The sequence below is a fragment of the Canis lupus genome, chromosome 23 (assembly GCF_048164855.1).
Source record: "Canis lupus baileyi chromosome 23, mCanLup2.hap1, whole genome shotgun sequence".
Classification (NCBI taxonomy): domain Eukaryota; kingdom Metazoa; phylum Chordata; class Mammalia; order Carnivora; family Canidae; genus Canis; species Canis lupus.
In genome coordinates this window covers 43,203,156-44,356,588 of record NC_132860.1, presented here as the reverse complement: position 1 = coordinate 44,356,588, position 1,153,433 = coordinate 43,203,156, and the positions used below count along the sequence as shown (strand labels likewise).

Genomic DNA, 1,153,433 nt, shown 5'->3' with positions numbered 1-1,153,433 from the left:
AGAGCTGGCCGCTGCCAGTGTGGTTGTTCCTCCCGGTGTCACCCTGTGCCTGGAATGGAGTGGGGCCACCAGGGAACAGAGGCCTCCGGGGTAAACAGCTCCCACTGAGCCATGCACCTTGCAGGGGGCGGGGCAGCTGAGAGTGCACACACCTGAGAATCAGCACAGCAGGCCCTCCCCCAGAAGACGAGCTGGAAGGACAGGGGAAGAGCAAATTCTGGGCCGAGCAGCGCTGGAAAGTTCCAGAGGAAGTCGAGAGATTTACAGTATAAAGAACCAGAGGATACCCCCTCCTATTTTTTTCTTCCTTTTTTCCAGTACAACTCGTTATTACATCAGACTAAATTTCCAATTTTTTCTCTTTTCCCACCTTAAATGATGATATTTTACCACCTCTTCATTTTTAATATTCTTCCTTTTTTGACTTTCATATTTCTACTATTACAGGTACTAGATATATTTTCCACTTCTAGATTCCCTTTAACAAACTCAACTTAATTTTGGGAGATATATAAAGTATGTTTTATTGTTTTGTGTTTATCTTTTCTCTGCCTCATTTTGTTCTACAATGGTAAAAATTAATACCTTCTAAAACATGACCAGCATGCACCCAGAACCAAGTGGTATACCATGCTGGTTCATTCTGTGAGACTCCTCATTCCCATTCTTCCCGCCCCCTCCGCCTTTTATCTCATTTATGTTTTGGTTGTCAGTGTTGGGGCCCTCTACAAGTATTTCTGGTTTATATAAATTTGGGACTGAGCATCTTCTAACATACGGAACTTAATAACTCAGAACCAAGAGGATCACCCTCTAGGACTCCTCAGGTAAACTACATTCTCCCTCCACTACAACTTCATCACCACCATCTCCCAGTCCCCCCCCCCCCTTTTTTTCTTCTCCTTTTTCTTTTCTCCTCTTCTTTGGGATTCTTGGCCTTTTATTTTTTACTACTTTGTTTTAAGATTTGTTTTTCACTTTAGTGGTCCTTTCGTTTTATTTCATCCTGATTTTTATTTTCAATTTTTGGTCTCCGACCTCGGCAGAATCATCAAGGGTGAAACTTACTTAGGCTGTGGTTGGTATTCTTGACTCAATCCTCTCATACAGCCACTCTGAACTGAGCAAAATGACTAGAAAGAAGAACTCACCACAAAAGAAAAAAATCAGAAACAGTACTCTCTGCCACAGAGTTACAGAATTTGGATTACAATTCGATATCAGAAAGCCAATTCAGAAGCACAATTATACAGCTACTGGTGGTTCTGGAAAAAAGCATAAAAGATACAAGAGACTTCATGACTGCAGAATTTAGATCTAATCAGGCCAAAATTAAAAATCAATCAAATGAGATCCAATCCAAACTGGAGGTCCTAAAGACGAGGGTTAATGAGGTAGAAGAAAGAGTGAGTGACATAGAAGACAAGTTGATGGCAAGGAAGGAAGCTGAGGGAAAAAAAAGAAAAACAATTAGAAGACCGTGGGGAAATAAATGATAGCCTCAGAAGGAAAAATCTATGTATAATTGGGGTTGCAGAGAGCGCCAAGAGGGACAGAGGGCCAGAAAGCATATTTGAATGAATCATAGCTGAGAACTTCCCAAATTTGAGGAGGGAAACAGGCAATCAGATCCAGGAGATAGAGAGGTCCCCCCAAAAAAATCAATAAAAAACTTTCAATACCTCGATATTTAATAGTGAAACTTGCAAATTCCAATGATAAAGAGAAAATCCTAAAAGCAGCAAGAAACAAGAGATCTCTAATTTTAATGGGGAGAAATATTAGATTAACAGCAGACCTCTCCACAGAGACCTGGCAGGCCAGAAAGGGCTGGCAGGATATATTCAGGGTCCTAAATGAGGAGAACATGCAGCCAAGAATACTTTATCCAGCAAGGCTCTCATTCAGAGTAGAAGGAGAGATAAAGACTTTCCAAGATACGCAGAAACTGAAAGAATATGTGGCCACCAAACTGGCTCTGTAAGAAATATTAAGGGGGAACCCTGTAAAAGAAAGAGGAAGCCCAAAGAAATAATCCACAAAACCAGGAACTGAATAGGTATTACGACAACACTAGATTCATATCATTCAATAGTAACTCTGAACATGAATGGGCTAAATGATCCCAGCAAAAGACATGGGGTTTCAGACTGGATAAAAAAGCAAGACCCATCTATTTGCTGCTGTCTACAAAAGACTCATTTTAGACCTAAGGACACCTCAAGCCTGAAAATGAAAGGTTGGAGAACCATTTACCATTCAAATGGTCCTCAAAAGAAAACAGGGGTAGCAATCCTCATATCAGATAAATTAAAGTTTATCCTAAAGACTGTAGTAAGACACAAAGAGGGACACTATATCATACTTAAAGGGTCTATCCAACAAGAGGACCTACCAATCATAAATATTTATGCCCCTAATGTGGGAGCTGCCAAGTATATCAATCAATTAATAACCAAAGTAAAAACATTCTTAGATAATGATACACTAATAGTAGGAGACTTCAACATGGCACTTTCTGCAAATGACAGATCTTCTAAGCACAACATCTCCAAAGAAACAAGAGCACTAAATCTTAAAGCTTTAAATCCACACAGTGGACCAGATGGATTTCACAGATATATACAGAACTTTGCATCTGAACACAACTGAATCCACATTCTTCTCAAGTGCACATGGAACTTTCTCCAGAATAGACCACATACTGCGTCACAAATCAGGTCTCAATCGATACCAAGAGATTGGGATTGTCCCCTGCATATTTTCAAACCATAATGTTTTGAAACTTGAACTCAATTACAAGAAGAAATTTGGAAGAAATTCAAACATGTGGAGATTAAAGAGCATCCCGTGAAAAGATGAATGGGTCAACCAGGAAATTAGAGAAGAATTAAAAAGATTCATGGAAACTAATGAAAATGAAGATACAACCATTCAAAATCTTTGGGATACAGCAAAAGCAGCCTTAAGAGGGAAATACATGGCAATACAAGCCTCCCTCAAAAATTGGAAAAAACCTCAAATACACAAGCTAACCCTGCATCTAAAGGAACTGGAGAAAGAACACAAATAAAACCTACACCAAGCAGAGGAAGAGAGTTAATAAAGATTTGAGCAGAACCCAGTGAAATAGAGACCAGAAGAACTGCAGAAGAGATGAACAAAACCAGGAGTTGGTTCTTTGAAAGAATTTATAAGATAGATAAACTATTAGCCATCCTGATTAAAAAGAAAAAAGACTCAAATTAATTAAATCATGAATGAAAGAGGAGAGATCACCACCAATACCAAGGAAATACAAATGATTTAAAAAACATATTATGAGCAGCTATATGGCAATAAATTAGGCAATCTAGAATAAATGGATGCATTTCTGGAAAACCACAAACTATCAAACTGTAACAAGAAGAAATAGAAAACCTGAACAGACCAATAACCAGGGAGGAAATTGAAGCAGTCATCAAAAACCTCCCAAGACACAACAGTCCAGGGCCAGATGGCTTCCCAGGGGAATTTTATCAAACATTTAGAGAAGAAACAATACCTATTCTACTAAAGCTGTTCTAAAAGATAGAAAGGGATGGAATACTTCCCAACTCATTTTACGAGGCCAGCATCACCTTAATTCCAAAACCAGACAAAAACTCCACCAAAAAGGAGAATTATAGACCGATATCCCTGATGAATACAGATGCAAAAATTCTCAACAAGATACTAGCCAATAGGATCCAACAGTACATTAAGAAGATTGTTCACCATGACCAAGTGGGATTTATCCCTGGGATGCAAGGCTGGTTCAACACTCATAAAACAATCAACATGATAGATCATATCAACAAGAGAAAAAACAAGAACCATATGATCCTCTCAATAGATGCAGAGAAAGCATTGGACAAAGTACAGCATCCATTCCTGACCAAAACTCTTCAAAGTGTAGGGATAGAGAGAACATTCCTCAGCATCTTAAAAGCCATCTATGAAAAGCCCACAGCAAATATCATTCTCAATGAGGAAACACTGGGAGTCTTTCCCTTAAGATCAGGAACACAACAGGGATGTCCACTCTCACCACTGCTATTCAACATAGTACTGGAAGTCCTAGCCTCAGCAATCAGACAACAAAAATAAATAAAAGGCATTCAAATTGGCAAAGAAGAAGGCCAACTCTCCCCTTTGCAGATGACATGATACTGTGTATAGAAAACTCAAAAGACTTCACCCCAAGATTGCTAGAACTCATAAAGCAATTCAGCAATGTGGCAAGATACAAAAGCAATGCCCAGAAATCAGTAGCATTTCTATACACTAACAATGAGACTAAAGAAAGAGAAATTGAGTCAATCCCATTTACAATTGCACCCAAAAGCATAAGATACCTAGGAATAAACCTAACCAAAGAGGTAAAGGATCTATACCCTAAAAACTACAGAACACTTTTGTAAGAAATTGAGGAAGACACAAAGAGATGGAAAAATATTCCATGCTCATGGATTGGAAGGATAAATATTGTGAAAATGTCAATGCTACCCAGGGCAATCTACACTTTCAATGCAATCCCTATCAAAATACCATGGACTTTCTTTTTTTTTTTTTTTCATTTATTTATGATAGTCACACAGAGAGAGAGAGAGAGAGAGAGAGAGAGAAGCAGAGACATAGGCAGAGGGAGAAGCAGGCTCCATGCACCGGGAGCCTGATGTGGGATTCAATCCTGGGTCTCCAGGATCGCACCCTGGGCCAAAGGCAGGCGCTAAACCGATGCGCCACCCAGGGATCCCCTTCTTTTTTTTTTCCCATGGACTTTCTTCAGAGAGTTGGAACAAATAATCTTAAGATTTGTATGGAATCAGAAAAGACTCCGAATAGGGGAATATTGAAAAAGAGAACCAGAGCCAGGGGCATCACAATGCCGGATTTCAAGTTGTACTACAAAGCTGTGATCATCAAGACAGTGTGGTACTGGCACAAAAACAGACACATAGATCAATGGAACAGAATAGAGAACCCAGAAATGGGCCCTCAACTCTTTGGTCAACTAATATTCGACAAAGCAGGAAAGTCTATCCACTGGGAAAAAGATAGTCTCTTCAATAGATGGTTCTGGGAAAATTGGACAGCCACATGCAGAAGAATGAAACTAGGCCATTCTCTTACACCGTACACAAAGATAAACTCAAAATGGATGAAAGAGCTAAATGTGAGACAAGAATCCATCCAAATCCTAGAGGAGAACACAGGCAACACCCTTTTTGAACTTGGCCACAGCAACTTCTTGCAAGATACAACTATGAAGGCAAAGGAAACAAAAGCAAAAATGAATTATTGGGACTTAATCAAGATAAAAAGCTTCTGTGCAGCAAAGGAAACAGTCAACAAATCTAAAAGACACCATACAAAATGGTAGAAGATATTTGCCAATGACATATCAGATAAAGGGCTAGTATCCAAGATCTATAAAGAACTTATTAAACTCAACAGCAAAAAAAACCCAAACAATTCAATCATGAAATGGGTCAAAGACATGAACACAAACTTCACCAAAGAAGATATACACATGGCCAACAAGCACATGAGAAAATGCTCTGCATCACTGGCCATCAGGGAAATACAAATCAAAACCACAATGAGATACCACCTCACACCAGTGAGAATGGGGAAAATTAACAAGACAGGAAACAGCAAATGTTGGAGAGGTTGTGGAGAAGGGGGAACTGGTACAGCCACTCTGGAAAACTGTGTGGTTTTTCAAAGAGTTAGAAAATAGAGCTACCCTATGACCCAGCAATTGCACTGCTGGGGATTTACCCCAAAGATGCAGATGCAGTGAAAAACCAAGACACCTGCAACCTGATGTTTCTAGCAGCAATGTCCACAATAGCCAAACTGTGGAAGGAGCCTCGGTGCCCATTGACAGACGAATGGATAAAGAAGATGTGGTTTATGTATACAATGGAATGTTCCTCAGCCATTAGAAATGACAAATACCCACCATTTGCTTTGACTTGGGTGGAACTGGAGGGTATTATGCTGAGTGAAGTAAGTCAATTGGAGAAGGACAATCATTATATGGTTTCATTCATTCTGGAAATATAAAAAATATAAAAAATAGTGAAAGGGAATAAAGGGGAAAGGAGAGAAAATGAGTGGGAAATATCAGTGAGCGGGACAGAACATGAGAGACACCTAACTCTGGGAAATGAACAAGGGGTGGTGGAAAGGGAGGTGGGAGGGGGGTTGGGGTGACTGGGTGATGGGCACTGAGGGGGAACTTGACAGGATGAGCACTGGGTGTTATGCTACATGTTGACAAATCGAACTCCAATAAAAAAATACAAACAAAAACAAAAAACAACAGGTCATGCCTCACGAAATCAACACTTTTATTTTATTTTGTATCTCACTAGGTTTTTATTCTGCTGCTTTTATCTCTATGCTGTTTCTCGGCGTTTTATCTCAGAGTTTTTGAATGCTCTCCTCTAACCACCAATAAAAACACAATAAACAGCGTAACAGTGAAGAACCTTGATATAGACGTGGAGGCACATTAGCAGCAAGGCATCCAAGGACACCGAGATAAAGCGGAGAGAAGCATGAAGTGGCTGGCAAGCGGGGCTCAGAATGACAAATTTACAGTGGTGGAGACTGTGGAGTAGAGGGTGGGTAGGCTGTGACCTAAATTCAGTCTGCTAAATTTCAGATGTTCTTGGACTACCAAATAGGTGTGTTCATATCCAGTTACAAATATAAGAAATGCTTAGGATGGTTTCTTAAACGGAGTAAATGTTAAATGCATATTCTTCAAACAAACCAACGAATGAACAGAGGAGAAATCAAGTATCTGGTATCAGCATATAGAAATCATGAAATCTTCTAATTTAAAGGGGACCTGTAAAGTCCCTTTGTCTACCCCCTCATGAGTGATTTCAGCTTGAGCACCTCAGAGTTGCAGGATTGAATTAGAAGCCAGTTAAGAAAGACAGAAAAAGGAGCCAACACTGATACATAAATTTTTCTAAGGAGTACAAAGTGTTTGAGAATAACGGCTAGCTGAAGGATGGGTTTTAGCAAAATAATTCTCTCCTATCAAGGGAGAACTGGAAAGGACCCCAAAGAGATCATTCATCATGTCATCTCTCCTCTGGCTGTAAAATACAGAAGTTACTAGTTAATACCAACAATATTCTGTATTTGTATAGTACTTTCAATTCTCAAAGTGCATTCCAAGACATGATCTCCATTAATCCTCGCAAGGCAGTAGGTATTATTTCCTGAGGTCAAAAGAAGGAACTAGTCCAGAAGTGACGGTTGCCTGTTGACTTATAGAAATTCAGTGACCTCATGTTAGAAGTATGGAATGCCCTAATTAAAGATTGTTCCATAAAAGTACACATTCATTCATGGAATGAATATATCATGGGGAGAGTTGTTGAGAATTAATGGATACCTTGCCTCTTTGAAGCTGTAATTCATCAGTATTAATTTGGATAGTATCTTTCTCTCCTCCTCCCAGGATGATAGCAAGGACAGACACAAAGGTGCTTCCAGACAGTTATCCAAGTGGGGAGGAGAGGGAAAGTGGAGAGTGGCTCTTCCTTGGCGATGATTTCTTAGGTGTGGGGTGCCTATGTGTTCTGGGCTATGCCTTGCACCTGTGCACTACTTGTAGGTAATGTTTGAGGACAGGCCTTAGATAGGGTTGCAGCTGTCAGGGGCCAGAGTGATGGCTGTGAGAGGGAGAGGGATAAGCCCACGCTGAACAGCAAGCTAACTGGTGGTGAAAGACTGGCCCAAGGGACACCTGGGTGGCTCAATGGTTGAGTGTCTGCATTTGGTTCAGGGCATGATCCCGGGGTTCTGGGATCAAGTTCGACATCAGACTCCGTGCATGGAGCCTGCTTCTCCCTCTGCCTATGTCTTTGCCTCTCTTTGTGTGTCTCTCATAAATAAGTAAATAAATTAATAAATAAATAAATCTTAAACAAGAAAAGAAAGACTTGCCCAAGAGCCACAGTGGACAGCATAAAAAACAAGGGTATAAGGGCCAATGGTCTTTCACTTCCATTTCCCTCAACCGCATAACCTCATAGCTCTGGGATTTGGATACAGACCATAGGAGATGAAAGGATATTTTAAAAAATAATTTTAAAATATTAGACTTGTGGCAAATTTTGATAAGTGGATATTTGATTTGATTTAGAAATATAAACACGTGATGTTTCTTGCACTTGGGGTGTCAAGGGGGCAGTTGTATGTCCGTTAGGCTCTAGTCAATAAGTATTTGCTGAGTACCTACTAAGACAGGTGTTGGGGATGTAGCAAGAAAAAAGGCAGAAATGGTTTCTTTGAATAGCTTGTTACATCTGCCAGGGAAGACAGACAATTAAACAAAGGATAACAATGCAATGTGCTGAGTGTTATAATAGAGAACTACAGGGATCTGAGACATCGGAGAACAGGGGTACATAACACGGTCTAAGGGCCAGGAAGGCATCCCCACAGAAGCCACATTTAAGCTGAGATGTGAAGCCTTCCATCCTGTATCACACAACACTTCATTTTCAACACTACTAAGTTATGCACATAATACAGCTGTGCGGGATTTGCTTTTTTTTTTAAAAAAAGGTTTTATTTATTTATTCATGACACACACACACACACACACACACACACACACACACAGAGGCAAAGGCATAGGCTAAGGGAAAGGCAGGCTCCTTGTGGGGAACCTGATGCAAGACTCGATCCCAGGACCCGGGGATCACGCCCTGAGCCAAAGGCAGACCCTCAACCACTGAGCCACCCGGGCACCCTGAGAGTCACTGTTTAAAAATCTTTCACTCAACACTGAGCTCCGGGAGGTCTTGGAGCATGGTGTAATTTATTATTATTATTATTCTTTTCTTAAGATTTTATTTTTAAGTAATCTCTACACTCAACAATGGGGCTCGAACTTACAACCCCAAGATCAAGAGTTGTGCGCTTCCCGGACTGAGTCATCCAGGTACCCCTAAATTACTATCATTTAAAAAAAAAGGGCTGTGTCCCCAACATCTCTTGCCAAGCTTCTACAAATAGTAGGCTTTGAAGTGAAAAAAAAAAAAAAGAACGAATGAATGAAGGTATATACGGCGGAAACGCCAACGCTCATCTCAAAGGACTCAGGTTAGATGCTGCATCCTAGGTAACAGGGCCACTGCAATGCCCACTTGCGCGCAGCCAGGTGACAAACACCTGCTTATTGAGGCTACACTGCCCCTGTGAGGGCAAGCCAGGTAATGCCAGGTTGGGCCCGACACCAATGCCCGCTTGGCGCTGGCTCCAGGCTGCTGAGCGCTCTAGCCAGGCGGGCTCCCGGATGAAGAAGAGAAAGTCCCCGCATCCTCACGGTCCCTTTACTCAGGCAGCCACCAGCCTTACTGCAAAGCAAGGCCATGCAGTTTTCTCTTATAAGTGGCAGGTCAGGTGAGAAACTGAACTGCATTTTCACGGCATAACTGTAGGGATGCAGAGAAATTGTGTCACATCCCTTTCCTCATAACTAGGCTAGAGAGGAGGGCTCTGGCCCTGCCCTCCTGCTCCCATAGCCCTAAAGTAGCCTCGTGTTGTCAGTTAGGGCTACTGTAACAAGATGCCAAGGATGAGGCGGCTTAGACAGCAGAACTTTGGGGTGCCTGGGTTGCTTAGTGGGTTAAGCGTCTGCCTTGGACTCAGACTCCTGGGATAGAGCCTTGTGTCAGGCTCGATGGGGAGTCTGCTTTTCCCCTCTCTCTGCATCCTGCTCATGCTCTCTCACTCGCTCTTTCTCTTTCCCTTAAATAAATAAATAAATAAATAAATAAATAAAATCTTTTTTAAAATGCAGAAATTTCTTCTTCACAGTTTTGGAGGATGAAAGTCTAAGATCAGGGTGCCAGCATGGTCCTTTTCTTGGATTGCAGATGATCATCTTCTTGCTATATCCTCATTGGAGAGAGAGGGAGAGAGAGATGATCTCTTTTATGTCTCTTTTTCTTTTTCTTTTCTTTTTCTTTCTTTATTCTTTTTTTTTTTTTAGAGAGACAAGGGAGGGGCAGAGGGAGAGAGAATCTCAAGCCAGCTCCACACTAGGTCACTAAGTGTGGGAGACATGGGGCACAATCTCACAACCCTGAGATCATGAATGGAGCCAAAATCTAGAGTCAGACATTTACCCAACTGAGCCACCCAGGCGCCCCTTAGATCTCTTCTTACAAGAGTACTAAGCTCACTCACGAGGGCTCTACCTTCATGACCTAATCAACCTTCCCAAGGTCCCAGCTCCCTTTTTTTTTTTTTTTAAGATTTTATTTATTTAATTCATGAGAGACACAGAGAGAGAGAGGCAGAGACACAGGCAGAGGGAGAAACAGGCTCCCTGCAGGGAGCCCAATGTGGGACTTGATCCCGGGACTCCAGGATCACACCCTGAGCCAAAGGCAGATGCTTGGGCAGCCCGGGTGGCTCAGGGGCTTAGCGCCTGCCCTCCCGCCCAGGGTGTGATCCTGGAGTCCCAGGATCGAGTCCCACGTCAGGCTCCCTGCATGGCACCTGCTTCTCCCTCTGCCTGTGTCTCTGTCTCTCTCTCTGTGTCTCTCATGAATTAAATAAATAAAATCTTAAAAAAAAAAAAAAAAAAGAGGCAGACGCTTAACTGCAGAGCCACCCAGGCGTCCCTAGGTCCCAGCTCCTCATATCACCACACTGGGGAACCACACTGGGGATTAGAGCTCCAACATATGAATTTCGGGGGGGAGGGGCAGGGCGGTGGACACAAACGTTCAATCCCTAGCAACCGTCTTGTATGAACACTGTGTTGATGCACCCAGTTCTCACAGAGTGTGGACTCCCTTGCCTGAGACCTTCTCATCAGTGTCACTGCTTTTCTCCCCTCCTGGGGGCTTTCAACTGGTAAGCTCTGTTAGACCCTTGGAAGGGAATAATGTGCCAGCACCCAGGGCCCCTTCCTCACTGAGTGTTGCAGCCAAAGTCCCCCAAACTTCTGTTCTGACCATGGTGCTGTGGCTTGATAGGAGCCAGAAGAACTGGGTTCTAACCCTGCTCTCCTGATTCTATGCATTAGACCTCAGGTTAGTTGATTAATTTCTTGGGACCTCTGTTAGCTCATCTACAAAATAAATATGAGAATATCTTACCCATCTTGCAGGACTGTTGAAAGAATCAAATGGCATACTGAACGTACTTTGTAAACTTTAAAGCCCTATACACGTACAAAGTATTTTTACCAAGTGCTGCATGCTCCAACACATATGAAATTATGATTCCACAGAAATGTCCCTTTATGCTATGGAATCCTTGTCTCTGCTTGCCAAACCACCTACCTGGGGGAATTATTGGCTTGTGTCCCTTTCACCTCATTCCTTCATTTCCTTCTGATTAGATCATCCAAACATCAGTGATGAGCAAAATTCAACATCAGAAAGTATTTATCTAGCACCTTCCATGCGCCAGGAAATTGTTCTAGGTGCTGGAGAGAGCAGAGATAGAGGTAGCTAAATCCCTGCCCTCATGCTCTGGGACTGGAGCAAGGGGGTAAAACAGACAGTCCCTGCCCACTCGGAAGGGACTTACAGTCTAGTCAGGAGGCAGGAATTAAACAATCATGCAAAATGTAACTCACGTTAAGTACACAGCAAAGAAGGAAAATGTTTCATATTGTCAATGATTTCTATCCTTGTGCTCTTACGAATCCCCAACTACTAGTCAGTGGGAACATTAAATGTCCAATATCTTTAAACACCTCCAAACCCAATATTTTAAACAATGCTCACTTTTCCATCAGGCCATTCTCAGAATTGCCAGTAAAATGCTCAGCTTTTGAGATTGTCCTCTCCTCCCTCTGCTTGGGTTTCAAAACAGGTGCAGAGGTGCAGGATGTGAGTGAGAGGGAAAGAGTTGAAGTCCTCAAGCTGCGTGTCCTCTCCCTCTTTCATCTTCAGATGAATGTTTCTTATCCTCCTGTGTGCTGCCAATGACCAGGGCTAGTGTCACTCTGACTCAGGTCTTTCTCTTGTTCCGTCAGACCCTGGAATTAACCCCTGGCTGGCTGGGCCTCCCCCCTCCCTCTGCTAGCTGCAGACCCTGGGTCTGGGCCACATTCTCTCTCCAGCCTATTGGCCTGACAGTCTGCTCCTGATTTCTGTTGTGAGGGTCACCCCACCCTGCCATGGCTGACCCACTGGAAGACCCACTGGCTTCATACTTAGTGTCCATTCAGCATGGAACAGAAAGGGCTCTGGAAAGTTCAACATCAAGACCTCTCTCTGCTTGACCATACCACACTACTGGATTTATGAAACCTGTCCCAGAGACCTAAATGAGAAAGGGCAGTAAATACTCTCACTGACCTAATGAGTCATCTCCAGTCCAGCCACAAATGAAGACACTCGGGACATGTACATATTGTTCTCCTCTTACTCTCTACCTTTGCTTCTTCCCACCAATGCTCAGGGCTGAAAAATGGGTGGTTTTTCTTGTACTTTCCATATATGATATATGCCTAATTTTACTGCTGGTGAGTCTCACGGCTTCACCAAACATCCTTCCTGAGAACGTGGATGCTAAGTCCCTGCCCCTTGTGAATTCTCTATTCCTGCCGACCCCCTGGACTCCTGCCACCACCAGGCTTCTCCACACTGCTTTCCACGTGTCTGAACCCCAACCCCTCTGCCTCGCAGCCTAAAGCACAACTAGCCATGCTTCTTGTGTGGAACAGATTCTTCCTGAATGATAGAAGATGACGACAAGGGGATGAGGCAAAACACAAGATGGGAAACAATATGAAATCAAAAGGTCAAAGGCACAGACTTTAAAAACACTCTGCTGTCCCTGCCACAATGATTATTTCACTTCTGGACATTCTCAGCTTTTTAAAGCAGCTCTGGTTGCCATCATTTCCTAGACTTGCTTCATTTCCTCCCAGACAAGTGTTTCTCTCAACTCTATCAGCATCAAACACACTCATTACCTGTCCTCCAGGCAGCTGGTCTGTCAGTCTGTTATGAAGAGAAATTTAGTTCTCCTTTTATCTGACACTAAGCTAAGAAGTAGCACAGGGTAATGATGGCAATCAAGGGTTTCAAAGGCAGTCTGCCCCGGTTTCTTTTTCTTTTTTTCTTTTTTAAATTTTATTTATTTATTCATGAGAGAGAGAAAGAGAGAGAAAAAGAGAGAGTAACAGAGAGAGGGAGAGGCAGAGACACAGGCAGAGGGAGAAGCAGGCTCCATGCAGGGAGCCTGATGCAGAACTTGATCCCAGGACTCCAGGATCAGGACCTGAGCCGAAGGCAGACACTCAACCGCTAATCCACCCCTGCCCCAGTTTCAATCTGATCTTCACAGCTGACTAGCCGTCCGATCTTAAGAAGTCACTCACTCTCTCTTATAATTGTCCCATCTGTAAACTTGGACTAATCACAGCCCCCAGTGGCTGCGCTGATCATGAGGGTAATATGAGGAATATATGCGTGTAAGATGCTCACATCTGCTCTTGGTCAAAAGTTAGCACCCAATGAAAGATAGGTGTTATTCTCTCTCAACTTCCTCCTTCCTAGACTAGCCTAGAACAGCAGGTCTTAAACTTTAACACACATCAGAATTATGTGGAAGGCTTATTACGTGACAGAACTGAGGGGACCCAATCCTAGAGTTTCTTAATCCACAGATCTGGGATGGGGCTGCAGAATTTGCATTTCTCACAAGTTCCCAGAAGTTGCTTTGAAGAGAGTCCAAGAATCATACTCTGAGAATCACCAACCTGTTATTTTTTTCCACTTAAAAAATACTATTTATTTTCTTAACATAAGAGCCATCAATCCTTGCTTTCCACCCTTAGGAACAAGTAGAAGTTTCAACTTGTATTTTGTACAAAGCCTTCCTTGATCAAATTCCACAAGCGGAAGAGAATATATTTACTATGCTCCCTGTTCTGTAAGAAAGAAGAAGAAACACAAATTTAGACACATATCTCCACTTTTTGCAAAAAAGAAACTTAGGAAGGATAAACCAGAAACTGATAGAATTATTTACCTCGAGTGATTTGGAGAGGACAGTAGACAGGGTGACATTTCTCTGAGTATATTTTTGCGTATACTTTTGACTTTTGGAAGCATGCTAGTATATTACATATTTAAAACATTAAAGTCAATCAACAAGTTTGGGGAGAGAAGCCTAGAACCGAATAAAGACAGAAACAAACAAAACTAACAATATATCAAGTGGTTGACAGAACTACACAGAAGACGAAAAAGGAGAATAAATCCAAGTCAGCTGGAAGACAGAACTTAGATATATACCTTGAATCTAAAGGGGAAAAGAAATACAAATGTTTTGATAGTGCTATGGTGCAGCAATTCTGAGGCTATTTTGTGTATATTTTAGGATTGAGCAAATGAACAAATATAATGATGCTTCTGGGGGCCAGATTTTTCACTGTGGAAAAAAGGTGATACAATTTATGGAATAGGGGGGAAATTAGGTAGAACCTATGACATTTGCTTAGCAGGTACCAGGATGAAATCATGATTAAAAAAAAAAAAATTAAAAAGTAGGTAGGGGCATGTGGGTGGCTCGGTTGGTTAAGCATTGACTCTTGATCTTAGTTCATATCTTGATCTTTCAGGATCGTGAGTTCAAGCCATGCATTGGGTTCCATGCTGGGTGTGGAGCTTACTTAAAATACACACACACACACACACACACACACACACACACACACACACACTGGAATATTACTCAGCCATTAGAAATGACAAATACCTACCATTTGCTTCAACATGGATGGAACTGGAGGGTATTATGCTGAGAGAAGTAAGTCCATCAGAGAAGGACAAACATTATATGGTTTCACTCATTCAGGGAATATAAAAAATAGTGAAAGGGAATAAAGGGGAAAGGAGAGAAAATGAGTAGGAAATATCAGAGAGGATGAGAAACCATGAGAGACTCCTAACTCTGGGAGACGAACAAGGGGTGGTGGAAAGGGAGGTGGGTGGGGGGTAGGGGTGACTGGGTAAAGGGCACTGAGGGGGGCACTGGATGGGATGAGCACTGGGTGATATACTATATGTTGGCAAATCGAACTCCAATAAAAAATATACAAAACAATAAAATAAAAAGTAAATAAAAAATAATAAAAAATTAAAAAGTAATATATGTGTATGTATATATATTTCCTTGCCCTGCATGCTGAAAGTGTCCTGAAGTAAAGTTACCCCAGTAGCAATTGAACAATCTAGCACTAGAGCTTTTTGTGTCAATATCACTCCCTGTTTAGAATAAAAATAGCTGATTTTAAAGTATGAGATACGATTAGAACGTTTTTTTTGTTCCAGAAAATAATGAAATGCTTAAAAAAAAGGGAGGGTGGGGAGGGTCAAAAAGTCAGAGGAAAAATACCTGAAGGGAACTATTAGCCAAATCACTGACGATTTGAGCAAAAATAATACGAGAGAATGACAGAAATGAATTATGGCACTGGAGGAAGAAAACACAAAAATCTGTGAGTCCTTAATGATACTTAAAAAGGGGGAAAAGAAAGAAACATTTAAGGATGACAGAATAGCTTTTCTTTACAGTAGAACACCAACTAATAAATATAGAGGTAATAATAGAGTTAGAAAATCACCATTTTGGGGCACTTGGGTGGCTCTGTGGTGGAGTGTCTGCCTTTGGTTCAGATCGTGATCCCGGGGCCTGGATCCCTGCTAGGAGCCTGCTTCTCCCTCTGCCTGTGTCTCTGCCTCTCTCTGTGTGTCTCATAAATAAATAAATAAATAAAATCTTAAAAAAAAAAAAAAGAAAATCACCATTTTAAACCATTATAGTATTATTTGGTTCAGGTAAGAATCATCAAGGGATACTAAAACCATTAGATGAAAGTTTGTTGGGGATGAGCATATTTACAGTCTGACAATTTGTTCTCCTAGATTCTTAACTACAAAGGGAAAGAAAGTACTTTTACAGTAGACAACACTGTAGCTAAATGATCACAGACCAACTGGTATCATGTTTTCTGAAAAGATACTCTCAGAAGGACAAAACACCACTTATGTAACATTCTTGCCAAAAATGTATAATCTGAATCTACATAGTTGACAAACTGTTCTGTACTTTTCAAAAATCTCAACCTCAGAAGAGACAAAGAAATGCTGGGGAACCATTCCAGATTAAGGGACACTCAAGAGCTAAATGCAAAACATGATTATTGATTGGATGCTCAATAGGAAAGAAAAATCCAACATAACTAAAAAAGATATTATTGGAACAAAAGAAAAAAATCTGTAAATGAACTACATATCACATAATACTATTATATCACCATTAAATGTTCTAAATGATGAGTGCTCCCTGTAAAAGAATGTCTCTTTTCTTAAAAGATAGATGCTAAAGTATTTAGTAGTGAATGGACATGATGTCTGCAACTTATTCTCAAATGATTTAGCAAAACTAATGACAATGACATAGTAATATATGGAGAGAGATGAAGCAAATGTGGTAAAGCATAGCAATTGGTCAGTCTCAGTGAAGGCTATACAGAGTTCCGTGCTCCAATTTGCAATTCTTTTGTAAGTTTGGAACTTTTGCAAATTAATGATGTGAAACAAATTTTTTAAGTCTATAGGTGAATTTCTCTTCCTAACTAGCTGGCATAAAAAATTATTCTTCCTTTAAACCCAGTATTATTTTATCATTACCTTTTTCTGTTATTATTAACATGAGAGAGGAGCTCAAAGGAGAGTTCTAGGCTAAAGAAATGGGATTGTTGGAGTACCTGGATAGCTCAGTGGTTGAGTGTCTGCTTTCAGCTCAGGTGGTGATCCAGGGTACTGGGATTCAAATCCCATATCGGGCTCCCTACAGGGAGTCTGCTTCTCCCTCTGCCTTTGTCTTTGCTTCTCTGTCACCTCATGAGTACATAAATAAAATCTTAAAAAAAAAAAAAAAGAAATGGAATTGTCAGATGGTGTTACCCCTTTGAGAATTTTGGGAGGAGCTTAGAAAATAAGAGTGACACTTATGAAGGACACTAAGAGTGAATGGTGGGAGAACCCAGAGGAGCTACGTCCTAGAAGAACCCAGAGTGGGTGGGGGGTGGCGGCGAAGGACAGAATTTCAGTATGCAAGCCATGGTCAAGCCATGGATGTGAAATGCCTCAAGGAGTAAAGCAGACACCTACAAAATCCACTGAATTTGGTAAATAGGTGGTCCTTGGTGACCTGTGCAATAGTAATTTCCAGGAGACGTGAGCAGGGTCAGTGATGAAACCACACTGTGCTGCATGAAGGGGTAATTAGTAGGGAGTGAAATGTGTTGAGTCCACTCTTCCTATAAGCCTATTTTGAAAAATAGGAGAAAATGCAATAGCATCTGTCACAACAGTTGGGCAAAGGCAGAGTTTTAATTTTTGATTTTAAAAAAATGTTTATTTATGAGAGAGTGAGCATGAGTATACACACACACACACACACACACACACACACGGGGAGAAGGGCAGAGGGAGAGAATCTTCAAGCAGACTCCCTGCTGAACGTGGAACCTGACAGGGCTGGATCTCACCACCCTGAGATCATGACCTGAGCCGAAACTAGGAGCTGGATGTTTAACTGACTGAGCCACCGAGGGAAATGTGATTAGGTAGCTTTCGTTTTTCATTTCATTGTTGTTGTCGTTGTTGTTGTGTGTGGGTTTGCTTGTTTGTTTTGGTCCGCTTGTAACTATTGTGGCAAAGATTCATTTAGCAGTTATTCATCAAAGGCGTACCACGTGGCAGATCCTCTTTAGGATGCGGCAATGTTCCAGTGACCAGGAGACCCAGCTGTGGCCAAGAATGTTCTCTACAGCTGCTGGTAGGGGACTGGGCAGCTACACAGGATCACGTGGGTTTTCCTGTTTGGGGGCAGGGGGGTGGGATAGCCCATCCACACAGACATCGTGGACTCTGGCTGTAGTTTGAATTGTAAAACATGTCAATGGAAATCAGTTGGCAAGGATCACAATGAGATAGATCCCTGTTGAGAACAGTTTTATCGGAATCTAATTTTCCACTAGGTGACAGCAGAGCCCGTTGCATTATTTTAATCATTCCTCTTGAACAAATAGTGTTTGAGAACCTTCTGAAAGAAGAAAATCCTGTCTTTCTGGAGAGAGTATTTATTGCTAAAACTGTGATACAGGCCCTGAGATGTCATTGTTGCTCTCTCGAGATAACTAAATCCCAGATTTTTAAATGGATTTTAGTTTTTGACATACTAAGTCACTTGAATTTATAGACAAAACTACTAACATTTATTAAGCATTTACTATGTTCAAGCACTGTTATAAATGTGCAGACACTGTTTCTTAGAGATGTCCTCTAGTGAAGGGCTAAGGCTTCCCCAGGCCAGCTCCTATAACCATAGCTCTAACTACATGAATATGTGCTCACAGCTTAACCGCACTGCCCAGGAGAGGAGGAAACTGATAAAGCATAGGCATGGTTTAGTCAAGGGCCTTTTACAGGGTTTTATTTTATTTTATTTTAAATATTTTATTTATTTATTCATGAAAGATACACAGAAAGAGGTAGAGACACAGGCAGAGGGAGAAACAGGCTCCCTCCGGGGAGCCTGATGTGAGACTCAGTCCCAGGACCCTGGGATTACCCCCTGAGCTGAAGGTGGATGCTCAACCACTGAGCCACCCAGGTGTCTCTTACAGGGTTTTAGAAACAATTTTCGGTTCCAATTGGCCTTTTTTTTTTCAGTGCATTTATCTTCTTTTTTAAAAAAAACTTTCTTTCTTTAGACTCTATTTTACTTTTCCCATTGGTGGTTCACTTATCTTGGGAACATCTCATGAGCTTCTGGGTGACCCAAAGTAGTCTTTTTTTAGGGTCCAAGACTGAGAAGCCAGGTAGACTGAGTGTGATCATCACAGTACAGAGTCTTAACCATCAGAGGTCAGTAGGAATTAGAGCAAATGGTGGGCATAGGACTCTGTCTCCAGGTCCCTAAAGACTTGCCTTGATCCTGAGCAGAGCAAGCCAGAGGAGTAAAATAGCAGGGCTGTCTGAAACAGGCTGATACATAGGCCTGCTTAGTTTTTTCCTGTCACAATGTTACATAGAAACTGGGATGCCTGAGTAGTTCAGTGGTTGAGAGTTTGCCTTTGGCACAGGTCGTGATCCCAGGGTCCTGGGATCGAGGTTCACATCAGGCTCCCCTTAGGGAGCCTGCTTTTCCCTCTGCCTATGTCTTCTCTCTGCGTCTCTCATGAACAAATAAATAAAATCTTTAAAAAAGCAACAACAAAACAATGTTGCATAGATACCAGAGAGCCATTCTAGCTGGTTCCTACACAGCTCTTTAAATTTTTAAATTTTTTCTATCTCTGAAAGAAGGCTATGAGAAGAACATAAGCAAAATTTCAAAAGGGCATATAGTTAAAAAGTAAGGTTTCCCTCCTATACCTGTTAACAACAGGAATCCACTGTAACCCAGTTACCGGTTTCTAATGCTGCCCAGCTTTGATCCCCAGTGTATCAAAGGTATACTGAGTATGCTCTGCTTGGTGGAGCCTCCGTGAAGTTGCTGTCTCCTGACACATAGCTCAGGTAATGGAATTTGTTAAGCATGTGACACCTCTTGATCATTCTCAAGGGCCAGGAAATCATACCATGTGGGAAAATGAGCCATGGAAAATTGGCAATTAATGACAAGGTGGCCTTATTGGTGGTACTCATAGACTAGTGTGGCCCAGGGAAACTCAGGGTACTATTATTATAGAAATGGCATATGTTCTCAGATGAAAGCTTAAAAATACAGGTAAGTATATCTCCTCAAGTAAGTGCATATATGTGCACAAATATATATGTGTATGTGTGTGTGTGTGTGTGTGAGAGAGAGAGAGAGAAAGAGAGAGAGAGAGAGATACAGTTTTTCCTTCTGTATGGAGCCCAAGCTCCAGTCTCCAAGTCTTAGAGCAAGCCAAGTATTAGCAAACAGTATCTCCATGAGAGAGAAGCTGAGACTCCTAAGGTCACCCAGAATCATACCCCACAATGTCAGCTGGGACCATAACAAGAAGCCACCATTGCAGTGGCAGTCGGCCTCAGCCAGCATACCCCAGTCCTTGGCCCTGGCCCAAAGTGCATTCACAAGAGAGCACGTGTGCTGGTTGACCCAGAAAGTCTGAGTTGACATCGGGTATGCTTATTGTCAATAAATTATATCATCACACTAAATATGGTTCCTCTGTGCTTCAGCTCCCCTAGCACACCTTCCTTCAGGTGGTCAAACAATTACAGACCTCTGAGCTAGGATGGGCTTTCTCACCCTGGGGCTTCTTCTGGATCTAAAAGACCCCCTGTTTCTCAGGCCATTGACCACAAAACGGCCAATTTCACCTTCAGTCCGGACAAGGGAAGTTCCTGGGCCTCCCTTCTAAGACTGTCTGCCCTTAATCCCTACCTTCCCTTTCCACAAACAAGATCAGCACTCAGTAGCATGAAGGTAGTTACCACTGAGAAAGGTAATTTCTCAGGATAATTATTTTGGCCCCTCTCTCATCCCTACAATATCATCTGCAGCACAAGAAAAAGAGGAAACTAACACTCCCTCATAATCCCCAGTTAGAGATTTCCAGTGGTTAATATTGTTAAAGCATATCTTCTGGATAAATGTGTAAAATCTTTCACTGGAGCTAGCTGTTTTTCACTGGAATTTCATAGCTTTCTGGGAGAGACAACCTGGGTTTGCAACTAATAATTACATTGACACTTGTCTGATACTTATTTATTTAATCTTTGAAATATTCTTAGACTCTAAAACTTCTAGAATAAAATTGAATAATAACTGATAACAAGCTTATCTTCCTCCTGATTTAGTGGAATGCCTTGAGTAGTTTGCCATAAAAAATATCTTAGGATAGGAATTTGGGTGAAGGGAGTATCCTTCTAAGTTTACCAAAATAATTGTTGTATTTACAGGATACATTGTCAGTTTTTTTATTTTCGCTTTGTCCAGATAAATGACACTGGTACTAGACTTCACTCAAATGCTCAACTTCTTTATCTCTTTCTCTTTTTACCTAACATAAAATATTAACTCCATGAAGAATAAAAAGAATTAGCTTTGGAATAAAACATGCCAGAGTTTAAGCCTGGTGTGGGACTTTGTTAACTGCTCTGGATTTCTTTAGCTGCAAATGGAAATAATCATGTTGATTCCGCAGCATTGCTACATTAGTTTATCACATTGCCTAGAATGTAGCTATTACTCAATAAACATGTTGTTATTATAGTTCTTGTTATCCTTCAGTAGATTACAGAATGGAAAATTTCTTTAGAAATTTAGAAAAGTCTTTAGAAAAGACTTTTGAATGAATTAAGTGTTAAGTCCAAGACTGTCTAATGATAATTCTAATCTAAAGTCACTGCTCTTTTCTTTAGAGGTGGTAGGATGAGCTGCAGTCCTCAGTTGACCAGGGTGGAGGGGCTTCTCAAGATAAGGCACTTCAGTACTAAAGGTGGGAAAGTCCTGGGGAATCAAGACAAGTTTGTCACCCTGGACTGTGGTGTTGGCTCTTTGCCTGCTTTCTTCTGATCAGTCAGGCTTCTCTAGAAGACAAAGATAGACTTCAAAAAAAAAAAAATCATTAAAGCTCTGCTGATTGAGCAGATGTCATCATCATCATTCTCGTTCTCACCCTAATCATAATGACAATAATTTAAAAACCCTCACATTTAGGAGGGAGCTCCATTTCTTTAATGCATTTGCTAGCAAATCAAGGAAAACACGACTGGGATGGTTTTAACAGAAAAATTAGAGCACTAAGGATTGGCATCAGGAAGCTGGCTATTCCAGTGGGGAAGGAGGTAGGAAAGAGAAGCTGGGCTGCTTGACATACTTCAGGTAGTACAAACCTGGTACTCCTAATCCCCAGAGGAGAGTGTGGAGGCGGCCAGCCCCACGTGAGGCGTGAAAGGAACAGAAAGAGGTGTGCTAGTGAAGTATCTATTCTCCTTGTAGAGGGGTTGGAACAAGCCTGGAGGGGATACTGTCTTTAGCCAGGACAGTTGCTGCCCACCTGTGCCCAACCTGGACCCAGACAAGTCATCCCCAGACTACTCTGATGGGTGGGAGTGACACTAGTTGAGGAGACTCAGAAAGGTCAGGGTCAGATATCGATTTCTGGGCTATGGCACTGCTGGGAACAGAGGGTGAGGAGCCAAGATCAGAGGCATCGTGGGCCATAGGGGTCACAGCTGGGTAAATCCAAAGGGTTTAAGACACAGACTATGGATGTGGCCAAGGTACCAGGAACTTATTCTTACCGGGTGTTAGGCAAGTTGTGGTGGGAGTCAATCAGATAATGCAAATAAATGCATAGTGTTGTTCATGGCATACAGTTAAAACTTAATATATGGAAGCATTTTTAGGTTTTTGCCCCTTGAAAATCAAGTAATTAATTTCCCTTGGGAGAGAAGCAGGAGAATAAAAGTCAAAGATTTCTTTACACATGTTTGTGTTATGTTTGTCCCACCATTTTTCATCTATGAAAACATGTAGTATGGAAAGATAAGCATTTGTGCCCACAGTGGCTATTAGAACAAGCAATGATATCAAGAGCATGTCTTCCAGGAAAAATTTCTAAATGTTCTTTTTTTTTTTTTAAGCTTTTATTTATTTATTCATGACAGACACAGAGAGAGAGGGAGAGGCAGAGACACAGGCAGAGGGAGAAGCAGGCTCCATGCAGGGAGCCTGATGTGGGACTCGATCCTGGGACTCCAGGATCATACCCTGGGCTGAAGGTGGCGCCAAACCGCTGGGCTATTGGGGCTGCCCGAAAAACTTCTAATGACCCTTTACAGGCCTCCCAAGATGGGATCATGACCTCAGTATATACCCATAAAGACCAAGAATGCTAATTTTGTCCACCGATGGAGATAAAACTTATCTCTAAGGATTAGTTCCATACATTAATCAAATTTACTAGAGAGATACAAAAAACAGTGTATCTTTTATTGGTAGCTTTTAATTTTAATCATTTTTATTTGTCTATAGTGTAATAAAACACTGATAAATAGAAGGCCAAGCATGGACCAATGGTGACAGTGTGTGTCACTAAATGAGGATATTGCCAAAACAATTAGCAGTGTCTGCTCCAACAGGGTGTTCATTAATTTCTGATAAGAAATTACTATCTAAATGCTGGAGTCCTTATGATCAGTACCAAACTCTGTGAAGTGTCCGATCAAAACCAGAAGCCTGTTAGTCCACTCACAAGCAGAAACTACTGCTTAGGGACAGAATGCAAAATTCCATTTGATCAACAGAGTCATCTTAAGACAGAAGCTTAACCATAAACAAAAAGGTGGCTCCAAATGCAGAGCATGGGAGCTAAGGGGAAAGTTGACATCAGGTCAATGGCATTGAGTGAAGAATGCCTCACTCCCAGAACCAGAAATACTGGCCAGGTCACTGACTCTTGTAAGGCTGAGATGGGTGTTGCTAATATCTGCCTTAGTGACTTTTTCTGGTTGCTTTTATTCCCTATGTTTTGTTAGCTGACAAAATCTTTTTCTCACATATGCATTCTCTGTTTGGCCAAATTAATATATTCATTCCTGTTACAGATAAGTTTTATATGGTCATAGGTCTCTTTGCCCTAGAAACAGCTGTGTAGTGTGGAGCTGCTTCCCTATCCTGTATTCTTACTGCTTGTTGTTTGCTTACTGTAACATTTATGTCTGATATTTGCTTAGCACACCTCTCCATCTGTTTCTGAGCACTGTAAAGAGGAAACAGTTCGCTGAGTGACAACACCAGGTACTTAACTCTTCCTCTGAGTTTTCAGAACCAGAGCTGTTGTGCAGCACAGAATCTATGACTGATGTGTTAGCAGTGCTCTTGGAAAATATAATGCACTGTTAAAACTAAAAATATCTGGATAATTTTCCTTTATTATTGGGCAGGTGGCTGCTTAAATGGTCTTGGAAAGAGGATGAGTTTCAAAAAGCAGCGACTTTACCAGATCCACAACTCCTCCAAAAAGTGAGGATATTGGCTCATGCCATTATGTCCCCCTGAACAGTACCAGAGATGTGGATCTGCCTTGCTTGAATAAGGGATGAGAGTGGCTCTCTGGGCATGGGCTCTCACATTGGAAGGAAACCAGTGCTATGAGTGCAGTGGCCAATAACCGACTATTCAAACTGGGACACCTGAAACAATAGAGTAAATTGGGACTATCTCTGGCAAATCAGGACCTCAGAGCATACATGGGTGATCCACTGGGGATGGAGTCAGCAATAGCCACTTCTTTCAACTCCAGGTGACAAAAGAGAAGGAGTGAGTCCTGAAAGCAAGTACAGAGATACTTTGATGTGCTGAATTAATCCCAAAGTGACTGATTGGGATGAATCCAATAGATCCCTGCTCTGAGACTTAATGTAAGAGCAGCCTTCTCAGAAGAGCAAGTCATGCTTTGCAGTGACTGAGAGTCAGTCCTCTCCTATCCCTGTGATGATGGGTAGGCATAGCTCTGCCTGAACTGGGGCTGCTACCTGAACTATATATTCCCAGAATATATAGTGTACACTGTACTTTCCATCCCTGCCACTTACTTATAATTAGAATTTTATACTTCTTAATCCTCTTTACTTATTTCACCCATGCCCTCACACTTGCTCTCTTCTAGCAACCATCAATTTATTCTCTATATTTATGAATCTGTTTGAATTTTGTTGTTGCTGTTTGTTCATGTGTTTTCTTTTTTAGATTACACATATAAGTGAAATCATGTGGTATTTGTCGTTCTCTGTCTGACTTATTTCACTCAGCATAATACACTCCTGGTCCATTCAGGCTGCAAATGGCAAGATTTTACTCCTTTTTATGGCTGACTTATATTTCATTGTATATATGTACAACATCTTCTTTATCCTTTCATATGTCAGTGGACACTTACATTGCTTCCATATCTTGGTGATTGTAAATAATGCTGCAATAAACATAAAGGTGTATATATATATATATATTTATATATGGTATGTATGGTATATATTTATATATGGTATATATATAAACACTAATTTGAAATATATATATATATACATATATATATTTCAAATTAGTGTTTTTGTTTTCTTTGGATAAATACCCAGAAATAGAATTACTGGATTATATGGTACTTTTATTTTCAGTTTTGTGAGCAACCTCCATACTGTTTTCCGGAGTGGCTGTACCAATTTACACTTCCACCAACAGTATACAAGGGTTTCTCTTTTTCCACATCCTTGTCAATTCTTGTCATTTCTTGTCTTTTTGATACAAGCCATTCTGACTGGTGTAAGGTGATATCTCATTATAGTTTTGATTTGCATTCTCTGATAATTAGTGATACTGAACATCTTTTCATGTGTCTGTTGGCCATCTATATGTCTTCTTTGGCAAAATATCTATTCAGGTCTTCTGTCCCTTTTTAAATCAGATTATTTGTTTTGTGTTTGTGCATGTGTTGAGTTGCATGAGTTCTTTATATATTTTGGATATTAACCCCCTATCAGATATATATCGCTTGTAAATATATTTTCCCATTAAATAGGTTGACTTTTAGTTCTGTGGGTTGTTTCCTTTGCTGTTTGCAAAAGCTTTTTAATTTGTTGTAGTCCCAACTGTTTATTTTTTATATTGTTTCTCTTGCCTGGGGACATATCCAGAAAAATATTGCTAAGGCCATATTAGTGTGTGAGTTTACTATCTATGTTTTCTTTCAGGAGTTTGATAGTTTTGGGTCTCACATTTAGATCTTTAATCCATTTTGAGTTTTTTTGTGTGTGTAAGACAGCTGTCCAGTTTCATTCTTTCACATGTAGCTGTCTAGTTTCCCAGCACCCACTTGTTGAAGAGACTTTTTTTGCCCATTGCATATTCTTACCACCTTTGTCATAGATTAATTAACCATTTAAGCATGGGTTTATTTCTAGACTTTCAATATTGTTTCATTGATCTATGTGTCTATTTTTATGCCAATATTATGCTGTTTTGATTACTATAGCTCTGTAGTATAATTTGAAATCCGGTATTTCCAGCTTCGTTCTTTCTCAAGATTGCTTTGGCTATTTGAGGTCTTTGTAGTTCCATACAAATTTTAGGATCTTTTTTGTTTTAGTTATGTGAAAAATACTATTGGAATCTTAATACGGTTCGTATTGATTCTGTAGATTGCTTTGGGTAGTATAGACATTTTAACAATATTAATTCTTCTGATCCATGAGAACTGTATATCTTTCCATTTATTTGTGTCATCTTCTATTTCTTTCATCAGTGTCTTACCATTTTCAGAATACCTTCTTTCACTAAGTTCCACTTGGATAGATCTACTCTCAGGTAGTTTATTCTTTTTGATGCAATTGTAAATAAAATTGTTTTCTTTTTTTAAGATTTTATTTATTTATTAGAGAGAGAGTGAGCATGAGCAGGGGGAGAGGCAGAGGGAGAGAGAAAGGGAGAAGCAGACTGTCCACTGAGCAGGGAGCCTAATACAGGGCTTGATCCCAGGACCCTGAGCCAAAGGCAGATGCCTAGCCAGCTGAGCCACCCCAGCACCCCTAAAATTACTTTCTTAACTTCTTTCTCTGCTATTTCATTATCAGTGTGTAGAAGAAACACAACAGATTTCTCTATACTGATTTTGTATCCTGCAACTTTACTGAATTCATTTTTTAAAACCCAGTTTTATAGGTTTTTTTTTTGGTGGAGTCTTTAGGGTTTTCTATATATAGTATCATGTCTTCTTCAATAGTGACAGTTTTATTTCTTCCTCATCAAATTGGACACTATTATTTCTTTTTCTTGTCTGATTGCTATGGCTAGGACTTCCAGTACTACATTGAATAAAAGTGATAAGAACAGATATCCGGGATCCCTGGGTGGTGCAGCGGTTTAGCGCCTGCCTTTGGCCCAGGGCATGATCCTGGAGACCCGGGATCGAATCCCACGTCAGGCTCCCAGTGCATGGAGCCTGCTTCTCCCTCTGCCTGTGTCTCTGCCTCTCTCTCTCTCTGTGACTATCATAAATAAATAAAAAATTAAAAAAAAAAAAAAGAACAGATATCCTTGTCTTGTTCCTGATACTAGAAGAAAATCTTTCAGCTTTTCACCATTGGCTATGACAAAATAGCTGGAGAAGAATTTGTATTTCTAACAAGTTTCCAACTAATGCTGCGGCTGGTGGTCTGAGGACCACACTTTGAGAACTACTGTTATAGAATATAGAAATTCCATCATGCTCTTTCATATTATCTTCTATAACAATGATTTTTGAACATTAATGTGCACACTAATTACCTGTGTTCTTTTTCTTAAAGATTTTATTTATTTATTTATTTATTTATTTATTTATTTAGAGAGAATATGAGTAGGGGTGAGGGGGCAGAGGAGAGGGAGAGAATCTCCAGCAGACTCCATACTGAGCATGAAGCCCTGATATGGGGGTCAACCTCAAATAACCCCAAAATCATGATCTGAGGGCAGCCTGGGTGGCTCAGTGGTTTAGTGCCATCTTTGGCCCAGGGCCGGATCCTGGAGACCTGGGATCGAATCCCATGTTGGGCTCCCTGCATGGAGCCTGCTTCTCCCTCTGCCTGTGTCTCTGCCTCTCTCTCTCTCTCTCTCTCTCTCTGTGTGTGTGTGTATGTCTCTCATGAATAAATAAATAAAATCTTTAACAAAAAAAAATCATGATCTGAGCTGAAAACAAGAGTCAGACACTCAATGGACTGAGCCACCCAGGTGTCCTCCTGGTGTTCCTTTTAAAGTAAAATTCTGATTTATTAGATCTGGAGTCTGAGATCTGCAGTTTGAAAAGATAAGGATGCTCTTGGCCCATGGACCTGACTTTGAAAAGTCAATAGAAAGTGATACTGCCCAAGCTCTTTTACTGTCCAAGTAATGAGGCATCTGTCTAGGAAGAATTCTGGGAAGTGTTACTGTAAATTCAGAGTTTGCTAGCAAAGTAAACTGTTTTCCTTTGTAGGTCTGGATAAGCACATATAAAATTTCACACAGAATTCATGTGAAGGAAGGTTTCTGCTGACATTTTCTGTTAGGCTAACACAGACTTGAGTAAGAGTCTATAATCTTTTCTTCATATGATTTAGGCTAAACCTTGTAGTCATCCCAACAAAAGCTTATACTCATTAGCTGTGTGTGATAGAGATCCAAAATACAATGACTTAAGTAAGATTTCCTCTCTCATAAAAAGTCCAAGATGAAATAACCAGTTTTTTTTTTTTTTAAAGATTTTATTTATTTATTCATGATAGTCACAGAGAGAGAGAGAGGCAGAGACACAGGCAGAGGGAGAAGCAGGCTCCATGCACTGGGAGCCCGATGTGGGATTCGATCCCGGGTCTCCAGGATCGCGCCCTGGGCCAAAGGCAGGCGCCAAACCGCTGCGCCACCCAGGGATCCCGAAATAACCAGTTTTAATCTAGGAAATGATCAAGGGCCCAGGTTCATTCTGTTCTGTTGACTCACCATCCCTAGAATGTCTCCAGGGCAAGACTTATATGTTGCACATATTCTTTGATCATATCTCATTGATCAGAGTCTAGTCATATAGCAGAGATGATGAGACTGTCATGTGTAGAGCTAAAAGTTGTATTTCAAGAAAAGAAGGAAAGAGACAATGAATAGTCTCTGTTATAGCAGAAATCCAAGCACTAGCCAGTAACACCAATTCCTGAAAGGCCAGGGAAAATTAGGGCAATTTGCTTGAGGAACTATCACTTAAGGCATAAAGATATGGTTATGCATTACTCTAGACATGGTGGAAAGATTCTGTTGCAAGGCACCCCATTTCCTGGTTTGTATTTCTTTCTCAACAGTAACAGAAAATAGCTACAAGGATGATAGATGTTTCAGCAACAAATTATTAAAAACACAGTTAAAGGGGTTTCAAGAGTCCTGCAAGGAAGGAGCCTATCCCTGTGAATAATAGCAGTTAACAATATGCTCTTCCATTGGTTTGGACCCAGTATATAGGAAAACAGCCTTTTTTTTTTTTTTTTAATTCTTTGATCACTTAGTTAAATAATCTGGAATTCAGCCCAATTTTGGCTAGAAGCTTCAGGGCACACCCAAAGAAATCAAGCTGTGAAACATGCATAGCAATTATATATTAATAGCAATTACTATTTAATGCAGCATGAGGCTGTTATTTATGGTCAACTCCAGGAAGTGCCCTCTTCTGTGTGGAAAACCTACACTCTTCCACCTCACCCCATGAATGGAAAGTCCACTCTGTCTTCATCTCTACTGTCCTCGTCCAAGTCCAGAAGGTATGAAGCCAGGTAAATTTTACCCAGAAAGCTCTGCATTGCAGAATCAAGTTTTGGCAATTCAGATTAAAAAAAATATAAATTAGAGCTTTATTTAAAATATCCTAAATATTATGATATAAATAACTTTGTTTTTTATTTCCTTAAAGAGCCACATTTGAATGATCTCTGGTGAAGATAAGGTCAAACTTGTTAGATGATAGGGATGCCTGAGTGGCTCAGCGTTGAGCATCTACCTTCTGCTCAGGTCGTGATCCTGGGGTCCTGGCGTCCAGTCCCGCATCGGGCTCCTTGCAGAGAGCCGCTTCTCCCTCTACCTGTGTCTCTGCCTCTTTCTGTGTCTCTCATGAATAGATAGATAAAATCTAAAAAACAAACTAACAAAAAAGCTTGTTAGATGATAGAGAGTCTCTTGACACAACTACTGGAGGAACAAAGGATAAATTAGGGACCATCTATATCTATCTATCTATATATATTTAAAGGATTTTTATTTATTCATGAGACACACACACACACACACACACACAGAGAGAGACAGAGAGAGAGAGAGGCAGAGACACAGGCAGAAGGAGAAGCAGGCTCCATGCAGGGAGCCTGATGGGGGACTCAATCCTGGGGCTCTAGGATCATGCCCTGAGCCGAAGGCAGACGCTTAACTGCTGAGCCACCCAGGCGTCCCAGGGACCATTTATATTATGCAAAGTGAATTCTTCCTTGGTCAATCTCTCACTTCTCTGACTTAATGTAATAGCCCATTTTTAAGTAGTCAACCAATGATCTAAATTATTATAAAAAGGATGCACTCTATTGACAAAATAAAGTCAACACGCTTAGATATTTTCTTGAAAGATCAATGAGCAATTATGTGTTATTATGACTGAAAAAACAAAATTGATAAGAACAGTACCATATAAACAGAGAATCATGTGACTGTCTCCCTGCCTGGCCTTAAATGAAACAGGTTGGTGACATTTTCTTTTTAAAATGGTACCTTTTTCCAAGAACTTGTTGTCTTAATAACTTCTGAGCACATGAGCTAGAGTGCAGTCCTCTAGCTGGAACTTCTGAGTAGAACATTCTAACTTCCACGTCACTCCTGTTTATTACCAGAGAGCAGGTTATATGGCTAGTGTTTATTTTCTCTAACAAAGCCCACTGGGGACTGACATCTCTTAGGCAAATTTCCTTAATGAGAAATGGTTCTATTCCTCCCCAACGTGGCTGGTATCACTCAACAGTGTCATTTAGTTGTGAGCAAGTTCCTCAAATCACCATGGAAAGTGTTCCAGGTAGTAGGAATTCTAAGATTTCTTATGTATGACATGTGTCTCAGGTGACCTACTAACCATAAGTAAGTCTTTCACACTCTCTTTCAACTGTGATGAAAAGTAGGCTATACAAAAGCTACCAGATACAGCCCGTCGGATTAAATCTCAAACCAACCTTGATGTTAAAAGCCTGAAACAAAGAGGACTTACCAAGTTAAACTTACATGTGAGGATCATGAATACTTAGTGTCCTGAGAAAACTAGGCTTTATACTCAGCGTGACAATAGTTTCATTAGAAGACAAATCAAGTTGAATAATTTCCATGTAGGTTAATGTATCACCAATACGTAGTACTTCAATGGAAAGAAGTGAATTTTTGGAAGGACTTTTTTCTTTTGAGATTGTAGAAGTACACTTGGGATTTATTTAAGCACAAGGTTTAAAACCTTTTCACCATTGAAGTTAAATAATAAGAGGAACAAATAACATGTGGGAAAATACTGTGTGCTTCTTAGCACTAGCCATAAGTCACTTTTTCTATCACCCTTCAAAGAGTAATATTTTCAAAGGACAGTGTTAAACTTGTTGGTAGTGACATTTATGTCAGAATTAAGGTCCAATAGAGAAGCTCAACTGCCTGATTTCATGATGATTTTCCTAATCTCTGATTAGCTATATAAGAATGGATAGGCAGACACGTGCAATGCTCTAATGACTAAATCACACCACCAACCAGTGGTCAGCAGTCTGCAATGGCACCCACAACCTGCTAGCTCAGGAGCTTAGGTCAAAAGATTGTGAGGCAGAGTGGTATAGAGCATATATCCAAGAGTCATAAGTGAAGTTAACTACCAGCTGTTGGATTTTGGGCAGGTTGCTTAGTCTATCTAAGTTTGTTTTCTCAACTAAAAATTGAAGTAGGTGCTCCTGGGTGGCTCAGTTGATTAAGCATCTGCCTTTGACTCAGGTCATGACCGTAGGCTCCCTGCTCAGCAAGGAGTAGGCTTCTCCCTCTCCCTCTTCCCCTCCCTACTGCTTGCTCTCTCTCTCTCAAATAAATAAATAAAATTTTAAAATCTTTTTTAAAAATAAAATAATATAACACCTACCTCACAGGGCTGTTGTGCAGGAGAAATAAGATAATTCTGAATCACACTTAGCATGGGGATTGACTCAATGAAAGTTGGCTTTCTTGCTATTATAGTCATTATACTCTTAGTACTTTTAACAAAATTAACTAGACCACTCTGATGTGAAAATTCTTATCTCCTTTCCTTTTCTGTATGACTAATAAGAAAAGGTGAAGAACAAGAATCTCATTAAGGGGACTAATCTGAACTAAACTAATTCTGCTCTTACCATTTTACTCTGTTTTTAACCCTCATCCCTGCCTCACTGCCAAATGGCAGAAAAATGGAGCCTCGATGGACAATTTTTCCCGGATAATTTATAGATCTGATGGCACAGCCCTAGGACAGTATACCCTTAGTAGGGCTCTCCTGGGACTGGCCATGGAAGAGAAGATGAGGGGGAGAAGGATTATAGAAACTTCTGTTCCCAATTGGCCCTGAAGAAAGGGGAAGGGGCTGGAGATGATAGATGGCTATGGAAGGTGAGGTAACATATGACAGGGGCCTCTCTGTTGGCACCCTCATACCTCTTCATTTGGCATGCTTTATGTTTATGGTCAGAGGGCTTTGTGTTTGGCCAAAATCAGGGCAATAGCTGCTTCAGTAACTGCTGTTCTCCTATCAATTATTGGCCTGTATAAATAACCATCCATCACAAAAGTTATTGATGTGGTCATGAAAGCTCATAGGACTCTAAGATTGGAAAACTTTCTGGGATGGGAATGTGATTTCTCATTGCCTAAATAAATGTTTCTGGAGGCAGTGTAGTTGGATCTTCAGCAACCACTTAACTTCTCTCAATCTAGATTTCTTCATTTGTAAAATGAAAACACTACTTGAAATTGTTTTATTTTTTTAGAGAAATAAATGACATCACGTATGTGCATTTATAAGGGTCTATCTAGGAAATGGCACACACACTCACACAAATTGTTAATTGAGGGGGGCCAGGTGGGGGAACTATTTTCCAATGAGATGGGCAGGTTTTTAGGAAAATTAACAGGGATGAACGGGCAGTGGGGAGAAGTATTCCTGCCTCTAGGCATGTACAAGCAATTGGAAGGAGTGTTTGGAGGAACCCTAAGGAGGGCTGCCCCACGGAAACTGTGGCTTTCATAGAGGGATGAAGCCAACTTGTAGTGATGCAGTAAGGAGGGCACCACAGGAGTGAACTTCTCAGCAGCTTGACCTCTTCTGATCTCCTTCCACTACCTTCAACCAACACACCTACCTAGAGGCCAGAGCTCTAGAAGTCCATTGAAGCATTCTGTACAGAGTAGTTTTACAGAGCCCAGAGAAAAAAGGAAAAGAAAGGAAAGTAGATCTGGAGGGTAAAATGGGAGACAACTAGAAAACATTATCACGTAAATAGTATTTTGCCTGACAATAGATAGTAATTGTAATTACTGCAATAAAGGAATAAATATACAGAACACATTTTAAATTCTAGTTCCATCTTTGGGGGTTGGGTAGCAGATCATTCCAGAGCTTTTTAGAAATGTTCAAAGCTTTATAAGTATAAAATTTCTAAACATTTTATAAATATGTTTCAGTCTGCTTATCCTCTAGAGGATTTTTCCAATAATATTGTTTGTATGCTCAGTTGTACATGTTGCAAGTACAAGTTTAACAGTTGTGCTCCAAATTACTGAGGAAAAAGAAAACATTAAGTGTGTTAAGTCTGGGAATAAATGTAATTCTGTCAACCAGTTCTTCAATTTAACTTCCTTTTTCTCTGGAGTGTCACACTTCTCTAGAGAACCCTCCTCAGGTCAGTCAGTGAAACAAATAGCATTTCAAGTCAATGCTTTTAATAAATGTCACATTGTGTGGAGAATTTAGCTTTTCCTAATTCAAATGAAAAAAAAAGACAATTTATAATTGGTGATGAAATTTTGCACATAAATAATTTTAAAGAGGGATGGAGTAGTGTTTGGATAAATTAATATATTTTAAGCCTACTTCTTATAGGTCAGGAATCCATTAACAAGAAGGTTCCCTCTTATTTTGACTATAAAACTTCAAAGGACTTTTTAGAAAGTCTGCTTTATTCACAGTCTTTCTCAGTCATTAAAACTTTAAGTTCTGATACTGTTGTCTCTCTAGTCATAGGGCTGGTGGCATTAAAAACAACTACACAGAGGGGTGCCTGGGTGGCTCAGTTGGTTAAGCATCTGACTCTTGATTTCAGCTCAGGTCATGATCTTAGTGTCATGGGATCCAGCCCTGAGTTGGGCTCTGAGCTAAGCACAGAGTCTGCTTGTCTCTCTCCCTCTGCTTCTCCCCTTTGTTCTTTCTCTCTTTCTCAAATAAATGAATAAAATCTTAAAACAAAACAATCCAACTACACATGGGGAAAACATAGGCATATTGAATTAATAAACTTCACATTATATATGACTTTTGGGATACTTGACTTAATCAAAATTAGTAACTAGCAGGGACCATGGCTTTTTCTCTTTTCTTTTCTTTCTTTCTTTTTCTTTCTTTCTTTCTTTCTTTCTTTCTTTCTTTCTTTCTTTCTTTCTTTCTTTCTTTCAAGATTTTATTTATTTCTTAATGACACACACACACACACACACACACACACACACACACACACAGAGGCAGAGACACAGGCAGAAGGAGAAGCAGGCTCCATACTGGAAACCTGATTCAGGACTTGATCCCAGGTCTCCAGGATCAGGCCCTGGGCCAAAGGCAGACGCTAAACCGCTGAGCCACCCAGGGATCCCGGCTTTTTCTTTTTTTTTTAATTTAGTGTTTATTTTTATTGTGAACTTAAAGAATCAAATAAGACATAACAAAAAACAACTTCTGGCCCCTGTTTCAAGAGGCAATCAATCACTTTGAACCTTTTTTGGTAGTTTCATTTGGTACTTATCTCCATATTTTTAAATAATATACTTATAGAACTATTAATTTTTCAGTTTTAGAAACTATGTTCTCACAAATATGAAGGTGACAATTTAGTATTTTGCATCACTTCTTACAGAGCATTTCTCTCTGCTCCAACCACATCTTCAAACAGAACTGTAACACATTCTCTGTTATAGTTATATTTAATTTTTTTAGTATTATAGTTGCGTGTATTATTGATTGCCAAGGAAAATGGTGCATGGACTATACCTATATTTCTTTTAATAAATTTTTTCTTTTAATAATGTTCTGTTTATGGAGTATCCCTTCCTGGTACCTTCTGTCTTCCTGTTCCAATTTTAACTAATTGTTCTCCTTGGCCATCTGCACAAGTGTGATACTGGAACTTCTTTTTGGGATCCTCTTGGGACTTCTCTCTCCTATGTTAAATCCCTGGTTTTTGGATCCCAAGAATCCTTATTTCTAGGTTTACTCCTTAATTTTGATAGAGCATTTCTCTACTGCTTACTTTATTTTTTAAAAAGATATTATTTATTTGAGAGAGAGAGTGAGCAAGAGAGAGAGAACATGAGCACAAGTGGGGGGAGAGGGAAAAGCAGACTTTCTACTGAGCAGGGAACCCACTGAAGGACTTGATCCCAGGACCTTGGGATCATGACCTGAGCTGAAGGCAGATGCTTAACTGACTGAGCCACCTAGGTGCCACCTAGGTGCCCCAGCCTCTACCACTTTCTGAGAAAAGGAACATGAGAAGTAAACAAAACTTTTGTATAGAGCTTATATAAAGCTCTTTTGAGCTCCCATGTATCTTAAAATATGTTTATTTTACCCTTTTACTTGATTGACAATTTGGCTAGATACAGAATTCTAAGTTGGACATGTTTTCCTTCAGAAGTTGTAATGCAATGCTCCATTATCCTCTAGCCTCTGATGTTGCTACTGAATTTCAGTATCAAATTGAATGTGAGGGGATCCCTGGGTGGCGCAGCGGTTTGGCGCCTGCCTTTGGCCCAGGGCGCGATCCTGGAGACCCGGGATCGAATCCCACGTCGGGCTCCCGGTGCATGGAGCCTGCTTCTCCCTCTGCCTGTGTCTCTGCCTCTCTCTCTCTCTCTCTCTGTGACTATCATAAATAAATAAAAATTTAAAAAAAAGAAATTTTATTAAAAAAAAAAAACAAATTGAATGTGAGCCCCCTCCCTTTTATTTTTTTTAATTTCAAGAAGATTTTAGGATATTCCTTTTATTCTCAGTGTTCTAAAATTTTATAATGGTATGTCCTGACACACAGAGAGACAGACACAGGTCTGTTTTCATGTTGTATTGGTCATTGGTCATTCAGTGGATCCTTCTATTCTGAAAACAAATGTCCTTCAACTCTGAGAATTTGTACTATTGTTGTACTATTGTTGTACTATTACTTTGTTTTACTATTACTTTGGTTTTTTCCCCTTCTCTCTCTTAGCCCTTAAATTTCTGAATTAAGATCTTAGATCTGCTGGATGGATCCTGTAATTTTCTTATTTCTTCTATTTTCCTTTCCTTTGCTTCTTTGTTCTGCTTTCTGTTCCCTAAACATTTTTCTATGGCATTCTATTCTTGTTTTATGTTTATTAATGTTTATGTCATGTTTCCTCAGTTCATTAACAGAATGGAGAAGTCACATTTAAGCAGATTTTTTAAAAAGATGGTGAGAGGCTTGTCTCCATATCCACTGAAAACATAACAAAGTAAAACAGCCTGAAGATACATGATGAGTAATAGTTTACATAAAGGGGAATCAAAGTAGGGTGGACACCTAGGGTTTGGTCTGCTCACCCTTCTCCTTTTGAAAACTATTCCCCTTTCTACAGTCATTCACATGGTTCCATCAGTACCTACCATGATATATGACTTTCTCCACCTCTTACTTTAAACTAGTCTGGGATAGGGACCTGAGCCAAGGTAATTCAATCACAGTTTTTCTCTGGGAAAGTTTTAAATTAAAACCAAGAAAAAGAGACCAGTATTTTTCTGGACACCTAAACCATAAGATATAGAAATTCACAGTTCTTAGGAACCATGCTTCCTGCCATGTGAACCTGAGAACCAGAGGGATTTTGTAGCAAAAACTAGCACAGATGCACAAGCAGATACACACAGAAAGGCAATTAGTGGAGAAGGAGTTAGAGTCTCAGAGGCATCAGGATCTGCTGTTCCTGAGCGAAGTCACATCTCTGTCCTGGGGATCTCAATATCCTCATTAAATTCTCCTTTGGCTTAAGCTAGTTTGAGTTGACCTCTCTTTCAATCATAGCAAAACCTTCCGAACTGATATGCCCTGTTTATTTGATGCTTTCTATGAACTAGACAATGTATTAATATTTCTATACTTTGTCTCATTGAATCTTCACAACAACCTGTGAAGTTGGTAAAGTTATTTTACACATGAAGAGGTTTACAAATCCAACTACTGTGTAAGAGACACCACTATCTAGATGTTCCCTGGTATAAATCAGCATGTCAAAAACATACCATTTCCCCATCTATAACATGGGGAAAACTGTTCTCACTGCCTGAACTGCTCTTCTCCCTACATACTCCCACCCAACTCCTTCTATCTTGAGGTGTCATCTTAAATATTCTCAAAGACTGTCCTGCCTACCCAATCTAAAATAGATTCCTCAATAACACCTTATTTTCTTCACCAACAATGTAATTATGCCATTAGTATTTTGTTTAGTTCTTTTTGTTTACACTCTCCTGTGCTAGACTTTGAAGTCCATGATGGCAGAGACTATACTAACATTGTGTGCTACCATAGCCCCTGCATCTAGCATAGTCCCTGGCACATGGAAAGTGTTCCATAAATGTGTTTGGATACATTAAATATTTCTAAATATTTTCTTTTATGTACCTGTGAAGCAATAGTCAACAACTTTCAACATCTATTCTTGAGTGAGTAGAACATGCAGGGCACTCTGCCAGGGCCTACTGAAACAAAGATACAAACAGAGATATGGTTTCTGTCCTACAGGGGTTCACAGTATAGCGAGAGACTCAAGTAATTATAATACAAGGGGAGAAGATTTATAATAGAGATATGAACAGGAGGAAATAATTGGGATATAATCCAGGAAGTTAAAGTGAGGAAAAGAAAGAAAGGAATCTCCAGAGTTGCCATTCAAATGGTTACATTCTTTATGTTTCTATTCTGATACAGCTTTTCCCCATAACCCCTTCCAATTTATAATATCTGGAGCAGAAGTGACAGTAAGTATCTTCTCAAGTAGTGGTATATGAAAATCAATTTTTTTTTAAAAAAAGATTTTATTTATTTACTCATGAGAGACACACAGAGAGAGGCAGAGACATAGGCAGAGGGAGAAGCAGGCTCCCTGCGGGGAGCCTGATGCAGGACTTCCATCCCAGGGCCCTGGGATCACGACCTGAGCCAAAGGCAGCCGCTCAACCACTTAGGTGCCCCCAAAACCATAATTTTCTTGAATCTTATGATTATCCCTATCATTTGGCTTGTCTTCATATCACTGTGCAAAGACACTGAGTCTAGCTGCCTGTGGTGGCTCAGGCTTCTCCAAAGAAGCCCGGGCCTGTATTATAGGTCAGGCTTTTTTTTTTCCCCTCCACACTACCAGATCCGCTTTCCTGATGCTGAGATTAGAGGACAATGGCTTTTGATCCCTTTTAGCACTCAAATAATAATGCTCTGTTACAACAGTGTCCCAAGTATTCTCATTACAATGTGTGGTTTCATGGACAATTACCTGTCTGATGCCTGTTTGCTTTCCCACTCATCTCTAACCCAGTATTCCAGAAATGCAGATTAGGGAATATCCCTTTAGCTATGATCTAGAATAGAATTCTTCTCTATCTCCCCTACATCTTTGTTACTTCTCAGGGACATTTCAAATCAAATCTTTCTTTGGGGTTGGCATGTGTATGTGTGTGAGTGATTGGGGTTGATGTGAGGGAAAACAAATGGTTTTAGCAAATTATCATTATCACTAGTAAAAGCTACAAAAGATGCAACAGGAAGAAAAATGTAGATAATATGTAACTGTGACCTTTTTAATCTCAGAATTTTAAATATTTAATATCATCATCATGTAGTTTTATCACTGGTCCTAGAAATGAGACCCCCTCCTCAAAAAAAAAAAAAAAAAAAAAAAAGACTTTCCTAAAAAGACCCCGCTGCAATGGAACAGACCAATAGAAAAAGTGTTGTCTAGTGTCCCGACTTCAAAGCACTATGAAATGAAAAATAAATGAAAGCATTTTCAAAAATAAAATATTTTCCTTTCAACCCCAAAGCTTGCTTCATTTATTGATTCATCAAATCTTAATTGGTACACACTGAAGAGGTCAGCTTTGTATATTGGTTGAGAGCCCTAGCTCTGGCTGCAGATAGAATTCCATCTTTGCCATTTATTAGTTCAATGTCCTTGGGCAAGTTACTTAGCTTTGTGTGCCTTAGTTCCCTTACCTGTAAAATGGATATAAATATTAGAATTATCTCACAGGGGACGCCTGGGTGGCTGAGTGGTTGAGCATCTGCCTTCGGCTCAGGGCGTGATCCTAGGGCCCAGGGATTGAGTCCTACATCGGGGGGCCTGCTTTTCCCTCTGCCTGTATCTCTGCCTCTCTCTGTGTGTCTCTCATGAAAAAGTAAATAAAATCTTAAAAAAAAAAAAAAGAATTATCTCACAGGATTTTCATCAGAATTATGTATAGTGCATAAGAATATTTGACACCACATCAGTATAATTATCCTTAACCTTAATTTTCTTTCAGCCCTGAGGTCGATATCCAGTATCTTTGGAGAGCACTGAAAAATCCTTGAAGTGAAGCTATTTGATTATATTAAATCCTGAACTCGAGTGCATCCTGTATCCCAGGAAGCGGCGGAGGAAGGTGGCCAGCGTAACCAAGGAGTCCGAACTCCAACACGGTCAGGGACGACCCTCCTCCGCATTCTCCCGGAGCCCCGCCGAGGGCTGAGGTCTTGCAAGCAGACGCCGCCGCAAATTGCAGCTCGTGTGGCCTTTAAAGTCCTCCGGGGGAGCTGCGGGCCTGGGGCCCCGCCGGCTCTCAGCCCCTACCTACCCCGGGGATCTGCAACGCCCCTGGTCCGCGGTTATCCCGCCCTCTTCCGCGGGCCCGCGGGTCCTCCCGGGTCTCGTCCCGGCGCCGCCGCCCCCGCCCCAGCGCCCCGCGAGCCCCAGGGGAACGCCAGCCCCGGCGGCGAGGCGGCGCGGGCCGCGGCACTGCGCATGCTCCGGAGCGCGCGGGTGGGGTGCCCGGGGCGGGGGGCGGGGGGCGGGCGCTGGGCGTGGGTCCCGCGCGGCCGGGAGGCCTCCGCCTGTCGCGGGCCACGCAGCGGCGGGGGAGCGCGCTCGGGGCGGCGGCGTCCTGGAGACCCCCGAGGGATGGAAGCGGCGGCGCCGGCGGCGGCCGAGGCGGCGGGGCGCGAGGAGCTCGGTGGGTGCGGCCGCCGCGCGGGGACTGGGCCGCGGGGTGCGGCGGGTCGGGGGCGGGCTCGGGCTCGGGCTCGGGCTCGGGCTCGGGCGCCGCGGCCGAGGCGGGGGAGGCGGGGGAGGCGGGCGCATCGGCGGCCGGGCCCGGGGGGGGGGTGGGCGCGGGGCTGTCGCGGTGCCCGCCGCGTCCTGGCGGGGGCCTCGGGGTGGCGGGGCGGGCACGGCTTTGAATGGAAGGCCCAGCGGAGCAGCCGTGCCGGGACGGGGCCGAGCCGGGCGGGGGCGGGGGCGGGGGCGGGGGCGCGGGCGCGGGCGCGGGCGCGGGCGCGGGCGCGGGCGCGGGGCCTACGGAGGGCGGCGGCGGGGGCGCGTGCGCGCGTGCCGGGCGGGGTGCGCGGGGTCCACGGCGGGAGGGAGGGAGCCGCGCCCCGCCCCGCCCCGCCCCGCCGCGCCCCGCCCCGCCCCGCCGCGCCCCGCCCCTCCCCGCCGCCCACCGCCCCTCCCCGCCGCCCACCGCGTCCTCCGCAGGGCTCGCCGCACGCCGCGGCCCCCCGGGTCCCGTGCATCCCCGCCGGAGCCCGACCCCGAGCCCGACCCCGACCCACCCGGGACTGCGGACCCGGCGAGACGGACCTGCGGCTGCCTCACGCGCGAACTTTGTCTTCCTGCTTCCTCCGCTTTCTGGTCTCCCGGGGACGGGGAACGCAAAACGTCGTCTAGGGCTTCGTGCTGTCGACAGGAAAACAAAAGCAAGGATGGGATCGGGGTAGTAATGTCATTGCGGGTCGCTCGCCCCGCCCGCTATACGCATTATATTCAGGAATATTTTTAATTCGATGCTGAAAGATTAAATGAAATTTTTTAAGTTGAGCTTTAAAGCAGCACTTCATTATAGTGACTAATATGTTGGCGTTCCTCTAATGATGGGCAGGGCACCTTGCAGGTAGTTTCTCTCAAGTCGTAATAATGGTAGAAATAAACCTGGCATTTAATTATTTGTTTACTGTGTGTCAAGCAGCGCGCTAATTGCTTTACTTATGCATTGTTTCCTTTAATCCTTAAAACGATTGGGTAAGGTAGATTATTATTATTATCCTCATTTTATAGACTCAGTAATTCTAAGTTAATTAATGGCAGAACCCAGAAATGAAGTCAGGTGTATCTGACTGTTTCGAATTCCCTAATAACACATCTTAGGATGTGGGGAGCTGTGCATTCTTATGTGTTGCTGGTAAGAGCAATATAATGTACTTATTCTTAAAAATGCACATATCCTTTCACCCATCAATTTTACTTGTGGAAGATTTCCCAAGGAAATGAGTTATGTGACAAATACTTATCTCAAGAGGTGTTCACCATGTTATTTGTAGTTGAGAAAAATCTGGCAACTGAACATCCAGTTAAAAGAGATTGTTTAGGTGAATTGTGATATAGCCGTATAGTCTTGTACTTCATAGCCATTCAAAGTCGTATGGGAAGATGTTTGCCATATACATTTTTATTAACTGAAAAAAGATTCCAAATTATTTTTTAAAAGTTATGTCTGTTCATTCAACACATAAACATTAAGCTTCTCCTGTGTGCCAGACACTGTTTTAGGCACCTTGGAATACATCTGTGAACAACACAGATCAAGACTCCTGTTCTTGTGGGGCTTGTAAGAGGAGGCAGACAGTAAACAGGAAAGACAGCAATCTGTTATTTAGATAGCATGTTGAGCAAAAAATGCTATGGAAAAAAACCAGCAGAGTAAGAGAAATCAGAAGTCAGGGTGGGGGCTAGACAGTTATAGTATTTTATAAAATGGTCAGGATGGATCATATTGAAGAGATTTGTGTAAAGACTTGGAAGACACAAGAGATTTAGTGAAGTGGATATCTGGCAAAAGACCATTCCAGGTAGAAAGAACAGCTAGATTAAAGACAAATGGCAAGGAGGCTAAGGTGGCTGAAGCAGAATGATCAAGGTTGCAATGAGGCCAGGTCATAGAAGATCTTAGAGGTCATGTAAAGCTTTGGCTTTTATTCTGGGAGAATGGGGAGCCAGTTAGGGATTCAATACAGAAGTGACATGATCTGACTTACTTTCTAAAAGGATTACATGGGCTGCTGTGTGAAGAATAGACTGCAAGGGGCAGAAGTAGAAGCAGAAGGGTATTTCTGAAATGCAGAAAAGAGACGTACATGTTCCTCACAGGAGTATGGTTGTAGCAATGTGAGTGGAGAGAAGTAGTTAGACTCTGGATATACTTGAAAGTTGAACCAGTATGATCTCCTAACAGAATGGATAAGGGTTGAGAGTAAACCAGGAAACAAAGATGTCTCCAAGGACCTGAGTATCTAGAAGGATGAAGTTGCCATCAATTTGGATGTTATGGTGGTTTTATAGAATGTCTACAGATGTTTTTGATGCTTGTCTCTTCAAGAAGAAGAGCTCGATTTTCTTCCTTTGGAGTGTGGATTGGATTTGATAACTTGCTTCTAATGGATAGAGATGGTGGAAGTGATGGTGGGTGACTTCGAAGCCAGATCCTAAAAGATACTGTGCCTTGCTCTCTCTTTTTTGGATAACTCACTTTGGGAGAAGCCAGCTGCCACGTTGTGAGGATACTCAAACAGATGTTGAGTAGGCAATTAGATTTATTTCCAGAGTTAGCAAGAGGCCTGTTCTAGAGATAGAAATTTGGAAGCCATCGGCATGTAGGTAGTATTTAAAGCCCTGGGACTGAACTCACACAGGAGTGAGTGTATTGTATATACTCTAAAGTATCACCAGTGTCTATTTTTGGGTGGTGAGGTAATTTTAATTTCAAAAATGTTGCTTAGTTATATATATTCTGATTTTCTAAAATGACCAAATATTATTTAGCTTTAAGAAGACTTTTAAAAATTGGATGTATATGAAAAAGGCACCAATAGAGATGTAAAGATACAGGTTTCCTTAAACTATATAAATAGCCATGTGTATAACTTAAGATCTACACTTCATTTCATAGGCAGTACAGACCTCTGGAAGGTTTCTTGTTGTGCATATCTTTACCACTTCAGAAATGAGTAAATGAATAAGATAGTTACTGTTTCCATCTTACATAATCATTTGTAGATTTAGACAGCTACATTATGTTATATCAAAAAAAGAAATTATTTTTACTTAGTTTTAGTTTGTCCATTGTCAAAATATAAGTGATTTCCTTTATTTTGCTATTATAAAAGTAATGCAAGCTTATTAGTTTCTTTTTCTTTTTTGCATTTTCCAGAGAAAGACAGTAAAAGGTATTTAAGATCCCATTGCACAACCCTATCTTTGTTAACTTATTCCCATTTTAAAAATATATATTTGTTTTAGAGAGAGAGAGAATGAGCAAGCAGGAGGAGGAGCAGAAGGAGAGGGAGAGAATCTCAAGAAGGCTCTGCACCAAGCGTGGAGTTGGACTCAGGGCTTACTCTCACCACCCTGAGATCATAACCTGAACTGAAATCAAGAATTAGGCACTTAACCAGCTGAGCCACCCAGGTGCCCCTTATTCCCATTTATGATGTATTTCCTTGCTTGCATTTTAAATTAACTTTTTAAAACATCATTGAATTCATACTTTGATTATCCAGCTTTTTCACACTCAGCATGATACACTTTTCCTTGTTTTACTCAAGACTTCAAAACTATAATTTAACGTCAGCATGTTTTATAAAGTGGAGGTCCAGTAGTTAATTTAGCAATTTCCTGATTGTTGCGCATTTAGGTTGTTTCCAAATTTTCAACATAAATAATGTTTTAGTCAACATCTTTGTGCAGAAATCCCTTTTTTTCTACATACTAACTTGTCAGAAGTGGAATTATGAGGTGAAAAAATAAATGTTTTTAAGATTTCAAGACCTATTGCTAAATTAATGTGATTTTCTTTCATTCTAACTACAACGAGAAATTTAGGTTGATTTTAGGTTGGGAGATTGAGGTTGAGACAATTGTCTGGGCAGGATAAGAGATGATACAAGTATTGCCTAGTTTAAGAATGTTATAGTTTTATTTACCATTAATGTGTATGTATGGTATATCATGCATGGTGTATAATACTGAACGAAGCCAGTGTTTCTTATTCATCTATAATCTTTCCATTTGTAAACAAATAACTGTGTTTAGGTAGTTTGATATCCATTGCTTAGTAGTGTAACTTTTAATTATGTTACATCAGTGTTCTGATTTTATTCCCTACCTTCTTAACTTTGTTAAAGCTTTTACCATGTTAGGTTTTTGGGTGTCTCTCCATCTAGTCTCCATTTCCTCCTGGCTGGCATAACACATTTTGCCTACTCAGTATTATAGCACAGTTTGTAGCTCATAAATGCTTAGAATTATTCATTGTTGGTAGTAAATTAACTAATTTCTTGTCAATGATTTATATTTAGAATCCTATGCAGCATAATTTGCTTCTAGTATGTCATTGTGGGGTGCCTGGATAGGCTCTGTTGGTTAAGCATCTGACTCTTGGTTTTGGCTCAGGTGGCGATCTCAGGGTGGTGGGATTGAGCCCATCAGCAGGCTCTGCACTGAGTGCATTCTGCTTGAGATTCTCTCTCCCTCTGCCCCTCCCCCACCACCTACCCTGTGCCTGCTCGCTGTTGCTCTCTCTGTCTCAAATAAAAAATAAATAAACAATAATCATTGTGTAGAAAGGGGCAGAATGAGAAATGAGAAGATAATAAATACTAAAAAATTGTATACTAGTATAAATACTATAAATATAAGTACTATAAATACTATATAATATAATACTATTTTATAAACTATAAAATAAGTACTATAAATACTAGAAAACTAGTATTTATTGATGACTTCCATGCCAAGGACTAGGCTCTGTGCTTCCTAAATGTTATCTCATTCCGTTATCATAACACTCTTATTAGGTAGAAGTCACTACTCTCATTTTACACTTGAGAAGGTAGGCCCACAGTAATCCTGGTTAAAATAGGAATCAGATCATAATCACTCCTCTGCAGAAAGCCCTCTATTGCTTTGTTGTCTTTAGCCATATGTGCTTTGGAAATGTGGTTTGTCCAAATGAAAATAAGCTGTAAGTGTAAAATACACACTGGATTTCTAAGACTTAGTATGAAAAATAGAATGTAAAGTACTTTGTTAATTTTTTATGTTGATTGCATTTTGAAATGATAATATTTTGCATATATTGAGTTGCAGAAGATACTAAATTAGTTTTACCTGTTGCTTTTCTTTTTTTAAAAAAATTGTAACTATTAGAAAAATTCAAGTTATATTTGTGGCTCACGTTACATTTCTGTTGTTCAACAGTGTTGTAGGTGGGTCTCATATCACTCAGAATGGTCTGCAGAGCTGTATACCATCTGTCCTCTGTTACTTTCAATCTCTCCTACTACCTCCTCCTTCATCTCTCCTCTCTGGTTACTCTGGCCTCCTTCAGACTGAAGTACACCAGGCTATCTACATCCTCAGTCTTTGTCTTCGCCTTTGCTGTTCCTGCTGCCTCATTGCTGTTCCCCCAGATAGCCACGTTATTCACCACTCTCCTCCTTCAGGTCTTCTTTAAAATCCTTCTTTCTCAATGGGCCTAATTTTGTGCTAACTAAAACTACAGGCTGTCCCCTGCAATCCCTATTTTCCTTCTTAGCATTTACCAATAGCATACTCTCTATCTTACTTATTATGTTTTTCCTTTACTAGAATTCAACCTCCATGAGGGCAATAATTTTTTTTAGTTTTAGTAATTGCTTTATTCCCAGTATCTAACAATTCCTGACACATATTGGGTGTTATATTTGTGAAACTGAATGAAAAAAGATTGCAACCTCTTGTACGAGTACATTCAATCAGAAGGCCTTTCGTGATGGGGTCTCCTGTTGATAAATGTTGGTGAGAGGCCATAACAGTCTATTTTTTTTTTGTTTTGTATTTGTTTTCTTTTTGTTTTGTTTTTTTTCATAACAGTCTATTAACAGAGGCACTTGAGAAATCCATGGGAGACTCGGGCATCTGCATAGCTCCTGCCATGTGCTCTGCCTGTAGGGCTGCTGTGCACAAAGCTGTCTTAGCACTTGCCAGTCTCTCCTCTAGTAGATCCAAAGGCAGGCCATCAGAATTTATTGTGCAAAGAAACACAACTCCTGTGTCTTACTCAGCTCAGGCTTTTATAACAAAATACCTTAAGTTGGCTGACTTAAACCACAAACATGTATTTCTCATGGTTCTAACAGTGGGGAAGTCCGAGAACCAGTGCCAGCTGATTCACTTCCTGGTGAGAGCCCTCTCTGGTTTATAGATGGCCATCTTCTTGCTGTGTCCTCACATGGTAAAGAGTGTCCTCTCCTAATAAGGGCACTAATCCCATCATAGGGGTCTGCCCTCACAACTTTATCTAAACCTCATTGTATGCCAGAGGCCCTACTACCTCCCAGCACTATCCCATTGGAGGCTAGGCGTTTGTTTGTTTGTTTGTTTAGGCTAGGGGTTTAATGCAGGAATTTTAGGAGTACACAAGCATCAGTCCAGAACATCCTACTAACTGCATCCACGTACACATCTCTCTGGTTTCCTGCAAGGGAATGGTTGCAGGAGAGAGGAGAGAAGATGAACACTAATTTTCTCACTGCCTCCATCTCTCTGAGTGGGAGTGAACACTCAGAGTAAACAGTGGGAAGATTAGTAGGAGATGAGGTCACAGAGGAACCAGTGACACAACAGTGTGAAATAGCCCAGGGAAAAACACGGTCAGTGGTGCATCCTTGAACCTAAGCCAGGAACTGCTCACCAGGAAGGACTTGTAGTTCTTGACAACTTTAATCTTTTGTTTCCAATTTTAGATATCTGTTGTACCAAACTCAGGAGGCTTTGATCATTCCTTTTCGGTTTCTTTCACCAACTTTTTACGTGAATTTAAAATGTTAGTGGATCCCCATTATTCTGTCTTCGGCTCTGAGTGACCTCACATCCTACCTTTTGATCCCAATTATTAATTACTTACATTCTGATGTAATTCTCAAATCTTTATATTTAGCCCCAAATTTTCTCCTTACTTCCAGACCCTGTTTCTAACTGCTTATTCAGGGTATAATTTCAGGTTACATGACTTAAAAATTAAATTTACATTTCCTCCTTAACATTCTGCTATCTCTTTTACATATTTATTTGTTCATTTGTTGAGCATCTACCATGTTCCGAATATTGAGGCTATGCTGGCAGATGAGTTGGATATCACTGCTGTCACTTCATGGAGAATGCAGACAAATAGAATGGCCCATTACAATACAGTGTATTGCAGGAGGATTGTAGGGTGCTGTGGGAACACCCCGGAGGCAGACAAGCCAAACTTGGGGTAAAGGAAGCAACTGGGAAGAAGTGGTATCTAAGGGAGACTTGATGGATGAGCAGGTAGTAGATAGGGTTGCAGGGGAAGGATGGAATGGGTGAGTAGAGTATGATTCAGGAGGGAACAGCATATGTAAAGGCCAGGAGAAAGAGAAAAAAGGCCACTAGGGGAATAGAACTCATTCCCTATGTCAGAACTGAAGTCACAAGACTAGCTTAGATTCCCAGACCTAGTACTGGTAGGATTGGGATACTCTCCCAGGCTTTTAAGTTTGTGATCAAGGACTCTGGACCACACCCTGCTGTCTCCCTGTGTCTCCTTTCTCCAAGACAGTCACTTAGGAAGCATCCTCTGCTCCTTTACCTTCCACATCTCATTGGTCAATGAGTCTCACTGTTTCTGTCCTCTATATAGCCATTCTTTTCTCTGCAACAAAGTTAATTTAAGCTTTCACCAGTTTCTTGCCTGGACTGTGTTCTAATTGGTCTCTCTGACTCTAATGCCACTACTTTTCCAATTGATCCTTAACGCTGCTGCCGAGGGGATAGATTCAAATGCAGAACTGATCATTTCAACCTTAATTCTCTCTCTGGCTTTTCACAGCTTAGAAGATCAAGTCCAGATTCTTTAGCACAGTTGAGAAAATCCTTTCAAGCTTTACAGCTAATCTGCCATATACACATGCATTAAATAACTAAACATAACCAAGGAGGTGCATGTTCTCAAGCGTGGAACGTCCTACTCATTCTCATGGCTGATGCCAATGCTAAGAACTCTCCTGAAAAATTAGTTAAATATAAGAAAATAATATTACAATATTTCCTTGACTACATGACTGACTTTAGAACAAAAACGTAATTTCTCATTTTATATTTAAGTATTAACTGGAGGGCAGCCTGGATGGCTCAGTGGTTTAGCGCTGCCTTCAGCCCAGTGCCTGATCCTGGAGACCCTGGATCGAGTCCCACGTCAGGCTCCCTGCATGGAGCCTGTTTCTCCCTCTGCCTGTGTCTCTGCCTCTCTCTCTCTCTCCTCTCTGTGTATTCTCATGAATAAATAAATAAAATCATTAAAAAAAAGTATTAACTGGAGCTTCGAAAAGTTATAAACGACTGGTTGACTCTGTTTACTGATAAATCTCATCCTCAGAAATCCAGGCTTCAGTGGGCTCTTACCATTTAAAGATGCAACTTCTTGGATATGTATCAGTTTTTTAGATATTTGTAGTTAGGTGTCTTCAAATGTTTTCTTTAGATTCAATAACTATCTTGTATCCTTCAAGCTAAGTTATATATAATCAGCCCTAAAACCTGATTTCTTCACCTACTCTCAGTTTACTTATTTAACAAATACATATTTCTTAGTATGTAATGTTACCTAAATAATATAGGCTAAACCACAGAGAAAGTCTTAGTTATTTTTTTAAGTGCAGTTTTAAAAAATACATTTAAGCATGAGCTTAGAATTTAGCTAATAATGTGTCACATTGCTTCTTTTTTTTTTTTTTTTTTTTTAATTTTTATTTATTTATGATAGTCACACACAGAGCGAGAGAGGCAGAGACACAGGCAGAGGGAGAAGCAGGCTCCATACACCGGGAGCCTGACGTGGGATTCGATCCCAGGTCTCCAGGATCGCACCCCGGGCCAAAGGCAGGCGCTAAACCGCTGCGCCACCCAGGGATCCCTGTGTCACATTGCTTCAATGGCTGATTCGAAACCATTCATAAATGTGTACTTCTTAAGTTTCTAACGTTGTTAAGAATAATTTTTATTTCAAATAGTTTCAACTTTAAAAAAAATTAGCCCTTTAATCTCACTGTTAGAGTTCACGAAGCTTCCTAGAATTATTAAATTTTTATCAGGGTTTAATAGTGCGGGGTGAGACAAATGGATTTTGACCAAAGAAATATATGAAGTTATTTTTTCACAGTACATCATATTTAATGTTTCCTAGACCACATAAAATTGAGAAATAATGAATTTAAGAACTAGGGAAAAGTTTAAACCATGAGATATCACACTGTTTACTCAGTGTAAATTTGTTGAGTAACTTAGATCCCAGATAACTTTTAGTTGGGAATTTGAGTGCACCTTGTAAACCCATCTTAAAAACTTGATTCTGTGAATTATAGAACTAGTAGAATTAATACTTATAGATCACTTTGACACTTCTAGATATTCAGGTTTAACTAAAAGATTTTTAAAATAAATTATCTGATGATGCCATTAACAGTAAACTTATCCTTTAGAGTTCAAATTTTTTTAAGTTGTGAGAAAACTTTTTTTTTTGACTTTCCATTGCTGCTGTGATCTCTTGGGAGATATGCTTCAAATAATAGATTGTTCAGTTTTTGAAATATTGGTAGTGATAACTATCATTATGGAGAACCTAAATACTGTACTTAGTAATGCACAAAACATTCTGTACCTCCTCTGGCAGAAAGAAATTAGAGAGTTCAAATAATTGACAATTTGAATAGCTGAATGAATAGAAAAATGCAGGTGAACTCAAGAGTCAACAAGGGCAATGGAATAAATTTTGGAATGAAAATATTAACACGTTTCTGCTTAAAGGTGACATAACGAATAATGATGATTGTTATCGATTAAATTCATCAATTGAAGTCCTAACCTTTGGTCCCTATGTGACCTTACTTGGCAATAGGGTCATTGTAGATATAATCAGTTAAGAAAAGGCCAGACGGGGTAGGGTGGGCCGCTAATCCAGTAAAACTGGTGTCCTTATAATAAGAGAGAATGAAGACAGACTCACACAGGGAGAATACCCTATGAACTTGAAGACAGCCATCGATAAGCCAAGGAACAGATCCTTCTTTCCTAGCCCTCAGAAGGGACCAGGCATGACAACATCTTTATTTCGGACTTTAGCCTCCAGAACTGTTAGATAATAACTTCTATCGTTTGAGCCACCCACGTTGTTGGACCTTGTTAAGGCAGCCCTAGCAAACTAATACTATACTATACTATAAAATAAAGTATCAATTTTCTTTGTATAGAGTATAACAGAAAAGGATGTAGAATCTGTTCAAACAAGAGATGAACATAATTTATGATAGTAATAGGTACCAGAATAAATGTAATTTAGTAGATATCCCAGTATTAGCTCTCTAATACTGAGAAACACTTAATATTCACTGTGCACAGGTTTAGGGTGAGCCACTTTTGATACTGAAGAAAAAGAAACTAGGAAATCCTACAAAATAGTCTGTGGAGAATACCGTAAAGATCAAAGGGTTAGAAAAACTACCCAAAGGCAAAGTTAGGGAATTTGAGTTATAGAAAACCCTCATTAATTTAGACTCTAGGCATTTGGAACTTTTGATAAGTCACTAGATTTTACTCTACACATACTAGTAACATTATTAGAGAAAGAATATATTTTTAAAAGATTTATTTAGAGAGAGAGCGCATGAGTGAGTGGGAGGAGGGGCAGAAGGAGAGGAAGATAGAGAATCTCAAGTAGACTTACCACTGAGCACAGAGTCTGATATGAAGCTCAGTCCCACGTCCCTGAGCTCATGATCAGAGCCAAAATCAAGAGTCAGATGCTTAACCAACTGAGCCACCCAGCTACCCCTAGAGAAAGAATATTTAAATGACTTAAAAATAGACCATATTCATGCTTTTTTCCAATATCTTGCTTTTTAAATTGTAGTGAGCACTTGTCATGAGATCTATCCCCTTAACAGATATTAAGTGTGCAATACAGTATTGTCATCCATAGGTACAGTGTTGTGTGTCAGATCTCTAGAACTTACTCATCTTGCATAACTAAAATTTCATACATGTTGATTAGTGGCTCCCTGTTTTCCCTCCGCGCTGGCAACCACCATTCTAGTCTTTGCTTCTGTGAGTTTGATCATTTTAGATTCCTCGTATAGGTGGAATCATGTGGTATTTGAACTTCTGTGGCTAGCCTATTTCATTAGCCTAATGTCTTCAAGGTTCATCCATGTTGCATATTGCAGAATTTCTTTTTTTAAGGCTAAGTGATATTCCACTGTGTGTATATATCCTGTTTTATCCATTTATCTGTCAGTGCTTGCTGTTTACACAAGCTGGCTATTTGTGAATAGCACTAAAATGAGCATGGGATTACTAACATCTCTTTAAGTTCCTGATTTCAGTACTTTTGGGTAAATACTTAGAAGTGAGACTGTGGGGTCATATGGTACTTCTGTTTTTAATTTTTTGAGGAATCTCCAAACTTTTCCTTCACAGCTATAACATTTTTCATTCCCACCAATTGTATACAGGTTCCAGTTTTGCCACATCCTCACCAATACTTGTTGCCTTTTGTTTTTTTTGATAATGGCCACCCTAACAGGTATGGAGTGTTATTTTATTGTGGTTTTAATTTGCATTTCCCTCATGATTAGTGACATTGAACAGCTTTTCATAAACTTGGCCATTTGTATACCTTTTTGGAGAAGTGTGTGTTCAAATCTTTAGCCAATTTATTAACTGGATTACTAGGTTTTTTTGTTCTTGAGTTGTAGGAGTTTCTTACATATTTTGGAAACTAATCCTTTATCAAATATATAGTTTGCAAATATTCTCTCCCATTCTGTAGGTTGGCTTTTCACTATGGTGATTGTTTCTTTTGTTGTGCAGAAGCTTTTTAGTTGGTGTAGTCCCTTGCCTAGTTTTGCTTTTGTTGCCTGTGCTTTGGTGTCATATCCATGAAATAAATCATTGCCAAAACCAATGTCTGAAGCTTTTTCAAATATTTAAGTCTTTAATACATTTAGAGTTGATTTTTGTGTATGGTATGAGATAAACTTTCATTCTTGTGCATGTGGACATTCAGTTTTCCTAGGACTATTTGTTGAAGAGACTTTTCCCAATTGTGTATTCCTGGCACCATTGTCAAAGATAAGTTGCTCATATATACATAGATTGATTTCTGGGCTCTCTATTCTATTTCATTGGTCTCTGTATCTCTTTTTATGCCAATATCATACTGTTTTAATTTAAAAAGACCCCAAACACCCAAAACAATCTTGAAAAAGAAGCACAAAGCTAATCATACTTCCTGATTACAAAATTATGTATTATAAAGCTGAAGTATTTTTTAATATCTTAAAGCACAAATTTACTTTTATAAAAAATTGTTGTCATGAGTTCCAGTTAGCACTGGGACAGTGGAAGCTACCTAAATCCTAATCTCTCCACATGTCCTCACCCAAAAACCTGTTGATTTAAAAAAGGAGCACAAGTAAACTGAAGATATTCTTTTATCATTTGTAGGAGACCAAGATACCACAAACCTCAAATTATCTATAAGCAGAAGAATAAACAGTAAATTTCAGAGTGCAAGACCTCTCTAAAGAAGAGCCTTTAGGGGATCCCTGGGTGGCGCAGCGGTTTGGCGCCTGCCTTTGGCCCAGGGCGCGATCCTGGAGACCCGGGATCGAATCCCACATTGGGCTCCCGGTGCATGGAGCCTGCTTCTCCCTCTGCCTGTGTCTCTGCCTCGCTCTCTGTGTGACTATCACAAATAAATAAAAATTAAAAAAAAAAAAAAAAAAGAAGAGCCTTTAGAATCTCTGGAAAAGAGGAGGGGGGATTAGGAGGTATAGAAGCACAACAGCCTTGGCAAAACTTAGCTTCTGGAGGAAAAAGAGATAAAATGAGCAGTTGAGATGTCCCTATGATACCTGGAGGTTAAGAGAAAGAAGGAAGGTAGGGGGTGGGAGGTGGATAGGGAATTGAATATCCTGCAGAAATGAAAGAAAACCAAAGATATACCAATGTTTTCCCATAACCCCAGTAAGTCAGCATCATCTGTTACTTAAAGGGAACTTCAGTATGCCAAAAGAAGGCACTACGTTCAAATTGTGCATGAAATGCCTAGCAGTAGGAAAAATCATAAATTATAATAAATATAAAGTGTCCAAGGGAGAACATATTGAAATAAAAATTTAGTGGACTCATTTAATTTCAAAGAAGATTTAAATAAGGTAAAGACATCAAAAGGGTCAAAGAAAAAGTGGCTGAAGTGGAAGACAGGCAGAGGAGATCTGACATATAATTGGAATCTCTAAAGGAGAAAAACAAAATATTTGAACTAACTATTCAAAGCTATAATCCAAGAAAAATTTCCAGAAATAAGAGAAAACCTAAATCTACGTATCAAAAAGGCCCACTGTGTTCCTGGGAAAATTGACTCAGAATGCTTAAACCGAAGATAATAGTAAAACCATTAGATCTTAAAATCAAAGAGAAATTTCTCAGGATCTCAAGCAAAAAGGACAAAATATGTAATGGCTAAGAAAATTAGTTTGCCCTCAAACTTCTCAAGAGTAGCTTATAAAGCAAGGCAAGAGTGGAGCAGCATTTTCAAGAAACTCAAGGATAGAGAGTATGAGTCAAAGGTGTTATTATCTAGCTGTCCTTCATATCAACGCTATAGAAAAACAGTTTAAAGCATGTGAGAACTTAAGGAATCCTGTGCCCCATGAGTCCTTCCTAAAGAATCTACTAGAGCAGTGGTTCTTAAAGTGTGGTTCCCAGACCAGCAACATCAGAATTACGTGGAGACTTAGAAATGCATATTCTCAGGCCTACCCCAGGACTGCTGAATCAGAGGCTTCGGGGTGAGGTACATCAATTTGTATTTTATCAGGTCCTACAGGTCATTATGGTACATGGTCCTCAAGCGAATGAACTTCCTCCAGCCAAGAGATGACTGAGAACACTTTGGCAGAGGACTGATAGCAAACATTTAATATACTAATTATAGGTGTAAGTCTAAGACATGGGTGGAGACATGGTTGGAATAACAGTGGATAAAGCATCATATATATTGCCAAAATAGAAAGAACACAACTAAAAAGTGAGAGAATAGGGGCACCTGGCTGGCCCAATGGTTAAGCCTCTGCCTCTGGCTCAGGTCATGATCCCAAGGTCCTGGGATCAAGTCCCGTGTCAGGCTCCCCACAGAGAGCCTTCTTTTCTCTCTGCCTATGTCTCTGCCTCTCTCTGTGTGTCTCCCATGAAAAGATAAAATCTTTAAAAAAAAGAGAGAGAATAAAATAAAGGCATTTCTGGGGGGAAAAAGCAGTGTGGTTTTCTGGAAAATGAATGAATGAACGGTAAAAGTAGAATAAGACATTAATTGTTGTATAGGTATTAGGTGGAATTCAAAGGATACTATTTTTAAAAAAGATGTATTTATTTCATTTGAGGTAGAGAGGGGCTGAGGAAGAGGGAGAGAGAGAGAATCTCAAAGCAGATTCTCTGCTGAGTGGGGTACCCAGTGCAGGGCTGGATCTTATGGCCCTGAGATCGTGACTTGAGCCGAAATCAAGAGTTGAATGCTTAACCAACTGAACCACCCAGGTGCCCCAGAGAATATCTGAGAAACCTGACAAACAAGATTGTCAGAGATTAAGGAAGAAAAAAGGAAAGATTAAGGGCATCATAAAAGACATAATGACAAAGGTAACCAGAATAACTCAATTAAATGCAATACATGATCCTGTGCCAAAAACAATTGCTGAGAGAACGTTGTTGATACAATTGATGAAATTGGAATGTGGAACATAGATTAACATATTGCATCAATATTAAACTGAGTTTGATGACTGTGATGTAAATATTCAAGAGTCTCTTCTTGTTCTTAGAGAATACATGCTGACTATAGGGTAAAGTGATATGATACATGTAACCCATTCTCAGATAGTTTTGAAAAAGTGATACACATTTGAGAGAGGAAAGGCAAATATGGCAAAATGTTAAAACTTGGTAAGTCTATAAGGATACATAGTTTTTTTGTACTATACTTGCAAATTTAACGTAAATTTAAAATTATCCCAAAATAAAAAGTTTTTAAAAAGTATATGTCAGTCAGTCCTTCCTAACTGTTTAAGTTATCCCAGTTGTCTGTTTTGTAGGTTTATTGTATGTATTTGAATGGAACAACCTTTCATTTCTTTAAAATATCCTATGCTTCAGACCTTGCTAATATGTATCTGTCATCTCAATAAATTTGAATTGAGTGAATTTTAATAGAACAAGGTATACAGTGATGTCTAATGTTGTCATCATCAATCTTGCTAAAAATTTTTAGATATGAGTACATTTTGGGGGGTGCCCAGATGGCTCAGTAGGTTAAGCATCCAACTCTTGATTTTGGCCCAGTTTGTGATTTCAGGGTCATGAGTTGGAGTGCCATGTTGGGCTTCACGCTGGGCATAGAGCCTACTTAAGATTCTCTCTCTCTCCGTCTCTCTCTGCCCCTCCCCCTACTTCCACTTGCACATGCTATCTCTCTCTCAAAAAGTACATTTTGATACTAAAATTTTAAAGATTATAACAGCTTTATAATTTTCTTAAAGTATTTAAAAAATGATTACTATTTATGTATGTGGTATGCTTGAAGCTAAAAGAGATAAAAATTCATTTGATTATTCACATTTTTTATCATAACTCTGATCATTTGCTATAAACCTCATGTAGACAAAGCAGAAAAGTTTTGCATTGCATACTTAAGGTTTGTACTTTGCATTGCTTAGGCCAAGCAAAATATCCAGCAAATATGTCAAGTTATTTTTTTTTAGTTATTTTTTAAATACACAAAAACTCAGAGTATTAATGTGAATTACCTTAGGGTGGAAATAGTAAAGATAAGTACAAGTGGTATGTCCTTCTATTAAAAAATTCATTTATACCAGCTTTAACTCAGTGTTAAAAAAATCATAGTGAAGTGCTTTGTTTTTTCCTTTTGAAGATATGGACGTAATGAGGCCCTTAATAAATGAACAGAATTTTGATGGGACATCAGATGAAGAGCATGAGCAAGAGCTCCTTCCTGTTCAGAAGCATTACCAGCTTGACGATCAAGAGGGTATTTCGTAAGTGTTATGAGTTATCTGTCTCCTTTTCATTTAGAATATGTTTTGTGCTCTTCTATAGGTAAAACACTTTTCTAGATACTACAGAAGATCTGCAGATGAGTAAGATATTGTCCCTACCCTCAAGGTATTTATAGTCTATTTGGAAAAGAAGAAAAACATCTAAAATAAGGGTAGCATGTGGGAATTACTGCAATGATGGTACACATCCTAGGCTAGGGGCCTTGCAAGAAGGGAGATCTGATTGAAAGGAATAGAAATTTTAAGAGCAGAGGCTTCTGAAATGGTTAGGAATTAGATGGTGGGAGGTATTTAACGCTCCTTTATGCTGAGTGAATGTTGTAAAACAAAGTCACGGCAGTGGAAACTTGCAGGATGTTTTTTGTTACTTTATCGTCATTAATAGAGTTGAATAAGTTTTTACTGTAATAGTAACTTAGCCATTAAACAATGTTACATTTGTTTGATCAGAAAAGAATAATATACAGTAAAAAAAATTTAGGCAAGCATGTTCGTTTCATACGTTTAAAATTTGAGTTATTCTTCCTAGTTTAATTTACTTTTTCTTTGTCAAGAGACTTTCTTCAAATGCCTCTTGGAAACTTCGGTGAAATTCCTTAGGGAGTACACGATGTCTAAATGCTAATTAGTATTTACCTTACCCGATGATACACTTGTTTTAAAACTTGTGCGCTTTTTCTTTTAATTAACTTCCTGTTAGGTTGATAGTCATAGATCAAATGTGTTTTGTACCATGATTACATAGACAGTGTCAATAAATTGCTCTGTCTTATCAGCCTAGCTGTATGTAATCTTCAAAATAATTCTGAATGTTGTAATAGCAAAGAATCTTAAGAGACAATTACCTTTTCTGTGTTTCTTTAATATGTACAAAAATACTTTCCTTTAAGTATCTCATTTAATCTCTATAATAATCCTCTGTATTCTGCTTTTTAAATGACAAAGGTAGCACTTGAACCAAATCTGACTTCTGGCCTATTCAACTTCTGGTTGAGTGGAAATGTTATTTGATTCCTTGCCTAGATTGATTTTTAGTTCTCTTTTAATGCTAAATCCATGATCACATGATTTTATTAGCTTTTTTCCTATAATGTTTAAATCTAACAACTTTTACTTTTCAGATTTGTGCAAACTCTTATGCATCTTCTTAAAGGAAATATTGGAACTGGCCTTTTAGGGCTTCCACTGGCAATAAAAAATGCAGGCATAGTGGTAAGACTTATCTTTGTGTACTCTAGCTAAATTACAGTTATCAGTCTTAATTACAGCAAAAATTACAGGCTAACCTCTGGCCTAGTCATGTATAACCTGACCAGGTGACAATGAAATTGTTCTAGTAAGATTGTGTGAACAATGATAGTAATATTTAACAAAAAATGAGAATTAATTACTCTTTTCATTCTGTTTAATTACTTTTTTGTAGTATTTGAAAGAAAAATCCTAAAATAGTATTTGATTTTTCCAAGTGTGGTTATATCCTATTATTCTTTTGGATTTTCAGGGATGTAGGCAAAGTAGTCATATCAACAAATATGTTTATAGAGTAGATTATTTATATTGGTGAAATTTTACAGTTTTTTAGATTCATAATAAAATATGTGGTGTTCAGATTTAAAGCGTAATCATTAAGAAAAGGAATAACAATGTCTTTTGAAAACAAATGTACAAAGTGTTGTTAGAACTAATTATTGTCTTTACAAAGAATCTTGATAAGGGAGAATTTACTTATGAAGTAATAAAATTATATTTAATCATTTTTTAGAGGTTTAAAACCTTACTAGTTTTCTAAGAACAGTTTTAACTATCATCTTTCTCTGCATTTAACTTGTCTACCCAAATTAATTAGGGAAATTAAACATTTTGGTTATAAAAATACATTTTGGCAATATTTTGTTGGGGTCTCAATAACCCAGGCATTATTTTAGTTTTAGTAAACGAATACCTGAAATTTTTTATGTACCGCTTTTTAAAAAAATTTTATTTATTTATGAGAAACACACAGAGAGAGAGACAGAGACACAGGCAGAGGGAGAAGTAGGCTCCCTGTGGGGAGCCTGATGTGGGACTTGATCCAGGACCTCGGAATCACGACCAGAGCCAAAGGCAGATGCTTAACTACTGAGCCACCCAGGTGTCTCTATGTAGCACTTTTTATAATAATCTTTTCCTAGGCCTACTTCCTTATACATAGTAAGTACACAAGCACAATTCCAAATTAGTATAGTGCTTTTTAGTCATTCAGATAATGATTCATAGTTGCATTTAATTAATCATGGCTTCCACTGGCAATAAAAAAATGCAGATATAGTAGTAAGACTTACCTTTGTGTACTCTAGCTAAATTACAGTGATAGTCATAGACTTGCTGTCTGATGTTAAATGTGATGTTGTATTCTATCCTACCATATTGCATAGCTATACTCTATGTTCATAGGTTTGGCTAAGCAAACTGATGAGATGGAATCATATGTGTTTGTCTTAAGTATATTGTTGAAATTCTTTCAGTATCAAGTTTATGAATTTTCCTATATGCAACTGACTAATCATTTTGTCCAACCAAATTGATTCACACAAATGAGTAGTCCATTGTCTCATTGCTTATAAGGTAACTTAATTTTTGTTAAACTTAAATATTTAACCTTCTACATTTCCCCCCCCTCCCTCCCCACAGCTTGGACCAATCAGCCTTGTGTTTATAGGAATTATTTCTGTTCACTGTATGCACATTTTGGTACGGTGCAGTCACTTTCTGTGTCAGAGGTAAATGAGGATTTGTTAAGTGTATTTTATTTGTTTTAAAGCTATGTATTTATTTACGGCATCAAATAGTCTTAAACTGTGCTTTGCAACTAACAATCCTATTTCCTATAATCTGTAATGTAGACAAGTCTAAAATCATGAATATGGAAAATATGGAAAAAGATATTTCCTGTGATTGAAATCTGGTCTGGATATATTTACTTCTTTTAAAGTATAGCCCTGTCAGTGAAATGGAATGGTTTCTTTCCATATAAATTAAAAACTCAGGAAAGACATGGGGGGGAAATGGAGACCACAGCACTACTTTCAGTTATAGACTAATAGTCTTCAATTGTTAGGAATTCATTTTAGGGTATGGTGCCTTTGGTGTTCTTGCTGATAGGTGGGCTGATGAATAGTCAATAAAATAATATTCTTTTGTTTCTTTGTTTCTGTTTCATGAAATGTTTCTACAGCACAGTGGACTATTTAAAAAATAAATATCACCTATTCTAGTAAACTAATATTCTAATCCTAACACTTTTTGTTATTGTTAAATGTTCTTAAAACTTTGGGCAAGTCATTTATGATCTTTAAATAACAATGATACTTGAAAAAAATGTGGGAAAGAGAACAGGGAAATAATGCCTATCTCTTGGGGCTGAGTATTAAGTAAAATAGCTTATATGTAAATATGTTATAAAGCTGTGTGCAGATGTGTAAAATAATGTTCTTCCAAGAATGAATAATTTAGACATGAACAATGTAGGTAGTGTTTTTAGGGAATTTAAATATGTAAATCAATGAAACACAAATATTGCATTAGATGATTTCTATAAATATGTAAACTTTAATAGTAGATGGAAACTAATATATGGGTAAAAAGAACAGATTTAAAATTTCATGAGATATATCTTAGCCTATGCAGATCTTGAAATTTCAAAAACTCTTCTGTCAGTGCATAGACTGGCATTTATTAATTCCTATTTATTTGATGTTCTTTTCAAGCATTGGATTTATGAACCAACCTAAAATTTTCTTCTTTCATATGCATGTATGTCCTTAAATTACAGGTTTAAAAAGTCAACATTAGGTTACAGTGACACTGTGAGTTTTGCTATGGAAGTAAGTCCTTGGAGTTGTCTTCAGAGGCAAGCAGCATGGGGAAGGTAAGCTTTTGCTATGTTAATTAATATCTGCTTACAGAAATTATATTATTTTTTAAGAATTTTAATTTAATAAAATACATGAGATGAAGTATGATAAAGCTGGGGGAATAAACATAATCTTTAGAGAGATATATATAGACTGTATATACTTAAATATAAAACATTAAATATTTAAATTTTATATTTAAATATGTATATATATACACACACATATAGACTTGGATTCAAATCTCAACTCTACCATTTTTCAGTTTTATGACCTGAGTCAAATGATTTATCATTTTGTTTTAGTTTTCTCACCATCAAATGACTTCATGGTGATACTTATTTCACCAGATTACTATAGTAGTTTAAATAAATAAAATTATATTTATAAAGCATCTGGCTAACTTGTGACATAATTGTGTTAATATTTTTATAAGGAAAGTAGAAAAAAGCAAGAAAAATGTTGTAGTCTCATTATTTTAGATAAAATTGTGGTGTTTAGCTACACATAGGATGTATGAAGTGTGTATTTTAGCACAATTTCATTTTACTAACTTGTTTAAATGTAACTTTATCATTGGTAGACATGACTGATCAAAGTCAGATGAAACAGGACTGGAAAAATAAGCATAGGTTGTGTCAACGAATTGCTCACTATGGTACAAGTGATATGTGCAGTGGAAATTAAAAGAAGAAAAAGAACGATGCTAGTAGAGTTTATGGTTAAATATGGCCTTCCTGGGGATTTGTAAGAAGTTAGATTTGTTTATGAGCTGCTCAGAGTTCTTGATAAACCAAGGAGAAGAAGGAAAAAAAACAGCCTCATGCCCTGGGATGTGCTCCAGAACCCTGTCTTTTTCCTTCTGCTCCAGAATAGAGGTAGCTTTATCTGTTTTTCCCATCAAGAAGAATGACTTTCAGGTAGATGTGGCTGGAATGATTGTTGGTAGGATACTAAATTCTAAGGTGGATAAAAAGATCTTAAGGGAATACTTAAATGTAATTCTTCAGAGTGAAGAAACTTGAATTCATTTCAGGGTACCAAGATTATTTACAAAGGAGATCCCTGAAGAACTTTAAGAGCTATAGTTATGGCAAGAATGAAGATAGGCAAGGACCCTTCCAATTTCAAATGAGAGAAGGAAGGTCTGTAGGTTTGTAGACCAGATTGTTTGGCAGCTTGGCATTGATGGTAAAATAAAGACTGTAATGAATCAGTAGGTGCATGCTGTTGTAATCACTCATTGTCCTCTGAACAAAATAGAGTAATATGGGCTACAATTAATAACATGTAGGCAGATTTATAACTAACTACTATACCCAAACTATGCTAATCTGGTGACATCCCCTTCCCACTTGTTTTTTTTTTTTATTTTTTTTATTTTATTATTATTTTTTTAAATTTTTATTTATTTATGATAGTCACAGAGAGAGAGAGAGAGAGAGAGAGAGGCAGAGACATAGGCAGAGAGAGAAGCAGGCTCCATGCACCGGGAGCCCTACGTGGGATTTGATCCCGGGTCTCCAGGATCGTGCCCTGGGCCAAAGGCAGGCGCTAAACCGCTGTGCCACCCAGGGATCCCTGTTTTTTTTTTTAATTAAAGATTTTATTTATTTATTCATGAGAAGACAGAGAGGGAGAGGCAGAGACACAGGCAGAGGGAGAAGCAGGCTCCCCTGGGGGAGCCTGATGAGGGACTCGATCCCAGGACCCCAGGATCATGACCTGAGCCAAAGGCAGATGCTCAACTGCTGAGCCACCCAGGTGCCTCTCCCTACCCACTTCTGTATGCTATTTCATGTAGCTAGAATTTTCTTAAGTATCACATTAAAAAATAAGAATAGAGCTCAGCTATTGGTGGGGTCTTTGGTCTTATGATTTAATCCTCTCTCATTTCATGTTCTTATTAGTGATTTGGATAGTGGAGAGCATGCTCACTCATCATATTTGCAAATGACAGGAAGCCAGGAGGGCTGGAAAATACACTGGGGTAATCAGAAAAAGATCTTGAGAAGTAGGAGAGATGGGCTTAATCTGAAAGATGAAATGTTTTCATTATATCATTTTATAAGCAGATACTCAAACTGTTGAATTTCAGAAATAAATGAGAGGGAAATCTTGGCCTTTTAACTTAACAGGACATCTTTTTGTTCAGTAATTGTAGGGACATACTGATCATAAATGTGTGATCTTTGTAGAAAATAAGTACATCATTTCTTATTTTAAGGAAGTAAAAAGAATATAAGCTATAATAAAATGTTTGAAAATAGTTTAAGAAGAAAAAATATTGATATATCAGCAGCTCTTATTGATACTTATTTGTGGGTATCTCTTTTCAGGAATGTGGTTGACTTTTTTCTGGTGATAACACAACTGGGATTCTGTAGTGTTTATATTGTCTTCTTAGCTGAAAATGTAAAACAAGTAAGTATTTTGTCCAGTTATTGACATCAGTTTCTTCCAAGTCCATAGTTATGGCATCATATTTCCCCTGAGTAAGCCATGGTTGAATATGGAAATGTGCTCCTTTCTTAAAACATGATCCTTTGTAAATTTTCCTTTAGTCTCCTTTTTTGCAAGTTGGATTTTCCGCCACTAATATTGACTTTGCTTTTCTTGCCATTGTATACCAATAATGTTTGTTCTGTCAGATATGACTCTTAGATAATTAAAATTCAGGTCCCAAAATCAGATACACAAATGTCTTGGGAGCATGTTTTTATATTGATTTTTTTATGAATAAATATATAAGGCTTTAGCCAGCAGCCTAAAAAATGAAGTAACGAAGTGGACATTAGTAAAATCCAAATAGTTATTGCTATTGTCTAAAAAGATACTGTGTCCAAAAATGAGGAGTGTTCTGTAATTCTCTCCATATTATAAGAGTTTGCTTTAAAAGGAAGTGGTTTGCAGTCTTGGCAGAGACTGTCAATTTGAACAAACATGCAAAGCACTGAAATAAAAAAGCTCCCCTATCATAAACAATGCTGAAACACATTTCTTCATGCGCTTTAGCTTGTAACTAGTACATTACTCCCTGTTCTTCTTTAATCAATAACATTTAGTAGCTCTCCACATATGCACTGTGTAATAGTAGATATTTACATAACAACACATAGTACTTATAGGTGTTTTAATGCAAAATGATGATGTGACTATGCTTTCTAAAGAACCTAGTTGTAGATATCAGTATATCTTTGACTCTCTTTTTCAAGTATAAAGTATGCTTTGTTTTATATTTAGACCAAGAATGGCAAACTTTTTCTGAAAAGGGACAATAATAAGTATTTTCAGTTTCTCAAGCTATATGGTCTTTTTGACTTAGCTATATAAAATAATATATAAATAAATATATATGGCAGTATTTCAATAAAATTATATTTGCAAAATTAGGTGGTAGGCTAGATTTGGTGTATGGGCCATAATTTGCTACAGCCCCTAGCCTAGATTTTTAATGTTGGAAAGGCTCATTGAGTCAACCCTTCTATATAAATAAGAGAGTTGATGCTTTCATTAGCATTACTCATTATAGATGATGTACTTTTGATTTATAAGTATATAATTCCACAAGTTGCATGTTCTTTGGACTATTAACTCAATCAAGAGGCTATCTGTTGTCAAAACTGATAAGACACACCATTTACCAGTCATTTACATAGAATACAGTGGAAATGGTCCCTTTCTAGAATTATGCAACTTGGTAGTAATATATCTTTTCTAAGCTACCAATAAGCTTGATTTGAATTTATGGATAATATTAATAATGCCTTATAATATTATGTTAATAAGGTGTGACATTTTTTATTTAGTCTTTACAACTACTCTGTAATACATTACAATGCTTATTTTTTGAACATGTAAACTGACTCTCACAAAGCATGAGCAGTGTGCCCTAAGTCATGTGAATTAAGCTGAGATCTAGGTCTGTGATGTAGCTGCCACCCAGTATTTTATTGTTCATCAGTGGACAGGACCTTGTCTGATTTTAGTTGTGTGTATGCATATGACATGAGTGCATACAATAAATATCTGTATAAGCTTAGGATTGGTAACTTTCTCCTGCAAAATATTATCAGTTGCTTCCAAGGTTGATTGGAAGTATTTAACTCATTTGCACATATTCTAAGAAGACCAGGTAGGAAAAGTGACTCTCTGGGAGATAAGGAGAAGGCCTGCTGTAGGTAGAATGACACAAGTCCTTTTGACGCATGAAAAGCAACATGGAAAAAGACATTCAGACTTGGGAAAGTTGAAAGCAATGATGAACACACCTTGGGAGAACAGACAGATTGTCACTAAAACAGCAGCAGATGTTCATTCCCACATTTTATAGCAGTCTCCAATAGTAGACATACTGGTCGATTATACCTTTCCAATTACTACTACTGTTAAAGTTAAAAACTGTAAGTTTATTACTGCGTTAATCTACATAAAATCAAAGGTGTAATATTTTATCAAATCAAAGAAGGAAGAGTTTAGTTGCCATACAGATGTGTGAATCTCTTGCTCTGTAACTGCCACAGGTTTGTTTTTGGTCCCATTAAGTCATTGTGAACAATAGGCAGGGGGAAATGGATGGGTAGTGGCTCCAATGATTCTAGTCCACCGTGGTTTATAGTAGCTCCTATCTGTTCTCTAAGAAACTCTAGAAAATTTTAGATAGATAAAATAGTATATATGGGCATGAAGAGTGAGGAAGGGATATTACATTAACAGAAAAATATGTATAATGGTACATAAGACCATGGCTTTAGAGACAGAAGATCCAAATTCAAATTCCTACTCTCTCAGTTTTAAATCACACATTGGGCAAGATCTCCTTATCCCTGGTCAAGCTTTGGCTTCCTTACAAGTGAGAATAGCAACAAATCTCCCATTGTTCCTCCTTAGCTTATCCTGAGACTCAGCTGACAAAAGGTTTGTGAAAACCTTGCAAAATGTAAAGTAGTATACAAATACAGAGTGTTAAGGCTTTAATTCTGCATTTATTTTAGCTTTGCTGAAGAACAGTCTACCTTGGGATTTTAATCATTAGGTTACTGAATCATTGAAAACTAATAAGTAGTAGATTTTAGTAAATTTAAGCTTTAAATGGAAACAACTGAATTTAGTAATTTTATTTTATAATATTTATTTCAGTGTTTTGCATTTTGGTAAACATGTGAGATCATAGGAAGTCCTATTAGATAGCCAATATCTGTCTCTAGAGGGCACCAAAGGACTCAAATGTTTACCTGAATCTTGCTCTGGGTATGTATCTATACTTTATTTTATTTTTTAATCCTGACAATTTTAATAACCATCTTTCTGCCAAAGAATACTAAATTATTATAGTTGTGATAGAATTAATTTCATATTCTCAACCATCTCACCATTCAAACCACCCCTTTTTAAAATTGGTTGTGTAACTGATTTTCTCTTGCTGGGTATCCTTGTTAGAGCTTAGTTTTGATCATTACTTAATCTGATAATTGGTGGTACTTCTTGGATACAGAAGCAATTGGCTATAAATAATTTTGTAACTGGAAAAATGGAGTCAACAAAAAATATATTTTTTTACAAACCAAGTAATGTGAATTATCAATCTTGCTTCTACTTCAAGTTATAAAATATAAAATACGAAGTTTTGTTGGTCAGTTACAAGATAAACGTGAGGTATGCATTTCTTAAATGGTTCATGGTGTAAGCTGAGAGTTTGTCAGTGCAGTATGAATTACAAGTTGCCTATCTAGCTTAAAACTAGTAAATAAATTCCTTACAGTTTCAGATGATGTGTACATTTATAGTGACACTAAACATTGCTTATCATAAACTATAAAATTAAAAGAAATGCTTGAATTGTTAATCATACTATAATTCTGTTCTAAACTTCTGACTTGTAGACCTCTTAATATGTAACTATATCGAGAGAGATGTCAGAGTAGAGGCCAGGTGGCTACTTGGGCAGGGACCCCTTGTAGGATTGGGGTATTTTGGTCCAGTTAACATGCAGCTGTCACAGGCTAAATTCTAGTCTCACACCTGGGCTAGAATCCTAGCACTACCACTTACTGGCTTGATATTATATAAGTTTTTTTTTAAATCCTCCCTAAACCTTTCTCAACTATAATATAAAATGAATACTACCACCCACCTCAGAGGGTTGTTTTGAGGATTAGATGGGATGTTGTATATAATGTAGTTAGTTCAGTACTCAAAAAAATGCTTCCTATTATTACTAAGGATCTGATTCTTAAGAATTGATGTATCCAGAGACACAATCGTATCATCATGCTTGGGGTGGGGGGGGTGGGGGTACAGTGCCTGGGGGCAAATAGATTTTCACTCTTATTTTAAATTATCTGCCTCTGCTGTGAGTTTTTTAGTATATGTGCTGCCAAAGCAAGTACTCTGCTATGAGTTTTTAAGAGTGTTTTAAAAATACTCTAAAATTTCATTTCTATTTTAGTAAGTTGGATTATCTTGTTAATTGAATAAGACAATTTTTAATAATATGGAACCTATAAATTATGTATTTCTCTTGAACACTGAATGTTGATTTATAAATGTGGCTGAATAAATTTTAAGGTAAAATTGATTTATTGAAGTTTTTTGCTCTAGCAAAAATGTATTTACTTCTAACACATGGCCATGAATGAATTTAGTGGATTCTTAATAAATATTTATTGATATTTATGATAGTTTATAAACAGTTGTCTTATAAAACAGTTTTATTTTATTTTATTTTTATTTTTTTTTTTTAAACAGTTTTAAAGTTAGACTGTGACTTCTGAATTTTATTTTGGCAACTGTACATTTCTCAGAGGTGCTTAGAGGTGCTTAGAGCTTGTTTCCTCCTCTGAAGAAAGTAAGTTGGAGTAGGATATCTGGAGTAGAATATAGTCATTCTCAGCGAATATGCATCCACTTTTGATGATCTCCAAAACAGATTGAGCCTTTTAAGGGATCATGAGCACAAAGCTTCGAAATAAATTCATAAATTCATCCTCATAACTTTCTAGTGAACTTTATTTTTACAGCATATGGTAAGTTATTTTGCAAAGAAGATTATCCTAAAAAAAGATTATCCTATTTTAATTATCCTTCAATTTGATACATATATATGTTTCTAGGAAGCTAGAATATCTTGAAAAAATGTAAACATTCTTTATTGTAAAGGAATTTATCATAGAGTATATAGATAATAATTTTCTTTATTTTTTTTATTTATAAGTTGATGGAAGTTTTTTTTCTCCCCCTCTTTCTTATTCTCATGGTAATCCTATTATAGGTTCATGAAGGATTCCTGGAGAGTAAAGTGTTTCTTTTGAATAGTACCAATTCATCAAATCCATGTGAGAGAAGAAGTATTGATCTAAGGATATATATGCTTTGCTTTCTTCCATTTATAATTCTTTTGGTCTTCATTCGTGAACTAAAGAATCTATTTGTGCTGTCATTCCTTGCCAACATTTCCATGGCTGTCAGTCTTGTGATAATTTATCAGTATGTTGTTAGGGTAAGTATAACATGTTTTTAACTGAGTGTCATGTGTTTCTTAATAAGTAAATTCTTTACTTTGAAGGTAAAAGTAAAGATATGTAAAGATTCCTACTTCATTATGTGGCACACAGGAGATAATCAGTCAACTTGGGTCTCCTTTTGGGGGATACCGCTCAGCTGGAAAAGTATGTGACACAGCACAGGCTTTGTATTCAGGTCTGGTTTTGAATCTTGGTAAATATGCCTCTAGGCTTCATGACATCACTGCAGAAGAGAATACCTACCTTATTAAGCTGTGAGATTTAGGATCGTACCTCAGTACAATGTGATGTGAAACAGAGACCTTATTAGTGTTTTGTTTATTCTTTGAAGATTTGAATCAGTCTCCAGATGGGAGTATAGATGTAATTTTGTAATTTTCTTTTACTTCTGAACCACCGTTTGCTGCCACCACTTCAGTTCACTGCCAGTACCCTAGTCCATAACCTCTGTCTAAAGTATGCAACCTCAACTGATTTCATTGTCCATAGTCTGGGGATCCTAACCATAAAAGAAATATTCCTTGAAAAATTGTGGGTTTTTTTTTTAAAAAGGTTTTATTTATTTGAGAGAGGGAGAACATGTGAGAAAGAAAAAGAGAGAACACAAGCAGGGGGAGGGGCAGAAGGAGAATCATACACTCTGCTGAGCAGGGAGCCCAATGCAGGGCTCTATCCCAGGACCCCAGGATGGTGACCTGAACCAAAGGCAGACATTTAACTGAGCCACTCAGGCACCCCTAAAAAACTGATTGATGGGATTCAGAGGATCTACAACCATTCAAAATATTTGCAAGGCATATGTTTCTGTCTGTATATATGCATTCCCCTACTGAGCAGTATATAGCTTTCATTCCTCAAAGGAGCCAATGACTCAGAAAGGTCAAGCATCCTTGTTCTATTCTCTATTCTTTTCTGATCCAGTCCATTTTATATATTACTGCTGCAATTGTTCTAAAATCTCCACTGGCAACTTACTAAAAACTCTGTTATGATGGGTCTGTTTCATACCCCACCCCCCCGAATTCTAAAACCTGTAGACATTTTCTTATTGCAAATAACAGTGGAAGGGGACAGGCAGGAAGACCTCATAAGGCTTTCCGTATTTCATGACCCCTTAGCTGAACGTGTATGAGTTAGTAGGAGCAAAAAAGAAGGTTATTTAGGTAGAGGAAACAATGTGAATCTTAAGTAACAGTTTGGTGTTATCAGATGACTCAGACATTGACTGCCCTTTTCATTTTGACCAAGCTTATATTTTCCACCATGTATCACCATCCTATCACACAAGTCTCTCTGTGCTTCAGATGTTCTAGACCTATTTCCCAAATTATCCATGTGCTTTCACACTTGTTTCTTTTTTCATCTTCTTTCCTTGACCCTGATTTCCACTTCCAATTAGGTAAGGTAGAGAACACAGGATGGTGAGCAGAGTAGGAACCAGTCTTGGGGTAGCTGGAAGACATAGTCATTGTGGAACCAGAGAACTTGAAGAAGATGTGCAGTTTGAGTTTCCAGATAGTGAAAGTTGGAACAAGGCTACGAGTCAAGACCAAGAAATCAAAGCCAGAGACAAGGAATATGTACAAATAATAAGGGTAATGGCAACTGTCTAGGTAAAGAGTCAGACCCTGAAACCAGGAGGAGACCTGTACTAGGAAGCAGAGTTATGAGGTAAAAAGCCAAAGTCAGGAACCACGTACTGTGGAGACTGAAAGAGAAATGAAAACAGTAGAAAAGGGATTTCATTGGACCCCATGAACAGTGGCCGATACTGACTCTATGGCTCCAGCTCAGACTGAGTATGCTTATGTATTTCCTGTTGTGACAGGAGCCATACCCAGTGTGAACAGCCCAGGACTTGAAAGTGCAAGCAGGTAATCAGGAGCATTTAGCTCAGATGGAATGTGTGAGCATGAGGGAAACAATGGCTTTGGCAGTGAAATCCTAACTGCTTGGCCATATTTAACATAGGATGCTTAAAGTGTTTATTGAAAGAATTCACTTTTATAACATACATCTGCTGTGAAACTCAGAAGTATATGATTTCGCTCTTTATTTTACATTTTAAAAGAAGTAAAGAAGTAACTTCTCTCTCTCTCTTTTTTTTTTTTTTTTTTGTTTTCTTTTTTTGTTTCTCCAGAATATGCCAAATCCCCACAACCTTCCAATAGTGGCTGGTTGGAAAAAATACCCACTCTTTTTTGGTACTGCTGTGTTTGCTTTTGAAGGCATAGGAGTGGTAAGGATTTATTCTTTATTATTATTTTTAAAAATTTTAAGTCAACACAAAGACTTACGTAGTCAAACGATATTTAAAAATGCATTTTTCTTTTTTGTTTCCATTTTCTTCATTGCCAGAACATTATTTGCAGTTTGGTAGGTTACACTTGAATTATAGTTTAGTTTAGATGATTTTCAGCATTTTGTTATGGAAAATTTCAAGCCTAATACAAAATCTATAAAACAGTATGATGAGTTCTTGTGTAAGCGTCACCTAGCTTCAAAAATCAACTTATGGTCAATTTTGTTTTATCTCTCTTCCATCTACTTACCAAGCTCAGGTTACATTCAGACAGACCCCAAACATCATATTTTATAGACTAAATGATTTAAAGTGAATTTAAATTGTTACAAAGTTATAATTACATAGAAGAATAAAAAAAAAATCAAATATAAATTCTCCCTCTAGATTTATACATATTTGTTTTGAGAAATGATGTTATTATAAAGCTAATACCAAGAAATACAAGCACCCCGAGGATTCTAAGATCTTAAACATTTCCATTTAATATGCCTCCAGTTTATTTAAAGTCTGGAATGTGTAGATTTGGGGAAAACAAAATATCACTCTCTACTCTGCTCTATAACTTGTTTCATTGTCTGTTGGTTTGGTATGGGAGCGAAACCACTTATACATACCTATTTGAACCACAGATGAAATAGGCCTAGAAGATAATTTTATATCATTTTACTTGGGTTCTTGCTTTCTCTGAATTATCCATTACTCCATTAGAGAAATCTCACAAATTCCTATAGTTCCATTTATTACTGTTCCAGACATAACTGTAGATTTTCGTTTCTGTCTTTAACCTGTAAACTCTAGTAGTTAACTATTGGACATTTCCAGTTAAGTTGTTCCTCTAACATTTCAAGTTCAGCAGCTCCAAAGTCTAACATAATCTTAATCCAAAACCTGTTTCACTTTCTCATTTCCCTATTTCTTTTAGTTTTATTTTCAGTTGCTCAAGCTTGAAACATTAGAGCAATTTCTTTCACTTTGTCATTCATTCCCCCGTTCCATCAGTAATTAAGGCATGTTTATTTTTCTTTCATTTTCCCCCACAAATGAAATTACATTTAAAACACCCACAGTGCTGCTAATCACAGAGGGAGCCTACAAAAATGTGAATTTCCTTCCTCTCCCCCTTTTCTAGCTGCACTGGCACCATTTTTAATCATAGCCCCCTATTTCAGGTCTGGATTATCTCCAGGGCATCCAAATGGTTCTCTCTTCTATTAACCAGTTAATATTTCCATATGGACCTGACTTACCTAAAAAGTGGAGATATTACTGGAGTTATTATCTCATACGGTTATTGTGAGGACTACATGAAATGCTGCATGCAAAGCATCTAGAAAAGTACCTGGCAGGGGCGGTCTAAGATGGCAGTAGGGGAGGATCCTGAACTCACGTTCTCCCATGAACCCACTACCTCTACAGCTACCTATGGGATAATTGCCTCTGAGAAATAGCTGAAAACTATCCGGATAGCTCCTCCACGACAAAGAATAAAAGGGCCACATCAAGACGGATAAGGGATACAAGGGATGAGGTCTCACCAAAAACTGTACCTCTGGTGCAGCAACCCAATATAGGGAGGGATCTTACAAGTCTGGAGCTTTTCCCAGAGGAGCAAGGGGTTTGTGCCCCACATCAGGCATCCCTTCTGGCCCTTCATACATGCAATGGCATACCCCTGTAGGATCCAAAGGCTATAGGAATCTGAGAAACTCCTTTTAAAGGACTTGAATATGGACTCACTTGCCCCAGAATCTAGCATAAAAGCTTCAGTTTGAGAAATGCCTAGACTATATGTGAAGGGGATTCATGCACTGATCTTAAAACATCTACTGGAGGGGCAGGGACAAGCTGGGACTTTTTCCAGGGATGGAGGCACTGGTGAGCACCATACTTGTAGTCTCCCTCTATGATGCTAGCACAGATAGACAGTCACAAACACAGCAGTGTCCTGCTGCCTTGCTAACACTGGTGGGCATGCCCTGCCTTACTAAAGCTGTAGGCAAGTGTAGTCCACACAAGGAATGCCCCTTGATCACCTGGCTCTGGTGGCTGAGAGGGTTTGTGTTCCAGGGCCCCTTGGGACTTTATCAATGGGAAGGACAGTTCTTGACAGGCTGCCACACCGAGGCCCTGCACAGACAGCACACTGATAATGCACCCCAAGTATGCCAGTGAAAAAGCCCTGTTTATTGGTGCTGAAACTTTAACCTGAGGGACAGGCTTCAGGTTTGTCACACATCTCAAGGCTATAGAAGCACTCTCAGGGAACATAGAGAAATACCATCTTGTGCCCTCCTTTGATCTTGCTACAGCTTGCTGATACCTTCCAGAAAAGAGCTTATACAGTTATCTGAAACCTTGAATTTTAGAACTGTTCCCTAGGAGACCCATCCAGATCTCCTGGTCTAGAGGCCAGCAGGGTTTACAATTGTGGTTCCATAGGACTCTATATTTCCATACTTTAAAAGCTGCTGTCTGAGAAGCTGACTTCCAGTCATCCTGAAACTTGGTACTGACTGAGATCCCCACACTGGAGCACTGGTAGGTCTTGGCACACGCTCAATAGCTGAAGCTTATCAAGAATAAATCAGGCTACTTAGATAATCACAAAGGTCCAAGAGACAACCACAAACTAGGACAAGGTTGAATGATAAAGTTCATCTCCTTCACAGGGTCACTCCTTCAAGACTGGGAGATGTAGCTGTTTCAGCTAATACATAGAAACAAACATAGAGAGTCAAGAAAATTGAGGTGTGGGAATATGTTCCAAATGAAGGAACAAGACAAAGCTTCAGAAAACGACCTTAGCAAAGTGAAAATAAGTAAGCTACCTGATAAAGAGTTCAAAGTCATGGTTATAAAGATGCTTATGGAACTTCGGAGAAGAATGGATGTTCTTCAGCAAAGCAAAAGAAAAATATAAGTACCAAACAGAAGTCATAAAGCTGAGGAATACAATTACTGAACTGAAAAATATACTAGAGGGGTTCAGTAGACCAGATGAAGCAGAAGAACTAGCCAGTGACCTTAAAGACAGGGCAGTGGAACTCATTCAAACAGAGCAACAAAAAGGAAAAATAACGATAAAGTAAACAAAGCTTAAGGGACCTATGGGACAACACCAGGCAGAATTGGTATTCATTTGCATTATAGGGATCCTAGGATAAGAGAGAAAAAGAAGAATAAAAATAATAAATAACAGCTGGAAAATTCCCTAACCTGGGGAAGGAAACAGACATGCAGGTCCACAGATATTCCAAATAAGGTAAACCCAAAGAGATCCATGCAGGGATTTAATTTAATTAACTTTTGCATTTAAATGCAAAAGTTAGAGAGGGAATCTTAAAAGCAACAAGAGAAAAACAACTTGTTTTGTACAGAGGAATCCCAATGAAGCTGTTAGCTGATTTTTCACCAGAAACTTTGTAGAACAGAAGAGAGTGGCATGATGTATTCAACATACTGAAAGGAGAAAACTTCCAAACAGAAATACTTTATCTACCTGGCAAGGTTATCATTTGGAATTGAAGGAACACTTAACCTAATTAAAAGTGTGAGTATAAGCATCCTTGACTTGTTTCTGATCTTAAAGGGAAAGCTCTTAGCTTTTCACTGCTGGACACTAGCTGTGGGCCTATTATATATGGCCTTTATTATGTTGAGTAATGTTCCCTGTGTACACACTGCATTGAGTGTTTTTATCATGAACAGATACTGAATGTTGTAAGTGCTTGTTCTGCATCTACGGAGATGATCATCTGATTTTTATCCTCCATTTTGTTAATTTGGTGTATCCTGTTGATTCATTTGTGGATGCTGAACCATTCTTGCATCCCTGGAATAAATCACTTGATCATGATGTATGATCCTTTTAATGTATTGTTGAATATAGTTTGCTAATACTTTGTTGAGGATTTTTGCATCTATGTTCATCAGGGATGTTGCTTAAATTTCCTTCCTTCCCTTCTTCTCCTCCATCTCCTCCTTCTTCTTCAGTGCTCTACTCTAGGTTTGGTATTAGGGTAATGCTGGCCTTGTAAATGAGCTTGGAAATGTTCTCACCTCTTCTGTTTTTTGGAAGTATTTGAGAAGGATAGGTATTTAAAGCTTTTTTTGAATGTTTGGTAGAGTTTGCTTGTGAAATCATCTGGACCTGGACTTTTGTTTGTTAGGAGTTTTTTGATTCCTGATTCAATCTCCTCATTACTAATCTTTCCGTTCTGATTTTCTATTTCTATAAGAAATAGATTCAGATTCTGAATCATGAATCATTCATTGTATTGGAATATTCTATATTTTAAGGAATTTATCCATTTCTTCCAGGTTGTTCAGTTTTTTGGCATGTAATTTTCCATTGTAGTCTTTTATGACCATTTGTATTTCTATAGTATCAGTTGTAACTTCATTTCTGATTTTGTTTGAGCTCTCTTTCCTTTTTTAGTTGGTAAGTGTAGCTAAAGGCTTGTCAAATTTGCATGGCAACTATAGGCAATACTACTTTATTACATCTTTGAACATTGCCAAGAGAGTAAATCTTTAAAGTTCTCATTACAGAAAAAAAAAATTTTATTGTGATGGATGGTAACTAGACTTATTGTGGTGATCACTTTGGAATGCATGTAAATATCAAACTTATGTTTACACATGAAACTAATATAATGTTATATGCCAATTTTATCTCAATTACAAAAGAAAAATACCTGGCCCCTCATAAGTAAATACTTGCTGTTATTATTTCTTAATATCTTTTACGTATGGCCAAATCATATGGCCAAAACCTCTGAAGATTGGCCTAAAAACACTTACTCTTCAATTAGCCTTTTTTCCTTTTCTTTAAAGGTTTTTTCTTCCACATAATAATAATAACTTTTCATCTCACTAAATTGACAGACAATATATACAGATGGATAGATATAGAAGCAGTTATAGACATGGCTATACTTGGGTTATTATGCACACATGTATTTTCTAGTACTTCAGCTAAGAGATACACAGTAGCTACAGCCACATCCAGCACCCAGATCTTGACTTCTAAATACCATCTACAACAAAAGAATCAAAGTTCTTTGGAGAAATATCTGATTCTAGGACTGAAACAATGACATTTAAGATGAGTCTGGAGCATCTTATAGCACCAGAAAGTGTGGAAATGCTCAAAAAACGAAAGAACAGAGGCATACAAAGGAATACAGGAAGCAACCTGGTGGAATTCACAATGACCGAAGCCGGAACAATATGAGCAACAAAATCAATAAGTGTTTTTGGATTCATATTCACAATATAAAACAAATATACATGAATGCATACTAACATAAGTAAGTGATGCAATAAATATGTACATGGGAGGATTCCCAAATAATTTATGTAGGTACTTCCCCTCCAGGAGCTGTAGCTTAATCCCCAGTCCCTGGAATGTGGGCTGCATTTAGTGACTTGCCTTCCAATGAACAGAGTGTGGTAAGAAAGAAGAAAAGACCTTTATTAAGTAGAGAAACCTGGCAACATTGCCTTAACCAAATGATGAAAGTTAATTTCACCAGTGACAAATCATGTTGATAGCATGTGTGATGAGAAGGGGATTTTACCTCAGTGGTATCTTGTTCTAAAACCTATAATCCCAGTGTACAAACATCAGACAACATCAGACAAACCCTGGTAGAGCGACGTCATACCAAATACCTAACCAGTATTCCTCAAAACTGTCAAGGTAATGAACAATGAGAAAGGATTGTGAAGCCATCGCAGACCAGAGAAGACCAAGGAGATATGGTGACAAAATGCAGTGTGGCATCCTGGAAGGGACCCTGGAACAGAAAAAAAGGACATTAGTGGATTTAATGAAATCCAAAAAAATTTAGAGTTGAATAATAATATATCAATGTTGGTTCTTGGTTGTAACAAATGTAATTTGGTAGTTTAAAATGTTAACAAAAGAGCAAACTGGTCAGGCGTATATGGGAAATTTCTGTTTACCTTTGCAACTTTTCTGTAAATCTAAAATTATATAATAAAATAAAGTTTATTGGGGATCCCTGGGTGGCTCAGCGGTTTCGTGCCTGCCTTTGACCTAGGGCATGATCCCGGAGTCCCTGGATCGGGTCCCGCCTCAGGCTCCCAGCATGGAGTCTGCTTCTCCCTCTGCCTGTGTCTCTGCCTCTCTCTCTCTCTCTCTCTCTCTCTATCATAAATAAATAAAAATAAATCTTTAAAAAAAATAAAAGTTTATTTTTTTTGATCTGACAGGTTTGCCTGCTAAGATCTAATTTAAGATCTCTTTATTTTAAGGATTTGAACATCTATAGTGTAAAATATATATATATATATATATATAACACCAAGAAAAATATTCAGCAATTTTAAGTTTTATTTTAAAGGAAATTTTAAAAAAGGAAATAAAATTTGCATATAAGCTATAGGAAGATTAATTTGTGTATATTTAAGATGGAATACTAGATTGTTTTAAATTACTTCTATTATCTGCATTCTCTTCTTAGGTCCTTCCACTGGAAAATCAAATGAAAGAATCAAAACGCTTTCCCCAAGCATTGAATATTGGCATGGGAATTGTTACAACTTTGTATGTAACATTAGCTACCTTAGGATATATGTGTTTCCATGATGAAATAAAAGGCAGCATAACTTTAAATCTTCCCCAGGATGTATGGTAGGTATATATGAGTTTCTTAATCCTAGTTTGTATATTTCACACATATAGCTTACTGGTATTTGATATTAAAGGTGTATTTTTGGATTTATGGTTTAAACATTTAGAATTTTTATTGTGATTTCTTATTTGTGTAACCTAGAATATTTTTATACTTTTCAGAGGAGACCGTCTATGATTTTACAGTTTTTATACTTTTCAGAGGAGACCGTCTATGATTTTACAGATTCATTTGGGATCCTTTAAAATGATTAAAAGTTTTTAAAAAATTAAAAATTGTAGGATGTTCCAAATTTGAGTAACATATGAAAGTAAAACATGAATTTTTTTAATATAGACTCACTATAATAAAAAATGTAATACTTGCTGCCAAAAAATCCAACACTCTGGGTTCCTGATAAAATGATAAAACCCATCATTATTAAAAAGACAATATGGTGCATCAAATATTCACTTAAATTTGGAAACCATATTCTGCAAAATGAAGCAATATAGAGGGTTTTTCCTTTTTCCAGAGATTGGTCTCTGGAGATTTTAGAAAGGTATTGGCAGCAATTACCATGGAGATGTCCTCCCTTATTCGTTAAATTGAAGGTAACTCCTTAGCTTTGAAAATACAAAGAAGAAACGTTAAATTGCTGATTTAATTAATGTCACACTGCTCCTTTAGCTGCTTGGATAGAAGTCTGTGAAACTTGAAATGTTTTTGAATATTACATGTTCTGACTGGCTTCCTGTTGATAGTTTGAGAGTTTATCTTTGGGTTTTTCCTGGAGTTGAAAATGCTGCAAGAACAAATCCACAAAGGAAGGCATTTGTGATAGAGAGAATATACGTAGAATAGTTTTCGGGCTGCACATTTGTGGTAGAGAGAATATACCTAGAGTAGCTTCCAGATTGCACAATGGGCACACATGCAGTGGGTTCATTTTTTTTTTAATTATAGTTCTACTTTAGCTATGGCACGTTTTATAAATATAGTATTTCACGATGGGAAGGTGTCAGATATCATACATTTGTTTCAGACTAGAGACATGCCTACAAACAATTTTAAGCATTTATTTCATTAACTTACATTATGGTTGATTATATAATTTTGTTTCCTCCAAATATGCCCCTTTTTGTAGTAGTTTAATACAGGCTAGAAGCTTAAATGGCTTAAGAGAGTCAAGGTTAAAAATTATGGTAGCATGGCATAGTTCTTTTTCTCAAATATTGTATAATATCTAGAAAACAGAGTGGTATTTTTCCCCACTTAGAATAATGGTCAGAATAAATCTGAAGAATAATTTTATAAATAGAACTGACAAGTACTTTTAGTGTCAAATATAAAATGTAGATGGAGGGATCCCTGGGTGGCTCAGCAGTTTGGCACCTGCCTTTGGCCCAGGGCGCGATCCTGGAGTCCCAGGATCGAGTCCCACGTCAGGCTCCCAGTGTGGAGCCTGCTTCTCCCTCCTCCTGTGTCTCTGCCTCTCTTTCTCTCTCTCTCTCTATCATAAATAAATAATAAATAAATGAATAAATAAATAAATCCATCTTTTAAAAAAATGTAGATGGAAACAATCTCAGAATTCTTTTCCACAGAAATATTTGGAGAGAGAAAGGAGTGAAGAGGGGTACACATGCATGTCAAATTGAGATGTTCCTATCCCCAGAGTTAAGAGCATGGTGAAGGAACAGCGGGAGAGACAAGTAGGAAATGCTTTCTGTATTCACAGCTGAGCCTGGAGGGCACTCCACTACCCGTGCATTAACTCTGTTAAATCCTTGCCTTGTTTGGCATCCCCTTCGTGCCTCTCACCTTATCCCTCATTGCTGTGGCTTTACACTTTGAACAGAGCCAGTTGCAAGACTTGATTAAAAAGGGACCATCATCATCTCTAATCAAAGAAGTCACCTGCTTTTCATTTAGAGGAAAAGATAGTACACATATCCTAAAAAACACAAATCTGGAATAAAACAGAAAGCACGTCAAGATAGATCAAATTCCCTCAGAGAACTTGTGTTGGCTAATTCCTTTTCCTTTTGGAGATGAGGCTTCTGTGGCCTACTGTCCATTTATTTATGGCCTCTGCATCCGGGCTGCTTAAATAACAGCCATGATTGAGGAATACTGCAGAGGAGATGCTTGTCCTTTTATAGTGATAGTCTTCTGTAAGATGAGAAGTTTGAACCGGAATGATCACTGGATTATGTCTAAGATTTCTTTCTTGATGTACTATGTATGAGTCTCTTCTTCCCTTCCCTCTTTGTGCTTCAGGTGATAGGCCTAGGAAGTAAGAGAATGTGCAGTATACTCGTTACTCTTGATATAAAAGCCAATGGTGGTCACAAGAGCCGAGGGAGCTCCTAGCTGCTGGCAATGGGAAGCAGTAAAGGGATTTTGATGCCATGTGACTTACATTCTCAGAATTCGTAAGGGGTATTCCTACAAGAAAATACTGAATTAGAAAGTAGCCCCAAGATAAAGCAAGTATGGATTAGAGAGGCTCCAAATTATTAACTATTTATTGATTGAGGTGTCATCTTTTAAAACTAGTTATGAGTAGTAGTATTCAGTGTATCACATTTAGGTTTTGAAGCAAAGAATGTTTTAAAGATGATACTGAAGTAAATTTGCAGCTCTGAGCTAGGACATTAGCACCTTGATGGGGCAGGAATTGCTATTTCAGTTCCACCCACAACCCAAACAGCAGCAGAGAGGGGGGAAAAAGCATTCTCTTGGGAGTCTTGAGAATAGGCTTGACCAAATAGCCTGCCTCAAGCATAGCATCAGCTCATAAAAAGTACACCTTTTACATAATCATAATCTCGATGTTGCTTTTTATATAAAAATAATTCCTTCTCAGAAAAAACGTTTGAGAGAAATTGCTGCTCAGAGCCATCCACTGTGTTTAGCCTGTCCTCTGAGAGCCCCTAGCCCACCGTCACTCCCCAGGAGGGAGCAAGTACTGAGTAAAAAGCAAAGGCACAGTACACTTGCAAGCCAAATAACCAAGAAGAAATAGCCTTTTGAATACTGGACTTAAAAAAAAAATCTATGCAAATAAAGTCATGATAGTAACCTAACAAAGATCAAAGATAATGTTTCTTTCTGTCTGGATTGATATGAAGAATTCTTCATATCACTTTATGTAGATTCTGTTCTTTCACACAGTGCTCTCAGGCTTCGATGTAAGTTCCTATGTACTACTTTAATTTATAGAATCTCCTTACTATCAAGGAGGTCCTAAATAGGAAACGTTTGCATGAAGGGAGTCTGAAGGAAAAATAGGAATGTGGACTTAGGCAGACAGATGAATAGCACTTGTGTTTGAGCATGAATGCCACATCATTGTAAGATCTTCCAGGTGAGTGTATCTAGATTATGTCTTTAGTTTATACGTCTCTCCAGCTCCTCTAATAGCAATTTTGGGAATTTAAGCCAATAAGATGAAGGTTTCTAATTGTGTCATTGTCATAAGGGAAGATTGGAGGAATGGAGATTTGAGGGTAATTAGTATTAATGATGGTATAACAAGTTTACAAGAGGACTTAAAATAGCGAATAGTATTTATTTGGGTTCCATCTTACTGTCTTACTGAGTGGTGGTGTGTACATCATAGGAACAAACATCTTTCTTGTAGTTGTGGTTTCCTTTGTTCAGTTTTGTTGTGTTGCTTATTTTTCTGAAACGCAAGATCTGTTCCATATCCCTTTGTCTTTTCCCCATCACAGTTACCGTGCCTTCTTATTTGGTTCCAGTTAGTGGCTTTTTAACTTTTTAAAACTACAACCCGGGGACCCCTGGGTAGCGCAGCGGTTTAGCGCCTGCCTTTGGCCCAGGGCGCAATCCTGGAGACCTGGGATCGAATCCCACGTTGGGCTCCCGGTGCATGGAGCCTGCTTCTCCCTCTGCCTATGTCTCTGCCTCTCTCTCTCTCTGTGTGACTATCATAAATTAAAAAAAAAAAAAAAATTAAAACTACAACCCATAGTAAGAAAGGGAAACGTTTTATAGAAAAAACCCTTATAGAAATACATGTACACATGTCTGTATGTGTGTTTTCATGGTACACACCACCCACACAAAGTAATACAATAAGTATAAATAAAATGTTACATAAAAACCCATATTTTCTACTGCCCCCTGGTATACTGTATTCCAGTTCGTATATTAGGAAAAAAAAGTATTTCACACTCACTCAACTGATATCACCCACTAATGGGTCATGATTAGAGTTTGAACAATACTGGCCTAGAATGAATTCACATGTGACTCATTCAGTCTGCACACAAAACACGTCTACTCAGAAATATTGAGGGTATTAGATTTTCACACACAAATACTGAGAAGCAGTAAGGTGCTTCTGCTTTCACATGTGTTCTTTGTGAAGCATGTATTGGATAGGAAAAATTCATTAAAAAAAGAGAACCATAGAAGAACAGGGAAAGGATAAGATAAACTTTTTAATTTATTAAGATAAGTGAACTGCTCCTTCATTTTCCCCCCAAAACAGAACAAACCGCAAGTCTAAGTCCATGTTTGTAGCATACAGGAGCTAGGAGCCCAAATATTCTAGGAAATAAAGCTGATGAGTAACAGCAGGTAATCAAGCTATCTCTTAATTTATCCCAGTAGGCAATCAAGGGGTAGAACTCCAAGCGAGGAGCTTGTTACCTAAAATGAAAATATTCAGGCAAGAACGTGCCCACTGAGAGGCACAATAAAAAAGTAGTAAGAGAAATAAATTGAATAAAACTGGGAAAAGGGTCTGGGTGGCTCAGGGGTTGACAATCTGCCTTTGGCTCAGGGCGTGATCCCAGGTTCTGGGATCAAGTCCTACATCGGGCTCCCTGCAGGGAGCCTGCTTCTTCTTCTGCCTATATCTCTGCCTCTCTCTGTGTGTCTCTCATGAATAAACAAAATCTTAAAAAAAAAAATGGAAAAAGAAGGTTCCTGTCTCCTGGACTATTCCCTCTGTTCTCTCCCTCACAAATTCTGTGTGGTTGTTTTTATGTTTGTTTTTTTCTCATTAAGTTTTGTTTTAATGGATCTCAAAATGCTATGACAGACTTACCTCCTTCCAATATTAAAGTTACCTGTAACCGGGAATCTTGGCCCAAACTGCCCCTGACTTTCCTCATCAGAATGACTGTCCTTAATCATATTAAATTCAAAATGAAGGGCATCTAACATATTTATTATATGCCTTATGTCCCAGCTCCTGTTCCAGACAGTAGAGAAATAGCAGTGAGCAGATGGAAATCTTTTCCTCATGGTGCTTATAGTCTAGTGAACATGCTCCAGAGTGAGTGGTTCACAGCATTCAGTCTAGTTGTAAATACTAGATAACCCTCATTGTGTTATGTTTTGGCTTAGAATGAGGGAGGTTCCTGGTAAGGACCATAGCTAGGCCTCAAACAGACTTCTTGCTTCTTAACAAAACTAAGCTCAAGAATTTTAACGTATCATGAAGGGTGAGTTATCAGTAGCTTCTGTATTCAACCTAGAGAGAAACAGAGTCACTCAGCAGGTTGGCTTTAAAAAATTTAAGATATTCATATCTGTACATTTAGGTTAAATATTGTTTTATTAGGGGGCACCTGAGTGGCTCGGTCGGTTCAACATCTGATACTTGGTTTCAGCTCAGGTCATGATCTCAGGGTCGAGAGACTGAGCCCCATGTGTGGCTCTCCACTCAGCATGGAGTCTGCCATGAGATTCCCTCTCCTTCTCCCCCTGCCCCCTCCCACTGAGGTTCTATTTCTCAAATAAACCTTTTTTTTAAAAAAAAAAAAAGTATTAATTTGTTAGCCAATGTGGGGAAAAGAGTAGCAGCATTGCAAATTTTGAAATCCTGTGTTTTAAAACTAATGTTTTCATTGAACATTTAATTGTCCCCCCTCCTGCCCCATAATCTGATTTCATATATTGATGGCTAAATAATTATTTTAAAAATACACTTGTTTCTTTTTTTAAAAAGATTTATGTTTTTAAGTAATCTCTACACTCAATATGGGGGCTCAAACTCATGACCCCAAGATCAAGAGCCACATGCTCTACTGACTGAGCCCAGCAAGACATCCCTCACTTATGTTCTTTACTAAGATACTAGATGTCTTTGCTACCGGTATAATAAATTTTGTTTTCAAGCAAGAATTATTTTATTTTTGAAGTATATTTGTGGTCTTAAGTGGATATAGTTCTTACGAATTACCTACCCATACCCATTTCTTATTATTAATATTTACTTAATGAGTATTTCTCACCTTCTGTGTGCCTTAGGGAGTATACAGAGAGGAATAAAACACAGTCTCCAACTTTTAAGAACTTTGGCAGTGAGTTTTAAAATAGTTTTTCATGGGCCTTAAATATTATTTAAAAGTTGTTTATGTTCTTTTGTGTCTTCAAAACAAGTTCTTAGAACTTTAAGAAAGTTTTTTATCCCTTGGAGAGATAATTTACAGGGTAGATTCTTGTTTCAACTCTTCAGTTTTTAAACTGAGTACATAGCTGCCTGCTTAAAACCAAAATGAGGGGCAACCTGTGTGGCTCAGTGGGTTAAGCATCTGCCTTTCAGCTCAGGTCGTGATCCCACCATCCTGGGATAGAGCCCTGTGTGCTAGGCTCCCTGCTTGGCGGGGAGTCTGCTTCTCCCTCTATCCTTTTTCTCTGCTCATGATCTCTCTCTCACACATTCTGTCTCAAATAAATAAAATCTTTTTAAAAAATGTGCCAAATGCTGATAATATCTATAGAAAAGTTGATTAGAGAAAAATAGAATGATTGAAAATATAGATGTCAACCATAGAAACTAGTAGGTTCTTAAAACAGAAAAGTCAAAAATAGAACAATTGATCAGTGCTTTTCTTAAACACCTTTATTTCTATATTACTTTTCTTTGATAATTAGCATATATATTAGCTTTTAAAAGACTCATACCATTTTATTTCCCATTTGTACTCTGTAATACCTAATTAATATTATTGACTTGCTTTAGTAATAACCAGATTCTTAGCCTATATAACTTGTTTTAAATCGATAGAAAAGTAATTATCTTATATGCATAATGATGTATTTTTAAATATATTGTTAACTGTATTTAAAAACCTGTAAGTTAAAATACAACTAGAACAAAAGGAATGTACTAATAATAAACTGATATTCATTTGTCTACAATTACATATCAAATTATATGAGGCAGGAGTCTTGGAGTTATTCTGTGCATTGCAGTAACTTGACCATTTATATTTAGACTTTAAGCCTTAAAGCTGAGAAATCTATCCTGAAATCGTTTTAAAATTAGTATTTTATTGTTGCTAGCCCTAAGGGGTTCCTTCTTTCTTTAATTATGTTTGTGATATTTTCAAATCTATTTCAACTCAACTTTTTTCCTTTCTTTTACTCCTATGAGGCATATATTATAGGAGGAGACTTCAGGAATTCCTTCATGCAGGGCCATAGTTTAGAGAACTGTTGATAATCTTTGCTACGTTAGGTCTTAAGACACCAGAAATAAGCATAAAGTCCAATGTTGGCCTTTCTTTACCAAAAGTGGAATATTTCATGTCACTTTAAAATGATTTTTTCTTAAGAAAGAAACACCCTTCCTTTGCATAGGCCTTGCAGGTGGGAAAGCAAGACTCTTAAGGGAAATTAGGGCTCTTGAGGAAATTTCTGCCTCGAGAGGATGTGTGTGTTAACCACAGCCCCAGTACAGCGGAACATTCAATCCATGGTCTCTTGGCCAGTTGTTTCCTAAAAGGATACAAGAGAAATTTTTTTTTTCTTTTTAAGCTGTTGTAAATATTCCAAATTTCAAAAAAAACAACATAATTTATTATCTGTAACCCAAGAGAGTAGATTCTTTTTTTTTTTTAATTTTTTATTTATTTATGATAGGCACACAGTGAGAGAGAAAGGCAGAGACACAGGCAGAGGGAGAAGCAGGCTCCATGCACCAGGAGTCCGACGTGGGATTCGATCCTGGGTCTCCAGGATCGCGCCCTGGGCCAAAGGCAGGCACTAAACCGCTGCGCCACCCAGGGATCCCTCAAGAGAGTAGATTCTATAATGTTCTGAGTCCTGTGATTCTACATTTTCTGTCATTATCAACATTTAAAACGTATTATTTTGCCAGACAAAAGGAAGTTAACCAAAGTCTCTATTCAGACGTGTATACTGATTGTGACAAGATGTCGTCTACAATGGAGAAATCTAAAGATATTTATAAAACTGAACGTTGCTGTACTGTTGTGAAATACTGGGCATCAACCCAACCTAATAAACTTTATTCCCCTATTAATGTAACTTTAGCATAGGTGGAATTCCTATAGAATCTGGAGAACTTTTTAAGTTAAAACCATTTAGATGCCCTCCTTTTGGACCTAAGAACAATGACATTTTTGGAACTAATGACATATATACCAAGATTTTTAAGCAAAGAGAACTGTAACTCCGAGTCCAATGTGAAGTTTTCTTCTATATATAGATCAATAAGTTTTCAAAGAGATACAGGATGATCAGTTATTGAAAGAAAGCTGATAAAACATTAACTCTTCATGGGACACAGCCTAGCCTTTAGAACACTGGTTTAGCCTAAAATAGAATCTTAGCAATAATATTCCCAAACCTTTGCATTGCCACATGCAAGCTCTCTAGGCTTGTCAAAATGAACTGTTCACCTGTCATCTAAAAATTGAGTAGCGATCCGCTGGATTTATTTATTTTTTAATAAATAAGCATATAATTGGTAAGATATTGGCCTAAGTTTCTTTTGGATGTCTTGCCTATCTAAATATTACAGATAAAAGAAGAAAGCCAGATTCATGTTAAGACAACAGTGTGGGTGAACATGGAAGGTATTATGTTAAGTGAAATAAGCCAGGCAGAGAAAGAAAGATACTGTGTGGTATTACTCATAGGTGGAATCTAAAATTATATATATATGCCTGGGTGGCTCAGTTGGTGAAATGGTCAGCTCTTGTTTTCAGCTCAGATCATGATCTCAGGGTCCTGGAACAGAACCCCAGGTCAGGCTACACACTCAGCAGGCAGTACTGCTTGAGGATTCTCTCCCTCTCTCTCTGCCCATCCTCCTGCTCACATGCACTTGCTCTCTCTAAAATAAGTTTTTAAAAAAATTTTAAAAATATGTAGAGCTCACAGAAGCAGAGTAGATTGACAGTTGCCAGGGGACTGGTGGATGGGGAAAAAGAAGAGAGTTTGATAGAAGGGTGCAAACTTTTAGTTATAAAATGAATATGTTCTAAGGATCTGATGTATAATGTAGTGACTATTGTTGATAAGAATGTAGTGTATAACTGAAATTTGCTGAGTAGAACCAGTGTTCTCACCAAAAAGAGAAAAAAAAAAAAGCAAATATGTGAGGTGATGGATGTGTTAACTCGGTAGTGGGAATCCTTTCCCAGTGTATACTTCTATCAAATCATGTTTTACACCTTACCTATATTACAGTTTTGTCAGTTATACCTCAATAAATCTGGGGAAAAAAGAATGACTGAATTCTGAAATATTTTTTAACAGGTTATATCAATCAGTGAAAATTCTATATTCCTTTGGCATCTTTGTGACATATTCAATTCAGTTCTATGTTCCAGCAGAGATCATCATTCCTATGATCACATCCAAATTTCATGCTAAATGGAAACAAATCTGTGAATTTGCAATAAGGTCCTTCTTGGTTAGTATTACATGTAAGTATGACTACATATTTATATCATAATTTTTTCTTGTTGAATTTCATATAATGAAGCTATTTAAAGTATATTTTTTAATATTTTAAAAACAATTTTATTTATATAGCTGAGATACTTTCTGGGTTAAAATTTTGTTATTCTATTACTGTAAAAGAAAAATATAAACCAGATATTATCATGATTAAAGGAAATAATCAAATTATTATCTGGAAAACTACATCAGTGGTGATTAAAATATAAGTATATTTAAATTAGATGCATAAGGGACTCATTGTTGATACACATTTTACTTGGGTTTTAGTTTTCCTCAGGTTTTTTATTTCTGCTAACTTATATATTTAACAGTTTAACTCTCCATGACTACCTATAGAAATGGGTTTGGTTTTGTTTTCATCTTTAATAATTTCAGTGGCTAATTTTACTTATTATTTAAAGCAATGTGTGCAATCTTGTCTTAAGGTTTCACATTATAAAATGCTTCCACTGGAGAGCACTAATCACAGAGACCTATGGAAAAGCTTGGTTTTGGTTGGAAATAGTGGGAGTTTTGAGGTCACAGCAACCTGATGATTCAAACCTGCCACTCACCTGCTGGTGTCTTTAGACAGGTTACATACCATCCATAAGCCTCTCTTTCTCAACTGTGAAGTTCATGGCATTTTTATAGAGTTTAAGAATATTAACAAAGTAGCCAGAAGTTATCATTGTCACATTATTACTGTAACCAAAAGTATAAGATGACCATAATCCTGAACAAACGATTACCTTGAATGATACCAGAAACATTGGAAATTGGTCAGCTTTCTGTGCAAGATAGGAGTAACCATCGTGGCCCAGTCAAGGCAAGAGAATGAGAGAGCTAGGAATTCAGGCCAACTTATAAATACCAGTGAACATCTTAGAGTGGAGCTTATGGCCTAGATTTAAAGAAATGGCAAAGCTGAGAAAAGTAAATTAAACCTACTTTCCAAAGTAATCATTTAAATGAGTTATAACAACAATAAGGTAAATCATATTGAGGAGTGAAGACACAAGCCCCTCCTAGGGTGACTAATAAAACATTCAGTGGGAAAAAGTTATTTTAAGACTTTTTGAAATACTTCTTATGCATTGTTTTTGTTGATATTTTGACAATTGTACTAAATAAAAAGGCTAATTTCATGAGTCCTTTTATCATAGATGTAAGACCATTCTATTCTGAAAGTGTATCTCCTTTTAAAATTAGTTATGGAGGTTCACTTGAAGGAGCTTGAAGAATATTAAAGGGATTTAGTAACTTGGGATGTTTCAGTAACTTCTCCTACTTCCACGCTTTATTATGTCAAAGCTACCCGTGTGCTGAGGCACAGACCACACCACACATCTGCTACTGCCAGTTTATTCCCAGAAGCCTGGGCCTTTTCTCAAGAGCTGAGTTCATGGCACAGAGAATGGCCAGTTTTTCTTCACTTCTCTCTTTTAGTTAAAAATAGTTAAAGCTATTCAGCAGCATATGAGGGTTGTATTTACATCATGCTTTGGACAAAGAGAACACAAACCAGGTTGTCTTCCCTTCTACTTCACTGGGATACATCATTGGACACTGAGCCTCATTTGAGTCTTTGGCACATTCTTCCAAATTAAAGTAAAAGCCAGCTGATATGCATGACAGGACTGTTGTTTATCTGTTCATTAAAGCACTTGAGGAGAGGGCGGGGCAAGATGGTGGAGGAGTAGGGTCCCCAAGTCACCTGTCCCCACAAACTTACCTAGATAAATTTCAAAACATCCTGAACACCTACGAATTCGATATGAGATTTAAAGTGAGAACAGCTGGAACGCTACAGACAGAAAAGCTTTCATTTCTAACAAGGTAAGAAGGCAGAAAAAAAATTTTTTTTTAAAGAATAAAGTGGGAGAGGGGAACCACAAGTAGCAGGGCTAGAGCGGAGTGGTAAAAGCCTCTAGGGCAGGAAAGCCCAGCCCTGGGGAAGCAGGAACTTTTAAAATCCACACCAGAGTTTTCCATGAAGGAAAAGTGCTCAGCAGGGAAATCCGGCACAATCACAGGAGGGGCAGTGAGGCCTAAAGATTCCCAGACTCACTATAAGAGGAGGGGTGCCCAGGGGGAAGCTTACCACAAACCGCGGCCCAGTAAACAGCTGGAGCCCCGCAGCCCTCAGGGCATTTGGGAGAAGCCCATCCGTTAGGCGGCCCTGGACAGAGGTGGCTGTACCCTATTACCTTCAGGACAGGCAGTCCACAGGAGTGTGGGTCCAGTGGCACAGAACCCCAGATTCCAGGGCGCCCAAATGGACAAAGCAAGCAATCCTGTGTTTCCCTCAGGACAGGCAGAAGTGGGGAGGGCACAGGAAAGCAAGAACTCTCCTGCTGCTGGGTGCCCTGCAAGCTGTGCAGATCAGGGCACCCACACCAGCCCCCAAAGCATCTAAGCCAGTGCAGACTGGGAGACTGCACACTCACGGGGAGCTCGACTCCAGAGCTGGAAATCTGGCCACCACCATTGTTGTTTTTCCTCTGTTTCACCTTGTGCCTGGGAGAGCCGGAGTCACCAGAGAACAGAGACCTCCTGGGGTCAACAGCTCCTACTGAGCCCAGCACCTGGGAGGGGGGCAGGGCAGCTCCCCCAGGTACACACACCTGAGACTCAGCACAGCTGACCCTCCCCCAGAAGACCAGGGGAAGAGCAAGTTTATTGACCAAGCAGCTCTGGAAAGTATATAGTTCTAGTATATAGAACTGGAGGGCCCATTTTCCCCCTTTTTACTTTTTATATTACAACTCCTTTTTATATCAGACTAAAAATTTCCAATATTTTTTCTCTTTTCCCACCTTAACTACAGTATTTTACCAGCTCTTCATTTTTAAGTTTTTTTCCTTTTTGACTTTCAAATTTCTACAATTACATGTCTTAGATATATTTTTCACTTCTGGATTCCCTTCAACGTATTCAGTTTAATTTTGGTAGATATACAAGATAGGGTTTTTGTATTTTGTTTTTTCTGCCTCGTTTTGTTTTACAATGGCGGAAGTTAGTACCTTCTAAAACATGACCAGCATGCACCCAGAACCAAGTCGAACACCATGTTGGTTCATTTTGTGAGATCATATTCTCTCTTCTTTCCAATTCTGCCCCCCTCTTTAGTCTTGTTTATGCTTTTGTGGTCAGTGTTGGGGCTTTATATAAATATTGCTGGTTTATATAAATTTGGGATTGAGCATCTTCTAACATACAGAACAAAATCTACTCAGAACCAAGAGGATCACCCTCTAGGACCCTCAGGTAGATTACATTTTCTCTCCACTACCACTCCCTCACCACCACCATCCCCCCTCTTTTTTCTTTTTTCCTCTTTACTTTTTTTTTCTTCATTTTTGGGTTTTTATTTTTACTACTTTGTTTTAAAATTTGTTTTTCACTTTAGTGCTCCTTTTGTTTTGTTCTTCTTTTTCTTTTATTTTCTGGTCTCTGAACCAGAAAATAGGATATATTTTACTTAGGTCGTGGTTGATATTTTTGATTCAGCCCACTCGTACAACCACTCTGCACTAGACAAAATGACTAGAAGGAAGAATTCACCACCAAAGAAAGAACCAAAAACAGTACTCTGTCACAGAGTTACAGGATTTGGATTTCAATATGATGTCAGAAATTCAGTTCAGGGCAGTCCTGGTGGCACAGCAGTTTGGCGCCGCCTGCAGCCCGGGGCATGATCCTGGAGACCCAGGATCAAGTCCCACGTCCGGCTCCCTGCATGGAGCCTGCTTCTCCCTCTGACTGTGTCTCTGCCTCTCTCTCTGTGTTGCTCATGAATATATAAATAAAATCTTTAAAAAAATTAAAAAAAATGGTTTAAAAAAATTCAATTCAGAAGTACAATTATAGGGATACTGGTGGCTCTGGACAAAAAGCATAAAGGACTCTAGAGACTTTGTTACTGCGGAATTGAGATCTAATCAAGCCAAAATTAACAATAGATTATTAAAAATTAAAATAGATTAGTCTAAAACTAGAGATGCAGTCCAAACTGGATGTTCTCTAAATGCTAGTGTTAATGAGGTGGAAGAAAGTGAGTGACATCTAAGACAAGTTGGTGGTAAGAAAGGAAGCTGAGGAAAAAAGAGAAAAACAATTAAGAGCCCATGAGGAAGGGCTTAGGGAAATAAATGATAGCTTGAGAAGGAAGACCAAGACATCCAATTGGGATTCCAGAAGAAACTGAAAGAGAGAGGACCACAAAGTATATTTGAACAAATCATAGCTGAGAACTTCCCAAATCTAGGGAAGGAAACAGGCATTCAGATCCAAGAGATAGAGAGGAACCCCCCCAAAATCAATAAAACCCATTCAACACTTCGACATTTAATAGTGAAACTTGCAAATTCCAAAGATGAAAAGAAAATCCTTAAAGCAGTAAGAGACAAGAGATCCCTAACTTATAGGGGGAGAAAGATTAACAGCAGACCTCTCCACAGAGACCTGGCAGGCTGACAGGATATATTCAGGGTCCTAAATGAGAAGAACATGCAGCCAAGAATACTTTATCCAGCAAGACTGTCATTTAGAATAGAAGGAGAGATAAAGAGCTTCCAAGATAGGCAGAAACTGAAAGAATATGTGGCCACCACCCCAGCTCTGCAAGAAATATTAAGGGGGACCCTGTAAAAGAAAGAGGAAGCCCAAAGAAATAATCCACAAAAACAGGGACTGAATAGGTATTACGATGACACTAAATTCACATCTTTCAATAGTAACTCTGAATGTGAATGGGCTAAATGATCCCAGCAAAAAACACAGGGTATTGGACTGGATAAAAAAGCAAGCCCCATCTATTTGCTGTCTACAAGACTCATTTAAACCGAAGGACGCCTCCAGCCTGAAAATGAAAGGTTGGAGAACCATTTACCATTCAAATGATCTTCAAAAGAAAGCGAGGGTAACCATCCTCATATCAGATAAATTAAAGTTTATCCCAAAGACTATAGTAAGAGATGAAGGGGGACACTATATAATACTTAAAGGGTCTATCCAACAAGAGGACCTAACAATCATGAATATTTATGCCCCTAATGTGGGAGCTGCCAAATATATCAATTAATAAAGTAAAGAGATGCTTAGGTAATAATACACTAATAATAGGAGACTTTAACACGGCACTTTCTGCAAATGACAGATATTCTAAGCACAACATCTCCAAAGAAACAGGAGCTTTAAATGACACAGTGGCTCAGATGGATTTCACAGATATATACAACACTTTGCATTCGACCACAGCTGAATACACATTCTTCTCAAGTGCACATGGAACTTTCTCCAAAATAGACCACATACTGAATCACAAGTCAGGTCTCAGTAGATACCAAAAGATTGGGATTGTCCCCTGTATATTTTCAGACAACAATGTTTTGAAACTAGAAATCAATCACAAGAAGAGATTTAGAAGAAATTCAAACATGTGGAGGGTAAAGCGCATCCTGCTAAAAGATGAATGGGTCAACCAGGAAATTAGAGAATAATTAAAAAGATTCATGGAAAAAAAATAAAAAGATTCATGGAAACTAATGAAAATGAAGATACAACTGTCCGGAATTTTTGGGATACAGCAAAAGCAGTCCTAAGAGGGAAATACATGGCAATACAAGCCTCCCTCAAAAAATTGGAAAAACCGCAAATACATAAACTAACCTTACATCTAAAGGAACTAGAGAAAGAACAGCAAGTAAAACCTACACCAAACAGAAGAAGAGAGATAATAAAGATTCAAGCAGAAATCAGTGAAGTAGAGACTAGAAGAACTGTAGAAAAGATGAACAAAACCAGGAGTTGGTTCGTGGAAAGAATTAATAAGATAGATAAACCACAAGCCATCCTTGTTAAAAAGAAAAAAGATTCAAATTAATAAAATCACGAATGAAAGAGGAGAGATCACAACTAATACCAAGGAAATACAAATTATTTTAAAAATATGAAAAAAAATAAAAAATATATTATGAGATGCTATATGCCAACAAATTAGGCAATCTAGAAGAAATGGATGCATTTCTAGAAAACCACAATTTACCAAAACTAGAACAGGAGGAAATAGAAAACCTGAACATGCCAATAACTAGCAAGGAAATTGAAGCAGTCATCAAAAACCTCCCAAGACAACAGTCTAGGGCCAGATGGCTTCCCAGGGGAATTCTATCAAACGTTTAAAGAAGGTATAATACCTATTCTACTAAAGTTGTTTCAATACTTCCAAACTCGTTTTATGAGGCCAGCATTACTTTGATTCCAAAACCAAAGACCCCACCAAAAAAGGAGGTTTATAGGTCAATATCCCTGATTAACACATATGCAAAAATTTTCAACAAGATACTACCCAATAAGGATCCAACAGTACATTAAGAGGATTACTCACCATGATCAAGTGGGATTTGTCCCTGGGATGCAAGGCTGGTTCCACTTAAAATAATCAATGTGATCACATCATCAAGAGAAAAAGCAAGAACCATATAATCCTCTCAATGATGCAGAGAAAGCATTTGACAAAATACAGCATTTGACAAAATACAGCAGCCATTCCTGATTAAAACCCTTCAAACTGTAGGGATAGAACATTCCTCGATATCTTAAAAGCCATTTATGAGAAGCCCACAGCGAATATCATTCTCCATGGGGAAAAATTGAGAGCCTTTCCCCTAAGATCAGGAACACGACAGGGATGTCCACTCTCACCACTGCTATTCAACATAGTACTAGAGGCCCTAGCCTCAGCAGTCAGACAACAAAAAGAAATAAAAGACATTCAGATTGACAAAAAGTCAAACTCTTCCTCTTTGCAGATGACATGATACTGTGTATAGAAAACCCAAAAGACTCCACCCCAAGATTGCTAGAACTCATACAGCAAGCAATTCAGCAATGTGGCGAGATACAAAATCAATGCACAGAATTCAGTGACATTTCTATACACTAACAATGAGGCTGAAGAAAGAGAAATTAAGGAATCAATCCCATTTACAATTGCACCCAAAAGCATAAGATACCTAGGAATAAACCTAACCAAAGAGGTAAAGGATCTATACCCTAAAAACTATAGAACGCTTCTGTAAGAAACTGAGGAGGACACAAAGAGATGGAAAAACATTCCATGCTCATGTATTGGAGGAATAAATATTGTGAAAGTGTCTATGCTACCCAGGGCAATTTACACGTTCAATCCAAGGCCTATCCAAATATCATGGACTTTCTTCACAGAGTTGGAACAAATAAGATTTGTATGGAATCAGAAAAGACCCTGAATAGTCAGAGGAATATTGAAAAAGAAACCCAGAGCCAGGGGCATCACAATGCCAGATTTCAGGTTGTACTACAAAGCTGTGATCATCAAGACAGTGTGATACTGGCACAAAAACAGACACATAGATTAATGGGACAGAATAGAGAGCCCAGAAATGGGCCCTCAACTCTGTGGTCAACTAATATTCGACAAAGCAGGAAAGAATATCCACTGGGAAAAAGACAGTCTCTTCAATAAATGGTGCTGGGAAAATTGGACATCCACATGCAGAAGAATGAAACTGGACCATTCTCTTATACCACACACAAAGATAAAATGATTGAAAGATCTAAATGTGAGACAAAAATCCATCAAAATCCTAGAGAAGAACACAGGCAACACCCTTTTTGAACTTGGCCACAGCAACTTCTTGCAAGATACATCTATGAAGGCAAAGGAAACAAAAGCAATAATGAACTATTGGGACTTATTTTTTTAAGATTTTATTTATTTATTCATGAGAGAGAGAGAGAGACACAGGCAGAGGGAGAAGCAGGCTCCATGCAGGGATCCAGATGTGGGACTCCATCCCAGGGCTCTACGATCATACCCTGGGCCGAAGGCAGGCTCTAAACCACTGAGCCACCCAGGGATCCCCACTGTTGGGACTTAATCAGGATAAAAAGCTTCTGCACAGCAAAAGAAGCAGTCAACAAAACTAAAAGACAACCTACAGAATGGGAGAAGATATTTGCAAATGACATATCAGATAAAGGGCTAGTATCCAAGATCTATAAAGAACTTATTGAACTCAACACTCAAGAAACAAAAAACCCAATCATGAAATGGGCAGAAGACATGAACAGAAATTTCACCAAAAAAGACATACACATGGCCAACAAGCATATGAGAGACTGCTCCACATCGCTTGCCATCAGGGAAATACAAATCAAAACCACAATGCACAATGAGATACCACCTCACACCAGTGAGAATGGGGAAAATTAACAAGACAGGAAACAACAAATGTTGGAGAGGATGTGGAGAAAGGGGAACCCTTTTGCACTGTTGGTCGGAATGTGAACTGGTGCAGCCACTCTGGAAAACTCTGTGGAGGTTCCTCAAAGAGTTAAAAATAGAGCTACCCTAAGACCCAGCAGTTGCACTGCTGGGGATTTACCCGAAAGATACAGTGAAACACCGGGACACCTGCCCCCCAATGTTTCTAGCAGCAATGTCCACAATAGCCAAACTGGAAGGAGCCTTGCTGTCCATCGAAAGATGAATGGATAAAGAAGATGTGGTCTCTGTATACAATGGAATATTACTCAGCCATTAGAAACGATAAATACCCATCATTTGCTTCAACATGGATGGAACCAGAGGGTATTATGCTGAGTGAAGTAAGTCCGTCGGAGAAGGACAAACATCATATGGTTTCACTCATATGGGGAATATAAGAAATAGTGAAAGAGATTATAAGGGAAAGGAGGGGAACTGAGAGCAAAATTAGCAGGGAGACAAACCATGAGAGATTCCTAACTCTGGGAAATGAACAAAGGATTGTGGAAGAGGAGGTGGGTGGGGATAGGGTGACTGGGTGACGGGCACTGAGGGGTCACCTGATGGGATGAGCACTGGGTGTTACACTATATGTTGGCAAATCGAACTCCAATAAAAGCAAATGGAAAAAAAAAAAAAGATGAAATGGACAGTTACAGAAAATTTCCCAGAAAGGCTTAAGCTACCAAATTTGAGTTTTAAAAGAGATAAAAAAAATTAATAATGAAAAAATGTATTGAAAGCATAATCAGTACCTACCTTTCCCCCAAAAATTCACAAGATCTGGTTTTCCTGGTCAATTATACCAAATTTAGGAAAGAATAGATAACATCTAGGTTCTTTAAATTTATGCAGAACATAGGAATAGATCAAAAGCTTATCCACCATTGAACCAAAATCATTATTGGTTCACTACGGATACTCTAATTCATGAGTAGAAACTTTTATGACAAACAGATATCAGCAAATCAGGCCTAGGATTCTACCATGTTAGGGTTTATCACAAGAAAGAAAAGTTCTATACTAAAATATCTATTAATATAATTCAAATAATTAACAGATTGTCTTTAAAAAATGACTGTGTTGATCAATGCTAAAGCATTTCATGTCATTTCCCCACATGGTGGTTCTAGTCTGAGTCACTATCTGTAGCCACAGGGTTCAGGATGATTTCCACAGTGTTGCACAACATGGGTTAAGGAGTGCACTTCTTGGGAGAAAGGGGCAAATATATGCCAGTAGTTAGCAAGAGGAGAGAGGGCATAGACACCCCTAACCCTGCCGACATGTCACAGGGTGGCCAACCAAGCCAGGATACTGCGGGCCCAGAGGACCCTACCCCCTGCTCCCCCACCATCTCCCCGTCTTCATCTCTTATAATTCAAGCATGAGAGTCAAACTTGTGGGTGGAGAGAACACTCAGGCTACTTAGCATTGGATTCTCTGGATTTGGAGTGAAAGCAGTCCATGGGAATTACCTGGGAAGTTTAGCCATCTGTTGTATAGAAGACTTTGGGGCAGCAGGATGCTGCAGGTCCTCTTGTGCAGGTCGGGTGGCAAGGGGGTAGGAGCTGCATTTCAGTGAGTTTTCTCCCCCTGAAGTACAAGCATCCTTTTCCCAACTAGCCTGATGTCCAAGCCAGCCAGCTGGAACAACATCAGCTGAGGACGTCAGTGGACAATTCTGCCTGTTGCCTCACAAAAATTTAATTCCTATGTATGTCTCTTCAAATCTTCATAAACATGGAATAGAAATAAATCTGTTACTTCATTGGGGAGAATCTACCAAGAACCTGAAGCAAGCCTCGCATTAATAATAAAAGGTCAAAGGCGTTCCTTATTTAAAACAGGAAAAAGACAAGAGGTCCTTTTAACATTTCTGGATATACTTTTTAATATAGTAGGAGCAAAAAAAAAGTATTTTTGAAAGACATGGTTGTCAGATTTGAAGATATGATTGACTACCTAGAAAATAGAGGTTTCTGAAATAGTGATAATTTTATTTTTTGACCTAACTTATGGTTATATGGTGTAATCTTTATAAAAGTCATCAAGGGATACCTGGGTGGCTCAGTCAGTTAGGTGTCTGACTCTTCATTTCAGCTCAGGGCCAAGGGATGGATCTAGCCCAGCATTAGGTCCTGTGCTTATAGAGGAGTCTGCTGGAGATTCTCTCTCCTTCTCCTTCTGCCCCTCCTCCCTCCCCCATATGCACACATTCTCCCTCTATCTCAAATAAATAAATCTTTTTAAAAAATAACCAAAAAATAACTTGACAAGCTTTGGGGGCAGGCTCCTTGCTGATGAGGATGTGGGCAGCTGATGGGACTTTGTAATGTCCACAGAGCAGGCTGTACGACACTAGTGATGAGAGTGGAGGCTCAGCTGGATGTGCTTTGAAAACTGAGTATCTTTCAGTGTTCCGTAATCCTTTCCAAGTACCGAATCCAGGTTTGTAGTCTCGGTGTTCAAAGTAGTGAGTTTATCAGCTTAGATCATACTGGTTACATCCAAGTCTGTTTAACATTTGAATCGTCATTTCAAAGTATCTTCTTAGTGGAGCTCAAAAGCTTGGAAAGGTGGGTCAGACTCTTTCTACATGTTTCCTGTAAGGCATTTACTTGCTAGACAGGCATCTTACAGGTGAGGGAGAAGAGTGAATGGAAGCTGGCCAGCAGCCACCATCAACTATTAGTTTTTATAGACCCTCTGTCAATATCTTTGGTAAGACAAGGGTAAGTAGGATCAAGAAAGTACCAGATCAAAACTTGTCAGAAAGCTTGCCAGTAGTTTGGAAGATTTTGTCAAGAGTAGTGGTACATTTTTTTTTTAAGTTTTCATTCTGAAATAAATAGAAAAGTTATAAAAGGAAGTAGAGTTACCATAAACTCTTTACTGAGCTTCGCCTAATGTTAACAGCCTGCACCCCACATCAGGTGTCAAAATCAGGACATTAGCATTGATACAATGCTATTAACTAGTCTGTAGATCTTATTCTGATCTTGCCAGTCTTCTCACTACTATTCTTTTTCTGACCCAGGAACCCATCCAAGGTCCCACTCGTGTTTAGTTGTCATGTCTACTTTTGTTTCCCCCACTCTTGAAAGTTCTTGTCTTTCTCTTTGTTTACCTCGACATTCTTGAAGGGCTGGCAGTTTTGTTGAATTCCATTCAGTTTGGATTTGTGTGATGTTTTCTTAGGATTAGATTGAGGTTAAGCATTTTTAGATAGAATTCGGCAAGTGATACTTTGCATTTCTCAAACACACGGTGGCATCAGTATGACTTATTACTGGTGATGTTAACTTTGATCACCTGATTTGGGTGGCATCAGACAGACTGCTTCACTGTGCAAGTACTCTTCTTCCCTGTAGAGAATTAACAAGTTGCAGGACATATTCTGAGACCATGCAAACATCCTCTTCTCCTACAGTTTTTGTCCACGAATTTTAACATACTTCATTGACTTTCCTGCCACAGTTATTACTGGGGTGTTCACTTAATAATGATTTTCTATTTCCACTGCTCCTTCTGTTTTGGTTAATTGAAATTCCAGCGTAAGGAATAGCTATCTCTTCTCTCATTTATTTAATGAGGATTTCGTATCCTGCCACCTTGTGTTTTGCAAATTCTAGAATGAGCTGTATGGCAGAGTAATGGAACTGCTTTGGAAATAAACTGAACTTTTTCACCCAGAATTTCACAGCAAAAATTTAAGTCGTTGCTATAACAAACTCTGTTGAAAGTCATGATTCAAGAAGTGTCACTCACTGTTTTGGTTTCTCTGTGGGTTTGTTAGTTCAGAACAAAATATGACAGATTCTGTAACAGGCAGTAATTTAGTAGTACCTACTTGATTAATTTTTAAATATTGAAACATCTACATTTAGTACTCATTTAAGTATTAAGTATTTAAATAAGGACAATATGTATTTTCATTTTCCAGGTGCTGGAGCAATTCTGATTCCTCGTTTAGACATTGTGATTTCCTTCGTTGGAGCTGTGAGCAGCAGCACATTGGCCCTGATCCTACCACCTTTGGTTGAAATTCTTACGTTTTCTAAGGAACACTACAATATATGGATGATCCTGAAAAATATTTCTATAGCATTCACTGGAGTTATTGGTTTCTTCTTAGGTACATATGTAACTGTTGAAGAAATTATTTATCCTACTCCCAGGGTTATAGCTGGCCCTCCACAAAGCCCTTCTCTAAATTTGAATTCAACATGCTTTACATCTGGTTTGAAATAGTGGAAGCAGAATTATGAGTCTTTTCCTTTTGTCTTAATTCTGAAAATGATGAAAATAATAACTAGTAGATTACATTGCCATAAACTTAAAAATAGAACCAAATTTTCTTTTGGCACGTAATGGTATTTCAGTAGTAAGCTGTAATTCTTTACCAGTAGTGGTAAACTATGACAGATTTTTTATTTTGGGTATTAGCAATAATTTAAAAAAATTTAGTTTTGAAAATTTTTTAAATTAAAAAATTAAAATATAGAAAACTTAAAGAATAAAAAGAAAAAGATTTCCATTATGCTTCATTCAATCAGAAATACACCAAGATTCTCTTTTACACCCATGCTTCTCTTTCCCCACCCAGTTGAGAAGAGAACAGGGTTCTGACAGTAAAGGAATCAAAGAAGAACATAGTTAACAAAAATCTTCTCACTATCTAGGTGAATGTCAAAGTGTACTTTGTGTATAACGTTAAAATGTCTTAATCATGTTTTTATTAAAAAGCAAAATACCTATGATTTGTCCCTGGAAGGATAGAAAACTCATTAACCTGGATGCAAGCATCAGAAATCCCTACAACCAGAATTATTCTTCCCTAGTCTGTGATGGTAGTTGATCTGCACAGTGAAAACTCTGAGATACTGTGCAAGATCCTGACTTAGTGTCTCAGTCAAATTTGAAAGAGACTTTAAGGCTTATCTAACACAATTCCCTTATTTTTTACCTGAAGAAATTGAGCCTGAAAGGTTAAGTAACTTGGTCAAGACAACTTAGCTTTGAGATCAAGCAAGAGAACCCGATCTTTTGACTCCAAGTCCAGGATTTTTTATTTTTCACATCTTACCAAGGAAAAGAATAAGAATAAGTTATGTCCAGTTTAGACTTTAGCATTGCATCTATTTAATTATATTTTAATATTTGGAAAGCCACTGATCTTTGAATAGGACATGTGACCTGACTATAAAATCAGAGAACTCTAAAAAGCATTGCATTACAGCCATATCAACCCCAACAAGAGAAAGAAGTTTGTTCAGTTTTAAAGATTAGAAACCACTTGCTGGTTTAACTGCTGGCTAGTAGAAGGTACTCAGCTATTCTGTTTGTGGCTCCAACTCTTCTAATTAGGTCTTTTCTTTTCAGGTTTTGTAGTCACCGTCTTTCTCAATGGCAGAAAATAGGTGTCTGACAAAATACAGGATTTGTGTATTCCTTCCAGCCCTGTGGCTTTCTTATCATAGCCTCTTACTAATCTAAATGGGCAGAATTAAAAAAAAATAAATTTATGCAGAGGAAAAATTGAGACAATAATAGACTACTAAATCTTGAGACACTCCAGGTTTCTTCTAGAGAAATACCTTTTATTACTCCATATTTGGCAGGCTCAGTTATTAACCAAAACAATCTCAGTTGACATGGAAGATGAAAATTTTTAAGTTTAAAACATTAAGAATCTTGACTTTTTAAAAGATTTGTACTTTAACACACGTTGAACTTTTTAATCAGACTGGTTGTACTCTAATTTGTAATATATTAAGATATCATCGAGATCACTGTAGTATATGTATTGTGTATTTTTATATATAAATGTTAACTTAGTTCAAGTATTTTTTTGCTTTGCATCATTAATGAATCAAGTACAATTCTAACAAAGTATCAGAAGCTTTATTTTTGTACAAATTCATAAGACTCAAACTTTTTTTAAACACTTACATTAGATATCACCAATAATTGTGATACTTTTATATCAAAGCCATTATGTTAAACTTTTAGTCATACTGAGAGAATGTGGAAGAAGTTAGAGGAAAAGTGATTGTCATTGACTGTTAGATAATCGTGTTTCTAAGAATAAATTAGATTTTTTTAAATATATAACTTGGTATAAAATGACTTAAAAACCATTATAATAGAAAGCACTATTATTTTGTCAGCTGTCATCAGATATTTCTAGTCTATGCGTGAAATTTTATTTTTATACTTTGACCTGTTTATTTTCCTTATTAATTCATCAAATTCAGTGAATTTTGAATAGTTGATCATAGCAATAAATAAATTTTAGGTTCAGCATGAACAAAATGTTGAGTGCATTATCAGCCAGGCTTCCTTATGCAGCAATTGCTGATTCGACAGCCAATACTTAGTCCACTAAATTATTGATACTTTAAATACAAGAGAAAAGTTGAAATCATGAAAAAGGGAACTAAAAGGGGAGAGAGGTTAGTTTTCATTCTTAACAAAAAAACTAGGAAAAAAAACTATTTAGATGTAAAGTATAAATACACCTTTATCTAAAGATTGTTGATGATGTATTTTAGTTGCAAAAAAATCAGTGGCAATATTTTTCCTCTGAAAATTGAGTTTTAATGAGTCAGGCATTTCCTAAAGATTTTTGGAGAAGATATTTTGATGAGACCAGCTGTTGCTTTTATTTTGGGGCCTGGAGAAATGAAAGCAATTGCACCTGTCAAATTGTGTATCTGGTATCTTGGTCTATTACATTATGGCTAAGATGACTTCAGCATTTCATTTGCCACAATGAAGAACCCTGTTTTCTGAGAGCTAATCAGGTGCCTGAGAGCCTTTCTATCACTGAGGTAGGGGAGAGAAGGGAAAGCTGCTTTTAGCTCTGCTGACCTCTGTTTGAAGTCAGTCATCATTAGTCCCTTACATTTCAAAAGGGTTTTGCCAGTTTCAGAGTCAACCTGTCAAAACACTGGTTTTCAGATACTTTTTAATCAGAGGATCTTCTTTTTCCCACATGGTCAGATTTCTCCACATTTAAATAAGAACTAGTTGTTTTTTTTTTTTTTTTCTTGGTTAAAGATCCAATTTGTATGATGTTATCAAATTAAAAAGTGTACTGGATTAGAAAATGCCACATTATGTTTTAATTCTGTCCCTGCTGGATTCTCCTTTCTTAAAACCATTTCTGCCTCTCATCTAGGCACTGCACTTAACGTTTTTATAAGTATTTTATGCAATGTGCATGTTGTAAATTTCCTAACAGGGCCTAATTTCATTCAGTATTTTCAGAATAGTTACAGGAAAGCTGTCTAACTGCAAAGTACTATACAAATATTAATAGAACTGTTAATTAAAGCTCCACATTAGTGCCATTTCTAGCTGTGGCAAAGCACAGGTCTTACTGTAGCTTACCTGTGGCACTTCTTCACTGTAAGTGTCAGCCAATACAGCATCTGAATAGTACATTTGTTTACTGATAGTATATACTCACATTAGGTTTTGACCTCAGTTCTCCCTTCTTCATTTAAAAAGGAGAAGATACAGAACTGAGATAATGGAAATGATAAATAAAAATTTAAAAATAATACCAGCAGCTCAATGAATATTTTCTGTTGAGGAACAAAAAAAAAATTGGTAAAAATACAGACCATTGATCATGTAAAATGAGTTTGTTTTTTTCTAATGAGTCTATTTTGTTCATTTTGGCTGAACTAGCTTCCCCCTTCATAAGAAAATTTGGGAACTTCAATCTAAAAGGTGTGACAAAACACTTCCTAACATTAAATGGCTGACTGCAATGGTTAATACTTTGGAAGTATTATGGATAATTTTGTTTATGCCCCTAGTGCTTACTTGGCTAACTGCTTTAATGAAAGTGGTTTGTTTTCACCTAGGAAATAAGAAAACATGCTTAAGAAACAACTAGAGGGCAGCCCTGGTGGCTCAGCGGTTTAGCGCCACCTTTAGTCCAGGGGCGTGATCCTGGAGACATGGGATGGAGTCCCACATCGGGCTCCCTGCATGGAGCCTGCTTGCTTCTCCCTCTGCCTGTGTCTCTGCCTCTCTCTCTCTCTCTTTGTGTCTTTCATGAATAAATAAATAAAAATCTTTAAAAAATGGTTAAGATGGTAAATTTAAAAAAAAAAACTAGAAATGCTATTTATTACCCTATAATAAATGAAATCACAACTTACTCTCATTCTTAAAATGTCATATTAAAATAAGCTAGTTCTTATGTGTGTGAGTGTACACACACACCAGTAACGTATATTAACTTACCATTTAAATTGGGTCCAGAAAGATGATGTGTTGAAAGGTCACTCCAAAACTTATTCCATTAGAGTTTTCTTGATAACAAATAGGAAAGTAAATGCTTCTACCGTGAATAAATTAAGCTCTGGGTTTTTGTGTTTTTCAAAATGATTTTGTTAGTCTGGAAATGAAATATCATTGCACTTGAGTCAATTATTTTGCTTTTAACTTATTTTTCTTTACAGTATGAAAAAGTCTGTCTTAAAGTACTGTAGCTCTTCTGAATTTTCAATAAAATGTAATTAATTTGCTTGCAAATGCCTTTTTAAATGAATTGTCTTCTATAAGGTTAAATGATATTGACAAATGTCATAAGCTGAAAATGGCACTAGTATATCCTCATAATAGCATTTTAGTCACTCTCTGATTAATTCTTTGTCATGTGATCTTCAAACTTGGAAGGTGATATAATGTACCTCTAAGATGTAAGAGCAGATGTTGATTAAAATTGAAGGGACATACTCAGAACCGTGACCTGACCTTCTTACAAAGTAAATGCAGAATGAGCAGCCTGCAGATGCTGTATCTGTGATTTGATTTACCACTCTCTTCTGATTCTCACCAGGTCAAGAATATGTATCAGTTACACTTTAATATGTTTCACTTGCATTGTGCCAACTCCCCATATCAAAGATCATAAACATATTTATACTTTTATGTTAATCATCCTGCTCTTGTGAACCTAACCTAAGGGCATGCCACGGTTCACCAGAACTATGCCTGTGCCTAAAAGTGCATCAGCAACATTTCAGTAGTGGAAAATTGGAAACAACTTTAGTGTTCAACAAAAGGAAACCATAAATTGTGATGTATTAACCTAGAACACAATGAAGGTGGTATTAAGGTTAATAATTTGGGAAAGAATAAATACATATAATTAATTTTTAATCACAGCTTTGTAAAAAGAATTGCTTTTGAACCTACACAAGATACACAGAAAGTAGAACCATAGTGTTAGGAAAAATATAGGTTTGGCCCCCTGAGTGGCTCAGTCGGTTGAGCATCTGACTCTTGGTTTCATCTCCAGTCGTGATCTCATGAGTGGTGAGATTGAGCCCTGCATCAGGCTCTGTCCTCAATGGGGAGTCTGCTTGAGAACTCTCTCCCTCTGCTTCTTCCCCTACTTCTGAGTGCTCACTCAAATAAATCTTTTTTTTTTTAAGGTGGGTTTTACAGTTTTTGAATGAATAAGTGGAAGACTTCAAGAGAAAGAGGAATAAAGTTATAAAGCCTTAGTAGGAGAACATGCTCTTAGTAAGCAACAGAAGGAACAGAAAAGAACATAGAGTAAGAGTACAACTAGAGAAGAAATGTGATGAAAAATCCACAGAATACTTGCTGAAGGAAAACAAATACAGCCACTTTGTAAAATTAATTTTAGGGTTTTTATGCAAAAGATTTATTAGAGTGGTAGTTTTAACATACATACGTGGTCTCAAAATTTTGCACATAGTTCTTTGACATATCAAAGAACTGCCTTGATTCAAAGTTTCCTTTTAAGGGTAGATTTGTTTGAAGGCTTAAAATTGTGAAAGAGAATCAGGTCTTCTGGTCTTCAAAGTTTTCTGGTGCCGTGAAGCCCAGACACTAGGTACCAGATGATAGAATGCTTCTCAAACTAAAGCTAATACATGAATCTTGCCAAGGAATCAGGGAGTGATTTAATTCTTCCCCATCCTGGATCTTGATCTGGGCTGGAGGATGGGGACCAGACACAGGAACACCCCACCCTGCCTAACCTGCACTAAGCAGGAAAGTGGTGTTGAGCATGGATCAGTCTGTGCATGTCAAAACTGAACAAGAATAGACCAGGAACCTGGGCAGTACAGAAGGAACACTGTCACATCACAGACTACGTACCTTTGTAGCTCCAGCCCCTCAGTCTCCACAAGGCAAGAATAGGCACTAGGAAATCTGTTATCATCACTGTCCTGTCTTAAATCTTTTCTCCTTCTGCAATCTCAGCTGTACAAAGATCATGCTTCTTAACGTGGTTCACTGGCAGGCCTCACTCCCTTGCCTTCCCTACAAGGTACAGTAACACCAAAGTGTTGGTTGCCCCACAAACATACGGCACGTTGTCTGGTTTTCACCTGCGGGACTCCATCTCATCATGTTGATACAATCTCCTTCTACTTCTGCCCCTTGTGTTTTCCTGGCAAACCCTTAGCTATTGGTAAGATTCAGCCTACCCAGTGGCTCTTCTATCCTCTCTCTTACCCTGAGTGAGTTGTGTCTTCTTTCACGCTAGCAAATGACCTTGGATTTGTGATCACACTTTCCATATGGTTTAGTAATTCAGTTTCTGTGTCTGTCTCCACTACCTTGGAGTTCCACAAGTATGCTATATGTATTCATTGTTTGGTTTCTTCTCTGTCAACCCTTAGAGACTATAAACTCCACAGAGGAAGTGATTTTGTCAAAGGTCTCCACAACTGAAAATCCAGTGTCTAGAGGAAGGCTGGGCACATAGTAGATGCCCCCAAAATATTTGTTGAATGAATGTATGAATTGAAAAAAATAACAAGGAAAGACCCATATTAGAGCTCCAGTACATGATAAAATCTTTAGGCACAGGGGCAGTCATGCATTTTCTGCAGTCCTCTGTACCCCATGCCTATTTGTTTAGTCACTGTAGCCAGCTCTCTCCCATTTGGTAACCCACCAGGCTGCGATACTGTAAAGCAAAGACTACCAAGTCTGAGCGTCTTTTAAAAAATCCTATGAATCAGTCAAACCTTAAGAACATATTCAGGAGCTCCTGGTAGTACAGGTGAAGTCTCATAAAAAGGAAAAAACTGGGGAGGAGCAAGATGGCGGAAGAGTAGGGTCTCCAAATCACCTGTCTCCACCAAACTACCTAGAAAACCTTCAAATTATCCTGAAAATCTATGAATTCGGCCTGAGATTTAAAGAGAGACCAGCTGGAATGCTACAGTGAGAAGAGTTCGCGCATCTATCAAGGTAGGAAGACGGGGAAAAAGAAATAAAGACACAAAGGCCTCCAAGGGGGAGGGGCCCCGCGAGGAGCCGGGCTGAGGCCGGGGCGAGTGTCCCCAGGACAGGAGAGCCCCGTCCCGGAGACGCAGGAGCTGCACCGACCTTCCCGGGCGGAAAGGGGCTCGCGGGGAGTTGGAGCAGGACCCAGGAGGGCGGGGATGCCCTCGGGCTCCCGGGGACAGTAACAGCAACTGCGCGCCCAGGAGAGTGCGCCGAGCTCCCTAAGGGCTGCAGCGCGCATGGGGGACCCGGAGCAGCTCTGGGGGGCTCGGGGGCGGCTCCGCGGAGGGGGCTGCGTCCCGGGAGCGCGAATCCAACAGCGCAGGCCCCAGAGCACAGGGCGCCGGGACACAGCCCAGGATCCCGCCTCCCCCGGGACAGGCAGAGGCCGGAAGGGCCCAGGACAGCGAGGACGCTCCTGCCCCAGCTGAGCAGAACAGCGGCCCCGCCCCGGAGCCTCCAGGCCCTGCAGACGGAGTTCCTGCCGGAGCTGAATCCAGGTTTCCAGAGCTGCCCCGCCACTGGGGCTGTTCCTCCTGCGGCCTCACGGGGTAAACAACCCCCACCGAGCCCTGCACCAGGCAGGGGCACAGCAGCTCCCCCAACTGCTAACACCTGAAAATCAGCACAACAGGCCCCTCCCCCAGAAGACCAGCGAGACGGACAAGGTCCAGGGGAAGCCAAGGGACTTAAAGTACACAGAATCAGAAGATACTCCCCCGTGGTTCTTTTTTTGTTTGTTTGTTTTTGTTTTTGTTTTGTTTTGCTTTTTGATTTGTTTCCTTCCCCCACCCCCTTTTTTTCCCCTTTCTTTTTCTTTCTTTTTTTTTTTCTTTTTTTTCGTTTTTTTTTTCTTTTTCTTCCCTTTTTTTTTCTCTTTCTCTTTTCTTTCCTTCTTTCTCTCCTCTCTTTTTCTCTTTTTCCCCAATACAACTTGCTTTTGGCCACTCTGCACTGAGCAAAATGACTAGAAGGAAAACCTCACCTCAAAAGAAAGAATCAGAAACAGTCCTCTCTCCCACAGAGTTACAAAATCTGGATTACAATTCAGTGTCAGAAAGCCAATTCGGAAGCACTATTATACAGCTACTGGTGGCTCTAGAAAAAAGCATAAAGGACTCAAGAGACTTCATGACTGCAGAATTTAGAGCTAATCAGGCAGAAATTAAAAATCAATTGAATGAGATGCAATCCAAACTAGAAGTCCTAACGACGAGGGTTAACGAGGTGGAAGAACGAGTGAGTGACCTAGAAGACAAGTTGATAGCAAAGAGGGAAACTGAGGAAAAAAGAGACAAACAATTAAAAGACCATGAAGATAGATTAAGGGAAATAAACGACAGCCTGAGGAAGAAAAACCTACGTTTAATTGGTGTTCCCGAGGGCGCCGAAAGGGACAGAGGGCCAGAATATGTATTTGAACAAATTCTAGCTGAAAACTTTCCTAATCTGGGAAGGGAAACAGGCATTCAGATCCAGGAAATAGAGAGATCCCCCCCTAAAATCAATAAAAACCGTTCAACACCTCGACATTTAATTGTGAAGCTTGCAAATTCCAAAGATAAAGAGAAGATCCTTAAAGCAGCTAGAGACAAGAAATCCCTGACTTTTATGGGGAGGAGTATTAGGGTGACAGCAGACCTCTCCACAGAGACCTGGCAGGCCAGAAAGGGCTGGCAGGATATATTCAGGGTCCTAAATGAGAAGAACATGCAACCAAGAATACTTTATCCAGCAAGGCTCTCATTCAAAATGGAAGGAGAGATAAAGAGCTTCCAAAACAGGCAGCAACTAAAAGAATATGTGACCTCCAAACCAGCTCTGCAAGAAATTTTAAGGGGGCCTCTTAAAATTCCCCTTTAAGAAGAAGTTCAGTGGAACAGTCCACAAAAACAAAGACTGAATAGATATCATGATGACACTAAACTCATATCTCTCAATAGTAACTCTGAATGTGAACGGGCTTAATGACCCCATCAAAAGGCGCAGGGTTTCAGACTGGATAAAAAAGCAGGACCCATCTATTTGCTGTCTACAAGAGACTCATTTTAGACAGAAGGACACCTACAGCCTGAAAATAAAAGGTTGTAGAACCATTTACCATTCGAATGGTCCTCAAAAGAAAGCAGGGGTAGCCATCCTTATATCAGATAAACTAAAATTTACCCCAAAGACTGTAGTGAGAGATGAAGAGGGACACTATATCATACTTAAAGGATCTATTCAACAAGAGGACTTAACAATCCTCAATATATATGCTCCGAATGTGGGAGCTGCCAAATATATAAATCAATTATTAACCAAAGTGAAGAAATACTTAGATAATAATACACTTATACTTGGTGACTTCAATCTAGCTCTTTCTATACTTGATAGGTCTTCTAAGCAAAACATCTCCAAAGAAACGAGAGCTTTAAATGATACACTGGACCAGATGGATTTCACAGATATCTACAGAACTTTACATCCAAACTCAACTGAATACACATTCTTCTCAAGCGCACATGGAACTTTCTCCAGAATAGACCACATATTGGGTCACAAATCGGGTCTGAACCGATACCAAAAGATTGGGATTGTCCCCTGCATATTCTCGGACCATAATGCCTTGAAATTAGAACTAAATCTAATCACAAATCACAACAAGAAGTTTGGAAGGACCTCAAACACATGGAGGTTAAGGACCATCCTGCTAAAAGATAAAAGGGTCAACCAGGAAATTAAGGAAGAATTAAAAAGATTCATGGAAACTAATGAGAATGAAGATACAACCGTTCAAAATCTTTGGGATGCAGCAAAAGCAGTCCTAAGGGGGAAATACATCGCAATACAAGCATCCATTCAAAAACTGGAAAGAACTCAAATACAAAAGCTAACCTTACACATAAAGGAGCTAGAGAAAAAACAGCAAATAGATCCTACACCCAAGAGAAGAAGGGAGTTAATAAAGATTCGAGCAGAACTCAACGAAATCGAGACCAGAAGAACTGTGGAACAGATCAACAGAACCAGGAGTTGGTTCTTTGAAAGAATTAATAAGATAGATAAACCATTAGCCAGCCTTATTAAAAAGAAGAGAGAGAAGACTCAAATTAATAAAATCATGAATGAGAAAGGAGAGATCACTACCAACACCAAGGAAATACAAACGATTTTAAAAACATATTATGAACAGCTATACGCCAATAAATTAGGCAATCTAGAAGAAATGGACGCATTCCTGGAAAGCCACAAACTACCAAAACTGGAACAGGAAGAAATAGAAAACCTGAACAGGCCAATAACCAGGGAGGAAATTGAAGCAGTCATCAAAAACCTCCCAAGACACAAGAGTCCAGGGCCAGATGGCTTCCCAGGAGAATTTTATCAAACATTTAAAGAAGAAATCATACCTATTCTCCTAAAGCTGTTTGGAAAGATAGAAAGAGATGGAGTACTTCCAAATTCGTTCTATGAGGCCAGCATCACCTTAATTCCAAAGCCAGACAAAGACCCCGCCAAAAAGGAGAATTACAGACCAATATCCCTGATGAACATGGATGCAAAAATTCTCAACAAGATACTGGCCAATAGGATCCAACAGTACATTAAGAAAATTATTCACCATAACCAAGTAGGATTTATCCCTGGGACACAAGGCTGGTTCAACACCCATAAAACAATCAATGTGATTCATCATATCAGCAAGAGAAAAACCAAGAACCATATGATCCTCTCATTGGATGCAGAGAAAGCATTTGACAAAATACAGCATCCATTCCTGATCAAAACTCTTCAGAGTGTAGGGATAGAGGGAACATTCCTCGACATCTTAAAAGCCATCTATGAAAAGCCCACAGCAAATATCATTCTCAATGGGGAAGCACTGGGAGCCTTTCCCCTAAGATCAGGAACAAGACAGGGATGTCCACTCTCACCACTGCTATTCAGCATAGTACTGGAAGTCCTAGCCTCAGCAATCAGACAACAAAAAGACATTAAAGGCATTCAGATTGGCAAAGAAGAAGTCAAACTCTCCCTCTTCGCCGATGACATGATACTCTACATAGAAAACCCAAAAGTCTCCACCCCAAGATTGCTAGAACTCATACAGCAATTCGGTAGCGTGGCAGGATACAAAATCAATGCCCAGAAGTCAGTGGCATTTCTATACACTAACAATGAGACTGAAGAAAGAGAAATTAAGGAGTCAATCCCATTTACAATTGCACCCAAAAGCATAAGATACCTAGGAATAAACCTCACCAAAGATGTAAAGGATCTATACCCTCAAAACTATAGAACACTTCTGAAAGAAATTGAGGAAGACACAAAGAGATGGAAAAATATTCCATGCTCATGGATTGGCAGAATTAATATTGTGAAAATGTCAATGTTACCCAGGGCAATATACACGTTTAATGCAATCCCTATCAAAATACCATGGACTTTCTTCAGAGAGTTAGAACAAATTATTTTAAGATTTGTGTGGAATCAGAAAAGACCCCGAATAGCCAGGGGAATTTTAAAAAAGAAAACCATATCTGGGGGCATCACAATGCCAGATTTCAGGTTGTACTACAAAGCTGTGGTCATCAAGACAGTGTGGTACTGGCACAAAAACAGACACATAGATCAGTGGAACAGAATAGAGAATCCAGAAGTGGACCCTGAACTTTATGGGCAACTAATATTCGATAAAGGAGGAAAGACTGTCCATTGGAAGAAAGACAGTCTCTTCAATAAATGGTGCTGGGAAAATTGGACATCCACATGCAGAAGAATGAAACTAGACCACACTCTTTCACCATACACAAAGATAAACTCAAAATGGATGAAAGATCTAAATGTGAGACAAGATTCCATCAAAATCCTAGAGAAGAACACAGGCAACACCCTTTTTGAACTCGGCCATAGTAACTTCTTGCAAGATACATCCACGAAGGCAAAAGAAACAAAAGCAAAAATGAACTATTGGGACTTCATCAAGATAAGAAGCTTTTGCACAGCAAAAGATACAGTCAACAAAACTCAAAGACAACCTACAGAATGGGAGAAGATATTTGCAAATGACATATCAGATAAAGGGCTAGTTTCCAAGATCTATAAAGAACTTATTAAACTCAACACCAAAGAAACAAACAATCCAATCATGAAATGGGCAAAAGACATGAACAGAAATCTCACGGAGGAAGACATAGACATGGCCAACATGCATATGAGAAAATGCTCTGCATCACTTGCCATCAGGGAAATACAAATCAAAACTACAATGAGATACCACCTCACACCAGTGAGAATGGGGAAAATTAACAAGGCAGGAAACAACAAATGTTGGAGAGGATGCGGAGAAAAGGGAACCCTCTTACACTGTTGGTGGGAATGTGAACTGGTGCAGCCACTCTGGAAAACTGTGTGGAGGTTCCTCAAAGAGTTAAAAATAGACCTGCCCTACGACCCAGCAACTGCACTGTTGGGGATTTACCCCAAAGATACAAATGCAATGAAACGCCGGGACACCTGCACCCCGATGTTTCTAGCAGCAATGGCCACGATAGCCAAACTGTGGAAGGAGCCTCGGTGTCCAACGAAAGATGAATGGATAAAGAAGATGTGGTTTATGTATACAATGGAATATTACTCAGCTATTAGAAATGACAAATACCCACCATTTGCTTCAACGTGGATGGAACTGGAGGGTATTATGCTGAGTGAAGTAAGTCAGTCGGAGAAGGACAAACAGTATTGTTCTCGTTCATTTGGGGAATATAAATAATAGTGAAAGGGAAAATAAGGGAAGGGAGAAGAAATGTGTAGGAAATATCAGAAAGGGAGACAGAACGTAAAGACTGCTAACTCTGGGAAACGAACTAGGGGTGGTGGGAGGGGAGGAGGGCGGGGGGTGGGAGTGAATGGGTGACGGGCACTGGGTGTTATTCTGTATGTTAGTAAATTGAACACCAATAAAAAATAAAAAAAATAAAATAAATAAAAAAAAAAAAGGAAAAAACTGAAAACCCTTTCTCACAAGCCCTGATGTCTTCATGTTTGTATATGAACAGATTTTTGTAGGAAAAAAAATCAGAGGTTATACTCTCTACCCATTGTTAGAAAAAATTACATATGATCTAGAATGCAAGTCGTCCATTTCTGTCTTAAAAGTATAAAGAGAAGTAACTATCTAAAGTATGACATTGGGGCACCTGGGTAGCTCAGTTGGTTAAGCATCTGCCTTTGGGCTCAGGTTGTGATCCCAAAGTCCTGGGATTGAGCCCCACGTCAGTCCCCCTGCTCAGTGGGGAGTCTGCATCTCTCTCCCTCTACCCCCTCCCTGCTGTGTGCTCTCTCTTTCAAATAAATAAAAATAAAAATATAAAGAATGACATCTAGTCCTGATGTCTGAGAATACTTTCCTGAATTTGTCAGGCCTAAAGGTTCCCTGCTTGTAAAAGAGTAATACATTCAGTAATTGGGGGAACCATCTCACAAAGGAGAGTATTCTCTTGCTGTTCTGAGAAGCTACCTATTGTTAAAGTGCGTTATGGTATATAAGTGGACCCCAGTAGAAATCAAGAATGGGAATTACAGTGTTGGGAAAAGTGACTGCCAAGACGATCATGTTGCAGAACTAGCTAGGAATGAAAAGTGAAAATAAGAATAGCAATGGATATCTAGAAATTGGAATTAATTTGATTGAAGATCCATGGCTCTATACATTGTCTTTTATGAGACATCATCCATGTTTTATTTGCAGAGTTTGCTCTAGGACCACAGTCATAACTTTCACTGTAAAATAGATGATTTTTTTCCCTGGGTGAAGACAAGAGGCCTCAAGATTAAGTTCTTCATGTTGTCCAGGTCACCTTCTTAGGATGTGCTTGTAAAAAAAAAAAAAAAAAAAAGCTGTGCTTGTACTAGTAGTCACCCAATGTTAATGACTGCTCAATATCTATATTAAAAGACAGTGGTGTCAGAAATCACATAGTACCAGTGGTGTGTGATGTGGAAGATATTCATCAAATATTGCATGCCGGGAACGGTTTTATCTTTCAGCTAATGCTGTATAGTACATATATGATGAAAGTGCTTGGTGACTTTTGGTTATTGTAATACAGAAAACCCATAACACAGAAGATATTTTTAAATGATTTTGGAACCATTATATAGACTGGAGATGTGTTGTGCTCAATTCTGACAGAGGCCCAGATTGTTACAAGATTAGAAGAATAGGGGCAACCACCATGGCTCAGCGGTTTAGCGCTGCCTTCGGCCCAGGGCGTGATCCTGGAGACGAAGGATTGAGTCCCACATCAGGCTCCCTGCATGGAGCCTGCTTCTCCCTCTGCCTGTGTCTCTGCCTCTCTCTGTGTGTCTCTCATGAATAAATAAATTAAATATATTTTTTAAAAAGATTAGAAGAATAGATTCCCTAAATGCAAATCCACACACTGGCTTGGTTTTCAGAGATGCATTAGCCATCTACCATAATGCCTTTTGATTACAGTTTTATGTCTAATGCGATAGTGAAAATTATACTATGATCATCTCGCAGTTCTTGAGTCGTATACATTGTTAGCATGTTCTGCCAAGAAGTGTACGGTGAATATAAAACCCTGCTTTCCTGGCTGGTAAATGCTGGTTGGCAGAGGAAAATGTGCTCTCAGGAGCTATGAAATAGGGAGGGGAAATCCCTCCATGACATCGATAATACCAATAAAGACCATTTCTTTCTATCATTTCAAATTTGTGCGGCATCTTAGCAATATCCTCAATTATCTTGACAAGCCTGAATTTATCACTACAGGGATGCATTATTGCCAGTTTTCAATGTGAAGATAAGGTGTGAGGATCAAAACAAAGCAAAACAAGCTGTGGTACCAAGACATTTGTACCCTGGTCACTGATGATTTTCCTTCTCAGTGGAGAAAAGACGGCAAAGAAATCGTGGGTATGTTTAAAAGCCACATCAGGATGCTGCAATAAGACATGAAGAACTGTTCAACAGAATGCAATGCAATCAAAGAGTAGATTAGGAATTTATCTGTCACTACTCCTAACCAGACCCAAACCCAGGTTTCATTTGGACTTAAGAGTTTTCAAGGTACTATACTCATTAAATCTCTCCATTAAATTCTGGGTCCATGCAAACATGGACAGAATTATCCGACAGAGCCATCAAACATCTGCTGAAATTCCCAAACATCTATAATTTTAAATTTAATCTTCCAATTTAGCAGCAAAAAAAAAAAAAGAGAGAGAGAGAGGCAGGGAAGAAACATATTGCATGTAGAAGCTAATGCTTGAATTATTGAGCCAAAGCTTAGTGAAAGGTTAGCAATGAGATCACCTCTCTTCCACTGACATGAAAGAATTATTTTTTACCATTAATATTATGTTCCACTTTTATAATTTAAATACTTATCATATTTCTTCCTAGTCACTTAAAATTAATGGTCCAAGAGTACACTGAGCAAACCATTAAGTAGTTTGGGGATAACAAAAATCTGAGAATGGTAATGAGAGATTGTTGGTGGAATGAGTGACTGAGGGAATTGTCTAGGATACACAAAGCCTACAAATGGCAAAAGAGAGCCCTCAAGGGTTTCTTTCTTGTCATGGCCATGGAAAATTGGGAATAAATATTGAGAACTGGTATAAGAGAGAGAGTATGACAAATCCTAGGATTTGCATTTGATGAATACAATAAATACGGGGATGATTGAATCTTTTAAGACTCTTAAAACACAGTAGCTCTGCTACCCCCGCTTGCTTCACCTTGGAGGCTATGTTCCAAGACCCTCAGGGGATGCCTAAAACTATGGAAAGTGGTGAATCCTATATATACTATGGTTTTTTTCCTATACATGCATATATATGATGAACTTTAATTTAGAAGTTAGGCACAATAAGAAATTAACAAAAACTCATGATAAAATGGAACAATATACTGCAATAAAAGTTATGTGAATGTAATTTCTTTCCCTCGAAATACCTTATTGTACTGTACTCACCCTTCTTGTAATGATGTGGGATAATAACAGGCTTTGGTGATGAGATGAAGTGAGGTGGATGACGTAGGCACCGTGACATAGCGTGAGAATACTCTGACCTTCTAAAAATATGTCAGAAGGAAAATGACCTGCTTCCAGGCCATGGTAGATTGCAAGTGTCTAAAACACTGGAAAGTAAATCCCTGGACATGAAGTACAGCTACATAAAGGATGGAAATTATGATATTGGCATAAAATGTTGCATCATGAGTCATTATCTTTCAATAAAAAATGAGACACTGAAAGGGTGACAACAGGTCAGAAACCCTTTAACTCTGCTAAATGAAGGATGGAGCATTTCCTCTTGGCTGAAATCTCAACCCAAACCATTGCAATTTTGCATGGTGTTCTGGGCATCTTCTCTATGATTACCCTAATAGAACTCATTGAACTTTGCGGGGGAAAGAAAGAAATAAAAGAACAACTGGTTTTGATATCTACTCATTTTTTGTGAGCTTGGGGTCTAGATGTATTATAACAGCAAGAAAGAAGAGAGAGATGGCCTAGATACTAAATCTGATAGTGTCATTCTTCGATTCAAAATTGAATCCATGAAACTGTACCTTGTTGAGTATAGCTGGCAAGGAAATATTGTTCTCATGGTATATTAGTCAAGTAGTATAGCTGCTATAACATACCACCCCTAATGTCTTAGTGACTTCACATAATAAAAGTTTCTTTCTTTCTTGTCCAAGTCACAAAGTGCTATATGGACATACCAGGATTCTGGCTCTTTACATCTTGTGTCACTATCATACTAAATACATAACTTCCATGGTCACCCTGGAAAGGAAAGAAAAAGCATGGGCAACTGTGTATGGAGTTTTATGGCCAGGCCTAGAAGAGGGGTACATCACTGCCACCCACACCCCATTGCCTAGAACCTGATCAATTGGCCCTATGTTGCTAATTGCAAGAAAGGCTTGGAAATCAGGAATTTCTACATGGCCAGGAAAAGGAAATGGGATTGGTAAATATCTAGCAAGTCTCAGCAGGAGATGTTAACTGAAAATACTATTACACACACACACACACACACACACACACACACACGGCCTCTGGGAATTCATCTGAGTGTAAAACAAGCCCTTCCTCTGGGGGGGCACTCAAACCCCAACACGGAATAGGAAGCTCAGAGATTAACTGAGAAAGAGAGTGAACGGATTGCACCTCAGACCCCAGCAGGGGGAAAGCACGTGCCCTCCATGACCCTGCAGTCACAAAGGCCCCATATAAATATTGACTTCCTTTTCCCATGTCCCTGCTCTTCCTGACTTCCTATAGAGCCTTCCCTCCCTCCTACCGGAGGCACTTGGTTCCTTGATGGTTCCTTGCCCGATCAACCTTCTTTCCTCCCCCTCTCACCTTCCCATGCAAGGAGTGAAGAGGGGAGGGAGGTTGCAGGTGGGACAGCATATATGCTTATATGCTTATATGCTATAAGATCCAAAGAAGGATGTGAATTTTTAAAATATAGCACAATGCCTTCAGGAAATTTTTAGTGTAAGGATTTCAAATTGGGTTAAACTACAGACACCTGAGAAAACACAGTCACATGCTGCCGTCCTAACAGGTGTCCTAGTAAAGAAGTCGGAGAAGTTGGTAGCCATGTTTTCAGACCGAGCTATCCATACATTGTCATTTTCAGCTTGGTCATCGACATCAGAGTGATACTGATACATAACCTGCACACTTCAGACAAAATTTCTTCTCATACATTCCTCCCCATCCCCTTAAGGGAGATACTTGGCTCCCGTGAGAGACCCAAGGGCTGAGCTGCTGATATGATTAGCATTGTGCTCAGAACCAAGGGACCCCAACATGGGCACGTAAAGAGAGACAATTGATGATTAACTGCAATTATAAAAAAGGTAAAAAAAAATAAAAATAAAAATAAAATATTTTTTATTTTTATGAAAAGGAAAGGAAAGGAATCCAGTCTATTCAGCTGTTAACATTAAACATCAGCAATGGAACAATATGAAATGGTATTTCACTTCTGAAATTTGCATGCACTTTTTCTCTTCAGACCTTAATGGTCAAAACTGGGCAAGCATCTTGCATGGAAGCAGCCAGTGAACTATATTTAAAAGTCCCTTCTGAACACAGCAAGGTATCAAACATTTGATGGATTGAAGAACAGAGGTAAAGAATGATATTGCTGTACTGACAACTCCTGAATACAGCACCCTATCATTTTTCATTAAAAAGAAAAGTCGATAATTAAACTTGTATAAGGAGAATTTCATGAAATGATGATAGTACTAAATATGTAATTATGATTTGACTATAAGTAAATAGTTACCAAAAGCTTCATTTTTTAAGTAAAAAGCATAGCTTAGCACAATGTGGGAATAAAAACCTCTGGACATAATAGATAAAAACAAAAAGCTACCAAACCTTTATAATAGAGTGCAGACTTCATCAAATCACAGATTAACCCTTTGTGGTTTGCAAGGACTTTCCCCCCAGACTGTACACTGCTTTCTCTCCCTTTCACGGGATATTTTGCAGAGCAAAGTTTTTGAATTGAAGCCCAATTTATAAACTTTTCATTTTATGCGTCATACTTCTGGTTTCTAGTCTAAGACCTAAATCCTAAGGACTTTCTCCTACCGTTTAAAAAAGTTTTAAAAAGATTAAAAAGTTTTATATTTTTATGTCTTACATTTAAGTCCATGATCCATTTTGAGTTAATTTTTTTTTAAGATTTTATTTATTTATTCATGAGAGATACAGAGAGAGGCAGAGACACTGGCAGAGGGAGAAGCAGGCTCCAAGCAGGGAGCCCGACGTGGGACTCCATCTCGGGTCTCCAGGATCAGGCCCTGGGCTGAAGGCAACGTTAAACCACTGAGCCACCCGGGCTGCCCAGAGTTAATTTTTATTTAAGGTGTGACACATAGGTCAAGATTTATTTCTCCCCCTTGGATGTTCAATTTAGCAAAAATTCCATCTTTCCTCCATTGAATTGCTTTTGCACCTTTTTTCAAAAGCATTTGGGGTTATCTGTGGGTCTATTTCTGGGTTCTCTATTCTGTTTCACTAATTTATGAGTCTATTCCTCCACCAATACTCACACTGCCCTGATTATTGTAGCTATGGAATATGTCTTAAAATTTGACATACAATAATTTCTACAACTTAATTTTTCTTGTACAAAATTGTTTTTGCTATTTTGTACCTTTACTTTTCCACACAAATTTTAGAATAATGCTGTCTGCGTCTACTAAAAGTCTTTTAGTAGATTTTTTAGCTCAGTCGTCTGCTCACAATTTTATTTTTTATTTTTTAAAAGATTTTATCTCTTTGTTCATGAGAGACACAGAGAGAGAGAGGCAGAGACACAGGCAGAGGGAGAAGCAGGCTCCCTGCAGAGAGCCTGACGTGGGACTCCATCCAGGGTCTCCAGGATCATCAGGCTGAAAGCGGCACTAAACCGCTGAGCTAACTGGGCTGCCCTGCTCACAGTTTTAGAAACAACAAATGTGAGAGGTCATTGTGCGATCATTTTGTTTCCATAGATTATTCTCCCTTATATCTGGAGGGTTCCAGTTTCATCCTCTGGTTTCCAAGCTGGGTAGCTATTATTATTAGAACATATGCAACCCAACTATGTGAGAGCACAGAGTGATGCTAGCAGAAAGAGATGGAGGTCCTCATTCTTAATGCTTCCAACGGCCTCTCACCCCGGAGAAGTTGCCTCCTTCGGCAGCCTGACTGTAGTGCTGTCTCATCCCTTGGATTGTGTCTTGCCTGCTACTCTATACTGCCACATTGCCTCTCTACCAGGCTCCATTAATGGACATCCAAAGCAGAGAAAAAATATTCTAAGAATTATTCCAATTACTTCTGATAGCCACTTTGCCAGTGGTAGCTGACAGTTGCCACCCAACAAACATCATTGTCTGAAGATCTTTCACAGTGAAGCTTAGCAGGACTTAAGGTCACTTGACTTCTGTGAAATGAGCAAAGCCAGAAGTAATTGAGAATAAAAATTGTTTAGTTTATAAAGACATTCAATGTATTCTCTCTTCTTCTGGACTTAAAGAAATATTTTTAAAAATAAATAAAATCCCCATCATTGCTTTCAAATTTGGCCACATAGAGTAATGAGAATATACAGATTTTCTCTTAAATAATTCATAAGGATAATTATCTATTACATAACATCTCATTGCTCAGCTTTAACAAAATTGGCCTATTGTAGTTAATAAACTATAAAAACAAAAATAAATAAATAAATAAATAAACTATAAAAACAAATAGTTATGAGGCACCTATTATGTGTGGAGCCCTTTTTATAGGAAGTATCTGTTTAAATCTCACAGCCATACAAGGAGGCAGCATTATTATCCCAATTCACAAAAGAGGAAACTGAGGTTTAAGAAAGTTAAGCATTGTACCTCAGGAGACATAGCTAGCAAGTGGTAAAGCCAGGATGGAGACTCAGTTCTGACCAACATGAAACCCCATGCTCCCAACCAATACACTACATATTATATATTTGATTACTTCTTTGTGGAGGTAAATGACACTGAACAGTTAAGAATCAAATTAATTATCACCCTATGACATTATTCAACTTTAATGATAATAACTCTTGGCATTTTTCAAAAGTCAGACAATGAAGTAGTAACTTCTTTAGGCAATTATGTGAATGCTTCCAGGCTGTTTTACTCTCCTTAAAAATGTCAGGAGACAAAAGAAAGGAGACAAGCTCAAAGTGGAGCAGGTCAGATGTAAAAAAGAAATTCCCAATAGCGTAATAGGTATGGAAATGTTTTACTGAGAGAGGAAGTGCAAAATCTTAAGATGTCCACAAAAGGTCTAAAGATTTCAGCCTAGAGCAAGAGGAATTGAGTTAATTATTTCTGAAAATCTTAATGGGTTTTCATTATTAAGGACATTCTGAACCTTGAAAACATATGCCATTATTAGGGACATTTCAGAGCCTTGAAAACATATGCCTAAAATATATATTTTTTTAAGATTCATTTTATTTATTTATTTTGGAGAGAGAGAAAGAGAGAGTAATTGAGCACGGGGTGGGCAGAAGGAAAGAGAGAGAATTTTCAAACAGACCCTTGCTGAACACAGAGCCTGATATGGGGCTAATCCCAGGACCCTGAGATCATAATCTGAGCTGAAATCAGGAGTTGGATGCTCAACCAACTGAGCCACCAGGTACCCCTCTTTTTTATTATAATAAGGGAAGACCAATAATCTCAAATATCTGAATTTGAGCACTATTTAGACAATTAAGATTTTGAAACATTCTATTACTAATTAAGACCTCCAAAGAAGAGCAAAAAGTCAAAGTCAGTTTTGCAAAGACAATGTCCCCCCCCCCCTTCTTTTGAACACTCATCTTAATGAGAGAAGATATTAGTCAAAAGAAGCTTTCTATACAGGGTAGTTTCAAAGATTTAGGCATGCAGTCCTTTATGCAATGGGATTTTTCAATGTTAATTCAATATGGACAACATCTTGGACACACACACACATGGAAACAAAGGCAGAGAAAGAATTTCCTTAAATAAGTAGAAGGAACTTCCTGGAAAGAATACTGTCACTTTGATGTAGCCCTCTTTACCCTGGTACTTATTAAGCAAGCCAAATAGCCAATTCCTTGCCCAAGAACCCAAAAGTCAATCTTCTCAGGTAACCTCTCAGATTACTGCCCTTCTTGGATGGTCTGCCCACATACACAGAGCTCCCAGATAGCCTTTTCATTCAAGGGAGACATTTTTTTTTAAGATTTTATGTATTTATTCAAGAGACACACATAGAGAGAGAGGCAGAAACACAGGCAGAGGGAGAAGCAGGCTCCATGCAGGGAGCCTGATGCAGGACTCGATCCTGGGACTCCAGGATCACACCCTGGGCTGAAGGCAGACGCTCAACTGCTAAGCCACCCAGGTGTCCCCAAGATTCATTTATTAGAAAAATGGATCTCCTATACAATGGCAAAGAAGCTTTCACCATCTACCTCCAACAATCATTCTTAAATATGTGTGAACAACCAAGAGTCATCAAACAAAGAAAACATCAAGATGGAAGAGGAAGGCCAACATAAACAAACGGGGGAAAAAACTGAACCTCGAAGAAATAGACATAATTCTGAGATCTGAATACAGATCATACTTTAAAAAAATCTAGTTGGTGTTCTTTAGAAAGATTTGATAAAATACCGCTGCCACAAATGGAGAATGGGATGTTATGAAAAATGATAAAGAATAAAATAAATGAAAAATGACTCCCAAAATAAAATAATTCATCAGAAGGACTGCTGAAATCCAGTAAATCTCACAGATCATGAAACAAAAAAGGATAAGGAAACAAGAGATACAAGAGAAAAAGTAAAAGATATAAAAGAATTTACCCAAGGGCACTTGGCTTTCCCCACCAGGCAGCCTGAGACTGAATAACACAGGTGACACAGTTAGTTGGCATTCTCCATCCCTCTGTCCCCACCCCCATCAGAGAAGCCCAAAGGGGAAGAGAACTTCCACCCTCCCCCAAAGGCAATGAGACAGTGAGAGTCAAGGCTTCAGTTGCACCAGGAAGTATCAGTGGGGACAAATAGGGAGCTGAACTTCCAGCCCCATCTAGGCCCCTACGCTACATCTGAATGAGATGATTTCCTGCAAAAAGAGATCCAGGATCTCAAAACATAATATCCAAACTGTTTAGGGTACAATAAAATCACTTGTCAAACGAAGAACCGTTTCAACTTGAACTGGAAAAGACAAATCAAGAAATGCAACACAGGGCAGCCCGGTGGCACAGTGGTTTTGCGCTGCCTTCGGCCCAGGGCGCGATCCTGGAGACCCGGGATCGAGTCCCACGTCGGGCTCCCGGTGCATGGAGCCTGCTTCTCCCTCCCCCTGTGTCGCTGCCTCTCTCTCTCTTTTATTTTTTATTTTTTTTTTATTTATTTATGATAGTCACAGAGAGAGAGAGAGAGAGAGAGGCAGAGACACAGGCAGAGGAGGATCCTGGAGACCCGCGCCCTGGGCCGAAGGCAGCGCAAAACCGCTGCGCCACCCAAGAATCCCCTCTCTCTCTTTTCTGTGTATTCTCATGAATAAATAAATAAAATCTTAAAAAAAAAAAAAAGAAAAAGAAGAAGTTCCGGTCGCCTGGGTGGCTCAGTGGTTGAGCGTCTGCCTTTGGCCTAGGGTGTGATCCTGAGTCATGGGATCGAGTTCCACATCAGGTTCCCTGCTTCTCCCTCTGCCTATGCCTCTGCCTTTCTCTCTCTCTGTGTCTCTCACTAATAAATAAATAAAATCTTAAAAAAAAATTAAAATTAAAAAAAAATTCAAAAAAAAAAAAAAAAGAACTGCAACACTGAGATAATACAGATGTTGGCATTAGCTATGAAGGATCATTGAGTAGTGACCATAAAATGAGTAATTACAGCTATGTTTGAAACAAAAGACAAAACAGCCTCAGCGAAGAAATAGAAGGTGTAAGGAGAACAAAATAAAAGTTTTAGAACAGAAAAATATAACTGACATTTGAAAACTCACTAGGTAGACTCAATGGCAGAATGAATATAACAGGAAAGAATCAGTGAACTTGAGGATAGAACAGGAAAAAGATGGAAAAAAAGTGAATGGAACCTCAGAACCCCATGGAACAATGGATCTAACATTTGTATAACAGACACGCAGAAGGAGGGACAGAAGAGTGGGGCTCAGAAGAGTTGAAGAAATAATAATAATTCAGACTTTTTTTGAGCAAGATATATATTTTTAGAACATCAAAAATTTCCAGAAGCCACCTCTTTATAGTTGCCATACTTCTGACTTTTATCTATAGGAAAAATGCAAATAGCAAAAAACTAAAATAAATTCAGCCATTTTAAGTAAATTCACTCTGTGTTATCACTACCACCCTAGAAATTCGCAGACATGGGTCAATGAGTGAAATACTTAGCCCTCCAAATCCTAGTCGATGCACACCATGGCTTGCAGGTCTGATGACATAACTGACTTCTGGGGATGGTCACGGGTTTGTTCATTTGTTCTTCATTCAGCAAATACTTCCTGTTCCCTTATTCTGGCCCACATAGTGGGAAGTGCTGTGCTACAGCAAGATTTCTTTTTTTTTTTTTTTTTTTTTTTTTTTTTTTTTTTTAAAGATTTTATTTATTTATTCATAGAGATGCAGAGAGAGAGAGAGAGGCAGAGACACAGGCAGAGGGAGAAGCAGACTCCATGCAGAGAGCCTGACGTGGGACTTGATCCAGGGTCTCCAGATCACGCCCTGGGCTGCAGGCGGCGCTAAACCGCTGCGCCACCGGGGCTGCCCTACAGCAAGATTTCTGTGTTGAGTTTTGCTCTTTAGCAACCTACCCAGTGTATTGTGCTGTTCTAGAAAATGTCTTCTCGTGGCTCTGACCAGAGTATAGCTTGTTGTACATCTGGTGAGAATCTACTTAGCTTTTTGGGTTTTTGTTTTTTGAAATGCTATAAATCTTTTTGTATGGTAGGAGCCATTTTGCTGTCTGCCATGAAATGTTTTATAACCAAGCCTACCTTATAGTTCGTATTCGTCTTTGTTTTTGCTTTTGCAAAGTCTTGTATTTATTCAACTACTCACCAAGATCTCAGTCTCATTCTGAATGGCTTTCTATCTCCCTGTGACAACAGAGGTCTACTTAGCTATTACCATCACTGTTGTAACCACTCTCAACAGGCTTAACATAGGAGCCCATGAATTACTATCAGATAAATTAGAAATTTGGGTGAAAGGAACTTGTCACTACTTGGATTGTGACATTTCCCAGCATTCAAGTTCTAAATATCTTGTGCCTATCTTGCTATGCCAACCAAAATGACGAAAGGCCACATTTCTATCCCACATCTTACTGATTACTGAATTCACAATTCAGTACAATTACCAGTTAATTTAAAATCTGTGCAAATTAAATGTGAAGTCAAAGGGTAATTTTCAAAAACTGATAAGAATCATGGCTTTCAGACGTCAGACGAATATATGTCAAAAATTTTAATTCATTGTATACACAAATTGTAATGCAGTTAATAAATGCTGAACTGACCTTGCAAAACTTGTTCTGTGCATTAGAGCAATAGTCATTTTTATTCCAATGGGGGCACATCTAATTTATGTTCTTGCAGACAAGAATTGTTTTCACTGCTGTCAGTTTGCTACTAAGTTAAATCCTACCTCTCCAGGTTTACAAAATAGCCTAGTCAGAGTCACCTCCATATGGAATTAAATAATTCTGGAGGCTTCAGCCTTTCATTGAAAAGATATTCAGTAGTCTCTTGCTCATTCCCAAATCTTGAGTTTTTCTCTAGTGACAAAAACTATAATGCTGCCTTAGCACAGTTATGGAAGGCAGACCAAAGAATACAGTTGCCTGTGTACAAAGTACATAGAAAGTAATCACGGGATCCCTGGGTGGTGCAGCGGTTTAGCGCCTGCCTTTGGCCCAGGGCGCGATCCTGGAGACCCGGGATTAAGTCCCACGTCGGGCTCCCGGTGCATGGAGCCTGCTTCTCCCTCTCCCTATGTCTCTGCCTCTCTCTCTCTCTCTCTCTGTGTGTGTGTGTGTGTGTGACTATCATAAATAAATAAAAATTAAAAAAAAAAGAAAGAAATCACATCTCTTTTTTCATTTTAATTCCAGTATAGTTAACATTCAATGTTATGTTAGTTTCAGTTATACAATATAGTGAGTCAACAATTTCATACAGCACCCGTGCTCACCACAAGTGCGCCCCTTAATCCCTATCACCTCTTTCATCCGTACCCTCACCCATCTCCCCTCTGGGAAATAGCATCTCTTTTATAGCTTGTGCTTAGTTTTTTTCTTAAACACATAAACAGGATAAAACAAATAAATGTTAACGATCTTGAGCAAGATATTGTAAATGTCACTTCACTTTGGTTTTATCTAAGATAACAAATAGAAATGCAATAACTATTAACTAAATGCAAAATAGAAATGTGGTTAATTTGTTTTGCTTACATACAAAGGGCATCCATCTAGCAAAGGAAAATAGGGATTTTTTAAAAGATGTGAATTATTCTCATCAATTATTTCCCCCTATAATGAAAAAACATGCTCTCCCATGTCAGTGAGTCAAGCCACAGAAGTGGAGGAAGATGGTCTGAGAAGGTGGGCTATTCCAATTTGATTTAAGTAGCCTAAAGAGGACATTCAAAGGCATCTGAGAAGGAATTTCCTTAAACTACTGGCATGCAATTGACTTACTTGCTTTTGGATGAATTTATTCCTTTGTCTGCAATACAAGTCCAATGCATCTTAATTTTCAAACAGTAGTTTGTTCAGCACACATTTATTTATGTCCTTACCATGTGCCCAGAACCATGCTAACCACTATTATCTTCTATCACTCAGTACTCTAAAAAATCCTACTAGTGAATCTGATTGTGAGCAGAACTTCCTTAGACTTCAAACATGAGTGGACAGGCTGGGCTGCAGAACTAAGATCAAGGCACAGTGTTTTAGCTCAGCTGGTGGGAGAGCCAAGTGGGGAAGGCAGGGCTGGAAAATGCTTACTTCTTGGACTCAGATTTCCAAAAAGCATTGATATCTAAGCAGCTCTGCCTCTCCTGCTATGCTGACTTACAAGGTCACAAGCTACCTAAAGTTCTTTGTATAGTTTACACAAATGTTTATTCATTTTTCCACAATTGTACCAAAACAGAATCCCAAACCTTGTTGTATTAATTTCCATTGCCTGAATCCCACCACACCTCCTCTAACTAACATCCTTCCCTCCTAGGCTGAGTTGTTTTGAGGGCAAGATTTGCACCTTGAACCTATGTAAGCCTCTCTGTATGTTCTTAGCACCTAGGGACTTCAGCATATGGCAGGTGCTTATAGTGCTTGTTGACAGAAAGAAGATAGAATAAATTGAAAAAAAAAAATCAGAGATTTTTCTGGATTCTTAAATATCCTCCATAAAAACTCAAATTTCTTGGAAAGAATTAGAACTTCATCAGTTAGACTGATGCCTAACTGATTCTTTTCTAATACCTGGGTAAAATCAAGAAGACAGTGGACGTCTTGAGGGAAGAGCATAGGGAGAAGGAGGGAAATGTGATTTCTGAGCTGGGGTCAGGAAGGAAAGGATATGCTGAGAAGTGAGGGGGCGGTGGTGGAGGGGGATGCCTTTGAGAAACAATCTATTTTCCTTTAAAGCCCTGCCACTCACCTACTTGCCAGGGAACTGGTGAAGAGCCATTTCTACTTTGGACACCTGTGCCCAGCAGTAATGAAAAAAAAAAAAAAAACCTGCACTGTTACTCATCAGCCCATCATCCAACCTAGGAGGGCCAAGGAGGCCAGTGCAAAGACCAGGTTCTTGAAGCCTGTATGAAAAACTGCTTCTCTGGACCCCTCTCTTCCCCTGATTTCTGTCACCTACAGCGGGGCAGGGGGTGCGGTGGGGTGGGATGTCATCCAGGAGGAAGAGCAAGGATCAGATATGCTGGAAGAGGAGCCCCCGGAACTGTCAGCTTGTGGCTTGCAGGCAGACTTGCCTCTGACTCCACAGAGATGCCATGTGGGAACTCCCTCAGATTCCTTCTCCTCCCTTGTTAACACTCCTCACAGCAGCACCCGGCTGCATTTTTTCTTTCCGGGGTGCGCAGCTACAGTTGTAGACATGACAAATGCTGAATCTTGCAACCAAGATGGCCTTCGGTAGGCGAATAGATAGATCAACTGTGGTAATTCAGACAATGGGCTGTTATTCGGCACTAAAAAGAAATGAGCTATCAAGCTAGGAAAAGACATGGAGAAAGTTTAAATGCATGTTCCTAGGTGAAAGGAGCTGGTCTGAAAAGGCTACGTACTGTGTGATTCCAGCCATGGAGCAGTCTGAGTGAAGTCAAGGTAAATGTGGACTTTGAGTGATGGTGACACATCACTGCAGGTTCAGCAATTGTTGATGATGGGGAGGCTATGCCTGTGTGGGGCTCTCTGCACAGAGGGCACCCACCCTGGCAGGACAGCTGATGCCAAAGTGAGTGCAGGTCAGGACGCCCCAGGGTGCTTGGTACAAGGGGTGGCCTGGCGGGGTGGCTAGATCTGAGACACACACGAACCAGGGTTTCCCACAGTACTTTGTGCAGAGGCACCCTGTGGAGGGCAGCTGGAGCCTGAGTGGTGCGGGCCTGGAATGTTCCAAGGACTCTGCACCTGTCGCCTCGGTGCAACTCCTGGAGCTGTATGTGGTGAGTACTGACCAGGGGTGTCCCGCGTGCACTGTGCTGACGCCAGCTTGGTGGGATGGCTTGAGCTGGTGTGGGCTGGGGGCCCTGGGGCCCACTGAGGCAGCAGGCAGGCTGTGATGCCCGGAACCCTGCTCCTATCCACGCTATCAAGGCGGAGGGGCATCCTAAATCACGGTGCTTGCCGCCTCTTCCGCCCTCCACAGAGTTCTGGCCGCTCCCCAGCCTTTGGCAGGGCCCCAGGGCTGGATCCTCTATGTTCTGGTTGCTCTCTTGGGTGCCCCCGGGCATCGGGGCCCGTGTGGGCGAGGGGCCCTGGAACCCCGCTCCCATTCATGTTATGAAGGTGAGGGAAGCAGAAACCACAGGGCTTGCCAGCCCCTCCAGGCCCGGAGAGAGTTCTAGCAAGCCCTCCCCTGTTTAGTGGAGGGCAAGTTCCCTTATATTCTATTTGTGTTTTTAAACCTCAGCTTTTTTCTGTGCCCCAGGGCAGAGGACTCTACTCCCAGGCCCTCAGTACCACCCCTCTCCAGTGCAGTTGGCGGGGTAGGGCTGGGGCTTTTCCTCCTCACCTGGCATGGCTCTTTTCGCCTTCTCAATCCGGCCTCTATGTTTCTTTGCGCAGAACCTATCTGGTCAGCCCTCAGTTCTCCATAAAGACCTGTCTGTAGAGGGGTGGATTCAGGGCCTTCCGGGGCCACCGTCTTGGACCGGAACCCCTCTGGATCCTCGCCTCCCAAACTGGTCCCAGGACCAGCCCCTATAGCAGCATTCCCCGAGGGCCTCAGAAATGCAGAATCGCAGGTTCCCCGGCCTACCTGCTGACCTGCAATCTTCACTTTGACCAGATTTCCAGGGAAGGAGGTGGACATCAAAGATGACTCAAGTTTTCAGCCAGCTTTGGAAAAATGGGATTCAAAGTAAAAATTAATGTCAGTTTTATTTATTTTTTTAAAGATGTTATTCATTTGTTCATGAGAATACACAGAAAGGAGAGAGAGAGAGAGACAGAGAGAGAGAGAGAGAGAGAGAGGCAGGACACAGGCAGAGGGAGAAGCAGGCTCCATGCACCGGGAGCCCGACGTGGGATTCGATCCCGGGACTCCAGGATCGCGCCCCCGGCCAAAGGCAGGCGCCAAACCGCCGAGCCACCCAGGGATCCCCTAATGTCAGTTTTAAACATTAAGGACATCATGTTCCTCAGTACCTTGGTAACTTCTGTTACTATTTTTTATTATTTTATTATCCATTTGTTATTATTTCATAGGTATTAACCTGATTAAATCCTTATAATGACCTATTAAGTAGGCTTTTATGGGTGAGAAAAAGAAGACCCAGAGAGGCACAGTCCTGACATTGATCCCAGAGAAGCTGTTCTTTGTCTTCCATTTGCTCACTTATGACATGAGCATATTTTAACATTGTTGGCTTTTGAACCAGCTGAAACTAATTTTGGTTTAAGAAAGAAAACAGGGATCCCTGGGTGGCTCAGCGGTTTAGCGCCTGCCTTTGGCCCAGGGGGGTGATCCTGGTGACCCGGAATCGAGTCCCGCGTGGGGCTCACAGCATGGAGCCTGCTTCTCCCTCCTCCTGTGTCTCTGCCTCTCTCTCTCTCTCTCTCTCATAAATAAATAAATCTTAAAAAAAAGAAAGAAAGAAAGACAGAAAGAAAATAAACACACACCTGACATTAGCCCCCTGTATCAGGAGCCTGTGACCAGGTCTGGCTGGCTGGGTCAGAGGCACAGCCTGGCAGTCTGTCACCCTCCAGTCACCACGTCTCCACTTGGGTCCCTGTTTCCCTACGCCAGCCACTGGGAATAGGTACCGTCTCTGCTGGTCAAGGACAGTGTCAACCAGGAGGTAACTTAGAGCCAGGCAGCCCTGGGTCAGGATTCCTCTCTCAGTAGGGCAACAGGACACACTCTGGTCCACACTTTGGTGAGCACCAGAGGCAGAGAGGGGTGGACACCATAGCTCACTCTTCACTCTGCACAGCACTGAAGTTTAAGTTCAAATGTCTATCTTTAACATTACCTCGGAGACCTGTGAAAAATGTCAACAGGAAAGGAAAACTTACACATGAGTGTTTTTTCATAGCAGCATTATTTAAAGGATGCCCAAAGCGGAAACAATCTATGCATTGCTCAACTGATGAATGGGTAGTGGTTCAGCCTCACAGTGGGATATTATTCGGCAACAAAAAGAAGTGAAGCATCTATGCATGGTCCCTGTAAGGATGAACCTTGAACACATTATGTTAATTGAAAGAAGTGAGTCACAAAAAGTCTCATATTGTATAAGTCCAGTTGCATGAAGTGTCCAGAACATGCAAACTCACAGAAAATAAAGTAAATTAAACAATTGCCTCGATCTGTGAGGTTGGATGAGCTGGAAGATGATGATGAAGGTATGACAGGTTTCTTTTTGGGAAAATGCAGCTGTTCTAAAATTCACTGAAGGGATGGCTGCACAAGTCTGTGAATATCATAAAAGCCTTGCAATCCTATGCCATACAGGGGTGAAGGTAGAGATATAGTAATATCTCAACAAAGCTGTTGGGGAAACTGCCTGTGGGGAGTCCTCCTTAGCACCTTCATTCTGGCCTGCAGTGGCCGAGAGGTCCCAGGATGTGAGCCCTTTGAGGGAACCCTGCTGACCATCTCAGTTCAGATCCGAATGCTTGTAAGACCTTGGACAAGTTACTTCACTTCTCTGGCTGTGTTTCCTCCTCTGTGATATGGGGATGGTGTTATACATTCCCTGTAGTGTGACCACACGTGACCTTTGCCCAGTGCCTGGCAGATGAGAAGATTTGGATAAATGTGGGCTTGCATTACCCTCTGGGAAATGAGGATAATGCTACCTACCTCACAAAGTTGCTATGATGACAAAACGAGTTAACGTAAGGAAATTGCTTAACTGTGCTGGGCACATGGACAGTCACCAATAATGGTGGGTAGTAGGAATAGCTATCATCAGAGTTGACCAGATTATTATTTTAGTGTGATTTAGGAACAGGAAGTGTATGAGGAGAAGGAGCTTCTAAATTTCAGTTCCCACACACATACACAAAATCTGTTTTAACAGTCCCAACAAAGACCCCTGGTTGTCTTTAGCTTTAAATTAGGACCCAGCATCATCAAGCCCCCAGAGTCATGACCTATGATGAGTCCTGCTGGCTGCCCTGAGGCAAGGAGGCAGGAAAAGTCACAGTGTTGAGGATGATTCCTTCTTTAATAGTTGTTGAGTGGAAGCAGGGAGGTGGAAGCCTGGCCCTCAGAGGCAGGGTGCCCTCAGAAAGCCCTAGAGTGGCTTTGACTTTGACCAAGCAGTTCCCCAAGGTGAGCCAGCCCTGACTCCTCCTTGGGAGAGATTCTTTTTCTGCCTCTTGTTCCTAAATCTTCATTTTCTCTTCTGTTTCCTCTCCAGTGGCATGGAATCAGGGCGGAATCCCCCACAGGGAGCAGGCTCAAGCTGCCCCAACGCACTAGAGGCAGGGTACTGAGATGATTTGTGGAGCTGGGGCCCAGAGAAGCCTGGGCTTCTTTTCCAGGCCCTGGTACACATGTTCTCTGTGAGACCCTTTACAACCACAGGGACCAGCCTGGCAGGGTTGGAAGGGTCTGGAAAGATGAGCCTCCCCTGCCTCCCAAGCCACCATGCTTCTGTCTGAGCCTGACCCCATCTCTAGGTTTTTTTTTGTTTGTTTTTGTTTTGTTTTGTTTTGTTTTTGGTCCCTATACTCAGTGCATATGCCATTCCTATAAGCTCCATCTAACCCCGGTGGCGCAGTGGTTTAGCGCCGCCTGCAGCCCAGGGCGTGATCCTGGAGACCCTGGATCAAGTCCCACGTCAGGCTCTCTGTATGATGCCTGCTTCTCCCTCCGCCTGTGTCTCTGCCTCTCTCTCTCTCTGTCTCTATGAATAAATAAATAAAATATTTAAAAAAACAAAAAAACATGGCCCACATGTGGTCCCCTTTCAGCCACTGCTGCCACAGCAACCCACACCACCATCTCCACTCACTTGGATTTAAAAAATAGACTCATGAGGGGCACCTGGGTGACTCAGACGGTCAAGCCTCCAACTCGATTTGGGGTCAGGTTTTGATCAAAGGATCATGAGATGGAGCCCCGTATCAGCATGGAGCTTGCTTAAGATTCTCTCTCTCTCTCTCCCTCTGCCCCTCCTCATGTTCATGTGTGCTTCTCTTTCTCTCAAAAGCAAACAAACAAATAAATAAAATAAAAATAGACTCATGACTTTCCCAGGATCAATCTGGTCTTCCAACAGTCGATCATTGAGTTACCAGACTATTTTTTTTTAATTTGTATTTTGTTATGGGGAGTCTAGGTGACTCAGTGAGTTAAGCATCTACCTTCAGCTCAGGTCATGATCCTAGAGTCCTGGAATCAAGCAGCCACTGGCTCTGCTTCTCCCTCTGCCTCCCCCAACTTGTTTCCTTTCTCTTGCTCACTTGCTCTTGCTCTCTCAAATAAAAAAAAACTTTTTTTAAAAATGTGTATTATATTTTTTAAAATTTGTATTATTGGGCACCAGGGTGGTTCCGTCTTAAGCAGCCAGCTCTTGATTTCGGCTCAGGCCAGATCTCAGAGATTGGGATCAAGCCTTGCATTGGGTTCTGTACTCAGTGAGAGTTTGCTTGAGGATTCTCAATCTCTCTCTCTCCCATCTTGCACATTTATTTATTTATTTATTTATTTATTTATTTATTTATTTATTTATAATTTATTTATTTATGAGAGACACACAGAGAGGCAGAGACACAGGCAGAGGGAGAAGCAGGCTCCCTGCAAGGAGCCTGATGCTGGACTGGATCCCAGGACTCCAGGATCATGCCCTGATGTTCAAAAGGGCATGATGCTCAACCACTGAGCAGATGCTCAACCACTGAGCCAAAGGCAGATGCTCAACCATTGAGCCACCCAGGTGTCTCACATGGTCTCTCTTTAAAGTGAATAAATAGGGATCCCTGGGTGGCGCAGCGGTTTGGTGCCTGCCTTTGGCCCAGGGCGTGATCCTGAGAACCCGGGATCGAATCCCACATCGGGCTCCCGGTGCATGGAGCCTGCTTTTCCCTCTGCCTGTGTCTCTGCCTCTCTCTCTCTGTGTGACTATCATAAAAATTTAAAAAAATAAAATAAAATCTTTAAAGTGAATAAATAAATCTTTAAAAATTATATTATAAAATCTGTAACATCTATGAGAGTATGATTTAAAGAATAAAAATAAACTGAATATCTCATAGATGCCACCAGCTTAAAAAATAGAGCAGCCGACACTGTAAAAGGCCCCTGTCTTCCCTTCCAAATTACCTTCCTCCCCTCCCCTTAGAGGTAACCCGCATCCTGAATTTTGTGTTAATCATTATTTTGCTTTTTATTTTATTATTTTATTTTTAAAAGATTTTATTTATTTGAGATAGAGAGAGAGAGTACAAGTGGGGAGGAGGGTCAGAGAGGGAGAGGGATAAGTAGACTCCCCACTGAGAAGGGAGCCCAACGACACAGGGTTACGTCCCAGGACCCTGAGATAATGACCTGAGCTAAAAGCAGTTGCTTAAATGACTGAGCCACCCACACACCCCTATTTTATTTTTAAAAATAAAATTGCATCTCTATATAATAGATCCATCAGTATTGTTTGTGTTGGACTCATTTGTTCTTCCCTGATTTGCTTCTTTTTCATCATTATGTTTTTGAGATTCATCCATATTGATGATTTTAAAATTTAAATCAGAGTGTGTTATTCACCTACTCAAAACCCATCAGTGGTTGCCCACCCACTTAGGAATTAAGTCCAATCTCCTTTCTTGTGCTAGAAGTTCTGTACATGATTGGCCATTACTTGTTTCTCTTGTTTTATTTCCTATACTTGCCCCCTCACTTTTTCTGTTCCACCTCCCCTGACTTCCTTGTTTCTCAAACATGCCAACATTGTTTGTGCCTCAGGATCTTTGCACTGGCTGTTCCCTTTGCCTGGAATTCCCTCCCCTATTTCATATGACTTGCTCACCTACTTTGTTCAGTTGTCTTCTCAAATGTCACTTCTCAGAGGGCCCCTATTTAATTTATGCTACTTACATGTTTCCTGCCACTCTCTATACTATCTCCTTACCTTGATTTATTTTTATTTATAATATGTCACCATTTGTCCTTATGTTATATATTAATTTGTTTATGTTCAATTTCCCCCATTAAAAGTTGTAGGGCAATTATCTTGTTGTTTATCAGAGAATAGGATATATTAGCATTCAATAATAATTTTGTGTTAAATGATTAAATGAATGAATTAATGAGGGAACATAATTTCTATTAGTCCACAACCAAATCACCCAAATATAAGCAATCTAAGTGTAAATATTGTGTTTGTTTTGTAAATGCAGCTTTAACATAGACACCTGCTCCCACCCGAAGACCCACCCAGTATAGTTGTGCAGATTGCACACTGCACAATGTTAGAGATCACCAAGCATATACACTAGCAATTTTGGAATAGCCATTGTCTCATTATTCACTAGCTTATACGCCAATTGTTTCACATTCATACTTCACATTCATGTGTCTTTGCTTGCACATAATAGAAAATGCAATCCAAACTATGATAAATAAGAAGGGGAATTTGTTGGTTGGTGTGCCTGAAAAGTCCAGCAGAAAAGCAGGCAGCAGGGTGACTTACCCAACAGCTCAATAGTGTTATTGCATTTTCTATGGTTGCACTTTCTTTGCACTTCTTTCTGCTCTGCCAATAGGAGGGCTAGCTCCATGTACGAGTGTACCACAAATGATTAGAAGTTGCCCGATTTCTAATTCAAGACTTAAAGGAGGAAAGGCAGAGCTTCTGCCCTAGCATTCCAGCAGGAATCCCGATTGGATTAGAGTAGATCATGTGCAGAGTCTCAAGAAAATGAACACAGTGAACACAGTCTCATGGTTGCACGTGCTGCTCAGCCCTTGTTATCCAGGGTCACTGTGTCCTGGAGGCTGGTCTCCCCAAGCATCGTGTCTGTAAAAGGCAGGAGTAGAACCAGGGTTCTGTAAGTGTGAAGGCAGGTATAGAGGGAGAGTCTACAACAGATGCTGGGTGGACCCCTGTAAATATCCACTAAGTCACCTATATGGAAACTGTGAGGTTAAGGGAGATCATAGATCTATGATCTGGGAGTGATTGAATGAAGCCATGGGTATAAATACAATAATGCTCACTGTGAATTTTGTGAGCATTTCTTCCTAGAGCTAAGGGCAGTCACTAATGTGAGAGCCTGTTTATTTTCAGTTAGAGAGCAAAATCTTCATTTTTAGGTGTCAGATCTGAAACTGTGCCCTAGCTGAGTATGAACTTATGCCCTGGAGGGGTAGTTTCCTCCAGGGCTTTACACACCTTGGATGAGAGTGAGGAGGAAAAGAACATTGTGCTCTTGAGACTTCGATGCTCTCTGTGTTGGCTGATTTGCATTCCTGGGACAGATCCTGCCTCTTTGAAGTGAAGAACCACAAGATGTCAGTGGTCAGCGAAGTGCATATGCTAAGTGTCTGGCAATATCCTGACCTGGGAAAAGAAGCCTCGACCTTCCCCAACGTTGAGCATTTTTTCAAGAAGCTTGGGGCTCCTCCACCAGGTACCACCTATCTGCTTTGGGCCACTTAATGCTGTGAGAAGCATTTCACCTCATCATGACTCCTGGGTTTCCTCATTGTCCTTTACTAATACATGAAGACGAGCTGCAGGGGAGGGATGTTAATAAACGTGAAGGAAAGAAGAGAACAGAATGGTTGGAGCATGTACTGGCATGCACTCCTGTGTTTGTGTATGTGTGTGAGTGCCAGTGTGCACGTGTGAGCGCATTACCTTTGTGTGGGGGTTGTGTGTGCATGCATGCATGTGTCTATGCATGCATGTGTGACTGTATGGGTGTGCTTGGACCAATAGAGGTGGAGTGATAAATGACTTCTCAGGTTCTAACTCTTTTTTTTTTATTATTATTTTATTTATTTATTCATGAGAGACACACAGAGAGAGGCAGAGACACAGGCAGAGGGAGAAGCAGGCTCCATGCAGGGAGCCCAATGCAGGACTCCATCCCAGGACCCCAGGATCACACCCTGAGCTGAAGGCAGGAGCTCAACGACTGAGCCACCCAGGCACCCTCTACTTAAAGGCATATTCCAAAATCTTCCTTGTCCTTTTGTGTTTCCTTTGTCCTCTTCTCTCTGTCTGAAGAATCTGGTCTGGATATCTGAGTCCTCTGGACTTTATGTTTCTAGAAGGGTGAACAGGAGGGAAGCAGATGGAGTACACCATGTGGCGTCCACATGCACACAGTGCCTACCACACACTACCCACGGAGGCTCCTGCCTTTCAGACCCAGCCAGAAAGCTGCACTGTGCTGCTACTCATGAACTCCCATCATGCAAGGAGGAGGTTTAGTCAGGATTCAACTTACAAGGAACAGGAACTCTCTCAAGTTACTGCAAATAAAGAAGAATCTTCTAGACCCTAGTGTGACATACACAGCGATGCCTTGTGGGGTCTGGAAGTTTCTGGACAGCTTCCCTCTCCACCTTGCTCTCCATGACCTCAGGACCTCTTGAGTTCTCTCTGCACTTCTGCTCCTCCCTGCAGACAGCATTTTCTCCCTCCCATAAATTCAGCTTGGATACGGCTTGGTGAACCATGGTGTTACTTCTGATCCCAGCTCTTAAGACCATCTTAAGACTTAAGACCCTCTGCCCACACTTCCCACACCATTAGTTAGTTAGTTCTAGAAAGCAAGAGTATATGTATGGCCATGGTGGAGTCTCCTGGCACAAATGTGGCAACTTTGGTTCATCTTTTCAGTATGGGCTATGGGGACAAGGTTGTCATGCAATATTTGGAGACATGCTTGTACTAAAAACTAACTCCTTGTTTCCCTGAAATCCAAATTTGACTGAGTGCTCAATGTTTTTCTTTGCTAAATCTGACAGCGCTCTTTGGGGCACTCTGAAACAGTCTATTCTGAGGGCCAAGGAAATGATAATGATTACCTAGCACTGTTTTTGTCTTCCGGCACAGGTCTCAAATACCAGCTTTACCATTCATAACAAGTATGAAACATGTAGTCTTCTGAAGGTAAATTTCTAGACAGGAATCATTCTTATTAATTAAAAACAATACGATAAGATTACTATTTACATCCTGCTTTGTTCCAAAATAAAATATGAAATGGAGTGGAAAATAAAGCTAGTATGAGTGCACCACAGATTTGTGTTCCAGGGGCCAGACTGAAGATTCCACCAGATAAAGTAAGTCAGGCTCTTGAAGGATGGTGGAGACTTGGTGATTTTTGGTTCCCTTGCAGGCTTCATTCCCCCTTTGTTAATCCTCCCTGTGGAAGGAACAATTCTCACAGCTCTCAGAGAAGTATCATCACTCTTTTGGAGTGGGGGGCTTCTAATCAGTAACTTGAGAAATACTAATTCATCGTAAAGTGCAGTTAATGCATCTATGGAATTCCATGGCTATCATGTTTTTAAAAAATACTTACAGGAATTACAAAGAAGATACAAGGATTGTTAAGGTGATGAGATGATGAGAGATTTCTTTATAATTTCATTTATGGTTAGTATACTGTCATTCACTAATGTGAATAATAATATGTCTTTCTGGAGGCATTGTATAAGACAGGACAATTTATTCAAAACAAACAAACAAAAACAACAAAATCTCCGTGTGTTCTTGGGAAAGGTTTCCAGCAGCTTCTGCCAGTCAGTAGCAGCTAGTTTGACAGATAAAAATGAAGAAATTGGCAAGCAATGCCATTATTTACAAAGATGACAGACTCCACAGTTGTAAGACCCAGAGCTGGAACAAAGGACATGAGGTTATTCCTGAGGCAACTTATAACATCTGAGCAAACACAAGTCTACAAGATGAGGAACCTGGCCTTTCAATCTCTCTGATTTTTACAGGAAGGGTAGGGATCTGGCTGGGCATTAGGAGTATCTGGAGTCTGAGACTCAAATAACAGCAGGAGCTGCTGTCTTTTTCTCAAGGTTGTAGTAAAATAAATGAGTTGATGTAAAATAGTGCTTTAACCAGACAAGTGTGTAGTAAGCTTTGTATGAGTATTAGCTATTCTTATGATTATATGTTGTGGATTTCCTGCCAACCTCACTTTCTGGTGAGAACTGTGTTTTCTACATAGTGTTTTGGTTTTATATCTTAGTATTTCACTGGAAGGGATTTTTGTCAAGTTCTAAATCCAGTTAGGAAAGTTCCACAGGTATAAGCAAAGAAAAAAGTAAACCAACCCTTGCAGGAATTGAACACCAGATCTGGGCAGCCCCCATGGTGCAGCGGTTTAGCGCCACCTGCAGTCCAGGGTGTGATTCTGGATACCCGGGGTCGAGTCCCATGTCAGGCTCCCTGCATGGAGCCTGCTTCTCCCTCTGCCTGTTGTCTCTGCCTCTCACTTTCTCTCATAAATAAATAAAATCTTTTAAAAAAATTTTTAAAAAAGGAATTGAACATCAAATCCTAGTCAACTGGATGACAAAGATGTATTAATCTATGGAAATGGGTTAAGATTATCCTGATTACTAACATCACTTGGCACCTGGCAGAAGCAAACAAAATTCCTCTCTGGAGGAAGATGACATAATTCTAGGCTTTAAAATATTACTCAAAAAAAGTTTGTTTTCAAATACCATGTCTAACACATCATCAATGCTAACCAGGCTTTCAAGAACATGAGATGATGAGAACAAATACCAGTTTAACAGCAGCCAATAGAGACAGACAAGCAGTGACTCCAGACACTAGAGTGACTTGATGTAAATGTCAAACTATGCTTACTATATTCATGAAGATAAAAGACAAGTTTGAAACTTTCAGCCAAGAACTGGGAGCTACAAAAAATGACAATCATTTTAAAAGGACCTTTGAGGGGTGCCTGGGTAGCTCAGTAAGTTGAGTATCCAGTTCTTGATTTCAACTCAGGTCATGATTTCAGGGTCCTGGGATTGAGCCCCATGTTGGGCTCCCTGCTCAGTGGGGAGTCTGCTTCTCTCTCACCCTCTGCCCCTCCCTCTCCCTCTGCTTGTGTGTACTCTCTCTTTCTCTCAAGTAAATAAATAAAATATTTTTAAAAATAAAATATAAAAAGGACCTATGGGGTGCTTGGGTAACTCAGTTGGTTGAAAATCCAACTCTTAGTTTTGGCTCAAGTCATAATCTCAGGGTCATGGGATCAAGTTCCAAGTAGGGCTCCATGTTCAGTGGGGAGTCTGTTGAAGATTCTCTCCCTCTCCCTATCCCTGTCCCTTTTCCTCTCCCTCTACCCCACCCCCACTCTTTCTCTCTCTCTCAAATAAATAAATCTTAAAATAAAAATAAAAATAAAAATAAAAAAGAACTCTATGTTTGGGTGGGATGAAATAAATAGCAGTAGACTAGCAGCCCCACCCAGAAATGGGAAATAAAGATACAATTCAAGTCATCTCCTGAAAGCAATGGGGAGCTTTGGAAGCAGAGAATTAGTGGGCCTAAGATTGAGAGTTGAGTTCTGAAAAAAACATTGAAAGTCAAAATAGGGAATTGGCAGAAAGAAAAGCTGCCAGCCTAGCATTCTATACCTAACACATTTGCTTCAAGAATGAAAGTGAAATCAAGGCATTTCAGATATACAAAATGGAGAGAAGACTCTAAAGGCAGAAAGAATATCATCCCTACAGAAGTTTTCAAATACTAGAATAAAAATGAGCAATGGGAAAAGGCAAATATATCAGTAAACCTAAATGAATATTGTTTTTATAAAATAATAATAATAGTAATATATTGTGACATATACCCATGTGTTAGAGAGTAGAAAGGAAGACTAAAAGGGAAGGAAGAGAAGAAAGAGAGGAAGGAGGAGAAAAAGAATAGATAGAAAAAATGTAAACATACAATAGCATATACACCAGCAAAAGCACAAAGTTGGGAGAAGGTAAAAAAGTTAAATTATTTTAAGTTCCTAGCTTTAGTGGGGAGAAAGATAACTGTAAATTAACATTTGATTTTGATAATTCAAGGATTCACAGTATAGTTTCTAAAAGACTAGTAAGTAAACATAGAAACATAAAAAATTATTTAAAAATAAAGAATTCCCAAAAAAAAGAAAAAAAGAGAGAAAAAAGGAAGTAACATTGAATAGGCAGGACCAATAGAAAATACATGCATATGTCTGTACCAATGTATATGGAGTAGATATAAATTTGAATGTATCAGTAAGTACATGTAAGTAGCCTAACCTCTATAAAAAGGCAAAAAAAGTTCAAATATTAAAGAAAAAAATCAAACACATGCTGCTTACCAGCAGCATATCTCAATACATGGATACAGAAGGTTGAATATAAAACAAACAAACAAACAAAAAACAAAAAAAATATGTAGCTATACTATTATCAGACAAAATTGATTTTAAAGCTGTAGGCATTACTAGAGATGAAAGAGAGACATTTCATGATAATAGAAGGTTCAATTCACCAGGATAATATAGCAATTCTAAATTTGTATGGATGAAATAACATGGCCTCAAAAAATATATATAGCAAATATAGAACTGATGAACTGATAGAACTGATAGAACTACAAGCAGAAATCAGTAAATTAACAATTACAATGGAAGATTTAGAATACTTCTCTCAGTAACAGAAGAAATAGACACTAATTATTAAGGCTATCAAAAATTTGAACATGATAAACGCCTTAATGGACCTGTCTAGAACATTGCACATGACAGCTGCAGATAGACCTAATGGGTAGTATAGCAAGTTGCAACACACTTTAGAGTTGAAATCATCTCCCTGCAGTTCTCCCTCCATGGTTCCTAGGAAGCGGTTTCCAAAGCCCTGTGAATTTCTGAAGTGTTGAGAGAGATAAGGGGTGTCTTGTTATGTTAACAAAGTGACTTTTGGAAAGCTTAAGGATGAGGACTGCTTGCCAGTGGAGCCAACCATAGGATTAAAGGATTAGATTTTTCAGTTTTACCCCTGATCTCCTGGAGGAGAGAGAGAGGCTGGAGATTGAGTTCAGGCACCGGTGGTCTATGATTTAATCATCATGCCTATATAAAAAATCCTCCATAAAAGCCCAAAAAGACAGAGTTCAGAGAGCTTCTGGGTTGGCAAACATGTGGAGATTCGGGGAGAGTGATGTGGCTGGAGAGGGCATGAAAGCTCTGCACCATTCCCTAGACCTTGCTCTATGCATCTCTTCATCTGGCCATCCCTGAGTTATATTTTTTATAACAAACTAGTGATCCAGAAAGTAAAAAGTTTCTCTGAGTTCTGTGAGCCGTTCTTTCTAGCAAATTAATCAAACCCAACAAGGAGGTTTTGGCAACCTCTGATTTATAGCCAGTTTGTCAGAAGTATAGCTAACAGGGGCACCTGGGAGGCTCAGTCACTTGAGCCTTTGGCTCAAGTCATGATCCCAGGCTCCTGGGATCAAGCTCCATATCAGGCTTCCTGCTCAACGGGGAGCCTGCTTCTTCTTCTCTCTCTCCCTCCACAGAACCCCCTGATTGTGCTCTCTCTCTCTCAAATAAATACATGAAATATTTTTTTAAAAAGTACAGCTAACAAGCTGTACTTGTAGGAGTGAACCATAACCTGATGCCATCTCCAGGCAATAGTGTCAGAATGGAGTTGAATTATAAGACTCTCAACTGGTATCCAGAGTATTGCTTTGTGATGTAGAGGGAACTGCACCACCACACACATGTACAGGTCAGAAATAATCTCAGAATCAAGAGATATATACTCTATTTTCTGATCACAATGCAATCGAGCTAAAAAGCAATAACAAAATATAACTAGAAAAATTTTTATGTTCTGAAAGGAATAAACATATTTCTAAATATTTAAGATGTCAAATGGTAAATTAGGAATATTTTGAACTGCATAATAAAAATTGTGCATATTGAATCATGGGACTATAGCTAAAGCAATGCTTGAAGAGAAGTATTTCCTAAATGCATATATTTGCAAAGAAGAAATGCTGAAAATCAATGAACTCAAGATTCATCTAAAAAAGTTGGGGAAAGAACTGCAAATTAAAACGAAAGAAGTAGAAGAAAAGAAATAATGATGAGAACAGAAATTAATGAAATAGAAAAACAGTACTCTAGATCGACAAAACCAGCATGGTTTATGACAGCCCAGGGGAAAGAAACTGAAATATGCTGCATGCTTGTTATGTGTTTTACAATCTGAAGGGTCTTTAAAAATGTAATTTAATTTTATTCTTTTTAAATAGCCTTATTAAGATATAATTCACAAACCATAAAATTTCTCTACTTAAAGGATACAATTCAATGATTTTAGTACATTCATAGGATTGCACAACCCTACATCTAATTTTAGAACATTTTGGTCCCTATGTAAAGAAACTTCATCCTCTTGAGCAGTCACTCCCCATTCTTTTTCATGTTCCCCTCTCCCACCCAAGCTTGGCTGCTGCTAAAATAAATTTTTTTCTTTATAAATTTCCCTTCCTGACATTTCATAGAAATGAAATCTTACAACGTGTGGTCCTTTGTGTCTTCTTTTGCTTAGCATAACATTTCTGAGTTTCATCCATGTTGTCACATGGATCAGTACTTCATTCTATAATATGGATGTGCCACATTTGTGTATCTTTTCATCAGTTGAATGACATTTGGCTTGTTTTCACTTTCTGGCTTTTAGAAATAATGCTGCTGTGGACACTCACATATAACTTTTTGTGGATGCATGTTTTCATTTCTTGAGCTGAAATGTTCTTTATTTATCCTGGGTGCATGTACTTTGTTAGATATATGATTTGCAGATATTTTTTCCCATTCTGTGGGTTGTTTTTTTGCTTTCTTGATGTTATTATTTATATAACAAAAGTTTTTTTTTAATTTTGACTTAGTCCTGAGGATTGTTTAGTTCATCTTGTGTATAGTGTAATGTTTATATCAGTTGTGTAAGATGAGTGTTGTTATAATCATTTTATATGAAAAATAACTGTGACTGAGTCTAAATGAATTCCCCAAGACCAAACCAATATGCATGGAAACTGGGATTTATTTTTTTTATTATTTTTTTAAAAAGATTTATTTATTTATTTATGATAACATAGAGAGAGAGAGAGGCAGAGACACAGGAGGAGGGAGAAGCAGGCTCTATGCCGGGAGCCCGACGCGGGACTCGATCCTGGAATTCCAGGATCACACCCTGGGCCAAAGGCAGGCGCTAAACCGCTGAGCCGCTGAGCCACCCAGGGATCCCTGGAAACTGGGATTTAGATATAAACTTCAGACCAAGTCCAGACACAAATTTTACTTTATCACAAAGTCCATCTAGCATTTATACGATATGAAATCTCAGTGACATTTTAAGTTGGAATTTTATTTAAGGATATACTCATTTAATGAAATACTGTTTCATTAGCTATTTAGATCTGGGGAAAAAAAATCTTCTGGGGCTGGAGTTCATTAAAAAGACATGTATTATGAGATGAAAATACATATCAGAAAGCCAACTAGACTCTCTAGAGCAGGTTTAATGAGTCTCATAAACCACATTCCATTACATTTTATCTCTTAATTAAATGCTACATTAGCTATTAAAATACAGCATTTCTGCTGTATAGCTAGCAATATCACTAATATCAAAAGATAGTAAATAGATATCTTAAGCCAGCTACATCATGGCATCAAGTAGCTGATGTTTTCTGTGGGTGAAGAAAACTGAAATGGAGCATGAATGAATAATCGTTACCAGAAGGAAAAAGAAAAATAAGTGGGGAAGAAAAAAGTAATCATTCACTTTTGAAGGCAAATGATCTAAACAATACTTGTTTATGAAACTGTTGATCTGAAATGAAAGTCAAATGATCTGGCCATTTGGGAATACATTTTGTTGGAAAGTTTCAAAGTTCAGTACAAAGTATAGGAAATTGTTAGTGTGTGACTTCTGGGGAAGATGGCAGAGTAGGAGGATCCTAGGTTCACTTCGTCCTGTGGATATAGCTAGATAAAACTCAGAACAGTGTAAATAATCCAAGAAATGACCCAAAGGCTAGCAGAATAAACTCCACAACTAAATGTAGAGAAGAGGACACAATGAAGAAGGTAGGGAAGGCAGAGACACAGTTAGGAGCTATAGGGACTCATGGGACTATCCAAAGGAGGGAGGACCACCATCGCCATGGAGAGGGGAGAGAAATAAACCCCACACTGGGGAGCCTGCACAGGAAAGATCAATCTCCATAACATTTGGCTTTGAAAATCAAATTTTGTGAGTTCTTACAACCAGTGGGACTTAAAACCTAGAATTCTTAAAAATCAGTACCTTGGCTCTGGGAGGCCTGCTGAGCCGGGGAAAACTGAGTCCCTACCCTTAAAGAGACACAAAAAACAGCCCACAGAGATACAGCATCAAAGCAGCAGTTTGAAAGGTGTTTGGGGCATACCAGGAGAAAAGTTGTTTACTGATCTTGGAGCATGTCCTGGAGGGATAGAAATCACTGGGGAGCTCCTCCAGAAACAAAGGAACTGGCAGGAACTCTCCCTCCCACACCCCCCAGCATAAACATACAGCCACTCATAGGACTCAGAACATAATTTGCTAGAATTACCACCCTGCCCCCCACACTTTCACTGATCCACACCTCTGGGTACCTTGCCTCAGTCCCAGTGTTCAGGACCCCCTTATGCAGAGGAAGAACAGTGTTCAAAGCTTCTGAGCACCACTGCCCTGATGCCCCAACCCAATGCTTCAAAAAAACTTCTTCCCCCTTTTCTTTTTCTCCTTTTGGGATTCCTATATGACAAATATTATTACATTTGATAGTGTTGCTGAGTTCTTAAAGTATGTTCTCATTTTGCATAATTTTTTTCTCTCACCTGCTCAGTTGAGTTACTTTCCTTACTCTGTCCTCCAAGTCACTGATTTGGCTAGTCCACTATTTGTTCCATTTAGTGATTTTTTAAATTTCATTTATTGTTTTTTGTCTCTGATTGGTTCTTTTCTATCACATTCTTAAGGGTCCTACTGATGTCCTCTACACTTTTCTTAAGTTCAGAGAGTTTCTTCATGATTGTTATTTTAAATTCTCTATTGGCTATATTACTTATTTCCATTTCCCTTAGGTCTCTTGCTATGATTTGGTCCTATTCTTCCATTTGGGACATATTCCTCTGTCTCCTCATTTTGCCTAATTCTCTGTGTCTGTTTCTGTGTGTTAGGAAAGACAATTATGTCTCCTACACTTGAAAGCAATGGCCTTATTGAAGAAGTCTTGTCATGCTGTGCCATGCAGTGTTCTCTGTTCACCAGAATCTGGCACTTCAGAGGTGTCTCCTATGTTTGATGCATGTGCCCTACCATTGTAGTTGAGCTACTTTTTCTTTCAGTCCAGTAATTTGCAATGGCTCTATTTGCCTGTTGTGAGCCACATTGGGTCCCTACGGTGTTAGTGGGCCAGTTTGGGTCTACCTTGGGCTTGAGTTGAGTCAGACCAGGCATTTGCCAGAGACACAGTAATCCTACACCATAGGGCACTTAACCTGTGTTATCCCCCGAGAAGCTTTCATTATTGAGAAGGGCCTATAGTCAGACCAGTTCTCTTCTTCCAGCCTTCCTGATGGGGCTTCCATCTGACTGGTGTGTGTAAGGTTATTTTTTTCCTTTCTTCAAGACAGGAGTCAATTTAGAGAGGGGATGGCCACTATAGGGGATGCTGGCACACTGCCAGGCCTGTGGTACCACCGTCTATGTACTCTGGCTAAGAGAGTATTGGAGAGGGTGGGCCTCCTGAAATATAGTAGAAATAATAGCAGTAAACTTCCCAAATCGGGGCGGGGGGGGGGGAGAGAAAACAGAAATCCAGATCCAGGAGGCGTAAAGATTCTCCAACAAAATCAACCAAGGAGGGCCACACTAAGACATATAGTATTAAAGATGGCAAAAAAGTAGTTACAGAGAATTTTAAAAGAAAGCAGTCACATACAAGGGAAACTCCATAAGACTATAAGTGGATTTTTCATCAGAAACTTTGCAGGCTAGAAGGGAGTATCATGATAAATTCAAAGTGCTAAGAGGAAAAAAATCTTCAGCCAAGAATACTCTATCCAGCAAGGCTATCATTCAGAATAGAAGGAGAGTTAAATAGCTTCCCAAGCAAACAAAAGTTAAAAGAATTAGTGATCACTAAATCATCCCTACAAAAAAATGTTAAAGCAGTCTTTGAGTGGAAAGGAAAGACCATAAGCAAGAGTAGGGAAAGTGGGAAGCACAAAAGCAGTAAAAATAAGTATATCTGTAAAAATCAGTGAAGGAATTCACAAAATAAAAGGATGTAAAGTACACCATATACCTAAAACATAGGGAGGAGAGGAGTAAAGAATGGGTTCAAATTTAAGTGACCATCAACTTTAGATACACTGCTATATACAGAAGATATTATATCCAGACTGAATGGAAACCACAAAGCAAAAACCAGTAATAGACATGCAAAGAATAATGAGAAGAGATCCAAATATATCACTAAATAAAGCCAGCTACTCATGATAGAAGAGAGCAATAGAAGAAAGGAATGGAGAATAACTACAAAAACAATCATAAAACAAGTAACAAAATGTCAATAAATGCCTCTCATCTTAATTACTTTGAATATAAATGGCCTAAATGCTCCACTCAAAAGACTCATCTATATGCTGCCTATAAGAGATGAGACCCATCTCAGACCTAAAGATGCTTGCAGATTGAAAGTGAGGAAATGGAGAAACATTTATCACACACAAAGGATCTGAAAAGAAAGCCCGGGGATCCCTGGGTGGCGCAGCGGTTTGGCGCCTGCCTTTGGCCCAGGGCATGATCCTGGAGACCCGGGATCGAGTCCCGCATTGGGCTCCCGGTACATGGAGCCTGCTTCTCCCTCTGCCTGTGTCTCTGACTCTCTCTCGTCTCTCTCTGTGTGACTATCATAAATAAATAAATTAAAAAAAAAAAAAAAAAAGAAAGCCGGGAGAGCAATGCTTATCTCAGACAAGATAATTTTTAAAACAAAGACTGTAAGAAGAGGCAAAGAAGAACACTATGTAATAATTCAAGGAACAATCCAACAAGAAGATATAAGAATGCAAATATTTATATACCCAACATCAGAGCACCCAAATACTTAAAGTAGTTGATAACAAATATAAAGGATGCAATCAATAACAATACAATAACAATAGGGGACATGAACACTCCATTTATATCAATGGATAGGCCATCCAAACCAAAAATCAACAAGGAAACCGTGCCTTTGAATATTGGTATGACATATTGGACCAGATGGATTTAACAGACATATTCAGAGTATTCCATCCTAAAAAAACAGAAACACATCTTTGTAATGTGCTCCTGGAACATTCTCCTAAATAGATAACATTTTAGGCCATAAAACTAGTCTCAACAAACTCAAAAATATCAAAGTCATACCACGCATCTTTTCTGACCACATGACTAGAAATCAACCACAAGAAAAAAATCTGTAAGGAGCACAAATACTTGGAGGTTAAATAACATACTACTAAACAATGAATGAATTAACCAAGAAATCAAAAGGAAAATTTAAAAGACACATGGAGACAAATGAAAATTAAAACACAACGATTCAAAATCTTTGGGATGCAGCAAATGCTGTTCTAAGAGCAAAGTTTATAACCATACAGGCCTACCACAAGAAGCAAGAAAAATCTTAAATAACCAACCTAAATTTCTACCTAAAGGTGCTAGAAAAAGAAGAATAAAAAAGCCCAAACCCAGCAGAAGGAAGGAAATAATAAATATCAGAACAGAAATAAATAATATAGAAAATTAAAAAAACAATAGAACAGGTCAATGAAACTAGGAGCTGGTTCTTTGAGAAGATCAACATTGGTAAAACTTTAGCCAGACACATTTAAAAAAGAGAGAGAGGGCTCAAATAAATAAAATAAGAAATGAAAGAGGAATAATAACTGACACCATAGAGAGACAAAGGATTATGAGAGTATTATGAAAAATTATATGCTAACAAATTGGAAAACGTAGAAGAAATGAATAAATTCCTAGAAACATATAACCTAAAATTAAATCAGAAAGAAACAGAAAATTTGGGATCCCTGGGTGGCGCAGCGGTTTGGCGCCTGCCTTTGGCCCAGGGCGCGATCCTGGAGACCCGGGATCGAATCCCACATCGGGCTCCCGGTGCATGGAGCCTGCTTCTCCCTCTGCCTGTGTCTCTGCCTCTCTCTCTCTTTGTGACTATCATAAATAAATAAAAAATTAAAAAAAAAAAAAAAAAGAAAGAAACAGAAAATTTGAACAGATCAATTACCAGCAATGAAATTGAATCAGTAATCAAAAAACTCCCAACAAGCTAAAGTTCAGGAACAGATGGCTTCATAGATTAATCCTACCAAATATTCAAGAAGAGCTAGTACCTATTCTTCTCAAACTGTTCCAAAACAGAAGAGGCAGAAAATCTTCCAAATTCATTCTATGAAGCCTGCATTACCCTGCTACTGAAACCAGAAAAAGACACTAAAAGAATAAAAGAAAGAGAGAGAACTACAGGTCAATATCTTTGATGAACTCTGATGCAAAGCTCTTCAACAAAATGCTAGCAAACTGAATCCAGCAATCTATTTTTAAAAATCATACACCATAATCAAGTAGATTTAGTCCCTGGATGCAGGAGTGGTTCAATTTTCATAAATCAATCAATGTGATACATCACATCAACAAGATAATATTGAAATCTGTATAATTATCTCAATAGATGCAGAAAAAAGCATTTAACAAAATATAACATCCATTTATGATTTAAAAAAAAATCCACAAGTGGGTTTAGAGGGAACATATTTCAATGTAATAAAGGTCATTTGTGAAAAACCCACAGTTAGCATCATACTCAATGATAAAAAACAGAGCTTTCCCCCCACTAATATCAGAAATAAGACAAGGATGTCTGCTCTCACCACTTTTATTCAACATAATACTGAAAGTCCTAGCTATAGCAATAGAACAAGAAAAATAAAGCCATCCAAATTGGTAAGGAAGAAAAAAAATGAAAGTAAAACATTCACTATTTGCAGATGACATAATATTATACAGAGAAAATTCTAAAGACATCACCAAAATCTACTAGAACTGATCAATGAAATAGGTAAGATCAAAGGATACAAGATCAATGTATAGAAATCTGTTGCATTTCTTTTTTTATTATTTTTTTAAAAAAGATTTTATTTATTTATTCATGAGACACACACACACACACACACAGAGAGAGAGAGAGAGAGGCAGAGACACAGGCAGAGGGAGAAGCAGGCTCCATGCAGGGAGCCTGATGTGGGACTGGATCCTGGGTCTCCAGGATCACGCCCTGGGCTGAAGGCGGCCGGGCTGCCCTCTGTTGCATTTCTATACATTGATAATGAAGCAACAGAAAAAGAAATTTAAAAAGCAATCCCATTTGTAATTGCACCCAAAATAATAAAATACCTAGAAATAAGTTTAACCAAGTAGGTGAAAGATCTATACTCTGCAAACTATAAGACACTGATGGAAGAAATTAAAGACAACACAAACAATGAAGAGATAATCTGTGCTCATGAATTGGAAGAACAAATATTGTTAAAATGTCTTTACTATCTAAAGCAATCTACGGATTTAAAGCAATCTCTATTAAATACCAAAGCATTTTTCATAGAAATGGGACAAACAATCCTAAAATTTGTGTGGTACTACAAAAGACTCCAAATAGCCCAAATAATCTTGAAAGAGAAAAATAAAGCTGGAGGTATCCAGATTTCAAGTAATACTATAAATCTGTAGTAGACAAAACAATATGGTTCTGGCACAAAAATAGACACATAGATCAATGTAATAGGGTAGAAAGCCCAGAAACAAACCCATGCTTCTATGGTCAATCATAGAATTCTTTGACAAAAGAAGCAAGAATATGCAATGGGAAAAAGATAGTCTCTTTAACAAATGGTATTGGGAACACTGGGAACATGCAAAAGAATGAAACTGAACCCCTTTCTTATACCATACACAAAAATAAACTCAAAATGGATTAAAGACCTAAATGTGAGTCCTGAAACCACAAAAATCCTAGAAGAGAGCACAGGCAGTAATTTCTCTGACATCAGCCATAGCAACATTTTCCTAGATATATCTCCTGAGCCAAGGGAAACAAAAGCAAACATAAGATATTGAGACTACATCAAAATAAAGTGCTTCAGCACAGCAAAGGAAACAGTCAACAAAACTAAAAGACAACCTACCGAATGGAAGAAAGTATTTACAAATGACATATCTGATAAATATATAAAGAACTTATACACTTAACATCAAAAAAGCATAATCCAATTAAAAAATGGGCAGAAGACATGAACAGAAATTTCTCCAAAGAAGACATACAGATGGCCATTAACACATAAAAAGAAACTCAACATCACTCATCATCAGAGAATTGCAAATTAAAACTACAATGAGTTATCACTTCACACTATTGAGAATGACTAAATTAAAAAAAAAAACACACAAGAAACAGCAGATGTGTTCAAAGATATGGAGAAAAAGGAACTGTCTCACTGTTGGTGAGAATGCAAAGTGGTGCAGCCATTGTGGAAAACAGTATGGAAGGTTCTTCAAAAATTACATCTAGAACTATGCTATGATCCAGCAATCACACCACTGGATATTTACCCAAAAATACAAAAACACGGATTCAAAGAGATATGTGAACCCCGATGTTTATAGAAGCATTGTTTACAATAGCCAAACTATGGAAGCAGCCCAAGTGTCCATCGATTGATGAATAAAGAAGAGGTGGTATACTATGGAATATTATTGAGCTCTAAGAATGAAATCTTGCTGTTTGTAACAACATGGATGGAAGGTATTATGCTAAGTGAATTAAGTCAGTCAGAAAGACAAATACCATCTGATTCCAGTCATATGTGGAATTTAAGAAACACAACAAAGAAGCAAAATACCCAAACAAATCAACAAAGGGGAAAAATAGAGAGGTAAACTAAGAAATAGACTCTTAACTATAGGGAACAAGCCAGTGGTTACCAGGGGGTAGGTAGGGGGATGGGTGAAGTATGTGATGGGGATTAATGAATGCACTGGGTGATGTATGGAAGTGCTGAATCACTTTAGTGTACTCCTGAAGCATAAGAGTATTTGTTAACTATATTGGAATTAAAATAAACATAATATAATTTTTAAAAGATTTTATTTCTTTATTTGAAAGAGAGAGAATGTGCAAGAGAGCACAAGCAGGGGGAAGGGCAGAAGGAGAGGGAGAAGCAGGCTACCTGCTGACCAGGGAGCCCAAGGTGGGGCTCCATCTCTGGACCTGAGCCAAAGGCAGACACTTAATGACTGAACCACCCAGGTGCCCCCATAATAAATTTTTTTCAAAAGTTCAGTGCAAAGTACGGAGAAAAAATAAAAGAGAGACAGAGGAGTTCATAAGTGATAACTTTTCTTTGTTAGAGAAAATTCAACCACTAAACCCTTGTTTCCTGAATTAGAGGTGGACTGTAACTCAGCCTTCTTATGACTCATCCAAGAGATTAACTAGAATGAGAAATTGGCAAGGATGGAAGAAATGCACCAGGCAGGGTGTATTGACATTACAAATGTCTTAGCAAGGACGCTAAAGGAGAACTCTGCTTTGGGATTACTGTTTTAGTTCCGGCTATTTTAACCAAATACCAAAAACTGGGTGGCTTAAACAATAAGCATTTCTTTCTCACTGTTCTGAAAGCTGCAGTCCCCAAAAAAGATAACAGCAGGTTCAGTTCCTGATCAGGGCTCTTTTCCTGGTTTGCAGAACAGATGTCCTCTTGCTGTGTCTTCACCTCTTTTCTTTTCAGGACACAAATTCGATTCACCTACAGGACCTAATTGCCTCCCAAAGGCCTCATCTCCAAATTCTATCGCTCAAGGGATTAGGGCTTTAATTTATAAATCTGGAGGAGAGGCTAACATTCAGTTTACAGCACTTACTAGTACATGAATTGCATAATATAAGGACAGAGGACAAATTGATGTCTGCTGTCCCAGGACTGTGAGGAGCAACCTTGGGGTCGAGGGGGCTAGTAAAGATAAGGGCGGTTCCAAAAGGACTTTCATATGCTAAAGAAGACTTCTAGGATCCTGGAGGCTTTGCTATTGTCAAGCTAAAGTTGTTTTCCCTCCCTCTAGTAAAGCAATTAGCATTGACAGTTGGGGGCCACAGGTTATAAGGACATTTAATTTCATCTACATTTCCTTCTGCCTTTCTTTCCCATATCCAAATTACTAAAGAGGAATCTAGTGAGTTTCATGCAAGTATCCCAGAGCAGACATGGACAAAAGATGTTTTGTTGTTGCTGTTTTAGTAGCAAACATCCAGATTTCCTAATAAACTCAGTCTCTCCCAGAATTACCACCCTGTATGTGGAATAAATGCTTAGGTCTTCACCTCTAGGACCTCAGAATATGACCTTATTTGGAAATAGGGCCATTAGGGAGCTAATCAAATTGAAATGAGATTATTAGGGTGGGTACTAATTCTATATGACTGTCTTTATAAAAAGGTCATCAGCAAGCAAGGAATGTCGAGGCAAGGAGAGTAGAATGTACCAGATTTCCCACCAAGTCCTCCGAAGAACCAGTCAATGCCTTAATTGCAGATTTCTTGCGTCCAGAACTGTGAGACAAGGGATACCAGATATGTCACACACAGTTTGTGGCATTTTGCTATGGCAACCTTGGGAAACTAATACACAAACCAAGAAGAAACTATTGATTGATGCCTGAAAGTTCAAGGTCCAGAGAACACTGGATAAGCAGATTCAGAAGAAAAATTAGACACTGTATATTCCCAGAGAAGGAAGACAATCAACTTCAGTGGAGTCCCTGCCACCTACCAGGCACTTGGGTAAGTATGGCTTGACATGTTAGCTCATCTAATTCTCATTGCAGTACTAAAACATTGGTTTTGATCCATGTATGGGTGAAGAAATTAAAGTTCAGAGAGAACATCTGACCTTGTCCAAGGTCATACTAAGTTTTTTTAATTCTAAAAAATTATAATAGCTAATATTGAGCACTTCCTATGTCCAGGAGCTGCTATAAAGGCTTCACACGTATTAACTCATTCAATCTTCACAACAATCCTGTTGTGTAGCACCCATGAACATGAATTATTTCTCATTTTAGTCATTTTTAAGGTTTTTATTTTTATTTTATTTTTTTTAAGATTTTATTTATTTATTCATAATAGACATAGAGAGAGAGAGAAAGGCAGAGACACAGGCAGAGAGAGAAGCAGGCTCCTTGCTGGGAACCTACGTGGGACTCGATCCCGGGACTCTAGGATCACGCCCTGGGCCAAAGGCAGGCGCTAAACCACTGAACCACCCAGGGATCCTGCATTTTTAAGGTTTTTAAAAAACAATTATCTTCAAGGACTTGCCTCCATAGTTATCTTATAATTCTTTCTTGGATTAATTTATCTAAATGATACCTATGCTACTGTTACATTTTCCAGTTGGTTATTACAGGTAGAAATGAATTGTTGTAAATTATATAATACTGTGGTTAGAGTGTATGCTCTAAATCTATACTATCTGCAGTTCACCCCTTGCTCTGTGACCTTGGGCAAGATATTTAAATAAATAAATAAATAAATAAATAAATAAATAAATAAATAAATAAATAAAATCTTTTTTCTTTTTTTTTAAGATTCTACTCATCCATTCATGAAAGACACACACACACACACACACAGAGGGAGAGACGCAGGCAGAGGGAGAAGCAGGCTCCATGCAGGGAGCCTGACGTGGGACTCGATCCCCGGTCTCCAGGATCATGCCCTGGGCTGAAAGCAGGTGCTAAACTGCTGAACCACACATAAAATCAATCTTAAAAAAAAAGGAGGGGGGAATAAGCAAAATTTTGTGCTGCTTTAGATTTTTGCAGATTGCCGTAGCATATCTGCTTTGAACCAGTACAGACCAGAGATGACAAAATGGCTGTTCTCTAAAACACCAGATTTGACTTCTTTATGGTGTTAAAGAACACTGAGTTCAGCTTTAGGCAGGAAATGGAAGGGAGACACAGATAGAGAAATAAAGAGACATAAAAATGAAAGCCTAATAAATTCAATTTGAGTTCAGTAGCATCTAAAGTGATTGATAATATATACAACTTAATGACTTCCTACAACTATTAAAAGTGTTCCACAATCTGCATCTAGCAGTGTAGTGTTCTACATCTAGTCAAACATAGATAAGGGCAGGCTTTTTAATAAAACCATTTCAAGTTTTGCATTGACCAGGAGAAGAGCAGGAGGGCCAAATGTCCCATTGACGGAGGGAATGGTGTAGACAGTTCAGTCTTACTTGGAATCAGCAAATGAGATCTGGATTTCCAGCATTGATGCGGCTGCTTGTCAGCACTTGGTAAGACCACTAGAGCATGTGTAGAATCTGCATGAGCTAAGTACTTTCAGGAATATTTTCCTCTGTAGTTTTCCTTTATTTAAAGCTGATTCCTTTCATAAAGGAATACTGCTGAGACTGCACATTGTCCTTCCTCAAAAGGAGGCCTTATTTTACTCTTACACTTTATGGACCTGTTATAAGGATTAAATGAGATAACTGTTTGCAAAGTTCTTAGCACAGTGGCTGGCAATGAAAAAAACAATAAATCTCATAATCATTCTATTTCTCTGGAAACCGAACCAAAACTTTTTTTTTTTTTAATTTTTATTTATGATAGTCACACACAGAGAGAGAGAGGCAGAGACACAGGCAGAGGGAGAAGCAGGCTCCATGCACCGGGAGCCCGACGTGGGATTCGATCCCGCGTCTCCAGGATCGCGCCCTGGGCCAAAGGCAGGTGCCAAACCGCTGCGCCGCCCAGGGATCCCGAACCAAAACTTTCTATGAGAAGGAACTCAAAGATGATTCTGTATTTGCAGCCAGTACCTTGTAGCTTCTTGGAGAAATGTGTCCTATTTCCCTGCCTTTCTAACTATGAGCTTTAAACCTTTTTTTTTTTTTTTTTAAGACATTTATTTGGCTATGTCAAGGCCCTTAGGGATTTTCAAAGCTTGAATTTTCATACCTTATTTTCAAATATAAAACAGGGAATAATAAAAAAAAAACATAGGAGACCGAAAGATATTTGAAACAGTATTTGACAGTTTGATCATCAAAAACAGCAATGTATTTGATTCATTCCTGACTTGGGAAAATAAATGCCATTTATTGATGTTAGTATAGACTTGTTCTCTAGAAAAATCACATAAAAATCTCAGAGCTCAACTCTGCAGGGAGCCACCCCACCATCTCAGTTCATCATTTCTGGAGAAGTTTGCAGTGCTGTCTCCTGAATGACAAATGTGAAAGAACAGATGGCATAAAAAGGAAGTTTCACAGAGTCATAAGAATAGTTCCTATTATTTTGAAACAGCCCTTCAAAAAGGACTGCAGCTACCTCAAATTATTATGTAATTGTAACCAAACTCTCTATGAAAAAAATGCGGTTATACTCCAACCAATTTTTTCATAGGATTTTAAAATAGCTCATACTAGAGGAATTTCAAAAAGAACAATAAAATGAGAATAGGAAAAATTTAATTGATATAGGAAAAAATATATTACCAATTCTTAGGCAACAGCATCGTTAATGTTATTAGTATAAAATTTTGTTCTAAATTTCCTGGAAGCAAGGGCAAAAAGGGAGCTTCATTTCAGGAAAAAAAAAAAAGATCCTTTGCAAGGCTGTTAGAACCAAAGAATGGAAGAATGAACAGAAGCCGCTGCTGATTGCACGGTTTTCTGGGCTGGACCTTCTCACCTGCTCACTCCTGGAAGGTCAAACCCAATCCCTGGGCACCCACTCACAACCAACCCCATACAACATGGCCAAAGACTAAAATAAAAAGGTGCATATAGCTGCTCGATGCAGTGTTCACCAACCAATTTGTTTTGTCTATTTAGTTGACAGGGTTTTTTTTGTTTATTTGGGGGGCTTAAGTGAATTGACCAACTCATTGATATGATCAGAACCATATAGTAATTTTGGCTGATACATCCGGTTGCATGTAACAGGGTCACAGCTTAACCAGCTAGTCTTATCCCCTCTCCATTAAAAAAAAAAAAAAAAAAAAAATTTTCACATGAAAAGGAACTTGGGGAGTGTGAGTTTGGCAGCCTCATGACAATGGAAATCAGCTCTTTCTACCTTTCCATTCCACCATCCTTCATATGTGGCTTGTTTCCTCATCTTTGAAAGATGGACACTTCACCCCTAGGTATGTGTCAATGTTCCAGGCAGGAAAAAGTGGAGAGAACAGAGTTAGGGATAAAAGGCAAAAGATGCATTAATTTTGTAACAAGCTTTTCAAGAACCTTACATTCACCTGTGTCTCATCAGCCAGAACTTAGTCACATGCCCACTCCTAGAGGCAAGGAAGCCTGGAGAAATTTCTGACTGGGCATCCTGACATCCCAAAAAAAACGGAGTGTTTGTTGATAAGGAAGAAAAGAAAGGATATTGGGTGCATAATTAACGACAATTGTTACTTAAAGCCATACAGCTTTGACCTCAATACAAAAAGAAAAAAGAAAAAGGCACATCCATTTCCTTACTCTGAACACTTTCACTGAATTTCAGAAGGGTAGGATTTGTGTGTGTGTGCAGGAGATTTCTGAATCATACTATTTTAAATTTTAAAAGATTTTATTTATTTATTTGAGAGAAAGAAGGAGAGAGCATGAGCAGGGGGAGGGGTACAGAGAGAGGGAGAAGCAGACTCCCCACTGAGCAGGGAGCCTGACAGGAGGCTTGATCCTAAGACACTGGCATCATGACCTGAGCTGAAGGCAGATGCTTAATTGACTAAGCCACCTAGGAACTCCTAAATCTTTCATATTATTTTTAATAGGCTTTTTTTCTCCCTTAAGCACAGTTTTAGATTTATGGAAAAATTGAGATGAGAGCACAGAGTTTTTATATACTCCCTTATCCAATTTCCCCTTATGGCACACTTGTTACAATTAATGAAATAATGTTGATACTGTGTTACTAACTAAAGCGCATAGTTTATTCATATTTCTTTACTTTTACTTAATGTCTTTTCTGTTCTAGGATCCCACCCAGGACATTTAGGTGTCATGTCCCCTTAGGTTCCTCTTGGCTGTGAGTTTGTCAGACTTTGTTTTTGATTGACCTTCACAGTTTGGGGGAGTACTGCTACTCAAGTACTTCTTAGAATGCCCTGTGGGAATTTGCCTGGTATTTTCCTCATGGTTAAATTGTTACTCATTCTTGGAAGAAAAATGATAGAGGAAAATTGCCATTTTCATCACATAATATCAAGGGTGCATACTATCAACATGATTTATCACTGTTGATATTGACCTTGACAATGACTGAGGTAGTTTGTCAGGTTTTCCACGATGTTACTCTTTTTTTTTTTTCCTCCCTTTTCTGATGGGGCTCGGTGCAACCCACACTTAAGGAGGGAGTTATGCCATCTTGAGGGTGGAGTATCTACATACATTATTTGAAATTCTTATGCAATTCTTATTTCTTTAATCATTTATTTATATCATTATGGATTAATGGATATTTATGCTGTACTTTGGATTTATAATCCAATATCACTTTATTATGTTGCCCAAACTCATTGAGAATTCTTTTGGTTGGCCCCTAGTCCCTTTGACACATCCCAACAACATAGTTGTTTGTTGCTTTGTTTGTCTATTTTGAGTACTTTCCTATTTTCTGATACTATAAAATGTTACAAGCTCATCTTATTTCCTGCTCGGAGTCTAGAGTCAGGCATTTCTCCAAGAAGGAAGGCAAGACTTTTAAGATAATTTCTCCCACTTTACAGCTGAGGTAATTGAGGCAGATTAGGTAGCTCACTGAAGTCTCCAGAGCTAACTGGTAATAGTATTAGTAAAAGAACCCCAGGCATTTTCTTCTAGACCGTGATTTTTATCTTTTTGTTTAAAAAATCTTATGAATCTCCATAGAAATTTCAAGTAAGCATAGATTTCTACAGACCTTTGTCTTTATCGTAGAACAAAACCCCAGATATATCCCTGAGAATTGTTAAGTTAACATTGAAACCTAGTGAATGGCACACTCTAAAAGAAAAGAAGAAATATTGTGGGAATATTGAAGACATGGGGGGAAATCCTTGCCTAATCCAGCGAGAAGTTGTCCTTTTTCAGTCCCTGCCCAAACAGGGTCTCTGTGGGCATCTGAGTAGTTCTGCCGTCCCTGATGGGGATGCAATCTCCACCGGCCTGCAGGGATCCTGAGACTCAAGTCAGAGGGGCTGGGGTCACCCTTCAGGAAGCTGACTCTCCATGTCAGCCTCGGGTCCTCCTATACTGGATTCTTAATCCTACAGGGAGCTTATGGAAACCCTTGAGTAGCTAACAAAAAAAAAAGTCTCAAGATAATTTAGGATGTTTGGGGCATAAATTTAGCATTTTGAATCAAGTTGGGGATTATTACAACAACAGTGTGAGACTGAAGCCCTCAGACATTTTGGAGGCACAGCACAGTGCCTGGAAAAGATATTAAAACTGCCACACTGGGGATATAAGCGTGAAGTGTGCTCTTTCCATGACGAAAACCCATTAATGTTCACATAGTATCACTTAGGGGAGAAAGCTTTTGTTAATCAAAATGGACTGGTGGGATTTATCATCCTAGACTCTTCTCCATTGATTTCTTTACTTAAAGAAATTCCCTAGTGTGCTGATCCAAAGTTCCCTCAAGGAACTCCCACTCTCCTATTTCAATTTAATTTCCTACCAGTAGTTTATTGCTGTACTAAATGTACCTTTTTTTAAAAAAAGTTCATTTCATACAGATTTGGTTGCCCTCCTCAGTGTGCCGTTGGCCTGTTGCCTGCATCTTCAGAGACCCCACATGAAAAGTAGGATCAAATTACATGATAAATCACATCCATCATTGCTTGTACCAGGGTCTCTATTTTGCTTCCCTCCATAATTTCATCATACACAAAAAATCAGATATGTTAACATTCTTGACAAATGTTACAATTCCAGGAGGCGTATTCAAAGCTCGGAATATATGTAATAATTATCTGAGTCGTGTAGAATAAATATGCTCCGTTATGCCTTTTCCTCTGGGGGCATTCTGCGATGAACTTTGTTAAGTACTGGGGAGCATCTGTATTGATCAGAGTCCAGTCAAGACATAGAAACCATACCAGTTACATCTTATAGAATTTTATATAAAAGATGGTTAGCTAGGCATCAAGAATTGTTAACTAGGTAACGAAAAAGCCTGAAAGAGAACAATAAGGTATCACAGAGGTAGCATATACAGGAAGCAACCACCATCTTGGCTGGGGGATCAAAGGGAAGAGGTTGGAATTGATTATTAAAATTCAGAAGCTTGAGGAAGAGCTTCTGCAAAACTGTAACTTTGATCTCTGAGGGGAGGGCATCACTCTGCTGACCCTGGCATATCTGAACTTAGCACTTCTGAGAAGCGGGCACCGACTGACTGGTGCTAGAATCTGAGGTGGTATAATAAGCTGGCTCTGAGAGTGTTAGAAGAGCTGCTGCTTCTTTTTTTTTTTTTTTTTTAAAGATTTTATTTATTTATTCATGAGAGACACAGAGAGAGAGAGGCAGAGACACAGGCAGAGGGAGAAGCAGGCTCCATGCACGGGGAACCTGACGTGGGATTTGATCCCGGGTCTCCAGGATCACGCCCTGGGCCAAAGGCAGGCGCTAAACCGCTGCGCCACCCAGGGATCCCAGAAGAGCTGCTGCTTCTGGAAAAAACTGCCACTGCCAGAGACAAGAAGACATGTGGCCAGGAGATCCTGGCAGGAAGGGAAACCAGGCTGTGTAGAGTAGCAGTTACAAGTAATTGCCCTAAAGTCAGAATGATGGCTTGTGCATCCCCGCTCTGCCACTACTTAGCTCTGTGCAAGCTAGCATCAATGTTCCCATACATAAAAGGGGGCTAGCATATTAATAAATGTATAAAGTAATACATTATTTTATTTATTTTTAAAGATTTTGTTTTAAGGAACTTCTACACACAACATGGGGCTCAAACTCACAACCCTGAGATCAAGAGTCACACACACACTCTAGACTGAACCAGCCAAGCAACCCAATGTATGAGAGTTTAAATCAATGCTTCTCAATCCAGGGTGATTTTGTTTCCCAAGGAACACTCAGCAATGCCTGGAAATATTTTTGATTGTCATGACTTGGAAACGGTGCTCTGGCCTCTAGCAAATAGAGGCCAAGGATGCTGCTGGATATCCTACAATGCACAGGACAACAAAGAGTTATGTGACCTAAATAGTGAACAGTACTGAGGTTAGGACATCTTATTCTGATAAAAACAAAAAAACAGATATGTTCTAAGAACATGTGAAGAAACAGTAATTCAGAGGAGGAATGCTCAGTAAAGACTAGAGTAGTCTGAACACACTGTAGAGGAGGCCCTGGAAGGATAAAGACATTTGGCTCAATTAGTAGAGGAAGGAGGGCATTCCAAGCAGAGGAAGGACACAAGAGAATGTTTAATAGTGAGACTTTGTCTTATTTCAAAAAAAAATTTTTTTAAAGTAATCTCTACATCCAATGGAGGGCTCAAACTCACAATCCCGAGATCAAGAGCTGCATGCTCCACCGACTGAGCCAGCCAGGTGCCCCAAGACCTTGTCTCTTCTCTACCTTTATTACTAAGCTGTACATCCAAACCCTCACAGAGATGGTGTAAATCAGTGACTCAGAAAGAGAATGCCAAGTATGAGTCTCCATTCAGGTTGCTTTTCTACCAGAAATCTGACACAACCACCTGTCACATTTAGGAGGAAGAAGATATCCTGGCAGGATATATCCCAGACTTATCTGTCATGTCAATCAGCATTTCACACAACCAACACTGTAGTCAGAAAAAGCTCAGATGATGATGCTGATGAGCTACACAGCAAATGCAACTACCTTTTCAGAGTGCTACCTTCTAGATCAATTTCTCTTCCAGACACTTCCTCAGTGGCCCTAACAGGAAGCCAGTCATTCTACCTAAACCATAGCTTGGCAAATTGGCTGGGCTTTGGACTCCATACTTGAACTCATGCAAATATGCAGTCAGTATTTAAAAATTGTAGTCTTTTGTTTATTTTTGCTTTTGTTGCCTTTGCTTTTGGTGTCATGTCAAAAAAACGCATTGCCAAGACCAATGTCAAAGAGTTTATTCCCTATGTTTTCTTCTAGGAATTCTGTGTTTCAGGTCTTATTATGTTCAAGTCTTTAATCCACTTTGAGTTGATTTTATCTGCACCCCCATGTTCAGTGCAGCATTATTCACAATAGCCAAGATATGGTGTCCATCACTGAACAAATGGATAAAGATGATGCAACACACACACACACACACACACACACACACACACAATGGAATATTATCCGGCCATGAGAAGTCAATCCTGCCATTTGCAATAGCATGGATAGAATTTAAGGACATTATGCTAACTGAAACAGGTCAGACAGAGAAAGACAAATACCATGATATCAATTATATGAGGAATCTAAAAAAAGCTGAATTCAAAGAAATAGAGATTAGAATGGTGGTTACCAAAGGCTGGGGAGTGACGGAGAATAGGGAGAGTTTTGTCAAAGGCTTCCTGCTCTATAATGAATAAGTTCTGGTGATCTGACGTATAGAGTGGGGTCATTGTAGTTTATAATCCTGTATCATATACTTGAAAGTTCCTATAAGAGAAGATAGGCAATGTTAATATGTTGTCAGGCAGGTTTTTATAGAAGTCTATGTGAACACTTGCTTTGAAATTTGAACTGAAAAAAAAAAAAAGAAATTTGAACTGATGGGGTAATTTTCTGTACTACTCTCCTTTCCAGAAAAGCAATATTTGTAATATAAATCACTTTTTACCAGGCAATATCGATATTACCTAATGGGCTCAAGTGAAAAATAATGAACAGTTTCTTAGTTTCTTGTTATTCTGAGATTGAACATGTCCTTCTGGACAAAAGCATGCATGATGCTTATTAAAACTTTGTTTTCTTTTTCCTTTCACAAATACACCCATGTCATTTTCAAGGTCTCTGTGTTCTCCTGTGACCATTTAACTTTTTGTTGTCTTTCCATATATGCCTGTCTTCATATCAAAAAGGGAAGACTGGCCATTAGGGCCCAGATACCACTCCCATTGTCAGATTTATTCACTTCATGGAAAGGGAGAGGCCACAAATTTACCTCCTTCCAACATTTTCTTTCTGGGTACATAATTGTGATGTTTTTATAAAAAAAAATGGCAGAACTCCTTTGTATTTAATAGAGTACATGCTCTTCCCTAATCAGCAAAGAGAACCATTGAGTGGGTGACAATGTACCATACCATTTGCGCTCAGTTACCTCATTACTCTGTTTTAATTAGCCCTCTAATTACTTTCAGCTGCTGCTAATGAGCTTCAACTGTGGAAAGAAGCACACACACCTCCCCACCACCACCCCACCTCCGTAAGCATACTGAAAACTACAATTGCTAACCTCTTCAGGTCAAGGGAGAGGGTGTATTAGCAGGTTTATTAGCAGTAAAATTCATGGTGACTTTTCTCTTGTGGACACAGTTAATCATGTGGAACTTTTTTTTTTAAAGATTTTATTTATTCATTTATGAGAGACACAGAGAGAGAGAGACACAGGCAGAGGGAGAAGTAGGCTCCATGCAGGGAGCATCACGTTGGACTCAATCCCAGGTCTCCAGGATCACGCCCTGGGCTGAAGGCGGCGCTAAACCGCTGAGCCACCTGGGCTGCCCTCATGTGGAACTTTTATCAAACTGATCACTCCACTCCCGAGTTTTAGCTTGGGTTTTCCATGAGTTTTCTCTATTTGTGGAATGGGAGGTCTCAGTCTCTAGCCTAAATGCAGGCTTAGTTTAATTTCATTCAGTTCACAAAGATCTGGAGAAGTTTCAGCTGAAAGATTAATTTTCCTCCCTGCTGAGCACCTCCAGGTCACACACTCAGAATGACTGTGTAGATTCTTTACAGACTTGGTAAAGCATAAAAGGAGCCATGAATAGTGTTTTCTGGAGTCAAAGTACCCCCTTTCCTTCCAATCTTTGGTTATTCACTTGGCATTTACTATCTGCTTTATCACATCACATAAAAATTTCTTGGTGTTTTATGGTTTATAGAATCCAAATCCAAACCCCTGGAATCTAGTATTACAGGCCCTACCAGGGTGGTTCCATTCCTCATCTTCCCTCAATTCCTACCAATGATGTAGGAATGAGTTAGGCAGGGAAAGATAAGGGAAAGGCCCCACAGTCAGGCTGCTACCCATCCTAAGAAAACAGAGATAAGACAGTAAAAACAGGAAAAATAAACCGGGCTCCCTAGCTCCAAAATTTAGGGAGTATCCCCCTTTAATGGCTACTACTAAGTAATCACAGAAACATGTCATTAAGGTGTTATCAATAGTCCCTGCTCAAACCGAGATGGCACAAGAATCTCAAGGCCATGGGCTCCATGACTAGGCTCACAGAAATCCCAGATGTAGAGAAATATTATGGAGGAGATATTAACCAGAGAAGGGAACACCTTGTTTGGGCTCATGATATTTACAAAAACATCTTGTTATTAGGATAGTTACAAGTCTGCCAAGTGTGTTCTAAATATCCACCCTGATAGTGACAAATTCACCAAGTTCCCTGGTCAGTTTCCTATAAAAGACCCTGCACTCCCTCAGTGCCCACCCTGCAGGACCCCCTCTTAATTCTGTGAGCTTTCTCTGTTTGTCTGCTTAATACACTTATATCACTTTGCTCACTTGTCTGCGACATTCGTTCTTTGACTCCGTGAGACAAGAACCAAGCTCTCCCCGTATCACTAACAGACACACACACACACACACACACACACTCCAAACATGAATACTATTGCTTCTTTTGGATCTTTGCTCCTGCTCGGGCTACTGCCTAGAGTTCCCCTTGCATTGCTGTATATGTGGATCTTTATCATCCTTCAGGGACACCTGCCACAAGGAAGCTGTAATGTGCCAGTAAATATTTCACAACCAGTTCCCCAGGAACACACACACACACACACACACACACAAGCAAGTAGGCAGGCAACCTGAATTGTGGCATTTACTTATTTCCATAGAGTAAATATTCCCACTATGGCCAGCTTCATTCTGTCAGTGTGATGTCATCGAAGAAGAGTTGGAAGAGAGGAGTAGAAGCACACAGTTCTAAATTATTCCTATCATCAGATACAATCAAGCAATCTCAAGAGTGTAGATAATGGTAAAAGAAAGTGAAATAATTAAGAAATGATAAGTCAAGTGTTTATTACCTTTATTTCAGTATAGTGTAGCTGTAACTTTCTTTAACTTAATTTTTAATAAAGGCTGTATTTAACAACTGTAAAGTAGACAGTTGTCTCTTGTGGGCTGTTTTAAGCCCATACAGCACATCCCTGCACGGACACTACCATTACTTCCCTAGCCCACAGAAATCTCCCTCTCTCTGCACCTACCAGCTATAGAAATATTTTGACAAGTCATTCAAGCAAACCTGTGTTGAGTACCTACTATGCATCAGGCATTCAAGTTCAGGGATTCAGGCAAGAAAGCGGCTAAGAAAATAACACAGTTTCAGGTATAATCAGTTCCACCAAGAGGATAGTGACTGGAGCTGAGTGGTACCATTTACAAGAAAGAGAGAGCCTAAAAGATAAGAAATCAGGAGGTGGGGCAGAGGAGCAGGGACTCAGGTTTAGATAAGTTGGGTTCAGATGCCCTGTCAGATATCCAATGAAGAGAGGCAATGAGACCATTTATAGAGTCTGTAATATTTAGAAGTCAGGTATTATAGGATGAATCATCTACTGCCCCCAGAAGTTTTATGTTGAAGTTTCCACCTCTAGCACCCAGAATGTGACTGTTTTTGGAGCTAGGGTCTTGAAAGACATGATTCCTTTAAAATGAGGTCATAAAAAGAGTCATGAGAAAGTAAATTTCTCTTGTTTAAATCCCTGGGTCTGTGGTACTTTGTCATGGCAGCAAACTCATACACCAGGCAAAGACATTAACCAGATTCCACCTGCCATGAACTTTTCACATATGTATATCTTCATTCCTCACTCAACTCAAAGGTCTTTGAATGCAGAAACCATGTCCTCCCAGCATCTGTCACACAGTGGTGGATTCCCATGGTTGCCCTTGCAGGGCTTTCATTGGACCCAGTGGCAGCCAGAGGAGGCCCAGGACCCTTTATGTAAAGCCCAAAAGGAGCCAGAGCACCTTATCTTTGTTTTATACAAAGCAGAATCCGGTATTCACATCATCCCTGGGCAGTGAGCTGGTACTGTGGGAGCACCAGAGTACCTTTCATCTGCATTGCATTCCACACTCACCACCCTTTCCTCCAGTGAACAGGCTTGGCAGGCCCAAGAAGGATGATCACTACCATTCTGCAACACAGCAAGCAAGCCCAGAGAGGGGCAGAGACCCTCTGAAGGCCAGGTTCTGAGCAGGGCCAGCGATTGAACTTGGGTTTCCTTGTCCCCTTGTCTGTTCGGGCTCCTAGGGAGTTCTTGGTACAAAGGCCAATTGCTCAAGGGAGCCATGGGACCCAAGAAAGTATCGAATTAAAAGTATCTTCAGGAGTGCAGGGCAAAGACTTCCCCAGAGAATGTACAGCACTTGAACCCAGAAAGAAAGAAAAAAAAAATCTTGGTACCAGAGTCAGGAGTAAACAAGCTTGTGTTATGCATTATTCAGAAAAGACATTCCTTATCATGACCCAGGGTGTCATTTTACTTTACATGGCTGGGAATTTATCATTTTAATAATAGCCTCTGGGATTCCAGAGGCAAGAACACTTTCCTCATTTGTAAATACAGCAACATTTCCTTTCTTCTAAAAAGGACCGAACTACAGACTTCGGGTACCAACAAGGAAATTCATATAATTTGCTCATACAGTCTTTTTCTCCAAGGACAAGCCTAGAAGATGTATTCTGACTTCCTTGTGACCTGCCACCACTCCTGGCACTCTGAGGGCTAGAGGCAGACTGACCTGTAGTGTGGGTTTTTTGGCACAAATTCCTTTTTCATCTTTCTCTTCCCACAGAATTGAATTCCTGCTCGGCTGGTGAACCTGCCGGTGCCCATGTGTGGTTCGGAGCAAGCCCTCCGAGCCTCTGTATTCCATTCTGCAGGGAGGACAGCCCGGCCTCCTAGAAGCCACAGTTGGAAGCGGCACACAAAACATTTGAAGAAAGGACTGAATGGTGCATTTGCTTTTCTTGTTTAGTTTTTACTTTCCTTTGTTTTTTAAAGCCACCGGAAGTTTGGTTTTATTTACTTGTGGTCAAAAACTTCCTAAAAACAAACAATTTGTAAACATTTTCTCTCTTCCCATCTATTACATGCTTCTGTGACATGCCATTTCTTTTTTTTCCGATTTTTTTATTGTTGCAAAATACACATAATATAAAATTTACCCTTAACCATTTTAAGTGGACAGTTCAGAGATATCACGTACATTCATATCGCCCGCTACCATCACCACCATCTACTACATATATGTATTTGTATACATCTTTGCATATATTTTTTTAAAGATTTTTAAAGAATTTTTATTCATTCATGAAAGACACAGAGAGAGAGGCAGAGACTCAGGCAGAGGGAGAAGCAGGCTCCCTGCGGGGAGCCCGATGTGGAGCTTGACCCCAGGATCCCAGAATCATGCCCTGAGCCAAAGGCAGATGCTCAACCACTGAGCCACCCAGGTGTCCCTACGTCTCTAACTTTTTTTTAAGTAGCAAATGAGTCAATCAACAAGTCACATGGCTGCAGTCCACATGATGATTCACTTACTTCACAGGCAGAAGAGGAGGTGAAGGAGAAGGCTGTACTGTCACAGGGGAGCTGTCAGATAAGGGGAAGATGGGTCATTTCTCTGGGAGGCCTCTGGAAGTTCTTGGAGGAAGAGAGCATGAGTATGGGCAGGTCAGAAGTTGCGTTTGATTAAGAAGGGAATGCAGTTTGAGATACTAGAGAGGAACACCTTCAGAAGAAAATGTTGCTGTGGCCTGAGAGGAGGTAGCTAGAGAACAGAAGTGAAAGTCATAGAATGGAGGAAGTCATGTAGCAAGCCGAAAAGACAAAAATGCTGTCCTGCCTGTTTCAGGGGGGCTCATGGAGCTGTCCTACCCGGGCAGAGGAGTCCCTCCAGGGGGTCCAGACTCAAGGCTCTGTCAAAGTGCTAGTTCCATCCATTGGCTTATGGCTTGTCATCAGCAAACCATGCTCAGGTTGCTGATCCGGCTGAGTGGTGCTCAGCCGTCCTTGTGGCAGAGGTCTGGCGTGAGGCTTCAGGAAGATGCATGAATCTGAGCACTCTTGCTACAAGGGCTCAAGGCTGTAAAGAAGTCATGTTCACATGTAGTCAAAACACGTGCTCCACCATATCGTGATTCCTGTGACAGTATCAAGTGCACTCGAGGTGATTGGCTTAGTGTCTGTGAGGCCTCTGGCCAAATTTATCTCAGCCCTTGAGTAATACTTGGAACAATTTTAGGGTGAGGAAACAGGTCGAATACAAAGAGTATGTTGCTAGACACCTCCTGATTCACCCATAGAACACAGTCCTGTATATGCACAACTATAGCCTGAACAAGGCTCATGTGTTTTGAAATGCAATCTCTGATCTCAAAATTTAGGCCATGATAAAGGGTATGAAGGATTTATACAGAGTGGGAAGAAAGAGGCTAAGAGGAAACCTGACCTAGTCTGAGGAATCAGGGCTCTTTCTCAAAGGAAATGACACTTCAGCTGATATCTGAAGGATGATTAGGTGCTGAGTAGTAAAAGGGAGGGTGGAAAATATTCCAAAAAAAGGCCAAAGCACACACAAAGGTCCTGAGGTGAAAGAGAGAATAAAAATAAATTTGGGGCACTTAAAATGGCTAGTCTGGCTGGAATCTAATGATGCATATCTAAAGTGAATAATCTAGAAAGGCAGAGAGCTCTCAGAGCCCACTAGGGCATCTTCAGCTGTAAGTAACAACAGACCCTCAATCACTTTAGCAGAAGTCTTCAGGTAGAACAGAGGGTGTGACACAAACTTTAAGGTCGTAACAGGCCCAGAGACCTTTCATCCACATCATCCATATCAGCTTTCTTTCAGGACTGGTTCTCACCAAGTTTGCTACTGACAGCTCTGAGCTGTACTTACTCCTAGAAACAGTATCCAGAGGCAGAAATGAACTTCCCTTCTGGAGTCTCCTTCTTAGGAACAAGAAATCTTTCCCAGAAGCAGTTCTCCCAACACACGCTCACATGCACGCAGGCATGCACGTACCCATGCACAGAGCAAATCTCTCCTTGCAAATGCTGAAACCTAATGGGGTCACATGATCACCCCTACACCAGACCCTGCCAAGGGAATGGGAATTGCCATATTTTACAGAATCACGATTTACCTTGGAGCTAGGAATGGGATCCCCTTCCCAGAAGTCAGGTCGAGAACTGGTAGACACAAGCAAAATTGAGGTTCTGCTAGCAAGAAATGAAGGTAAAATAAAGGAAAAATACCAGAAAGCCATTGGCAATATTTGCCATAGCTTTTAGGCCACAACAAAAACATGATTTTTAAGACAGAAGCTGTTTGTGTAAACAATCTCCAATCTCCTTCTCTTGGGGAAATACCCCAACCAGATGGCCCTAGGGCTCCAGTTTGTTTTAAAAACAAATGAGTTTGTTCTGGCTTAGGAGAATTGTATTTCTGGAAAATTATGGCAAAATGAAGGCAATCTTTAAAATGTTTCTACATTTGCAAAAATTTCCTTGAGTAGGCACCAACCCTACTATGTAGAATTTTTTTTTTTTTTTTAGAGATTTTATTTATTCATGAGAGACACAGAGAGAGGCAGAGACAGGCAGAGGGAGAAGCAGGCTCCCTGTGGGGAGCCTGAAGCAGGACTCTCACAGGACTCTGGGATCATGACCTGAACCAAAGGCAGATGCTCAACCACTGAGCCCCCCAGGTGCCCCTACTATGTAGATTTTTATTGCTGTTTTAAAAAACTATTTTGTATAAGAGGTACAAATACTACAGTAAAATGCACTAATTTTAAGCATATAGCTTATTAAATTATTTCACATGTCAATGCCCATGTAACTACCATCTAGATCAAGATATAAACATTTTCAACACTATAAAATTCCATTGTCTGTCTCCTAGTTAATGCCCCGATTCTTGTAAGCAGTATCATTATTCTGACTGCTATAAGCTTTTTATTAATTTCATCTGTTTTTGAACTTCATATAAGTGGAATCCTATTGTAAGCTCTTTTTTGTTTGGCTTGTTTCATTCAACATAGTGTTTGTGGGATTCATCCAACTTGCATGCAGTATCTCTGGTTTTTTCCTCACTATGCAGTATTCCATACAATGAATATACACAATTATCCTTTTTTCCTGATAATAGATGTTTGTATTATTTCCAGTTTGGGGAAAAAAACGAATGTCCTGGTTGCTCTACATCTTCATCAACAATGGAAACTCTCAGGTTTTTTGTTTTTGGTGTTTTATTTTTTTGATGTTATGTTTTGTTTCGTTTTAGTTTTAGTTATTGTGATAGATGTGTAGTTCTATCTTGTTGTGATTTTAATTTGCATTTCTCTGACAAGTCATGAAGCTGAGTTTCTTCTTTTCATGTTTATTAGCCATTTGGATACCCCTTCTATGAAGAGCTTAAGTCTTTGCCCATTTTTTATATTGAGGTGTTTGTCTTTTCCTTATTGATTTGTAGAAGTTCTTTATGTATTCGGGATATATAAATCTTTGGTTGGCTATCATTATTACAAAAACCTTCTCCCAGTAAATGGCTTGCCTGTTGCAGGACCATGAGGTGTGACTGTCAAGAAAGAATTCTTGAGATGTTTTATCATGCAACCTTGTAAGTTAATTTAAGTACATTGGGGACAGGACCTGTGGGCAGAAAGAACTGCAATTTTGCTGCATGAAGCTGGTAACTATATACTTAATGCTTAAGGCAGGTGGAAGAGGGGCATGCAAGTAGTATTCGATCATAACTGTCTGAATTTCTACTCATAAAATTACTTTCTCAGGATCTTTCCGATGCTTATCATTCAGCTTGATATTAGCTATGGATGAGATATACAGGCAACCATGAGACCCTTTAAGAATGTAGCAATCAGCACACATTTGATCTTTCTGGAAACTATGCAGGCTATAGGTCAGCCTTCTGGACTAAAGGTGAATGCTTTTTGGCTTCTATCCCTTGTCATGTCTTTTCACTTTAATAGTGTTTGAAGAAACAGAAGTTCTTCATTTTAATGAAGTGCCATGAATAAATATTTTCTTCTATGGTTAGGATTCATATGTATTATTTAAGAAAATTTTGTCTACTCCAAGATCATGAAATTGTTTTCTTCTAAAATTTTTATTGTTTTACCTTTAGAGTTTAAGACTATGGTCCATATGAAATTAATTTGGGGCAACAGTAAAAAGAATAGATCAAAGATTCAGAAACTTTTGTTTAAAGGACTACACTTTAACACATACTGAATTGCTGTAGGATCTTTGTTATAAAGTGACTATGTAAGAATAGTTTTGTTTTTGAACTGTCTCTTCTATTCTGTAGGTCTATTTGTCTATCCTCTCACCAATACATACCATGTTAACTATTATAACTTTATTTTTTTTTTTTTTTTTTTTTTTTTTTTTTTTCTATTATAACTTTATAATGAGCTTTGGAAGCTGGTAGGGAAGTCCTTTAGGTTTCTTTGTTCTTTTATTTTTCCAAAGAATTCTTGGCAATTCTGATCTCTGCATTTCCATAAATAGTTTATTTTCATTTCTTTTAAGTAGGCTCCATGGTCAAAGTGGGGCTTAAACTTACAACCCCAAGATCAAGAGTTGCACACTCTACCAATTAAGCCTAGGCACCACTCCATAAATACTTTGGAATCAACTTTTAAATTTTCTATAAAATAGCTGCTGAGATTTTGATGAGGTTGTGTTAAATCTAATAGATCAATTTGAAGATAATAACATCTTAACAATATTGAATCCTCTTACTGCTGATACTTTGGCACCATGGAAATATCCTGTTCCCCAACCAAAGTTCACCTACTGATTTTAGCAACCATTGCTGATGCTTGCCTGTATCAATTATCATAATGGAGGCTGGAAACTACTGTCTCTCCATTTTTTTTCTATTTTTTTTTAGAGAGGGAGAGAGAGAATCTTAAGCAGACTCTATGCCCTGCACAGAGCTCAAGATGAGGCTCAATCTTACAGCCCTGAGATCATGACATGAGCTGAAATCAAGAGTCAGTTGGTTAATCGACTGAGTCAGTCAGATACCTCAATTCCATTATTTCTTCTATATTCATTAACTTTATATCTGTAAATAAGATATAAAGTTAATGAATATCTTATCCCTCCCCCTTTTTTGAGGGAATCTCTCCACTGATTTAGAAATGGAATTTTCTCTCAGTATTGGTCAATAGTTTTCAGTTCAGTGGTATTGCATATCTTTCATTAGATTTGGTGATTTTCAATGCTATTGTAAATGCTATTTTCATTTTCCAGCCCTTCATTGCTGGTAAATAGAAAAACAATTAATTTTTCCTATGTTCAATGACTATGCTAAAAATTGCTCTTTAATTCTGATAACTTGTCTAATTGTATATTTACTTTGGATTTTTATAAAGAATTATTTCATCTGTGATAATGAAAGCTTTACTTTTTTCTTCATGATCTCTACACTATGTATTTCCCTTGCCTTATAGCACTGGCTGGGAGCCCCAGATCAATGCTGAATAGACAAACTGTCTTTTTCTCATTCTCATTGTGAAGGTGCACCTGTGACTCCTGAGTGATGGGAATATTTCAGAGAAACAGATGGTTTTCTAAAAAGAGGACAGGAATTGAAAACTGTAGCAAGGCAAGAGAGAATTCATGTTGGTTCAGGATGAATACAACTTCATGGAACCTCAGGGGTGACTGGGGCAAAGATGGGAAAGAAACTTTTGAGGCTTATTTTGAAAGGCTATATCTCTTTTGAAAGGTATGTTATTTTTAAGCCTCATAAGAGGACAGTTAGAAAGTATGGCTGTGGGTGTGGGATTGAGGAACGCTAAAAGACTGTGTTCAGTAAAGAAATTGATCAAAAGGGGAGGGACTTCTACAGGATGCAAGGATGAACTTTGTAAAAAAGGAAAAAAACCTCAAACAAACAATACATCACCAAAAGAAGGTGACAGAAAGATATAGAGAATTCCCATGGAGGGTCATACCGTCAGGCCATGCATTTTTCTCAGGATGTTTTGTGCACACACACACACACACACACACACATTACAAATAGTGTTGATGCCTTTTAAATCCATTACCACTCAACAAATGAACCAAATTACTTTTGGAGATAGTGCATACATATGTACATCGAGGAAAGCATTTGTGACAAAGAACGAACTCCAGAAAGATCTGATCCTTCCCTCTTGAACTATATGTAACTGACAATGATAAAGGTTTATCACAATGAGGATCTGTTCTTCCTGTCTTATAAAATCAGGAAGGAAAATTTTATTTTTTTTCAAGATTTTATTTATTTGAGAGACAGAGAGAGAGAGAGAGAGAGCATGAGCAAGGTGAGGGGCAAAGGGAGGGAGTTGGGCAGGGAGCCCAATGTGGAGCTTGATCCAGGAACTCTAGGATCATGACCTGAGCTGAAGGCAGATGCTTAACCAACTGAGGCACCAGGCTCCCCAGGAAGGAAGATTTTTAATGGAGGAGGTTCTGTGGGCCTAATCAATAACTCCATCTCTTAATTAAATATGAGCCTGATCTATTGGCCAAAGAAACAGCTGCCACCCTTAAGGGACCTTTACTGAGCTGTCACTTAATTAAAGTGACCATCTATGCCGAGGTCTGTTGAGAGTGACACGAATGCCAATTTTTTCTATTTTTAATCTAGTAAGACCCTTGAAGTATTGAAATTCAATACAACTGTGAAAACTTTAAGACTACTCCTTTAAAAAGCAAAGCAAAACAAGTGAAATTAATTTTAATAACATGTTTCATTTAACCAGTATATTGAAAATATTATCATTTTAACATGTAATCAATGTATTTTATACTCTTATCTCATATAAGTCTTCAAAATCCAGTATTCTACATTTACATAAAGCACGTCTCAATTCAGAGTAGCCTCATCTCAATTTTTTAATAGCTACATGTGGTGAGTATTAGATAGTATAGTTTTAGGCTTAATTGGATATAAACATTTTTTGCCAGAATACTTCATAGATGGTGCTGTATTCTTTATATTTTATACTTCATATTGCATGACTGGGATGTCAGGGGCATCCCATGATTAGTGATGCAAACTTTATTGATTAATGGGCAATCATCATAATACTTCATTACAAAGATGTGTTTTCATGTTTACATTAGTAAGAAATCTGTGGGTTGATACTTCAGCACCATGCAAATATCCTGTTCCCTAACCAAATTTCACCTACTAATTTTCACAACTGGGTGATGCTAGCTAGTCTCTTTCAGTTATTATAATGGAGGCTGGAAACTGATTCTAATTTCATTGTTCCTTTTATATTCACTAACTTTATATCTATAAAGGAGTTTTATCCCTCCCCTCCTTTTATGAGAGTCCTTAGGGTTTATGGATTGTTTTTATCCTCTGTATTATGATTAGTTTTTTACATTAAAAGTACTCCAAATTTTGGCTCCTGCCAGCTCCTTTCTGTAAAGCAACTGGTAAATTTTTTTTTCACTTCTTTAGACACTTGCCTATATAATAGCTTCCCAAAAGAGTTCATAATCTGTGTTCAAGTAAAATACCAATTACATCTCAGAAGAGGAATATCTCACGATCTGTAACATGTGGCTACATCACAATTGTTCTTAAAAATGTTTATTTCTTATACTAACATTGGCAGGGATTATCTTTTACCCAGAAAGTAAAAATATATTCCATCCTCCTCTATCTAGATAGCAGGATGGTTATTTATTTATAAATAAAACAAGTGGTTTTGGTGCAAGAACAGACTATGACTGCCCATCTTCAACCCTCTACAGACATAGCTCTCCAGACAGGAGTTCCATCAACCCTTGTAATAAAGGAGATTATAATCTGTCAGTCATAAACTTGTGGCATTTTGTTTGTGTTTCCATACAGGTGATTTTTCACCCTCTTCTCAAGCTCATACATTCCTTCATGTTAATACTAAGAAACGTATTTCCTTCTGTTTTTAAAAAAGAAAATCGATCGGAGAAGGACAAACATTATATGGTCTCATTCATTCGGGGAATAAAAAATATAGTGAAATGGATTAAAGGGGAAAGGAGAGAAAATGAGTGGGAAAAATCAGAGAGGGGGACAGAACATGAGAGACAACTAACTCTGGGAAACGAACAAGGGGTAGTGGAAGGGGAGTGGGTGGGGGGATGGGGTGACTGGGTGATGGGCACTGAGGGGGGCACTTGACAGGATGAGCACTGGATGTTATATTATATGTTGGCAAATCAAACTCCAATAAAAAATATACAAAAAATTAAAAATTAAAAAAAAGAAAAAAGAAAATTGGGCTGAATAATGATTCTTTCTTTTGATAAAATGTGAGGCTTTTCTTATATTAGCCACTGTCCTCATTCCACATCAGAATCATTTTTAATTTCCCAGATTCTCACCAGATGAGCATCTTTGGGAAGGTGCACATCCTTCCACGCCTCTGTGTTTCCTCAGGATAAACAATGGAATTAGTTGGATGATGAAGTGGTGATGGAGATGTCCGCACCTTGGGCAGGTGCCTGCCTGTGTCAGGTTGCATGGCAAAGAAATCCAGTTCAGTAATAATGTGCACAACGCACTCCCAGAACCTTCCTCTGACCTCCCAGCTTACTTTGCTCACATTGCTTACATTGCTATATCTAATTCAGCGGGAGCAGGGGGGGTTCTCTACAGCATCAGTTCACACTGTACAGCATTTCTGCACGTGCAGTCTCAGTGTGGTGCTTCTACCATGGAAAGCTGGGCAGGAGGTACACTGGCCCTTGGGAAGGGTAAGTCTAAGCATTTTCTCTTTTTGACCACACTGTGGTCATTTCATCTCAAATGAAATAGAAGCATATTCTTCACTTGTTCCATCTGATGGCAGTTCAGATACAACTTCTTGTTATATTTCACTAACAACTGGTCAGAATTCTCAGAACCAGAGAAATTACAGAACATGCGAACATATAAGGAATCTAATTTATTATATTTTTAATCAGCACCCATCTTTGTTGAAAATGCAGATTTGGTTTGGAAGATAAAAGTATTTCCTCCTTCAGCATATCCTGGGCAATCCCCAAGATCCTGGGAACTGGACCATTTGTGGTTTTGCTTTGTTTGGGGATGCCCTGTGAGTAACATCAGTAGGTTCAGATCCTGTGGCGTGCCATCAGACATGGCTGAGGCTGCACAGCACCAAGTGTGTGGCCATAGATTGCTACAGGATTACCTTCCGTGCAGCTTCCTGGAATGAGCACTTCCTTGAGACACTCAGAAGCAGCCAACTGGGTATAGACACCTGCTTTCAGTGGGACTTTGTTAAGTAATCCATCTGTCGAGGAGACTCCATTGCATCCACTTCACTCAGAAGCCTCTGCTGAGACAACTAGGCAGCGTCGTGGAAGCTTCCAGAAGGAAACGCACATGGATGAAGTCCATCTCTCTGGCTCATGTAGGTATCTGTAATTCATCTTGGGCAGACGAAAAAGAGAACTACATATCTTAAGATTATACTGACTGTAGATTTTCTTGCCCTGATCAGAATACGGTCAGAGTAAGTTTAAGGATTGTGACAATAGCTAGTGTGATATATTTGATTAGGCCTTTTTTGACCTTCACTGTTGTCCTTACCAACCTGCTCACAGAGTCCCTTAATTGAATATTAAGGGAAGGCCTCCATAGATCAGATGAGTGGGAAAGAGAAGGTTACTCCTTGTATAAAGACTGCCAGCTCCAAACAAGTTTCTAAGAAACTTCTGATAACATCATAACTCTCCGTTCCACTAGTTTTATCTCTCCCTCACACACACAGAGTTTTTCCCAGAATTAAAGAGACTAGCTATTGTATCACTGCTATCAAAGGACTTAGTGGTCACAAAGACAAGCTTTAAAGTCATTAATGATCACACACATGGGGCCACTTTGCAGTTTCTTTCCCCCTTTTTTCCTGACCCCTCAGTCTCCAGCACAAATGATGGCCTGCTGCTGCATGGCAAACTCGAGGGTTCATTTTCCCTTTTTGTGGTAATTAAACCTGGCCTCCATTCACCTGTCAAACTTAACTTTGCTGCTCTTCCCAGGGCTCCATGTGTCCCATGATTTTGAGCATTGTCACGTCTTGGAGCTATAATACTTGGGGCCTGCAGAAATCAGCAAGCAGTATGGTGCCCAAGGGGCAATTCACTAGAGTGCTCCTGAATAATTACCTGGAGACGGGTCCTCCTCTAAGATGCCACTCATGCCAGAGATGCCTGCTCTGGAATCCATGCTGCAGGACAGCAGGCCCTGGAGGTGTTTGCTGTAGTCCATGTGGGGGGTTTGACATCCTTCTAACGCTTCTGAATTTTCAATAGGACATACCCTGAGGAGGTGAAAACTGATAGTGACAAGCTCCCAGATAACTCACTCAAGTGATGCTGGAAGGACGGGACCATAGTTCAGATTTCCCCTCCAGCAGCAATCTTAATATGCCGGGAGCTTCGAAGCAAATAATCTCTAAAGCAACAGTCCTCAATAGACTGTATTTACTGTATCATCTCACCCCAGCTGGGACACTAGTGCCTCCTGCTTATGGCAGGGGTGGTGAATATGATCATCACAAAACTGTGGAAATGACTTTAAGATGCCAAACTTCACAAATTTGGAGAGCTTTATCTGTCCCTTCAAGCACTGCATGTACTCCGACAGTATCCGACAGTAGCACTGCGTGCCTTCTATGGCTCTATAGAGAGAGAGGAGTAGAGCACAAATATTAGCTTTCCATCCCTCCTGAGGAGCAGGGCAGAAAAACATGTCCATGAGAGTGAGTATAATTTGGCCTTTTCCAGATCCAGCTATGTTTTTCAGTATCTGCGAGCTGATCATAATCAATCCTTGTGTATGTTCCATCTTCTTCCTATAAGTAACATAAACGTACGCTGTCTGAATGGGCATCATCTCACCAGGCTTTGAACTGTGGGGTCAGCAGGTAGCATTCCTTCAACCCCCTGACCTCACACCCCAAAGAGGAACGCATGGGGTCCAGAAGTCATGCTGCTCCAGAAGGCCCGTGTTGAAGGGGGCCCCACCAGAGAATGTAATTGACCACAGTTCTGGTGACAGTCATGCCACAGGTTCCTCCAGCAACAGCACTGTGCTCATCCCTGAAGCCGGTGAGGCAACCGAGCATGCAAGAGAATTTCCATTATATTCCCAGGCCACTCTGGCTTCCGTGATCGCAGCTCCCACTGTAGCAGGGGGAGCGTGGAAATGTCCTAGTGGAGCTCTGGAAACCTCAGAGCTCGATCATCATGGAATGATGCTTCCATGCAGAGTGGCCATCCATGGGTCTCAGAGTCAGTGTGTATGTATTAACGGTTAAAACTGCTCTGCTGCACACACAGAGGCCAGGTAGAACAGAGAAAGAGAGATGACAAAGTGCCTCTCAAGAGGGTCATACTCAATGCATATGTATTTTAAAAGATACGTGCGAATTGTCAGAGTCGTCTCTACGGTACAGAATACCAGCCGTGTTCCGAAGCTCTGTCTTCTTACAGTGGTGCCATAACTTTGTCTATGGATCAAACAATTTATCCTCTTCATTCCATTGCAAAAACTCTGCTTTGTCAGCTGGCATGATCTGCTTGAGCTCTAATATTTCATAGCTACCATGGGCCTATATATTCTTGATTCTGAAACATTTTCTTAGAGTGGGGGAACTTGCCTAAATTCTCAGGAAGCCCAAGGCTCAGAGGCTCTCCCACCACACAGCCATCTGTGGTAATGTACTCACCCTAAGGCTTGAGTTGTGGGTGATAACTTGTCTTGAAAATCAGCAGTGATATATTTGTTTAAAATTGGTCACCAAGTTCTCCTTTTATTTTGAACATGTGTGCTGCCTATTGAATATGAACCATGTAGCCTAGGTTCTTGTGTACGTTATTATCTTGGGGACCCTAAAACAGGTAGATACTTACCCTTCAAAACAACCTTCCATTATTCCATAGCAAAGCCTCACATTCATATTTCTTTGAGAAAACACATCGGAAGCACTGACCACTCAGTGTCTTTTCTTGAAAGCTAGTGTGTATGGTATTGTCTTTCCATGTGCCTTTTGAAAGAGCTGAGGGAGGAAAGGAGGGTAAGCCACTCCTCACACTGTAAGGATGGACAGCTGCTAGAAGACTTATTTATTTATTTAAATTATTTAAATTTATTTATATATTTATTTGTTTGTTTATAGCGCAAGTGGGAAGGACCAAAGGAGAGGGAGAAAGGATCTCAAGTAGACTCCATGCTGGGCACAGAGCCCAACATGAGGCTTGACATGGGGCCCAATCTCACTGCCCTGAGATCAGGACCTGAATCAAAACCAAGAGTCAGACACTTAACCAACTGAGCCACCCAGGCACCTCTGGTATTTATTCTCATAAATTACACGCATTGGCCACAGATCTGATGACAAAGTGTTCCCATTCACCATGGTCACATGGTAGCCACATCTAAATGTCCATCCAATAACTCTCCATCTCACTGTTGCGTCACTCTCTGAAAGGACCCCCTCCTCCCCAGGCCTTGTGACACTCCCCTGCTGAGACCCCAGCAACATTTTTTTTTAAAGATTTTATTTATTTATTCATGAGAGAGAGAGAGGCAGAGGGAGAAGCAGGCTCCATGCACCGGGAGCCTGATGTGGGATTCGATCCCGGGCCCCAGCAACATCTTAACTTTTCTCCAGGAGCTGTGTTAAGAGTTACAGCAAAAATATATGTGAGCCTCCAAGTGATGAAAATTCACAAGGTGCTGATCATTTGATGAATCACCTGAGGACAAAGAACAGATCGAAAATTTCTCTGCACCCTTCCCCTCTTGCTCTTTACCACCATCATGATATCTTTACAATCTAAAACCAATGAGGTTGTGTTACTCTGCAGCAAGCAGTCTCACAGCATTCTTGCTTGTGTGAGGACAGCGGCTGTTCAACTTCTCTTGACAGTTGGAGCTGGGTCTAAACGTTCAGTCTCAGTTCTGCCAACAAGTCTGCAAACTCCCAATGGGTTCTGTAAAAGATAGTGTCTGGTTTGGAGAAAGGAATTCGTGATTATAGTCAACACTATGAAAATTTCACATAGGAATTCTCAGTTTCTTGAAGAAAGAAAATCTTGTACACCTCCGCATCATTACTCTTGGCTGCTTTAGACTCCCCACCACAGCACATGCTTGTTCTCAGGTCTCTGCACTTCAGATGCTTTGTCTGCACAGAGCACATCCCCAGAGTATTTCAGGAAGGCTGGCCAACCCTTGGCAGCTGGTGCTCCTATATGTTGCATCAGTCTGAGAAATTATCTGTGTGATTCATAGACTCCCTCTTTGTTCTGAGAACTCAGGGCTCTAGGGAAGCAAAAAATAAAATAAAATAGCCAGCAGCTGTGTCCCAACCAAATCCTGTTGGACATACACTTCCTAAACCCTGTCCATTAACATCATCTGCCATGTTCCTATAATCTGCGTTTCTAACTTCACTTCTATTGTAAGCATCGAAGCACTTTGTTCAAGATGGATGACAGCCATGTTGTGTTAACAGTACAGTGACTGGGTTTTTTTGGTTCTTTGTTTTTTTATTTTACTTTCAGTCATGGTACACCAATATTATAATTTACATACATACATTATATATTATATATGATATATATCAACACACATTATATATACATATTTGTAATATTAGAATTTTGAAATAACACATGTTTGGGTACAATTTCCGACTCTTAGCAGGCTTATCATTTTTATAGTTTTGTGCACCTAGGGGAGGGTTAGGGATGGCATTGGCAACTGTTTCCTCATTTTTATTATAGCTTTGTATACATTATATTTATATATTAACTATCACTATTGTATAGAAGACAGGAATATTTATCAAAAAAAACATGTTTTCTTAAAAAAAGTATACATAACTAATTTTAAATATATTTTACTACTGATCTTCAAAAATAAAATATTTTCATGTACCTTGTGTGGTAAGTATAATCAGATGAGGTAAAAAAGTACAACAAACCAACCTCCCACCATACATTATTCAAACATCTAAGAATTGCTCCATTTTCACTCCCAAAATGTTTGCATCAGGTGCATCTGGGTGACTCAGTCGGTTAATCATCCGACTTCTGATTTCAGCTCAGGTCATGATCTCGGAGTTGTGAGATCAAGCCCTGTATCTGTGCTCAGCAGAGTCTACTTGAGATTCTCTCTTTCTGTCTCTCCCAAACCCTCTGCCAATCTCCCCACTCAAGCACTCTCTCTATTTCTCTCTCTAAAAAGAAATATATAGAATCTTTATTTTTTTAAGATACTTTATTTATTCATTCATGAGAGACACAGAGAGAGAGAGGCATAGACACAGACAGGGAGAAGCAGGCTCCCTGCAGGGAGCCCAATGCAGAACTTGATCCCAGACCCCAGGATCAGGCCCTGAGCCAAAGGCAGATGCTCCACTGAACCACCCATGGGTCCCCAATAAATATATAGAATTTTTAAAAAACACCTGCTTCAGATTGCTGGCTGGTGAGGTTCAGGAATCAATCAGGATGATGTAGTAGGATTATGAGGTGGGCATGCAGCCTCTAAAGTGAAGAGAAAAGAACTGGGCTTTTAGTTAGCACTATGAAGGCAAAAATGAAATATAAGTTGAGAAGGCACAGGGACACCTGGGTGGATCAGTCAGTTGGGCATCCAACTCTTGATTTTGGCTCAGGTCATGATCTCAGGGTCGTGAGATCAAGCTCTGTATCAGGCTATGTGCTTAGTGTGGAGTCTGCTTGAGATTCCCTGTCTGTCTCTCCTCCTTCCTGTCCCCCACACACATCCTCAAACAATAAATTAATAATTCTTAAAAAAAATTGAGAAGCACATCTCTCTTTCTAAAAACCAAGTTAGTTACTATATCTTTGTGAGTCTTGGCTAGGTTGTCAGGAAAGGACACTCCTACCATGGCCTGAGGAATAAGGAAGCATCTGAGCAATTTCAAGCCAGCAAATGAGATATCCCCAAATGAGATCGCCATCCCCATTCCCAGGGGTCTGTTTGGCTTCAGTTTTCTTTCTGAAGCCTTGAATCCTATTGGAGTTACACTGTGAGATCTAAAGATATAGCCCACACAAAAAGCTTCTTTCTTAAATACTGCAAGGGAGACCAACATTGCACTATCTGACCATTAATACAACTTAAGATCCGGATAACAAGGTCATTCTCTTAGTAAGTAGTTAATAGGTCATACTTTTGAAACTACTCTATTCATAAGAGTGCCTGGCAAACTTTAAAACCCAATATTTTTTTAATCAAAGGATGCTATGCTCATATGTTGACAGATTACCTCTGCATACTGTTGACAAAACATATTAATAAAAATTACTACTTCTCCCAAAAAATTAGATAAAAACAGTACTTAGGGTAGCAGAAATTGGTCTCTTGGGAGTTATTTTTATACTTCTCACAATAACCTCGTTGATGGAATTGGTGGATTTCTACATCAGGATCTATAGATCCAATGACTTTTATTCCAAAATCATGTCTAAAATTACTGATATGGAATGTTTTCTTGTGTTTTAAGTCTCATTCTCCCTTTTTTGGAACATTTCAATTTTTTAGTGGTATAGGAACGGGGTGGAGGGTACATGTTTGTATTGCCAGCTGTGGCCAGAATCATCAAAGATCAGTGGTGAGAACTTTTGAGTTTGACTTTGCAAAAGTTTTATATTTAAAAAAAAAATCCAGCATGTTTTCTATATGGTAATTTATTTAATAATACTTCAATACTAGCAGTATGATATAAATCCATTTGCAGGTTAACCTTGCATGAATCAGAAAAATGTGTTTCCCTAACAGTGTCACTCATCCCAACAGCCCAACAGCAGAACTCCCCCACTACCCTGGCTCCACTTGGAAGAAGAATATTTTCAGAAGTTTGTCTGACTCTCAGCCTGATTCCCCTTTCCCCACTGGGCAGCATAGCTAATTGCTGGTTTATGCATCTCCTAGTGTTTGAAGGCAGCTGTTCTCATTAGTACTCACTTGCTGTGATGGGAGTCAGAGGCTACAGCTTCACCTCTGTGCTCAGGAGCTGGTAACGAAAGGAAGAAGTCACTCCACATTTCCAAAGGAGATATGTACCTTCTAGTACCATTTATAGGGCAGCAAAAAGCATTTTTCAGAATAGATAATGCTCGCAGAATTAAAGACCCAGGACACCACAATAGAACTCTGCACATCAGCTCTGTATCTAGAGAGAATAGAAACGTTCACCTGCTTTGTGGGCCTCCTCATTCACCAATGGCTTTAATTACCTTTATAATAATGATGACTCCAGATCTAGTCTCCCCAGCCAGGAACTCTCACCTGAGCTCCAGACAAGTCCATCTGTTGTCGACCAGCTCCAATGTCTCACACATGTTCATTATTCTGTCCCCAAAACCTGTGGCTTGCTGCTGCCCCCTCCTCTGCATCTTTCCCACCTGGTGTATCATTATATCATCCACCATCTGGAACCCACACTCAATGTGTGTCCATACTACTAAAATGTGAACAGCTTAATTAAATTGAATTTTTCTTTTAATTCATGGGGATGTCTGCTTTCTGTCAAGGGCCCAGGCAGAGTGATGCCATTTTCGTATGTGGCTTCCAAGGCCACTCTGTGCATGGATGCCCATGTACAGTCAACAAGGGCACAGAGAGTAGATTTGGCCTGCAGCTTGCAGTTTGCCAAGCCTCACTTGAGAATGTCAGGTCTATAAGATCAGGAGCCTTCCCTGTCTTATTCACTCTACATCTCCTGTATTTAAACATACTGACTTTTTTGGAGAAGAGAGAATCTTCATATTGTGTTCGAACTGAAATCTGCCAGGGGCACTCTTTATTTCAAGCAGGGTGCAGGGAGGAAAATCTTCACTAGAATCTGATGTTTCCTTGCTAATGGAAGAAACCACTCAGTATATATAAAATAGTGAGTTCATTAATAGTAGGCTTGGTGAGTGCATTTAAGGCTTGTGAGCAAAATCAATTTTTTTCAACAAATATATTCAACAATCTAAGTAAACAAATATTGTTCCTCTAAAATAAATGTTAAACATGTTTTGTAGTTATAACGAATACATGGTTAAGGTTTGTAGTCTTATGAAAGTAAATGAAATTTTTGTAATTAAATAACTAATTATCTTGGAGAACCAACAATTTGCTTTTCAATACCCTGGAGCTATTGGTGAGATGGAGAGATATATTTTAATCAAGAGAGAGATAACTAATACTTATTGGATGTCAGAAGGCATTAAAAAGGGAATATAATATTACAATATGGACAAAGGATTATGTAGGCCAATTTCCCTTCTAATCATAAATATTTCATATAAGTCATGAGCCAAAGAAGAAATCATAACAGAAATTAGAAAATATTTTACACTGAAAATTAACAGAATACAACATACCAAACTTGAGATGCAGCCAAATAGACTGAAAGACTTATCCTTTTCATGTGTATATCAGAAAAGAAGGAAAGCTGAAAAATTAAAGATCTAGGCATTCAATCAGCAAAATAAACCCAAAGAAATTTTAAAGGAGACAGTAAAATTTCTAATAAAACAGAAAGGTTCTTTGTAAAACTAATAGGACTGACGAATTCCTAATAAAATTCATAAAGTTAAAAGAGAGAAGTACAAAAGAAGGAAATCTTGTCATATTGCCAGTTCAGCATGGATGGGCTGTAAGGGTATTATGTGAGTCAGACAAAGACAAATAGCATATGATCTTCACCTGTATGTGAAATCTAAAAACAAACAAACAAACAAACCAAATTCATAGATACAAAGAATAGATTGGTGGTTGCCAGAGGCAGGGGCTGAGGGGTGAGCAAAATGGCTAAAGGAGGGGGGGTGCAAAAAATACAAACTTCCAGTCATAAAATAAATCATGGGGATATAATGTACAACATAGTGACTATAGCTAATAATACCACGTTGTATATCTCAAAGTTGCTAAGGAAGTAGATCTTATTACAAGTTCTCATCACACAAAAATATTTTGTGACTGTGTGTGATATTGGATGCTAACTAGACTTATTGTGGTGATTACTTCACAATATACACAAATATTGAAACTTTACACCTAAACTAATATAATGTTAGGTGTCAATTACATCTCAATTAAAAAGAGAGAGAAGGTACAAATAACTAATAATAGTAATAGAAAAGGACATTACTAAAAAAAAGAGAAAAAGACATTACTACAAATGCTGCAGGTATTAAAATATAATAAGATACTATGAATAATTTTAGGACAGTAAATTTGAAATTTTAGATGAAATAGACAAATTCCTAGAGAAATGCAATTTATCAAAACTGACAAGAAGTAAAACATTTGGATTGAGTGAAAACAATTTAACAAATTGAATCAGGTAGCAAAAACTTCCCATACAAAAAACCTCAAGCCTAGATGATTCCAGGTGCAAATTCTATTTAATACTTAAAGAGAGGGGCAGGGTAACAGAAAGAAAGGAGAGGAGGAGGAGGAAGAACAGAAGAAATGAGGAAGGAGAGAGTATAAAGATTGGAAAGAAATAAAATTGTTATTTGAAGATAATGCATATATTTATTGGAAATCTAAATGGAATCTACTGACATTGATAAAAGAATTTAGAAAGGTTGCCAAATTAAAAAAAAGAATCGATATATAAAAGTTAGCTACATTTCTACATGTTTGCAAGAAAACCTTAGAAAATGACATTTTAAAAAATATTCAATTTATAGTATGATCAGGGTGTTTGCAAACAACAGAACTGACTCCAGAGATAGAAGGGGGTTGGTGGGAGGGGGGGGGTGCTCATTTTCACACTAAGCTTCTAGGAACAAGAAGCAGATCACCTTACTGTCTCAGTGATGCTGGTTCTGATCTGAAACTCAACCATGTGCAGCCCTCTGATGCTCAGCGATTATGCCACAGCCCCCACCAGCCAGTCATTTCCCACATGAGCCCCTTCCTCAAGTTGTCCACTTCTCAATTAAAATCTCATGTAAGTGAGTCTGGTGGGTGGCCCAGGTCACATGTGCCTGTCCCAGGGGCAAAGGCACTGTGGAGCAAAATTTTCTGGGTTTCCCTACTTCAGAAATATGAAGCATCTTGAAAAAAAAAAACAAAAACAAATTATGTTCAAAAACTTGCAGAGAAAAGAACAAATCTTACTGAAAGAAATGAGAACAAACCTAAATAAATTGAATAACCATAATGCAAAGACCCCATATTGTCAGATAGTAAGTTTTTCCACAAATTTATCTAGATTTTTGTAATTCCAAAGTCCTAACAAGATTTTTGTAGGGTTCAATAAGATGATGCTAATTTTTATGGAAATTGCTAAGAGCTCCAAATGGTCAAGAATAGTGTAGAGAATTTGGTCTACCAGAAATCCAGGCTAATTTTAAAGGTATAATATTTAAGGAAATGTGGTTTAGTGCAGGAAGAGATAAATAGATCAGTAAAACACAGTAGAGAACTCTTTAAAAAATCTATTAATATGTGGGCAGGGAAACATTGACACTGCAGAAGAGGCCCTGCAGGTTCACGAGTTAAGGTCAGTCTTTACAATAAATGGTGCTGAGACAATAAGATATTGATATGGATAAAAATGGAGTTGCATTCCTACCTTATTCCATACACAAAGTTGATTCCATGGGAAAGACAATATTTTAAAGAATATGGAAGGATTCTTTCAAGAGGTGAAAACAATAATAAAGGAAAAGCTTGATAAATTGGATATTAAATGAAGAACTTCTATTAAAAAAAAAAGAAAACTATAACAAAAGACAAAAACCCACAAAACAACAACAGCAAAAAAAACACTGTAAAGAGAATACAAAGGCAAGCCACAGAAGGGGAAGAAGATATTTGTCTCACATAAAATCAATAGCATACCAGAATGCAGAACATATGGCAAACTCCTGCAAATCAATGAGAATAGATAAACAACAACCCAATAGAAGACTAGATCAAAATCCTCAATAGGTACTTTGCAAAAGATCCAAATGCACGATAAATGCTTACTTATCCTTCAACATATTAGTCATTAGGGAAATGCAAATTGAGGAGATAACATTGCATATCCTCCTAATTGCCAAAATTAAAATATTTTACATTACCAAATGATGGCCAGGAGAGGGACCATAAATTGGCACCACCACATTGAAAAACAACTGGATACTATTCAGTAAATTTGAAGATGCACATAACCTAAGAACCCACCGCTCCGCTCCTAGCCATATTCTCTAGCAAAATATGTGCATGTGTGCACCGAGATACATGGATGATCATGGCATAAAAGAGGACACGCAGTACGATTCCTTCATAATAGACTCAAAACAGACATAGTAGAATCAAAACAGGCAAAACTAAATAATGTTATTTAGGTTATACACATTGGTCACAAAATGACACAAGTAAAGAAATATTCATTACACAATTTAATATAGTGGTTAACTCTTTGAGTGGAGATGTTTGTGATAGAGAATGGCCAAGAGGACAGCTTCCAGGGTGTTGACAAAGTTTTTTTTCTTGACTAGAGTGGTAGTTACATGGATATTTGCCTTATAATTATAAGCCAGTTATGCATGTATACCTTATGCACTATTTTGTATGTGTTACATTTCACAACTGAAAGAGAAGCGGAGCTTGCAATATTTTCAATTTAAGCAATAAATTATTTTCTCTATAAAATATCATGGTGGGATGCCTGGTGGCTCAGCGTTGAGCATCTCCTTTGGCTCAGGTTGTGTTGTGATCCCAGGGTCCTGGAATCTACTTCTGCATCAGGCTCCCTTTTGGGAAGCCTGCTTCTCCTTCTGCCTATGTCTCTGCCTCTCTCTGTGTCTCTCATGAATAAATAAATAAAGTCTTTTAAAAAATCATGGTAACATAATTTCCTTTAATATATTTTTAAAAGATTTGATTTATTTATTCATGAGAGAGAGGGAGAGAGGCAGAGACACAGGCAGAGGGAGAAGTAGGCTCCACGCAGGCAGGGGGCCTGATGTGGGATCCGATCCCGAGACTCCAGGATCACGCCCTGGGCCAAAGGCAGGCGCTAAACCACTGAGCCACCCAGGGATCCCCATAATTTCCTTTAATATTTTTAAAGACTGATTCAAAGTTTAGGCTTATCATTCAATTCCACATATAGTATGTGCTCAGATTTGTAGAATAAATGCATAGACCATGCATACAATCCTTTTCAGTAAGAAGAATTGATGTCTTTTTTCTTCTAGAAATTTCCCTCCTGATTTTAAGTAGCACCTGAAGCCTCTTTGTGGCCTTGTAATAGTTGTTGAAAGTACTAGAAGTCAGATAAATTAATTTCATTTTTTTTAAAGATTTATTTATTCATTCATTCAGAGAGAGCAAAGAGAGAGGCAGAGACACAGGTGGAGGGAGAAGCAGGCTCCACGCAGGGAGCCCGATGTGGGACTCGATCCCGGGTCTCCAGGATCACACCCCAACCTGCAGGCAGCGCTAAACTGCAGCGCCACCGGGGCTGCCCCTAATTTCATTTTCTTATAAAGAAGAAGAAAGTAGATTATGCAAGCATCTGACAGGTATGGATCAGGTCAGTTCCAAGCAAGATTCTGGAAAGAGTTGAAGGTGAGCACTCTTAACAAAACAGGATGAGAACATTTTCTTATGAAACTAAATCTAAACAAAGCTTTTTCTCCTCCTGAGTACCCAGCATGAACTTTTTTCCCCATTGTGATAAGAATTTTGTCATGGGCTGTCTCAAACAGCTTTAGGCTCAACTGTATCAACTACAAAAACCTTTAGAGTCTGCATAATTGGATTTATTTTCTGCCCCTTGTCAGTCTTCCTATTCTGATTTAAAACTCCTCATCCTGTTTTATAGTGCTTATTTGTGCTTTACCATTATACTACAGGTTTTCCCTATAAGACACCTCAAATCCTTAGTAAAACAAGACAAGGAAGAGAGAGGGAGGCAGGGGATATAAATCTGGAAGAGGAAACCTGAAGATAGGCTTCAGCATGCTTTCTTTAAGTAATAACTCATGGTGGACAAATCTAATGTCCTTTAACAAAGGAGTTAGGTTGAACCAACAGATGAGGGTAGGGGGCATAGGTACCTCTATTTGGGCAAGACCTAACATGAAGTGCCCTGATACCTTTCTGCACATCATGGAGAAATCTGTATGAATAGCAAAGCACCAGGGAGGAGCACCAGCACTCAGATTGCCATTAGGCCAAGAAGGTGACCCAGAGGAAGCTTCCAAGGAGCAGGGCTTATGCCCAGTCCCAGGTCCTGGCCCCAGGCTCAGTATCTCCATTAGTGGCTTGAGTAAAGATCTCAAAGGCATCCTCATGAAAGTGGCTAAAGCAATGTGTTATAATCTGGCCAAGGCATGGGCTGAGAGTGAAATCTACTGGCATCAAACTCTACCTCTGCCTACATACTAGCATGTCATCTTGGGCAAGCCACTGATGCGCCTTAGTTTCATAGCCTATAAAATGAAGATGTTAATAATACTTACCTTCAGGCTTGCTATGAAATTAAAGGCAGTCCACAAAGTACCTGGCACGGAGCAGACACTCAATAAATGTTAAATATTTTACTGTGTAATTAGGATCAGAAAAGATTAGGTGCTTCAGATCTTTTTTTTTTTTTTTAATTTAATTTATTTATTCATGAGAGACACAGAAAGGGAGGCAGAGACACAGGCAGAGGGAGAAGCAGGCTCCCTCAGGGGAGCCCAATCTGGGACTCAATCCCAGATCCCGGGATCACCACCTGAGCTGAAAGTAGACACTCAACCACTGAGCTACCCAGGTGCCCCGAGATGAATCAGGTCTAACAAAATAACACGAGATGGTTTTATTTTATGATTTTGAATTTGGTCCAAACAACTAAAAAACAAATGACAAAAAATAAATTGCGGAAATCCAGGGAGGACAAGCTATGGCAATAGCTATCTCTACAAACCTGTCTGCACTGGACTGTGCGCATGCCTTTTAGCTAAAGCAGGTCCTATGAGGAAGCTGGGGGCTTTTAGCAAAAACACACTCTCCATATGTCATTGCGTGACCTTGCACCCTCCCAACAACATGAGCCTGCCATTTTTCTGCTCTAGCAGTCACTAGACAATGTGGCAATGTGCCAGTGGCAGAGCCCACAATCCTACACAGTAATTTACAGCCCCGGGGCCAACGAACAGGAATTATAGCATTTTTCCTAAATCCATCTCTTTACTGCATTGAGCCCATCTTAGGAAAATTCTGGCCCTCTTTAAAGAAGTAGAACTTATTCTTGGGGAGGCAAAGAGATATTTTAGATTCTTCTTTTACCCGGAAGATTAACGAAGCCCCCAATGCATAGAGAAAAGAATAAAAATAATCTGTTGAATTTCTTTCTTTATGCCTGCAGAGGCTGGGAAGGACGAGAGTTTCCCACGGTAGCCCCTTTCACCAGGTCTCAGGAGAACTAATCCATTCGTTCAACAGAATTTGGTGAGTAGCCACCGTGTATCAGGCACCACATTTGGAACATCAAAATAATACTCTTTTTGGCCTCGACTGGTCATGGCTCAATTTTGCCAGTGGCCATAGACATTCTTTAAAAAGTTACTGCTCACCTCTGAATTCTGGCTCAATTTCTCCAGCTCCTCTTCCCTTCATCCACTGTGCTATCACATGTTGGTTCACTGAAATTCCTCACCTGCTTGCCTTTTTTTTTAAAAAAAAAAGATTTTATTTATTTATTCATGGGAGACAAAGAGAGAGGCAGAGACACAGGCAGAGGGAGAAGCAGGTCCCCGCGAGGAGCCCGATGCTGGACTCGATCTCAGGACCCCGGATCACACCCTGAGCCAAAGGCATCAGATGCTCAACGGCTGAGATACCCAGGTGTCCCCTCCCCACCTGTTTGTTTTTTAACTCCTTACCCACCCTCGTGTGATTGAGGCTGCATATCTGGTGGTTGCCTCTCCACCCGCAGGCTGCTGCACAGGCCACGCGAAGTGGGATCTGCCAGGGCACTTCACGTTAGGTCTTGTCCAAATAGGGGCCCCGCCCTGTGCCACCCAGGAAGGGTTTAGAAGGGGCACCTTGGGGGATGTCACCTTGCAAGGCCCTCCCGTCCCCTGCCCATCCCACAGCCAGGCTGCCTCCCAGCCCTCCCAGGACCCCAAGTGCAGAGCAGCCGGTGTCTCTGAATTCCCCGGGGGAGGTAATCCATGCAAATGCGCAGTAATTTAACTGGGGGAGCGCTCAGGAGTCGGGGAGCTCCCCCAGCGCCCGCGGAGCCCGCGGTCCCAGTGGGCTCGGCCCGCGCCCGCCCCCGCCCGCAGCTGCGCCCCCCGCGCCCGCCTCCCCGCGGGGCTGCGAGCCGCGCCTCTGCCCCGCGCTCGGAGCCCTTCCCGGCCTCGCGCCCTGGTGCGGCTCCGGCGCCGTTACTCCGCGGCCTGGAGGGGGCCGCCCTGTGTCTACTAGGAGCAGCCGCCGAGGGGGCCCCGGGGCCGGCGGTGCAGCGTCCGCGTCGGCCCGGGCGGGACCCCGGGTCCCGGGATCGAGTCCCGCATGGGCTCCCCGCGGGGACCTGCTTCTCCCTCGGCCTGTGTCTAGGCCTCTCTGTGTCTCCCATGAATAAATAAATAAAATCTTAAGAAAAAAAGAGAGAGAGAGAAACTGCCGAGTGTGGCCAGAACTCCAAACTGAGGGTGAACACGGAAATTGGCCGCGCACCGCGTCCTTCGTGCTTATCATCCTCGAACCCAATTAGCTAAATACTTTGATCTTCATTTCGCGGCTAAGGAAACTATGAGACTCGGAAAATTAAAGAACTTAGCCCAGGCGCGGGCGGGTAAATGAGCAAGTCGAGGTCTCGGCCAGGCCCAGGTGCGTCTGGAGAGCCCGTGTACCTGCTGCACCGGCCGCCTGGGGGAGCCGGGCCGCTGCGGTCGCCTGCTGAGCCCAGGGGCTCCTCCCTCAGTGGGAGCACCCGACCTCACTGCCTCGGGATCATCAAATGCACAAGTGGATGTTCGCATGTGGACAACTCTGAAGCCCTGCAGCCTGAACTACACACGTGAGGTCAGAGAGGTTAGCCCCAGGGAATCTGCATGTGCCTTCGGAGGATGGAAATTGGGCCATAATGCAGAATTGAAAGGCAAGTTTGGGGCGCCCGGGTGGCTCAGTGGGTTAAGCGTCTGTCTCTGGCTCAGGTCATGATCTCAGGGTCCTGGGTCCTGCTCAGCAGGGAGTCTGCTTCTCCCTCTCCCTCTGCTGCACACCCCCCCCCCCCCCCAGCACTCATGCTCTCTCTCTCTCAAATAAGTAAAAAATAAAAATAAAAAGGCAAGCTCCCCATAGAGTGGGCAAAGTGAGGGACACTGTGAAGGCTTGTACCTTCTTCCCAGCTGGTATGGATGTATCTCGCCATGAAGACTGGAAGTCTGTGACTCAGAGTCCTTCTTGCCTTAGCTTTTGGGATAAGCATTGAAGAAGTAGCTGGTGTGAGTGAGGCCTGAAGATGACCCTTTGGGACAGTGCCTTTTTTTCTTTCTGAGAAAGGGAGACAGAGGGCTCTGTAATCTGGAGAGAGGGCACTAGCAGCAGTGAAGGAGGAGCCTCCTCATGGGAGCCAGGAATCACAGAGGTCCAGGAGAATGGCCACTAGGATGAGGGCCTTCTGGGAGCAGCTATGGGAGGAGCAAAAGTAGGAGGAAACCCAGGAACCCCACTAGGGACTCCCAAAAGAGGACCTTTGAGACATAGCAGTGTCTGGGGCAAGGGCACAGGAGGGACTGAAGGGTCACCTTTGGATTGGACTGTCCAGCTTAACTATGCAGAGGAAATTCTACTTATTTGGGTTGGTTAGGACTCACTTGTATGTTTATTTGTTGGGGCAACTGGACTTTTCTTTTTTTTTTTTTTAAGATTTTATTTTATTCATGAGAGATAAAGAGAGAGGGGTAGAGACACAGGTAGAGGGAGAAGTAGGCTCCTGCAGGGAGCCTGATGTGGGACTCGATCCGGGGACTCCAGAGTCATACCCTGGGCCGAAGGCAGGCACTAAACCAGTGAGCCACCCAGGGATCCCTGGACTTTTCTTTTTAACCGTTCCAAGGTTCATGTTAGGTCTACACTTCATGTCCTCAACATGAACTAGGCTAACCTGATTTTTCTCATGAGGATAGGAGCCAGTTTGCATACAAGTGTAGGACACCAAAATGAAACAGCACCTCCATCTTTTCAAAACAATAGTAACCTTTTCTTTTTCCTTTTTTTACCTTATAACAAAGTCAGTGCATATTCATTGAAGAAAATTAGGAAATGCAGACAAGTAAAAAGAAGGAAAAAATATCCACTATTTGGTGACACAGAAATAGCACCCTAGTGGGATTTCTTGTGGAATTATTCTTCCACATGGTTTTCCACATATGTTTTCTAGAAATAAGATCATGCTAATCCTGCTGATTTATTATGTGCTTTTTATTCACTTGGTTAGGTTTTATAAAAATACTGATAATATTCATTTCCAACATCATTTTTGATGGTATAATGGTATTCCATAGTATTGATGTAACTTCATGATTCTTCTACTGGTTGAGTATTTACATAGTGGACAATTTAATGTTATAATTTGGAAGGCATATTTAAAATATATGTATCTAAAAATATAAAAAATATCCTAAAAATATCCATGTAAAAATTGCATTTTGACTACTATGAAAAAGATGATAAAAATTCTTCTAGTTCTTTAAATAAAAGGGGCACCTGAGTGGTGCAGGTGGTTAAGCATCTGACTCGGTTTTGGCTCAGGTCATGATCTTAGGGTCCTGAGATCAAGCCCAACATCTGGCTCCATGCTCAGCATGGAGTCTGCTTTAGACTCTCCACCTCACCTCTCCCTCTCCCTCCTGTGCTCTATCTCCAAAGTAAACAAATAAATAAATCTTTTTAAAAACTCTTGTGCTCATTCTAGTTATATCACTAGGACAAATACTTGGAAGGTAATTATTGGTTCAAGTTGCATGCACATTTCCTCCCCATTTTTTATTTTAAAAATATTCAAATGTATTAAAAAAAACCCAAAGGAATAGAATAGTAAACAACATAACCTTCAACAAAATTTATTTCATTTGCTTTATCTCTTTCCATAAATTTATGGTTAAAAGTATTAAATACTATGTACATCATGACATTTCTCCCAACTACTCCAGCTTGTATCTCCTAAGAACAAAGGCATTAACTCCCTTAACCACAATACCATTATCACATCCAAAAACCTTAACATTGATTCAAAAACGTTATCTAAATTTCCCCAATCTTCCTCCAAGTAAACTTCCTGTTAGCTGTGTCCTCACTTCCAGAATTCAATGAAGAGCTGTATCTTAACCTTGGTGGTCATGTTCTTTTAATCTCCTTTAATCTAGAATCATCCTTTTGCTTTTTATTTTCTTTCATGATGTATTAGACATCTATTTTTGTATAAGAAAATAAAAAATTGTTGTATAACCATAAAACTTAGTGTCTAAAAAAACTCTAAACATTTATTATGTACTTGCTGTTGGTAGGAATTCGAGAATGGCTTAGTTGTATAGTTTTGATTTGGGGTCTCTCATGAAGTAGTCAATAGTTCACCTGAGAATTCAGTTATCTGAAGGCTTGTTCAAGGCTGGAGTATCACTTCCAAGGTGGCTTACCCACATGGCTGACAAGATGGTTCCAGCTGCTGGCAGGAGAGTTCCTCACCAATAGACCACTCTGTAGGAGTGTTTATATATGCTTCTCAGGCCATGATGATTAGCTTCCTCCAGAGCAACTGATATAGGAAGATACAAAGCAGAAGCCACAATATCCTTTATGATTTCACCTCAGAAGCCATACATAGTTAACTCTGCAAAACTCTAGTCAATGTGGGAGGGGATTACACCAGGGCATGAGTACCAGGAGGCTATGATCATTGTGGAGCCATATTGGAAAGTAGCTACCACACTTGCCATTGACATTTTTGAAAAGGCCAGGCCAGTTGTCTTGTAGGATGCCCAGGTTCTGGGTTCTTCTGATTGTTTTCTACTGACTTGATACAAATAATTTGTATTTCCCATTGAATTATACCAAGAGATGCATACTGTCAGTTTGATCTATTATTGGTCATGCTAAATTTGGCCACTTAGTTCAAGTAGTCTAGTACATATACCAAGTCTTGGAATCACCATTATCACATGTTGAGGCCTGGGATGATTTCTCCAGAGAAAAACTGAAGGTTTTATTGTAGTTTATACTACCAGTCTTTTAGCAACAACAGCTATGTGTGTCTGTGTGTGTACACACATTTGATGTTGATACTGGTAGACATTCTGAACTGAAGAATGCAAACTCAGTAGGAAGGAGGTAAAGGGCATATAGAGGAATGAACTCCTTGAGGACAGAAACTGTCTTATTCTATGAGTTCTGACTGCTTGACACGATGTTGAACAAATAGGCATTTAACAAATATGTGTTGGATAAATGAAAGAACAAACCAGAAAAGGGAAGAAACCCAGAAGAGAGGCACTTTCTAATTTATAAAATGTAGACACCAAAATATTAATTTATACCAGGATAAATGAGTAAGTCCCTGGGAATCTCCTACCCTTCCATTCCCCTCTCCAGGTGGCCTTAAGAGCTTCCAGTCCTGTTGTCCTCAGGTCCTGCCACCATAAGGGCTCTGGGTCCTGACAGTCAAAATCTCCAGTCTCCTTGGTTCCTTAGAAAGCCTGCTACATTCCAAACCATGATGATAAACTGCTTGCATGACAATTTGAGCCTTGCTCATCCGCTTAGTCATTCTAGGAAGGAAGTGAAGTACAGTGTAATGACATTTTGCTGATGGCAAGGGCCATGGTAAATTGAATTGCCTGAGCTAATCTGAGGGCACTTCTGTGTAGCCTCTCACATTCAATTCCATCTTCACTTTGTTTCCTCTGTGCCATATTGATTCATGAGCCCTCCCTCTGACATGCATGAAACTGTAGTAATGTGTCCCCTGGTGAACAAATAATTAAAACAATGGGTCTCATTTTTTAACTGCCTTTTCTAATATAGAAAACGGGCTTGGAAAAGCACTAGGCACCAAGGAGGTAAATGTGCACCCCGCCCCCCAGCAAGTCTGCCTCAGTGAACACCCTGTTATCCAGCTAAGCCAGGACATAGTAGACGGTTAAAAAGAGAAGGAGGGAAGGAGCGGGACTTATTGAGAACCTCCTGTGGTTGGAAACATGCCAAGTACTGTCCCACAGGCAGCCAGGAAGTGTTGGGTGGGATTCTAAAGCTAGGTCTCTCTGCCACCAAGGCTGATGTCCTGAACACCAACACATCACTCCACTATGCCTTTCTTCTTTAGTTGAGGTAATGAGCCTTTCACACACAACCTTTTTGCACTCATCTCCCACAGCTCCCCCTGCAGTAGATTATTCTTGTAAACAAACCATACACTTTAAAGTTTTGGAAAGGAATAAAATTAAAAAATTAAAAATCAAAATAAAAAAATTTAAAAGGGATGCTTGAGTGACTCAGGCAGTTGAGCATCCAACTTTTGATATTAGCTCAGGTTCCAATCTTAATGTTGTGCGTGCAAGCCCCACGTTGGGTGTGGAGTCCACTTAAAAATAAATAAACATATAAATAAAGTTATGAAAGGGTACATATCAAGATAATGAAATTAGGAGATCAAGGAGATAGCTGTACTCGCACATTCACAGCAGCCTATTCACACCAGCCAAGATATGGAAATAATTTAAATGTTTATTGATGGATTAATAGATAAAGAAAATGTTATACACACACACACACACACACACACACACACACAATAGGACATTATTTGGCCTGAAATAAAAGGGAAGTCCTGCCATCCAACATGGATGAACCTAGAGGACACTATGCTAGGTGAAATAAGCCAGACACAGAAAGACAAATACTGCATAATCTCACTTTTATGTGAAACATAAATAGTCAAACTCATAGAAATAGTGAGTAGATGGTGGTTGCCAGTGGTTAAGGGGAGGAGGAAATGGGACATGTTGGCCATAGGGTACATTTTCAGTTATACACAGTGAGTAAGTTCTGGAGACCTAACATCAGAAATGTGACTGTAATTAACAATCCTGTTTTACACACATGAAATTCTGAGAGGGTAGATCTTAATGGTTCTCACCATAGGAAAAGAAAAGAAAATTAGAAAAGAAAAGAAAAGAAAAGAAAAGAAAAGAAAAGAAAAGAAAAGAAAAGAAAAGAAAAGAAAAGAAAAGAAAAGAAAAAAAGGAAGGAAGAAAGGAGGAAAGAAAGAAGGAAGGAAGGAAAGAAAGAAAGAAAGAAAGAAAGAAAGAAAGAAAGAAAGAAAGAAAGAAAGAAAGACACCTGCCAGTTTCTCTCCTGAGGCAACACATTTATTAGTTCCTTGTCTCTTTTCAGAGACATTTTATGCATACAGTATTGAATGTTTATATTTAATCTTTATTTTATCATGTCCCTTTTCTTACGCAAATAGTAGTCTTTCATACCTGCTGTTCTGCAGCTTGTACTTGTGCTTTTCCTGAGTAATATATATTGGAGATCCTTCCAACTCATTCTTTTGAGACTTCTCTTTTTTTGGGGGGGGGGGGCACCATTGTGTTGCATTCCTAAAAGAGGAACTGCTAGATTACACATAGGTGTCTTTGTGAACATGAGTGATCTCCCTCGTTGTCCTCAACAGGGCTTGGACCAGCCTCCACCCTAACCAGCAAACCTGAAAGGGCTTGTTTCCAACTCTGTTGGCCACACAGTATCACATATATAATTTTAATCATTGACAATCTGATAGGCATAGAATCAAACTATGCATTCCAGGCTTCAGTGCCTTTTCTTTGCATTTCTGTCTGCTTCACACATCATCTTCCTTCTGACTGGTGACCTTCTATCTATCTAATTTGAGCACTGCCTGAAGGTGGTGTTTCTGGGGGGACATCTACCATTTCCACAAGCTTACAAAATGCTCTCACAGCACCTTGATCTTGCTCTGTTACTGTACTTTACACATTCTCTGTTCAGGTGTCTATGTCCCTGACCATGAATCTCTTCAGGACTGGAATTTTTGACTTACTCACCTTGGTCTCCTCAACCCCACCAGGCCTAATAAGTATGTACTCATTTAATGCATTTTTAAAAGATTTTTATTTATTTATTCATAAGAGACACAGAAAGAGAGGCAGAGACACACGCAGAGGGAGAAGCAGGCTCCATGCAGGGAGCACGACGTGGGACTCGATCCTGGGACACTGGGATCACACCCTGAGCCAAAGGCAGACACTCAACCACTGAGCCACCCAGGCTTCCCTCATTTAATGAATTTAAAAAATACTTTGGTTGCATATCAGTTGGTAACAAAATTAGCATACTAGATTTTTGCAATCTAAAGGAATGTCTCCTCTCTCACATACTTGCACCCTGGAACCTAAGTCAGTATACTTCTCTGCTTTACCATGGAGCACCCATCCCTCGCAGAGAGCAGGGAGATAATGACTAGGAAAAACTGTGGATTTCCTCATCAGACTGGACTCTGTAGTTCCTGGGGGTAGTCTGGCTTTGACTTCTGAAAGCACGAGGGCCACGTTGGAGGAATACTGAATTCCCTGCTGTCATGTGTGCCAGGCTTCAAGGGAGCTCATCTCATCCAGGACTTAACTAGAAAGATGTTAAAGCTTTAATATTTCAGCCATTGAAAACTTGCCCTGATTTTCCATCCAAATTTGTGTTGCTAAAATAAAGGGTTATGTTATTGCCAGACAGAACAAGCCAGATTGCTTTTAAATGAAAGCATGGAGCTTGTTTGTACACTAAATATGAATTTTAGGTTCATGAGAACAACTCTTGACAACTCTGAAAAGGAAATGAATGTAAATGTATTACCAACTCTGCCCATTTTTTCATTTATGCAATGCATCTACCTCTGGCCCACCTCTCAGCTGGATTAAATGAAGAGGAATGATGATATATCACATCAACTTTCCTTAATTTCATTGTTTCTCATCATAAGCCATTTATATGAGAACTGACATTAATTAATTCAGCTTCATCTATCATGTAGTTCAACATTTAATCTAGTCCCACGTATCAGATAAGAATATAGTATTCTGAATTCTGGAGTTCTTACCTTGAGTGAAAAAAGGGGTCATAAATCTAAGACAGCACTGGTGTCTCTTCCTTTTGCTTGCTACTCCATCAATTACAGGTAGATACTTCTCCTGGAAAGTTCAGGAGAGAGAACCAACAAGATTGATGTGCTTAGACCTAACGCAGAGATACGTGACCAGTCTCTCAATGCCTAGTGACTCTCAAAATAAGAAGCCTTCTTTGAGGAATATCTACCAGAGATTCTAGAAATCTTCATTTTGAGTCAGCACTATCTCTAATATTTCTTCAGATTGTGTTGTGGGGTCCTGTTTTTTGATCCCCAGTCTAGACCAACATATTCTGCTCATACAGTTTTGGAGAGCTAACTAAGAGGTCTGCAGCACTTTCTCAGTTACCCTGAATTATACCAACAGCTGACTGCCCTTTCCACAGTCTTCTTACCCAGAGTTCAGAACATGTGGCACTATGATATAGATCTGACCCTACCCTACACCCTGGTCAATGGTCACATTTAATGTGAACAGATAGGTCACCACCGTTCTAAAACTGGGGTCTGCTTTTCTCTTTATGGGTCCGTAGCTGTGGCCTTGTCACGACCTCTGACTCAGGTAGATTGTACTCTGAAGGCTCTCCTTTGCTCTTGCTATCTCCCAAAGCTCCACCCTAGGGCCTGAGGTCAGTTCCCTGCACTCCAGGCTTTTGGCTAAGTCTCTGATCCCTGCTGCCAACCACATTCCAGTTTCCTTTCCTAGTCTGCCACCTGGGATGAGGATACCCTGTATCTCTGAGATTGTGGACACTAGCTGTTAGCCTTGACCTATACCTCTCACCATTTTCCCTGAATACCTGGTTCTAGGTGTTGGGTATACTTCTTCCCAATCTTATTAATGCAACAAACTATGTCTGCCTCACCCTGTCCCTCGTTAGCATCAGTAGCCTCAGAGAGTTCATCTAGACATTGTACCTTAATCTTCTTTTGCTGTGATTAAGCCATCTTTGTTCAGTGATATCATGATAGATAACAAGAGTTCTAGTTAGTGGTATGCTTAAAATTTTTTAATCTTTTTATTGTTTATTCCCCCAAATAAGACATGTTCAAGTTGGAAAGAAAAGACAATAAAAGATTAGATAAAGAAAAACAGGGATCCCTGGGTGGCGCAGCTGTTTGGCGCCTGCCTTTGGCCCAGGGCGCGATCCCGGAGACCCGGGATCGAATCCCACATCGGGCTCCCGGTGCATGGAGCCTGCTTCTCCCTCTGCCTGTGTCTCTGCCTCTCTCTCTCTCTGTAACTATCATAAATAAATAAAAATTAAAAAAAAAAAAAAAAGAAAAGAAAAACATGGAGGGTCTTTCCCTACAGTCATAGTCCATTCTTTTTCCCAAAGGTAAAAATTAGGTGAACATATCTCCAGACCTTGTGTTATGTATATACAAATGATCAATGGATGAACATACATACATAGAAGTTGTAATATGGGGGGATCCTTAATCTTTTCACTTAACTTATGTAACAATCCATGTTAGTATATAGATCTACCTATGCTTTTGAACACCAGTAAAGTATCCCATAATTTTTTTAAAGATTTTATTTATTTATTCATGAGACACACACAGAATGAGAGAGAGAGAGAGAGAGAGAGAGAATGGGGCAGAGACATAGGAAGAGGGAGAAGCAGGCTCCATGCAGGGAGCCTGATGTGGGACTTGATCCCGGGACCACTGGGGAGAGAACCAGTGATCTGCCAAAGGCAGATGCTCAACCACTGAGCCACCCAAGTGTCCCAATATCCTGTAATTTCTATGTACTGCTTTCTATATAACCATGATTCTGTTGTCATACACTTAAACTGAATCCAATTTTTCAGCACTACAAATTAGGAGGTGTTATACATTATTACATCCAAAATATACAGATACTTCTACAGGTTAAATAGTTAGGTATACACATATAAAATTTTGATAAGCACTAAAAATTTATTTTACAAATATTTAATAAAAACTTACATTTCTGGGATGCCTGGGTGGCTCAGTGGTTGAGCATATGCCTTTGGCTCAGATCATGATCCTGGGGTCCTGGGATCGGGTCCCACATCGGGCTTCCCACAGGGAGCCTGCTTCTCCCTCTGCCTATGTCTCTGCCTCTCTCTGTGTGTCTCTCATTAATAAATAAATAAAATCTTTAAAAAAAAAAAACAAAAGTTGCATTTCTATAACAGTGAATAATAGTGTTTATGTCACCAATATTGAATATCTTCGATCTTTAATCTGTTTGCCAATTTAGTGAGTGAAAAATGATATCGATATCACATTGGCATTTAAAAATTTTTTTGGTTGAATATTTTTCAAATATTTAACAGTCATTTATATTTCTTCCTCTGTTCATTATGTCTATTTGACCTTTTGTTTTTAAATTTTTATGTTATAAGTTTTTTAGAAACCATAATTTAGGTATTATTACTTTTTAAGGTGTTGCAAATATTCTCAGCTAATCTGTTGTTTTCTTTTTAGAATTTTATTCATAACATATTTTGCCACTTTACTTTCTCCAAGATGAAGAGATAGCTATGTAAGTACAATTTACTAAATATACCGTTGTTCCCTTACTGATTTGTAGTAACAGATTTTGTATTCTGAAAATATGTATGTGACTCTGTCTTTAGACTTGTTTCTGGCCCACTGATCTACTTACACATTACTGCAATGAGCTTTATGTGAACCCGAGATTAAACGGTTCAGGCTATATTAAGAGATATTAAGGTTACCCTTAATTTATATTTGTATCATCCTAATGAATACAAGTTTAGTGCTCTGTGAAAATTTTTAAAGGGTTTGAAAGTGGCTTTCCTTAACACTGGTCCTTTGGGATCCATACTAGCTTCAGTAGAGCATAAGGGCAAGAAATTATGTGAATCTAAAATTTGAGGACATCAGGGGTGTCTGGGTGGCTCAGTTGGTTAAGCATCTGCCTTCGGCTCAGGTCAGGATTCTGGAGTCCTGAGATGAAGCCCTGCATCAGGCTCCCTGCTCAGCGAGGAGTCTGCTTCTCCCACTCCCTCTACTCCTCCCCTCTCTCTGTCACTTACTGTCTCAAACAAATAAATAAAATCTTTAATACTGTTTTTTAAAAGATTTTATTTATTTATTCATGAGAGACAGAAAGAGAGAGGGAGACAGAGACATAGGCAGAAGGAGAAGCAGGCTCCATGCAAAGTCCTACCTGATGTAGGACTTGATCCTGGGACTCCAGGATCACACCCTGAGCCAAAGGCAGACGTAAAATCTTTAAAATAATTAGCAATAAATGCGCCTTGGATAAACCTCATTGGCTACAATACTGCCACTGTGCAAAGCTAATCTTTAAAATAAAATAAAATTTGGGGCACCTGGGTGGCTCAGTGGTTGAACATCTGCCTTTGGCTCAGGTCCTGATCCCAGGGTCCTGGGATCAAGTTCCCCATCAGGCTCCCCACGGGAGCCTGCATCTCTTTCTGTCTATGTCTCTGCCTCTCCCTGTGTGTCTCTCATGAATAAATAAATAAAATCTTAAATAAATAAAATTTAAGAACAACTTAAAAAATTTATTCTCCAGTTTCTCTATAGGTTATTGAAATATCCTCAAGAGTTCCATTCATGCATTCATTCAGTTTATATATATTGCACACTTACTGTATACTATGTATACTGTTTTCAGCACAGAAAAGACAAAACTAGACACAGACCCTGTCCCCAAACAGTTTACAGCCTCGTTAGGGGACACAAATATAAACAAGTGTTGGTTTCAATGGTATGATGAAGGTAAATACAGGATAGAGTGGTGACCCAAAGTGAGGGTGAATGAGCTGAGGGGAGGGGAGTAGATACATATCTAGGTTTGAAAGGGTGAACACGAGCTCACCAGGGGGCAGAAGGCAGGCCAGGTGACCCAGCAGGGCCAGTATGGACACAGGCACAGGCCACTAGAGCACTGAGGTAATGGTGAGGGCTCCCATGGGCTGGAGGAGAGAGGAAGAGTGGGAATGGAGCAGCAGATGATGCTGTTGGAGAGAAAAATCATGAAGGGCTTTTGAACTTCAACAATGTAAAGAGACAAGAACTATTTGCATAGTAAGATGAAAGTACCATTTTTACATTTCGAAAAATGACTTTGGTTGCAGTGTGGAAAATAGAAGAAAGTGAAATTAGAAACATAGCGACATTCAAGAGGTTGTTGCAACATCTGGGCTATTGTGAGATGGATGGATGGATAGATGTAGTGATATATCTATGTGTAAAGTGATATATCTATATATGCAGTGGATCTATACATGTATCTGTAGATAGAATTGTTTACACACCATGTGATGGATTAAATAGCCATGTTGTTTTTCCTTCAAGTCACCTTAATAATGATTCATTATTAAAAAGGCAAAATAAGGGCACCTGGGTGGCTCAGTCAGTTAGGAGTTTGCCTTTGGCTCAGGTCATGATACCAGGGTCCTAGGATAGAGCCCCACATGGGGCTTCTGCTTGGCGGGGAGCCAGATTCTCCCCCTGCTTATGCTCTTTCTGTGCCAAATAAATAAATAAAATCTTTAAAAAATTAAAATAAAAAGGCAAAATAATAATCCATACTTACTCTGATAGCCTTTTAAGAGACTTTTATTTATAATGGGGTAAATAAGCCAACAGAGTATGTACATAAACAGAAAGTTGGGCAATATAAGTTGCTTACAAATAAATTCCTTGAAAGATTTTTTTTTGAGTCATTAAAATAAGGGAGACTTAATCTTGGGCTATGTTTTAAAGTCCATCTAACCTAATCTTCTCCCTGGCTAAAATTTTGAGAAGGGCTATCCATCCTAAAACATGATTTTAGGTTTAGTCAGTTCCAAGCGATGGCTTTAACTGGTGTGGGGTAACTGGTGAGGTAAACAGTCCTCTTCAAGGACTCCTGAAAGGGGCTCGAATCAGTTGGGAGACAGGGGGTGTTCCTCCACGTATAGAGCAGAGGTCTGGAAGGCATGAAGTTTGGAAAGAGTTCCTCTTTATTTATCCCAGGACACAACCCACGTCACTCTGCATTTCCTTATGGACAGAAAAAGAACATATGCATTTCCTATTTTAGAAATTTTCACCTTTGTCTTTATCCAAACTCATATTTTATATTCATTTAATATCAAGTTGATCAGTTAATATTTGGAGAGGGTCAAAAAACGCCTTTGATCTGATTATAACATGTAGAAGATCCTGCTGGAAAATTTTCAGTGATCCACAGGCAGGTATGACCTATCTCAAGACGCTGAAGCTCACAGAAAGAATGAGACTGGAAATTTGAGGTTAAATTGAATGGGAGAGGGTATGTCTGGTTCTTCGTCTTTCCCGATGATGGCTCTGTCATTTGTCATAGAATGTGGTTGTGATGGTGACAGCATGGAGGGGGGGGACTATGACAAATAGAATGAAATGTGGCAAGGGAAGAGAGCTTTGGGCATGTTTGCTTGTGCTGGTTTATCTTGCTCAAGTCTTAGGACATGAATAGTTTGCTGCCCCTATGAGGCCAAGAAGATCTATGAGGGTGGGTTCCCGTCTCAGGCATTCTTGCTGAGTCTGTCCCATGGTGTCTGACTCACTGTACTCACTTTTGACTGTTTTTCTCTCAAGGTTTGTCATCACCTGATGCTCACTTGTCTCCATCATGAAGCAATCCATCAATCTTTATCTGTTTATGCCTAAGCTTAATTAGAAACCAGGTGCCTGTGCAAAATAAAGAATTTGTCTAGGTACTGGTGATGTGCTGTCACTTGTTCTTCCTCAGCAGCACATACAAATCTGGGCTTCACCCACAGAGGAGCCCCACTGTGCACCCAGCACAGTGCCTGGGACACGTTTCTAGTAGGATCTAGGATCAGGGAAAGAAGTAGATCAGTATCTCAAAACATCAAGCCGAAGATACAGAAGATGGAAGAGACAAAGAAGGCTGCTGTAATTACACTAAAGTACATTCCTGGGACATCTAAGTTGACATGGTTTGATGTATGTGTGTGTGCAGGCAAGTGTGCATGTGTGCATGGAAGCAGTACAAGAGCCCAAAAGCTAATTATCAAACATTCTGAAAAGAACTAGAGGGAGCTTATTTTGTAAAGCCAAACACAACTCTAAATTATACCAGAGGTCTTGCTTTTAGAATTTTGGTTTAAGGGGAAAAAAATTAAGATTTTATGCTTCCTTTGACTTGTTCTCCTTAAATGCTTTGGAAGTCTTTAAAAACACTTTTAGAATGAGCTTGTCATGCCCTGGTCATGTGCAAGGCACACTATTGGCATCTCTGTATGAAATATAGAGGGTACCACAGACAGCAATAAAACAAATACATAATACAGCTCTAATATGAGGCAAAGGAAAGTAACACTAAGAGTGTGGGGGTGGAGTGTGGGGGGTGGGTCAGAGCAGAGAGAGGTCTCACAGCTTGAGGGAAATAGGTACGACCATGCATGGTCATGGTCTCTGGGATCATGACCCAGAGACAATTCCTCAAAACAGGAGGAATTATGTATGGTTGTGAACCTCAGGCTGGTGGTTTTGGCTTGATGCTTATCAGCTCTGCAGAAGGTCCCCAGAAAGCCTCTTGGCCCAAGTGAGGTTCATTAGGCTGGCTGCATTAAGCGAGAATTCCTACTGACAGTCTTGGTAATATCTCAGACGGGGGAAGTGAGGGAGAGTATTTGCCAGGTTTGGGGGCCTGGTTTTTAATAGTTTAAAGCAGTCTTTTATGATAGATAACTAATTTAGGTAATAGGTTTGTGCCATAGTAGTCTAGAATTAGCAATTCTTGAGACGTAAACTTGGCTAGTAATAAGCCATTTGGCCAGATGAGCAAAATCTATCATTCTCATAGCAGAGCTATTTGCCTAGATGGACAAACTCCTTGCTTTAAACCAGTTGATCAGAGTAAAAGGATTTCCTGAAGCACACAGTGAAATGAGATCTTGGCAAAAGCCTTATCTTCCTGGGCAAATATTTTCATAGAACTAATGATGAAGCTGTGTAGACGCAGGTAGACTCAGTTCTGTAGTTCACAGGTAAGCCAAGCACAGTTCTCTGATTGGCTCTTGGGATGGGGTGGAAGGTAATGGGACCTAAAGTCTGAAGGTGGGTTGTCCCAAGCCGTGGTGACTCAACTGGCATGTGGCAGAATGAACTTCTTATAACCTATTTGAAATCTGTACATTTTATCACTGTGATGTTCCTAGTTTTGACCATCTACTCTCTATTTTTATTGCTACCCCCAAGTAGCGTTTTCTCTATACTTTTCCTGGAATTAAAGTCTTTCAAATGGCCCCCTGCCCTCTGGGCTTTCTCTTCCATATATCCGACTGGAGCACGCAGATTCATTTTGTCAACATATACCTTGGGCCACATCACCCTCCCTTAACATGGCTCTTGAACTCCAGTAAGTGACCTCTGCTAGGTCTTCAGCTCCTGCACCGTCCTAGGTGGCCACAGGCACCTGTCATGCCTTTGGATCTCACCCTGAGGTCTGAGCACAGGCCTTCAGACATGGGTGCAGCCTCAGAGCTGGAGGACACTGTGGATAGGGCCTGGCCTCCAGCTTAAGAGGAAGGTGTGATTTGCAAAGGCACACTCTACTGAAGTCCATGAATGAGTCTAAAATAGAAATCAATGCATGATGCTTAGGGTTTAGTGCACTTCAGACTTCGCTTTATTTTTATTTTAAGATTTTATTTATTTAAGAGAAAGTGCACACAAGCAGGGCTGGGGGAGGGCTAGAAAGAGAGGGAGAAACAGGCTCCCCACTAAGCAGGGCCAAAAGTAAGACCCTGGACCCTGGGATTATGACCCGAGCCGAAGGCAGACACTTAACTGACTGAGCCACCCAGGCCCCCAGACCCCCCAAATTTTGTTTTCTTTAAAAGTGACTTTCTAAGCCTTGTGCTCAATGTATTTAAAACAACAACCTGGTTTCAAGAAACAGTGTGAAGCACATGAATTTTCTTTTAATCTTGCCTACCTTGGTTTCTTCCTCATTATATATGAAATTCTAGGGAGGCGATAGCTGCTTTGCTGACCAAGAACTTTGTGCCAGCTGCTCGACTACATTCAGTCATTCTGCGCTCCCTGGGACCAGTACGGTGGCTGTTAACCTCTGCGTGTCACAAATAGGGAGCCCGGGAGTCAGAGAATTAGACAAGGAGGCTAAGATCTGCTGGTAAGTGGCAGGTCGGTATTTAATTTCAGGTATGTCTGATCACCATGCCATGCTGCCTTTGGGAAGCTGAATTTGCAAACCCGAACTGCAGAGGATCCACGGCGCCTCCCCCTCACTCCATAGCAACTTGGCTCCTTCCCCAGGGGACCAGGTTGCTCACATTGGCCGGCTCTGGCGCCTTGGAGAGGCCTTCAGTTCACACCTCTTCTCCCACAGCACAGCGATATCACTAGCATTCCGCTAACACAGCTACCGGATACTGTTCCTCTCTCTTCCACCACCACCGCCGCCACCACCACCTTGGGCCACAAAGTGATGAACACCCTCTTGGGGTCAGGCTCAGCTAAGCACTCAACAAACATGACTACACTGAATGTTCACAGCGAGCCTCGAGGGTGTCGCGCTGGTGAGGCATCTAGAGGAGTATCTCAGTTTAAACCACTAATGGAGGGGAAGGGGCAAGACGGCGGAAGAGTAGGGTCCCCAAATCACCTGTCTCCACCAAATTACCTAGAAAACCTTCCAATTATCCTGAAAATCTATGAATTCGGCCTGAGAATTAAAGAGAGACCAGCTGGAATGCTACAGCGAGAAGAGTTTGCGATTCTATCAAGGTAGGAAGACGGGGAAAAAGAAAGAAACAAGAGGCTTCCAAGGGGGAGGGGCCCCGCGAGGAGCCGGGCTGAGGCCGGGGCGAGTGTCCCCAGGACAGGAGAGCCCCGTCCCGGAGGAGCAGGAGCTGCACCGACCTTCCCGGGGGAAAGGGGCTCGCGGGGAGGTGGAGCAGGACCCAGGAGGGCGGGGATGCCCTCGGGCTCCCGGGGACACTGACAGACACCTGCGCCCCGGGAGAGCGCCCCGAGCTCCCTAAGGGCTGCAGCGCGCACGGCGGGACCCGGAGCAGCTCGGGGGGGCTCGGGGGCGGCTCCGCGGAGGGGGCTGCGGGGCGGGAGCAGCTCGGGGGGCTCGGGGGCGGCTCCGCGGAGGGGGCTGCGGGGCGGGAGCAGCTCGGGGGGGCTCGGGGGCGGCTCCGCGGAGGGGGCTGCGGGGCGGGAGCAGCTCGGGGGGGCTCGGGGGCGGCTCCGCGGAGGGGGCTGCGGGGCGGGAGCTCGGGGGGCTCGGGGGCGGCTCCGCGGAGGGGGCTGCGGGGCGGGAGCAGCTCGGGGGCGGCTCCGCGGAGGGGGCTGCGGGGCGGGAGCAGCTCGGGGGGGCTCGGGGGCGGCTCCGCGGAGGGGGCTGCGGGGCGGGAGCAGCTCGGAGGGGCTCGGGGGCGGCTCCGCGGAGGGGGCTGCGGGGCGGGAGCAGCTCGGGGGGCTCGGGGGCGGCTCCGCGGAGGGGGCTGCGGGGCAGGAGTGCGAATCCAACAGCGCAGGCTCCGGAGCACAGGGCTCCGGGACACAGCCCAGGATCCGGCCTCCCCCGGGACAGGCAGAGGCCGGGAGGGCCCAGGACAGCGAGGACGCTCCTGCCCCGAGCTGAGCAGATCAGCGGCCCCGCCCGGAGCCTCCAGGCCCTGCAGACGGAGAGCTCCGGAGCTACTGCGGGGGCTGAATCCAGGTTTCCAGAGCTGCCCCGCCACTAGGGCTGTTGCTCCTGGGGCCTCACGGGGTAAACAACCCCCACTGAGCCCTGCACAGGCAGGGGCAGAGCAGCTCCCCCAACTGCTAACACCTGAAAATCAGCACAGCAGGTCCCTCCCCCAGAAAACCAGCTAGACTGACTGACAACTTCCAGGGGAAGCCAAGGGACTTAAAGTACACAGAATCAGAAGATACTCCCCCGTGGTTCTTTTTTTTTTTTTTTTTTTTTTTTTTTGGCTTTTTGATTTGTTTCCTTCCCCCACCCCCCTTTTTTCTCCTTTCTTTCTTTTTCTTTTTCTTTTTCTTCTTTTTTTTTCGTTTATTTCTTCCCTTTTTTTTCTCTTTCTCTTTTCTTTCCTTCTTTCTCTCCTCTCTTTTTCTCCTTTTCCCAATACAACTTGCTTTTGGCCACTCTGCACTGAGCAAAATGACTAGAAGGAAAACCTCACCTCAAAAGAAAGAATCAGAAACAGTCCTCTCTCCCACAGAGTTACAAAATCTGGATTACAATTCAATGTCAGAAAGCCAATTCAGAAGCACTATTATACAGCTACTGGAGGCTCTAGAAAAAAGCATGAAGGACTCAAGAGACTTCATGACTGCAGAATTTAGAGCTAATCAGGCAGAAATTAAAAATCAATTGAATGAGATGCAATCCAAACTAGAAGTCCTAACGACGAGGGTTAACGAGGTGGAAGAACGAGTGAGTGACATACAAGACAAGTTGATAGCAAAGAGGGAAACTGAGGAAAAAAGAGACAAACAATTAAAAGACAATGAACATAGATTAAGGGAAATAAACGACAGCCTGAGGAAGAAAAACCTACGTTTAGTTGGTGTTCCCGAGGGCGCCGAAAGGGACAGAGGGCCAGAATATGTATTTGAACAAATTCTAGCTGAAAACTTTCCTAATCTGGGAAGGGAAACAGGCATTCGGATCCAGGAAATAGAGAGATCCCCCCCCTAAAATCATTAAAAACCGTTCAACACCTCAACATTTAATAGTGAAGCTTGCAAATTCCAAAGATAAAGAGAAGATCCTTAAAGCAGCAAGAGACAAGAAATCCCTGACTTTTATGGGGAGGAGTATTAGGGTAACAGCAGACCTCTCCACAGAGACCTGGCAGGCCAGAGAGGGCTGGCAGGATATATTCAGGGTCCTAAATGAGAAGAACATGCAACCAAGAATACTTTATCCAGCAAGGCTCTCATTCAAAATGGAAGGAGAGATAAAGAGCTTCCAAGACAGGCAGCAACTGAAAGAATATGTGACCTCCAAACCAGCTCTGCAAGAAATTTTAAGGGGGACTCTTAAAATTCCCCTTTAAGAAGAAGTTCAGTGGAACAATCCACAAAAACAAGGACTGAATAGATATCATGATGACACTAAACTCATATCTCTCAATAGTAACTCTGAATGTGAATGGGCTTAATGACCCCATCAAAAGGCGCAGGGTTTCAGACTGGATAAAAAAGCAGGACCCATCTATTTGCTGTCTACAAGAGACTCATTTTAGACAGAAGGACACCTACAGCCTGAAAATAAAAGGTTGGAGAACCATTTACCATTCGAATGGTCCTCAAAAGAAAGCAGGGGTAGCCATCCTTATATCAGATAAACTAAAATTTACCCCAAAGACTGTAGTGAGAGATGAAGAGGGACACTATATCATACTTAAAGGATCTATTCAACAAGAGGACTTAACAATCCTCAATATATATGCCCCAAATGTGGGAGCTGCCAAATATATAAATCAATTATTAACCAAAGTGAAGAAATACTTAGATAATAATACACTTATACTTGGTGGCTTCAATCTAGCTCTTTCTATACTCGATAGGTCTTCTAAGCACAACATCTTCAAAGAAACGAGAGCTTTAAATGATACACTGGACCAGATGGATTTCACAGATATCTACAGAACTTTACATCCAAACTCAACTGAATACACATTCTTCTCAAGTGCACATGGAACTTTCTCCAGAATAGACCACATATTGGGTCACAAATCGGGTCTGAGCGATACCAAAAGATTGGGATCGTCCCCTGTATATTCTCAGACCATAATGCCTTGAAATTAGAACTAAATCACAACAAGAAGTTTGGAAGGACCTCAAACACGTGGAGGTTAAGGACCATCCTGCTCAAAGATGAAAGGGTCAACCAGGAAATTAAGGAAGAATTAAAAAGATTCATGGAAACTAATGAGAATGAAGATACAACCATCCAAAATCTTTGAGATGCAGCAAAAGCAGTCCTAAGGGGGAAATACATCGCAATACAAGCATCCATTCAAAAACTGGAAAGAACTCAAATACAAAAGCTAACCTTACACATAAAGGAGCTAGAGAAAAAACAGCAAATAGATCCTACACCCAAGAGAAGAAGGGAGTTAATAAAGATTCGAGCAGAACTCAACGAAATCGAGACCAGAAGAACTGTGGAACAGATCAACAGAACCAGGAGTTGGTTCTTTGAAAGAATTAATAAGATAGATAAACCATTAGCCAGCCTTATTAAAAAGAAGAGAGAGAAGACTCAAATTAATAAAATCATGAATGAGAAAGGAGAGATCACTACCAACACCAAGGAAATACAAACGATTTTAAAAACATATTATGAACAGCTATATGCCAATAAATTAGGCAATCTAGGAGAAATGGACGCATTCCTGGAAAGCCACAAACTACCAAAACTGGAACAGGAAGAAATAGAAAACCTTAACAGGCCAATAACCAGGGAAGAAATTGAAGCAGTCATCAAAAACCTCCCAAGACACAAGAGTCCAGGGCCAGATGGCTTCCCAGGGGAATTTTATCAAACGTTTAAAGAAGAAACCATACCTATACTCCTAAAGCTGTTTGGAAAGATAGAAAGAGATGGAGTACTTCCAAATTCGTTCTATGAGGCCAGCATCACCTTAATTCCAAAACCAGACAAAGACCCCACCAAAAAGGAGAATTACAGACCAATATCCCTGATGAACATGGATGCAAAAATTCTCAACAAGATACTGGCCAATAGGATCCAACAATACATTAAGAAAATTATTCACCATGACCAAGTAGGATTTATCCCTGGTACACAAGGCTGGTTCAACACCCGTAAAACAATCAATGTGATTCATCATATCAGCAAGAGAAAAACCAAGAACCATATGATCCTCTCATTAGATGCAGAGAAAGCATTTGACAAAATACAGCATCCATTTCTGATCAAAACTCTTCAGAGTGTAGGGATAGAGGGAACATTCCTCGACATCTTAAAAGCCATCTATGAAAAGCCCACAGCAAATATCATTCTCAATGGGGAAGCACTGGGAGCCTTTCCCCTAAGATCAGGAACAAGACAGGGATGTCCACTCTCACCACTGCTGTTCAACATAGTACTGGAAGTCCTAGCCTCAGCAATCAGACAACAAAAAGACATTAAAGGCATTCAAATTGGCAAAGAAGAAGTCAAACTCTCCCTCTTCGCCGATGACATGATACTCTACATAGAAAACCCAAAAGTCTCCACCCCAAGATTGCTAGAACTCATACAGCAATTCGGTAGCGTGGCAGGATACAAAATCAATGCCCAGAAATCAATGGCATTTCTATACACTAACAATGAGACTGAAGAAAGAGAAATTAAGGAGTCAATCCCATTTACAATTGCACCCAAAAGCATAAGATACCTAGGAATAAACCTCACCAAAGATGTAAAGGATCTATACCGTCAAAACTATAGAACACTTCTGAAAGAAATTGAGGAAGACACAAAGAGATGGAAAAATATTCCATGCTCATGGATTGGCAGAATTAATATTGTGAAAATGTCAATGTTACCCAGGGCAGTATACACGTTTAATGCAATCCCTATCAAAATACCATGGACTTTCTTCAGAGAGTTAGAACAAATTATTTTAAGATTTGTGTGGAATCAGAAAAGACCCCGAATAGCCAGGGGAATTTTAAAAAAGAAAACCATATCTGGGGGCATCACAATGCCAGATTTCAGGTTGTACTACAAAGCTGTGGTCATCAAGACAGTGTGGTACTGGCACAAAAACAGACACATAGATCAGTGGAACAGAATAGAGAATCCAGAAGTGGACCCTGAACTTTATGGTCAACTAATATTCGATAAAGGAGGAAAGACTATCCATTGGAAGAAAGACAGTCTCTTCAATAAATGGTGCTGGGAAAATTGGACATCCACATGCAGAAGAATGAAACTAGACCACTCTCTTGCACCATACACAAAGATAAACTCAAAATGGATGAAAGATCTAAATGTGAGACAAGATTCCATCAAAATCCTAGAGAAGAACACAGGCAACACCCTTTTTGAACTCGGCCATAGTAACTTCTTGCAAGATACATCCACGAAGGCAAAAGAAACAAAAGCAAAAATGAACTATTGGGACTTCATCAAGATAAGAAGCTTTTGCACAGCAAAGGATACAGTCAACAAAACTCAAAGACAACCTACAGAATGGGAGAAGATATTTGCAAATGACCTATCAGATAAAGGGCTAGTTTACAAGATCTATAAAGAACTTCTTAAACTCAACACCAAAGAAACAAACAATCCAATCATGAAATGGGCAAAAGACATGAAGAGAAATCTTCACAAAGGAAGACATAGACATGGCCAACATGCATATGAGAAAATGCTCCGCATCCCTTGCCATCAGGGAAATACAAATCAAAACCACAATGAGATCCCACCTCACACCAGTGAGAATGGGGCAAATTAACAGGGCAGGAAACAACAAATGTTGGAGAGGATGCGGAGAAAAGGGAACCCTCTTACACTGTTGGTGGGAATGTGAACTGGTGCAGCCACTCTGGAAAACTATGTGGAGGTTCCTCAAAGAGTTAATAGACCTGCCCTACGACCCAGCAATTGCACTGTTGGGGATTTACCCCAAAGATACAGATGCAATGAAACGCCGGGACACCTGCACCCTGATGTTTATAGCAGCAATGGCCACGATAGCCAAACTGTGGAAGGAGCCTCGGTGTCCAACGAAAGATGAATGGATAAAGAAGATGTGGTTTATGTATACAATGGAATATTACTCAGCTATTAGAAATGACAAATACCCACCATTTGCTTCAACGTGGATGGAACTGGAGGGTATTATGCTGAGTGAAGTAAGTCCGTCGGAGAAGGACAAACATATGTTCTCATTCATTTGGGGAATATAAATAATAGTGAAAGGGAATATAAGGGAAGGGAGAAGAAATGTGTGGGAAATATCAGAAAGGGAGACAGAACGTAAAGACTGCTAACTCTGGGAAACGAACTAGGGGTGGTAGAAGGGGAGGAGGGCAGGGGGTGGGAGTAATGGGTGACGGGCACTGGGGGTTATTCTGTATGTTAGTAAATTGAACACCAATAAAAAATAAATTAAAAAAATAATACAAAATAAACCACTAATGGGTTGAATTCTTCCATTTTTCTTGCAAGCATTTGACTTCAAGTGCACAGAAGCTAATGGTGCTGCTTCTGGTTCTGACAGATCTTACATCTCAAAGTTTTCTTGATGCTTTCCCTTGTTTCCATGGATTTTCCCTAAACCAAGGCCCACCCTACCTTGGATAGCCTGATCTGGACACAATCATTAGTGGCTCCTTCTTTCATTTCCATAAGTATTTGGTCATTCTACCTAAACTGGCAGCTAAGGAAAAACAGCACATGTTTTGCAAGGCGGTAAGACACTGCAGCCTATAAACCACGCTGCTCGCAGAAAACCCTGCCCTTTGGACACCTTGGCAGCCTGCAGGCACATCATACTTGCTTCCTTCTCCTGGCCCAGGTGGGGCTTTGTTTGTGTGAGTGATGCTGGCTGTGTATGCTGAGTGGCCATCTCCACACCTGGTGGGTCACGCCAGCCCAGGAGGGGGCTGTAATTTTTCCACGCGGGATGAAGAAGAAAATGATGTGATAGCCATCCATACTAAGGAAGACAAATAGCCAAAGAAACATGGGAGTTCTCCCGCCCCACATCAAGATGGATTTCCCTGCCTTCCCTAGAATGCATTCATCAACAGTGGTGTACAGGCTCCATCTGTGGGGTGATGGAGCTACAGAACTTGATTTGGAAATTGTACTTTGGGCAAACATTAAGAAGGTTCTGTATTTTATACTTCCATGTGCAATTAGAAAAATGTGTTACTGTGCTACTGAAGAGCAATTGCTCCCTGATTAAGGGGTTCCAGGGAGGTAAGGGGTCCCTTAGAGATGCTCTGATTGGATAATAAATCAGAGTCAAAAATATTTTGAAGGACAAAAACTGCTTGCTTGGAGGCAATTGTGAATGGATACCAATATCAGCGTGCCTGTCAAGCAAATGCATACATTATGAAATATTTACACGATGGGGCTTACCACGATACAGACTATTTTCAGGAATCACCTGCTACCTCATAATGGATGCATGGCTCATTGGTCTGGTCTTATACCAGCTCCTGGGGTATCGGGCAGATGTAGTTGTTCTGTTTTATAGATGGTGAAACTGAGACTTAGAGTCCCAAATTCTCCCATGTGAACTCAGGGTCAATCCATGTAGACATTTCAGCAAGTTACTTGAGCTTTTCTTCATCCATAAAATGTCTGTAACAGCATCTACCCCGTGGAAATAAAAAGGTGATGAGGAGTTCCAGCCCTCCCATGAGATCTGCCCTGCAGCAGATACTCGAGCAACTATTCTGTGGTCCCCCCATCCCCTCACGCCCCATCCTCCCCCACTGACCTTCTGTGGTAGAGACCAAAATGATCAGGAGTCTAGCAGGAAAACCTAGAAAATAAGAGTTTTCTCCTGGCTTTGAAGTCCCTCCCCCAGGATGGTGAGCTGCTCAGAGAGCAGGGACCACATGTGACTCTTGTCTGCGCGCCTCCTTCTCCAAACACAGGTAAGGCATCCCAGGAAGGAATGGCTGAGTGCAGTTGACTTGGCATGTGGCAGATCGACGCTGCCATCCCTCTGTCTGGCAGGCCTGTTGTTTGGCTGTGCACACTGGCCACCTGAAATAGGTCACTGGGAGGCCGCTTCATTTAGCCAGGCTCTCTGTTGACCTTGCTTCAGAGTGGGGTCAGCCATCATGTGCAGGTTGGCCTCATCCAAGAGCATTTCAGGGACTTGTTGATCTCTAACCTTGTGCTTTACTACTATAAGAAGTTACAGCGATGCCTTATAGGTACATTTCAGATCAGATTTCAGATTAAAATTTGTCACCATGAGATATCCCAAAGAGAAGAAACAGAGAATCATATTGTTATAGTCTTTTTCATTGCTGCAAATTGGAAAAACAAAGTATTGTTATTACTTAGTCTACCTTCAGAAAACAGAATGCATTTTTGAAAATTTTGTATTTAACCATTTGAACTTATTTGCTAAGGTAATTAGGCCTGGTCAATAGATCTTTTACATTTACTGTCCCTCTGCTGTGTCTATAAATAGGCACATATTTGTCAGGAAACCCTCTAAAATGCAGACCTTCAAATGTGCGTTATTTGTCACAGTAGTCCTCTTAAGACATCACATACTGGTTCCTACAACCCTCTGGTCCCAGCGATGTGTGGAAATTCCTTTTTTGGGATCTACCTTGGAAGTCAGTATATAAATTGCACAAGAAAATCAAGCTCAATTCCAGCCTTAGTTTTTAACTGTCTGCACTTTAGATTTGCTGGGGAGCTTTAAAATCCGAACAGGGGCACCTGGGTGGCTCAGTCGGTTAAAATCCAAACAGGGGCACCTGTCTTTGGCTTAGGTCATGATCTCAGGGTCCTGGGATTGAGCTCCTTCTCCGCTCTCGTGCAGCGGGGAGTCTGCTTCTCCCTCTGCCTCTCCTCAACCCCTGCTCATGCTCTCTCTCTCTCTCTCTCTCTCTCTCAAATAAACATATAAAATCTTTTTTTTTTAATAAAAGAACAAGTATTTAAAAACAAAACAAAGTCAATGATTATCTCATCATAAAGCAATTAAGTAAGCATGGCTGGGCAGTCACAACTTTTTCTAACTTCTCAGAGGATGCTAATGTGCTGCAATGATTGAAAATTATGCCTCTTTTTTTAACAAACAGTTTTACACCCAGTTTCTCTTTGAATGATTTTTTCTGCATCCAAAACGTAAATCTGTCATCCAAAAGAGAGATGTGTGCCTTTGAAAATGTATACCAAAAAACAAAACAAAATAAAAACAACTGTTATAGTTTCCCAAAGCAATTCCCAAATTGTTTCTTATTATATCTTACTAGAATAAACATGTGCCTTTTTTGGGAACAATTTGGAAAAATACAAAGCTTGTCATTTGTTCATTCATTCTTCTATTAATGAGCATTGGGTTGCTAAGTTTCTGGTAACTGTAAATAAAGCTGCTATAAACATTTGTGTGCAGGTCTTTGTAGGGACATATGTTTTCATTTATTTTGCATGAATACCAAGGTAGAGAATAACTGAATCATAAGACCAATCATAGTAAAAAATAAAAGCTATATATAATAATGTATGTTTACAAGAAATGGTCAAATTGTTCCCAAAATTTAATTTTACACTCCATCCAGCAATGTATGAGAGTTTTAGGAGTTCTACTTCCTTGTTAACATTAGATACTTTCAGGCTTTTTGATTTTAGCCACTCTAAAAAGTATAGAATTTACTGTAATTATGGTTTAAATTTATATTTTCATGATGATACTGAACATTTTTTTGTTTTTATAGGCCATTCATGTGTCTTCTTTTGCAAAATGACCAAATCTTTTGCTCATTTTTTAGGTAAACGTTTTATTTTGAGATAATTGTAGATTCACATGCAGATGTAAGAAATAATACAGACATCCTGTATACCTCTTACCTTGTGTACCCCATGGTAGCATATTATAAAAGTATAGTACAACATCACAGCCAGCTACCAGCATTGCTACAGTCTTCCCATCACATTCAGATTTATCCACCTGTCCGTATATTCATTTATGTATGTGTATTAACTATACATGATTGTATAACACACATGGATTCCTGTATCCACCGTCATAGTCAAGACCCAGAACAATTCCATCATCACAAGGATACCTCATGTTGCTCTTTCATAACCATATCCACCTATCCTTAAACTCTGCAACCACTAATTTGTCTCCATTTATAAAGTTTGTCATTTAAAAAATGTTATAGAAATGGAATTATACAATATATAATCTTTTGGGATGACTTTTTTAACTCAGCATAATTCCCTGGAGATTCATCCAAATTGTTGCTTGTATCAATAGTTTGTTCCTTTTTTTGGTATGTGGTATTCCATAGCATGGATATACGACAGTTCATTTAACCATTTATCCACCAAAAGACATCTGGGTTGTTTACAGTTTTTCACTATTATGAATAAAGCTGAATGAATGATCATTTGTGTGCAGGTTTTTTGCTGGGTCATATGGTAATTGCATGGGTAGTTTATAAGGAACTGTAAACTGTTTTCCAGAGTGATGGTATCATTTTACATCCCCACTAGAACTGAGTTTTGAAAACTCTTCATTCATATATGTTCTGGATACTAGTTCTTTGTCAGATATGCGGTTTACAAATATTTTCTCTCTGTCTATAGTTTGCCTTTTTATCCTCTTAACAGTCTGTTACAGAGCAAAACTTTTTCATTTCAATGAGGTTCAATTAACCTATTTTTTGCTAGATTGTGCTTTTGTTGTCAAGTCTAAGAACTCTTTATTTCTCAAATACTTTCCACATCTCAAATATTTTCTACATCTCAAATATTTTCTATTTTTTTCTAAAAATAGAAACACATTATACATTTAAATCTGTAATTAATCATGATCTCAAGGTCGTGAGATCAAGCCCCACATCAGGCTCTGTGCTAAGTACGGAGTCAGCTTGGGATTCTCTCCTTCTTCCTATGTCCCTTTTGCCCCAACTCACACTCTCTAAATAAATAAATAAATAAATAAATAAATAAATAATTACACTGATTAATTTTCAACTGTAAAATTAACTGTATATTTCCAGGGTACCCCCTCCACCACTTTGGCCATGATGCAGAATCCTTTTTGTATAGTTTTGGAATCAATCTACTAATATATGATTCTAGATTTTTGCATCTTTGTTCATGGGTGACATAATTTTTATTTTTGTGTGTGTAATTCTTCTTTCTTTTAGATGACCTTGCAATGTTATAAGGAAGGGTTATGCTGATTTCACAAAATACATTGAAAAGTGTTTGTTCTTCCTCTTTTTTCTGAGTGTGTATAAAGCTAGTTCTAGTTCTTTCTTAAATGTTTGATAAAATTCACAAGTTAAATTTTGTGGGCCAGTGTTATCTTTGTGGGAAGATTTTTTTTTATTACAAATTCAAGTTCTTTAATAGATAGGGAGTGAGAAGGTAGAGGATGAATAGAGTTCCTGCATTATTGCAGCAAAATTGTCTATTTTGTCTATTTAAAATCAGGGCCTGTAGCTTACAGCCATTCCATATGAGCATATACATGGCCCAATGTCCGGGGCCATGTCTCCCTATCCCCTTTCATTCTGTTGCTTCCTAGATCATCACCAAAACCTATGGAAACAAAAACAAACAAACAAACAACAAAAACAAAACAAAACAAAACAAAACAAAACAAAAAAACAAAACAAAAAAAAAAAACCTATGGAAACAAGAAAAGATCCCAGTCAGCAAATTGTCAGAACTGGCAAAATCAGGTAACATCTGTGGGTCCAAACTGAAAAGAGCTTTTATTTCTTCAGTCCAAATTTATTGAGTCTCAGAGTTAAAAGACAGAAATAAGGGGAGCAGTGGGGGATAGCCCATTGCCTCAGAGTCAAGAGTGAAAGGCAAATCCCTACAGTTGGTGTCTGGAGAGAGGAGGCGGAGAGAATAGAAAGCAAACACAGGCCTGACCTGATAGCTCAGGCTCTGTGCAGAGTCAAGAAAATTGGCTGAAGCTCAGGGAGAAGCTTTAGGTCTCTTGTGTTTCCCCCTCAGACTGAGGTATGAACTGGGAGGCTTCCCTGGTTGGGACTCTTCACACCCAGCAATGGGATCCCAATAGGCAGGAAAGCAGGGCTGGACCACCTACATTCCCAACAGCCTGTAGAGGACCTCCAGGGTCGAAGCAGATCCCAGGCCCTTCCCCAGGTTGCCACACTCAAAATGGTCTCAGTGGAGCCAAAAGCACTTGCCTGTTTAACAAGCTCCCCGGTGACAGCACCCAACCTAACTCCTCAAATGACAAGGGTAGGAAGAGCATCCAGAATAAAGCTAAGGGGTCGGTATTCCAGGCTCTCTGCTCTGAGAAGCATCCGGCTGGCTGAGGTAACTTTTGTCTCTTCTTGGAACCTCCCAGGCACCCTATGTCCCCTACCCCACTTTGTTCCTGCCACACATGCCAAGGTGTGGGCTGGGGGCAGAAATGGGATGCTGCTGTCAGACAGACTTGAGTTCCGTGAACTCAGGAAATCATTTCGTGTCTTGAGTTTTAGTTTCTTACTATAAATAGAGATAAAGATACATTTGCAAAGAGTTCTGTAAGGATTAAATGAGATAATGTATATCAAGCACTTCCCCCAGTGCCCGGTACAAAGCAAACACCCAATAAATGTCAGCAGGTACTTACTATTCATTAACAGGAGGGCAGGCAACATGCCTTTGTTTCTCCTGCGGGACCCGGCCCACAGAGGAGTCAGTCATGTGCATGGAACAGAAGAAGGAAGCTAAATCTGTTGGTGCTAAATGCAGACCTGAGGCGCCTGCAAATACAAAGCCTGTGGGTGTACCTGCCCTTCGCCCACCTCCACACACCCTTTCCCCACTCGCTTCCCTCTACTTTCTGTCTTTGTGCAGCACCTCTTCTCTCCTTCAAGATTATCTTTTGTGTAGTAAGAATAATAATACAGTTAGCCATCACTGAGTGGCTAGCTGTAGGTCAGGCACTGTCCTCAGCTCTTCACCTGTGTTATCCCACCGAGTCCTCACAGTGGCCCTGAGGGGCAGTCACTGGCATGCTCTCCACGGTAAGGTGAGTCGACCGAGCAATACAGAGGTCAGGGGCCTGCCGCCAAGTCACACAGCTTGAACGTGGTGGAGAAGCCAGGCAGACTTCGTGCTCCAGATACCTGAGGAGTTTGTGTGTGTGTATGTGTGTATAGGGTGGCTGTGGTGGTGGTGCTGTGTGCAGTGTAAATGTGGTGGTGTGTGTGCGCATGTGTATGCATGTGTCAGGAGAGTCAATGAGGGACAGCACACAACTTGCCCTCTGCACCACGCCAGTGCCCTGTCACCCCTGCAGAGCCACCTAGCTCCCAGCACTACAAATTCCTATTGCCCTCTGGGGAAAACTGAGAAAGCAGCAAGGAGGCTGCAAAGCAGGAAGAGAGAACAGCTCATAAGGAGTCACTGACTTCTTCTGCCCCAAGCCTGTCTTCAATCTATCCCTTCCCGGATGATGTATACACCAAGCCCCGTGCACTGACAGTGTCTGCGAGGGCCGGTGCTGCACTCACTGCAACGTGGCCCCAGTACCTGTAGGCATCCCCTGGTCAGCCTGAACCAACGATGCCAACGGGCTTCCTTTCCACAGGATGAATTTCCACAAGCTCCCTGCTGACTGTCATATGAACAGAACAGCGTAGCCAAGGGGGCTGCCTCATCTCACCCATGCAGCAGATCCCCTCCTACCATTTCATGAATCTTGTGCCCAGCTGGTGATGCAGACTAGAGACTGTCTACCTTGACAAGGTTCTGGGCATTAACAACAGGCAGAGCTTGGTTCTGAGGCCCAGGCCCGGCTGCCTTTAGAAGCATCCCGAAAGCAATGCCGAGGGTTCCAGAGGGCCGAGGCAATCTTCTTGTATTCCCTGCGGAAGTTCTGGTTCAGAAGCCCATAGACTATGGCATTAAGGCGGCTGTTAAAATAAGCCAGGAAGTAGCTAGTGACAAAGAGTCCCTCTGGGACCTGGGGAGCTATTTCTTCTGGGTTGATGGCCACAGCGAGGCCAATGCAGTTCAGCGGGGCCCAGCAGATAGCGAAGATTACGAACACCACGAACATGGTTAGAAAGCTCCGGATGTTGCTGGGCCTCAGGCGCAGCTTGGGCTCTGACTTGACCTTCTTGCGGGCCTGGAGCACCAGCAGCCAGATGCGCAGGTAACAGAAGGACACGACGGTGATGGGGAGGAGGAAGTGAATGACTACCACTGCCACTGTGTACTGGGCGCTGGCCGTCTGGATGAAGGTGCAGGAGTAGATGCGTGGGTCGTACTCCAGGGACCCCATGAAAAAGTTGGGCAACACGGCTGCCAGGGTAAGGAGCCAGATGAGGCAGATGTAGAGGGAAGTGTGCCAGCGCCGGCAGATCTGGTGGTAGGCCACGCTGCGGCAGATGTAGCAGTAGCGGTTAATGGCAATGGCAGTGATGTTGAAGACAGAGCCAATGACACTCAGGCCCATCACGAAGGCACTGGCCTTGCAGTGCACCTCCCCCAAGGCCCAGCCATCGTGGAAGATGGCCACGAGGGTTAGTGGGTACGGGTACAAGACCACCATGAGGTCAGCCAATGCCAGACTCACCAAGAACAAATTACCTAGAGCAGATAATAGGGAGCAAAAGTCAGCAAGAGACCCCACAATTTCAAGTCTGTAGACTCTCCCACCCGTTATCCAGTTACCTTTACCCAGCTACTTAAACGTAACTATGGTACTGTTAGCATTGGGGTTGGAGACCTAGGGGCTTTCAGAGACTTGGAGTTCCAGGTGCATCTCAGGCTACTGGCTCTGTGACTCAGGTGCTCCAATGCTCCAAGCCTCACTCTTCTCATTTGTAGAATGGGAATAATGATTCCTACTTTATACCATAGCTGTGAGAATCAAATAATGGTGCAAAGTCCTTGGGGACACAAGCAGGCGTTCATAAGTGATAACTGTTTTCACAATAGGCAGATACTCCGGGCCTTTGTATCATTTAAGCCCCAGCAAAGACTCTAAGGGAGAAGAACCAGAAAATCAGGAAAGTGGATTCACTAGCACCCATCTTTGCCCATAATCTCACCTTCCTGCAAATCTCTCTTGCCAGTCTCCGTTTGTGCCTTCTCCCCCACTGGTCAACAGGCTACTTCTAAGTGTCTTTGATTCAATTTTCTGAATGTGAATTTCATTATGCAGGTGGATAGAATAAAGGTTTCAGAGTAGGAACCACGTGTTCTGTAATTCCCCTGTCTGTCTAGTCGGGGCCTACACTCACAGCCACGCCGCCATGCCGCCACGTTGCCGTGCCACCATGTTGGCAGACACCTGGCCTGGTGGCATACTGTCCAGTCCTGAGGAGTCTCACAGCCTCCAGTGGCCTCCCTGCTTTGCCTGCACATTCTCCAGCTTTTTGAACTGCCTCCCTCCTCTGAATGGAATGTTCTCTAGCCAGAGAGAGCCTCTGGAAACCACACCATCCATTGATCAATATGCTTCAGGCATGTTTGGGGCCAGAATTCTAGGGAAGAGACAGGGCTAAATCCAAAAGAACATATTTCTATTTCTAAAGCATTTGGATTCTAAAACAAACACTGACTCATGAATAAAGCACCAAGAATCTGAAGGCATGGCCAAAATCAAGCTCAGAGCACTAGAAGCTCTGTCCCTGATGCTACTCGTTTCATTCACCAAGTGTAACTGAGCTCCTACTACATGCTCTGAGCATCAGGCAGACGGAAAGGCTCCCAGGATGCAGCAATCAGAGAGGCCAGGCGGTGGTCTGGCTTTAAGGGGTTACAGAAGAAGGGAGGCTCAGAGCCACCAGGCTGGGGGGGCCCCCTGAGCCAGATGTTCAGGTGAGGTAGACTCCACAATAACAGTTATAAGCCTACAAGGTAGAGGAAGGGCTGCTCCCAGCCGTCCCCTGTTCCCACACACACTCATTTACCGCATCTCAAAGAAGATTCCACAGGATGCGCTCCACGTGGGGGTGGGAACACGGAAGATCCACAGGCAGCCTTCCTGAAGGGCCCGTTTCAGCCTCAGAGGCTTGCAGTCGACCTCGCTCAGAACCAAGAGAAAAGAAGTCTGTCAGCGTCCTGGGACTTGTCAGGATCTACCTCCTCCTGCAGCAGAGCTCGGTGGGGGCCCAAGGCGGACTGGCTGGAACAGGAAGGACACCGTTGAACAGTTAGAGTACTAACAAGGTGGTGAGCTTACCTGTCTCGAGAGGCAGGCTGTGAAGCAGTCCTGTCTCAGGTTCAACTGCTAGCTTCCTTCCCGCTCAACGATTTTAGGGATCTATTTACTCGGTGGGGGTAAAGAAGCCCCCCCTCCCATTCTTTCCACTTGGTACAGCCAGGCAAGAAAGGCACATCTGAGGGTCTGCTCGAGGTGTGGAGGGGGCCTCTTGCTTTTCCATTTACTTCCCAGTTCTATTTGCTACCTCCACTGGTGGCTGTCAGCCTCTGGCCCCACCAGGGCTCAAGGTGGTGACGTATTTCCTCACTTGAAGTTCCAGTTCTCAGCTGGGTCAGGAGCTCCTGTCTCTTCCCAGAATTTTCAGTGGCTTTCTGACATTTGGAAGTGGTGCTGGAAGCTGGAATGACCCGGGTAGTCTCAGTTCTGCCACTCTGAAGTTGGGCACGTTTCTGAACTTCTTTCTCCATGACTGTTCTTTGATCAGTTCCCTCCTTTTCTTTAGGGGCCCTCTTTCCTTTTCCTTACACGCATTCCACTTGGTTATTTCTGTGAGGAAAATAACTTCTCCCCAACATAGGAAGATGGGTCTCCTTGAGTAAGGGAGAGGCAGGGCTAGGTACGGGGCCATGGAATCAGGCTAGTAAAAAAAACTCCCAAAATGTGGAAATGAAAGGAAACCAGAGATAAATCAACCGGACCATCCTGTCCCAGGTGTCAGAGGTGGGGTCTTGTTATAACAGCTACTTGTGACCAACAAAGAATTACCGGACCCTAAAAAGGAAGTAAGCCATTGAAGGTGTCATCACTAGTCCTTCCTCAATGGTGATATCAATAGAGATATTAAAAGGATTTAGTTCCCTGGTTGGCTTTCAATAAAAGACCAACTCTATAAGCCCCCCATGGCAACCTGTCCAGATCCCTCTCACTCCTGAGAGCTTTTTCTGTATCCTCGCTTCATAAATTTCTATTGCTTTACTCACCTTCCTTTGTCTGAGAGATTCATTCTTCAACTCTGAGAGGCAAGAACCAAGCTCCCTGCGTCATCTACAGGGCCTCTGGGCTCCTGGTTGAGCAGCAAACAGGCTTTTAGCACTTGCAAGCACGTGCAGAGAGAGTCAAGGGCTGCTGGGAGCCGGTGCCAACTCAGCCAGCTGTTTCCCCCGAAAGCCAGTCAAGCTCCGCTGTGTTAATGTGGCTCATCCCCTAATCATGCCCCAGAGGCTGGCAAACAGCTTGTAAATAGTGGGAAGAACACATTCAACTCCGCGTAGAGAGTGATTCAATTACTCTCCCCTATTACTCCGGCTGTTCCTAAAAGGCTGAAATCAACCAGTTCCTGCTGTAGGTTCATCTGCCCAGACATCGTACTCTCTCCCAGATTTCTTGTCACCATTCCAAATTAGGCAAATAAAATTCTTGTTCTGTCCCCCATCTGCAAGAAGCCAGGTCCTATCTGGATGGTAGTCAAGGGAGAACTTGTTCCCTATCCATCTCTCCCCCAGACAGGTGAGAAATCCATCAGGAGGCGCACAACCCTGCTCATCCTCCTATGCACACGCTTCTGATGAATATTCATGTCACAAGTCCTGGCGTGACTTATTTCCATCTGCCTCCACCAGACAGGGTGGATTAGTGGAGACAGCCTTCAACAACAGGCCTTTGTTCACTAATATGGAATTCCCTCTTAACATTCATACACAGAGCACATCTCTCTCCCCACATGCAACCACCAAAATCCCCATCCCTCCCTCCTCACTTCCTCTTTCTTTTTTTCCAGGACATCTATTTCTTAACAAGGATCTGGTAACCCTGGAGGGTATAAGGGGTGTAGGGGGACGGGGACCCAGCAAGCCTTGAGTTATCTAGTCTTCATCCGATAGAATTCCAGAAGGTAAAGCCACCTCCATCCTTGCCCGTCCTCCCTGTGCCCTACCCTGCAGGCCCAGAAAAAGAGTTTATAGAATGTAAATTGTCCTTGGTCACTGAGCTAAAAGCCAGTGTAGAAATAGTCATGGAGTCATTTTCTCTACAAATATTTCTGAGTATCTACTAGGTACTAGCTCTGCCTTTGCCAGAGCCGAGGGAGGCATGGGGGTCACGAGAGACACACTCCCTCCCCTTCCAAAGCTAGAGGTCTCACAGGAGTCAATTAAACCAATAAAAACAAGACTTGCAAAGGTTACAACAAGGAATTCAACAGGTAAGCTATCATTGCTAATAGGTTTAAACTTCCTGTGCCTCAGGCCCTTCTTCCATCTTTTACCTATTCAAACATACAATACACTTCCTGAGTGCCTACCTATCTGGAGGGCACAATGATGGTCAAAAAGATGGCCCCTGCTGCTGAGATTGCGGCCAGGGGAAGTAGACAGAGAAATGGGCCCTCTGGTGTGCCAGAGAGCCAGGGGGTGGGGTGTGGGGGTGTGGGGGTGTGGGGGGGTGTGGGGGGGTGTGGGGGGTGTGGGGGGGTGGGGGGGTGGGGGGGCTGGGATAAGGGAACAGTGAGGAAGACCTAGGATGGTGTCAGAATGGAGACAGTGGCAGGAGATGGGGCTGGCCAGGCAAGAGAGTTCATCAAGGGGCTATACAAAATCCCAAAGACTCTGCTGGCCAGCAGCCTGCTTCCTTCCTAGAATGGCTGTTTTCCTCCAAAGGGATTTGGATGGGATGAGCCCAGGAAATAACTATTAACCCCCAAATGAAAGTGGAATATTTTCATTAGTTACCTTCTGGGGGAAAGCATTTGAAATCACTGAGCAGATCATTTGTTAAAAACTTGATTGCCTTACAAATAAATACTAAAACAGGGATCCCTGGGATCAGTGGTTTGGCGCCTGCCTTGGGCCCAGGGCGTGATCCTGGGGTCCCGGGTGGAGTCCTCCCCTGCAGGGAGCCTGCTTCTCCCTCTGTCTAGGTCTCTGCCTCTCTCTGTGTCTCTCATGAATAAATAAATAAAATCTTTGAGAAAAAGAAAATCTTAGAGAATGTGGATGAATCATATAAGGGCCAAGCTGAAATATAACTTTGCTTTAACTGAACATGAAAAGGCCTGCTAAGCAAGCTAACTGTGTAAAAAACACGATGGGAGTATTTCAACCACTTAAAAGAAGAGAATGTATTTAAAAGCATAAGCACCTATTTTTCTTAAAACTGAGATGCCTATTACAAATTATCCTTCCATAATCATTAACAGAGATCATTTTGAGACTCTTACAATATCATTTTATTATTTCAATTACACTTTATACTAACAACAAAACCATAATTGGTATAGCACTCTAAAAGTTTATAATGTGCCCTTTACATAAATTGACTGAATTTTTTTCTCACAAGTACCCTATAGGGTGAATCCCATGTTTCCATTTCAAGAAACTGACACTAAGCTTACGTGAATTGCCTACGGCCATAACAGAGAAAGAGAAAGAAGAGAGACAGGAGGAAATCAGGGAAAAGAAATGTCAAGGGCAAAGGTGTAGAGTTTCTTAGTCATCCACCAAAGTGAGAAACAACAGGAAAGTGCACCCTTTAACCTGGCAGTTAGGAGGTCAGGAGTGGTATTAGCAAGGGCATGGTTCTGTCCAGCTGGAGGATAAGCTTGTGTACAGAAGGTTCTCTCCCCATCGGCTTTTCCCCATTGGCTTTGACTTCAAGAGAAGGAAAGAAATGGAATGGGACTTGCAAAAGGATATCCCTTTGATGGAGAGGTTGTACAGTCTTTTTTCTTTTTCTTTTCTCTTCCTGTCTTCTCAATGGGAGAGACTTTTATCTGGCATGTAAGAAGCACATAGTAATATTAGCTGTTGTTTATTACTGTTGCTTTTATATTATTTGTTGTGTAGAAAGAATGAGAAAGACTCTGAATGTTGGACTCCAATTCCCCAGGAGATAAGATAGGAGAAGTCACAGTGCTGGGAGGACAATGAAGAAGGCAGGATGTTGCCCTAGGGTGAAACCCCCCCAAGTGCCGAGGACTCTGCTTCTCAACTCCTTAAATTCTACTCTTTCAACAATAAGTATTTTAAATTGTAAGACCTTAGAGTAGCACTGGTATCTTCAGAGTTTTGACATATCATGCTAAATACAGACCCCCAATTTCTGAGTGAAAAAGGCAACCTAATACGAAAGTCTTCATGGCCCTGGGCTACTGAGAACTACGTGGGAGGAATTAAAGAGGATTATGAGCTTTCCTGATTGTTCAGCTAAAGACATAATCATGGGATTTAAAACATGCTCCTCTTTGCTTGGTGAGGAGATAAAGTATTCCAAGTAGAAGCCTGAAGTTGGAGAGCTTAAGCCACATCAGCAACGGAGTCCAAGTTAGCCCTGTTTGGTCTTTAGCTGATAACAAGCGCTCCAAACCCCCACAGGCTGAGCGGGTCAAAAGACACCTGTCACCAGGCGGCGTCTTCCCGAGCGGTAGGATAAAACTTAGATGAAGTGGGTACCATCTTACCCCATCACGCCTGGAGCACAGGGACTGTGGATCTAGTAAGTATTTCCTCCAAGCCTTCCAAGAGCCTTTGTCCAGAGCTGGTCTATTTATTCATCCCTTACACCCCTAGTCAACAAGTTGGGGGAGGAGGTGGACTCTGCGCCAATCTGACCCGAGACGCTGAACACCTGCTGAGCTGAAAACTCTCATCGGGAAGCCTGCAATGCAGTCACTGTTTCCAGGCAAAAGATGCAGAGTGAGCATCCCTGGGTGCCTGAAGAACTGGGCAGACTATGGCCGAGGACCTGCGTGTCCAGCAACCAAATCCTCCACATTTTCTTGGGAAATCCTAATGTCAAGTGTTTCACATCCTTTCTCTTACGGATCACCCAACTGCCCTAGCAGTCGCTTCACACCCACTCACTCACAGCACCTCCCCCATAGCCTCTAACTCAGATGCAGCACAAGAATCCATCATCAGACTCCGGCTCCTGAGCATTGCCTGGGAAATCAGCCCCTGAGCCCACAGGCCGGGAGCACCTGATGCTGTTGGGCTTTCCCCTCTGCTAACGGAGATTAATATTTTTTAATGATTTGTCCATTTATTTTTGAGAGACACAGAGAGAGAGAGAGGCAGAGACACAGGCAGAGGGAGGAGCAGGCTCCATGCAGGGAGCCCGACGTGGGACTCATCCTGGGTCTCCAGGATCATGCCCTGGGCTGAAGGCGGCGCCAAACTGCTAAGCCACCTGGGCTGCCCTAACAGAGATTAATTTGATCGATCTTACAGTAAGGACATGTTTCTCTCAGCTCTCTTCTGTGTGGCCAACTGTCTGGATGTCGAAGGTAATGGCAGGAGGCTCACCTACATGCAGCTCAAAGGTCGCACTCTCAGACCAGACCGGCAAGGGCCAAACTCCCAGAGGAAGCACAGAGGCACAATCCGGGAGAGGCCTGGCATAGCTGGAGACTGCTGGCCACACAGGAGCAAGTGGGGCAGGCCTCTCTGTGCAGAGGATCCAGTCAGCTTTCAAGGAGAAGAGTGAGGTGTACTGCGGGCTTTGGGTGCTGGAAGCAGTTCAGTTCCTCAAGAACCCTGTGGATGGGGGCACTTGGGTGGCTCAGTGGTTGAGTGTCTGCCTTTGGCTCAGGGTGTGATCTGGAGTCCTGGGATCCAGTCCCACAGCAGACTCCCTGCATGGAGGCTGCTTCTCCCTCTGCTGATGTCTCTGCCTTTCTCTGTGTGTCTCTCATGAATAAATAAACAAAATCTTTTGAAGAAGAAGAAGAAGAAGGAGGAGGAGGAGGAGGAGGAGGAGGAAGAAGAAGAAGAAGAAGAGGAGGAGGAGGAGGAAGAAGAAGAAGAAGAAGAAGAGGAGGAGGAGGAGGGGGAGGAGGAAGAAGAAGAGGAGGAGGAGGAGGAGGAAGAAGAAGAAGAAGAAGAAGAAGAAGAAGAAGAGGAGGAGGAGGAGGAGGAAGAGGAGGAGGAGGAGGAGGAGGAGGAAGAAGAAGAAGAAGAAGAAGAAGAAGAAGAAGAAGAAGAGGAGGAGGAGGAGGAAGAGGAGGAGGAGGAGGAGCAGGAAGAAGAAGAAGAAGAAGAAGAGGAGGAGGAGGAGGAAGAGGAGGAGGAGGAGGAGCAGGAAGAAGAAGAAGAAGAAGAAGAGGAGGAGGAGGAGGAGGAGGAGGAAGAAGAAGAAGAAGAAGAAGAAGAGGAGGAGGAGGAGGAGGGGGAGGAGGAAGAAGAAGAGGAGGAGGAGGAGGAGGAGGAGGAAGAAGAAGAAGAAGAAGAAGAAGAAGAAGAAGAAGCAGCCTGCGGATGGCAGAGGCAGTGCTGGCATCTGTAACTGAGGCTGCCCCACCCCGTGATGTAACATTTATTCTGCCCCACTGCTTTCCTGCTTTCTATGATCAATTTGTCGCAACGGATTGGTATTTATTTCTTACTGTGAACTTGGCTCTGTGGACAGAAATGGAATAGAAGTCTCAGCTTTGGACAGATTCGCAGTCCCATAGGGAGAGAGAGAAATGAACAATAGCACAGTGAGGTGGGTGCTGCCCGGGGAGGGTGCGTGGAAGCCCCAGGAGGGAGATGGTCCCCACGCCCTATTTGGTCTTAATGAGCAAGGTCAACAACCACACGGGGGAGTTGGGGAAGGGGTCTGAAGGAGATGTTCACTGGCAGAAAAGAGGCAAGATGAGGCTGTGTATAGGAGTCCAATCCGGACTGTGTGGGTGTGGCAGTTGGTCAAAAGCAGGATAAGAGGAGGGAGACAAGGTTGTCCTGTTAGGCGGGTGAGTTATGGAGAAGGGCTATGTGAGTAGAGCTCTGGAGTCTGATGATGCTCTACAGACAGACAGCAGTCACTGATGGCAGTGACCCCCACCAGTGGGAACACCCATGGGAGGAGGGAGCAGGGACACCTGACTGGACACTATGGACATAGTTCATTCAAGATGTGGTGAGCATGTAAAGGGAGGCAGTGCCAGTAAGGAGGGCAGGAAAGGGGAATATTGGGAGATACTATAAGGCAAAAATCACAGGGACTTGGGGAATGAAGGAAGCAGGAATGATACCCAGGGATCAGGCATCTAAGAGAGGAGGAGAAGGAGATCCAAAAACTGGAGCATCAGGTCAGCCAAAGGAATGAAAGTTTCCAAGGAGGGAGTGAGCCTGAAGATCACACACTGCACAGAGGGACATTTTGGACGTCAGTCTCCAGATCTACCCCCCACTTCACCTCATACTAGCACAGCTCTCTCTCTCTCTCAAATAAATAAATAAAATCTTAAAAAAATATATATAATATCAAGGTACGATTTTTTTTTAACACTGGAAGCTCTTGTGTATGTGTGTGCCTGTGTGTGTACCTGTGTGTGCATGCGTGTGTGTGGGGGGGGTGTGCGTGTGTGGGCTAAAGGGGAAGGTTCCAAAAAAGCAGGGAGAGGAAGTGATAACCGGAAAACACAGAGATTATTCTTGGCTGAGTCTAGACCAGGGCAAGCATGGTCATGCAGGCACAAGAAATATCTTCAGACCCTATCAAAAGAGCCCTAAATAGGACAGGTCCCCAGGAAGCACACACTAAAGAGTGAAATGCCTGGTCTTACACCTGGTTTTACCTTCCAAGTTGGGTCAATGCCCTGAATCTGTCTCCCACTTTCCCTCCATCCTGCCCTGTCTTTCTCTTGTGCCATCTCTGGAAAAGTCAACCCAACACATGCAGCAAGAGGAGCTGCAGATGGGACAATTAATCTAACCCCTTACTCTGCTGTCAGGATCACCCCTGTTGTGGATGACAAGAGGAACTGCATTTGTAATAGTCAAGTGATGGATGCTGTCGTCCGCTAAGAAAGGTGTATGATCTTAATATGGGCTGTGTGCCTTGGCTGTGGAACCTGTGAGTGTTCTCACTGCCACATTCCTATCTTCTTAATATGATGAACTAAGAAACCAGACTTAATTACAAAAAGGTCTGAGATGAGAGTTTCTTAAAGTCACTCTAAACTCTCAGTAGAGAGACTTGATTCCTAGTGGAATGAGGGTACATTCCAAGTGCTATTCGTTTTTAAGCACCTTTTGAAGTCTCACTCTGCCAAGGTTTAACGGAAGTCAATAGTTAGGATTTTTCATGACTGTTATCAATAAAGCCTGTGGTCAAATAAAAACTGGTTCAATTGCCATGACTGGAGCAGCCACCGATGTGTCAGGGATAATGTCACGTAGCTATGCTGTTAGATTTTGTTACTGGTTCTGGGCTGCAGCAGACTCAACAGGAGGCAGGAAGGATAGGACAGGAGATGTACCAGCGATTCAATGCTCATCACCCACCCGGGCCACGCTCCCCAAACAGCAAGGTTTCTGTGAGCCCCTTAGGAACACAGAAGAGGCCAGCCCTCCTGGGAATGGAGGAGGCGAGCGATGCCTGGGTGCCTCATGTAAAATGAAGCAGCACTCACCCCCTCCTCCATCGCCTCTCCAACAGCAAGCAGCCCAAATTACGGACCAGGGAACCACGGCCCACCCGGTTGGTTAGTCGGAGAGAGGAGTGGCCGGTGTCAGAACCTTGACGCCCGCGTCCTGCCTCCCTTCTGCCTCTCTGTGTAGGAGACACATATTTGAGGCTGCTGCAAAGGAACGATGCAATTAAAAGTATCAAATACAACTTTCCACTAACCGTAGGGCTTTTTCCTAATATATAAGCTTTTTAGTCAAAGGACATAACAATATCTTGAAAGGGGTGTTCCAGATGATACGAACCATCGCCACTGCAATGACTTGAGTTAGAAAGCTTATTTCTGCTTCATATATTGTTTCCCACATTATGAAAGAAGCTCATATATATTTTTTTGTTTGCCCTTTAGATACAAGCACTGGAGTCAGAGAGCCCCACAAAATATATATACCCCTTTACTACGACTGGCCTTTCTGAATGGTGTGGTGCTTTAGAAAAGCACAGTTGAACTACACACCTGGCTTTCTCCTGCTGTCTGTTCTCTATGATTCACTCTAATATTGGCGTTGTCCCTAAGGCTCAAACTAGGAAATTACAAATTGACAAACAGGGTATTTAGCTTCCCTTGGCTGAACCGGTCAGCATGCTCCAGTGACCCCTCAGGGTCAGAGTCCAGAGACTCCCTCCATCTGGTTTTGTTCCCTCACAGACCTGAGGAATGGAAAAGCTTCAGCTTATTTCATTTCAATGAGAGGGGCACGGAGAAGGAAAAATCACTTTTCTGGTTTGCAGCACCGTTTTTACCAAACCATTATTTTAATCTTCATTTAATGCCCTGAACTCCATCTTGAGAAAAGACCACCTTTTCCCAAAGCAATGTAGCTCCACCCAAAGCAGAGCCTGCGGATTTCTGCACCTGTACTCTCTCGGCTGGAAATGGGTCTTCAGGTGACCTGGAGATCAATTCGACACAAAACTCCCTGGAGGGCTTCAGGATCTCAGCACCCACGGGGGGGGGGGGGGGTGTTAAAGATCCTGGGATTCCTGTGGCCAGGTAGGGTCCCACGTGCACCGCATAAGCTGGGGCGCCGCGCGGGTGACAGCGGCTTCCAGGCGCCCCCAGGGGGCGGGCGCCGCGCTGCAGAGCGCAGGAGTCCCGCGGGCACAGGCGCGACAGGCGCCCCGGGGCGGCGCGGGGAGGCGGGCCAGAGCCGCACGTCGGGAAAGGCGGCAGCTGCCCCTAACTTCTGAGCCCAGGACCGAAGCCCGGGACGAGGTTCGGCAAAGGGAGCGGGGCGGCCGGGAAGGAGAGCGGGGCCGGCGGAGGGTCGGCCGGGCGCGGGCGGGCGCCCCCCCGCGTTCCGGGGCCTGCGGTTCCCGAGCACCGACAGGATGACCAGGAGGTTGCCCACGACGTCGGCCGCCGAGCGGACCACGAGCACCGCGGACAGCGCGGCCGGACGGTCCCGGGGGCCCGCGCCCCGCCCCCGCCCCCGCCAGCCCCGCCCCCCGCCCGCCCGCCTCGCGGCTCCTGGACACCGAGCGGTTCCCGGCATCGCGACGGTCCCCGCCGTGCCCTGGGGGCGCCCCGGGGCGGGGGAGGGAGGAGGCGCCGAGAGGAGGCAACCAGGCGGGGGCGGAGCGCGGGGGGCTGCAGGCGCGGGAGGACGTGGGGTGCGGGCGCAGTCGGAGGGCTGCGGCGCTCCTCCCTCTCTCCCTCCCTCCCTCCCTCCCTCCTCGGCGGTGGCTGACCCAGGAGAGGCTACGACCCAAGACCGGCCCGTGGCTGGCTCAGCTCAGGCCTCAATTCCCGAGAGCACCTCCCGCACCCGAGATCCCAGAGCCGCTCCTCGCCTCACCCCCAGGAGAGGCTGTGCCCAGGAAGTGGCACCCAGGCGTGCCGACTGGAGAAGGTGCTGCGGTGGGGACCTGCCGACCTGTGCTTAGAAGGGCAAGGTTTGAGGCCCCTACGGGGGCTGTGCAGCTCCAAAGAGAACGTGGCCCCCCGGGGTATGGGAACAGATCCCAGGGCAAAGTAGGGCAGAGGAGAAGAGCAAGTCCTTGCTATTTATTTATCGAGCACTTGTTGATCTTGGGAGACACTGATGTCTCTGCTCTGTCCTCTTTATCCTGAAGACGTCTTTCGTTTTTTTAAGATTATTTATTTATTCATGAGAGACACAGAGAGAGGCAGAGGCAGAGGGAGAAGCAGGCTCCCTGCAGGGGAGCCAGATGTGGGACTCGATCCCAGATCATGATCCGAGCCAAAGGCAGATGCTCAACCACTGAGCCACCCAGGCATCCGTTAAAGATGTCTTTAAGCCAAGACACCTACTGATACATGAACATCTATTCAGATATAACAATCCTCAAATAGATGTGTAGTCAATACTGGTGGTAATTATAATGTGGTTTTGGAGGGCTTTGGAACAAAAAGAAGAGTAAAACGTGACTACTGGAAAGAAAGAACTAAGATGCTTTTTATTTAAACTGTTTGAGCACTTGCTCTGATCAAAGCAAAAGCTAACCTCTTCTGAGGCTGAATCTTATGCCAAGCAGTGTCCTAGCACCTTTCACATCAATAAAAACACTAAAATCGAAATGATTGACAATTTTAAATTTGAGGAAGAGGTGAAGCACCTGGATACATTGCTTTCATGAGAATGCAAAATGGTATAACCGCTTTAAAGAGCTGCTTGATAGTTTCTTACACCATCCTATGACCAGAATGGAGATAAATATGAAACACATGTCCACCAAAAAAAAGACTCATTGCCAGGATGTCTGGAGCAACTTTAATGATAGTAGCCTAAAACAGCCCAAATATCCATGAATTAGTGGACAAATTGTGTACATTCATACATGGAATACCATTCAGCAATAAAAACTACTGATCTACACAACATGGATTAATCTCAAAAATACTGCATTGAACAAAAGAAGGTGGACACAAAAGAGAACATACTCTAGAGTTCATTTATATGAAGTCAAAAGGTGAGGAAAATTAGCTTATGGTGATTTATGCCTGTAAGGGTAAGGATTGACCAGGACAGAGGGCAAAATAAATTTCTGAGGTGCTATTTGTATGTTATCTTATGTAAATATAATATGTGTATTTTCTGTAAATTACACTCTCCCACTTCCATCCTATCCCAGCCCCCAAGAAGCAAAAACATAAAGGAAGAGTGCAGGGGAAAGGGAGGGGATGATTCAGGAGAAGGATGTGATTATTGGAGAACAAACTCCTTGAGAAATGAGCCCATCCCAAGCCCAAGGAAGGAATATTATTGTTAGCAAGGAGAGGCTACACCCCCAGGACCGAAAGGAAGCAGAAGTCAGGCACAAAGTCCAAAGAGTTTCTCGATTGGTGTGAGAAAATGAGGGAGCTGCCCCTGGCTGCTCTTGGCTCAAGGGGTTTGAGGCTACCTCATTAGCCAAGATTTGAGGGAAAGAATGTGGGAGGTTTGAAGACAGGAGAAGGTATAATATGTCATTTCAGAAAATAAGTACACTAACTAGGAGCCGTGGCAGATATGTCAGGAGAGCCAATACCCCTGAGCAGCTTCAGATCATGGCTTTAAGTGAAGCCAGGCAGCCTCATGGGGTGGTTGTCAATCAGCAACTTGGATCTGCTCAGGACAGGTACTGGGGGGGGGGGTGTCTTCAGCTGAGATTGGCGATTGTCCGCAAGGAGTAACAGAAGGAAGTGAAAGGCACGATGGGAAGGTCGATGCTAGGATCTACGTTAAATGAAGGATGCTGAGAAAACAGGTGGAGGGTAGGGGTGAGCAGGCTGATGGGCTGTGAGACAGAGATGGGATCAAGGGATTGGAGGGGCTGAATTCAAAGAACTGTGGTGGGTGAACTTGAAAAAATAGGTTGTGATATTGAGAGAGTGGCTTGTTTGAAACTTGCCTGAGATTTCTTAGGAGTGCAGATTCTGTTGAAGTGAGGGCTCTCGGTGGGGTGATGTGGCTAGAGGAAGGCGAGGGAAAGTTCATTGGAAGTGAGAAGGTCAAGGAACCGAGAAGCCCAAGCGTGGGTATCGTGGTGGTGAGAGAAAAGGGAAAGTGAGTCAGGGGGTGAATCCCAGGGAATGGAGAGAAATGACCAGCCAGTTGGTAAGAAAGGTGCAGGAAAAAGGAGAGACAGGGAGACAGCAGGATAGTGTGAATGTCACGGGCTGTTTTTTGTTTTGTTTTGTTTTGTTTTTAAGATTTTATTTATTTATTTGAGAAAGAGATTAAGAAACAACACAAGCAAAGGGAAGGGGCAGAGGGAGAGGGAGAAGCAGACTCCTCACTGAGCAGGGAGCCTGACTCAGGGCTTGGTCCAAGGATCTTGGGATCATGACCTGAGCCGAAGGCAGACGCTTAACTAACTGAGCCACCCAGGTGCCCCATCACGGGCTTTTTTCAAAGAAGGGATAACCATACTTTCCTTATTCTTACGTAGACACGTGTATCAAACATATAGTGGCACTTCTGTGGCTTTCAGCAGCCCTCATAACAGTAGGTGAGTTGAACACAAGATAAATTTCCCCAGTTCAGCACACCAATAAAACACACACATTTGATTAATTGAGTATGAAACAGAGGAAGTGGCCCTGTGCTGCCCTGGGATGTGATCATGCTTATGTCCACAACAGTGTATCTCAGACCTTCGGGCCCTAGGAATTGGGGTGCTCTCTGCCTAAGAAGTCAGCATTATATCCTGGCACAGCAGACCAGACTGTGACTCAAAAGGGCAGGGAAATTGTACTGCAACTTTGGAAGACAGTTTTATGGTTTCTCACAAAACTAAGCACGCTTGATGATGATTGTCATATGATACAGCAATCACACTCCTTAGTATTTACCCAAAGGAGTTGAAAAATTATCTCCATACTAAAACCTACACATGGATGTTTATAGCAGCTTTATTCATAATTGCCCCAAATTGGAAGCAACCAAGATGTCCTTCAGTATATTAATGGGTAAATGAACTGTGGTGCATCCAGACAATGGAATATTATTCTTCACTAAAAAGAAATGATCTATCAAGCCACAAAAACACATGGAAGAACCTTAAGTACATATTCCTAAGTGAAAGAAGTCAACCTAAAAAGGCTACGTGCAATGTGATTCCAACTATATCACATTCAGGAAAAGGTAAAATTATGGAGAGAGTAAAAAGATCAGTGGTTGCTGGGGATTAGGGGAGACGGAGAAAGAGATGACTAGGCAGAGCACAGGGGAGGTTTAGGGCTGTGAAACAACTCTGTATGAGACTATAGTGGTGAACTGGTGTCACTATACATTTGTTCAAACTCCTACAACACCAATAGTGAACCCTGATGTAAACCATGGGCTTTGAGTAATGATGATGTGTCAATGTAACTTCATCAATTGCAACAAACATACCACTCTGGGGGAGTGGATATTGATAATGGGGGAGGTCATGCAGGTGCAGGTGAAGTATGGGAACTCTGTACTATCCCCTCAATTTTGCTGTGAACCTAAAACTGCTCTAAAGAGGGAAGGGGAAGATGCTCCAGGACTCATACAGCCTCAGCCAAAACAGAATCCACGCCACTATCAACAAGACCAACTAAAGCAAACCTAGAGAGGAAAGTCCTGATGGTGAAGAGATTGGAGCTAGGGTACCTACGGTGATGGGGGGGGGGTGCCCCAATTTAAGAGACAAGTATCATATTGGAGAAACTGAGAAGACATCCCAGAAGGAGTGAACTCAGGGTGGAGAGGCTAGACTGGGCTGGAGAAGTGGGCAGGACCCGGTCCAGATAGGCACCAAAGCCAGGACTTGAGGCCTCTGGACTTGTCCCCGTGCGATGAAGTCTGTGAGGGTTTGTCAGACATCTGCACCCTGCGCTCTTTTGCAGGCTTCCCTTCCAATGCAGAGCCGATGTCTGCCACAGAAAGCAGTTCCCACGCTGACTCTTCAAGTGTAGAAGAGCGGTGATTGCTTCAGTGTTCCAGCCTGATGACCTCTTAACATGAGCGGATTCTTTCCACGATAGACAAAACTAACAGGCAACAGTGGCTGCCAACAGTGAAATAAAATGATATGGGAAGAAAAAAATCACACCCTGGAGAAGGAAGGGGGGAGAGACAAAAGAGGGAGATTCAAGATTCCTAGCTGTTTTCTCAACCGAATCAATCAATATCTGGAACACCTACGGAGAGTTCTTGTGTTACAAAAATGAGCAGGGCTGATGTCCCTACATCTGCCCCCAAGTCCAAATGCAAATCACATACGTTCACAGAAGCTCAGCTTCCCGCATCCAAACAATAGTACCTTTCAATCTGGATAGTACTTGAAACCTTTTCCAAACCACTTTACACAGGCCATCTCATGTCCCCTTACAACATCTCAGCAAGGCCCGGGAGGCAGGTACAATTGGTCCCCTGGAAAAGAGAGGAACAGGCCATCGGAGATAAGTCACTTGCCAAGGTTGGTGGCTGATGAGTGGCCAAATATGGGTCTGTAAACCTGCTGTCTAACAGAATCCATTTCTTCTATTGATGGCTTCTTTTATGATGGCTTTTACTCTCAGTATGAAATATACAAAGAATATAATTGAAATTTTCTGGAGGTCATCAGTTTGCAACCTGTCTTGCCCTTTTACTTATTTTTTGTTTTTAAAGATTTTATTTATTCATGAAAGACATAGAGAGAGAGAGAGGCAGAGACCTGGGCAGAGGGAGAAGCAGGCTCCCTGTGGGGAGCCCGATGCCAGACTCAATCCCAGGACTCTGGGATTACGACCTGAGCCAAAGGCAGACGTTCAACCACTGAGCCACCCAGGTGCCCCTGTCTTGCCCTTTTAATAATACTATAAATGATAATGATAGCAGCCGCAGCTAATAGGGAGTGTTTACAGTGTGCTAAGCACACGAGACATATTGGTTTCTCACTTAACTCTCACCATCTCTATGAGATGGATACTATCACTGTGCACTGTGAAGGGACTCAGAGAGGTTAAGAAATCTGCCTGAGGTTGCCCAGCTAGTGGATCTAGGAGCTAAAATTAGAACCTAGGTTGATTCCAGGACGGGGTACAGTCTCGTTCTGGCATCAGGGAATATTAAAACGTCTGGACTCTTTTCCACCTCAGGAGAAGGATGAGGAAGCTTGATGATGTTGGGCAGTTTGAACCCTGAGAGAAAATGGTTCTGTGGGTTTTGCAAAGATCTTATGTAGATCATTTAGAAGGTATACCACTGCCTCACATTGGGAAGCTGCCCTAATCTTTTTCAGAAGTGAAGAATAGTTTGGAAAGAGGCACATTGTAAAACAAAAGAGTAGAAACAAAACAAAACAAAACAAAAAACCCACCAACCATCTTCTAGGCAGTCTTCCTCCTGTTACCCAGCCCACGCCCATGCCGGAGACCAATAGGGGACCCATGACCTAGCAGGGCTGGACAGGGTCAGAGCCTCAAATTCTCTCCACTGCTAGTTGCATGATCTTTACCTTTCTGACTTTTTCATTCCCTTCAGGGGAAACCTCAGGGTGAGAGTTAGTGCCCTGGTTATTTCAGACTTGCATCTAATCTAACAGTTCAATGTTCAGCAGATTCCCTCAGAATCTGCTGAACGTCAGTGCAGTGCTTTTTTATTACTGTACGCTGTCCAGAATAGATTATTTAGGGCAAGAAACTTCCACACACATATATACACAGTTAAAATGGTTTGATTTTTTTGCTTTATTAGAAGTTTTTTGTTTACGGTTTATAGTTTACCAAAACAATATACTTTCCTAGTAAAGAAAGATCATTATAAACTGCAAATCATAAAGCAGAAAGATTCATGGGTAAGAGCTGAACCAATGTTGTGATGGTTTTAACTTTTACAAAGGGAAATTTATTTGGGAATCCTAGTGCTTATTTTTAAAACCTGGGGACAGCGGGCCCCAGTGACAGGGAAATCAGACTGAAGACTGTGGAGGCCGAGAAAATTAAGGCCATTCCACCTCAAGTTTAGCATTAGCACAAGTACAGCCACCGTAGGCCCCTGGGAATAAGAGCTGAACTTTAGAAGAAAAACTGCAGAATGTCCTAGGCAGGGAATCCCATATCAGAAAGACAACAGAGCTCAGAGTGCCCTAGGCAGAGAAACCCCTATCAGATCTTAAGAAACTCCCCCACCCTTTCCCCCATATTGAAATGAAAAAAAAAAAAATTCCTCCACCCCTTCTGAAAATCCCCTAGACCAGCCCATAAAAAAAAACAGCTGTAACCCACTTCGGGGTCCAAGTCCCTGCTCTGCTGTATGGAGTATACTTGGACCCAAGCTCGAGCTTGTAAATAAACCCTCGTGTGTTTGCATCAGTGTCGGCTCCTTGATGGTTTCTCGGATTCGCAATCTTGGGCACAAGAAGACAAGCTATTTGGGAAGTGAGGCTCTGGCCAGAACATTCTGGTCCAGGGGCCAGCATGGACCCCCTCCCCCAGGGCAGAGGGTACTACCAGATGGTCCTGGAGCCTCAGCTGGATGGGAGGTGGAATCAGCCTCCTGGCTCTCCGGAGCACGTTCATTACCAAAGCCTTCCCAGGGCCCTCTGAGATGCCGGTATCAGCTCAGGCCTCTTCCCCAGAGACCCGCTGTTAATCAGCCCAAAGGACCTCAGGCAATAATGTTGCATTTTTGTCTCTAAGGCCAATCAGTAATAAACTCAGCCTAGGACAGAATTTTGTTTGTTTGTTTGTTTATATTTTTTAGAGAAGGAGTAGGGAGAGGCAGAGGGAGAGGGAGAGCAAGAATCTTAAGCAGACAACCCAGCACAGAGCCCATTGTGGGGCTCGATCTTAACTCTGAGATCATGACCTGAGCTGAAATCAGGAGTTTATGGCTTGACCAACAGAGTCACCCAAGTGCCCCCAGGGCAGAATTTTAAACATGAGTGATTCATCTTAGGTTCTCCTTGTGGTTGCTTAACTATAGCTATTTTTTTTTTTTCCTTCTAGCGAGGTTAATTAGCTAGGACCTGGCCTGGCCTGGTCCTCAAACTAATGTCCACAGCCACGCTGAAGCTTCTTTATTGTAGATTTGAGTCTGTTTCTATGCTTGGAGGAGCAGTTCTTAATAATGCTATATGGGAATGTCTGTATCTTTGTCCCCAAAGCCACCCATCCTAGACAAGTTTTGTGAGTCATCAAAGAAGGTGTGGATTGAACATGGAAAGGCAGCTTGTTCATTGGGGCCTGCCATCACCTGTGCTGTCAAGCAGGAGGCGGAACTCCTCCCACCAATCAGTTGACCCCCTCAAATCCATCATTGAAGGCATGGATAGTTAGTTGTGCAAAATGGTCTATCCTCAGAGGAGACTGGACTCTTCATCCAGGCCCCAGAACATCACAGCAGTAGATGAGCACTTGGGTGAAGTTCCAGGGAATTCACTGCCTGCTATTACCATCCAACCCACGCCGGTGGCCCGTCAGTCCCAGACTCCATTCCTGCACACAGGATCCTTCTGGAATCCAGGACCAAAATGAGGTTGCTTCTCTTATAGGGTCCCCAGACCTCCCATGGGCATTCCTCCTCTTTTTCCTTCTTCATGTTCCTTGGCCAGGCTTCATCTAATAAGAAGCGTTGTTTGTTGACCATATCTGGATAATGTGTTACCACTTACCTCTGCAAATCCTAAAAACAATCCTCTAAGGTAGATAAATTCATTATCGATGCTTTACAGTTGGGGGACAGGCATAGAGACATTACCTAACTTTCCCAAGGCCAGACAGTCAAGAGCTGGGTATTTCTGATTCCTCTTGACTGCGACTGTCTTCCTGGTAATAACACCTCTGAATATACAATGTGGTAGTTAACTCTGAAGCCAGATGACTAGATGTGTGACCCTGGGCAAGCTGCTTAAACTCCCTCATGTGCAAAATAGGGATAATAATGCTTAAATCACAAAGATGTTGTGAGGTATTAAATGGGAAGGAAGATAGTGCTTGACTCATAAGTTAGCACTTTTTTTATTGTTGTGTGTTCAGGGGCTTTCACATCTATATTTCATTTCATCCTCAAATGCAGAGACAGGAATGTTCTCATTTTATGCTGAGGTCCCTGGAAATGAGTTAGGCTGCCCAGGGCTTGACAGCCAGTGGGGAAGCCGGGGGCAAAACCAGATTTCCAGACCCCTCCACTGGACCTCTGCTGTGGGAGGATATAGGTGGCCCACCCTAAGTTCAAAAGCATCTTAGGTTTCAACCTTGTGAGACTGCCACGTGCCAGGCTCACAAGATAACTGACTCAGCAGAACAGGCTGGCTCCTGCATCAAATGTTCAGACCCACAGTCCACACGCATGAAAAAGTATAACTGGTAAAGTTATAAATGCCCTTTGCACATATAAAAATGTTTCTGGAATCCAAACGTTGGAGCAACCACTTCAGACACGTTGTTGTGGGTCTTACCTGGAGTGATTTGAGGCACTGAGAGTGAAAGAGCAAGCCTGTAGCCTCCACCAGACCTAAGGACAAGCTACAGCTCATGAGAACCCAGGTGCCCCTTCTACCCTGAAGAGAAGAGACATTCTCAGTATAAAGCCTCTGCTGATCCGCCACCGTGCATCTGCTGGGCCCGGCCACGCAGCACCTGCCTCTGCCCTCAGTGAGCTCTTCTTGCTATAAAAGCCAATCCTCGGACCTAGATTTTCCATGACATTCCTTTATGGTCAAAAATATCATACCCTGTTGTCAGACCTTGGGTTCTTCCTGTTCTCAGTTGGTAACATGCAGTCAGCGCACTGTTGTCACCTTTGGTTGTTACCATTCTTTGTGGCACAGTTCAAGGTGACCCAATCTGGCTGCCTCCTTCTCTTCTCAGAACAAACATGAATATGACTACGGATGCACTGAGGAGCACTCTAGGTTTTATGTTTCTGCTTTTGTTTTATGTCTTGTGTGTAATGAGCAGAGGATTGCATATATACTACATGGTGACATATTTTAAGGTCCCTTTAACTTTCTCCCTCTCTTTTCCTAAAGTTGCTTTCCCTTCAGTCACCACCCTGAATCTCTCTCTTTCTCTCCAGCCTTTTCTCTGTTTTGCCCCAATCTTTCTCTTCCTTTCCAGACTCTTCTGAGTCCCTCTCCTCAGCAAACACTCAGGGCTTCTTTTCTTGTCTGCTGTCCTCCAACTGGAGGAAGGGAATTCCCCTTCTTAGAAAGCAGTAAGAAAGATGTGGAAACCATATCAATTATTTTTTTTTCTATCACTCAAATACTGTTTTGTGATGGGAAGGACAGGAAGAGGTTAAACCTATATTAAATACCCATGATATGAGCAGCCCAGGTGGCTCAGTGGTTTAGCACCGTCTTCAGCCCAGGGCCTGATCCTGGAGACTCAGGATTGAGTCCCACGTCAGGATCCTTGCATGGAGCCTGCTTCTCGCTCTGCCTCTCTCTATATATCTCTGCGTCTATCATGAATAAATAAATAAAATCTTTAAAAAATGAATAAATAAATAAATAAAAAATGAATAAATACCCATGATATACCAGAGGTATTCTCATTTCATGGTCCAGTTAATATGTACCATCCATCCAGGTATATGGCAGCTCACCAAGACATAGGGTCCATTTCTTCAGGGAATGAAACCAGTTTTAACTGACCACACAATTATGGTACAGAAGGTACTTGCTAAATACTTGCTAAATATTTTAATTGGATGCCAAAGGTTGGAAGCATGAATAAAAATAAAAATACTGATGTCTGACTTGTCTTGAAAAGCTGGAGATTTGGTATTGCCTGGCCTGACACTAGTGAGCGTTAACTGTGGCTGCCTCTGCTGCCCACTCTGCAGGGCATCACTACCCTCTTCTGTGTTCTGGATACCAAAGTAAGTCCATTGTCATCTACCATCATGCTTCTACTATTTCCTTATGATAAATATAAAAATTAAATATCTCAAACATAGTTAAAAAGAGAATTAAGATGCCATGTGCTCCGTGCACCTACCCACTAGTCCCTGACCTCACCTGCTTGCTGCCTGTAAGTATTTGCCCACTCAAAGTAAGCCCACTTTACTGAGTAATTCTTTTCCAGCTCCCTTAGACACTTATACCAACAGGGGGCATGTATCCCCCAATTCTCGATGGACTAGAATGAATGCAATAAATCCTACAGGAAGCCTGTTTGTTTATAGTCTTCTCTACTGCTCTTTCCCTTCCCATTCCCTGCTGTGGCCCAGAGGTACTCCCTCCCTGGTCCACAGACAAATCCTGGAGTGCCTTTTGGGGCTTCAGCTAGTCTTAAATCTTCTGAAATATCAATGGCTGTGAAAGTAGAGGAAGTATTTCAAAAACGCCCTAGTAGCACTGTTACCAGTAAACCATGGTAGAGAGTTCCCAATGGCTGGGTTTGTTATAAGCCAAGTCTAAGTTAGAAATGGACAGCCCAGAGTTCTGTGAATCAGCCAATTTAGTCCAGAAATTCATTTACAATTTTTTAAACCACTCGGTTTAGGCTCCCTTTCGCAAAAGAATAGGCCAAATTTTGGCAGTCTTGCCAAGGGCAGGGATTGAGAATGGGCATTAATACAGCAGAAAATGATATTATAAAATACCAATCCCGGGGTCCCCAGGTAGCTCAGTCAGTTAAGCAGCTGCCTTTAGCTTAGGTCATGATCCCAGGGTCCTGGGATTGAGTTCTGTGTCAGACTCCCAGCTCAATGGGGAGTCTGCTTCTCTCTCTCCCTGCTGCTTGTGCTGTTGCCTTCTTTGTCTCTCCCAAATAAATAAATAAATAAATAAATAAATAACATCTTTAAAAAAAAATTATCCATTCCAGATTTTCCAGTCCACCTAATCGTGTCTTTTGTCAGCAAAGACAATTTGGTAATTGGATAATCAAATGTGACCCAATTGTTAGGCCTCTGTAAATCTTTTCATATAAATACTTTTAAGGGTTCAGGAGAAAAAAATTATTGTCACGCCATCGGTCCAGGTCTTTTTTTGCTTTAGGAAATATGGTGGCTACCACTATATGGCTCCTTCCTCAGAGGCTGTGGTAAAGGTGTGATGCTAGGGCTGAGGAACTAAGGTACTACTCCTCAAGTGTCTTCACATGAGTGTCAACTTCACTTCTCATTACATCTACCTCCCTATATACTCCACTTCACCTTTATTTCATGCTTTTTTTGGCTCCCTTCTAGTTTCTAATATATGTATATGTTCCCCCTGGTTAGACCAAAACAGCTTGAGGATGGACTACACCTTCTTTTTCCTCTTTTGGCTACCTTAGTGCCTGATTAGAATCAAACACACAGTAAGTGTTTAAATGGCTTCTAGAATGAGTGGAAACTTTTTTTTTCTGTTGAGTAGGAACTCTGAAACACCTTCCATCACTTTCCCCAACTTGTCTCCTCGCGATCCCTCACTGCTCCCTCCTCGACACTGAGAGAAGCTCTGAGTGGGAAGGAGACTTTGGAAGGAAGAAGCCAGAACCAAACCTGCCTCCTGTTTTTCCCACTTCTATTTCTGCTCATTTTATTCTGAGTCTAGAAGACACATAAAAACTATCTGTTCCCCCAAAACTGAGGAGGAAGACTTTTCCAAGGCAGTAGTTGGGGTAGATTTTTTTTTTTAATGAAAAAAATATTATTTTTTTCTTGGCTTATTTATTTATTTGAGAGAACAAGAATGAGCGGGGGGAGGGGCAGAAAAAGAAGCTGACCCCCTCACATCCCCCAGCTGAGCAGGGAGCATGATGTGGGACTCGATCCCAGGACCAGGAGATCATGACCTGAGCCAAAGGCAGACACTTAGCTGACTGAGCCACCCAGGTGCCTGGATGATTTTTTTCTATGAAGAGAGTGGAGCATGAATGAGCATCACTGCATCATTACTGCCCGGCTTGTGAGCTCACACCAGAATGACTGGCTGGAGGCCATGCCCCAGCATGCAGTGCACTGCTGACTATGCAGGGTGAACCCAGCTCTTTTGATGGATGTTTTCAAGTATCCTCACACCATACCTCAAAACAATGCATTGGCATCCTATCCTTAATGCTCAAAAATGAATTTACCATAGCCATCCCTAGACCCGCTGATTCTCTTTTGTCTCCTTCTAAGATCTCTCATATTCATCCAATTCTTTCCATTTGCTCCCACTACCTGATGGGATATAGGATGAGAACTGCAAGAGCCTTTGGGTATCATCCCGCTCTCATCATTTTCCACATGGCAGCCTGCCTCCATTGCTTGCTTCCAACCCATTTTCCATACAGCAGCCTGGGCTCTATTTCCTTAACAAATCAGCTGACTCTCCATCTCAAAATGCCCCAGTGGTTCCCCTTCCCACTTAGAATAAAAACTCCAATGACTGCATGATCTGACCTCACATTTCCTACCAATGTTCCCTTCTCTCCGTTCATTGCAGCCTTGCAGGCCTCCTCCCCCAGAGAGTCTTTGCTCTCATGGATCCCTGTCTCTGAATCAGTGGCTACCCCCTTCCTAGGAGAGAAGCACCCCTCCACCTGTGAGCACCACCACACCACCCTGCTTCTTTTTCCTCCTGGCATTTAGTATCAACTGCAATTATCTATTCACTTATTTATTGACTTGTTTATCCGCTTTCTCCATGTGGGCAAGATATAAATAGCACACAGATTTCCAACTACATTGTTTTTTTGGGTAGATCCTCTCTTTTGGTGGAAGGATTCCTAAAAGGTGTAGTTGCATACATAAACTCTTTCCTCTGAATATTAACATCAGCAATCTCAGAGAAGTTCATTTTAGTCAGCACATTAAAGAATTATTGTTCACTTTTCTAGATATAACAATGGTATGATTGTTATGTATCTTAAGTCTTAACCTTTTAGAGATACATATTAAAATACTTAATATGAGGGGTGACTGGGTGGCTTAGTCGGTTAAGCATCTGACTCTTGGTTTCAGCTCAGGTCCCTCTGCTCTTCCCTACCCTGCCCCCACCCCTGTGTTCCCTCTCTCTGCCCTAAAAATAAATAAAATAATTTAAAAAATAAAATACTTAATATGAATGAAAAGATACAATATCTGAAAATTGCTTTAAAAGAATTTAGGGCAGGGCAATGGGGGGGGAAATTGTAGAAGTGTTTATGAATAAATACCCACTTGTGGCTGCAAGTGGGTAATTATTAAAGTTGAATAATACATGGGAGTTCAGTATACTAGTCTTTCTACACCTGTACGTGTTTGAAATTTCCCATAATGAAAAGGAAGAAATAAAAAAGGTCTTACAGCATTTTCAGAGATGTGTCCTAGACATAAATTCTCTTTCATGTAGACAGACACACACTGTCTTCATTTCAGATCATGTCAACTCAAGCTCATCCTTGGGTTGGGCTATGGCCACCTCATTTTAGCAGCTGAAAAAGATCCATGACCTCCTCCTCTCACCCCACCCCCCCAAGAATGTTCAAACATGAGAACAGGGAACTTGGATATGGTGTTCACGGATATGCTCCAGGCTCCCAGACCAACGCCTGGGGAAAAAAACATGCACTCAATAAACATGTAAACAAATTACCTATTTTGGTTCATGTCATCATCCTTTCTTCCAGGTCACTCAGACTACAACCGTAGGATTATCATTGCTGCTTTCTTCTCCACACTCCCTCTCACATGGGGATCCCTTCTGTCCATCCCCATTGCCAATGCCTTTCATCGCCATTTACCTCTACCCCTGCAACAACCCAGATAGGTCTCTTTATCCCAGCCTCCCCTCTATAGAGCATGTTTTACACACTACCAGAGAGTTCCTTCTAAAGCATTGTTGAAAATGTACTGAAATACTTGGCCTTTTATTAGTAATAAGCTTATTTTATATTTTCACAATGTCTTATAGATGGCAAAGCTCTTTCAGCTCTGTCATTTGATTTGATCCTCATGGCCTCTTGAGGCAGAAATTTTTCTCTTCATTTTACAGATGAAGAAACTGAGACTCAAAGACCAGAAGTTAAACAGCTATTAAGTAACAGCTTGAACAAGAAATCAGTGCTCTACAGAATAAAAGTTAATGGGAAGAAAGCAATCTACAGATTTAATGCAATCCCTGTCAGAATACCCAACAGCATTTCTCACAGAGCTAGAACAATTAATCCTACAATTTGTATGGAACTACAAAACACCTTGAATAGCTAAAGCAATCTTGAAAAAGAAGAACAAAACCAGATGCTTCATAATCCCAGATTTCAAGATATGCTACAAAGCTGTAGTAATCAAAACAGTATGGTATTGGCACAAAAATAGATACAGATATCAATGGTACAGAATAGACAGCCCAGAAATAAACCCATACTTACATGGTCAATTTATCTTCAACAAAAGAGGCAAGAATATGCAATGGGAAAAGACAGTCTCTTCAACAAATAGTGTTGGGAAAACTGGACAGCTACATGAAAGAATGAAACTGGACTACTGTCTCATACCATGCACAAAAATAAACTCAAAATGGATTAAGGACCTAAATGTAAAACCTGAAACCATAAAAATCATAGAAGAGGGCACAGGAAGTAATTTCTCTGCTAATTGACTATAGCAACATTTTTCTAGATATGTCTCCTGAGACAAGGGAAACAAAAGTGAAAATAAAGTATTGGGACCACGTTAAAAAAAAAAAAAAGGATTCTGCACAGAAAAGAAAACAATTAACAACACTAAAAGACAACCTACCAAATGGGAGAAGATATTTACAAATGACATAGGTGATAAAGGTTTAGTATTCAAAATATAAAAAGAACTTGTACAACTCAACACTCAAAAAACAAACAATGCAATTAAAAAATGGGCAGAAGACATGAACAGACATTTCTCCAAAGAAGACATCCATATGGCCAACGGACATATGAACAGATGCTCAACATCACTCATCAGCAAGGAAATGCAAATAGAAGCCACGGTGAGATAGCACCTCACATCTGAGAACGGCTAAAATAAAAAAATACAAGAAATAACAGGTGTTGGCAAGGATGCAGAGAAAAAAGATCCCTGGCGCACTGTTTGTGGGGATGCAAACTGTTGCAGCCACTATGGAAAACAGTATGGAGCTTCCTCAAAAAATTAAAAAGAGAACTACCACATGATCCAGTAATTCCACTACTGGGAATTTAGCCAAAGAATATGAAAACACTAATTCAAAAAGATATTATGCATCCATATGTTTACTGCAGAATTATTTACAATAGCCAAGGTATGGAAGCAGCCCAAGTGTTTATCAATTGATCAGTGGATAAAGAAAAAATGATATATATATATAAAACAATGGAATATTATTCATCTATTAAAAGGAATGAGATCTTGCCATTTGCAACAATATGGATGGATCTAGAGAGTATAATGCTAAACAAAGTAAATTGTCAGAGAAGGACAAATACCATGTGATTTTAGTCATGTGTGGAATTTAAGAAACAAAACAAAGGGGGGAAGAAAGAGACACACCAAAACACAGACTCTTAACTGTAGAGGAAACAAACTGATGGTTACCAGAGAGGACGTGGGTAGGAGGATGGGTGGAACAGGTGACAGGGATTAAGAGGACACTTACAGTCCTGAGCACTGAGTAATCTATAGGATTGCTGAATTGTTATGAAGCCATGGGGTTGCAGCACTCTTTGGGTTAGTGACAGTATGATAGAATACCGTCAAAAGATTGTATATTGTCTGTTTGTAAAAATGCATGTTCAAAAGAGAAAAATAATCATCTAGTACTTTTTCTGTCAGTCGAGTACTGCCTGACTGCACTTCTACCTTATGTCACAGCACACTTTCCTAGACTCAGGAACATGGACTGTGCCCAACCACTCCCATGTAAGTCAAGAACATCCTTCCTACTAATTGAAAGCCACAAGACTAGGGACAGAGTCAGATTCATCTATATATACCCTCATTTAGAAACATATCCATATACGGTTCTTTCTAACCTAAATGGGGTGACATTTTCTTTTCTTTTTTCAGAGAGAGAGGGCATGTGAAAGTGGACATGGGAGCAGGAAGGTGCAGAGGAAGAGACTTATTTTTTTTTTTATAAAATCTTTTTTTTTTAATTTTTTTATTTATTTATGATAGTCACAGAGAGAGAGAGAGACATAGGCAGAGGGAGAAGCAGGCTCCATGCACCGAGAGACCGATGTGGGACTCGATCCCGGGTCTCCAGGATCGCGCCCTGGGCCAAAGGCAGGCACTAAACCGCTGTGCCACCCAGGGATTCCGAGAGAGACTCTTAAGCAGGCTCCACACCCAGCACAGAACCCATCATGGCTCGATCCCATGACCCTGAGATCATGACCTGAGCTGAAACCAAGAGTCAGATGCTCATGATTGAACCACTCAGCTGCCCCTGGGGTCACATTTTAAACATTAGTCTTCAATTATGATGCAAACACCGTAAAGGCAGGAATTTTGCCTGAATTGCTCACTGCCACATTTCTTGCATTTATACCAGTGTTTGAAATAAAAGTGCTCTGTAAATATTTGCTCTATGAATAAAGTGACTCAGTTAGCTTATTTCTTGCTTATAATGTCTTAGAGATCTTTCCATGCCAGTATATGAATAGATCTATTGGATCCTTTTGAATGGCTATCTAGCATAACCAACACCCTATGGCATTTATATTCTTTCTAATTTTTCATATTTTAAACAGCATCCTAATGATCATCTCCATTTATATAAAGTACACACATATGCTTGTAATTCTTATAGAAATAATTCCTAGACTTGGACTTTATGGGGTCAAAGGGCACATACTTTAAAAATCTTGAAATATAGGTACCTGGTCCTCCTAAAAGACTATATCAATTTGTAGTTCCAACACCAGAGTATGAGTGTCTATTTCTTTATTTTTTAAGATTTTATTTATTTATTCATGAAAGACAGAAAGACAGAGAGAGAGAGAGACAGAGAGAGAGGCAGAGACACAGGCAGAGGAGAAACAGGCTCCGTTGCAGCAAGCCTGATATGGGACTTGATCCCGGGACTCCAGGATCATGCCCTGGGCCGGAGGCAGGCACTAAGCTGCTGAGCCACCCAGGGATCCCCGAAAGTGTCTATTTCTCTTTTGCCTTGCTAACCCTAAAAACTATTTATCTGTCTTACTTGGCCAAATGGATCTTAGTCCCCATCCCCCTTTTCAGGAGAAAGGGAAGACAGACAGAGGAAGGTGGGAAAAATACAAAAGAAAGGTGGCACGTAAAGGAAGTGAAAATGTGCCTGGCTGGGTCTTCCAGGGAAAAATGGACAAGAGGCATTTCATTTGTGTTTATAATTTTTATATGGATGGGGCACCTGGGATGCCTGGGTGGCTCGGTGGTTGAGCGTCTGCCTTCAGCTCAGGTCATGACCCTGGGGTCCTGGGATCAAGTACCGCATTGAGCTCCCACAGGAAGACTGCTTCTCCCTCTGCCTATGTCTCTGCCTCTCTCTGTGTCTCTCATGAATAAATAAATAAAAGCTTTAAAAAATAAATTTTATATGGTTAATGCTGAATCTAAAACATTTTTTGGGCCAATGGTGCTTTTCTCTGAAGTATTGTGGTAAGGTTGTCAGAACACAAGGAATTGCTGCCGGAAAAAAAAAAAAAAAGAAGGGAAATTATAATTTAATCTCCATTATATTGCAGGATTATCACCATATATATGAAGAACAAAATATTTGTCAAGGTATTTTTGCCTATGGTGTCATATATAATATTCACAAGAACTCTGTTGGCATGTTTCTCCATTATTATTGATTATCTGAAGTACAGAAAATTCAAGTGATTAACCCAACATCACTCAGTTAAAGGCAAAGACAAGACTTAACCTCCTTCTTCTGGCTCAGCCTGGTTCTCTTTCCTGTGGGGTTTGCATGGTTAGTCAACTGCCCTTGAGTCGAATTCACTGCATTGAAAGCACATCAGACACTTTTCAGTGATTCTGTCCCAACAAGACACCTTCAATATATCACTCAGAGCTGATCATGCTGACATTATGTTATGGCTCTTAAAAGGAGAAAATGGTTACTAAGAAAAGAGCTCCTCTCTGTGTTCTTGACTCAAATTTATCACATCTTAAAGGGCACAGAGCCTTTGGAATGATCATGAAGATTCTTGCATATGTGCAGAATCTGCATTTCCTGAGAGGCCTAAGAGTACAGTCATTAAGAGTAGTGACATCAAAGCCCAGATTTCTACAATAAGTGTGTTCCAGGCAATCTAAAATTTCTCTTAAATCCTTTCAAGTTTCCATCTATTGCCTACGCTTCTGCTTTTCTAGGAATTTGTTACAGTCACACACCATTTTTTAGGTACCCCAATCTGTTAGCTACCCATTGCTACCTAATGATTCAATCGACGTCTTAAAATAGCAAACATTGATTATGTCACGGTTTCTGTGGGTCAGGAGTCCAGCGTGGTAAGCTGGGTGTCTCTGACTTGGGGTTTCTCACAAGCCAGCAGCAAAGATGCTGGCTGGGGCTGCAGTCATGTCAAGGTTCATGGGGGAAGACCTGCTTCCCAACTTGCTTGTTGACAGAACTTAGTTCTTTAGCTGTGGCCAAAGACAGCAGCTCCTTGCCACATGGTCCACCTGTGGAGCAGCCCACAACCTGGCAGTGTGCTTTCCCTCAAAGCAAGAGTCAGAGAGCAAGAAAGGGTGCCTAAGACAGAAGTTATAGCCTTTTTGGTACCTAATCTTGGAAATGACATCCCATAACTTTTTCCATATTCTTTTTTAATTAATGTATTTGAGAGAGAAAAGAGAGAGCACGAGAGCAGCAGTGAGGAGAGGGGGTGCTGAGGGAGAGGGACAGAATCTCAAGGAGACTGACTTGGGGCTCCATCTCATGACCCTGAGATCATGACCTGAGCAGAAACCAAGAGTTGGATGCCTAATCGCCTGAGCCACCCAGGCACTCCTTTCTCCATATTGTGTTTATTAGAAGTGAGTCACTAGGTGTAGGCCGCAGGCATGGGGAGGGATTACCCAAAGGCACAAATACCAGAAGGTGAACTCCCTGGGGGCTGTCTACCACAAATACCGTCTTACCACACACACCTTCCAGTCTCTCTTTCCTTTCTGTCTCCTGTCCTTCCTCCATCCCCTCGCTACTTCTTTCTACACTCACTGTGAGTCCACCAGGGCTCCCGAGGTACGCTGGGCTGGGCGCTGGGAATAAAAAGCCCAAGAACACTGAAATCCCGGCCTAGTGGAGAAGAAAGGTCCAATAAGATAAAGGTTTCCCACAGTTCAGTCACTTACCCTTTGGCCATAATCATGGATTTCCTAAACCTTGTCTTAGTCCAGGTTTTAAGTCTATTTGCTTCTAAAACATGACCTCCGGGATCCCTGGGTGGCGCAGCGGTTTGGCGCCTGCCTTTGGCCCAGGGCGCGATCCTGGAGACCCGGGATCGAATCCCACGTCGGGTTCTCCCTGCATGGAGCCTGCTTCTCCCTCTGCCTGTGTCTCTGCCTCTCTCTCTCTGTGACTATCATAAATAAATAAAAATTAAAAAAAAAAATTAAAACATGACCCCCTCGCAAGCCAGCTCTTACCCCTGGCTGCCCATTAGCAATGCATACTGGAGGCTATTCAGCCTGTTCTTCCCACCGCCCCGAAGCTGCTTGTTGAATATCCCCAAGTGGTCCTCAGCTGGGGGGCGGCGGCTTCCCTGGGAGGAGACCACCCCCCCCACCCCCACCCCCACCCCACCCCCGGGGGCCTTTAACCCTTCCTTAGCAAAAAGGGAGGACGGGCACTTAGGGGGGCACTTGATGGGATGAGCCCTGGGTGTTATACTATACGTTGGCAAATGAACTTCAATTAAAAAAAAAAAAGGCAGAGCGACTTTACTTCAGCGAAAAGGTAACTTCTTTCTTAAAAAGAGGTGGAGCATTATTGTGGGTACTTGTGACCCCCAGTGGCAGAGACGGGAAATGCATGCGGCGAGGTGTGGGGGGCGGGCTCTCCCCCAGGCCCCAGAGCCACGGCTCCCTCCAGGTACAGAGCAGCGCCGACGCGGAAACAACGCACGACAGACAACGGGACAGACAGACGCCTGAGCATCTCACCCCACGGCCCGGGCAGTTTTGCTCGCACCTAAGCTCTCCGCACCTCCACCAGTGCAAAACGCTCCACGAGATACAAAGGCCCCTGCGGTCTCTGCGTCGTGTCCCTGGGATTCTGGTGCAGGACAAGGGAGGAGCCTCCAGCTTCCCAAGGACCCCTGCTGGCTGAGAGGGCTCGTCTAGGTCCCGGGCCTGCGGGAGGGTCCTAAGCTGCGGTAGCAGAGGCAAAATTGTTTTGAAGTATCGTTTTTTATTACAAACACTTCTGTGAATGCTGCATTCCGGTGTGCTAGTATCAACACGTTTAACGTGATATTCTACCCAAATCTCTGAATCAAATCAACTCTGTAGAAGGATACATGATTTTCACGCAGAGCACCTTAGCCAGTACCCCTGACCCCGGGGGTCCCCCCATGTGAAGGGCAGAGACCACGGTAACCACCATGGGGCGGGACTCGCTGCTGCCAATCCCAGCTCTCCTGTTTCCTGGGTGACCTTGGCGAATGAATTCACTGCTCTGAAACACCTGTCTTATTGGTAAAGCAGTTGTAACCTGGAAGCTCTGGAGAGCCTGAATTTCTGACTTCCGGGAAAGGTAACACCCTCGCCGTGTCTGTCTGTAGAGCGTTTTTGCGAGTTGCCAAGCATTTTTCCTTGTGCTACTTTATTTCCCTGGTGTAAGGGGAAGAGAGCCAGCTTTGGAAGCCGAAACCTCAGCATGCACCCAGCTCTGCCAGAGTGCACTTGGGCAAGCGACTTAACCTTTGAGCTCTGGAAGGCTCATGCAAGAAAGAGATGTGACTATGATGTTGCAGATTATTGGGATACTTAAGTATAATTATGATAAGGTAGGCTGTCCACAATACGTGGTAAGTCTCACTGGTGGTTGGAGGGGGCTGGAGGCCGCTGCGGTGGGTGGGTGAGCACACCGGTTCTGCATTCAGGCTGGCTGAGCTCCTTTTTTTTCTTTTCAAAAAAAATTTTTTTTAAAGATTTTATTTGTTTATTCATGAGAGACACACACAGAGAGAGGCAGAGACACAGGCAGAGGGAGAAGCAGGCTCCATCCAGGGAGCCTGATGTGGGACTTGATCCCGGGTCTCCAGGATTAGGCCCTGGGTTGAAAGCAGCACTAAACCACTGAGCCACCAGGCTGCCCTCTTTTCAAATTTTTATTTAAATTCTAGTTAACATATAGTGTAACATTGGTTTCAGGCATATAATTTAGTGATTCATCACTTACATATAACACCCAGGACTCATCATAACAAGTGCCCTCCTTTAAAAAAAAAAAAAAAAAAAAAAGAGATTTCTTTGACAGAGAGCATGAACAGGCATGTGAGTAGAGGGGAGGGGCAAAGGGAGAGGGAGAGAGAGAATCTTTTTTTTTTTTTTTTTTTTTCACAAGAGAGAGAGAATCTTAAGCAGGCTCCATGCCCAGCAGAGCCTGACATGGGACTCAGTCTCACAACCCTGAGATCATGACCTGAGCCAAAAATCAAGAGTTGGATGCTTAACCAACTGAGCTACCCAGGAGCCCCATAACAAGTGCCCTCCTTAATACCCATCACCTATTTAGCCCATCCCCTGCCCATCTCCCCTCCAGCAGCTCTCAGTTTGTTCTCTGTACTTGAATCTCTTATGGTTTGCTTCCCTCTCTCTTTTTTTCTCTTCCCATATGTTCATGTTTTGTTTCCTAAATTCCACATATGAGTTAGATCATATAGTATTTATCTTTCTCTGACTGACTTATTTTGCTCAGTGTAGTACACTCTAGCTCCACCCATGTCTTGCAGAAAGTAAGATCTGATTCTTTTTGATGGCTGAGTAATATTCCATTATATATGTATATATATAAATAATATTCATATATATATATATATCACATCTTCATCCTTTCATCTGTGAATGGACATTTGGGCCCTTCCCTTAGTTTGGCAGACTGGCTCAGCCCTTATTATCTAGGTGGTCTTGGGCAAGTTATTTAACATTTCCTCAATTTCCTCAACTGTCAAAGAAAGATGAATATAGAACCCTCTCAGAGGTTATGAAAATAAGATGACTTAATAGAAAATATGCTCACAGTAGTGACTAACTCACAGAAGATTAAGGGTTCCAGTAAGTATCTACGTATAGTTGATTGTCCTCTTCAGTTAGGGAAGTCAGAGAAGGTCCCTTCTATCACTATGACTTCTCTTCCTAAGTGGAAGATTGAGGATTTGAACCCAGATTATGACTTCAGATCTGGTCATCTTTTCACTGTGCTCCAGCAGGGTCTCCTGGGAGTAGGGGCTATGCACTTCATAGCAATTTATCCTCCACTAGAAGCCATGAATCCCTGGGGCCACCCATGGAGGCCAATGCCCACACACTATTCCCAAATATAAATAGCAGTGATTCTCAAACTAATTTTTTCTATTTCATGAAATAATGCATTGTTGTTTCCCAGAGAGGTTGGAAAAAAGACAAAAACCCTGTGTCTAATGGAGTTTCTCTCTGGAACTAAAAAAATCTCTCAGTTACCTACAGATGCTATAGGGAACCAACATTGTTCTGATACCTGCTTGGATCCAACAGTTATAACATGTAAAAGCAGAAAAAGATCATGCGTTGTTTTCTCCAAATCAATATGGAAATTGAGGTCATGTAGGAATGTAAAGATCATGTTTCACTCTTCACTTTATTTCAGCTTCAGTGGAAGCAGATCACTCACTCACTTTAGAAATACCTTGTACTGGGCATAATTTTTTCTTAAGTGCCTGATATATATCTCAGCTTCCTTTGACTTTTTAATTTTTTTCATTCAACAAATTTTACTGAAGACCAAGAATGTGCCAGGGACTCCTTTAGGTGCTGGGAAATTACAGTAATAAATAAAAAGAGAAAAATCTCTGCCCTCACAAAGCTTACAGTTTAGTAGGAAGGTACATGAAGATTGCTAGGTATGAGCTGGGGTTACATAGGATGATCAGAGTTGCTTCACAGAGAAGGTGACATGGATCTAAGGAGGCAAGCCATGCAATATATGAGAGAAAAGCATTTCAGACAGAAGGAATGTCCAGTGCAAATGCTTTGGTGCAGAGTAAGAGGGTCAACCCAGTTGACCATTGGGTAAGAGTGGTAATGGGGTGGAAGGAACATGTATGCTGAATTGTGCAGGACCCTGTAGTCTACCATAAGGACTTTGACTTTCCCTCTGAGTGAGCTTGGGACTGTTGGGGGGTTTTGAACCAAGGAGAGACATGTTCTAAAAGGATCACTCTGGGGAGCCCGGTTGGCTTGGTTGGTTAAGCATCTGCTTTTGGCTCGGGTCATGATCACAGGGTTCTGGGATTGAGTCTGGCATTAGGCTCCCTGCTCAGGTGGTCGTCTAATTCTCCCTCTGCCCCTTCCGTCCCTCACACTCATGTTTTCTCTCTCTTTCCCTTGCAAAAGTAAATAAAATCTTTAAAAAAAAAAAAAAAAGGATCACTCTGACTACCTTGTGGGGAATAGGGATGATGGTGGGTTGGACCAGGATGATGGAGGTTAAAGAATAAGAAATCAAGGAGTCCAACAGGGAATTATGGAACTTTCCAGGGCTCAGCTAACCCTGGCCTCCTCTCCTTGAGGAGAGAGCCCTGTAGGGAAATGTCACTTAGATGACCCCTATCTCCTCCCTCAGTTCCACTGCCTTTACCCATTGACAGGTCCAACCCAGGCATCTTCTCTGAGCTCCCTCTCCATGTCTACATCCGGTTTCTCACCATCACCTTATAATCTTTTTTTAAAGATTTATTTATTCATGATAGAGAGAGAGAGAGAGGCAGAGACACAGGAGGAGGGGTAAGCAGGCCCATGCCGGGAGCCCGACGTGGGACTCGATCCCAGGACTCCAGGATCACGCCCCGGGCTAAAGGCAGACGCGAAACCGCTGAGCCACCCAGGGATCCCCTCACCATCACTTTAAACTTAACATGGCCTGCTGCACTGGACATGCACCACCCAACCACCCAGTTGCTAAGCTGGACACTTGAAATTCATCTTGGATATTTCCCCTACTTTACTTCCATATTCGCTGAGCCCCAGACCTCAGAGCCATCCACTTCTCTCTACATCTTCTTGAAGCTAACGATGTGTTCCCACCAGCCTCCCAAATGGCTTAGTGCGCCTCTGCCTCTTGCCCCCATCTCTTATTTTCAAATCATAAGCTACTTAAAATCCTTACATGCCTTTTCATTGCTTCTAGAGAAGTCCTTACAAAACAAAATTCCTCTCATACCCTTAAGTGTCCCATACATCTCCAGTCTCTTGCCATTCCTTCTCCATTTTTCTCTGCCTTCCAGATGTATTAACCTTCTTCAGTTCCTTCCCACTTCAGGGCTTTTGCACATCATCTTTCTTTTGCCTAGAAGATGCTTTCATATCCTCTATACCTTCCACATCTTCCAGCTCTCAGATCATGGAACTTTCCCAGTAAAACCTCCTATAAACCCCAGAAGTGGTCAGAGCTCTCTCCCCATGTGCTTACAACACCTTGGATTTCTCTTGCATGGCATTCTCACAATTGGAATAATTACTTATTTAAGTAGTTGTTTAATGCTTGTTCATATTATGTTCTATACCATGTCTGTCTTCTCACTGTGGTATCTCCAACATCAAGGGCAGTACAGGCAGCAACGAGGGGCTGTACTAAGTGGTACTGTCCATGGACGCAAGCAAGAGGCTCCTGCCTAGCATGTGCTCCTATCCTCTTCCAGTGATGCGTCTTCCCACAGGATAAGGAGTCTACAGGGCCAAAGGAGTTGTTTACCAAGACCACTCCCTCCTTCTAGATGCCCAGAATCCTGGAGTCATCTACCCCAATGGTCCAGGATTCGCTTCCATTACCTACATGCACCTCTTTTCTGAGTCTAGCCTCACAAGGAGGAATGATGCCATCAGGGTGAGCAGCCCTAGGCCTGGGGTGGGTGAAGCTCCATGTGCAGCTGGGACATGTAAACCAGAGCACCCACATGCCTGTGTGCAAGGATGCAGGGGGAAGAATCAAACTGGGGTGGAAAAAGAAGGTGTCAGGTCATGGGTGGGGCCCAGGGCCAGCCATCCTTCCACTGACACATTTGGGCACAGAACCTGGTCCCTCCCCTCTATCCCATTACCACTCTCACCTGATGGTCAACTGCTCACCCTCTCATTCTGCATCAGAGCATTTGCACTGTCTGAAATGCTTTTCTCTCAGATATTGCATGGCTTGCCTCCTTAGATCCATGTTCCCTTTTCTGTGAAGCAATTCTGATCACCCTATGTAACCCAGCTCACACCTAGCACTCTCCATGTACCTTCCTACCAACTAACCTGCCTTTCTAGGTCATCTTGAAAGTGAATTTGTCAAAGTGGGAAAACCCATTTTATGTATGACTTGCGATGTTGATTTATAATTGTTAAATATTTAGACACATGCTATACAGACCTCTATTTGCACTCTAACCCAGAACCTGATAATGAGTATTTATTCAATGAATAAATAAATAGATTGTATTCTTGGATCTATTTACCACATGGAGTGACTGGATGAAAAATATGTGGACAGTTCATGCAAATCTACCCGTTCAATTAGCGAATGCATTTTATTTACTTAAAGTGATGATCTAGCTGTCAAGTAAAGTCTGTCTGTCCATGAAGGGTGAGATATTTTTTTCTCAGGGGAGCTCTGACATGGATACTTCCTTTCTACAATTCAATTCTGACAAGTAGAAGTAAACAAAATAGCTAACATTTATTGGGCATTTCTGTTCAGGACCTGTTTTAAGCTCTTTATGTGGATTAATTCAAATAATATTCACAATTCGAAGGAATAGGTACTGTTATCATTCTCATTTTACAGATGAGGAAATTGGGACTCAGAAAAGTTAAGTGACTTGCCCAAGGTCACACAGCTAATAAGTAGCAAAGCTAGAGGTGAGTCCTCAGGCAGTCTGTGCTCAGTATGTAGTGATGGTGTGTGCAGAAGCCCATGCCCTCCTGTGCCTCCCCTTTGCTATCAATCCCTGGGGCTCTTGAGTCAGAACCTGGATCTGAGTGTGTCAGGGCCACAGTCCCTCTTACTGAGCTACCTTTGCAATGGGTGAGAAATGATAAGGGATTAAATTTGGAGTTTTGTCAGCAGGACAACTAATCCCCTCACAGGGAAGCATTCTGCCCAATTTCTACATTGATTATCCCCTCTTATAGCTGCACAGTGGTATCTCCAACATCAAGGGCAGTACAGGCAGCAACGAGGGGCTGTACTAAGTGGTACTGTCCATGGACGCAAGCAAGAGGCTCCTGCCTAGCATGTGCTCCTATCCTCTTCCAGTGATGCGTCTTCCCACAGGATAAGGAAGACTAAGACAAAGACCAACTCACTCTAAAAAAAGTTACTGGATTTTCATTTACTAATCATGACATCAAGGAGCCTTGCTGGGAAAATAAATCATAGCTTCTAAAAGGTGAATTTTTCACGTGCTGTAAAGTTAGTTCTATCCATAAGAATACTGACCCTCTCTAAATGCTCTAGTTCCACCCCGGTAGATTTCTGTTGTTAAACTGGGAAAGCCCAGACCCCAAAGTAAAGGTAGATCCGCTTCCTACACCCAAGCCAGAGGATGGCCGGCAGCAGCTCCAGTGACCCCAGGGACAGGCTTAGTCAGGTCAGGATTGGGGGAGGGAGAGAACTAGCATGGGGGAAAGAGAGGGAAAGAAGGACTGGGCATAGACTCCAGGCTGTGGAGCTCCCAGAATGTTACATCTCCAAGGATATACTTTCAATAGATGCTCATGGTCTCCTCTGCATGGGAGGAAATTGGGGTCATTGCCAAGGTCAGGCTCAGTATCAGAATGATACACAGTCTCCCCAGGGGATATTCAGAAGCCACTAGAGGAATACAGAGTAGTTTCAGGAAGTGTGAGTGTTAATCAACAATTTAGATAAATATGTTTGCATGACAAATGTTTTTATTTCTGTGTTATTCTCTGCAGTATATTTCAAATAGCAAAAAATGAGAAACACCTTTTGAATTCTGTAACTTGCACTCAACTAATGTCAATTCTCTTTTCCTCTTTCACTCTCATCCTGATCTTCCACTTCCAAATTTACAAACCCATATTTCACATGGATGGTATGAAAATAAAGTGAGATAAAACATTTAACCCTTCAACACATTGCCATTTCCTAGTGATGACGATTGGGTGAAATGATGTCATGTAAAAGTTCCTAACACATGGTAAACGTTTAACACATTTGCTAAAACAGAACAAAACAAAACAAAACAAAACAAAAATGGTTGGAAGCTGACTTACTAAAAAAGACGACACTCTCCTTTCCAGGCTTCCACAGGTGGGTCCCAAATCAAACCAGAGTGGTAAAAATAAACCAGACTGTAAACTTGGAATATCCCCAATGACTTCAAAGCAGGTAATGAAATCCAGGTTTTGGCATCCATTTTCCTAAAATAAAAACAGCACAGAGTTCTCAGAAGAGTAACTTCCAGTCCATAAAGAAATTGTCAGGGATCCCTGGGTGGCTCAGCGGTTTAGCACCTGCCTTTGGCCCAGGGCGCGATCCTGGAGTCGGGCTAGGAAGTAGTAGAGTGAAGTTTGACCTAGGCCATCTGACTCTTTCTAACTTGTAACAATTCTACCCCACAACCTTGAAATCACAAGAGCATCTCACCCTTTCTCACCATCATTATAAAGTATTAGCTAAGTCCCCTCATCCCTTCCCTTCATGTTTTTTTAAATATTGCTTTATTTTTCCATATTCACTTAAAATGTCGGGATCCCTGGGTGGCGCAGCGGTTTGGCGCCTGCCTTTGGCCCAGGGCACGATTCTGGAGACCCGGGATCGAATCCCACGTCGGGCTCCCGGTGCATGGAGCCTGCTTCTCCCTCTGCCTGTGTCTCTGCCTCTCTCTCTCTGTGTGTGACTATCATAAATAAATAAAAAAAATTAAAAAAAAATAAATAAAATGTCCTTTTTCCTCACCATTGCCAATGCATTTTCTCCATCTTTTGTTATGACCTTGAACTTGAGATCATTTTATCAGTTCTGTGTCACAAATTGGTAAAGGTATTAGAGGTTAGAGGGCATAGAGCTATTGAGAAAGTTTCCAAAGTTGACTTGGTGATGTTCATTTCAAGCTTAAGGGGTCTTTTCAAGCTCTTGGCCTATCCATTATATCCAATGTTCTTTCCCAGGCCAAAAAGAAATTCCTCCTCTACTGTAAAGACCAGGGGATAAGGAGACATACTTGCATTGGGCCAGGAAACTGGTATTCCACTGGGACTTCTGTATCTCAGTTGCTTCAACTATGAAATAGGGATATTATAACAGTATCCAGAGACACCTGGGTGGCTCAGTGGTTGAGTATCTGCCTTTGGCTCTGATCACGATCCTGAGGTCCTGGGATTGAGTCCCACACCAGGCTTTCCACAGGGAGCCTGCTTCTCCCTCTATCTATGTCTCTGCATCTTTCTGTGTCTCTCATGAATAAATAAATAAGAGCCTTAAAAAAAAAAAGCACCCAACTCATAGGCTATAGTGAGGAGGAATGAAGCAATACATGGAAAGTACTCAAAACTGTGTCAGAAAGTCAACACATATTCTTAGTAACTCTTGCTATTTTATAGGTAGCTAAGTCTTTGGGGTAGCAACTATAGTGATGATCATTGCAGTTTACAGTTAGGCTCTTGCTTTGTTCAATCATCATCACAATCTGTGGGAATTAATTAAGTCTTTTATCTTCCCAGTCCAGACCCAAGGAGGCTAGGTGATGTGTAGGACTCATAGGTCTGCCCAGCCAGAGCCCACATGAGTCTCAGTGGTCCAACCGGGCACTGTTTTGTGTTTTAATGGGGTGAAAAACTGACAGCCATAGCTTTATAAAAACAAAACAAAACAAAACAAAACAAAACAAAACAAAACTATTCTCCTGTTGACAGAATCATTAAAGGCTAAAGGGGCCATTTGAATATTCCAGTTATATTCTTACTACATTCTATAGAAGAGATAATAGACAAGATGGTATTCAGAAATCTGGGGATTCAAGGTTTGGGGCCATCTCTTGTGATTAAGTGCCAAAGATAAATAGAAGTATAATTTGTTTATTTATGAGAAATGTGAGTGGGATGCCTGTGTGGCTTAGTTGGTTAAGTATCTGTCTTCAGCTCAGGTCATGATCCTGGAGTCCTGGGATGGAGCTCCACATCTGGTTCCCTGCTCAGTGGGGAGTCTGTTCTCCCTCTGCCCCTCACCCCACACTCATGCTCTCTCTCACTCAAAATAAATAAATAAAATCTTGAAGAAGAAGAAGAAGAAGAAGAAGAAGAAGAAGAAGAAGAAGAAGAAGAAGAAGAAGAAGAAGAAGGAGAAGAAGAAGAAAAAGAAGAAGGAGGAGGAGGAGGAGGAGAAATATGACCTACATGGGAGCACTCTTCCCTCCTGCTTTTTTTTTATGCTGTAAACCAGTATTTTCCAAAGCATATTCCTCAGCACATGAGTTTCAGAAGTGGTTAATAGTGTGTTTCTAAAAAAGGATTCCAAAAAATATTAAATAAATAAAAAAATAAAAAAGGATTCCCCTATCAAATGTATGTAGTGAACTTCAAGATGAGTTTTCTTTCAATAAAACTGGATTCCTGTAAAAATCTAAGGAGTGGACTGCTCTCCTCACACCACTGACGAGGCTGCTGCTTTACTCACACTAATGAAGACACGATTTTCCCAAGATTACATTTTTATTGGCTTCTCACGCACTTAAAATGTACAGATTATTGCTCAGTTGGGGTTACTTCTCCAGAACATTAACCTCACCAATTACTAGTCAATTTTCTCATCCTTTCTTCTCTTCCAGTTTCACTTTCTGAGGATTAGAAAAATAGATTTTTCGCTATGCGCGAATGGTAGCCTCAACTCTCCTCCCTAACCTTAGCCTTTGCCAAGTCTTCTGACGTCTTCAGGGCTTCACCAAATGTTGTGACCTTGACCTTTCTTACTTCATGACCATCCCTCTTCCTACCCTCATTCTCTGCATGAAGGCTACAAATGTTTATGGGCCTTGTTAAAATGCGACCTCATTCATTTCATTTCATTATTAAACACTGAGGACCTATCATGGGCTGGGCATTGTTACAGGATCTGATTGAAGGGATCAGTTAATGAATGGATTTACTCATCCCTGGGAGTTGGGAAGATCTGTTAAGCAATACATGACTAGGTATGCTTATCTTTTACGGAGAAAAGTGATCTATAAGTCAGGGGACTATTATAGTACTTACATGCTAGTCCCACGAAAAATGATATAAGCAATTTTCACTATAATACAAATCCTGATAATTTGCATTTGTATAGCACATTATTGGCACAACAATGTTGTCTCTTTGAGTAGCTTCATTTAAAGTTGTTTTGCTTTAATTATCTCTCACAGAGCAATCATAAACTGATTGTAAAACAATTTGCAAGTATGTGTGTTATCCATAAATGCTAAATAACAGTTAAATTATCAACACTACACAGTGGAATCTGACATTTCTCAGGATGATATTTTAATTGTTCATCCGATATACTGTCAACCCTGGAGCATTGACATCTGGATTAGGATAGATATGTGTGGGGGACAGGTGGGAGTGAGGAGTATATTTGTCTTAGAAGCATCCCAGAGGAAGGAGAAGCTTGTTTTACTGTAATTTTTTTTTCTGTATCTTACTATCTCTCAATAGACCGAATAAAGTTATTTCAAAAGCAAGCCAAAGTATTCATAAAACATGTGTGTGTGGGGCACCTGGGTGGCTCAGTTGGTTAAGTGTCTGTCTGGCTTTCACTCAGGTTGTGATCTCAGGGTCCTAAGATCTAGCCCCTCATTGGGCTCTGTGCTCAGCAGAGAGTCTGCTTCTGCCTCTCTCTCTGTCCCCACTCTCTTGCTCATGCTCACTCTCTCTCTTTCAAATAAATAAATAATCTTTTTAAAAAATTGCATGTGTTCATGGGCTGTTAGCATGAGTTCAAATATATAGGTGCTTTAAATATTAACAAATGTGTGGACACTGAATAGACATTCTGAGCACTGCATTGATCCTTCACTAATGTACTTTGTGCAAATCACTGTGAATGATATCTTGGAAACAGCATTGAATAAGCCTGTCATGATCCCTGAGCATCTATCAAATAAAGGAAGTTCCTGGTCATATTTACATAATCACCTTTCTCCTCCAGTGCTCTGGGTGTAATGTCAATTTTTTTCCAGTGCAGCAGCTAGGTTCAATACTCTCCGTCTCTACTCACTTTAAGTATAGTTGTTCTTTGGCTCCCTCATGGAGCCAGTGGGTTCACTTCCAACCCCTTACCTGATTCTCATAAGGACTGGTAGAGGAACAGGGCAGGAATCGTTATCAGTCTGGTTCTACAGATGAAGAGCCTGGGATTCAGAGTATCAGAGGCTTATGGAAAGTCACACAGTGACACATGAAAGGCAGGAACTGAACTGAAATTTCTAGAATCAAATTAGCAAAGGGTACTCAAAAATATGGGATATCTACAAACTGATATTCCCTATATCATATGTTTCATGAGGAAAACATTGTTGAATGAATGAATGAATGAATGAATGGGCAATCCTATGCTGACTTCCCTCTACTGACTTCTCAGACACTAGCTATTTTCAAAAAGAAAACCCCTGGGACATTTAATTTATCTGTGTTCTTAGCATCCTCCTCTTACCACCACCTACTACCACCCTCACCTCATCCTACTTCCTTTTCTATCCCATTCAAGCACAGGAAAGGAGCCTCTCCTTTGCCCCAGTACTTCCCCTAAAAGATGTGTCTCTGAGCAGACCCTGGGGCTAGGAGCGGGGCAGCCTTGACAATTTTAGCCACCATCCTGGGCCCTGCCATGCCTGTGAGCTGAAGTTCAAAATCCACTCACTTTTGGATTTATACTCTTATCTGGCCTAGGATCCAAAGTGAATAGAAATCAGGAGCCTTAAGATTAATTGCAGTCCTGGCAGAAAGAGATGTTACCTCTAGAACACTAACTAGAAGAGGAAAGTAATCATGTAAACATTACCAGGGGCTTCCTTTGTTGGATGGATGCTTGCTCAGTAGAGGCACCTGCTTAATGGCGAAGTGAATCGGCCGGGTCTCCTGAGGGCTTGTGTTCCTCCTTCCTGTGGACAGACCTCTGTATTGCAAAAGCCTATGGAGTGTAGGTAGGAGTGCATCACCTTAGCTGGCCTGGGATTTCCTAGAAGGCTGGATCCTCCTTGCACAGTGCCTGGCACACAAATGTTTATAGTCTCAAATGAGATTGAATCACCCTTGCCTGGAGCCTCAGTTTCCACACCTAAGACAAAGATGTTATACTAGAATAATGCCTAGAGGACTTCCAAAGAGGCAGCATGTCCTGGCTAGGGTAAGAATGGTGTTTCTGAAAAGGAACACAGGTTGGTTAAAATTTCATCTCCCCCTGCCCCCACACTCCCACCTACGTACTAGTTTTGTGATTTGGACCAATTTGTTTCACTTCTTTGAACCATCTATAAAAGGAAGGTTAGGCAAAAATACTCATCCATAGGGATCCCTGGGTGGCCCAGCGGTTTGGCACCTGCCTTTGGCCCAGGGCGCGATCCTGGAGACCCGGGATCGAATCCCACATCGGGTTCCCGGTGCATGGAGCCTGCTTCTCCCTCTGCCTGTGTCTCTGCCTTTCTCTCTCTCTCTCTCTGTGACTATCATAAATAAATTTAGGAATCAGGTAAAGCGAACACCTACTGAGTGCCAAACCTATGTGAGCAAGCTTGTAGTCCCTTGCCCTGGAAGCTTCAACACCTGCTGGGGAGGTAGCATGCTAAAATACATATACATTTAAAATCTTTTTTTTTAAATTTTTTTTATTTATTTATGATAGTCACACAGAGAGAGAGAGAGAGGCAGAGACACAGGCAGAGGGAGAAGCAGGCTCCATGCACCGGGAGCCGACACGATACTGGAGACCCGGGATCGAATCCCACGTCGGGCTCCTGGTGCATGGAGCCTGCTTCTCCCTCTGCCTGTGTCTCTGCCTCTCTATCTCTCTGTGACCATCATAAAAAAAAAAAAAAAAAAAAAAAAAACAACTCATCCACAGCCCTGGGGTTGAAGGTTCAATAACATAAAGTGCTCAATAAATTTTTATTTAATGAATGATGCTTGGATAGTTCACAGGAAAAGCTTTCCACTTTAGTGGGGCTTGGCCAGAACTTCCCACACTGCCATTCTCCCCTAAAGTTGTCAAGCTCTGGAACCTAAAGGAAAGGACCCTCTTCCTTTGTTTCTGTTCTGGACCTGAGCAAGAATGATCTGGGCAGAAAGATCATGAAATTAGAGTCACTACAACATTAAGTGCTTTGTTTCCTCCAGGGCTTGGATCTCCGCTCCTGGGTGCAGTGGGGCCTGAGCCTGTCCTTATCTTTCCCCTTGGGCTGTTGACTCGGGGAGAGCAATCAAAGTCTATCTCCTATCTCAAGCCTGCCACATAAAAGATGTTTTAAAAATATTCATTGCAAAGAAATAACTCCTTCCTACTTAGGATTTGATTTCCTGTGTCTGCAGATTTGCAAACTAGGTATCTCTTTATTCAGGTGACCAGACCCTGGGAACCAGTTGGCTTTACTTACTAGTTCACACACTTAAAATGGGACTGAATTAAGTACAAACAATTGTGTAGTTGAAAAAATTCCATTTTGTAATGAGGCTACAAGGAGCTTGGTCTGTAGAAGGAATCAGAAAGGAGTCTTCCACATTTCTGCCTCAACCTAACCCCTCATGGAAGACCTCCATAATCTAACCTAACCCTTCCGGGTGTGGCACCCAGAAAAATTTAACAAAAATCCCCTACCCCTGGACAAGCAGAGCAGGACTAACTCCGTTTTGTGCTGCACCCGCCACCTCCTGTGTGACCCCCACATGACCTGCTTATTGCTTAAGGCGCTCCTCACCCTAGTCAAGCTGCTGAGCACATCCTTATGGGAAATCGGGAAATCGGCTCATAACAATGTAACCCCGCCTTGTGCCCGCCAAAACTGCGCGCCGATTCTGACCAGAGTGACAGGCCAGTTCAAATGGTCACTATAGGGAAAAATTGTAAATTCAATTGGCCACCTGCGTGTGGACCCACATGACTGTGCAACTTTCTGTGTGTGTTACAATCTCATTGGCCACGGGCCCTATAAGACTGCTATGTCTCTTAGCCTCGGGGTCCAAGTCCCTGCTCCGCTGTGTCGGGTACACTTGGACCCAAGCTCGAGCTTGTAAATAAACCCTCGTGTGTATGCATCGGGGTCGGCTCCTTGGTGGTTTCTCGGATTCGCGATCTTGGGCACAACACCGAGGATGCCTGGGTTTGAGCTTCTGCCTTTAGCTCAGGTCGTGATCCTGGAGTCCTGGGATCGAGTTCCCCATCAGGCTTCCTGTAGGGAACCTGCTTCTTCCTCTGCCTGTGTCTCTGAATCTCTCTGTGTCTCTCATGAATAAATAAATAAAATCTTAAAAAAAAATTAACCCGCCCAGCATGGGGTTCCTCAAAGTCCCCTCTCTTTGTGTTTACGCAGTTGCTTGGCAAGCACATTCTGACCGTATAACTTCATTTATCTCAGTGGTTCCTCGATGCATTCATTGTGCTTGTCAGTCTAAATGATTTTATTTCATCTTGTCTGAAGCCTGCATTATAGTCACTATAGATTCATTTCTAATTCGGAACTGTCCCATTCCAGAAACTCTGATGACTCTGTGTTTATGAATTGTAAATACTATTTCCAATAAACTGATAATGAATTGCCAGGTCCCTTCAAATTTGTAAATAATGAGGATATTTCCCTAGCAACGGCCAATTACACTAGGCAGGAAAAGTCATTCTATCAGGAACACTTACCCTTCAACTTATTTCAATGTCAGAAAACCTCTTAATTCTGATTATTCCTCCAGTTCTGAGTCAGCCAAAGACCACAGAGAGCCTACGTAAATGGCTCAAATGGAAGAAGCGTAACAATAATTCTTAATGAGGAGACAGTCTGGCTCAGAAGCTTGGAAATCCAGAGACTGAGAGGTATCACCCTCTTTCTTCATTAATATATTCAGTGACCTTGGGCAAATCATTTTGTCTATAGAGGAATTCTTCACCTCTTAGTAAGAGAAGTCTGGCCACGTGAGACAAGGAGGAAGACGGGACACTAGTAGGTACCAGCTATTTATCACTTGTGATGGGCCACGCAATGTGCAGGATGATCTCATGTAATCCTCAGGATAAGCAAGAGGTAGTATGTTCCCTACTTTACAGATGAGGGAACTGAGGCTCAGAAAGGCTAGTTCACATAGCTTGTACAAGTAGGGGAAGCAGGATTTAGAAGACACAGGCCCGACTCTGATGTGAAACTACCTTAAATCTTGAATTTGCCTCTGTGCTGCTTCGAAGAGGCTGAAATGAAACGTCATTACGGTTTCATGTGAAAACTGGGAAATTTCACATCCAACACACGGAGTGATCAGTTCAGTTGCACCTGGTGGACAGCCTGCAGGGCTGGGGAGGGCTCTAGATTCCAACACCCTAAATCTCACGGCACAGTCCTTCAGGAGCTGCCTCAAGGGCTTGAACTTGCCTTTGGGATGAGGGCGAAGATGTTGACCAAGCTGTGTTCTCCATCCTGACGGCAAATGCTCCGAGCACTTCTGATCTCCCTCCTTCTCTTAGGATCTGCTTTTCATTTGCATCAAATGCACATCAATTGCTCAGGGTGGCTGGGGCCCCACCACCTCCCTCTAGGACTCCTCTATTAGCCTCCTAAGGGGCCCCCTGCCTCCAGTCTCAGTCTCTGGAGCTGCTCGCCATGTAATGAACGGGTAAGTTTCCCCCTGAGGGCAATAAAGAGTAATCAAGAGATTTAAGCAGGGGGATTACATAATTAGATTTACAGTTTAGGAAAATTAAATGCTGAGGAGTTAATGCATAATGATCTTCCCCCTTCATCTCTAGCTACCATTTCCTTCAATCCATTCCCTGCCCTCTGGGCACATGGAGTATAGGATGTGCTCAGCTGATCCCTCTGCCTGGCAAGTCATCCTCCCCACGACCCCCCACCCCCATGGGGCCCGACCTGCTCACTGTGTAAAACTCGATAAAGTCTCTCTTCTACGAAGCAATTCCCACCTCACCACATGCCTGGGACTCTCCTAAACCAGCCCCACTAATGGCGCTCCTTGACCTGTATCCTTACATTGAAATAACTTCTTGTGGTCTGTGTCCCTTACCAGAGTGTGAACCTCTCAAACTCTCAAAGACGGGAGGTATCATTTATATTTGCATCTATAGCTCCCAGGGCAAAGCCAAGCAGTGGTGACTCCTAGATGTTAGTGGAATGGATAAATGGACCCTATAGCTCTGCCTCTTTGCTTTAGAATGTGAGTGGGTGAGGAAAATATACTGATAGTGGAGAACAAGAAGTTGTTGAATTTTTGGAGAAGGGTTTTTGTCACCTTAGACCTTAGATTCTTCTGCAAAAATGGGTAAAGGGAAGAATTTGATGTTTCCTAAGGACCTCACTTCTCTGACATTCTAGTTTCTTGGTTCTTTAGGGGCAAAGTTAGAAAATGGTGACTTAAAATATGAGAAGTGGGTGGTACTCAGGGAGGGGGGCCTCAGTGGCCTCCAGACTCCCTGTAGGCCTCCTGTCCTCCTGGGCCCAAGCAGGAGTTGGGGAAAGGAATGAGCATCTCCTGCGTGTTACTGAGCTCTGCCAAGGACTTCCCAGGGGAAGGATGAAGACATACTTGGCCTCAGAGAAGGCTCCAGGCAGCCACAGCCAGTCTCAACTCAATCAGTCACTCTCAACTCTCTTTGAGCGATTCTGGACTGCTGACTTGGAGAAGACCCAGAAGGGACTGCCAACTGTCCAGGGGCCTGAGAGCTGCTCAGAAGAGAGGCCATGACTGCTTCCGAATTTGGGGGGTCATCGTCCTCCTGCAGTGTTGGATGCTGTACTCCTCAATAAATGCTACATGAATGAGTGAATGAATGAATGACCATAAGCATTCTGCACCTCAGTCTTGAGGGAGCACGTGCACAGAGTCTGGTACTATGCACACATATTCTCTATCTTCTTTTTTCTCATTTTCAGTCCTTTCCTCCTCCCACTCCACACACCCAGTGAGTCTACTTAGAAAAGCATTAGTGAGGCTCACCCACTCACTCTTCATCCAAACATCCAAACAATCAAGACAGAAGTCTCCCAGATTGGACTGGAGGTTAGGGAATGGCATTTTGTAACCAGTTGGCTCTGGTTTTGGATTTGGTGGGAACCAGAAGGAGGGTCCAGGGCCAGCTTTATAAAAGCCAAGAACAAAAGCTGGCTGTCTTCATAGCTGCTGTGGGTCTTGTGGGTCCTTGGATCAAGTTTGCTTCTCTTTCTTTTAGGTGAGGCCTTATAACAGACTAGCTGCAAACAAGAGGGTCAGGGTCTCTGGTAATAGAAGTGAGCCAGAGGGAGGGGAGCCAGAGAGTGGAGATTGGCTGACCCTGGTATTCTGAGGAAGGCCCATGCAGGAGGAAGGGTGAGCTAGGATGAGCCTGGAAGTACCCACAGGGCCCTGGGACTAGCCCCGGCGTGTGAACCCAGGCAGGGCAGTGCTTGTCAGTTTAGGCCTGCCATGTCCTGGACTCTGGGCTAGGCACTGAAGGGTGAAAGGGTCCTGGGGGAAGAGGGGGCGGGTGCTGTGGGTCCCGGAGGGGGTTTGCCATGAGCCAGGCCCCAGACTCACCTGCGCACCGCTTCTCCTTGCAGATGCCCTGGTTCAAGGGCTGGAAGGCGGAGTGGAAGGAGGGAACCACCACCAGGGTGACTCGGCTGGAAGCTCTGGACGCCATCCTCCCGCCCACTGGCCCAGCCAACAAGCCCTTGAGGCTCCCTGTGCAGGATGTGTACAAGATTGGAGGTGACAGGGGTGGTTGGGGGTGGAGGGGGGACCGTTCACCCCGGAATTAGGAAGTTAGGAATGACATCTTGTTCAAGTCCTGACTTGAATCCACAGCTTCTGAGCTAGGCAGCATTTCCAGCTTATGCAATAGGTAGATTTAATCCATTCAGTGCTTTAACCTTTTCTGCAGCTGGCTCTTTGTCCTTGATGTGGAGCCCAGGCACCTCCTGAGAAGTCAGTTCCCAAGGGGAGGTAGAGAGGTCTGTGGGACAACTCTGGACCATCTTCCCTTTGACAGGCATTGACACAGTGCCTGTTGGCCATGTGGAGACGGGTTTCCTGAAGCCCAGGATTGTGGTCACTTTTGCCCCCACAAACCTCACTACAGAGGTCAAGTCTGTGGAGATTCATCAGGAGGCCCTGCGCAGTGACATCGTGGGCTTCAATGTGAAGAATGCGCCCGTAAAGGACATTCGCCATGGATGTGTCATTGGAGACAGCAAGAATGACCCCTGCCCCCCAGCTGTCTAGCACAGGTAAGTGCACAGGAAGCCAGGAACCTTAAGAGCACTGCCTTGGTGGGAATACTTCTTAGGAATTAGCCCTGACTTCTAAGGCCCCAAGTTCATGAAGATGTAATTCTAGATCACATGGGCCATGTTTTATACAATTCTGTCCTGCTCTCCTACCAGGTGATTATCCTGGTAGGATAATCATCCTGGGCAGATCCACGCTGGCTATACTCCAGTGCTGGACTGCCATACAGCTCACATCCCCTGCAAATTTGCTGAACTGAGGGAAAAGATTGACCAGCACTCAGGCAAGAAGCTAGAGCACAACTCCAACGCCCTGAAGTCTGGCGATGCAGCCATTGTGCAGATGGTCCCCAACAAAGTCATGTGTCTAGAGACCTTCTCGGAGTACCTACCTCTAGGTGAGCCAAGGATTGCTACTGACTCGCGGGAAGAAAGCCCTATCTCCTGGGTGAGGCACAGGCTAAGGAGCATTTTCTTCTGTACCACTTCCCAGAAACTTTATTCTTCCCTTGTCTAGGCCACTTTGCCATGCAGGCAAACGGTAACAATGAGACAAACAATGGCCATAAGAGTTATTAAGGTGGTGGAGAAGAAGTCGTCTATGGCTGGCAAGGTCACCAAGTCAGCAGTAAAGGCAGACAAGAAGTGAAGAATGCAGTTTCTTCAATCTTCCACTATAAAAATAAAATTCTATGTACTTACAAGATTAATAAAATGAATGTAGCTGCCTCGGTTACTTATTTTTTCCAAAGAGGTAAACAGGGAACCTCTAGGTACGCTAATGAACCATAATTTAAAGCCCTTTGGCTTCCAAGGGTTTACGCCCCAGGTTGTGAATGATTCAGGGTCCTCTAGCTCATTTTCAGTCAGAGCTCTATCCCATTTCCCTCAAAGTTGGTCTCTTCCAGACTGTCCTCCCTGTTAGATGCTGAATTGTTCTGGGATGTGAAAAATATACTCACAATGGCATAGGACAGGATTCTAGTAGGGCCAGTGGGTTAGTCCAACACAACTATATGTGTAGTTCCGGGTGCTAGGTGCGTTATCATCAAGACTCTAAGAGAGAACAGTCAATATCAAGATCTCTCAGCCAAGAGTGAAGTGGGAATTCAGCAGCTTACTTGCAAGCCTGGGCTCAAGCTGTTGCCCAACATGGTAGTCTAGGGCAGATTAATAATACTCCTGGAGAACGAGGAATGAACAAACAACTATTGCCTTTGCTCCTCAACTTTTATGTGAAACAGGATAACAGCTTATGGACCTTCAGCTAAATTCTATGCTCATTCTACATACACTAGGAGGCAGGTCCCCCAAGGTTTGCTGGTGGTGTGTTTTGTCCATTTATCAAGTACTTGGCACTTGCCATGTGCCAGATGCTCTTCTCACCCTATGGACTTAACCTTCTCAAGAGGTAGAGGCAAATATCAAGTGATGAATATTAAGTGAGCCAAGAGAATGGTAGAGGTAGGAAGAAGACCATGAAAAATATAATGCAGTAGAGGCTATCCCACAATCCAGGCAAGGGGGTAACTTGGAACAGGGGTGTAATCATGGAGTTGAGTGGTCAGAAGTTGTGAATATTTTGAAGTTCCAAGAATCTTAACTGATGCATTTCTAAAGATCATATATGAGGTATATCAAGAAGTCAAAGCTGATACCTGGGTTTTAGGCCTGGGTTTTACTCCCCTTAAGTAATCAGGGGAGTCCTTGAAACAGGGAACCTGAATCCTTTGCCCATAAGCATCTACTGGGAGTTGCTAGGACAAGTGTATGGACCCTGTCTGCTGAAGGGAAATAATCAACTGCATGACTGAAATCAATTCTCTATTAGAAAAACTATTAGTCATAGAATGTGTCTGGGCCTGGGAGGACTATGGAGTCTTTTTAAAAATTTTAATTCCAGTATAGTTAACATACAGTGTTCTACTTCAGGTGTACAATATTATGATTCAACACTTACGTACATTACTCAGTGGTCACCACGATAAATGTGCCATCAATCTCCTTCACCTATCCCCCTGCCCCACCTTCCCTCTGGGAGCCATTGGTTTGTTCTCTATAGAGTCTGTTTCTTGGTTTGTCTTTCTTCTTGGTTTGTTTTGTTTCTTAAATTCTATATATGGAGTGAAATCATATGGTGTTTACCTTTTCTACTAGACTTACTTCACTTAGCATTAAACTCTAGATACAACCATGTTATTGCTAATGGCAAGATTTCATTCTTTTTTATGGCTGAAAACTCCCACTGTGTATATGTGTGTATGTATATATATCACATCTTCTTTATTTCTTCACCAATTGATGGACATTTGGGCTGCTTTCATAGTTTGGCTGTTGTAAATAATGCTGCAAGAAACAGGAGTGCGTGTATCTTTTTGAATTAGTGTTTTCATATTCTTTGGGTAGAAAACTAGTACTGGAATTACTGGATCATATGGTAATTCTATTAATTTTTTGAGAAATGTCCGTACTGTTTTCCACAGTGATTGCACCGGTTTGCATTCCCATCAATAGTGCATGAAGGTTCCTGCTTCTCCCATCCTCACAAACACTTGATGTTTCTTGTGTTTTTGATTTTAGCCATTCTGATAGGTGTGAGGTGATATCTCATTGTGGTTTTGATTTGCATTTTCCTGAGGATGAGTGATGTTGAGCATCTTTTCATGTGTCTGTTGACCATCTGGTTGTCTTTGAAGAAATATCTGTTCAGGCGTTTTTCCCATTTTTTATTTTTATTTTTTTATTTATTTTTATTTTTGTTTTTTTGTTTTTGCCCATTTTTTAATTGCATTATTTGTTTTTTGGTGTTGAGTTGTATAAGCTCTTTGTATATTTTGGATACTAACCCTTTATCAGACAAGTCATTTGCAGATATCTTCTCCCATTCCATAGGTTGTCTTTTAGTTTTGTTGATTGTTTCCTTTGCTGTGCAGAAGCTTCTTTTTTTCTTTTGCTACAGTCCCAATAGTTTATTTTTGCTTTTGTTTCCCTTGTCGCAGGAGACATACCTAAAAAAAAATTTTGCTATGGTCAAAGTCAGAGAAGTTACTACTTATGTCCTTTCTATGGTTTTAGGTGTCACATTTAGGTTTTTAACCCATTTTGAGTTCATTTTCATGTGTGGTATAAGAAAGTGATTCAGTTTCATTCTTTTGCATGTTGCTGTCCAGTTTTCCAAACACTATTTGTTGAGGAGACTTTTTCCTATTGCATATTCTTGTTTCCGTTGTGGAAGATTAATGAGCATATAAGCATGGGTTTATTTCTGAGTTTTCTATTCTGTTCTGTTGACCTATGTGTCTATTTTTGTGTCAGAACCATACTGTTTTTTGTAGTGTATCTTGAAATCGGGATTGTGATACCTCCTGTGTTGTTCTTTTCCAAGGTTGCTTTGGCTATTCAGAGTCTTTTGTTCCATATAAATTTTAGGATTCTTTGTTCCAGTTCTGTGAAAAATGTTGTTGGTATTTTGATAGGGGTTGCATTAAATCTGTAGACTGCTCTGGGTAGTATGGACATTTCAACTGTATTCATTCTTCTAATCCATGAGCATGGAATACCTTTCCATTTGTATCATTTTCAATTTCTTTAATGTTTTATAGTTTTCAGAGTACAGGTCTTTCACCTCCTTGGTTAAGCTTATTCCAAGGTATTTTATTATTTTTGTTGTAATTATAAATGGAATTCTTGTTGATTTCTCTTTCTGCTGCTTCATTATTAGTGTATAGAAATGCAGTGGGTTTCTATGTACTGCTTTTATATCCTGTGACCTTACTGAATTTATTGATCAGTCCTAGTAGTTTTTTAGTGGAGTCTTGAGGGTTTTCTATATACAGTATCATGTCATCTGCAAACAGTAAACTTTGTACCTCTTCCTGAGGAGTCCTTTCTGAAGCCACATTGGGAATATCACTTCCTGACCTTTCCTGATACTTCGATGTCAAAAATTTAGACTAGGAGTGCAATGGCTTCTTCTCACTGATAAGTAACATTACCGGTCCATGCCTGTCAAGCTGACTTCCTCTCAAGTGCAACCCCAGACCTAGCACAAACCTAGAAATAATAGCAGGATGGCATATCAGAGCTGTCACCACATCAGGCATCAAGAAACTCACCTGTCTGCAAGGCTGAGAAAGCTGTCAAGTTCCAGCTATTGTCAGCACAAATCAGCCTGACTTGGGATCTGGACCAAGCTTTGGAGCATCTCAAGCCTGTCAGTATCATCAAAGGCCACCCTGCCTGACTTGGGGAGGCAGGCATGTTCAGAAGCTGTGGTGGAGATAGAATGCAGATCGCCTGCCTATCATCCCCCACCTGCTCCTGCAACCTTGCAAAATGGTCACTCCTTTTTGTCCTCAGAATTCTATAAATCACAACCATAGCTTTGCTTAAAGTGACCAGGGAACTGGAGTTGTAACTTGCAGTATCTGGGTCCCTAGTAGGTACTCAATAAATATTTGTTGAATAGTGAATGGACGAATGTCTACCCTTCAAAGGGTAAATGCTTCTCGGCTCACCTGTTCAACCAGGAACATGCCTAGGTAATAGTTCATGCATTATATACATCAACTCGACTCATTTCACTGAAAAATCTGTACTAGGGGCACTCGAATGGCTCAGTGGTTGAGAGTCTGCCTTCAGCTCAGGGCATCATCCTGGGGTTCGGGGATCAAGTCCGGCATAGGGCTTCCCACAGGGAGCCTGCTTCTCCCCCTGCCTATGTCTCTTCCTCTCTCTGTGTGTCTCTCATGAATAAATAAAATCTTAAAAAAGTCTTTACTAAAATCCCTTAGGACAAACAACAAACTCTCTAGTGCTCACTGGAGATAAATAAGGTTGAGGCTTGCTGGAGGTTCCTGGTAATAGCCGTCCCACTCCCTACCCACACCACCTCCACCCCTGTGGGGGCTTCAGAGTTCTCTTTCAGACATGAAGTAACCACCTCTAGAATGTAGAATAAAACTATCCTACAGACCATAAATCCATCGGAACACATTGTGAAGCCCTTGGGCCCACTTTTCTGGGAGGTCTTGCTGCATGATGCAGTGTCACCACTCACTTCCGTAGAAATCCTGACTTGCATTGCTGGCAGCAACCTTTCTTTTTTCTTTCTTTCTCCCTTTCTTTCTTTCTCTCTTTCTTTTAAAGATTTTATTTAGGCTCACAGCCCACCCATTCCATAAGTGGTCTGTGAGTACATGAAGGTTGACACAGGGAGCTTACTGGGCCCAGTCACTCAGCACCGTGGGCTGTAGCTGGTAGCCCTGGATCCTGCAGAGTCACTGTGGATATCCTGCTTACCTCACCTACTAAGGCTGGGAGGATAGGGAGTCACTTATTTATTCGTTCATCTTGTCTTTTACCAGATATTCACTGACAACAAACATGGTTGAACTGGATGGAACAGTTAGTCCTGCCTGCCCAGATCTCGTAGTCAAGCAGGAGAAATCTATGATATGGCTAACCTCAGGAGGCTATGGAAAAACATAAGGAAGTAACAACAGAGCTTGGAGAATCCAAAACACTCCTTGGAAATACTAGCCTCCAAAAAAAAACAAAACAAAAAACAAAAAACATGTACAAAGGCCCAGAAAGGACAGGAGCCAGAAAGGCAGTATGGCAGGCATGCAGATTGGGAATGCCAAGATGGGCAGGCCTTGATGTGATGAGGGCAGTGAAGAGCCATAGAGTGCCCATCTGGATGCCTTTCTTCTAAGTGAGAAAAGCAGGCCTTGAGCTAACTCAGAAACTTAAATTGGGCCCTAATGCAAAACAAAAAACAAAAAACAAACAAACAAAAAACCCCACAGTGATTAGACATGACCTGATACTGCCATTCGCTGCTAGGTGGTCAAGGTACTCTGCTACTTTCATTAGTGCTCAGAGGACCTAGTAGTGAGGGCATCGTGTCATTGACATGGAAATAAATGATCAAGACTCTACCAGCCTGAGATGGTCTCTTCTGTGGGTAGAAGCTAAACTGAAATTCTAAAATGGCTGTATTGTCATTTGTCTGAACGCAATCCATTTTTTCTGGTTCTATTAAACCAAGGCCTAGATTCCAGAAACAGAAATCCATGCTGTCATTGCCCATTCATTTAAACAATTGCTATTTTTGCCTTGTAGGAAGATGCACCAGATCATTTTTACAGAGCTGTTTGCATTTGATGATGACAACACAATGCAACTGAGAGAAGTCACCCTGCGGGAAAATCTGTTTTCCTTCTGAAAAGAGAGATCTTGCCATATCAGACAAAACAAGCATGTCCAGCATTCAGAGACAGCAGTAGACTAAGACCCTCCAAGATAAATCTGCCTTCCTCCTGTTTACCTATAGGCCAATTGGGGGTTGGAAATATTTTCAGAGGAAAAACTTCATACCTTACTCACATTCCGATTTCTCATAATTAGCCAAGTCCTAATTATTCCCTGTATTGTCTCTGCCACATTAGCTTTGTGAGACAATGGTGTGTAAGACAATGGTGCATAACTCAAACACAGAGCCAATCTAAATGAGAAACTGGCAGAGGGCTCCCGGGACGATTGCATTATTCATGAAAAGACATCAGAACAATTGGAGGATAGCATTAGATTTTAAATCACAGCAGCAATTACAAGACAATTATCCAAAATGGTGTAATTGCCACAGCTATAGGGTGTGTGGCGGAACCTGCACAGCGTTTGTGCCACTTTCTTTTAATACCATGATGAAAACTGGTGTGTTCACTGTAAGGAAATTGTACAGAAGAAAACATTTGTGTTCTTCCCTCTATGCCACATAAAGCTAGCAACCAGGGCCCATTTCGGGGGGGTGGGGGGAGGGGGGGAAGGAGCCTGAGGCAACATTCTAGTTTTTTAGGATCCCCTGCCTAGCATACTCCAAAATATGCTGCCCTCAGGTACTTGACCTTAACCTTGTGTGAATTTCAATCCAAGCGAGGAAGCTGAATCCCACCTTTTCTAGATGATGGTCCTCAGCCAAAGATACCCCATACAAGGCAATGGGAGGTCACTTGTTCTGCAGGCAGCAAACTGTGGTCTACGTCCTATTCCAATACTTAGTGACAGCATAATTTAGTATTTACTATTATAAAAGGAGTTACTATGTACTGAGTGCATAAGACATGCAATATGCTTTTCATATCTTATTTCACTTAAACTCAGTGGGTCTTGGTTTTCTTTGTACTGTTAAGCATCTTCTTTTTATCAGACTCGGTTGGGTTGTATCAAGGACAAAGCAGCCCTGTCTTCTTGGAGCTTACTTCACGGATACAGTGTATTGTCTACAGGGGCAGCTGAACCAAATGCAATTGGTTTCATAACATTGTTTTCCTCTTCCCTAATCTCTCTTCTTTCTTTTCCCTTCCTTTTTTCTCTCCTTTCCTTCTCTGCTGGTCTTTGCTTTAGAATTCTGAGTCTTTTCAAATCAACTCAATGAACATTTCCTAAGCATCTATTAATTTGGCAATATCCAGCAATACCTAAAATGGGCCTATCTTTTGATATAAATTTTTCACGATTATATCTTAATTGCACAATATCCAGGCAAAAGATTACTAAGATATGTTCAACAATATGCACTGCAGTGTTGTTTGTGACAGTCCCAAACTGCAAAATATCCATCAATAAGGGGACTACTAAGTAAATTAGGGTGCTTCCATACAGCAAAATATTATGCAGCTGCTAAAAGAATGTACTGCTTACAGGAAGATGTCTAGGGTCTCCCAGGAAACGGAAAAGGCGAGTTTTAGAAGAGTGTATTGGCTGGGTCCCATATTTATATAATAAATTCCACACATTTACATTTCATTATAGAAAAAAAGCCTGAAATGATACACATGAAATTATTATATTTGGGATTATTATTATATATTATTATATATCTGGGAAGTATGTAGGGGATAAGAAAGATTTTAGCTTTGTCTTCTGATTTGAAACATATAGATTGCTTTTATCATTCAGATAAAAATATATTTGGCCAAACATTATTTTAGTCAAATAGTATTTTCTTTTTTTTAAAAGATTTTATTTTTAAGTAATCTCTACACCAGTGTTGGGCTCAAACTCACAACCCCAAAATCAAGAGTTGCATGCTCTACCAACCAAATATTATATTTTTAAAAGATTTTATTTATTCATGATAGACACAGAGAGAGAGAGAGAGAGAGAGGCAGAGACACAGGCAGAGAGAGAAGCAGGTTCCATGCAGGGAGCACGATGCAGGACTCAATCCCAGGACTCTAGGATCATGCTCTGGGCCAAAGGCAGGTGCCAAACCTCTAAGCCACTCAGGGATCCCCCAAATATTATTTTCTGAAGGTGTTTTTGGATGAGATTAACATTTAAATGGATAAGATTAACATTGAACTCAAAGTGGACTTTGAGTAAAATTGTCCTCCCTAATATGGGTGGGTTTCATCTAACAAGTTGAAGGCCTTAACAAAGACAGATCTCCCCAGAGCAAGAAGGAATTGTGTCAGCACACTACATTTGGACTTGAACAGAAACTCATCCCTGAGACTCCAGACCCCTGGCCTATCCTACCCCTACCTCATAAGGCTTTGGATCCACTAAACCTCCTGTGAGCTAGTTCCTTAAAATAAATCTCTCTCTCTCTCTCTCTCTCTCTCTCTCTCTATATATATATATATATATATATATATATATATATATATATCCTGTTGGCTCTGTTTTCTGGATAACCCTAATAGAAGGAGCAAGTGGGTTAGTGGTCTACTGACACTCTCAGCAAAGGGATGGTTCTTCCAGGCAGCTCCTAAAGCCACACAGGTGATTGGTAGGCACAACAAGGGATGACTCGGGGTGTTTTGGAGCTCCATAACTTCCTTCAGCCACCCTAAATAAACCTAAAAACTAAGAGGGTGCTGTGCTTTCTCAGCAAAAGCAGCTTCAAGAGAGTCCTCATAGGACAGAGACTGCCCTCTGAAGAGCAAGGTATGAAGTTCTGGAAAGCACCCAATCCTTGAGACCAGCAGGGAACTGGCCCTGGCTTCCAGGTCTTCCAAGCCTCTCATTCTCTAACACAAGATTTCCCTCCTAGTTAACAGGCCTACCACCCAGACATGTCTGGGGTGAAGCGGTCTTCCTTGATGCCAACCTCAGTAGATAAAGGATTCTCATTGTCTCCCCCATCAGCTCTCCAGGCTTGGAAACAACTCCATCTTCCTTGAACTCACCTACTTCTCTCAAATATTAAAAAAGCATTCAAACTTCAATATGATGACTTGTAAAAGCCTCCAAAATATCTAAATACACAGAGTGAAAGAATAGGGTTGGGATATAAAAATGATGTCAATACTGTGACTACAGCTGTGAAAAATTCTGCAAGTGAGCAACTGTATCATGTAAAGTAATAATGGAAAATAAAATAAATGGAATATAAAAGCAGAAATCACTAGGGTGCTAGAAGTATGGTGATTCTCCTCTTATTTAAAGCTTATTTGGGGGGCAGCCCGGGTGGCTCAGCGGTTTAGCACTGCCTTCAGCCCAGGACGTGATCCTGGAGACCCGGGATCGAGTCCAACGTCAGGCTCTCTGCAGGGAGCCTGCTTCTCACTCTGCCTGTGTCTCTGCCTCTCTCTCTCTCTCTCTCTCTGAGTGTGTGTGTGTCTCATGAATAAATAAATAAAATCTTTAAAAAAAATAAAGGTTATTTGGTATTGCTTTTGTTGCTTGTCAATCAAAAAAAGTCAGTCAAAATGGAAACATGGGCAAGTCCTTTTTTTCTGAGGAGAACAGGGTTGTTTCTCTCTACTGGGCTTCTTATGTCTAGGCCTCCTTGAACTAACACTAGAAGCATGTGGCAACACTGACACTATTTGCACCCCTAGAGGCATCTCATGTAACCACTACCCCAGCTCTGTAGGGTGGGTATTACAGATTAACACCAGTTTTCAAAATCCAAGTGTCAGCAAAGTTAGTTTTTCTTGGAATTAATTTCTCTTTCTTTCTTCTTTCTTTCTTTCTTTCTTTCTTTCTTTCTTTCTTTCTTTCTTTCTTCTTTCTTTCTTTCTTTCTTTCTTTTTCTTTCTTTATTTCTTCTTTCTTTTCTTTCTTTCTTTCTTTCTTCTTTCTTTCTTTCTTCTTTCTTTCTTTCTTTCTTTCTTTCTTTCTTTCTTTCTTCTTTCTTTTTCTTTCTCTCTTAAAATAGTTTATTTATTTATTCATGAGAGACACAGAGAGAGAGGCAGAGGCATAGGCAGAGGGAGAAGCAGACTCCTTGTGGGGAGCCTGATGCAGGATTCGAGCCCAGGACCCTGGGATCATGACCTGAGTCAAAGGCAGATGCTCAACCACTGAGCCACCCAGGCGTCCCTCTCCTCGGGTTTCCAAGGGAAGATCTATTCCAACCCTCTCTCCTAGTTTCTGGTGGTTATGACAGGCCCTGTCTTTCCTTGGCCTGAGGGACTTCGCGTCAGTCTGTCTCCCTTGTGTGCGTGTTGTCTGTGTCTCTTTTCCTCTTTTTATAAAGACACAAGTTATATTGGATTAGGAACCAACCTAATCCAGTGTTACTTCATTTTAACTTGCTTATATCTGCAATGACCCTATTTCCAAATAAGGTCACTTTCACAGGCTCCCAAGGCTGGAACTTTTGTTTTTGTTTTTGTTTTTAAGATTTATTTGATCTATTAGAGACAGAGAGAGGTGGGGGTGGGGTGAGCAGGCAGGGAAGGACAGAGGAAGAGAGAGAGAGAGAGAGAGAGAGAGAGAGATCCCTGGGTGGCGCAGCGGTTTGGTGCCTGCCTTTGTCCCGGGACGCGATCCTGGAGACCCGGGATCGAGTCCCACGTTGGGCTCCTGGTGCGTGGAGCCTGCTCTCCCTCTGCCTGTGTCTCTGCCTCTCTCTCTCGCTCTCTGTGTGTGTGACTATCATAAATAAAATAAAAATAAAAATAAATTAAAAAAAGAGAGAGAGAGAGAGAGAGAGAATCTCAAGTAGACTCCCTGCTGAGTGCAGAGCCTGATGCAGGGCTTGATCCCTGGACCCAGGATTATGATCTGAGCCAAAATCAAGAGTCAGATGTTTAACTGGCTGAGCGACCCAGGCAATCCAAGGCTAGGACTTTAACATATCTTTTTAGGAAACATGATTCGACCCACAACAGAGGGAGTCAAATCCAGTCTCTCTGAAACAAAAACTATGCTTTGGGTGAAGCCCTTGGAAATCTTGATAGCACAATTAAAGTAGGGATTTTTATAGGTACAAAATGAGGCAATAGATATTTGGGAAATCACTGCAATAGCCTGAAAATGCACACTGTATAATTGATGCATTAATAAAAAGCATCACAAGTACACTTGGAAATATTTAAATAAGCAATGCCTGAAATAATGTGAAAAATGGGTAATTCAAGTGCTGTAGATTGCAGCATATCTCCTGTGAATGCTGGGTTCATCAAAAAATGAATTCGGCTTTTCACTTTTAACTCTATGAGTACTAATTGGAGACTAAAAAGTATTGACAGCCTCTTCCTGTCAAAGAAAGTGAGTGTAATTTGTTGGTAGTTTGACATCATCTCCATTATATATAGGAATAATTTATTCATCCCCTGTGCCCCAGAACATAACATCAAATAATGTCACAGATTCACACACACACACACACAGTCACGCACACACACACAGTACAAAGGGAGCCACATGGACAGCTTAGTGTTCAGATGCAAGATTCAACTGTAATTTGTAAATTTTTCTCTCAAGTATCTTCCAGCTCTGACAATCATTTCCATGATTTAGATTCAATCACAGGATCCTGATTTTGGCTGAAAAATTAAAATTGCAAGAAATAGTTTAATTTGCTGACTATACGAACACTGATCTTCACTTTGCCCAAATTTAAAATCTATGCCACATGATGGGAAAATTAAATTTTCTCATTGTTAAAAATGATCAGAATAATTCAGCAGCATGCCTCCAGGTTACGGTTTCTCTAATTACCTTGTGTCCTGAATTCTTAATTAATTATATTCTGGGATGCGAAAAAGTCCCTTTGTGCTCAGAGCCCAAGCCTTTTCCTGTGCTAGGTGAATTATTTACACGGTAAATCTTATCATGGCCTTTCAGTTTTGTTCTTGAAGTTGTTGCCCTTTTGGTCATTTTAATCTCATTCTTCTCAGAGTCAATTTCCTACCATTTAGAACAAGTATGCCCACCGTTAGCCTTCCCACACACCTAGATCTCATCATCTGTCACTGAATTCCTTTGTGACCCAGTTAAATGCCATTTCTTTCTGGATCACAGAAATGATTCAGCCTTAAAATCTCTGCCTCAAGAGGTAGGACCTGGCATTGATCAGGGACTCGGCTTCATTAGGAGATGCCAGGACGAGAGGGATGATGAACCTCAGTAGCCATAGGTGGCTGCATCAAAGCCCCTCCCTCCTATCTGTGCAAAACACGTTTATTTTAACAAGGTGCTCAATAATGTGCCAGAGAGCATTGTCAGAAAGCGTGACTCCAGAGAACACCTGAGCTTGAACTCAAAGGATTTTTCTATTTTTATTAATAGTTTTAATCATTACTATCTGAACTGTTTCTCTAGTAGCCAGACGAGATGGGATCCCTGAAAATTCCCTTTCTGTACAGTGGAATCCAAATGAAAAGTATGAAAAATAATAATATGTGGCTGCCATTTGACTGCTTATTATTTGTCAGACAGTGTACTGAGCAGTTTGCATGCACCGCATCACTGTTTTCTTGCAACCTACCTATCTTACAGACTATGCAACCGAAGTACAGAGCGATTAAGCAACTCAGTTAAGTTCACACGGCTAGTATGTATCTGAGTCCAAGTCAAAAATCCAGCCGTGCTTCCAGACATTAATGTGAATTGCCTGGAGAACTTGTTAACATGAGGATTCTGACTCAGTGGTCTGGGATTCTGTATACCTACACGCTCTCTGGTGAGATCGCTGCTGCTGGTCTGTGGACCACAATTTGAGGAGCAAGGAGGTAGACCCTAACTACACATTATGTTTCCTTTCAATGGCTCTTCTTTGTTTTCAGCTGAAGAAAGTCCATATTAGAAATTCATGTTTTAAGGATTACTTTGAGTTTTTCTACAGCACAGAGATAAACAATTTCAAGGCTAAAATATGTGGAAGAATGATCATTCAGACATGACCCGTTGTTAGAAGACCCTCAGCATTTAATCTGTATAGAATCTGCTTATGGTTTTCTTGGTAACACCTAACTTTCCTGAACAATCTTGTTTAAATGTAGGACCTCAGAGCTGGACATTTAGTGTCTCATAGAGAATGAGTTTTTGGTGGTTCTACCAGCCAAAGGAAGGAAGGGAGGAAGGAAGGAAAGTACAGACAATTAAAGGAACATGAAAAAAATGTTCTAGAATTTTCTGTTTTTAAACTCTTGTTCTTGCTCAGCTTGTTAGGCTGTCTTGGGATTTGTGCCAGTTTGTTCCAAGGTATTATTTATTGTTAGATATTTAGGCTGTTCCAAATCTTATTAAAAACAGTATGAAATAGGCATAATTGGCTAAAAATTAATTAGATTTTAACAAGTAAAGGAATGGACATAAGGGGTGCCTGGTTGGCTTAGTCAGCCGAGCATGTGACTCTTCATCTCAGGATCATGAGTTTAAGCCTGACACTGCATGAAAAATGGAAATTACTAATTGCTATGAGTCTGAAGAAACGGAGGAGGGGTCATTGGGAGAAATTCCAGAGGGATTCTGCAGGGACTGGCAGGTCTGATGCTATCCTCTGAAAGCCCTTCTTACCAGGTTGGCCCTTCCTCCTGTCTGGGATTGGAACTTTGGGAGGGGTTCCCACCACATCGGCATCATTTATGCTGAACCCCTGCATTTCTTCTGGGAGTCTGGAATTTTGGTACATCCCAGGCAGAGGCTTTAGGTGACACTAGTCTCCAATAAAGCCTTGGACGTTGAGTACCTAATGAGCTCCCCTGGTTGTTTCACGGCCATGAGTACAACCATATGCTGAGTCCAGAGTCCTAGGGAGTCATCAAAACTGGGAATTGGTGTTGGGGACCCCTGACCCGGGCCCATAAAAAGAACTGACTTTTCACAGAGACCTCTTTCCAAGCTAGGAACTGACCCTTTTACTTTAAAGAACCAGTAAACAATAAAGATAGACAGCAAAAGGCTTTTATTTTCTTGTTTCCCCAACAGACCACTGCTATTTCTTAAGTGACATCTCTGGATTACTCTGTCATTTTTGAGGCATGGATAGAGATGTAAAGAAATTTTCTCTCTGTTAAGGGCGGCCACATGAAAGGCACAGACGTGAATGTTTTCCTGGTGCTCAACTCATGACCCTATTACTGTGTTGTGGGGTTGAAAGGCAGGAGACTTGGAACATTTTCAACACCTCTTTCCTCTCTGGAAATCCTTCTCACCGCAGTTACCAAATTCAGCAAAATGAGGGAGGATTATGAGGTCAAGGGGATTTAGCGGGAGACATCATTGATGACATTTTCAATCAAGAATATTCAGTGGAGGGCTGGTATTGTACAGGGAACCAAAAACAATGAAGACATGACTCTGCTTTCAAGTAGCTCATGGTCTGGTCGGGGAGCCAGAGGGATGCTGGAGTTGGCTCATACTGGCTTGCAAGGGTAACTGTTGGTTAGACTTTGTGAGCCCCTTTACGTTATCTTAGTAGGTTGAAATCAGCCACGATAGGAGTATTTATACCTTGAAAGTGGCCAAATGCACTAAATTGGTGCTCTCCTTCTTTTATCCGGTTGCTTAGCATTTACTTGCAGGATGACCTAGTGACCAGAGGATCTCCGTACACCTAGCTCTGCCAGCATAGTAAGGAGAAACTGAATGCCTAGCCAGGGCCTCCTCTGCAGAGTGGCTCCAGAATCCTGATGAGGGCTAGGCAGGCAGTTTTGCTGCAGGCACAGGCAAGGGTCCACTCCAGGGGTAGCCCAGAGGACTGGGGAGCTGAGGGGGCTTTTTGCTGCTGGGGCTCACCCAGGGTTGTTCTGCCAGCAGGCCTGGGCCTCCTTCACCAAGCAAGGCAGAGGGTGCCCCTCTCCTTTCGGAGTCCTTCCTGGTGTCAGGCTAACTTCTTGTAATGCCACTGTCTCTTCAAAATATCAATTTGTTCTCCACCCCAAGTTTTGTGTATATTTTGACTTTCACTCTGTATGGAGAATTTTCTAGAGCTTTTTGGAGGGAAACTCCAAAAAGCTGTGTTCCAAACTTTAGGATTTTTTATTTGTTTGAGTGTTGTTTTGTTTTTGTTTGGGGAGACCAGTACTGGAGAAGCTGCCTAGAAGGCATGGGGAGGTGTGGAGGAGACATTTCCCCAGAGGTAGGGCGTGAAGGCCCTTATTTTTCCAAGCCTCCAGGACTGTGTTCATTCTCATCAGGCAAATCCCTACAGAGTATGTGCCCAGTAAGAAGCTATGTAGGATTCCAACACATGTGCACCAGAACCAATGGAAGTCTTTCTGGAGGTAAGAAATCTCTGAAGAAACCACCATCCCCCGCAAAAATATGACTGCTTAAGTACCACAGGAGCAATCAACTGAAGGCGAATAAAAGAAAAACACTTAAAAAGGATCAACACAATTGCTAGTTTCATTTCTTTTCTTTTTACTTGAAAACTTATTTTAACCATCAAATTTTGGCAATTACAAACCTGTACACTGTTGGTTTTTTTGTTTTGTTTTGTTTTTTTTGGCTGTCTTTTGTTGGTTTTTCTTTCATTTTTTTTCCTTTTCCTTTTTTCTTTTTCTTTCTTTCTTTCTTTCTTTCTTTTTTTTTTTTTTTTTTTTTTTAGAAAAGAACACAAGACTGAATACAGCCAACAGCAATATATGCAGAAACAATCCATTTCTGTAAGGGACAAGATTCACTTCAAGTGTTAGCTTTCCCCTTTGCATAAGGTTTGGTGTGTGGTATGTGTGCAAGTTTAGGGGAGTTCGTGTGTGTGTGTGTGTGTGTGTGTGTGTGTAAAGAAATGACATACTTCATCCGAATTTGAAATGGCATAAAAATCAGGTACTTGGTAACTGGGAAAAATACACTTGTTTTAAAAAATGTTGATACAAACATTTTCTTGGAAACAGAGAAAGTTAAATGAAAACAGTAGAACCAAAGAAAGGTTACAGTACATTTTGAAATGATTAAAAAACATCATTTTCAAATCAAAAATCCTGTGTGTGTGTGTGTGTGTGTGTGTAGTTACCTCGAAAGTTTGCAGACCAACAGCATGAGTGACTTAGAATTATATTCGACTCCCTCCCTCCCAAATTAAAGCATCCTGATAGGCATCAAATACAGTATCTACAAAAGCCTGGAAAATTGAAACCATTATATACAATTTTATAAACATTTTAAACACCAAAACATACATCTTTTACAAACCAGCCTGTTTGTAACAGGTAAATTTACAAGACAATCTCTCTGATACAGTGCTTAAAAAGAACTGCTTCCATTTCCTGAACACATCTGTCACCTCCCGAAATGCAGTAGTACGGGCTTGGAAAGTTGTTAAGTAGTAGCAATTCAGGTATTTGTTTGCCGGAAGGGTGCTACGGTCCATACCAATGGATCCAAACACACTTCAAATGACTGTACGATTCTCTAGTGCATCTTCAACACTGGAAGAGACTAATTATGGCCTTTGTGTAATATCACATACTTGTAATTATTGCTTTTCATTATTACATGAGGAGAGAAAATCTGACTCTTTTCCTACCTCTTAGCCAGCTGGCTATGTATTAACTGATGCCAAACCCACAAATGGTGACTTTAAACTCTAGAATTATGCAACCAGAAGCTTAAAGCCTTTGTGGATTTCCACCAGAATAATGTGCAGTTGAATGTCACAAGACAAAAACCAAGCATAAACACGTAACTGCCTTCTCACAGACCACACAAAATGAGAACTCTGAAGCAGCACCTCTTCACATCTCCATTTCTTACGGTTTGAAACTAAAAACATAAAACATAAAAGCAATGTGTGTTGCACTGGGAGGGCACAAGTGTGAAGAAACCAGACAATTATCTGGGCAGCCCATGCAAAATGAACAATAGATCTTCCTGGATTTGCTCCCAGGGATGTGTTTTCTGGGTCTCACACGATTCTTTGTGGTAATCTCTTTTCTCAATTACCCTGACTTTGATTACATAGACACAGCATTGGTGGGGGCAGTGGGCAGGGTGTAGGGGTGAGTGGGGTGGGAAGTAAGTAGGAGTTGGCCAGTGGTGTATATATTTTACTCACTTCTTTTTCCAGGCTGTGCTAGTGATTCCCGGGGGCAGTTCCAGATAAGTTCTAGGAATGCATCATAAATGCCCTTTCCAGGCCTTCCAACTGATTGTCTGATAGGGTAAACCTCAAATGCATAGACTTGACCTGCTCTTCCTACTAAGTCTTCTACAACGGCATCTCACAAATGGGCAGGACATGAGTAAATGGCAAGCTGGCATGGAATGGAACTCAGCAGCAAAACGCTTGCAGAAGGAAGCAAATGAACACGTACTTTATTCATCTTTTACAACCCCATAGCTTCTGCTTACTACAGGACAAACACCAATGGTCCAGTCCAGCTACTCTCAACCTTACAAGACTGTGTGCAACATAGGTAAAGTGCCTGTAACAGGCTATGGAAAATGGCTCCCAGGAGGTAGCATGCACGATAGAAAAAAGGGCAAGACACTTATTGGCTTACATATTTTCCATGTGGTTCATCATGGCGGAGCGGGGAGGAACAAACACCAGAACTGGCAGTGGTGGGTTGGGGGGGTGCGCCGAAGGCTCGAGGAAAAAAAAAAAAAAAAGAAAAAGAAAAACAAAACTGCATCCAGTAGGTAACATTATAATCAAAGTTTTGCTATAATTGATGCCTGGCCTGAGTTCCCTTCTGTAATTATCATTCCATCCTTATTTTAGAAAACATTCATTTGGTAAAAGCAGCATTTTGATAAATGTCCAAAGAAATGTGTGAATTCTGTAACTGCATCTTTCCTGGGGGTGGGGTGGGGTAGGAGGAGCTGCAAGGAAACATGAGATCCTAAGGATTCCAGAGAAATAATCTCGAATTCTCTCTTCTAGCATATTTCAAGGCAGGAATGTGGGAGGTCAGAAGGTTCCAGCAGAAGCAGGCAGATACCATGTCCCAGGAAGTTAGGTGGTGAACAATGTTATAGAGAAAGAATACCGGTTAAATGATGGGTTCTAGTTTAGCTACTTCACTTTCTGCATGAGCTTGGGCAAGTCTCATCCCCTCTCTGGCCATGTTTCCTCTTTTATAAAAAACAGAGATTAGACAAGCAGACAGCTCTTTGGGTCAGCGGTCACCCCACCCAGTTCTATGCTGGCCTGACCACAAGCCGTCCTGTAACCTACAGGGAAAACTAGCTATCCCCCCAAAGTGAAAAGATACCATGTGTTCAAAGGTAATGAAAACATAACACATGCTTGTCCGGTATACATTTAGCTGCAGAGCTACTCTGCAGAAAATCAGGGAGAAGATCTGCTGAAGAAAGAGGTATTTTATCTAGGTCAGAGCAAAAAGAGTGGGCACAATTTTCTTGGGTGACTTCACAACAGCATTAGGATCTATTTATTCCTTCATTACCGTGTCACTCAGGCATTCTCCCTTGAGGAGATGCTGTGTAAGCAGTAGTGACTCATCGGCATTAATCTCGTTCTAATATTTCCTGGGGGCAAATGAATTGTTGGTTTTACTTTGATGGTTTTTATGTCATTGCATTATTAAAAGTGTAGCAGTGATTCTATTCTAGGCCATTAGTTCATCATTTTCTCCGTGACGCTTGCAAATGTGCTTCTTACCTAAGAAAAATACCAAAGACTTTATTCTCAAAAGCAGCCTCAGTGAAATTTCATTTATTTCAAGACCACAGTGCGGGTAATGCTTCCATGAGTAGGTTCAACCAAGAGACAGGGAGAGGAGAAAAGCTGAAAAATCTGTGAAGTGTATCCTCAACTCAGGAAGCTTGGGAATGAAAAGGAATTTTTTTTTTTTTTTTTTTTTTACAATGAACTTCAGAACACTGACTCCTACAAAGAAGTGCCTGAACACAACTGAAGCAACTAAAAATATGTCTGAGTGGATGATACACAGATGCAGGACAGTACAATCAACACACCAATGCCATATGTCACCAGAAACCGTGGACACAGAGATTTGCTCATGAAGCAGATAGTGCAAATATGCATTTATTTACCATGGCCACTGTGCACGCAGCCATAATCTGATTGAAGCAGAAGAGGAAAGTCACTCAACTTAGTAACTTTAAGCTTTGAGTATTGGGGTTATCGTATCTCTGGCGGAATGATTCTCCTGTCAATTTTGGAAATTCAGGGCCAGAGCCCACATGTCAGAAGACAGGAGAACCCCGAGGTGTAATTAAACGTTACACATCTTTCAAAGATGAGTTTAGTCCTGGAAAAACTATAACAAAATATTATTATTTTTTTAAAAAGCACAGTTTTGTTTTAAGTCAATATAAATGGCAGTACCTAAATAAAGTTAACTGAACCGGAGTAAAATATGGCATTTGGTGTTTCTCTAACATTGTAGAGATCAGAGAAATTGGAAGGTCTGCCTTGCTGGCAGTATTTTCAACACAGTCCACATCCTAAAACCTTCAGGTTAGCTTTCCTCAAGAGCAGCCTTATTGAGTGCAAGCACATTTATTTGTACATAGGCCCAAACACACAGACTATTATAATCTATACACGAGAACTACTCTACTTTCTTCTTTCTCAAACATAATTGCATTTATAGTGATGATGCTACCAATTTAAAATAACACTTAGACTTTATCTGCATTATCAAGAATTGTGATTATCCAGCTGAAAACTTTGAAAGTCCATTTCCCTTTTTCCCACTGAATTTGAATTCTGTTTAAACCTCTAAATGAACAATGTGCCCAAGTATGATTTTTTTACTCCTTTTCCTTCCTGATTCTCAGAACAAAGGCCAATTTCTACAGTCATATTAAAATTGTAGCTATAGCCAGGAATATTTACCGGAAAACACACAGAAAAAAAAAAAAAAAAAACAACAGATAATCACATTCTTTCTAATGTCTGAACAATGCTAACCTTCCCCCAACCCACAAAAGCAAGCCCAAATATTCTCACATTCCTCTCCACTGATATCCTTCTCAAAGATCATAAAGCCCAGCTATATTATATTGGAGGCTTAACACAAACAAAAATAACTAAGCGTACGAACCATGTTACCCAAACCTAATTTTATAGCTGAAAACTGGACAGCTCATTAAAGAAAAATAGAATTGATTTTAAAGGCTTCAGCCCATTTTTTTGTTGATTTAAAAAAATTTCTCTTTTCTTTTGCCTAAGAGACTAACTTTTCCAACCATCATAACTACTATTTTCATCCCCCTCCCCCCATTGGCTCAAAATGACATGCAACAGTGCCTCTTTGCTCGTTGCCAGTTATGAATACTGCTGGCTCTGCCGCTGTAACCCTTCCGGGTCCCAATACTGCACAAAGCCACACGAGACGGGCTGTGTAACCAAGCAGGTGGAGTGTATTCCTTCGTCGACACTCAGTGCCCGGTCCTGGTCGTAAACGCAGGTACCTACTGCAAGGCTCTCTCTGTCACTTCTAAGAAACAATCGGAGCCTTTCCTTGTCACCCGGCTGGAGTGGAGCTTGCCCATGCGCGACGGCAGGACTTGTGAAGAAGTTCCTGGCGGCACGTCTGGTGTCCTTCGGGCCACCGACGGCGGAGACAGTCGCCAGCGCGGCCAGCCTCCGTCCCGCGGTTCAGCCAGACAGTGCCAAGCACCCCGGCAGGTGCGCCGTCTACACCTGGGTCTGGTGCTGAGTCTCGATGAAGGGAATGTGCAGGCTGGCGAGACTGAGCTCTCCCACGCTCTCGTAGTCACTCATGGCTGCTTCGGAATCGTCAAAGCCGCAGCTGGCCGACACATCCGAGGACGAGGTGCCTCTGGAATTGTGCAAGGACAGAGACACGCCGTCGGCGGGGCCCGCCGTCTCCGCGCCCTGGTTCAGGCTCACGGCAAAAGTACTAAACTCACAGGCGGCGGGCGGGCCCACCAAATCCGTGTCGTTGGGGAACGGGTGGGGGGGCAGGTACTGGCTGGGGTGGAACTGGGGCCGCCTCCTGCAGTCGGGGCTCAGCGTGCCAGCCAGCGACACGGGCTGGGAGGGTGGCAGGGCCTCGTACTGGTCCGGGAAGTCCTCCGGCAGCGGAGGCGGCAGCTGGTCCTGGGGCAGGAACTCCTCCTCGTGGGGCGGCGGGTACTCGCTGTCGATGTCATAGCCGCCCAGGTAGTAGTCGCTCTCCAGCTCCCGCGTGCTGCCCTGCGGCGCAGAGCCTCCCTCCTGGTTCTCGTAGTTGGGCACTTCCTCTATGTCCGACAGGCGGGCCCCGGGCATCCAGTCCGAGGTGTCCCAGTGGTAGGCTGTGGGAGAAGCGCCCCGATGTTAATTTCCTCCAGACTGGGGCTGGGGTGCGCTCGGAAAAGGGGTGGACAGGGACACAGCACCTGACATGCAATTAACATCCAAGAGGCCCTAAGGTGCCAGGGGCATGTGCATGCTCCTTACAGGGCTCTAGCAGGGACCAGCCATGCTCTGGCCCCTGGAGAATGAGGCGATGGCCACTCTGAGAGATAGATGGTGCCTGGCTGCTGCAGAGCCTCACACTCGGCCTTGCCGGGAGGGATGGCCAGCCCAGCCGGGGCATGCTGAGGAAACACAGTCCCAGCACCCCCTCCCCACTATTTCCTCTTCCTTTCTGTGTGCTGGATGCAGAGCCAGGCTGGCAGCATGCTCCCAGAGAAGGGGCGGGGGTGTGGGCCATACTGTGGTCCACAGAAGGCAGGGCGATGCATTGCAAATGGATGAAGGACACGCACAGTGGGAAGGCTGGGGGAGGGATGCTGGTGGGACTTTCTCTTCCAATGCCAAGCATACAAGACACCTGGAACATGCAAAATTCAGATCAAAGAAACCCAGAAGGATGGAGAGAGAGGGACAGGGTAAGGGTGAGCTCAACAATTCAAAACATGTAAGTAAAATGTGATGCTGGGGTTGTGGCAGTCACCTCGGTTGTAGTTCTGTCCTTGGTCCATGATAGACACTGTTACAAATACAAAGTGAGACGTAAAGCTGATCATCTAAGCCAGGTGAAGAGGGTAACACAGAACATTTTAGATGACCTGAGAAGACATGCTCCTATTTCTTCTTGTTATTTGGAAAATAAAAAACAGATAAATCCCATCTATACCTGGCCCTAATTGTATTAAGTCACCACTAAGAGTTACCTGATGGAAATCAGATTATAGCTTTGAATGATTTCTTACACATTTCCAGCTTATAACAGGTGCTCAGTAGGTACATGTCGACATAAGAGTGAGTTTAGTAGTAATCTGGATTCCAACTGATTGGGTACTCTTCTCTTAGAGGGACTTTTATAAAAACGAGTACCCCATCGATTTAAAAACTTATGAGCTAATTTTTTTTTTTTCTCCAAAGTTTTAAAATGCATCCCAACCCCTAGAGAAACAGCCGGCATCCTCTAGGTGTCCAGCTGATTAAAAGCAACCCCAGATCAAAGTAACAAGGAAGCCATAGTTTCAAAAGGATAACCCCCTACACCAAAGAAATGTTATGGAAGAAAAAAGTAAATACCTTCATTCTCTATAGTGTCAACTACATTGTTGACAAGCTGAATGACAGTCACAATGGACGCTTGTGGCCAGGAAAAGAAGACAGGGGGAAGGGAAGGACAGTTTCTGGTTAGTCACGTATTTCAGATATAAGCCAACTTCTCTTCACAACAACGGCAACACCAAAGGCTCTGCATGCAAACACCCAAAGCCTCCCCAGTCTGTCCATTAAGGAGTGCTCCAATGAACGCTCTTATCTGGGGGGTCCTGGGGGTACTTGGAACAGAAGGGCAACAGCAGCCAATCTGGGGCCAGTCCTCTGAAAGGCACAATCAGCAGGGATTGCTAGATCATAAATTCACACCTCATGGCCCAGTGAAATCAATCTGGGAAGGCAGTGGCTCATCAAGCTCATGCTAATTTCTCATTAATAACTCCCAAAGGCCCTCAGGGGAAGACCTCACATTCCCACAGATAATTATTTGCTGGTCAGCCGTGCTGCTCCAAACCAAATGCCAGAGATGGGACGATCACCTTTGCAGGAGTGATGGCTTCACACTCACATGATGATGCCACTGACCACCTAGAACCACCCAAGGCCCAGCTTCCACCAGTAAAGCACAGACAGGAGTCATCAGCTGGCCTCTGAAATAGAATCTGGGAAGGAGAATTCTGTGCTCTCCATGGGTTGATTTAGCACCTGATAGCAGCAGATTGCGGAGAGGTTATAAAATGAATTTGTTGAAAATTCCTAACACCAACCACTTTGGTCAGGACGAACCCAGAAGGTTAAGCATGAAAGGCCAAACGTGTGAGCCTAAGGACACACAGAGCAGAGCCGGTACGAACAGTCAGCCAGGTATCATTGCCAGAGCTCTGCCTGGAGTGGAAACTTCCATTCTCCCGTGCATCCATATAAAATGCAAAGCAGTGACAGCCTTTGTTCTGTTTGGGGATGGGGGCAGGAGTAAGCATCATGGCAGACAGATGTGGAGGTATGCCCCTGACCAACCCATCCTCCAGAGCTGGTTCCTTAGCTCCGAAAATCCAGTCCAGCATTCAGATCCTCTCCATAAAGATAAGTTCACAAGAGGTAGTGGTAGCAGCTTTGGGGTGTCAATGAGGTCCATGAACCATATGGAATTGCATGCAACATTTTGGGTAAATGTGCGTTTTTCTAAGTTGCTGATCCATAGTCACAGTATTCATAGAGTCTCTGAAGCCCCAAACCCCAGATGATTATAAGGGGACTTCAACAGAATGACGATGCCGCTTCTAGGGGAAGGGGTTTCTATGGGAAGGAAGTCTTACCTCTAAATGAATTTCTAATGATGGGGAGGTTGGGTATACAGGGAAGAGATTACAGCAGTAAAATTAGAAAAAGGAAAGAAATCAGAATTTTCTAGAGAGTATCATTTGGGATGAGGTGGTTCCCTTATGAGAAAAATCAAAGAGGAGGCATTTTTGGAGGTCAGGGAACTTGATCCACCTCTGACACGGATCCCTGGCCTGCCCACAGCTGCAGCTCAGTAGGTGCTGCCACAGCACCCAACGATGGGGCCAGCCCAAATGCTGGTGAACACACTCCCAAGTCCACGATCAGGTCAAGAAACAGAACCGATCACATCACCCTCCTCCCACCCACTGACCGCCAGCACAGGAGGCAGAACCCAAGCAGGGGGACACATGTCCTGAGCGCTTACCATTGTCGTCGCCAGAATCCGACTGGAAGGAGCTCAGGGACTGAACCTCAGAGTTGCTGCCTTTATTACTGCCTGCAAAGCAGGTCACTTCTCCGGAATCATCAACCCCTTTGTCTTTGCGGACAACCGGAGAGAAAGCAGAAATGACACTGGTTACCTTGTGCGTATGTCTAGCCCTCCCGCCCTCAGGGTTCACTTCTCAGAGCTCTTTCATTTGCTTCGAGAAAATAATTTAGCTCCACAATGGAAAATTGATTGTGTCACTGGGGGCAAAGGTCTGTCAATCAAGTGATTTACATTATGGATTCGGAACCCTTAACCCGTGGTAAATGAGCTTCCAAAGAGCTGACAGCCGAAAGTAGCTGTTCCCTCCTCAAAGTGAGGCGACTAAGTGAAGAGTGAAGGCAGGATGAAGTGGCTGGGTTGCTCTTTGCCATTCAGAGTTAATTTAAATCATTTACATGAACCGACGTGGTGTCAACACCAGGTTAAATGAGATTACTTATAAAATAGGGGTATAAATATTTTATAGGCGAGAATGCCATTACATTCATCCCAACTTCCATCTCTGGGGAGAGAGTGGAGTTCTCAGCTTTGCCTTCTAGAGGGCAGCGTCACATCATTTTTGGGAGTGACAATGTTCTGCAAATCTGTGTGGCAGGAGGGCGGTCAGTGGTGTGGACGAGCTTTATCTACCCACTTCTTCCTTTTGGCTATGCAAGGACAGCCTGAGCAACATGCACTTGCGCATGAGCAAATGCATACACAGACACACACACACACTACAGGGATATTCTCTTCTTTGATGATCTAAAGGAAGCAATAAAAACAAGCCATATCTTGATGTTGTCAAGTGAAAAAATGAATCAGTCACTTAGAGATGGTCTGGCCAGCTAACTCTGCCTTGCTTAACAAAGAAGGAAATCCACTCAATAAAAGCACAACAATACTTCGGGGGAAATCAAGCTGTCACATTATGAAGTGAGTGGAGGAAAATGATCACCAGGAAAAGCTTCAAATCATCACATGACGTTATGGGGAGAAGAGACAGTGACTTGTGATTAAGGGCACGGTTGCTGCTGTTGGTGACTGGAAATCACTGCTTCTGCCACAGAGGGTGAGGTCAGTAACAGGCACTGTGGCTGCCCATCTGCTGTCGGATGCTGAAGCCACAGCGGAACGGTGAGTTGGATAAACCACTGATACAAGTGAAGCTGGATGCCGGAGAGGAATTCACCTCCCACTGGCCATACTGCCCCAAATAGGAAAATGTGTCTCAGCAAAGCACAAGGTGAAGGCCCGGCTTAGCCCTGAACGCTGGGAAGGAAACAACAAGTGACCCACTCCGGGTGGATGCAGTGCATCAAACTCCTTTCTTCATTTCATTTATTGTGCCCTCCATCACTAAATTAAAAAAAAAAAATAGCCTGATAGCCGGAGGATCGGCAAGGCTTTTATAAAATCGAGCCATGCTGGTCATTTGACAGGGGATGTATTTATGGTGAAAATCCAAGTGCAAGGACTCACCATGTGAAAGTGGCACTAGAAAGACAGAGTCCACGGACAGCATGGTGGGGGCGGCCCCAGAAAAGAACAGAGGCCCTCCTCTGTCATCAGGTGTCCTCTCCCATTCAAACCCCGTCCCTCCTTCTGGCTAACGCCCCCAAGAGTAGTACTGGTAAGAGCACAGGCTGTGGATCCTGATGGGCCAGGTTCTAGTCCTCACCCCTCTTTTTGCTAGCTATGTGGTCTTGAGCCACTTATTTCACCCATCTGCTCCTCCCCTTGGGTGCCCACGTGGACAGCCATGAGGACTGAAGATCCAACATACAGCAGGGGCAGTTTTTTTACATTCTTCTGCTGCTTCCTCCCCAAATCTCTCTGTCCTTAACGTTTGCATTCTGGATTCTGTGCTGACTCACTGAAACACTCTTCAGATGACCAAAAAGCTTGTAGGTGTCAAGCACGGTATTTTTTTTTTTTTTTTTAAGCCTGTATCCTTCCCAACACTTTCACAGTGCACAACCCTGCTAACCTTATTAATGGTCTTGGCTTCTGCATAGCTGCCCTGTCCTCTTTTCCTGCTCTCTTGGTCTCCCTTTCTGGTCTCTCTCCCTCTGCCCACCTCCCAAATGTAGGCATCTCCAAGTTCTTTCGGACGTCCAGCTTGGCCATCCTTTCTTTGCTCTGCCTCCTTCAGTGAGCTCACCCCCCGCCCCCCGCCCCCAGAGAGTCAACCATTGTGCATGCAGATGATGTTCAAACTTTCCTCTCTAGCTTTACCTGTTTCCTGAAAAACAGAACCTGTCAGGGAATCCTCATGTGCCCTCTATACTCATCAAGCTGCTTCCTGCTTCGGGAAGGCCCTCGTCAATAGTTTCTTACCAAAATCTTACTTATGCTTGAAGACACAGTAGGAATTTCTCCTTTCTCCACAAAGAGGCCCTTTACCTCCTCTGCTCAGATGCTTGCCAGCTCCATGTGAAAGCAGCCTCCTCTGACCCTCTACCCCAACATGTATCATAGTACTAAAGCCCCAGCCTTTGGGAACTCCTGCTACTAGGGGGATCTCTGCTGCTGAAATATAAAGCAGTATGGCCTGATGAAGTCACAGGTTATAACAGAGCTTGCCTTAGCTTCATCCTGACTGGTTTTAGGCAGGGGAAGCAATCACTGCTGCTCAATTAGATGTTCATGGAAGCTAGCTAACTGGTCTCTGCTCTCTTTGCTCTTTGGGCCTTTTTGATCTGTTCTCCAGGGATCAATCAGAGCCATCCTTTAAAAATGTAAATTCGATCCTGCGGCTCCTCTGCTTAAAAATCTGCATTGGGCGCCTGGGTGGCTCAGTGGTTGAGTGTCTGACTTTGGCTCAGGTTGTGATCCCGGGGTCCTGGGATTGAGTCTGCACTGGGGTCCCCGCAGCGAACCTGCTTCTCCCTCTGCCTGTGTCTCTGCCTCTCTCTGTGTGTCTCTCATGAATAAATAAATAAAATCTTTAAAACAAACCTGCACTAATGTTGCCATTGAACTGCATTCACTTTCACTCGTTGTTCACCAGTCTCCAACTACCTTGACCTCCAAGATGTCAGGGCCTTTCTCACCACAGGACCTTTGCACCTGTGGATCTTTCCTTTGGCTAGACTACTGCCGCATGAGGCCTAAAGGAGAGGGAAATACCACTATCTGGACTGGACTTTTCCTGTCTTCAGGTTCACCCTCTTGTTTCTTGGACTCTGCATTCCAGCCGAATAGAATGGCTTGTGTCTTCTGAGAGGCTCCTCCACCTTTCCACAGACCTTTAATCCACGGTCCAACTCAAATGTCCGTTTGCGCGTCTCAAGTCTTCACCCTAAGTCTAGAAACAGCTTCTTCCTCTGACCTTCTGGCATATGCTCTCCGTATATCCCTTATGTCGCTGCAGTGTTTCAACTACCACCAGGGAGTGGTGTGCTTCTGTGAGGACACCGCGGGCTTTTAGAGTTGGCAGCTCTGGATCTCCCACCCTCTCTGCTGCCTGTTACTAGCTCTGGGACCTTGGACACCTGATCCATACTCTCTGAGCCTCATTTTCCCCACCTGTAAATGGGGACAAGAACCAGAGCAATTTTCCTGAACATTCAATGCCACAACACGTCACAACAAGTGCGCTGCCTGGTCGGGTTCTCGCTCCGTTCCCCGATGCCCTCCTGCTGCGCCAGCGCCCCCCCCGCCCCCCCCCCCCCCGGCCTCCCGGGGACCCTAGAGGAACAAGGGACCCCCTGCGGCCCCCTACTCACTGTCGGTTCCCGAGTCCCAGCCGTTCTTCCGGATGGAGTCGCAGTCGGAGCGGCAGGGCGACACGGCGGGCAGGTTGGGGGCCACACTGCACACGACCACGCCGCGCCTGGCCGTGAGGATGCGCGGGGACTCGGGGTGGAAGGTGGTCATCTCCTGGGGCTCGCCGCCCAGCCCGTCCACGATCTTGTCCAGGTTGCTGCGGGAGTCGCCCTGGAAGCAGGGCGTGTAGGCCATGGGGCGCACGGGCACCTGCGGGGGCCCCACCTCCTGGTAGACGTTGCGCGCGTCCCCGGCGGCGCGCAGGCTGCGGAACGGGACGCCGTTGCTCTTGTGCAGCAGGGCGGCCGTGGCGGGGTCCTGCACCAGCGTGATGTTGTTGCGCGAGTAGTTCTTGCGGAAGACCTTCTTGCGGAAGACCACGAAGAGGACCACCAGGACGAGGATGACCAGGAGGACCACGGCGATGCCGATGAGCTCCTCCTTGCCCACGTACGAGTGGCCGGCCTGGATGTTGGGCACCACCACGGGGCGCAGCCCGCAGTACTGGCCCACGTAGCCCGGCGTGCAGTTGCACACGAAGGAGCCGAACACGTTCACGCAGGAGCCCCCGTTCTCGCACTCCTCCCGCTCGCACTCGTTCACGTCCTCCTCACACCTTCGCGACAAAACACAGAGCCCGGCTCAGACTGCGGGTCCCGCGGCGGCCCGGGTCTGGGGCAGGGAGCCCAGGGAGGGCGCGCCAGGTGCGCAGGTGCGCAGGTGCGCCGGGTGCGCGCCTCGGGGGGCGGGGGGCGGGGGGCGCAGGGGCTGAGGGGCTGAGGGGCTCCTCCCAACCAACCCGATGGCTCTCGCGTAGCCTGACCCCATCCAGGTGGGAGGAGGGCAAAGACCCGCAGAGGCGAGAGAAGGAGCCGCAAGGGAGCAAACGCGCTGTCGGAGAGGAACTGGTCTCCAGGTCTTCGGGGCCAGATGCATCTCAGAGTTTAAATTTTTACAATTTTAGAAACACCATCCAGTACGTGTCTTTCATGTTCCGTAACACACCCGCCCCACTGCTGGAACTGGCGGGGCCGAGGCCCCCATAAGCACATACATACACCAGTGCTTCTACAGTAAAGCATATGGATACTCACACTAAATGAGAGAAATAAAAACTAGAAATAGTCTCAGAGCCATTTTGGCTGGGTTTGCCACCAAATTGGTTTGCCGCTAACCTACCCTTAACCCTTTTAGTTCTCTGAGCTTTGGGGATTATGGAATTGCAGGGAAACAGCAGTGAACCTATATATACCTTGAATAGGGTTTCCCGAGGTAAGAAATCTTTGGTTCTGACATTTGCCTCCAACAGTTACTGTCATTTTTGGTCTCTCTGGGAACTGTGTGTGTGTGCGTGTGTCTGTGTGCACATGCATGAATGCATGACTGCAGGGTGGTTAACAGAGTAAGTGGGTAGGTGAGCTAGAGATCTAAATATCTTACAACAGATTCTGTGCTTACGATAAAAGTTAATACTAATGCAGATTATCAGGAAAGAATGATCAGAGCATTCTAATGAAAAATAATTAAATCAATTTTATTCTCCTCAAAGCAATCCATGGCTCACGTTGAGTATAATTATAAGGCAGGCATTTAAGTCTTATTCTTTCTTAGTTTAACATTATGTGAGAACATGGACCTTCCTTCTCCTTCACTTGTCTCTACTTCAGCAATTGCTCCGATGTGTTCATTTAAAGGCACGATCACTTATATCTTTGGTAATCCACCTTTTAAAATGTAGTCAAACGTCCCTAATTTGAACAGATTGAGGCCAGGTCATTCGGAAATTAGAATCACAGAGTATTTAAAAATAAATGCAGCTTTATTACTTTAAATTACATCCAACGATTCAAAGTCGGCTAAGTATTTCCTGGTAAAGTCCTCGGGAGATTTGCCTTAATGAATACATAAGACTGATCTGTAATTAGAATATCACTTGCTTGAGATTACATATATATACTTCTCAAATGATCAAGGATGGTTGGAAGTGGCGTTTCACTTAGAGCTTAAAACAGTCCCTTTCCATTTGACTAACACTTTAATTTCCCTCATTTCTTGGGGGGGAAAAGGGTTTGCAAAGGAAGGGTATGCTTGAGTTTCTCGGAATGATCGTAAAACGTTAGGCAGTAGAGTCCAGTTAATGACTTTTAGGGAAATGGGTGGTATGTCTGCCTCAGAATTATGCTGGAAATATTATGGGTCCTAGATGGATTTTATTTAAAAGAATTATTTTTTTAAACTACAGAACACATAGTAATTACATAAAAATCTGCAAATATACAGAAGTATAAAGGAAAAAAATGTAAGTTACCAATAACCCCATTACCCAGAGATAATCCCTGTTAACATTTAATTTGCCTGTCCTACTAGTGGTAAATCTTCTGACCCTATTAGTTGTTTACAGTTTTGCTTTCTTAGCAACAAGAAGCAGCAGATAGAAAGACTGTTGCACAATCTCAACTTACGTGACTCCAGTGAGCCCAGCTTTGCAATTACAGATGAAAGTGTTCCCGATGGGGTCGCAGGAGCCTCCATTCTGGCAGGGGTTTGGGAAGCAAGCTGTGATCTCCGACTCACAGTTTCTCCCGGTGAACTGTGAGAGACAGGTACACTGATAGCCTAGGGAGACAGAGGTCCTCATGAGCCACAGGTGCCACTGGCAATGCTCCGAGTGCAGGGACTCAGCCATCATGTGCCCTCCCGATTCCTGATTCCGAAGAGGATTATCAAGTTGGTTATTTTGAACTTGGGACCCATTTGCCACAAAGATGCCAAGTAATGGTTGGGGTCCCCTGTTAGTCCACAAAAATTCACTGAATTAACCACCTGCCTAAATGGGAGTGAGAATGGTGAGAGACACCCAAGAAATAGACCCCAAGAGCAGTGGTCAAGATGGGAGAAGATGCTTTCCTCAGCACACTGCTACAAAAAGGCAGGAAGTTTCCAGGGAAGAGCAGCATATCCCAGGTGCCATGCTGGTTCCTTTCCCGAACCCTCCCCCATCCTTGTGCCTTTTCTGCTTAGCTGAGAACCACATTTCCCACCTAGAGAGGAAGTGAGGGGAGGACAGGTAAAACTCAAATGAGCCTCAGTTTGACATATGCACAGGTAAATGGAAGAATCCCAGCCTTCACCCAGATCCCGTGTTTGGATCCTAATTTTCACATCTTTGTCAACTTGCTCTACCATGAACCCAGCATGAGGAAATAGGCAGGAGTATCTCTACTGCAGAGAATATTAAATATTGGAGTGGGTAAGATTCCAAAAGGACAATGGCATTATTTATCTCTCAGAGCTGGAAGGGATGAATAATTAGTAAGGATTTTCTTTTGCCCTACTTTAAAAGATTTTTAAATTCCTTTTTAAATTAAAGGTGTAAAGCACATAGTAAAGAGTCAGATAGTTCTCTAAGTCCTATTTTGTACAACATCAGCTCTACATCCCCTTGAACAGCAAAGCTGATCTTTGAACCACATGGATTTGAACTGCCCAGGGTCACTTATGCATGAATTTTTAAAAGTTTGGTACTATAAATATATTTTCTCTTCCTTATGGTTTTCTTAATAACATTTTCTTTTCTCTAGCTTTCTTTAAGAATACAGTATATCATATGTATAACATATACAATATATGTCAGTCGATGGTTTATCTTATTGGTAAGGCTTCTGGTCAAAGGTAGGCTCTATTAAGAGTTAAGTTTTAGAAAAAGTCAAAAGGTATACACAGATTTTCAACTGTGCCATGGGTCGGTGCCCCAACTCCCACTTCAAGGATCAACTGTCCTTATTGTTAATTCAACACCAAACTCCTCTTGACTAGGTTTCTCTGTGTATCGCTGTTTTGCCTGGTGTTCTGTATTTTCATAGCCTGCAGAAATCTTTCCTCTAAGGCTTTCTGATTACCCTGAGTGCCCTCTCGTCCTGCTGTGGAGCTGCTGTCCTGAGATCGCCCTCTCTGCTCTCCTGGGCTGGATCCCGTGTCTTTGGTATCCTCTGTCTTCCTTAACCTCTATTAGGATACACTCTACAGTAGCTTTCAGAGAAAGGGTTTACAGCTCAATGCTGTGAGATCCTGCATAGCTGGAGGTGTCTTTGCTTCACCCTCACCCCCATTCTGTAGGCTGTGTACAGAATTCTCAGCAATTCTTTCGAGGTGGCCCTTGAGAAATTTGAAGTCTTTTGGTTCCTAAAGTTTGTACATGATCTGTTTTTTTTTTTTTCTTCTCCAACAATGTGGAGGATCTTCCCAATTTTCTGAGATTTCACCATGATATGCTTTAGTATGGTCTTATTTCAACCAGTACTGGGCTCCCTGGAAATTCTTGTCCTTTAATTTTCGGAAAACTTAATTATTTCATTGATGATTTCTATTCCTTTGTTTTCCTTGTTCTGTCTTTATGGATTTGTTTTCCTTGTTCTGTCTTTATGGAAGTTTTATGATTTAGATCTCCTAGACCTTCCTCTAGTTACTCTTCTTCTATTACATCTACAAGGGTTTTTTCTGTACTTTCTGAGACATTCTCATCTTCTGAAACTTTGAGATTTTCATTTATGTTGTCATTTTCCAAGGGCTCCTTTTTTGTTCACTAAGGTTACATGTATGAGTGTCTAAATGATAGCAGCCTGCTCATGTTTTGTGGCTACAATATCTTCTCTTATCTCTCTGAGGATATTAATATTTTTATGAAGTTTTCTCCAAGTTGTTTTTTTCTCTGTTTCTTCATTTTGGTCTCTGTAATAGTGATTTTTATGTGTCATTTTGGCTAGGCTGTGATACCCAATTGTTGGACAAACACAGTCCAGATGATGCTGTGAGGAATTCTGCAGCAACGTAGAAATTTTGCCTGAGTTTCCAGCCTGATGGTCTGCTCTGTGATTTCAGACTCAAGACTATAAAATCAACTCTTACATGAATTTTGAGCCTGCTGGCCTGCCCCATATATAGCAGACTTGCTATCCCCACAATTGTATGAGTCAACTCCTTACAACCTGTCTGTCTGTCTGTCTATCATCCATCCATCCATCCATCCTATTGGTTCTGTTTCTCTGGAGAAGCTTAATATATTCCTTATCTTCCAAATTAGAGGATTTCCTACCTTCTATGACAATCCTTCCTTATCAGCTCAGATTGCAGAGTGGAGTGGTAGGAAATTAGAAATCTAATAGGAAGCTCTGAGCACATGAGTGGGGTTTGTCAACTGTGATACTATTTCAGTACCACTGGGTTGGTAAATTTCCCCACTAATGACCCTTATCACCTGCCCAGAGGGAGAGTGATGGCCTGGTTTCTAACATTCAGGGGATCAAGTGGTGGTAGAGGAAGAATGGTTGTGGGTCTCAGCATCCAATGAACACATGAGATTTACTTCTACCCACCTCCCCACTGACTAAATGCAGGGCAGTGCCAGGTGCTCCCTGTCTTCTCACTTCTGCAACTCACCTGCAGGCTCTGCCAGGGTCTGAGAGGGGGAGTGGTTACTTGGCCATGCAGAGAGAAGTGGGAATCTAGGGTTCTGATTGCCTCTAGGACATTTTGACTAATTCTTATTTTAAGCCCTTCTCCCCATCTTTTCCGCTTTTAGAAGTGACTGATGCCTCCAGTTCCTAAGCTTTTCAGGTATTCAGTTTCAGATTTGTTTCTACTGGTCAACGTTTCAGCCTCTCAAAGCTCCACTTCTCTGTTCCTTAACAGCTGTCCATTTGCCTCCCACCTCCAACCTGTGTCAGTGTTGTCTCCTTCTCAATCCCCTCACTCTTATGGCTTATGGCTTATTAAAATGCCTTTACTCATGCAATAGTGAGATTGTGACAGCAAGCTGCTACCATTGCCCTGAAGTGACCAATGAGACTTTCCTCATTTCTAAGAGCTTTTGTAAATGCTGTAAATAACCATTCTCTTGTTTGAAGGGTTCTTGGGCTAGTCTCTGCTCCCCAGTGACTGATGCTGGGACTTCATAGATTGATTTTTTTTAAGTTTGTTTGTTTGTTTGTTTGTTTATTTATTTATTTATTTATTTATTTATTTTAGTAATCTCTGCACCCAACATGGGGCTTGAACTCATGACCTCAGAGATCAAGAGTTGCATGCTCTTTCTAGTGAGCCAGCTAGGTGCTCCCTATAGATTTATTTCTACAGGCATAACATAGTTAAAAATCTATAGATTAAAATAGCGTATATGCTCATTTATGTTTACTCAACCCAAACGATAGAGATCTCTCAAGTCTAGGGGTACATTATGTCTGTGTGGGTGTTTATAGGTTCAGAGCAAGAAATTCACCTTCAGGAAGCAGGTACAGGAGGCAAGAGACATTCACAAAATGAGGGGACTATGTAGTCCCAGCCTCCCTGGCAACAAGAAACACAAAGGGCCAGAGATTGAGGCTCTGAGAGAGACCCAATGCTCTTGAATGCAACATCAATGAAACACCAGGGAACTAACTCTTAAGGAAAGACCATTGTTGATGTAAACTGTGTCCAAGGTGGCCAGCCTGATGTCTGTGGACAGGTTGTAGGAGTCTGAGGTATGCTTGCTTTAAATTATGCTGACTCGCCGTTGTTTTTTTTCCAATTTAGGAAGCTGCTTGCCTTAATGGAATTGAGTGGGATTGATGAAAGCAGTTAGAACTGGGAATAATGCTTCTTTGTGTCACCTAGCTAGTCCTTGGCCAGAATAGCATGCCATTTAGAGGTAGAGTAACTGGTGAGGATGAATTAGATTCCTTTCTTGACTACCTGGGGGGTGGGGGGGTAGGGGGTGGTGGTGGGGGTGGTGGAGGGGTGGCAACAACCATAGGACAGGACTTGAAAACACATCAATGACGAGGTAGGAGGAAAGTCCCCAAAGGGGGAATCTAAGGTAAGGTGGGTCAGAGCAGGTAAAATTCCTCCCTCACCAACTCCTATTTGGCAAGCTTCCGCAATTTCCCAAATAGAGTCATAGCAGAAGTAGTTGGGGGGAGGGGGAGCCATGGAAGGCCTGTCTGGAAATAAGGGACATTGAATTCCTATCATGGAAACTGGATTCTAACTGGATTCTAAGGTCATGGGTTTGATTTCTTTGATTTGATGTCTCGGTGCCTTGGAAAATCAGAATTTGAAATGAGGCAATGTCTCTAATGCACTATTTTACTCCCACACATCTCCTTCTGCATTTTGTCATTTTCATTATCTTTTGTGGGATTTCTAGTGTTACTGGATGCAGCTGCCAGCCTGACTGATTAACCTATTCACTGACTGAGTGCCTAAGCCATAGGCTGGAGCCAGCTCATAGGGTTGTAAGAATGGACTGTTAAACATTTGGGAATTTGGCAGGCCAGTTATTTTTTTTTTAATTTCATTTATTTTATTTATTTTTTATTTTTTATTTTTTTGGCAGGCCAGTTATTAAACCACCAGGAGCCTGATGTCAGCCACGGTGGGAGTATTTGCATCATAGAAATCAACAAACATTACAAATAGGGGCTTTTATTTTTAGAGGGCTGGTTCCCAGCACACCCCTGGGAATACAGAGACAGAAGTACACCATCTATAAACACACAGGTGGCTACAAAAAATCACCATGATAGTAGGCAGAGGGTGTGGTGGGAACATACAGTGGGGACATTGGATCTAGGCTGGAGCAAACCATGGCTGCCTGAAAAGCTCTGTTCTACATCTGAGAAAACTGGCTCTCCATTTTGAAGATGATGACAATGACAATGACAGCAGCTATACTTTGTATGACATTTATTCTGTGCCAAAAGCAGTTCTAAGCACTTCTCACGTACTATAGCTCATCTCATTCTGAAAATAAGCCTGTGTCAGAGGTACTGTTGTTAGTCCCATTTTCTAGATGAGGAAACTAGGGTTCAGAAAGGCTGATTACTTATTCATGGTTGTGAAGCTACTGTGGGTCTGGCTCCAGAGTCCCTAAACTGTCCAAGATCATCCTGAACTGTATTTCTAACAACTATACTTCATTACACTCTTTCTGGATCCTCTGCTTATCAAAAACAGAAGGAAACTGTCTAGTATCTGCTCTGGTCTCAAACCCATGGGACAAAGGAGACAGAGAACACTTAGAAAAATGATTTCTTTTAGAACTTTAAATTTAGAGTAGTTATATTAACATGATGAGAGGAAAATTTTATTTTAAAGTGGTCATATCTGGGGATCCTTGGGTGGCTCAGTGGTTTAGTGCCTGCCTTCAGCCCAGGGCATGATCTTGGAGTCCCGGGATCTAGTCCCCCATCAGGCTCCCTGCATGGAGCTTGCTTCTCCCTCTGTCTGTGTCTCTGCCTCTCTCTCTCTCTCCCTCTCTCTCTCTCTGTGTCTCTCATGAATAAATAAATAAAAATCTTTAAAAAATTAAAAAAAATAAAGTGGTCAGATTTTTCTTTAAATGAAAGAAGAGAGATACCTATTCTTAGCTTCTATGAAAGAGGATTGCGGATCAAGAGTAACCTGTTATTGTGAGGTTTTATTTATGTTCTCATTATCCTGGCCTGGGCCCCATTACTGATAATTTTAGAATATCAATAAGTCTGCCATGGTGATACTAAGGGATCTAATGCTGTAGTGGTTTAAAATCACTCTGAGTCATTTTATGAAGGACCACAATAATCCTATGAAGGAAAAATGAAAAGCCCCATTAACATCTCAACTCCATGGTGGTGTTGGAGAGGTCAGTGGCTCCATCAAGAACTTATAACCGGTAAGTGATTGCATCTGAGCTTGAATCCAGACTTTCAGATCCTCAAACATTTCTACAAGATGGTATTGACATTGAAACTTGTCAGTGAGGGAACTTATCACTTGCTAGGAATGAGGAGGAGCTTGTATGTCGACTCCACCACACTCCAGGGAGCTAAGGAGATGAGAAGATGGACAACATCAGATACCCCTCTGGGAGCCAAATCATCATTAAATACTAAGATACTGGCATCATAAAGTTTTTGCTATTCCCAAGCATTACCATATGTTGGTATAGAACACAAATCAAGGAAAGAAAATTTCAAGAGATATCCAGGCATTACCATCTGACCACAAATAAAAATTTAACACTTTGTAAATGTGAAATAAAAACAAAAAGTAGTGGGAAATCTCCAAGTGTGATGAAAAACTGTAGGTTTTTTTCAGGATGAGGGAAGAAGATTAAATAAGGAAATTATTAGTAAGAACAACAGCTTAGGGGTGCCTGCGTGACTTAGTTGGTTAAGCAGTGGACACTCGGTTTGGGTTCAGGTCACGATTTCGGGGTTGTGAGATTGAGCACCCCATCAGATTGGAATCTGCTTCACATTCTTTTCTTTCTGCCCCTTATGCTTGTGCTCTCTCTCTCTCTCTCTAAAATAAATCTTTCAAAAAATTAAAAAAAAAGAACAAAAGCTTATTATGCACTGGGAAAAATGCGAAGAACGTTCTGTGCATTTTCTCATTTAATTTGTGACAACGACCCTATGTTGTAAGTACAATTATTATAATTATTTTAGAAATAAGGGAACTGAGGTTTAAGTAGGATGGTTTGTCTAAAGTTACATAGTCAGTAAGTGGCAGACACCACTTAAAGCAGTTCCCAGGTTAAAACAAGACAATCATATTCTTAGCATTGAGATACATGTTAAAAAAATAATAATGTTACAGCCTTTCTCCCCTGGAATCATGGCACAGTGAGGAGTGTATTTTTAAGCCTGGCCTCAAAGCTGTGCTCTTGTTTACAATCCTTCTAGTTTTAGCAGATGCAGATGGCTTTGAAATCTGCACCCGGACGAACTTAAAATGCCCCCTCCTTCCCTCGTTCAAAGAATACTGCAAACCTATTAAATGCAAAAATAGAAACGGCTTGGGCAATTACAGAGTGAATTTGGGCTGCGTAGGCAAATAATCAAGATCATTTCTATCTTACTCCTTTGACTTATTAGTCTTTTTTCCAACCTCCTTCATCCAGGTAATGGCCTCAACCCTCGGTCCTGCTCTCCAGTGTAGGTGACATGATTCTGATCAGGTTTGGCTGCCTTGATAAGGAGATATCTGCCTGGTGCACAAAGGTGGAAGTAATGACAAATGTGAGCTGGCATTTGGGATCTGAAGTCAGCATCAACCACTATGCTTGCTGGATTATGGATTTCATTTAGAAACCCCGAGAGCGCACATGATCTGGGGAGGCAGCTGTGAGGTGTCAGTGAGGTCTTGGGTCCTTTTAAGTTCTGGCTGTTACCCACCAGCGGGATGTGATCACAGCCGAGCCGCCTGGCCTCCAGGAACCTCCCTATTTTTATCTGGTAATTGAACCTCACTAATACCCACTTCATAGAGGATAATAAGGCTTTTGGATTCATCAACCACAATGTAGCACACAAACATTAGGTGCTTTATTGTTGTAATTATTATAATTACTATGGGTTCTGAAATCAGCTTCATTTCTGTTGCCCATCAACCAAACAACTGAGAGCCATGGGAGTTTCTTACTCTGATTTCTAGGCTGAATATTGGGAAATCCTGAAAGGTCTAGTCTGTGTGAATCTCAATAAGTATGAGAAAACTGGTGGATGGATTATCACACGTGATGCTAATCACAAGTAGGGTGTACTTGGCTGTAGGTCATGGGCTCTGTCATTACTTCACATCTTTCACCATGCAGGGTGCATAATGACCTTTAAAGGTGAGACCTATAACTTTCCCTAGGATAGCTTACTCACATTTCATATATTGTATATTGGGCTGAGCCTCTAGCATTTTCTTTGAGGATCTGGAAACATGCAATGTGTTAACATTAGGCACACCTTAAATTCTCACTATCCAGCATGTTCTTTTTTTTTTTTTTTTCCTATCCAGCATGTTCTTTTGTGTTTGCACAGAACTTGACTGCTTTAGGGTTTTGAGATTGTTGTTGTTTTTTTTTTTCTGTAGCAATATCTATATTATTAATGCTGTTACCATAGGGTTTTTTCCAAAGTACCAAAAATAAGGTACTTCCATATTTAGAAGACAGTCACCCAGAAAAAATAATTTTTTTCCCCATAAGCTGCAAAGCTCAGTCAAATTATATATTCAAAGAAGGGTGGCTGGCTGGCTCAGTCAGTAGAGCATGTGACCCTTGATTTCAAGCTTGTGAGTTTGAGCCCTACATTGGGTGACGAAATTACTTAAAATAGTTTTAAAAAATGATGTCCACAGTATATTCACTGGGGTCTGGCCCCTCCCTTCTCTGTCCCACTTTGCTCAGTGGGCCAGTGGGCTGAGCTCCTACAGGAACCCTGTTCAATTCTTTTAAGCCAGCTGTGAGGGGAGGAGGGACACACAAATGTAATCCGCTGGTCACAGAGACAGCAATGGGACCACAGAATTTACTTAAAGTTTGAAGGCCTGAGCTTATCTAGACCTTTACCATTTAGGGATGCAAAACACTCAGTAAAACATCACCCAAAGTATCTTGGGCAGCTTTGTGGCTGAAAATACTTCTATGCCCAACCATTGGCAACATCCAAGAACTTGTTACATGCAACTTATTAGAGGGAGTAAGTAGACACCATCATTTTTCTCTTAGGCGGGGAGAGCTCAGGGGGACCTCAACTCCTGACTGGGAACAAAGTTCAATCTTTACACTGGAACAGTGATGACAAATATAGGGCATGCACCTGACATTCACTTCCTGAACATCCAATGTCTGCTTAACCTCTCCTGAAAATCGCTGACTCACATCCCTGCAAATACTGAGTTTACTGGGCTTCCCAAATGTCCTGAGATGTGCATAGACCTACCTTGGAGGCTTGTTAAAAACAAAGATGTCTGAATTTCATGCTTGCAGATTCTGAGATTCCAATTTGTAGGTTTGGGTATTTTATTCCCCCTAGCCCCCCAAACTTTCACTGAGAGATTTTTCTTGGTATTAAGTTTAGGAATTTGTGATTACGATTCGGTGATCTAGCAGAAGGTTCCTTTGACATGGGCAGCGAGTGGTGGAGGCAAGTATAGAGATTCTCCTTTTCCCTTAACATTCAAGAGACTCTTCCATAACAAGGTTTCATTTTAATAAGGTCCTCAGGTGATGCAGATGCATACCAGAGATTGAAAACCACCATCTATGATATGTGAAGACAAAAAAAACACTAGTTTCCTTAGGCTTTGTGGCAGTTTAGAGACAGAGAAAGGCATCAGTATACCACCTAGAGATCTTGTTAAAATACAGACTTGGATTCAGTGGGTTTGGGGTGGGATCTGAGTTGCAACATTTCTAACATTTGCAGTGATGCGGATGCTATTGTTTCCTGGAGTACACTTTAAGTAACAGGAGTTTCAAGAGCTCAGGTTGGAGGGGGTTCCATAAACCCAGATCAAACCCTGGCTTCCTCACTTCATTAGCTGTGTGATGCTGGGCTAGTTACTTAACCTCTCTGGCCTGTTTTTAATCTGTAAAATGGGGGTTGGGGAAGGGAAGACTGGTACTGATCCCAGAATATTATGAGAATTGTCACAGTGCATAAGCAATCACAAGGTAAGCACTTATCACAGTCCTGAGCACATAGCCTTACTCTTAGCATTTACCAAGTTTTCACTTTAAAAGTTAGGCTTCTGGTCTTATGCAAAGCTGACAGAATGACTATTTCTAGCATGGTGACTGCCTGGCTCACTGCATTGCTTTGTCAAATTATAGCTTTGCTTCAGCTAGGTTTTTCCAGTAATGGGCTTGAGCTGAGCAGGATAAGGCATGGGGACTGAGGACCCTGATCCAAATTGTGGGTGCTCAGTGGGCTGCTCCCTACCCACGGGGGCTAGATATCAGGGGTCAGAATGGGACGCGGCTGTTTCTTCTCCACGGTGGTTGCTATTTTCAGATCATGTTTACAAAATATATATAATTTCAAGGCTTTAACGAGAGAGAGCCTTCCCTCTGTGGTTGATTTACAGAGCCATATTTACACTCTCATTACAAGTTAGCATTCTGGGCTCTAACTCGCTTTGGGTTCGCATGGCTTGCTCTCGGGACAGCTAGAGTTATAACACTGGTCAAACCTGCTGACCGTGTCATTCCGAGCTAGCAGACACAGCCTCCTTGCCACTTCATACCAAGGGTCTGACTGAATTTGGAGGTGGTTAGAGCAGAATCCTGCCTCTTTGAAATAAAATACCTCTTGCTGTGGATTGCCTGCTTTAAAAACTCTGAATGCTCTGGAACAATGAGCTAGGAAAGCCGTTTGAGAGTGTCTCTGGGACCGCCAATGACCAATACTCCAGCAGTCCTCAGTGGTCGAGGGGGTGATGACACTAAAAGATGTGTTCTGGAATTTCAGAGCAACACAGAGCACAGTGCTCAAACAGCAGCAATATCTTCGGTCAATTACCTCTTGTCACCAGCATTCTCCTGTGCATCGGGTCGCATGGAAGCACCTCACTCTACTCTCTCTAGCCCTATTTGGCTCTTTGAATACTGCCTGCATCTTTGCCTTTGACCTGGGGAAGCAAGACTCCCTCTCTGTGATTAGACACCCCTGCAGCCAGAGGGCGTTGAATAGAGGCATGAATAGTCTTTCATTAATGACTGAGCCTTATGTTCTTTTTAAACCATTACTTACAACTTGGATGATTTTTTCCCTTTCTTTTAAATAACCTTACAATTAGCTGCATAATTTTACAGATAGGAGTTAAAGGCCAAATTATTGGTTGTTTCTTTTCTTGCTTTTATCCTGATACCCTTACTCTTTGGCACCGATTTTGAGAATTCTCAGAGAGGATACAGGGACCTAGCAAAAATTCCTCTTATGTTAACAGATAATAGTGGCAAGAAATTAGAATCCCTCTCCTACCTTTTTTTTTTTTTTTAGGAGCTGAGGTCTGAATCCTGATAGCCAGGAGCAGATAGATACCACCTCACACATCAGAGGAGGAGTTCTGTGCTTCTGATTTCCTAGGGGAGCAACAGAAACCCTCTTCTTAGATTTCTGGGTGGGTTGAGGAGTTTGGCAGCCCTGGGTTCAGTACTGTTGTGCATGAGACCCCCAGAGTGCCCCATCTGGATCATGCCCTGCGAGTTGCTGATGGAAGAACCACTGGGCCTTCTCAACTCAACAGAAACAGTAGGCTGGAGAGAAGAGACATGTATAGATGGAAGTGAGAAAAGATACTTTCTTTGTTCAGGAAAATGTGAGCCTCCAGGAACAAAGGAGACACTTGAACTGCTGGGAGGCTCTATCACCTCGGAAGAAAGAACACCTGTGGTGCATCCTAGTCTCCAAACTCAATCAGAGGGGTACCAGGGGCGCAGGAGACAAAGCAGAGTACCAGAGAGTATGCAAGCTGTAGGCTAGGTTGGGCCTTTAGGGAGAAGAAAGCAGTCTTGAGGCCGTGTGAAAAGTATACAGCAGGTGGATCCTTAGTGCTGAAACTTGGTTAAACCAAATGAGATTAAAAAAAAAAAATAGAGGAAAATTGCTGTGCCGATAGGAGTCACACTCACTTAATGAACATACCTGCACTGAATACTTAGCTCATAGATTTCAGGCAATTAAAAAACATTCAAGTGCACATAGAAGAGCAAGATTCCCTGTCTTTTTCCTTAATACAGTGACGATAATGATGATTATTATTTTAAAGATAACCCATCGTGGAAGCCCATAGCTTTGCCAGCAAAAGCAATGTCCTGCCATCGTTAAAAGTATGTTACAATTTGCGGCTCCGTACCCAGCATTTGACATGGAGTGGTGTTCTATTTCAACCCAATTTAATTATATGCTCCTTTTATATATCGTGGATGGCTCACACTAGCAGAATTGTTTTGCCTGGTGAAAAACTGGCCATGACTTGTCATAATGGGCTGGTTTATAGAACCACTGAAGTATAGTTACTGCCCATCATTCGGGAATTATGGCACCATAACAACCCTTTATTTACATATACTGCTGAGACAGTAAAAACAGCAAATAGATTTCTTAAATCGAGACGGTAGAAATTTCCCCCCAGGGCACTTGGCCCTCATTGTGGCAGTAACATATGCAAGTCTAAATAACTTTGGTGTCTGTATTTCGGCAGTGCATCATTTTGTGGACAGTTTATAACATTCTAATAATAAAATGGACTCTAAATTTGGAGTTGGGCTTCACGAACATTAGATGGTAATGCGCACAGCAGAATCTCTAAGTGATTTGTGGGGAAGGTTTAAATTTGCTAATCACACTACTGCTGAGAGACTCTGCAAAGGGGCTCAAGTATGATCAGTGGTTGGGCTGTCGGAAGGCAGCAGAGCCTTCAACTAGCGGAGTGCCTGACCTAGTTTACATTAGCACAGACATGGCATCTGGGGGAAGTCAGAGACTTTTTTATTTTCAGACTCCCAGGACTTAGGTAATCCTGGCTTTTCCCTCAAACAATAGAAACCTTCTATTCCCTTCCCCCGCTTTTTCTGGCTTCCCCTGTTCTTTCTTTCTTCGTCATGATATATGTTTGGGGAAAGAGTTTACTGGCATAAATCATCATGCCCTCATTGACTGTTTATCTGTCCTGAGATTTCATGTAAATTGCCCTCCCTTTATTCCTGACTTTTGACCCATTTATAGAATTGTCATTATATTTATTTTTAATACATACATTGTAAGAGCATGCTTCAAAGCATCTCTATTATATTTCCATTCCTGGAGTGGTGGATTCAACTCTCCCCTCCCTTTAGCTTCTAGTGAAGTTACATGTCTATGTGACAAAGGATTGCATGGGGATATCATGATTGAGACTGCCACCAATCATTCTGCAGTGGCACAGGTGGCTCAAGAGAGTGGATACTTAAAAGAGGGTCCTATTCCCCCCGAAGGCCTGGAAGGGTGTGGAGTTAAAGGGGATGGGGCGGCCGTGATTGCATCTCTGGACTCCTGAAGTGCCCTGTGCCTGTGGGTTGCTGCAAAAGGATGGGTTAAGGGACACCTGGGTGCCTCAGCGGTTGAGTATCTGCCTTTGGCTCAGGGTGTGATCCTGGGGTCCTGGGATCAAGTCCCACATCAGGCTCCTCAAAGGGAGCCTGCTTCTCCCTCTGCCTATATTTCTGCCTCTCTCTCTGTGTTTCTCATGAATAAATAAATAAAAATCTTAAAAAAAAAAAAAAAGGATAGTTTAAATTGTAATTGTCAAGCTCCCGGGCCCCCCTAAAGGGAGTAGGAAGCTCGGCCAGCACCTGGGGTGAATGAATACTCCTCTCAGGGCAGCACCTGGGCTGATGAGGCCTGTAAAAGATCCAGCCCGTCTGCCTCCCACCCCGCCCCTGACCGGCAGGTGCCCGCGGCCACTCACCCCCGGAGGGCAGGCCGGAGCAGCTGCCCCCGTGCTGGCACGGGCTGCGCTCGCAGGCGTCGGGGTAGAGCACGCAGCCCAGCTTCAGCTCGGTCAGGCCCACCACCTCCGCGAAGCTGCTGCGCTTGTTCTGCAGAGGCAGCTCGTTGTTGTTCAGCACCACCGAGTCCAGGCAGCCCTGGAAGCCGCTCAGCACCTGCGTGACCCGCGTGTCGGTCAGGCTGCGGATGTTGTCGGCCTGCACCAGCGCCCCGAAGTAGATAGTACTTTCGGTGCTCAGGGTCTGGAAGTAGAGGGGCGCCCTGCGCCGCTCCACGTAGCTGTCGTCCAGGGACAGGCTCGTGAAATTGCGGTTGAGCTCCAGGAAGACAGAGTGCCAGCTCCCGTCGTTGACGGCGCGGCCCGAGATGCCCAAGATCCCCGGGCCGTTGCCACAGTCCAGCTGGAACCACAGCTTGCCGTCCACGATCTGTGTGGAGAAGGAGCACCGGAGCCTTTTCAGTATGCATCTGGCAACATATGCCTGGTCACCCTCTTCCCACCCTGTCCACAGGGAGGCCCTAGGATGGACCCATTTGCAAGTCTGGTGTGGTTTGCTCGCTCCCCATGGCAGGGCATGCAAAGGCATGCCTGAGATTTCACAAATCTCGTAATTGGTAACATATGCACAGCTGCCTGAATCCACAATTATACTTAAGAATGTTCCTATTCTCTGGATCTTTGCCCTTTGAAAGTTCACTGCCCTATCTTGTTTAGGGATCTCTTGATTCTCTGCACCCTTCTTAGTTATTATTACCACAGGAATGATTTCTGTGAACTTGATATTTATTCCCAAATATTTATTGAACATCTACTATGTGCTAAGCAGTGTTCTAGGTGCTATGGAGACCACTGTGAGCAAAAAGAGTTATTATCTCTGACCTCATGGGGCTTATGTTTTAGCAGGGGAGATTGCCATAAATCAAAAAATAAACAGAAATACAAATATACCCACAAGTAAGTCCGTGTGAATGTGCTATAGGGGAGAGAAAGAAGCCAGGTAGAAATAAAAGATATCCTACTTCCCAGCTTCATATATATTTAAGATTCTAAATCCCTTCTATATTAAACACTAGCATATTTTTAAAATGGTTCTTTAGGACTGCTGCTCATCACTCAGATTAAGATGATCTCACAAAGCCCTCAGGGCTTGGCCATTTGCTTAGAATGCAGCTATGTATCTTCAATGACATCTGACCCCCCAGAAGGATTTTTTGGTTAACTGTTCACGCCTCATAGATGCTCCCAGCCCCTCTTCTAGGGTCACTACAACAGAGACCTGCCTGCTGCTTTGATTGCAGTGGCGTAGGGAGGGCATCCAAGTCTGTTCCAGGAGGCTACCTAACCCCACGGGGACATTAAACTCAGAAAGTGTGTATTGTTGAGTGATGGTGGCTGGCCAAGAACTGCTGGCTAGGGACTGGTCCCCCATGGAGACCTGGATTCTACTGTTGCTGAGGAGATGTGCTGGCCTGTGGTCCACCCTCATCTGTATTTCTCAGAAATGCAAGGTGGCTTGAGGATCCAGGGAATGATGCTGGACCCTTGTCCTGCCAACAAACGGATCTTGGGCAGGACACGATTAACAGCCAGAGCCTGTGAAACGGAAGGTACTTTTCTGGTCTCTTTGTGTGACCCAGCAAAGGGATCTTGGGGAGGCCAACATTTGAGTCATGCAAGGGCAGCAGGCCTTCCTTTAAGATCTGCTGACATCAGGAGTCCTGTGCCAGAATCTGGGCAGAGAACACAAACTTGTGGAGAGAGGGAAGGGACCACAGATGTTCCAGATCTCTAAGAGCTAACGAGGTATGTCAGACAAATTCATAGAAACAGACAGACTCACTCTTTCCAAAACGTGTTTGATTTCGGACAGCCTGATAAGGATTTTCACGATATCACTCATTCTCATGAATGGGAGCATTTCTCTACCTCTGCCTCCGTATGTTGCACAGACAACTGATTCTTAGGGACTCCCATTTCTGCCTCTGTGGATTCTCTAGCACCTTCTCTTCCTGCATACAAAGTTTATGCCATGAAAGCACGTGTATAAGGAAGGCAGGGGGCTGCGTGAACAAGGCAGAGCCCTGGGGACATACAAATGAAGACTCTAACTCAGGCTTTGTCATGCCACACCCAGGTGACCTGAAGAGAACTGGTTAGCCTCTCTGGGCTTGGGATCCCTGATGCGGTGAGCAGAGATAACTGCTGTGGCTTATTTCACAAGGAGCCTGTGTCCGTTGCAGAATGGCTAGCTACCTCGTACATAGTACATGCATACTCCACTCTGAAATCCAAGTGTATAAATGTAAAACGACTGGAGGCAAATATTTATGTTGTTTTCTGAGAGCTTTCATATGGAATCTATGCTGTTGCCTTGGTCATTTTTTTGGTTCAACCAAATGGACTGAATGGATATCGCAAATCATACCAGTATATTTGCTCAGGAACAACTCCTGGGTAATATCCATATTTTTATTTCAATATAAGCAATAAAATGATCGAATGTGACTTTGGGGAGTTCCTTCCTCTGGCACAGTCCATCTGCTGTTATGCTCCGTGGCTACAGAGTGGTGTCCCCAGACTATCAAGGAAGATCTGGTGGCAAGGGTGCAATTCATCTGAGGTTTTATAAAATGATGTATTCAATTAATATATTACTCGGTCCATTCCCCTCTCCAACCCCACTCCCTACCTCTGGGGATAACAACCAAGTCACAAAATCATCTGGGAGAACTGATGTAGCTCTAATGTACCCACTGACATCGCTGTTCTGTAACTAAGAAACATAAATTTATACCGGAATGACACTGAGTACGGTTAAGTTTGCTTTTCTGTTGAGAAAAGTTAACAGCAGCAACCTGCTGAATGAAGAGGAAGCCTGGTGTCTAGACCATCCTTAGCCTTTGGAAAACAAAAGTGATTTGTATCCTCAAAATTCTAGGAGTTTGGAATTCTAAGTCTTGGTTAGATGACACACCACAGTGCTGATGTAAAAGGCAACTTTGCAAAAGTTAATCTTTTCCTATCTTGCATGCATATGATGCTGGGGAGACCAGAGAAGGCTTTGATGTCTGAGTCTGTTCACAATGGAAACTCGTGCTCTGATCATATTTATTTTTTCTCTGTCTCCAGAATAGGGTTGACTCAGTTTGAAAGGATTTCTCTTTTAAGGGGACAAAGCTTTCTCAAGTCAGAGGGCAAGCTATATTAATTGAAATTGTACTGTGCATGAAACTGTAAAAAATTAAAAAAAAAAAAAAGTCCATAGCAAAGACCTGAAATGGTATTCTGGGTTGGGGGAGGCAGGTAGGCAATTTGTTCAATGAAATGCATAATTCACAGAGCATGGCTCCGATGTTACAAGATATTTAGGTTTTGTCTGAAATCAGTGATGCACTTTAACCTGGATCTTGAGTGGCTTGGGGCTCAGAAGACAAGATATCAGAGCTACAAGAATTCATCTTGTAGGAAAGTAGGATTTTGAGTGAAAAAGTATAAATGATGGCACAAAGTCTTACTGCTTCAGATCCTTGGTGCGTGGTGCTAGCAAACGCACTAAAGCCCCAAAACTTGTAAGAGGGTTATTAAATATTCTTTGTAAAGGGAACTTTTTGAAAACCTGTTTTCAAGGCTGCCATCAATAGTTGTCTGGCTCAAAAAATATACCTTAGGGGTGCCTGGGTGGCTAATTTGGTTAAGCACCTGCCTTCAGCTTAGATCATGATCCCACGGTCTTGGGATGGAGCCCCGTGTTGGGCTCCCTGCTCAGCAAGGAGTAGGCTTCTCCCCCTCCCTTTGCCCTACCCCTTGCTCTTGTGCTCTCTCAAATAAATGAAATCATTAAAAAAAATGCCTTAAATGAATACATTATCATCCCAGTTCTCCAAACCTCTTCTTTTGATAAACACTTGTAGTACTCCTGACTGCTTGCTTCCTTCAGAGGGCCAGATCCACTGCTGACTAGTTATGTTGGGGCAAGCCCACAGATTCTCTCTAAACTTGTTTCCTCACAGGCAAAAAAGGGGGAACTCATATCTAGGCACAGGAGAGTGAGAGTAAAAATATATGCATGTATTTTATAAAGTACTTTGTAAACTTTTAGGTATTTTATTATCATCATATTGCAAATATTATAAGTTAACTCACTTCTCAGGGATACTCTTACACAGATCCTTGAATCTCAGGAGAGCTTCCTTGTTACTTTTCTATGTTGGAAAGATCCGGCCACTCCAAGTGGGCTGTTTTAAAAGCTAAATGAGCTTTCCCTGACCATCTTCTTTTTTATTCCTGGGGTTTTAAGTTAGCCATGTCTGAGAATCATCAAAACGAAGCCATGTGTCATCTATAACTTCCCCACAAAATGAAATAATGACATTTCTAGATTAACAAGCTGGGACTTTTTGTGCTTTCGCTAGGATATTGGGCCCAAAAGACCGATACAGGGAAAAAGTCATAAATCTCTCTCAGTGCTATGACGGGTTTCTTTCACAGGTTTGAGAAGAGCCACAGAAGCCATTCCACCATTTTTATTCTTGTGTTGGCTTCCAAAAAATTCAGAGTCATGGTTTGTGTTCAACTGACACAGCAACCCTTGGTCTAGATTTTTTAAGGATGATATTTGCTTTTCCCACTGCCTTGGTTGGGTCTCAACCTTTTATTTTCATCTTAGGGATGCTCTGATCTTATTGCACTTCGGTGTTTATGGTAAGCCTGGAATCTCTTCTGGAAGAAGATGGGGTACCAATGGTCGATAGAGGAATGAGCACCTTCACTGTTGCTAAGAAGCAATGGGGCTCCGTGTTCACAAGTATTTTCATTTCTTGAGGTCCCATGCAATTCTGCAACTGTCTTTGAGGGCTGCCCTTTACCCCTATAGATCATCTCAAGGACTTTTTAGAGAATGTACTCTAACTGGGAAAATATAAACAACCAAGAGGTGCAATTTAAACAAAGCATTTCAGTGTAGTCGTTGATAGTCGTTGAACCTGAGTACAAGGCACATACTGTACCTAAAGCCAATGAAATTAAATCTTGCATGAGGCTGGAAATGTTAAGCAAACAGATTCAAATCCCCTAAGTGGATATTCCTGGCGACTGTAGAAGAATATCTGCAGTAGTTCAGTACAGCTGTGTCCTGCTTTAGGCAAACTCAACATATGAAAAGCAAACTCAGCCCACAGACAGATTGGGGGTGATTATTCACATCACAAAGGGATTAATGGAAGGGTTCCTTCAAACAGCAACCAACCATCGTTTATTAGAACTCCATTTACAGAGATTCAATTTACACAACTTTCAGAAACACGTTTGTTTCGTGAAATACAATATACCTTAGGAGCTAGAGCTGCCTAAAAGCTTTAATTATTCCTCTTTTCCATCCCCAGGGACCTGCACATTTTAGACCTTTGCCAACGAAGTGTCAGATGACAAACTCCATTTTAGGCCCTGGCCATTCAGGTCCAGTGGTTTTGTTCGCTCTCAAATGTAATACTATAGAAGAGATCTGCTAAGTGGTTGCCTCATAAGGAAGTTCTGCAACCAGCAGTCCTGTTGGAGCTTGAAGGAGGAGCGGAAAATGGGTAACATTTACACCAAGTCCCTAGCAGCTACTAATCCTGAAGGGGCCTAGCACTTCCCCAGCAGTTACACAAAACCCCATCTCTCAGGGCGATTTAGGAAAGGATCTGCCAACCCAGGGCTGGTCGCCTCAGGGGCCAGGAGGTTATAAAGACAGGACTTTGGTCTTTGCATTTTTCTTCCTCCACCATGCATCTCTGATTTGAACTCACTGTTTGCTAAAAGTGTGCATCCCTTGCTTCTCTGGTTTTCTTTTAAAAACACTGCTCTCCTTCCCAGAGCTGAAATTATTCTCAGAATTGAATGAGGGCAAGTAGTGGGAGAGTCCCCATGAGAAGTTTAAACTCCAACTCCCCGCTTACTTCCTCTGGCCACCATGGAGCACCTGGCAGTACCAGAAGCAGGTAAGTAAAAGTCTATATGAAAGGGGAAGCCACAGGCATTTAATATCCTACACAATTTTCTCTCTCCAGGATTAAAGCCTGTGTCACCTAATCAACTTGGATGTGACCTATCAAACAATCAAAGGACAAAAGTTATAAAGGCTCACCATGATCCCAATTAAGCCCAGTGATAGAACCCTAGGAAGGAGAAAATTGCCAGCCATTTCCATTTGTATGGGCACTTCCTACTGATCAGACTGCATCTGCCTCTGAACACACTTCCAATGGGCTGGGACAGTAACCTCCTGAGAATAGCGTCAGATTAAATCTCTCTCCTTCTCCCTTCTCCTCCTGGACTGGAAGGCGTCCTTGGGTCGACAGATGCCCAGAATGTGGCTTTTGATGAAATGTAGCAACAAGATGGAGGGCTGGGGGGAGATCACACAGAGTAGCAGCATGGAGTGAGAGAGACTGGAGTGAGAGAGATTGGAAGGCAGGTCTGGGCCTTGACGCTCATTAGCTGGACAACCTTGCATAACTACCTTAACCTCTCTGAATCTCTGTTCTCTCCTTGATCAGATAGGGATGATCGTTTATAATACATTTATTATAGTAACTTTGTAATTAAAAAATAAATGAGGTGCATAAAGCGGTTAGTGTTGTTGTTGGTTTCATGAAGGCATCCAAAGCCCTGAGCTGCATACAAATGCCAGACTTGCTGTCAAGGAAGTCTGGCTGCTTTGGAGCGTTCCTGAGGCTGGCAAGGATTTAATAATTGGGCTACTAAGGCCACGATAGGACACATGGAACCTCCTATAACTGAGATCTCCAACTTCCTCCCCAAGTAAGAACAGAGGTCACCCACAGAGGTCAGTGGGGATCAGCCCACGTGGGAGAAGAAGACACAGCCAATGTTTTTCAAGGACCACCCTTGCCGTGGAATTGATTAGGAAGTGCATTCTAATGAACCGTTGCATGATTACAGCTCAAAGGAGGGCAGCCCTTGAACCCACTCTAGAGAGACATGTCCCAATATCCAAAGAGCCAATTCTGAAGCCGAATGTATAAAAGGAAATGGGGTGTTGGCACACTTCCCGGGACTGCTGGTGTTCCTCTTTGCCCCCAAGCCAGTTTCTGGTCTTCTGAACTCAAAAGACAAAAAAGATTTCACTCCCCAATCCACGAGCCAAAATATTAACATGAGAACCGACTGCAGGAAAAGATAACCCATTTTAATTACCTTCAGAATTAGGCAGGGATTTGCTCTGGTGTACATTATAATCCCGTTGCTTTGCAGGGTCCGCAGACGCAGAGCTAGCCGAAAGTCTTCTTCTTTGCTATTTTCAGAAAGCCGGTATTTGATGTAACTGTTTCCAGCAAAGCTGAGAGAAGTGTGCCCTGAGAAGACCATTAGGAGAAGACATATATACTATGAACATCCAGAAACAGTCAGGGACACATGAATTCACCCAACAACCACCAAGCGAGTTGATTAAAGACTGTGGGAAGTTAACGAAAGCACTGAGGAAAAGCTGCTTTTGATGATAAACGGGTTCTTGCCACTTCAGGCCACACTTTTCATTCCAAAGTGAAAAGAAATATTAATGCATCAGATACCACAAAATCTCAACGGTCTCCTGCCAATGGGAACTTGGTACATTGTACTTGGTACATTGTATAATCTGAAGTTTCTTAGAGTCTCTATTCCCACTTTAGAATTAGCTCTGTTGAAAGATACGCCCTTCCTGTCCACCACCGGTCACTTACACACTCAAAAACTTTCCACTCCATGAAACAAAAGAAAGATAAAGCCATTTTTAAAGAGTACTCATCTCCCCCCAAGTATCTTAATGCCAAATAGCCAACTTATGTCGTCTGCACTAATGCCGAAAGCAGGACGTTTATGTCTTGTTCCCATGCCGTCATGACTCTACATTATGATCATGAATTTCAAGGCTTGCCTTTCCAGAATCCTCAGTGCTAGCCACATCGCCCAATTCTGAGTTCACCCTCTTTTGTACTGACTCCCAACTTTATGTTCCAACAAGCAAAATGATGCTGAAAAGCTGTCTCACTGGACGAGGGGTGGGAAGTGTGAAAATATATTAAATGGAGAAAAATCATGGACAATCAAAAGTTTTCTACATAGAAAAGAGAAGGGAGATGGGCAGAAAGTGACATCTCAAGTTAGGAGACTTGATGGCTTTGTGGTCACCCTCCACACCCACCTGCTGGACACACAGGGTGTGTGTGGGGGGGTAGGGGCAGCATAAGTATCTTTCAAATCTAAGTCCCAGGTGACTTCAAAGGCAAGTATGCCAGTGATCTCTTCACTTCATGGGCAGCTCTGTTCTTGAAATCATCTATGAAAGAGCTGTGGCTTCCATGTTTGACGACAGTGCTTCTCTTGGCAGAGGCTGAATTGCTAAGACCCAATGGTTAACAAAGTGTTTTGCATATAGTAGGCATAATCATTTTGTATTCCCCCTGTAACTGCTATTATAATCACCACTTAAAAATATTTCTTGGATTCCAAAAAGGATATCAGCGTACCTGTGTTTTATTTATTTATTTATTTTTTTTTTTTTAAGATTTTATTTATTTATTCATGATAGTCACACAGAGAGAGACAGAGAGGCAGAGACATAGGCAGAGGGAGAAGCAGGCTCCATGCAGGGAGCCCGACGTGGGATTCGATCCCGGGTCTCCAGGATCGCGCCCCAGGCCAAAGGCAGGCGCCAAACCGCTGCGCCACCCAGGGATCCCAGTACCTGTGTTTTAAATACATTCTCTACCCAAAAGTGAGTTCTACTGATACCAAAAATGAATACTTCTAGAGTTTAGATGTGATAGGGAATATGTGAATCCAGCAAAGTACTGCAAATGAGAGAAGATCAGAAACAGGATCATTTGGATCGAAATGATGTAAATACGTTTCTTCCTTTTTCTTTTTTTCCCCTTAGGACACAGAGGTCCCTCTCCTTTGGGAACATCTCCAGTGGAGAGTCTGCTTACTTGGTGCTCTAGGCCGGCCTGACTCTATGGATGGTCAACTGGACTGGCCCAGCTGTACCTTCTGTTGAGCTCTGTTTTGTGGCTCTGGGATGTACAGCCCTCTGAGCATCAAAGGCCATGCCATGGATACTCTGACTTCTCTGCCTAACCAACAGCCTTCTATTTTCCAGTTTATACTCTTAACATCCATGGGACACGATTGAAAGCACATGTTGTGGTCTTCCTGTCATACAAGGAGTCCACGGCCATTGCATGTTTCCTCAGCAAAGGCTGAAGCTGTAATAAATCCCAAGAACATTTGAGAATGGATGTTAGCTGTGGTCCATTCTGAAGGTAAATGTTGCATGCAGACAGAAATGTCTCTGAGAAGAGCTAGGGCAATGCAATTTACTCAAGGGCAAGTGCTTCAGGAATATGAATTTAGACCCTCATAGTTCCACCCCACTCTGTACCTGAGCACTCGCCGAGCTTTCCTGGTGGACACTGGCAGAGATACGGTCTCCTGCTGGCTTCATAACCAACACATTGCATGTCCCCTGGACACGGCTTCTCCATGCAAGGATCATTGGACCCTGGGCACAGTCCTCCTGTGACAAAAGGGAACACACATGATCAGTACACAGGGAATCCCTTACATTGTAGGGTGCACTGTAATGGTTCAAGAGCTGGGCTCTGTAGGCTCTTGTGACAAAGAGGCCAACCAGAAGCAGGGACACCTGAATGGTCTTCACCTGGTGTGTGCACCCATCAGATGTCTCTGAGTCTGCCAAAAGCTCACCACCAGACTCAAGTAGGTTGGCTGAGAAGAATAAATAGAGCTCTTCCTCATAGGCTAAAATATACTAAGGTTGTAACTGGGCCAACTTTAACTGAAAAAAAAAAAATCACCCTACACAGCCTCTGGTGCAGTGGGGTTCTGCATCCTGGTACCCACCTGAAGGCACTGCTCGAGTTTTCATTTGTCCTACACCCTCTTCTTGCCCTGAAAATCTTTGGGGGGGGTAGACTTCAGAAGATATTAGCTGTTGTTTTCAGAGGGGAAAGAAAAAAGATGCTTCTAAGGAAAAATGTGACTAATTCTAAATTGTGCAGGCACACTTTCCATTGTTTCCTAGTCCCTTCTGCTACCTGCTCTTGTATCGATTAGCTGTAAATGTGCCCTACTGCCTATCAAAAACAGTCAAATTACCCTGGGCAAAGATAGGTTTTCTGGCTACCTGTTTGATGTTCACAGCACAGTGAGATGAAAGGTTAATCCCTCAGAAAGAAAATCCTAGAAAACAGATTAACTGATGAAGGCAAAATTCAGGACCTAAGTGAGTCATTTCAGAACTGTGGTGATGGCAAACGCGGGCCCACCAGCAGAAGCGCCCGTTTCAGAAATCTTGGGTAGTTCAAATGTGATTAGGCCACTTTCAACGTGGTGAGAGTCTGAGCAGTAAAAGGACTCTAGAAAAGGAGACACGACTGAAAAATTGCCCATGACTGAGTTAGTAGTGGCCTAAAGGCACACCAACTCTGCAAACCAAGAACATGCGGACATCAGCAGGTTTTTTCCTGGGATGATCTGACCCATTACCATGCTCCCTTCCATCCTAACTCCTTCCTTATCATTAAGCATATTGTCCCATTACACAGTCATTTCTTTGTCCAGAAGAAAGCAGAAATTTAATGCTACTACATATAAACATTTAAAAACTGTAATCCTTGAGAAGAGCAATATAAGTAGCACCAGCAAACTCAGAATTTGTAAATCCTATTTTCCACCAGTTTAGAGCTCAGCCATAAAAGATACTCTTGGCAACAATCCAGCTTACAAAATCTTAGAAGATGAAGGGATTTTCAACTGAAAATTTGGAATGATCTCTACAAATGGTTCTAAAAGACGTAAGTGCCCCAGAATACATCTTCCTATTTTCGTCCTAAGAAATCTTTACTCCTACCATGTATTTATCAACATTTATGCAACTTAAAACAGCCATGTTGCCACCTTATGATCTGCTTCAAAGGGCTTCTGATAACCAGTTTTTAAATAAGTTTTGGTGTGTGCATTCTACAAAGAATTTTTCAGGGCCAAAGAGGTGATAAACCTGGACATATAAAGATGAAAGCAAACAATACCACCTCTTCCTCCTTCCCTCTAAGAGACAATGAGCAAATACATGAGGACAGTACAATAAGGTAACCACTTTGATAGAGGTACGTGAGCGCAACCAGAGAAGGGACAATTGTGTTTCCCGGGAGAATGTCAGAAGTCCTCACAAAAGAAGGGAGCATTTTAAATTCAGGCTTGAGTAACAAGGGACTGTGTTTCATGGGAATGAGCCAGTCCTAGTGAGTGGCTCTATTGCTTGCATGTGTTAATGCTCATTCATGAAAAGTTGCCAGCTGACTTTTTCCTGTCTCCATGTGTGGCTTCATTTCAGTTTCAGATGGCCTGCACACTTCCTGGTTGCTCCTAAATGCAGATGCTCAAAAATGCAAATTCAGCCCAACGCTAACCTTGGCCATGTGAAGGTGGCCATGTGCATAAATGAATCACAAAACACATCCCACCAAATGGATGTAACTCTGAATTACCTGGGCATCACCTTCTCATCAGACACAGAAGCAGTAGTTTATATATTTAAGAAATCTGTTTCTTCCCATTCCATGGATATGTCTTTTTCCATGTCCTACTTTAGCCAGCCAAAGGATATCTTTCTTTAAATTTCTGTTTCTTTTTTTTTTATATTTTATTTATTTATTTATTTTATTTTTGATAGTCACATAAAGAGAGAGAGAGAGGCACAGACATAGGCAGAGGGAGAAGCAGGCTCCATGCACCAGGAGCCCGACGTGGGATTCGATCCCGGGTCTCCAGTATCACGCCCTGGGCCAAAGTCAGGCGCCAAACCGCTGCGCCACCCAGGGATCCCTAAATTTCTGTTTCCGAGACACAGCGACACACATCACCTTTCTACTCTAGTGCAAGGCTACACTGTTAAGAAACTGTGCATTGTCAAAAGTCCAGTTTAAAGGCCACTATTTCAAAGGGCTGGGAAAGAGGGCTAGATAATTTCAGACCCGTGACAGTAAAGCTATTTTCTCCTGCAGGAATTATGGCAAGATTAAAAAAAAATTGCTATAAGCATATATAATAAAAACTAAACAGTATTTCCGGTTAAAACAGCACTTGAGTACGTCTCCCTTTTATCCACATTCTTAACCTTTTCTCTTACCATCAGCCCTGCGCTAGTAGCTGGCATGTTTTTTACTCTGTCACCATCCCTCTTATCTTGGTTTAAAGCCAAAGCCACTCAGACCAGCAGCTGGGGTTCAAACTCACAGCTTTTTCTCTTTTCATCATGTTATAACCATAGAACCCATATAATTACATCCACTAAATTAATGGATTATGTTAAATTCAGTGCCCATTATGAAAAGTCTAGATGGAGGATATATAAAAAATTACATTAATGCAAGTATTATAATTTGTACATTCTAAAAGTAATAGTAATATGCCTATTGGATATATAATAAGTATATTTCTATTCATTCTAGCATCCATTGACTTTGATAGGTTCTTTTTCTTTCTTTTTATTTTTAATAGGCTTTTTAAGGCAAGGGGGACAGTTCTTGGCAAGTGATCTATCTCTTGATGCATGAAAAATCCTCTGGGGCCCCCCCTCACCAAGTCCCAGCCCGGCACCGCAACAGTGGTAAACATTCAGACTCCAGCTGCTCCTGTCAGCTCACTCTGCTCATGGTTTGGTCCGCTCTCCTGTGGCTCAAAAGAGCAGGAAGGCAGATGAGAGTCTGGAGGTCAGGGTAAAACGTAATGTCCTCCTTGGCTGGGGACAGATGTGAGCATGTGTGTAAAATGCAGTCTATTCAGAATAGGGATAGACTCTGCTACGAAAAACGGTTTCCCCAAATTAAATATTCCCCATGTATGTTACTGTAGTTCTTCCCTCCTTATCAATTAGGATAAGCTATTAGGTCCTTTCGGACATATATATTGTCAGAGGGACTTGACTTTTGGACGCCAACTCTGAACAATGTTGTGTGTCCCTTGACCTCAGATATACCCAGATGTTTGGGTCCCAGGGACACTTTTCTGGGGATAATAACCCTCTTTTCAGGAAAGCCCGAAATCCTCTAGCAACATAAAACCCAGTATGCTTTAAAGGGATGCAGTGGGGTTAACTTGTTTTTAGAAATCATGTTTATATCATCCCCCTTTCATGTAAGTATATACACCTATTATTGTAGGAGTCTTCAGTGCCTTATCATGGTAGTGGTTACGAGACAAGAGTGTCAGGTCCCACTGGCCTCTGGGAGGAAGTTTATCTTATTAACTATCATTAAATAATCCCGGTTTAATTAACTTGTGCTGTGATCAGTGACAGCTTGGTGGGGTGGAGGCTCTAGACCTACATGTCCTGCATCTCCAGGCATCCATCAATTTGGTGCCAGAATTAGCATGAAGGGAGAAGGGTCCCACTTTATCAAACCAACTGACACCATTTGTTGTGGCAGGACAGAAGGATCGGATGTTTTTAGCAAAAAAAAAGAAGACAAAGTGGGCAGAGAGAGCTCTGTTCCCCATGCCCAGGTCCCCTCAAGAAGCCAGCACAGTGTGACAGGAAAGGATCTGCACTGCCAAGCAGCAGGCCTGAATCTTGGCTCTGACCAGCTATGCCACTTATTTACTGTGTGGCTCCAAACAGGTCACTTGACCTCTCTGAGTCTCGATATCCTTTTCTGAAAAGCAAGGATAATAATTGTCCAGAAACTTGTGAGGATTAAATGGGCTAATGTATGTGAAAGCAATTTTTAAAGGGAGAAACTTCAAGTAAAAACAAATTATTGCAGGATCTCAAAACTGGAGACACAAGTTTGACTCAACCACGTGGCAGAAACCTGAACTCAAGTGTAACCTTTCTCTTGCTGTCTTTTTTGGGTCAAATTCTTGATTTGCAAATTGATAGATGATATGAAACACTGTGTGCACAGGAGGTATGAGATAAGGCCTAGAGCTTTTTTATTAATAAGCGTCTCAGGCCACTGTAGGGTCAGCCCCTCGGCTACCTTGTCTCAAGCAGAGATATTTTTTTTTCTCTACTGCCTTGCTGCCAGGAGAAAGGTGCATGCAATGTGGCTATTCTCTTAGAGAAGGTTTCCACATTCTGAAGCGCTGCTCAGGTGGAAAAATAGGTCACTTTCTACAAAGCTGACAACATACAATTCACTGGAGCAGAAGCTTCAGAGCTTTGGAACCTGCACAGAAAAGAAAGGTGATCCTCTTGGGGTTTTTGGAGGGTCTCACTGCCATATTTATGGCTCTTGCCTGTCTCCCCCAGAATTCCCGTAGCTACCGGGATTAAGTCTATGCCTTGAGCTAATATATCAGTATCTACCTGTGATTATTATCACCAACACTTTGAGCTGATTCAACCTCTTGATGCCTCATTATATTGTAGATCCAGTAACTAATGGTATATATCCTAACCCTAAATTCACACACTTTGCCAAGATGCCATGCCTTAGCAAATGCCACACAAGTCAATAAGCTTTCCTCTTAATTCTTGGCCCACGTAAAGGTTTAAAACATATTCTCCAGAGGTCTCTTGTATCTGAAGTGGTCTCTTCTGGTTCTCCTACAAGCACAGATTCATCTGGAATGGTGTTTGCGTGGCTCAGCTGTATTTTCTGAATGATTTCGCTGAAGGCTAAGCACAGTTTCATTGAAGACCTCCTCTCTGGGGCAATTGTGGGTGGGTGGAATAGATAAGGGAAGATCCACATGCTGAGAAGCTGATGTCACCACCAGGGTAGACCCCTCTAAACTTCTGGGATTTTGGAACTTGTGTGTACTGGAGATGAGGGATCTATAGGGATGTAGCTGTTATGAATGCAAAATGCAAACTCCCCAGTTTGTAGGGGGAAACTGGTTAAGATTCAGACTACACTGAAGGTTATTTGAAGCCACTGGAATGGGGACTATTGGCTTTCTTCTTTGAGAGTTAGCCTTAACGAGCCCCAGGCCGAGTGCACACCCAATCTCAGATTTTTCTCTGCTTTTAAAAAACTTTCAAAGCTAAGTTTTAACTGTCTTACTGCCTCGCAGAAGCCTTCACCATTTTATTTTATTGTGCTTATTAGAAGTGCATTACCATGACTGCCTATCACAGACTCCATTTACCTGTCCCACAGTATTCCTCCCCCGGACTATCCTGACTCCTTACCATTCTTGTCGTTCGTCGAGCACATGATGCTGGCTCATGCTCCATGAGGATGAGGGCCATGGCAGCCTCACTTACTACTATACTTCCAGTCCAGCATCCCACCCAGAGCCTGACTCAAGCAGAGATATTTTTTCAGCAGTCAATCACTGCTGAGGGAATGGGCAAAGGAAAGGGTACCCCATATTCTTGGGCCTTTCTCTTTGCTGCTCTCTCTGCTTATGATGCATCCCCTGCCTGGCAGAGACCCAATAGGACAAGCTTCACTGCTTCCAATGCCTTTCATGGACTCCTCCAATAGGACCGAAGACCCCTCCTTGGTGCTCTTCTGTGCCCTAACTGTATCACCTACAACTGTTTATAGCTTCTATTTGTTTGCAGCCAAGGACCAAAGGAACTCCTGCAGATTGCCTAAGAAAAGAGGATTCAAAGGGTCATAACAGCTGCACTTGAATATCTGGAGGGCAGCTTGTATAGGAGGAATTAGATCAGGTTCTGGGTGGTTCTCATGGATGGAGATGTGTGACATCACAAGGAGGTGGATTTGGGTGCACACAAAGGGAGAAGATTGTCCGGGCCCATCTTGTGAGGTTGGCTGAATTTCTGTGCCAGGGGTGGAGTGAACAGGATAGGATGTCTATCATGGGTGGGCAGTTGGATTGGGAACAGTCAAGTTCCTTTCAAACTTGTGCAGAAGCAGTAGGGCACCGTGCTTGGGACTGGCAGCTGAGAAGCATGGCACAGCCATTTACGTAGCTCTGTGACTTTGAGCAAGTCAACTGATCTTCCTGAGTTTTAGTTTCCTCAACTTTGGAGGAAAGTTAATGATACCCTTCCTTTATGGTGACTATGAGAGCCAAATGCAATTAGCTATGTTTGAAGAACAGAGCAGTCACTGATCATAGCTCAGTAAATGTTACTTTGTTGTCCCTGCTTCTTCCCTCCATGCCTTGGCTCTCATGCTTCTTGGTCTGGAGCACTGCCCTGATTCTAGGCATCCTTTCACATCTAGCTCAGTGGGCATCCCCTTCATAATGTGCTCCAGTGTTGCTTTCACCTCCCCAACATAATCTTGTGACAGCACTGTATCCCATGGGTGGGGGCAGGACTGCTGTTGCTCACACTCTACCTGGCTACTACCATGCTTCACCCATGGCTGATGCTCCTTTCACTTTATTTGGAGCTCTGGCTGTCACTACCATCAGCACTCTGGTCTTAAGACTCTGATGGTCTCCTAAACAGTCCATTCTCCTGGACAACTATCTCCCTTTTTTAAATATATATTTTTTAAGATTTTATTTATTTATTCATGAGAGGGGGTGTGTGGGGCAGAGACACAGGCAGAGGTAAAGCAGGCTCCATGCAGGGAGCCTGATGTGGGACTTGATCCCAGGTCTCTAGGATCAGGCCCTGGGCTGAAGGCGGTGCTAAACCACTGATCCACCCAGGCTGCCCTGTCTCCCTTTTGATAGATATTTCTATCAGACTTTTGAAAAGTCAATGAAATTTTAAAAAATGAGCAATCAGCACGGCCCTGTGGGCTGTTTCTGATGCTCTGTCCTCTTGCTTTCCTTATAGGAATGCAAGGGATCCATCATTCTCTGTGCATTTAAATTGGTGTCAGGCTTTAACTGAAGTGCTGATGTTCATTAAATGTGTAGTTTACCAGGAGTCATCTCATGACATCAGAACTTTGTATCTCTTAAAGTTATGTTCAAACATGATGCTCCATGGTGGCTGGAATTTAATGAGCCTATTTGGCACTAAAATTCAAGTCTGCTTTCATTTTGTCAAAGCAACTCAGCATTTTGGTTCAAGATGCTAATTTTGTTAATTGGGCCCAAAATCTGTGTGTGAGAGAAAGATGAGTTGGAAGTTGGGAGGAGCATATTGAGGCCAGATCTGTATAAATATTGCTACACAGTCCAGAATAGGCAGCTACTTCTATTTATCAACGTAATTATTCCACAGAGTGGTGGAAAGTCCATTTATTGTTATCTGCCAAGCTCCCAGGGTAAACCGAGGAGTAGTCAATACTGGTTGTGCATGTGCGTGCGTGTTTTAAGGGGGGCATTTATTGAATTCATTTACCTCTCCATCCAATAAATGAGAAAATGCCTAAAATGCCTAATGCTTTCCTTAACAGTTTCTCACTGTATTTTCATTAGAGGACACTTTAGAGGAAGTGGGAGCTATTTCTATTTCTAACGAAGAGCTTGCCCCCTGAACCTGCAGGAAATCTTTCTTATCTTATCTTGCTGTGAGATTTCTCCATGTTTGCTTTCCTGACCACCAGCAACACCCAGGGCTACTTGTATAGACTCCTAGGCTCCACTTGAAACCTTTTTTTTTTTAGATTTGAGTGTGGGGCTAGCAATGTGCATTTCTGGTAAGCCCCAAGTGTGCATGCTGGTGTCTGAGAGCCCCTCTGCTGTCCTGGGATGGTGCTGTGAGGCTACTGATCAGTCTGCTGGGGAAAATGAGGTGATCCAAGTATTCTTATAAGCATATAGCACTGGGCTAATGATTCACAGGAGACAGGAAAGACCCCTGTTCTTCAGATGGAGATAAAAGAGGAGCCCAAGAAAAGCCTTTTTTTGAATCTGCATGCCATTCTCTCCAGTTGTACCGTCTTGGGCAGGGCACCGAGTTGCCACATTTATCAAATGGAGATTATTGTACATCACCTGCTGAAGATGGAACTGGGCCAGATGACCTTTCCAAGTGTTTTTACTACTGAAATCCAGTATTTTATTCTACAGCTTAATTACAAGAGTGACTTGAAGGTTAGAAGAGGCTCTGAGATGAGCCTCAACTGACGTACAGCGTTCTTTGAGGAAACGTTCACTTTTCAAACCAATAAGGCCTCTTCATGGGATGCCCGAGGGTTGAATCACAAAAGCTTCCAGCATTCTGGGTTTACTGGGCATAGAAAGGTTTATGGGGACCAGAGAACGGAAGTCCTGGGCAAGGACACCACCTCAAAACTCCCTGCACTTAAAACATTAATGTCTCATGAAAAACCTCCCTCTCTCCATTAAAAATCACCCGTTAAAATTCCTCCTTATTTTTTTTTTAATTTTTATTTATTTATTCTCAAGAGACACAGAGGGAGAGGCAGAGACACAGGCAGAGGAGGAAGCAGGCTCCATGCAGTGAGCCTGATGTGGGACTCAATCCTGGGACTGGGATCATGCCCTGAGCTGAAGGCAGGCGCTCAACCACTGAGCCACCCAGGTGTCCATAAATTCCTTCTTTCTAGAAATTCTGCCTAGTCTCGGCTCCTCTGTCTTTTCTTTTTTTTTTTTTTCCTCTGTCTCTTCTTGATGAGCTCGTACTCACACCTCAAGACCCCGGACGTAGACAGTCTGTGGTGTAGAAATGTCACAGAGAGCTTCCCTCTGGCCATAGCGGGGATCCTGTCCTTCCTATTCTCTGGCATTTATTATAACATTGTTATTGCAAATACGTACTTGCAAGCTCACCAACCTCACAGTAGCCAGCTCCTAAGGGCAAGGACTGTGTCTTTTCCACCTTGAAACTTTAGTGCCTAGCACACTGCTGCCACCATAGATTTTTGCTGACTGACATGAGTTCTCGGAGCATGAGGATTAATTAGCTGGTTTAGTTTCTCCTGCAGGGTCTACCCTGTCCTGCAGTGAACCTCTTTTGAACCCTGCTGTGAATCACTGCATGAAGGCCCTCGCAGAGCTTTGGTGCATAAATCAGTTTGCCTACAAAGGAAATCTAGGTAGAGCCCGGACAGCTGGCATTCATAAATCCTGCATGTTGGTGGCATCTGCCAGAAATGCATCGCATCTAGCATGCATGCGTTGAGTTACCTTGGAGCTTATTTACATATTCAACAGGTCAGCTATGACAGTATCTATCTGATGGAAGCCTAGAATTCACTGGGGACCACAGGGTGAGTGACTGGCACTTTTCTGGGCTGCGTGGAGGCTGCCAGAATGTCTCTGGGAGGGATCTGTGATCTTATGAGCTCTCCTCTGAGGAGCTTCTTTTCCAAACTGCAACCAAGAACTTTCTATAGGGGGAAAGAGGCCAGAGGCTTGCCAGTCCCCAGTTACCTAAAGGGATGTTTTACAAATGGCCTCTCTTCCGGCTATGGCCCCTTTGTGCCAAGTTCATGCTGGCTAGAAAAACTCTGGGTGTAATTTTCTGAGAAGAGGGCAGTGAATTTATGGCTGCACATGTCAGAGAGGAAAGGAGGCAGAGAGCAATACTTCTCGCTGACCGCTGTGGGCCTGTGACTCTGGGCGGCTATGGCCTCTGACCAGGAAAGGTCAAGGTTTGGGGACTCTGGTTATATCAACAAACTTGAGCCATTCCATCTCCTCTGCTCTGAGGGCTGAATCCATCCCTTGGCTGAGCTCCTAGGTACGTGGCACATTTTTCACAGAAGCAAATCTGAATGCTTTTACCCTTGGCAATAGCTTCCTAACTTGTTGCCCTGCCTCTGGCCCAGCCCTGGCTACTCCATTCCCCTCTGCAGCCGGCACACTCTTTGTGAAAGCCAGAGCTGGTCCCGTCACTTCTTCACTTCACATCAGCCCACGGCTCCTCCTGCCTTCGGACAATTTCTACAATTTTCATCCCGGCTGAAGGCCCTTGTGTGAACCCTGGGCCTGCTCACAGATCTCATGTCATCACGCCCACCCTTCCAGGGACAGAACATCTCTCCCATTCCCCTGGTGTGGGCTTCCTTCCTGCCCTGAACCTTCCTCATACAAGCTGCTCCCTGGCCTGGAATGTTCTTCCTTTGCCTGTTCTCACATGTCTGATTCCTACCTATGCTTTATCCCAACCTGTCAAGTCCTCCTGCAGGATTTCGTACTTCCCCTAGCAATACTTAACGCGTGGGATCCTGCTGGCCTGCTGGTCTGTGCTGCTCAGTAAGCTATCTGCTCCATGGGAGTGGAGACTCAGCCTGTCCTGCTTCTCTCATGGTGACTTAGCGCATGGTAGGTGGCCAGTAAACATCTCCCTGAATGAGTGAATGGATGAATGCCTGTTTATCAAGAATGGCAGCCCAGTCTACTCAGATCGTGGGAAACGTGAGGGAACTCCAAACCACACTCACCGTTACAGGTGCAGCGCACATTCCTGTAGAAACGCGGGCACACGAAGCTTATGCGTGCCGTGCTATAGGTCATGAGTGCATGGGAATCCAGGGACAAGCCTTGCTCACAATGCTGCTCCTGGCAGTCCAGCCCCGAGCAGTTTTTCTCCAGGATGGCTGAGATGCGCATGATGTTCTCCAGATGTCTCCTGGCATTGGACAGCTTCTGGATCAGGTAGGCTGGCTTGTAGAACTCACTGCTGTGCATTTCCACAGCAAACAGCATGTCCAGCTGGTTGGTCCCCGCTACGGGCTGGATGCTAATGATGCGCAGGCTGTCCTGCTTCTGGGTGAGGACGGCGTTCCGCAGAGTGCGCCGGAAGCCATGCATGTGCAGCCCCACGAAGTCCTCGGGGGACACGTTCTCAAAGCGGATGGTGACAGTGTTCTGCAGCATCTCATGCACTAGCTGTTCCACATGCACCACCACATCGATGGGCACCTGGAAGCGTCCATCACTCACTGACACATTCAGGACATACTTGCCGCTGTCTAGACCCCCCAGGGCGATGATCTTCCCATCGTGACTGTTCACTTTGAATAAGCTTTTCTGCTCTGATTTCAAGGAAAATGTGAGCACATCATACATGTCTTGATCTGTGGCATGGATCTTCCCAATGACCCCACCAGGAAAATCGTCCTCCATGGTGACAATGTAAATTTCCAGGGGGATGGCCGTGGGCTTGTGAATACTTTCTTCAATGACCCGCACATGGATGTAGGAGTGAGAAACTTGCTGAGGTTTGCCTGAGTCTTTTGCCTGAAACAGCCAAGAGGGAGAAAGGCAAGGAACTAAGAAAAACCAGAATAATTTTAAAAACAACAAAACTCGGGTGGCCCAGGTGGCTCAGCGGTTTAGTGCCGCCTTCAGCCCAGGGCCTGATCCTGGAGACCCGTGATTGAGTCCCACGTGGGACTCCCTGCGTGGAGCCTGCTTCTCCCTCTGCCTGTGTCTCTGACTCTCCCTCTCTCTCTCTCTCTCATGAGTAAATAAATAAAATCTTAAAAAAAACACAAAAAACAAAAAACAAAACTCAGAGAGAGGACATTTATTCCTTTACTCATGTTTGCTCTTTCTCCATCTCGTCACTGCCCAGGAAAATACCGAAGGCGCGCACTGCAGTAAGAGGAATGATTTATCACCTTAGGGGTGCACATGTATACTCTGTTATGGACAATAAAATGTGTCCACACAATGTAGCCATTGGGGGTGAACAGGGAAGGACAGAGGGTGCTTTGAGATCCAACATGCCTGCAACACACTGGCCTGGTTTTCATTTTGAAACAGAAGCCACGGGGGAACCTCATGCATACAGTGGTATTCTCACCGGGAGGACCAATCTTTGTTCTTTTTGGATTCTTTACCTTTGATTGGGCCAGAGAACTCCTTTCTGTACATTCAAGAAATGACATTGGGTGTGAATTACACAATATTATGGTTTAGAATAAAAAAATGGGATGCAGAAGGGAAAAATAGGTAGCCTGAAAAACACTTTGTCTTCCTTCTATATACAGGAATTGATAGAAGCACCCCTCCGACAGCAGATCTTCACTGAACACCTGTCACGTGAAACATGGTGGTAGTTAGTGCTGTAGAGCTCCAGAGATGGGCAGATTCCCATGGACCAGGTCTGCACAGATGTCAGAGGATGGAGGGATGTGGTGGATGGACCTCGCAGGTCAAGTGTTCCCAAGGAGATATGCCCTTGTAGGTGGGAGAGTTAAAGCAGGGACTTGGGCATCAATCACATGGAGTTTGAATCTTGACTGCCATTCTCTGTGTGTCTAGCCTTGAGGACGTTACTTATCATTTCTGAACTTCAATTTGTGTGCCTTTAAACATGAGGATAATAGCAGAATCTACTTCACAGGGTTCTGGTGTTGTGCGGATGAAAAGACACAGTGGTTGCGAAGTGCCTAGCACAGGCCTGACTCCCGGAAGTACTTAGTGCATCTGAATTAATGTGATTAATCATGTGAACCAGAGCTGCTGAAAGGGAAAAGTCATGCAGGAACAGATAAGTTTAACAAATCAGGCTGAACTTGAAATCAAACTGTGGAAGGCCTCAAAGGACAGCAATGAGCATGGACTTCATAGGCCAGACAATGCCCGCTCATATGTCAGCGAGCAGAGGGGTGACAAAAGGGCATGAAGCCTCTGGATGGGAGGGCACTGTTCAGTGGGCCTGTGGACTGAGCAGGACTGGAGAACCACATTTGCTCAAGGACCCTGAAATTCAAAATCAGAGCATGTGGGGCTGGAGTTCAGCCTACAGATCCCAAGTTTTCAGGCACTAGGGAGCCACAGAGGCTTTAGTTCAGGGCAGAAGTTGGCCCACCTTTTCTGTAGAGGGCTAGATAAGGAATAGTTTTAGGCTTTGGGGTTATAGGATCTCTATCAATAATCAACTATGTTTCCAGTGTGGGAGTAGCCAGAGCATACATAAATGAATGGATTAGGCTACGTTCCAACAAAATTTTGTGTATAGAAACAGGGTGAGGGCAAGATATGGTCCAGAGGCTACAGTTGGTGGAAGCCTGGTTTAGGGCACTGACAAAACCAAAGTGGAATGAGTAATCTGGGAGGGGCATAGGGATACATCAGGAAAGCATGAGGAGTCACCCAAGAGGCTCCTGCAACAGTGACTATACGAGGAGGTACAGAGTAAAGTGAGGCAAGGAAGGAAACGTGACTGATGCACACAGGGACCTTGGGAAGGCAGAAACTTAGCACTTGGTGTAGTTTAACTTTAGGGACATGCTCAGAGCCGAAAGCCATTAATTCGGAAGGTTTCATGGAGCAGAGTAAGCCATAGTTTATTCTAAGAAATAATGAACACAATGAAATGCTATCCAAACATAAATAATAATTATTGCTACCATTAGTAATGACTTAGGGTTGCCCTCTGTGGCATCTGCGAATCAAAAAGTCACTTAGTTTCACGGATGGGACCCAAATCTTGGTACAGGCAAAATTAATTCCTGAGAACTCATTTCCTGCTCTTAGCCACACCCTTTCCATACTTTGGCCTCTTTGTCCTATTTCATTTCACACAGGCCATTGATCTTGAGGAAGCTGACATGCTGGGAGGCCATGGCCATCTGAGTGCTTGGTCCCCTCCTGCCTCCCTGGGACAATTTACCAAGCAAAATTCTGCTTCAGAAGCAGAGGCCATGATATGTCTCAATCACATTAGGACAAAGACTGGGAGCTTTGGCGGGTAGAGTAATGTGGCAACTTCTACTCAGTATAAAGCAGCAAGCCTTGACCAGTTAGTGGTCTTGGAGGGTCAGTTAGAACCCCGGGAGTTTTTAGAATGCAGGTTTCAGCCCAGCTACTGTCTGGTTGGCACAGCCTACAGGATTGTCCCTCTGAACAATGACGCTTCCCTTCCTTCCTGTTCAATTTCACACAAAGAGGCCGCTTTTATTGGTGTGAAATTGAATTTGAGAGTAAAAGGGGGAACATTCCTGCGCAGTAATGAATTCTGTTGACTTGCTCAACAAAGAAAACCCATCCAACAGGCACAGGCCAAAGGTGGCCTGATGCAGACAGAGGACGGGCTGTACCTGGACAGACGGGTCATACCTGGACACACAGCACGTACTCTGGAGACTCCGTGTGCTGGAAGACCACGGCTGATCGCAGGATCCCATGTGGGTCCAGCACGAACTCCTCTTCTTCATTTCCCGACAAAATCGAGAAGGAGAAGGGAGGCCCATTGTGGAATGAGTCCCTGTCTGTCACCACCAGCTGCAAGATGCTGGTGCCTACTGGCTTATTTTCCTGCATAAAAGAGGATATTAAAAAGGAAGATAAAATTACACCTCTCTTCACATTGAAAAAAAAAAAAAAAAACAAACAAACCATCATTACTGGCGAGAAAACAGGGCTTTGAGCAGAAGGGATTCCCTGTGATATTATCTTCTCTTCTGAAAATAGGCGGGTGTCTGCAAGCATCATGCTCTGCATCCTTGGCTGCCTCCCCTCCACTGCCCCTGAGACGCTGAGCTGCAGGTGGGAACATCAGGACCACCCAGGGTGGCACCAGCTCCATCTTGTCCTTCATTTCCCTGAGATCACCTAAGCAGCTCTGGGGAAACAGGGTGCTCGCCAGCCTTTTGTGAGTAGGTCGGAAGGCCCCTCAAGGCCAAGAAAGCATCAACCTTTTGGGATGGGAAGGCACTTCATCACCCCCATCACAACACGATCATGCTGAGGCCCAACACTGACATGGTGTCACAAGATTGGACTTGCTCGGGGATGGGGTGGGGATTGGGGCATGTCCTGGCAACTTCCCAGCAAGTACACAAAGGCATATGCCGGGTGGGAAATGGGCCTTGACACCTCACCCCTCTGAACACGGTTCTGCCGGGTTTCTCGAGAAAAGAGCAAGGGGGGTAAACTATTCCTCAAACTGAAAATGAAGAGAAAGAAAATCCTTCAAGTCATCAGAATTTTTGGAAACCCTGATGTTATCATTCAAGCATCATGTTACAGAACCTCTCTGCCTTTTCCCCAAAATAGAGACACAAAGGCTCTTTGTCACCCCTTCTTGGGGCGAGGGTTCTCCTTAGTCCGATAACGCCAAATTAAATTCCTCTGTAGCTCAGGCATTGGTTTTCCTGCCCTGCTCTGTTTAGACTTCGGTATCACCACAGCTTGGGCCTGAAGTCAGTTTCATTAGTTCAGGCCTTCTGATGACATCGATTCAGCATTAAGTAAGTTTGGGTCATGGAGATGGAGACCATGATACGCTGCAGTGTGGACAGGAGTCACGTACGGGACAGGCACACTCAAGCTTTCAGGGCTGAGTTAGTCTTATGAAAACCATGTGTTGGAATAAGGAGATTATCCTGGTTTGGAAAAAGCAAGGAATGTTCTCTGAAGGAGAAAGAGAAAAGGACCTTAAGGACCTCTCATTTTGTGCCTTCTCTCAAGTGGCCTTTTCTTTGTTTTTAGATTTGTATTTATTTATTCATGATTCAGGGAGAGAGAGAGAGAGAGAGAGAGAGAGAGGCAGAGACATAGGCAGAGGGAGAAGCAGGCTCCCTGTGGGAAGCCTGATGCAGGACTGGATCCCAGGACCCTGGGATCACACACTGAGCCAAAGGCAGATGCTCAACTCCCGAGCCACACAGGAGCCCCTCAAGTGGCCTTTTTGTCATCAAGAACTAGCCTCTGTTTCCCTCTGGCATTAGCCACAGCACTGCCTCAGCCCTGCACAGAATTTACTATTTCGCGGTGACAGCATACTCAGCACCACACAAAATAGAAGATTTATTGATTTGTTTGCTCACTTTATAAAGGCCATTTCCTCCACTGGAGAGAGAGGGAGACAGAGAGAGAGAGAGAAAGAAAGAAAGAGAGAGAGAGAGAGAGAGAGAGAGAGAGCCAGCCCCAGGGTTCACTATCTGAGAAGGAAGGGGGACAGAGGACAGAGCCAGGCCCCAGGGTGACAGGAGCCACGGTCACTGCTCATGGCTGCGATTCTTGTTTCTCCTGTGGTGCATGTGGAAATGGTCTGTCAGACTGATTGATGGGTGTCATAAAACTGAATGTTCAGCAAGCAGAGCCCATTTTGTTTTGGGGTGAGCACACAGAGGCAAGGCGAGCAGCTCCACCCTGGGAGGCAGCCCAGGAGGAGGGCAGGGATCTTCAAGAAAGGGAAATGCGAGAAGGTGCAGGCCCTGGGGGCAGCTTGGGGGAAGCCGGAGAGGGGAGGAGAAGGCACGACTGCTGGAAAGAGCATCAGAGAAGAGAGGAAGACCAAACTACCACTGGTGAAGGAATCAGATTTCGCTGACAAAGTGGGAGGCAAGAAGCAGAGGGCTGCTTGCTTTCTGAGTGAGCGCACCCCTCCTCCCTGCTCTCCTCCCAGTCCTCCTCTGGAGGTGGGGAGCCTGCTGCCAGACGTGGCCAGACGCAGTCTTGATGTTATTCCAAAGACGTCCCTCCAGACCTGGCTCACTCTCATCTTACCTTCTGCCCACAGAGCCTGCAGCCTCCGCGGGAGGCGATTCTGAGGCCAAACTGGATCAGGCAAGAACTGGGTCTCTGGACGAGCTGAGGCCCCCTCACAACACATATATCCATCCCCCTTTCCTCTGGCTCCTCCAGGCCCACAGTGGTCCCGGACTGGCTTCCCTGAACCTCCCGGAGTTGGGAAGTGGAGGCAGCTCCACCCCTAGCACCGAGCTCAAAAAGATGAAACATCTTTTGAATGAAAAAATGGATGAGAAGAAGAGTCATGCCCTCCTGAGAGCACAATATCAGTAGTAAAGCTACTCCATCCCGCAGCGTAATTCTAAGTAGCAGGTGGATTTAAAGTCCTAAACAAATTGCTTATGGAAGATTGATTTTAATGAGCAGCAACTCTTTCCTGATGCCCAATCTGTCTTGGAGAGATGAGACAGTCTGCAGCAATCTCCCTCCGCTGCTGGGACAGCATGGAGAGGCTGAAAGGCAGCCTGTGGCTGGGGAGAAGACAGGGCACTTTCTGCAGAAGGCTGACCCGAGTTCAAATCCCGAGCGTGCCACCTTGGATGAGCTACTGAACCCCTCAGGCCCTTAGCTCCCTCACTGTGGAGCCGGGGCTGCCTCCCTCTCCCATGTCATTGGGCTGTGATGGGGACAAGCAGTACACGCAAAGTGCCCGACAGTAGAAAGAACCCAGTTGGCAACAGTGCTCACCAATACTTATCAGTCAGTTGCTGGGAAGAGTCAGGCTCTTTTATCAGGTATAAAGGAAAAAAAAGAGACGACATGATGAGTGAAACCAGAGAGAGGAGGAAGGCTGAGTGCATAAGGACTAGTGCCCGGCAGGCAAGATTTGCTCACCTGGATCACAGCAGTATAGTTAGCAGGGGTAAAGACTGGGCTGTTGTCGTTCACGTCTGAAATGTCAATGTTGACGGTGGCAGTCGACGACATCACAGGAATGCCACTGTCGACTGCCTGGACAAGCAGGGAGTATCCGGACACCTGCCAAAGCACAAAGGGCCGACAGTAAAGCACTTCCTCTCCCCTGCTCACACTCTGAGGACCTGCACACTCGGCTCGGCTTTGCGGGAGATCGGCCACCTTCACTCTTGGTTCTCTAGACCAGAGTTTCTCAGCCTTGGCACCCCTGACATGTGGGGCCCGAGGTGATTCTTGCCTGCTGGGGGCTGTCCTGTGCTTTTGTAGGATGTTTAGATGCATATCTGGTCTCTACTCACTCGAAGCCAATATCACTTTCTGCTCATTCAGGACAACCCAAACTGTCCCCAAATGTCGCCAAGTCCCCTAGAGGGGCAAAACCATCCCTGGTCAGACCTACAGCTCTTGGCCTTCGTTCAAACACAACAGCTGTCACGCTGATCTTATTTATCAGTTCTGATACCTCAGGAGGAATGGGGATATACCACCCAGGGAGGCTTTTCTGCTTTTTAGCACCACTACTACGACATCTTTTCCCATATTTAATTTCACTTTGAAGACATATATTTTTAGTCAAAAAACACAATGCTCAACCTTGGCAGAGGAAGACTTTTCTGGATCATTCTTTCTGACCTAAATACCTTCAGATGATCCTTTTGTATCTGCTCCCCTAGGGCTAACACTGCTGATAAGACCAGGACCACAGGATCCCAATGCTGAAGGTACTTTCTTTTCTTTTTCTTTCTTTCTTTCTTTCTTTCTTTCTTTCTTTCTTTCTTTCTTTCTTTCTTTCTTTCTTTCTTTCTTCTTTCTTTCTTTCTTTCTTTCTTTCTTTCTTTCTTTCTTTCTTTCTCCTTCCTTCCTTCCTTCCTTCCTTCCTTCCTTCCTTCCTTCCTTTCTCTCTCTCTCTCTCTCTCTCTCTCTCTTTCTTTCTTTCTTTCTTTCTTTCTTTCTTTCTTTCTTTCTTTCTTTCTTCTTGATTTTATTTATTTATTTGAGTCCAAAAGAGCATGAACAGGAGGGGAAGGGCAAAGGGAGTGGAAGGAACAGATTCTCTGCTGAGCAGGGAGCCTGATGTGAGGCTTGATCCCGGGACCTTGGGATCACAAACTGAGCCAAAGGCAGACGCTTCACAGACTGAGCCACCCAGGTGTCCCCAGAAGGTACTTTCTTGCCTCCTTGCTCTAGGAAGGACCAAAATTCAAAGCATCCAGAAAGACACATCTTTTGCCTTTTCTTTAAAACACCCATAAGTAAGAAGTTGCCAGTACCTATTGGCAGAAACTTCTTTCTAAGGTTTAGCCCCAATATGTCATGCTGCATTTCGGCCCATCCTATTTACTCTCATTAGTTGGGATGGAGAATCTTCCTACTTTTACTCAGGGAGCCTATACTGGATTCCAGTGAAGGGATGGTGTGGATAGGAGGGGAGCTGGCCTAAACTAGCTTACCCGTTCCCGGTCTAATTTCTTCTTAACCTTTACAAGTCCTAGGACAGGCTCCACAGCAAATTCATTGTCCCGATCTCCGTTCACAATGGAAAAACGAATCTGTCCATTGGGCTGGCTATCTGCATCTTCCGCTACTAGCTTCATGGGACACAAGAAAAAAAAAAAAACAAAAAGAAACAAAAAAAACACAACAACAACAACACAAAACAAAAACACATGACATAAGAGATAGAGAAAAGATTTATTCTTAGGGCCCCAGGTCTTACAAATGGGCATAACTCTGACAATTGTCTTAGGTGCTATGCTCATGTGCTATGCTCATGATCATGCCTCTGTTGGAAGAGCTCATGGCTTGGCTGAAAGAGGCACCATTACTGGAGCTGCCACTTTCTTTCCATTTTTGTCTGTCTACAGCTTGATGACACTTATTACACATGATTTTCCTCATGTCTTGAGTCAGTGAGGATAGAGCCAAAGCTGATATGGATAGTTTGGTTATTTTTTTTCCCCAATTCTGCAAATAATGGTCTCCACCACTGAGTCAGACATTCTTTAAATCTATGCAGTTCCAGGTTAAGGAAGCCCAAGAAAATTCCTTTTCCCACATGGCAACCTCACTGGCCCACTGTTTACTGCTCCATTTTGGGGATATTGGGATTTCTATGTGTGCAAGTAGTCTAGTCACATCCAGGAAGGAGAGAGGGCCTGGGAAGTTCACCACTGGAGTGTAAAGAATGAACACCCATACCAGGGACTGCAGAAGCCAGAGAGGACAGATGGAAGGGACCTGTCCAGTAGGGGTGGTGATGATGGTTAAGAATGGGATTGATGATTTCCCAAATGTAATTTGTAAGTTTGAGAGAACTTATGTTCTCCTAACACACGGCTTGTCCTTACTGGTATTAAAAAAACTTCCTTCCAGAAAGAGCTTCTCTAAGAGTGGCCAGTCTTAATCTTGCTCCCATATATAGCTGTCCGGCTCTGTGTGTGTGCATGCGTGCGTGTGTGCATGAGTGGGGTGGGGGGAGGATGGATTTATTTAATCTTAGTCACCCCATAACTTACTATCTAAGGTCAGAAACCAGTGAGAGCTGCCATTAGAAATGTATTTCATGGTCTGTTCTGTTTTCTTAAAAAACAAAAACAGACACTCCCAGGAAGAAAGTAATCATTGGTCACTTATACTTTGATATAAATGAATTTATTAGGCACTCCAATGTAGAAAAGGAGAAGGAGCAGCTGAAATATTGGTGACTGACTGGGGTTCTTGGGGACAAAAAGACCCTGAGAAGAAACAGTGTAATGAGAATTCAAGATAGATTTTGCTCACTTTTTCACTCTATTTATGACTATGAGCCTCGGACATCTGGACCTCCCACTGGTACCTACCAAAATGACAGAGTCTCCGACCAAGGCGTCTTCACTGATGACAGCACTGTAGACATCCTGGCTGAACCTGGGAGGGTTGTCATTCACATCCGTGAGGTTGATGCTGACAGTGGCCACAGCACTGAGAGCCGGCGTGCCCCCATCTTTGGCTTCCACCACCAGGTAAAACTTTTTGCATAATTCATAGTCCAGGCCCTCAGAGACAGAAATACCTCCTTTGAAGAAAAATGGGAAGTTTTTGATTTGATTAGGAAAAAAACTTTGGTCAGCAGTTCCATAATCATGGTAATATTTATAACATCATCTCTATCCAAGAATTTTAAATATTCAAGATTTTGTTTATTTAATGCCCCACGGAAAGCGTCTTAGAGTCTGACTAATGCTGTCAGTTAAAAAACACAGCCATCCATCAGACACAACACTGAAGAAATAAAGTCTTTGACTATTTCTGCAATAGTTTCTGAACATCTCTCAAGCAGCCTGAAACTCTCTGGCATCATTCATGCATACGCCGCTAGGGAGAAGCATCCCTAGTAAGTGTCTCCCTATGATCCCTTAATTGGACCCGGGCAGACAGAGAATAAGCTGAGATGTGTGGATGTGACTGCATGACCCCGCCCCTAGTCAGCAAGTGAATACCTGCAGACTTCACTGAATTCAATTAACGACTAACATGCCTCACCAAGTTATAATGTGCTTATCTCAAACTATTACAGCACGAAGAGGGCAAAGAGTTCAGACATCTCAAGGTACCGTGACCTAATGGAAAGGAAATACCTGGGATTAGTGGCCAAACAGTAAGTGTGAGTTTAGTGTCCACAACTATAGAGCAGAAGTAGTGTCCATGTCACAAAGCGATTTAATTTAAGGAAGTAGAACAAGTGACAGGCCCTGGCTGGGTGCCACCCCTAGGAAGGGCTCTGTGAGTGCTTTTCCTTCCCATTCTATCTCTTTCTGGTGAACTGACCCAATCTTGCACTCTGCAATTGGAAACTGGTCATCGTACTGCCTGTAGAGCAGTTCTCAAAGGAATTAACCTCTCTCCCAACTGGAAAACAATCTTTGGGACCAAGGTCAGGATGTCACATCCATTCACATCTGCAGACAGGCATCTTCCCTAGCTGCTAAAGCTGCCCTTCTACTTAAGGTGAGAAACCAAAGTCATGCCTGTAACAAGAGCTTCTTTCTCTCCATAATTAAGTTTTCTTAGCAATTACCCCTCTTAGCACTTTGTTTTGTATCCCAGTCTCGTTATCCAGTGCCAAAATTAAACAGCACTTAACCGTTTCCCCATGGTATTCATATACAATGGCCGTAACTAGACAGACTAAGTCTAACATGTATTTAAATGAGGGAAACCCCATACATTTTAATTCGAAGTAGTGACCTTAATAAATGGAGTTATTGGGCAGCCCCGGTGGCGCAGCGGTTTAGCGCCGCCTGCAGCTCAGGGTGTGATCCTGGAGTCCTGGGATGGAGTCCCATGTCGGGCTCCCTGCATGGAGCCTGCTTCTCCCTCTGCCTGTGTCTCTGCCTCTCTCTCTCTGTCTTTCATGAATAAATAAACAAAATCTTAAAAAAAAATAAATAAACAGAGTTACTGCTGGGAGAATTTGCTAATGCAATTCTTCCATCAATGTTTCCCCCTTCCTAAACCTAAGGGCAGGAACTGTATCCTCTTCCTATTTTCACCATCCCCCACCCCAGCAGAGCAGTGCTCTATAGAGAGAAGAACATGTATTCCAAAATCAGGGAGATCTGGGCTCAAATCCTGGATCCCCCAGTGACTCTCAGTGGACATTGGAGACCTTACTTAACCTCTTCAAAGCTCTGTTTTTCTCATATGGAAAATGAGAAACATAACTAATGATTTAATAGGAAACTGGCATATTCATCATGTTAAAGAAATGTTGCAGATTATGATAGTTTCCTATTCATGTTTACTGAACTATCCAAAGGAGAATGGACCTCCTTTCCCACCTTACTCAATGAGTGCATTTTCCTTTTGTGATAAGGGAATTATGTCCAATGGACAGGAAGTGGAAGAGACTTACCTTTCTTATCTGAAAAATAGGCCTGCTTTGACATGACTATTCATGGGGGATTGGGTGAACAAATGAGACTACTCATGAAAGTGATTCAAAAATATTAATACAAACACTATGAAAAATGAAAAGGTGAATATGTTCACTCTTCAAAGAATGTCCAAACTTGCTTCTTGAATTACTCAAAGTGCCCCCAATAGTTAACTCCCTAATGAAAAGAAAGTCCGGCTTTTCCTTCTGTTCTCTTGATTCATTTTTTGACCTGTTTTCCCTAAGCGATGCCACACTGGCCCTGAGTTTGCAAAGGGTGTGGTAAGACCTGACAGTGTTCTGACTGGCAGTTAGTGGGCAGGACCCAAATACAGTGCTGGTTCTGGCTGCCTGGGGTACTGAGTTGAGAAGGCCTGCATGTCACCGTGCATGCCACTTATCCTTGTCTGCTTTGGTAGGTGACAAGAGAGTGGCAGCCTGAGTGTGGATGGGGACAAGTGCACACTGATGTCTAAGAGCACTTCCACACCCATAAACACATGATCTAAATAAAACAACACAAAATGAAACAAAGCAAAAACAGAAAAGAGAGGGAAAGAAACAAATTATGCTCAGTATGCAAATATTACTTCCTGTCCCCATCAATGAACCACGTTACTGCTTTCAAGCTTTCCTCTGAGAAATCCAGGACCCCACATGGTGGTCAAGTATTTGCCCAATGAGCCCACAGCTGGGGGCTTAACACTTGGCAGGGGGCATCCACAGAAACAGAGTACCAGAAGGGACCCTTGGGTCTGCATGCAGGTCCTGCCATGAGAAGGTGTGCTTTCACTGGGAGAGGGGTAGGAGAGGAAAAAGAGCCCATTCAGAGGGTGGTTAGATGGTTAAGAGAAATATGAATTCTAAATAGGCTGCCATTTACCCACCTGTCTTTGGGTTGATTCTAAATCTCCCTTGTTCATTCCCAGATCGGATGAGATACGTAATCTCAGCATTTGTGCCGATATCTTTGCTGGTGGCAAAAACAGCAAGCACTTGGGTGCCAGGGGAGGTATCCTCAGGCACTGTCACCAGGTAGTCCCTCCGCTCAAATACAGGGGGGTTGTCATTAATGTCCAAGACAGTGATGGTGACGGTAGCAAGAGAGGACAGAGCCTGACCAGGGCTCTGGTCGGTGGCTTGGACACTGATGTTGTAGGAGGGCTGCTGCTCCCGGTCCAGTGGCTGCTCCAGGATAATGATGCCTGATGAGCTGTCGATGGAGAAGAACCCGTTGGCAGAGTCCGCCAGGGAGTACACCACCTTCCTGTTGATGCCTATGGGAGATGCAGGAACGTTAGCAGAAAGAGTGCAGCTTGATGCTCTGCACTCACTAGAATATTATAGCTCTGCTGACTTAGACAAAGGACAACAATGACAGAAGTCAACAGCTTTGGTCCTACGAAAGTTTAATAAATATATGGTGGAATTAAGTGGTAAAGAAATGTAAAATATCGGCAACAAATATCATAAATAGTTGTGTATTCTTCATATATTAAGGAACCCCACGCATCTTTAAGAAAAACTCTAAGATGCTGATACATATGTGGGTAAAGATGTGCCACAGAAAGAGAAATACAATTTAATTCATTTCTTCAGTAAATGAGTATCTGCAATCTATCGGGCACTATTCTAGGTGCTAGAGATTTTAGCAACAGACAAGAGTCAAACATTTCTTTTGTTTTGTTTTTTAAAGATTGTATTTATTTATTCATGAGAGACCCAGAGAGAGAGGCAGAGACACAGGCAGAGGGAGAAGCTGGCTCCATGCAGGGAGCCCGATGTGGGACTCAATGCTGGCACTCCAGGATCACGACCTAAGCCGAATGCAGACGCTCAACCACTGAGCTACCCAGGCACCCCAAGGATCAAACATTTCGTGAGGAATTTCTTACACTCTGTGGGAGTACATAAGAAATTAGCAACAAACAATCAGTCAAATAAATGGCACATTAGAGGGTAAAAAGGAAGAAAACTAAAGCCATAAAGGGGGGAATGGGGAGTGCTGGGGAGAGAGAGTTTGGGAGGTAGAGGGAAGGATGGTAACTTTAAGGTGGTCAGGGAAGGCCCAGACATTTGAAGAAAAACCCAAATGAGGGGAGGGACTGAATAGTGCAGATGTCTGGGGGGAGAACACTGCAGGAAGAGAGACAGGCAAGGACAGGGGTGGAAGTCCCTCGAGTGTATGTGAGAGCATCATCCATCATCAAGAAGGCTGCTGTGACTATGGTTGGGAAGAAGGGAGTAGAAGATGGCTCCGGGTGACAGCAGGTTGGGGAGCAGACTGTGTGGGGTTGTAGTGCTGAGGTGAGAAGCCAGCCAAGGGCCCTGAGACGGGCAGTCATGAGACGGAATTCAGATTTTTTTTTTAAGATTTTATTTATTTATTCATGAGAGATAGAAAGAGAGGCAGAGAGAGAGAGAGAGAGAGAGGCAGAGACAGGCAGAGGGAGAGGCAGGCTCCATGCAGGGAGCCGGACATGGGACTCAATCCCACGTCTCCTGGATCACACCCTGGGCTGAAGGCAGCGCTAAACCACTGAGCCACCCAGGCTGCCCGGGACTCAGATTTTTAACAGGATCACCCAGACTAATTGTAAGGGGTGAGAAGAACAGCAAGCGAGGAAGCAGAGACAGCTGGTCGACTCCCGCAGGAATGCAGGCATGTGACAGTGGTGACTTGCACAGGCGGTGGGCCCTGGGTGGTGAGAAGTGGTCGGTTCCGGCCTGTTCTGAACACGGAGGTGGTGAGAAAAGACTGTTTTCTGATGGTGGGGCTGGCAGGAGACGAGGTGTGAGAGAAAGAGAAGATCCCAGGATGATGCAACTTTTGGCCTGAGTGGCTGAAAAGTGGGAGCCGCCATCAGCTGGGATAGAGAGGGCTGCAGGAGGATGAGGATTTAGAGGACACACCCGGAGCCCCATTTTGGACAGATTAAATTCGAGATGGGCATTTTGTGTGTAAGTGGAGATTCAAGTAGGGAGCTGGGCAGGAGGCTGGAGATCCAAAGAGAGGTCCATGCTGGAGCTAGGGATGTGAGGGCTGCCAGCCATCAGGTGCCACACAGAGCCATGAGATGGGTGAGGCCATAAGGGAATGTAAAGAGGAAAAGAGCAATCTGACGGCCATGAGCCTCGAGCACTGCATCAAGGAAGGGAGAAGATCTACTCCGAGGGCGACCTCCCACTCTGTGATTTAAAGAAACGCATTCACTTAGCAAAGTAGCATTTTACCTTAATATACACAAAGCTAAAACCTATCAGCCAGGAAAATATCTACCAACAACCAACAAATTAGTGAACGATGATCAGATTGACTTCAGGTTCTGAAGACTGATTGAATGCCTCATCAGAGGATCTTAGCACTTCAAAATGGTTTATGCACCCCAAATTCAGCAGGTATTAAGATTTTTAAGAGGCAAAATGTAACAACGCTACAGGCTGATATAACATTATTTTGATCCTACATGCGCTCAATGAATACAGTCATTAATCAAGGGTCTCTAGCTAGGACTGCCATCTGAAAATGCCTTTTGTGAATCATGGACTCCTTCCTAGAATGTAAGCTCTTAGAAGGGAGGGCCTCACTCTGTGTTGTTTTCTATTATAACATCACACTATGGGGTCAGACATTTGGCAGTAATAAGAGTTAAACACTTTACTCTCTCAATGTGTAATTTCTCTTCAGCCAAAATTCCCAGCAAACCAATAAAATCATCTATCTGCAGGGAGTGACATAAATTGCATTATGTGGCTTTAACCAAAAGGTCAACACTGAGAGCTTGTTCTTGGTTCCATGCCAGAGAGTCCATTTTTTCCAAAGTTTCATCATTTACTTTTATTTCTCTTTCAAAACAACGGCCCTGTGATATATAAACATCAACTTCTGATTTTATTGGTACTGGGATTAAAAACAAGGTTTTCCTATTCCCTTGCTGCCCCTGGAAATAAGAGCAGAGGTTTTGGGGATGCTTTCTGGCTCTTTGTAGTATGGCTCCAAGATTAAATCCTTCCACAATTCCGGGGGGTGAATATGCACAGGATTGCAATAACCCTGCCTGGGTGCCAGAGCTGGTTGTGTGTGCCAGAAGCTGCCTTGGCTGATTAGAGGCTCTCAGGACACCTCTCAGAGTCACAAAAACAGATTTATGGAAACACATCAGCGACTGACATAAATATACCACACAGGTTTTCAAATCCCACACACTGCCTGCGAGTTTGACTTCCACCCCCAGCGTATGGAACACCACCCTTACTAACAATAAGATGGGGCAGGAAATTCATGTAGGGTCTTTCATCTGAGCATCTGCAGACAACAAGACCCCCTTCACTGATGCATAAACCAAGGACTGAGGGATTTGCCTGCTGCCACTAGCATTATTAGGTGAGCATGAGGGACAAAATCCTGTGTTCCCTAGGCCAATCCCCTTACGGATTTCCAGAGATCTGCCCCTGGACATGCTTCTTCTTTAGATCTGGAGATCATTTAGGAAGAAGGGAATTTATGACTCACTGTTCTGCAGCAGTGGTGCTCCGAACGAGCTGAGTGAGGAGAGGTAGGGGTTGGATCTGCACACTGCTGCTCTCTGTGGCAGCAAGGCCTGAAGGGAAGGTGCCTCTGCTGGCTGCCTGTGTTTCCTCCACTGGGACAGACGGCTGAAATCCAATCAAACCTATCACCTACGTTCCCAATCTGCGGCTTTCTTTTCCAGCCCTATTCAGAGGCATCCACTCTGCTCACATCCCCAAGCAGGAGATGCTGTGTTCTCTGAGCTTCCTGCTCAGCGGGCTGGCCCTGTTGTGGAGCACTGCGTTTACAAGGCTGACATTAATCAGCCACACAAAGACCATGGCTCCCCTCTGGGCAGATTCTGTTAATTTAAATTCGGTGACAGGGTTTTTCTGCTTTGCCACAGCAGAAAACCATTCCCTCCCCCCTCCAAGTTGCTGACCCCAACTCCCCCCACTTCCCATACATTCTGCTTCTGACAGTATCTTGGGCATTCACACCAGGAGGAACTGGGAGATTTATTGTTTCCTTCTCCTTTCTGTTACCAATCAGACTGATATGGAAGTGAGACCAGAAAAGGGGGAGGGAAAAAAAAAAACCTCAACAAACCTGCCAAATGGCATCACTTATGATTTGGTAGCTCTCAAGAAAAGAGCAGAATGTATTTTTGGAATGTATTAAAATTCCCCACTTAGACCCACTCGCAATGGATTTCAATAACTTCTAGAAATAAAGTCAGACAGGTAAATGCCAATTTAGAGCCAGTACTTCTGGTGTAGCACTTGGATCTTTGCTGTGTTACCAGGTGATGGGTGCTATCTTTGTTAAATGAATGCAAGTCGTGTCACTAAAATGGTAACTTCCTATCCAAGGGCGTATGATAAATGCCATCCCTCAAATCACCATCCCGTTGCTACGTACCCAGCAGAAAAGATGAACCCGAGTAGAAAACTTGCTTGCTAATTGGTCTAATGCTCTTACTCCATGTCACCATGTGTTATATTAAGGTGTAACAGTAATCCATCATTTTGTGTCTGTGTTTTTAAGTATGTAATTCTCTTCTCCAATTTGAGCCTAATTTAATGAGGACGGAGCTACTTAGCTTCTCAAAACGCTGAAATGACAGGCTACCAAGAGAAGTATGACTTTCACTGGAAGTCAAGTTTCTATAACTGTGGCAAATGGAGCAAGCAGGTCTTCAGAGGATTAAAATCAAGTAAAAAGAGAATGGTTGAAATCCTGATTTGCTCAAGGGAAGTAAGAGGTAGTGGCATTTTTGTGGGATGGAGTTGGAGGGAAGAAAGAGCACATAAAAATTCCCAGTATGGGAATGGTGTAAAACTGTGGGGTGGGGTGGCCAAAGGCACCTATATTCTCTTCCTTGGAAGGTTTCTGAATGGACGTTAGGTTCTCCTAATTCATCCAAATGGAAAGATGGATTTTTGGGGCATGGGGCATTTGAAAGCACAGTGAGTGCTTTGAAGACATGTGGTCCAGTTCTGGAAGACAGGAGACCTTGCCTCTGGCTCATGGTTTGGCCAAACTATACAAGTGTACTTGGACAGGTCACTTAACTTCTTCACTGGGTCACAAGTCTCTTCATTTTTGTTTTTTAAATATTTTATTTATTTATTCATGAGAGACACACAGAGAGAGGCAGAAGGCAGAGGGAGAAGCAGGCTCCTGGCAGGGAGCCTGATGCGGGACTCCATCCTAGGATCCCAGGATCACGACCCAAGCTGAAGGCACACTCTCAGCCACTGAGCCACCCAAGCACCCTTCAAGTCTCTTCATTTTAAAAATGACAGTTCAGGTCAGTTGAGGCCAAGATGATCTTCCAGACTGTGCTCCATTTCCAAATTAAACTGATAGAACTAGTTTCATTTGTATTTCCAAAAGATCATCCCCCACCCTCAAAGCGCTCATTAAGTTGCCAGGCTTTGGCAGACATGGGCTTCATCACCAACCAAGTCCAAATTAAGCCTAATCAAGATGAGCTATTGGAATCTTCTGGATGGGAAGAAAACAGCACAGCAATTCATACCATTCAGTTAAGTGTTCAGAGTTCACGCATACGGCTTATAGCAAGGCTTTATTAACTCAGTGAGAAATAATGCTCACTGCAGGATCATTCCCAAGGATCTAACCCAATGTCAGAAGAACTCAGCTCTATGTTTGAGATTGTTAGAGGTGTTAGAATCAGCACCAAAACCAAACGGTGAGAACAGTCAACGCGGCAAGTACGCTGAGATTTTTGTAAACTGGAAAAAATGTTTTCTGCCCTCCTCCTAACATCAAGCTCTCTAAGCTTCAGGAAACCACAAGAGCTCTTTTATGCGTACTCCGGGGTTTGATGTTGGCAGCTGCTATGACTGTCAGGCCAGGGCATTGTCTATGACATTAACCTTAACACCCTTCAGCAGTTGCACCGGTTCTGGCCTCTAGGTGGCACAGTTAAGATGGAATCTCTACTAAATACCTATCAACTGGCTTTTATAAAGAGATTTGAATTTATATGGAATACATATCTGGAGAATAAATGACCTGAAACAATCTCACCCATCAGACTCTAGGCACCCTCTGAATTTTGGTTTTCATCACTTATTTTTCTTTTTGATCAACTTTATTGCTATACTAAGATGTCATAATTTATGTATAGTCACAGGAACACATTTTAAGTATCCAGCTCATAAATTCTGACACATGTATACCCCCGTGGAACTGTGGCCCTCATTGGCATCTAGAACATTTCAATCATCCCTTACAGTACCTTCGTGTCCCATTTTGGTCCGTCCCCCGATCCCATGCCCCAGGCAATCTAATAACTTGGTTTTGAACCAACTCTTTTTCCTGCTTTCATTAATGCCTATTCATCAGTGCCAGAAATCCCACAAGTATATTTAGTTTTCACAGTCTTTATGACCGAGACTCGGTGACTACAGCATGCTCGTATTTAAGCTATAAGGATTATCCTTTGAAGAAAAATGATAAACAAAGCTTTGGTTCTTGAATACGTCATTGCATTCTTTTGTGACGGCCTTATCCTTAAAAGACAGTAGTTACTTTTGAGAAGTGCAGGATTCTGTCTTTCTCACAGGAGACACTGGACATGACCCTTCCATTCCATCTGGACTTGCCAAGTGCCACCTATTTTACTACTCGAGGCAGTGGGCTAAGGGGAGCCAAAGGAGACCATCTCTAAACCTAGGAGTTTAACAACTTGATGAGGAGGACAATTTAGAGTTTCCTGCGTGTCTTTCCTCAATTTCTGTCTCCCATCTGAATTGGAATGGCGGGCTCTTTTGATTCTGCCTTGGAGACATCACTAGATGTCTTGTGGCCAGGTCTCACCTAGACTGTTGCTGAGAGATTCCTGATGGCAAACTGCCTCACTTGTCATCCCCTGCTGGCCAAACCTAACCAGAGTTCAGCTCCTAAAACTGAGTCTACTTTGCCTCAGCTGCTGAAGATAGTCACTGATTGCTCACTCCCTATAGTCAGAAGTAGAGATGTCTGAGGATGCCTTTCCAATCCTGTGACCTCTGGTCCCAGCCCACCCTTTGAGCGTTATCTCCTACTCCACTGTCATCGTATGCTGTCTACTCTGGCTACTCCTGAAAACTCCATGAGCACTTACTCCTCTAGGGCTCTGCTCATGCTTGGATTTTTACTCAGAATGTTCTCTTCCCCTCCTTCCCTTGTCAAAATCCTACATATTCTCTGTAGGGTCTCCTCTGGACAGCTTCCTTAATTTCCCTAGTTTCTCCTTTCTCTGTGCTTCCTTAACAAAACTTGTACATTATCATTAGTTATGTACTCTCTCCCACTTGATTAATGTGGCTTTTAGACAGAGGGACAGTGTAATGTTATTTCTATAGCTCAGTGCTGAGTCCAGGACCCCACACAGAGTCAGAAAGCAACGAACATTGAATTGCAGGAGAAGCGATCAGCGGACCAGAGCAAGAGTATGAGCTAACACAGTGCATGTAGGTGACATGCACACTGCACATGCCTGTGTTAAAGAACTGAAGAACCCCAAAAGGGTGCGATTCGGAGAAGTTGGAAAGATTTAATATTGAAAATGTACATAAGGGGAGCCTAGGTGGCTCAGTTGGTTAAGTGTCTGACTCTTGATTTCAGTTCAGGACATGACCTCAGGGTCATGAGATCAAGGCCTGAGTTGGGCTTCATGCTCAGTGGAGAGTTGAGTCTACTTGAGATTCTCTCTCTCTCTTTCCCTCTGTCCCTCCTTTGTGCTCATGTGTGCACTCTCTCTCTAAAATAAGTAATAAATAAATAAATAAATAAATAAATAAATAAAATCTTTAAAAATTTACATAAAACAAATACAAATATATAAAAAACTAATGCTAAATGGATAATTGCATTTGTGAATAAAATTGGTAACTACTCAATTTTCCCAGAATGAGGACTGGTTGAATAAGTTATGGTACATTCATATCACAGAATACTATATACATCACCATCACCATGTAAAAGAACACATACATAGCAACATAGAAATATGTTTGTGAGCTAGTGGAAAAATCAGGTTACAAAACAATATCTAGCCTATGAGTCCATTTTTGTAAAGAAAAAAGGTGGAAGAGACTTCATCAAAATAGCAACAATGGTTAGAATTGACTTTTCTTTTGGTCCATCTCTCTAGGGTTTTTTTGTTTGTTTGTTTGTTTTAAGATTTTATTTATTTATTCATGAGAGGCACAGAGAGAGAGGCAGACACATAGGCAGAGGGAGAAGCAGGCTCCCTGCAGGGAGTCCAATATGGGACTTAATCCCAGGACCCGGGATCATGACCTGAGCCAAAAGGCAGACGCTCAACCACTGAGCCACCCAGGCGCCTCTAGGTTTTATACAGTGGACACAGATCATGTTTCTAGTAAGTAAAAGAACTATTATAAAAATCATGTAATGGAAAATTTATTACCAATTTTGGAGAGCAGTCAAATTTCTGAGTTACTTTCCAGGCCAGTTTAATTCTCAACATATATGCCATTTGAAGTAATTGCAGAAAAGGATACTTATATGTTGCATAAACATTCTTTTTCTGGATATTTTCACTGCTCATTTTTTTTTTTGTGTCCTGAAAGACATTGACTTTACTTAGGGAAAAAATTTTTTGTTAGGTCTCACAAAGTTATTTCAAGTGATACATTGTTTTGAACTATTTTGTATTCTTAAATTAAGCTGTAGAAGAAGATGGCTAGCTTCAAATCTCCTCTCATAGTCTGTGGGAGGCAAGTAAAATCCCATTACATCAAAAGAGCTCAAACTGACCGCTTTTTTTCTATCTTTAAAAGAGGCCTTCAGATGATATAAAATCAAAGAAAGTTGCCATTAGGAGGTCCATAGAATTGCAATTATTTTTCAAGTTACATTTTAAGTAGACTCTCTGATTATTTCTGTTTTAAGTGTCTTTTACAAGTTTTCATTGAGTGATGACTAACCCTGGCACATTACCCCAGGCAAAATACCAACTTTGGGGTCAAGAATCTTGGAGATCTTTGAATAGTCAAAAAGGACAAAATGTAGCCCCAGTCATAGAATCAGGGAGATCCCGATAATTCCATTGACTTCCTGGGGACTCACCATTTGGGCTGGCACCAGCTCTGCTGGGTTGCACTGGCAACATGATTGTGAGGTTCTTAGAAAGAGAAAAATGAGGGGCCCCTTGTTTTAAAAAAGGTTGTGAAGTTCAGCATAGCCACAGCAGAGCATTAAAACATCATGAAGCCCTTCTAAGCAAGGGGTCTGTATACCTGCAAAGGCTGTATGTACTCCCATATAGCTGGCTGTGCTGGTGAGTGACACCATTTTCTTGATACCTCAAAGGCTGCAACCCATCTGGGCATAAACCTCCCTACCATCTATGACTTGGCACTTTGCTAAGCCTGGGACAGTCAAGTGTAATTCATCAAAGTGCTCAAAACTTCATCTTTATTGGTGCATAGAACTTCTACACTGGGTGACCAGTGATAACACTAAAAATATTTCCTAAGTGGGTCAATATGTACGACCACTGGATCAATCATTCATCTATCCAATGAATCACTTCCACCCAATAAATCCTCAGGCACTGAGGATGCACAGAAGAATCATAGCCCCTCAGAGTTTCCCATCTCTCAGGAGACAAGCATGGATATAGTTGATTATTGGAGAGTAACAGCCAAGGGACATTTCTCAGGGAAGAAAACAACTCAACTGATTCATGAAGGAAAGATAGGAGTTGTCGAGAGTACAAAGTATAGAAGTGATGAGAAGAAGGGGCATTTTGGGTGAAGTGAACACATGCGAAGTAAAGAATGATGATATTGGGTGCTTGGAGAAGGGCAAAATGGCTCAGAATTGCTAAACGAGAAGTTTAGAATGGCAGGAGCCAAAGCTGTCTATTTTCAGAACCGCTAGCCTATTACCAAAGCTGTTATACACAATTAGAGCTGGAGTAAATGAAAAGCTGGGTGTAGGTTAATGGGTGAATTAGCAGAGAGAAGGAGGGAGACCAGAGGAGTGAGATGAAGAGGCTGTCCCAGTGAGAAGCATTTCATAACATGTGAGAAGTTATTTAAAGAGCTCACCACAGATGATGGACAACATAATTGCATCTGTCAAGGAGGTGTCACAAGGTGAAATGATAGTGAGTAACCTGTGGCAAAGCTGATAGGCACACTCCACTGAGCCTCAACATACCCTGCAGAGATAGGAAGTCAAAGTGGGGTGGTCTGTGGTGTCTGCACAAAATGCCCAGGACTAGGTGGAAATTCCCCAGGACACCAGCACTCCCGTAAACCTGTCCTCATTGCTGCATGCTGGATGGGGACTGACCCACAGAGGAGCTCAACGGCCTGTTAACCAACCCTGTAGCATCCAGGAATGAAGCAGCATGGGAATGGGTGAGCATCCTCATTGGAATGAATCACACCACCACTCACAGTTAGAAATCAGAATTCCCTGCCCATAGATGGCAATTGCCAAAACCCTTCACTAAGATATTTCTTTCTGGAAGGAATTAGCTATTTCATTTGTTTTGACCCTGTACTTGGAAGAAACTGGATTGACTGATTGATTCATTCATTTTTGAGAGAGAATGGGCCTGCGAGTGGGGTGGCAGGAGAAGAGAGAGAGAGAGAGAGAGAGAGAGAGAGAGAGAGAGAGAGAGAGAGAATCTAAAGTAGGCTCCATGCATAGGCTCTTGACTCAGGGCTTGATCTCATGATCCCATGACCCTGAGCTGAAATCAGGAGATGGATGTTTAACCGACTGAGCCACCCAAGTGGTGCTGGAAGAAATAGGATTTTAAAAACCATAATAATGATAACAATTCATATGTGTCAGATGCAAAGTCTTCTAAACCAGAAAAGGTATCACAGTCATTTTGAGGGGAAAAAAATGTATATCGAGTCCTATTCCAGGCTTTCCAAATCAGATTTTGGACGTGGAGCACTTGCTTATTTGTGTTTGTTTGTTTGTTTGTTTGTTTATTTATTTATTTATTTATGTATTTATTTATTTATTTATTTATTTATTTTTGCCTGTTTATTTTTAAAAGCTCCCAAAGGGATTCTCATGGACAGCCAGGGAACTGGTTTGTCTGACTGTTATTTTTTCTCTATTGTTGGATCCTGGAATTTGGGAGGTGGTAGGTCCTAGGGCTCTAATCAACTGAAGGGATCCTAAAATCTTAGGTATAGAGGGTCATCTCATATTCCCAAATTAAGCTCTATGTGATATAAAGCACTCACATTCTCTCCAGTGGGCCTGGAGAAAGTAATTTTCAGTGTCTGAGGCTTCCTCCATGACATAGTCCAGACTCTGTGAGTGAAAGCCTCTGGCAGAAGGAACCTACATACACACCAGACATAATATTAGGGAGTTAACATGGAATATCTAATGTTGTTTTCTCAACAACTTGGCAGTTTAGCATACAGGTAGGGAGCAGGTATTGGGTGGTTGGTGCAGAAGCTGGTGTCCCAGGCCCTCCAAGAGCTCATTGTCTGGTGGGAAAACAAGGAATTCATATCTCCATTTCTCCAGGGAGGAGAATTTCTCCCTGAATTGGGGTTCAAAAGGGAGGAGGAACTTAGTTAAGGTTAGATAGTTAATAGAGGCTGGAACTGGAATGTTTAATCTGTCTCCTCCCAAAGCCACAGTATGATGTTGTTTCCCAAAGTGACAGGCCAATGTGACAAGGATGGGATGGGGTGCCACAGTCCACCATCTAGTCACAGGTGTGACTGCAGAAGGTATCCTGATGCTGGTGGGAGGTCAAGAATTCAGGGTTTAATGGGGCCATGGAGACCTTTGCTCAGGACCTCTTCCATTGACCAGACAGCTTGAAAGGAGCAACCTAATCTTTTTGAAGCTCGTTTTCTCCATCTGTGCTGAGAATATCAACAGCTCTTCTGCCATAGGAAGATTACAGGTGTCTGTTTTGGGATCTCTGGAGAAAGGCTTCAAACATGACATTAAAATTTTTGATATCTACAACAAAGAGTTTCAACCACAAATGCTCCAGAAATGGCTTATGTCTCACTGTCTTTAGAGGGATTATTTAATTTTTATGAACATTTTAATAGTCCCTCAGCTACCTTCAGAGATTTAATACTTTAGAGAATAACAGAGCTTTGGGGAAGAAAAAAAAAACACATTAAAATCACTGACCTATGCAGCTTAGAGGTGACAAGCTCTAAGGCATTAGGAAAGATATAGAATAGATGGTCCTTAAGAGCAGACAGGTTGAATCAGAATTGAATCCCTCTTGGAACATCTTCTGGCAAAAATTACTAGAATATAGAAAAGAGCCTTGGACTGAGATGTCAGGATACCCTCCTTTTAGATCCTGCTCTGCCACTAAGAAAGTCATCTTGGATAGGACTCTATCTAGGGGCCTCAGTTTCCTCACCTGGAAAAAAAAGTTTTGGATTGGATTTTGTTTCAGGGCCTTTTCAGAGTGACATTCCAAGATCTTCTAGGGTATGATGCACAGAAGTGGGCCTACTGCCCCAGGAGGAATCCAGGAAACCACAAGAATAGCAACAAGGAGCAGCCAATGTGCTAGCCATCACCACTCACCCTGCCATGTCGAAGCAGCCTGTTCCCAAATTGTCTGAACCACTCCTTCTTGAGGGAGGGCCCTGTTTTAATTGCCACTGACCTGCATCAGAGCGCTTTTTCCTCACAGAGTGGAGCCTGTGGGAGGATAATGACTATAGCAAGGGATTCTTAAGGATATGTGGACATAATTCCAAAGGCCACACACTTGCATTAATATGCTAGTTCTCTATTACTCCATGCCAAATTACCCCAGAACTTAGCATGAAGCAGCACATACTTAGTATGTCACAGTTTCTGTGGGGGCAGGAATCCAGGCCTGGCTTAGTTGGCTGGCTATGGCCCATGGTTTCTCATTTCCCTGTTGCGTGGGAATGCAGTTTTATCTGAAGGCTCAAACGGGGGTGGGTGGTCCACTTTCAAGCTCACTCATCTAGTTGCTAATAGAGACTCAGTCCCTTGTCATGTGGGCCTCTCATAGGCCTGCCTCAAATATCATAGCTCTCTTCACCAAGGTGAGTGATCCACAGGAGAGTGACAGAGTGCTGTACACTGAATTGTGTCCCTCTAAAACTCATATGCTGAAGACCTAATCCTGATGTGACTGTATTTGGAGATGGGGCTTATTTTTTAATTTTTTTTATTTTCAAAGATTTTATTCATTCATTCATGAGAGACACACAGACAGAAAGAGAGGCAGAGACAAGGCAGAGGGAGAAGCAGGCTCCATGCAGGGAGCCCAAAGTGGGACTCAATCTCGGGACTCCAGGATCATGCCCTGGGCTGAAGGCAGGCGCTAGCTACACCCCTTACCCACCCAGGGATCTGAGATGGGGCTTTTAGGAGATATTAAGTTAAATGAGGTCATAAGGATGGGGTCCTAATCTAAGATTCATGGTCTATAAGAAGAGGAAAACAGAATATTGTTTCTCTCTCTACTGCACATACCAAGGAAATGCCATGTGAGCATGCAGTGAGATCCTTATAGATTGGTGTGAATGACACTCCCTTGGAGTTTGTCCCATAAAGATGCAGGAAACCACTAACCCAGAGTTCTCAGCATGCATTTCTGTCATGGTTCTAGTACCTAATCCATAACACTTTGCTGAGAACTTATCTCCTCTCTTCACTTTGCTTCCCAAGTCCCTTTTCATGGTTCTCAATAAGGGGCATATGCACAAAGCTAGGATGAGTCAGAAGAGATAAAAAAAAAAAAAAAAACAACTGGAGAGATTCATTTAATGTAGTTTGGTCTGAAAGACCTCTGTTTAATAGCTCTCATGGGTTATTTTTATGAACATTACTCTCAGATAAATAATCTGCTCCTTCATAAGGAGCTATCCTCTCAGAGCAAATAATGCTTCAAGATACTGGGCCAGCCATTTATTTCCTCTGCCAAGACTGATACTTCGAAAACCCAAGTTTATTCTAGTATCTGCTCCATGAGAGCACAGCACAGTACAGAAGTCATGATACCAACTCCTTCATTAAATATTCAGAAAATAAACCCCCAACATGGACAGCAAGTTTACATTATCACAGTGAATGGCAGTGCAAAATTAAGAAATCTGAGGGCTATGGAAATACAAACATTTGAGTAAAAATTGGAAAGTTTTCCCACAAGATCACTTTTCTCTATTTCCTGTTCTCTAATATGAGGTTAATATGAGGACCTAACTATTAACTTTAGAGTGAAAGGCATCATTCTGGAAGATGCTGAGAAACAATTTCTGTATTTTCTATTAATTCACTCTACCAATTGTACCCACTCAGTAATGTAATGCCTGCAGAGCCCTCAGTGGGTGAGGCATTTATCTTCCTCATTTCTTGGTGACTTCCTCTCATGTTTCTTCTGGCACTTGGAGCAAACTCCTTGCACATTTTAATTATTATATGTCATGGTGTGGATTTCTTTGGGTTCATCTTGTTGGGGGTTTTCTGTGCCTCCTGGACCTGGATGTCTGTTTCTTTTCCTCAGTTATAGACATTTTCAGCTATTATTGCTTCAAATCAGTTTTCTACCCCTTTCTCTTTCTCTTCTCCTTTTGAGTCTCCTGTAATGCAAATGTTAGTATGCTTGATGTTGTCCCAGAGATTGCTTAAAACTATGCTCATTCTTTTAAAATTCTTTTTTTTCTTTCTGTCTGTCCAGCTTGGGTATTTTCCATTACCCTGTCTTGTAGCTCACTGATCCGTTCATCATCCAATCTGCTGTTGATTCCTTCTAGAGTATTTTTCATTTCAGTTATTGTATCCTTCAACTATGATTGGTTCTTTTTTATATTTTCTATTTCTTTGTTAAAGTTCACACTGTCTTCATCCTTTCTGGACTCTTCAGTCCAGTGAGGATTTTTTGGCCACTATTTTGAACTCTTTATCAGGTAGATTGCTTATCTGTTTCTTTTAATTCTGAATCTTTGTTTTATTTTTTCATTTGGAACATATTCCCTGCCATCTCATTTTGTCTTGTTCTTTGTTTTCTTTTTTTTAAAGATTTTATTTATGTATTTGAGAGAAACAACATGAGCTGAGGGAGGGGGGGAGATCAAGAAAGAGAGAGATGCAGACTCCCTGCTGATCAGGGAGTCCGATGCAGGGTGTGATCCTAGGACCCCAGGACCATGACTTGAGCAGAAGGCAGACACTTAACTGACTCAGGCATCCAGGTGCTCCTCTCTGTGTTTGTTTTTATGTTAGGTGGATCAGCTGTGTCTCCCACGCTTGAAGGAGTGGCCTTATGTAGAGGGCTCCTGCTGGTGCCCAGGACCAGGCACTCTAGGGATGTCCCCCTTGTGGGACTATATGGCTGGGCTGTGACAGCTGTGGGTGCACTGATATGGCTTGGCTAAGAGGTCCAGCCATGGCTTCTGCTACTGTGCTAGTGGGCAGGGCTGACCCCTCCCACCTGTCCCCTTCCCTCCCACCCCATTGGAGTCATGTTGAGTGGGTGTTAGACATGGACATGCTCCTTCCTTTTAAATCCCAAAGCCACCACTCTAATTTTGGCCCTTATAGTCTTTTTCAATACCCTTCTGGAACTTTCCTCACCCTCATTTTAGAGCCTTTTATCAGATTAGCATTTCCTAAACCCAGAATTGATGAGTTCTTTTCTCAAAAGTGCTCAGTGGCTCTTTTCCACTTATTGGTTTAAGCACATAATCCCTGGCCTGTGTGAGCCACCACAGTCGGGCCCAGACTACTTTTCTCATCTCATTTACTTCTCAATATGCTGGATGACATGATACTCTCCCAATTATTGAGTCGGGTCCACATGTTCCCAGCTTCACAACTTTATCCTCATGGTTCCTGTCTTCCTACCTCTGCTTGTTGAAATCCTGTTCATTCTGGGAGCTCTGCCTTTTGTTAAAGGTATGTGTGTTCCTGACTCATGTTTTTCATTCCTGCAAATGACCTGAGGTCTGTCACTGCACATTCCTGATCTTTGAGAATCTTGTAGTTCCTTCTGTAGTGTCTTCTACCTAGCTACTCACTAAATTTCTTTTTTTTTTCTCACTAAATTTCTGTTAAATTCAATGGAACATAATTATAACGCATGTTATGAACCCCTCAAGTTTCTCTGAAATTCCTAAAAGAAGTTCCAAACCTTGCAGGAAATTTTCATAGGAAAGGAATAAGTGAGTGGCTTATTAGAAGATTTCCTTGTTTTATGTCCCTGGTCCGTAAGAGGAAAAATATGTCCTCTTGCATCTCAAATATCTGGAAATTGCCCTCTCAATAAATCATGAGCTATAACATATTTTGCAGAGCACGTTTACATTTTATTTTCATATAACTTTGCCTAAAATGGTCACAGACCTTAGCTCTGATCTTCATCATTGCATATTTCCTTTGCTAGCTCAGAAAACCCTCAAAATTAGGAAGCTGGACACAAATCCCACCTATGAGAGGCAGACTAAGTAGTAAGATATTAACCCCAAAGACGTAGTACAACCAAAGGACCCCCAATCTTTCCTCAAAGTACTATATTTTTAAGCATGTTAGGTCAAAAAGTCATGTCATTAGCTTATGGGATTGAGGATGTTTCCATTTTACAGGAAGACTAAGACTTTAGTGCTAAAATCTAGATAGTTGCCATGCTATTTTTTAGAGCTTGTAAAATGGGTGTTGAAATTATCTTGCTCTTCTCTGTTTTTTTAAAAGACTTTACTTATTCATTCATGAGAAACACAGACAGAGAGGCAGAGACACAGGCAGAGGGAGAAGCAGGCTCCCTGTGGGGAGCCCAATGTGGGATTCAATCCTAGGACCCCAGGATCATGACCTGAGCCAAAGGATCAACCACTGAGCCACCCAGGCAGCTCTCCTTTGTTTTGATTTGGTTCCTAACTTAGGCAGTTACTCCAACATTAGTGTGGTTTTATTATGAATAATGAATTTTGCATAAAAGAGAGGTATTTGGCTAAAACCAGTAATATTTTCTCAAATTAGAAAATCAGGATATGAAAGATTAGCAAGTCCTTATATAAGCTTTGACTTCATGAAGTTATGGAATCAGATTTCACAGGAATATACCCATGTCTTTTCTCTGTAATTTATAATGGCTTAGTATATACTGTAGCCAAATAGTGATGAAATATAATTTATAACTTCAGGTAAAGGAATATGCTTAACAAAAGAAGTTTCATGAACCAAATAGCCCTCTCATTTACAAAAATGGAGTCCATGTTCTTTACTAGGATCAAAATCCAATTGAGGTAAATCTCAAGGGAATGAACACTGAGATGGATTTTTTTTTTAGTAAAAAAAGCCAATCTCAAAAATACAAACTATATAATTTCTTTTAAATAATGTATATGAAATTACAGATATGGAGATTAGTGGATGTTGGGGGGTAGAGATTGGGAAGGAAGTGCCAGGAGGAGGTTGGTGTGGCTATGATGGGGTGGCAGGAGGGAGCTCTGTGATGGTGGTTACATGAAGTTGAACAAGTGATAAAATTGTATAGAACCACACACACACGCGCGCACAAACACCAAATTGGATACTGTATTTCAGTGACGCAAGATGTCCGCATTGGGAAAAAGTGCTAGGTGAAAGGTATATGTGACTTTCTGCAAAATTTTTTTTGCAACTACCTGTGTATCTATTATTCTTTCAAAATAAAAGTTTTTTTTTTTTTTTTTTTTTTTTTTAAATAAGCTCTTATCTTGTCCCAAAGGGGCCCAGGTGTCAGGCAGTAACATAAATAAGCGAGGTGGCTGGAAATAGGGTTGGTGAGTGCTAGCTGTTATCAAAAAGGCAGCTGCTACTTCTTCAGCTCCTGCCACTGTGGGAGTGTGTACCTGAAATTGCGGAGTTTTCTGAGGGCTGTTACTGTTTTTATAAAATGTCAGAAATTGAAATTTTGAATAAAAATTTGACCTTTATTGACAGCTAAGTCAAACTTTTTCAAACACTATAAAAGCCAAACTAAAGATACAAGAGGGCTGGATTCAGTTTAATGATGCATGTGCAAACTTAGCTTCAGGCCAGAGGTTCAATTTGGCCCTGAGATGAACTGCCAACTTAACAACCTGGCAAACTCAGTATGCAGCTCACGTTCCTCTGTGGTCCCTTATGAAAGACCAAGAAATGGTACTCCTGAGAAAATAAGTGTTCTGATCGGGCCACTAATGAAAATGGTGTAGGCCATTTAGGTGTCTCTGACACCCAGGAATTCTGGAGGATGTTGGTTTGATGACAGCTTAGACTGATGTCTCAGCTGTTGGAATCCCCCTGCAAGCTCTGGCCAAGACCATCACGCTCACTTCCTGAGTATGGTGCCCGGTACATGGCTGGATTTCCTAGTTTGCATTTTTATGTGTTCATTTGTTCTTCCTTGCTAGTTTAGTTTTCTTTTTTATAGCTAAGTGAGTTGTATAAAAACTGAAAAGAAACCAGGATCTGATCTTATGCTATAGCTTTTCTGAGGCAGATACAATGGCCTGGGGACTGTACTTTATCTGAGCAGCACTCACAACCTCTGTGTCTTCTTGAAGCTCTGAACATAAACCTTTGGCTAATTAGTGAAAATGAACAGAAGCAGGTGCTGATGAGATCATTATTCTGGTTTTGGTCCTTTAAAGATTTTATCATCCCTGTCCAGCTAAAGGCCAAGTAGTCATTTCTTCTTCCCTAACTCCCAACCTGGACAGCTGACTCAGAAGTGAAAAGGAGGATGAGCTAACTGCATGTTCTTCACCACAAGCCACATCTGTGGGCCAGTAACATCCTGCCCACCCTCCATTGTCCACAACATGTGCACTAATTAGGCCCCTTCTGTTTTTAATCTCTGGTACACAGAACTGACCCCATTCCTTCATGAAGAAAGTGAGTAGAAAAATTTATATTTTAAAGAATTAGGATTTTAATTTAATTTAATTTAAATAAAAATTAATCTTAAATTTTCATCTATGGCTCAATTACACATCCTCAAATGTAAATTATTAAAAGATTTATTCAAATAATTTCTGTCCCCCACCCCCACCACCCTAAAGTCTGCTAATAGGAATCCAGAGAATGTTTTGTAATGCTCCTTTAAAAAAGAGTATTTGTACAAGACAGTGGTGGACAGAGCTCAGGGACATACATGAACCTGGGGGTTTCTAAGGCCTTGTTTCAAAAGAAACGTGAAATATAGTTACGAAGGAAAAAAAAAGTATCTGTAGGAATTCCATAGCTATAAATCAATAAATGAGTCTTTTCCTGCTCACCATTTTTTACCAAGTTTTATATAATATGCAGACTTCTAAAGGGTTGGTTCTCAGTCTGGAAAATTATGCAAATGAGGGAAAAGCAATAATTTAAAGCAGCCACTAATTTCTTGAAGGGGAAATATGCAGAGACCTTGGGCTCTACGTGTGTTTTCAACTAATTATCATGTATTTACTTTTCCATTAGTCCAATAATTTTTCTTTCAACTCAGAATTAAGCAATAAGATACTGAATTATATAAAGGTCTGTTTAGCATAGCAGACACACCCCATCATTCTCCAGTCCTCTGATTTACAGCTCTTAAAATGCACAACCAAGAGGCCGTCTATACGCCCTTTTGTATTTACATTCCATCATGCAGTCACCTCGATAACTTATGCATTCTCAAAAGGACTACCTAGCAATTAACTCCAGTCTTTTCTAACTCACCATCTCATTATGCAAAGTGGATTTGAACACAAACTTTATTAGCAACTTTTAGTTCAAATTCCTTCTTATTTCCACCACCCTCACTCTGCCTAGTAACATCAGTATGTATGTGGCCAAGACTATGGAAAATGGCAGTTAAAAAAAATTGACATTGGACTGGCAGCACATTTAGTAATTGTTCTTTGCACTATGGGGCACTACCATAAATCGAGATTGTCGTATTTCAGCTGGAGCATGTGCTGCAATTCTTTATAGAAATGGAAATGAATTCTCCCTGCTACACGACACAGGATTTTAACTATGTTCAGGAGGAATGGACAAGTAAAAAAGCTTTTATTTCTAAAGTTTAAAAAAGAACAAACAAACCCCAAACTCTTTATTAAAAGGGAAAGAAACTCATAGGATAGCTTCTTTAACCCTAGAAAGAGGAAGGAGGACACCTTGTGGAGTTCTCTCACACATGGAAGAGTGGAAGAGCTGACACATGGTTGTTGGTTTAATGTATGTGTTCTCATGGCTAAGGAACCAAGGTGGGCTGGTGAAACGAAAGGATAGGTAGTGTCTGAAGATATGTCAGGTGCAAGAAACATGGGGGCATCTCACCCATGCAATTGACTTACCAACGTCAGGATCCACGGCTTGAACTCTGGTCAACAGAGCCTTGGTGGCTGTGTTCTCATAGACACAGGTATTGTAGTGGTCGGAAGAAAACACAGGGGGATTATCATTCACGTCCTCCAGGATCAGATGGATGTCAGATTGGCAGAACCTGCCACCTCCGTCAGTGGCCCTGGCAATCAGGCTGTACATAGGGACCCTTTCTCGGTCCAAAAGAGCCAAGGTCTTTAACTCACCTGTGAAAATAAATGGTCTGGCTTTTCAAAAACCATCTTTCTTAGAGGAGCAGAGAATCAAGTATATAAAGAATCCCCAACACAGGAAGGGCCAATGACATTTGGCTCAAGTGTCTCATACTTTGAAAACCAGAGCAAATTCAATTTTAATTTCAGCGGGGAAAAGTTTATGGGATTCTGCATGCAACAACAAATGGACTGTGTAGCTTTCAAATTAATTAATCCCACTATGATACCTTTGGTATCAGAATTTCCTTCTTTTATCACCTTGGAAATCTTCATATCCCTTGAAACCTCTTGAGAACTGCTCTGGAGACAAGCTATGTGTGTCTCTGGATTTCTGCTATATCTTCAGAAAAAGCATGGAGAATGGACAAGAATTCTTAATTCTCTAATGGTCAGTCATGTCAATATTCCACAAACCCAGAAGGGGCAGTCTTTCTGCTCAACATCTTTTCATCCCATCTTTTAGAGGAAAGCAATTAAAACAAGGCTGGCTTTAGCAGAACAAGGTCTGGAAGGATTCCTATTGTGTAGGGGTAAGCCTGACTTGCAGGGCTATGGAAGGGCCTATGGTTGCTGGGGGAGAATTCTGGTGGGGGAACATTTGAGGAGTTTGAATCAGCAGGAATTTAGCAAGGTAAAGAGGTAAGTTATGTCTGTATTTTAACCACCAGAACAGTTATACTGGTGCTGGGTGTCAGCGCCTGTGGAGATTTTGTGGTTGCTGTTCCAGTTTCAGTGGCAATAGGCACAGTGACAGATGTGAATAAATGCAATTTGGTGAAAAGCATGACTCATTAAATATTATCATTCTTAAATAAAATTAGTAGACATTGCTCGGACCAAGCCATCTATACTTCTGAAACATTTCCTTCTACGGCTTCCTTGCTGCAGCCAGTTCTCAAACATGGCTTGGACTATTTCATTCTCCTACTCAGAAACCTCCAGTGGTTTTTCAGTGGGGTGTTTAAGATCCTCCATGATCAGCCTACAGTTCTTTCTCCCACCACATTTCTCACAAATCATCCCATAGCTCTTCTCACCAGTGACAATGCTGTACACAGCACTCCTCAGCTGAGCTGTGCTCTCTGCTCATGCTGCCACCACAGCCTGCAGTGCCCCGCTTTGGCTACTAGAATCCTGCCTCAGTTCAAATGTCAGCTCTTCTTTGAAACCATTTCCTCTTCCCCTTTTATTGGAATATTAGCTACTTTTTCCTCTGTGCCCACATATAACTCCCCTAATATCCTTCCTGGGCACTCATTTATTTCTGCCTTTTACTATTATACTATTATTATTATCATCATTAGCTTACTGTTCTGTCTCCTGCCCTGGCTGACAATATCTTGTGGGCATGGCTTGTTTTACTCATCATGCAGCCTACCACAAAAATCCCATAAAGTACTTTTATGTCTACTAGGTACTCAATGAATGTTAGTTTTTGAATAAATAATTGCTAGGCTTATATAGACAAGTAGGATATTTCTATGTGGCTAAGTGCTTCCCAGTAGGACCTAGCTGACACAGGGGAGGGGCAGGGAGGAGCCATCATCAGAGACTCAATAGTTAGTTATTATTCATGAGGACCAAACACAACATTGGAAATATGCAAATTATTCGATCTTTACATTTCATTTAAAAATTCAGTACACAACACCGAAATAATTTACCTCCATAAAAAAATGTCTTTTCCATTAGCTCTGGCCTTCAACAGGGACATCTGCCTTTAGCATACATAACCCTTGACCTTATAGATTTTGCCTGAATATATAAGCTAATCTGAGGGCTTATAATTGTGGAGAAACTAGGCAGGAATATTTAATAAAAACCAGACAAGTGTATTAATAAGCACTGGGAAGGAACACAAAAAGATTTCAAAAGAGAAAAACTCTCCTTACTATGCATTGCTGTCTGGTTTGCAACTTATATTTGTGATGTAACTCTATATTCTTTTATAAAGCAGATGCTTTAACTCACAGATATGAAAAACAGGAGAACCAAATAGACACTTCTAATTACTTGATGCTAATAAATTTAAGTAAAGTCAGGGCAAATTTTGTAAACCAAATACAGTTTGTGTGGTCCAGAGAACCCATCTTCAGACATCATGTACAACTAGTATTTCTTTGAATCCTAAAGAGCAGGGCATATATCAAGGATCTTGTACACTACCTACCCACTGGTGATGAGACCATGTGAGAGTTTAACTTCTCTCACGGATTAACAATGGCATTTGCCCAAAAAATACATTCCACCTTACCACTTTCTGGATCTAGAAAAAATTCAGCGTTTCCAGATCCATAGAGTGAGTATCGAATATCTCCATTGGATCCAATGTCAGCATCCTTGGCACTGACTTTCAGGATGATTTTATTTGATGGAATGTCTTCGGGAAATAATGCTGTATATGCAACCTGGCAAAGGTAAAGAAAGGTAATTAAGTCCTTAGTATTTGTGAGGCTGATGCCACATTTCTCATTACAAATGATTTCTTTAAAATAGCATCCATGTAAAAAAAAAATAGCATTCATGTATTTTAGCTTTGGCTATTTTTCCCTTCACCACAGAACAGTCTTATGATAGATGATGACACATGGTATGTCTTTTGCCCTGCTTTACCTCCCAGCCAATCTCATTCATTCAACGAATACTGATTGAATCCCTCTACATGGTAGGTACTACTTTGACGCCAGGAGTATAATGGTGAAGAAAACAGACAAAAGTCCCACCCCTGTGGAACCATGACACACATCACATGTTGACCATGATCCTCTTTTCTCTTAAGCATGACTGACTACTTGAAATATTTCCATTCTTAAAGAGTCACTACTCACATCTGGCATTAGTATGATGGATTAAATTCATTTGCAAGACTTTTTCAAGCTATAGAATACAAATATTGTCTTTTGGTCCACATGGTAAGGAAAAGGTAAATTAACAGTGATTTAATTTCAATAAGGGTGAAAATAAAATTTGATACTTGCACCTTTTACTGGCTATTATGTTTTGTATTGTGATGGACAAGCTACTCTGTGAGGAGCTCAGAGATCTGGGTTCATTACCAATATTGCCACTAAGCAGCTGTGTACACTTATGCTTATAAGTGGTCCATTTTTCTTTCATGAAATCAGTGATTTCGACAGAGTAAGTCCTAAGGCCCTGTATGATTCCTTAAACACTATTTAATTTTAAGACTTATGGTTTTGTTTTTGTTTTTTTTGGGGGGGTGGGTGGGCAAAATTAGGTACCTGAACTTGCTACCTATGCTTTTTCCTATCCTCTTGCATCCAACTGGAGCTCACTAACTTAAGGAGTTAAGAGAAGAAAGTAGCCTGGCCCTTAGGCGAAAAATGAAATGGGTTTTGATTTAATTTTAGAAAGGCAGAGTAAAAAGCAGCAATACATCCGAGATATATCCGCAAATCTCACCTGATCGCACACTGGGTTATTGTCATTCACATCACTAACAGTCACTTCCACCATGGCCTGTGTGACAAAAAGCCCATCGGTGGCAGTGATATTGAGGAAGTAAATGTCTTGTTCTTCTCTATCTAAAGGTCTCTTCACATAGACCTTCCACTCACTCTGCACCAGGCCCAGGGCAAACCTTCCTCGGGGGTTCCCTCCTGTAGTGAAAAAAGCATTTTTGAAGATGTGCAATGAAAGGCTTTGATCTACACCTCCGGGGAGAAGCCTATGTGGGGTCACCCAGCTGCCCCTCTGACTGTATCATTTACAAAACTGAAAAAAAAATTGACAGTCACTTTCTTCTGATTCTCTTGCAACAAAGCATGATATTTATATGCTTGGCTTCTGAGGAACGTAAAACAGTAACTTTCCGAGAATAAAATGCACTTAGAGAAGCTGGAGATGATCTCTTGTTTAGTGCCCCTGAAGGACAATCAAATTCAAACTGTGAACAATCAATCCTCTTCCCGGGATGATACAATTGTCTTTCCACTTTGTCTCAAGAGAGGATGTAGTACACTATAGCTCTTGTTACCAAGACAATTTCATTAGCTGTTGATTATGCAATCAAGGGAAGGCAGTGAGTTCTATTAAGGAATCTTTTAATGATGGCTTTCTCATACAGCTGTGCTGGTCTTACACGCACTGGGGTTTGGGGGAGAAAAGTTTGCGTGACAGAAGAAGACCCATTAGTATTAAATAGCCCTAACGAGGGGTCATGAGAGGGAGCAGTTCAAAGATAATCACTGCAATTAGATGAAATTTATCAGAGAGAAGCCGGTGATAGCAGAGGAAAAGAAGAAGAGATGAAGTGGAACAGCTTTTTATGATATGAAACCACCGACAATGGTCCCAGCAATATTACTTGCCCATATCAGTACATTCCACCGAGACAAAAGCTATGAGGACAAGGTGGGAAGAGGAGCACAGAAGAAAGCTGCATTGACTTCATCCTGAAGAGGGAAACGATATCACCTCAGACATGGAGGAAGACTGGACAAGACAACTGGCAAGAAGCCCAGAATCTGGTTAGATCCTCATCGTTCCATTGGGCATTCAATAAGTATCTATCACCTGCTCTGGGGAAGGCACTATTCTAGGCAGTAGGGCTGCAGTAGCAGACAAAATTGACAAAAATCCCCACTCCCCCATGGTGGAGCTCACATTCTAGTGGGGAAGACCAACAATGAGCAAATGAATAAGGAAAGCCTACTGCATACTGTTGAAAAGATGGAGTCACCTCAACTTCCTAGAAGGAATCTTTAAAAGAGCATAAGGCAAAGACTCTGGTCCCACCAGAGGGATTGAGGGGGAAGTAGAGGAATTTTATTTTATTCTATTTATTTATTTTAATTTTTAAAAAGATTTTATTTATTTATTCATGACAGAGAAAGGCAGAGACACAGGCAGAGGGAGAAGCAGGTTCCATGAGGGGAGCCCAATGTGGGACCTGGTCCCAGGACTCCAGGATCACGACCTGAGCCAAAGGCAGACACTCAACCACTGAGTCACCCAGGCACCCCAGTAGAGAAATTTTAGTGCCAGTTTACACTTGCAATTCTAAGGCATGGGGGTGGGGCCGGTCCAGGGGTCTTCAAAGTCAGGGACAGTCATGGGATAAATGGACCCTAGTGGGCAGACAGTGAAGAAATGATGAGGGCTGCACATTTCTCTAGGGCAGTGGTCTTAGCTGGGAGTAGCCATGCATCACCCCCCACACTGGGACCTCTGTCAACATTTTGAGATATTTTTGAATGTCACATCACGGGGTGGGGGGGTGGTGGTGGTGGTGGTGCTCCTGGAGTCTCTTGGGTAGAGGCCAGAGATGTTGCCAGTCATCCTACAATGCACAACATGGCCAACAATACAAAGACTCACCCAGTCCCAGATGTCAACAGTGTGGAGGTTGAGAAACCTGCTCTGGTGAGACTCAGGGTCCTCCCTGGGATATCGTTTTCCTCCACCACTGGCTAGGATTCAATTATGCTTTAGTTGAATATTACTTTAGCATGCACAAATTTAACCTCTCCATTAAATGTTCTCAGTGCAGGCCCACCTCTTTTGTTAAATAAAATGATTAATGGTCCTTTGTTAAACTGCGGCAGCACAGCCAAGTTGTGTTACATCAAGAGCAAAAGTTAAATCTAATTAAAATCAGTTGGTGGTTGGCACTGCTAATAGTAACAGTAGCTTTAAGCTACTCTGTTCTCATTACTTTGGTAAAGTTGATGGGATGGTCCCTTTAAATCATCCATTGACAATTCAGAGACAAAGTATAAATAATTAAAGCTGAAAATTCAGCAACTCTTTACAATGGAAAAGTATCCCTCAGAATATATGAAAAGCTTTTTGTCTGAAACTGAATGCAAATAAATGTAAGTGATGTTTTACTCACTTTTCTTCCCTTCCCACTATTGCTCACGTCTTTTCTGCAGAAATATACATTTTAATGAAAAAGAAAGAAGGCATCAGATAAAGCACAAATGCATACAGAGTTTAAACAGAAAACACCATCAAGAAAACAGTTCTGTAAAGAAAAAAGAGAGGAGAGATGTAGAAGAGTGGCACTCCTAAGCACTGACACATATGCTCTCCTGTGGATCTTATTCTGCGGTGATTAATTAACTTTCCCACTAACGTACTTAAGCAGATTCTGTGTCCTGAGGGCATTCTAATTAATTCATTTTTCACTTTGAATAATGTAGTTTTTCTAAAGGGAAGCCACCTGACTACAAGTATTGATGGATTCTTTAAAATCTTTTGGCACTTTGCTTATGTTCCACCTTTGAATGTCACAACATCAAAATATTAGCTTTAAAACCCTTAGTTTTTAGGAAGCCTGCTCCTAAGCCACCAACCTTCCCACTTGTAGTTTAAAGCCAGTCACCCCCAGGAAGCTACCTCTGATCAGTGACACCAACATGAAACCCTCTGCCCCTTAGAGCAATGATGATATCGTTTTGTCCACTCTGGGTGATCTCATTTGTTGTCTATTTTGGCTTTTTCCACTGAACCACTACTTACTATTTGGAAAGATGAAAAGGGATCCAAGAAAACTGGTTCAGAATCACAACTTAAGATTTTTAGCAAAAGGTCAAACCCTGACCTTTAATTTGTTTTTAAGATTTTATTTAATTAATTAATTAATTAATTAATTATTTATAGACCACGTGGGTGGGGCAGAGAGAAAATCTCAAGCAGACTCATACTGAGCATGGAAGCTGATGTGGGGCTCGATCTCACCACCCTGGGAAAATGATCTGAGCTAAAATCAAGTCGGATGGTTAACTGACTGAGCCACCCAGGCACCCCCCTCCCATGCCCTTTAATTTGTATAGGTGTGTACATGTGCATGCATAGGAGGACTTCTCACTACCAGGCAAAACTAGTAAGTGAAGCTTACTGGGATCAGTGATTTGTTTTTCTTACCAATATAAGAAATAGGAATGTAGTTAAAAATATATGCCCCTTCCTGCAAAAAAGCTGTTATATTAATTTCTTTAACTGAGATAGTTGGCTGGCCTCCTTTTTAAATAGTAAAGTGGCTCAAGGACTGGGTACCAATCTTGGTAACCTGCCACAGGCAAACGAATGAACTCCAAACTAAGGCTGAGTTAGCAACAACCAACAACGGAAAAACTGTGCCGAGAGATCTTTTACTCAGCCCAGAGAGTTCATTACTCTCAACCCCCATCTCATTTCCCTTCTTCTCTCTGATTCTTACCCCCGGGCACTTCCCACCTTTCTTGAGAAAGCAGAGCACACAGAGTGAAAGCCAAGGTGGCTGACTTACCCGTAATATGGTAGCTCACTTGGCGATTAATGTCAGAAGTGTCTCTGTCCCAGGTGCTGAGGACGGCTACCACCTCGCCAGGAGGATCGCTCTCCTTCACATTCCCTCGGTAAACCTCGTGGGCAAAGACTGGTGCATTGTCATTTATATCCGTCACTTTGACAGATACCAAAGCCGTGGATGAAAGAGAAAAGGCCTCTCCGAGGTCGGAGGCCACCACAGAGAAGGTGAAGGTGGGATCTGTCTCGTGATCCAGGTCCTTTAAGGTACTGATCCAGCCTGTGTTGCTGTCAATATTAAAGGCTTCCATTACCTTTTCAGGCTGAGAATCCGAGTGCAGGGAGTAAGTGACTTGCCCATTGGCTCCCCAGTCCATGTCGATGGCTCTCACCTGTGTGAGTTTGGTGCCAATAGGCATCCCTTCCATTATGATTGTCTCATAGCTGGAAGTTTCAAAGACTGGCTTGTTGTCATTCAGGTCCAGTACCTTGATATCCACATCCACAGTAAACACAATGTCTACCTTGTCCAGGGGTATAGTGGCTGCTACTTTAAAGTGGAATGCTGGGCTGACTTCATGATCAAGGCGTTTGTCGAGCTTAACTGTACCTGTTTCCTGCTCTATAATGAAGACACTCCCTTTGTTATTTTCTGGCCGTTCCCCATTAACTGTGCTGAACCTGACATTTTGACTGGGCAAAATTCTCAGGGTGTCCAGAGTGCTCCCAATCGCTGTATCTTCTGAAACAGTAAAAGAATACTGAGACTGGGTGAATGAAGGCAAGAGTGTTTCAGGGGGCAAGACATGAATATAGACAGGAATGAGGGAGTGCTTTACTGGAATGCCCCCATCTACGGCTTTGACAAAGAAAGATAGCACTGTGTTTTTCAGCTGGTTAAAATTACCCTTAGTGACCATCCAGCCATTGTCAGGATCGATTTCAAGGAGGTCAGCCACTGAGACTGAGGCCTCACTATATAGAGAATAAGTAATCCTTGAATTTACTCCATCATCTGGATCCATGGCTTGAACCTGAGTGACCAAGTGGCCCCTTCCAACGTCTGCCCTGACACTGGCTCTGTATTCCACTGTCATAAACTGTGGAGCATTGTCATTCTCATCCACAACAATCACTCTCACAGTGCAAAAAGTCGTTCTCCCACCACCATCGAGGGCCCTCAAAAAAATACTAATGTCTCCCTCCAGAGGGTTTTCCCGGTCGAGCCTTTCTGTTGTGATGACTTGTCCATTGCTGTCTATGAGGAATCGATCCTTGGCAAAGTCATTGATGATGGCGTAGCTTATCTGCCCATATGCCCCAGGGTCCCCATCCGTGGCTCGAACATGAATTACTTTTGTCCCAGCAGCTGCATTCTCTCTCACCTCAGCTACATAGGTGCTTTGGGAAAAGGCAGGACTGTACAGGTTAGCCCCAAGTACCCTGATATGCACCTGTGCAGTGCTAGTGAACAACCCATCAGAGACTGATACATTGAGACTGTAAAGAGGCTCCATCCGTTGCTTCCGGTGGTTGGACAGGGTGATGATACCACTCTTGCTGTCCATCAAAAAGCTTGTTCGGTCATTCCCAGATAAAATGCTATATTCCAAGCGGTCAAAATCAGAGCTGTCTGCATCAGAGGCTTGAACGCAAGTTACAAAGTGGCCCCGGGGGGCTAATTCACTCACATATGATTCATAAATGAGCTGATTAAAAATAGGAGGGTTGTCATTTATGTCCGAGATATAGATATGAACCAAGACCTCACTGCTCAGTGATGGGAAGCCATTATCTGTTGCTCTGATTTTCAAAATGCAGTGTTGCACTGATTCGTGGTCCAGCATCCGTGCTGTCAGGATTAAGCCACTTGCGCTGTCTATGTGAAAATAATCTGTGCTGTTATAAGTATCCTGGACAATCTGATAATGTACCAATTTATTATTTTCTGAGTCTGCATCAGTAGAGACAACTTGCAGAACAGGTGTCCCAATGAGAGATGCTTCTGATAATGTTGTATTGTATGTGGGTTGATCGAAAATAGGGGGATTGTCATTTACATCATTAACCAGCAAGTCAACGGTGACTTCAGCCCTGGCACCAGTAAGGGCATCACTGGCTCTTACTGTCAACTTGTAAACAGAGGCAATTTCATAATCCAAAGGACTAACGACTTTTAGGACCCCAGTGTCAAAGTCAATGTTAAACTGTTTATAAAGATCCCCATCTATAATGATATATATGATGCCTTGGCCTTCTGGACTGGTGGCATTGATGCTTAGAATGGGGGTGTCCATTCTTATGTCTTCATTGATGGATGCTGTATAAAAGGGCTTATCAAACACGGGCATTGCTTTGTTGACAATTGTGATGGGAAGTTCTACAGATGTGGATAAAGAGGGTTTTCCACCATCTTTGGCTAGGACGGTGACTCCATACTCAATGTTGGACAAGTCAGAGTTGAATGCTTCTTTTAAAATAACGTTCCCTGAATTAGGATTAATCTCAAAGTGGCCATAGTCATCCTGTAGGACGTAGGTCACTTCTCCATTTGCACCTTTATCTTTGTCAATGGCTGTCACCTGGTAAATCAGAGTGCCAGGCTCAGCATCAACTTGCACAGCAGCATAGTAAGGGAGGCCCACAAAGACTGGAGAATTGTCATTTATGTCTTCAATGTTAACCCTGACCACCACTCTAGCCACACGCAGATGGTCTAGCTCACGGCTAGCTTCCACCACCAGCTCATATAACTCTTGTTCTTCACGGTCAAAGGGGACTCCAGTGGTCTGAATTACCCCTGAGGTAGATTTTATCTTGAACTTATTTCCTGGGTTTAAGATGCTGTATTTTAAAGGCTCATTAAGGCGATTTCCAATGGCATTGACAATAGCGACTTTGGTTATGTTAGTGTTGTTCTCTGAGATTGAGGTCGAGTAAAAGCTTTGTGTAAAATGGAGGCCACTATCCATGGCTTCTTTAACCAGGATGGTGACCATGGACGTACTATAGAACTTTCCATCAGACACCTTAGCTATCAACATGTAGTGATCTTTGGAGAGGTTGTTGTTTTTTATGGTGAGTACTCCACTATTTGAGTCCATTAAAAAATGATCCAAGCTGCCTTCCATCAGGCTATATGTTAGTTCCGGGGGCACCTCGGAGTCAGGATCCGTGGCACTAACTTTCAGAACCTCCACTCCAACATAGGTAGGTAGAAGTAAGACAGTCTCAAACACTGCCTGAGTGAAAACAGGTGGGTTATCATTCACATCTGTTACCTCTATGTTGACTTCAACAGGACTCTCTGCAGTGAGCTGGGGGCTGCCACTGTCTCTCACATGCACATGAAAATGGAAATGGGCAATAGTTTCATGGTCCAAGTTGGCAATTGTTCTGATTGCACCTGTACTGGAGTCCACTGTGAAGAACTTCTTGGCTGTGGACTCCACAATTTGATAGACTAGCAGAGCATTCCGGTTGCTGTCAGCATCAGTGGCTCGAATGACCAGTGGGCTATTATCCAAGCTCCTGACAATGCTATTGACTGGGGCAGCCTCACTGAGGCTGCCCGAATATTGAGAAAAGAGAAAAACTGGGGCATTATCATTTTCATCAACAATCTGAATATTGACTGTGGCATTGGAAGCCATTCCTGCCATGTTAGTGGCCTGAACGATTAGCTGATAAGAGGAAGTACGCTCGTAATCCAAGGCCTTCCGGGTGGTGATGACTCCAGAATATGGATTTACAGTAAAGATCCCATCAATGTTTCCATCTTTGACTTCATAAATGAGGGTAGATTGACTGATGGCAGAGATTAGAATGACTGATGTTCCAATATCAACATTTTCATTTACTTCTGCTTGGTAGTCTTTGTGAGTGAACTTGGGGTGAGAATTATCAGACATGGTAACAGAAATGCGCACAATTGCGGTGGCAGACATTGGTGGGGAACCCTGATCCGTGACTTTTACTGACAGAACAAACTGACCCATTGTTGTCATGTCTGGCTCTTTGGAAACCGTGATGATGCCCAGGACCGGTTCAATCTTAAATGTGTTCCCAGTGTTCCCTACAACAGAGAGATAGATGGGGAAAGGAGTTACACGTCCTCTTTTGAAGATTAATTCTTAATCGAAAGGCTACTGTACTGCAGCATGGCAAGCAGAAGGCAATTATTTGTATTTGTTCCATCTCACTCTGAAATAGAATGAAAGACTTCTCTTTTAGGGATATTCAAAAGCAACTGAAGTAAGTTTTTCAGTAAAATTGTGAATTTCAGGTCAGTATCCTCTTAAGCTGCATTCACAACAACACAGAATTGTGTACAATGCCACTGTTAAAATGGTCTTTTTACCTAAACCAGTGTCATATTCTGTGTTCTAGATTATAAAAAAGAAAGGAAGATGGTTGTAGGAGCTATTATACTGCAGCCCTTTGATTTCAGATTATCCCAGATAGACTTTGTTACATTTTACCCTATCAAAACAGACTTCATTCCAAATACTGCTTAGGTGAGGGGGTCTTGTTCTGGCCTGAAGAATTCTTCCCACGTCACTGTTTGCACCGTAAGTTGTGAGGACATTTTCTGACCAACTTTGTGTTGTTCACTCCCTCACACCCCAAAAGAGACACATACATACAAAACTAGACATAAAACTAGAATAAAAATTATAAGGCAGTAATTCCAATCTGTAACCATTCCATTCAGAGTTTCCTGGTGAAGTAGTGAATTGCTGACTATCTGAACCAGACTTTAAACCAAAAACCTGACATATCACCCTTTTGAAATCAAGGAACTGGCACTCCACTTTGATGTATCTGGAATGGGAAGGGCTGCGAACAGCAAAAACCCAGGAGTTGAGAGCCTCGCCTCTGAAGCCTCTGAAACATGCAGTGGTGTGAAACCTGAGATTGCTGAGGATAAGCATAAGGGAGGAGTAAAGAATGGGGAACACAAGACTTGAGGAATGTAAAGAATCTGGCTGAAAAGTAGTGGACAGTGTGAAGCAGAGTCCTTCACCTAGTTAAATTAGCTTTTTGCTTCTCTCATCAGGTTTTTTGATACTCCACATGCTTGTGTGTCTAGATTCTTCAAAAACAAAATTAAAAATCTTGGTCATTCAGTTATCTCTGCATTTTTCTTTCTGTTTGAAGTACTGCAGTATGTCAGACACAGAGACGGTTTAAATGTCATTGTTAAGACAAGCTCCTGCACTGACAGGCACTTACATGTGTTTCCTGAAATATGCAGCAAATACAGCTGTATACGTACTTCTTATTACATACTTATTCAATAAACTTTTCTGTGCCTGAGAATATGTTCCTATAAAATCCGCTTATTTTTAAACAATTAACTTATTTTATTAACTTATTTAAATATTTATTAATTTTTTTTAGAGAGTGAGAGTGTGATCAGGGGGGAGGGGCAGAGGGAGAGGGAGAGAGACTCCTCAAGCAGAGTTCTTGCTGAATGTAGAACTCAATGTGGCGCTTGATCCCAGGACCCTGAAATCATGATCTGAGCTGAAATCAAGAGTTGGCTGCTTAATCAACTGAGCCACCCAGGTGCCCCAAGAATTAAGATAATAAAGAAGTAAAGAATTTGATTCCAGCCCCCAAATGTGAGTATTTAACAATGTCATCTTTGGTGTCGGCATGGTTTTTTTCCCTTGCCACCTGAACATGAGCCCTTTGTGAGGACAACATGAAGTTCAGTGATCTCATGAGCAAGCTTGCAAATGTTCAATAAATAATGGAATTGAGCTTGAGGCCTACATTTGAGTCACAGACCCTTCAAGGAGGCAGGAATCATTTTACATCAGTATCTCCGAGGAGGAAAATGTAGATTGTAGACATAATGCAACCCCAAATGTTTAATGCAACACAATCATGTTCCTCTGTGTTCCTTGCTGTGGAGTCCTGCTGTGGAGTCTCTGGCCAAGTCCTCCCTTGCTGTAAGCCCAGCACATTCCTTCATGCCCAGCAAGATTATACATGGCAAGGATGAAGGGGAGCCAGCTTCTGGTCTTGAGTAGAACTTCATAACCCTGCTGTCCCACAGCCACTCACCTGCTGTCACACGACTCTGGGGTGCTGTGCTTGTATATGAGGTCAAAGTGGGCTCTCTGCTTCTTTCCTGCTTCAACATACCACCTGCCCATTTTCTTAGAATCCACTTCCTGCTTATTCTCTCCTGCTAAACTTGAATCCTCGGAAACTAATGTCTGCTTGTTTCCTTGTTTCTTCAGCTTCTTGTAGACTTTTGGCAACTGAGCAAAAGCTGTGCTTATCTTATGTATCATTACTTATCTAGCACAAAGCACAGTTCTGGCACAAAGAAGGTGTTCAACAGTATGTATTAAATGATTGAGAGGAGAGATAGATTTAAAAAAAGACTTTTGGTTCTCTATATGCATCTTGGGATCCAATATGCCCCCATCATAACTCAATTCTTAGTCCTCATCTCTTGTGTTTCAGAGCCACTCATGAGGTGCTGTTGCACCAAACAGAAACTTGAACCAAATATAAGACCTGAAGCACTCAAAATCTGTCTCAGTTCTTTGGGCCCAAATAAAAGGTTCAGTAGTTACTTCAGAAGCCAGGCAGGGGATAGGAATTCTATAGTCCACTAGTAAGCAGAGAAAATCTGCGGTTTGTAAGAGAACCTGCATAAAATGTACACTTTATACAACCACCTGTCATTTGCTTCAAAATGTTGCAGCATCTGGGTCTTCCCTCTCTCCTACCAGGATCTGGAAAGGAACTAGCTTGGCCAGGAGCAGTCCTGGTCTAGCAGAAGTCTGTCTGTCCATGAAGGAGCCCCATGATCACTTGTGACTTACTGCACACCCGCTAAAATCCTCAATAGCTTCTTATACATACAATCAAAGATTGTTTTTTGTCATTTCTAATAGCTGGGGGTTATTCTGTATGTTAGTAAATTGAACACCAATAAAAAATAAATTAAAAAAAAAAAGATTGTTTTTTTGAGATACCAAGCATTCCTATAGGTTTCTGGAAATTCAAGTTTTCTATATAAAAGATATTTTAAGAAAATAACTTTTCTCTCTATTTTGAGTCAGTGGTTAAAGGAATGATGAAATCCCTTGTCTACCCATAGCACTGGGCTATAGTGTGTGCCTGTTGAAAGATAAGGAAAGTGGTCTTATCAGCAGGATGGGAAATGGCTCTCGTGTTACCCCTTGGAACCTCCAAATTGGTTTAGAAGTTATCTGCCTTTCTAGGAGAGTGTAAGTAATAGCCTTAATGACAAATGCAAAAAGCAAGTAGACAACATAGACAATGCTTAGAAAATGTTAAATAAAAAAAACAGAAATAAAACTCCCTACCTACATGATCACAGTCACAGTGATATGAAACAATGTAGGTGCATGGATAAATACTGGGAAAGAAAAATATATATCAGATTAGGAAAAAAAAAAACTGTAGAAAGAGTCTAAAGAGTTGTTGGATCAGGTGACACTTTCTGTGACGTTATTTAAATATCTGTGTTTTTAAAAAGAAGTTTCTCTACGTTATTTGTGGAACTGGAAGAACAAGGATTATATAATTAAATACTTAAAATGTCCTGCGGTAAAACAACAGATGCAAAATAGAATTTTAAAAGAAGTACCGGTCAGGCTTTAGATCAGAAGAAAATTCCATAAATATCTAGAAAAGAAACAGGTGAAGTTGCTTGGTGTGCCTGGCTGCTATGAACTAGTGTGTTTCACTTCTTTATCTTACTATGTTTTTGTATAGAGCTTAGATTCGACTCCTATAAAGTGTAGGTGCTTAATACAGGAAATAGTTTTAGATCATTCATTGCAGTGGCTTTTTAAAAAAAGAAGATTGCTGGCTTTTCTTTTACTAATATTTTTTAGTTCAAAACTGTCATTCTAGCATTCATATTTTAATTCAACCACTCACAAAAATGCTCCACATTTAAATCATGGGAAAGAAGCCTTTCCAGAGCTGGCATAAAAGGAGACAGCATTTGGCATTATGCATGACAGATATAATGTTGCAGAACATTTTGGAAATATGTGGCTTGAATATTCAAAAAAAGACAGAATTTGTAAAGGGAAAATATAGCAGATAAGGGCTATTTGTAATTTTGAGGTTCACAGTCCTATCCCTTGCTTGGACATTCATCTTTTCTGCTGAAAATGTTTTCTTCCTGTCCATCTTTCAACCATCAGTGAAGTATGGTCTTGCCTTAGAGATGTCAAAATCGATTTAAAAAATTTCACATTTAACAAAATATGAGCCTGTATATATTCATGTGTCTGGTGAAGTAGGCAGTTCCATATCTACCACCCACTCGGCTACTCTGAATCACCTCCAGTGAAGAGAATTTGTGCTAACTGTGGGATATAGACATTGTTGAAGCCCACAGCTCACCCACTAACAAATAAACAAAGACATGTAGGATTCAATTCATGGACTAGCCTGTGAGCCCTCAAGAGATGAGAGACTTTAATTATTTTATTGGGAGGCCATGGCTTGTTGACCCATCGGTAAAAGCCCCTGAGTTTACCACACATTTCTTCTCTCTCCTCCATTCCAGAAAATTCCAAGAACAGCACAATAAAAGGGAACTCCTTCCTCGTGGTCAGTGATGGAAAACATATTACCAGAATGCCAAGCATGTTGTATAACATCATCACACAAACAGGGCAGTTGCTTGGCCAAACAATTCTTTTGGAGATGTTCCAGTAGCAGCTATGTGAATTTCACATGGCGATAAACACTACTGAGGGTCAAATGCCATGCATTAGGTTGCAATCTGCACAACAGCTCTCACCTGCTTCTATGGTATATATGAGTTCTGCATTTTCCCCTTTGTCTTTGTCCAGAGCCGTCACTTGCAGAACAGCTGATCCCAGAGCAGCCGATTCAAACACAGATGCTTCATACAGTGGGTTGGTAAAATAAGGACTGTGATCATTAGCATCTTCCACATTCACAATGACTCGGGCCAAGTTTCTTCGATAAGGAAACTCCTGATCTCTGACCTTTAGGCAAAATACAAGATCTTAAGTTGCAAGGAACTCACATGGCTATGTTTGTGGCAAATAGAAAATGAGGTAACTCACACAAAGTGCTTGATGCAGTCCCAGGCATGTGGTAGGTACTCAGTAAACGAGGTTACTATCGAGTGAGGGCACTAATTGTGAACAAATTGAGAGTCAGGGCCATGTCCATTTTATTGCTCAGGATTATGACCAGCCTATGTATGGTATGTGCTCGGTTTGTGTTCGTGGAGCTGCCTGCCTGAGCATCATGAACACAGCACTTTCCTCTGCACCACTGCCCACAGCCACTACCCCCTCATTTGTGTACATAGCTGCTAATGCAGTGGTGGATGGACGCTCTTCTGAAGGGGAAACTAAAACATTTAGTGAAAGAACTGATAAATGCAAAGCAGGCATTGCTTTCTATTCATTCATTCAGTAAACATTTACAGCCATCCTATTATTTGTTGAGTCCATGCTTCACTCTGGAGGTGCAAGTACTGATTCAGATTTGGTCCTTGCCCTCCAGATGCCAACAGGTGAGTATGGGATAGAGAAACAAGCAAATTAGGAGAAGGCCTGGTGGTGAGTGCCAAAACGGGAGTGAGTGGTAAGAAGCAGCTAACCTGGCACTCAGCTTCTTGGAAGAGCTAACAAAAGTAAGTAGAATTGGTAAAAGGGTGGTGTGGGCCGCATGTTGCAGGCAAGGAGAGCCACCAAAGGCAAAGGCCCAGGACTGGGGGAGAGAGCCCTTTTTAAGGGGAAGATGCCAAATCTTAGTTTCTAAAATGCCAGACCCCTTCTTATGACTTCACCAACCAAACTTGCCTGACTGCTTTCAAGTTTCCCCCGGTTTGCACATGCCAGAAGCTTGTAATCAATTCTTTAGCCCTCACCACATGATTTTTGCTATAATTTTATGTAGCGCTAATCAAATGTGTGCTTTGAGTTTGTTCAATTTTGGACTTCATAACTTCAGAGAGATGTGGAGAAATGAGAAAATAGACTGAGGAAAGCCATCAAAGGGAAAGAGCTTTTCAGAAGTAGAACCTAGAAGGAATGAGCAAAATTACTAAAATGGCTTAGCTTGGTGAAAGGCAGCATAAAGGACATGTTTGCTCTAAATAATCAATTACAGAAATGATAAATGATACAAGGTGACCAAACTGAATTTTGAGTCTTTTAAGAATGAACAGAAATGACTTGAATAGTGAGAATGGAGTTAGTCATTGGCATAAGGTTTCTGCCCCTAAATAAAACTCATGCAAAAGCAACACAGTGAATGTGCTTACTTTTCCTGCCTGTAGACTGGCCTGCACACCCAGGGACCAAGCAGAACTCTGTATTTTGGGATTATTGAGACTAGGTCTGTTTCAGTATGGGTGCTTTGTCTCTTTTGTATACTCAGCACCCAGAATGGTGCTTGGTACACAGTAGGTGCTGAAGAAGTATCTTAAATCAATGAGGGTGGATCTGATGGTTTCTAAGGAACCCCCTCCTCTTCCCACCCAGGGGGTCTCAGCTGGAAACTGCCAAGGGTATGGGAGCATGGCACTGGAGCTTGCTCTTTTTTTTTTTTTTTTAAAGATTTTATTTATTTATCCATGAGAAACACAGAGAGAGGCAGAGACATAGGCAGGAGAGAAGCAGGCTCCCTGTAGGGACCCTGATGCGGGACTCATCCCAGGACCCCAGGGTCACACCCTGAGCCAAAGGCAGACAATCATTGAGCCACCCAGGTGACCTGAACCTTGCTCTTTACCCAGGAGGGTTTTTGAACTAGAGAAGAAGGAAAAATAGCACTTAGTGGAACATCACTTTCAGCTGCAAGGAAACTGGTAGCATCTTACTGTGTTTTAAAGGCAATCAGTACACAAGATTTAGTCTGTGTCTTAAGGAAGTCGGGGGTGTTGTTGAGCAGTGGCTGTGCAATTGCTCACAGGGTTCTTGGGTGGTCAAAGTGATGGGTTTTAGGCCATAAACTAATCAAGGGTGTTTCTTATTAATCCCTACTTCCCAATTATGTAAACTAGGAAAACTCCACTTTAAAATTAAAGCAACTTCCACATAATTTGGAGGTCCCACAAACCCAAGTTTGGACTGAACTAGCACTCTCTACAGGCTTCGGTGATCTGTTTTGCATGGCAGTATTTACTACTGGGTCCAGTGCCAGTGCCGTAAGTAATAAATAAGTTCTCTAAATGCTTCCAAGGGTTGAGCACTGCATAGATTGATCACCCTTGCAATTAACTTCTCAAGGAACTTCTTTTCAACTTTTCCACAGAATCTTCTGGATGCGAACCAATATCATCGCTTGGAAGATTTACCAAAACGCGACCTGTTCCTCCCCTCCCAAGTCAGCCTGTCAGCAGGCACTGTCTGCAGAATTCACCTACTATTTCAGTTTGGCAAAAATATCGGGTCTCTGAGGAACAATAGCAATTTTCCTTGTTGAAATAAAAAAGGCAGAAACAAAGGCGACCCTGCTGTGAGAAGACCAAATTTACTACTACTTACAAAATTTAAGTGCCCTATACTTCTGAAGACCAAGAAATGTGTCTTGAATGGTCACTGACTGTGTTAGGAGAGCAAATTAGCAGTCTGGTCCTACCATGATGTTGAGGATGTGCTTGTCCTGGGCCTCATGGTCCAGCCTCTCTGCAGTGTAGAGCACGCCGGTGCTGGGGTCGATCCGGAATTTCCTCATGCTGACAGAGTCAATGCTACTGTGGACAGTGTAGGTCAGCTTGTGCTTCTCGTCTCTATCTGTGGCTTCTATCTGCAATATCTCTGTATCTGGAAGCACGTCCTCAGAGATTGTGACATCGTAATTCAGCTGAGAGAATTCTGGGCCATTATCATTATTATCCAGCACTTTGATAAATACCTATAGTTAAAAGAAGACAAGAGTGATGACTAATGCCAATTCACTCATTGCTAATAAAGAGGCCCCCTCCCCCTCTCTTCCCTCCGCGTCCTTGGAGCCCAGCTTCTAGGAGCTATCTCAATATGTAGGAAGATCTCAAATGAAAACACTATAATTAGAAGCTGACAATAAACCAGTAGTTCACATTAGCAGGAACATAAACTATGAGCTAATCAATATTCTCACCATTAATTGAACAGCTGAGACAGCCCCCTGGGGGTGATAATTCCACAGGACTATTTGAGGCGCAATGTAAGAGATCACAAGGTGACCTTAGTTTGTTAAGTTTCTATTATCTTAAGTTCCCTTATGAGCTCCTTAAAGTGGATGCAACATGGAAGCAGTGACGGGGTGGGAAGAGTAACAAAGAGGCAGAGGAAGGGGAGGCAGGAACAGAGAGGTGACATCTTCAGAGCAATCAGAGCTCAACTGCAGGGTCCCCACACAGTGGCTCTCCTTCAGATGGGAGATGTCTAGTGAAGAACATGGTACTGGTGATGGCTAAAATATGAGGTTCTCAAGTTGTTTTATAAGGCATTTTCTTATACAAAAATTTGGGCAGATTATAAATAAATAATAGTAACCAAATAACTCAGTCATAGTTTAATGAACCCTCACATATTCAGAACTCAGCTTTGATGGTGATCAATTTATAGCTAATCTTGTTTTATATATGTAGTCATTCACCCCCATCTGCTCACACCCATTTTACTTTGAAGCACATCCCATAATTTCAGTATGTATCTCTAAAAGACAGGGACTCTTACAATAAACACACGCTACCATTATTGCACCCAAACAAAGAAAACAATAATTCCTTAATATTAAATATTCAGGGTGTTCATATTTCTGTAATTTTTTAGCATGCTATGTATTATAAAAAGAAACATATTTTAAAAAATCACGACATGCAAATAAGGTCTAAACATTACATTTTGTTGTTATATCCTTTAATTATTAAAGGATGTTGTTACATCCTTTTAATTCACAGGTTTTCCTTCTGTCTCCTTTTATTTCCTTGCAACTTTTATTTTGTAGCTGGTGGTGGTAAACAAACTGTTACCATTTTCTCTTTAGGTGCCACAGCCAGAATTTTGCTTGTTGCTTCCCCTCGGTTTTGTTCTCTATGTCGTTCTGTTCCCTGTATTTTTTATAAACTGGTAGTTTGAACTAGGAGACTTGATAAGATTCACATTAAATTTCCTTCTTTCTTCCTCTTTTTTTTTTTTAAACAGAAAAAAAAATTCTAATGGATGAGACAGTATATTTCCATCTGGATATAGATAATATCTAGTTCTCACTCTTGTTATGTAGTATTAGCAACCACTGATGATCATTACATAGATAACATTTATTCATTAAAAATGTAAAAATGGTAACATTTTAATTCTGATTTATTCCTCATTTGTTAGCTAGAAAAGTCCTAAAAAGAAACTTCTCTCTAATTTTTGGTTACTCTGGAAGACAATTTATTCTTATGACTTTACTAAAGTCATAATAAATACTTAATTCTTTCCTTTTGTTTACCATTTCAAAATAATGAGTTGGTTCTTCAGCTCCTCCTAAAGTGACCAATGGAGTATTTTTTTTTCCAAGCATTAGTATGAGATCATGAATTTCATCACAGCTGATATGTTTCTGTCCATTGTAGTTACTATACCTACTGATGCACAAATGGCCCTTCCTTGGCCAGTGGGAGTCTCTTCAAGTTGGCTTTTGAGATCTTTTGACATAATCCTAGTAGTCTTTGATAGCTTCTTTGCTTTCTAATAATTACTACTGGTGATTTTTTTCCAGGGTCACCTTGTACATTTTCTGACCCAGTCTTGTATTATCTATTTCTCTGTCCAAAAAGCATTGATTTCTTTTTATGTTAGAAATGGTGCTAGGAATGGTCATTGCTATTGGATTTGCTATTGTGTTTAATTTTTTTTCAGTGGACAGAGTCAGCAAAGGTTTTTTTGTTCTTAGTAATCATTTCTGAGTTCACACTGACACTTCCAATTCAAAATTAGGGCATCATGGTCTTTACTTAATCTCAATCTTTTTATACCTATATCCCATGCTGAAACCCCACGCTGAAATTTCTCATGCTCAATGACATCATCACAATTATTCACTGTTTTATATGAAATACATGGACACAAGTCTCAGAATTACAATATAATATTGGTATTATAATTATATCACAACTCTGATCATCCAAAAGCAATTTAATATTATTTTTAGTTCTTTCAGTCCTCGAGATTTATCCCACTAGGGATATTCAGTCTCATAAGTATATTTAAAGTTTTTTTAAAAGATTTTATTTATTTATTCATGAGAATATACAGAGAGGAGAGAGAGAGAGAGGCAGAGAACACAGGCAGAGGGAGAAGCAGGCTCCATGCAGGGAGCTCAACATGGGACTCGATCGCAGGTCTCCAGATCACACCCTGGGCTGAAGGTGGTGCTAAACCACTGAGCCACCTGGGCTGCCCCAGTATATGTAAAGTTACATTAGAGTTTTGTATGTAGATATGTAAGTTCATTTGCTTCTCTTTACTTACAAATTTTATTTAATTAATTAATTTATTTTTATTTTTAAAAGATTTTATTTATTTATTTATTCATGAGAGATACAGAGAGAGGCAGAGACATAGGCAGAGGGAGAAGCAGGCTCCCTGGGACCCTGGGATCACGCCCTGAGCCAAAGATAGATGCTCAACTGCTGAGGCACAAAGGTGTCCCTACTTACAAATTTTAAACTTGTTTTAATATTTAATTTTGTTTTACATTATATATAAAAGTACCATTTTCAAGTTTACAAAAAAAGTATGAGAGAAAGGGTGAGAGGGCAGGGGCAGAGGGAGAGAGAATCTCAAGCAGACTCTGCACTGAGTGTGGAGCCTAATACTGGGCTCCATCTCATGACCCTGAGATCATGACCTCAGCCCAAACCAGGAGTTCAGTGCTTAACCAACTGTGCCACCCAGGTGCCACCAGGTAACGATTTTTTAAAGATTAATGTTATATTGTATCCATCTCTTTTTAAAAAATATTTTATTGATTTATTCATTAGAGACACAGAGAGAGAAAGGCAGAGACACAGGCAGAGGGAGAAGCAGGCTCCATGCAGGCAGCCCGATGTGGGACTCGATCCCATCCTGAACTGAAGGCAGATGCTTAGCTGCTGAGCCACCCTGGCATCTCCCACCTCTTTTGTTAATATAAGCACACTGTATACATTTTCCCCTGCCCCCTGATATGCCATGTCACTTAACAGCATATCAATGATTCTCAGTTGAGGATGAGGGGATAAATATCCTAAGGGGATATTTAGCAATATCTGGAGATACTATTCATTGTCACAGCTGTGAGTTGGGGTATTCTTGGAATCTAATGGGTAGGGGGCAAGGATGCTGTTAAACATTCTACAATGCACAGGATTGTCTCTCAGTACAAAGAACTATCTGACCCAAAATGTCAATAGTGTCACTTGTTGAGAAACTCTGCATTATCATATTCTGAAGACCAATCCACAACAGTATAGAGATACTCTTCCAACGGGTAGATGGATTACAGTTAATTCAACCATTCCTCTCTTGATGTTCATGTAAGATGTTTCTAATTTTCACTCTTAGAAAGAATGTGCAAAGATGAACCTCGTGCTCATCTTTTTATATTTTTGCTACCATATATTTAGGTCCCTAGAATTGTGAGTTCTGGATCAAAGGATAAGTGCTTATATAGTTTTGTTAGTGATTTCCATATTCCTCTTCCCAAAAGTTTTATTAATTTGTATTCCTATAGCAATATATAAGAATGACTGTCTCTCACAGTTTTGCCAACAGAGTATGCACTCAAACTTTTGTATTTTTTGCCAATCTGATAGATAAAAAAATTTCAGTGTACTTGTAATTTGCCTTTCTCTTATTATGAGTAAGGATGAGCATCTTTTCATATGTTTAAGAGTCATTTGCATTTCTTTTTCTGTGAAAATTATTTATATCAGCTCATTCTTTTATGGATTAGATGGCCTTTTCCTTCTTTATTTTTGGAAGCATGGTGATAAAATTGCAAATATGTTTTCAATTTTGTCATTTAACTATTTTGCTATGGTGAGTTTTTTTTTTTTTTTTTTTTTTTTTTTTTTTTTGCCATGCAAAAGCTTTTATTTTTATTTTCATGGAATTGAATACATCAATCTTTTTGGTATTGTTTCTGGACCCTAAGTCAGAGTTTAGAACATTTTCTACACTTCCAGGTTATAGGTGAATACATTCACTCAATTTTTTAAAAAATAGCACTTACATGTTTCCTTTTCTTACATTTATATCTCTACTCCATTTAATGTTTCCTATATTATGTGAGGAATGGATCCAGTTTTATTTTTTCCACGTGGCTTTCCATTTATTTTAATACTACTTTTTATACGACAATATATTCCCCACTGATTCAAGGGGCTATTTTTATTGTATGCTAAGTTTCCATATGCAAATGGTTTATTTCTAGATTTTTCTATTGTATTCCATTGGTTCGTCTTTTCATATGCCAACATAAAAATATTTTTTTTCATAAAAATATTTTAATTACAAAAGCATTACAACATGTCTTAATTAGAAAAGTCAGGCCTTTTCTTTGTTCTTTTTAAGGGTTTTCCAGGCTATGTTTGCTTGTTGTTCTTCAAAATGAACTTTATAATCAACTGCTATAGTACCTGACAAAAAATTGATAGCAATTTAAATTGCATTATGATAAAAGTATAGGTCAACCATAGGAGAACTGATCTTTTGTGATGGAGTCTTCCTATCCAAGGATATAGTTTGTCTTTTTTCATTTGTTTAGATCTACAGTTTCATTTTTCAGGGATTTTTTAGTTTTCCTCAAATAGGTTTTTTTTTTTTTTTTTTTTAAGATTTATTTATTTACTTGACAGAGGGAGAGAGCAATGGGAGGGGCAGAGGGAGAGGGAGAAAATCTCCAGCCAACAGTACTTGTAAGTCATGCCTGAATGAAGCTCATCGAATACACATATTTTCTCTGTAAGGCACATCATGTCCTTCTTGCACTTGGGAACACGAGATTGCACTTCATTACTTCATTTTGGGGTCTTTCAAACAGTGAGATTACCAACAAAGAACACAAAAATGCAAAAAAACCTAGCACTTAATGGATTGCAAAAAGGACACTTGTATATAGCATAAGACAAGAAGGCAGAGTGTCATCTTGTTAAATAGCAGCAGGGAAAATATTTTGCTGCTCTGTGCATGTCCAGAAATGACCACAAGGGTCTGAGAAGATTGATTTTGGGATTACAGATAAATTTCAGAGATCATCAATGTATAGCCAGCATCTAGCCCAGGGCTGGACACTTCGCAGGCACTCAATAAATGTCATAGTTAAATATTTAGTATTTTGATAGACAAAGTTTAGACAGAGGTAATACCACATATTTTATTCTCTTCAGCCATGATTCAGGTAAAATGATGATTATAAAGAAGGTGATGACCATCATAATATTAATAGTATAATTTAACAATAACAAAAATGACAACAAGAAAACTCTTAAACATAGTAGTAATAATAGTAGCAGCAACTAAATCAATGATTATGTATTTCTTTATATTTTTATAGTACTTAAAAAAAGTTTTTATTTTTGTGAGTTTTTTTGAATTTGGGGACCATATTAATTATTAAAAGCACCTGAGGGTGCCTGTGTGGCTCAGTCGGTTGTGTCCGACTCTTGATTTTGGCTGGTCGTGGGATTCAGCTCTCTGTCTGGCTCCAAGCTGGGCATGGAACCTGCTTGAGAGTCTCTCTCTGCCCCTCTGCTGCCATGCAAGCACTCTCTTGCACTAAAAAAGAAAAGAAAAGAAAAGAAAGGCACCCAAACTCATATCCAAAATGTGCAAACTCCAGGGAGTGCATGTTGAGGAATTAACATTTGTTTTACCTTTTTCTTTATAAATTTTATAATGCAAATTGCTTTATCTATTTGCATTGGCTAATACTTCTAGCACAATGTTAAATAGTAGTGAAGATGGTGACCTCCTTGTCTTATCACTGACTAATGAGAAAGCTTTTACCAATTCTCCATTACATAATATGCAGGCATTTGGCTGCATTCTAGAAAATTATTTACTTTTAAAAATAAATGTGGTCAGACCATGGCTCTTCTTATAAATAGCTGCACTGTCACTCACTTTGGTTGCACAGGTGCTTTTCAGAGGAAGAGAAAAGGGCAGTGTTATGACCTCTGTGCTAGGAAGACCTGCCCAAAGAGTGAGTCTCACATGGAAATAAGATTTGGCTGGAGTTTATGGTAAAAAAAAAAGGGAGGGCTGAGAAGTGTGCCTGTGAGTTTTAGGTATTGTTTTTCATCTTCATTGTATTTGGAAGGTCGTGCTAGATTCTTTGATTGCCAATTCTTTCCTTTAAAAAGTTCAAGTTAACTTAGTCAAGATGCTAAAATATTTGTGTTCACAGAAGCAGCTATATTAACGGGATAAAAAAAGCCTTTCCAGCCAGCAAGGCTGCCCTGACCTTCGGGAAGTTTCAAAGTTGATGTGCTCCTGAAAAGCTTGCCTCTTTCTGCTTGCTTTGTCTTGAGCCTAATCTACAGTCAGAACAAGTGTTTCTCTGTAAAAGACTTCCTTTTCCTCATTTGCTTTTTTATTTCCCACAGTTGGGGCCATTTGTGAGCTCCTGAACTAACAAACAAAGCAAAGTAACTCTCAAAGATGTTGTGCTCAAAATGGTAATTGAAAGGCCCAAAGAAGTACAATGGAATCAAAGCAGGAGGAAACCTGAATGTAGGAAGTCTCTTCAGAGCTGGATTCAATGCTGCCCACCACAAACACTTTGGGTTTTGCAGGCTCATCTAAGCTAAGTATGGGTAGATGCCAAGCTTGGCTTTACAAAGGCTCATGGAATGAACTGTCCATGGGGCGAGTTATAGAGTAAGGCCTCTGTCTTTTATTAGAACCAATTAAATCCTAAATTACTGAAACTGTGTTCTGCCTCTGTTGGCATTTCGAAACCAATACTTAAAACATTCTACATGATTTCAATAGTAATGCCCCCTGTATTCTCTCCAAGCTTACAAATTTTGTTTTTGAATATATAAGTAGAAAAATCATGTTGGTTTGTTTATTTAACAATTTATAAATCCACATCATATTCATTTCTTAAGCTTTATGGTCTCCAGGGTATCAATGGGAAAAATGAGAATATGAGAAGTTAAGGGGGGGGCGGTGCCCAAAGTTCCAATGGCAAGGCCAGTTTAAATTAGTTCATATAGAGCCTAACTCTACACTCATTCCATTCTACCATTTCCATGTGTACTTAAATTATATACACATTTATTATAAATGCACCTAACATGTATATGAACAGTTATGCATGCAAATATTATATGTCTTGCTATACAGAAATCCTAACTGACACAAGAGATAATTGATATGACCATTCTCATTCTGGGAACCTTAATCATAGGATCATTCTAAATAGAAAGTTCCCTGCTGCCTTTAAAATTGGAATCCATTTTCAAAAGCTGATTTACTTGTAAGTTGTTAGACAAAAATCAATGACATTCAGTGAAGTTTTATTGTCATTATTTTTTTACTAGAAAGTTTCACCTTAGAGTTGGCTTTCTGCCTTATTTGATCTCTACAATTCTATAGAGATTGTACTACTATTCTATTCTATAGAATTGTACTACTTCTAGCCTTTTCCCAACGTAAATGTACAAGGAAGCTTGTGGCTACTTCCTTTTTCACCTACTAAGAGGGAGATGATGCTAAAGAAGACAAAGGAAGTATCTCTTGGGAGTTCCTGCATCCAGGGAATCATGGAGCAGCTTCGGCAAAAGTAATTCATTTAAAAAGTAATTCAATTTAAAGCAGGAGCAAGATGGAGAGAAAGGATAAGAAAAAGTCTAAATCCTCAAGATAAAGTCTGCATTTTGAGGAAGGAGACCAGCAAGGAACTCCCAACGCATTGCTTAGAGACAAAAGAAGAATGGAATCCTCAAGGCTGTGAAGAGCAAGGCTACCCTGAGGAATGCTGGTCCCAGACCTCTCAGCCCCCTTGAAAACACACTCTTTGGCAGAAAACCTCTGCGGCTAATTAACTCAATTAACTGCTTTTGTGGGGCTGAAGAAATTTGGAGTTTATCTGAAAGATTTTTAATATAAGGTTTGGCTGTGGAGCATACAAATACAAGCTGTTTTTCCTATATTTATAAAGCAAAGCAAGACTTGAATAAGAAAAGCATATTAAAATCACCAAAGTACATGTCACAAGTCCTTGAATCAAACCAATGTAATTTTTAGATTATTATTTGGGCATGAATATCTCTGCTGTCTTTCATGAATAACTATGAAAGATGCACACACAATATTTTATAGTTATCAGGTTTATTATTCCAATTTAAGTTGAGGATGAGACTAATAATAAAAGCTGCATGTGTCCAGCACATCACACAACTCAAGATATCTCAAAAGATCTTATTTTAGGGGTGCCCGGGTGGCTCATTTGGTTAAGTGTCTGCCTTTGGCTCGGGTCACGATCCCAGGGTCCTGGGATGGAGCCCACCTTGGACTCCCTGGTGAGAAGTCTGCTTCTCCCACTTCTTCTGCCCCTCCCATTGCTTGTGCTCTCTCTCTCTCTCAAATAAATAAATAAAATGTTTTAAAAAGTAAAAAAAAAAAAAAGACCTGATTTTATTCTTATAACCCAAGAAGTATGGAAGGTATTATCCCCATTACATAGAAGAAATTGAGTCTCACAGAGACAGAGCCACCTGCAACTGGTTAAGTGCTGACTTAAACTTGGGTCACCTGATTCAAGGTCAGTGCTCCTTCCCTTAAAGCAAATGCTTCCCCTAATGAATCATATATTTTGTATATACAGATGTGTAAGGGAAACTTTCAGAGATAGCTGATTTTGAGAAGAAAAAAGTGGGTTTGGACCTCTTTACTTGTGTACACCTAGGGTGGTCACCCAACCAATCTGTGTGCTGGTTCCTCACCAGAAAAATGAGTATAATGATAATATTTGATTTAACTATTCACGGTAAGTTGCTGGGAATGAATGAAACTTAAGAAAGAAGCTTGGTTAAGTCTCACTATGCAAATATCAGGCATTATGTATTATTATATCTTTCCATCCATTGATCCTTTGGAAGAGCCATGCTCTAAATTTACTTACACTTGCTACGAAGACACAATAGCTCATATAGGTTTGATAGATACATGGGGAAAGTTGTTAAACCTTTTAATTTCTCATCCTTGGTAAAGTGTGTCCCTGTGGCCCATAAACTCATCAGGCTGAGCAGAGGCAATGAGGGGATGGGGTATTTTGCTCTCTCCTCTGCATGTATGGCTGGCTATGAGACATTCTAACAACCATAGGTGGCACTGTGTCCCCCAGGAAGCAATCTTAAAAAGTGTCCCCCGCTCATAAGTAGTAGAGCCAAGTGAGTTTCTCTTCCTGCCTTAGAATAGGTAACAAAGATTTGTCCTTGCTTTTGAGAGGTGGCACAGTGCAGTGGTTAAGAGAGCAGCCTCTGGAATCCAGATACCTACGTCTGAAACCTGATCTACTCAAGCTACGTAATCTTGTTTTGCCTCAATTTCCTTTTCTGTAAAATGAAGATGACAACAGTTTCCTACTTCTAACATAACAAATTACCACAAACTTGGTTTAAAACAACACCCGTTGTTATCTCCTGTTAACTCCTGTAAGTCAGAAGTTTGGGTACAGTGCGGCTTACTTGAGTTAAGAGTCTCATGAAATCAAAGTCAAGGGGTCCGCGGGGATGTGTTCCTTTCTAGAAGTCAGCTCCAGGCTCATTCAGGTTGTTAACCAAATTTAGTTCCTCGAGTTTGGAGGCTTGAGGTCTCTGTTTCCTTGCAGGCTGACAACTGGAAGCCCTTTCAATACCTAAAGGCTACCTGCATTTCTTGCCACATCACCTCCTCCATACCTGACCTAGCAATGATGTTTCAAATCATCTCACATTTGAAATCTCTGAAATCCCCTTTTGGTGCATCTCTTCCTACTTTAGCTGGAGAAAGTCATCTGCTTAAGTGTTCATTTAGTACATCGGAATCTTTAGAACTTGAAATCCACAGAACCTTTTTATATTCTGTACGCATGCTAGGGAATCTCTGTAAGGAAAAGGATATTTATTTGCCGCCAGATATTGTAGCTCTGAGGCACAAGAATCCTACAAGTTGGGACAACAGAATAAAAATGAAGATGAAGGAAGGGTTTTCATGTATACACAGAGATCCCTGAGGCTCTGATTTATTTGACATTTGTGAAGTAAAATTCAACATGTTGTTTCTGGCTGATTTGAAGCCCTTGTCATAGATGTTTTATGATTCCAAAGGAACAAAGTAGAGAAAAGTTCCCAAAGGAAAACTGAACAGGTGTTTTTGGGCTACAAAACATTTATTTAGTTATATGGCGAAGGGTATCTCTTTGATGGTGGAATCATTAAGTTGCCTAGGGTTATGGAGTGGAGCATGCTTTAGTGATTTCTAAGAGAAATCTAGAATGCTTTCTCTCTCTCTCTTTTTTTTTTTTTTTACCAAAACATCTTTTTGTAAAAATGTTCTTGATACTGAATGCTTTGACTAATTGAGAGAGCCGCTTCTGTCTTTATTGTCAGAGGAGCTGTGGCAAATGTGAGCAGAGGCCTGGACTGACAGAGGCTGGGGGCAGGGTAGTATTCAGGCCCAAACACAGACTTAAGGACGGAGTTTTCCTGGTGGTAGTAATGGTGACACACAAGTTTAGACTTTGGAAATAGTTAATTCTTACTTCTTGAGAAGCACCTGTGGAGACACAGAGTGACTTGGCAGTTTTAGACAAGAAAATCTCCTGCTACCTTTCATTAATCTACTTAGCTTTGGCCTTGCCAAAGGAAAACTCCAACTTCACCCCAATTCTCTAACTCTTCCCATAGGCTCTGGAGAAAAGTCTAAGGTGCATTCATCTGAACTAAAATCAGCCAAAGTAGGACTTGAACAATGTGTCCATTGTCTTATAATATATGCTTCCAAGTTAACTTTTTTTTTAAATGTGTGCACATCAGTCATCTGGTTTTAAAACTGACTCACTGTGACCCTAGGCATCTAGCATAGCTCTTATCACATGGTATGAAACCAAGAAATACTTGTGGAATACATGCTGTGAAATGGCTTCTCATCTGGTCCTAATGAAACTCTAAAAGAAGAGTTTCATGGACTTTTTTTTTTTTCAGTTAATATGAATCAGTTGTGTGCTTTGAAGATCCAGCCTACCTGCCATGAAGGCCCTGCTGACTACAAACTACTATTTGTTCACTCACCCTAAACACATTTATTTTGTATCTTAAAACATTCAGGGCACAATGAATTACCATTTAATCCAACTGTTATAAAATCCTGGAGAAAGGTATGGAAATGAGTATGGTTCCATGCTTTATTTGTATTTTACTCAAATATGTCTTGTGTTTTTAAACGGTGCTAAAATGTTGAGGTTGGCTATACTAAGAAATGGCCAGTTCCAAGAGTAGAATGAGCAATAAAGACTTAGCAATCTTTCAGTGGGTTGCTTTGTATGTCTTTGGGGCTTGCTTTTAGATTGTGTGAGTCCCATTGGATCTCAACCATGGTGTCCTTTCCAGGAGTCTGTATTTTAGTCTTGAATATCCTCTGAAGCAGTACAGACTTAAGTAGGGAGTCTATATAACTTATTGTTCCAACTGGGGCAATGTTAAGAGTGAATGGGATAACTATTAATAGTTACACCAGTGCAACAGGTGTAAATGGGACTCTGTCGGGTAATTAGGGCTGTATAGTTATCCTAGGAAAAGACATGGGTTGAAGGATCAGGACTCATCACATCTGGCTGCTTTGTCTCATGCACATCATGTTCTGGGTTTCAGTGTATTTGAATGAAAAGAAAAAGGTAGAGTAAGTCAAGGTAAGAAGTAAAGTAGAAACAAACGCTAATGTTTCTTTAAAATTTCACCATTTTATGATTATGAACAGCCTCAAAGGAGAAAGTCTTACTGTATTTTTGAAACCGTTTCAAACTAAGAGGCAGCACGTGAAACAATCTTCCTCCTTTTTAAAACTACATAGTTACAAGAGCTTACATCACCTCTCAAATCAACATTTGCTAACTTTAGGGTTGGCAACAATTTCGTCTTTGCTTCCGAAACACTGTGTTAAGTCATCTCAGGGCACATTTGGGCTGAGCAGGACAAAGAACCTTGATTGATTAGTGATGGCTTCTGGGGTCATGAGAACAGGAGAGAGAAGCAGGGAGAATGGAAGGGGGATGGGACATGCGTGTGTGCCAGTCCTCTCCAGTAACTAGCCTATGGCCTCTGGTGCTAAAATAGAAAACTAAAAAACTCTTCTTATATTTAGAGTAAATCTGCCCCCCTATTGATATCTAACACTGTGTTAGTCTCATCTAGAGATTTTTTCCCCCTCCTTGCTCTCAATGCCCTTTCATCAACACTCAAGAGAGTCCAAGCAATGGCCCTCACCCTTGGCTGCTTGTTAGAATCATATAGGATCTCTGTGGATGGGGCTGAGGGTTCAGTGGTTTTGATACCCTGGGGCCCATGATCAGGGGAATTCTACTGTGCAGCCAGGATGAAGGACCATTGGCATAGAGGCTAGTGTTAGAGATGGCAGCCAGGGCACCTAAATCAGTCTTTGTTCTTACTGAAGCCTGTGTGACCTTGGACATATCACTCATCTTACTTTGTTAAATGAATTTAGACTCTTAGGTGCCTCTAACTCTAACTCTCAGACTGACAAATGAAAGGTAAAGAATACACTGGTGCATTGACCCAGACAATATACACGTCCTCTCCTTTGTAAATTCAAGGAAAGTTGACTTTGTTGTCAAAAAGATAAATCTACAGCAACTGATCAAGAAGCAAACACGTATCAGTCTTCCATGCATGAATAGTCACAGCTAAGTGATACAACACCATTGACAGAATTCTTTTTCTAGGTTGTTCTCTTAAATGTTTTTTTTTTCTTTTTTTTAAAGGAGGAATCCATAAACATCATTTACTAGTTCCAATACATTCTTTGATCACTTGAGCCACTGATTAGCAGAATATTGGGCATTCTCACCATTTAGTAATTTGACCTCTTACCTGAGTCACAGCAACATTTGTCCCATCGGTAACTTCCACACTCATGTTATAGATGGATCTCTGTTCTGCATCCAAAGGTTTTGCAATGACAATGGTCCCAACACCTTTCTCTGCGTCAAAAGAGCTGTCAAAATTCCCCCCTGATGGTTTCACAAAAACAACATTCAATTAGCATATCTGAGAAGTTATTACATCTATTGAAGCATATAGCTTTAAAGAGAGCTCTTATATAGAAATATTTTTGACAGGTATCCCTATGGCTCAATTTTGTACATCTTAAATGGGACCTCTTTATTTCCAACTTAATTTATATTTCCAAACACAGCCTCTACAATGCCTTACAAATGTCACAGAAAATAATGTATTGCAAAGAAAATCCTCAGTACTAATGTTAGAGAAGTAAAGTATAAACTGACCCACTAAAATATTTAGAAAGCTAAATATGTCCTCCAATCCCTTATGGTTTTTCTGCTAAGAATTTGTAGACTTTTCTGCTTTTCTAACATAGATTCAATTCTAAGTAAACAAACAGTCCGATTAATAACAAAAATGTGTAGACACTCTTAAATCTATTCTAGGATTGATGGTAAACATTTGGTTGGTAAAGTTCAGATTCCCTCCCATAGATGTCAGAAATAAAAGTATGAATACTAGAAAATCAGAAAAAGCAAAAAAAAAATTGAGTTTCATATAAAAAATTCTGTATCTGCAGTTGGGATATTTACAGACAAAAACTTTTTTTTTGCCATCTTGACAGTGTGAATTATTTTTTTGCCCAAAAAGGTAGCAAGTTTATGGCAGATTTACAAAATGAAATCAGGAAGAAGGTAGAAGAATACATCAGTTTATGTGACTTCAACTCATAAAGCAATCAGTATGAAAGTTTAGAAAACTTTCCTCCCCCTTCCATCAGACCAAGTATAGCCTACAATCTGTGAATAATGTACTAAGCCAATACGGGGCGTTTTGAAATTACTGTAGCTGTTTCCATCTCTGTGAACTAAAATGTAGTTTATGATCTTTCCTAACATGAATTTTTTTTTAAGAGAGAGAAAAGATAATGGTACAAGTGCTGGACTGATTTTAATTAAGTATCAGTACATGTTCACAAGCTCTATTTGTTTTAGTCTGAAATTCCATGATGTCAATTAATTCTGTTCTTGGATAGTAATTTTATTTAGCTACAGCACATAGGGCAATGCACTTATTTAATTTCATATTTTAGAAAAGACCTTGGCTTCTCTTACATTCAACTTACTTTGCATTTCATTTTGCTGATCAGTGAGCAATACTATTTACAATTTCTACAATATTACAATTACAAATAAGTGAATGACTTAAGGGAAAAGAGAATTTTACCTGAACTAGTAGAATTTGATGTACAGTGACAAAAAATAAATCATATGGTTTACATAAAAACAAACAAACCAAAAACCTGGTCATATATATTTCAAATACTTATTGCTTGCAGCTGTCATATACAGTTCAGATTATTTAATTGCTAGCGAGAACATAATTGCCCTTGACATTTAATTAAAGTTATGGAGATACGGGGGACCACAGAATTACTTGTAGATGATATATTTTTCAGAAATTTCATCTAAAAAGAGACTCATCTTCCAATTAATACCTTTAATTGATTTACTAAGGAGCAGTTAATGTGAAGTCCAAAAAACTCTTTTGAGGAGCAGGAGAAGGAGAAAGGGGAAGAAATCAGGCTTAACAGGGAAGCAAGCCCCATGTCATAGATCTCTTTCAAAGAGAGTGCTTCCTATTGATAACCACATGATATAAAACATAAGGCTGATTCAAGCATCTTGAATCACCAGCCTAATGAGCAAAGAAAAATCATTTGCTATCAACTGGTACATTCTGAAAAGAAATTTTGCCATGGAAAGTCTCTTTTTTTTAAAAGGTATTATTTATTTATTCATGAGAGACACAGAGAGGGAGGCAGAGACACAGGCAGAGGGAGAAGCAGGGTCCCTGCAGGGAGCCCTATGTGGGGCTTGATCCCAGGATCTCAGGATCATGACCTGAGCCAAAGGCAGATGCTCAACCACTGAGCTACCCAGATGCCCCACCATGGAAAGTTTCAAAGGAAGGACATAAAATATGTCAGACCTGTGTGCAAGGGAGGAGTAAAATGCCATTACCTGTGTTGCTTGGGTGGGTATTACTTCATATTTTAAATCACACTTAAAATCATTTTTTAGAATCTTTTCCTAACCAGATTGCTACTTTATTAAATATGAAATCACATTATTTTGGGAGGATGGGGGCAGGGTTAGGATATAGCAAAAGGTCATCTTTCAATGTCAATTATTTCTGAAGGTGGAGATTTGTAGGTCAAGGAAAAATGGAAATTATGCAAATTATGAAACTTTGGTTTGCTCCCATTTAAAGATGAATGAAAATGAAATTTAGAGAACATGCAAGCCAAGATTTCCAGTTTCAGTTCCTGTTTAAATGGGGAAATCCTATGTGGTCTCCCTCACTGCCCGACTTTTTCCTCAGGGCTCTGTGCTGAAATACATAATCATTTCATGGGCTCAATGGCATAAAATTTACATGTTTTACAAACGGCATATAGATTGTGCTTTCTTATTAATCATTTTTCTTTTTTAAAAGATTTTATTTATTTATTTTAGAAAATGCACAAGTGGGGGGAGGGGCAAGGGAGAGAGACAAGCAGGCTCCCCACTGAGCAGGAAGCTGGATCTTGACTTGAGCCAAAGGCAGAAGCTTAACCAACTGGGCCACTGAGGTGCCCTTATTAGTCACTTTTCCTATGAAAAAACATTTTTGGCTACTTTTATGGCTGTAATATTTTATAGCTCTCTCTTTTCCTGCCTCTGTGTGTGTGTGTGTGTGTGTATGTGTGTGTGTATCTCCCTCATCCACCATTACTGTTTCCAATACTCTGGACTAGAAACCTCTAAAGGGGTAGGGAGATAGGCAAATGGAAAGCAGATCAAGGGGAGCTTGAGAGACAGAGCCTGTGAAGTGTCTCTCAGTCCATCAATATGGCGAGCAGTCTCTGATAGTCACTTCCAGGGCATGTGCTCCTAGTTAAACCAAGATCATGTGAAACAAGTTTCTCAAAATCTTCCCTCAGTTTTAAAATGAATTTCTGACAAGGGACATGGAATCTAGACCAGCAGTTCACCATCAACCCTCACACAATTTAATAACCTACCACTTAGGCATCCCATTTCATAAACGACTCCATATCTCTCCCCCAGGGCTCATTTCTCAGGCTCCCTTTTAGCCTGAAAGGTGATTTCATTTCATAGGAAACCATGTCCAATTCATCTGGGGTGAGACTATCAAATGGAAGGAGTCCATTTTCACTAGCAGCATTCCATTTAAATAAGATGTGCTTCCTCAGAGCCAGTAACACAACATGCAAAGCCAGAGTGTGCTAGTGCAGCAGCGTTAGGCTAAACAAAAGGTGGGGACAGGGGAGGACACTGCCGAGCCGGTCTGAGTTTCAACAAAGTGGGAAATTAGAAAAGTCACAGCCTGAGCGTTGCTGCAGGGGTGTGCGGCAGAGATGGTTAAAAGCGAGGTTGTGAACAGCCCACATAACAGATAGTTCATGTCGGGGACATTGTTCTGTGACCATTTTTGGTCAAGACGGGTGTGATAGAGTAAACAAAGAGCAGAAGAGGAACGCTGGATTTCTAGTGGATTCTAAAGTTAAACATAACAAGTCAGAACGTCCTAGAAAGCTTCAAATATGGGACAAGAGTGAAAATACTTGAAGCCAGCAGCTACTGCTTGAATAAGCTGGGCAGCAGGGCACTAGATCATGATCTGGTCAACTCTTTCTTTAAAGAAGGGTACAAAGGATCACCATCTCTCCATAATGAGATCCAGTGGTGAGTAGCACACCACTTTCCCTTTAGAGAAGCTTGCAGGCCCCTCCCCTAGCATATGATTCTGTTCCATTCTGTGTGTAATTGTGAAAACACCAATCAAAATCTAGTAGTCACCAAGGGGGATGTGTTGTGTGAGAGGCTTCCAAAACACTAAAGCAGTTGAATCTCAATGAATTAAGGGAGTCGTTCACAAGCTGTTCATTCAAGTTCAGCATGTACATCAAACTTAAGGAAAAATGCTAAACACTGATCATGGTTTGATCATGAATAATTTTCTGTCTTGGAATGAAGCAAGCACAGTATGGGGCTGAAAAGGTTATTTACATGGAAGGCAGGAGATGCTGGGTAGAGGTCAGGAAACAGTGATAGGAAGGAAAATCCCTTCTAGAATCTGGTTTAAAATTCATTTTCTTAAAACAATTGATATTCAAAGTGTTGTTTAGGCCTTTAATTATTCCTTAAAACCTCTTCAGATGTGTTCCTATGGCCTGTATTGTTGCTATGGAGAAAAGGGAGGATTTTTTGGGATCAAATTAGGAACAGAGTACAAAAGAGGAGAAATGAAGAATTTGAGGTCAACGGAATGTCTTTGAGCAAATGCCACTCTAATGGATAAACAGGTGTGTCAGAAATGGTACGCAGACATGGCTTCTCTCAGGAGGGGTAGGTAAGAGTTTTTTGACAAAGAAACATGGCCACTTGATTAGAAAAGACTCAATCTGTAGTCAGAGAACAGGCCTCTGCTACTGCTATCAAAGAGTTTCCCTTGCCCATTTGATCCAACTCTAAGGGATGGCTCCACTTGGGGACAAGGTTCAAGGACAGGTTTAAGTTTATGTGACAGAAGCAGCCCTGAAGCCAAAGTCTGTAGGAACCTATGTCAAACTATGAGCCAAGGTGATCTTTATATACCTGCACCACAGAGAGGTATTTTGGCTAGAGCTGGACCTGTGGGCTAGCTTGTGCCATCAGAGAATTGTTTTCAAGGAAAACAAACAAAGATATTTTAAGTGCTTACTATATACAGGAAAACCATTTTCTTACCCTAAGTAACAGGCAAAAAGCTAGAAAAGTGGGTGGCAGCATCCGCCATCAAACTGTGGGTGACGAGGGATTGTTTGAAGTGTGTAATAATGGTGGTCTTTACAATACAAATATTTGCCATTGGGATAAAGATATGGGGAATGAACTGTGAACCAGATTGCACACATTAAAAAGAATGTAAATCAAGGAGCTGCTGGGTTGAATCACAGTCTCCTGAGAAGTGTGATGTTATGTGATAAAGCCACAAAGGATTATGGGCTATTTTTGTTGTCTTCATTTTCTTTCCCTTTTAACACAGAGAAGGAACATGCTGTGCATTGGGCTGTTTAAACACAGAACAGCTGAACTTTATTATGTTTCCTTTTAATTACAGCTTTCTTCACTGGGTTACAAGGAGCGCTTCTGTTTCTGGAAGCTGAAGAGGGTCTCACTACATAGTATTGTTAACAGTGGTCCCTTTGGAGGAACAGGAAAGTGACTGGCAGATCCGTGGAACGGGGGTCCAGATTCGGGAACAAGATCTTGTTTGCCACAGATTTTGTGAATTATACTGTAGGAGAAAAAGGAATGCAGTTAAATAAGAATCAGGTAGATCTGAAATATGGAAATGAGAAGAATATACTCCCAGGGGAAAAAGCATGCAGAAACACTATTTCTGCTTACTTAATGAGAATTCATTTGTTACGGCATCTGTAAACTGTAAGTGCTAAGTCCAGGATGCTGTATGCTCTGTAACCTGGAATGTCTGGATGGGTGTCTAAAAGCCATAGGTCTGTAAAGGAACCAAATCCTGACTCCCTTGGAAGAGTCACAGAGTATATACCCAAGCAAGACTGAAACTTAAACCTGAGATCTCGTTTTCAGAACCATACCGATGGTATATGCCAGCATTCAACGACAGTATACTGCCAAGTTTCTTAAGCATTGGGAAGTGCTGTTCCCTGCCTTTTCCCTTTGAGTTAGCTTGGCCAAGGAAGATGCTTAGTTACCAAAGGGAAGAGAGAGGAGAGTCTGGATGGCCAAGGATAAATAAGCAAGAAATCCTGAAAGTGAGAAGGAAACATCTGAATATGATAAGGAAAACAATAGGTTTTTAGAGAAGGGGAAAGACTGTCAGCAAACTGAAAAAAAAAATGACTGTTCAATTAGAAAGCATTCTCAAAAGGAGGATTGGATGGAAGGGGGATCATCTTGATCCTGAGAGCAACCCCAGCACCTGGGGAAAAGATTTAACTTCTGCGGTGAAACAGAGTCAGTGTTTCAAGATGTTGTTGGCTGGATTTGGGGATGGAAATAAAATCATGTTCTATTTGGGCATCGGGCCCAGTTAGTTCAATTTGCAGGAGAAGCTCAGCTAGATGTTACCAGATCTATGGTGAAATCTCTGTGATGGAAGCATCTAGACTAGAGGGACAACCCTGTAGGTCTTCATTAAGAGAACCGCTCTGTGCATTGGTGCATTAATACTGAGAGGATTAGGAAGAGTGCAGTGTTTAGAAACACGAAGATGGAAAAACATGAACACTGGTGCTATGTTTTTGATAATGATTCCTGTCTGTGTATTTGGAACAGCCTAAAGGGATTCCGTCCAGGGAGGGTTGTCATCTGTAAACTTCCCCTCTCCTCTTGCACTAATTCTCATTTTGTCAAAGGTGTTATGGTTGCTATGGCTGGGAATACAGTAGAAGGTCATGCTGACTTTGAGTTGGTCTCAAGAGGCATTAGTAGGGTTCATGCTTGGCTGCCTGGAGCATCTCCATTGGTCACCACTGTTTATTCCACTCACCCTGAAGCAATCAACAGAAACAAGGACAGGAAGAAGGAATGAGACTAAGACCTTGACCTTAAGGGTTAAGAATGGAGATTGGATCAACACAAATGAAAATACACAATACCACTAATAATGCTAATGTGAAAACATGCATGTAAGGTTACATGCAGCATTACCAGGCATGCTTATTTACACACAATCACACACACATACACACACATATGCTGAAATGCTGAGGAATTGCAAACTGACTTGGATACCTGGGTCAAATTGCTGGTCAGACTGAGTGTCAGAGAAAGATGTGCTTATAGGATTTTTGAAGTGGGGTACAAATGAGGGATTCCTGGGGCAGGTGGGGAAGGTAGTGGGATGTGCTGCAGGGCAGGAGGTGGCATGCCTGGATCACACAGGGGAGAGAAGCAGTGCTATTGGGTGTAGAGGAGCTTGCAAAGTGGAGTGCCAGGGGAGGGTGGAGATGAATTGGTGGCTGATGAGAGACAGCAAGTTCTCCCACTGCTCAGGAGAGCACATCAAGAGCCCTGCTGCCTGTTGGGTTTTGACTGCACTCTTCTCTGAGCTACTTACTAATTTATTTTTTAAAAGATTTATTTACTTATTTATTTATTTATTACAGAGAGAGAAAGAGAGAGGTAGAAAGAGAGAGAGAGAGAGAGCACGTGCCAGAGATCACAGGGAGTGGGTAGGGGCAGAGGGAGAAGAGAATCCTAAGTAGACTCGTGCTCTGTGCAGAGCCTGATGAGGAGCTTGATCCCACGAGCTAGAGATCACGACCTGAGCTGAAACCAAGAGTTGGATGCTTAACCGACTGAGTTATTCAGGCATCCCAGGGCTTTTTAAAAGAAATCACTATTGCACATGTCCCTGAAGGTCTGGAACCAGGACACACGTGGAAACTAAGACACATTTTCTAGGACTCTGCCTGGGAGCAGCAGTGAAGGAACCACTAGAGGTGACAAACAACTAGGTGATGCACACGTGCCACCCTCTGTTTCACTAAGAAAGGAGAAGCTGCATCAGATAAAAACTTAATGGGCTGAAAATTGAGAAGATACAGACTTGAAGATGTCTTTCATGGATCCAAAGAGGTTCCATTTCAAATGCTTAAGTGGAGACGAAGATGGAGTTGAAAGCTCGGAATGGAGGATGGTCATGTACAGGGATGGTTTGATTAACGCCCACTAAGTGAAACAAAGACATTCTACCGGCATTCCATAAAATGAAATATGCAGAAAACACTCCCATTCTGGGGGAGCTCAGAGGGCCTTCTACTGAGGTTTGATTGGAGGCCACAGGGCATTCTTCTCCTGTGCCTCATTACAACAGATGTGGAATGTTCTAAATGCTTTCTCCAGAACCAGCCATTCCCAGGAAGAGAGGTAGGTTCCTGCCCATCAGTGACTTATGGAAGGAAATGATTCCTGCAGACCAGGTCTCTGGATTCCTGGCCTCCCACAAAGAACCGTGGGAAGTCAGCTCCAGCTCAACCCAGTGTCAGATCCCGGGCTGGCACATTCTCCCCCCTCTCTTTGGAGCTACAAGTCTGTTTTGTTTCCTGGTCCTCGGCGCTTATTTGCCCTGCACCGCCTCTCCCAGCCTGTGTGTGGATTGGGGGAGGGGTCAGGAACGCTGTTTTGCCCTCTCCTTTTGCAGCCTGCCATGCTTGCTTGCTTTCTTTCAAGGAATTTAAAGGTTGGCTCCCAAGGTCTGTCCGGTATGCTTCCATCTGCTTTCTCTATTCTGTTCTTGTAGGAAGCTCTCACTGGCTATATATCTAGGTCCCATTTCCTGCCTTTACTTTTGTGGACAGCAGCCAGGGACCCTCTTGGTGGAGCTTTTTGGTCTATGAATGGCACTTACTGCTGCAAAAGAGAGGTGTGGGGATAAATTTTAATTTATTTTTCAATTGGAAAAGGCCCAGTTACATAACCCAGCCTATAAATGGTAAAAACAAAACAACAAAAGCCCATATACCTCAAAAGCCCCCCCCCCAAATTTTTAAAAAAATTAATCAGAGCAACCCCTCCCCCAAATCCAAACCCCATCAGACCTCAAACAAAAGAATCAGTGGATACGGGTAATGCAATAGTTGTTAAAGGCATGTATGAAATCTGTGGGCTGCACTTCAGCCTGTCACAGGCAGTTATGAAAGATGTAATTTAATTTGCTTAAAAAAAAAAAAACCCGTAAAAGGCAGATTGGATAGCTGTATTTTAGCAAATGTGTTTGCGCTAAGGGTACCTTCTGTTGAACAGTTCTGCCCACAAGCTGTCTGTAGAATATAGAACATCTCTCGAGCATGCTTGCCACCTTGAAGCAGGGCAGTCGGGAGCAGAAAAAAAAAAAAAGAACAGAATGCAGAAAAAAGGTGAAGAAAAAGAGAGAAATGAAGGACAGCAAGTCTAGTACCATCAATACATTTAGAAATGAGATTAGCCAAGTGTGACAATAGAATTTAAATGACACACAGAAAGACATTAAGATTGCAGTAAATAACATACTATGGAAAATCCAGCCAGAGAGCACTTTCTGTTCAGCTTTAGCTACAGAGTTGGAACGAAAGCACAGGTCGATTATTCATTTTACTGGCTCTTTTGCATTCCAGCACTATACATCTTTTAATCTTAGCACTAATCGTTTAGTGGGTTGTTTTTTTTTGTTTGTTTTGTTTTTGTTTTTGTTTTTGTTTTTTAGCTAGTTACTCCAGTCAGCGATTACATTGCCCAATACTGCTCTGGAGGACTTGAACTTACCAACTATGTCAAACCACAGAGGGGTGTTAGCTGGCTGCACAGATACCACCCCCACAATCTCGGTGACTCTATCGCTTTCCATGACTGTGAAGTTATAAAACGGCTCGTCAAAAGTCAGCGGTATAGGTGAAGGGGGTGGTTTCTTAATCCATTCAATGTGGAGGCGGGCCGTGGAGGATTTCTGTGGGCGCCCGTTGTCCACTGCCTTTATCTACTCACACATGGAGAGAACATAGAAATAAGTCTTAGAGCTCAGATCCCTTTGGAAATTTGGGTCTGTCACTCACTCGTTGTTGGCCCAAGAATCCATCCTCATCACAGTGTCAGCAAAGGGAAGGGAGAGTGGAAATCTGAGGAGAATGTGCTCAGAAACTGGGGGAGACAACTAAGTCACGTGGAGGTCCCCTATCACAATCACTGGAAGGTGGTCTGAACCACCACAACTTTACAGGTATGGAAAGTGTGAAAACCAAAAGTTGCATTTAGCATTTTTAGAGTTTTATGGGCATGATTGATAGTTACAGAAGTAGGAATAGCTAATTTGATTCCTTATAAATCTCATGGTGATGCTTGACAGGGAATAAAGTATGCTGTGAATCCTTAAGTGAGAATGATGAGAGAATGTGTGTGGTCGTGTTGTGGACCTCCTTCCTTCTGCTTTACTCCAGGGAAAGCCCTGTATTCACTCAGAATCCCAGGAGGGTGATGGGATAGGCGTGGGAAAGATCTTGCTCTAACTCCTTGGAAGCCCTCAGTTATGCCAACTCTGAAGGGGTAAAGAACTCTCTTGGTGAAAGCACGGGCTTCTGGAGACAGTGGGATGGGGAGCAGGGTACTAATGACTCTTCTCTATGGTCTTATAAAAGAAGTGAAGAAAGTGGATCTCCTCATTCAGCTGTGCAGACCGACTGCTATGTTGTCCTGGACTTCAATGATGGTTCAAGTCCAACAAGCAAAAACCACTGACAAAAATTTTAAAAATCAGTATTAAAAAAAGGATTTCAAAATATCACATCTTAAAAAATTAACATTTATAGGTGCATGGCTAATCCTTATAGCCTTTAAAAACAGTGACAACTCATATCGCCCAAATGTTATGTGTTCATGGAGGACCACTTTGCCCCAGCAAATTTCTGAGATGGAAGACCCTGGAAGACACATGCCTTAGGTCAGGTTTTTTAGGTGCACAGCCTGAGGCAGAAATTTCAGTACAAAACATTTTGAGGGTCGGGGGAAGTGTTCTCAGGAGAAATGGACTGAATGAAGCAGGATGAATGGAGAAAGATGGTAAACAAGGGTATGGTCTCAGCTGAAGTTTAACCTCCTCCACCTGACCCCATGGGGAGTTCTGAATCCTCAATGGCACTCCTGGGTTGGAGCCATGGGGCGGGGTGGGGGGGGGGGGCGGGGGGCAGCAAGGGGTTGGACTTTTGTGTCATTGGCTATGGGCTGTTGGGCTGGGTGGGGTGGGAGTGTGGAATCTCCTGAGTCAAGAAGTTCAGCCAAGGATGATTCTCCCCAGAAGGAGGCAGCTGTGAGCCCTTAGCCAATACTCACAGCAGTTGAGGTGTAGCTGCACCAGCCTGGTGAAGGGGATCTTGGTGGGGCACCAACAGTATCCACCATAGTCTATCCAGTCCTCAAAGACTCCCATTGTCAAGTCTCACATAACTATAGTAGCATGTATTACATCAGAGCTGCTAATGGTAGAAATAGGGCCAGTTTTTTATTATCTTCTTTTTTTTGCCCACTGTTCTGGATACGTTATTGAGTAGGGAAGAAATCCAAGTCCAGACCATAAGAATGAAAAGACAAATCAAGGGACTCAGACTATCCTTGAAAATAATACAGGACTGCCTGTATACAGCAGAGAAGGCTGCAAACTAAGAGAAGGACAGCAGATGGTGCTAACTCTTGACAGTTGTTGGGACCTAGGAAAGTGCCGCATTACCTGTAAGGATGAGCAATCCCCTTTCTTGCATAGGTGCTACTTTTCTAAAGTGGTGGTGGGGTGGGTGGTGGGAGCAGGCTGGCACTTTAGATGTGGGAATTTAAGTCTCTGTTTGAGATAGTGCTCATGTTTTTGTTTTTGTTTTTTAAAATTTTTCTAACCATGAAAAATGTATTTTTTACTTAAGTTTTCCCACTTTTGCGGCTTAGGCAGAATAATCATAGCTGAGATTTGTGTCTCAGAATTTTCACAGCTAAATTCATGTCCTATCATACTGTCAACAGTTACAAGAGTTGTTTTCTTTGGGAAGTCTTGGGGACACAGTGAGTGATATGTTGAGTGGTGGGTGTAATATATCACTCTGGTAATCTCCTACCCTCAGTTTCCACCTATGCTGAGCACCTTGAAATGATTTAAGGCTGCAGGAAGTGTGGCTGAGTATGTGATGAAGCAGGCTGTGTCCTGGGAACAAAGGAGGTTTGCTGATAGGACACAACCAAGGGAAATGGTATTATTATTTAAAAATGTCACTGAAACAGAAAGTAGCCTTCCACAGCTGTGTGGCTGCACCTGTTAGTCTAAAGATTTATTACTCAAACAAATATACATGAGTAAGAATATAACTCCCCCGACCATGAATGTTATTGAGGTTCAGGAAAATCTTACCGTTAGGATGTCATAACTCCCTGCTGTAAACTGCTTTCTGGAAGAAACCATGCCAGTTTTAGGGTCAATAAAAAACTTTCCATCATCATTTCCATCCACGATACTGTAGGAGATTTCTGCATTGGGGCCTTCATCTCTGTCAAACGCAAAAGCCCTATAAATGGGTTCTCCTCTCTTTTTTCGGTCACGTTCTGGCAGCTTGATCTGGTAAACCTTCTCAGGGAACTGGGGCTTATTGTCATTTTCATCCAAAACCTGAACCACCACCCAAATGGTGGATTGTTTGGGAGAGGAGCCGCCATCCGTCACAGTCACCTAGTTGGAAAGAGAAAGGATTTTCCAATCAGAATGTAGAAAAACTTTCCTTGCCACTCCTCCCTCTGCCTGCCCAACCAAAGGCCTGTTCTGTGCCCTAGGGCATCTCAACTTCTCTTATCCTGTAGTACTTGGTCAGTGCATGACTTTTCATAGTTCATCTGTAAGAGCAGGGAATGCCTTACACCCAGTAATGGAAACCATTGCTGAAAGGGTAGGAAGGAGGCAGAGCTCTCGTCGTGCTGTGGAGTGGAGAACGGGAGAAAAGAGGACTGACTTTACAAAAGTACCAGATTATATAAACTTAGTGGATGTTAAATGTGCCCCTCAGCAGACACACCAAAAAAATCCCCAATATAATCATTATTAAATGTTAACCAATGGGTATATCTTCTAATTCTTGGACAATGATGTCACCATCTAAATTCTTTCAGTATTCATTTTCTTTTCCATTTTTGTGTAAAATTTGTGAGTTTTACACTGCCACTGTACAGGGGCGGGGGGGCTGGACACTTCTTCCTGCGTGTCTGAGGTGCTATTCTTATGAGTGTCTGGGAAAACTGAGGGAGAGGACAGAAATGAAGAAGAAGTCTCTAAAGAATTTGCATGGCAGACACAAAGTTTTTGAGGCTTAGTGTGCATAATCTTCTTGGTCATAGTGATAATAATTACTATCATAGTAATACTTGTACACACAGATGGTGACACAGTTTACAACTCTTCCATCCATTGTATCATTCATTTTCCAAAACACTCTCTTTAGTATTTGGAGGTTTATTTGTTCCCATCTTAGAGTTGAGTAAACAGAGGCTCAGAGGTCCCCTTGTTACTAAGTGCTAAAGCCAGGTATTATTAAGTTTTTGGCAATTTTAATTTTCTGTGTGACCACAAATCTGGAAGAACCTATATTTCATCTTTAAATCATTACCTGGAATAAGACAGCTTATTACTACAAAATATGTGTTTGGAGGCTAGAAGGAACATAAAGACTTACTCGGCATCAATGGGAAAAAAAACAACAGTGAATTACAGCACCTGGTCATCCAGTTTTTCACCTAATAAAGCAACCAGACAGGCATCATGGAAACAAAGGCCAAAAATGTAGGACAACAAATTAAAGGCTTTTTGCAAAATGGAACTGCAATGTAGCTTAGTTTCTCTTAAAAGCTGCCTAGGAGAATGGCTTTAATAGACTTAAGATAAATTTTCATAGGAGTTCTTGCTTTCTTTGAGAAATCAATCAAGTTTCCTTCTAAAGTTATTCTCCCAATTGGTTTGTTACATTTCACAAAAGAAACACGTCGGAACCAGTATGTACCAGGCCTGGATTTTGACTCTTGAGATTTTCCCGGACATGCTGAGCTCTAAAGAGGCACGTTCTGCTGTTGCTGCCGAAGTAAAATGTTATACTCCCAGGTGAGTTGTGTTGACCAAAACACATTGATTTCTTGGCTGCTCCATTTCCCTGCCTCTCTTTTCTCCTTGAACAGCCTCTTTCTGAATCCAGACAACTCTCACTGTCTTCACTGTGAACATCACCTCCTCATCACTTCTCAATAAATGCCCTGTGGTGGGCTCTGAGATGGGGCTCTGGGGCTCCTTCTGGGCCAAGTGGATGCCAAAGAAAGGAGAAACTCTCTTGCCTGAGGTTCACCATTCACTAGAGGATCCTGCTGCTGTCAAAATGCTTTCTTTTGGAGTAGAGCTGGATTTACACACCAGTTCCTCCAGGTGTTCTGCTTACAGGCAGGGAGAGGTGGCAGCTGCACAGCCTCATGCCGTAGCCTCCAGGTGTGCTATGGGGAGCTGGGTCCCCCATGGCCTTACCTTACCCCAAGCACCCAGCCGTCTCTCTTTCTCAGGCCCCACGGGCATCCTCAGGTCCTCAAGCAAAAACTCTGCCATCTAGAGCTTTTGCACATCCCACCCTCTCTCCCTGGAGTGCCTTCCCGATCCCTTCACTTGGGTCTTGCCTACTCACCCTTTAAGTCCAACTGAAATGTCATTTATTCGGGGATGCTGCTCTAACCCCACAGACCGAGTGCCAGCCTCTGCATCATACCCCTCCTGAAGCACATACTTTAAATTACCCTATACTTTTCTTTTGCAGCACTTACTCTTGTGGAGATTAACTAAATATGTGATTCTTCATCTAAGCTGATAAGCTTGGAAGGGCAAAAACAGACTTTGCCTGGTTTGTTCACTGCTCTCTCTCCCGCGTCAAGCCATGCAGATAGAATATGCTCCACAAATGCTTATTTAATGAATTAGACTCTAATTCAGTTCTTACTTAGGCAACCTCCTTAACCAAAGCAGCCTTACCTTATAAAACCTGCATTGACCATTCGATGCCCTTTTTTACAAGAGCCCCACACTGCTTTTCCTGCCTTATGGCCTGTGACTCCTCTGTCTTTTCCGTGGCTTCCAGCACCACCTACAGCTGCTCATTTCCAATGTGTACTCTTCTGCCCAAGCCTCATTCTCTATACCAAACCAGTACCTTCAACTATTTACCAGAAATCTATTCTCTGGACCTCTCATGACACAGACTGAAATCCTTACCTTCAAAACTCCCCCTTCTCCTATTTTGATTCTCTATGAAAGACATCCCCACCTACTCACACACTGGTCAGTCCCAGAACCCTTGGCATCCACCTAGAGTCTCTGCTCTAACTATCCACATCTGACCAAATCTGGGGACCAGCACGTGCACCTTCTCTGTCACACTGGCCCAGGACAGGCCTCCTCTGCATCTTGTTTGTTGCTATAGCAGCCCCTGGTCTCCCTGCTTCTGGCCTTCATCTGTGTTGTAAAGTGTTCTTTCTTCCTTAAAAATCTGATCATGGCACTGACCTTGTATAACACCCTTCTGGGGATCCTTGAGGACAAGAATCTGGCCAGACTTCTTTATCACTGTGTGTTATCCACCCCTTTCCAGCCTTTCCGCCCCGTTACACTGGGAGCCTGGGAGGTTCTGAGTATGTCACGTTCTTATACCTCCATTCCACCATACAGCTGTTGTCTCCAAGGAAGATCTTCTCTTGAGAATACACCTGACTCATAGAAGCTTCCAGACTCCCTCTAGACTCCTTCTGCAAAGTCATTCCTGCCTCCTGCTGATAGATGAAGGCACCCTCACCATGTTCCCATTCCACTGTGTGCATAACTACAGAACATGAATTATCTGTGTTTTTAAGTGTCTGTGTGGTTGTTAGTCTCCACTCACTCCTTCCAGGACAACCCTGGAGCAGGGATTGTCTCTTACTCATTATTGTGTTCTGGTACCTGGTACAGCCCTAAGTGTCAAATAAATGTTGTTAAATGAAATCAAGAATTAATTTACCCAAAACTGTTCCCTATGATAACAAATGGAGAGAATGTTCAGACCCTGAAAATCTCTGTTTCTTCATCTGTGAGAAATTAAGAGACTGATAACATACAATCCCCAAGTGCTTCTTCCTTTATGAATCTATTCATGGGGGTTGGCAGAGCTAGTACAATTTTAACCCTGCACTACGGGGTTCTTACCCACCTTACATCACAGAGAACACTATCAATCCCACGATTACTCATTTTGATTTTCTAGCCACTTTCAAAACTGCTACAATCTACTGAAGTGATCAATTCATGCATTTGGCCCTTTCAATACACTGTGAGCTACTAAGAAGTGGGGACCTTGACTTTTTGCTTTGCTGGAACCTAGTATACTCTCAATAAATGCTTGCTGAACTGAACTACGTCATTTCTGACCTCCAAATCTCAATTTCCATTTTTATTTCTCTAGACCCACTCATGTGTCCAGCTATGTTTGTATCTGGAATATCAATCATTAATGATTCTATCAGATTTTTAGACTTCATACTTCATGTTGCCTTAGGCCTCAACCCATCAGCTGGAATTAGTCTCTATGGAAAAGGAGAAGCAGCCCTGGAGATCGAAGCAAAACTGACTGAGATAAATCCCCACTATCTCCTCCTCTGCATCATTTTTCATTAACGATGAATTAGATGTTGTGTAGAAACTATTCCTTCTTGCTGTGCCACAGTGTGACAAGCGAATACCGAGCTATCCTAACCTGGATTTTCTGTTTTCATCAATGATCAATAATCAGTGGTTTGGCAATTAATCAAAGGCCCGAAAGATTAATTTCTTTAGGTGCTTAAGGCCAGCACCAAACAAAAGGAACCACAACTAGAGCAGTGCCACTGAGAGTACAGTATAGCCCATTTCATTTTTCTGTGGTGCCTTTGGGGTCTGTGACTATCAGACAGAACCAGAGGAAATCTACATAACCCAGTGGATTATAAAGATGGAAACAGAAAGAAGAAAATGTTTGTAAGTCTATTCCTGTAAGATGCAAAACATTTTTAAGAAAAAAATGATGGACACTGAGAATTCTGGAGTTATGGCAGCTGGTAGAGGCCGTGCTTCTCACTCACTGCAATTTCCTGATGTATTTACATTTGGGGTCTCTCTCCCTGGAGTAGAATATAAGCATGGAGGCTGCCTGAGTGTGGAGACCTTGTGTCCTATACACAGTGATTATTAAGAATATCTGAAAATATATTAAATATTTCTAAAATGGAGAGTTCAATCTGGCATGCTCCTTAACCATTAACTCATCATAAATGGCAATTTCCAGGCCATTACACTTAGCGTTGTAAACCTCTCTTCAGGGATTACATATCCCCCTTCCTATACTTTATATTTATCCTTGACATTTGTATCATTATCAGACATATATTTAACTCATAATCTTATTTATTGCGTGTCTTCCCATTAGAATATAAGCTCCATAAAGCATTGGTTTTCATCTATTTTGTTCACAGATGTATTCCTGGCACCTACCACTGCAGATGCAGTAAGCATTCAACAAATGTTTGTTAAATAAATGAAATATTCATCCAGTGCCTTGTAGTTACAAAAGTCTTTTCAAGGCAAATTGGGAGATAAACCAACCAACTAACCAACAAAAAAACTGGATTCATACTAAATTCACCCTCCCTTCTCCCCCACCCCCGCCACCCCAAATCTTCTGTGATATTCTGGACCTGCAGTCATCTGGCCTCAGTTTAGATACTTTCAATAAGACACACTCACTGCCTTAGGAAACAGCCCATTTTCTGTTTGAGGGGTTCGATTTTTTCAAAACTCTTTTTAATACTGAACCTGAATCTTCCTGCCTGTCATTAGCCCAGACTGCCTGTCCACTTCCCATAGCCTGGTTTTACTTTTTGTGACTATAGAGAAAAAGTCAAATTCCTCTTGCACATTGTGCCAGTTAACTACTGCTGTGTGACCAAAACTAAGTGGCTTAAATAACCCATAATGCTTTTATTATCTCTCCTGGTTTTAGGGTAGAAGTTCTTATTTGGATCTCTCATACAATTTGCAGTCCCAGGTAGCTGGGTCTGCAGTCACTGGACATGTCTATTGGTTGACAGTTGGGACTGAGCCTTGCAGCATGGTGGCTAGGTTCTAAGAGCAAGCAGACTAAAGGACACAAAGTGGGAAGTGCCAGCTTCTTAAGGCCTGGGCCCAGAAATTGGCACAGCATCACTTGATCCACATTCTGTTGGCCCACAGTCCCAGAGTCCCAGATTTAAGCAGAGGGCTCATGAACCTCACCGCTAGCTGAAAGGAGGGTTAAGTAATTTGGTGGGTCATATTTTAAAACTGCTATACTCATAAAATCCTCCGGCTATTTCAGAATCCTCATTCCAGATTGAAAAACTAATTCATATAATCATCTCTCAGGTCATTCATTAATTACATATAACAGATTGCCATTCATAATACTGGTTGCCTCTTTCATGATGTTTTCTTTTTTTTTTTTAATTTTTATTTATTTATGATAGTCACAGAGAGAGAGAGGCAGAGACATAGGCAGAGGGAGAAGCAGGCTCCATGCACCGAGAGCCCGACGTGGGACTCGATCCCGGGTCTCCAGGATCGCGCCCTGGGCCAAAGGCAGGCGCCAAACCACTGCGCCACCCAGGGATCCCTGATGTTTTCTTTTATATATCAGCTTCCTTCTTAAAATACAATGGCTAGGACAAAACAATAAAACAACAGCGTATCAGACTTACTTAGGCCCCTGTGCAAACTACCTCCATCCACTGTTCAAGACAATCTCACTCTATTCAGTCTGTGCTCATGCGCAGTTGGGGTGGTAGCCCTGCCACACAGCTCTGTGAATGAATGAACTAAATCATTTCAGCCTTTTTCCTATGAAAAACAATAAAGTGTGTGGTTTCTTTTTGGGGACTGAAGAGCAGGATTTTATACTTGTTCCCATTACATTTTATCTTATTGGCTACCTATTCTAAGCTAGTGGATTAATCATAACAATGCCAGGTAACAGGTATCACCAGCTTACCCCACATCAATGACTCACTGTGAGAGGCACACCTCTTGCTGCTTCAATTCTTTCCTTTATTTCCTTTAATTATTCAAACAATCGCATGAGATAGGTACTATTATGACACCACTTTGATAAAGAAATTACATTTAAGAACTTGTCCTAGGTCACAGTGCTCATAAATGGAAGAGCTTGTTGTAATCCTGTCAGTTTGGTTCTAAACCAGGGATGGGCAAACTAACCCATGAGACAAACCTGGCCACTGGCTTTTGTAAAGTTTTATTGGGATGCAGCCATGCCCACACATTAATATATTACCTAGAGCTGCTTTCCTGCTCTAAAGACACAGTCCAATGGTAGAGGCAGAGACTGTATGGGTCACAAAGCCTAAAATACTTACTACTTGGTTCTCTGCATAAAAAATTTGCTGACCTGTGCTGTAAACCTATGTTCTGGTTCCTCGTTTGTTACAATGTTATCACTTACAGCACAACTGCTTTGCTCGGTCCTTTGCGTGGTGATTTACGTTGTCACTATTTTTCACAGGAACCTGGTAGACATTGTCACTTCTATTCTACAGCTAGAGAGAGGCAGTGGGGCTCTTAAGTTAAGCAAGAAATTTTTGCAAGGCCACTCAGCCAGTAAGTGACAAAACACAGGTTCGCACCCAAGTCAATTTGGCGTCACAGCTCATGCTCTTTTCCCCACCCTGCACAGCCTATGTAGAAGCATCTGTTAACCATCTGTTCAAAACTCCCTCCCCAAACGTGGCTCTGGATCATCATCAAGCTTGGAGCGGTGTTTCTAGAATCAAGCTTTTCCCGTCCTTTGAAAATTGGGACCATCTTTGATGATCTCTACTCTTTTGCACCTTTCCTGTTCTCAGTTGCTTAAAAACTGCCACCAGGTCTTGGGTGGCAGCTGTGACTTCTTTCAGCTCTCTATCTTGAGACCCAAACTTCTTTAGCACAGCTATATCTTCTCCTGCTATTTCCTTACACTTCTATATCATCAGTTCCCGCTCAAAATCTGCTCCCCACTTCTCTCTGATAAGGGAGCTGAGAGGCAGGAGGCAGGAGCTTCAGCTTCCTTGTTAGCTCTTGTTTATCAGGTGCTCAGTGATTACTCCGTGCAGGCACTCTTCCAAGTACTTAACAGATACTAACCCATTTGTCCTCACATCAGTCCTGGGGGAGGGAAGACAGGGTGATTATCCCCATACTACAGGTTAGAAACAGGCAAGGAAAGGTGAAGTAAAGTGGGTTCGACCTGGTCCAGAGTCTGTGCCCCCAACCACCACCCTCTGCTGCCTGTCACCTAAGTGCTTGCCCCAACTAGTGGGTGTGACCACATTCTCCTTCCTCTGAACATCATTTGAACGTATCCTTCCACTGGCCTCTGCACATCCCAGCAAGGCATCAACAGTTTACTCTTTACACTGCAGGTGGGACATGGCCTCAGCACTTCTGAGATGGAGAGCTTTTACTACCAATCCATATGCCACTGTCGAGGCTGATCGCACTCTAAATACCACGTATCTTTGCATTCACACATGGCTGCCACATATTTTCTCCCTATCCTGGCAATGCCCCTTCTTCTTCCCAAGAACTCTGTGTCCTTACTCTGAGTCTCCCGATTTCTAGGAGCTATTTTTTGCACCTGATACTCTTCTAAGGCAGAAGACACTCAAAAGAGATATCTTTTTTCTCTCCTCCATCTCATAATCAAAAAGTCTCAGGAACCAGCTAATAGATTTGTGCAAGGAAGAAATTTAAAGATAAAGCCATTTAAACTAAGGCAGAACTTCCAACCACAAGTGACAAGTAAGTTTCAGATATCCTGTGATACTGAACCTCTGAACTCTTGTGTAGATGAGTGTGACCTCATATAGCTGGACCCCCAGGGCTGGTCATCTCTGGTTGGGGTTAGCTTTTCTCTTTAACTAAAAGTACTGTATAAATATTATCATCTTCTGTGTGTACCATAATGGGGCAAAGGTTGTGAAGCCCTGTAATAAATTACTAATAATGTTACCCTTCTCTTGGCTCTGATTACATTCTAAAGCAATATGCCTCAGAAGGTCACTGGATCCAAAGGATACACTCTCTACTTGTCGGATTTTAGATGCTGTGGCTGTTGACAATTCATTCCAGTGAAGATGTCTATCTATTCTCACTCTTTCCTCATGAGCCCAGTTGTGGATAGCGATGCTCTTATCATTTATGTCTTTATTCTTGGTCACCACACAGGTAGGCAAACAGATGAAGGGGACCCACTCTTGAGTATTTTCTTATCCCTATGACATTCTCATATGCCCTGAAGAACTTCAAAGTAAAGAAAAACTCCATTTCTTTACCCTTATACTCAGGAAAGCACAGAGTCACTAGGTATTGAGCTAACTCACAAGTAAGTGGGAATTTAGACATCATTCATGTTCATTCCATCTGCTTTACAGATGATGAAACAGGTCTAGACAGATGAGCTTCTCAGACCAACATCATATTACTGGCAATAATCTTAATCTTTCCAAGACATTGGCTCCAAAGCTCCAAGCTGCCTTTTGAGCTTCAAATGATGCCTAGTGTTCATGACTTCTCAGCTGTATGATTTCAATACTGCGGAGGTTTTAATTTCAGTATTTTTCAGAATGCTAAACACTTTTAAAAATGAATAAATGTGTTTAGAGTAGATGTTATGGTTACTTTTTATCCTCAAATGTTTCAGAAACATTAAAAACCGAATCCTCTCAAGATAGCAAAGAAGTTGAAAACAATTTTATTTCCTCTTCACAAGTGGAGAAATGGAGAAATGACCTTCTCAAAGTATACTCAGGGGCTGATATTAACATGGGGGCTGGAATTCAGATCTGTCTGCTTGTGGGCTTGGACTGTACCATTGGGAAGACAAGTGCTTCCTGCCATTTCTGGAGAGAAAACTATGTACAAACACTAAATTAAAGGGTAGGTCTCAAAAGAGGAACAAGATAAAACCTTCTGAAACGTAAAAGCACTGAGCTAAAATTAACCTGTACTATCACCCATATTGCCCCCATGGAGGAAAGAAATAAAAAGCAAGCTTTAAACCACCTGCTCTTGGTTTTACTACACGTGATTTCTCTGATTTGACCTATCAGTTGGCATTAAGAAATAACTTGGGGATGGGTAGGTGTTCCAGTCACTTTCCATCATGCCTTGCCCATCCAGTCCTACTGTCTCTTAGGTACAGTCTAGGGACATATTCTCTGGACTGTGGAAGATTCATGTCCCTGCTCTTCCCAGCTTTCAGTAAGGTAGTTCAATGTTTTAGGAAGTATATACTTACTGGGTTGAATACCTTCGTGATATGGTTTGTTTTAGATGGGAAAAGTCTTCATTTGAAATAAGAAAAAGGAGGTAATGGGGAATGAAAGGAAACAAGGGAAGAAGGAAGAGAGAAGGAAACAGGAAAGGAGATAAAAGGAAGTACAGAGTGAGGTAGGTAAGAAAAGAAAGGAAGGACATAGGAAAGACATGCACATAGGTAACGTTTTGGGAAGAGGTGAATCTAGGAGGCATGGGGCAGCCTTCTGAAGAGAATGGGAAGTACTCCCTTCCATATAAGGAAGGCCATTCACAAAGGCATGGAAACAAGAAAATCTATTCACTAAGTGTCAGAATTAGCAATCTTTGGGGAACATATGATATTAATCTAATGAGAGTTCCCTTTAAACTATCTTCCAGAGGGATCCCTGGGTGGCGCAGCGGTTTGTCGCCTGCCTTTGGCCCAGGGCGCGATCCTGGAGACCCGGGATCGAGTCCCACGTCGGGCTCCCGGTGCATGGAGCCTGCTTCTCCCTCTGCCTGTGTCTCTGCCTCTCTCTCTCTCTGTGACTATCATAAATAAATAAATTAAAAAAAAAAAGATTTAAACTATCTTCCAGAAAATTCATTTGTCCTGAAACATTAAAAGCACAAACCAGAGGGGTGCTGTGATCCATGGAACCAAGGAGCCTATGTCTTTGGGCCACTGAATCATGCCTTTTGTTTTTGGGATCTTTGCCCAAAGATGGTACATTACTGGGGAGCCCTAAGATAAAAATATGCTCACGATCCACCCAGGGACCCCTTGTGAGCACTCACGGTCTGTCTTCTGCAGGGTGTGGATTCCCACAAGCCTGTGAGCCACTGTAGGTGCTAGCCCACATTAGCACATAGTTGGTCCTCAATAAATATCTGCTGGTTGGAGGCATGTGAGAAGCTTGCATCTCAGGACAATGAAGGTACTTTTTCATTCCATGTTTCTACTTAGCAGTTTCTAAGTGGCAGCTTTTGAAGAAGGATCCTTGACCACTTTGGCAGTGGCTGCTAAGATTATAGCTTTGTCCAAATCTCTTCTTTGCACTTCAGGAAATAAAGTATTTCCCAGCCTGACATCTCTTAGAGCTTTTTTCCCTGCAGAGAGGTACACATCAGCTACTAATCTCATCACATTTCCATTTCCTTCCAGGCTCATCTGCTCATCATTTTCTATTCATAAAACTGGCTTGATTCTAATCTTCCCGATCAGCAGGAACTAAACACCTCCTCAAAGTTTCTTTAGAATGATGGTGATTACCACACATGTGCTAGCTCCCCCTTTCAAACAGATGGGTCCAATCTATGTGCTCACATGTGGGCCATTAAGAAAGTTCTGCTACGAACTAAGATATGACATCATATGAGCCCTAGGACTAAATCCCTCTGTACTATTTCATAATTCCCCTGACATCAAGGCCTCAGTCCATATACTATTCCATATTCCCCTCTCTGTGAAATAGAATCCACCAGGTATGAATTACAACATGAGGTGGATATTGGTAGCCTCCCCTCATTTCCCAGCACTGGACCTCACACTTTCTGTCACTTTTATCCCGGCAGACTCTCGTGCCTTTAGCTCCATTGGTAATTCAACATGGGTTTGTATGGCAACTCAGCAGGTCATATAGCACCTTATCTACCTAAAAATATGAATTTGAAATCTTTCAACTGAAAAAAATTAGGCCCAGGGGTATGGATGATAGCACAGACAGACTAAGGTAGACTTCATGAAAAAATTGGTGGCCCAGAGATAGGCTTTTCCTATGCCCATGCAGTGTAGTATAAAAATTTCTGCCAACATTTATAACTAGAAGGGTTTCATATAAAAATTCAAATTCCCAACTTCTCCTGAAGAATAAGAAGGACTGGCCCACCCCTGTCTATTGTGTTCATGATGCCTCAGCCATGTCAGTTGTCATTCATCAACAATATTGTGCAAAAGTTTTTCTTGGAATGGAGAAATACTTCTTGCCATCCATATTCTTATCAAAAATGGTTATAAAAGATAGCTGGAGAAGTTTGCATTTTCAAAGACAAATGGAAGAGAATATATTTCTTTTTGTAAGTGATGTACATTCCTGTAAGCTTCATATGTAAACACTTTGCCTGCTATAGCTCAGTCATTTATGATGCCAGAGTGTGCTCTGCAGTCTTTTGAGCTTGTAACCCTTGGTTCAAGGTCTTGGTAAAAATCTCTCTGTAATAATCAGAGATAAAACTGTGGCTTTTGGCAGAGACTGTTCAGGGCAAGCAGAGTTGCACATATATCATTCCTACTCCGGGTACTATGATTTTATAAGAATCAAAATAAGTTTCAAAAAAATTAAGGTATCTTTAGCCCTACAATCATCAAAACAACAAACGAATTTTCTTGAACAATTCTCTGGTTTTCCTCCCACATCTCATCAGTCATTAACGACACTGTTAGTTGTGAATCAGAAATAGGTGGCCTTCCTCAGGATGGAGGCAGCTCTGTGCCAGGATGTGCAGCTTGGTTACAAAGATTGTGAGCCCGATCCACTGCTCTGTGACCTCCCCAGCCAGGTGTCCCTGAGCAGGGCACAACCTGTATAATTCTAATGGCAGCCCCGAAAAGTCTACCTCTGAAGTGTCAGTTGTAGCTCTCAGTTCTTTCTTCTCTCTTCTTGGGGTCAAGCTCTCATTATCTCCTGCCCCCACTGTTGTACGGATCTTCAACCTGGATCCCTGCCTCTGGTCTTGTCTTATCTCAGTCTATTCTTCACAAGACCAGAGAATCTTCTAATATGAAATTCAGATGATGGCAATCCCCTGCTGAGAGGACTTCAGTGGTTGCCTAAAGTAAATCTTGTGAATTGTGTCATGGAGAACATCAACCCTGCAACATGTCTGCCTTAAAAGAGAGGGTTCAGGATCCCAGAAGTGCTAAATTACAAGACAAAGCCCACACCCTTCAGTATTAACCTGCAAGATTTTTTAGTATTGATAAGCCTGTTCACTGGGCTTCTCTCAGCCTCTAGTTTCTATCCAGTCTATACCCGAAGTCCTAATCACAATCAGGTCACTTAATTCAACACACATATACCAGTGCTGTATAGTGTGCAGGGTTTTAGACATTGGGTATGCGGTGGCAGGCAAGTTGGGCTACCTTCTCTAGGAAAGCTCACTTATTCTTCCAACATGGGACATGTACTTCAATGCCCTTTCACCTTTGATGGGGTTTCTTACTGCATAGAATCTTCTTTACTCCCTTATTCTTATAGTTCTTATAAAATCCTCTAATGCCAGATGCAAATGTCTGTTACTTTATGACAGCTTCTCAGACACCACCACGTTCAGAATCCTTCCTTTTTATGCTTCACTTGTCTTTATTCATATACTAACATCTCACTGATTACATACCTAATTATTATGTCTGTCCTCTTTAACACCCTTGCCTTGAACTAGCTTTAAGCTCCCTGGGGGTGAAGACAATGCCACATCAATCACTATATAGGCAGCACCAGGCACGATGTCCTGATACGCAACAAATGCTAACCTAACATCAGTTTCCTGAGGTTTTCACAAGAGGCATCAGGAATCCAGCTCTGAATTGGTGAAGGGATTATTTATCCTGCTTTGTTTTCGTGCTTCTAACAGCATGTTATTTTAATTTTGAGTCATAGTAAGGATCTTAGATTGCTAATAAATTAGGGTAAATTAGGTAGATATCCTGTTGGTTAGAAACAAACATTATTCATTATCCCATTAACAGAGCTATTAAAAATCCTGTGTACTCTTGTATTAATCACACAACAGGTAAGGTTTGTTCTTTGCACATAATAAAATTAAAATCCCTGGGGAAACATGTCTTAGGATACAGCTACTAAAAGAGAAAGATGGGTCATCTTGGATACTTAAAGTATCTTAATTACTTTCACAAGACAAAAGGGAGTATATGTAAGTTTTAAATAAAGATCAATTCAATAGACTTACATGGATTCAGAAAGGCAAACTTGAGGATGAACATAATGGTCAATATGAAATATTTAGGAAGCATTTATGATGCATCCATATTCAGCACATTTATCAGATATGTATTTATATTCATCCAGTTCTTGCCTTCCAGGAGAATGTAAACACATCCACTCAGTCTCAGATCTAACCTAGATTCCTCCTCAGAATTTATGCTCATTCCTATCAAACCCCCTGAGAACTATTAGTGAGTTCTCTGAGGGCAGGAACTTTCTTTCCATTCTCAGGACCTACAACAGGATGAATGAAAGCAATTGTAGGGAAAAGTAAACTGCCAAAGACACGAAAACTCAGATATGACAAACATTAGCAATGGAATAATTCCATACTGTATCCAGAAAAGGAAATGTATTATCACAAATATAAAATATAGATCCTGCCCATTAGATGAAAAACCTGGAACTGTTAACAATTTAGCAAGGAATTTAAAAAAACAAGGACATGGATGCTCTGGTACCCCTTTTGTTTATAAATTCTTGAATATTTGGATGACTGGTACAAAATAAAAAAGCTGAGTTTCCTTTTTAAGCATTTACATGTTTTGTGTTTTATTTTTTTTCTTAAAACCCTTCTCCTAGAGATAAGGGGAGAAAAAAATGCCAAATTATCTTTTGACCCTGAAATCAAATAGACTCAGAAATCCAATAACTTAAGACAATGAATAATCACCTGAAAGAATAATCAGAAAAAATAAAAGCCTGAAACTTGCACTCTGCTCCCAGTCAACACTCATCTATTTAAATTCCATTTAAAATGATTCTTCACTTTTTACTTTTTCAACATTGGAGGCAGAGGGCTTGGCAAGAACATTCTCATCATCATGCCCCAGAGGCAGCCCTCACCACCAAGCCTAACTAATGTAAAAACAGTGGCTGGTGAACTTTCTGCCCACGTCAAAAGCAAAATAGATTAAATGTGTTAAATCATGGAAGATAAATGAGAGTCACACTGCCCCAGGAGTCAATTAAAAATGTATAACTCAAGTTGTGCATCTGTAAACTCTAGAAATAGTCATTTTGCCCAGGCAAAAATATTGAAAAGTCGTTTGAAATTAAAGACCTTCCATAAGTACTCAGTTTCTCTGCTGGGTGAAAATATAATGCAGCCGTTTTTACAGATGACACTCTAGAATCTTGAATTTTTATTCTCAGAGTGTTATTATGATGACCAAACAGGACTCCCTACTATGTGTTACATTCACATAGGCCAGAGTCATGTCTGTATTTAACAGATATGCCCTCTCTGTTCATTTTATGGATCACGGCCTAACACTGCCAGGACAATTCTTCTCTCCTGTCTCCATCCCTCCCTTCTCTCTCTCTCTTTTCTTCCAAAACTTTCTTCTTAGAAGATCAGGCCCACAAGTACCTATGTGTGAAAGAGATTCCTGGAGGGCAGCACTGGAAAAAAGTGAGTAATGAATAATGAATATCTTTTTGTTAAGACTCTACTTAGTGGGCAGCTGAACTATTTTGACTTTATGGCAAAAGCTCTTGGATAGAAATATTCCCAAACCATGTTTCAGAATGTGTGAGAAGCAGCAGAGATTGCCAAGCTCTTGGCAAGATTTATCACCATAACGCGCACTCACTGAAGGTTGAGTTATTTGCTCCAATCATCCTGAAAAATTTCATTCCAGACTTTAACATGTAACTTTGTGAATGAGAATCTTTCTTTTCCTTCTGGCTTTGTCAAATATTACAATAGTCAACCAATGTAAGAAACAATAATTCACTAAAATATATGGAGAATATCCTAAGAAGCCTTCTCTGACAGTAAAAGGGATCAGCTTAAGCTTCCAGAGTAGATTTTTACCAGAATGAAAAACTCTGCAGAAAGCTTATGATAAAAATGACTTTTGAATAGACTTAAAGGAGGTGAGGATTTCTATTGATCATAAAGAGTTATTGGTTTCCATGCTCCAATGAATAGGCCCATTACCAAAACATATAGGCTCCCAGTCCTCCCCAGAAATCTCTAGAAATGATATAAACAAAAGATCACATGAGGCATCGTTGGCAGCAGCTAAAGGCTACCTGGCAATGACGTATGGCTGTTAAGAGGGAACAGATTCTGATCCTTTGGTTCTGAAATCCAATGGCCAGAGGCCCAGGACACACCACTGCACTCAGGTCAGCCTGAGTGTGGATGACCCATGCCCTCTTATAGCTAGCCCTGGCACACTTTGGATCTTCAGGCCAGCTCAAGTCTAAGTGCTCTTTTTCAGTGCTTTTGAGATTGTGGGTCTGCCATCAGGGTGATTTATTATTGAAAACTATAGGGTGACAGGGACCTCTCATATTCTGGGCCCCTAACCCATTTCAATAATAATATTGAGGCCATCTCATTCATGCCACGCCTTCAGAGCACTTTCATATCTGAGATCTCATTTGATTCTCCCAACAAATTGATGAGGGAAGTTGGTCAAGCAGAATTAATCCCATTTAATAGCTTATGTAAGGTCCAGCAAGGTCAAAAGCTTTTCTTAAAGTCACTCAGCTCGTGGGTGACTTTTGAGACCACAAAAGATGTAGCACTTTGTAAAATCCAGGCTAATGCTACCATGCCCTCAGAGACTCAGAGGGCATGAGTTCAAATTCACAGACACTCCTTGGAAAAATCAGCTAACAGTGAGGGAGTATCATGTCTTCATATAGAAAGTATTATATTGCTTATATCAGAGTACTTTGAATTCACTAGTCTCAATCTGAAATACATATTTTATGTTCAATAATTAATTTTTGGAGACCTGCAACGTGAAAGCACTGTGGGGGAGAGAGAGATGAACATGAGCAAAAACATGGTCTCTGCCCCTGCATGAGCTTGCCACCTAGAAGAGGTAACAGGCATGTTTACAAATAAGGAAGGGATAATGGAAGTGGGAAAAGCTCTGTATGTAGGCTGTGTACAAAAGTTCTCAGTCTAAAAATTCCTAATGGTATCATTGATGCAATGGTGCCTTGTTAAATGCTACCCAAGGGTCCTGGGGGACCCGGTGTTTTAAAGGAACGTCCTTTCCTTTTGGAAAATCAAAGTCCTGGTAAAGGAATTTGTATCATTGATTTCTCTTTTTAAAAGGTGATTATGAAATTCATCCTCAGAAAATGAAATGTTTTAAAATCTATCTGGAGTGATGTACTTATGTTGTTTTGGAGGGCTGCCCAAAGGATTTCTAAAGGTTTTGCTTATCCTTAAGACCCGTATTTCTCACAAAATACCATAGAAGAAAAGAACACATCTTTTTTTTTTTAATGGGTTTATAGGACACCAGGTTTATTTGCCACTTATTCTTAGCACCCCTGCCTCCTCCTACATCCCTGGGTCGATGTGAACAAGGGAATGCGTAGTTCTAGTTGTTTTTCTCAGCCTTCCTTAGAACCAAGGTGGATGCCTGCTTCTGGGCGACCTGACTCAGATGACAGCTGGACAGAAGAACGAGGGTCCTCAGCATTGTTCCACAGCTGAGCAATTCCTAACCCTGCCTGGCTCCTGGACTTCAGTTATGTGACTTATGTGAGCAATGCATATTCTGACTTTGAGTTTATTCTACCAAACTTCAGTAACTAATTCCACAAAATTTTAAAAAGCTGACTGAAATATACTGGGAATTCTGACTGCTTATGTTTAGTAATTCTGTGTAAAAATTAAACTCGCCAGGTAAATTCTTACCTAATGGCTAGGTCATCAACTTCTGTTATTCACATGACTATCTCTGCGTCCCTTTATGAATAAACCTTCATACACACATAGTGATGTAGATGTGTACATATCCTTTCTTGGGGGTTTAGGAAGAGGCTTCGGATGAGGTCTTTAACCTGCCTTTGGATTGCTGTAGGTAGAAATCAGGATCAAATTCCTTGCCTCTGACATCACCATGTTATAAAAGAACAAAATGCTCTTTGCTATTCTTTAGACCACCAGTACTGTGGCTACCCAGAGAGAAACCCTGTTTGGTATGAAAGGACCCCAGCTGAATGGAAATCAGAGACTAAAATCACAGGCTGGTATATCGTCTTTGTTACAGAATGCAATCAGTAGACCTCGAGGATTACTTGAAATTCCAATTTCTTCCCCCTCTGCTGACAGTACACTTCATCTTCTGCTTTTCCAAACATTTTGAATCGTGACTGAGAATCCGGTGAGGTATTACTGTTTCATTCTTCTGAAAGTTGCAATTAAATACCCTGTGAGTGGATGTCACTTTGCCATCTTTTTGGAAAGGTATAAGAGGAAAAAAATTAGCCATCAGAGGAAAAGAATTCATAGTTAAGGTTCTTTCTTCTTCCTTAACCACATTTTGTTGTCTCTTTATGGCAACAAAGGTCTGTAATCAGTGCCTGGTTCCAGCTTTCTAAAGACATCAATGAGATGGGCAGGGGTGGGAGGATCATATCTCCATTTTACACGTAGGAAAGGAGGAAAAACTAAAAGACCACCCTAGAAGTGACTGAAATTTCATCTGAGTGACAGATCTTTTAAATAGATGGGGCTCTATAGCTCAAATACTAGGAATCTTTCCTTTTCAAAAGGGTATGGTGTTGCCATATTTATGACTTTCTTCAGAAAGACAAAATTTTCTACAATATCAGTAGATATGAGGCCTGGGCACTTTCTGGAGAGGCCACTTTGTGTTTTGGCAGGACAATGCTAATAACCTCTGGCAGCGATTTGGAGACAAAGGTGAGAGTCTCTGAAAATGGACTGTTCTTTTAGCAGTCTTATGTGAGTCTGGCCAAACACCTAAAGGGTCAATTGGCATTATTTATATTCTATGACTTAACAATTCTGCCTCGAAACTCCATTCTTCTCCTCCCCTTCACTCTTCCACAGTGTAAAGGGGTTCTACTGAATCAATGGGAGTCACTTTCATGGCTATCTCACCGTGGTCTGGTGGCCCCTGGGTGAGGAATTATGGTGTGCTCTGTGGTGAATGCATGTGTGGGCATGGTGAGCACCTTGCCAGGCTGGGGTCATGAACGTCCCTATCTTGTTCATTTTCTGAAGCTGGAGGGCTGGGACCACCTTAGCTCAGGCTCTCTGCTGATGCTTCCCAAACAGTGGCTCCAGATGGAGACATGAAACATGGGAGCCACTACAGACAAGTCAGCGGCCAAAAATGATGAGGCTTCTCCCTGACCTGAAAGAGTAACTCGGTCCCTAGCTAGAGAACTGTGCAGAAGCTTAAGTGGGAATCACTCAGTACCTTCAAAAAGCCATGTCCATGACAGGGTAGAGAAAGGAGGACAATGCTTCTGGGTCATGTAGGCTTGTGCTCCATTGCGAATTTTCCCACTATGTCCAAGCTGCACCAACCTTCAGCAAATTATTTCAATTAAGCCTCAATATTCATAGTTGTTAAATGGGAATAGCAACATCGCCTCCCAGACAGTTTACTAGGATTAATGAAATATTATGTTCATTATTCAGCAAGCAGTTTTTAGAGTACCAACTACCTTCCTGGTAGGTACTGGAGACCCAAAGGAACAAAAGCCTCCATCTCTGCTCCCAGGAGCCTCCCTGCCCCTTGCTAAATGACTACTACCACAGCTTAATCCCACCCCTCCTCACCACATCACATAATTACCATTTCCTTTTGGTGGTGAGAACATTTAAGATTTAGTCTCTCAGCAACTTTCAAGTATATAATACACTGTTTCCAAAGAAGACACCCAAATGGCCAACAGGTGCATGGAAAGGTGTTCATAATCAAGATAATGCAAATCAGAACCAGAATGAGTTATCATCCCACACCTGTTGGAATGGCTACCCTCAAAAAGACAAGAGATAACAAGTGTTGGCAAGGGTATGGAGACAAAGGAATGCTTATACATTGCTGGTGGGAATGCAAATTGATGCAGCCAAGAACTGTGAGTCTAGTAGTTTATTTAAGTGTCTAAAACAGTATCTTGCATGTAACTGATGTTTAATATAAATGTAAGTTCACCTATTTATAAATAATAAATATTTGGGGCACCCAGGTGGCTCTGTCAGTTAAGCATCTGACTATGCCTCAGGTCATGATCTCAAGGTCCTGGGATCAAGCCTGGCCTGGGGCTCCCCACTAGATGGGGAGTCCATTTCTCCTCCTTCTGCCCATCCCCTTGCTCTTGCTCACTCTCTCTCTCAAGTAAATAAATGAAATCTTTTTGAAACTTAATGTAAGTTTACTTTTTACTAATTTTCCTTTAAAAACATTCTAAAATTGTTTTAAAATTTTATTAATTATTTTTATAATTTCACTTTAAAATTGTTAACATGTCTATGGAAACAGAGCATTAACTACTATTGTTAATTTCTCTATCTATCTATCTATCATCTATCTATCATCTACCTGCCTCCATCCATATATCCTTCTAATCATTCATTCATGTGTCCACCAGCTTAACACATAACCTCTGGTATGAACAGGGGATTTAGTATTCAGTGGACCTCTGAGGTGGGTGGCTAAGAATTTGAGAGCAAAAGCTGTATATATAATGTTTTTGATGATACTGGCCTCATGGAATGGTCTTAATGCAAATGGCTTTGTCCTTATGAGATAGTGAAATCCTCTTCCAAGAAAGAACCTTGTGTGAACTGCAGTGATTGTTCTCAGAACTGCAATTCAATTTTACAATCATAAAAATGGCTATGATTAGCCCCCTAGTGACCTGAAAGTGTTAATACTACTTCGCAAAGTGTCAAGAAAACAATCTAGAGCACTGTGCTGGAAAAATAAGGCAGGTCTTTCAGCAGTAGGTGGGGTCAGACATGCATGCCTCGAGTCAGACATGACTTGCTCAGACTCCATGGGGATTCCCTAAATTATAGCATTCTAGAATCTTTGCCTGTTTATTCACACATTCCATCAATCACCAAGGTCTTTTAATTCCACCATCAAAATCTATCTCAAAGGTACCTCCACTTCTCTATTCTTCCCTTAGTTCAGATCCCATTCACTCACTTCTAGACCAGGGGAATAGCCTCCTGACTTGTCTCTTTTAATTTGGTCTTGCTCCGGCTGTAATCCATATAGTCCCCACTGCAGGCTCAGGGAGCATTTTGTAAAGCAAATGTGATCGTTCGCTTGCCAACATTTTCAGCATGATTGCCCAGCAAACCTGCACACTATGCCCACTCTTCCTCTGTGTTTTTGTACACATAGCTTATTCCTTCTTTCTGAACCTTATTCTTTTTTTTCTCCTTGCCTACCTGGCAAACATTTTTTATCTCACTTTTGAGTACTTATAATATTTCAAGGAAACAAGTGTGTTGCTTTAAAAAAAATAGTAGCCTTCATTTTTTTTCCTATAGTAATGTTAAGTTTACAGAAAAGTTGAGAAATGTACAATTTTCACATATTCCCCCCTCCCAGTTTCTCCAATTATTTGTATCTTTTATTAATGTACGGCATTTGTTAAATATGATGCAACAATATTGGTATATTACTATTAACTAAGTCCGTAATTTCCATTAGAGTTCACATTTTGTGTTGTATATTTTATGGTTTGACAAATGAATAATGATGTGTCCACTGTTACAGTATTATATAGATTAGTCTCACTGACCTAAAAATTTCCTATGCTTTACCTACCCATCCCTCTCTTCCTCCCTGTGAGGGAGAAAAGGGTTCTACTGTCTGCAAAGCTTTGCCTTTTCTAGAATGTCATATAGTTGGAATCATACAGTGTATAGCCTCTTCAGATTGGCTCCTTTCACTTAGCAATGTACTTTCAAGTTTCCTCCATCTGTTTTTGTGAATTGATAGCTCATTTCTTTTTATAATATTCCATTGTCTGGATGTACTACAGTTTGTTTATCCATTCACCTATTGAAGGACATATTGATTGCTTCAAAGTTGGGGTGATTATGAATAAAGCTGCTGTACACATCCGTGTGCAGGTTTTTGTGTGGCCATAAATTTTCAATTCATTTGGGTAAATACTAAGAAGTAGGATCCTATGTTTAATTTTGTAAGAAACTTCCAATCTGTCTTCCCAAGTGGCTATACTATATTGCATTCCCACCAGCAACGAATGAGAGTTCCTGTTTCTCCACATCCTCACCAACAAACACTGGTGTCAATGTTCTGGATTTTGGTCATTCTGATAGGTATGTAGGGTGTATCCCATTGTTGTTTACCCTCCTCTTTCCCCTAGCTTCAGTGTTCTACCTTTGTGATGCCCTCAGAACTCTCCTATATCAAGTGTGGATGTTCCTGAACCATAACCTCTAAGACTACTATGGTTTTCAGAACTTTGTATGCAATGCAACGACCATTTCTGGGCTGAATGAATATTTTGTTAATCATAACACTGTCAACCAAGTTAGAAAATAATAAACTTAGATACAGCCTAGATGTTATTTTTGATAGGTAAATCCAGAGTGGACATCACGAATAACTACAACACCTCTGAATCTCAGTTTCAAACATAATTGTCAACTCCTGTGTGATTATCACCTCCTCCTTAGATGACCTCCTGCATACTCTGGCTCAAACAGCCCTGTTACTTATGAGCCTACAACCACTGGTCCTCTGCAAATGCTCCCTACTTGCCCTTCCTTACTCAGCTTGGATTCCCCTCCAACCCATTCAAGGGCTTTGCTCCTGTAATTTCCTCTTTCCCCTGAAGTACCGTTAAGTCCTTCCATACTGGATCATTTACTTGGAAACAAAAATATGCCTTCATGGTAGGCACCTTAAAAAACCCAAAAACAAACAGAAACCCTCCTTAACTCAAATTTTTTTGCTATTTTGCTGTCATTGCCTCATTTGCTCATTCTCCTTCAAAGCAAAACCCCTGAAAGAGTCAGTCTACTTGCTACCTCTACTTCCTAAGTCCCTTGCCCCTCCTCCTGCAATTTACCTGGGCTTTTGCCTCCACAGTTCCATGTTAAGAGATTTTATCAATGTCACCAATGCCCTACACTAGCCACAGTCAGAGGTCCATTCTGTCTTTATCTTTCTTGACTTCTCACCACTTCAGATACCTCCAACCACAGCTATTTTGAAACATTGTCTTCTCTAGGCTTCTAAGGCACCACTGCTTGGGTGTTCTCCTTCTGCTTTCACTACTTCCACCTCTGCAGTCTTATTGAGTTGTTGGACTGCCCAGGGGTGCCTGGGTGGCCCAGTCTGACTTCAGCTCTGGTCATGAACTCAAGGTCCTGAGACTGAGCCCTTGCATTGGGCTCCTTGCTCAGCAGGGAGTCTGCTTGTCCCTCCCCCTGCTCATGCTCTCTCTTTCTCTGTGTCTCTCTCTCAAATGAATAAATAAAATCTTAAAAAAAAATGTTGGACCGCCCAAAGTTTTTAGCTTTTTCCTCTATTCTATCTATATACTTTGTCTCATGGCTTCAAAACTTATCCATGGAGTAATGACTCCCAGCTTTAAATTTCCAGCCTGGGATCCTTCTACAGAGTGCCAATTCCCAGTGTAAAATCCTTTAATGCCTTCCCATTACATTTGGAGTAAAATACAGAGTTTTTATAAACCATGTCTTATAAGGCCCCTACATAAGCTGCCAGTCCTCTACCATTTCCTCAACTCCACATTTGCTGATATCGTACCCATTTACTTGGTTCTGGCCACTCACAGTGGCTGTCTTCCTTCTCTGTCCCCTGAAACATACCAAGTTCAGTCTTGGTTGGGCTTTTGCACTTATCATTGCTGCAGCTTGTAAATATCTCCTATCTGCCTTCTTCTCATTTAGGTCTTAACTCAGGACCTTCATAGAGGGGCCATTTGCTAAAACAACTCCCCTGGTCACTCCACTACATTGTTGTTGTTCTTGTTCTTCTTCTTCTTCTTTATTTAAATTTTATTTACTTATTTGAGACAGAGAGAGAGAGAGAGAGAGAGAGAGAGAGAGAGAGCATGAGCAGGAGGAGAGGCAGAGGGACAAGCAGACTTCCCACTGAGTGGGAAGCCCAACATAGGACTCTATCCCAGAACCCTGAGATCATGACCTGAGCCAAAGCCAAGTGCTTAACTGACTGAGCTACTCAGGGGCTCCTCCATTGTTCTACTTCTTAACATGTGTCCTGTTCATCTTATCCTTCTTCAACCCAAGCAACATGAAGACAGGCACTATGAGTCTCTCATCTCTGCTACACCCTCAGTGCCCAAAGAGTCCCTGGCATAGACTAGATGCACAAGCATGTATATTCTGTGCCAGCTGACAGCATCTCATTTAACTGTTAAAGCACATTACTTAGCCTTCAGGGCTCAGTTCAAATGATTGATTTTTCTACCTTACTTCCCCAGACAAGGTCAGCCTCTGCTTCCTCTGGTGCTTTTATAGCATTTGGTGCAGACCTCTCTTTGAGCCCTCACATGCCCACTGTGATTTCTTGCTTGACTTGGCCCCATAGGAACTTGCTGCATCCCCAGGGTTTAATCCAGTGTCTAATACATATGAGGCTGTCAAATATGTGAAGGTTCCACTGATACGGTGACACCAAAGGGAACCTCAGGGTGTTTCTCTCTCCCCACCAGAGATTGTCCTTTTTCCAGAAGAGGCATGTCGACTCCCCTGCACAGGGTCCAGTTACTATGAGCTCTCACCACAATTAAACTAGTGACGTTTCCCCATGCATGAAAACATCAAATACTCATGGAGGGTTTGGAGGCTTGAAAATTTCACGCAGTTTCCGAAGGTGTCAATTTATCAGGAGGGGGTTACAGAATATGCTGGCTTATAAAGTAGTAGTGCTTATGAAACAGAAAAGAAAAGGACACTTACAAGTGTTACTCTGTTAATCAAATGCCAGCCTAAAGCAGCTATTGGATGCTGGAAAAACTTTCAAAAACTGACATAAAGAACATGGAGAAGCTTATTTACTCTTAACCATCTATGGTTTGATGAATCCTAATTTGTACCTCCTGCTTCAATTTCTTTCTTTTTTTTTTTTAAGATTTTAAAAAATGTATTTATTTGAGAGAGACAGAGATGAGGGAGTATGAGCAGAGAGAGGGAGAAGCAGACTCCCTGCTGGTCAGGGAGCCTGATGTGGGGCTCGACTTCGGGACCCTGAGCCAAAGGCATAGGCCCAACTGACTGAGCCACCCAGGTGCCCCTAGCTTCAATTTCTTGCACATATTTCCCCTACATACATTCAAGGACCAAATGGGAAGTTTCACTTTTTTGGTTCCCTTGCCTCTAAAACGTAATGCATCAAACTCAACTCACTGGCTTGTGTCTCAAACCAAAACATGTGTGCTTAGTTCACCCAGGAGCCACCATGCTCTCGTTCGCCTAAGCTGATAGCAGTTGGTAGATTCTCCATTCTCCCTCTCATTCTGTCAGTTCTCCCTTCCAGGGAAGACTGCTATCCAGCCCTTCATTTGTTTCTGTGGCTCTCCCCTACACCTGATCTATGGTTTGATAAGTAAATAACAATCACCTATTTGGTGTTCAAGCTTCACATCTGGTCTTCACCTAGGATGTCACACACATGCTGCTAAAAAGCTCTATCATTTTGCAGCTAAGAAGCCATCACAACTACCACATTACATTATAGTTTTATCTCTGCTCCTTATTCAAATTGATTTCCTGAACTTTCAAACATGAGCCTGGGGCCAATAACCCCAGAATATGCCAAGTTCCCTTGAGTCTTCTTCCTGAACAACTTTCCAGAATACAATCATTTATCCATCTACTACTATCAAGCAGTCCACTTCTTCCAGGGACTCCAGGTCATATTCTAGCTCTGTCATTTGCACACAAAGCCTGTTGACATACAGCTTTGTTCCATTCTTCGCTACTCTTACGTTCCCACTGTCCCTGTCCTTTTCTGCACCTTTTGTCTCTCCTTCCTCTAGGCTCCAGTCCACTACCTACCCCTCCACAAATCTTCTGTTTTTTATATCTGGAACACTGCTCAGTTTCTCCCTGGGACTGACTTTCAACCATTTTAAATAATAAATTCAGTGGTTTTCTCCTCTGGGAAGCTGTCCTTCATCACCTTCCACCAGTCAAGCAAATCTGCTCTCTTTAATCCCTTGGATGGAACCTATCAAACTATCCTGGGAGGTTTATTTACTGTCCCTTTTTCCCTAACTAAATCATGAGCTGCTTTATTCCTCTTTGTATTTCTAGACACGTGGTCGACACTCAAAATCTGCTTACCGAATGAGTGAGTGAGTGAATGATGGACAAAAAGATACCTGTTCCAATCCCACCCTCCTTTCAGGAGTGTAGATTGAGTCATTTCACTTCTACAAACTCCTTCTCTGTGATTCAAATTCTATTTCAGTCTTTCAATAAATAGATTCCTATAGCATCCAGACATTCTCCGTGTAATTGAATTATATATTGTCTTTACTCGAATCTTGTTTCCACATTCCTGAAAGACAGGTCTCTTGCACCTTTCTGGCAATGCTGCCAGCACCTATCACAAGAAATAATTAGTAAATTGATGAATGGACTAACTGGGTGAAAAATAGATCCCTGGATGACAAAAATAAAACCAATGGAAAAAGTAAAATTGAATTCAGAAGACAGAATAATTCTGTGGAAGGCGACAGGAAAGTATAGGCAACTAGAATTTATGATCTATAACTTGTATACAAAACTCTGAACAATACAATTAAAGTCAACCATTCAACAAACATTAATTACGTGATTTTTATGTGCTGTCATTATGATAGGTACTGGCATCATGCCCTAATTTAATTTACTGAGGAGACAAAAATGCCACCCTTAAATTATATATATAAAAAAGTAAACCCCTATTCAACTATAGATATAAAAAGAAGATATAGACAAAGGAGCAACCAACTGGACTCTTGGAGGTCTTCATACTGTCTTTAAAGCTTTGTTCCCCTCAGAAGACTGAAACTAAGGGCTCACAGAAATCCTTGAGCCACCTGAGAGAGAGCAAGCCACTTTTGTTATACTAGATTGGAGATGATATGAAAGCCATTTGCTATGTGAAGGTTGCCAAGAAGTACGAGTGAATTTGGATCACTGGAATAATGCGGGACCTCCTGGTCTAAATGCACATATTGTAAAGCCAGCATCTTTGTGCTCTTTACTGACAAAAGAGCTTGGAACATCTGCAAGATTGATGTGAAAGATGGGTACTGCTGACCTATGCTTGAATTTATTAATGTGGGCAGTATTGACATCTGAGCTCCATTAACTCTTCGTTATGGGAGGGGGGCTGTTCTTGCATTTGGGGATGTTTAGCAGCACTCCTAGCATCTAACTTCTAGATATCCATCCCCTCCAGGTTTCCCCCACCCTTCAGTATGGTGACAGCCAAAAAATGTCTCCTGACATTATCAAACATCAGGGGGGCAACACTGACTCTGGTTGAGAACCAGTGATCTATGCCATGCTTTGAAAATATTTCTAGGCTTGAGAACAACTGGAAAGCAAACTGTAAACCATCAATTAGTTTTCTCATACACACTTCCATATTCAATAAAAATATTTTTCCTCCCAATGACTTTGACTAGTAGTTTTATTTTTTTAACCTGGCTATTTATAGATAGATATGTCTTTTTCTTTTTAGATAGATAAGTCTTAATCACATTGTATATATGATTTTATCTCTGGTCTTTCATTTATCTTTTCTCCCAATAAATCCTCAATATTCAAAACTTCTCTTTTTTAAAGATTTTATTTATTTATTTTTAGAGAGGGAGAGTGCAAGTGGGGGAAGAGTAGAGTGGGAGGGGGCAGAGTCTCCAGCAGGCTTTGTGCTGAGTGCAGAGCCCTATTCAGGCTTAATCCCAGAACCCCAAGATCATGACTGAGCTGAAATCAAGAGTTGGTCGCCCAACCAAGTGAGCCACCCAGGAACCCCAAGACATCTCTTGATAATATGGATAACTTCTCTTCTAGTATTAGTTAAGGTCAAACTTTGGTGTCCTCAAATCTAGACTCTGACAATCCCTAAAAAAGATTACCTGGGAATAAAAACTCTAGAACAGTGTAGTAACATGAACACACTCCCTGGAAAGTATCGGAGACCAAAAGGCTACTTCTTCTTCTTCTTTTTAAAGATTCTATTTATTTATTGATTTGAGAGAGAGAGAGAGAGAGAGAGAGACAGTGGGAGACAGCACAAGCCGGGGGTAGAGGGAGAAGCAGGCTCCTGGCTGAGCAGGGAGCCCCACGCGGGGCTTGATCCTAGTACCCAGAATCATGGCCCAAGCCAAAGGCAAATGCTTTACCAGCTGAGCCATCCAGGCACCCCACAAAGGCTACTTCTAATGAATTTCGATGTTCCTGTATAGTGGCATGGCAATGCTGTGACTAGGCAGCATGTTGTCTCAAAGGCTGAGAACTCTGAGAGACACAATAGATAACAGACAGACAGTGCAAGAATAAACACAGGAAGGACAAGGAAAAGGGCAGTGGGAGCAGCCTAAGTAAGGGTGATGGCGAGTGGCCACAGAACAGCAACAGGAGGCAGAGAGAAGCTAGAAGCTACAAGTGAGGCCAAAGACAGAAACATATAGTAAGTCTAGGATGTCACTTTAAAGACAAAGATCATCTCTTGGGTTGTGAGAAGACCAGAAAGAGCCCTTACACAAGGTGTACACTAGAGATTTTATTTTTTATTTTTATTTTTTAAAAGATTTTATTTATTCATTCATGAGAGAGAAAGAGGCAGAGACACAAGCAGAGGGAGAAGCAGGCTCCATGCAGGAAGCCCGACGTGGGACTCGATCCCAGGACCCCAGGATCACACCCTGGGCTGAAGGTGGTGCCAAACCGCTGAGCCACCTGGGCTGCCCTACACTAGATATTTTAAAGTCAGTCCCTGCTCCTCTGTCAGTGCCCTCTTGGCCCTTGGGCTGTGCTGGCCTCCTGCCCAACCCACCACCTGTAACACCTGACATGGTGATGACACTTAATTCTAGGCCTCTGGTCTGTTTCACCAGGCAGAGACCGCATTTCCCATTTTCAGAATTTCCAGTTGCAAACCAATTAAAAATGAAGAGTTCTAGCTACCAGGGCTTCCTCTATAATCCACATCAGGCCTTTAAAAAACAACAACAACAACACTTATTACAACTCTAGCTAAATAATTATTTGTGTAACATTTATCTGATGACTATGATTAACATTTTGAGTTGAGCAGAATTTTAGTGAATGTTTTATTTATTTATTTATTTATTTATTTATTTATTTATTTATGAGACATAGAGAACATGAGTAGGGGGAGGGGCAGAGGCAGGTTCTACACTGAGTAAGGAGCCTGATATAGGGCTCAATCCCAGGACCCTGAGATCATGACCTGAGCTAAGGTCAGACATTTAACCACTGAGCCACCCAGGAGCCCCTAGTGAGTGTTAGTATTATTGAGAGTTTAGAACCAGAGTGATTTAGACTTCCACTGAACAGATTTACTATTAAGATAAATTTGATAGTGTCCTGATATTTTAATCCCATCCTTATTTCTTTTCTACTATATTGGACAGTTTTTACTTTTCATGTTGAATCTGTCTGCCCACTGCTACCAAGTTGACATATTCCATTTATTATATATCCCAGTTGCTACATAATAACAAATGAGCTCATCATTTGAGAGGAAATGGCTTCAGACATTCTAGATTTCTTTAGCTGTTTTTGAATGTCATTTTCTATTATTTCAGAGTTTAACGATTCTTCTATTTTCAACCAGAATGACTTATCAGCTCTAATTTGGTGCTTCTGGCAACTCACTTGTTAAATTTTATCATATCATGTGTCAAGAGGTTATTCTGGGCATCTGAGTATATTCTTTCCACTGTCATTAAAAATATTTCAAATGTTAGGCATTCTGTCATTCTTTACTAATTATTCAAAGGGTAAATCAGCTGAAGATTTGTCTTTCTAACAATAAGTAACCCAAATGTCACCATTTCCTATTGATATAATTGCTCTGGATCTTTCCTCAGCAAATTCATATTTATGATGATTATATTGGGAAACTAGTATCGTCTTCAAATTGTGGTTGCTGACTATAAAATATGTTTCTAAGGAATAAACATACTTATAAGAAAATTAAACCACCTGTAACCCCTAATTTTTAGAAGTTAGATACCCTTAAAATCCTGGATATAGAAAAAAGAACTCTGAACTAGAACTTCCTACAATTTGTCAGAGCCTTTATGACAATTCTTTCCAATGTCAAGTTCTATAAGCTTTATAGTAAGTTTGGTGAAGTGATTTAAAGCTCTAGATAGCAGAATTATTTTGGTAATTATTAATTTAAAAAATTTTAAAAAGAGAAATTTTTAAAAATTAAAAAAAACAAAAAAACAAACTGTCTACTTGTAGAGGGATAATGAAGAGATGGCAAATTTCTCCAGCATGGCAAGATGTTTGTCGCTATTGCAGTCTTGACTCAAGAGACAAATATGTTGAAAAGGAGTCTATATAAATCTATTACCCTAAAGATTAGAGCACAGAAAAGGAATCACTGTTTTGAAGAAAAAAAGAAAAGCTTTTTATAATCCTATATTAACATGCTACTTAGAAACCTCCCTACTACTTTTATTAGAAAAATAACAACCATATCTGAGGTAACAGATTGTATAAAGAAAATGGCCTTTAAGATACCTTTTACAACACTAGACTTCTATAGTTGTAGAATCAGTTAAAAAATTCTTTTTTTTCCTCCCTTTATCAGATAGCTTCAAAGTAGGCATTTAATTTGACACCATCACACTGGGAGCTATGTTTATAAAAAATGGATGCCTAGTGATAGGAAATCAAATTGAACACTATACTTTAATGGGGAACCTGAGTGGCTCAGTCAGTTAAGTATCTGATCGAGATTTCAGCTCAGGTCATGATCTTGGGGTCCTGGGATTGAGCCCTGTTTAGGGCTCTGAGCTCAGTGGGGAGTCTGCTTGTTTCCCTCTCTTTCTGCCCCTCCACCCACTCCAGTGCATGTGCTCTCTCTTTTTCTCTAAAATAAATAAATAAATCTTTAAAAAATTGAAAACTAGACTTTAAGTAATTGGAGGATGGATTTTTCTGAGACTCAAATTTCAATGAAGAATATTTTCAGTTTGACTATAGAACATTTTTTTTTAAAGCTTTTACTTAATTATTCATGAGACACAGACACACACACACACACACAGAGAGAGAGAGAGAGAGAGAGAGAGACAGGCAGAGGGAGAAGCAGGCTCCATGCAGGCAGGGAGCCTGACGTGGGACTCGATCCAAGGTCTCTAAGATCAGGCTAAACCGCTGAGCCACCCAGGCTGCCCGAATGTAGAACATGTTAATGGCTATGGACACAGGTGTTTGGTTCAGATGTAAGCTAATGTCAAATGTCTGTGGAGTTGAGTGGTTTTTCTGGCTAGACCTAGGCACTCTGCTCTCCACCAATAGATTGTCCTCTCTCAGGGACAACAGGCAGTGGGATGATGATCTCATATCTTTAACAAGGTTGTGAGATTGTATTTGACAATTTCCTATTACCCGCTGCAGATTTGCCTTATGATGGGATTTTATTAATTTCTTTTCTGATATTAGTCAATAGTGCTTAGGGTGTTATTTCCCACTCTTGTGTTTCTTCTTGTATTCATGTGAATGCTTTGGAACTCCTCTAACTTTTTCCATTGCTGGGAGAAAAGTTCTAGCTGGCAAATGATCAGAATTGGAACATAAATCATAATGCAGTCAATCCTCAGTAACCCAAAGTGTACTAACCACAGCATAATTTTAATCACATCTTGAATTCCCCTTGCTCCTCTGGCTTTAGGCTCCTATTTAATGATGTGCAATTTAGGAACCCAAAAAACCTTGCTAGATAAATCGGTGGCAAAACTCAAAGGCAAAATGTAAACAATGTTAGCAACAGCTGCTGTTATTTCTGCCACTTCCAGTGGGGTGATTAATCAAAAACTTAATACATATGTAATATTATGACTGTATTTTAACAATACTCAGGGCCAACTGATCTTTATCTTGAGACCACTTTAATTAAAATGGATCATATAAACTGGATAGCACCAAACTAGATTCAGCTAGATTGCTTGTCATAGTGGATTGTAAAAATGGCCCCAAAACTTTGTAGCTCTTTGTATCAAGAGGTGAATCCTATTTCCCAACCTTTTGCACTTGGGCTGGCTTGGTGTTCTACACTGAACGTTTGTGTCCTCCCAAATTCTTATGTTGAAATCTAACCCCCATGATGGTATTAGGAGGTGGGGCCTTTGGGGGGTCTTTAGGGCGGAGAGCTCATAAATGGGATTAGGGCCCTTATAAGAGCCCAGAGAACTAGTTGGCTCTATTGTGAAGGTACAATGAGAAGCTGGCTGTCTGAAACCTGGAAGATGGCTCTCAGCAGACCCCAACCATGCTGACACCCTGATCTTGAACTTTATAACCAGTCTATGACACTTTGTTATAGCAGTTCAAACTAAGACATTTGGTGACTTGATTTAACCAATATAATGCAGTGGCAGTGACACTGTAAGTTATGATCCTGAGCCTCAAGATGCTTTGTGTTTTCTGTCCTTGCTACATTTAAATCCTGAGCTTAGTATGTGACCAAGCTCAAGGATGAAAGGCTATGTGGAAGAGAACTGAGCACTGAGCATCAAGCACCTCAGAAGCCTGTCAAGTGCTAGACATGCCAGTGAATCCATCCGAGCTCAACCAGCCTTCTCATCAGCTGGCCACTATCTGTGGAAAAAACTCAGTGGAGATCAAATGAAACAGCCCAGACAAGTAGAACAACCCAGGAATGCAAAACATCAGAAGCCAAGTTAACTTAGCCAAGCTAAGTTGGTTATTGTTCTAAGTCACTAAGTTTTGTTATCGGGAAATAGGTAATGGATGCAATTCTGTTTTACATTTTAAACCTTTGGTTCTCCAGGAGGAGCTCCTATCACAGTGACTCTTAATAAACACTTGCCATTGCCATGAGTATCCATTTGTATGTCATAAGACACAGCTGAGGCCAAAAACAAAACAGAACTTTAGGGAAATTCTTTGGGCAGTTGAGGTTTATACCTTTAATGTTGCAATTCATAGTTGTTTCAACTGAAAGTTTATTGGGTTCACTGATGACTTTATAAGTATATGTAAGTTAAAGTATTATTTCAGGGTCACCGGGGTGGTCACTTGTCTTAAGTAGCTGACTCTTGATTTCAGGCTCAGATTATGATCTCAGGGGTCCTCGGATCAAGCTCCATGCTTCAGGATTCTCTCTCTCTCTCTCTCTCTATATATATATCCCTTCCTTCCCAAAAAAACAAATAAATCTTTTTTAAAAAGCATTATTTCATTTCTTTACTGGGACAGTTTTTTAAAAAATCAGATTTACTGAGATATAATTTATATGCTATTGAGGTCACCTATTTCAAGGATGCAATGGAATGGTTTTTAGTATATTTACAGAGTTGTGTAATCATCAGAATTTAATTTTGAAAATTTTCATCCCCCAAAAGGGACTTAGCTTTTTACTTCATATTTTCCTGTAATTAACAGCTGATAAGATACTTTAATATCCCACTTCATATGTGATGATGTATTTCTTGTATTAGCAAAATAAGCCCATACTGCAACACATACAAGGTCTCGTTACAAGTAATGCCATGGCATTTAGAATCTTGGACTTTCACACAGAAATCCTAAGAGGACAACAAATGCAGAGTTTAAATATTTTCCCTGAAGAACTTATTTAGCAGATTTTGAGCTTGAAACCCTGGTAGAGTTTAATAATAATTCATTTTTATTCGACCCCAAAAAATTTAAGAAGATTTAGATGTCTATCAAGAGATCCTTTAAATTGCTGTTAAAGTGAAGAAGAGTTCAGCTCCAGAAGCTGGGGTGTGGAATCTAGAAATGGGAATGAAGAAAAAGGAGTACAGGAGTAGAATGGGGAAAGTGCTGCAGATTGTAAGTGTCTGGGACACTTCTGCTCCCCCCACTGCAGGCTGCAACCCTGCCAAACCACATGTCCTTCTTCACCAAATGTTTCACAGTCCAGCACCTTAAGACATGTTTTTAATGAAAATATATCTCCCAACTATATGGTAAGAAATAACAGGCAAATATATTCATTTTATGGACACTATCTCTATATAGTTCCCTGTGTACCCACTATTTCCTAGAGAAAAGGTTAATTGGAATACATTTTTTCACGCATTTTAAATTGTAGGTTAAAACAACTACATTAGGGGCACCTGGGTGGCTCAGTCAGTTAAGCACCTGCCTTTGGCTCAGGTCATGATCCAGGGTTCTAAGATTGAGCCCCACATCATGCTCCCTGCTCAGAGGGGCATCTGCTTCTCCCTTTCTCTCTCTTCTCTTGCCACCCTTGCTTGTGTGTACCTGCGTGCCCCCTCTCTCTCAAATAAATAAATAAAATCTTTATAAACAACAACAACTACATTAGCAGTAAATTCTTGTTTCATATTCAGCGTATCAAGCTGTGAGCAAAAGAAGAGAACCAATCCTAAGGTTTCAAAGGTATTGAAGTGCTCCTAGGTCGATAAAAATGACTCCACCACAGCTTTTAGGGCCTAAGAGTCAGGCACTATGGTCAATAGTAAGAGGATACAGATGAAAATCAACCTCTATTCTACTCAAGAGATAGCCTCTGAAAGATCTCTGGAACATGGATGTACTTTACATTCTAGATGCCTACTTCTATATAAGTTCAGGCCACAAATGACATTAAGCCCCATGGGATTAAAAACTCAAGGGAGAGTAGTGCAGCAAGCAGTTATTGGCCACTTAAAATGTGCTACGGGAGACCTAAGGGTGAATCCCACTTCCATCACGATGGAATGACCTGACAGCATCGCACTCAACTTTTCCCTAAACAGCTTTCCCTGAAACAGAGGGAGGGCAATGGAAAGTAAAGTCTTCCTTGGACTTTTTTTTCCACTCTGTCTGAAGCATCTGGAGATACATATATTATATATACTATACACATAATGATAGAAAGGTACAGAGACAAGAGCTGGGGGTATGAGCGTGCTAGGGATAATACTATGAGGAAATCTAGGTTAAGGGAAGCTACTGACACTTAGCACAGCAGTGAGTTTTAGAACAGATGGCTAAACTCCTCATGTAATAGAGGTAGTTGCAATGTAAACTCTGATATCCTGCTCCAAGAGTCTTTCCTAGGAAATAGTAAATAACTTGGAGGGCAATGTTCTGAGAAGCACTTTTACAAAATATTCAGTGACAGGTGGATATGGCTGTGTAATAGGACAACTTCAATAAAAACCAAGAATGTAATGCTGTAAAAATATTTCCATGGGAAGCTGGAGTAACCTGATCCAGGTATATGGTGTTCTGGCAATCTGACTCGATCCAAGGATATAGCTCAAAGCACAGAGAAGAACCAAAGGCTAACATTTCTTAACCATTCCTTTGGGAGTATCAACTTACCAGAGACACAGAGCAGGATATTCAAATTTAAGATGATTAGAATTACCTGCAGTACAACTGTTCTCTGACAAGACTCTAAGCATCAGGATTGGATACAGAGAAACTAATGTTCACTTAGAGAAGTTCATTCAGACACAAATATTTATTGAGCATCTACTATATATCAAACAGTAATCCAGAGGCTGTAAGATTCAGTAGAGAACAAATACAGACTTGGTTTCAGCCATTATTCAATTTATAATCTGTTGAGGATAGATATAGGAATAATACAAGTAAATTAAAAAGAAAAGATAATTTCAGGTGTGAAGTGTTATGAAGACACTTCCACTAAAGAGGAATAAAGAATGTGATTGCATTTTCAAGAGTGATTGCTGACAGCTTTCAGGCCCTACCATACTTTCTTCTCCCTTCTGTTCCACATCCAGGCAGGATGATAAGAAAGCTCAATACTTCTGCCTTTGGTGCTGGCAAGAAGTTCAAATCTTGTTTGCCCGGCTGTGGGGCAGAAGAGGTCACTGCAGCTCCAACCACCCTATAACTCCAAACCAGTCTACTTTTCTACTTTCTCCAGACACTTTTGAACCAGCATATAAGCTTATCCTGCTCTCCCCAGAAAGTGCATTACTGGAGTAACAAACCCTTGGTAATATACCCTCTTGGTGTGTGTGTGGCGTCAAGAGTCGACACTCAAACCGAAGTTTAGATGGAAGGTCCAACTTGCCTCTGAGGAGTGATCACATTGCTAAAACAGGGCACAGTTTCAGGATATACAAACAGCAAGATTCTCTCTCTCTCTCAAATCCATCAATCAATCTTAAAAACAAAACAAAACACAGTAAGAACAGAAGCAAGGTCTCTTGGGGCTGGGCTGGATGCTTGTGGTCACAGAAAGTCACCAAGCCAAGCCTCCACATCTTGATAAAGAGGAAATGCAAAACTCTGTGGTCAGTTTGACAATCCACCAGGGCTCTCTAGCTGAATCCATTTTGGCACTTCCTAGTTTACCCCTTTCATTATAATATGAGTAAAAATATTTTGGTGAATGTCATGACTGGAAATTTTGTCCTGATGGAGGTCTCTCCCCGCCTGCAAGAGGTGAGAGCTGGGGGTCCCAGTGGGCCAAGTCTTGCTCACCTTCTGTCCCTATCACACAGGGCACAGAACCTGTCTATCCTCAGCACTGAAGAAATTACTGTAGAAGTGAACTAAAACCAATTTTAAGTTAAGAACAATGTAATAGCTAAAGCACAGGAGTAGAAGAAAAAGGTCTGTCATAAAACAGCTCGAAAACAAATCTTCCATATATGTTCATACATCATCTCATGCATCATTCACATTTTCCAGGCATTTTGAACACAGCGGCCTCAAACTTCGTTCTCTTGGTAGGTGGGTGACAGAGCCATTCCAGATAATTCTGACATTCTAATAACATAATCAGCCCCCTGATCTGTAGGAGGGTGAGTCATCAAGAGCTCCTGACAGACCTGTGAGATGAGATCAGACGGCTCACCTTTAGAAGTGCAGTGCATACACCCACAATTGTATGGATGTGCATTATCTGAAGTGCTGAACTAGGTTTCCCTGTTGGAAGGCAAATAGGTACATTTGACTATGGATACTGCTGCTCTTCCTAGTCCTCAAAACGCCCTTCTGCTTTTGCAAACTTTGAGCAAAAACACTTATTGACTATCCTAGGACTGTGCTTCGTTATGAAATGAAATATGCAGGGATTTTCGACTTTTTTAAAAAAAAGATTTTATGTACTTGAGAGAGAGAGAGAGACAGAGAGAGAGAGAGAGAGAGTTCAAGCATGAGTGGGGGGAAGGGTAGAGGAGCAGGACCCCCCCCCCCTACTGAGCAAGGAGCGCGATGCGATGCAGGGCTCGATCCCAGGATGCCAGGATCATGCCTAAGTTGAAGGCAGATGCTCCACCCACTGAGCCACCCGGGCGCCCCAGGATTTTTGCCTTAAAGAAGAAGGAAACTAATAATAGTTGATATATTGCTATATGCGAGGCATTTTTCTATTCTCTCTACACATGCTTTCTACACAGCACTTACAACAAGCCAATGAGGTGGCTGTTATAATCCTCCACTTTACAGCTGAGGATACAGAAACTATCATAGAATATGAATTTGCTCTAGATCATTCAGCAAATATACAGCAGAATCTCGACTCAGACCCTAGTCAGCTTGAACTTATATCCAGGCTCTTTCCAGCTATAGCAATGGGCTTCTTCCAGTTAAGCAAATGTACCATCAGTTTCTCTTCTCTGTTAAAACATTAGACCACTGCTACAGTTACAAAAGGGAAACTTCCCTCTCTTCCTTCAATGAACCTTTCTCCAGATTCCATCTCTACATGACTGCGACTCAGTTGGGATGATGAGTTCTTCAGAAAAAGTGGCTGTGGTGAGTGAACTGTCTACATCTCAGGATCAAATCCCAAGTACACATGCAGTGAAGAAGAAAATTAAACCACCTGCACCCTAAGTCAAACTCATCTGTGCTCAAAACACTGCAGTTGCCAGAGTGGTCACAACATGCACAGTCAAGAACTTTATGGAAATGCGTAAAGCTAAAATACATGTAAATTTACAATAAAAAAGAAGGAAATCATCTCCTATATTTCTTTTTAGAAAATATTTATGAAAGTCTTGTTTTTGCACAAGGCAAGAGTAGATCAACCCTGAGGTCATATCTGATGGTGAACGAGAAGGGGCTAAACAAGCGAGTAGCAGCTGGCATGATGGCCCTTCACTCCATCTAAAGGGAAGAAACATGATGAAATCAACCACACTTATGGTATCTCTCTAGGTCTGCTACTGAATACCAACTTTTGACAACTGTGGGAAATAACTACCCTTGTTCCTTCCCAAGGAACAAGTCTTCCCAAGTTCTGACCATGTTCCCATGTCTCTTTTATCTTAACTGAACTCCCACCTCTGATTGGGTAGCAATTCCCTTATGCCTGATCTGCCTCCCAACAGGCTGGCCCAATCCGTCTCTTTCTTATTCCAAAGACCCCTTCTACCAGATCAATTATCTTTGTATACAACTTGTATCATGTCATCACTCTGCTCAGAAACCATTCATTGCTCTGTACTTCCTCATGTGTCTCGTCAAAACTACTACACCTCAGTCTCCCCCTCCAATGCTCCAAATCCTACATCCCTTGGTAGGTAGGCTGCTTTTGTGATAGTTGGCCAAGGGTAGCATATCCATCCCTCTCTATGTCTGCAAATGGATCATGCATGTTCTCTTCTTTTACATTGCTCCTCCTCTTATCCAAAGCCTAGGCCAAGTTTCCTGTCTTCTATGAAGTCCTCCCTGAGAAATCCAGCCCTTAACTCTTATAGGACACACATATTGTTCCTCACAATTAGACATGTAACTTATGTACTACCCTACAGTTAATGACTGCTTCATGTATTGTTCTGGTGTGCCCCAAATGCTTTAGAGTAACCTTGAGTGTCATTACCATGTTTTATACCATGTTTTATAAGTTGTAAGCACTCACCTGTGTGTGTGTGTGTGTGTGTGTGTGTATGTATGCATGTATCTATAGTTATTTATTTATTGTATTAACCATGGGTTGTTAAACAAATCTCACACTAAATATTTGCACATTCTCACAAATGATGATTTACATAGATTTATAATCAATTTAGATATTCTCAGAGCATTTTATTGCATTTATTGATAAAGTAGATTTCTAAAAAGTAGGCACTAAACCTCAAATGAGATACAAGAAAAAGTTAAGGGTTTTGTCAGGAAATTCCAGAAGTTTTCTACTTTTAAAGAAGCAATAAAATAACCAAGGCCAAGGTTTCTAGAACAATTGGGAATTTCCCTTTATGGATGAATCATTCATTCATTCACTCATTCATTCAACTAAAGAGTTCCAGAATGCCTATGAGATACCAAGTACTTTGTCACGTATCAAGGATATTACTGGTATCAAAACTATCTGTGGACAGTTTCTATTAAGCCTAAAGGAAATGCAGTGTCATAGGAAAAAAATATGTAGAAACTCTCAGATATTCCAAAGCCTGGTAATAGCCAGATTAGGCTGAGGGACAGACATGGTTGTCCTGATAAAATATAAACTCATTCTAGCTCCATTTGACTTTGATTTCAACCTCTACCATGGGCACAACTTGATTGAAGTTGGTCAGAGCTATTTAACTAATTGTCATAGATGTATTTTCTCTATTTCTCTCTCTCTCTCTCTCTCTCTCTCTCTCTCTCTTTTTTTTTTTTTTTGGTCTGTCAGGAAATTACAATGTGGATGGCTTGGAAGGTAGAGATTGGAAAGGCCAGTACATTGAGCCCCTGAATTTTAGTGTGGGAAGTAAGATTTCTCTGCTTTTTAATGAATTCTTGGACAACCCAATGGCTTTGCTCCAAAACTGTCCTGCTGGAATGGAGGATTATCTCACATGGGTCATTACACTTCCAAGCTTTAAGCCTCAGAATGAGCATTAAATTAAAATTCCCTGCACCTAGTAGGCAGAACATTGTGACACTTAAAAGATGTGAAAGCGCTAAATGAATTCTGAGCAATAATATTATCACCACCGCATATTTATTGAGTTCAACAGGGTGCTAAGTACTGTAGGGACAGATAATACAAGTGGCTGATACAAAAAAGCAACAGCAATACTCTTATAAGAACTCTCCCATTCATCTGCTTGAGGAACAGACAGTGTTACTAGACTTGTTAGAAATAGTCTCCTCTTTTCAAAAGTATCCTCAAGGTTCTCTATGCTTTTGTTTGATTTGAAAGTGGCCGATTTTCTACAGTTACCATTTATGAATGTGGCCAAGTCTCCCAATTTCAAAATTACCATAAGAATGCTGCAGGCATTATACACTGAAGAACTTCATCCCCTTGCAACTGGAAATTACAAGTGGAGTTTTCTGAGAAATCTTAAGTAAATTGGTTGCAAAATATGATATACATACCATTATGTTTTTTATTCATCGGGGGAATATGCAATTTCAAAATTAATAATACTACTCTTTTTAACTAGCCTTCTATTTTTCTGGGGGAAAAATGCACACTTTTGAATGCCAAAAGAATATTTAAATGATTTAGTCTAAAATTAAAGAGTGCAACTACTCAAAGTTGAGGCATGAAGCAAATTTCCCATTTTTAATGACTCTAGACCCAAATAGAGGAAGAGGTGAAGTACAATATATTCAGAATGTATGTGCAAGAACAAGTGTGCATGTGGGTGAGCACAAGGAACAACGTGGCATACACAAAAACTATTTGAATTTCAGAATCCTGACTTACTTCATTTAGATGCCAGCTGATCGGGGTTATAAGAAAAAAATTAAGCACTTTAGAGAAAATGGGTTATAAACTGTCATTGTTGAGTTTTAGTGTTCTGACAACTTTGAAAGTAACTATAACGTAATTTCCCAAGTTGGTAGCTAAAATAATGGAACATCTGGATGTCATTGAAATGTATGACAATCAAGGACAGAACAGAAAAGCAGTGGAACAATGCTTTCCCTTCGCTTCTAATTCTTTGTGGTTTTGAACTCTTGCTTCGAACCTCAATTGGGGCAATCAAGGGCAGCTCCCTTCTCAAAGATTCACCTTTCAATCCTGATCCTAGGAGTCCATCTCTCGTCCTACTTATTGCTTCTGGCAGCTGCACTTTTCACTGACTTGCCTTCTTCATCTGCTGTTGGACCTTATGCCTGAACACCTGTGTGAAGTAAGCAGCCCACAATGTCATGTAAAATGGTCAGAGTGCTGATGGCAACCTCGTATGCTGTGTCTGGCCTTTGGAAATGTAGGCATCTCCAGATAATGTCATTTATTAAGCAACCAGAGTCTAACTCATTCTGTCCTTCTGGGGACAAGTGACCCTATCATGGACAACATAATGAAGCTGAACTATATAGACAAATGAGCAAGATATATTTGTCTTCCCAACTGGCAGCCTCATATACAGTACCTCCCTGTACAGTTTCTGGACTCGCCTTGCCATTTGTCAGATGTCTAATGTTACATATTATGTAGCTGGAAATAGCTAGACATGAACCTTGTATTATAACTAAAGCTCCACCTGGATAAGAACTCACTGCAACTGAGTTAAGATTCACTTCCTGCCTCCTCTGTCTAACCACAACAAAGGAGGGGGGCAGGAATATTAGCCTGGATTAACTGAGAGTCTAATAAGTATCACCTCAGTGTCAGGAGGGAACCAAGAACAGTCACTAAGGACCATGTAATCTATGGTCTCACAACAGAGGCATATTCATTAATTATATATTTATTTGCATTTTTACCCTCAAAATGGGATATTTTGGTGAAGCACATTAGTTTTTCCTGCCCCCTCTTACCAAGTACTACATTTCAAAGTCGTCTGAAAGTGGAGTCTCCCTGAGTCCAGAGATGCCTTACCATTGGCGTGCACATAAGTCTTTCCAGAGTCCCTTTTATTGAACGGCTCCAAGTTTGGAACTGATGTGGTATGCCTAAGGGGCTGCCCTTCTTTCCACCAGGTCTGCAGACATATCTGATGGAAGTCGGCTTTTCAACATGGGATGGCATATGTGCCCTCTCAAAGACCTGTCAAGCCTTAGCTAGTTTGTTTTGGATACTTGCCCTCTTTTTATACCGCACTTTGTCACCAGTGGAGAATGCAGACAGCTATGCCAATTGTGAATTTTGCTTGTGCGCCCACATTTGGCGAATGTTTGCCCAGATCTTTAATTTGGGATCTAAACAGTCCATCATCCAGTAGATGATTTCCAACGTACTATTTAATGCTGAAATGTCATGATTCTGGGGGATTTACTTGGACTTTGGTGAAAAGATGCTTACAATGTTATCATCCTGCTTTCAATAGGAAAATGTTGTAAAGGTAGGATGTTAATCTGTAGTGGAAGAGAAGGAAGTGGTTCATATGTGTGGGTAAAGTGTTCACATGTCTACTATTCTATAATATTTAGGTTTCATGATGAAGCTTCTAATTTTCTAAATGACACGAATTAATACACAGTAGTCTTTTTTCAAGCATTTCAGAGATATTTATGTGAAGATTTTTTTACTTTGTATAATTTTTCCTTCAATAAGTGAATGCTCTGAGGTAGAACAGCACAACTCCAGCCAAAGGAAGGATTTCTGCTCATATTTCTCTGTAGTCTGGTCAAGTGCATGAAATAATCTGCTAAGTGACATTACAGTGTTTTCTTCTTCAGTTGATCTACAGGCAGAGGAAGGTAAGTGAATGCTTTCCTGAAAATGGACACCAAATCAACTTATAGAAATATGAATAGGGAAGCTAGGGGGCTGGGCTGTAGCTACACAGTCTTCCAGAAAAAGTGATGGACTGTCGTTCATTACTTAAGGTCATTAAAAAACAACCACAGACTGCTGTTTAATGTGATCTCATGTGAGCAAAAATGGAAATTGATAATAACACATGGAATACAGAAAAATGCCCACAATAAATTGAAAAGTGCAAAAAGGAGACTACAAAATAATACAGTGCTATACCAATCTTTCTGACAGATTTTATACATGATCATATGATATCCAGGATCATATACATAAGTCCAAAAAGTGCTCTGGAAGTTTGTATTCCAAAATGTAAAAAGGGACCATCATGGCATGAGTAAATTATGAGTGTGGAATTCTTATTTTGCATATCTTTAGGTCTCCCTATCTCTCTCTCTCTTCCTCTTTCTTAGTTTTACAGTGAATATGTATTATACATTACATGTTTCTGGTACATCATAGTTACATATTTGTAATTATTTTATCATGAGAAATAATTATATTTAAAAAATTCTACTATAGGCTCTATTTAATTTCTAAAAGAAGAGTTTTAAATAGACCCAATTTTCTTCCTTTCACTGAGATGTATATACACATGCTTTAAACCATTAGACATTGAGTTCATTCTTCCTTACATACTGATGTCCTTATGAAATGACAGGAACTTTTAAATGAGTTGCTCCTGGAAGCATCATTTCTATAGATGGGTAAATGGTTTTGTGTATGTATCAAAGCACACATCATGGGTCTGTCATGGCCTTGCACAGAGATTTGTAATTCTTCACTCCAAAGTGGGGCAAGCACATCCTGGCACTGCTGATAGAGATGGAACAACATCTCCTGCTGTAAAAACACTAAATAAAAATCCCATCCTATTCTCTAGCTGAAACCAATTGAGCACATCTCTAATTCCTGCATTCCACAAGAGTATCTGCCGTGGTCCTGTCCCTCTGCTGGAAAGATTACAATGTTGCCTTAAATTTAACTGCAGACTTTCTGACTTCACTTCCACCTAATGAGAAGAGATCTATGGCCCTCGAATGGTAAGGATGGGGAATGTAAAGGCGAGACTTTGCCAAACTTACCCTCAAGTGGCAGAGAGGCCATCCCCACACCAAGAAGAGAAAAATTCAGCCATTTATTTGGTAAGCCAAGGGATATCAGAAGTTGCTTTCACAGCATTCAGTTTAAAAATAAGACAAGAACAAAGGAAGCCCCTCTGTATATGGAGAAAGTTAGAAGACTTTCTGCTTTTCTAGCACACAGGGCTTGATAGGTCAGAAGCCCCTTGCTCTGTGTGAACTAGTTGCCTATTTTAGAATGTCTTCATAAAGCCTAAAAGGGATATTAATGAGTGGTCATACATTTTTAAAAATATTGAACTTTTAAAATTTTATTTGAAAGCAATATCCTAGAAATAGGGTTTATCTCAATAACATAACAGCAAAGTATACATTAGCACAGAGCTTAGCCCCACGCCCAATTTTAAGATTTATCAGCATCTTTAAAAGTGCATGCCAGGAATTATAACAGGGTAACTAATGAAAAATCTATGATCTTCCTTCTGAATTATGTATTTATGACTTACAGAGGATGATCGATTTCAGGTAGGTAAATGTGATTTAGGAACTTCTTTTAGGCTCCAAGCACACGGGGGTTGGTGGGGGAGGGGTCTCTGTAGGGACTGGAATGCAGTGGGGTGAAGCCCTTCCCCTTCCTGCATTCCAGATGGCACCCCGGGAGGCCTGCCAACCGCTTGCCTAGGCTTGGGCTTTCTGTGAATTTCTGGGCGGTACAGATCACTGTTACCTGGCAAGCATGGATGATCTAATTTGTGGGTTACCCATAGTCTTCATTTGGAAGTTCAACCCATTCCCAGAGAGGCTATGATGTCCAGGTATTGTTCTAGGTACTCATTGTACAAAGAGCAGTACTCCTCAGCTGCGGCCCTCCAGCCTATGATGGACCTTTACCTGAGGTAGGGCCAGGCAGGGAGGTGTGGAATTTCTGGAGAGCTCATCCTCAGTTTGCTAAGAGTTGAGGATGGCCTGAAGGAGGGGCAGGGCTCGAAATATCTAAGGGCAATGCATTTTGCTTATGGTATCTGTCACTGTGTGTTTTCTGGACTACTCATACCAGTATACTATTTCCTACACTGAAGGTGTTGACATCTGAATAAAACAGAAAAAGAAAAAATCCCAATTTGTGTTTAAATATTAAACTTACTCTGTTAACAGCTAAAGACTATTTAAAATCTGAAAATGGTTATAATTCTGGGGAAAATTTGGGAGTTAGTGACAACACTGCGTGGGCCTAGAGATACCTAACTGGAAAAAATCAGCTACCTGTCCCATGCTCATCTCAAGGATAATTACTTTATCAAGTCCTCGGGTCCTTGGGAATGATACAGCTCTCCCAGATGAGCTTGGATGCCTCAGTGTCCTCTCTGATTCTGACTCAGAAAGCCAAGGGCGACTGCAGATCCTTCAGGAGAGACTCAATGACCTCTTCACAGATGGGCCAGACCCATGGCTGACTGCTCATTCAACCTATCTTAGGAGAATTGAGCCAGTCCAACTTACTTGGTCACAATACATTTATTTATTTTTTTTAAGATCTTATTTATTTATTCATGAGAGACACAGAGAGAGTCAGAGACATAGGCAGTAGGAGAAGCAGGACCCTGAACCCAGGACCCCAGGATCACACCCTGAGCCAAAGGCAGACACTCAACCACTGAGCCACCCACGTGCTCTGGAAGGAAGGAATTAATGCTCTTTTGAAAGCTATGCTGGTACATTTACAGATGCCATCTCTTTACAGAACCATAAGTATATTCAACAACTATGAGACAAATTCAAAATACAATGCATTATATAATGCACTAGGGTTCTGAATTCTGCCATAAGAAGACCGCTTCAGGAATCACAAGGAAAAATGATAAGCTTCTAATCACAATAGCTAACATACATTGAACACTTAACATATGTAATACATATGCAACCCGCATATATGAGCCTGGATAAAGAACGGTGACACAGCTGGTGAGTAGAGGGGTCTGTCTCCAGATCCTATGCTTTAACTATCTCTATCTCTATTTGTGGTACAAAGGACATTGTTTTATAAGAGATGTTTTATTTCTAAGTTGGATTGAGTAACTGTAAGAATACATACAGCACTATAGCCCCAAACATGAAATAACCAAATTTATGGCAGGTTTTCTCAATTTCAAAGGAATTGATGTTATTTGCCCTAACATACCAACCTATTTTCCTTGGTTCTGACATCCAGGACTGCCCTGACTTACCTTCCCTACAGTGACCTGCATCCTGCTGCCGCTCTCAGCATTTCACTGAAACAGTCTTGCCACAAAATAGATGAGGTTGGTAGCCTCTGATCTGCCACACAAGCAAGTCACTTAGAAGGTCTTGAAACAACAGCTCACTTGAACAAAGCTATCTGCAGCAAGCAGGAAGCAAGCCAAAGTAGTTTTTCCTTTTTATTAATAGAGGCACTTGAGTTGGAATCTCATGTTCTGAACCTACTGTTATTATATTTTTATTTTCCCACAGACAGACTTAACGTGCTGAACTGGCTCATACACATCTGGCATTAGGCATGAGTCTGGATGATTTCTGAAGCACCCCAATGAAATCAGACTGGACAGATCATTCTGTGGCTCAGAGAGCGTACTACACAATATAAACTAGGAAAGCAACACAAGGGGAAAAGAGAGAAAAGCAGCTTCAGAAGCCCAAGGCAGAGGGTCAATTTATCATCACTGCACTAGGCGGGGGATGGGGGGAGTCAGCCTAGGCTCCTGGGATGTGTGACTCACAGTGGGGAGTCCTCATGATTTTCAGAGCCTGGCAAGGAATCTGGACCTCTTCTTTGAGAAGGGATAAGCCATGGATGTGACACCAGATCTGTGGGGTGAGACCTTCTCCTCAACCCCTTGCCCCTCCTCCCCCAAGACCCAATCAGCGCTTGCTCAGGAAGGAAGCAGCAGCATAGCACCATGTGCAAGGAACCATTCACAAGTGAAAACAAAAGCAGAGCCTCAGCTCCCTGCAGCCTGTGTGCCCAGCTCAACAAGCTGTGACCTGCCTGGAGCAGTGATCTGCCCGCCAGCACCACCAGCAAACAGACAGCAAAAGCCTGCTCATTTCCATTTCCAGGCAGGGTCACTGGATGGAAGGACCTTTCCAGGTCCAAGGGAACAGGTTTCATTTACTGTTGCTCTACTAATTAGTGTTCAGATTTAAGGAGGAAGAAAACAAACACAATCTTTCACAAACAAATAAATTAGAGGTGGCTATTTATAGAACCAAGAATTCATTCCAGACAACTCTCCCAGCGTATTTAAGTGACTGCAGATTATTAACTGGGAGGCTAACCAGGGACAAGCCAAGCTAGGAAGTAAAAAACTGCCAGGGGCAAACAAAGCAGGCATGACGCCCTCGAGACTCTATGTAATCCAAGGAGCCAAAGCAACACTTCCCTTCTTTGGTTTGGATGGAGACAGGGTGGCGGGAAGGTGGCTCTCAGCTGAGAGCCCAACCAAGTCCTCACATGCTGTCATTTCCAACCTCAATGGAGTCTCTTCCAGACACAGCCCTGGGCTCATTTCTTGTATTTCTACAGGTTCAAAAGGGCACAATGTGAAAAAAAAAATGTGGGACAAAGATGATGAGAAACAAAATGCATTTTACAATATATGTGAGAGGATTACAAATTATGAGGCAGTAAGAAACAAAATCTTCCCTCATATCAAACGTTGTAAAACAGGAGCTCATTGGCTTATCAATTTATTTTTAAAAGTGGAGGTGTCAACTTTAGTATAGGGAGATTTGACATATAAATCTGATTTTGGGTTTTTTTTTGAAAAAAATAAAGACTTTCTGATGAAACTGGGTCCACCTACTGCCACATTTGCTACTGGCTGAGCCTCTTTGGAAGGGACAGGTGAGAGTGAGACCTGCCATATTTCCCCTTTCCACACCGAATATCCACGCTGTTCCTCTGAGTTACCAGCCCTGAGGCTATCTTGCAATTTCTGTTTTGAGCAACCTATCCCTGAGAATTAATATTTGCTTTGAAAAATTTGTGCGTGTCTGATTCAATATTTACTGATTGGTCAATTGGGAGGATAAAAGTGGTATATATGCAATTCACACTGCTGGAAAGAGCTCACAAAAGATCATTCTCAAGAGCTCACATCAGGGCCCCCTGGTGGCTCAATGGTTGAACATCTGTCTTTGGCTCAGGTCGTGATCCCAGGGTCCTGGGATCAAGTCCTGAGTCGGCTCCCTGCAGGGAATCTGCTTCTCCCTCTGCCTATGTCTCTGTCTCTCTCTCTGTGTTTCTCATGAAGAAAAAAAAATTGAAAAAAAAAAAAAAAAGAGCTCACACCAACCTGGACTGTCCTGCAGGACCTAGAATGGGATTCTTGCTCCTACCTCATATGCACATGTTCCCACACACAAGTACTCATGCATACACACCACTACCGCCACCATTACAATTACCACCACTACCATCATGATCACCTCGATCACCAGCACCACCAATACTCCTTAATAAACTGAAGTTGGAGTGCCAAAAGCCACCCCTGACTGACCTGCTTATGCCCTCTTGGGGCATTATCTGAAACATGAGAATGACACTGATTTAGAAAAATCTAAAGGGAAAGGCTTGTTCCTGAGCCAAGGGACAGGATTTCTGGGAAAGATGGGTTGGAAAATCCTCACTGTAGAGAGTGGAGGCAGCAGGCCCTCGGGAAAGTAGGCACTTGAGGGGGGCGTGGGAAGCAGTTAAAAATCAGTGTCCACCATGAGAGAGCCTTCTGTGAAGACTTTTAACTTGGGGAGACTTCTTACTTGTAGTTATGGAGTGTGGAACATGGAAATAACCATATTTAGGTGGAGGCTTTTTTTCCTGCTCTACTGTATTTGTAGTGCCCCATCTCTCAGTAAATAAAGTTGGATGTGTTTATACAGCCTTGTGAGGTGGCAGTATGAGGAGAAAGGGGCAGGGGTGGGCCAGTGAATGAAGTCTGCCTACTGCAGCAATATGCTTAGGAGGCCATAACAAACGACAACAGGCTGGATGGCTTACACAACGGAAATTTATTTTCTCACAATTCTGGAAACTAGAAATCTGAGGTCAAGGTGTTGACAGGGTTGGTTTCTTATGAGGCCTCTCTCCTTAGCTTGTCTTCTTTCTGTGTCTTCACATGATTTTCCCTCTGAATGGGTCTGCATCCAAATTTCCTTCTCTTACAAGGACACTAGTCCCACTGGCTTAGGGCCCACCCTAATGGCCTCACTTTAAATTAATTACCTCTTTTTTTTTTTTAAGTTGCTATTTATTTATTTATTTATTTATTTATTTATTTATTTATTTATTTATTTATGAGAGACACAGAAAGAGAGGCAGAGACATAGACAGAAGGAGAAGCAGGCTCCCTGTAGGGAGCCCAATGTGGGACTCAATCCCAGGACCCAGGAATCACAACCTGGGCCGAAGGCAGATGCTCAACCACTGAGCCACCCAGGCATCCCTAAATTAATTACCTTTTTAAAGATTCCAACTACAGTCACATCCTGCAGTCCTGGGGTTTAGGACTTTAACATATGACTTTCAACACATGCGATGCAGCCTGTAACACCTGGTCTTTTTTCCTGCTGGTGTTCAAGCTGGTGCACCCAATGAGGACACAGCATCCTCTCAGATGGACTCTGTCCTGGAGCATGGGGCAGTCAGTGCCGAGCGGGGCAAGCCCCTGTCCAGAGGAGTGGGCACTGAAGAGAAGCTGAGGGAGTAGTAAATGGATAACCAATGATGGATTCTAAAAGAAAACTTCCTCTCTTCATACACAAATATGCTGATGCTTGAGGGTGGGCTGATCTGACACCGGGGTACATCTGCTGTGAAACAAGAGTGGGAAAAGATGATTACATTGGCCATATTTCAATGTGCTACTGGATGTGTAGGACCATCCCATCCTATGAGGAGAGGAAGACGGATACTGGACATGACTGTGAAGTGATTGTGTGACCTTGGATCTCTCTTATCTCTTCTAAGTCTCAGTTTCTACATCTGTATAATGCAGGAGAAGCGTCTGGATGATATGAATGAAAAACAGCCCCTTGATAACAAGACAGCAGCTAACTATAATAGCTCACAAATAAACAGCAGGTTAGACTCCAATGACCTCATTCTGAGGGGTGGAGAAAAAAAATGTTCAGTGGACAAAACACACTAGCTCCGGTAACAGAAGCTTGGTGCCTCGCCCAATGCCAGGCCCAGAATCAGCATGCTATAAAGTGTTTAAGACGGGAAGAAAAATAATAGTGAATTTCTATTAACTTTGTCAAAGTTGGTACAACACAGGAAGAAACAGAAGTGAGGACCCACTCTTCATCTAAGGCCAGTGTCTGCTGCAAGTGCTGTTTTGGGGCATGGATCTACCATCTTTTTTGAAGGCCTTTTGGTACTTTCTGCAAAGTTTCTTAAAGGTGTCAGAGAGAAGAACCTAATGAGAAAAACTTCCACTTCTCTTGTAGTTAAATCATCAAACTACAGACTGCTTAATAGGTTGAAATAGGCCTGCAATTCTTCACCACCAGAAATTACCATCATTTCAAGAGCAGAGGCTTACCAAAGGAAGAAACTACTAAAGATGTGCACTCAACTGAAGAAATCAATTTGCATCCTAAGGCAAGAGGAAATGTTACAAAAACTTACCGAAGAACAGTATTTTTTTTTCTTAGAAAATAAGACTATAAAAAGGGATGAGAATTTCAAACAGGAAGAAAAAATTGTCACATGAGGTATACCTTACGGAGGACAATGGATGATATGCTAAAGGGACAGGGAGTAAGTAATTTAAATTCCTGTAGATCCAGTGTATCCCTCTGTAATGTATTTTGTTATTTATACCAACTGCGCTCTAAATTCTCGCCACGTTCTCTAGGATACTTCAAATTACACACACACACACACACACACACACACACACACACACACATATTTTCCTATCCTCTGTCTTTATGCTGGTTACTGGGCCTTATCTTTTTTTTTTTTTTTTGATTTGCAAATAAAATAACGCTCTCTGTTCTCTTTGGAAGACTTTTATCAGAACCATCCAGCCCCGAACAGAGAAGCATTTCAAAATCAAAAGGGAGGCAAATAATACTCTTTCAGCACACAATATAAAGATTCACACATAATTAAGCTGGAACTACAGGATTATTTAAGTGGATATATCTTTTGAGAATAACTGAACTGCTATAAGCTATTCAAAATACAAGGGCCAGGACTCAGAAAGAGGGAACTGACAAAGTGTTTGTTGCAGACAAGTGGGGAACGGAGGGGATGGAAAAGAGGGAGGGATAGACAAGGGTTGAGGGGTGTCTATGTGTGCCTGGCCTTCTGCACAGTTCATCAATGAGGCAGGGATCAATGACCCCTGTTTTATGGATAAGGAAAAGGGGGATCACTGTTAACTTGGCAAGGCAGATGGAAAGAGGCAGTGTGTCCCACTGTTTTGGTCTCCATGCCCAAGCATTTCATGGTGTGCTCAACCGCCATCCATCATTTCATCTTGGGGGGAAAAAGGCCTCTTAGAGTAGTCATTCATTCATGGGACACTTATTGAGTGCCCCCTGTTTACCAGGTACTAGAGTAGACACTGAATACAGAGAGAAGTGTGACACAGAGAACCGACGAAGGCTGCCAGCATTCACGGAACACTTGCTGTCTGACAGTGTCCCGAGCACTATTCACCTGTCATCTCATAACTCTTCACACCAAGCCTGTGTCAGGGATTGTTATTCCTCACCTTGCACACGTGGGAAACAGATCTAAGCCTTGTGGGCAACCCCGAAATACAATCTCAGGCCTGCCTGAATGTAACATCCCAGCTTTCCTATGCGGCTTCTAGTCACTGTCTGGGTAAATCAAGCTTCAGGCCCACGAGACATTTAGATCTAGCAGGTGAGAAAACAATCGATACAAGTGATTATAACGTTAGAAAGAATTAGTGCATTTATTCTCTTTTCACAGGAGTCTTACTCTGATAGTGAGGTCATCAAGGCTAAAGTCATAACCGCTAAGCTAAAGCATTAATTTGCTATTTAGTTTATGTGTCTGTTATCAACGTCCTGCGTCTGTTTGCCGGAATTAGGCTTTTACCTCTGCTACGATCGTAAAAAGCTATCAAGGAATGTATATAACTTTGAGGAAGTAGCTAAAAAGCCCATGTTTTTGTATTTTATGGTAACCGAAAAGAGGACCACTCCAATGTTTACACATAACAAACTTCAAATTAGGCCAGAGTTAGCACTTAGAATTGACCAAAGAAGAATACATTGTCCTTGTGACTCTTTCCACAGTTTTTTGCTGCTCTTCTTTCTTCAGCAAATCCCTTAGATTCTGATAATGACAACTGTTCTCTTACAGTCAGAGATGGAAGGTGAACGCTTACAGACTGAAAACCCTTATATCCCTTACATGGTCCAGCTAAGTATCTTTCACTGTACAGAGTACCAGCAGTATACAATTACAGTGCCTTCTATCATGAGGAGAGCAAACTAGAAACACATCATTAATGGCCTCCTTCCTGGTTTCCAATTCGGAAGTGTACCTGCCAGGTCAGCCTCTAAATGGGTCCTTTCAAGAAGAGTCAATTTTGTTTATTGGGAAGGAGAGATATGAAATAGAGTCAGAAGGTTAATATGAGTTTAAGAGGAGCATAGGGTTATCTTGGCAATTAAAGGCTCTCCAGGAGGTTAATTACCAACACCCCCACTTAAAACTCACACAATGTATCAGCAGTTACAAAAATCTGTGTACAGCAGAGCTCTCTCTTCTGTACTCTGAGTGATACTATTTTACTCAGTTTTTGGAGGACTGAGTTAAAGCACTATCCTTCCCATGAGCCATTAAGAAGAAAAGAAATGAATGTCATTAAAACTGTCACAGAGAAATTTTGTAGAAAAGAATAGTGTGACGAAGGACTGTACAATGTAGAAAGTGAGAGCCAGAGAGAAAAAGGGAGATGGAGAGAAAGGGAGATTGAGATAAGCTGGTGCCTGAAAACTCAGCCAAAGGGCGACTAAAAGAGAGTCCAAATCATGGGGATCCTGGGAGATGGGCAGAGCAAGGCTGGGCACTTGAGGGTGAATCGGTACAGTTCTGCTGACCCTTGGTATTTAAAATCTCCACTCTGGAACCTCAGAAAAGTCAGCATGCTGCCTGTCAGCCAGAATCATATGGGGCTTGTATGAGACCATTCTCTTTGACCCACTGCTTTCACCCTGGTTGAAAGAAGTTTCAGGCCCAAGATGAGATCACTGCTGTCCGAGGTGCTAAGTCAGAAAACCAAAACTTGGATCGCTTTTGTGTTTCTGTAAATGCTCTATGTGACCAGAACTGAAGGCTATCTGGTCAGTCAATCCCCAAATGCCAAAGCCGACTCTGGGCTCTTTACTTACTTCTCTGTCATTTCTCACAAGGCTGGCTACGCAGCCCCAGCCAGGCAAGATAATTTTAAATTTTTCTCCTCTTTGCTCTTTACTCTCCACCCTGTGAAAACTTCCTGCCTTCCACCCCATTTTGCAGCTACTGAGTGGAGACAGTCAGCTTCATGAAGTTTGTTTCTATAACCTTAAGTGTCTTCTCTAGTTATTTATTTATTTTTTAACAACCTTTGTCCAAACCCATCATCATGTCTCACGTGGATGCCTCTAAAAGCCCCCTGGAGTCTCCCCACTTCCTGTGCCCTGCCTCAGCCACTTCTGCTCAGCTGAGTGGCCTACACTGGGAAGCATGTCATGTCACCCTGGCTTAATGGCTTTCCACAGCACTCATGAAAAAATGTGTCACTGTCATTATGGCCCTGTTTGCCTTCTGCAACTTCATTTCCTATCACCTTTACCCACTTCCACCTTTCAACCCTTCATCACCCTGGCCTGAGTAATCACACTAGCCTTGAGCAGAATCTTGACTTCATGTCACCAAATGTCACCTACTCAAAGATGCCTTCCTGACCAGTCTATAGGATGTTGCCTACCACCCCCATTTTTGGGCACTTAAAAGGGAAACTTATTAGAGTAGCCTCAGAGAGCTGGTATCTGAACTTATATCCTTTATTCATTTACTATGTGACCCCTGTCACTTCCTGTTTATACTGTATCTTGAGCACACAGGGCAGAACCTGGGATTCAGGCCCAGTCCAGTGGCTGCTGTCTGGGGCTCCTTTCTGCACGTCAGTTTGGAGCTTCTCTCTCTGGAGTGTGGAGATCAAGTCGAATGTTTAGGAGGCTTAGGTATTATGACACTATACAATTATAATTAAAACCACAGCAGCTACACTTTACTGAGCACTTGCTTAGTGCCAAGTACCAGACTGGATGTCATACACATATTTCTCCCCACAACTCTAAGAGTTTGCTAGCAGCTGTGCTCTACTACTTCCCTAGGCAGATTAATACCAGGTACTGAGAAATGCTGTTCCAGATCCATCTGTGTTACTCTAAAGGATAAAAGTATTCGGTCAGTATTTATACAAGTCTGTAAGGGATGCAAAACTGTTAAGGATTCTTCTGGGAAGCAAATTCAAATGCCTGGAAAACATGCTTCCCTATAGTCATATTCTGCATCGAACCCCCGCCACCTCCCCCTTGAAAACACCACCCTTTCCAGAGACATGGCAGTAAATGATTTCAGGCAGATTCCCCAGCTAATGAGACACCCTCCTTTTTCCCTGCTGGCAGGTAGCAGGTTCAACCATCTGAGAACACCACCTCCCTGGGAGTCCTGGACTCTGTTGCAAAGAAAAGGAGCACATAAATATAATATAAGGTGTTATTATTCTGGCAAATGTACTCTAATTCTGGACCAGATACAAACTGCAGCCCAATAGTATGATTTTGAAAAAAGAATTATAATAATTATTTTTTGGCAGCCTGGAGTCTTTCATCTTTATGAGATGATAGCAATGTTTTAAAAGGGTTATCACAGTGCTGCATGATAATAATAATAATCTTTTATTACATATAATGCTTTAAGAGTTTTAAAAGTACTTTGATATAAAATACAAGGATCGATCTTAATAGCAATCCTTTGAGGTATATGGAGTAGTAATTATTTGCCACATTTCACAGTAGGGGAAACTGAGGCCCAGAGAAATTAAACAGCTTTTATCCATTCAAGCCAATCATGGCAGGGTGACTCCAGGATCTATAGGCACCATTTCCTAGTCCTGTACTTGTTAAATAAATCGTTGTGAACTGATTCAAAGGGAAATACCAGGAGAGATTCGAAGTGTGAGTGTGTGTGTGGAGGACCTGTGGATTCCAGTAAGTGATTCTTAGGGACTAACAGGCCATTTTAGAAGAGTGGATGTGTGATAAAACCTTAACAAAGCCCTAACTTCCATTGTCATCTGTTCTGTATCAGACTGTCACACTTAAATCACAGTGCCATACATACTACCCAGACTTCAAGCTTCCCAATAAAGATACTGGTTATGTATAGAAAGAATGTTCCATGAAGCTCTTTCATATCTATTTTTTCATCTCTTGCCTTATGGTGTTTTTTTTTCCTCCAGAAATAACACTCTTACAGTTTATGTTGCTGCTGTTTCTGTCTTAATGAATTATAGGAGTACATTTTATGGTTTCAGAAACAGTCCTCTCAGGCAGTGAATCAACTAGCAGGCTTCTCTTCCTCAACCCTCTCCTCAGAAAAGAAATGAGAAGCAAGGCAACACATGTCTTCACAAATGATGTACTTTGCTCTGATCACAGCACTTTTGCTTTTTCTCTCTTCACATCGGAGGCCCTGGAGGTTCACAGGGCTCTGCTCCTGAACTTTCTTTTCTGATGATTGACAAAGGGGCCTGAAGTCCAGGCAGGGATATTGAAGCACCTTGCTTGTTTTCAGAGGGAGGCAAAGGCGGCTCTGCTACCTCTGGTCGGCACACTGGAGTGTGTTGGGAGGAATGCGCCAGAAGTCTCTACATTCAGAACCAATCAGCCCCAGAGAGATATCTTCATTTTGGAATCCACTGTTCGAAGACATATAAGTCCCATTTTATGCTGAAGGTGAAAGGAGTTCAGTGAAATCAGCTTTAATGAGTGCCAGTTCCCTCTGCGCACTTACCTCTAGAAAATGTTCTGCCTGCTGTTCTCGATCCAATTTCCTTGAAGTTGTTGTGATCAAACCTGCGTAGAAATGAGAATAGTTGACTTTTGAATATCTGGGCAAGTAGCTTACTGAGCACGGAAGCAAATCCAGTTAAAGGAAGAGCAGAAATGATAGGGAACAGTAACAGTAACTCTCCGATTCCCAGTGACAATCAAGATGGTCTTGAATCATTCTTAAGACCAAATTCACAAAGAAAACCTGAAAAATTTGTTCCAGTTCTGCTTACCTCTGTGAGGTGCTATGATCACTTTGGGGATGTGAAAATTCACTAAAGGACCATTGTTTTCCTGGTAATAAGGACTTTCAATGATTCATTTGCATGTGACTGAAATGCTACAGTGAGAACTCCATTGAGGATTTCAGGTTGTTGGTGCCGATCAGAATCAGGCTATGAAACAGCACTTTCTTATTTAACTTTTTAATGCTGCTATAGTTTTTTGTTAGCCTTGACAAAGAAGGTTACTTCTGTAATAGCTACTCGTCTGCATAATTATTTCAAACTTAGTAACTTATATACCGAAGACTTCACATTGTGACTTTATCATTTTGTTTTATGGGTTTACATCTTTACACAAAATAAGTTCCACATGGGAAATATCTCTGTATCTGTCCTTCGAATGGTGTTTTCCATAAATGAATCACCCCTTTGAGTATAAAGACAAAGACAATGAGAAGACACAACCTTCAAGGCTGCTCAGCTTATTATTTTTTTAAGATTTTATTTATTTATTTGAGAGAGAGAGATAGAGAGATAGAGATAGAGATAGAGATAGAGAGAGAGAAAGAAGCAGGCTCCACACAGGGAGCCCAATGTGGGACTTGATCCCGAGACTCCAGGATCATGCCCTGGGCTGAAGGCAGGTGCTAAACTGCTGAGCCACCCAGGGATCCCCAGCTGCCCAGCTTTTGGACCAGTTTGTCTTTTGTAGGTTTTATTATTATTGTTGCTGTCAAGTGGCAATTAGGAGGTCAAATTTATATTCCATTTCTTGATGCTACACTGTCCCTGAAGACAAGAGACTATGGATTGGGCTGGTTTTGAGACCTGGGCTGTTGGATAGAAAAGGGCAGAGAAAATCACACAAATAGCTCACTCTCGATACTAGTGAGCTTATGTGAAGTATGGAAAAGGCATTTTACCAAGACCTGCTGAGGAACTCATGAGCTCCAGGTTTTGTTTTTAATATATGTGGTGGGTGGGAAGAAGTGGATTTTGGAGAAAGCCAGAAGAGGCCATAGGAGGTTAAATGGCCTTCAAAATAAAATCCTACTGGGGGTAATACGGCTCTTTACTAAATGGCCCCACTCCCATTCACTCTCATCTGTCCACATTCCCCTGGGAGGGAAATCTTTGTTCCCACTGCACAAATGATATTCCTCTCCATGGATTCTTGCTGGGACATGCCCCACACCCCACTGCTTCACATGTAGATGGTTCAAATTTAGATCTGATGTTAGAGAGGTGACCTGTCTTCCAGGGTTAGGTGCTCATTTGGTATGTCCCAACACAACCAGTATTGTTCTTTGCTCTATGCTATAATTCATTGTTCACAAGTTTGTATTTTCCTGCTAGACTGCTAGACAAGTTGACAGAGTTCCTTCATTGGAAGGGATCTGCCTTTTCATTCTGAAGCCCTGTTGCCCACCTGGCCATTGGCCTAAAACAAAGAATAGGAACTTCACTAATGCTCAATTGACAAACGTTGCTGTAGAAGAGATTATATATTCTAATCATCATTTTTACAGCAGACTTTGAATATGTTTGTTCAGGCACGTATTGTTTGTGTGCCAGGAGAGTATTTTTAGGTGGACCAGGGGTGCATGCTTTTAGTATTACCTGGAAACCACTCACTGAGTTCTTCCATGTGAACGACACATAGCTAAGCACTCTTGGGATACAAAGATGAGCCACTGTCAGAGATTATGGAGAAAAAAATTATAATCAAGAGTTTCAAGTGGGAAAATCAGTAACTTCTCTTCTCTAGCTGCCCATCAGAACTCCCCAGGATCTCAAAAACTCAGATTCTGTGACCCACTCATTCCTCATTTACTGCATCCAAGTCTCTTGGGATGATGCCTGAATCAGTTCTCCCTAAAATTCTAAGGAAGGCTCTACACAATTTCACTACCCTTAATTGACTCTCACTATGAATTTTTATTGACATTAACTTTTCTGTCCAGCCATAGCCAAGAAGGAAACACTTCCAGCTGCTTTAGCATCTGGATCAGTGTGTACAGAGGGTAGGGGGTGAATGAGGGGGAGATAGAGATGGTGTGAGTGCACTGGTGGCTGAGGTGATAAAGGAGGAATAAAGGGGGCACAGCTCTCTGATTTGTATTGAGTAAGGGTTGTTGTGGTCTCACCAGTGGGCGTCTAACACACAAATCCGATGCTTCATTTTCAGCCATTCTATCCGACAAGGTCACATGTCACGAAGGCACTTTCCCAATGAGAAATAACTGTCTTCTCAGAAAGGGAAAGGGGGCTTTCATGAACCTCACCACCTCTTCAGGGGGGCATCCTCTGTTAGAGGACACGATAGGAATGAGAAACACTTGTTATATGGAGGCTATAAATGGATGAAAGGACTGTCAGCCTTCACTCTGCGGGTTGCCTGCTGCTCTTCAAGGCACAAAAGATCAGGAGTCCCTGCCTTCTGTTTCCCTGAGGACACTTGTGTCATTTCGGGTCCTCCTCACTGGGTCATGCATCCATGGCCCATTGTGATGTGCTGTGCAAAGAGAAGAAGTCAGCTTCCTCTGCTGATCATTCTTAGGGTGATTTTGTTTTGTTTTGTTTTAAGGAAAGTTACTTATTTGCACAATGCTTACATGGAACTGAGAGAGCAGTGTGGCTACCCTGACATCTGCATCATCTGCATACCATCACCAGGATGTGTTTTTCACATATTTATCAGCCAACAGAGAAAGAGACAGCCTTCGTGAAAAGCCTAAAGCATACACAACAGCAAATCTAGAGCTGCGAGAAAGCCAAACAGTTTCTGTTCCTGGAAGAAAGGCAGGAAAACCTCTGTAGGTTTTAGTTCTCTATGTTTCCATTATCTTTATTTTAGATTAAAAAAAAATCTAAGTCAAAAGTGAAAATTGGCAGGAAATCAGATGAGGTAAGGTGGAGGACAGGGAATGCTGTTAGTGGGTACAAGGTTTCTTCTGGGGTGATGAAAATGCTCTAGAATTACAGATTGTAGTGATGGTTGCACATTTCCATACGTATTCTGAAAACCACTGAATTGTATACTTTAAATGGGTGAATGTCATTGCATATAAATTACATGTCAGTAAAGCTGTTTAAAAATCAGGGAGAGATCACAAACTCTGCCTTTTAGAGTGTAACAAGGCCCTCATGTTTGGAGAAGACAGACATTTAAAAATAAATGAATGAATGGATGGATAAGTTAGCATAGGAATCAGGCATGAAGAGGGGTTGGGATGAATAGCATAATCAGGTTTGTCCATGGGGAGTCAGGGACATAAAAATAATGAACGGAATGTTTGCGGGTTAAAGCCACAACTGGTAGTTATTTGTACTAAGAAATAATCCTTGTTATCAAGGACAAGACCAAGAAAGGGGCGAAAGCTCTCTTCTCCTAAAGAGATGCACTTGGATGAGCTCTGGTACTTAGCAGCGCTGTTTTTCAGTTATCCTCACAGTCCAGAGGAATTCATCAAAGCGGTCAATGCTGCATCTTCGTTTTTAACATCTCTGTTGTAGCTGAATGTGCCTGGGCCTTAGAAGAGGGAAGAAGATAAAACAGAGCACTCTCTCTCTCTCCTCAGCTCTTCTGATTCATCACCATGGAAGGCAACCCCATTGTGTAATCTCTGCAGGAGAGAGGCATGTACATCACACATGTAACTGTAGACCCACTGGGCACAGTAAATTGGGGACTGACATGATGAAATTGAATTTCAAAGATAAATCCTAGGCAAGCTTTTGAATGTGGTTTGGAGATATAAACAAACACATCATTTGATATAATTACATATGCAAACCTCCAATTTAGGAGGAGAACTATGCCAGTCCTAAGTGAATGATACTCACTAAAGTGAGGGGGAGACCATGTGGCTGGAACCATGCAATTATTTTAAAAACAACTAGTTTTGACTTTTTGTTGTGGAGACAGAGGACTCTCACAATCTCTCTGAGAAACAGCCCAAGCACAAAAATGTCACTGCCTGTTCCAAAGAGAACTCAGAGTGTTCTAAGTAGTTATGGTCAGAGAAGCCATACTTGTGAGATGACATCGTTCCCCAGCTCTTTCTCCCTGTGGGTGTCCTGGGTCGCAGCTGTGTAATCTAACTGCCATGACATTCACATTTTCTTTAAGTGCTACTTGAAGCAATGCAGGTCTTAGCCGCTTCCATGTAATTTTCCAGGACTGTTGGAAGCTGAGTTTAGTATTAAAAATGCAACTAGAATTATCAGCCCCGTGAGCTACAATTAGTACTTAGGCTGTCTTTCTGATCTTCATTTCCTCTGCTCTTCAGTTCTCCACGCCTACCCCCAGCTATCTGCTAGACCTCTCACTGTCCTTCCATATAGTTCACACATTGCTGCTCGGTGAAGGCTTCTCTGACTTTTCCAGCATGTTTGGTATAATCCATCTGAGGCTGGGATCCCCCTCTAGACCATAGTTTCAAGAAGGCAGAGATTTGGGATAGTTCGTTAGTTGACCTCAGGAATCTAGAATAGTACCTGTCATAGTTGTTAAACATACATACTACCATCACTGCACCCAATAAATGTCTCTGATTGCTAGTGAATTGTTCCTAATATGACACAAGTAAAAGGGTAAAAAGCAGATCTTATTCACCTCCTGTTCTTGACACTCAATGTAGAAGCTAGCACATTATAAGCAAAACTTGTTTGAATGAACCTTCTAGAACTCTCCATGCTGTTTTATACAGAGTGGCCATTATGGTCCCAAACCATGGGAGTTAAAGTTACCTGAATGCTCTCTTTCATTCTTTGAATAATTTCAAGGTTTCCCAATTTTTGGAATTCTCTTTCCTGTTAAAGTTGGAAGTGTTTAGGACAAATAGCGATAGCCTTTTATTTTACTTTTTATTTTTTTAGCTGCTGATTAAAAATTGTAAATCTTTAATGCTACACACAGGGGCTTCGTGTCTATTTCCATGGTCTTCCACATCCTGGTTTCTATCTCATTTGTAGAGAAAGGTAAGCAAATGATCATATTATAGTATCCCACATTGGTTCAGTCCTATGTGCTAGCCACTGTACTAAATAGTTCACATACATGCTCTCATTTAATCTCACAGTTATGAGAAAAAAGAACTATTCTGACTCCATTTATAGGAGCAAATTTAGTTTAATAACTTGTCCAAGGTCACCAACGACTGAATCACCATTCTTCTCAGGGACACTAACTTGGAAGCCTCTTCACTGTCTCCCTAGCAGATGAGTATGTGCAGTGGTGACAAAGCCACCTGCCTGGGAGCCAGGAGGCCTAGGTGCCAGTCTCAGCCCTCTTAGTTATTGGGTATGAGATTCTAGGCAATCACATATTTTCTCTAGGCTCCTGGTTCCTTACCTGGGAATGTCCTAAGTCTCTTTTCAGTATAAGGCATCTATAGTAATACAAAAACATTAAAAGGAGATCATTCTCTGATCTCTTTCTGAATCCACTTTCTTCTTGATGGACCTGAACCCAGCTGATCCGGATGTGAGTGAGTCACCCAGGCAGGAACAAGAGGTTTATATTTACCCGCAAAATCTGTATGTATTTTGTTCTTTTGTTTTTGTTTTTTAAGATTTATTTATTTATTTATTCATAGACACACACACAGAGAGAGAGAGAGAGAGAGAGAGAGAGGCAGAGACACAGGCAGAGGGAGAAGCAGGCTCCATGCAGGGACCCAATGTGGGACTTGATCCCAGGTCTCCGGGATCACACCCTGGACTGAAGGCGGCACTGAACTGCTGAGCCACCAGGGCTGCCCCTGTATGTATTTTGAATATTATCCCCTTATTGTATATATAATTTGCAAATATCTTCTCTCATTTAGTAGATTGCTTTTTTGTTTTGTTGACGTTTTTCCTTCGCTGCTCAAAATCAACACTTCAGCATAAACGTATCTCGCAAAAGGAGGAAAAATAAAAACATAAAAACACCAGTTGACTATGAGCATGTGTTTTTAGGTGAAAAAAACCCCTCAGTTATTCTCATGTTTATTGTCTCTTCCCTAAGATTCCAACTTCTAGAACTTCTGTTTCCACCTTTCAATTCAAGCCCAGCAGGAAGCCTTGCAATGTTGCCTATGTATTTACATGTGGACATAAGCTGTGCGCTGAATTTGGAGAATGAAAGGGACACACAATAAGTACAAATTTCAGTGAAAATGCAAATTCAAATGCAAAGATTTTTGTAGGAAAAATTAAAGTTGGAGTGAAAACATCTATTAAGTTTGTTTTAAAGAAACAACCAGATGTGTTCTTAGACTAAACGATGTTTCTTTTTTTAAAAAAAGTTTATTTATTTGAGAGAGAGAGAGAGAGAGAGATTGGTGGGGAGAGGTAGAGGGAGAGCAAAAGAGAGCTCTCAAGCAGACTCCAGCTGAGCCCGGAGTCCAATGTGAGGCTCAGTTTCATGACCCTGAGATCATGATTTGAGCTGAAATCAAGAGTTGGGCACTTAAATGGCTGAGCCACCCAGGCTTCCCTAAACAACATTTCCTTAAAAAGAAAAGAACCACCAAAAATAAAAAATACACAAGAGCTAAAGTATCAGTCATAAAAAGGTTAATAAAAAAAGGGTCTGGAAATAGGCTTCCACTGACAAGCTTTTTAAGTAAGAGCTGCTTGATGAGGTGTAAAGATTTGGAGTTGCTTCATTGAGTATACAGTGCTACTGTTAAATTTTCTTAAGAAAATCTGACAGGGAAATCACTGATGGAGCTTTCATTTGCAACTCGAACTTTTCTTTATAAACAGTAACTTCTAAGATGCCAATAGAAGCTTTAAAACTATGTAAGTAAGGATGAGTCCTGAACCAAGTATGAAGACCCTGTGGGTTAAACATGGTTCATAGCTGTTGGTTTTCTGTAACAGATAAGTTTCATTTTCTTTCTTTGCAAGCCAGTGGATGGCATTTCTCAATTCTGCCTGAGCATAGGGGAAATCACAGGCAGGATTCTTCTCCCAGAAACACTTCCCCCTTGGATACAGGATGCTGTAGCTGCTACAGGTAGCACAGGGGGGAAAGCCAGCTAGTGCAGGAAGTATCGATGCTGACACACACCCTTGTACCTTCACTTCAGGCCCTGTTGGCAGATGGAGTTGCCCACAGCCCAAAGGGAGAGTTCTGAGGCTCAGGCAAGCCCTGCCCCCTTGCTGTATCACTCATTACAGACAAGATCGATTAGGGCATCTAGGTCAAGGCAACTTGTCATCAAGGTGAAGAATAAGATAGTGGTCAACAAGGGAAGAATAATGAAGAAGATGTATGGTGGAGAATATTCCAAAGGACTCTTCTCTGAACAATTCTCTCCTATACCATGTGTTTGTACCTACACACCCACATATGCATGCACATACATACACACATGCACACATGTACACACACACACGCTTAGAACTAGAGATGCTGTGTAAGAGTCTACTTTTGCCAGAATACCTGGATACTTACGAGTCCCATCTGTTCTTCCCTGAGTTTCCTCATCACCAACTCTCATGGATCTCCCTCCTAATCTCACATAGCCCTCTGCCTTCCGGTTTGGCCTAGATGAAGAAGGATTTATGCACCTGAAGAAGTCTCTAGGGGAGTTAGCTAAACCTTGAATGCCATATTGGATTTCTTCAGAGAAATTAAGCTACAGATGGTGAACCAATATTAAGGATGTTGTATGAAATGATGCCATCTTTAGGTGCCATTAACATACCACTGATGTGTGCGCTCAGATGTGCAATATGGTGCACATCTCCCCCTTTCTCTTTCTGCCAAGATTTTTCTTTGCATAATTCTGAGTATTAGATGATCAAAGTAAGGAAGAAGTAGTGGCTGGAAATCTAAATTACATTATATAGATGGGTCTTAGTGATGACCTAGTCTGGGAAGCATCATGGTGTACTCATTAGCAGTGCACTAACCAGCACTCTGGCTTTGGCATTAGACTGTCTGGCTTTGGCTTTCAGCCCTGCCCCCAGGCAATTGCATGGCATTCAGCGTCGCTAAACATCAGCTTCCTTATTGGTAAAATGAGGCTTATTAAATCAAACAATTGATTTAAAATGCTTAGTTTGATTCCTGGCTCAATATTACATGCTCAAATAATGTTATTCCATTTTGGAGCTCAAGTAATGAGCTCCAAAAATCATGCCTGTTGTATCGTATGTGCTCAAAAGTCTAATTGTGTTTCCTTCCCATCTTAATATTTCTCCTCAAGTGTGTCTAAACATTTAGGCCACAAAAATTGTAAAATGTCTACTACTCTCCCTGTCACCTGACAGACAAGGAAACTGATGCCGACAGTTTAAGTAACTTGTGCAAAGACTTATCAGAAATCCTTCATCCTCTCATTGTTACATTTTATTGAGAAGATACTATATATATTTGCTGTTCAAAGTGTGGCATGGAGTGGCAGCATCGGGATTACCTAAGAGCTACTTGGAAGCACAAAACTGCAAGCTCCTCACAGACCCAGGTATCTGTATGGACACTGAGTTTTGAGAAGCCTGGCTCTAGACCATGGCTGGTTTTCATATTGGCTGTGCTTTGGAATCACGAGAGAAGCATTAACGTCTGCTGTTGCCAGGGTCTCACATCCAGTTCTGAATTACTTGGGATGGGCAGAGGTCAGAACACAGTGATTTCTAAAAAGCTCCAGGTGATTCCAATCTTTAGCCAAGGGTGGGAATCACTATATAGACAGATGTTATTGCTGGGTGATGGGGCTAAGGTAATTGATTTTTTTGGCTTATTCAAATTGTTCTAGTTTTCCCACAGTGAAAAATACTCCATTTTAAAATACAAAAGAATTTAAAGGCCAATGAAATGGGGCCCCTGGTACACAGTCACCTGTGTGTTCTCCATTAAATTCTACAAAGTTCTTTTTACAAAATATTTTACTTATTTATTTGAGAGACAGAGAGAGAGACAGAAGGTGCACATGAGTGGGGGAGGGTGGAGGGAGAAGGAGAAGCAGATTCCCCGCTGAGCAGGGAGCCACATGCAGGACTTGATTCCAGGACCCAGAGATCATGACCTGAGCTGAAGACAGATGCTTAACTGACTGAGCCACCCAGGAGCCCCTGAGTTCTACAAAGTTCTATTCTGAATCCACCCAGCAAAGGACTACACCCCATGGTTGCCAGGTTTATTCTGATTTTTAGATTGGACATATGCCTTGTATCTACCCCTAATATAATGGTTTATCTCAGCTACAGTCTGACTTCTTAGTTCTGGCAACTTTCTTGTACTGCATTATGCCTCTCTTGGCTCCACTGGCACTCAGGTAGCAGAGTTAACACCCACTCTGTGGTGATGCTATCTCTTCACCACAAAAGCATATCTGGACACAGGGCACATTGGTAAGAGACAAGAGGATACAACAATAAGCCTTCATGTTGGTCCCCACCGCATCCAGTGAGGGAGACAGATACATATGCACATAGTAATGATACATGGTATGATCTAATATATACCCTAGACAAGTCCAGGTGCCCCAACGAAGGAAAGATTAATGCTGACTCGTGCAACTGGAAAATTTAAGGGAATAAATTGGATGTTGAATTTGTACTGGGCCCTAGATGGTGAATAAGATTCCAACAAACAGAGAAGATGGAAAAAGTTAAAGTAGCAAATCTGTAGCTGGCATGAGACAGATTAATGAGAAAGATAAACCTGGTTTTAAATCCTGGCTCCCTTATTTCTTAGCTGTGTGACCAAGTACAAGTTATACAACTTCTCTGATCTAAGTTTTGTGGTCTCTGGAATGGGGATAGATCTAACTCCATCACAGGCTCTGGGTAGCAAACAGTACAGATGAAGTGCTTGGCATGTGCCTTGCACTTAGTAGCAGGGCTCTTTAAAAAATAGATGTACCATCTATAAAAAGCATTATCTTTTATTTTTATTAAAAGTCCTAACAGCACGGGGATGCTATTTATAATTACATTCAAGAGGGACACCTTATTGTTTTCAGATGGGTCACCTTCGACAATGTCTGAAAATTTAATAACCAAGTCCGTGAAAGTGGAAGTTTCCTTTTACTTATTCAAATGAACATGAAGTTCTTTAATTCCTACACACTCTAGAGGTGTGAAAACCACCACTGCATTCCCCTTAGAAACGATTTCACTGCAAATAATTTGTTTCTACATCTGTTTTCATGTGACAGATAAAATCAGAAGGTTGGAGAAAGTGCAAATTACTCAGAGGATGTGCAAAGTCTCGAAAACACATTTGTGCTTTGTAGGCATGCCATTCTCTAAGATCATCTTTGCTGTGTGATCTATACAAGGTCTTGAGTAGGAGCAATGTTTTGAAACTCAATTTTTAAAAATCTGGGGAAAAATATCGCTTGTTATGGAGAGCTTTGAATGTTATCAGAAGACTGACAAACCTCCCCCCTTTTTATATCACACGTTTTCCAGTTAATTTCCACATAATTCAATCCCTCCCTTTTGTCCTACATTTATATATACACTGTAAAACCTCATTATTTTTCATTCCACCTATCTGAGAATTTGTAATAGTTCTGGGGCTGGTTGAAGTTTACCTTTGTACTACCTAGGTAAATTAATAGGGTGGAAAGGTCCCAGGGGAATATTTAATGTACTTGAGACAAACCATTTGCAAAGCACTTTAATTTTAACAACCTCCATTTTGATGTTCTAATTGCAAATAGCCTATGTAACTATTCATTAGAGTCCGTCCAACCAGGTCTTTTGTCTGGCAACACTTTAATAGTTGCATTAACCTTATGTGTTTACTTGAAAGCAGTAAACGTGTGTTTCCTGAAATATTCTAGAATCTGCATTTTCAACTGCTGTAAAATCCTCCTCCACAAACGTCTGAATTAATGGAATTTCATGGTCTTTCTTTGGGAAGAAGTACCACCTCTTGCAAGAATGCTGAAATTTGTGCTTAATCATTTATGAATGCAGCAACTTTGTGCAAGTCTCTAAAAATGCGTGTCTCCCTTTCTTCCTCTGAAACACAGCAATGATGTAATGGGGGGAGCAATCACCCTTTCCTCACTGGGAGTAACACAATATTTCCCCCCCCTTTATAAATGTAAGTGGAAATAAAGGAGGGGTTAGAATCTTTTAGAACTCCTTGGGAAAAACTGCTGTATCAAATCAGTGAAGAGTTGTATATTCATTACGGTCTTTAATAGAGGACTTTATAAAAAATTGCATTATAGCTTTATTGCTTTGTATGTTGTTTGCATGTTTGTCTCTTTCCATTGACTGTGACTCCCCACGGCAACTACATTTTTATTCATTTAATGTTCATTTAAAAGAATATAGGAATCTAGGCTAATCTTTGTATCTTCCATGCCTAGCAAAGTGCCCGGCATATGGATGGTGGTCAATATTAGTCTATTGGGTGAACAAACTATACTATTGAAAATGTGTATGAAAGCGTATGTGAGTGCATACACACATACTGCCACCCAAAGCAGGTGATGGTCCATATGTATGGCAACGATCACTCAGCATTTATATTATAGCTTATAAAAGCTCCCATGTCTTTTGGAAAAAGCTTCCAAATAAATTCAAATTGGAATTATGTGCTGTGATAATTATTATTTTGGGTTTTTAACACAAAATGTTACAAGTTCATAAAGCCATATTTTTTTGTATCATATGTCAGAGTCTGCAGTCTGTGTGGTTAATTGAGGTTAATGGGGGGAAATGGCAGTTTGCCAATGCTAATGAGTTTTTCTTGACTCCTTCTAATATGTATTTTATTTCTCTTTTGCCTTTACTTTTTTGTTTAACTAAATTATGTTATTTATCCAAGAACTTGTCATGTATAAGTAGGGTTGCTAACTGCCCGTCAGAGAGGGCTCAGCCCATGTTTCACTCCCCAAAGAACATTAAAATTGTGTATGTAGGGGTGAAAAACAGAAAGCAGGAGGTACACAGAACAGCCATCCTCTGACTTCTCTAGGTACACAAGGCACTCCGCAGTCAATATCAAAATGCAGGACAAGTCAAAGGGCCTTGTAGGATCACACTTCTGGCTAGAATATGTGCTGCTAAAGTGAGCACACACACTTCCAGTTACAATCTGATGAACTGGGATGCCTGAGTGGCTCAGCGGTTGAGCGTCTGCCTTTGGCTCAGGATGTGATCCTGGGATCGGGGATCGAGTCCCACACTGGGCTCCTACTTGGAGCCTTCTTCTCCTCCCTCTGCCTGTGTCTCTGTCTCTGTGTCTCTCATGAATGAATATATAAAATCTTAAAAAAAAAATAATCTAATGAATTCATTCTTCCAAAATGCAACCAGTAATCTAGCAAGGAGTGTGCTAAGAGGGTACATCAGCTGTGTCTTATCAAAAGGGTGACTTAGGTGACAATTTTAGCTTCTTTTTTCAGAAAGAATCATGTAAAGACAAAGGTTGGGGGGAAAAATCACAGAACAGAAAATACTGGCTCTGTGGGATGGGGGTTGGTGTAGCTGGGGGGGAACAGGGACAGCCTTGAAGACCATCACAGGGAAGTCTGGGTGGCTCAGTGGTTGAGCGTCTGCCTTGGCTCAGGTCGTGATCCCAGGTCCTGGGATGGGGTCCCACATCAGGCTCCCTGCAGGGAGCCTTCTTCTCCCTCTGCCTCTGTCTCTGCCTCTCTGTGTCTCTAATGAATAAATAAATAAAATCTTCATGAAAAAAAAAAGACCACCACAGAATCTATCTCTAGATCCTGTTTATTCCATATGTATCCAGGGAAGTCAACATAAATACGTATCATTTATTGACAGCTGCATTACCAACTGGCCAGCTCTGTGGGACTCCTAAATTTGTGCCCTTAACTAGCATATTGTAAGTATTGGCTAGGTTTTCCTTTACTGGTTCCCTTAGCAGCGGTGGCAGAAGCTTGTTGAAGTTTTCTTCCTATTTCAGGGATGAGAAAGACACGGCTGACCCTGACTAACTGAAAATTAGGAACTGCAGCTGCTGGTGGGTATGCTGGGCACTTATATTCAGGTTCCTCTGTCTTTCCCTCCTCCTTTTCTTGTCATCCCAAAGTTGACCTCCAAGCCCTTCCACAAAGTCAGCAGAGGGGCCAGAAGCACATTTGCAAATGTTTCTTCTACATTTTTAGCAGTGTAGCATTGCCTCTTTGGGGCTAACAGTTTGTAATGGGCCGATACACAAGAGGGACCCACTTAAAAACCCATTGGTCAAATAAACATGCCACTCGGATCAAAAGAAAATGTCATCTTCTTTGTTGGCATTCTGAGAAATTCAGGATCTTCTGAACAAATGGCTGGGCATACAGAGTCTGAGAGCAGATTTTTAAACCATTCACAGCACTGTGTCAGTTCTTTCTCAGTGAAAATGAGCTCAATTCTACTGTGGTTGTAATTAGTGGATAATTAGTACTTGTACATTTTGATGCTACATGTCATGGAACTGGTGCCTGGTTTAGCATCCATTCCACAACGTTATTTAATTTTGCTGCAATTTTAATTCTTTTGCATCACATTGGTGCTCTGACACTAGAAAACCTGGGGCTCAAGGTAGAGAGACTAGGTTTGAAATTACATTAATGGGTTTCATTTTTCCCGTGGAAAAAAAATTGTTGAAAGGCTTTGCATTAATGAGCCAGAGCAGTGGACAGGAGAGAGTACAAGATGCATTCCACAGTCTCAACAGCCATTCTGGGCTCTGGGTTTTTAATATGACGTGAAGCACATACAGTCTATTCCCACTGTTGACTTGGCACCGAGGTAAGTGCCTTCAGAGGAAGCTGGGAGTAACGGGGAGCAGGTAGTGAGTCTGTAGCTATAGCCAAGCCATTAAAGACTCAGGTAGAATCATGCAACAGGGTAACATAGAACCCAGAGAGATCTGCTTGGACTCCTCCTGGGAGTACAAGGAGAGCCTCCCAAAGATGGGGTCTCCTGGGCTGGAAAGAGAAGTCTGTCAGGTAGACAAGGAGGAGTAGGGCCTTCCACCGTATTCTGGTGGGACAGGGTACACAAATAGGCAAGAAGGACTACAGTGCTGTCCCAAAGTTACTTCAAGAGGCCTTAGGGGCAACTCTGAATTTTGTATTACTTACATCTTACCCCTAGGGACACAGCACTGCAAGGTGCTCTCTCATTAACATGGCAGTGGTTTTCATTTCTACGCGTCATATGACGGCACTGCAGATGCCAATGGCAAGAGTCTCCTTCCATTCCTGCAAGGCTCACGATACAGACACCAGCACTGCATTATAAGCAAGGACCTGAGCCTAACAAAGAGAAGGGGATGCAAGGAGAATGCCAGTCAGGTACCTCTGAACTAGAGCCTTTCCTCACCACTCCCTTCACTTCCTCTTGGGAACAACACTTTTGTATGGTGAGTACCATCCCAGTTTGCCAGAGTTTGTCCCGTTGTAGCACTGAAATCCTAGTTCTACATGTAACAGAAATCCTCAGTGTTGGGAAAAACAGGAAACTTGGTCACCCTTGTTTTAGACCGCAGCTGAATGCCACGTCTCTGGGACTAACTTATCAAACACATCTTCAAGGGTGGATGCAAGTGAGAACATTTGCTATCTTGCCCTGGCATCCACTTCCACTGGCAGATGGGTAAACTAAGGCACAGAGAGGGGCAGCGCCTTGTAAGATTCCACAGTGCTTAGCTCTGACTAGGTAATGCCCCTGCTCAAAAACACTTAGAACTGCTTTATGATTTCTTTTTGTCTTCCTCATGTAATCACACATTTCTAAACATTCCCCTCTGCTTCTTCCTGATGTAGCTAACAACTGATACCATTTTCTGATTATTCTCTATGTGGCCAAGGGTATGCTGAGCCCTTGACAGGCAACACTTCATTTAATCCTCCTCCAAATTATAAATTTCTGTTACTAGCTTGCTAAATACTATTGTCACTCCCATTTTTTTTGGATGGAAAAGATTGAGTCTTAGCAAGACCAGGAGAATCTGCTAAAGGTTATACAGTTAGTGAGAAAGATTTGAAACTCCATCAAGCTGATTCCAGAATCCTTATTCTTAATCACAAGGATACTAGACTCCTCTTCCTATTCAATTTGATCTTCTATTTCATTTAAAATTACTCCATCATTTAACCAAAATATTTGAAAAAGCACAGGAATGGTTTTCTCATTCTCCACATTTTATTCTATTTCTCATTGATTCTTTCATTCACCAGAAAAGTGTCTTCAGATAAGAGTCTTCACTTGCTTTCAGTTCCCAGTGGGTCTGGGGCTGCATCAAATCTTCCCACTGGAGAACTGCTTCAGAAAAATGCAAATTCATTGTGTGGACAGTGTTTTTGTCTTAAGCCCTTGAGCTATTGTGGGATCAATCCAATTAAATGTCAATGACCCACCATCGACTGAAAGAGATCCTAAAGGAATCCAAGTGCCATGCTTCTCTTAAAAGGTCTGCCAAGACCTTCACCATTTGGATTTACTAGTACTTCTCTGAGCTCTTCTGTTTTTGGTTATATCCTCCTCCAGCTGCCCTCTTGCTAATCTTTCTTTTGAAAATCTTCGTACTTAACAAATTCAATTTAATTCACCAAAGTATTGATATTTATCACCAGGTTCCAGCTACTCCACAATTTTTTCTGTTCCCTGAACATGTAAAGATTACTTCTGCTTTAGACCTCTGTTCTCAGCCTTCTTTTGGCAGCATCCTTCTCCATGCACTCCACTTCCATATCTGTATGCCCGCTCCCTTCTTTATCATATAAACCTTGGTTCAAATATCCCCTCTTGAGGAGAAATCCACCCTGTTGGCAGGAAATTCCAGGAAGATAGATATCACTTCTACCATTCTTTATCACATAGACCTCGGTTCAGATATTCCCCTCTCTGGTCACCCTACTGAAAGTCTCTCCTTCCTGGTTTTTCTTCTGACCCTCTGTCTGAAATTGTCCTGTTTGCATACCTGTTCTCTTATCTATCATCTATCTCTTTCTGTAGAATGTAAGCCTTACAAATATAGGAGTGTCATATGCACTGCCCTACCCGCAGTACCTAGGAGCGTGCCCAGGACACAGTAGGTCATGTGCCTACTATGGAATGGAAGGAATGACTTTATGCAAAATACTTATAAACATTGTCAAAGTCCTCCTGTCCTTGCATTTAAATATTTAGCTTGCTTTCGGTTCTTTTATATTTTTCACAATGAATGTTTTCAGTATTGCTTTTGACTTGGCGACTAAAAGTCCCTCCATCTGGGAACCAGTCTAGAGGACAGTGGACAGAAGTCAAGGAAGATTCAGGTTTGTTTCTAAGCTTTCCTGCTTCCCATCTAAATGATCTTGAAAAGGTGACTCAAACTTCCTTGCCCATAAATTAGGAATACTCCTATCTGTCTCATAGGACCACTGTGCATATAAAATGATATACACACAAAGGCACCTGCCATGCAACAAGTATCCTCTCATGTCATTTTGAAGTATATTTCACTTTTATAATTTCACCTAATTACCTGTAACTATTAAAAATTAATTTGTTAATTTGAAAACAGAAACCTTGGGGGATCCCTGGGTGGCGCAGCGGTTTGGCACCTGCCTTTGGCCCAGGGCGCGATCCTGGAGACCCGGGATCGAATGAATCCCACATCGCCCTCCCGGTGCATGGAGCCTGCTTCTCCCACTGCCTATGTCTCTGCCTCTCTCTCTCTTTCTCTCTCTCTCTGTGACTATCATAAATAAATAAAAATTAAAAAAAATTAAAAAAAAAAAGAAAACAGAAACCTTGGAATACATGGAAGTTCAGGAAAGTCTTATAATTCTCTATGCTTTTTCTAAAACCCTGGAGCCTTTAAGGACAGGGGAGGTCAGGAGTTTGCTTGCATGGTAATGAACAGAGGTCAGCACCCTGCTGGCAGGAAATTCCAGGGAGATGGATGTCACTTCTACCATCGGACCAAAGAGGTTAGCATGAAGGTTAAGAGATCTAATCTTATTTCACTGAATTCAAATCTCAGAGTAGATTTCAATCTCTTGCAAATGGGATAATCAGAACAGCTCTTGGCTCCTCAGGGCAAGCATCTCTTGCCTCTGTATCTTTTCTGCTCAGTTGTATTCTTCCACACGTGGACAAATGAGGCTCTTTCTTGGCAAGTCAACTGGCAGAAGTTTCCAGCTATCTCTTTTCTTTTACCCTGTCCCTGTTTTGTGATAAGGCATTTGTGCCATTTGCTATGAAAGATGACATTTGAATGTAGTGGAGAAAGCTCCAGAGTCCAGAGAATGAGGCTCTGTCAGTCTGTCCCCTGAGATACTCTGTGGTCTTATGCAAGCCACACGACTACTCTGTGACTTAATGTCTGCCTCTGCACTAGGGATGGCAATACCTATCCAACCACATCGCCTATCCATTTATCATCGTCCATGGCTGCTCTACCACCATATCTTAGTAGCCTATTGAGTAAAACCCCAGTTTAACCTGATGTTCAGGGACTTCTGTGTCAGGCCTCAGACTTTTTCTAGCCTTACCTCTACTGTGCCCTGTGCCTGGACATACTGCTTTCACAGATACCAGCTGAGAGAATGAATGAAAATGAGGGCATCCAAGTAAGACAATTTTAAAAGAGCTATTTCCAATAAAAAGTAGTATTTTAACAAATATAGGATAATGATTAGAGTCTCTCATATTTCAGGTCTCTGTACAGAGATGTGAATAAAAAGGATGTGTAATGATAAACTCTCCAACTATTCCACAATTAGTCATGATTTGACTGGCATCTGCTTCTCAACCTTACCCATTTCAAAACCCGGTTTAAATTTCATCCCGTTTATTGATTCACTTGACAAAAAAGTATTGAATGCTTTCAGGCTGTGCACCAGGGATCATTACCTTCAGGAATTTTTCATGTGCAACCCTTTGGGTGTAATGCCCGCTGTTTTATGTGCCTGAGCGTGAAATGTCATCATGGCAATCATGTTGACCTCAGCCAGCTCTACATTAAGATGACCAGAATAAAATAGACTGGATTCCAGCCCAAGCTTTGCTATTTGCTTTCTTTCTTTTTTTTTTTTTTTAAAGATTTTATTTATTTATTCATGAGAGACACACAGAGAGAGGCAGAGACACAGGCAGAGGGAGTAGCAGGCTCCATGCAGGGAGCCCGATGTGGGACTCAATCCTGGATACCGGGATCACGCCCTGAGCCAAAGGCAGATGCTTAATGGCTGAGCACCTAGGCGTCCGTGCTGTTTGCTTTCCATGTGACATTAGACAGATTCTCTTTTCTTATCTCTTAGGTGGGGAAGAATACCAACCTTGCATAATCATTAGTAATATAAATTATGACCATGCATACAAAAGCATGTAGCATGAGGGTTGAAGCATCATAGAGGATGAGCCCTTGTGAATACCTCCCTTATCCTGGCCTTGGCTGGACCAAAACCAAAACCAATCCTAGTTATAGTAGAGTCTTTATCTTGGTGAAATGCATTGTATTACAGCAAAGATAACAGTTATTGTAAGCCAGTACATGTATTTGCTGCTCACTGCTATACTGGCATTCCGTATTTCTTTCTTTCTGGCCCCTGTGGCCTCAATCTCAACCCTCATTGCCCCCTCTCCCTCTTTATTATACCCTGTAAGGAAACTCACAAAACTTTCTTCCTGTCAAGTGGTCTCAGGATGAAAACAGACAAGATCAGAACATCCAGACAGAGCATCCTCTACAGCTTTCTCACCAGTGAAAGTGAGAGGCTGAAGGCATCCTCCTAAAATACTCAATCAACCTAAAGGGAGAGATCATCTGTTTTCCTCCTGCAAAAACTTTAAATAAGGAATAATATGAGAGAAATGAATCTTGCTTTACTCCTCTAGGAATGGTTCTTAGCAGAGAACAATCAAATGAAATTTAAGTTCAATTTGACCCAAGTTCTCGTAACATAAACACACCTCAAATGGAGGGTGATGGGAACCTCATTACTTAGAATTGGACAAATAACCCAAGGCAGTATGATTATAACCTGGCAGCAGCAATGGTTTGTTCAGCAAACTGCCTGAACCTCTACTGGGAACATTTAACACCACTTGTATTTTGAAATCACAGGCTACATCTACAGGCAATAAAGACTGTTATCTCTCCGATTCATTGCAGTTGCACAAACACCCAGTTAATTCAGCTATAACACATCTGCCCAGAGAAATATTTACTTTTGGAGCCTCCCAGGTATGCTTTAAATTTCTCCTAATTGCTACCCATTGAGTTCCAAGTTTAAGTGCTGTTGAGTTGGACTCCAGGTCCTTATTCTGTACTGAGAAGTTCACCACTATACAAACGCAAAGACCACATTCTCGAATGACCTCACTGTGCTTCCTTTCTCTAACTGAACAGATGAGATTCTCTCTGAACCTAAGAAGATGAGTTTTTCTCACTGCTTACTTGGCTTCTTGGTACAGCAAATGGATGATAAGTGTTTCTCAAGGATCACAAAGAGAGTAACATTCATGCTTCCTGCTTGAGAATTATGCTCCTTGACTACTCAAGCTGTAGGAAATAAATTCTCAGGTCACCTCTTTACATTGTGAGGGTAACAAGCATTCTTATACTATTAAAATGATAAGAAAACTTGAGTCAGAAGAAGACTAGTTTCAGAGGAGGAAAAAGGAATAAAACCCACCAGATCTCATTCCCAGCGGGAAGTGCTAATTATAAAGACGTCTCAATGAACATAACTTATTTATCTTTTCCTTCCTAAACCCTTAATTATATATATTTTTTCAGATCCTTTTGTGCATTCAAGAAGCAAGGTAAAGTAACACAATTCAGAACCAAGAGGCAGGGTTGAGGTGCATAGGGGAGAAATTAGAGAGTAGTCACATATTGACTCTAGGCTCATAATGTTTTTGCCTAAGATACACACTTCCCTGTGCACCACAGCACACACCAGTAAATCTCTTCCTTTCTTTCCTCGTTCTAAATCTCAGAAGCTCACAGTTCTTAGGAGCACTGGTGTCAAGTGCTCTCTCCTTTACATCTCCAAGTTCCTCTCCAATTCTCCCATCATAGGCCATATCTTGTCTGGACAACAAGAAGTGTTTCTATTGGTAAATGTAGAAGAGTCCAGGAGAAGTCAAGGGGTACCCTTCAGCCCCCTGGTTTCACAGCGATCTTCAGATTTGGGGCTACACCCATCCCAGATTCTTAAGAATTTTTTTTATCACAAGACTGGAGTCCAGATTAGGTTGAAAGATAATATATAGTGATCACATCATAGCTAAGAAAGTAAGGTGACAGTCCCAACACAAAGGACTAACATTACACCTTGTGAACATTTAGGCATCTTCTGGACAAAATACCAATTTAACTGAAACCTTGTAGAGAGGAAAAAACATGTCTCATCCTTCTTTTCATCTGGATACTTAGCAGTTCACGAACTTCCCTAACGCCATATTCTCACACAGAGTGGTTTCTATACTGTTCTTTTCATGCACAAAGTGCCGTAGGCAAATGTCTATCATAGCACTTACCACAGGGATTGTTACTGCTGACATACTTGTATGAACTTGACCATGAGTTCCTAATGACAAGGTGTATGTTCTCACTGTCTAATACAGTCCGGCCCATAGTCAATATGCAGTAAAAGTTTGTAGAATGAATACAAATAGTAGGTATTCATTAGTGTTTGCTTAACTGAACATAATTGAATACTCAACAGTAAAGATACAGATAAAAATCACACTTGGGAAAAGCTTTTCACGTTATGACTTGTTTGCTATTTACATAAAACTAAAGAAATAATCTAAAGCTGTTTACATAAAACTAAAGAAATAATCTAATTTCAGTTCAAGTCCTCTTTTAAATTAGTTTAGAAAATTAGCCTGACCTTCTGATCCTAAGGCCTAAATTAATCTAAAACCAAAGCTAAATCAAAGTAACGAATAGTTTTTAATAATAATCCCAGGCAAAATAAAAATTACTAACTCCTAGAGATAGAAAGGCCTCTAGAGCTCATCTCAGAATCAATATGAATACTTTTTCCTATATCTCTACCAGACAGTCAACCAATCTCTACCTGAATTATTCCCACAGCTTCATGACAAGTCATCTTCACTTCTGAATCTACAAAGGGACCATGCCTTCCTCTTTGTAGTGATTGAACTGTATATCCTTATAATGTTTTCTTCATTGGGCCCTCCAGCAAAACACAAGAAAATTTTCTCCTGTTCTACATACATCTCTTTGAATACTTAATGACAAACACTGGACCTCTCCTTTGTCTTTCAAGAATAATCCTTGTTCCAGTTCCTCACTTTGATTCAAGCCTTTCAGACCATGTTCCATGGTCATCCTATTCTTAACAAGCTCCCCAGTCTGTTTACCTGGTAGATCACAAAAAGGCAAAAATATAGGAAAACTGTGCTGGATGGCATTTCCTGTTTGTCTTTTAGGAATTTTAATTAGTATTGAGACCTGCCCTCATTCTTCTAGGTATGTCAGTCACTGGGGGCTAAACAACAATATGGTTGCCAGAGACTTTCCATCCATCAAAAATCACAGCTATTTAAAACAAAGGGCAATCTTAGCAGTATTTACTTGCTTCAAGGACTCCAATGTTTGGAAACATTGCATGATCCATTTCTTCTACAAAGATGCTTTTGTTAGATTTTTCCATCCAACACTGGGCAGGTTGTATGTAGACCACGTGGATGGGGAGCCTAAAAGGGTCTCTCAAATATAATAATGACACCAGGTCAGGTCAACAACCATGATTAGATGAATGATAAGTCTGGGCATAGGAGGGCACCCCTATATATTTTGTCCTGTTTGCTTTACAGTTAACCTTGCCAAACACCTCATTCATTAACTAATTCATTCCAAGAGTTACTAATAAGCCACTATTGCTATAAGCACTCTACTCAGATACAAAGGAATATAATGAGGAGCAAAACCGATACAATGCCTACCCTCACAGGAAATGAAATCTAGTAGGAAAGACACATATTAACCACATTAGCACACAAATACAGGATTGGAAACTAGTCAGTGCTTTGAAGGAAAACCAGTGAATGCATTAAGATGGATAAAAGAAGACCAAATTCCAGTTGGAGTGTACAGGGAAGGAAGGCCAGTTTGAGTAAGAGCCCTTAGAGGTGACGTCTGGAATATGGGCACAGTTGAGTTAACCTGAGTAGGGAGGAAACATCAGAGCCAGTAACCAGCATGTGGTAACAAGCTGGGGTGAGGTGGGGGTGGGGAGAGTTTGCTGAATCAGTGGAAATTAAAGGCCACTGTGGCTTCAGAAGAGTGAGCCAATGACTAATGGGTTGGGATGAAGCTGGACGGGTAGGCAGGGGCTTCCAATGCTGAGGTTAGGATTTTTTTAATACTTTACTTTTATAGCAATGGAAAGCTACTTAACAGTTTTTGAGAAAGAGAGTGGCGTGATTGATTATCAGCATGGGATCTGGAGGTTTCCTGATCCTTCCTGTCGTCTTATGAGTAAGCTCCGACTAGACACAGAGTGTTTCTGTGTGCAGACACTTTGTCCACCCTCACCTGTCTCGCTTTCCTGCCACAGGTGTGACCCATTTATAAAATGCTTTTTCTCTTTTGAAATTCAAGCCATTTCTTCTGCAGATGTTATCATGGTGTAAATAATCTAGTTCCCACTTTGCTACAGAAACTTCCAGGCGATGGAATTCAGGAAACTTGTGTCATGAAACACTGACTGGCCCCAATTCCCAGGCACTTGGGCACGCTGGCTCAAAAGGATATCTGATATGTCAACACAACTCATCCTCCTGAGCAAGGCAGTTCGGCTCATTAACAAAGCACTTCCTCCCAGAGGTAATTCGAGTATCCTCTAAAAGGATGTGATTTGCCATGTTTCATTAATAAAGAAACATGTAAGGCGTTTGCAGATCCATATCTAGAAAAGATTGCACCGAGTTTTTGTCTAATAGCACAGGGAGAGGCGCTAGTTTTGGTGGTGATCAGCGCTGAATCAAAAGAAATTTGTGAATGGGAAGTCTGCTTTTAAGGAATGGTTGCAGGATGGAATCAGTTATCTTAACCAAAAATGACTGAAACATCCCTATCACAAACATTTTCACTGAAGATAAACTGGAGACTGCCCATGCCTCAAAAGCATATTGATCAAATAGCAGATGCCAGGTCATTAAGAACAAAAGCCACCTCTAGGCAGTGCCAAAAATAATAATTAGAGCATTAATAAGAAGACTGACATGACTTCTATGTTATTTCCTTGTAACCAGAAAACACCACTATGGTGCCCATATGAAAAGAATTACGCCTTTTGCAAGCTGAGAGAACAGATACAGGAGGGTTAAATGGCTCCTCTATAGTCACGTGGCCAGATGGTGGTAAAACCAAGTCTAACTTCTGATCCATTTTCCATCTCTAGCCCAGGCTGCCTTTTTGAACGACAGTGATACCAGCTGCCTTGCAATTCATTTACATGTTCTTATATAATCTACATGCAAGGCTGGCATGATTATTCCCATTTTATGGTCCAGGAACAGAGTTAAATGGTTTGCCCCAAGGCCAGTAGCCAGTAAGTGACAGATCTTGCTTGTGTCCAAAGGACATCCTCTTAACATTGTCATATTGCCACCCAGCCTCTCTATAAGAGGGCTAACCATCTTATCCTCACCCAGAATGGGCAAATGGGTTATGTACTCATGGGGGACATAACAAAGACGGGTTAAGTACTGAGGGACTGGTGATCAATGGATCTAAAGTGTAAATTCTGTGTAAGACAGACTAGGTCTGGGAACAACAGGCACAAGAAGGGTTGTGGTCAAAACTTGTCTATTCACGATAAACACTGAGCTGGTCTATATAGTTAAGAAGGGGACTACTGTGTGTTGAGCTCCCTGACACAATGTGCTTGCAGACGACAGGACACAAATGTTTCATTTAATTTACACAACTGTACCATGTAGACTTTGTGGTCACCCATTCTAGAGGCTCAGCGACTATACAAGATCACAAAGCCAGAATGCTTTCAAGCTGGGATCTGTCTGTCTGAAATCGAACTCAAGCTCTGAAAGATGAAAGAAGGCGTTCGACAATAAGGCAAAGAAAGTATTACTTGAGATGGCAAGAGTCAACTTAGACTCTTTATCCCAGGGCACAGAATAGAATGAAACCATAAAAAAGCTGAAAAAGGATCTAGATTAATCATGGTTGTTGGTACTGTAAAAGGTGTCTTGGAAAGCAAAGGATGTTTTACAGGATGTTTTACAGATTATGTTTTACATAATCTTATAAATCGAAGTCAGTGAAGACAATTATGTTGGCATGTAGATAGCCTTTGGTGCAGATGTCTCATTGCCCTATCTGGTTTCCATCTTCCACATTTCACTCTAGCCAAGGGGACTCCTTCCCAAGCTGGGGAACATTTCAGGCTCCTTGGACACAACCTCCTCTGAAAGTTGACACTAGTGCCAGAGTAGTACTATGGAATGTAAAGTTTAGAAGGTGCTTTGAAGTCATGTGGTCCAACCCTCACATTCTATAGATAAAAGATTTAAAAAATAGGTCTCGTGTAAAGAAACCTACTTACTAATAAGCAATTTACACCACATCAGGTACAGGGCTAGGAGCTCAACACAAATATATTGTAAACCTCCCAATGATCCTTGAGGAAAGGACTTACTTTCCTTGTTGGAAAGCCATGTTCAGGAAAGTCAGATGACTTGATATTGTCACACAGCTTTTGCAGGCAGCAGAGTCCAGATTCAGACCCTCATTGTGTGAGTCCAAAGCCCCTGGTATTTTCCATCCTGACTGCAATCTCTGTTTCGACCCAGGAGGCCCAGACCACTTCCCGAGGCCAGTGTGAATAAGAACCACCTGGGTCACTATAAATATAGAGATTCCCAGGCCTGCACACAAAATCCCTGACATACTCAATCTTCTATGGGCAAGGACCATGTCTTTTTCTTCCTTCTGTCTTCCTGAGTATGTGGAAGGTACTAAGGATGTGCATTTGTAAAAGGCTTTGGTGTAACGGGCTTGAGAGCAATTCATTTAGGTCATGTTCAGCTAACCCCAATCTTAATACAGGTTACAATGAGGAAGTCCCAATTGGCAACTTTCTATAAGAACTCCAAGGGAGTTCTTTTAACTCTGTTGTCCTGCCACCCAGTCATGAAGACAAGCTGTGTTCCCAAACCAGAAGAGACAAAAAGGCAAAATACCAACCTAGCAATCAATGCAGGTCTCATGCTGCCCTGATGATCTTTCCTAATGGGGACCCCGAGGCAGGCTCACGTCCCACTACCCTTCCCAGAGGCGGGTTCACTTCTATTTGCACAAGGAAAGCACACACATAACTACGCCACTATTGAAAAGGCCTTGGTGGCGAAAGTTGCTCATGATCCACTTTTATATGAGTGTCTGACATTTGGGCAGTAGAAAAAAAGAAATCAGTTCAAGCCAATGACATTTCTATGGGAAAGGCCCCAGCTCCACAAAAGAGCAAGTGAAAGTGGCAGTTAACCCTGTGGTCGCCTTATTGTTCCTTATTCATGACTGGGAACAGTAGGACCTTCTCAAGGAGCGCTCAGAGAAAGAGGGCTGCCACCTGTTGCTAGGGATGACATCACCGCCCTAGCAAGAGCCAACATTCTCTGGGCAGCTTGTGTGTATGTCGTTAATCAGCACTGGCTCCTCTGCAGGGCCCATTCACTAAGGTCTCAACTGTCAGCACTCCCGCTTCAAAATTCCAAAGGGATCTGCCAAAATGCCTGGCCTCCATCCTAAAGGAGTTGGCCCACATTCAAATTTACCTTGGAGGGGAGGGGTGAGGGTGATGTGCTAATGTCCTCTTGGTTTTCTGTTTCCCTTGTGTTTGTTTACAAGGCTACTGGAGTTAAGTAGAGGGGGGGAAAGGGCAGAAGGGGTTGGAGGGAAGAGCAAGAAAGGCCCACCTCATCCCACGTGTTGGGAATAGGAAAGAGGTCAGATGGAACACTTCCTATTAACACAAGTGCTGCAGCCTGCTTCTCTCCACTACTTCTTCTTATTTTTTTTAAATTTAGATGTTGGAAAATTCCTCTAAGAATTAACTGCAAATAGCATAGCAGATTCAGATTTGCCACTGAGTGGAATCATAGATGTTAGGGTTATAAACAGAATCTTAGACATCACCCCCTCATCTTATAGGTGAGTGAGCTGAAGCCCAGAGATGTGTCTCGGTCCTGGTCCCATGTTGACAATAGCTTGCTGTTCACCATAGCTGGTCTCCTCTTCTTCCTGGGTACGGAGCTGGGCTAGCCATCTCAGCTTCCCTTGTAGCTGAGTATGGTCATGGAATATGTGCACATGGGATGTGTGCCACTTTCAGGCTGACCCTGGTAACCTCTGTGCCCTGGCTTCAGGCTCCTTCCCCTTCTGCAAACTTACTGCAGTCAATGATAAGGCTGGACTACTGCTCAGCTCTCCACCCCCCTCCCCTCCCCACCTCAGTGCTATGTCATGCTGCAATCTCTCACTTTAGCAGAATGGTTTATACCAGCAACCTGCCCCTTAAGGATGTATTTTGAATGGCCTTCAGATTCATCTTTAACTCTGGATTAGAAGTAATATACAGATAAATTAATCCACCAAGCCTTTTCTATTTCTTGCCAAATTAACATGTTTATCCATTACATCATCACTCACAGATGTTTTAGGCAGACCCCTCTCAATCTTGATGTTCTGGTTCACTCTTTTCACTATTTTCATAACTCACCTTTTTTTGGAGCCTCTTTTCAGCAGCTAGTTGCCAACAGGCAATGTTCTAAAACTTGCACCAAATGAGGCAGAGAAGGTTTTTTTTTTTTTTTAAAGATATTATTTATTTATTCATGAGAGACACAGAGAGAACTAGAAGCAGAGACACAGGCAGAGGGAGAAGCAGGCTGCATGCAGGGAGCCCGACGTGGGACTTGATCCCGGGTCTCCAGGATCACACCCTCAGCTGAAGGTGGTGCTAAACCGCTGAGCTACCAGGGCTGCCCAGAAGATGTTTTAGAATATAGTGCTAAAAGGTCAAAGATAAGCTTGGAGTGCGAGTGATTTTGAAGTGGAAGGAAAGGAAGACCCAATTAGGGCAACCTGCATCCTCCCACCACACAAAATGCAGGCATCCTCATGAGATCGGGGCTATACAAGAGCACTAATGGGAGTTCTCAGGGCAGTGTGGTGGAGAAGAACAGGAGGGAGGGCCATAATGAGTCAGAAAGGAGAATATGTGCACACAGACCATCCCCCCAGAAGTGTGGAGCTCACACCAGGACATGGGGATAACAGAGCTCATGCTTGAGTGATCCTTAGTCTTTTTTCCATTTTTAGGGTTTTAGGGACCAACAACTGAGATGACACCACTCTTGCTACAATTCTGTTCAGGCTAGTTACAGAAACCCTTGAGTTCTCTCAGAGGTTCTTTAAGAAACACATCTAATGCAAACCCTAGCCTTCCCTATTTGGGGTATTTTCTTTCCTCTTTTTATTAATTAAAAAGAGAAACCTTGCTGTCAGTAGAACCCGATGAACATAACTACAGCTGGTACTTGTTAAATTTTCAAAAATCTGTTATTTTTACCGGAGTCATTCTTCTGTACTTGACAGCATCACGTTGTGAGATGCATCTGGTCAACCATTCCTCTCTGGCAATAGCACAACGGCGATGATGTGAGGTCAGGTATGGTGGGGCCATGGCATTCAAACCAAATGCCAACATGCATTCGTGGGAGGTTCAGAGGGAATCTTAATTTATTTCTGAGGCAAACAGAGACTCTTTAAAGCTCTTCTGTGTCACAGTATTAAAATGATTTTGACTGTAGAACATAATTGGATAAAAACGACCTAACAAGCTCTTGGAGGAGTTTGAGCACAAATCAGCATGGCAACTGTCATGGATGACAAATGAGACAAATGCGATTCCTTGCTGGGGATTTTAGGGTAGAAATTTCAGATAAAAAAGACGACCAAATGCAAACTGTTTCTTCTGCATTAAATCTAATACTGCAAACAAGATTCAGAACAAATAACCAATCCACCCCTGTTGGGGGTGAAGGTGGTAGGAGGAAAGATTGGGGAAAGAACACAAACTAAAGGAACAGGAATTAATAAAAATGCCCACTTCAAATGGCAAGCAATTGAGTAAACATTCAAATATTTGAATATTTTATGTAAGAAAGATATTTTCCTAAAGGCTCAAAAGTCCATCTCATGTTTAAAATTCTGGGATGGAAATATATATCAAATTGATTACATAGTTATGTTCTCTTTCATAAGCTACCTCGATCAATTGTCATTCTTTAGAGAAATAGAAATTATCTCTGAAAAACACATGCATGCATGTACATGTTGGTGGGAATAACACATTCATCAAGTGCAGGGAATGTATGAGATTTTTTTTTTTAAGATTTTATTTTTTATTTGAGAGAGAGAGAGAGAGAGAGAGAGAGAGTGCATGAGTGGGAGGGGCACAGAGAGAGGAAGAGAAAATCTCCAGCAGACTTCAGGCTGAGTGAGGAACCTGATTGGGGGCTTGATCCCACCACCTGAGACCACGACCTGAGCCAAAATCAAGAGTCATATGCCCAAATGATGTGCAAGATGTTTTATTCTAATTCATTTTACAGAAAAATTTTAAAAATAAATTTAAAAGAGACTGGAGAGCCTAGTTAAGAAACAGGATGTCAATAACCAATCACATACGAAGATTCTGATTATGGTTGTCCGTGTCCTTCATCCATTTCACATACACTCAGTAGTGTCTCAAGAGGAAACAAAGGGAGGAGTCCAGTGGGTTTTGAAGGATGGTAAAGAGTTTGCCAAGCAGGAAAGGATATGCCCTGCTGAGCATGCATTTTATATAAAAGCCTAAAGATGAGAAAACAAGCATGTGCATATGGAAAACACAAGGCCAGACACGTGTGTGTGTGTGTGTGTGTGTGTGTGCGCTGATGAGGGGTGGGTTGATTAGAGGTATCAGGCTTGACAGGAGAAAAGGTAGAGGAGGGCACATTGGGTGGCTTTTTTTTTTGTTGTTGTTGATACCCTAAGAAGTGTGATTTTGCCCTTTGGTAATGGAGAGACAAAGGTGATTTTAGAATCTGTAAGACATATGAGCTTATCTCTGTTTTCAAACAATAATTAGCAGCCACACAAAGCCTGGACTGAAGAGTTGAAAAAAAAAGTATAACTGAATTGGCCGATGTGGGCCTGCTTTAAGGCAGTGAGATGGCAATGAGTAAGGGAAAATAAACAGATGCATGAAGTGGGAGTGAGCATCTAACAGATGTAATGACTGGTTTGATGTGGGAAGTGGAAGACAGGACACTTGAGAAGGAGGAGATTTTTTTCTTTTAGTTTGACCAACTGAGTGGGTAGACGTGCTGTTTCTCAAAAAAGACCATTGAGTTTATATTGGTAAAAACTTTTGGATATGATGGATGTAAGATTTTACATGAAAAATCCAGAGGCAGTTAGATATTTTGGTCTCAAGCTCAGGAGAGAAGGCAGGGGTGATGGTGGTATATCTGGGAGTCCGTCAGACTACTCTCTTTGCAAGCTGCAGGTCTGTCACTTGTCTGCACTAACTCCTTTCATCTCATCCACTGCCCATAGAATCTGGTGCAGATTCCTTATCCAGGCCTTCAAAGGCCACTGTGGTCTAGTCTCAACCTCTTTTTCCAGTCTAACACCCCTCAACCTGAATCCTCAAGGCAAGTAAACCTCTCATCACTTCCTGAACACATCCTTAGGTATTGACTGCCACTTCCTCAGCTTAGCATTCCCTCCACTGGTTGAAGTCTGACCCATTAAAGGTTTCATCCCAAATTCCATCTTGGCCTTAAGTGTTCCTCCAAAAGCACCCCTCAATGATAAACAACCTCCTCCTCTGGGTTCCTGGGACATGGAGCTTACACCTCCAATGTCTTGCCACTTCCAGCATGTCCCATTCACCATCTTCATAAGTTACTGTCCTGTGCTGCACTGGGAGTTTATCTGGAGCAGGACCATCCTATAGGACATGCTCAGTAAAGGCAGGCTGAGTGGAAATGGCTATCTCCTTGGGCTTAGAGCATCTAATATCCTTGCTCCCATCCTGGGTACACAGTCTTGTCGTCACCTCGGAAGCTAAAAGCTTCAGGGCTGAACATTTGGGCCTGGTGCAGAACAGAGAACTCAGGGTGATGTGATGAAACATGACAAATGACTTAGTGAACTGACAAAATTGCACAGATTAGACTTTCCTTCTTTTCTGTGTCATCCGGCTTTTCTACTAGTCATGACCCCTCCTGCCAAGCCCAAGGATCAAGACTTTCTGAGGGCAGAGCACATGAAGAGAGGACATGTGTTTTCTTTGGCAACTTAATTGCCATATTTTTGTGTTTCTGTATTCATTACACTTTAAAAAGATTATTGCTACTTGCATGAAAACACAAGCATCTGCCACCATGACTATGGCTAAATTCAGGCTGCAACCCCAGCTGTCAACAGTTGATGATCTTTCCAGAACAACACAGCTCGACCTCTAATTATCAAGGAATTACTCTAGAAAGGAATCAGGTTAAACAGGAGTGGATGTCAAAGTAAAAGCAGCTTCTTTTTTGTGACTTCTCTCACCACCTGGGAGTTAGGGATGCAGAAACAAGTAGGGAGATGCACTCTATCCCCCTGACCGCTTGCCTGTAGTTTCTGCTGTTTGCAAAGCTGATACCACACTTGTCCCTGCTCCTGATAATGGCTTCTGGCGTAAGATGCCCTTCTCACTCCACGTTAGTTGACAAGACTCTAGCAACTTGGATTCAAAACGTCAATGTGAATAGATAGGTCCTTAGATTATGCTCATAAAACATAGCTCCTTCTATATTTATACTGGTCAGGCATGTTAATGTCATTCTAAAAAATTACAGTAGCATCACTAATAACATCAATACAGGGGTAAGAGAAACACAGATCATCCGCCTGGCTACCAAGGGAGCCACTTTTTTGTATAATAATCACCCACATTCACAGATGTGTGAAGCATGCAACTTACATCTGCTTGAAGATCTTTCTGCTGTCAAACAAAATACAAAGATTCTTTGTATATATCCATCTTATAATTCCTTTCTCACAATCTCCCACTGGATTATATGAATAGCCAGGCCTTATTTTAGTAAAAAATTAGATGCTGATTTATTGATCATTTATAAAAACGCCTCTCCCCCCTCTCTCCAGTTCTTTCTAAGACATTCGCTTTTTCAATTTCTAAAGACAAATGAGCTCCCCCCCACACCTGAATTTCTTGATGCTTCCAAACAGATTAGTGGAGATGGGAATATTTATTTGAGTGGACATGTGTCAACATGCTCTAAAAGCAAAAAGAAAAAAGAAAAAAAAAAAGACACCAGTGCATCACAGGAGCATTGCCAACCATACACTTTAATGCCCATCCATTATGCATTGGAATCCATGTGTGAAACTGTCTTCATGACTCAAGGGGGTCCTTAGAGGCAGGATGTGGATGTTGGAATTGCATTCATTTCAAAGCTTCACCACATATGGTCGCAGCATTTCCCCTCAGAGCTGTGGGGGCAGTTCTGGTCACATTATGGACCAGGACTAAGGTTCAAAGGACCTCACACCCATCTGTACCCCTAATGTAACATTTCATCAGATTTATTCCATGGATATTGCTTCGTACCCTTGACTCAGATGTAATTGTGTACTGAATGTGAACTTGGACAAGCTGTGTCTGAAAAGCTTACCATGTAGGCCTTCCCTGGAGAGCTACCCTCCTTCCCCTTATTCACCTCTGCCTCTTGTCCTAACTACAACCGGCTCCTCTTGGGTTCTCAGGTACTTCCAACACCACTCACTCAACACGCTTCTTCTTCTTTTTTTTTTTTTTTTTTTTGGCTCAATCCCATGACTATTTCTGCTTCATTATCAACTACACACATAATGAAAGGTCCAGATTAAAAAACATATTCTGGAGATAGAGAATTAGAATAACATTTTTGAAAAGATTAGCTTTTACCAGGTCTGTTCTTGCTACTCTTATTGCCACTGGACCTAAATGTGAAAGAAGCCCCATTGTGAAGACAGCTGTTGCTGTTTAAGACATAATCTAGAACAAGATGTATTTTATGTGCTTATGATTTTGGGGCAAATTTTAGGTGAAAGCTGTATGATGCAAGCTTTTCCCCCCAGAAGGTCAGTGATAGCTGACTTTATTTACCTTTGTCTCAATGCTGTGGAACACAGAGCAAGAAAGGGCTAAGACCACAGTTTAAGATTACAGTTTAAATCACAGCATGAGAGACCCAAACTTCGCATCCCCTATTCTTCTCTTGCATAACAGTAACTCACAGTAATTACCATGACTCTCAAAAAATGTCCATGGGACACTTCTCTGTCACACTTAAAACAAGGGTTCATTAGCAAGTGGGATGCAGTCTGGTGCAAGCATGACTATTCTTGGCTGTAGGACCAGCTACCACTTTTGGACATCTTAGTGGACAGACCTCTGCTCTGAACCTCAAAAGGATAAGTTTTGATAATCTCATCACCCATTCCTACTGGCTACTTACACTGCTGCTCCGGCTCCTACCACCTGTAAGATGTCGAAGAAAATGAAATGCTCTGGGTATCTTTATTCATTCAGGGTTCTAATGTTAATTTAGGGGATCATCTCTTTCATGGATTTAAAAACACCTTTATAAACCCTGCCTCCCACCCCCACCCCAGCACCAATATTCATCTATTACAAATTAGCAATTTACTCTTAGGTTGGATGCTAAAACACATTGTAAAAATAAATAAAATAAATAAATAGCAGTAGAAATCCAATGAGTTATTTGGGTTTCTTATTACAGTATGCTATTCCTATGTGGAGCTCCCTACAGTTTCTCAGACAGAACAACAACAACAACAACAAAATCCCAAGAAACAAACAAACCAAAAACATCTTAAGTGGTGCACATCACTGCTACAAAATCTTTGCCTTATTTTCTCTTATATTTTTTCTGTATGCCGCCTGGAAAGTATGACCATATACTCAACGTGTGGCTGAGTGAAATCCCCCCAAAAAGGGCTTTATATCTTGGCAGCTACCTCTGATGTTTTTCCCACTAGTACGTTCCAGTTCCTCAGTTACTATGTAAGAGCAGCATATGTACAGGGCTGGTGTCCACACCCCCAGGAGGTCCAGTGTGAGATTTCTTGGCAGGTACTCCATCATCTCTCCTGCTTGGCTACTCCCTGCAGTGTGTCTTCATCACTGTCAATCAGCAGTCGTCACTCATATTTAGGGAACAAGGCCATCTTCTACCATTAGCTTCACACTTTTTTTCTGTTTTGCTCCTGACTTTACAATAGGGAGTCTGAACAGAGGCATCAAGCAGCCCTCCTGAGGTAGTATTTCTTCAGAATCCAATGTCCCCACTCTAACACTTGACTATTTGTCCTCTCAGAAACTTCCTGAATTTTTCATCAGCAAATTGCGGTAATTATGAGAAAACAATGAGGATAACCATGAGATAATATTTGTGAGCATTCTTAGGAAGAGAAAGCAAAAGCAGAATCCTTACTTGAAGCTCAAGGGTATGACTTTATAACAAAGAGTTGGGAAGGTTTTGCCATCAGCTATGTTGTCCAATGACCACACCCTCATTTGGCAGTAGAAACTCAACGTGCAACACAATTGTGTGACAATGACAACTGGATGTATTATTACCTTCCCTGAGAGCTATTTTCCAATAGGGGTGGATAGCAGAAATGGACGGATTTGGGAGTCAGGCCCCACTTGGAGTTAATCTGAGCCCCTATCATGTGATCTTGGGTGAGCTAGTTCACCTTTGTGAATTTCAGTTTTCTCAACTGTTCTAAACAAGGGAGGGGAAAGCTAACCAGCCTTCCCTCCATGAGGGTTATGTAAGAATGCCTAGTACATTTTAGTTTCTTCTTTCCATCAACTCCATCGTTGGATAGGTGGTATGAGAATCTCATTTCCTCTACCCCAGAACAGGAGTTCCAGTTGTATAGTGAAGGCTTGACAGGGAGAAAGGGAAGATGGCAGCATTGATGATGAACAGAAAGAAGAGAAGGATGATGACAATAGCCAAGACAATGAAGACAACAGCTACTTTTAGCCCCTTTACCTACAAGGTGCTCACAGCTCATTTAACATAACAAGCTATAGACTCAGCTGAAGGAACAGGTCTAGCCAGCTGTCTCTCCAAAAGAGGGTTTATCTAATTCAGAAAATACAATGGGTCCTTGAGGAGTAACAATCATGTCTACTTTTAGAGAAGAACTTGAGAAAACATGTGGCACTGTGAAATTCTCAGGCCCTGTTTTACTTAGTACCAAGGCAATGCCTCTGGGAAGGCAGTAAGTCAAGACCACAAGATGGGGGAGCTACTGAACTGGATAAATGTGGGGCAAGGCAGCGGTCATTCAATTCAGTTTCCTTCCACTGTGTCTCTCTGATGGATGCCAAACAACATCTTCTGCTCTGCCTTTTGTTCCTGATTACAACCTTGTCTCATCCTGATGTCCATGCTGGAAATGATTATAAATCTAGCCTTCGCTGTCCAATATGCTGGCCACTATCCTCACGTGGCTACTGAGCATGCAAAATGTGGACAGTACAGTTGAGGAGTGGATTATTTATTTATTTATTTATTTTAAAAGATTTTACTTATTTATTTAAAGTATTTATTTATTTATTTATTTATAAAGACTTTATTCATTTATTCATGAAAGAGACACACACAGAGAGAGGCAGAGACACAGGTAGAGGGAGAAGCAGGCTCCATGCAGGGAGCCTGACATGGGACTCGATCTGGGGTCTCCAGGATCACGCCCTGGGCCGAAGGCAGGCACTAAACCACTGAGCCACCCGGGCTACCCTAAAGATTTTATTTATTTGAGAGAAAGTGAGTAAGAGAGAACACAAGCAGGGGCAGAGAGAGAGGGAGAAGCCAACTCCCCACTGAGCAGGGAGCCCAACGTGGGGCTCCATCCCAGGACTCCGAGACCATGACCTGCATCAAAGGCTGAGCCACATAACAGAGTGAGGCACCCAGAAGCCCCTAGGGGTGGACTTTTAAATTCCACTCAATTTTAAATAGTTTCAACTTAAATTTAAAAATTTCCACTTAATTCTATTTTGGGTAAAACTTTTAAGTACCTTTGGAACAACTTGGATACATGAATCAGTTTTTCTTGACTATAAATTTTATGAAATCTAAGTAGAGAGCAAGTACTTCTGATGAAAATAGCACTGAAATTGAGATGTGCCGTTAGTGTAAAATGCACATTGAATTTTGAAGATTTAGCATGAAAAATAACATAAAACAACTCACTAGTATTTATACGTTACTAGTATTTATACGTTACATATCAAAATTATGTTTTAATACATATTAAGTTTAAAAAATAATTATTACTTTATTATTAAATTAATTTTGTCTATTTACTTCTACGTTTTTAATGTAATTACTACAAAATTTTAAATTATATATACAGGGATCCCTGGGTGGCGCAGCGGTTTGGCGCCTGCCTTTGGCCCAGGGCGCAATCCCGGAGACCCGGGATCGAATCCCACATCGGGCTCCTGGTGCATGGAGCCTGCTTCTCCCTCTTCCTGTGTCTCTGCCTCTCTCTCTCTCTGTAACTATCATAAATAAATAAAAATTAAAAAAAATAAATTATATATACAGCTCATATTATATTTCTATTTGATAGCACTCGTCTATACACTCCAGAAATGGATATAAAATTTCAAATGTTGTCTGGCTGCTAAAAATGTGCTGGGAATATCATATTGTTTATGATGGATTTCTCAGGTCTAACAGCATACAAGCTTTGGAGCTAAGAGCTGAATTTGAATCTGCCTTCTACTAATTTAGATATCATCAGCCTATTTTTGCTGTCTGAGGTCTCCCTGAGCCCTGACGTAATATTTAAAAGTATTTGCTTTCCCTTTTATCTTTATACCATCTGAAACTTTGATAAATAGCTCCTCTACTATTTGATTCAATAACAAAATGCTATGAAATTTATCTGGGAAGGCTTCAAAGAAGACATGCGAATTCCACAGCACATTCCAACTTCCCGCTATCATTTTTAACAGTGAAGACGTCTCTTCTCACAGTCACATTAAAAGGGCCTTTCTGTACTATGGATGTTGATTTCACAGCCCTCAATATAAACCTCAAAGTCCAGAGCCTTTCTATGTGCCCACAGTGCATATAATATCAATGCTGCCTACTGAACTTTTACCATCAAGATTATTACTCAAAAACATTAAATGAATAAATTTACCCTGTCATGATTATCTTTATTCTGCAAAATTTATCAGGCATATAACTGGAGGCACTACAGAAGACCTATCTGGGGGATGGCCAAGAAGGATCAGCCCAATTCAATCCTGGGGGTGGTAGTGGGTCTTCTAGGGATGCCACTGGAAAACAGACATGCCTCATACAAAGAGATCTGAAAAAGGCTTAACAATGTGACTTCCCTACAGAAATATAAGCTCTTGTTTCAACCCATCTTCTTTTCTATGGCATGGTCTTCTCTAACTTTATTCTTGGTGGTAGTCATCAAGCTTCCTTTTGTGCCATAGTTATTCTGTACCTTTATCCCTGTCCCACTACACACAGACACACACATACACGCAATCTGTAAGCCAGGTGTTTAGGAGGAGGGAACATGTGGTAAAATAAGCAGTGAAGGAGGGGGCAGAGAAATAAATGGTAAATGATGGAACTCCAAGGGGCGAGTCTGAGTCAATCTGTTTTAGTTCCTCCATCTATAAAATGGAATCCAGGCTGATAAAGTCTTCCACCCAGGGATGCTGTTATTAATTGGCTAATTAATGACTATAACTCACTCTTAAAAATCCAAAGAATGCCATTAATGCTAAGTATTTCTTACACAGAAACCATTTAAAGTAATTAGCAAAACTATGATTGCTCTGAATTAAAGAAGTAAATTTAAACGTGAGAATCCATTATCAGGATGGCAAAAAAAGCAGAACTAATGGTGGTCTAAGCCATCATAGTGGGAATTTTATGTCAGTATCCGGTGGTTTGGTTGTGTCATTACATCAAAAAGATGGGCTATATGCAATGAGCACATGGCTTGGGTTATAAAGACAAATATGTAGGAAAAAATGCATGCATGCAAGGTGCAAAGAATAAAGTAAAAAAGAAGTCATCTGTATGTTGGAGGCTGATGGACCTAGCTCAGGGCAAGGAATACTTCTGAGCCATCAAGTCACTAGATCAGCAATAGACTGGATTTTAATGGAACAAAGGAAAATCATCAGCAGTTGGTTTTCTGTATATTACAGTTGAGACAAAGGGAAATTTGACACCCAAGCTCCATCTTCATACCACTGAATACTATAATTTTGTTTCTATACCGAAGATGATCTAGCAATCATAGCTCCCAGTAGAAACGTTTGTCAAAGGAAGCAGAGTAAATGGCTTGAATCAAATGTGAGATCAAGCAACTGAATTCCAGGGGCTCATAAAATCAAAATTCAGAGGTTTGTGGGCTTTTGTGGGCAAAGATATCAAGCACATCCCAGTCCCTCCTGAGCCCCCAAGAAATTCATTGATGGGCAGGACAGAATAGACTTAGTTCATCTAGTTTCTTAAGATTCTGTTAAGATGATTCACTCATCCATCTATTGATTCAGTATATATGAAATGATAACTAAGTGCGAGGTGTAATGCTGGGCAAAGTGAGGCTACCGTGCTGAATCTGATCTACTTTCAGGAAGTGTCCAGTCAAGCTTCAGAAAGGAAGTAAAAAAAAAAAAAAAAAGGACATACAAACATAAATACTTTTGCACCCAGGACAATGTTCAATATCTTGTGGGCATTAAAAGAATGCTGAATAGCTGAATGTAAGGCAGAGAGAGGTAAATGCCATGTTCAAGGTAAACACTCTGGGAAGTCAGAGTCCAGAGAAGGCATTTCCCACTTAACATGTCAGGTGAGCCTGAATGAGCTAGAGTGGACAGGTTGAATGATGAGGGAAAAAAAATGCTTAGAGAAACAACAACAGAAATAACAACATTTATCATTGCTTATTTTGCTAAGAGGTTTGTACAACTATTATACTTTATCCTGACAACAACCCCATTTATAGATAAAGAAACAAATGCAGCAGAATTAAGCAATATATGCATGGACACCAGATGATAGAACTAATACTCCTTCATTGATCCCTTCCTTCATTGTTACTGAGTGTCTAAAAAGTACTAGAAGTTGTTCTAGGTGGTGGATATAAATAGCTTAATGAAACCAATACTCTTGCTGCCCTTCCTCTGGACTGGAATTCTGAAGGAAATATATGATGAGTTCATTCTTTATCAGTATATCTCCTGAATTCTACAGAGGGTGTAACACCTGGAGTTCCCTATGTAAGTGGATTTCTGCCATCATTGGTAAAAAAGATATCCAAACTAATTTGAAAATATGCCACAGGAAAAGAAAGAAACAATGGCTTAAAATGGAATAATTTAGTAATTTATAAGCAATTTTAAACACAAAATCTCAAAAGGCTTAGAAATATTGCAATATCTCCATGAGATTTATGGAAAGCTTTGAGTAGTTGGTGGGCAATATGTGTGGGAGTTATTTTTCTACAGCCACGAAAGGCCTGCTTTAGAGACAGCACAAATAGTCTATTTCAGTGAAAAATAAAAAAGGAAAGTGGATATATTTAAAATTCACTGAAGACTTAATGCTAATTAGGCCCATACTTTGGCAGCCAAGAAGAGGATATGTAATTCGTTAGGTTTGTTCACAGCAAGAAGGAATAACAAGGAAGTGGACTTTCCAACCACTATATATAGAAACAGTGACCAATGTAATGATTTAAGATCTATTTTGAACCAGACCCCATCGCTTCTTAATATTGCCAGAGGCTGCCAATGGCTTTAGGAGAGGAGTTCTGGGTGTTCTCCAACACATTTATACTTTAGTGCATTTTTGCAAAGCAGAGATCTGATCTGATAGCTTTACTGAGCACTGATATATACAAAGCATCAATGGGTGGGAAGGTGACTGCATACGTGGCTTGGGACTCCTGCCTCATAGGAGCTTACCCATCAGCTTAGAGTGGTATTTAGGAAGTCAGCTACACCCCCACCTGCAATACCACAAGGCAGCAGATGAAGGCCACTGGAATGGCAGACGGGGCCATTGGGACACAGAAGCAGGTTCAATAAATTCTGGCTTGGGGATGAGAATAAGTTTCATGAAGGAGGAACAACTTAATAGGATCCTGAGAGACATACTCACACACCTACACCTTATTACAAATAGAGAAGGAGATTTTAAGTGGTCTTTGAGCCCAAATGTAGAATATAGCACAGGAAACCATGTAGGAGCCAGGGCCAGAAGAGGTCGTAGCACTTAAGGGAGAATTTCCCAACTCTTATATTTAAATGGGAGATTCAAAGCCCTTATACTAATACACATATACATGAGAGAAGAGCTATCACTTCCCAGCAAAGTGCCTTCAGATCCCCACCTGCATTTTTTCTTTTCTGTTTCTGAGGAGCAATGAAAGGGAAACTTTCATATGAAGAAGACAGGCTTTTGGGGAACCAAGAGAGAACAGGAGAAGCATGGTATTTGGAGGTTCTTTATTCCAGGTAAGCTACTCGTTTCTGAGTTTTAATCAAAGCCTTGTTCATAGCTCCGAGGGAATATAATGGGTTTTATTGGAAAAGGTGGGCCAGAGTTTCACATAAGTTTTTTTCTTCAAAGTGCCTTAGTAAATTCTTGAAAGCAAAATCAGCTTGATACCCTTACAAGCAGAGTGGAATTAAATATTTAAAAATTAAGTTAATTTGAATATCTGACCCCCTTAAGTAGATAGGTAAGTGTCTGTGTACGGATTACAGCTTTGATGAGAACCAAGCTCCTTTTGGCCTGGACCTGAGCATCCAGAGGTGGTGCCTGCTGCCCAGAGACAGAGTGGCCTTGGGAGCAGGGCTTTGCCATCAGGCCACACTGGCTTTGCCCTACAGGAACTTTGGAAATGTGGAGCATCAGGGAGGATAGAGAGCCTATGTTTAGTTGGTATGTGAGAGGGGTCACAATGCCACAGGACTGTTACAGTGGACACAGGGAGTCCACATGTTCAACAATGGGGGCTGGCCAGATAAGAGTGAGCTCCCTTACTTTCACAGTGTTTACAGTCCAGATAAGAAGAGAGACCACTAAAATGAATAGATTATGCAAATTATCACTTTCCATTTCTTTAAACCAAAGCATCCCCGGAATGTCTCATATGACATCTGTTCTCTCAGAAATGTAAGACTTCGATAGGAAAAAGCTGACAAGAACAGGTTGGGCATGGCCCAAGGGAGACAAATGCTGACCTGCTAGATGTTCTTTTCCCACACAAAACAGATGAGGTGAACAGACCAGAAGAGAGCCTGGGAGAGTGGGAGGTGTGCAGGGAGCCACCTATTCTCTCTGCAGAGGCATCTGCTCTCATCGTGGACATCATTTCAGAGTATTTAGTGTGCATCTTTTGACTTCAATGGCTGGGGTGGAACTCTGTGGAGTCGGGGGCACGTGGTTTGATTCTGAATGAAAACAACTGTCTCCACTCACATTAAAAGACACCATTCAGGGGTTCCTGGGTAGCTCAGCTGGCTAAACATCTGCCTTCAGCATTGGTCATGATCCCAGGGTCTGCTCAGCAGGGAGTCTGCTTCTATCTCTCCTCACTTGTGTTTTCTCTCATTCTCATTCTCTCTCTCACAAATAAATAAAATAAAATAAAATAAAATAAAATAAAATAAAATAGTAAAATAAAAATAAAAGACACCACTGAGTTTCTAGTCTAAAGCAATACACATCCCTGGATTAGAAGAGCAGTGGGCCTTTTTCACTCCACACTGAGGTGGGGCTCACACACCAGCAAAGCATATTCCACATTTTGCCTGTCTCTGAAGATGGGTGTATTCACCATGCCCGGTAGTTCTCTTGGGAGGAATCATCCTGCAGCACCAAGAACACTGTCCTGATTTATTTCAGCACAGCTGGTTTCCCAATTCTGTGTTACTTGTACATGTGTGCCCCCCTCCACGAGGCTATAAACTATTTCAGCAAGGTCTAGACCTGCTCAGGTTATTTCTCCTCACATTATCTAGCACGATGTACTTTCTTATGAAGATCAATCATAAGATTGATAATAATCAACTATTGGTTATTAAACAAGATGATGGAGCTATAGGAGATAAGTAGGGCTGCCAGCCCAACTTGCTAAGCATCTCCCCTAAGCCAAGGGAGGTCAGTCCAGGTCAGTCCCTTTCCTAAGCTGAAACCAACATCATGAACTGGGTTGGTTTATACTGGAAAGTTCCACAAAAGGAATGCCTATTCCAGAGACAGAGTTGGATTACTGATGAGGTTAAGGTACCTGGTATACCTAACTGACTACGTATCCCTCACTGGATGGTTAGTATTTTCCCCTACTAAGTTAAGTTCTATATATGAATTATTATCAAGTCTCACAATAGCACTTTAGGGTAATTATTTTCATACCACTTCCATGTCATATATGAGGAAGCTCAGAGTTTGAGAGGACAAGTAATGTTTCCTGGGCTCAGTCCTAGGGCTGATGAGCTGATGATGTCTGCTACCAGCTCATGAGAAACAACTGCTCTCATCTTTTCCCAGCTCCGTGTTCAGTGATTTCCCTTTGGTAGCCTGAATGTGGCCATGGTGGGAGTATTTACACCATGGAAATCAGCAAGCACTACAAATCAGGGTTTTGAGTGTGTGTGTGTGTGTGTGTGTGTGTGTGTGTGAGAGAGAGAGAGAGAGAGAGAGAGAGAGAGAAAGAGAGAGAGAGAGAGAGGAGGGAGAGAGAGAGAGCCAGTTCTTACCAGTGCACATACTACCTAGGGCTATCTGATTTTTAAGTCTCTGTGCTAGTGAACCACTATTCCACACAATCGATTAAGTAATAGTACAAGGCCTTAGCAATAGCTCTCCACTGAAACAAGGACAATTGTGTAATGAGTACAAACAGAAGGACAGAGGTATGTGGGGAGCCCAGAAGAAAGAGCACTGATTATTAACTCTTGTCAGGAAGTTTTGGGCACACAGCACACAAACAGGTTATCTAGAAGACCCAAGCCAAAAGAAACTAGGCTCTCCTCTGGGCTGTTCGCAGAGCAGAAGGAATAGTTCATTAGTTTTCACCAGAGGCTAGAACAAATACCTTTCAAAATCATTCAGTGCCCCTTCTCTGTTTCCTAGCAGCCTTCTGATACCTGGGAGGAAGGACACCAGCTTCCTGCTCATTAGAAAGGTATATACTTGATTGTAATGACAGAAAATGACTTTTATCAGCTCCTTGTGCACCTGATCTCTCTTCAATGAACTAATAAAACTGCTCTTCTCCAAAAACAAAGATAATAATCTAGCAGTCTCCTTGGAAGGGCCTGACTTCCTCCTCATTTATGTGCTGCGGAAATGAAGGAAGAAGAAAGAAAGAAGAGGGAAAGCAAAGGAAAGGAGGAACATATATACAATGATACCAAGTGGGCGTTCAACAAATGCTTGCTGAATAAATGCAGTAAGATAATAAAGAACCCGTGATTTTAATTTGATCTCTAATCATCTAATATCTAGATCTCTGACATCAAGATGTATCTAAGACAGACCAACCTGGCTTTATTGGGACATTCCAAGGCCCATTCTCCATTTTTGGATATCCCTTGCATTATACAGCAATCTGGGTAGCCCTCTGAGATGAGCGTCTAGCAAAGCACTCAGCCAAAATGCCAATGCCTACCTTGTGGCTTTGGAGAGGATCTTTCCAAAAGACGGGTAATGGGTGTCCAAACTGGGAAGCTCCTGGCAACATGGCAAGGAGATAATTCTTCAACAACAGGTAAAAGAAAAGGGAAGTAAAGGAAGAAAATAGCCAATTTAAGAAGAGTTCTAGAACTCTGCATTAAACTTAGTAGTAGTTTCTGCCTCAATCAGGCCAGTACTGCAAAGTATGACCGGGGAACATTTGCAGAGAAAGCACAAGCAATTCTTTAAACCATAAACCCTCAGATGAGCATCAAAAGCTGATTTTTATGGCACTCTCTAGAGTCTTGCTTGCTATAAAACACTATCCTAAGGTATCTATAACTGTGGACTTCCATTTTAAGATTCACAACTTCACACAAGTTAATGAAAATCAATAGATCAAGCGATCCTATACTCTTTCTAATTAGTGAGAAATGCTGGTCTTCATCACAATCCAGAGTGAGACCTGTTTCATCATGTGTCCAGGCACTTTTCCACATATTGGATATGAAAGACAAATATCACCATTTATGCCTCACTGGGCAGGTACATGAAGCTGAATTATAAAGACAAATAGAGATGGAGAGACTCAGGACTGCCAAGTAAAAGGATGGGAGACAAAAGGGAGGAGAGCCATCATTCATTTCCAGAGGAAGTCATCCAGTGATGCTCACAGCATTCCTGGCAGATTCCTGTTGCTTCCCGACAGCTTCAGACAGTGGAGTTGCCATAGGTCTCATTTAAATGTGTATCTCCATACCTGCCATGAATCCCTGGCAGAAAGCATAGGATTTACCATTATTTGATGGGTCCTGGTTGTGGGACAACCAGACAGCTCCCCCAGGAAGCAGATCAAGATAAAGAGCGGTGTGTAGGAGGTTCCCTGGGGACCATGGTGGGATCAATAGTCATGGGGCTGTGACAGGAGTGGGATTAGGCAGATGGAGGAACAGAAATGTGACAGGAGCCTCTGCTGATCCAGTGAATGCTCTGGAGCTAAGATGACCCTGCAGAGTTGTTTGTTCTTGAGAGGAGTAAGCCTTTATATACCTTTGGATGGGGACCATCCCTGGGGACGATGAGGTGGCTCTCTTCAGCTAAAACTATTCCCAGGGCTGGAATCAATTTAGAGTCATCAGCTGCCAGCATTCCCAGAAGCAGGAGGAATGCTGTCTCAACCCTGAAGGGGAGGCACAGCGCACCACAGCATCGGCCAGAGGCTGTAGTTAAGAGGGATCAAAGATGTCACCCATGTGCCTTTTCTGGTTTTCAGTGGTGTCACTGGCTAGTTACCCTTCAAGTAGCCATCTTCATGTGTCTTCTTTGCAGAAAGTCACATTTCTCCAAACTAATATATGTCTACTTGATTTATCTGCTGTTTGTGACTCAGAAAGAATTCTCCTACCGCTTTATTACTCCACTTACCAGAATCTAATATGGCAGAACAAACCATCAGAATGAAGATAGAAATGCCTTCTCTGCCTCTAATATCCCCCCTGGTCTCTTGACCACTTTCCTCTTCCTGGGACATGGCCAGGTGAATTCTACTGTAATCTCAGATCAGGCCATTCCACACCTGGGAGGTGAAAGTAATCTCCTGAAATTCAGGTGTACTGGTGAAGTAAAGAGTGGGCATACTCTGTCCCAGGGAGAATGTATAGCATGGGAAATAAGTACATTATCATTTCATTTAGTAATTTCCTGTTCTGTACATTTAACAATAAGAAACCCTGTTCATGCTGGAGTGGTCTATTTCCCCCTCCAAACCTAAGACAAATGTCTATTTCCAGTGTTCCTTGTTTAGAAAGCCAGAAGAATTAGATCCAGAAATAGGATCGGGGAAATATAGCTCAATTGGCTGCTGGATGCTAATAAACCAAAGGGTTGTCTCCCCAACTCTACGATAAGCTTGCCAGAAGTACAAAATGTATTTTGCTGCTCCTGATGTCTCCAGACTCCCTAAGCAGAAGTTGCTCTTCATGCTGGACCCTCAATGTTGATGAACTGAAAAATGTTATAAGAATTTTGACCTCCTCTCTGAATGAGGAAACAATTTAGAAGAAAATATCCATGAAAAATTCAACTCCTTAGAAAAGCATATGTTGTATGAGTTTGAAATACTTTGTCATACTGATGTCAAGGCTTTTTCAATTTCCCAAGTAAGACAGGCTCTTTAGTCTAGCATGCAAGAACTCAGATGACCACAATTCACCCTGTTCATCTTATTTTAAGAAATGACCTCTTTGGAAGTCCATTCCTCAAATCTGCTATTGCTCTTAACATTCTCCTGGGTCCTGAGTTAAATTACATAACTACGTGATTCTTTTTAAATAAGATCTGTTATTTGTTCATAATTATTTACATATATTTTTTTTCTAACTCTAACAATTAGCATAAGCGCTCAGTAAATGTTTGCTGAATTTATTCTGTGGACAGTTTTTGAGGTAGATTAAAGCAAAAACTTCAGACAATGAACTAGCAAACCAGAAGGAGAATTAAAACATTAGGATCAAAGATAAGGAGATGCTGCAAAAATGCTAAATGGATGGTTCGACATAATTGCTTGAGTTTTGATTCTGCATCTAAGCCTCCCAGAAGCCAATAGGAAAAAGAAAATAGAAATTGTCCTAGTTCTTATCAGAAGGAAGAAAGCACAACAGATCTAACAAAGCCTATTCTTAGCATAATTCTGAAAGATAACTTTCAACAAGGGATTCTATAAGGAGAAATGCAATCAGCATTTCACAGGAACTACAATTGGAAATTGTATACACTGCTTCCAACAGTGCCTTTCAAAAAATGGTGATGGTCATGTTCTTTTATCTCTAATTTACTGCAAACCAACAGCTGGCAGATCAACAAATGTCATCAGTGTTGACAATCCTGGTTCTACACCCATATTTAAGTAAAAAATCCTTTTCTGAGATTATCCCCTTCCACTATCTTCAGGTCTTGAAACTTATCCTTTCTTCCACGCTCAGTTCAAAACTCATGCATGACTTCCACAAAACCTTCCCTCAGCATGCAGATTTTCATACCCTGCATCCATGTGATGGTTACATATAAGAGACTTGCCATTCTTGTCTAAATATTGCTTTTCGGTTGTTCCGTGTACTTTTCTCTTCAATTAGATGGTATATTAAGTATACCATCTTTAGTATGGTATATTAAAGATGGCTGTGATTATTTTTGCTACATTCCCCATTGGGAGGAGGAGCTATATTGTCCTCTCACGGAGTCTGAGCTGGCTTTAGTGATGCACTTACATGAAAACATATGGTGAAAATGACATTATGCCTGTTCCAGGCCTGATCTCTTGGACAACTGGCAACTTCTGTCTCGCCCTCTTGGAACTCAGATTGCCATTCCATGGGCAGCCTAAGCCACAGGAAAGGTCAAGTCAATAGTCTCAGTTGACCCCAGGCTTCTACCCATCTCAGTCAAGGACTAGGCATATGGTGAACATGTCCTGGCCTCTCTAGATCAGTTTATCTATCAACTGAACACCTAAGTGAGCTCCATCAACACTCATTCCCAGGTAAGTCCTGCCCAGATTCCTCACCAACAAAATTCTGATATTTAATGAAGTGTTAGTTGTTTTAAGCCACTTCATTTCAGGGGTGGTTTATTATGTAACAATTGATAGCAAATCATAATCATCCTGAGGCTGAAATCATGTATTCTACTTCATTTACTTCAATAAATCACCTTGGAGTCTCTACCATGTACCAGGCACTGTTGCAGGAGCTGGAGGTACAATAAAATGAATAAGAGAAGAATCTCTGCCCTTTTGAAGCTAACATTCCATTCTAGTGAGGAAGAAAATTGCTGAATATGAAAGCAGATAACATTACTTTTGTAAAACCCAAATTACCAGGAAGAGTGCTAACTACAGAAAGTGACTAATCAATGTTGCACTTCTGTGCTCATACAACACAGCAAACTGTGTCATTCTCAATTTTACCTAAAACAAAACAACAACAAAAAACTTAACTGAATCCATGTATGTGGAAGACTAAGTTACTAACAAGACAAGTCAGATAAGCCAGAGAAGTTTATAAACAACACATTTCTGGAACAATGGGTATAATGAAAGGATGTTTACCTGTTTCTCAATAGCAGTGTTTCTTTCCTGTGGAGTTCTAAAACTTTTATTAGGAAAAAGGGGGCAAAGCCCCAGGTTTTCAGAAATGTAGGTTATTCTCTAACCAGGGTAGAACGTATTGCTCCATAAAATGTCAACATCAAAACAATATAGAAAAAATAATTACAGACAGTGTTAGTGTTGTAAGCTGATAAGGACCAGATGGTCTTTTGTATTTATGGTTTTCCTTGTGCATACAAATGCTTTGGGGATCTAATTAGCCTTCTACAAAACTCAAACTGGGTAATTACTATCATTATCCCCTTTTCAAATAAATCTGAAGTCTAAACTGCAATTATGTTTTTTATCTTACATTTGGTATTCACACATTTTAAGAATTGTTCTTTGCCATCTCCTCAGAAAACTTCTTCACATGGACTGAAGTAAATAAAGTGCAGGAGGGTTATAAAAAAACATTAAAAAAAAATGGATCGCTCTGTTTGAGGAAAAGTGCTGACACCCACTGACGCGCTTTCTCAGGGAGAGTCCTGTTTCTGTCACATTTTCACTCCAATCAAGGAGAAAGTCCTTGTTCCCGAGACTTTATATTTGCACTTATGCTTTGCGCAGCAAAAGAGAAGAACTTCTACATGGAGGCATAGCCAGTCACACACATTAGAGAGAGGATTCTCTGCAAGATGCAATGTGGCAGTCATTTCAATTAATTTCCGACTCTGCCCCCAAAGTGCACTATCTGGGCTGGCGACGAGCTACAGAAAAGTAGCAGTGCACATAACAAGGCTGGAATGTCACCTTTATTGGATTTTTGGCCTCGGGACAGTCAAGTCACACGGTGACAACATCTCTGTACTGGAAGGTGAGGAGATGTAATCGTGTGCCAGTGAACTCATAATAGAGAATTCATCAAAATCTATCTCCAGTGAGAGGGCCGCGAGAAGGGGTGTTAGGAAGCAGTTGTTTTTATTTCAGGTGCAAGGCCAAGGATTAGAGGTGATCGAGGGATACGTGTGTCTTCCTTGACAGGACCAAACATGGACAGTGACAGGTGTCAGGAATCACCTCTTCTGCAACAGCTCCCAGTGAGGAGGGTCAAGAGCACTCAGAATGTCTGGCTGATATCTCAAAACGTAGCATCATGATTACTGGTCCAGAGGGCAAAATCCAAAAATAGTTGGCAGAGGGAAGAATCCAGATGATAAACTGAGGGTGAGGTGGGGTGCTTGGCACTGGGAAGGCACTTTACTATAGAGGGATAAATGTCAACGCAGGCTTCAGAGGTGGCCCCCCTGGGCTGCCTGACAGAAGGGTGGCTCTGAGGCTGCCACCTCCACCCTCCAGCCCAGAGACTGCCCTGGGCTCACCTGGCAGGCAGCAGCTCAGGCGCCCAGGCACTGACGAGGATGGCTGCAAGGTCAGCATTTTATCCTCCCTGATAGGATCACCATAACCTCACAGCTCACTGTAAAGAATCTCAGAGGCTTGCATTTATTCTTCTACTCATTCAACAAATATTTCCTAGGTATTGACTCAGTGCTATGCACTGTGTACGGTGATTTATGCAAGCTTGAGTGTCAATAAAACACTGGCCTTACAAACAGCATCATCTGGTTCCCACTGTAAAAGGCATTAGAGATCTGGTCCAGCACTGTGCCAGAGTCAGAGTGTACAGAGCGGTGCTGATGGCCTGGAAGGTGTGTGCACAGCAGTGGTGTGGTCTTGGCCTCTGGGGCTCCTGTGCCAGCCTGGCATGCTCACAACTGTGATCCTGGCTGGGATATTTGTAATGCACAAGACTGTGAGTTCAAGCAACTGCTTATAATAGCACCTTCACATTTGTACAGCAATGTTTACATTGTATCTACACCACCATCATCTCTCCTGTTGGAAGCATGGCAGGTATTGTCATTCTAATTTTACAGATGCACAAGACCAATCAGAGGCATTGAGGAACTTGCCCAAAGCCGTACAGCAAGTAAGAAGCCTAAGCAGGACGCACACACAGGTCTTTGCGGTCTAAACCAGACTTTCCAGACACTGCACTGTCTCATGGGGGCTTTTGCTGACGCCTCTGAACAGAAGGGTACCAAGAACAGAAGTTTGGGTGCCAAGGCAGCTTGCTGCAGGGTTTTTTGGCTGACTTAGGCTGCTTGACATCTCAAATATCCCTCCTGCTCTCAAGGTTGAAGGTCCAGAGCCCAGGAATCTGAGTCAAGGCCGGCCCAACCTATCTGCATTAATTAACCTGCAACCTGATACAGCAGAAAGAACAAAGAATTTCAGCTGGCAAGCATAGGTTCCAGTCTCAGCCTGGCCCAGAAAAGCTTCACCAAGTACCTCTTAACTTCTCTGAGACTTGGCTTCCTCACAGGTAATCATACCTGAGGCTATGTAGCAATTGGTAGTAAATCATAAGCAACCTGCCACTGACATCATGTATTCTACTGCACTCACTGATTCCTACACCACCTCACTGGGCCACCATGACATTGGAATCGATAATACACAGGTGCAAAGCCTGGCACAAAGTAAGGGTTAGTTTTGTTCCTCACTCTATCAGACTCTCTGGTGGGTTTTGTTCTCCTCTGTAAAGGAAGAGGAGAGTGTTCCCACCATGAAAATTTCCCTGAAACTCTAGGCATCCAGAGAAAGCCTTGCTGTGGCTCACTGGCAGGGAAAAATCCAGAAGGAAGTGCCCGGCATGACATAGTCTGCTGCCTCCCCAGGAATGAGGTGAGAGAAGCCATGGCCTGGTGCTATCCAGACATGGTCAGCCAATTCTCAAAGAGGCAGTACTGCTTCATTGTGTGCCCCTTGTTTAAAGATGTGGATCAAAGGGGAAAATACTAGCAACTATCTCTGCAATATGATCAGTATTTCTTGCTGATTTAAATATAGTCTCAGTTCTCTGGTTAGAATGAAATCCAAATAACCTTCTAACATCTGCTTAGGAGACTGGGCTTCCTGCCTGCCAGGTGGTTGTGTGGGGCCCAGACAATAATTGAGATGACAGTCGGTTTTGCACCGGAGGTTTAAGTATCAAATTCTATCAGCTCTGTGTCCTGATGTGATGTACCCTGTCAACATGCTGGGCTTTGCTGATAACAACTAAAGGAGCAGGCTGGCCTTGCTCCTGCATGAGGGCATCTTTGAGTCGGGGTCCTCAGGAACCCAAAGGAAATCATGGTGCATGGTGAAGATGGGAAAGAGGATGAGGTCTATGGCCTGGGCAGATCTGGCAGGAACATTTTCTCTACCAGCATCTATGGCTGCCTCAGATCAGTTTCTGAGGTTTCACAAGGGCGGATCACAAAGGAAGACTCACAGGCCCCTGTGTCCTATCTATGCATCTCCTGACTTTCTATAGCTGTTCCAATTTGGGAAGACAGACATGTGGTCCCAGCTAGACCAGTGCCTTTCATAAGAATTCAGTCTTCCTCCAAGGACTCAGAGTGTGTTTTGTGATCTTGTTCAATCCAATGTACTTTAGATCTCAGTATCTTAGTAGTAATCAGTGTGTTGGAACACTTTTTCAGCCAATTTAACAGCTACCATCTTGTTTGTGCTTTAAAGTTGTATTAATACACTTCACTGCCAAAATTAATATAAATGATAGAGTAACCAAATAGTTCTAACTGGTATACAGAATGGTTAGAATGTGAAGGCTGGCTCCCCAAAAGTTATGTACAAATTCTACCTCTCAGAACCTGTCCAGGGGACCTTATTTGGGAAAAGAATCTTTGCAACTATAATCAAGTTGAGGATCTTGAGATGTGATCATCCTGGCTTATCTGGACCCTAAATCCAATGACCAGTGTCCTTATAAGGAAAAAGTAGAGGGAGATGTGAACCACAGAAGGAAAGGTCATCTGAGAATGGAGGCAGAGATCAGAGTGACACAGCCACAAGTCAAGGAAATCTGGCAACCACCAGAAGTTGAAGGAAGCAGGGGAGAATTCTCTGCTAGAGCCTTCAGAGAGAACATGGTCTTACTGCACCTTGATTTTAGACCTCTGGCCTTTAGAAGTGAGTAAATTTCTGGTGCTTTAAGCCATCAGATGTGTGATAATTTGTTATAGCAGTCCTTGAAAACTAATATAGTATGTTTATAACCTGTACATGTTTAATCTACATTTATGTCTCTATTTTCATCTATCTGTCTGTCTAGTATATGCATGTATTACGTGATGAATGTGTTGGTTTATCATATAGGATATCATATAGGATATCACTCTGGCTTGCATGAGGAGTAGAAAATGAGAGGTTGTGCCCCTCTGGCCAACCACATTCTACAGCTGTGGCTTACATGGGAGAAAGAACTAATTACATTGGGCCCTTAAAATAGGAACTTAGTAGAAAGAAAATAATATATGGCTATCTTTCATTTGGAAAGAATCCTTAAATACTAAACTAGCTGAGGCTACCTAAAAGAATTTGAACTAGCTATATTAATAAAATATACATTCAAATGCAAAGGTTCAGTATGCTCAATATTTAAAAAGAGATGTGGCATGAAACATAGAGTAATGGTTCATATAATCTATTTTGCAATTCCATGTCCTTATTTTATATCAGAATGAATTTAGAGTAAAACTTTCTTATATATTTCTAATCTATTCTATAAATAAAAATAAAACAATCATATGGTTATAATTAATAATCACTGAGCATTTACTATGATTCTGGTTTCAGGAGAAACCATTTATGTATATATCTTGTTTACCAGTCCACTCTAGAAAACACACTTGTAAAGTGGTTAAGTGTGAGTAAAACCCACATAGCTCATAAGACAAAGTGGTATTTCTCAACAGCAACAGAATCTACCTGTAAATAAGCACCACTACTGGCTGGCAAAGAACTGAAGAGTATAATATATTCGGACACAGAAGTCCCCCCCCCCCCCAACCCTCCACCTCTAAGGCCCTCAAACTCATGCTCCTTTCTGGTAGAGTAGATTCACACAACTCAGACGTTTCTGTTGCAGAGTTGCTTCTATACTCAGGTATATCATCAGGTACCATTTGTTGACATCAAATGGCTTCCAGCAGAGTGGGGAGACCAGGTGGATTAGGGAGGGAGAGGGAGAAAAAAGGGGAGCAGGAGGGGGAAAAAGAGAGAAGTGATATTGATTTAAAATTGTTTTAAATTCCACTTAATTAACATAGAGTTTTATATTTGTCTCAACAATATAGTGTTAAACTTTCCCGTACATCACTTGGTGCTCATCAAGCAAGTGTGCTCCTTAGTCCCTATCCCCTATCTGTCCCATTCTCCACCCACCTCCCCTCTGGTTACCATCAGTTTGTTCTCTATAGTTAAGAGTCTGCTTCTTGGCTTGCCTCTCTCTCTCTCTTTTGTCCCTTTTCTTGTTTGTTTTGTTTCTTATATTCTACATATGACTGAAATCATATAGTATTTGTCTTCCTCTGACTTATTTTGCTTAGCATTATACTCTCTAATGCCATCTGTGTCATTGCAAATGGCAAGCTTTAATTCTATTTTATGGCTGAATAATATTCTGTTGTATGTGTGTGCATATGTGTATGTATATATACATATGTGTGTGTATTTTTGAGTGTGTGTGTGTATATACACCAAATATATATATATATATATTTGTCCATTCATCAGTTGATAAACACTTGGGCTGCTTCCATATCTTGGCAATTGTAAATAATGCAGCTATAAACATAGGGTTGCATATATTCCTTGGAATACTGTTTATGTCCTCTATGGGTAAAGGGTAGCATGATTGCTGGTTCATAGGGTAGCTCTCTCTTTTTTTTTTTAAGATTTTCTTTATTCATGAGAGACACACAGAGAGAGGCAGAGACACAGGCAGAGGGAGAAGCAGGCTCCATGCAGGGAGCCTGACTTGGGACTTGATCCTGGGTCACCAGGATCACGCCCTGGGCTGAAGGTGGCACTAAACCGCTGAGCCATCCAGGCTGCCCAGGTAGCTCTATTTTTACCTTTTTGAGGAACCTCCATATTGTTTTCCACAGTGTCTGTACAAGTTTTCATCCCCACAAACAGTGCACGAGTGTTCCTTTTTCTCCACATCCTCACCAACTCTTGGTGTTTGTTGTATTTTAAAGATTTTAGCTATTCTGACAGGTGTAAGGTGATATCTCATTGTAGTTTTGATTTGTATCTCCCTGATGACAGGTGAAGTTGAGCATCTTTTCATGTGTCTTTTGGCCTTCTGTATGTCTTCTTTGGAGAAATATCTGTTCAGGTCTTCTACCCATTTTTAATTGGATTATTTGCTTTTTGGATGTTGAATTTTATAACTGGTTTATATATTTTGGATACTAACCCTCTATTAGATATGTCATCCGCAAATATCTTCTCCCATTTCATAGGCTGCCTTTTAGTTTTGTTGATCATTTGCTTCGATCTACAGAAGCTTTTTATTTTGATGTAGTCCCAAGAGTTTATTTTTGCTTTTATTTTCCTTGCCTCAGGAGATATAACTAGAGAAAAGCTGCCATGGCCAATGTCAAAAAGGTTACTGCCTAAGTTCTCTATGGTTTCAAGTTTCACATTTAGGTTTTTAATTCATTTTTAATTAAACCAAGAAGTGATACTGTTTTTTTCACAACCACACTGCAGAGCTATTTGCTGATAAGTACAGGATGCTGTGGTGCTCTCTGTACTGCAGGAAGAGGCATCCATCATTCTTTGTATTCATGATCCTTAGAGTAGAATTTATTAGATCAGAGCAATTAGGTTCATTTGTTCCCGAACACAAGGACAATGGGGGAAACATTAAAGACAATGTCAGAGAATTTCACTCTAGAGTAGCAGATACTAAATCTGAAGCTGTGATGGCATTGCTGTTATCTCTCCCCCTTACATGCATATGCTGATTCATATATTAGGAAAGGGCGAGAGGGTTGATTCCAAAAGAAAAGGGGACTTGATCAGGAAGGCACTCTGTGCCTCAAGCAATTAGCATAAATATATACTTATCATATTATAAAAACTAATTAATGAGATAATCTGAAGAAATGTAGGCACATTGGGAACAAAATATTGTGCTTGGGAGTACAAGATCTGCACCCTCTCAGCTAGATATGGCTCTAAGAGATTAATAATAAATCAATGAGGGACGCCTGGGTGGCTCAGTGGTTGAGCATCTGCCTTTAGCTCAGGCTGTGATCCTGGAGACCCAGGATCGAGTCCCACGTCGGGCTCCCTGCATGGAGCCTGCTTCTCTCTATGCCTGTGTCTCTGCCTCTCTCTCTCTCTGTGTCTCTCATGAATAAATAAATAAAATCTTAAAAAAAAATGAATCAATGAGCAAGTATCATAGTTTGAAACATAGTAATGTCACTACCAGATCAATCATCATGGAGTTGCTTTATTATATCAGGTTGAACTTCTGGATGAAGGATTAAGGAGTATTGGAAACCAGGTATGCTGTACATAATTCGTTAAGTTTCACTTATTCTTTCATGAATATAATCCAGAAGGCAAAATTCACAGCAGAATGTCTTCATAACTTCTGAAAACTGTTACTGACACTGACATTTGCTGTGATGCATGCTCACAGGTTTCCAATTCACCTGCAAAGTCAATAGTGGGTCCAGGTGTGTACAAAGAGGTGGAAAAGCCAAACTTCAGAATTCACATTCACTAAGATTTACATACCACAGTGCAGAATATTGCCTTCCCTATTCATAAAATATGAACTCCATGAAGTCCAAACTTAGGACAAAGCAAAGTAAGTTTATTCAGTTCAATTAGAGGTAAAGAGAGAATCACAGAGATGTTATCAAGGCTCACAGTCACAATGGGGCATACTTGAGATCTTAGCACAGGCAAACTGACATGGAAACAAGAGTAAAGAATGATCAAGAACAAAAGTTCTAAGTTAGGATTCTGATTATTTTATCGCATTTAGGTCAAGGTCATGTTCAATAGATCATGAAAAGACACAGGAGTTCAGGGTTATGTATATACTTGCAATATTCATGCATATTTATTGTTCGTAGTATTTAATGTAGCTTAAATAATATGCAAATAGTCACCCTATCACCCAATCACATGAGTACCTCTCAACCTTTCAGAAAAGCATTTTAGTGATATCTGTTGCCAACTGCAGTCATTGAAATATGATGACATTCATATTTTCACATGACTGTGATCTGTGCCACCAGATGTGCTAAACATAACATGGACTACATGGGTTTCCCAAATCTCAATCCTACCTGCCACCTGAAGGAGGAATGTGCAATATATTAAAGTAAAAAAAGTAAATAATCCAACAACAATGCAGCTTTTTCTTTCCAACATGTAGCTTTTGCTCAGAGTAACATTTATTTCTAGTTGCTTCATATACCTGACATGCTAGTTCATTTACATTAAAAACAAAAGCTCCTTGTACAATAAGGAGATATCATTATCCACACACATAACAGAGTCTGAATTATTTCCACAGTACAGAAAATATTTGGAAGCTCAGCAAGGTAAGATAAACTCCATTATTCACAGTTACCTTGCTCTTGTTTTCTTGGGAGATTTTCATAACCACATGGAGGTGACAAAATGCCTATAGCTCTTATAGCACTTAACAACATATGCTGATACCAGACTGTAAGTTACTTGGCTGCCCAGTGAAAATGAAAATTGTGTTGTTATTTGTCAAGCCCTGCTGAGAGGAAAGCATTGGTGGCTCCAGTGCCAATAATGACAGACATATCATCTAGTTCTTATTCTTTGCAATGATTCATTGCAAAAGTGAGAGAAAGTAACAATCTTTCTAGCAAGATATGAGGCAGGGTAGATGGCCTTTATTTTGTTGTTAGTAAAATGAATGTCTTTACTCTCTTCTCAGATGACAAGACAATAGATTTGGATGGGGCTTTAAGAAGAAAGGATACTCAAGAAATTTGGCATTTTGTCTTAAACCGGTATTCAGTGGAACATTGGTTGTTCAATCATTCATTCAATGCCTCACACCACCTACTCAACAGGCTGTCAGTTCCACCGGAGCAGAGCCTTTCTTTTCCTTTTCATGTATCTTGGTGCCCTATCTCTTTCTCACTTTGGTCCTAACTCTTCCGACATAACACCTGGCACTGAGTAAGGGTCTGCTGTAGTTGAACGAGAGATCCTTTGAATCTTGACGAAAATGGCCAGGCTGGAAAAATTGCTCTGAGAAGAAAATGTGAATGGCTTGGCACATGTTGAGTTTGCTGAGACAGCCAGATGTCCAAGTAGAGAGCCTAGATGGGACTGGCACTGAAGTCCCAGATGATACTGATATTTATAGCCAGATAACTTAATTTTACTCAGGAATGCTTATTAGGTCCTTTGAAGAATGAAAAGGATACAGCTGGATTGTCATCGTGGTTCTTTCTGATAGCAATAGGCTTATGAGCAACCCAGTTTGCACCCTTCACCTAAACAAAAGGAAGAGTTTCGAAGCCTGAAGTCCATCGGGTTCAAGCAGAGTCTTAGTGAATTCCAAATTGTGCTATCAATAGAAAGCCCAAGAGCTGTGTGAATCTTGCTGACTTTATTATTTTTTAATAAGTCATTGATTTCACCTTTATTTTGGATCTTTGTTTCTCAGAAACTAGTAAATGCCCAAGGATGTTTCTGAGAGCTGCTAAGACTCACTGCCCAATACTTAGGATGATCTAATTGTCTAAATTCTACCTGAACCTCTCAAGCCCTAGTTGTCTGTGATGCAATAAGTGCTTTAAGAAGATGTGATGACTGAAAGGAATGGTAATTTCTGAAGAACTCTGACAGGAATATGGATTATGGATAAAGTAATGACAAGCCTCTGATTTATAAAAAGAAGAGTCTCTGGTTATAACTTAGCTTCACCTTCTTCTGCTCAATCATGTATTATGACCAAAGTCAAAGGACGCCTTTGCATCTTTTAAGAACAAAGAGCCCTGTAAGAACCGCTTAACATCTGTCTCTTAGGCTTTGTTACTGAACACCCAATGACCCAATACACTTTTCCTAACGAAATTATAGCCACTTCATACTGAAATATTTATTTTGAGCTGTAAGACGGAACACTTTTCTCCAATGCTTTAATCTTCCTTTAACACAAAAGACTGTAAGTATTTAAGTCACTCCAGTTACATCAAAAGAGAATAATCAGTTTCTGTTCAGTACTAGCTGAGTTAAATAGCAGCTCTGTTTCCAGAAAGATAATAATGTCAAAAACTAGAGTGAAAACAGCAGGCATTCTGGGGAATTTAACTGTTGAACAAATGGCTGGAAGGTGCTTCAAAGTCAATTTAAATAAATTTTTAAAATTACACCCTGACTTTTTTTCTCTATATATAATTAAAACATAATGCTGAAGACTCATCAGACAGTGATTCCTGATATTTTAATAATAAAGTAGAATGCCCTCATCATATGGCTTACTATGAAATACATGTAAAGCTCCTACAGACTAAACCAATTCCAGTAGAGAAATAATGGCAACATCCAGTAAAAGCCTAGTCCAATGAACTCTTCCATATGATAGGTTCCTCAATAGCAATGACATGAAAATGTCCTGCTGAAGGTTTTGTGCTAAACAGTCTCCTGGAGAAGTGAGTCTGAATGACAGGGAGAAGTCTAAGCATCACGGTAGGCTCACTCATGAGCAAACTTTGTGAGGGTCGAGGCACAGAGCTGTGGTACAAGGACTGCCCAAGAAGTGCTTACATTTGCTTGCTCACGCTGCCATAAAAGGACCACAGACTGGATGGCTTAAACAACAGAAACTTATTTTCTCACAGTTCTGGAGGCTGGAGGTCAAAGTGCTTCCATGGTCATTTTCTGGTGAGGACTCTCATCTTGACTTGCAGATGGCCATCTTCTTGCTGTGTCCTCATAGGGCCTTTCTTTAGTGCAAGCTCTCAGGGGCCTCCTCTTATAAGGGTATTAATCCTAGTACATCAAGGCTCTACCTTATGACCTCACTTAACTGAATTACCTTCTTAGAGGCCCCACCTCCACATTCTGTCACGTTGAAGAGGAGGGCATCAACATGATTTTTGGAAGGGCACAAACATCTAGTCCATAATGCTGCTCATCTCATCCCTGTTCTGTGTGGGGTGCCAGGTCCTCAGAGTGTGCATAACTGGCCCTGGCTGATGAGGGCCTGGGAAAGATCTCACCTGGCTTTCTGAGGTCCTGGAAAGCCCTGCACTCTACTCCCTGGAGATGAGTAGGACACAATTCAAGGATTAGAAAAAGAAACGTATGAGGAAAGATCAAAGGAACATGAATTGTGTAGCTGACAGAAGATGGAGATGACTACTAATTTTCATTACAGGAAGAGACACCTTGCACAAAATTCTGACCAGAAATTCTCTATGGCTATGGGGGACCAGCCAGAGGAAAACAGGAGTAAGCTACAAGACTGGTAGAGATTTAAATGAGATATATTGGTTAGACTCCTTGACAGTATAAGTTTGTTGCCTATCTGTGAGGATTACAAAGTAGGAAAATAGATCATAAAGGGGCACTTGGGTTCTCAGGAGGTAAAAGAAATAGACATGGGAGATATCTGAGTGGCTCAGTGGTTGAGTTGCCTTTGGCTCAGGTCGTGATCCTGGGGTCCTGGGATGGAGTCCCACATCAGCCTCCCTGCAGGGAGCCTGCTTGTCCCTCTGCCTCTCTCTCAGGGTCTCTCATGAATAAATAAATAAAATCTTAAAAAAAAAGAAATAGACAGGAGTCCAAAATGACAAGAAGAAATATTGGTAGGTCAGGAGCAAGACAGAGCCTGTTATGTCAGCTCTTATCTAGGACTCTGTTGTTTTGAAATGCTACCCATTTAAGACTTTACTTTTAAGATCTCTGCATTTCATCTGTCCCAGGCTGGGCAGGGCTTCCATGGTCAAGAAGATGGCTGTTTATAACACTGTATTCTAGCAAGCAGGGGACAGAGGGGCCTCAATTCCTTGGTAGAAGGAATAAAATGTTATGGGTATATCCTGATCATTACATGCTCTTGTACCCATCCTCGTTTCAGTCCGAGCTCTTTGAGAGAAGGAAGTCTGTTTAATGCCTATATTTACAGCACTCAGCACAGGACTCCATATATACAGACAAAGATAAATCTATCTTAATGTCTGGGAGTAAAAATAGTGACCCCTACAGGCAGAGGATGAACCCCACTGAACCCTGACATGTTCCATTTTACTCCATTTTTAACCTTGTGCTTTGAAGGTCTCTTTGGAAAAACACCATTGGAAAGGAGATCAGCAGATCAAACTCATATTTATTTAGTGCTATATTTTCTCTTTTACCCCCAAAGCTAATTAATAAACAGCAGGATGAGCAAAAAGCCTGATAGAACATGGTTTGCTGACAAATGTTTTCTTTAAAACGGGACGCTGTTCATTGCCTTTCATCCTCGTGCCTAAATGAAACCTTTTGTTCTCCTCTCCCTATGTCAGTCTCCCGAATTTGAGCACACAGAGAGTGAATGACACCCTGTGGAATCTTTCAGTGTTCTATAGACTACGTTGGCCCTCCACTCAATCATTGACACTTATAGAATTCACAGAGGCATTATTCCAATTTTCAGGATGCTGGAAAATGAAGAATGCATTTTAAAGTCACTCTCTGAAAACATATTTGGCTTATCTTGGCTTGGAAAATATAACCATCACACTGATTATTATTTAGAAATACTCATAAGACAGAAAATGGCTGTCTGAGACCAAGACCACATGGAGCCATGATTCTCTCATATCCAACATGGGAAAACTCTCTTTCACATTAAAAACTATTGACCCACAAGGGATTAAAAAGCCCTCAATCGAAGTTGTCTTGTGAGTAAAAAGTTCCTTTTGTTTGTGAAGCTACTTACATATAGAGCTGGAGACACTGAGTAAACCCATGAATGTGCCATAAAGTATCAGAGAAAGAAAGAAAATGAGCAGGAACATAAACAACTCATTTATTAAGTATACCCAGTAAATTGTAAAACAAAGGTTTCAGTTCATCACTATCAGTGAGTGAAGGCAGCAGGTGCAAAATAAAAACGCGGAGAAGATGAGCCAGTAAATGTATCATAAAACATGAGACACTTGTTCAGGGGCAGTGAAAGTAACTGTACCTACTTACCAGGCCAGTGCTGCTATGTGCTCTAAGACACGTGTTTCTCCAAAGAAAATCTGGGGGATAAGAGAGGCATTTGCTTTCTGACCTTAGGCCCTGAATAGGAATTAACCTCTGATTCCACATCCACAGTGAAATTTGAAAGAATAAATTCACAGGCCAGAAGGTGAAATCCTGTCAATGCTTCTTTGCCTCCTGCCTCTGAACTTGTAGCACACGGAGCTTCCCTCATGATACTGATCGGGGGTTGTGTTCTATTATAGCAATTTGTGTACAGTTTTGTGTATGTCTTGTTTACCTTCTCAACTTCTCCTCTCCTGTGTGCCCCTGTGTGGAACCTGGCTCCAAGGAGGCCTCAGTTAATGCCTTGCAGAACAGAAGTGACTGCCTCGCTTTCAGGAGCAGTCAAGACGAGTTTAATAATGCTTTTTGAAGCTGATTTTCAGAAGCTGATTATCTAGTTGTTGCCTCAGCTCATCCCCCAGCTACAGCTCCTTCTCCAGTAACTGGCCTGCCTCTTGGCCATTTTGCCTCTCATTAGCGCCTTTCATGAAAGTGTACTGGGAAGGAATAGAATGTGAAATTCAAATGACTGCCGATTTGACAGCAGGAAAAGGTAGATAATATGGAGTGACTCAAGATTTTTATATTATCTGTAGGTTTAAATTATCCATACCATACCTAGTCCTCATTAGCATGGATAGTCAAGGTCTTCCTAGAATGGTTATATTTACTACATGGTAGGTAATGCAGCAAACTATCCTACAAGTTTTCACAGATGTTCCATGTTGATGATCTTTCATAGGGAGTGGCTGAGGCAAAGAAAAATAGTCCAAATAGAATCCTAAAAACAGTAGCAGTAAATATAGACTTTCAAATGTCACCTATCACCCATAGCTATGCTAATCACCACTTATTCTGATTGACATATTTCCTCCCAAGAAACTACAAATGCTTTTATACATAATGCAGCTATTCTGGCCCAGTGAAGGGCCAGAAAATCAGCAGATTTTACTGATGGTGACACAGAGTCACAGGAAATCTGAATGGCTTCCGTAATGTCAAAAAAGAAGATGGAAGCTCCTGGTGCTCCCAAGTCATCAGCTGATTGGATAAGCGCCTACTGCCCCGAGCTCTGCTTTCTGCCTGTGTGTGATGTACTGCAGGAAAATACAATGGCAGGTTTTAATTTTTCAATGATGTTTTATTACAGCAAGTATTCCTATTTTGTGAAAGATCCAATGGGGGATTCAGAGATCCACTGAGGAGACTACCATAGTGACTCTGTGACAGAGAAGACCCAAGCCACACTGGCCATGCCTGTAATTCACAGCTAATCTGAATAGATCAGGAGAGAATATACAAAACTGAGTGACTCACTGTACGGTTGAGAGTGGTGACAATGAATCCGTACTTTCTGTAAAGTGAACTTTGTCACTTTTAGAGGAAATAGCTGGCTCCTTCAGTGTGAGGGAAAGACTCCAGCTGACCTAGTTTGGTGCTGAAGACCTGAAGGAGGGAAATAAATTTCAAAATTCTCCACTTAATACCAATACCAACCAGGTTGCCGGCAATTTGGTGTTTAAACACTCTAGCCCTCAAGCTCATTGCTTTATATATGTGATCTGTAAGTAAGAATTACCAAAGAAGCTATGTGCTGGAAGGCTCATGCTTTCATTTATCTAACTCTATTGATCACCTGCCAGGCATTCAGCTAGATGCTGAGAATAGAGCATGAAGAAGCCGTATTTTCTAACTTCATGGAGCTAACCATCCAACAGGGAGAGCAAGAACATAAATTCCTGCTAGCAATCTGGGAGAACCTGTTAGAAGACTATCCAAGGCGTAATAAGGGGCTGAAGTCTGGAGGAAACACACACATGCACACACACACACACACACACACGGAGAAAAATCGCAAGAATTTGGTAATGTTTAATGTTGAGGGTAAGAAAAATTACATAAAGTGAGTTCAAGTTTTTGGCTTGATTGACAAAGGGATCTTTCCTGGGAGAAAACATGCTGTGGAAGGTTTAGTGAGGAAGATAACGGTTTCAGGTGTGGACAAACTGAATGTAAGGAGCTTACAGGACCTTGGGACATACGTGTCCAGGACACAGAGGGATCTGTGGTTCTGAAAGCTTAGTTAAGAGACAGTTGGTTTGGAAGTACATGTGGGTGTCATCAACACATCTGATACTTAAGCCATAAGAATGGATGCAACTGCTCAGCATCCGTAGGGAAATAAGATTAGAAGGCTGAGCATAATATCCTGGGAAAAACAACAGCAATGACATTTAAGACTAGGATGAGGAATTAGAACCCATGAAGGATACCAAGAAGGAGCTTCCAAAGAGGTGGGAGGGATGATTGGGCACCAAATGGGGAGAGAGTTCCAAAGTGGGAGTGGCCCACCATGCCCAGTGCTCCAGGGTGGGCCACCATGCCACTGCACTCAGCAGGTGGGAAGGACCATGGTGACCCTGGCCATAATATGAGAGGGATGAAAGCTGAACAGAGGAGGGCTGATGAGTGAATAGGAAGAGAAGGGATAAGAGGCAATGAGAAAAGATTAGTGTTCCAATACCCGAGAGCACAACAGAATTACTCAGGGAGCTTGTTAAAAAATAAACCAGAAAAAAAAAATAAACCAGATATCTGAGCCACACTTGGAATCTTCTGAATCGAAACCTCCGAAGGGGAACCTAGGAATCCATATTTTATCAGGCTCCTCTGGTGATTCTGATGCGAAGGTTGGTTGGGAATAGACTATGCTTTCAAGACACTAAACAGAATGAGCGAGAGGGAGTCTGAGTCTGATATAGGACAGGAGTGAGAAGCAGAGATCAGCACTTGAAACACAGGAGCTTATTTATAGGCTGGTGTTGGGTTAGAGGAAGGAGATGTCATGCAGCCAGGAGGGAAGAGACAGATGATCCTGGGCATGTTAACTGCTTATCACATAGTAAGAACTCAATAAAATGCTAGTCCTTTCTACTTTCATTTTCCCTTTAGGAGAATGAAATTTCCAGCACAGTTATGAGTAACTGAATTCTCTCACTGCGACCACATCTGGATTCCTTTCCAGTTACACTGATTAATAAAGAATGACCAGCTTATAGGGAAAGGTCTGTGTGCATGCTACAGATTAATTGGGTTTGCTGTAGAGTGCTGCAGTTTTAGTTGTATCTTATGTAAGGAAAGTTGTACATCCTTTCTCTTGTCACTAGTTAAGTCCTGAATGATTGAGAAGCCAAGCTGAGAGCAGAGTCTAAGTTTGACTAAATTATGAAAAGGAAACCTAATACACTTTTCTTTTCAAAAAGCCCCTGACAGGATCATTTCAAAAGACCTCTGCAGTGTAGTGTGTGTGTACACGCACGTGCGTGCATTCGCCCTTCCTTTAAAAAAATTTTTTTTTAAAGGCTCACTCATTTATGATAGACAGAGAGAGGCAGAGACACAGGAGGAGGGAGAAGCAGGCTCCATGCCGGGAGCCTGACGTGGGACTCGATCCCAGGACTCCAGGATCCCGCCCCAGGCCAAAGGCAGGCGCCAAACCGCTGAGCCACCCAGGGATCCCCTGTATTCACCCTTCTTATTTCAGAAGATCTGGCTGCTAAGTCACCACTTTAAATAATAGCTCCACATATATGACATCATAATAGTCTCCACAGCAACCGTGCATGATATTACAAACCTGTCTGGGATCAAATGGAAAAGATAAGCAAGAACACAAGAGTGGACATCTCCTAAGCAACAAATGCTCTTTTTCCATGGAAACACCGCCTTGTGGAAAAGAGATGGAAACACAGACAATAGACGTAGGTATACAATAGTTCCTAAATATAGCATTTCACTAAGCACTCTGTCAATTGCAATTTAAAGAACATTCAACCTGTGAGAATCATTGCTGGAAGAAAAGCTTCCCCTGGTTTAATGTTTCAAGAGAGGAGGGCAGAGGCATTTTTCTTGAAGTCAGTCATCACATATCATCATGGCTGCTCACAAAAGAGGGCAAATGTGAATGAAGCAAGATATTAGGAAGCTTTTGGGTTTGCTTCACTTTAAGAAACTGCCGAAGAACAGAAGCCAAACTTAATAAGCCAGATAAATTACGAATAGGTAATGAGCATTATAAAAATCCCTTTCTGAAGAGAACTGAGCTTGATTCCTTTGAAATAGTAAGCTCCCTAGTGAGCATATGGTAAAATTTACAATCTCAGAGTTACTTAAACCACAATTTTAGGGACTGTTTGCTAACCATGCCAATGACCCAGGTCACATACGCATCACTCAGAGAAGTCAAAGGCCCCACTGCTGATGGCCCACTACGTGCAGACGCTATGCTGTGCCCTGGCCATCCAACATCTGAACTATCTCAGTCAACGACCAGATGAGGAAGAGCATATGGTCCTGGGGGTCAAATGAAGAAATGGGGGCTGCAAAAAGAACATTCCCCAGGACACAGTAGGTGTAGGCTATGATTCAGACCCATTTCCTGACACCATAGCCCCTCACTCACTCTCTTCACTGGGCTCTGTCACCCTCCTGCACTTACAAAGCTATCCATAGTGCACCTCTTCCTATATTCCTTTCACAATTAATGTCAACTCATCCTTATATTGCCATCACCATATTTATCAATGCCATGCACATTTGGCTCTCAACATTATAATCACTGACTGATGCAGGAAGGGGAGACTGCAGGAGAACCTGTCCAGATAACTCATTTTACCGCTGAGGACACCAAAGGCCAAAGAGGATAAATTCTGTGCACAGAAATGAGACTTGAGTCGCAGGCTGGTCTGGCTCTCAAACCACAGCTTCTCCCCAGCCTGTACCCTCTGTGACCTAATCCTTGTTATTTATTGTAGATAAATTATTTTGCTAAGTGGCATTTCTATTCCTTCTGCCTTCCTCACTCTTCGCCCCTTTCAACTGTAAGTTCCTAGATATTTAAGAGCCATTTTCTATGATAAAAGTTTAAATCCCAGGGAACGGTTTCACAAAGGACTCCCTTCCACCCTGTTAACTGCTATCCAGGAGAGCTTCAGAGGAGGCAGCTGCCTCTTATCACCCCCTCATCCCCCCTTCCCATTCCTTGCTGATCTCAGAGTTGTACTTCTCAGGTCGTATTTTCGTATTTTTCTTCTCTGCAACAGAATCCGAGAAGCCAGTCACTTTGTATTTGCTCATTGAGGGTCACTGAAATCACTGTGTGTCTTCCTTACTAATCTTTATTTTATTTTTTACAAAGATTTTATTTCCTTATTTATTTGTGAGATAGAGAGAGAGAGAGGGAGAGGGAGGGAGAAAGAGAGAAAGCATGATCATGTGATGCGGGGGATGTGGGGAGGAGCAGAGGGAGAAGCAGATTCTATACTGAGCCCAGAGCTAACAGGGGGCTCGATCCCACAACCCTGAGATCATGACCTGAGCCAATATCACAAGTTGGATGCTTAACCTACTGAGCGACCCGGGTGCCCTTCCTTACCAATCTTTATATATAAAGAGGTTTCTCTCATTAATTTGTGAGGAGCACTGATTAATGTGAACATGAGTTCCACGCATATCAAAGAAGACCCCAATGATTCAACAACATTAAATTTTTTCTGAAGGCCTTTACAAAGTAAGACATCAGTGGATTATCTATCACTAATAAATGGGGATTTGTGGGCAGCCCTGGTGGCGCAGTGGTTTAGCGCCGCCTGCAGCTTGGGGTGTGATCCTGGAGACCTGGGATCGAGTCCCACGTCAGGCTTCCTGCATGGAGCCTGCTTCTCCCTCTGCCTGTGTCTCTGCTTCTCTCTCTCTCTCTGAATAAATAAGTAAATAAATCTTAAAAAAATAGGGATTTGTAAGCTGATTAAAATTTACAGGGTGCTTAAGTCTATGACTATTTCAACAATGTTGCAGCTTCATTAGTAAAATTTACTCATTTTCTTCTTGAGTATATGTTACTGGCTGAATTAAAAAGTGTAGTTGTATCACATCCTCTTACTAGGATGGAGAGTATTAGTGATGGGATGCCCTCCATACCAGAACAAGTACCATGCATAGTTCATGAGAAGTAAAATAAGCAACCTTAATAGGTGGCAGAGCCAATGGAGCAGAGTAGATCTGCCTTGACAGCCTTGTGACAGCTATCCCATTTCCTCCACACTCTCCCTAACGCTTTGGAGGGCTGGGGAGAAAACCGAAACCTCTTCACAATCATCCCAGGTCCTTGTGAAAACTCACTTCATTTCTCCATCAAGAGAAAATTCCAGAACTGTTCCCCATTTGCAAAGCTGCCATGTATGTGAAATTTCAGTGTCTTCTGGGATGAAATAATCAGCCCAATAAAGGACCGAAGCAAGTATGAAAAACAGAAGTCATTTGGCAAATAAACTCATTAAGAAAAGCCTAAGGTTCCTTTTTTTGAAGAATCAAAAAATTGGGATATGCCATGACAATGTCAAATTCCCTTTTCCTTGATCTAAAAACTTTTTGCTTAGTCAAAAAAAATGACACACATACATTCTTTTTTGGGGACCTCTCCAACATAAAAATTCCCAGCATGTTATTTTTCTAAATTCCCTAATAAACTCAGGGAATTAAGTCAGGCTACCAGATTAAATCCCAACTTTTGCAACTACTATCTCAATTGTCTTTCTTTAAAATGAATTCTAAAAATAAAATAAAATAAAATAAAATAAAATAAAATAAAATAAAAATAAATAAAAATGAATTCTCAATAATAATAACTTAGGCACATATAATTCCAGTGCCTTTTTTTCAGTTGTGGAGAACGACCTTAGATGAGTTCAATTCAGTCTTTGAGGCTGCTCCAGGGGCTATCATAAAAGGAGTTTTCCAGAGTAATACTTGACTGTTTTCCAAACCTCAGGCATCTTCCAGCTAATCCTCCATTAGGATGTCATTTGTTTGGTTTACTTCAAAGCTGACTACTTTTTTGCATTTTTCTGAAAACAAGGAGTTATCTGTGGAAATAATTTTGTCAGGTAATTTGGCAAGTCACTTACAATGCTCATCAATTTCCGTGCTTTAATTAAACCCAGGCAGTCCTTCTGCCCGATGTGATTCTCCTCTTTGGGTCACAATTCATCTCGGCCGTCAGCAGGACCCAATGTTTCAAAGTGACAGAGGAGAGGAATCACAGGCTTGTGGTTAGCTAAGTATGCTTCTGGATTTGGACAATACTGAGTATCCTGCTTTAAAACAAAACAAAACACCAAAAATAATTGAAGGACATAACTTGGTTTACTGGCTTAGGGGCTGACAATTTACCCACTCTACCTTGTCCCATAGAGCATCAAATGACCATAGCCAATGACAACACTGGGGAAAATAAAGAATCAGTATGTTGTCTGAGTATATTTAGCTGCTAAATTTGACAGCAATATCTTTGCTCTCTGGACTATCGGTTTGCATTTTGTTGGGGGCTCCAGCTGACAATATGATTGTGGAGAGCTTCCAGAGGCTGGTTTTGCTGGCCTCAGGTGTCATTCTCAGCAATGACAGCCACTATCCTGAGGAGGGGGGGAGTTGAAAACGTGGATTAATGTCATCCAAGAAGAATGTCTCCAATGCTATGGAATCTGACAGCCCATGTGTAAGCTGGACAGCCTGTGGTTTCTCCACAGCGCCACTCCCTAAGGCATTGTCAGAAGACTAAGCCAATAAAGCTAGATAAACCCAGAAATGAAGATGCTGCATAGGCATAAAGTAAAAGTCACAAAAGCAAGCAGCTTCTGTGACTATGATATTACAGTATATCTAAGCAAAATGAGGTATGGGCAGCTAGCATGAAATCAATTTCATCCTCTTATCCTGGTGGCACCCACCAAATCTCCTCCTGCATTCTCAGGGCATGGCCCCACATCCACTGTTATGGGTTAAATTCTGTCCAGACACACACAAAAAAGTTGGAATTCCAACACCTAGTACTTTAAAATATGATCTTATTTAGAGGTAGGCTCTTTGCAGGGGTTATCTGGTTAAAATGAGGTCATCAGGGAATCCAATAAGACTGATGCTCTTCAAAAAGAGAGAAATTTGGATACAGAGACAGATATACATGGAGGAAAGACCATGTAAAGCAACAAAAAGGGAAGATGGCCAACTATACACCAAGGAGTGAGGCTTTGAACAGAGCCTTCCCTCTCAGCCTTGCTGACTCCTTAGTTTTAGATTTCTAGCCTCCAGAACTACCAGACAATAAATTTCTGTTTAAAGCATCCAGTTTGTGGTACTTTTTATAGCAGTCTTAGCAAACTAAAACACCCACCAAGCCAGACATTGACATTTCCTCTCTCAAGCGCTCTCTCTCTTGCATGCACATGCTAACAAGGGGCTAATGATATAAGGAGAAAATTGTTACTTACAACAGAGTACCTGAGAGAGAGAGAGAGTAGAGAGAGAGAGAGAGAGAGAGAGAGAGAAAGATTTTTCAGACTGCATTCACTTCTCTCTACGTCATTTATCAGACTTCAGTTCAGACCACATCATCTCTTTTTTTTTTTTTTTTTTTTTTTAAGATTTTATTTATTTATTTGAGAGACAGTGAGCAAAAGAACACAAGCCAGGAGAGAGGCAGATGGAGAAGCAGACTCCTGGCCAAGCAGGGAGCCCAATGTGGTGCTTGATCCCAGGACTCTGAGATTATGACCCAAGCCAAATCCTATGCTTAACAAACTGAGTCCCCCAGGAGCCCCCCACATCATCTTTCATGAGGATCACCACCACAGGCCAGCTGCTTGGCTGGCCTCAAATCTCAACATTTTCCAATTCTCCCTGTGGCCAAGGTGGTCTTTCTACAACCAAATCTGATTCTAAACCCTCAATGCATGCCTCCTGGCATCAGGATTGAGAAAGTGTGCTTAGTCTATACTCCGCATGCCACATCTTTCAGGATCTGACTCAGACTACCTCTCCTAGATGTTCATCTGGTTAATTTTCTCTCCCTCAAATCCATGGCTCCAGCCTTACTGATTTCCTAAACCTGCCAGGCTCATCCATCTTCTTGCATTTGTTTATGTCCCTCTCTACAGGGAACACCCTTCCCCTTGTTCTTTACCTAATAAAATCCTGCCCAACTCCACCCAGGTGTCATCACTTCTAAGGACTTCTTTGAAAGCTTTCTCTGACCTCAGTTGGGCTTACCTCCTACCTGAAACTGTTGCCTAGCACCTGTGCATGGCTCTGTCAAAAGACTTACCACATTGCACGGTAATAGGGTCATGCTTATGAATGATTTAGGAGTAGGGGGCATGTCTGTTCACCTCTGTATCTCTGTTTATGTAGTAAAGTGCTGGGCACATAGTAAAAGCTTCATACATATCTGTTCCATATGGTAGAAAGTTTCAATACTTAAAAGCAGCTGATATGAATTCTGTAACACTCTAAACGTTACAATTCAAAAATAATCACAGTATCTTCCCCCACCACAATTTCATATGCTTTATAAAGCAGTAAAAAGGTGATTTATTATTTTTCCCTCATACAATATTGATATGGCATAGCCCCATTCTCTTACAGTATATATAACAAAAAACCTGAGTTCACGTTTTCTGCTAATTCATCTGACTTAAGACTAATTAAGACCAATCTGATTTAAGTCAACTCAATGCAAATCTAACCAGCACATATGTACTGTGAGTCCTGCTGTATGTTGTAACACTGAGACATTGGAGGGGAGTGGGAGTGAGGTAGGCAGGTGGTATGGGGAAGATTAAAAATACTAAAATGAACAAGATAAGATCCTCATCTTTAGTAAGCACACAGATCACGGGGAAGGTGTACTTCCTTCTCTGCAATTTTTAATTAGGCTGGTACATGGAACTATGGAGGGCCAGCATGCCAGAAATGAATTGTGTTTGGGTTCTTTTCTAAGTTTTTAAGATGATGTTAGAGATGAACACTGAGGCTTTCAACAGTGAGTAGTGAAAGATACTCAGACTTCCTGAGATAGCCTTGTTATGGGAGGTGCCTTGAATCCAAACTTGCTGGGAGGCCACTATTGGGGGGTGCTCGGTCAGTATCCCACAGATCACAGAACCATCCAGGAACATGGCCATAATTCTTTTGGAGGAAGCTTGTTCATACAGCAGAGACAGACATGTTTTTGCAGCCAAGTTTCTTACAGGGAGTATTGGGAAAGAACAGCCTAATTTCAGGCAGATATTTAAACTCCTTTTTATTAACCTCTGTGGCTTCACTCTGAAACTAGTGGGGCTCAGATGAGAACTCTATGTGAACCCGCACTTGGGAAGCCCTCCCTCGTCTTTTAGCTGATTGTTCACTGCTTCTTCCTAAATCTCATGAAAACAGGTCATGCATAACTTCTGATGTGTGATGCTTCCACTTGAAGGTTGAAATATAAATACACACAGCATGCATGTTTCTTATCACAAAGAAAAAACTCAGATGTTTCTAGGAGTCAAGACTGAGGAAGTAGCAAGATGGATTCACAATAAAATCTCACTCAACAATGATCTCACCTCTGTCTCTCTGCTTGTGTAAACACTTGGTGTATACACTTTACCACCTCCAAAGAACTGCTCAGAAAGGAAGTTTTGGGAATACTGTCTATGACCAATAAACAATATTTAGTTCAAAAGATAACTGTATTAACACGAGACACCAGAGATCCCTGAGTGGCTCAGCGGGTTTAGCACCTGCCTTCTGCCTGGGGCATGATCCTGGAGTCCCAGGATCGGGTCCCACGTCGGGCTACCTGCATGGAGCCTGCTTCTCCCTCTGCCTCTGTCTCTGCCTCCCTTTCTCTCTGTCTCTCATGAATAAATAAATCAAATCTTTTAAAAAAAATATGAGACACCAATATCTCAGGAACTCTGTATACTTATGTTGTACCAAATTTTTTGAGGTGCTGGGAGAAACTAACCAGGGGCTAATTAAGGACATAATTATTACTTACAATGGAATACCTACTCAACAAGCCCCTTAAAGCCACGATTCTAATATCTCAATACATTAGAATTATGTGGGTTGTTAAAATGCAGATTCCTGGGCTACACACAACCCAGAACTACTGAGCCCAAATCTGATTTTTAAACAAGCATCCCAGGGGCTTCTGATACAGGGTCTTTTCAGATCAAGCTGTGAGAAACAACACTGAATATTCATTCAGGTTGACTCTTATTTTATGCTCATACAAATTTAATGACATTCTTATCATATGAACTCAGCAAGTCAAAGAACAGACTTTCAGAGTCACAAGATTCACAGAACAGCATAGATTAGAAGGATACACCTTTACAGTAAACAAAACAAAACAAAACCAAGTAGAGGAACAATCCTAATCATTAATGGTAAAAGAAAGAAAATGATCCCGAGCTAAATGTGCTGTGGAAACTGATGATGTTGTAGTGGCATCTGGAGGATTGAGCAGATCACACAGTGAAGCTTTTGCCAGAAGTCTTCGTGGGACACTTAATTTTCTCCATTTCCCCAAAATAATTTATCTGGTTGAATGAGCTTCAACATCTCAAGGAGGAGGATTTGGGAATGAAATACAAGCCTCAAGGATAAGCAAGAAGTTCTGGTGACTTAATCCACTGGGAAACACTTGTTTTTCAAAGATCTTAACACTAATTTTTCTTTTCTTGTGATATCTTGCATAAGACAAAGAGTTTTTCTGCTCTTTCCATTTCTTTTTGTTTGGATCCAATGCTTCCCCGATGAACCTATAGCATATGTAAATGCATTCTCTGGTTGACTGGGAAGGAGGTGTTCGGATAGGGATAAAAGGCAGAGTTAAATTTTGGAACCAAATCCGGAAGTAGTTTTCAAGATAAAGCCTTGATTTAGGGATCCCTGGGTGGCGCAGCGGTTTGGCACCTGCCTTTGGCCCAGGGCGCGATCCTGGAGACCCGGGATCGAATCCCACGTCGGGCTCCCGGTGCATGGAGCCTGCTTCTCCCTCTGCCTGTGTCTCTGCCTCTCTCTCTCTCTCTCTCTGTGACTATCATAAATTAAGAAAAAAAAAAAAAAAGAAAAAAAAAAAAGAAGCTGCACTTTGAAAAATGCCTGGGGCATACAGGAGGGAGATTTATTTACTAACACAGCCTGTGCTGGAGGGGCAGGGACTTCTATGAGACTTGTCCAAGAACAAAGTTGCTGGCAGCACTTTTTCTCTCCCCACTCCTCCAGCTTTGGTACATGGCCTGTGCTGATACTCCTTACTTACCTTGCTGAATCACAGCCCTGCCCTTGTATTCTCCTGTGCACACACCTCCTCCAACCAAGCCTCAATTCCAGGTCTCCTCCCACAGCAAATCAGCTCAATACTGCTAATACCCTGAGACCTCCCTATTCTGTGTGCTTCTGCAGATCCACCTCCTCCATGACACTTTTGTCCAGAGCCCATCCAAAGTGGTACCACAACCCTGGCAGTGTGCAAGCAACCCTGACAGTGGCCAGCACCACTCCAAAGTGATTCTCACCTCACAGAAAGGGAAAGATAACCATGCATACAAGTCAGACTTTGGCCCCAGCAGCAGGCTAGGGCCAGAAAGCTGTCTGATTGCAGGTCCCACACACCCATGAAAGCTTCTCAGGGGATAAAATAGGGAAAGCCCCCTGCATTCAGAATTACTGTCACTGGCAAATACCTAGTCTGACTCCACTCAAGCCTAAGGTAGTCTGAGACTGGCAAAGTAAGAGCACAGGGACAAAACCCTGCCCACAACAGGGAAGAAGAGTCACTACAGATGACTAGATTGAAGGCAAAAGAACTCAGCCACAAAAACAGGGTGCATGCAACACACATAGGCGATATCTCTGAAGTGCCAGGTTCTGGTGAACAGGGGATACTGCACTGCAGGACACCAACGAACCTCTTCTTCGTAAGGATACTACTTTCAAGTACAGGAAACGTAGCAGACTTTCCTAACACACAGAAACACAGGGAGTTAACCCAAATGTGGAGAGAGAGGGATAAATCCCAAATGAAAGAATGGGACAAAATCACAGCAAGAGAGCTCAATGAAATACAGATAAGTAGATGCCTGATAGAGAACTTAATATAGTGGTCATAAAGATACTCACTGGACTTGAGAAAAGAGTAAGGTATGAGTGAGATCGTTAACAGAGATAAAACACAGATAAAAAAAGAACCAATCAGAGATGAAAACGCAATAAATGAAATTAAAAATGTCGTAGATGGGATTAATGGTAGACAGGAAGAAGCAAAATGGATCAGTGATCTGGAGAAGAGAGTAATGGAAAGCAATCAAGATAACATGAGAGAAAAAAAAATCGAAGAATGAAAATAGACTTAGAGAACTCAGTGACTCCATCACTGATTTTACATTTACGTTTTATATTACATTTACATTATAGGGATCCCAGAAAGAGAAGAGAGAGAAAAGGGAGCAGAAATTTTATTTAAAGAAATAATAGCTGAAAACAACCTGAATCTGAGGAAGGAAACAAAGCCAGATGCAGGAGGTATAAAGAATCCCCAATAAAATCAATCTAAGATCCACACCAAGACAAATAGTAACTAAAATGGGAAAAAGTAGTGATAAAGAGAGAAGTATTTTTTTTTTTAGATTTTATTTATTTATTCATGACAGATACACAGAGACAGAGAGGCAGAGACATAGGCAGAGGGAGAAGCAGGCTCCCAGCAAGGAGCCCCATGTGGGACTCAAACCCAGGACCCCAGGATCATTCCCTGAGCCAAAGGCAGACACTCAACCACTGAGCCATGCCAAAGTTCCAAGAGAGAAATTTTAAAAGCATCAAGAGAAAGCAGTCACATACAAGAAAAAAACTTCATATGACCATCATCTTATTTTTTAGCAGAAACTTTGCAGGCCAGAAGAAAGTGGCATGATATATTCAAAGTGCTGAAATGTTAAAACTGCAACCAAGAATATTCTATCCAGCAAGACTATCATTCAGAATAGAAGGAGAGAAAAAAAAGTTTCTCTGATAATCAAAAGTTAAAGGAGTTCATGATGATAAACCAGGCCTACAAAAAATATTAAAAGGGACTCTAAGTAGAAAGGAAAGACCATAAGTAGGAATAAGAAAAGTAGGAAACACAAAGGCAGTAAAAAAAGAAAAAAAAAAGGCATATCTATAAATATCAATTAAAAGCTTCACAAAATAAAAGGACGTAAAGTATGACACCATACATCTGAGATGTGAGGAGGAAAGGAGTAAAAAATGGGTTCAAACTGAAGTGACAGTCATGTAATATAGACTGCTATATGCTGAAGATGTAATACATAAACCGAATGATAAGCACAAATCAAAAATCAGTAATTGAGGCACCTGGGTGGCTCAGATGGTTAAGTGTCTGCCTTCAGCTCAGGTCATGATCCCAGGGTCCTGGGATCAAGCTCCACATTGGTCTCCCTGCTCAGTGGGGAGGCTGCTTCTCCCTCTTCTTCTGCTGCTCCCCATGCTTGTGCTCTCCCACTCTCTCTTTCTCAAATAAACAAAATCTCTGGAAAAAAATAATTGATATGCAAAAAATTGCAAGAAAGCAATCCAAGTATATCACTAAACAAAACTAACTAATCTTGAGAGAAAAGAACAAGAGAAGAAAGGTCAGAGATGAACTACAAAAACAACCATAAAACAAGTAACATATGGCAATAAATACATACCTATCAACAATTATTTCAAATATAAAGAGATTAAATACTGCAATCAAAAGACACAGGGTGAAAGGATAGATAAAAAACAAAACCCATCTACATGCTGCCTACAAGACACTCATTTCAGACCTAAAGACACATGCAGATTGAAAGTGAAGGAATGGAAAAATATTTATCATGTAAATGAACATGAAAAGAAAGCTAAAGTAGCAATACTTCTATCAGATAAAATAGACTTTAAGACAAAAACCATAACATGACAAAGACAGACACTATATTATCATAAAAGGAAAGATCCAACAAAAAGATATATCAATTGAAGTATTTATGCAAACAACCTGGGAGCACCCAGATACATAAAATAATAACATCATAAAGGAAGTAATTGATAGTAATATAATAATAGTAGGGGACTTTAACACTCCACTTACATCAATGGATAGATAATCCAAACAGACAATCAATAAGGAAACAGTGGCTTTGTTTTTTTTTTTTTTTTTTTTTTTTTTAAAGATTTTTATTTATTTATGATAGTCACACACAGAGAGAGTGAGAGAGGCAGAGACACAGGCAGAGGGAGAAGCAGGCTCCATACACCGGGAGCCTGACGTGGGATTCGATCCCGGGTCTCCAGGATCGCGCCCTGAGCCAAAGGCAGGCGCTAAACCGCTGCGCCACCCAGGGATCCCGGAAACAGTGGCTTTGAATGATACACTGGACCAGATGGATTTAACAGATACATTCAGAATATTCCATCCTAAAACAGCAGAATACAAACACATTCAAATGCACATGGAACATTCTCCAGAAGAGATTACACACTAGGCCACAAATCGTTTCAGCAAATTCAAAGAGGTCAAAGTCATATGATAATAATTTCTGGCCACAGCACTATGACACTAGAAATAAGCCACAGGAAAAAAATCTGGGGAAAACTCCACAAATGCACAGAGGTTAAATAACATGCTACCAAATATTGAATGGATCAATCATGAAATCAAAGAGGAAATCACAAAATACATGGAGACAAATTAAAATGAAAACACAACAGTTCAAAATCTTTGGAATGCAGCAAAAGTTCTAAGAGGGAAGTTTATAGTAGTACAGATATACCTCAAGAAGGAAGAAAAATCTTAAATAAACAACCTAATCTTAAACCCAGAGGAGCTAGGATAAGAACAATAAACAAAACACAAAAGAAGTAGAAGGAAGAACATAATAAAGATTAGAGCAAAAATAAATGATACAAAAACAAAACAAAACAAAACAAAAAAACAAAAAACAAACAACCCTCCCCCCCAATAAAACCAATAAAACAGGAAATGGTTCTTCAAAAAGATCAACAAAATTGAAAAACCTTTACCCAGATTCATAATAGACAAAGAGAGAGACAAAGACAGAAGATTCATATAAAATCAGAAATAAAAGAGGAGAAATAACAACTGGTATCAGAAATACAAAGGATTAGGGGGGAGGAGCAAGATGGCGGAAGAGCAGGGTCTCCAAATCACCTGTCTCCACCAAACTACCTAGAAAACCTTCAAATTATCCTGAAAATCTATGAATTCGGCCTGAGATTTAAAGAGAGACCAGCTGGAATGCGACAGTGAGAAGAGTTCGCGCTTCTATCAAGGTAGGAAGACGGGGAAAAAGAAGTAAAGAAACAAAGGCCTCCGAGGGGGAGGGTCCCGCGAGGAGCCGGGCTGAGGCCGGGGCGAGTGTCCCCAGGACAGGAGAGCCCCGTCCCGGAGACGCAGGAGCTGCACCGACCTTCCGGGGGGAAAGGGGCTCGCGGGGAGTTGGAGCAGGACCCAGGAGGGCGGGGATGCCCTCGGGCTCCCCGGGACAGTAACAGCAACTGCGCGCCCAGGAGAGTGCGCCGAGCTCCCTAAGGGCTGCAGCGCCCACGGCGGGACCCGGCGGGACCCGGAGCAGCTGAAGGGGCTCGGGCGGCGGCTCCGCGGAGGGGGCTGCGCGGCCCCGGGAGCAGCTTGGAGGGGCTCGGGCAGAAAAGAGGCTCCGTGCGGAGGGGGCTGCGCGGTTCCAGGAGCAGCTCGGAGGGGCTCGGGCGGCGGCTCCGCGGAGGGGGCTGCGGGGCGGGAGCGCGAATCCACCAGCGCAGGCTCCGGAGCACAGGGCGCCGGGACACAGCCCAGGATCCCGCCTCCCCCGGGACAGGCAGAGGCCGGGAGGGCCCAGGACAGCGAGGACGCTCCTGCCCCAGCTGAGCAGATCAGCGGCCCCGCCCCGGAGCCTCCAGGCCCTGCAGACGGAGTTCCTGCCGGAGCTGAATCCAGGTTTCCAGAGCTGCCCCGCCACTGGGGCTGTTGCTCCTGGGGCCTCACGGGGTAAACAACCCCCACCGAGCCCTGCACCAGGCAGGGGCACAGCAGCTCCCCCAACTGCTAACACCTGAGAATCAGCACAACAGGCCCCTCCCCCAGAACACCAGCTAGACCGACAACTTCCAGGAGAAGCCAAGGGACTTAAAGTACACAGAATCAGAAGATACTCCCCGGTGGTTCTTTTTTTGTTTGTTTGTTTTTGTTTTGTTTTGCTTTTTGATTTGTTTCCTTCCCCCACCCCCCTTTTTTTTCTCCTTTCTTTTTCTTTCTCTTTTTCTTTTTTTTTTTTTTTGTTTTTTTTTTTTCTTTTTCTTCCCTTTTTTTTTCTCTTTCTCTTTTCTTTCCTTCTTTCTCTCCTCTCTTTTTCTCTTTTTCCCAATACAACTTGCTTTTGGCCACTCTGCACTGAGCAAAATGACTAGAAGGAAAACCTCACCTCAAAAGAAAGAATCAGAAACAGTCCTCTCTCCCACAGAGTTACAAAATCTGGATTACAATTCAATGTCAGAAAGCCAATTCAGAAGCACTATTATACAGCTACTGGTGGCTCTAGAAAAAAGTATAAAGGACTCAAGAGACTTCATGACTGCAGAATTTAGAGCTAATCAGGCAGAAATTAAAAATCAATTGAATGAGATGCAATCCAAACTAGAAGTCCTAACGACGAGGGTTAACGAGGTGGAAGAACGAGTGAGTGACCTAGAAGACAAGTTGATAGCAAAGAGGGAAACTGAGGAAAAAAGAGACAAACAATTAAAAGACCATGAAGATAGATTAAGGGAAATAAACGACAGCCTGAGGAAGAAAAACCTACGTTTAATTGGGGTTCCCGAGGGCGCCGAAAGGGACAGAGGGCCAGAATATGTATTTGAACAAATTCTAGCTGAAAACTTTCCTAATCTGGGAAGGGAAACAGGCATTCAGATCCAGGAAATAGAGAGATCCCCCCCTAAAATCAATAAAAACCGTTCAACACCTCGACATTTAATTGTGAAGCTTGCAAATTCCAAAGATAAGGAGAAGATCCTTAAAGCAGCAAGAGACAAGAAATCCCTGACTTTTATGGGGAGGAGTATTAGGGTAACAGCAGACCTCTCCACAGAGACCTGGCAGGCCAGAAAGGGCTGGCAGGATATATTCAGGGTCCTAAATGAGAAGAACATGCAACCAAGAATACTTTATCCAGCAAGGCTCTCATTCAAAATGGAAGGAGAGATAAAGAGCTTCCAAGACAGGCAGCAACTAAAAGAATATGTGACCTCCAAACCAGCTCTGCAAGAAATTTTAAGGGGGACTCTTAAAATTCCCCTTTAAGAAGAAGTTCAGTGGAACAGTCCACAAAAACAAAGACTGAATAGATATCATGATGACACTAAACTCATATCTCTCAATAGTAACTCTGAATGTGAACGGGCTTAATGACCCCATCAAAAGGCGCAGGGTTTCAGACTGGATAAAAAAGCAGGACCCATCTATTTGCTGTCTACAAGAGACTCATTTTAGACAGAAGGACACCTACAGCCTGAAAATAAAAGGTTGGAGAACCATTTACCATTCGAATGGTCCTCAAAAGAAAGCAGGGGTAGCCATCCTTATATCAGATAAACTAAAATTTACCCCAAAGACTGTAGTGAGAGATGAAGAGGGACACTATATCATACTTAAAGGATCTATTCAACAAGAGGACTTAACAATCCTCAATATATATGCTCCGAATGTGGGAGCTGCCAAATATATAAATCAATTATTAACCAAAGTGAAGAAATACTTAGATAATAATACACTTATACTTGGTGACTTCAATCTAGCTCTTTCTATACTTGATAGGTCTTCTAAGCAAAACATCTCCAAAGAAACGAGAGCTTTAAATGATACACTGGACCAGATGGATTTCACAGATATCTACAGAACTTTACATCCAAACTCAACTGAATACACATTCTTCTCAAGCGCACATGGAACTTTCTCCAGAATAGACCACATATTGGGTCACAAATCGGGTCTGAACCGATACCAAAAGATTGGGATTGTCCCCTGCATATTCTCGGACCATAATGCCTTGAAATTAGAACTAAATCACAACAAGAAGTTTGGAAGGACCTCAAACACATGGAGGTTAAGGACCATCCTGCTAAAAGATAAAAGGGTCAACCAGGAAATTAAGGAAGAATTAAAAAGATTCATGGAAACTAATGAGAATGAAGATACAACCGTTCAAAATCTTTGGGATGCAGCAAAAGCAGTCCTAAGGGGGAAATACATCGCAATACAAGCATCCATTCAAAAACTGGAAAGAACTCAAATACAAAAGCTAACCTTACACATAAAGGAGCTAGAGAAAAAACAGCAAATAGATCCTACACCCAAGAGAAGAAGGGAGCTAATAAAGATTCGAGCAGAACTCAACGAAATCGAGACCAGAAGAACTGTGGAACAGATCAACAGAACCAGGAGTTGGTTCTTTGAAAGAATTAATAAGATAGATAAACCATTAGCCAGCCTTATTAAAAAGAAGAGAGAGAAGACTCAAATTAATAAAATCATGAATGAGAAAGGAGAGATCACTACCAACACCAAGGAAATACAAACGATTTTAAAAACATATTATGAACAGCTATACGCCAATAAATTAGGCAATCTAGAAGAAATGGACGCATTCCTGGAAAGCCACAAACTACCAAAACTGGAACAGGAAGAAATAGAAAACCTGAACAGGCCAATAACCAGGGAGGAAATTGAAGCAGTCATCAAAAACCTCCCAAGACACAAGAGTCCAGGGCCAGATGGCTTCCCAGGAGAATTTTATCAAACGTTTAAAGAAGAAATCATACCTATTCTCCTAAAGCTGTTTGGAAAGATAGAAAGAGATGGAGTACTTCCAAATTCGTTCTATGAAGCCAGCATCACCTTAATTCCAAAGCCAGACAAAGACCCCGCCAAAAAGGAGAATTACAGACCAATATCCCTGATGAACATGGATGCAAAAATTCTCAACAAGATACTGGCCAATAGGATCCAACAGTACATTAAGAAAATTATTCACCATGACCAAGTAGGATTTATCCCTGGGACACAAGGCTGGTTCAACACCCGTAAAACAATCAATGTGATTCATCATATCAGCAAGAGAAAAACCAAGAACCATATGATCCTCTCATTGGATGCAGAGAAAGCATTTGACAAAATACAGCATCCATTCCTGATCAAAACTCTTCAGAGTGTAGGGATAGAGGGAACATTCCTCGACATCTTAAAAGCCATCTATGAAAAGCCCACAGCAAATATCATTCTCAATGGGGAAGCACTAGGAGCCTTTCCCCTAAGATCAGGAACAAGACAGGGATGTCCACTCTCACCACTGCTATTCAACATAGTACTGGAAGTCCTAGCCTCAGCAATCAGACAACAAAAAGACATTAAAGGCATTCAAATTGGCAAAGAAGAAGTCAAACTCTCTCTCTTCGCCGATGACATGATACTCTACATAGAAAACCCAAAAGTCTCCACCCCAAGATTGCTAGAACTCATACAGCAATTCGGTAGCGTGGCAGGATACAAAATCAATGCCCAGAAGTCAGTGGCATTTCTATACACTAACAATGAGACTGAAGAAAGAGAAATTAAGGAGTCAATCCCATTTACAATTGCACCCAAAAGCATAAGATACCTAGGAATAAACCTCACCAAAGATGTAAAGGATCTATACCCTCAAAACTATAGAACACTTCTGAAAGAAATTGAGGAAGACACAAAGAGATGGAAAAATATTCCATGCTCATGGATTGGCAGAATTAATATTGTGAAAATGTCAATGTTACCCAGGGCAATATACACATTTAATGCAATCCCTATCAAAATACCATGGACTTTCTTCAGAGAGTTAGAACAAATTATTTTAAGATTTGTGTGGAATCAGAAAAGACCCCGAATAGCCAGGGGAATTTTAAAAAAGAAAACCATATCTGGGGGCATCACAATGCCAGATTTCAGGTTGTACTACAAAGCTGTGGTCATCAAGACAGTGTGGTACTGGCACAAAAACAGACACATAGATCAGTGGAACAGAATAGAGAATCCAGAAGTGGACCCTGAACTTTATGGGCAACTAATATTCGATAAAGGAGGAAAGACTATCCATTGGAAGAAAGACAGTCTCTTCAATAAATGGTGCTGGGAAAATTGGACATCCACATGCAGAAGAATGAAACTAGACCACTCCCTTTCACCATACACAAAGATAAACTCAAAATGGATGAAAGATCTAAATGTGAGACAAGATTCCATCAAAATCCTAGAGAAGAACACAGGCAACACCCTTTTTGAACTCGGCCATAGTAACTTCTTGCAAGATACATCCACAAAGGCAAAAGAAACAAAAGCAAAAATGAACTATTGGGACTTCATCAAGATAAGAAGCTTTTGCACAGCAAAGGATACAGTCAACAAAACTCAAAGACAACCTACAGAATGGGAGAAGATATTTGCAAATGACATATCAGATAAAGGGCTAGTTTCCAAGATCTATAAAGAACTTATTAAACTCAACACCAAAGAAACAAACAATCCAATCATGAAATGGGCAAAAGACATGAACAGAAATCTCACAGAGGAAGACATAGACATGGCCAACATGCATATGAGAAAATGCTCTGCATCACTTGCCATCAGGGAAATACAAATCAAAACTACAATGAGATACCACCTCACACCAGTGAGAATGGGGAAAATTAACAAGGCAGGAAACAACAAATGTTGGAGAGGATGCGGAGAAAAGGGAACCCTCCTACACTGTTGGTGGGAATGTGAACTGGTGCAGCCACTCTGGAAAACTGTGTGGAGGTTCCTCAAACAGTTAAAAATATACCTGCCCTACGACCCAGCAATTGCACTGTTGGGGATTTACCCCAAAGATACAAATGCAATGAAACGCCGGGACACCTGCACCCCGATGTTTATAGCAGCAATGGCCACGATAGCCAAACTGTGGAAGGAGCCTCGGTGTCCAACGAAAGATGAATGGATAAAGAAGATGTGGTTTATGTATACAATGGAATATTACTCAGCTATTAGAAATGACAAATACCCACCATTTGCTTCAACGTGGATGGAACTGGAGGGTATTATGCTGAGTGAAGTAAGCCAGTCGGAGAAGGACAAACATTATATGTTCTCATTCATTTGGGGAATATAAATAATAGTGAAAGGGAAAACAAGGGAAGGGAGAAGAAATGTGTGGGAAATATCAGAAAGGGAGACAGAACGTAAAGACTGCTAACTCTGGGAAACGAACTAGGGGTGGTAGAAGGGGAGGAGGGCGGGGGGTGGGAGTGAATGGGTGACGGGCACTGGGTGTTATTCTGTATGTTAGTAAATTGAACACCAATAAAAAAAAAAAAAAAGAGCAGAAAAAAAAAAAAAAAAAAAAAAAAGAAATACAAAGGATTATAAGAGCATATTAGAAAAAAAATTATATGCCAGAACCCCTGGGTGGTTCAGTGGTTGAGAGTCTGCCTTTGGCTCAGGGCATGATCCCTGGTGTGGGTAGGGAGTCCTGCATTGGGCTTCCTATGGGAAGCCTACTTCTTCCTCTCCCTATGTCTCTGCCTCTCTCTCTCTGTGTCTCTCATGAATAAATAAAACCTTTAAAAATTATATGCCAACAAATTGTGCAATCTAGAAGAAATAGATAAATACCTAGACACATATAAACTTCTAAAATTGAATCAGGAAGAAACAGAAAACTTGAATAGACTGATTACCAGCAATGAAATTGAATCAGTAATTAAAAAGTCTCTCAACAAAAGTCTAGTTGCCTTCACAGGAGAATTCTATCAAACATAATACTTATTCTTCTGAAACTATTTCAAAAAATTAGAAGAGGAAAAAAAGCTTTCAAATTCATTCTATGAGGCCAGCATTACCCTGATACCAAAACCAAAGACCCCACTATAAAGGAGAATTACAGACAAATATCTCTGGTGAACATAGATCCAAAAATCCTCAACAAAATATTAGCAAACTAGATCTAACTATACATTAAAAAAAATCATTCGCCACTATCCAGGGGAATTCATTCCTGAGATGCAAGGATGGTTCAAAATTTGCAAATCAAGCAACACCATACATCACATCAATGTGAGAAAGAATAAAAACCACACGATCATTTTAATAGATGTAGAAAAAGTATTCAACAAAGTACAACATCCATTCATGACAAAAACCCTTAACAAAGTAGATTTAGAGAGAACATATCTCAACATAATAAACCCATACATGAAAAACTCACATCTACTATCATACTCAATGGGGAAAATCTAAGCGTTTTTCCTTTAAGACCAGGAACAAGACAAGGATGTCCACTTCCACCAGTTTTATTCAACATAGCACTGGAAATCCTAGCCACAGCAATCAGACAACAAAAAGAAATAAAAGGCACTCATATTGGTAAGGAAAAAGCAAAACATTCACTATTTGCAGTTGACATGATACTATATACAGAAAACCCTAATGACTTCACCAAAAAACGATTAGAACTGATAAGTGAATTCCATAAGGATGCAGGATACAAAAATTAACATACAGAAATCCATTGCATCTCTGTATATTAATAATGAAGTAGCTGAAAGAGAAATTAAGAAAACAACTCCATTTACATTGCACTAAAAAGAATACCTAGAAATAAACTTAATCAATGTGGTGAAAGACTTGTACTCTGAGAATGAGAAAACACTGAGGAAAGAAACTGAAGATGACAGAAACAAATGGAAGGATACTCCATGCTCATGCACTGGAAGAACAAATACTGTTAAAATGAGCATACTACCTAAAGCAATCTAAAGATTTAATGCAATCTCTATCAAAATGCCAACAACATATTTTACAAAACTAGAACAAACAATCCTAAAATTTGTATGGTACCACGAAATACTTTGAATAGCCAAAGCAAATCTTGAAAAAGAAAAACAGAACTGGAGGTATCACAATCCCCGATTTCAAGTTATATTACAAAGCTATAGTAATCAAAACAGGTTGGTGCTAACACAAAAATACACACATAGATTAATGGGACAGATTAGAGAGCCTAGACATAAACCCACAATTATATGGTCAATTAATCTTTGACAAAGGAGGCAAGAATATGCAATAGTTTATTCAATGAATGGTGTTGGAAAAATTGAATGGGTATATGCAAAAAAAAAAGAAACTTGACCACTTTCTTACACCATACACAAAGACAAACACAAAATGGACTAAGGTACTAAATGTGGGACTGGAAACCATAAAAATCCTAAAGACAGCACAGGCAGTATTATCTCTGACATTAGCCATAACAACATCTTTCTTTATATGTCTCCTGAGGCAAAGAAAACAAAGGCAGGAATGAACTACTGGCACTATATTAAAATAAAAGGCTGCTGCACAGCAAAAGAAACAGCTAACAAAACTAAAAGACAACTTAGTGTGTAAGAGAAGATATCTGCAAATGACATATCCAATAAGCTTAGTCTCCAAAATACATAAAAAATTATGTAACTCAACACCCAGAAAATAAATAATCCAATTAAAAATGGGTACAATACAAAAACAGACCATTTCCCTAAAGAAGAAATAAAGATAGGCAGCAGACACATAAAAAGGTTATCAACATCACTTGTCATCAGGGAAATGTATAATAAAACTACAATGAGATATAACCTCACATCTATTTCAATGGCTAAAATCAACAACACAAGAAACAAGTGTTGGTGAGGATACAGAGAAAACAGAACCTTTGTGCACTGATTGTGACAATGCAAACTGGTATAGCCACTGTGGGAAACAGTATGGAGGTTCCTCAAAAAATTAAAAACACAACTACAATATGATTTAGTAATTCCACAACTGCATCTTTAGCCAAAGAACATGAAACGCTAATTCAAAAACCCCTATGTTTATTGTAGCATTATTTACAATACCGAACAAATGGAAGCAGCCCAGGTGTCCATCAATTACATGAATAGATAAAGAAGTGGTATATATATTTTTACAATGGAATATTATTCAGCCATTAAAATGAATGAAATCTTGCCATTTGCAACAACATGAATGGATCTTGAAAATATTATGTGAAATAATCAGAGAAAGACAAATACCATATAATTTCACTCATATGTGGTATTTAGAAAACAAAACAAAAAAAGAACCAAAAACAGAGACAAACGGAACTCTCTACAATTTAGAGACTTTTAACTACAGGGAACAAACTCATGGTTACCAGAGGGGAGGTGGGTGTGGCAATGAATGAAGTTGGTGAAGGGAATTAAGAGTACACTTGATGAGCACTGAGTAATGTATGGAATTCCTGATTCACTATATTGTACCCCTGAGACTCCTATAACATTGTATGTTAATGACAATGGGTTTAAAATGAAAAACAAATAAGGAAATACAATTAACCTCCATATCAGGGGGGAAAAAGTGTCAAGACAATTTAGTGGGAACGTAACAGTCTCTTTAACAAATGGTTCTGGGGCAATTGGATCTCCACATGCAAATGAGTAAAGTTGGATCTCTACGCACACTATCTAAAAAAAAACCAGAAAGACTCAAGTGGAATTTTAGAATAAAATACAGGATTAAACCTTTGTGACCTTGGATGAGGTGAAGCCTCCTTACCTATGATACCAAAAGCACATGTGACAAAACAAAAAAGTTGAATTGGAGATCACAACTTTTGTTCTTCAAAGAACACAATCAAGGAAGTGAAAATATAACCTAGTGGTTAGGAGAAAACATCTGCAAATCATGTATCTGATAAAAAAAAAAAAAGCTTGTATGTGTGTATGTTTTATATTCTCTCTCCTTTTAAAAATATTTTATTTAAATTCAATTTGCCAACATATAGTATAACACCCAATATTCATCCCATCAAATGCCTTCCTTAGTGCCTGACACCCAGTTACCCAATCCTCTCACCCTTCCCCACTTCTGCAACCCTTTGTTCCCCAGAGTTAGGAGTCTCTTATGGTTTGTCTTCCTCTCTAATTTTTCCCTACTTAGTTCCCCTCCTTTCCCTTATACTCCTTTTCACTACTTCTTATATTCCACATATGAGTGAAACCATATGATAATTATCTTTCTCTGACTGTATCCAGAATATTCAAAGAGCTCTTATAATTCAATGATAAAATAACAAACAATGCAACTTAAAATGGCAAAGAATATAAATTGACATATTTCTCAGAAAGAAATACTTATGGTCAATGAGCACACCAAAGATCCTTCACATCATTAGCCATTAGGGAAAGGCAGATGAAAATCATAATGACATACCACTTCAAATTCAGTATGGCTAGAATCAAAATAAACTGATAATGACCAGTGTTGGTGACGATTAGGGGGAAACTGGAACTCTTCTCATACCCTTATTACAGGAATGTAAAATGGCATACCACCTTTGGAACACAGGGTAGCAATTACTCAAAACGTGTGAACACAGAGTAACCAGATGACCTCATCTACTCCTAGGAATATTCCTAAGAGATGTGAGAATACATGTTCACACAAAAAGTTGTACATGGACTACTCATTATAAAAAAAATGAAGAAACAACCCAAATGTCCATCTACTGATGAATGGATAAATACAGTATTCCATACAATGAAGTATTATTCTGCAATAAAAAGAAATTAAGGGCCCTTAAAAACATTTTGCTAACTGAGAAAAGCCAATCATAGAAACCATATATTGCATGGTTCCATTGATATGAAGTGTTCAGAGCAGGTCAAAGGAGAAAGATTTAGAAAGCAGATGTGTGGTTGCTGAAGACTAAGGGAATTTGAAGGAGATGGGGAAGGTTTATTTTGGGGGTGATGAAAATATTTTAAAACTGGTTGTGGTGACAGACGCACAACTCTGTGAGTACACTAAAAGTGATCAAATTGTACAATTTAAAAAACAAACAAGGCACATACTCCATCACTCATTTTATGCCCAAAGTAGCAATTATCAACTTCTCAGTAAAGGTGTCTGACTCTTCAATGAAGAAAGTTCTCAGGCAATCAGCTGCCTCATTTTTCTTGGCCACTTCCCAACTAGAGGCTGAAAGCTGGGTTTGAAGAGTAATCCCAAAGACTAAAGAGAGAGATAATTGGTGCATAATTAAATGTGTGTGTGTGTGTGTGTGTATGCACATGCACGCTCATTGGGTTTTAAAAAATGAATGCTGAAAAACAGTGATTAAAAGAAAAGTTGCAAGCATTTTTTCCTCATTGCTTTTAAAATCAATCCAAAGTTGGTTTAGAAGTTAACTGCAATATTTGTAAACTCAGTTCAATTTTTTACAGTACATTTCTTTTGGACTCAATGTTTTCATCCTCAACAAAAGAATTTTGAAATGAACTCTTAGGTTTTCTTAAGCCCTGAACCTGATAGCTGGAAGGATTCCTGAATTCCACAAATTGGGATAACTGAATAGGTCAGAAGTACCACGTGACAATGACCTCGTCTCGTGAGTCCAAAGTCTTTTTTGCCCAAAGAAAGCCAGGAAACATTACTTAAAAACAAACAAAAAAACAAACAAACAACCCTACACAACAAAAACCATTTAAGATGGATGGAGTAGAAAGGATGCACGCACAGACTCAGTTATATACTCCCAAAATGAGCTGCAGGAAATGGTTTTAGGATTGAAGAAGGTGATAGACTATGACTTTCATTTAAAAAAATGACTTTAATGACTCCAGATTTAGGAGACGTATTCAATGTGGTGAGTAAGGAGTCCTCGATGACCCCATCCTACCTCTTAAGCTTTATTACCTAGTCTCTTCCTCCCGACATCAGTATAGTAGATAGACATCCATGCTTAATGGGAATATCGCTATCCCTCACACATCTTCTCAACTTGGTGCCCATGCTCATACTATCACTCTCTCTGTAGAACCCCCTTGACTTCATCTTTACCTGTCAAAACCGCATCCATCAGCCCAGGTCCATTTTCAAAGCCATTACCTATCAGGAAGCATTTCCTGATTTCTCTAAGGACTGCCATCACTCCACCCTGGGAACTTCACTCAGCACTTTCTTTGCACACCTCTTATTTAATTTTGCATTACAGAAAGTATGTACTTAAACTGTCCCTTCACTAGCCAGGAAGTTAGCGAGCAGTTTGGTTCGGAGCAGACTCTCAGATATTTGTGAAATGGGAAAGAAGGCCATCAACTTCTCCCGCATGATCTGTGTCATTTCTCTTCAATGAATCTTTATCAATTCAGCTCCTCACATTAAGGCAGGTCTTCTGACAGAATTGCATCTAAATGCTGACTTTATTCAGATGAGAGAAAGCCCTGATCTCATTTCTTCCTGTTTTTCTTATCCTGCTGTGTCCATATTCCATTATTCCATATTACCCAGCAGCACTCAAAGCCCTGGTAGTCTCCAACTTTTTCCCATTCCTCTAATTGAGCAAAAATTCCATTGGTAAGACTATAAAATCACTTCTTGCCATTGTCATTTTTTTTTTTAGGTGTGGACCCAGAGTCAATTTGAAAAATGGGGGCTTTTGTGCGGCTGGAGCAGGGAGATAAGTAACCAGTTGTCATTTTTATGGTTATTCTGGGACAAAGAAAATTAATGTTTATTATAAGATTGAAATGGTTTTGAACAGAAAATGTAATAAGTTAAACAAGGAAAGAAAGATGTGGAGATGCTCTCACTCTGGGTGAACTCTAAATCGACAAAAACAATAACACAGCTAATATTTTTTGAGTGTCCCCAATGGGCCTAGTACTGTGTTAAGTACTTTTGATATATTATCTTTTTAAATCTTTTAACAACGCTATTAAGTAGGCCTTTTGTTCTCCCCCATTTTGGAGATAAGGAAACTGAGCCACAAGAAAGTTAAGAAATATGCTGAAGTTCATGCAATGAGAGCAAATGTGCTCATCAAACTTTTTTACAGTCTTAGCTAATTCCTCAACCCTTCTCTGTTATGAGGTGACAGATATTTGACTTTTGGGGCCCCTTCACAATATTTTCTGAGTAACTTCTGTTGAGACCTTTGGAATGTAGTCCTCTCCCCCTCCAAATTATTCCTACTCCAGGGGAATATATTAAAAAGCAGAAAGAAGGCAGTCCCTCAATCATCTTGTTTGGATGGTTACTACTTTTTCCTTGAATTAAGAAAAAAACCTATTAAAGATCAGAAGCAAGAAAAAAAAAAAGAAAGAAAAAAGAAAAAAAAAAAGGCCAGTAGAATAGGATATATTGGAGATTCAAAGTCAAAGAAAGGAAGTAAATGTGGTGTAATCCATTCTTAATTCTGGATTCTGAAATACTCTCCTGTCTCAATGTATTCAGACAAGAAGATCTCATGTGAAGAAGGCAGAGAACTGAAGCCCGCAACTATCTTTGCATATAATAAAAAAATAATATGATATATTATACTTATAGAATTATAATAATTTTATATGTTATAGAAATAATAAAAATAAAATAACATTTTATTTGCTTATTCCCCCTTAAATATCCATTAGGGGCCTACTGTATGGCAGGCATTGGCAGTGAGCAAAATAAACATAGTCTGTCCCATGCAGAGTTTAGGATGGAGAAAACACTAAAGAAATACCTTTAATTATGTAATTTCCATTATGGTAAGTGCTCTAAAGAAATCTAGGATGCTTTGAGATGATGAAGAGGGAAATCCTTTTCACCTGAGATGCCAAAGAACACTTCCAAGGGCAAGATACTTCTACTGAGATTTCATGGATAAAAAAGACGAATATCTAAAGGCTGTACTTTAAAAGGAAAAAAAAATTTAAAGACACTAAATAGACTTGAAAAAGAGAAGTTGGACCTAAATCCTGGTCTGCAATACAGAAATGATTGGACTTTAGAATATTTTTAAAGGAGCACAGCTTAGTACTTTTCAAACATATATTACAGCATAAATGTTACGAGAGTATTTTCAGAGATAGCACAAACTTGTTTTAAGGACTAGAGAGAACTCATTATAATTACTTTACAGAATCCCATTAGTATCTAAAACAAAATTTAAAAGGTAACATCCTCTGGAAAAATCTGTGTCTGACAAAAGGCTGTACACAGTCTAGCTGCTCAATAAATACTTCCTGAAAGGGTGCCTGAAACACCCCTTCTTATATGGTTTTTACTACTATCTTAGTGTAATAATTTAGTCAGCAAACTTTCATGCCAGTGTGTTCATAAATGACTGTTCAATCACAATTAAATCACCTCAAATTTTCACTTAACATTGACTTACTAGAGTTTATATTACATGAAGAAAAGAAATTCAAAAGGAATCTGCTTTAAAATTCTTTGTGCACTATTAATATGGAAAAATCAGCCTGGAATTTATTTCTAGAATTATTGACAGTTTCAAACTTAATAAATATTTCTTTGTTTCACTTACTAACACGAAGAGACAACTTTAGTCTGCCAATTTTAAGTAGTTCAATGTCAATTATCCAACGTCTTAACCTATAAACTGATAAAGGAAACAGCTTCCAGGTCTCTTTGTATAGCACAACTGAAAACAGTCTCACTACGAGACGATGTGCTTATATTATAGACACACACTCACACTCTATCTTTCTGGTGTGTCTTTTATTCACAAGATGAATAATATTTTATTTGCAGCCCTGATAATTGTTGGTTTTCACTTGTGCATCTGACGTCTAGTTTTTTTCTTTTTTTTTTTAATCCCCAAGCAAGCTTTGATATATTGTTTTGCCCACCACCTCATTCAGCTTTGACAGTACCTGAGCTATAATGAGCTTTTGGTACACTTGTTTTTCATGAATTCATAAAGCAAACCCAAATTTAGATTCAACCAGGGATTTGTGAAGTGCACATTTAAAACACAGTTTACAAACACATATGCATCACATCAAACATACACACACCCTCACTCACATAAAGCACATACATACAGCTACCTGCAAGTTCCAAACAGGTTTTAACCCCCATTTACACTAATTATTAACTAGACACTCTCCCACTCCCATTTTGTGCCTCTGGAAGTGCTTTCCTATTATCAAGGAATTATTTAAAAGTTTATTTCTGCTCTGGAAGAGGCAGAGAGACACCAGAGAGCAAGAGGTGTACGCAGTGCATTGGAGTTCTGAGTGTGAATGACCCACAGTTAATTATTCAGCAATCATGAATAGATATCAGCGAGAAAGAAAGGACCTCTTTGCTCAGTTGGTGTTCAAGGATACATCATTCAAAATGTATGCAAAACAAAACAGCTGTGTTCATAAACGGTGGCATTCATAAACCCGTAGACACAAAAATAAAAAAAAATCGGGAAGTATCTCCGGGAAAGGTTCCCATTTATCTTAATAGTCTCCCTTTCCTGCTCTGTGCCGTGAAGCCGGGCCGTGGCAACAGTTGGCTTCCCATCTTCCCACCAGGCTCCTGAGAAGGGGAGGTTCGCAGTGTTGCCTGCCTGGCTGGCTCTCCAAAGTTACTTCCACCCTCCCTGGCAGAGATGCTGTTCCCTAGGCATTGACTGCTGCACTAAAACACTGCCGGGCTGGATATGAGGCTTTTTTAATTGCTGAACTCAGGACTGTATTTTCGCAGAGAACATTATCTCACTACCAGGTTCTTTTTAATTCTCTGATTGTTACAGGCATAATTACCTAGGAATACTAGCATGCAATCAGCGAGCCCATTCTAAAAGCTATATCCTGTTTCATTATGCTGTTGGAAGAGAGGGGATAGGCTGGAGAAGTTCTGAGGTATGATAAAAGGAGAAGAAACAGGCAGAAAATATGTAACCTGCAAATTCGCATATTTCACACCCAAGTGGAATTTTTCCATTTAGTTTTCTATTAAAAGCTGAGTAATTGCAATATGAAAGCGTGAACACAAGATTGAAAAGTAACAACTAACAGCATATCATTCCGTAAGGAGTAGAAAATGAAAAGTAAATTAACTGAGCGTTGGCAAGTATCAATATCCTGGTAATATAAAACCCATCAGAACCCATGTGTGTAATACTGCCTCACACAACTCACTGGAAATGGAAATAAAATGCATTAACTCAATGTTTGAAGATTTTAAGGTCAGGGAATTGGTATTTGTTCACAGCAAAAAGCCAGTCAAGATGACTCAGCTCTTTCAGATAGATGTAGAAATGTGTTACACTTATCACCCATGCATCATTATCTTGTGGTTCCTGCAGGGATCCCAGCTTTTAATTTCCTGAGCTCATCTTAAAACCTCAACCTCGACATTAGATGTCATGGTATTTCATTTTAGGGTGAAAAAAACAAGTGTTCAAAAATAGACCACACTCTGTTGACTTGACCAACATATCTTTTTTTTTTTTTAATTTTTATTTATTTATGATAGTCACACACACACACAGAGAGAGAGAGGCAGAGACACAGGCAGAGGGAGAAGCAGGCTCCATGCACCAGGAGCCCGACGTGGGGTTCGATCCCGGTTGACCAACATATCTAAGGAAATCTGGGTGGATATGAGAGATGTTGGTCCAAAGTCTTATCCGGAAATTGGACAGAGCTACAGAAAGTGAATGTATGAAGTCAAAGTATGAAGGGTGACCGAACACATACTCATGTTTAGGCATAGGTATAGAGAAAATTTGCCTCAAAAATGAATCAGCAACAGAGTAAACTGTTGCCTTTTCCACTTTCAAGGTAAATGAGAAACTGGTAATAACTTTTTTTACTAAATAAAGTAACTCACATGCAAAGACAAGATTATGATGATGTGCAGTACATAAACTACGAGGACAATTTTAATCACGTGGTATTCAAAAGGATTCTCAACATCTGAATTGTTGATCTTACAGCTAAATACATGTTTAAAATATAGTTCTGCCTTGTTAATTTGTTTTCAGACTGAACAGCAAAGCAATAATTATCCCTTCATATATACAAGAAATTCCTAAACATTTGTTTCAAAGCCGGTTTGAAAATAGTCGGGGGGAAACAGATAAAGGTCCTGAAGGAGACAAAATATTCTGTTACTAACCAAATGTCATATTAAATTTTCTCTAGAAGTTAATCTTTAAAATTGATGTTAATTGCTGCCATGTTTCTTTGACCAAATGGATAACAAGTAAGTCAGTTGCATGAGCTGGGGCAAATCATTGTCCCTGTCTTCCCGAGTCTCCCCTGGCAGCAGCCACCCTGCCCTGCTCACCAGGGCGGAGCACGAAGAGGTGAGAGAGTGCAAGGGGAAGAATGGGTTTCTGTGGGAAAAGATCTCGAGGCAAATTCCAGCGAGTACTTTCACTGATTACCAGTGAACAATCCCAACATCACAGAAAACTCACTTCTACCAAAAATATGAATGGGGTTCTCGACTGGAAATCTTTCCACCAAGAGATAAATAGAACATTATGACAGACTCTACAGGTGAAAATTAAGGACATCACTGGGATGTGATGGTTAGGAGTCACCTCTTCACTGCTAATGGTGGAGTGGCTTGGAACAGAAAGGATGAAGACACAGGAAGCTGCTAGAGCCGCTCTGTTGTATCAACATGGTGGGGTCATGCTTCCACTCTCCCTGCTTCACTGTCTAGCCGAGAAGGGGTGCCCACAGTGATCCAAATGATAAGAAATCACAGTGAGGTATGGATGGGTGCTCTCATCTCTGCTATTATCATCTTCAGCAAATGTTTGCTCATCGGTGAGCTGGAAAGAAGAGGTCAGAGGGCAGAAGCAGCCCAAAGCAGACCACCTCCCCTGCCTGCCAGAACTCCAAGCAATGCTCAGCTCCTGGAGGCCGGGTCTCTGACCTCAAGAAGTTTTCATTCTCCCGCAAGGACACGTGGGTCGCCCCCTGGTCCCTGGAAGGAGGAGGGATGATCGCACACTCCATGAGCTTGGAAAGCATGATATGGCTCCATCCCAGATGAGAACAGAGTTTTCTGCTTGGTAATTTTTTAAAAAAATAAAACCTCATTAGGCAACTCCTGGGATGGAAGTAGGAGGCACCCACAGCACAGTAACAGAAATTGTACAACTAGTTTGACGGTGAAAACACCATGATGCTTTCTGGTCTTTACAGAAGTCAGTAAACAGGACAGAGGGGAGGTCTGGGAATCAGTCACCAGTTGTTGACAGCCAAAAGAGGGGAGGAAGCAGAAGGCTCATCAGGTGACTAAACTCATTTGGCTTGTAAATGGGGAGAGAACGGGAGTTCTTGGTTAAAGGATGACACTCAGGGCTCACTGAATTTCCAGCCTGCCCCGCTCCAGCAGGCTTCGTTGGCTGGTCACCCATTCCAAAAGCTGACACTTGCAGGCAAGCTAGCGAAGGGGCCCTGGCAAGGAGCATTACACACTGATCACTGAACTAAGGGCCAGGACTGGGGACAGCCTTGGCCGCAGTCCAGGCCCTGTCACTTCACAGAGGTTGACTTTGGTAAGAATTATTCTTCCTAAATTTTTGTTTTTCTCATTTGCCAAAGGAGGACAACAGTAGTTATTTGGTTGCATTACTGTAAGGTTTAATTTTTGTGATGTGCACAGAGTACACAAAGTAACCTCTAAGTCATTTCAACTATCAGTGCACCATTTGTACCATTCAGAGGGGATGTGAATTGAATTCACATTTGAATTTGAATTTCCAAATCATACTCATCACCTCTCCCCTTATTCTTTGTCATGGCACCTTCTTTCCCTCAATATATACACTAATGTGTGTACTGAAGCACGTTTTTCCCAAATGATTACCTGTCTGTGCCTGTTCTGTTTCTTGCCTCTTTGCAGGGCCATGCCCACAACTGGTAAGAGTCAGTGATTGGCAAATACCGTGGGATGACACCCAAGGACCCCAGTCACCACATAGCCTACCCCAGCGGTGACAGAAGCACGGTAATGGGTCCTCCAGAATGGCCTCCTTTGTCGCACATGCTGCTGATTTATAACCCTGGCAGGAAGAGCTAGGATTGCTTTTGTCACTCAGATAAGAGTCAGTAAGTATTTGTCAAGTCCCTCTTGGCTATCAGACGAGGTGACATGTGGGAATTCAAAAGAAGACAAAATTCAGGCTTCTGCCTATTATAAAGTCCATGACTCAGATTCTGAGTGTGGGAGGCAGTTGGAGGGAGAACATACTAACGATGCTGGAGGCACGGGGGAAGGCTTCACAAGTTAGAGCTTTACACGCCAAGCATTTTTTTGGTGCTTTCCATACATATATACTTAAACTCATTTCCCTCTTCATAAACATCTCTTGGGAGGCACTACATTTACAGACGAGGATAATCAAGTTCATTGAAATGTTTAAATAACTTGTTCATGGGCACTCAGTTAGTAATAACAGTCCAGATGTGAACCCAGACCTGCCTAGCTCTGAATCCTCTGCTCCAACCATACCTTGCACCTCAGCCTTTCCTCAGCATGTCTGGAGAATGGGGGTGCCTTACCAGTGAGGGGTGTAGGAATGCAGAGTGAGATGATGTAAGATGGGTATATACATAGGGGCCGATTACCACAGAGCAGCGAATGCCAAAATGTCCCTCTTGGCACAGTGATGTGGTTATGAAGTACAGCCTGGTCTGGGTTGGGGGAAAGACTGTGGGGCTGCAGGCCACCTAGAGAAGATTATAAACTAACCACTTGTGAGAAGGACAATTCTTGTTTCATTGATTTCTTCATGATTCCCACCCCAGTGCAATAGATATAGAAGATATTGAAGTATAATTAAATATAATTAAGTTTAAAAGGTTTTTCTGTACTCCTCAGGCACAAAGTCATAATAAAAATGAAGAAAATAATCCTTAACCAGCAAATTGGTCCATATATATTAACACTACTTTTTTTTTAAAAAAAGATTTTATTTATTTATTCATGAGAGATACAGAGACACAGGCAGAGGGAGAAGTCTTCCCACAGGGAGCCTGATGTGGCACTCGATCTCAAGACCCTGGGATCACGACCTGAGCCAAAGGCAGATGCTTAACCACTGAGCCACCCAGGCGCCCCAACACAGCTTTTTTACACTGTATTTTTTTTGAACATTTTACTGTCTATTCAGCAGTGTTACTCTAGGAGATACACTCTGGTGGGAATATTGAAAACCCAACATTACAGCTGATAAAGGGCCGACTCGCAAGACAAAACAGAACCTCTGAGCATATACAAATACTGAGGGTCCTCAAGGAAATATGTATATGAAATCCATTTTATTATCAATGACAATTGCACTGACCTCCGCCACATAGGAAAATTCTGATGCATATCACGGCGTTTTAAGTTTAATAGTTGGGAGAGTACTTTAGATTGAGCATTAAGGAAGAAATGAAGTATGCATTTTAGTTTGTTTTTAGGAGGCAGAATATGAGAATCTAGTCCATGTGAAAACAGAGACCTTGGAATAGCAAAAAGTCCAGAAGAAAAAATGTATGTTGAAAGTATGAACTATGCCTCTTTTTGGTATGATATGTCCAATGCCAGTCATGCAAGTGCAATCTGATGAACTGCTCAAAGGCGTTCAATTTCACAAACACGTACTGTGTCCAAAGCTTGGTGTTAGTTGTGACAATCCAAAGATAAAGCAAGACCTGGGTGCTTGGAGAGATCAGTGAGACAGTAGCATACCCCAGTGAGGGCTCTGAGGGGAAAAATAAAGAGCTTTCAAACCAAATGTCTAATGATTTAAGTTCAGTCTATACCTCCAATAAGAAACATGCAACTTCTGAAATTCTGACTCCTTGTTGAAATTGAGGCACAGGTTTATCTCAAGGGGCTCTAATAAAAAGCAAAAGCCTTTTACTGAAATGACCAAAGAATTAACCTTGAGAACAGCAGATGAACACAGTTCATTATTCTCCTGTCATTTAGAGTTTGAAGAGTTGAGGGCTCTTGGCCTAATTCATTCATATACAATCTAGTCATTTGGAAGGAGGCAGAGTTACTATGGAAGTGTCCAGTCCTGCAAACGTTTTCCCAGGGCAGCATGTGACAAGCATATCGCTATGGCAGGGGCAGACTGGCGGCAGCAGCAGAACGCTGGAGAGAGCCAGAAATTCTCACTAATGCCTCGGAAGCACAGTGAAGCTTACCTTAACCTCGGGAATTACCGAGACAACACAAGCCACTGCAACATGACTTGTGTACATTTAGTCTGATTAGCAATGTTTGGGTTAATGATTTATCACCCCATCTCACAGTATGCACACTGAAAGTAATGAAGTCTTTGCAATATGAACTTTCCTTAGAGCACAAGGCTATTAAATCTTTGTTGAAAAGCATGTAGAACCTGCCAGGCTGATTACTTTTATTTTTTGGCTGATACCTGGCAGTGCCAACAAAATAAATGAAATTAAAATTCCCCGACACGTGGGTCTACTGCATCTTTTGTTCAAGGGTTCAGAAAGCTGGCTCTATATTCTTCCTTTTTAAAAAATAAACCCAACAATAAACAGCCACCATATTTTTCTACTAAGAAGCCGCTTTGGGGCTGGAATGGATTACAGTAGCTGTTTATCAACGAGAAAAACTGCTTGTGCGCCGTCTCTCCCTCTCTAAAATAAATAAATCTTAAAAAAAAAAAAAAGATAAAACAAAAACAAAAACAAAAAACTAGTGTGGCCGGGTGGCACAATGGGTTAAGCCTCTAACTACTCTTCATTTCGGCCCAGGTTATGATCTCAGGGTCATGAATCAAGCCCTGCATTGGGGTCGTGCTCAGTGCAAAGTCTGATTGAGATCCTCTTGTGGGACCCAGGAAATTTAACAAAAATCCCCTACCCCTGGACAAGCAGAGCAGGACTAACTCCATTTTGTTCGGCTCCCGTATGACCCCCACATGACCTGCTTATTGCTTAAGGCGCTCCCCACCCTAGTCCAGCCCCTGAGCACACCCTTATGGGAAACCCGCTCATAACAATGTAACCCCGCCTTGTGCCCACCAAAACTGCGTGAATTCCGACCAGAGTGATAGGCTAGTTCAAATGGTCACTATAGGGTAAATTGTGATTCAATTGGCCACCTGCGTGTGGACCCACATGACTGTGCAACTTTCTGTGTATGTTACAATCCCATTAGCCACTGGCCCCTATAAAGCTGCTACGCCTCTTAGCCTCGGGGTCCAAGTCCCTGCTCCGCTGTGTCCGGTACACTTGGACCCAAGCTCGAGCTTATAAATAAACCCTCGTGTGTTTGCATCCGGGTCGGCTCCTTGGTGGTTTCTCAGATTTCCAATCTTGGGCACAACACTCTCTTCCTCTCCCTCTGCCCCTCTGTTCATGCTCTCTCTTTCTTAAATAAATAAGTAAATCTTAAAAAAACAAGAGACAAACAGATGGTGGTTGAGCTCAATAGCAAGCCCTTTTCCAGAGCACTGAGTGGCAGCTCATCTGCATCTCTTTGATTTCCCACATGCTTTATCTACATTTGTATTCCTAAATATTATCACAGAAACATGCCATCAGCCCATGAGGCCTGACGGAGGTAGAATGGTGAATAGCACAGACTCAGAAGTCAAGTTGGTTGGGCTCAAATCCTGACACACCTCTCCTTTTCACCTCTTGTCACCTTGAACAAGTTAACTAGCTGACAGTGCCTATCTCATCTCATCTGCAAAACCAGGATAAGAGGGGAGGTGAGCATTAAATACAATAATACACATATGCACGAAGGACTGTGCCTCATACACAGCATGAACTCAGTAAATGTAAGCTATTACTCTTACTGAGGGAGTTGCAAAATCAAGTGTGTTCTAAACACCTGGCTGGAATCCTTTAGAAAAAAACAGTTGGTTTGCGTCTCTCCCCACATAAAACCTTCTGGCTTCTTGCTGCACTTATAATAAAACCCAAACCCCAATGTGCTCTGGCCTTCCTTCTCCTTCCCTCCTCGCCTCCTGTTTCAGCAGCTTTCATTCTGGTCCTTAACGTTGCTAGGTCTGCTCCACCCTCGGGGGCTTTGAATTTCTGTTCCCTCTACTGCAGTTCTGTGTTTCTGTTCTTGCCATGACCTGTTCCTTCTGACCATTCACATTTCAGCTAAAACCTCACTTCTGCTGTGGCCTTTCTCAGCCGCCTTTCCTAAGGTAGCCCATGATGTCCTTACCCAGTCTATCATTCTCTTTCCTTGCTGTCTATCCTATTTGTTTCCAGCACCTACGCCCCTCTGATATGCTCTCATTTTTTTTTCTGTGTATTTGTCTATTGTCTTTCTATTCTTACATATATGTTCCATGAGGACAGAAACCTTGCTTGGCTTCCCTATTATGTCTTCTGCACCTACAAGACCTGCTTGCTCCGTGATTATTGAAGGCATGAATGAATGAGTGAGCACAAGAGTTAATAGACCTCTCTAAGTGGTTCTTTGGGGTCTGCCTTAGATTGCCCTTATTCTACAAAGCCTTCTCCAATGGGTTCACTTAATCTGAACTCCTACTACACTCCCTATAAAAATATAAACATATTTGTCCAATTTCAGCTGTAGAAATAGGTCTTCTCCCTCCAGCTGGCTTTTACTCCCTTGAGAGAGGTAACCTTGACCACCCCAAATGCAGTGTAAGTCAGGAGGAATCAGAAGTTTATGCACTTAAGTTGGAAGAGAGGCTGCCTGGGCCTCACTAAGCGCCTACATTCTCTTATTTTAGGAATGATTCCAGTAACTCGGCAGATTCTGACAAGAAGAGATAGCTAAGAATAAGAGGTAAGGAAGACAGCAATAAAAAGAAAAGTGGGGCACCTGAGTGGCTCAGTTGGTTAAGCATCTAACTCTTAGATCTCGGCTTATGTCTTGATCTCAGGGTCATAAATAAGTTCAAGCCTTGCTTTGGACTCCACACTGGGTGTGGAGCCTACTTGAGAAAAGAAAATAAAACAAAAAAGAAAAAAAAAAAGAAGAGTAGGCATAAGAACTTAAAGGTACAGGGACACCTGGGTGGTTGCGCATCTGCCTTTGACTCAGGGCATGATCCCAGGGTCCTGGGATCGAGTGCCACATCAGGCTCCCTATGGGGAGCCTGCTTCTCCCTCTGCCTGTCTCTGCTTCTCTCTGTCTCTCATGAATAAATTAGTGAAATCTAAAAAAAAAAAAAAAAAAGAAGTCAAAGGCACAGTCATGTGTAGGGGAACAGCATTTCATGGTGAGTGCCAACACCCTACCCTATTAGCCTAAGGTGTCACGAAAGCTACTTCATTATAGCAAAGTGTGATCCTTGATGTGCTTGTTCATCAGGATTAGTTTTAAAAGGCCCAGGAAAATATCATATATCCTGGAAAAGTTTATAATCAAAGAAAGCTCTTTGAGGAATAAGCAATTAAAGGTATAGATTTCAGTTGTCCAGATATCCTCTCTTTGTGTGGGGCACCTCTTTCCTGGTGAGGCCAAATAAATAAGGCATTCTTATGTTGTATACTTAGCACAGAGCTGGATACATAATGTTTACTGAGAGAACTATTTATTTGGGAAACCAGCGTAGAATGTTACTTAATTTCTGCAATTAATAGTTCATGTTGCTAAGGGACAACAGTTTGGTCTAGTATTTACTACCATAGTGAGGGGGTGATGCTTGGTGATTGGAACTTCTGAACTTTATACTGTTTCTTCCTGGGATGCTGAGATCATTCCCTTGGGCAAGAAATTAACTCCCTGGATAGTAACATCAAGCAGGGAGGTGAGAAAGAGCCCAGGATCTATTCCTATCTCTAGATATGAAGCAGTCCAGAGGGGACATCTTATTCTTAGAAGGGTTTTTTTTTTTTTAAATTAAGATTGATTGATTGATTGATTGATTGATTGATTGATTGATTTATGAGAGACAGAGAGGGAGAAGCAGGCTCCTTGAGGGAAGCCTGATGCAGGACTCGATCCCAGGACCCTGGGCTCACGACCTGAGCCAAGGGCAGACACTCAACCACGGAGCCAGGTGCCCCTTGAAAGCATCTTTTATGGCCAGCACATGCAGGATGGTATGGAGGAAAGAGCAGAGTTAGGAGTTCAAACCAGTGCAAGAGGAATGACATTTGTTGTATACTTTGTGCTAGGGACTGTGCTGAGGACTTTTTGATCCTTACCTCACCTAAAAATAGTTGTTAGGTCTTGTGTATCACCATCATCATCATTACCACACATAGAGGAAAAATGAGGATAGAGCCTAGTCTTGACTAAGGTTACCCAATGGTAAATATAGGAGCCAAGCTCTACTCTGACCGCCTAATTCCAAAGTCCCAGTACACCACAATACCTCATAAGGTCTGGCTTCTATTGGTCCTGCCTCTTTCTAGCTGGATGTCTTATGAATCACATAAACTTCCTGGGCCTCAGTGTTCTTAGCTGGAACGTGGAAATAAGTAGATCCATAGTCTCTCCTTCACAGAGATGTATGAAGCTCAAATGATGCCTTAAATCCCTGTGGAAACTTACACATGGTGCACAAAAGTAAGCTCTATAGATATCATTATGCAGATAATTTTTTAAAAGATTTTATTTATTTATTCATGATAGACACACAGAGAAAGAGAGAGGCAGAGACACAGGCAGAGGGATAAGCAGGCTCCACGCTGGGAGCCCGACGTGGGACTCGATCCCAGGACTCCAGGATCGTGCCCTGGGCCAAAGGCAGGCGCCAAACAGCTGAGCCACCCAGGGATCCCCTGCAGATGAGTTTTTAAAAAGACTTATTTATTTATTTTAGGGAGGGTGCAAGCGGGCTGGGGGTGAGGGTGGTGGTGTGTTGGGCAGAGAGAGAGGGGGCTGGATCTCACAACCCTGAGACTGTGACCTGGGCCGAAACCAAGAGTCAGATGCTTAACCAACTGTGCTACCCAGATGTCCCATTATGCAGATGATTTCTGTGTGAACACCTACACAGCACGGAAAAAAACATGTTTTTCTGAAATGAAAGAAAACACATTTTGAAAAAGAAAATGCTATCTAGCTTTTATACCACAAGTTCACATGCTTATTTCCCCCCGATTCTTCAATATGGGTTTTCAAAGTTTTCTCCAATATAAGCTTCTAAGAAAAAGTTTTCCTTCAGAGATTGTTCTTTTATGAAACTCCAAATAAAATACAAAATTTTTATTTATTTATTTATTTATTTATTTTTTAAAAAAGACTTGATTTATTTATTCATGAGAGACACAGAGAGGGAGAGAGAGAGGGGCAGAGACAGAGGGAGAAGCAGGCTCCATGCAGGGAGCCTGACGTGGGATCTTCAGGATCAGGCCTAGGTTGAAGCGCTAAACTGCTGAGCCACCTGGGTTGCCCAAAATACAAAATTTTTAAATGAATGAGCCCATTTTTATTCTCATGGGTTACTGATGCCTCCCCCCCCCCCCCTTTTGCTCTACTATTTCAAACATTTTCCCAAAGGCCTTCCTCCATTTGATTCCTATCGGTCTGGCATGTTGGACCAAGTTAAAAACTCAAGACTAGTCATGCAACCCTGGGTCATTTAGTTTTGGATCCTGTTATCAATAATATATAATAGGATCTACATCAGATGAAAAGCTACATTTCTTTGAGTAAACATTTTCAGCAATCTCCCGGGAGGCAAGGAATATGCCAAACTCTGTACTCTTCTTTTCCACGCATCTAAGCATAAAAGGAAGATTGCTTGAGAAATAGTCCATGAGCTTCTAAGAACAAATAATCCATCCATGAAGGGGCCTCCAAAACACAAATGGTAGGGCTTGGCTAAAGCCATAAGGACCAGAATTTAAATCGTGGTACCGTCCCTTCAACACTAGTGCAAGTCTAGGATAAAGATTTAAACTCTGAGTCTCGGTTTCTTCAGCTGTAAAATGGAAATAATGATATCCTGTAAGTTTCCTGTTACTTGTAAGTGCTCAATAAAATGTTAACAAGAAAAAAGGGGGTATTTATTCACTTCAAAAAGATCTGATGGATCATCATGTAAAAGGCTATGGGTTAAGTTACAGCTCAAATTAGGTATACAACCCACCCCCCAGAGTCTATCAGAACACTACCCATAAGTGACCCAGTTATATGTGACATCAGACTAGTCTTCAAAAATAGAGCTAATTTATGAAAACCCTCTGGAAACTGTCAGTATATCCAAGAGGATGCAATGAGACAGGTTTGAGGAGAAAAAATGTTGAGGAGGTTGTAGGTGATAAGAGGGACAGAGAGAAGGAAGGAATAAAAAGTGAAGGGAACAAAATCCACACAAATGTCAAGGTTGGTCATTCAAGTGACAAAGGGGAGGAGTGGTGGGGAAAAAAACCTCAAAACATCTTAATAATACAGGGTGGGTGCCTGAGGAGGGAACCACATGGTAACTGTGATCAGGCTGACGATAACTCAGCTGGTCTGACTTGGGGGAAACTGGGCACCAGCAGTTCATGGTATTGTGACAGGCTCGATGAGTCCTGAAGCCCATTGTGGGTTGTTTTGTCAAACCTGTTTGATAATCATGACCACTAAGAAATTGGGAGGAAAGAAAGTTTGTTGTTCTTATAATTGGATACCAAAGAGCATGGTCTCTGACTCCACAGAATAGAGGAAAGAAGGTACATTCATTCTCACTGTACCAAGAGCTCATTCTCTTGTACTGTTCATGAGAAGGTCAACAGCACAATGGTTGTGTCTCTCATCAGAGAGGAAATGGGTGGTGGCCTGGTATGCTGAAGCACGGTATCTGCACACTGGTCAGAAGAGTGCTTGGTCAGAGAGCACTTCACCAAAGCATGGTGCCCACAACCTCCATCAGCCCCATGAGACACCTCCAAGATACTACAATCTGAACAGAATACTGTGTTGGTTTCTAAAACTATGTCTCAGAATTTAAATCGTGGTACTGTCCCTTCAACACTAGTGCAAGTCCCTGGAGTCCCTACTGATCTAACTGGACCCACAAATGCATCCTCTGTCAAAATTCTAGAGCTGCTGCTAGGGTTCCTTAGAAAGTGAGATTTGGCGGTGGAGGTGGGGGTGGGGTTAGAGATGGAGTTAGGTTCTTTAGGTCACTTGAGGGGGAAGGCCTCACAAACTGTGCACTGACCCAACATGGCCAAGCTTGCCCCATGAAGTTTGAAAGAAGAACATACTTGAAAATATAGTATATTTCTTATCAAAAAAGCGGTTGCTCTGTGGGAGCTTTTATTGAGAAGGATGACCTGAGAAACGCCACTCTCATAAGCCTTCTCACACCAACAAGTTCCCCACCACCCTGACCCCCCAGTTTTTCCTGGGCTGCAAACACAAACACTGCTCAATGCTCTCTCTTTTTCTAGGCTAATCAATAAAATGTGAGTGTCAATTCCCCCTCCAGGCCCCAGGAATGTGGATCTCATGATAGTGGTGTGAGAGTCTAGGGAGTCGGACCAGCGCTGTTACTATATAATATTAGCAGCATTTGAAAATATGCCTGTATGTACATAAGGTGTTCGTCTCTGGGGTGAAGCTTCCTATGAATGAGGTCATATTTATTTATTCTTTCTAATGCCTGCTGCACTACCACTAAGTTCTTAAAATGTCCCCTAATGGGAAAGTATGTCCTGTACCTTGGAATCAGATGTGGGAATAAGCTTGCCTTTATAAAGGACTTAATTATAACTTCGTTATTTCAGTTACAAAGGTCTTGTTCTTTTCTTTCTTAGTTCACAAACCAACAAAAGAGAGACCAAATTCAACAACCATGGAAATCCTGGGCCAGGAAGTACTACTATAATGTTCGGGAAGAAAAGCAATTTGTGTTGTGGACAGAATGCATTTCTCTCCCATTATAACCACAGCCTGTTAAAAGTCTGTCAGGAAATAAATAAAACACTTTTTGTTCAGTTGCCCACATCCCTGTACTTAATTCAACAGATTCCAGCCTTCTCAGAAATGCAATCTAAGGTGAAGCCAAAGAGGACACACAGGCTGGGGAGTGGAAACTTCTCAGAGGAGCCCCACTGGGGATACTGGTTCATTACTTGCTTCACCAGAGACTCTGCCTCCACCACTCTCTTCTGAGCTCATGTGCTGTTAAAATCAGATTCAACCAAGAAGTTCATGTCCCTGTCAAGTACCATCCTTCCTGCCAAAGAGAAGCGTTCATCTTATAAGGGAATGGGGGAGTAAAATTAAAGAGCCCACATGGTTTATGCTAAGTACATGTGGACATTAAGATGATCCTTATTTCTAGCTCCAAAGAAAATAAATATATGAATGGTACTTTAATATGGATGCTTTTTCTAAGGCCATACTCTCTCTCTCTCTCTTTCTCTCTCTCTCTCTACACACACACACACACACACACATTTTTTTTTTCTTCCTCTAAGCAATTCCCTTCACACCCGTTTAGAAGCACTACCAAAATAGAAAGCATTCTGAAGCATACTGTGGATTTTGGCAGCAAATATCAAGGGTGGGGGAAGGGGGGCTGGGTTTTACAGTAAAGCAATCTGGGTACTACTGCAAAATGCATAGGCAGTCTTTCAACTCAGAGGCTTTTCCTTATGAATAATCCATAAACACCAGTACACCCTAAGAGCCATCATGAGTTCAGATACTGTTATCTTTTTCACAACCATATTGTCGGTGCCCAGCACGGTGCCTGACCCACACTAAGTATTGAAAAGATGTGTTCAACACAAGCCTGGCACATTGACTGAGTGAAGGATGACTAAGGTGTGAGGGGAATTAGTACACAGGGTGAAAAATGGCCCTGGTTTCATGTTTTGAATGCCTAGGGAATAAGAAAAACTACTAAAGCATTCTCTTATGCAGATGTACAAGTGAAATGATTGGTTTCTAGAAGTTTCCACAGCGCACACCCACCCTCAGCTCCTTGACTCCTGCCTCTACACTCTTTCACTAGGACATATAGCACCGCTTAAAAGTAGGTGAAAGCAGAGGCAGGGAAAGGGACTTCCCCTCCTCTTGTTTTTGTTAAGGGTGTGGGTGAGACATAGAGTAGGGACCATGTGTTTCTGACACCATAACCTGCAAGTGGGAACACACATGACTAAAACTATGCTTTATAAGAAAACCTGGCTATCATTTTCTGCTCCAGTAGGCTTTTCTGGCCAATCCAGGTAATCAAATCATATGCTATGTGTTCAAGGAGGAGATTAGTAAATACATTCTAAATATAATCTGCTCATAATCTTAGGACTCCTTTATTTTTTTTAAAGATATTATTTATTTATTCATGAGAGACACACACAGAGAGAGGTAGAGACATACATAGGCAGAGAGAGAAGTAGACTCCTCATGGGGATCCCAATGTGGGACTCAATCCCAGGACCCTGAGATCACAATCTGAGCAGAAGGCAACGCTCAACCAATAAGCCACCCAGGTGCCCCTTAGGACTCCTTTCAATGAAGTCTTGAGACCGGGTGTTAGTTCTTGCCATGGAGTCCTAAACCTTATGTTAGTTACCCTTCTAAGATGTGGCAGGTACACAAGGTCCCTGACTGGTGGCAGCTGCCACTAGGGAACTGAGAATCAGTGAACTGACTGTGAAGCACTCTCAGAGCTCCAGACAACCTAGACCCAGGGTCTTTACCCAGTAGGTGCTCCATAAACATTTGCTAAATAGCAAATTAATAAAATTAGACCACCTCACACCCATGAGGATGGCCACTATAAACAAACAAACAAACAAACAAAAACCCAGAAAATAATAACCTTTGACAAGGATGTAAAGAAATAGGACCCCTTGTGTACTGTTGGTGGGAATAGAAAATGGTACAGCTGTTATAGAAAACAGTATGGTAGTTCTCAAAAAAAAAAAAAAAAGAAAAGAAAAGAAAATAGAATTACCATATGATCCACCAGTCCCATTCCTGGGTATATACCTAAAATCACTGAAAGCAGAGTTTTTTTTTTTTTTTTAATTTTATTTATTTATGATAGTCACACAGAGAGAGAGAGAGGCAGAGACACAGGCAGAGGGAGAAGCAGGCTCCATGCACTGGGAGCCTGACGTGGGATTCGATCCCGGGTCTCCAGGATCGCACCCTGGGCCAAAGGCAGGCACCAAACCGCTGCGCCACCCAGGGATCCCTGAAAGCAGAGTTTTGAAGAGATATTTGTATATCCATGTTCATAGCAGCATTATTCCCGAGAACTGAAGGATGAAAGCAGCCCAAGTGTCAATACACACATGAATAGATAAACAAAATGTGGTATGCACATACAATGGAATATTATTCAGCCTTAAAAAGGAAGGAAATTCTGACTACGTTCTGACGCTACAACATGGATAAATTTTGAGTACTCGATGTTATGTTAAATAAGCCTGTCATAAAAAGATGAATGCTGTGTGATTCCATTTAAATGAGGTACCTAGAATAGTCAAATATATAGACAGAATGTAAAATAGTAGTTGCTGAGGACTGTGGGAGAAGGCAATCAAGACCTGCTTCGTGGGTATAAAGGCTCAGTTTTTCAAGATGAACAGAGTTCACTGGTGCCAAATGATGTGAATACACTTAACACTACTGAGCTATACACTTAAAAATGTTTAAGATGGTGACATTTACATTCCTGTATTTTTCCACAACTAAAAAAAAGGAAGTCCATAGAAACAAAAAAGATACCAATAACCCCTACAGACATATAATTCCTTAACATCAAATATCCATCGGTAGCCAAATGTTCAATTGTCCCATAAATGCAACACACGTTTTAAATATTGCCACTATTAAAAATGAGAACGATAAGTTTCCTGATCTGTTGCAGGCGATATTGTTGTCCAGAAAGAATCAGTAGCTAGATAAGTTTTAAAATGATACACGTTCCCTGACCGCAAGTCCATGAAGGATTTGAAGGCAGAGGCTGTGTCTTATTTACTCCGTGTCCCCAAAGCCTAAGAAACAATGCTGGATAAATGACCAGATGGTGCACTCTTCTTCGGTTTAACTACTGTTGAAACAAGACAAGTCCAAAGAAACAGAGAAAATGTTCATTTTCCTTTGCAACAATTCACAAGTCAGAAGCTAGAGGCCTGCTATTCTGCCTGCGGCTAAAATGATAAAATTCTATGCCTTTTTAGGAGTAAAAATATTTTAAGCCCCTGTCACGAACTTTGTAAAATAGCTGGTATGCTTATAGTGTGGCAAAAATTGACTTGGTGTTCCTTCCAGTCTCTGCAATAGCGAAGCTGCATTAGGCATTTACAGAAACTTTCTGAGAAGATAACATTATAGGTGAAATAAGGAGATTAAGAGTGATGTCATTAGCTTGCTTACTGTCCTAGCCTCTCTGCTTCTGTCGTGTGATGCAGTTGTTTATGTTAAGCTAATGGATTCTTTGGATGGATAGAAACATATGAATATGTTCCACGGTGTTCTTGAATATTTCTAAAACCACCTCTCCTGGAATGTTCCTCTCTGATAGTGCTCCATTTATGGAAGGCCTGTACTGCAGAAACCAACCCAAAGCAGAAGCCCATTTGTGCAAGCACAAGGGCCTGTGACTAACCATAAATTATTCTGGCACTCATTTCAGACATGAGGGATATTGAACTTCAGCCTAAGAGGATCTGAGGTCACCTCAACAACATTTTCAAAGCCAGCAGGCCATCTCAAGTACTTAAGTGAGTTTTATTGTTTTGTTCCTACTGGCAGGTAAATTTACATTTGGCTTGGTAATAGAATTCTTTCAAAGGGTCCTGAATTTGAATTAGCATTTTGGAGATGCCACCATAAAACAGCATTTTAGCTTCTCCTCTTTTGTACTTGATTTAGAACACAGACAAAGGTCAGCTCAGGTAGGCTTGTGGTTGAATTATTTGTCTAGTAGTGGAAATGGTGTGGTGTCACTTGGATGGGATGGGGGCCCCCAAATGTGGGGCATCAATCAGGTGGAAGCAGTGCAGGTGATCAAAAATTTCACCTGAGGCAGAACAAAGGAGATAGAAATTTATTGAATACACTATAAGGGGACAGGATGAGGGACAGCAAAGCAGAGACTGTCAGCAAGGAGGCTGTTTTTAGGAGGAAGATGAGGAGGTATGGCCATGTATGGAATTTCCCCCTTTTTGGTACCTGTGCCTGGTATTAAGTAGCCCATTGGTCAGTTAGGGCCTCTGGATATTTTGAGGTGGGTTGCCTGATGGGCCTGTGTTCAGCCAGGGGTTCGCTGTGGACCTTCTCCACCTTCCATCGCTCAGGCCTGTTTCCCTAAAACAGGTTCTGTTGATTTATTCCCAATTTCTAGCTCATTCTCCCTTGCAACCAACTTACCACACTTAGGATCTGGGTCAAAATTCTATCTCCTCTGACCATAGAAATGGAGATGGAGAGAAGGACTGTCATTAAAAAGATTAAGTAAAAGGGGCGCCTGGGTGGCTCAGTCAGTGAAGCATCTGCCTTTGGTTCAGATAATGATCTCAATGTCCTGAGATCCAGTCCCACATTGGGCTTTCTGCTCAGTGGAGAGTCTCTTTCTCCCTTTCCCTCTGCCCCTTCCACTGCTCATTCTCTCCAAATAAATAAATAAATAAATAAATAAATAAATAAATAAATAATAAAATCTAAAAAAATAAAAAAAAAAGATTTAGGAAAAGAACAAAGGGAAAAAGAAAAAATATTAAAATCTCTCTTTTTTTTTTAAATCTCAACCTCAGAATATCATGCCCAGCATATACTGAATGCGAGTAAGCTTGCATTGAATGCTCAATAGGCAAGTGCTTTTGAAACATTTGTACCTGACCAAGCTAGAAAATGAAGGTACAATCCAGAGGACTATTCTATGGATAAATAAACATTTGTTTTCAAGCACTCTTTTCTCTAACCACTTTACATAGTCAGCTGTGTGTAGTGTATCAGAGAAATAGCGATGGCCAGTTAAAATCTGAATTGGATTTTAAGATGAGAAATTGTACTTTTAGGAGCCTGACCACTTTCTTTCATACAACTTGTCAGATACTTAGCCATTTACAATCTGGCCTCTACCTACTTACACAGTTTTTCTCACTGACCCTCAACTGCCACTGAATACACTAGTGCACTGTCCCTCTGCACATTTGCATCTCTGTAGCTCAGCTCTTTGGCCAGGCCAGTCAGAGCCAATCTACTATATGTGCTCCTCTAAGGTTCACAGGTCAAGTTTAAACCTTCCTCCTAAGAAGCTTCTGCCTCTTTCTCACTTTGAATTAGTCTGTCCCTCCTCCATACTCTTAAAGTATATTGTTTATATCCTGATTATATCACTAATGGGTGAGTTCCTTGGACTAAAAGCAAATTCTCTATGTGGCGTCCTTCATGTCTGAAGCACTGGAATCACACATAGCACCTAAATTATAGGAGCCGCTTTAAGAATATATATGGAAATGATATTAACTGGCACCAAAACACTACAATGAAGGAAAAAGTGAGTTCCATAGGGAGAAAAGTTTGCTCCAACTTAAAAATCTCCTGGAATTTAATTTGGAATAAACAGGAGTGTCAAGGCATCCATTTATATTGGTCTGATGTAGCAGGCTAGTATTCCGTGTGTTTGCTGAAGGTACAAGATTGATTTCCTGTATTTAAACATCCTTTTTATGACAAACGGTGCCTGATATAGAAGTAGACAGCAGCCTCACAATATGAATAGCCTCAATTAGGCCTCAGTTATACGTGTCACATCTTTGTTACTGAGATCTGAGGGGAAGGAACACACACGGTTTATGTGACCAAAGAAAGAGAGAGCGAGAGAGCACCAAAAGTCATCTGAAAAGGCAAGCTTACTTGAGTAAAGCAAATATGATCTATCCACTTTGCTGCAAGTGAGCAGGTTTAGGTTTAAGTAAGCAATACAAATAAATTAGGAGAAAATTGTGCCCAGATGGTACATGTTTGCACATGAGGAGAGGGTCGGGACTTGGTATCTGTAGAGTGGAACGTGCCATAATTCTTCATACCTGAACCAACTCATTTGGTGAAAATATATTGAGTGCCTATAAGCACCAGCTATCTGATGTTTGACAAAACATTCAATAGTCAAGGAGGAGTGCTCTAGGAAATGAATCTGTGGTGGGGACTGCCACTCTCCATGACTAACAGTAACAGAAAATCATGGCCACTTAGCCAGAAACCACATATATTTCTTAATCTCCTTCACAGCTGGGTATGGCTAGTTCAGGCAGGTGGAATGAAAATTTCAGGTCATCTCTAACGAAAAAAAAAAAAAAGTCAAGCCATATATCCTGGAGTTCCTGTCTTTCCTTTTTCTGTGAGCTAGAAAATGGACATGCATAAGACTTTACTTCAACCATGAAGATAAAGAATATACCCAAGGATATGGTGGGTCATAAGATTAGAGTTCCTAGTTCATGATTTATTATATGGAATAGAACCATCCCATCTACCTGGACTGTCACCTCATACCTGTTACATTAAAGAGAGACAAATCCTCTGTCTTCCTTATGCCACCTCACTAGGGAGTTTCTTTGTTATGACAGCTTAATTTCTATCCTAACTAATATAATTCCTCATTAACTCCCTATTATAAAGTGCCCGAGAACTATTGGAGGGTGGTTGCATTTAGCCTCTCCATCTAGATTTAGAATGGGAACCCAGTTATGATCATATTTTATGGGAAATGCACCACATACTATTTGCTCTTCTGTAGATCTTTGTCTACCTTCACCCAAACTCATCCAGCTGATGTCTAAAAAAAGAATAACTGATTTTTTCCCCATCCATCTGATGGGTACCAATGACTTGCTGAATGGTCTGAAATAAGTCTCTTAAACCTTTTCATCTGTGATGGAATATATACCCATTTTCCTCAATGAAGTGCTTTGTTAATTAATGTTGGTAGAGCAGAAAGTGTTCCAAAACAGGACTATTACTGTAAGCCTCCTTTACTCCAACTGCATAAGGAACACTGGAACTAATCACTCAGGAAGTAAAATCAGTAGGAAGTTGTCAGGAGGGTCAGCCTGTAATTAATCAGTGAGGTCACTGCCAATAACAATAGTACATGTGTAACTGGACTTAATGGATGTACCACACTAGCAAGTTACTGGAAAAAGAAAACATTTCCTCTCTGTCCTGGAACAGCATCTTGTTGCAAGAAGCAAATGAAAAATCTGTGAATCTTAATAACAGTTAAGACACTTCTTCTAAAATGACATAAATAAATAGCAACAGAGGCCATCCTTAGAAACATTCTATTCTAAAAATGGACTCAGGGTAAATAGTGAACAAAGGAAACTACTGTGGAAAATATGCATGTTCTCTAAGCCTCAAGTAGAAATCTACTGGAAAAGATAGGAACACAGAGATCCGTGGACCTAGATCGTCATCCTTTTGAGGATGAAGCAAAATGGGAAGCTGACTACCAAAAGTTCTAGAAGTCTTTAGGTGACTCAGAGAAGTAGTAAGGGACTTTACAACAGACTTTGAGTAAGTGGAGGGTTGTTAGTCACTGCTGCTGGCCAACCTTACTCCAATTCCACTGTTGGGGAAAAAAAAATTGTCCCTTATTGAGATGTGGCTTTAGATAGAGCTAGGTAAAAGCTTAAAATGGAAAGGGGATATTTGGCCTCTAGTTTAGGCCTATAAAAGAGCAAAAAGGCAAAGAAGTGGCAAGAAGTGCCAAGAGTTTCTTAAAGGAAGGAGAATTATCCCTCCTATGCCCTCTTCGGGGGTCAGAGCTTGCACTCCCAACTTCTCTGAAGCCTCCTCAGAAATGAGGAGTTCCGTTCTCCAGTACCATGATGTGATCTGGGTCAACAGACTCACCATTCTAAAAACATAATGGAGTAGTCAAAATCAGGTTTAATTTGGTAAGTTAAATATGTTACACTTTAGCATTTTTATTTTTTTAAGATTATTTATTTATTTATTAGAGACACAGAGACAGAGAGAGAGAGAGAGAGAGAGAGAGAGACAGGCAGAGGGAGAAGCAGGCTCCATGCAGGGAGTCCAATGCGGGACTCAATCTCGGGTCTCCAGGATCATGCCCTGGGCTAAACGCAGTGCTAAACCTCTAAGCCACCGGGGCTGCCTTACTTTAGCATTTTTAATATTGAAAATAAGATAAATAGCTAACCTGAATGGGAGGTGTTTTATTTAGCTTGTGTGACTACAAATAATTTTGCAACATTTATCAAAAGCCTCAAAAATGTGCATTTTTCTGACCTGCAAGTCTATTTCTGGAAATTTATTCTAAAGAGAAAATACAGATTAATTTACAAAGACGATGATCACAGCATCTTTTTAATAATAGCAAGAAATTAGGGGTTCCTGGGTGGCTCAGTCAGTTAAGTGTCTGACTCTTTATTTCAGCTCAGGTCATAATCTCAGGGTTATGAGATTGAGCTCCGTGTTGGGTTTCATGCACTGGGCATGGAGCCTGCTAATTTTCTTCCTCTCTTTTCCTCTGTCTTCCCTTGCTCTCACTGTCTTCCCCTCTCTAAAAAATAAATAAATAAAAAAATTAATAATAATAAAAATAAATTTAAAAAATAGTAAAAAACTTAAAACCAAACAAAAACAAAAACAAAAAGAACCACCCTGGTTCTTGTATACAACAGAAAAAGTAGTACTTGGGATCTACTATAATAAAATTATATGTATAACTAATTTAGTATAATTAAATATTTCACTCTCTGTGGATCAAGGTCTTGAGAATCCTAAATACAATTTAATGAATTCACTTGAATTTAAGAGGATTGTAAAAGTGAGCCTAATTTAACATCGAATAAAATGATACTTCGAAAATATCCTATTAGTATCCCATCTCTGGAAAACAGCGAAGTAAAGAAAAGAAAACCAAATGTAAGATTCTCACAGCTACTAATCCAGGAAAACATATAATAATAGAAAATCAGTTGTCGCTTAGTGCAGTTTACTTCTGCTGTACCTCTTATATTTGAAATTATTCTAAGACAAGGAAAACACCTTTCCCTTAATTACCTGGAGCCTCTGTTCAAAAAAATTCTCTAGTTACTATCATTCAGAAACACATTTGTATAAAAGTGATTCAGGGAGAGAAGTTGCTGAAATGCAGCCCATTTTTTAAAAGCATGGTATTTCAATGATTCAAAGTATGTTTCCAAAAGAAAGCATATAAAAATGTTGCTATTTTCAGACCCATTATTTTTAATTAACAGAAACTCATCTTAATGTACAATTAGTGGAGTTTAATAATCTCTGATTTGGGGACTTGGTTAAGTTCCAAAATTTTAAATTTACTGACAAAAAGAACTAGAAAGTAGTAACTATTATGCTGGCCATTATTCTTTCTTTCTTTTTTTCATTTAAAAAAAATCATTTCTAATTTATAGAAAAACTACAAGAAGAATATGAATAACTCTCATGTATCCTTCATTTAGAAACCCCATTCAAATTGGACTAGCTGTCCTAATTATTTCCTTTACAGTAAAAGGATCCAATCCAGGATCACATGTGGTACTTTGTGGTCAAGATTCCTTCATCTTCTTCCATCAGGAAGACATTCCTCGGTCCTCTTGACCTTTATAACCTTATCATTTTTGATGATGATGATTTTGATGATGCACGCTGGGCTTATTGCTACAGATATGTTCCTCCTCTCAAGTTTTTTTTACTGGACAGAACTAAGAAATGTCTGGAGAGATATACATACACACATCCTAGCATCTGTATTTATTTCCATAACTAACTATATACCCTGGAAATGTACTGATACCTGTCATTGCAACCCCACATCATCATCAGTCTATACGCCTCTTCTTTTCTTATTTGCAACATCTTCTCCTCTGACAGTAAAAAAGCAAAAACAAAAACAAAAGGAAACAAAAGAAACAACAAAACAGTCTTCCATTATGCACTTACTTATTTGTTCAATAACCTAATACGTCACCAATTTCATCTACCAACTTAACCAGCCACCAATTTTCTCAGCACCTTTCTCTTTCTATCTCTGATCCCCAAGGGTCATCTTGCTCAGGAAGCTTCCTTGAGTGAGCTCAGCCCCATCCGGTCAGCTCACTTCACATGGGCCTACTTGTTTTCAACGTAAATAGAAAGGAGGAAAAGAGGAAAGGAAGGAGGAGGGAGAGAGGGAAGAAGGAAGGGAGGAAGTGAGTGAGTGAAGAAGGAAAGTAGGAGGGAGAGAAGGAAGGAAGGAAGGAAGGAAGGAAGGAAGGAAGGAAGGAAGGAAGGAAGAAAGGAAGGAAGGAAGGAAAGAAAAACTGTAGCAGCAGGAATGCTGCATTTAATGGGGGAAGGAAAAGAAAAAAGAAGTTGAAGAGAAAAGAGGCAGCAGAGAATAATGACTAAGAGCTTGAGCTCTGGAATCAACCTTCCTGGGCTTGACTCTTGAATCTGCTACTTTTGAGCTATAAAAATGTGGGCAATTGCCTTTGCCTCTTTGAGCCTCTGTTTTCCCTTATCCTTAAAACACAAATCATGTACCTATTTTACAAGAATAATGTGTTATATATGTAAAGCATTTAGAACAGCATCTGGCACTTTTGTAAGAACGATTGAACACTAAATATTTTATTACTTATCTATAGAAGTTCATAATTTCTCTCCTTAAGGTAGTACTAAGAAAAGATGTCACACTGTGAGACAACCATTTTTAGACACAAATCAGTTCAACCAAGCTTCCTACCCTAAGATGTCCTGGCAAGAGTGCTGCTGATGGGAACCACAGAGAGAGAGTACAAAAGTAAATTTTCAGTCACCAGAATTTGAAACACTGGAAATGAAACTCATTATCCTATCCATCCCTAACTCCTTGTTCTCCAGCCTCTCATCTCTAGAATGTCCACGCCTTAAGAATAGAGTCTGGGTTATCTTGGTTATCAAAGATTTGCAAATATTAATTACTCTCCCAATAACTCCCTGTCAATGACTGCTATTACCGTTTCCATCATTTTCTTTCCTATGGGATGTTAGATAAGGTATTCTTTCAGCAGTTAGCATTGCTAAGATGGAAAAGCTCTACATAAATATGAAGGAGTATCATTTTAAATTATAAATCTCTAGCTCAAAAAATCTAAGTAAATTCCACAGACTGTTCACAACACAGCTCAAGGCAAAATACTGTCTTCCAGCTGAGATAATGACTTAATTTTCCAATCAGTCTTTTTTTTGTCCTCCAATCTACTGAAACTATTTCTCAGCATGTTTAAAAACTGAAGTGGTCCCTAAAAAATATTCTAATTTATAAACAGTTACCACACAAACCTTTGTGAGGCTCATGCTCTGTCAAAGAATCAAAATACCTGTGTTCCCACTCCTTGGTAACATTTCCCTTTTTAAAATTTTTTACCATCATCATCACCAAGCTGGCAGCCTGTTGAAAATCTGGTTCAGCTTCTGTTTCATATTCCTGGACAAAGCTGTTTCATAAAGCAACGGCTCCAGCATGGCCCCAGGATGGAATACTAACTCAGCATATGCTCTTACCTTTTGCTCTACAAAGGGGCTCAGGGGCTGCTACTGAGTGAATGTTTGTGTGCCCCCCAAAATTCACATGTTGAAAGCTACTCCCTCAGTGTGTTGGTGTTTAGTTTGGTTGGTGATTAGTTCATGTGGGCAGTCTCATGAAAGGGATTGGTGACTGAACAGGAAGAGATACTGGAGACACCTTGCCCTTTCTGCCACGTGAGGTCACAGCAAGAAGATGGCTGTCTAAGAGGAAATGGACTCTCATCAGACACTGAATCCACCAGCACCATGATCTTGGAACTCCTATATATTTTTTCCTGCAAACGGTGAGAAATAAATATCTGTTATTTATAAGTCACCCAGTTCATGATATTCCATTACAGCAGCCTGAGCAGACTAAGACAAGTGCATTCAGGTGATAAAATGATGAGGCAAAGAAGCCCCTAAATGTATGGCTTAGCCTTCAGAAGCAGACTTAGCTACACATCAAGTGCAAAAGAGGCTTTCCGTATCATAAAAACCACATCAATAAATCCCACAAATCACAGTTGAACCAATTTTTAAAAATGATCGAAAAATACAAAGATTGGATCTTTGCAGAATCCAAAGATCACCACTATGATCATCAATGTCATGAAAATAATGTAGCTGTGTCCTGAGAGGGAGAGGATGAAGCTGTGGCTAAAAGGCTGCTAAGGTGAATTGCATCACACATGATAAATATAATAGTGATAGCTATTATTTATGGAGACACAAAACTAACCAAGCCATATAATTTCCTTTAATATTCTCAGAACTACAGAAAGGCAGCTGGATTGCATCACAATTTTTTAGACAAGGAAAGGGAGAATCAAAGACTTTATAAAAATTGCCTGAGGCTGCCCAGATAGCACAAGACAGAGCTGGAATTCAAACCCTTTTTTTTTTAATCTAAGGGTGATCCTAATAAGAATTGCATTTTTTTTTTTTTTGGCCTGGTACCGGTAAGGACTTTGTCTAACCTCAATGTCTCCATTAAAATATTTCATCTACTGACTCTCTGGTTTTCAATATGTTGTTTGAAACCATATTCTGTAGGCAAGTAGTATCAGGTAAACCCAGTTCCAAAGTTCCTTCCAATGAAGGGAAGAAGGAGGGAGGGAGAAGGGACTCTTCAGATGCTGAACTGCCTGGGATTAAGATTTCCAACAAATGAGGCAGAGTATGGGCTTCAGATATGGCTGGTGACAGTGACAGTGGGGGTGTGGTCAGAGTTTGAACAGTACATGAGGTCCTTCTGGAGCTTTAGAGAATAGGACTGGGTAAACTGGGTAACTTTCCAAACCAAATATCATCACTAGAGCTTCTGGCAAAAAGGGGTAAGGAAGGGAGAAAGACTCAGAAGACGACGAAGACGGCCCAAAAGATGTATCATTTACACTATGCATTTTTGCCAAAGATCTTAAAGGCAGGCAATTTGTCAGATGACTGTTGTCTTAGGCTGGTCACATCTGAGCTAATGTATTAGTATCTTAGTTTGAGAAGCTCCAGATAGATCTCTGTTTTCCTCTATGAAATCTGATTTCCTCACACTAGTCTAGAGCACAGCTTTGCACCAAATTTCTGCCTTCAGTCAACAGAAAAGAGGGAAACACAAAGAGAGGAGAAGGCTCTCTTGTAAAGCTCCCTGGACTTTCCCCCTGTTCTTCTTCATTGAAAGAAAAGAGTATCTCTATTCAAGGGGAATATTCCAAGCCCCCTCCATTAATGGGAAAATTCTATGTAATGCTAATTAGATCCACTAAATGCAAAGATATTTTCTTTTAGACAAGGGAGCCAGAATTAAATTTAATTTAATGTAATTGTAGGAGATGGGTGGTTTTTAAAAAAATATTCTGCAAAGTGCTAATGTGATTTCACTGTAATAACAGTCTAATAAGGAAACCAATATTTACAGGAAATATATTAAGTGAGACACAAAATTGTTAAAGTTAAAGAGTATTTAAAAGGTGCCTTGTCATATACAATATATTTTATCTCCACTGCTTTCTACAGTACCTACTGTGGCTATGTTTTGGATCTTGGTTTTGCTTTCATGCTCAATGGTCAAGAGGTCCATTTCAATGTTAAAACAATATTTAGAGAAATAAATTTTCCAACTACTGAATAGGCCTGTAATCTTTGCAACAGAAGACATGAAGGTGATTCAGAGCTTATATAATTCATTCCTTTTAAACAATGTGGAATTTAGGTTATCCTGAAGGATGTCATGTCATTCTATGTACCATCGTATTATTTTCTATTTACTAAGCTAAGAATAACACTTAGAGAACATATGTCTTTGTAGCCAACAGATTTCACCTGAAATCGAGCTGTGGGCAAATTACTAAATGTCATTGAGCCTCAATTTCTTCATTTAATAAATAATGGAAGTGGTAAATACTGATCTTTTAGGCATATGTATAAAGAGTTGCTAGATTTAGCAAACTAGAATATAGGATACTGAGTTAAACTTGAATATCAGATAAGTAACAGATAATATGTGGGATAATATTACAGATTTTAATATTTGTATCCTATATTTTATCTGGCAACCCTAGTTGTATAGCTTAAGTTAAATAATTCTCATGAAGAAGGTACAATGGCAAATGAGAAGTTCAGTGCATCATCTCCCCGTTGGGAGACTTTATAGACTAGCTGGTGACATGAGAGAGCCATTCCTGAAACAAACATAGGATGGAAGTTAATTCCAAGCCCAAATCATAAATACAATGTGTGAGTGAGAATAAGGAAAAAATCAGATGGCCTGAATTGCCAGACAAAAAAAATCATAGAGAGATCTTGAATGGACTCCTAAAGGAATTGTTAAGAAGCAGTGAGAGTAAGGAGAGTGTTCTAGAGGAGAGACTATCTCAGTGTAAGCAACTGCCCCAGGGGGTAATGAGCCTGCCATCCTCAAGGGTCACAAGAGCAGACCAGTTGAGAGAAGGGGGCTCTTTAACAGGACATGGAGCTTCCCCAGAATGGGTGAGGGCAGATTATACAGGGTTTTGGATGCCAATGTAGGAAGCTGACTTGGTAGGTCTATAGGGCCATAATTCCCCTTCCTATAATGAGGAAGTGCCCCTCCTGGGATCTGGGGAATACTAGATAATGACTTGCATTTGGGCTGAAACAAATGCAGAGAAAGAAGAGCCAAGAACAGTTGCTGAGCAGAACTGAAATGGAGAACAAAGCCAAGAGCTGTCCAGCAACAATAATATGATGCAATCAGCTGTGAGGCCAAGACTAAGCATGTGGAAACAAGTCAGAAACTAGGAACCTCTAAGCAAACACGGGAAGATGGAATGGAGAGAAGAAGGTAATGGCTGGAAAAGTTCCCTGAGCTACTAAATTGTAGCTGTGAGGTTTTGATGGGCTCCCAAAGTTTAGCAGAGGGGCAAGACTGCCAAGGAATCCAAACGTGCTCAGATGAGGTAGCTGGGGCAGGAATTCAGCTATGAATCACCAAGAGAAGCCCAGCTTCCAACAGTAAAAATGAGAATGGCCAGAAGACATCAGTTCAAAGCCGTAAAGAACAGTACTCTGCAGATGGACGAGAAGTAGAGTCAACAGATAACTAGTGAGTACCCAATATGTGCAAGATAATGCTTCCGGCTTTGCAAAGAAGGCAAAGTAAGACATCAATGCCTTCAAAATGCTCCCGATAAAAAGGAGGAAGAATGAACACAAGATAGAAAACAATAAACAGCCAAATTCTGATAGGGCCAGGAGAGGGCATGAGCCACGGATGCACCCAAGGTGGGAAACTATCTTAACCAAGTTGAAGGTGAGGAGGAAACTGGAGAAAGGTTTTCTGAATTGGATCTTATAGATGGAGTAAAATCTTTAAAGGATTTTAATAGGTGCAGCTGGTGCTGGGAAAAGAGCATTTCAAACAAAGGTGACATCAAAAAGTCACGGTGGTATCAGGGGCTGAAATGGCACCTTGTGCCCAGGATATACTGAGGCATCTGAGTAAGGATGTTCTGGAATTGGCTGAAAAAACAAAACTAGAGGTAAAGAGAGAAGCAGAAACCTTAGTAAGAGAGATGAGTCACTATTCAGCCTGACCTAATCTTTTTCTTACCACAAGCAAGAAGCTTATATATATTTTTCCATGTTAACAAAAATAACAAAAACAAGATTACAACCCAGGCTGCTTTGAATGCCTTAAGCAATTCAAGCAGTTATTGGGCATATAATGCATCCTGAATAACTATGCTTATGTAATAGTCTAGTTTATGCCGAATTATTTGTTTACCCTAACTACCGTTGCATTTAAAGCTTATTAATTATATTGAAATATTCAGAGATCATATAATTACTGCTTTTTATAAACTTACGATGATTTTCAAAGAAGGCATCCAAAACTCTTTGCCATTTGAGGTACAGAGTTGTTACATAAGATGATACCATATAACCAGTCCCCAATATGTTTCCATAACAGGTGCTTATTGTAGGGGGATTACAGGAGGAATTTGCTTTTTTTTTTTTTTTAGGATTTTATTTTTTTATTTGAGAGAGAGAGCACATGCATGCATATGCACAAGCAGTGGAGAGGGAGAAGCAGGCCGCCCATATCAAGCAGGGAGCCTCTGTTGGGCTCCAATCCCAGGACCCTGGGACCATGACCTGAGCAGAAGGCAGATGTTTAACCAACTGAGCCACCCAGGCACCCCTGTATGGGGGACTTTTCTGGAGCCATTGCTAAAATAGTCAGAATTCTGTAGCTATGACAAAGAGTAACTGTATTATTTTTTTCTTGAAAATGGAACATAGATCTTTACTTAATTAATGCCAAGCAGTATTTGATTTTGGTCCTGAAATACTGCAGCTCTTCCAGTGACAGATTCCACATACTGAAGCACTCTGTCCCCAAATTTAATTATCTTAGGGCATAATCACACTCCATGATAGAATGTACCCTCTTATCCACAGCCTCTAGCAATTTGCTGAGATGGAAAGGTGGCTTGTTATTAAATACATCTCCAGAAAAAAAAGAGATTCCATGAATTCAATCAATAGTACATTGCAGTAGCTTACAGCCTTCAGATGCATCAGGCTCTACCCTGGGCACTAGCTATAATCCTCTGGTCATAATTTAAACCCATTTCTTTTGATTCTGTCCTCCTGTCACCATCCACCTCTCATATTTCTCTCATCCTTCAGCCTTGTCTTCTGTTTTATTCTCTCCTTCCCACCTTTTCCTAAGAATCTTCTGCTTCCTCATTCTGGAGTCATTTTCACTGATCTGTTCCTGACCTTTTCCAAATATTTCATTTGCTGTAGGGTCCTGACACAGCAATTTAATAAGAACAGAGCACTGATCTTTATGTTACACATTTGACTCCCAGATTAGTCTGGATTTTAGCTTGCAACACAATTAAATGGAGCTACAGATACTCATCGGGTTTTTAATAAAGAATTGTCTTAGGGAAGCCAGGGCTCAGAAATGTCCTTATAAGGTAAGAACTGCTTCAGTCACCAAGATAACTATTTTTATTTTCATCAGTTTTTCATGCCTTTCAACTCCTCTGTCAAAGCCACATACTTAATTACCTTTCCAGCATTGGTTTTTATGACATATTAGACGATTATGGTGAAAAATGTTACTTTGCCATGTACTTCTCTTCTAAAGAACATAAAGCTTCTCTCATAAGTGATCTAATGCATCCTTATAACACTCATCTGAGAGATGGAAGGTTTTATCACTCCTTATTTTATAAACAGGTAAAGTGGGGCCTAAGAAGATGACGTGATTAAGGTTTGACAGACTGCTAAAACAGGGGCAAGAACTGGGGAGTGTGTCCCAGGCTCTCTGTTGCCTAATGCAGCTGGCGAATGGCACTGTGTAATAACTCTCTCAAATTTGCAGTCCATTATCAAAATAGGAAATGCCATGTAATGGTTGCAGGCAACATCGCCTGGTGGAAAGCCCACGTGGTGTGTCATCTAAAGACAAGGGGTCACCATTTCTTAGATCTGTGACTTCCATCACTTACATTTTCTGGGTTTTTGATTTGCAAAATAGTCTTGATCACAATCTGTGACCCACAGGGTCCATCAGAGAGTACATATCAACACTTCCCAACTGGGTACAGAAGTTATCACTACGAATGGGCAAACCACCCTCAAACCCTTGAATTTTTAATGCACTGTATAATTATTTAAAGTTACTTAGCACACACAAAATCTGTTAATAAAGAGAACCAGGTAATTCTATGAATGCTATTCGTCATGTTGGTGACATAATCCTGTGAACAACTGCTACTAGTCGGTGTTGGTCAAATTACCATTTTCTTCTTTTTTCTTATCCTTGACATTTAATATGCAAATAGTTATTTGCTGGCAACTATTTTGGTATCTATTTGAGTCAACAGTTTCTTAGCCTGCACATAATTTTTGAATGCAAATCTTAGAGTTTACAAACTAGCTATTTGTCCCGTCACACCATGCCTACTACAAGTGTACCATCAGCATCTGTTGACTTATTTCTAATACATATATTACTTGTGAGTTTAATTTTCAGCATGTGTCTTCTAGGTCAGCTTTCCCACGAGATACAATTGAAGGAAATAAAACAATCCAAAAATCATATCACACAGAGAAAAAAACTATATATCACAAATAGGTCTGTGCTCTCTGTAAATGGCTAGTTATCTCCCAATATTCGGATGCCCTCTGAATTTCTTTGTTGAGCTTGAGGCAGCCTGCCTACGGGAATATTAATTTTTGTGCCACGATCCTAATTATTTTCTAAAGCGCCTTCTCTTTCTTGAGGAAGTCAAAAATTTTATTGTAATGAGTCTACTGCTTTTTTCTCTTTGTGGTGGTTATCAAAAGCAAAATCTAAGTTAGAGAACAAAAGCTTTTACATTTTTTTAGGCTGTTTTCTTTACCATGTGCAGAAAGGTATTCTTCTGTTTTTCTCCCTCTTCCATGTGACAAAGACTCAACTGACTGGAACTTTTGCCTTGAAGTTACTGCCAACTTTCAGAGGAGGTAGTCCTCAAAGTATGTAAACTTAGCGTGCTTTGCTCAAATCTGCAATTGTTAGCATTTGATCGCAGAGGCTAGAATTTGGATGGATTATCCCACTGGCATAAAAATGTTTCACAAACTACTTAACTGAAATAAAAACAGTGAATACATCCTTCTTGAGAACGAACACATGATCTATAACACAGAAATATGACCTCTCCTCTCCGGCTGAAGATTTATAAATTTGCTTGTGATACAAACCACCTGTTTGTAAAAATGTCCCGAAGAATTCACCACAAGAGGCTATTTATCGACACAGGCAAGGTCATGATTCGGTTGAGACCAACGAGTAACTGAATCCCAAACAAGCAACTGTAAGGAGTTCCCAGTTACAGAGAAGTGGCTGCAGCTCTGTGAGGAAGCTGCCACCCCTGAGGAAAGCACTGCCTCCTTAGTCACCACCAAAGGACCTCGAGACCTTCCTTTAGAAATGACTCCTGATAATTTGCATGTGCTGCGGGATCTAATGTCAGGTCTAAGCAATTACCTACATTGGCAGAGATGGTACTTAGGATCAGCACACACTTTTAAAATCCCAATTAATAATTCATTTTATGACAGCTAATTATTAGACTCAAGTAATTAGTATGTAAACCTCAAACTAAGTATGACACATTTTAGCACAACCTAAAAGGCAAGATCTCTGTTTCTTTTAAGTATCTTTCTTTTATTCCAAACTGTAACTTTTCTTTTCTAGTCTCAAAAACCTGCTAATGGTCCTGAAGAAAAGCCTTCTTCCTTCTGCTTATTAACACATTTGAATGAAAAAAACAATTAATTCTTTAATTGTCTTTTAATTGCCTTGTTTAATTGCTGAGGAGGAGGAGGAGCTGGGTAGGAGATACTCTCAGGGAAGGAGAGAGGCAAGTAATGTTTATCCATGTTGGTTATAAAACTATACTACTGGGGCACCGGGGTGGCTCAGTGGTTGAACATCTGCCTTCGGGTTCAGGTCGTGATCCTGGGGTCCTGGGTTCGAGTCCCACATCAGGCTTTTTGCAGGGAGTCTGCTTCTCCCTCTGCCTATGTCTGCTTCTCTCTCTGTGTGTCTCACATGAATAAATAAAATCTTTAAAAATAAATAAATAAAACTACTATTTACAAGCAACAAGCAAGGCATTAGCATATGCTCTTAGCACTAGGTTGCAATAACAACTCTGTGGAGTAAAAATTATCAACCCCATTTTACAGATTGTAAACTGAGAACTGACAATGGAAGAGAACTGTTAATACTGCTAAAGAGAAAACCCCTCCACCCACACTCAAAAAAAAAAAATTTTTGCAAGGTCTTTAGAAGGGCCTTTTGTATTTTATATTGAGATAATTAAGTTGTATGAGAGATGAGACACAAAAATAGTGTTAAATGTAAATTTGATTCATTTTAGGACATCTAATTACAGACTCACACACAATGTATCATTATTATTATTGTTTCTGCCACATCTTCTGCAATCAAATAAATTTATCATGTTGCTTGGGAAGTGAAGAAGAAACTGAAGGTTCTGGTTTGCCAGAAACTGGTTAGAACTTCCCTATATTATCTCGAGTAATCCTTCTATCACCTGTATTAGTCTTACATGTTATCCCTCCAAATTCATGAACTAGCTGAAAGATATTCATATGGAAAACAACAGGAGAATAATTAATAGATGAGAAAAATCAAGGTACAAAGATAGCAATGATAGACCAGTTTTGTTTTTGTTTTTTTTTAGATTTTATTTATTCATGAGACACAGAGAGAGAGAGAGAGGCAGAAACACAGGCAGAGGGAGAAGCAGGCTCCCTGACAGGAGCCCGATGTGGGACTCGATCCCGGGACCCCAGGATCATGCCCCAAGCTGAAGGCAGATGCTCAACTGCTGAGCCAGCTCTGAAGCCACCAGGTCGGAACCCCAGGGCAGGCCAGCCACTCCATTTCCTCCACGGGGACGGGATCTGGAGTTAATGACAGAAACGTTCAAAGCCTGCTGCCTTCTCTTCGAAGTGAAGATGACAAAGAGAGCATCACTTCCCCACAGCGGGCTGCTATAAGTTATAAGACCAAGAATATATATTGAATACTCAGCACAGTGCCTAAAATGAAGCAGCGCTCCACAAACACTAGCCATCGATGCCAAAAATAGTACACAATGCGCAGGACACAAAGAGGTATGTGCCAAAGACCCAGCGCATTTTCTATGAGCTCACTGTGATTTGGCTCAGTCTCAGACCCATTAAAGTAAGAGGGAAAAAAAGATCTGTTTCAAGATTTACAGGTTGTATTAGAAAAAAAACAAGTCAACCGTTGAGGAGAAATATAGCTGCTCCCCGCTCCTGTTAAGTAGACGGGTTAGGAACATTTCCTGCGGTGGGCATGCGAATCTCCTTTTTACTGACAAAGCAACAAAGCCCTGCAAAGTTAAACTCTGGGTTCAGAGGCACACATTAGGGGCTGAGCCTGCAAAGGACCCTTTGAGCCCACTGCCAGTATAAGACACAGTCCAGTGAGAGACTCAGGGCCATGCCATCATGGGAGCAGAAACTTCCGTCATCTCTGGCATGCCCATGAATGCATTTCAAATTCTCTTTGAAGTTTGAGGTAGGAATGCAGAGTCTGGGGTGGGATTTTTATTTCCTGTTCTGCTGTGAATACAGTGTCATCTCTGATATTTCTGTGCAACTTCGGTCATCTGAGATCATAACACTTGGAAGCAGGTGCGTCGAGCTGCTCTGTGACAGCAGGCCTCACCACTGGCGTGCTGTTGTCAACCCACATGGAGACATAAATCAAATTTCTCTTTCCTCCAAAGGCCCTTGGGATATTTCCAGGCACATCGGCCTTGTAAACAAACGTTTGCTCTTTTATTAAAATTGCCTTGAGAGGAATGTGGCAGTTATATGTCGTGGCTGACCGGAGAACTTCCATTGTAGATGATTTCAATTTTCTTTATTAGTTTTTTTAATTGACCGGTGTGTTAGTTTCCTAGGGCTGCTGTGACATATTACCACAAACTTGGAGGCTTAAGACAACAGAAGTGTATTCTCTCAGGGATCTGAATTCCAATACCAAGGTGTTGGTAGGGTTGGTGTCCTTTGGAGGCTCTGAGGAAGAGCTTGTTCTGAGCCTCTCTCTTCACTTCCAGGGGTTGCTGGCAGCCCTTGGCATTCACTGGTTTGGCACGGCATTAATTTCAATCTCTGCCTCTGTCTTCACATGGCCTTTTTCTCTCTGGATGTTTCTATGTTTTCTCCTTTTCTGTCTCTCTTAAGAATATTCCATGGGACTTAAAGCCCACCCTAAATCCAGGATGATCTCATCTCAAAGTCCTTAATTTAATTATATCTGCAAAGACTCTATTTCCAAATAAAGTCACATTCATAGGTACTAGGATTATGACTTGGACAAATCTTTTTGGGGGCTATGATGCAACCCATTGCCGCCAGTGATGATTGTGGGTGTTGGTGTACACTTCCAACAAACAGAAAGAAGAGGGATGTTTCTAGGAATCCTGAAGAATTAGTCTCCCTGCCAGGATAAGGTGTAAGCTCTCCGGGAAACTTCTATTCACCACAAGTATAGTCACCCCTCGGGGGCCAGGGAGGAAAAGCAAAGTTGGCCACTCCTTCAGGGATCCCTCACAGTACATGTGTTTAAACATCAATGACCCCAGATAGTAATAGAGCAGCTGCTTCCCCCTGGTCTGCTGGTTATGAGAAACAGAGCCATTCTTTTTCGTCTTTGTAACTTTACTACCTGCATATGTCCTGGAACACAGTAATTAACACAGTTAAGCTACGAGGAAGATGGGGGAAAGTTAAAGGAATTGGAAGAGAAGACAGAAGATGAAACAACTTCAACTTGAATGATTCATTTTTGCCACAACCCAAGTTTTGGCATTTCTCATTTTTGACATTAATTCATTTCCAACAATCTGCCTTTTTTTTCACTACATTCTAGGCACTTTTACATGGCATCAGTTTCTTAATTAGGATAGCAAGACACTGCATGCTTATTGGTTAACTCATGAGAAAATCAAATGCTTAACTTATAAGTACTGAGAATTCAATGAATATTAGGGAAGACGAAGGGTTCTGTTGTCATGGTAACAGAATAGGCTGAACACAGACAACTCACTCATTCAGCAATTAGCTATTTCAATTACTAGTTAGCTAGTTAAAAGTACCTCAATGTATATGGTCATTTTAATTCTTTCATTTCTGTGAGATCTTCAGTTTTTAGATCTCTCTTGACATGTCAGCAGTTCTAATGATGCATTGCCACGTGCTATCATTCATTTAACTATATTATTAAGGTTGCAATATTGACAGATTTTTAAAAACCACGGCCAGATATTAATATTCTGCTCCAGTAGCACAGAGAGCCATACTCTTGAAGATATCCCTTGACATTTAGTGCGTGGATGAGAAAATGCTGAACTATCTGTAGTGCTTATTTCATTTTATTTTCATCGTCAGATGCTCAGGGTTATCATTTCATCCTGACTGACTTCAGGCTGAATCTCATTTCAGAATCTATCAGCTTTTGGCCCATAAAAATTACCCATGAAACTTGTTGATAGAACGATACAGTAACTTAAGTAAATAATATCCTTAAAATTGTAGACCTCCAGTATGATCATTCAATTGAAATTTTACACTGAATGGTGTCTTTGGGGGTGTGCTGTTTCACCATAAGCACACTGGGTATAGTAAGCCCCATAAGGCTAGGGGCTGTGTAACCTTCACACCCATCCATATGAAAATCCAGTGCCAGGGACACAAAAGACACTCAGCCAGCACTGGATGAACAAGGGAACTTATGGTCAGGTATGCCTGTTAGGGCTGTAAGAAACAAGCATCAATTTAAGGCTGAGATTTCAGGCTCTTTCCACCCCAAGTATATGATGGGCAATGCGCTGAAGTTCTCAGACATTTTCAGAACATGCAAAAATGTTCCATCTCTGAATATTTTCACACAGTCACCCAAGGAAAAAGCCAGGAGAAAAAGGGAAGAGAGTTGGTTAGAAAAAAGAAAGAAGATAAATGCGGAAGCAAGTTCCCATGTGGAAGGAGCAACAAAAGAAAAGTGAGATTTAGAGAAAGAAAACCAAGAACAAGAAAAGAAGAGCTAAGTACTAAAGGAGAAGAAGACAGAAATGGAAGCGAGATGAATGACAGTGACGGTGTACTCATCTGACACCCCTGGTATAAAAGACACAACAGTGAGTTTGCAACAGTATCAAGCATTTGAATTTCAAACGTGACATTTCACAGAATTTATCTTAAGTCTTGGTGAAAATTGGAAAGAGAAACAAGATGCTACTGAACGGTGGTGATATTCATTCTATGAAAGGGCAACTTTTATGTTCAGGCTCCGCAGGCTGAGCTGAGCTCCATTATAACAGCAAGGCAGCTGCTGATGGTTAGTTAGGTTTTGGGTAAAGATCCTATGGGCAGTGGCTGCCCCTTGTCACTGACTGTGAAAGCCACTGGCTAGCTGTGCCGGCTAGCTGTGCCTCTTCACCCTGATTGCCTGTGTTCCAGAACTGAGCAGCACAGGCTTGGAGGATGATGCCTTATCCTTAAGGAACAGCAGAGGGAATCCTTTGGGAGCTCCCTCCAACTACATCTAGCTTGGTTCATCCAGTTCCCTTTTATATGCTCTAGGTCATTATCTCTTTGCCCTCCTTTCAGTCTTCCCTTCTATGCTCTTTTGATAGAATCTGAAATATCCTAATTTTCTACCTACAGAGTTTCAGAAAGGGCTAAGAAGTTTGCTTTTTTAATCTCAGCACCTAGTACAGCCCTTGGCATAGAATAATTATAAATCAACAACCTTTGTTGAACACTCAGAGAATGAACGAATGAACAAATTAACGAGCTTCCAGGCTTCGACACTGAAATTATAACTTGCTGGTCATTTAGTTTCATTAGCTATTCAACAATGAGAATCTTGAGAAACCCTGAAAAATATGGTTCTGTGTGGTCAAACAGGGACCAAATAGATAGGGACTGTGCCTCTATGAATCAGTGACATTAAAATGCTATGCAGATCTTGCTCTTAGCAAATACTCCTTGAAAGCTAAGGATGCAAAAATAAGTTGTGTATCTATTTAATATACTAAATTACCTGCATATAAGTGTCAAAATCTTTCTTATACATTTTCTGCAAAATAGTCTAATGGGAGAAAGGAATGCTAGTGGTATAGATAAAATAAGATTTAGCCAAGGGTTGATGACTTGAATCTGGATGATGGGTAAACAGGAGTTCAATATACCATTCTTTTTCCTTTTGTATATGTTTGCCAAGTTTCATAATCAAAACTTTATGAAAATGTCCCAAGATAACATCACTAATTGCTATCTAACACCACGCTTAGGTTCTCACTCAGGTAGTCCAACATCAGACATTTATAGAGGGGTAATATATGCTGAAACTGTTCTACGTTCTGGCCCAAGGATGAGCAAGGATGAAGCCTGCCTAGAGGGAGCTTACAATCTAGAGAAGAGATACAATGCATGCATCCATGATTACGATTACATGGCAGAAGCTGAAAAGTGCTGCCAGGGAATACAGAGCTAATGAGTGAATTCAACTTAAATTGAATATTGTTTTAACTCTAGCCAACTATTGCAAATTCACTCTGTCCTTTACTCAGCAGCCAAACCCAGTTTTACTATATGATGGCAAAATACCTGATAAGGACCAACCACAGCACCTATCACCAATGGAAATGACAGATTTCAGATGCCTGGCTGTCAGCAACATTAAAGGAACATTTACAATCAGACAAAAGAGAGTGAGAGAATATCACAGGCTGCTGGGGAGGCCCATGGTGAGATGAAATGCTCAGTCATGGCGCCAGAAAACAGGAGCTGCTGGAAATCACTTTTCCAACCAATTATTGCAATGAACCACTGAGCTGGTAAAGGCTTGTGATTCCCACAGCATACACCAGGCTCCTGATGAATCAGCGAGCATTCTAGCCTTATTAAATATACAAAGTGATCAAATGAAAGGGGAGATTTTAATTGAGCAGGGATGTGTTCACAAATTTCTCAGGAAGACAACAACAAAGTTAACCATTTCTCTTAGGTTAACACAACAAGAACTGTGACAACAAAAGTTACATGAACAGCAGTGTGTTAGCCAGACTCCCCACCAGTATAGCAGGAAAATGGAGGTAATAGTGTTTTGGGGTCTCAAACTCCTATTTCTTTACTCTTCTTCCTGTGCTTGACATTCCCTCCCTCTTTAGTCAAAACAAGTGAGCATATAATGACGTCAATGCTATGTTAGGTATACTTTGACTAAAGGGTAAGTGTACTTGCATTGACTTTGCATTTTAACAGTAGTAGTTACATTTATTGAATGTTCTAAGAGCTTTGCCTTTGATATTACATTCCTCTTAACATATAAAAGTGCTATAAAATAGGTGTGCCTTTTATGTTCATTTTACAGAAAAGGAAACTGAGGCACATAGTTAAGTAACATAAAATAAGTTAAATAACACAAAATCATGGAGTAGTATGAAGCAGAGCTAAGATTATCCCCACTGATGACATCCCCTGCCCCCACTGCCTCCCGTTGCCCCTGACTGTACTGCATCCATTAGAAGCTTCTACTTTATTTGCAGAGGGTTTGCATCTCTGCTCAGTGAGCTTCAGCCATGTGACAACTGGTGGGGTAGACATCCTGGTGCGGGGGGAGACCTTTTAACTCTTGAAAATCAGGCTATATCCAGGATGCCGCCCAAAGCAAAACTACTTTAGTTTTCACGTGAAGAGGGTGGCACCACTAGTTCACAGTTTAGCAAGAGGAAGAGGAAAGAACATCAGAACACAGTGACCTGAGGGTTGACTGGCATCTAGGTGGAGATGCCCCTGAATGTCAGAGCACAGTGTAATTGTTTGGAAGTGTCCGGGATAACTTCATAGAGGAGACAATCTTTTGACAGAGTTTTGAAGGACAACTTGGAAACCAGCAGGTCAACAGGGTGAAAATGACATTCAAGCCAGGTGCAAGTGTAAAAAAATAGCTAACAAAACTAGAAAGCAGGCAGAGGCCAGAGAGCAAAGGTTCCCAGACACCCAAGAAGCACAAATGATATCTTGCTGGCAACGCAAGCTACTCAGATCTTTAAGAACTATGTTATAATCAGTCTGGCCACAACGATATAACCATCCTAAGATTTTGTGACAGCTTTGTGTATGTGGGCCTACTAGGGACACATTTTCTGTGCTTCACATGGCTGGCATTAATCCCAACTAAGCATCGTCACATACATCTTTGGCTCACTCTAAAGCATATGCACAATATAAAAATTGCTGCATAGTCCACTTCCTCAGAATTTGATGATGCTCTTCACTATGACTACTCCTTCTGGCAGGTCACCATCTAATTCATAGATCGGGAGTGGTGGTAATGTTAATTTGCATATTATGTATCAGTAATGTTTCAATTCTTCTTATCTGGGGCACCTGGATGCCTCAGTTGGTTCAGCCTCCAACTCTTGATTTCAGCTCATGTCATATCTCAGGGTCCTGGGATGGAACCCCATGTCAGGCTCCATACTCAGTGTAGTCTGCTTGAAGTTCTCTCTCTCTCTCCCTCCCTCTCCCTTGTCCCCTCCCTATCTCTAAAATAAATAAATAATCTTTAAAATGAAATAAAATAAATTCCTCTAATCTTGTGGGCGGCGTGAAACTAAATGAATTTGGAAATTACAAAATGTGTGTTGCTTGCCCCACTCTGCTGCTTCAGTACTAACTGGTTGATTCGCCTAAGGACAGATACTGTATTTATTTGTTCCTTGCCATATTCCCAGTGCCAATAATAGTGATAAATGGCCAAGTAGACATTTAATAATATTTTGTATTGACTGACTTGGCTGAATTTTAAGCTGTGTTTCAAAGTAGGTTAGATTGAGGGAAAGTCAGGCTCAAGAATTTATTCAATTTCTCGGTTAAAATGAGTAATTTATCATGATGCCTATCCTTGTTCATATCTCTTGGCTGAAACTTAAAAAATACTGAGACTTCTATTACTGTTAATAACAGAAACAATGTATTTGGTTAATTCTTTAGTTTTTGAAGTTGGCTGACATTTGTTTTCAACCCATCATAAAATACTGGGGTGCCTGCTCAAAAACATTTACTGAGAGGAGGAGTGCATGAGCAAAACTTAGGAGACCACTATGTTAGTAAATCAAAATGATTACTTCCAGTCCTTCCTTCTGTCTCACAGATTTTCTGTTGCTTCTGTATAGCTAGTATTATGTACAGAGGATTATTCTTCAATTCAGAGAATAAAGTAAACTCCCAGAAACCCATCAGAAAATATTTTCTGAGCAATTACTCTGCAGATGACATTGGACTTGGGAGAGAAGGATATGGGTGGAAGACAGAGAGGCAGAACCTAGAAGAAACAAGAGGCGGAAGCCCCATTCTCCACCTCTTTCCATATATAGTTCAGGCATCAAAGCTGTTCATAGGAATTTTCTCATATTCTCAATTCTCATATTCTATATACAGTATAGCACTGGAGTGACTGAGAGAACAGGAAATAAAATAAGAAATATATATTTATCTCCTATAAATATCTCCTCAGTCATATAAACACATTACATATGAATATAAATACCCAGGAACTAACTCACATATGTAAAAACTTACTGTTAGTTGGTAAAAGGCTGAAGAGTGATAATCAGAATTAAACAGAGCCAGGTAGGGACCAGTTGATACTGCTGGGGGGGTGGGGTGAAAGAATGCAGATAACAAGGCAGAAGGGTAGAAGGTGACAACGACCCTGGATAGGGGATTTAATGACCCAACCTAGTGAATGAATATAGACACTATGAAATCAGCATCCCCAAATACTCTTCACAGGCAAGAGACATTTAAAATTATCAAATGCTTAATGCTAATTGGCAACAAGTGTAATACTCCCTCTGAGAAAACAAAAGGACAAAGTTGTGGGAACTCTGAAAGACAAGATCTTTTATGGGGTTGGACAAAGTCCTATGTGGGCAGAAATATATCCCACTCTAAGATACTTTAAACTGCATGGATTTTGGTGGAAGTTTTATGACTATTAAACAAATAAATAACTGAATTTTCCTTCTGTAAATGCCATACTTTCTTTCAAAGAGTTCTTAGAACATTATTAATACATAAGGCAGATAACATTCTTAATAAAAATAAGGCAGATAAAAGTATCAGGATGGAAACAAACATGAAGTAGAAGGATCTGAAAAACTGTCAATACTGAAGGAGTATAGTTTTAAAAGTGTCAGCCACACTGTATACACAAAGGTACTGTAGTGACAAAAACCTCTGTGGAACCTAGAGAATTTTCCTTACAAGTGCCTCAGATAGGCTATTAAGTAACTGAAAGAGAAATTTTCTTTCCTACTGATATGTGCTGCCTAACTAGTCTTAAATCACCTTTAAGTATTCTGTCAAAAAAGTTGACAATATAAGAAGGTAGTGCATTGATAGGTATTCTTCCTTTTCTGAAAGCTTCTTTCAGAATTTTTAAAGCATGAAAACTTTTTACAGTGAATATTCTTATATTTCTACAAAAGGTTTTGTAAGACCAATCTGTGAGAGCAACAGAATAACAAACACACAAACTATATAAAACAAAGAAGATAAAATATATAATTCATTCACAAATGGACCAATAAACAGCAGCAAAGCCTCAACCAGAGGACACCTGGCACATATAAAGAACAAAAGTGATGTCTGACTGGTAGTAAAGCGACTTTTAGAAAGCTCAATGCCAAAACTGGGTAACAGAAATTTTTGTGATCATGCATAGCTGAGCTGTATTTTAAAACAAATTCCAGTATTCCAGAACCAGGGAATATACCCATCAAAAAATATAGGTTAGAGCAATTAAAGTAAGTAAGAAAACAAAGGAGTAAATTTTTGCAACCTTGGATTTGGCAATGGGTCCTCAGATATGACACCAATAAAGTGGGCAAAGGGCTTGGGTAAACATCTCTAAACAAGATAAACAAATAGGCAAGAAGCACAAGAGAAGATGCTCAATACCATTAGCCATTAAGCAAATGTAAATCAAAACTACAATGAGATGCCACTTAATACCCAGCTGGATGGCTAAAAACAAAAAGTCAGATAATAATAAGTATTGACAAAGGATGTGGAGAAATTGGCATTAACACACACTGCTGGTGGGAATGTGAAATGATGCAGCCATTATGGAAAAGAATAGGACATTCTTCAAAGAGTTCAATATAGAGTAACCATAGGACCTGAGCAATTCTACTGCTAGGTATATTCTTAAGAGAGTGAAAATATATATTCATGCAAAAACATATATAGTAGCATTGTTTGATAGTAGCATTGTTCATAATGGCCAGAACAATACAAATATTCATTCACTGATGAATGGCTACACAAAATATGGTATATGCCTATAATATCCAGCCAAAAAAGAAATGAAATGCTGGTACACATTACATTAATGAACCTTGAAAACATTATGCTCAGTGAAAGAAGTCCATCACAAAAGACCATATATGATATGATCTAACTTATATGAAATGTCCACAATACACAAATACACAGAGAAAGTAGGTCAGTTGTTGCTGAGAGGTGGGGGCACAAAGGGACAGGGGGGCAATAGCTACAACGTACAGGTTTCTTCTTGAAGTGATGTAAATGTTCTAAAACTGATTGCGGTGATAGTTGCATGACTCTGTGAATACACCAAAAACTCTGTACACAACAACAGAACTTCTTGGTTTTGTTAGGAAGATTAAGTAAGATGTATGGAAAGAACTGAGCATAACACCTAGCGTGTAATAGTATTCTCAGAGATTTCTTTAAATCATTGGTAGAAGCCATAAAATTGTGCTGGAAAATGATGCTGGTTCAGTGTTACTATGCACCAAAGACTACACACTGATATGTGTTTTAATACTCTCTGAAATCCTCTTTGACCCACATTAAATGGGGCTTGGAGGTGTGTGAAGGTGAAGGAATAGACACTGGAAGGTTTCCAAAAGTTAGCTCTTTGTCATCGAGGAGAGTAGTTTTCCAACCAGGTGCAAAGCAGCTATTTGGAAAGCCTCCTAAAAAATTCTTCTTTGGGTAATCAAAAATATAAAAACACCATACAGACAATTTTGTCCCTGTATTATTAATTACCTTTTGGGACAGAAATAAAACAAAACAAATTACCCCTGCTGAGTAGCGTGATAACCAGAGACGGCACCAGATGAGCTAAGCCTGTTTCATGCCAGAGACAAATAGGGCTTGCTCAGTGCCAGAGATAAATTGGACAGGCTCATCTCCTACTAGAAATAACCCTCAAAATACAAAAGCAAGTCTAAGCACTCAGCAGCTTAGACACACACACACACACACACACACACACACACACACACACAAGCGCGCACGCATGCACATACAAATCCATCATACTGCATTCACACTTTGGCTTCTGAGAGACCATTTGAAATGTAATTTAATGCTGGTTGGTCAAGAGCTTATCTCCAGGAAAAAAAATTCCCTCTTACCTAAACAAACACTTTCTGGAGTTATTAAAAATGAATTCCTATCAGTGGTTAGTAATTAGTAATTATGCTTCCTGAAAAACACCCTGACAACCAAGTGCCTCTGAAAATACACCCTTCTCTTCCAGAGATCCAAGTCTTATGCCTACCCTGCAAGCCCAGGCCTGTCTTAGAGAATGATAGCACTTTATGGGATGCTTCATATCTTAAAGAATTTCTCACAAGCCAGAGGCTGGCAGAAAATGCTTGATATGATAGCATGAGACATGTACCCTGGCCAAATAAAAGAAGCCATTCCAAATAAGGCCCATAAAATATGTGGTAAAAGCCTTCAGGCCTATGAAACTTCCACATTTTGTCAAAGGCAATCCTGGTGAATCTTCATCCCAAAATAAGTCAACCCTCAGGGAGAGAGGATAAGCTTTTTTTTTTTTTTTTTAATTTCCTGCCTTAAATTTAGAACATTTCTAGGTTCTTAACACATCAGAGGCCAAGATTTCAAGACCTCTTAAGGCATCATATGATTCTATTTTCTTCCCTTACAAAACAGGACAGCCTTATCAAAGCACAAGTTTTATCAGCTCCTCCACTGCTCAGGAATTTACAGAGGCTTCCTGCAGTCTGACTGAGGCAGAGAGTTGCAGACTTTCACCACACCGTGGTGGATTCAGGGTAGGTCCGACACCAACACTGGAGTTGATCAAGAATGAACCAATCCTATTGTGGCAAGTATAGGGCTGCAGAAGTAAGAGAGCTGGGGTTAAATGGAGAAAAATCCAGACTGACTTCTGGCTTAAGGGTTGGTTACAGCCCATAAGGCCCAAGCCAGGTAGTGAAGATGCAGACAGTCAAAGTGTGAATCCATGATGCCAACTTCAGTTGCTTTAAGGTCAGTACTCTGGACAGCAACTTGGGAAGGAAGTTAAACAGTTAAATGTAACAAATTTCCTTTTTTAATATTTAAATTCAATTAATTACCATAGAGTGTATTATTAGTTTCAGAGACAGATTTTAGTGATTCATCAGTTGCATATAAACCTAGTGCAAGAAACTGTCTTTGAATCTGTGCTATTTTGCAGGTAAATGACCTGGGCACACCAGGCAGCATAGAGGTAGAGGGGAGTCCTAGGAGGAAGAGGGACCCCACCATACCTCCCATTGCTTCTCATAATGGGTGGTAGTGGGGTGCAGTAAAGGTAGGGGCAAAATAAGGGGGAAGTTAAGGGAACTCACATAAGTGATAAAATATAAAGCCAAAGTACATAGAAAGTCACAATTTAATGAAAGGTGAGTGCTCTGATGGTGCCAAGCACCGGGCATTTGTGAATAATGATCTGTAATGGAGCTTATTAGCAACTATGTGACTTTTTGCTTCTCTTAATGGGGCTTAGAAGTCTAAAAGTAGCAGACAAAACTGTCAGCTTCAGTGAATCAGAGTTATAAATTGATAAATTGAACATAGAAACAGTGTGTTCATGAAATGATGGTACTATTCCTTGTGTTTCAGCACCTTGGAGAGCACCAGGCTCTGTGTCTGACCTCCATACTTTTGTTTTGCTTTTGGAATTAGACGGTGAGAACATGAATTACGCAGTAAATCACCAAAGCTCTTCACAGAGTAAGAAGGCATGTAAAAAGAGAGAGTGGACCCAAGGATTATGAGCATTCAGTTTCAGGGGTAGGACTGATGAGAACACACTAGCTTTGCCAGGTAAGTGAACTATAAAGAGTAGAGAAATGGTTTCGTTTGAAATGATGAACTTTTGATAACTACTCACGAAGATGCTGTAAGCCCTGAGAGTAATGGTGGGGGCAAGGATAGAGAAGATGACTATAAACTAGAGACAGAGTATACAATTGGTAAGAAAACATCTGTGAGACTGAGAGATAACAGCTAAAAAATAAAAAGCAGGAAATTTAGGGCAAAAGACTTGAGTACAAGTTACCTTCAATCCTCCTCCTCCACGTTATGCAGTATAGGAGAATAATCTCTATGTGAGAAGAGAAGTGAAGCCCTCTACAGTGAGCTGAGCTGCCTATAGCTAAACTCACAAAAACGAAAATAATTATAGCTAACATTTGTTTAGTATTGAATTGGTGTTGAATTAATCACTATGGATGCATTACCCCATTTAATCATTACTGTAACCCAGGATGGACAATATTATTATTAGTCTCATTTTTAAACAAGCAGACTGAGGCTTTCAGGGTTTGTGTTTAACTTGCCTGGTCACAAGCCAGTAGTAGCAGAACCAAGTTGTCCACACAAAGTGCAAACTCTTAACCAACAGGTTCTAGAAAAGGATGATAAAATGTAGGGTTTTAGGGGTGAGTGTAGCAATTTATGTGTGTTTGTGTGCTTTTGATTAAAAACATAAAATGTCATAAACTTCTCAAATGAATCTGTGAATATTGCTGACTCTGCCAATGGCTGAGCTGAGTTTCGCTCTGGACCAGTCTTGAGGAGGATGAGAGGCTGCCAGGATTAGTCAACACAGGCCACTGCTCTCCCTTTTTGCTCAGAACACAAGGCACAAAGGGGCAGCGATAAGGGAGCAGTCTCCCTGCTCCACTGGGCTCTGGGTGTTAGCTGAGAATGAACTGACCAGCAGGTGGCCTAGACATGCCTGAGTAAACAAAGCAATATAAGTGTTAAAGAAAAAAACAAATTTGTCCCAGGAGTTAAAGGTACACAAACTGTTATCCCAGACAGCACTTGGCTTAATAAAAAAGGAAAACATCTTCAAACAACCACATCTTCCCATTTCCATTTCAAGCTAATTTTATGGCATGCAGGTCAAGTTATTTCCAATGTAAAGTTGCACAAGAATATTATTCCTTAACTATAACCAAAGGAAACCTATTTTTTTTTTCATTTCACATAGCTACTTAAATTTTTAATGCTGCAGTACAATCCCTATTTCACTATGATAGTAACAATTGCAGAATCTCAAAATCATCTCATCAAGTCATTGTTTCCCAGGTAGAGAAAATGTGTCTGGGTTGGTGGTATCACTGCAAATTTTCAATCTAAAGAAACAACTAGTTCTAGAAATCATGGGAAAAAATAAAATGATTATTATTTTTAATCTCAGAGTTTTGTTATGAGCACAGGATTGAAAACATTCCTCTAGGGGCGCCTGGTGGCTCAGTCGGTTAAGCCTCTGCCTTGGGCTCGGGTCATGAACTCTGGGCCTTGGGATCAAACTCTGTGTCCAGCTCCCTGCTCAGGGGGAGTCTGCTTCTCCCTCTGCCTCTCCCTACCACTTATGCTCTCTCTATTAATAAATAAAATCTTCAGGGCAGCCCTGGTGGCGCAGTGGTTTGGTGCCACCTGCAGCCTGGGGTGTGATCCTGGAGACCCAGGATAGAGTCCCACATCGGTCTCCCTGCATGGAGCCTGCTTCTCCCTCTGCCTGTGTCTCTGCCTCTCTCTCTCTGTGTCTATGAATAAATAAATAAATAAAACCTTTAAAAAAATCTTTAAAAAGAAAAAAAAGAAAACATGCCAAAAAAAAAAAAAAAGAATATTAGGTATTCTCTTTCTAAGATACTAGTGAGTTAGCACAGTCAGGTGAATGAATAAAAAGATGCTCTCAGCTCTATAACCCCCAGTGGCATCATTCTCCAAAATTATGAATCTCTATGCGACAAACATGCCAAATCAGGAAGTTTAGAGATGTTTCACTCTTTCTCCAGTGACAGCTGTGGAAGTACACACAGCAAGCAAAGAGACTGGCAACAACACACCATAACACATAGAGCACATGGTTCCTCTTAAGGAAAGGGGACTTCTTTGCCTTGTAACCAGCACACAAGGGCCATAGGAAATATAAGGTCTGGCACAAAAACAGGGCTTAGGAGGACATCCTCCCGGACTTAGAGATTACACTTAGCGAAGGTGGAACTAGGGTTAGGGGGTAGCTGTTACAAGCACTGATATCATTCACTAAGTCAGGGGTCACTTCTTTCTGCTTGCACTGTACTGCCTCTTCTAACTATGAGTTGGAGATAGATAATGCTGTCAGGTCCTCCATTTCCTTTCTTTCCTGAACCAAATCCTATCACACCTTGCCTCTCACTATGATAAAGAAATCGTGGATTCTAGACTTTATGTCCTCAATGTCTCCATCAGTGTCCCTCGAGGGCTTAGATCTGCTCCTCAGGTGGCAATGAACCCAGCTTTATTCATTGTTTTGCACATAAACTTCTGGTTTTCAAGTGTAATATAAGCCTTCCCACATTCTAAAGCTAAACAGATGCATGGAAATGCCCACATCAGAGCCACATCAGAGTATTCCTGTTGTGAATTTCTTCTTTCTGGACGAATCAATCTCTTCAAATCTTTGAAGTTCTTTGAAGTTAGTACCTGTGTCTCATTCATCTTCCTAATTCACAAAGCTCTTGGCACAAAGTAGGAAGTCCACAAACATAATTATTACTTCAAGAAGAAAAGGTGGAAAACATCTGGCATATGAACAAGACTTTTGCTTATATTAACCTTTGACTTAAGTATATAGACATGATGCTTATAGTTGCAAAAGTACAATAGGAATGTTAATTTTTAGCTATAATACTATTAAAGGCCATAAAGTGGTAATAGTATCCCTTGAAGACTGTTTTCTTCATTTCTTCCTCGTTCTGTCTCCATCTTCTTTTATGCCCCTCCATGTTTCCAATTTCTTTTCTTCCTCAGTAAAGACTTATTAAGACATTGGTGGGGGGGGGAGGGGTGGGCACCTGGGTGACTCAGTCAAGTGTCTGCCTTTGGCTCAGATCATGATTTTGGGGTCCTGGGATCCAGCCCCACATTGGGCTTCCTGCTCCCTCCTCTTCTCCCTCTTACTCTGCCCCTCCCTACTCACTCTCATAAATAAATAAATAAATAAATAAATAAATAAATAAATAAATAAAATCTTAAAAGACATTAAGAGTGTGTTAAGAACCATGTTAGATATTATTAAAAGAAAACAGTAGCCAGTGCAGCAAAATATCGACAAATCCTGAGACTTCAAGATTAAAGGTTTTACATTAAGTTATTAATCTTATAAAACAGCAAACCATGGACTTGAATCCAGAACCCATTAATCTAAAACCTGAGCTTATTTCACCATCTGATTCTGTCTCTCCCTCTCTCTCAACATGAAATGAAGCACATTCCTTATATTAACTGGCAATAGTAAATAAGGGTGCTATCCTTCATTCTCAAAACAGAAAATAGAGGGGGGCCTGGCTGGCTCAGTCAGTACAGTATGTGACTCTTAATCTGAGGGTTGTAAATTCAAGCCCCACGTTGGGTATAGAGATTACTTAAAATCTTTTTAAAAAGCAGAAAATGAAAATATTTTGGTTTGTCTCCATAAGAATCTTAAAGTGAACTAGTATTTACTAATATGATCCATAAACTTGATTTCTTCCTTTTGAGTATGTGCCTGGTTAAAAAAATTATTTAAAATTACTTCTTTTAATTAGTACAAATACATCACATTTTTTATGTTAAAGAAAGAGTGTTCCTTTAAGTGGTTTTGCCGTGATTTTCTAATGTAATTCAATAATTGCTTAGTGCTGAGGAGGCTGAAATTTTCATTTAAATTTTTATATTTAAATTTTTACATCACTAGCTGCAACCTCAGGGTACAGGCAATTTGTAATGTTAGCAATTCTTTAGATGCTGAATATTAAAATCTACTTTTGTATTTCAAGGGTTATTTCTAATTACATGCACAATTGCTGATCCATCTGCCTACTACATAGATGTCTGTAGTTATATATGCTTGAATAATTATTGAAAATTAAATAACATCATAAACAGTCAAATTAATTTCTCTGAGCATACCAAAGGCAGGAAGGCTGCACTTCGACAAAATGATTTGCTCTGAGAAACAAAAACAGGTTTATCTTATATGTCACTAAATTTGTCACATTCTATTCTTACTTGAGTTTAAGAAAAAATTCTAAAATTTGAAACAATACCTGAGAAGTATTACTAAACAGCAACAAACTTTAGCTGCATGAGTAATTTAAAATTGTAGTCCAAAAATGCCTCACTGTCAAAACAACAAGCCCATAATGTGTTTCCTACAATAACATGGCCAAATGTAGCAGTTTCACTAAGAAATGGTCTCCTTGAGTGTTCCAACATAATATAAAATCATAAAGGGAAAATGGCTGGCCTGCCTTGTTTCTGCAATATCAGGCAGTCATTATAAATATGGTAAAATATGGGAGGCTGGACTGCAGGGTCTTTGAAAATTGTTTATCTAAATTACAGCAGAGGGATGAAGAAAAGTTTGTACTGAGAACACACACACACACACACACACACACCAGAAAGGACAAAACATACCTAGACAAGTTGCAGTAATCAAAAGGTCAGGTGGGAGAAAACCAAAGGAAAAGGTCTCCCTGTTTCAAATATGGATGGCAGGGGGGTAATGAGAGCCCATGTTTTAAAGGGTTGGCTGACAGCACAGTTTTCCTACAGTAGAGTGATTCAGAAAGTCTCAATGAACACAAATTTGAACCTTGTATTTCGACTACAGGGTCTTTCAGAGGGTGACTCCCAGACTGAACCCATACATTTCCTGAAACTGGCCTCCAATTGGTCTATAGAAACCACTGGGGCCCTGCCCCCAACAAATCAGATTAGAGGCGCAGACAGACGATAACAAATGGACAGGAAAACCTGCTTTGTCTGAGGTTTGGCCCTATCTGAGCCACGGAATTTAAGAATCTGGAGGCCAGGCCGTGTTCAAAGATTTGAGGCTAGTGCACTTCCCAGTGAGGGAAGGGGCAGAGGTCAGATCAAAGTGGTAGCTCAGTTAGGGGGAAAAGAGCAGAAAACAACTGCTGGTTCATGGAGCAGGTGACCAGTAATAAAGGAGGATGGGTAAGGACCTCAGCACTACAGAAGCAGCTTAGCCTGAATGTCAGTGAGGGAGGTCAGAGGGGCAAGCAGAGGTTACCAGCACCAAAAGGCACTCTCCAGCTTGGGCCAAAACAACTGTCTCCTGGATCATGTAGGGTCCTGGATACCCCAGTGGCTCACTGTCTTAGACTCACCATCATATCAAGCCATGTTTAAAACCTCATTTCAGGGATACTTCTGTGGCTCAGCGGCTGAGTGTCTGCCTTTGGCTTAGGACCCTGGGATCAAGTCCTGCATCGGGCTCCCTTCAAGAAGCCTGCTTCTCCCTCTGCCTGTGTCTCTGTCTCTTTCTCTGTGTCTCTCATGAATAAATAAAATCTTAAAAAAAAAAAAAAACCAACACCTCATTTCAAATGTTTGCTAAAATCCTTTTCCATAGTGGCTTCTTAAGGGTACAACTCTACATCATAGAGACCTAAGACAGAATCTTGCTTCTCCATCTGCTTGGCTATGCAACCTTGGGCAAGTCAGTTGACTTCAGCTCACAATACACATACCACTTAACATTGTTGTGAGAATTAGAACAGATACTCTATGCAAAGTGTTTAGCACAGTGCCCAACACACGGCTCTTCCCCAGACATTTCATGCTCTCTTCCTCTTTATGCTGGGTCCCTCCCAGAACATCTTCTATCACATCTCCATTGGTTTATACACAACTATTCCCCAGCCCGCTGGAATCTGGGTTCATGGCTCCCCAACCCTGCAGTTCCCAGAACGCTGTCTTGTCAGAGTACTCATCACACCGTACTGTTTCTCCCCATCTAACTATGTGATATTCTGGACCTTGAGCTCCATAATGTCAGCAACCACATGTACCTTTTTGCTGGGCTAAGCACCAAATTTGGGAAGTGGCTGGCACATACTAAGTATCTAGTACATCTTCGCTGAATTATAAATGATTGAATGAGTTCAGGCTCTAGATCTTCCATGATCTCTCAGATCATGTTGAGTTCTCCTTTTTTCAATTAACTATTTTCCATGATAATATTTTATTTCTTAATTATACCCAGATTCATGGTATTGTTTATGCCCTGAATGTATATAAGTATACCACATACAAAATATTTTTAATTTTTTATTGCCTCAATGCTACCCCTTCCACACATAGCAGCAGGTCAATGAACCCTCAATGCATTAAATTAGGTTCATGATTTTTGGTGGATCAGTTAAACTTTGTGTATCTCAGTTCCCTTCTCTGTAACATGGGAAGGCTATGTTACATAAGCTCTGAATATCTTTGATTCTATGCCTGAACTAAAAGGAAAAATCAAGTATGTTTTACTACTCAACATGTTGATATACAGCACAGACCTACATGCACAATCTATCTTCTTATCATTTGCAATTAAGGCACCAATAAAATATCAAAAAGCAAGGACTCCCAAATTAAATCCCATACCCAAGGAAAGAACTGCATTTCAATATGGAAGGGCACTCATTTTTCTAAGCATCTATAAAGACCCAAATCTGCTTATGCCAAGGATAGTTTCAGCATGAAAGATATAAAGTAACATACTCACACACACAAAACCTACTTTTTTAAAAAAGAGAAATGTGGCAACCAGGTGAAAGGAACAAGGTAATTTCAAAAATCCTAGCTTTCTCTTGGCAGGGGATTTGGGTAATCGCTTGCCAATTGCTGGTTACTACTGCCAAGGACCAGGACTGCTGTGTTCAAAATTGCTGGCAATGGCCACCTATTGTTTGTGAATTTCTGTCTTAGCAGGGACTCTGCGGAGAGGCTACTCAGGTCAGCGGGGAAGCAGAATTGGCCAATACTCCCAGTGGTCATCACTGCTTAATGCAGAGAAGTCACAAGAGAACAACTTGAGACACCTATGAAAATTTCCCTGAAAAACTTCCTGACTCTTTAGCTAGCATGTATGTGTGTAGAAAGATAGATCTTCTGAAAAATAAATAAAAAAATAATATTAGTAATTATTCACTCTCATCACTGAACATTTACAAAATCACAGCTTGCAGTCTGCTGGCTTCTCTTGCTTGGCGGGCAGTCTATTCATTTAAGCAGGGTGGTAATACACTGCACAATAGCTCACACAACTAGATAAAAGGATCCATTGGGAAATTTTGGTTCGGTGAGCTCAAATATAAACACTTTGGCATCTCTTTTATGGCTTAATTCCCTAGTGTTATCCACTAAATACCATAGAAAATGAAAACAAAAATTGGCTTTTAATTCTTGAAGGTTTTTCCACTTTCTGGTCAAAAGGCAAAACAATCTCAAATCTCTGGAGTATATCTGAACTCTTGAATTTACAAGCTGTATGATTTGGGCACATTTATAAAACTCTCTAAGCTTCAGTGTCCTCATCTATAAAATGCAGCTAATCATAATACCCTTCTCTAGCTTGTTGGCATTAAACGAAATGAAAGCATATGTGTAAAGCGTTCCTATTACTAAAAAATGTTGGCTGTCATTTATCTCTCTGTCCATGGTGTATTGGACAGAAACACAGGCTCTGGAGGCACTGAAATCTGACCTTGAGTCCTGATCCTGATGTTTACTAACTCAGTGATTCTGGCAAGGTAGATTCCTGAGCATCATTTTCTTTAGTGATAAATTGGAAACAATAATACTAATATCACAAACTTTAGTGTGCTATTGTGAGTCTGAAATAACTGCTGTTAACTATGCTTGGCAAAGATTAACCAGAATATAAATTGCCATACCATTATCGTCACCATCATCAATCTGTATTTTCACTAAGTGCCCAAATCATAACATTCTCATATTATCTTCTTCTACCATTACCTGAGATCCACAACACAATCTTTCAACCTGCTGGAGCCACGTAACTGATGAAGAGAGAAGGTACTTCAATGACAGGCTGATGGTGAGTAAAAATAAAATCTTAACCTCTAATATAATAAAATCAAGTGATTTCTCTAAAATTAAAGCAGCAAAAAAACATTTTGAATGGGTTTCTTGGTTTGAAATATTCTTATATACAACTAGATCTCTGCGTGTACCAAAATATGGTTGATTGCATGTCCTAAATCAAAAATGTCCTGATAGGGGAACAATGCTTAAGGATAAGAAAAATGTGAATGAGTCTATGAGGAAGTGGGTATCCAATAATATCTACTACCTTTCCAAGATGAAAAGGCAATGATGACATTTTTAGGCATTTACAACTATTCTGCACATAAAAGAAGTATTCTCTAATGGGGTTTTCAGGAGTATACAGCATGAGAACCAGACAGTTAGCTTTATGATCTTGGCAGGCTAATTAGCCAGACTTTCCTTTTTAAGCAATTGACTTAATATACTACATGAAGAGAATATAAGCTTGATGCCAACACTCACTGGTCATTGCTGCCAATGCCAACTTCCCTCACTTCAGTAATAAATTCTAAATTCCATACACATGTAGCCAGTCTTACACTTTAAGAAAAGCTTTGGTTTAAATCATGCTTAAAATATTTTCCTTTTAGTAAAGAAATCTTTTTTCCTTCTCTTCTCTCCTTCCTTCCTAAGACAAAAACAAAAAGCTGTCTTTGAAAACATCTCTTACTAAGGTAATTCAAAAAAGTTACCTAAGTTTCCAGGGAAATTTAGGAAAGAATCTACACGCCATGTCTTGCGAACAAATTAATTTTAGGAATTATATGTAGCTTTGAAAATAAAGACCCTAAAAGCTAAAGTTATCACCATCAGATTCAGAGAGAAGACATGAACTTTTTCAAGTTTAAACAATATTGTCTTGGTAATTTCCTTTCTCTGTTCTTTTCCTCAGGGAAAAGTGAAAGATAATTCAAGAACTAGCAAGGCAGGCTAAGATTGTCCTTGTATTTAACCAGAAGAGCATTAGAAAACAACTGTAACAGAGAGAGTTCCATAAAATCTATATTCCCCAGGGTGGATGTTCTGTGGGGATGAATCTGTACCCAAATACCGCAACCAGCATTGATCAGAAAAGCCCCTGATGTGACAGAATAAAACAGATTTCATCTCCACTTTCCTGAGCAGCAAATCAAGGCTAAGTCACATGTCACTGATCCACAAGTGTTGGACATGGGATTAGATTCAGATATATCCAATATGTCTAAATAAAAAGCCTGTGATTCGAGCGGAATATGTATTGCCTCTCATAGCATGAGACTAATAAAGTATTTTCTAAGATCTGATCAAGAGCAAATATTCCATAAGTCAAGGACCTGAACACTGCCCTTAGATCTCAGCCACCAGGGCCTCTGCTCCCACAAGGCAGAAGATACCCCTGGCCCTCCTTCTGCTATGCCTCTCCTCACAAAACCTGGAGCCTGAGAAGCCAAGGAGATATGCCCAGTTGGTGTCTGCACATGCCCATCCATACACATTCTAAGGCTGAGATTCGAGACAGACCAAACACTAGTTCTAGACATTCTGGAATTCTCTGCCCAAATGACTACCTGGCCTGTTGCTAAGGCCTGAGTGAGTGTCTTTGCTGGATCCATTCCTTTAGGACAGATCATGCCTGTCCAGTGCTCAAGACTGAGGATTGGTTACGAGGAGCTGTTCACAGAGGGGTGGAGCATGGGGGAGTAGGAGACCAGAGCTTGGACACATGGCCTAGGGTGTGAGGGACACGTGCACATGGGAGTGAGCCGGGGGTGAGAAGAGAAGCTGGGCATGAGTAGGCGGGTAGGCTGGGCCTGCTCTCCCAGCTCCACCTCATGTGGTACTCACAGGACTCAGAGAACTCTAGTTTCAAATCTGGCCTTTCAGATTTGAATATTGATCAAATTGGAGGATGGAACACATTTTATTAACAAATTTTTTTAACTTGACTTATTACTTTTAAATATGTATACTTGTACGTGGCTCCTATTTGTTCTTGATCTCAGACCTGCAAATGCCAATGTCATAGGCATATTTCACTGGGCTGGTGCAAAGGATTGCTGCTTTTAGATTTGCACTAACACCCTATAACAATCACAGGATTTTGCATGAAAACAGTAATTGGCAGCATCTCTTGAAGGAAGAGATCTGGACATTCCAGTGCAGTATTCTGGACTCAGTCATCCTTTGGGATTAAATAGCTGCAGCCTTTTACACAGGGAGGGAATGTCCACTTGGCCACATTCAGTGGTTGAAGGTAAAACTTCCCTGGAACTGTATAGCCAATGTCCTGTTTTCCACACCCGGGCCCATTTCATTCCCTTACATTAGCTATCTGCCCATCTGCCCGTGTAGACTTCTGAGCACTGGACCCCTGATGTGAAGAAACCTTTAGGTATCAGCTGAATCACCTCATCTAACAGGATCATCTGGGGAAATTAATCTAATCGAACTGGTATTCTGAACAAGTCAGTGTCATTTGGCGTGACTGAAGATCTAACCCACGTCCTCACGATTCTCACACTTAAGACAAGAACATGCAGTAATCACTGGAATTGGAAGAGAAATCTCTTTAACTGTCTATCTTTTCAGTTCAAGGCATGCCAGACAAGCAGTTAGTGAAGGGAGTCCTTCCTGATTGTGCTCACAAGAAGAAAATTACCCCCTTAAAAGTCCTTGTTGAAAAATAATGAATCCAGCGGCACATGGGTGGCTCAGTTAGTTAAGAGCCTGCCTTGGGCTGAGGTCATGATCATGGGATCCTGGGATCAAGTCCCTCACGGGCTCCCCAAGGAGTCTGCTTCTCCCTCTCTCCCTCTGCCCCTCCTCCCCTTGTGCTCTCTTCCTCTCTCTCTCTCTCAAATAAAATCTTAAAAAAAAAGAAAGAAAAATAATGAATCCAAACAATGAGAATATCATTAGTACTCTCATGTCAAAACCTTAATCTTTAAAAGAAGGGCAATGCTATTTGTGCTTCACTGTGTACAATCATTTTTTAACCTTAATATTGAAAACTCTATAGTGACTCTAATTTCAGTTAAGATCAAAAAGTACTAGCATATGGTATATGAAAGCAAAATTAATTATGGCCTCAACATCCCTTCTTAGCTCCTTCTCTTCATCATGTATTAATCTTCTGGGTACTGTTGTACATGTTAAAATACAGCAAATGAATTGCTGTTAATATGCTGTTGCCAGGTTAAAGTACTAGAGAATGTGAAGATGTCAGAGAACAAATCCCAGAGAGGAATGAAACACTGTTTTCCTTAGCTTATGATTACCATACAAATAGACTCCTTCTGAATTTAAATTAAAATGACACACACAAAAAAACCTTTACATTCACTTATGCACAGTGACAAAGATGGAAGGGCAGACATTCTGCACACCATAGCTCCGGGGGTACTTTCACCACAGCTACGGTTTCACATGCAAAAACACAATCCAACAACACATTCTTCGCTTTGAAACTTGGAAAGTATCTTGTTGCACAACATTATAGCAGATGACATTTCTTGAATTAAAAGCAAAAATCTGTTATCTTCAACCACAGGGAAAAGTTATTATAAACAACGTATGGAAAAATCTAACAGGCACGTGGAAAGAGGAGTGGGGAAAAAATAACAATTTCTCTAAGTAGAGTTGTGAATGTTTCCAGGATTAAAAGCTTAATTTTGGAAATGTCTGGTCACATCCAACTATCATTTCTAATCTCAAGATGGAAAGGTTATTTTCTAACCAACAACATGTCCTGAGCTTGCTCTGAAATGACTTTGCTATATGGCTATGGAACTCCCATGCCTGAGCAGGGAACAGGCTATCTTTATAGAGAGGCTTGGCAAGCAAATTCCCAGAGCAACCCAAGACAGCACAGAAAAGCATGTGCCTGTGTATTTTGTGTACCTTTGTGTATACCTTGTATTTTCTCTCTCTGACCAACTTGCCAACATCTACACAATTTTTGAGATTGAGTTCCAGTTCATAACTTTACCTACTCCTTGGCCTCTTGGTTTAGAAGGTTAATATACAGCTTGTAGACAGAGTGAGTCAAATTTGGACATCATCGTTATCTCTGAAAACTCTGGCAAATTGATTCTTTCACTAGTTCACCCATCCATTCATGTATTCATTCAATGAATACTGGCTGAATTCCTACTACTAGCTGTCCCTGTTCAAGGCAGAATATACAATGGTCAACAAAAGACAAAAGCTCTGCCTTCATGGAGATTCTATTCTAGTGGGGGAAATAAAAAACGAGAAAAATAAACAGATTACATATATACTTTGTTAGCTAGTGATAAGTGCAAAAGAGTGAAAGAAAGCACCCAAGAACTAGGAATTACAATAGCATATGGGGGCAACCAGGAAAGGCTATGTTAGCTGGTGATACATGAGGAAGGCCCTGAAGGGAGCTAGCGATCCAGTCACGTGGGGATCAAGGGGAAGAGTGTTCCAGGCAGCAAAGCCAGCAGCAGCCATGGCCCAGAATGTGCCCCAATGCTCACATGACATAAGGGGGGTGATGAAGAATGAGATGTGAAGGGGGCAAAGAGGGAGAAGATTGGACCTGTCCCTGTTAAAAGTCTAGCTCTCACAATGTGACTTACTTCCTAAGTTGGGGGAGGCAGGTCAGATGGTGATAGGCACAGTCTGTCCTTGTCATATTTGATTGGAACTTATAACAGATGGATGGTTATTTATTTATTTATTTATTTATTTATTTATTTACTTATTTATTTAAGATTTTATTTATTTATTCATGAGAGACACAGAGTGAGAGGCAGAGACACAGGCAGAGGGAGAAGCAGGCTCCATGCAGGGAGCCCGATGTGGGACTCGATCCCGGGACTCCAGGATCACACCCTGAGCCAAAAGCAGATGCTCAACCACTGAGCCACCCAGGCGTCCCTCTATATTTATTTTTGAAAAGAAACCTAGTGTCTCCCCACCAACATCCTCTGAGAAATGTGTACATTTTAATGTTTAACTGGGCACTGTATACCCTGAAACAGAATCATCTGAGATTCTTCTCCCCACAAAAAGGTAACAATTAGCTTCACAAAGAGTACCTCCCCGAGTGCATCACAGGGTTGGCTTATAACTATTCTTGTCCTGACAAAGAACCTAGGATGTTGGAGAAATTAAAGCCATAAAGGGTAAGGAGCCATTTGTTCAGTATGAATCAACAAAAGTGAGATGGAATACCTCAGAAACTATACTGAAAGTCCACATTTAGTGAGTTGTGATGGACAGACCCTGCTTACCTTGAGATATGATGTGTTGTTACTGCTCTTGTATTTCCAGGACTGAGCGCAGTACCTGATATAGAATTTTCCATATGTGTTTGTTGAATTAATTAGTTTGTAATTAATACATAACACAAGGCACAATGTCATCAGCTCATTAAAGGCCAGAGAATGTTGAATTTATTGATGATTAGTTCATGATACAGACTGAATTCATAAGCACACAACACATTACTTAAAAAAATTTTGTTCTCAATATAAGGTTTACAGACATCTGACTCTACTTTTACTACCACCTTTTCCTTTATTTTAACTATCAATACTATGGTTGGCCTTCCTTAAAAATAAAGGATCTAAGGAGGATAGTTTCATAACCTAGATTTGTCCATTGCTTTTTATTCTGAGGTAGAAGATTCTAGTTCCAGAGAATTTTTCTAACAAGTTCCCTAGGTGGACTCTCATCTTGTGAAAGAAGTTATTCTAAGCCTATCACAGATAAAGTATGTGAGAGTTTTAATATTGTGAAGTATCACATAAATTACAATTATGACTGCAATTATTATTCTGACATCTATTAGCAAAGACCAACTCCCATATTTTTCCTGTTTATGAAAGTAGAAGGCGTTTTCCCAATAATTGCCTGCTTTCTCCCCCACATATCAAATCACATTAACATTAAATATAATAGGAGGACAGTGACAAGGTCACTGTGACATTGTTTTAACCATGGCCACATCTTTAACCATTTCTGTTCATGTAAAGTAAGACTTGGCCCAGAATTGATGCTGTAATATCTAAAGTGCTTTCATAACCTAGGATAAACTGATTTAAAAAGTGACTAATGACCCCTTAATTTGCCTTTATGAACACTTAGGAAATTTCTAGTACAGTGTGCATTCTGACAACTTGTAGACTATGTCAATATAAGATCTATATTAATTCCTCAGAGACAAGTAAATCCAGAGATGACATTTTGAAAACAGTTCAAATGTCAAATGGGAGTTTAAACAAAAGCAACTAGTTGAGAAAATTTCAGGCATATTTGGATTTCAGAAAGCTGTAAGCGCTTTTTTGTTACAAAAGGAATTCAGAAATCCCTGTGCAGTATCAATAAGTGACATACATTATCCAAGGCTTGCTCTTTCTTTCTTTCTTTCTTTCTTTCTTTCTTTCTTTCTTTCTTTCTTTCTTTCTTTCTTTCTTTCTTTCTTTCTTTCTTTCTCTTCCTTCCTTCCTTCCTTCCTTCCTTCCTTCCTTCCTTCCTTCCTTCCTTTCTTTCTTTTCTTTCTTTCTCTCTCTCTCTCTCTCTCTCTCTCTCTCTCTCTCTCTCTCTCCTTAGGGCATTCCCATGTGGAAAGCACTCTTTTCGGAATGAATAATAATTGTCTCATTCCCCACTGTACTCTGGTGTCTAACTTGGTACCTGGCACACAGTAAGTGCTCAATAAACCACACTAAATGCTGAATACATAAATGAGTAAATAGATGAGGAGTTGGTAACAACCGTTTTCCTACTTTGAAGGATCGTATTTTCTTTTAATACAAATACCAGCACTATACTATGCTATGCTATACTATACTATACTATACTATACTATACTATACTATGAATGGCCTTAAAAATTAACAAAACATTTATTTAGTTTTGCTTCCTTTTGCTGGAGGTAGCCTGGAAGGCACAAAAGTACCCCAGCAAAAAATAAATAAATAAAAGTCACTGCAGAGCCACCATCACTTTATTTGGTTAAGTCTAAGTAGACACAAAAAATGAAATTGTGCAATTGTAGAGAAAACCCTAGCAACTGTGACCTGTGTCTAAAAGGTTTGTTTTAGGACAAGGGGATGCCCAGTGAGAACACTGCTTTGAAGATACACCAACAATCTGAAGGGACACAAATGACTAGAACCCAAAAGGTTTTCTAATGGTCAATGATAAAACCTTCATAGCTTATACGAATTATGTAACAGGAATCTTATCAAAAGAAAGTTCACTTACTTTCTTATCGTCTATGATTAATTTCAAAGAAGTGGGCTTTTTAAAATAGTTTGTTTAGGGATCCCTGGGTGGCGCAGCGGTTTGGCGCCTGCCTTTGGCCCAGGGCATGATCCTGGAGACCCGGGATCGAATCCCACGTCGGGCTCCCGGTGCATGGAGCCTGCTTCTCCCTCTGCCTGTGTCTCTGCCTCTCTCTCTCTCTGTGACTATCATAAATAAATAAAAAAAAATTAAAAAAAAAATAAAATAGTTTGTTTATAGCAATTTTCCCTTAAGAGAAATGGGTCAGAGCTGTATGATCGCCCCCCCCCCCCGCCGCGGGCGCACACACACACACACACACACACACACACACACAGTGTTTATACAGAAACAGCCTCTTCACCAATGCAAGCAGTACAGGAGAAGAGAAAACCAGCATGTGACCCCAGAAATGCCACAAAGCCTGGGGAAGGACGCTATGGCACTTTCCCCCTGTGAGAGGAGCCCTCAAGGTCACCCTTTAGAGCCTACTGGTTCTCAACCTACTTACTATTCTAATACCTTATTTATATGATGTCTCAGCAGATGAGAAGCAGCAAATTAGAAAGCAGAGCCCTGGAAGAGAGAGGCATACTGATAACAGAAGTGAGTGCTGGCAAGCTGAGTGCAAGTAAGGAGACCCAAACAGTACTACATTTGATGGCCCCAGAGAGTAATTAACAGTCCAAATGGAAACCCTAAATCCATGACAGGTGACATAATTTGCAGAGCCCAGTGCAAAATGAAAATGCCAAGCCCCTCATTCAAAAAAGTATTAAGAATTTCCAGACATGACAGCAGAGCATTAAACCAAGCATGTGGCCCTTCTGAGCACAGGTCCTATATGATTGCATAGGTAGCATGGCTGTGAAGCCAGACCAGCTTGTATCATCATGTTCAGCATGAGAGCCTGAGAAAGTGAAAGACACAGATAACAGGCTATGAAAAGCAGCACAGAAATATAGTTCTTTTTTAAAATTGTTGTTTTGGCCCTTAGAATGTTGAATTTCAGTTATCTGGGAAAACCACTTGTGTATAATTCCTCCATCTCAGGAGCTACCAGCTATCATTACAATTCCAACATGCGCCTTCAACGACCAGCTCAGGGTTCCCCCTCAACCCCAGTTTTTCCTTTGTTGAAGTGTTTTTGTCTGATAAACAGCCTGTTTGTTCTTTTGGGTCTGAGCAGTTTCCTATTTCCTCATGTTCCTCCCATGCCTATGCAAAGAATCCAAAATCCATAAAGGCTTATTAAATCAGAGAGAGATGAAAGCACAAAGTCATTCACTAGTCATTATAACCCAACAATGCATTAATGGATATCCACTGAAAACATGTCCACTATTTCTAAACATATGCATGTAAATATAAATCCACTGACTATATTTGATTAAGGTCTGATGGTGAGACTTTGGAGACTCTGACTATCAAAGCCCACTTTACACTGAAAGTCATTTCATTGGGCACTAAAACTACTTAAATACTAAAATTACAGAAATATGTCCAAATCTAGTTTCATAATAAACCATTTTAATAAATATCCCTATTTCCCGTGCATGAACATCATTTCTTCAAGAGGAAAGCATTTCTCACTATGACAGAAAACAATTTAACTAAGTAAAAAATGAACAATTTAGTATGTACATAGCAAAGATGAAGTATGTCTTTATAAAATGGGAGATTTTACAGAGAAGAGAAATTAACTTAAGTGGTAGGAGGTAAAATTGGATTTGTCTTGCTTAACTGCAATGGCACCATATTTAAAAATGGTGCATTGGCAAAGGCTCAGCACTGTCGGCCTGTAATTGTCTGTTTCTAATGTGATGGATTTATTTTACATCTCCTCGCTCATGTTCTCGGATGTTTTCCTTCCTAAAACAACCAATAAATATTATAACCATTTATTATTGCCAGAAAAAAGTCCCATAAAGAACCTTAATATTATTTACTTAATCTCTTCATTTTAAAGCTGTGTGACAATAGCAATAAATAACAGTTGATGGTGAAATGATTCTAGACTATGAGATCTTAAAGGGTAGGGTCCTTGTGTTATCAGTCCCGGACTCCCTCTGCTTAGCAGAGTGCCTGGTATACTATAGGCACTCATAAAACATAAATATGTAATATATATCTGAGACCTCCAACACATTTAATCAGACATACTCTTCATCAGTTTTCAAGAAAACAAATTCTGTTGAAAGGCAAGAATTTTGAGTGCATTTAATATTAACTATAATAGTTAATATTTATTGAACACTTTGTATAGACAAGACTAAGCTAAATACTTTATAAAATACATTAACCCATTTAATTCTCACAACTCATTATCTCCATTTTACTAAAGGGGAACCTGAACCACAAGAAGTTAAAAACGTGTCCATTGCCATATGGTTGGTATGTGAATAAGATGGGGCTCCCCTCCAAGAAGAAATCCATGCTTCTTATGGGTATACTGTGTGAATCTCACAGAGTGAATTCCTGGAGGACAGGTGGCTATCATGCACATCTTGTTCAATAGGCTAAGGATAAGCAGAGTTGTCTAAAAGACTATAATTCACTTTTCACAGAATTGTTGGCCAATTTTCCTGTGGAATCCTATAGATAAAATATAAAACAGTAAATATCTACCTAAGAACTATTAATAAAGAAAGACACGGCTTAATCCAAGCACATGCTGGAGACCACAAATATTTTTGGTCATGACCCACAGAATTTCATAAATGAAAGAGAAAAGGTAGTGGTCAACGTTCAAGCTAATGTAGATGAAAAATCCCAGAAATAACATGATTTATAATGACAAATAACCTTTCACTGATCTCTCCCCTAATTACCAAACCTACAGACCTCTTCCAGTTTTCAACCTTTGTGCATCAACCAGTATTAGAGAACATTTATTCTTTCTGTGCTTCTCCCCTGCTTGGCTTTCTACAGCAATAGTCTCTTATGGCTCCTTCCTTGCATAAAGAGAAACCCGTTTCAAGCTCTGACGGCAGTTATGTGTTATTACTACAAGGTATGTTCGAGCACTTAAAGGCAAAGAGCACAGCTAAGTTTCACTAATACCAGAGCCAGCCATCAGAAAGTCCTTAGGATCAAGCCTATCAGAGCTTGTCTGTCTGTCTGTCTGTCAGCTGTTTCATGCACACAGTCACTGTCTTAGTCCATTCAGGCTGTCATAACAAAATACCATGTTTATGAGGCTGGGTGGCTCATAAACAACAGAAATTTATTTCTCATAGCTCTGGAGTCTGGAAACCCAAGGTTAAGATGCCAGTAGATTTGATGTCTAGTGAAGGCCCACTTCCTTGGTTGAAGACTGCACCTTCTATCTGTGTCCTTAAATGGCAGAAAAGGGGAACAGTCTCCCTGGAGTCTCTTTTACAAGGGTGTTCAGTCTATTGCTGAGGGGTGGCTCCACCCTTATGATGTAATTATTTCCCAAAGCCTCACCTTCAAATAGCATTGCCTTGGTGATTTGATTTTAACATATGAATTTTGGAGAGAGATCAGCATTCCCCTAGAGTCCTCAGTTTTATAGCTCCTCAAGTTCGCCACAGCCAGAGATTACTTCTGAATCCCAGCAACAAATTCTTGGAAGAGAGAATATCGATCCTAGTATCAAGGAAAGAAGGGTTGAGGGTTAACACTCAGAAAAAAAATGCGATAATCTTTTAGGTTGGTCAGATATTTCTAAAGTTATTTACAACAAAGTATCTTCCCTGAGAGGACTCTTCACTTCTCACATTCTCAGGGTCACCAAATCCTGGGTAATTATTTCTACATAGTCTTTCCCATTAGTAATCCTATTCCTTTTCTATAGTGCCATGGTCCTTGATAGACTCCAGGACTTAGTCAGAGGTAGAGATGGTCTCAGGACCTTCCACAGCAAATAAATATCCTTTCTCATACCAACTCCCCATCAGTGCTAGGTTGAAATGGATGCAAAGTGTGGGCATAGTACGGAAGGCTGTTATAATCAATTAGTGATGTCTGTGATGGGGAAAAACAGTGTCAGCACGTGAGTCAGATGTTGATGCTTTTGACTCAGGTTCTGATTCTTTGTTGACAGATGAGGATTCTGAGGCCTACAGAAATAAGGTAAACTTGCTCTAAGAGAAGTTAGTGGCAGTGGTCGGGCAAAAATCTGGATAACACAACTACTACTACTAGTGCTCTTTCCAAGGCATCTTGCTATTTTATTCTTGGGAAGTAGACATATCTAAAATAGAGAGAGGGGCTTCTAGGAGCCTAAGAGAGCCCCAACACAGTCCACTTTTCAGCCACAACCTAGTCACATATATGGAAGTCAGCAGGGCAGAGGGACACAGTCTCACAAGATGAAAACTTAATTGATAGGTAAAGTGTTATATTTATTTGTAGTTTGATATCACCAACTGCCTAAGGCCTTAACCATACAGTGTGGATGCTGATTTAGCTAAAGCATTCTACCCATAAAAACATCGTCATTTAACATTTATTGAGAGTTTACTACATGCTGAGTACTTTTTAAGCTACTTTACACATATTAACTCATTTAATCTTGGTGGCAAGCCAATTCATTAGTTACTATCATTACTCCCATTTTCACAGAACAAGAAACTGAAGCTCAGAGAGGTTATGTAAAGGGCCCAGTATCATGTAGCTAAGGAGTGGTCAAGTTGGGATTCATATGCAAAGACATCTGATTCTAATGTCCAAGCTCTTGAGCATTACTCCACTTGGTTTCTCTCCTTTCCAGTGTTATTGTGAAGCCTAACTATGACTACACGTAGCAAAGTGCTTAAAAAACATTTGTCAGTTTGTTACAACATGACATGACTGCCGAGATGCCTGGGTGGCTCAGTGGTTGAGTGTCTGCTTTTGGCTCAGGTCGTGATCCCAGGGTCCTAGCATCGAATCCCACAGCAGGCTTCCCGGAGGGAGCCTGCTTCTCCCTCTGCCTATGTCTCTGCCTCCTTCTCTGTGTCTCTCATGAATAAATAAATAAAATCTTAAAAAAAAAAAACATGACATGACTGCCATCAATAACTTACTACATGTTGGTTTTGGAATTTTGTTAGAGTTCCATGTGCTTTCCTAGAATAATCTACCTCTGGCTGAATAAAACTTATAGATTTCTGAAACACATATATCTTTTTGTAAGAATGTCAAGAAGCTAGGAACAGAGTCATACAAAGATGACAGAAAATCACAAGACCAGAATATAAAGTGGTAACAAAACTGGACTTTGGCTCTCAAGGTTAATGATGAGACTACATTTCACCTGGTAGTAACTTCTCATGTAGAAACTTTCAGTACTTTGAAGGAACTGTGCTTCCAGAGAATCAGCTTTAAAAGACTAAGAAATGACAAAATTAACAAGACTCATGAGATCCGGATTTATGAGGGACACTGAGTGCCAGTCAAGAGTAACTTCCATGTGGCCCCACAGGCCCCAAGGAGTATGAGAGCACCATCAGAGGATGATCTTCCAGAAGTTCTGAAATACTCAGAGTGATGTAATGTCACACCAGTTTCTCATCAAAACCCCTAGCCCTTTCAGAACTACCAAATAAATAAACTTAAGTAGAACATAAGTACTGCAAAATAAACTAAAAACAAACTATTTAACTAATGCCAGGTTTGACTAGCATAAAAATTGCTAGAAGTTTTAATATTTGGTCTAGTCATCAGAGCACTGAACTAGGAATCTGTGACCCTTACCTCTCCGCACTTCCCTCACCCCTTTATGAGAGCTCAATCTTCTCATCTGTACCCTGAGACTACACCTTATAGTAGTTTCCTAGGGCTGCTGTAACAAAGTACCACAAACTGGATGGCTTTAAACAACAGAAGTTTATTCACCCATAGCTCTGGAAGCCAGAAGTCCAAAATTAGGGTGTAGGCAGGGTCATGCTCCCTCTGAGGACTCTAGGCCTTCTAGGATCCTTCCTTATCTTTTCCTAGTTTCCAGTGGTTGCTGGCAGTCCTTGTCATTACTTGGTTTGTGATGTCATTACTCCTATGTCTCCAACTTCACATGGCTGTCTTCTGTGTTTGTGTCTCTGTGTCTAGATTTTCCTCTCCTAATATGGATGCTAGTTACTGAATTAGAGTCCACCCTAATCCAGTATTACCGAATTTTAACTTGATTGTATCTGCAAAGACCCTCTTTCCAAATAAGATCACATTCATGAGCACAGGGGAATTAGGATTTCAACATCTTTTTAGGGTGGGGAGGACACAATTCAACCTGTAAGACACCTGTTTTGAAGTGTGCACCTAATCATCTGAAAGATTTCCCAGATCCAAAGTTCTAGGCTCATTAAAGTGTTTATTGAATTTGCTCCCATTTTTCAAATTAGATAGCCTTTGTCTTTAGCCCTATGGATCATTAATCAGACAAACCCTAGTTTTGCACCGACCAGCTGGGTGACCCTGGCAAGTTGCCCATGAGTCCAGGGCTCCAGTTTCTTAAGCTAAGGGAGATGATACCAGCATGGCTGGGGGCACAGAGCAGACCTGTGCTTTTGGGGAAGGTTCCTCTTCTCACCTTCCTGTCACATATCTGGGAGAGAAAGGCACACACCCAGGCCGTATCCAGGAGTCTCCCTAACGATGGTGGCGAAGAATGTAGAGAAGCAAGCAGCGGTTTCAATTAAAATTCACTGTTTCTTTCAGAACAGAAGAAAGTAATAAACCAATGCAGTAAATTAGTGCTGTGGAATTAATGCCCAGATAGACGAAATAAAAGAGAAATTTATGACCTTAATCAATCTCTTAAAAAATATATACATATATACAACTCCATCATCTGCTTTATTTACACCCTCCCAAATAATTCTCAGTAATTTTCAGCAGCAGCTTTGCCAGCAGCTGCTGGCTGTGTATCTAGGAGCGCCACCCCTCCTCCATGCCCCTTCCTGGTGGGTTAGCAGGACAGGGAGCGACATGGAAGACTGACCACCAGCCCCACTGAATGACCAACACCTCATCCCTTGGGAGGCACTTCTGAGCCTCTTACACAACTGGTGGGTCCCGAGCCAGGCAGCAGCATCATTCTCTTCCCTCCAGGACTGCCTGCTCAGTCCTCTGTCCCTTTTACCAAACTTCCCCATTCCTGATTGTCATTCAGTTTTATAAAATCCTTTTTCCATGTAACAGTTGTATTAACTCAAAGATCTGAATCTCATAAATGGGTGAAACAGATACCAACTAGTAATCCTGTCCATTGAAACTTGACTTAATTTGGCAGGGGCAGGGGCAGGTCAATGATTTCCTTCATATTATTAATGGGGCACCAGTTTTCACTTCACTAAGTCTTTCCAATCCTATGTTGTATCTAAAGATGGAGATCTGGGACACTAGTCGAAGTCCTCACAAATCTACCAGTCGGGTGGGGCTTGTGAATGAACACTGCATACTTACAACAGATGCCAAAGACCTCAGAGAGCCTTCATCTAGGTACAGGACTACAGAATCCTCAGTGGAAGTCAAAAGGATTTTTTTTCCTTTTCATCTACCTTTATTTCAAGGAAAGAACAATCCCCATATTTATCCATCAGAAGGCTGACATTAAGCAGAAATAGGATTTGGAGCTGTAAAAGTATTTTAAGGGAATAAACCCTGGGAACCTCAAATAATTTCTTCATGCTATCTTCTGAAAAACGCTGTTCAAAACTGACTCTAACGAAAATTCTGTTACAGCCAAATCCTCTCCAAATAATGAGCAGAGAAAAAGATAACTGTATCCACATTTATTATGTTTGAAGATTTGTTATTATTTTGTTCTTTTCCTAATGGATTTGATTTCAAGCATTCAGAGAGCCTTTAAAAAACAAAGAACTCAGAGTCAGAGGGCAGCTCTAGATTTCTTTCCATTTTTATTTCGTTGTATTATTAATGATACATATGCATGCATATATATATATATATGTAGATATAGGTATAGATGTACACACTTTTTTTTAAGGTTAACAAATCCATCACACCTTCAAACCCAGTCATTCATTTTGTACAGGATGCTTTGGTAAGGGCCATATGGAAAAGAATCCTACAAAATATTCCATACTCATTCATCAGTTCTCAACCCCCAGGAGACATTCAACAATGCCAGGAGGTATTTTGACTGTCACAACTATTGTCCTACTCAATAATGCATAGGACAGCCCCCACCTTGAGACTTGTCCAATCCAAAATGTTGACAGCACTGAGGTTGAGAAACTCTGAAATTAGCACTTACGATCTTAACCAGCACACAGACAAAATCAAGCCACAGGAAGAAGAGCCAGAGTCCACCACAGGAAAGAGCATGTTCTCCCTTGTGATGGACAGCCCTGACCAAGCCCTCTGCACCCTCATAATCCCCAACCCCCATCCTTCCAGCCCATAGTTGTGAGTTGATCAAATGGGGAAACCCGCAGCCTCCCAGGGAACATAATGACAGTGTAGGAAAGTTCCCTTTGTCCTTGTTCATTTGGAGCACATTCACAGAGATGCAAAGGTCACTGCTGAATTTAAATAACCCCCCTGTGATAAATCTGCATGAGCCCGATTTGTTCTACTGGACTTGTTGGATTAAATGAACACAATTTAATGTTCTATAGGACAAGGCCTCCTTTCATGGCTGAAAGAAGGAGCGAGGGTGATTTACAGTTTCATACATACTCATTCGCTACATTATCTGCTTTGTGCCTGTACTTATGAATATCAACTCATCATCTAGCGGCCATTTCTACCCATTCAGGAGAATTTAGCTTTCCATTAGGAAGGAATAAGGAATAAGAGACGGTAACAAGAGATTGGCACAGCATTCAAGCTGAAGAAAAAGCACCAATATTTGTACCCTTGCCCCTCACCTTGTGTTTTTTTCTTTTTAATCTCTGGTTTTATACACAAAACAAGGTTTCCTTCTGGTTTCCAGGAAAAGGTAGTTTCCTAAGCAGATTACCAACAAACAGGGCCATGCATAAAGATAAGGATTAGGTTACTTAAGATACTAAATTATTTTTGAGTACCACTATCTTATGAACTAACCCTTTTTTATAATGACATACTAATATCCAGTGTTTGTTTATTCATTAAAGTAGGTCTGACCTCCACTTAGGAAGAAGTTCTGCTTCATTCCATATAATTGGAAACAATACAATTGCATTCAAACATTATATAACGCAGATTTTTATTAACCACAAGTCTTACGAATCAGTGATATTTTCTTCATGGATGATTAAAGAGAGTGGATTTTCATTTCTCTCCACTTCATAAAATACAAAGTATAAGCCAGGTTATGAGAGCTGATTTGGGGGGTGGGTAAAGAGACTACTTGGAATGCATAGTCACACCTCAAAATTCCAGCAATGTGAGGCAAGAGTGAATGGATAAATTATAAGGTGGGCTACCTTGTCCTCAGGTAAATCTCTCAGCACAGTGTTACCTCCCTCTTTTGTTTCGTTTGGGTACTGAAGTCTAGAGCCTTCTAAGTTCTCCAGGAAAGCAACATCAGCTTCCCTTGAGAACTTGTCGGAAATGCTCCACCTCAGGAATCTGTAGCCTAACAAGATAGCCAAGTGATTATTATCATGTTGAAGTGTGGTTTAGACTTTTCCTTCTGTTACCTTTCCTGGTTTTTTACCCACTATGTCTTATACCATACACCAAAAGACATGCTGATAGTATTTGGAGTTGATTAAAAAACAGAGGATGTTCAGTATTTTAATAAGCTATCCCTCCCATTTAAATAGGGAAAAAATGTCTAAATCCAAAGATACCAATGGCTGAGGGTAGAATTTGAGGTACCTCTGCAGCAGACACACTTATGAAGAGGAACTCTTCCTCTCTACCCACGTGGTGGGCAGGGTAGCTAGTCTACCCACACATAAAGCATATTGCGGTCAGGTTTATCCCAAGATGTTCACAGAAAGTCAAAGGGAGTTCAGCTTTCTCACCACTCAAACACAGATGGAGATGCCAGTGACCAAAGCATGGACCAAAAGGAGACATATGTCACACTGCAGGGAGGAATTCAGAAAGCCTTATGCCCTAGATAATCGATCAGCAGAAGATCTGGAAAAAGCAAGGATCACCTTCATAGACAGGGGCTCTCAGTGCAGCGTATGCTAATCCTGGTTGTATGCTGAGCAGAGGCAAAGGAAAACAGAAAGGGATCTTTTTATTTATGTTTTTTTTCCCTCCAAAAGTATTAAGTTGGCCTCCCAAAAGAAAGATATATAACCCAAGGCTTTTAAAAATCCAAATATTGGGACGCCTGGGTGGATCAGCGATTGAGCGCCTGCCTTTGGCCCAGGGTGTGATCCTGGAGTGCCAGGATCGAGTCCCACATCAGGCTCCCTGCATGGAGCCTGATTCTTCCTCTGCCTGTGTCTCTGCCTTTCTCTGTATCTCTCATGAATAAATAAATAAAATCTTAAAAAAATATTTAAAAAAATGAATAAATAAAAATAAAAATCCAAATATCACCAAAGAGAGAGATATATACATATTTGTTACTTCTAATGTCTTACAACACTCCAGACATTTATGAGTCTTTTAAAATTCTCTTTCTAATGGTATAATGCCTCTCAAACTAGCTTAAGTAGCAGCAGATGGGCTTTCAAGGTCAGTTTAACTTGTTTATATTCCCAAGGTAGTTTTCTGGCTCGCTCTCTCGCTCTCTCTCTGCAGATGGACCCATTCTTCCGGGCCCACTTCAGATCTGAGAAGTCCTTGCCCCAGGCCCCCTCTGACATGTTACCCTTTCCACAGAGTTTGACCATTTATTTCTTATAAACTGCCTTACATTCTTTGCTAAAGTACATTGTATGTGTGATGGTCCCATTTTTCCCATGAGAATAAATTCCCTGAATGCAGAAACCATCTCATGCCTCTGTTATATCTGCCATCTTGCAATACCTGAGGTCTAAGACAGCAGTAGACAATAGTGCACAACACACTTTCTAAGCCTGAATGGAAGGTTCCAGTGCTATACAATATGTAATGAGGAAAAACATTGCTGCCTTTCTGCCTTTCAAGTATGCCTTCCTCAAAAGACAGTGGAATTGTGAAGTACCGTATGTGCCACTTACATAAACTTTATTCTAGTGGGGAATATAGGATGATTAATAATAGTAACAACAACAGCTAAAATCTAGTGAGTGAATGCTTGTACTGGGCTAAGTGGTTTCCATACTATAGATAGAACTAAAATAAACATTCTAAAACCCTAGAGGAACTACTCACACCTGTTCCCCAATTGAGACTGGATAACTAGTTAATGGCCACCTTGGATTTTGTTACAAGGGCTAGAAGCAAGCATTTGCATTCCTGTTCACCCAAAGAGGCAAGTGGACACCAGCCTGTTGGGTGTCTCCAGCTCAGAACACTTTGGTAGGGCTCTGGTTACTTATGAGCTGAGGCATACATACACAAAGAAACTGCACTGGATTGAATTCAACTGCTTAGCATGGGTTCTCTGTGCAGGTCAGAAAGGACCTCAGAGTGGTACAGCTTTTGTTTTTACTCTTAAGCCACAGAAATTACTGAGTTTTTAGTAGAAATTACTGTGGTTTTAGGTCTGGTAGGGAAAAAATAGCATTTTGGGTAGAGAATGCTATTCAGTAGAGAAATCTCTCCCCTTTCTTGGGTCTGGGACATCCGTTATCTTCCGCAAGCTGTGGAACATAAGTATTGACATTATTTGACTATGCATTAAAAATCATTAAATCTTATTTATCATGTATCACATTGCCAAGGCAAAACAAAACTATAAATTTCAACTCGACCACAAAGGAAGGAATGAAAGGTCAGTTTACTAGAGTCTACATCCAGTTGAAAAAATCTAAAGCAAAGATCTTTAATAAGTATATTGGTTGGATGCATCTCCCACTTCATTAATAAAGAATGTTACATTAACATAACTATTTCAGACAAATGGTTTTAGAAAGACAGGAAGAAATGCTAAAGCGTGAAGTGTCTCTGTAGAGAGTTTTGAGAGCTGACTACAGACTGTTCATTGGCAGCGTTATACTCAGAGCAACGTGCTTCACAAGAATTACAACAGGCTTGCGGTTCTGTGAATCTTAACAGAAATAAGTATAGTGGTAACATGATTCTTCCAGAGCTTTGTAGTTTACCAACAACTTTCAAACACATTACAACTTTCTGTCTTCATAAATAAACCTCCTATGTAGTAAGCAGTATCATTTTCATTTTACAGATAAGAACCTGAGGTCTAAGGAGAATGAATGATGTGTCCATAAGCAGAGGTAAGGAAGTCAAGATGGGGTACCACCTTTTATTGCATTTTCAATATTTCAGGCACTATGCTAAGCATTTCACATAGGACTCCTATTTTTCTTGCAACAATCCTTGCTCTGTAATAGATATTAGTCACTTTGTTAATTTCATGTACCTTTGGGTCCCAGGAAGGCTTGGGACCCATATCGTACGTTTGTAACTGTTACTAGATTTTGTTTGGAAACTAGTAGGCACAATAATAAATGTTCAGTGAGTGAATAAGTGAACAAACAAAATCTAGTGTTTTCTTATCATGTGCTTGAGAATTACAAAGTAATGCTATGTATTTCTTTTAGACAATTAGAAAAGTTAGTCTAAAATGTCATTCCTGGCACAAATGTTTTTTTAAAATCTATGGCAAGGACAGAGAAATTATAAATCTAATTAAGGCTATTATTATGCATGATAGGCTAAATTGTGATAATACAAGAGTCTCTGAAAATTCATGCCAACTTCTAAAATCTGCATAAAATACAGCTTCAGTTACATGAGTCTCTATGTTCTTCTTTGCATGTAACGTACAGCCTACATTCTTCACATCCAACCCAAATTCTTCCATGTGACTTTATTCTGAAAATCTTTTCAATGGTCAGAAGAGGAAGAGAAGAATTTGAAACTGCCTTTCTGCAGTGTCTTTTAACTTCTCAAAAAGAGGGTGGTGGGCTCACTATGAATGACTCAAGTAGCAATGGAATTAGAAGGAAGGCAGAAGGTGATGGGTGGGGTTCACATTCCACAAGGGCTGTGAAACGTGAAGACATCTGTGCCCTCTACGTTTTTATTGTGACATTTTTCTTGTCTTTATCCTCTCTCTCCTTCAACTTTCTGAAGTATCAGAGTTCATTTCTCTGCCACCATATTCCACAGAGCCCTTGGCTATAGTGAGAAAGTGAATCAGGAGGGGCTTTCGACCCAGCTCAGGTCCTTGAGCAGTTTATCCAACTTAACACAGCTCTGAAAGGTTGAGCTAGTCTCCAAATCCCCAAGTTTTCTCTTTCAAGTTCCAGCAGGCTTCAATATGACCTTGATAGTGGATGGCCACTCTTTGTATAATAATGGAATGCAAGTCAATTCCTGATTCAACACTCTTAAAATGTGAGAGTCCCCCTAACAAGAGGACTAACATACTTATAATTGGAGAAAATCAATTATTTCCTAAAACTTGGCATCCTTTCCAAATTATGTTCATGGGAATCTGACATTTATAAAATACATGGGGTCAGCTGTATGTTTCCTCTTTAACAAACATCGACAAAAGAAATAACTATCAACTCTATTAGGAAACCTGAGTATGTCCACACCAGCAAACATCAACTAGTCTAGCTTTTGACACTGTCAATTCACTTGCCCAGGGTGAAACAGCAATGCCATCTTTTTTGCATTCTTCTAAATTCCAATTAATTCAAACAAACTCTATCTGCCACAATTCTCACTGAGGGTTTGACTCTCTTTTTCAGATTAAACAAGGCAAATCACAAGAAAGCAAGAAAACTCTGAGACCTTCCCAAGTATATGTAATTGTCTCAGAATGCATTCCTCCAAATTTGATACCTGCCCTGCCTGAGCCTTAGCCAACAAATTTTAGGGCCAATTTCTAGAAATTTTTTTAAGCAAAAGACCCAAAAACTTAAAGGTGGTACATTTTATGTAAAAATTGAGACACTGGAAGTTCTTCGAAATATTGACACTACACTCACGGGTACTACAAGAATCATAAAAAATCTGGGGCTTAAATTTAAGGCTTACAGGAGATCATTTACAACAAGCTAGATGAAAGTCAAGCGAAGGAGAAACTCCTAGAAGTAAAGGAGTCACAAAGCCAGCTTATCCGCAGAACCCAGCCTAGGCCAGTTTTTTCCCTCCCAAGAAAGACAAAGGGGACAGTTGGCCTTCTGAGTGGCTTGGGAACCACTTTTATTATTATGAGGAAAGCAAATCTGAAGCTTTTTGTGAAAGCCTCTAATTTCTATTAGATCACTTCACCTTGGTTCAGCTGAAGTTAAAACACACCAACCAGAATATACCAAGTAGAATGGTCACCTTTTCAGAAACTACCCACAGAAAAAAGAAGAATGTTGTTCTCTACATCATAAAGTAAATCAGGGGAAAGATAAAATGATCTAAATAAACAAGTGTCAGGCTGATGGGTTTAAAAGCTGGGCAACCAATGGAAAAAAGTCATATGAGCATTCCCTTACCTGTTTTGGTATTGATGGCAAAAAAATTCTGGGGATTCCCACTTGTAATCCTGTATGTCAGTTTCTCATTGGAACTGGAGTCAGGATCCTCAGCTTGGATCTGAATGACAGATACATCCTTTGGAGAGTTTTCCATGACAACAGGATAATAAATAGGTTCTGAGGTCAGGGGAGCATTGTCATTCACATCTTCAATTTCAATGTAGACCTCAATAGTAGAATAAAGCGGAACAACGCCCCGATCTGTGGCATACACGGTCAGCCAGTATGAACCCGTTGTCTCTCGATCAAGAATGTCTGCAGTAGAGATGACTCCTAAAAGAAAAGCAGAGAGACCGCTACAGCAAAACATTAAGTAAATTGTCCCCAATTCAGGGGGGCCTCGCTAAATAATCTTGGCATATAAAAAAATCCTTAATGTAGGACTCAAATAAGATGTTTCTTTTTATGTAAGAAAATTATTTTCTGCAAAACCATACTAAGTAGCTGTCCTACCATTTGAGAAATATAATAACATTCACAAAGACTATTTGAATTTGGAGGAAGGGATATCTCAATACATATGCACGTACACACACACACACACATAGACACACACACACAAACAGAGAGAAGACAATAGGGAGCAATGGTAAGAGAGTAGGCCAGAGGTCAAAATACTTCCAGAGATGCATGGGAAGTCAGGGCACTATCAGGTCAGTATCTCCATTTGACCTTGATATTGAGTTCATTGCTTATGCAACCGAAAGCTCTCCCAGGGTAAATTATTTTATTTGTTCATTCACAAAAATGAAAAAGACCTTTCAAATGTTCTTTTGCCAGTTAGGATGGAAAATATTTTGTATGCAAAGATGTAATAAGCTTCCTTCACATCGTTTCCCTGAAAATCCAATGTCACAGTTATTCCAAAAGAATGAGAGAAGCAGCCAGACCGATACACTTTCTGAATGATCTTTACCATGTAACGAACCCTATAGAGGGCTCTAAATAAATTCTGAGTATCTGAGAGATACTCATGGACAATTATTTTAAATTAGGAGCAGAAAAATGTCCAATCTCCTCCCTTCAACTTTCCCGTTTCAGGGTAGAAACAAGTGCCAACCAGGAAATCAGGTGTCTGTCAGAAAAGCCAGAGAGAAAACACAGTGCTCTATCTTCACAGCACTCACCCAAAACACTGGGTTACAGAAACTTGCTACAGGAGCTCTTAAGCACTTTCACTGGGGTGGGAAAACTTGGGCTTAGCTTATAAAATCTCTTATAGTAGTCAGGATACTTGTGGAAAGCATGCAATTTGTGTAAATCTTTATTTTTACTTTTATTTTTTTTAAAGATGTTATTTATTTATTCATGAGAGGCACAGAGAGAGAGAGGCAGAGACATAGGGAGAGGGAGAAGCAGGCTCTATGCAGGGAACCTGATGCAGGGAACCTGATGCAGGACTCAATCCCAGGACTCCAGGATCATGCTCTGGGCCAAAGGCAGATGCTCAACTGTTGAGCCACCCAGATGTCCCTGTGTAAATTTTTATACCTGAAAAGACAGCCATGGAAAAAATCAAGAAATAGTTTTCCAATTCTGGATTGAATCCTCTAGCCTCTGAATTCCCATCAGACTTTAGACTGTATTAGGCATATAGTTTGGCCTACAGACCCTATATAAGCAAAATGCCAAGTATAGCAATTGGAACAGAGGAGGGTATCTGTCCAGAAATAGGTCAGAATACTCAAAGTTGCCTAAAACTCAGAATGGCTAATCTTCTAAGGGAAGGAACCTAAGTGATGGTGAAGTTCTAACTCCAAAGTTAACCAGCAAAGAACCCTGCATAGGGTTATGCAATGGAACAAAAGATAACTTTTTTTTAAGACTTTATTTTTAAATAATCTCCACACCCAACATGGGACTTGAACTTACATCCTAAGATCAGGAGTCACATGCTTTACCGATTGAACCACCTAGGCACCCTGACAAAAGATAATCTTAAATATTCTCAATGGAATATGTAAAACATATTGGATTTCTTGTAGATTCATGGGTGTTACCTAGAAGTCAAAATAGAGATGCCAATATGGCATCAGAAGAATAGACAGCAAATAACAGGGTAGGAAGAAAACAGGAAGAGCAAAATACAGTGATTATAAACATACTGCTATGTGTCCATTGACTAAATGAGTAACACACATCCTTATAAACTGGACTGAGATAGAGCAGAATGTCAACATGGCACTAAGGTCTGGAGACATTGGAGGGCCAGAGACCTGGCCAAATGTGAGCAAAGGACTCAGGTCTACCACAGACACCATGGCAAGTTTCCTGGAATACTCACAGCAGTAAAAGCCCTAAGCCGCCATGCAGATACAAGTGACACTGAACCCGGGGGAATTAGAGCTCTTCAAGTTAGAGGACAGTCAAGTGCCATGAAACAAAGCAGTTTCTGGAATGGAGACAAAAAGTAGGCTGGTAGGATCTGGGATGCAGTGTATGGGTTACAAAAAATGCTCTAGAGATGCTGAGAAGCACATCTTGCATGAGACCTATCAATTCAACTCACAAGCATCCACTGGCCCCTGTGCTAGACATTGGAGGAATAGTAGTAACAGAGAAGATCTCTATCTTCAAGGGACTCATAGTCTTGCTGAGAAGACAGATCTCTCATGAGAAGATCTGCTCTGAGGGGAAAACTGCATAGCCAACAGCCAGGTTTCATCTGGGTTGGACTGATATACTAGGAAGGGCAAAAAAACCTAGCAGAAGAGGGTGGGAGGCAAGTAGAATAGTATTTACTGAGCATTTATAATGTGCTGTGAGGTTGCAACCTAACTCCTCTATAATATGAGCTTTATAATTCTCTTCTATGGATGAGCCATTAAGTCTCAAATGTGAGTAGGTAACTTTCCAAAAGTCGCATGGCTAATTGTAGAACTGAAGTCAGCCTGCCTCAATGCTCCAATTTCAAACCTAGACAGTATTACTTGGACAAGGTGTTTAAACCAAGCTAGCCTAGTTTTACTACCCATATCTCAGTGTTGTGGTGATCATGTAATTAAATGTATGTTAAGAGCTTAGCAAAATACTTGCAATGTAGTAGATGCTGAGTATGTTATACTGGTGTGAATCTAAGGCAACACCAAAAAGCCTTGTCAAGAGTAATCACACTCTAAAGCAAGGGACAATTTGAAGAGGAGAGAAGTTTTATATGGACTCATGTGTTGGATTTTTTTCTTTTCTCTGGTTGTGTGGCACTCTTGCATATATAGCCTTTGTGACTTGCTCATGACATACCTTTATGTGAAAATATCTGGGCTATTCAGGAAACAGTAAAATAAGTCCACTAAAAAGAGGACATAACACAACAAGCAACAAAATCAAAGAAGCTGGGTCAGCTTTGCTTATGCTTTGCCTGAACACCTACCACGCACGCACTTGTTGCACTCACATGCACTCATAAGCACATGTGCACATGTGCATATTCACATACATACATACACATACGGATTTGAAGAATTGCTTTGTGATCCCTGGAAATCACTTAATTCCTTTTTCTTGCACCTGTCAAACTGGAAGATGGTATATTACAGGCTTTGGACATTAAATGATTCTGAGAAGTCCTTGGATGAAAGGCATCCACTAATGCCAATTAAAATATATGAGTGGAATATTCTACTTTATTTTTAAATAAAGGATCAGACATGTCCCTAGAAATTAGAATTCTTTCTCATTAAAATAAAATGTCTATGGCTATATTTACTCACTATCTAGAAGTGCAAATGAGTATCTTGGAACATAGTGTTCAGATATCAGTCTCATGGTCCAAAACTGTGAGGACAAAATGAAAGAATGTGTTAAAAATTACTTTTAAGATTCATCCAAGGATCCATATTAATCAGATTAATACAACCAATGCCCAAGGACAGCATTTCCTCACATCCTACTATGCTCTCATAGCTAATTATGACCTATATGGTCATAACTAAAAATGTAAACACACATGACCTTTTCTATTAAACAAAAACTCACTTTTGAGGTTGACCAAAGATTTCCAAAACCACGTCGTGAGCCCTTAGTTTTGTGACAACTGTCACACATTACTTTTTAAAACTGAAGGTGTATCTGACAAATGGTAAACTACACATATATAAAATAAACAATGCAGTCGGTTTTGTTACCCATGAAATCACTACCACAATCAGGATAGCAAACATAATCATAATCCCCAAAAGTATTCTCCTTCCCATTTTTAATCCCAATTAAAAATGCTCCCTACTCCAAGGCAACCCAGATTAGCTGTCACAACAGATCAATTTCCATTTTCTAGAATTTTACAGAAATGGAATCATGCAGTATGTACTCTTTTTGAATGGCTTCTTTCACACAGAATATATTATTTTAAGATTCATCTATGTTGAGATATATATCTGTATCTATATCTATATATATCAATGCATCACTTCGTTTAATTTTTGAGTAGTATTCCATTGTATATTTGTTTCAACCATTGACTTGATAGGCATTTCAGTTGCTTTCAGTTTTTAGATATTACAAATAAAACTGCTAAGAACCTTCAGATGCAAGTTTTATGCATAAGTACTTTCATTAGTCTTGAGTAATCACCTAGGAGTAGAACGGCTATATTACATGGCAAATATATGAGTTTACCATTTTACATTCCCACTAGCAGTCAATATAGGACATTCCAGTTGCTGTATATCCTCAGTTGTGTCATACCTCGCATGATCAGTTGCCTTAGACATTCTAATGCTATGTAGTGGTAGCCTGTAGTTTTAATTTGCATCCTCCTGATGATGTTGAACATCTTTAAAAGTGCTTACTTTCAATCTGCACTTCTTGTTTGGATAAATGTTCAGACTGTTTATTCATTCTTCTGACTGAGGTTTGTTTTCTTATTACTAAAATTTAAGAGTTCTTTATATATGGCTAAAAGTCCTTTATCAGATATATGATTTGTAAGTTTTTTTTGTCCAGGCTGCACCTAGTCTTTTCATTCTCTTAATTATAGCCTTTGGAAGAACAGAAATTTTTAATTTTAATGATAAATAATATTTAAATTTTTCTTTTACAGATCATGCTTTTTGTGCATCTAAGAAATCATTGCCAAATCCAAGGTCACAAAGGTTTTCTCCTACATTTTCTTCTACAATTTAAAAGTCTTAGGTCTTCTATTTATATCTATGATCAATTTAGAATTAATGCTTATACATGGTGCAATATGGGTCGAGGTTTTTTCTTTTTTTGTAGGTAGGTATTCATGGTTCCCACTTGTTGAAAAGATGATCTTTTGTCCACTGAACTGCTTTTTCATCTTTGTCAAAAATCAATTGATCATGTATGTATGAGTCTAATTCTGGATTCTTTATTTTGTTCCATCGATCTATTTTGCTATGTTTGCATCAATATCACATTGTCTTATTTAATGTAGCTTCATAGTAAGTCTTGAAATTAGGAAGCATAACTTTCAATTTTGCTCTTGTTTTTCAGACTATTCCAGTCTATTTGTGATCCTATTCCAGATCCTTTGTGCTTCCATATGAAATGGAAATCATCTTAGAGTTCATATAAAATTTAGGAAAATCTATTAGCATTTTAACAGGGATTATGTTAACTCTATAGATCATTTTGGAAAGAACTGACATCTTAACAACTTTGGGTCCATTGATCCACGACAATGGTGTATCTCTCCATTTATTTGTGTCTTCTTTTATTTCTCTAAATAACGTTATTTATAGTTCTAGTATACAGGTCTTGCACATGTTTCATCAAATTTATCCCTAGACATTTCATGTTTTTTATTGCTATTGTAATGATGTTATTATTTTAATTTTAATTTCAATTGTTTGTTGTTCATATATAAAATATGATTGATTTTTTAAATGTTGATTTTATATACTGCAGCCTTGTTAAACTCACTTATTAGTTGTAATGGGTTTTTTATAAATTCCATAGAGTTTTCTACATATATGACCATATCATCTCCAAATAGGAACAGTTTCACAACCCTTGTCATCACAACCAACACCTCCATATTTATCACTATTTAATCATGGTGTGCCTGGTACTATGACAGGTATAATAAATGCATTCTTCATTAACATCTCTAAACCCTTTCATTCATTCAGCAAGTATTTATTAGTACCAAGACTCATGAAGTTGCTATTTTTATCTCCTTATTAGAGATAAGGAAGCAGGTTTAGGTTAAGTAACTTGCCAGTGGTCACTCAGCCAATAAATAGAAAATCCAGTTCTAAAAACTTGGTCTGTCAAACTTGAGACCAGTTGTTAATCAAAATATTATATTGTCTTCTTAATCCATATAGATATCAAATCCACATAGTATTTCATGTCCAAAGATTTTTCCCCTTCTGATAGAGTTATTAACTGAGCAAACAATATTAAGGTAATATTAGACTTTTCTAGTTGACTTCTCCATATTGGTTGTAAAAAAATCATTAAAAAGGTTCTTCTTAGTCTATCCTTATAGAATATTTAAAAAATATTACTTTATTAAAAAATAACAGTATTGATTCTCTGCAAAGAGAGTCTGTTTTGTGTATAAGGATATGCATATTTTTAGTCCATTAGCTAACATAGTTCTGGAGCATTGATCTCCAGAAAGGAGCCTCCTTCCATCTGCCCATTATAGAAAATAGGCCTAGAAGTAGAGTCTCTGTCTGGTTGCTTAATTGCTATACAGTCTCACTGCCTACAACAGTGTCTGGCATATACTAGGCACACAAGAAATATGTGTTCATAAAAGCATTTAGTTCCTAACATCGAATCAGCAGTAAATTAGTTTACCTACTGATGAGATAGGTCAGCCTTACTTGATCAGACCCAAAAGGGACCTCAAAGACCACTAAGTATTACCGACCACTAATGAAAACAGCCTTCCCACAACATCTCTGACCTGAACACCCAGCCTCTGCTTGAAATCTGGTGACAGGGCTCTCACTATTTACTAGGGAGTTTCAGGTAATACGAAGTTCTTCCCACTGAGGCAAAAGTCCCATCTCTTTCTAGTTTTGAATGCTCTTCCTATCTGCACCCCTGCTCACATCCCAGAATAATACAGATCAAGTCTGCAAACCACCTGTGGTAGGTCTTCATAAGATATCAGAAGATGACACCCTCATTCCAGGGTGTTTCCTCTCCAGTCTAAGAATTCTGTCCTCACAATATCACATAGGCTTCTAGTCCTTTCTTCCTCCCCATCTCTGCCTCTGAATCAAGAAGACACGAAGCTCTGTCCATTCACAAATGTGCACTGAGTGGGGGTAGAAATGGGTGATTAATAATAAATCTTATTCAAAAGATAAACTATCCACAGTGAGCTTTTAGCATGTTCCAGGTAGTACAGCTCAGTGGAAAGGACTCAGGTAAAATATCCCAGATGGGGACACATCTTATCCCTCACATTTTCATCTACCATGGAAACGCTTCAAGTATACGCAACTGAGATGCTCAAATTTTATGCTGATATTTATGAAAATGTCATTTAATAAAGTCTTTAAAATGCAGTTGAGGGCACCTGGGTGGCTCAGTCAGTTAAGCATTTGACTCTTGATTTTGGCTCAGGTCATGATCTCAGGGTCCTGAGATCGAACCTGGTGCCAGGCTCTGTACTCAGCAGGGAGTCTGCTTGACTTTTCCCTCTCCTTCTGCTTCTCTCCCCCCATGCACACACTTCCCTCTTTTAAATAAATAAAAACATAAAATCTTTAAACAAATACAGCTGGGATTTTTAAATGATTTTTTGTTTTTGAGATATGTTTATAATTTTTTTTCTTCTCCTCTTTCATCATTATTTGCTGTATAATAAAGGTAGCAGAGGACTGGAATTCTTTGGGCATCTTAATATTTAGTTGTATGGGCAGATGCGCAAACAGTAATTAATTGCTACAGAACCACGTACAGCTTAAACTAGAATTAGACCCGCATGAAGTGCATTTAGCTGTAATTGTTCCTTTTTAGACACAAATATTAGAAAAAAATATGTGTATATTGTTCTCATTGAATAAGTTCTCAATACTTGATATGAAAGGAAAAACTGTGTGTAGTTGTTCATAATCAGGTGACCATTATATGCTGAGTTGCTCATCAGCCGCATCTCCATATGCCACATCCTAGGTCTCAAATGACATCTAACCCCAAAAGAATGACACCCCAACACCTCCAGTAGCTCTACAAACAGCCGTCAACTGGTTCAGGGAATGCTTTGGGGCAGTGAGCTTATCACATGATGAAAATTCCCTCACCAAAGTAAATAATACAGATTCTGAGACAGGTCAAAAAAATAAATAAATAACAACAACAACAACAACAAAACACCACACACACACACACACACACACACACACACACACAAACAGACAAAACAACTTAAAAAAAAAACACCTCTGAGTGGCTTAGTCAGTTAAGGGAGTGACTGTTGGTTTCAGCTCAGGTCATGATCTTGAGGTCCTGGGATCAAGCCCTGGGATGAGCCCCACATCCAGTTCTGCTCTCAGGGGGTAGTCTGCTTGAGGATTCTTTCTCCCTCTCCCTTTGCCCCTCCCCCAACTTGTGCTCTTTCTCTCTCTCTAAAATAAATAAATAAATCTTAAAAGAAAAACACAACCTTGGGAACCCTGGGTGGCGCAGCGGTTTAGCGCCTGCCTTTGGCCCAGGGCGCGATCCTGGAGACCCGGGATCGAGTCCCACATCAGGCTCCCGGTGCATGGAGCCTGCTTTTCCCTCTGCCTATGTCTCTGCCTCTCTCTCTCTCTCTCTCTCTCTCTCTCTCTCTCTGTGACTATCATAAATAAATAAAAATAAAAAAAAAAACACAACCTTGATAGCATATTCATTGTAGATGCCCTCAATGAGGTCTATTTGTGCATATATGTTTAATTATGACTTTTAATTAGTCAAAATATTAACTGCCAATTCTCAGTGCATTGGACACTTTTGTTAAGTTTTTATTTTGCAGTAATGATTGATTCACAGGAAGGTTAAAAAAAAATGTACAGGGAGTTCTCAGGCACCCTTCAGCTAACCTCCCCTGTTGTTAGCATCTAAGGGCATTTTTAAATTGCTTATTCCTTCAAGAATCAAACTCTTACTGGAGTTATTTCTGAGAACACATGGAATTCCTTCATGGGATCCATAACCACTTTTATCCAACCCCTGCTTGCTGGCAGCAGGATCACAGAGATACTATTTTTCTTTCTGTTCCTATTCATCCCTGGACTTGTATAAGGCTCTTAATGCCTTAACAGGGATCATTGTTCTGAGCAGAGGGTGGTAATAATTAAGGAAGAATGGGGATTTTATCCTCATAGGCCCAGCCAGGGTCACTCAATGCACTACTGTGGTTATATCTATAATTGCTACCAGTCTAAAATATACATACAACCCCGATGAGCTGAAATGGGATGAGGCAAGATGAACAGAGAAATTGTGAGCGGAGAGAATCTTAACTTAGATGCTTAAAATGCTTAGAATTTTAGTGTGAACATATTACATATACATATATTTTATGTACCCTCTATATCACATACTTGACATATAATATATTTAAACACACACTTTAATGTACTTTTTAAATTGGTGATTTTAAGTGAATCGCCCAGCTAATCAAGTGGCAAAGTCAGGCCTGGAATCTAGAGCACTGAATAGGAGTCACACACTCTTTTCATTACAGAAGTTGCCTGCTGATCTATCCACATGTGTCCATTATCATGAAAAAGAAGGCAATTCCATGCCCCTGTGCTCCTTGCAGTGGGTTGGTATCAGCTCTTTGGTAATAGGAAATTCAATAGTTCCATTCCTTTCCTCAATTTCTAAAAGTTACTGCAATGTATTATTCAGAATCCATTTTTATGTCTTCTCAGAAGATTCTCCGATGTTGGACTGGTTTGAGACCAGGCGAATTGGAGGACCGAGCATTCCTTGAAAGTCCATCATTCCTCTGCCTTTGTGTACATCTGCACATGCATGATGCTTCTTTGTCCTCTGCCTCCACATATAGACCTCTCTGTTCTTCACCTTTTCAAGGAGGTTTCAGATTCAGAGAAAACCCTCTCATTCAGAGGGCTAGGGCTGGGACTCACCCCTTCTGCCTCTTCCTTAGCACCTTTTTTTTTTTTTTTTTTTTTTGTCCCTTTATCTTAGGGAACATTATAAATGCTGAGTAAGTAAATGAAGGATAGCAGATGTCTGGCAGATGCAGGCAAGTTGGGGATATCTGGCTCTTCATAGACAAGAACTCTGAAAAATACCCACATTACAGAAACAACAACAAACAAAACCTAAGTCAACTAGATTTTCACTACCCTGTAATCAGTGGGCAAAATAAAATGAATTTGTCATTGATTTTAGACTTCTCTAATATATATGCAGAATTGATAGTCAACTGGCTCTGAAATTCAAAGCCTCATCTGCAAATTATCCTATTTAAAAGACAAATTTTCTTAGAACTTACATCTGGTTTGGGGTTGTCCCTTTGCTACCTAGCATGCACATGGTGTCATGTTAATATCCTCAAGAGTTGAAGCAAAAACAAAGCTTGATGAAGACATCAGTTGATGTTATCATGCACTTAAATGCGGCACTGCTCCCAGGTATACACTGTGGGCAGTCAGATTCAAAGCCTCAGGCTCCCAGATAAAACCCAAGCAAGGCGCTCCCTCTCTGTGGGCTCTAGTCCTTGGATTCACATGCAGCCTGGACACTTTTGTTCTACTTTGTTCCCTCCTCTTCATGCCGACTCCTATTGATTAGAGATCTTTCATCTTTGCAAGAGGAGAAGAAAAACTCACAACACAGTTGTTGGGAACAATTATGTCCTGAAATACAAGCTGCCTTCACTCCTCATTCTTTCCCAAGACTTGGAAGCTGGAGAGCTAAGATTAAGGCAAAGGGCTTAATTCAAGCTGACAGCTCTCCTGGTCTGTTTGGAATTCAAGAATTCTAAAACTTAGCTGCAAGCTTGAAAGCCTCCCTGGCTATGAAGTTCTGGAGGCTCAGTAAACATACATGTGGTCCTTGATTTTTTTTTTTTTTAGGCAAACACTTTGGGACCAGTTTTTAATAGATTAAAAAATGTATACCTGTTCTCTCTTTACAGTAATTCTAGTCTGGGTAGCAGGCACCAGGCACTAGCAGACTGAAAATAGGAAGCAGAAAGAGGACCAAGCTGTGAGTAACACATCATCTGGCATTCGGTTTTATTTTGTTTTGTTTTTTCCTTTCCTATAATCCAGATTATTCCCAGCCTCAAACCCTTTCTGCGGTCTGTGCTAATTGGCATAACCAACATGCACAGGGCAATGATCTAGAGCCTCACGGCTGACTAGAACAGAAGTTTGAAATCTAAAGCAGTGGCAAAATGCTCTCAGACAACCCAGGAAAGTGAAAAAGAAATTTTGGTAAGTGTCTGAACACATGGAGGTTATTACATTTATGTGAAGGGTGGCAATTAGCCAGGTTCTATTTCTTTAGAAGAAGAAGGAAGCACAAACTTCAGTACAAAGGATTTTGATTAGATACCTAGAACTATTTTCTGATAACAATGGTAGGCAAACAAAGGAATTGGTATCTGAGGGGAAGTGAAATTATTTTTTGTTCCTATGTTTCAGTGATGTATGATAGGTAGGTAGGTAGATGGATAGATGGATCCAGAGGAGCGGGGGAGGCAGGAAGTGAAGCAGGAAAGAAGGGAGGAAGAAGGAAGAAGCAGGAAGAGAGGAAGGAAGGAAGGATCTTTGGCCTAGCAGGAAGTTTGGGAGCATTCACATTTGGTAACTAGGTAAAGCTTTGTTTTAAAAAATGCTTAAGACTTCATTATAGAAGAAATTAGGTAATATAAATGAATTTTTAAAAATTTCCCCTCATTTGCTCATGGCCTAGAGATAATAACTGTTAATATCCTTGGTGCATTGCCTTTGTTCTATATTCTTGTCACCTTAAAGCAGTATATTTTCCTGTCATTGAAAATCCTCACTGACCACTGCTTACTGAACTTCTTTCCACATCAATAGCTGAAGTTCCATGTGATTGCTTTTTAATGACCATGTAGCAGTAATGCCCACTTGCCACTAGGCCACAAACACAAGAAAATCTACATTCCCTATGTGCAAGAATTTCCTCGGTTCCATCATTGTTGCATACCCTAGTATACACTAGATGCTCAAAAAATATTTATTGAAATGCCCTTATGAAGTTAATCCTTTACTCAATGAGACCCCACTGGTTAGGTCATTAATTGGGTCATATTTTGTTTTTCACCATTATAATTCATGCATTGATGAGTAACCTTGTAACTACATCTTTTTTCAACACTTTTTAGGATAAACTCCTAAAAGTAGAGTTGATGGGACAAAGCATATATATCATTTTAAAGCATTTGAATCAACTATCTTCCAGAAAGTTTCTACCAATTATATGCCTACCAGCAGTTTCTGATACACATCTTGTAAAGATTTAATCTTGTATTATTGTTGAGAAGAATAAAAAAATAAAAAAAACACAACACTACAATTTTCCATCTATGGAAATAACAGTAGACCTCATATATAAAACTCTTTAAACAATTCCCCATTGTTGTTTAATCATTTGACTCACGACAAAATGCCATGTTTTTGTGGTAAGACAAAACATTGCTGACAAAGAAGTAGTGCTGAAAATTTTGTTGAAAAGACAGACTGTATAGAAGGCATAACTTTAATTAAATTAAAATTTGTCCACAAAATCAAACTCTTCTGTCTTGAACAGTGCTGTGGGATTTTTCAATGAAATGTCAGACCATAACCCTTAGCTCTTCAAGTAAGAACATTTTCAGGTGAATGTGCTGTCAGATATTGGTCATACTTTAATCTAATATTTAGGCTTATTTACTACTGACTGTAACCCAGCACAGAGTATTTGGGATCTTTGAGAAGACTAGCTATCATGAGTCTTTTTAAAAAAAAAAAAAAAAAAAGATTTTATTTATTTATTTCAGAGAGAGATAGAGACAAAGTATAAGCAGGGGGGAGGAAGCAGAGGGAGAAACAAACTCCCCGCTGAGCAGGGACCCCAAAAGGGGGCTCCATCCCAGGACCCAGAGATCATGACCTGAGCCGAAAGCAGACCCTTAACTGACTGAACCACCCAGGCACCCCTGTGAGTCTTCATTTAGATTGGAAATTTGAGTTTTGTTTGGAAAAAGCTTTTTACCTTCAAAAAACAGGACTTCAAGAAAGACTCCCTACATCAACATAACTGGAATAAGAGCTTTGGAGTGTGTGTGCACCCCCAGGGACCCACAAAAGTTCATACGTTTACTCTGTAAGTAATGTAGGATGGTACAAAGTCCACTTTTTAAAATGGGACTGATCCACTGGAATGTCTGCTTTTATGCTAAAACTTTGTGAACATTTTCCTTTGGGGAGAACTTCTTTTCCACATCGAAGAGAACACTTTCTTTTTCTTTTGATTTCTCCCACATCAGAATATAAAAACTGAGTAAAGAGGCATCCACTCAGACAGAAATCGCATACCTACTACCCCAGAAGGAGCACCAGCCTTCAGAACCTCCTAATAAAATAATGAAAGCATAAAGCTCACTTATTCTTTTCTCAAGTGAATGCACTCTTGACTTTCACAGCTGATTTGATGTTTACCAAGAAAATATTTTTACTGAGGTTGCACAGATAACTGCACATCTGATCCCAAAATAGCTGAATTTATTCCCTTGGCAAAAACACATTCTAGGTGATAAAAGAGAAACACACACAAAGGAAGATGGATCTGGGTCTAAGTTTAGTATTATTGTTGTTTTTCCTCTTTGGGAGCTACAAACCCATACTTGCATTTATTATGACAAGTTTATAAAAGCTTATCATGGGAAAAGCACCCTACAGAACTTCTGTTCTCTTTCACCCTTTCAGGTTAAATCTCACAAAATTGCTTTTTCCTTTGACTAGTGTTGTCAAAATCACACAGACAATGCCATACTTAGGTAATTAAGTTAGGTTGATTAGGTTATAGAGACTATACATAAGCATTAGAGCACATGAATGAAATCCTTGAAACCACCTTACCTTTCTCCACAATGGAAACAATAAACTCTTTGCTTTCCCATTTAAAACCAAATAAGCGACTACAATAGGGTAAAGAAACCGGGGCCCAGAAGGAGGAAAGTGTATGGTTTTCTCTAATTGAGTTTCTCCCTTTCTCATCTTCTATAGATATCTTGGATTGTCTTCCAATTTTCATTCGCAGTTCATCCTATTAAATGGTTCTAACCTCTGACACACACACACACTACCCTGTATTCATCTTCTATTCGTAATTGAGATGAAATGTGCCCACTCGCTCTGTGGACAGAACCAGAGGCACTGACAAGACACAGACAAATACTAACTCACTCTCTCAGCCCAAGCTTTGACAAGAAAACAAAAGACAAATCCTCATCTAGTTACAGCCCTGAAATTCAGTGCGCGTAGGCACAAGGCTGGCATTTTTGGTAAATTCGGAGCTGTTGACTAGCACCGAGACAGTAAAAGAGGAAGGGAAAAACCATCGTGAGACTGTTTTGTTGCACTTTCATGCTGCAGATAGGAGAGAGCTTTTTTAGAATGTCTCTGTTTAAACGGGCTTAGGAATTCTAAGCTGTGCAAATGGAAATACAGGTAAATGTTAGTTTTAGAACAAATGATTGAGATTTGCGAATAAATTGCGATGTGGTTTCCTCAAGACGGAGATGAAAAATTGGCATGATTTTGGTGAGAACCCTGAGACATGGCCCATAATGTGAAGCAAGTAATAGACATTAGAATCAGAAATGATTATTTTAGGAACTCTAAAAAAAAAAAAAGGCACTCATAACATGGTATCTGTATTACTGTTGAAATTTAAGATAATGTGAAAATTATAATATATCAGCATACTGTTTTAAAAATGTGTGTGAATGGCTGAATGAAGAATTCTGTTGGTAGGTATAGACAGTATACATACACTATTGATCTTGATCAGTATCCAGTATCTAAAGGAAAGTTGTTTTGCTACCAAAAATGTATGAGACTCGTGTCCAGAAGGTATTACTCAACACAAAGAGTTCTAGCTTAAACTTAGGATAGCTTCTTGGATACTATGATAAACTAGGATCAAAGAGAAAAGAGGGAATGTGTCCAGAAAGGACAGCTCCTGGGTTCTCATGGGATATGGCTATATCCACCCTTCTTCCTTTTATGCATCTACACTTCAGAGTCCAACAGAGATGAAATTCCAGGCACCTATGGAAGGTTGCAAGAGAAAGGAACAACAAAGGAGGGGCAGTATTAAAAGAAAATGGAAAGGGCAGCCCAGGTGGCCCAGCGGTTTGGCACCGCCTTCAGCCCAGGGTGTGATCCTGGGGACCTGGGACTGAGTCCCACGTCGGGCTCCCTGTGGGGAGCCTGCTTCTCCCTCTACCTGTGCCTCTCTCTCTGTGTGTGTCTCATGAATAAATAAATGAAATCTTTAAAAAAAAATTAAAGAAAATGGAGGCATAGCCTAGAGTTTCAAGGGATCATGCCAGACTGTAGGTTGCATGGGGAATTCTTGATTGAAGAATCAGTTCTGACCAGCTGCCTGCTCAAAATCTTAGGCATGCTCTACAGCCACAGAAGTATTTCTGAGGAATGGGTTTCATCATTAGTGATCTTGATGATGGGGGGGGGGTGGTTAAAGCTTATTTCCCCGACTAGACTGTAATATCCCCCAACGCAGAGAGGATCCTGCCTGCCTTACTCAACAGACCCCAGCACCTACAGAACACATGACAGCTTGTACACATAGTACATGAACAATAAATATTTGTTCAATGAGTGCATGGTGTTTCTACCTCCAATGGAGTTTTGATGACTGTGCAGGAAGAGCCCAGCTGAGAATTATTATAATTTGTTATATCCATTAACAGTGTCCAACATGTGGCAAGGAGTTAAAAAACCAAAAAAAAAAAAAAAAAAAAAAGTACCTAGTTAGCCCCGGGAGAGTGGAAACAGGAAAAGCTGCTAAAAGCAGAGTTTAATTAAAATAGCAGGAGGCCCAGCTGAGAAAATCTAAGCTTCTCACCAACTGGTACAATATTCACATAACCCATAAGCTGCAGTAGATGTAGATCTGTAACCTCACCCCACTGCAGGAACAGCCCAGGGAAGGTAGTGATATACGCCAGCAGCACACTGGCACTTTCAGCTTTGGCTCCTCAAAAATGCATCTGCTGCACAAACAGGAGCTGGGACCAGAGATATAAACAGATACCCAAAGTCATGAATCAGTGTAATGTCTGCTCAGTCTCCAGCAGAAAGTCTCAGCAAGTCCAAGAACAATTGCAGAAGGAGCACCAGACAGAGTCAGTCTCTGCAGAAAAACCTGGCCTGAAACAATCAAATGGGTGCTCCAGCACCCAGAGTCGGTTCAAACGAGGTAGCAGGTGAACCTGGACATCTCCACTTCACACCCGTGGCCATCTCCATGATGTGTCCACTCCTCTCTCCACCCTCATCTCCTTCCATTTCCTGTCTCACTCACTACCTGAATACTCCAGACACCCCAAAATTGCTCTATGTTGTTCCCTCTGCCTGGAATAACCATGCTTCCCCACCTCTAAGACACAATATGAGCACTTCCTGCTTTATGAAACCATCAACCTCTCAAACAGATGTGGCCACCATTTCACATTCTATTTATATCTACCATTATTATGGCACTTAACATACTATTTTGCAGTTTTCTTTAAATGTTTGACACCTGGGCAGCCCCAGTGGCCCAGCGGTTTAGCGCCGCCTTCGGCCTGCGGGTATGATCCCAGAGACCCGGGATCAAGTCCCACGTCGGGCTCCCTGCATGGAGCCTGCTTCTCTCTCTGCCTGTGTCTCTGCCTCTCTCTCTCTTTCTGTGTCTCATGAATAAATAAATAAAATCTTAAAAAAAAAATAAATGTTTTGACACCTCTGTGTCTTTTACAATTTTTTTTTTAAAAAGTAAACTCTATACCCAACATGGGGCTTGAACTCACAACCCCAAGATCAAGAGTTGCATGCTCTACCAACTGAGCCAGCTAGGTTCTCCTCTGTGTCTTAAAGGGGGTCAATGTCTTATGCATCTTCTGTGCTTTCTGTCACTGACACACATAATATACACATAATCACTCAGTAAATGTGTATTGGATGAAAGAGAAACATTCCTGACCTGCAGACCTTCACAGAAATGTCCTGCCAGGAACAGGTAAATCCTTTTAAGTGAGAGAGAGGGGAAGGTGAAGGGAGAAGGAGTAAGAGAATCCCAAGCAGGATCCATGCTCAGCCCAGAGCCCTATGTGGGGCTCGATCCCACAACCCTAAAGATCACAATCTGAGCCCAAATCAAGAGTTGGACGCTAAGCCATCCGGGTGCCCCCAGGTAAATCTTGTCAGAAAGATGGCAGAGCCCAGCAGGGTAGCTATCCTTGCACTAAAGAAATTAAAGCAAGGAAGAAAAGGCAAAAATATAGTATATTTATTCCTAGCCAGTTAAAGTAATACTTTAAAGACATAGCCAACATATGACTTTAAAATCAGCCATAAAAATGCTTTCTTTTATTGGATAGAGCTAATCAGCCATTTGTATGATTTCCTGCAGAGAACCAATATTAGGCTCCTAAGTAACAGTTGTTCACAACCAATAGACCTCTGGAATACCTTACTTCTGTTTCTATTATCAGAGTCGAGCCTCGAGCAGAGAACAGAAAGGTTTCAAATGCCCCTTAAACAAATAGGCATAGTCACTGGGAAGCATCCAAAAGAGATGGATGGGGGAAAAAAATCACAAAAATAAGTGAGCACTCTTCACTCCATGCCTGGGTCTGAGCACTGACCTCCCAAGAAGTCTGGCTCGTTCATGGAATCTGTGTGGCTCTCTGGCCCTCACACGGTATTTTTCATGGCATAAGTTGGCTTTTGTGTATGATCTGGACCTGACAGCTATGGCTGTTTCAAAATGAAAAACTACAACTATTTAGCTTCCATTACATAATAATTCACAATCTCCGATGGAAATGTTCAAGTCACTTAGGACTCTGATTTGGAACAACGTATCTGTTTTAATTCAGATGACAGCAGTAATTCATTTGGACAACATGATTCATATAATGTGCTTCTCCTTCACCATAACCTCTGCTATTAGGAAATGACACCGTTTCATGGGGCCATCTCAAAAGAGTAAGAAGTAAATCCTTTTACATATATGAGTACTATAATTTATCCAGTGCACAGAATTTTTATTCCTACAGGAAGAGAAAGAACAAGTGTGCATTATTTTTTAAATTATAGTTAGTAGAGATCACCGAGTAAGATGTAAAATCAATTTAATAGGTCTGACCTGTGTATTTTTTTAAATGAAATGCAACAGAATAGGAAAATCGGAATGGGTTGTATGCCATAAGGATAAAAGGTGCTTTGTAAGACCAGTGTGTGAGAAAATGAGAGAGAGAGAGAACAGTGTGATATGATACAAAATGTATTTCTCACTGAGGATCATGGCCAAAAAAGGTGTGAAAGAGCTGATGAACTGAGGAAGCACAGTGAATTCAGGTGAAAAATCTTAATTTCATCTCTGACATTTATTAGTGTTGTGCCCTTGCGCAAGTAACAACTTCTCCATCTGTTTTCCTTACCTATGAAATAGGGATAGCATCTCATAAATTTACTTGAGGTTTAAAGAATATCATGTGTTTAATTCACCTATTATAATGATAATATAGGGAATACTAATTGTTTACTGTTGAAATGCTTTAGCACAGTGCCAGGTACATAACAAGAGCTCACTAAATGTTAGCAATTATTGCTGTTAATGTTATTGTTTTAAAATTGTTACTATTGTTTTATAAGGCAATATGAATATTATAATCAGGAATCTTCCTAAATATAAGAACCAAATACTATTTTCCAAGTCCTAACTAAGACATACAGGCATAACTAAGCAAAGGAGATTGGAACTTGTTTGTGGTTGCCACACATTCTGATTCAAACTTCCTGATATTCAGCTGAGAATTTAATCAGGATTTCACCAGATGATCTTTTTCTTTTTTAAGATTTTATTTATTTACTTACTTACTTACTTACTTATTTGAGAGAGAGAGAGAGAGTGCGCGTGATCAAGAGAGGGAACATGAGCTGGGGAAGGGCAGAGGGAGAGGCAGAAACAGGCTTCCCACTGAGTGGGGAGCCAGATGCTGGGCTGGATTCGGGACCCTGGAGTTATGACCCAAGCTGGAAAGCAGCCTCCTAGTGGCCTAAGCACCAAGCACCCCTCACCAGCTGATCTTAAGCTCACTTCTCAGGCTAAAGCAAAAAAAGGAAGAGTTGGTGTATAAGGTGAGAACAATAATAGCTACTTTTTATTGAGTGCTTATTACACTGTACTTAAGGCACTGTATTAAATCTATTTTAAAGATGAAGAAACAGGTTTGAAGTTTGTGTGACTTTTTCATGATCACATTATTAGTCAGCAATAGAATCAGGCTTTGCTTTTCTGTCCACTTGGCATGTCTTGAGAACCTTAACAGAGTAAGTATATCATGATCATTAAATGTAAGCAACCATCTGTGGCAGGCCTCAACTTTGAGTATTCCTTTGGTCTGGGTTGAAGGCTCAATCCCCCATGAGCTCCCTACCTCCCAAGCCTTTCTGCTCTACCAGTAGGCAGTGGAGACTACTAAGTTCTTTTTCAGAGCCAGCCTGTATATTTGCCAGCCTGCACACTGACTCCCTGAAACAGCACAGATTACGTATTGAGCTTCTTCTAGTCCACATGTCCTAACATAATGAATGGATTTATCTCTTTCCTACCTTTTCCTTTTTGTAGTCAATATTCTTTTTTTTTATAAATTTATTTTTTATTGGTGTTCAATTTGTCAACATATAGAATAACACCCAGTGCTCATCCTGTAGTCAATATTCTGAGTTGTCTTTGGACCTCACTTTCATGAGATGGCTCTTACCCAATGCTTTCCATATTGTTCACATTCTCCTAGATGGTACTCAGTCTGAAAATGTCCCTTAATGGATTATCCCTGATGCATGTGGCCTGCTCAGACAGGGTATTGGGAAACCAGTTCATTTAAAATCCATACTTGTCTATCACTGTCCTCAGAGTGCATCAGGCTTCTTGGAAACAAACTACTTCACACTCTGCTTCATCTCTAGGTTTTGTTCACTAAAACATCAAGGTATTTTCTCCAATGCACTGCTGGGCTATCTTTCCATCCTGCATTTCTATAATCACATGATTGTACCTCAATTAAAGTTTTAATGTTATCCCTGTAATACTTCTTGCCTTGCCTTTGGTTCAGCTTCCCAGCCTAGAGAGGTCACTTCAATTCTTAATTCTGCCTTCCATAAAATTAGCTATTATTCTCAGGAGTCTATCCCATGAAAATGTAAAAAGTATGTGGTTACATTAGACTATAATAAGTTGATAGACTATGAGAGACAAATGGAAAAATATATATACATACAAATGCATACATTTTTGCTTCTCGCATTAAATTGTAACTCCTCGAGTTCATGAACACCACATCCTTCTCCTTTTAGTACACTGTGTGGGCACAGAGGTCACCATATTCATTTTGACTGAATGATTATTAATTTGCACATGTCAAAATTCACTGCTAGAACTGATGATAAGCCAAGAGGCAGGAGAGGAAATAAAACACCACACATCTGAAGTACAGGTTCAAAGGCAACGGCTGGTACATGTTGCATCCCTGAACCCAATCAATCACGGAGTTGACAGAAAATAGAAATTCACAGTAGAAAAGAGCCCAAAAGAAACACAAAGAACAGAAAAAGAGACCAGAAGAAAATACATATGTGCACATGCATACAAGCACACATGCATGCTCTCACACATACAACTGACTGGTGACATTCTTTCCAGTATTTACCAGAAGGCTTTCACACATGAATCCTACCATTTAATGGCATTATATCCTTGACTTTGTATTACTATTAATAGACAGCCTATTAGCACATTGCTATTTACGGGCTTCCACAAGGCAACATGATTTCCCAGTAGTATATTACCATTAATTGGTAAAAGGCACTCTAGGAATACCAGTCTAAGACAATAGCTCAGCCACAATTAATACAGAATTGCATTTGCTGACCTAGACGACAAAGCAGAGTGTGCCTGGGAAATTCTCTGCAATATTTTATATCCTGAACTAATTAAAGATCACATTCCCCATACAGCCAGAAAGCAAACATGAGAAATACCCCCAGCTGAAGACTTTCTACTTTGATGGTTACTATAATGAGTTCAGTCCCAAAGGTACAAGACAATAGAAAGCAGCTTCTGTCTCAAGGTTGTGGAATGAAGCCCTGGCTCCCCCTCCTTTTGAAGCACTCCCTTTTTGTGCAGTATCAGCCCCATCCAAAGGCCACAGTCCAATTTGTAAAGGGAATATTGGGGGGGAAGGGGGGGAAACTGATTTCATCTTAGTCTGCTAAATTTCTTTAACAGATTTAATGTTGACAAAGATTAAGAATAGCATATCATCACTGCCAGACCGAATGCTGAATGAATTTCATTTATTAACTTGGGAGAGTCTTCCCTCATCTAAAGCAGACAGCAGACTAAAAATGTTTTTACTATATGATTAAAGTATCTTTACACAGGCAGCCCTAGGCACCCCAAGTTATTGCTCTATTGCCTAGAGGTAAATTAAGGTGATACTTTTCCTTTTCCCCATCTCTAATAGGATTGTACATTCTGCTGCTGGCAAAACCGATTACACTATTACCCATTGCAAAAACCTCATTCCTGAATGCTGATGTGTGTTCTGTCACATTTGGCTTGAAAAAATTACCTCTTACTACTTTGTTCTGTTAAGGGGAAAACTTGGAGGTAGGATATTTTCAGGGAGAGAGAGAGACAGAGACAGAGAAACATAAAGGAAAAATGTACAGTAGGCACTGAATGTGAGCTAACAGATGTCACTATTTTGAAACATTTCATTATATTTTTCCTCCAAATTTTTTTTTTTTTACCATCAGCCTAATCATGTTGGCCAGCATTTTAGAGAATCAATGCTGTCCTAACAGATACAGGCATTTTTAAAATCTCCAACACAAATATGTTCCTAGGAGAACACAAATACCTTATAGATAATACGATACCTCAAATTAAATTATATAAGAGCTTGATCTAAAGTCAAAATCTTTGGGAATTGATCCTTCAAGGAAAAAATAAAGATGTAATGTGTTGGATGAGTGTTAATTAGCATTTTAATGTCCATAAGACTTTTAAATTCCAGACAACAAATATGTATTGAGCATTTATTACATTATGGGTACTTTCTCAGTCTGGAATATGAAAAGCCCAAAGAGGCTTAAAAGCACTTTGAATTTTACAACACTATTTACCCTATTATGGCATATTAGTTAGTACAGTCCCAATCTAACATCAAACATTTCTATATCTTTTGGCCACCTGACACTCTAATGTGAAGGGAATGGATACTCTGCATTAATACTCCAAGTCTCAGATGGTTTTATAGGCTCTTCTAGTTCCATGCTATCACTTTTCTGAGAGAAGATATTTCCTATGTATCCTCTTCTAACACAAGTTAGCTACCTTTCTAAATTTCTCAAGATTTAATATTTCAAAGGATGGTCATTTCCAACAAAGCAATCAAGGCTTTGCTAGTAGTGTACAAGATGACTCGAGATGACATGAAGGGGGTGCGAAGGTGGCTTAGTCGGTTAAGTGACCAACTCTTGGTTTCAGCTCAGTTCCTGATCTCAGGGTCACAAGATGGAGCCCCAAGTCAAGTCAGGCTCTATGCTCAGCAGGGAGTCAGCTTGAGATTCTCTCTCCCTCTCTCTCTCCCCCACTCTCTCTCTCTCAAATAAATAAATACGTCTTAAAAAAAGATTATATGGAGAACAACAAAGCCAGGTTCAGGTGCAACGGCTGGGCAGTCCGCTAGACTCACTAATTTTATAAATCCTTTGCTTCCATGAAGCATTTCAAACAAAGCCAGGTGATTAAAAGCAGATTCTCAGCAAAATTAGAAACTGCTCAATCAGGAACCCTCAAAATAGTTCTTGAATAATCAAAACTGCTGATATTAAATCCATGAAAACTAAAAGTATATATACTCTGCTGGATATCATTTAGCAAGATTTCATTCAGTTATAATGTAAAATTAACACCTGAATAGTAAATACAGTTGCACTTTATATAACATGATAAAATATATGGTCCTGAGCTACCACTCCAAAAATGAACTTAAATGATTGAGTCTCCTCACACCATTTGGGGACCTTCCCAATTCCTTTCAGGCCTCTCCACAGCAGAATTTGTAACTCTATCCATGAGACCTCCAAACTAAATTCTGCATCACTAATACAGTGCTCACAGACTCCACAGCAATTTTCCCTGTGAACATATCTATTCAAGGTCACAGTTTAGATAGCAATCACTTCTGTGTGTCAAGAAGACAATGAGTCTTCAACAAATATTTGCTAACTGAATGATACCAAAATAGCACAAAAAGAATAGCATAGGTGACTGCTACTCTATAAACATGGGAAATTTAATGTTATTTTTAAAAGGCTAGAGAGCAAGATCTTTGAGGGCAGAAGCAGGTCCGTCCTTTCCTATTGCATAGCTGTGCTCCCAGGGCTTGGCAGACTGCTCCCCACCCGACAAAGGCTGTGGAATGCACTTACAATTATTAAAAGGGATCTTAAAATCAGATTCTCTTGTCCAAATGTGTGTTTTACCTATAGAATAGTCTTCTTTATAGGCATACCGCTTGTATTCAAAATTACAAGTCATTCAAAGCTGCATCAAACTGCAGAGCAGGAAGGAGAGAAGGAAACTTAAACAACAACAAAAACCTTTATTTCACCTTTTGCTTTTAAGTAAGACCTTTCAAAAATGACCACAAACTAGATTCCTTTATATAGTATCCTTGTCCTATTGATCGATGGTTTCTGACCAATTTAAGCTGTATCACCTCAATAATTACCAGATGATGTCATATCATAAAATCTGGAGACAGACTTAGGTCAAGGTCTGACGCTGTCATTAACCAGCTGTGTGACCTCCAGCCGACGACTAAATTTCTCAGGAGCCTCCTCAATTTCCGGCTTCCTCAATTTTCGTCTTCATAAAATTGAAAGGAGAATGGCACCCACATCACATGGGAGTTCAGAGAAAAATGTATGTGCAAAAGCTATAGCCGCTTTAATTTTTATTTGTGTAAAATTTTCCATGCTATGATAAAAACTTTTTTCCAACCCAAACTCCGCACTAGGCACTCTCCTAGTGGTATTTAAAATGCATGAACATAACATGAACTTGAACCCTCTCTGTAAAAATAACCCTCCCGATACAGATTCATTTATGTAACAAAAATGCTCTCAGACGTCAGTGCCAGGCAGCAGAGAGCCTGTTGCGGTCCCTTTTCTGATGCAGAGGAAAGGCTGACGGGTGGAGGGGTTCTGTGCAGAAACTAAGCTCACCGCTGTGGCAAAATGCAAAGAAATACAGTTCATTATGAAAGAAGCCTAGGGATCTATGGGAACAAGTACAAGAAAGACCCAAATTAGGCTATAGAATTCTAGATGAAGTCTAGGCAAATGCTACTGAATCCTGCCACCACAGTGAGGTTCAGCGCAGAACATGGACAAACCAAGTGAGGCGGCTGAGCACCGGGGGGCCTGTGGTGTGCTAAGTGTTTCAATAGTTGCTGTGAAGGGTATGGAATATGGAGTCAATGTGAATCATTTTAATGATTATCACCATGAATGTCTGGCAGAATCTTGAGCGCTTCCCAGCTCTGGAGCATTGTTGCCTTCAGTGCTCTCTGAAGACTCTCTCCAACAGCCCAGGAGGGTCTCTTCAAATTCAACTCTCAGAATTTAAGAGACTGAATCCCATAAAGTTGTCTGCAAGTCTCATACCTTTGGTCCACACACAGTGTTCCTTCCTTTCTTCCTTCCTTCCAGCCAGGAATTAGCAAGTGTCTACCGTGTACCCACCACTGTCTGAAGCAGCACTCCAGTGTGAGTAAAACAGAGGCCCTGCCCTCGGGGGTGACAGCCGAAGAGAACTCAGAGCTTCTGTTAGAGGAGGCAGTTAGCTAGGTTCTAACAGGATGCCTGGAGGCCCGGCAGTGGGAAGCCCTGGCCAACTGTGAAGAAGTTAGAGGCCTGTCCTGGCAGTGCACCACAACCAAAACACAAGAAACCAGATGGAAGCAGAGAGGCCCAAGATGGCTGACAAAGTGGCCAAAGTTCACATTATTCCTTCACCATACTACATTAGCATACTAAAATCTCCTCCTTAAGGGTGCCATGACAGGAAACCCTTGACCAAATACAGAAACAACAGTCGTTAACCTTACTTCCAAGAAATGCCTGCCTGAAGTGATGAATATCCCACTTCCTTGTTAACACCAGTCAATAAAAGATAGAAACTCAAACCCTAGGGGGTGCATCTCTCCCTTGCATTCATCTGCTTTCACAGCTCAAGAGTGTATTTTCCTTCTAATACTTGCCTACTTGTGCTACTCACCCACCATGTGGTATCTGTCCTTGAATTCTTTCTCCTGAGGAAACCAAGAGCCTCTGGCGACATCTTTGGACTGGGCTGGGTGGAGGCCTCACAGCCCAAAGTCTCCCCAGTCTGCCCAGCAACACCATTACAGGTATATGGCAATGATGTGTGTCATCATGACCATGGAAGTGTGTTCCTCGAGAAAGGGATGCACAAAGTGAGGCACACTGTGAACTCTGACTTGTGTAGGTGTCGCAGAAGCTCTCCCAGAGGAAAAACATGTGATCTGGGTTCATGAAATGAATAAGATCACCAAGTAGGAGAGGGGGCAGCAGGAGAAGAGGTTTTGCAAGAAGCAGTAGAAAGGATGGCATATTTGTAATGGAGAGAACCCATGTTACAAAGTGGGCAGGCAGCGGCACAGGTGAAATGGAGAGGCAGGAAGCAGAATGCAAAGGTCTACAAGGCTACACTGCATCCATGCAACAAAATTTACTAACTATCGTGTGCCAGACACTGAGGATAGATTCATTAGCAAAATCTCGATTCAGCCCAAATATTCTTTAAGCAGAAGGCTACGTATGCTGTATGATCCGCTGGCTTTTGTTAACTATCCACTTGGTAGACAGGGCAGCTGACAGAATGGTTATATGTTGGCAGAGTGACCCTAATCCAAACCTTCACCAATACTCTGCACAATAGATTTAATCAATCTATGATCTCCAAATTTTTCAAAGAAAATTGTCAGTGCTTATATTTTGGATGGATGGACACCAAATAAAATGGATATCTAATGAAGATTTATGGATTACCAAAATAAACACCAAAAAACTTGTAAATGTCTCTTGAACTCTGATTGAAACCAGCTAATTTGGGTTCAAATAGCTAAACTCTCATGACCAAATCACCTCTGGCTCATGTGGCTTACACTACAAAGAACTCTGTTAAATTATTCCATCAAAAAATGGAAAACTGTATACTGTGTGCCGAGTTTCATTACTCTCTCAGAACCTTCTAGTGGGTGTTATATCTCAGAAGTTCTTGGGGTTGGATGGGCATCCTCTCCAATATGAGGCTGAAATCCACTATACCAGTTACAGGGAGATTATTTTCATGATGACTAAGAGAGGCAAGTCTGTGAGTCCGTGATACAGTGGCATCAAGAAAGTGCCACAGGCAGAAACAGCAAACTTCCCTGCTCTGAAAACTTTTCAGATGTCTGAGGAAACAACTTTCAAGACTGATCAATGGTTTGCTTTATGCTTGTCTCCTGCACACAGGTAAACTACAGATAATACATTTCTCAGCTACTTTAGAGAATCAATGGAAATCATAGTGAGAAATATCTTCAATTGTTTTGAGCCGAATCAGCCAATAGTTTGTTGAAGATCTCATTGTGTACAAATTGTCGCAGCTGTCTGATCTCACTGAAACAGGCATTTGGGAGAAGATGCACACTGAGCCAAGACACGGGGATACTAGCCCCAGCTCTGTTACCAATTACGTGTGTGACCCAAGATAACTCCCCTCAAAAAGAGCCTCAGCCACCGCATCCTTTCATGAAGAAGAATGTCCTCTGGCCTGCCTACCTTGCTGGGTTGCTAGGAAAATCAAATGAGATAGGTTTACAAAAGCACTTTGGAAAGTATAATTTGCCAGACAAATACAATAATTTATTATTAAACGGAAGATGCTACCTGTCCTTGAGGAGGTTATGGATCAGTAGAAAAAATACTAGATGACGGATTTTTTTTTCATTGAAACACAGCACAGATTTCTTTTTAACCTGAGAACTTTAGACATCAAAAATCCATCTCCTGAGCCAGCTTCCATGTTTCCCTGAAATGATGCTCAGTGGTCTCATTATTTAAGCATAATAATTTATGTATTAGGGTTATTACTGTATTAGAATTACCCGGCCCTGTGGTCCATTGCGGAGTAGATTTGGGAATCTGAAATACAGAGTTTTTAAATACAGAAATTGTATTTTCACATGTTCTTTTAAGACTTCCGGAGTCAGGACAGCTTCACATAAATACATTAAGTGTTTCCCAATAATGCTAGAATAGAAAATAGAGGATAGAGGCAAAGAACACAGGCTCTGCAGTAGGAGTGGGTGGCTTTAAATCCCAATTACTAATTATGGGAAACACTGGGCAAGTCACTTACTTTCTTTAATCCCCAATTTCTTCATCTGTATAACATGTATGACATGAAAACCTCTCATCTTACAAGATTATTGAGGAAAAAATTAAATGAGAAAATCTATGGAAAGCAGCCACCATGGTGCTTGGCACACTAATAGTAAGAACAGGGTAGTAGGGGCAGTATACTCAAGACAGTGCAACAGATGCTGTGGGGGACACTGAAGTCACTCAGACATTGTTAATATATGTGATATGTTTATAAGGACAATTCATGGAGTGTCTACTGTGAGCCAAATGCATTATCTCTCAGTAGAAGATACTAACCACGTTGCTACTAAAACAAATTTAGCATCAGAGAATTGAAACAAATTGTAGCTGATCACAGAGCCACTGAGTGCTGGAATGAAGACTGGTCCCCAGGTCTGTGTGGCTCTTATTCCTTTCACTAGGCCAGTGCCCCAGTCTACTGCTGATTCAGGCTCAGCCTCTGAAAACCCCAGACTTCCTGGTATCTTTACTTCCCATGTGGTAAGTTCCCAGCAGCACCAAGACTAGGAAGTCTGAAGGATCTACCCCTAGTCCCATTCCTGCCATTTTTCTTCAGCATGTTTGCGGGGTCTTTTTGCTTCTCTTCCTGTTTCCTTAAGTATATGCATTGGGACGCATCCACTCTATGCTTACATTGTATTAGTTGCCCCAGGTTCGATGAAGATGCATTTTCCATGGCCCCTGTACCCTAAGAAATAAAAATCTTGCTGGGGACACACATAAAACTAACAATGCGTTTTAAGTATTATAATAAAGATGATCGCAAACACTATGATAGAGGAGGGAGCCAAGTTCTCTCGGGTTGTGGCTTGGAAGTGACATGCTTGTGGGTGGAAGGACAATGCAATCAGAATGGAAGTTACCATTTGAGAATTCAAGGAACAGTAAGGAGCTTGGGTGTGTGAAGAAATAAAAGATTGGGAAGAAGCTCACCTAAGAGACCTTAACTCTAGATGGAGTTCCCTCTGGGCCAGGGGATCTCTCAGGGCTTGAGGCAGGAAACTACACACCCTCAGTAAAGTGCCAGGACCGTATCTATAGCGTAGAATAAGGGCAATAGCCAAAGGGCGGGAGCTCTGGGCACAAACAGGAAAATTCTCCTGGGGACCTAGTGCAAGCAGACTCCCACAAGCCAGGGCAGAAGTGACCGAGCCAGAGAAGAAATTCTAGGCATTCAAGCGGGGATTGGAGGGGCCATAACCAGAATTGGTGCATACAGTGTTAAGACATCTCCAACCAAGGTCAAAGCCATCTATGAGAAATGTCTAGAGATGTCTAGAGATCAAAGCAGAAAAATAAATTTCACCTTGGAGAATGACAAGTCATCTGAAATCTACTGAAGGTTAAGGGACGGAAGAATCTCTGAATATTTTGCAAAACTTAAAGAAAACAAAGCCAAACAAAACAAAAACTCTGTAATTCCCCTTATTTTCACCCCTGACTTTTATTTAGTCTCATTTGTTTTTGCCAGCAGTAAAATCCACAGAACATCTTGATGATGACTGCCTCAGGGAGGAGGGAACCAGCATTTGTTCTGTGTCTACTGTGTGCCAAGAATTTTAAATGTTTTATTTCATTTAGTTCTTGCAAATCACTCAGTGACACTCAGAGAAGTTAAATAACTTACCCAAGGTCACAAAGCTCAGTCTTAACCACTGTGGCTGCAGGGTTATTACAGGACCTAGAGGGTGGGACTATGTAGTAATAATACATAATTATTGCATAATGCATAATTATTGCAGGGTGGGTTGGTCTTCACCATGAACTCCAAGGAACAGGAATGCATCTTGTCAACCTTCATGTCCTCCACACCACAGATTCCAAGCTCTGACATTGTCATTACCACTGTCATAACAGCAGTAATAATAAAGCTAGCATTTATTAAGCATATCTACTATCACTGTTTTAGATTCTTTACATCCTATCTCTAAACCTGATTACAACTTGGCTAAGTGCTATGGTGTCCATTTTAGAGGTGTGGAAGTTGGAGCTTAGAGAGGTGAAGGCATGGCCCAGAAGTCACACCACAACAAAAACCTAAGTCGGGATTCAAACCAAAGTCTGCCAGCACATGCCCAGGTGGGCATGTGCACACACAGTTAATGAATACATTGAAAAGAATTGATTTTAACCAAATTGAAGCTGTGATATGCTACAAAGGAGGAAAATCTGTGGTGTGCATAAGTGTGTTCAAAAGCACATAAAGCCAGCAAATTGCAGGGGCTAGAGACCCACAGCCCCCTATTACTACATAAGAACACTCTGAGTACCACTCGCACGCGCTGCCCCATCAAATTTCTCTGGCACTTAGACCACGTGGGAGGCACTATACAGGCGCCATGGATACAAAAACAAGGAAAGAATTGTTCTGCTCAGGTGTTCAAGTGTTCACCTATGTGTGATTCAATTTGTATAGATACCCACCAAGGGGCAACAAGCACAGGCCTGTGAAGACCTGAAATTGGGCTTGATTATCTGTTTGTATCATTACTGGAGAGTAATCTCTACATGATCCTCTTAAGAACTGGTGATGATATTCACAGGCTGTCTGGCAGAAAAGAATTATTCTGGGGAACGAGATAAGTTTGCAATACAACTCTCAATGTGAATTACTCTTGGAAAAAAAGAACTTAGCACACTTCTCTAGTGTTACCCTGCTACTTCTCCCAGAAATGAGACAAAAATGCCAACGAGCAAAAAAATTCCTACACATGAGGCACAACTTCAGGCCTCTCTACTTGTACGAATGCCACCCTCTTTGTTTGGAATGCCTTTTCCTTCCCTTGTCTGCCTGGAGAATTTTTAATTATCATTTAAATCCCAGTTCTGGTGTCACCTCTTCCAGGAAGCCTTCCTCGACTCCAGCTTGAGTATGGTTTTTCAACCTCGGCACTATTGACATCCTGGGCCACATAATTCTTTGTGGTGAAAGGTAAGACAGTTCTACACATTGTAGTGTTGCTGGCATCAGTGCTCTATAGCCACTGGGCTGCCAATAGCACCTGGCCAGTTGGCAAGAATAAAAGATGTCTCCAGATATAGCCAAATGTTGAGGCAGGGACAACCATAACCAGTTGAGAACCACTGAGCTAGTCTATTGTTGGGCTACTTCTGTATCTTGGTTACACTGGCCCAGCCTTAGATCTAAGTAGAGCAATAAATTCTTTTTTAAAAACTCTTTAAAAATATTTTTTAAGTAATCTCTATACCCAACATGGGGCTCAAGTTTACAATCCCAAGATCAAAAGTCACAAATGCTCTACCAACTGAGCCAGCCAGGTGCCCCTTGAAAAATAAATTCTTGAAGGAACTTTCTTAGTTCCATCTTTCTCTGCTAATATAAGTGAAGGTTAAAATCTAAAAAGCAGAATTTGTACAGTGAGTGGTCCACTCTGGCAAACTGAAGGCCCTGTACCATATTATTTACAACCTTCTTCACAGAAAGGAACAATGCCTAAGGACAAGAGAACAATTAATTATAAAGACCTCTGTTCAAGCTGTATAACCCTGATCTTAAGTTTTCTTATCTAAAATGTGGAGCTACTTTTGGCTTTCTCACAAGGTTTCTGGATTAAGTGAAATATACACATCGCGCTGCCTACCAAGAATCCCTTTCTCCTTCCACCAGCAGGTTAGGAATGGGTTAATGTGTGAGAAAATGCTTGGTTAAATTATAAGTGCTCAACAGCTGTAAAGTGTTACTCTTGGATTTTTAAAAATCAGTAATAAAAATTGAGCTTTCTTTTCTGAATTCAAGCAAATTAAAAAAAAAATCCCTGTGAGGATGATTTGAATTAGAAATAATAATCACAGTATAAAGAACACTTCACAGTTTATAAAGGCCTTTCACACAGGTGATACTTTTCAGTGCTCCCCACTGCTCAGGGCAGTGTTATCTGAAAGGCAAAGAGTCAGCCTATGGGACAGAAGAATCTCCCCATGTTCCCAGAGCTGGAAAGTAGAACTCAAATCCAGTTTGCAATAACAGACCTCTTTCCAATGAACACTGAAGTAATGTTTTAAACACAGAACAAAGAGCCATTCAGCCCAGGCTTTCTGAAATTTGAATTACATTCCTATATGCAAAACTAGGTAGACAGCGGAGACCATTAGAACTGATTATGTCGACGGCTATCATCATTAGTTGCATATAAGCCAGCATTAAGGATTTGAAGACATGAAAAAGAGCTATTTCTTTTGTCAAAAGCAATTATAATTAATTCTCAAAAAATGTATATGTTCAACCCAAATCAGATGAAGGAATAAACCAAGGGGAGAGATGGGCTTTTTCCAGTTTTGCATGCAAAAACTCTTAATTAAACCCAGACATGCAAAAGTAGTTTCAGAAGAAAGGTTAATGAAATGGGGTAGGGAGGGAGAACGTCTCCAGAGAACCTTGCAGACTTTAGTTTTCTGGGCCAGCTCTTTTGTTGCTCTCAGGATAATATAAAAAATCTACAAAATACATTTCTCTTTTTGGAATCAAGAATGGAATACCCTCCAGCACACTGCAAAGAGAGCTGTGGTGTATAATGTATGCTCCAGCACTCTGACCAGCCCTGAGGAAGAGGAGCCAAGCTCTGGACACAGAGTACTCAACCTCAGGCAGACACTAATATAGTTTTTTTTTTTTTTAATATAGTTTGGTTTAGAGTGATGGTGTCCTCTTAGCACCTGGTGCATGTTACAACTTTAGAAGGCATTGAAGAAAGAAGGAAAATCTCAAGAAGTGAAGATGCTCATGTGTTTAACCTAAGCATAATTATTCAAGACTAACTCTTCTCTAAGCTCCATGACAAAAGAAAATTATACCTGATGGTACCAAGTTCACTGGAATCCAAGATCAAGGACAAGCCTAACTGTCCATATGATCTCATCACAACCCAGTGGGTGAAGGGTGGGGCTCAAAGATTGGTACAATTAGAGACTGAAATACATTATAAACCACATTCCACCCAAGTGGAAAGAATACATAGTGATCTGGGAATAGGCCTCTTGGAGTGGGGTCCTGACCCTGTTACCATTCATTCATTCATTCATTCATCAAATATACACTATATCTTCTGACTATCCAAGCCGTGCCAAGTACTGCATGAAACCTGGGGACTAAAATGAGAAGCAAGAGTGGTTCCTACTCTCATGGAGCTTATAATCTAGAAGGGGCAATGGCCATTCACATTATCAAATACAAAATTTCAAGTAGTGAAGTAAAGGAATATGGGTCTATAAGAAATCATGACAGTAGAAGCAAAAAGCAGCTACCATCACCATTTACAGAGAGCATACTAAGTGCCTGACATGGTTCTATGCATTTAAATCATTTGATTCTTCCAACTTAATGAAGGAACATACTACCGCACCTTATTTTAATGGAGAAGGTATTAATTTTCCTCATTTGATGAAACAACTATACTCTTAGTGTCACACTTTAGTGCTGAGGAAGTACAGACAGAGGTTAATTTGTCCAAGGGTCCAGAGGTGATAAATGGTGGAGCTAAGGTCCAAACTCAGAAAGATGGAGGTCAGAGCCTATACTTTTAATCTCCAAGTCAACATATTACAAAAACTCCAAATCCAGGCTGAGTCATAGAAGGCTTTTCTGAGGAGGGAGCAAAGATTGAGTATGAGTCCATCAAAAGAGAGAAGAGCACAGTGTTAATTTGCGGGAACAGAGTGGTTCAAGGTGGAGGAGGGAAAGTGATCAAAGGAAAGGAGGTCCCTGAGCTCGGGGGTAGAGTGAGGGGATGCAGGGATACAGGGCTGGGGTAGCTGCAGGAGCAGAACATTTGGGTCTTTATTTTACAGCAATGAAAGGCTTGTAGGTAGCACTAATATGATTTGTGACGTAAGAACTTCTCAGGCTGTGGTGTGGAACCAGAGAGGTTCAGAGGGCATATGAAAACAAGCTAGATATAATGCAATTGTCTAGGATCTAAGCCAGTGATTCTCAGAGTGTGGTCTCTGAACCAGCAGCATGACTGAGCCCAGAGAGGTTCTTATAAATTCAAATTCTTGGGATTTACTGCAAACTTACTGAATCAGAAACTTCGGGGATGTATTAGTTATCTATAAAAAAATACCAGAAACTTAGCAGCTTAATACAGTTAACAAAACTATATTCATTGTTTTGTAGTTCCTATGCCTCAGGAGTCTTGGCACTGCTGGGGGGGGGTCCCCTGCTCAGGGTCTTATAAGGTTGTAGACAAGGTGCTGGACAGGGTGTGTTCTCATCTGGAGGCTCAAGTGGGGGAAAATCTGCCTCCAAGCTCACTGAATTTGTTAGAATTATTTACTTATGACTGTAGAACTGAGGGCCCCAGCTTCTAATTAGCTATTATCTGGGGGCTGCTCTTAGGTCCTTCATGCCATCTGCAGCTCCTACAAACTACCCATAGATCTTTGGCACATGAGTTTGCTCAACATGGCTGCTTTCTTCATCAGGCCAGCAGAGTCTCTGGAGCAAATCCGTTAGCAGGACAGATTACCTGTTATATAATGTATCATAATTGTGGGAGTGACACTCCATGACCTTTGCCATATTCTACTGGTTAGAAGCAAGTAAATCACAGATCCCTTGCACAAAGGGAGAGGATTATATCAAAGTATGAACACAAGGAAGCAAGGATTGTGGGGAACCACCTTCGAGTCAATCCACACAGACCTTGTAGTCTATCTTTTAAGTCTAAGTCTTCCAGACAATTGTATACCCAAGATTAAGAACCACCAGTCCAGACTATGGATTTGAGAGACATTTAGAAGACAAGATCAATAGAACACGGAGCTATAATGGCTATATTACATTATGCAGATTGTCAGTATGGTTATGAACATGGGCTTTGGAGCCACTAAGATCCAGGTTCAAGTCTCTGCCACTTTCTAGATTGTGTGACCTTGGGTAATTATTGAACCTCACACAGCTTCAGCTTCTTTATGTGTATATGGCGCTCCCATGGAAACTACTTCAATGTTAACATGTCTGGATGTGCTATAACAGTAGGCTACTGTTATAAACATCTGTGGGATTCAGTTTATTATGCAAAATGGGATTAGATGGTCTAATATGAATGACTCTTGATTCAAGAATTCAAATATTATAGTTAAAAAAAATCTTGCTTTTGAGAAGGGTGTATTTTTTCTCTGATACCTAGAAAAGTAATGGCAACACTGAGATTATGAGTTGCTTTTTTTGTTGTTTAGTTGTTATGTTTTTAGTGTCCTGTAGTACTGGAAGTGAGCCACCACCAGCCTCCTTTCATTTGCTAGAAAAATATCCTCCATATGGAACTTTCTGAATGGTTGGAATACCCTCCAGGGCCTCAGTAACTATACTTGCCTCCTTTGAAATACAAAATATGAAACAGATTAAACTGAATCATTAGAAATACCCTAAGGGTAGTTTCTAAACAATTATTAAGTGGGGATCCCAATATATGGAAACTTATGTTTTTGGCACTTCTCACACAATATGGTAATTGTGGACTTACTTTTCTCTCTTCCTCACTAGAATAAAAACTCCTCGGAGGCATGGACCCTATCTTACTGTCCTGGGTAAGGGAAGGAGAAGCTTCCTCTGGAAAGAGGCTATACCTCTTTTATTCCCCACTCTTCTCTCTCCTCTGTTCTCTCTTGTCCCCTTCCTCTTCTCCAAACAAGGTTATACTCTCCAACATTTGGGAAGAGCTCTGCACTTAACAGAACACCTGCCAGGAGAAATCAGAAGGGAGCTGGACACTGGGGCAAGATCTTGGTAGAATATACAGCTAAACTAATATCAAACCCTCCTCTGGTTCTCTATGATCTTCAAGGCAAAGGTCAGGGTTCATCTTTGTGTCAAGAAAGTTTATCTAGGAAAATCAAAGGCAAAACAAAGATATAGAGAATAGGGATGAAGATACAACAGAGGAAGACATGATGAAACTTCTGGAGGATACCAAGCTTACAGTTACTGGTTGTAGAGTCCAGGTCATGTTATTTGGGTAGGGCAAAGAGGAAAGCAAAGTATGTGGGATTTTTGTTGTTGTTGTTGCACTTGATTACAGAACTGGGCGCAAAGAAAGTGCATAAGAAATGCTTATAGAATAAATGAATGAATGAAATAAAATTCTTTATTATTTCCCCTGTACTTTGTAATGTGATCTCCCATTACTGACTACTAAGATAGGAGAAGGACATGGCTCCCCAAACTGGCAGACTCATGTGTAAAAAAAAAAGCACAGCAAAATGTCCCTTGGAAACAGGCACTGCCATCTGCCTAGGTTGGAAAGTATAATTTAGTAAAGAAACAGGCAGAACACGTAGTTCAGAGAATGTTAATACACAGTCAATAAAGTAACTAACCAATCCGTAGTAACAGCCCCCCAAAGGACAATTCTGGAGTGTTTTATTCTGAGAGCAAATTAAAGCAAAACAGAGATGAGTCTTCCAAAAAAACAGCAGACTCTCCTCTATTTCACATATGAGTCCTTAGAGAAATTCATGGAAATTATCCATATCATTCCCATATCTCCTACCTACATTGTACAGTACCAACCTAAAAACCCCTTTGTTCAAGTACAGCTACAGTGTATGAAATTGGGGCTAAAAGCTTTACCTTTTCTAGTCCCTGCATGCAGAATATGTTCAAACTTAACTATTCATGAGCAGTATGAATCTAAGAACAGATCCAGGGTTTTGATAAGGTTGCAATTAGCCAGTTATGCAATCAGAAGGCCTTTCATCAATTCATTAATGATTATTTTAAAACAGTACAATTCTTAGGGTACATAAAAATGGTATTTTATTCGTCATAATTGAGAACTATTTCTGTGCCTTTCTGGTTTGCTCCAGCAGCTGACAAGAAGTCCCACAGGGCCCGTGGTTGTTTAGCACATATGAATTTGTGTGCTTATGTGTGTGTGGGGGGATGGCAGGATGGGGACAAATATTTTCATTCACATAATACATGCATGACCATAGAATTAGCTGTTCAGACGCTAATTTGGTGTTTAGGCTTTTTCATTTCTGCGCAATTTGTTGGATTTGGTGTCCTCATTAAGATGATTAAAATAAGCCAGTCTATCAATATGTGGTCCAATTAGTTCAAATGTCTAACTACAGCTTTAGTTTGGTCCTTTTCTGTCTCTAGGGCAGCATTACTTTGGAGATCTATTTTTCTGGACTTTTCTCAGGACACTTGGGATGCTCCAGTCTCCCGTATGTCTTCCAAAATGAAATCACCCAATGAGCAGATGGGGTAGAGGTAAGGCAAGTCAATTTTGTCAGTCTCCAAATTTATTTAATAACTACTACATGCTATAGTTTTTAGAGAGTAAGTAATGAGCACACATACAAGCCAACACAGGATTCCAAGGAGTTAAAATGCCCTGTTTTCATTACACTATTGACTTCCCATGACACCTGTAAGTTTATTTTTAATTTGAAAAATTGTTTTATTTGAAGTCAATTGAGATTAAAAATGATCTGTTTTTTTCCATAGAGGGGTGCACATATACACTTACTTCTATATTCTTTAACTTGTATATCTGGTTTTTCAAAAATTGCACATGAAATAAACCATTAGGACGTATAAATATATATGTGAACAGTCACTCATTCTCTTTCTATGCACATCCATTGCCAAAGACATTTCTCAAAAATTACTTGTCCAATTAACTTCTTTATGAACAAATAAATTCTGTTCACCTATAGACAAGCTACAGTTACAGTCTAGCAACCCGGGTGTCTGATTTCAGAATATTATTAATGGTGGTTATTAGCTGGAGAAGCAATGTAGAAGTGAACATATAGGATGAAATTTACAGTTATTGCTCTGCAAAGAGATAGCATGAATGACTCAGTCTTCTAATAGAACTTACATCCAATATGCTGTAGGGTTTAGATTAAATGATTTGATTTTTTTTCTGTAGTTCAATAATTTACATAAGATAAAATGGATGCATTTTTATTATCAGCTTCTATCTCCAACATTTTAAATCATTGTTTTTCCTTCTCTAAGGTTGCCTAAGGAAGGCTATACCCCATTGTTCTCAAGCAATTTTCCTTTGCTTCCAGGTCTATTTCTGTGTGAGTTGCATGCAATCCTTGTATTTATGCACCCAGTGTGAACAGGCACCCTTATCAACATCCTTTGAGCAATATATTCCAGAGGTTTCTCTTTTCCTTATACAGGTCACATACTAGTGAAACTTCCAGACATTGGCAAATGCTGCCCAATCTGAGCAATTACTTTGTGATAACAGTTCTAGCATAAGTAAAAAAAGAAAAGAAAGAAAAGAAAGAAAAGAAAAAATAAACTAAAACAAAGGAAAGAATAAAACCTGTAAGGGGAAAAATATCACAATGGAAGTTGTGAAGTAACAAGAATTCATTTTATAATTTACGTAGCCTAGGCCTAAGGCCAGTTTGGGGGCTCTATGTCAAGAAGGCATACCTTGGGACAAAAGATAATCTTTTAGAAAATTCATGCAGTTATTCACATTCAAAGAAGTGAAGGAACTCTATGTGGCCCCTGACCACTTATCTGTCTTGCAAGGTAATTATTAGGATCATTAGCACTGATTATGACATGTGGCATACCACCCTCCTCTTAGTGCATAGCATTAATCGTGGTCTTAACTGGGCAGATCCGTTGGGAACAGCATCATAGCGACAGACAGTGGAAACCCAAGTTCTATGATTGAGCAGACAAATCAGTTAATAACCATGAGAGTCAGATTCCTTATTCCTTATCCATTTAACAAATAAATAAGCATTTACTGAGTTCCTTCCCTGTGTCAGATACCATGCAAGGGTCTAGGTTCTCCTAGAAGAAAACTTCCTATCAGATTATGAGTTGGTGAGAAAAGAAGCTGTATCTTCCACACATATCACTGCACCTCTACAGGCATGATGTGTTTGACACAGAAAAGGTGTGTAATGGGCTTGAATGGAAGAAAGGAAACAAATATTGTGGAAGAAAATATAAGTAAGCATTAAAGATAAATGAGATAGGATTCATACCCAAACAGACCTCACAGGCTAACAGACAGTGAGACCAAAAAATAAATGTCAGAACACAACTTTGTTTACAAGTAATAAAGGAAAATAAAGGATAGAAGCATTTGTGGCAGGAAGTGGGGAAAGATTAAGAAGGAGCTGGGTTCTGATGCACATACAGAAAATGTCTAGACAAAGGTACTCCTCCCACATGATGCCCAGAAGTCATTAAAATACCATATTTTCTGTACACTGTAGTTCATGTAGCTTGTCTAAGCATCAGCACTGAGTGGCGGTTATTTCTGAGATATGAGTTTTACCAAATGCCATGCTAGCATCTCCCAGTTCACTTACTTGGCCATCCCCATGACCTGGTTATACCAGTGTAATTCAAAGCACCAGAGACTATCTGTGACTCCTTTCGTATTGTACATGCAGTAATTCTTCTTTTCCTTCTCCCCCACCATTTTATGATGACAACTGCTCTTTGTGACTGCTTCAGAGACTATTGGTCAGCTGGATTCTGTTGGCTCACAGCAAAGGAATTATAAATCCAAGAAACCTAGAGGAAACTCTCCTTCTCTCTCTCTCAGACCTAGGAAGGCTGTGCCTTCTACCAGGAATGCAGTCTCAGCAACGGAGCCTGATAAGAAGTTCAGGAAGGAGCCAGCAAAAGAAGAACTGGCTGCTGTGGCCTGTCTCAGGAGGGCAAAAGGAGAGGTCTTAGAGATTTCCATACCTGGCTGCCAGAACCGCAGAGCAGGAAGGAATCTGGAACAGAAGCTCCAGCTGAGAAAAGAGAATGCATTTGGTTGGAGCAAGTTAAATACTTGATACAGACTTTGTAATGGAGACCAGAAGGACAGTGATGGGCTGTAAAATCAGAAAGACCTGTTGTTTTTTTTTTTAAGATTTTATTTATTTATTCATGAAAGACACACATAGAGGCAGAGACATAGGCAGGGGGATAAATAGATTCCCTACAGGAAGCCCTGATGCAGAAGTTGATCCCAGGACCCAGGATCGTGCCCTGAGCCAAAAGCAGACACTCAACCACTGAGCCCCCCAGATGCCCCAAGACCTGGGTTTAAGTCTAGATTCTGTTCTTATTTGCTACATAACTTTGGGGAGCTACTTAATCTCTGTAAGGCTAGGTTTCATCAGCTATAAAATGGGGAAACACAGAAGAACCTGCTTAATCGTGTTGTCCTAAGGATTAGAAGGGATTACAGTAGTATGTTTTCAGCAGATTACTTGTCATAGGGTAAGGACCCAAAAGTTGCCAACAGCTCTGCTATTATAATTAAATGTGTAATATCCACTATAAGAATTTTAATGCACAGAAATACACTCATAGGTGGAAAAGATTTGCCCTCTGTAATATGTTGGAAATTATGAAAAATGGAAAACAATCCAAATGTTCACTAACAAAATTAGGGTTTATGGTACTGTTACTGTTTTAAAATGAATGATATCTATCTATATGCATGGCTGTGGCAGATGTCCAAATGTATAATTAAATAAAAAGACCAAGTTCATGACAGATGTTGGCAAGGATAAGGAGAAAGGGGAACCCTCTCACACTGTTGGTAGGAATGCAAGCTGGTACAGTCACTCTGGAAAACAGTATGGAGGTTCCTCAAAATAGTTGAAAATAGAGCTACCCTATGACTCAGCAATTGCACTACTGGGTATTTGCCCCAAATATACAAATGACGTGATCCGAAGGGGCACCTGCACCCCAATGTTCATAGCAGCAATGCCCACAATAGTCAAACTATGGAAAGAGCCTAGATAGTCATCGACAGATGAATGGATAAAGAAGATGTGATATGTATATATATATATACATATATTACTCCACCATCAAAAAAATGAAATCTTGTCATTTTCAACAATGTGGATGAAACTAGAGGCAGTTATGCTAAGCAAAATTAGTCAATCAGAGAAAGTTTATCCTATGCTTTCACTCATAGGCAAATTTAAGAAACAAAACACAGGAGCCTAGGGGAAGGGAGAGAAAAACAAAACATGATGAAATCAGAGAGGGAGATAAACCATAAAGAGACTCTACCATAGGAAACAAACTGAGGGTTGCTGGAGGGGAGGGGCATGGGGTAACTGGATGCTGTGCATTAAGGAGGACACATGATGTAATGAACACCAGGTATTATATGCAACTAACTGATGAACCACTGAACTTTACCTCTGATACCAACTGTACGTTAATTAATTGCTTTTAAATTTAAAAAATGACCAAGTTGAACAATACTCGTAGTATCATCCCATTCCTAAGTAAAATTCATTTTTAAAAATCTGAAAAATATAAGCCTCAAGTAATTAAAAGTTGCTATCTCTGTGGAACAAAAGACAGTAAAGATTATGCTCTGTGTTTGTTAACAAATTATTTGTAATAATAATTTTCACAATTATTTTCACAAGGCAGATTTTGAGACGGCTGCACTTTTTCTTCACAGTTTACTCCCCAACAGTCCAATTCCTACATGGTGTTCCATGGGGCACTAGAATCCAATGTCTGGTGTTTTTGTTTTTGTTTTTGCTTCCTAATATGCAATTTAAGGCCTCATGTGCTCTGAAATCTCACAAAGGAGAGAAATCAAGAAGGTGCAGTAATAGAGAGAGCAATAGCTGCAAGCATGAGACACTTATATTTTAGATGTTTACTCAATTCACTTCATTAGTCAATTTGATCCTTAAGATCCTGAGAAATTATCAGAATTAAGATGACATTACTCTGTAGTTGACTAGAATAATGCCAAGTGAACAAGCCAAAATCTACCTTCAGTTAGAAATGCTCTTCAAAAAATTTTCTAAATAATATAAACTGGATTTATGAACAAATGCCTTAAAATAGGTAAATACTATTCCCTTGAATGTATAAGCTTCCTATAACCTCGCAGGTTATACTCTGATTGGTGCTTTTTGTTTTTATTTTTGTTTTTTTATAGCTTTGGGATTTGATTCTATTTTTTAAAAAGATTTTGTTGATTTATTCTTGAGAGACACACAGAGAAAGGCAAAGACACAGGCAGAGGGAGAAGCAGGCTCCCTGCGGGGAGCCCAATGGGGGACTCAATCCCAGAACCCTGGGATTACAACCTGAGCCAAAGGCAGATGCTCAACCACTGAGCCACTCAGGTGCCTATGGGATTTGATTTCTAAAGCAATTAATGCAAAGCTAAAAGCATCACTAGGATCCCAATATTATAATACAAACAGGTAAGTAGTCTACACAAACATAATTTTTCAAACTATATGTAATTTAAATATCATCAGTGCCCAGATATTTTATTTAGATGAGCAAGGAGTGGAAACAGCATGACTCCAGTTTAACTGATTGGAATTATTTAGTACTTTCTTTGCAATGCATTCACAGATGGGACATCAATTTAACAAATGCTAAAATGAAGCAAAGATTACATTGACAATCCAGGTCTGCCTTACTGATCATTAGTTCAGCTTCATATACATAAGGTACTCTTATAAACTCCTATGTGTGCAACAGTGTCTTGTCACCAATCTGAGTGAACAAAAGGGACTGGATATAAGAGCAGTTTAGCAGCTTCCCTAAGCTTCACTCAACAACAAATGTGTTCAGGAACTGCTTAAATATCTTCTCTTAGCGCCTCATCCAGAAAGTCATAATTTCACTCCATATGGTTTATTTATTTGTATGTTTTGGTTATGCAGCGTTCAATGGAACTATTTTATTAGAGTCAAAATCAACAACAGGCTGACTCCCCTTGTGTTTATAACTAAGCACTTACATTCACTTATAGTCACAATAAAATGTGCATTGCTTCACTTTACATGACCCTGGAGCCTTTGTGATCTCCCACGAAAATCTGCCTACATCACAGAATGCTACTCAAAGGGAATGCATGTTGGATTAGGTGCCTTTTGCTGGTAACCTTTGTAGAAAGTAGAAAATCTGTTTCAGGTGAACTAAGCAGAGGCACAGACTAGAAATTCAGTAGTTCCTCTTGCCCTTCACCTTGTAGGTTGCCTTCAAACAACAACAACAAAAACAACTCGCCAGTGCAGTTTTGGTAGTTGGAGTCCTTTGATGCAAATGCTTTTCTTAATTCCAAAGCAAACATTCTAGTATTGGTTTGTTTCATACTTCAAGGTATGCAAAGGCATTTGCTGCCAAAATATATCAACTCTTTAAACTTCCTTTAAAATTCATGTTTCTGGCATGGTTTTTCCTATTCACCATATTGGTAAGGGAAGAATTCCTACCTTAGGATCATGAGCATGATTGGTACACAACACTCAATACTGGATGGATGAGATAAATAACATTTCATTAGTCACATAAACTCATCCTCCCAAGAGAGGAGGATAGTGCATGTCACGTAGAGCCAAGTGGGGCTCGCACTTGGGGACACAAGGAACAGCTGTGGATGGCAGGCCTTGTAGTAACAAGAGAGTAGAGTGCCCCATTTCTCACGGCACAATGAGATTGGCTTATTTGAACAATTCTGGGGGCTGACAGGGATAAGCAGGAACTGTGCCTGGTCCCTTTGATAAGGGGAGAATGTTTGACCAGGGGACCTTATCTGCATGAACAGAGTGGGATGGGAACTAAAGTTAGGCCATTCAAGGTGTTCCTGGTTTTACCAAATGTTATGAGTGCAGCACAAAATACTGAGCCTCAGTTGTAGGCCTTACACCTGAAGCCTAAACACATAAATATGCTAAAGGAGAGTGAATGAATGAATGAATGAATGAATGAATGCATTGAAAGTGGGACCATTCTGAAATGTTGGAGTATACTATGACCTTCGCCAAGACACTGAATATCCTAGCTATACTGCAGAAATTTATAAAACCTATAAAATGGGAATTGTAGTATCTTTTCCATTTATCTCAGGAGTTTGAGGGAATAAAATCATTAACATATCTGAGTAACATCCTAATTTCGTCAAAAGACCGGAAAGGCCCTCCACTGACTACCTGTCATCCTTTATACCCATCTCCCTCATATGTCAGACACACTGGCCTTCTTTCAATAGCTGGCTTCGCAGCCTCCATGCGTGAGCAACATAAGTAAGTAAGATACACTCTTCATATACTTCCAAAGCATCCCCAATTTTGCCTACAATTCAAGCTGAAATTGTTTCTTTGATGTCTGTCTCTTAAATGCCTGGCACACAGTATGTGTTCAACAAATGTCTGGGGGGTGGAATATGTGAAAAGAATGTGATAACATTTGCAAAAGCACACTCAGAAGTTAAAAGCACTACACACAATTGGAAAAACATGACTTTTGCCTCCAACTGTGGGGAAAACCCACTATACCCTTTCTCCACCCTGTCTCCCCTCTCTCAGCCTTACAGCTGTGGGGGCTTCAGCCTTGCAGAGGGGGAAGTTCACAGACATCCCCATGAATCCTCAGCTAGTATATGGTAATGCACCAGATTTACAGGCTACCTCCTAGGCAAAGAGGTTAGGTTTAATGGTGTAGGCAATAATAGGTAGTCAGCAGGACCAGCTGAGCCAAAAGACAACAGTCGTAGAACTAGAAGAAGGAGATGAATACCAAGCCGCATGCTGAACTTGAACCTACAGAATTTGGCTGGCACCTGCTTAAATAAGAAATTGTAGTAAGATTTTTTTTTTTTTTAAAAAGAGAATAAAGGACTCCAGTATGTCGAGTCTGGGTAACTGGGAAAAAGATGTTGTCATCTGTAGAAACTTTAGAGTCAAGAGTAAAGTTGGTTCTAGAGAGAGCCCAGGTGATGGTTACCAGCTCAAAATGCTCTCTTTGAATAAGCATCTTGAATACATAAATATCTTGAATAGTATTTTCCAGGACTAAGAAAGAATTTTTAAAATGTTAGCCTGGCCTCACATAGCCAGTGTTTAACCTATAGCTAGTTGCCTTAAATAACTTTTCTACACTACAATTTTTCCCCAAGGACGCATCAGGAAAGTAATGTGCCTTGCTATCTTATTCATAGGTGTATGAGCCCTTCTGGCTTCTGTACTAATGGCTATTACCGGCTAGTATTACTGACTTCTAACGAGCCACATGGTTTCACAGGCCCATGCCACGCTGCCATTCTGACAGACCTCCCAGAGCACGCTCTTGTAAGTTACCCAAGGTCAGGGCCGATTGCGACTCCCATACCCTGAGCTGTCTAACTGACCTCATGTTCTAATACAGACATAGAAAAACTCAGTGAACCTTGAATGGATTCAACTTCCACATTTTCTGGGCATCTGCTCTGGGGTCTGGCGCCAGCTGTGGTAAGTTGAAGAGCTCCAAAGCTAAATAATACATTTTCTGCCTTTAGGAAGCCCTCATCCAAGCCCAAACAGATAATAAAAGAAAGAGGTACCCTAACACACATTAAGTACTAGAGGAGATGTAGATTTAAGGAGTGAGAAAACAGTTGATTCCAGTGAGATAATAAATAAGCTCAGGGAAAGAACATTTAAACTGAAGTAGAACATTTAAAGTTCTATCTTTATCTATCTAAAGACGTATCTAGAAGAGCAAGTGCTTACAAAAGGATGGGTACAAGAATTACTCAGAAAAGAAAGGAGAGGCACACTCTGCTCTGGGGCTTAGGTTGCAGATCTCATTTATGCCTTTTTATTCAATGCCCTGAACTAAAAGTCTGACAGTTTATATTTTTAGAATGTTGCATTTGCCACTACATAAAGCAAGGACAAAAATACACTTCACAACAGAAACCTCCAAATAGTGAAATCTACAATGTCATCTGCTATACGGAACAAATAGTTTCAAGTTACCATAGAAATCCCTACTCTCTTCTGTGGGAAAGTATTTTAAATAAAGCTGTCAGTCTCAATTAAAAATAATAAACGAAAGACCAATTATGGTCCCATTGGATTCACTAATAAAGTTCATCAATGAACTTCCCATCAGGTATTCAGAAACAAAAAGGTAGCATATGGAGGAATTTTCAGTGCAATTAAAGTACACCATTTACATTGTACACTACCACCTTTGGCTGCTGGCAGTCTGAACAAAACTAAACAACCAGTTACACAAAAGGCCTCAAGTGGTGATCAAGGTGGCAGAAGGAATAAACAAGTAAGGAGAAGGTCACAACAAATACACTTGAAATGGCTAATTTCCTACAACCATCCAGAATGAATTTAATTACTTTTTAGCCCCTCCGTACCACTCTTAAACTCAATCCTCCAATGTGAAATACTTAGAACTCAGAATAATGGCACATTTTAGCAATGTGAGTTTTACTTCTCTATACACCAAGCTCTTTTTTTTTCCCCTTAAGATTTATGTATTTGAGGCGGGGGGTAGAGAGAGAGCAAGAGCGAGCATCTGAGCAGGAGGGGCAGAGGGAGAGGGAGAGAGAATCTCAGACAGACTCAGCGCTAAGTGTGGAGCCCGATGTGGGGCTCAATCTCATAACTCTGACATCATGACCTGATCAAGATTCCGATGCTTAACCAACCATGCCACCCAGGTGCCTCACCCCGAGCTCTTTGGTGTCCTAGTTTATAAAGCTTACGGGCTTCATGAAGGCAGGGGTTAGGTTTTCATTCTCACAGAGCTCAGCCCCGACCACACAGCCCACTCAATGTGCTTTGAGAGTCTGTTTGTTTGTTTGTTTATTTATTTATTTATTTATTTATTTATTTATTTATTTATTTTTAAGATTTTATTTATTCATGAGACACACACACAGAGAGAGAGAGAGAGAGAGAGAGAGAGGCAGAGACACAGGCAGAGGGAGAAGCAAGCTCCATGCAGGGAGCCCGATGTGGGACTTGATCCCGAGACTCCAGGATCATGCCTTGGACTGAAGGCGGTGCTAAACCGCTGAGCCACCCAGGGATCCCCGAGTCTGTGTATTTAAATGTCTTCTGTGCCACTCAAAGGGAATCATCTACTCTTCACTTTCTGCAATATTTATGTTACTGCCTTGTTTTGTGCCTTCTGCATGCATATAGGTATGGAGTGTGTGGTATATGCGCTGCTCTGCTGATAAGTTTCATAAAATTTCAAACCCTTATTCTGCCTGCATAGTAATAGATAGTCTCTGGAGCACTCAGGCAGACTTGACTTTTATGTAATTTTTCTTATGACCCGACTGTACTCAGACGGCTTCGATGAATGGTTCTGAAATGGGGTTTACACAAATGAGAGATATCATCAATCTGACAGACATTGCCATATGATCAATTGCTTGCAGCTGAACTGGTCAGGTGACTTCAACAAAAAGATGGTGATCTAGCCAACATAAAAGAGGCTAAAGGCACCCCCTTGCTACCTGTCTTCCCAGGCATACTCTCAGTACTTTGTAGACACCTTTTTACTGCCCAGTTGTCCAGTCCAAGAACCCTCTCTCCTCCCCCACACTTGCATGCCTGTGTATACACATACTCACTAACTTGCTGTTGGCGGCCTGGTGCCTCCATTCGACATGTGAACCTTGAAAGGCAGTAGATTTCTCTCACTTGAATTGTCTCATAAATCACTTAACCTTCCTCCTTTACTCCACATTAACCTTTGGTCTTTAATTTCTTCCTTTTCACTTGATTTTATGACCTGCTCTCTCAATAGAAGCTCTTTATAAAGATTTGTATGGACATGACTCCCTAAAAAGAAATTTCACTTTATATTTGACTATGATGATTCTAGCTCCTAACTTTAGATTTTAAACCACATGTTTCAAATACACTGGCATTAAGTAAACTAATGATAATTAAAACTTTTAAGAATTTGGAGTATTCCCATGTACTTTGTGTTATGCTAAGTACTTTGTTTCCTTGTTTTGCTTTCCTCTGGTCAACAAGTGACTGCGGAAAAACTAACAAAGAATGTCAGTTATTTTGAAAAGTTAGAAACGAAAAACTGTAAGGCTTTGTCTCTGTGTGGGCATATAGCCAGCTTTTCACACGTATAAATGCAGGTTCTCTCTGAGCTCTTTCACCACCCCCCTGACTCTGGGCTCCTCACAAAGAAAAGAGTCCAGAGGGGCATCCTAGGGTATGTCTATGTCTATTGTTCATCAGTGACCCAAAGGCAAAAAAATAGACAGCCCACACAAAATAGCCATCAGAGTGCTACTGGTATATGGAGTTCTCTGGCAGGAGATGAACAAAATGGCTTGGGAGAGGTCACTAAAAACATCACGAGGATAAAAAAGATACAGAGAATCTTCGAATCTCCATAGAGACAGGAGTATCCCAGAAACTGGAGGAGAGACACAATCCCCACATTCAAGGACCTTGCCATGAAGATGGTGACATATACCCATACAAAAATAGCCTTTAATCAAGACACACAACGCTCAGACTCAAAACAGCCATCTATTTCTAGTGGGGGATGGGAAGTGGAAAATGATTTAAGACCAGCAAACATCCAGGAAGGGCAATGTTCCTAGTGTAGGTCATATGAATGCCGTGACTGCTTGTACTTTTCTAAGGAGAACCAACAGAATAGAATCACTGAGGAACAATACACGATAAAGACAACAAAGCACCTTTTTAGGCAAGCCCAGCATTTTTCCCATCTTCCAGCTTCTTAACTAAATCTTTTGTCACCAGCCTATGAGCATTCTGATATCTTTTGGCACTACCTAAATTGAAAGAAACACTCTTCTCTTTACATCTTCAGTTGATAACTCTCTGCTTAGAACTCAGGTTTTGGCTTTTTTAAAAATATTTTATTTATTTATTCATGAGAACACACAGAGAGGATTGAGAGAGAGAGGCAGAGGGAGAAGCAGGCTCCATGCAGGGAGCCCGACGTGGGACTCGATTCCGGGTCTCCAGGATCACGACCTGGGCTGAAGGCGGCACTAAACCGCTGAGCCACCCGGGCTGCCCAGGTTTTGGCTTTAATTTTGATTTTTGCCTCAGAAAGCCTTCCTAGGGTCCCTGGTTTACAGCAGTCATCCAGTGTCTCCTCTTCCCACAGAGACACTCATCACACATCCTGACCCCATGTCCAAGGCCTCTGGCCCCAGCCACACCACTCCAAGCATCTGCAGGGCAGGGCTGACACCTATACCCTAATCACCTCCGTGCTTCCAGCACACAGAGCATTTTCGCTCATAAGTTCCAACCAATTAAGGTAGAATCTAAGCCATTCTACTACTTTCAAACCCAGAATCAGTTGGGCTATAGTGGCTCATGGCTTTCATGGGAACAATCTATCCTTCATTATTCTTGTTACTTTACATATACTCTTTTTAGGGAACATGTTTGTATATCTCCTCTATCAGTATCTCCCCCACTAACAAACTTCTGATAAAGAAACATGTCCACTGGCACAACTTCATTAGCTGAGAGATTATAGTAGCCTATTAACTGGCCTAAGAGCCCTCCTGATGCAAGATGATACTGCAGTTGTGTGGAAACAATGAAGACTGACCTCAGGGCTGAGGGTTTTTTTTTTTTTTAAGATTTTATTTATTTATTTGAGATTGTGCACAAATGGGAGGAGTGGCAAAGGGAGAGGAAGAAGCAGACCCTCTGCTGAGCAAGGAGCTGGACAAAGGGCTCAACCCCAGAACCCTGAGATCATGATCTGAGCCAAAAGCAGATATTTAACCAATTGAGCCACACCGGTGCCCCTCAGGGCAGGGTTCACAAGAGACCATTGGAGCAGTCCAGGAGTACCTCTTTCAGCCCACAGGAAAAGGCTGTTCCTTTATCTTCTGACAATCCAACATTCTCCAGTTTGACTTACCATCACCTAACAATAAGGTACCTGTGCAATGTTGGGGATCCTCAGCCTCACAAGCATGCTGGCAGAAGTGCCCTTAAGTGTTAGCAGGTGACACAAAATCCTAGAGATGTCTAAGGAGGCTTCTTCTTTATTTTTTTTTTAAGATTTTATTTATTTATTCATGAGAGACACAAGAGAGAGGCAGAGGGAGAAGCAGGCTCCATGCAGCAAGCCTGATGTAGGACTCGATCCCAGGACTTCAGGATCACGCAACGCCCTGGGCCAAAGGCAGGCACTAAACCGCTGAGCCACCCAGGGATCCTCCAAGGCCTCTTCTTTAATAGTCTTTCTATACAAAAGGCCCATGAAGGGCCCACATCACTTTAGATTAGGATAGCAGAAATGGCATATATTCTTTATCTACGTGGACAAAACATTCCGAATTTCTTGCCAGACCCTACGTTCATCTAATATTGCCTCTGGGAGGGGGCTTGCTGACCAAATCCCTCTTAATCTCCTGTATGAGGCATAAAATACATGTTTACTGGGAGTCTGGCTTCAGGAGTTCGTCCTCAACCTCAGACAAAACCAATGAGAGGCACTTGGAGATGCAGTAATAACATGTAAAATATGAGCTGTTCCGCTTGTATCAATGCCTGAGATGAAGGAATCAAAGATGTGCTTATTAAATGTTCGGGTGATGTTCAATTAGGTGGTGTTCCAATAGTACAAACAAATGGAAAAAAGTTCAGAGTTACTGTAATCTACTAAGAAAGGACTCCAGTGGGAAAAAAAGTAGACTGCAAAAGATACACAGAATAAGATGGTGGCTGGCTGTTCCCTGTCTCTTTTTCTGTTCTCTATCTTTCCCATACCGACCCTCCTCCTCTCCACACCCTCCCTCTCATACACACACCACTGAGATTAGTGCTAATTCCAATTAAGTTAACAAACATTTACTGAGTACCTGCTCTATGGTAAGTACTGTGCCAATTAAGTATACAAACATGAAGAACATAGTCTCTGACTCTAAGAAGCTTAGAAGCCTAATTAGGGAGATAGATACACACACTAAGAGTCACAAGTGAGGGACAAAGTGTGCAGATGTTGATGTGCATGGGGACTCGGGAAAACAAAGGCGACACTGAGGATCAGGGACGACTGTCCCCAGGAATTTACAGTGAAGTTCTTATAGGATAAGTGGGGTCTGTCAAATAGTGAGAAGACAGAAGAAAGGGGCACCTGGGTGGCTCAGTGGTTTAGGGTCTACTTTCAGCTCTGGGCATGATCCTGGGATGCTGGGATCAAGTCCCGCATCAGGCTCCCCGCAGGGAGCCTGCTTCTCCCTCTGCCTGTGTCTCTGCCTCTCTTTCTGTATCTCTCATGGATAAATACATAAAAATTATTTTTAAAAAAGACAGAAGAAAATTCCAAACATGCTAAAGACCAAACTGAAGTCACTGAAAAGTGAAAGAGGGAGTGGCCTTCTCAAAACCACAAAATATGGCCTGTAGAGTCAGGGAGCTGGGTAGGCGTGCGGTGGGTGGGTGCGTCGGGGGGGAGCTTAGAGAATGGCAGACCTCCAAAGCCAAATGAAGTTGCTGACCATCATCTAGCCTCATCAGAAAAATATACTGTAGATATTCAGAAACGTGTAGATATACAGAAAAATATACTGTAGATATTCAGAAACATATCTTGAATTATTAGCTTGGCCAGAAACAATCTGGGAGTCTACCGGGGCCAGATAGTTTTTACAGTGAAAAAAATATGTTCTATTTTTTTTCTTTTTTTTCAATATGTTCTATTGCCTTCGGAAATACCCCGACTCTTGCCAGTATCTTCAAATTGCCTGGTGGTTATCATCAGGTAGAACAAACTAGGTCCTGTGAATCCACCAATGAGATCAAACCCATCATGACTGGTAGAAAATATTCCAAATGAAGCTAGGGAGATCAAGTTACCAAACTGCCATCAGCAAAGGGGTGGTCAGTGCAGGGAAGGGTAGGAGGAGTGGATAATCACTTTTTAGCCCTGGTGGAAGGAAAATGGTTCATTTACATTTCAGAGCAATAAAGAAATGGAAAGAAATAAGATAACATGCCCTATGTACTGCTCATTTAGCTTAAGAGCTCCAACTTCGGATATAACTGAAAGTCATATGCAGACGTTCCACCCCATTTCCCTCCATACATCACTACCATGGATTTCTCATCTCAATGCATGCTTACTGATATATTTACTACATTTGAATATCTACAAAAATAACATAATATAATTTCTGTATGTTTTAAATATTATTCAAGTGAAATACATAAAATACAAAAAGCGGGCTCTTTTGAAGCCTTTTTCTCTTAACACGTTTTTTTTGAGATTTGTACTGATAAATGTAGCTTTGGTTTATTCATTTCACAAATATAGAGTATCCAACTACATGAATATACTATACTATGCTTATCCATTCTTGCAGAGATGGACTTGTAAGATGTTTCCAGCTCCTTTGCCATGAGAAGCAACACTAAAAAACTTGCATACACTTCCCAGAAGAGTTCTCTCCAGGATTGATTAGCCTAAGTGCATTCTCTTCTCTCCTTTAGGAGATCTTGGTCCATTGTTCTCCAATGCTGAAATAACAGACAGTCTCCGCAACAGTGCATGAGTTTCTTTACAGCCTCCAAACACTTGAAGGGAGCCAAATTTAATTTCTGCCAACCATAAAGGTGTGAAATAGTTCTTATAGCTTTAATTGTTTCCCCAATTACTACTAAAGGTGAGCATCTTCTCACATTTACTATACATTTTGGTTTACTGTTCTATAAAATTGCTCGTCAAGACGTTTGCCAATTTTTCTATTGGACTGGGTTTTTTTTTTTTTTTTTGTAGAATTTCTTTTTACAAGTTGATACTGATCCTTTGCTAAAAAAAAAAATAGAAAACAAATTACTGCTATGTACTAAGGCTTTTTTTTAAAGATTTTATTTATTTATTCATGAGAGATAGAGAGAGAGAGAGGCAGAGGGAGAAGCAGGCTCCATGCTTCTCACATCGAGAAGCCCGATGTGGGACTCGATCCCGGGACCCCAGGATCACGCTCTGGACTGAAGGCAGGCGCCAAACTGCTGAGCTACCCAGGGATCCCCTACTAAGGCTTTTAAACTGCTCATACCACCTTGACCAAATAAAACACACCTAATGGATTAAAGCTAAGAAAGGAATAAACATAAGCTAAAAGACTTAGGCCTCAAAGATGTTCATCAAAGATGTTCATCAAAGCATTGTTTATAATAACAAATATGACACGCCGTATACTTAAATAATAGCTCTAAAAAGGAAAAAAATATGAAATCCTCCAACAGAAAAAAGGGACTGCCATACCCGTCAAGTAGACTCCTCTACAGACATTAAAACCAGCATGTATAGAAGACGTTTAATGTATAGAAAAATGTTAAAAATATATTAAGTGAAAAAAAAAGCAGGCTGCAAAATATTCTTAAGGAAAAATATGACAGTAAGTGAAGTTATGCTAGTTTATAGGATTATATTTTCTTCTTTTTATTACTATGTTTTTTTCTAGAATTTCTATAAAGTATATAAAATACTTTTTAAAAAGCTATGCATAGAAACACAATGGAGATTCCTTCAGAATTAGGCTATCAGGAGGAAAGTTAATCTAAGAGGTAGAATTTTGGAAAGCATCAGATTGCAAGGGGCATTGAGAGCTACAAGACTGGTGTGCGTGTGTATGCAGGACCCGTGTTCCCAAGGCCAGATATTTCAGCCAAACCCACAGAAAATGATCACTCTTGGATCACTGCTGTCTCACCTAATGGAAAATAATAACCTGAGAAGTTCTGTGGGTTCCATACACAGCAGGGCTGGGTGTTTCCCAAAGGGTTTACAATCTAAGCAAGACAGATGAGACAATTAAGACAAACAGACAAGGAATGGGAAAAGCAATTTGTACCCCAGTCATGGAGTAGGCATATGGTTTGTAGGTCTATGCTGACATTTTAGGACAGTTTAAGGAGAGTCAAGACAGATTTAGGTGGAAAATATAGCCAGCACTGAACTCTGATGGCTAGAAAATGAACATATTTTATGTCGCTGATGGTAGAAGACACCAACTGAGAACAAGACAACTGATTTTAAAATACCCTCATCCCAAAGTCTGATGGTCTAGATCACTGGTATAGTTGCTTTTAGTTTATAAAGTATTTGCTTATCATTATCCATATTTTTCAAAGGATAAAGGTCAAGTGTGGAACAGAAGAGAGAGAATATCCTTCAGAGTCAGACAGAGCTTAGGGAAGTGTGGGCACAATCCTCAGTCCCCTCACCCTCAATTTCCTGCTTATCAACGTGGCAAGACGACACAACCTGAACCCTGCAAGGCTGCCGGACCTTTAGAGATAGTAAAAATAACCACAATGTGTGGCATGTGGGAGGCCCTCAATAAATGGGAAATATTAATCCCGGAAATACAGTTTATTCTGCATCCAGAACTGGAGCATCCTTAGGTAATATGCCCCACATATTTAATTGTTGCAGTGTGTAAAATGAATGAAACTCTAAAAGCTTTGGTTAAAAGCTCACTAACAGGGGCGCCTGAGTGGCTCAGTCAGAGCTTCTGGCTCTTGATTTCAGCTCAGGTCATGATCTCAGGGTTCTGGGATCAGGCCCCAGGTCAGGCTCTGCATTGGGCTCCTCTGTATGAGGATTCTCTCTCTCTGTCTCTGTGTCTCTGTCTCTCTCCCTTCTTCCCCTTCTGCCCCTCACCCCAAATAAAAATAAATAAATCTTTAAAAGAAAGCTTGCTAACAGCACCATTTGTTTTCAAGCTTTACTTTTTCTATTTATAGTGTATTTTTCATCTTAACTAATCACAAAGGAGAGGAATTTAAAAGATACTTTATAAAAAGGAGTCACCCATAGTCAAAGGCAAAACTACTACCTCCTCCTGTTTCTCGTTCATGTAAAATATACAATTAATATTTTAATCTAGCTCCTAAAATAGTATCCAACCATTTCTCCTGTTCTGCCAAGAAGAGACAGATGGTGCATCAGCTTATAAATCAGCCCCCAAAATTCTTGAAGGCAAATAAGTGCTTTATAAATCAGGGTTTTAAAAAGGGCTCATTTTTATAACAGTTATTACTTTGAAGCAATCTTTCCCTAATTATCTTTATAAACATTAAACAGGGCTAATTTATGAGTTCCTGAACAATTTTGGGTTTTTCAATGAAACAATCAAGATCCCACATGTCTCCCTTTTCTCTTTTAATCATCACTAACATATACAATGACCTTGATCAGTCCTCTGGTCCGTTAAGCTCTGACCCTAATAGACAATGAAACCATGCTGAGAAATTACTATTCAGCGTTAAAACCCAGAATATATTTGAAAATGACTTTGGAATGACAAGACACCTTGGTAGTTTGGCTGTGGCCTTACATCCAGGAAAAAGAAATGATCGGGGGAGAAAAAAATGATATGTAAAGATTGGCACAAAGCCTCTAATACCCCTCACAACCTCCAAAACGTTTTTGTCTTTGTGCTGACCTTTCAGAAGGAAAGGAGAGGATGATTATGCTATACCTCTATTGAATATACTGAGAGCCAGTGCATTACAGATACTGTAAGAAAGGGTACATGGACAGAACTTTCTAAGATTTCTATCAAGTTTATAAAGCACCAAATTGGACCAACCGTATTCAAACTTGGTGCATTTAAGAAGATATGTACTGTTTTCTACTTAGAAAAATCAAATTTCTTTAACAAGGCACAATGGCATGGAGAGTTACTTTACATAGTGACTTGTCTGTTATTAACAGGGCTACAATCCCTGATATATCTGCAGTTCTAAAATCCCCAAAGCTCTGAAAACTCATTTAACTGCAAAACCTGGTCCAACTAGAAACCATTTAATGATTAAACTCAACCTAGCCCAATGTGAAGCTATTATACTCAGCCCACCAGAGTGCCTCTCCATATGTTTTGCCACTGAAATATTAAAGTATTTGATTACAAGCTACTGCCCTAGACCCTGCTGAGGACATCATGCATATGTTACAGTATATGCTTCCTCCCTATTGCATTTTAAAAATTGTGAAGTACTCTGAATCCTGACCCCAAGGGTTTTGATACAAGACAATGAGCCTGTGTTAACATCTGTATATTCTTTTCTAGGGAAAGAGAACGAACTTAATCTTTTAGTCCTAGGGTTGGAGAAAGTGGGATTTCAGGCAAATGTTCAAAAATGCTGATGTCGTTGCCTCCAGATTAGAGGGCTAGGTGGAAAGGTTGGTTTTACCAACTCATTAAGTGAATGGCTCATTTGGGGCACATGACACACTTATGATGAAATAAATTACGTACCAGCCAAGGGAATAAGGGCATTAAGGATGGGTGAGTGGGTTGTCATGAGTTTGCATCTTTATGTAGAGTAGGGACTGAAGTTAGGATCATGACTCTTCTGAATAAGCCAAGGAAGGGGAGGATTAATGGAAAAAACGAGATAATCATTAAAGTCTCCAGTGTGCATGGGTGTGTCTGTGTATGTTTTCATGAAAGAGAAGCATCATACTATGAGTTAGCCTATACATGTCAAAAGACATTAAGGAAGAAATTAAAGACATGGCACTTTGGCCAGGCCAAGTGGACAGGCACACAGGGATACCGTGAGAGATGCTGGGTGGAGAAGTGATCGATTTGAATCATGGCTTCAGAACTAAGAGATAAGACTCTAAAAACAGATCCAGTAACATTTTCTTCGCATTTATATATACCCCTCAGTTTCAGCTTTTTGATTGATTGTTTTCCATTTTCTTTTCTCACCCTCTAGCTTACCTGTATAATTGATAACAGTAATAATCATCCTGTACATGCATATAGATAGTATCTACAATTTAACAAATACTTTCATAACATGACTTTTTTTTTTAAGATTTTATTTATTCATGAGAGACATAGAGAGAGGCAGAGACACAGGCAGAGGGAGAAGCAGGCTCCATGCAGGGAGCCCGACGTGGGACTCAATCCCAGGTCTCCAGGATCAGGCCCTGGGCTGAAGGCAGCGCTAAACCGCTGAGCCACCCGGGCTGCCCAACATGACTTTTTTTTTTTGAGACAACAGTGTTCTAAGAACAGAACATTGACATATTATTATCCATAAAAAAAGAAATTTAGAGCCAAAAACTTAGTTCAAATCATGGTTTGATGATTCCTCCCTTAGATAAGTTAATTACGCTAGTAAAGCCTCAGTTTTGTCATCTGGAAGATGAAAACAATAATAACTGCTGTACAGATTTGCTAAGAGAATTAAATGAGGTGATACACATGAAAGTGCCTCCCAACACTTGCTGACGGTAAAGCCCTATAACTAGCACTTGTGACCATGGCAATCAGCGATCACATGGTTTACTCTTAGGAATTATCTCCAATACTTTCCTCTCCCACCAAGCCACAATCTATTTCTGAAAACAGTGCTTTATAACATGGCCAGAATCAGTACTAGGATGCCTCAATTCAATTTTCACTTTAAAAATAATTCTGATAATTGCATTGGCTTACTATGAACTTCCTGGCATAAAGTAAACTGTATTCTAGCAAGACACTCCACATTTAAAATGCAATTCCATTAACTTGCAATTAGTAGTTTTCACACGTATCGGAAAAATAAATTGATTTAGCACCTTTCTCCTGTCCACAGTAATACTGAAGATTTTTTTCCCTTGCTGTTATTGTACTCTGGCTGCAAATATTAGTTACCCTAACTGCGTATCACGTAAATCAAATAAATGCCTCCCCCCGATACTCTACCCCCCTTAATCACATCGGCAGCTGCTCCAGTATGTCTCAATGGCCATCCACTGGAACTCATTAAGAAAGCATTATGTATAGAAAATTAAAATGCAAGGTCTATGATCTGCAGACAAAAAGATGACAAAGCTTATCAAATGTATGCTTTGGCCTTCTCATTAGCTCTCAGGGTTTAAATGGCATTGTCCTCTCAAACAGGTCCCAGAGCATTTTTATTTGTTATGAGTAGAACAAAGTCAGACGAGCTTTCTATGCTAGAGATATTTCAACATCCCAAAGAAATAACTTTAAACAGAAATTGGAGCCTGAGATTAAGGCTTAGGGTATTTTTTTTTCAATTTTTATTTATTTATGATAGTCACACAGAGAGAGAGAGAGGCAGAGACAAAGGCAGAGGGAGAAGCAGGCTCCATGCACCGGGAGCCCGACGTGGGATTCGATCCCGGGTCTCCAGGATCGTGCCCTGGGCCAAAGGCAGGCGCTAAACCGCTGCGCCACTCAGGGATCCCGGCTTAGGGTATTCTAAGAGCTGTCCAGAAGCATTCATTTTTTTCTATTAGTCTTTTCAATGTTTTTTCCACAACAATCTGATTCATCCACTTTAGCATTATTGGTCAAGCCATGATCATCAGATGCAGTGGTATTCTTTCTATGAGAAATAGTCCCCACATGGGCCTTTTAAGAGGTTCTACATGTACTTCTCCCGGGGCATCCCTGCCATCCATGATAGCTGTTCTCTGAGCTTCCCCCCTGGGTGAAAGTATTCCTGTTAATGGGAGCAGAATGTAGGCTTGGGGGCAGTCCCAAATCATCCTATATGAGAAAAAACTGGGGTAGTTGAAGATACTGACCTGGGAAATTAAAATCGGTGGGAACAGGACATCTTCCTCAGATATTTCAGGGTGGTAACTTCAACCAAGGATAAGACTCACTCTTCAGGGACCCAGAAGAACCTCTATGCAAGGATCAATAATTATAATACACAATGAGGCAGGCTTTGGCTTACTTTTAGAGAAAGCACTTGTGACAGAGCTGTGTGCCATTTAGATAACCACCACTTGCAGGGAGTGTTCAAGGATTAATTCCTCCACCTCATGGGACTAGGTAATTTTTAACTGCCCTTCCAATTACACCCTTTTAACTATTGGGTGTTATTTTTCATTAAAGCACTAGTCATCCTTTACACTTTTTTTTGGAAGATTTTATTTATTATTTATTTCAGAGAGCGAGCATGAGCAGGCAGAGGGAGAAGGACAAGCACACTCCTTGCCAAGCATGGAGCCTGACGCAAGGCTTGATCTCAGGACCCTGAGATCATGACCCAAGCCTAAGGCAGACACTTAACCAACTGAGCCACCCAGGCACCCACTTTATACTTCTAACTGGAAACTGGAAGGTGACTGTTGTCTCCACATACCCAGTATCTAACACAGTGGGTAACATGCTTGTGAAACTAGTGGCCCTGCTTTAGTGAGCACTCCCTATGTGCTAAGTATGTGACATTCACTGTGTCACAACACTCACGTAGTTTCACCAAAACCCTGGTACATATTATCTCTTTTTTTACAAGTTATGAACAAGGGCCACAGTCCAAAGTCACACAGACAGGAAGGGGCTGAGAACTACAATTCCAGCCCCTGTTTTTCTAACTGGAAAGTCCTGGAGTCCTGGAAAGTCCTGGAGCAAACCCCAGTACAGATATAACTACAAATTGCCTATGTAAGAGTAACCTGGGGTGCTTGCAGGAAACACAGATCCTAGACATTACCTAGAAAAGTTGATGGAGTGAGTCTCTGTGGGACCCACACATATTTTAACAAAATCTGAGTCAATTCTGACACTAATAAAAATAACTACTATTTTTTAACACATTAATTGCCAGTTACTACCCTAAGTACTTTATTATTATTTTTAAATATTATTTATTTTTTTAAAGATTTATTTATTTATTTATGATAGAGAGAGAGAGAGAGGCAGAGACACAGGAGGATGGAGAAGCAGGCTCCACGCCCATGCCGGGAGCCTGACGTGGGACTCGATCCCGGGACTCCAGGGACTCCAGGATCGTGCCCTGGGCCAAAGGCAGGCGCTAAACCGCTGAGCCACCCAGGGATCCCCTACCCTAAGTACTTTACATGAGACGTTTCATTTATCTTTATAGGAACTCTATGAGTAGCTTCTAGTATTATCCCCATTTTAAAGATAAGGAACCTAAGTTTGGAGGGGTTCGGAGTCTTCTGCAAGGTTACATAATGCTGTCAGCTAGCAGAGCTGGAAATTGTGCACAGGCCATTTTGTTCCAAAACCAAGACTCTCTCTTTATTTTTTTTTTTTTTTAAGATTTACTTATTTTAGAAAGAGAGCAAGTGATAAGAGGGAGGGTCAGAGGGAGAGGAGAAGAGAAAAATATTGAGCAGACTTCCTGCTGAGTGTGGAGCCTGACCTGAGATGATGACCTGAGCTGATACCAAGAATTAGACACTCAACAGACTGAGCCACCCAGGCACCCCTAGAACCAGAACTCTTAACCACTGTGCTACATTACCTATTTAAGAGACTATATTGAGCAAATAGGACATAAATTTAGTCAGTCTTACACAATTGTTAAGGATCTTTTAAGTGCTGGCACAGTTGTGAAGCTTCCCAAAATACTCATGAAAAATAAACTTCTTACCCTACCATGTTCCTGAAAAGCACACTGAAACACACTCTCTCACCCCACAAACCAGCAAGGATGGGGCCTGTCCATGTAGGCCATAGAATTCGTGGAGCTTGGTGCTCAGCACAGTTCTCAGCCCACAGCAGACACCAACATGTGCTTATAGAGGGAAAAAATAATGGGCATAAAAGGTGCCAAATGGACAAAAGATCTGGCTGCCGGATAGTACTATTTCTTTCTGAGACAAAGAGAACAAGAAGTGCTGGAAGTTCTCTTGGCCAAGGAAAAAGACAAATACTCTTTTAACCTCTCATAATTTGTCACAGTATCAATTCCTAAAGCACAATTCTTTCTTCTTTCAGCTTTACTGAGCTATAACTGCAATGTAGCATTGTGGAAGTTTAAGGAATACAACCTGATGATTTGATAGATGTTATATATTATGAAATGATCACCATGATAAGGTTAGTTAACACATGCCTACTTTATATATTTACCTGTGTGTGTGTGTGGGGGGGGGGTGACAGGTTTTCAGATCTACTCTCTTAGCACCTTTTCAAGTACACAATATAGTATTGCTAACTATAGTCACTGTGCTGTCCCTTAGATCCTCAAAACTTCTTGATTTTTAAAACCAGAAGTTTGTACTCTTTGGCCAACATCTCCCCATTTACCCCACCAGCTTGGCAACCACCAACCTCCTCTCTGTCTCTCTGAGTTTGGTTTTTCTTAGATTCCATATATAGATGAGATTGTACAGTATTTGTTTTCCTATGTTTGATTTCACTGAGCAAAATGCCCTTAAGGTCTATCCGCATTATTGCCATTGGCAGTGATTTCCTTCCTTTTTATGGATAAATAATATTCCATTGTGTATATGTATTTTCTGTATATATACATTTTCTCTATCTGTCGGCTCTTTCCAATCAACAGACACTGAGGTGGTTTCCATGTCTTGGCTATAAAACACAATTCCTAATGAAACGCGTTAATAAAGGAGAATCGGTCAGTGCATTAGCATGTTAACACTTGAAAACTAATGAATAATTCAGATTGTGAACTCTCCAGCATGAGCAAAGGCAGGACTGGCACAATGTTCACTAAATATCTTGGGTTTTCTCAATGAAGGAAAAGGAAGGAAGCTCTGCTTTGTGGGGGTTCTATAAGTGGGTTGTCTTCCCTTTGTTATTGTATTCACTTTGCTTTCACCTTCCCTGCCGTTTCTAAACACAGAAGGATGAGTCTGCCTTAACACTCCAGATAAAATCTCCCTAAAGCTGCGATGAGCTGGCATTTTGTTTATAAGCCAAGGGAAAAAGATTAACTAAGAAAACATATACAGTATAAAAATACTCACTATACAGAGTATGAGATTCTGGTCCTAAGATTCCCAGTGATACAGCAAGGAACTTTCCTGAGCCCCAAATCCCTTTGAGGGCACAGTGCCTCAGTCCCAAAGGGTAAAGGTATCATCAAGGCTTCCCCTTCTCTTTTTGCCGGCCAGGTTGATTTGTGTCTACCACCATGTCACTAAGGATTAGTTTATGTCACAATATTTATTGAGCCCCATGCCAGGCACAGGAAACAAGTGAAGAGTCAAGATCCATTCCTTGTCCTTGTGGACTTTTCAAACTAGAAGGGGATTTAAATATATAAACAAGCATTCACTGCACCATAAATGATCAGTACTGTGAGAGAGGGAGAGGGGAAGCCACTCAGAGAAGACGCCTTCCACACTCATCACTGCCCTTGCCAGACTTCAGAGTTCAAACTTCAAAGGCTTCCATAACCTGGCCCTGGGCCCTGACTCAGCCCACCTCTTTCACTGCACCCCTGCCCACCAGCCACTCATTTTGCACTAAAACAGCCAACCTTTTCTTTCTTTTTTTTTCTTTCCAACTTTGGCTCTTCACCCTCACACCACACGTGTCCTTTGCTTGGAGTTCTATCTTCCATCTCATCTTATGGATGGCTTTTTTCCATCAGGTGTCAAGGTGATGCCAGCTCATTCATGAGCCGGTTTCTAACCACTCTGAGGAAAGTTCTCCATCACCATGCCCGCCATGCTTTTCACTTCATCATAATGTGCTTGTTTTTCTTTTTAAAGATTTTATTTACTTGAGGAAGAGAGAGAGAGAGAGAGAGAGAGAGAACACGTGCGAGAGATAGAGCATGAATATGGGGAAGAGCAGAGGAGGAGGGAGAGAGACAGGAACTCTAGAAGACTCCTTGTGAGTGCAGGGACCAACACGGGGCTCAATCCCACAATGCTGAGATCATGACCTGAGCCAAAACCAAGAATGGGATGCTCAACTGATCAAGCTACCCAGGTGCCCCATAATGTTTTTGTTTTTTAATGGTGTTCTGCATTTTGTCAAAAAAATTATAAATGTGTTTACACTATTTCTTATAAATGTGTTTACTCTGATTTTATAAATATGTTTAATCTGATTTTGCCTATCATTACTTCTAGACCATTAACTCGGTGACTATGAGGAGTATATGTGATTCAGTTTTATCACATAACCAGGCTTTGTGGGGAGCAGAAGAAAGTGTGCTAGGCAGCAGGGACACGTGGATGAAGCTCCTCTCTCTGTCCTCTCGTCTCATAGGCAAATGCAAAGAAAACCTTCCAAGGAGCCAGGAAGGGTGAGGCAAGTAAGGATCTGCCCCAGGTGCAAAACTGAAGAGGAGCCAAAAAACAAAAAAAATCAACAACAAAACAAAAACCATAATCTAGACAGAAATATCATATTGCAATATTTAAACATTTTTTTGCAATCCATGATAAACAAAAGATCAAATTTTAACTAAAAATAGGGTCAGTCTTGCTGGTTTCTCCTTTAGCCACAGGCTCTTATATGGCTAACACACTACGGCCCTTCAAACATTTCCCCGGTTCATACAGCTCAGAACAAAAAGGATCTCCTATTTGGTTTCTGGATGACTTCACAGCGAATCTGCAGGGCCGTGGTGATGGTTTATTAGGAGAGGAGTACCCTTCCCTACTTACAGAGAAACATCTTATATCATAAGGCTCCCTCATAAGGCTCCCTATTATATGTCTGCAACATAACAATACTTTAGCTAGATGACACTTGTAACATTCATCTAATGTGCGTAGAGGTACTGGGTGCATGCATTGTGTGTGTAGGAACAAGAACGTTTCTGCAGGGTAGAAAGGTCACTGCCTTTCAGCATGATCCTAAATTCCATCTATTTGTCTTACCAGCCATGGTGGCTTTAGGCTGGTAGCAAGCTCTGTATCGCTGGGCCACATGCATGTACAAATATACTTTCTAATGCTGTTTTCAGAAAAGTTTTCAATTGCATATGAACGCGCTCTTGCTTGCAAAAATACTACCACTGAAAGAGTGAAATCCAATGCAATGCACACTGTCACAGATAAGGGAGCGGCACTCCCGGTCCATTCATTTGTGGGATTCTGACAGCTGTGTAATTAGTCCAACCCTCTGCCTGCCGGTGGGTTAGAGCCGGACCTGTGTGGAACATGACAATGCAGGGATCACTGCTATGCTTCAGCAGAGATCTGATTTCCCAAATGGCATCTCCCTTTGAAAAACATCACTCATTCACTAGAAAATAAAAACACATCAACAAGCTGCCAGGGACCAGGCGAGAGCTTAATTATCTGCCCTCTCTTTAATATGTGGATTCAATATTTATGCTTCCGTTTCTCCAACCTCTGATAGAGATACAGAATCTATTTCCCAGGACTCATTTTTACAGAGCATTGCTAAAATTAAGCTGTGCCCAAATATCCAAAGCAGGCATCACTGGAGGAAGAAAAGAAGACAGAGAACAGCTGCTTTTTAAAACTGGCTAATAAATAGGACTCTGGCAGCAATAAACCCTGGGCTAAAGACAAAACAAAGAAAAACATATTTTTTCTTTGCCTTGCACCAACCCATAGCTCCTCTTGCTCAATATTACACTTTGAAGGGGCTCCAGGCATGCAGACAAGGCATGCAAAGTTAAAGATCAACCAGCATTTGAAGCAACGGCAAAAACACGTCATGCCCTGCAATAGCTAGATTCCCATTCTTGATCCCGAGGGAAGCATGGGTTTGATGTTTGGCCAGATAGAGGCATGGTGACATCAAACCACTGTTGGCTGTTCCCACGATGAAGTCAGTAAGGCAACAGCTCTTCCCTCCAAGGAGCAGTAAGTGAACGAAGCTACATCTGCTCAAATTTGAACAGGTTTGACCAAAATCATCCATATAGTAGTTTATATTCATTCAATCATCAGATACTTCTGAACACCGCCTCTGCTTCAGGCATAGACTGTGAAGTGAGAGAAAGTTTCAAAGAACGTGAGGAGCTTACTTAATGGAACCTGACAATAGCCCAGAACATAGGCAAGCACAGAGGATTACTACCATAATAGGGATGACCAGAATAGTCTTAGGCTCAGAGACACATTCAGATTTAACCAAGCTGCAAAGCTAGCATGAGGCTGAGTCAGGCATGGAAAGCTGCTCCTCCCTTTCCATCATTCCATGCTTTTCTGCCCCGTGAGCAATACAGGAGCAGCTGTCAGGCCCATTGGAAGGCCCCAGGGCAAGGGGATGCACATAGCCCTCCAGGTGTCTGAAATGGCTCCAGCAGGCTCTCCAAAGTTTGAATATCTATCCTACAGGCTCATAAGCACCCAGCCTTCCTGGGCTGTGCTTTCGCACAATTCTCATACTGCTGAAGGACCACACACACATCAGCAGTCCAGGCTGCAGGGAGGGTCAAAGGATTATAACACAGGACTATCTGCATTTCAAAGTTGTCAGCAGATGCCTTTTGGATATGGGAAAACAGAATAGACCATCTTGACACATTATAAGAGGCAGATGCAAATTTTGTCTAAATTTACATTTTGCAAACCATAATCAAGTGCCGTGTGTTTGAGCCCCGGAAGGCAGGTACAGTGCTGGCTGGTGAATCTTGTTGAACGAAGGCTCCAAGCTAAACCCTGGAATCAAAGCAAGGAATCTCCTGCTCCTGACGGCACTGGGCACAGCTCTGTCTCACAGCTGCTCAGGCTCAAGACCATGCAAAATGGTGCTGCCTCTTGTCATTTCTCTCAGCAGTCTATCACACACTCTAAAAGCCTACCATGTAAAACATCTTTATAGAAGCCAGTGCAAAGCCATCCATCCTTAAAATGACAGTCACGATGGCCCACAGCACTTTGGAAACCTAGCAGGTGAGGGACTATATATGAAGAAAAAAGGTCACTCCACTATGGCTGGGGAGGAGGATGGCAGAAACAAGGAGTGCATGTAACAGCACTGGGTTTCTCAAAATTTCATGACAAACTACAGGAAACAAGTGGGACCCTCATTCTTAAACAAACATTCTTCCCTGCTGGGTAAATGGCAGAGAAAAATATATGTTTATGGGTCTGGAAATGTAAAGAACGTGTTTCCATGGAAAATGGAGCTATATAAACCTAGGTATACAGGGGTGAAGAGTACAAGTAAATGTCAGAACCTAGGAGTGAGGGGAACGCTGCTTCTAAATATAGATTAATGGGCATTAGAGCATTTATTATTTATCAGTTGGCCCTACATGGTTCTACCTACTGCTTCAAGTCCCCAGGGGAAAAAAATACAATAAAATTCCATTAGTTAAAATATTTAAAAACAACTGAGCTAGAATATGACGGTCTCATCATAGTGCTGCTTACTTACTACAGAAGAAAAAAAATGGAAACCACCTAATAATAGGTGCTGTGTTGGAAAAAACTTAGAGCTTTTCTTCTGGCCCTCAGTAGGAGGCTCTGAAGAGGAAGATGGTGCTTTTTATCTCAGCTACTAGCCAGGTGAGAGACAGGTGGACTGTTGGTTTACTTCTGACCCAGTGGTCTAAGACATTTCAGTTGTTCATTTTAATGTATCATTACATTAAATAGTCTTATTCTGGGAGATTAGACTGATTTGGATAAGGCAATTTTAGATGAACTTTTTTTAAGTCAAGAGATCCACTGATATTCACTAATAAGCTTTTCTACCCATTTCTCTGGGCAACCTTGGTGGGCCAGGGTCCTCTTTACAAAGCAGCTCACAGGCAGCTACCAGAAAGCTCTCCAGAGTGCTCACAACTGTGAAGATGGACTATGAACTTCTCAGATCTCGTGTGTCTAAGCCACACCAGATCACACACGCTACCCTCTCATCTGAAACAGTGATATTTCCTCTTGACCTGTTTGTATGTATCATCATAATACCTGCTTCCTACCTCTCCCAGCTCTCAGAGCTGGCCCTTCCCTGACCAGTTACAGAGGTTGTTCATAGATCCAAAGGGGAAAGGAGCTCAGGGAAGGAGGCCTCTCTGCTAATGGAGGTTCTTTCTGGTCTTCATTATAGGACCTGCAGGCTCTGTTGTCTTCTATAACATGTTTTATATTCCATCTGCCTCCCATTGCTAGATGTGCTGCTTGGGATTGCCTTGTTCCTGAATCCTTCTCTGCTCAGGAAGCAGATGGCAGTTCTGTTGTGGCCCTACCTCCCAGCAAAACACTCAGAACCATCCTCTTTACTCAGAAGTATATGTCAAACAAAACACTGTAACAAGCTGCATCCATTTAGGTATAAGATAGTGTCATACTGCTGTTTGCCATCACACACACACACACACACACACACACAAACACACACACATACACACACAGATAAAAGCACCTACATATATGTCCAGCAGTGGAGACTGGCAAATGAATTATTGTGCATCCATACAACAGAGTAGTATTTAGTCATTCAAAAAATTGTTTAGAGGCATTTATTAGTAGACAAAGCATTCACAATTTTTTAAAAAAAGATTTTGTCATTTATTTGACAGAGAGAGAGAAAGCACAAGCAAAGGAAGCAGTAGGTAGAGGAAGAAGAAGAAGCAGGCTCCCCTCCAAGCAGGGAGCCTGATGCAAGGCTCGGTCCCAGGGTCCCAGGATTACGACCTGAGCCAAAGGCAGACGCTTAACTGACTAAGCCACTCGGGTGCCTCAAACATTCACAAATTTAAGTACAATAATAGTTACAAACAATAAGGATAGTATAATTCCATCTTTAGAAAATTTATATATGCATTCACAAAGACAGACATGAAAAGCTATGTACATCAAGATATTAACCATAGTTAGCTCTGAATGGTGTCACTAGGGACTTCATTTTATTCCCACTTTGCTTATCTATATTTTATAATTTATCTACATTGTTCTTTCATTGCTTTTATACTAAGAAAAAATTGAAAGTTTTTTGGTGTTTTTGTTTTCTTTGTCTTTTTAACTGTTATTAGGGGAAGAAATGATAAGGTGTTTGAGGGTGAAAAAGTTGGAAATTACTGGTTTTGACCAGTTATATCATACATGTGGCAGTAGGTCATAGGTTAGTTATTATTTCATGTGCTAATAGGTCTGCTTCCCCAGTGAACCTATAAATTCTAAAAGTAATATGATTATTATAAACAGTAGCTAATTAGTTCTGAATATTTACCATGAGCCAGGTACTATTCAGGTGTTTGATATGCTAGATTTACTTATTCCTCACCATGACCCTATGAAATTGATACTGTTATTTGCACTTTTATAGGTGTAGACACCAAGTGGTCAGGTAACTTGCTCAAAGTTTCTCAGTTAAGGGGAGCCCCAGTCGCCCAGCGGTTTAGCACTGCCTTCAGCCTAGGGTGTGATCTTGGAGACTGGGGATCGAGTCCCATGTCGGGCTCCCTGCATGGAGCCTGCTTCTCCTTCTGCCTGTGTCTCTGCCTCTCTCTCTCTCTCTCTCTCTCTCTCTCTGTTGTCTGTCATGAATAAATAAATAAAATATTTTTAAAAAGTTTCTCAGTTAAGTAGTAGAGCCAAGTTTCTAGTCTAAGTCCTTCAGAAATCACAATATCACATAGAACTGAAAAGCAAAAATCTCATCTGCAGATTCTTGGGACTCAAGGGTCCAAGCTACACCAGACTACTCATGGAGCTTTCTCTCCCATCTGAAATACCTTCTATATTATTTCTATTTATTTCTGTCACACAAAACTGAATCAGAGCACAATATTCTTCAAGAAGCTTTTCCATATTTGTAAGTGAAAAACAGGCATTGACACCTATTTACTAATACTAAATAATGGTAATAGAAGTTAATAAATAAGTTTGTTGAGTAGTTATCTGGGTAAGAGTTTATATCTTATAATGCTGCTCTATTATTTATTCTATCATGCACGTAAGGACTCTGAGAGGTTAAGTAACTTCAAGACCCCAGAATAAAGAGTAGATGAGATTTAGGTCATGTTAAATCTCACTCAAGAGTTCATGTTTTCTACTGCCATTCAAGCAACAGAATTCCTGCTGAGTAGTGGCCCAGTGACAAGGACCATATTCACCAAATGGTATTCTTTCCTCCCAAAAACATGTCATACAATCAAGCTAGCAGAAGCAGACAATTTTCAATGTTTTCCTTGCCTCCTTGATTTGATTTCCCAGATCACTACCTACAGGAAGCCTGCTTGAGTCTGGAAGACATCAGCCCATGAATTAACAGCATAACTACCGCATGATATCAGCCGACACAGCACAGTAGTGAACAGGTGTCCTGCTAGAACCAGATTAATGAAGTGACTGCAGCAGGAGCTTGTCAGAGCCACAATTTCTGGGAACAGAGAAAGTCATCATGCTGAAATTGCAAGGCTTGGATAAACTGAAGCTATACTCGGAATAATTTTGATTCTCCAGGACTAGTTTCAAAATATCCTCCAATTTTAAAACACAAATGCTATAATCTTCACATTCACAAAAATGAAGAAAACATTTGAACACCATCCTAGTGTCAAGGATATTCAGAGGTATTCCCCCAAAGGGCTCATTCTCCTTTAATGGTTAGTCTACAGCCATCCCACCCTGTCTATGCCCAATGTCTGCTGACCCCAAAGGCTGTGGATTCTTGGATGCAGAGGCACATAGGAATTGGTGCTCTATAAGAGCATGGGCTCTGGCATTAAACAAAGCTGACAACTGTGGAAACTTAGTCAGATTTTCCTAAACTTCCAAAGTCTTATTTTCTCAATCATATATGAGGCAATTCATGGAACGGGAAGGATTAAAATGTGACATATATTAAGTAGGCCTTAGCATATGGAGATGTTGAGATTACTATTATTATCTGTTTCCTACTAAAGACATGCACAATTATATATTTTAAATACACTCTATTTTAAATTTATCTGGCTCTCAAAGATCAGTCCAATGTTCATCTAATAAGTCTCAATCTTGAAAAAAAAAACAACCCATATCCACATACCTTCAAGGTTCCAAAACACAGAAAGTCAACCCAAGGATCTACCCTATATAAAATTAAATTTTATCCTGATAAGGTTAAATTTGGTTTCTGGGTGCCTTCCTGTTGACTTTCATTAAATCATGGAGACTTTCATCAGTTGTGTTCCCTCCGCATTAAGCAAACTTGACACTGGAGCTGAATAAAACAGAAATGTCAAAGAAATCTAAATGTTGTGTGCCTAAATGTCTTACCAAGTAATTCACAGAGGCTGGCCTAATTCCAGATGATGCTGTTGGGATTAAATGAGAACTGATTACATTATACTCCTGGAAGGAAGGGCAGACATTTTCCTGTGAATCGTCTTTGCATGGACCTGCATAGTTCAGAGTAGTAGCCACTAGTCACGTATGCTACTGAGTTCTTGAAATGGACCTACTATGAATTGAGGTATGTTTTAAGTTCAAAATATGCCCTGGACTTTGAAAAAATATGTCATGTATCTTACTAATAACTTTTATACTTCAGATATAATGGGTTAATAAAATATATTACCAAAATTATTTTCACCTGGGTTTTTTTTGCCCTTTTTACTAGAAGATTTAAAATTACATATGTGGTTTACATTATATATATATTGGATAGTGCCAATTTTGACTATGAGGTTTAAATGAGATACAGTCATACCATATCCTTCAATGGGTATTTGGTGGTTTCACATGTTACTTAGACAGTTAATAGGGGGTTACAAAAAATGCAGGGATAGGCAATAAAATAATGTCTTGGCCAAGAGAGTCCCTCAATAAATATTAGCTATTTATACATATAGTTTTGATCATATTGAATATGGTTAGTAAAAACTTAAGTATAAAGAAAGTAAGCTTCTTTAGTTCAGGACTTCTCAGAGCTACTACTCTATGTTTCTGTGGAATCTGATTCTCAAAGATTAGCAGTCATTGTTTCTCAGACTCATTTGTCACATTATTTTCATTTAGTTAGTTATTTGGTTAGTTAATTGAGCCACTCGTAGAACTATTTATTTTCTCCAGAAATTTTGAGAATGGCTCTTAATTTGGAATCTGGAGAGGTACAAAAAAAGGAGTCTTCCATTCAGGACCAGAGAACTTGGAATATGACTAACACAACAAAAAGACCCAAAGAATAGGGCGACCATTGGCCTGGCCTAATCTACACTGTACATAATACATAATGGTACATGATCAATATTTAACTTACAACATTAGGTTTTACTAATGAACATATAAAAAGCAGCATTTGAGCAATAATGTTTCTTACCATAACCTATTCACTGAACCCAGGCCTCAGAATATCTTTTGGATAATTTTTTAATATTCAAATCCTCTCAATGCAGATTCATTCTGGGAGAGAAGAAGAGGAGCTAATTGGCTATGAGGTGAGTGGTAGTGGGTAGGCAGAGATCAATAACAAAAATAGTGATTATCGGTTTAGAGTTGCCATGATTATTTTTACAGACAGTTAATCGTCTTGTCCTTCTTTTAGTCATTTCTGTCAAAGAATTAATATGTGCTTGTTCCATTTAGCTCTAACTGAATCACAGTATCCAAGGTCATGAGAGCACTGTCCCTATGCATATGTGTTCCCATCACAGACTTCTGCAATCCTTCTGTGCTTTTCAGAAAATCTCTCCTCTGCCATATTCTTTACCAACTACCACTCCTAAGGTACAGATCAACCCCTCCTCAATGGCAAAGGTATTTGAGATGCTCTTCATAATGGCAAAGGACTTCTAGTCATCTCTAACCACTTATTGGTCCTGGATGCCAGGATCTTTCCTTATAGGTGTCTGAGGTCACTGCAAATCCATGTTTTTCCAGTCAGACTGATACTCTTTATCTCTGTGAACAGTCACACACTATCACTTGCATACATTTTGGCATTAGTTCCAACATGAAATAAAGACTAGAATGAATCCAGAAGAAGACCACATCATTACAAGAACTTCTCAGCAGACAGCATTTCTAGATGGAATGTTTCATTAGCTGCGAGTGTAGCTACTGTCTGATTTTTAAACTCCCATTAGTAAAAGCAAACTCCCATACTCAGAGCAGCCAATATGCTAGAAGAACTACATCTTCTTAATGGGTTGTCCTACTCCTCTCTCTCCTGTCCTTACATCTCCCTCTACGCCTCTCTTCCTCTGTCTCCCTTCCCCTGTGGATGTCAGTTTACCTATCCTTGTATACGTAAAGAAAATTTTAGAGAAAACAGTGCTATAAAGAACCAGAGTTATTTGAAAAAGTGTTTAAAAAGAGATCCACTCAAAAACATCCATTGCACATTTTTTAGGCATGTATTTGTGGCTAGGCATGGTCCCAGATTAGGGACAGAAAATGCAAATACACAGCGATCATGGTCTAAAAACTGGTTTTGTTGCAAAAAAAGTTAATGTAGCCCACAACTAAATTTTTTCTTCCCTATAGTTTTTCAGTTCCTGCCTCTGTTCATTAATTCGGTGGCCAACTATTCACTTTCCCTCTCTTTCAGATGATGTATGCTACCAAGAAAAATAAAGGGAAAATGCGTTACTAAATTTCAGAGAAACATCTACGTGCATGTAGCAACATCCAAGTACTGCCGTGCTAACATAACTAATGTTCACTTCCCCTCATTCAAAAAGGTTTGCTTCTTCGTCTTTTAATGTCGTTCATAAATTTGGTCTCCAGGGACTGCTGGCTGCTGTTAATTACGCATATCAAGTCCCGCTGTGCCAGAGGAAACTTAATTATTCTAATTTTCAAGGTCACAGACATATCCAAAGGTGCTAGTTTGACAGTCCAAAGAATAACGCTAGCTCAAGGGAATTAGAGACAGGACGTGTTATGGAAGGCTGGTTACAACCTCATCCACGAAGCTGCGCTGAGCATTCACTACCTTCCCAACCTGAATTAAATTGCCTAGGACAAGCTCCCCTGGAGTGACTGGACAATGAACCTGGCCATAAACAGGAAACACTCTTTCCTCACATTCGGGGAGGGCAACTCTCTTTCTCAATGTTCCTCAAAGCTGCAGCTTCTTCCTGATATGCAAGTGCTGACAAAGGCTCTTTCAAAACTACTTAAACCTCCCTGCTTATCCACTGAGGTTTCACTCATGAGAACAGGAAGGAGAAAAAGTAAGAAAGAAAGTGCTTTGTAGAATTTTAAATAATAGCTGTTCTACAATTGCTGCAAAAACTATTTGCAGGGTAAATTTCAGGAGACTGACCAGCAGGGATCATACAGGATTTTCGATATTGCAAGTAAAATGGGCCATACTAAAGGACAAGTTTCTAAACAATGAAAACCTACCTCATTAATAATATTTCGAGAACAGAACCTAAAAAAGGTATATTATCAGTTTATCATAACCACAAAGGCAAAGGATATTTTAAGTTCCTAAAATCATTACCTAAGAGGTAAGAAGTAGAGTTTGGGATTTCATGGCTTCTGGAATATGACTTCTGATTCACAGGAAGAAGACATAATTCCAAATTCCCGTGTCTGACTCTGGGCACAAGACTTACCTCTTTCCTCCTTAGTTTTTAAATCTTGCAGCTGCTAATTATTTCCAGCCGTGTACAATTCCTAAGGCATATATGGGAACCAGTGGCTGTGATACTATGTCTCCTTCAGGATCTCTATGTAGCTCATTCATAATGATCTTCCAGGAAGTCTCCTAGTAGAACTGCATCCATAAATCCCTCCACATACACACCCTCCCAAACACACACACAGCCACAAGGAAGCCAATCTCTGAATAGGAATACAATTTGAGACATGGGTCTCAAGCCTTCAAGAAGCTATGCAAGCTGTCCTTAAAGAAAATGTCATTCAGCTTTCCAATTTCAAAAGTTTAAAGATGCAATTAGAATGTTTAAATAGAAAAATAATAATAATAATAAAAAAAAAAGAATGTTTAAATAGTAAACATCCTAATAACATTTTGAAGGAGTATGTTTTAAAAACAAGGCTTCAAGGGACACCTGGGTGACTCAGTCAGTTAAGCATCCAACTATTAATAGGCTCAGGTCATGATCTCAAGGTAGTGAGATTAGGCCCTGAGTCGGGCTCCATGCTGGGCACAAAGCCTGTTTAAGATTCTCTCTCTCCCTCTCCCACTGCCCCCCATACACATGAGCACCCCACCCCACCCCACTCCGCTCAAAAAAAAAAAAACCCACAGACAAACAAACAAAAACCCCAAGTCCTCAAGATGCTTAGCAGACCTTCAGCGAGCCTGCTAATGCTGAGTACATCAGGTCAGGCAGGCAGTGTGCAGACAGTTTGTCTCAGTCCCTTAGTGTTGGGGCAGCATTTGCCTCTGGCTATGGAGGTAGTTACAAGTGGGTAAGACAAAGCATGGGGAAGGAAGCTGGTCTCCAAATAGTGATCCGAAAGCAAGTTTTCAGGACACAGACTTTGGTGTACCACCAGGTCAGAGCCAGATTTGGGAGGAAGAAGGCCAGTGCCCAGGATATCTTCACAAGAAGAAAGCAACCCATACTATGAAAGACAAGACCACTAGAACTTTCAACAGAGTTAACAAAAGTACAGAGGTTTTAGCAAACCTAAGGGAGGAAAAAAACCTACCTATCATTCTTGGATCGTTTATGTAAAATCTTGTTTGGGATTCTAGAGGATAAATGACCTTTCACAGCTCTTTCCTCTGTCAAAACTCTAATTTTCCAATTTGGAGAAAAGCTCTCATTCAGCCTATGGTGGAAGACTGTAAAAACTGTATTTAAATTTCAGCTCCATTGCTATGGAGCTGTTGAAGATTTCCGTAAGTTACTGGGTTTCTCTATGCTCTAGTTTCCTCATCTGAACTTTCCTCCACACTGGTTTTCATAAAGACATATTTTTCCATAAACAAACTCCTGGCCTCTCTCCAACACCTGACTCATTCCATTCAGCTCCCGGAGGGGTAATTCATTGGCTTACTACATTTGGGGAAAGTAACTCGGCATGCTCTATTCAGCTCTACATTTCTTCCTCTTGGGACTGAGCTACCCATAGTGAAGCCTATTTTGACTGCCTGACCCAGAGCTCAGATGTGGCTGGGGTCTAGGGAGAGGTGAGGAGGCTCCTACTGATGTAATTGGTGTGTACATCTGTCTGATTCTAGGATTCAACCTTTACAAGCTCATTTGGCTCTGACACCTGCCAACTTAGCATCTCTACAATGAAGATGATGTTTTGGCTTCCATGTTTGCTCTTTTGCTTTATTTCTCAAATTGTTCAGAACTCATGCTGAGGGGAATGATGCTCTTTGTGGATCTCCCTCAGGCACCTTCAACAATCTGCAAAATAGGGGGCGCCTGGGTGGTTCAGTTGGCTAAGTGGCTGCTTTCAGCTAGGTCATGATCCCAGGGTCCTGGAATCGAGTCCTGAACCAGGCTCCCTGCTCAGCGGGGGGCCTGTTTCTCTCTCTGCCTCTGCGTCCCCTGCTTGTGCTCTCTCTCTCTCTCTTTCTCTCAAATAAATAAAATCTTTAAAAAAATATTCAAAATAGGGACCAGGATGTTGCAATGATAAATGAGGAGGCACATGAAGCGCCTAGCACTAGGTCCCTATCCAATGTAAAACGTCACTAAATGTTGGCTGAAAGGAATCTTGTACTCCCTTGCCATTGAACTGGTGACCTGAGTGGGTCCTGCACCAATGTGCCAGCCAGCCACACACATATCCAGGTTCAAGACAGAGGCTGGCACCTGAGCAGCTCCACGCTGCCCCTGGAAACTACCCGGGTCGGAACATCTGTGAGCCTTGTAGTACATTTTGGAGTAACACCATAAAAAACTTAGCAGAATTCAGAGATCAGTGGCTCTAAACTGGGCTTAGTGACAAGTCAAACCCCCGAGACTCCGAATGCAAAAGAGCAGAGAGAAAAGAAGTGTGAAAGCGCAGTCCTGTTCTGCCAGCACACTTTCAGCAGGCAACAAGGACAATGAATTAATGAAGGTGGAGGGAGTCCAGACCTAACCAAAACTCCAGCTGTGGTTAGATGAATTTATCACAAAGAACATTTCTTGTTGGAATTGGAATCCTGAGCAAATACCTTTGCTAAAAACTGATTCATGCCCTACTCTTAGAAGTATGGGGACTGTTGAGAATTGTACTCTGCCTGCAAATGTGTTCTTTGCTGCCCAGGCCTAGCCAACTGCAGATTTTGTATCTTAAAAAATAATAAGGATGACAATCAATTCTTAATATATAAAGTAGCTGTGCCCACAATTCTAATTTAATAACAGAACAGGCTCAGGACTTATGTATAATGTCATATATTTATCTGCCCACAGAAAATCGAAAACTTCTTAAATAAAAATACACATAAATCCAGGTGTCATCATGAAAATAAAAGAGAGGGAAGGAAAAGAACCTTGGCAAGAACAAGACTGACCATCTGGCCCTCTAAACGTAGGTAGGTTATGACAGCTAACATTTACTAAATGTTTTTTTCTTTGCCATATATTGTCCTAAGCAGTTTCATAGATTAATTTACTTAATCCTCACAACAACCCTAGAAGGTAAGTGCTACTTTTATTCACAGTTTACAATTAAAGGAATTGGCCACAGAAAAGCAAAAAAGATTTGTCCAAGGTCATACAACACAGTGGCTAAACCAGGAGTCGACCCTGGGCCATGTGATCCCCGAATGACTTCATCTGGCTCCCTCCCACAAGCCCTCTCCCAGCTCTAGAATGTACCTTTACAGGGGCACCTGGATGGCTCAGTCAGTTAACCGTCTGCCTTCAGCTCAGGTCATGATCCCAGGGTCCTTGGGTTGAGCCCCAGGTCGAGCCCCACGTCGAGCCCCACATCGGGCTTCCCACTGTCGGGCTCCCAGCTCTACAGGGGAAACTGCTTCTCCCTCTCATCTGCCTGCCATTCCCTCTGCTTGTGCTCTCTCTGTGTGTCAAAAAAAATAAATAAACTCTTTAAAATAAAAGAATGTACCTTTACAGCTTCAAGTTGATGTGAATCTATTCCTGAATCCTGCCTTCCAGTCCCTGGGTGTACAAGATTTTAGCAAGTATCCACTATTTGGCAAAGGTAAAACTACTCTAGAGAGGCCTGAATATCCTCCCCTCCTACTGCTCATGGGATTAGCCTCGGACGAAAGAAGCCATTCTGGTTCTTTTCTTTCTGCTTTTGCTCCAGAAACATCTCTACATCCTGACTAGTGGTCCTGGCTCATGGCAGGAGATGGACGTACTTACATGAAGACACTTGTTCTGGCAACATTCACAGGGAAGTCTCACCCAGATTCACCAAAACAAGTGCACTTCTGCCACTTTCCAAACAGGACGAGGGAAACTTCTTCCTGTGTCAGACTCTCTTCGTGACTCTCATATATACATGTGTTACCTTGCTTCGTACAATTACTGTATTTTAGAATGCGGTGAATCAAGTTTGCATTACAACACCATTGAGCTGTTTCTGGGCATTTAGTGAGCCAGACTGGCACCACCTTTATTTTGTCATCTAATCTCTACTTCCAAGTAGGTATTCTTGTCTTCACTTTAGAGAAAAGAAAATTTGCACAAAAAGAGGTTAAATAGCTTCCCCTATGATAACTCAGGGTGTGAATAGTGGAGGAGCAAGAATATTAGTCCAAAGCAGCATAATTCTGAAACGTGTGCTTGAAACCACTACCTACACATATATGTATGTATGTATGTATGTATGTATGTATGTATCTATCTATCTATCTATCTATCTAGAATGTGGGATGTGTGTGTATGTGTATGTGCCAGTTAGAGTATATTTTGGTAACAATTATTAGGTCACATTCAATGTTTACTGGCTACCAAATTTATTTTGCAGTATGCCAAGCTCTGCAGATTGAGAGAATTTTAGACAGGGTAGTCAACTTCAGAAAGCTTGCTATCCAGGTGATTTTAAGAGATAGAAAACATTGACAGTCCTAAGACATAAGATTGTAAACCCAGATAGATCAGTTTAAGGGACCATGCGCAGATATTTACTTTGATGACTACGTAGAACTACTTGGAACTATGTAAAAAAACTGCATACGAAAAATATATATGCAGGGCACGTGGGTGGCTCAGTCAGTTAAATGTTTGCCTTTGGCTCAGGTTGTGATCCCAGGGTCCTGGGATCGAGTCCTATGTGGGGCTCCCTGCTCCACAGGGAGTCTGCTTCTCCCTCTCCCTCTTCCCAACCCCGTGCTTGCTTGTGCTCTCTCTCAAATAAATAAATAAAATCTTTAAAAAAGAAAAATATATATGCTAATCTACAATGATACAAAAACACCAGGAGGCCGAACACCAGAAGATAGGAGGCAAAGAAAAATAGCTTTTGTGTCAGGATGAGATTATGAATACAGCCGATGGACATATGGCTACTTTTATATTTTTATACATAAGATTATTACAAAAGGGGATCCCTGGGTGGCGCAGCGGTCTAGTGCCTGCCTTTGGCCCAGGGCGCAATCCTGGAGTCCCGGGATCGAGTCCTGCGTCGGGCTCCCGGCATGGAGCCTGCTTCTCCCTCTGCCTGTGTCTCTGCCTCTCTCTCTCTCTGTGTGTGACTATAATGAATAAATAAATAAAATCTTAAAAAAAAGATTATTACAAAAGCCTGCTATATTCAAGGAAATCAGTCTATTATTTTTTTGTAAATGAAAACAAAAGAATTGTGTAAAGGAGCTAGTTAGCCCAAAAATACCTATTTTGTAATTTCTGGCTTTGGTATTTTGATCAGGAAGCTTGTTCTAACCTGATATTTGTTATGGAAACCTAAATATCAAACTTGCTAGAATTAGGGCTGAAAGAGTATAAAAGAAATTTAGAGAAGGGCTCAGGGAGGAGTTGTTGGGCAAGCTCAGTAGAGAAGACCCTGAGCATGGGCTCTGGAGTCCACAAATGCTTCTGCCACTTCCTGACCCAGGGATGCTGGGGCAGTTACCCAACATCTCTGACCCGGCTTCAATTTTCTCATCTGCAAAGTAGGTATAGTAGCACATCACAGGGGGAAGTTTTGAGATTATGAATACAAGCACTCGGTATTATTCCTGACACGTCAGTTATTATTTTAACACTGACTTTGACTTTCTGTATTTTTTTTCTTCTAACCTGATCTTAACTTGTTGGGCTGGGGATCAGTGTTTTCAGGTCAACAAAATGTTGCATGTACATATGACTGCACAGGTGAATTCCCCAAAGAGGATGATTAGGGTATTCATAAGGAGGAATGATTAGCAAACAAATGAATTAGAAGTTCAATTTACACTTCAATTGTGAACCACATAATTTGTTAGCATCAGACCTTTTGCTCTAACAGTAGGTTTCGAAAGGAGAAAATACTGATTAACCTGAGGTCATTACTACAAAACACCAAACCATGAAATTCCACCTCCAGTTGTGAAAATCATTCCCAGTATCCTTAACACTCTCGTCTTGAAAAGTCTAATGACAGAAAAAGACCCAACAAACAATCACAAAAGACCCAAGGAAAAAAAAACAAGTTTTTTTTTCTATTTTTTTTAAAAATAGAAAAGGAAGTTTTTTTTTTTTTTTTTTTCTCCAGAAGTATGAATAAACACCTTTTGGTGACACTATAGGCAATTTTCCTTGTTGAAGATAATACGTGCCTACACACACACATCTCCCACACATGGATGCATAGAAAAAAACATGAGGCCATTCTCAATCTGAAATATCATCATAATCACTTATGGATAGATTTAAACATACTCCTGTGCCCTGTCCCAGAGGTCCAAAGACTACATAGGACTCAGAATTTCTGTGAAATTTTAAGTAGATATTCAGAGGATTCCAACTAAGGATCAGCCAGGTTGGATCATTACTGATCCATGTGGGAGGTCTTCCTTTACTCAGTGAATAAGGAGCTTCAGCCACCCAGACAGTGGATAAAAGATTTGTTTTCCCTCCCTAAAAGGAACCAGTTGGGAACTCTTCTGGGAGGATAATGTACATCAGTGGCTCTCAACTTGAATTTCACTAGCATCTCCTGCAAAGTTCTGAAAAACACAGCCATCCAGGCCCCATCCCCAGTAATTCTGACCCCAATGCTCTGGGATGGTGTCCTGAGCATCGATACTGTTGAAAAGACAAAAGTAGTTCTTTTTTTTTCAGATTTTATTTATTTATTCATGAGAGACACACAGAGAGAGGCAGAGACATAGGCAGAGGGAGAAGCAGGCTCCCTGCAGGGAGCCTGGTGCAGGACTCAATCCCAGGACCCCAGGATCATGCCCTGAGCCAAAGGCAGATGCTCAACCACTGAGCCACCCTGGCATCCCAGAAGAAAGTAATTCTAAAATGCAGCCACGTTTGAGAGATACTGACATAATATAGTGTATTAGTTTACTAGAGCTGCTAAAACAAAGTATCACAGATCGGCTTCCACAATACATTTTATTTTCTCCCAGTTCTGGAACCTGGGAAGTCCAAGATCAAGGTGTCAGCACAGTTGGTTTCTCTTCTCTTCTCTTCTCTTCTCTTCTCTTCTCTTCTCTTCTCTTCTCTTCTCTTCTCTTCTCTTCTCTTCTCTTCTCTTCTCTTCTCTTCTCTTCTCTTCTCTTTTCTCTTTTCTTTTTTTTTCTTCTCTTTTCTTTTCTTTTTTTCTTTTTTCTTTTCTTTTTTTCTTTTCTTTTCTTTTTTTTCTTTTCTTTTCTTTCTTTCTTTTCTCTTTTCTTTTACAGCTGTTTTGTTTTGAAGTCTTTCTCCTTTATTTGTAGATGGCCATCTTCCCCCATCTTCACAATGTCTTCTCTTTATGTATGTCTGAGTCTAGATTTCCTCTTTTTATAAAGACACTAGTCAGTTCAGTTTGTTCTAGGGACCATCCCAAAGGCCCCTTTTAATCTAACTAACTGCAAAGACCTTATCTCCCAATTAGTTACATTCTGAGATACTAGAGGTTAGGACTTCAACATATGAATGGGGTTGTGTGTGGTGGGGGTAAGCAGAACTCAGCCCATAACAGTCTGTGACTTTTGAAATTATATACTGTGCCATCAATGTGACAGAACCTTTTCCTTCTAAGAGAGAATCCACTGAAAGTGTGCAGTCATTACATTTCAATTATTAGTTTCTGCTCATTTCCAGTCAATATATCTTTGAGAAAAAGGAAAGGGTTTGTTCAATGACAGCTGCCACAGTCAGATATACAGAGCATTCTTCTCTGACCCCTGTAAAACTATGTCATCCATTCTTAAAAATCGGTGAGATTCTAAGAAATAACAAAAAACATATTTTGCATCATTTTTCCAATAATATTCATTAATATCATTGAAGTATTTTTCTTCTTGGACCTTGGAAGACATTTCCCCCCTATATCTGAGATGGACTCTAACGATCACTATGTTTCATTCTTTCTTCTCATGACAAACCTTTTACTTCGTTTATTTCTCAAATTTCAATATAGTACTCATACTGTACAGGACACTGGTTCAATAATTTTTGCAAAGAGATGAACTCCATTGTAAGCTCCATATTTTACACATAGAGCTATGAATGCAGGTAAGGAATCAACTAACTGTTTGGTAAAAAAAATTAAAAAAAAAAACCTGTCAGACTTTGAATCAGAAGTTCAAGTCCTACCTCTGTCACTTTTAAGTTACATGATACATAGGAAATTGTGTCTTTAAGAAAAGCAATGTGGGGATCTTGGGTGGTTCAGTTTCAGGTTCTTGGTTTCTGCTTAGGTCAGGATCTCAGCAGGTAGTCTGCTTGAGATTTTCTCCCTCTCTCTCTCTCTGCCTTTCCCCCTTGCACACACACACACACACACACACACTCTTCTCTCTCTAATAAAGTAAATAAAAGGTAAAGTATTTTTTTAAAGCTACATTTCCTCATGTATGAAATCAATGACTTTACTGAGGTATGTTAAGTGTTATGAGGAAACATGGAAATTAGATACTAACACATGGTCATTTTGTAAAATAGAATAGACAATTCCCAACTACTTCCTTTTCTCCTTCTGCTCATTCTTCTTACACCACCAACATCAGTATGACACTCTGGGACAAGGGATTAAAAGTCAGGAGCTCACTGGGAGATAGCCATCTGCCCACATACAATGGATTGATTTTTACAAAAGCCCTTCTGGAAATATCTCAAAATGTGATATTTTAGAATGAAAATAAAATACATGCTTCCTGCTAGACTGGCCTTGGTGGCTTGAAATATTAACTGGACTAGTCTCCTGTGTAAGAGACTGCATGGCTATTCATCTTTGGTTTTCAACTTCTGTTCTCAGGCCCAAGTCAAGGGCTTAAATCATAAACTGGCAACAGTTCAAAAGACTCCAGGAGAACCTGAACATTTCTATAAAAACAAAATAAAAAAAAGCATGCTGTGTTAAGTTGTTAGAACAAAACACATATGCCAGGAATTTTCTCAGTAGCTCTACAAACACTTGACCATACAGTGCACGTAGCATGCACTTGGGGACTTTCGGCTACTGACATCCCATCCCTGCTTCCCAACAGCTGTGCCAAATTAGGAAAGCTTATTTTTAGAAACAATAAACTAGAAAGAACCTCTCCTCTGTCAAAAGACTGGTTTGCTCACTTGGTCTGCCTCTCACTTATGAAGGAGATTTCAGAATTACACCTCTAGGTTTGAAAACACAAATCTGTGCAAACATACAAGACATGAAAACATTTCTTAACTAAACCTTTTAAACAGTAATGTTTAAATTACAAGAAAATTACAAGAAAACCAAAACGGACACAAAAGAGGAATCAAATCCTGGCAGGTCAATCAATAGCCAGCCCCTTATTTATCTTTGCACGTCGCTATAGAGTTTTCAAAAGGCATTTTCATTTCATTTCACAATTTCATTTGTGATTAGAAATATTTTTTAAAAATAGAAAAGGAAGTGTTTTTTTTTCTCCATCTTTTAAAAGATGCCAAGGCTCAGTGAGGTTAAGAGCCTCAGTTCAAGTATCTCAGCTAATAGGTAGCATTCAGGAGAAACTGAACCTCAGGACTTTTAAAGATGCAGCTTCGGTATCTTTTTACTATACAAGACACGGACAGTTGCCTGACAAGCTTCATCAGAGAAGAGGGATGCAGCCTGCTCTTTAGTTCCATGTTGTGAAAATATGGCCTCCTCCAGTACCAGAGCAGCAGGCAGATAAAAACATATTCAGGCACATCACATGCAGGCAGATGTACAGAGTGAAGATGCCTGACCACAGAAAGATCTGTTTCTCTTTGCCATCAGCTTTGAAGGAAACTCCATGCATCTCTGCCCGACTGCTGCTTGGTAAAGTACATTATCTCTATTTGCCAAGTAAATTTTAAGTTTCTTCAAGACATTGAGAGTATAGCTGTATTGGTCTAATTTATTTACTATTTTGGCTGGCATTTCATATAGCAATCTGAATACCAGATATGTGAAAATATGTTTCCTAGGTTTTGCATCTAAAAAAAAAAAAAAAGCTAATCACTCATTTCAGTATATCAATACCTTACAGAATGTCTGATTATGTCTGATTAAAGAGGTACATTTATGGACTTTCAAAACATCTCACTTGTAAAGTAACCCCTGGGTTATGAATGTGCCTGTAGAAGGTGGGAAGTTGGAGGTCAAGTAAATTTCTGAGGGCTCTTTCTACAGCTTGGTCAAGTTTTGTATCCATATCCTGGAAATTGATGAGGTCATAGAAAAGCTATTTCCCAAGGAGTTTCCTTGTCTCTACTGTCTGGCTCTAGAATTATTTGGTCATTACTATTTATACTTTGAATCCTGACCCAGGTCCACTTGAGTCTATGTGATGGTCAAGGGACAGAGAGAGATAAACACTGTTTCATGGCAGTTTAGACACAGACATCCCTAATTGGCATGAGATGCCACTTTTAGTTTTAAATTGGTAGGACAGACAGTAGATTCTCCAGCTTCTCATTGGGAGGAATGAAATGAATCAAGCAGTGGAAGACTGATATTAAAGGCCGACACCCACCGTGGAGCCCCAATTGGTCATATTCACCCCTCCTGATGTGGGGGTCAGCAACAATTCAGTCAATGCTAAAATGCTTTAAGAAGTGTTTATCATCTTTCAGACACAATTTACAGCTTTTGATTATTCATTTTTCATTACTATGGAAAGCAAGATTAAATTGTTTCAGAAGCAACTGCTTATATTAATCTTTCAAACACATGCTCCATGTAAAACCCTCTCTCAGGAAAATGGATATAATTCCTGCTGCCAAAACAGCCATACATAAAAGTAAACCAACACTAAATAAAAATAGTTCTAGAGTCCAAAATGTAGTGGAAAAACAGGAGCAGAGAGTGAGAGAAAAGACACAAAGTAGATGGTGGCAGGGTGCATGGGGGTAGGGAGGAATGGTTGCCAGTTCATTTATTAGACCCATCAAATTTATTCTACGAACATTTTAATTTCAAAAGTAATTTAAATTAGCTCTTTATTTAACTGTGAAATTAGATTACTTCTCTGTTTAACATGCGATACATTTAGGAACTTAATAAAAGACAAGTAGTGAAGTAGGAGTCATGCCACATCTTTGAATCCATACAAATTGCATCTTCGCACTGTGAGAGATTGGAAATAAATACCTCACCTGACACAACCAGAGCCTGAGACCCAGAAAGGTGAAGGGACTTTCTGAGGTGCAGAAAGGGTTGTATCACACAGCTAAATAGTGGCAGAGCCAGAACTAGGACCAACTTACAGAGCAAGCCTATTTCCAAGCCTATACCACTCAGGTTAACACATTGTTGGATAGTTTGGGGTTTGAAAGCCCAACTATTACTATACTGTGGTAAAATATTGCTTTCCTTCTGATTTTCTCTCATTATTAAAAGTCTCCCTCCTACTGACTCCCAAGACACTGATGGCATTCTCCTGTGTCTCTCTGTCCCTAGCTTCATCAGCGCACACCTCCACCACTGACTACTAATGTAATAGAAGCACTCCAACATTCTGGTCTCTTTCTTCTCTACATGCTGAAGGCTGTTATTATGAATACCACACACTGCCTGAGTGTTTTTTATTCTAGTCACAGAAGCATACTCCACCTGTGCAAGGCAAGCTGGATGGGCCAGCACCAGGGCCCCTGAAAGCTGTTCTCAATCAATGATGGTCTGAGAGTTGTGGACATGGGTTCCAGGTTCCTTGGCTCTCAGGTGAGATAAATCTGAGGTCGCAGCAAACTAATTTCCAAAGCTCCCTCCATGGCCCACAGGGGTGTTACTGGCTTCATAACACAATCTCTATTGACTTACTTCTCTTCCTGACCTCATGTCCTTACCCCTTCTTAATGTTTCCCAGGATCACCCTCTAATAAATGATTTGCATTCAAATCCTTGCCTCCAATTTTGCCTCTAGGGGAACCCATGACATGACATTATCTAAGTACCATGCTGCACATCTCCAATTCTGCACTTTGACTGGGGCCATTCTCTCCATCCAGAACTTATCCTTCAGCATATCCACTCTTATCAGTGTTACACACCCTTCAAGGCTCAAGGTCAGGCTCAATGCTACCAATACTCCTAAGACATTCACCCAGGAAGAACTCCACCAAACCTAGAAACGTGTAACTTTCAACAGTACACTACAGCATGTCTCATATGAAAATGTTTACATGTATATTTACTTTGACTACAATCCAGTGACTAAATTATGAGCTCCCGGAGGGCAGACACCCTGTCATCTCTGTTCTCACCTCCAACAGAGCAAATGTGCTTCCATGTGGTAAGCATTCATTAATTGTCTGCTGAACAAAGGTGAACTTTAGAAATGTCCCTAAATAAAACCATGTGTTTATTACTGAAAGATTCTTCCTTATGGAGGTTATTTTCTTATCTTACAAGGAGCTCTGGTTTTAACATTTTTGGAATGAATACGCATAATAAGGTAGAATAGATGAGAAAAAAATGCTAAAATGCTCTCAGTTCTCTTAGTTTTGGATTGGAGGCACTGGAGCCTGCTTGTTACAAAGAATTCTTTAAAAATCACACTTATATCACTGGACAAATCATTTAGACAGAAAATCAATAAGGAAACACTGGCCTTAAAGAACATGTTAGATGAAATGGACTTAAAAATATTTACAGAATATTCTATCCAAAAGCCACAGAATACAGATTCTTCTCAAGCTCACTTGGAAAATTTCCAGGATGGATCATATATTAGGCAACAAAACAAGTCTTACATTTAAGAGTACTGAAATCATATCAAGCATCTCCTCTGACCAAAATGGTATGAAACTAGAAACAAATTACACCAAGAAAATTGGAAAATTCACAGATAGGTAGGGGTTAAACAATATGCTACTGAACAACCATTGGTTCAAAGAATAAATCAAAAGATAAATTTTAAAAAATACCTTGAGGAAAATAAAAATTGAAATTTATGAGATGCAGCAAAAGCAGTTCTAAGAGGGAGGTACATAGAGATCCATGCCTAGAAACAAGGGAAGTCTTAAATAAACAGCCTAACCTCATACTCCAAGGGGCTAGGAAAGGAAGAAAAAATAAAGCCCAAAGTTAATACAAGGAAGAAAATAACAAAGATTACAGCAGAAATAAATGAAATACAGACAAAAACAAAACAAAACAAAAAAGATTAATGAAACTAAGAGCTGGTTCTTTGGAAAGATAAGATGGACAAAACTCTAGCTAGACTCACCAAGAAAAAAAGAGAGGACTCAAGTAAATAAAATTAAAACTGAAAGAGGAGATCTTATAATTGGTACCACAGAAATACAAAAAAGGATTGTAGGAGACTACTATGAAAAATTATATGCCAAAAAATTGGATAATCTAGAAGATATTAATAAATTCCTAGAGACATATAACCTATCAAGACTGAATCATGATGAAACAGAAAATCTGAACAGACCAGTTACTGGTAATGGGATTGAATCAGTAATCCAAAACTTCCCAATAAACATAAGTCCAGGAACAGACAGCTTCACTGGTAAATTCTACCAAACATTTAAATAATTATTAATACCAACCCTTCTCAAACTCTTCCAAAAAAAGAGAAGATTGGGAAGTCTTCCAAACTCATTTTACAACAGCAGCATTACTCTGATAACAAATTCAAACAAGGATGCTACAAGAAAAGAAAATTACAGGCCAGTATCCCTGATGAACATAGATTTTACAAAATCCTCAAATGAATGCAAATTCCATTCAACAATACATTAAAAGGATCATTCATCAAGATCAACTGAGACTCATTCCAACAATGCAAATATGATTTATATCTGAAAATCATTAAATGTAATACATGATATCAAAAAAATTGAAGGATATAAATCATATTATCATCTCAATAGATGCATAAAAAGCATTTGTCAAAAATCAACACAATTTATAATAAAAACTCTCAACAAAGCAGGTGTACAGGGAATGTATCCCAACATAATAAAGGCCATATATGAGAAGCTTATAGCTAACAACATATTCAATGGTAAAATGTCGAAAGCTGTTCCCCCAAGATCAGGAACAAGAGATGGATACCCACTGTTGCCACTTTTATTAAACTTAGTACTAGAAGTCCTAGCCAGAGCAATTAGGCAAGAAAAAGAAATAAAAAGCACCCAAATTGAAAAGGAAGCAGTAAAGCTGACATTATTTGCAGATGACATGATACTATATATATAAACACTAAATTCCAAAACCTGTTGGAACTAATAGACAAATTCAGTAACACTGTATGATACAAAATCAACATACACAAAATTCTGTTGCACTGCTGTACACCAACTAATAGAACTAACAGAAAGAGAAAATCACAAAACAATCTCGCTTATAATTTCATCAAAAAGAATAACATATCTAGGAAATGTAACCAAGGAGGTAGAAAATCTGTATGTTGAAAACTATAAGATAGTAGAGAAATTAATTGAAGACACAAATAAATTCTATATTCACAGAGTATAAGAATTAATATCATTAAAATGTCCATACTGCCCAAAGTAATGAAAGATTCAATGAGATCCTTATCTAAATTCCTTTTTTTTTCCACATACATAAAACAAATAATCTTAAAATTTGTATGGAATCACAAAAGACCCAGAATAGCCAAAGTAATCTTGAGAAAGAAGAATAAAGCTGAAAGCATCATACCTCCTGATTTCAAACTGTATCACAAAGCTGTTGTAATTAAAACAGCATGGTACTGGCCTAAGAATAGGCATATAGATCAATGAAACAGAACAAAGAGCCCAGATCTAAAACCACACATATATGGTTAATAAACTTATGACAAATGAGCCAATAATATACCACAGTGAAAGGAGAGGCTCTTCAGTAAACCGTGTTAGGAAAATTTAGCAGCCACATGCAAAAGAATGAAACTGGCCGATTATTTTATACCACACATGAAAATGAACTCAAACTGGATTAAAAACTTGAATGTGGGCAGCCCAGGTGGCTCAGTGGTTTAGCACCATCTTCAGCCCTGGGCGCGATCCTGGAGACTGGGGATCGAGTCCCACGTCAGGCTCCCTACATGGAGCCTGCTTCTCCCTCTGCCTGTGTCTCTGCCTCTCTCTCTCTTCCTGTGTCTCTCATGAATAAATAAAATCTTAAAAAAAAAAAACACTTGAATATAAGACCTATAAGTACCTTGACATAGGTTTTGGTGATGGATTTTTTTTAATATGACACCAAAACCAAAATCAACAAAAGCTAAACTAAGCAAGTGAGACCACATCAAACTAAAAAGCCTCTGCACAGTGGAAGAAACCATCAACAAAATTAAAAGGCAGCTTAATGAATGGGAGAAAATATTGTCTGATAAGGAGGTAATATCCAAATATATAAATAACTCATATAACTCAATAGCAAAAGAAGACAATCCCATTTAAAAATGGACAGACCATGTCGGGCTCCCTGCAAGGAGCCTGCTTCTCCCTCTGCCTGTGCCTCTGCCCTTCTCTCTCTGTATCTTTCATGAATAAATAAATAAAAAATCTTAAAAAAAAAAAAAACAGTTGGGATGCCTGGGTAGCTCAGTGATTTAGTGTCTGCCTTCAGCTCAGGGCATGATCCCGGGATCTGGGATCAAGTCCCACATCGGGCTCCCTCTGAGGAGCCTGCTTCTTCCTCTGCCTATGTCTCTCCCTCTCTCTTTCTGTGTCGCTCATGAATAAATGAATAAATAAATAAATAAATAAAAAATAAAAATAAGGATGAGCAGATCTGAATAGACAGTTTTTTCCCAAAGAATACATAGAGATGGATGAACAAGTACATGAAAAGATGCTCCACATTATTAATCATTAGGGAAATGCAAATAAAAACGATATTGAAAGATCACTTCACACCAGTCAGCATGGTGACATTTCTCCACACCGGTGAAGATGTGGAGAAAAGGGAACCCTAGTGCAATATTGGTGGTAATGTAAGTTAGAGCAGCTATACAGGGAAACAGTATAGAGGGTCCTCCAAATTTTAAAAATAGAACTACTACATGATCCAGCAATTCGACTGGTGGGTATTTATCTGAAAAAAATGAAAACACTAACTCAAAAAGATATATGCACCCTCATGTTCATCGCAGCCTTATTTCCAATAGCTATGATAGAGAAACAATCTAAGTGTCCATTAATGGATGAATGGGTTAATAAATTGTGACATATCTGTATAATGGAATATTACTCAGTCATAAAAAATGAACTCTTGCCATTAGTGACAACATGGTTGGGCCTGGAGGGCATTATGATAAATGATGTAAGTCAGACAGAGGAAGACAAATATTATATGATATTTCATATATGGAACCTAAAAATAACTAAATAACTAAATAATGAAGATAATAGATATAGAGAGTAGAGTGGTGGTTACCAGAGGCAGGAGGTAGGGAGTGGGAGAAATAAATGAACTCTTTCTGGTTTTGTTTTTTAAGTTGAAATAAATTGACTTATTCTTTTTTAAAAAATAATTACATCATGTATGCAGAATCTGGCATGTTATAGGAATCTCATGAGTATTAGCTACATCCTGAGTTGCCAACTGAGACTCACTTGAGACCTTTGTCTATGTCCCTCCATAACGTGATTTTTCCAACTTGCCAATGGTCCACCCAATTCCCAACTATCATTTGTCTGAGATAATTTTCCAGAGATGTGCAAGAAGAAAAGGGGAGAAGAAAAGCATGCAGGGGGATTTATTCCCAGGGCATCTGGATAGAGATCATATCTCCTCCTACATTCATATCATGCAGACTCCATTTAGATACAAAGGAGTAGTATTTCTGGGGAGAAATGCAGCCTAAACCTAAAGAGTTTTATGTTTTGTTACTTTGAGACTTTTTGTTAATGTTAGTGCAACAAAGGCGTAGGTGAAGGAATCTAGAAATCAGAGAATCTAATTACACAGCATGAAATTGATGTTGAGATTCTTTTAAAAAAATTTTTATTTATTTTGGAAAGAGAGAGGCCAAGTGGGAGGAGGAGCAGGGGGAGAAGGCGAGAAAGAATCTTCAAACAGCTGACCATGGAGCCCAGTGCGGGTGCTGGATCCCCAGACCCCGAGATCACAACCTGAGCTGAAATCAAGAGTTGGCCGCTTAACTGACTGAGCCACTCAGGTGCCCCTGATATGGAGATTCTTGATGCTAAAACCAAAAAAGGCTTCCCACAGTCAGCCACATGCCAACACAAGGACTTCTGCCTCTATCTGTGCTTTCCTCATATACACAACCTTAGCTGATTTGGGTCTCTTGATTTCCTGAAGTTGCTATGACTGTGCACCCACCAGCTTGGTTATGGATCTGGCATTTTAGCCAGTTTCCTCGGTACTACAATCTACTGGCTTATACCAGAAACGTGCATGCAGGTCCTCAATAGTTCCTCAGTCCTGTTACCACAAACTTGGCAGTCCAAATTTATCTCAGGGAAAAGCACCACCTAATCCAGAGTGATAAAATGCCCTAAATGAAAACATTAGGACAACTTGCCCCTGTCAGTTTCTGCACTTCTTTCTACTCCAACTGTGTGATCCTGAGTCAGGATATGATTTTTGCATCACAGCAATAACATCCCAGCTAGTCTCAAGTCCTCACTTTGTACTTTTAAACTAAAACTGTCTTTCAGCTATAAAATTTAAAAATTCAAACAACACGTAAAAGTATGAAGAATGCAACACAATCGCCTATATTTGAGAGATAGAGAATGGCCATGCTTGCAAAAACATGAATATACTTACGCCACAGAGCTGTACGCTTAAAAATAGTGAAATGATAAATTTAATGTTATGTATATTTTACTATAATAAAAAAAATCACCTAGGACACAACCACCCAAAGATACCCACTGTTTTCATTTGGGTTTAGATCCTTTCTGGATGACTGAATGAAGGCACAGGCCTCTCCATGTAGACATATATTTTTAACATGAGATCACACTAACATATTTTATATTTTCCAAATCATTTCAGCACTCTCTTGATGACCTATGTTGATAAATAACACTATTTTAAATGGATAGATACTATTAAATTATATAGATGTATCATTTTTTAACCAAGCCCTTGTTATCAGATATTTAGGTTGTTAGTTTTAAACCACTGTTTCTGCATAATTTTCTAAAATTAGAATTGCCAGGCCAAAGGCAGGCATATTTTTACGTTTTCAACATAGATTGCCAGATTACAATCATAATTCCCCTTTTAAAAAAGAAAACCTCGGGCAGCCCCAGGTGGCTCAGCGGTTTAGCGCCAACTTCAGCCCAGGGTGTGATCCTGGAGACCCAGAATCGAGTCCAACGTCAGGCTCCCTGCATGGAGCCTGCTTCTCCCTCTGCCTGTCTCTCTCTCTGTGTCTCTCATGAATAAATAAATAAAATCTTAAAAATAAATAAATAAAAAAGAAAACCTCCCCCCTCCTGTACATCATCACCTGATTACTCTCCCTTAGCCCTGGTCTAAAAGCCTGTCTGTGTGTCTGTCACATTCTCTCTTATACTCACACCAATTAAAGCCAGCCTGAAACCCCCATCCTTCCCCCAGTCAAGTCCTGAGGCTTAAATTCCACATCCTGGCATTCAGGACCATCCATGATCAGGTTTCAACTACTTTGCCAGTTTACCTCTCCTTTCTTGCATTCAGGCGGCACACAGCAGGGCTAAGCTGGATCACTCCCAATGTTCCCATTAAGACCCGAAATTCCCTGCTTCTGTTTGTGCCCTTCCTTCCTGGAATACTCTCACCCACCACTGACACCTGTCGAAAATGTGTTCCTTTTTCACAGCTGAGCTCAAAGTGGATTTGTTCCTGCCTTTTTCCATGCTCTATCACTGTAACAGCTAACCTTCACCAAAGTGCACTGTCCAGCGGTGAGCGAATCTCACTGAGATAATCCCTCTTCCATCTAGATGAGGAATATGAAGCCTGGAGAGGTAACACAACTTGCCCAAGGTCACACAGTCAATAAGAGGGGGAGCTGGATTTAAATTCAGTCCTTCTGCCTCCAGTTAATCACTAAGCACTTCACAACTAGGCAAGACTTCAACCTGGCTTTAAGTTTTCTCACTGCTCAAATGAGTGAAGGTAGGCATGCCTGGTTGGCTCAGAGGGTTCAGCTTCTACCTTTGGCTCTGGTGTGATCCCCTCAGGGCTCCCTGCTCAGCAGGGAGTCAGCTTCTCCCTTGCCCTCTGCCCACCCTACCCCCTCATATTCTCTCTCTCAAAGAAATAAAATTCTTTAAAAAAATGAGTAAAAGTAGGTCAAATAACCCTGAATGTATTTTTAACTCTAATATACTATGAGATTTTAAGAGTTTCTTCAATATTTCATGCATCTGAGTTCAAGTCCTTTGCGTCCTTCAAAATAAGGATGAGAGTTTATTTGCTGCCCACTTAGAACATTACTTAAACAAATAAGATTTGGTCCTCTAAGTTCACTGGAGACAGAATGAAAAATCACAACATACTGAATAAATGCCATTGCTATTATGACTTCTCAGGGATCAGTCCAGTGACAAAAATGGCAGCATAAATATTAACAAAAAATGCCAAGATAGGACTTTGAAAATAGCATTGGGAAATTAGTGTCATGAAACTACTTTTCATGCAAAAATGGAGTTTCCAAAGGCTTCCATAGCCAGAGCAGAAATATGCCGGCTCTTGCCTTTTTTTTTTTTTTCCATTTGAAGGTTGCTGTGCTCAGGAAGCAAAGCAACACAGAACAGGAACCTGAATATCAAAGTGGATCTGTCAGAAATTGGGAACTCAGAGGCCAAAATGGAACAGATGGGCCTCAAAGCTGGCTCAGGGCATCAAGCCAGAAGCTTCTCTTGATGGGACCTTGCTCCAGGATGTGAGAAGCAAATGTTCATCTTTGCCCATAAGAAGAGTGGTGCCTGATGCCAGCCCAGTCACTCAAGTGACTAGGACCCAGGCTATGGAGAGCCAGGTCCTTGAAGTTAGACTAAGCTGACACGCCATGTCTGAACTCCAAAAGGTGGGAACTCTCTCCTTCAGGAGGGATGCTTGTCAAAGCTGAGATAACTTGAATATTAAAGAGAGGATAAAGAGCCCCTCAGAACCGTGACTAGTTAGGGTATGTCACAGGTGAGTGAAACATCATCAGGTTGCTTTAATTTATGCATTTATATGTTAGTATTCGGGGAACCACTGGACTGCAAATCTGGGAATACTGGACCGTGAGGTCAAAAATGATGTTTTATTTAACTTCAAATCCCCAGCATGTACCATAGTACTAGACTCAGAGTAGATTATGAAAATACAAATTAAATACAAAGGGAGAGTGGCTCAGTAGGTTAAGCATCTGCCTTCAGCTCCAATCATGATCCCAGGTTCTCTTGATTGGGCCCCACAGCAGGGAATCTGCTTTTCCCTCTCCCTGTACCTGCCATTCCCCCTGCTTATGCTCTCTTTCTCTCTCTCTCTCTCTCTCTCTGTTGAATAAATGAATAAAATCTTTAAAAAAAAATATGAAGGGAGAGAAAGTCCTAAAGAATAAAATCCTTAAGAGCTGAGTTTTCACCTTTGGTTGTTTCTTGTAATTCTTAAAGATTCATATATTTATTTTAGAGGGAGGGGGCAGAAGGAGAGAAAGAATCTCAAGCAGACTCCCCCTGAGCATGGAGCCCGACTCACAACCGTGAGATCGTGACATGAGTCAAAATCAAGGGTTGGATGCTTAACCAACGGAGCCCCCCAGGCGCTCCTGTTTCTTATGATTCTAGTATCACTTAGTATCAGTCACAATACAGACAATGGGGAAGAGCCACCACTGTGGCACTGATTTAGAAATCATTTGGGCCACCCATTAATAAAAACAACAACAGCTTCATTTAATGAATACTCAGCAATATGCAAAGTAATGTATAAACTGCCAGAAGCACATTATGTTTATACAATCCCCAAAACAACTCTGAAAAGTAGATGTTACATATCCATGGGATACAGAAGCAAACAGAGTCCCAGGGCATCAAGCAGCTTGTATTACACAGCTAGTACGTAATGAAGGCTGATTTTAAGTAGAAATCTACCTGGTTCTAGAACCAGTGCTATGAACTAGCATCAACGTCTCCAGAATGGGACAAAGTCCCTAGAATGGCAGAATCAGGAAAGATTCACAATAACTAAACCTACTACAGTAATCAGTTTGCAATGTATAAATATAGAATCATTATGTTGTACACCTAATACTAATATAATGTTATATGTCAGTTATACCTCAAGAAAAAGAAGCAGGAGCTGGAGGAGGAGGTGGATGGGATTCCAAGTCCTTGAATCTTATTCAAGGTTTTTCCACATTGCATCATGATCACGGGTATCTGGAGGGGTCATACAAGCTGCTATAGAAATAGGGCAAACTGAGGGTTCTTCAGACTAGCTGCTGATGAAGATTACATTCACGACTTGTTCACTGCAAAGAGTAGAAAGAACTGCCAAAGATGTGAGCCCTTATTATATTTTGGCTGTCAGCAGAAATGATGTAAACAGACATGTACAGGGGGCACTTGGGTGGCTCAGCCGGTTAAGCATCTGCCTTCAGCTCAGGTTATGATTCCGGGGTCCTGGAATCGAGCCCTCTGGTAGACTCCCTGCTCTGTGGGGAGCCTGCTTCTCCTTCTGCCTTTGCTGCTTTCCCCGCTTGTGCGCGCTCTCTCTCTCTCTCTGTCAAATAAATAAATAAACTCTCTAAAAAAATAAAAACAAAACCCCACAGACATGTACATAAAATTCTAAGAGAGCTATGGTCCTCTGTGGTCTTCAATGCTAAACATCACATTTGTGATGCACTGCCAGTGAGGACCACAAGCTCCCCCAGCAAGGTAATTCCACTGCCCTGTACCTTACTCTTCTGGACTATAAGATCTCTAAGTGCTGGACTCACCAGCTTCCATTAATCCATCATGATGAGATACTCTAAGACCAACAATGCCTCTCCTCTGAAGTTCAGCCTTCTCAACCCAAGATAATGGCTCCCCTTAAGAAGTAGCTTTTCGGGGGTGCCTGGGTGGCTCAGTGGTAGAGTGTCTGCCTTTGGCTCAGGTCATGATCCTGGGGTCCTGGGATCAAGTCCTGCATCGAGCTTCCCATGGGGAACCTGATCCTCCCTCTGCTTATGTCTCTGCCTCTCTCTGTGTGTCTCATGAATAAATAAATAAAATCTTTAAAAAAAAAAAAAAAAGGTAGCTTTTCACTGCCGCTTGAAAGTAGCTTAGCCTTCCTGAAGGTCTCCAAGGATGCTGAGGGTTGGGCCTTCTCTGGCCAACCTCCTGACCCCAAACAAGCAGGGCCCAGTAGTAACATTATATTCCTCATGTTCGAAAGCAACCAGAAAGAGAGCTTTAAAAAATAATTAAAAAGAAAAAACAAAACAGAAAAGCTTCATTCACAAAGCTGTTTGATGGACCATTATTTCCAACAACAGGAAATACTTAGAAAACAACATGAAAGTCCACCAGGGACCTTGAAGTTCCAACATACAACTTAAGGGTGACATGCCCATGTGACACAGTATTATGCAGACTGTAAACATAGTTATAAAGCACTTATTGTCACTGGAAAGTGTTACTTTATTAGGTCACCCAACAAAAACACAAGGCATGGAAGTGAACCATCAGTGCGATCTTAAAGACACTCACAGAGAAAAGACAGAAAGAGAATACTCAAAAGTGAATGCCTATGCCGCATGATGAGCTATCATTTTCAACTTCTTCTCTATCTTCGCACTTCTTTAAGAGCTTCCCAGTTTTCTATAATTGGCAAGCAGTCCTTCCAAAGCTAGAAAAACAATGCATAACTTAGGGAATTCAGCACTAGGTCAGCAACAATGAAAGGACAGGAGTTTTATTTAGACATTTTTTGGTACAGAAATGTGAGAAATCCTTATTCCTCTTTGAAGATCCTACCAAGGCCAAGGTTCTGCTGAGCATTTACCAGCTTACTCTGTGGCAGTGTAAGATAGGGAAAAGATGCCTAGTGGTTAGTTTCTGCCTCTGCGTCAGAATCAAAGCCTTCACAAACTCCCTAGACACTTTGCAGATCATTCATAGTTTAACCTGGAGTAAGAGAAATGGCAAGGGTACTTACAAAATATTCTTGTGGCAGGCTGCCTGGGTGGCTTAGTAGTTAAGCAGTCGCCTTCAACTTAAGTCATGATCCCAAAGTCGTGGGATCGAGCCTTACTTTGGTCTCTCTGCTCAGCGAGGAATCTGCTTCCCCCTCTCTTCCTCTCCTTCCCCCTCAGCCCCTCCCCCTGCTCATGCTTTCTCTAGCTCCCTCTCTCTCCCTCAAATAAATAAATGAAATCCTTAAAAAATAAGGTATGCTTGTGGCAATTTCTGTAGTATAAACTGTATCCCCAGCAAACAAGCTATTCAGGAACATTTTTCTCCAAACATTTCACAGAATACTTCATGAAATACTCAAAAGCTTTAAATACATTTATATGTAACTCACATCTAGTTTAAAAAGCTATTTAAATTAACAAAGTGATATGTTAAACTTTTTAAAAATTGTTTTAAGAAGCCACAGGCTACAATGTCAACATTGAACAAGCTCACTGCTAATAACTAGGAATGTAGGTAATCAGCACAACAGAAGTCCTGACAAAGTGTCCAGCCCCAGCACAGTCTCTGGATACTATAAAAAAAAAAAAAAAAAAAAAAAAAAAAAAAAGCTCTGTACCTGTATTCACCCACCACCTGTCCTCCTTAGGTGTGTGATGGTTAACTTTGTATGACAATTTGGCTAAGCTACAGTGGGTCAGCTGTCTAGTCAAACACCAGTCTAAATGTTGCTGTGAAGGTATTTTTTTATATGTGATAAACATATGTGTGGGGACCTCATTCAATGGTTGAAGGCCTTATACGCAAAATCTGAGGTTTCCCCACGGAGGTGTTTTCTTCAAGCCCGAGACATAGAAACCCTGTCTGAGTTTCTAGCCTGCTGCCCCGCGGTAGAATTTGGATTCAAGACAGCAACATCAACTCTTAACCTGAATCTCTAGCCTGCTGCGGGCATGCTTTATGAATTTCAGACTTGCCAGCCCTGCATTCATGTGAGCCAATTCCTTAAGGCAGATATCTCTTTGAGGCACCTGGGTGGCTCCATCGGTTAGCATCCATCTGATTCTTGGTTTCAACTTAGATCATGATCTCAGGGTTGTAAGACTGCATCCTGCATCAGATGTGCTCTGTGGGAAGTCTGCTTGAGACTCTCTCCTTCTTCCCCTCCCTCCTTGCCTCTAAAAATAAATAGATATTAAAAAATGAGTATTTCTTTATCTCTTGCTCAGTGGGAATGGGATATATATATATATATATATATATATATATATATATATATATATCCCATTAGTTCTGTTTCTCTAGATTTCTCTAGAGAATCCTGTCTAATATAGGAAGAGTGACCATATTTCTTAGTAGCTCGATGCGGTCCTGCTTTACACCTGTTGTTTCATGTAATTAAGAGCCACCTCTTTCCCTCTGAAATGTGTCCTGGTTGGGATGATTAATTACATGATCACTTTACATGCAGAATTAAAGACAGATTTATGGTATTCCAAGGTAATGAGCTCCTTTCACTTACAATGCTGTTTTTCAAACTTCTGGGGAGACACACAATAAGAAATATATTTCATGTTACAAACAAAACTGATCTTAATATGTGCAATGCCACAGGCTGTTTTATATTTTTTAATGTGTCATTTCAAATGCTCTCTGCAACCCACTAATTTCATAGCATGATCCATGAATAATTGAGTTTGAAAAGCACTGACTTAGGGGAGTCCAGAGCTTACTGGCCTGCAGTGTCCATTCCTGTCTCAGGACAGGACACCGTGGGGACAGGGTGGGGGAAGGGAAAGGCATGTGGATCAGAGAGTTCACTCTGTACTCCATGCAATATGATTTCTCTTAAATGTCAATGAGCCAATAGCAAACCTAAAGACATCGTACAGGAGTATGGTTCTAGAGTGTATTCTGCAGCGCATCACCCATTTCCTAGGACTCCTTCACAGAGAGAAGAGGGAGAATGAGCAATACTAGCATCCCACTGGGTTGCGTTGCCTCTAGTTTCACTCTCTGCCAGTCACTTATTTCCCTGGCAGGAGGACCCATAAAATCCAGATCTGATCACTGGCCACCCAGTAAACATCTGCTGACCACCTGCACCAGGCACAGGCAAGGCACAGCTTCCCCTGCTACTGAGTCCCTGCAGTGCTCAGCTGTGAAGAGAATAAACTCCAAATCCCGCATTAGTATTGCAGGCTCCATATAGCCCAGCGACAGGCTCCATCTGGCCCAGCATCAGCCTCCTTTGCAGCCTTCTCCTCTCTCTCACTCATCACCCTAGCATGCCCAATGCTCATCCACGCGCCTGTGCCCTCACTCCCTAACTGCCTGCCTAGTGCCTCTGGCCAGCACTCTCCCCTTCCACCCCCACATGTCCTGCTGAGGTCCTCCGCGTCAAAGCCACACTCAAATCCCATTCCCTTCCCAGGGTCTTCCAGATGCTGTCAGGCACTGGAGGGATCCCAGAGCTTCAGGTTGGGATTTGGTGCAAGCCAAAGGGGCCCAAGTTTGATAACAAGCACTTTTCCATCAAAAGTTGTTCTTCCTGGGAGATGCCTGGGTGGCTCAGGTGGTTGAGTCTCCAACTCTTGATTTCAGCTCAGGTCATGATCTTAGGGCTGTAGGGTCAAGCCCTGCAACCGGCTCCACACTAGGCATGAAACCTGCTTAGGATTCTCTCTCTCCCTCTCCTTCTGCTCTCTCTCTCTCTCTCCAAAAACAAACAAACAAAACAAACAAACAAACAAAGTTGTTCTTACTGAGCAAGTGATGGAAGGCCAGGGTAGCACAAGCAAGAAACAGTGGGCAGGAATAGGACTGGCAGTGGCGAAGAGGGGGAAGAAGATTGCACTGTCGAGTTTGGGAATGAATGGGCTGGTACTCAAACAAGGAGGAACTATCACTGTGAAAAGAGGCTACGAAAGAAAACTAGGTGGCTCTCCTGATGGCACAATCAAATCTGACCGGAGAGCCCAAGGAAAACATGACATAAAGGTTTGTGACAGGTGGGCAAGGAGCACAGACAGCTCAAGGCCCTCCGTGTCTGGTAGATCTGCTTTCAAAACTTTGACCTGTCACACTTGCTAGGGGACTGAGATGAAGGTCAATTCGCCCTCTGTACTCAGTATCTTCATATGTTAAACAGAGACGACGAAACAGCAGCCATCAAAAAAGGGAAGCGGGAAGCTGCCTGCCATGATGCTTGTGGGGGCTTGGCTCACTGTGGGCCCTCTGCCTGGGGGCTCAGTGAACATGTTCCTTCTCATCTGTTTCACTCCCCCTCCCCTTACAAATGGAAGCCTCAGCTCCAAAAGAACAAAAACATAAGAGATGGCCAAGAGAAAAAGGAAATACATCTTCAGTGTTTTGAGGTAGACTGTCACTCAATAAAATGCAAAATATATTTTTAACCAAAAGACAGTGTTTCAGAAAGCTTCCTCTTCAAGTCTGTTTAGAGACAAAAATCTCAGATCTCCAAAAGTTGCTGATGCAAATTCCATAAACTCATGTAAGCACACAATTGCTCAATTACCATACACATGGTCACTTGCCAACAAAACAGGAGGAAGCTAAAAAAATAATGCAGATGCCTTACACAGGCTTAGACTGCTCCAGCGACAGACTGGAAGGGGCTCACTAGAGAATTACCCAACAAATTGAAACTTATTAATATAGGACCAGATATTTTTTCTAATTGATTTTGTAGAGCCGAGTGATTGCAAACTGAGTCATATCTTCCTATCTAAAATATAGAAAATAAAATGCGTTTTTTTAAATGGCTGGGCTCTCAGCAATGAAACTATTAAATAGCAAGCCATGAAAATTAATACGATTACATTCAAAATGATATTCAAATTACCACACAGGAAGTGAACTTTGACAAACATAAACCGAAGAATTATTCTTCAAGATATATTCAGATAAAATCAGCTTATCCAAACCGCAAAGAATATTTTGTTTGTTCTTTTGAAAGACACATTTCTATTGAATTATGCAATATCAACAGGCAGGAAAATGATCTGAGACAGGAAAACATCAGTTAATGGAAAATGAGAAAGTTAATAAACGAAGTCAAACTGGGTATATTATGAGCACTGCTAAAATACAATTCATAGAAGTAAAATACCATCGTTATGACTGAGCATAATAAAACCGATTACTTGTCTTAAAGGCTATGTGTGATAGAAATCATTTAAATCAATTGAGTTACTGTTTCTCAGCAATTTGATAAAAAGAAAAAATAGTGTAATTGGAAATCAAGTGGTCCTTTGGGAGCACAGAAACAAGCCAGCTGGGTTTGTAAGTGCACTTTAATGTTTGTGTATTTTTCCCTTGTTTAAAAAAAGGAAAGACAGGAAAGATTTACTGAGTCAAGCTGCCAAAGTCCTGGAATTTGTAGAATTTAAATTATTAGTAAGGATTTAGTTATGATAGTTTTCTCTACCCCCATGCCCCATCAAAGATCAGAAAGACTGATCAGAGCCTATTCTAGCCATGTCTTCTGGAACTGCTGAATCCTCCAGGAACCAGAACTTGGATGCAAAATCCTACTCGATAGGAAACTGGGCGAGAGATAGGAACAGGGGCTCCGTGATATGTCCCTGACCTGACGCTGGGCATAGCTACCCACATGCAATCTTGTCAGCCTTTGCTAACATTGCATCCTTTTTGAGTGGTCACAAAAAGTTCAAACATTTTTGAGAGAGCAGCAAATATAAGGTATGGACTTATCGATAAGACACCTTCTTTTTTCAATGAATATTTATCAGCCAAATTATCCTAATAAATATTGAGCACTAGCAATATTCAAAGGCAGGATTTGGCAAACTCTTTGTCAAAGGCCAAATAATAAGTATTTTAGGTTTTGTGATTCACATTGTTTCTGTGGAAACTACTCCCCTCTGCCCTTCTATGGCAAAAGCTGTGTTGCATTAAAACTTTACATCATCAGGCGGCCAGCCTGCAGATTGGATTTTACCCACGCCTGCACTTACAACCAACTGCAGAAACCAGAGTGGGCTTAATAGCTAAATGAACCTTCCATGTTTCTCCTGCCTCGGACACCCTTAAGGGAATGATCTTTCATGTAAACCAAGTTTCCCTCTTCCTTAAAGACTCTAAGAGGCCAGTATCCCTTGAGCTAACATGGGATTTTGTTTGGTCATTTAGCCAGAGGGATGGCATGAGGTCTTTCAAATAAATTAAAAAGAGTACAACTAAAATGGACTCACTAGCTCCAGATTGTCACTTACCTCATTTAAAACTGATCAGGGGTCCTGGCTTTAGGGACGGGTACACAGTTGGAGACAAACAAGTATACAACAGTAACACCAATCACAAATACAGTTATTGAAAAGGCAAAAAATGAAAATTCACAATGCCTCCATTTGTTTGATAATCCAAACATGAAGATATATACTATCCCAACCCACTGAAGAATTAAAGAAATTCAAGGTCTAAAAGAAATAAAATATAACTCCTCCTATCTCTGCTTTCTATCTTATAATCTTCATGGAGATCTACAGTGTTTCCCAGTACCAGACCCTCTGCTTCAGGCATTCTTATAATGGGATTAACAAAAACTGGGGCCTCATAAATTTCCTGGATCTTTGTAGGTCAATATAAATGTCCATCACCTGCAACCTATTACAAGGTTGGCCTGGAAGTCAGGTCTATTTAGAAATGCGAAAGACCCTTAAACTTTTAAGAATGCTATGCAAGGATGAAAATAACACCTGAGCACACCACCGAGAAATGTAAGAAAATTTAACAGCATTGAAAACGTGAAATTTTCAGGAAAGCTGTTTTATAATTAGAATGCTGACATAAGGAAAATAAAACCCAGAGGTCACAAAAAGGGTTCTGGCTTCCAAAGGAATTTCCATAGAGAGCACTAATAATTTAAGATAGAATATAAATTGGAGTTAGGGGAACAAGAAGCCTACACTCGAGGGCTTTCCTTCATTCAGTGAATCTGCCAGGAGTCTGGCGAGAAAGGCCAGAGTCTCTTCTGAAAACCCCTTTGCTTTGTTGGTAATTTTTAAAAAGTGGATTAATGTTTGGCCCACAGGTCCAGATCTTATAAAAACATTTTTCTCTCCAGGCCCAGGAATGTTCTAAAAACTACAAAAAATAATTAATATATTTATTAAAAAACAGCTTTTTTGAAACCAGAACTTTCATTCAGAAAAAGAATCCAACCAAATTCCCTAAGCAAACTGCATCATGCATCTGTCCTGGCAGACAGGGATGAGCACTCTTGGTTGGAGAGCTCCCCGGGGCAGTAGGGTCAATGAGCACTTCACATGGGTCCTAGAAACCTTCCCGCACAGTGATCACGGCTGTGACTTGCTTGAAGTTGTGTTTTTGCCAAAGGTGCTCAAAGCGTTCTGATGACTTGGCACCTGGGCTCACATGTGGAGAGCCATGGTGAGGACTGCAGCAAGGCACAGAGGCTAAGGGACTCCTGGTGATATTAAGACTAAAAGGTCTGTTTTCTCTTTTTGAGGGAAGGGAAGGTTGTCAGTTCATTGCTGTCTTTGTAATTCTTCCTAAGTATTATTTTTCAAATCAATTTCTCCTCTAGCCTAGTAAAAGCTGGCTCCTTTGGGCTATGAGATGACCATTGCATATAATACATTTGCTAAGTGATGGATATATGAAGTGATACGGAAAAATACCTCGGTTATCCAGTAGGAGGGAATTTTCTGGACACATGAATTATTCTCTTTTATATGTCAAAGTTTATTTAGAAGTGTTCTGATTGGTGCTGAAATCAGATTTGAAGAGAATTGAGATACTATACATACAAACAGCTCATTTTGATCACGAGGCAGGTGATGTGCTTAAGCTAGGACCCCAGTCAGGGACTGTGTGAAACGAGGCCACACTTCCCACTTCAGAATCCCCATGCAATCAGTATTCACCATGCACCTACCTGCCAAACCTGCTATTGTTTCCTCTCTTAAATTAAAAAAAAAAAAAAAAGTTCTTACTTAGGTTTAAGGACAGCTATTTCCTAAAAATCCACTGAGAACATAAATGGAGTTATACGCCATTATCACTAAAATCATTCTATTAATTTACTTGTTTTTTAAATTAATTTTGTTTTTAAATATTCTGTTAGTCGATTCTTCTCAGTCAGGAGTAATTTAACGGGCACCGGAGTGGCTCAGTCGGTTAAGCTGCTGACTGGATTTCAGCTCAGGTCATAATCTCAGAGTCCTGGGATCTCCACACTCAGCAGGGAAATCTGCTAAGGATTTTCTTTCTCCCTCTGCCCTGCTTGCCTGTTCTCTCTCTCTCTCTCTCTCTCTCTCTCTCTCAAAAAAAAAAAAAAAAGTAAATACAACTTTTAAAAAAGAGTGATTTAAGTCTCAGTTACGTGATAACCCCATCTATACAACTTCACTCAAGCTATTGGTCTGACAAGCACGTTCTCCCTATGTACCTCTTCCCCTTCTGGTGAATTCCTATACACCTGTCAAATCACTTCAGATATCACTTCCTCTCTAAAGATGTCCCTGGTTAACACATTCCCTCAGGAAAGTTAACCATGACCTCTTATATGTTAATTGTTTACCTTATGCATTTCTGAGGCTACCCTCACTCACCAAACTTTTGTATTTCATTGCACTGATTACTTTATTGTAGGAGTGCCGCTGTTGGTTTATCTGTCTTCCTACTTCATGGAGCATTCTAGGAGCACAGAGTCCATTTCTTCACATTTTAGTATCCCCAGAATCAGCATAGTATCGAAAAGGTATACATTATATAAGTATTTTTAGGATGAATTTGAGAATGTGCAATTCAAAATTGAATTCCTAAAATGAGTTTAATTATCTAGTGAGAAACACAATCTTGTTATCAACTGACAGTGAACTCTTCCCCACAGCTGTGATTTAGAAAAAAATTTTCATAACGTGTTAACATTTTTAAAGGAGAAATTGAATGACAACAAAATTACGATGGATTCTTAAGAATTACCAAAACAGCAGGTCATACAAAAGCAATAATGACTAGAAGGTCATTTCTAAACCTATGGAATCGAACAATTGCCTCGATCTTCTTTTTACCCTCCCCATTCCTTTGTGGCAGCCCCAAGACTGTTCTGCATGGCTGGTATTTTCCAGGGCACACATCCAAGCTGCCTTGGCCAAGTTCCTCAGAACACTGCCTAACCTCCAGCATCTGTCCTGGTATCATCTTCTGCTCCAACTGAAGGTCAGACACATCAATCTTTCTCAGCAGGATGTGGACAGATCTGCACCTGTGAAGGATGTTGGGGGAGCCGCCAAGAGAGAATCTTCTTATTTTCTGGGTGTTTGCCCTCTGAACTGGGACCTAATAGCAAGGTATTTCCCAGGTGAATCCACACCTCACTAAAATCTCATCCATTGGGAAAATTTCTGGGGGAGTTGCTAAAATATGAACTTCTTTCTAGGGACCGGAAAAACTCTTTATGTGAACTGTTTATGTCTCAAGCCAAGGCAGCGCTGTGTAGTAGATAAAGTACTATCAAAGTTTATGGGGCCCTCTGGGTGGCTCAGTCAGTTAAGCACCTGCCTTCAGCTCAGATCATGATCTCAGGGTCCTCGGATGGAACCCACACTGAGCTCCCTGGTCAGTGGGGAGTCTGCTTCTCCCTCACTTTATTTGTGCTCTCAAATAAATAAATAAATAAATAAATAAATAAATAAATAAATAAAATCTTTAAAAAGAAAAAGCTCTAACAAAGTTCAGAAATAATCTGATCCAGGTGGCTTTGATCTTTTTACATATCCTTAAGAAAAGACAGCATATCCACTTTCCCAATTAGAGAAAAATGTATAAGAAACACTAATTTGAATGTCATATAAATTAATTATCATTAATGCTAACATGGAAAGCCTAAAAAATATGGCTTCAAGGAATCCTGTTTGTGTAGAGATGGTCTGCTCTAAATTTTAAAGAACAGCATTGAAAGTGAAGCAAAAACTCAATACTAGAAGATGAGTACATTTACCCATATACCCTCTACCAGAGTGGCAGAGGCTATAAAAGAATGTATTTCAGAGGCCAGTTTGGACCTTGCAAAAGCCAATGGTACCAGGGAAGCCCCCAAAGTTACTACCGGACATCAGATGCTTTGAACCATCTTCTGGCACATGGACTTATGCCTGGTGATAATTTTGTTCATTTGTGACAATGGATGTGTTCTTGTTTTCAACTATGACAGCATCTTCCTAAATCATGGCCATTGATATTTGAAGCATGGAGGTAGAATATGTCTAGTGAGATTTCATTCTCCTGAAACTGTGGCCAACATGAGATAAATAAAATATAATTCTGCTCATTTGGTGGTGCAAGGGGACAGATTAACTAATGTCTTGGGGCATGTGTTCCCACTCCAAGAATTCTGACTCTATACCCATTCTGCTTTGGACATGCCAAGAACACACAACCGCCCAGGAATATAGTATCCAAGGCATATAACAAACCAAGAGGCTGATCAATCTGTGGAATGCCATCGGCACTGATTGCTGAATAAATTAGATCAAATGAGAACGCATTCTAAATTGTGCAACGGCAGAATTATTCTAGGCTTAAAACTCACAAAGAGAACAAGTTAAACAGGCACCACAGTTATTCATGCTGAAATTGGCAGAAGAATCTATTTTTTTCCCCCAGCACATCAGGAAAAAAAAAAAAAAGTTTTGTATTTTTCAACTGGGAATGTTCTGAAGCAAAGATGTCACTGAAAAAATATTAAAATACAAGCCAAATTTATCTAAGTAAGTGTATTCTTTGGATATTTTTAAAGCTCAGTTGCGAGAGGATAGTGTGTTTAGTTCTCCTGCTGAGAAAATTGTGCTTTTATTATAAGCAGCTTTGTCAAGCATGTTTCCAAGAAAGAAAATCATCTAAGCCCATGTGTTGTATTTCTCATAGGCCAAGAGGTAGCAGAGAAATATGAAACTGATGTAATGCTTTTAAAAAGCAAAATTAGAAAAGACAACCTAAAGTTAAAATAAGATTCTATGAAAGTAACTGCATTTAATTTTGCAATGGAAAGCCACCAGTACCAGGGCTTGACAAAAGGGAAATCATCTAGAAGGTCTAACTTTCTTATTCTTCTTCTTTTTTTTTAAGACTGTACTTATTATATTTGTTTGAGAAAAGTGTCTGCATGTAGGAAAGGAGCAGGGGAAAGGGAAAGACTCCTCGCTGAGTACAGAGCCTGAAGCCCGACTCAGGGAACCCACGATCCTGAGATCATGACCTGAGCCAAAATCAAGAGTTACACATTTAACTTACTGAGCCACCCAGGTGCCCCTAGAAGGTCCAACTTTCTAATCAACTTCAGGTATCCTGTATTGGCCAAATCCCCAAGCCCAAGGAGTCTCCCCTTAAACATCAAACTCTCACTCGTTCACTAGTTTCTGAGGCAGTCTTGGTTTCCTGAGAGGTCTAAGTTCCCTGCTCATGAATTGAGGGCATGGGGAATGATGATCTCTCCCAGCTTGTTCTTTCCTGAATTTTGTGGTAAGCAAAATAACTCAACACAAAGCCTAAGGATAAGACAAAGAGAAATGATGAAGATAGGCAATGGTATTCCAGCACACAGAACAGGAAGGAATCTTAACAAGTGAGCATCACTAACTGAGCAGTCACTCATCAAAGAAGCATACACACAAGGACATTCTCAGATCTTCTCCCACAAAATGCAAGGCAGGAAGAGAAGGCAGGTGTGGTGTAATCTGTTTCTATAATGACAGGTGAAAGGAAAATGGATGCCAACATCACCAGCACAGACACACAGATCCCACGGTGACAGGGAGACTGGACCAAGAAAAAGGCATCTCCTTCATAAGAGGCCCTAGTGAGTCCAGCCACACCTTCGCCTCCATCTACTAAGAACATTTATTTAGTCTTCAACACATTTAAGACTCTCAGGTCAGAAACTGTCCTCCATTGGCTGTCAACATAAAGGGAAACGATATTCTTGGCAACAAGTCCAATGATCATATAGAAAATTGTCTTAAACTTTCAACTTTGTGATGTTCAGCAAACCCACCCCATACTATTTTTCTTTTTGCTAAACACCTACTATGTTCTTATACAAACGGTAACCATTTTACCATTACAGTCCATACATGAAAGAAAGATATTTCTCTCCCTTCTTGTACAGATGAGGACAGGCCATCATGCTCACTGACTGGCCTGCTGCCCCAACAAATGTGTTTTCAAACACAAAAGGGCTCCTTTGTTGACATTACAAATTGCATACATTCCCACTGGGACAGTTGGACTCTTACTCTGTTAAGAAAACACAGGAAGATGAAACAGATTTTGAATTTTACTAGTCCCTATTATAGCCAAGTATAATAAGAAACAAAGAGAAATGCATTTATGTGGGAATCCTTACTCAGTTACTGAGTCCCCAGACAATGGCTGGTACTTATATGGATCTAAGAATCCCATGTCAACAATCTCCAGTCCTCTATGAGTCCAAGGACAATACGTTCAATACACTACCCTACCCTCTGCTACTTCTCTAGGTAAATTCTCATATGAGAAACGAACATGTAGAGGCTAAGACATCCATTCACTCTGCCTGCAGAGAGGGGCAAAAACTCCACACAGCACCAGCATAGCTTGGGTCTTTATAACTCTGGAAAACACGGGAAATTTGGGGAAAGGCCAGACAAGAGCTATGAAAATGATGAAAGCATGGGAAGGTAAGAGAAAAGGCTGAAGAATAAGGATTAATTAGCTTGAGGAAGAAAAGGCAGTGGGGAACTTAATATTCTTCTTGATATACAGCAAAAGCTATCACATAGAATATGATCACCATGATTCACTATTCCACTGAGAACAAAAAGAGAGGAAACAGCATTATGGAAAGGCATGACGAATCCAGATTCAATATAAGATAAATCTTTCATTCTAAGAATTGGAGGCATTAAAACTTGGAGGCAGCTTACGGGTTGTGGAGACTTCTCTTTCCAGCAGGGCCCACTCATATTCTTTTGGCTCCTCTTGCCCAATCAAATGCCACCTTCGCCAAGAACCCCTTCATTCTTTCGACACTGGATAGAACCAATATTTCTCAAATTTTAGTGAGCCTCAGTGTCACCTGAAGAACTATCAAAATACAGATTCCTGGGTCCCAGCCCAGAAGAGGTTCCCGTGGGGCCCGGGAAATTGCATTTCCAGTAAGCGGTGTGTTTTGCAGACACATCTTCAGAAGCAATGGCCTACACACAATCACTCCCTACTTACTCTTACTTCGTAAAAATGCATCTGTACTTCTCAGGGCGTTTGTCACTGTTCCTATCCATAGAATTTTATGTACTTTCCTACTAGACTTTGTTTGGTCTGATTCAACTTTGATGTCTCTACAGTGCCTAGCACAATGCCAGTAACACACAGAGCTTAAGAAAGACCATATTGTACATGTTCCTTCAAAAGTGGGTCATTACAACTTGCCTGCACGTTTTCATTGCCTTTATCATTTCTCCGTGTATTTCTTTATCCTGTTTCCTTGCCTAGGCGACTCCACAGCTTTAAGACCTGCTGATGTGCTGATGTATCATGTGAAATTGTCACATATACCAACTGTACCTAACATTCGAAACTAAGGCAAAAAAAAAAAAAAAATGAGTGCAATGTATGAAAATTTCCTTCCCATAAGGTTGATTTTTCCTCATTAGAGTAGAGTTTTGGCTTATGTCCCCAAGACTATATTCCAAGAAAATGGCAGGAAAAGAGCCATATTTTTTATTTATTGTTTATTTTGCCTGATTCTGGCAGGGAGGCCAGAGAGGTCAATGAGCAAATAAGGACCTGGCATGTCTGAAATCACACTGGGTGAAGCTGAAGTCTGGGCCAGAAACGGATCTGGAAAATTATTCAGTAAAACTCACCCCTCGTTCCCATCAGCTACCATGCTTACTTATTGGCTAAGGACTAAAAGCAAGAAAAAACAGAATAATACACACAATAGCAGAAACAAAGACCCCCTAATGAAAAAGAAAATGGGGGGGGGGGGTATTTCTTGGGCTCCAGGTTAATTCAAGGCGACTCAACAAAGTTAAATATCAGATTGTATGCCTGGCTCTGGGACATCATCATCCCTCAGATGCCTAAAAGCATGGTAAGAGCTCCACTCTCCCTCCAGACTAGTCCCCGAGGGACACACACACACACACACACACACCATTAAAAAAAAAATCAAGTACAGCAAACTTATAAACGGCTAGATAATTCGATTTGCATGCAGGTGACGAAGCCAGGTCAGTCAGTCAACAGTACAGAGGATTTCTGGAATCCACATCAGTACATGTGACGATTGAAAAAAGAAATCACTGACTACTTTCCACAGAGCATGTACGATCCTAGCCCGAGAGAGATCCTCAAGAAAAAGAAATCTAAAAAGTGGGACCTTTCAGAAATGATCATTCCTCACTTCTTCACCCTTGTGTATTCCATGTGATTTTTTTTCTTTTCCTAGAATCAAACAATGCATGCTCTTTGTTACCTCTTCTTACAACTGAGTAGATAAACCAACGCTCCAGTAAAATTTAGCAGTCAGAAAGATTATGCCCATTCCACTACACCCCATTCAGAAAAATTAAAGATCTGTTATCCCAACCACCAGTTTAAAATGCTGTCTGAGGGCAGCCCCAGTGGTGCAGCGGCTTAGCGCCGCCTGCAGCCCAGGGTGTGATCCTGGAGTCCCACGTCAGGCTCTCTGCATAGTGCCTGCTTCTCCCTCCGCTTGTGTCTCTTTCTCTCTCTCTCTCTCTCTCTCTCTCTCTCTGCATCTCAATAAATAAATAAATAAATAAATAAATAAATAAATAAATAAAAATAAAATCCTGTCTGAGGATGGCAAAACACAAAAGAAAATACAAAATACAAGTACACTTCATCTAGAAACTACAACAAGGAGCGCCTCTAAGCTGTAAGCACTACCCAGCAATCACACTGGCTCATAACTGTGAAATATGGTCATTATCTTACGGAACTGATCTAATTTTGTACTCAATGCCCTAAAATAAAGGGTTTCTTTTGAATACCAAATACAAGGACTGGAACCAAAAAAAAAGATAATAATTTGACAGCACTTTAAAGCACAGCTTACTTTCCTCCCTCCTGACATACTAAGTAGCAACAACTGACAACTACTTCATGGGCTGAATGAGTGAAAGAAAATGCATTTGTTGAGCTGAGGAAAAGCCACAGATAAACTGTAGTGGAGGATTGATATTAGCTCATTAGAGGGCTTAATACGCAGGGCATAAACAGCATATTTAACAACAAAAAAAACTACAAAGGTAGTAGAAGGCAGCTGGGATAACACAGGATGAAATGCTTTTCTTCGACACAAAGGAGAAAAAATATGCTTATCTCTTTAAGTGTCAGTGTTCAGACTGTAGTGATGTATGTAATTTATATACATATGTATATATCTGAAAACCTCGTTAATTCAGGTTAATAAAGAAAGCGAATATACTGTAGTGACATTTACTAACATCCATGCAAAAAATCATGAATAAGAATTATATATAACATTTGGTTAGATGAATTTAATTTGAAATACCACAAGAAGAAAGCCCAGAGAAGATGCAGAATCTTTTCTCATGAGACTTATTTGCAGTGCAGGAAATAAAAACAACACTTCTACACATAATGTTTAATTCATTAACAGTTGACAGGATTATTAAAGAAAAATATTTAAAGATGAGCATAATTTTAAAACGGAATTCAGCTGAAAATCATTCCATTTTATTTTCTCATCAAAGAGAGCCCTTCGCCTAATCCCATAATTTGAAAGAATGGAATTAAGGCCACTCTCTCATTTACTTGAATCATTAATGCCTTCCGAAGCAGCACAATTCCATAATTTCCACTGGAGTTAATGTGCTTGCTAATCCTCTCATTTTCTCAACATCTCCACTTAGACAGTCACACATTCCGTATTTGATCCATGCTTCTAAACACTTTTCCTGCTCTCCTAGACTAGGATCCACTAATCACTGAGAGAGACATCATGCCACCTGCAAACCTGGAACCCAGTCTTGGTAGACAAAAGACAAAATCTGAGTGGGTATAACAGGGTAGGGAGAAGGTGGAGGGCTGGCCCTTGGTGAGCAGCTCCTATGAGTCCTGCCCTGGGCAAAGGTCTTCCATGCACTTGTTCAATTCACTGTCATCTCCCAACTCAGGCTGTGATTATTACTCCCATATTTGTAGTTAGAGGACTAAGACTCAGAGAGCCTATTCAACTGGCCAGAGTCAAAATAACTACACAGAAAAGAAGCGGAGTTCAAGCCTGAAGCTGTCCCACTACTTGGGACTGAACTGCGTCTGCAAAATTCTTCTGTTGAAGTCCTAATCGCCAGTGGGACTGTATTTGGAGGTGGAGCCTCTAAGGAGGTAATTACGATTAAATGAGATGATTAGGGTGGGGCTCTGTTCTAATAGTGCTGGTGTCAAAATGAGATGTGAGAGCTCAATCTCTCCCCCCCGCAACCCCCTCTCTGCTCAGAAGAAAGGTAATGTGAGGACTAAGCAACAATCTACAAGCCAGGAAGAGAACTCTCACCAAAAACTCAATCCTGCTGAAACCTTAATCTTGACTTTCCAGCCTTCAGAACTATGAGGGAATGTCTGTTGTTTAAGCCCAATAATCAGTGACACTTCCTTATGGTGGCCCATGCTCACTAAGACAACCGTTTTAAAGCTCTTCGCCACTACCCTGCCTCATGGGTTAAAAAGGTTCATTCCTCCTTGATTTCTGCAGCAACAGCCTCCTTCTGATCCTCCTGGTCTTTCATTGTCTCCTTATTAGCTGCATCCATAGGAATAAAATGTATGATTCTGCAGGAGGCTCATCATAATGTAACAGGAATTAATGTCCTCTTATTATAAAGGACCCTACAAGCCTCTGCTTAACAGTCAGCAACAACTGGAATTAATTCGTGTCAGATGAACATCAAGAAAAATCCATTTATGACCTGGAAGTCATGAAATTTAGCATAATTACACATGCTCTTGTTTGGGTAATTTTTTTCTCCTCATTAAATTAGGTGCCTACATTAGATTTCAATCTGATCAGTCCTGACTTGTTATAGGTCTCTAATCAAGGGCATTTCCTCTCAAATCAACCAAGGATTATGCAGGCAAACTACACCAAACACAGGAATGAAAGCTAAGGTACGAGCCCTGAAAAACTTTAAAGATAACACACTGCTGATCATCTCAGAGAAATCTATTCTTAATATTTATTTATGGTTTAACTCAATAAATATTTATTGAGTACCTACTACGTGCTAGGCAGGGCTCTAGATGCTGTGGAGACATACTAAGTAAGAATGTGTGATGTGTTACTAATCAATCTCCATCTCCTTTTCTTTCTCAAACATATCACCTATCTCTCTTCCTCTCTCGCAATGTCTCCTAAATAATTTTTCTATAAAATAAAATCACGTTTTAAGTCTGAGCAGAGACAGTACCCATGAGACTGGTTACTGGCAGCCAGAATAATTTTCAATTTCCAAAAATTTAGCCTTCCATAACCTCTTTCTCTGCTTGTCTCCATGAGTCAAGCCTTCTAAGATATGAAAAGATACTTAATTTTAAGATTATATTTATTTACTTGAGAGAGAGTGAGTGAGAGTGCATAAGCAGGAGGAGGAGCAGAGGGACAGTCAGACTCTTCATTGAGCAAGGAGCCTGACATGGGGGCTCGATCCATGTTTCTTGGATCATAACCCAAGGGAAAGGCAGATGTTTAACCCATTGAGCCACCCAGGCACCCCTATTAATAGAAACTTTAAATCATATGACCATATGATGAAGACCCAGAGGTCTCTTCCAGCCATGCAAGGTGCTCAGGTAAAAGACATAAGGCTGCAGAAATCTGCTGATGCCTATATGGATGCATCCATGTAATACACATTTGGCTAGCTCAGCCATTTACATTCTGGAGGCCCCTGGAACCCCCACATTGGGGAACTACTCTGCTGTGCTATTTCTGGTTCCTGGAAAGGGACTGACATCAAACTGGTCTTCCAGGCCAGGCTCACACACAGCACATACTTGGAAGGACTCCACATAAGTTATCTTTCTCTTTGGAAACAATTCTGGAAGTCCGAGGCAGTCTGTATAGCTTTCCAGCCAGCAAATTAATCAGGTTCATGAAGCAAGGAAATCAGATTATGTTTGGGGAAATGAAATGCTATGCCCACACTTACTCTATTGTCAGAGGTAGGAGGGTACTTATTTGAGAAAGGGTACAATTAGTTACAAAGGAATTTTTAAGAATCCCTTAGGTGCTAAAAATACAATTAGAAAGGAAGTATATAAACTGCTACTAAAATATACTTCTGTCAGGGACTGGGATAACACAAGGAACCAGGGATAAAATAGTTTCAGTTTTCTAGACTACTAACTCCTAAAATGGTTTATTTCTCAAGGAGCAAGAGAGTCTCCATAGAAATATTAAGACAAGGTCATTCTATAGTTATAGAATGTATGGCTCAAATGGTAAGAGAATCCCTTTAAAATTCTACTGCTGCCAGATCCAGATTACAAACCAAAAATGGAGATTGTAGCAGGGACTAGGAAGGACATAAAAGCAGCTCTACGTAAATCAAGCAACATGTACTCTGAACCAAGGGAACGAACCTTACTTTTTTTTAGCTTTTACAATAACAAGACATATTTCAAATTTCAAGAATATTTCTTGAAATATTCAAAGTTTCGAAATGTTTGTATGTTTAACTTGGAAACTGGGAAAAGTATCAAACAAAAAAAGACCAAACTGTCACTGACCAGAGAGAATTTAAAATCTCTGCAAATCACCTAAGGATAAAACATTTCTAGCCACTCCCATTCCTTACTCTCTCCACCCCTCAAACATATACTTTTCTAAAAGTTCTCCAATTGATGAGTGGATCTTAACGTATAAATGGGAGCCTCATTCTGGTGCCATCCTTAGATACCACTCAAAGGAATATTTGGTGAGCTCATGTTGTATAGCAAGTTCTTGCCAAATAATAAACCTCTTTGGTTGGATAAGGTCTTGAGAGAGGCTGGCCACAATGTATTTCATGTTATAACAGGTACTGTGCCAACAATGTGCCAGGTGCACCCTTTGCTTCTCTTGAGCATCTTGGGAAGGCATCAGGAAAGCACCCACCATAAGGAAGATAGATATACACACACAAGGAAAACAGATGCAACCCCTATGCCTGTCCGTCAAACAGGAAGGCTCTGCTTAGAGAGATATGGCCACAAAGAAAAACACAAAGGAGCAGTAAAAAAAGAGATGTCTTGGAGCAACTGCAAGTCAGCTAGCTTCATGTATCTGCCATATTGGGTTCTGATGGCATGACCCACACACAATGGGGTCAGGCTTTGAATAAACACAGACGGAAGACTTCCAACATCCACCGAGCACTCGGTGAGAAACAGTGCTGAGGGTTTAACAAAGATGGATCATCTACTCTGAGTTATCCAGGGTAGTTTACGTGGGATTACATTCTCTCGGCTCTGTTATTCTTCCTCTTGCCTGACAGAATTAATCACTCCTTCTTCTGGGCCTCCCATACCCAGTCATACATTCCACCAGTGTAGCACCTGTCACAGGGTATTTTATTATAGACACATCTGTCTTTTGAGTTTCAAAGCTCCTTAAAAAGCAGGAACCATGTCCTTTTAATACATGTACTCTGGATGGTAGCACAGGGACTGGCATAGAACAGAAAAGATGATCATTATTTGTTGACTGAAGAAGGGAATGAATAAATTCACAGATGCAAGTTTTAATACCTTTGCTCATTTTTCTTTATAATATAAAATCCTTAACACACCTATTTTCCACAGCTCCTCAATACAAACTTTTCCCTCCATCTGGAGCAGACTGATCAGAACCTGCAAATTCCTACCTCTAGGCTTCAAACAACCCTGTGGCCCTGATCTAGAGCACCCTTATGAATCAGGTTTTCCCCCTGCAAATGGAAACACTGAATTTCAAAGTCTAGTTCAAATCTCATTCCTTATACTCTATCTTCCTAGACTATACCCCCTACTTTCATCTCTAAACTCCTACTGTACTTATGGTCTGTAATATCCACATGACAATCACATGTTGTGATGCTTTGTATTCAGCTTGCTTTTTCTAGAAGTCTTCTCTACGTTCATTCCAAAGGGTGACCCTCCTTTTTATGAAAGAGAGAGTAAGACTGGTTCTGGGAAACACAGTTCATCAGGGAGAAACCTAGGAATGCATCAATTTGAAAAGACACTCAGGGTAGAAATTTAGAGATTGGGTAAAACAAAAAGAAGAAACAAAACCTCAAATAAAACATCAATGTAATGAGCCATCTTGCTCAGCTACCACAGTCTTTTCCTATTTTTGCCAGTACTGCTTTCTTTGTTCCCAATCATCACCATTTCTTGTCTTTCTTCAGAGACAGAATAGTGGGAAGAGCTCAGGGTCTGGAGCAGGCCAGCTGAAACCACACTATTACCAATTAATAGCTATATGACTGAGCCAGTTGCCTAACTAATGAGAGTACCAGGAGAAGGCATAATGCTCTTTTCTTCAATCTGCTAATCATTTTTTTTTAATTGACAAATTCCTTAATGTTGAAATATCTGCTAGGAGAAATCCTGCTTGAACATACTGGGCTTTTTTTTTTTTTTCTGATTATGCTGTTGGATTTAATCATTAATATTTTGTTTAGGATTTTCACATTTATATTAACAAGTGGGAATTGCCGTAGTTTTCTTATCCTGTGCTTGTTTAGTTTCAGTGAAAAAGGATAACCTTATAAAACACATTGTGGGGCACACCTGGGCAGCTCAGTCAGTTAAGCATCCAACTCTTTTAAAAAGATTTTATTTATTTATTCATGAGAAACACAGAGAGAGAAGCAGAGACGTAGGCAGAGGGAGAAGCAGGCTCCCCATGGGGAGTCTGATGTGGAACTAGATCCCAGGACCCCTGGATCATGCTCAACCACTGAGCCACCCAGACATCCCAGCATCAGCTGACATCAGCTCAGGTCATGCTCTCAGGGTCCTGAGATCAAGCCCTGCATCAGACTCTGGTCTCAGCAGGGAGTCTACTTGAGATTTTCTCTCTCCTCCTTTGCCCCTCCCCTCCTTGCAGCATGCACACTTTCACTCTTTCTCTCTCCAAAAAAAGCAAATTGTATACTTTGCTTTACTTCCCTTCCCCTCTCTGTTCATTTCCTGGAAAACTGCATAAAATATGATTCATGTACATCTTGAAAGTCAGGTAAACTTGCATGTAAAACATGGATCTGGTAACTTGTTAATGAAAGAGGCAAGTTTGGACATGGGAAGAGAGTGGAAAAGTTTTGACTTCGATTCTACTTCCTTATGTTCCTCACACCCTAACTTGCTTAAGATTTTCTCTCACTGTCTTTGGCTTCCTGTAATTTGAATACGACATGTGTAGGTGTAGGTTTTTGGTATTTTGTTTCTTTGTTTAGTTGATTGGTTGGTTTGGTTCTAATTTGGTATTTAACCTGCTTGTTATCCTCTGAGTTTCCCAGATCTGTGGTTTTGTGTCTGTCATTAATTTTAGAAATCTCTCAACCATTATTACTTCAAATACTTCTGTCCTTTTTTTTTTTTTCTCCTTCTGTTAAAAGATATATCTTTTATACTGTCTCACAGTTTTTGGAATTGTCTTTTTCTTTTCCAGTTTCTTTTTCTCTTTACATTCCAGTTTTAGAAGTTGTATTGATTTATTTTTAGTTCAGTGATTCCTCTTTCTTGTCTATGTTGCATCTACCCGAGTCTATCAAAGGTATTCTTTATTTCTGTTACTGCCTTTTTTTTAAGATTTTACTTATTTATTCATGAGAGAGAGAGAGAGAGGCAGAGACACAGGCAGAGGGAGAAGCAGGCTCCATGCAGGGAGCCCGACATGGGACTCAATCCCAGAACTCCAGGATCATGCCAAACCGCTGAACCACCCAGGCTGCCCTGTTACTGCCCTTTTTATAATCATTTCCTTTTGATTCTTCCTTAGAGTTTCTACCTCTCTGCTTATATTATACATATGAGCTTGCATGTTGCCTATTTTTTCATTAGAACCTTTAACATATTGACCATAACTATTTTAAATTCTCTGATCATTGGAGAATCTGAGTCTGGTTCTGATGACTGCTCTGTCTCTTCAAACTCTGTGCGCGCGCGTGTGTGTGGTGTGTGTGAGATTTTATTTTCTTGCCTTTTCATATGCCTTGTAATTTCTTTTTTTTTTAAGATTTTGTTTATTTATTTATGAAAGACACAGAAAGAGAGAGACAGACAGACAGGGGGGCAGAGAGACAGGCAGAGGGAGAAGCAGGCTCCATGCAGGGAGCCTGACGTGGGACTTGATTCCGGGTCTCCAGGATCACGGGCTAAAGGCAGCGCTAAACTGCTGAGCCACCCAGGCTGCCCTGCCTTGTAATTTCTTACTGAAAGCCAGACACATTGTATAGGATCAGAGGTACTGAAGTAAATAGGCACCTTTAGTATGAGAATTTATATTAACTTGGCTGGGAGATGAGCTGCATTTAATGTTTGGTGTGATGACTGGTTCCTAAGGCTTCAAATTCCTATAGTGGGCTTCTTTGTTCCTCCTCTTTTGGCTTTGGGGCTTCCTTTTCTTCTGTTTCTCAGAGACAGTCTGTGTTGTGCAGTTTTTCAGCTGCACTCCAATATTATTATCATTGGAGGCTTGTTAATGTGATGGAACAGTGTGGGGGATGGGTGTTCTCAAATCCTCTATTTTTTTAAGATTTATTTTATTTTTTATTTATTCATGATAGATAGATAGAGAGAGAGAGAGAGAGAGAAGCAGAGACACAGGCAGAGGAAGAAGCAGGCTCCATGCTGGGAGCCCGACATGGGACTTGATCCCGTGACTCCAGGATCATGCCCTGGGCCACAGGCAGGTGCTAAACCACTGAGCCACCCAGGGATCCCCTCAAATCCTCTAATTAAGTCCTAGTCTTAGTGGCCTATGTCTCAGGGTATGACTTTCAGAAATGTTTTTGTTCCTCTCTAGGAGCAGAACTTTATTTCTATCCTGCTCCCCCGCCAGTAACACTTTCTGGCTATGATATTCCCAATGTATTTCCTTGAAAGTCTCTCCCCTGTTGACCATAGCTTCTATTTATTGGCTTTCCCCTTAGATAAGAGAGGGAGGCTGGGGGCTGAATTCTATTCCCACAGCTGGGCTAAGGTTTCAGAATTGCCCTCTGGAGAAGTGAAGAACTTCACTTCTTTCTTCACCCTGGAGATGAGGTATTTATTGGGAAGAAAAACCTGAGAAGGTTCCATGACTAAGGACATGAGAGTTTTCTTGGATCCTCTCCCTGAACACCTGGTGGGATTCCAGGCACAACACTTGTGAAAGTGTAGTGACTCATTCAGACCATGACCCTCAAGAGCTTTTCAATCTCCCACTTGTCTGCATTCAGCCTCCAGCAATTTGTCAAAATCACCATTAAAAATTTCTACCCAGTGATGGCATCGGGTACTTTTTGTGCCAGGTAACCAGATCTCAAGAATATAAGTTTATCCTGTTTCTCCAGGGTTTTTTGTTGTTGTAGTGTTGGGAGTAACAACTTTGAACCTCTTTACATGTCTAGAGCTAGCCTAGAGCTCTATCAGGTTTTCTATTTCTTCTTGGGTCAATTTTAGTAATCTATATATTTTCAAGAATTTTGCCCATTTCATTTAGATATAAGGAATTCTATGGAGGGGCACCTGCATGGCTGAATCGGTTAAGTGTCCAACTCTTGATTTCAGCTTAGGTCATGATCTCAGGGTTGTGAGATGGAACCCCATGTTGGACTCCATGCATGGAGCCTGCTTAAGATTCTCTCTCTTGGGGATCCCTGGGTGGCTCAGCGGTTTAGCGCCTGCCTTTGGCCCAGGGCGTGATCCTGGAGTCCCAGGATCAAGTCCCGCATTGGGCTCGCAACACAGATCCTGCTTCTCCCTCTGTCTGTGTCTCTGCCTCTCTGTCTCTCTGTGCCTCTCATGAATAAATAAATAAAAAATCTTAAAAAAAAAATTCTATCTCCCTCTTCCCTTCCCCTCCCTAAAAATAAGTTTTAAAAATTCTATAGTTTCACTGAACAAATTAAAAGGCATGGCTTCAATTACCTATTTGCTTTTACTATATTTAACTTACCAAGTACCTTTTAATATTTTCTTCTTAATACTCACTACAAGCCTGGAACGCAGGGATTATAACCTCCAATTTTAAAAGAAAACTGAAAACCAGAGAAGACATGGTTCAAAATCAGAACTATTATATTAAACGGTACTTTCAAACTGATATATATAATCAATTAAAGTAATCACTTAAGTAATCAACATTTCTTAATGAGAGAATGGAATAGACATTGAAGCATTATTTAAAGGTTAGTTTTTGTTATGAATTGAATTGTGATCCCTGAAAATGGTATGGGAGCTAGTTGAGGGTATCCCCCACTGAGCACCTCAGAATGTGACTTTATTTGGATTTAATGTCATTACAGAGGTAGTCAGGTTAAATTTAAGTTATTAAGGTGAGCCTTAATCTAATATAACTGTTATCCTTATAAACAAGGGAAATCTGACACAGGGGCAGATAAGCATAGAGGGAAGATGATGAGAAGACATGAGGGAGAAGACTGCCATGAATTGGAATGATGCATCTATAAGTCATAAATCACCAGAAGCTAGGTGGAGGCAAGGAAAGAATCTCTCCTGGAGTCAACAGAGAGAACATGGCCCAGGCCAACCTTGATTTCAAACTTCTGACCTCCAGAACCATGAGACAATAAATTTCTGTTATTTTAAGCCACCCAGTTTTTGGTAGACTGTTACAGCAGCCCCAGGAAATGAATACAGTATTGTTTTGTGAAAGCCTCTGTGGAGTGGGTGTAGGTGTGTATTCTTGAGTCACAATGTAAACTTAATTCCTACTGCGGATGGCTGTCAAGAGCAGTCTGAGAAACATGTTCCATAGCACAGGCAAATCTACTGCCATTTAAATCTATTCTCACGATCTCCTTAAGACAGGAGGCAAGCAAAACAAAATACTGTTGGAAAAGAGAAAAGAGGTGGAGTGTTTGCACGGTGGGGGATGGAAGGTGGTTCCTGAACAAAATGAGCTTTTTCTGGGAAGATGGGTGGAGAGAGCGGCACAATTAGAGTAGCTGGTGATCCTGGTGATCGGGCAATGCACAGTGTGAGACTGACTGGTGTCTCTGGCAAGAGAAAACAAAAATAGCCCTTTTGGGGCAGGTATTTGGGGGAAAAGGTTTTAGCCAATCCACTTGCATATAAGTAAGATGATTTAACCCAGCCCAAGCTTCAAAAGAAACTATGTGAGGCATGTTATTGATATTGGGAACTCCATCCAGACAGGGAGAAAATCAGGGTAATGAAAAAGAAGACCTTGAGGAAGCCCTGTGCTGTTGACAGCAGACTGAAGAAGATTGCTTAATATTCTTACACAATTAAACTAATTCCCTTTAAGCTTCCTTCACATACCATAAACAAGATCTCCCCATCCCTTGAAAAATTAACTTTTAACATCTGCCCAAATCCCAAAAATCCCAGTTAATTTTTTCCTTTAACAGAAGCCAAACCAAAAAGCACTTTGTTAGCAGTTTTAGTCTTGTTCTTGTAATGCGTATCGTGACACAAGTTTAGTGGCACAAAATCCTTGTCACATAGGATCATACCATATCATTAAGACAAACTGCATTATTATCAAGTATCATTTATTTGTAAACATGTATAGCCAATAAAGGTGTGGAAGGGACAACAGAAGGAAACCTAATGACTTCTTCTGTTACTAAGAACAGAATATTGAGATGAGGAATGTCAGCATGATTTACTCATGCTGCTGCTTGTCATCTAAGCACAGGACTCCCTGAGTCCCCTAGTTGTTCATTCTGGGCTAGGAGAGGGGGCCAATTCATACCACACCTCGATTCCCAGTACACACTGACAATAAACCACTCCATCTTCTATCCCTACATGTGAATTGGCTCTCCTCTTGACAGGTTGAATGAAAATAAGCGTTTGGATTATTAAATTCTGCCCTTTGGCCTGTATAAAATACCTGTATTTGAGATAGCAAATCAGCAGAGCAAGTAGGGTGACAAGGGTTTAGATAAGTGAACAAACCACTCCAACACTTTACTCAGTAGCTCCAATGTCTCCAGTTCCTCAGAAATAAAGTAGATTTGTGATCATACTCATGTCACAGAGTTTTTGAGAATTAAATGAGATGGTAACGTATAATGCCTGGCTCATGGATGTGCTCTGTTCCCCTCGGATGTATTACATGCAACTCCAATTTAAACTTATCGCTGTATGTGAGGGAATCCAGCATCCCTTTCTTCTATAAACATTGACTGTGTCTCCAATGTGCTGGGGACTGACTACGTGTCAGGGTAGGATGGCTGTTGGGGAAGGGAGACAGGGAATGATACAAAGGTAAAAAAGCTAGCTTCTCTGGGCTGCCCAGGCATGACACCTAAAGGGACTGACACCCAGGGAATTATATACTACAGTACAGTTGGTTAAATATTACAACTGAAGGAGAAAAAAGAAGTAAAGGATGCCTAGGGAAAAAAAAAAAAAGGATGCCTAGGACCAGAGCAAGTGACACTGAATCTAGGTCATAAGGATGCAAGTAAAGAGGAAAAAGAAAGCATGAATAAAGGAGCATTTTGTAGGACAGCAAGAAATGTGTTGAAGCAGAAATCCAGGACTGTTAGCAAACAATGGTAAGGCCTGGGTCTACTTGCATATGGTATTGCTTTCTCAACACTAAATGAACACAAAACTGTCCATATATACAAGAGAACTGACAGTCAGACAGGCTGCAATGTTCCAAAAAATTCACTGAGACCCACAATGTGATAGGCGGGACTTGCTTGCTAATGTCAATGCTACCAATGGTTCAAGAGTATCTTTGAACTCTAAGTATTATTTTAAAAAAAAAAAAGACAAAAAAGAAGTTGGTAAAGGATAAAAAGGGGATGTATCTAAAGAAATTATAGCAAAAAAGTATTTAGTACAATGGACAATATTTTTATTAATAGCATTAAACTAAAAAAAATTGTTATTTATACCACTGTCCACTGGTTTTAGAAAAAAATTTGGGCTTCAGTCATTCATCCAGCAAATATTCAATATCTACCATGTGCCAGGCAGCACCCTCCTAGCCAATGAGTGTGCCAGAAAAACAAAACACAAACATCTGTGCCCTAATAGGAATTGAATTCTAGAAATATATTTATTGTGTTTTAATTTTAAAAACTGAGGAAAAGTAGAAAACTACCAAAAAAATTTGTATGCCTTTCAAAGTTTCCAATAGCCAAATAAATAAAGAGTCCTATAGCCTACATCTGAATAGGTAGGCACAAATACTACATGGCATATATATTAAAGAACAAAACTTTTTTTTTTTCCTATTAATTGCAGATTGTCCAAGAACAAAAGGACTGTCAATCGAATCTGGACAAAAAAGTTTTCTGCTATAATTCCTTTAACATGCAGATCATTCAGTAAAAGTTTAAGTTTCTACAATCTGTTGGTGATTTAACCATATTGTCATGCCTCCCAAATGAATCTTACCTGTCAATGCTATTCTTTCATCGAGTGACTTATTGGGTATCTCCTCAGTCCAATACTATGGGGGTTTCTAGGAATGGAAGGGAGGAAAATACATAGCTCACACCCTTAACAAGATTATCACTTTTTTAAGGTGGAAGATGAGATGGAAAATAAAACATACACATCTGAATTCTTGAAATACTGGATAACAAGTCAGTAGCATATAAAATTCATGTGTTAGTGCTGATGGAAAGTGGAATCCCCCCAACTAGAAGTGAAGAAACGCTCTTCTGCCACTTAGGAAAACAACTGCTTCCAAGCAGAGTTCTTCGATGCTATTCTGTTTAATGATGCTTCTGACTACAACAGGCCAGTAGATTAGGCCTTGGAAAAATACTGCACTCTTTGTAATTAATTAACCCATTAATTACACTGTCAATTATTGTGGATCAGAAGTAAATTCAACATTATTTTTAACACTTATTATTTCTGAAATCAAAATGGCAAGTCATCCAATCTCCTCCCCTCAGTGATCAAAGCCAAGCACAAGCTGTGCTTATCCCGACCAAGATGTCGGTCATTGATCTATGATGCCTCACCCCTAAAAGGCTTGGGGATGCGGGTATTACTGGTGATGAGAACATATGGTTTGGGTGGTTTGGCAGGCGAAATCCTGGCAGAAGAGTCTCAAAGCATCAGCAGATGCTGCCATAGCACAGACATCCAAATGGTGGCATAATTGCTGCTGCTGCTTTGATGCCACATGTTTCACTGTGATGACAGCAATGCCTTTTCCCTGAGAGGCCGGTGGCAAAACAGAACCCCTCCCCGATTCGCACAGACCAATACACATGAGCATGAATACACATAAACACACACACACACACACACACAGCATGCCTGCATGTGCAATTAGGTACACATCAAATCAGGTAAGCTCTGCCTTCTAGAAATCTCATCAGTCTCTAATGGTGTAACACTGCTGGAAAGGGAGTAGCAACTGCAGCACTATTTTGTTCTTTACTTATACAGCTCTGATATGTAGGTCCCGCCTAGAAAACAGGAAGTCACCACCATCCTTCCACCAAACTCACAGTCAAAGAAAAGATGGCCTGTTAGCAACTGAGAGATGGGATCAGGGCCCCCTGGTCTCCCTGGTAGCCTTTGGCACTCCTAGGTCCCAAAAGCTCTTTTCACAAATTGCTCCAGATTCATCCTCATCAATCAGACTCATTCTATTGGTCAGCAGATATTTATTGGTCACCCTCTATGGGTTAGAAGAGGAGAAGGCTTCAGGAGTCAGAACCTCAAAGCAGCTTTGAAGTGCTCCAGAGCACACTCCTTCCATATCTAACAAATCCCTTTCATCTTCATTCCATCCTTGGACAATCTGGCCCAATACTGAGCCTGGAAATGTAATACTGAGCAAGACAGATGTGGCCCTGACTCTAGTAAAGGAGTTAGCCAGAGAAGCTGGCCAACACTGTGCAGCGGGCATCATGGTACAGTGAGGCATAGGCTAGTGTATGCATGGCAGGGGGTAGAGAGGGAGCACACAGACTCCCAAAGATAAACGGTAGTTACCCAGCTGACTAGACAGAAACAGAGCCAAGGCAGAGAAAAGAGTGTTAGAGTCAGACAGAAATCTGTTCTGGTTCCTCAAATGCTCTAAGCCTTAGTTTTCTGTTTCTTAAATGGGAAAATAAGAATACTCCATGAGAAAATGTGAGTAAAGAACTTAGGACTTAATACGGATAGTCACCATTGCCATTACTACTGTTATTATTATTGATAACAACAATAATAGCAACATCTGCAGATGCTTAGAAGTAAAAAAAAAATATGGAACATTCTGGAAAATTAACATGGATCAATTTGGCTGGACTATAATGTGTGTGTGTGCGTGTGTGAGAGAGAGACAGAGAGAAGGAAAGGAAGAGCTGGAGAAAGGGGTAGGGGAGAGAAGAGTGGGATTATCTGGTGGTAGAGGTCTGAGTTGCTTCCAACTTGAGTATGACATTGAAAGCCAATGGAATGAACACTGCTGGGCATTCCAAGGAACCATCCCCACTCCACTGGACAGCCATGTGACTTCCGTGTGTTGTGTATTCCTCGTCTAGGCAGAGTGTACTAGCACACCTGTCCTGCCAATCTCAAAGACTGTTGATGTTAAGGGATCCCATTGCTAACCCTGAGGTGCCAAGGAAAACAACTCCAGAAACGACAGGTACAAGTATAAGAAAAGGCAACCCTGTCATGCTAATTTAGATAAATCTCCAAGTTGGAGTGAGTAAAGGAGCTAAAAGCACAAAACTGCCGAGCTGTCTGTTTTGAATGTCAAACATTTCCATAATCCACATTTGTCATTAACTGAATGAGAAGTAGACAAATTAATGAGCTGATAGAACACAGATCTGAACTACATATAAATAATAAGAACTTCCAGGTAAGCATTCACATTGTCCTCCACTGAAACTAAGTTTCTCTGAAGAATCAAGAAGAGAAAATAATACCCTCAGATCTTTCACAGAGCCCAGATCCAGAAACCAAGATGTTCAGAACAAGAGCTATAGGCACAATAGCCTTGGGGCCATAGCTTATGGGTGATGGACACTGATTTCACTTTTCAGTCAAAATAGAAATCAGGGGAAAAAAAAATAGAAATGAGGAGAATGAGAGGCCACACAACCTGGGAATAACTAGAGTATAATAACTTCTGGGGGACAGAAGTGTTGGGAACTTACATTCATTTGCAAGGCTACAGGAACACATGGGACCTTCCACAGTCTATCCCCTTGGAGTAGAGTCTGGAGTCTGACTATGTGTGAGTCAACCATTACCAAGGGAGGTGGAGGGGTTGAGAACTGCTTGGTAGAGTTGGAAAGGCATAAGATTTTTGTCTCACGTAGACAAACCCAGACTTCAAATCTGTTGGGTTCCATCTCTTTCTAGAAATGCAGTCTTAGGCCAATTACTTAGACCCTGGAGTTCTTTCTGAATATTAAGTGAATCATATGTCTGTGTAAAATGCTTAGTAAAGGGTTTCATCAGGCCATTACAAAGATCAAAAAACAACCAAAAGTTAGCTTCAACAGCTCCCTAGTGCATACAAGCTGAAGTCTAAACTCTAACCTCACATTCAAGACTTTCTATGCCAGATTCTGGCCCGAACCTAGAAGCTACAGGATTTAAGTACTTCCACAGCACTAACTATGCTTTTTGATGGCCATGCCTTCAACAGCCTAGCTCTGTTCTACCCCCTCACAAGCTTCCTTCATCCAGTTAGTCTTCCTGGCTCCTACCCATTCTTTTTTTTTTTTTTTTTTTTTTTTACCCATTCTTTAACATACTGCTTTGTTCTCACCTGCTGGCAGAAGCCAACTTAGAATATCCTTCACTTCTCCTTTTGAAGTACAATAAATCCTCCCCAGGTAAGAACGAGGTCTCCTTTGCAAGGTTTTGACTCTCCTGGGTCTTAAAAAAGGGGACTGTGCCAAATGGGTGGTTCAAATCAAGGCTCAGGAAATCTCAGGACACAGGGAGGAAATACTGATTCTAGTGGATGACCCAAAAGCAGAAGCATTCAAGCCATTAGTGAAGAAGGCCTGAGAAGCAGTGGTGAGCTGTCCCCGGGGCTTCCTGATGCACCTGACAAATGGTGCCCATTCCAAAGGTGAAAAAGAGAAGGTTTGAACTTGGCTCCCAGAGAGGGCCTCGGCTGACGCTTGGTACACTCTCTGCTGACTCTGCTTCTTACTTTGAGGGCTAGTCTAGATCCAGCCCCATCACTGCAGGCCCCAGACCCTTTCTCGCTCTTCCCTGCTCAAGCCCTAACTCTCTTTCTCTACAAGCTCAAAGAGCCTCGGCTAGTCTTAGGAGGACTGAGGGGGAAGGAAAGCTCCTAGATCTTCATCCAGCCTCCTTTCAAACTATTTTCATGGCATAAACTCTAGGGCCAGCTTTTCAGAGACCTTCATTTTTTATTCTCAGGAGCCTTTTCTTCTCCCAACAAAACTTAGCTCTTAAGATCAAAAACTTTGCTTTTAAAACTGTCATTTTTGATGTGCACTTCCAAAAGCCTATTTTGGAAGTTAAAAAAAAAAAAAATGCGTTTTTTTCCTTTGCTTTCTTTGCTTTTCTATGGACATACCTCCTGCTTCCTCTGTTCCCTGCCTAGAATGCCCCTAATTTTCCACAAGGCAATGTGAAGACCACCAGCTGGTCAGAAAGACCATATGTTAGACAGAGTAAAAAAGAAAAACTCAAAAGTTTAATATCTCAGGGTGTTACACTGCTGTAATCCCATTGTATTTAAGAGAATAAGCACTGGAAACAAACAGACCTGACATTTACTCTGGCACTTACTAATATGTGATCATTGGCATTTAAATTCTCTGTGCTGATTTCATCATGAGGAAAAGGGAAAAGTAATAGTCACTTCTAACTGCTACTGTGAGGAGTAAATTATTACAAAATGCTTCACCAAGCCTGTCACATCCATAACACCCAATAAATAGTAGTTTTTATTACATACCATGCATTTAACAATTGAACATGTTCTGCCTTGAGGTATATCTAATATCATGAATCTTTATTATTTAAATATATTTTTATTTCACTTCGTTGCATGTAAGCCTGTTCTTCTAAGCTAGACATTAAGTTCATCCACTATTTTCTCATTTGTAAAACAAGAATAGGAATAACGTGCTTTGTGAAGCTGTAAGCATTACTGGGGCTGGTCATGAGTGTTCAGTCCATCTCAGGGCAGGGGACAGTAGCCATTACTGCTCTATCCCTTAGAGCAAAACCCAAGTGCTTAAGAAACACATCTATGAGCGTGGATCCATGCAAAGTAAGTGGCAGGCCTAAGAGATACTGTCAGGACCTCCACCTGGTGATTTGGCCATCTCAGAATGCTTTGGATGACTTCCTGCTACATCTCTGGGTCTGAGGGTCTTTTCTGGAACTAATTGAGGTCATCGTGCTCACACCATAGCAGACTCAGTGTGCCAGGCAATTAACTAACTGTTAGCTGCAGCCCCTAACAAATGACTGAATGAACATGGCACCTCAATAGCTCAACTCCCTCGCCCCTTGAACACAATAATTCTGAAATATGTTTTATATCATCTCCCAGACTTCTCTTCAGAATCAGCCCTAGTTATTCACTGTGGTCAATGGCTAATAATGTCCTTTGCTGGCTGCCTCCCTTTCTTGAATTTCTTCTCTCTCCCCACCAGCACTCTTTGCTTCCCTCAAATAACCTCCCTGACTTCAAATTCTGGGAACCCCATGCTAAGACAGTAGGGACTCCTATGTGTATTGGCCCACTGTTCACAGAGCTTCCACAGGATAGTCCCACACCTCTCTCTGAGTATAGTGATGCTACTGAGGGGGGCAGTTTAGTGCAAAGAGCCTAAGAGTTAATGACAGAAGATCTAGATTTGGTCTTGGCTTTTACTTAACTAGTTGCATGATCTTTGTGCTATGGATTGACTGTATCCTCCCAAAATTCATACACTGACACCCTAATCCCCAATGGGATGGCATCTGGAGATGGACTTTGGGAGATAATTAGGTCATGAGGGTGGAGCACCCATGATGGGAATTGGTGGTAGTAGTATGAAACACAGGAGAAAGCTTGCTTCCTCTCTCTCATCTTCCTCCACCCTGCCACACGAGAACACACTGAGAAGACAAACCAGAAAGAGGGCTCTCACCAGACCTGATCATACTGGCACCTTGATCTCAGATTTCCAACTTTCCGAATGGTGAGAAAATAAATTTATCTTGTGTAAGCCACTGAGCCCACAGTATTTTGTTATGAGAACCCAAACTAAGGCACCTTGAGACAAGTTTTCAACCCTCTGAATCTTAATTTTCTTATCTATAAAAATGGGACTAATGAGAACATCTGTGCCACAGTGCTAATCTGAGAATAAAATGAAAACTTTCAGTGTATTACTATGCATTTGCTGAGCATTGCAGGGAATAGAAAGTTGAACAGATAAGAATCTTGCCCTTAAGAGGCTCCAGGATAGTGTAGGATAAAAGATTCATAAATAAAAAAAGAAAAAATACAATACAAAGCCAAAGCAGAAAATGCATTTAAAAAAGGCACAGATAAAATATAAAATACAAAGAAAGTCCAGTTCAGGGAAAAGGACATAACCTTCAACAAGTTTGCCATTTGGTTCAAACAAGGTAAACAAACATGTAGACTGCCCAAATAGCGTTCCTGTTATAAAGAATTTCTTAGCACTTTCTGGGCAGCTATGCTCTGAACCCCCAAACTATTCTGGATATATTTCTATTACAGGACTTTCTTCATTGCTTTGCATTCATTTGTTTGGAAAACCATGTTCCAAAGGAAATTAATAAGCTTCTTCAGGTCAGGACCACTAGGTCCTATTATTTTACATATGTATATATATATATATATATATATATATATATATATATATATATATTACAGATCCTCCCACCAGGAAACTTATCACAATAGCTGGTACCCAATAATTAGCCCTAAATAAATGCTGCTGAAACATGAACCTAATTCTATATCTTGCCATATCTGAAATATATGACTTCATAACAATTAAGAAATAAAAGCTAGTCCCATCTTCATTTTTCTGAATACTGCTTCCCCATCATTTTCTCTTCCAGGAAATATCTTTAACAGAGGCACAGAGCACTATAAAGCAAATGGACAGTAAGTATTACCTTCCACTCCCCTCGGTGACGGTCAGGAGACCAGGAGGCAACTTCCCTGAAGCGTGTATTAATATGACCTGACCAAGTGTTGGGGGGGTAGGCGCAGTACATGATCCAGCAGCTACAAGGTGAGAGCACAGTTCCCTCTAAGAACTGGTATTTCCTTTACTTTCAAAAAAAAAAAAAAAAACAGATAAATAATTGTGACACATCCACAAAACCATGCTGAAATCATAAAAATTTCATTACTTTATCAGCTTGGATCCAAAGCATCAAAAACTGTAGCCAGTGCTAATCTATTTCTCTCTGCTTCTAAAAGCTGCCTCAAATAGCCTGGCAAAAAGCCCAAAAATGAAAATTAGTTGTTCAGATTAATTCCCTTCACCAGAAAAGATCTTTGTACTGTATTTAAAACAAGGACAGCATACCATGGTTCTTTATTGACAGGACAATTACTCTAAGAAGACAGAACTTAATGTAAGCTGGTAGCTCCCGAAGCTCCTTAATGAGGAAAAATCAAGAGATAATATATTGATCCAATGAAACTAAGATAATCTGCATGAAGAAATCTGTGTTCTCTCTAGCATCGCATCCACTGTAGTTCCTCCTTTATGCTACTCCTTTTCAGAAGCTTCATCTGAGGGGCACCCAGGCGGCTCAGTCGGATAAACGTCTCCCTTCAGCTCAGGTCATGATCTCAGGGTCCTGGGATCGAGCTCCATGTCAGGCTCCCTCCTCAGCTTGTCCCTCTCCCTCTACCTCCTCCCGTCTGCTCATGCTCTGTTTTCTCTCTCTCTCTCTCTCTCTCTCAAATAAATAAATAAAATCTTTTTTTTTTTTTTTTTTTTTTTTAAGAAGTTCCATCTGGTGTGTCAGAGGCTCATCACAAGCCATTTGTACATTATCTTCCCATCTTCACCTTGGCCTTCCTCCTGTATTTTTAATCTAAATAAAAGGTCCATGCATAGCAGGACAAGCAAATGTGGAGAACCATTATTAGTTCCTTCCTAATCACCTTTCCACCACCCCCCGCTACCCCAACATAGACACACCAATTGGTTGTGCCTGTGAATTCTCCTTCCTTATACCTTGGAAATCAATTCCTTCACCCTTGCTCCAGCCCCTTCTGTCTGGATTTCCCACAACTAGTCTTCCTGACTGCAGTCCATGCATATATGGCTTTGGGCTTATTTTCTAAAAGGCAGCTCTGATCATGTCACTCTCTGCTTAAAAATCATTCAATGGCTACCAACACCATTCAGCATTAAAATCGAAGACTCCTACCCTTCCTCACTTTAAAGCTCTAGTTCTGCTGAATACTCATCTTCCCAGCTTGCTCAGTCTCCTTAATCCTTGCAAATGCTCATTGGTTGGTAATGAGCCTCACCTACCATGTGAAGCTAAAACTTAGTTCCTGGTTGGGACTTGGCTTCAACAGAACCTTCTTGGAGAAATGATGCTCTGACACCCCTCCCTTCCCTCCTCCCTCCCCCCACCACACACAGTTTGCATGTGTGCATACACATACACACACCAGCTCCCACACCCCAGGCATTGTTGGCTGACAGCATACATCACACTACATTATAATTCCACTTTGAGTCACAGGTTTCCATAACAAGACTGTATCCTCTCCCACTGTCTTTGGATCTGCTGAATCTGACATGGTTTCTGCCACTCAGTGAGCACTCAGGAAATGCTTGTTGAAAAAGAAAATGAATGAATGAATGAATGAATGAATGAATGAATTTTCCATTCTGTGATGGAATGCACTGGTTCCAGAATAGGTTCCTGATCTAACACCAAGGCTGTAATGGAAACAGTTTAATCCACCGAACACAAGGAAACCTCCCAAACATGAGACAGCTCTCCCTTCAAATTGGTTACCAAGTGGCTCACAATTTATTTACTGTTTCACGAATCTCCTCCTTTTTCTCTCTCAAGTTCAAACTACCTCAGAGCAGTGACTGCTATTCACTCATTCAACAAATATCTCATGAATACTAGTAATGTGCCAGTCAATAATTATAACTGACACTTTTCCAGTACTTACCGTGCACGCACTGGGTTGACGCAAGCTCCAGGATGTTTTTGGTGTTGAGGAAGGTAATCAGCTATAGACCAGAGACACAAACAACCTCACACCACATGGGAAATATTCCACCTAAGCATTCATTCACTATCGTCTCCAACACTTGTTCAGTGTTCTCTTTGCTCAAAGTCTTTTAGGTGTATCATGGCATTTTCCTGAGAAATAAATCCCTATTTTATCAAAGGAGAAACTGAGATACAGAGACATCAATTAACTTTCCCAAATCCCACAGCAGAGAAGTGGCAGAGCCAAGATTTTGATCCAGGTAGCTGACCCCACAGCCCCCTCCCCCCTTTTTAAAGTTTTTATTTAAATTCCAGTTAGTTACCATAGAGTGTGATACTAGTTTCAGCTGCACAATAGAGTGATTCAACACTTCCATACAACACCCAGTGCAGAGCTCCTTTTGTTAAGCACTAAACAAAACCATCTTCTTGCTCATTGCCTCAAAATAATGAGCATATTTATCTCTGAGCGGTAGCAGTAAGAATGAGTTTTCTTTTCTCACTTTCAAATTTTCCTTTTTTTTATTTATTCATGTTTTCTAGTTTTTCCACATCGAGGCATACGATCTTGAACATAATTTATAACAACGAAAAATTTGGCTGACCGTGCAGTGAAAACAGTTGCTATGTTATAGAGAAAATGTGCAGAGAGATAATAAAATGCTAATGCGAGGAGCTGTGTGAACTCAGCATGAGCTCGCTTCCGGACTCTCCACTGATGGGACACTCAGGGACATGAACCCACTCCCCGTGCTGCCAGCTATCCCAGCTACAGCCACAGCCACCACTGATGCTATCATGATTTAAATGCTTACAAGATCTCTTCATGAATTTAGAAGGAGATGTGACCAAGAATAAATAGGAAGCCCTGGCTGTTGGGGCTGTTTTCTTGGGAGGAATCTACAGCGTGATTTCCAAGTGAAAACATTCAGGTTCGAGCTCTAAGGCAGCACTAGGACCAGGCGCTAGGTGTACCCCACGCTGTGCTGTGCAGCCTGGAACTGGGAGTTCCTCTCTCTCTGCTCTGTCTTCTGGGTGTCTGAGAAATCTGGGTCACTCAATCACATGGCTGACCCACATTTACAGAAACCCAGCCTTCCCATCCTATTAGAGAAACAGCAGCTCCGTGGAAGCAAGCTTTATGAATAACTAAATTTACAGATAAGTCCGTTTTAATTAGCTAGAGAAGAGGACCACCTCCCCCCATTCTTTCTTCCAGACAAAGCCAACGCTGGTTTTTCTACATCAGCACATCTGTAAACAGCTCCCGGTCTCTTCCACTGTGCTGATTAGCCCACTTTAAATTCCTTTTGAATATCATTAATTTGCTTTCCTCACTTAAAAAAAAATCTATACATCAGAAGGGCATTGCTTTTGAAGCCTCAATTTTCGAGGGATGACGGGCAGTGGGCAATGTCCCAGATGCCTGGCACTCCAGCTTCTGCATGTGCTTAAATTTGGCTCTCTTCAGATTTTTACAATGAATCACCACATCAAGGGGTGGCGGCGCCAGGAGGAATAGTTTAAACCAGTTGTGAGTTGAAATTCTTTGCTGCAGTTTCATGGTCAGAATTCTGAGACACCTATATTCCTACTACCCTCTTTCCTTTTTCTAGGAATGAACTCCCTGAGAAATAGGATTTTGTCACTTAAATGTGCTATAGTAATTCCTCCTCTTTTTGGTAGCAACCCTCTACTTGTTTCCTCCCTGATGCATGAGAGATACAGGTAAAGTATCGGGGCCATCCATTTAGCAATAACAGGAGGAGGGAGCATTCAGTTAAGAAGTGAGGGATGGCCAGTTAGAGGCTTTTCAAGATTTTTACAAGGAAATACCCATCTCTATACCCTTCCCAAAAATAAGTGGTGCAAAGGTGTCCATCTCCCACTTCCCATCACATAAAGAGAGAGGCTGGCATTAATGACTCCTCACACTTGTATCTGTACATTTTCCTATGGGGAGGGGAAACCTCTCTGTAAAATGCATGTGCATTTCTTTGTCAGGCTGTCATGACTCCTGGACAGTCTCTTACAATCTGAGTGTTCCAGATGAACTACCCAAAACAAATTTCTGATTCAAATCTGTATCTTTGGATCAACAGGAAAAGTGAGAGCTTGCCCAAATTAATCTTACTTTTCTTCTTTTTAAAAATTTTATTTTCCCTTCTCTTTTTTTCTTTCCTCTTTAAAGATGTGTTTGCTAAACTGGCAGATTGGGGGAATTCTGTAGATCTAGTAGAGCTGGCTGTCAGCAAGGCATTTGACAAAATCTCTCATGAGATCCCAGAGGACAAGACAAGGAAAATGTGGGCTGAATGACAAGCCAGGGAAAGGGGGCTTAAAACTGATTGAATTTCAGTACACACAAGGCAGTGTCAACCTGGAGAGAAGTCTCCAGTGGCTTGCCTCAGGGCTCTGAATTCAGTCTTGTATCTGTCAACATTTTTCCTAATGACTGGGATTAGGTCATGGACATCTCACCAAATTTTTACATGACTCAAAACCAGGAGGGACAACAAACATGCTGGATGACAAAGTTAGGCGCAAGATGACTTCAATAGGCTAAGATGGTAATTCTCATAGTGTGGTTGTTGTGTACATCAACCGTATCTGAATCATCTGATTTAAAGTGAATCTTCTGGTTTAAAATGCAAATGCCTGCCCCCCCACCCCCACCCCACCAACACACACCTGCTGACTCATGGCAGACCACTCTAAGAAACACTGAACCAGAACAGTCACTGAAAACAGTAGATCTGGGCCTGTAATTTGGTGTGTCCATTGAACATCCTTCTGGAAACGTACACAAAAAAGGCCATCAAACTATGGCTATCTGGAGAATAGCAAAACCTGAAGAAGGAAAAAAACCTCCAGAAAGTACTTTGTTGCTGTTGTGGCTGTTGTTTTAGAAAGGGAAAGACCAAGGAGTAGCTCTTGAAATAAATTTAAGCTGGAGTTTGACAGGCATCTGAGTGGTGGCAGAAGGACGAAAGCCAAGTGACACTCTGGAGGGACGTGGCAGTTCCTTTCTGGGTTTCCATCGTGAGGCAGCTCATAATGGGCCTCCTTCTAAACAAAAGGTGCCCTTCTAGGAGAAAGCACCTGAGCAGGTAACTACAGGAGCTTTGTCACTTTAATACCAACCAGATTTACCAAGTGAAAATTGAAGAAAATACAGAAAAAAATACAATGTAAATATTGCTTATTCCTGAAAATGATACTCTAGCTAACCCTCCACTGAGTTGCAGTGATTTTTATATTTTCAATACCAGTTCTGAAATCCACTTGTAAGGGCCAGTTTAAGCCTCATGCAACTTTTAAACTTGAAGACATTAAAAATACATGTGAAACCATGTTTTTTTACTATTAAATAACTGGAACTTGATATTAAAATCTGGAATCAAAGGAAAACCCAGCTCTTGCCCCTTAATACAAGGCGTTTTGGTGAAGTCTCCAGTCTCCTAACATAATTTGCAATTTGATTTAAGCCAAAGAGGTCAATTTTCTCTTTGATATCCTCGCATTTATCTGGCCCTCTGAAGGTAACTAATACTACAATGAAGAAGCAACAAAAACTCATAAAGCATAAAGTCTGCTGAAGGGACACAAACTCCAATGTTTGAGAAAAAGATAGCATCTCATGTTTCCTTCCGTTTTTAATGCTTGGTACTCTCATTTTCCCATAATGAACATTCGATGTTTCAAAAGTATTTCCCTTAATGAAAAAAAAATGGAATGGGATACTTAAAATAGGAGATTAATCCATAAATTTCCCAGACTGTCACTAGGATTCACCAAAAGAAATTTTAAAATGAAAAAAAATATATAGTTCATCAATTAATTATCCCTCAGCTAGCTGCCTATCTGCTTGAGCAAAAATATATGAGTTTACATCTTAAAAGTCAGATCAAAGGTGCTTTAGAAAATTAACATCTTTCTTTTATTACAAAAGGGAAGATAAATCAAAATGCAGTTTTATTCTTGAAACTCACCTCCTGGATTTATGATAACATAAAAGAAATCCCAGTCCCTAAGATCCTACCTTCTCTTTTAACATTGGGGTAATTGAATCATGTTGCATTCCGTTCTTTACTACGGCTATACTCTACGCTTACAAAAAGCAAATACAGAAGACACGAAATAGACCGGTGGTTGCCAGGTGCTGGGGAGAATGGGGAATAGGGAGCTGGGTACTCAAGGGAGGAAGTAGTTGTGTGGTACTACATTCACAGTTTTGAATGTACAACATTGTGAATGTACAACTCTAAAGGTACTAAATGCCACTGAACTTGGCACCTTAAAATGATTAATTTTGTGTTATGTGAATTTCACTTCCACAAAACAAAAAACAAAAATAGGCATATTCCAAGGTTTCCCTAAGTACAACATCCCATCAGCAGCTCATTGACAGCGAAAAGTCAGCTAAGGGCATGAGGGCATGTGGTAGGACTCTGTTATGGCACCCACTCGTGAAAATGTGACCCTATGTCTTTCCCAACTCATAGGCAAATCCTAGCTGCTAAACCAAAGACTGAAGCACTGCCAAGAGGTTCTCCCTTCAAAAGAGAGTTGGCCTAGGGGTGAAAGGATCTGGGTTTGGCCTCGGCATTATGAAGGGAGCTAAATATGCTGTGTATCCTTGTCTCTGAAGTGGGGACAATTATTCCTCACAGGGTGGCTGTGAAGATCACATGGGCAGTCCCTCACATGATGGAGCATACACAACATGATGTCCTTTGGGGTGTTCAAGAAAGAAGAAAGGAAACAACTGTATAAACCACAGCTGGAGGATCAAGCAGACAGCCAAGTCTGACTGGAGGAAGATGACAGGGACATACAGAACCGATTGAGGACCACAAAACACTGAGGGCCACAGAGAAGTGGAATGTTCACATACCAGCTCCAAACTGTTCACTCTAGGCATTAGCAAGATACACCATAAGTAAGAAAGGTTAACCACAAATTGGGATTTTGAAGATGAGATCCTCTATGTGACAGGTGCATATGCACTTTTGTTTTAAAATTTAACATTTCCTATATATGATCCCTGTTATAAAAGTTAACACCACTTATTTTGAGAACAAGACCTCACCTGTAACTAGCCTCCTTAAACACACATATGCATGCGCACACATACACTCAAGAGTCTGATTAAACGATGGAATTCCAACCCAACAATATCATCAAGTGATGGCACTATCCATCTTGTTGTCTCTCACAGTTACTTCCTCTAAATAATCTTGCAGTTAATGACCTAATCAATCCCTTTGAGCTGGCCTTCAACTTCATCTAACCTCACAGCCCCACTCTAGGACATTAATCTTCCAGAACCTGGTTTGAGTCTCCTTGAGTTTCTTCCTTATATGGATAGAACTAAGAAGCTCACATTCTTACACTCCAAAGACTCTTTTCTAGTAATTTTAGCATTTCTGAAATAGTAACAAATAGAAAGTTTGAACCTAAATGAAAAAAATCTTGATTTTTTTTCTTTAGTACTTAGGATATTTTTGATCATATTTGTGAAGATTCTGGCCCTGAATATGAACAGATGTGGACACCAAAGCCAAGAGCTTACCTGCAAATCTTTCTATTATTTATTCATAAGAGTCTCCCAGCTATCAGAAAATAAACAGTCCCAGTCCAAAGTTTCAGGCGTTTTTCTCATCTACAGTCAAGCAAAGTGATTTTGACAAGGCAAAGATAGAATAATCCCCCTTGGTCTGGATTACCACCAAAGAGTCTTAGAATTGCCTGATATATACAGAAGAGATGATTTCCTGCTGGTGGGGACAATTTTCTTGGCCCCATCCAACAGGGTAACTCCATCAAAAGTTGTGTGTGTTACCTGTCAGAAGAAAAATGAAGCCATGGCTCAGCAAATACAGAAATGTTAGATAAATGAATGCATTTGTGTTTACACTTATGAAAGTCTGACGGTAAAGGGCAGGTGCTACTGATCATCAGTAATGCCCATTAAATTCCTTTTGGAGTGAGGAAGCTGAAATAAATATATAAGGAATAGAAACACTGTGCTCTATGCTATATATAAAATAACTCATTTAGTATGAATTAATTGGTTGTGGATCAAGCTTTAAAACTATGGTTTCTCAAGGAGAAAGAGTATTTCTTCATGAACAAGAAGACTGAATGAAAGAGAAGATCAAATATTATTTTTTGCAATTTATTTGAGAGAGAGTGCAAGCAGGGGGAGGGACAGAGGGAGAGGAAAAGGAGAGAGAGAATCCCAGTTGAGTGTGGAACCCAATGCAAGGCTCACAACCCTGAGATCATGACCCTGAGATCATGAGCTGAGCCAAAATCAAGAATCAGATGCTGACTGAGCTACCCAGGCACCCCGAAATGAGACAATTTCTAAAGAAGTCAGAAAATTCTTGTCTACAGAAAGCATATGGATGGGAGGGCAATAGAAAGGTCACAAGACCAAAGACCTAACTTGGAAAAACACTAAAGTACTTTTGCAAAGATAAATCAAAAAGGGCAGTGCATATAAAATAGAAGTTGAAGGACCTGAAGATTAATATATTAACAACATCTCTAAGAGAGGAGTTCTTAAAGAAGAAATTCGAGGTTCTTGGCACATTGAAAATAACATGAACACCTTATATAGAAAACTGTTGCTGGAAATGAACCCAAAGTTCCAAATGGGATCTGGGAAGCAGCACCTGCTGAAGCTGCCTGGTGAGCTGAACTTATCAGTAATAGGCTTATCGGACTTTATTGAAAGATAGAAGTGAAGAAAGTTAATAAAAAAAAAATTATGTTGAGGACTAAGTCCATCAGAAAAGCAGCCTAAGAATTGGCCCAGAGAGCTTTAAACACACTGTAAAAGAACGAGCCAGGTGACAAGAAAGCACTGGAGGGGCGCCTGGGTGGCTCAGTAGGTTAATCTGACTCTTGGTTTTGGCTCAGGTTATTATCTCATGGGTTGTGAGATCGAGCTCTGGCATCAGACTCTGAGCTCAGCAGGGAGTCTGCTTGGGGATTCTCTCCCTCTGTCCCTCTCCCAAGCGTGCATGTGCTCTCCCCCTCTCCCTCTCTCTAAAATAAATAAGTAGGGCAGCCCTGGTGGCTTAACGGTTTAGTGCCGCCTTCAGCCCAGGACCTGATCCTGGAGACCCGGGATCAAGTCCCACATCGGGATCCCTGCATGGAGCCTGCTTCTCCCTCTGCCTGTGTCTCTGCCTCTCTCTCTCTCTCTCTCTCTCTCTTTCTCTCTCTCATGAATAAATAAATAAAATCTTTTAAAACAATAAAATAAAATAAAATAAAATAAAATAAAAAGTAAATCTCTCTTTTTAAAGAAAGCACTGGAAATCTGAAATGACTGCATGTATAAGAAAGTGATAGGCAGCTCCACGAACATTTTGTTGACTCTGTTAGGAAGAAAGAAGCCATAAGCTACTTACTATGGAGTCAATGAGATGAATAGAAAATGATTGAAAACCAAATATATTTTAAAATGTAAGCTATTATCATTATTTTTGCCATTTCCTTAAATGGCTGGGGAAAAAAATAAACCCCAAACTCCAGTATTTGACTAAAGCTCCTCATAGATCATCTGTATCTTAATTTCCTTTGTCTACATATACATTATTCAAAGCTTTGAACCACAGAAGAAAAAAGAAGGTAATGGAACAAATCTCCACATGCTCAGAGGTGAAGCTGATGGCCAGGAAACATATCTCCATCTAACCTGACCTCCAGAAAGGAATGAAACAGAAACAGAGAGTAGCATTTGAATATACACAGCCCAGCTTCTCCTTCTCTTTCTCTTTTCAAAAGTACCTACTCAGCAGTGATCATATGCCAAGCTCTGACCAGGAAAGGCACAGGACACAATGGTGCATATTTATTTAGAGAAATACATCCTGCCTTCAAGGAGCTTACGATCAAGCAGAAGGAATAAGACAAATATGCTGCTAACACTGAACAAAAATAGAGTATTGCCAGGGTGTGACTAGCAAGGCCTATACACCCATATCTCAGGCACACACAGCAATTCTAACAAAACCAGCTGCTCTCATACAGAGAGTTAGAAGCACCAGTTGGAGAGTTTGGTAGCATAAATGTCAACTGGAAAAGTTCTATCATTTGCTCTTTGAGCAGCTGAACAAAATATCAATACAGACAGCATAGTCTGAATATGATTTAAAATAACTGGGCAACAGTTTTTATTTCCCAGGTATATGTGGAGCACAGCTGAATTTTTAAAAATCATCCTGTATAAATAAGCAAGGAAGTTTAACCACCAGGAATAACTCTTGTTCCCGGACAAATATTCCTGAAAGAAAAATTATTCAGACTTGGAAGACAAATTGCTCAAATTGCTAGTCCTAAGAAATCACACATTCATAAACACAAGAGGTAGTATGATATGTAGGAAAGATGAGGTATTTGGTCAAGTCCCTAAACCCCGGGTGCCCCAGTTTTCTTACTTACAAAGTGTGAAGAGGATAGATCACTCACAGGGTGCCTGTGACAGTAAAATAAGATGATGCATGCAACATCTTAAAATTTTTAACCATTATATGTTCTCTTCAGGTTGCTGTTGCACGGTCATAAGCATCTCTTCCTGCATGTGAGCTCTTGCTGGGTTTCATCCATTTTCTCATATTCAGACAGTAGAGAATGCACAGGTTTGAAATTTTGAAGCCTCAATGTTCTGAAGCCTTTAGAGCTGCTTCCAATTGAAAGTCATTTTTAATGTTCACTGAAAGGAATTTACACTGTATTTATGGCCTGGACATAATCATTACCTTCCAATAAAAATGACTCATTAAATAAAAAGCAATTTTCACCCATGAGCTCTTAGGATATATTTGCTTACTTACGGAAATCCAATAGCCCTTGCTCAATAATTTCTGCATTTCTCAGTACAATTATTTGGGGTTCATATGTCTATTCAGGATTCACCAAGTCAGAGTAACTCAGAAACACTAAAAGAAAACAGTAACAGCAAACACCCAAGTGAACAAAACCACACTTGACTATCCAAAATGGGAGATTCTAGGATCCATCTGAGAGAGAGAGAAAACTTCTCATCTTTATTTACCTTCTGGTGAGAAGCCAAAACACAGAAAGGCTAGTGATTCCAACCTCTTTATTAAGAATCCCATGTGCCAACTGGGAATATTTCCCTGCAACAGAGAGAAATCTTGAAAGCAACAGGCCATCTACCCAAACCTGGTTACCAAGCTCTGCATGTAAAGTTAGCATTCGAGGTCCCCCGAATGATGAACTCTTTGCCCAAGAACCAACACCATATTCCTGTTTTTCATATGGGCTGCTTTCCCACTTGTAGCTGTCTGCCTGAAAACAAAACTGCTTGAAACAGTATTATACAAAGCAGACAATTTAATTTTACAAAAGGCTGGAAATTTGACCTCACAGCTGGAGAAACTGCATTGTTTTGAATGAACAAAAGAATGCAGAAGCCTCTCTTTCACACCCACCCCTATCTAAGTGGTCTGGCCAGTCAATCCCAGCAAAGAATTTCCAATATCCCAGAGTTCACATGCGGAAGCCAGCGTACCAGAGGGCATCACTTCATTCAACACACCCCGGCCCAGGAGCCACAGGGAGATGGTTTGTATTTGTTCATGTTTTTAATAGCTCCCTAATATTTTATAATGGCAATGCTACTGTTTCTCATTTTAGTGTCTAATGTTTTAATGTTGGTTTTATTTATCTTCCCCAAAACAACACAATAATTGCAGAGTAGAAAAACCACTTTGGGAAAAGGAGTGTTTGTATATACTAATGATTTAATTTAAAGAGTTCTGTGACTAAAAACTGAGGATGAGGGATTAAAAAAAAAGTGTTTTCATCTTTGCTTCAAATGTTAGGTATGATGTTTTTAGGTCAGTAGAAAACAGAATGTAAAAGATTAAGTTGTAAAACTCCATAAAGGATGATCATCTAAAAACTTCCCATGTATGAAATGCACACAGAGTCAACTATAACATCAGCCATTCTAGTAAAAGGTGATGATGTTTCTTACAGCCAAGCCAGTAACCATACCTCTTGGCAATAAATATGGTTAACGATGACAACCCAAAACATCAAAAACATCTCCTGAATTGTGAAGACAGCTCTGAGCAAAACAGTACTCATGCTTACAAGTCCTGAATCCAAGGCTCCCTGATGAGCTGTAGGGCCATGGAAAAGTCACTCTTCTCAGGAAGTCTCATCTTCCTCATTTGTCAACTCAGAGCAGTGGGCTAACTGTGCTCCAAAGAATCATTAAAGAGTTTTTATTTTTTAAAAAATGTATTTACTTAAGAGAGCAGAAGGGGCAGACAGAGAGGGAAAGAGAATCTCAAGCAGACTTCACACTGAGCATGAAACCCCAACTCAGGACTGATCTCATTATCCTGAGAGGAAACCAAGAGTCAGATGCTTAACTGACTGGACCACCCAGGTGCCTGCCCCAAAGAGTTTTTAAAAATCCAGTTCAAGGCCTCACGCAGCCACTCAGAAGTGCGTGTGCACATGTGTCCACCTGTGGGAGGGATCAGGTGGGGAAGGATCCTCCTCAAGGTGATCTTCATCTTCAACACCTAAGGGAAGCCATGGCTCTCCAAGTTCTATCAGTGAAGACACATGACAGCAAATCATCAGGGAGGCATTCCATTTGGTATCTAAGAGAGATGATAATGTGATTTCCTGGCAGGAGGATTGTTAATTGAAAGATCTGACAACAAACTGATTTATAGACCCATGCAGCATTATATCTTGTCTTCTGTATGGATTCTTCAGAAAGTAAACCTGGCATTTTAGACCTCATTCAATCACATAAGCAGCCCAAGAATCATGGATTGCTTAACTACGTATAACCAGATCTGACTCCCAAACCCACCCCTCCCTGCTTCCTAAAAATCTTTCATATTGTTTCTGGAACTCAAGGTGTTTTTTGAAAACACCACACAAAGTTTTTGAAAATATCTGGAAAGTGAATTTAATTTTCCATGTAGACAAGGTTCACAGTATTCTGCAGAAATGGTGATGGTATGAATGGTACTGGAGACCAACATGAATGAGATTGTTACACAAATTGATGCACAAAATAAACTGGAGAAATCTGAGCAAAAAGTTGACACTGGCCTATTTTGTATCCTCAGGTTGGCTTAGTGGGAGCTCCAGCTTGTGCTGTATCAGCTATAAAGAATATGAATCTTCCTGAGAACTCAAGAAATATGAACCTTAGGTGACATCAGTATAAAAGTGCCAAACCTAGCCTCTTTTAAAGAAAAACTTAAGTGGCTAGTCCCAGGTAAAATCCAGGGGGAAAGTCATCCAAGTACAGTCTATAGTTGTTTACAAAAAATAAGAAGAGGAGAAAAAAAAAAAAAAGAAGAGGAGAATCTTAACTTTTGCTCTTGGATATAACGCAAGGTACTGTATAGAAGGTGTGTAAAATCAGTATGGAAGTTCAACATTGCTTTTCTTGCTCAATGATTTTGAAGAAATTGAGTCTTTCCAGTGTGATATTTCTCTTTCTTTTCTAAACTACATTCCTATGTCCACCTAGGGCATGCCTCTATGTATTGGCTACTACTACATATTGGCTACTACTCAAAGTATTGAGACCTTTCTTTAAATTACATACAACTGAAAATGCCAGGGTTTAGCATGGATCACGAGTGCAGCACTACATAATTCCTTGCAATTTGTCATAATTGGTAAAGAAGCAAATATGTACTGCATGCAAACATTATAGCCTCTTTCTCTTAGTTTAAATAACTCCAAGGTAATGAGACTTCTAAAAGAAAATCCAGTTCAATTATAATTTTAGCAGAAAGTATATTAATTTATTGTAACTCCTTGAAAATACCTGAATGCTTTATCATCCCCATCAGAATGGAAGTCCTCTGAGTAAGGGACCAACCTCCATGTCAGCAGCTAGGACACAGCAGACACTCAATCCAATAGATTTAAAGACAATAAAATCAATGATAATAAAAATACAATTGCTACAAAACCATACTCAGAAAAACAGGACTCCATAAGGAAGATGGGAAATAAGTATAATTAATAAGAGAGGGGGCAGTAAAAAAGTTGTTCCTCTTATGAGGTAGGTGTGCTGGAGTTAAAGGACATCTAGATGGGGTACATCTACAGTAAGCCTTTTGATTAACTGGAAAATACTTTTAAACAGGATACTTCAGCATTTAACAAATCTGCACTTATAATAATTGTCTCTCATATTATATTCTCCCTACAGTTAGTTCATAGTGGTTTTGTTAATTACCTGAGTATGTCTGTGGCAATCAACCAAGTTTGCTCCCCATTTTTATTGCCTTCTCACATTGAAATAACCAGCTTACAAATCTAAAAGTCCTTCAGGACATTATCAAAAGGTCGTCCTCTTAGGATGCCTTCTTTGGAATCCACTATCATCTGTTACACTTTCTTTCTCCCTTACTTGCATTACTTTTCTGCTTAGCACTTAACTCCACCTGACACACATTATACTTATCTTTTTTTTTCTTTTTTTTTTTCTTTTTTTTTTTTTCATTATACTTATCTTGACTATTATCTACTTCCCCGTTCGAATATTACAAAGAAAAGGACTTCTGTCCATTTGGTTCACTGGTCTAATTCAGTGCCTAGAACAATGCTTGGCACAGAGTTGGTGCTCAACTAATATAATAAATATGATATAACATATAACATATCATATAAATTATGTATAACACATATACTACTGTAGTTATTTTATATTATAAATTGTATTATATATGGTGCGTTTGTTATATTGAATACATTTACGTAGTCTACATTATATGTTACATAATATAATGTACAATGCCTATTATAATGATTGTATATTCCAGATATTCCCTTTCAGCTCCTAACAACAGAGGCACATGAGGAAATGGGCTGCACAGAGTGGGGTGGAGTGGCATTTTTCTGGGAGATCCCAGATGTGCAGACCCCAAGAGCAACGTAGGGTCAGGACAAGAGCCAGGCTGCAGAATAAGACAATATGAGTCGAAGCCTTGGCTCTGTTACTTACTAGCTCTGTGCAATTGGGCAAGTTATTTAACCTCTCTAAACTTCAGTTCCAGCAGTCATAAATCTGGGATAATAACACTACCTGCCTCATAAGTTTAATGCGAAGATTGAGTGAGCTCAAGTACGAGAAACACCCTGCAGAGCATCTAGCAGAGAGCAGACCCTCCTTGAGTGCTGAGAGTGGGGATGCTGCTGAGGAGGAGGATAACGAAGGTGATTATTACTCTGTGACAAGGAATCAAGATGGGGAAGTCAGTTCAGCAGACAAAACTCTCAGAAGACCCTCCCCCCTTCCAGCTCCTCTACCTCCCTTTGCATTTCCAGCCCATGAGTTCATGCACACGCATTTGATAAAACAGCACTCAGATGTCACATGCTCACAAGAAAGGAGAGAGACTAAAAAGACATTTTGCCCACATCAATCGAAGAATACAAAGTGCTGGCACTCTTCCCTTGTAGTTCTAAGGGCCAGGGAAACAGGAATCACAATGCCTTGACAAATCAGAGCCTTTGGGAAATGTGTCATTTTGCGTAGCTGAGTTCTCTAAGTGTTTGAGCATCTGCCCAGGTAGGCATTACAATTGCATAGGTTGAGTTTTGCTTCTTTAGCTTTTGTGGTTTGGGTGAAAAATCTTTCCCAGATACTCACCTTCCGTGCCCAAATCCAGTTTGTGCGGTGCCAAGATTTGCTCAGCCCTGCCCATTTCACCAGGCCTCAACCTGTCCCCTACCTTCCCAACAGGAATGCCTGCTACTACAACAGAAAAATGTGGGCTTCCCCCCCAAACCCTGAGCACTGCCAGGTAAAAGAGAACATGCCAACAAAGCACTGGTTTCTTCCAGTTGTCCAGTCACAACAAGCGCAACACAGAAGAGTTGAGGACTTAATGCCCGGGTGGGCAAAGCTGCTCAGTAAGAGGTCAAGAATGGGAAAGGGCCAACGGGGGAACTGCTTATCCTCCCCTCCAGGTCGAGTAGTCTAAGATGTAGCATTTCTAGTGGCCTCCCTGGAGACACAGGGAGCCTGAGAAACACACTGGGTTTTGTCGTGAAGCTGTAACCAATTTAATAATGTATCAATTTATATTTGGTCTCCCTTCCTTCAGGCTTGGCTTCCTTTTCCCTCCACCTTCACCCGAGCTCCCCTGGGATCACACCCTTAATAAAACATTAGCCTGCACTGTAACTTTCGCCCCAGGGTCTGTTTTCTAGGGAGCTGGGCCTCTCCAATGATTGGGGCTCTTCTGTAATGATCAGTTATTATACCGCGTGGTAATGAAGCGATGGGCTCCCTCTGGGTTATAGCCCTTAAGGAGACACTTAGGGCTGTTTATCCAGAGAGTGTCTGAAGTGTAGTGATTAAGAGCTTAGACCCAGTGCTGGCCTGCCTCATTTAAATCCTAGCTCTAGCAGGGCTATAAGATCTTGGTCAGTCATTTAAAATCTAGCTTTTGTTTCCTCATCCAGAAGATGTGGATAGGAAGAGTACCACCTCATGGAATCCTTGTGAAAAGCAAATGAGTTAATACTTATTTAATGTCTGGCATTTAACAAACACACAATGTGGGTTAGCTACCTATTTCTCTCGCTGTCCGATTACAGACAGGGTAACAGGGTTACTTCTCACTGTCGTTATTAAGCCTTTTCTCTACAGCAATATCTCTGCTTTGCAATTTCTAAAATACTGTATGACAGGGATCAGGAAGTATAGCTTATTAGAATTATGTGCAAAGTAAAAGTAAGTAAGGTCTGGGCAAAAAACAAGAGTTCAGAGATGTTAGCGCAAATTCTTTTTAAAGGCTATTTACAAGGCTTCCAACAGCAATTTTTTGCTTACATCCTAATTCTTGAATGTACCCTACCAAATTAGGAAGTTCCCAATTAGCAAGGTATTACTACTATACATTATGCAGCTGTGCTGTATCACTGTGGAATATAGAATCCTAACTTAGCATTAACACCCTGAAGTATGTACACTATCCTACTTAAGAAACACAAGAATTTAGTGACCATAAATGGAATTCTCACCCACTCCAATCGTGATTATTCGCCCTTTGGGGGAACAGTATAGATAGGACTACACCTGCATGTTTTGCAACTATAACAATGTTTTTCTGAAATTGTTATCCAAAACTAAATCACTGTGTTTTCATTTCCAAGCTCGTTCGGTTTAACCATGTGGTGAACATTCCTCTAGAAGTATCCTCAAGGGGTGAGAGAGAAATATATCAACTCTACCCAGGTCTGGGGAGAGATGTGTGATCTGCATGAAGGTGGGCATGGACTTTCCGGAGAAGACTTTAACATTATGTTTCATCTCCATGACCTCAATCAGGATCTCAGGGCCTTATCCTGGCTGATATGATATCCCAAGTATAGAATTCCCTGTCAAAACTAACCTCAAGTCAATGTGGAGTTTTAATAATTTCAGGACTTTATCAGGTTCCAGTCAATGAAATCAGAAACATCCTATCAATGCCAGCAGCCCATGGGGAGGTAAATTGCTGTGAGGTGTGCTACTGATATATACATTAGAATAGCAATAAATTAGATTATCTATATAAATTTTATTATTTTTTTCTATATAAATTTTAATATTAATGTGGACATGATGGTTCAACGAAAACCCTCAAGATTTAGGGGAAATCCCCAAGTCATGATTTTAGGGTACAGATAAGGAGTCTAAATAAAAGAACTCTGACAGTTACTAGCACAGCTCTCGAAGGCCCTTTTAATTTGTTTCCGGATCCTGGTGTATCTTATCATTGAATTCTCAAATGGGTGCTATAAAAGAGAGTGGGTCCAAGGAACAGTGCAATTCTCTCACCAGGCAATTGCTCCAAAAAGGCAGTGAGCTCAAGACACTAAACATCTTGACCTTGCAGATTTCCTAGTCATCAAGTGCTGCTTTGGATACAGAACTTCCAAAGCACCTCCTTGAGATACTTGGACACACTAGGGAGCTGAACCCACTCACATGCAGCCTTGATCTTCTATCCTATGGTTCAAAAATACCAGAGTGGGATAAAGATCTTAAACCTGGTGCAAGTGTCACTGGCACCAACCTCAAATCAGGACTAGCCTTTGTGGTCTGGTCCAGCTCAGTCATTCCCTACATTGACCTTGAAGCCCTTCTCTCAGAAAAAAAAAAAATGTTCATTTACTAGCATTGGTAGGCAGATGCTAATTTAACATGAAGCTATCATACTCAAAGCTTCCAAGCCCCAGGGAGGACCCTAGCAATGTTCACGTGGTTATACATTTTTATACATTTTTTGCAAAAGTAATATATTTCAACCACAATAATTTAAAACTTCTTTCTCTTTCCCCTCCAACTTCTCCTCTATTACATTTTGCATCATCAGATAGGATGGCTGCAGGCATAAGGCAGAATTGAGTTAAGGACATGTTTAGTTTGCATTCAGTAGCATATATTTATGTGGTTCCCCATCAATTCCAGTTATAGACAAATTGTTGTTAGCTGTCCCAGAGCAGAGATGGCTTCCAAAAACACTCCTACTGCCTACTGGACCGAGAGACCCAACATTGTGGCATGGACACGAAAGCCTAGAACTTATGTTAGTATATGAACATATTCCATGAATGGTCACAATAATGATGACAATTATGGCCAGGGGGAGGAGAAACAGAGCTCAAATGTACAGAGCCAGAAGCTACTTTATGGAAAACTTCCCAATTATTAGATATGTACACTTGTAACTGGAAGACTTGGTTTTTGCCTCCAGAGTCAAAATGAATGTTCTCTCCTGAAATGTAGCATACTAATTATAAACATACCATGACTTTTTTCCTTTTGTTGATTAGATTCCTCAAAATGGAAATTACTGGACTCTTTGTCTAAAGAGTACAGACAAGTAGCAGTATTAGCAGAAAATATATCTGTTATAGCTCATATGAAAAAAAAAATTCAAGAGTTTTGTTTTTTTTTTTTTTTCAAATTTGACACCAATGTAGAAAATTTACACAGCATTAACAATAACAAGTCACAACCATGGAGTGACATGCCTAAACTCCCAATAATAAAAAACACATTCTGGGATGCCTGGGTGGCTCAGTGGCTGAGCATCTGCCTTTGGCTCAGGGCATGATCCTAGGGTCCTGGAATCGAGTCCTGCATCGGGCTCCCCACAGGGAGCCTGCTTCTCCCTCTGTGTCTCTGCCTCTCTCTGTGTCTCTCATGAATAAATAAATAACATCTTTAAAACTAAACTAAACTAAACTAAAATAAAATAAAAGTCAATCCACCAGCAGTGAAGGAAAATGAAATAATCTTTCTATACTTTCTATAGAAACAATTACACGGGCAGCCCGGGTGGCCCAGCGGTTTAGCGCCGCCTTCGGCCCGGGGCCAGATCCTGGAGATCGGGGATGGAGTCCCACGTTGGGCTCCCTGAATGGAGCCTGCTTCTCCCTCTGCCTGTGTCTCTGCCTCTCTCCCTCTCTCTCTGTGTCTCATGAATAAATAAAATCTTAAAAAAAAATAAACAATTACAAAATTGTTATCCCCTGAAGAGGCAATCAAACCAAAAATGCAACAGAAAGATGTAGGGGAAACAAAGTATTAGAGAGGTATGTCAGGAATTTAATCAACAAAATATATTATTTTTCTAAATTTTGTGATATTTGTGGTGTTTGCTGACGTTTAAACTGGAGAGTTGCTGTGATTTCTATCCTCGGTTCAAATAAATACAGTAATTTTGTAGTCATAAATTTTTACACTTTTCTTCAAAGCAGACACCCAAAATGATACAAAGTATGTACTTCAAGCCTCACAAAACCTGGATCTGTTTCTGGGCTTAGACATTTCGTGACAATTAAGCCTGGCTTATATATCATCATCAACTCACTTTAATGCTCTGGTTATCTCTCATACTGTCTTGTCTCCAATTGGAATTTGTAAAAATCATCCCACAATGCCAAAGGGTGATGCTGAGGCCACAATAAACATGATGAATGACAAGCACAAGGCACTCACTTACTTTGTGTCACTTATGCATCACACAGTTTGCAATTACATGCTTTTCTGTCTCTACTACTAGCCCTTGACTTAATCATCTGTGCATCCTTTTTAGTGCAAAGTACTCTGCCTAAAGGGAATCAGTGAACTGCAAATGTGGGTATGAGGGGGAAAAGAGGTGGCAAGAAAAAAGGAAGAAGGGAAAAGGAGGGAGAAGACTCAGACTTTTAAGGAAGCAAGTGGAAAAAACATGAAAATTGTTTAATCTGTATTTTATAAATCTTGGGGATAAATCACAAAGGCTTTATGTTTTCACCATAATATCTTTTAGTGTGTGTGTGTGTGTGTGTGTGTGTGTGTGTGTGTGAAAGAGAGAGAGAAAGACCTCAATTTTTTAGCTTAATTCCTTCAACTTTTATTCACTTTTTGACTCAAGACATTTCATATTCAATGTTATTTTAGCTCAGTATTACTCTCACCAACATACTGCTTTTTAAAAGCAACTAGAATATTAACTATGTTATGCAAATGAAAATGTGAATTTAATCACAGAGTGGCCCAAGAGGAGCCACTAAATCCTCCAACATCCAAAGAGAAAATTGGAGACTCCTATTATATTCAATAATTCGTATACCAGTGCCCAGAATTTAATATAAATTGAACTGAATCCTACACACAACTCTTTGTAGATTCTGTCTGTCGATAAGACATGCTTTCATAAAAAAAAGACAGGCTTTCATAAAAACCAGCAAGCTAAAAATACAGACTACAGCCCATTTTCATTTTCATTTCATTTTCTTTTCAATGATACATTGTGAATGTTGTGGCATCACATAAATATTTATCAAACTCTATAATTCTTCCAAATGTAATGGTAAATGAAAGTATCCTTCAAAGTGCACACAAAACACCTGCAAAAAAACATTTTTTAGAACACTGAAATGAGATGCAAGCTACCAGAAATCAGAACCAGTAACAGATGAAGTAATCATTTGATAGTCTTTGTAACCTCTGCTTATGAGGCTTCTTAGGTGTTACTCTCTGTTAACCTAAGAAATAAAAACAATTCAGCATCACGTCACACTGGGATCCCTGAAATGAAGAGCCAGGCAAACCCCTGAAAATTTTCCTCATTGATAAAAAAGGAAGACTGATTTCAAAGGAAAGAACCACACAAGTTTTCAGATGGTTGGCTTGCTACACTATTTGTCTTCCTCTTCATGGTGGTCATTATTTTTATCATTTACTAGTCATACAGAGGATAAAAGCAGCTCAAACTTGAGACACAACCCCGACATAATTACAGATTGAGACCAACAATCCTCTATCAAAACCTAAATTGCCTTCAGCCAATAGTTAAGAAAGGGTCAAGAAGAAGGCACCTGCTGAAAAGAATCATAAAAAAAATGCTGTTCATTATTTTCCAGAAGCTTCTAATCCTCTCTCCCACCTGGCTTACATGATAACTGCTAAGTTCATCTGAATGTTGTGCAGTGTTCAGGGCTCCTCTGGGAAACATTATTTTTCCCTTAAAAATTATGATCAAAAGTCTAGAGCTAAGGTTAAAAATCCATAGCCAAGAAAAGTTTCTGCTGTCACTTGATCATAACTTCATTCCTCTGGTCCCAAGTGGAAATTTTAAGGGCAAGCTTGGGCCAAAATTCAATACGCCTCTTTTGACTTAGATAGGTGGAGGTAAAAATATCACCTTGAAAAAAGAACGAGGATGGAGAACGCCTTTTAGTCTGGAATTGTCAGGAATTGCACCAAAGCCACCAAATAACATCCGTCTTACTTCTCAGCTTGTCAAAGAGGAGTTAACATGCAAGTTTGGGGAAAAGAGGCTGGAATGACTGACAGCCAGCCATAAAACAAAATAGGATTTCTGAAATCTCGAAGAAAAGTAAGCTTATGTATTATTATGTTATATAAAGAAATATGCTACTACAGGAATTACCCACCCCTTTAAATACCTGTGCAAGGACTAACAATTTCTGCAATGACAGAAAGCTCATTTTTCTCACAATACCAATTTTCCTATTCCTAGTTTTCATTCACCCCCTCTTGACTATCTGAGGATTAGAGACTACAGGTAAGAGTATTAGACTCAGCACTGGCACTAGTAAACAACTCTTTAGTTGAACTAACTCAATAAAAACTACTCAGTTGTAGAACTTTATTCTTTCCTTGGCCACCAGCTGAAATGTGTCCTTCTCCCTGTAGAAGACCAAGGTACAGCATCACAACATTTGAGAGCTTGAGAGATCCTAGTACCAGACCATCCAGCCAAATCCCTCTTCTTCCCATGTCTGGTGGGAGAGGGTCTTCAGCAAAGCAAAAATTTTCTTCTCATTGTAGACAGGACAAGGGAAGTATAAACTAAGTGGGGACACAGAATCTTTTGGTTTCACTTTCTTTTCTTGCAAAATGAGAGTAGTGGATAATTACTATCTGTCTACTCTTTCTCCGGGCCTCCAGTGAAATGTGCCGACACACAGGGCAGCCCTGCAGAAATTGGAGTTAATAGGATTTGCAGGAAAACATCACCCTCAGAAAGATTTTTAAACTTAAAATCTGTTTTAGAAATATTTACATAAAAAATATTTTATCAGTCAGGGTCCTAACAGAGAACAGATGGCATACTCCCAACTGGGTAATTGAGAAGCACTTAATAAACAGATTATTTACAAAGGTGTGGACAAGAATTAGAGAAAATGATGCAGAATTCCAGGGTTGGCAACAGCAGGGAGCTGTTTCTACCCCTAAGAGAATACGGCCAGACCACAGTAACCAGTATGGAAAGAATCAAAGGGATAAATACCCTGACCTAATTCTCCTCTTCTCTACATTCCCAGTGGCAGAACCAACAGGTGTCAGGGAGCAAAGGAGCTGACAGGCCAAGAACTCAGGACCTGGACACAAAGCAGAGAGAAAGGTGGAAAATAGATCTGGAGAGGTAAATGGGAGACAGCTAGTTCAGATACTGAACACAATTATAAAGTTAAATTTATTTATTTTTGGAATAGTATATACACTAAAAATAATAATTACCTTTACAGTGTTTGGTAAGTGTGAGATGCCTCCTTGGGGTGTCTCTGTGAACCCACATGTACTTTCAGTCTCCTAAGCCTCTACTGATTCCATCAAAACATTTGGAATAGAGAAAGCATTCTATGCTCGTGTATGTTAGAGAAATGCTGGCTGCAGCTTCAGCTTAAAGAAAGATAAATATAAATGGATCCTATGCCAGGCTATATTAAGATGCAGTGATTATTCACTCCTCTCCATTCCTCTATAAGAGAAATACTCTCTGCCCCATTCCAATGTTGAGCTTTGTCCCTATGGCCTGCTTTGGCTAATGGAATGTTCTGAGCAGAGGTTTTAAGAGGCACCACAAACTTCCATCAGCCCTCCTGAGCTCCTGACCTCTACCCTGAGAACAACATCATGCCCCAGACAGTGGGCCCTCCTTCAGCCTGGGTCCTGGAATGGGAAGGCCAGTGGGGCAGGCTATAATTCAATCCACAGATGCTGCTTCAACTGTTACCCAGACCTGGGAGCAGGAAGAAAAACTGTCCTTTCCCATAAGCCACTGAGATTTTGTGGTTGTTTGTTATGCAGAAATAATACACATGCTTAACAAAGTTACTATGGCATGCTAGGGTGGCAAAGAGGGGGTCCCAGGAGATTTGGAGTCCACCGCACTCAGTTCCAGTCCCAGCCTGACAACTCCCAGATGCGTGACCCTGAATGAACAAGCCTCGTGAAACCCTACCTTGCTGGATTCCTGTGACAATTAGAAACAGCACCCACAAAGCACCTAGCACAATGCCTGGCACATAATACATACTTGGTAAACGAAAGAGATTTTATAATTAACAGTAATTGACAGCAAAAATATATTCTCAATGATCAATGATGAATGTGCTGAACTAGAAACTGTTTATCCCGATTAAAAGATTTCTTTAGCTTCAGGTAAATAAAATAATGAAATCATTGCTCCAGTTTGCAGCTTACAAAAGAATCTAATAGAAAATCACAGTTTAAAAAAATACAATGTGCTCTTTCTAAACCTTCTGAAACTTCTGAGTAGTCAAGAATATGAATTCCTGTTGTGTCAAAGAATAAGAATGCATTCTTTGTGAAGGAAAAATGATTAAATTGCATCTTCCAGACTAGCAATTTAAATTGTGATCAAATCCACTGTAGCTGGGGGCCTCCCAGTTAATCCATTTACTGTGAACATTATTAAACATTTATTAAATGCTTTTGCATGGTAAAAAAAAAATTCAAAGGTATAGTTTTGTTCACTGAGTACCCCTCAAAAAAAAAAAAATCAAGAACATAAAACTACTAAATGGATCAACTACTCCCAGCATATGCAGTTTCACAAAACAGGAGCACCACAATTACTGAAGCACAGAAATAGATTTTTGATCCATTGGGAAGGCATTCAGAAAACTATCACCACTAATGAATAATAGAAGATTTATTTGGATTGTAAAACTTGACTAAAAAAGAAATTTATCTAAAATATGAGCTCAATTTCCTGCCTTTCAAAAGAATAAGGAAAAGGACTTTACAGAAAAGATATAATGTGGTAGACATTCTCTAAGGAACCCAAGGAAATTCAGGCTGGTGTTTCCAAGCCACATATAGAAGGAATGCTTGGAGAGCTTAAATGAAGATCCCCCAGGGGTCCCTACCCCACACCTAGTGACTCAGAGTCTTTAGGGAAAGGGCCCAGGCTGCTGCATTTGTTAACAAACTCTCCAGCTGATTCATGTGCTCTCCTAAGTTTGAGAACCACTAGACAATGCAAGTCATTAAATAACCTTTGGCAGCTGACTTAAATGTTCTTAAAAGACAAAAACCCACACAAGTTTAGCCCATTCTATGCCAAAAGACCAAATGAAGACAACAGAGTCTGGCCTTGAGATTCAGTAACAGCTGCAGGGCTAAATAGCCATTCATTCTGCCAGCAGGTCAAGCCATGATTTTTAGCACTTGGAGGCAAAGAGCTGACGGATGCTTCCACAGTAACACAAACCCAACAGCACCATGGTGATGGCTTCTCCTGTTGGACATACATTTGCCAAAATTCTCCTCAACCCCAGCAACCTCCTGGCACAAGTCCTGGCAATCATTCCTCATCAGTTTCCTGGGCTTGAAAATTAAAATACATAGAAGGTGCGATGGAAGGAACTACAATGGTTAAGGATATTACTATGTGGAAATTCTAAACTTCATAAAAAATTTCAACATCCAATCCTATAACGTATCTATTCCTATAATATAGAAAAACATAGTTTTGCTTTCTAAGAGAAGGTAAAAACGGCATTAAAGGGGGTAAAAAGTTACTACCATAGTTTTAAAAAGCCTCTAGGGAAGTAAATCAGAATGTGTGGTGAATGCAAAGAAAGGGTAACCAAGTTAGGACCACCGAGGAAACGGGCGGGGGTGGGGGGTGGGGCATGGTGCTGGTTCTAGATACATCTATGTCCTCCAGTGGGTGTGTAACCTCACAGAACTCACTTAGCTACGCTAACGTAAAGGAGTTAATGTTTATCAGAAAGAGCATTTTAAGTCACAAAGCAATGTCAAAATGTAAGTAGTGTTATTATCATCCATGGCAAAATTTATTTTGTATGGTCCAGAATCTAACACAGCAAAGTCAGAGCAGTGAGTGGTTTTGTCTTTTTTTTTTTTTTAAACAGAAGTCTAGAATTATAAAGGAAGCTGTATCATCAGATGAAACTATACACACATTTTTTCTGAAATCACACCCAAGATGAGAACAAAATAATACGGTACAAATAAGGAAAATGTAGGCCACTCTCACCAAATTGCTCCTGCTCTTCCCTGCACCAAGCTACACCAACATAAAACTTCCAAAAACAGTAACTCAACGTGGATGATGATGCAGTCATCTAGATAGCAGTGGTTAATGATTCCACCAGACACCCTTCTGTTTGACCCACCTTACCCACATCTGCCTGGGTCCCAAGGATAAACTCCTGTCACTGGAGAGCCACAAACAAGAGATTAGGAGGAAAAAGAAAAGGTGACAAATGGCCAGTGCCATCAGTTATGAACCCAGGGCTGTAAGGACTTTGAAAACTGTTTAACACTTACTGCCTAACAGATTTTAGATTAACACCAGATTCAAGTGTATCTAGGAACATGAGGAAGCCCAAAAGTGTCTTTAGATGGGAGACAAAATAGTACACTGCAGTTACTTAGAGCTGAGTTTGAAATGAGGCTCCAAGTTATCTATCTGCTCTCCTTATCAGTTCATGAGTTGATGATTATTAGTTGTACTTCATGGAGCAATTGGAAGTAGTGGTGTCCACGTTAAGTACTCCATGAGGTCATTAGCAGTATAGCAAAGTGTTAGCACAGAGTAGAAACTCAGTAAGATAATTCCCTTCTCATTTTGTATTTCAAAGATGAAAAGATATTCCAGTTGAATGAAAAATGATATATAATAAAATAGAATATGTGGCTAAATCAGAGTCTCATTTTCCTGACATTTATCTTTTCCTTTATTATGGCTACGGAGACCAATTGTACAATTTACACTGGCCATAATTAGAGTCTCTGCATATAAATAAATATTACAATTTAAATTTGATGGTACATACAGCTTTGTAACTTCTATCCAGTATTCAATACAATTTCTCAAGGACTTTTTCTACCACTATATTACCACTCTCCCACCACCTGTTTTGATTATCATTATCATTACTGGGAACAAAGCACCCTGTGAGTGTTGCAGGAAATGAGTTAATGTATATAAAGGTACCCTGAAAACTGTGAAGACCTAATATTACCATTTACTTGAGAATAGAGAAGACATAGCCTCAGTCTTGAGATGACTACAATTTATAGAAAACACACAGTGCTAATCAAGAAACACACACACGCACACACATGCACATGCCCATTTAAAGATAAATAACAACAATAACAGGAAAGAAAAATATGTGTGTGTACCTGGATCTATGATGAAAACTAAATAAGAAGGTGGGGGACAGTGAAAATATTGGCGCAATTTTGCCCCATATTTTAAAATCTTTCTACGAAACAATCAATTCTTATAAATAAAATCATAAAATCAGGTTTTTATGAGTAAAATCCACAACATGCTCCCTCCAGCCTCTCATGAAAACATTTGTAGAAGCATACTGCCATATATTCATTGAGTATCTACAGTGCAAATCCCTGTCGTTCAAAGGCCAGATGTGCCTGTGAAACATGAAAGGCCAAGCAATCGCTATAAAGCCACTTCAGCAAAGCTTTACTAGAAAGGGAAAGATTGGTGTATAAGACCCATTTGAAAATCCATTTCACACTTCTAATTTAAAGCCAATTCAAATGTAATTTACTTTATCAGGGCCCTTAATTTAGTGAAGGTCAGAAGTGCAATCAACAGAGGTGACAATTATGCTTATCAAAAGATAACCTGGTAATAGTGCTGAACAAGAAAAAGAGAGAACAGGGCTCCCATGGAAAACCGGAGTTAGAACCACTGTATAAACACGTCTTCTTACAAACCAATGCAATCTGAGATCAAGCTTTCACTTGAGTCATCTATGCACCAAATGCAAACTCACTCGTCCTTCTATTTCAGTGCGAGAAGGTTCCTTTTCTTCTCCAATGTTACAATTCATGACACTTGAACAACACCTCCGGCACAAACTAGTGAACTTACCACTCTCGTCATCTATGTTGAACCTTCCGAGACCACTGCCATCCCTGATGGAGTACTGGATCTCTCCATCCCTGCCAGAGTCCTCATCTTGGGCAGTCACCTGCAGTACACTTGTTCCGATGCGTGAGTTTTCTTTTACGGATCCAACAACAGCAAAGTCTGGGAAATAGGGAGTATGGAGGTTTTCGTTGACATCTACCACCTCCACCTCCACAAAGGAAACAGATGACAGAGAGACTGGTCGCCCTTTGTCTTTGGCCCGAACCGTGAGGTTATAGAACTGCTGCTTTTCATAGTCCAGCTCTTTGCTCAAGCGAATGGCACCACTTGCTTTATCAATTTCAAATCTCCCATTATAGTCATTGACCAAAGAATAGCGCACTTGACCGCCTAGCCCAAGATCTGGATCATGCGTCTCCAGCCAAGCAATGACCGTGCCAACAGGGAGATCTTCAAGAACCTTCACACTATAGCTACTGGGAATGAAAGCTGGGGAACAATCATTGACATCATCCAAAAAAACCTTAAGGGTAACAACTGAAAACAGCTGCTGGCCACTTTCTGCCTTGTCTCTGGCTTCTATTTTTAAAGAGTAGTTTGCTTTAGATTCCCGGTCCAATTGGTCAGCTACATAAACAATTCCAGTTGAGCTGTTGATAGCAAACTGCTGTGTATCCGTCAAGACTGAGTAAGTCACTTCACCATTAGAACCCAAGTCTTTGTCTCTGGCTTCCACTTGAATAATCTCAGTACCAATACTTGAACTTTCGAGAATGTTAACTGAATAACTGTCTTGGAGAAAAACTGGGCTGTTGTCATTAGCATCCTCCACATTGATGGTCAGCAACCTCCATGAAGATTTTTGTGGATCACCTAAGTCATAGATGGTGATATTAAGGAGATAGAGGTCCGTGTGCTCTCGGTCCATAGGCAGAAGGACTTTAAGCTGCCCCGTCTCCATATCTATATTAAAGCAACTATCCGTATTCCCATCAGATATTGTAAACAGCACCTTACCATTGAAGCCAGTGTCAGCATCATAAGCTTTAATCTTCAGGATGTTAGCACCAACAGGCAGATTCTCCTTCACAGCCACATCAGAAGGAAAAGACTTGTCAAAATGTGGCCCTTGCCTGTTAACTGAATAAAAGTCGAGAAATCCATCTTCCAGGCTCAGTTTCCCATTTGCTTTTGCCTTAATGAGTAGTTTCTCTGCCAGCTTTTGAGCCACACGAGTTTCTCTGCAACTGAAGCTCTTTGAAGACACCTTCCCATGTAGGACTGAAATGTTAACAGACATGGGGTCCGCAAAATTCTCTCCATCCGTTGCTGTAATCCTGAGGGCAAAATTACCATTTTTGATGCCGGAATTCATCAGTGACTTTTTAAGCTGTAAAACACCAGAGTCTGGGTTTAAATAAAAGAAACCAAGTTCGTTTCCAGAGATGATTTTGTACTTTACAAGTTCAAGTTCATCAATATCAATTGCTGAGACAGCTGTGATGTGACCCCCAACTGGAAAGTCATATGAAATAACTCCCTGGCAAGCCACTTTCTCAAAGAGAGGGCTGTTGTCATTGACATTTCCTATTCGAATAGTCACATTCACTTCACTTTCATGGCGGTATGGTGAACCCCAGTCGGAGGCTCTTACAATGAACCTGTAAATTTCTGGGGAGGATTCAAAATCCAATTCTTCAGTTGTGCTAATAACACCTGTAAACTGGTTAATGGCAAATGGCAACAAATTCAGACTGGCAATACTGTAGGTGATGTACCCATTTTCTCCTTTATCCTTATCAGAAGCTGAAACCATGAGAACATTTGTGCCCACCGGGACACTTTCATTCACAAAAACATCATAGAGTGGCTGCTGAAATTCTGGGGTGTGGTCATTCGCATCTTCTATGCCAACGGTGACTTGTGCTTTTAAATCTCCTTCCTTGTTTGTCACTCCCAGTTTATAAACTTCCTTCTTAATTGTATTCAGTGGCTGTGCTGTGACAATCAGACCTGACCTAGGATTAATTTTGAAGTACTGTGCATCCTCACCAGGAGATAATTTGTATTCCACATCTAGCGGTTCAGGACTTAATTTTACTATAGCAACTACGACACCAGGAGGGGAAAATTCACTAATGCTCACATCATACATTTCTTTTTCAAATCTAACTGGGACAGTATCTCTTTGGGGGTTGGCAATGTGGACTATTTTTGCTGCTGAAAATTTCTGAGGTGACCCCTTGTCTTTTGCTTGAAGGGTGAGATTGTAGCCGTAAGGAAAGCTCTCCCAGTCGACCCTCTTTCTCTCTTTAATCTTGTACTCATTCATCCACTTGCCTTCCTTAGCCAGGAAGAACTGATCTAAAGGATCTCCAGCCACAATGGAAATAGACTCAATCTCTCCATTGGCACCCTCATCTAGGTCATCGACTGTCACCACTGCATATGTCGGCTCTTTGTCCAGCGAGAAAGGAACGTGAGTGACCACATGGATAGTTGGGGCATGCTCATTTACACGTTCAATGTGAACATAAAGCTTCGCAGTACTGCTCACTCCGTTGTTTCCATAGAGTTTCATCCCCCGGTCCACAGCCAAAATTTCCAGATCGTACCTGTTCTTTTCATCATAATTTAACCGCCCACTTAAAGAGATGACACCACTTGTCGGGTGAACTGAAAAGAGGTCAACTTTGTTTTTAAAGTAATAGTAGAATTCTCCATTGGAGCCGATATCGGCATCTGTTGCTGTCACCTGGGCAACACTAGTCCTTAAAGGTGTGCTTTCTGCTATTGTCACAGAGTAGGTTGTGGGTGAAAACAAAGGTCGCAGATCATTCATATCTAAAACCTGTATGTTCACTTTGGTCCATGCTTCCAGATCCTCTCCTCTGACCGAACCTTTTACTATCAATAAATAATTGTCCTGAATCTCCCGATTTAATATGGCTGAATTGCCACCTTTAGTTCTTATTCTGAGGAAGCAGAAATCTGCAATGATGACTTCCTCCGCTTTGAAGAAGCCTTCCTCATCTCCAGATACAATTCTGTATTTGACATCCCAGGACAGATCTATCAAGGTGATGCCCATTCTACCCTGGCTGTGGACGTAGGTCCTTGCGGCTGAGTTCTCACACACGGTAGCATTGTACACGGGGTGCGTAAAGTGGAAGCCCAGGGGCCTGGTCCCCGGCAGCCCCTGGGACACTGTGGCCAAAAGCTTGAGAAGCAGGAGGATGAGGCAAGAAGGGGGAGGCCGTGTACCCACACAGTATCCCATAGTTATATCCATCGTATCATACCTCCATCCTGGAAGGGAGGGAGAAAGAGAGAGAAAAGATAAATTAACCCACAGGAAAGCGGGAGAAGGTGTAGGAACTCACGGTGATGAAACAGTGCTTTTTAAAAACTTCATTATAAAATCTTCTTACCAAAATATCAATACAAGAAAGAAAAATTACAGACCTCACCAAACTAGATAGCAAGGAGTTCAAAATCATTAGGATTTAACCTCGTTTGGGTCTTTTAAATGACACTTTCAGGGACACCTGAGTGGCTCAGCGGTTGAGTGTCTGCCTTTGGCTCAGGTCCCGATCCCGGGGTCCTGGGATAGAGTCCCACATTGGGCTCCCAGCAGGGAGCCTGCTTCTCCCTCTGCCTGTGTCCCTGCCTCTCTCTGTGTCTCTCATGAACAGATAAATAAATATTCTTAAAAGAATAAAATAAAATAAAATCACACTTGTATACTGCTGGTAGAATAGTTCATTGTTACAAGATTTCTTGCATTCTGAAAGTCAATTTAGAAATATGTACTAGAAGCTTTAAAAAAAATGCTTCTACCTTTCACTTAGAACTACCTTCTAGGCAATTATCCAGTGGAAGCAATTAGACAAGTGTACACATAAGGTACAGTTTAAAAGACAAAAGAATTGAAAAGACACCAGCTGCTTATCAATAGAGAACCAAATAATTTGTGGTGCATTGGTAAAGTGAAATACTATGCAACCATTAAACATAATTATTTTTATAATGTACATGTGGTAAGATGTAATGCTGAATGGAAAAAAGATCATAAAACAGTATGTGTGGTTATGATTGTATTATTACTTGAACATCTAAAAACACAACTGCAATTTTACATTTTAAATGGATTAACTGTGTTGTGGGATCTGGGGGATTATTTGCATTTTCTAATATTTTCCCATTTAACATTGTTCATCAATGGTTATAGAATTATCTTTAGAACTATAAACTTTTAAAGAAATGCTTATAAGGCATTATCTTTTGTTGTGCTGACTTTAAAACTGATCATGATTTATACAGAATTCAATACCAAGAGAGAGAATAAAGAAAGCATCACGGAACAAAACAGACCATACAGTCCCTAAGGAGCTGCACAATCTAAGGAAGATCCATGATGGACCGTGCTACCCAGAACAAGGGAGGTAAGAAAGATTTTGTGCTAGGAAATTTTAAAGAATTACAAGAGATTTATTTCTTAAAACTAATTTTAAAAATTGCTTCCAATTAGGTTCATCAGTCACTATTAAATTTTCATAGTCACTAAAACTCTATGACTACATAGATGAAGAGATAAAAACACTTCCTATTTTAACTAATAAAGTCTGTTAGATATTTAAAATAGACGGTGGACAAAGCGCTCCTTAACAAGGAATGGCTAAGTTTATTTACACACTGTGAGAGCTCAGATTTTTAAAATCCCCCAATTTAGTAATTCTTTCACCAAGACAGCTGCTGCAGGACATTCACATTCCCCAGAATGTGAGGATAAGAGGGGATGGGAAATGAATCCTTTTGCACTCTCTGACTTAGGCACTGTGTCAGGCATTTCCCCGTTGTTATATGTAATCCGAATTACAACCCCAGGCAACAGGTTCAGTTTTACCCAACTATATGTCAGAAAACTGGAAGTTAGAGAAGTTAACCTAGGTGGTGGCAGCAGTGACCCAACCAATGATTTCCAGCTCGTAAGTAACAGATTAGGATCCCAAACCCTGGCATGCTTTCCCCCATCAAACCATCACTGTCTCTAAATTATCTATAACCAAGAATTCAGGCCCCCGAGAAGCACATATGACACAATTTAATTCTGTTGAACTTGTCACCATTTATCATTGATGGAAAAGCATAAAACCCACCTAGCATCTCCATGTGGTTATCTTCTTTCAGGTTTTAAACTAGTTCCAATTACTGGCTATCAGCTGAAAAACCTCCTTCAAAAGTTTAGCATCTTAAATATTATCAATTGTTTTTGCCATTTATAAAACACTCTCATACCCACGGTTGGCAAGGCACATGTCAGTAGATGAGAATATCCAACTTCATTTTCCTAGTAGCAGAGTATGAATTAGAACCCAAGCCTCTCCACACCCCACAAGGCTTTCTCATGCCTTTTTTTTTTTCCAACTCTGCCTTACAGAAGACTCTAAAGCCAATTTCTGGGCATGCATTCTCTTGGTTCCAACTGAGAATGAAATATGCCTTTCTGCTGTCATCTGTTGAAGCAACTTAGGGAACCGTGTAACAAGTAGAAAGAGTACAGTTTAATATAGGGATTTCTTAAGCAGAATAGACAGTACAAATGAAAAGAAGAAAGAGGAGATAACTTTTTATAAAAGGAAAGAAGTTAATTTCACATGCTATTGCTTTGGCTGTCTGTCCTTAGGAAGTGGCTTGCACGCTAAGTGTGCGAAGCAATAACTTGGATGTGGTAGGCTCAAATCTCCTGCCCAGGACAAGAAAGAGCCCCATGGGACCAGGGCAGTTAGAGCTGCCTCTTCGAGGAGCACACTTGGCTAACACGCAGGAGTAAGACAACCTCTTGAGGGAGCACAGATATAAACCAGCAGAAGCTTCATTAATACCTCATATAACTCAATAGACTCTTTTATGTCATCATTGGAGAATGCTGCAAAGTAGAGGTATTTTTCGGTTCACTATGAACATAATGGAATGTGACAATGCTCTTATAGGGAATGACCAAAGGCCATGTATAGTCTCTCAAAGTAGAAAACTGGGGTTACTCCCAGCATCTCCAGGGAAATACAGGTTCTACCTCATTTCCCACTGGCTCTTCTATGCCAAAGGCAAAAAGCCTATAAGCACGGTTTTGCTGATACACTGCCCACGGAGTCTGGACTCCGTGGTCTTTGGGGAAGAAAACATCCCTGATGGTAAATTCAGTTCAGATGAACTTTTCTTAGTCCATCTCCCATCCCCATTTTAAAGCCTGACTGCAGAGAGGAGCTGCATCTGTGCATCAATCCATTAACAGCACCCAGTACCACACATACCATGCAGGAGGCACACAGTATATCAAGATACTAATGTAACCTAACCGGAAGCCCAGTGGCCTTTAAATGCTCGGTTTCCAAACCCCAGAAAATACACACATCTCACTCCAGGAAACAGAACCAAGACATTATATGAACTCAAAGAAGCCTTAAAGATCATCTGGTTTGATTTCCTGAGTTTATAGATGAGGACATTGAGACCCATAAAGATAAAGAGACTCACTAATACCAGGTCTCAGGACTCCCAGAGTCAGAGCTGATACCAAATGGAAACGTGTGTCAGCTGAATTAGTTTTTCTCTGAGTTATGTAACAATTTTAGGGCTGTGGTTTATCATCACTTTGCAGGGATCTTTGTCTTCTGACACCTTGTTAATCCCCAAGTGCTACTACCTCCTCTAAGTAGTTAACTGTAAACAAACATTTAAGTGCCCTGGGGGATAGTTACTTCTACAAACCCTTCCAGTGAATCCTTCAAAGCACAGAATGCTGTCATTTTATGAAAAAAAACAAAAACAAAAACAGAATTCAATTGAACTATTTGAAAGTCAGTACATTTCCAGACCAAGTTTTTCTTTCAGCAAGATACACTGCTGCAATTTTTGTAAAAAAAACAAAAAACAAAAAAAACAAACTTTTTTATTCTTATAAACCATAATCTTATTCTCATAAAACATAATTTTTTTCTTATAAAATAGGATAAGTGGTCCTACATGCAAGTAGAAAGCACCACAAACTACACCAAAATGGAAATAGTATTATTGTGTACAGAAATCTTGACTTAACACCAAAAATCTGAGCAGGACTAAGCTTGTCAGCTTCAGTTATTGAGACCAAAATATGTCATCAGGTTTCAGCATCTTTATTTTGGAAAGAAGAGAAAAGTCCTATCTGGCGCCAATTAATTGAAAAACCTGTAGCTTTCTCCATTGATGTAGAAAATAAATGAGTGCTAAAAGTGAGGAATTCTGTAAAATTCTGCAAAGTAAACACTAGAATAAGATTTTGGCTTCTTTCTTTAGCACGCTAAGACAACTGTTAAGCTGTTTTTAAAAAAAAGTACGCTTTTCCACACTGAAGCCAAACTATTTGTGAAGCCAATATGATAGTTATAGTATTTTAGATGCTCTGTACATTGATTTATTCTATTGCTTCTGGATTATTTTAAACAAACCACTTAGTTCCCAACCTTAGAGCCTATTTTCTACGACTTAGTAACATAATCAATATTTTTTGATATAATCTCCAAAGAAATCATCAAGCCATCATTCTTGGAGACATTTATTTTTCAGAGCAGTTGGATGTGCCTCCCCCATCCTGCCCTGTGAGCTCTGAGAGAGTGGATCTTAGCTTGAGACTCAGAAGAGCATGCAGATTTTTCTTTCCAGGGATGAATAAATATAGGTGACCTCAGGGGCAGCTCACAGCTCTTGCAAAGGCCACCTCTCTGGGAGTGCCTGGACTCAAAAGAGTGCCTCTGTTTGCTTGGGTAACCTGGGGAAGCTGTTTTCTGCCATCACTAAACTGGCCTTCTTAAATCACTGGGATTTCTGAACACTAGAAAAGGCATCTCACAAGAACATTCTATTTTCACTCCATCTCTTCTTATCTTGTATATTTTGAAAGGGTCTTACTGGCAGACAGAGACGGTGCTTGGGAAATGTGCTATAATAGGCTGTGAAACGAAGAACAAAGTCATTCTCTGAAAGGCCTCCCCTTCTCTGGCATCCTTAATGAAGATGACTTGTGTTAGAAGCTGTGCAAGGCAACTGAGTCAGAAACACACACACCAGATGTATGCGCAGTGATTCCAGGACACGTGCTCTGCACCTGACTGCCTGGGTTTGAATCCCAGCTCCACAATTCCTTAGCTGTGTTATACTGGAAAAGTTATTTAACCTCTCTCTGCCTCCGTGTTCTCTCCTCTCAAATGGGAATGATAGTGCCAACCAAGGAAGATTTGATGTAATAAATATTAAGCATTTAAAACAGTAGCACGTCACATGCTAAGTATATGATTGTTAGCTACTAATATCATTTAAAAAGGCAGTTTTTAGTGAAGACAAAATCAGCAAGTCACAAGATAGGGATGTGTTTTACGACCTCCTCTGATACTTCTTTTTCTAATAGAAAAAGGCACATCAAAGGTAAAGGAAAAGATGTCTTATCTTTACTGGAAGCAAATGTTTATTACAGTAGACCCAAAGGTCAGAGAAACCAGACTTGAACCCAGGCTTTGTCGCTTATTGGCTGGGTGACATTGGGATAATACTTAAACCTTTTTAAGTCTCAGCTTAGGGATTAGAAGAGCTCCCACTGTCATGTAACAGGCTTATGAGTGTGTCTGGGACACAGTAAACATTCCATAAATATTAACTGACATTACAGTTATTAAGGCATTCAGAAGAAGGGATACAAGATGGAAAACAAAAGAAAACCGGGCTAAGGATAAAAGGTTAAGAGGTAGACCATCCCTGGGTATTCTAGCCCTAATACAGAAGCCATCCTTTCACAGACCCCAGACGCCCACCTTGGATTGGGATCAGTGTGAGAGAAGGTATGTGCTTAATGGCATGGGTCGAGGGCTGTTGTCACAGCTCTGTAGCCTAGTTCAATGTCTGCATGTATACTTTACAACTCAGGAAACTATAGCTTCATTAGGGAGCTACTCCTCAGACCTGGCATTTAATTCCTGAGGAGTTCTAGCAGGATTTCTCCTTGCTGTGATGAGTCCCAGAACAGCCAGATACTGCTAAGCCCCATCTTCCAGAGCAGCCAATTCTGATACTGCTCAAATTACCATCCTCATGGCACTACTTTATGTTCTGGGTTCTTGCTCCTGAAATCAGTTATAGACTGTCTGTATGACACATTTGGGAATAAAGTTTTACTCTCTGGCTGTCGCTAATGGCTGCCTGAAGAGAAGAAAAAATGTTTACTCTGTAGTTTTCTTAATACAAACCATTGTAGCTAGAGAGTGCAGAGGATAATATACTAGGCATTCAGGTCACAAATAATTCATGCCATGCCATTATTCAGATTATATCATGATATACTGAACCTGGACCATGTAAACTCACTGAGTTTTACAGTGGAAAGGATCATAAAATTGTCTAGTCCAACACCCTAGTTTTAAAGTGGAGGGAGCACATCGGGAAAGGTTAAGTGATTTGGACAGGGTCACACAGCTTGCCGGTAAAAAAGCTAAAATTGGAGCTAAGGTCTCTCCTGTGAATGTGACTCACTGCTACTGCCTCCTTTAAGAATACAGGTCTCTACTTGTTCATCTGTAGAAATTGCACTCACCTTCTTAGATTTAACTAAACCAGTACCTACTCTATGATTCCATCCCAGAGATTCTCGATTCTCATTCAAAGGTGAGCTCCAGTTCTTGTCTGTCTTTCTTTCTTTCTTTCTTTCTTTCTTTCTTTCTTTCTTTCTTTCTTTCTTCTTTTTTTCTTTCTTTCGATTTTTAGGATTTTTATTTCTTTGAGAGAGACAGAGAGAATGTGAGCCAGGGAGGAGCCGAGGGAGGAGAGAATCTCAAGCAGACTCTGCACTGACTGCAGAGGCCCATGCGGGGCTCTATCTCAAGACTCTGAGATCATGAACTGAGCCAAAATCGAGTCAGTGGCTCAACCAAATGAGGTACCCAGGCACCCCCAAAGTGAGCTCCAGTTCTAAAGCTGTGATGTTTAAGCTTTATTGAATACCAGAATCATGGTAGGGCTAAGCTCCACCTCAGAGTTTCTAGATCACTAGGTGGAGAATTTATCATTCTAGCAAGTCCCCAGGAGATGCAGGGCCTGGCACAACCATACTCTGAAAACTAGTGCTCTGAACTTGTCTATATTTTATCTGTATGTACCTCTCAGATAGCACATTCTTCCTTGTATTAAAGTTACTTATGTGTGTTTTTAAATTACACACTGGACAATAATCTCCCTTCTTTCTTCTTCTTATAGTTTTTATCTAACAAAGTGCTTGGAAACGGCAAATATTTGGTGAATGTTTATGGAATAAAATTGGTCTGGTCAGCATACACTGTAACTCTACAACATGCTCCAGGGAGAAGATCTAAATGAATCATTAGACTAATCAGGAATGACGATTATAAAACTTACAGACCCTGGGTAAATAGCTAGTCCAGCATTTCCCAAACTGTGTCCTATGACACATCACGTTATGACCTATGAATAGGTGTGCATCTATTTTAGGAAATGCAGGTTGAACAAAGGTGAACAGATTTGTTAATTTAGAACTTCGTGGAGTCTTCTGTATGCACCAAAATAAACGTTCCCCCTCTCTCATCCTTAGTCATCTCTAATAATTTATCCCACTTTGCTGTCTCCTTGTGAAAGCACAGTATCTGTTGTTTATCTACAGTGGCAAAAATAAAGTTCCCTGACACACGGTCAGAATTCAGTGAATACCTGTTGCACACACAAATATACTACACAAACTGTGATTCTAAGCACAGTTCCTAAAATCTATTTTATTATTAATTTACTCCCCATCCCCCATGCCCCCACAACAGGCACCTACAGGAGAAGAAAGGGTATTTTCTAGAATACAATTGGGGAGACATTGACTGAATCCAAGCTAGACACTGTGGCCCAGACAGGTCCAACAGCTGCCTGGAAAGCTTCAGAGGTGGGATGTAATCCCAGGATTCTTCAAATGAGTTCATTATTCTTCCTACACCATATCACTGGGTATGGCTTCCCATTTCAACTAAGCTGGGAGTTATCCTTGAAGAAATGGCTTCAATACTTGTTATATAAACACATCTCCATGTTCCAACTTAAGAATGAGATAACTGGGTGCCTGGGTGGCTCAGTTGGTTAAGCATCTGTCTTCAACTCAGGTCATGATCCCAGGGTCCTGGGATCAAGCTCCACATTGGGCTCTTTGCTCAGCAGAGTGTCTGCTTCTCCCTCTCCCTCTGCCACTCTGCCTGCTTGTGTTCTCTCCGTCTCTCTGTCAAATAAGTAAAATCTTAAAAAAAAATAGTTTGGTTCTTAAAAAAAAAAAAAAAAAAAGAATGAGACAACTGTTCCATAGTTGGCTACGCTCTTCTCTTTTCTCATTAAAAAGAAAAACAAACAGGGGCGCCTGGCTTAGTCAGTGAAGTGCACAACTCTTGATCTTGGGGTCGTGAGTTCTAGTTGGGTGTACATATAACTTAAAAATAAAATCTTGGGCAGCCTGGGTGGCTCAGCGGTTTGGTGCCACCTTCGGCCCAGGGTCTGATCCTGGAGACCCAGGATCGAGTCCCACGTTGGGCTCCCTGCATGCAGCCTGCTTCTTCTTCTGCCTGTGTCTCTGCCTCTCTCTGTGTGTGTGTCTCTCATGAGTAAAGAAATAAAATCTTTAAAAAATAAGTAAATAAAATCTTTAAAAAAGAACAGAATTTTCAAAGACTATAAATGGCAAAGACTGGCACGAGGGGAAGAACTTTATTAATGCTAAGTAATCATCCACATAGTCTCATAGTTTTTGTTATCTATTTTCACTAAAGTGAGTGGTATAAAGCAGTTTGCCAAATCCAAAGTATCCTTGAGATGCAAAACCTAAAACCAAATTCATATACACTCCTCCCTGGAAAATCCTACTTCTCTGCTTGAGCCCCACGTCTAAGCAGAGCTTTATAAGCAAAAAGAGTATTTCATTGACCAGAATATGATTATCACCCTCTGCCAGTCTACACAAGGACAAAAATCCCAAACCAAAGCCTCCAGTTGGTTCTGCCAACCAGCCAAGCAGACCATTACCCAAACCCAATCTTTTTATTTACTATAATATACGGTTAATTCTCATTTTTTTTCCAGTGGTGCAAATCTTTCTATTGTCTAAAAGTGTCTCTCAGGAGAAAAGTCAATCAGCATGAAGCAAGTGTAATTCAAGGTGGCTCTGAGAAAAATGGAAGATTCAGCCACACAGCGGCAGTGTTATGAATACCCTCCTTTATTTTCTCCCCAGGTGCTAGAAATATTTCCATACAACACTGGTTAATGTCAAGTATCATTTCATCAGTAAATGCTTCAAATTCAGGGGTAATTCAACCAGAGGCTATCAGGAGGAAAGATTATCATGTTGTTCAAGCCTTTTAAAAAATCATTTCTCCCTCTGGAGAAAGAAATTCGTCACAGGGTAAAAGAAAAAAAAATGTATGAAGAGGATATAATTTGCTCCTATGCTTGGCTGTCTAAGAAAATGTTCCAGAAAAATGCATGATTTCAATTTTTCTCTGGTGGGTCTTGCTGACAGAAACCAAAGGGTAAATACATTAGTATTCACTTATACTCAAGATTTCTTTAAAAAAGAAGAATAGCAAGGGGAAAAAAAAAACCCAATATTTTCCAAATAACAGCATTTACTATGGAATAACCGCCTGAGAGAGAAAAGAATCCAGTTTCAAATGGAACAATGTCTTTAAACAGTGTTCATTCCAAGGGTTAGGGAGACAGAATGCAGGTGAGGGAACAAGCTGCCCTCTGCTTGCTATATTCTGATACAATCCACATTCACTACCATGCTAAGTCCCTGCGGTCCGTCCACTTTCCAAAAGTTGACATCCTTTTCACCATCCCAATGGCCATTGTCCTTTAAAAGTGATTTTCCTTCAAGGAAAAGTATATAGTAAAATCAGGAATCAGGAAAGCAGAATGAGGCGGAGCTTCCCTCAGCACATCCTTTTCCTGCCCTGGTGAGTGGTGGTAATGTCAGGGCAAGACGGAAGTCAACACATCTGTGAAAGGGCTGTGGCGGGAGGCGACGGACCCAGAGCCCCAATCTAATAGGGGAAAGGAAGTATCAGGTTTCCCTTTTCCAAAAGATCTGAACTGCCAAAGGAAGATGTGATAAATGACAGAACATCCTCAAGACTGCAGATGACTTTTGGGAGAATATAATTCAATTCCAAATGTCTCCAAGGGTACACACGGGATCAGGTCTTACTCTGGACCAAGTAGCCCACAAGCTCCAGACGGCAGTTCCAGAAACGTAGGTGTGTTTGGCTAAATGTTTCCCCAGAAGGGAAAGCAGCAGCACCAAGCCCTGTATACTGTTCACAGTATAGAACCACAAAATGAATCTAATGAGAAAAGAGATACACGCTCAACACGGTACAACAGGCTAATGCTAATATGTCACCTCACGGAGGCTGGGGAATGGCAGATAAGACTGGGGGACAAAGAATACAAGGAATATGTGTGCAAGAAATAAGGAAACAATATATCAGGAAATTGGTGAGAATTGAAAAAAAAGTATCTCAAGACAGCAATCCTGATAAACTCAAAAAGGAGAAGAGATAACAAAACAGCTTGACATATGAAAGAGGAACACGCTAGGGAGAGAGGTAGAAATTACATTATAGGAAGAGGCAAGTCAGGAATGCCTGGGTGGCACAGTGGTTGAGCGTCTGCCTTCCACTCAGGGCATGATCCTGGGTTCCTGGGATCGAGACCCACACCAGGCTCCCTGCATGGAGCCTGCTTCTCCTTCTGCCTAGTCTCTGCCTCTCTCTGTGTGTCTCTCATGAATAAATAAAGTCTTAAAAAAAAAAAAAAGGAAGAAGCAAAGAAGATTATTTGGGACTAGGCAACAATAAGCGTTGCCAGGATTTTAAAGAGCTCACATGTGGGTCAGGAAATGCTGTCTGGAAGTTTGCTGACAGTCCAGAAATCTTGTCAGTCACGTCTCCTCACATTGCCATTGCTGACAACTGTGTCTTAGCAAACAAGGCAAAAATGCAAATCTGGCTCCTTCAGCTCTCCCACACTCCCCATTAAGCCTATTTATTATTGACTGATGGGTTTATGCCGACGTGGCCTGTATTAGTACCCCGTGCTAATGAGACCAGGGTCACAGGTTCAATCCCACAGGGGGCTACACACAGGTCTACGCCTGAGAACAGGTCAACAAGAATAGGTGAGCATCAACTACTCTCCATCTCGACTACAAAGTCAAAACTACAGAATCAGGCATCGGTAGAGTCCCGATGTTCACTTAAGAAAACATATCTCTTCAGAGGGGCAAGACATCTGGAGACATTTCTGAGGATACAGAATGAAGGAGTGATCAAAGAACCTCTGAGAACCTGGTTAGCAATTCTCAGCATAACCAATCTGAGCCCTACTACTGGATCCAGGACAGGCTGATTCTCCCAAAGCAGCCATAAATGGATTAAGTGAGAGATCACTCAGTGCATCATAGCTGGCCTGACAAGAGCTGTGCCTTCTAGAGGTGCTGCCACACAGAAAAGGCAAAGGCCGAGGGCAAAGCCTATCTGTGGAGAATACCTGCTAAGCACACACAGACAAGGCTGATCACGTGAGCTCCGCCTAAGAGATACTGAAGTACTTTCTGCGTCTCTGTGAATACTACTACACACTGCAATTTTGAAAGAATTAGGAGCCAGTGTGGTGGGTGTGCCTAATGAGGTGGCTTCCTGAGATACTCCCTCACCCCCCTTCCTGGAATCCTGATACTGTTTTTGAAACTGAAAGCCAGACATGAGAAAGGCAGTCAAATGTACTAGGTTCAAAAAGAAAATGAATATATAAGAACCCAGTGAGATCAGCTCCAGGGCTGATCCAAAAATGGGGGTGGAGTAGATCAAAGTTCATGGCCAATGGGGAAAAGGAAGGTGTCTCCAAGGTCTAGGCACTGGTTGCCTGTGAAGAGATGACAGTAACCCTATAGCATCAACCTCTTGGCCAGCCTTACACATCACTCTTGCACCTCCATAGCATTCTCCTACAACCACCCAGTCACATACTTAAAGCCTGAGCATCTCCTACCCCTCCTGGCTCACTGCAACATCTTCCCTGGCTTTCAGGATTGCAAAGACCAAAACTGTCAACATGCTTGAGAAAGGTCTGACGAATTTGGCCCTGACTTCTTCCCTATCATCTCTAACCACTCAGCTTTCCAGTCACACTGGCCTTTGTTCGGTTCCTGATAGACCACCTCCCGCCTCAGCCTCAGGTGGTTTTTTCATGTTGTTACACCTGAGTTCTGCTCTCTTCCCATTCTTGGTTTCCCATCATGGAAACAATATGCACATGGTCAGTAACCCCAATTTCTATATCCTTATACCCCTATCCTAAGGGAACATTTCTCTGGTGCTCAAGGTGAGCTGTGGCCTCTTGTTAGATGTCCTTACAGCACCCAGGACCTTTCCTTCGTACCCTTTTACCACTAAATTATATTTTAGCAAGACTATTTCATTACTATCTGCTATCCCAATTTGACTGTAAACTATCTGAAGGAAGGAATTATCTCCGATGGTCACCATCATTCCACACCTGCTTGGCACATAGTAAGTGCTCAAGAAGAATTTGCTGCTGGATGCACTATAAATGTCTTATGAAACCCCAAGAAAATGTAGAATTAAAGCAGTGATTCCCAACTGTCCTCAATAGAGGACATATGGCAAGGTCTGCAGATAATTCTGTGTTATCACAATAAGGAGAGGGTGGCTACCGGCATCCAGAGGGTACAAGCTGGTAGGATGCTGGCAAACATCATACAAGGCACAAGACAGCCTCCCAAGCAAAGACTTTTCTAGTCTAAAAGATTGATAGTGATGAGGTGGCACCTAGATTACAGGAATTAGAGCAATTACTTTGAGAAGGGTAGGCCAAGTATATAAAAAGAAATGACTCCCAAGGAGCATGGTTCACAGCAGAGACACGACACAGAATTCCTCTGCTGCCACTGAGATGGTCCCCAGATAAGCCCCAGGGAGATCAGCTGTGGGTATCTGGTGCTAAGAATTGGGCTCCCCTCTGCTAGGGCTGGGAGGGCTCCTGTCCCCACAATATGAATCTGGCTGCATTCTGAGCTCCTGATCCACAATACAGAATGAAGAAACCTTCACCTTTCAGTGGTAGAGCCATGTGACCTGATTTCTCCAAGAAGTATTCACGTGTGGCAAGGCAATCAGTCACCCTGACAGCCAGAATCCCTGCTTGCTCCCAAGGACTAATGTTCTTCACTTTTCCACCACCCTGACTTGGATCTCACTCTTTACGGAAGCATTTATTCTGCCAACAAAATCAAGACCCTGCAAGATTGATCTTTACAGGTCAATAGAGGGCCACCTCTCTAGAGGTTTACATAATTTTCTCTGCTTGGCTACTAAGACCACAGCCTCCCAAGTATTCAAACAGCCTCACCTTTCCATGCATGGCTCTGGGGGAATCATCTGTAACATGGTGTACAAGACAGGCCTATCATACCCTACCGTGGATCGAGAGACCAAGCACAACTCCCACAGTTTTGCAAGCTACAAGAACCTAAACAGATATTTAAACGCCTCTTAATATCAACAGCTGCTGGAAAGTAAATGTGATTTTTACTCCAACAAGCCTTAAACCAAATCCTCTCATTCCACGTAAACAGTTTTCTCTAGTCCACCCCTGAGTATATGTAGTTAAGAACCAAGTATACTTTGCCACTAATTATGTATTACAAATAAATAGTTTACACAGCATATGTAAACTGTGAAAGGGGGAAGCAGCCATTCTGAGCATCCACAGCAGATGTTTAGGGACAGCTGTACAGGGAAGCTGACAAGAATGTAGATGAAATTTATTTTAAAGTCCCACAAGGGTGAAAGAAGGTTTGTTTAACCTTTACCAAACCATTCCACCTAAGGGGTTCAGATCTGCATTTTCCTTCAAGAACAGATTTCTATTGCTGTGTTTAACATGCTTCTCCCACATCCTTTTTTTTTAACTAAAGAAAGAGGCCCTAGTGGTTTGACCATTATGAGCAAATGTCATTTCATCATTTCCAATGTCAGCACAGAAGTCTGCTTTTCGGTGTCCACGTGCTATTAGTAAATGCTAACAGACAAAAATAAACATTATTCACAAAGAATTTAGCAACAGAAAAGTCTGTATACCAAGCACTTTGAGTTCTGAGCTTGAAGAATCCACTAGGCTACACTACTGTTTTCAAGAAGTTCTATCTTCCACATCAAAAAGAAAACTCTGGTGGGCATATGGGTGGCTCACTCGGGTAAGCACCTGCCTTCAGGTCAGATCATGATTCCAGGGTCCTGGGATCCAGCCCCAAGTTCACAAGTCAGGCTTTCTGTTCAGGAGGGAGTCTGCTTCTCCCTCTCCCTCCGCCCTTCCCCTTGTTCATGGTGTCTCTCTCCCCTTTGCTTTTGCTTGCTTGCTTGCTTGCTTGCTTGCTTGCTTGCTTAAATAAATAAATAAATAAATAAATAAATAAATAAATAAGAAAGATGCTAGTTCTTGGCCTGATGAGAGTAGCAATACCATCCTTCCATTTCTTCTGTGTTTTTAGGTGAAAGAACAAATGATATGTTAGATTAAATATCCCTAACCAGAATTTTAGGCATTGACCTACCCTTTGCCTCCTATGTAATTTGCAAGGTCAAATATAGTCTTTCAATAAATACTTGTTGAATTGGGAAATAGAAATAATAGGCAATGCAGAATGAGTGCTCACCCCATTGCTGGATCTTGTGCATTGCTATTATCTCAGCTTACTTGAAGGTTAGTGTTTCCAGAGTTAGGGATAATAAGACCAAGGAATTTCAGAAGTAGTTCAGCAGCCTTGCCATGAAGGGTGGAACTATGGTGCTCAGAACTCAGTATGCATCCCACGGGCTTTTAGTAGGGCCAGGATGAGAACACAAGCTCCATATCAAAAGCAACAGTTGAAATACTATTGTATTTTAAAATAAGTTTCTGGAAGTATACAGAGAATGCTTAGGAAGCAGTCAGAAAATGTTATTTAGTAGTTTAAGATTATTTGGCTTTTCAACCAAATAGTTACCAGTTATTTTATTTTATTTTATTAAAGATTTATTTATTTGAGAGAAAGGGGAAAAAATGTGAGCAGGGGAGGGGCAGTGGGAGAGGAACAGAGAGAATCACAAGCAGATTCCCCACTGAGTGCAGAGCCAGATGCAGGACTTGATTCCAGGACCCTGAGATCATGATCTGAGCTAAAACCAAGGGTCAGATGCCCAACCAACTGAGCCACCCAGGCACCCCTGGTTATTTGAATTTATAAAAAATGGCCAAAAGAAATCAGCTCTGGTCTAGATCATCATAATCCCTCCACTAAGTAAAGTCAGGCAAATGAATAAATTATTTACATAGTTCTGCCCTTCACAGTTCAGGTACAGATTTTATAGAATATAAATAATTCAACACATATCAGTCCTCTTTTGAAACTTATGTCTATCTCGTTTTGGAGATTTTGGAATGACCTCCTTGCTCTAGCTACTTCTTCCTTCTTCATTGATTCAACTTAATTTCAGTTCTAAATAATTTTTTCTCTACCACATAGTCACAATTCATGTGGCACAGCGTGTCCACTGGATTCTGCACTAGGATCACCTGAAATCTATTAGCCTACAGTTGGAAAACAATGTGAATATACTTAATATACTACTGAACTGTACACTTAAAACTGGATAAAATGGTAAATTCTGCTTTACATGTTATTTATCACATTTTTTTAAAATTAGCCTTCTTCAAAGTCAGGAATTTTGTGTTTTTTTTTCACTCCAGATTTATATGCTGGCATACAATGCAGAATATTTGAGATTTTCAGCGAAAGTACAATTTTTTTTGGAAAGGGAGAGGGGTGGTTATCCCAGACTTCATAATTGTGAACAATTACCTTACTCGGGCCCCAGGAAATACAGTAACTCTAATACATCACTTCTGTCCATCACCAATTGATTTCAAAACTCCCCTGCCTGTCAAGCAAACCATAACCATCTACTTAAACCTAAATAAAAACTTCAAGGAGTGAAACCTTCTATTTCAAGTCATTTGGGAATTTTGCATATATTCAGTGTATGAGGGGGGAGGAAGACATTCGGGGACTTTTTGCCCTTTTTTTTTTTTTTTTTTTAAACAAAACTAGGATGTAAGATCACCAGAAGATGGATCCAGTACATAGGGTGGGAGGAAATGGGCTAAGGACAACTCTCAGAGATATTCAAAGTAAGCCAATGACAGAGATGGCTTTGTGTCTAATGCTCCCGCTGTGGCATCATCAGAATTTTACTGTAGGAAGTGCTTCTCCTTTCTAATATATGCAGAGTTCATCAAGATCCTGGCACACAGTCCCTTCAGGATAAGAATTTCCACAGGTCTAATCAATGGTGAACATACAGGGCAGTCCCTCCAGCCTGACATCCCCTCACATAAGCCTAATTTAATTGTGACCAATTCTTATCTGAGTCAGCTCTTCACTGACAGAAGAGCCGTTGCTCTGAACAGGTTTCACAAATGCTCGCCTGGGGCGGTTTCAAAGTCTTTCCATAATGGAAGCTGCTATCTTTTCTCCTCAAGGTGGTGTTTTCATATTCTACCAGGGAAAGAATTATAAGCTGGAGATGAATGGCATTATTTGAACATAGGCTGTGCCCTCCTAACTCACAGAAAGAATCATGCCTTTGTCAAACAGCACTTTCTGGAATCCCTCTATGGATGACTGAAATTAAAAAAAAAAAAAATGAAGAAAGAAAGAAAATCATTGGCAACAGAGTCATTGGCAAATCAGGGTCTCTTATGTGGGGGTGTAAAATGAATCCTGCTAAAAGTGGGCTGACAAAGTCAATATGGCATCAGTGAGACAGTTCTCACAATCTACCAAATATAATGGCGTTACTTCCTTTAAGTTGTGATTCTCCTGTCAGCAGGATGTCACCCTAGACTAGAAGAAAAAGCAATACATAAATCCTGGAATACTGGTCCACTACTTTGCTTAGAACTCAACTTTCAACCTTATGATCTCTTACCAATTGTCATCTACTTAACTGAGATGAAAATTAAAAAGTTTTTCTCCCTTTTCACTGTTTTTGAGGGAAAAGGCCTTTGGGAAAAGCATTAATGCTTTGTAGCTCAAATGTAAGAAATACACCTAGGGAGCACTCCGACATCCTGTCCTGTCTTCAAAAATGTCTTGCTGCCTCAATGGAGAAAAAAATACCATTATATTCAGACATATATTTATGAGGTAGAAGTGGGGACGGTGATAATCTGAACACAATTAAAGTTGTAAAGAAACTTTCATGGCTTTCATCTTTGATACTTTACGGTGAGAATCTGGAGGATTCGGATTATGTTCTAGGACTTGTGACTTTAAACTCCCCACCAGAGAAGAGGATTTAGAGAGAAAACACAGCCATATAAAGGGGAGGAGGAGAGGTGCAGAGTGACAGTCTAACACTGAGCACTCACTACACCTTCTCCTGGTCACAGGCCAAAGTGCCAGCTGATGCATTACTTGATGGCTTAACTCTTTAAATAGTATTTCAATGATTCAGGTAAGTCGACTGTTACGGTTAATAGAAAGTTAACACTGCTTATGTGATTTAATGAGAATCTAAAACACAGAGAAATCACTATTACAGTAAGTACTTGTGACTTGAAAAAGAATGCAGCTCAAATCACTGGTGCCAAAGTCCAAAAACCCCTGACATGTTTCCATGTTGAATGATTTTCTATCAGCTATCTGACCTCTACAGACCTCCCAGCTATTTATAATTTAAGTATCTGGCCTTCAATTCTGTTTATTTTCAGCTTGGTTTCCAGTTATCATACCATAAAAATATTATTCTTGAGTTTGGGGCATGACCTAGGAACCATTAATTAAAAAACCAACAAAATTCCCATTTTTTAACAATGAAATAGTTTTAAGCCTCACTGTTACTAAGTGCAGTGCAGTGCAGTGCAGTTGCAGTGCACAACAGTGCAGCAACTCAAGTCACTTCAACAACATTTGTAAAACACCTAGCAGGGACAAACTTCAAGGAAAAAAAGGAACAGAACATGGCACATGCTACAGAGTGAGGATAGAATACGTTAGTGGAATGGGGTGCTAATTGCCATGTGGGTATAGGAAACCAGAGAAACATCATGGAAGAGAAAGTGTTTAATAATATCTTACTGGGTGCCTGGTAAATACCAGGCATTGTGATCATAAATGCCTTACATATATTATTTTATTTAATTCTTACAATAAATTCATGAAGCATCACTCTGTCCATTTTGCAGATGAGGAAACTGAGGCTTCAAGAGTTCGGGGTTCTTGCTCATGTTCTCACTCACTTACGACAGCTGTAATCTTTGCCTGACTTCACTGCCCAGGCTCTCACCCATCACGATATTATATACTCATTTGAGTGGGTCACAGTAGGCAGAAAAAATTCTAATGACTGATTGGAATCTTTTTCGGTCCCAATTCCAGAGGGAAGAAAGAAAGAAAAAACAGAGATGTGGGAAAGTATGAGCCACTGCCTCAGTGACCCAGGTTAGCCAGACTTGGGAGGAAAGCAAGGATACAACGAGGAAAGAAGCACAGAAAGCTTCAACGAGGAAAGAAGCACAGAAAGCTTCAACGAGGAAAGAAGCACAGAAAGCTTCAAAGACCTTAAATACCAGCCTGAAGACCATGAACTTTAACTCTGAGGTAGTTCTGGAACCTACTCCCTGCTATGTTTTGTTGACCATGGAAACCTTATGATGGATGAGCCACTTCAGAAAAATTACAGCTTTGTAGCTAACGTTTATGGGATATAATTGAAGGAATGGATAGATAAGAAGGAAGGAGGTTTGATAAGGCACAGCAAACTAGGAAAAACCATCTAAAGAAAACATAATGGCCTTTAGTTAATTCCTTCCCCCCTTTAGTATTTTCTATATACATTATTATTTAATGTATTATTTTTCCATTTATCAATTCCCCCTTCTTATATTTCAATACTATCTTTATTCAGCAAATTTTAAAAAAGATTGAGTCTGAAAAACTCAATCTTCTATCTAAAGGACAGAAAACTCCATTTTTAAAAAAAGTACAGTTAAAATTCAGTTTTTCATTCACTTGGTTTTCATTGTACTATGAATTTTACAAAGCCCCAAAAAAAGAAAGTTCGTCTCTCACTACTGGATATCTCAGCCCATGGTCAAGGCAAAGAAATGAGGATGTAGTTTCTAAGGCCACTTTGGCTTAAAAGGCCATCAGCTGCTTCTAAAGCCCTATGACAGAGACTTTAATAAGGAGGGGTTTACTGCTAAAATAACACTCTGCACCTGCCCTGGGAGGGGGAGCAATGTCCACTGCTTTTTTTTTTTTTTTTTTACCATTTTCTGTATTTCATAGGCCTCTGCCACAAGCTTTTATTTAGTTAAACAAACTATGATATATGACCTGCCTGAAAAGAAAATATTTATTCAGATCAGAGAAGGACTTTTAATATCTTAGAGAGGATTCAGTGGAACTCTCATTTAGAAAAAAAGGGAAGAGAGAAAACATACCTCATGTGCACTGCATTTCATTATTCATTCAACCATAGATAATGCTTAACTGTGCAACAGGAGTGCTAAATAATGTTAAATTACTCATGATCTGCAATATCTAGAGATAGGCTGAAAATTTATCTCAAATAGCACTCCTAAGTATACATTTTATTTGACATGATAAAGTATTTTATTATAGGTTTTATTTTCTTAATATCTATTTACACAACTGTGTATAGAGTTCAGTAACAACATGTGAGAAGCTGTAAATGTAGTTGTAGATGTTTTACACACACACACACACACACACACACACTGTATTCCTAGCAGTCCCACTAACAAGAAATCCCTTCCTTTACTACATTACCATAATTTGCAAACTAAAGTCAATGGAAACTCATTAAAATACTTCACATTATTCAATATTTGCTATGTTTATCAGATATTTAAAGTCTTCCTTCCAAAAGTGCTAACGTTTTTAATAATAAAACAATTACACATTTGGAGGCATAACAGCAACATTCAAATGAATATTACTCAAATAAATAACAATGAAGCAATAAAATATTCCATTTATTTGCATATTTTTGTCTATTATCCAATGTCATGTCCTTACACTTTGCCATAAACCCCAGAAAGCAGTGGTGCTAAAGAAACTGGGTTTGGAAAATAACTGTGAGTTGTACCCCTGCTTGCCTTGCAACCCTGGACAATATGTTTCAACTCTCATTTGTTTATTTTTGCTTTTATTGTCTTTGTTTTTAGAGCCTGGCCCAAAACCAATCACCAAGACCAATGTCAAGCTTATTGCCTATGTTTTCTACATCAAACTATAAAGCTTCTGCACAGCAAAGAAAACCATCAACAAAATTAAAAGGCAACCTACAGAATGAAAGAAAATATTTGCAAATCATATACATGATAAGGGGTTAATAACCGAAATATATAAGAATTCCTAAAACTCAATAGAAAAATAATCAGATGAGAAAACATCTAACCTAATAAACATTTTTCCAAAGAAGACATACAGCTGCCCAACAAGCACATAAAAAGATGTTCAACATCACTAATCAACAGGAAAATGCAACTCAAAATCACAATGAAATACCTGTTAGAAGGGCTATCCTCGAAAAGACAAGACATAACAAGTGTTGGCAAGGATGTGAAGGAAAAAGGATCCTTGTGCACTGCTGGTGGTAACAAAAATTGGATGGAAAACAGTAAGGTGGTTCTTCAAAAAATTAAAAATAGAAATACTATCTAATCTGGCAATTCTGAAAATGAAACACTAATTCAAAAAGATATGTTCACTATTTCATTATCATGATGGCCAATATATGGAAACAATCTAAGTGTCCACTGATGAATGAATAGATAAAGAAGATGTGATACATGCACACACTATGGAATACCACTCAGCCATAAAAAAGAATGACATCTTGCCATTTGTGACAACATGCATGGACTCTGAGGGAATTATACTAAGTGAAATGCGTCAGACAGGGAAAGTCAGATACCACATATGTGGAATGTAAAGAATAAAACAAATGAACAGATAAACTGAAATGAAACTCATAGGTACAAAGAACAGAATGGCAGTTGCTAGAGCAGAGGAAGGATGGGGATTGGGCAAAACACTGAAGGAGGATTAAGAGATAGAAACTTTCAATCATAAAATCAGTCACGGGAATATAATATATAGCATGATGACTACAGTAAAAAATACTCTAGTGCATACATTAAAGTTGCCAAGAGAGGAAATCCTAAAAGTTCTCATCACAAGAAAAAAAAAAAAAAGAATTGTAATCGTATGGTGTCTGATGGAACTAGATTTGTGATCATTTCACAGTATATACAAATTTCAAATCATTATGCTGTACACATGAAACGAATACAATGTTACATGGCAATCATACCTCAATTTAAAAAAAGTTTTTTCTACTCTTTGATCTTGTTCCTCTTCACCTACCTCATGGAGCTATTATAAAATCATGTATCTGAAAACACCCTAAAATTCAATGCATAAACTGTCCCACATTGTACCGATAAGGAAGCCAAGGACAAGAGAAATGTCTTGCCCAGAGTCAAAAGCCAGAGGGCAACAGAGCCAAGATAGCTGGGCTGATTCCCCTACAGGCACACTCACAATTGTCAGGGCATCAATAAAGCACAGAAGGAGAGTGCAGCTCCTATGAATTCACACTAAATTCTGCAATCATACAATCTAGAAATACTTATTTTAACTTCAAAATACATGGAGTCATGAGATTTGTGAAAAATAGCATCTAATTGCACTTTACAGACAGGAAGTATACCATGATCTTTCCATGCTTAGGGCAACTTGAAGGTCTCAAATGTTCGTTAGGAAAATAATTCAGGTCTTCTTTTTCCTTCAGTTCTCTTTCCTCTACACTGTAACTGCTTTGGGGTTTGTCTGTTAGTTCTCTTCTCATGCTGAAAATTTCAACCTTTGCTCCAAAACATTAAAAGTACAAATCTATTTTAATGTGTGACTTTCAAAACATGCCTGATATCTAGCAACTGTGAAAAATATGTTCAAAGGAAGCTAAAGTTTATTAAATACAGGTGAGAACTGCCTATAAAATCACCAAGTTTCTATCTTACCCAGCAGTTGACTACTGCAGAAGCTGTCAAGGTTCTTACTTGCTGATAGGTAAGGATCACAAAGGCTTGAAAAAAAAAAAAAACTAACAACTAGAACAGGAAAGGTTTTTGTTTTTTATGGTTTTTGTTGTTGTTGCTGTTTATCTGTTTTTTGGGTTTTTTTGTGTTTTCATTTTTTTTGACATTCAACAGTAGTCTCCCTTTTGCAACCTGTTCAGAACTCCTTGCATGAAGCTCCCAGGCTGTTACAAAAGAGCAGGATGCTTGTGCAACCATTACCCTCTGTTTACTGTCTCAGACAGAAACAAAGAAAGATAGGTGGTGCCCAGCAACAGAAGCGCAGCTGGAAGAATTCAGTCGGCCCCCAACTTTCAGAGGCTGGAGTTAAAACATGTTAGCAAACAAGCAGTTTTCCACCCTCAGCAACTCCCTGGATCCTCAGGGCTCAGAGGGCTTGAAGTTTTAACTGTCGAGATGGTGTTAGGTACAAATAATTCTTAAGAACATCTGAAAGCAGAAAGTGAAAAGACTAGTACCCATTCAGAAATTGCCTGCAAAGATCCATTTCCCATAGTTCTCCAAGGTCTAGTTTTCAGAAATGCAAGCTCTGGAGCAAATGAGATAGTCACAGGCCTTTGTGGTAGATAGCTGAGAATGCATCAGTCTGGATGAATGCTCTAGTGCCTGTCCCTAAATAACCCTTCATCTCCCCAAATGGGAGATGGAGGGAGACTTTTGACAATCCATCTGGAATTCTAGCATTTTAATTTGAGCTGGTGCCAAAGCAGTACAGAAGCACTCTGAGTTCCAACAGGGATACTGATACCTCAACTCGACTGTCACAGGTAGATTTGGAGCAGAGTTCAGGGATGATCTGTGACCACCGCCAAACCCCTCTTCAGTGTCTTCTATGCACCCAGCAGGATGCTAGCTGGTCAGTGAGGGGTAAACAAAAGTATACAATGGGAGCTTTGCCCTAGAAACCTTAATTCACCACACCCTCCTTTATAGCACAGAAAACACAATTCAAATTTCCCTTCTAACATTGTTTCCTGAAAATGGATTTATCATGTCAAACGCTTCAGGGGTCAATGAGTCAAGAGAAATATTTTACTGACATGAGAAGAAACTTGACCTGTATCAAAAAGATGTCCAAAAAAGCTTCACAACGCACTTGTATGTTTCATAACTTCTCCCTCTGCACAGGGATTTCCAGCTTCTTCTCCATAGCAACTCTCCGAAGCTGGCATTATTTCTCATTTTAAGGTGGGGAAACTGAGGCTCAGGAGACATTAAATGAGTTGGGGGCAAATCAATGAGCCCATAGGGCTCTGAGCAAGGTTTAGCATCCCAGGTTTTTGCCTCACAATGGCCACACTTATTATAGACACCAAAAACATAAAATAAAATAAATAATCTCCACTATGTTTCAAGACAGAAAAGACAAGCGTTAATTCATGAAGAAGGTTATGTTCTCTCCAACAGACTTTAGTTTATGTCATAATTGGTTTAGTGGAAATTTAATCTTGGGAAATTTCTCTTAAGAAAATTTGTGATGTACCGCACACCTGTATGTGCAGAATCTGTTCCATTCTGACAAAGGCAAGGTGACACTTACGGTTTTCTCCAGCTCACCAGTGACCTCTAGGATGACTATGTCTATCACATCCTCATATCCTTTTCTGTTCCCTTTCATGGATCTAAAGGTATCATCTCAAGGCAAAAGGGACTCAAAATATATCAAAATATCACAAGTGATCAACTACCTTTTGAAGTTCACCATCCAAAGATCTGGTTTCTGTTTTTTTAAGAAAAACTTGCTGAAGCTAATTTCCTGCTGCATGGATTTCTCCCTGACACCATGACTTCTACAAGCAATCCTCTAAGCCATTCATCTATGTATGTTCCCTAAGCCACATGGGCACTCACACTATTTGTACATATTTTCCATGAATTCTGCTGGCTTCCCATTTTGCATCCTCAACAATGCATCTACTTATGGTGGAATTCACTTCCACATGAAAGGAAATATAAATTCTGCGATCCAGCCTAACTTCAGGTCTCTGCTGTGCTCCACTCAACTTTCTCCTTTGTCTTAAAGTGCTTCCTCTATCAAGCATCTTCTGTCATCAGGGCTATTCTTTTGCACTGTTTGAAAAGGAACTGATTCATATGACTGACTTGTTATCTCTTGCTAATCACTAAACCCATGTACAAAAATATGCCTTGATGGATTTAAAATAGGGACAGGAGATAGTGTACAGCTTCATGAGATCTCCATGGGGCAATGGCTTCAGGGGATTCCAGCACTTGGTGGGTGATTTGGATCCCAACTCCACTCTGAATTGTTCTCCAGATCTTGGGCCACTAGGAGTTCACTTTGGTTTCCAGGTGACTTTTGTATCTTATTTTCTTCCCCCAAATAGCCCAGTTTTAGGACTTCAGAGTTAAATTAGAAGTCTCCCTGGAGTCATACATAAATCAGGGATCTAAAAAACAAACAAAAGTTTAAAAAACAAAAACGCTAAAAATGCTAGGAAAAAATACTTTACGGCATTTCTATCATCTTGGCAGGGAGGAGTCCTCCTTAAAGATGACACAATACTTAGAAGCCATAAAGAAAAAAAGCTAACATATTTGACCACATAAAATTAAAAATTTCTGAGCAACAGAAGATGCTACAAACAAAATTAAGACTAACAACAGACCAGGAAGAACTCTTACTTACCACTAAAAGGAAAACAACTACTTCAGAAAAAAAAAAAAACAAAAAAACAAAAACAAAAACAAAAAAAACACCCAACCCTAAAAAAAAAGATGTACCAGGAAAACATAAATTTAACTAAGAATCTATTTTTGTTTATAAAATTGGCAAAAATGAAACAGGCTCATATTCCTCAGTGCTGATGAAGGTGAGGGAAACTGGGCACACTCAAACACTGCTGGTAGAAGAATAATTTGAGATGATAGTTTTGGAGGATAATTGCACAGCCCTTATTAAAATTTTAAATGGGACATAGTTTTTCACCCTGAAATTTCATTTCTTTGACTCTCCCAGAAAAACTTTCAAAATATTTCCATTTTTTTAAGATTTATTTATTTACTTATTTTTAGAGAGAGAGAGAGAAGAGAGAAGATGAGCAGGAGGGGCAGATGGAGGGAGAGAGAATCTCAAGTGTGTGCTGAGCATGGAACCCAACACAGGGCTTGATCTTACAACCCTGAGATCATGACCTGAGTCAAAAACAAGAGTTTGACACAACCGACTGAGCCACTCAGGTGCCCCTCATTATACTTTTTACATTATTCATAATAGTGACCAAGTGAAGACAGTCTAAAAGTTTTTCAGTAAAGAAGAGGTAGCTGACTTTCAGTGAGTCCATCCAGTGAATATCAGGTACCCATTAAGAAGAATAAAAAAACTTTCCTTTTACCAAAAAGGAAAGATTTTTTTTTAAGATTTTATTTATTTATTCATGAGAGACACAGAGAAAGGCAGAGACATAGGCAGAAGGAGAAGCAGGCTCCCTGCAGGGAGCCCGATGCAGGACTTGATCTCTGAACCGGGATCACGCCCTGAGCCAAAGGCAGACCTTTAACTGCTGAGTCACCAAGGTGTCCCAGGGAAAGATTTTTTTAAAGCAACTAGGATTTGTTATTTAAAATACATACACACAGGGGCACCTCAGTGGCTCAGTGGTTGAGCATCTGCCTTTGGCTCAGGTCCTGATCCCCGGGTCCTGGGATCAAGTCCTGCATTGGGCTCCCCACAGGGAGCCTGCTTCTCCCTCTGCCTACAGTTTCTGCCTCTCTCTCTCTCTCTCTGTGTCTCTCATGAATACGTAAATAAAATTTTTAAAAAATATGTACATACATACATCTTCATGGTAGAAAAAAAAAGATCTGGAAAATTATGTACTCAAAAGTAAGCCAAAAGAGGGGTTTGAATGAGGTAAGAGAGAGATTTTACATTTTATTTTCTATTTTCTGTTCTTTGAAGAATAAAGAATTCTTTGAAAAACTATTTGAAGAATAAAGAATTGTCATTTATTACCTGGTGATTTAAACAATCTTCTAAAGCATGAAAACAGGTGCTGGTTCTGTACCACCCTACTGAACTGTCCTTTGTCATGTTAAGTGCTGTCACCAGGTGGACAACTGCCCAGGTCATGGTGTACGATGTCCTCACTTCTCTCTGCCATACAGTTCAACACTTGTCTTCACTGAATCCACTTTTAAAAGATGGGTAAAGCCAAAAAAGCAGATGGTTACAGATGTTTTACAGCTGCAAAGCTGGGCCTACACATAGTTGAGCTAAGTTACTAAGTCAGTAGTCCTGTTCTAAATTCAGCATGTCTGTGAAATACATGGTGGTCCTGTGGCCAGTACACTTGACTCAACAGGGAAAAAGAAGATGAGGAGTAGAAAGTGAGTTTGTGAACAGGTGGCTCTTACAGAAGCTACAGCCCTAGATGGGAAGACTCGGTGCAAGTTCTTGATTTTTCACTTAGTAGCCAGATGACTGAATAATTTCTGCTCAACTTCTCTGAGTCTCAACAGTTAAAATTAAATACATAAAATCCCAAAGGGGTATAAGGATTATGATAAATGTGATGAAGAATGTGAATGCCTTTGCAGTAGACAAAGCATTACTCTTTTTTTGTGTGTAATTCAAGGATAATTAACATACAGTAATATTAGCCTCAGGTGTACTATATAGTGATTCAACATTTCTATTTACTCAGTGCTTATCAGGATAAATGTACTCTTAATTCCCATCACCTATTTCACCTATTTCACCATCCCCCACCCACCTCTCTTCTGGTAACCACCAATTTGTTCTCTGTAATTGAGTTTTGTTTTTGTTTTTTTTTTTTTTGGGGGGGGGTGTCTCTTTTTCCTTTGTTTTGTTTCTTAAATTCCACATCTTAGTGAAATCAGTTGGTATTTGTCTTTCTTTGGCTGATTTGTATCACTTAGCATAATACTATAGGATGTTACTCTTATCTCTTCCACATATCCCAACTGGAGATCCTTTTCAGAGAGACATGATGCTCTTTAAAAAGGCAAATACCCCTGCTGAAGTTCAGCACCAACTGACAACCTAATGTCCATCACTTTAATCAACTAGCTGAGTTGGGTTTTGTGTCCAGAGTGGAGAAGCTGCTGGGAGGGGGGAGTGGCATTTTGCAGCAGGAGGGCATGCCTGAGTGGGTTAGAGGAGTTCAAAGCACTTAATCTCTGGGCAGAACTGAGAAGAAAGGGAGAGGGAACAATGCACCTAAATCCGAGATGGAGAGACAGAAAGAACAACTAGAGGTCATGGGACACTGAAATCATGAAAAGATTGAAAATCACAGCCTTCCTGGTACCGCCCTGTCCTCCTGTGGGAAAGAAGAAAAGAAAGGTAGAGACGGGGACCCATAGAAGCTCCCACCTCTTCTCTCCCCATTTTTACTATCTGTTAGGGGCCAGCACAATAACCCAAGAATTCCCAGATTATCCTGAAACTGCACGACCCACACTGAAAGCAACACCCCGATTTTAGGAGTCAAAGAGACCAAACAGACCCACTGTGGGGTTTTTTTGGTGAAAACATTCAGATTAGGTTTTAAGGACTAAGACTTCCTCGAAGTCACTGCTAAATAGCTAGTAAAGTAGCTGGCAAAGCTGGTGACTAGGACGCACTGCTCTGGGCTAAGAGCACCACTGTTGTCTCCCTATCCTGAGCACGTGGGAGTTTGTGACAGCTGAGAATCACTCAAGGGCTGTGTGCTGTGCAACGGCAGAGACGTGTCTAACCCACCTTCTGATTATCTTGGGAAAAGCCACTTGTCATTTTCTGACAAAGAATTTTCTTAAATTGCCGAATAATTTCCTTTTACTAGGAAAAAAAAAATATTTTGCAGGCTGCCATACACTATATTGCTTGGTTTCTGACTTTTCTGAAACATTCTTCCCCAAAAGAAGAATCCATCAGGGTCTGACTACTCCAAGAAATTTCACATTGCCCTGGTCTTGCAAACACAATGTGACCTACTTCTGTCCATTCCCTGCTTCCCTCTGCTTGAACTATAAAGAAACTTGAATGCTCTTATTCTATGGTTTTGACTCCTGGCTCTGCAAGTAGAAAAAATACTAACAAAAGGAAATCTTCCATTCAGTCTAGGTGTCTTTTAATAGGAAGCCTACAGAAGTCTTATTTTTTTTTCCTTTTTATGCAGAAAATAAAAAGTCAGTAGCAAGCTGCATGATAAGCAAAAGCAACTCCGTATCTTTTCATAAATATTATTGGAAAGCTATCTGCACTGCACAAGGGATATCTAAAATTTTGGTTATGCCTATTTCACCTTGAACAATGACTGAGCAAAGGAAAGTGAACTTCAGGTTTGCTTTTCAAATGCAGTATCAGGATAAGAAAGCAGCTACTTTGTACTGGGCTATTCCATGCTGATTCTATGAAAGCTTTGGTCCACAAAAATATTACAGAATTATTCAACTTTGACTCATGAATCCAGGTATTAATTGAGTCAATATAGGTGGCTATTTCTAAGTGAGTTTTGGGAGTAAATAAGCCAATAGGAAATAAAGTCCCAGTTTCTGATGAAGTAAGGGTAGGGGTAGAAGGTGGGGCTGGATAGGGCAGAAATTGAGTATGGAAAAGGGGAGAGAGTAGGGATGGGGATGGGTGGGCTCTCACCTTGATGACTACAGACTATGCAAGGAGAACATACCAGGGCCTGTGCCTGGTCTTGAAAGTTTGGGTCAAGAAAAACAGGCTTCATGCTTATTTGTTTAGATGCCTTTGGTGAGCACCCAGCCATCATCAAACATGGTCCAACATCACATCTATTATATCCGCCACCAACTATAACCATCCTGATAGATGTGATGAAGGGAAGAGAAACCATTCTGAGGCCAAGGATGGAGACTGGGGCAGAACAACTCGCTGGTTCCAACATTTACTACTTTGCCCATCATACCAAATAAATAATACAGACATTAAGCATGTTCAATTCACATGAAGGAGGACTGGAAGGATTGGGATCAGCCATTTCCCCTGGCATTTACTTCCTCTAATTTGGAAGGCAGTTTGCATAAAACCTAACCTGGTGTCTACAATATTGTGGTTATTTTTGCCTACACAGTAATCATTATCCTGCTTAAATAATTGATAGACTATGCCCAACCCCAGGGAATGATAATTGTTGTCCTCCTTTGCAGCAAGGATGTGATTTGGTTTAGGCCAATGAAACTAGCAGACATATGGATGAAGGAGGAAAGGGTATGACATTTTCTGTTTTTCAGATATTAAGCAGCAGAAAGCATGGGTCTTCCCTCTGCTTTGCTTTTTCCTGCCTTGAAGGAGGATGTGATATCTGGAATACAGCAGCCACTTTGCAACCACATTGGGGGAAAGTTGAGGAAAATCTACAACAATCCCAGAAACATTAGCCTTAATATTACTACTGAGGTCCTGAACAAAAGCCAGCAACCTTTCATCTCTCTGGACTATTGTTAAATTAGAATGATAAGCAGATGTTGTAGCTGGGTTTTCTGTTACTTGCTGCCAAATGCATTTCTAAACAATACAAACATTTTCTATTTTCTTACAAAATGAGGCATTAGATAAAATATATTTACATATAAATAAAGAGGAAAAGAACTCTAATAGCCAAAGTGAAAAAGAGAAGTCAAGGAATACCAGAGATTTAAGAATGTGAGCGTTCCAATAATTTAAACCTTGTTTATGTGACAAGTGCCAATCTCTTTCTTCTGTTTTCAATCATAGCCAGCAAAGTAAGATAATTTCTTGAGAGCAGAGGCATTAATTAAGAAGTTTAGGGACTCCTGAGTGGCTCAGTGGTTGAGTGTCTGCCTTTGGCTCAGGTCATGACCCAGGGTCTTGGGATCAAGTCCTGCATCGGGCTCCCTACAGGGAGCCTGTTTCTCCCTCTGCATCTCTCTCAGTGTCTCTCATGAATAAATAAAAAAAAAAAATCTTAAAAAAAAAGAAATTTAGTTCATGTTCATATCCAAATCATTTATCACAAAGGCTATCAATAAAAGACCTCTGTTTTCCAGGAAGATAAAAAATACATACATTTTATGTTAATGCAGTTAACTCCAAGAAATAATTATAGTATCATTTATAAAGTACTTACTATGTACCTGACAAGGGTGTTTTAAATCATGCCTCATTCCACTCAAGCTAGCCTTATGGGGTAGGTTTAACTAGTCAGTTTTCTCAGATGGGCAGATGGGGAAACTGAGGCATAGAAGCTAAATTACTTGTCCTACATCACATAGTTAATTATGATGGACCCTGTGTGACCCCTGTGCTCAGTGATCACATAATATTATGTTGCCTATTCAGTAAGTTCTGTTCTGTTTTAAACTATTTTGCCAGGGGACCTGGATGGCTCAGTCAGGTTAAGCAGCTGGCTCTTGATTTTGGCTTAGGTCATGATCTCAGGGTCCTAGGATAGAGCCCCAAGTCTGGCTCTGCGCTCAGTTGGGGGGGGTGTCTGCTGGAGCATTCTCTCTCGCCCTCTCTTTCTACCCTTCCCCCCACTCACTCTCATGCTCTCTCTCCCTCTCTCTCTCCTTCTGAAATAAAAATAAACCTTTAAAAATGTTTAAATAAATAAATAAACTATTTTGCTAACAATGGATATAGCTTAGGAGCCAGACCTTAAGTTACAACAGCTTAGGCATGCACAAGAGAAACATACACAAGCCCAAAATGAAGAAGGACCCTTAATCTTTGTCCCTCAAGTTGCTGCAGACATGCCATAGTCCTGCCTTCCAAAAGCACCATTTTAGCCGCACATGTCAAATGAGAGCTAAGATAAGGAGTTACCTGGCAGAATGAGAAAAATGTCTTCCTTCAATTAAAGCACAAGTAAAAAAGAGAAAGAAAAAAGGAAGAAGAAGAAAAGGAATCCTATCCATTCAGTACACCTAGGGAGTCATTGATAATAGGGCCCAGGCTTCTAACTTAATAGCAGCCATCAACCTGAGAGCCTTCCACCTTTTCTCAGCAAAAATTTCTTTCATGCAGCTTTAGCCACAGGGAGCAGAATATTTTCACTGTTTGTGCTACTAGAAGCCAGAGAAGTGTCTTCAGGTCCCTACAACTGTTTGGAGCTGTCAAGGCTGGCAGACAAATCAAAAAGGATCAAGTCAAGCCTGTCATAACTGCACCTTAATGACTTCACAAGGTGTAGGACTCTCACCTGCCCCAAATGTCAAACAACAATCCCCAGAGAATGTTCAGATTCCAGAGATACCTCCCTAGAGCCTTGACATAATTTATCTAACATGCTTGAAATGGGCTTTAAATGTTATCAGATTAAAGGTCTTGGTTCCTAAAATATCTCTGCGAGAATCATCTTCAAATTCCTGGTGGCAGTCTTCAGGTACAGCCTCCATCTAACCTACTGGAGATCCAGCCTGCAGGACTGTCGGAGATAATTGGTCTTTCCTTCAGAGGATCTTTAGATCCATTATAATCATCACGCCATGGGTTAGAGGCCACCGTTCATGTACTGTTATGGCCCTTTGTTATGTGACATTCACGTGGTTTCCTTGGGCCTGACGACAAGGCCTACATTTAGCCTGAGTTGGCACTTCAGCAATTAAGATTTCTAATGACTGTACAAAAATTTTCACAGCCTTTTCACAGCCCTATAATCTCAGAGGTCCAGTCGCTTGAACAAAAATGGTAATCTGGTTTTCGGTATCTTGGATGAAAGGGAGCAGAAACTCAACTGTGGGTTTACTAAAAAGTTTCCCACACAGAACACTCAAAATGAAAAGAAGGTTGTATTTAGATTTAGTCTGATGCTAATGTCTGTGACCAGGGTCACCCCTGGAGCTTATTATCACAATTCCACATACAGCCACAGCCCCATGCCGTGGTGGCTGTCCACACAGAACCCTGAAGTCTGCAGAGAACACACACCGCCCCACAGCCACCTTCTCAAATGTGGCATCAGGTGTTTCAGGTGTTTAAGAAGACAAAGTTAAACCTCTGTGGAGGGCTTGCCCACCTTTTTTTGTTTCAGGAAAATTATCTGCTTTCCAGGACTAGTATTTTTCATATGATATCTGTCTACTTGTATCACTTTAATTATGCCACTGTAACCTCTGCAGCATAATACATTTATGATCTAGAAGCCAGTCCCAAAAACAATAAAAAAAATTTTTTTAAATAAGATAATTCCATTCTCTTCTCTCTTTGAAGACACATCTATTTAAAGACAATACTAGCAAATACTCCTTAATAAAAAAATTTCCTATCTCTGGTGATTTGGGTTTCATACATGAAACCTTTAAGTATTATTGCCTAGCAAAGTGAGAGAACAAATCAAAATGTACTACATGCTGCATTCAACCTCTCTGGCAATGTCTATTATAAAAAAGAAAGAAAAAAGGTCTAAGGATAATACAATGAAATAAGTACCACTTTAAAAAATAATAAACAGGGGCACCTAGGTAGCTTAGTGATTGAGAGTCTTCAGCTCAGGTCGTGGTCCCGGGGTCCTGGGGTCGATTTCCACATTCATCTCCCCAGGAGGAGCCTGCTTCTGCCTCTGTATATGTCTCTGCCTCTCTCTGTGTGTCTCTCATGAATAAATAAATAAAATCTTTAAAATAATAATAATAATAATAATAATAATAATAATAAATAACACATCAATGTGGGTTCAGAAAACAGGCTTAACCTTTAGTGCTATCCCACAACCCAAATATATAACTCAAAGTCCAGTCCCAAACTGATAAACCTGAAAAGGCTCATTTTTTCTTTCAGCCTTTAGTAGGAGAATGTGTGGGCCAGCATTTTCTAAACTGTTAGTTCCATAAATGTCAACATGTATTTCTTGGATAAGAGGAGTTCTGGCATTAAATAAACTGGGGAGGGATGCATCCCATACTTCAAAAGTGCCTCAGACCTCTGCTGGGAAAGACTAATTCCCGCCTGCCTTGACATAGTCTCCCAAATGTGTTTTAAATAAAAATCCCCAATTCCCACCTCCCTCAATTGTGATTCAATGAATGAGTGGAAGTCCGGATACTGTGATTATGATGCCGGATTTGGAAACCACTGCTAAAACCCATGTTGGAGATTCACAAGGCAGATCAGAGAATGAAAGATTATGGGGGATCCCTGGGTGGCTCAGAGGTTTAGCGCCTGCCTTTGGCCCAGGGCGCGATCCTGGAGTCCCAGGATCGAGTCCCACATCAGGCTCCCAGCATGGAGCCTGCTTCTCCCTCCTCCTGTGTCTCTGCCCCTCTCTCTCTCTCTGTCTATCATAAATAAATAAATAAATCTTTAAAAAAAAAAAAGAAAATTAAAGATTATGGAAAGTCACACATTAAAAATCCTGCTTCCTTCCTTTGGCCCGGATGTTTGCCAAACTCACTTGACATGGAAACTCCTCCTCTCCTGCCACTTTGTTCACCTTCCCCATAACTGTCAACATTCTCCCATGGAAGAAAGTTCAGAAAACACTAATATAAGTAAATCCAGTGTTTTCATGACCCTTGTATCCTCAAAATCTCATATATAAATATATATATATATGTATTTTATATATATATATTTAACTAGAAATGGTGACACTAGCAAACACATTTAGAGTAGAAATTTACTGCAAAAGGACTTTCTGGATATATACTGGGTGGTTCATATTCAGACCTCAGTTTCCTTATCCCCTATCTCATATACCTGCAGTACTATGCCAAAAAAAAAAAAAAAAAGACTTTCAGAAGAAAATTTCCACAATACATCCAAATTCTCATTTTATAAGCCCTTAAGGGGGATCCCTGGGTGGCGCAGCGGTTTAGCGCCTGCCTTTGGCCCAGGGCGTGATCCTGGAGACCCGGGATCGAATCCCATGTCGGGCTCCCGGTGCATGGAGCCTGCTTCTCCCTCTGCCTGTGTCTCTGCCTCTCTCTCTCTCTCTCTCTGACTATCATAAATAAATAAAAATTAAAAAAATATATATATAAGCCCTTAAGGGTAGGGATCATTTCTTATTTATTTTTGTATAAGCAACACTTTGCACAGGGTATGAAATGAATCAATGTTTGTTGCTGCAGCTGTTAAAATGAAGATTCACACTATTACACTTACTGAACACAAGAAGGGATTAAAGCAGTTTACAAAGACTTTTTTAAACAGCATGAGTTAAAGCACAAATGATTCATCATTGCTTAAAATTTCAGTCAGCAAAAAAAAAAAAAAATGTTTAAGGTCCACAACTTTGTACTTTTCCCATCATTTCATGTCATCTGTTGAACATGCATCGTTCACCACTTGCCACGTTTGACCCATTCCAAATTATTACCCAATTATACCCTATCAAGGAAGGTGGAAGGAAAACTAACATATACCCCAGGGAAGGTTTTTTTGATAGTCTATCCCTTATTTGTGAAATACGCCGATTACATGGGGGCAAGATCCTGTTTTCCTTGTTCTATACTTTTCCTAGAGGTGTCCAGTAATCATTCAGAGTACATCCTGTTTTAGACAATGTGTATGTGTATTTATAAGCAATTGACCAAAGTTCTCCCACTAGAACAAAGGTCCCAAGAGAGGAAGAGGTTCATTTTGTTGACTGATAATGCAGCAGCTCCAGTTGTAAGAGAGTGCTGGCATAGAGCTCTACAAATCACAGGGATCATTTGCAGTAGATGAGTGAATTAAGGAATGGCATGATCCCATGCACTTGCTGGGAATGAGGTTGCATTTACTTCCTTGGACTGTTTTCACCATAGTCCTCTTTTCCTGTCTAATCAAGATTTGAAACCACCAGATCCCCCCAACATTGTCCCCAGACATTGAGCCTTCATTGAGACTTCCAAGAGCTTGTATTCATTCAGGAAAGACCTGTGCATTTGGTCACTGGTGTTGAATACCTCTATGAAAAATAATAGTTCTACTCTATGGATCTCTCAACTTCAAGAAAGTACAATGTCTTCGTTCTCTACAAAGGAATTTCTCTCCATAAGCTGAACCTTTTTCTCAAGAAGCTTGTCTATCAGGAGTCTGAGGAGCAAAGGGGAAATAGGTAATTATGGCTAAAATAAACAACTTGAAAAAAAAAGAGGACTCTTCTCTTAGAATTATATACATTCTAAAATACAAATCTCACAGGATTAAAACTCTTTCCATGTCTTCATCTGTTCATATATCCCTTATTTTACAAATACACTATCATTGTTCAAGACAACACTCATAATTTTAGAGCTGCAAAAGTGAGAGAATGCTTGTAAATGACCAAGTGAAAGGAAGAGAAAGAGGGGAGTAGGGAAAGGAAGAATGGAGGCACAAAAGGCCATGTCAGAATTCCCAAGGAAATGCTAACTTTTCTTCTGCAACCTCAGAAAGAAGACTGCTTCCTCTCTTACCAGCAAGTCACTACAGGATGAGACATGAAGGCTGCCATGCTACCCCTCTAGATTTCGGTTTGCCCATTTCTAGAAATCAATGCCTGAAATGGTGACCCCTCTATACTATAGGATGTTATAAGAGTTGGGCTTTGCAAAGTATTTTCAAGGTAAAGGCAAACAATTGTTATTTAAAAACAAACAAAGAAAACAAAACATTCTAATGATGGCGCATAACTTGGAATAACTCTTTCCCTCCAGTCACTTCAGGCCAACTTTCATCACAGGCTGGAGATTTTGTACTAAATAAATGCAAACAGAAAAGTAAGGACTCTTAGAATCAAGGCACCATATTTTAAAGCTCAAAGAGGCTGAGGTCACTTAGGGAAAAGGAACCACTCAAAAGAAGTCCATTAAGAATAGTGATTGCACCTAAAGGTCAGTCTCCTGACTCTGGCCAGAACTCTTTCTTCCAGCACATCCCATACACAGCATATAATTCTAGAAGTATGAAGACAGGAAAAGATTTGAAAAAGTTGTGATTACTAAAAAAGTATAAGACATCACTAGTTGGACTCGAGCATACATTTACTGACAACCACAAAGAAGCCACCGACACTTGTAATAGACTTCACTCCAACTCAGAGAAGAGAGCTTGATATTCAGCAATACCAGAGAGCATAACTTTATTTATTGCTCAACAATTAAACAAAAACTCTCTAGTATCAAAATACCCTCATCACCAGCCCAACCTCTTTCTGTGGGGTTATTTTAGCCAGCACACCAGGCAACCTTCCTTTCTGATGCTAATACCTTTCCAACAACCAAATCCTTTGGTTTTTAAGCTAAATAGCCTAAGGTCACTGAGCTGTAGCAGGCTAAATGAAAGAGCCTACATTTAAAAAATTAAATAAATAACCATGATATTCCTTAAAACAAAAGAATACAACCAAAGGAAAGGAAGAGTTTACCTGAATCTGTGTCCCCCATATGGAGGAAGAAGAGGGAAACATTTTGAATTTGTAAGCTCTTAGTTTTCTTAATCCATCTATCCTTCCTTCCATCCACCCTTTCTTCTTTCCTTCTTTTCTTCCTACCCACCTGCCTACCTTCAGGATCATCAATCCTGATGTCTGAGTTCCTCAACTGCTACCTTCTTGGTAACACAGCTCTATCTTCTTTGTGTCCTAGGATTACATGGAATGATGACTGGTTAATTCCTTCTTTATTCAAATTAAACCCTGGGTCTCCCTTTTCTCAGAGTGGCTCCAAAGTGAAAAAAGACTGAAATTGAGAAATCATCGCCTGAGAGCTCCAATAAGGCTATTAAATAGTCTACTCCACTCAGCACACAGCAGCATATCGGTCCCATTTACTAACCCCTAACCAGATCAATGATCAAAAAGTTGACTGAAATAGAATGATTCCAAAGAGTGATGTAATCACTTCCCCCCTCAACACAAAGAGAACAAGGGTACCACGCAATTCTAGATGCAATTTACTTTGTACGCACTTTTTTTTTTTCAGCATAATTTTGTAGAGACATTAGAAAACAGATCAACAATTTGGTTATGTAATTTGCCAACACTAACCAAAGCAGTTAATTGTGAAGTACTCAAGATGTAAACCATCTCCAATTCAACTTGCTAAGCATGGATAGCTGGGGCATATTTTTGGCATGACATTAAGAAGGCCATTGTGAAGAGAAAAACAGACATTTAGAAGAGTTTTGTTTTTAATCAAAGCAACTAATAAATATGTATTTTGTATATGTTTCTTCAAAAACCAACAGTTCTGTTGCTGCCAACAAGCATGTTATCTTATGATGCAGACTGTCTGAGAACTGAAACCTCACTCTTTTTCAGCTAAATGAGGCCTCTGTACTTACTGAGCTCCAAGTGGAGTGTTTACACTTTCTAAGTAATCTCTTCCTTCTATCCACTTCTATATTCCTAAATCTGCTCTGTTCAAAAGAAAGGCAATCTTTCAGCCCAGCATTGTGTATTCACTTTTTACTCAGAAACCCTTTTTCCACCATCATGTATAATCACTGGAAACCCCTTAGGAAATCTTTTAATCATTTCATCCTCTTTGCATGGTATATGATAAGGGATTTAAAATAAAGCATTCATTTGAGATCAATATATTATGAAAGATATTATCATAAAGTTCATTTAATACAATTTTAATAATTTTGATTATGTGTGAAGACAAATTTCAGCCTTTTCCATTTAATAAGTAATATATGCTATCTAATTTACTTTAGATTTATAAGAAAAAAGATCTGCCTATAATTTAAATTTAAAAGTAACATTATACATACTACAAAGGTGTAGTAATCCAAACAGTGTGGCACTGGTCAGATAGAGACACAAAGACCAATAGAACAGAATAGAAAACCCAGAAATTAATTAACAACTATATGACCAATTACTCTTCAACAAAGTAAGAAAGAATATCCAGTGGGGAAAAAGTGTTTTCAACAAATGGTACCATACACACAAAGAAATTCAAAATGGATTAAAGACCTAAATGTGAGACAGGAAACCATTAAAATCCTAGAAGAGAACACAGGCAGTAACTGCTTTGAAATCAACCTTAGCAAATTTTTTCTAGGAATGTCTCCTGAGGTAAGAGAAACAAAAGTAAAAATAAACTACTGGGACTCCATCAAAACAAAAAGCTTCTGTACAGTGAAAGAAACAACCGACAAAACTAAAAGGCAATCTACTAAATGAGAAGAAATATTTGCAAATGACATATCAAATGAAGGGTTAGTATCCAAAACATAAAGAACTTATACATCTCAATACCCCCCGAAAAACAATTAATCCTCTTAAAATTGTCAGAAGACATGAACAGACATCCCTCAGAAGAAGAAATACAGATGGCCAGCAGATACATAAAAGATGTTCAACATCACTCATCTCAGGGGAATGCAAATCAAAACCACAATAAGATATCACCTCATCTGTCAAAATGGCTAAAATCAACAACACTTAAAAACAACAGGTGTTGGTGAGGATGTGGAGAAAAACGAACCCTAGGGCATTCTTCTTGGGAATGCAAACTGGTGCAGCCTCTCTGGAAAACACTATGAAGGTTCATCAGGAAGTTAAAAATAGAGCTACCCTACAATCTAGGAATTGCACTACTGGGTGTTTATTCAAAGAACACAAAAATACTAATTAAAAAGGATAAATGCACCCCTATGTTTATTGTACCATTATATACAATACCCAAGATATGGAAGCAGCCCAGGTGTCTATTGACAGATGAATGGACAAAGAAGATGTCTATTAATATTATATATTATATATTTATAATTAATAATAATAATACTAATAATAAATATTATATATATATAATTCAGCCAAAAAAGAAAAATCTTGCCATTTGCAATGACATGGATGGAGCTAAGAACACAATGTTAAGCTAAATAAGTCAATCAGAGAAAGACAAATAACCATACGACGTTATTCATATGTGGAATTTAAGAAACAAAATAAATGACAAGGGGAAAAAAGAGAGAGAGACAAACCAAGAAACAGTAAATTGATAGCAAATTGATGGTTACCAGTGGGAGGGAGAATGGGTGAAACACGTGATGGGGATTAGGAGTGCATTTGTTGTGATGAGCACTGGGTGATATGTGGAATTGTTGAATCACCATATTTATACCCAAAACTAATATAGCAATGTAAAAAAATAATATAAAAAGAAATACAACTAGTACTAAAAATATAGTTGTAAGAAATATTCCTGAAATAAACAAAAAAATGAAACTACATAATAAAAGAGCATACCACATGCTTCATATGAGAATATTGACCTAGAAAAGCCTATTTCAATACCTATTTTGACAAAATTACGGGTCTTTACAGAACAAGAAAAAAATTTCAGGAAGGAGATAGTTAGGCAGGAACAGAAATGAATTATAAACAAAAGAAAATTAGGCTATCATTAGGCTCTTTGACAGCAATGCTTCATTACAGATCAAAATGGAGTATTGTGTTTAAGACAGTCAATGAAAAAAAATGTTGACCAAGGAGTTAATAACTCACAGAAATTACTTTCAAGTATAAAGTTCACAGATAAAGTCCTATGTTAACTCAGGAAATACTGTTACAATGAAATCTTTTTTTTTCTTTTTAAAGATTTTATGTATGTATGTATGTATGTATGTATGTATGCATGTATTTGACAGAGAGTGTGTGCACATGAGAGTCAGCAGGAGAGGAGCAGGGTGAGAGGGACAAGCAGACTCCCGACTGTTGCTCAGTGGAGCCCATCTCTGGGCTGGATCTCACAACCATGACCTGAGCGAAAACCAAGAGTCAGACTCTTTAACCTATTGAGCCACCCAGGCACCCTTACAATGAGATCTTACTCCAAATCTATTATAGAATGAGTTTCAGACAACCAAGATAAATAGAGACAACATTAAGGGCTTGTGTGAGCATAAAACATTGTTACTTATACAGCTAAAATTAAATGAGGTTTAAAAGAGACAGAATAAGATATGCAGTATGCAACTACTATATATTCAAACAATGCAGACAAAGGACAAGTATAAAATAGTTTGGGAACATCATAAGCAAAATTTAAAAAAAAATTAATTGTTCTTAGTAAATATTTTGGTGGTAGTAGTATTGTTATTATTGTGTGTAATCTGAGAGAAAGTGATTAATCATAAAAAATAAAATAACATTATATTAGATTTTAGGATCAAGCACATACAAACATATACCTTGAGGTTTAGCTGATTACTCAATTAATTAAGTGATTAATCATATGAACATATAACTTGAGGTTTAGCTACACAATATTGTGTAAAAAATAAGCAAACTAATTTTGTGATCTGATAGGTGAAATATTTGCATCATATGCTTAAAAGATTTTTGGGGGGGTAATTTTCATGGTTTCAATTTCTTTCTCTTTTTTTTTGGTTTCAGGTTTCTATTTGTGCACACATCTTGACAAATAAACTATACAGAGTACAATTTTTATTCTCAGTAAATGAAGACCCAGTAGATGGAATAAATACTGTGTTTCATATTTTTAGCAACTGATATGTGATATAAGAACCCTGATCAATTTAGCTTTAGGATCTATCTGCCCAAGACAATCTTAAGGTTATTAGCAGGATTTTCATTTTCATGCTTCTTGTCAACATATTTGTATTATTTCTTCTCTTCAACCAGAAGTCCACTAAGGGTATAAATGAAACTATGTATGTGAATGAGTATACATGGGCTGCACTAACAAAATCCCATAGGCTGGATGGCTTGAACAACAGAAATTTATTTCTCAGGGTTCTAGAGGATGGGAAGTTCAAGATCAAAGTGCTGGTTGTTTCCCCTCATAGTGAGAACTCTTTTCTGGGCCTGCAGACCGCTACCAGCTTTTCAATGTGTCCTCACATCAGGGGAAAGAGAGCTTTGGAGTCTCTTCCTCTTTTCACAAGGACACCAGCCCTGTCTTTGATAGAGCTCCATCTTTATGAGTTCATTTAACTTCCACCAATCTTTTCGCAGGCCCTATCTCCACAAATAGTCACATTGAGGGTTAGAACCTCAACATATGAATTTGGGAGTACACAGTCCCTAACTACATGTTTAAGAATAAACATGGGTTTGGGGTGCTTGGTAGCTCAGTCAGGGAAGCATCTGACTCTTGATTTTGGCTCAGGCCATGATCTCATGGTGGTGAGATTGAGCCCTGAGAGGGGTTCTGTGCTGGGCATGGAGTCTGCTTGAGATTCTTTCTCTCCCTCTAACTCAGCCCTTCCCCCGCTTCCATCTATTGAAAAAAAAAAAAGAATAAACATGGGTTAAGTATAATAATGCTCAAGGCAACAGCCAAGTGAATAAGTTCGAAGCATGATCATACGACCTTCTCTAACTACCTCAATGTGCCCAGGAAGCTTTCAAATGGCTGCATTTTAAAGGAAAAAGTTCTAGTGAAGGAGCTAGAAAGGAAATTCATTTTACAACTTGGAACAAAAGCTCTGGCCATGTGGCTTGACAGATAACACAGCTAGAAATCAGCAGGGGACCCTAGGACGGCTCCGCCCAAATTCAACTCCAAACTCCTGCTCAATCATGTTCAATTCTCTGGAGGACTTATGCAGTGTTCTAAAGGGCAAAGTGAGGGGTGAAACAAACATTATCCCAGCAGGGAGTGGCACGAGGATACCCAGAACAGCATCAGGTGGTAACTGCTTTGGCCAAAAGTCAGAACCCTGAAGAGAATCAAAAACAAAAACTCAAACTCCAATTCCCAGGCCCACCATAAGCAGACTCTAAGAACAAACAAACTTGACTGTATACACCACCTCTCTATCACTTCTGAAGACTAAAATCTCCTTTCCCTTCTACCAAACCAGACCAACATTCTTCCTTGTTTCATACAATGAGGAGTCAGTGAGTTTTTTGGCAAATGTAAAAATGATCACATTTGGATTCATTTGATAATGTTTTATACCAAAAAAGTATGACACCATCTCCATGGGTTTTTTTTTTTTTTTTTTTTATTTAAAACAAATTTTTTAAGTGAACTTCACATCATACCTGGGGATTGAAGTCACAACCTAAAGATCAAGAGTCACATGGCCTCCTGACTAGCTAGGCAGGTACCCCACCATAGCCATATTTTAATCTGAACCTTAGAATCTGTTAAAAATTATATATCCAATAACTTTAATTATTAATTAGCCAAGACAACAAAATTCTTATTTCTAGAGTTCAACCAAGTATCTAATCATTCACAGTAGTCTTCAGTTTTGAGAATGTCATAAAACTTTCCCTAAGGTTTTGAGGTTTGAGAAATGATTATTCCAAGGCATTCCTATAGAGGCACTAGGAAAAAAATGCAAAGTAGGACAAAGCATGCTAAGTTGACAACATTCACAGAAAACAATCCTAGGATACACTAACTGTTCTCTGCACCTTGCCGCCAAGAATTTTATGATGCCAAAATCCATTACAGCCAGTTCTGCTGTAACAAAACATACTTGTTCCTAAAAACCTCTATGCTATGCAAATCATGCAATAAAAACCATAGGGTTTTTATTTACGCAAAACATGTGGTTAGGGGTAAGGCACCCCAAAAGGATACCAATGATGTTTTTTTAAAAAGCAGGATCTTAATAAAAATGGTAGCAGTTTTATACAGGTTAAATAGTTAAAATATACAATCAAAACTACTATCAGTATGGCACTTTTATCTCATTAAAAACCTAGAGTTTGACTAGAATTGGGTGCAGAAAGGGATGCATCTTGTATGGTATGAGGGTAATCTGATATTAAACACAAAGCTATAACACCAAATGTGCATAGGTGTAGCTCATAATACACAGATAAATTAAGTCTACAGGTGACTGGGATGCATACACATGTGCATTTTAGGTAGTCTTAAGTGCCTTTCAGCTGGCTGCACTTTTCTGCATTCATCTAATGCTTCTCTAGAAAGAAATGGCACATAAGCAAATGCACCATTTGCTTTATGTTTGGTTTCTAATATGTATATTACATACATTAACATATAATAAAAATTCTCATTTTCAAAACAAGTATTACAGCAGAACTGACTCTGAGAGTTGATTAAATGTGTAAAAGAAATAAAGACTAAAATTCAGAGGTCAGAAATCTAGGAATGATTTAAGGATCATCTACTCTAATTCAAGTCTTTATACTGCAGATAATATTAAGATATTAGTATCTTGTTTTAATGTTCTTTTTAAAAAATATACTCTTTTTATTAATGAAGTATAGTTGACAGTGTATTAGTTTCATGTGAATAATACAGTGATTAGACAATTTATACATTACACATTACTCACCATGAGAAGTATAGTTACTTTCTGTCACCATACAATAATATAGTATTATTGTTATATTCCCTATGCTGTATTTTTCATCCCTGTGACTTGCTTATTTTATAAATGGAAGTTTGGATCTCTTAGCCCCCTTCACCTATTTCATCCATCCCTCAATCCTCCCTCCTTCTGGCAACCACCTGTTTGTTCTCTGCATTTATGAGTCTGTTTCTGGGTTTTTTTGTGCATGTTTATTTTGTTTTGTTTTTTATTTTTTATTTTTTATTTATTTTTTGTTTTTTGTTTTTTTGTTTTTGTTTTTGTTTTGTTTTGTTTTTTAGATTCCACATAAAAGGGGCACCTGGGTGGCTCAATTGGTTAAGTGTCCAACTCTTGATTTTGGTGCAGGTCATGATCTTGGGTTGGTGGGATCAAGCCCCACATCAGGCTCTGCGTTCAGTGGAATCTGCTTGAGATTGTCTCTCTCCCTCTCAATCCTTCTAAAATAAATAAATAAAACCAAAAAAAGGACTCCACATATAAGTAATATCATATGGTATTTGTCTTTAACTATCTGACTTACTTAATTTACTATAATATTTTCTAGGTCTATTCACGTTGTCACAAATGGCAAGATCTCATCTCTTTTTATGGCTGCATAATATTCCATTGTATACAATATTATATTATCTTTATCCATTCATCTATCAACAGACATTTGGGTTGATTCTGTGTCTTGGTTATTGTAAATAATGCTGCAAAAAATACAGGGGTGCTGAACTCTCTTTTTTAAAGGTCTTGTTCCTGAGGCACCTGGGTGGCTTAGTTGGTTAAGTGGCTGCCTTTGGCTCAGGTCATGATTCCGGATCCTGGGATCGAGCCCCACATCAGGCTCCTCTGTTCAGTGAGGAGCCTGCTTCTCCCTCTCCCTCTGCTGTTCCACCTACTGGTGCTCTCTAGCTCTTTCTTTCAAATAAATAAATAGAATCTTTAAAAAAACTAAAAATTTTAAAAAGAAAAAAAAAATCTTGCTCCTATAGCTTAGGGACCAATAATTTTTCAAGACTCCATCCAAGGTAGCAGGAGAGAAGCTATCATAGGAAAAACAAACTCTTAGGATCACAGACCAATTCCAGATCCATGAATACAGTCCCTCATCTGATATGTAATATCAGCCTGGGTGTCTTAAGAGTTGTTTAGGAGGCACATAATAATTGATATCCAAGAAGCACATTCCTACTGGTTCAAGTGGGAAAATAAACCCAACTCAAAAACATACATGTGAGAAGACAATGTTTTCAATTCCTTGAGTTCTTTCCATGATATCATTTTGAGATTCATAAGAGAGTCATGGGACTGGGGTGCAAAGTAATTTCTAAGAATGTTGTGATTAGTAGCACTGCTACAGGACTATTCGTCTGGGTAGTGGAAAATGAGTAGAGGATCCTACTAGCCTTTTTAAGGATGATTAATTTACTTTCAGAGTTTTGAAAACATCTGCAAAAGAAGCCCTTCCTTTCAAAAGAAGCCCTGTTTTTCTCAATATACAAGTAGGAAGCAGAGAAGTCAGAAGTGCCTCTTTCCAATTTCAACTAAAGAGGAAGAGGAAAAGATTTTGTAGTCTTACTCAGTGTGGCCTGTTAGTTCTACTTGGAAAACATTTCAGTAATTAACATTCAGTGACTACTACTACTGAACACCTATCAAGTACCGGGTATGGATACAGAGTTCAGAACAAACTCCCTGGGGGTGGCACCTACAACTTGCATTATTTATATACTTCACAGGCGAGTACTTTGAACACCCCCTGGTTGACAGTCACTGATTTAACACATGAAAAGGTATCCTATTTTATGAAGGGATTCTAAAATTGACATTTTAGAAAGTTTTTAAAGTTGGAAGAGAAGAAAAACTGCAGATGAAGAAGTATCTGGTGTGTTTTTCTTTGTACTAAGAAGGAGATGTGTAGGATAAAAATGGGAGGGAAAATTTTTTAATTCTCCCTGAGTATATGCTCATCTGAATTATCACCTAGTGATTTTGAAAGGAATGTAAAGCTATCCTACTGCATAAAGAAACAAGAGGGACTTAATGACAGACACTGGATAGAAGGGGATAGGGGTGAGGGATAACTGTGGAAGAAAAACAGACCCTAAAATCTAGGCCCTACTCTACCTCAGTAAGAACCTTTGAGTCAGAGTCAAAGAAATAAAGCTTCTTCCCTTCATAGATACCATCTTTCCTCAAGATCCACTCAATGTCTAATCACTGAAAAAAATCCCCAGCTTGTTTTGTTAATAGCACTAGGTTGTATAAGCAGATGCATCCATATGTCCTTTTGCAAGAAACCTTTCCCACAGCTCTTTGACCCAAATTTTATAAAGTCATAAATAAAATTAGCTGACTTAAATTGGATATCCAAACATACACCTTTCTTTCATTTATGGCTCATGAGACGGATTGATAAACAGAACCGGATAGCAACACACCACATGCCCTAAACAGCAGCCATAAAGGAAAAATACCATTAAAAGGACCTTCCATCTCCAATAAAATACCTCCTACACTCCTACCAAAGAGTCTTCATAAATTACCACCACTTAAGAAAATAAGGTATAATCATTTTTTTTTCAATAAAGTTCAGCTGGTTTCCAACTGTATAAGCTCCATAGTGATGTACAATCTGTTTTTGAAATTATGCTTCTTAATCAAAGATAAGTTTTTTTTCCCAGAGATAACAGGCAATTGATATTGTAGTTTCAATTACTTCAAGTAGGTAAATTTAAAAACATAAACTTAAGGTCTACATACTTTCTGGGGGCGCCTGAGTGGCTCAGTCGGTTGAGTGTTCAACTGCTGATTTCAGCTTAGATCATGATCTCAGGATCCTGGGATCAAGTCCTGCAATAGGCTCTGCCATCAACAGGGAATCTGTTTGAGATTTTCTTTCTCCCTCTCCCTCTGTCCCTCCCTCCCTCTCTAAAATAAAATAATCTTTTTAAAAATTCTATATACTTTTATGTAGTCCTTATTACTAAGATTCCTTTGCCTGTATTTCAGTCAGAATTCTGAACAAATGCAGAAAATTTCCTCTAACCACACATAAAACAAGAGGCATAAATGGTTATTTATATTTACCAATATGTATTTATCCATTCTAGAGTAACAGACTAATAAATGTAAATGTTACTATTCATCTAAATAGTCTCAAACTTTCCTTACTCTGATTACTCAAATGCACAATAATTTTTAATTGGTAAAAATGCAATCTGCTGAGTTAAAATCTTATCTTGCTTGGGATGATTTCAAAACTCTTATACCCAAAGTTTACAGAAACCAATGAAAATATGGACCACATATATAACACATCTTTTCATTGGTAAATGAAAAGTTTTAAATGAAAAGAAGAAAGCAACATGGAATTAAAAGTTGGGTGTTTTTTTCCCCCTCAACACATGTAAATAGACATCCCATCAATAACCAAAGATTGCCAAAATTATTTTCCCTCATTCAAAAAATCAGAGAGATCTAATAGGATAAGCTACAGAAGTCCAGCAAAAACTCTCATTCCAATCTTCTCTCAAGAGCCAATTAGTTGAAGACCTTAGAAATAAAACAATGTGCCAATTCTTTGCAGCCGCAGATTGCAGAAGCCCTTACCTTTTAGTCAGAATAAGTGACAGATAACCAGCATAGTAAACTCAGCAGGCATGCCTGCAATGCACATTTCTCAGGGGACTCCTTCTGCAGCCCCCAAAGAACTGTGCATAAAACCCCAGCCTGCCTGCTCCATCCTTCACTGTCTGAGATGCTCGCTACCACGGTAACAAGAGAGGGCAGAAGGAAGCAGCAATCCTAGTTTCTTAAAAAACCTTTGTCCTAGAAAAAGAGGGGAAAAGAGCAAGGAGTGGAAAGAGGGAAGTAGAGGGGAGAGGAACAGAATAATTACTTTCAGGAAGGTGAAGTGGTGTTTTCCATAAAATAAATGCACAGTAACCAGCTTTTAAAGTTTGAATGGCTCTGTGTGCAAAGATCCTGAAAGAATCTGGCCCCTACTTCTGCCTCTTGAGAGAAGAAAAGTGTGTGTGTGTGTATGTGTGTGAAAGAGAGAGAGACAGAGAGAGACAGAGAGAGAGACAGACAGAGATAGATTGTGGGGGGAAGTGGAACAGGAGAAGGAGAGCCAGAGAGTCAATGCACCAACAGGGAAAGGAAGAGAAGGGAAGGGAAAAGGAGGGGAGGTGGCTGGAGGGATAAGAGGGAGGTGGAGGGGTGTGGGGGAGAGCGCTAGTATGTGACCCACATATGGAATGAGCATTAGAACAATGAGGACAGGACAGCCAAACCAGTGCACTCTGGGGCAGCAGTTTTCAAAACAAGGCTTCACAGCTTTGCAGGAAAGGGGGTGTGGGGAAACATAACACAAAACAAGCTAATTGAAATAAGCAACTGGATACAAAACGAGCTGTCCAAATCACCAGCAACTGGGACATTGTGGGCTCCTGGATTTAATTTTTATGCAGCTTGTGGGTTTTTCCCCCTCCTTCCTAGAAAGCCTCTTGTCCCAGGGGTTTAGAATTCCAGAGGACCCAATTAACACCATACTTGGCTAGCTCCCTGGTATGATCAATATGAAATAAGCTTCCTTTTAGCATCTCCATAAAATAAAACAGCCAGGAAACTGGGTCTGCTGCTTTTTTATTTCCTCTGTAGAGTGACAGCCAAACTGGGGAGGCTAGGGGTGACAGGAGCCACACGTGGATCAGACACGAAGTGAGCACCGAGAAAGCATGATGACTCTGTTGAACATATTTTAAAACCTTAAGTATATAATAGAGTTTTGAAGTCGATGAAATCATCTCTCCTGTATCCTCAGGTCTCTGATGGCCAGCAGGCTGTTTCTCCTGTGAAACAAGAGACTCTAATGATTGCTGGGTTCTTCATAATTTTAATGTTCTGGAATTTAGTTCACTCATACATATTTTAGAGAATCTTGTCTGGTAAACCCGACTTGGTTTCCCCCAATAATTTTCATAGCAAGTCTTTCTTAAAAATGGTCTCTGTAGTTCAGATTTCATTTTATTATCAAACAACTGGGTTTTCCCCCCAAAGTCCAGAAATAAAACAATATTAAAAGTGACATTACTAGATTTAATTATTTCATTTAAAAAAAGAAGAGAATCATTATTAAGTGGGGTTTCAACCCCCAGCAGCTCTGTATTTAACAATATCTTCTTTCTAGTCCAACTAATTTAATTTTTTATTTCAAACCATTTCGACATTCTGTCCTTTGCTTACTCTGGAAACAAATTCAACCAACTTGTGAAAGAAAGAGATAGTAGTAAAACTTTCCAAAAATACACACACTGAACAAACTGTGAAAGTCAGGAGACAAGAGGGCAACTTCAAAATGAGTGCCTTGTTTCTTGTGTCGTAACTCCAAACTTCTGATTTCAGAAATGCATGACCAGAAAAATAAAAGGTCCATGATAAATTCACGGCTGAAATAGCCACATTTACAGCTAGTAAAACAAACAAACAAACAAACAAACAGAGAAAAGAAGAAAGAAAGAGAATTCCTCTAATAAAACTACTAAAGATCACATTTCCATAAGAATAAGCTCAATTTGAACTGTTCATAGAAAAAGAGATCGTTAATTCCCATGTGTTACAAAAGGGCTTAAAGAGTTAAATCACAGAATATGAAAACCTGTGTTTAAATAATTTATAGGCAATGACACAGGCTGAGGAGGGAAATAAAATTAATAAGTGATAGGAATGAGGGGCTGTCAACACCAACTCCAGATTTCATGCTCCTTGGCTTGATCCTGTATTTTATTTAACACAGATTTCTGCATATGAATAATTGGACTCTTCTTGTGAGGTCTAGTACTTTAAAATCTAAGACTAAAGAACCTTGGGCTGTTAGGGTATCTGAGAGATATAATACAGGGCCGTGAGCTGGTGGCCTTGCTGGGGGTGGGCAGTTTGCAAGTATGACCCTTGTTTACAGCTGCAACTTGCATGACAGTCTAAGCAGTGTTGCTTCCAATTGTCCCAAAGGGTGATCCTCTGCACAATGATCTTTTTAGATGTAGCAAAATTCAATCTCAGACTGCTTACAAGGATGCTTTCCATTTGCATTTACTTTGGCTTTATTTTATTGTAATTTTGCCTCACCAGGTACTGAGCCAAATCAAACAAGGGGAAACTTTTGAAATACTCTATTCCAGCTTCCGCTTGATGTTGTTTTCTACTCTGCTGTTTTGAAATGGGAGCCAGCAGGTAAATGGGTTGTGTTGTCTCATAAGGGGCTGCCTCAGGCAAAATATTCCCATTAAGTAGGACATTCCAGGTATTGTGGGGTATGAAGGTTATACCATTTGGAAAGCTCTTATTTTTAAAAAAAAAAAGAGCATAAAATTATGAATTGAAAACTAAATAGAGAGCTTGGAAGAAGACTCTTGAGAATGAAAGGGTCTGAAACAAGCTTCAATAACTTCACAGTGAATATACCTGCTATCAATGCCCTCCTTAATAGCACCTCAAGGGTGGGAAGAGCCAGGTCTTGGGGAAAGCTGGCACTTCCTTCTGCCTACGTAGTGGAGCTGTACCTTTTCTTATTGGTTTCGATAAGAGAAGAGAGTGCTTTGGGAGCTAAAAATGTAGTCTGAATATTCAAAATAATAACATCAAAGGGAAGTCTCCTCAAGGTTTTATTGTCTTAGCAAGGTGACTATGCATGTGCAGAGACAAGATATGAGGGAATTAATGAATCCATTAATTTAGAGAAGCATAAGGTCTCTAAAAGAAAGGAGAGCTTGGGGTTTTTCTAAAAATAATTTCAAGTTTGCAAAAAACAGGTGAAAAACTAGTTCAGGGACACCTGGGTAACTCAGGGGTTAAGCATATGCCTTTGGCTCAGAGCAGGATCCCAGGTCTGGGGATCAAGTCCTGCATAGGCTCCCTGAGAGGGGCCTGCTTCTCTCTCTGCCTGTCTCTAACTCTCTCTGTGTGTCTCTCATGAACAAATAAATAAAATCTTAAAAAAAAAAAAAAAAACTAGTTCAAAGAGTTTGCATATACTTTTCACCCAGCTTTTCCAGATGTTGACATCTTATGCAACCATATACCAACTCCAGGAAATTAACATTGATGCTATACTATTAACTAATAAACAGACTATGCAGTTTGTGCCAATTATCACAGGTATGTCCTTTTGCTAGACCAGAATCTAGTTCAAGAACCCATACTCCATTTAGTTGTCACGCCTCCTTAGTCTCCTGTAGTTTGTGACATTTCCTCAATTTTCCTTTGTCTTTCATGACCTTGTTATTGGAGAGTACTAACTAGTTTTTTTGTAGAATGGCTCTCAATTTGGGTGTATTGATGTCTTCTCATGATTAATTCAGGATGTGCATTTTCGGGACGGATATCATAGAAGTGATGTTCTCTTTTCTCCTGCATCGTATTCAAGAAGTATATGATATTGATGTGTCCCATTACTGCTGATACTAACTTTGATCATTTGGTTAAAGCGATAGATGCTAGGTTTCTCCAATATACAATTACTATTTTCGCTTTTTAACCTATACATTCCTTGTGGGGACTATTATTAATAAATTTTGGGACCATGCAAATACACTTCCTCTTTTTTTAAGATTATTTATTTATTTATTCATGACAGACAGAGAGAAAGGCAGAGGGAGAAGCAGGTTCCACACAAAGAACCCGATATGGTACTCGATCCCAGGACAACGGGATCACACCCTGAGCCAAAGGCTGACACTCAACTGCTGAGCCACCCAGGTGTCCCAAATATACGGTTTCTTATCATACTTTCACCCACTAATTTTAGTACCTTGATGATTCTTGCCTCTGACAATTACTGCTGTGCTGTTTGCTAAATGCTGATTTTTCTATTTCCATTATTCTTTCTACACTTACTCATTTGCATGGTACTGTAAGAAGGAATTGTCCCTTCTAGAATAGGGACTTTCAAAAGAAAAAAATTCTAAAAATTGAATTGCTCTTAAATCAACACAGTTGCTTTAAGTATAAAATAGCACCTCTCTGGGTTAACAGATTTTTTGATGATGTGAAAATTCTGAACCCTTCTCTTTCAACATTCTGGTGGCATTTCAAGATTCTTCAGCAACTCCACTGCAGTAAAGAAGAGAGCACAATGAATGGCAGGTCAGAGAAAAACCATCAGTTCCTCTTTCCAACTATGGCTTATAATGAGAGAACTTTGAAACAAACGGATAGCTTTTCTTACAAATGTCTATTATGCAAACTTAGCCAATATGTACCATTTATGTCTTTTTTTCTGGTCCAGGATTAAATTCAGCAACCCGTACTGCATTTAGTTGTCATGCCTAGGTTGATCTGACCCATTGAAAGGATCAGTATGATACACCTGCCCTGACAAAAGAACTGATAGGATGGCCATTCCTGACACTGCCTATCTGCTAATCAGCTCTCCCTGTACCTCTTGTGACCTCCATGTCCTTGCTTCATCTGGGCCCTGCCTCACCACACTCTCAGGTCAATGGAAGTCTCAGACCGAGGACATCCTCTTCACTTTCACTCTTCAAATAATATCCTCCCAGTTAGAACAGGATAGACTTCATCTTGCCCCCTATAGTGTGTCCTGATCACAGGCAGGGCCCAGATCCTAGCCATCTTTGCCCCTTCATGTCTACAAACAGCAGGGGCAACTGATCTAACATACTACCTGAGACTGAAATTTCAGTCATGCAAAGTACACAAGTAAAAATAAACAAACCAGGGACACCTGGGTGGCTCAGCGGTTGAGCATCTGCCTTCGGCTCAGGTATGATCCCACGGTCTCAGGATCGAGTCCCACATCGGGCTCCCTGCATGGAGTCTGCTTCTCCCTCTGCCTATGTCTCTGCCTGCCTCTCTGTCTGTGTCTCTCATGAATAAATAAGTAAAATCTTTAAAAAAAAATTTTTAAATAAAGTCAACCAAGAGGAAAATCTGAGAGCAAAGAGTAAATATTCACTCTAGAAAGAGATGACAACACCGTCACCAAGATCAGGGCACATTTTCACCAGGTGCACAAGTCCTCATCAATCCTTTCTCCCTGCATCTGTAAAGCAGAAGGAAAAGCCTTGAGGTTTGGGCCTCTATCACACTCTGCTGGAAAGGGCAAGAAGGGGACTAAGAAGAAAAACATGGGTTCCATCACTTTCCAGAGAAGTCATCATAAGTGACATCCCAACCCAGGAGGAATCCTGATTTATTATGCAGGAAGAAAGCTGGAGCCCAACAAAGAAGCTACCTGGACCCCTTCTGAGCACTGAGTGTACTGAGGCACACTCCTTGAGCAGAAGACCAGAAAACTACCAGGAGAGGATTATAATGAAGGGAAAAAGTCTTAAAGACTTTTTAATCTTAGAGAAAAAGATTAGAGTGGCTGAAAAACCACATCACACAGCTCCCTTACTTCCCAGGTGAATACTCTACAAACACCCTTTAAAATCACTAGAACACCAAACAGAGTATACCATCATATCCCATGGGCTTTTGATTGAAATCTTTACTTAACCATACAAATGCTAAAAAGACTATATTTATTATTTATTATTGGAATCTGATACCTTCTAAATTACACTTCAACAGGCCATCAACATTTACTCAAGGTTTGCACACCAGGTTTGAAATTTTCAGCCAAAATGAAATGATTGTGTGAATCCAACCCACTCTTGTTAAGATACTATTGTTCCTCTACCTATCCGACCCAAATATAAATATTTCATAAAGGAAAAAAAATTAGAAAGGTAGCATAGTACCTAAGCTCTATTACCAGAATTTTGAGTTAAACAATAAATTTATTATTTTTAAATTTATTTTGATGGACAGATTTTCAAAGACCATCTAGGCTCTCTCTGCAAGAGCAAAATACCAAGGCAATGCCTACCACTTGGTTCAATGTATAGGACTCAATTCTTCAAATTCTAAAGTGATCAGGACTATATTAGTCCCTTAAAGTTTAAATATCCAGATAGTCCTTATTTTTTAAAAAGATTGATTGATTGATTGATTGATTTGAGAGAGAGGGAAAGAGAATTGGGGGAGGGGCAGAAGGAAAGAATCCTAAAGAACACTCCTTGCTGAGAGCAGAGCCTGATGTAGGGCTTGATCTCAGATCTCAGGACCCATGAGATCATGACCTGACCCAAAACCAAGAGTCAGACACTTAACCGACTGAGCCTCCCAGGCATCTCCAGATGGTACTTATTTTTAGTTACTCACAAGACATAACCACAAGGGCTGATACAAGAGCTTTAGATCTTCATTCTGACAAACAGGTAAAAAAAAATTAAAAACTAAAAGCTAAAAATTAAAAAACTAAAAATTAAAGCACCAACAGATCAATTCTAATTTAAAAATCTATTTTTACCTCCAAATTTATAAATTCCTCAGTAAACTGACTTCCACTTAAAGGGGTTTCCTCATCTGTGCATTAAGAATCAGCATAAATTTAAAATTATACAGGTGCTCTCAATCCTCCTCATTAGTTCACTTTGTCCAAGCATCCATGGACACATCACACTATGGTAGAAGCTAAACTTCTTTGATCCAAACCTCAAACACTCTAATGAGGCTAGAATGCACCTCTGTGACTCACACCCTATATAGCTCTACCAACCTATTTTTCCATGAGCACGTTCTCTGTTCATTAGGCACTAAAATAGAAGATGACAAAGCCCGAATCTGTGCTTATTCCCATAGTTATTATTAAGTAAATACCATTTTGGTGAATAAAATTAAACTAAACCCACATACATGAAATGACTTCTTTCCCTTCCCTGAAATCTTATTAACATAACACTGCCGGAAAATTAATCAACACTAACAATTGTTAAATGATTAATAAAAACAGTGATTATAATAATAAATCCAACTTGAGACTATTTCTCATTCAAAGTAGGTCTATGAATTCTGTTTGGATTTTCCTGCCAGCCTAAAAAAAAAATGTTTATAAATGTAGAGACTGTTTGTAAATCCAGTGCCTTCTATGCTACTAGAGAGGTTAGATAATATTCCACAAAGGGGTGATTTCTACCAATTGGTTTTAGCAATTTTTTCTTCTTTTCCCTAAATTAAACTTAATATACACATAAATGGTGCCAAGACTGAAAGGAAAAAAAAAAAAACTTAGGAAATAAAACAACCTTTTCAATAACAAGCTTAACATGAGAAAAGGCTAGGTAGATAATTATAATTTACATCTACACAATAAACTGCTAGAGTTTTTCAGCTGACTAAATGCTACTCTAGTTCATTATGTGGCTATGCTTACAGACAAAGGCCATTTCTTTCTTAGAATTTCAGTTTCTGTGACATAAAACCACCAGGAGATTTAAATATTATCCAGCAATATTTTAAAACTTCACAGAAAAATACTTTCATCTTTTGCTAGGCAGTTTGTACCACTTATGCTAATAATGATCACCAGTGAAAAACAAGGCAACCATATTTTCTTATAGTGAGAGGCCTATTGTATGTAAGTGTCTGTGTATGTGCGTGTGCATGTCCATTCCCAAAGCAGAGACTAGAGAAGTTCACTCACACATTTTATTAGGATGTGCCAATGGAATTCTAAGAGGTTCCACAGAGTGGGCTGTACACTGAATGATTCAGTACTTCTTTGTGCTCTATGGAAAGAGGTAAGGCATTTTGTGGATTCTTGTACTTACAGCCTAACCTAAAATACATGTTGCACATGCAACATACTATGAGGCACACAAAGATGATCCAGTTATGACATCTGACATTTTAATCATTGTGATACCCTGGTCCTCTATAATTGTAACACATTATAAGCTCACTCTAGCATACATATACAATAATAGTAGCTTAACTATCTGTTGTGAGTCCCAAGGCTGAGGAAACACTGAAGACTGGCGCTGGACTCCGCATCCAGCAAAGCTAGTTCTGCACCCCTTACCCCATTGCCCATCTCTAGACTACAAAGAAGAGGGTGGTTAAAGTAAGGATGATTGGGGCAGCCCAGGTGGCTCAGCGGTTTAGCCCCTGCCTTCGGCCCAGGGCCTGATCCTGGAGACCCAGGATCGAGTCCCGCGTTGGGCTCCCTGCCATGGAGCCTGCTTCTCCCTCTGCCTGCATCTCTGCCTCTCTCTCTCATGAATAAATAAATAAATAAAATCTTTAAAAAAAGGATGATTGGTTGGCATTCTGTGCCATTCTGCTCCCTTCTTATGGGTGAGGAAGGAGATTCTACAGGGGGAGGGAGAGAGTTCTTCACCCAGCCACCTCCAGTCAAGTGAGCAGGGCCCTCTGCACTCACTACACTCGAGTGGTTGGAACCCCAGGATTTCCCAGTCACATGCTTACCAACTACAGTATTCTTTCTCCCTGTGCCATCTACCCATACTCTTTCCTTAACAAGCTGTTCTTCTTCCCAAAGAGCAGTCAGCAGTCCTTGAGGAAATAAGAAACTCTCTTCTCTCTCAAATGTAATTCATATATTTGAGCTGGCCAGCTGACTCGATGGAGATAAACAGCTGAGAAAGACAAAGGCATTCAAGAAGCCCTACCAGCGACCAAAAGCACAGGAGGGGAGGGTTAAGGCCTCCATGATTCAGGAAGAACTCATTTTCTGTGTGGCTCCTACTGAGAAAAACTCCACGAAAGGTCACGGGCACAAAGCCGAATGTGGCCAAAGAGAAACATCATCTGGCCACCATTATCTTCAAGGAAGCAGAAGAACTGAAGCCCAGAGAGAGAAGAAAATGCTATAAAAAACTGTGAAGAGCTCATTTTTTAATAATAAAAACATGTGCTTGTCCAGAAACACAAATCAGGTAAAAAAGAAATGAAATGTCTTTCATGTATTACACGAATACATACTAAGCCTTTCTATGGGTCAGTCACTGTTCTGGGTGCAAGTAACCCAGTAGTGGAACACAAACAAGATCCCTGCTCTTAGAGAGCAGACATTTAGTAGCAAAAGAAAAAAGCAAATAAGAGATAGTTTCATATAGCTATGCATGCTATGAAACAACATAGTTGACAAGGTGATAAAGAGAAGTTTGGATAAAGAGAAGGCTCTATTTTATTTTATTTTATTTTATTTTATTTTATATTTTATTTTATTTTTAAAGATTTATTTATTTATTTGACAGAGCAGAAAAGAGAGAGAGAAAAAGCAAGGGGAGGATGAGAGCAAGAGAGAGAATCTCAAGGAGACTCCACACTGAACAAGCAGCCTGATGAGGAGCTCAATCCCATGACCTTGAGATCATGACCTAAGCTAAAATCAAGAGCTTAACTCACTGAGCCACCCAGGTGCCTTGAGAAGGCTCTATTTTAGGTAAGAGAGTCAGAGTAATTAATTCAAAGAGTTTGGAAGAAGTAGTCTAGACAGAGGGCACAGCAATTGTCCACCATTTGTCCACAATTGTCCACAGCAATTGTCCACCATTACAGCTGGCCTGCACTCCTGTAAACTCTCATCAAGCTCCTACTCTTTACAAAAGTGAACAAGACAAATCCTCTGCCTTCAAAGTTCCCACATATAGTGGGGAGCACTACTGACCCAGTAACACAGCAAGTGCACACCTAAACTCCCACACAAACACCAGTGGGAAGAGTCCATGACAATTTCTAAAAAATTATCTTTGGACTTGGGTGTGGACTTGATTGAAAAGTTGGATTTGCTGCAAGAGAAACAACATTCTGGGCATAGGACATAAAATGTGCAGGAAATATGAAAATGTATGACAAGTCTCTGAACCACATTTGTACTGTGTAGAAATCACCCATAACATTTCAGCACTTAATTGTATGGATTTGTTTCATGTTTTCCTCCACTGTTAGAACGTTCATTCATTGGCCACAGGAAACTTAGTCTCTTTGAATTTGAATCTTGAGCTTCTTGCACAAGGCCTAGCACAAGGAGTCAGTTAATATCGTTGAATGAATGGGATGAGTAGAAAGACAGGTTAATGACAGTCTGTGAAGGTTGGAATGGCCCAGGCTACAGAGTTGGACATCTTTCTGTAGGTATGGGGTCCATTAAAGGCTTTACAATTCACAAGAAACCTTAAGGATGGCAAAAATGAACTTAACCTGCCACTGAACCCAGAAGCCTTCCCATATAAAGCCTATACTGGTAGAGCTGACAGCTGCTGCTGATGTTGTTTCAATGAAGATGTGGCTTTTTGTTTCCTTCACTGAAGAGACATATATTAATTATAGTGCTTTTTAAGACATGAAACATGGTTTTAAAAGCTTGATAATCACTTCTGCTTAAAGGTTTCCTGCTGTGATTGTCAAATATAAGTCTTCACCCATTCCTTGTTACCCACACCCTGCCATTACCTCGTTTCCACACTGAATCAGTCAATACATATGTATCTATTGTCTTCTTCCTCTGTGCACAGCAAGGAGCATCATGTGAGATCACATATTCTTTATACATCAGGATCATAAAGTAGCCTTTGAAAAGGGCAAAAAAGTTTATGGCATTGTGTCCCTACTATACTTTATTATCTAGTCCAACTCTTTCCCAATTCATCTTAAAAATCTAGCTCAATCCAGGTACCTAGGCTGGCTTCTAAATGAACTCAGATAGTAACTCTGGTTTCCTGACTTCAGGTCATCAGGGGACCACAGTTTGTCCTTCTTGGACATTTCCAAGGATGCCTAACACAAGTATTCAAACACTTCCAAGACTCAATGGATTCTCTCAGATTAATTAACCCATTCTATACCCCACTCTCATTTCTATCTGTGTACCCAAGTACCTCTCCAATCTTTACTCCCTTTTTAGGCTTCAGTCATATGTCAGGGCAATATGTTCATGGAAGCTTGAAAGCCACCTAGAGGGCTGGCCCCCTACAGTGTAGCTCTGTTCACTAGCAGGAACTTTGGCATTGCCACAGAAATAACACAGATGTGGCCACACATCTTCAAGCACACAAGACAGTAAGATTAGATAAGCGTCTTAATATTAACAAAAATGGAGCAGAGACAGTGGAAGCCCAACTGATGAAATAGATTCATTCTTTTAAAAGATCCATCCCACCTACAGAAAAGAATAAATTCAGATCCAAAGTGGACACTCTAAGTTGCCAATCTCACTCACCCTGAGAAACCCAAAGCACTCCATTTTGTTGGAATTGAAAAATTTTAATCATATATGGATTTGGGGTTGTCATGCAATATGAGGTTGTCTGACCTAGAAAAAGAAAGTTAGAAGAGGTAACTTAAACACTCTCTTTAATAGTCTAATGGGTTATCATGAGGAAGATAACAAAAAGTAGTTGTCCAGCTCAAAGTTGTTGAACCAAAAATGAAATCATCAGAAAAAGCATGAGACTTCAACAAATATGGCAAATGTCCCCTACACTATGCTATTTTTAATCCACATTACTTGCTAATGATCTAATATCACCTCATTTTATAAAATACTAGTTTGAAAATCAAAAAGTTAAGTCACATAAAAGAGACATCACTATACACAGAGAAACCAGAAACCCATCAAGAGAGAAGGAAATAATTGCTCTCTAAAGGAAGGGGACCCACGGGAAAGAACTATATATTCTAAGTAAACTAACAAATGAAGAACTTCTTCAGCAGTTCTATAGCTTTCCATTTACTACGCACAGTCATTTACTTAAGCAGAATGCATTTATCTCTCCAAGACAGAAAACCATAATTTAATTAGAGTTAAAATGAAGAATTTAAAGATTCGCTACATTATTAGATCCTTTTGAAAGAGTTAAACGTTTCCATGCTCAGATCTCCTCTTTTCCTGTGCTTCAAGATAAGTGTTGGGAGATTTATGTGCCATGAATTTCCAATTACCCATCTCCACCAGCTGGGCTGTCAATCACCACTTGTCTTATCCTGGATGTCTTCACCACCCCCATTTCCTTGTTGTGCACACAAAAACAAGCTTATTCTTCCAAAAAGAGCTTACCACCAGGCAGGCATATGCTCATTTTTTTATGTCCAGCTTTTGCTGGACAGAATTTCTAACTCAAATTACTGCCATCCCATCGTCCCAACATATTCAAATAAAGCAAGTGTTGCCACAGATTGTGAACAATTTAAGATTTCAAAAGAAAATTTACATCATGCATCTTTCCAGAGTCCACTGAAGCAGAATTGATGAGCTCTCAAGAGCAATCCACCTCCCTCCTTTGACATCTGGAAGCAGGTGGAAGAATTCTAAATGATAACTACACTCAAACACCAGGAGAACACAGAAAACAGTATGTTTGCAAATGCATGCTTATATACCAGTTGTGATATTGGAAGGAAAAAAATAATGGTAGACACTCTCTACTGCTCTTGGCTATGTTTTTTTTTCTCCCCAGAGAACGGACATTTAAAAAGTAACATATCAAAGACTCCTAAAAAGAATCTAAGAGGTCTCATAGTCAGTATTGACATTAAATATCTAAAGAATAAATGACGATTGTTATTCATTGGTCAGGATTGTAGTGATGAGTCTTGAAGGTACACATTCATTTCTTGTGATTGTGTCCAAAGCATATACCTCTTTAGTTGACAAACACGGAGTACTTACTATGTAAAAGGTTCTATATTAGATGTTAAGGGGGGTAAAAAATAATACAAAGCCTCTCCTGTACAAAGTTTATAGAAATATGTACATAAAGACATTCAATAAAAGAAAAAACTATCATCAAAATGTCAGCAAAACATTATGAGAATTCAGAGGAGGCAAAATCTTGCATCTGAATGAAGGACAGGAATTCAAGGAGAGCTTCTTGGAGGAGGATTTATCACTGATGAACTACATCCAGTCAACTACTATGCCAATGCTGTGGACCATCTAGCATTTGGTTGCTCCTTATACTTTGCTTCTCTTGTTTCTAGAGAATAGGGTAGAAGCAAGAAAACTAGAATCAATCTCCAATTTTGTTGTCACTTTGAAGTCTAGGTAATTGTGATGCATATAGAGTCTTTAATTACTAAACAAACAAACAAACAAAAAAACTAGGGGTAACAATACTCACAGCTCTGGGTCAAAGAGTGAACTAAATACTTAGCACAGGAAACACATTCAAATTCAGAAAAGAAGTCAGTCTTTCTTTTCAGGTTCTGAGCCTGGAAAATGCTATGACATTGGGACTGCCACTACTCAGGGCAACATGTGCAATGGAGCCATTCCTTCATGCACCATCCTAACAAACAGGGAGGTCAGTGACAAGATGGAAAACTTCTGAGATCACCTCCATTTCATTCTGAGTTTTGAAATATCCATTAAATATTTCATCCATTTACTTCACTGATTGTTGAAGGTCTATGAAACACATGGGCTATGACATTTGGACCAGACATGCACTCAGCCACTAGCAGGTTCTTGAACTTGCTTTCCACTCCTAGGTCGTAAGATAGATTATAGTCCCCAGCATTCCTAGTGCTGTGGTGATACTCATGGTCCAAGAGCTATGGTTGACCTTCATGCTAGATATTTAACTACCATGATAATCAATGTTTAGTGGACCCTCCCTATGGGTACAAAATGCTAAGGGTACAGTCTCATTTAACCATTATATAATCCTTAAACACATGTATTATTCCACCATTTTTAGGGGTAGAAACCAAGCCAGAATAACATTAAGTAAGTTGCTAAGGCCACACACTTGATAAGTATAAAAGTCAGGATTTTAATCAACTTCATTCCAAATCCAAAGCCTATGGTCTTAACCACATGCTCTTAGCCACAACTCTCTACTATTTCCCAAAGACTACATGGGAATTAGAGATGGTATTATGACTTTTTGATTCAAAGGACACTTTCAAATTGTGGGTGTAGAACCAGACAAAAATATCTCAACTATACTTCTGCACTATAAGTTTGTCCCTGACGACTGAACCAGGAGAAAGTACTAACGTGGCCTCCTCCTTCCCTTCCACTCCTTCTTTCCTATCCCCACTATTTGGGTTCTTTAAATTATCTAAAGTGATTCTAATGTGTATCCAAGATAGTAATTACTGGGTTAAAAGAAAAAAAGTCAAGGATTTGAGGCCCCTTCATTACAGTCAGCATAACACCTGGCTTCCTCTGATGCTTTTGTGGAACTCATTAATATATATCCCTGCTGACAATGGATTGGTCTCTTAAGAGAACAACTTTCCATCTGTAATCGAAACTTTAAAGAGTAAGGGGGGAAAAAGAATAGAGGTAAAACTTTTCAGAAAACTGAAATGTATTTCTAACCAAAACTTCAACATAAAATAACTGATCATAATGGGAGGCTTCTTTTTCCAACAGAGAGGAGGTATTTTCTTGACTTCACATCTTGAATTCAGTGAAAGAACTGTTTTTAGATATTCCTCAGCACAGGACAGCAAACATGCAACACTACTGCCCACTGCTGAACTCTCTGCCCCAGCCCACAGTGGCCCCACTAATCCAGCACAACCTCCTGGCCAAGCCTGAATGCAGCCTTAGAAACTCCTAACATAGGTGCTCCTCACAGCCGTGGAACCAAGTTTGTGTATGAATTGAACAGTATTTTCCATCCCTGTGCAAGCCTACACACATCTCCAGGTAAAGAATTTTATAACCCTGCCTCATACCCACTAGTTCCACCTAGTAGAGTTTATGCCAAGTAGTAAATGCTCAGTAAACGTGAGTTGAATGAATAAATGAAACAGCAACATGGGAAATGCATTTTACAGAAAATCTCCAGTTCTCTGAATGTTCTTTTCTCTGCAAACTGAGATTTCAGGTTTGCTTCTAACAAGGTGATCAGAAAGACCTTGAGAGAAGAAATCAGGCCTATGGCCACTGAAAAAAGCAAGCAAAATACACTATGAGAGATCAATAGGGATTGATAGAGATTATGCAAGCTCTACTAAATATTTAAACTTAGAAGAAAGAAACAGACAGGAGTACATGTCTGGAATTATCATCATGATCACCACCTGACTCCAGGCTCTGCATTTTATTTGTTTATATTCCATTTTCCCAAAACTGAGGGGTAGGGGATAAGGTAGAGGATTTGTATGACTTAAAAAACTTCATATAATCCAGCAAGATGATATGAAATAGGACAAAATAAGAAAGAAGAGGCAAAATTAAACTAAGTTCTACTTCTTTGTGCTAGAAGAAGACAGCAACATAGAATCAGCCCTTGATTGCTATAACTTCTTCTGCCTGAGATCTAGTCATATCTCAAAGTGTAATTCTCATGCTACTTCCCAATGAATGCTCCACCTAATGTATATTCTTATGGAGGTTCACAATTAATTCCACGATAGTGGATATGGAAATCGCTTATGGATACCATATCATCAAATTTTCTCCTTACAACCCCTTAGCACAACAGCAGTAAGTACCTAATATTTGTTCAACAAGTGTCATGGACTGAATGTTGTATTTCCTCAAATTCATACCCTGGGTGTGGCCATATTTAGAGATGGAGCCTGTAAGGAAGTCATTAACATTAAATGAGATCTACTGATCCAGTAGAATTAGTGCTCTCTTATAAGAAGGGACACTAGAGAACTCACAACTCTCTTTCTGCTCAGCCCTCTATCCCCTCCATGTATACTCATCAAGGAAAGGCTATGTGAGAACAAAAGGAGAGGTAGCCATCTGCAAGGAAGGAAATGGCTCTCACCAGAAACTGATTTACCTCAAACCTTCATCTTGACTTCTAGCCACCAGATCTGTGAGAAAATTAATTTCTGTTGTCTATCGTATTCTGTTGTGACGGCAAAGCTTAAGACAGCAAGAAATTGATGAAGTTAATAATGTGGTAGAAAACCACTTCATTGGAAATCTGGATCTCCATCCAACTATGTACCTGGAGGTAAGTGTATTATAGCCCAGTACCTCATTTCCTCCTCCTTAACATGGACAAGAGAGAACATCCTTTACTCTAGTGACACTACAAGAATCAGAGACCCTCTGAAGGATTAAACAGCTAAGAATGCAGGGCTGTGTGGCATTATTGCTATAAACACTGCTAGAATCCTTTCCCATGTGTGGTCTCCAGGGGCCATGACCACCTGAATGGCTCCCAATCCTCTTCTTGAGGCCTCTATCTCTACCCTCACAGACATTTTTTTTCCAAGAAGAAATATAAGTGGTTTTAACAAGGTTCCTCATTTTTCCACATTTTATTGAGAAATATTTGACATATCACTTTATAAATGTAAGACACATACCATGAAGATTTGATTTACATTTATTGTGAAACTATAACAAGAGGTTCAAGTAACATCCATCCTCTCACCTATAAAAAATTAAATAAAAAGAAATATAATAAAGAAATACATACAAGAAATAAAAATAAAAGTAAGAAGAAAAAAAAAAATGACATGTTTTCCTGTGATAAGAACTCACAGGATTTACTCTCTTAACAACTTCCCTATATATAGCTTACAGCCGTGTTAACTATAGTCATCATGTTGTTCATTACATCTCTTGCATTTATTTATTATATAAGTAGAATTTTGTACCTTTCAACCACCTCCCTCCAAATCTCCTTCCTCCCACTCCCCACCCCTGGTTAGTAGCCAGTCTGATCTTTTTTTCTAATGAGTTTGGTCTTTTTCTTTTTTAGATTCTACATATAAGTAAGATCATACAGTATTGTCTTTGTATGACTTATTTCACTTAGCATAATGCCTTTGGGGTCTATCTATATTGCCACAAAGGGTAGATTTCCTTTTTTATGGCTGAATAGTGTTCCTCTGTGTGTGTGTGTGTGTGTGTGTGTGTGCGAGCATGCATGTGTTTCACTCTGTTGATGGTTTCCTTTGTTGTGCAGAAGTTTATTAGTTTGATGTAGTCCCATGTGCATACTTCTTATTTTGTTGCTTGTGCTTTAGGTGTCATATCCAAAAAAAAAAAAAATTATCAAGACCTATGTCAAGCTTATTCCTTGACATTCTTCTAAAAGTTTCATGGTTTCAGGTATTATATTTAAATCATTAATCCATTTTGAGTTAATTTCTGTGAGTGGTGTAATATACTGTTCCAGTTTCATTCTTTTTCATGTGAATATCCAATATCATAGCAATATTTATTAAAGAGACTGTCTTTTCTCCATGTTTTCTTTGATTTTTCTTGCCTTTCTTGTCAAAATTAGTTGACCTTCTGGGCTCTCCATTCTGTTCCATTGGTCTATCTGTCCTTTTTTATGCCACTATCATACTTTTTTGATGACTAATGCTTTATAATATAGCCTGGAACAGGAAGGGTAATGCCCCCTACTTTGTTTTTCTTTCTCATGATTTCTTTGGCTGTTCAGGGCCTTTTGTGGTTCCATGTAAATTTTAGGAGTGTTCTTCCTTCTTCTGTAAAAACTGCCATTGGAATCTTAATAGGGATTGTACTGAATCTACAGATAGCTTTTGGTAGTACTGACACTATAACAATATCACTTCTTCAAATCCATATACAAAGGATATCCTACATTTATATGAGTTTTCTTGGATTTTTTCATCATTGTCTTATATATTCCAGAGTAAATATCTTTCACTTCTTTAGTTTAATTTATTCCTGATTTTTTTTTTGATGCTCCTGTAAATAGTATGAAGGTCTGTCTTTTTTTATAAGATTTTATTTATTTACTCATGAGAGACACAGAGAGAGAGACAGAGACATAGACAGAGGGAGAAATAAACAACCTGCAGGGATCCTGATGCAGGACTCGATCCCAGGACCCTGGAATCAGGACCTGAGCCAAAGGATGGTGGTTGATGCTCAACCACTGAGCCACCCAGGTGCCTCTAAGTTCTTTATTTCTGTTTCAGAAAATTCATTGTTGATGTATAGAAAAACTACTGATTTTTGTTATGTTAATTTTGTACCCTATTCAATTCATTGAATAGATTTAACAGGTTTTTTTGGTTGAGTCTTTTAAGATTTTCTCTATGTAAAGTCATGCCATCTACAAATAAAGACAATTTTACTTCTTCCTTTCCAGTTCTGATACCTTTTATTGCTTTTTCTTATCTAATTGCTCTAGCTAGGACTTCCAGTACTATGCTGAATAGGAATAGTGAGAATGAGTACCCTGTCTTGCTCCTGATCTTAGAGGAAAGCTTTCAACCTTTCAACAGTGAGTATGATGTTAGCTGTAGGTTTGTCATATGTGCCTTTTATTATGTTGAGATATATCCTTTCTATACATAATTTGTTGAGTTTAATCATAAATGGATGTTGACTTTTATCAAATGTTTTTTTTTTCAGTATCTATTGGGATAATCATATGATTCATTCTATTAATGTAATGTATCATATTGATTGATTTATGTATGTTGAGCCAACTTTGCATTCCAGAATAAATCTCATTTACCCACAGTGAATGATCCTTTTAATGTGCTGAATTTAGTCTGCCAGTATTTTATTGAGAAATTTGTATCTCTACTCATCAGGAATTTTAGCCTGAATTTTCTTTTATACTAATATCTTTTTCTGATTTTTTTGAGATAGGTTCTTTCTTATTTTATTTTTTTTACATTTTTAAAATTTAAATTCAATTTGCCAACATATAGTATAACACTCAGCACTCATCCCATCAAGTGCCCTTTTTGATTTTATCAGGATACTGCTAGCTTTGGAAAATGAGTTTGGGAGTGCTTCCTTCTCTCTGATTCTTTTTGAAGAGTTTGAGAAGGAGTAATGTTAATTCTTCAAATGTTTGGTAACATTTATCAATGAACCCTTCTGGTCCTGGGCTTTGATTCAATGGGATATTTTAATTACTGACTCATTCTCCTTACTAGTAAATACTAGTAATTTATCTAATCATATTTTTTAGTTCTTTCTGATTTAATCTTGATAGTTGTATGTTTTTAAGAATTTTTCCATTTCTTCTAGGTTGTCTAGTTTGTTGTCATATAGTTGTTCACAGTAGCCTCTTACAATCTTTTGAATTTCTGTAGTATCAGTTGTAATGTCTCATTTTCATTTATAATTTTGCTGATTTGAGCCCCTTTTCCTTTTATTTTGGTTAGCCTAGCTAACAGTTTGTCAAATTTGTTTATTCTTTCAAAGAACCAACTCTTAGTTTGATTAATCTTTTAAACTATCTTTCTTTTCTGTATGTTATTTGTTTCTGCTCTAATCTACACTATTTTCTTTCTTCTGCTAACTTTGGGCTCAGTTTATTCTTCCTTTTCCAGTTCCTAAGGCATATAGTTAGGTCATTTATTTGGAATTTTTCATTGCTTCTTAACGTAGGCACTTACTACCATGAGCTTTCCCCTGAAAACTACCTTTGCTGCATCCCATAGGTTTTTGTATGTTATATTTACATTTTTGTTTGTCTCAAGAAACACTTTTATTCACTTCTTTGATCCATGGGTTGTTCAGAAGAATATTGTTTAACTTCCATGTGTTGGTGAATTTTCTAGCTTTCTTCTTGTTATTGATTTTTAGTTTTATTCCATTGCAGTCAGGGAAGACACTTGATATGATTTCAATCTTTTAAATTTGCTAAAACTTGTTTTGTGGTCTAACATATGACATCCTAGAAAATATTCTATGTGCACTTGAGAAGAATGTGTATTCTGCTGCTAGATAGAATGTTATGTATATGTATGTTAGGTTCATTTGGTCTATAGTGTTGTTAAAATCCACTGTTTCCTTACTGATTTGTTGTCTGGATTATCTATCCATTGCTGAGAGTGGGGTATTAAAGTTCTAAATTATTATTACTGTTTATTTCTCTTTTTAAAGTTTTTGCTTTTAATATTTAGGTGTTCTGATACTGGGTGCATAAGCATTACAAATGCTATATCTTCTTGATATATTGACCCCTATTATCAGTATATAATAACCTTTGTCTCTTTTTACCATGTTTAGTTTAAAGTCTATTTTGTCTGATATAAGTATAGCTACCCCTGCTTTTCTTTGGTTACCATTTGTTTGAAATGTCTTTTTCCATCCCTTAACTCTCAGTTTATGTGTGTCTTTAAGGCTAAAGTGAGTCTCTTGCAAGCAGGATATTGTTGGAATATAATATGTTTATGTTTAAAGTGATTATTGACAGGTAAGAATTTACTGTTGCCATTGTGTTAATTTTTTTCTGGTTGTTCTATGGATTCATTATTCTTTCTTATCCTGCTATATTTTTGTGTGTTTTGATGTCTTTGGTATCATTATGCTTTGAGTTCTTTATATGCTCTTTTGTGTAATTACTACAAAATTTTCCCTTCTGTGAAAGCTATGGGACTTACATAAAACATCTTGAACTTATTTTAAACTGGTAACTTCAAAAAATAAAAAATAAAAAAATAAAAAAATAAACTGGTAACTTCAAGAAAATTCATAAACTTTACACTTTTACTTCTCCTCTTCCTCACATTTTGGGTTGCTGCTGTTAAAATTTACATGTTTTCACTTTGTGTATCTAATAACAGATTATTGTAGTTATGATTATTTTTGCTACATTGTTTTTTTAATTTTTGAACTAGAGTTGTACATAAATTATACACCACTATTGCCATATTGCAGAATCTAACTCTGACTATACATTTAACATTACCATTGAAATTTGCACTACTTTTAAAATATTTTTATGATGTTAGCTAGTGCTCTTTTACTTCCACTAAAAGAATTCCCTTTAGTGTGTCTTCTAAGGCAGATCTAGTGGTAATGAACTTCCTCAGCTTCTGTTTGCTTGGGAGTCTTTATTCCTCCTTCATTTCTGAAGGACAGCTTCACTATGTATTGAATTCTTATTTGACAGTTACTTTCTTTATTTTCAATGTGTCATCCCATTCTCTCCTGGCCTGAAAAGTTTCTGCTGAGAAATCTAAAAGTAGTTTTATGGAGGTTCCCTTGTATATGACTTCTCTCTTTGTTCTTGCTGTTCTTAAAAATCTTTGTCTTTGACTTTTGATGACTGAATTATAATGTGTCTTGGTGCAGCCCTATTTGGGCTCAATCTATTTGGCATCCTTTGGGCTGCATAGAAATGGATGCCCATTTCTCTCCCCAAACTCAGAAGGTTTTCAACCATTTATTGCTTTACATGAAATTTCTGTCCCTCTTCTTCCTCTTTTTTGGCATTTCCCATAATGCAAACATTGTTTCTTTTCATTGTGTACCATAATTCTAGAGGCTTTTTTTTTTTTTTTTTTGCTTTTTTGCATTTTTTTTCCTTTTTGTTCTGCTGAGTGTAATGAGTTCCTCTAAGGATTATTCTAATGCCTTATCCTGCAGGTCACCAATTCTTTTTCTACATAGTTGAGTCTACCTTTGAAACTATTGCATTCTTCAGTTTGTTTACTATATTTTTCAGCACTAGGATTTCTGTTTTAGTGTTTCTTTACCTGATGGTTGCTGTTTCCTTGTCAAACTTTTTTGTTTTGTTCATGCATTGTTTTCCTCATTTCATTTGGTTATCTGTGTTTTCTTGTAGTTCATTAAACTTCCTTTAGCGGATTATTTTGAATTATTTGTCTTATCTCCATTTCTTTAGGGTCAGCTATTAGAGCTTTATTAGTTTCCTTTGGTGGAGTCATATTTACCTAATTTTTGTGATCATTGATTCCTCATGTTTATATCTGTGCATATGAGTAATCGGACTCCTCTTTGAGATTTTACAGGTTTGCTTTTTTCACCAGTCAACTTAGTTTGGGTTTCTCAGTGTCTGTTGGTAACGTCCCTAGACAGGTGGAAAATGTTACTAGGGTCTATTTAGGGTGAAGCAACTGTTTAAACTCTAAGGATGGAGTTGGAGGAGTGCACATTTGGCTGAGAACAGCTGGTTGAATGGGCCTTCTGGATTGGTCCCTAACTAAGTGAGGCTGTAGGATGGGCTCTGCAGTAGGATGCATTCTCTGGTCAGGCTTACTAGATGGTCAGAAATGGGTACTATATTCAGTAATAGTTGGGTCTGTGAATTAGCTTCCCTGCCCTGGTAGGCAACATGATGGAACCCAGAGCCACATAGCTCACTGTTTGGAAGCCCCATCAGGCCAGAGTGTGCTGTTAACTTCCAGAATCAGGTGAGGCCACTGATTTTGCTTTGTAGGTAAGGAAAGCCATGAGTTTTGCTCTAGGTTCAAGTGCCACTGTATGCAGAGTTATGAATGGGCAGCTTCCCATGGGCTCTGGTTAGGTTCTCTGCTCAGACAGGCTTAATGCTATCTTCGGCAATGAGTCAGGCTACCAATTAGATTCCCTGCCTGGATGCAGTGGGAGAAGCTGCTCTAAAGCCAGTCAAGGTTATTGTTGTCCTAATTAAAGCCAATCCAGACCCCAAATTCCTTATCTGAACAGGATCACTGGCTTTGCTTTGCAAACTATTGACTCTGCCTGCCCTTCTCTGGGCTTAAGCACTGCCAGGCTGCACAGCTTCCGAGAGTTGTCATCAGCTCTCCTGGTCAGATGGAGCTGGAAGACACTCTCCACAGAGGATAGGGCTACGTCTCAGCCTCTCTGCCTGAGAGGGGAATGGAGGGGCCACTTCAGGCTATTCTCAATTTCCCAAACTGCTTCTCTAGTGGGAAGAAGATGGGATCTATCCACAGTTATGGCTAGAATAACAGGAATGAATCCCCTTGCTTGGGCACAGCACAGGGACACACACCATGCCTGGTATGAGCTTGGCTCTGGGGGTTATCAGTTCTGTCCACCCACCTCTTTGCTGGATCATCACCAGGCCACACAGCCTCCAGTTGTCACCAGCCTTTCTGGTGGAAGAGGAGGCTGGAAGAAGGGGCTGGAAGAAACTCTCCAGAGGGGGTAGAACTGATTCAGCTCCTTGTCTGGGGGCAGACAAATCAGGATGTAGAGCTGCCAAACTTATTCAAGGATCAGGATCAGGAAGATCTGCACTCCACCAAGTTTCTTGGTCAGAGTGAGCCTCCAGCTTGGTTCTGCAAGTGAGCAAAACCACTGGTTGGGATTACTATTTGGGTATTTCAGGTATAAACCCCACTGGCCAAGATCCATGTGCTGATTGTTGTAAGCATTCCCCCACTGCTTGCCCCGCCCTCATCCCATCCTTTCCTTGTCACAATCAGATTCCCAGTAGTTCTTCCTAAAGATTCCCCTGCAATCGCCATGGTACAAGATCAGAGTAGTGGCTCCCACAAAGCAAACCTAGTGCTAGAGGGCAGGGGATGGTTGTCCCCTAGGGTTTTCTTTTACCACAGGAGGAGCCAGAGGTTCAGGGGACATTTCTTGGCATGGTGCTGCACTGGCCTGGTGGAGGGGCAATGTGGTCAATGTGAAGCTGCTTCTCTTACCTCCTAATGCAGTCTGTCTGGGTGGTTGTGGTACAGGGGCTCCTTTAGCTTCACTCCCATGCTCTAGGATTCTCTCAGTGGTATCATGTTCCTGAATAGTTATTCGTTGTTCTTGAGATGGAGAATAAAGTCAGGAACAATGTATTTCATCATTCTGGTGATATCACTCTCTGGCCATTATTTTTTAAGTGCTCAATTAAGAAAACTGATAGCTAATATATTAAGTAAAAGGGTTTATACTGTATATTCAAATTTGATAAGGAAAGAATCATTTATGCAACATTTTTGTCTCCACTTCAAAATGATAACAGTGGTTACCATATTACCAGGGTCAAGTGGTGATGGGGATAATTACGATCTGCTCTATATTCTTTGAATTTTCAACAAATAATTGAATTACTTTTGAATTGAGAGAAAGGAAAAAGAACATAGGGTAAAGGTTGTTAACTTTCCCAGAGAAGAGACTGATGTCATGCCCAATAACTTCCCAGTTGCTCCCTCCCTCCTGTCAGAATAGAGAAGAGAGTGGGCCATGGTGCAAGAGGAAGCCCTCACCCCTCCTCCACAGCCAGCCCTACCTTCCTCTATGCTTTCCATGCTCATTCTCTCCAGAAAACCAAAAAGGTCCTATGAAATTATCTGTCACAGTTCCCAAATTGCTCTTATTCCATCAGTTCAGGTCACTGGAAGCTGATTTTACCCAGAAGTGTTCAGGATGTCCCAACTCTATTGCTCTGGCCTTCTTAAAATACCTTGATTTCAGATTTCAGAAGGAAATGCACCCCCCCACACACACACACATATACTGTGCACAAAGCATGCATCTAACCCACTGCCAGGCATATAGAAGGGTCTCAATAGATGTCAGTTCTCTTCCATCCTACTGCCCACTTCCTGCTACTTACATGTCCCTTTTAAATAAAAGTGTCATCTCAGGTACATAGATATTTGCCATATGTAGTATAAAACACTATACACACATCCACACAGATATGCACAGACATAAACTGGACTTACTTGATAAACACTGTGGCATTACCATTCTGTGTTTTAAAACTATGCACGCTAATTTTCTAGAGGACAGAAGGCAAGTGTCACACAAATTAAGTATCCTCACAGACAAAAGCAGCTGTCTCACCTCACTTACCATCCCCACGGTCATGTTTAACAGCCCTAGCTTTAAAACTACCACTGGAGGTATGTTTAAATTTCAGGGAAAATACAGTTCTGGACATCTGGATTAATTAAAAATAATCTGTCTCTCCCTAAGGATAATATTGATAAACCCATATAATATAGTCACACACTTATGCTAAAGATACACATTTGGCATATTTTTTAAATTATTCTTCTGTTTATTACTAATCTAGGAATATGTTTAACCAACAAGCTGTGCCTTGATTACAGGCCATTGTTATGCATTAATAAATACACTTGCTTGGATTTCACATCCATGGTTAAATTCTGCCTTGTAGTAAATAAGAGGGATTAAAAATTGGACCAAACTGTCCCATGACAGCATCCACACAGAGTATTACTTATAGAAATTGATCAATTTGTTTCAGGGAATAAACTGCAAATAAAAGCAAACCATGATCCTTCTAACTGTCCTTACATACTCTAGAAAAAATAATTGCAAATTTCCCATTGTATTCTCTCTCCTAGGCTGAATCTTTTTTTTTTTTTTATGATTTTATTTATTCATTCATGAGAGAGGCAGGGACAGAGGCAGAGAGAGGCCTATGTCCACCTGTAGGGAACCTGACACGGGACTCGATCCAAGGACCCCGGGATCACTCTCTGAGCCAAAGGAAGATGCTCAACCACTGGGCCACCCAGGTGTCCCCCTAGGCTGAATCTTAAAGTGCAAATAGAGTTTACCATGAAGCACTGAAGGAAAATTTGACAGGAGAGTGGGCAGGCCATGCAAAGGTCCAGAGTGAAGAAGAGAACAACATGGTGGAGAACTCTCTTGCCTTCTTCATGGCTGCAGCACACATGGTAAGAGAAGTGCTGCACATTCTCTAAAATCCATTTCAGCTCTGAAATCCTCTGATAATGGTGATCATAATACACTGGGGTTTTCTTTGTGGCTCAGATCTAGGGAAGCAGAAGTAAGTTTTGACCCTCAAAGCAGAATATGCATCCATTTAAACCAAATTTCCTTGTCCAGACAAAATATAGCACCCCCTACATTCCTGTCCAGGAAAGACAGAAACTCTAGGTTCCTTTTTCCATCTGAGTTTCTAACTAGCTAATGTTCCTCCCCTCCCCAGCCTGAAGCACAGGGCTGGGTGCCAAAGCTGAGGGTACAGATTGGATACTGTCCTAACCCTAGAGGAGGGGGTACATACTACCCTCACCCTGCCCCCTCTCCATCCTCCTGGCTGGAACTGATTTCTCCAGTGCAAGCATGAGGCCTCCATAAAAACACAGGTGTACCTACCTGGTAAGAAAGGAAAGATACCCTCAATGAACATCTGAAGAGTCAATCCCTCCAACAGAGCAGAGTGAAAGTCTGAAGAGTCAATCCCTCCTGACTTTTCCACCTACTAACCTTTGAACTTGATGTATTACATAAGCCTTTAAACTTTAGGGTCTTCATGTGCAAAATGGGGAAAATACCTATCTCCCTTGTGTGTGTGTGTGTGTGTGTGTGTGTGTGCACGCAAGAGAAAAAGACAGACAGAGACAGAAAGATAATAAAAAGCATTTCGCCAAGCATAACCCAGAGTAAATAAATGCTCAGTAAATGTTAGATATTTTTGCTCTGGTCCCTTAAAAAGACAGCTAAGAGGCATGCAGCTTCTCATATATCTTTGCAAGCCAAATCTTTCAAATGAGTGCTTATAATGTCACTACAGTAATTATGTGAAAATTCTCTGATTAGTTACACAAGAGACATCACACTGTTGTTCCGAGGTGGCTGGTGTGCGGCTGAAGAAAGCCATATAAACTATGGCTACATCCATCCCTTCTGCTGGTAAGCTTGGAATATCTCTCATTAAATACTAACATCACAGGAAACTGAACTTTTGGGCCACAAAAAGGCAGATTTTGCTGGAAAGCATTCATTCATTTGTTCATGTACTGATGGCTTCTTATAAGTCAAGCACCATTAAGGAGCTAGTGATACAGGATCAGACAAACAACAGATGATAATCTTTGCCCCCAAGGGGTTTCCATTCTAGTAGGGGTAAAATGAAAAGAAATGGAGATAATAACGAAAAATATAGGATAATAAGGAGTATGAAAAGAAGGCAGTAAAAGGTGACTGGCAGCACTGCGGCAGGTGACAATTTTCAATAGACCATTCAGCTAAGTCATCACTGAGAAAGCCACACTTAAATAAATATATGAAGGAGGTAAGGGAGTGAGAATGTGAAGAAGAGCAACCAGGCTGGTGTTGCAAACAGCACTCCAGTGGGAACAGGATGGTTCGCTCAAGAAACAAGGATAAGGGCAGTGTGGTGAGAGTCAACGAGCTGGAGAACAATAGAGTGGGAGAAAAACAAGGGACCAGATTCTGTAGAGTTTTTGTGAAGTTAGGTAGGGAGCCCTTGGTGTACAATCGGACTAATGTTTAGCAATATTAGTGAATGGGGTGTTAAAAAGAGACCACAACACAGAAATGTTAAAGCAAGGAAACCAGTTAATTATATTTGTAATATGTTGTAATTATATATAATTAACTATAATATAATTAGGAATTTGCAACATATTGTAGTATGTCTATGTCATGGAGATTCTGAGCTAGAAGAATAGTGGTGCGACCATCGAGATGAGACAAGGAAGACGGTAGGAGAAGCAAGTGTGTGGGGTAAAGAATGGGAGACTTATCCCAGGCACCTGAAGATTTAGATATCCTATAGAGATTCCATTTAAATGCTGAATAAACCACTGAGTAGGTGAGTCTGGAGCATGAGGGGGAGTCAGGCCGGAGCTCTACATTTAGGATGCAGAGATGGCATTAAAAGCCGTGTGATAGGGGCGCCTGGGTGGCTCAGTTGGTTGGGCATCTGCCTCTGGCTCAGGTCACGGATCCCAGGGTCCTGGTATACAGCCCCGCATCGGGCTTCCTCACCCTCTCCCTGTTGATCCCTCTGCTTATGCTCACTCTCTCTCTGTCAAATAAATAGATAAAATCTTAAAAAAAAAAAAAAAAAGGCCATGTGACTAGAAGGGATTACTATGTGAGTGAGTCTTGTTTTAGAAGAGGTTAGAGAACTGATCTTAGGGCACTCCTATGCTCAGTGAGAAGGGGGCCAGGAGACACCAGCCAAGAAGGCTGAGAAGGACCATGGAGAGAGTACTGGAAAGGAAAACTGGCATGTCCTTTAATGAAAAATGTGTCTTACGGAAGAGGGAAGGAATGATCAGTGGTGTCAAATGCTGCTGACAGCTCGAACAAAGAGGGCTGAGCTCTGACCAATGACTGTGGCAACAAGGGTCATTGACGACACAGCCAAGAATAGTTCCAGTGGAGTGATGAGGACAAAACTCTGACTGGCTCAGAGCTAGGAGAATCTGGATGGAAAGAAAGTGAGGGAAATGAGGATAAGCAACTCTTTCAAGGAGTTTTACTGAAAAGAGGAGCATCAAACACTGCATCAAACGAAGCAGTGTCTGCTGGGAGATGTGAAATCAAATAAAGGATGTTTCTTAACGATGAGAGGGATTAAAACACACATGCATGCCATTAGGAAGTAATAGAAAGCAATGAATGATGCAAGAAAGAGACAGTGCAACAGGAGTTTCCGCTCAGAATCGAGAGAGCCAGAAATGGGGCCCCATACCTGAACCTGGAACAGACACAGTAAGAGGCAAGGAAAATGGACTTTACCCATGGAGATAAGCATAGGAGTCGGACCTGCAGGATTAGCCCTTCAGACACTGGAAGTTTCCAGACCACCAGCCAACATGTGTCACTAAAAGCACCAAAGAGATCATTTAGAGAATACAGGTTCCTGGGTGGACCCCAGAAGGGTTACAGATGATTGCACAGCCCTGCACCTCTGCTGGGGCCTGCCCTAACCCTCTGGCCTCTGAGCCCTGCCAGCAGGCCTGAGGCTAACAGCATATTATTGTTCAGGCTCCAGCAGTTCTGAGGTGGGGGTGTCAGCACATTCACAAGGCACAGAAAAGGAGGTAGGAACATAGTACACTAACTACCCTTAGCCAAAGTGCTAACCTGGTGTGGTCCAACAAACCTGGAAAATGAAAAATGCAAATATTCAGTTTATGATACTCATTCCCTAGGAACATTTTTTTCAAGAATTCATAGGCACATGATAGACACTATAGATTTGTTTCAGTTTAAACAAGGTTCTGGTCTTCAAGAGACTTCAAATTTGACAGGTAGAGAAGGGAAGGCAAGCAAGATAGGCAAACATGCCGATTTATAATATGGTAAACAAGCAGAGTGATAAAAATGAATGCATGAAAACACAGAATGCATGAATTCACTCACTTCTTTATGCGCTGCCTTGTTCCAAGAAAGACTTAAGATGAGGAAATGCATATATAAGGCAGCCCATAGAGCTAAAGGACAGGAGATGCAAGAAGCAGACCTGGAAACTGATCAGCTCTAGGCTCGCGTGGGATGCCCCAATTACTCTGAGCCCCTGTGTCCTCATCTCTGAAAGAGGAGACAGAACCAGAGGATCTCAGGGCCTCTACCTCAATACTTCTTTGACTTTGTGATTCACTTTATTTCCCAAAAGGCATTTCTCAGCCTAATGGTGACTTCTGTTTTATAAATGTGTGCCTCCAGGGATACCTGGGTGGCTCATTGGTTGATCATCTGCCTTTGGCTCAGGGCGTGATCCCGAGTCCTGCATTCGAGTCCTGCATCAGGCTCCCCACAGGGAGCCTGCTTCTCCCTCTACCTATGTCTCTGCCTCTCTCTGTGTGTCTCATGAATAAATAAATAAAAATCTTAAAAAAACAACAAAAACAAAGAAACACGCTTCCATGCACATGTCTCTATCATAGACCACTCATTGGCTCTGCAGCATCTCTCCGCCTGCCAAATTGGCTTCACAATCAGGCCACTTTAACAAATGCCCCAAATTCCACTGCCCCCCCGGCGCAGGTGGAACTTCGGAGCCAACGGACTCTTTCCAAGCCAGCACCAAAATGCTCAAGAAGCTGAGAGTGGTGACAGTCAATGGTCACAAAAACCAGCAGCTTAAAAAACTCAATTTAACCAGGCAACTCATGGAGAGCCCGGCTTGCTTCTTAAATAAATATCATGGCTGCCAGTAGGAAGATTAAAAGAAAGATGGCATGAGGGTTGCTTAGCAAGGAGCACAAGTATTTGCTAGGGCAAGGAGATATTTTGGCCAATTTTTTTTTTTAAATGTGAAATAGGAGATCTGGCAGGTTTGGGATTTGCCTAGTATTTCTGCACACAATTCTGCTTCTTGACAGAGGCATTTCTGATTCAAACAGCGAGAGGAAACCCAGGTCCAAAATAAGAACTAACTATGCCTACACTACACCATATTATACTATACACTGAGTAGAAAAAGTACAGTTATAAAGGACCCTCAGTGTTTCTGAACAAGTTTCTCAACCACACTATACATTTACTACCTTAGATATCCCAGCAGGTTTTCACTCTAAACCACCTAAGTATGTAGATTTTTAAATACCACTTAAGTGATCTTCTCCCCAAAGAATTAAATTACCATTTATAGCCTATTTCTCTATTAAAAATTAATGAATTTACTAGCTCCTAGGATGGAGGCCTTCATTTGTTTTATAATGAAAAAAGCTTTGATCTGCAATTCTCCAAGGCTGTGATTGTTTTTATTCTTCAGTTCTTCTCATTAAAAATAAATACCTCCATTCTCTAAGATACACCTGCAAAGCACTTAAAACACCCATTTGAACAATAGGAAACCTATTTTCGTCTCCCCGCAAAAGAATCTAACTGTTTAAAGTGCTTCTGCAGTAGGAAAAGCACTTTTCTTCACCACCCAGGCACCATTCTGGGTGGTGAAGGACCAAAATTGAAGGTTTGCAACTAATCAGTATTTACAGAGCAAGCTCAAAGGGCAACTTTGTAAAGCCGAAGATCTGAGCTGTAATCAGAATTCTTCACATATTGTCTTTTGCTCAAGAGGGAGTAACAAGCCAACTTGAAGTCACAGCCTGATTCATTGAATACTTCAGGCTACACCCCCTAATGCAGTCCAAACCACCAGGAGAGGCTTCTCTAGAACAGATGCCACAAGCCTAAATAGCAAAAGGCAAATGAGCTCTAAGTGCATAACCAAAAAATGGCTTATTTTTTCTCCTGTGCTATTACTATAGTAAAATGCTCATAACCAGATCCTAAGTGTTTTATATATTATGAGGACAAGGGAATAGGAAAGCTTTTCTAAATGAACTAGCTTTCATAGACTGTTGCTAATTCAAGTGTGGTCATTCAGGAAAACAGCTACCCCAAAACAATTTCTATATTTGAATAACATGACCCATTCCACTCCAGTAACTATTTGCTGATTACACAAAGGACGCCATGAGCAAATGGAGTAATAAGTTCCCTCTGTGTGTCTAAGGGAAGGTTTCTCAAACCTATTTCCAGGATCTGGGCACTCACATTCATTACTCACCGCTAGATTATCCAGGCTTCTGCGACATGAGATTTAGAATAATCAAAAACCCTGAGCTGATCCTGTCACTGGCAGTGATTGCCTGCCTAGAAGTCAATAAAACAGACTTGAACCCTGAATTTTCCAATCCACAGACACCGCATACTGAATCTCTGTAATAAATCAGCTGCTGGAATGACAAAGCATCACCAGCAATGTGTATCTCCACTGCCAAAACTGAGGAGAGTTTCCCATTAGGAACCGTCTCTGATCTAAAGCCCTGAGCCAACAGCAAAGGGAAGCAGTCAATCTCTGGGGAGAGAAGGGGAGTCACGCTGTTGTTAAGCAGCAATTTTTGCCAACACTCTCATCTTGGGGAAGAGCATTAGGAGTGGCACTCAAGAGTGCTGCCAAGCTGTTTACCCACTGCCTGCCATCCTGCCCACCATACCTATGATCCTCTGAGGTGGGACAGGGAAACAGGGTGGAACATTCCAAAACAAAATATACAATCCCCCAAATAAGTTACGCTGCCATTTCCCTCCTCTACTGCCTCAATTAAACACAAATAGAAAAATACGCAAGAGATTAAAAAGATTTTTTTTCTTAATTTTGGCACTGAATTATAAATATGCAAATGACTCCTCTAGGAGACAAAACACTGACATGCACAACAGAACCAGATATGATCCTACTGCCAAGATGACTGCTTTTCCCCAAGCATAAAAGAAATCATTTCAAATTTGGCTAAGCTAGATAATTTCGTTAAAACAGAGGAGACCTAACTGCCCGTCCCCAGATGTCACACAGATGATCAGCCACTTGAGTAGGTACCTCAAATGAGCTACATGGGAGCTGCAAGAAGGCGGTGATCCTCTGGACAGAACATGGTCAGCACTTCTCAATCTGCAATGTGTGTTACTTCTACTCAATATCCTAACTCCTTCACATCCCACCACACATAAAAACTTGGGCAGCATTGTCAATTAATTTCCATTCTAGAATGCCTAACCATTTGGCAAAATAATAATAATAATAATAATAATAATAATAATAATATGTTATTATTATTATAACATGGTGATGTTAACAGATAACAGCCTACCCTTAGTAAAAGGCTGCACATGCATATAAGTGTGTGCGTAATCAGAAAAAAAGACTCATGAGTTTTCAAAAGTTGTAATCTTAGCTGTGCACATACAACTCAAGCAGAGCCCACAGAGCTGTCTTAAACACTCTATACTCTTCCATTCCCACCCTATTAAAATTGGAAGACATCAGCCTCTGACTTCACCAGGCAACCTCAACTCTCCTGAACACTCCCTAATTCTTGTCCCAGAGATACCCACTAATTTGATGAGAGTCTACTGCCTTCCTGCTTCTGCTCCCTCCCATTCCCACTGCATAAAGAAACTAGGAAGATAATACCTCTAATGCTATTCTCCTAATATAAAATTCTATCAACCATGGGCTATGAGCATCTAACTCTAATCTAGACGAAATCTCCTGTTTTCTGATGTCCCCGATGTGAGTAATACTATCTTTGGCTATATTTCAGCAGTTCAATTCCACTCAGATGATATTTATAGAGGCTTTTCCATGTGCCAGCACTGCACTCCATCTGGGGAAGCAAAGGAGCATTAGCCAGTTGCAGCCATCTGTGGAGAAGACTGACCTGCATGCATTCTTAGGAAAATAGCTGAGGTGCCATGCTGAAAGCATATGCAAAGAGCTAAGGGGTAGAGTAATGAAGTCCTCCTACCTCTCAGCCTCTGTAAAACTCATCTAAAAAAGTCCAAGCCAGGTTTGTTCAAACACAGCATGGCCCAGGACTAACAACTGGAAACACTACGCAGAATCCTAGGGTAAGATAGGCCCATTCCAAAAGCCTGGCTACCTTCCCATCTTAGCCATACCCAGTCCTGAGCTACAGGAAGGATTTTTTCAGGCTCAAACTCTCATAACATGATATTCGCATCCTTCCCCTTACCTTTGTTACCTGAAAGTCCAAGAGACAGAATCTTAAGAGGTGGTGCAAAGGCCCATGAGCAGCAACATCACTGCCTATTCATTCATTGCCTCCTCTGCACAACTGGTGTCGGACCCCAACCTCCTTTTCCAACATTATTTCCAGTTTTTACTATTGTGCACCCCACGGTCCATCCAAAAGGAATCACTTCTGGAATCACAGAGGCTTTATGTCTTCCATTTACATATCACTGATATACTGCATCCACTGCTGTGATGCCTCCTCGCCTTTTCTATCCTTCAAAGCCAGCTCAAATGCCACATCCTCTACCATCCTCCAGGAGTTATCCTGTACCTAACTTTCCTACTTACATATTTATCTATCCACCACATTCTATTAAAAACCTATCCCGTGCTGTGCTGTGGTTTGTACTAGGGAGTTAGAATGAATAGAATTTGCTCCAAGCCCTGAGGGCACTCCCAGAGACATGCAAGTATAGAGATGCATTACAATAGGGTGAGAGATCTCATAAAGTCCCAAAAAACCTTTTGTGTCCCAAGACACAAAAGAAAGAATATCAGCTGCTTGGATGGGTCAGTAAAGGCTTCTATGAAGAGGTCTTATCACCCCTTCTAGTCTTTAAATTACTTTAAGACAAGGTCTGTATCTAGTCCTTGCTCCTCCAGGTGCCCAATAAACAGGCTGAGATAAAGGAATAAAGGTATAGATGAATGAATGACATAATCAAATTCATCCGTGGCTCTCACTTTAGGCAGGCCATTTTAAGAAATACTTCCAGAAAGCACCAGGATTCCAATCTCCATGAGATGGGGTAGAAGTACATCACTTAGCTGTTCCTGAATGGAAGGTTAGACCAGAAGCTTATTCAAGCGAATAGGCCATCATTAACTATAGAAGCTGCAAAAGAAACGGGATTCAACTCTTTTGGGCATTCACTGAACTGCTAGCTAAAAAGTCTGTGAAACCCAAACCATGAAAACTAATGAGTAGAGAATCTAGGAGGTGTTACAGAGCCAGTGTCCTGATAGAACCAGGCTTACCTGTCACAGTACCAAGGATGCTTTAGAAAATGATTTAAGGTTTAATACTTGAGGTGGCAGTTTCATGTCAAAAATTTTGACTGATGAACTTTATAATACTCCAAACTACATGTCAAGTAGAAAACCTGACTGCCTCTCAACTCAGGAGCAAAGCTTGCCACCAATAAGTAAGTCTCAGATTTGATTCTGCTTTAACAGGAATAAAATGGTAGGTGGTACGATCTTTCCTGCGGCAATAACACCATGATGGTTTCCCAGAGACCTGGTGTAGGTTGCAGACAGAGCACTGAACTGGGATTTGCACACAAGTAGGATTCTGAAGACCGTGTTCCAGTACCAGCCTTGTATCTTAATTTTTATGAGTATGGTGAAATCATTCAAACTCTATACCTTAGTTTTCTCATCTATAAAACACAAATAGGCATGTTGACCTGAAAGGCTTATTTTGTAGAAGTTAAGTCAGATCGTAAATTTCAAGTAAACACAATGGGTAAAAGCCAGAGCTGGTTACTGAAATCCCATCTGATGCTGAGATTACCTACATTCATAGCAAAAGTTGATGTTGAACAAGGATTAGTTTATATTTTATAAACTGCCTCATTCGAGTAGGCCAAACAGAATTACTATTCCTGTTCTACAAATGAAGAAACAGAGTAAGAAGCTGAGTTCTACTGGTTCTATCTTCAAAATGCCTCTTTGCAGCACTTTACATGGTAAATTCTCAAGCCTCACAGATATAATACCCATCGCCACCAAGTCCAGCCCCTAATCAATCCACAGTAGGAGAATTTCAGGAGATTCCCAAGAGTTCTCTGCTCTGCTCTCCAAACCTCCCCCTGACTCTGGTCTTCCTCACTACCAATTAACTTTCCCAAGACTACAACATTGCCTTGCTCAATATCCACAGGGATGCACATGAGTTTAAGTCAAATTCCAAAGTTTTCTTTGCCATCCCATTCTTTACAAGTAAGATAAATGACATCTTTACTGTTTTCAATATTCCTTTCATCAGTTCCTGTTTTTCCCATTCCCGCCATCCATACGTTGACAATTTTATCTATTATTCTCTAGATCTTACCCATGTTTCAAGACTCTATTCGTGTTTTTACAGCCTTCAAAAAGCCACTATACATACAGCTCCTGGGAAATCAAGTCTTCTATTCCTCACACTCCCCCTAGACACTGTCAAAAGTTTTGTCTTTGCACTTACCAAAGTTCACGCTGCATCCTGTCTGTGACATTTTCTCTTACATGAGACTGAAAAATAATTCTGTGGACGAGAAGCCATGCTTTGTCATCTCGGATTTATCTGAAGTTCTTTTTGTTGTGCTTTACAAACACTAAGCATTTAGTAACTGTTTGTTGAAGCTACAGAACTGAACTTACTTGTCCTTCAACTATTTATCCCACAAATATTTACTGGATACCTTGTATGAGCCAGGGACAGTCAGGCTCTGGAGACACAACACTAACGAAACTAACATTCATCATCTCTACTATCTATTGGAGATTACAATAAAGAAATAAAGTAAGTAAACTATTTAGTATATCTGATGGTGATGAAGATCACTTTATAGCCAAAGAAAATAAAATAGAAACCAGATCGGAGACATGTGTAGTTCCAGGGCAAAGACAAGGTTTCAATTTTAGAGCCCTAGTGAGAAAAACTGCTAAGACAGAACTGGTGATACAAGGTAACAATCATTTGCAGAGTACCAGCCATGTACAAAAATATCATTAGGCACTGTTAAATACTGAAATCTAAACAAGATATGCTTCCTATCTTTGAAGATTCTTCAAGTCTCAGAATAGAGAAGGTAGGAGCAACAATGACTAATACACGGCAGGAGACAAAAAGTCCTGCCAAAGAGACTTAAAATCTCCCATCAGACGAGAGACATCAGAAGGGCTTCAAGGAGCTGATGACATTTGAAACATACCTGAAAGAAGGGGCACAGTTTCTACAGGTCAGAGGGTGGGGAGGAGGATTTGTACAGTAGGATCCTTGAATATAAAGACGCTAGTTTAAATTCTAGGAAAAGAAATAATCCAGACATGCAACATCTTCTCTCAGGTCTCAGGACTCTCCACTATGTGAGTCTCCTGTTCTCACACAGTGGCCCAGTGAGAATTTAGAGTGTCTGTCTGCCTAACTCCAGAAGAGGCTTCATTTCTCATTTCTTGATTCATTTACCTTTGATTGAGCACTTGCCACAGAGCAGTTACTGTGCTGGGCACTGAGAAAAAGTCACTTAGGAGTTATGCCTTTGGAAGATAGGCATCCCAACCAGTAGTTCATGGAAGATTCCCAGGTGGGGGGATCCTTGAATCCACTTGCATATGTTGTTTAACTAGAAATGTTTTCTTGATTGTAAAATACACATAGCCTTGTGGAAACTTGGAAAACATAAAAAACTATAATATGAAGAAAATATAAAATAATCCTACCACCCAAAGAGCTTCTACAATTTTAAGATTATTTCCTTCCAGTACTTTTTTCTTTTTTTTATAAGGAATCTCTACTCCCAAGGTGTGGCTTGAACTCACAATCTCAAGTTAAAGGGTCACAACTGAGCTAGTCAGGCAGCCCTCCTGCCAGTGATATTTTACAATCTCTCTCTTCTCTTCCTTATGAAATATAATAAACACTAAAATGTATGAATGAAAACAGAAAACATATCTACATGTGTTTGTGCTTCATATGCTTTTTATTTAATATTACAGATCTTCTGTTATCAAAAATATATGAAAATATAAACCTAATGTCTATGCAATATTGCATAGTATTTACTAAGCCATTTCTCTACTATTGGATACTTAAGTTACCTCAAATACAGTATTTGTGCTATGACAAATAGTTGCAATGAGCATATCCATACATAAATATTTGTTTGTTTTGTTAAAAGAAACCCTTAGAAGTGGAATCATTAGGTCAAAGAGAACATGCATATTTTAAAGAGGCTTGAGTTTTGAAGAACAAATAGAAGTAAAGTAATAGGAAAAGAGAGGGTACTGCTGGCACAAAGAATAGCATGAATGAAGATTCATGTACATGGGACAGCATGCTTCCAGGAACTTCAAGCAATTTGGTGAGGCTACATCCAAGGGGGCTGTATGTTGGGTTGAAGGCGTGGCTGAACTGAGATGAAGCTCAAGAGATGGACAAGAACCAAATCATAAACATAAATAGTCTCGGGAGCTGAGTTGCAGGGATTTGACTCCATCGTGGAGCTAGTGATGAGAAACTCTGAAATATTTTAAGGAAAAGAGGAACATGATCATATTTGTGATTTAGAGAGGCCGCCCTTATAGCAGTGACAGATGGGCATACATCGAAGCAGAAAAGATGCCCTTGAGAGCTACTCTAATAATCCAGGAGTGAAGGAAGAATGGTTTGTGACAGTCATGTACAAAAAGAGATATGAACAAGGGATATTAAATTGCTTAAATGTACAAAATATGGTGACTGATTTCAAGGACAGGGAAGTACCCCTGTCAGGGAGAACTATAGTCCATCCTTCCCATTTGAATTGGACTGATGTAAGTTCCACAGGGAATCTATACATCCTTCATATCCAATATGCTCTTCAGGTTCTTCCTCAAAAAGGTCAACACTTACAGTATTCACACTTACTTCTGACAGATGATATGTCCTTAGTACCATAAAGTTTTGTCTCTAAATGCACCTACATTTGCCCTTTGTGTACCTATGATGGGCATGATGGCCTCAGCAGCGGGCTAGTGGAGAGGTTGAGCCACACACAGGGACAAGTCACACCAAGCACAGGAGGTGGGTGGGCCCTCATGGGTCCTGAGGCAAACCTGTATGCCCTAAGGTCATCTTATGCATGGTATAAAGGGCTTATAATGTCTTCTGTAAAAGATGCAGTAGTATGATTTTAAATGGCATTACTTTTCTTTGGACTCACCTCTGTGCTACTCATGCTAGGATTTCATCTATCTGGTACATGCATTTCCCAGTTCAGACCTATCGTTTTCCTTTCTTCTTCTCCTGGCATTCTTGGGGTTCTTATTTTTTTTTTCTTGGGGTTCTTAGAATCCAACAGTACCCACCACAGAGGACAGAAAGCCAACCATGATGGAAAAACACAGGAATAAACAGAGCACACTTAATCAACAAACACTATATTTATCATACTCGAAATAGACTGTCTCTTGAGATGGGCTGGTCTGCAGAAAATGCCCCTCGCTCTATCTCCTATCTTTTCTAATTTGCACTTGTGGCTGGGGAGACCCAACCTGAATCACTGCATGTTGCAAATTAACTTTGTACAAATAGGATTTAAAACTAAGAGCTGAGTCACACTTTGTTTTTATTCTTCCATCTATTTTCACAGTTGCTTATAATCTGCTTACATAGGGAAAATATGTATTTAAAGATAGGTAGATAAATGTTATGGAGTATATACATATGAGCGTATATGTATATATACACACATCCATGTACTTCATGAAGAACATATAGAGAATATATATATATATATATATATATATATAATATTATCCACCCACTACAGCTTCCAGCTTCCATGAATCAGATGATGTATTTCTAGATTTAGCAATCAAAAAAACATGACCCTTAAAATTGAATATGGGAAATCTAAAGAGACCTAACAAATTCTAAATGTGTAGATCATTTAAATATATGCTGACCTTAATATGCAACCTATCAGGGTTATAGTAAAACACAAACATGAAGAATATAGTCAAAACATTTAATGACTGTCCCAACATTTTTTTATAGGGAGCAAATTCCAGTGGAATATCCCAAACAAAGTTGCTCTTTAATTCAGTAGTTGGTCAATTAATCAAAAAAGGTGAATTAAAGTAAAAAATAATGCTTTAAGCATTTAATTTTAACATAAAATACATAAACAATATATATTCACCAATCATCTGGCAAGTGTCAATGCCTATTTCAACTCTTATATCTGGTACACATAGGTCATTCCCTATGATCCCAGTTAGGCATTCTTTATTTTTTTTATTTTTTAAAAAGATTTTATTTATTTATTCATGAGAGACACAGAGAGAAGGCAGAGACATAAGCAGAGGGAGAAGCAGGCTCCTCGCAGGAAGCTCAATGCAGAACTCGATTCCGGAACTCCAGGATCACACCCTGAGCCAAAGGCAGGCGCTCAACCGCTAAGCCACACAGGCATTCCAGGCATTCTTTAATGTAAATTAAACTTACACAGCAACTTCTCGATTTATAATTTTTTCCCTTCTCATACAGTTATCTCACCTGCCTAATTTCACAGAAATATTTTGGAAACTATATTTTTCCCAGCATTTCACTTAGTTTCCCAGAAACAGCTATCTTTACACAGACATATAATACTAATTTACATAATATTTAATTAAAACATTTTTTTAAAGTTTTTTTATTTATTTATGGTAGTCACACAGAGAGAGAGAGAAAGAGAGGCAGAGACATAGGCAGAGGGAGAAGCAGGCTCCATGCACCGGGAGCCCGATGTGGGATTCGATCCTGGGTCTCCAGGATCATGCCCTGGGCCAAAGGCAGGCGCTAAACCGCTGCGCCACCCAGGGATCCCTAATTAAAACATTTAAGTCCAACTGGTATCAGGAAGTTTGAGGACAACTAAAATTTATTCTTATAAGCACCTAACAGCCAGTGGGAGCAGAACTATGTGGACACACCAAACAGTAAGCTAGCTGCAGATATTCAATGGGTCATGAGCATCAGTCTGTTCCATAGTGGGAATGGACTGTCTGTGAACCCAGAAAGGAACTTAGCTGGGTTATAGTTAAGAAAGTTTTGACCACAAATAGAAATTATTTAATAACAAATAGGGCTGTCCTCAGAGACCAATTAGTTAGTAGTTATGGCTACAACGTTATATAATAAAGCAACCAAATCCAATAACATACAATAATAAGCATTTTATTCTCATCTCATGATTACCCAAGTCAGCTTTGATCAAGACAGGTGAGTGAGCACCCCTGGTTCAAGCTGTGGGTCAACTAAGCTTGATTCCTCAATGCAGACTTGGCTGGGTGGGTCTGCTCTACACATACCTTTTCATGCACTGAGGCACCAAGAGGAAGTAGCTATTCAAGGGGAAGTTCTGCTCAAGGCAATGGCAAAGTATAAGACACCACATAAGCCCCTTCTTGATACATCATGAACACTAATATCCTACTGGCCAAAGGAAGTCACATGACCATGCCAGTCTTCAAGGACAGGTAGCAGACACCATCAACCCTGAGGTCAAAACAAGTCATACGGCCAAGTCTGAGATCCCAGAGTGAGAAAATACACTTCCGTGGAGATGAGGGAAACAAGTGAATATTTTCAGCAATAATCTGGTCTATCACACAGACCAAAATGAAATGCTGACTTATGGCCCTGAATATGTTAAAATTCTGTTAAAACTGATTTTCAAAGTCACTTTCAGCTCTTTCTATGATGTTACAAGTTTGTGACTACTCTGATAAAAATGTACTGCTAGATTAATTGATGATGTTGATAGAAATAAAAATGAATTATGCTTCAGATATTGTTTTGTTAAACAGTCTGAGTTTAAAGAAAAACATTTTTGTTCAGGACTAGTTGCTCATGCAGATTTGAACACACAGAACTACAATTTAGCAGAAAAAATATTCCATCATATGACTGCAAAGTAGTTTCCTTTTCACACTCATAAACTGATTTACTAAGATATGGGGTTCTTTTTGAAAACACTGCTACTTTGTATGTATCACATATATAACATAATAAATATATGAAAAACTATGCACTCTTAAATTTAGTTCAAATTTTAATCATGAAAATATTCTAAAGATGAGAAACCCAATCCAACTCCTTCATTTTACAAATTAGGAAGGTTACATTAAGAAATTCTTAAAATACTGTGATTAATAAGCATAAATGTACATAAATCTCAATTTTAAAAGTCATTATCATCAAAATGAACATTTAGAGATATTTCTTACTTTATACAGCATGTGTGCTCCTGAAAAGTAAAGTAATCAATTACTAGATAAATATTAAATTGGTAGCACAGACATGTTGTCTTCCAAAGTGAGGAAAAAGCAGTGATTTGGGATACAAGATGAAGGCAGAACTCAAGTTGGACTTTGGAGGAAAAACAGGTTTTGATCAAGTGAAGAAGAATAAGGAAATACATTCTGGAAAAGCTGGTGAAAGGGAGTCATAACTAAATATCATGGAAAGAAACAGCATGGTATGTTTGTCAATCAACTGAACCAGAGATGAACAGGGAGACCTGTAGGCATTTACAAAAAAAAAAAAAAAAAAAAAAGACTGAATACAAAGACTGGAGTCAATTACATCAGCATTTGAAATCCAGACACAGGAGTTTGATTTGATACGGTGAGAAAGTTAAATGTTGAGGGGTGCCTGAGTGAGTGTCTGGCTCTTGGTTTCCACTCAGGTCATAATCTGAGGGTCCTGGGATCAATCCTTGCATCAGGCTCTGCACTTGGCAGAGAGTCTGCTTAAGATTCTCTCTCTCCCTCTGCCCCTCCCCCCACTCATGCTTGCTTGCTCTTTCTAAAATAGATAAATAAATCGTTAAACAAAAAGTTAAATGTTGAAAGTGGCTGAAAAGTAAGAAGTTTCATGGATGGACTGCTAAAAAAGAAAGGAAGAAGGCAAGTCTTGGGGATGGCGATGGCTCTAATGCAATATGAGACAAGGAGAGGAGGGTCTGGTCTAGGATTATAGCACCCTTCATGGACAGATGGAGACATCAAAAGGCTCCTGCTTGCAGGGTGGCACCCAGAAGACTGGAACAGCAAGGACTTAGGAATCATGGCCCATCCTGCAGCACAATTTCCCTCGTCTTTTTGTTGTGTTTATGTGTCTTGCATTAAATACCTGACATATACACTAAGATATGCAAGTAACTATCACATGTGCATGTAAATGGGCCACGTTTTAAAGATGTCGCTTAACAATCCCCATTTACAAAGTCGCTGTTCTTTCATAGGGATCGAAGGGCTTCCAACAGCTGTGAAAAGCTCCTTATATTAAACACTCATAAAAGCAAATAGCACAGAAAGATAAACACATAAGAAAGGCCAGACAAATGTGGGTACTCACAGGGTCATAGGAAAGGTCAAGAATTCAGTGTTCTGTTTTCCTCCAGGTTTAAAGAAATGAGTAAAACTAGGCTGTTACAATGATATTAAAATCAATATACTATATAGTTTTGTCCCTAAAGTGGTAAAGAAAGCACAGAAATCTAATGAAATAACAAAAACCTTTTCACTAAGTGTAAAATATTTTTAAAAATTATATGCCCACTCTTAGCCAAAATATTTTCTAGAAGAACAAGTCCTGTATAGTTTAATTATTTAAGAGTGCTCTATAACAGACATATCATAGTCACAGAAGATGAGATTTGAAAATAAACCTGAAGCGGTCAAGTAAATTCATGTTTCTAAAGTGCTCAAAAATCTGGGTTTCTAACTTTACACCTAATATCTATAATCTATTTAATTGCAATTACTTGCAATACTATTTAATTTCTTAGAAAACTCTTTGTATCAATAATTCAAAATCAAACATCAGTGACCCTCCAAGTTATTACAAAATTTTAATTGAAGACCAAATCCAAGGTTTTGCATTATTATTATAGTCATAAAAAGAGCTGCTTTGTGAAATAACAGAAAATACATACATTGGTCTCTGATACTGGTCCCTGGCACAGAGCTCCTATAACCCTTCTAATTTCCTAAGTGATCAGAACACTAAGAATATCTTTGATTCTTTGGCCCTGGTTCCTAATGCAGAGCTCCTAAATCCCTCATAATTTCCTGGGTGATAGGGTGCCATTTGTTCTAATGAGGCAAATCATGGTAGGTTTCTGGATGGCTTCTGGCTGGTCACCAGAGAAACCAAGCCACGATAAGAAGCTTGAAATTTACCACCCCATGCCCCCATCCTCCAGGAAGGGGAGAAGAATCAGAGACTCAGATAATAATTCATCATGCCTATGTGATGAAGCCTCCATAAAAATCCCCAACGCATTGGGTTTGGAGAACTTCCAGCTTGATGAACACACAGAAGTGCTGGGAAGATGGTGTACCCAGAGAGGGCACGGAAGCTCCACATCCCTTCTCACAACTCTGCCTAGGCATCCCTTCATCTGGATGTTCATCTGTATCCTTTATGTCCTTTATTACATAATTAACCAGTAAACATAAGTACATAGTTCCCTGAGATCTCTGAGTCATCCTAACAAATTACTGAACACAAGAAGGGGGTCATTGGAACCCTGATTTATAGCCAATAGGTCAGAAGTTCAGGTGACACCCTGAGACTTCTAACTGGCATCTAAAGAGTTGACTGTCTTGTGGGACTGAGTCCTTTGACCTATATGAATTGAACTGTAGGACACCCAGCTGGTGTCGGAGAATTACTTGATGTGTGGAAAACCCAAACATCAGGTGTCAGAAGTGAAGGGAGGTAGCCATGTGAGAGTAAAGGAAAACACGGAGAATGTTTTTTTTTTCCAACTTGTGCTTATTTTCCAAAAAAGAAAGACAAATTTTAATTATGCTCAACCATTTCTCTCTCTATAATCATGATCTAGATTATGCATGTGAAGAAAGGATATTAAAAGAAACGTGGAATTTCAAGAATTTTAGTGCCCAAGAAAGATAATAGGAGTACAACTGATTAAAGTAATAATGAAAGTTTTAGAAATACTGAGACTTGATTTTTTAATAAGGAAGCTGAGAAATACCATCATAATTTTCATTAAATTTTTGATAACAGTAGACATTTCATTATGGGCTATAAAAACCAATGTGTCGAGCTGTGCACTAACTTGCAACCCGCTGATAGCAGACCCCTCATAAAGTCAGTTTATTATACCAGAAATGTTCTAATAAACATAATCATATTCTACAAATCAAGCAACTTTGTGTGCTAACTTCCGTCAGCTCAGAAGAATAATAATGCAAACGAGGGAATGAAGGCATTGTTTTTTGCCCTCTTTAAAATAACAGGGTCCGAATGACTCAAAGCTCCATGCAAGAATTTACTTAATCCTCAGAAATCTATTCTGGTTACAGACCTTTATAGTCTTCCCCTAATTTTGTCCTACAGGCCTTTCTGTTCTTCCTCCTCCACCATCTTCTAGACCCTCTGACTTTCTTTTCATTTTACACAGAGGCTCCATAATAACTTCATTTGCTGGCTTTTAAATTATTTTGATAAAGTGTATGATATTATACAGTTATTACAACGAGGACTGCAAGAAACATTAGCCGATCGATATCACCATCTCCTATTAAATGGCGATTCAGTGTGTTGGTAATTTCCTTTCATTGCACTTCAAATCCTAAAATACTCAAGATCTTTTTTTATTATGTCTTCTACAATCCCTACAGGCTCAGAATGCTACAGAATCTGGAAGGTGGGGCGGGGATGAACTGGGAGGGAAATGAAGATCTTAATAGGACTGCTACAAAGATGTCGAAGAAATTTTATTTTTCCCCAAAAGCTGATATGATTTTAAAGGCAGAAGAAACAAGCTCTCTATAAACACACAAAATACAGTAATATAAAATAACAACATAAAATACATGAGGTAGATGTAGGTCATATATAATTTAGGAAAACGTACCACTGGACATCAGATTCATGATTTCACATATACTATTGTTGGGGATGGGATTTATTGAAGTAAAACAGAAGATCAATTAAAAAATATATATATATATATTATATGATAAGGGGTGGTGCAGGGGTACCAAGCAATAGCATGTTAATAGAAGGTGAGGTGTGAAAATCTGATGAACCCGTAGGGGTGGGCTTCCCCCTGGTTTCCCTGTGACAAACACAACACCATTCAAGGTGTGGATCAGATCTCTGTCTGCCAGCCATACAACAGGTTTGCAGATGAATAGTTTATTTGGCTCACCAGATTTTACTTTTACAAAAGGTTTATCTAGTAGGCTTCCTTGGCAATCCTTTCCTTACTTAATAAGGTTGTCCAAGGTCACAGATGACAACAAAAGTAAAAGAGGTCTGGGGATTACCCTTTCACATTTCAGTCATTTGGAGCACATTTTCCCTGGGTTATCCAACCCCACAGGACATGTGCTCCTCAAATAACTTGTCTTCCATGCAGCTCCCCCTCTTCATTCCCTCCCATCCCCTCCCTCTACCCTACATGTGATCTCAGGCACACACCCTTTAAACACCCACTGTATTGGGCTTCTTCCTTTCTTTTGGCCCCAATTAGATTCTGCCTCTTATGCTGGCTATTTTCATATTTATTAATTAAGAGCTCCTTGAACACATGATCCATGTCTCAATCACCTTTCCAATCACTATCACCACCACTACTCAGTAACTCATAAAATGTCACACACAGATTAGGAACTCAGAAAGCAGTTTATTCATGCCATGGGAATGCCAAGTCTATGCTGGAAGTGAATCCTTAACCAGAAAACTGGCACAGACTGACCTGTAGATTGCTATGTCACTTGGTGATCTGCAACCAGGTGGGACTCCCATAGAACCAGGGCACAATGAACAATAGCAACCTCCCTGCCAATTTTCCCTCTGATTCCTTTTTGATGGCTTCACTGCTCCTTTGCATCATCACCTGCACATCTGACACATGCAGGAATTCAGAACATCAATAAAAGAGCCCTCTGATGAAGAAGCCACAGATTTTTCCTTCTGCAACCCCAGAGAAGTAAGGTGGAGGACAGTGATTACTTGGGAGAGCTGATCCAAATTCTCATATGGCCATATAATGAAAAAGATGCAGTCTCATGGTAAATTACTCCCAACCCAAGAGAAGTGGAAGGAATCAGTATACACTTCTTCCAGAAGTTGTCATTCATGGGCTAAAAAATGGAACAAAAGCTTTGTAACATAAAGAAAATCTACTTCCAAAATGGGTGCCTAGAGGAAGACAAAGAAAGCCAAGTTACTTTAGAAAGATTAATGGGACCTGGCAAAATAGTTTATTCAGATGAATGGGGCAAAGCAAATCATTCAGTCCAGCACATCAAAGGGAATTGTTACGTCTCTCTTTAAATGAAAAATCAAAAGAGCTACAAAAAAAAGAGGCAAATACTGTCAGCTCGTGTTTATTGAGCAGCTACTATGTGCCTAGCACTGTTCTGTGCACTGAGCGTACAGCAGTGAATACAACAGATGGTCTCCTTGCCCCCAAGAACAGGAAGTTGTTGTGATGAAAGAGAGCAGAATATACACATGATCATTTAAAGTATTGAAATGTATATAAAGAAAATAAATAGGACCATCCTAAGGATAAGAAGAGGAGGCATCAGTAGAGACAAAGGTCATGGGGTAGGACATTTGGAAGGTTTAAGGTACAGAGAGAGGACCAGTGTGTCACAATAAGCAAAGGGAAAGTGGAGGGAGATGAAATCAGAGAAAGAGACAGGGACCAGGTCACAGGAAACCTTGAGGCAATGGAAAGGAGTTTAAAGTTTAGACTGGCATCAATAGGAAGTCCCTGGAAGGCTTTAAGTAAGATAGTGATGTGACCTGATAGGTACTCTGGCTCAGTCCAGGAGAGAGATACAGATAGGCTGAACAAGGGTTGTCACAACAGAGATAGTGAGAAGTGGTTAGGTTTGGGATAAATTTTGGAAGTAAAACAGACGGGACTTGCTAATGAGTAAGATATGGGAAATGAAGAGAAGAGATAAATTAAGGATGACTCCTAGCATTTTAGCCTGACAGACTGGTGGATGGTGGTGCCATTCACGGAGATTGGAAAGACAAGTGAAAGTAGGTTTCAGGATGGTGACAGAGAGAACATTAGTTCTCCTTACACATGTGTGTATATGATACCCCTGAGATATCCAATTGGAGGCCAATTGGGCATATAAACTTAAGAGTAATTAACCTATAAATGGTATGAAAATCAATGGACTAAACAACATCAGTAGGGGTAAGGAAAGAGAATGTAGACAAAGAGAGAGAATCCAAGTTCAAGCCCTGAGATATCCTCAATATTTACAGGCGGGTAGGAGTGTCAATAAAGAACAGAATATGGCCTTCTCCGAATGGCCAGTAAGGTGGGAGGAAAAGTAACTTAAGACCAGAAATCAAAGTGTTTCAAGATGAAGGAAGTGGTCACCTATTCCAAATGCTGCTGAGAAATCTCACCTCTGGCAGCTTAGAATCAACAAGATGTCATCAATCACCTAGAGAGAAAGAGCCTTCATGGAGGAAAAGGTGGTCACAGCCAAAGTAGTAAATGAACACCTTAATCCTCAGATGGCTCCACCATCAATTATTTCTAAAGTATCCAAACCAATAACTTAAAGTATGTACAAAGAAGTGGACTTTGACAGATAGCAAGAAAACTGAAGTCTCTGGTGGTGCTAGAGGATGTAGGATAGAACAGTTCCTAAGGTCTCAGTTCCCTGCAAGGCTGCCAATGGGAGGGGGAAGACAGGGCCAGGAAGTACACTGGAGTCAAGAGAACAGAATTCGTGGGGTTTCTTTTTCTGAAAATCATCTTCTCCATCACTGATATGACGATACTCAACACTAAGTACCCTTTATCTACACATGAATTAGGAAGAAGGTGGGTAAATCTTTCATTACCCAAGAGTGCTGGGTGCTCTCAACAGGCACAGTACTGCTATCCTTCCTTTTGCCATCACTTCTAACAAAAATTCCACTCAATCTAGTTTCCATCATATGACTTCAAGCCACAGGCTCTTACAACATATAACCAAAAATTAATGGAAGAGCAACAAGTTCTGTTTGTTTAAATGACATGACCCCAATTCATGTTTTCATGGGATGTGGATAAAATCAAGAAAACGAAAATACATCAACAGGATAATTTCCACTCTCATCTGAATATTCTGTGAAAAGAACTAGTAGGAGTCTTATCCAGTATACACCTGCCTACAGATCCGAACATAGACCAAAATGATTTGAATTCAGGGCACCTTGGCATGGAAGGGGGTTAAATGGCTAGGCAAAAGAATGTTTCTCATTCATTAAGACCACACAACTCTCTGCTCCTGCAGCCCTTCTGGAATCTGTCAACATTGCGAGTCATATCGTAACGATAAGGAAATGTTTTTAACTTAACTTATGACCTTCAGTCTAATGAATCCTCTAATTCTACCAGTTCAAACTGTTGAATAATTCAACAAACACTGTTCTGACCCAAGGCAATTTAAGATATGGTGGTATTTTTGCTGTGAGATGAAGAGGAAAAAAGAGCTGATTCTGCTTCCCGTTCCAGCTCATCATGTTAAAAACACCTGAATACAACAATCATTTTTAATTTTTCCCACGCAGAGTTGAAGGCTGAAGTGGAAAGAAATAATGGTTTCAAACCACAGTCTCTCTTTACTGTAACCAAAATCTCCCTTAAAAATATCTTCTCTTTCTCCTCCACTCCCCCCCTTCCTTAAAAGGAAGAAAATTGTAAGTTGGAACACTATTCACCAAGGGGTATAGTTTGTGCATGTTTCTAAATGCCAGAAGTTTCTGAAGCCAAGGGTAACTTATATTTTAGTCAATTCTCTATGAATGCCTGGGGAAATATGTAAAACATTAATCAGGGTAACCGCAATTGCATACTTACCATCTGAATGGAAAAGAAATACACACAGAAGAGTGACCAGAGATTAAAATTGAGTTAGTGATGGATCTGAAAGTTCAATTAGCTGCTATGCAAAGAACCAAAGTTTTAAAAAGGGGAGAGAGGATTGTGAAATCATAGTCTCAAGGAAAATCATTTTTACTTTTTAAAAAATCAAGGAAAGGAATTCTACACGAATCTCTTTTAAAATTAGCATATCTGTTCAAATTATTTCAAGTTAAGTGGTATGATACATTGAAAAGATCAATATTTAGGGAGGAGTAAGATACTTAGGTTCTAGTCCATTCTCTTTATGACTAACTAGACAAATGGCCTTAACTTGCATAGTGGAAAGAGAGCACAAGCATTGGCACCAGACAGCTCTAAATTTAAAACTCATCTATGCCTAGTGCTATGTTTCCCTGACCAAGCTCTTCAACCTCTCTGAATATCAGTTTCCTCACACATGAAATGGGGATAATAGCTATCACTCAGGGCTAGGATTAAATAAGTTAATGATCTGAAAGTGATTAGCACGGAGCTTGTACCAGGATTTCTTTCTCTTCCCTTTCTTTCTCTGAACTGATTACTGTGTGTGTGTGTGTGTGTGTGTGTGTGTGTGTGTGTGTTGTTTTTTTTTTTTTTTAATGAGGTATTTAGGGCAGAAAATAAAATTCCCTTTACACTGTAAAAGCCTCTAATGGTAGTAATGTACACTGAAGGAAGAAGCTCAAAATTTCTAGTCATCTAAGCAACTGCATAAAGTGCTACCTCATCAAATCGGAAGACCCAGCTTCCCAGATCCTAATAAATTAATGCTTATATATGTCATTCTGCAAAGGGCATATACTCATGCAGTTCCATATGGGATTATTATAGACTCAGATTACTCAAGAATTCCAGGAATAAAAAGGGAATATCTCCAAATAAGTAATGTTAAGCAATGGTTTCTGTTGAGAAGTATCAGAATTAAACATGACTTTTTTTTTTTTTACTTTCTTTTAATATACTTTAGGTAAAACTATGTTTTAGCCACTCAATGAGAAGATATAAAAAACAGACAGCAGGTCAGAGGTCTAACTGGTAGATCTATTTCTTTAGGATTATTTCGTATCACCATCACTGCTTTTTTTCCCAGACGTTCAAACACTTTGGTTGTTCATTCCTAAAAGCAAAGGTTACCAAGATGCCACTCTCAGCCCAAGGACACTCTCCAAACTCTATGCACCTTCTGAGGTCCCCTCCAGCTCTGTGTTCTTATTCTCCTGTTCTCAGTCGTAATGAGTCCACCATTTGTTTTGATACTTTAGGTTAACTCATCAGAACTAATTAACCCATCAGAGTTCTGGTAGGAGATTTCAGCATTTATGTAGAAATTCTTCACAAACATGAAGGAATGTCCCTACAGTAATTTCTTTTTCCTCTTGAGAAGTATAGGTGCATAAAAAAAAAGAATTTGTTTTCTGTCCCATTTCTTCCTTCCTAAATAAAATGTAATATGATAAACTCACAGATGCCAAGTGGATTACTTTTCCAGTAAATGTTTTTGATAAATGAGTTGGTATAAAGAGTTGGCATGGCGGGAATGTAGAGAGCAGTGGTGGGTGCCATGCATGGCAGTATCAGGGAGGCAGCCTTTTGATGCTCTTCCACATTGGAGTAGGGCAGTGGTAAAGTCTAAAGTTCTCCCAGTAGATTTATATCAGCACAGGGCAGCACGCAGACACATGCTAAATGCAACTCTGTAGGTGATGTGCCAGCATTAACAGAGAATTATGAGCATGAATCACAGTCCCTATGAAAATCATCAGGTAAAATCAAGAAGAGATATTCAAGAAGTGTACTCAAATTTTCAAATGGTGTTTCCATAAACTGGCAAAGAACCACTCAACAAATAGAGGATACATTCTATGAAGTACAAATGAAGTGAGTCTTTGAGAACAATTCCTGCTATCCCAGAGGGTGGGCAAAAATGTCTTTTTCAGCCACAACCACCAGACAGAGCTGAAGTTGTTGGAGTGGAAAGGGACATGCATTTATTTCTCCAAGGCAAAAAGTTGTACTATATTCCCTAATATAAAATATACCCACTACAGTTAATAAAGAAATGAAAGCACCCTAGATTGTACTTAATTTTCTGACACAGACAGTGATAAAAGCTGAAAAGTACCTATCAACCAAGGCCACACAGCTCAATATGCCTCCCTAATGACATTTTAACAAGGAGGATTTGTACGTGTCAAACAGGGAATAAATAGCATTTTGGTTCTGAAGACACTTCTTTAGCTCCTGCCCATACTAAAGAGAAAATACAGTTTCAAGGATATTTGGACATAATTCTTCATTGTGAGGCCAGGTTCCCAAACTGGAGAATGAAATAAACAGCATGAATTGTTCAGGGAGCTACTTTGATGAGTTTTGAAAAGAAATGTAGCTTATTTATTACCCCTTTCTCTTAATGAAAAACTAGTCGGTTATTTCTTTAAAAGAGACATTTAGAATCTGAGATAAATCTCCTTCCAAGTTAAAGATTTGGAGGAGAATATTACAAACTGTATCTTATGTTTAATAATAAAAACTAGTTATTGAAACCATAATTTCAGCTGGGACAACTGCTAAAGTGAATCCCAGAAAACCAGAAGAATTGATGGAGAGGAAGGGGAAGGAAGGAGGGAGGGAGGGAACCTCCTGCCCTGCCCCCAACCTTAGCCACTCCCAGGGAAGTGTTCCCCAAAGGTAGTGCTCCCCTGGCCTTCTCTGATAAGTCTCAGTACCAGATTGTAATGTTTACTCTTCTGTCTTCCCCATGACAGTTGGGCCCTATGAAGGCAGAGTAAAAGGCCCACCCCATTCAGCATTTTATGTGCAATGCCCAATACAGTGCCTGGCTCTCAGTTTACATGGGAGAGGACATGAGAGCACAAGGCAGAGTTGCTTCTTTTTTTTAAAAGATTTTATTTATTCATGAGAGACACACAGAGAGAGGCAGAGACACAGGCAGAGGGAGAAGCAGGCTCCCTGTGGGGAGCCCGATGCAGAACTCGATCCCAGGACCTGGGGTCATGACCTGAGCCGAAGGCAGACGCTCAACCATTGAGCCACCCAGGAGCCCCAGAATTGTTTCTTTTTCATCTCTAACAGTTTTGGGTGTTAGCCTGGTGGAGCAGAAAGCAGTAAGTTTTCTATCTTTTAAGTAAATACAGGGTTTCAGCTCCAGGACAACCCACAACTTGCTGAACCATCTCTGACTCTTGAGTGGTTGTCTTTACTCACACACTGTGGGTCCCCAAGTAGGGACCCCAAGACAAAAACCTCCAGGGAGCGGTGGTAATTTCTAGACTCTTGGCTTGGCAATTGTTTTGTTTTGTTTCCCGGGTCTCCCACTTTTTTTTCTTTACTGAATGCCAAAAAAGGTCCCTATAAAATATTCACAGAATTAAGTCCTGACAATCTAAAAGGTGGGCACTGAAATAAATAAATAAATAAATAAATAATAAATAAATAAATAAATAAATAAATAAATAAATAAATAAATAAATGGTGGGCACTGAGTACCACTGACTCTGAATCCCCTTTACTCAAGGAGACACAGGTTTCAAACGCAAGCTGAAATAAACACATTAATCTCTGAATAATAACAGTATGGAAAGATGTCTGATCTCTCTCCATAACTGCCCTTAAGATGCCAGCACGTAGCCTAGTGACAGCCACACTGAGTGCCAGGACCACCACCAGGAGTCGGGAATGAAAGGGAGAGAATTGCATAACTCTGAAGAAGCATGGCTACTGTCTTCCTTAAGTCTTTGCCTTTCTAACACGAAGTCAGAAAAGATAAGTATAAAATGCAAACATAAGCAATATTCAAGCTTCATGTGTTTATATCAAAAAAGGAGAAAATGAAAAAATATTTCCATTGTCATAGCAACCTGGATTCACCCACAGTAAGTGTATGGTATGTGATAGTGGTCATGCTGAATTACTAGTTAAGCTCCTTCTAAATGCACAGTTTGTTCTAAAGGGCAAGGGGCAGGGAGGACTTTAATGCCCTTAAAACAACACAAGATTAGTTTCTACAGTTTAACCATTTCAATACACATTTCACTTATGCTACAGTTAACCATTTTCCTCTTTTATTCATATTCATATTTCCTCTTTATTCATATTAATGCATTAAGCCCCACTATCCTGAAACATGTACAACAAGAAAACAAGGCTTAGAAATAACCACCATATGATCGGCATTTCTACTTCTGGATATTTATACAAAGAAAATAAAACAGTAACTCCAAAAGATATATGCATCCCTGTGTTCACTGCAGCGTAATTTATAATAGCCAAGATAGGAAGTGATTTAAGTGTCTTTCAAGAGATAACTAACTGGATAGGGGCACCTGGGTGGCACAGTCAGGTAAGTGTCCAACTCTTGGTTTCAGCTCAGGTCATGATCTCAGGGTTGTAAGATGGAGCCCCACATTGGGCTTCCCACTCACCATGGAGTCTGATAGAGATTCTCTTCCTCCCTCTCTCTCTGCCCCTCCCACTCAGACTCAACCTCTCTCTCTTTCTCAAATAAGTAATTCTTAAAAAAAGAGACGGAGATGACTGGATAAAGAAGATATGTGTATATATATATATATATATATATATATATATATATATATATATGCAATGGAGTATTACTCAGCCATGAAAAAAAACAAAATAGATGGACCTTGAGGATAAATAAAATAAGTTAGACAGGGAAATACAGATACCATATTATTTCTTTAAAAAAAAAAAAAACAAAGAAAGAGACAAAACAAAACCAGACTTATAGATACAGAGAACAGCCTGGTGATTGACAGAGAAAGGGATTATTGGGGAGTGGGCAATGTGGGTGAAGGGGATCAAGAGTATAAACTTCTAGCTACAAAATAAGTAAGCCATGGAGATGCAATGCATAGCACAGGGAATATAGACAATAATATTACACTAACTTAGTATGGTGACAGATGGTAACTAAAATTATGGTGATCATTTCACAATATATATAAATATCACATCACTGTGTTGCACACTGGAAACTAATGTAATACTGTAGGTCAATTATATTTCAGTTAAAAAAACAAGGCTCAAAATATAAGTCTCAAGTTGTTCTATATTCAAATAAGAGTAAATATCAACATTATTATAACATCCCTTGGCTTGTCCTCATGAGACAGGCAAAATATCAAGGTAGCCTGGTTTCTATTATTTATCATTTCTATAATTAAATTAGCCAAAGTCAACAAAATGAGACCTAGAATACATAAGGTAGAGAGGCATAATGGTGAAATTTAAATGAGGCTATAGGCTTGGCAGTGATTGGTCAGTAGCTCACATCCAACTCTGTGCCTCTAGCACTTAACACTCTGCTGTTCGGTTTCTCCATCTGTGAAATGGAGGTTCTGATACCTGCCCTGTCACACTTCCTCCTAGCACAATGTCCAGTGCTACACACAATGTCCACAGTGGTTGTTCAGTATATGTCTGCTTTTTTTCATCCTAAAAGCTAGTATCAAATGCAAACCCTGCTCTTAGGGGCCTCAGAAATGTCACTATAAAAGTCAAGATGAAAAAACAAAAACAAAAACAAAACAAAATGGGGGGTGGGGTGAATGGGTGACGAGTACTGAGGGGGGCACTTGACGGGATGAGCACTGGGTGTTATTCTGTATGTTGGTAAATTGAACACCAATAAAAAATAAATTTATTATAAAAAAAGATGAAAAAAAAAGAAAGAAGATTAAAAGCAACAGGATATGATGAATGCCAACAGATGACACACTGGGGAAATGCTGCATGATTTGTTCACTTTCAAGCATTTAGAATTAAAATGAAAATTATAAAAAGCATATATATATATATATATACTTATATTCAAATACCACATTTATCACACAACATTTTAGAATGTGTGGAAGTTTATTTAGCAGATCCAATCTTCACAACTTGTGCAGACATGAGGAAGGAAATTTTCAAGGACAACTAAACAGTTTTTTGCAAACCCTTAAAATCTTTATATGCAGTGAAACAGTTTTTGCCACCACAATACTGATGATATGAAATATTTTTCAAGAAATCAATTTTATATATATATGAAACATTCCAGACTCTTACATGACCCAAAAACCCTGAGGAAGACCAAGTTCAATGAATTGAAAAAGAAAACGATGGGCAGAACCTGGAGAAGCATGGGGCACAGGGAACCTGGTTGAGTTAACACCGGGATGCTCCACCACATGAATGGTCAGGCCCCTCAGCACTGCACTGGTAACACTGGGTACAAGGCCATCAAGGATTCCCAAGTGCATGTGATCAATATTCTATTTATTACAACAAACAATGTGGGCCATAGTAATCAACTACAAAGGAGGGAGAATTAAGAAGGAAGAGTAAGATAAAAGATATCTCTCCAGGGGTACAAGGACCAGAAGACGAATACTTGCATTTCAGTAGCTACTCTGACCACAGCAACTGTCTCCATTTCTCTCTACTTCTATTATTCTGTTCTTTGTGGAGCAGAACTGGCATTCATCCTTCAGAAGCATTTACAATCACCTGCATTTTGGCCAGGTGCTACAGCTTCAGAGACATAGCTTTTGCCACCCCAATGCTTTTTCTGGGGGCGTTTTCTCATTCTGGTCCTATCACAGTCCCATGTGAAATCATCTCATTTTCTCAAGAAGGGTATGTACTAAATTCCCGAATAATTATAAAAAATAAAACTTGTTTCAATTCTTGCACTAAATTATCTAGAATATATCATGCTCTGCCCTTCAAAGGACCTGCAAAAATTCCACTGGATGCGTTAAAAGATTTTTCTGATTTCTTGAGACCCTGGATGGATCATTAAAGGGTCCAATGACCTTCCCTAAGCTCTGACAAGGGCCATGCCAAGAATGCCTTTCAGGTATCTCATAACCATTCAAGGACTGGATTCTCCAAATTCTGAGCTAAGGCTTCATCAGCTGATGGAAAGAACTTGATATGTCAGGCAACTCCTTTGAACCCAAGTAAAAGTGGGTGTATACATGTTCTTCCTTTCCAGTACTAAAAAGATTCATTGAAACTATTTCTTGATACCTATTTTCAGGAAAATATAAGAAAAGGAAAGACAAGGAATTCTGAAGGCTATTAAAACCACCCATGAGCAGTTATTACCAAGTGAAGGCAGCTAAAGAGGTCTTCTATTTTATGATCTGTTCAATAGTAGAATTTCCAATTAAACGTTCCTTCTCAGAAAGGTTCTTATCACTATTCCATCATTTCAGATGCCTCTGGTAAGCAAAAGCTAATCTAATACAGTGGCTTTCGTCCAAGATTCTTTAGGTCACATGGAAGCAAATTAATACTTGAGTCATTCACACTTCTGGAGACTGAGGCATTAAACCTTTTTTTTTTTAATTAAAAAAAAAGTAAAGAAAAAAGTCAATATATATGCAAAAGAAGCAATATAGTAATAAGAAAACCTGGGATTCAGGGGGAAAAGGAATCTGGGTATTAATTAGATGGATATTAGATGTAATTGGATATTAATTAGAAGGCACTAATTGAAGAATCTTTAATAAAAGGAATGGCTAAAATGTCTCAGCATCTAGCCAGCAGGAGTAGGTCAAAGAACTAATGGTTTGGAGATTCTATGTACAATTGCACTTAATTTCTGTTGTGGCATTTTTCTGCTTTTAGAAAGAAATATCTTGAGGAATCAGGTATTAATATTCAAGTTACATAGCCACCAAGGGGTTGGAATAACACAAACGTTTGGAAGCTACAAGGCTCTTAGGTTATATGTTGCACTGAACTAAGTCCAATTGGTGGCTATAACTTGGATGTGCTATTCTGAGCTGGGCTAAAGTGTCATGTAGTAAGATTCTAAGATACATTCCAACAAATAAGAAAATAGCCAAAATAAAAGACAAAAAGTGAGAGCAAACAACAGCTTAGAGAACAATTCTAAACCCTTGTAGGAATGAGGTCATTTTTATACCCAAAATATAGAGAGGAATCCAGGTTTTTCTTCATTGAGGCTACAAACATACAGGTCTGTCACACACTCCAAATACCCAGAAGTCTGAGACCCCACGTTGGGGAGAGTTGCTTTAAGGTATCTTTAAACTGGGCATACTCCTCCTTACCTTTCCTATTTAATGATATGAACCCATTAAATGGCTTTCTTGCTTGGATGAATTCCTCCTTACATTCTGAAATTCCTCCCATGAAGAAACTCAAATAATTTTGCCTCTGAAAATACTATCTTTTCAAAAATCCCCTGAGTACAGGGATTTGAGATGATTTATGGAAACAACACTCATCTGAAGTAGTACATTGTCATAGCATTTTTTAATATGAGTAATGATACAGCTCTTTCTCTTTCAGTAACTCTGCCCTATAATAAACTATCACCACACTACCCACAGATAATGATATAACCATTTTTCCCAGCTATTCATACTACTTAATATGGGCAGACAAAAACCGAATAGGATACCTACTACTTAAGTTATTTTGCTGTCTATTTGATGTCCTACATGTTGGCATACTCCGCTTGCAATTCTCAAATCTTCTCTACTCTTCTGTTAGAGGATATTCTAATGTCTACTTTAACTTATCAAAGAACAGACCATCTATTGCATCTACCCCCTTGGGTACCACCTAAGATGGAAACTACGCTGTCTCAACTTCAGTACAGGTAAGGGACCAGGTGATATATTAGCTTTAGCTACTTATTACAGATACATCAAATAGCCTTCTTGGTCTAGATGTTGGTTCCTGAATGAGTTTACAGCCTATTTCCTGGATAACACACCTGGATAAGAGCTTGCTACACTGATACATATACCCACAGGGCCTTGAAGACCCTAAAAGAACTATTGAAAGTGGGAGTTTACAAAGATTTTTTCTTTAATTATCAGCAAAATTCAACTAAAGGAGGTAAGTCTAGCTATTTTTATGCCATCTGTTCCAATTTCATGCCCTACCACTTCTAAAACCAAATGAGAAAGCTGATAAGGATTCCTGCTCTTCTTTTTCCCTGTAGGGCAAAATTTCCAAAGCCCTGAGTCTTTTTTTTTTTTTTTTTGTATATGACTCCTGGAAGATGAACAGGAGTCTGAGTTCAAGCACATAAATGAATATTCTAAACACACACACACACACACACACACACACACCAAAGCTGCTAAATCTGGAACATTCTTAACAGGAAACAAAACTGATGAAAGAGGGGTAGCAAGGAAAAAGGCTATAGCCAAAGGCTGCATCTGCCTAAGAAACCGGGTCACACTGACAGGTTTTATAAAATGGGTGCTTAGAATTCTGCATGACAGCTGTACAAAGCTCTTCAGCTTCACTTTCCTGCCTCAAAAATAGCAGAGGCTCAGGGTATAATAGATCCCATCCCCGATAAGTAAAACTGTCTTATCCTTGAAAGACTTGAGGGCAAACTGCATTCCCACCTTAAAAACACCCTGACCACATCTTCTGCTCTCCATTTCTTACATGAAAAATAGCCCAAGGAAGAGGAGATGAAAGCATGCTGAAAACCTTCTTCTTTAAAGACTGGGCAGGCCATTTAGGTCTCCTCCAGCATTTAGGAGAGCTCAGTCCATTAGTTTTCAATGATAGGTCTGTTCCTTTGCAATTTATTTCAATTCAACAAAATTTCAAGTAATTTAGATACTATAAGATTATGTACAAGTTATCATATGTAGAGAAAGATTTCAGTTCTTTCTGAAGTGCTGAGTTTTGAACACCAAATACACCTATACTACCACTCCAAGGTAAACGTCTTTTTGTGTCATCTACTGTATATAAAGGTAAGACTAGGAATATGGCCTACAGTCCTCTTTTTATAGCTTGTAATATTCATTATATTGCCATTAGTTGTGGTCTCTTTAGAAATTTCAACCCATTTTCTATTTATTACCCATTGAACAACTAGCTTTGATTATAAATGTGGCCAGTGTAGGCACCACCCATATTATTGCCATCTTTAAGTGTCAAAGGGGAGAATTTCCTCTTCATTAATTAACATACCCTTCTGTTGTTCATTTAAATTGCATTTTTCCGCTTTAAATGTCAAGAGTCTAAATCTTATGCAGCAGCAGAAAGTTCAGAAGATTTCCATATTGTATTTCCTGTCCTTCTCTTTTCTTACTTTCTGAAAACTACTTGAACAATTCTGTTCTCTACTTCTCTTAAACAAATAATATTTGGAATCGTGAGTCATAAGAATTAAAAGATTCATTTTACAGTTGCAGAAGCATGCTCAGAGGGCTGAAGTTGCTTGCCCAAGATTACACAGCCAAGGGGGAGTCAGGTCCGGTTTTGAAAGGTGGCCACAGTTCTTTCCTGCCCAACATCACTCAACCACCACCACCTCATAAAACACACACACACACTCACACACACACACACACTCACACACACATACACACACATCCCAACTACATTCCTCCTTTCTCACCTAATTCTCCTAATACCCTTATTTTCCTGTCACCCAAACCCTAATCCTCCTCCCCTACACCTCATCAGTGCTTCAACTGTTGGTTTTTTCTCCAAATCTGCTTGGTCTCTGGTCCCATCTCCATCCCACCTGCTCTAGGTCCATGACCCCCATCCTTACCCACCTGCCTCTTCTGTATGTTTCCTTCTGCCCCCATGTCTTTTTAATCCACAGTTCACACTGTACTACCTCCAGATAACTCTACAGTAATCACAGTTCTCATGATGCCAAAATGCTTGCATTTTTTCAATGAAGCTCCACTGCCTAATGAATGAAATCCAAGCTCCCTCTCTGACATCCAGGACTCTTCAAAATCTGGCTCCATTTTTTTCCCCTACTGCCATCCTTCACACAACCAATACTAATGAAATCATGCACAGTCCCCTGCCAGTCACCTCTGTGTTCCCCAGTCCTGGGCCTCTCCTCATGCTGCTGTGCCCAGCTGGAACAGCCCTTCCTGGCACAGCCAAGACTGGAGCTAATTCAAATGATCACTCCTGTGATCCTTCAAGCCAGGGTGAAATCTCCCTTGTCCGAATTTCATAGTATTTTGATCCCTTACAGTTCTTGCCATAGTATACCTGGTGTTTTCATTTCTTCAATACATGACTTACTTCCTCTCCCAATCAAGAAAGCAGTGAGTCAGTGATTGTATCACTGTGGGTCCATCTCAGACTTAACACAACATCAGGCACACAGCAAGCACTCACATAGATTGCTCCAGTGAATGCATTTGGGATCCCAGAGGCTGCCTTCCCCTGTTAGAGCATATATATTCCTGCAGTCAAGCACAGACGTAACACACATCAGCCAGGAATAGAGGCAGAAGAGCAAGAAAACACTTTGTCATCCTAGGGTAATCCAAATAATAAAAAAAATACATTAAAATAGAAAAGGTTGGGGATCCCTGGGTGGCTCAGGAGTTGAGCGCCTGCCTTCAGCCCAGGGTGTGATCCTGGAGACCCAGGATCGAGTCCCACATCAGGCTCCTGCAGGGAGCCTACTTCTCCCTCTGCCTGTGTCTCTGCCTCTCTCTCTCTCTGTGTCTCTCATGAATAAATAAATAAAATATTAAAAATAAAATAAAATAGAAAAGGTATTGGGCTATATCTTGGGGGGGAGGGGCATGGAGAGGGCTGGCTTTAATGTTCCTGGTTCCACAATTTCCAAGCAAGATGGAGGTAGATCATAGGAGGTGTTCTGGGTGAAAACTGATTATATAATGGGCCCCTTTGACCAGGAAACCATGATATACAAACAGCGAAGCCACTCAACAGATACCTTTAGCCCATGGAAAAATAAAATGCTCAATCATAATTAGGTTATATTGTTCATTAAAATATAGTTCCAGCTGCACCCAAAGCAAGCCTGAAAGGAGCTGAATCTCAGCATTCAGCAATGATTTAGAGGGGGGAAATGGGGCTCTATAATTTGTGAGTTTTCAATCACACATCAATCTGATTTCACTTCCATGTGTCTCTCCTCAGTTGTCTCTATCCCTGCACACACCCATCCTTCAAAGCCTAGACAGGAGGGTAGAAGGTTACAGTCCTAAGGAGAGTTACAGTCCTTAGAAGAGGTTGTAGGTTTCATTTTCTTGTTGTTATTTTTTAAAGGGAATTTTTTTCCTTCCTAAAATTTAAAAAGAGATGGAAAACCCATTAGGTAATTAGGACCAACTCAAGAGACCAATTCAAGACTGTTCCCTACAGTTCACTCTCCAGAAATTTTCCAGTCCACTTCCCTGGGGAAATGTTAAAGTTGCCCCTCCTATAGCTATTTTCAAATGCAGCCTGAAAATGCCTGGTACCACTGCAAAGCTTTAAATGTACACTTTATAACAAGACCTGAGCTGCAATCGCAAGCACTATGAAAACCAGTATCTCTGCTTTTTGCAAGGGGGCAAAACAGTCCTACGCACGTCAGGTTTCTATGCATTTCCGAGTTAGCTTCACCTTAGCTGTTCTCCCCAGCAAGCCTCAACCTGTGGAATAGTTAGTATTGTCAGTCTCAGAAGTTACAACTTTTCAGCTTGGGCACAAGATTTTCATGAATCTCTCTCCATCATCAAAATGGCAAAAGCAAGCTACCAACTTCTAGAATTCTCAATCAGTAAAGTAGACTAGCAAACTTACCAACTTAGGACCTGTAGCTAGTGTTGCAAGGAATCCAAATTGTCCGAAGGCTGACTATATGATTTACAGCTTAATTACAGTCAAGAGTATAGCACTGGGATCATGGCAGATCTGGGTTCCAATCCTGCTTCACAATTTATTGACTTTATAATACCAGACAAATTAAGTGATGTCTCTAAATCTGTTTCTCCACCATAAAACAGGCAAAATAATACCTAGTTCAGAGAATTCTGATGATCGTGGCACAATACATGTAAAAGTGCTTTGCACAGAGCATCCTGGGGTCCACAAGAAATCCACAGTAAATGTTAATGGTAATATATGCACTTAAATTACTATTAGCCTGAATAGAACCACAGTACCTTGCATTTAGAAAAGACCTAATTTACTCATGTCAAATTATGCCCAGGTTGTTGTTTTTTTGCTTGTGTGTGTTTTTTTTTTTTTTGATTTTGCACTGAGTTTTCTTATTCTTCATTCCTTTTTCTTTATCTCCTCATTTGTTTATAATATTAACAACCTTAAATGTAGACATCTTTTATCTTATGACCCCAAATGCTTTATATAAAGCTTCCAAAGAGTGATTTAATATCTTGCTCATTTGTAAATGCCTTGACTATAAATTCCAAAAATTTAAAGGATTCCCTCTGAGCTAAGGGATACCATGAGAATTTTAACGGTATTTGTGAATTAAATGTACACTCTCCCTAGCAAGTGCTCTGCTCCATAAAAGATCTGCTGTGACAGCAAATGGATGCCAAAGCTTTTCAAAGTAGAATGGGAAAAGGTGAAACAAAACTATCAACATTTAGCTGTGTCTTTTAGGCTCAACAACAAAATGTATCCATTATCACGCATCAATATTCAGAAGAGAATGATAGATTACTGTATTTTTTAGATCAGTGTTTGACAACAGTATTTGCATCAGAGCTCAAATACTTTCTATTTTTACTTGATTTTCTCTGCTGTAATGGGGTAGATGTCATCTCTACATTTTAATTACTTGGACAATGCATGTTTCTCTGGTTTTATCCACTCCTGGTATCTCTGTCATGGTAGAGGCCTTGCTTCTAATTGGTGACAGTGTGAAATATATACGGCAGCAAAATTTCACCTTTACATAGTCTTAGAGGAAGTTCACTCATACTTTCCCCTCTTTTCACATGTTGAACATCCATTGTGTCTCAGATGCCTAACTCATAGTCATAAAATTCTAAAAGGTAAGTGCTATTATTATCATCTGTTTACAGAGAAGGGCATTAAGGCACAGAAATGTTAAGCAAATTCCCAATCTCCCAGGAGTTGGCGTATTACAAGGCCAGACTCAACCCAGGGCAGCATGTATTTAATTACTGCACTAAATGTCCTCCTTAATATCCAACGTGCCCACAATAGCTCCTCTTGACTGATAAACATGTAAAAACCTGATTGTTTCGGCCAGCCTGCCTTCCTTTTCTTCCTTTCTTCCTTTCTTCTCCTTCCTTCAAAATGTGTTTTAATTAAGCCCCTACTTTATGGCAGGAACTGTGCTAGACAGTAGGAATCCAGTAATGAAAAAGACAAACATTGTATCTGCCCACAAGGTGTTTATAAAGCTAATGAGAAATTTTTATTTTAAAAAATCCTAAAATTAAAAATTATCCAAATAATTAAATAAAATTTACCAAAGAACACCCTAAAATTAAAAATGATGTAAGGATTTAGTTAAGTAGAGTCAGGATCATGGCTACAATCCCTTGGAGGACCCTGTGAAAGGAGACAGCTAGGGACCCATCCTGGTCTGGAGGACGAGAAAACAAGAGATCTCCAATGTTGTTGATGGGGCTTTGGCCAGGGTTAACTATAGCCATGGCACCTATAAATGCAAAAGGGGCCATAGCTTTGTTTCTATAACATGTGGATTCTTGAGTCTTGCCCAGTGATATTGTGCAGCCAACTGCTTATTTTTCTAATAATACAAGATAGTTGCCAATAAAGTTTTCAAATGCCAACCTTCCTTCCACCTCTCCCTGGTTCTCTGCATATGCCAAGAAACTGGGTAAGTTCCTACAAAATTTCAATACAGTAACATGTCATAAAATGCTTCCCTTAGCCCCAAAATCTCAAGCAGTTCTCTGCCTTCTAGCCTGGCATCTAATACTGGTTTGGAGTTTGCCTAAGGCTCCTCTTTGCATAAGAACTTAAATTTTTTTACATATGAATTTTTAAATATAGGAATGCCTTATATTTCTCAAATGCTCAGTGGCAAGGGTTAATATTTCCAGCCATCAGGAACTTAATTGTTTGAAATTTCTCTTTCTGCATTTTGTCCTTAAATATCTTTCTAAAATGCATTGATATAATGTTTTATCTTAGTAGCAATCTGGCAAATAAAATAAAACTTAGACTCTTGGATCCTTCTGTGAGATTTCTCAGGATATCAACATTTCTTTAATCTTGCCTCATTGCCCACAATTGGATGTGAAGACTAGGACCCTTGGTGTGGACAGTGCAGTATAGCTTTAAGAGATGACAGAGAAGGCAGAGTCACTGGATTTGTATTTTGCCTGTACTTTCCATCTCTTGCTAAGAAGCTTGGTATACCAGGGGCTGTTGGGTGGCTCAGTTGGTTAAGAATTTGACGTCAGCTCAGGTCATGATCTCGAATCCTGGGATTGAGCCCCACATAGAGCTCCCCATTCGGCAGGGAGTTTGCTCATCCCTCTCCCTCTGCCCCTCTCCAGCTCATGCTCTCTCTCTCTCTCTCAAATAAATAAAATATTCAAAAAAAAGAAAAGAAAACAAAACAAAACAAAAGAAAAACAAAAGAGGAAGAAGAAGCGTGATATACCAGATAGAAAGGACAAGGTGATAATGTAAGAACTCTTATTAACCCAAAGCCTACAACAGTACAGAGCCCTTCCCCCCCCCGCACCCCCCCCCCCCCGCAACTGGAGAAGCTTCGTTTTTATCTTTTTCAAATCTGCAGCTTCCATGGAGGATTTTAATGTCAAGATAGGATGTCATTGCTTTAAAGGTTAAAGAATTACTAATACCTGATTTGAATTAGTTCAAGTATCCAACCCAAATGAATTAAATCTGAGAGTGACCTAGGAATTTGCAATGTGATCTTTTCAGTCCAAATTTCATCAATAGCAGAAGACAGGGAATCTGGGGCACCTGGGTGGCTCTGTAGGTTAAGTGTCTGCCTTTGGCTCAGGTCATGATCTTGGTGTCTTGGGATTGAGCCCCTTATTGGGCTCCTGCTGAGCAAGAAGCTTGCTTCTCCTTCTCTCTCTGCTACTGCCCCTGCTTGTGCACTCTCTCTCTCTCTCTCATAAATAAATAAATAAATAAATAAATAAATAAATAAATAAATAAATAAATAAAATCTTAAAAAAAAAAAAAACTACTAGAAGAAGACTGGGAATCTTTTCTAAATCTCTTCCAACTTGAGATTCTATAATTCAATGAATCTCCTGTCAGCCTGGACCACTACCTTGGACATCTCCACAGTAAACAAATTCTTCACAAAGGCTGACTTTCTTAAGACTTGCCTCTTAAAAAAGAACTGGGAGGAAAAATATGGGTAAATCATGGTCACAATTTGGTCTAAGAACAGAATTACTTTGCATTAAAAGAAACCTCAGTTACTGTGAAGTAATAGTCTCTAGAAATCCCAAGTACTGAATAATTATCCTTAAGCTTTCCAGTTGGTTTCCTTTCAAAAGAGCCAATAAATATGTCCTAGGTGCCCTTGGCAAATGAGTCCCATTCCAAGGAGGAAAAACTCAGAGCAGAAAGCAAGGAAATAAGCAGGAAGTACCAATAAGAATAAAGGAAAATGCTGTCAGCTGTGAAGTTAGTATTTTGCATGACATATTTAAATATACCAAGGAAAAGACAGATCAGCTAACAAGACCACCTGAAAAAAGAGTAAGGGCCAAATCTAAATTGCTTTAGTAGGAGTCAGGGAAACAGATGCTGTCCAGGGGATACATAGGAATACAGCCCTATTCTCCTGTGATGGACCATTTTTGCTCCCTGGGAGTGCATGTATCACCCAGATCCACTCGGCAACAGGGTACAGGGAGAACTAGCTTCAACACTGCAACACGAAACTTGGCCAAACTTGTGATGGTCCTGCCCAGAGCCTCCTCACACTGCCTACAGAGAAGAAAAGAAACACTGCAAGGCTGCTCCCAGGTTCCTGCAAAACACTGCTTGATTCAGGCAAACAGGCACCAGTGGAAGAAAAGGCAATAATTACAGAAGGAGCTGGAGGTACTTAGGCTTGACGGCTGATCTCAGAGTGACTGTCAAGTCCCTGGAAAAAGCAACATGCATTATTGTTTACGCCTCCCTACCTGAAGTTCTATAGGACAGGAGGGCAGAAGGGGGCTGGGGAAGAGATGTCTTGCCAGCGGATTCATGGTGTAGATTTCAGAGAGAATTACTATAGATTGCTCCTGGAGGAAGGTTTGCCAGCATTTACTTGCTTCTTCTTTGCCAAGTAAGTGGCCTAAGTCAAGAGGACCTAGGAATCTGTATATTACAGTTCCCCTGATCCTAAGGCACAGCCAGGTTTGGGAACCACAGCTTAGGAAACAGCTTTCACCTTAGCCCATGACTGTTAGAGACTAAAGTGGGGAGAGTCGAGAAACATCAGCAGGAAGAAAAGGAAATGATACACAGTCCCGATGCAGTGCTTGTGGCCAAGTAAATTCGTTGAGGTGTTCAGGTGGCATGCTTTAGAGGAAGACTGTTCTATCCTTGAGGTCACTTCAAAGAAGAGCCACCCATAAGCACAGGAGTCTTGAAAAATAGTCATAACATGCCAGTCTATGCCATGCTGCCATTTGGTTATGTGATTTGAGGGCAACACAGTTGGCTAGTATGATTGAGATGGTCACCACAGCAGCTGAACCTACACAATTTCAGTCTGTTTGATTCCATTTCACTTACCCAACACTGACACAGATACACAATTAGTAGGGAGAGCTCTTGGTGCCAAGGGTTGTACAAAAAAAAATGGTCTGTGGCAAAGCTGTTACATTTATTTTCTTTATCTCCCCCCACACACACATACACTCCCACCGGCAAACTTGGTTCTTGTCTCCCTGGGGCCTCTCCAGAAGCTCCACCCAGCCAAGTGGCTTCTAATCCATTTACACATTTGATCAGGCCGTGGGGCCTTAGCGCCTTGATATTTCATAAAGCATAACTGTTGAAATTGGAATAATATATAACCCCAGATAAATGAATCGCATTTTTAAAAGTAACCGGTGAGTTATTGTGTGGAATTATAAATTTTGTTAGAGGAAAATAGGAGACACATACAGTTTTCAAAGTAAACCAATAGTATTTCAACACATCAGTTTGTTCATAAGGTCTTTCTAGGTCACAGATAATTCGAAAGTGGATAAAAGCTAATCAGATCTTGTCTATTAGCTATCCTTCCCAAAAAACATAAGTTTCATGAGGGCAGAACTGTGCGTGTCTTCGTCTCTCACTGTTTCAAAAGGGCAGGCAAACAGTAGGCACTCATTTCTTATTTATTCAATAAATAAATGAAAAAAGAAGTAATTTACAATTACTATATATAATTTGTGGGCCTTAACCCAGCAGATTTATCTTTTTAAAGTTAGATTTCTCCTTCAATTAATACTAAAATAAATATGAATTCCTCAAGCACATTACTGGAGAAGTAAGAGATAAGGAAAATAGAGGTTAGGAAAAATAGCTGGTTGTGGAAAATCTACAATCAGATCATCAGGAGGTAATTTTAGTTCAACAATTTCATCAACTAATTTTCATTGTTTTTAAGAACTAAGCATCTGCTTTTCCGTCTAAATGTAACATTCTAAATGTTCCTAAAGAAATTAAGACAAATCACTGGATGAATTCAATTAGTGAAACATGACACACACCACAGCTGTTAAAGGAAAACTGTAATCTCCAACATACTTGGGGGTTCCGTTCCTTATTGTGGGTGCAGCTGTCAGCAAGTTTTGAGCCTCACTCAAGTTCAGGATGCTCACCTGCACCTGCGTTAGAAGCCGGAGATGAGGAAGCTTACATGAGACTATATCCATGCAGTACTTAGCAAAGTACTGGCTCCCAATGAACACTGATGCTTACTGCTATAAAGAACTTGAAATATATTTCATTTGGGTTTTTTAGATTGTAGTTTAAAGGGAATTTTTCTAGATGTGTGTGTTTACTAAAACTGTCTCAAGAAAACACCACATGTACTGTAGAAATTGAGTGATTCACATAAACATGGCTATCTTTATCACATCACTTTGTTTGATTTGACTTTCTGTAGCAACATTGTGAAAGTTAATGTCACTTTGCTAAACTCGTGCAAAAGACACACTTATGCCTGTAAATTCTGTTTGCAAACTCTGTTGAGAAATGACAGTTACTCCCAGAGCTGTTCCTGTCCTCCTCCTGCCTCATCCTCACAGAGAAACATGTAAGCAATGGCTCTGAATCACCAGAGTGGAAATTGGTTCAGAGACTCTCTCCTCAAGCTTCAATTGTTTTGTTCTTTCAAAGCACTGTCCCTTCAGAATCAGCCACTTCTCACATGTAAGAGTTTAGCAGTCTGGAGTTCTTCAGAAGTCAGCTCTATTAATTACAGACATCCTCAAATGCAGTTTTTCTTTCTTTTTCCCTTTTGATGTATTAAACTGGCTGTCAGAAATTAAATTAATTCAGAAAGAAATGACTGAATATCTCCAAATTAAATCAACTGTTAAAAACTGCCTAGAATATGATTTTTGTTGCTAATACTAGATTTACCAGCCTACAAAGTTGACTTCCCTGTTATTTAAGAGGACAATGGGCATTAATATTGTATAAATGCATAGGCCTTGCCAGAAAAAGGATCATATAACTGGTTTATATTATAATAAAAAATGCTTAGATGTTAAAAATAGAAAACCATCCCTTCAGTGTTCATATACAAAGCCTTCTCTGTAAACAGGAAAAAAAAACAAATGTTTTAGTATTCATCTATAAAACAAGAATTTAAAATGTTATACGACTGGTTTATATTAAAACCAAAAACACTCAGATACTAAAAATAGAGTTTATGTATCAGTCTGTATCCCAAAAAGGTAAGAAATGAACGTATCAGGAACCAGGAATTTAGAATGTCTATAGCAGAGAAAACAATGAACTTTTTCATGAAAATAATGATAACAAAACTTCATTTCCTAAGATTTCCGTGTTCAGAAAATTTTAGGAGCAGAAGAGATCACAGATACCAACTCCCAACTCATCTATCATTCTGCAGGCAATATAAAATGTAACCCTGCAAGACAGATGAGAATCTATTCTATTCTGTATCAGGATTATAGATTTGCAACTGGGTAATAATCTGTTGCAATTTGCAAGGGTGGCAAGTCATTATGTAATGAATATTAAAAGCTCTTCCTGGTTGTAAAGTCTCTCCAGCGCTCTCCAATGACTCCCCTGCAAGGCAAGAGCTTCCATCAAATCGAGGAGAGCTGGCTGCTAATGCCCTAGGTTTTTATAAGGTGTTTGCACTGCTTTTAAATCTGTTTCATCATAATGACACTGTCTTTTGATGCTTCACTCTTCTCGCATATGAAGCTGAAGGAGGGAAGATGAAGTTCTTTGTTACTGTTGATTCGAGTATCCATCTTTTCCAGTACTCTCAGTCTACACAGACAAAAGCCAAAAAACCTCTTAAAAGAAGGTGATTTATGAACTTGTAAACCCAAGAAGTCAATCAATATGTAATGAAGTAAAGAGAAAAAGAAAGAAAAGCAGGCAGGTGTGACGGAACGCTTGGTCGATGGCAATTACTGACATGCCTGGATTGAAAGCATTCAGTTCACTTACTAAGACCTCCAATTCTGATAAACACTGATTGATGAGTGAGAGACACATTTCAGATTGCATGCACCCTCTCTGCGCGTTCACTTCCAAGTCACAGGTGGTGGGTCTGTACTTACAAACACTGGCTGCCTCCTTACAATCTCCCATTCCCCCTTCAGCTCATCATTTTTATCTAAATTACTCCCTACCAGTTCATCCAAGGTGATAATGTTTGTTTCCAAAGTGACACAGCCGTCAAAATGTTTCCATATTTCACAAGCAAAATGCAGGTACTTTTACTTACTTTTAAGCCACAAAGAAGTCTTTCAGAATGCCCACTACAACTTTAAAATACAGCCTTAGATGCTGAAAATGCTGAAGTGTTTAAATCTAGAGGGCCAACTGGTGATGGAGCATAGTATTCGGATTTAAAAAACTGGACTCTGCCCCTCACTCGGTCCCTGATTAGCTATGTTGATCCTGGACAATTCATTCTCCCGCTCTCTGAACCTCAGTTCATCTGTAAAAAAGAGATTAAATCAGATTTACTCTGAAGTTTCCTCCAGCCCTAACACCTGGTGAGTCGTGGATCTTTTCAGGATCATTAATGTAGTTACATTACTGAAATTGATTCTGCCCCTTAGAAACTGTTTATCTACTATAGGTTATTTAAATACCAAACCATATGCCTCACCAAAATGTATGTGGCAACGTCACTGTCATGCAGTAAGGTTTGAGACCTTACATCTGACGGCCAAGCAGTTGTTTCTCTTTTACCAATATCTATTATTTCCCACAATGACAATATAAACAAACAAAGTTGGACCAGGGTTTTTAAAAAATAGTTTAAACTTGTTTTTAATGTTTCAGTTCTCAAAATACTGATGGATGTCACACACTTTTCTGCACACTTAGTCGAAAGGTAAATTTGTATATATTCCAGCAAAACAGATAGGGTATCCAGAACATCTGACAGCTATCCTAATAATCTTTCTCCAACATCCATTACCTTTCACATTTACATCTTTCCTTTGACAATTTCAAACTGGAGGGAAAATATGCAGAGGGCAATGCTATCTGCGTGAGATATGAAATCTAGCGTGAGATGTGTTGATTCAAATACAAAAAATGATATACTCTTCCAATTTATTTTCTCTGATTTTTCAACTGATACATGAGCGTATAAGATATAGATCAAGCCGTTCCTGAAAAAAAAAAAAAAAAAAAGGAAAACTTCAAAGACAAAGACCAATTTAAAACTTTGTCTTCTTTTCTGTAGGTAAAAGAATATGATTGCATATGAAGGAGAGAGGAAAGGAAGGAGGGATTGGAGCAATGGCAAGATAATCCTTTTGAAGCACGAATCATCTATGGTGAAGCCATTTTAACCACTTGTTCTAAACTTTTCTTAAATTTTCATTTGGGGCGGTGCCTGGGTGGCCCAGTGGTTGAGCATTGTCTTCGGCTCAGGTCGTGATCCTGGGGTCCTGAGATTGAGTCCCACATCAGCCTTCCTGCTTCTCCCTCTGCCTCTGTCTCTCTCTGTGTGTTTCTCATGAATAAATAAATAAAATCTTAAAAAATGTTATTCTTATTTCATCTATTAAAGTTCATCATCTATATGAGCTTGAATTTTTTAACGGAAAGGGATCCAGTTTGTTTTTGGAAGAATCTGAAATCAGAAGCATGAATAAAAAAAGACAGGAGAGTCCAAATATTTTATGACAGACAAGCTTCCTCAAAGACGTCAGCCACAATAAAAACTGTAAGTTACCAGCAACACCTCACAACTAGCAATTGGTAGAGAGGAAGACTGACTCTCTCTTGCATAGGAGAAACCGGGAAACGACACCCTTCTGATTTGGAATGGACAGTCACAGAAGTTCAAGTTACCAACAGAGAGGAACCCTATATGTCTGCAATCTTGCTTCTGCCAGGTAGAAAAAAATGAGGAAAGAGAGAGTGAAAAACGTGTGAATTGCAGTCACAGAAAGATGTATGTCACACCTGGCAAGGGCAGAGCAAACAAAAATGAGCAAGCATTAGTGGCCCTGAAAAAATCAAAAAGAGAAGACAAGGTTTCAAGGCTCAGCTAGGTAGCACAGGTTAAGGCAGGTGGAGGATTAGGTCTTTTCTGTTGTGGCAAGAGCTTTCTCCTCTCCTGCCATTATCTCGTGTGACTTCAAGGTCCAAACTCTGCTAACCTATCCCACAGACTCACCTCAATTCCAGACAGCACTGCCTTCAACTCTACTTCAGAGTCTAATTCTACAGCTACAGCCTAGGTCTCTGTCATTCCATGGAATTGTCCCATCTCTGAAATCACTAAGAAATGCCAACATCTCCAATAATTTCCCATCTTCTCCAACACCCTAGTGTCTCTCTCTAAACCTGTCCTTCATCGTCACTGAGACTTCATGTGATACCTGGATCACTCTCGGTTTCATTCTCTCATACACCTGGTTTTTCTTAACAGTCCCATTCATGGGGCATCTTAAATTCTATCACTCTCTGTCCTTTCCGACCCCCAGGACCCATATCTCTGGCCAATCTGCAATTCTGAATCACCCCTCCGTCTGCTGGCTTCCTGCGGTTCCCGGGCTTCTGTGGACCATAGGAGAGTTCTACATACATGCACAGGATGAAATACATCCACTGAGAGATGGGCTTCGACCGCAGCAGGGCCCTCAGTGCTGCCTGGCAAACTTGCTATTTATCTTTGGCACATCCCGCCTCATTGCCTACCCTAAGCCTTCACTGACTTCCTAAAGATCCTACTTTGTCCACCATCTTTTCACTCTAGCCCAGCTTCCAACTTCCCCAAGGGAATAGAGGCCAGCCTCCGGGATCTCCCTTACTTGCCTTCCTCTGAATGGAGCCATCCTCACACACTCCTGTCTTGGAAAGACTTCCCCTTTTTTTCTTAGGGGACTATGTGTCTGCAGGCCAGGTTTCTGTTTCTACTGGCCCTTTCCTCTCTGCCTAAAAAGATATTTATTTTCCTCTTATCCTCATTAAAATAAAACAAAACAAACCTCCCCAAACCCAACTACCCAAACTTCTCCTTAGGCATCATGTCAGCCCCAACCCCTTCCTTTCCCTCATTGCCAAACTCTTTGCAAGAGTATTCAAAATTTGTTGCCACCACCTCTTCCCTCGCGTAAGCCCACTGCCATCTGGCAGGATTCCCCTCCACTGCTCTGTTCGACAGTCAGCATCACATCCTCATGGCCAAATCCAATGGCCTTTTACAGCAGCCGTCTACTCCTGCATCCAAAATTGCTCCGCCAACAGTGGGCGAGAGTGACTCATGCCTCCATTCTTGAAAATCTAATTCTTGGGCTTTGGGGACACTCTCCTCCTTTGGGTGTTCCACGACTGCTCAGATGGCTCTTTCTCTGGTTCCTTCTCTTCTCAATTCTTAAAGCTGCATGATTATCACCCTAGAGCAGGGGTTGCAAACCATAGCTGGCCTATGGGCCAAATGGGGCCAGTTGCATGTTTTAATAAATAAAATTTTGTTGAAACATACCTGAACCCCATTCATTTACATATCTCCTATGGCTATTTCCAAGCTATCAAGGCAGAGTTGAGTGAGTAATTATAACAGAGATGGTATGCCCTACACAGCCTCAAATACTTGCCATCTGGTCCTTTCCATAAAACATATGCCAGTTCCTCTCTAGACAGTCTACACAGTGACACCCAAAGTGTGGTCCCAGACCAGCAGCATTGACATTACTTGGGAATGTGTTAGAAATGTAGTCCTTGAGCTCCACCTGAAGCCTAACAAATGAGAAAAAAGAGGGAAGCATAGGAATCTAGGTTTTACAAACCTTCCAAATGATTGATGCTCAAATGCAGTTTAAGAACCACTGGTCCAGGGGTGCCTGAGTGGCTCAGTCAGGTAAGTTGGTTTTGGTTCAGGTCATGATCTCATGGGTCTTCAGCTCAAGGCCCGCATTGGGCTCTGTACTCAGCAGGCTGTCTGCTTGAAGATTCTCTCCCTCTGCCCTTCAACCTACTTGCATGCATGCTCTCTCTCTCCTTCTCAAAAAAATAAATAAACCTTTAAAAAAAGAAAAAAGAACCACTGGGCCACATGATGACACTGGACAATCTCCAGGGCTTCAAGTAGCACCCATGCATGTGATGGTGACTCTTGAATTAAGCTCTATTGTGCTCTAAATTAGTATTTTCAACTACTGGATTATTTCCAACCAGAGGCTCCATCCTCCTCATTCAATAAATGCCTTCTCAACACCCTCTATAGGATAAGCTACAATCTATGCAGGAGTCAAGGTTCCAGATAAAAATGTGTCTTATGCAATATTTGGAACATAACTTATACTAAAGAATTGTTTATTGTTTATCTGAAAATCAGATTTCACTGGAGATCTGTATTTTTATTTACTCAACCTAGCAACACTATGCAGGCCATAAAGTGAACATGAAAGAGTTTTTACCCAAAAGTAGCACAGAATTCATTCAGAGAGCCAATGATATAAACACAGTGCAAAACAATATGATAACCTCAAAATCTCACATTTCAAAAATCTCTCTCTCCTCTTCCCATGTCAGTTAACAGCTGCAAGGTCTTTTGGGGCTACACTATTTCAAAAGCCTCTTCTAAATACCCAGAAATGGGGATTCTGACCCTGGAGTGGAGGGAAAAGTTGTAAGGCAGAGAGGAACATTCTAATCAAGTGTGTATATGAGAAACAGATTGCAAAATGAGTCACAATGGAATGATAAGAAAGACATTAAATATACTTAGATGCTCATTTCTCTAAACTTTGATCTTTATCTACTATTATATATAATGAGTAATAAGTAATATAGTTGAAGTTTACCATTTTAAGGTAGGCTAATAAAAATTGGGTCCATTTTTTAAAAAATGATACCCCGTGAAAAGTTCATGGTTTGGAATCTGGATCTAAAATTAAAGTCCTTGGCTTATGGGTCCAGACCACAAACCAAAGCACAGAGGCTCATCTGGTAGCATTTTACCCCATTAACAAGCCAAGGATCCAGGAAGAACTCTTCCACATTGGGTTTGTGAACTCTGATGACAACAGTGAGAGGAAAGCATTCTATTAACCAGCGTCCTTTGTAACAAGAAAGTAGATTTTTAAAACAATGAACTGGGGAGGATGCAAAATGTCTGACCTACCAATTAAAAAAAGAATTCTGACAGTGTTCTAATTAGGGAAAAAAAGACAATTTCTTAAAACATAGAACAAGGCTTTAAAAAAAAAAAAAATCCAAACTGCCAGCAAAGAACATTTCCATCTCACTCTGAGCAAACTCGTTTTTAAAACTTTCTCCAAAAGTTCCAAAAGAAAACTTACTGCTACTCTAGTTCACACGTGCTTGACACAGACCATGGAATCAGCTGTGGTAATAAAAACAATGACAGCAGAGACAATGACATTCAGACTCCCTCTCATTTTTAGCTAATACATACTCTTCCACTTTGTCTCCTCTTCTCATCTTGATCAATACTGGTTGATTTCAATTCAACAAGTCCTACACTCCACATCTGGCTTAGGTGGAAAAAGGAAGATAACAGAGAAGAGGTAGCTGCCAGGCACCAAGATAATCTGCAAAACTAAACATACAACTATCCCGATTTTAAATTCCCAAGGTTGTTTTAGTAAATCCAAATTTGCAACTCGTAAATTACATTTGTTTCTTTACTCAAGTATAACTTGTAGGGCTTCTTTTTTTTTTCAAGATTTTATTTATTTATTCATGAGAGACACAGAGAGAAAGAGAGGCAGAGACACAGGCAGAGGGAGGAGCAGGCTCCATGCAGGGAGCCCCATATGGGACTCAATCCCCGGTCTCCAGGATCATGCCCTGGGCTGAAGGCAGCGCTAAACCGCTGAGCCACCGTGGCTGCCCCAACTTGTAAGGCTTCTTGAAGTGAGAAGATCTCATCGCAATTTTTTTTTTTATTTTTTTCGCAATTTTGTTTTTAAAAACACACCTCTGAAAAGGACACATCCTGCTTTTCAAAACATGTCTACTAAATAAAATAGCATTACCTTCTACCTGTTCCTTGAATAAATAAGAATTTCCATGATAGGTCAGAAGCATCAAGCTGAGGACCTTGACTCTTCAAGTAGTAAATTACTGAGTAACAAGCCACCCCGAGCTCCTGTGCCAGGATGGCACAGCATCGACCTCGGAAACTCCTGCTTTCACAGAAGTGACCAGAAGACTCAGGTGAGTTCAGAGAGGGCATTGCCATGTGCAAACCAGCAGAACACACCCACTGCAGGAATACCACTTTCTACTCTGTAGTGGTTACCAGTGGGCCTCACCTCATTCCCATACCTTAAATTCCCTGAGGTCAAGAACTGTGTTTATTTATCTCCTAGACTCACAGGATAACAGGGTCTTCATGAATATTTATGAGCCAGTAAAGAACAGGTTGAGAGGTGGGGAACCACACAGGAAAGGTGGTTCTAAGCCTTCACTTCAAAGTTCCACTTTACTTTACTGGCCCTTCAAAAAATATTGCTCCACTGATCAAAATCATAAGGAGTAATGCCTCTCTCAGCACAAATCAAGATAACCTGTCATTATCAGATGTCTGAGCAGTCCTTCACACCAGTAGGCAGTCAGATAAGGCACTCCTACTCAGGTGCTGGTTTATAAAAAGCCAAAGTAGCATCTTTTAAAAAGATTTTTATTTGATTCAATACCTTAATCCAGAGACATTTTCTTAATCCTTGAAAGGAGTCTAATCTCATTCTAGAATTCTCAGTATTAAAACACAAAGTTGCTCAAATTCCCCCTTCTATCAATGCCATCATTTCAATTCTTAATGTGTGGAATGAATGTTCTTCTCCACAGTTCATAAGACTTTATGCCAAGTGTAAGGTGTGTTTTCTTTTAGCTAGTACTTATTTTAGCCAAAATCACAGAACAAACTCAGTATCTAAACAGCATTGTATCTGCAGATGTGTAAAGAAAATCCACTGTACTGAAATAGTCACTAAAGGAATAATTACTCAGTGAGTTAACTGTTTAAATATGGCCAGTTGCTCAAACTGCATAAAGCTCATTCGTAACTGCAATTATAAAATAAATGATTATATTTATAACCACATTAAAAAATACCTAGCTGACTAGTGAGTTAAAAAAAAATCCCTTAACCAAGCAAATAAAACACCAGCAATAATCTGTACTCATTAAAAGTAGTTGGTTCTTACCAAATTGAAATCAGTTTCCTCCACCTTCAGTAACTACTTACTTTTAACACAGCTGTGAAATCAGATGAAATCAAATTTGAATTGCAGACAATTAATTTTAAAATAAGTACTACCTGAACACTTAGCAGCATAGACCTACATCTTCCATGAAATAGCTGCAAGAATTTGTCACAGATGCAAGTGAATAAAACATCTATCTAAAAATACAGTATTTAGCAATGATAAAAATATTTGAGACAGCAAGGGAAACACAACACAAATGAGCTTTTTCAACACGTCTTGGCATACAAACAAGTGTATCTTGCAAACAGGAGTACCAGGTCTCCTGAGGTCCCAATAATGCCAGTGCTGAGAAGCAGAAGGGAGAAGCAAGGAGGTCCCTAAAATGAAGACATCTACTGAAGGCGGAGCTGTTCAGCTCGGCAGCCTCAGAATAGCAGGTTCAAAGCCAAGAAAGAGTTAAACACCTAGGCTAGCTCTGTAATGAATGCTTAGTAAGTTTGGCCAACGAATATCAAGTAGAACCAGGGCTAGAGCAACTGCTAAAGGGATGACCTCCTTGAATCTTATTTGCATAGCAATGAGATGTCACAAAGGCATTAAGTCTGAAACTGCAATGCTGTTTCTAATCCATGCTTTATTTTGTTGTGACATTAAGCAAACTGCTTTTTAAAGTAAAACAGAAATGATTCCAGCAATTCAGGCATGGGGGAGGGCGCAGGGAAGGGGGAACAAGTATAGATTTTAAAATAGACTGGAAAGTAGCTATGCAAAGAGCTACTAAGTCATTCTAGGAGCAAAATCAGCTGGGGGAAAAAAACAGTAGAATAATAACTTTCAAGGATATTTCCAAAGTAACGGCAGGTAAGTAAGTTGCTGGCTTTTGTCAACTAATATGTGTTACTTGGGCCAATAATAATGTTGTCTGCTCACAACAGACAAAACATCAATAAAATGAGGCAAACTCTCCCAAAGTGTATCTGTTACACCCTCAGGCTGTTGCCTATAATGATGCGAAAGCCTTCAGTTACAATTTGGCATTTGTTTTTGTTTTGTCTTATTTTGTTTTCAAAAATTGAGCTTGCAAGTATTATTACCATTAGCGGAGACTAAGGGATTTTTTTTTCCTTAAAAGGAATGTTGAGGAATGCAACTTCTTTTTAATATACGGGATTAAATTACACATACAGCTAAGGCTGCAATGAGAACAGCAAGAAAATGGCATTGAAATCAAGCTTTTGTGTTAAAGCAGCTACAAAATGAAAAGGCATTCAACAGAATCATGAATACTCAAGCTCTACCTATATTTTTTTTAAAAGGATACTACTTCTAAGCTTCAAATACCCTAAGTTCATTTCTCTCCCAGAGTCTTACACATCAAATCCAAACCCAGTCACAGTGCAATTAATTGAAAACAAAATAAAATAAAACAAAACAAAACAAAAAAAACTCCTCTATGACGCCTTGAACATGCAACTTACCCAGTTACGGTTGTTTCCCTGCAGTAATTACCAAGGAACATAGAGATTTTTACTATTTCTGTCAAAGGATAGGCAAAATGAAGTTCAGGCTGCCCGTTACTCAAATCTCTAAACCACCTTTCCGAAGGCATAAAAAATAACTCTCTCATTTTGTGATTTTTGACAGAATCTCAAGTTATTCAACAGATCATATGAATCTACTTAGGACAATGAAATTAATATTTCAGTAAGTCTTCTTCCATGAAACAGGAAGCCTTTTAGTAATGACCTTGGACCAGATAATAGGAAAGGCAAGAAAAGGAGGGTCCGAAGCCAGAGGGTAATTGTGATTCAAAGACTCTTTTATGCAAATAAGTCCCCTAATCATGCTAATGCAATTTTCTACATTTTATCTTCCATCTTTTTATTTACATTCAGCTGAGAAGCCAAAATCAGAAAATAGCAGATTTCCGGCTTCTTGATCCAACCTGTCCTATGCAAGCACAGTCCTGGAATGCTGCGAGACAGTCACTGGGAATATGACACCCCACTCCCAGAAGTAACAGGACAGAACTCAGAACATCCCGGCTATCCTGAAGTTAGTTCCAGCAGATGGTAAACGACTCAGGCAGGGTGCAATAATCCACACTGACTGGGCACCCGTAAACATTTCCATTTCCTTTTGTTACCAGACTAGCCTGGAAGGGAAAAGTCATTTCCAAGAGGGAGCATCCATACCTGTTGCCCTGACTCTCTGGACCCACTCAATTTGCTTCCTGCTGACCTGGGTGCACATTCAAGTTTTAGGAAATGAAACCATATTTGCCCTGTACTGGCAGGGGTCTTCAGGGGGCAATATGGTCTAGAGAAGCTTCCAGCAGGATCATTATGGGGTCACTGTAATTATGAGTAAGGCTAGAGACAGGCCAGGAACTCAGAACTCCACTAAGGAGAGAAAGAGGTATTGGGCCAGCAGAGGTGTGAAGAAGAACACAGGCTGCAAAGTTAGACAAAGCCAAGTTAGAATCCAGACTCTGATACCTCCTAAACCATGTCACCTTGGGCAAGTCGTTTACCAATTCTGTGCCTCAATTTCTTCACCTGTAGAGTAGAGATAATAATACTTGCCTCAGAATTTTGGGTGTACAAATGAGATAATATATGTAAATCTCTTTTTTAAAAGATTTTATTTACTTATTCATGAGAGACACAGTGAGGCAGAAACATAGGCAGAGGGAGAAGCAGGCCCCCTGCAAGGATGTGTACTGGATCCCAAAACCCCAAGATCACGACCCCAGAGCCGAAGGCAGACATTCAACCACTAAGCCATCTAGGCACCCTGTAAGCCTCTCATCAACGTTAGTTGTTATTAACAAAAACAAAAATGCATAAAGAAATTGTAATAAACAAACCCAATTTACTGTTACTAACATTATCAACAGTTTCCTTTTAATAGTCTATCAATTTAATGCCTACTGACCAGCAGGAAGTTTGAGAGTGTTCTGTTTTTCAGGATTCTTTATTCACATTTTCCTTTTTTCAAGTTTCTCCCATAAACTTGATTATCTATATAGTAAAACTGGGAAATAAAACAGTCCGTTGTAGTTAACCTTATGCATAGTATTTGTCATGTTGTCCTCATTATTATCTAAACGATGCAGGCCAGTATGGCTCTGTGCCTGCTTCTCAAATTTGGATTAACAGCAGTTCATCAATAGTCCTCAAGGTGCCTGAATAAACAGGATGAAATCATGGGGAGTTTTAGCACCATCCCCATCTCTAATGGCCCTGACCATGGCAAACGAGTATGCAATCTAAAAAAAAAAAAAAAAAAAAAAAAAAAAACTACACTTGCTATAGAAACAAAACTTCAAAATAGGTGTCCAGTCTTTCTTCCAACCCAATTGCCACCTCTGATTTTCTCTACTTGGAAATTCTAAAGATGTCCCAGAGGAGGGCATCCCAGGGTGGCTCTGCAGTTTAGCACCTGCCTTCGGTCCAGGGCGTGATCCTGGAGTCCCGGGATCAAGTCCCACATTGGAGCCTGCTTCTCCCTCTGCCTGTGTCTCTGCCTCTCTCTCTCTCTCTCTGTGTGTCTCTCATGAATAAATAAAATCTTTAAAAAAAAAAAAAAAAAGATGTCCCAGAGGATGTACTTGGAGCAACTTTTAGTTGTGTCAATTTTAATTAAAGATTTTTGGGGAAAAAAATTTAAGTACACTGATAACTAAGTAATTTAAATTATTACTTCACGTTTAAATAAACACATTACCAATAGACTGTGTTACATAAAGCTTTACAAAAAATAGCCCTCAAAGAAATCTGACTGAGACCCATGGCCTGTCTTTGCGGCCCACCACCAAGTTCTGAGAGCATGAGACCATCATCCTCTTTTGGTACAGGGATTTGTGTGGCTACACTTGAGCAGCCCTGGTTGTAGATGAGAGAGTTGTTAACTCCAACTCCATAGCCATAGATTTTGTATACAGTGTGTACAAAATCAAACCAGAGCACAAGGGCTCTCTTGAAAGAAAAGTAGTTTATATACAATCAAGAGGTTGACTTTGTCACAAACGTTGATGCAAAAAATGTTTCCAGCAACCTCCACACCCTGTCCATTAGCGGATGAATTCCTACATCATCCTTCAGAGGTGACCCAGCCTTCCTACACGGAGCAGGAACTGCCAGCTCGTCCCCACACCACGTCACAGTGTCACCCTCTGCTGGTAGCCGGCACGGCCCATGGATTGAGGGGCTGCCTGCTAGGCATGTGTCCTCTGAGCAGCACTGCTTCTGTGGGGAGGACTCGGAGGCAGCCTGTGGCACCCGGCTCAGGCCCTGCTGGCAGGTGGACCGGGTGTTCTGCAGTGGGTGCGGGTGGGCCCGGGGGCTCTTGAGGATCCCCCACAGCACCAGGAGAGTACCGCCACCATTAAACAGCTTCTCTTTCCTCCTTTCAAAACAAAACAAAAAAAAATCCTAGTCCTGTCAATTAAGGTCCATGACCTTGGTTCAATTCCTAACCGTATCTTTGTTACCGAGGAATTAATAATGCTAACACCCACCTGCTGGAACACAGGGGATGCTGAGACAAAAGTATATATACTAAGAGCCTGATGCAGTAGATGCTCAATAAATCTTAGCCATTTTCTTCTCCTTCTGCCATTCCCCCTTTCCTACTACTGGTTATTTAGGATCTCAGAACATAATAATGCTTGGAACTCCAACAGCCATCACCTGTAACTTCTCTTAAAGATGCTAAATCAGGGGTGCCTGAGTGGAACAATCAATTCAGCATCCGACTCTTGGTTTCAGCTCAGGTCATGATCTCAGGGTTGTGAGATGGAGCCCCAGGACAGGCTTAGTACTCAGTGTGAAGTCTACTTGAGTCTCTCCCTCCCTTTCTCTCTGCCCCTCCCACTCAAGCTCTCATTCTCAAATCTAAAAAAAAAACAAACCACACACACACACACAAAACAAAAACTAAAAAAATTAAAAAAAATTAAAAATAAAAGATGCTAAGTGAATCTAACATCTCATTCTTTATCCATTCGGCAAATATTCATTAAGCATCTATTTTTTTGACAGGCAGGGTCTATGAGGTAAAGGGCTCAGGAGGCAAGAAAGGGGGTGAGAATACACCATTCCCAGTCATCACTTCACAGATGAAGTGTTTCCCATGACAGCAAATGGCTGAAGAAGCCTTCTCAGTTGGGGGAAGGAGAAGCAATGACAAAACATGCTGGTATCCCAGGTAATTCCAGCATAGTTTAATGTTCTCACCAGCGTTCACTAGGACACCAGGGTCCCAATTCAGTTCCCATCAGGGATATTAATAATAACCAAAAGCTATTCGTGAGGCAAAGGAAAAGAAATGAAAGGCCCCCAGACCCAAACAAAGAAGGATTCCAGCAGCAAAGTGCCACCAAGAAGAAACTGCGGGAACTTGGTCACCAGCGATTCATCTCTGCAGCCTGACCATTTACTCTCTTTCCAGTTCAGTGGTAATAGCGCTCACACCATTTAGACTCAGCACTCAGACTGCTCCAGCCTGCCCGGAAATCTGCATGGAAGCCAAGGATCAAAATGCCTTTTCATCTAAAGAACTGTGAATTAACTCTCTGCCTTTTTAATTACTCTCAATTACTTTCCCACTATTTATAAGGATTTTTTTTTTGCATAACAAAATCCAACTCTAATCAATATATGCAGTATATCCCAGCTGATTAGTATAATTCTTGCTCCACCATGATGCTGGAGTTATGCCAGCCTTACCTAGCACACAATTAAATGTCTGGTAATGCCTGCTGCTACCCAGCAGGCCTCATGAGTTAATAGGGAAAAAACGGGATTCACATTTGCCTTTACCAGCCCTTAAGAGCCCTCTCTCTCTCTCTCATCTGCTTGTAGACACGTACAAAGTGTGCCTAGAGAAATAAGGGCCTGGAATAATCACACAAACCTAAAAGACACAGGGACATAAGAAAAAAAATCTCCAAAGTCTAACTTGTCATCTCATTTCAGTAAATCCTTCCAGAAATAAGGTATCACTCTTCACACTTTCTATTCCAATACTGACCTGTGAGATCACATTCTAAGTACAGAAAAGATTCAGATATCTAGACCCACCTAAAGCCAATATTATGAATTATGTTCAGTGTACCTTCAAGCCAATTTTCAATAAACACAAATCACTTAATAAGAAATTAAGAGCATTACACACTTCTCATGCTCCCATGGATTTGGTGTTAATGAGATTTTGTTTGTTAAGCTCACAGAATGACAAAGTGTCTAAAAGACAGACACTGCCTTTTCCAATTTCCATTCATTCAAGAAATAGTTATTGAGCACTTTTTGTAGTAAGTCATTCCCAATATACACACCTGTTCACACACTGATCTTACCAGCCCGCCCCTCAAATAATGCTTTATTGCAGTGTAATTAAAAAAAAATAACAAAATAAAACTAAGTATTTGGAATTTTACAAGACTTACATTTTAATCTATTCTATTACTATCAGCCAGGTAATTTCATACATTTGTCTATACACACTATGTGTCTGACACTGTAAATCCAATGCTTTACAGCAAGATTCTCTTGCCCACAAAGGTCAGAACTGAGTAAGCAGTACCTGTAGGATTCCCTCCATGTCTCAGTGGCCACTGGAAAGGTGTGTTAATTGTAGGTTAGTATAACAATAGTTCTAGCACACATGTTTACAAATGATTTGGTTTTTAAATGTAAATTAGAAAGACTCCAAGGATCCTTGTAATAACAGCATCCTTATGTACAAAGGTATTTATTCCTTGCTTTTTGGAGTCAGAAATGACTCCGCACTGAAGTGTGCTCCCACCTCCCACTATTTTACCTTTGACTTAATCTTAAGTGAACCTTAATCTTCACACATATGTACCATCAGGTACAAATTCCTTTATCAGAACTTCCTTGAAAACAAAGCAGTGCTACTGAAAGGTACCCAGGTATTTGGATGTGTCTATGATGCCTTTTTGGTGAACTTGCCAAACTCCTTGAAAACTTATGGAAAGAGCCACAGCTTTGACAGATCAGCGAATCAAGAACCTGGGTGTCTATGCCTGGAGATCTTTCCTCAGACTAGAAAATGTGGACCTCAAATATACTCTATCCTACCCACACCGGAATCATAATACAGCCCCCATACCTCAGGGATATTTTTCAGTATTTGGTCACAGATGTTCCACTGTGAAGGTCAATGATACACTATTCAAGTTGAACATAAACAAATATGGTCATTCAGTTTTAAATATTAAACACTAGTAAGATCCAACAATAATAAGAGTGGAGGTTTAAAGATTAATGGTCTAAAGGAGGAAAGACAGACTAGCAAAGGTGATTTCATTACAAGGCAGATGGTATTAAGCGCCACAAAAGTAATACAAACTGTGGTGGGGATCTGAATGCAGAAATGTGGAAAAGCAATGCAGGAGGTAAGGTCTATCTACAGGAGGTAAGGTGTAAGCAAACCTGCAGGATGGCGTAGGGCTTCAGGTGATTACAGGGGTTGAGCAGGGTGGACACATATGTCAACAAGAACCAAGGAGACAAAAAGTAGGAGGGGGCACTGCAGGACGTAAGAAGCTCCAAGTGACAAGGACACTTCTCTGGACATTCCCAAGACTGGGAATAGGAGCGATCCTTATTTAGTATCCTTACAAAAGAGCTGACATTGTCAGAGCTGTCATTCTGGGTGGGACTGGCTGAGTCCAATGCCCAGAAACTCTTCAGTTTTCCCATTTCCGTAACCCCTCCATAAATGAGGTGGACTCTTGTATCCTAATTCTAGTTCCACTCCCGTCTTGCTCACCGGCTTCCCTTCTGACGCTTCCCCTCAAAGAAATGCTGAAGGAAGAGGTCACACTCCAACTTTCAGACCGTCACGTCACCTATTTGAAATAAAATATATTTCCCATGTGTGTACACTCTTGCCTCTCTCTAAGAAATCTGATATACAAAAATTCAAAGTTAAAAAGCGACAAATTAAGGGAAAACAAAATATTCTTTAGAAGAGAATGAGCCCCCAGGATCTGCTTAAATAGTGATTTTTCCCTAATTGAATGCACTTAAAGTGTGATTTGCTTTGAAAAATGTGATTTACCTTCATGTTTAAAAATGTATCTATTGTATAAGAGCAATCTAGGCTTATTCGCTTTGATTATTATAATAACCAGTGATGAGCCGTATGAAAATGGCAATCTCATAAAATACCTGTATCTCTCTCCCTCTCTTTGAAGAGGAAGTATAATATGTTATTAATCCTACCTATTTAACAGAAATATAGAGGGTATAAATCGAACAGACTGTGTGCACTGCTGAATAAAACTTGGGAATAAAGTGACAAATGTCAATAATGACACATACAAACTCAACACTTCTAAAGTCAAAGAAGATTATTTAATTATTGGATAATTCAGGGAGATCTAGGAAATTGATCTGGCAATATAATATGTTTTCATCTCACATTTCCCAATCAATTGCCTGCATTGCATAACTCCCTCATTGCAGTAGTTGTCTTCTGAATGTAAATGAGGTATGAAGGTCTCATCGTTAATCCAGGCACTTGCAAGCAGATGAGGTCACTTCAACTGAATAAAAGATTGCTTGTGTCATCTCTCTGACTTAGGGCACACATGCCTTCTGTCCTTTTCTGAGCCTACCTGGGTAAACATCATCCGGTTGAAAAAGCTAACTTCTTCTTAAGGGTCAGTCATCACATTTGTTTAATATGCTTTCATGCAGAATCAGTCCAAGGTCATTAGAGAACTCAGTACAGTTTTGCCAACAAGGGCATGGATCTGAAAAACTAACTCAGGCCCTCAGAAAGATTAGCAGTGTGATATCTTAGTTCACCCAGACTCTGAATGATCCGATACGTCTACACGAATGATGGAAAGGTAGATTATTTTAGACGGCTCCCAGGTAAGGAAACATACTTATGAAGATGAGGAATTAAGAAATCTTATAAAACTAGCTGTTTGCATTAATACCTTTACAAGAGACAGCTAAAATTTAAATTGTAAACAGGTAGTGACAAATCCTCAAGGATTTGGTGAGTGATGTTTCTCGCATCTTCACTTGTCAACATTCTCTATTTATTTCTTTACTAACTGTGGCACTTTTGAGCATTTATAATCATAAAATGCAGTTCAAAAAGAAATCTATCCCACAATCAGTATATTTAAAAAGAAAAGATTCTCTCAATCTCTTATATGATTGGAAACTTTTCCATGCCAACAACCTGAGGTAAAAAGGATTTATAGCACTAACCTATGGACCATAAAACTGAAAAGGAAACTGAGAAATTGGGATCCCTGGGTGGCGCAGCGGTTTGGCGCCTGCCTTTGGCCCAGGGCGCGATCCTGGAGACCCGGGATCGAATCCCACATCGGGCTCCCGGTGCATGGAGCCTGCTTCTCCCTCTGCCTGTGTCTCTGCCTCTCTCTCTCTCACTGTGTGCCTATCATAAATAAATAAAAAAAATAAAAAAAAATTAAAAAAAAAAAAAAGGAAACTGAGAAATTCAGGTTTCAGATCAATACAATATAGGCCTAATAGTTACGAAGAAGAAATTAACCTCACAAATTACTTTTAAACTCCTAGAGCAAAAATTCCACTATTATTAGTTTCACATCCCCATCCTTGTTTTTCAGAGGTACAAAGCCCTGCCTAATGTTTTGATGACACTTCATAATGTTAGAAAATATCATGGGCTCACTCCATGGCCATCAATAAGAGCAAAATCATCCTAAGCAGTTGCAAAGTTAAAAAAAAAAAAAAAAAGCACACATCACTGAAGTCAAGAAGCACAAAATGGCAAATGATCAAGTTCCAACAGCTAAAAAGATCCAAGACATTATGAGCTTTTAATGAGTGAAACATGCCATGAGAAAGAGACCTTCTGTCAATAAATCCAGATCCTGGTTCACTAATTAAACCATCTAATACAGTGTCTGAATATGTAGACACCAGACTTCAACATTTCGTAATTATATTCAATTCCAGGCATATTTTTCCATTTAATTGACATTCTGAAATGCCTTTACAGTCCTATCAGATAGGTACCAAATTCTCAAAGGGGATGACTACACACTTCTGAATTCTGATTTATCTGATTGAAATTGTTATTCTGAAACTTTTCTTTGAAATGTGGAAAAGATCCATACCCCACTTCGTCCATCACTCTAGCAATGTTAAGGTCATCTATCTGCATCTGGTCCACTTTGCTGTGTACATTTCTTGCCAGTGGGGCTCTCTGCAGCCAGGCCAATCTCATGAAAGCATAGCTATGAACCGCTACCTAGCATGGAACCATGACCAGAAAAATCACACAACATACTGCTCAACCAATCACAGCACTGACTGCCATCATTTAGCCACCACTTAGAGCCAAACACAGAATTTCAAACTACACCCTTAGAAACAGACTTTAGATGTTCAAAATATTTTTTCTGATGATCAATATATTAACCATAGACTTAAAAAATCAACAAAATGTCATTTGTAATAAATGGTCTAGGTTTCAAAAAAGACCAACCTACCCTTCTACCACTCGTTCCAAGATTAAGTCTCATTCTGCTTTAGAAGAACATGTGCGCATGCACACGCATGCATGCAGTGTTTCTCTGATAGAAACAAATGACACTTATACTATCATTAAGCATATTTGTCACTAGGTTTAATCTGCATTACTGGCATGCTTTCAGATGTTTACAAGTGTTAAGTAATATTCAATGATATTTAGAAGCATTAATAATTTGGGGTTTATTTCAAAATGTGAAACGTACTCGCTGCTCCAACCTGCTCACTTTTTAACCTTTCACAGTACTGAAAGGCTATAATTTTTATCAGATTGTTTGAAATTTAATTTAATTGAAGTCCTGAAGTTACAATTAAACTTCCAGTTAACCTTTCATATCTGTGCCTCATTCAACAGCTGGGCTTATCTCTGACATCACAAAAATGAAAAGAAATAAAGAATAAATGAAATATTTTTTGCACCTGCTCTGCAAAGTATAAATATCAGCAAGTCATGGTGAACATCCAAGGTGGAAGTTTGAGCCTTTCCACGCACGTTCTGGAAGCCAGCATTACCATGTATACTATCTACTTGACTTTTTTTTAATGTTATAATAAAGCAAGCAACAGACACGAATGCTAAATTCCCAAAGGACAGAACACCTCAGAGTTCCCTGTGCCAAAGCTAATTCATTACTAAGCCACAGAGGAACACAGGGAAATAAGAATATGCCAAGTACATCAGCCTGTAGGAATAAAGTTTCTTCTTAGCATGTGGCAGAATGATGTTTGCCAAACTCGGTAGGTTCCTCCAACCTCCAACATTAAAAGGTGCTGTGATTTTTTTTTAATTTTTTATTTATTTATTATGAGAGACACAGAGAGAGAGAGGCAGAGACAGAGGCAGAGGGAGAAGCAGGCTCCATGCAGAGAGCCCGATGTGGGACTCGATCCTGGGTCTCCAGGATCACGGCCTGGGCCAGAAGGCAGACGCTCAACCGCTGAGCCAGCCAGGCGTCCTGGTGCTGTGATTTTTTTTCTCCTTAGATGTACACATCTTTAGCCTCAACTGGACTATAAGCTCCTTGAGAACATGATTCATTTTTCTATGCAACACATCTCTTGTAACCCCTATACATAGAAAGAGAATTGAGCAAATATTGATGGGTTATATTGAATTCATTTCCTGAATTCAGAAGTACATAAAAACAGACTCCTGGACCACCTATGATTACTATCTGGAGAAGGAACTGAGGCAAAGTCTAGTAAAAGGGAAGATAAACTGACATTAGGTGACAGAAGGTATGTTAACCACTGGCAAACTGAGAACCAAAAAATGCAGGAGGATGAGAGCCCTGAGCCTCAGGGTCACCTCCTTCAGGGCCAGGCTGGCTCAACTCCCTACAGATGCCCAGGGGCTACCTTCACAGCAGAAGAATACAGAGTACAACTCCACCAGATTTTCAGGCAAATTCACTGAGGTCTGGGAGCTTTGGCCAAGACTCAAAACTCCATACCTGATGCACAACCTTTGTAGTGAGTGGTGCTTCTCTGACCTGGCTATCTAACGAAATCTGCTGGGAGGCTTTAAAAGATCCTGGTGCCTGGATCCTTCCCTAGAGAATCTCCTTTAAATGGTCTGGATACAACTTGTGCATCAGTTGTTTTAAAAGCTTCTGGGTGATTCTAAAGTGCGGTCAAGGCTGAGAACTGCTTTCAGATCACTTCTGGGAGCCTTGGGTGGTGTGAGAAGCCTCAAGGAGTTAACAGTGAATAATAACATATAGTGCCATAAACAATCCATTAAATTTTATGAAAACAGCAAAAATGAAGGATTCTTTAAAGGGTCTACTAAAGAGTAGTTTAATTACATCGGTAGTTTTTAGATACTGTCAATGGCCAATTAAGAAATCCCAGAATCACTGATATAACCACTAGAAAGCTAGGGTGTGTATATGTCGGGGAGGAAGTGGGAGCATTGGAAGGCACCTGCAGATAGACTCCCAGACACCATTAAAGCACCTAAGAGTCCTCTTTAAAGTTGGAGGTGGAGGAACCACAAAAGAAGAATGAAGAAAAGGGCCTGAATAAATTCTGGTATCTTCCCAAAATACAGAATAACATTTCAAGGGCCTATTTGGCCTGTTCTGTGAATATGTTCTTCCAGAAAAAGAGCCCTGTCCTAAAGAAATGAAAGAATTAATTCCATTGTATCTTGCTCATATAAAGTTTCACTAAGAATTACTAAACAGGATTATATTTACTTTATATTCCTCCTAAAAGTTTACCTCTGTTCCTATTAATCTCTCCTTCATCCTCGAGGATCCTGTTCGGTGACACTCTTTTGCCAATTAACAAAAATGGCCATGTGCTGATTTCCAGTCTGCACACGTGTAGCTCCCATCTTCCCAACAGAATAGTAAGCACACAGAAGCAAAGGATATACGTTAACTTTTACAAAGGCTCTATCTGAATCCTGCCCACTGCCTTGCAAAGGGAGGTGGGCTGAGTAAATAGCACTGAAAAGAAATTTAAAAGAAACTAATTTTTTTAAAAAAGATTTTATTTATTTATTCATGAAAGACACAGAGAGAGGCAGAGACACAGGCAGAGGGAGAAGCAGGCTCCCTATGGGGAGCCCGATGCAGGACTTGATCCCAGGACCCGGGGATCAGGACCTGAGCCGAAGGCAGATGCTCAACCTCAACCACGGAGCCACCCAGGTTTCCCAAAAAAAGAATTTTTTAAAGAGATAAAAAAAATAAAGAAGAATCAAATAGGAAAAAGAAAAAAGAAAAGTGAAGCTTTTCTTAAATAAAAATAAAGGAAATGACTTTTAATTCCATGTGACTTTATAGAATAAACAAAGGGGTAAAATTTAATACATACAAGGGCAAGAGTTAATTAAACAAATTTCCTTTATTAAACAGAGGCTAAAATCGTCGTCTTGAAAGCCGGAAAGTTCAAGTCAAGCCTCTCAAGGTCCCTTGCACAACTTTTCTGCCCCAGACAAGGCCACACTCTCATAAAACATCATCTAAAGGAGGACAACCCTTCCCATTCTCAAATTTTCATCGCTTCTGCTTAATATGAATATGTCTCAATCCTAGAGGAGGCTAAAATTAAGACTCACCTGGGAGTGCCATTCCAATCCAGAGCTAGGAGAATGGTCATTTGTCACTGTTACGTGTAACTGACAGACTATTTTGGTTGACCAGAAACTGGCTGGAAGCCACTAGACAAGTGTCAAATATGTTCTCAATAAATTCAATCTGTGGCATTAAGCTGAATCTTTTCATTTTTGTTTCTTTAAGGAAAGGTCAACTGTCCTAAAATTAGTCTTAGAAAGAAATTGGGGGGGAAAAGGAGGCAATGTAAACAAAGAAAGAGAAGAGCTTATTAGAGGAGTAGATACTCCTCAACTGACAGAAAATCAGTGCATTTGAGAAGCCTGTAGAATCCAGTTGGCCAAAATACAGAAAAGATATCTGCTCTCAAGGTGAGTCCCAGGAAGTCACCTAAGCCTCAAGTTATCTATTTTGTGCCTATTAGGCTGTAGGCACAGTGGTCAACCTCAACAGGACAAATTTATAAAACACAGACCCTGGGCAGCCCGGGTGGCTCAGCGGTTTAGCGCCGCCTTCAGCCCAGGGGGTGATCCTGGAGCTTGCTTCTCCCTCTGCCTGTGTCTCTGCCTCTGTGTGTCTCTCATGAATAAATAAATAAAATCTTAAAAAAAAAAAAAAAAAACCACAGACCCAACCCCCACAACTGGGTAGAAGGATTCTCAAAATGACATATTCAACAACTACAGACTGAAAACTATTTCAGAAAATTCTATCTGTAAACAAGGCAATATACACACAGGGGTTGCATTTCTGCCTTTAACATCTATGGAAATCAGGGGCTCTCTTCTCTGCAGGAAGGAATTAGGCAGAAGGCATGGCCCTCCTCTAGGTCTGTCAGGTCCCTTTCTTTGAAATTTCCATTCCTCCCTGGTGTTCGTCACAATCAGCAAAGACAAGGGTTCATCAATAGTCCTTCCCCAGCAATCAAAGGCAATCAATCGGAATGGCCCGGCCCACCTGATCCCATCAGATGATCCCCACTCCATGCTCCTCCTGCCCAAAGAAAAAGCCTGAGAATGGAAACCAAACACCCCCCAATATTGTTCCTTCTCGCTCCAGAGGAAAAAGCCCACCCACTAGTTAACTGGACAGATGTGGGGTATCACTGAATGCCACACCCAACTCCACAAAAGGTAAGATAAAACCGCCATGCTCCTATTTGCATTATGAGCTATAAATACAGCATAACCACACAACAGCCACTGGGAGCACTCCTTGGTCCAGCTGGTAATGACTAAATATCCTCTCCTCTCTGGTAATTGCCTACTTCTTTCTATTTGACATAATTCATCAGCCAGATTACAGCAGGTCATTCTGCAACATATGAAGAAAGCAAGGATAACATAACCTGACACATCAAAATGTTCTTCTGCGAGCAGCCTGAAGAGCTGCTTTACAAAAAGCTGTGAGCTGGCAAAATAACCATATAGCATACAGGTCAGTGGGCATCCACTCTGTTTATTGCTACTCATTTCATTTTTGAGTAGCTCAGCACAAGTGTAATTGCTAGTTAACAGATAGACTGGGTCTGACTATTTAAAAAAGAAAAACAAAAAAAAACTCCCAAAATGACTCTGCCAGGAACCCAAATAAAAATAAGAAAAAAAGAAAAGAAAAACAGGGTGAGGAGCTGATAGCCAGTCAATGGTCATCAAACACTGGCTGTGAAAATCCTGCAGCTACAAGAGGTGGAGCCAGCCCAGCAGCGACTGATTTCTGATCTCTGAGCCAGCAGCCTTTCATGTGGAGTTTTCTGTGTGGTTAAGATATGAAGACATTATAGCTGGATAGTTCTGGGAACTTTCGCATCCCAGTGCACTGTGCATGGATACTGGCCCCAGCGCCATTCATTGCCCAAGTTCCAAAAAGGCAAAAAGGCAACCAAACGGATTCATGATTAAATATCAGCATTCGGCCTAATTCTTAGAGAAAACTTTTCTCCTTGTAAAGTGTTAAAAACCCTCCTCCCACTCCAACCCTCTTAGGGGGAAAAAAAAAAAGCACATCAAAGCGCTAAAGTTATTATGCATTTTTTTGTCTTTGTCTCTTGGCGCCCTGGTTTTCTTGGCTGTTCTTTATTCTCTCACTGCTCAACTGCTCCAATTTAGGAATGAGAACTAAAAAGAAGAGGAGGAGGAGGAGGAGGAAGAGGAAGAAGAAGAAGAAGAAGAAAGAAGAAGAAGAAGAAGAAGAAGAAGAAGAAGAAGAAGAAGAAGAAGAAGAAGAAGAAGAAAGAAAGAAAAAAAAAGAAAGGAAGCAAAGCAGGAGCAGTTGGCTCTGTGCAATTGCCAGGATGCGGAATCTCCATCTCTCTCCCTCCTCCTTTCTCCTCCATCCACTCCCTTCCTCGCTTTCTCAGATTCAAATCTTCACGTCACAACCCAGAACAGCATCCAAGCGTTCAATAAACGCTAAGACAAGTTCAGGGCCTGAAGGCAGAGGCAAAATCCGGGCTCTCCCGGTCGGCAGGACAAGGGGGCACCCGCAGCCCTCGATTCCTGGATGGCGGGCTTCCCAGGGCCACCACCTGGACTTGCCGCCTGCAGCCCAGGCAAAGTCGTCTGCGGTCTTTCTGGCCGGTTCTCCGTCTCCGCGTCTATTTTCACCCGGGGGGGCGCAGTCGGAGAATCTGATCCTAGCAACAAAGCCAGACGCACAAACCCACCGCGAGGAACTGGTCTGCCCGCTCCCCCGCCCCTTCCCTCCCACCGCCCGCGACTCGCCTTTGAAAAGACAAGCGTTGGGGCCAGAAAATTAATACGTCCGAAGCCAGCGGAGAAAAGCGACGGAATACCAAGTGGCCAGGAGTGGTCTGGGTCTCGCTGTCTGTGCCGGGGGTATCTTTTTAGACGAGGCCCCGCGGCGGAGAACCGGGCGGCGGAGCCGGGGAGGGGGCGTCCCACGGCCCGCGCAGACAGCTCGCCCCCGCCCCGCCCCGGCCCGCCCCGCCCCCGCCCCCGTCTGGCCGCGGCCCCGGCGAGTGGGGGGAGGCTCGCGCGGGCCTGTCTGACACTTGTAAATGCAAGTGGGATCCAACTTGGAAAACAAACGCGCCGGAGCCTGGGGGCGGGGAGGAGCGGGAGGAGGGCAGAGCGGGAGAAAAGACTCTTCCATCATTCGCGCGGTCCGCGCTCCCCCGTCCCCCCCCCCGCCCCGCCCGGGCTGCTGCAGGTTCCCCGAACCCGAAGCCGAGTCGGGGGGGCGCGGGGCGGCGGGGGGTCGGGGCGGGCCGAGGCGGGCCGAGGCCGCACCGCCGCCGCCGCCGGCCGCCCACGCTGCGGGCCGCAGGCGCCTCTCCCGGCCCGGAGCGCGTCGCAGCCCCCGAGGCCCCCTCGCCCGGCCGCCGCGGGCTCGCGCTGTCCTCCCAGCCTTCCAGGGACCCCGCCGCTGCCTACGTGGCCCCGTGATCCCGCGGAGCTGCCGCCGCAGGACGCCGCCGCCCGCAGCACGCACACCCGGGGCGCCCCCGGCCCCGTCGCAGGCTACCCGGGGCTCCCTCCGCTCGCCGCCCGACTCCCGCCGCCGCCGCCCCAGCCCCCAGCGCGCCGCCGCCCACCACCGCGGAGCCGGGCAAAGTGCACAATAAAAGTTGCTCCCCGCGAGGCCTGAGCCAGGTCAATGTTTAACCACCTCGGAGAGCGCGCGCGGCGAAAGTCAGCGGGCCGGGGGAGGGAGGACTGGACCACGGCACCGCTAAAAATCCCCGGGCTCGGCGCGTCGCGCACGCCCGAGGGCCGGATGCACTTTAGCTCAGCGACCCCCACTGGCGGGACCCGGCGCGCAGGGCGCGCGGCGCGGCCACGGTCCCCGCTGGCTCCGCTGCCTCCTGGCCCCGGCCCTGCACCCACACTCGTCCTGGCTCGGGGAGGGGGGGCACCCGCACCCGCCCGGGAAGGGCCCCCGGCGCGACGCTGGCGCGCCCTCGCGTTCCCGCCTCCCGACCCCGAGAAAGAGGCAGCGCACCCCCGGAGCGGCCAGACCCGCGCTGCTTTCTTTCCCAAGACGAGCAACCTTCACGCGTGCCAGCCCGCGCGCCAAAAATCCTGCACCCTCCCCAGGCGCTGCTAGCCTCTCCCTGGGAAGGCAGCAGGGAAAATCCTCCCTCCCCGCCGCTCTGTTCAAAGCCGTCGCCCCGGTCCGAGAGCCGCTGCCTCTCAGAACATTTCAGCCCGCCCATGACCCCCGCAAGCCGGACTCACGCGTGGAGCTGACCTGCGGACAGTCCCGAAAGCCCTTTCCCTCCCCGGCGAAAGCGGAGTCTGGGTGCCCTGCTCCGCCCTGCGCTGCGCCTCGCCAAGCAACCACCCAACTTGCGCCTCCAGGTCACCCAAGTGCATCCATCGGCATCTGCACATCCCCGTTGCGCCCGACAGGCTCCGGCCACCGGACACACTAGCCGCCTGGATCCCCTCATCCACCTGCCACCGGCGGCCAGGGCTTGGGGGCCCAGGGAGAGGTGCACGGATCCGCCGGCCCCCTCGCGGCCCTCCCCGAATCCTCCGCCTCAAAGTTGGCCAACTCTCCATGCCAACCTGCCGGCTCCTGCCGCAGGACCGAGCCTCTCTTCCCTCCTGGCGGCGGCGGCTCGGAGCCGTGCCGAGGCGGGAACTTTACAAGGTGAAAAGTTTCCCCACGCGCTCCGCCGGCTCTCGCCTCCCGGAGCCCACGTCGCCCCCCATCTGCACCCAGCAGCTGCAGCTGCGCTCCTGAGGCGCGCTTCAGCCGGCGCACCGGGCAGCCAAATAATCACGCTAAAATCCCCACGCACCCTTGCCTTCGCCGGCGATCCACGGCTCCACCGGGCGCTGCCTCCGTGGTCTTCCTCTCCCAGCGCTCCAGCCCAGGACGAGCCGGCCGCCCGGCCACCCGGCCGCCGCCGCCGCCGCCGCAGTGCCCGCGGCGCGCTCTCCGGGACTGGAGCCGCGGGCAGAGGCGCTCGGCGTCCGGAGGCTCGCAGGCGAAGGAGGGGAGCCGGGAGGAGGAGAGCGGCAGCGGGAGGAGGCGGACGGGGCGCGAGATCCCAAGCCGCAGCCCAGAGCACAGCGCAGCCTGCCGGGAGCAGCGCCGGCTCTCGTGCCTGCTCGGTGCCGCCGCCGCCGCCGCCGCCGCCGCCGCCGCTACTGCTCGCCGCCTCGCTGCTCGCAGCTCCCCATCACAGCTGACGCCGACGCGCGGCCGAGCCCCTCTCCCGCGGCCCCCTCTCGCTCTCCTCTCGCTGTCTCCTCCTCCCAACCCGCGAGTGAAAAGGGCGAGGGGGAGAGGAGCCTCGGCGTCCCGGCCGACTCGCGATCTCGGAGCGCCGCGCGGGGGGAGAGGGGGCGGGCGGGGGGGGGGGGGAGGCGCGGCGAGCTGGAGGGCGCTCCCGGCGCCGGGCGGGGAAGCTGGACTAATTTTAGAGCTCGAGTCTTCCCCCCGCAGCCTCCCGGGGCTCGAGGATAACACCGCGCGCTCCCTGCCTCGCCTGGAGCGCGGTGCCGGCTCCAGCGGGCGTGCGCACAGCGCTTGCAGTCGGCGGGGCACCGCCGCCCGGCGCAGGGACCCGGCTGGCGTACCTCCCCGAGGACAGGTGGGGAAACTGAGGCACGTCGAGGTTAAGATGGCTTCTCCAAGGTCCCAAGGTTGGTTTGTAGCGTGAAGACTAAACCATCAACCGTTGTGCTTGGATTCCAAATGTGCTTCCCAGACAGGGCTCCTACGTGCTGCTTTGAACAGTTTTGAATCCTGGGGTCATCTGATTCCCAGTGGAGAAGGGGGTAGTAACTAAAAAGGCAACGGGGTGCATTCTCTTCCCTCCTTCTCTGATCCCAAATGGTTTTAACGTTTTTGTCAAAGGGGAGGTGAGGTACTCTGAAGAGAACGAATTATTCTTCTGGGGCTTGAGTTGCAACTCCAACCTGTCAGAAGCCCGTTCCAGTAACTTCTGAGCCCGCACCCCCTCCTAGTACTCGCAGACCACACCCACACGTCCACACACTGAGGCAGCGGAGCCTACCCTGGCCCCTGCGCTCTGTGTATCCTCGCACTTCTGCCTTTCTTCCCCAGAAAGCTGAGAGGCAGCCTTAGCACCCGCCTCCCGCTCCCCACCTACTCCCACACGCACAGCAACGCACATCTGTCCCTTAAAGCAGCACACAAGCAGCCGTGTGGCCTCAGATGCTCTCTCCCAGGCGGTTTCGCCCCCACTCTTTCATTGGCACCTGGCGCGAGGCGCGCTGGGCCTGCAGATCTATTCTCCAGAAGAAATCCTTACTATTTTTGAACCATGAAATTCTTTCTGGGGAGCAAAGGGGAAGTTGTTACTGGAGGGCTTTGTGCTCAGTCATTAGAGCAAGCCCTTTGAAGAGCCAATTGAGTCTGTTTGTCCTTCCAGCTCCCAGCCTGGGGCCTCTGCCCTGATGCCACCACACCAGCCCCCCCCCCCCCCCCACACACACACAGGTAGAGAGTTCCCCTTGAAAGCCTCCAGCAGCCTCGCTGCCTAGGCTGTTCCATAAAGCACCGGCATGCTCTGGTCACTCTGCCCAGAGAGTTTAATGTGAATACTAAGGAACGCTGACAGCTCCCCATACATCAGCTAATTCCGAGGTAATGGGCATGATGTAACCTCCGGCTTCATTGTCACAGAAAGCCAGAAGATGGGTCTCCAGTGAGGGAAACCACGTCAGGGCTGGCAAGACCTAACCTGCCCTCTAAAATGTTAACATTTGAATAATTTTATTCTGATTTTATTTTTAAATCAGCATCTTCCTAAGGCATTGAAAACTTTAGTATCATGTAAATATGTCTCTGGCATGGCATTTTCCTTTCTACAACGGAATGCAGCTGTGTATCAGAGATTTTAATGAATCAATGTATTTCCCCCCTGAGTGCTTCTGTGGAAGTACTGAGACAAGTTGGCTCCTGAAACCGGGCATTTTGGGTAGAGTCAGCTGGTGGTTGTTTGGCCAGTGGGATGCTCAAGAAAAGAGCACTGGCAATAAGACAGGGCATCTTCCACCTCCTGCCTGGGAAGACTGCCAGGTTGTGTGTAGGTGTGGCCCGCTGCTGGTGATGCTCCTGGATTCCAGCTCCTCAGAATGTTCTCTTATGCCTAGGAGGCACCTTACAGAAAAGTATAGAAATCTGTCTAAATTTCATCCTCCTTATCCCAAGGCAGTACATTTATAATAAAGTAAACAGTCTTTACTCCCAGGGCAGACATAAGCCCTTATAGCCAGTGGGTAAGAGATTTCCTGCAAGGATGACAGAGTGGTTTATCTAGTGGGACATCCCTCTGGTCTTTTAAGACCTCCATAGTACTTACTACTCACTTAATACTGATTGTATTAGAAGACCATTTTCCTTCCTTAAAAAATACCTACTGTGTGCTAGTCCTGAGGTGGGCACAGACTTGATAATACAGTGCTTCATGACAGAGGAGAATCTCTTTATCATATTTATATTTCTATCCCCAGTTCCCTTCACAAGGCCTGAGACACTCAATGAATATTAGTAAAACCTAAATATTACAAGAATGAACAGATAATGAAAGCTTAAGACTCTTCTGCTAGGCCCACTGAATATGATAGATAGGACATTGAAGTCCTTATAGGAAAGGAGCTCAGCAAAGAAAAACAAAGGAGTTCAGCAAAGGAATCTGTGAAAAAATAATGCTACTTTCTATATCACATCTCCCATGTACCATTTCAAATCCTCTGAGCCTACCTGTATATTTTAGACACTGCAAGAGCAATCAGTTCTAAGCTGGATCCAGCCAGCTTCGCACAGATCCATTCTGACAGTGCCTTGCTCTGGGCCTCTTACATCTCTCCTCCCACCCAGAGACTTCTTGGTTGAAATTTCTGTGTACACGAAAACCCAGAAAGAATGAGAGATTAAACACCCCATGGTAAATCTTTGCCCAATGGGAGATAGGGGCCCATGAATAAATTCTCCCCTTTTTATCCTCTGACAAAGGACCCTGAAATGTGTAAGCCAGAGCTCCTTAGGTGGTTTGCTGAAATAAGCAGCCAGCTCATCACCTAAAACAGTGTCCAGCTTGATAATACATCCTCATACTGGTTCTTCATCCTTTGCTTGCTCAATCCCTGGGATCACACTCCCCAGTAAAATATGTTCAGTAAGTCCTTGTATCAGGCAGTCTCTACTTTCTGGAAATCCCAGGCTAAACATCTGCTTGCTGCCAATCCAAAATATTTATATCAAGGAATAGTGAAATGATTTTTCAAAATGCCCTCTAGCAGCACACATACACACACGCAGCACACACACACGCAGCACACACACACACACACAGGCTCCTCTTTGTGATCACTTATATCCTGCCCAGATTTGTTCTTATTAATCCCAGTCATTTTGTTTTTGTGTTCATGAAATCAATGATCTGGGAAGTAATTGTCTAGAGTGATATTTGAGGCAGTGCCTACTTTATTGTTAAAATTCCACAAACATTCAATAATGGTTTCCTTTAGGGAAGAGTTTGTTACCATAGTGGGCTATTGGTGATAGTGGTAGAATTTCCTTACCTGGAAGTATTTAAGCAAAGGATAGGTGCTTATTAACTTGGGATAGGACTAGTTCTGTCACGAAGCTCTGGTAATACAATTTTTTGAAAACATAAAGTCAAGTTATATCATAACAGGTTTAAGCGGTCATTAAATGAGCCGGCTCTGGACAGAGGGAGGCTGAGTTAGAATTCTCATTTTCCACCCTTACCCAGTATTATCTGGGATAAGTTACTTTCCCTAAGTCTTGGTTCCTTATATGTAATATAGGGCCTATAATGTTATCTATCTGGTAAGATTATCATAATAAATGAGATCATTCATAAAACCATGTGTCCAAAAGATAGTAAACACCCAACACCTTTCAATTATTATCATTCTTTTAGAGACAAATCATAAAGCAACTTTTTTTTTATATCTTCTCAGCTTAAGGTCAGTGCTAGAAGTCGGAACAAAGTTCAGACTCTGCCACTATCACTTCCATGCTAAAATTTTATGATTCTAACCCCAGGTCTGATATGACATCTTCTTATCCACAAAGTTGCAGGGCAGACTTTTGTTTAAATACAGCAAAATGATGATATTCAGTATCATGCAATCCATTATATGTATTATATATAGTGGGTAGGAACATTTATTTATCCTTTTTTTTTGCTCTTTATTAATAAACCTCCTTAGATTTCCAATTCACCTTTTGCAAAGTGACATTGTATAATTAAGATGCATATACCATATACTTCATATATGACTATACTTGTAACTTAAATGTTTTCATAGGAAAATGTTTCCTCATTTGACTTGCTCATTCTTCCTCATTATAAAACATGGGAGAATGCAAAAGATACCCTGGATACACTTTATCCCAGTGGCTCTTAATATTTGTGTGGTCATAAACCTCTCTGATGACACTTATGGAACCTCTTATTAAAAATACACATACACACACACACGTATGTTTTTGCATTTGTGTCAGTAGGTTCCAAGTCCCTGTAAGGTCCTCTCCATAGAATCCAGATTAAGGAAAACTTTGTGCATGAAAATATTTAGCCCAGAACTCAGAACTCAGGTTCTGTTTCTTCAAGTTTTTACTTCCTGTGTTAACATTGCTTTTTCAAAATCTGCTATTTAAAGGAAGAAATATATAGAACCTCAGGGGTGAGGGGTACAAATTATACCTGAAATGAATCAGATAATTCCAAATTTGCTCTTAAAAATTCACTCTTAAAGCAAGTATTTGTAGGCAAGGCCATCTTTGTTGGGGACCCAATGTATACAACCTGAAGTTCTCTGAAATTAACTTCCACTTAGACTACAAAACTTATTAAAAGATAAGTAATTAAAAACAACAGTAACTAAATTAAAACAACAATAACTGCAGATTTTTTTATTACTTAGATAAAAATGATCTATTACAACGGAATATTTTATTACTGATGTTTTTTAGAATTGCAGGTGTATAATAGAAAAAGTATATAAAAAAGCAGACTGATTTTTCTTTTTAAATTTTCTTTTTTTTAATTCTCTACAGGTAATGCTTCCAGCCAACCAATTACCTGTACACCATTCAGACTTCTTCTACTGCTCTACCATTGGAATGCACACCACTGATTATACCTGCAGGGGCCTTCTTTGCCCCTTAACTCCCAAGGCTGATCAATCCCAATCCCTCTTATTTTGAAACAACAACCAAATATGCTTGGACAGACCTAACTACTTGATTTTCACCAAATAAAACTATCTTGCCAACTGTACTCATCCTTGGGAAAATTTATTTTTATACCCCAATCTTTGGGGTATAAAAATATGACTCTCCTATCTTTGGCTACACAAAGATTAATAATAAATGTAATTTCAGACACTCATTTTCAATATATATATCTATATATTTTAAAGATTTTACTTATTTACTCATGAGAGACACAGAGAGAGGCAGAGACATAGGCAGAGGGAGAAGCAGGCTCCTTGCAGGGAGCCCTATGTGGGACTTGATCCCAGAACCCTGGGATCACGACCTGAGCTGAAGGCAGATGCTCAACCACTGAGCCACCCAGGTGCCCCTACATCTATATTTTTAACACAATTCTATATTCCTTTTTTTTTTTTTAAATATTTTATTCATTTATTTGAGAGTAAGAGAGAGAGCACAAGAGAGAGAATACCAGCAGTGGGGAGAGGCAGAGGGAGAGAGAGAAGCCAACTCCCCACTGATCAGGGAGCACAACACAGGGCTCTATCCTAGGACCCTGGGAACACTAGAACCATAGGCAGACACTGAACTCACTCAGCCACCCAGGGACCCCTAACACAATTCTATATTCTTTAGGCTAATCCTTTTTTCCTTCTTCATTTATTCATATACTCATTCAAAAAATACCTTCAAATAGCTATATAGCTGGCTTTCTGCTAAGTGCTGGGGATACAATGCTTAGCAAAATCTTATAAGATATCTGCCTTCTTGGATCTGTCGACCAGTGGAGAAGTTACTATTTATCAGATGATCATATAAAGAAACATAACAGAAAGAAGGCCTACAAGTGAATGCTTCGCTTGTTTGATGATCACCACCACCTCAGAAAGGAGGACTTTTCATTCTCTCTATATACAGTGTATTTATAAACTATACTAAGCTAAAGTTCAACAGTAACCATGGCCGATATGTAAACAGGATATTTAATGCTATATCAGACACATATTTTGACATAATCTTATAAATGACAAATGCCATCAAATACTAAGGTATTCATAGTTCCAGGATCTCACGTCAACATCTTCACCAAACGTTTTTATCTACCATTTTGACTTCTCATGAAACCTTCTTTCCCTCAAGTATCCTGAGATGAAACTTTAGAGTTTTTATTCAAAAGCATTGCTTTTAAAATTATTTATAAATCTAGGGTACTTAATATCTTCCCCTATATTTCAGTACAATATGTAAGTTATGAATGAAAAATGCTTATGTGGGCTTATCTGGATAGAACACAATTTATAACATATTTCTGTGGGAAAAGCATTCTGTTTGACACAACTGGCTTACAGATTTTTATAACATTACTTATTTGTAAATTAGGACATTGTTTTACCAATCAAAGGGAAAGTTGCTATATAATATAAAAGTGAGGTAATCGTTTATTGTAAGTTCCATCCAATCTTAGAAAAGTAGAACTTAATCTGCCTCGCTTTTTTTTTTAAGATTTATTTATTTATTCATGAGAGACACAGACTGAGAGAGACACAGAGACACAGGCAGAGGGAGAAGCAGCTTCTCGCAGGGAGCCTGATGTGGTACTTGATCCTAGATCCTGGGATCATGACCTGAGCCAAAGGCAGGCGCCCAACTGCTGAGCCACCCCTCACTGTCTTTTAATTTACCTACATGTCACAGCTGTTTATAACTTCAGCATTATTCCCCTAGTATACCTTCAAAAACTCGTCTTGGCACAGAATGGAGAATTTTGTGTACTTGCTAAAAGGAAGAAATACATGGTCTTCTATTTTATTCATTGACTAATGCAGAAAGAAAAGTTAGAAATAAATCTGTTTAAACTAAGGAGTCCCAAAACCAAAGGAAAAAGCCTTTCTGAAAGATTGGTGAACAAATTTTAGCAAATGATTTTTTTTAACCTATCTTAATTGAACTAGCAAAGTATTATTAAAAATAAATGTTGGCATATTGCCCTAAATTAAGGAACACAGAACCCCTCCTTTGCGTTTTGAATTCATGAAAAGGTCTATTTACTCTTATTTTTTTAATACTTTCGCTAAACAAGCTAGTACCTATTCCATTTCACCAGGCCACATGGTAGCCGTGAATGTGAGTGTAGTCTTTCAAAAATGAGCTGCATGGGACTATCTGCATAACAAAAATGCTACTGTGAACCAGCACCTTGCTGCCCAGAGCTGTTGTCAAAGGAGTTGGAAGAACTTCATCTATTTTAATACCTGATAACTTTGTTCACCCGAAAATAACTACTCCTCAAATACAGTTGCTTTTCAGTAACGTGAAAAAGCTACTGATTATGAGGAAGTAGCAGGTTCAAGGAGTTGATAATAGGATTCAGTTTTTTTTTTTTTTTTCATTTCAAAATCTGCCAGCCTAAATTCAGACCAGATTTGTGATGATTAAAAGTTCTTTTCCTTTGGCTCCGATTCAGGAGTCAATTTGAAACAAGCTACTTCTTCAGTACATTTTCCACTGAGCAGATTGAGTCACTATATAGTATCTATATAATTGCTGAATCGACAGCAATGCGTTCCTACGCTGAAAACCTACTGTGCGCAGAGGGGTAGATGACCTCTGGTCTCCCTGGAGTTTCTGTGTTCCCAATGGCACCCAGTCTTTACTTCTGTGGTATCACTTCTCATGCTGCCTCATCCTCATCTTCATCTGGTTGTGACTGTCTCTTCAGCAGACTGGGAGCCCCTTTAAGGATAAAGACTGGTCTTTATCTCTGTATCACCAAGATAAGCATCACACAGTGGATGCTCAACAAAACACTTGCTTGTTAAATGAACAAATATATATACTACTAATATTAGTAGTGGTTTGGATTTTCGAGAGATGGGAGAAAATGTAATTGCCATAGGAAGCCTCACATTGCTTTCATCCTCCTGAGAGAGAGAGAGAGTGTGTGAGAGAGAGAGAGAGAAAGAGATGACTAATTCAGTTGTTCCCAAAATGTGGTCCCTTGGACCAGCAGCATTTACATCAAATGGGAACTTGTTAAAAATGCACATTCCAGGATGCCTAGGTGGCTTAGTTGGTTAAGCGTCTGACTTCAGCTCAGGTCATGATCTTATGGTCCTAGGATCAAGCCCTGCATCCTGTATCTGGTTCCGCGCTCAGCAGAATTTATTTGTCCCTCTGCCCCTACCGCCCACCCCCCCCCCCCGCCCCTGGCTCCTTCTCTCTATCAAATAAATACAATCTTTAAAAATCCACATTCCCAGGCTCTATACTAGACCTAGTGAACGAGAAATTCTGGAGGTGGAGCCCAGCAATTTGAATTTTAACAAACTCTATTGGGGAGTCTGATGCTTGCTAATATTTGAGAACCACTAAACTAGATCTTCCTCACTCGTTTTTAATCTTCAAAATGTTAGTTCTAATATAGTTAACACACAGTGTTATATTAGTATAAAAGTATACCTGAAGGTGTACTTTTAAAAAAGATAATATTTTAATTCAGGAGTATAGATTTTCCTTACTCTTAACATATACACATGTCCTCACAGTTCAGAGTAAGCCCTTGAAGAAGGCTGGTTTTGTCCACACCCCCACCCCACCCCGGGTCCTAACTCAACCTTTAAATCGGTGTTCAGGATGTATTCAGTTAGCTCAATTTGGCAAAAACTCCAAATTATCCTCCTTTGCTTCTCACAGGGAGGTATTTGGGCTTGAATTGCCAGGTAATTGCTTCAATTAACCAATTCATTTTGCTTAGGTAAGCACAGCTGGTGGTAAAACCATCCACAGTATCCTAAAAGTGTTCTAGCTTATTCCCCTTTGGTTGAAGCCAACCAGAGACCTGCCAGGGAGGGGAAATTAACCACATGGGGAAGGAAGAGAATGGGTCTCTATATCTACTTTGCCTTCTCACAGGTTTCTTTTCTAAACCCTGGTTCATAGGATCTCATGCCACCGACATCTGGGCATGTAATAGAAGGAAGTGCTTTCCTGTGCAATAAGAATACACTGTGGGTGCATTTGCCCATCGTTAGAATCACACACATAGGAAAAGTGGGCAGCTTCTCCTGCCTGTTGCCTCAGCAGCTTTGATTCTCCTGTCAACATTAAGGACAGTAGTGCAAGGATGTGAACTGGAACTTAAGTCTGTTCACCGTGCGTATACTCTTGCCATTACAGTCACAGAGGCACACAATTTCTCAAAACCTTAGACATGAATTTTGAGGCAAGTGATTACAAGTAATTCTTTTGGTTTTAAGAAGTAATCAGATCAGGGATGCTTGGGTGGCTCAGCGGTTTGGCACTTGCCTTTGGCCCAGGGCGTGATCCTGGAGTCGCGGGATCAAGTCCCATGTCGAGTCCCGTGTCAGGCTCCCTGCATGGAGCCTGCTTCTCCCTCTACCTGTGTCTCTGCCTCTCTCTGTGTCTTTCATGAATAAATAAATAAAATCTTTAAAAAAAAAAAGAAGTAATCAGATTAGGGCACCTCCAAGAATGAAAGAATGCTTAAGGAGTTACATGGAAAGTATTTTCATTTTCTTCAAGTTGTACCTAAAACCAGTCACCTTTTTTTTGGGGGGGGGGGGGTTTTAAACTGTGCTACAGGTATTACTTTCCCTGAGATATTTGAAACCTTGTGCCAATAACTTTTTATTTGCCTTTAAGACAAAATTGACTTGCTTGATAGAACCTTCTATCCTTGTGAGTTGGAAGGCTTAGATGAAGGAATGTCTGCAGAAAATTTCATTTCTTAGTACATATTTCTGAGCTTGTTTGGGAGTGACAGTAATGGCATTACAAGGTATTGGAGCGCTGCTCCCAGAAGCTAGGAGAGAGGCCAGAGCAGTGTGAAAATCTCCTGCAAATCTGGCGAGCATCCTCCAGCTCCTGAAGGTAGTAGCACAGAGTGTTTTTTATTAGTGGTCATAGTCAAGGAAGCCCGCCCAGTCTGGATATTGACAACTAACATTTAGAGGTCACATCATAATTGTGTAGTTTTTCAGTTTTCGTTTTTTGTTTTTAGCAGAGGGCAGAGTGTTTTATTTTAAAATTCTGAGTAAGGGGTACCTGGGTGGCTCAGTAGTTGAGTGTCTGCCTTTGGCTCAGGGTCATGATCCCGGGGTCATGGGATTGAGTCCCTCATCAGGCTTTCCACAGGGAACCTGCTTCTCCCTCTGCCTATATCTCTGCCTCTTTCTGTGTGTCTCTCATAAATGAATAAAATAAAATCTTAAAAAAAAAAAAAACCTCTGAGTAAACATGCATGCTTTAGTCCATTATGGTCCAGGTATTTGGAAGCCATAGAGAATTCAGGAAACATTAAGTGTTAATTACTGTAAATGTGAGTGTTATAGGAGGGGGTCTGTAACAATATTCTAAAATAATATTCAAGAAGAACCAAGATAGAAAAAGACAACTACATTTTTTCATTTCTTAGCCCATTTATTGACTTGTGCAAACAGAAATGCATTCCATAAACCCTTCTGAGTGTCTATTATGTTCCAGAAGCAGAGGGCATAAAGGTTAACAGGACATAGTTCCTGCCACAAAGAGCTTGCATTCTGCTCCAGTTGTATCTAGTCCCCTTCACTGTGCCCAAGAACACAAGTCAGCAGTAATCAAATGCAGTGTAATACTTAACACTTGCTTTCTTTCCAGGGGGCTTTCCCTGTCAGAGTATCTCGAGGTCCCTAATTTGCTTTTATTGTTCAAAGAAAAGGGAATCGTTTTTGTTTTGTTTTGTTTTTAACTGAACAACTAACTGAAAAGCATTTCCAGAGCAGCTATTAGGATCTCAGGTGTGTGTCTCTGTTTCACATGGTGGAGGCCTCAGACTCCTTCCTGAACAATCTTCAGGAGATTGTTCTCGGTGGTATTTCTTTTTTCCCTTGGAGCAACGGGATTCCTCTGGGAATAGAAACAGCTGCTGCTGAGCGACTGCTCAGCACAAATCATTCTCTTGCCCCCAAAGGGTTAGAAATGGCCCTCCTGAGAATGGACTTGGGCGCTTTTAATTTGTTGTGGTGACATATGCCAATGCAGGAAGGAGACATCTCTTCCCTATCGCCCCTCTAAGGCAGCGCAGATTTAGCCAGATTCATTAGCATTTCCCTAACAATTGATTGACTTGGAAGAAACAGTAGTATTTAGTCTGAATGATCCTCCCTTCTTGAGTATAAGAAGAGTATCACTGGTTTTGCATTAACAAAAGTTGATAAATAACCATCTTTTCTAAACATTGCTTTTCATGGTGCCAGTCCCTTACTTGGCCTGGCATTCCATCATGTCTCTGTTGAAGTCATTGAGAAACTGTATCATCAGCAGTAATCTTGCAGCAAAATCTGCCATAGTTCTTGAAAGGAGTCAGCTTGAAATCTTGGCCAGGATCCTTGAACTCTAGTCCAGCCTCAAGGCTGATGTGACTTTGCATTTGTCTCACTTTTGTCTCTGACCCTGCATGCTATCTTCCAACAGTGTCACTCTCTGCACTGCAAGAGGGACACAAAAGGACCCTCTTGAAAGGAAAGGATGAGGAGGCAAAGAAAGAGAAAAGGGATAGGATATTTTACAGTACTGAGTATGAGAGTTAGCCCTTTTTTGTTCTAAATCAATAGCCTCATATATATGTATGTGTATATATATGTATATGTATATGAAATATATGTCATCTAGCCAGTGTAACCTAAAATACTTAGTTGCATTAACCATTCAACTGATAATCTTATATGCCAGATATACTGTTTGTTTTGCTTGCTTCTGGCCATGTTCCTTGCTCTCAGTAGAAAGAGAGTTGAGTCGTAGAGAAATAGGAATATAATAAAGACTGGGAATGATAAGGAACATTATTTAACTGCCTAAAGAGTAGGGCACATAATGAGAAATTTGTAATTTCTGGGAAATGAGAAATTATTGCATGCTGAGATAGTCAGAATGCTTCATTGAAGAGGTACAACTTTTGCTGAATCCTAAAGGGCTGGAGGGGACCCAGAGAGGTGGGCAGGATGAATTGGTAATTTCCAATGACATATATAAAGGCAGTAAGATCGAGGACAGAAATGCATAAGCCCTGTTCCAGGGATAGTGAAAATATTGGGCTAGAGTTTTTCTGTGGTAGATAACATGAAGATCAGATTTTAACAGACCTGGGACAGTAGGCAAGGGAGTCTGAACATTATCTTAAAGCAGCTGAGAAATACCAAGGACTTTTTTTAGTTGAGAAGTGACAGATGAAGATAGTGTTTAGGGTACTTTTGGTGGTGATATATGATCTGCTTTGAAACAGGAAGACAGGGAAATCAGTAAGAGTGGCTGAGAGGGCAGGACTTGGGATCTGATAGATCTGGGTTCCAGTCTCTGCCCACCCCATCCCCCCATTTCCTAGCATGTGCAAGTCACTTAACCTCTCTGAGCTCTAAGGTTGGATAATATTATCTATTTTCTTCATACATCCAGCAAAAACTATTGAGACCTACTCTTCCAGGTACTGTTTTAGGCACTGGGGATATAAGCATGAACATAACAAATTCAGCTCCAGTGTGCCATGGAAGTAAAAGAATCCAAAGGATTAAATGAGGTAATGTATATACAATCCATGGCATATCATAGGTACTCAAAAAATGGTGACTAGAAAGTCCACTGTAGCAATAATTGGTTATGAGATAGAAAAATTCCAACAATGTGCTCTTCCAGAACAATTATTTGCCAGAGAATAAGCACCAGTAAACATTTAAGGCTATGGGTTCCATTCCCACTGGCTTCTTCTCAGGGAAGCACCTGTCCTTTGGTTCCAGTTGGGCTAGACTTCAATAACTTGTACGTTTCCCACCTGCATGGACATACCCTGCTTATTATAGATTCACTCAGTCAGACCCTGGTGATCCAGGAATGGCTCCCCCTTCCCTGTTGCCTGGGCTCTGGAGTCAGCCATAGCTCTTTTCCTTAGCCCAAAGCAAAAAGCTTTTTCTTCCTTCAGCCACTCCCATCACCTCCTGCTTTCCACCTAATGATGAGAACTGGAACTATCTGCTCAACATCTCTTTGCTCAGGCCCACTCTACTCAAGCAAAATGTGTCCTTGAAGGATTTGCTCATGATCTGAGCACCTACAGTTTTTGTCACCAGATGGTTGACCAAGAGAACAAACTATGTTTGGTGTCTTTAATATTCTCTAAAGCAATGCCAAGCAAAGCACTGAAATACATGTTATTTTTATTATACATTAGCAACTCTATAATTTGACGTGGAGTCTGCTGCCAGTTCATTATTCAACAGTATTTACTGACTATCCATTATAGGAAGAACGTTGTGCTAGATGTTAGGGTTGCAAGTCTGGAGCTAGGCTCCATACTCTTCAATGTTATATCTCAGAGGAAATATCGCTAGACTGGGAAGCAGAAAACAAGAGTTCTAGTCTTGGCTCTGACACATGATACTGAACAACACATTTAAATTCAATGTGAAATCAGAACAATGTAAAAACAGTTAATATTCATTGAATTACTATACATTTGGCAATGTACTAGGTGCTTTACATATATTATTTTATTCTCTCAACGAAGTTCACATATCACTATTTTCCTTTTTATGTGAGTGGAGCGAGGCTTGGAATGCCCTCCACCCCACAACCACTGGTAGAAAAACCAAAGTGGAAGCTACATCTTTCTTAATCCAGAGCTCGAAGGCTTACCCTCCATTTCCCAAGTTATTTATTGTAAACAGCTAATTAGTTAATATCTGTTAAAGAACGTTGGAGTTCATAACAAATGTAGAGGGTGCTCTTTTTTTTCCCCCACTGTAAAACCTTTGAAATAAAGGTGAAATAAAGGTGAAATAAAGGGTTGTATCTGATTCAGGTATCACTCATGCTTAGCATGAATGAGTAGGTGATCAAACAGTATTTGCTGGAGAAAACACTTGTATACTTGGGCTTGCTACCTTATTCCTAGCCCTGCTGCCATACCAAATTTATCTCCATGTCCACAGAACTGCCCCAAATGTTGCTATTTACAGAATGGGGATTTGATACTATTTATGCATTGAAATGAAGTGCCCCTAGCTCTAAAATTCTGTTTTAGATTACTTCACAATTTTGAGTACATTCATATTATATATATATATATATATATATATATATATATATATATATATATATAAACAGTCATACCTGGGAATTTCTACCCTTTTAAGCTAAGAATCCATCCTACATATTGTCATGACCGCAGTATGAAGACAGTGCAAAAATGCCAAGGGAGAACCAGGCAAACAGTGCTCATTCAGGGAAAATAAAGAAAGGCATCCCAGAGTGGTTATTTTTAGGAGGATTTCGAAGGAAAGAAATGGCAGGTGGCTGTGAATGCCCTACTAGGATATGATACATCAAAACCTCGCCTCTGGTTTTCTACTCCCCTGCCCTCAGTCTCCTAACATTGCAAAACTAACAATAAAATATTTCTTTTAAACATTTATTGGGGTTTCCTCTATATCTTGTCTTGTGGTTTAAGTAGTCATAAAGTAGCAAACATAGAGTAGACCAGGCCTTATAGCAGACACCTCTTGTGTACCACTTGAGATCTGCCTGTTTCTTTTTCTGCTGACACTCTGCCCCAGCTCCCACGATTTCATGCACACCAAATCTGACCAGGTCTTGCCTCACACAAGTGACCAGACACTCCACCCGATGTCCGTGTGTGTGCAACACTGAAGTGCAGGAGAATTAACACTCTGTGTTGTGAATCTTTGTCCAGTGATGACGGGACCAGCTTGATAATACATTTTGTGTGGTCTCTCCTTTCTTCCCTGCATCTCTCTCCCTGTCCTCCTCCTCATCCCCTGACTCTTGCTTTCTTGAGTTGTGTTTCCAATAAATTAATAGCACACACACCCCCTGCCACAGGCTTTCCTTTCTGGGGGACATAGGTTATGGCAAACACTGAGAATGGAAGGTTAACATCTTAGCAGTCGATATCCTTAAAACGAGGCCTTTATTTTTTGACTCATGGATAACAAATGTGATAACCAGAAATATAAAAGTGAAAAAAGTATCAATTCATTTGTTGGACCAGCTTACAGACATAAAAATCATGTTCCTCAGGAATATTTAATAAAAATGACCTGGGTTAATGCCCACAATATTAAAGATGAATAAAAGTAATGCATCTATTCTCTGTGATCTAATTTTACATAAAATATGTATTTATGTATATGTAAGAATGGCATGAAAAAACCCTGCCAACATGTTAACTATGATTATCCCCAGGTGGTGGTATTATGGATGGTCTTTATTCTTTTTTTATGTCTTTCTGGAATTTTCCCAATTGTCTATGATCATGCTTTACTTTTAAAATTAGAGGAAAAAATTACAGTTATTAGAAGTGAACAAAAAAAAGTGAACATAAAGAGTCATTTATTCCTTCTTTAAAAATTTTTTCTCCATAAAAGCAAATGTGTGTTTCTGCCTGTTAAAGCACAGTGGCATCCAGGTCCTTGTCTTTTTCACAGATCAAGAGTTGGTATGGTTTAAGCTATAATTCAATTGCCAACGGAAGTCCAGAAAGGGCTTCACACTTCAGGTTTGTGGAAGCTGCCATGGCAGTGAGGCTGAGTACACATTTACTAGTGGGAGGATGATATTAGTGACAATAATGATGGGGGCAGAGTACCAAGTAAGTCCTGACAGCATAAAGATGTTGTCAGAGCTCAGAAGTGGACCTGACCCCAAAGCCTAGATTTAATCTCCATTTCTACAAGGCATCCTGGCAGCCCTTAACATCATCCTCAATTGGTGATGATTGCTAAAGAGAAATAAGTACAGAGACAGTTTTGTATCCTTAGCATCATAATTGTTTTACATACAGGGAAAGTAGGTGACTGTCTATGTAGGGCAGTGAGAAGATTATGCCTGTGAGACTGTCTATGTAGGGAGTGAGAAGTCTATTGCAGATGCCTGAAATTCCTCAGTGTGATGGATTAAGTAATATCCACCACCAGGTTAGGTAAAGTCCCTCAGTGTATTCCTGAGAAAATATTATACCATTATTTGTCCTTATCATCTTATATTAAATGTTGGATTTTTACTTCTTTGACAACAAATTAACAGCAGATTGAAAGAACAAGGAGTAAAGAAAGGAGAAAGTTTGGCATCAGACACTTTAGAGAAGCAAGTTATTGCCTACTACTATAAAGGAAGTAGTGTGGATAGCTAATATCTATCCATCTACCTACCTACCTACCTGCTTACCTACCTAGCTACCTATCTAATCTCCATCCATCCATCAAGCATAACTTCAGTTCTATTTGACTGCAAAAGTCATATGGTAAATTGCCCCCAGTTCATCACCTTTTACATATTTTTCCCCCTTGCCATGTGACTTTATAGTTGTTCCCTCTAAGCTTGGAGCTCCAAGCCATAAGTCTTGCTTGGACCAAAGGTACATAAAGAGAAGTAAACCCTTGGTTATTTCCATTTGTTCCATGCCACTGTCATAAGGAGAGCAGATCCCAACAAGCCCATTGATCCAACGAGGATGAGAGATACTTGAAACAGAGCCTCCCCAGGTGAATGCAGACTAGATTAGCTGACCCCCATGTGACCTGCAGATGCATAATCAAGAGTGAGTGATTCCTATTTTAAACCACCAATTCTGGGGTGACCAATCACAGAGCAATAGCTGATATAAAGCTATTTGAGTTTCTACACTCTAAGTTCATTGTAGGATAGCTCAAATAACTTTGAACATCTGTGGACAGGAACTATCCTTTCTCCAGCAAAATGTCCAGCACAGAGTATATGACTGGCAATGTTTATTGAATGAATGATTCTTTGCAATATGTCTCAACCTCCCTTTTCAGCCTTGACTCTATGTTATGGGTTAAATTGGATCTCCCCCTAAAAAAGAGATGTTGAAATCCTAACCCCCTAGTACTTCAGAATGTAAACTTATTTAGATACAGGGTCTTTACAATAGTGATCAAGTTAAAAAAAAATCATTAGGATAGATTGTAACCCAATATGACTGATGTCCTTAATAAAAGGTGGAATTTGGATACAGAGACAGGCATACAAAGAGGGAGATGATGTAAAGATACAAGGAAGAAAATGTCCATGTGACTGGGATGCAGGAACTACACAGTACGGAACACCGGGGTTATCTGCAGCCACTGGAAGTTAGGCTGATGCATGAGACAGCCACCCTTAGAGACTACAGAATGTTGCCCTGGTAACTCCTTGATTCCAGACTTGTAGCCTTCAGCACTGTGAGAGGAGGCATTTCTGTTGTTGTGGGCCACCTGGTTTTTGGTACTTTATCACGACAGTCACAAGAAACCAATATGCTTCACTGCTCTGCTGCCCACTCTCTACTTCAGCCACACCATGCTATGCCACTCCCTGCCAGTTTACTCCTCTCTGCCCTTATCCATACAATTCCTCTGTTGGGGAATTCTCTCCTTTCTCTTCTTCAACTACTTAACTTCTTATTCAACTTTCAGAACTCAATAGAAAGCTCGTCTCCTCTGAAAAGCCTGGTCCAAATACCACAGAGAGTGCATTTCTGGCTCTACTCTGTTCTCGTTTTTCCTTGCTTCACAGCTCTCCTAAGGTATGTGTCACATTGTAGTTAATGACCTGTTTGGATGCCTCCCCTCTTCACACACACACACACACACACACACACACACACACACATATACACACACCAAAACTATAAACTCCTGGGAGACAGGAACTATGTATTATTTCTCTCTCCTTACATTTTCCTTTTCTATTATGGCTCCTGGGTAGTATAGGCCTTTGGTAGATATCTGTTGACAGACCATAGAGGTTTAAAGGATGAGGATTTCCTTTGAGAATTAAAAACCTGAGAGGTGGCCAGAGGGACACTGCTGTTGTGGGGAGAGAGCCGTCCACAGGGCTGGCAAAGTGGACTGCTCAGGAGGATAGAGAGTGGCTACTTAAGCTCCTTCTCAAGGAGAGTCCAACTCTCCCCACAGCAAAAGTGTGAGTTAAAGTGCACTTCTGGTTCTATCTACACACTAGAAGTTCCTAATGGAAAGGAAAAGAACAAAGACAGCTGAAAGCCTCCTTCTCACCACCCCACTCAGAGCCCTCAGATTGGAGAGCGAAGATCTTGTGGGGTCATTGAAGTCAAGAAGACCTGGGTTGGAATTTCCTTCATACCAATTGTGTGACTTCTCTAAGCTTGTGTTTATTTCTTTTAAAGCCTGTGTTTATAAATAATAAAGATGGAGATGAGAAGGTGCTTCCTACTTCATAAGGCAGTTGTGCAGAACATATGTTACACACAACCTGAAAAAGCCTGGTGCATGGTAGGCATTCTTAAATGCCAGCTTTCCTGCTTTAGGCCTACTCAATTCGTAATTCGACCCAGAATGGGAATATTGCCTCTGTTGCAACACAGGCAAGTGATTAGAACATTCTGATCTTCAGAGCACACTGGCTTATTCTGTGATAATCACAGTAAAATATATGAAAGTGATTAAAGACAGAAGAAAATGGTGCAAACCCTACAACTCTGAGGAATTAAAGTCAAGTTCAACCCTTTATATAATTTTATAGATGAAAACCTTATAGAAATCAGGGTGAAAATGACAGTGGACAGACCCTTAACCCAAGCAATGAAAGGGGGTCTCTTTTTGTAATGATGGATGTATAACTCTTGGTTATATTTATCAGGGCTCACAGCTTTTTAACTGTTGGATAAAAATCATAGTATGGTACCTGGATTCAGGAAAGAATATAAATAATATATTTATAAATGCCAACAATTTTGTGGTCTCATTTCATACCTGTCACCTCACATTAGGAAATACATCTTTCTATACGTATTTAAACACACTAACCTTCCTTTCGTCTTTAGAACTATTTCAATTTCCATTATTAAAACATGTTCAGAGGCAAATTCTTGTTCTTAAAAATTGCAGTTCCTGAAAACCCTCTCCAAACTGAGCAAGATTATTTCCATAGTGCCTGGTTCCTCCATGTATGCATTTATTTTTATTTATTTGAGGAGATATTCTGGCAGCCAAACAGATTTGGCAACAGGTTGGCAGGTATGCCAGGGGCTAGACACAGCTGTTGGGTTAGCCTCTACTCAGAACAGCTACTCCAAAAACACCACCTAGATGGCAACTCTTCTCAGGCTCAAAGAGGGAGTAGAGACAAACAGAGCTTTGCCTTACAGTGAATACAAATATATTTAGAATATATTTACCCCTAGAGGATTAAGTTTTACTGTGTGTAAAAAAGAGAATGTGAGGTTTAGTGCCGTTCCTAACCAAGTTCTCCTATTAAATTCTTTAAATTACATATGAGAAAAATAAAATTAAAGAAAAGCAATATAAATAACCAAATTGTAGAGCACATATAATAAACACCTCTAAATCAGAAAGGCTCATAAAAATAATATTTTGAAGCTTTTACTAATAATATTAATAGAAAAACACTTAAAAATTAATATACCCTGTGCTGCCCTTTTTCCCTCTAGGAAGCTGAAAATGCTTCACGGGTGTTCTCAGCCAACCTTTAACATGTGCTATGGGTTTCAGGCAGCACACACTTTCTCTCTCCTGATTTGTGAATGGGTAGACCAGACCACAGAGAGGTTAGGGAAGTCTCCCGATTACTAACCCTGAATCATAGGTTTAGGATTATACTTTTCTGAATTCTTTTACACAGTACATCTCACTTTATGCTAGCCCAGATGATCTGGCTTTAGCCTTCCCACACTGCCTTCTCCCATCCCAGAGCCAGGAGGCTTCCTTTATAAGTCTGGTGTATACGCCTCCCTTCCAATTATGAAGTCACTTGACTCTTCTCCCAAAATCTGCCCTCAGGCAGAAACCAGCTCAGATTAGGGAGGTTTTGTGCAATCTTTTTCCTCCCACAAACTCCTGTCTAACAATCAGACATTCCTTCAAGGTACTAACTCAGATGGAATAAAGCTAGTTGAAAAATGCAAACACCAAACACGAGAGTCAGAGCCAACTACTTTTAAGCCTCAAGACAATCCTGTAAGGTAGGCATTATTTTCTCCTTGAATGGAGTCATGCATGTCTGCATTGATGCATCAATCACTTCTGCAGGAGCTGTGCTCATTATTGGGAATACAAAGATAAAAGAACTTATATCAGGGTAATGTTGTAAATTGTGCAAACACTACCTTCTTTCTCCCCCAGATAGAAAGAAAAACACGTAATGAGAAATTTTAAGACAGATTTGTGCTTTAAAACAAGATAAGTGGCAGGGCATCTGGATGGCTCAGTCAGTTAAGCTCCAACTCTTGGTTTTGACTCAGGTCATGATCTCAGGGTCATGAGATCGAGCCCAATGTCAGGTTCTACAGTCAGTGTGGTCTGCTAGTTTGCTTAGGATTCTTTCCCACTCTCTCTCTCTCCTCCTGTGCTCCTCCTTCCTGCTTAGTCTCTCTCTCTCTAAAATAAATAAATACGATATTTTAAAATAATAAATAAAACAAGGTAAGTCTCTCCAGAGATGAGAAATGACATGTGAAAAGGAAAGCTAAGGAGAACAAAGCTAAGAGGATGCCCTGTTGGCCTCCCAGCCTCCAGGTCAGAAATAGGCAGGGTCAGCCAGGAGTCCAGTTTTTGCAGGACAGCTGGAGTGAAAATGTTTCTCAAAGTGGTGAAGACCTGAGCCAGCCTCACTGCTTGAAATCAGTGGCAGGGGTGCATCTCCCACTGATGAAATAAAATGGAAAAGATTTGTCACCTGTCTGCTAGGCTGGAATTTATATGCAGCTACAGAGCTATGAAAGCTGAAAGACATTGTCCCAGCCTCAAGACTAAGAATGGAGTCAAGCTGGCCACTAGTCCTGCAAGAGATTGAGCAAAAGCAAAATCAAGGTTTTGACAAGGAGAGGTGGGAAGCAGAAGAGAGAAGAGAAGGGAGAAGGAACAAGAAAGGGAATAGAAGGAGAGGGAGAAAGAGAGGGAAAGAATTACAGAAACATCTCTCCTGAGATTAATCTGCAACTCCAGTTCTAAAATACATTTAAAATAAACAGAACAAATAACAAGGATATCTACAAAGTCCACAAATGGAGGAAGGATTTACCACAGAATAAACAGGAGTAATAGAAGAATTTGAATAAAGGTTATATAATAAATATGTTCGTTGTTTTTAAAGGAGCAAATGAAAAAAATATCCCCAATATGAAGAAAAGACCAGGAAGATATTTTTATTTTTTAAAAAAAATTTAAAAAAAATTATTCATACTTGAGAGAGACAGAGAGACAGAGAGAGGCAGAGATACAGGCAGATGGAGAAGCAGGTTCCATGCAGGGAGCCCGACATGGGACTCAATCCCAGGACCCCAGGATCACACCCTGGGCTGAATGAAGGCAGGCGCTAAACCACTAACCCACCCAGGTGTCCCCAGGAAGATATTTTTAAAACACAATAGAAATAAAACAAAAATAAGTGGATGTGAAAATAATTTACAGCAAATATCATACCTTCTAATAAAACAGTAGGGCATTCTTTTAAAAATATGGGATAGAAAAAAAAGATGCCACTATGGAGTGAGTAGCCAGTAAGGGTATACCATCTGTATGCACTTTTGAAATGTGTAAAAATATTTTAGGTATATATACATCTATAGTAAAACTATAAAGAAAAATCAAGAACTTACATACACAAAATTCAGAATACTAGTTTATTTCTTGTGAGAGATGGGAATAACAATGGGAAAGGCTATAACAGAAGGTTTAAAAGGCTTATGTTTTAAAAAGATTGGGACACCTGGGTGGCTCAGTGGTTGAGCATCTGCCTTTGGCTCAGGGCGTGATCCCAGGGTCCTGGGATCAAGTTCTGCATCGGGCTCCCCTCAGGGAGCCTGCTTCTCCCTCTGCCTATGTCTCTGCCACTCTCTCTGTGTCTCTCATGAATAAATAAATGAAATCTTTTTAAAAATAACAATAAAAATAAAGATTTATTTAAGAGAGAGAGAGCACAAGTGGGAGGGGTAGAGGGAGAGGGAGAGAAAATCTCAAGATGACTCCACACTGAGTGCTGAGCCCAATGCAGGGCTCAATCCCATGATCCTGAGATCATGAACCAAGAATCAGATGCTTAACCGACTGTACCACCCAGGTGCCTGTCTTATTTTTTTTTCCAACCAGATTATTTAATACATGAGTACCAATAAATTATACCTGTATACAATGTACACCTTGTAATATTCTTTTGTATGTATGACATTCCTAATAATAAGTGAATAAAAGAAAAGACGAAGGAAGATAGAGGATAGATCACAAAGCTCCAAAATATTCTAATAGAGGGGCACCTGGCTGGGTCAGTTGATACAGCATGTGACCCTTGATCTCAGAGTCATGAGTTCGAGTTTTGTGAGGGTGTAGCAATTGCCTAAAAATAAAATCCTAAAAAAAATATATATATATGTCTAATAGAAATTTCAGAAAAAGGGACTGGAGAGAATGGAAGGAAACTGCCTGTGTTCTGTGACCCCAAGTTATCAATTCCTGTGGTGTAATGGAATGGAGCCAGAGAGGAAAGGAGCACCTGGAGCTGTGCCTTACAGGGAGTATTTGGAGACATGATGGGGAGAAATTTTCTGTAACAGAAACATGACAGGAGCCCTCAGATTTGAAGTATACTTTAAGTGATATATACCCAGATGAACTACCATTTAAGAATACAAGCAAAAAAGAGATATGTCCAAATATGAGAAGACTAGACTATGGGTTTATTACTACCAGACTCTCATTGAAAGGACACCCCAGAAAGAAGAAAAATGAAACTAGAGGGAAGAAACGAAAAGGCAGAAACACTGGTCAATACAGACTTTGGTAAAATGTTGGGAAATTAATAAGTTTTAATATTACTGATTTTGTTATTTTTTATATCAAAATGAAGACTCTAGGTAACTACAATAAGAAAAGTGAGCAGTGGCGAGATGAGAGATCTTCAGTAAATAGTTACAACATAAAAATTACTTAGGTCCTCAAGTTCTTTGGGAGACAGAAATACTAAGACATTTTTAGAAGTATTTAGAAATAGATGTTAAAATTTTGAGGGTAGACAATAAAGAATAAAAGGCTAAGGTATAGCTTCCACACCATCCACACCAACAGAGGAACTTTTAAAAGGATGTAGAGGAGCAATGGGTGGCTCAATTAGTAGAGCTTCTGACTCTCGATTTTGACTCAGTGATGATCTTGGAGTCATGGGATCCAGCTCCACATTGGGCTCACGGCTGGGTGCAGAGTCTGCTTGAAATTGTCTCTCTCCCTCTGCCCCATTCCCTGCTCGCACACACACACTTTCTCTCTCTCTAAATAAACAAATAAATAAAATCTTTAAAAAATAATAGAAGGAGGTAGAAAATGTATCACTTCAAACAAAAGGCAGAATAGTTAAACAATAAGAACAACAAAGGAAAAACAGGGTGAATGAAAATTATAAAAACTGGAAGATATAAGAATAATTTCAATTATATCAAGAATCATGGTAAATATAAATGTATAAAGTTCCAACTGTCTACTGCAAATGAGAAATTTAATGTATCAAAAAATAAATTCCTGATCTTCATTGCACCACTCCTACTCCCACCTCAAACCTAGACCTAAAGTATTCTTCAGCTTATTGATGGCAACTCCATCCCTCCAGTGGCTCAGTCCAAACCTTGAAATCGTCTTTGATTCCTTCTTGTATCCCATATCCCATATCCAGCAATCCTTTGGACTCTACCTTAAAAACATTTCAAATATGTGATTACTTTTCATTCTTTCACTGTTACCACCCTGGGACAAGCTACCATCATTTGTTGCCTGGATTATTTCAATAGTCTCCTAATTGGCCTCTTGTTTCCAATTTGGCCATTCTTCCTCTCACACTGAGCTTCAGGCTCTTTCTCTCTTAGTCTTTCTTGCAAAATCAGGCATGGGGATCCTTTAAAATGTAATTCAGATCATGTACTTTCTGAGCTGAAAGCCTTCAATGGTCATTTCCTCACTTTGAGTAAATGCTAAGATTCCTAGAATGGCCTAAATGACCCTACATGGTCTGACTCTAGTGATTTCCTCTGCCTCACTTAATGCATTCCACCTTCCTATTAGTTTCCTATTGCTGCTCTAACAAATTATCACAAATTTCGTGGCTTCAACAATACACATTATTTTATAGTTCTAGAGGTCTAAGGTCTTCCTTGGCTAAAATTACAGCATAGGCAGGGCCACCTTCCTCTAGAGGGTCTAGAGTCCATCCTTTGCCTTTTCCAGCTTCTAAGGCTGCCCATATATCTTGAATCATGTCCTTCCACATCTCCTTAACTCTCCTGTCTCTCTTTCTCCCTTTTAAGGATGCTTATTTTTATACTGGGCCTAGCCAGCTAATCCAGAATAATCTCCCAATCTCAAAGTAACTTAATCACATCTGCAAAATCACTTTTGCTATGTAAGGTGACATACTTACAGGTTCCTGGGACTAGAATATGGATTAGGAGTCCATGATTCTGCCTCCTACACTCACCATGCTCCCACCATGTGGACTTTTTACTGTTCCTCAGGTGCTCTGGCCATGATCCTACCTCATCACTTCTGGCTGTTCCCTCCACGCAGGATGCTTTCCTGTGAAATATCCTGGGGCTCACTCACTCAACTCCTTTAGTCTTTGTTCAATTGCTCCTTGTCCTCAAGGCCTTCCCTAATGACCCTATTTAAAATTATATCTCCATAGTACTCCAAAATCCCTATTTTCCTGATTTTCTTCCTATAGCATTTGCCATCTTTAAAAATAATAGAATTAATTATAATGTGCTGTCTCCTCCCACTTAAGGCAGGAAGATTTGTCTGCTTTATTCACTGGTGTATCTTTGGCGCCTAGAATGATACCTTGTTCCTGCTGGGTGCTGAGTAATTATTTGTTGAATGAGTGACTAAATGAGTAGATGGATGGACAAATGTATGGAAGGTCATATGGATGGATATATACACATATATACATTATATACATTATGTTATATGACATTATGTAATATACAAACACATGCATAGATGAGGCGGAATAAAGTTTTTAAGATGAGATTGGAAACCCTAATACCTGGGTTCAAATCCCAAATCTATAACTTGCTAAGGGTGTGAGTTTAGCCAAGTTAATTACCTTTTCAATCACTCAGGTCCTTCATGTATAAATTGGGAGTAATAATAATATCCAACTTGTAGTTTTCTTGTGTGGATTAATAAAGGTGACAGTATTTGGCTGTTTATTATTAAAATAGTAATAAGTCTGATTGAAGGGAAGAAAACATGGTCCTTACCCTCCAGGAACCTGTCCAGAGCAGTAGTCCTCTGACGGTGGGAACAGATGTTTATTAATATTTTTTATCTAAAGAAGGACATGCATCAGGCTGTCATAGTTGCTGTGTGGACTCTCCCTGGGCTCAGTTGAGAGTGTGCTGTGGGAAGAGTGGTAGTTCTACAACCTGTAAGGAGGGGTTCTTTCCTTCTTATTTACTGTCCCCTCTATTACTGTGTCCACTGACATAGTGGGTGTCCACTGAGTGGATTTATAACTGTCTAACCCTCACAAAGTGGAGAAATGGCTTAAAAAGATCCATTCAAAGAAAGAATGAAGATAATACTAATAGCAGAAACATAAGTGTATAGCAAGAAATGGCAAGGCAGACATTTCTCTTGTCCAGCCACATTAGGAGGTAAAAACAATGCCAAACTAATCTGATCTGTTGAGAAGCCACATAAAAATATATCAAGATGACAATTTGAAATATTTATTTCCACTCTCTTAATGATGAACTTTGCCCCAAATTCACATTGTGTCCTAAACTATTAGCAAATTGGTAATCTGAAGACATTACAATTATCAAGATATTGAGCACATCATTAAAATTTCTTAACCACAGGCAGCCTGCAAACTGCACGGCCAGAGAGGGCAGGTTTTGCTTGCACATTTTTCACTGAACCTCGAATGGCAATAGAAGGAAGGCTTCCATACTGTGAAGCCGACTGAGCAAATGGAGGGACAAGGAGGAGACCTTTAATATGAGTTGTGCTGGAATGGAACCAAATGAAGAGGTGAGAGAGGCTCAGAGAAACTCCCTGTGGAAAGTACTTATGAAAGGAGCATTCTGAGCAGGAGAAAAGGAATCACCCTTCCCTTTGGAAGAAACATCTAGTATAAACTGCTGCCACACTCCATAGTCAGAGCTTGCATGGGGCTGGGGACAGGGATAGGCAAGGTTTGCCACTGGTTTGCTCCAACTGCATGTCTTCAGCAATGCTCTGAGGAAGGTAGGGAAGCACAAGTAGGATCTTCAATGAAGCAATGCCTGAAAGAATTTCTATGAGCAAGTGAAGAAAAGGGAACAAAAAGCAGGAGAAGTAGAGCTCTGTGTGTGCATGCATGCATATGTAGGTGTACAGAAGATGATATTTTATTTTTATGTTTTGAATAATTCATTAAAAGAGAATTCACTCATTTTATCTCAGGAAAACCTAATCCAAGAGAATGACATTAAAATAAGAATAGGAGGCAGAGTTCTCAACTTTATGGGATACTCCATGGCGTGTTGTAACTCAGTCACACCAACTGTCACAGTCTCCTTGTGTCACTGTTTTTTAATCCACATGGCTGTTTTGACCATAGCATTGGCAGCTCTAGAGGGCACAGGCTAAAAGACATAGGAAACATGTACCAGCCTGGATTCACTTTGAATCCTTACATGCAACCTTCAGGCTCTCTTTCTTCTATATGTGTATCTGGTGACACAGCAATTAGACTAGCAATTAGACTGTGGCAGCTCTTGTCACAGCTGTGGAGTGGGCACATTTCAAGGCAGTACTTCATCTCTTCTAGGTAGTGAGATGATTAGACTTGGCTTCTCCCCAACTCTGCTCTCACCACAGGAACACCCATCTTCTTTGTTGGGGGAAGAAATCTGCTCCAGCTACTGGACAATTTTCACTTTTGTGGAGAGTACAGATCATCATGTGGTGTGATGGAAAGAGTCCTTTTCATTCTTGATCTTCCAATTACTGGTAATTTGGTTTGGGGCAAGTAACTTCTCTGAATCTGAAATATCTCATCTACAAATGAAGAGATAATATTAATTTCAAAAGATGGTTACAAAGATTGAATAAAATAATTTGGTGCCTTGCATATAACTACCAATGCAACAAATGATAATTTCTTTATTTAATGAAAAGTTACTGAATTCCCCATCAAGGCTTTCTCCACGTGGTAAGAAGAGGACTCTAGATCTGAACTGTCCTCTCTGCTAGTGATCCCATAGACAAGAGGGTAATCTCCTCCCTCAGTATCAATAACAATTTCCAGAGAACACGGATCAGCTCTGTTTTGGCCACATGTACACCCCTGGACCATGACAATGTCCCGAGTGATGGGATACTTTGACATCCTATGTCACTTGACCTCTCCTAAGTGGGCAGGTAGAGAGATAAAAATAGCAATAATGCAGTGGTGCCTATTACTCCAGTATAAATGCCATAAAGTGGTAGAGAGGTGAGAGATTCACAGTGGAAGTTCTGCAATGCCACACACAATTTTTAATGAGAGTCTTGACTTCTCAATCTGTCAGGTTCTTCCCATTCCTTTAGTTCCACAATTATAAAACAACTGGCCATTTGTTCTAAATATACATCAAGTAGAAATAGCATTATATATTTAACATTTATATAACATTTATATAAACATTATATATTTAGCAATTATATAACATCAATGTTTAGTATTAAGAAAAATGAATGAAGAAACATAATAAGGAAAAGTAAATTATTGGTAATAACATTCTCTAGATGACCATTAGACGAGAACCTGAGAAACACTCGACATATCTACTGGGCTTTGAGAAATCTAACTGCATAAAATCCTGGAAAATCTGCTACCTGGATACCACTAGTGGGCTAAATATCAATTTCTAATTTCTATGATATGGAGACTCCTGGAGAAGTCTGGATGAAACAACAAGAAAGAAGTCAGAGAAGAGAAAACAGCTAGGGAATATGGACTGTCATAAAGTTATAAGATATACAGTAAAAATGTAATGTGGGAAGACACCAGGTGGTACAGAGCTGACATCAAATTTTCATAGCCAACATGTGTAACAATAATAAGATAGCAACATCTCTATAGTGTGTATTGTGTATTGTTCTAAGCATTCTATATATCATTTAACCCTTTTAAGAGTCCTGTGAGGTAAGGATGTGATATTGATCTCAGTTTGACACCAATTAGAGGTAACAAAAATAATGAGAGTGTGAAAGGCCACTTATTAAAATAAATAACAGTTTCCCTGGTGAGTTGCAACCTTCCTTTACTTATAGAAATGTCAGTTTGACACTATCTTCATCTAGTACTGCAATTATTTTAAAACACTGTCACCAATTTATTTTATGTAAAAATTGTATGTGAGAAATATAGTGCTATTACACTAGGAGAGATCTTCTGGATTTCTCAGAGCATTAATAGGACTCACAACCCCTGGTGTCACTTCTAGAGATTTTGCTTGTTACTTTTGGCCTTGTAAAATGAACAAATTTGTATCTTTGTTGCTATAGAGTATAATGCATTTGATTTATAAGGTTGCCACGTTAGGAAATAAAGCACTTTCTATAATTAACACTCTCATTAGAATGCATTTCTTACTTTTGAAGTTAATGGCAGAGATAACACTTAGGAGAATTAATAAAGGATTGTCCAGAGACAGATCATAGATATGATCAAAGCATCAGATGTGATAAAGAATGTCAACTGAGCATCAAGGAAACATGATAGGTTTAAGTACTGTTTAGCTTTACCTCTAGTTATTTCTATAATGTACAGTGTTCTTTGCTTCATGTATCATTCTTTTAGGAAACTATGGTGATAAGCTACTGCATTGTTCATTCCTCATAGCAACCTGTTGAGCCAGGTAGCTATTTTACTCCTTGGATTTGAGAAACAGAATCAGTGAGGCCAAAGCATTTAACACATATTAGTTACAGGTTAAAAGGTAGACTTCAAATCTTCTGAATTTGGTATTTTTTAATTCTTTGAGCCAACTGATCATCTTTAAAATCATGTATTTGTTTTGTTTCATATATTTTCAAGATAATTTTTAAAAACCTTTAAAATGAAGGAGAAAAGAATCACCCATAAACCCATTATTCTGTATTTTATTTCCTGATTCTAATCACTCCCTAGTCACTGTCTATATGCATATATATTTTACATAAAGGTAACACAAGTGTACCAGATAGTCTCAGGCTTCAGGAATTACTTTTACTTTTAATACTCAGATTCCAATAGTTGGAGTTTTCATCTGTTGTAGGAAGGGCTGTGTGTTGTTAAGGTCTCCTCAAAAGTTTCCATGTATCCCAAAGAATGCTTAGTGTTTTAAAAATCCCATTCTGCTACAGAAGTGGCCTAGACCCAGTGATGTGCTGGCTTCACAACTGGCTCTCCAAGAAAAAAAAATAGTATATAAATAAATATAAATTTATCATTAACTTTACTGATATAAAAGATGTGTAACACAATTTACCATTATAATAAAATATACATTAGTTTTCACAGTACTTCCATGTAGCAATTGATTCTTACAGAATGATTTCACTGATATTTGCAGAACTTTTGTGCCCATAGAAAGCATGGTTGCAACCTATAAAAAAGTGTGGCTCTGACAAATGCTGGTTGATATTTTGGTTTACATAAAGAAATACAGGGATCCCTGGGTGGCGCAGTGGTTTAGCGCCTGCCTTTGGCCCAGGGCGCAATCCTGGAGACCCTGGATCGAATCCCATGTCGGGCTCCCGGTGCATGGAGCCTGCTTCTCCCTCTGCCTGTGTCTCTGCCTCTCTCTCTCTCTCTCTCTCTGTGTGACTATCATAAATAAATAAAAATTAAAAAAAAAAAGAAATACAGCAAAAATGAAACAATGAAAACATGTCAGAGCTTTATTCATTCGGTCCTCAGGAGCATTTTGTGCTATTCACAATGTAATAGCTACAGACATGACCCAATTTTAAGTATATCTGGATTTTTAACATTTTCTGTATCACTTTCTTACATCTAGAAAGTCAACAAAATAATAAATCAAGCCCTGTTTTGTAGCACTTGCCCATTTCCATGGCTTGTAAAAGCTATCAACATGACATCATCAAACATAGAGTTCAGAAGACTTATGCAGTAGCATTCTTTTGTACAATATCTCTACCCTCCTGATACCAGAGATGTAAGTAGGGGCATCTGGGTGGGACATTCGGTTAAGCATCTGACACTTGGTTTCTGCTCAGGTCATGATCCCAGTATCCTGGGATCAAGCCCCACATGGGGCTCCATGCTCAGCAGAGTCTGCTTGAGATTTTCTCTCTCTCTCTGTCCCTGACCCTCACGCTCTCTAAAAATAAACAAACCTTAAAGAAAAAGAGAGATAAGTAACTTGAAGAGCAAAAGTGATAGTACAATATAATAAAAGTGGTTTTGTATATTTCTTACCTTCATTTTTAGTAAAATGTATTTAATTGTAAGATTACATAATGGATTTTTAATAATGTCTGCACTTAACAATGATCTCACAAAATCCATGAAAATTTAACAACTGGGTCTTAGAAGCTGTCATGAGCTGCCTTCAGCACACTATTTCCTAGGCCACATTTTTGTTCAGGTTCCAGCATCTTAGAAAGACCCTCCCCTTCACTGCTACTCATAGGGGAAGGGGGGAGGGTAGGCTCAGGAGATTTTTCAAAAAGGAAAGGCAATCCATAGAGATGCACCTCTACATAAAGGCAAACTCATTATTATGCAGAGCAGTTAAGTTCCACATATTTTCCTATTTCAGAGAAGGATTTTTACTCCACTCAATGTTACCAAAAGGGCCACCAAAAAATTTCCTTCCAAACAAAGAAATCATCTTCTCCAAAAACAAACTCTAGGTTCTATCTCTGAAGGTAGACCCTTCTTGTAATTTTCTAAATAGATCTTTCTCTCTTAAAACCAGGATTATTTTTAAAAATATGCAAGTCTACTCTATGTTCTAATGGGCTCAGTCATATTATAAATATCTACAACATAAATACCTACAATATCTACAACATATACATGTTGTAAATATGTTAATCTTACTATAAATGTTATATACAACTGTATTTTACATAATGTTTGCTTTTGTGCTTTTCCAACATAATATATTGTAAACATTTTCCTATTGTGTTTGTAGTTTCCATTTTACTGGCTGCATATAATAGAATATTTCCTATTGATTACAGTATTTTTTAAGTTTATTTACTCGTTTAACAAAAAATTATGGAGAACCTATATGAGGTGTTTTGGTACTGGAAAATGATCAGTGATGCATGATGTTCCCCCTTTATGCAACACACAGTCTAGTTGGGGAGAGAAACATTGCACCAAACACACAAATTGGGATAAAAGCTGAGTGAAAAGGTCAGCATATGATCGGAAGGATTAACAGAGGCAGGACCATATAGGGTCTTGTAGGCAATTTTAAGAAGATTAGATTTTATTCTGAGTGTAATAGGAAGCTTTTGAAGGTTCTAAGTCAGGGTGTATGGAATTCAGTTTTTATTTTTAATAGCTCTGTATGGCTGTTATTTGGAGAATGGACTGGATGGGGCAAGGACAAAAGTGAAAGGATCACTTTGAAGGTTGGGAAGACACTGGTGCTTTGAACCAGGGTGTTTTCTGTGATGACAGAGGTATGTGGAGACATCTGAGATGTCCTTTGGTGTGGAGGTGATTTGATGGAGTGGTCTGAGACATTAGGTGGATGAAACCATTCCTAGTTCAAAAAGGAGAGGAGTTGAGGTGCTCACTGCAGGGACTGGCAGGTACCTGGCCTTGGAGGATCAAGGCTTCAGAGTTTTTTTTTTTTTTTTTTTTTTTAATTTATTTAAATATATTCAGTACTTCAAAGTGTGGTAAAGTGAGATTAATCTCTGCATATTTTCTGATGACTAACATAAAAAGTAAATTTAAAGAAAGCAAATTAAAGAATCAATCTGATAGGCCACAAAATACATGAGAAACGAAAGAGTCTTGGAAACTACTAGAAGGAAGAAAGAAGAAAAATTCAGTTACTGTCAAGTCACAAAGAACCTTTGGAAATACGTTACGAAATTCTTCAAGGACTACCTAGTTATTGGCATAAAATGATTAGAAGCTTATAAGTTTCATGTATGTGATTTTCCCCTCTACTTATTAAAAATGGCTTTTGCTTAAACCATGAAACAGGCTAGGGGTTAAACAGTGTCACAAATGTGGAAAAACCTGGTTACAAGTGATTTAGCTTATATTGAAGTTAGATCTTAGATGATCTGAGTTATGAGGCCTCTGAATAAGTTATGAAGATACTTTGTTTCCTTTCTAAAAATAAAAGTCCTTTTTGCAATGTGACACCTCAAATATGGATAAACTTGATTTAGTTACTGTGTGGTTACTGGTGCTTCTAATCTGATCTGTATACTCTGGGCTCCAGAATCCTGACTGTGATGGTCATTTAGGTCCTACAAATGCAGTCTTCCCTTTACTAAGATCTTGAAATGTTCCTTATGAGGAACTTCAGGAGGGCATCCAATATGTATGCTTAAGTAGACAGATGTCAACAAACTACACATAATAGCAGGGAGGAATATCTTTGGAAAAGTTACGTGGCCTCTCCCAGCCTTGGTTTCCTTATGTGAATTGTAGAGAAAACAATATTTAATATATAGGGTTGCTTGAGGTTTAAAAGAGATCCTGTTTATACAGTGTTTCTCACTGTGCTTGGCATAGACTAAACCTTTAATAACTAGTAACTATTACATACTTTATTTACTAAAGTCAGTGTTGTCATTCTGTTATCTCGAGTCTTCCCCAAGAAGGTTTGTTAAAATACCTATTTTTTGTGCTTTACTACATTTTTATCTTCTTGTTGCTTTATTTCATAGTGTGCTTATCTTGTATTCAGAATTTCTCTCACACAAATTGCTGCCAGGTAATCATTTAACTGAATCTCTACTACAGGTTGCAGGGTGTTACAAAGGACCGTTCCTGCCTCAGTTTTGGCTGAGGCTGCAAATCAGCAGGTGCAAGCAGATCCATTATATTCCTATAATGGAGGGAAGTACCAGGTCACCTGTTCGGGATTCACAAAAGAGTTGTCAAACTCTAGTTATGTACCTTGGAATTAACACCAACCTTTAGAGGAAAGAAAAGGGAGCAGTTAGAGAATGTACATGGAAAAGTTGTTCAGCACTGAGCCATTTTCTCTTATATCTATCCATACTCATCCCCACTATACCCACACTCACCCCAAGTTGAGTGAAAGTTGCTTCAAGGAAACCTAGAAAGGCCTACAGCTATGATGCTATCATTGGTCACTTGTGTTCACAGCAGAGTGAGGAGAGGAAGCTGTGTTAGTTTGCTCAGTTTGAGCAAAAGGATGAGTGAGGATTGCTTGATGAGCAGATGTGGGCCAGTAAGAGACAAAATCCACAGAGCTGTTTGAAATGACTTTAAGAAGAGTGATGTGTCCTCAAAAGGGAGAGTCTGTACAGCATAGATCGCTAAGATGGGAGGATTTTTAAAGAAACAGGTAGATGACACATTATTTCAGTTGTGGTAATTGAAGTAAAAGATCCCAGCAATGACAATGCAAAGAATCCAGGAAAAATTCCTAAACTTCTGCCAAGCCCAAAGAGACTAAGTTTTAGATTTGCAACAAGTCCAGAGGAAACCAAAATATATTGGTAATGTCAGAAAGTAACACCTTTCCTGCTCCTTACCTTTTTTCTCTCCCTTGGCTTTTGACTTGGAAGAGCATGTGTAGCCTAGGGCTGGTAGAAAAGAGGTGGGAAAGTAAGAAGTAGCTCACTTCATTGTTGGAAGAGGTTATTAAGAGGATATATCCACCAGTTGCCTTGGGTTGGCCCAGGCAGCTGGAGGCTCCTCCTCCCTCCCTTGTTCCTGGAATGTATGCTCCATCCATCATTCCACAATTGGAGCCATTCTGAAGGACTTGAGACAGTCATGCACTGTTGAGCTGCCTGGATGTGGTACCTGGCTGAACCTCATTAAGGTCTTTATGTAAACTTTTAAGATTCTGGCTGGCAGGTGTTGAGACCAACTCATCTTGCAGTTGCCCAGGACAAGGCTCCTAAGTAAGTTCTCTTGATTATGAAACCTGTAACCTATCAGTCTGGAGTGGCCTGCCTCTTTTTTTGGTGTCTTCTTGCCCTATATGTACAGAGACTGCTTGGTTTTCAGTTTCAATCCAGAACTCCCTAGGTTGTGAAACAACACCTATCCTCCTGAATGAGGAGAAGTTTTCACTTTGGATGACATTATTATACTGAAATAGACATGTTAATTAGTGAAACAAGACTATTTTTTTAACTGCTAGTACCCAGTGTATGTAATATGTATGCATGTATGTATGTATGTATGTACATATCATTTAAGGAGGAGTGAACAAGTATGGAGACTGCCATCTAATGGCAGGAGAAGAACCAACCCCACAGAATGGGTTATTGAAGGCCGAGCAGGGGCTCCTTCATTGCCTCTGAGTTCAGTCAATCCTACTGGTTACATTTGCACCTGGTACTATGCCAAGTGTTTGAATAATATTTGCTACCATTTTTTTTTTGAGCAACTACCATATACCAGACACATTAGGTTCCATCTGCTTCCAATACACTTTTCCTGACCTATTCTACTTGTCGTATTCTTTATTACACATTCTATTCTCATCAAAGTAAGATTCCTTTATTTTTTGCTCCCATATATCCCTGGAATTCCCCAATCTAGCACTTTTTAAAAATTTTTGAATGATTCTTTATTTAATTGTCTGTCTTCTCCAATAGACTATGTGTGAGGATAGGTCTTCCTGGTATGGTGACTGACAATAAGGTATTTTCAGAATTATCTAAATTAATTGTCATCATAATCTAAGGCATTATTTTGTAAGTAAGGAATGTGAAGTTCATAGGTAATAATGTGCCCATTTCCAATCAGCTGGTCGGTGGTGAAGTTAGATTGTAAACCTTGGGTTGGAGTTAGTCTCTCTAACTCCAAGGAGTTTGAGAATTTATATGGTCCATTGTCCTCTGACAGAAACAAATTGACGTCTAAACAACTCTTGGCATTGAAAAACCCAAAATTTTAAACAACAAAAAGAAAATGATAATGAAGGGTTCTACCCATGAATTGTACCATGCTACCTAAAACTGTAACATAGAAGCCCAGTAGCATCTTTTTAAAAATTCCAGTGTATTGACAATTAAATGTAAATTCAATTAAGTTGTTGGTCATATTGTTTGTTTACTACCTCTTTATTAAAGAGCTATATGTTTTAATGTTTTGAACATTTTAAGTCAATAAATAGAATATACATTCATTCCTCACCCTAATTAAAAAATCTAACAAAATCCCCTGGGGCTTTTTTCTTTATCAGTGTGGATATCAAAGCGAAACAGCAGAGTGAAAGAAAAGGAAATGCTGCTGCAAGATTTTCTCTTCTAAATTTTCATGATTAAACACTGTAAAGGAAACCCACACTGAAATAGAAAATTGTTTAGACTTAATTCAATAAAGAACTCATTTTCCCAGTGCCATTCATGTTCCAGCTACTGTGCTGGGTGCCAGGAGACAGAAAGGTAAGTAATTTGTGAATTCTGCCCTCAAGAAGTTTATAGTTTGGTAAAGATAACAAAAAATGAAGTGTTGCAGAAAGAGAAAATAAAATGTTCAGAAAGAAAAGGGGACAAAAAAAGGAGAGGAGGAAGTTATAAAAGAAACAGAACAAAACTTCCCAGAGTTGGGGTGCCTGGGTGGCTCAGTTAGGTGACTCTTGATTTCAGCTCAGGTCATGATCTCATAGTCATGAGATCAAGACACATATGGGGTTCAATGCTGCATGTGGAGCCTGCTTACGATTCTCTCTCTCCCTCTGCCCCTCTCCCTGCCACTTTTTGTGCTCTCTGCTTTCTCAAATAAATAAAGTCTTAAAAAAAAAAAAAATAGACGGCAGCCTGGGTGGCTGAGCGGTTTAGCGTTGCCTTCAGCCCAGGGCGTGATCCTGGAGACCTGGGATGAGTCCCACGTCGGGCTCCCTGCATGGAGCCTGCTTCTCCCTCTGGCTGTCTCTGCCCCTCTGCCTGTCTCTATGAATAAATAAACAAAATTAAAAAAAAAACTATAAATGACCATTTTTGTAACTGTAACACCTAACACTATGTGCTGAATGACACACGGTAGATGCTTGGTAAATGGAGGTAAGGTAATTAGTTAAGGGAGTCAATGAATTGTGAATGATTAAGAAATTATTAATTTTTTAAAAAATAATCTTATTTATTTGAGAGAGAGAGAAATAGTGAAAGAGGGCACGAATGGGGATGGGTGGGAGAGGGAAAAGTAGGCTCCCTGCTCAGCAGGGGCCCAATCTCAGGACCCTGGGAATCATGACCTGAGCTGAAGGGAGACGCTTAACCAACCAAGCCACCCAGGTGCCCAATTAATAAATTATTTGAGAGCATGCACATGATTGCTTAAGGAGATATGGAAAAGAAAGTCATGGCTTGACATGCAAAATATATCAATATACATATGACAAATCTGTCATAAGATGCAAATATGTCTCGGAGTGTCAAAACTATAGGACAAAGTCATTATTAGGTTTGTGTTCCATGAGGCTTAGTAAATACAGAAGTATGATGAACTACTTGTCTCTGGTCTTTGTACTCACATCATTTCAAATACTAATTGAGAGAGGTTTAAGGTAAAGCGACCATGCTGAGAAGTCCAGATTTAGTATCCGAGACACAAAAATAAAACAAAACAGAACCAAACAGAACTGAATTCTAGGAATAGGCAGTCAATTAGATTTTTTGCTGCCTTCTCATGATCATGGCTACCTGAGGGTTTCCTGGACATAAGACAAGACAAGCAGTATTGTTCTTTGCATTTCTACTTTCCTAGCTATAGGTTTTGCAGTTTGGAGAAAAGAGTACTGAGTTTCATAACTTTAACTAGGTCTTTGTGAAGCTGGAAACACATCTATCTGTTTACTGTCATATTCCCATGTCTATACAGTACATGGCTCAGAGTAGGTGCTTTACTGATACTTTTCTGGGGGGAGGGAGGAAGCAATTCCTAAAGTTCTGACTAAGTCACTTCAAAAGTGATCTCAGTGTTCTCTGAGCAAAGTGATATTGGAAAAAGGCCATTCAACTATAGATAGTGGTACTTGGTTCATATCCCTCCTACCACTTGGGCCCAGATTTGATTTTTTTGCCCCAGAAGAATCTCAGTAGTACAAAATAATAGGGCACTAAACCCTGGCATATTTTGAATTCTATGCATCTGTTAAGAGTTAAATGACTTTTGGGGCTTGGGTGGCTCAGTTGGTTAAGCACTTGCCTTTGGCTCAGGTCATGATCTCAGGGTCCTGGAATCAAGCCCTGCATTGTGCTCCTTGCTCAGCAGGGAGTCTGCTTCTCTCTCTCCCTCTGCTCCCCGCCCCCCCCCCCCCCCCCCCCGTTCATGTTGGTTCTCTCTCTCTCTCAAATAAATAAATAAAATTCTAAAAAAAAAAAAAAAAAGGTTAAATGTCTTTGGGTCAACCATGCCAAAGTGTTTACTCCTATTGAATTTATAATTATTTCTTGTCTTTTTCTACCTGGGTGTATTTTAAACCATATCTTCCTCATTTTGTGCTTAAGAATTTTGTGAATCAAAATATTTTATAGTATTCCTATTCTATTTTGGGAGGAGGATCTTTTCCACTAAAAAATTTAGGCATGATTTGCACATAATAAAGTTTGCTATTTTTATGGTACAGTTCTGCAAGTTTTGACAAATTTATGTGACCACTACTACAATCATGATAAAGAAAAGTTTTATTGCTCCAAAATATTCCCCAGAACAGTTTTGTAAACAACCAGTCTCCCACTCCTGGCAACCACTGCTCTGGTTTTCTGTCTCTATGGTTTTGCAAGGATGTCATTTCAATGAAATCATTCAGGTTTTTGACTATGGCTTCTTCCTTTCAGCAGAATGCATTGGGGATTCAGTTATAGTATGTTGCATGTATCAGGTGTTTGTTCCTTGTCATTGCTACTATTCCATCATACAGATATATTACCATCAGGTTTATCTATTCCTCAGTTGAGAGACACTTGTGCTGTTTCTAGAGTTTGGCAATTACAGATAAAACTGCTAAAAATGTTTTTGACTATCTTTTTTTTTTTTTTTTTAACCTAAGCTTTTAACTACTTGGAGAAATATCTGGGATTTCTAAATTACTTGGTAAGTGTATATTGATTTTATAAGGAATTACCGAAGTGTTTCCAAAAACTAGCTGTACTATTTTGCCTTACTTCCTGCAATGTATGAGAGTTCCAGGTGCTTTTAAGATTGTATTTATTTATTCATGAGAGACATATAGAGGCAGAGACATAGACAGAGGGAGAAGCAGGTGCCCTGCAGGGAGCCTGATTCAGGTCTCATCCCAGGACCCCTGGATCATGCCTGAGCCAAAGACAGAGGCTCAAACTCTGAGGTACCCAGACGTCCCCAGTTGCTCTCCATCCTGTCAGCACTTGGCACTGTCAGAATTCTTTTTAATTAGATTTGATTTTTAATAGATATATAGTTGTATCTTACTGTGGTTTTACTTTGCTTTTCTCTAGTGACTACTGATATTATGCATCTTTACATATATTTATTTGAAGTCTTTATATCTTCTTTGATGGAATGTCTATTCAAATATCTCCCCCATTTATTATTGAATTTTGAGAGTTCTTTATATAATTTGGATATGTTCTTTGTTTGAAATGTGATTTGCAAACATTTTCTCCTTTTTCTGTGGTTTGTCTTTTCATTCTCCCGATATTGTCTTTTGAAGAATAAATGTTCTTAATTTTGATGAAGTCCAGTTTATCAAATGTTTTCTGTTATGGGTTGTGCTTAGAGTGTTATATGTAAGAAATTAACGTTTAACTTAAGAATGCAAAGATTTTCCTTTGTATTTTTAGAAATTTTGTGATTTTAGGTTTGACATTTAGGCTATGATCTGTTTTGAATTAATTTCTGTAGAGTGAGAAGTATGGATTGAGGTTCATTTAAAAAATAACCCATTTTTTATCCAACTTTTCCCCATTGTTATACAGTTGTCTCAGCACCATTTGTTGAAACGACTTTCCTTTCTCCACTGAATTGCCTTTGCATCTTCATAAAAAACTAATACTATGTGTGTGCTTCTATTTCTGGACTCTTCAGACTGTCTTAACTTCTATAGTATGATATTGTAAATTATAAGAGTATATATTTGGTTATCTAGATGACTAAAATATATTTCTCGTATGTATTTGATTTTCCTCCAGAGTTCTTGGCTCACAGCTCCCCAGATCCTTGGTGTTGAGAAAGATAAAGGTTTCTTTTGCTATGTTAATGAGGTGGCTTTTGGAATGTCCCTAGATCACCTGAGGATGGGGGCTAGTCACCAGAGGAACCAACTATAAGATTTCAAGAGTTAGAATTTCCAGTCCCACTCCACAGACCTTAAGGGCAGAGGGCCTGGTGGTTCAATCAATTGCCAATGGCCAAGTATTTAATCTATTGTGCCTGTGCAATGAAAGTTTCATAAAAGCCCCAAAGGCCTGGGTTTGGAGATCTCCTGGGTTGGTGAACTAGGGAGGTACTGGAGAGAATCACACCGGGAGAGGGCAAGGGAGCCCCTTGCCCCACATCTTGCCCTAAGCATCTCTTCCACCTAACTGTTCTTGAGTTACAGCCCTCTGTAATCAACTAGTGAAAGTAAAACATAAGTGTTCCTCTGATACTTCTAGTAAGTAAATTTTTTTTTTGAGTTGTGTGAACCCCTCTATTAAGTGAAGCAAACTTGAGGAGGGAGTCTTGGGAATCTCTTATTTATAGGCAGTTGGCCAGAAGTATAGGGAACAACCCAGACTTGGGACTGGTATATGAAGTGCATTTGTCAGGCAGTCTTGAAGGAAAGACCCCTCCACTTGTGAGGTCTGATGCTATCTCTGGGTAGACAGTGTCAGAACTGAGTTCAATGTAGGATGCTCAGCTTCTGTCAGCACACTGCTTGTTACATGTGTGGGGCTCCTGACATCCACACTGGAATTGGTACTGGAACCTAAAGACAGAGTTTGATATGATGTTTGGAAATCAGGTAATGTAAAACTTCCAACAGAGTTGGAAAAATTGTCAAAATTGCTTTGACTATTCTAGTTGCTTTACCTATCTATATAAATTTTAGAATGAGTTTGCCAATTTCTGAAAAAAAAAAAAACTTTCTGAGATTTCACCTAGGATTATGTTTGAATCTATAGATCAGTTTGGAGAGAAGTGACATAACAATTTCAAACCTTCCATTCTGCAAACTGGTTTATTTCTCCATTTACTTAGATCTTCTTTGATTTCTTTCTTTCTTTTTTTTTTTAAACGATTTTACTTATTTATTTATGAGAGACACAGAGAGAAAGAGAGGCAGAGACACAGGCAGAGGGAGAAGCAGGCTCCTCACAGGGAGCCTGATGTTGGACTCGATCCCAGGTCTCCAGGATCATGCCTTGGGCCGAAGGCAGGCGCCAAACCGCTGAGCCACCAGGGATCCCCTTTGATCTCTTTCGTCAATGTTTTGTAATCTTCAGCATAGAGATCTTCCACTTACTTTATAAGACTTGTACGTCAATATTTCATTTTTTGGAAGCTGTTGAAAATGATGCTTCAGGGGCACCTGGGGCTCAGGGGTTGAGCATCTTCCTTCAGTTCAGGTCATGATCTCGGGGTCCTGGGAATGAGTCCTGCATTGGGCTCCCCACAGGAGCTGCCTCCTTCTGCCTATGTCTCTGCCTCTCTGTCTCTCATGAATAAATCAATAAAATCTTTAAAAAAATGGTGCTTTAAAAAATTTAAATTTGATTATTCACTGCTAGAATATAGAAATGATTAAATTTTTTATTGACATTGTTTTCTTCAACCTTGCTCACTAATTAATAGCTTTTTAAAAAAATTATTTGAGATTTTCTACATAGACAATCATGTCATTTGCAAGAAGAGATAATTTTATGTCTTCCTTTCCAACACATATGCCTTTTATTTCTTTTTCTTGAATCTCTATTATATTTTCCTCTTTTATTTAGCCTATGGTTCTAGCTTGTCAAGAACTTTAGAATCAAGAAATTGTCACTTTGTTTTTTCACTGTTGATCAAAAAGTTCACCAATTCCTCATCTTAGTTTTTAATTTAAAAGTATGGAACCAGATAGGTTTTGTAAAACACACAGAACAAAACTACTTATTAGGAGAAATTCTGAACATATATAGATGTTGAAAAACAGGTCGATGAACACACTGTATCTATCACAGAGCTTCAAAAGTTTTCAACTCATGGCCAATCTTACCTCATTTGTATCTTCACTAACTCCCTTTTTGTGACCTACCCCTGGGTTATTTCCAGGTATATCCAAATAACATACTATTTTTAGACAGAGATTTGAGAACTCCTCCACTATACTGTAAGTTGTTGAAAGTTGGGAACGGTGTCTTATTCATAATTTTGTGAACACAGCATAGCTCAGCATCTTGCAGATACAATATATGTTCAAAAATTTTTGTTTAACTAAATTTTTATGGGATCTCTCACTTCAGTATAGTTCTAGAAACCCTTTCTTTCTTTGTGTTTTGAAAATCAGTCTACCTTACTTTGAGGGCCCTTTCTATATTTAGTTGTTCATACAATCTTGTATTTGAAACTATTTTATTTAACACACATGACAAAATATAGGAATGCATATGTAAATATTAGAGCATAGTAATGCAGTGTATACTCAACACCAACTTAAGAACCAGAATTTTACTATATCACTGAAGTTGCTGTTTTTCCTTCAAATTCTGTGTTCTTGATCTCTTTTCTGTATGTAATCTCTATTGTGAATTTTATTATTTACATTTTAAATATGTATACATGTAAATATATCCTTTTTCTTTTTAAAGATTTTATTTATTTATCCATGAAAGGCACAAAGAGAGAGGCAGAGAACTAGGCAGAGGGAGAAGCAGGCTCCCTGTGCGGAGCCCAGTGCAAGACTTGATCCCAGGACCCCGGGATCACAATCTGAGCCAACTGAGCCATTCAAGTGCCCCTAAAAACATCCTTAGAAAGGGTTTTGTTTAGTTTTGCTCATTTTTGAGGCTTACAAAAATGCTATCATGTTGTAGTTATATTTTTTACATTATCATTCGTTAATTAATTAGAGCATTCAGTTTATATTTTATGTAATTTTTAGGATGATTTGATTTGAATATACCATCTTTCTATTTGTCCAATCTGTTCTTTGTTCCTTTTTTCCTGCTTTTCCTGACTTCTTTTGGATTAATTGAACATTTTTTGGATTATTTTTCACTTCCACTTGGTTTTTCAGTTAACTCACCTTTATAAAGTTTTTGGGGATTACTCTAGGTTTACAATATATACAATATATCTTTAACTCATAATAGTGTACCTGCACATAATATTATATTAATTCATATGGAGTATATGAACCTTAAAGCAATTTCTTTCCTCTCACTCTGTGCTATTGTTGGTTCTCATATGCTACAAACCATTCAATATATATTGTTACTTCTTATGCCTTAGACAGTACATATATTCATTATTTTATATATATTTATATTTATTCTCATTTTTATCATTTCTCATGCTTTAGATTTCTCCATACCATCTTCATTTAAAATTACTGCCATCCAAATCTGTTGGCAATATTTTGTTTTGTTTTTCTGAAAAAGTATTTGTTTTGCCTATCCTTTTTGAAGGATAACTTTGCTGAGTTGAATTGAATTCTGAACTGACAGATTCTTGCTTTTGGCACTTTTATTGCAATGTACTATCTCCTTCTAGGTCACAGTATTTCTGATGAGAAGTCTGCCCTTCTCATTCTATAACTCCAATTACATATATGTTAGACCATTTGATTTTGTACCGTAGCTCTTTGATGCTCTGTTCTGATTCTCTCTCTTTCATCTTTGTCTTTAAGTTTGGTTAATTTTAATTGACCTATCCCGAAGTTCATACGCAGTCTACTGGTATGTTTGTTCAAAGAATTATCTCTGATATCAAGTTTTTATTTATCCAGCTCTTTTTCTCTTGGTATTATTAGTTCCCTTTGCTTGACTTTTGACCCTTGTTGTTTCTTAAAATATTTTGGCTAGACTTACTTCTGCAGTTTGTATTGCTTTGACTAATACAATATAATATCCCACATTTTATTCAGCAGCTCAAATCCCCATCTCTAGCTTTGCCTAAAATGAGCCAGCATCTAACTCAGTATTCACTCCCCAGCCTACTGTGTTTGTTTTTATTTAAACACTTGCATTTGAAATAACTCCATCAATAATTATCCTTTATGTAGACTTAACTTCACTCTAGAAAGTGGTTAAGTAGTTAACCAGTCACAACAGCAAGCCTCATTTCTCTCCTTTCTATCTTCTATTTCCTCATTTCTCTTCCTTACTATCTTCAAGGATAGTAAGAAAGATAAGTAGATCACAACACAGTGATCTACTCTTTGCCCTCAAACTAAATGTGCTTCAGAGAACTTCATAAGGTACAGATTAAGATTTTTCTTTCTGCTTTGGTCTCCTGACAATGACTTTATGAGCCAGAATTAGAGTATGCACAGGAAGGCATTAATACTTGGGCCATAATATGCATAAGAACAAATTTAGTGAGAGATTCAGTGTTTACACTCTTAATATCAATTGTCTGGGAATATATTTTATGATAACAGAAATACAGGTTAAGAATAAGAAGTTATGAGAAGAATTAAATAAAGAAACCCTTATTTTCTCTATGCTCTGAGTTTCATTTTCCCTAGGGAAATATTGATTCAAAGCAGCCATGAAGTGCATAGAATTCTTTTCCCTTGATAGCTATACAATTAGGAGAAAATATGGTCTGTGCTCTCTAGGAGATTAGAATTTAACAAAGATTAGTAGCCCAACCAATACCAATGAATGCATCAATAAACACATGGTAGAAAACACATATAAATAAGTAAAATACCCAGATGAATATAACTTAGTATCAAGAAATGGCTGGATCAGAATAGGCTAGGAAAAGACAGTTCAAGAATGATAGCCTCATCAAAAGGAGAATGGTCATGAATAAACATTTCCTTATTCAGAAGTATGTTTTTACAAGTCTGTATCTTTCCTGATGCACACTTGTCAAAGTATTGTATTAGATGCTACTGATGCCCTACTAAGACACCTTCCACTAAGTCAATGCATCAGGCTTCTAGCTGTTGAGTGTTGTTTGCAAAAGGCTCACAACTTCCCCTCTTTTGGAGAACTGTCTGAACTTCATGATCTCAAAGAGTGATTCCACAAAAAAGTAGCATTAACCTCACTGGGACACTTGCTACAAATGCAAATTCTCAGACTCTAGTCCAGAACTACTGAATTAGACTGAATTAGATACCCTATGTGTGGGGCCCAGAAATAAGTGTTCCATAGAACTCTATGTGATTCTGATTCTGAGTGAAGTTTGGGAACTACTACTGTCCAAGTTGATGGGGACCATCTTGTCTTGGGGGGTTAGGCAGGACCTCGACAGCTCCATGGCTGATGAATGACTGATATAGAGACAAAAGGCCAAACTCCTTGCCTCTGGGGTGGGAAGAAGGGGTAGGCAATTCTGTGGTTATGATTTGTATTCTAGAGAATGAATCATCAAACCATGGCTTTGGGGGCCAAATCTGGCCCACTGAATGCTTCTGTAAATAGAGTTTTATTGGTACAAAGCCAGACTCATCTATTTTATTGTCTGTGGCTGCTCTTGTGCTATAATGGCAAAGCTGAGTAGTTATGAGAGGCTATCTTGCCCTTTACAGAAAATCCTGCCAAGTTTTGTTCTATAGTCTCACCTAACAGTAATATACCAGGCCAACGCTAGGCTTCACTTGATACCATGTCCTTGGTTCTCTCTCTCCCATTCTGCTTCCTTCTGTGCCTTCTAGATTGCATCCAAATCTCTGTCTCAGGCTCTGCTTTTTGATAAGGGGAACTGTCAAGTATATTCAGATGCTTCCTTATTTTTTTTTTTACTATTTTTCTCCATTTGTATTGGTTTTAAGGGAGTAGTGATATTTTCCAGACTGATGTGTCAACATTGTTCAACAGGCAGTCCCTCCTAAATGGTCTTTTGGATCAGACATAGAACTCAGAAAAGGATGGCATGTCTTGTCTCTGCAAACCCAACTTTTTTCCTACCACTTCTCTAACAGTGTCAGCAGCTGCCTAGAATTGTCTTTGTTACCCTGATTTAAGGGTGATATGTTATTATTTATTTATATTTATCATTTATAGAGCACCAAAAGCTTCTGTGACACATCTCACCCCATAATATCTGATTTTGCAGATGCCAAGGACCTCTAAAAATACAAGTGAAGTAAGACAAAAATATGTACTCTGACCACCAGTAATGATAAAGTGTGGGCAAGAGTTAGGTGAGGACATTCTTGTAATTCATGAAGCTAAAAATAAGATAGAGAAAATATTTTGTCTGTAGTTTGCTAAACGTCCTACTGAAGGAATTAAGCTTTATGTAAATATTATCCAGTCCTGCAATCTTCTTTCTGAGTTGTTTACCTTCTTAATAATGGAATAGCACCAGAATCTTTCTAATATAGTGATGTCTTCATTGTGCTATACTTGCAGCTGATGCTTAGAAAATATTCATGTTTTATAATGCAGTATGTTTTAAAATATTTTCTTACAGATAAGCCAAAGGAAGTAGGACTAACAGACAAAATGAAAAATATAATTAGTATCCAGAGCTGAAATAGCAGCAGAAGTCATTTTCTGGAAGGATAAAGTGCTGAAATGAGAAGAAAGAGGTATTAATGAAATAAGATCAGGCATGATGAGGTTGTACTTTATTGCCTGAGGATTTGGGGTAAAGAATGAATGGGCTGTTCTTGTCTGTGTGTAGAGATAGTTGATCATTTCATAAAGTCTGAAAGGTGTATCTTAGGACATAGGAAAAAATAGTTTCTCTACATCTTTTCTTTGAAACAGCTATTTTCAGGTCAGAGGACCACTGTAGGATTTTCAAATGGATGTTTTCATGTGGTTCATAGGAAGGTGCTATATGTATGGGATAAGAATGATTTCTTTATCAGAATAGGAATTTTATGAGATGAAGTTTAATTTAGAATGTCATTTATTAATGAATTTCAGTAAACTACTTAACATCCAAGGCACTTTTACCAAAGTTCTTTTCAGCTTTCCATTGATTAAAAATCATTGTTGAATACTATATTTGACTCTTGAACAATGTATGGGTTAGAAGTGCCAACCCCCCTTGCAGTTGAAAATCCATGTATAACTTTTGACTCCCAAAACTTAGCTACTAATAGCTACCATTGACTAAAAGCCTTACCAGTAATATAAACAGTCAATTAACATATATTTTGTATATGTCTTATATACAGTATTCTTATAATAAAGTAAACTAGAGAAAAGAAAATATCATAAAGAAAATCATAAGAAAAAAACACATTTACAGTACCTCATTTACCGGGGGGAAAAAATCCATGCATAAGTGGACTTGCACAATGCAAAGCCATGTTGTTCAAAGGCCAGTTGTAATAAACAGTGAAGCACTCAAGACTTAGAGTTGCATACTTATATACAACCCTTAGATTTTAATATAGAAATTTAAATCTTACAATGATGAGTATAATGGAGTAATAGATAATAAAACATTTCACATTTGTGTACGGTTTTAAAATTCTTTCAAAGTACTTTCATGCTTTAATTTTATTTTACCCTCACAATGGTATTGCAAAGAAGAATAGGTACTTAATTATTAACTTAATAGTCATGCTTAAAAAAAGCTTCATTTAAAAATTAATGTTTAATAAATATACAGCAGAGTCCTAAATAGGAGCATGTACTTTGGACAAACGCAGAAAAGATCTGGGTTCAAATATCAGCTCCACTCTTACTAGCTCTGTAACACTGATTATGTTATTTGACATATCTGAATTTCATCTTTAATATAGATTACGATGGTATTGAATATCACCTAAGGTTATATATGTAACTACCCGGCAGAGAGTAAATGTTCAGTGTATTGTGGTTCTTTTTCTACTTACCCTCAGCTTTATGCCTCCAAAATTTGAAAAATAATAGAAAGCAACTTCCAGGTTAAACATCATGTACAATGGATAGTTGATGACTAGAACAGAAGAAACGCTATCTGAACCCAGCCCTTCCTCCAAAATAGTGTCATAAACCCAGGGTGAGTTCATTTCTAAGGTATGTCTAAATTTAGCTCTAAAAGGAAACCTCATGAGTTACTTCATGTTCACTACAGACAAATGAAAGCATATACATTTACAGACAGAAAGAAACCTTTTCTTAGAATTAAGTTAAATGGGGTGGCTTTCTGTCATGCCTTTTAAAAGTGATATTTGCAAGCACAGTGGACACTGGCTACAGCTGTACAAAAACAGCAGAAATACTGATGAGAAAGTTTTCATATTGACCCTTTGTAAAGGCTCAGGGTAAAACCTTGTATCAACAATCAGTAAAGGCATTTCTACAGAGAACTGAGATCATTTGGTCTGAGTACATTTCTTCTTGGTGGTTTAGCTGAAAATGCAGCAAGCTTGGAACCTATAGGAGAAGGAGTATGTAGCATGCCCATTAGACTGTCTTTTTCAAATATCAGATGTCTGAGGCCAGCTGTTGGCAGGTGCTGGCTCACAGACAATTCATGATCGAACTACTTAACAACCAGTCACAGTACAGCTATTCCACGATATTGGCTAATATGAAACTCATGCTTTAGACACTAGACATGAGGGAGGCAGAGCTGTCATTACGTTATAAAACATTAGAACTTTACTTATATTTTTGCTAAGTCAGAGGGACAACCCATAGAGGCTTCAGAAGTAGGAGTATTTTTAGGTGGGGATGGTATTTTCCTTACAAAAGAGCTCTGACATTTCTCAAGTGTTTGCAGGAAATCCTGTGGTTGCATTCTTCAAGTCCTGTGCCTTATAATGCATAAGGGCAAGTATCATCTTGTCTGAGGTGAGGTGACTTTCCTGCCTGCAGTTAGCAACATAGGCATTCCTAGAACTTCCATTCTTTGATTCCCTGGATCAGAGTTGTTTACAGTAGTATACACTACATAACCTATGAAACAACCTAATCATGATTCTACTTCAGCATGTTGCTTCTGCCATTTCTTCTGGTTTAATCCATTACAGATTAAATTGTCAATAATCTTGTTTCATGTTACAAAATCCTATTTTGGATGTGTGTTTCCAAAGACTCAGCTGGTTTCTCTGATATCAATAGATGCTTTCAAGGACTTTGGCCCAGTCATGTGGAGTGGACTGGATTGTGGAGAAAAAATTATTTAACATTATTTATGTTGTTCTTACAAATATTTCCATGTATTTTTATGGTTCTTCTTTAAGAGACCATAATTCTAAGATTTGGAGAACAGAATGTGCCTTAGAGTTTCACATGTTTGACTCATCAATGGAGTGATGTCTGTGCAGGTGGTGTTTGCTTGGGAGATTAAACTGATGTTGGTACAATATTTGCTCACTGATTCTTAAGATTACTAACAATGTTGCAGCTTCTCTGTGCTATGCCTTTGACACCCACAGCAAAGGGGGATTATGGCAATAACACATGAGCTTAATTTTCAATCCACTGTTGCACCTGGACTCTTAGTTATGCAGTATTTCTTTATCATTATTTGTCTTTTGTAAGAGAAAATTTCCCAGACATGGAAATATATCATATTCTCCTGGGTCTCATCATAGTATCACAATTTGGCAGTGATAGCCTCCATCTTTATTGTATTTTATATTACAAAAAAAGAAACCCTAACTTCTGAAATGTTCAAAGTGAAAAATGGAGCTCGTCCTCATCTCAATACTATTCCCTTGGGGGTAACCCAAGGAAACACTTTGTGTGCTTAGTCCCAACAATTTAAACGTCCATCACAAACAGAATATGTTCATAAATATATTGGCTCAAAAGGTTACACAAAGATTTTGTGCTGGGAACAATGGCAGCTATTGAGAAAAGTATTTTTAAATGTGCAGGTCTGATTTTTAAGCTGTGACTAAAAGTCAATAAAATAAATAAAATAAAAATGACATTAAAACCCTCCTTTAGAAGAACATGAAGTATGTCTATTCCAACAACTCTCTATTTCAGAACCAACCAGTAAGGAGATTGAGAAGTAATCTTATTCTCTGTTGTTCCAGGATCACTCAATCAGGCACAAGTAGATACAGACTTCCAGGTGTGAAACAGAGACTTTTATGCCTCAAAAGCTTAGAGGAGAGGTCTGTGGTCCCAATGAAGAATACCTTCAGCAATAAGTTTGCATGAATGAAACATCTGCATATTTTTATTTACTCTGTAAACACTGCCGTTGGGACTGATGTTCACTTAATAACACCATCACACAAGTGAGCCAATGCCATCTAGCCCTGTTCTGTGCTTCTACAACACATCTCCATTTTTCTCAGGGGAGGACCACCAGAACCCCTGCAGTACAGAGTTAATGCAGAGGGGTGTGCACGAAAGTCTGAGTTAACCAATGCAAATGCAAGCCTTCTTCTAAATCCTTCAAGATTGAGTGCAGAAGCTGACTTGACCAAGGAGCTTTCCATGATCCCTCAAACCTGGGTTAACTGCTTCTGCTCCATTTCGTTGGTATTCAGTGCACATGGAACATTCTATCATAAGTGAAGGTTCCTTGAATTTCTAAATGGTAAGCCCTTTGATGGTAGGGGTTGGCCTTATTCATAATTGTCTCTCTATGTACTAGTATATTTCCTCACACACAGTAGTTTCCCCATTAGTGTTTATTGAATGAATGAATGAATGAATGAATGAATACATCAAGGCATGGATAAATGTTTACTAAGTTCTCCATCCCCTTAAAGGCTTCTAAGCTCCAGCTTCAAAGTCTTATTAACTGCCACACTAGTTGGTTAACATACTTAAGAAAGCTAGCCTGCTCTTTTCTGAGGCATGGCTCAGTTGTCACCACTTGCATGATTCTTAGAGAGGGGAGCTATTTTTTTTTTTTTTTTTTTTTTGAGCTATGCACTGTGTTGAACCAGGGCCTGATAACTCTGACATTCTTCTTAACAAGTACAGTTAGGAGTTTGGGGTGTGCGTGTGTGTGTCTCCTGTTTGAGTAGCCTAAAATTCTATCCCAAGAACTAAACGCCCTCCTAACAGGCAATCCCATCAAGGCAGTGCCTGCACCTTGCTTGTTCTGCTTTGTGGTTGAAGGGCTACAAACACACCTGCTAATTGCCTCCAGGGCACTGGCAGGCACCCCTGCATCAGGCGCAGGGCAGAGACAGTCCTGGAATGCTTGAGTTCCACTTCTGCTGGAGTTGGGCAGGTGTCCTGCCCTTGAGACCCCCGGTCTGAGAGTAATGCTCTTGAGGGAATTACAACATTTTCCACAACTGAGCTGTAGTCTGGTTTCTTGTCTTATTTCTTCACACATCTCCACAGCCCTTGAAGGCAGGATTATATCCGGTTCACTGTTGTGTTACAGCTCCTCGTACACTAACAGAGTACAAGAAATAAGGCAGAAATAATTATTTCTGCTCTGTGGGGAAGGTTTCTCAGGTATTCAAGTTGGATGTTATATCAGGAAGAACAGGAAGCCCAGAATGTGTTTTTGGTCCTTTCCCTCCACAACTGAGTGGAGAGAGAAAATTAAAGCAAGTAGTTTCACCATGTATGTATTAGAGAGGTGAGCCCTATGTTCCTGCATTACACAGACCCATCCAGTAGAACCTGAAGTACAGCCAGGCACAGAATTAATAGAACAGGTAATAGAGACCATCCTGAAGTCGTCAATTTCTGGAATTAGTTTTAAGAACCATGCAAAGAGGGGCAGGGGAAGGTATCACATGAGAATTAGTGAAGTAAATGAACAGTGTGGAAAAGAAGAAAGCAAGAACAGGTTGGACGACGTTAGCTTAGTCACTCCTGCCTATGAACTGAAAGAATTTCTGAAGAGAAACTAGAAGCGAACAAGAAAGTTCATTCATTCATTCATTCATTCATTCAACCACTCTCTGCCAGGACACGAATCAGGCTTAGGAGATATAAACAACAAACACACACAGCCCCTGCCTTCACGGAGCCAACTGTCTGGTCTCAGGCCACCAGGGCCTGGTTTTTAGGTATGTCCTGCACCCCGCCGGCGGGCACCCGGCCGTCCTCGCCCTGGCTCGCGCAGCCTCCTGCCCCGAGCGCCCGCGAACCCCCCCGGGAGAGGCCGCCCGCGTGGCCGGGGACGTGGCCGCGGCGCTTCCCCTCCGCGCGGCCACCCTCGGCCTCCGTGGTAACCCGCCCGCCTCCCCGGGGCGTCGCGCGGCGTCCAGCCTCCCCGCACGGAGGTCAGAGGTCGGAGGTCAGAGGTCGGCGGCCGGCTGGGGCCTGCCCAGTCCCACACGTGGCCTGGGCCACAGAAGAGCCCGCCAGCCCACATCCGTACGTGGCAGGTTACTAAGTAAGGGACGGACTTACCAGGCTGCGGGAGGGAAGCGGCAAGACGAGGGCCCGCTGCACCGGCCCCGAGTCAGGGTTTTCTAGGAGGCCGCATCCGGGTTGAGGCACGCGGCCGCCCGCGGTCTCGGCCGCACAGGACCAGCGCGGGGCTGTGCCCCGGAAAGCGGCTCCGGCTGGGGGACCTGCGAGCGGAACAGCCCTGCGAAGCCGGGGCAGGCGGCCAAGGGCGGCAGCGCGCGGAACCTCGACGCCGGCTCCTGTTTCCGGGCGGGCCGCCGCCGGGCCTCGCCGGAACCCCCGCTCCCGGCGCCCCAACCGGACACGGCAAAGGAGCGCGAGTAACGCTGCGCCTCGCTTCAAGGTAGTCACGTGGACGGAAGCCGAGGCACGGAAGGCTTTGCAGAGGAGGTCCGAGTTCAGACGGGAGTTCTCGAGGGCTACGACGGCCGGAGAGTTCCGGGGAGAGGCCTGGAAGCGTAGACACAGCGCAGCCCCCCTCACACGGCAGGTAACAGCCGTCGTGCTGTGCGGAACGGCGCCCGAGGGCTTCGGTGCCGGGGAACGCAGAGGGCGAGACCGCCGCGGGGATGAGGCGCGAGCGAGCCGGGCCGCCACCGCGTGCGCCGCCGACCCCGGACCGAAGCCAGGCGGCGCTGGGAGCCTCCAGGACCCGCGGGCGGAAGCGGGTGGAGGGCAGCCGCCAGAGAAGAGCGCGCTCAGCAGTCGGTGAGCGATCCAGAGGGGGGACGGGGGGGGGGGGGGTTACACCGGGGAGGAGGTCCTAGGCACGGAATACGGGGCGTCTTCTGGGAAACATTCGGGAGGTCCAGTTGGAATTGGTGATTCATTCCAACGTGGCGAGCGGTGGGAAATGGAGAAACGGGGTGCCTTTAGCCGGTTCACCGGGCAGCTAGATATCGGCCTGAAAGAAGATGGAAAGTACGGGTTTGTGGTTGTTGAGTTGCTGAGTTTGACGTTCCCGGCGGATACGTGCGTGTAATACTAGTAGGAAGATAAAATGCAGATGTGAATTTGTATTTATCATCAGTGTATACTTTGAAATCATGAGAAGAACCTCATTTTAGATTGTTTAATATGCACATTTAAGTGTTTAAATGTATAGATATCCATATTAAATAAATATGCTACAAAATGACTTTATGTAATGTGTAGGTATTTATGTATTAATATAGCTATAAATTTATATTTAAGCTACTTTGCTGATCGAGCATAGTTTAGAAGGTAGTTGCACTGTATTTTATTTATTATTTTTTTTAAATTTTTATTTATTTATGATAGTCACACACAGAGAGAGAGAGAGGGGCAGAGACACAGGCAGAGGGAGAAGCAGGCTCCATGCACCGGGAGCCCGACGTGGGATTCGATCCCGGGTCTCCAGGATCGCGCCCTGGGCCAAAGGCAGGCGCCAAACCGCTGCGCCACCCAGGGATCCCTGCACTGTATTTTAAAAAAACAGTGATGCGACATGACCATTAGCACTCATGCCTTACTCCCAGTATGGTCAAGAGTGAATGATTGGGTTTAGTGACTTTGGACCTAATGCTTATTAACTCTTTCTCTAGTATACAAAATCTCAACTTTTCAGGACCAGAAAGTTGTCTGTGAAACTCAAAGCTATCCAACCTTTTAGTTTCTGGGTACAGTGAAGAAATGCATTGTGTTTGAAAATTAGAATTGTAACCATCCCTGAGTGATCGAATGAATCCCTTTTAATTTACCAGATTATTTTGTAGGAACAGTCTCAAAAAAAAAAAAAAAGAATCAATAATCTCAACGGGCATTTTAGTTCTTTGACATAAAAGAGAATTTAACATCCTATTTTAACACTATTAGCCAAGCAGTATACAAATCAGCAATGTTCTGGTCTGTGCTAACACTTCGTTAACACTTCATTAAGAGAAGTCAGCTCCTGGTACTTGAGGTTGTGCCAGAGATGGAATATTTCTTTTGCCTTAAAACCACAGATATTTCACCAAAACCCCAGAGCTTCTTGGAATATCTATCTATTTATCTAATCTATCATTGTAATTCAAAAAAACTTAGGGCTTCTCCTAACATCCCTAAACCAATGGAGGATTAAATGTCCCCAGAGTTTCCTTTTAAAGATTAACTTCAGATCCAAAGTAAACTGGTTCCACTTGAGGATGATTATCTTGATAGGTGACCCTTGAGGTGGTGTGGCTATGAAATAGTCTAGGATGGGGTACGGTTTGTTCCATTCAACCATGTTTTTATTTACTCAGTATTTATTAATCTGACTGTGTTCTTATCACCTTGTAAGGCTTTGTGGCAAGAAGATAGGTTTCAGCCTCTATCCTTGAGGAATTCATTGATTAGTTGGGGAAACGATGTAAATATTTATCTTACAATATAATGTGTTAAATTTCAAAATGGAATTGTGAACAGCATGATATGGGACCTCTGCCCATAGACCTCTGTTGACACAGAGGAGCCAGTATTTGGTTTGAACTCTTAAAGGTGATTAAGAATTTTCCATAGGAAGAAATGCATGTGTGTGTATTTTGGATTAATAGTGGTGGTGTTGGAACAGGGTTTGATAAAACCCAAATGTGTCCCGAATTACAAGAGGGCGTGGTATATTGAAAAGATAAGTGCTGTTGGAGTATAGCATATTTGGCCAGAGAAATAGGCCGTCCTTGGTAATTTTAACAGGAGAGTTGGACCTCAACAAATTTTAACTCCTGGAGTCCCATTGGAAGGCCTTGGGGAATTTCCAATACATGAAGCTATATAATTTACTGAGCAATATCTTAAGCTGTAATGGATCTCTGAGTCTGAAATATCTGGGATCTGGGATCTGAGACTGTTGGAACTCCATAATGAAACCCAAAGGAGGTCCCCAGTTTTTACTTTAGTAACTTGAATTTCCAGGATTAAATGTGTAGATGGATGATCAATTGCTCATGACTTTTAGGCTCATGTTTGTCTCAATCCAGACTTTGTTTTTCCTCTGGTATGGGACTGTGATGCCACCGAGAAAGAACAGGCAGAATGAAAAGATGCTCAACATCACTCACCATCAAGGAAATGCAAATCAAAACTACAGCAAATCAATTCACACCTGTCAGAATGACTAAAATCAAAAACACAAGAAACAAGTGTTAGAGAGAATGTGGAGAAAAAGGAACCCTCATGCACTGTTGATAGAATTGGTTCAGCCACTATGAAAAACCGTATGGAGCTTCCTCAAAAAGTTAAAAATGAACTACCCTGTGATGCAGTAATCACACTACTGAGTGTTTACTCAAAAAATACAAAAACACTACTTCAAAAGGATACATGCACCCCTATGCCTATTGCAGCATCATTTACAATAGCCAACATATGGAAGCAGTCCAATTGTCCATCAACAAATGAATGGATAAAGAAGATGTGATATAATATACAATGGAATATTATGTAGCCATTAAAAAACAATCTTGCCGTTACATGGATATAAATGGAGCTAGAGAATAATGCTAAGTAAAGTAAGTCAGCCAGAGAAAGACAAATACCATATGATTTCCCTCACATGTGGAATTTAAGAAACAAAACAAACAAGGGGGGAAAAGGGGGAGAGAGAGATTGAGGGAGACAAGAACCAAAAACTAGATTCTTGACTATAAAGAGCAAACTGATGGTTATCTCATGGAAGTGAGTGGGGGGATGAACATAGTAGATGAAGGAGAATAAGAGTGCACCTTAGTGCTGAGTAATATATGGAATTGTTGAATCACTATATTGTACGTGTGGAATTAATATAACACTATGTTAACTATATTGGGATTAAAATAAACAATAAAAGTAAAAAAAAATAAACACAAGAGAAAAAAAAAGATAAGCTTTGTTTTGGCTATGTCTTGCAGTGATGAGCACTTTTCTCTAGCAAAAGGTAATGTATTAAGCATTTGCACAGTGTATGGCTTACAGACAGTGCTAAATAATTGATAGATAATTAAAATAAAGATGAATAGGATCACAGAAAGTCTACTGTCCCAAATTGAGTTATTTACAATCCTTTCTGTTGTCTCTAGCTGACCTGTTTCATTGTGAACAATGAGGAAAGTTGTATCAGCTCCATGGGTCCCCGTGTTTCTAATCCAGTTACTAGCATTGAAGATCAGGGCTACCGTATGGCCACACTGCTCACTGCCCAACTCCAGGGAACTCTCCAATGGTCACCAACAGGAATGGTTCTTCCTGGAGACTCATCATATGGTAACCCTATAAACTGTTCAGCATGAGGTAGATACTGCTTAAAGCCAATGTAGTTTTGATAACTCCTTCTGGACTGGGGTTCAGCTGTGCTGTCTGGCTTTTCCTGTCTTAGGGAAAAAACAAAGATGTAGTGTTAGGTCTTCTTTGGTTCCATGCAAATTTTAAGATTGATTGTTCTAGTTCTGTGAAAAATGTTGCTATTTTGAAAAATATTTTTGCATTAAATCTGTATGTTGCTTTGGGTAGTATGGACATTTTAACAATATTTGTTCTTCCAGTCCATGACCATGAATATCTTTCCACTTGTTTGTGTTGTCTCCAGTATCATTCTTTTTTCAATATCTTTCATTAGTGTTTTAGTTTTCAGAGTACATGTCTTTCACTTCTTTGATCAACAAACAATACTAAGTTTGTTCTTAAGTATTTTATTATCTTTGGTGCAATTATAGATGGAATTGTTCACTTAATTTCTCTTCTTGTTGCTTCACTATTATTATAAAAATGTGTGGCATTTTTATATATCAATTCTATATCCTGAAACCTTATTGAATGCATTTATCGGTTCTAGTAGTTTTTTGTTGGGCTCTTTTGAGTTTTTTCTCTATAGTATCATGTCATCTACAAATAGTGAAATTTTTGCTTTTTTTTTTTTAAGATTTATGTATTTATTTGAGATAGAGACAGAGCAGAGGGAAAGGCAGAGGGAGAAGATGAGAGAGAGAAGCACACTCCCCACTGAGCATGGTGCTGAACATGGGGCTTGATTTCACAGCCCTGAGATCATGACCTGAGCTGAAATAAAAAGTTGGACTCTTAGCCAACTGAGCCATCTAGATGCCCTGAAAGTTTTACTTCTTTCTTACTAATTTGGATACCTTTTATTCCTTCCTTTTGTCTGATTGTTGTGGTTAGGACCTTTATTTCTTTTTTTTTTTTTTTTTTTTTTAAACTTTTTTTTAAATATTTTTTATTTATTTATGACAGTCACACAGAGAGAGAGAGAGGCAGAGACACAGGCAGAGGGAAAAGCAGGCTCCATGCACCAGGAGCCCGACGTGGGATTCGATCCCAGGTCTCCAGGATCGCGCCCTGGGCCAAAGGCAGGCGCTAAACCGCTGCGCCACCCAGGGATCCCACCTTTATTTCTATATTAAATAACAGTGTTGAGAATGGACATCCCTGTGTTGTTCCTGACCTTAACGTCTCTCAGTTTTTCAGTACTGAGTATGATGTTAGTTGTTGGATTTTCATTTATGGCCTTTAAAATGTTGAGGCCTACTTTGTTTAGGGCTTTTATCATGAATGGATGTTGTAGGCCAGATACATCTTCTGTATCTACTGATGTGGCTTTTATCCCTTCCTTTAAAAAAAAAAAAGTTATTTATTTATTTATTGCATGTGAGCAGTGGGGAGGGACAGAGAAAGAGAAAGAGAGAATCTCAAGCAGACTTCCTACTGAGTATGGAGCCCAAAGTAGGAGTCAATCCCATGACCCTGAGATCATGACCTGAGCTGAAATTAAGAGTCAGATGCTTAACTGACTGAGCCACCTAGGCACCCCTTTTGTTAATGATATATCACATTAATTGACTTCCAGATATTGAACCATACTCGTATCCCAGGATAAATCCCACTTGATCACGGTAAATGATTTTTTAAATGTAGAGTTGGATTTAGTTTACTAATATTGTGTTGAGGATTTTTACATCTATGTTCATCAGAGATACTGGCCTATAGTTCTCTTTTCTTGTAATGTCTTTATCTGGTTTAGATATCAGGGTAATGCTGGCTTCATAGAATGAATTTGGAAGATTTCCTTCATTTTCTATTTTTTGGAATAGTTTGAGAAGAATAGGTATTAACTGTTCTTTAAATGTTTGGTAACATTCACCTGGGAAGCCATCTGGTCCTGGACTTTTGTTGAAGAGTTTTTTGATTACTGATTCAATTTCATTGCTGATAATCTGTTTGATTTTTTTTTCTTCCTGATTCATTTTGAGAGGTTATATGTCTCTAGGAATCTATCCATTTCCTCTAGGTTGCCCAATTTGTTGGCATATCATTTTTCATAATATTCTCTTATAATCCTTAGTATTTCTGTGGTACTGGTTGTTCTCCTTTTTCATTCCTGATTTTGTTCGTATAAGTCTACCTCCCCCCACCCCCTTTCTCTTTCTTTCATTTTTTTTTCCTGAGGAGTCTAGCTAAAGGTTTATTGATTTTGTTGCTCTTTTCAAAGAACCAGCACCTGATTTTATTGATCTGTTCTATTGTTTTATTAGTTTCTCTTTTATTTCTCCTCTAATATTTATTTTTTCCTTCCTCCCACTGCTTTTGTTGTTCTTTTTCTATCTCCTTTTTTTTTTTAAGATTTTATTTATTTATTCATGAGAGACACAGAGAGGCAGAGATATAGGCAGAGGGAGAAGCAGGCTCTCCACAGGGAGCTTGATGTGGGACTTGATCCCAGGACCCGGGATCACGCCCTAAGCTGAAGGCAGAGGTCAATTGCTGAGCCACCCAGGCATCCCATCTTTATCTATTTCCTTTAGATGTAAGATTAGGTTGTTTGAGATTTTTCTTGCTTCTTGAGATAGGCCTATATTGTTATAAACTTTGCTCTTAGAACAGCTTTTGCTGTAACCCAAAGATTTTGGACCATTGTGTTTTCATTTTCACTGGTCTCCATGCATTTTTTTGATTTTGTCTTTTATTTCATGATTGGCCTATTCAGTGTTTAGTAACATGTAATTTAATCTCCATGTATTTGTGTGCCTTCCAGTTTGTTTTCTTGTGGTTGACTTCTAGTTTCATAGCTTTGTGGTCTGAAAAGATGCACAGTATGGCTTCAGTCTTTTTTAATTTGTTGAGACTTGTTTTGTGGCCTAATATGTAGTCTGTTTTGGTGAATATTCCTTGTGCACTTGAAAAGGATGCATATTCTGCTGGTTTAAGATGGAATGTTTAAATACATCTGTTAAATCCATCTAGTCCAATGTGTCATTCAAAGCCACTGTTTCCTTATTGATTGTCTGCATGATTTATTCATTGATGTAAATGGGGTGTTAAAATCCCTACTATTATTGTATGACTATCAATTAATTCCTTTATATTTGTTATTAGCTGCTTTATTTTTTTGGGTGCTCCCAAATTGTTGTCTTCTTGTTGAATTGTACCATTTATGATTACATAATGTCCTTCTTTGTCCCTTGTTGTAGTCTTTGTAATAAGGCCTATTTCGTCTGATATAAGAATTGCTACTCTGGCTTTCTTTTCACTTCCATTTGCATGATAAATGTCTTTCTCTTCACTTTCAGTCTGCATGTGTGTTTAGGTCTGAAATAAGTCTCTTGTAGGCAGCATATAGATAGGTCTTTTTTTTTTTTTAATCCATTCTGTCACCCTATGTCTTTTTATTGTAGCATTTAGTATATATAAGTCCTTATTGCCATTTCGTTACTTGTTTTATGGTTGTTTTGTATTTCTTCTCTGTTCTCTTCTTCCCTTCTTCTTTTTCTCATGATTAATTTACTTTCTTTAGTGAAATACTTGGATTCCTTACTCTACTTCTTGCATATCTTAATGATTTTTGATTTGTTGTTACCAGTCAGTTTATTTGTAGCATCTGCATATAGCAGTCTACATAAAGTTCATGGTTACTTAGTTTTGAACTTATTCTTTATTCCTGTCCCCTCCACCATTCAGATATTTGCTATCATCTTTTACATCCTTTGACTTTGTGCTTTTCTTGAATAATTTTTACAGATATACTTACTTTTTTCTTTTGTGCTTCCTATTTTTTTTCACTTGATTGTGGTTTTGTTTTCCACTCACAGAGTCCCCCTTAATATTTGTTGTAGGGCTGATTTAGTGGTCATGAAGTCTTTAACTCTTTTTTTTCCTATAAAGCTCTTTAAATCTCCTTCTATTCCAAATGATAGCCTTGCTTGATAGAGTGTTCTTGTCTGCAGATTTTTCTTTTCAGGACTTTAAGGATGCCATGCTACTCCCTTCTAGCTTGCAAGGTTTCTGCTGAAAAATCAGCCAATAGGCTTATGGAGTTTCCTTTGTATGTGACTGCCTTCTTTTCTCTTGCTGCCTTTCAAATTCTTGCTTTATCATATTTTTTTGTCATTTATTTATTTATTTATTTAAATTGAATATACCATAAGGGAGTGTCAGGAGGGACAGCAAACAAGAGACTGCCTTGAAGTAGTGCCATTTTAATTACTCTGTGCTTGGTATGAACCTCCCTGCATTGAATTTGTTGGGGGTTGTCTGTGACTCTTAAATCTGGGTCTCTGTTTCCTGTCCTAGATTTGGGAAGTTTTCAGCTATTATTTCTTCAAATATATTTTCCATTTCTTTTTCTCTTCTCCTCCTGGGACCCATATAATGAAAATGTTACTATGCTTGATGGTGTTGTGGGTTCTCCAAGAAACACTTAGAGCACTTTTTTTTCTCTTACCTCTTCAACTTGATTGGTTTCCATTAACTTTCTCCTCCAGGTTCCTGATATGTTCCTCTGTTTCCTGTAGTCTACATTTATTCCATGTATTGTATTTTTTATTTCATTTTATTGAAATAGAGATATATATATAGAGAGAGAGATAGATATATATCTATAGATATAGATATCTTTATTTCATTATATTGAGATAAAGATATAGATATCTATATTGAGAAAAAGATATATATAGTTAGATATCTATATCTTTATCTCTATCTATCTATCTATCTATCTATCTATCTTTATAAGGATCTCACTGATGTTCTTCACCCTTTTCTGAAGTCCAGGAAATTAAATTCATGGTTGGGCATATTACTTACGTCTGTTTTGCTTAGATCTCCTCCTGTGATTTTGTCCATTTCTTTCATTTGTGAAATGTTTCTCTTCTCCTCATTTTGTCTATGTCTATTTCTTTGTTAAGAAAGTCAGCTACCAAAAAAAAAAAAAAAAAAAGAAAGAAAGAAAGAAAAGAAAGTCAGCTACATCTTCTGTATTTGAGAGTAGTGGCTTTATGAAGAAGAGGCCCTGCAGTGCCTTGCAGTACAGTGTTCCCTATTCACTAAAACCTGGCACTTCATTAGAGTCTCCTAGGTGTGTTGCTTGTGTCCTGCTGTTGTATTTGAGTCATTTTTTCTTTCAGTCCAGATGTCTTCACTGACTCTCTGCCTGTTGTGGGCTGGGCTTGCTCTGTGGTGTTAGTGAAGCCCAGGTAGGCCAGCTCTGAGGGGTTCTGACCCACAGGAGGGCTTGGAGGCAGGGCAGTGATGTTAGCAAAATTTGCACTGAGCCACTACTCCTAGGTTGGGTTTCTGAGAGATGCTATGGCTTGGGTCACAGAATTTGGCAGCTCCAGTCATGTGTACAGTGGTTGGGCAGGATGTTTGGGAACATGGCAGTAGCAAAATCTGTGCTCATCCCAGGGCCAAGGCCATCAGGCTTGAGGTGGGAGGGTTCTCGGGAGAATGCATGGGTGGGGTGCACTGCCAGCAGGTCAGGTAGCAAGTGTAGTGCTGCCTCCTGCAGGTGGCTCAGTACAGAGTGCTGGGGGAGGAGAATGGTGCTCTCTAATTAGTTCCTTTGTTCTGGGAGAAGTCCTCCAACATGCTCCAAAATCATCATAAACAGATCTCCCTCCCATTTGTTCCAGGTATGCAAACTGTCCCTTTTATGTTGTCTCTCCATGGGCTGCTATCTCTTTAAGGGTGGGGACCCAGCTATCATTTACCATCTTGGCTCACCACATGCTAAGTCAGCTGACTTTTAAAAGTCCAGGCTCCTTGTTCCCCTTGTTAGACAAACTCATGGAATTCAGCCGCTCTGTTTTCAAAGCCAGGTGCTATGGGGATTCATCTTCACTGGGCAATCTCCTTGGTACAAGGGACCATTTTCTTCCTTTCTCTGTGCTTGCAGGTCTCTCCTTCTGTGGGCAGCTCCTGACCTCTGTTTCTATCTTTCCTAATCTCTCAGATGTGGCTTCTTCTCTAGACGTAATTGTGGAGTTTGTTCTGCCAGTCTTTGGATTGCTCTCCAATTTATTTACACGGATATGAGTGATAATCTAGTTGTAAATACGGGTTTCTGGTGAGCTTAATGTCCTCCTATTCCACCACCTTCCCAAGATCCTCTCCGAAGTTTTGTGTTTCAATGAACTATGAACTAAAAGTGGGGAAAATAACCTCGTAGTTCTGCTCTCAATGTTGGGGGCTTCATTAGAAATATACAATTGATAAATTTGCTAGTTTGAAAATTGTCTCCCATATAATACTAACCTACCATCTGTGGCTAGTGGATGTATTTTGGTGATACATTGGCAAGACAGTTGGTTTCACAGCAAGAATGTTCCCTTGTTCTTAGTAAAATAAAGTTTCTGTCACACATGACTTCAGATATCCTAATTTCTAGAATAAAACCCAGCATTTCCAAAGAAGTTTTTGGCAATTGCTTGAAGAAGGTTAAATTAAGCATAAATACAAGGTTAATATTTGTTTCCTTTGATAAAACTGCAAAGAAATTAAAGCTCTAGACTTCTGACACTACCTTTTAGGATATTTGCAGAAAAATCATTATACTAGTGTAGGTAGAAATTTTTTGTGCTTTTATCTACATAGTGTTTTTAGGATATTTATGCGTGATAAAAATATGAGTTTTGATTTCTGCTAAGTAAGAATTTCAGAAGGAGTAGGTTACTTATTTACTCGAAATCTTTGTTTTATTGTTAAAATCAGGATATAATTGATTCATCTCATGTAGGGGTTGAGTAGCAGCTTATACATAGAATGACTATAAGGAGCACTGTGAATATTGTAGTGGCACAGAAATGCTTATTATCAATAATAAGCAGTGAGGTATTCCACTGAAGAAGTTGAAGGCAAGACATTGTCACATTGTTTTCTCAGGATTTTAAAAACTTTGGCTTTCTTGTGCATGTGACATTTTCAATTGTGTTGGAGAGAATAGGAGCTCTAAATGTAGTACTTTGTTGTCTGAGGAATTCTTGATAGAGACAGACTTCATATGAAGTCTAAATTGTGTCACTCACTGTCTGAGTTTTAGCATTAAGATCTTTAGAAGATAATTTGTTTATTCTTAATGTAACCTCAGGCTGAATTCTCTTAGGTTATCATAGAAGAAATGTCACCTGAAAGTGGAAAATATCCCTGAGATTGCTTTAGGCTTGAGCACATTTTTCTTGTCAAAAAATTAAGTCCAGTCTTGAAGGTTACTGGTATTTGCATATATACTCCATTCTTTTGGGTTCGCAGGGACTAAAGGACTAGTGACTAAAAGTGGGAGGAAAGGAGATTATTCTTATGATAAAAAAGGTTGAGAATATATTCCAAGACCAAATATAGTAAAGATCTCTGTGTTTCTGCTTGACATATCCCTGAGTCTCTGCAAAGAAAGATCATAAGCTTTTGGCTATGTGGACAGGATCCCAAAACAGTTGCTTATATTCAATCCTTTCATCATTTCCTCTCCAAATATCCATTTATTTTAAGGAATGGGTACTTTTAAATTATATGTGAGGTTACATAAGAAGTAACTTTTTAAGTAATATATGAAAATATAGAGCTTCCTTGAGTTATGGTGGGGTTATATCCCAATAAGCCCATCATAAGCTGAAAATATCATAAGTTAAACATACATTTAATACACTTAACCTATCGAACAGCACAGCTTCACATAGCTTAACTTAAATGTGCTCAGAGTACTCATATTATTTTGCTTTTGGGCAAAATCATCTAACACAAAGTCTGCTTTATCATAAAGTGTTGACCATCTCACGTAATGTATTGAATAGCATATTGATAGTGGAAAACAGAATGACTGAATGGGTACAGAACAGTTATAAGTATAGTATATTAGTTGTTTACCCTTTTGGTCACAGGAGTGATTGGGAGCTGCAGCTTGCTGCCACTGCCCAGCATTGAGAGAGGATTGTCCCACATAGCGCTGGACTGGGAAAATATCAAAAGTCAAAATTAGGGCTATGGTTTCTACTGAATGTGTATCACTTTGCATCATTGTAAAGTCTAAAAATTTTGAAGTCAAACCATATTGACTTGGAGGCTGTCCATATTGCAAAGGGCAAATTAACAATATTTTATTTATATAGTGTGTTTTTGTGTGCTTTCCATGTGGAAATTAGAAAGGCAACATTCACAGTAAATTCATTTGACTTAACAGTATTCTTTCACTCATGAATAGCAGCCTTGGTATACATTCTGTACTCTTGGTACAGAAGAGTTCATATTTCAGATAATTAGAAAGAATAGGGCGAGAGAACAGAGCCTGGAGAGCCACTGAGAGGATGTGTGACTCAAAGCCCACCCTTTACCTCCAAAACAGAGGGAAAAGGGTTGGTTTGCATTTTGTAATTAAAGTGTGGGCCTTGCTAATGCTCCCATGAGTGCTGGAGTCCAAGACATCTTGATGAAGATCAGAAATCAAGTTACCCTAGAGGAATTTTGTTTTTGTTTTTAAGCAGATGTTTACAGGGCTGCAATCTTTATTAAGTAACAGCACCAGGGAAATGTTACAGACAGGAATGCTTCCTGTCTATCACAGTTTAGAGTGACTTGGCAAAGGATTATTAATGATTTGGAAAATTCCAGAACTAAGTTTGATGTCAGAATGTTAGGAACACTTTATGCTAAGGCCAGAAAGGTGACTTTGTACCTCTGAGGGTAGTCAATTACTCAACCAAACCACAGATGTTTTATTCAAGACACTACCCTAGGCCTTTAGAGGGGCACATAAAAAATTATAACATACAATCTCTGTTCCAAAAGAGCTTGCATTTATTTGCAGAAAAATTCAGAGATGTATGAAAAATTAATGGGATAAGGCAGTATATGTAAAGTGCCCAGTGAAAGTTACAGAAAGTAAAGGTTAAAGGGAAGAATATGTATGAGTTAGGGTTCTTTGATTCAGATCAACAATACTGCTCTCAACAACTTGAACAAATGAGAATTTATTTGAAGACTTTTAGGAACTCATAGACTTGCCAGAAGTCTTGAGAGTCTGGCTTGAAGGCCTTAGGAGACAGGCATGAGGAGCTGTCCAAAAGATCTGTGGTGCCATAGATCCTGGGTCTGGAAGAAATTTTAAGTGTTAGGTCATTCCAAGTTGTGGATTATTTGACAGATTTTTAATATTCTATCATAGATGTAGAGGTGATGTTTATGGTATACTTGGGATAATGCATAAATTTTTCTGCTTGCAATGAACGATAAATGCATGAGGAAAAGGATCAGTTAGCAAAGTAAGTGGGAACCAGATTATGGAGTGCTTTGCTAAAATTATCTTACTGGCAGTGAAGAACACTTTGTAATGTTTAGCAAGAGTATAGCATGGTAATAATAGCAATGTTTTAACTCTGTTCTTTATAGTGGTGAGATTTCAAAGAAAATAGTCACTCCCTTCCTTACTCCTGAGGCTTTTGAATTCAGCATATGGGTGGTCTGTTTCTGAACTGCTTCCTTTCTTTACAGCATTCTGTATCATGCCTTTCCTAGGACAGTGTTTCTCAAAAGAGCAACCAAAGGCTACCTGCATTAGGAATGACTTGGATGAGGGTATGCCTGGGTGGCTCAGCAGTTGAGTGCCTGCCTTCAACCTGGGCATGATCCTGGAGTCCCAGGGTCGAGTCCTGCATCGGGCTCCCTGCATGGAACCTGCCTCTCTCTCTGCCTGTGTTTCTGCCTCTCTCTCTGTGTTTCTTATAAATAAATAAATAAAATCTTAAAAAAAAAATAAATGACGGGAGGGATTCCTCAATGGCTCTGCCAGTTAAGCAGATAAGGTATACACTCTAAGCACTCTTGGTTTGGCTCTGGTCATAATCTCCTGTTCATTCTCTCTCTCTCTCTCTCTCTCTCTTTCTTTCTCTCTCTCTCAAGTAAATAAATCCTAAAAGGAAAAAAAAAGAAATGACTGGGGAGATTTGTTAAAATGCATATTCTTTGGGCCCTATTGAATTAGAATATTGGGGGCTGGGGACAAGAACCTGCATTTTCAGCAGGTTACCTGAGTGATTCCTCTGTGGACTGAGGTTCAAGAACCACTGACCTGAGGAGTGTTTAAATGGACAGATAGGCTTGGGAGCAAGGGAAGATCCTTCCTTCCTGCCTTTCCTTCTCCTTCATGTCCTCACTTTTTCCCCAGCTCCCGTTATTCTGTATGTTTTACTCCCCTTCCATCTTCTCCCTCTCTCTTTTAAGAAACACTCCACTCACTGAGCAGTTCACTGTGTGAAGACTAAATGCCTTTCTGAACACTGAAGACTTAAAAACATACCTGAGGAGCTTAAAATATATGTCTGTTCAAAATAGGCATTGGCAAGAAATCAGTTCTATCTCAGGGTGAGCCTTTTATGGAAAAGATGTTTAGAGTTTGCTTTAAGTAAGGCTTTGATTTGCAAGTGTGGTAGGGTTTGAATAAGGAAGATCTAAGGATTTTCAGCTGTTGATAAAGGGACAGCAGCTGGTGAAACCAAATTGTAGGCATCAGGGTTCGAATCTCCTCCATATCAATTCAGAACATCAGTGAGAGTGTAGGGCCAGGCACTGATGCTTGGGTAGATTCTCTCTTCCTTTATCCACTGCTCTTGTTTGAGATAGCATAAAGAGAAACAACATTTATGTAGCATACTTAAAGCTTTGTAAATATCATGTCATTGATTATAGGAATTCAGTTACTAGAACAATATCTAGCACAAGTAGGTTTTGAGTGGATATTATTGATTCACTAAATGAAACATTTAGTAAATGCTGGGCAATGTTCTAGACACTGAGATGCAACACTGAAGAAAAAAAGAAAGAATCTCTCCCTCATGTGACTTATATTCTAGTGTTGCATGTTATTTTATATCAACTTTTTTAGGTAGATAATATATTTCCCACTTTACAGGTGAGAAATTGAAGCTTGGACACATAAATTCGTTAGATGTCAGACAGCTAGGAATCTGTAAGGTTTAGCTGTAGGAAATGGATTCCCATGCCTGTTTGACTTCCAAACTCATATTTTCTATGACATTATTATAGCTTCGGGTAGATTTTTTTTTTAAATAAAAAACTATCTTCCTTCCTCTGGATATGTTGGTGATCTTCTGAAATTGAAGTGAATTTCCTAGAGAATAGCCTTTATGCAATAAGATGCTAAAGAGAGCTGAGAAGCCCCCAAACAATGCATTGCCCCAGTTCCTTGCCCACTGTGCAGAAATCAGAAGACTTCAGTTAAGCTCCTGTAAACTGACTCTAGAATGGAAACCTTAGATGCTGTTTGGAAATGTCCTATCACATATCTAACACATACTATGACTTCTGATACTTCAGCCTATTACTTTTGGGGAGGGTGTTGTTCCCCTGCCAAGAAAGCAGTGTGTCAGATGCTCCATGTTGATAGTCTTGCACCTTGGTGAAGTAGTTGAAGGTTACCCACTGTGCCTCTCACCTCTGTATGGCTTCCTGTTTCCTTCCTGTCCTGCTGCTCCTTTTCTCTGTGGGTCCTGTGTGCTGACATTCTCAGGGCCTGCTGACATAGCTGAAAATGATCTAAAAAAAATGACTGTGTAAGAGATGTAATACCTTCCTCTTCCAAGAAGAGGTGATCAACTAAATACCATTTGTTTGGTCCAATTATCCACTTAAACACTACAAATTTGGGTACTATGTACTATCTGTTACTTATTAACTGCCCAGTAGCCTTGGACATCTCACTTTCTCTCTCAGGAATTCCAGTTTCTTCACCTGGTAAAATGATATGTTTATTATCAGGATACAATGAGATCATATGTGGAAAGCACTGTGCACATTCCCCAGCACATAGTACCTCCTCATTACCTGTTCTTTATTATTATTTTTATTTTCACAATACTTAGAGGTTGATGATACCTCCATGTTACAGATAAAATATAATGACTATCATATATTAGGTGCAATCTTTTATTTGATTTTTATAGCAAGCTTGCAGGGAAGTACCATTATCAATTCCCACTTTTACAAAGAGGAACTGGGTTGTATTTGGGGTCACTCAGCTGAATAAGTAGTGGAACTGGGATTCATGCTTATTTCTTTTTTTTTTTTTTTATTTCTGATAAACTCCTGAGACTTCATTCTTTCCACTATGACAAGCTGCCTGTAAGGAATGATTGCCACTTCAAAATTGCACTCAGCCTTCTTAAAATACTTCTGTTCTTCAAACGAAATACCTCATGTCAGTTCTAAATCTGTAATACTTGGGGAATTAGGGTCTCATCCCATGTAATGCTACAGTGTGCTCTCTGCACTGCTAAAACCTCAGACACAAGGGTTTTCACCCTCGAGGCATCTGCTGGTGGGCGGCTGATTCTTATGCCATCTATGAGGTGCTATGAGAACACTCTAGATGAAGGATGCTTGTAAATGCAAGCTAGTGTTTCTTCACATGACATATTTGTTGCTACTACTGAGTATTTTAGTTCATTACACTTCTTCCAAATAATTAGAGAAAATGTGCGCATTATAGAATGTATGTATTTCAACCCCTGAGCTGGCACGTTACAAGCTTTCAGTTACTAACATGTGAATTTTAACTATTGTCCCTGTCAGAAGTAACTGATGGCAGAATGAAAATTGTGGAATATAACTTCAGCATTCAAATGTGAATGGATAGGGCCAAAGGAAATGTTTCTGATTGGAAACTGGACCCTTGCCAGCTCTTGAGTTCTGAGGGAGATCTGAGACCTGAGGAGAAATAGCCAAGTTATAAAATATGATTTCCTTTTGCTTTCACTTTGTTTCTTCAAATGTAACATTCCCATGTAGTCTGTAGCTATGTTTGATCACAACAAAGCTAGGTTAGATATAGCTTCTGAAGCACTCAAAATATTTTGCTAAGTAACCTAGAGAGTTCATTTTCACTTCAGTATGAACACAATCCAGATCACTTAGAAGTAATTACTAAGCTTTTTCTCTTATTCAAGATTTGTTCCAGTTCTTGACAATTTTCACAAATATTTAGCAAAATGAAAAAAAATGAAGGACAATGTAGTATATTTTCCATGAAGCTAAATCCATTTAATTCTAAGTGCTGATCTTCTATTTTGAGATTCAAGCATCACAATTTTTTTGTGTTGCCATGTCCCTTTTATTATGAAATGGTGGTAATAGTGACTGAAGTTTCTACATTTAATGTTTTTGGCAATATCTGAGGTTGCTAGCTCTATTTCTGTTTGCCAATTTTTTATTTGTTTTTAATTTACTGACCTGTGCAGTGTAAGCCTGGAACCACTGGTGTGATAGAAAAAGCATAGGCTTTGAAATTAGAAGCCCCTGAATTTCCTTCCTTGCTAAGTTTACTAGAAGCCAGATGAACTGGGCCATTATTGGTGCTCCTAGAATCTCAACTTCCCGATTTGTAACGTAAAAGAGCAGGGTTGTTGAAAGGATTCAATGTGATAGAATATACAAAATGTCTAGCTCACAATCCTACTTAATAAACAATCATTTTTCCTCATTATTTCTTCTAGAGCACAATTCACCAGGAGAGGAAGAGTGTGACCATTGTTTGAGATGTGGGAGAGAAGCAGATAAGGGAGACAAATGACAAAATAGAGAATGGGGGCAGCCCCGGTGTCTCAGCATTTTAGCGCCGCCTTCAGCCCAGGGCGGGATCCTGGAGACCGGACCCCTGCATGGAGGCTGCTTCTCCCGCTGCCTGTGTCACTGCCTCTCTCTATGTGTGTCTCATGAATAAATAAATAAAATCTTAAAAAAAAAAAATAGAGAATGGTGGTCCTAAAGGCAGGACATGTTTGAGGTAAGCCTTTCTGTTCTTTATAACATTTTCTTATATTGAGGAAGTTCTTGGAGGGCAGTGATTTATCTTGCTGTCTTTGATTCCCCAGCATCTGGCACAGGGCAGGCTCAGAGAGGCTCTGCTACAAGTGGTATGACCTGGGAAGTGGACTCTGATTTGACTATTTGCATGCAGGAAGTTTATTGGGGTGCATTTGTCAGCTTAATGGCTGCAGGGGGAGTGAAGAAAGAAGGGCCAGGCAGAGATCTCTGCCACCACTATGGGAGTTTTGGAGCTGAGATACCCTGCAGTTGTCTTTTTTTTTTTTTTTTAATTTTTATTTATTTATGATAGTCACAGAGAGAGAGAGAGAGAGAGAGGCAGAGACATAGTCAGAGGGAGAAGCAGGCTCCATGCACCGGGAGCCCGATGTGGGATTCGATCCCGGGTCTCCAGGATCGTGCCCTGGGCCAAAGGCAGGCGCCAAACCGCTGCGCTACCCAGGGATCCCCACCCTGCAGTTGTCTTAAATTGGGGCAAGGTGTTTGGGCTTTTTTACTCCCTGCCTTGATCAATCATACATGAGAGTTGAAATGGGGAAGGGTGCATGACTTGGGAGAGGTCCCTTTCTTCAGCTGAGGGAAATCTCAGGTGGAGTTTTAGCTGCAAGCTCTCAGTTGCTGTTATGGATAAAATTGTGTCCCTCCAGAAATTGTTGATGTCCTAACCCCTGATACTGTGGATGTGACCTTATTATGAAATAGGGTCTTCACAGAGTATCAAAATGATCAAGTTAAGATGTGATTATTAGGGTGGATCCTAATCCAATAAGACTGTGTCCTTATAAAAAGGGGGATATTTTGACACAGACATAGACATGTGTAAAGAGAAGGCAATGTGAAGGCCCAGTGAGATTGCCATCTGCAAACCAATAAATGCCTGGGGCTACCAGAAGCTAGGTGAGAAGCTAGGGCCAGATTTTTCCGTTACAGCCCTCAGGAGGAACTTGTCTGTACACACCTTGGTTTTGAATTTCCAGGCTTCAGAACTTTGAGATCATACATTTCTATTACTTATAAGCTGCCCAGTTTGTGTGCTTTGTTACAGCAGTCCTGGGAGACAAATAAATGAGTTGCCAATGCTCTAACAGCAGGACGGTGTGTGCCTGAGTTCTGAAGGGGGGTTGGGGGTGGTGGTGGTGGTGGTGGTGGTTATGGCATAGCACAGTGTTACTAACAGAACTCCATGATGTTTGTGGGGTGAAGGAGCCTTCATGTTTTAGCTTTGACCAATGTAGGGTCATGTTTCTCCCTGAAAGAATTCTACTAACTAGATAATGGACTGGTCTTTCCATCCAATTATATCCTCACACCTCAATACAATGAAATGCCCAGTCCTATAAGGCTAACTGTATCTAGAAACTGACAAAGGGACCTGCACGTGCTTAGAAAACACTCTGAATCTGAGGTGCCCTAGCAACCAGGTATATTTATGGAGTTGGGTCTCAAGGTGGGCTCAAACCGTTCTGGGGCTTATTACCGCTCTTGCATTGTCAGCTTGATGAGCCTGTTTAAGGAAATGAGATTTTAAAATATAACAACAGTCCTGGCTATGGAGAAGGAAGGAGGTATCAAAAAGTGACAATGAATTTTTATATCACAATATGGCTCAGAGTAAATGCTAATTTACTGAGCTGAGCAGTTCCGTCAGGATTAAAGAGAAATGGGCATGAGATTCACATAATTTTAGATTGATGTTTGCTGGTACTCTATGTGTTTCTGTATTACCTTTGGATATTGTCCAGCCTATCAGAGGCTGGGACTCTTTCTTACTCATTTCTGTAGTCTCAGCACCAAGCAGGATGAACAATTCTGGGAACTGAATACGTGTTTAGAGCTGCGGAGTCTATGAAATTGGCCTGTGTAATCCCCTGTCTTCTTCCTGCAAGTTGTGAGTGTTAGCCATATTCTTCTTCCATCAGTAGAACAGTAGGAGCAGAGAAATCCATGATCTCACTCATGCCAACAACCAAACTGTCATCAGAGTTTGCATTGCAAAATCTCTATTTCTGGTCAGAGGCAGGAAGAAAACAATCTGCTTTCTACTGAACTCCAGGTAAGTACTCAGGGCTTGAGGTTGAAAAAATGATTGTTGAATGGATATTGAAAGCATAAGTAAAGCCCTTCAGTCCTTACAAGTCTTTGTGTTTGGATTGTATATGATAAGTTTACGTCCATTATGGAAACCACACAGCTTATTGCAGAAAGGCCCCAGGCTCCATCCTTGCCTGAAAATCAATACTGAAGAATCATGATAAGCATGTAGTAGGTGCTCAGTAAATATCTTTGGCATGAAATTCCATGCTGCAAAACAGAAACAGGTTCCTACAGAGTCTATGAAAGTCTCCAATGAAACTTCTTTCAGGAGAGGACAGCCATCTCTTAGATGGTGCACTTCTCAGCTTGCCTGCCTGCCTGCCTGCCTGCGTCCCTCCCTCCCTTCCTTCCTTCCTTCCTTCCTTCCTTCCTTCCTTCCTTCCTTCCTTCCTTCCTCTGCTCTGTCTCTTTTTTGGTGAGCTCCCCACTCACTTCCCTGCTCTTTTACTTCTAATTTCTTCTTAGAAATCCAGAAATTCTTGGAATTTATTTGCAATGGAAGGAGGGGGCAGATGGTAGGGGTGATTGTGAGAGCCCAGTATCCCCTGCTTCAGGTGTGAAGAGTCTGAAGGTACCTCACACCACACAGTTCCCCTGATGTATTAGGCAGAAGCTGCTTCCAGTGGGACCTTGTCAGAGATCCCACCTTTGCTGGCCCTCTTTCTCTCCCCATTTTGTTACTCCCATTACCTTGCTAGTATTCAGGGGACACTGTCTTCATAATAAATTACTCAAACAAGGTGCGCCTGGGTGGCTCAGTTGGTTGAGTGTCTGCCTTTGGCTCAGGTCATGATCTCGGGGTCTTGGGATTGAGTCCTCATCGGGCTCCCTGTTCAGCGAGGCATCTGCTTCTTCCTCTATCTCTGCTTGTCTCCCCTGCTCATGCATAATCTTATAAGTCAATCAGTCAATCAATCCATCCATCCATCCTTAAAAAATAAATTATTCATACATGAATTCTCATCTCAGGGAAACCTAACTTAGGCTTTTCACATTATGAGGGGAGAAAAGCCTACTCTCTTGATTGAGGTCCATCTCTAAAACCTGCTCCATTTCTCTGCTCCCTTTCAAAGCAGAACTTCTCAAAGGAATCATGTAGTGCCTCTCCTTCTTCTCCATTTCTTTCCTCAGACTATTTTTTTTTTCCTCAGACTATTTTAATTAGGCTTCTTTACCAAACACTCCATAGAAACTGTTCTTTTCAGTATCACCAGTGACCTCTATCTGGCCAAATTCAATAGCTACCTCCTGTTCTCATTTTATAGGAATTCTCAGCAGTATATAACTCTTCTGACCCTTCTTATAGAGACACTCTCTTTTCTTGGCTTTCCTGATATCACAGTCCTAATTTTCTTTGTACCTCATAGGTCATTCCTTCCTAACCTTTGAACTTATTCCCTCTTCTCTGTTTGGCCTATTATATGTTGAAATACCTCATGGCTTAGATCTTAGACCACTTCTTTTATCTATTTATGCTTCTCCCTGTATGTGCTAAAAATTTGTGCCTCTCGCCCCAATTTCTCCATTGAATTTTAACTTCTATGCCCAACTGTCTATTAGACATCACCACTAGTATATATTTAATTAATGCATCTCAAACTATAACATCCAAGAGATAACTATCGTTTCTGTATGCCAACAACTTAATGAAAACTCGTGTTTCTTACCTACTCCTCCCAGTCTTGGTAAATATATCACTTTCCACTGTACTGCTTAAACTAGAGACAGAGCAGTTGTCCTCCATTTCTCTGCTCTGCCCTCTGTAGCACATCTAATTGATGAGACAGTCTCACTGACTATGCCCCTACACGATGTTCTTTATCTGAACTTCTCATCATCTCTGTTGCCACTACCAGTCCTAACTATCCTCTTTTATCATCTGGACTACTGAATTGATCAACTATCTGGTCCCTTACTTTCTGTCTACTCTTCTCCCCACCAGCCTAAACCATTCTTCAAACACATGAGATCACACCATTTACTTGCTTATAACTCTTCATGGCTTCTTTTTGCACTGAGGATGAAATCTAAAATCCTTGTTACAATTTACAATCCATGCTTACAGTTCCTATTCTTCCCTTTTCTTAAATTTGTCCATTTTAGACTTCTGTCTTTCCTAGCACATAACAGGCCTTAGAGTTTTGTGCTTGTGGTTTTCCTTCTGCCTACAGTACTTTGGTCCTAGGTCTTCATTTTTGCATGAGATAGATTTTTTTTTTTTTGTAGCTCAACTCAATTCCTATTCTTTTTTAAAATTTCTATTTTTCCAACTTTATTGAGGCAAAATTGACAAACATAATTTTTTGTATTTAAGGTGTACAATATGATGACTTTATATGCATATTCACTGTGGTGATTATCAAGATCAAGACAATACATTCATTATCTCACATGGTTACTCTTTTGCTGTTGTTATGTTTGTTTGTTTTTGTTGTTTATGGTAAGAACACTTAAGATCTATTCCTTTCAGCAGTTTTCAAATATACAACACAGTATTTATTTACTGTAGTCAGCATGTTGTACATTAGGGCCTCAGAATTTATTCTTATAACTGGAAGTTTGTAACTTTTATTTATTTTCTTTTTTAAAAAAGAATTTACTTATTTATTCATGAGAGACACAGAGAGAGAGGCAGAGACACAGGCAGAGAGAGAAGCAGGCTCCATGCAGGCAGCCCGATGTGGAACCCAATCCCAGGACTCCGGGATCACACCCCGAGCCAAAGGCAGACACTCAACCGCCAAGCCACCCAGGCGACCCAGTTTGTAGCTTTTAACCTGCGTTTCCAATTTCTCGATCTCCTGAGCCCCTCACAACTACCTGTCTATTTACTGTCTCTATGAAACTGGCTTTTTTTTTTTCCTTTGGTAGATTCCACATATATGCGATACCGTGTAGTATTTATCTTTCTTTGTCTGGCTTATCTCACTTAGCATAATGCCCTCCACTTTTACCCATGTTGTTGCAAGTGTTAGAATTTCCTTTTTTCCTGTGGCTAAATAATATTCCATTTTACCCATTCTTTTATCCATTTTTTTCTTTATCCACTCATCTGTCAAAGGGCACTAAGGTTGTTTCCATATTTTGGCTATTATGACTAATGCTGCAATAAACATGGAAGTGCGGATAATCTCCTTGGGATACTGATTTCATTTCCTTCAGATATATACCCAGGAGTGGGATTGCTAGATTATATGGTTGTTCTATTTTTAATTTTTTAAAGAATCATCATAGGGATCCCTGGGTGGCGCAGCGGTTTGGCGCCTGCCTTTGGCCCAGGGCGCGATCCTGGAGACCCAGGATCGAATCCCACATCCGGCTCCCGGTGCATGGAGCCTGCTTCTCCCTCTGCCTATGTCTCTGCCTCTCTCTCTCTCTCTCTGTGACTATCATAAATAAATAAATAAAAATTAAAAAAAAAAAAAAAAAAAGAATCATCATATTGTTTTTCCGTAATGACTGTAACAATTTACATTCCCAGCAGCAGTGTGTAAGGGTACCTCATTCCCTACATCCTTGTCAACATTGGCTATTGCTTGTCTTTTTTATGATAGCTATAATGATAGGTGTGAATTAATATCTTATGTGGTTTTGATTTGGATTTCCCTGATAATTAGTGATGTTGAACACCTCTTCATATACCTATTGGCTATCTATATGTCTTCTTTGAGAAAATGTCTGTTTGGGTTCTTTGCCCACTTAAAATGGATTATGTGCAGGGTGCTTGGGTGGTTCAGTCAGTTGAGTGTCTTCAGCTCAGGTCTTGATCTTGGGGCCCTGGAATGGAACCCCATGCTGAGCGAGATGTCTGCTTCTCTGTCTCCCTCTCTCTTCTCCTTGCCCCACTTGTGCTCGCTCTCTCTCAAATAAATACAAAAATATATATTAAAAAATAAAATGGATTATTTGCTTTTTTCCTATTGAGTTGTATGAGTTCTTTTTTTAAGAGGAAGGGAGAGACAAACAGGGGGAGAAAGAATCTTAAGCAGGCCCCATGCCTGATGGGGGGCTAGACTTGGGGTTTCATCACAACCTGAGATGAAATGAAGAGTCAGATGCTTCACAACTAAGCCACTCAGGTATCTCTGAGTTCTTTTTTTTAATTAAGTTTTTATTTAAATACCACTTAGTTAACAAGCATACAGTATAATATTAGTTTCAGGTATAGAATTCACTGATTGAACACTTCTATATAACACACTCGGTGCTCATCACAACAAGCATTTTTAATTCTCCTAATCCCCATGATTTGTTTAGCTCATCCCACCCCCAGTAACCATCAGTTTGTTCTCTCTAGTTAAGAGTCTATTTCTTGTTTGTCTCTCTTTTTTTCTTCTATGTTCTTTTCTTTTGTTTTTTTAAATTCCACATATGAATGTAATCATATATACTTGTCTTTCTTTGATTGACTTATTTTGCTTAGTATTATACTCTCTAGCTCTATCCATATCATTGCAAATGGCGAAATTTCATTCTTTTATGGATGAATAATATTCCATTATATATATATCACCTCTTTGATGGTAGTATTTTTGATTTGGTAGTATTGACATTTTATCTATATTAACTCTTCCAATCCAAGAATACAAGATAAACTTCTATTTACTTGTGTCTTCAGTTTCTTTCCTCAGTGTCTTACAGTTCTTAGGGTATGAGTCTTTTACCTCTATGGTTAAATTATTCATAAGTATTTTATTATTTTTGATGGTATTGTAAATGTGACTACTTTTCTGAATTTCTCTTTCAGATAGTTCATTGTTAGTCTATAGAAACATAATTGATTTTTGTATGTTAATTTCACATCCTGCAACTTTATTGAATTATTAGTTCTAATGGGTTTTATTTGGGGGTGGAGTCTTTAGGGCTTCCTGTATGGGATCATATCATCTGAAAATAGATAATTTTATTTTTTTCCTTCCAATTTGGATGCCTTTTATTTCTTTTCTTTGTGCAATTTCTGTGTTTAGAACTTCCAGTACTCTGTTGAAGAGAAGTGGCAAGAGTGGGCATCCTTGTCTATTTCTGATCTTAGAGGAAAGATTTTTAACTTCTCACCAGAGAGTATGATGTTAACTATGGGACTGTCGTATATGGTTTCCATTATGGTGAGGAATGTTCCTTCTATAACTAATTTGTTGATAGCTTTTATCATGAAAAAATGTTCAATGTAGTCAAATGCTTTTTTTTTTTTTTGGTCAAATGCATCTAAATCATGATCATATGATTTTTATCCTTGATTTTGTTAATGTGGCAAATCACATTTATTGATTTGCATATGTTGAACCACCCTTGAATCCCACTTGATCATGATGTATTATCCTTCTAATATGCTCTTGAAGCTCTTGCATTTGGTTTCTTAGCATTTTGTTGAGGATTTTTACAAATATGTTTATTAGGGATATTGGCTTGTGATTTTCTTTTCTTCTAGTATTCTTGTCTGATTTTGTTATAAAGGTAATGCTGATCTCATAAAAAGAGCATGGAAGTATTCCTTCCTCTTTAATTTTTTGAGAGAGGATTAGTGTTAATTCTCCTTTAAATGTTTGGTAGAATTCATCAGTGAAGGCATCTGGCCCTGGATTTTTATTTGTTGGGAGAGTTTTGATTACTGGTTCAATCTTCTTGCTAGTTATTGATCTGTTCAGATTTTCTATTACTTCATGATTCAATCTTGTTAGATTGTATGTCCCTAGGAAATTATCCACTTCTTTAAATTAGGTAATTTTTTGGCATTAATTTTTTACAGTGGTATCTTATAACCCTTTGTGTTTCTGTGGTATCAGTTGTAATGTCTCCTCTTTTGCTTATAATTTTATTAATTTGATTCATCTTTATTTATTTCTTAGTCTACCTAAAAGTGTATCATATTTGTTTATCTTTAATAAAAACCTGGGTGGCTCAGTTGGTTAAGGATCCAGTTCTTGGTTTCAGCTCAGGTCATGATATCTGGGTTGTGAGATCAAGCCTGGGATTTCTCTCCCTCACCCTGCCCTACCTCTCTCTCTCTCAAATAAATACATCTTTTAAAAAACAAGCAAACTTATTTTCCTTGATCTTTTCTATTGTATTTCTAGTCTTTATTTAATTTGTTTCTCCTCTAATCTTAAATTTTTCCCCTTTTGTTAACTTTGGTCTTAGTTTGTTTTTTCTAGCTCTTTGAGGTGTAAAATTAGATTATCTGAGATTCTTTTTTCTTAATGTAAGCATTTATTACTGTAAATTTTCATTTTAGAACTACTTTTGCTTCACTCCATAAATTTTAGTATGGGGCTTCCATTTTTGTCTGTCTCAAGTTATTTTTGATGTCCCTTATGATTTCTTTTTAGGCCCATTGTTGTTCGGAAGCATGCTGTTTGATTTCCACATTATTTGCAATCTTTCTAGCTTTCTTTCTGTTATTGATTTCTAATGCTGTTATTGATTTCTAATTTCTAATGCTACAGTGCGGTCACAAAGAATGCTTGATGTGAATTCGGTCTTCATAAAATTAAGACTTGTTTTGTGACCTGGAGAATGTTTTGGGTGTGCTTGAGAAGAGTGTGTATTTTGCTACTATTGGTTGGGATGTTCTCTATGTCTGTTAGGTCCACTTGGTTTATGTATTATTCAAGTCTTCTCTTCCCTTGTTGATTTTTCTGTCTGGACACTACCTATTGTTGAAAATGTGGTGTTGAAGTCCCCTACTATTACTGCATTGCTATTTCTGCCTTCAGATCTGTTTAATATCTTAAGGTGCTATGATATTGGATGTGTATATACTTATATTTGTAATATACACTCGATGGATTGACCACATTGTCATTATATAGTAAAATTTGTCTCCTGTTACAGCTTTTGAATTAAAGCCTGTTTTGTCTGATATAACTGTAACTATGCATGCTCTCTTTTGGTTTCTATTTGAACAAAATATATTTTTCCATCTCTTCACTTTCAGCCTATAAATATCCTTAAAGCTTAAGCAAGTCTTTTGTAGGCAGCATATAGTTAGGTCTTTTATTTTTATTTTTTATTTTAACCATTAAACTATTCTATGTCTTTTAATTGGAGATTTTAAATAATTTATATTTAAGGTAGTTACTGGTAGTAAGTACTTACTATCACCATTTTATTAATTGTTTTCTGATTGTTTGTAGTTCCTTTGATCTTTTCTTCCTCTTTAGCTATCTTTTTTTTTTAAAGATTTTATTTATTTATTCATGAGAGACACAGAGAGAGAGAGAGAGAGAGACAGAGACAGAGACACTGGCAGAGAGAGAGAGAAGCAGGCTCCATGCAGGGAGTCTGGCATGGGATTCGATCCTGGGACTCCAGAATCACACCCTGAGCCGAAGGCAGGTGCTTAACCACTGAGCCACCCAGGGATCCCCTCTTTAGCTATCTTTATATATTGATGATTTTGTTTTCATTAGTGGTCTGCTTTTATTCTTTTTTCTTTTTTTGTTTGTGTATCTAATATAGACTTCATAGGTATCATAAGGCTTTAGTAGTATATATATACATTTTAAATATTTTATTCATTTGTTCATGATAGACACACACACACACACACACACACACACAGAGGGGCAAAGACACAGGCAGAGGGAGAAGCAGGATTCATGCAGGGAGCCCAACGTGGGACTGGATCCCGAGTCTCCAGGATCACGCCCTGGGCCAACGGCAGGCGCCAAACCGCTGAGCCACCCAGGGATTCCTTTAGTAGTATATTTTATAGTCATGAGCTATTTTAAGCTGATAACAGCTTAACTTCAAGTACATTCAAAAGTTCTATGCATTTATTTTCCCCACTCCCCACATTTATGTTGCTGGTGTCACAATTTAAGTCTTTTAATATTGTATGTCCATAAACAAAATATAGCAGTTTTAGTTTTTTTAGCCAGTGTCATTTAACTTATATGCTAGAGTTCCAAGTGTTTTTTTACACATCATCATTGCAGTACTCTAGAGTATTTTGAATTTCACTATTTACCTTTACCAGCGAATTTTGTACTTTCATATGTTTTATCTTAATAATTACCATCCTTTCATTTCAGCTTAAAGAAATTTTAGTATTTCTTGTCAAGCAGGTCCAGTAGCAATTAATTTCCTCAACTTTGTCTTGGAAAGTCATTTTTCCTCTTTTGTTTTTAAAGAACAACCTTGCTGGGTAGAGTATTGTAGGTTGGCAGGTTTTTCTTTGAGCATTTTGAGTATATTTTCCTACTCTCTCAGCCTGTAAGATTTCCACTAAGTAATCTGCAGATAGCCTTACTGGGGTTCCTTTGTACACAAGAAGTTGTTTTTCCTCTTACTGCTTTCAAAATTGTCTTAGTCTTTGATTTTTTAGTTTAATTATGATGTATCTCAGCGAAGATCTCTTTGGGTTGAATAGTTTTGGGGAATTGCTGAACTTCCTGTATCTAGAAGGCTGTATCTCTCCCCAGTTTATTTAAAGTAAGTTTTCTGTCCTTTTCTCCCTCTTCTCCATCTGGGACTTCCATTATGCAAATATAATTTGTTTTGATAGTGTCCCATAATCCATAAAGGCTTTCTTCACTCTTTTTCTTTCTTATTTCCTTTTCCTCCTCTGACTGGGCAATTTCAAGATATCTTTCTTCAAGTTTGCAGAGATTTTCTTCTGTTTGATTGAGTCTACTGTTGAAGCTCTCTATTGCATTTTTAGTTTCATTTATTAAATTCCTCATGTCCAGAATTTCTGTTTAGTTCTTTTAAATAGTTTTTCTTTATTTTGAAATTTTGGCTTTGTTCATACATTGTTTTCCTGAGTTCATTGAATTGTCTATCTGTATTCTCTTGAATCTCACTGAGCTTCCCACCTGGGAACTGGGGTCTCTGTCTTTGGGGCTTTCTGCAGTGACTCAGGCTCTGGGGGAAAGCTGCAGTACTAGTGTGGACCCTAGAATGCAGTGTAGTGGTGGCTTAGGCCTATAGCAGTGTGCAGAGCAGCAGCAACTTGGCCCTAGTGATATTGGCCAGAGCCTTAACTCAGGACTCAAATGGTGAGGCCCAGAGCAGCAGCAGCACAGGACATTGATGCTGGGCCAAGCATCAACTCAGGTCCCAGGAAAGTGAACACAAAACTGGAATAGCACACCTCAGTGAGAGTGGGTTAATGCCACAACTTAAGACCCAGTGAATTGGGCACAGAGCACCAGCAAAGCAGCATAGTCCTTATGACAGAGGTTCAAAGCAGCAGCCATGGGGTGGGGTACAAGGCAATGGCAGCTTTACCTGGTGATGATGTGTCAAAGCTGTAATTCAGAAAGCATGGTAGGGCACTGAACTGCAGCAGTGCAGCCTGGTGATGCTGTGTCAAAGCCGTGACTTAGGACCCAGGAGGTAGTCATAGAATAGTAGCAGAATGGCCCCAACATTGGCCCATTGAAGCCTTATGTCAGGACTCAGAGGACGGGGCAGAGCAGTGGCAGCTTGGACCTAGTTTTGGCAGGTTAAAGCCTTGACCTAGAATTCAAAAAGTAGGCTGCTGAGCAGTGGCAGTTCTGGTCCTGTAGATAGTGAGGTATTATGGTGTTCTGATTTGGTAAGTGGTTCACTATAGCAACCAGAGTCTCTGAGAGTAGGTTTCACTGTAGCTATAACTCCATCCCTGAGAGGAGGACCCCCGGTGGCTCCATCAGCTAGATCTGCATTGGTGAAAACTGTGGGGCTCCTCAGTAGCAAAGGCTACAAGTTACAAGTGTTCACAGTGGTGATGTGGCTTGTTGTGTTTCTCCTGTTCTCCTTTTCCTTTTGGGGTTAAGTCTTCCAGAGGAAATCCTTCTGGGCACTGGGCTGCTCTGGACTCAGGGCTGGGGTGATGCAGATAAAATGTTTTCTATGCTTGTCTGTGCAGCCATCTTTAGTTTTTGAGCTTTGCAGGATTTCTGTTGCTGCTTCATTGTAGTCCAGAGCTTTCTCAAAGCTACTTTTGTCAGTTTGTGGTTTATTTATTGTTGTGTTTTGTTTTGTTTTGTTTTGTTTTGTTTTGTTTTGTTTTGTTTTGTTTTTGTAGGGGAGACAAGAATTGGGGCCTCCTAGCCCATCATCTTGCTGATGTTTTTTCAGAACTAGATCTTCTCAGACCTGACCCAAATAGGTGTGGGAAACATTGACCTCAGTAAAATATCTCTAGATTGAGAGACAGCTGAGGGACACATGAGCACTACATCCAAGCAACTTCCATCAACAGTCTAAAGAGTTGAGAGACATTCTAGTCAACTTAGAATGAACTTCTGATTTCATTCTGAAACTCAGAGATTGGTTTCTATTATATGGAGTTCTCTAAACTGTGATCTCTTCAAGTCAGCTTGAGACTAGACTCCATTCTATTGTCAAATGGATCTGTTAATCATTTTTTTTGTTAATCATTTTTTAAAGATTAATTGATTGATTGATTTAAGAGAGAGAGAGAGAAAGAGTGTGAGGGAGGGGCAGAGGGAGAAAGAGTCTCTAGCAGATTCTTTGCTGAGCACAGAGCCTGACCTGAGGCTCGATCTCACAACCCTTAGATCACAACCTGTGCCAAAATGGATCCTCAACTAATTGTACCACTCAGGTACCCCTAAATCTGTTATAATTTCTTGTGAGGTTCTGGAGAGCAGGAACTATACGTCACTTACTTGGACAACTGGCATACCTTTTGGCATCTCTTCATAAGATACTCAACAAATGTTTGCTTAATGATGTAATGGTCAGTGAGGATTGTACCTTACTATTAGCTTTGAAATTTAGGCAACTTTCAAAATCACTCTGAGCCTAGTTTTCTTTATGCCTACCAGATAGGACTTTAGTAAAGAGCAATTAAGAGAGTGAATATGAAAGCCCAAAGCAAATGCATGCTTGATACACAGGAGGCATTACAGGTTTCTTTATTTTTTCTCTTCCTTCGTCCGTCTCTCTTATCAATCCCCCCTTCCTACTATAGATTTACCTATGATGGCAAGCCCAACACTAAGCACAGTCCCTATATTCTTTTTGTCTTTCTTTATTCCTCCCTCAAATTCTCTCTTCTTTCTCAACTTTTTCTCTCTTAGCCTCTTTCTTTATTATGTCTTCTCTCCCTTTTCTATCCTTCCCTTCTATTCAACATTCAGCCCAACCTGTACTTTTCTCTTCTGTCTTTCTTAAAGTTTAGCATGAATATCTAGTCTCTCTAGCCTACCAAAAAGTCATTAATGAAGGGTTCTCTTTAGTCACACTAAATACTTGTTCTCAAACTGTCTGCAGAAAAAAGACCCTCTATGGAGCTTGCTTTCTGCTCCCTATTGAGACAAAAGAGCTTCCCAAGCCCATGCAACCCAAGTGCTGAAATATTAATAGGAAAAGACAGCAAGTCAAGGGCATGGCAGTTTGGGTGCGAGATCAGCAGGTCTTCTGGAGTTCTCTTCTGTGTGGAGCCTGCGGGAGAGCTGACATTCAGCCTGCCTCCACACGGAGATGCAGATGGCTGCAAAGCTTATTTCAGTGAGCATACAAGGAAGGGGGTGGGAGAGACTGGCAGAACAGAGCCACAATTCCTATCCATGGCATCAAGATGCCAAGATCTGAGGACAATTAAAAATGGATAACTTGAGGGAAACTCATAGGGAGACAGTTTGAGCCTTATTAAAATGCATTGAAAACTTTTTTTAAAGGAGGAAAAAATATTCTGATTTGTTTTTGAGTTTTAAAAAATAAACATCCCTCAAGATTGGCCTCTTCTAAATAGGGTTGGGAGGGGTATGACTATGTAAAAATAAATCCAATCGGACCTCCCACAGTATTTTCCTTAAAAAAAAATGCCAATAAATTTGTAATACTGCCAAGTTCCAAAAGAACAGATTGAAATACCCAAGATTAAATATTCAATTTTTTTCCCCATTGAAGTGGCATTTTAATTTCCTTCCCTGGAATACCCTGGTTGGAGGGAGAGAGAGTCACTGTCTTTAGATATTTCTTGTTTTCATTTTCTTTTGAGTGGTGGGTTCTAGTTGAAAGAGGTATAAATACTTATGTAGATTATTTAGAAATCACTTTGGGATTCCCCAGTAGAATCCCCAAATGGGGAGAACGTCCGTATGTGAAGATGACAAAACTATTAGCTAAAGTAATTTATTATTTTCTGATAATGCATTCAGGGCCAGGCAAAGCCCATCTACTCAGTTTAATTGATACTTTATAAATGAGACTTGCATTTATAAAAATATGCTATTCTTTTATTGTTGGACCTTTCTTCACTTTATAAAGTTCACTAGCTCATCTTCATAGTATAGTGCTTAAAAGCTTAAGCTTTAGATCTAGATTTCATTTTGGGTCCTATGCCATCCATCACTTACTGTTGAGTGACTCTGGGAAAATTACTTCATTGCTTTGAGCCTTGGCATATTCATCCATAGGATTGGGATGTTAATACTTGCCCTTTGAGGTCTTTGTGAGAATGACAAGAGACTCAGCTTATAAAGCATTGAGCACAGTGTCTGGCACATATGCGAGGAGTCAGTATTTGTTAACTAGTATCATTTCTGTTGCCTGAAGAGTTTTTATTGCACTGACACAATAACTTCTCATGTTTTCATAGCACTTTGCAAATTTCAAAGTATTTCCACTTACATTATGTCATGCATCCTGTGAAGATACTAGGGTAAAAATAACCTAACCCTATTTAACATATTATATTTAGGCTCCCAGAGTCATCCAGTTAGAAAGCATTGGGTCAGTATTTGAACCTGAGTGCTTTTTGAGCCCATTGCTACATCTATGAAATATTAAAATACATTTAGAATTTAGTGAGTCCTTATAATATTTCAGGCACTGTTCTAAGTGATTTTACATGAATAAGCTCATTTGATTCTCACAATGTAATGATTTAGGTACTATTAATTTCCTGTTTTACAGATGAGAAAACTGATGTTTGAACATTAACATCTGGTCTCTTAGCATAAAAGCTAGCTTTTAGGTAAAGACACTCAGACTACCTTACATATGCTTGAATTTTCAGCTGTGTAATCTTGGATAAAATCACTGAATATCTCTATATTCTTGTCTGAAATTGGGAATAATTTAAGCCCACTTCCTAGAGTTGTGAGGATAAAATAAAATATTTGAGTGTCCTTTGGAAAAGTAATATTCATGTATTAATTATTATAATATGGTAAAAAGTCATTTATGTGGATATGTGTAGCTGAAATAACCACCAATGATCTGGGTATAATTATTTTTTAGTTTCTAAAATGTTGTGTGGCAATATGTAGACACAGATAAGGGAAAGGAGCTCAGTAGGAGCACGTCAGCCTAATCATCATAATTATAAGAACTATGGTTTCTTCAAGAAATGGACTAAACTAGCAATTTTTCACAGCTCAGATAAGCTGATTTTCTAAACCTGAATTATCTACAGCCAAATCTGTGTTGGTGCTGGTTCTTCCAGCTTATAGTTTCTGAACTGGGGTGGCCAGTGAATTCCAGACAATAACCTTTGGATTAGAAGTTAAATCTAAATTCATGGAAGGCTTTTTAATATTTGTGCAGATAGCCTGTTTGGACTCTGCAACTCCAATTGATTTTGGCTGTTCATTCTTCACCTCGAAGTTTACTTAATATAATTGTTTGAGGAATGGTGACTGAGTCAACATCTGTGTGGACAGACCTAGGAGCCTCTTCACCAGTGTTGCTTACCTTAGTATTAAAAAAAAAATCAATGCTAAATTGAAAGACAAGACAATGAGACACTGTACTGTCTTCTTGAAGCAGGTTTCCAGACTCATAGGATATCATGTCTTCCTAAGTGGAATATCATTGGTAAACCCTGGATATGGGAGCACCCAATAATGACAGTTCTCACTCGTCTCCCTTTGTCTGTATTCCCCTCACAGCCTAGCACAGAGCAGTACAAATGGGAGGGGCTTGAGGATGTGATGCTAACTTCCCATTACCCCAGTGTGAGGGAGTGGAATGGCCAAAGCTCTGCAACCTGGCACCTTGGTGGGACTCCTGACTTTAGCACATATTGACATTGCAGACTTGAGTAAGTTCTTCAAGCTTCCTGACACTGTTTTCTTCATCTGTAAAATTAGTTAATTAGGTTAATATTAGATGCAGTTTTGGATTGAGGATAATGAAGATGATATACATAAAAGTGAATATACTATATAAAATAATATAATCATTACTTTTTCTGTGAGTTCTTAACCATTTACCCTCTTCTCTCACAATATGAAGTTCTAAATCAGAGGCTTTCAGGCAAAGGGTCATGGGAGGTGGGGTGTTTCTTAAACGTGAGGTGCTTTATACTCATTGTTTTGTTTTGTCCTCATATAGTTCTGTGTGATAGATATGCTATTATTGTCACTTTCCAAATAAGAAAATGAGTCCACAGAGAGGTTAAGTCACATGTCTAAAATGCTCCATTTAGTAGGTAAAATATTCAGAATTTGAATCCCGTGTTCTTTATTGAATAAAATACTGGATTTGGAGCCAAGTGACTTTTGTTTAAATAAGTAGGGCAGGGGCACCTGGATGGCTCAGTGTTTGAGCATCTGCCTTTGGCTAGGTCATGATCCCAGTTTGATCTCAGGGGTCCTGGGATCAAGTTCTGTGTAGGGCTCCCTGTAGGGAACCTGCTTCTCTCCCTGCCTAGGTCTCTGCCTCTCTTTCTGTGTGTCTCATGAATAAATAAATACAATCTTTAAAAATAAATAAATAAAATAAAATAAAGGGACGCCTGGATGGCTCAGCGGTTGAGCATCTGCCTTTTGCTTAGGGCGTGATCCCAGAGTCCCAAGATTGAGTCCCACGTCGGCCTCCCTGCATGGAGCCTGCTTCTCCCTCTGCCTGTGTCTCTGCCTCTCTCTCTCTGTGTCTCTCATGAATAAATAAATAAAATCTTAAAAAAAAAATCAGTAGGGCTAATAATGTTAACTATGCCTTTATCATATACCAGGTCAGTGCTAAGCAATTTTAGGAACCAACTTGTTACATCTGCAATAACATAATGCTCCTTTTACAGGTGAGTAAACTGTGAGGTTACCTGGCCTGGTTCAGGTCAGCAAGTAAGCAGCAGTCAGGATTTGGCCTGAGGCAACCTAGTTTCAGAATCTCAGTTCTCTTTTCTGTGCGGTATTATTTGGAGCTAGATTCACCTTTGCCACTCTCAAGCATGACACTTCTCTGCTCTGGGCCTCAGCTTGTTAATTGATAAAATGAGGAAGTTGTTTAGATAAACCATAAAATCCCTTCCATAGTCTATGCAATAGAGTGAATCAATGTTGTCATAATAAAAATCACATAAGGGCATGTCCTGCAGGTCAGATCCATCCTCACCACTGAATCATGATGTGGGACTGCTCGGTTAGTAATAAGGACTGTGTGCCTTTTCCTGTTTTTGTGAGCTGTTGACATGGAGCTGAGGTTTATTGGATTCCGGAGAAATATGTTACCTCTACAGTAGGACTTTTCTGTCCTCTGAGGTGATTCCTCATTCTTCTGGTAATTTTCTTCCCAAACTTGAACTTTCTCTCTCTCGAGTCAGAATCAAAATATATGTGGCAAAGGCATGGGTTATGATAAGGTTGTGATAGTCACCAGGAATGGCCTCATTTTAGCTTAGAACAAATGAAGTTTCCTCAGTTACTTTGGTTTCCTTTTTTCCATTGGAGGACTAGCCCTGCAGAATGCCAGTTGAAAACTTCTAAGCTGAATATCAGGTACAGTCTTTATTCTCTGGTGTTTTGATTTCAGTCTCCTCTCGTAGAAATTCAATTAATGCATTTTCAAAACAGTACAAGGAAAACTCAGCCATGGAATATGTAGGGAATTCCCAGTGAGGGATTTCTGCTTCTCTACGAAGGACCCATTCTCTCTCACTTAATTCTGTTTATAGAACAGACCCTTTGGAGAATATAGTGAAAGCTACACACCATTTTCCTAGCAAAAAGCACATTCCCATACACACAGAATTTCACATAGAGATTCAGGAGTTCACAAGCACCTCAAACTTGTCCATGGTCAATTGTTCCAGCTAGTTACCCTCTTCTCTAGGGCATCGATTTCTTTTTTGGTTCTTTCTTTCAGCCTCTTTTTCCCTCATTCATTTTCTTGACTCTTTTTCTCACCACTGAGTGCAGTAATAGCATCTCAGATGTGGAAGGGACTTCAAAGTCAATGGATTGGCTCCTCACTAGTTTCAAATGACCAACCAGCTCAGATCATACCTCTCCAGTGATAAGGAATTTACCCCATACTGGTGACTACTCATTAAATTTTAAAAATGAATTAATAACTACATAATTCAATTAGAAGCGTTCACATTTTCTTGAGCAGAATTCCACTTGCCTGTGTAGTGGATGCTGTTGGGCCCAGTCTAGATCCCTTTTACCTCACTCCCCACACTCATTTTCCCTAGCTGCTGTGAGGGTTGGCTGGTTACCATTTGTAGCTGTTCTCTCCCTAGAGAAGTACCATTGGCTAAATGTAAGCTGCAATTGGCTGTGTGCTCCCCTGCACACCTACTGCAAACTGTAGACAGATAGACTGGCAAAGATGTTTGAGAGGCTGGGCCACTTGCCTCAGGGTAGGATTGCTTCTGTGGTGCAGTTTGTGTTTCAGAATGTGCTTATGGAATCAGATCCATAAGCTGTGATTACATTCTTGCTTAGCAATTGTCCTATTCCTGTCCCTGCTGTTCCCTTGCTCTTTTCTTAAGAGCACTCCTATTTTTGCTCTTGGGCTCTGCTTCTGGACCTGAGGTAGTTTGTATTGCAAATGGTCCTGGGATGGGATTCTGGAGTTGATTCCCTCACTGGTTGGATGGCAATGAGGACCCCTGTCACTAGTGATAAGTGAGGTCTTGATAGTCTCTGCCATCAGTAGCAGTGCACTTGCTAAGACATTCACCTAAGTTGAACTGGGGTTGGGATAGATGTGGAAAAGTTGTTTTACCTGGTGCATTGTATTGGGCATTTAAGATGTGCAGGGAAAAATTAATCCAAAGACTTTGGAATTAGGTAGCTGTTCTTACCATCATCAGTTTACTCAGAAAATGATAGTCTCAGATGTAGCTATCAATAGTTTAAAGCTAAGTGAGAAGCAGGGAATTTTGTTGGAAGTTTTAAAAAAGAACAGAACCTTATCTCCAATAGCTAGAGGAGAAGCACAGCTGAAGGTCAGGAATAAAACTTACTCAGAAGAGGGAAGAACTTCTTAGAGGCCTGAAATCTCAGCTGAGGCAAGTCTTCTATGCCAAAATCATAGCCCTCATAAGGAATGAGTGACGCTGTGAGACGTAGGATGGGGATCGCTGGTAAGATGCGCTTAAGAACCCAGAATTGCCAGATTCCCTGGAACTCTCTGAGCTGGCAGAAGTAGCTTCTAGAGACAGAGTGCTACCAACCTTGCCCCCTTGCTTGAAGACTGAGAGGTTTCAAAGGAGGCAGGAGCTTTACAAGACAACTTGGGATCTGTCCTATCTCCTCTGGTCCCAGATGCATACTTAAGGTCAAATTGCAGTGGAACTTAACCATCCTACTGAGACAGAACAGGAATGTGTCCAATAATAGCTGCAGAACTGGTATACATGTACTGGCAGGAACTGGAGAGTATCTGTGAGTGAACTGATACTAGATCATGGGGAGTAGAATATAAAACTAGATAAGAGGGAGTATCTGTATTGGGGGCAATCTCTTGTGACATAGGATTTAGTACCTTGGCAAGGACCCGGAGTGCTGGGATGGCTTGCAAAATCTTGGAAATAAACAGTACATGACTATGGCATCCACAGCTTTTCCCTCATGCTATACTATCCAGAAGATTACAGCTTAGAGGAGTAATGAAAATAAGTTCCTGCTGTCACAGCTCAAGTACCAGCTTTGAGAAGACACCATGCAAAGATGGAGTGCTACCAGTATATACCTTAAACCATAAAGCATTATAAGATATTATGTTCCCAGTTGGTAGCATATATGGGCCTGAGAATCAAAGAGTAGAAGTAGAAATAGGTACCATTCATTTTGATTCCTCGTAAGCCACTTATGGAATTTTTGCAAACCTTTTCTGTAAAATTAGGCTCTGTGGGTATAGAGGTCGTAGGTTGCAGAGGGTATTGTTGCTACCAGGAGACATAGTAAGAATACTACTAACCTAAAATTATGGCTGCCATGTGGTCATCTTGGGATCCTCAAGCTAGTTGACCATCAGCCAAAGAAAGGAGTCACTATAGTGGCAGAGGTATTTAACCCTGATTATCATGAAGTGGTAGGATTGCTCATACATAACGAAGGCAAGGAACATATTTCTCCTTGCCTTCCTCATACTTCTAACATAGAGATAATCCACTTAAGCATCTCTTGCACTTTCATGCCCACTTGTATGAACTTCTAACATATTCCTCATACTTCTAACATAGAGATAATCCACTTAAGCATCTCTTGTACTTTCATGCCCACTTGTAATTTCAAATTGACACATAGAGCAACCATTGTCTAATAAGAGCATAGACCTCTAGGGATGAGAATTTGTGGTAATCCATCACACAAGCCACTTAGACTAGAAATATGGCCCAAGGAGAAGGAAATCTAACACATACATTAGAAGTTAGGGATGATGAGTATCAGTTATGCCTCAGCAGCGGTGGCAGTAGCAGGGGATATAGTTCATCCTAATTCACTATCTTCCTATAAGTTCTCCAAGAAATTGAGACATGTGAGAATTCTAGAAGCCATACTCAGAAGGAGTGAAGTTATGTAGGAAACAAATGGATCTAAGTGCTATAAGCAGTAAACTGAAGTGGATGCTGTTGGGGCCTTGCCCAGATGTTTTGAATCAACAAGGGTGCCCATAACCCATCCACTGGGAGTGTTAGCTGGAAATAGATCACAGCTATCCCCTTCTTTGGAGAATTGCTTTAGACTAACATGGAACACTTCACCTTGGAGGCTATCCCTCCTTTTCTCTTTTGGGGCAAAGGTCTGACTGGCATAGTCATACAAAGGCCATCCTACTTGCTACAAGGTGGGGCTAAGTTTGTAGTGCAATTTTTTCTCCAGAACTTCCCTGTGACAATGAAGCTAGTCTCTAGATGAGACCATTTGGCTTTTCTCCCTTCACTCACCTCTTCTCCTGAGAACACTTCCTGAATGAATCACTTGAAAATTTAGGGAACTCTAACACACCCAATAGCTTTCATTCCTTATTTCTTTTGTGTCCATGGTTCTTTGTACAACACAATGGCTGAAAGATAAGGGAAAAGAATAAAGCATGTTATGGTAATGACAAACTAAGTTCTGTCTTTTCAGTTTTACATACTCCAAAACTTAGGCCTCTTGACACCCACTTCAAAGTTAATTTTCTCACTAGTCTCTGAGGACAATCCTGGATTAATTCCAGGATGGTTTAAAGAGGGATAGCTAAGAAACTGCTAGAGTATGTCATCACATTTCATATTTTGAAGGTTTCTTTCTATTAGGCATTGTTCTGCTCTGACCACTTAGAATGGTTACTGTTATCCCAGTCTCATTGCCCATACTTGAGTTCCTGCTTTGCTGTCCTTCCTGGTAGTGAAGTTCTTAAAAGACTTTGCCTCTTCATAGTTAAACTCTACTACGATTTATAGTTTTGGCCCAGAGGGAGGTTTATATGACTTGGAAGGACTGGGGAAAGATTAGGAGGGCTGGGGTTGGATTTCAGAACACACTGATGTTGAGGAGTAAAAGGGAAGCCACTACCTTTGGTCTCAGCTGCCAGCATCGTGGAAGTGGGTGATTATCAGGTGTTTGCCAGAAAGCATTTGGAAATATGCTGTACTGTCCATGCCCCTATGCCTGCACATAGCTGAATACAATGACTTCATTTCTTATGTTTTATAAATCTTGTACAAGTAAAGGAAATCTACTGAGAGGGAGGTCACAGGATATGATAAATGGAAGTGGACACCACAGCCTTTCTCAAGAATGCTGAGTTGGACGCTTAGCTGGATAATCTGTAGGGAGGAATGTGCAAGCTCCAAAACAGAGTTCAAATGATTGACTTTGATAAGGACATGCCAAAATCTGGGACATAGGCATTCATGGACACTTTATTGCTAAGTCTCTCAAAGCAGCTAAAAACAAAAGTCAGAGACAGAGATGCACCTGCTAAGGAGGACATCATCTTGTGTACTTCTATTGCTGATGCTGCATCCCATTTCATCTCATCACACTTGGCTCCAGCAGTATTGCTTCTCTCTGTTGCATTCAGCACTGGCATCGCCTTCACAGAGATCCAGATACAAGGTATTATCAATCACAACAATAATGCTGGGTACTAGGTATAGGCAGGGCTAATGGCAAGTGGCTCCCATATTTCCAGTGGTTTGCACTAAGCCTGTCATTTAGAAAGTGCAACAGTATGGTCTGTTAAACAAATGAAAGACTATTTAATCCAACTACCCACACCTTGTAGAGGCAGCTCATTCCACTGAGGGTTCTAATTAGTCACAGGGATACTCTAAGTAGTGATGTAAGCTTTTGTGGATTGTGACTATGCAGTTAGGGAACATTGAATTGGGAACTCCAAGGAGCCACTTGGACGGCTCTCAGTCTATCTTGCTTGAAAAAATAATGAATTCTAGGTAACTGCGTACATTCCAAACAAATAAATAGCTTGAGCGACTGTCTAGGCTCTAAGGAAGAAAATGTCCTTTGGGAATACTGAAAGGCTAGACTAAGTGCTCTTCATGATACTCCAAAAAGAGTGGAAGCTAAACCTAGAGGATCCTTGGACTATTTCTACATTTAACAGAGGATAAGCAAACAAATCCTTTTCACATATTTGTAGGGTCACAGAATTTCAGAGTCAAAAGGAATCTTGGAGGCTATCTGGCTGAGCTCTTATCTGGTAACTAAATTCCTTTTTTTGTAAGTTTCAAAAAAAAAATGTGAATGTCCAGGAGCTATTTGAGTCCCTCCATGGACAGAGAGCTCATTGCCTTCCTACTCATTTTATTTCCTTTTTAAATTTATTTGAATCTAACATCTCCCCTATAGTCACCAGTGTTTCAATTTATTACTCCATGGAGTTTCCAATGCCCTCACCTCTATTTCTCCCCCTTCTTATATCTTAGCTAAAGAAAACCTGTTTTTCAGTCCACATTAATCCTCCCTTTGCAGGGTCCCATGCAATTACAAATGATAAAATCAAAATAGGGTACCAGGGTTATTTGACACCTATGCCTGAGTCCTCAGCATTGCATTATAGTGTTGGACAAACATGCACATATGTGTACTCACACAAATGCAGTTGCATATCTTTGTGTCAAGTCAGTGCTCGTACTTAAATCTTGGTTCCCAGAAACATCCTTCACATGAACCTTACAGAGCAGAAGTAGTTTTTTTTTTTTTTTTTAAAGAATACTCAAACCCTGAGGGCTGCTTATGTGGCATTTTACCTTCCTTGTAGACTCTTTAGCTAGACCATGAGCCTTGGTGAGTGTTGAATAAAACTTCCTTATTTTACTGAAAGGGAATGTAAGGACCATAGTTAGCCAAGATTATCTCAGCTACTTAGCTGAAGAGTAAGGCCTTAACCTCAGGTCTCCAAAATCTTGCTTGCATGAGCAGCAGTGCCTAGCTCAGTGAGGGTGAGGGGCAAATCACACATACTGAAAAATTGAAAGACTAATTGTTTTTGAAAGGTGTGTAATTTGGCTTTTAATCTTATTTTGAAACCTAAACTAATATATCACTGTAATTTCTTGTTGTTCTTTTGATTCAGCAACTCGTGTCATTCACAGCTATCTCTGAGAATACAAATCACTGCCAAACAAGAGAGCAGAGGTAGAGGAGTAGATGGAGGGGGGGATCCCTGCTACTAAGTGAAGACAACATGGACCCCAGTCAGAGCATACTTCCTTTGTAACAAAGAGGCCAGATCCCCCAAGATCTCAGGAAGTCAGAAGGTGGCAGTGATAAGGGTCATGCATGTCTGGATGCAAATCCTACTTCTACAACTTTCTAACTATGTGTCCCTGGATGAATTTCATACTCCTGCTGGGCCTTATTTTCCTTAGCAGTCACATGGGATTTTGTAAGGATAATGGGAAGCCTATACATAAAAGTACTTTGGTAACTGGGACATAATAAATTCTCAATAGATATCATACCTTATTATTAACAGCTTATTTTATCCCTTGTTCTTTTTCCATAAAGTAATATATTCAATTCAATATATTCAAGTAAATATTCAATATATTTCTGTAGGATTAATGTATAAAATTAACAAGATCTTGTTTTTACAAGAGAAGAAAGCGATATCTTTCATTCTACCCTGATAATCAGGGGAAGTAGGCTTCTAGGATCAGGAGTAGGGAAGACACATTTATCTAGACCAGAGTTTGGTAAACCATTGCCCACTGACCAAATCCAGCTCACTGCCTGTTTTTGTAAATAAAGTTTTATTGGAACACTGCTACTTTTATTTGTTTCCATATTGTCTAAGGCAGTTTTTGCACTACAGTGAGAGTTCAGTAGTTGCTACAAAGACCATATAGCCATCGAAGCCTAAAGTATTTACTATCTGACCCTTTACAGAAAAAGTTTTCTGGCCCTTGATCTAAACAGATAGAAACCAGTTGAATGCATGACAGAGTTCTCAGAATGCCCACATCTATGGGCTAAGGCGTGTGAAGGACAAAAAAGAAACAGGGCAATTGGGCTCCAGAGTTTAGTGGAGCAATTGTAACTTTAAGTCAGGAGAATTGGGTGATAGTCTCAACCTCACAAAGTCCTTAGCTGAATGACCTTGAGTAATCATTTCGTTCCTCTAGGTCTTCATTATCTGCAAAATGAAGGAGTTGGATTAAGTCAGCTCTATGGACACTTTGTCACTAACATTCTACAATTCTTTGGAACTTGAGGCTAGGGCATTATCTGTTTAGGGTGTAGGAAAGTCTGGGAAGGGATCCTGGATTGATACTGGGATGGACTTGACTTCAGGAAGAATTAAAAAATACTCTTACTTCCCCCAAAAGTGGAAGTGAATGAAACTTTATTAAAACTCTCCAGATTTCTAAGGGGAATAAAGAGGCTGCATTTTATGAAGCTATTTTTGGCTTTTGTCAACTAAAATAACCCCAGGTTTCAGATATAAGAGCCAAGCACTACTAAAAGCATTAGAGAAAATTCTTTTCTACAGAGCACTGCTAACATGAGATTGGGGCAACAGAGCAGTTAGGTTGAAGAGTTTAAAAAGCTTATTAGAAGGTTGCTCAGGAGAAGTAGATTTAAATATTTTTTTAAAAATTATATATATAATATTAAATTTACATATATATTTTATATTTCAATATATCATTACCCAGTATCTAGGCTGATACTTAGTAGTAGTTGAATAAATACCTTCAAATGAATAAATAAAACCCATTGGCACTTCGGCAATATACTACTTACTATTTTATTTAATTAAATTAATTCATTAACTTTTAAAAAGACTTTATTTATTCATTCACAAGAAACACACAGAGAGAGGCAGAGACATAGGCAGAGGGAGGAGAAGCAGGCTCCATGCAGGGAACCCGATGCAGGACTCGATTCTGGGGCTCCAGGATCACGCCCTGAGCCAAAGGCAGACGCTTAATTACTGAGCCACCCAGACATCCCACTACTTACTATTTTAATTCAATAAATATTCTGTGGCTATTATTTGGATCATTGGGTCCTTTTTTTAACTTTACAGAGAGTAATGAGTTACTTTTAGCACTCCTGATGTTATTATTAACGTTCCTGAGATGAAATCTAGAAAGGGAATCCCAGAATCAGAATTTTAGAGCTAACAGGGACTGGATGAAACCCTTTGCTCTCAGTTGTATTCTTTCTTAGGCTCTTATCCAAAGTTGCAGAGCTAGTGTAAGGCAGTGAGGAGTAAAACTTATTCTTTAGATTTCTAATCCAATGTTTTTTCCTAAACAGTACCTCAGCTTATATTTTAGAATTTTATAATGAAATTCTAATATCCCATCCTTGATGGGAAGGATTTTGGTGTTCTAGTTAATAGTAATATGCTTCATTTATTCTTTCATTTACTTCTTCAACAAGTATTTATTAAACACTAATTTATTTATTGCAATGTGCTATGCTCTCCATGCAGGGAATGGAATGAGATATGGCCCCTTTCCTGAACTCACGGGTCTCCTGCAAGAAGATTTCCCTGCACCTTTTCTGCTGTATTGCAGGCTCACCTTCATCACTGTACCTCCCATATTAAATTAGGATGTCCTATTGACAGTCTGTCTCTCCCATTAGTCTGTAAGATGCTTGAGGGCAGAGGCCATGTCTTACTAATCACTGGACATATTCTGTCCCTTCTCACCCAAGATGCATTAACCTGGTCTCATGATATATTTGAAGGAGAAAGTGAATAATATATAGCTTTCTGGTCTAACATATATGTTATGAAATAAATATTTATGTCCCTTCCCAAATTCATATGTTGAAGATCTAACCCCCAATGCCATGGTATTTATTTGGAGAGGGGGCCACTGGGAGTTAGGGTTAGATGAGCTGATGAGGATGAGACCTGATCTGATAGGATTAGTGGTCTTCTAAGGAGAGACACCAGAGAGCTTGCTCTTTCTCTCATATAGCACCAAGGAAAGGCCATGTGAGGACAGTAAGGTGACCTTCTAGAAGTCACAAAGAATGTCTGTACCAGAACCTGACCATATCGGCACCCTGATCTCAGACTTCCAGCTTCTACAACTGTGAAATTTATTTTCTCACAGTTTAAGATAAATAAGCCACCCTACCTTTGCTATTTTGTTTTGCTAGCCTGAACTAACAAAATATTTTTAAACTTATACCTGTATTGAAAATCACAAACTCTTTCACAAAATTACAGCATTCAAAACTTTGTAGTCTGGGATCCCTGGGTGGCGCAGCGGTTTGGTGCCTGCCTTTGGCCCAGGGCGTGATCCTGGAGACCCGGGATCGAATCCCACTTCGGGCTCCCGGTGCATGGAGCCTGCTTCTCCCTCTGCCTATGTCTCTGCCTCTCTCTTTCTCTCTGTGACTATCATAAATAAATAAAAATTTTTTAAAAATTAAAAAAAAAAACTTTGTAGTCTTTCTGGATTTGTTGTGAACTTTCCTACTGGAGCAAAGCATCTCTAGTTAGTTAAGATTGACAGTTAATAAAATGTCCACTAAGTAGACTCTTCTCCTTGGGTATGAATCATGACTGTATTAGTTTCTTATAGCTGCCATAACAAAGTACCACAAAACAGGTTACTTAAGCTAACAGAAACCTGATCTCTCACAATTCTAGAGGCCAGACGTCTGAAATCAAGGTGTTAATTGGACTATGCTCCCTCTGTTGCTTCTGTGGGATGAACCTTCTTTGCCTCTTCTAGCTTCTAGCGTCTTCAGGGACATAATTCCAATCTCTGTCTCCAGCTTCACATAGTGGTCTTCTCTCTGTGTGTCTCTTTCCTCTGTGCATGTCTGTCTCTGTCTCTTCTCTTGTCATAAGGATTCCAGTTATACTGGATTAGGGCCCCCCCCCCTTAATGATCTCAGGTTAACTTGATTGTATCTGCAAAGACTCTATTTACAAAGAAGATCACTTTCACAGATATCAGGGGTTAGGAGTTCAACACATATTTTGGGGGGTTCACAATTCAACCTATAACAATGACCTGTTCTAAAATTGTATTTTTTTCTCTTCCTTGCAATAATAGCATCAACTTCTACCATTTGGGACCATGCATTACATGTCAGTCATGGTACAAGACATTTAATGATTTCATTTTATCTTCTCAATAGGATTGAGAGGTAGAAAGTGTTAGCATTGTAAACAGCTGTGAAACTGAGACTCAGGGAGGTTCATACCAGGTCTTATACTAAATGGTGGAGTGGGATTTAACTCAGATTTCACTTATAGGAAAGTTCATGTGCTTAACCACAATGCAAGTATTTCTTTTTTTTTATACTTAGGAGCCTATTAGCTATTCTGGGATTCCCTGTATCTTAAAACTTCAGAAACTCTTTGCCTAATGTCTGCATTAAGCATTGTTCTATCATATATTCAGCTGCAAGGTAACCGGGGCCAGACACATAGGTCTATATATATTGTGGCCTGGTTAGGTTTGCTAAGACTGTTTCACCCCTTCTTTAGTTGACTCATCTGTCAATTTCCCTTTTCTTCTTTCCCTTTGTCCTGGTAGTCCATGTCATCCCTAAAGCCATTTCTAAATGCTAGGTGTGGTCCCAAAGAGAAACTCTTATGATTCTTGTATATGCTCTGTTATACCAATGTTAGCCTGAAGTCAGTTTCTGTATTGAGAGAGTCTGACATTCATACTGCTGTGTTCAGTCACTGAATCTTCAAAGTGACGTCAGACACGAGTTCAGTCAGTTTGTCCTGGATTTGGAACCCCAGCATTCTTCTGGCTTCCTCATCACTTTGCCTCAGCCAGAAGCACATCCATGTACCAGCCCCGCTTAGTTCTGCATGGATTTTCCCAAGGTGCTTGGAAAAGTCATCAAATTATTTGCAATTGTATTTCTACAGTTTTCAGCTGTTTGAGAAATTCCAGATTGATTTTCACCCGAGCAATGCAGCCTCAATCCTAATAAGGTTCAAGCACTGAAAAAGTACAGCGATGAACCATTGATTAAGTTGACACTGCAATATATTTTCCCTGCCCCTGGTAGACTGAACTGGCTGCTTTCACTGCTTACACTTGCATTCGTTAAATGTTCCAGGCTTTTGTCTTTTTGAATCTTCTTATCTAAAAATGAGAGATGGCTCAGTGCTTGGTTGCTCTGTCTGGATATTTGTGAGTACCTCTTTCCAGGGGTGTGAAAATGAAAGCTGAGGAAATTAAGGGAAGTGCACAGGGAATTCACCAATCTAAAAACCTAGTGTCCTGCCCTGCTACTATGCACAATCCCAGTTTTAGAGCTGAAAAAGAGGACTAGTTGGAAAATGAACATGTCCACAGGGAAATAACAGAGCAGGAATGTGTGCTACTGAGTGTCAAGTTTAGAGCACAAATGGCCTTTCCACATAGATAAGTGTCCCTAGACAGTGGCAGATCTGCAGCAAACATAAATCATTAAGATATACAACATCAGATTTTCTTCCCTTCATCCTAATGCACTCTTTCCCAGCTTCTTTGGAATGATGTTCTCCATATTGAACCAGTCTTAAAACTTACTGCTATGTGATCTTTGCAAAGAGCTTAACTTATCTCAGCTTTAATATCCTCATCTCTAAAATGGGTATATTACAGGTACTGCTCTTATACAACATTGTCATGATCAAATAAGCTAAAGGAAAGAGTGAGCCTTGTATACAGTAAGCGTTCAATAAATTAATAATAATGAAGCAAAATTTCCATTTGAGGCAGATAAATGCACTTTGAAAATCAACCTATTTTGGTAAAGATTTTTTTTTTTATCATTACACTGGTATTTAAATTGGTTGATTAAAAAAGTGGTGTGGTTCGTTCCTACAATGAGAACAGGTAGGAGAGAGCAGCCTGACAATCAGAGAGATCCCCCAATGAAGTAGACAGCAGGACTCAACAGTGTCACAGCAATGAATCTCTGCATTAGCAGTGGCTGGATGAAAGTAAATGGCTAGAGAGGAGGCATATTGTTCATTAGCTGCATACCCTTGGCTGCTCTGCCTCAGCAAAGGCATCCTCCCTGCTCTCATTTCTTCAGAATGATTTCTAGTTGCATAACAGTTGTTCTAGTATGGCAAACATTAGGTCTTTCAAGTCTAATGTAGATGAATTTTAACCATATGCATAGAGTAAATATATATATATACATGTATACATATATATTATCTTCTATAAATATTTATGGAGAGCATATAAATGATTCACACACAATCCCTCACATCCTAGGAGAAGAATAGAGAGATGTACTGTTTTCTGACCTGACCCTTTCAACCCCATCAGAATGCAAATCATCTAACCCTGGACATGTAATTGCTCAAACAGCACAGGTCCTAGGGAGCTGATTCTTATGTGGGGCATAGTCACATTCTAGACACTTTCATCAGTCTACTCCTTTACCAATAGTCCCCTAGACATTTCCTACCAGCTCTGTGCCTGCCTCCAGATTATTCTGAGAAATCACAGCAGACATGTGTGTGCATTTTAAAACATAGAGGTATTGCTAGGGGAAGCTTGAGTCAGACTCTTGATAAAGGTGTTACCTTAAAAGGTGGGGGCAGAAAGAGGTCTTTCAAGCAGCACTGTCCAAGAGAACTTTCTGTGAGGATGGAAATGTTCTGTATCTGTGCTGTCCATATAGTGGCTACTGTGAGACTATTGGCCACTGAAATGTAGCAAGTGGGAAGGAAATATTGAATCTTTAATTAGATGCTAACTGGTTTAAATGTAAACAGATATTTGTGGCTAGAGGCTTCTGTACTGGAAAGCACACTTTAAACAATAAGCAGCCCAATCTGCTTTTAAGAAGATGAACAGGAAGTGGGTGGAGAAGATTAGATGGATTGGGGTGGGAGGAGCAGGGAAGAAGCTGGCAACAGGTTAAATCTTATTTTCCCTTCTGACTAGAATACTCCATCTCTAAATACTCTAGTTTTGGTAGCATGAGGAAAAATGGAATACTTAAAGATAACATCAATTTCTCAGTCATTTGCTCAGAGTTTTCATGTGCCATTTTATATCTTTATTATGCAAGAAACTAAGGATGAAGAAATAAGATTTAAAAAGCAACATGCTTTTGCCCATAAAGTGTGTATATTTAGAATGTCAGGCACATTGCAGATTACAATTATATAGTGTATGGTACAGGAAGGCTGTGAGGAATAATGAAGGTATTATTACATTTTCTTTGAGAAGTAAACCAATTCTAATTGGTATTAACAATTTAAAATCACAATGATCTTGAAGAAATACAAAAATATGACTCTGGAACTAAAATGCTTTTTAAAAAATAAAATGATAATCAAATACTAATAATCGTTTCTGTTTTCCAACTCTTTGTTCATTCTTCTGACCTGTGTTGTCTTTGTTGCCCTGACTGTCTGGCTAAGGTCAGCTGGAATGAAAAGCCCTTGCTTTATGACACAGACCTGGTCTCAGAAGCCTGGGATGTCTGGGATGAGATAAGTCACCCAGGAGTGCTTTCTTTGGGTAGTCTCTGGACCGTCACCACATTGCTATTATTTATAGACCAAACAAATATATAGGAGTGAATACAGCTATGTATTCAGGCTGCCCTCTTTAAGATAAATCAGAATTCCATGTATTTACAAGTATATTGCCCTTCAATGACTGCTTCCTGGCGACAACAGTCCTACCACTACTGTGAGCCACAGTGATATATCATTTTTCTTTTCTGATGGGTGATTTTTTCCTAAGTCAAAGAGCCTCCCTTATTTTCTCCCTTCCTATCTTATTTTTATCCCCTAGTAGTTATTGAGTGCTTGGTGTTTGCCATGCATGATGTAAAGTGTTAGAGATGTAACACTAAATAAAATTAAGCCTTAATTTCTTCATTTGCAGAGTGGGCAGTATTTTCTATCGGTTAGGATTAAGGCTTTGAGGTTGGTGGACTCATCATTAACTACCTGTGTGATCCCGAGAAAGCTTGTTCATCCCTTTATGCTTTAGTTTTTTCTGCCATAAAATGAAGGTGGGGAAGCATGTTCTTTAAAGGGTCACTCTGATAATTAAGGAGATAATACATGTAAAACACTCAGCACTTTATCATGGTAGGTTCCCAGTAAGTGCTAGTGTATGCTACCGTGGTTATTACTATGATTAATGCCCCAGATTTTTTCTCCTGATATTACATTAATTAGACCAAACTTTGTGAAAGTTTACATGTGTTCCACAGTTTTGTTTCAGTTCACCATATTTTCATACTTCTGTTATAGCACTTTAGAGGTTATGTGTTTGTTACTATTTATATTTCCAATTTTCCAAGTAGTCAACTGTGCTACTCGAAGGCAGGCCCCTTAAATCATTCGTCTTTGTTCAGTGACACAACACTGGCCCGTAAGGTCAGTGCTTAAGAGGTATTTTGAATATTCCTTGCTAGTTTCAATAATATTACAATGAATTAGGAGATACATGTTTATAAACTAATGAAACTTCTCTCTCATTGGATGTGAGATGCGCAGTGGAGACATACAACTATCTCTCATCCTTCCTGTGAGACATGCCCCCATCCAATGCTGCTAGCCTCTGCATAGATAAGTTAGAATAATTTAGAAGTTCAGTACACATGTTCAGTCTCTCCTTCCAAACTCACCAATCAGGTGAGTCACCTTACTTGCCTGGTGTGAAAGAAACTGGGGAGAGAAGCCAGGACTAACATGTTAATGAAGCTACTTTGACACAGAAAGTAATATCAGAATTGGGGAAAACCATTTACTTCCAACAGGAGTGATTGGATTATCCATTTCAGAGATAATAAATCTTGAAGAGTTTGAGAACTTGCCTAAGCTGGAAAATGGCAGGTGTAGAATGTGAACTTAAGACTGAGAATCCAGGTCTGAACTACTGTAGGGAAGGACTGTACTATATCCATCTTTGCATTAGCAACTCCTTCAATCATAGGCCAAATACTCGTCAAAATGTCTGCTCTGTGCCAGGCACTTTTATAACATACAAAATACTCGCAGAACAAGGAACAGTCTCTGGCGTTTTGTCAAGGTGGAGTAGACTCATTCCTCCCAGGTCCTTCTTACGGCTAAAAACCATGGCTATAACATAACAAACAAGGTCAGGAAGACTCTCAAAGTGGAAAGAAGGTAGACTACCTAGGGACATTAGGACTTGAGGAACGGCATTATGGTAAGTTCCCTGGGTTTCCTTTGAGCCTCCAGCATATTCTCAACAGAGTGCTGCAGAAGTTTCCATCTCAGAACTACCAAGAAGCACAGCCAAAAATCTCCAAGCAAGGCCTCTTCCCCTTAGCCAAAGGACCAGAAAAAGGGTAGGCTAATAGTAGGAAATCCTTTTGGCAATAACCACCTTATTCCCATCAAACACCAACAGAGAAACCATTCTATTCCTTCCCCACAGTGTCAGGCTGCTAGAGAGGAGCTGATCTTTCATTTTATCTCTCAGCCCCTTCCCTGTGGAAGCAGATATTGTGCACCAGTTTCCCACTGGCTGATATCAACTGGGTGGAGCAGAGACCTTCTCCCATTTCCTACTTGGCAGAAGCAGGTGGCAGTAGTCAGATGGACTGAGGGAGCAGCTGGACTTCCATCCCCCACCCAACAGAACCAGGCAGGACTCTGGTTCTCTCACCAGATTGGTGTCATTGGATCTTTTGCTAAGCTGAACCCTCACGCCTTATATGGCATCAGTGACACTGAATAGGATGGTGCAAGTTGAGGATAGTAAGGACTTCATTCTCCCGTATTCCCCACCCCATGTCAGTGGGACCCACTGGGGACCTGAGCCTCTACCTTCACTCTGCAGCAATAAAGTATGAGTTGATTCTCTGCTTACCCCTACTTGATGACAATAGGGCCCAAATTTTAACTCCCACTTGGAGACAATAAGTAATTTGACTATTAGTGTATCATTTTTAAAGGAAAGAAGTCAGCAGAGACTAAGGGGGGAGCTGAAAGTCCACTCTACCAGACTGTTATGAGGCATTGTGAGTCAGTGCCCCTCTTTTGCTGGATAGTGTTGGTGGGACCCATTTGGTCCTCATGCCACACTTTAATAGAGGGACTGAGTACCAAAGGAAAAAAAAGATCAAATAGGAACCAGAGTCCTATAATATTCAATATGTCAGAATAAAATAGAAAATCATGTGTCATACCAAGAACCAGGAAAATCACAGCATGAATGAGAAAAGACACTCAACAGATACCAATACCAAGATGAATCAGATGTCAGAATTACCTGAGAAGTATTTTATTTTATTTATTTATTTTTTTAGAGAGAGAGAATGCACATGTGAGTGGGGGTGGCAGAGGGAGAGGGAGAAAGAATCTTAAGCAGGCTCCATGCTCAAGATGGGGCCTGATTGATGTGAGGCCCAGTCTCAGGACCCTTGTATCATGACCTGAGCTGAAATCAGGAGTCAGATGCTTAACTGACTGAGCCACCCAGGTACCCTACCTGACAAGTATTTTAAAGTAGCAATAAAAAATGCTTCAACAAATGAATAAACAAACAGCACAAACAGAGAACAAATTGGTGGTTGCCAGAGGGAAGGGAGATAGGAAGATGGGCAGAAAGGGAGAGGGGAGTGGGAGTTACAGGCTTCTAGTTATGGAATGAATAAGTCATGGAAACGAAAGTATAGCACAAGGAATATAGTAATTGGTCCTATAGTAGTGTGTGGTGGCAGACAGTAGCTACACTTGTGGTGAGCACAATATAACATATAGAGTTGTCGAACCATTATGTTGTATACCTGAAATGAATGTATCATTATGTGCCAACCATACTTCAATTAAGAAAGTCTCAACAATTATCTTGAAGTATATTAAGAAAATAGATCTCAGCAAATATATAAGAAATAGATCTTGTAAAAGAGCCAAATAGAAATTAAAAAGCTGAAAATGCAACAACTGAAATTTTATTTTATTTTTTATTTTATTTTCTTCTTCTTATTTTTTATAACAAATTAAAAAAAAAATCACTGGATGGGCTCAGAAAGTCGAATGGAGATGACAGAACAGAATTAGTGAACTTAAAGATAGATGAATAGAATTTACCTAATCTGAAGACAGAAAGTAGACTGAGTGAAAATTAGTAGTCTCAGGGAAACTGTGGTGTAATGACAAAACTGCTAACAGCCATGTCATGGAGTTCCAGCTGAAGAAAGAGTGGTATTAAAGAAGTAGTTAAAGAAATAATGGATGAAAATTCTCCAAGCTTGACAAAAGACAAAAACTTGTAAGTTCAAGGTTAGCAACCCTCAAATAGGATAAACCCAAAGAAAGCTATGCAAAGACACATTATAATTTAACTTCTAAAAATAAAGACAAAAATTGAAATCAGCAGAAAGAAATTCTGCATTCATTATTTAAAAGGGAACACCAATTAGAATGACAGTAGATTACTCCTCTGGAGCCATAAATGCCAAGAACAAAGAAGTGCAACAGTTTCCAAGTACTAAAAGGAAAGAACTGTCAAGTGTGAGTTCTGTATTCAGTGAAAATATCCTCCAGAAAGGAAGGGGAAAGATAGACATTTTGGAATGAAGGAAAACAATTTGTTGCTAGAAAACCTGTCTTTGAAGAATGGTTACGGGAAGTCTCTTAACAGAAAGAAAATGATAGCAGAAGAAAGGTAGAAGCTTCAGAAAGAAAAAAAAAGAAACACATCAGAATGGGTACAGATAGACAAAAATATATATAATAGACTATCTCCATGAGATTTTCTTAAATACTATTTGATTATTGAAACAAAAATTATAAACATCTGTTCTGGTTCTCAATGTATGCAGAGGAAATACTTAAAACAATTATATTTAACAAGGAGGAAATGCTAAGAGACTTCTATGAAAATAGATTTCTATGTGTCACTTGAAGTGGTAAAATGTGAATACCAGTAGACCAAGAGAAATTACGTATGTGAATTGTAATACCTAAAATAGCCAATAGGAAAACTCAACCAGGTGATATACTCAAAAACACTAAAAATGAAAAAACAAAACAAAACCCAAAGTACTAAAAATGAATCAAGATAGAATCCTAAAAAAAAAGTTTGAATAACCCATAGGACATAGAAAATGGAAACAGGAATGAGGAATGGAAAAAACAAACATAACAAAGTAAAAAATGGTAGACTAAAACTCTGCCATATTAGTAATGAACGTGAATAGTTTAAACTTAATTCAATTAATAGACAAAAATTGCCAGAGTGGATAAAGAAACATGACCCAATAATACACTGCCCGCAGGAAATTCACTTCAAATATAATAACAGGTAAGTTAAAAGAGAAAGATGGAAAAGTTACACCATGCAAACATTGATTAAGAAACGAAAAGCGGGATCAATAGTAATATTGGATAGACTTTAGAGAAAAGAAACAATCTCTGCCCTCAGAGAGCTTAACAATTTACATGTTATTTGAATGTTACATTTCAATTTTAAGTTTAATTTTTTAACAGATTTTATTTATTTGAGAGAGCATGAGCAGGGCTGGGGGTATGGCTCTGGGAGAGGGAGAAACAGACTCCCCACTGAGCAGGGAGCCTGACTCAGGGCTCCATTCCAGGACTCTGGGATCATGACCTGAGCCAAAGGCAAGCACTTAACTGACTGAGCCACCCAGGCATCCCATACGTTTTCCATACTTAGAAGGAAATATAATAACTGCCTCCAAAGACAGATCATGAGGTTACAGAATATAATTAAGCAGTGATTTCCAAGTTAATATCTTTTCAAATATAATCAGCCCACAGTATTTACTTCTAATGCGTATGGAGCATTCTGCTGTGTGCTTTTGGGTGATGCAGCTGCTAGGGAAATTCCAAGTAAAATGCTGTGTAATGGGATTTTGAACAATTTCTGAGGTATAGGGAAGGGAAATTCTGAGTGGCAAACCCTTTCAGGTGATTTATTAAAACATAGATGAACAAGACAGATATGGTCCCTCCTCTCATAGAAATTAGGGTGAGGTTGATTAGGCAGTGATGTACTTTCAGGGTTGGGAAGTAGGATAATTGGTTAGGTCAGATTCAGGGGCATTAGGAAAGGGATTGGTTAGGGATTGCCTACTGCCTTGATTTTGTCTCTTGCTAAATTCATAGTGAAAATAAACTATATTTAATGATGGAATTCTTTTCTAGTAACTGCTCAATCTTGGTAACAGTGATTCTTTAGTGATATGTTAAATATTATCCTATATATTAGTAAAATAAAACTATTTTTTTCCTGTACTGTAGTTACAACTGTGTAAAAAATATTCATGTATAAGGACAAATGGAAATCAGACCTACAAAAATAACTGATCTCCTAGGGTGATGGGGTTGAGGGTGATTTTTGATTCCTTCTAAGTGACCTCTATTAATATAATGTGATTTTTGGAATAAGTAGAAATCAGCAGGAAGTGGGTATGCTGAACTCAGAGGAGGAATAGAAGGCTCCATGTAAATAGTTGAGATATGAAGACAAGAGGGAGAGCAGAGACCCTTTCCTCACAGGAGCGTGGACTCCTGGGTGATGCCTAATGGGGGATGTGGCTCTAATTGGTAGACCTATTTTTTTTTCTTTTAAAGATTTTATTTCTAACTAATCTCTACCCCCAATGTGGAGCTCGAATTTTCAAACTGGAGATCAAGACTTACATGTTTTACTGACTGAGCCAGTAAGGCACACTTGGTAGTGCCTATTGTTGGCTAATGATCACACTTTAGAAGCTGCTTTCTGATGCTGCATGTACATTGGTCTTTTACTCCATTTATCAAAAGAACAGATATAGTATCAAAGATGCTTCATATTTGTATTTTTCCATGCATTTTTATTTCATTATTAATCTTTATGAAAACACTGTGAGGCATGAGAGGAGTTATGTCTACATTTGACAGATAGGTAGACTGAGGCAAAGACTCCACCACTTAGTACCTTTGGATCCTTTGGTAATAAATCTCTGTACCTTAGGTTCCTCATCCATAAAGTAGTAATGATGATACTACTTAAATCATAAAGGAACTTCTGTTATTAAAGAAATTACATATAAATTAGTTTGAACAGAGTCTGGCACATGGTAAGGACTCAACAAATGTTATCAATTATTATTTAATAATAATTATTATTATATAACCAAACTTCCAGTGTTTATAATCCACCAGTGCAGTTGGGATTATAGCCCTGTTTTCCAGCTTTCCTACATCCTATACTTCTTAAAAAAGTATCATGGTGGAAAAGAAAAAATGTGAACTTTGTAGTTGAGGAAAAGTCCTTATTCCAGGGGCACCTGGATGGCTTAGTCAGTTAAGTGTCCAAATCTTGGTTTTGGCTCAGGTCATGATCTTGAGGTTGTGTGATTGAGCCCTGAGTTGGGCTCCAGGCTTGGTGGGGAGTCTACTTAGGATTCTCTCTGTCCCTTTTCCTCTGTCCCTCTCATACCACTCTTTTGCTCTCTCAAAATAAATAAATCAATCTTTAAAAAAATCCTTATTTCAAGCACTGTTTTTCACTCAGCAGTGAGCGATTGGAAAATTCTATAAATCTTAGTTTCCTTGTATTTAAAATGAAGACAGTGATGATAATATGAAAGGCTTCAGTCTTAGCCTAGGTTCTTTAAAATACAGAGTCTGGGTAAAGGATTAGTTGCTGTGTTTTATTTGGGAGCTGTCATCTCAGGGCATTAAGAGTGAAAAAGGAAGAGTAGCAGGTAAGAAAAAGAATTTATGTAACAGGACACAGTACTCTGTCAGGCACAACAGCATGATCTGCAGAGATGCAGCCAGTCCCTTGGCAGGTGCACTAGTTTGGCCTTGCAGAATTTCTCCAGACAAATAACAGTGTGCTTCCAGACTGACCATCAGTGGGAAGAAGGGAGAGGGAATATATCTGCTGGTTCCCTTCTGTATCCTGTCTGCAATTGGTCACAATTTCTCCTACAGGGAATTAACTTTGGCAGCCACTCAGAAAGTCAGATGTCATATGCTGTTGCATGGCAATTTATTGGAGTTTGGAAGTAGAAGTGATGGGAATAGTTAGCAACTACAGGAATGAGGCTCATCACCTTGTGGAAGCAGAACCTCCCAGATCTGCATGCTTGTTCTAGCAGTACCAGGTGACAACAAAGGAACCTGGAGACCAGGGATCTGAGGAGATCCATAAGATGTGCCTATTATATCCTCAGAGGTTAAAACAGAACATAGAGCTTATCTTAGTTTGAGTTGCCACAACAGAATAGCAATAGACTGGGTGGTTCATAAACTAAGCAAGCCTATTTTTCACCATTTTGGAGGCTGAGAAGTCCAAGATCAAGTGTCTGATAGATTTGTTATTTAGTGAGGGTCTGCATCCTAGTTCATAGATGTATATCTTCTTGCTGTGTGCTCACATGGCAGGAGAGTCAAGGGAGCTTTCTGGGGTCTCTAAATAGGCATGAATTTCATTCATGAAGCCTCAATCTTGTGACATACTTTCATCCAACAGTCCCACCTCCTATTGTATCTCCAACATATGAATTGGAGATTGGATTCTAACATATGACTTTGGCGGAGACACATACAGTATATAGCTGTGCTATATTAATATTAGTTATTACATGTGGCCTCCATGTCTTGAATAGTGGTAGCAACAGAGAGAGATGCTGTATGGAACTCTAGAAGGCACTTGTATCATCACATGTATCATCTATTCTGAGACACATCATCATCTACCAATGTGCATCCAGAAACAAGGCCATTCCAGTGTTTATGTGTGCATACTTTATTTCCTTAGCAGGGGCACCTAGTGGTCTGGCATAAAAAGAACAGTAGCTGGTAGCTAGTATTAGCATAAAATTTTTCTAGTATTTTTTTAAATGCTTATAAATTTAGAAGCTTCTATCTCCTATAGTACAGATTATATTTCCTATGATAGCCACACCAACATATATCTTATCCCAGATGATCTACTTATAACTAATATGCCTGACATTAATATGCTTCTGTAAGGATGTTGAGTCTATGTTCCCACCCTCTTAAAACTGGGGGGATCTTTGTAACTGTCTCAGCCAATAGAATGCAACAGAAGTGATGATGCCTGTTTTCCAAGACTGGGTCATAAAAGGCAAAAATATCATCCCCATAGCTCTCTTTGGGACATGCACCTTGAGAGCATAAGCTAACATTAAAAAGTCCAGTTTCCTAGTAGCTACCTGCTGGAAAGCTTATGCAGAGAAACCAGAGAGGGAATGGGAGTGCTAGAGACAGAGACAAGGAGAGAGAGGGAAAGGAAATGAAGAAGGGAGGGAGGGATGGAGAGGAAGAGAGACGCCCAAGTTTCTGTAGCTGTTTCAGCCTCAGCTGTGGGGTTCCTCCAGCCCAGGTACCAGAAATGTGAATGAAGTTTTTGAGAGGACCCCAGCCCCAACAACCATCTGACTGCACCAGATTCCCACCGCATAGAAACCTTGAGTGAAAAGAAATGATTATTGTTTTAAGCTGCTAAGTTTTGGAGTGATTTGTTCTCAGCTAAGAAACTGGAACACCTGTGGAGCCCTCTCCTTAAAAGGCTGTCATGATCGTTCTTTTAAGTGTTGCCTTGTCTTTCATTTTATTTAAAACTTTTAACCCTAATCATTTTGTTAATAAAATATTTATTGAGTGTCTACTCACTGCCCAAATGATCTAGTTGCAAGACATACAGAGTGAGCAGTAACAGTCCCTGCCTTCATGAGGTTTAGAGCTCAGTTGGGAGGAAGGCTATCTGCATACAAAGAAGAACAAGGCCTGGGACTAAGATGCCAGCTAATGTGTGATGCAGAGATGCCATACAGTTTTTTAAAAGTATTCTCCATTTGGAGAAAAGCAAAACGTTTTTGAACTATCATTGGCTGATTTACTTTAAATTAATGAAGCTTAAGATTCAGCGCTCTTCACTTTCAAAGGCCTGGTTGCAATCACCTGGTTGCAATACACCTTGAAGCCAGAGACTATTACTGCTCACTCTGTACCTCTCGCAACCAGATCAGTTTTGAGCAATGAGTAGGCACTCAATAAATATTTTACTTATTAACAAAATGATTAGGGTTAAAAGTTTTAAACAAAATGAAAGACAAGGCAACACTTAAAACAACTGTCTTGACAGCCTTCTAATCAAAGCTGGAGCTCTACAGGTGTTCTAGTTTTTATACTAAATATAGGAGAATTTTGAAAAGTAGGATATTTTAACTAAAATTGCTTATATCCTTTTAGATGCTTTACCAAAATTGTTTCTGTTCCAACTTCCACACCATCTTTCTTCCCCTCTTGTCCAGTGATGTTGGAGAGGCCATGACATTTTTGGTATCTGGTTCAGAGGAGGTTAAGTTGAGGGTATTTTTGGTTTGAATTTAGTGGGTCTTATATATGTGGTTCATTCAATTCAACATATTCAGTTAATTCTCTGTAAAGCTAAGTTATTGTTAGTCACACTGGTGTGGGAACAGTTCTCAGGAATACTCCTGCTGTCACATGCTGATTCAACTGGTGTCATGAAACCAAAGCTCAGAACTATAGGCCATCTCGTGGTAAGAGCACATCCCATATACCCAGTATCCACCTCTGGAAGTACATGGGAAGTGGAAAAGAAGCAAGGATTAATATGCATGGAACCAGGGGCTACTCTGTGGAAAATTCTTCTAAACATGAGCCATTTGAAATTATAAATTAGGGATCCTGTTTTCACTTACACCTGGTCAAGAGAAGGCCTCTCCTACTGGAAAGGTTCTTAATAATGCAGTATATACAATTTTAAACATAAATAACTAAAAGCTGACGAATAGCTCAAGCATTACAAAATCCAGAAAAAAATAGCATGATAGTTTTGTTATTTAAGTATCAAATCATCAGGAAATTAAAATCTTTTGCCAGTGTTTTCATATGATTCACTTCTCTTCATTAATTGGATTATCAACCAGCCCAGAAGTCTATTTATTGCTGCTATTCAAAATTCATCTCTTTCTCTTAATAAATTATTGCCTTGGGTATGATCTGAAAAAAATAAATTTTCAGGTTTCTTCTCTGTGTCAAAACAGTTTCTATTGATTTCAGTGCTTATCTTGTTTGCTTTCCTTTTATATTTCATTAACTTTTAATTTGATTTTCTCCATCCTTAATAGGTGAATATAAAAAACAAAGAAAATATGCTTCCATGTTGACCAAATTGTGTATAATTTCTCACTTACTTTAAATTTGTAATGATGGTGATTATTTTTCTCATTGTAAATTGTCACTTTTGTAGCTATTAAAGGAGGGCGTCCAAATGGTGGAAGCTTCAGGCCTCATACACCTCAATTCATTCCTGTCTAGATGTTGGGAAGAGGAGAATGGGCCTGTTAAAGCTTGCCTTCTTTTGGGAATTCTGTCCTAATACCCCATGTCTTAATTAAGCACCCCCTTGATTTCCAGATTGCCCTGTGCTAATCTTGAGAGCTTACCACCTTGAACAAGATGCATAGTTTTTCTTCTAAAGCTAACAAAAACTCTGTGAAGTAGCATGATAATCAGTTATATGTGTTAGCTTGGCTAGGCTTTGGTGCCCAATCGTTTGGGCAGATACTAATCTAGATGTTACTGTGAAGGTATTTTGTAGATAGGCTTTTCATCTACTATCAGTTAATTTTAAGTAAAGGAGATTATCCTCAATAATGTACGTGAAACTCATTCAATCAATTGAATGTTTTAAGAGCAAAAATAGGGTTTCCTGGAGGTGAAGGAATTCTGCCCCAAGAGAGTAACTAGAAATTCTACCTGGTTTTCCAGCCACTGCCTTTGCCTGCAGATTTAGGACTTGTGGGCTCCCACAGTTGTGTGAGCCTAATCATTAAAATAAATCTCTCTCTCTCATTCTCTCAACACACACCCACATCCATGCCCTCCCCACTTCCTTCATCTTCTTATCCTATTGGTTGTGTTTCTCTGGAGTACCCTGACTGGGAAAGGTAGTAATTATCATTATTTTATGGAAACTAAACAAGGTTAGCAAGTAACTGATTTCAGGACACACAGCTCATACGTGGCAAACCAGGTCTGTAGACAGACCGTGCTCTTTCTACTCTGCAGCTCTTTTTTGGAGTTAGGAAATCTTTCTAGTTAAACTCGTTTCATTGAGTTGCATGATATTAGGATTTGGTATCCATCTTCCCTCAGTCTTTTTCCTTGTATGTCAACTGTGGTAACAATGGATCTTGACCTATATACATCATAGGATTGTTTTAAGGTTCGATGGAAAGGCATAGGTGAAAGCAAAACAATCACGCAGATATAATTCATTGTTAAGTAAAAGTTAGCTTCATAACTTTTCCCAAAGAATGGGTCAGGCTTTCTTTTTCCTGAGGTATTAGTTTCTTCCTCTTCCTCTTGCCACCTGTTTCTCTCACCTCATACTCCATATCCTTTTCAGTGGTAATTATACTAAAACACTTGTACTCCCATAAACTGTATTTTATTTAATCATCAGAGCACATTTGGTTAGATAAGTATTATACCCACTTCACAGATGAGGAATTGACATGTAGAGTTGCCCAAAGTAATGTGGCCAGATAACAAAAGAGCTGGAACATTCTTTCACTATATCAAAGTGAAAGGAAAAAAAATGCTATAAAAATTTAATCAATTTGAACCCTGAGACCATTGCCATAAAAAATGAATCTCTTACTTTGCAGGAAGAAATGTCTTTAATTCAGGTCCCCTTCCTGCCCTAAAGGGAGCAAATTATAATTTTAGTGATTAAGCTTTTAGAGTCAGTATTTCCATTGGAAGACTCTATGTCTGATTCACCTGCCAGTACAAAACTGAATCTATCAAGCATTTGGTGCCCAGCTGGCTGAAGAAGATTAAACTTGGGAAGTATTTAAATAAATTTTAAATAATTCATAATTTGCCTCCCTCCGAATAGTAAGGCCTGTCTTGTGCAAGTGGAAGTAGTGGTAACATCTTCAATAGAAGGCTGAGTGAGTTATGAAGGGAAGAATGTCTGGAATCTGATTTCCTATATAGATTGTGGCAAACAAGAGGAATTGATATCTTTCCTTTATAAATCTGTAAACCACCCTTACAAACTAATTTAAAATTAAAGTACCCAGGGACTGCAGTTTATATTGAGACTAGAATTTGGTTGTCATATTTTGAGGGGGAATATTGACAAACCAGAGCAGTTTAGGATTGTGAAGAGACTGTTAAGGAGAAACAGTTGATGAGCTGGGGATACTTAGCCTGATGAAGAGATACAGAAAACAAGAAACTACTTTTCATTATTTGAAGGGTCAGTGTTTAGCTCCAGAAGACTGATGGGTAAAGTATAAATGGGAGTAGATAAAAATCCTTGGTAACAAGGAGCACTGTCCAAACCTGGAACCAGATTGGTTTGTGGGTCTGGTCTTCATGGTGCTAAAGGGGGTGACCAGGATGGTGACCAGTAATGCTGATGTCTAAATTCTTACTTTAGTGTATGGGGTGTTGGACTGCACAAAATTTAGAGTTTCTTCTATTACTAATACTCAAGGATAAAATGTTAATAAGAATACTCTTTCCATTAAAAATAAGCGCTGACTTGCATCTGTTCAGATAAAAAATCATACCTTACTCATTTGATTTGTCTTAAGAATTGGTACATATTGAAGGTCTTTTATTCATCTCTACAAATCTTCATTCATTCATTCATTTTAGAGAGAAAGAGACCAAGAATGGGGTGGGGAGGGACAGAGGGAGAGGGAGAGAGAGAGAAAATCTTAAGCAGGCTCCATGCTCAGCCTGGAGCCCAACTCAGGGCTGGATCTCCCAACCCTGAGATCATGACCTGAGCCACAATCAAGAGTTGGCCTCTTAACTGAGTCACCCCAACTGAGGCACCCAACAAATTTTATTTCTAAGTCTCAGATTCTTTATATATGGAATGGGATAAATATGATGCCTACTTCGTGAGGCTATTATGAAGGTTGGTTTCAGAAGATGCACATAAAGTCTGGAGTGCCTAGCATGTAATAATTTCCCAATGACTATTAATCACTATTATTGTTTTTGTTGTTACTGTATGTAAATTCATTCTACCTTATGACCTTGTGAGGTTGATGATGACATCCACATTTTAGAAATAAGGCATCAGAGACCTAGGTCAAATAAATTGCTTGAGTTCCCATTGTTGGAAAGATGTGGCAATGGAAGTCAAATCCATGTCCTGCTCACACCAAAGCAATAACAGTTTCCTTAGTATTCTATGTGGCTGTAGAGCACTCTCTTGCTTTCACAGACATTTACTATGAAAATGTCTTTGTTGTTTCACTTTGATGTTTAATCATTCTGCATTCCACCAGAAGCAAAAGTGTGGCTTTGTTGTTACATACACACACACACATCCCACCCATACATACAGCCTCAGTGACGAGAGTGGAAACTCTAGGCATCATTGTGACTTTATTATTTGAAACATCATTTACTGATGGCTCCAGCAAAGCTTTTGATCATGCCAAGCTGTGTGGCTCAATGAAATCTATGTATAGAATCCTATCTAGCTGCAGAAAGATTGCATCAGAGAAGGCTGAATGATTCAATTGCTGTTATTCTAAAGCCAGCATTCTGGGGAGAGCATTAGCATTCACCAACTTCAAAAGAGTCGCTAGAATGGAAATTGACCCTGTCTTGTAATATAAACAGGTCAGCTGTTTGAGAGTTTTCAAAGACAGTTATGATGTAATAGCCTATATACAGTACTCACAGTCTAATCTGTTTTAAGCTTCTCCTCTGGCATTTCTCTTTCCCAGGGATGAAATAAAAGGAAAAGTGAATACAGATAAAGAAGAGGGCTCATCCCTTTTGCCATTTAAGAAACAGCCTATTGTCCAGCCTCCATAGGGATGTGGCATGGCTGGTAAATTCAATATTTACATCACTGGGGCTGTTTTCTCAGAGACTTTCTTTTCATATGAGATGTTATCATCTTGTGATTTATGATCTGTTTATCTTTGCTGGCAATTTTTCTAAAGTTTTCATTGTTCTTAAATGTACATGACACCAGGCAAATAGCTAATACTGATCAAATCAGCTGTAGGTGCAGTAGACATTTTAAATAAGAACACAATTAAATGGAAACCTGAATTCTAGCCAGCAGGATGTTAACAATAATATAGTACACTGGGGTGCCCTGCATTATTGATCCTGTGGTGTCTCTATAAGCAACAACTCACAGTGCATTTGCCACAAAAAGATGTATGTGTTTCAATAGAGCCATCTCCCACTCATTGTCGTGCATTGCAGGGGGACTTGAGACAATCCATTCAAATGTAAAATATGAGTCGGAATGAAATTATGTATATATTTTTATCTAGGTTTTCCTTTCCCTTCAAATTTGTGGATCTCACTGGTTTCTTGACAATCTCTCTACCCCGCCCCCATCCTACAACAATTACGGGTGAGCAGAAAAATTAAAGAGTGAAGAATTAATTTGCACCAAAAAAAAATATAAAATCACAGTTTTTCTCAAAATGACTTTTTCTAAAATTGAAGATGAAAAGCCACCAAGAAATTGCAGTTGGCAAAAATGCAGACTGATGTAATGCATCTCTATTTAAGGAATTAATGTTGAACATATATATATAATATCATGTGTGTTTTACCCCGACCAGTCTTTTCTGGGGCATGTTTGATCTGTAAGACTCAGACCAAATGTCACATATCATTCAGAAACAGGTTAAGAGGTCTGTGATTCATATCATATCAAATCATATCATATCATATCATATCAAAAGGCTGGTGAATTTTTTATATGGCTGGAGACTTTTGAATTCTGCCTTCATAATTGACATGTAGATTTCTAAAGTTTTTTTTTTTTCCATAAACACTTATTTCATAATGGATAATGTGCAAACGTTAACATTTTGGGAAAAATCTCTCAATGTATGGGTTTAAAAACAAAAGTTAAATGGAGACATAGTACTTTAGTATATGCATTTTTCTAATATATGATTTATTGTATATATAAGAAGTGGCATTTGTCAGCAAGCATCATCTTCCAAATTAACTGCTCATAAGCCATCCTATAGTCAGTGGGCCTAGAGCATTTTGTGGCCGCTAAGTTTGGTAACCACTCCCCTTTCTTTTAGAATCCCCTCCATTCCTCCAGTCATGACCCTGCCACACACTTAGGTGTGCTATGTCATTCCTGTATCACAATGTCATGTACCCCCTTTCCTCTTACAACTCCGTTCTCTCAAAGATGTGGCAGCATAAAAAAGTAGAAAGAGCTATTGAATGAGAAATACCAAATCCTGAATCCCAGCTCTGTTATTTCCTGTTTGATTTTGTCCAATTTCTTATCTCCTTTGAATTTTGGGTTTCTCATCTGTATATAAGTATTTCACAGACTTGTGAATATTTTTTTTTATTTTTTTCAGACTTGTGAATATTAAATGAAATAATGTGTGTAAAGTACCTAGTACAGTGCCTCATGTGTAGATGTTGGTCTACAAATATTAGTTTGCTTTTTCCCTGCACAGAAAAGATAAAAGAGATGGAAGGGATCACTTAAGGTTTTGCTTTCCCAGGCATGAGTCATTTGCATTTTAAAAGGGAGCCCTTGCTGACCCAAAGAAATAAGATATCGATGCTGGAATTTTAGTGAGTTGAGCAGGCTGGTGTGAGAGTTATTTTTAAATAGAGACTTCCCAGTTCTATTAAATCTTGCAGTGAGGATACCGAGTCCATCCATGTCTCTTTTAACACAGAAATAAGAACATCATCCTAAAATTGCATTAAATAAGGCCTCTTATATGCTCAATGATCCCAATTTTAGGAAATTAAAGATCATTATTATTTGATTAAATTTAATTAAAAAGAACCCACCACCTCAGAGCCCCTGGGCTTCTATGAAGAGAATATGAGTGCAATGATTAAATTAAATCACAACCAATAAAGATTCTCATCAGAAAAGAAAATGGGAGGAATTATCTGATTGAGAACCCCGAGTCAGTTAAATGCTTTGAGTGTTTCATAAGTCATTGAAATTTACTTGTGCCAAAATGGAGAATAGACTACTTAGCAAATGCTACTTATTCCTTCATCCATCCATTCATTCATTCTATACATCAGCCCTCTTGTCTGAGTAGACAGTGTGTTGGACATCTTGTGAGAAATACAAGGATAAATGAGATGCATTTCCTGCCTCCCTACCCCAAACTTGGGGCAAGACATACTCCAAAATGAATATAATCCACAGAATTGAGATGCCAAAAAATATATCCGTTTCAACCTGAAAAGACTTTTTGAAATGTTGGTATTGAATCTAGGCCTCAAAGTTGAGATAATTCAGCAAAAGTCCATCACCCAGTTTTTAGTAGATCCTTACCATATGTCAGGAGCTATCCTAAGTACTGGAGATACAGTTTCAGATGGAATGGGATTGTATTCCAGCTCTGCTGTTTTCTAGTTGTGAGCCATAGTAAAACTTAGTATTTCAAATGTTTAGTTCCTTAACTCAGATCAAGTAAGCTTTGACCTCATCAGTGAATGTTGAATAAAACAATGCACATAATGATAATTATGTGTTCAATAAAAGTTAGCTATTGTTACAACATTCCATTGACCTCCTCTTTCCCATTGTTTTTCTCTAAACTTTCCTATCTCTGGCTGTCAGTTTCAGTCTCATTAAGCAAAAGTTTAATTAATAAAATCCAAGCAAAAACACTGGTAGCTTTTCAGCATCTCTTGAGAAATTCTAAATAAACACTTTGCTTTTGTATTCGAGGTGTTTCATGCTCTGTTTCTAAACCTCTTGCCCTGGGTAATGTCTAAAACTTGAATAAACTAGATCCCAGGATATTGTTAGAATGTGCCCTGGACTCTGTTGCCTTTGTGTCTTTACTCATCACTGAGGGAAGGAGCTTTGCTTTTCTTTTGATTAGTGTTCCTATTTTCTGAAATAGTATTCAAGACCCAACTGAAAAGTCACCTCCTCTGTTAAGCCCTCCCTGATTCTCCTGGCTCATGACCTTTGAATATAGTGTTGATCATGTCAAGACACTACTTAAGAATTTTGCTGGCTTTTCATTCCCTCATAAACCAAGGCTAAACATTTTAGCATGACATGCCCTTACTAATTAAGTCATCTACATGATTTTTCACACGTATTATATATTTTTGTGCCTTAAAAAAAAGATTATTTATTTATTTGTTCATGAGAGACACAAAGAAAGAGGCGAGCCATAGACAGAGGGAGAAGTAGGCTTCTTGCAGGGAACCCAATGTGGGACTCAATTCCCAGACCAGGACCACACCCTGAGCCGAAGGCAGATGCTCACTACTGAGCCAACCAGGAGTCCCCTTTTGTGCCTTTCTTATGCTATGTTGTCTACATGGAATGTCCTGCACTGCCTTACAGTCTTTGGCCTTAATGCCCATATCTGGAAGCTAGTCTGGATGTTCCATATCTGGAAGCTAGTCTGGAGATTAATCTGTCCATCCTGTAGGTTGCTTTACCACCCCATTTTCATTCTATTACAATCTTCAGCAACATCTCAGCTCATAGAGTTTGCCATATGTTCATACTTCCTTAAAAGAGTATGAATTCCTTAGGACACAAACTAATCTTTACCAATCATTAAATGCCCCATTTGTATCACAATGCCTGAACACATGGTAGGGCTTAATAAATATTAAATGAATGGTATAAAGAGCATAGACTGTCCTAGGGACAGAATAGTGATTCTTGATTTGGTGCTTAGTTTGCTGGTTTCATGGAATGGCTCATTTGGAGTTCTATGCTTCATTTTGGTGTTACAAGCATGTAGAAGGAATTCCTCTTGGGATTTTTTTCGTCTCAGAATTAGGGCTCTTGTTAGGATACTTACATAAGTTGTTTTGCTTGCAATGGCTTTAAACCAAGAGACCTCCAGGGAGCCATGGGGTGGCTGACACCAGTTTATCTGACTGGTTCTTCTGAGGACAATGAGCACTGGAAAGCACTTTAATAACTAAGCAGATTCTTGGGTTTGGCTCAGTGCCAGACTTCAGTTCTACCTCTAGACTTAGTCATTGCTTTTGTGAGGAATGAATGGTGGTATATCTGGCATCAGGCCTGGCACTTTGTAGTTTCTCAGTAAAAATGAGATTGATTTTTCTTTCCTTCAACTCAACAAGTTTAGGACCATTTAATATAAGATATCATTAAAGAAATAACCTCCCTCTCCCAAAATCTAAATGAAATCCTGAAACACAGTGATATGCACTGATGCCATAGGTCAGAGTCATCTCTGGGAGCTTATGCATGCTCTATCCCATATCTCCTGAAGGCATCTTCTCAAGGACAAAGACTGGCTTGCACTTAGGCTTCTGAGTAGTGTCACTCAAACCATCAGGCAGTCATAGCTTGGTGCCTTTGGTTTCTTGGATAAATTCTAAAGATTTTATTTATTTATTTATTTATTTATTTATTTCAGACATGGGAGGAAGGGCAGATGTAAAGAATCTCAAGCAGACTCCCTACTGAATATTGAGCATGACCTGGGGCTCAGTATCATGACTCTGAGATCATGACCTGAGCTGAAACTGAGAGTCAGATACTTAACTGGCTGAGCCACACAGGGGCCCTCTTGGATAAATTTTAGATTGTAGCAAACTTCCTCCTTAAGGATGTGTGGTAGTCTTTAGTGTTTGCTAACCAGCTGCCCTGCTCTGTTGTTTGGGCATTTGAATTCAGGGCTTGAGGTGGGAAGATGGTCTAACAGCATTTCTATCCTTTCTATCTGCTCCATAATACTTTGTTGAGAGGGAGGATGGGAATAATGACAGAAAGGGAGTCATGGAAAAATATAGTAATATTAATGACACAATAAGAGATAAAGCTACAATTATAGCCTAGACTAGAACATGCTCTTTGTTTTGGTAGCACTAATCCTAAAACAGGGAATGAAATTCAGATCATTTTCCATGTAGTGAGCTCCTCATTAATGGTGCTATGCAAATAAGGGCCAGATAATTACTTTTGGAGGAGAAATACAAAACTTCATATTGAGTTTTCTCACAGCTATGAGATTCTGTATTTTCATGAAAAGATCTCATGTCCTATGAGGCTCTGTATCTCCAGACATCACTAAGACCACAAGTGTGATAAGCACTTTAGAGTTCCAGGTGATATCATTGAGCTGTCCAAGGGTCTGCAAAATCTATTGCCCCTAGTATGTTCCTGTAGTCATTATCTTGGCTATGGAAATCAATTAGAATCTTAGAATCCACTTACCTATCTGTGCTAGTCTTTCCTTTTTCTGCTGAATTGGGTAAAAGAACTAAACATTCTGGGCTCAGAAAAGGACCTTAAGGAAACCAAACAGTCTGTTTCTTCTTTTTTACCTCCCTGGCAGGTTTTGGTTGATGAGGGTATGAGGTGGAGGATGCAGAGAAGGCTCTGGTTCCTGAGAAAGAGTGAAGATTGTAAAGATCCTAGTGTCCTCCGAATTTTAATCTTTAAAGCTGTCTGCATTGAAGTAGTTAATGAAAACTAGGATGGGAACATAGGGAGATTAGAGTTATTTTGGAATTGACAATAGATGTGTTTTTTTCAAAACACAGTTTTCCTGGTAATCCTGAAAGGATTTGAGCATTGATGTAGAAAGAAAACAGGTACTCTCACTGTAGGCAGAGCTTTAAAAATTGCAAGGAAAACGTTAGAGATATTTGATCAAATAACATAAGGTCCTTTCTAAAAAGAAAACTAAAAAGTTTCAGTTCTGACTAATCTGATCCTGTGATATACCCATGCCAGTTCATAATGGGTGATATTGCTGAAGGTGTGGACTCTTGAGGAAAGCAAACAAATACCTAACTCTTAAACAGCAGAGAGGGACATCTTGCAGAACTTGCAGTCCCAAGGGGGCAGGCAAAGTTGCCCTCAGAAGTCGTCCCTTCTAATCATATAATCTCTAAGTGAATTTGCAATCACTCCATTACCTATCTAAAGATAAACAATATTTACAAGATACAGTACCAAGAATGATATAAATGATAGTGTATCCCATCAGTGAAGGAAGTAAAATACTTTATTTTTTTTAAATTTTTATTTATTTATGATAGAGAGAGAGAGAGAGAGAGAGGCAGAGGGAGAAGCAGACTACATGCACCGGGAGCCCGATGTGGGACTCTATCCCGGGTCTCCAGGATCGCGCCCTGGGCCAAAGGCAGGCGCCAAACCACTGCGCCACCCAGGGATCCCGGAAGTAAAATACTTTAAATGTCTCTTTTTAGTAATAGCTTTACTGAGATATAATTTGCATACCATGAAATCCCTTTAACGTGTATGATTCAGTGTTTCTTGGTATATTTGCAAAGTTGTACAACCATCAGCACTATCTAATTTTAGGATATTTTCATTTCCCCCCACCTCAAGAAGCACATACCTATTTGCAGTCACTCCTCATTTCCCTAGCCCTTAGCACCAATGAATCTACTTTCTCTGTGGACTTATTCTGGATATCTCTCATAAATGATGTCATATAATATATGTCTTTCAGGTCTGGCTTTATATGCTAATTGAAAAATTAGCGTAAAGATTTCAAAATTCATCAATGTTGTTGCATGTATGGTACATTTTCATTTTATATGGAAAATATTCTGTTGTATGGATATAACCACATTAAAAAATCATCAGTTGCAAATATTTGGGTCCACCAATTTTTGGCTGTTTGAATAGTGCTGCTATGAACATTTATGTACAGGCTTTTGTGTGAACATATGTTTTTAATTCTCTTGGGTATATACCTAGGAGTGGAATTACTGGGTCACATGACTCTGTTTAACCTCTTGAGGAACTGACAAACCATTTTCCAAAGTGGCTGTGCCATTTTACATAACATCTTTTTAATCTCCAGTGTAGAAGAAGAAGTTTATTCTGTCCTGGAGACCATGTTGTCACTGTAGGTATATTTTTGAAAAATCCATCACATTTTGAGGATATTAGATCTTACCATCCTGGCTTTCTTCCTTCTGTCTTGCCAAGGTCCCCCTCATGAAAATTTTTAGGAATTTTGATTATAAAGAGAAAATGTCCATGCCAAAGCATGAGAGAAGGCCTTAGGGAACTGCATGCCACTTGACCTTGAAATTATTTCCCATACTCTTTCTCCACTGGACATCACTGATTCCCTTTATCATATTTATCATATTTCACATAATGAAGTACTACCTAACTTCAATAGCAATAAACACATATGACAACTGACCATCTACTTTGTGCTATGTACTGTATTTACTCCTGGAGAGTAACAATTTGGATAAAACCACCATTTAATGGTTTCATAATTGCTCATATGTGCTGATAAATGCATCAATTGAGATGCCTTTTTTTCAAAGGCATAATGGTGTAAAGCAGAGTTTTTAAATTTCAGCAATATTGGCACTTTGGGTCTGATAATTCTCTGTTGTGAGCGCCTGTCCTATGCATTATAGGATGTTTATCAGCATTTGGGCCTCTACTTACTAGATGTCAATAGTACCCTCCCTTCGTGTTGTAATATCCTAAGTATCTCCAGACAAATACTCTCTTGAAGACAAAACTGGACCTGGGTGAGAATCACTGGTCTAAAGGTGAGAGTATAGACTTAGATTTCAGAACTTTGGCAAGGTTAATCAAATATTTCTGTTCCTTATCTTTAAAAAAAAGGAGGAATAATAGCTACCTTTTAGGGTTGTTGTATGGATTAAATAATATAATGTATATAAAACCCCCTAGTAAGGAGCCTGGCACACTGCTATCCTCTAGTGTGATGGTGATAATACAAGAAACTCATTTTGAAGATATTGGAGAGGATGGCTCTGTTTTTTTTTTCTCCTCTAATTTTCCACTTCCTTTAAACTTGAACTTTACAAAGTTAGAGGAGGAGAAGTCAAAAGGAATAAACAAGTGGAATTTGCTTCAATATCCTTGTGTGAAGGAATGGCTGGAATGCTGGATACTTATGTACCTGGACAACTATTCATTCATGTGTTCACTCATCCATTATCTGTTCACTGGAAACATTTACTGAGTGTCTACTGTTATTTCTTTTCTGCCTTTCTGCTCTCCAGTCCCTTGGATCAGTTCTTGACTGTCCCATGCTCTTTCATATCTCAAGGCTTTTCCCTCCTGGCTTTACTCTTCCCAGGGCACTCATGCTACATCACTCCTATTCCTTGTTGAGATCTCAGTTCAAATTTAGCTTTTTCAGAGCTATGTTTGCTGACAATCCCCACATGTACTCCATCACAGCTGAAAGGAGAGCCCAGAGCCTTAGGCACTCAAAGCCCCTGAATTATTTTATTAGATTAGTACCTGTTGATACCACTAAATTGTAAGCCCTGTCAAGGTAGCAGTTGTATCTATTTTTCTCACCATGCTTCAGCACTGTGCCAAGCACATCATGAGTAGTACATATTTTCAGATGAAGTGTCTGCTGACTGAACGAATGAACACATTTTGGGCATGGTTCAGGTTTCTTCTGGCTGTTCTTTAGGTGTTCAGAAAAATGCTAGACTAATGATGACTCTGCCCTCTCAGGAATGATGAGCATTGGCTCAGCAGGTTGCCTCAGGTTGATGAGTGAGCCTCTTCTGATCATAGGAGAGAGGGTGAGATGGCAGTGAGAGGGTAGACAGGAAGGCCTAGCCTTCTGCTAAAGTTAGGCCTGCAAGCATCTTTGAACAGAATTTGCTGTCTCCACCATCAAGTGCTTCAACAACTTTGGCTATGGAATAAAAATTATTCCTTTGCTCCCCATCTGACACATGCACTTTTTGTTTTCCCATTTGCAGCTAAAATCCTTTATCACCTTCTGGTTTTTTTTGCTGTAGGATGTGGTGATTTTTAATTCTTGAGCATATTTTTAAAAAGATTTTATTTATTTATTCACGAGAGACACACAGAGAGAGGCAGAGACATAGGCAGAGGGAGAAGCAGGCTCTCTGTGGGGAGCCCGATGCAGGACTTAATCCCAGGATCCTGGAATCACACCCTGAGCTGAAGGCAGATGCTCAATCACTGAGCCACCCAGGCCTCCCTGGAGAATATTTTTTTTTATGCGAAAACAACTTTCCCTGGGCTGGTCACAGGTTAGGTTAGTCTTTGTGTTGCCTTCTTAGTAAAGGCGTGATTGGTGGGATGGGGTGGGAAGCTATGGCCAAATATGTTTTTAATGTACATAGAATTTGTTCTCTAAGTCTATAAAAGCAAATTTAAAATATGCATATTTGTTATACAGCCCTTGGGCTGTGGAGAAGATTGGAATTTAAAAAAATAAATGAGGGGGTCCCTGGGTGACTCAGCAGTTTAGCGCCTGCCTTCGCCTGGGGCATGATCCTGGAGTCCTGGGATCAAGTCCCATATCGGGCTCCCTGAATGGAACCTGCTTCTCCCTCTGCCTGTGCCTCTGCCTCTGTGTGTATGTGTGTGTGTGTGTGTGTGTGTATGTGTCTCTCACGAATAAATAAATAAATAAAGTATTTTAAAAAATAAAAAATAATAAAAATAGAAAAAAATAAATGAAAGCAGGAAATCTTTATCTGGGCTTGCAGTGGGCACAGTGAAATTTTGACCACTTGTTCTCCTATGAATCCTTGCCTTGCTCTGCATGGGCTGAGAGTTGCTGCTGATTTGTGGCAGTGACACTTTTGGGTTCACTAAAAGAGAGGTGTCTAGCTTGTTTCTCTGGTGAATATGAAGCAAGGCCTCGTTCCCATTATCCCTGCTGCCCACCAGCTCTGAAAATACATCTTGTTGCACTGGGCTGGAGGCCAGTGGTGCAACATAATGCAGTACATTGTAAAACTAAAGACTGAAACTCAGTGTGAATATTTATTTGTCATTTTGGAAAGCTACTCCTTTTTGTGTGTGTCAGAGATTGGAAACAATGACCGAAGTCTAGCCTAGAGTGGGGCAGTGAGGAGGAAGAGGTGTGATGGAGAGATAGGGGATGTATGTATGCCGCCATCCATCGCCTTGATTGCTGATGCAATTCGGATGAATGGGTCTGTTTCCCACCTCTTTCCCAGAGACCAGTGACTGGAAGGTGAAGGTAACTAGAAGTGACTCTCCAAGGCCACTTTCAGCACTATGTATTAGAGGTATCATCTGTGGATGAGATTTTCATTTCTCTGTTTATAGCAACCTGGCATTAGATTTGTTTTGTTATTCACAACAGTTGTTTGTACAGTGGTCTCAATAATTAAACCAAAATGTCACTACATCCATATGCTTTTCCATATCCTATTTCCTTGTGAAAGGTTTATCCCATAGGAAGTATCTCAGTTTCAGTCAGGTTCTGCTTTGCTTTGGGGAAAAAAAGACACACAAAAAAACACAACCTGTCTTTTGAAATGTTTCACATAAACTGTAGAACAATTAAAATTATTTGTATACAACGACGACACAGAAGTAATGGGATGATTAAAATATTCTTAATGAGTTTGCATTTTCCAATTGTTTGACTTGATACAGCAATACATATTTATGATTTTAATTATTGTTTTGGCCTCAGAAAATGTCTGTTTTTTTAAAGATCAGCAGGGTTCATGAGAGAGTTGATATGTTGACTTGTTGACTTCTTGATTCTTTCCTTAGACTATTAACAATTAGAATAACATACTGTAATTAGGAAATAATTTAACAAATTTATTTATACACATTATGGGCTTTAGAAAATTATAATGCTAAGGTCCCTTCTTTTTTCTTTTTTAAGTAATCTTTAAACCCACAGAATCTGGTAAGTGTAGTACAATCCATGTAGCATTAGAAGCAGTTAATTTGTATATGGGGGAAGAGTCTTATCTGCCTCCCCGTCTCTCTTTATCTCATTCTCATCTTGGTAGATGAGAAGGGGCTCCAAGAAGTGAAGGCTAATCCTACCATTTGTGCCCTGGCACCTGTTTCCTCCCAGAGACTCAATTAATCCATTATTCCCTGACTTGTTTTTGCAACTTCTGCCTCTCCTATTCTCTTAGTAAAAAACTCCTGTCCCTCCATGAGTATAAAACAAAAATCATAAGAAAATCCTTCTTTTACCTTATTTTGCTAATTCTCTTTTGTCCTGTCTCTTTTCCTTCACTTCTAAGTTGTCTTTCCCTTCTTCATTTATTCCTTAACCTGCAACAATCTGCCTGTCATTTCTGTTCTCCATGGAAAAGTCCCCCCCCCCCCCACATTCCCCCAGGGCAGAGTGGTCTCCATCCAAGGGAGCCTTCTCAGTCTTTATGTTACTGCTTTCTGTGGCAACAATTCTTGTTGAAACCTTAAAGCTCTTTGTGTTTATGAAACCACATCTTCCTGGTTTCTCTTCTTTCCTGTATTTCCTTTCTTCCACTCAGCCTAAATTACGGTGTTCCCCAGGATTCTCATTTATGGCTTCTTCTCTTTTCCCATTTATGTATATTTCATAAATGATTTAATCAGGCTAAAATTTACTCTTGCTGTGATAGCATGACTGGGAGTGCAAATGTTTGGAAGGAAGAATGTAACATTTGGAGTCAAATCCATCTGTCTTTGTATTTTGGTTCTACCCTCTCCAGGGCTAGTAGTAGATTTATCAAACTTTACTGTAATAACTCCCAGCATCTTTTGTCCACAATGTTCTCTTGAAATCTAGTCATGCGTAGCTGTCATTGGAAATTTCCAGGAGGCTGACCCACAGGCATGTAAACTAATCATATATGAACCAATACTTGGTTCTTGGTCCGGCTCCACCTTTAGCTCTTTTTTTAAATTCTGTTTCCCTTCTCTTAATAAAGGGTATCAGATGTTTAGGAACTATGTTGTCTATTCCATATTTCCCTCCTTTTTGCTAATTTTATATGATAGTAATGTTTCTATTCCTTTCCATCTTTATCTCTACTTTAGGCCGTCTTCACCACTTTAGGTCCAGCCTCATTAACCAACCCTGGATTATTAACTTGATGTAGCATTATCTTTTTATGAATTTTGTTATTGTTTTGGCCTCAGAAAATGTCTGTTTTTTAAAGATCAGCATGGTTCATGAGAGATTTGATATGTTGACTTGTAGACTTCTTGATTCTTTCCTTAGACTATTAGCAATTAGAATAACATGCTGTGGTTAGGAAATAATTTAACAAATTTATTTATACACATTATGGGCTTTAGAAAATTATAATGCTAAGGTCTCTTCTTTTTTCCTTTTTAAGTAGTCTTTAAGCCCACAGGGAGGGCCTGATATTCACAAAGGTCTACCTGTTACATTCTAAGTTTTCCTTCAGTCTATTCTCTACAAATTTAACAAAATAGCATTTCTAAAGTACACATCCTTCAAAATATATCACTTACTTTGTGGAAACAATTTAAGTTCCTTAGAAAGAGCATAACATTGTTCATGAATAGTCTTTGCCTTTTTCTATAGCCATTCCTTAACTGATGCATGATGGTGCTCATCTATATTGAAGTCCATCTGTTTCTAAGAATTTCCATACTTTCTTTCATCTTTGTGGCTTTACACTGAAATCTACTTCTATCTACTTCTATAAGGAATGTCCTCTGATTCATTTTTCACCTGTGTAATACCTGCCTGTATTTCAAACTTCATTTGCTTTGTGGAAATGTGAAATTCTGTACCCTCAATATAAAACAGGTTGATGGGTCCTCAAATAGTTAAATGTGAAATTACCACATGACCCAGCAATTCCACTCCTACATATATATCCATAAGAATTGAAAATTGGGACTTAAACAGGTACCTTTACAGGAAGGAATGCTCATTGTAGCATTATTCATAGTAACAGAAGGGTGGAAGCAACCCAAGTGTCCATTCAACAGATGAATAAACAACTAAACTGGCATATCCATACAATGGAACATTATTCAGCCATAAAAAGGAATGAATTTGAGTACATGCTGCAGCATGGATGAACCTTAAAAACATTGTACTAAGTGAAATGAACTAGTCACAGAAGGACAAATGTATGTATATTTCTAGATATAAAATATCTAGAATAAGCAAATTCATAGAGATAGAAAGTAGATCCAAATTTACTACAGACTTAGGGGAAATGGGAAGTTTTTGCTTAATGGGTACAATATTTCTGTTCATGGTGATGACATAATTTAGGAAGTAGATAATTGTTGGTGATTGTTGAACAAAAATGTGGTTGCATTAATACCTCTTAATTTCACTGTTTCCTAGAAATTCTCATTCATTGCTAGTGGGAATGCAAGATGGTATAACTACTTTGGAACACAGTTTAGCAGTTTCTTACAAAAGTTTCTTTCTTACCATATGATCCAACAGTTGTATTCCTTGACTCAAATGAAGAGTTGAAAACTTATGTCCACACAAATGTTAATTGTGGATTTATTAATAATTGCCCAAACCCAAAAGCAACCAAAATATTCTACAAAAGGCAAATGGATTAACAAACTGTTGTACATCCAGCCAATGGAATATGATGTATCACTGAAAAGAAATGAGTTATCCAGTCATGAAAACACATGGAAGAACTTTCAGTGTGTACTACTAAGTGAAAGAAGCAATCTGAAAAGCTTGTGTACTTCATGAATCCAACCATATAACATTCTGGAAAAGATAAAATTATGGACAGAGTAGAAGAATCAGTGATTTCCAGGGGCCATGGAGGAGCGTGTGATGAATAGGTGGAGGTCAGAGAATTTTTAGGACAGTGAAACTACTGTGTATGATACTATAATACTGGATACATCTCATTATATATTTGTCAAAACCTATATAATATACAATGCAAAGAGTAAACCCAAATGTAAACTATGGACTTTGGGTGATAGATTCATCACCTGTAACAAATATAACTCTCTTGTTCTTGATTTTGATAGAGGGGAAAACTTTTTATATGTGGGGGGCAGGGAGTATGTGGGAAATCTCTGTATTTTCTGCTCATTATTGCCCTGAAGCTAAAACAGCTCCAAAAAACGAAGTCTGTTAAAAAATCATTTCCTCCCTTCAGCTTCTACCCTCTGCCTTTAGATTAGCTTTTCCTCTCCAACAGGAACCTTTACTGTTTTCTGCCAGCCCAGTGAGACAAACCAGAAAACCCCCTGCTACTACTTTCCTACCTTACTGGTTTATCTTACTCTCCTGTTCATTATGCAAACATCTTAGAAGTGTGAGTCTCTGAGTTCCTTGGCTTCACTTCCTCCTATCCCTTTGAATCCTCAGTCATCAACAGTGTGGCTTCCATTCTTCCTATCCTGACAGTGAAGTCAACAATGACTTCATGTTAGATTTAGTGGGCATATTTTGTTTCTTATCTTACCTGATCTTTTGTCAGAATTGGCGCTTTGTACTAATCTTCTTAGAACTGCCTTTGCCTTGGTATTTTGCTACTTTTTCTCCCCCCCAACTCATTGGTTCTTCCTTTGCAGGATCCTTAAAAATTCTTTTCGGTGTCCCTCCAATGTCCCATCACCCAAGGCTCTGTCTATAACCCACCTTCTTTCATACTACATATTTCACCCACAATAGCGACAACTTGAATATGGTTTTTAAGGAATCATTATATACAAATTGTTCTCAAGTCTACACCTTTGCCCCTAATTTCTCCTCTCAGTATAAGACTCCAGCTTCCTCCTCATGATGGACTTTTCCATCTGGAGGCTCTGTATTTACTATGAACTCAACATGTGTAAACCGATTTCAATTTCTGCTTCTCCCATGCAGCCTGTTCACCTGCCTCTAGTTACTATCTATCTCCTAACATCTCAGCATCATTCTGGCTCATAAGCTAGTTGTGAGGGCTTCAGTGAGTCAGTATGTGAATGTGTTTAGCACAGGTCCTGGCAAATATTTAAATCTAAACAAATGTATGCTATTATTACTATTTTTATTCTTATCTCAGTGAGAGGTATCACTGAACCATGTACCCAAGCCAAGATATTAAAAGTCATCTCCAAATCTTACCATCTGCCCCAAGCCCCTCCTTCTCCTCCATAACCAACTAACTTCAAGATCTTGTCTTTGCTTATCCAGGATGCATCCCCATCACTACTTGCATAATGAGTTATGTTCTAGCAGGACTCAGATATTTGTTGCCTTAAAAATTCCCTCTCTCCTTTTTTCTTGTGTAGTCCCCTATGCCTGGAATGATCTTCCTTTTTCTCTTTACTGCTTCATTTTCTATTGATTTTTCAGTTCAGCATCATTTCCCTCAGGGAATCTTCATTGCCTCTCAATCTTTTGTATGATTTGGATGCCTGTTCTCTGGTTTAACATAGGGTCTTCTGCTTTCCTGTAGCACACACAGCCTTCCACCCTGGACTGTGAATTTCAACAACTATGTCTCATTCATGTTTGTTTTCCTTTCACTCAGCAGAGTACCTGGCATATATTGTGTATTCAGTAAATATTCGTTTAATTAAACTAAACTATTGATTCAACTTAGACATTGAGTGATAACCTCTAAACCTTATGCTGTATCTCCTCATGTGTTTTGGGTTCCAACTCTTTTGAGTTATAGAACTGTAGAAAAATCCTCATTACAGGGATCCCTGGGTGGCGCAGCGGTTTAGCGCCTGGCTTTGGCCCAGGGCGCGATCCTGGAGACCCGGAATCGAATCCCACATCGGGCTCCTGGTGCATGGAGCCTGCTTCTCCCTCTGCCTGTGTCTCCGCCTCTCTCTCTCTCTCTCTCTCTCTCTCTGTGACTATCATAAATAAATAAGAAATTAAAAAAACAAAACAAAACAAAACAAAAATCCTCATTACATGTTCATGTTAGAGTCCACGTGTATTTTGACAATAAGGAAAAGACCTTTTCAGATGTGATATTCCCATTTTGAACTTGATGATCGAAGCATCAAAGTGTGTGTTTAACCTGGTGTAAAGTTTGGCAGGTTCTAGAAGAAAGTACCTAGAATGCATATATTCATTTAGTAGTAAATACTACTGGCTGTGGCCTCTTTACAAAAAGTATTTTGCAATTTTTCCCTAATCACAATTATAGTAAAGCTCAATATGATAATACTAGAAAATGTGGAGATTTACAAAGAAAACAAAATCAGCCATAATTCTACCACCAAAGATAACTACTGTTCATGTTTGGTGTTTGATCTCTCAGGATTTCCCAGAGTTTTTCTTTATAAAAATATTATGATTTAAGCACTATTTGAAGCTTATTTTGTTTTTCTCTTAGCAATGTAAGAAAAACATTTTTGCATTTGGCTTTAATGCTATTTTTAGTTTTCTACTTGGTATTTTATTATATGGATATTATCCTTTACTATTAAATATTAAAGTCATTTCCAAAAATTGTAATGAAAAATTTTAAAACATAAAAATTTTTATTATATTATCTGTATGGATATTATTTGTGTGATAGCATGCTTATATACATATACATACATACATATACACACACACACACATACTTATATACATATACATTTGTTTGGAGTTTAACCATACAAAAACATTTTAGAATGTTCTCTTGTTTATGTGGATGTGTTGCTTGGAATACTGACCAAAAAAAGGGACACAATGATTTCATGTTTTCCAGTTCTGTAGCTGAGATGAAAATAATACTTTTTTTTTTTTTTTTTTTTTTTTTGCAGATTTTTAGTGCTCATTTGCAAGTGATTCATTTAGGTAGGATTGGTAAGACTTCTGACTTTATGGCTCTTAAAGTTTTATCCATAAAATGGAGGTAATAATAGTTGCTTCTGCCCTTGTGGAAGATAAGAAAGTATCCTAAAGCACTGAGAAGATTGATGCCACATATAGTTTTCATGGCTATTATTTTCTGAGTTTTTCTCATTGTTCTTCTTTATTGTGATTTTGTTTGGTATTATTATGCTCCCCTCCAGCATCACCAACCCACATACACACACACACACACACACACACACACACACACACACGGCAACATTTTGTGCTATACAGAAACACATAATAATAAATATATTTCTAAATTGCATTTCAAAATGAGCTAATGTTTCAAAGTAAAACTTAAAATATGGGAAGTCTCTGAAGTGGACGAAAGATGAAACGGATAACTTAAATGAGATGTGGCCACCGCAGGGGACATTCCACTTCATACAAATCCCAGAAATCTCAATGAAATCACTACATAATTTACACATGTTCATAAATAATCCATCTCAACCTTTTTCTTTAAGAATCCACTTTTCAAGTGCGTAAACTAAGCAATCCTGGTGACCCACCTCCAGCATGAGATGAGGGAAATATATTTCAAGTTCAAAAAATGACTTCATGGGTTGTGGTTAATGGAATATTTGCCAATTTCTTTATTGAGGCCAAAGGGACATTAGAAAATGCACACCCTTTGATCATTTATTAATGCACCATACTCTGTGCCTATTCAAATAATTTTAGCATTCAGGATTTGGCTTATGATAGTGGAAGAAGCTTGAGAGAATGGCTGAACTCTATTTTGAAAAATGCTTTTACCATCCTGGCTGAACCGTGCTACATAATCCTAGCCCTTGCTATAATTAGACACAGGTATCACTATTACAATTCCAGTTTTATTAGTGGGATAAAAAGTAGCAGAGAAGATAAAGGGTAATGTTTTGTTCCTTGAATGATTCAGAGTCTGCATAAGGAGAGGGAATACTAGGGCCTGATGCAGAATCCTAGCCATCCCACCATCCTGCATTCCAAGCTTCAGAAGTAACTTCAAGTATTAAAGAACACAGATTTCCCTCCATTGATGGATGAGGGTCTTGCCTCAGCCAAGAAAGGAGCCTCACATGTGCCTGAAAACTGGGGATTAGCCCTGTGGTGACCAGACATGCTCGTCCCTATCTTCCATGTGAGTTATTCCATGGGTGAAGAGATCATTCATCATCACTAAAAACACAGTTCACTTTAGTCTTCCAAAACACACGATTGGTCTCCCAAATGTGCACATCTGGAAATCTTATCTAGGCCTGCATAATGACCAGTGTTTAAGCATAATCTGTGTGTAAGTGAATTCAGCTGAGAGGGAGTTTGCCTTTCAGCTTTTGCTGTCTGAAGACTTGGCACTATTGAGCTCTCTTCCGTTTTATTGTCTGGACAAGAAAATTAATAGGAGCTGGACAAGAGGCTCTAAACTGATGATTTTACAAAGAATATGAGTGTACCTTTTGCCATAAAATTGTATACAGTGTATAGTACCACTGGATAGCTCAGCAGGTTTCAAGGCTGTGAGTCAGCTTTTGTGGTCCTTCAGACTAAGATGTCTTCTGATTTTAGGGATGCATGTTCATGTGGAAGGGTGGCTATTGCATGAGGGCCCAGAATTTGTGTTCTTTGTGTATGGTGAGCAAAGAGTTTTCTAGCTGTCTTGTGTAGATTATTTCAATCCCTGCAAAGTCTTGAGAGTGGCATTATTGGCCAGATTTATAGATGACAAACCTGATATCCAAAAGGTGAAGTGACATGCATAGGAAGTCACTTGGTATGACAGAGATTGAAACCCACTTCTTTAACTTCATGAACTTTCCTTACAGTTTCTTTCACAAACAGTGTCTCTAGAACTCAAGACTCCATCGGTAGGCATTTGTTGACATTTTTCTTCTGTTAAACTGCTGGAAAAAAATGATTAGAAGGCCATCTCTGCCAGTGGAGAGAACTGGTATGTATGGACAGACCAACATGGAAATCTGTGAGGGGCCACATCTGGCTTGCTAGTAGGAGGAGCTGAGGAGCCAAACTGAAGGAATCACTTTCCTTGCCTTCCTCTTGAGTTCTAGGAGACTTCCGCGTGGACAGATATTGGTGGCCTTATTTTGTTTGAAGCAGTGCTGTGGGTGGTTACCATCACAAGTCCCTTTCTAACCAGAGCTTCTTATAATCTTTTCTGTGGTTTGCAGAGGTCCTAGGTCTTTATTGGAAGCTCAGAGTCCCTGAATAAAGGCAGGTTTAAATGGAAAGAAATAACACTTCTGGAGAGAGTCCTGCTCTTTCTTGCTGTCTCTGCACCTTTTAGAAAACTGAGAATGTTTTAGTGTTATCAGAATGTTACTCAGCATATTGCTTTAGTTGAGAGCTTGGGCTCTACTACAATCAGGCAGATCTGAGTTTAATGTGTGGCTCTGTTGTGTCTTAAGTGCTATGACTGTGGCAAGTTGTTTAACCTCCTGGAGCTTGTTCCTTTACCTATAAAATGGAGACATTCATGATTCCTTACCTTACAGGATTATTTTGAAGGTCAAATAAGAGAGTGATGGTAAAGCAGTTATCACAGTGTCTGGCAATGTTGATGTTGATTGTTATTGTTTTTAAATACAAATCCAAGTGGTTCCAGAAAATGTTTATGAAAATATTAAGCAAAAAACCAGAATCTTGTGCTTACTGTTGTTGGAACTATATAAAAATATGAATGACTACAAATGGAAGCAGAATAGCTCAACCGTTTAGAACTTGGCCTTTAGAGTCTGATAGGCCTGGGTTTAAAACTTGAACCAAGTTATCTTTGTGTGAGCTGGGGATTTTCTTCCCTTACCAGTCTAAGCCTCACTTTTCCTATGTATAAAGTGGAGTTAATTATAGTTCAGGTATCCTCAGGATTCTCTAAGTATTAAATGAGATAGGTCCTAGGAAGTTCTTAGTACATTGCCCGACACAACAGGGGGGCAATACACATTAAATACTGCAAGGTAATAAATATATTTGTGCCAGTGCAATGAGATTATCAGCATTTTAATTTAAATAAAATTTCTAAAATACTATATTTACACATATCATTTCAGTATAAATATGGGAACCCTTACACAGAAACAATGCAATTCAAGTCTGCCCTTAGAATTAGGATTCAAAATGTTATTTATGATTTCAATATTTACAGCCTCTGACTCTTGTCATCATTTTTAGTAGATATGGCCTGAAAATATTCAAGGAAGTCTACCTTGTGACAACCCAGACTGAAGATGACAAATCAAAGGAAGCAAAAAGAGGAAATGAATTATTCTTTGTACATATGGAAACATGATTGGTGTTTGGGAGTATACTTTTCCAGATGAGGAAGTTGAATTATAATGAGAACCTCATTCAGTTCCCTGTGGGAAGAGGGATGACAGGGCCATCCTTGTGAATGGAAAAGTGAAGGAAGCAGGGTGATGATCCCAGTAATGTCATCACTATTGGTTAGGCCCGCTGAGGTCCCATGAGATGCATGTGCTTCTCTGTGTCCAGCCTGTCACGTGGAATCTGTGTCAGAGCCAGGAGTGACCTTAGCAAACACCTTGTCAACCCTTCTCATTTACAGAGTGGTGAAGTGAATTGCCGCTTTGTGTAGCTGATAAGTGGAGTTACCACTGCTTAAACTGTCTCTCACGGATCCTCATCCAGTTCTCTGCCCACGCCGCAGAGGCTTCCCTGCTCTAGGCAGGTTTGACAAAATTGCCATATGGAGGGAAGCACAATCAATAAAGAAATTAAGATAGTGTGAGAACCTGGGACATTTCCTTAATTTCTCTGAATTTCAGTTGCCTCAACTGCCCTGGGATGAAAGGATTGCATTAGAGAAGTCTCTATATAGCATCAGCTATAAAACAATAAAATTGAACAAACGTTGAGTGCTTACCACAGGCCGGCTTTTAACTGTAACTGCTATTTTATATAAGCATCTCATTTAATCTTCACAAACTCTACAAAATAGATACTATCATTATTCCCATATTATAGATATTATAACCAACGCTTAAAGAAGTAAAATCAATTTTCCAGAATCATATAGTTAGAAGGTAGGGTTCTCAGGGGTTCTGACTTCAAATTCCACATTCCCAATTCCTGTGCAGTTCTTCCTCCCTCATCTGTACTCCACACACGCAAGCCACCCCTATCATGACCAACTTCACATAAAAGTATTTTGACAATCAAAATTATAACGGCATTGCTTTATGGTGGGGGCTTTTTCAGTATGTCTCATATAGTCAAGACAGGATGGGCAATGTCTCTAATAACTAACCAGAAAATTCACCCTGGTTGTTTGGGTTTGTCATGTAGTTCTTAATGACTAGATAATGACTCTAGATGAATGGAGAAGAGAAGACTCCCAAATTAAGGAGCATACTAGCAAGGGATGTTTCCCCTTTCAAAAAGGAGAAAAAGGAAAATAAGGCACTAGTGTTTGTGAAGTACTAAGCACTTTGTCATTAGATTTTGCATAATTCTCTCAATTAAATCTTACAATAACCAATGAAGGTACATACAACTGATGTGTTTCACAGATAAGTTCACTTAAACCCAGAGAAGTGAAGTAACCTGTCCAAGGTCATATGACAAAGTAAATATTGGAGTACATGTTAAGATTTAAACTTAAGCCTGTTGGTCACCAAAGTCCATGCTTCTCCTGTATCTCACTACCTTTCTGACATGTTTATTTTTTCCTTTTTACCTCTCTTAAACACATTGAGACTAACACTCCCCAATGTACACACACACCTCTCCCCCCACGTACACACCCTGCCTGCCAGCTTTCCTTTACCGCCCCTCCCGCTCCCATTCTCTTTCACATCGGGCAGGTCTTCTGCTTTTTCGCCATGACAGTTAGAGTGATGCTTAGGAATTGATGGAGCAGAGAGACACCACATGCTGGTGGAGGTTCTGAATCACTGCACTCATGCACTACATCATTTATTCATCTGTGCTGATCTGTAGACTAGGTATGCATAGACAGAAAGCAGTGACTCCTTCTAATAAAACCCAGATGAGCTTGCAGAGCATACTCCGGGCCACTGGGCATTTAAATTCTGAGGCAGGCATCAAGGCTTCCCTTTGAACAGGAGCTGCATCTGAGCCCTGGGGAAATTATATGAAGACACTGAGTTCACTTGGAAGACTGTGGTGTTCCCAGGAGGTAAATAGGAGCTTCTCCATCAGAGTCCAGGGCTTATTCTGAGGCCCACCCTCTGGCCTCAGATAATCAGACTGAGAAAGAAAGACCTGGCTTATAATTTGCATTGAGATATATGGATTTTTGTATGCTGCTATCATTCATTCCTTCAACAAGTATTGAAACTGTACTGTATGAAGACACTGTGTCAGGTGCTGAGCTTATACCAGTGAACCAGGCACAAATCCTGGACTTGTATACAGAGCTCACAGTTGAGATGCAGTGATTCACTACCTTTTCATCTCTGTGACTCATGTGATGGACAATCTTATGCATAAATCTGATTGCCATTGCTCCACCCTTTTGTGTAATTAGAGTTACTTCAGTGTGTTACCACAGTCTGGGCAAGGAAGAATGGCAAATTGGTGCATGTGGTCCTTGTGTTAGCAGCCAGCTTCTTTCCTACACCTCACAGTGCAGTCACTCAGGCTACTTGACTGTCTTTCCTGCTGTAGCCAATTCGATCAACTTACTATGTCTGTCCTCTGAAGCAGAGTCAGAGTTCTCTTTCCTGGAAGCTCAGACACTGTTCAGATACAGCTTGATATTCATAACCTTAAAGAGAAGCCATGTGGTATAACAGAAGTACCCAAGCTTTCGAATCAGATGTATTTGGTAAGCATCCTGGTCCTGCCACATATTAGCAGGTGATGAGGGACAATTTTTTAGCCACAGAGTCTCTATTACCTCCTCTATAGGAGGTGATAACAATTCTGCCCCTGAGGTTTTCTGGGAGAATGAAATGAGATAAATTATATAAATATTTGTTCCTCAACCTCAAGGAATTACTTAGTTTTATATCACTTCTTTTACTACCTAGGAAAGCATATTTAGAAATATGTGACTCTTGGTATAAAAATCCTGAACCAGGCCCAGTTTACTCTCCATCCTCAGGTATAAACAGTGTATTGTACACATCCAACCCTGTCTACCAGACTAGGAATTCTTGAGGGCTGAAGTCATGGACAGTTGGTTCTTGTATCTCTCGAGCCTAGTTCAGTTCTGGCCTGCCATGTTGAGCCACTTAATAAATGTTTGTTAAATTAAAGGGTATCTCAATCTCAGAATACCATTGCTATATGCCAAGTACTTCAATGACTTTATTTTTATGAAGACATTTGAATCTCTTCACCATCAGATTAGATCTTATCTCTTGAGTCCCTTTCATTTTCAGAGCTGTTATTTTTTAAAAATAATAATTTAGAAAGACTTTGTTTTAAGAATGCCTTTTAAAACTTCCTGACTGTCTTGGGTTATAGCCATTTGATTATAAGCTAAAAGTGATACTATGAAATCTTGCAGCTTGCTGGGAAAACCCATAAGACTAATACTTGATTATAAAATCAAGTTTGCCACAATTGGAACAGAGCTTATGTCAGCAGAGTATCTTTAATGAGAAGGTGATTTTAACAGAAATGCCTGTTTTATTTTGTTTATTCAAGGTCTGAGTGTATGATTGTTTCTTCATGCCTCATTCAGTCACATTAAACTTACTGTAAAGCATCTTATTCAAACACATTATTTTTTTTTCTTATTTAATGAATTCCAAGTGCCAGGAAATAAGCACCATTCTATTATTCCTATTTTAGGGATAAGAAAACTGAGGCTGTGATTAAATGAGTATAAGTCAAAGAAAAGACCATGAATCAATATAACATTATTTAGGATGGACTAGGGAAAAGGCCCGGGTAAATAAGTGAAAAATCTGAATATCTAGTATGAAAATATGGCATTATTATTTCCAATGACATACATATGTTCTGCATTGTAAATTATTTGATAATAAAAGGGATTTAAAATTAATTTGTTTTTTATACAGCACTGTTCCTACGAGAGCAGTCATTAAAATCATAATATATGTAGATAAGGTAAATTCCTGAGTTTTGCCCCATATCAAAGAACTTAAGAATAGGAGACAAATAATGGATTAATAATTGTAACAGATATTGAAATAATTGTGAAGGTTATTATGGCCAGACACTAAGGATTACATGACTTCAGCTTTGGTCTATCCTTTCTTCCTTGATATAAAGTCTCTGAAGGAAGTCCATGTACAAATAAATTAAAGCAGGGCACACTATTATTACTCAGGACTTTGGTCCAATATGTTCGGCTGGACCATAAGGATGGCTGTTTCTTTCCTAAGCTATTTAAGATTAAGTAGCCCAGAAAGAAAACAATGCAAGACTTGTTCTTGTTACTTTCCCCAAAGCCCTAACCAGAGCTTTCTATCTTTCTCATTAGTGGGAGGATAGAACATCCAAAATAATTAGGCAGGCACAGGAAGTGGTGCTAGAGACAAACCAAGAGGGTTAGCATCCCCAGCATCCAGAGCTGAACTGGTCTGGGCTCATTCCCTCACTCTTGCAGCATTCAGGAGGATGAGATGATGATGAGAGGGAAGGAAGAATGGGGAGAGAGAGAAAGACAAAGAGTGGGGGGGAGGAAGTGAGGGTGAGGGGAAAGAGTGGGAAAGATGGAGGGAGAGGGGGTGAGGGATAAAGAGACATGGGGGAAGGGAGAGGAGGAGAGAGAGAATAACAGTAAGAACAAGTAAACCCTGGATATCCTTCCCACTCAGATATAATGGAAGAAATGAAGAAGACAATGAGGTCAAATAAGAACAAGGATCATTAATTCTAAGTGACTCCACTCAATGACTTGGTGCCAAAAAAAATGTCATAAAACCTTATGTAACAACAGTGAGTCTCTTTCCTTTTGGGATGCAATTAATGGAAGTCCTAGAATCCCCCCTGAAGGCCACTTCTAGAACCATTTACATACATTTTCTCACCAGTTATATAGTGGTTACTATTATTAAACCCACTTTACAGATCTGTAAACTGAGTTTCAAAGGATTTAGGAAATTTACTAAATTAACCACGTTAGTAAACCAGGGATATTCTTACACAAGTCTGTCTGACTCTTAAACTTTCAAAACCAGATCTGGCAATAGTTTCAACTATTCATTTTATGACCTCCAACAAACCAGACAAATAAGTAGTTGTTGAGTGAATAAATTCCCAGATGAAGCTATCTGGTTTTCTAGCCTCATGACACTTGATCTGTTTTTTTTGTTTTGTTTTGTTTTTTTTTTTTTAGGATTGCTATCAGGATTAAATGAAATAGTTAAATGATGAGTTAATAGATAAAAATATAATAGGACTCTTAAACAGATGAAAGAAATTTTTATTCAGTTAGAAAAAAGATCTGGAATTTTTTTTTTTTCTTTAAACCATAAACTTTTGAGATAGATATCAGGAGCAAGTGTTTTTTTTACTGTCTAATGAGAAGTAAGACTGGACATTCCTCTTTGAGTTGACTATGACCACTCTGACATTCTTTTATTTTTTAGATTTATTTATTTGGGAAAGAGAGAGAGTAAGGGGGGGGGGGAGGTGCAGAGAGAGAGGGAGAGAAGCAGGGCTCCCTGTTGAGCAGAGTCCTGCAGGGGGCTCTATCTCACAAACCTGAAATCCCAGTCTGAACCCTGAGCTGAAAACAAGAGTTTGGTGCTTAACCAACTGAGCCATCCAGGCACCCCCAAACTCTTACATTCTTATGTTAATGTACAAATAGGTGATTTAAAGTGCTTGCTGGCATTTAGTTCCTTAGAGAAATATAAAAATTCTTTCTCTTTATTTTAGGCACATGATTATTTTACCTGCCTGTTTTCTTTACTAAGCACAAAGATCCCAATTGAAAGATGAATAGTCACACACTCAAAACAAGTAAAGAGTTGGTGAATTTTTGCTTCCTCTGTAAATAGTAATTTACTCAGCACTTACTTGGCAAACAAAAGATGAGATTCCCAAGTGAAGCATTACAGAACTGATCAGGAAGTCAGGTTGATCTCAAGCAAACCTTATTATGGAACCTCAGTGAGGTCCTTGGTAAGGGTCAGTCAGAGTTGGCTTACTTTGAACCCCTTCAGTAAGACTCAGTGCCTTTTGAAATTGCTAGCTTCTCTGTAGTGTTTAAATTATGACTGAATTTGGAGAGATGTGACACAATTGTTCAAAAATACAGCTTCATCAAGGCTTATCTAGATAATTAAACCCAGGAGTCTAAACATATATTCTATATGTTAGTCTTAACATCCCCTCCCTTTCTATAGGGCAATACTCCACTCTTTTCTCCACCGACCACATGTAATCCCAATAAATAATATTGTATTTTCCATGCCTCACTTTCTCTAAGTAAAACCAAGAAGAATTTGATCTTAACAAAGATTTCCTCTCTTTTCACTTGCCACACTTCTGTCTCTTGAAAAAAAAAAACGTATTTTATCTTCACTTTTTTCTTGTCTTCTGCTCTATTAGACACCTCCGTTTTCACAACTGAACTCCGAGAAAACACAGAAAAATTAACACATTTTATTTGGATCCAGCTGATAACAACGCCAACAAAATTCAACCTAAGGTGCTAATCTGCTCTTCTCTCCTTTTTAAAATCAGTGTCATTATTCATCTATGTCACCCAAGGTGGGAGCACCACCTCTGAGAGCACATTTAGTCTGCAGACTTGATAAGAGAACTTTATAACTTGCAATCCCAATTCCCATATTTTATTCATGATTTTGATACTCCTAGTCATTATTTCAGTAACCTTCCATTCAAGGCAGCAGGTTAATGTATATGATAAATTTGTCTGCTAATGGCTGTACCAAATTGAGTGGCATGGCTGGAGGCAGCCTCTGGCAAACAATATTAGGCTCTTCTTGGTTAGAGATACAATTGTATATACAGCCTAATTCAAAGGACTTAAATTTAACCAAGTTACATTTCTAAAATGTGAATTGTAAGGATCAGAATTAAGCTCCCTTTAAACATTGTAGTTCATAACCTTGCTTTTGCAGCATTTTAGATGGATAGATATGAATTCATTTAATTGAGATAACTGGAGGATTCTTACATATATAACGTTGAGCTGTAATCACTGGGCTGGAAGACCTATATTAGACTCTATTATACTAGTAATTATCTGTGTGACCTTAATTAATTTAATTAATTTCCTTGGGTCTTAGTTTCCAGATAATGGTTTGCATACTTTGATAAGAGACACTCAACAAGTACTGCTGAGTGAATGTGCCAAGAGTTTAAAACCACCAATACAACCAAACTTCTATTTGGCAATGATCTAAACTTGTAGGTTCTTTCTTGTCTGTTACGTCTATTCCTGTTCTCATTCTTTTTCTTCAGACCACCATTATTTCTCTCCAAGATTATGTTAGCTGTTACCTGTTTTCCTGTTTGGGATCTTGCCCTTCTAGTAGTATCATCTTCACAATGTTATGAGGGTGATCTTTCTGAAACACACTTTCACACTTCAGGTTTCTTCCCCCTGGAAGTTTATGTTTGAATATTTGGATGTTTTATGACTGAATGTTTATGTTCCCCACAAATTCATATGTTGAAATCCTAACCCCAAGGTGATGATATTTGGAGCTAGAGCCTCTGGGAGGTGATTAGGTCATGAGGATGGAGCCTGCATGAATAGAATTAGCATTCTTATAAAAGTGATTCCAGAGAATTTCCTTGCCCCTTCTTCCATGTGAGGGCACAGGGGGAAGATGCTCATCTCTGAAACAGGAAGTGAGGCCTCACTGCACACCAAATCTGTGGGTGTCTTCATCTTGGAGTTCTTGGCTTATAAAACTATGAGAAATAAATGCTTGTTGTTTAAGTCCCCCAGTCTCTGGTAGTTTTGTTACAACACCTCGAACAGACTAAGGTGGTTTCTCTGTTGTTCCTACAATCAGGTGTAGGCCTTTTGCCCCCTCTTAGAATTGGCCCCAGTTTGATTCTTTTCCTTACTACTGTCTTGAACGCTCTGATCTTCCACAGTGTTTTAGAAGTTTTTCCACTTCTAGGTCTTTGCATTTGACATTCCTTGTCCTGAGAACAGTAGTCTCTCCTCCCTGACACACTGACTCTTCCTGCTCATCCTTCAGAGCATGCCTTGCGATTTGCTTTCTCTAAGAGGCCTTTGCTGGCATCCTCAATTCAGCATTCCTGTGACACTCTGTTCCTCATCTATATCAGCAGATCTTAAATTGCAGTAAACAGGCTATTCTCTTGTCTATAGTTGTCCCTAGACTAAGTTTGTTCTAAGAGACAGAAGCTACATCTGCTTTGACCACTGTCAAATCACCAGTGCCTGGCAAAGTGCCAGGGACATTGTATATGTTAGTTGAATGGATTAGAACATGGAGGTGAATTTACTATACATTGTTTTCAATTTTGTACCCCTATCTGATGAGAAATGTGTTTATACATACAAAGAAAACAAGAAATAAGAAAGAGAGAAAGGAGAAACATGTAAATAGTAAGAGATGGAAACGAATGATTTCTTTTCTTACTAATTACCATGCAGACACACTAAGCTAAAAATGGTTTGCCCTTGATTATCTTCACATACCTTAAATTGTATTAATAGGCTGTCTGGAGTGCCACATGAATAGTATTATGCTCTCCTGGGCAAAAAAAAAAATAGTCAATTTCTACTAATGAACTAGCTGTGGGATATTAGCATCTGTGGAGAAAAATATTTAGAAAAGAAATAAAGCAGAAATTAAACCAAAACTTAATCTTTTTTTGTGTAGTATGTTCAGAGAAGAAACTCAAAAACAATAGTTTCAGGTAACATCTGTATTTTACTAGGTTCATTACATGGTATAGAAATCCATGTGACCATGGGTACGGAGGGATGCTTATATTTCACTACTATGAACTATGTTTTCTTCTCCATAGATATTTCTGGGATATTTGGTTCTCTGGAATAATATTTTGAAGGTAGAGCCAAAAAGATTGGCTTATTAATTGAATGTGGGAGCCAGAGAAAGAAATCAGTCAAAGATGCCTCTAAGTTCTGGCCTGAGCAAATGGACAGATGGCATTGCTAACAACAGGGAGAGAGAAGGCTGAAGATAAAATAGATTTTGGGGAGAAGATCAGAGATTCAGCCGCAGTTATGTTAAGTTTGACATTTTTATTGATATATGCAAGGGAGATGTTGAATAGGCAGGGGATAGGTGAGTCTGGACTTTAGGAAAGAAGCTTGTGCCATGATTATAGTGTTTGTGGATGCTTGAGATTCACTGGCATGCAGATAGTGCATAGAGCTCTGAGATTAGGTCAGTTACTAGAGGAATGAGAGCAAATAGAGAGGGGGAGAGGAGTAAAGACTGATCTACACCTGGAGCACTCCAATGATAAAGGCTGGTGAGAAAGGAGATTGAGAAGGAGACACCAGTGAGGAAGAAGGAACACCAGGAGAGAGTGGTGTCCAGGAAGTAAGGTGAGGGAAGTGTATCACAGAGAAGAAAGTGATCAATTGTGTCTAATACTGTTGGTAAATCTGTAAGATGAGGACTGAGAATTGACCACCTGAGATGGAAACATGGAGGTCATTGGTTACTTTGAGAATAATGGAAGATGACAGAGCAAGATCTTGACTGGGTTTAAGAGAGATTGGGAGGAAAGGGATTGTAGACTGAAAGTGTAGGCAACTCTCTGTAATCAGAGATATATATGATAAATATAGAATATCATATGTTTAAAGGAGTTTCTGACCCAATTCTTAAGGATCTTTTTTCTGGGTTTTTAGATATTAAAAATTCCTTGGAACTAGAGTCACTTTACCTTCAATGAAAAGAAAATTTTCCTAGTAACAAAAATATAATATACATGAGCGATAGTGAGGAAGCATATGGACTTTAATGATTGTTAAGATTCCCACGACCCACCTACAAGCTTGCTGGCTATAGAGATCTTATTTAAGATAGGATCGTCCATGAACATATAGACAGAAGAAAATATCAGTGTCTCCATGAAGACTGTAGGTCTCTCATTTCCCCAGTCTAGTTCCACTGAAATCTGATAACTGTTCTGTCAGTTCAACTCTTTTAATGACTTAGCCATCCTAGAGAAGACAATATGGACTGTTACAGGAATGGAAAAATGCTGTAAGTTTTCATTAGTTCTTGTAACAGTTCTTAAATAGGCACATGACTGTATTAATCAGTTCCCTGTGCCACAATGACAAAGTTTAACGATTTTCTTTGACTCAGGGCTGGGCCTTCATTCTTAGATTATTTCGATAGGTATCATTCCCTATAATAGACACTATTATAACTCTAATAGTGAAAAATCTTGCCCAGAGTGAAAAATCTGGAATTAGTCTGCAGCCCCTCATTTCCACTGTATGATGTTCTTGGAAATAAACTGAACATATGAGTACCTCTGTGAGTATTAACTATGGTTTCTCCCCTACATATGTCCAGTTTGTATAATGGACTATCCTGTTATTTGCTCCTATTCCAGTAAAGAAACTTGGTCTCCTCATTCTCAAGAAAAGGGTCTATGCAAGGAAATAGAATAAGTCCCTTTTCTTCCCGCAGGTATTCCCACCCTATTCAAATGCCAGAACAGCTAAAGATAGTTCTGTTGAAGACTTTATTAAATGAATTAATTCATCTTTCTTAGGTCTCTTTTATCATTGAGTTCATAATCAATAATTCATCTTTCTTAGGTCTCTTTTATCATTGAGTTCATAATCAACAAAGCCTAGGTACATATTTATGTAAGAATAGAATATACTAGGGGCTGTGATAGAGTTAGACTGTGAAAATTCTCTGGGAGCATAGAATAGATAACAATGTGCTGTTAGACACTTGAATTAGATATTAAAGCAAGACTGGTGCACCACTAGTGGGAATGCAAACTGGTACAGCCACTCTGGAGAATAGTTTGGAGGTTCCTCAAAATGTTAAAAATAGAACTACCCTACAACCCAGCCAATTGCACTACTAGGTATTTACCCAAAGGTTATACAAATACAGATTTGAAGGGATACATGCAGTTTGGCATTTACAGCAGCATTATCAATAGCTGAACTTGGGACACCTGAGTGGCTCAGTGGTTGAGTGCCTGCCTTTGGCTCAGGGTGTGATCCTGGAGTTCCGGGATTGAGTCCCACATTGGGCTCCCTACTTCTCCCTCTGCCTATGTCTCTGCCTCTCTCTCTCTGTATGTCTCTCTTGAATAAATAAATAAAATCTTAAAAAAAAACAATAACCAAACTATGGAGAGAACCCAAATGTCCATTGACTGATGAATGGATAAAGAAGTTGTGGTATATGTACAGAATGGAATATTATTCAGCCATCAAAAAGAATGAAATTTTGCCATTTTAAATAACATGGATGGAGCTAGGGTGTATTATGATAAATGAAATAAGTCAGAGAAATAGAAATGCCATAAGATCTTACTTATTTACAATTTAAGTAAGAAAACAGATGAACATATGGGAAGGGGAAAAGAAAAAAAAAGGAGAGAGAGAAACAAGCTATACATGACTCAACAGTAGAGAACAAACTAAGGGTTGATCTTAGTTTGGAAGTGGAAAGTGAGTGGGGGAAGAGCTAGATAGATGGGGGGAGGGCTAGATAGGTGATGGGTATTAAGGAGAGCACTTATTATGATGAACACTGAGTGTTGTATGTAAGTGGTGAATCACTGAATTCTACTCCAGAAACCAATATTGCACTGTATATTAACTAACTAAATTTTAAATAAGTAATAAAAATAAAGATATTAAAGCAAGATTGGTAATTGATCAGGTGGACAAGAGGCACAGGGACACATCTGGCAAAGAATCAGCAGCCAACATGAGCAAAGACTTTGAGTTGGAGACAAGCATATGTGCTTGTGCTTGAGCAATGTAAAATGTCCAGTGTGGCTGGAACGCTGGGTGCATAAAATGACTGTGTACAGTAGTAACATGAGAGCCATATCTGGTTGAGACTTGTGTTGTCACTTCATAAAATCTTTTATCCTCAGTTAACTATTTTAGTCATTTGTTTAGTAAGAGACTAAACAATTTGGAGCATCAATAGGTAAGGAAGATAGAATTCCTAATTACTATAGGTCAGGGAGGATGAGAAGGCAAGACCGTACTTGGTATATTCAATGAGCATGACAGTCAGCCTCTGGTGCTCTCTCTTGCTATCAGGCTTCCACATCCCAGTGTTGCCTGCATGCCTTTTTGACCAAACTACATGTATAATTTAAATAGGAAGAGTGACAGGTAACCTCTTCTTAACTCCTTAGCTCAGTTCCAATGGAAGTAACTCCCAATATGGTATCATGTCTGCCCACAGACTATCTAGCTTTAACTCTGCCTGGGTAGTTTCCCTCATACTAGGATCTACCATTTCTCTGAGCTGGCTGTGTCCTTCACACTCACATAGCATATCTCCTCTCCTTTGTAGTCAGAGAGCAAGTGTGAATAGAGTTCCAAGGCTGTGAAAATCTTGATTCAATGTCCTTCGTATGACCTAGGGCAAAACTGTACAAACTTCTACTGTATTTTCCAATTTTTTCTCTTGTTCCAATGTCTGATCTTCTTTTACTAAAACTTTATTTTTGTTATTAATAAATTATGTTTTAAAAGAGTCTGATAAAAACTAGTAATACATGAGAGAAGGTTCTCCTTTGCCTGTATTTCCAGAGAATATTTTATTTTAAAAATATTTTTTAGCTTTCTGGGAAATGAGTCAGGCAATGTGACTAACTTGGAATGTAGCTTTTATCTCTGGTTTAAAATTCATAATATAATTAGGTCATGGTTTCCTATGTTGATATTTGCTCCACGGTAATTCTGATAGCTGATAGTTTAATTGAATTTTCATGTGTTTGAAACAGATGCTATAAGCTAACTCTTCCATCAAAGTGGAAATGTTAGTCATGCAAATTTAGAAGAGAGAGTTCCTTCATTGTTCATGCCTACACTTCCAGATATAGCAGATTTAACAATTAACTCATTTAGCCACAAACATTGACAATAATCGTAGGAGTTGTATTTAATTATAAGTGGCCACCAAAAGAGATATTTCAGAAAAAATGAAAGCCAAGAGTGTAGGGTAAACTACTTTTAAAAATTGTTTTCCATTAGCAAAGATAGAGAATGAAACTGACTATGCTTTTCACTATCCTATACACTTTTCAAAAAATTTCAATATGCCAAAAATTATTTTGCTCTTTCTCCTGATTAGTGTCAAAGCATACTGGGTATATTTTTGGTTTAATGACTGAAATTTTGGGGGGGACAGATGCACACATCAAGAGGATCTAAAATAACATTACCATGAGTTCTATTATAATATACAAAACACCTAGAATTTATAGTAATTACACACAAACTTATAAATAATGGAAGAGACTTAATCACGTTGACCTTGCTCAATCATAAATAACAAGGCTGCCTTAAACGCACTCTAATTGCCCCCTCATTATACAGAACTTTTCTAATCCTTTCCAGTTATGGGAACCTGTGTAACAAGCTACAGTGTTCCTTTGGGTTGTTGGATTTCTTTTTGAGAAATTATTCTCCAGTTCTGCCTTTTTCCTTACACGCCCCCTCCTCCAGTTCTTTGCACATTATTTCCCACTGTGATCTCTACCTTACTGATGTGATTCTCCATGTGTCCTTCACAGGATCTCTGCAGGTCTTGCCTACCCATGTGGAGATTTAGCCAGTGCTCTCCTCCTTTAAACAATGGCACACACAGAAGTGCAAGATTTCGTATTGAAGTTGCTACTGCTGTGTAGGCAATTATGTGAATGATTTTTCTCCCCAATGTTGTTAAGTAATGTGTTTTGAGAAAGAGGATCTATCGCTTATGTGAGGATGAAATCTACTTAAAAAAAATAAAGGTACATGTGTTTGGGGGATATAACATATTATGAAAAAGGTATAGCAAAGTCTTATTCTTTTTTTTTAGAGATTTTATTTATTCATCAGAGAGAGAGAGAAAGAGAGAGAAGGAGGGAGAGAGAGAGAGAAAGGCAGAGACACAGGCAGAGGGAGAAGCAGGCTCTATGCAGGGAGCCCGACGTGGGACTCCATCCCAGGTCTCCAGGATCACGCCCTGGACTGAAGGTGGCACTAAACTGCTGAGCCACTTGGGCTGCCCACAAAGTCCTATTCTATTAAAAAAATATATACAATAAGAGGAATAAACATGTGAAGAAAGAGCAAAATAAAAAAAAAATGTGGGTAGCACAAGGGGTATTCTGGAGCTTCCAGTCAAGCACTTGGAAGATGTGGCCAGAATATGCTAGATGGGGAAATTTATTTTCTTAAAATTATATATGTAAAGTCTACAGGTATACATACCTATCCACACGTTTATATAAGTGTGCGTGTGTGAAACAAACCGTGGACATTCAAAAATATTTACATTACATTCAAAAATTAACAGTGAGTATTTTTTGGAGGGATGTGAAATAATAGTTTTTTTTACTGTTAACCCTGGCAACTGGTGTGAAGTGACTTAACACTGTGTATATATTTGGTTCCTGCAACATCTACATTAGAAGTCAGAAACTTTGCTCTGATCTCCATGCCTATGCTCTGAGGGAGAAGTCACTAAGAACTAATCACCAAACTACCATTTGTTTTCTGCATGCAGCACACTACAGAATGAATGGTAAAGAAAGCAATGGCACAATTATCATAAAAGATTGCTGTTCTTGTGTTAATGGTTAGTATTTTTCATCCATGTGACTTGGGCATGAATAAATAATGGACACAGATATATTGTTTTCCACTCCCTATGACTTTGTTGTGAGCTTGCCATTCTTATCAGTGGAACAAATTGATAAGTGCCTGGAACACAGGCTGGGAAATGAACAATGTGAGCTGGGTCCACATTAGTTTTGCCTGTTATTCCTGCCAGCTGCTAAGGTTTGTCCTGTAAAGATTCCCTGGGCTAGCTACTAGCCACTGAACAAATATTTCTGGTTAGCAGCAAAATTCATCAATAAGCAAATGGAAAACAAATCAGCTTAGCAATAAAGTTGAAAAATAAGCACAGCCTCATAGAGAAAGCCTGCAAGGTGACTTTACAGTGAGAGTGATAGCAAAATTGCTGGGATGTGACTCGAATTTACACTGCAAATGGCTGTCATGGGCCATACCACAGAATGCCAAATGATGGTGATATGATTGCTGTGCAAAAACATATTTGTGCTTTCCAGCTGCAGACAGGAATGCCAAGAGCTTTCTAAGAGTAGAAACTCCAGGTACTTAGTCATGTGATATTTCAGGGTATAGAGTGTTCTTGTCCTTTGTGAACTCACACCATATAAACAGAGAGCAAACATCATCTTATTTCCAGTTGGTTGCCCTGGGCAAATATTTGATGAAGATGATGAAAAAGATGTATTTTGCATACTTTCTATTTGCCGGGCACTGTGTTTAACACTCCTAGTACACCTTGTTTACTGACCAGAGATACCTGTGAGCTCTTTGTCATTTACTCAGTTGTCTCATTGTCTTAGGACTAACTTTCCGTCATAGATACATGCTTTATTCTTATTATTTGATTGATAGGCCTGACCTTCTGAATCTCCTTGGTTCTTATGTTGCACATGATTTCCCTGTCCTGTACTTAATATTCTCAAGGTATTTATAATAATAATGCCAGGAAAGACTTTAAAATGCTTTTTTTGTGATATGCCCAACAGGCCGAAGGCAGGCACTATCCTTCACTATCCTTCTCTCTGTCTCTCATCCATCTATCACCAGTGCCCTTCAGCCAAAGACCACAGGAACACCAGAAGTTGAACAAGTTGAGTTTATTTCTAGTTCCAAAAAGGGAGAACACATGAGAACATGTGAAGGGAACTGTAGGGTGTCTCAATACCAGGGTGTTAGAAAAAACTTAAAGGATTTAGGATCCAATTGAGAGATTTGGGGAAAGGACCAAGGAAGCAGGAATTTCTGTTAAATTGAATGCTGTCAAAAAGAAGGGGCAATTTTATGATCAAGTATCTCATTAAATCTTATCTTTGGGGAGTGGAGATTAGAGCCAGGATAAAGCTGTCATTGGTTAAAAAAAAAAAAAAAAGTAGCAGTTACTCATTTTAGCCAAAGGAAGTGGTGGTAAGGGGGACTTTTAGCATTTTATAGGCAGCACAGTGACCTTGATTTTGTCTGTTCTTAGTGAGTTTGCTTTGTCTTACTTTATCATGATCTCAGAGCAACTTTGTTTGAAGATAGTATTTTGTGAGATTTTTTATGTCCAACAGAATAGCATAGCTTAACTATGAGTACCAGGCCAGCTTCCAAATGTGAAGGAGAATTTCTTTTTATTATTTTTCTACCAATCATCTATCGGTGCTTTCTTAAGAATCACAACCCTATAGGATAGGTATTAAAAATATCTCCGTTTTACAAATGATGAACCTGAGAAACAGAAGTATCATGTTCAAAGTCTTAATGCTAATAAATAAAGATCTGGGGTTCAAACTCAGGCAGTCTGACTCTATAGTCCATTCTGTTTATCATTATACAATATTGGTTGACAATGAACCAATCTATTAAATAGTCTGTCCTTCCATCACAAATCACATTGATCTTTTTATAATGGTCTTTTACACTGTTGCTTCAGGGAAGGAATGATAGATTATTGAACTAGTTAGGAAGAGAACATGCTGTCATGACAGCTTGATGAGAAAAGATTTTTGTAAAGGAGAGATTTAAGCAAATCCAAATTTCATCCTGAGGATAGCCACCTAATTTGCCCATGCTTTGATCTGAATGGGGTAAACAACTTGGAGGTGAACAACAGAGATCTGGAGAGACAATTGTACCAGCCTGTGCTACCTAGCCTCTGGGAGGAGGAATGTCTGAGAACAGGGAAACAAATACAATTGTTCTGGCCAGGAGGAAGAAAGAAAAAGAAAGTAAAGACCAATATCCCTGATGAACACAGATGCAAAAATTCTCAACAAGATACTAGCCAGTAGGATCCAACAGTACATTAAGAAGATTATTCACCATGACCAAGTGGGATTTATCCCCGGGATGCAAGGATGGTTCAACACTCATAAAGCAATCAATGTGATAGATCATATCAACAAGAGAAAAACAAGAACCATATGATCCTCTGAATAGATCCAGAGAAAGCATTTGACAAAATACAGCATCCATTCCTGATCAAAACTCTTCAGAGTGTAGGGATAGAGGGCACATTCCTCAGCATCTTAAAATCCATCTACAAAAAGCCCACAGCAAATATCATCCTCAATGGGGAACACTGGGAGCCTTTCCCATAAGATCAGGAACATGACAGGGATGTCCACTCTCACCAGTGCTATTCAACATAGTACTAAAAGTCCTAGACTCAGCAATCAGGCAATAAAAGGAAATCAAAGGCATTCAAATTGGCAAAGAAGAAGTCAAACTCTCCCTCTTTGCAGATGACATGATACTGTACGTAGAAAACCCAAAAGACTCCACCCCAAGACTGCTAGAACTCATATAGCAATTCGGCAGTGTGGCAGGATACACAATCAATGCCCAGAAATCAGTGGCATTTCTATACACTAACAATGAGACTGAAGAAAGAGAAATTAAGGAATCAATCCTATTTACAATTGCACCCAAAAGCATAGGTGCACCTAGGAATAAACCTAACCAAAGAGGTAAAGGATCTATACCCTAAAAACTACAGAACCCTTCCTACAGAAATTGAGGAAGACACAAAGAGATGGAAAAACATTCCATGCTCATGGATTGGAAGAGTTAATAATGTGAAAATGTCAGTGTTACCCAGGGCAGTTTACACATTTAACGCAATCCCTATCAAAATACCATGGACTTTCTTCAGAGAGTTGGAACAAATCATCTTAAGATTTGTGTGGAATCAGAAAAGACCCCGAATAGCCAGGGGAATATTAAAAAAGAAAACCAGAGCTGGGGGCATCACTATGCCAGATTTCAGGTTGTACTACAAAGCTGTGGTCATCAAGACAGTGTGGTACTGGCACAAAAACAGACACAGAGATCAATGGAACAGAATAGAGGATCCAGAAGTGGACCCTCAACTCTATTGTCAACTAATATTTGACAAAGCAGGAAAGACTCTCCACTGGAAAATAACAGAGTCTCTTCAATAAATGGTGCCGGGAAAATTGGACAGCCACATGCAGAGGAATGAAACTAGACCATTCTCTTACACCAGACACAAAGATAAACTCAAAATGGATGAAAGATCTAAATGTGAGACAAGAATCCATCCAAATCCTAGAGGAGAACACAAGCAACACCCTTTTTGAACTTGGCCACAGCAACTTCTTGCAAGATATATCCGTGAAGGCAAGGGAAACCAAAGCAAAAATGAATTATTGGGACTTCATCAAGAAAAAAAGCTTCTGCACAGCAAAAGAAACAGTCAACAAAACTAAAAGATAACCTACATAATGGGAGAAGATATTTGCAAATGACCTATGAGATAAAGGGCTAGTATCCAAGATCGATAAATACCTTATTAAACTCAACAGCAAAGAAACAAACAATCCAATCATGAAATGGGCAAAAGACATGAACAGAAATTTCACAGAGGAAGACATAGACATGGCCAACGAGCACATGAGAAAATGCTCCACATCACTGGCCATCAGGGAAATACAAATCAAAACCGCACTGAGATACCACCTCACACCAGTGAGAATGGGGAAAATTATCAAGGCAGGAAACAACAAATGTTGGAGAGGATGTGGAGAAAGGGGAACCCTCTTGCACTGTTGGTGGGAATGTGAACTGGTGCAGCCACTCTGGAAAACTGTGTGGAGGTTTCTCAAAGAGTTAAAAATAGATCTGCCCTACAACCCAGCAGTTGCACTGCTAGGGATTTACCCCAAAGATACAGATGCAGTGAAACGCCGGGACACCTGCACCCCAATGTTTACAGCACCAATGTCCACAATAGCCAAACTGTGGAAGGAGCCTCGGTGTCCATCGAAAGATGAATGGATAAAGATGATGTGGTCTATGTATACGATGGAATGTTACTCAGCCATTAGAACTGACAAATACACACCATTTGCTTCAACATGGATGGAACTGGAGGGTATTATGTGAGTGAAATAAGTCAATCGGAGAAGGACAAACATTATATGGTCTCATTCATTTGGGGAATATAAAAATTAATGAAGGGGAATAAAGGGGAAAGGAGAGAAAATGAGTGAAAGTATCAGTGAGGGAGACAGAACATGAGAGACTCCTAACTCTGGGAAATGAACAAGGGGTAGTGGAAGGGGAAGTGGGCAGGGGGTTGGGGTGACTGGGTGACGGGCACTGAGGGGGGCACTTGGCACGATGAGCATGGGGTGTTATGCTATATGTTGGCAAATTGAACTCCAATAAAAAAAAAAAAGAAAGTAAAGAGCATGAAGCAGGGGAGGAGGAAGGAGAAAGGATGGGACTTGGAATGAGGAAAAGGGAAGCAGGTACTGCCTTCGCTAGGGAGCAAGTGAGTCCCGAGAGTGCAGAAGCAGGGCAAGAAGAGAGGTGGCCAGAATACATTTGTGCACTGTTACTGCTTTGGCCCTTGGAGGTGTTTGCCTAATAGGGCCTGATGGCTGTGCTTTTATATAAGGTTTTTCCTTCTGGAACCATGAGCCTGTTTACATTGTTGGGGCAGAGAGGAGGGAGAACATAGAGGAACAGAGAGAATCCTGAAAGTCCTGCTAGAGGCTAACAGCAGGAGAGAAAAATATTACATTTATGATCTGCCCTCAACCCTAATCTAAAAACCAAAATAGAGAAAAGCCTCAAACATTCAGTTTATCAAATCAGACAAAATAGAAAGCCAAAACAGAAAAAAAACAACCAGAATCCTAATTAAATAGAAGTGACATACAACATATTTTGATAATAATTTTGGCTTTAATTTATTTTATTTTTCCTTTTTCTTTCCGTCATTCATCACATACGTATAAAGACTCTACTGGTTTTAGGCACAGTGCCAGGTATGGGGACACAATGATGAATGAGACAATCAGGATCTCTGCAGGTCACAAAGTAGGCCCCAGACACTAGGTCATAGACAAGAAACCTCAGAATCTTAAATGTATTCTGAGAGCATACATGAATTTGAGTTGTAATGTGTTAGATTTCCACAAACGAGGCTGCTGCATGGTAGCTTTCTTATCTATTTGGAAGAAAAGTAAGTTGAATTTTGAATTGCTGTATTTCCATACTGGGTCATTTATATGTCTTGCATCCTAGGGAAACAGACAAAAGGTGGGCTCTCTATGGTTTACCTAGTATCTTTGATGATGAGGTAGATTGAATTTACATGTTCTCATCGTTCTCTACCTTTGCTTCCTGCCTCCTTTTTATGATGTAGGAGCTGAAATCTCAGGTGAGTCAATGCTTGATCAGGTGCCTTATGGAGTGCAGTTGCTCAATAAATGAAAATAGGTATTATCAAGGTAAAGCAACCTCTGAACCCAAGTGAATAGCACTTCCTAAGTGCTGCATATCAGTGTTCACTCTCTTCTTCCTTTTGAACTCCCCCTGAGGGAGGATGGGTTAGCTGACAGGTCCCAACCTTCCCCACCTGAATTGAGTTTTCTAAATAGTAAAGAAATTCCCCCAAGCCTCCAGAAATGGCCAATAAGTCCAACCACAAAAGAGTATTCAGGGATTTTGTTTCTCAAGCTAAAGAAAGTGGGGGGGGGGGCACTCTCTGATACTATCACTCTTTCAGCTTTAATTTCTCATTAGAGAGATATTTCAAAAGTCTGAAGAAATCTTTCAATAGCCTGACATTTTGTGAATATAAGCTATTGTGCTGCTAAAGTGTCTGTTCGTGTCAGAAAACACAAGGTATGGGTGCACTTGTCCTGTTGATCCACTTTAGATATCTTTCACTGTCTCTAAAAAACTTTCTTTAGAGACCCTTCCCTTCCCAGTGGAGTTGACAGCAGTTAGGCTTAAAGTTAGCTCACTTTCTGATAAAAATGAGTCATCTAGTTCAGTTTTATTTTTTGTCCTTTCTAAGTTGACAGAAGATTGGCATATGGGAAATGCTAAAGACACCACCTCCTGGAGGTGGACTGAAATTTCTGAGAAAAACTCGCAGTGAACCAAGACTAAAATCCCAATCAAAAATGTACTGCAACAGAAACAGAGGAACAAGAACAAAAACAAATCCCAATTAAAAAAATTAAAACCTCAATAAACGACAATTTATTGCCTACCTCAGGCAAAAATTTTCATGAAATTGTAAATGCAGTCTACATCATAAATGTACGTGTGCTTTAAAATACAGGGATCAAAAAAAATACAGAGATCAGGGTATGTTCTTACAATGCCCGAGACTACAACTGGAAAATGTATGGACAGTGAGGGTAGCAAAATTGTGGGAAATCAACAATTTATCAGACATTCGTGCAAGTAACATCTGTGGCTCCATTTGAAGTTAGCAAAGAAATGGACTTCTATATTTGTTTTTATTGGATTTTAATGGGCAATCATCTTTTGATGAGCAAGAGAGGGTGAGAATGAGACATTATTTAATTGTCACTAGATTCCACAGGGGACAATGTGGTGTCATTTTTTTCTGCCTGTACTTACACCAGCTGGCATCTCATCTGATCAAAATTCCAAACAATATGGTTTCAAATCAAGTTATATGTATTATAAATGACCTAAGGAGAATGTGAAATGGCCTCATGAATAGGATCCTATAATATATAGATCCAAGACTTTTTGGCTAAGGAGTTGCTTACTTCCAAATATTAAATGGGATCCTACCAGTCTTCATGATCTCTTTGAAGTTATTTAATGAATCATGTGCATTATCTCAGCCTTCCACATTAGGTATTGAATACTTTGTGGGTTTGTTAATAGCTATATTTGTAGTTGTTAGAATGATGCCTGGTGCATAGTTGGTGCTTAGTAGCTATTAGAAAACAAGAGTAAATGAACAAATGAGTAAAGGAATACACAGATTTGAAAGGTTTTTAGTCTTTGAATTCCTCATTTGAGTGCAGATGGAGCCATATCTTTTTGCTTTTAAAAGATTTTTTTATTTATTTGAGAAAGAGGGTGTGAGCTCATGAGCAGGGGGAGGAGCAGAGGGAGAGGGAGAAGCAGACTCTCTCCTGAGTGCAAATCCCAACATGGGGCTTGATCCCAGGACCCCGAGATCATGATCTGAGCCAAATGTCAGTCACTTAACCAACTGAGCCACCCAGGAGCCCCTGAATGGACCCATATCTTGAGCAGATATGAGCTAACTTTTTTTCATATGCTGTGAAATGAGATAATACCATAGTTTCTGGTACACAGCAGGTACTGCATAAAGGCCAGCTCTTTTTCCCAACACATACCTTGGTTGTGGTGGTTTGAAGTTTGAAGAGGGCAGGATTAATTATGTTTGACTGTCTTGTTTCAGGTTTATATCTGTGTTTGTCAAATATAAATGATGAGCTCCAAGCATATATGAGGAATCTGAAACTCTGGAATGTGGCCTGATGGCCTTGAGTGATAGAAGAGCAAAGAGGGTTGCTATAAAGAAAGTGGGATGGTACCAAAACTAAACTTTACCAAACCCATAGTTCTCCATACAATGTGCCTGAATTGCCAATATTCCCTCCTATTCAGGAATTCTGACTTAGTAAACTACCTTGGTTAGAACTTCCAGTAAGTGATGTCAAGATTTCTTGGATAATAATGTTTAAATTTCTATTTCTGACTTTACAAACTGTGCAGAAACTAACTTGAAAAGAATTAAAGACCTAAATATAAGACTTAAAACTATAAAAATCTTAGAGAAAAATAGGAAAAAGCTTCACGACAGTGAGTTTAACAAGGATTTCTTGGATATGACCTTAAAAGCACAGACAGTGAAACAAGAACAGAAATAGATAAAGTGGACCACACCAAAATTTCTTTTTGTAGTAGGTCTAAATTCCACCAAGGAATGTTCTTTCCTATGTGAGGCTGAAGAATAGCTGGAGTTTCTGCCTAGTTAAGGTGGGTAGGTTTACTTTCAAATTGTCTCTTTTGTTAAAGGCACAACGGAAAATAAATCAGGAACACTTGTTCTCACGAAGTCTTAGAGTTCAATGAAATAATTTCCTCTAAGCACCACATGGTTGGAGTATCATGGCCTTTTTTGTTTTTGCTTGTTTTGAGATGTTTGTTTTGGTTTTGGTTTCTGGCAACAGAAACTCATTCTAGCTAATTGAGACAGAATGAAAATTTATGAGTTGTCTCACAGAACCAAAGGGACATTTGAGGAGCCACAGTGGAAAAGGTTTGTAAACAAGAAAGCTCTTGGGAAATCAGGTAGCAGGAGCTAATCACAGTCTCATCAGATAACACTGTAGGATGAGTCAGGTCCAGCCACCTTTTCAAGTCCTTTTTCTTCACATTCAGTGTCTTATTGGCCAAGCTTGAATCATGAACCTTCTCTTCAAGAAAGAAATAATAACTTTATTTAAGATTCACCAAGACTGCATAGAGTCAAAAAGCCAATTCTACCAAATAAAATAGGTCTGCTCGTTCCAGGGAAAGGAAGCATGCTATGCAGCAAACACAATAAACATGCAAACAAACAAACAAATAAACAATCAATCCAAGAGTCCATGTATTGTGACTTTATTGTTTTCACCATCCCATTCATGAGGGGAGACTGAGGTTTAAGAATTTGGTTTAAAAGGAACTTCTGCTGAAGTCACCATTTCTCCACCTGCTTTGTATTTCCATGCTAAACTCCTTGAGCCATTCTGCAACACTCAAGTCTATTGGAGTTAAGAAAGAGCTAGTTTCTCATTAAATAATGGTCATTTAACTTAATTATGTTTGACTGTCTTGTTTCAGGTTTATAGCTGTATTTGTCAAATATAAATGATGGGGAATCTGAAACTCTGGAATGTAGTCTGATGGCATCAGATCTCGCTGTCTCTCCTTGAGCTAAAGTCTTAATTGTAATTTCTACAGGAAAATAAATATGGTTTTTCAAAGACTCTTTATCCTGTTTATTGCTCTGCTGTTCTCCTCGTTCATGCTTCAAATATCAATAAGTGGTAGCATAGTTTTGCAATCCCCGGTGGAGCCTGTGGATTGTTATCCTATCAATATTTGTAACCAGCCCATCTGTGAACAGAATCACACTAACAGCTCACATATTCATAGTATATTTTCACAGATGCTTTCTTGATTAATTTTCATCAACAGTGTGGGAAGATATAGATTTATCATTCCCATTTTACAGATGGGGAAAATGAGCCTCAAATTGGCCATATCCTCAACCAAAAAAACAAAAACAAAAGCAAAAACAGGATAAGTCAAGTAAACTGTAAGGCCACCAGGTCTTCTGACTCCAAGTTGTAATAGGAAGCACTTGGAAAGGTTAGGATCAGTTTTTCTACTGCTTTATTATTATTTTTTAACAATTTCTGATAACATGTAGCATTAAATTGGGTATAAAGATGGTACTTTTCAATGTAAAAAGCAAAATATTTTCTTCTTTAACAGTGTTTGTTTCATTCACTGTTTTCTTCATTTTTCATATATCTTGCTTTGCTTTTAGTTAATTGCTCTCTCAACTCCAGCTGATATTTACATTCACTCATGTTTTTTAAGGACTGGAAGGTATAACGATATCTATATTTGTATAGCCCCTTGTTTTTTTTTTGTTTTGTTTTGTTTTGTTTTTTTATAAATGACATTGCTCTATATCAGCTCACCTGATTTGTCTGGGTTTCTTAACATTCCTGTGAAGTAGCTATTATTCTTTTTTCCCAGATGAGAAAACAGAGACTTGGAGAGCTTAAGTTTCTACTTTACCTTCACATAGTGAGACCTGGAACAAATCATGTAACTGAGATTTGAATTTAGATGTTGTTAAACTCTACACTGTTCATTATCTATTGCTCATATGACCTCTCACCAAAATGATGACCTGTCATCAAAATGAAAGACATGACATACCAGAAACCGCAGGCTTTGTGGGCGCACTCACCTGTCCCCAGCTGTCTGCTGGTCAGGATATTTCCTTATTGGGAAGTTATTCAGCTGTGTATCAGCAATCATGAATGGAAGACAATATTTCTGTGCTCCCAAACAATATTATTGCCTAGATGTTTCTTAAATGTAATATTTCCTTAGTCTAATTTTATAATGGAACAGTGTTTTATGCCATGAAAATATGCAGTCTAACATTTTTATAGCACTTGATTTGATGCAGATTTACTTTGTTGAGGACTTTCTGCAAATGGAATGACAGCTCCAGAATAAAAGAATTCTCTAGTGCTTGTAGTAGTCAAACTATGGATAGATAACCATGTAGTGATGTTATAGAAGGGAATAATGTTTTATGTCTAGAGTTAAGTTTGATTAGACTAAAGGGCACTTCCATAAGCTTTACTGAGGTTCTCTTTGCCTGGTACAGATTAGAAAAAAGGACAAACTGTAAAGTTCTGATACCTGAATATATTAGGCATATATATTGGTATATGACTACCATGATTGCAAACAACAAATAAATAAACCACAGAAGCCATATTGTTTATGCACCTAGATTTTCTGAAGCATTAACTCTTTCACAAAGCTTTCCTTTCATAAAACCAAATTCTTCTTAACTTTTTTCTGGATAAGCAGACAGAGATGGCTTCCTGAATGTGCAATCTGTGCAGTTTCACTGGACACCATGCTCATGGGGCCCTGTGCTTGGTTTAATGCTCTTCTATCACCATCCTAAAGTTTCTTAGTAATTTTATTCTTGACCTTGTAATTGTAGGTGAAGTCCAATGGGACAATAGAGCATGTAGATGTGCAGAGGAACTATACACAATAATGCACATCCATGGTCCCTTGCTGACCCAATTGATATAGTGTTTGTAATGTCTTATAAAGCACAGAATTCTGGTGCACCCACCATCTGTGGGAGCTGAGTGAGTCTCATAGCAAATACAAGACAAATGTGTTATATCTGTGACTAAGGAAGCAGGGTCACTGACAACCTTGAAAGGCCACCTTGGGACACCCTTTGAACCTGAACTTGCTTTGAAAGTAGAAGGCAATAATGTCCTAAGAAACATAAATGACAAAGAAATGCTATCATATCCTTTCTTACTCATATTACTTCCTTATATTGGCCAGCCACTTACACTGAAAATGATGATATGAAAGGAAAGGAAAGATAGGGTGACCCAGAGTGACTTTTCCTTTTGGTTCTTCCTTACTCACCAATAAACTGAAGATAGCGTGTTGACAGAATGTATCAAGAAGTGAAATAAAAGTAGTTGAGTTTGTTTTGCACAGTGTTTCCATTGTAATATGCATACTTACCTAAGCTATAAAAAACATTTATGAGATTTTATACTTCTGCATCTGAATTAAATACTCATATTAACATCAAAAGATGCGCAATACAAAGATGATTGGCAAAATTCAAGATAATAAAATAAAAACTTAATTCTTAGAATGACATTCAATATCAAATTAAAAAAACCACCATGGCAAATTGAGACAGAGACCATAGAAAAAGGTAAAGGTTTATATTTTAGTATCTTTAATAGAACTTTTTTCCCTGCTTTTTGAACAAGAATTCCCTTATTTTCATTTTGAAGAGTCCTGTTAATTATGTAATCAGTCCTGTGGTTAGAATATATTTTTCAGTCTTGATTGGAGTTAGGTATATCTATGTGTCTGAATCCCAGTGAGTAGAATTTTTTTATTTTTTTAAAATTTATTTTTATTTATTATATTATTTATTTTTTTGGAGTTCGATTTGCCAACATATAGCATATCAACCAGTGCTCATCCCACCAAGTGCCCCCCTCAGTGCCCGTCACCCAGTCACTCCATCCCCCTGTTCACCTCCCTTTCCAATACCCCTTGTTCATTTCCCAGAGTTAGGAGTCTCTCATGTTCTGTCTCCCTCACTGATACTTTCACTCATTTTCTCTCCTTTCCCCTTTATTCCCCTTCATTAATTTTTATATTCCCCAAATGAATGAGACCATATAATGTTTGTCCTTCTCCAATTGACTTATTTCACTCACATAATACCCTCCAGCTCCATCCATGTTGAAGCAAATGGTGGGTTTGTCAGTTCTAATGGCTGAGTAATATTCCATCGTATACATAGACCACATCATCTTTATCCATTCATCTTTCGATGGACACCGAGGCTCCTTCCACAGTTTGGCTATTGTGGACATTGGTGCTGTAAACATTGGGGTGCAGGGGTCCCGGCGTTTCACTGCATCTGTATCTTTGGGGTAAATCCCTAGCAGTGCAACTGCTGGGTTGTAGGGCAGATCTATTTTTAACTCTTTGAGAAACCTCCACACAGTTTTCCAGAGTGGCTGCACCAGTTCACATTCCCACCAACAGTGCAAGAGGGTTCCCCTTTCTCCACATCCTCTCCAACATTTGTTGTTTCCTGCCTTGATAATTTTCCCCATTCTCACTGGTGTGAGGTGGTATCTCAGTGCGGTTTTGATTTGTATTTCCCTGATGGCCAGTGATGTGGAGCATTTTCTCATGTGCTCGTTGGCCATGTCTATGTCTTCCTCTGTGAAATTTCTGTTCATGTCTTTTGCCCATTTCATGATTGGATTGTTTGTTTCTTTGCTGTTGAGTTTAATAAGGTATTTATCGATCTTGGATACTAGCCCTTTATCTCATAGGTCATTTGCAAATATCTTCTCCCATTATGTAGGTTATCTTTTAGTTTTGTTGACTGTTTCTTTTGCTATGCAGAAGCTTTTTTTCTTGATGAAGTCCCAATAATTCATTTTTGCTTTGGTTTCCCTTGCCTTCACGGATATATCTTGCAAGAAGTTGCTGTGGCCATAGTTCAAAAAGGGTGTTGCTTGTGTTCTCCTCTAGGATTTGGATGGATTCTTGTCTCACATTTAGATCTTTCATCCATTTTGAGTTTATCTTTGTGTATGGTGTAAGAGAATGGTCTAGTTTCATTCCTCTGCATGTGGCTGTCCAATTTTCCCGGCACCATTTATTGAAGAGACTCTGTTTTTTTCCAGTGGAGAGTCTTTCCTGCTTTGTCAAATATTAGTTGACAATAGAGTTGAGGGTCCACTTCTGGATCCTCTATTCTGTTCCATTGATCTCTGTGTCTGTTTTTGTGCCAGTACCACACTGTCTTGATGACCACAGCTTTGTAGTACAACCTGAAATCTGGCATAGTGATGCCCCCAGCTCTGGTTTTCTTTTTTAATATTCCCCTGGCTATTCGGGGTCTTTTCTGATTCCACACAAATCTTAAGATGATTTGTTCCAACTCTCTGAAGAAAGTCCATGGTATTTTGATAGGGATTGCGTTAAATGTGTAAACTGCCCTGGGTAACACTGACATTTTCACATTATTAACTCTTCCAATCCATGAGCATGGAATGTTTTTCCATCTCTTTGTGTCTTCCTCAATTTCTGTAGGAAGGGTTCTGTAGTTTTTAGGGTATAGATCCTTTACCTCTTTGGTTAGGTTTATTCCTAGGTGTACCTATGCTTTTGGGTGCAATTGTAAATAGGATTGATTCCTTAATTTCTCTTTCTTCAGTCTCATTGTTAGTGTATAGAAATGCCACTGATTTCTGGGCATTGATTGTGTATCCTGCCACACTGCCGAATTGCTATATGAGTTCTAGCAGTCTTGGGGTGGAGTCTTTTGGGTTTTCTACGTACAGTATCATGTCATCTGCAAAGAGGGAGAGTTTGACTTCTTCTTTGCCAATTTGAATGCCTTTGATTTCCTTTTATTGCCTGATTGCTGAGTCTAGGACTTTTAGTACTATGTTGAATAGCACTGGTGAGAGTGGACATCCCTGTCATGTTCCTGATCTTATGGGAAAGGCTCCCAGTGTTCCCCATTGAGGATGATATTTGCTGTGGGCTTTTTGTAGATGGATTTTAAGATGCTGAGGAATGTGCCCTCTATCCCTACACTCTGAAGAGTTTTGATCAGGAATGGATGCTGTATTTTGTCAAATGCTTTCTCTGGATCTATTCAGAGGATCATATGGTTCTTGTTTTTCTCTTGTTGATATGATCTATCACATTGATTGCTTTATGAGTGTTGAACCATCCTTGCATCCCGGGGATAAATCCCACTTGGTCATGGTGAATAATCTTCTTAATGTACTGTTGGATCCTATTGGCTAGTATCTTGTTGAGAATTTTTGCATCTGTGTTCATCAGGGATATTAGTCTATAATTCTCCTTTTTGGTGGAGTCTTTGTCTGGTTTTGGAATAAAGGTGATGCTGGCTTCATAGAACAAGTTTGGAAGTATTCCATCTATTTCTATCTTTGGAACAGCTTTTGTAGAATAGGTATTGTTTCTTCTATAAACGTTTGATAGAATTCCCCTAGGAAGCCATCTGGCCCTGGACTTTTGTGTCTTGGGAGGTTTTTGATGACTGCTTCAATTTCCTCCCTGGTTATCAGCCATTCAGGTTTTCTATTTCTTCCTGTTCCAGTTTTGGTAGTTTGTGGTTTTCCAGAAATGTGTACATTTCTTTGAGATTGCCTAATTTATTGGCATATAGCTGCTCATAATATGTTTTTAAAATCGTTTGTATTTCCTTGGTGTTGGTGGTGATCTCTCCTTTTTCATTCACAATTTATTAATTTGAGTCTTTTCTCTTTTGTTTTTAATGAGGCTGGCTAATGGTTTATCTATCTTATGAAAATGCTTTCAAAGAACCAACTCCTGGTTTTGCTGACCTGTTCCACAGGGCCCCTGGTCTCTATTTCATTGAGTTCTGCTCAAATCTTTATTTACTCTCTTCTTCTGCTGGGTGTAGGTTTTATTTTCTGTTCTTTCTTCAGTTCTTTTAGGTGCAATGTTAGCTTTTGTATTTGAGTTCTTTCCAGTTTTTTGATGGATGCTTGTATTGTGATGTATTTCCCCCTCAGGACTGCTTTTGCCATACTCCAAAGATTTTGAATGGTTGTATCTTCATTCTCATTAGTTTCCACGAATCTTTTAAATTCTTCTCTAATTTCCTGGTTGACCCTTTCGTCTTTTAGCAGGATGGTCTTTAACCTCCATGTGTTTGAATTTCTTCCAAATTTATTCTTGTGATTGAGTTCTAGGTTCAAAGCATTATGGTCTGAAAACATGTAGGGGACAATCCCAATCTTCTGCTATCAGTTAAGACCTGATTTGTGACCCAGTATGTGGTCTATTCTGGAGAAAGTTCTATGTGCACTTGAGAAGAATGTGTATTCAGTTACCTTTGGATGTAAAGTTCTGTAAATATCTGTGAAATCCATCTGGTCCAGAGTATCATTTAAAGTTCTTGTTTCTTTGGAGATGTTGTGCTTAGAAGATTTGCCAATTACAGAAGGTGCCATGTTCAAGTCTCCCAGTATAAGTGTATTATTATCTAAGTATGTCTTAATTTGGTTTAATTGATTGATATACTTGGCAGTTCCCACATTAGGGGCATAAATATTCATGAATGTTAGGTCCTCTTGTTGGCTAGATCCTTTAAGAATGATACAGTGTCCCTCTTCATTTCTTACTACAGTCTTTGGGATAGACTTTAATTTATCTGATATGAGGATGGCTACCCCTGCTTTCTTTTGGGGGCCATTTGAATGGCAAATGGTTCTGCAACCTTTTATTTTTCAGGCTGTAGGTGTCCTTAGGTCTAAAATGAATCTCTTGTAGACAGCAAATAGATGGGTCTTGCTTTTTTTATCCAGTCTGAAACCATGCACCTTTTGATGGGATCATTAAGCCATTCATGTTCAGAGTTACTATTCAAAGATATGAATTTAGTGTCATCATAATACTTATTCAGTCCCTGTTTTTTGGATTGTTTCCTTAGACTTCCTCTTTCTTTTACAGAGTCCCCCTTAATATTTCTTGCAGAGCTGGTTTGGTGGTCACATATTCTTTCAGTGTCTGCCTATGTTGGAAGCTCTTTATCTCTCCTTCTATTCTGAATGAAAGCCTTGCTGGATAGAGTATTCTTGGCTGCATGTTCTTCTCATTTAGGACCCTCAGTATATCCTTCCAGCCCTTTCTGGCCTGCCAGGTGTCTGTGGAGAGGTCTGCTGTTAACATAATACTTCTCCCCATAAAGGTTAGGGATTTCTTGTCTCTTGCTGCTTTAAGGATCTTCTCTTTATCTTTAGAATTTGCAAGTTTCACTATTAAATGTCAGGGTGTTGAATGGTTTTTATTGATTTTAGGGGGGGATCTTTCTATCTCTTGGATCTGAATGCCTGTTTCCCTCCCCAATTTAGGGAAGTTCTCCGCTATGATTTATTCATATACACTTTCTGGTCCTCTGTCCCTTTCGGCGCCCTCTGGAACCCCAATTAAATGTAGATTTTTCCTTCTGAGGCTGTCATTTATTTCCCTTAACCTTTCCTCATGGTCTATTTATTGTTTTTCTCTTTTTTCCTCAGCTTCCTTCCTTGCCATCAACTGTCTTGTATGTCACTCACTCATTCATCTACCTCATTAACCCTCGTCGTTAGGACCTCCAGTTAGGATTGCATCTCATTTGATTCATTTTTAATTTTGCCCTCGGGATCCCTGGGTGGCGCAGCAGTTTGGCGCCTGCTTTTGGCCCAGGGCGTGATCCTGAAGACACGGGATCGAATCACACATCGGGCTCCCAGTGCCTGGAGCCTGCTTCTCCCTCTGCCTGTGTCTCTGCCTCTCTTTTTCTCTGTGTGTGTGACTATCATAAATAAATAAAAATTAAAAAAAAAAACTAAATTTTGCTGATTAGATCTAAATTCTGCAGTCATGAAGTCTCTTGATTCCTTTAAGCTTTTTTCCAGAGCCACCAGTAGCTTTATAATTGTGCTAATGAATTGGCTTTCTGACATCGAATTGTAATCCAAATTCTGTAACTCTGTGGGCGAGAGTACTGTTTCTGATTCTTTCTTTTTTCTTTTTTTCTGATTCTTTCTTTTGTGGTGAATTCTTCCTTCTAGTCATTTTGCTCAGTGCAGAGTGGCTAAAAACAGGTTGTACTTAAAAAAAACAAAAAAAAAAAAAAACAAAAAAAAACAAAACAGGTTGTACTTGATAGATGCGAGAAATCTTGTCTCCGTAGTGTTCCTGCTGTTCTCTCTTTAAATCTCAGGCCAAATTCGTAGGTTTTCAAGATGATTTGAAAGTTATCTAGGTAAGTTGGTGGGGACAGGTGACTACTCTTCTGCCATCTTGCCCCGCCTCTGCAAATAGAATTTAAAAAGGAGATGTGTGCCATTTCCAGGTTCATAAAACTTCTGCACATGAAACATTAATTTCCTCTAATGGCATATCAAAGTCTGAGGAGACCTAGGAAAGCATGTATTGAAGATGATAAGGCCTCTATTTGTCCGGATTCCTAAATGGCCCTGTGGTACCAAGTCTTTCAACTGATATGAAAACTCTTTGGACTGTAGACATAGCATACATGAATAATAAACATATCTATTTGTATTTTAGTCTGTGTATAATTCTGGGTCTATGAATTGGCTTATAGTAACCATCTGACATATAATGCTCTTGGCTTTCTCTAAACTCTTACACCATTTCTTTTGCTCCTACAGTAAAGTTGATAAATACAATATAAAATCTTCTATGGTTACTTGATTTTTATATTTCTCTTCTCTCTAAATTGGCTTAGGGCTAGAGACTGTCTTTACAGTCTTTTGGTATTCCTTTGGTATTCACCATTCCTGTTCATCCCAACCTAACATTATGCCTGTCTACTATATTGATGACATCAAGTTAATCTGACTTGCTAAGTAGAAAGTGGCAAGCAGTATAAATTCCCTTGTAAGGAGCCAGAGAGTAGAAAGTAAACTTCATATAATCTTTCAGAGATCTGCACAATGATGAAGTAGTCGGGGGCAAATCAAGACATCTTTTTAAAGATAAAGTTATTGGTCCCTCACTTTCAACCATTAGGAATGAGTTATAGAAGCTCTATATAGTTAATTTACAGTATTATATTAGTTTCAGGTATACAATACAGAAACTCCAGTATAGTTAATTTACAGTGTTATATTAGTTTCAGGTATACAATACAGCAGTTCTATACATTATACAAGTGCTCATCCTGATAAATGTACTCTTAATTCCCTTCATCTATTTTGCCCATCCTCCCCGTATCTCCCCTCTGATACCCATGAGTTTGTTCTCTGTAGGTAAAAATCTGTTTTTTGGTTTATCTCTTTTTCTTTTGTTCATTTGTTTTGTTCTTAAATTCCACATATGAGTGAAATCACGTAGTATTTGTCTTTCTTTGACTTATTTTGCTTAGCATTATACTTTCTAGCTCCATCCATGTTGCAAATGGCAAGATTTCATTTTTTATTATGGCTGAGTCAAATTCCATTGTGTGTGTGTGTGTATGTGTGTGTATTTACCATGTCTTTATGCATCTAATGGTGGATACTTGTGATGCTTCCATAGTTTGGCTATTGTAAATAATAGTGCAATAAACACAGGGGTGACTTTGTCTTTTTGAATTAGTCTTTTCATATTCCTTGGTTGAATAATCAATAGTCGAATTACTAGCTCATATGGTACTTCTTCTTTAACATTTTGAGGAACCTCTATACTATTTTCCACAGTGGCTGCACCATTCCCATTCCCACCAACAGTATACCAGTGTTCTTTTTTCTCTGCATCCTCACCAACACTTGTTTCTTATGTTTTTTATTTTAGCCATTTTGACAGTTGTGAGGTGACATCTCTTTGTGGTTTTGATTTGTATTTCCCTGGTGATGAATGATTGTGAACTTCTTTTCACTTGTCTGTTGATCAGCAGTATGTCTTCTTCAGAGAAATGTCTGTTGATGTCCTCTGCCCATTTTTAATTGGATTATTTGTTTTTGGGTGTTGAGTTGTATAAGTTCTTTAGATATTTTGGATACTATAAACTTCTATTAGCTATGTCACTTGCAAATATTTTCTCTCATTCAGGAAGTTGTCTTTTAGATTTGATAAATCTTTCCCTTTTATTTTGATGTAGTCCCAATACTTTATTCTTGCTTTTGTTTCCCTTCCCTCAGAGGACATATCTAGAAAAATATTGCTATAGTTGATGTCACAGAAACTACTGTGTATGCTGTCTCCTAGGATTTTTATGATTTTAGATCTCACATTTGGGTCTTGTTCTTTTTCAGGATTGGTTTGGCTATTTTGGGGTCTTTTTTGGTTCCATACAAATTTTGGGATTGTTTGTTCTAGTTCTGTGAAAAATGTTGTTGCAATTTTGATAGCGATTGCATTTTAATCTGTAGATTGCTTTGGGCACTAGGGACATTTTCATATTATTATTTTTTATCCATTCCATGACCATGGAAAGACTTTCCATTTGTTGGTGTTGCTTTTAATTTCTTTCATCACTGTTTTATAGTTTACAGACTATAGGTCTTTCATCTCCTTGGTTAAGTTTATTAGTAAATATTTTATTATTTTTGTTACAATTGTAAATGGGATTGTTTTCTTAATTTATTTTTCTGCTAATTGATTATTGGTGTATAGAAATGCAACAGATTTCTATATGTTGATTTTGTACCCTGTGACCTTACCAAATTCATTTATCAGTTCTAGTTTTTTGGTGGACTCTTTAGGGTTTTCTATATATAGTATCATGTCATCTACAAATAATGAATGTTTTACTTTTTCCTTACCAATTTGGATGCCTTATATTTCTTTTTGTTGTCTGATCCTGTAGCTAAGACTTCCAGTACTAGGTGGAGTAAAACTGGTGAGAGTGGACAATTTTGTCTTATTCTTGACCTTAGGGGAAAGACTCTCAGTTTTTCACCATTGAATATGGTATTAGCTTTTTCATATATGGCCTTTATTATGCTCAGGCATGTTCTTTCTAAACTTACTTTGTTGACAGCTTTTATCATGAATGGATTTGGTACTTGGTCAAATGCTTTATTTGTATCTACTGAAATGACCACATGGTTTGTATCCTTTTTCTTGTTGATGTAATATATCATGTTGATTCATTTGTGAATATTGAACCATGCTTGCATCCCAGAAATAAATCCCACTTCACTGTGGTGAATGATTTTTTAAATATATTGTTGGATTTGGTTTGCTAATATTTTGTTGACAATTTTTACAACTGTGTTCATCAGGGATATTGGCCTGTAATTTCCCCCTGTTTTTGGAGTGTCCTTATCTGGTTTCAGTATCACAGTAATACTGGCCTTATAGAATGAATTCTGATGCTTTGCTCTCTCTTCTATTTTCTGGAATAGTTTGAGAAGAATAGGTATTAACTCTTCCTTAAGTGTTTGGCAGAATTCACTTGTGAAGCTGTCTGGTCCTGAGCTTTTGTTTGTTGGAAGTTTTTTGGTTACTGATTTATTTTATTACTGGTAATCCATCTGTTCAAATTTTCTGTTTTTCATAATTTAGTTGTGTGATGTTAAATGTTTCTAGGAATTTATCCATTTCTTCTAGGTTGTCCAATTTGTTGTCATATAATTTTTCATAATATTTTCTTATAATCCTTTATATTTCTGTGGTGTCAGTTGTTATTTCTCTTTTTTCATTTCTGATTTTATTTTATTCCTCCCCCTCTTTTTATGATTCTAACTAAAAGCTTATCAGTTTTGTTGATCTTTTCAAAAAACCAGTTCCTGGTTTCAATGATCTGTTCTATTGTGGGTTTTTTTTTTTTTTAATTTTGTTTTTAGTTTCTAGTCTGTTTATTTCTGCTCTAATCTTTATTATTTTCTATCCACTCCTGGTTTAGGGTTTTGTTTATTCTTTTTCTCAAGAAGGCATAAAATTAGATGTATATTTGAGTATTTTCTTGTTTCTTGAGGTAGGCCTATATCAATATAAACTCTGTTAGAACTACTTTTGCTGCATCCCAAAGCTTTTGAACCATTGTATTTACATTTTCATGTGTTTTCATGTATCTTTGATTTCTTGGTTGACCCATTCATTATTCAGTAGCATATTATTTAACCTCTGTGTATTTGTACATTTCCTGATTTTTGTGTTTGTGGCTAATTTTTAGTTCATAGCTTTGTGATCAGAAAAGATGCATGGTGTGATTTTTATCTTTTTAACATATTGAGACTTATTTTGTGGCCTAATATGTAATCTTGTCTGGAGAATGTTCCATGTGCTCTTCAGAAAAATCTGTGTTGTGATGTTTTAGGATGGAATATTTTAAATATATCTGTTAAATCCATCTGGTCCAGTGTGTCATTCAAAGCCCCAGTTTCCTTGTTGATTTTCTGTTTGCATGATCTATCCATTGATCTAAGTGGGATATTAAAGTCCCCTATTATTATTATATTACTATCAATTGGTACCTTAATGTTTATTATTAGATGCTTTATACATTTGGGTACTCCCGTGTTGGTTGGGTAAATATTTACCGTTAGTATATCTTCGTGTTGGATTATTCCCTTTTTGATTGATAAAATGTCCTTCTTGGTCTCTTGTTACAGTCTGTTTCAAAGTCTAGTTTGTATAAGTATTGCTACTCTGGCTTTCATTTCACATCTATTTGCATAATAATTACTTTTTCATCCCTTCACTTTCAATTTGCTCTTGTCTTTTGGTCTGTAATGGGTCTCTTATAGGCAGCATGTAAATTTTTACCCATTCTGTCACCTTATCTTTTGATTGGAGCATTTGTACATTTATGAAAGCAGTTATTGATACTTATGTCCTTATTGACAGTTTGTTACTTGTTTTATGATAGTTTTGTAGTTCTTTTCTGTTCTGCTCTCCTCTTATAGTGTGTTGGGCTTTCTTTAGTGGCATACTTAGATTCCTTTCTCTTTATTGTTTGCATATCTGCTCTTGGTTTTTGATTTGTGGATACCATTAGGTTTGTATATAACAGCTTCTGCATTTAGCAGTCTATATTAAGTTGATGGTTGCTTATGTTTGAACCTATTCTTTATTCTTCTTCCCCTAAAATTTTAGGTTACAGTATCGAACTTTACATCCTTTTGTGAGTCTTTTGACTGATTTTTATAGATACACTGCTTTTGTGTTTCCTACTTTTCTTACTCCTACTTATGATCCACTTAATTTTCACTCCGAGTCCCATAACTTTTTTATTTCTGGAAAATTATTTATCTCTTCATTTGTTCTGACTGATAACCTTTCTGGATAGACTATTCTTAGCTGCAAGTTTTTTTTCCTTTTACCACTTTGAATGTATCATGTCACTCTCTTCTGTCCTGCAAAGTTTCTTCTGAAAAATTGTCTTATAGGCGGAGTTTCCCCTGTATGTAACTGTTTTCTTTCTCTTGTTGCTTTAAAATTCTCTTTATCACTAGATTTGCGATTTTAATTACTATGTGTCTTAGTGTGGACCTCCTTAGATTGATTTTGTTAGAGGATCTCTGTGTCTCCTGGATCTAGATTTCTGTTCCTTTCCCAGATTCAAGAAATTTTCAGCTATTATTTCTTCAAATAAATTTTCTGTCCTCCGTCGTCTCTCTTCTCTTGTCCTATGATGTGAATGTTGTTATGCTTAATGGTGTTGCTGAGTTCCCCAAGTCTGCTTTCATTTATTATTAATTTTTTCTCTCTTCTCTTCAGACCGACTGTTTTCCATTACTCTGTCTCCAGGTCACTGATCTATTCTTTTGCTTCCTCTAGTCTAACACTTATTCTATCTAGTGTATTTTAAATTTGATTTATTGAGTTCTTAATCCCTGATTAGTTCTTTTTATGTGTTCTATCTCTTTGTTAAGAATCTCAATGAGTTCCTCTACTCTTTTTTCAAGTCCAGTAACTATCTTTACGACCATTACTTACTTACTTACTTACTTACTTTATCTATTTACTTATTTATTTATTTACTTACTTACCTACTTACTAATTTATTTTTTATGACCATTACTTTAAATCTCTACTGGGCATGTTACTTATTTCCATTTTATTTAGCTCTCTTGCTCTAATATGGTCCTGTTTTTTCATTTGGGACTTTGTTTTCTGTTTACTCATTCTGTCTCACTCTCTGTATTTGTTTCTATTTGTTAGAAAAGTCACTTACGTCTCTTGCTCTTGAAACTAGTGGCCTTATGAAGAGGAGGTCCTGTAGTGCCCAACAGTGCAATGTCCTCTCTTCACCAAAACCTGACACTTTAGGGGAATCTTCTATGTGTGTTACATGTGCACTGCTGTTGTGACTGAGCCACTTCTACCTTAAGTCTAGTCATCTGCAATGGCAATCTTTGTCTGCTGTGGGCAATATTTGGTCTCTGTGTTGTCAGTGGGTCAGTCTGGGGCCTCCTTGGGCTTGAATCAGACCAAGTATCTGCAGGACAGTACTGCAGAAATGTGTGGGTGGGGCATGCTGCTTCAATAATGTCTGAGGTAGAGGGAGGAGACCAAGCAGCAGCTGGTTGGAGGGGTGGATCCACAGAAGCATGCAGGGGTATGCTTGGTATTAGGAAGCTTTGTGTGGGATGGGACCTGAAGCTGAGGCCTGGCTGGGGTAGGAGGGCATGTCTACAGGAGAACATGGGGGTCGAAGGGGTAGGGGATGTTGGCACTGTGTTGGTTCCCATAGGTGTCCATGTGTTTAGGCTCGTGGGGAAGAGGAAGGAAATGGCACCTGACAGCTCCTTTATTCCTAGAGAAGTCTCTAGGACGACTTCTGCCCCTCTAGCATGAGAGCTCTGAGATTAATAAACAAATCTCCCTGCTGTATTCCCCATATATTTTTTAAAAAGCTGTTTCTATGCTGTATCTCTGTGAGGCTGGTTTTGTGCTATTTCTTTAAGGGCATTGACTCAGTTTCCTATAGCACTTCCCACTTTCCTAAGAGTCTGCTGATTTTTAAAGTTCCAGGTTGTAAGCCCTTTGGGTTGTAAGAACTCAGGAAATTCAGCCCTGCTGGTTTTCAAAACCAAATGTTATGGGGATTCATTGTCCTCATGAAGGTTCCCTGGTGTGAGAGTGTGTTTCTCTCCTCTCCATTCCTGCAGCATTTCTTACTCCCAGGGACAATCCTGGTGGTCCATTTAGCCTCCATGTGGCCTCTTCTCTACGTTTAGTTTTGGAGAGTTTGTTCTGCCAGTCTTTGGGTCATTTTCTGTTTTTTTTTTTTTTTTTTTTGTTGTTGTTGTTGTTGTTATTTTTTTACATTGATGTGGCTGTTACCTAAGTGTATCCATGGGGCAATGTGAGCTTAGGGTCCTTCTATGCCACCATCTTCCCCAGAAGTCTCAAGCTTATAGCATTTTTGGATTTTAGAAACTGCATGTGCCATACTTGAAAAAACTGATCTAACCCATTTATGAAGTGACTCAGAAGGCTGTCAGTTTTGAGTCAGACCCAGAGCAACAAATAGCTTTCTATCAAGGTAAGAGCAGTTCTGCCTTTTGGACCGTAAGACCGGGTATATCCAATGGTGCTAAAGGTGTCAGCCTTAGGTAATAAAGCTGAGTGGAATCTCTGGCAAGGCCGGAGTGGAAAGTCATAGCATGTACTGCTGAGTTTTTGAGCAAGGTCATGTTATCTATGACAAAAACTGGTCACTGATCAAAATGTGACTCGTGCTATGCTATTAGGTCTTAATAGAGACTAAGTGCTTGATCCCCAGATGTTAAGCGGCCATATAACTGGAGTTGTCTGTTAAAAGTATTGTCAGAACAAGTCATGAGTTTGGGTAAGTAAAGTGGCAATCCATTATATGGAAGAAATGATAATTACTGCTTTGGCCTAAGCAGGTCTGGAAGGTGTGGTAATTTATGTGAATAGGAACACAAAATCCCAAATTACCTACATCTGTTGCACTGACATTTCTCCCTCAGTTTACACCTATAGCCTGGTAGGCTCTCTATGGCCTGAAGGAAAAGTAAAAAATCTGGGCTTACACATTCATTATTCCTTGCTCTGTGCAATAAAGTTGTCTTTGTTCCAGGAGTTAGGTCTTCTGCCTATGTCCATGAAACAGCAGCAGTAGCAGGCAAATCGAATACCAGATCCAATAACATATATATATGTAATATGTGTATCTTTATCTACATATTTGCAAATATGTGTAATGAATATTTATACATTTGCATATGTATATACACAGACATGATTACCTCTAAACTATAGTCTCACGAGTAATAATTTCCATTGTTTTAGCCCTATTTTCCTTATTTTTACTATTGACATATTATTTGCAATCAGGAATAAAGCAGTAAGTGTAATTTTTTTTTAAATTTTTATTTATTTATGATAGTCACACAGAGAGAGAGAGGCAGAGACACAGGCAGAGAGAGAAGCAGGCTCCATGCCGGGAGCCCGACGTGGGATTCGATCCCGGGTCTCCAGGATCATGCCCTGGGCCAAAGGCAGGCACCAAACTGCTGCGCCACCCAGGGATCCCAATTTTAAAATTAAAAAAGTCCAAAACAAAACTTGGACCTGATTAATAAATAATTTAGCTTAATATGTTTGGTATAAGCTAAAAATAGAGTGCTTTGCCCCCAACTCAGAGGTGAAAGACAATGGCGAAGGGAAATTCTCTTAGTGGGCAGAGCTTTGAAGTTATCTGGCCATCAACTTTCTGTTGACAGAAGGTAAGGATAATACTATACCTATTCCTGGGAAATATAAAATGACTGAGCTAGTTGGTCAGCCCTCTGAGAAGAGCAATATAGGAAGATCAGAGTCAAGCAGGTCTAGGGAAAAGGTGAGTGGGTGGACCTATAGGAATGGACACAGAATATGTGAATCTTTGTGTTTTATGAAAATACCCAGTGGAGATTGTGGCAGGCAGATTCTAAGGTGGTTCTAGTGATATATGTTTCCTGTTATCCGTGTCCTGTGTAGTCCTCTTCTCTTTACTGTGGGTTGGCCTGGCTACTGCAGCTAGCCAATATATTGTGTCAAAGATGATGCAGTGTCACTTCCAGATTGTCATGTAAGAAAAATACTTCCAAATTGCTAGCAGTTTCTATCTTGCAGTTTCAATGAAACTAACCACCATAGTGGGAAGGCCCATGCACCAGGAACTGAATGCAGTCTCTAACGAACAGCCAGCCAACAAGGAATCAAGACCTTCAGTGTGACAACTGCAAGGTATTGAGTCCTATCAACAACCACTAGAACTTGAAAGCAGATCCTTCCCTATTTGTGGCTTCAGATAAGATTCTTGCCCTGGTAGACACTTTGTTGCAGAGGACCCCTATGTGACACAGAGGACCCATATAAGCAGTGTCCAGATACCTAACTTACAGAAGTGGAAATAACAAATGTGTATCATTTCAAATTGCTAAGTTTTGGGATAATTTATTATGTAGCAATCAATTACCAAGATAGAAATATATATCACATAGGAAGCATTGAAAAAACAGGTGGATAGTATGACTTTTCTTGATAATGCCAGCCAGTTTCTGTCCTCAACCACCTGCAATTCATAGTGGGTCAGTGACAGAGTAGTCAGGGTGGCACAGATGGAGAATATGCATGAGGTCAACAGTATGGGCTCACCCACCCCACAGCTGACCTGACTGCTACTGGTGCTTGATGTCTGATTTGTCACAGCAAAGGCAAAGCTAAGTCTTCAATATGGTGCTGTCTCTAACAGAGGCCAAATGGCTACCCAAGCCATCTGAGCTGAGAGTGCTGAATTACATACCCTGCCTTGCATCCAAAGTTCTTAAGTCAAAGATTATAAGCAATTTCTATGAAACTTAGCTGATAGCAATACTAATTACTAAGTATGCCTCCTTCTTATTATATTCATCCTTTGTTCCCTGAAACTTTGCTATTAAGATGTTTGGCCTCTTGACTTTTACTGACAGATTGGCCCTATAATTGGAATCATTTTCCTAAAGGTGTCACGGAATGTCTATTCCTTTAATTTAATTAAGCAACTATGAAATCCCAGAAACTCTTAATTATGGAGGAGTACAAATACAACTATTTAGATATCTAAAGGCTATCTATGTAATTCTAGAGCTGATAATAGATGATAGGAGTCTGGTTCTTCACTGTATCCATAAGTCATATTGCTTTCACACTCAATTTATTCATCATCAATTCCCATTGACATAGGCACTATACAAAACATACATCAAAATGGGACCTTGCTCTCAAGGACCTACCTTGGTAGCACTTAGAACCTATATCAAATAAATTGCTGGTATCATTTTCCATATCATCTAGGTCCTAAGGCTATGTTCTTTATTTTTATTTCTTTATACTTATTAACAAGGAAAAGAGATGCCTCAAATTCTTTTAGGAATAGAGTATTAACAATTAATTAATACATATTATTCACAAAACATTGTTTGAGATACATTAAACATGAAATCTTCCCTCAAGAAAATTTTAGGCATAAAAATTAAAAAAAAAAAAAGGGGGGGATCCCTGGTGGCGCAGCGGTTTGGCGCCTGCCTTTGGCCCAGGGCGTGATCCTGGAGACCCGGGATCGAATCCCACATCGGGCTCCCGGTGCATGGAGCCTGCTTCTCCCTCTGCCTGTGTCTCTGCCTCTCTCTCTCTCTCTCTCTGTAACTATCATAAATAAATAAAAATTAAAAAAAAAAAAAAGAAAATTTTAGGCAAGCCAATAATCTGGTACAATAGAAGACAAGATGAAGTTAACTCTGTTAGAATCTTTACCCAGAGGCTCTAGAAAGACAGAAAATGACAGAGGAATTAGAGAACCATAGAAAATTAAAACCATCTTGACATCTAGAGAGCATCTTGACTAGTAGTGCCTGTATTTTCACTGCCAATGATGTGCTTTATTGTATTTTTTTCTTTGCCTCAGCTCACATTTTGAAAAAAAAAAAAAAAAAAACTTGCCCATCAGGAAAAGTTACAAGTGATAAATGAATGCAGTATTGTTCTTTGGCAATCAAATATTACAGGTTAAGCAAAACTTGTTTGTAGGACGGGGGAATGTTTGATATCCAGGGAGAAGTAGACATGAAGTCATGAGAGGGAGAGAGAGAAGGGGTAATTAAGGAGATAAGGCCTCTCAGGAAATGAGAGGGATTCTATACCATAGTTAGAGGTGGTACAGTGAAGATCTCTGGTAGGTGGTCTTTTGGGAAAAATGAGAAGAAGGTGGAAAGAGGGAAGCACGTTGTCAGAGTAAGGATGACAAAGTGGTAAGGATGTGAGTTAGGGAAGGTGTACCTTCTAAAGTACGGAGAGGGAAGCTGAGGAGATTAGAGTCTGATGACCACCATCTCCTCAGGCTGGAGGCAATTCTGTGTGAGAAAATGAAGGAAGAAATGTGTAAGCTAGGGGCTCAAAACAAGTGGACAAGGCCTTAGGAAGCCAATTGAGAGCACTTGGTACAAGAGCATTCAGAGAAAAGGGATCAGTGGAACCCATTAGGAGTCCAACAGAAGTGGGATATTATTATTCTGGAGTCAATCCACTGAGTACTTTGGTATTGTTGATAGCTCTGAGCATTCTGGGAGCAAGACTGGAAGATCAACTGGCTGGGGTCTGGGGAAGGAGCAGTTGCTGAATGCTAAAAGCATAAAAGAATCTGAGGTGATGGGAAATATTTGCAGTAAATGGGTGTTCTGGGGGCCCAGGCAAGTTCTGGAGAGGCACAGTGTGGGAAGAGAGTTGATAGAATGGGATACAGGGAAGTGACAAGAAATAGGAATTCATTATGATGTGGAGATTGGGTTCAGAAAGTAGAAGTAGAATAATAGGATGTTTGGGGTATTTATAGCAGATCATTTCCTGTTTCATAGGGGCATGAAGTACAGGAGATCTCTGAAGTTTAGCAGGTTCATCAATTGTGAGACTAGGGTACTTTCAAAAGGATAATTTACAGAGACATTGAAGTTGCCCAGGTCACTGGTAAGATAGATAAATGGACATCTCTCTTCTACTACAGAGTGATCTTATGCAAATACTCTTAAGCCAGAGTCCTGATTGTACCATAGGCCAGGCTGTGACTTCAGATTAAAGGTCTTTTTTCCCCTTGCTTGCTTTGCTTTCCTTTTTTCCCCTTTTCTCTTCTTTTCTTTTCTTTCTTTCTGTTTTTAAAAAATATTTTATTTTTTAATAGGTTTAAAATTTCAGAGAAATTGAAAAGATGATACTGAGTTTTCATATACTCACATCAAATTCCCTCTATTGTTAACATCTTACATTAGTATGTTACATTTGTCACAATTCTCTACTGATTATGATACCTCATTATTTTTTTTTTTTTTTTTTTTTTTTTTATGATACCTCATTATTAATTAAAATTCATACTTTTTCATATTTTCTTAGTTTGCATCCTGTGTCTTTTTTTTTTTCCATTTGAGGGTTCTATACAGGATACCACATTGTATTTAATTCTGTTTCTTTAGGTTCCTCTTGGCTGTGACAGTTTCTTTGACTTTCCTTGTTTTTAATAACCCTGACATTTATGGAGGCTACTGGTCAGATATTTTGTACACTATTCCACTATTGGGGTTTCTCTGATGTTGTTGTTTTTTTTTTTTTTTCATGATTAGAGTGGGGATATGGGCTTTGCAAGGAAGACCACAGACATTAAGTGCCATTCTCAACACATCATATCAAGGATATATGCTATCAGTATGCTCTACATCTGTCAGTGTTGATCCTGACCACCATGCTGAGCTAGTGCTTTTTGGGTTTCTACTCTGTAAATTTCTTCTTCCCCGCCTTTCCATACTGAACTCTTTGGAAGGAAGTAACTATGTTCAGCTCACTCTTACGGAATAGGAGTTATGATCTACTTCTACAAAGGCAAGTATCTACATAAATTATTTGGAATTCTTCTATACAGGGAGATGTGTCTATTTTTCCCACTTATGTATTTATTAATTTACATGGACTCATGGATATTTATTTTTACTTTGAGTTATAATCCAGTGCTACTTTGTTTATTGTTTCGCTCAAATTGTTTCAGGTTGGGCCATTAAAAGTTCTTTCACTTGCCTCCTGTGTCCCTTTGACCTACATCCATCATTTTCCATATGTTTGTTTGTTGTTTGTTTTGAGCACTTCCTTTCTTTCTCACACCACATTTTGCTACTGGTTCACCTAGTATATTTCCTACCCCAATCCTTTCTCCAAGGAGCCGTGGTTCCCTTTATTGAGGAATGGTATTAGAAACCAAGATCTGTGTGTCAGTACTTGTTACTGAAGATCAAAATTACGACTGGTGTGTGTATGGACTTTCATGTATTAACTGGATCCTGTATTATTTTACTACCTTAACTTCACTGATCCTCTCAGTTACTCCCTTGGTTCAGCTTCACTGCCCTTCTTGTCATTATTGGAAGTCCCTATGCTTTCTCCAGCCACAGTGATGTGTACACTGTTCTGTATACTAAATCTTATTGCCTTGCTTTGCTCCTTAACTATCTTTGCTTTGTTAATTCCTACTTACTCTTTAAATATCCCCTTTTCTGGGAGTTCTTCCAGAACACCCATTTCGACCCAACTGCACTAAGGCCCCTCAGAATACGCTTTTATAAGTCCCTGCATTTTCACCATGATTTTGCAATTATACATCAATTTGTGTATAGTGTCTGCTTAAATCAGTAAGCTATAAGAGACTGTCTGTGTTCTCATCATTATATTCAGTGTTGAGCACACTGTATAGCATATGGTAAGTATACTCTAAATGGTTGAAAATGAATGGAGCACTGGAAGGGCTATGCTGTGGAAGAGAGCTAGAGAAAATTATTTATTTATTTATTTATCTGACAGAACAATAGAATCCATAGTTAAATAAGGGCAACCTTTATTTCAAAACAAATACATTTCTTATTGCAAATTATATCTACCTTAGAAATGGTCCTTATGGAGTAGTGAACACCTTTTCACTGTAAAGATCTACGTAGAAAATTATATTTCATTAATGCATGCAAAGGGACTTACTATATTGATGTAGAATGTTGAACTGAGGCATCACTATGTTCTCTTTCAACAGTGTGGTATGGGGGAATGTAACAAAATAAATGAGTCAAATAGATCTGATTGTATCTTCCCTCTACTACTTTCTTGCTCTGTGACCTTGGGCAAGTGCCTTATCTTTGCTCACCCTTAGATTTCTCACTTGTAAAATGGGGCTAGTGACATTACTTATAGTCAGGTTAAAATGAAGACTAAATTACATAATGTGTATGAAATGTATAGCACAAGTGCTTCCCAAAGGCAGATGTTCAATTAGTAGTAGCCATTATTATGAAACATATAGAAACTAGTAAGTAGCACAGAAATTTGGAGACAGGTACATGTGGTTTTTAATTTCTACTGTTATTTGCTCCCTATCTCATTTTAGCCAAGTTATCTATACTCTCAAGCTTCAGTTTCCTTAGCTGTAAAGTAAACATACTATTATTTTGAAAGGTTCTTTACAGGAAGAAGTATAAACACAGACTGAACCTGTCCCTGAACTCAAAGTGTGCTCATGTGGGCCAGATGACTTGGATGTCCTTGAAGGGTGTGACCAAGGAACATAGGTGTTTGTTGGTGACCTCTGCCGTGTTTAGTGTGACATGCAAATTGAGCATGAGAAATGAATGATTTGAAGCAAGAGAGAGGATATATTTTAGAGATTGAACAGGGGCAGAAAGATACTCATCTCTCTGATTCTCAGGAGATAAATATCTTAGATGAGGAAGTATTTCGGGAGAAGAAAGAGGTATTAATTAGTGATGGTAATAATATTTTGGTGTGGTGTAACTTTTACTTTTTATTTCCCAAGAAATAGTCCATAAAATCTATATTATTCACTAATTCTTTTGAATTTGGAGTTTCTTTTTTCTTTAGAAGGAACACACTGGCCCACCTAGAAGCGGCTCCTCGCGCTCCTTCTGGAACCTCTGTCAGGTTCCGCCTCCTCGCCTCCACTCTAGCCTCCACCATGTCCATCAGGGTGACCCAGAAGTCCTACAAGGTGTCCACCTCCAGCCCCTGGGCCTTCAGCAGCCGCTCCTACACAAGCGGGCCAGCTCGCACATCAGCTCCTCCGCCTTCTCCCGGGTGGGCGGCAGCGGCAGCAGCTTCCGGGGTGGCCTGAACAGCAGCATGAGTGTGGTCGGGAGCTACGGCAGCCCGGGGCCGTCTCAGTGAACCAGAGCCTGCTGAGCCCCCTGAAGCTGGAGGTGGACCCCAACATCCAGGCAGTGCGCACCCAGGAGAAGGAGCAGATCAAGGGCCTCAAACAACAAGTTTGCCTCCTTCATCGACAAGGTCAGACACCTGGAGCAGCAGAACAAAATCCTGGAGACCAAGTGGGGCCTCCTGCAGGAGCAGAAAATTGCTGGAAGCAACATAGACAACATGTTTGAGAGCTACATCAACAACCTCCGGAGGCAGCTGGACACCCCGGGGCAGGAGAAGCTGAAGCTGGAAGTGGAGCTTGGCAACCTACAGGGGGGCTCGTGGAGGACTTCAAAAATAAATACGAGGATGAGATCAAATTGCGTGGAGACATGGAGAATGAATTTGTCCTCATCAAGAAGGATGTGGATGAAGCTTACATGAACAAGATAGAACTGGAGTCCCGCCTGGAAGGGCTGACCGTCGAGATCAAGTCCTCAGGGCAGCTGTATGAAGAGGAGACCCATGAGCTGCAGTCCCAGATCTCGACCCGTCCGCGGTGCTGTCCACCGGCAACAGCCGCTCCCTGGACCTTGGACGGCGTCATCGCTGAGGTCAAGGCCCAGTACGAGGACATCGCCAACCGCCAACCGCAGCCGGGCAGAGGCCGAGACCATGCACCAGATCAAGTACGAGGAGCTGCAGACCTTGGCTGGGAAGCACGGGGATGACCTCCGCCGCACGAAGACTGAGATTTCCGAGATGAACCGGAGCATCAGCCGCCTCCAGGCTGAGATCGAGACCCTCAAAAACCAGAGGGCTGCCCTGGAGGCCGCCATCGCCGACGCCCAGCAGTGCGGGGAGCTGGCCGTCAAGGACGCCAATGCCAAGGTGGCCGAGCCGGAGGCCTCCCTGCAGCGGGACAAGCAGGTCATGGCCCGGCAGCTGCGCGAGTACCGGGAGCTCCTGAGCGTCAGGCTGGCCCTGGACATCGAGATCGCCACCGACTGCAAGCTGCTGGAGGGCAAGAAGAGCCGGCTGGAGTCTGGGATGCAGAACATGAGCATCCATACGAAGACCACCAGCGGCTACTCCGGTGGCCTGAACTTGGCCTACGGGGGCCTCACAAGCCCCGGCCCCAACTAGGCCAGAGCTCCTTCCAGTCCAGCTTTGGCCCTGGCGGTTCCTTCAGCCGCAGCAGCTCCTCCAAGGCTGTGGTTCTGAAGAAGATCGAGACTCAAGATGGGAAGCTGGTGTCTGAGTCGTCTGACGTCCTGCCCAAGTGAACAGCCACCGCGGGCCCTCTCAGCCTCCTTGCTCTTGTAGCCCCATGAAGCCTTTGGGGGAAGGAGCTGTGCAGGGGAGCCTTGCGTGCAATAGACCCACCTAAGGCTCAGCCCTGGTCCCCAACCTACCCTTAGGGGGAGTCTACTGCCGTGGGTACCCCTTCTTGGTCATGCCCCCAACCGAAAGCCAATTCAAATGTCTTTTCCCAAATAAAGCTGCTGCCAGTCCCCCCGCCCCCCGGGGGCAAAAAAAAGAAGGAACACACTGGTGAATCTGCCCTTGAGGTGGACCCAAAGTAAGGGAAGAGATTGTCTGGGGCCTGGTCGAATCCAGATTGCTCTAATTCCTTCTCCTTCCCCTTCTAATCTTTAGTTCTGAGATTCTAATGTTTGTTCTGGTGTATTTATTACTGTGAGAATAGAACAAAATAGAGATCTGGAAAAATCACTAAAATATAAATTGATAAATATATGAAAATAAATTATTCTCCTTTAGTACTTACATGAAACCCAGAAAATTCAGAGCCATAAAATACTGATATATCAAAGTAAAACATTCTAGCTACTTCCTTACTGAACCATGTCTTGTGTTATCAGCTTCCTCAACCACCTCCCTAACATCAGACTCTCATGAGGGCAGGGTAGTGCCATTCATTTAATCAATCAACAAATATTGACGAGGTGACTGTTACATGGCAGGAACAAATCTAGTGGGATACAAGGATGAGCAAGATTTACAGAATGTTGATTGAATTTCTATTCAGTGTTTGCTGATGGTGGTAAATGGAGGAAACAGGCAACAACTGAACAAACGAACAAAATAAGTTAGATTACTAATCATCACTCTGGCTTGTACATTATGTATTTCCTAGTACAATGTGTGGCATATAGTAGGTACTCAATAATTATCTGCAACTAAAATGTATAAATGCATATTTGCAAACTCATTTCCTCTGAACTTGATACTCTGCTTTTTCCATCTGATAATAAACTTGAGCTATTGCATTTTTTCACAAACATGCATTTTAACAATGGTTTTTTGGTTAATGCTGGACCAGAAGGAATGACTGAAATGGAGCATTGGTAAAATCAGTGGAAAGTATTTTGGAGATCAAAAGCTATGAGTCACTTTTTAGCTTACATTTACTATGGCATCTTCTCCTTTTGAACTCAATGCCCATTTTTTCAAGCAGATGAGGTAATACAGTATTAGTAATAAGTGAAAGGAATTATAAGCTTATTTTATGCTAGTTAATTCTGAATTGTTTGAACATCACTCAGGTCATTATTTAATCTAACACAAGCTTGCTGAAGATTAATTCAACTATGTAGACAACTCAGTCAGATGAATTATTTGCTTAAATGCTTGCTAAGTAAGATTGTAAAAATAAAACCTTAAGGGACCTCTTGAAGAGATCAGATATTTTATAAGGACTTAAGATTCTTGATAAAAAATTGTAATTCTTTGTAAATTCCTCACGGGCTCAAATAATAACTATTTTCTAAGACTTTAACTCAATGTAATAGTGTATAGTGCTAAACAGTAGACAGGGGAAACAAATGGTTTATAAAATATATATCTCGTTATCACTTCCTTTGTACCGTAATTTAGTTGCTTGATTTTTGTAAAAACAATAGTTGTGTATAAAAGATGTCTATAAAAGACTACATTTTGAGGGAGGAGGGAATAAAGCCTGTGTGGCATATGAGACTAGGGATCAGGTATTATCAGCAATTCCAACTACAAGCTATGTTGGTTTGGGTGAGTGAAAAAGTGATTTACCTTCTCTGACTCTACATTCCAAAGCTGTAAAATATGAAGTTTGGAAAGGGTGGTGCATAATTTCCTTCTAGTTCTAGTATTAGATGATCTTTTGATACATGTTTTAGTATTTTAATTGGGGAACTAGGAAAGAGCCATTTCTTTAATATAGAAGTAAGAATTTCTAATAAATTAAACACAATATGATATTACTCATTGTGTGTCCTGTATCAACTGTACTTAAAATATTCTGACCTAATTTAAGCTTTTTCCTCCTAAAATGATATACATGCAATTTGTCTTCTGGCTATTAAATACCAATTTTAGTTAGAGACTTCTCATTTTTAAATTCTTATGAATTAATTATCATTCTCTTAATAAATTATTGGAAAGTAATGACTCAGAAATATAAAAACAGGCCTAAAGTATTCACATAAATTTTCTAGGTTAGCATTTCCCAAAATTGCACAGGATGAGATTTTTGTTGCTGGCCATGAAGGAGAAACTGATATGGGACTTGACATTCCACTGTAAACAATTAGAAACATTGGGTGAAATCCATGAAATAATTGTGTTCAGCCATTGGACAAGAAAGTGGTTTTGCATGCTGTGACTCCTAAAAGAGAGGTGATTGGTTTGGCTTTCTGCCTGGGGACACTTTAGAAGACATGGCTTCGGGAGGGAGAAGTCAGGCACAGCATGCATGGTGTCTTGTGGAGCTGTGAAATGAAAACTTTACTGGATGGACTTAATAAAAGATTAGACTTTAGAGAAGAAAATATTGCTGAACCTGGAAGTCAGTAACAACAACAACAACAACAAATCTGAAAGATAGCATAGAGAGAAAAAATTAAAAAATTTAAAAGAGACTCAGTAATCTGGTAGACAATACCAAGGCATTTAACTTTGCCAATATGTAATTGAAATTCAGGGAGAAAAGTGTAGAAAAGAAGATTAGAGAAAAACAGTTGAAGATATTTCCATATTTGTTGAAAGTTATAAACACACAAATCCAAAAGTTTTGATGGACTACCAGCAGGATATACACCAGAAACCCAAAGACAACTTATGTAGAGGAAAAGAAAAGGTAAGAATGTCTTTACACTACCCTTCCAAAACAAAGGAAGACAAAAAACCATAGAAAGATATTTTTAAAGCTATTAAAGAAAAACAACTTCAACCTAGAAATCTATATCTGATGAAACTATATTTCAAAAATGAGGACAAAATAAAAAAAAATTTCAGACACCGAGACACCGAGACTTAGAGAATCCACTGTTGGCAGAACTGCACTATTAAAAAAAAAAAAAAAAAAAAAAAAAAAACTAAAGGAAGTTCTTCAGACAGATGGAAAAATAATACCAGATGGAAACATAGATGTATAGAAAAAAAGGCAACAGAAATATTAAATATTAGGGATTCTTCTTTTTCTTAAAAAGATAATTCACTGTTTACTACCAAAAACACCAGTATATCATACGGTTTGTAACATGAACAAAAATAAAATATATGACAACATATAACACAAAGAACAGCAAGATGAGGAGGTGAACATTTTAACATTATATGTGAAGTGGCATAAATTTGATAAGCTAAGGATGTAAATAAACTCTGGGACGCCCACTAAAAAAAGACATATATAGCTAATAAATGAACAGCAGAGATAAGATGGAATCACAAAAGTGTTCATTTAATCCAAAAGAAGACAGAACAGGAAAAGAAAGGAAAAAAAGAAAAAAAATAGAAGAGATAAATAGAAAATAATAGATTGAAATCAATCATATTGATAATTATATTAACGATATGTCATGTAAATATAACATTTGAAAGCAGAGATTATCAGACTGCATAAAAAGCTCATCTACATGTAAGAACTTAAATATGAATTCATACATGGCTTAAAAGTAAATAAAAGTGATCGAAGGAAAGTAGGAATAGCCATATTAGTATTAGACAAAGTATTCTCCAAAATAGAGAATATTACCCATGATAATGTAGGAATTTTCATAATGATTTAGAGGTTAAATCATTATGCAGACCTAACAAATTTCAATACACCCAATATTAGAGCTTCAAAATATGTGATGCAAAAATGGACAGAGCTGAAAGTAGAAATAAGTTAAAGCTAACATCTATTTTATTTATTTATTTATTTATTTATTTATTTATTTATTTATTTATTCATTTATTTATTTAAGTCCGTAAGTCCGAGAGAGAGAGAGGCAGAGAGGCAGAGACACAGGCAGAGGGAGAAGCAGGCTCCATGTAGGGAGCCCATAGTGGGACTTGATCCCACCTCCCCAGGATCAGGCCCTGGGCTGAAGGTGGCACTAAACCGCTGAGCCACCCGGGCTGCCCAAGCTAACATTGTATTTAAAGATTTCAAAATCCTCTCTCAGAAACTGATAAATTGAAAGTAGAGGTACACTAAGGGTGAATATTGACTGTAACTATTATCCGACATAACTTGGTAGTTATAGAATACTCTATCTAGTGAGAATGGAATATGTAATCTGGGTGATTGTGTGAAAAATGGTCACCAATATACTATATGCTAGTCCGTAAGATAGAGATAGACTATATGCTGGTCTCTAAAACAGGTCTCAATTAAATTTAAAACATTTGAATCTTAGAGTCTGCTTTCTCACCAAAATGAATTAAATGAGAAATCAGTAACAATACATGATAAAACTGAATAATTAGCAATTAAACAACATACAACTCTAAAACTGAAAAATACTGTCTACGCCAATTTTTGGTAAAAATATGAAGCAACTAGAACACTCATGTATGTAAAATGTAAAGGTGTGTGAAATGGTTCAACCCAGTTTGGAAAAAAAATTGACAATTTCTTTGAAGTGAAACATACCTAGTATATGACTCAGTAATTCTACTCCCTGTTATTTACTCAAGAAAGTGAAAGCATATGTCTATACAAATTTTTAATAAGGTTTTATTTATTTATGTGAGAGGGAGAGTGCACAGTTCAGCAGGTAGGTACAGAGGAAGAAGAAGCAGACTCCTTGCTGGGTGTGAAGCCTGAGGTGGGGCTTGTTTCCAGGACTCTGAGATCAGTATCTGAATCTAAGTCAGATACTCAATGGACTAAGCTACCCAGGTGCCCCTCTACACAAAATCTTATACACAATTATGCAGAGGCTTTATTAATAATAATCTAAAATGCAAACAGTGTAAATGTCTATTTAGAGGTGAATGGATAAACGAATTCTGGTATATTCGTATGATGAAATACTAAATACTATTCAGCAGCAAAGTAGGAATTATCCACCAGTACATATAAAATCATGACTGAATCTTGGTTTCCTTTACAAGGAATTCTAGAAAAGGGAAATCTAATCAGTAGTTGCCTGAAGTTGTCATTCTTTCAGAGACTGAGAGTAGAGAAACACAAGACAAATTTTTTAGGTGATATAAATATTCTGTCTTTATTATAGTGGTGCTTACACATGAATGCATATATTTGTCAGAACTAATCAAACTTTATACTTTAAATAGCTATTTTTTATTGTATAAGGGATGTTTATTCCTCAATACCTTTGATTTGAAAAAGAGACTTGAAAAAAAGTTTTAAGGGAGGTTTCCATTTGTGACCTAAGGAGAATAATTTTGTGACTAAATATATTGAGGAACTTTCAATTTTAACAAATGGGAATTTTTTTCTATAAGAGTTCTTAGAGTCTTTAGTAGACCTTTTTAATTTAAAATCTCCAAGACACTGTCATGTTTTTAGCCATTCCCCAACTGTTAAATGGAGCATCTTCCTAGAATAATTTTCTCTGCAATGTATATTTGAAAAATACTTCCCTATATTAATTACCCATTCTGTGAAAGTGTTATGTGAAGTAATTTTTTTCTTATCATTCCCCAGTTTCATGTTAATGACAAAGACTTTTTTTTTTTTCCAATAATGGGCAAGAATTGAGAAGGGATTATTGGGAAGAGATGTTGTAGTTTATGGATAAAAGTACTGTGGTACATCCGGACAATGGAAAATTATTCTGTGTTAAAAAGTAATGAACTATTGAATCATTAAAGACTTGGAGGAAACTAAAATTTATATCACTAAGTGAAAAACCAATATGAAAAGGCTATATGCTTTTCACCATGACATATGCCATATGCCAACCATAGGACATATGACATTCGACATTCCAAATGTCGAAACTGTGGAAACAGTAAAAAGATTGGTGGTTGCCAGGGACTGAGGAGAGGGAAGGGATGCATAGGTGGAGCATGGAATAATTTTAGCGCTGTAAAATACTCTATGACACTTCGATATACATTTGTCCAAATCCATAGAATGTACAACACTAAGAGTGAATCTTGAGGAAAACTAAAGACTTCGAGTTATTAGGATGTCAACTATAAGTTGTTACAAACAATAGTTGCAACAAATGTACCACCCTGGTTGGGGATATCGATAATGAGGGAGGCTATTAGAGCAGGAGGTATGTGAGAAAACTCTGTACTTTCCTCTTAATTTTGTTGTGAACCTAAAGCTGCTCTAAACAAGTAGGATCTTTAAATAGAAAGGAGAGATGTTATAAGCATTTAGAAAAGGAAGTGATGATTATGATTAGACTTTGTGGGTTCACCAAGAATAAATCACCCATGGTAGAATCATTTCCTTCTTTGGTGGGTGGGTGTATATATGATACATGTTTGGATTTCATTATGTCAGAGTTTCCTAGACTCTAGATGCAAAGGGTCAGTGTTTATCTGAAGGATATTTCTAGAGGATAGGACTCTTCCTTCAACCTTTTGTGTGTGTATATATGTGTGTGTATAGTTTTTGTTTGTTTTTTACATTTTAAACAATGCCATGTTGTTTTTTAAATGAGTTCTTGCATTCTTTAAAAATATTTATTTATTTTAAAAATATTTTAAACAATGACATGCCATTCAATTAATGATCATAATTTTATGTAGTTCAAAATTGAGAAAAATATTAGTTAAAATATTTGATTTTAGAATTGCCATCTATAAAGAATTCAAGCAACTGAAATAATAGATAAATGTTTGGAAGAAATAAAGATAAATAGATAAATGTAAATTTATGTCACTGGTTTCACAATAAAATAGTTGTTTTTTTTTTAATAGTTGTTCTAGTAAAATGTGATATGTAAAAGGATTTAAGAATCTTAAGGTGATTGTAAATGGAATATATATTAACCATTGAGGAGCATCTTGGTGGCTCAGTGGTTGAACATCTGCCTTTGTCTCGGGTCATGATTCAGGGTCCTGGGATCGAGTCCTACATCAGGCTCCCCACAGAGAGTCTGCTTCTCCCTCTGCCCATGTCTCTGCCTCTCTCTGTGTGTCTCTCATGAATAAAATAAAATAAAATAAAATAAAATAAAATAAAATAAAATAATAAAATGATTAATCATGACATGCCTCACCAAAACATAAAAATTAATAATAATAATTATAGTTTATTGAATGTCTACTATGTGCCAGGCATAGATTGTTAGAAACTATGCATGCATTTATTTGTAAATCTCATGTCTATCTTTAATTTGTAAGTGTAATTTTTGCCATTTTGTAAATTTAAATTTTAAGCTTAGAGAGGTTAAGCAACTTGCTCAAATAGCTAGTAAGAGTTGAAACCAGATCATAGATCTCACATCCATCTTTCACAATATCCATTGTCTCTTTCCGTTTCTGCATTGTTTGTATCTTAGGATGCACTAAGGTGGAAAGAAATAACTAACATAAAGAATGTTAAAGACACATTTTAATTTATGCTATTCTGAGTTCATTTGGGGTTTTCCCTTTGAGAAACACCAAAGTTTAAGAGGAAAACTGAAGTACTTTTAGAGTACAGTTATTCATATGGAGAAGAGATTTGAATTCATTTTACATGAGGAACAGTCAGAAGAACTGAGGATTTTTGACTGGACAGCTGTGGATCTGTTGGCCTATGATAGTTGTCTTCAACATTTGAAGAAATATTGTTTGAAAGAGGGGTTACATTTTTCCTTGTGACTCTACAAAGAAGAACTAGGACTAATAAACGAGAGTTAGAATTTTCCAATAGAGCTGTCAGGTGTACTGAGATCTCTGAATGGTGGTGAGGTGTCTAGCATTGAAAGTATTCAAGTAGACGATAGTTAATCACTTACTTGGATATCAGCGTAGAACCACTGGAGTCTCAGCTGACTTTTAAAAGTTCCTTTTAATATTTGGAGTTTAATTTTATAGAAACAGCAGTAAATTAACTGAGTGGAAGCTAGAATGCATTTCTTAAAAAGTAATTTTGTTGAATACCTTCATTATGAAACTAGATTAAAACAGAAACAAGAAACAACACACCTGCAAGTTAAAAGCTGGCAGGCAGCTGTTGGTAAAGAGAGAACAGGATTTATGTATTGTCCCATCCACTATTGTAAATACTTGACAAACAATAATTATTTACTTTTGGACAAAGACCCCTTGTGTGTATTTTCAGCACTCTTTAAGGAGCTGACTGCAAAATGTTTTCATCTCCATCTCCAGTTTGAGTCTTTGAGTCTTGGCAAAGGAAGAAGCCAGGGAAACCTTTATTCTATAGAAGGTGAATGTTCTTGGCTGTGATGGAAGTAACTCGGCAGTTACAGGGGCCTCATTCTTTCCATCTCACACATTGAAAAGACCTCCCAGGAGAGCTGCCAAGATATCTGGAGTTCCTGTGGCCTCTGCAAGGAGCACTCAGGACACTTTGTTGAAGGCGTGGCTCGCCTTCATACAGTACTTGCAAAAAATAAGATGCATCCTGCACGCCCCCCCCCCCACATACCCTCAAATCTTCCAGTTTTCTTTATTGATTTATTACATTAGTCATCTGTAATAATAGCCATCTGTCTAAAAGCATCTCAAAGATCTCCTTTTTGAATTTTATACTCTTGCTATTCAGAGTGTGGTCTGTGGGCCAACATCAGCATCAGCATCACTGGAAGCTAGTTAGAAATGCAGGTTCTTGGGCCTCAACCAGGCCCACTCAACCAGAATCCCTATTTTAATGAAATTCCTGTGATTTGTATGCACATTAAAATTTGAGAAGCACTATTTTAGACTACTTGTAAATGATCTTACACATTGTATAAACGTACTGTATGGTTTATTACTTTCTCTTATTGGTCTAATTGTACTTTTTAATGCTTCAAGATGTATCACTTAGTTTGAGGATAATGAGCTTTCTGGAATTATTACCTAAACTAGAATTTTCAACTCATCCTTTACTCTTAAGTCTCATAACCCCTGACTGACCATTAGGTATAGAACTTTCAATCCTACCTCCAGATTGTCTCTCTTCCACCAACCATACAGACCTGGATCAAGCTCCATCAGCTCAGTCTGGACTGTAATTATGGCCTTTCTGCTTCTGGTTTCTCTCAGTTCTGATTCATTCTCCAAACTATGGGAAAAGGTAATTTTTACTGAAAACATCATTCTAGGACAGTGTCCTAACTTATCAGTGTGATTTCACATTCTTCTCTATTAAGTTCTCCAGTAACCTCTTAGCTTCTTCTGTTGTCTCATTCCTACCAAACACCTTAATTCTAGCCATCAACTACTACTGGCCATTTGTGCATTTCTTTTTTCTTGAAAGCTCATCCTCAGGTTTCTTCCTCCTCTTTTTTTCCCTAGACTCATCATAAAAATAAAATCTTGCACTTATCATAAAAACAAGCCCCCCCCCCCAACCCCAGGAAGAATGGATTGTTTCTTCCTCAGTTAATGTAACACAGTTTATGTGTATGTGTTGTTATGTACCAGTGTTACTTATTTTCTTGTCTCCATACACTGCTAGGTAGATTATGAGTGTCTTTAAGGCAGTAATAAGGGAGACATTAGTTTAAAGGAGTAGGTTCTGGAGTGAAAAATGTCAAATTCCATTCTCTCCTTACTACTGCATGACCCTAGATGAGTTATCCCTCTCTTCAGTTTCCTTCTTATAATTACATGTGTATTGAATGGATTTTGTAGGCATTAAAATAAAATATGAAAGTGTTAATTTTCATGATGTTTGGTTCATAATAAAAACTTTGTTCTATAAGGAAATGGTTCATTGGGTGGTAATCAAGAAAGGATAAGGATTTAACCATGGAAGTGATGTGAATCTAAATTCTAGAGTTAGAAGGCAAAAGTGGATGTTCATCATGGGAAGAAGAAAGAAGCCCCCAAATTAGAACTATGATATAGGTTTAGAGGGTTCACAGTGACATGGCTTATTGCTGAGTTCCCTGGCCTAGAGTTTCTGAGGACTAACTCCCATGGCCTCAAAAGGGTAGGCACAGATGATGCAGAGCTAAAGAAGAAACCATGTCCCTATAAAGTGACCTGTGGTCACCCATATAAAGTGTGGGGCCATACTTTCCATTTTGTTTTTACTGTCTTTCCTATGACATCCAGCATTTTGTGGATCTATGTGAAGTCTTTCCTTCCTTCCTTCCTTCCTTCCTTCCTTCCTTCCTTCCTTCCTTCCTTCCTTCCTTCCTTCCTTCCTCTTTCTCTTTCTTCCTGCCCTCTGTCTTTCCTCCTCCTGCTCCTCTTTTTTTTTTTTTTTGTTTTCATTCTCCCTCCTGAAAATGTCAAAAATATAGAGCAGAATTAATTTAGGGACAATGAATATTTGTTCAATATACACTCAATTAAAACCAACAGACAGAACACACACAGTTGGAGACAATTGCCTGTCATTATCAGCACAGAGATTTGAACTAATATCCTAGAAAGGAAAGAGTGGCCTGACACTTTTTTATGAGTCAGATGCAGTGATACTGATTGAAGAAGACACTGTTAAATTGGAGACATAATCCATATAATAAAAAAACAAATCTTAATTCCTAACATGTGTCCTGAGAAGACTTTAGTCTTGAAGTACCTATTTATTATTATTATTATTATTATTATTATTATATGACATGTTCTTATTCATTTTAAAGAAAAGTAGGAAGTGGAAAGAGGTACATTTCTTGGCTTCAAGCCTAGGTACCTAGGACAGCAGGATTTGATAATGGAAGAGCAGAGAACTCCAGGCTTAGACTTTTTTTTTTTTTAAGATTTTTATTTATTTATTCATGATAGAGAGAGACTGAGACACAGGCAGAGGGAGAAGCAGGCTCCATGCAGGGAGTCTGACGTGGGACTCGATCCCAGGACTCCAGGATCACGCCCTGGGCCAAAGGCAGGCGCTTAAACCACTGAGCCACCCAGGCTGCCCTCAGGCTTAGATTTTTAATCTATCTGGAGCCCAGTAGCAGACTGAGCCCACTAACAGGCTGGTCCTAGCCATGTACCAGGTTGGTTTCATAGGTATACAGCCATATTTGAATTAATGTACATTAATTTTAGCTATACCTGACTATATATACTGTTTTACAGAGTAGGGCAGTATAGTATGGGATTAAGTGGAAATTTTTGCAAGAAAAAAGATGAGTATGAGGCCAACCTATGCCAAAGGAAGAGTGGTGTTGACTGAATCACAGGAGAACTCAGTGCTGTGAGTGTGTGATGAACATAGGCAGTAAACAGTTATATGAGACATGGTGCTATTGGGCAGATGACAACATGAGTAAATAATGTGGTAGCTGTGGATGTTTTTATATAAATTTTTATGCTAGAGTAGTGACCAGATTGTATATTTTGTTTAGACGTGTAACATTGTTTTGAGTCTTTTGTTTCTTTCAAGTATGACTCACAATTCTAGGATTTAAGTGTGATGAAAAAAAGTAAGTGAATAAGTCATGCAAAAGTGTTGTTATTGCTTTTTGTTTTTTAATTAAATTTGAAAGAAATGAGAAAAATTGAATTCTTATTGCATGGCTACTATGTGCCGGGCTGTGCTAGGTATTTTGCCTATGTTTTTTCATTAAATCCTCAAAATCCTTAAGGTAGGGATTAATATTTCCATTTTGCAGATAAGGAAACCAAAGTTTCAAGGGATTCAATAATTTTTTTCAGGATCACAAAGCAAGTGAAGATAAGATTTAAATCCAAATATTTGGCCTTCCTTGTGATTATACATGTTTGCTTTATCTTGTCACCCCTTTAGATGGAAACAATAAACATAACATTGTCTGATTGAAATATACATATATTCTATTTGTTTCTAAAACTCTTACATTATAGGACTCAGAATCTCACGATATCCTAAAACAGATATAGGCCTGGACTCTGTTAAGATCCTCACTACTGTGTGACTTTAAACAAATACTGTTGACCCTTAAGTGACTCAGTTTCCTAATCTGTAAAATTAAAGTATTTGGACCATTTGCTTTTAGTAACTCTTTTAAGCACTAATCTCTGTATCCACACAAAGCTTAAGAAGTCCTATTTTATATTCTCTTTGGGTACCAAAGGGGAAAAAAAGAATATAGAGAATTGAGTGTTATCAGTGAAAATCTTTAGGGCACAGGTTCATGACTTAATTGGGTTCAAACTAGCCAGGTTTAGTTGGAGTACCATGTGCTTCATGGTGGGTGAGCAGGAATGGAGCAAGTTTCATTAAAAATAACTATAGCTGGGACACTGTTGGCCTGGTAAAGCAGAAAAAGTATGAGGTTTGGAATAACAGATCCCTGAGTTGAATCATGACTTGATAAATTACTAGTTACATAGCTTGAACATCATTCTGAGCCTCAGTTTCCTCCTCTGTAACTTGGGAGTAATTGTGATACTTTTGGATAAAGTGAGATAATGGAAACTAATCACCTAGCATATGACACAGAACATGGTTTTTGGGGATCCCTGGGTGGCTCAGTGGTTTAGTGCCTGCCTTTGGCCCAGGTCATGATCTTGGAGTCCTGGGATCGAGTCCCGCGTCTGGCTCCCTGCATGGATCCTGCTTCTCACTCTGCCTGTGTCTCTGCCTCTCTCTGTGTGTCTCTCATGAATAAATAAATAAAATCTTTAAAAAAAAAGAACATGGTTCTTAAGTACAGTTGGTACTCAAGTGCTAGCTTCCTTCTCTTCTGTCTTAAGTGGCTGACTTACACAAACTTTATAGAATGACAAGCTGAGCCATGTTGGTACAAAGTTCTTCATATGACATTTCTGTATTATTAAACATTTATAGGAAGACCATAATTGCAGAAGAGTCTAGACTGACTCCATTTCCCACTTCCTGTTCCAGAAGAATCCCTTTCCCTGGTCCTTTTATTTTCTAACAGTCCTTCAGTAATCCCTTTTACATTTTTGAGGAAGGTTTGATGTGTGCAGATTTGGAGGCCTGGCCACACACCATGGATGTTTGATTTTCCCTCTCCCTCCTTCTCTCACGAGCTCTCATGAGGGAGCCTTAATCCAGGCTGTTGCCAGGTGATGAGATCTCCACATTCCTTCCAGCAGCTGCTATTTATGGATGGTGTCTGATGGTGTTTTAACACCTGGTTCAATATTTACCTGTGAGGGTTTCACTTTATTCTCTGACCTGATTCATAGAATGGAGCTGTCCAGAAAATGATACCTTGGGGATTGTTATTAAGTATCCCCAAAGCTGACCACTCAGTGTTCACCCATCTTTCCAGAAAGATTTTTCCAGGTAGCAGGTTCTGACATGAAATCTGTTGCTATCTTTTTTTTTTTAATTTTTTTTTTGACTCTTGAAGCTGTGAACACTGGGAACAGGATGAATTAATTATTTTTTTAAGATTTTATTTATTCATGAGAGACACAGAAAGAGAGAGGCAGAGACATAGGCAGAGGGAGAAGCAGGCTCCATGCAGGGAACCTAATGCAGGACTCAATCCTGGTACCCTAGGATCACGCCCTGAGCCAAAGGCAGATGTGCTCAACTGCTGAGCCAGCCAGGCGTCTCATGATGAATTAATTAGAAGAAGCACATCTCAAGTTTTGGGGTAACTAAAAGTTAGAACAAAGGGGAAAAAGTGACTTATTTGTCTTCACTTTGTTATCTTATGAGTGAAAAGAAGAAATAAAACTCTTGATTCTTAAATTTTTCCTCAGTTACAGTGCTTACTTGCAAAGTCATATGTATAGCACCTAGCAATAAATAGTTTTCAGATCCATTATTTCATTCCACCAACCCCATGTGCTAGCACAAGGCTAGTGATATTTGAAGATGGAAAATGGAGACCTAGAGCAGTTAGATAACATGTCAAGCCATTTCCAAAACTCTGTTTAATGAGATGAAGATTAGTTAGACAAAATAAAACATTTGTAGAAAGAAGCACGCATGACCACTTAACAACAAGATATTATGATGGGACTGTTATCATTAACCTACTTTGTAGATGAAAAAACATAGCTAACAGTCATGTCTTGATTTGCCCAATTATATCAATACTTTATTGAGTGATGGACAGGATGTATTAGAAAATATTATAGTAAGAACTATGTCCCACAGTTGGGAGCATGAACATGTGGGTTCAGATAAGCCTGTGTTTGAAACTTTGTTCTAGTCTGGGCAGGCAACTTTACCCTTCTGGTTGTTATCCTGGTTGCTAAATATTCTGCACCTCAGTTTCCTAATTTTTAAAATGGGATTGAATAATGTCTCTTTAGCACCACTGTAAGAATTGAAGTCAGTAGCATGCCTACCATACGGTAGAGAACTCAGCATTGGCTCCCACACTGGAAGAGTTTGTTGTCAATGTTTGCAATTCCAGGAAGGTGCTCACACCATTGTGGTTTGTCTCAATTTTTGGCTGGGCCCCTGGGAATTGAGTAAAGAGAAGAACTGGCTTGAAGCAAACTATCTCTGCACGTACATAGTCCTGGCTCGCTGGCCAGGTCTACGTCCTATGTAATTACAATGACATCTCAATATGTTCTCATGTCTCAAGGAGTCTTGCTTGTATCACATTTGTATTTGAAAGTTACAGCTCCGGAACCATAAATGCTGAACAGTGTCCAGGTAACTTGATGCCATGTGGAGCAAAGAGCTCCCCTTCAAAATGCTGCCAGGAAGATTCACTTTTTATAGCACTTTTTATAGGAATTCTCGTGGAGGAGAATTCTCAGGAGAAGAATTTGGCCTCTTGGTTTGAAGCACATCTGGTTCTTTGAGTTGTCAAAGAGCAAGTAGTCCATAACAATTGAGAGAATGAGGTAAATGTGAAATTGGAGCTAGACAAAGTCAGGAGAAATTAAAATTGCAGACAGCTTTGTTTATCTTTCAAAACATCCTGCTGGTTCATAAATTAGATGGAGATTTTTCAAATTAATCAAAGATGAAAAACCAGTGGACTCCCAATGGAGCTATGTTGATGTAATTAATTCAGAGGCTACTTACTAATTTGTGGATTTTGTAGGATTCTTGCTTTCCCCACTCACACCCAATTGTCTACCTTTTGGTTAGCTTTCTGCCTAACCATGTCTGCTGTAATATGTGAGTAGAGAAGCAAAAGGGATCCAATAAGTTAACTATGAGTGGAATCTAATATCTTAGTTAGTTAGGCATTTAAGAAATGTTTAGTATATGAAGGAAATCTGCTACTTATGAAGGAGTTCTGAGCTAATTGAGTTCTGGAGTTGCCATGGATTTTGTTGATCCATTTTATTCTCACTCTCTATGTAGGTAGTTGATTGAGCCATCAGAAGTCACACTTAGAGGTTTTCTTATGGGCTTCAGCAGTTCTTCATATTTCTACCTTAGGCTGTGTGTTAGAGAAAATACTCAGATTTGTATTTTGTGAAAATGCAATTGTAACCAAACCAGTAAAGATATCCAATAATCCTAGTCAGAAGAAACATTTGTCTTCTGTGAACTCTTCAGAAATAGAATTTGTGTGCTCCCCTCTGGCAATTATCACATGCCTTGCATTGTACTGCTTTGTATACACAGTCCCATCTCCCCCACTAGACTGCAACACAGTCACCTTGGGGGCATCCTTCTACTCATCTTTGTAATCTCCAGAGCAATAAAATAAAACTATAATGCCAACCAAATTTGTAATTTATAGTTATATATATATATATATATATAGTTTTATAGTTTTCTAGAAGCCACATTAATTAAAATAAAACCAGATGAAACTAGTCTTAATAACCTACTAACTTAAGCTAATACTCCAAATTATTATCACTTTTATATGTAAATGATATAAGAAATTATTAAAGATATTTTACATTTTTTAAAATATGAAGTATTCAATATCTCATATGTATTTTATACTTGTGGTATATTTCAATTTAGACAAGCCAGATTTCAAGGGCTCAATAGCCACATGTGGCTCATGTGGTTAGTTTCTACCATATTGGATAGCCTGACTTTAGAACGCTGTACTATGAGAGGTTATAAAGTGCTCTACTACCAGACTGCAGATGATGTGGGTTTCAAATCCAGCTCTACTGATCTCTAAGCTTCAACTTCTTCATTTTTGAGAGTAATATTAATAATGAGAACAATACCTAGCACATGGTAGGTATTCAAAAGGCATTTATTTGTTAAATGAATCAAAATATTTTTCATAGGGGATTGTTTGAGCCTTGAATGAAATAATGCATGTAAAGCCCTTAGCACAGTGTGTGGCACTTGGAATCTCTTCAATAAAAATTAGCTATTTCTGTTATTAAGATAGTGTCTAGACATGAGAACATACTCAATAGACTTCTTCCTCTTATGTCTGCTAGCCAAACTTTTATCCATTCTTTGTACATATACCATAATGGATCTTCTCTGTGAAGCCTTCATCTAATCCCAGCCAAATCCATATGAATCTATTCTTCCTTTGTCTTTTTGCAGAACTTGATTCATTTTTTATAAAATTCCTTATCACATTAGAATTTAAGTACTTTTATGTTTTCATTTTCCTATAGATTATAAGGACTCACATGCTGGGGCATTGTCTATTTATATAGGTATCACCCATTATGCCTCACAAATGAACTGGACATGGTAAGTGCTAATTATATGTTTAATGTATAAAAAATGAACAAATTTACTTTTCTGTTACATAAGAGGTTGAGATGTCTCTCAGAAGAAAGCTTGTTAGATTATTTTTCTGGTCTGAACTGTTCTTAGAAATAAAAAATATGGTGTCAGCTTTGAGTTTCCTCTTAAACATTTTATTGAGCTGATGAAGATTTCCTGAGATATTAAAACTCATAATTGGTTTTAATAGGACAATTATGGGCCCTGAGGAGAAGATAAAGTGTCTATGATTGCCAGGTGATGGAAATTTTTAAAAAGACACTGAAACTAATATAACCAACACATCTTAACTGAAGATAGTAAGTTCCTTTTTCTTTGTGGGTCACAGCTGTACAGGGCACCAACTAAGTCATGAAGCGTATTTAGTTACCCAGGACTTAAACTTAAATAAACTTCAAGTCTGCAGCTGCCAATCACAGAACATTCTTAGTATTGGTCAGCACAGAGCTGTCACATGAGGTTTCTTTTTGTTCCTAGGGTTTGGTCCTTAGAGGCACATCTGCATTCGCCCCAACAAGAAACTTCTCTCTGAGGCTAAAGTTCATTCCTTACCTTATATCAGATAAGGTGCAAGTGAGGTTAAGTCAGAATCACTGGTATTAGGCCATCAGTTTTAAGTATGGTAAGATTGTGTAGATTTAATTTTTGTTTTTTTCTTGTGGTTCATTATGCCTGTCCTTGACTTTCATTCACATCTTCTTAGTTTTTTGGTACAGATTAAGCAAAGGTAAATAGTTAATTCAGTGAACAACTGTTTACTTATTCCACTGAAGTTGGTATCACTGTGTCAGGTACTGGGGCATATACATAAACAAGTGGCCCTCCTTCTCATGTTAGACCAGAAAGATGGGCAAACACACAATCCTAAGACTGCTATAAAGGCAGCGTTAGAAGTTTGTACAGATTGTTATAGGAGAATAGAGTAATGACAATTAATACTTGTTATGTATTAGATAAATGGTAAAGCAGAAAAATCATACGACTCTATTTCTTCTTGGCCAAGTAACCCTAAGTAGGTGAATTAACCCATCTAAGCTTTGATTTCTTCAACTGCAAAATGGGGACAATTAAAGTATTTGTCTCTGAATGGAGTTGACAGGGACCATATGAAGGATCACCAAGCACTAAGAGGACTAGATTTATAGGCTGATGCATACAGAACACCTGGCACAGTGGTTATGTTGGATAAATATTTGCTATTGCTGCTCTTATCTAATAGTGAGATGATCCTGAAGTGTATAATGTACCTATATTTTTGGTAATTGTACAGACTGTGATAGAATTTTACTTTAGTAAAATTTAGATCCAAGGTATTTTAGTGACAGTATGAAAATATGCAATTTTTAAAAAAAAATCAGGACTTTCTAATTCATTTCAAAGCTGTATGGAAGGCAAATTCAGAAACTTATACTCTGTCAATATAAAGAGGCATTATAAAGCCAAAATAATTTTTTTGAAGATTTTATTTATTTATTCATGAGAGACACAGAGAGAGAGAAAGAGAGAGAGAGATATGCAGAGACACAGGCAGAGACAGAAGCAGGCTCCATGCAAGAAGCCCGATGTGGGACTCAATCTCAAGATTCCAGGATTATGCCCTGGGTTGAAGGCAGAGCCACGCCAAAATAATTTAAATCTTGAGATGTTGGTAAAAGAATAGATAGATCGATGAATAGAATAAACAATTCAGAGGCAACTTTATTTTATAGAGCAGCTTTATATATGATAAAGGAGGCATCACAAATTAATAAGGAACAGACTATGTAATAAGTTGTGTTGGAAAATTAGCTGTTTTGAAAAGAAAATTAACATATACTCCCTTTTCAAAGCCTATGGAAAATTGCAATCCCTATGGATTAACATTTAAATATTAAATCCATGCACAGATAACAAATATAACCTAATACTTACTCTTTGGTTAGAGAGATGACTTCCCATTGCCCTTAGATGAAAGTCTTAAATTTTTAATTCAGCTTGAGAGACTCTTTGGTCTCTGCCTAATTCTCCATTGTTACTCAGAATCACTCTCCCTCCACACTCTGTGTTTCTTCTCTAAGGGAGTTCTTTCAGTTCTCTGAATATGCTGTGCTCTGTCCTACCTACTTGACTTGACTTTGTTTTTACCTTATCTGGATGCTCTGTTTCTCCTCTCCACAGTCATCTCCATCCCTCAACCTTAAACGTTGCTTAGTAAGTCAGTTTAACCTTCATTTCTTATGCGTTATATAATGTTAAACACCTTTTCTGTAGGATTGTATGGCATTCTGCAATTTTCCTTTCATAACATCCTCACACATATAACTGCAAGTTAGTGTCTGTCACCCCAGTGCACCATAGCTTATGTAACAGCAGAGCCTATATCTGTCTGGCTTATTGCTGTTACCTCAGTTATCTGATCATTGCTTGACACACTCAGAAACTATTAGACCAAGTGAAGAAATCAAGGGAAATACAGATTTGATTAGATAAAATTAAAACAAAACAAAACCCTTTTGTGCTGTTATAAACCATTGCAGAAGCTAAATGATTTCAAAATGGTGAAATAAAGAACTTTCTACTTTTTTCCTCTACTATAAATTGCACCCAAAATAAGAACTAAAAACAACACAAATATCATCTTTAGTGGAACTCTATCTGTGGCACAGAGGAAAATTAGGGGTGAATGCCTACAGACTGTGGCACCAATGGGAGGGAAATCCTCTGATTTACCCCACAAACTTCTGTAAGGCCCTGGAATTAGAGCAACCAAACACAAGTTAAGGAGAAAGTGTGTGGGTGTTTGTGGATGTGTGTCTAGGAACACATTGTTGGAAATAAGATCTGCTTGAAAGCCTCTTTAAAGAGTAATTAGGTCCCAAGATGTTCACTCCCTAGCCAGAATAAGCTAGTGATTATAGTGGAATGGAACCAGAGAGGCTGGAGAGAATGGCAGGCATGGAGAAATGGGGAGCTGGAACCTGGGTTAGCAAATAGTTGGATTAATGCAAGTCTTGTTTTTGAGCAGCACCCAGTTTCAGAGCTTAGTAGCCAGGCTGATATTTCTCAGGAAGGTTGAGAGGAAACTTCCCTGGGAAAACTGGCACTTCTACAGAGAAAAGACCAGCAAACCCTTGGCTATCCTCATTGAGAAGGGAGCTGGCCACCAGATCACCGCACACCAACATACACCACTTGACATGCTTTGCTTTACATCCTCTCACAGGATATCCAGTTAGCATTTTTGTGTCCTGCTGAGAAAAACATAGGCTGGCAAGGCATTTGAGGAAGTCTCTAACATGAAATAAGAAGATTAAGATAGTAAATAAATGAATGAGTAAAGGAAGGTTTGGAGTAATTTGGAAAATTTAGGAAGAATAAAATATTAAAAACCAATGAAAATTGCCACTAATATTTGAAAAGTCATGAAAATATATTGCATTCGTGAAAGAAAACCAAGATGCTATAAAAAAAGATGACTTAAAAAATGAAAACAACCCCTAGAAATTAAAAATTTTATATTTTAAATTAGCATTTTAAATTAAAATGAACTACCATTCATTTAGTCAACAAATACATATTGAGTGCTTATATTCCAGTTGGCAGAAGCAGATCATAAGAAAATACATATATAGGTAAAATGTAGATACCATCAGCTAGGTGATAAGTGCTTTGGAGAAGTAAGATAAGGAAGAAAGCCCTGGGAATGAGGGGCTGCTCTTTTATAAAGAGTAGTCAGAAAAGTCCTTACTGCTCAGGTTTTGCAAAGATATGTGATTATTTGTCAATAGTCTGCTAAGTTGAAGGTTCTTCACTTTTGCCTTTCACATGTCACCCAGAGCCATCAATGGGGACCAGAGCTATGGCTATAATATTAGAATGGATACTTATTTCAAGTTTCTTTAATGAAGGTATGTGCATGGTCCAATACTGCAAATCTCATTAACCTGATCAACATAACGTCATTTCACTACTTGATCATCTTACCACTGCACAGATGGTAAACTGGAGAGAGAGGAAATGGGTTTTCTAGCCCCCAAGGGAATAGGGTCAAAGCAACACAAAACCTCTGTTTTTCATGGACATTTTCTTTTTCTTCAAGCCTAGAGGCTAATCACTAAAAACAGAAATCAAATTAAGAAATTAAGGTGAGCTATTGTAGAGTAATTAGTGTTTAAAACTCTTAGATCTTACAGCACCGAAGAATCAGTTTGTCCTAGTGGCTGGCTATAAGAATCAGGAAAATGACCTTCAGTGGATTATAAACTTCCTTTAAATCATAAGTTTTGTCTATACAATTCATTTGAATTTTGCATTCTACTCCACATTATTTCTATGCTTTTTTTAAAAAAGATTTTATTTATTTATTCATGAGAGACACAGAGAGAGACAGAGAACATAGGCAGAGGGCTTCCCTGTGGAGAGCCTGATGTAGGACTCAATCCCAGGACCCCGGGATCATGACCTGAGCCAAAGGCAGACACTCAACCACTGAGCCAGCCAGGTGCCCCTACGTCTGTGCTTAAAATGGAAAAGTTATATTTAAAACTACTTTCTATTAAGTAAAATTTATGTATTATTTTTGTTTCCTGGCTCCCTATGTGCATACTCCCTTATATGCTGCAAAGCTACCAAAGCACATTTGTATTAGATTGGATCAAAGAGATGGCATAGACAAGCAGAATAATTGAGGAGAAAGTCCAATGAAGGCATTCTTATTTTTTTGAAGGCATTATTTTAAACCAGGACAGGCAGAGTTAAGAAAAACAAGCCCACTACAGTGGGTTGAATGGTATCCCCAAAATACTGCATTCCAATTCCCAGGACTGAAAACTGCCTTAAATAGCAGAAGAGTGAATATTACTTTGTAAGGTAACAAATGTGGTTAAGGATGTTGAGATGAGAATGTTATCTGTATCTTCACAAGTATCTTTATATGAAAGAGATAGTGGAGGGTAACATAGACATGAGAGGAAGAGGCAATGTGAGGGTGAAAGCAAGGCTTGGAGTGCTAGGTTTTAAGCCAAGGAATGTAGACAGCCATCTAATGCTCAAAAAGGCAAAGAATCTGTTTTCCCTTATAGCCTCTGGAGTGTAACCTTGCTGATATCTTGATTTCAGACTCTAGCCTCTGAAACTGTGAGAAAATACATTTCTGTTGTTTTAAGCCCAATTTTGTGATAATATTGGGGCACCTACAAGAATGCAACATAGCACCTTTGTGCTAGCAATCATGGGAAGCTATTAGCACCACTAGGTCTGGAGTGTCAGTGGAAGGAGTGACTACCAGCAACTGGAGAGAGCTGTAGCTGTAGCTCTGGTTATAGCCCTAGCAGGGAGACCCTAAACAAGTGCTGTGAGTAGAGGAATATTCTCAACAGGAAGGGAGCCAGGAGTGTGAATACCGTGGCCTCTGCTTCCCTCTGTCTTCTTATCTTACTTCTGTGATTCCTGTTAAATCCAGGTGGAAGCTTGGCGGCAGGGCAGTCTGGTTGATACCATTCCTAGAAATCAGCCTCCCCTGGAGAGAGAAGAGTATAACAAGATGGACAAGGGTGAACAGAGAGTATCCAACATAAATATCTGTACTCTAGGTTGGTCACTTCAGGATGACAAAAAGATTATCGGCTCAAGAGTCAGAAGACTTGGATTCTAGTCATAGCTTATGTCATTAGCTATGGGTGCACTTAGTTATTTCTGAGTTTCATTTTTTAATCTATCAAAAAATATTTGCCTTAAAACTTTAGAAGACTTTAGAAACTAAGACCTAGCAGGAGAAGAGGATTTAGGTGTGCCACTTGACTGAGCAGGTCAAAATAAGGATGCCCCCTCACATGTTTTAGTGCTTGTGATGATTTTTGAGGCTGTATAGAAGAACCTACTGTTACACATTGAGAGAAGTGGGAAATGCTCCCAAGTATGAGGTGACAGAAAACAAACAAACAAACAACTCCCTTCCTGGACTGGGGGCTCTCATCTTCGGAAATACTGTGTGGCTTTCTGTGTCCTACTGTGCTGGTTTCTATGTTTCCTGCCCCATCCTCCACCCCTACTTCACCCAGGCCTCAAAAAATCAAGTCAAAAGTCCATTTCTGAGGTATGCCTTTCATGACTACCTAAAGTAGACCAAATCTTAGCATTTTTTTGGCCACTTGTGCGCTTTATACATTTCGGTATTATTTCACTGTATTTGTTACTAAAATACATGTTTGACTCTGTCCTTTGACAGTAAGCTCCTTGAGGGCAAGGAAAGTGTTGTCTTTATCTTTGATTCTTAGCACAGTTCTTGGTTCCAAGTGGATCTTTAGTATTATTTGTCAAATGAATGAATGGAATAGCAAAAAGTCCCTGAAATTTTCTAAGGGGATGACTTCTTCTGAATCTAGATATATCCAACTATTTATATTATGTGCTTAGATTCACTCTAGAATTCAAAAACAGGTCAGTCAAAACTTATCAATTCAGGCTGGCTCTTGACTGTCCCAGTGTTTTCCACCTACCAAAATGTTCCCATGGCATTTTGGACAAGTATCAGTGCAGAATATATCACAGTGCATAAAACCGTCTTCTTTGTGTAAGTGTTCCCAACTATACTGGGAGCCCCTGAGGATGGAAAGCCTGTCTTGCTGTATTCCTAGCACATACCACAATGTCTGACACAGAATAGATAATCAATTAAAATTTATTAAAGTTAACTGAATGTCTACATAATTGAAGTTAATTTTATTATATATTTGACTATTGCCACAGCATGTAAGAGAAACGGCTAGATGGATTTTTACCAGTTTTTGACACTATGTAATTCTGTGATGTGAATTTAAAAAGACATGCAGCAGGCAGCCCAGGTGGCTCAGTGGTTTAGCGCCACCTTCAGCCCAGGGCGTGATCCTGGAGGCCCAGGGTTGAGTCCCTTCTCCCTCTGCCTGTGTTTCTGCCTCTCTCTCTCTCTCTCTATCTCTCTTTCTGTGTCTTTCATAAATAAATAAATAAAATCTTTAAAAAAATAAAAAGATATGTAGCATATGCAAGATTTATTTTTGGAGGAGTCCTAGGAAGAAACTCAAAGAGTCATTATACTGGAGTGGTTGAAACTGAGGAGCACAGAAGAGTCCATAGGATTTTGGATGCCTGAGAGACATGGCATATGCATGAGAAAACATATAGTGCTTTCAAACAGACCCCCAAAGTGAAAATCACTAGGGTAGATGCTTTCAATAGTCAGCGTTGATTTGTGTTGAGTGGCTTCTCAGTTTGGGCATCTCTGTGTTGCTTGCTCCAGGGTGACTAGCCATAGGGACTTCTAACAGAAGATAATGAGTCCTTCTAGCAACAGGAGACAGCCAACTAATCTTTATGATGGCAAGTGCTTTACAAGAACCTTCTTATACATTAGTCTATTTGTTCCTCCCAATAATTCTGTTAGGAATTTATTTAATCCTTAATTTATATGAGGAAGCCAAGGCCCAGAAAGTGACTTGTCTAAGCTCACAGAACTAATGTATAGTCAACTAGAATGCATGCCAACATTTTCTAATGACAAAGATTATTTCATTAAATTAACACTCCTTTCCCCAATGAAAGTTGCTAAAGAATGTCAGTCTTCCAGTGGATTCAGTTCTGATGGGTCAGGGTCTTCCTTCTCCCTCCTATTGATAGATATAAATGTTAATGAGTAAGAAGCCAAGGTAACCTGTGGCTTACTCTCCTGCATGATGTAGCCCTTGTCTCTTAGCAAGTTTTAATTTTGTTTTATGATTGGGAGTAAAGACACAGAAATGTAGAGAGAAACTTCTGAGATGAATGAAGCTCAAAAAAGCAGTTTTCTGAATGTAGCTAACTCCTTACAATTTTTTTTCTCTTACCATATCTGCATTAAACAATGAACAGAAACTAGACTGAGCTGGGCAGGGGAGACTCAGAAGTTTAATGACAGGTGCTAGAAGTAATGGGGGTCTCTTACATACTGTCAGGCAGTGTGTCTCTACCTTCAGCTTCTTGTCAGGCTTGGACATTAATCAGTTGCCTCCTGGTTATGAGTCTCTCTGACATGGCGACTGTCATTCAGTCTCATTTGCCACCAATTACTTTCCCCTTCCTCCTGCCAAATATAGTTGGAGTGACAGTAAGTGATTTCAAATGATAAGTTTTGATTAATCCATTGTGGTGTGGTTGAAAGAGGAATGAACTGATAGGAAAAGGTGATCAGTAAGCAGTCTGAGAAGATTAGAAGGACATCTAGGCAGTTTGGGTCTCTGCTAAGTGAAAAACCTGAGTATTTTGTCACTTCCAAAAGTGACTTTGGAAAAAAATATTTATCTCTTTGAGTCTCAATTTCTTCTGAGTAAAATTATAGCACTTGCCATGTAGCATTGTGAGAATTCAGTGCCTGACAATGTGACATTTAGCATCTGTAAGTGCTCATTAATAGTGGCTTTTAACAAACTACAGTCTCAACATTGGCTGCACCTTAGAATTATCTGAGGAGTTTTTAAAAAATCCCAGTGCCCATGCCATACCCCAAGCCAATCAAATATGAATCTCTGGTGTTGGGTATCAACAATTTTTAAAGTCCCCCTTGGTGATTCTAGTGTATGACTATGGACTACCGTTAAAATATATTTTAGCCCATAAAATTTCATCTTGTGCAGACTCTGGTTAAAAATGAATAATGGAATGAAGTTAAATGCTGTTTAAGTTCAGTCACATGCCAGGTGCCTTTCATAATATTCCCATTTTATGGGTGAGCAAACTGAGGGGTTTCAAGGGTTTAGAGTAGTATATGACAGAGCTGGAATTCTGATGCAGGGACTCCAAATTTCCATAAATACAGTTTCCTCTACACTTAGGCCCCATACTTTCTAAGCTAGTCTGGTGGTCTGGTGCTTGAATTTAGTTCAGTATCTGCTTTTCTTGTTAAGTTCTGGAATAAGCCCTGCAAGAAGAAACCAGGTAAGTGATATGAAGTTTTAATTGCTCTTTCCCCATTATCACACAGCTAAAGGAGATTATAGCTGATAGAGTTTAGTTACCTGACTGAGAGGAGGCCTGGGAACCAGATGTGCATAGAGATTCTGTTCTTATTGCCTGTTAATCAGGTGGTTTTAGGAAAGTCACATATCTTCTCTAAGACTTCCATCCTCATCTGTCAAAAGGCAATATAGACTATGTCCAAACAAAAACTTGCACATGGATGTTTATTAGTAGCTTTATTCATAACTGCCAAAACTTGGAAGCAACTAAGCTATCCTTTAGTAGGTGAATGGATAAATAAACTGTGATACATTCAGACAATGGAATATCATTTTTCCCTGAAAAAAAGAACTATCAATCCATGAAAAGACATGGAGGAAACTTAAATGCATATTACCAAGCAAAATAACTAATGTGAAAAGACTACATACTATATGATTCCAATGATGTGACATGTGGGAAAAGCAAAACTGTAAAGATGTAAAAAGATCAGTTGTCCCCAGGGGTTGAGAAGGGGAAGGAATGATTCTGCAGAGCACAGAGGGTTTTAGGGCAGTGAAACTATTCTGTATGGTATTATAGTGGTACATGTTATTATACATTTATTCAAACCCATAGAATGTACAAAAACAAAGGTGAAAATTTATATAAACTGTGGATTTTGAGGATACTTATGATGTGTCAGTGTAGGTTCATCAACTGTAGCAGATTTACCACTCTGGTGGAAGATGTTGATAATAGGGAAGCAATGCGTGTGTGGAAGCAGAAAATATATGGGAAATCTCTGTGTCTTCTGTTTAATATTGCTGTGAACCCAAAACTATTCTAAAGAATAAAGTCTATTAAAGAAAAAAGGCAACAGACTTGAAAATTCTGATTATTTCTTCCTTATTTTTGAAGGTAAAATTAGGGAAATGTATTGAAATCTCATGCAGGACTCCTTCTAACCTCTTATATTCTTTCCCTAAAAAATTCAAGGCAAGCCAGACATAAACCAAGGAGGAGTCTTTTCTCATCATCATGGGCTAGGTTAGGTGTCCAAGGCCACAGAATAAAAAGTATATTGGGAGGAAGAAGAGTAGTAGCCAGTGTTGGGGACCTGCAAATTCTCCACTATGGAGCTTCCCAACCAGTGACCTAGAAGAGTGACAAGTATAGAAAGATCTTGACTTTGTTCTTGAGGTAGCCATGAAGGGCCTAGGATAGCCAGAGCCATAGACTGTCCTCTCTGGCCTGCAGAGCCTAGTCCATATCCCTGAGTCATGGGATACTATCACACTCTTTGTGGGGTAGGATAAGAAGAAGACATGATAATCACTGGTTTTGTCTGTCTTGTCTTCTCACTCACCTCCACTGAAGTCTGTTCTGGTAGTTAGGCATTATGGAGGCTCCAGGGAGAATATTTACCACAGCACTCTGTTGTCAGTTCTAGCCACAGGATCTTGGTACACTGAGGTGGCTTAGCAGTAACCTTAGGAGCCACAGAAGATCCACTGAGGGCTGAATTACTGATCGTGGACCCCCTGTGCTGGGTGATAATGGCACTGCCCAGGTACCTTAGTCCAGGCCCAGATTTGCAAAGAATGCTGTGAAAGATGGTAGCTTTTATAGTTGCAGTGATGGTTTTATGCTTAAAAGTTTTTATTACTTTACAAGGAAGGACGAAGAATTGGCCACTGGAGTCTGCCCTTCTAAAGGAAAAACAGCAAATTTTTGATAGATTTCGCTACATTGAAAAATAATTCTGAGACATTAAATCAACTGTACTAGAAGTTAGACTGAGAACCAAGTCTCAGTTCTAGCATGAATAAAGAGCTTAAAAGCTGAGCTTCTTTACTTTGTCTTAAAAAAATTCTTATAATAAACATGGAAAGGAGAGAAATCTGAATGTTTACAACAAGTTTGGCTGGTGACTGACATTACAGGTAAGCCTCAGCCCTCAGAAGACTCAAGCAAAATCAACATCAAGTATTTGCAAGCAAAATATCCCTTAAACTCTTCTATGGGAAATACTTCATATCGCTTACCTGGTTTCTTCTTGCAGGGCTTATTCCAGAACTTAACAAGAAAAGCAGATACTGAACTAAATTCAAGCACCAGACCACCAGACTAGCTTAGAAAGTATGGGGCCTAAGTGTAGAGGAAACTGTATTTATGGAAATTTGGAGTTCCTGCATCAGAATTCCAGCTCTGTCATATACTACTCTAAACCCTTGAAACCCCTCAGTTTGCTCACCCATAAAATGGGAATATTATGAAAGGCACCTGGCATGTGACTGAACTTAAACAGCATTTAACTTCATTCCATTATTCATTTTTAACCAGAGTCTGCACAAGATGAAAGTAAGGACAAAGCTCCCTAAGATTCTGCTCTACAAGGGTTGTCCCCTGTGCAGCACTACCCTCAAATGTCAATACGGAATGTCAGAACATCAACTACTAGATTTGGCTGTCTGTCCACACAACCTGGAAACACAAGTGGATCACATCCAAGTTGACCTGCTTCCCCTGAATTTACTTTGAAGATCCAGAATAACAGTGGGATGTTTCTGTCTCTCTCTCCCAAGTATTCTTTTGTCTCTTTTAGTATCATTCTGTTAAGGGACTATACAGTGATTCAGTTTGAAATCTGATAGGTTGTAATTGTTAGTATAATAAACTAGAGTTTTAGAATATAATATGAGGGGCACCTCGGTGGCTCAGTCGTTAAGATGTCATGATCCCAAGGTCTTGGGATCCAGCTCCTCAGGGGGCTCCCTGCTCAGTGGGAGTCTGCTTCTCCCTCTCCCTCTGTCATTCTCCTGCTTGTGCTTTCTCTCTATCCCTCCCTTTCTCTCTGTCAAATAAATAAATAAATAAAGTCTTTAAATAAATATAATATAATATGAATCTTATAGATTAATTGATTTCATTTTATTCAATTCACAGACAATATAGTTAGAGTATTTTTGTTGTCATTAACTAAAATGAGCCAGATACATATACACAGTATCTGTATTCTTGTTTACCATGTCCCCATAAGAACAAGTATCATAAGAATTTTACATGAAGTTTCACCAGGAGAAACATTTCAAATTCAAGGTTTATTTCTATATAACAAGGGCTCATTACCCTGTGGCTATAATATTGATATTATTTCCTTTATAACTTTGGTTTATAAAGAAGCCAAGAAGTTTTCAATAAAAGACATAAACCTACATTTCTGAAGTTACTTTTGTTTCGCACTGGTTATGTGCATGAGAAATTAATTATCCAGTATTACTAAGCTATTGTGGAAATTAGTAGATAAAAAGTACATTGTAGAATTCCACACTGTTGTCTGCTTTTTAATGATCTAATCCCTTTTTGTAGTTACAATGAACGTGCAGCCCAGAGAAGTGCTAACTTTCTTAGCAAGGTAGGAAGTCCATGCCAGGGGTGGAAAGATATCCCAGGTTTTCTGAATCCTGATACTGTTCTTTTTCATGTAAATGATGGTCTTTATTCTCAATCTGTTGAGGTAACTGCTAGTCATGAAATATATCCTGTACTTAATTATTAGCAACTAGAAAATTAACTCAACTCACAGTGGATATCTATACATTTCTATAATTGGAAGATTCAGCATCAATTACTGTGTTGAAGTCTTTTGTAGAGTACCAGCCTGTCAGGTCACCTAAATAATTCTATTACATTTACAGATTACTAGTCACTGTATCATTTGGTTTATGTGGGGGTTATATGGTTAATATGTGGTGTGAGTTGGGAAGGAAATATTTAAGTCAATGCTTATTTGTTCCCAAGCTTTGGACATTGAGTGATAATTGAAACTTGAACTGGAAGGCTTATAGAATATTTAATTTTAGGATTTGGGAACTTACAATAAAGTCATTTTGTTTTTACAGCTAAATGTGTCTGCAAGGTCAGTGATTGTTACTTAGAGCTGCAATTTCTGATAATCCTTATGGTTTGGCAGGGAATTCATTCCAGAGTACATACCCATGCATATCTTCAGAAGGAAATAGCCTGGCATGGATTTCTGTATGTATGATGTGTGGCCAGGGACCTGGATTACTTTAGTGAGTGTATGGAGGCTGAATGACTATTATATTTCCTATTATATATACATGGTCACTGTTCATCAAATACATTGCAGTGCATCAAAAATGACAGGGCC

General features: G+C 40.3%; 5 protein-coding genes, 2 long non-coding RNA genes and 3 pseudogenes across 10 annotated transcripts; 6 read left to right on the top strand and 4 right to left on the bottom strand.

Moving 5' to 3' along the window:
• The first annotated feature begins 39,973 nt into the window (after positions 1-39,973).
• SLC36A4 (solute carrier family 36 member 4) lies at positions 39,974-102,857 on the top strand. The gene is made up of 11 exons (XM_072794996.1): positions 39,974-40,123; positions 56,213-56,336; positions 57,479-57,569; positions 59,028-59,116; positions 60,169-60,264; positions 62,590-62,674; positions 67,521-67,748; positions 69,914-70,012; positions 76,570-76,739; positions 86,272-86,441; positions 98,718-102,857. The coding sequence occupies exons 1-11, from the start codon at positions 40,072-40,074 to the stop codon at positions 99,023-99,025; spliced, it is 1,512 nt and encodes a 503-aa protein (XP_072651097.1). The 5' UTR covers positions 39,974-40,071; the 3' UTR covers positions 99,026-102,857.
• An 87,382-nt stretch (positions 102,858-190,239) lies between these two features.
• Positions 190,240-203,708, top strand: LOC140615151 (uncharacterized). Its single transcript, XR_012015838.1, has 3 exons — positions 190,240-190,953; positions 200,455-200,512; positions 203,587-203,708. It is a non-coding gene; the product is annotated as an uncharacterized lncRNA (long non-coding RNA).
• LOC140615655 (U4 spliceosomal RNA) lies at positions 201,235-201,298 on the bottom strand (annotated as a pseudogene).
• A 16,730-nt stretch (positions 203,709-220,438) lies between the features above and the next one.
• On the bottom strand, positions 220,439-246,935 carry MTNR1B (melatonin receptor 1B). The gene is given in 5 exon segments (XM_072795239.1): positions 220,439-220,505; positions 220,507-221,308; positions 232,624-232,731; positions 232,933-233,037; positions 246,887-246,935. Coding segments are annotated over 5 exon segments (1,131 nt in total).
• A 24,145-nt stretch (positions 246,936-271,080) lies between these two features.
• On the top strand, positions 271,081-272,443 carry LOC140615342 (elongation factor 1-alpha 2-like). Its single transcript, XM_072795237.1, has 4 exons — positions 271,081-271,276; positions 271,557-271,783; positions 271,967-272,196; positions 272,329-272,443. Exons 1-4 carry the CDS (start codon positions 271,081-271,083, stop codon positions 272,441-272,443), a joined length of 768 nt encoding a protein of 255 aa, XP_072651338.1.
• A 14,940-nt stretch (positions 272,444-287,383) lies between these two features.
• On the bottom strand, positions 287,384-940,013 carry FAT3 (FAT atypical cadherin 3). 4 transcript variants are annotated; one of them, XM_072794993.1, is made up of 28 exons: positions 939,897-940,013; positions 794,817-798,125; positions 637,880-638,194; positions 470,286-470,347; positions 414,464-414,778; positions 411,847-412,057; positions 402,377-402,516; positions 388,906-389,181; positions 386,084-386,294; positions 377,273-381,346; positions 373,441-373,637; positions 372,272-372,425; positions 369,775-370,008; positions 349,320-349,709; positions 346,358-346,572; positions 344,969-345,106; positions 343,437-343,580; positions 340,185-340,382; positions 336,557-337,355; positions 325,681-325,815; positions 323,454-323,611; positions 316,215-316,683; positions 302,432-302,585; positions 299,930-300,585; positions 296,154-296,267; positions 294,473-294,532; positions 293,886-293,921; positions 287,384-293,241 (listed from the first exon to the last, which is right to left on the bottom strand). In XM_072794993.1, exons 2-28 carry the CDS (start codon positions 798,106-798,108, stop codon positions 292,619-292,621), a joined length of 13,770 nt encoding a protein of 4,589 aa, XP_072651094.1. In that variant the 5' UTR covers positions 798,109-798,125; positions 939,897-940,013; the 3' UTR covers positions 287,384-292,618. The 4 variants fall into 4 exon arrangements, 3 of the variants coding, with proteins under 3 accessions (XP_072651094.1, XP_072651095.1, XP_072651096.1); XM_072794994.1 differs by lacking the exons at positions 293,886-293,921; positions 294,473-294,532; XM_072794995.1 differs by lacking the exons at positions 287,384-293,241; positions 293,886-293,921; positions 294,473-294,532; ... (17 more) ...; positions 388,906-389,181; positions 402,377-402,516 and adding an exon at positions 407,617-407,854.
• Positions 406,098-418,649, top strand: LOC140615150 (uncharacterized). The gene is made up of 3 exons (XR_012015836.1): positions 406,098-406,260; positions 416,073-416,194; positions 417,794-418,649. It is a non-coding gene; the product is annotated as an uncharacterized lncRNA (long non-coding RNA).
• On the top strand, positions 779,599-788,955 carry LOC140614601 (AP-3 complex subunit sigma-1-like; annotated as a pseudogene).
• A 26,912-nt stretch (positions 940,014-966,925) lies between the features above and the next one.
• Positions 966,926-1,004,127, bottom strand: LOC140615341 (uncharacterized). Its single transcript, XM_072795236.1, has 5 exons — positions 1,004,053-1,004,127; positions 996,081-996,271; positions 992,696-992,851; positions 991,948-992,590; positions 966,926-967,413 (listed from the first exon to the last, which is right to left on the bottom strand). Exons 1-5 carry the CDS (start codon positions 1,004,125-1,004,127, stop codon positions 967,360-967,362), a joined length of 1,119 nt encoding a protein of 372 aa, XP_072651337.1. The 3' UTR covers positions 966,926-967,359.
• On the top strand, positions 992,221-1,125,709 carry LOC140615148 (keratin, type II cytoskeletal 8 pseudogene; annotated as a pseudogene).
• Positions 1,125,710-1,153,433: the final 27,724 nt, after the last annotated feature.

Coding starts and splice junctions, on each gene's coding strand:
- SLC36A4 (XM_072794996.1), top strand. CDS start 40,072: ATGGAAGCGGCGGCGCCGGCGGCGGCCGAGGCGGCGGGGCGCGAGGAG. Junction 59,117..60,168: donor AGTCACTTTCTGTGTCAGAG/GTAAATGAGGAT, acceptor CTTAAATTACAG/GTTTAAAAAGTCAACATTAG. Junction 67,749..69,913: donor TTTATCAGTATGTTGTTAGG/GTAAGTATAACA, acceptor TTGTTTCTCCAG/AATATGCCAAATCCCCACAA.
- FAT3 (XM_072794993.1), bottom strand. CDS start 798,108: ATGGATATAACTATGGGATACTGTGTGGGTACACGGCCTCCCCCTTCT. Junction 370,009..372,271: donor TTTTCTAGATCCAGAAAGTG/GTAAGGTGGAAT, acceptor TTATTTTCACAG/GTGAGTTAAAGACCTTGGCT. Junction 346,573..349,319: donor TAGAATCAACCCAAAGACAG/GTGGGTAAATGG, acceptor TTTTCTTCAAAG/GAGGTATTTCTGTCTCTGAG.
- LOC140615342 (XM_072795237.1), top strand. CDS start 271,081: ATGAGCCAGGCCCCAGACTCACCTGCGCACCGCTTCTCCTTGCAGATG. Junction 271,277..271,556: donor GGATGTGTACAAGATTGGAG/GTGACAGGGGTG, acceptor TCCCTTTGACAG/GCATTGACACAGTGCCTGTT. Junction 272,197..272,328: donor GAGTACCTACCTCTAGGTGA/GCCAAGGATTGC, acceptor TTTGCCATGCAG/GCAAACGGTAACAATGAGAC.
- LOC140615341 (XM_072795236.1), bottom strand. CDS start 1,004,127: ATGTGGGACAATCCTCTCTCAATGCTGGGCAGTGGCAGCAAGCTGCAG. Junction 992,852..996,080: donor GTGAGCAGTGTGGCCATACG/GTAGCCCTGATC, acceptor ATCTTCTTTCAG/GCCGATATCTAGCTGCCCGG. Junction 992,591..992,695: donor CCTAGGACCTCCTCCCCGGT/GTAACCCCCCCC, acceptor CGGGTCCTGGAG/GCTCCCAGCGCCGCCTGGCT.